General features: G+C 38.6%; 35 protein-coding genes and 1 long non-coding RNA gene across 57 annotated transcripts; 17 read left to right on the top strand and 19 right to left on the bottom strand.

Moving 5' to 3' along the window:
- The first annotated feature begins 4,917 nt into the window (after positions 1–4,917).
- LOC135482128 (very long chain fatty acid elongase 6-like) lies at positions 4,918–7,411 on the top strand. The gene has a single exon (XM_064761975.1). The coding sequence runs from the start codon at positions 5,018–5,020 to the stop codon at positions 5,843–5,845; it is 828 nt and encodes a 275-aa protein (XP_064618045.1). The 5' UTR covers positions 4,918–5,017; the 3' UTR covers positions 5,846–7,411.
- A 3,248-nt stretch (positions 7,412–10,659) lies between these two features.
- On the bottom strand, positions 10,660–18,480 carry LOC135482125 (palmitoyltransferase ZDHHC6-like). The gene is made up of 9 exons (XM_064761972.1): positions 17,709–18,480; positions 17,204–17,295; positions 16,578–16,734; positions 15,977–16,108; positions 15,546–15,599; positions 14,652–14,816; positions 14,068–14,255; positions 12,694–12,740; positions 10,660–12,295 (listed from the first exon to the last, which is right to left on the bottom strand). The coding sequence occupies exons 1-9, from the start codon at positions 17,940–17,942 to the stop codon at positions 12,195–12,197; spliced, it is 1,170 nt and encodes a 389-aa protein (XP_064618042.1). The 5' UTR covers positions 17,943–18,480; the 3' UTR covers positions 10,660–12,194.
- A 220-nt stretch (positions 18,481–18,700) lies between these two features.
- LOC135482129 (uncharacterized) lies at positions 18,701–23,672 on the top strand. The gene is made up of 3 exons (XM_064761976.1): positions 18,701–18,797; positions 22,507–22,590; positions 22,893–23,672. The coding sequence occupies exons 1-3, from the start codon at positions 18,701–18,703 to the stop codon at positions 22,994–22,996; spliced, it is 285 nt and encodes a 94-aa protein (XP_064618046.1). The 3' UTR covers positions 22,997–23,672.
- A 16,289-nt stretch (positions 23,673–39,961) lies between these two features.
- Positions 39,962–51,734, top strand: LOC135468984 (atrial natriuretic peptide-converting enzyme-like). Its single transcript, XM_064747533.1, has 13 exons — positions 39,962–40,178; positions 43,583–43,696; positions 44,681–44,935; positions 45,485–45,628; positions 45,823–45,930; positions 46,851–46,967; positions 47,177–47,309; positions 47,837–47,947; positions 48,842–48,891; positions 49,080–49,260; positions 50,204–50,475; positions 50,801–50,958; positions 51,440–51,734. The coding sequence occupies exons 1-13, from the start codon at positions 39,962–39,964 to the stop codon at positions 51,623–51,625; spliced, it is 2,046 nt and encodes a 681-aa protein (XP_064603603.1). The 3' UTR covers positions 51,626–51,734.
- Positions 51,735–56,659: 4,925 nt separating this feature from the next.
- Positions 56,660–61,284, bottom strand: LOC135474143 (uncharacterized). Its single transcript, XM_064754159.1, has 6 exons — positions 61,124–61,284; positions 60,558–60,824; positions 60,007–60,037; positions 59,265–59,450; positions 58,205–58,280; positions 56,660–57,676 (listed from the first exon to the last, which is right to left on the bottom strand). The coding sequence occupies exons 2-6, from the start codon at positions 60,624–60,626 to the stop codon at positions 57,544–57,546; spliced, it is 495 nt and encodes a 164-aa protein (XP_064610229.1). The 5' UTR covers positions 60,627–60,824; positions 61,124–61,284; the 3' UTR covers positions 56,660–57,543.
- An 8,593-nt stretch (positions 61,285–69,877) lies between these two features.
- LOC135474058 (peptidyl-prolyl cis-trans isomerase-like) lies at positions 69,878–76,102 on the bottom strand. The gene is made up of 5 exons (XM_064754086.1): positions 75,940–76,102; positions 72,303–72,333; positions 71,754–71,939; positions 70,570–70,645; positions 69,878–70,292 (listed from the first exon to the last, which is right to left on the bottom strand). The coding sequence occupies exons 1-5, from the start codon at positions 76,006–76,008 to the stop codon at positions 70,160–70,162; spliced, it is 495 nt and encodes a 164-aa protein (XP_064610156.1). The 5' UTR covers positions 76,009–76,102; the 3' UTR covers positions 69,878–70,159.
- A 9,272-nt stretch (positions 76,103–85,374) lies between these two features.
- LOC135467573 (disks large homolog 5-like) lies at positions 85,375–128,375 on the bottom strand. Its single transcript, XM_064745349.1, has 26 exons — positions 127,781–128,375; positions 111,407–111,472; positions 103,416–104,822; positions 102,769–102,985; positions 102,063–102,198; positions 101,585–101,712; positions 101,014–101,116; positions 100,025–100,094; positions 99,671–99,774; positions 96,805–98,048; positions 95,892–96,141; positions 95,245–95,452; positions 94,670–94,775; positions 93,899–94,061; positions 93,328–93,430; positions 92,775–92,940; positions 92,200–92,377; positions 91,898–92,000; positions 91,286–91,499; positions 90,552–90,766; positions 90,231–90,272; positions 89,723–89,824; positions 88,954–89,075; positions 87,897–88,006; positions 87,515–87,624; positions 85,375–87,090 (listed from the first exon to the last, which is right to left on the bottom strand). Exons 1-26 carry the CDS (start codon positions 128,064–128,066, stop codon positions 86,987–86,989), a joined length of 6,057 nt encoding a protein of 2,018 aa, XP_064601419.1. The 5' UTR covers positions 128,067–128,375; the 3' UTR covers positions 85,375–86,986.
- A 31,601-nt stretch (positions 128,376–159,976) lies between these two features.
- LOC135469081 (titin-like) lies at positions 159,977–266,228 on the top strand. The gene is given in 66 exon segments (XM_064747644.1): positions 159,977–160,148; positions 172,610–172,711; positions 172,857–172,955; positions 175,616–175,714; positions 175,939–176,037; positions 176,367–176,555; positions 176,940–176,969; positions 178,132–178,230; positions 178,478–178,576; positions 178,923–179,021; positions 179,208–179,306; positions 179,593–179,691; positions 179,915–180,013; positions 180,361–180,558; positions 182,731–182,928; positions 184,516–184,713; positions 184,911–185,009; positions 185,250–185,348; positions 185,713–185,811; positions 185,971–186,069; positions 186,438–186,536; positions 186,811–186,985; positions 189,653–189,748; positions 191,789–191,856; positions 192,686–192,847; positions 193,911–194,153; positions 195,585–195,794; positions 196,346–196,545; positions 198,275–198,292; positions 201,285–201,514; positions 203,224–203,379; positions 204,789–205,000; positions 205,895–206,105; positions 207,604–207,700; positions 208,061–208,289; positions 208,500–208,751; positions 209,220–209,298; positions 209,526–209,729; positions 210,414–210,542; positions 210,731–210,831; positions 211,308–211,368; positions 211,494–211,775; positions 213,233–216,628; positions 217,411–217,578; positions 219,178–219,240; positions 220,169–220,309; positions 222,148–222,249; positions 224,040–224,486; positions 225,583–231,593; positions 231,810–232,215; positions 232,379–233,032; positions 233,805–234,190; positions 234,225–236,790; positions 238,426–240,054; positions 240,787–240,957; positions 242,460–242,522; positions 243,085–246,633; positions 247,768–248,085; positions 248,800–248,895; positions 249,499–257,253; positions 258,569–258,634; positions 261,960–262,061; positions 262,475–262,570; positions 264,434–264,499; positions 264,906–265,031; positions 265,034–266,228. Coding segments are annotated over 66 exon segments (34,473 nt in total). The 5' UTR covers positions 159,977–160,040; the 3' UTR covers positions 265,306–266,228.
- Positions 233,169–233,932, top strand: LOC135468959 (uncharacterized). The gene has a single exon (XM_064747456.1). The coding sequence runs from the start codon at positions 233,413–233,415 to the stop codon at positions 233,788–233,790; it is 378 nt and encodes a 125-aa protein (XP_064603526.1). The 5' UTR covers positions 233,169–233,412; the 3' UTR covers positions 233,791–233,932.
- Positions 266,229–270,662: 4,434 nt separating the features above from the next.
- LOC135475675 (mucin-4-like) lies at positions 270,663–293,497 on the bottom strand. 3 transcript variants are annotated; one of them, XM_064755616.1, is made up of 6 exons: positions 293,324–293,497; positions 289,388–289,439; positions 276,574–284,159; positions 274,224–276,184; positions 271,576–271,659; positions 270,663–270,890 (listed from the first exon to the last, which is right to left on the bottom strand). In XM_064755616.1, exons 3-6 carry the CDS (start codon positions 284,148–284,150, stop codon positions 270,835–270,837), a joined length of 9,678 nt encoding a protein of 3,225 aa, XP_064611686.1. In that variant the 5' UTR covers positions 284,151–284,159; positions 289,388–289,439; positions 293,324–293,497; the 3' UTR covers positions 270,663–270,834. The 3 variants fall into 3 exon arrangements, with proteins under 3 accessions (XP_064611686.1, XP_064611693.1, XP_064611678.1); XM_064755623.1 differs by lacking the exon at positions 293,324–293,497 and adding an exon at positions 290,161–290,189; XM_064755608.1 differs by lacking the exon at positions 289,388–289,439.
- A 9,330-nt stretch (positions 293,498–302,827) lies between these two features.
- Positions 302,828–311,329, bottom strand: LOC135469175 (vitamin K-dependent gamma-carboxylase-like). Its single transcript, XM_064747757.1, is given in 12 exon segments — positions 302,828–303,032; positions 303,679–303,833; positions 304,128–304,259; positions 304,718–304,858; positions 305,512–305,684; positions 306,332–306,495; positions 308,141–308,247; positions 309,029–309,107; positions 309,554–309,719; positions 310,535–310,585; positions 310,588–310,686; positions 311,116–311,329. Coding segments are annotated over 12 exon segments (1,686 nt in total).
- Positions 311,330–322,616: 11,287 nt separating this feature from the next.
- LOC135469249 (high-affinity choline transporter 1-like) lies at positions 322,617–333,616 on the top strand. The gene is given in 10 exon segments (XM_064747886.1): positions 322,617–322,671; positions 322,674–322,784; positions 323,037–323,144; positions 324,984–325,139; positions 327,156–327,304; positions 327,761–327,886; positions 329,054–329,207; positions 329,870–329,977; positions 331,566–331,672; positions 332,292–333,616. Coding segments are annotated over 10 exon segments (1,581 nt in total). The 3' UTR covers positions 332,799–333,616.
- Positions 333,617–337,478: 3,862 nt separating this feature from the next.
- LOC135462091 (cyclic AMP-dependent transcription factor ATF-5-like) lies at positions 337,479–339,459 on the top strand. Its single transcript, XM_064739443.1, has 3 exons — positions 337,479–337,632; positions 338,053–338,343; positions 338,542–339,459. Exons 2-3 carry the CDS (start codon positions 338,136–338,138, stop codon positions 339,324–339,326), a joined length of 993 nt encoding a protein of 330 aa, XP_064595513.1. The 5' UTR covers positions 337,479–337,632; positions 338,053–338,135; the 3' UTR covers positions 339,327–339,459.
- A 130-nt stretch (positions 339,460–339,589) lies between these two features.
- Positions 339,590–349,916, bottom strand: LOC135462090 (alcohol dehydrogenase class-3-like). The gene is made up of 11 exons (XM_064739442.1): positions 349,885–349,916; positions 348,307–348,408; positions 347,930–348,071; positions 346,777–346,864; positions 344,478–344,610; positions 344,000–344,086; positions 343,626–343,755; positions 343,191–343,321; positions 342,774–342,909; positions 341,738–341,876; positions 339,590–340,880 (listed from the first exon to the last, which is right to left on the bottom strand). The coding sequence occupies exons 1-11, from the start codon at positions 349,903–349,905 to the stop codon at positions 340,856–340,858; spliced, it is 1,134 nt and encodes a 377-aa protein (XP_064595512.1). The 5' UTR covers positions 349,906–349,916; the 3' UTR covers positions 339,590–340,855.
- A 52-nt stretch (positions 349,917–349,968) lies between these two features.
- Positions 349,969–363,785, top strand: LOC135462088 (methionine aminopeptidase 1-like). The gene is made up of 13 exons (XM_064739441.1): positions 349,969–350,094; positions 351,425–351,476; positions 351,873–351,952; positions 352,449–352,509; positions 352,938–353,029; positions 353,343–353,426; positions 353,934–354,001; positions 354,428–354,498; positions 354,828–354,959; positions 357,466–357,571; positions 359,380–359,417; positions 359,673–359,738; positions 360,311–363,785. Exons 1-13 carry the CDS (start codon positions 349,975–349,977, stop codon positions 360,475–360,477), a joined length of 1,137 nt encoding a protein of 378 aa, XP_064595511.1. The 5' UTR covers positions 349,969–349,974; the 3' UTR covers positions 360,478–363,785.
- Positions 363,786–369,601: 5,816 nt separating this feature from the next.
- On the bottom strand, positions 369,602–377,033 carry LOC135469335 (ankyrin-3-like). Its single transcript, XM_064747994.1, has 10 exons — positions 377,009–377,033; positions 375,921–376,523; positions 375,316–375,465; positions 374,143–374,256; positions 373,792–373,929; positions 373,263–373,388; positions 372,942–373,018; positions 372,121–372,247; positions 371,138–371,352; positions 369,602–370,709 (listed from the first exon to the last, which is right to left on the bottom strand). Exons 1-10 carry the CDS (start codon positions 377,031–377,033, stop codon positions 370,170–370,172), a joined length of 2,115 nt encoding a protein of 704 aa, XP_064604064.1. The 3' UTR covers positions 369,602–370,169.
- Positions 377,034–377,719: 686 nt separating this feature from the next.
- On the top strand, positions 377,720–396,308 carry LOC135481829 (meprin A subunit beta-like). The gene is made up of 10 exons (XM_064761554.1): positions 377,720–378,159; positions 379,782–379,845; positions 388,042–388,176; positions 388,720–388,837; positions 389,444–389,619; positions 391,038–391,253; positions 391,510–391,659; positions 392,220–392,371; positions 393,275–393,416; positions 394,795–396,308. The coding sequence occupies exons 2-10, from the start codon at positions 379,800–379,802 to the stop codon at positions 394,995–394,997; spliced, it is 1,338 nt and encodes a 445-aa protein (XP_064617624.1). The 5' UTR covers positions 377,720–378,159; positions 379,782–379,799; the 3' UTR covers positions 394,998–396,308.
- Positions 396,309–400,416: 4,108 nt separating this feature from the next.
- On the top strand, positions 400,417–511,052 carry LOC135481033 (BAI1-associated protein 3-like). The gene is made up of 33 exons (XM_064760967.1): positions 400,417–400,625; positions 420,781–420,967; positions 442,530–442,617; positions 469,020–469,103; positions 475,475–475,642; positions 477,780–477,846; positions 478,195–478,456; positions 479,864–479,908; positions 482,728–482,893; positions 483,265–483,468; positions 484,220–484,323; positions 484,685–484,802; positions 485,642–485,766; positions 486,624–486,714; positions 487,165–487,221; positions 487,686–487,783; positions 490,185–490,236; positions 490,482–490,517; positions 490,847–491,001; positions 491,278–491,401; positions 495,115–495,183; positions 495,451–495,525; positions 497,617–497,718; positions 498,737–498,952; positions 500,414–500,482; positions 500,718–500,864; positions 503,389–503,502; positions 505,628–505,711; positions 505,930–506,011; positions 506,224–506,262; positions 506,791–506,914; positions 507,291–507,493; positions 510,520–511,052. The coding sequence occupies exons 2-33, from the start codon at positions 420,798–420,800 to the stop codon at positions 510,615–510,617; spliced, it is 3,636 nt and encodes a 1,211-aa protein (XP_064617037.1). The 5' UTR covers positions 400,417–400,625; positions 420,781–420,797; the 3' UTR covers positions 510,618–511,052.
- Positions 511,053–521,636: 10,584 nt separating this feature from the next.
- On the top strand, positions 521,637–527,871 carry LOC135461602 (uncharacterized). Its single transcript, XM_064738773.1, has 3 exons — positions 521,637–522,102; positions 522,731–522,778; positions 526,304–527,871. The coding sequence occupies exons 1-3, from the start codon at positions 521,871–521,873 to the stop codon at positions 526,897–526,899; spliced, it is 876 nt and encodes a 291-aa protein (XP_064594843.1). The 5' UTR covers positions 521,637–521,870; the 3' UTR covers positions 526,900–527,871.
- Positions 527,872–530,637: 2,766 nt separating this feature from the next.
- On the bottom strand, positions 530,638–572,944 carry LOC135472515 (MICAL-like protein 1). 6 transcript variants are annotated; one of them, XM_064752059.1, is made up of 14 exons: positions 572,880–572,944; positions 550,566–550,794; positions 547,580–547,628; positions 542,691–542,832; positions 542,361–542,503; positions 539,422–542,061; positions 538,640–538,754; positions 537,326–537,349; positions 535,580–535,676; positions 535,272–535,345; positions 534,848–534,956; positions 534,524–534,570; positions 533,842–533,894; positions 530,638–532,661 (listed from the first exon to the last, which is right to left on the bottom strand). In XM_064752059.1, exons 2-13 carry the CDS (start codon positions 550,712–550,714, stop codon positions 533,863–533,865), a joined length of 3,621 nt encoding a protein of 1,206 aa, XP_064608129.1. In that variant the 5' UTR covers positions 550,715–550,794; positions 572,880–572,944; the 3' UTR covers positions 530,638–532,661; positions 533,842–533,862. The 6 variants fall into 6 exon arrangements, 5 of the variants coding, with proteins under 5 accessions (XP_064608129.1, XP_064608118.1, XP_064608138.1 ...); XM_064752048.1 differs by lacking the exon at positions 572,880–572,944 and adding an exon at positions 565,940–566,052; XM_064752068.1 differs by lacking the exon at positions 572,880–572,944 and adding an exon at positions 554,659–554,740.
- A 260-nt stretch (positions 572,945–573,204) lies between these two features.
- On the top strand, positions 573,205–647,851 carry LOC135461290 (WD repeat-containing protein 90-like). 4 transcript variants are annotated; one of them, XM_064738304.1, is made up of 44 exons: positions 573,205–573,362; positions 573,852–573,943; positions 574,169–574,481; positions 574,811–574,981; positions 575,304–575,427; positions 575,761–575,831; positions 576,287–576,381; positions 576,782–577,024; positions 577,906–577,959; positions 578,353–578,421; positions 578,778–578,888; positions 579,195–579,340; positions 579,597–579,654; positions 579,819–579,937; positions 580,156–580,317; positions 580,772–580,896; positions 581,412–581,528; positions 581,886–581,956; positions 582,207–582,371; positions 582,798–582,937; positions 583,887–584,148; positions 585,555–585,725; positions 586,224–586,352; positions 587,068–587,201; positions 587,755–587,795; positions 589,955–590,104; positions 591,165–591,256; positions 592,796–592,969; positions 593,511–593,613; positions 595,705–595,779; positions 596,256–596,302; positions 610,022–610,178; positions 610,718–610,959; positions 619,421–619,568; positions 624,697–624,890; positions 625,177–625,266; positions 628,503–628,628; positions 634,909–635,113; positions 637,500–637,630; positions 638,998–639,171; positions 639,395–639,517; positions 646,347–646,431; positions 647,473–647,670; positions 647,721–647,851. In XM_064738304.1, exons 1-43 carry the CDS (start codon positions 573,353–573,355, stop codon positions 647,625–647,627), a joined length of 5,664 nt encoding a protein of 1,887 aa, XP_064594374.1. In that variant the 5' UTR covers positions 573,205–573,352; the 3' UTR covers positions 647,628–647,670; positions 647,721–647,851. The 4 variants fall into 4 exon arrangements, with proteins under 4 accessions (XP_064594374.1, XP_064594375.1, XP_064594376.1 ...); XM_064738305.1 differs by lacking the exon at positions 647,721–647,851 and having other exon boundaries at positions 576,782–576,940; positions 647,473–647,639; XM_064738306.1 differs by lacking the exon at positions 647,721–647,851 and having other exon boundaries at positions 576,782–576,934; positions 647,473–647,639.
- A 976-nt stretch (positions 647,852–648,827) lies between these two features.
- On the bottom strand, positions 648,828–657,175 carry LOC135461291 (BRCA1-associated ATM activator 1-like). Its single transcript, XM_064738308.1, has 10 exons — positions 657,005–657,175; positions 654,918–655,220; positions 654,104–654,506; positions 653,493–653,618; positions 652,816–652,999; positions 651,766–651,913; positions 651,398–651,495; positions 650,516–650,807; positions 650,025–650,191; positions 648,828–649,587 (listed from the first exon to the last, which is right to left on the bottom strand). Exons 1-10 carry the CDS (start codon positions 657,144–657,146, stop codon positions 648,841–648,843), a joined length of 2,610 nt encoding a protein of 869 aa, XP_064594378.1. The 5' UTR covers positions 657,147–657,175; the 3' UTR covers positions 648,828–648,840.
- A 5,874-nt stretch (positions 657,176–663,049) lies between these two features.
- Positions 663,050–665,484, top strand: LOC135469443 (uncharacterized). The gene is made up of 5 exons (XM_064748054.1): positions 663,050–663,147; positions 663,670–663,766; positions 663,994–664,141; positions 664,817–664,975; positions 665,335–665,484. The coding sequence occupies exons 1-5, from the start codon at positions 663,060–663,062 to the stop codon at positions 665,482–665,484; spliced, it is 642 nt and encodes a 213-aa protein (XP_064604124.1). The 5' UTR covers positions 663,050–663,059.
- A 280-nt stretch (positions 665,485–665,764) lies between these two features.
- On the top strand, positions 665,765–670,040 carry LOC135482181 (uncharacterized). The gene is made up of 3 exons (XM_064762047.1): positions 665,765–665,801; positions 666,008–666,151; positions 666,409–670,040. Exons 1-3 carry the CDS (start codon positions 665,768–665,770, stop codon positions 669,060–669,062), a joined length of 2,832 nt encoding a protein of 943 aa, XP_064618117.1. The 5' UTR covers positions 665,765–665,767; the 3' UTR covers positions 669,063–670,040.
- Positions 670,041–671,494: 1,454 nt separating this feature from the next.
- Positions 671,495–673,383, bottom strand: LOC135469591 (uncharacterized). Its single transcript, XM_064748121.1, has 6 exons — positions 673,330–673,383; positions 673,147–673,205; positions 672,725–672,919; positions 672,174–672,288; positions 671,795–671,880; positions 671,495–671,617 (listed from the first exon to the last, which is right to left on the bottom strand). The coding sequence occupies exons 1-6, from the start codon at positions 673,364–673,366 to the stop codon at positions 671,495–671,497; spliced, it is 615 nt and encodes a 204-aa protein (XP_064604191.1). The 5' UTR covers positions 673,367–673,383.
- A 7,506-nt stretch (positions 673,384–680,889) lies between these two features.
- Positions 680,890–700,831, bottom strand: LOC135479094 (axin-1-like). 3 transcript variants are annotated; one of them, XM_064758819.1, is made up of 11 exons: positions 700,716–700,831; positions 691,542–692,623; positions 685,776–685,922; positions 685,172–685,274; positions 684,835–684,978; positions 683,900–684,564; positions 682,920–683,057; positions 682,443–682,667; positions 681,940–682,092; positions 681,364–681,597; positions 680,890–681,150 (listed from the first exon to the last, which is right to left on the bottom strand). In XM_064758819.1, exons 2-11 carry the CDS (start codon positions 692,507–692,509, stop codon positions 681,024–681,026), a joined length of 2,904 nt encoding a protein of 967 aa, XP_064614889.1. In that variant the 5' UTR covers positions 692,510–692,623; positions 700,716–700,831; the 3' UTR covers positions 680,890–681,023. The 3 variants fall into 3 exon arrangements, with proteins under 3 accessions (XP_064614889.1, XP_064614896.1, XP_064614906.1); XM_064758826.1 differs by lacking the exon at positions 700,716–700,831 and adding an exon at positions 700,316–700,472; XM_064758836.1 differs by lacking the exon at positions 700,716–700,831 and adding an exon at positions 699,425–699,549.
- A 9,483-nt stretch (positions 700,832–710,314) lies between these two features.
- LOC135472196 (programmed cell death protein 6-like) lies at positions 710,315–720,713 on the bottom strand. Its single transcript, XM_064751579.1, has 8 exons — positions 720,693–720,713; positions 719,440–719,678; positions 716,741–716,977; positions 716,068–716,195; positions 715,518–715,592; positions 715,003–715,077; positions 714,508–714,676; positions 710,315–712,927 (listed from the first exon to the last, which is right to left on the bottom strand). The coding sequence occupies exons 2-8, from the start codon at positions 719,470–719,472 to the stop codon at positions 712,892–712,894; spliced, it is 753 nt and encodes a 250-aa protein (XP_064607649.1). The 5' UTR covers positions 719,473–719,678; positions 720,693–720,713; the 3' UTR covers positions 710,315–712,891.
- A 250-nt stretch (positions 720,714–720,963) lies between these two features.
- On the top strand, positions 720,964–734,913 carry LOC135465601 (mitochondrial dicarboxylate carrier-like). Its single transcript, XM_064742871.1, has 9 exons — positions 720,964–721,215; positions 725,379–725,498; positions 727,409–727,569; positions 728,589–728,630; positions 728,831–728,945; positions 729,584–729,676; positions 730,011–730,091; positions 731,141–731,197; positions 731,422–734,913. Exons 1-9 carry the CDS (start codon positions 721,045–721,047, stop codon positions 731,524–731,526), a joined length of 945 nt encoding a protein of 314 aa, XP_064598941.1. The 5' UTR covers positions 720,964–721,044; the 3' UTR covers positions 731,527–734,913.
- Positions 734,914–735,058: 145 nt separating this feature from the next.
- Positions 735,059–763,869, bottom strand: LOC135465568 (uncharacterized). Of its 4 annotated transcripts, none has more exons than XM_064742839.1 (27): positions 763,776–763,869; positions 763,186–763,240; positions 761,322–761,462; positions 760,062–760,089; positions 759,272–759,329; positions 757,144–757,281; positions 756,524–756,690; positions 754,358–754,547; positions 753,748–753,929; positions 752,040–752,157; positions 750,618–750,818; positions 748,243–748,464; positions 747,795–747,935; positions 745,607–745,674; positions 745,266–745,383; positions 744,215–744,339; positions 743,302–743,434; positions 741,500–741,696; positions 741,087–741,180; positions 740,213–740,420; positions 739,639–739,814; positions 739,139–739,294; positions 738,569–738,711; positions 738,059–738,204; positions 737,246–737,343; positions 736,119–736,284; positions 735,059–735,291 (listed from the first exon to the last, which is right to left on the bottom strand). In XM_064742839.1, the coding sequence occupies exons 3-27, from the start codon at positions 761,455–761,457 to the stop codon at positions 735,221–735,223; spliced, it is 3,480 nt and encodes a 1,159-aa protein (XP_064598909.1). In that variant the 5' UTR covers positions 761,458–761,462; positions 763,186–763,240; positions 763,776–763,869; the 3' UTR covers positions 735,059–735,220. The 4 variants fall into 4 exon arrangements, with proteins under 4 accessions (XP_064598909.1, XP_064598916.1, XP_064598900.1 ...); XM_064742846.1 differs by having other exon boundaries at positions 763,757–763,838; XM_064742830.1 differs by having other exon boundaries at positions 760,062–760,086; positions 763,736–763,822.
- Positions 763,870–764,817: 948 nt separating this feature from the next.
- Positions 764,818–776,472, top strand: LOC135465593 (retinoid-inducible serine carboxypeptidase-like). The gene is made up of 12 exons (XM_064742859.1): positions 764,818–765,085; positions 765,637–765,773; positions 766,687–766,776; positions 767,040–767,195; positions 768,178–768,252; positions 769,778–769,888; positions 770,945–771,167; positions 771,363–771,476; positions 772,090–772,152; positions 773,648–773,740; positions 774,296–774,450; positions 775,391–776,472. The coding sequence occupies exons 1-12, from the start codon at positions 765,040–765,042 to the stop codon at positions 775,463–775,465; spliced, it is 1,338 nt and encodes a 445-aa protein (XP_064598929.1). The 5' UTR covers positions 764,818–765,039; the 3' UTR covers positions 775,466–776,472.
- Positions 776,473–779,932: 3,460 nt separating this feature from the next.
- LOC135469661 (BUB3-interacting and GLEBS motif-containing protein ZNF207-like) lies at positions 779,933–788,404 on the bottom strand. The gene is given in 10 exon segments (XM_064748246.1): positions 779,933–780,937; positions 781,851–781,950; positions 782,104–782,322; positions 783,322–783,442; positions 783,585–783,612; positions 784,802–784,848; positions 784,850–785,048; positions 785,800–785,926; positions 786,139–786,265; positions 788,267–788,404. Coding segments are annotated over 10 exon segments (1,122 nt in total). The 5' UTR covers positions 788,308–788,404; the 3' UTR covers positions 779,933–780,824.
- A 45-nt stretch (positions 788,405–788,449) lies between these two features.
- LOC135466181 (caspase recruitment domain-containing protein 14-like) lies at positions 788,450–833,176 on the top strand. Of its 4 annotated transcripts, XM_064743566.1 has the most exons (27): positions 788,699–788,730; positions 792,274–792,343; positions 799,975–800,248; positions 801,533–801,658; positions 803,221–803,381; positions 804,785–804,887; positions 805,871–806,029; positions 806,479–806,549; positions 808,974–809,150; positions 810,641–810,766; positions 811,008–811,160; positions 811,292–811,399; positions 814,837–814,891; positions 815,259–815,396; positions 816,110–816,161; positions 816,842–816,893; positions 818,140–818,167; positions 818,778–818,802; positions 820,324–820,515; positions 822,797–822,885; positions 824,066–824,116; positions 827,687–827,722; positions 829,146–829,247; positions 830,010–830,062; positions 830,352–830,458; positions 830,728–830,822; positions 831,456–833,176. In XM_064743566.1, the coding sequence occupies exons 3-27, from the start codon at positions 800,050–800,052 to the stop codon at positions 831,599–831,601; spliced, it is 2,604 nt and encodes an 867-aa protein (XP_064599636.1). In that variant the 5' UTR covers positions 788,699–788,730; positions 792,274–792,343; positions 799,975–800,049; the 3' UTR covers positions 831,602–833,176. The 4 variants fall into 4 exon arrangements, with proteins under 4 accessions (XP_064599652.1, XP_064599643.1, XP_064599636.1 ...); XM_064743582.1 differs by lacking the exons at positions 788,699–788,730; positions 792,274–792,343 and adding an exon at positions 788,450–788,491; XM_064743573.1 differs by lacking the exon at positions 792,274–792,343 and having other exon boundaries at positions 788,632–788,730.
- An 11,801-nt stretch (positions 833,177–844,977) lies between these two features.
- Positions 844,978–851,579, bottom strand: LOC135474635 (uncharacterized). Its single transcript, XR_010444995.1, has 3 exons — positions 849,326–851,579; positions 848,061–848,917; positions 844,978–846,935 (listed from the first exon to the last, which is right to left on the bottom strand). It is a non-coding gene; the product is annotated as an uncharacterized LOC135474635 (long non-coding RNA).
- Positions 851,580–855,269: 3,690 nt separating this feature from the next.
- On the bottom strand, positions 855,270–867,781 carry LOC135474572 (uncharacterized). Of its 3 annotated transcripts, none has more exons than XM_064754189.1 (5): positions 866,041–867,781; positions 861,883–861,954; positions 861,202–861,528; positions 860,572–860,726; positions 855,270–860,407 (listed from the first exon to the last, which is right to left on the bottom strand). In XM_064754189.1, exons 1-5 carry the CDS (start codon positions 866,201–866,203, stop codon positions 860,390–860,392), a joined length of 735 nt encoding a protein of 244 aa, XP_064610259.1. In that variant the 5' UTR covers positions 866,204–867,781; the 3' UTR covers positions 855,270–860,389. The 3 variants fall into 3 exon arrangements, with proteins under 3 accessions (XP_064610259.1, XP_064610258.1, XP_064610257.1); XM_064754188.1 differs by having other exon boundaries at positions 855,270–860,410; positions 866,041–867,779; XM_064754187.1 differs by lacking the exon at positions 855,270–860,407 and having other exon boundaries at positions 860,432–860,726.
- Positions 867,780–880,411, bottom strand: LOC135474608 (uncharacterized). 2 transcript variants are annotated; one of them, XM_064754191.1, is made up of 5 exons: positions 879,520–880,411; positions 878,354–878,422; positions 878,009–878,047; positions 877,309–877,458; positions 867,780–876,854 (listed from the first exon to the last, which is right to left on the bottom strand). In XM_064754191.1, the coding sequence occupies exons 1-5, from the start codon at positions 879,827–879,829 to the stop codon at positions 876,673–876,675; spliced, it is 750 nt and encodes a 249-aa protein (XP_064610261.1). In that variant the 5' UTR covers positions 879,830–880,411; the 3' UTR covers positions 867,780–876,672. The 2 variants fall into 2 exon arrangements, with proteins under 2 accessions (XP_064610261.1, XP_064610260.1); XM_064754190.1 differs by having other exon boundaries at positions 878,354–878,443.
- A 7,546-nt stretch (positions 880,412–887,957) lies between these two features.
- Positions 887,958–891,076, bottom strand: LOC135472670 (uncharacterized). The gene is made up of 3 exons (XM_064752282.1): positions 889,964–891,076; positions 889,527–889,568; positions 887,958–888,916 (listed from the first exon to the last, which is right to left on the bottom strand). The coding sequence occupies exons 1-3, from the start codon at positions 890,193–890,195 to the stop codon at positions 888,516–888,518; spliced, it is 675 nt and encodes a 224-aa protein (XP_064608352.1). The 5' UTR covers positions 890,196–891,076; the 3' UTR covers positions 887,958–888,515.
- Between the last annotated feature and the right edge of the window lie 7,838 nt (positions 891,077–898,914).

Below are 898,914 nucleotides of genomic sequence, written 5' to 3' on the forward strand. Positions count from 1 at the left end.
GGTACCACACGCGATGTGTCGCTGAGAGCCTTCACACTGTGTGCATGAACCGAAAATAAAGTTTTTGGATTGAGACATATAATACAGCAGAAAGAACATCTGCTTGCATTTCCTTGCTCACCTAAGGCAAAAAGATACACAATTGTCTTGGAGCAGATCATTTTCTAGTCCGAGACTGGTAAAAGGTTTGGCAAAATTTGATTCGTTCAAGGATGGCCCCAAAAATGTTGCCAAAGCTAACGTGAGGGTAATCTCGAACTAGTCCCGCCGTCGTATAAGTGAAATATTCTTGAGTACGGCGTAAAACACCAATCAAATAAATAACTCAAATAAATCGAACTAGTCAAGTTTCCAAGTCAGAAAAAAAACATTTGTCATTTATTTGCCATGCCCAAGACATGTGGATGTGGAAGACACGTTCCTCCAATGCTGAGACCAAGCACCGACATATGAAAATGAAATATATTTAGTACGGTCTATCTATCCAAGCTCTGTGATACATATTATACGGCAAGTAATGAAGAATTAATGTACTGCATATATAGTAATGTCCATTTTCAAAATATTATAGGCAAAGAACCATTATCAAAATATTACGCAGAGAAATAATTCAAAACATAGACCTGCTTCTTTACTGCTCCAAGTTGTCTACTTAAGTTAATAATCCATGTATATATATATATATATATATATATATATATATATATATATATATATATATAGAAATACTTTGTAGCCAGTATATCGTAAGTGATTTCATGTGAACACCGATAAGCCTGTATCATTTCAAGTAAAGGGCTATACACTCAAAAAATTAATCTGTTAATTTTAACAGAAAGTGTGTTATCTTGTGATGTTAGAGTATATTCTGTTATTATAACTTAGTATGTGTGTGTGTGTATGTGTGTGTGTGTCACGCTTAGAGAAATCCAGGTTAACCCGTTGACTATGTAGGCAGCAAAACCTTTAAGAGGACTGCATTTTCCAATTTGGTTTTTCGGACGATGAAGCTGTAAAGCCTGTGATTATTGTACAATGTGAGGTTTCCAGCGAACACAAAGCGAGTCAGCTTTTGTTCTAGTTGTAAATCCTGTGCTCTGTCGTTTGAAGCAGGGATCACATCCCATCAAATTCCATTACGGCCATGACTGTGTTAGCCTTTCATCCTGACAAAGCGCATCCGTCAGCATATGGACAGCGGCAATAATAATTCTCTCTACCAGCGCTAAACTGCACCTTTGTTATCACTGGTTTGTAGTCTCTTACATGATAGTGCGTGGTAAGGAGGAAGGGGGTGGGGGTCGGGGGAGGCTGCGTGGTTTAGCTGTATGTACATCTCCAGTGAATACTGGTGTGAGGATGATAGAGGTGATTTAGTGATATATGAATGATTTGGGTGCTGGCCCATATCCAGTATATAGTGGTGTGAATGTGTTTAGGGTGCTGGTACATATCCAGTAGATAGTGGTATGGGAATGATTCAGGTGATGGTAGTAGATAGTGGTATGAATGTATTTATTGTGCTGGTACAAATTCAGTAGATAGTGGTGTTAATGTATTTAGGGTGCTGGTACATATCCAGTAGTTACTGGTGTGGGGCTGACTGAGGTCATAATTATCCAGTAGATAGTGGTGTGAGGATGATTAAGGTTATGGTACATGTTTAGTAGACAGTGGTATGAGAATGATTGAGGCGATGGTACATATCCAGTAGATAGTTGTATGAGAATGATTGAGGTAATGGCAAATATCTGGTAGATAGTGGTATGAGAAGGATTGAGGTGATGGTACATATCCAGTAGATAGTCATATGAGAATGATTGAGATGATCGTACATATCCTGTGAGGTGAAGGTAGCGATGTGAGGATGATTCAGGTTATGGTAGTAGATAGTGGTATAAATGTATTTAGAGTGCTGGTCCATATCCAGTAGATAGTGGTATGAATATCTTGCAATGAATAACGCGTACATTATGTACACTTTATCTACCAAGCTTTCGAACTATAACTATAGTCATCGTCAGGGTGAGTAAGTGGCAACGGCAAGGAACATTCATTGTGGTGCAGTATATGTACACAGTACAGGGTAGCAAGACAGGTCTGTCAGGAAGTGAACAGTGATTACAAACAGGTATTGCATGGTGGAAACAAGTATGTACAAGAACAAAGGGTGTGAGAACAGTTTGGACCGGGGCATAGACAATAGTATATTTACACAATGAACAGAAATAATGGGACAGAGGAGATGTTGTTGTTAAGGTCAGGTTTGGCTCTGTTGATGTCTAACGACTCTTTTAGTTTAAGTATGTGATCAGTTCTAGCTGTGTCAATAATTTCATAAGTTGCAAGACCCGGGTTGTGATCACTCATTAGACAGTGGTCACCAAAAGCGGAGTTTTTATAAACTGGTGAAGTGATATCATGTTCGTTGATGCGATCTTGCACGTGTCTAAGTGTTTTTCCTATATAGGAGGATCTGCATTCACCACATTTAATTTTGTAGATCATCGTAGATCATCGTCCTCTTTGTCCTTGTAATTGAAAAAGGTTGCTATGGAACAGGGTGTTTGAAAAACACATTGAATTTTCACACAAGGAACCATTTTAAATATACTAGACTATAGTTATAGTTCGAAAGCTTGGTAGATAAAGTGTACATAATGTACAAACTTATACTAGTCGTGTTGTTCATTTGCAAGGTTATCAAACCACTCCACCATGGAATATTTAGTGGTATGAATGTATTTAGGGTGCTGGTACATATCCAGTAGGTAGTGGTATGAGAATGATTGAGGTGATGGCGCATATCCAGTAGGTAGTGGTATGAGAATGATTGAGGTGATGGTGCATATCCAGTAGGTTGTGGTATGAGAATGATTGAGGTAATGGTAAATATCCAGTAGACAGTGGTATGAGAATGATTGAGGTGATGGTACATATCCAGTAGATAGAGGTATGAGGATGATTGAGATGATGGTACATATGCAGTGGCCAGTGCTGTGAGGATGATTGAGGTGATGGTACATATCCAGTAGATAGTGGTATGAGAATGATTGAGGTAATGGTAAATATCCAGTAGACAGTGGTATGAGAATGATTGAGGTGATGGTAAATATCCAGTAGACAGTGGTATGAGAATGATTGAGGTGATGGTACATATCCAGTAGATAGAGGTATGAGGATGATTGGGGTGATGGTACATATCCAGTAGATAGTGGTATCAGAATGATTGAGGTAATGGTACATATCCAGTAGATAGTGGTATCAGAATGATTGAGGTGATGGTACATATCCAATAGATAGTGGTGTGAGGATGGTTGAGGTAATGGTACATATCTAGTAGATAGTGGCGTGAAGATGATTAAGGTGATGGTACATGTCCAGTAGATAGTGGTATGAGAATGACTGAGATGATGGTACATATGCAGTGGCCAGTGCTGTGAGGATGATTGCTGAAAATACACGACTGCTCGGTTCGCGCCACTGAACGTGTCATCTTGCTGACAATAGGCTCTACATCACACAGCTGAGCATACGTAAAACAGCTGAAAATACAAGACCGCTCGGTTGGCCCCACTGAACGTGTCATCTTGCTGACAATAGGCCCTACATCACATAGCTTAACATATGTAAAATAGCTAAAAATACACGATCGATCGGAAGAACCCACTGAATGTGCTATGTTGCTAACATACATCTCGACATACACATGACACATAGCTGAAAATAAATGACAACTCGATCACTAAATGTACTTTGTGGCATATTTCACCTATTTATTTACTTATTTATTTGATTCGTGTTTTACGCCGTACTCAAGAATATTTCACCTATACGACGGCGGCCAGCATTAAGGTAGGAGGAAACCCGGCAGAGCCCGGGGAAAACCCACGATCATCCGTAGGTTGGTGAAAGACCTATTTCATCTATAGCTGAAAATACACGACTGCTCGGTTGGCCCCACAGACAGTGTCATGTTGCTGACAATAGGCCCAACATCACACAGTTTAGCATACGTAAAATAGCTGAAAATACATGACATACATCATGTGGCTAAATAGAAGTCAAATAGCTAGACACAGGTCATATAGCTGTAAGGTCACTTTGCACTGTCGTGTGGGTCTCACCAAGATTTTCCTTCTCTCTTTACAATTTCTCCTCGTTGTGCATAACGCACGGTCCTATAGTGGGCTGTTAAATTCCACTTATTTTCCGCTACATATAACTTAAACAATTAGTGTTGAATAACCATACGTTTGAATGCCCCTGTATACCAGTGATCACTTTTGAAAATTATGTGTGTTTTTACGATGTTACAAGTATCTCAAGTTTTCAAAATCTTCTACATAGGAAAAGATAATGACAACTGGCAAATGTTCGAGAACATTTTACAATGTTGTTTGTATAGTAAGAAAAGTTTTGTCCACTGCATAAGTTGTGTAATTGTATTCTCTGCTCTTCTTCAAATATATTAACAATATCAAAGAATGATGTCGCCAGACAACGCAACAAAGACATTCGGGTGCATTCATCCATAACTACCTGCGACATGGCATGCACAGGGTACACTGTACTTCACCGAATGGCCTTTACCTGGAAAAAAATTCATGCACGTCATACACAGCAGACCATGCGATACTAAATGTGGGTAACGGGGAGGACTGCCCAACACCAACCGGGTCCGTGGTAGTCAAGCACAAAAACATCTTTCATTCCGCGATCTACGCAGTATGGAAGCCGGTGACGGTCCTTTCTGGATGATTATTTATACCGTAATAATAATATGAAACTACGAAGGGACAATGCGAATGTGTCAGGTAAAAGCACAAAAGGGCTAGGTCTCTTTTCTAGTTTGTTCTTAATTGTGCAATTGGGCAAGTAATCAGTCGAAAAGACGAAAGAACGCATGGCTCCAAAAGGCTTCCATAGTTCTATGGTATATCAGGTCGTCGATTATCTTCAGTCCGGGAGCAGTATAAGACACTGGTACCAGTACACCTGAGCGCCTCCTATCGACATGGAGCAATCACTCTCTGTCAACATTACAAATGTTAGCTATTCTGTTGTTTTCAACTTCGAAAAGCAGTTCAGTGTGAAGAGCTTTAACGAGTATGTTCAGGAGAAGTGGACCAACAGTTTTGTGTACTCAGTGCTGTACCTGATCGTAATTTTCGGCGGAAGACATTCCATGAGCGCCCGGCCACGGTATGAGCTCCGCCCAGCTCTTGCCATCTGGAGTGGTACTTTGGCCTTATTTAGTATAGCTGGAACTGTAAGAACACTTCCAGAAGCTATTGCGGCTATCCGAAATCACAGCTTACAATATTCCGTCTGCGTTCCTGGCTTCTTTTTCCATGACGTCACGAAATTTTGGGCTTCCGCCTTCACATTATCGAAGGTTATCGAGCTGGGAGATACAATATTCATCGTCTTACGAAAACAGCAGTTGATATTCTTGCACTGGTATCATCACATCACAGTACTGATCTACTCGTGGTACAGCTATAAGGATTACATCGCGCCAGGCCGCTGGTTTATGGTGATGAACTTTGTTATCCACTCTTTCATGTATTCGTATTATACCCTTCGAGCGCTCAAGTTCAATGTCCCATCTTACGTGAACATCTTCATCACTGCAATGCAACTGACGCAAATGGTTTGTGGATGTGCTATAAATGTTTGGATTTTCCAAATCAAGGGTCGTGGGGAAACTTGTCATCAGACTTATAATAATATTTACCTTTCTTTATTAATGTACTTTAGCTATTTTGTTCTCTTCGCACATTTCTTCTATTCCACTTACGTTCTGAAAAAGGGCCGCGGGAAAGTAAAAAAGAGCATGTAATTCTGAAAAGAAAGAGTAGGCCTTCCAGCCATTTACAAAAGTGCATTTTCTGGAATAACTGGGCAATGTTGTATATAGTGGAGACCTATAAACCCAATATGCCGTATTTATGACATATATGTGCTGAAATGAACTCATCTTTTTATCAACGTTTTTCACCAGCCTATGTGAATAATTCAACAGTGTCCAGGCAAATGTACTTGGATTCCGGAATCCCGTGCAAGTACCGACGCGTTTTATGTACTTGGATTCAGGAATCCCGCGCAAGTACCAACTCGTTTTAGCACCATATGTGACATTATTTTCGTTTCATAAGCTATTAACTGGAGGCAATGGAGTAAGAACGCTGTCCTGATGAGTTTATAACATATCCTGCGTGCTCAGCAATATTTATTTATTTATGTTTTTCTTTGTTGTTTAACACCATGCTCAGTATTTTTTTCACCTGTAGGTATATATATTCAGATGACTACACAATTCTTATCTATAGCTGAAATTGGGCCTTTATAGTGTTAAGTCCAAACGTTTATAAGAATTAGCCAGCCGTTTGCGTATTTAAAACGTTACTGTTATAGTAAAAATCTGCTCAGTGAAACTATAAGGCAGATAGAATGAGATGAGTTCATTTAATACACAAGCTTCCTGGTCTACGTAAATCAATACAGGTATACATTCCGCATTTATTCTCCTATATATCGGGTGGGCAAAAAAAATGGGCCGTACTTTGACACTCAATATCTCCGAAACCTTCTTACGTGAGCTTCTCAAAATGTACACACTCAAAAGCCATTATGCCCTAAGTATACAGACCAAATTTCATTTTCATCCTTTTAGATTTCTGTTCATGGACGAAAATCAAAATAGAGTCAAAAACGCATGTTCCGGATATTTCAAAATGATGTTCTACCTTGTTTTACTTGAAAAGGAGATCAATTCCTTGTCCGCCGCAGAGAAAACCATGTTCATTCAGCAAAACTTGTGCCTGTCTGGCAGAAGGGTTTCTCTGACACTAGGGACAGACAATTTTTCCAGACACTTGATAGACGCGTGTCACACAGGTGCAGCGCGCGCTCTACTCATCACACCTGGCAGATGATGCAATGTGGGTCACCGGAACGTGCGTTTTTGAGGCTACGTTTTCATTTTAACCCTGTGTACAGAAACTTGGTCTGTATATTATCAAAATCATGACAACTGAATGTGTAAAGTTTGAAAGGGTTTGGACAAACGATAATGGAGCAATGCAGCGTCAAAGTACGGCCCAATTTCTTATGCCCACCCAATATATAAACTTTATTTCAAGATTAACAGGCGGGATTTCTCCACCACAGACCGTTCAAATCTATTATTTCTGTGCTCTTATGAAAAGACCCCAGGTTTGTCCAATACGAGCAAAAAAATAGATGTAATCCATATTAGATAATAAACTTTCTGAACGACTGATTTGCATGTAAGTTGACGTTCTGATCACGAATGTGGTGGGTTTTTTCCCCTGCAAGATGTACTTATGTCGCAAACGGCCTTCAAAAATCGAAAATATGCAATTTTCCTGCATATTTGTAGATCACGTGAGCTGTCTTAATAAATACAGGATATACATGGTTTCAAAATCTGACAAAAGGCCAGTTTACTATATTTTGGAACATTTACAAGAGTATGTTATATAATGCATATACACTCTATTCGTGACTAGGATGAATGCATAAATATTGTAAGTATGCCACCTGAAGAAGTTTGACGTCCTGATCATGAATGCGGTCTTATTATTTTTTCCTGCTACGTATAGTTTTGTCGCAAATTGCGATCAAATTGCGAAAAAGCGCAATTTCCGCCATATTTAGCGGTCACTTCACAGAAAACTGTTAGAGCTGTAAAGCTGAAGAGTCCAAAGCGCTGTACATGTACTCCATGTATAATGAAAATCGTTGAGCTGTGTTAAAAAGAGGGGACATGCACGCCTTCAAATATTGCCCAAAGATCGATTTACTCAGTTTGGCATATCTACATACATATCATACACAGTGTACTTACAATGCACTGATTACAAAGATTGTAGGTTTTCTGATGAAGTTATTTATGTATCTGTACATGGTCACCATTAAGATAACCAGAAGTGACACCGCATAGGCAAGCAATACCGGCTTGAACCCCCGCATCGCTGCTTTAGCAGCTATATTTTTGATGTTTTTTGGTCATAATCTGAAAACTATATATTTTGTAAATAAGTAGAGAAATAATTCTTACAGATTTGTAGTCCGGGCGTCAAGTAGTACTAGACGGTGTGTTTAATCATTTTAAGCAGTTTTTAGACTACTTTTAAGCTAATTTCATTGGTCAGTTACAGCACAACTTGCATACGTAACAAAAGGTTTTTGTACAATATAGGTACGGCGACCCACCTGAAACTTGCAAGGGAAATTTCATCCAAAGATAATGACCCGATTTACAGAAAAAGATGGTTTAAGCTTATCAGTAAAATTCAAAATGGCTGTTGAATCACGTGACTGGCCAAACAGCACAAATCGTCAAAAGGTGCTTAAAATGCCAAGTATATTTTTTCTTCCTTTACCGGTTTTGGAGATGTTGCAATTGTAAAAGTTGAGTATGAATAAAAACAAGTTTTTAAACGCATTTTAATGGCAAAACTATCAGTCGTAGCTGTGCGGTCCTACAGTCAATAGAAGATCTGTGGTTGATTTATCTACTGACCAATTTTCAGCTTAATAGCCATTACGTTGTCCGGTCATTTGAAAAATGACACTGAATTGAGCTATGATTGTAATTAAAAGAAAAACTATACATCATGCGGGAAAACTAAAACCACAGTTGTCTTCAGCAGGCCAAACTACATCTAACTGATATCTTGCTTTTTCAAAATTCCTCCACAGGTCATCACCTGACTAAAACGACCAATAGCGAGCTTCCACATTTCTCAACCGATTTGCATAAAACTTTCAATCCTGATACCCTCAGTAGTCCTGTGCATGCACATTAATTCTCAGTACAATCGGATCCGCAGTGTAATATTGGATACTGGTGAAATCATATTCCATAAATTTTTTTTAAAGAAAATTTAAACGTTTTTATTTGATAGAGGAAGTACATAGGGATGTAGAGGTATTTGTCATTAAAATGTATTATTAGTCTACAAAATGCGAATTAATGACATGCCAGTACATGCCTTTGAATCGGCAACGGACATGTTGGTCGGTGTCTGCATAACAGGTTGGTGTCTACTTGTCTGGTCGGTGTCTACACGTCTGAATTGGTCTGAGCTTGCCAGGTCGGTGTCTGTATGTCTGGTTTGTGCCTGTATGTCTTGTCGATGTCTGCATGTCTGATCAATGTGTGCATGTCTTGTCGGTGTCTACATGTCTGGTCGGTGTTTGCATGTCTAGTCGATGTCTGCACCTTAAGTGGGTTTCTGAGGACATCGACCCCTCAACAAGGAGCATTGATAATTGTCCTTTCAAACATATATCACCTTGTGATACGTGGAATTTCTTTCTTCAGTTGACTGTCCGAAAGTATTGCCATGTAAATAATAAATATCTGAAAGCAGTGAATAACCCATTTTATATGTACATTATTATTTTTTATATATATATTACTATACCAGTTGTTTTATTATCATGCATGGTTACTTCACGTCTATGCAATGGTGACATTAAGACATTCAAAACGCGACACCTTCAATATTTCAAGGCCCTGGTATTTAAGGTTAAGTTGATTGTGAGTCCCATGGCGATAGGCCTATAGCTTTGTTGTAAGGGCTGCAGGATATGATCGATATGCATTGCGTGGCTACTTCAACACTAATGAGATCATATTATAAGTAAGCACCCAGCGTTATCTTTCTTCTTACTATGAACTTGCAAGCCAACGTTGATCAGCAGGTCATCTATATTTATTGTCTTAAGCAGGAGATCGGTTCTTTGGTGTAGTGTTTTTCAGAGAGATGTATAGGCATTTAATGGCAGCAGGAAATGGCAGAACGACGTCAGTGCAAGTAATAAAGCCAAAGTTATTAAATCACGCAAGCGGAAAGGAAATAATACATACGCAATGGAGTTAGCCTGAGAGAGGGCGCACGAAAACAAACCTTGCACGCAACGGCCGTTCTAGAGATTTTCGGCTTGGGTAAGGATACGGTCATGCTACCAAGTCATTAGGTGGATTTGCATTCTCCAGTCAAATCATTCGGAAAACTATAGGGCGGTAATGGCATCACGATATGGACGTTTGTTTTGGCAGCAACAATTTAACACAATCCATGCACAATTGGCACTTTTCAGTGTTTGCTGGCTTTTCCACGTAGCTACAGAGCAGAGTGATTATCTCCGTCATAACCATCGCTTTGTTCTGTAATTGATACTAGCCTCAATCACTTTCACCCCAGTGAATAAAAACACCAGGTCATATTTTACTACAGCATGAATTACTGGCGTCATTGTACAGCGAGGCTTAGTTGGTCTTTTGCTACAGCGGCTTGGACATGTCGCTAATTCGGCATACGCAATAAAGACGTTATTTTCTGACGAGTGTTGAGAAACAATACACCGTCGCAACCAGCAATACCTCCAAAGCCTGAGTTCTGCTGGGTCGAAAACTTGTGACTTCCATGCCTTGGTCAGATACCAAACCACAATTATGAGAGCAAAGGTACCAAGACCATGTGAAGTCACACAACTCAGTTATTTGGTACTATAACTCAACTGTCAAATATAGAAGAATTGCTCAACAAAATAATAATGATAAAATGTTTTATTTAGAGACACTTCCTGAACAAATTTACATTTTATTACATTGTACAGTGAAGTAAAGTAAAACTAAATACAAAAAAAAAATATCTAAAACCCAAGAAAATATTAGATGGTAGCAAGCCTACCAATGAGCTTGCCTATAGCAGATACATGAATGCAAACTTCAGCTCAATACATATGCACACAGAGCATCAGCAATGGAACACCCCCCCCCTTGTGTCACTGTCAACTTCAAGCCAACTGAATACATGTCGTACGTTTTGAGATACAGCCCCTAACATTTTGTTTAACTTTGATTCTAATACACAATACTTTAAGTCAGGAATTCAGTAATTTATGGTATGTAATATGTACACACCCCATCAAGGATGGATCGCCTTTGTTCTACTGTGCTGTACATACATGCTAACCCTGAGCTCAATACATGCAGCACTTTTTGAGATACCATCCCTAACGTTCTGTTTAACAATGATTCTAATACACAATTCACTAAGTCTAGAATTAAGTAATTTACAGTATTTGATACGTACATACCGAATCAACGATGGAATATCCCCCTCATATTAATGTGTTCTCCATGAGTGCAAACCCTGATCTCAGTACCAGAAGTACTTTTTAAGATACCACCCATAACACTTTAACATTACTTTCGCTGTTACTGGACGCCGACACTCAGGGACGACATAAGCTATGCCTGTACTTTATACAGGCACATGGAGAAATTTAATTATTACTGTACTGTGTTACCCAGTGTCAATATTAGTGAGCTAAATCAAAATTCACACATAAGTTCATCAGTTATATAATTTAAAATAAATGATAACTGAATACAGTACATAAAATGTCCTGAATATATCGCATTCACAGTTGATGAGGAATGTTAAAGTCTGTCCTCACTTGTTTGCTATACAGTACTCTTTCATGGAAGATATTATCTACACTGACTTCCATTTCATTATATACACAGACAGGAAGTCAAATATATCAAAATAACTTACATATATTATTGCAGCTTTAAGAAAGGGCACAGATAAAACGTACCAGTAGTTTTTTTCATACCACACTTGAGCAACCATTTTAAATACAGAAGTTTTCAGCAGAAGTTTAAATCGAACACAGTATTTAAAGCCCTAATTTTTCATATTTTAATTTGTTGATGAAAAGTGATCAAGAAATGACAACTCAAAACAAATAAATGATGTCCATCAATATGTTTCTCTCACACAGATACAACCCGATTATTTCAACAGTAACCATTTAACTGTAATACAACATCAACTACAGGGACACATTTTCAACAGAACATTTAGAGCTTGAAGTATACAGAAAGACTTTTCAAAGCTTTTAAAAAGAATCACACTGTATTATAAAAACCAAACATTTAAAATTACACAAATGAAAGCACAACAAATATTTTAAACTGCCAAATATGTCAGAGATGATTAATGTCTGTTAAAGATCACTGCAGCAAACACAACTGAATCATGTAAAGGTAAAGACGCTTCTGTATTAGCAAGGAACTCATACGCTCTTCATACCATGTACTTTTTTTCTGCAATCTTTGGACAGTTCAAGAATCATAATGTTTAATCTCTCTTTTTCGTTGGTTCTTCATGATGCATATCCCCATTATTGATAACTTCAACTGCACACTGTCGTGGAAACCATCCACGTTCTCGCTTCTTGCCTACAAACAAGGAAGTATGTATCAAAATCTATCTGGCAGCAAAAAATAGAAGGTAATAATCCAGGTATACCCAAGGAACTACCATCTTCTCTGTGCATACATAATTAAATTAATCTCTAGCAGAACGTGGGAAGGTCTTGCAGCATCCTGCGGATGGTCATGGGTTTCCCCCGCCCTCTGCCTGGTTTCCTCCCACCATGAATTAATGTTGGCTGCCGTTGTATAAGTGAAATATTCTTGAGTATGGTGTAAAACACCAAGCAAATAAATAAATTTAATAATTAAACTAATACCTGACACAAAATGTTTTCTTTGATTCTAAAATCTAACAACAAACTTCACACAATTTTAATTTTTCAGAATCACTCTTTGCAAAGACAGTGTAGAAAGAACTTTACCTTTTCCATCAGCCTTCTCCAGAACTTTATCTCCATATAACCAATGTCTGAAAATACGTGACAACATAATTATTTCAAAGACATTTTCTCAAGAATGATTTTAATGCACAGCAGATGTCATGCTTGTAATTGGAGCAAAACTGATTACAAGACAAGGTTATCATGATTCACCAAAAACCGGACAAACTACCTCACAAAGCAGCAACGAAACAGATATGGATTAAAACACACAGCCTCTGAAGTGAAAGATCTGATATCTTCAGCCAGACTGATGCTTTAGGCAACTAAACCAAAACTGGATGTCAAGGGATTGACATCTGCAGCCAGACTGATACTTTAGGCAACTGAAGCCACAAAAGTTGAATATCAAAGGCCTGACATCTGCAGCCTGACTGATACTTCATGTGACAGATCCTTCTAAAGCTAAATATCAAGAGCCTGACATCTGATGCCAAATTGATACTTTTGGCAACTGGGCCCACAAAACCTGAATATCAAAGGCCTGAGATCTGGAGCCAGACTGATACTTCAGGTGACAGATCCCACTAAAGCTATATATAAAGGGCCTGACATCTGCAGCCAGACTGATGCTTTAGGCAATTGAACCCACAAAAGCTGAATATCAAAGGCCTGACATCTGCAGCCAGACTGATGCTTTAGGCAACTGGGCCCACAAAAACTGAATATCAAGGGTCTGACATCTGCAGCCAGACTGATGCTTTAGGCAACTGGGCCCACAAAAGTTGAATATCAAAGGCCTGACCTGCAGCCAGACTGATACATCAGGTGACAGATCCCACTAAAGCTAAAAATCAAGGGCCTGACATCTGTAGCCAGGCTGATGCCTTTGGTACCTGGGCCTACACGAGCTGGGTGTCATGGGCATTAAGTAAAAAGTATAAAGACACATCTACAATAATTCTGTTACTTTTAGCAAAACTTAGTTTTAGACTAACATTTTACAATCTGCAAGATATTTCAATGAGTACTAACTCAAAATATGTACATCATTATATGCGTGATTCCCACTAAATAGTTTAACATAGTACAAAGCTACAATTTAAACACAAAGAATGACTGGTAGTTTGTTCGACTGATTGGTGTCATGCCATAGAAGTTTTCATATGGCAGTCAAGGTTATGGGTGTAAGCTACTGACCTTTGCAAAGTACCTGCCAAACACTCTAATAAACATAAACAGCAAAAGCCAGATTTGATCACTCTTGAAATGAGTAAATGTAGGCCCCGCAGGCACAGTAAGTTTGTTTTGATATTTCACTTTATTGCACTACTGTTTATCGCATGAGTTGTGGTCTTCACTGTTCTCTACAATTTACAGGAATGGATGCATTTCAAACACTGGAAAGTTACTTACTTCTTCCATCTAGTCACTAACACCTCATCTCCTTTATCCACTTTGATTCTTGGTTCATCCGTACATGGAATGTTACAGATAACTCTACAACCTTTAGTGATTGGACACAGGGATCCAGAGTACTTTTTCATCACAGTGTATTTCACAGTTCTCTCCCTTTTCTGAGCCTTTTGTTTGATTTGTTCAATCTGTCAAAAGACAAATATGCACACAAAAGTTACACTTTAGGAATGACAGTATTGATAACAGATTGATAATTAAAACTTCCAGATAATCCTCCTTGCAGTATCTTACATCATAGTACAAAATCAGTGTTCAATATTGATGACATCTTCTACAGAAATCATAAAAATACCCTCGAAAAACACTAAGAGCCAATTAATGGACATCTATGCAAAAGGGTAACTATTTACCAGTTCTTTACCCACAGACAAATAAAAACTTGAGCCTTGCTCTACAAAGAAAACCAAGCAAATCTTAGAGCTCAGGTCATTCCAAACACAAGATAACAAGCTATGCTGTATGAGCATGTATCTTGGCTACAATTGCTCTGTGAAACAAGATTCTGGTGGAATTTAACTCACTGTAAATGTATACTGATTACAGCCTTTTGCCACGTTCCAGACAAAACCATCTGACTTTGGCAGGCCCGACCAGGTGAACACTTCTCTCAGGTTTCTTTTCCAGCCCAGGTTATAAGGATAGACAAACACTGGATCCTCATCCTCTTCTCTTTCTCTGTCTTTTGCCTGATGATTAACACCACCAACTTCACATACAAGCTTTCTGAACTCATTACACAATGTACAAAGCATGCAAATTTATAAATTTGATTTTTGCTTTAATGACATACTCACAAATTTTTCATTTATATGATGGAGGTCAGTTTAATGGGTGGAGGCAATCAGAGTGCCCAAGTAAACCACCAACCTTTGGCAAGGCACTGACATGCATTCCGTACACTGGCGAAAGACAAGTGGTCTTCAATGAACAATCAGACTGCACAAATGACAAGATCAGTGTAGTCAGCCACTTATTGAACAAGGTTAAATAAGACTTCATATGAAAACACACCCCTGTAGTCCATTTTCATATCTTGATCAGTGCTGTGGTGTTTTGCATGTTATTTTAAAAATTTCTTGTTAATCACCTTATATTAAAACTACGCAATAGGTGTACACTTTAAAGATGGCCCCTTAGACAACTCACAAAGAATAATAATAAAATTTTAGCTCAATATTCCATATACTATTTATTTATTTATTTATCTGATTAGTGTTTCACGCCATACTCAATAATATTTCACTTATGGAGCCAGCATTAGGATAGGAGGAAACTGGGCAGAGCCCATTGGATACCCAGACCTTCCCAGCTACGGTCGGAGGGGAAGCCAGTATATATTGATACTGGGTTAGAATTATATTCTAAAGAGGCAAGGCTAATGTGCCATATTCCCATAAGTGTTGGCAAGAAGTTACCTTATCAATTATCCAAGATTCAATGCCAGTTTCATTCTTCAGGATACTCTTCATCTGAAGGAAATAGATACAACATTTGTTTAACATTAACTTACAAGACACGTATCACCGTATGAATGTTTTAAAACAGTTAAATATCAATATTATGTTTAGCATTTTCAAAAATAGTATCTTTATTTGTCAATACTCATACACAGGCCTTGTTTTTGAGATTTAACCACCCAAATGATATGAGTGTACCATAAGTATGTAAACTCTCTGTATTGTTTTTCCTGCTATATCATTCCCTGGAAAGGTTAATTGCACACCTTGCATACTATTTACTCTAGCTAATTTTATTTCATAGTACATGAGCATATAAGAGGACTGTATACAGATGGCAGAGAACTGTGAACAGATGTAGTAAGCCATTAGCATGACTTCTGACTCACCTGAATATAGAACAGCATCCCAACAGCTATGATGACACCAATAGCCAGGCCTGTGGCAAACATCACCATGATGAATCCAAAAATACTTAAATGCACAATGGGCTGGCCTGTTCCATAAAATATATAGTAGTGCTGCAACACAATATTATGAATTCATACATTATATTCTTTATTAGCTTTGTAATAAATGGACTGAAATTGAATCAAACAGAATTCTTTATTACAATTACAGCTATAACAGAAGCTATTTTTCAAAACATTTAAGAGAACATGTTTAAGACGTTTGAATGGAGCTTGAAACCCAGACTTGATTGATCACCTATGAAACACATACTATAGTATTCAAAAATATTAATTAGCATTTTCTCTGATCAATGTTAGGCAGTCCCAACATTTCAGTATCTTACAAAGTCATCAAAAGAATCAAAAGAATTAACATTAGTCACATTCATCTGATTAATCAAAATCAACTAAAAAAGTAGAAGACACATAATAAAGCTATATAAATTAAACACAGCAAACATCAGATCATATTTAAAATACAACTGCAGTTAATCAGTACAGTAAGAAAAGCATTTAAAAACCAAAATACAAGTCTCACCCTATTCAGAGCCCTGTATATTGAGGGTATAAGAATGCATGTGGCATGTATACATCCACACGGAGCCCAAAAAAGAAAATAAACAAAGTATCCATGATTGTAATGACCACAGCATGTATTTATCCAGGGGCAATGGTGGTCCATCTTCATCACACATCTGAAAATATAACATTCCATTATTATCTGTAAGTGGTAACAAAGCAATGTAAGCTCAGGGGTGATCTGTGATGAAACAACAACAAAATCACGCAAAATACAAATATAACTGGTGTCTTGAAAATTTCCTTCCTTTGACATTTGTTTCAAGTTAGTAAATCATTCATGTAAAAACACTTTCCTTTATGTCCATGTGATACATGCTGCTGTTATCAGATTAACTTATTCTCAAAGACAAATCTACATATAAAAGCTTTTTTCAAGAAAACAACATTTCTATTATTTGAACATCAGATGATTTTCTGATTTCTCAATTTTCTTCCTTTGCAAAGGATTTATATATTGGATTTTCAAATGCATTAGCTTCGCATACTGATTCATGGTGTTCAATAACAATCAAAAAAATACATGAATATATCATATTCTACCTTGTCACACCACTGATGTAACACAGACTTAGGTCTACTTACTTATTACACTTTCTGCAATGATGAGATCTGGGTGCTTTGTATGTCTGACACAGGGAGCAATACTGTAAAAACTTTCTATTTCTTTTATCAGCCTGTAAAAATATAACCATATGTATAGGTCTGAAAAACTTGTTATTCATTTTTCCCAGATTCCATTCCCAAGGAATTTTATATCACATTTATACACTAACAAAAAAAGATACTAATTTCTTCATGCTACACTCAATGTATGCTCAGGGAGTCCTATCACAACAAAGTCAATAGTTCCTCTTTTGCGGCTCACAGAAATGATGTCATTTATTTTTATGCATGCTGCTGTTTCAATGCATTAACTTCCTGGTACACAGAAAACTCAAAAACCAAAGATCAAACAGTATTAAAGAGATGGATACATGGGCAGCATATAAGATTTCACGGGTAAGGGGTTAGATAAGAGTACCTTAAACAAAAGAACTTAAACAGAATTGCACATTGCGTTGGAATTAATGAAACTTTTCATACTTACTGGTTCCCATCCAGGTGAAACAAAGCCAGGGCCAATAAGAGCTGCCTTGAAATAGTTGTATAAAGTTAGGAAATTCCAAAATAAAAAGACTATGAAATTCACTATTCCCCCAACTGATGTCAAAGGCCACCACATAAGATCACAGATAATAGTCAATGTGGAAATGGTAAAAATAACTGTCAAGGCAAGGATTGGGCCCCAGTGAAAAAGTTGCAACAGCTTTCTCACCGACATGTTTTCGTTGCATGGGATGATGGCACACTGGTTGGAAGCACAGCTCTAGGTGAGAGTATTCAGCATCAATAATTTACTGTTTGTACATCAGATAATATCAACAGCACACATCATGCAAAGCAGCTAAGCTGTGAATATGGCTGAAATGGCGCTCAGCTGCTCAAGATAGGTCTGCAACTATGGTCTGCAAGCCTTCAAATGTTCAGAGGACGGTGATGATACAAAAACGCTGACAAACTAGGGTGGGCAATGATTACCTCAGACCGTGAGTGTCCATGACAGAACAATTGCTGAACTATATGTAGTTCTGTACTAGCCACAAGTGTGCCTGATGCAGTGATGGTTGTCGCTAGGGATACACTTTGCACAGCAGTGCTTGTGTGCATAACTGGACAATTACACTCACTAAAATGGCAACATGTTACGGTCCAAGTTTTGATCTTACTGTTTAGTCTTTTCGTCTACAGTGACAGAAGTTAAATTAATAAGAACAACTCCTTTTCGCAAACGTCAGTAACACACTTGTATACACCCTCTCCACAACTTCCGGTGCAGACGCGCTTTCAAAAACTACTCCGCACTGTTGAACATCACAGCCAACCGTGAGTCAAAATGTTTAATTGGCATATTATTTTTTCTATCTCTAAATGAGTTAAAAAATATAAAAGTGTAGAATATGCGACAAAATATTAATTTATAAACAATATAAAATACCCAACAAACTGGTTTGAAATCCGTTACTTCTGCTTGAAATCAAAATGGCCGCATTCGATGCTAAAAGAAGTTTTGCTGAACTAAAAAGAAGGTTATTCCGATCGCCAGCCGTGGATATGGCTGAAACAGAACGTTCTCAAGGTACACTATACGCCCCCCTTTATTCTAGACACATTGCTTTATTAATGAACAGTCACAGTTTATCCACGGACATAAAGAAAGCAAAAACATTTTCAACAGGGGTCGTCACAAAAAATTCAAGAAGTTTGTCCATGGAATTAAATGCTCGACTGAAAGTCGACGTTTTGGGAATTGTAACGTTTTTGATGTTACCTTTGTTTGTCTTTGATCTACTCATTCAGCTCTTCATTGTGAAAAGCAGCTTTTTAGTGAAACCGACGTCATAGGGTATGATCTACCACAGGAAAACAACAATAAAAGTAATAAACTCATTGTTAACGAATAACAGCTCCCCTTTGTCTTAGTCACAATGCAACCAGACAACTATAATCATCTTATTCAATCTGTAGGCATTATTTTGCCAATAATATCTCAATTTTGAATTGTCGAAGTACAATGACTTTTGGTTGAGGAATATTTGAATATGCAATTTTCAGGGTAGTCAAGAGATTGCTCTGATGATAGCTCTGAAAAACTCCAACTCCTTTTCTTATTCTGGCCTAGGGTAATTGGAGTTTCAACACTAACAATGTTAATTTCATTTTCAAAAAAGGTCTAGGCCGATTGTCTTTGTTATCGAACAAGTCTGGTGCAAGTAAAAGACACCAGCTCTGCACCAACAGCGAACGCTGTTCGCTTTGGAATATATATATAGAGACCATCACCGCACACAGCCCTTGCACACTGCCACCATCTTCCCATAGTTCCCCGATGAGGAAGGACATTTGGGTAGATGAGAGGACAGCAGCCTTGTGGAGTGTTTGGTTTAAGTTTTTTTCAAGAAACACTTCATGTTCGACTAAACAAAGTATTACCGACTTATCCAGTTTACTGATCTTAAGAGGCTTTGTGAAACTGGACCCAGATGATTTGGCTCAGCAGCTAAGACATCACTGCAAAACTATGAATTATATCACAGATAAGATTCAGTCAGGTTTCTGCCTCACCCATGCCAATGAGCCACAGTACGTTTCGAAATTCCCTTTTGATTTGACCAGACAACACCCATGATGTCAAACTCATGAGACACCCTTTTTTTTTTTCCACCGCCGATTTTTTCAATCTCCCACCGCCATGGCCCACCCCCTCCAAAAACACCTGACGGCCTATTTTACACCCCCTGATCTACCCACATTACTCTCTGTCCAGATCTATGGCATGTTATGCCTTCCACCCAAGTACGGTAGGTGAATCATGGCATTGGTAGCTCTTAGAACTGTACACTTTAAACTCTTTTGGGAGGGGGTTTTGCTGAATGATTAAGGTGCTTCGCATTCGATCACTAGGATACAAAATGTATGAGTTCAGATCAGGCATGGGGCAGGAAATTTGCAGAACCCCCAACTCTCACTGGTGACAAGTGATAATCATGTGCCCATTTGCGTAGTTCAGTTGTCTTATTTAGCAAGCGTAAATGTACATCACATGCCAGAAAGTTTATCATTAACTTGCTAAAGGTCAGTGATTTACCCTAGGCCTACCACTGAATTAGTAAAAAAAATTCATCATTATTAAAGGAGGTCAACAGTAACCAAAAAAAGAAAGAAATACGGTTTTCCACATATAAATATAATTATCAGCATATTGATTGCTTGAAATGATGCGCATTAACTTTTGGATTCCCTGTGTGCAAGACCATGGATTCTCATAACGTTCATGTGCACCAACAGATATGCTCAAACTTTTTCGAAAATTCATAGAAAATAGTCTAGTTCAGGAAAGAATCATAACTCTACATGTATATAAATACTGATAAAGTTTGCTTTGTTTTATCCTTTAATGAGCCAATAGTATATTATGACCTGTTTTTGGACTCAAAGTGCTGGAGCTAAATGTATCTCCCAAAACGGATTACTACAGCAAAGGTTTTGTAACTGGAATGATCAAGGGAAATAACTCCTCTGCTTTTGCTACACCTTTGTACAGTAACTGCATCAGTACAGCATGTTTTATTTTGGTTGGATGTCATATGACCAGGGGAATGCGTGAAGAAAATATGCTGAGGACTATAGAGAACTACAGACAAGTAAATTCCAAATCAGTTTCTCAATTAAAGGCTGATAAACTACATGTAAATTTGGTTGGTAACTGTAAACTCATTTGATACGGAGTAAAAAGTACCTTAAATGACCATAAATTTCGTCCTCGACTAACTTGCCCATTTTTCCTGACTGTGACAGTTCTGCTGTTTTTAGAATGGTGTTTTGAGGTTTACTTGGAACATGGGATGATATTCTACTGGAAAATTGTAAAATTCAGCACTGAAAATAATATTTTTGAACATTTACTTGCCTCTGAAAATGCACATTTGTGGGTGAAATTGTAAGTTTGAATTGTAAATTGTAAGTCATGTAATAGGGTTCTCATCTTCTGTTTAATATGTCAGATGATTGCCTACAAGAATCATGTTTTATGTGTTCAGTTTACAACTGTTTGCGAAGTCAATTTCTTCATAATTTTGGTTTGTATGAAATAACAGTGCCTAGGTTATATCTCCACTGAAAGGATCTTATGGAGTTGCTTTATTAGAGATAAACATTTAAGTATTTGAATGCTTGTATCTGAAGTCATCTCTATGCTCACTGTGCTATAGGATTACATGTAGTCTGGAGGGCTACATGTGGCGGGTGTTAGGCCAACAGTACTAATTTCCACCCACAGTAATAAGTTGCCACTGTATGCTGGATTAAATATGGACCACAGGAATGCCAGACCAGCTCCTGCCAAATTAATTAATGAGTCATAATATTTGGCTGAAGGTCATCACCCTGTGGATTGGTTGATGTTCGGTGTACCTTTCTATGGCTTATGTCATCAACTAAAGTTGATTTTATACAGTAATATATAATTAATTACTAGTTTGTATCATTGTTGACATCGTGCATTAAATATATTGTACATAGATTTACAAAAACAAAGTGTATCTTATACATTTGAGTGTTAAGTTCTGTCAGGGCCATTAATAACCTCATGACAAAATGGATTCTCTTCAGCATCAGAATTGGAACGTGGAATTAAATTACATTTATTAGAGCAGCAAAGTGAGCAACGTCACATGTTCTTATCATGTGCTTGCTTATCACGTTACAGCTTTAAGTCAGGAGGTTTATAAGGTAATAGGCATTTATTATCTTGAGGTTCAGCCTAGTTTCTTCACCTCATAAACTGACAACCATTGTATAAATGAAACACTTTAATAGTATTACACCAAACCCTAATTAAATAAATAAAGAGTTATGTGTAACTTACCAAAACTGGAATGTTGCAGTTCAGTGTGTTTTGGGGGGAGGAGGGGTTGCTCATTGGCTGTGATGGTTGATAAACACATACTCTTGACCAGTAAGTTCATGTGCTCAAGCCCCACTGTGACAGCTGCAACTTCATGTCAAGAGGTTTGTCAATTACCTGATGAAAATCAGCAGTTTATTCTGGTCACTCCATTTTTCTCCTTACATAAACCTGACCTCACTGATACAAATAAAGAATTTTTGAGCAGAGCGTTCATCAATCAGATGATCTACAGGTATTACTGTCAAGTTTGGTCAGCCAGTGGTGACACTTCAGACACTGAAATGAACAGTAAATCTGGAAATGTACTTCTGGTTACCATAGCCCATATATTGGTGAAACTTCCCAAACCATTGTAGTAACACACATTTCTCTTTAACAGATACTAGTAGCACGGGATCTCTTCTAAATAGATTACAGATTGAACATGATGTTATAGAAGTCAGCCACAGAACCCTACAGAAAGGTATGGCATTTAGTGAGTTCAGCCCAGGATCACTTACTGTGTTTTGTGACTGATATCCTGTTAATTTGAGCAAGTTACATGGTGGCTATCTGTGGGACACAGAACTTATTCCTTTCATCTACATGTGGTTAATGATGAATGGCTTGTTCTACTGGAGCATTGATACCACTAGTGTCACATTTTATAAATCATAAACTATCTTTAAATAGTACTAAGCTAAAATCATAAATAATGGCAAATCTGTAACCGTGAGCAGATTTCGTAGATGATACTGAGTCCTTGATGCTGTGATCTGTTGACAGATTTACATGAACAACGGTTGAAACAACTGCGACAGAAAGTAAAGAGCCTGGCTGAGGATGACTGGCAGTATGTTAGTGTGGATCAATTGATTGGTCTTCAGTGAAACTACAGTGGAGGGCTGCTAGAGACAGTGCTAATGTGTGCACCTAAGGACAGTTAATAAGAAATCTGATGATGTCCTAGTTATACTGGCTCATTGGTTATTAATCTGTCTGATACCCTCCTGGGGAAGATTGGTAAAGGGCCTCTCAGTGGACATCACTGTCCACTGCATCCTCTCTGCTATATGTGGAGATGAATGTATGCCATCAGGAGGATATCTCTGGGATTACACTGGAGCCCTCTGCAAGCAGAACATTGGATTGCAGAATGGGCATACAGCTGATTTGACACTCCATAAATCACAGAAAAAACTTTTGCTGAAAACTTTGTAATCTCTTCCTGAGTGAAGGATACTTTGAATATGTCCATAAAATTCAAGTGGTCCAGCTGAACTGTGTTTTTTTTTTGCTGTAAGATGTGTTGTTAATTTTTGTCATCTTTGTCTTTAGTGTGACAGGACATGAGTGGTTGAAAGACATTCCATAGAAGAACACACACATTAGTCACTCGTCATTTGTGAAAGGTATGGATTTAAGTACATTGTTGATCAGTTTCATTATTTAGTTGTATGATGATACAGGGTGCAACCACCTTTAAGCACTTGCTCATGTGTTCTTATTATACTACATTTCTTTCAGAGTTGATAACTAAATAAATATTCTAATGAAATTTCAAAAGACATTTTTTGTCTTAATAATGGTGATTGAATGTGTTGATTAGACCATCATTAGAAATATGGGAACAACCTGACCAACATTTCATGAAAAGGGCACTAGTCCAGGGACAGTTTTTTGGGTTTTTAAGTTTTCTTTTGATGTTATTTTTTTTAAAAATCCCTTTCTTTTCCAATAGTCAGATTAAAAAAAATTCCTTGCTGACTGACTATTTTTTCTTACTGGGTTAGGTTGTGCCCAACAAAGAACTTTTTCTGGATGATCTCATAGTTCTCTATTTTTCCTGATACATGTATATCCAACTTGACTTCCCCCAATTTCTTTAGGCCTGGGGATATCCTGTTAGCATCTACGTATCTAATTTGACCCAGCATCTCAAAACTAGGGGGAAATTTGTGGAAGAGTACATCTAGCATTTTGTTTGGTCTATTTGGTACACAGTTTACAGACACAGTGACGGTTTCTCACATCATCCCATGGTGTTCTGTCCAGTGTTACGGAAGAGCTGTTAAGCAAATCTGTGGTAATTTTGCTATCTACATGCTTAATCCCCAGCCTCACCAGGTTACTATCTCGTTTGGCCTAAAGAGTATTTAATTGCTTATTGATCAGGTAGGGAAGCAGCTACTTTCCACTCAGACAAAATCCCAACCTATCTAGTGGAATGGGGAGGTGTTGAGATACAAATCACCTCCCTCTAAATTGTGATGTCGTTATCGTCAAAGTGCTGTAGTATTTTGTCACAAGTTGTAGGCTCTGCTCTATAGAACATTTGTGGCCTCCATTCACTCAGGAGCCTATCACCAATGTGGTTGCTGTGAGTTCCAAGTCTAGCTCATGCAGGCTTTCTCCCTGGTTGCACTTAGGACGTTCTGTCAGCAACCTACAGATAGTCATGAGTTTCCACCAGGCTGTAATGCTGGCTACTGTCATATAACTGAAATTAACTAGGTAGGGCATAAAACACAAATGAATAGAGCACCCCACCAGTTTAGTGAAACTGGAGATACCTGATACATGTATGCTGTATGTTATGGTAAATGCAGAACAAGAGTTAAACTTGTAAAAGCAGTTGGTTACCTTGAAGTTGTAAGAATGCTGTGTGTCATTATTACACCACAATTTTTTATAATTTGAGGCAGATATTAATCTGGATATTGTTGTTTAACTCTGATAGTAAATCACCCAGACCATAGGTCATCTCTTGCATGTCTGTCTCCGAAGAATCATCCAGCTTAAGTATGTCATGATTGCAATTATGTACTTGGACTTCAGTATTTGGAAGAGCCTTTGTCTCTGGGTAACTTGCTTGAGCCAGGCCAAAGGTCTGGTTGGCCATATCCACAAAGCCCTTGTGGCAAAGTTCCTGAGCTAGTTGACGAAGCCCCCAAAGGTCCGTTATACGAATTAAAGGACAAATTGACTGGAAAAAATGAAGCTCGTTGTGGTAGTTTATGTTTGCGGCCGTCGTATAAGTGAAATGTTCATGAGCACAGCGTAAAACCCTAAAAGAAATAAATGTGAATCGCACCGCCAAACTCGCTGAATTGCTAACCTGGACGTCTGTTCTAAACTTGGCGTTATAACGAGGTACTACTAAATGAATGAATGCTGATGTATAAAGACCTTTTCTCACGAACACAAATAACTTTTATTTGACCCAAAAATTCGTCCTGTTTAAAGGAAAATGAATGTCATAAAATACATGTATTAGTTTTGGTGTTGAAAATTATACGATCTTTCTTCTAGGATATGATCCCATCTTCTGAACAAACATCGAAACACTTTTCTGATCACAAAAAACTCGAATCAGGCGAAATGAATAATGTTCGAAATGTTAGGTAAATTACAGTATATGTTTCGTGAACATACGCAAGGCTTTGTACGACAGTATATAAATCTGCTCGGGAATTTGCACTCTGCTTAATGCACTGTTCTCCTGAGGAAGAATGTTAAAACATAGGACAAAACTTTCGAATTCAATTCACGTTTATGCTGGTGAAGGCGGGTTGTCTTACGTAAGACATTAACAGCTTTACAGACGTTATATATGGCTGATAACGCTTCACAAAACATACGTGCCGTTAACAGTGAAGTCATGGGGTGCTCGACCATTTTTTCTCTGGTACAACTTCGCCTATCGATGCAAGGTTGGTTTGTTAGAGTTTATTATGCGCAGCTTATTTGTTTGCATCCCTTGCGAGACAAGGCTGTTAATTGAGGAGGATAGGCCAACTGTAGCATGGTATAAAAAAAAACAACAAAGATGTAAATCTTGCTGTTAACGGCACCATACACCTGGTTATAAACAAGATCAAACTCCATTGGAATTGTTTATGTCAAGAATAAAAATATTGATGACTACACCTGCCATAACATAGTAGCACGCTATGTTGATGGAGGACATGTGGTAGCGTAATTAAAGCCAGCGTCGGTGACCGACTTTTGTCACCAAGGCCTCGGAAACAATATCGAAAACTAATTCCCGACCCTGAGGCCTCTTGTCCATAGCGCCTTAACCACTCAGTCACGGCTCACTCCCAAGGAACTAAGCATGTTCATGTAAAGGTTTTGAGATATCAGCATTAATAGGGACAACACTTTTCATGAACTTGTTGATTGCGTTTATATATTAAGGTGTATAGCTTAGTCCTATAATGGTAGATAAATTCAAACATAAGCCAACAAGCAAGCAACTGTCAATAAAAAAAAATGTAGCCCTGAAATGGGAGTAAAAAGCAAAATCCATTGAGGAAAACACTGATACAATTTCAGATCTGGAAAACGAGGGAAATATTTGAGAGTATATATGTATCAGGGACAGCATTGGGGAGTGAAGGAGTGAGTGCTTGGGGTTTAACGTATTTAACAATTTTTCAGTCATAAGAGGACGAAGGAATCCTTAAAGTGCACGTTATGTGCCTCGCAGCATTTGAGAGTATATATGTGTATCAGGCACAGCGTTTGAGAGTACATATATGTATCAGGGGCAGCGTTTGAAGATTATATGTGTATCAGGGACAGCGTTTGAGAGTATGTGTATCAGGGACAACGTTTCAGATTATATATATATATATATATATATATATATATATATATATATATATATATATATAATGTATGAAGGACAGTGTTTGAAGAGTGTGTATCAGGGACAGCGTTTAAGAGTATATGTGTATCACGGACAGCGTTTGAGAGTATATATGTATCAGGGACAGCGTTTGAGTGTATATATGTATCAGGGATAGCGTTTGAGAGTATGTATGTATCAAGAACAGGATTAGAGAGTATATGTGTATCAGGGACAGCATTTGAGAGTATGTATGCACATTTATCAGGGACAGTATTTCAGAGTGTATATGTGTGAAGGCAGTATTTCAGAGTATATATTTATCAAGGGTAGCATTTGAGAGTATATACGTACCCGGGAGCATTTAGGAGTATACATGTTTTAGGGGCAGTAGCAAAGTGGGAGGCTAAGCCTCAAATCAGACGATGATCCAGATGTTTATGTAACAAAATTGGTTTCATCTAAAAAAGAGTGGTTGAGGGGGAGGGAAGCACCCAGTACCACCCCCGGTTTCGTGGCCCACGTGTCTTCCCGCTACTTTTACATAGTACAGTACATGGTACCTGTCTCTTTAGCTGTATTTTGTACAAGTTCAAGGTACCAACGACATGCCCATTTCGTAAATCATTGACCTGAAATTGTCATCTATAAAGACGGTTAATATTGAAATTTAAGTGTTAGTTATGGATCCGGATGGAATGATCCAGATCGATACGGCAAGGCCATATTTGATTTAAAATTTAAAGCCTCGTCGCAATACTTGGTTTTTGGCACTGACAGTTGAAATATGGACGCATCTGGCTTTAAATAACATTTGTCAAGTCCATAATTGTAATTTATACAGGGTCCAAAACTAATAATTTCATTTTTGAGAAATGGCATTGTGGAATAAGTCCTGTCGTCGTGAAAGTTTTCCGTGAAGTTGACTGTTTCTGTGATCTGCAAAAAGACGTGTGTTAGACTGCACGTTGTTTCTGTTGTAGGGAATGTTCGACAGTTATATGCAGCTTCAATTAAATTGATGTAGAGTGCACCTATCGTATTATACCCCGAACAACCAAATCCAGTAATAGATATGTATTCCCACCAACTTCTGCAGCTTCACGCTTGTTCACTCAGTAATGTGCTCTGTTTCATTCGTCTTTCATATTAAGGGATATTTCAGCTATAGTATTTCAAATCATATTTCATGCAATGACAAGGGAAGTGTTCGAAACTCAGCTTGTATCGTTAAACTATACAGTGTCTTTCCAAGGATGTTTTTTTATTCTTGTAACTCAAGTTAAAACACTAGAGGACATTTGTATCAAATTTTTTTATCAAAGAGCCTTGAAATGAATGGCCATGCAGATAGCCCAAGGCTTCAGCAACACGACTCACATATGGATCTCATCTGAAGTTGTCTGGTTTTACACACATGTTTTTTCTGGATTGCATACAGTATCGATCATACTGGATGCGAAATTCGTTGACATTTAAGGGTACTGTTTTATGTGATTTGCAGAGGACACGCCTTACGCCTGATTCATCAAAGGGGTTCGACGGATTACCGCTGTGGTAATAGGCAAACAAGGCGTGAATCAGCATCAAGCATTCGATGGATCAGTCCATCGATTATGAAGCCTCTGATCAATGCACAAATCGGTCGATCTTACATAAAGTAAATAAGTAATTTTAACGTGCACATGAAGATATCTGTCATGGACTGAACTGAGGGGAAAAGGAGAGGTTCAGTACCAGTATACGAAATCATAGGAAATCATGGGTAGTTTGTCGCACATACATGCCAACTGGATGTGCCAGAATTTCCGATTCCCTGTCTCTGATGGAGGCAATCTTATTATTCAGTCGTCTCGACTTAATTCCAGTTGTGATGAACGGATAGTCTGTAACGTGTTCAACGGGGCACACATTTCATTTCACACACCGATGGCCTTTACTTTCATGAACCATTTTATAGGCGATGTAGCTGAACAACGGTGCGGAAATCACCTTGGTACGAGCAGCAAAGTTGTGTAATAAGGTATGGATAATGGCCTTTCTGCAGTCTGGCCAGGACTAGACTGACCGATTTGGACATGCGTAAAGGAATGTGTCTTCGGCATTGGCCAAAACCAGGTGATGCCCATAACCTGTAGGCCCTACACATGTACGCTCCTCTTGGCTGTTGGCAAATTTAAACTGGCCTGGTGGGAGATTGGCGCTTTTTTTTTGGCTGTTACATGTCCTGGCTGAAACAGTAACATGCTAAAATCCGGACTTCTGATTTGATTTTCAAATTCTCCACAGAAAGTCAATGTGTTGAAATCCCTATAAGCCCCTGCGTGGGACACGGTATCGCTTGCCTCTCATCCACTGTTATCTAAATTGCCTCGCGTTGTCTCCTTTGAGGACTGGGGTAAAGGCGGGCTACCTGGCAGCAATGGGATCGATAGCGGCATGATTGTTCCTTGAATGCTCCGTTGTTGTTTGTCGGCACTGCTGAATGACGCCCAGTCTTTACCTTACAACAGCCAGATAAAGACCTGTGGACGAGGATCTAAGCAACTAAAAGTACTCCGTGTAGGAGGAACTGTATTTGGGAGTTTCTACTCTTCAGTCTTAGTTCTACATGTATTTCCAGTCAAACCGGTCCGACAAGCTCTTAAAGATGAATCGTGTGATGGTGGAGTAAACCATTAATTTGGAAAAATAGCCTCCAATCCTGCATTTGAATCACTGGTCATGCAATTTACATGAGTCTATTTTCGGACAGCGGATCGAAATTGAAGTTTGGGAAGTGCAGCGCTTGACGGAATAAAAAGCTTGCGTCAGGCAGATGTTGATGAACAATTCTCCAATGGCGTGCTTAATGGACACGGAAACTTCCGTCTTGGGACTGAGCCTTCAGAAAAAGTTTGTTAGGGGACAAAGACATGGTTTTTGGCTATCCAGATCTGTGTGTGATTAGCGCGAGACGTTGGATGAGACGAGACACCAAGTTGTTACACAGTTTGCCACTGACAGATTATTGTTTACGTAATGCTACTCAACGTCCCTGGTGGTGTTCATAGCTACATTGATCTCATAAAGCCATTGAGTCAGTTCCAAAATGAAAGGGGACTTAATTACACAATTTTTATTTATGGTTAATAAGTTATATACGTGTCTTGTCCATCTGTAACTTAAAAATGTTTTACTGTTCGAATGATGAGAAGGTGATTCTTCTGAAAGCTTGTTATGACAATCCTGTGTTCGCCGAGAATCAAAGCGCCAAAGTGCCTGCAGTCCGTATTGACGGACAAGAGCCAGGGACCAAGGAGTTGATGGTCACCCACACGCCTGCGCGACAAGACAACAATGTCGGCCTGCAGCAGTTCATACCGCTGGATGGAATTACGGTTAAAATGGCAAGAAAACATCGTACAAACAGGTTATGGATTCTTCTAGCTCTACTGATCACTTTGATAACAGTCGCTGTAGTGGTTGTTCTCTTGGTTCACTTCCTGGGTAAGTTGATTTGCGTATTATTTAGGTGTAACACATGTTGGTTTTCCGAAGCCATCGGCTCACAGAGAACTCAGTTTCCATCAGTGTCTCTCGGTGTACAGATTAGACAGAGACCTGGCTGACAGGCTCAAGTGTGATAATTGGTGCTATAATTGGTCACGTTTTATTCCGCTGTATGCCCTGGTCGTTTAACATACAACCAGCTGTCGTCGAAGCAGAAAAAATAGAGCACCAGATTGATACACATCGTTGTTTAGAATACATAGGATAAACGCATTGGTAGGTTATAATGAGCGTTTTCCACGGAGGTTTTCTTTCATTGTCGTTCGACATGGAAAGGTTCCTTCATCGTTGCTACTTTCAGACATTTATCCGCAGGAAACCAGAAAAACGATGATTCGGGGTGCAAAGATGTAGAGACAATAGGCACGGGAAGCAGCAATGAGCTGCATTTCACAACGAATTGATTTCGTAACGGAGTTTTAATGGTTCTTTAATTCGATCTGATTCATTACGGTATCTTCCTTACGTAAGTTGTGCCATCAACCGCCGAGGTGCTTCTAATTGCAAAATCCTCTTTTGGCGTCTTTAGCCTTCAGAATGGAACCTGGCTATAATCACATGTAGTTGGAGGGGTTAAGCCGAATTTTGATGAGCCTGTCGGCAAGCCATTCGAACTAAGGCTATCGATTAAAGCTAACTGTAAATAGGACTAACTATCGTAGCTGTTCCCCCGAAATCTCGGCCATTGATTTTCCTCGTTCGCTTTGCGTGACAGCAAGCTTGTGCCTGGCCGTGTAGTCTGCTCAATTTACCAGCCGTACGCTTCCATTGCCAGACACTACATCGTCCTCATATGTGACAAGAAGTCATTACACATTGGGTGACAAGCTAATATCAGCACTGTGGTAAAGTGACTGATCGGATTATATGGAAATCATCGAATGTCAGACAAGCATTGGGATATATAGCCATAATCACACCCATGCACACATCAGCAAAACAAATCATGTATAGGAGGATGGATATAAGCAAGAAAAAACATTTGGAACCATTTCCGCGATGGGCGAATAAAAATCCTCTAGAAATGTAGGCCTAAGTGCAGAAGTGAATGTTAAACCATGGAATGTGATATTCTTTTCTGACAACATGCAGCGCAAAGGCACTGTATTGTAGTCTGTCAGCAATTAACTGGTTCAGGTTACGGTCACATGTAAAGCCTTGTGAACTTAACACTGAGACCTCTATTCATGGAGGAACTTACAAACACGCACGTTTATCCCAACACTTCGCCTGCTTAAGCAGTTTGCTGAAGCATTGCTGCATGGTTGATGAGACCGATATTCTGGCCTGGAGGCTTATATAGTCATTTTTCGCAAACATTGAACATGATTGATGTGTGGTATTTAATATCTCAGTTATTTCTTAATCAGATGCAAGGGTAATAAGAGGTGAATACGTGTCCGGCTATTTGCTACAATTGTGATTATAAATAACTCCCTCGTCTAGAAGTAGAAATGGTCAGGCGTTTCAATGCGAGTGTTGCGACCTGATTAGAGTGGAGAATAGCTATAATATGGACGCCCTGAACAGGCTCTGGGACTGAACGTCTCCGTCCCAGACGAAATATTAAGAAAACGGGCTTACACAGTTTATACCCCGGTAACATCTGCGTCCAAACACTCCCCAATCATTAAGTGACATTCTCCTCTAGATTTCTGTTCCTTGTCAACTACGTGAGGAGAAGGCATGTGAAGAAGAATTGTTCGTTTTAAAAAAGATTAGGTCTTTAGAACCATCAAGCCGCTGTCGATATCTGCAAGGGAAGTGTCCAGTAATTGAAACATCAGGGAAGGTTGTGCCTACTTGGCTGGGCGTAGCTACCTCAGGTGGTCCCTATACGGGAAGATAGATGCGTTAAGTGGTTCTAGACAAGTCCTCAACACCTCCCCAGGCGCATAGCTGCCACTACAATGATTTAACATCAACTGCAGTTTTTTCCCATACATAAGGATTCCTTGCGACACAAAAACATACACCTATGAAAGCTTTCACCTTTGTTTTCATCACAAGGTTTCTTTTGTCATAATGGTATAATATATATATATATATATATATATATATATATATATATATATATATATATATATATATATATATATAATATATATATATATATATGTATATATATATATATATATTTGTGTTGAACGAAAATCGTGTTTTTGCTGTTGTGTGTGTTTGTCAACTTTAAAACTTCACACAGCATTATGAATCAGTGTAAATATTGTTCAGGCACATGCAATTCAAGTATATATGTTTGGATGTTTTACCATAGCTAAAGCTATATGACTCGCCTAAGCCTAGATGCCGTTGTTCAGTTTTCGCAAGACCTTGCTGCTCTGTGACTTTTATCTTTAAGGTCCATGTAGATATACATGTATATGGTGGGATATTCTTGTTCAAACCATCTCCTTCTGGAATCTATGCATCGAAACAGACATTCATATACCAGCCGTGAACCAAAATGGGCATTAGGTGTAAACAATCGCAAAGCCAATTCCAAAAAGCCTGTTTATCACAAACCACCAAAGAACTAATGAAGTATATAAAGACGAAACTAGACGGATTTATGCAAAAGCTGTCAACAGTTAACTGATGTGAAAAGTTCTATCCCAATTATCGTCAATCTTTGCACGTGTACAGGCCCGTGTCGTAGTAAACTTGTCCTGTAGTGAAATGCTATTCTGCATTGAGCTCTATGCACTTCTAATTTTCACTTAATTTAGTCCTAGCTGTGACGCTCAGGGTAGCACGCGCTACAATTAGAGGAAAGACACCAAACACCGAATATACATGACCCTGTCATTATCTGCTTTGATTTAACTCACCTGACATACACTTTTGTGATAACTTATCCTCCAGACAAAACTCATACAGGTGACATTTTTAAACACTGATCTTTCAAACAATATTCACAACTCTTGCTTATAGTTTCACAACTCTTGCTTATAGTTGATGTGTTTTGTACATGAATATTAAATTAAGGGTTTTTGTACAAATAATTCATACGGTCCTTTAGCCGTGATGCGATACTGAACGTTACAATTGGCTTTATAAAGTCAGAAAAGACCTGCTTATTTCCACCTTTTTTCCACGTGTACTTCTTCGGCAAAGATAACATTCGACCATTAATGACTGAATACGGATTGTTCCGGTTTGTATATACAATGTTAGAATTAATCCACTTGCACTTTTTTGTCTCCTTAGAAACAGATGAAGAGGAGCAACCTCCGGTGGCTAATCATTCTACAGGTATGTAGTATGAAGATACACGTAGTTCCTTGTGTTACTCGTACTTAGGAGGAAAGCTCCTACCTGCCCTTGTAAGGACTACCCGTCCAGTCCATACCTGTCTTGGACGAGCTCACCGTAACCTGTAAACGTTCGAAATCAGATCTCCTCCAACCGAAAATCCTCAAGATTTAAAATGAAAAATACTGGTTTTTCATTTGAATTTTATGGTGTATGTGTGTGTGTGTGTGGATAGGGATGGGCCTTCAGTATGCTGGGTTTCCAGTTTACTGATGTTTAGAGCGACGTAATTTAAGTAAATGTTGATTCATTGGTTGCCGTTTATTACAGTGCTCGAGATTACAGAAAGTAAAGAAATATACTAATTGTCCACATGTGTTATTACAAGTAGAATTTGTAATGCTTAATCATATCTACAATAGTCTTGTGAGCATCATAATGATTTTAGCGATGTGCAAGGGGTGGATTTCCCATTTTGACGTTGCGGGGTCATACAAAAGACTTTCAAAGTGGCACTTGCTGCTGCCTCGCATGGCGCGTAGCGCTGAGAGGTCAGGACAAGGTGACTGGTTGGCCCGGTGTCACCATAATGTGACAGTGATGACAGTACTTTGGCGGCATGGACTCGGCCCGCCACTAGAAGTCACAGTATATGTGCACAAACCTTATGACTCCTCGTCGTCATATGACTGAAAAATTGTTCAGTACGACGTTGTACCCCAAGCATACATACATAAATACAAGTATGTAACATGTTAATAGTATATATTTGTGCTACAGACAAACTATGTGTTTTTGTCACAGACGAGTTTGTGACACGTGAATACTATATGTGTGTGTTACAGACAAGTTTGTAACATGTGAATAATGTGTGTTTATATTACAGACAAGTATGTGACATGTGAATACTATGTGTTTATGTTACAGACGAGGTATGTAACATGTGAATAATATGTTTATATGTTATAGACAAGTATGTGACATGTGAATACTATGTGTTTATGTCACAGACAAAGTATTTAACATGTGAGAACTATGTGTTTGTGTTACAGACAAGTATGTGACCAATGTGCTTCATGGAACTCTGACGGTCGTGGCCGGGCCTTTTGCTAATTACACGAAAGAATTGGAGAATCATGATTCCGCCACCTTCATACTTCTCAAAGAATCGTTCCAGTTCCAGGTAAAACTAGCTACCCTTTTTATGCTAAGCAATTCTATCGGCGATGCATTATGTGCCCATTTTGGCTTTTGTAGTACGGAACAGCTTTTGGCGCTTCAGCAAAATGAATACAGCTGTTCCTAGTGAAGCATTGTTTTCCAGACACATCACTGTTTGGAGAATGTGCTATTTCCCAGTGGTTTATATATAAACATTGTCACTTTTCTCTGAATCTCAATCAAGATATCACTCGTCAGCGTTGCGAACGTGGTAGAAAGCAATCAGTAATTCTTTGATGGTATATATCAACGATAAGTGCTATCTCGTCGATTGTGCGACGAGAAGGATTATTTATTTCTGAAGCATGAAGTATCCATTTACAGACACTTATATCCCAGGCAGTCCAGTAAATGTCGCTTACACAGCTCGCATACTGGCATAGGCCAGAGAGCTTGTTCGATGGCCTCAATGTACGTCATGTCCCATTACAACAGACACTTCATAGGCAAGGTTTTGCAATCAACAGTCTATAGTTGGGTTACACGTGACATCATTACCCCAGCGGAACAAAAGATTGTTGCCCATATTGCAGTGATATTAACTGACAGCCAAAAGTAGGCCATATAACCTGTCTGTATACAAAGTTTTCAATCAAATCATTCATGTCAATCTACTGTCACAATATGCAAGGTGCCTGGCACTACAGGAGCATATGTAATGTAGGTAAACCCCCGGATACTTAAACATAGCTTTCGTAAAACACTTGTTCTTCTACAAAGCATACGTAGGCTAGTACCAGAATTTCTCGATTTTCTAGATCATTGTCATTCGCTAATTTATCGTATATAATTATTGATATGTATTTTTTGAAGACATGTCAGTAGATGTGTGCTCGATTTAATGTGCCATCCTGTGTATACAAATATTTATTTCTTTATTGGATCGGTGTTTTACGCCGTACTCAAGAATATTTCATTTCGCTACGGCGACCAGCATTATGGTCGAGGGAAACCGAGAACAGCCCAGGAGAAGCCCACGACTATCGGTAAGTTGCTGGAAGACGGGTATACAAATAGGCTAACGGTCTATTCTTTCAGAGAACCCTTTGATCAATGAGAGCTATGAACCCTTTGTTAGAAAATCGTTTCTGTTATGTTATACTATCGTTGTTGTAAGTTTTGAATATCCGTATAATGTATAGCCACACCTTCATTGTCTTTTTATATACAGGATTACTCAGTCATCCATTTCATAAAATTTAATCGTTCACCTTTGGAAAACTGTACAATTGATGTGTGTGTGTCAAAGCTAGCTGTGCAAGAACTATAATAGGCCTGCTGTTGCCACTTTTTGTTGTGGCTCTCAACGTTTCCAGACATTTCAATGGACATTATTAATTTCCATCTGTTAGATGCTCTAATTTTGCTTACTTTGACGCCATGGAAATTGAAGGCTTTTTAAATCAACTGAAAGCTTTGAACAATCAACGAGACCTTCCGTGGGAATTGAAATTGGAGAGCAATTACCTAACCGTCGAACTCAGGAAGTCAAACTAAATTCAGGAAGTACGCTTGGGACTTTAAATCAAAGGTTGGTTAAATAATCAGTTCTGGTCAAAAGGTGTGCAAAGGACAATGTAGTGGGTGGCTCAGCAGGGGTTACGTGGTAATGAATGTCTGAGAATGAAATGCCTGATAATGGCGTAGGCGGGACTAGTGACTTTCATCAGTGCATTGCTTAGGGTACACGATCGTAACATTACGTGACGTGGATAACAAGTGCGCTTTAGTCTTTTCCTCTATCAGGCCTATGTTGACGGCTCAATAACATTATCATTACATGACGTGAATGACAGATCGGCTTTACCCTTGTTTATCAAGCCGAAAGCCCAATAGCATTATTTAGGTCAATAGCCGTAATATTGCAGCAAGGATACACATGCATATATATACAGGATGGTTGCTGGCCGAGTGGTGATGACTGCCTCAGTTTGCAGTACTAACATTTTGACCAATGCACTCGCGTGTGGTACGACTAATCTCTCGTTGACTCGGGTTTTCAGGCATCTAACCAGTTACTTTGGTTTCTTCTCGGCTCTGGTAGGTTTTTATAGAATAAGCTCACAGCACGTGCATAAACTCAATATTCTTTTATACCTTTTAAAGCACCACTTAATTAAAAGTCCCAAACACAATGCCCAGAGAAGCAAACGCGTATTAAATGAGAGACTTCATGTAATAGTCATCAGCGTTCAGTGGTGTCATATTGGCCCAAGTGGATTGGTCGTTGTCTAGATTGTGTGCATACGTGTGATGGTCTTCGTAGAGTTCTGTTGCTTAGAATTAAGTACTTGAGAGTTTAAATAATGACTTTATACTACCTTGATACGTGTTTGCAAGAAGGTTTACTGTTGTCATTGTTGTGACACTCTAGACTCCGACAAGCCATAACACATACTTCTTACATCTCATCCACCGGCTCTCGCGGATCGCTTTACATGACTGCCACGTATAGCCAAATTTGTACAGGAATCTTGAACAACGCCGAGGTGAATGTGGTCACGGCGACGAGGCAGGGAATGATATCAGAGAAAAGGTGAACTCTGCCACAGCCTTTGTTATTAATATACCTTATATACACGCATTTGCTTTATCTAAAGTGTGCACAACATAATTCTAATCAACATCTGAAACAATTTTATTTGCCGAATGCTGATTAAATACATCCTCGCGAAGACACCAGCGGTGAGGCTAAGCCTATATAAACCTACTTGCGTCGCATAGTCTCCAAAGGTCAAGCTGGTGTAGTTGTCTTGCCACACACGTTATTGTAAATGTTTCTACACCAATATAAGGTTCTGCGACAACTGCCTGTACATCTGAAAACAACATGTAACGAACTGCTAGAAAATTGGCCTAGGGCCTACTCCATCTGCTCATGTATTCTGTAGAAACTGTTCCGTCAACAAGATATTTGAGAGCATACCCTTTCTAAGGCAGACAATAACTGATCACAGTTCACTCCAGTCTCCACTACTGTACATTGTAAATTATTAGCGTAATTAATTATTATCTGTTGACGATCTTGGAGAGGACAGTGGGTTGAAGATGTTAAACTGTTTATGATGATGTCCCCGACAACACATTTTGTTCTCAGGTAATTTTGCAGGTTTTTACTAAATAAGCCATGGGAAACGGCCCCTTATCGGGAATTGTCCTTCTGCATACGTACCGAGGGTGACAATAGCTGCTGTATTTTATGTCGTACTTAGATCGAGCACTATACATTGTGTATGGGCGTAAAGCCTACAGCGATTTCACTGGCTGTTGTCAGATGGATAACCTGTTTAGAGGGAGCCAAGTCAGTCACAAGAGAGTGTTTGGTTTGAGTACGTTCCAGGAGCTGTATGGCGGCACTGAAGTGATGGAGCCAGGTATGTTCAATTATCATCCTCTCTCTCCTCACTCATCTGTAATTAAATAAGCCTGAAGACGTTGATTTCCCCTGCGGCACTACAAACAGCGCACTCTTTCTCTTATTACATTCTGTCGTCTTACCACCGAGATATTCCCCATCGCCTAATATATCCTTTATCGACAGAAAATTATCGACAGAAAAATCTCTGACAGCTCCTGGTTGAAAGTGTTTCCGAAATGAATTAGCGGTTCAAAGCCTTTTTGTCACAACGTTTTACTTAAGACAGATCAAAATGTCACCACAAGCAGAGAATGTAAAACATCCTATCTTAAAGGTAGCCGTCGCTTCTCAAGAACAGACTTTGTTCGCGGCGTCTGTATATAGCGTACATGTATACAACGCGTGCCTGGATGCGCTAATGCTTCATGTACAATTCCAGCATAATCTTATGAGCTCAGGGATTTGACCAGGGGGATCTTCAGCAGGCAGTAATATGGTCATTAGCCCGGGTCTTTTGGGACCCCTGACCTGCTGTTTTTGGAGCTTATCAAAAGAATGTGTATGCATCTTAGTCGACATATACTTATCATTATTCTGGCTTTGGGAGTACATGGGATGGGAAGGGACGACATTATGGTCGTGTGCCCGAGAGAAATGAAGAAACTAAAAAAAAAAAAACAAAAGCAAAATCACCAAGAAATGAAACTGGACTTTACGTTGTCGTTAATTTTTATTAAAATAAATAAAAGGTGTTTGTTAACTCTTTATGGACACTATTCGATTTGATCTCGTTGTGATAAGGCAGGTGTTTATTGGAATAGTTGATATCTACGTCCTATGTGCCCACGTCCTTGTATATGTTCACAGAAAAGGCAGCGTGCTGGTAGATTTTATAATACACTTGAAAAGAACGGAAGAGGTTACGGAAGAAGCCCTATTGTTTATTGAGGATACAATCCGCCGGGGGTTTGGCAAGTCCGGGGTCTACGGAAGCTTCGGCATTGATCTCAGTGCTATACTCATCCTCAGGAAAGGTATTATCTTTAAGTGATGTATCATTGTGTCACCAAAAAAAGAGTCTGAAACGTCTTTCAGTAACGTTGTCCTTTGCCAGTTATTGATATTTTATATTAAGGTTTGTTACCAGTCAATCCAAACCCCTGTGCTAGAATGTTTGCACTGCCTTCCATCTTTCACTGAGCATTAGCCTGCCTGCTTGTTTGAAAAGTTTATTGCAGGGAAATAGAATTGTTGTACAAATGTCATAAGTGTCATTTTTGTCGTCATGGGGGTAAGATCAGACACCAGTTGAGAAAATATTCTTGACACCGAGTCCGTCTATGTTAACGTCAATTGCCCTAATATAGTATATGTCGTTATTACAGGATCCTGGGGTACCACCATTTTCCCAACCACATCAGCCCGTGCCAGGTAATTTCCCTTTTTCTTCATAGATTTCGTCAAAAATTCGTCAACGGTGAAAGCTAAACATTGCTGCCCAAGTTATTCTGTTATGTAATCATGTCTCTTGCACCTAGCACAAGGTCCAGAATCACATAAGCACAACTCATCTTCATATCAAGGTGATAGTTATATTTCATGTGCGAAAGTGATGTACATTGTCTTTGTAAGTAACTGGCCACCAAAGACTAATATGTCTGCAGTTTTCAAGAGCACTGACTTTACCCATATTATATATATATATATATATATATATATATATATGGTCGTTATTATTGACTGAGTATTTTCCTGAAGAAATATTGGGAATATTTACAGTTTTGTGAAAACGGATTGTTAATTAACTAAGGAAGTGAAGATAAACTGCATGTCGTCCTTATGGCTGTACTTGCAGGAGAATGTGAACCTGTCCAGATGACACACTGTATAAACATAACCACCTATAACTTTACAACCTTTCCCAACTACCTGGGAATGCAGAATCAAGTGGATGCCGCCAACGAGGCAGGTGGATATAAATACCATGAGATATGGACAAGTGATTGCTATGCCTATGATCTGGAGTTTTTGGTGCATTTTATTTACGCCTCCTTGTGAGAATGGGAAAATTATCCCGCCATGTCGACGTTTTTGTTTGGGTAAGTCTAGCTCTGTCCTCTTTTTGTCATCTTTCTTATGATTAACCAAATACTCATATGCTTGTTCCGATATAGCCATTAGGCCTTTGCAAACGTTCTAAAATTTCACACTTGGATTTATTCGCACATCTTAAATATCCACATGCTAGAGTCGTTGAACCCGATCTGTGTCTGCTTTACTATTATTAGTTGATCATTGTATAACTATATGGTTTCACGTGTTCGTTAATGATAAATCCTTCATTTCCTTCAATTTGTTTTTAAATGTGCTTTACATTTCAAATATCCACATGTCTGAGTAACTATTGCAAGCAGGCGACATTTTCCCTCCAGCTTGTTTATAGGTACTGAGGGATTTGAAGTGTACAGCCACTCTTGCCTTTGCTGATGTACTCGTGATGTCCAAGATGCATGGCTTCTGTCATAAACAGACCCTTCACGGTTCATGCGAACTGATTAGATTACTAAGCCCAAGCCTTATAGAATCAAGGAACAAAAGCCGTTCTGATTTATGACACGAAGGTGTAAAGTTGCTGATAACGGAGTCCGTGACATTATGCCTTGAGGTCGTATCTCAGTATTAGCTGTGTACCACCGATTTATTGTGAAGCCTTCTGCGCTTGTGGAACACTCTGTAGAGGCATTTATACATAGCTTGACCAATAACTCTTATTGGATTAAAAAGTAATTCAGAACAAGTGTCCCTGAACATAGCTGTGGGCACGGCTATCACAATACGCCTACCGTGAGTCTCATCCGACATTTGACCGTGTCTTAGTTCGGTCGTACAGAGTATTGTTCACGGCACACGACTAATGATGCGTGTACTAGCAGTGGCCTGCATATCCTCTGGAACAAGGAAGCTATGGGCTGGAAAATTGGCCGGATATAAGAGCAGGAAGACGGCAAGTCGTTAGTTATCCTGCTTGAAAAGCCTTGCGTGTCTTCTGGACAAGGCTTTTGGACCACCAAACTCCACTTTCTTTGACTTCATTGAATGTCATGCGTTGGCGAACGCTAAAATTACTGGTGTTGGGCGGATTGTCATGTGGATACCACGTCTCTTCTCATTCTAGTTGCCACGGGCTCGGAGATCTCTGTCTTATTAGCTTATTCCGGCCCGACAAGAACAAGCAGAGACGTTTCCAGCCTTCAGACGTGCTGGTACTCGGCTTGCCACAGCCGGTGCGGTTCTTAGCTCTGACATATATAGGCCCTGTCTGAGAGGTTAAGTAAATTCACTGGTCACAACTAGACGTTTGTCTATCACAATTAAAACCCCGAAGACGTTCTTGGAATACAGCCGTGGCAGTGAATACAGCGCCAAATACAAAACTTCATAAAGAGTATACCACACTTACTCTTAACCACAGATTAGCGATTGAGATGCGAACTTCCTGTGGGTTATTTGCGTGATTCAAATTAACCTTACCGTGCGTATTGTCCTATTTTCATTGTAAACTATCTGAAATCAGCCTCGATATGTTGTAGTAAAGCAAATATATAGAGATTCGTCCATGGATTCTTGTACTGAAGGCAGTATGTAAACGTTATGAACATTAGAAAAAAACATTCATAAGATGAGTCATCGCACATCCTTATGTTCCTCAGATTCTTATCCTGAACCCATTGTGTAGAACCTATGATAATGTAATCAAACTTACATTGTAAATAATATCTTATAAATCTGTGCAAAACCGTTTACCTTTACTAAGGCATCATAGAAAAGTACATTATGCATCACATCTTTATACTGAAGCAATCATATAAAAATACATCCTGCATCACACCTTTATACTGAAGCAATCATATAAAAATACATCCTGCATCACACCTTTATACTGAAGCAATCATATAAAAATACATCCTGCATCACACCTTTATACTGAAGCAATCATATAAAAATACATCCTGCATCACACCTTTATACTGAAGCAATCATATAAAAATACATCCTGCATCACACCTTTTACATCACACATTTATACCGATGCCATCATATAAGATGTATGACACATAACATCTTTATACTGAAGACATCATATACACATACATGAAGCATCACACCTTTATACTAAAGCAATCATGTAAACACATATCAAGCATCACATCTTTATACTGAAGCCATCATGTAAACATACATCGGGCATCACACCTTTATACTGAGGCCTTCATGTAAACATACATTAGGAATCACACCTTTATACTGAGGCCATCATGTAAACACACATCAAACATCACACCTTTATACTGATGCCATCATGTAAACATACATCAAGCATTGTACCTTTATGTTGAGGCCATCATGTAAACACACATCAAGCATTGCACCTTTATACTGAGGTCATCATGTAAACACACATCAAGCATTGTACCTTTATACTGAGGCCATCATGGAAACACACATCAGGAATCACGCCTTTATACTCAGGCCATCATGTATACATACATCAGCCATAACACCTTTATACTGAGACCACCATCTATACATACATCAGCCATAACACCTTTATAAAACAACCAAAATGTGAACGTGCATCATAAAACTCTTTATGTTGAAGCATTTAAGCACCCATCAGCAGGATCTTATTCTGAAGCTAGTGTTAAGACAACCGTCGTCGAACTTTCATGCATCACTTAAATAGACATCCACCAGAGTCCCATACTGAAGCTATTGTACAGATATTCGTCATCTACTTCTTATGATGAAGCAGCTGAATAGACATCCACCAAAGTCCCATACTGAAGCTATTGTACAGATATTCGTCATCTTTCTCTTATGATGAAGCAGCTGAATAGACATCCACCAGAGTCCCATACTGAAGCTGTTGTACAGATATTCATCATCTATCCCTTTTGTTGAAGTAGCTGAACAGACATCCACTAGAGTCCCATACTGAAGCTATTGTGCAGGCATTGGTCATCTATCCCTTATATTGAAGTAGTTAAATAAACATCCATCAGACCCCCACACTGAAGCCATTGTTCACATGTACGTCATCAAACTCTCTCTAAAATCCATCATACAGACGTCAACGTCTACACTGAATACATACAAGTACTCATCCAGTAACGTCCGTGCCTCCTTCTTCAGAACAGACGACGAACTGAAGTCACACTTGTGTTTGAAATTCACAGTAGAGACGTGATCGGTTGGCTTGTAAATGTCACTGCTGACATTATTCTCAGTTTAAGCATGGTTTTATTTTAAACATTCGACGGCAGGCTTATTGCGTAACGCCGATCTGCCCACATTATCGTTACTTGTAGTTGCAGATACCCGAGCACGCCTTCCATTCTCTAACAATGAAAAGCTACTTTGTTATCTTGTCTGATCCTTGAACGACGTGTCCATTTGCAGACGTGTTTGCCGAATGTTCGCCGGCCTACTCGATGGATTACAATGACGTCATCAACTGCTTTGATCTGCCAGACTCGGACGACCCGACGGTGTGTTTCCAGAACCCCTATCAACGTAAGATAACAAGAATAAATCCTGATTAGTTTTCCTGAATAACGGCATGGTTTATAGTCATGGAACTGGTGAACATCCGAAAACAGATATCGACCCTTACTGTAGCACTATCTTCCTGATATGCTGTGTTACAGTGGAAGATAATACTTAACGATGAAAATATCATAATAACGAAAAACTATGTGCACAGTTCAGTTCATGAAATATTTAAGAAACCAGATTCCTTCATTTTGAAATTCTTTGTGGTTGCTTGTATCAGTGTTAATTTGTTAAAGTTTGTAGCAGGAGTTCCCCTTACATGCATAGGCTCTTTATTTTTATTTATCTATTTATGTATTTATTTGATTTCTGTTTTACGCCGTACTCAAGAACATTTCACTTATACGACCGCGGCCAGCATTATGGTTTGGGGAAACCGGCAGAACCCGGGTTGTTTGCAGACCTTCCCACGCGCGACCGGAGAGGAAGCCAGCATGAGCTGGACTTGAACTCACAGGGGCTGCGTTGGTGGGCGGCTCCTACGTCATTGCGCAGCACGTCGGTCCCCTCTGTTTATTTTTACTAATATTAGTATTGCATCACATATACCCGGGTTGGATTATACCAAAGGCTTTAAAAATGGTACTTGTTGCTGAGAGAAATCAGGATTGGTCTGGTGTCGGTATAATGTGACTGGGCGGGGTGTCGTGCCTAGTGTCTTTAGCATGACACTTCATTGGCGTCAGTACTTTGGCAGCATGGATCCCCCTACCATGGAAGACACAATATATGTACCTGCACCTAATGTCTCCTCGTCGTTATGTGACTGAAAACTTGTTAGGTACGACGTAAAACCTTAAGCATACAGACATACACACATGCATTAACAGATGTTTTGGAAGGAATATTTTAGTATTTCTGTGATGAAGTATCAAGCTACTGTTATTAGGATATAGTAAGAAAATGTAAGCCTTTATGTAAGACTGTAACGTTTGCCTTGCTTAGCTGGGAAACCACAGGTCCTGGAGACGAAGCCGTGTAAGAGGATGGGATACAATGTTACTGCCTTCCCAAACCTGGCTGGCCAAATCGCCGAGCCCATTGCCCTGGAGATGGTCAATATGATCCAAGGTATTCAAGCTGCCACGCGCTGTTACAGGTACTCGGGTCTCTTCGCTTGCGCCGTCTACTTACCCCCCTACTCAGGAAATCAGACAGTACCTTACCACGTCATTCCACCCTGCAGGAGTCTATGCGAAGGTAAGAACCGAACACCAAACTGATTCTTACAAATGCAATAGTCTAGATCAACATCCTTTTTTAACGTGCTCACAGACATATTCTTTTTCTAACGTGTTCACAGGCGTTGCAATATTCAAAAATAAAAAAAATGTGGAAAACATACATGCAATAAAAAAAGGTTTTACTAACAGTGATTTTAAATTATCGAATGTAGAATGAACTTGTTTGTTTAGTTGGAGTTTTGCGTGAATTTCAGCACTCTTTCATTTTGTCATTTTCCGACATTACTAATTCCATGCATCGCCCTCACTAAATACTATGTTTTAAACACCATTGCTGACCGATACTTTTTCCATTGTCTTAAAATGATGATCAAGAAAACAATAGGTTTGCATATTTTATAATACGTGCTGTTGAACTCGTGGTTGATACTTTAACCACTCTACCATCGCTCTCTGTGCTTAAATAAGAAAGCCATCGAGCTTGTAGATGAAATGGCACTTAACTTGTGATATAATCTGGTGTGTCATTACTCGCTGTGTCTTTACGCCTTTAATTATATTTTAGAGTATCGCTATCAGTGTGAATTTTTTCTGGAGATCTTTGAGTCCCCATTGCCCGAGAATCTAAGCTGTAGCCAGCTGCCACAGTCAAACGACACCAATATTTGCATAGGAGCCAAAGAGTCACGAGAACCTCCTCCAGTATTACGTAAGTACAATTAGAACAGTCTCCCTTCAAAACAACGCATTCCGTGTAATGATTCGGGCTCTATTTCTCAGGATATTACAGAAAACGTTGTTTTAATTAGCCGCCAACTTCCGTACGTAACCAATACAGCATACTGACGTATTTATACATGTATATGAATCAGTGACCTCCACTTTTACTTTAATCCCATGTAGCTTGTCCTGCTGGCAACATAACATGTGACAAGAATCGGTGTATACCACGAGACTGGATCTGTGACGGCTATCAGGACTGTCGCGATAACAGTGACGAAAAATACTGCGGTGAGCATAGTACTTTATTAGGTAGTGAAGATCAGTTCTGTTTGAAATAGCGAATAAGTGCCTACCGATCAATATGCATTATAGGGCTGTATATATTTTCTCTGAGGTCGGAATTTGTCATCACATATTGTCGCAGATATGTCACGTGACGATTAACATTCGTATATACGTCAAGCTTTACTGAAAGGTGCCTGGTTAAGTTCACAGTGATTGATAAAAGAAAGAATCAACTTAGAAAGATTTTGTGTCCATTCCTCAAATGAATTACACATGGTAACAAGCTGTCATGTGGTTTACATATACTAGAGGGTAGTTTCAAAAAGCAGTTTAAACAAGTTTTTGGTCGAAACATTCGTTCTTTGTCTTTCGTAACAATAGTGCGCATGTCTATTCGTCACATGTGACGAAGCGCGACGGTAACTTGCCAAATGTCTATGGTTTACCCCAGGCACGCAGGTTCCCTCCACCCATAATACTGAGCGCCATCGTTTGAATATCAGTATAGCGATAAATGGGGCCTCCGTGACTCATTTGGTTAGCGCGCTAGCACAGCGTAATGACCCAGGAGTCTCTCACCAATGCGGTCGCTGTGAGTTCAAGTCCAGCACATGCTGGCTTCCTCTCCGGCCGTACGTGGGAAGGTCTGCCAGCAACCTGCGGATGGTCGTGGCTCTGCCCGTTTTCCACCCAAAATAATGATGACCCACAATAATGATGATGAATATAAGTGAAATATTCTTGAGTACGTCGTAAAACACCAATCAAATAATTGAATAAATATAGCGATAAATAATAATCAAAATAATAAATAAATAAATAAATATAACACAATTTTGTATTTTTTATATAATCATGTTACCTTCATTTGTAATCTGCGTTTGGAATTGACTATACTATAAGTTTATCGATCTGTTGTTCAGCCTTGTGCCCAGCTGACAAGACAAAATGCCCACCTCCCTCCAGTCAGTGTATAGAGGTGACAAGCCAGTGTGATGGCAGGAAAGACTGCTATGGAGGGCTAGATGAGCTCCAGTGTGGTAAGTGCATTGTGATTGTACCGTAAAAACATATATCCCTGTAGTGTGATGAGATTGTATTGCGATTCTCGGTTTATAAATAAATTTATTGCTTTATTTTTTTCGGTACTTCTCTCATATCCGTACAGAAATTACTTCAGAATGTTTTTTCCTCTGATACCTCCAAAAATATGCCAATGTTCACTGAGAAGACGGTTTTCGTATTGCAGTCAAACTGGAAGGGAGAGTTCGGCCGGGACTGGCCCAGGCCTTTAACCCGGAATCCAAGAAATGGGAGCCTATTTGCTCGTCTAACTGGAATGTGTCATTCAGCGAGCTGCTGTGTAAGCAGCTAGGGTATAGGTAAGCTCAAAACCAGTCTGTGGTGCTTCCAAGAATAACACACCTGTCCAGTCACTAAATACTTTTGAGTTCATTTCATCAATTAATTGAGGCTTTTACTGGTATTATCGGGAGTGCTTTTTAAAGATGTGGTAAGCCCAAACGATAGACTGGATTTTCTTATTTTTGGCAAGTTTGCCAAAAAATTAATTGCCACGATGGGGAAATCTTTCCATCAATATCGTTTCCAGATATTGTGTGTATAATATGAAAACGATGTTGGAATTGATTTCGAAACATTACTAAGGATAAACCCAGAAGTTGTTATCTCTACGCAATGTCCATGTTCTTCGTTGTATTTAGCAGTCCATCCCCAGTCGCATGCAAAATGCTTTACAAAGAAATACAGTCTAAGTCCATCATATTCGGTTTACCCTGATAAAACCTAATGACAGATTTGGCAGGTCAAAGTACTTCCCTGGTAGGTAGTTCATTTATTGTTGTCATGAACAGCAAGAACATCACATAATTCCTTCTGGTTGTTTCAGAAAGGTCCTTGTGTCCACGTACAAGTTCAGTGATGTTTTCCAGTCAGCTGTCGTAGACGAGCTATCCACCAGTCACCCAGGGAACTTAGTGCAACAATTCCTGAAGAGAAGGTACCTGGCTAGATGACAACCTTTCCCGTAAATAACTTAGAGCTGACGGTGCTTGCATAAGTCCCAAGTAAATGCAATCAACTATGCTATTCGTAATTTTGTCTTCCGCCGCGCTGGATGCTTTTGGTATCTAGACAATATAGAGAGTAATACTTCTATGCTGTTTGTTGGCATCACGGCAAATGTTATGCGTCATTTGATGTCATACAATATTATAATCTTTCTCTTTTGTGTTCCCTGCTTTATTGTCAAATATTAAGTTTTGGAGTATACATCCATGAGAATTGTTTCTTCACTAATTCAAGAAAGATGAAATAAGTTCATTTTACGGGTAGACAAAGTTGATAGTGAATTCCAACTAGAAAATGTACAGTCAGATATATACCAAATATAAGTCAGTTTATATCTCTTAAAGTATCTCTGTGCGGAGACAGATACCTTACGGGCTGAAAGAAAGGTATCAGAGTAAAACCTTGGATGCCTATATTCTAAGAGAATGCTTATAACAACATAGTTCCTAATATGGTGACATGAGCCGTATTTATCCTGTTATTTGGCATCGGCATGGCCTGTGCCATTTCTATTTCACAGCAACTTACAAGTATTTTGTCTAAAAGTTGGAAACAGAATGTAAGCTAAATACCCACTGACTGTGTATGTCTTTTTGAGATCATTGAAAACTGCTTACGTCTTCCCTTTTGGAAGTGCCAATTTCTTGCTCCATTTACTTTGTCAGTTTTTATAAAATTGTGGTTAAGCTTGTTTACGAAACCCATTCCTGGCATTACCACCGATGGCCTTGGCCTTGTTCCATAAAACAGTTGTAGACATGGGTGCCACAGACACTTCAACTACCAGGCGTTTTTTAAGTATTCGTTGTTATTTTTCTAATAGGTCATATTGTCCAAGTGGAATGGCGGTATATATAAAGTGTGGTGACATAGGTATGTATAAGTAAGAAACCTTTTAAATCATACGTTAGTTTGTTGATTTCCGTTTGTCTTATGGAACATTCTCAACTTAGTGCTGCAATATTATAATCTGACGAGTAAATAGTTTCACGGTAGTTCACAGATAAGGAGTAAATAGCAGAAATGTTTTTTTCTGAAACCCGTTCTATTGTTGATTTCAGAGTGTGGAGAGAGGCCAGCGTATGTGCCGTCTCCTCTGCGAGTGGTTGGTGGTCGAGAGGTTCGACCAGGGGCATGGCCCTGGGTTGTCTCCCTTCATGGTGGTCCTAGCCAGAACTTCTTCTGCGGCGCGAGTCTTATTGACGAAGAATGGGTCATGACAGCTGCTCACTGTGTAGGAGGGTAAGTATAACCTGAGTGATCAACATGTAAGTTCATGACATCACTCAGAACTTTACGCCACCCCCCCCTCCCCTCACACACACCCACACACACATTATCGTTGGCCACTTTTTGTATAAACCTCTTCGCTTGAATCTGACATGAGAGCCGAAACAACTCCACTGATACATGGAACGGTAAAAATGGAAAGTTGATCTTTGTGAAGATGGCGGCGTTCCGGGACGACTTGCAAGGAAGGGTAGAAACCTGGTTTAAGACACTCTAAGACACTCGTGAAGTTAACATGTTTAGGAGTAGTGTTTGGCAGAGAAGTTGTGTATGGTTTGTCTTATACACGAGAAATCAGGTGACCCTAGACTCCTAAGTCAACTTAGGTCCATTTCAGTCAAATATATTTCAAGTGTAATAAAGTCAGATTTTTAAATAACCTGTTTTAACGTCTGTGGCTTTGTTACTTATCTTCCTTGATACACCATTAATGTTGAAATAAGTTCCAACAAAAGGATGAGTTGTTCGCGCGTTATACAGGTTTTGTTAACTTGTAAATTGAGACAAGCAATGCATTTTCATCCGTCGGTTAATTTTTTAGGATGCTTGCCTTTCAATTGCAGGGTCACCCAAGATCTGGGTTCAATTCTAAGATAAGAAATATTCAAAATTCACCTGCTTCAATTGCTCTCGGGGACCTTGGTGACAAGAGGTCTTCGGCATAGCTCTCTTGTGGGGTTTGCTGCAGACCGCTTGTCTCTTACCATCATGGTCTGTATGCAATATGTGGGAATGTCCATTTGTAACTTGAGAAGGGTCGGTATTTTACACTCGGGGCTCCGGTTTCCTCCACCCAAAGACTGGCCGCCAAGTTATAAAAGTTAAAAAATGAGTATAGCGTTAAATAACAATGGAATAAATAAATCAACAAATAGAAATGTATGTTGATTTTCAGGAAGCAGACGAGTGGCGGATGGACCCTGAAGGTCGGCCATACCCGGCGGAGATCGTACTCGCAGTATCGCTTGATCCGACACGCAGATAGGATCATCATACACCCTAACTTCAGTCCGTACACCGTCGACAATGACATAGCGCTTATCCACCTTAACGAACCTGTCCAGTTCAATGACTTCGTTCGTCCGATCTGCCTCGCCCCTAAAGGGTACATCCCTCCGCTGGGTACCAGGTGTGTAGCCGCTGGCTGGGGTAAACACAACTTTAAAGGTAAGTTGTACAGTGGACATGTCCGATGTCCAAGATGAACACCACAAAAACGTTTTTCAAACTAGTACTGGAGTGGCTGCGTCTCAGAAGCAGACAGTTTTTATACTGTCTATGTATTATGGGTGACTGTTGGGCCTTTTCCCACAAAATCGTGAATTTATTCTAAAATGAGACATTGACTGATTTGCTGTACACAACAAAACAATAATATTACGAAAAATGCGCAAGGTCTACTCACACTGGTTTCGGAGATTGAAAGCTGATATCAGATTTGAGAGTGTGTGCTGTCATTCTGTCATTATTTACTGACATTTGTTGTTGACAGCCCAGGTGTATTCACGAGCCATCAACCAGGTGGAGTTGGAAATCGTGAACTGGGAGTACTGTAGAGAAGCTCTGAAGCACGCTGACCCCAAGCCTCCGCACAACCTCACCAGAAATATGATGTGCGCCGGGGGTGGACTCGACCACGACTCATGCTCTGTAAGTCTGGAATTAGCAAGAGCGAAACTCCTAATGTATTTCAATACAAGTGTGTCACGGACACACCGTCAAACGCCTTCACTCAAAGTTCAATGAATTACACAATGAATGTAAAACTCTTATTGACAAATATAGACAGGGTATTCAGGATCTGTGGTGATCTGTATCATAGCTGTATGTAAATCCGCTTTATCCGGGGCTAGGGGCTGTATACTTATCCTAGTTTTGCTACATCAACATGGTGCTATAAACAGTTGCAATCAAAGCACGACAAACATACGAATATTTTCATTCGATTGGTAATGTGATCCATGCTTTTACTAAAACTCTGAAAAATTTTTTAATTTGAATGTAACATCTTGGGGTCAAGAGCGGCCCACGCATACAAACCCTTTTTGTAACTTTAAACGCTCATGTCTTTAATGGAAATTATGTAGGATTTTGTTCTGTTGTATATCGGGGTTTTATCTGTATTTGTCAGGGGGACAGCGGAGGTCCATTTGTTTGTCGTCAGAATGGGACAGCGGACAAATGGTTCGCAGCAGGGATTGTCTCCTGGGGGGTGCTCTGTGCCACGCCCAATGTCCCCGGGGTTTACACGACACTTCCAAACTACGCTGACTGGATAAGTGATGTCATCGCTAACCACACCAAATCAGTGACGTAATCGTGATCTCATCCGGGCCATAGGGCTTTTCTGTATTCAAAACATCCACTGTTGATAACATATAGTTGTTGTTATGAATTTTATATGGTCAGTTACGTTTCGTTATACATTCTACACATATATATTCTACAGAAAATTACCATGGAAACTGGTAGTTGTTGAATATTTTGATATATGTAGGCCCGTGTAAAAGGCCTGCGGATCTGTATATAGTACCAGAGAGAGAAAAATGTGCATGGGGAAATCACAAAAACAAACGCAAACGTAGGCTACTGAAATAAATTTCATTCTCAATTGTTAAATGCCACTATTAGGAAGTCTAGTGGTAATGCACCATGTACTGTGTATTAGAAGGCTTAGTGGTAATGCACTGTGTACGTGTATTGGGAGGTCTAGTGGTAATGCACTGTGTACGCGTATTGGAAGGTCTAGTGGTAATGCGCAGAGTACCGTGCGTTAGGTCAAGTGGCAATGCACCGCGTACCATGTATTGGAAGGTATAATGGTTATGCAAGTTGTACCGTGTATTGGGAGGTCCAGTGGTAATCCACCGTGTACTAGAAGGTCTAGTGGTAATGCACCGTGTACGAATGTGGGGCCCACATCCGCCCCCCCTCCGAAAAGACGTTCAGGTGACCAAATTCTCGATTGCAGGAGTGGCAATAGACTGATACCCCCAGCCTAAAGATTTTACATTTCGACGTGATTAGGCGTTAATCCGTATATTACACCAATGTATCCTCATCATACTGGTTGATTCTTGTACAGGATTTAGTAGGTAAGTGATTGCTATTCCCATTCCCGATTGTTATTGTAAAAGTGTTATTATAACTATTTTGTATATTGTATATACGGGGGTCTCCCCGGGATGGCAATGGTATGTATGAATGCTGATCGGATCTGGGCGGTTTGGGTGGCCGTGAGGATGGTTGCAATGAAGTACTATATAAATAAATATACTAGTATATGTATACCCATGTGAATTGATATATTTAAAGTTATTCTTTTTGTATGCTCAGTTTCGTAGTATTTTTCTTTGATGTGTAATGTTCTAGTTTCGGATTGTGATTTACAGATAAATAATTTCTTGAACTGATAATAAGCGAATTATCATCAGTGATGTAGGTTGGGGTTACATTTGGTAACATTGGCCATATCATGTCATCTTATGTGTCCAAAGTCCGGACCCGAAAACATTCGTATACCTCAGTTTGGTTTCCAGTCTAAATCGTCATACATCCTTGTTTCAAAGGTGTATTAAAAGTTATGTCTGATATAAAGCTTAATACAGCTGTCTTTTCTGATGTACATCCGCTGGACATTTAGTTCATGCGAAAGCTAATGCCAGACCTAGGCCCTATTTTCCAGTTCACCTCTGGACATCTGGGCACACAACGGAAGCCTAGTCCAGACATAAGCGTGTGAAAGGAAGATTTTGTCTGAGATAGCATTCCCCTCAGGAACAGGAAAAGGTGCAGCCAGGGCCAGACTGAATTTTGTATAATTCATTTTACTCTAAGACATGAAAGAAAACATGATTTGATAAAGTGCATAATAGACATGGGAGATGAGAATTCAGACTTATATACCTGAAAGTAATTCTGGGTTCCCAAAACTATAGTCAAAGCATTGCACTTAGTATTAGATCACATAAATTTAAAATTTAGGAGTTGTGGCAACAGTTTAACAAAAATACTTTATATCCAAGAATGTACCATATTTGTTTAGCCTCAGAGTAAAGCTTTGGGGAACCCATTTGGAGCGTGGACGGAGAGCATTTCTCTATAAACTTGTTAACACTGAGCATAATGAAGGCACAGTCTTGGGAAGTCAAACCCTATAGAGCACTTTTAAAACGACAGCTGTGTACTGTGTCCAGGAATTGCCTAGAATCTATCGTTTAGACATTTTGTATGTATATATCCTTTGGCCTTTAGGCCTATATAATTTCATGTGGATACTTACCGGCATGATTTGCATGCGTATTGTTTGTATTTATTGTGCGTTCGTAACTCTGTCTCAAAGTGTCCCTGCAGGAAGACGTTATGTAAATTTCTACACGATTTTACACACTTCAGATAACCTGGTCCACTGAAAGGGCTTTTCTGTATACACGGTGGGAGATTAGACTAGTACAATTTTATCACACTGCATCGCGTCACCTGAAGAGTAGCGAACCATCATACCATTTAGAAAATACAACAGCAACATTCAGTTTTAGTTGCCTTACTACTAAGGATCGTGTTCTTACCAGTCTCCATTCCACTAAGTAAATAAGGTCTCGAAGGGAAAAAAACAGCGTGAGAAGATGCGTGAAGGGGACCCAAACCAAGAGCAATAAGGCTCTTAGGGCACATAATTTAAAATTTCTTCGTTAACCTTCCAGGCAGTTTGAACATAAACGACTTCTTTAACTTCATTCTTCACATCATCAGATTTGTTCTTGCTCTTGCCTTGTGTGTGTTCGTCACGCTGGAAAGTTTGTGGTGAATTTTTAATTCTGAGACTACCTGCAAAATCATGAATAGAAAATTGTCAGAAGCGAAATTGTATTTTTTATATATAAGTGTAGTTTATAGATATAACTGCAGATGGTGTTCTTCACGTGAAACACTTAGTATCGGGCATAGCCCCTAATTAGACATAGGGTTAACCCCTTCTTGTCACTTTCACAACATTATGTTAGCCGGCCTGATCAAAGCTCGATGGTCATCCAGTAAGATATATTACAGAGTAAAGTAGGCCTCAAAAATCGATCATGATATCAGTTCTAAAGTACCAAAAGCTATGGTTAATACGTAATGTTAGACATTTATCTTATTTTGTGCTTAAATAACCATTTCTTATAACCCCGCCTTGTTTTAGTATGATAGGACGCCTCGCGTTCATACTATACTTCGAGAGACTATGACCACCTTTGCTCTTCTAGCAGACATCTGAAATTGTTTTGCCGACCTCTTTGTCATTATTCGTGTATTATAAATACCGTTAGGCTAATGCACATGATCATTCCAGACACATACCCGCCTTTGTCAGTTTAGTATTGTTTCATATCAAGGTTTAAAGGTGTTATTTATGCTGTTATTATGTTGTGTGGCATTTGTCATTGCTTTTCAATCATCTGAGTCATTGTTGATGTTAATATGTACCTAACCTCCATTGCTCTCAATAAATACAACACATACGGTATATACACAGTTGAAATCGTCTGCGTTTTCTTTGGTTTGTTTTAAGGGTGAATTATTCCTGGCAAGGGGGCAGACTGAATTGTATGATTCATTTTACTCTAAGACATGAAAGAAAACCTGATTTGATAAAGTGCATAATAGACATGTGAGATGAGAATTGAGACTTATATACCTGAAAGTAATTCTGGGTTCCCAAAACTATAGTCAAAGCATTGCACTTAGTATTAGATCACATAAATTTAAAATTTAGGAGTTGTGGCAACAGTTTAACAAAAATACTTTATATCCAAGAATGTACCATATTTGTTTAGCCTCAGAGTAAAGCTTTAGGGAACCCATTTGGAACGTGGACGGAGAGCATTTCTCTATAAACTTGTTAACACTGAGCATAATGAAGGCAACTCTAGAACTCTTAAAATATAAATGATGTAAGGTCCCATCAATGAATTATTCCTTAACCTTACTGAAACCACTTCACATAAACAAGAGGAAGGGCAACTTATTGCACCCTTTTGTGAAGCTTGCTATATATGCCAAAACTATAAAGCAGTCTTACATCTATCACTCCAATGGTTTCACGCCACACCATATAGTTAGCTGCACAAACTGATCATTACAAAGCACTCTGATCATTACGACTGGACAAAATGAACCATCAAAATGTAGGTCCCGATCAAGCTGGCCAGAATCCTACATTGGCAAAATTGCAGAACGTTGAACTGTTCCCGCTTCAAATATTCGGACCAAAGCTGTGTAGACTATTGTTCAATCCTGCCTCTAGGACTATTGTTCAATACTACCTCTGGGACTATTGTTCAATCCTGCCTCTGAGATGGTGATGTGCGGGCAAAGTGGTAACGGTGTACTCGTGTATCACGGGAGAACAATGACAGCTTGGACCCGATTGCACATTGCTCAGGGAAAGCTGTCTCATTACTTGCTATATGGTTATTATTAATTCCTAAAAGTACGGATAGATTATCACCTTCCCCGGCCATTTTCTGCATGTACTGCTTGACTGGTCACCCGAAGCTTGACCCGTTACCCGAAACTTGACCTGTAACCCAAAGCTTGACCAGTTACCCGAAGCTTGACCAGTCACCCAAAGTTTGACCTGTTACCCGAAGCTTGACCTGTTACCTGAAGCTTGACCAGTTACCCGAAGCTTGACCTGTTACCCGAAGCTTGACCTGTCACCCGAACCTTGACCTGCTACCCGAAGCTTGATCAGTTACCAGAAGCTTGACCAGTCACCAGAAGCTTGATTAGTCAACCGAAGATTGACCAGTCACCCGACGCTTGACCAGTTATCCACAGCTTGACCAGTCACTCGAAGCTCAACCAGTCACACGGGTCTTGACTAGTCATCCAATGCTTGACTAGTCACCCGGGGCTTGGCCAGTCACCCGGGGCTTGACCAGTCACCCAAAGCCTGACTAGTCACCCAAAGCTTGACCAGTCACCCGGGCTTGACTAGTCACCCGGGGCTTGACTAGTCACCCTGAATTTAACCTCTTACCCTTAGCCTGGCCAGTCAACCAGAGATTGGCTAGTCACCCTAAGATAAGATTGAAAGTCACTTGGAGCTTGGCCACTCATCCAGAGCTTTATATCAGTAAAGGCCTTTACAGGTTGACATTGTTGGATGACACTGGGAATCTCTCGCATCAAAATCGATTTGTTTTTACCACTTACTCACTAATTGAAAGGCAGCAAAAACGTCATACGTGTGCTTCAGGCGGTTTGAATCTTATTTCATTTAACTATTTATTTGACTGGCGAATAACGCTTACTCAAGAAGTTTTCAAGAAGTCGGGAGTAAATCATCGGCCTTCACTAACACTAACTAAATGGCGATATAAAATTGCGCCATGTGCAACAAATAAAAGCTTTTGGACAAACAGAAGCTTATACAATTTATTTTATAGTGATCAAGTAAACAATTAAAAACGGCATAAAATATAAAAATAAAGCTAATGTACCGTAACAGTTACTTAGTATTGCACATCACCACCAATCAGTTCATTAGTACTCATTGTAACTCATTAACACAGATTTGAGCTTCCATACGTTATATGTCAACACGAAAATCCTGTGAGCATTTACAGATACATATTAATGTACAAATTAAAAATTTAAAAAAAATGAAATAAAATGGTATATAGTCATATGTACCAAATGTAAATTAAAATGTAAAATTGCATCATATAACGGCATCTTCTAGTGCAACAGAACACAGTAAACTTCCACTGAATTTATTTATATATATTAATGCTTATGGCATTACGTTTTGTTCGACTTCACACCTATGTATAATACAAGAATGCAAATGCCAAAATCTTATTTCATGTTATCTTTATGTAAGATGTGTTATAATGAGATACCAGTGTCATTTTATTCAAAGATTTAACCATCTGAAATTTGAAAGCCTATATATAAAACAGTTGTAAAATATCCCATCTAGGATGTGAAGTCATGCATTAACTAATATCGTCTATCTTAGTACTTTCAAATTGTATTAACCACAAAGTAATTAAAACCCAACCTATACAAAAGGCTGTAAAAATATCCCCTCTAAGGTGTAAAGCCAAGCATAAACTAATATGGTGTAACTCATGGTGTAGAATCTAGTGTAACCACGAAGTAAATCCATATTTAGATATAGAAGGAGTACGGCGGGACCATCTAAAGGCTCCAGTTGACATATGGTCTGCCAGAGTCTGCTGGGGTCTACAGTACCCCGCAGTCTGTGATGACCACAGGAGCTATGGGCTGACCATTTTCTGAACCTTGTTCTTCCATTTTGCACACGACGTCCATTCCATTGATCACTTTACCAAAAACCACATGCTTGTTGTCTAACCTAAGGAAAAGAAGATACAAGCCAATTTAAACCATCATTCTAATATGAATCTGACAAGACAGCCTGGAAGTAAGCTCATGAACTCTTTGATTCACAACCAAAAGTTAATGTTAAACAGACAGACATTCATGTGTAATGGCATACTGTAGAATGTCCAAAATGAAAAACCAAAGCAGTAATAATCATGTGTACATGAAGAGCATGCCCATGTTTACAACCTCTACAATGTAAAAGATTCCTGTTGAGGTTCTCAGCATGATTCTGCTCTGATGCTGTTTACAACGTAAGTAAACGTTGACTAAGAAGCCTACAGTATCGTCACCGATACCACAGAGAAGATGGGAATGTTTCTTACCAATCAGTCTCAACTCCAGTTATTCATTCAACTCAAGTAAACAAAAACTAAGTTTATGTCCGTACATGGTACCTTCACAGATCGTTCGAATGCCATCGTTCGTTGACGGTCGCATTAACTAAATTGATGCTCGTGCAGAGCAACCTTATAAAATGATATGAAATGTCACTTACCAATCCGTTTCAACCAAAGTGATGAAAAACTGGGAGCCATTTGTATTAGGACCAGAGTTAGCCATCGATAAAAGACCTGGAACGACGACGGCCAATTCAGGCACCTCGGCAGACGTACAAACCAACATATATACCGATACACGTTGAAAAGGTATAATACATTAGTGACTTTATTATATAATACTTATATAAAAAGAGCAATGAAATAAACAAAACATTTATGAGTGGTAAATGTGTGTTGTGGTCATGAGAATATTCTTGTGTTTTTTTGTTGTTTTGCTGATATAACGGTTTTCCTTCACTAGTAACAATAAACACCTGTCATCACCACTGGTTCTTTGTCAGTTATGCATTTTAAAAGTGTTTTAAAATATCTTAGTGTGCTTAAATATATATACCAGCACACTTACAAAGATTTCCTTCTATGTTGTTTTACGTCGCTATTCTCTTTATTAACCTCTTATGCCTTAGCCATGAGGTTAATGAGTGCGCAGAAACCGATGCTGTATTATTATTAACACTAGTGCCTATGCAACAAGCCTAAAGAATTAGTGTATCATCTCACTGTAGAGATGATACACTAATCAAATGCCTTAATCCTACACGGTGTAAACTTTTTTCTCATACCACTAAAGAATAAATTCCATCAAGTGACTGACCACAACAATTATACATGTAGGTCTCTTACCGACATCTCCAGCCAGCCTCACGATTGCAATAATTTGGATGTATATAATGCATTTTGTTTTTTGCTCTCCATCCTTTACCAGGCGCTCTCCCTGGTTAAGGCAGTTAAAGCGCCATTCTTAGCGCAATGACAATTGTGTTCTAAGATTCCAATTCCCATGGGCAATATGCATGCAGTATTGTTCATGTCACGTAAAGCCATAGCCACTCATTGTAAACTGTCAGAGGACAGTTGTCTTGTCCCTTAATTGTTAGCTCCTTACTTTACACTGTACTCAAGAATATTTCGCTTAAACGACGGCAAGGAAACCGGACAGATTTGTTATATTTTTTTTAGAAGGGTGGAAATGACAGATTCTTCAGAACTTTATACCTGATTCTGTATGTTTTAGAGTGAAATTCTCATCAGGAAATTTTCCACCATAGATACTCTTTCCTCCCGTCCCATTGCCGTGGGTGAAATCTCCACCTTGACACATGAAGTCAGGAATGATACGGTGAAACTTTGAATCCTTGTACCCAAAGCCTTTTTCTCCAGTGCACAGAGCTCTGAAGTTTTCTGGTTGAACAGACAAAATACAAACAGAGAATAAACCAGAAATAGTTTACGCCAACACTAACACAGTTCCATCCTGCTGCACATTTGGCAATGTCTCGTTCGTCTATTGTCACAATTTTTACTATAAGCTACAAATGTTCTAAACACCGAAGTCGTTGTAGAAACTTTCTAACTGAGAGGATCAATTCCACGGCAGGACTTCTCTGTTAGTGTTGGACATCTTCTCTTGATGGTGAGGTGCATTTGAAAATACGCGTGGTTCGCAGTTTGTGGAAACACAGCCAAGCAAACTACATGTAAAGCTGTACTCACATAACAATTCCAAATACCACTGTAGGGTGACAGTCCACATTTGTTTCGCTCTTACTCTAGTTTATTTAAATCACGTTTTCTATATAAAATCTATACAGAAGTGGCACATTTGTATAAATCCAAGTTTTTATGAAGCTAACAGCCTGGAAATCTTGAGAAAAGCTTACCTTTTCTTCATATACCTACGCAAATGGCAATTGTATAATTATTGTGAGTTACTGGGAATGAGAACTTATATACTGACCTGCTGTCTTTGGAACTACATCATCTCGCAGCTACAACACAAAATGTACAGATAATGGTGATGTTGTTATGCCCCAGTTATTCTTCATGCATTAATGTGAAAACATTAGGATATCCACGAATCGGTACATAGTCAGACATTGCCTATTTAAAAATAGAAAACAGACAGCCTAAAATTTCTTTAAAGGGCCTATATTTAAGTAAATCTATATCGGTCTGTATGGGATATATGTTATAGGCTTATCATATATGTTTGTGATACCGTAACACATGATCTGCCGCACATACATGTGCTTCACTTGCATGCATGCCAGCATCGTGCGAGATGGCGCTTTTTAACGTGTGGCTTTGTGGAAGAGCCTACTTGGAGGTGTGTACACATGTGGTACCTCTCTGTTGCAGTAGGGACCAACATCAGTTACATTGGCAGCGCAAGCCTATATACATCAATGACCTAGCCAGCTTCACCGGCTAACATGGCCACGGTTTGGCTGCACAAGGGTACCGCACATGTACAGTGCCGTATTTAACGTCGACCCAGTGGGCACTCACCTCGAATACGATCCTCCCAGCGGCTTTACCCCCGATCGATATATCAAAATAACACTTGGTTCTTGCCATATCGTCTTTTACTCCTGGGTGTATAACCTGACAATAATCGTCGTTGCCGACACCGGAACTAAGCACCAGTAGTACCTGAAGCTTCCTGCGCAGGATCCGAAAACGCCCGGGACCATATACAATGTTCCGTAAACGCTTCACGTGGGAGGCATTTCACAAACGCCATACACACTCTACCATATGCGTAAGCAGCCAAACCTATTCATGGAATTAATGTGACCATTTACATTAATGCGTCGGAACTGACCGAATCCAGCGGGATAGAGTAAAATATATATACGTCTAAGTAAATTGGTCGAAGTGCTTCATGTATATACTGCCCATATTTAGACACGGGCTTCACAGTGAAGACATGCCGTGGATTATACTATATATCCTCCAAACCCAGACGAGCTGCTCCGCTTATTCACCCTGTAGTCTGCTCGTCCACACGAATACAGATTCTGATTTATTTCTGTCATAATAAATACAGAAGGCATGCATGCAAGTATACAGACCTATGATTGCACTATGAGTACACTACCACGTGGAGCATTGCTGGACTATGCAAAATATCCAAAACCCATATTCCTGGACCTAACTGGCCTCTGCTAAATATCACTGTGTTTAGATCCATACTTTGTAAAATTTAACACTACACCAGCTGAATATTTCTCGGTTAATGTGAAACGTTGGAGGCCATTTTGTCATAATATCACAATGTCATCCGTGTCCCGTACATTGGACTATCAGCTGGACGCCATTTAACACGAGACGATGTGAGAACAAGGTCTTAGCTTCCGGTCGGTCGGGACATCCTGCGAAACGAGACATCTTCGGTGAAGTTGTGGTGTCCAATGAGACTACTATTATTCAAAGGCTTATTCAACCGGTTCAGATGGACATTCTAAGACATCGTTTACCCTCTCCGCATTAGCATAATGCCTATCACTCAAAAGTATATAAATACCTGTACTCAAAGAAGCGATTTTTGACAAACCTCAAACAAATTAATAAACATGCCCATCATAAAGTGTGGTATTCATTATTAATTGTTCAGAATTTAAATGATGGGAATATAAGAAGTTTTAATGTAACTTTTATGTCTTTGAGAAATTGGTCCCAGTTACTTTTGCAATATTATTGGTCCCTTTAATGCACAGTTGAAGGGAGACAACTGATCCACATCGAATTTAAACAAGCAGACTCTCCCTCTATAGCCTACTCACTTCGCAAAGCTTTAGTGTCCCCTTATACTGACTGGAATACAGGGACAAATAGGGTACTCTATAACAAGTAAGTTAATGACAATCTGAAATGAGCAAGGGATATCTAATTTTATTGTGGTATAACGCCATACTCACGATTTTTTCATTGATTACATACGACCAGAAAACCATTACGTAGAAGTAAGCAGTTACCTATAGCTAGTCTCCACAGCACAGTATACATGTTAAGGCATCTGTAGAAGTTCGCGCCACCTGGTGGAGAAAATGCCAACCTTTTGGGTGGAAATTGTTACCCGAGTCATGGGAAATCTAATTGTAAGCGGCTGCTACAAGAACTGGCCACACCTTGAAACCGAAACTCCCTATTTAAAAACCACGATTTCGATAATCATTGATGCTATACAATTATAAACCCATTGACTATTTTTACATTCCCAAACAACTATAAAACAATTACTATCAAAGACATTGTTGTCCTTCTTTCAGAGACATTTAGGAGTTGGGGTGGTATAGATTGACAGAGGCATTACTTATGGATAACAACTCCTGGATTTATTGTTGTCCTTTTCCAAAATTCTGCGTTGTCGCAACGTTTGGATCCCACCATACATCAGCCGTTTCTCAAACCTTTGCTGCGTAATAGGGAGAAAAAATTTATGGCTGCGCAGATGTCAGTTAAAGTGTTACAGATGGAAGAGAACTGTAAAGTGCGTGGAGACTAGCTATAGGAAAGTTGCATACTTCTATGTAATGGACTTTTGATACGACGCATGGTAACCAATTTTATGGGTGTCGGAAACCGCTGTATCGGCAGTAAACCACCGGCCGTCAGCAAGTTATGAGCTCTATCATGCGACCACGACAGACTCCCCATATAGACAGGCCCACTGGTTACTCTAATCAGGGAATCATTGCCTTATTCTGCTAGCTGTTACCCAATTCATACATGTGGGCCAAACTGCGTTACAGTGGAGTAACACATTGCTGAATAAGACAAAGGTTACGGTGACTAGTACGACTAACTATATAATGTAGTTCAGATTCCAAAGAACAATCTGTCGAACCTCTGGAATGGATTTAGTTTGATTTTGCATTCAAGCGATGAAGTCTTAGCGTCTAGCGTCCAACACTTTCAAGTTGTGAATTGGTTCATAGGGCATGAGTCTTTCCAAGGATGATATCACGAAATTCCCATGTTGTCGAAGCAAGTTACCAGAATGGCACGATACCATAATATTGGATGACCTTCAAAAAAAGAGAGGGAATTCGCGCAAAGCTTTCTCGTCAAGCAAACCATTAACATTTCATTTGCCTACATGTTCAGATATGACCTCTGTCAAATGATGGGGTATTGACCTAGGTCTCATCTGTATTTCTATTAAACCAAGACCACTGTATTATTGGTGACTGACCATGGTTTGATTTTGGTCATCATCGGACAGACTACTGTCAATTGCACTGGGCTAGTTTGGTAATTGTTTAACGGTACACCAACACTCAGTGCCTTGACTTTGACATGGTTGTTTTCACCGCTTGCTATACAGTAGTTATATTTCAAGGTTATTGTTTACAAACGTGAGTGATATTCTTTCACTACCATACGTGTTCTCGGCCACTTACTCATTGACTTCGTACCGTACATCATATGACAGTGCTGGATATCACTCACTTTTGTAAACAGCAAAAACGAGCTTAAAGTTCCTGGACATAAGACATACTGAACAAATTCGAGTAGGGATATCAAGTTAATGTATAATAGACAGTTAAATAGGCTCAAAAGTACCTGAACGATGCTCTGATGTTGGTCCCACGTACGACCGCAGAGGACGCCAGCATGGGCTGGAATTGAACTCACAGCGACGGCATCGGCCTGAGGGCCTACCAGTCATGTTCTTCATGTCAGTCGAAATCACACCTTAGAGCGAGATTTGCCGGTTATCGAATAGACTCGTGTTTACATGTCAGTCCTATCATTTTGAATTAAATTAACGCTGACAAGCGGGATTTCGCATTACATGAACTGTATCTTCGCCTACATAGGTCATTTTGCCGCGCTGCCACCCTAATTACTCGGCTTGTCTCATTAAGAACTACAGTAATATATCATGAAGGTAAAATCTAAGAGAAGCTGAAAAAGGACATGAACTCGAATCTTTGGTATAACAAAAAATAAAAGCAGTCCTCTAAATAAAGAGATACATTTGGGAGAGTAAATGATGCCATTATAGCAAATAAATCGTTATTGAGCGAGCTACATCAATTTCTTACTCTTCAGAAGATTATATTTGAACTTCGGCCAGCAAAATTGTACCATACTGGTGGCACTGGCGGATAAAACATTTTTGCTCTAACTGAATATGGTTCTTCCCCCGCACAGTTTGAGGAAAAGAAAGAATTACTAAAGCTGGTTGTTGGGTTCTTGAAAACTTGCTAGTGGTTTGTTGTTCTGATTTGGTGCGGGTTACGCCGACATGTTGGTGGTGGAGGTTTATTTTCAAATACAGTACTTGATGCATCACTTATTTGATTTTGAATGAGACGCAGGCGGTGTATGTAGCGTCGCATACGCATGTGAAAGAACCTGATTCTTCGCACAGTAAGTTAGAAACATCGCGATTATCTAATCTAGAGGGTCCTTTTTGGATATTTTCTGTGGTGTTTGTCTGACCTTTAGTGATGGTGTTACAAGTTATATCTGCACATTCCATAGGTGATGTAATCAAACATTTATACACAGTTTCGATAGTTAAGAATTCTGTTCATGTATAATTTTTATTGACAGCCTCTACAAGTTTGTCCATTTCATAAGTCTAGTGCAAAGTTTAAGAATGGCCCAGACAAACACGTCAATTTCTGTCAGCAAACTGGGCTTGAGATAACTACTATTGATATATTGCACGTATACCTGCATCACGTGGTCTCGAACGGTGACCGTCCTTGTCCCCTTTCCCCGCGGCACGAGGACGGTGCCGTTCAAGCGCGATTTGCTCCGTTCTCGTGCCGCAGCCCCAGTCGTGGTCGAGGTGGTTAACGCGCCAGCGCGGTACAATAACCCCGGAGCCTCTCACGGTCGCTGTGAGCTCATGTCGACTTCCTCTCCGGCCGTACATGTAAACGTCTGTCTGCAACCTGGTCGTGGATGGTTGTGGTTTCCCCCCAGGCTCTGCCCGGTTTCCTCCCACCATAATGCTGGCCGCCATAATGCTGAGTGCAGCACCAATAAAATAAAATAAAATACATTAATAAGAATCCAACCCGAAAATTAAGGATAATAACCATCATTAGGTTAGACGCCCACAAAGCCGCCTTCACACGATGCGACTTGTCTCGTGACTTGACTCGTCGAATTCCACAAGTGTTTTTTATACAACAGATCGGTAATTAAGAGATATAAAATGTGACTCAAATCTGAAATTTGAAATAAACATGTTTTGGGGCACATCTGAAGTTTTTAATCTTAATTTTTTTCGTTTTGGAGTTAACTGCCCATATCCTTTAACCTTGTTGTTTTCACTAAATCATGTGTGGCTGTTCATTGCATGCTATACAATTCACAACACCACATCACTCGCCCGTCACCAGCCAACAATTATCTGGTTCAGATTCCCACTAACCCTATATATATTTATTACCGTTTCACCTTTACCATTTACCTTGTTTTGGTTACCCGTCACCGCATTCAACTGACTTTTGATTATATTTACACAAATTTAAAACAGAATTCATCCAAAAAAAGTTCCACCCCTGTTTGTTCGGAATACCGGTGTTGTACAGTATATTTGGACACATTATTTACCTAACGAGAGTACCATTAGCTTATTCAACCAGTTCAGATGGACATTTAAGACATTGTTTACACTCTTCGCATGAGCATTGCGCCAATCATTTTGCACAGTTTACAACTAATGTGAACAACCCATGCAGAAAATGAACTGAGTCTATTGGTATCAGTCAGGGAACGGATGCTTACTTCAATGACTGGCCTAATTACTAAATCGTAACAGGAATAGGGCTGCACCGAATTACCTCCCTTGTAATCAAGCTATTTAAATGGTAGGAACAAGCCGTAGTTAGGCGAGACTTTTGAAAATGGAAAATGGCGAGTTTCGAAGTTAAAGCGGCATAAGCTGGTTGAAAACATATCTACAAGACAGATTTTAATTTCGTAAAATGAATTGGAAAAAATTTATGGTAAAGCTATTGGGAGGGAATCTAAAAATCCCCCAATGAAATACATGTACTCAAATATGTATATTCTACCTAAACTGAAAATGATCACCTTCATTTAACACCTCTCTTCATTTCTCAGACTCGGTGACTGAGGTCTTGTTTGTCTACATTCTGTTGCCCAGAAAAGAGTGCCAACTGTCGTGACATAACCTGCCTGTACACCATGCATACTTGGATGTTTTAGGCCCCACTTCTCGTAGTTTCACGATTCAAAAACTTATCTCGTGATAGGTAAAAGCTGGTGTCGTACATAAGGGGGTGGGTGCGAGTGGTAATTCGGAGGAGGCCTATTGTAATGTCCCTTGGCCTTAGTACCCATAGTGCAAGAGTACAGAGTAAGGTTCGCCACATACATGCGTGCCAATATTGTCTGTTTAATAGATGATCAATGATTGTATATTTCAACTTGACATCTAGTTAGCCCAGCTCAAGCCTCTGTCGTGTGGACTGTTTAAACCTAGTCAGTCCACCTCAGGTTTGTATAGTGTGGACTGGTAACATCTGGTCAACCCAGCCATGCATGGCGTCGACTAGACATCGGTCCAATCCAGCCGTGCATGGCGCATGCTGTATATCAGCCCAATCCAGCCTTGCATGGCTCAGACTGAACAGCAGTCCAATCCAGCCTTGCATGGCTCAGACTGAACAGCAGTCCAATCCAGCCTTGCATGGCTCAGACTGAACAGCAGTCCAATCCAGTCTTGCATAGCGCATGTTGTATATCAGCCCAATCCAGTCTTGCATGGCGCCGACAGGACATTTGTCAAATCCAGCCTTGCACTGCGCAGACTAAACAGCAATCCAGCCACGCATACCGCAGATTGAACAGTAATCCAGCCACGCATAGCGCAGACTGGACATTAAGCCCAACCTCATATGGTGCCAACTTGAAATCAGTCCAGTTTTCCTTAGAGCCGCCCGTCATGCAGTTTATACACCTCTCTTCACATACGGCAATCATTCATTAAGTACATTATGTTGGGCGTTCCCATAGAATGTGAAACCATATTCACAGCCTATGGAATTAACAGTAAATGGGTTGGTTTCTACATGCAGTGCTCGGCGTCATGGATGTGATCCTGGATCCGGTTTCATGAAGCTTTCTTAGTGTTGAGTTGCCATTAGCTGAGTGCACTTTGTATCTCCATAGCGTACGTTGTAATGGTAGCTGAGGGCATACTTAGCTAAGTAAGCTCATGAGGACCTGGTTGTTCAAAGCTGTCCTAAGACTTAATACCTGATTCAAGTTTATCAGTTTAAGCCAAGCCTTGAAGTTTGCACTTAGCTCAAAGGTAATTTGGCAGTATATTAAATACGACATCTAGGAACTACATCTGCTGTCGTTTAATTTGGCCTCTGTACAACTGTATTGTTTGGTGGGTTTTGTTAAAATCGTACATATGTAATGACCGGTGTAACACACTATATAACAACCGACCCCAGTCGTCACGAAATGTAGTCTGCAGCTGGAATAGTTGGAACGAGCGACTATTCCCCCGACTCGAAGGGCTTATCAATCTATATATATATATATATATATATATTTTTACGTGATCGGTGGAATGAAACGATACCCGACGCTCGCGAGGTGGGGGTGGAGTTTTCTCTCCACTGTGTACTTGGCTACGTTCATTTTGTAAGACGGCCCGGAAGTTAGAGACCACGTGATCTCCTTAGAGACGGCGAGTTAAGCAATTGTCCTCTTCACAGTATAGCACAAGAAAAAGCCTATTTTGGAATCGCCAGAAATAGTGCATTCGTTGGATTTGTAAAATTTTCAGCTTTCCACATTGAGTATTTTTGTAGAGCTTGCGTGGTATTTTCGTACAGTCCGGCATTTCTGGTGGAGGAGGAAAAATTGGCCTTTATCCCAATGCTTGAATCAGGTGATCTACAATTTCCGGACTGTCTTACAGAGTAAGATATGACCAACTTGGTCAGATTTTGCAACAGTCCAGTATCTTCACTATTGTAAAAGCCAACTCACTTACAATCCAGTGAAGGCAAATTGCGATGACTCCAGTCCCTTTACAGATTTTTTAGTTCCCACGTTTTTCCGAAATCGACGAATGGTTTGTACTTTACCAAGCCGTTGAAATGGTTTGGAATTAGGTCTTGGTTAGGATGCATTTTTTTTTCGCCTGTTCGCGTGTAAAAGTGTTACCATCTGCCACGGACAGCGACCAAGGGAGATAAATCTAGGCAATATTAAACTATCGGCCTTAAATCAATGCACGTATTTAAAATTCTAATACATGTAGTAAATTAAAGTGAAAAACAGCATCCGACTATGTTCACATGCACTGAAAGACTACCATTTAAAGTATCTTAAATAGGCATTAAATATTTTCTTGCATTTTTTCTTCAACCCAGTAAAACCTCGACACAACGCCACGTTTACTCTGATCTCTTACGTGGAACGTATTTTCCACGCAAGTCTAAGCAGTAGCCCATGGCAGCAAAGGTTATGGACTTCGGCGATGAATGCATAAGTGATAGTTTTCTTGGAATGTGGACATGAAGAATATTTCTTTAACTGTGACACAGTAAGCTTACTGTACCATTTACAAGCAACTCATGCGACCCAGTTTAAATAGCCTAGCTGCATACGCACGACCTGGGTATTCCTAGTTCATGTGGCCTCCGGAGGGGTTGTGATGGTGGTTTTGACCCGTACTACATGTTTACAAAATTACGATAGGATTGTTGTACAACTAGATTCATGCTCAATTCTGAAACAAATGGAAATAAATCCAAGCACCATCGAGACTGATCTAGGCATTCGACTGTCAATGGACGTTATGCTTCAATTTTGTTGCGGTGGCTTCTAAGATGCAAGCAGTGCTGACCTAGTTATCGAGGACGTCAGAGAAAGCACATCGGCTTAAACATGGCGTTTAGTGTAATTTATAAAAGAAAACACAAAAAGGACATCTCCTGTATACAAGAAAGGAGCAACATTTAAATTCTGGTGGTCCGTAAATGATACAGATCCGTCTAAACACTTGGTGAAATGGCCGTTCGGCTACACGAAACCAAATCGTTGTAAACGATCTCAACATGACGTCTTATGCAGTAGTTCTGTGTTATCATAAGTCACTTCAGAAAGTATATGGGTAAAGGCTACATCACAGCTTAGGTCGCGCTATCTGACAGGAACGTGTTTCATTGGATAAAATTCTCAAGATGACTGTCTCGACTCATTCCAGGCATTTGTGCAGTACTGCCATTCTGTTCTACATGTTATTCGTAAAGAAATTGTTGGATTTAGAAGATGGAAACCCAAAGACTGGACAGGTTTCGACAAGTGACAGATGAAAATTTTGTCACCTGAGCTAAGACGGACAGCTGCAGGTTTCGGAAACAGACATTCCTTGTTATACTTGCTCTCCGAGGAAAAAAAAAAAACGTTCACCCTTATGCTGGAGAGTGAGTGAGTGAGTGAGTGCTTGGGGTTTAACGTCGTACTCAACAATTTTTCAGTCATATGACGACGAAGGAATCATTAGGGTGCATGCACGTGTAATGTGCCTCCTTGTTGCAGGACGGATTTCCACCGCTCTTTTATTTAGTGCTGCATCACTGAGACGACTTACCGAAGGCAAGTAAGCCGCCCCGCTCGAGACATTATACTGATACGGGTCAACCAGTCATTGCACTATCCCTTCATGCTGAACGCCAAACGAGGAAGTTACAACTTCCTCTTTTAAAGTCTTAGGTGTGACTCGACCAAGGATTGATCCTGGATCTACCGGTCCCGAGGCGGACACTCTACCAACTGTGCTATCCGGGCCGGTTTATGCTGGAGAATTAAGATAAACAGACAAATCATTTGTCCTGGTGGTAGTTCATGCCAGTTTATTGGCATTTTACGGACAATAGGATTTACAGCAAGACATGATTTTTTCATGACACGAATGTACTTAAATGAAATGATTTCAATGACAAGAGTATACAAGACTTTTCGAGCTAATGATTAACCATGTCAGACACTAAGTACCAAATTACGAAATTTAACAGTTCCAAAAACTCAGCTTGAAAGAGCATACAGAAGAGAAACCATTGAAAATAGATCAATGTTACAAGAAAAAACAATTACAACTGTCCACAATCCTTAATCACAACTGGTGCTGAAGGTGTGCCACTTCCGGACCCCTTGCTTTCAATTTTCTTTACAACATCCATTCCATCCACCACTTTTCCAAAGACAACATGCTTTCCATCCAACCTGAAAGAAATGAATTAAATTAAACTGATTGTGTAATAAAAGCCAACATTAACAACTATTCTTCTTAACCACAACTGACTGACACTTTAATCAATTAATAATGAGAACTTATATATATAAAAAAAAAAAGACTTGTGCAAGGCTGCAATATCTTCAAGAGATCTAGACATGTAATTAAATTATACACCAGCCAAATATAAATACAGGTTTTCTGAAGAACACAGTTGAATGTATTTTTTTCTTTAAACATCTATATACTAACTCAACAGCTACTTACCAAGTAGTCTTGACTGTGCACAGGAAAAATTGTGATCCATTTGTGTTCGGTCCGGCATTTGCCATAGACAAGGTACCTGTAAAGGCCGGGTAAAATGTCAAGATAAGTTAGCAATTTCACATTGGGGATGAAAAATGGTCCGGCTTTGGTATACAGAAAGCTATACAGAGCTCACGTAGGATGATAGCTTTGCTATGTGTCACACCGTCTGCACCTGTCCATTTTTTTCTTGTTAAAATGTCAGTTTACCCAAATTTACACCATACTATTCACTTTGTCAAGAGGAAGTACCCTAATGATTTTCAGCAACCTTGATCATTTTTTCAAACAGTCATTGGGTGTAAAACAGTTAAATCTATGAAAGACTACTCCATCAGGTATCTCTCCAAAGTTCACAAAGCACAAATAACATGCAAACATAGGCAAGTAGATGAAACTGTTTTAATTCCAATGTTTCATGACCAAATTGTTAGTTCATCGAGCCATTTCCTGGAAAACACCAGTTCTTTCACAGTTAAACTTCAGTTCACCAAGCCTGTACCATACTTACATGTAGTTATGAGGAAGAACCCTAATGAATGTCATAAACCTTATCCTGTTTTTCCTCAGCCCTCTTATCAACTTTTTGACCCGAAGTGTTTTTGAGTGTAGTGCACAGTTTATTATCTTATAAAGTACATGCAGTTCTAGTTGTGGACTAGTGAAAATCCATAAAGTAAATTGACGACAAAGGCAGAGCCCAAAGCTAGAATGACCCCTGCTTGCCCATTATCCAAACGCCTCCAATTTGTATTTCAAACTCCACAGGTGGGAGTTTTGTTTCCAACACTTTCAGGAGTTAGTGGACTAGAGCACATTGATTATGATCACATCACTAATAGCCCAGTCTACAGTTTTGAAACTATCAAAGGGATTGGGGGCGACAAGTTTGCGACTCCAAATGATAAAACTTTCATATCTGTGTGCTTTGCATACGACGATATGAATGTTATTTGCAATACCAAGCTGAAAGATGAATAGGAGAATTTACGGGCATCCTAATTATCCAGCTATATTAAACTCACTATGCATGGCACGACCAGTTTACAAGCAATTACAGGTTTGCTGCTGAAACATTAATATTTACCTTGAGATACAATACTTTAACAGGGCTAGAAAAGGACAAATCAGATTCGAGAACATACCAGGTCCTTCATGCTTCAGAGTGAAGTTCTCATCAGCAAACTTCTCCCCATAAATACTTTTGCCTCCCGTTCCATTGCCTTTGGTAAAGTCACCACCTTGACACATGAAGTCAGGAATGACACGGTGAAACTTTGAACCCTTGAAGCCAAAACCTTTTTCACCAGTGCAGAGTGCACGGAAGTTCTCTGCAGAGCAAAAAGAAAATAGTAATATTTTCAGAAACAGCCAACAGCAGTCGCATCAGCAGTTCAATGACCTACCAACTGCATCTATTTTTAATAAATTATGCGGAACAAGAAAATGTAAATCATGATGTTTCATTTAATTTCATATATTGAATATCAAACTAATAAATTCACAGGACAAAAAATCATAGAACAGCAAAAAATGGAAATTTCTGGATACTGTCAATTGATCAAATTTGGGAAAAATTTCTTATCGCAATATCTAGTAAATTTATGTTCTAGATTTTTCGTGTCAGTTTTTTTACGCCGTACAACTATGGTCCCCACCACACCCACTTCTCTTTCTCCTGCACATGGTCTTACCTGCCGTCTTGGGCACAACATCAGCACGAAGCTGAAGACAAAACAAAGACATTTCTTTAAGTAGGAGTAACAAGTTTTAGTAGCAAAATAAGAACATGCAAATTATGACAAATGCGTAAAATCACAACACATTTTATCAGTTGACAGACTGGTGTTACAGATGCCATACTGGATAATATTTCAATTACACAACATGGTTAGAGCCTTGAGTTAACCAGCTCTCGACAAACTTTGCCACAGCAAATTTTCAGTGCCCAATTTTAGGATTAGGCTTGCTCTGCACCATTTCACTTTTTCTAAATTTGACTAGACTTCAAAAAAATGTTGTGCACAGCAAGGAATTGCCTATGGATAACTACTGTATGCATTCAGGAAATGTCCTACCACCATAAATTTGGTCTAAAGGCAGGCATCAGCGCTGAAAGCCACTAGACCGGTCTGATTTATCATGACCATTGTCTTTTACGCTGCACACTGGCACAGTCATCCATTTAACATTTAAATGCTGATTCGAGATTTGTTTAAAAATCTGAAAGCAGCTTAAACAAGTGTTTTATTGAAGGGGAATTGGAAAGGAAAATGGATCGAGGATCAGTGCCTTATGCATTTGGATGGTCTCATTGTAGTGCTGGCCGCAAGGGGGCAGTGACTACTCCCACTAACCCAAGTCAAATTTACAGAGACCGGTTGAATTTACTAGCCTACTGCTCAGCCTTCAGGAAAGTGAACTGGAGGCAAGGCAAGGCCAGGCATGCTCACTGACAAACTTCATCCAATAGAGCCATCACCTGGTCGCAGGAGTATCAACACATACCACAAGCAGTAGGCCACTATCATATTTCGAAAGGCCCATTTTTTTTCTTTTTTTTTTTTTAGGTAAACAAGATATCTCACTGTATTTGGGAGTTGGATGATAAGTTTTCCTCTGGGTATATGGCTTATTTAACCTAGTGGCTGCATGCTTAATATAACGTCATTGAAGTCCTATATAGTAGATCCCATTTCAATCCACAAAGACTTGTGGCAAAAGCATTTGAGAAACTGCCTTCAAGATTGACCTTGAGGTCAAGGCCTTTATCAGCCTAAATGGAGATGGATGTATGGCCGAGCCCCATGGATTATCCTGTATTTTCATAATCACACTTATTCAGGACTACGCATAACAGTGCCTTTTCCATGCATCTCCCATTGGTGAAACTTTTTTTTTGGACCCACACCTCAAGTCAGCCTGCCCTCACTGGAAAGGGCCTGCCATCAGTGCACGCAACAGCCTTAATCTATCTGCCCACAGCCAATATTCGACAGGAGCCAGATATTACCAACTAAAATGCCTTCACACAATGAAGCACAAATATAACATTATATAAGTTGATTATTCTCCTGTCTTGGTCATGCTAGTTCAATTAAATTAACTCTGAAGTCTAATTTTCAACAATTTCTAATATTTACCTGCCTCAACGTTTAATGATTGAATTAAAAAGGCCAGTAGGTCCATTCCGCAAGGTACTTTGAGGAACGAAGTGGGCATTTAAATCCACTTTGAAATGGCTGTACATGCTAATTTCTGGTGTGCATTAAAGAGAATAGGACGTTTATTACCACTTCTACGAGTATAAAACAATTCCCGAGTCGAAATGTTGAAATCCACAGAAGTATTTCCTTCTCCCTTGTCAAAATAACTGTGCTGTCATGGCAAGTTTGGTGCCCTTAAATCTCAGAACCACATGTCAAAAGATACGGAAATCAACCTAACAAGACAAGACCACAAAAACAGTCTTAAATGACAAATAGCAATGGTTTCATCGGTCATTTTGGATGTAGAATATAAAGAACAATTTGTCTTTAAATGTATTCAAATTTTTTCCTCGGAACTCTTCCCAAGGTTCCCCATTTCCCTGGAATTTAGCATACATCTTTCATGTAATCGAACTTGTGCACGCTTAAGTTTAATTACAATTGGGTAATTATTTTCATAATTATGCCCATTCAGGTACTGAGTGCTATAATGGATTTTCATGTACACTATTTTTCTTCTGATTGCTACATTTCTGCATTCAAACAATGTATAACTCAGTAGTGCAATCAATGCACAGCACAAATGGCCCATGAAACAATCTATATGAAGTCAAGCTATGTAACACGAAATCTCGTCATTTCTTTTAAGGTTTTCTTAGTTTTCCTTTATTCATGGAAATGTTGGGGGATGGAGGCGGGGTAATTTGGACATCAGAATTCTAGATTCTGATCACTCTTTAAAGGAAAAACATAGATGCTTGAAAAAACCTTTGCATGGTGGGTATTTAGGACAAGCTCTGGTACATTTATTTCTTGACTGGTTTTTCCCACGTTTGGCCAGAGATGATGAAGCCAGCATGAGCTCAACTTCAACTCACAACCCTCTTGGTGTATATCATCTGTATATTAATGTTATAATTGAAGATGTCACAGGATATTCAATAAACACATTTGTACTAGAATTTATTTATTTATTTGAATGGTGTTTTACGCCGTAACCAAGAATATTTCACTTATACAACGGCGGCCTGCATTATCGTGGGAGAGAAACCAGGCAGAGCCTGGGGGAAACCCACAACCACGCATAGGCTGCTGGCAGGCCTTCCCACTTACGGCCGGAAAGGAAGCCAGCATGAGCTGGACTTGAACTCCCAACCATCTTAGTGTAGACTGTATAATAATGTTATAAATGAGGACGTCATTTAGGCCTATTTAATAAACACACTTGCACCAGAATTTAGTCTCTTCAGCTAACACAATGTGCTGAACCTGGATCTTGATCACATTTATTTTTTTCATATATTCATAACCATTATAATTCAGATTGAATGCATGCATTTGGATACAAACAAGTATACACTCACATAATTTTTTTTTAGAGATGCAGCACATGCTTATATAATATTATACAGCGTTATTTTGCAAAGACGATATATACCAAAAGATGGTCCCAACTATCTACTAAACAAACATGTTTTTAAACACCCTTCTCCTGAAAGAAAAAAATAAGAAAAATACTTCAGACCATAATTGCAAAAAGTTCTTGTGATGTTGGCTTGATTTTCATATTTTCTCTTTCAGACAAGTGTTTTTTTAGCTCCTCACATCCCCCCCCCCCCCCCGATAACGGCATATGGCCACCCATGTTCAGTGCAGGTGTGTAGTTTAAACGGCGAGGGAGTTGGTGATTTCCTAAATAGCACAGTTGATTGAGAGGAGGGGTGTAAATGGCCCAGTTGATTTGGGCCGGGTAGAGGGAGAGCGTAAAGAACAAGGCTGATAGATGGAAGTCGGTACGACTACCACGCAGTGCCGGGCGCTCATTGTCTAAAATATAACTCTTGCATGCCGGATGGCTCACGGATTTCCTCACCACATGAACAGCAAGTCAAAAAAACTCAGTTCTGTATTAATTCCATGATAAATCCATGGTGAACTAATTAGAATCCGATCGCAGTAAGAAACCATATAGCGTAAATCGATCAGCTACAGGGAAGCTTCTCGTGACTTCCAACACTAGCATGGCGGGCACCGCTATGATGATCGCCATCTCGTCATAGTTCAACCCGCCAATGTGCGGTCAAACCTGTAAACCATTCTGTGCTTTCCCACCGCAACTTACCTCCATTACGATTCTCCCTTCATCTTTGCCACCAATTGTGATGTCAAAATAACACTTAGGATTGGCCATTATGTTCGACAAACGCCTAACGATACGTAAGAGCTTAATTTTGTATGTTGACGATAGGCCGCACTGAATAGAATGAACTCCACCGGCGGGAGCGAAACCCACGTGGTCGTTATATACCCTACTTAAATCATTCAGATATCACTACGCACACAAATTCTACGACAGAATAGATGCAAGTACATAATTTATTTGCTTCCACATTAAAACAGTAAAAAATCTGTCAGGATTGAAACCAAAATGAGGCCGGAAAGAACTGTGATTTGAATGTTTTGCGTGAAACTATTTATTCACGCGTAATAATGAGTAAGGCGCCCAACCGCCCTCTCATTGTTCAGGGGCGATAAGCATTTAACACAGGGCGGTGCCCATGCATGCCGGAAAAATGGGATTCACTGATATGCAGCTGGAGACATGTAAGAGTAGTCAGAGTCAGACAAGCTGAAAAAGTGAATGTGACCGAGGTGGCGAAACTTTCCGTCTGTTTTCTTGACGTTAGCTCCACCAAATGTCGGTACCACTTTGAGATTTGGAAAAAGTTAAACTTGTAGCTTATATAGCCTATATTGTACCCTATACATGTAGAAATACATGTAGGGCCCCTGGCTCACCATAGTCAGGGGATTGCTACACGCACCTGTATACGTTGATATAAGTTGACCCATGAGACACTGAAATTTTAGGCAGTAATATCCTTTGTAGAAATTTACCTTTTATGAATAAGTCTTTTCTTTCAGTTTTTCTCTACTATGGAAAGTTCAAACATTATAAACTAGTTACACACTGCAGATGCTCCCATCTTGATGAATGGCTGCAGTGTTACAGGCCTATAAGCTCCTTTCCTGCTAGTCGCTGTTCCTACTTCGTGTATTAGCTGAATACTTTGGAGTTTGGAACGTTTATACATGTAGGCCTATATATAGGTATATATGTATGGCTTGTTCACTTATACAAGGCTATCCCATAGGCGTATATTTTAACGTTGAACGCAAAGGTAATACATGTACAAAAATGAACTATATGTCAGATGAAATAGCATTAAACACTTACCAGGAGAATGTATGGTTTGTTTCTTTATTTTTAAAACCGAGTAAAATTAACGCTTTTGAAGCAGCGGGTTCAGTGTTGATCTTGTTGTAACCCATGCAGTGACTGTGTATCATTGTCTTCACATCCATGTTTTGTTCTTGAAATAGTTCGTTCAAGATCCGTTGGCGAATGTATTCATAGCTCAATATACGTGCACCCTGAATGAAGAAGTCCAGCAAAAGTCTTTGTGTCTAAATGACAAAAACATGATGTGACTTCACAGCATGTACGGTATAACGATATGGTCAGGCGAAACTATGTATAGAATCCAATGTGTCTATTACGTTTTACTCGGATGAAAAATTATAAAATAAATGGAATGGTAGCTTCACTGGCTAGTGGTCTTATGTACTTTATATGTAATTGTTTAATTAGTCTTTAATAAGTGTAGAATCCAGTCTGTAAAGGGGAATATCCATCACGGAGAGTGACTTGTTTAGCATATCCAATTATCGATTGTCGAATTACCCATGACGAAAATTGTGCAAGAGGCATGTCATGAATTGATATATATATATATATATATATATATATATATATATATATATATATATATATACACACACACACACACTGGCATACAGTTTCCTGTCAGGTGATATTAATAATCCATATACATCATTATTGATCTTGTGACGTATAATGTTTTAATTAATTGTGTCTTTTACACCAATGAAATAAATAAATAAATAAATAAGAACAGCGCTGAATGTTTGTCCAACTATATGACACGTTCCGAATCGGTAAAGTTCTTATAGTTCAATCAGTGTATGTTGTACATTCCATGTAGATATTGTGGGTATATATTCTAATCCAGTGGTAATACATGCTTCGTAGATCAAGGGCGTTTAGGCAATCTACATATAGCCTACGGACGATCTCTTATGTCATGTAATGACCCCCTTCGAAGGCCAGCGCTAAATATTGTTCTGAATTTCCCAGTTTGGTATATTTTGCGACACGTTTGTAAACACAATACTTCTCGAATTCTTTATCCCAGGTTTTGAACCTTGGCTAACGAAACATTGGAGCTAATTGGACTCAGAAAAGACGATCTCGTCATATAACCCACTTTTCTGAGTCGAATAAGCTTCATTGTATAACTCAGATTTTGAATCAGTTGACCCAAACTTTTCTCTCAGTGCATGTATTCAGACTATTTGTCTTCATATCATAAACACTATTTCTATTATTGTACACGTTGATCCATTTTGGTATTGTTCCCGTGGCCATTTTCGCATACACTGCATTCGTAATGTTGAGACTCTGACATATGTGCATTGTCCTATAAGCCTGTACATTGATTTATTTATTTATCTATTTGATTGGTGTTTTATGCCGCACTCAAGAATATTTCACTTATTATAGTGGAAGACACCGCGCAGAGCCCGGGGAAACCCATGACCTTCCGCAGGTTGTTGTCAGACCTTAATCCCACGTAGCCTATACATTGATTTACGATGTTAAGACTCTGATAGGCAGTGTCTTATATATGTGCATACATTCATTACGTATCAAATGAATTGCATTTTGTTGGTCAGACTCAATGATTATAAACATGCATATGTATGTCAAGAAATAAATCCAGTACTCGATATTACGTCTTAGATTTCGCCTAGTCGATACCGCATCTGTGTCCAAGAATTACGGTGATATAGTCCGGTATAATTATGGATTGCCAGGTGCATGCATGTATTACACGATGCTGTTCATGTGCATTCATCATAAAGGGGTCACCAAGCGTAAGAATTCCGCGCTGACTATAGGCCTAATGCGAGAATCTTTTATGCAGGGACTGCTACACAGACATATTAGTTCTTCGTGATGTTATGCATAAACCTTTATGCCTATGTATTACATCACATCAGAAGTATGTAACATGTAGGTTCCTTATTTTACTTTTGTAAATACTAGCCCGCGTTATAACTGCGGCATATGGCATTAAGAATCATCTAATTTCAAAGAGCTGCAAGGCTGACAATGACTGTACCAAACACATGGGGTGTGTATAGCTATATATACTGAGGCTTAAGCCTCCCTGTTCTTTTGGCATAACAGTGGCTTTAATTTAAGCCTGTACACAAATTTATAATAATATCCCCATCTGCTTAGGCCTACATGACCTCAGTGTATTATACAAACTTCTCCATCGTAGGCATACATTCTACACTGAATTAGTGTCCTCCATGAATAAGTAAAAACAACTCGAATGCGGTATAATGTATTCCCAAACTTTTCGTCCATGATGCCTGCACGTGTAATTGGGCAAAGTACATCCTGCAGTGACTCATAATTATGTCATACACACATACGTACATACATAGCTGGAACAGTCATGCGTAACTGTCGCGCAGGAGTATTTATATACCCATGTTTGGGGCTAACTTTATTTGATTGTCGTCCTCATACGACGAAAAAAAAATTGTTTAGTACGACGGAAATCCCCAATTAAGCATATAACCATTCACTTGGTCGTGGAAATGTGTAGGCCTACTGTAAACCTATCTGAATCCGAATATGCACGCTTAGGCGTACATAGACACACGGTGAAAATCACCTGACATGCCTGAGATGTGAAAGCGAGGCTCTAATGACACACATTCACGCTTGGGTGTTTCTTAGTTGCCAGGTGTATGCTATATGCGCCGGGACTTCTTTCAGCGCTGTGTGCGTGGTTTCCCCTGACTAACTTTGATTTTGTAGTGTACATGCATACAGTGTACCTCCACCGCTCCGCAGTGGAAAACCACCGGGTACGCGCTTTCAGTCTATAAATAAACACATACGTATTTAGATCATGTGCAATTTCAAGTATAAGTCTTGAAATAGTAACCTATATGTCTTTTGTTACAACTGTTGCCTGTAAAAACGAATTTACTTATCTCTTGTCATGGTATCCTGGGTATACATGTGCACAAAGCTCAAACATTTTATAGCCTTCAAGTAAGCTACGAATGTATTTTCTTTCAGTCTGAATGGTCTTTGTTTCAACATTTATATCTGACCTACATTCAGTGTCTACTCAAAGCAATTTATAAATGTATGCTATAGTACTGTAAAATGACATACTATAATGATAGGAAATTAAGTATCATGATGACAGATTTATTTGTACATACACACAAATAGAGATATAGTTTGTCTACATATACAGTTTTGACCGTCAAGTTCACGGATGGACAGAGAGAGGTAGAAGAGATATTGTTGGAAAGAAGAAATCTAAGACACTTGAACAAAGTAAACTTCCTGCAAGGACACATGAACAGATCTCAGATGTAGGCTTACATTTTTTCTTTCTCACCATAAACAAGTTTTTCAGAGAGCATTAAATCAATATACATAACATTGCACTGGTACCATATTGGTGCGATAATATATATCGGTATATGAGAATATGATTAACTTGATTATACCGACGAATGTCTACGTGTGTGATCTCAATAACTACATGTTCTACGCACATGTAGACAAGGAATTCCTGCACAGGCCTTGATATATATCAGACAATACAAAACATATTTTTGGACAAACTAATTAGTGTACACAATATGATATAAAGGCCGCCTTTGTCTCCATGGTAATCGCACTTGTTGATCTAGGCAGTCAGTTTATTGACGTACAATTGTAATACTCCGACCTTAAAAAGTGAATTCACATGCTCGTTTAGGCCGATGGGGCCTTGCTTAGGCCGCGGCAACACTGCGATTGTCAATCGACACGACCCGTCGAATTCGACGAGTCGACACGACAAATCGCATGGGCTTTACAAAAAGCGATCGACGATCATGTGTGGTGATTTGCTCAGCTACGTATGTTTCGCTAGTGTATGGTCTTTAATCCATTGAAAACAGCGGACACACCGCGCTGAAGCGATTCCTGCATCGATCGGCCTTCTGCGCTGAATTGAAGGATTTTTCGCAGGATAAATTCGTTCCGTAGTTACTCAGTGGCAGGACACGGAAAACTGACAGGACAGAATTGATTGTACTGTTTGAATGAACATGCAGTCACATTCATATCCGACATTGTGTTGTGTTTCAGTTATAACTGCACACTCATGACATTTTTCGTATTCACCTCAGCTGTCCATTATTATGCTGTGTGTATACTTTGAAAGACTTCAGCACAAAGACTTATGAAGTTGCATGAAGTTTTAGCGAAAAAAAACTTAAGGAAAATCTTCATGATGCCAAAAAATATAAATTAGAAAAGGAAATCTTCATGAAGCAAAAACTATAAATTATTCACTGTGTTGAATTTCTTAAATGTTATGAAACCAGGTCTTAATTCTTCACGTATAAGAATCCTTTCTATGAGCACAATTTAATTGTGGTCACCTCAATAAAGATTTCACCACACATTTCTGTATATATCGGTTTTCCTAAGTTCCTTGTCGTAAACAGCTAAGAGCCCAAATATCACAGGAATAAATCATGCACGTGGCCTAAAGGTATATGACCAGTTATAATTAACACACTTGAAAACACTGGTGTCCAGATATAGTTACTGCTTTTAATTACAAAGATCATAACCTGCTTACACAGTACATTACCGGAAGGGCTTCTGAGAAATGTAATAATCATGACTTCAAACCCACCCAACTCAGTAGATTTACTTCCACATCTGGTCTTCAGCCAACCGCCCGGCTGACGAGGATTTTAGAAATATACAAGTTCTTGACTCTCCCCCTGCAGTGTTACACGTTCCAGCGTGCGCATGCATAGCCACATGTTTATCCAACGTCATCATCGTGTCTTTTGTGTTCTTACTTTAATTGTGGTTGGTGTGTATTTCGTGGAATGGTATTAGATCTCTGCTAGCATGGATAATCACCGACCCCCCCCCCCCCCCCCCCACCAAAGTTTGATGCGTTAGGCCACCTTAGATTATGATATGGCTTCCATCACTGGTGAAGTTATTTCTGAATATTTTCTATACGTAATTTCTTGTTTTGGAGAAGTGGGCATATGCATATCCATCTGAACTTTCCTGCAAGACTTCAAAGATTTGTCAACAGTTATAAATAGGTGTACGATACATATTTCTCTATTTATTCGATTGCTGTTTTACGCCGTACTCAAGAATACTTCATTTATACGATGGGAGCAAGCATTGTGGTGGTGGAAACCGGACAGAGCCCGGGGGAAACCCACCAGTATCCGCAGGTTGCTTCCAACGCAGACCTTCCCACGTACAGCCGGAGAGGAAGCCACCATGATTTGGACTTGAACTCACAGCAGTACGATACATATTAAATTCGGACAACTTAAATCTTTACCTACAACATGACCGCTGAACTATCAGGCGTCTTCTGTGGCATGTTCTTAACACTACGTTCATCCAATCAGCCCATCTGTTATATTGCAATCACCATATCGCAATCACCATGCGGCATGAAAACATTCATATCCAACGCAACCACCTTCGTCTTTTCCATTGCCGTGAGATGTTCAATTAAGGACGTTTTTGAATCAACACGATGTTAAAAGCTTTTTTCAAAGTGTAATGTATGCCAACATTGTTCAGTGGTAACCTACAGAAAGCTGTACGATAACTGTGTAGTGCTTCAAAATATATAACAAAATATATATAATCCATTCAAATACCATAATGCTGCATGATACCATAAAATGATCATCACTTGTGCACGGTCGGCTCATAGACCCGGGAGATTGTGATCAATCTGCAAACAAAGCTTCATTCTTGTGAACACGACGTAAAGCAGCAATCAAATAAATAAATCAATTTAAGCAACCAATTCAACTCAGACGTTTTGATTCCCGTTCTCCAAAAAGTGGATAAAGTCGCGATCCAGCTTGTATTTTCAGGATTGCTGTAACTGTAGCCTAAGTTCTGTGATGACATTGTGATGTATAACTGAACAATGAAAATGGATGAGCCAATCAAGAAAGATGTTCTATGATGTATCACCTTGGGCTTCCAGTGCGAGAATGAATCACAATTAAACGTGACAGTGAAACTCACTGCAGAAATGATAATGGTTTAGTAGGCTAGGTTATTTCCGCACAAACGACTTGAACGCGCGTTTTCCAAGCATAACTATCCATAATCCATAAGGAGTCCTGCTCCTTACTACATGGTCAAAAGATGAAGACAGTGCTCATCACTATATCAAACAAAAGTTCTGTAAGCTCCCTTTCCGCCATGAACTTTTCTTGATATCTTTAACCATTACTACACCAATGAGAAATCTTTCTGCGAGACAAGTTCTGTGTATGGGTAACATGCCCACATGGCCATGGGCATGAAATAAATATGATTTCACAAGGACTATACCTACACTAATGTTCAAGGTGAGTGAGACTGAGGACGAGATGAAAACATTGACTCTTCTACACGCATGTATGTTCAAAATAGAACTCAGCCGCTGGACTTCATTTTGCAGAAACTAGGTTATACCTTGCTCAAACTTGTCCGTTTCAAGAAATCGAGGCTACGGTCATTTAGTTGAAAAGGCATTTATGATTCAGGCACTTTCTCTTGATTGACTTTTTGAACTCACTTGTATATATGACGGAGGTCAGTATGAGTGGAGGAAACCGGTGTGCCACGGACTCGCTCTTTTGTCATCAGCCACATTCTTCTGATAATGCTAATAGCCTGAGCAATTTAGGTACAGATATGTAACATCAAGCTAACATTTTTTCTTTCTTAGACTTTCTCTTGATCTCCCAAAACACCGTTGAGGATAGATAAACAAAAATAAACACAGAACTCTGACAAATACATGTTATAAATGCCTGTTTTATTCCTTGCCATGTCCAGATGATTGAATCACCTATCACAATGACCCTACTATTTGCTTGGCTCTGAGGTGAGCAGCAAACCTGCCTGTAAATACATGGTTCTAACTTCTCGGCTTGGCCAGTCATACTGGAGAGACTTGCTGTGCCTGTTCTACACAGGCAGCGATGGGGAGATCCACTGCCCACTAATTAGACACTACATGTTCATCTCCATCTAAGCCATATATACAGATTTAATACCAAGTTTGCCCATTAAGCGCGTCGTAATTGATCCAACATTTACATACATGATCAAATTTGAAACAAATGACGTAGTTTTGTGTTTGCCTTCATACAGACAAGATGTCAAAATGGAGAAAAACCAAAACAAGTAAACCCAAACTGGGCAAAAAAGTCACAGTGTAAGCCTTAATATTTTACAACTTTTAAGAAAAAACAAGCAAAATGTGCAGAAGAAATGAAAATGACACGAAAGGCTAAAAACTCAAATATCTGAGCTCTTTTCTGTTGGCATGAAATGAGCACATGGAGTTTTCAATGGGTTACATTGGGGGAATGACTCTGCATGCAACTTTTAACATCTCTTAAACACTGTAATTGTAAATGTGAATCTCTTGCCCAATGCAGCATTATTCAAAACCTTCATGTGTTCACCTGTCTTCATTCAGTAATTTACTTGTATTTTTTCCTATCACGATTTGAATATTCCTACAGAATGCAGTCAATCCTTAAAATTTCCACACTACTTCAATCCATCCACTTCTCCATGTATTTACATGCATATATCATTAGCAATCATGAATGCCCCAAGGCCTCACAAAAAACATGATTTCCTGCTACCATGAAAGAACAATGTAGTAAAATTTTGATACTTAGATCAATGCACTTATTTCCTGAACTGAAACATATTCAAGAGCTTTTATGGTTGAAAACATTTCAAAGTTTAGAAAAATCCAAGGTTTAACCTGTTGGTGATATCTAATCAACATCAGATATTGGCAAATAACCTGGTAGCAAATGTATAATAAATTAAAATGTATAATTGCTAACAGAATTATGTGGACAAATGACAAGGAATGCAACGTGTTTTTGTGCTCTGACATCAATGTCTCACAGATGTAAATGTCTCACAGATGTAAATGTGTCAAAGGTGTAAATGCAAGGTGCAAATGTCTCACCAAAAACATGACAGAGTATAAACAAGACAATGTTTGCGACATGCGTGTGCTCCCAACAATAGCTGTAAAAACGATATCAGCATTAAAGATTTATTTATCTGAAAGAAATTAGCTTAACTTAACTTGACTTTAAAGAACTGATATTAAGGTAAAATAAATCAACACAACATGTGCACAAAATCTTGCTTGCACACTGTTTTGTTGAAAATGAACAAACATTGGGTGTAACTTCTTCTTGCACAAAGATGTTCAGGGTGATAATGGAGATGAAAAGGGCATAAAACCTTTGGGAGAACATAGCATTCTATAAAACATAGCTAATATATATATCAAAATAGCCTTTGGAAACTGGATGAAAAATTTTCCATGAATTTTGCAAGCTAGAAATACAATTTTGGCCCATGCTAGCACTTATACATGCTTATTAGGGTTACCGCTAAAAAGTCCAATGGCTCATCATGGATGGTTAACAATACTCAATCAGCCCTATACACAGTACATCAGCCACACAAATCTTTCAGAAAACATTTGTGTTCCATATCTAGCAATTTCTGTAAACTGAACATCAAATTAAGAAAAATAAAAATAAAATGGTGATGTGCTTGTAAAAGTGTAGGAGTATAAGTATGAGAAACATGGGACAACTGTATCCTCATAATCATGAATCACACAGCATACACAGCAGCTGGTAATACCCCATTCAGAAATGCCACACAACAGGCTGACAAATGTTTTAGGATAATTTTCAGTCAACATATGTAGAATTTCATGTTATTTTGAGGTTACTTGCAAAGACGTATCATTTTCGTGTGATCCATGTGATATAGGATTTAATTACAGCGTGTCAAGCTGGAAAATGATCAGGTTATCAAGAAATGTGAATGTAGATGAATGATGATTAAGGACATGTCAAACCATAAAAACCATCTGAGGTCAAAACACTGGAGATCTCTCAAGGGAGATTACTCTCAGTAACCTTAAAACTTGATATGATTCTCAGATGTCATTAACATCTGCATTGAACCATAAGAGATCTTTGACAACCTTAGCTTATTACAGATGAGAAGGACAGACCAACAGAGCTCATTTCTCTGAAGAGTCTAGTGTCAAAAGTTTGGTAATGGCTATAAAATATTAGCGTGTATATTAATTCACGTGGTTTGGACAGAAATGAAATGATACTGTTTGTAGTAGGTTATCTTTGTGAGGCAGTGCTGTACAGGCTTACAAGGCCATTTTGGTCCTCCAGTCAGACAGTGAGGCTCATGGGGGCAGCTGATTAGCAGACTGAGCCTAATAATTTACAACAGCTAACAAACTTAATAGGACAAAGCCAGATAAATTAAACACACAACAATAAATACATGTATACCATTTGGGTATGTACATGGATGGAGAGCAGGAAACTTGTTTAACAAGTTAGAGTCTGCAGACACATTCTTAGCCATAACAGGAACATTTCAACAAGGCCAGACAAAACATAAGCAATCATGATCACGGCAGTTGACCCTGGGAATTCCCCTCCCTGTTCTGTGTTCAGAGTGTTAAGGCACATCACATGTAGTCACAGTCTTTCACCTGTTGGCTCTCTACACCTAGCTTGGTATCAGTCACTGGCAGTGGGACATTTTTCCCCCAAACCTATAACAGGACAAATTCTGTACTTATGTAACAGACTCGTTTAAACAGCCAACATGTTAAGAACACTCCATTTGAGTCTGGCTTACACCTGGAGATGTTACATGCACTAATGACTTACTAGATACAACACAGCTCAATAGTTAGCTGGTTGTGCAACATTTTGTAAAGCAGACACCAATCACTTTTTGTATGGCTCTGAGCATCTGGTTAACTGGGTAATTACACCAACATAGTCAAGGTGTTTGAGAAATGTCCCCAATCCTGTCTAAGCGCTTTCCCCAGGGAAACTGCAGACCCAGACTCCTCTCACAAAGCTCCAGCCGTAACCCAGATGGTTTTTTGTTGTTCTGCTGAGATCACCCTCTTGATCTGAGTACACATCTCTGCAAGGTTTCCACCTTGGATAATTGCTGTTGAAAAACAGGCAGAATAACTTATAACTCGCTCCAGTACAAAACCAATTTTTTTCTAGCTTCTTTGGTTGAAACATTTACAAAATAATGTTAATCCAAGGCTCGTGATTACAGAACTTTGTGCATAATTTTTAATAACTTTTTAAGTACATCACACAAGTTTTTATTGACAATAACTGAATTGCCATTCACAGAAAAGGAAATGAGAAAAGTTCAGAGAAAGAAAGACAACTAATTCAACAGTATACTATAAACTTACTTCACCGTTGTACGCCATACAAAAAACATGCTTACAAGCAAGACAAGATAACTTTCTGCGATCATATACAGAAGCAGCACTTCAGTTTTACAGTCCATATCAGTCTTCTCACAACACAGCGAATTCTGTTTCTCTCAAGTTAAGGATTGAAATCGTGCATACCTGTGAACAGATGTCTGTACTCCTGTTCTAATTTCTGGTACTGGTCAAACAAGTCTTTGGCTGACCTATTGCTGACTCTCTCCGATAAGAACTGGACATCACGGATATCTCTGCAAAGATATACTCGCAGTCAATAAGACCGACAAAACATATCACTATCATCCATGAGAAGCTTTAATATATTATTTAAGTTCAACTTTTTTTACAGAATACAATGATTTCAGGAATACTTTATACACAAAGTGGCAAAGGTCAAATGTTTTTATAACTACCGTTACTTTTTTTTGGCTTTAAGATTTAAGGATATATTAAGGTACGTGTAGTATTATAAGTTACATGGGAGGACACAAATGGAGTAACACCGGACAGACTTGTCACTTACCTGATTTGTTTGGCAGACTTGTGACGACAGAAAAGCACGATGGGATAGATCTTCTGTTGGCGAAGTCGCTCCACTGCAGCTGGGGTTACATTGAGCAAGCAATGACATTTCTACAAGGGCATAAAATCATTGAAAAAATAAAATACTAAATACAAAAACATACTTACACACATGTATTTGGCAGATATTTATAAACTCAAAATTATTTGAACTCAAAAGTGTTTGAAGGCCAAATTTGTATAAAATATACATTGGATCAGAAAATACCTGTGGCATGTTCTTAACACTACGTTCATCATGTGCAGTGTCCAGCACATGCCTACCCTATATGTGAAGTGATGTGTTGTAAATCACCTATCTTTTGGACTGTTTCCGCAATTATTTGGTAAATGAAAAACACAACCTACATGTACAATACACAATTTTTTTCAGTGCAAAATTTTCTGAGGAAGTCAATTGAAGAGCTAAATATAGTGTGTATCCATGATAATTTAGGCACCACGAATGGCTAATTTATTATATTAGAACAGCTTTCTGCCAGAACTTACATCATCTCCGGTTGTCCGGGAATGCAGAAATGATTTTACATTTTCACTGACACTAATAAACGTCTTCCAAAAACATGAAAGCTTAACTCGGAAGTCATGCATTAGGCTAGATCACATTTTTACTGGCTTGAAGGAGAGAGAGTTAGACTAGCAAAAGATCATTCACTAATACTTTTCTCGTCTCCACACCTGCCTTTCCAGGTAAGCAAACTGAAGATACATTGTGTCATGCTTATAGCTAGCGTGTAGGCAAAGGCTAAGGTGTCATTAAATGGTCTAAACGAGACTAGATGTACAGACCGATCAAGATCCGCGTAAGATGTGATCAAGAAGGTGCCAACATCCTTGCATGTGCTGCCCTCATGGCCGTAAGATCCGTGTAGTATCCGCCTCACATCCGATCAAGATGCGTGTAGGATGGGCGGATGATAGGTGTAGAGTATGTCATTAGGATTGGGTAGTACTGTATTGTGGCAGTGGTAACAGCCCTCCATCTAAAAAGGCCTCACCTTATCACATACAGCCTGGACAGCCGAGACTGTTATACATTCATAGTGGTCATCTCTCTTCCAGTAATCAACAAACTGACCAGTAGTCACTGCTGTCTCCACGGCCTGAGCAGACATCTCAGCTGAAAGCATCAAGAAAAATAAACATCTGGAAAAACGTGTAAGGGGAAGTAACAAAGAAGACCAAAGAGTTACTCTCTAAAAGTACACCAGCAGGGCTGAGATTGGGCGTACTCAAGACAAAATTGAGGCTGTATTCAAAACATGTTCAGCGAATGCAGTAACTTATCCAAGGCAGACTGACCAATCAGAAGGCTAGAACTTTCTCTGAATTGTGATAAATAACAATGGACACTCTAAAGTAACAGTGAAGCGTCCATTTATAACAGACATGTGATTGCTTTTCTTGTTTTCTTTTTAACTGAACATACTCAAGATTTGTATTACACAATGGGAGCCAGTATACTATACATGTAGCAAAAAAAAAAAATTGGAGTGAAACTGGAGTAAACCACCACCTTTAGTAGCAGGATACACTGGCAAGTTTTTCCACTTGTCATATATGTCAAATTTGTGAAAGCCTCGTGTGAACTTCATGTAAGGCTACAGGGAAAGCATCATTGACCATTTATTGGTTCAAAGAACATGTTCGTGAATGGCACTGAACCATGTCTTGGTTGACTGAAAGGCAAGCACCTTAACCACTTGGCCACGACCTGCTCCCTCCACCCATGCAAAGACAACATGGGGTCAGTCAGCTGATACTCACTTGTAGGACAGGAGCAGTACTTGTCTGGGGACTCAGAGGTCAACTTCAAAATGATGGGCTCAGCCAAAGGGGCTAGCACAATCACAGGCCGAATCAGAGTGTCTGTAACACACAGGCTTTGGGTCACACATACGCATTTACACAGGTCAATAATGAACCTTCACAATGTAACAACTGAATTCCATATTGCATCCAGTCTACATGCAGGCACTATTCACATTTTTGGATACTTTAAGTAGATATAAAATAAATCAACTACTTTTCCAAGAAAAAGAGTTTCACAAAACAAAGACATGAACTGTGCAAGTCACTGAATACCATTAATGATTTATAAATAAGGATAAAAACTGATGACAAATTATTTCTTTCCAATCTTTTCTGTTTTAAATATTTTGTAACAAAAAGAATGATTGCTTTACTCACATGATGCAACAGGTAAGAGTTATCCAGGAATATTGTTAATACATGTGCAGCCAGATAATTAAACTCAACCCTACACGTAACTTACATTCCAGTCTTTCCACTTTTGTGTATGTATACAAAGAGCCATCTGGGGAGGAAAAAATAATTCACTAATATTATTTTACAATATACACTCATACAGTGACAAATCATACCATGGATTTTCACAAACTTGGTGTTCAAATGAAAATATAGAACAAATTTAACAATGACCGGTCAATATTTCACTGTAAAACAACTGTCAAAAGAGTTCATTAAAAAAACAAATCCTGTCATAACACAGAAAATATTTCCAGCAACCACTTGCATTTTCACATGAAATCCAAGATTCGACAGTATGATGAAAACCTTGATGGTGTGAACATACCATCTAGCACTGGGACAGAGTCACTGTTGAGAGAAGCGTCGGAGAAGGAACCAAACTCCCGACTGTCTTTGGAGTTGTTCCTTTGATGTCTCCTCTTGCGAAAAATACTTCTCCTAACAGAGTTTGATCCACGACGTGAACTGGGGCGGAAATCATCCTCATACAAGCTGAGGCTTTCAGAGAGACTTCTTCTTAGCACCATCTCATCTTCTAACCTATGGTCAGAGGAGAACACAGGTTACCTTCATCTAATCATTGACATAACCATGCATGAGGGAAAAAAGTTGAGAAGCAGTCTAGCTGCCTATCCCAGGAAGGTATATATATATGTAAAAGAAAGAAATTGTGCAATTCAAGACTCACAAAACAGTGATATATAAATTAATTGAATACTTTAAACGAGTCCTCTGTCTCTCTTGATAGCTCTCTTTCACGGAAAATGACATCGTAGGGGACAGTACTAATATTTGATTGGTTGGAAGTGGACAGATGTTGCCATGGTCACAACAGATTAAACACAAGCAGATCATCTACAGGGCTACTGTACTGTAATACAGATAATAGCCAAGACTTGATACGTTTAATATATAGCAACATTACAATGTACTCCACATGCAACATAATAAAATAAGTCAACGAATGTGTTTGTTAAAAAAAAATATGCCGAAACTGGAAATGGCTACATGGACGAGTTAAATTTACTTAACAACTAAGAACACTGTAGAGGATTTTACCTAAATTTACTGGGTAAAGCACCACCTTTGATTTTCTTCCCTTCATCATCAACTAACCAGCCGAACCACACTCCTACTTTTTTAAAGCGTGTGGTTTCTATTAACAGAATGTCATCCTTCTTAAAACTTAGCTCTCCTTCGTTCTCTGCTGTGCGATCAAAATGGGTTCGGATATAGAAGAAGTCTCCCATGCCTGGGCAGATCTTGTTGTATTCTACAACAGAGAAACATGTGGACCATCTTCAGTACAAGACAATACACTTAAGATATCTCCCATTTACAAACGTGTATTTCATTGTTTCCTACTGACCGTGCTTAGACATAATTATGTTTAATGAGACATGTTGCTATTGATCAACATCATCCAAAAACCTTGTGTTTGACTCAATAGCTTACTATATGTGTAATACATGGAAATCCAAAAAGAACAGACTAATTTGAATCATTTTGACTCAAGATTTCCACCTTTTACAAAACACTCATGTTGACTTGAGTTTGTGTGGAGTTCTCCGGATGATGGTAAAATAAACTACCTAAATATCTAGTCAAAGTGAAGTTACACTTCTCATGTATTACTATCATCAAAAATCACCAGAAAACATGAACACTCACTGGCAATGTTATACTGGGCCAGAATGGTCACTTTAGAGTTCCCCTTTGACAGTTCACTACAGGCTTGCTCTAATGTGGCTGAACGCAAATCAACTCCATTGAACTGTAAAAGAAACCAAATAATTACTATCAAATTACAGTACATATAGGTTTAATATAAAGGAGATCTAAGAACATAGCAAATTATTTTTGCCATCTTTAATCCGAAATATGACAGCATTCAAAAACTTCAGAAAGACATACATTTGGGTGTTTTTATCCTTACAACAGTTATAAATTCCTCTTAAAAATGACTATAATACCTCTAAAATGTGGTCGCCCCTTTGGAGCCCCTTTGAGCCACTAGCAGCACTGCCTTGTTCAACCTCATGCACAAATATCCCAGCCGCGTTCCCACCAATGACTTCCATGCCCAGGTCCATGCTTGGGGTGCTGCGCTCCAGAAACACAAACCTTGGCTCTAAAGCCCCCTCTGTGCCACTGAGAACAAAACCAGACAATCAGTAACAAGTCTGGATATACCTACCCACACACAATTATTTAATGGCATATTGATTTATATGAAGAGGCTAATTTATAATTTAAATTTATTCTCTGCCTTGTAGCTTCATCTGAAAAAAACACAGAAAAAATGAAGAGCTCAATTACAAATAGAATTAAATTAAGAGAACAAAGCAAATTTGTAACTCAGGTGGTCTCTTCATGAAAATGTTTAGATGGAATTGACCAAGGCAACATACTGTTCAGGTAACAGCTCTCACACACATTATATTTACAGCCCTTCCAGCCATGAGCAAAGCTGGTGATCTCTGTCACACCAGGTCATCCATGCTGGAAAGATTGATTGTTGCAACTCCTGCAGGCTGACATGACTTACCAGACCCCATTCATCCTCTGTGTGTTTGAAGGGCTGATAGGGAGGCCTGTTAGTGTTTCATTACTGACTAGATGTTTGGGCTGGCTGCGCGAGGAATCAGGTGAGTTTGGGTGAGACATGACTGGAGAGGACGGGGTGCTGGACTCAGAGGAATCACCATTATATTCTGCAATACAAAACACGAATAATCAGTTATACATGTACTTTATTTGACATAATCTGTCAGTGCTTGGACACGAACATCAGGCTGATCTTACCACACCAGTTTTGATACATTACCTGAATGATTGGCACAATCTCCTTTCTTCATCTGGCATATTGAAAAGGTTCAGAACATAACCAGAAAGCATGAAGTCTCACCGATACATACAAGTAAGCTGTCGTGGTGATAAAATGAAACCATGTGTAAGATCACATCTGTTATCCATAACCTTTCTGACAAATCTTTTGGTAACAACAATTAACAAAATATTGCAGAGTAAAGTTCCAAAAGCTAATTTTTTTGTTTTCAGAAGATAAGTATGAAATGAAGCAACATGCTTGGCAGACTTACTATCTGGATTAAACTGTAGCACCATGGAAAATGTATCCCGACACTGCCGTAGCACGCTAGCAGCCAAGTCCTTAGTTGCCTTCCTCATGTTGATGCCACAAACCTGGACAGAATTAAACATCCAATTTAATACATATACATATATAACAGCAGAAGGTTTTAGAATACATGTATTGATCGATGGTGTTATTTTATGTGGTCATTGTAAAACTTTACATTTATCAGTCCACTTCCACCTTGATATGATGACTACACATACATATACCATTCACAAACTGTCTTGCCTCTTGCCAACATGTATCTGTCCATACCTTGTAGAATGTAATTTTTGTCCATAATATGAAGAATGGGACAAGCCAAGAATTTAATTGCAAGATTTTTTTTTTTTTAGCCATTTAGTCAGGGGCACAGGTCATGCCTATGGGGTTGCAATTAAATTAAGATACACACAAATACATAATCATACACTGAAAAGTCTATGTAAAAACAGGTTAATAAGTTCTCAATCATGTTAACAGACATCCAGTACAACCTGCAGATAAAGACTAACACAGATGCTGAATGGACACACCTCAATGAGCTGATCGCCAACCTCCAGGCCAGCCTGTGAAGCCAGGCTGTTCTCATTGACGGAAGACACAAAAATTCCTCCTGTAGGTCCGAGCTTGATCTGAAACCCGACCACATCGGCTGTCTTCTCAATGTTCACGACTCGCTGTTCACCTGGCAGAGGCCTGTGCAAGGAAAGAGAACATAAATTCAACTATCTAACCATTTTAACTTAAATGTAAATGTAAAAATCAAATTTTTTACTCATCATTTTCCAACACATTGTATACTTTGATGGTGAATACTGTAATCAAGGTTATTAACTCGGACAAGTAACTCTTAATGTTATTATGGGCCTTGGTTCCAGCTGACAATGGCTTTTTGCAGGATGTTAGTTACTGCAATTTCGCGTCTTTACACTGGACAGGTATGTTGGTGGAAAAAACCAATCACAGCCAAAGAAAACAATCACATCTATTAGGAATCTACCAGATAAGGTAATGTTCCTATTGCAGATCCAGTTGTCTTATGTGAAGAAGTCTACACTGATCTCAACACTGATCTCAACACCCCCCCCCCCCACTCCTCCCCCCCACCAAAGCTGTCATGTTTTCTTAATTTACATCACATAATAAAACCAAGTCACCAGTCTTGAATTATTACTCATTTTAACCATTTTCAATCTTATATTGCTTAATTAGAACCAAAGACTTTCCATGATCAATCAAATAATGTACTTCAACTTGTGACAGAAGAGTGAAATCTGGATGAATTCCTTCACACAAAGACTTACTTCCTTGGTTTGACATGAGGCCGTGTGTTGTGGATGGATGTTGAGGACACCCTCTCTGTACCATCTAGTGAAAAGAACTGCAACACTGGGCTACCTCGCTCTGGAACTGCGAAATTGAAGTCAAATTCATAACTGACTAAGAAACACAGTTACCACTATCAGTATTAAGTTATAGTTCATGTTGATCTTAATACATGTTGAAGTCTATGTCCTTGGCTCCACTGAACTTAATTTCCAAGCACGTTTTTACACAGACAACACATCAATGTAAATAATGGACAATTTTAAGCTGAAGGAAAATAGTTCGGAAACAATTTTTGCTAGTGCTATTTTTGCTAGGTGTTTGTGAATACAGTAACAGAATAGTGTCAGTCAGGAATAAAGTTCAAGACAATTGAAGTCAAGGGTATATCATAGATATTTTATGAAATGGAAAAATGGATATCATAGATATAATGGATAATGGATATCATAGATATAGAAAATGGAAAAAATGCAATTTATAAATAATTTCAATTAATACAGCATTATCTGGGATGAGAACAAGAGCGATGTCTCCTAAACAACTGACTAACCCAACTCCATGGAGCCTGTAGATGACTTGGCTACCATGCTAGCATTTGATGGAATCCTGATTCTTTCCTTCTCTCGGCGGGGTATGGTCGACCAGCCGTCATATGTCCCAGACAGCGGGCGGCCATTGGGAGAAGGGCGGTGGTAGATGCTTGCATAGGGAAAATCCTCACTCGGGGTCGGAGTGGAGCGATCCAGGCCAATGCTACTCTGTAATTCATAACGGAAAAAAATTCTCTGTTAACTGCTGTTGATGTGACATATAGAATGTTCACTGTTCACATACTGTCTTTCGCAGCTACTTCTGACAGAATACCCACCAATTTGGGATTATACATGTTTTCACAACAGCAATTTACAAGGTAGCTACAGAATCTGCAACATTTTGGAATATGAAATGCAACCCAACCAGATTCATGCAAAATGCGCTCATGTTATTATATGGCTATAAATGTGATCCAATAAAATCAGTTGGATCGTTCACATGGCCTGTTGTGAACAGCCTAGCTGTAATCCTCATCATTCACATATATACAATGATATTTTCTAGGAATATCTATACGAATAAGAATATGACCTACTTGTTTTCAAAAGCATATAACTACAGCAGGTTATATGACTGAGTATTGGAGTTGTTTGGCAGACTTACGTGTTGTGAGGGAGATGGTGATGTAGTAATTCGCTTGTCAATCATACGTGGATTTGAGAGATCTCTGAAGAAATGAGGGTTAGGAATGACTCCTGGGGGAGAGGAGCATGAATGATTGCCCATTGGCTGGCCATTCACAGGGCTTGTTACCACAGGGTTACCCACTGGCAGATGACTGCCGTCAACAGGATAGCTATTGGCTGGGTATTTTGGGAATATGTTTGCAGGGCTTTTTGTCAATGGAGATACACTGAAAATGAAAACAGAATGGTGATCATATCATTTATACAAATGTGTAAGTCTTGAGGGTTAAATACTGTATTCATTTATTTATTTTGTACATATCATTTAAAGCCGCTGTCAAAACTGTTTAACTAACATCACAATGTTCAGGTGGAGGAATCCACAGATCTTTGCCAGGAACCTGACCAACTTCCTGACCTAAGCTGTGGATGAAGCAGCATTATTTGAACCAGCTACCTCATTGGTCAAGGGCCTAACAACTATAGCCAGCCAGCATTTAAACCATCTGAGCCATGGAGAGTGCTTATAAGGACAGCTGATGTAAACAAGATTGACTGATTGACTGCTCAGCAATGTCAGGTATGTCAGCAACCTGTGGATGGCTGTGGGTTTTCTCTTGGTTCTGCTTGTTTTCCTCTCACCATACTGCTGGCTGCCGTTGTATATATTCTTGAGTACGACATAAAACACTAGTCAAAAAAATAAATATATAAATGACTGACTGATTGCTGTTTAATACTCCAGACTATTCCACATCTGTTCAGTGATGACATAAGACCCTCCAAAGTGTATCGTTACCGTGCTGATGTACATGGTGTTGGCAGAAAATCAACTGCACTTCATCTTAAGACAAAATAAAATGTCTTACATTTTCAAAAAAATGACCTACCTGTTCGGAAAGTTAATTGGTGATGTGGCTTTGGCATGATAAGGTGGCCCCAGAGGTATGGGTCTATCAGGCCCACGCGGTAAGAAGTCTGTGGGTGAGATGGCTGGTCTGATGGGAGAGTAAGGTGGAGCCTGGGGAGGGTAAAATATGTTAATGTCCAGTGGGGTCGGCCTCCCACCCAAATACTGGCTGGGGAGAGGCATGTTGTGGCGTCTGTCACCTCTGCCTGGGCCTGAGGTGGGGCGGATCATTCTCATTTTGTCTAAATGCAGGGGAAATAAATCCTTGGGGTGGTTCTGTTCCTCTGGACAGACAGGAGTAGAATGGGCTGGATAGTGGGAGCCCCGTGAACCAGGGAAATGAGAGCTTGACGAGGATACAGGTAACTTTATTGGACTAGAAATCATTGGTAGCTGGCGCCCATGTGGGGAGGCCAGGGAAGGAGCACTATTCTTGGCGGTTATGTCAGAGTTCTGAGGACTGTGCCTAAATGTGGCATCCACAGACGAACTGGTCCTCTCTGGAGGATCAGGTGGAATCTTATTGTGAGAGCGCTGGCCCATGAACTCTGGGGGTAGCCGGGCACGCCCTCTTCGGCTGTGCTGACATTCAATAACAGTTCCAGGGCCCTGAAAGTCAAACTTGGGATGATGAGTTTTGGGCCAGGTGCCCCCATTATTTATATCCCTTTTGCTGTCCACTGGAATGCCTGGCTTAGGCTTGACTAGATCACAGTTCTCCAAAACATTCTCAAACTCCGCTATCACATCCTCTTCAGCACTTGACATGCCAGTGTTACTCTTGTTCATGCGCTCACGCTCGCGCTCCTCATTGTTTTTGGGCAGGAACTTCTTAATGAACATAAGCCAGTCGTGGTGCGAGCCATGACGAGTCTTACTATCATCTTTCTGGTCAGAATGTTTCTTACGTGAGGACGGACTGTCCAAGCTGTCTGTCTGAGAGCCACTGCACTTTAAGGCCTTGAGATTACTAGTGCTTTTGCTCTCAACGGAGGCGCAGTTACCTGTGCTCTCCCAGTGGTTATTCTGCAGGAGAGCCTTTCTCATGGGCGGGGTCACAGGCTGCTCCCGGGGGTGGGACTGATTGGCTGGGGTTGGGGACGGACCAGCTGAACTATTAGGAGAATTGGGCTTCCAAATGTCCAGAACTACACTTTCACTAGTTTCACCCATAATTTTAATCACAGTTGGAATAGGCATTTTCTCCACAGACTGACCATTGACCTAAAAGAAAAGAACATAGATGCTGGTTATATACCTTAGGAACACAGGTGGTGAATTGTACCATACCCAATACCAGTGGATGGGATATTGTAAGATTCATTACACTCAAGAAAAAGTTGAAAGGTGTTAGTATTACAGTTTAGGCAGTATACAAGCGCAAATTTTACTTGGAAAATATTCTTGGCCCATTCTACATTAAAATTCCAATGTATCATGGACTGAAACCCTTTCACACTTTCCAATACGACAACACACTCCACTGAGACGAACAGTATACTATCCGATATCAAATACACAATACAAATACAGAGCAAACCACTCCACCACTCTCACCACTTGCTCACTTTATGAAAAACTTGTATCAGCAAATGAAAATGAACTATTTAGCATTGTTACATTCGTTGACTTATCCAAATCATTTGACACAGTTGATCATGATATCCTCTTACTTCACTGCAACATTACGGCTTCAGAGACTTGCATGGTTTAGAAGTTATTTAACAAATCGAAGTCAAACAATTTCCGTTAAAAATACACTTTAAACATCTTCATCTGTCCATTGTGGTGTTCCACAGGGTCCCATACTTGGTACACTTCTCTTCCTTATTTTTATAAATGACATCTCCTGCTGTTCTGACTTACTAAATTTTATTTTATTTCCTGATGACACGAGCGTTAGCTTGTCAGCTGATAACGTAAAGGACTTCTTACGCATTGTTTCGTAGGAACTTGAATTAGTCCTCAAATGGCTCTCTGCCAATAAATCATCCCTAAATGCAAGCGAAACTCAATGCATGATAATCAAACATTACTGTAAATCCCATCCAGCTAATCTTCCCAGTTTAACTATACAAAGTACTACTTTAAATCTGGTGAGTGAATTTAAATTTCTTGGTATTGTTTTTAACAACAAATTGACTTTGGATTGCCACATATATATAGTGAACAAAATATCTAAAAATTCTTCATATCTTTCAGATAAATAAGTTTACCTCACCTCTGATATCTCACAAATTTATGTACCATCCTCAAAATCTACCTAACAATTTTCGTTACTATTTCACAAGGCAATTAAAAATTCATAATTATCCAACCCGAACAGCTTGAACCTTTATGTTCCATTCTACCACACAAACTCTTCTCTACGTGTTACAGGGGCTGGGGAATGAAACAAACTGATCGAACTCAAAACAACAATTTCTTTTTCACATTTCAAGTCTAAACTAAAGCATCATCTTATCACACTTTTATCTCCATGTATATAAGCTTCCTCCTTGATATTTCACAATGTATTTTTATGTGTACTTATGTTCTGTGTTATGATGTATGTTAGATTATATGTTAGATTCTTTTAGTCAAAATATACCCGTGTCCAACATCTCAACAACACATTATTTGTATGGGATACAACAAGTCTTTCACCAGACTTTACATGGCTGTCAACAATACATTATTTGTATGGGATACAACAAGTCTTTCACCAGACTTTACATGGCTGTCACATGTAAAGATTACACCTGTATATCCTTATAAATATGGTGAATAAAGATACAGATAATCGTACAAAGCCTGGGTTTAAATCTTGATAGGAGTCAAATTCGTGAGCATGCCACTGTACTTACAGCTAAGATTCTGTCACCCAGATTCAGAGCTCTCTCTTTGGCAATACTGGAGTTAGGTGAGATCCGACTGACAAACAGTCCAGACTCCAGCTGAATACCAGGATCTGCATACAACAACACACATATTTAACAACAATACCTCAGAGTCATCCGTTTGGTATTACAGCCTTCACCCAATTACACATCTTCTGGGTAAATGTTTATAAATACAGTCTATTTTCTGTTCCTTTAAAATGCTTCTCTAAATCTGACAATTTATTTAATGATTTGGTTGAGAGCTATCTATTCTCATCAGGCATATCGATATTTAGGTTGTAAATTCACATTAATATATCAATTTTGTTCAAAATATACCTTTCCCTAGGTTAATACTGAGTTGGACAGGTTGGTAACTTCGGTTAGAGGTTTTCTTCCTTCTTACAACCTGAAAAGACAGTACAGAACATGATTTAGTCCTATGCCAAAACGATGTATGAATGTCAAAGTCAATGTTATCTATGAGAAGAACTAATTAAGAAAGTACCCTAATATGAGTGAGTGAGCGCTTGGGATTTAACGTCATACTTAACAATTTTTCAGTCATATGAGTCCTTAGAGTGCATAAACATGTAATGAGCCTCCTTGTTGCAGGACCGATTTCCACAGCTCTTTTTATCTAGTGCTGCTTCACTCGCCCGCCCGAGCCATTATACTGATACGGGTCAACGAGTCATTGCACCATCCCCTTCATGCTGAACGCCAAGCGATGAAGTTACAACTTCCTCTTTTAAGGTCTTAGGTGTGACCTGACCCAGGATTGACCCTGAATCTACCGCCCCCGAAGTGGACGCTCTACAAACTGAGTCATCAGACCCTGATGTGCACATGTACATCTAAACACCACAGGTCCTGCTATATCAGGCATACCATCAGCTTGATGGCATTATCCATATTTATTATTTGACATCACTTTCAAAATTATTTTGGCATCCTTGTAGTGGATTGCTGCCAATCGTAGATTTGGCCAGAATTTGAACTCACGGCACCTCATTTCTAATTTTGTTCTATTTTCCCTATCTTTACCTATTTTCCCTATCTTTAGTTAATTTTGTCAGAATAGGGCTTCACAGACACTGAGACAACCCCCTAGGCTAAACCTATGCTGCCAATGTTAACATATTTACCCTGCTACACAACATGCTGAAAATACCAGAAATGAGGTGCTGAGTGCCTTGCTACGTGCAGGGAAGTGAAGGATTTCACTTCACAGCCACAGGCATGATCCGATTGGTGCAAGTCATTCTCATTTCATTATCAACCCAACATGTATCAATTATAACAAAAAAACTTTCATAAAATCTTACCATATTTACAACACCAGAGTTATTAACAACAGCCTGAAAAGCCACCTGTTTATCCACATTGGTCACATCTATGTTATTGACTTTAACCAGCAAGTCATTTAGCCTGCAATCAATCAGAGACATTGTAAGCTTGATCATCCCAAAATGTGTTACAATATGTGACAATCATCAACACTTTATGGCTGACTTATTTATGTCAGTTTTCATTTTATATGGTAAAGTGATGCGTTATACATTTATACATCATCTGAACTCTGGCAAACATGGAACAAACATCAAAGTACATCTCTTGTTTGCACACATAGAGGGACGAGGTAAAATGTTTGTATTCTGTCCACTTTGGCTTATATTTGACACCTGGCATCAAGAGCAGTTTTCTTGTGCTTCACAGCATATCACTACAAATAAATTCATGTCTATTTCAGTTTGAGGTCAACTTTATCAAAGGTTTCGCTGAAGTCTCTATTCAATTGATTAAAAACTTGTCAAATTCTGAAATATTTCCATGTAAATGGTAATGTATTTACAAAAGTACAAATGTTCTTACCAAAGTGAATACTTTTTGTCTTACTTGAGTTTGCCGTCCACAGCACTTCCCTTAGTGACATGGCTGACGAACAGGGAGCTATCATTAGGGAACTGAGGGTCATCTTTACCGCCCACCAGATCAAACCCTAGCTCTTGGCTGTTAATGCCTCCCTACAAACACAAACCCAATAGGCCTGTTAAAGATACTGAGCAACCGAGCAGAGGAGAAATTTCCCCAAATGTGGATTAGGCGACAACAATTTTATCTTGTGTTTTACAGGTCAACCAACTCCTAAAATAGAACAAATATATAACTGACAATCCACATTCTTGTTTTGCATAACTCCATATTATTATAATTTTTCTGTTTTCGAGGCATTCTGACCGTGTAAATAAAGAAAAGCAAAGGAACATGGAAACATTTAACAGATAACTGAATACTCTTTCATAATGAGGAAAAAAATTGTTTGTTAATTAGCTCCTTGACCAGATGGACTATACCGGTAAATGAGACAGCTTACCAGGTCTAATTCCAAGGTCTCTGTCTCCCACTCGTGCAGATCTGCATCAATGGCTGAATCCCGACTGTGATTGTGACTCACAGAATTCAGCTGCGATTTCCTCACATCTGTTTCCACAACTGACTCATACCTTTCCCTGAAGGCACAAAATCATTGCACATTGCTTATTTACTTAATAAGTATGCATTATTTCCTGTATTTTACATATATTATCAAGTGTTTAAAACCAATAGCTATGTAATGACTGTAAATTCTTCAGGTCAATGGGATTATTCCAATCACTAACATGATATGAACTTCATTAGGCAACATGTACAGTTGAGCTACCTTTGGGTATTTTCTAAAATATGGCATGGAAACATAGCTACATCATACCACATTAAATCAGAATTGTACTACATCTTAATAATTCTTCTCGTAAAAAACATGGAATAGAACAATAGCTGGCAGAACATGTAACTGACAGGTGCTACTCAAAAGCATTTCAGCAGCCAGCTTTAAGAAAGGACCCCAGTAAGAAAATGTGAAGCACAGAAAAACAACTGTCTATGGTCCAGTTTCTGGCTGATTTTCTCAGCGATGGAGAAAATAGCCAGGAAAGGTTGGAACCCATAACTAGCATGTTAATGAAAATGACAGTGAGGGCAAACATGCATCTCACATCGCCAGGAACAGATGAGATTAATGTGAGAATCGGAAACCTCACCTTAACTCTTTGAGTTCTTTGTACATTTCATTCTTCTGTTTCTTGAGATCATCGGAATCTCTGAGAGCTTGAGCAAGGTCACTCACAGCTCTGTCCCGCTCTCGTCGTAATCTATCACACAGGGTTCTAATACTTTCTCTTTCCTGGACTATCTTGTCACGCTCCCCAAAAGCCCAGTCTCGTCTCTTCTTGGCAATGTCAGCTTCCTGAACAGAGTCTGTTAAAATAGGACACAATGTGTTGAGGCTAAATGACATATTATTTATTTTTTTTTATTATTTATTTTTCAACCTTGATGTTCATTTGTAATTTCAGCATTTCTATACACGAAAAGTAATTGTTTATTCTACTGGTTTTGAATGCCACACTGAAGACTTTTTTACTTCTCTGATGGGTGTCAGCTTTATGCGCGGAGGATACCAAATTACAATAATTAACTTAGTCCTGAATTGAAATGATGTCGTGTGTACAGGAATTTAGCAATAAATGTATTATTATGACAAGCTTGCAAACATGGAGGACATATGTAATAGATAAAATATTTTTGCTGTTTGCAAAGAGTACATGTATGTAGGTATGCTTGGGATTTAACAGTGCACTTGACAATTTTTCTGTCATATGACTTCGATTTTAACAAAGAAACATACCCATGAAATCTTGTTGCAGTTTTTCTATGTGTTTCTTCAAGGCTTCTGTTTCCTTTGCCACCTGTTCCATTTCCTCAGCCTTTTCCCGCGCCGTCTTCTCGTACGTTTCCCTAAGGATCTGATCACGGTGAACCAAGGCTTCCTGCCGCTCATGCCGAGCCACATCTCTCTCCTGAGCCACCATATAATAATCCTTACGGAACTCGTCCCGTTCTTTCTGAACCTCATTCTTCTCTGAACATACATCACCATACTTTTCCCTTAAGTCATTCACCTCCTTCAAGGCTTTATCACGGTCTTGAAGAGCACAATTTATCTCCCTTTTCAGGGACTCTTTCTCATCCTGCAGAGTCTTTTTGTCAGCACGCAGAGCCTCTACGTCTTTCACCGCCTCCTGTAGACGGTCCTGAAGCTGTTCAATCTCCTTATGTACAGAATCCCGCTCGGACATCACAAGCTTGTACTCATTCAAAGCTGCATTTCTCTCATCGCACACTCTCTCAAAGTCCTGCTTAGCCTTCAACTGACCATGCATAATCTGATGAATTTCTTTAGCTAAATTATCTCCTTGGATCTTGGCATTCTCAAATTCATCTTTGATTTTGTTCCTCTCTTGAATAGCTATATCCCAGTTTCTAATGGCCGCCGTGCACTGCTGTTTGAGTCCATTGCGCTCCATTAAGGCACAGTTTCTCTCACTAATAGCATCCTCATATTGCTTTTTGAGTCTCACATTTTCCTCCAACGACAGCTCTAACTTATTTGCTGCTGTGCTGTACTCATTCAGCTGATCAGCAAAACGTTTTTGTAAATTGTCATAATCCTTCCGTAAAGCTTCATATTTATCCTGAGCGGAATCGTACAGTTTTAGCACCTCGTTAGAAGCACCTTCACTTATGAAGTCCCTTTGCTGTTTCAGAAGTTCTGTGATTTGACTTTTATCCTCCTCGCTTCGCCTACGTAACTCTGACAGCTCTTGGCTCAGTTTGTTTTTCTCTAGAATCACCTCATTACAGCGAACCTTCACAGCATCTATCTCCTCGGTAGCTTGGTCCAGTTTACCCACACCAGATTTGTAATTTCTACGATAGAATTCCGCCTCTTTCATTGCCTGGTCGCACCGCTTCACGGTGTCGCCATGCTGGCGTTTTAGCGACTGAAGTTCGTTCATGGCCTTTTCACACTGTGATTTCAACCAATCGTAATCTCTCTGTCTTTCTTCATTCAAGTTCGCTTTTTGATTGGGTCTGGTTTTTGGTATATCAATGCTGCGACTGGCCAGCTTTGGGTCACTCTTCACAAGGTGTTCATTTGAGGATGGAATTTCACGGGATTGGAGATCATACACATATGAAGGTATAATTCTGGTGTAGGTTTTTGGGCTCGTGGCTGCCACCTGGTGCTCCCCTACAAAAACCAAACAAACTGTTAGAAATCACAGAAAAACGCAGTCAGTTTATGCGGCTTCTGTAAACTGGCCATGGTGTTACCTGATGCCTACACTGTTCAAACCTTATATTACCAAGGAATGATGGACGTTGCAGGCCCACAATAGTGCCACCACCCACAACTTTTCTTGTCTGTGAGACATGATCTGCTACACGAAAGTGTAAGACTTACCCATTATCTAGATTAAACCCACTGCAGACACCGTAACAGACAGAATGCTACATGCAAGACATCATAAACCAGTCTCCAAGGGCCCACACCTTCTAAACCACACACAATTTCATAAAATATGCACGAAAATCTGTCCACTTTGTTTGACATCAAAGCCTGTTTTCTGTCTTGTGGTTGGCTCCTAGATGCACATGTACATCAATACACAGTGTGCTTTAGCGGGACTCTGCCTCCTGGGAATCACTCCTATCACAGCTGGCAACGTCCACACAGGATTTACAGTCTGTCATGGACATATTAAATCATAAAAAGGACATGATTCTGAGATCAATCAAGGTTTGCGTTGATGGAGAAAAACATAGGGTACTATACTGTCAAACCACAATAATACTACAGATTGCTATAAATGCCCACACAGTACCAAAAAAATCATAGTTTGCAGTAACTCAAAACAATGTGTAACAATCAGTTTGGATTGTCTTTTGAAAATTAAAATCTAATATTTGGATGTACACTAGCCATTCACTAGGCCATCCAACCTCTGCACACACTCAGAACAGGAAATACCATCGGCTGTCTACATTCTTCCAGCACATTTCACAGAATGGAACTGCAGCAATGGTACAGTAAAAGGGAGTATATGACCTTAATCCAAATCAGGTGCAGAGAAATCAGGACATACCAAAATTTAAGCCCTATATGTAACTGAGCATCAAAAAGATGCTGTGCATCCACTGAACTCAAATAGTTGCAATCTCCGCCATAAATTAAGTGGACAGAATTTGAATAATGCAAGATTGTGTGATTACACATGTACCAGTGGTTCACTTTCAACACACACTACACCTGAACTACTAGTCATTACCCTACCTGGCATATCTAAACATATTGCTCAGAAAACGAACTGTACCTCGCCTGTATTACACTGCCTTAACCAAGCAGCTTCCAGACATAGGTGAATCTGGAAAACAGGTTGGGTAAACATCTCCTCCATCTTGTTTGTTACTGCCCAGGATAGTTCCTATTGGTCAGACTCTAGACCAGTTCCCTGACTTAAAACATCTACACTGTACTTTTGTATACTACCTATCTGCTTATGCAAACAGGACATATACACAGTGTCTTCCCATCACACACATTATCACTTGGCCACTGCAGAGGTTATGTACAGGTGAGTGGCCATTAATGTCTATTCCATTCCTCTGGTACTGCAGAGGTGAAGGGACCTATTAGGTCAGGCCTACTAAGGCCAATCTCTATATGAATGTACAACAGTAATACTAACACAACACTGTAAGCAACAGATGACCTGAACACAACTGCTACTGTTGAACCATTTTTCTTGCAGCCTGCATATGGCAAGTCCACGGCACAGGTGTTTAATAATGGTCCCAACTGGGTGTGAAACATCTACCTACACAATAGTCCCTGGTAAAACACAATACACAGACAGCACCTACTTTACAGTTACATGCGGAAACTCTGCACATACCTAAGCCTTACCCACAGTACCACTTGCTGCTTCCATCAGCTTGGCAGATAAAAGCTGACCACTGCAGGTGACCAGTGAAGGGAGTGACCACTGACAGATTACAGCTTCTTGGTCTGCAGAACCAGTAATGACAGATGATTCCAGTAGCACAGCAGGGCTCTCACTGGATAATGGACTGATAACACAACAACAGCATGCATACAATGCCACAGCCTTCCTACTCTTGATGGTTCTATTGAAGCTGCCCACAGAGGGAGGGCAAATGTTGGACTTTGGGAGGGTCTTCATGGGTAGAAGGGCAGACCTGGAACCTCCCCAGATGTCAATTTACCTATGCCTTAGCACTGTCACAGTAGGAGAAGTTATTATGGAGACAGAGCCCCACAGAGTATGGCTAACCATAATGGTGTAATGGAAGCCACATGTCTGGTGTATCAGAGTTACTACAGCTATCTCTGCAAAAACAGGTACACAATGCAACCAGAGACATTTACATTAAGATGATAGCTTCATCAGGCTAAATGATGTATCAAAATGTATAGGTAGGTTGTCATGGCAGCCAGACATTACAGCTTATCTGCATGTGTGGAGGATTCTGTGTTTAGCTGCATCTGCCTAGGATGCGCTACACATCAGCAAATTCATAACTCAGCAAATTCACATGTCCTTGTACATGGCAAATTTGTTCATCTGTATAGTATCATGCAAAACAATGAACTATGAAATGTATGCAAACTATTGTACGATCATTTATGCTAGAATGATAGTCATGTTAGCACCCGCATATATCTAACAGACTGCCTTTTGGTGCATTGGTAGGCCATAATAACATTTACCCATTATTGCCTCACTAGTGCAGCTTTGACTGCTGCATAATAATAATAATTATAATAATAATATCTTTATTTACTGAAGGTTGCTCCGTCAATTTACAATGAAACTGTTCTTCACCATGACCTTCACAGAGAAAACAATATATAGGACACATGTACTTCAGAGTACAATCAAAAAATACATTGATATATATATATAAAACAAGATCAAGCACCATGTAGTTTGAAAAGAGAAGCTATATACAATACATTCAAATATACAAAAAAAACATCAACACAAGCAATGGTGCTGTCCCTGCAACTGTCCCAACCAGCAGGAGAAGCAAGGCAGTGTGAGACGACCTATTACCGACCTCTTCCTACCCTGCTGTTGGCTGGAACTCCCTAAACACCTACAGAGAAACAAACCAAGTGAGTGGTAGATGGCCCCTTTCCCATCCTCTGTTTGGTTTGAACAATGCACATGTCTGCAAACGTGTTACAGGGACATAGCCTTGTGAAAAGATTTTCTATAATAATAATACATCAAAGTATAACTGATACAGTGAAAGCATACATACATACATACATACATGTATGTACATTTCATTCATTACTAGTATCTGACTATAACTCTGATTTAGTGTGATTGAAAGCTTGGCAGAGAAGGGGCTATTTTACTTGGATAAGGAGGCAGTTCCATAGTTTGATGTAAAACTTTCCGTCATGTAATTTGTCCTTGGTTTAGGAAGATAGATATTATGTTGTGTGGATCTGAGAACAATACTGTGCAGCCCTTACATGTAGTTCATAATATGACAGCTTGTTTGTGTTACTAGATGATTATGGTCCACTAGATCCACTAACATGTCACACATGTCTATGCTATTATACATGTACCTAAAACTACAGAATGCTATATTTTTACATCAAACATTTAGGCATATGCACACAGGCACTGGTATTTTGACACCCCGTCGCAATCTCTGTAGATAATGACTTCATCTCACATATGTTCCAAAAATGTAAGTTTTCTTTGTTTTGTAATAAACAAATAAAAAAGCTATTAAGTTTTAGTCATGTGAAATACTATGAGGTAGAAAAAGCCACATTTTGTGCTGTATGTACGGAATTATTCAGTTTTTACATTGTTTTCCAAATTGTGTTTCTAATGCTTTCTAAAAGAAAACTGGCAGGAAAATCCCGTGAGATTGTAATCTGCTACAACCTTAAGTCTTTCCACAACCTTAACCGTTGTACAATTCTGAACTAATCAATTGGTATAGTAAGGTAGTTATTGGAAGTATTTGCTTAGGCCTTAGCAGATGTAGGCTTTATTATGATTCGTCATATAGTCAAACTGACCTTGCAACACACATGAACAGATCTATGCAGATGTTATGCAAATAGGGGAATTGAATTTTCTTCTTCTTTCCTTTCATCAACAGAATGGAGTACAAAAGAGACCTATCTCTGTGTATCATGTGTGTATAAGTCTCCACTAATTCATTCAGGCTGCATTATACATTCACCCAGTTGATGGTTAAAACTTTAATGAACTGTCCTGAGTGATAACTGTATTGCCAGGCATACTAAAACATACAATACATTTATACTGAACAGAGTCCACAGCCTGGGGACTCTCTTGGGCATACATGCATTAATATATATACATGTACAAGTACAGTCAATCTCTTAGAATGATGCCCATCTGGGTAACATTAATATTTAGCCGTAAAATCAATCCACAATCAAGTTTCATATGAGCACATTGCAGTGGCTGTAACATCCAACTATAAGTCTGTCCAACTTTTAGTGCATCATGTACTTGTTACACAATGACTGTTATTATAGCCTAGAATGTGTACTGCACATGAAAGGCCTACTTCCAACTCCATGCAATCGTGCATATGTACAGGAGTCCTCCAGCTGTTAAACTATCAAGTGCAGGTACATGTACAGGGAATCCATTTTTATCTACAGTCCCTGAGATTTGAAAATAAACGTGCATAGGCAAAAATAACAAAGAGCTAAAATAGAACCAGGTGACCTGATCATGTGTGTAACTACCTGCCCAAATGACACACCTTTGCAGCTTTATTCCCCATACATGCAGACAGATCAGAAACACTGAGCTCAGGTCATCATAGAAATGTACCCTTGATCCCCAGTCCACCTACCACAGACTGATATTCCCACCAGAATAATATCCATGTCTGATGCCCAATTCACTAATCCATCGCACTGAATTTCAGAGTACACACTAGTACCTACATGTATTAACGCAACACAAGCCTTGCTCTGCCACATGCTTTATAGCTCACCATGCTATCATTAACACTTCTGATCAATTTACTGGGTTCTCCAAACATTCATTAGCTGTGTGTACAATACTGATGACAGCAAGTCAGAACTCCATAAACACCAAAATTTTCATAAAATACATGTATACATGCAATACATTCATGTACATATGTAATAAGTGTAATAGTAGATGTATTTTCCGGCATAACTGACCCCAGGATAACGAAGCGATTAAAATTTTAATCCTCAAATTTGGGTACGTTCCTTCTCCTTATTTTAGCTGAAATTTGTTCGACAGAAACTTACCCACAACTTACATTGTCAAGCAATACTTTGACCTTTTTACATCACAAATAGCAATTTTATGGGGATTTGAAATTTTGACTCATGTCTAAGATTGCTTCACGATCCTGGGACCAGATGTCTTAATACAAAATGAAAGGTCTTGTAACCAAAACAAGTAAAGCAGAAAGAATCACAGCTTGAACAAAATAAAACACTTTATCATGCTTATTCAGAAAATACAGTAAATTAATGAATCTTAACGTGAGCATCAGATGAATTAAAATATTCTGCAAGGACAAATACTGATCCATTTGAATTCTGAAAAATCTTTGAGCATCCACACTAACCAATTTGTATTAAAACTAAATAGTAAATTGAAGAAAAATATGATGATTTACCAATAATAACTTTAATTTTCAGGCGAATTTACATGGCACTGTTTTAAAATGAATTTGATAAAATTTCTTTCCGCACAGTCACAACACCACCTTTAAAATTTGGGATCAAGGCCTTCAAGTTTTCCTAGATCTCATGCATCTGGACAAAAACCCATGAGGCACTGCAGTGCAATAAACACCTGACCTCAGTAACATGAGACAGACTGCACAATAAATATGCATTGAGTCTTGAGAGGCACACCTGCAGGGTAAGCTAACCTGGAAATTCTAATTTACAAGTTTAATTTTATAATATTACCAAATTACATATTTTAACTCACTGTGTTGAATATTATAAAAGCAACAGAGGCAGATAATTAACAACCTCCAATATTTCAATGAGGTAATTAGTAATCCACAAAAAAGGCAAAGCACTGATGGGCATTTCTGGATCAATCCTAATTCTAAGCTTACTGATAACACAATACATGTACCTTGGTCTCATTCAGCCAACACTTGTGATATTGTATGTCACATTGTACAACAAATACATATACACAGGTGACAAGATTCAGGATTGCACTATCCCAACAAAGGGTTACTCTTTGTAGGTTATACACAAATATATTTTTTATGTCTTAATAGTAAATGTCTATAAAACATAGAAATGCCTATTTATACTTAGGACATATGTTTTGGAATTTTAGATGCAACAAGTCAGAGTAACTTGCTCATAAGTCAAACTTCATGAACACTTAGACAACAATGTGTGTGTGCTTTTAATGCTTTTAGTGCTTTTTGTATTCTTGAGCCAGTGGACTAGCAAAGTGACTAATGCAAACATGTAAAGTAACAAGGAATAGAAAATTATTTCCTACACTGATACATGTAGATCGAGACGAGTGCAAACACTGTCTTGACTACTTCTGCTGATCTTGAAATATTAAGGTACGGAATGATTTCTATTTGATGTACAGTATTCCCTCATGGTGATTGCAGTGCTGAGTAACTTATGGTACACGTATGAAAACTTTGTCCTAAACTTACTTGATGTTCACATGTGCCATCTTTAAATTGAAAGTGAAAGTTTGAAGTATTTACCTGGTTGTGGGGAGTGGTGGAGAGCCTCATCCTCGGAGTCCCAGGTCAGGGAGGTGGACTGGGATCCTGTAATGAAGGACAAAAAAACATATTACATTGAAACATGGTGTTTAATTTAAGTGATACATTACACATTCTCTACACTCTGTAATCCAGTATAGTAAGATGTCCGGACAGGTTAATCATTAAGTGTTACAAACTCTGCGTAGAAACATATATATATACATGTATATATGGGTCTGTTGCAAACATGATTTTACATCACACATAACAGAATGGCCAGGGAAATATAACAGGACTAGTCTAATGGTAATTCCCATATACATTACATTTTTTAAAATTCAATATACTTCCTGCAGCATTTATGTACATGTATATAATGTAACCGTTTTCTGCAAACAATTGTGTAGCCCAACAACCAAAGGGAGATAACCCAAGAAAGGCCACTTACAGCTCTCCTTAATGTGCTTATTAATAAGAGACTAACAAGTCATAGCATAAAGATTTTGAACAATTCAGTACAATATTTGCAAATGCACAAATACCTAGGTATAACATATATCCACAAATTTACAATTAACCCATATATAAAACCATATGCAATGAACATGTTTCACTAGTTTTTACATGCACTTCCTAAAATAATAAGACATTTTCCTAATCAGTTCTAACAATGAAAAAAGGTATCTGAAGCACTGGTTTTGCTGGCACAATGAGATCATATGAGGATGTTGTTTGGACTGGGTGTCTGACAGCTGAGACAGAACCCAGTATCTCTAGACTTATCTCCCCATCATGAACTGAACATCTGAACAGGCTCCTCCCTGGGGAGACAGTGCTAGCTTTATACTGTATGTAAATGACAGTTAAACACACTCACTATCACACATGTCCAGGTGTACATTTACACACTACTGTCTTTAAAATGGACCAGTCCATTAATCTCACCTTTTTTTCTTGATATATATACATGTATTTACACAAAAGAATACACTGCAATGTACTAGTCTGTACCTCAACCTGCTCAATTTTAATCAACGTACATGCACAGCCACTGGTAAAAATTATTCCACATACATGGACCTGACAATAATTATGTGAACAATTCTCCCCCTTGCAATGATAGAGAGAGAGAGGGAGGGAGAAAGAGAGAAAGAGAAAAAACAAAAAACAAAACAGATGCTTACTCCGTATGTCTAATCCTATACACAAAGAGGGGTGCGGGCTTAATACACGTAAGCTTTAATTGGCTTTTGGTCATAGTTTACTACATGTATGTTTAGCCTTAAGCAGGGCACATTTTACTATGTACCGTACATGCATGTATATGGTGACCCATAACAGTATACATTGTAGGTGTTATTGGCTTATAAGAACTCCATATTGGCATGGCACTGTTCTACATGTAGACGAATCACCCATTTCCCCCATTTCCCAGGCAATATAATAATGACCACAAAGTATTCAATACAAGGCTGCTGCTCATTAACTCATATTTTACAGCATATCTTAAGTGCAGAATGGTGACTGACATATGAATGCACGCACACATACATGTAAATATTAAGCATATCAGCTTGTGCTGTTAAAATTTTAGGAATGCCAGATTTTATCAGTGTGTCCCAAAGGTAACAAGACTAGAGGCTTTAAACCTGAATCTCCTATCCCCACTCTCAGCCAGTCAGCATTCACGCTGCATCCCTTGAATGCACTTTACCTGTGACTGTATGCATGTATGATCCATCCATCTCTAAGTGCCCCGACTACACAAGCCCAGTTAACCCATGCTGCTGGATAACTAACATAACCTTACTTGAAGCAGAACATTTGTTCATAACTGTGTGTGGATACAGCTCTAGCACATCTGTATATACCAGACTCATGAAATAGTTATTCCTTGTTACCACTGATGCGGTAGGAATTAAGTCATTATATATATATATTTACTGTCCACCGTGACACCATAATTTGGTATAATACTCTTAACAAGATGATTTATTAGATATCCTACGTCAGCTCATGGCCCAAAGTGGGCGTGTGTCAGAGTGAAAAGGTTTGGGTGCAATGCAGCTTGCTAATGGTCGCAACAGCAGAAATCAATCTTGCCCAGGGTTACTTTTTTCCTCTCTGTTTACACATCAGATGTAAATGTTCCTAACGTGCTGGTTAATGAATCAAAACCATATATTTCCAAACAATGGAGTATCACATGGCAACATTTGCAACTTACTGGCTTAACTTTAATACAAAAGTAAGGCATGGTTTAAGCTTTCCCACCCTAGGCACAGTTTAGCCTTGTTCTCACAAGTAAGTGAGAAACAGTCAAACCTTGTTCTCACTCTAAAGTGAGTAACAATAAAACCTTGTTTCCACTAACCATGCTTCTCAGCAGAACGCATCAGGAGTATCACCTTTATGTAGGTTTGATACTTGAAAGTGACACTCACTCACAGGTACTTCATAGTTGTTCACAACATACTCCACAATGTGATGCAATCACTGACCGATATCTGGCCAGTTGTGTAGAATGTTTTATACATTTAGAAAAAATGAGGTGCAGCAATCCAATATGTAAACAAGACCTCATTACATAACATTTATTTACTTACACTTTACATGTTTATTTTGTGTAAACCTTTTTCACACACCAATTCAGTCACATTACAGATGTGCCAAGATGTAGCAGGACAGCCCTAATAGCCATACTTAGACTGAATGGGAGATATACATGTACCAGACTACATCTGGACAAACCCTCCATACTTATTGTATCACAAGGCTTTTTCAGCTATAATTCATTGCTGCCTCTTGCAGTTGTCCTTGTTTGAGCCATATTGATTTCAAGGTTTTGAAGGGTCATTTAACCATCTTTCATTGGATGAAAGCTTTGACATCTATTTTCTATCAGCTTATGAATATTTCAGAGACATATTTATGAGCAGATGTCAGTAATTTTGATGTAAAAGGAAGTTGACATGAAGCCATTCTGACTCTCGCCTTGTACTGCAGGTAAACACAGCCCTGGCAGTATAGAGCCCATAGTCAAAAACAGCGTGTGTAAAAAGCAGAAAAGACTCAGAAGGGAACAAAAGACTTCCACATACAGCAGCTATATTCACAGGTACACCTGTACAATAACCTTTCAAGAGCAAGTTATTTTAGTCCTGGGAACACCACCTTATACTACTGCTCAGAATTAGGACAGGTCTAAAAATAGGTGTCATAATCAAATGTTGTCGTTCACCACGCCCTCACGTTTTGACTGTTAAATCATTTCCAACAGTTGGATTGTAATAGTCACACCAATATCAAGTATCTACATACGGAGATGTCCATGTAAATATACATGCAGATTAAAACAGTATCAAGTTTACTATTTAATATATTTGTTACATATCTGTCTATATTTGTGATAGTGTTTACATGAACTTGAAACATATTATTACAATCTCCAACAACTAGAGCTTGATACAAAAGAACATTTACATTGTGTTCTGTCACAAACAGAAATAGTTTATAAAGTAACCTTATGGGAACAATACATACAAATGACAGTTAAAATATATGTACTTGAGCAAAGAACATAGCTATGACTGAGGGGAAAAAAACTGATCACCCGAAGAATATTTGTACCAGTCAACATCTGCATCATTTGCAAGAAGCCTTTCCCTGATGTTTATACCAGATAGCCCATCCCCACCACACAATACTCCCAAAAGTCTATTGCTGAACAATAAAGGTCAGGAGCTTAACAAATGTGTATTTCTTCACCTGGGTATAAAATGAAAGCAGATGTGAATCAGAAATAGATCCACTGAAGTGTTATAATTTGGGTAACATAAACATATATTTATAATTTGCATACTGTAGTTGATTACTTGATAAGATATGAGTTGGAGTACAGGTAAATTCAAATTTACAGTAGCCTTTTATGTTCGAATGTTCTACTTTCCTGAACAAAGCAATCAACAACTATAATATACGTACATGTGCAGGTAGAATTATGTTTCTGTTTACATGTATGTAACAGTCTACAAATACTGTATAAAGTCTCCATATTGCAGAGTACATGTATGTGACAGTCCACTGTCCCATGGAGTTTATCATGCAAAACAGTCAGCAGGAACAGGTACAAACAAAGCCGTCTATTTCTGTCCTCTGTATGCCTGGATTAGCCAAACACTACTCTTGTGTTACCTGTGTTTATTTCTCTGTTTTAGAGGAAGGAGCTGTGATTGATGAGCAGGTAACAGGTAGTGTGTTGTTAACATGTCCGCATCCTGTCCCACTCACCACACAACTGGTTTATCTGCTTCACAATTACGCAGACTTGCCTTATCGGCCTTCTTATGGAGAAACCATACAAACTTGTTTCTCACCTCCCACTGCTGTTTTCAACATAGCCCTCCTTGTCCTTACTTTTCTCTGTCCAGCTCACATGGAAACCTGAATACACCTTGACATGTATGCTGACATCAACACAGGCTACATCTACTCTGAACACTATACTCAAGCAGTGCATGTATAGCACCTGCTGTTTTACACATTATCTTACAAACACTGGGAGTCAACCTAGTGCTAAATACTCCACATGTACAAATGTACAAATGTACAAAGATAAACTACAGATTAATGACTGGTAACATCAGGTACATGTATCAATGTGGCACACACAGGGTTAGTTTGAGAGGCTCCAAAAGAATGGAAGATACTTATGGTATACTGAAACACATAACAATGCATACCAAAGAAATGTACAAATACAGCGTATCTTAACATCAGCTTCATCGCAGTCATGTCACAAGGTAAATGCAGAACTTTGTACATCGGTGCACCTAGCTGACTTTGGTCCAGCACTATTAACATAATAGGACTTTATACAGAATACACTTAGATACACTGCCACATTTCTATGAAGAACTACATACATGTATGTCACTGAATTATATTATATGTGTGTATGTATAAATGTATAATCCAAACAAAGAGTTTCCATGTGCAAGCATTTTGATAACGGACCTTGCAGCCAATCCTTACAGGCATCAATACAGTACTGCGAATGTCATTACACTCTCCATTGTCATTCTCACTGAATGAAGAGTTATTGATGGATACAGTGATGTGTGTACACAATGTACATATCAGTGAGCAATGCTTGATGACATCCTCACATTTTCTGTCACATCGTGAAATGATTGTGACATTAATGTTGGTGTCTTCAAGCCACTGGCCCATGTAGTTGTTGTTCACCACTTTATTGGTAAATGTATGTACATGTATAGTAACACATGTTTCAATGTCAAGTTTTTGTAATGCAAAAACATACATGAACTTGTATATAATGTATCTGGCCACACATACAAGAAAACACGTACGAAAATTTGAAAAACCCAAGCATTAAGTATTGAATGCATGTTTAAACTGTCCCCACTTTGCTTGACGGCTCCATTTCTTCTTGTGTCAACAATACAACATATGTTTTAGAGTTGCAAATCTTGCTTTCCTATTCACCCCTGTAGACCACCTGAGCAAGTTTAATAAAATAATATGTGTTAAGTGCTGGGGATGGCTTGTGTGGCCCAGATGAAATAGGGGTATTGACCACAGGAGGGGAGGGTGGTCTGGGGGTGGTCAATCACAATGTAGGGCACACACAAACTGGCACTGTTGGTCCAGGCACAACAGGCGGTATTTTGTGAAGGAGCTGGCCAATGCACCAAGCTGACCTGTCCATATGTACACCCCACACATATACACCGTTGTACAGAATTCTCTGATCAATGTTAACCTTGCCACTGCTGCTTTACAGTGTTACAACCTGGGACTAGGGAAGTCGGGAGGCAGTAACAATGACATGCTCAACCCTAACAAGAAACAATACGACACATGGTCATGGTTTCACAAGGTTTCTAAATTACATTTTGACTTGAACATCTTCAACCTCACACCAAGGTTAAACCCTTTGGATGGGATATTGGGCATTACATACAGAACTGAACCTTGGCCATGAAGTTATGTCACTTTGTGCATTCCTGCCTGCATCCATTTAATTTCAATATTACTTTGCCTTGGTCTTCTTGGTATTAGCATTTTCTTACTAGAGTATGTATGACATATTGTACATGTTAAAATGAACAGTACAAAATTCAATTCAATCCTTCATATGTTTACCTACATATTCCATGTTATCCTGCGCTTTGTTCTTACTGCTTTACAGCGCAACCAGGTAACTTGCCTGGCCTTGAGCATTGTAGATTGGAGTGAACTGCTGAGAAAATGAACACTGCACCTCATGAAAACTGAAGTTATCAAGAACAAGTTCAGATTTGCACAGTTATCATTAACAAGTAACCCTCCTGGCCCACAAAACTGAAGACGAATGCTGTGCAATACTATCCATCAATGGTGAAATTTGGCAAATCTTCATTTCCTTATCTGTCCTGTCACCTGATTAAAACCAAATTCAAATTATGTATACCTAAAAGTTGACAAAAAGTATGACTTATTATGAATCAAGGCAGTTGTATTTTCTTAGTTCTGTTGATTGGGGGATTAATTCAGGGAGGAGCTATAACTTCCTCAGGTGGATTAACTTACTGACGGGGATTACTTGCTGTGAAAAGACTTGCTTCTGATAAATGTTTGTTGCCTCCTGTTCCCATTTGTCTACAACATGTGCACCACTGCCTGTGCAGACCTCTGACCATGCAGGCAGTGTGGGCCTTACATACATGTAAACAAAAACAACCACCTTAAATCAACCTAGCGGTGGCGTCATCAAGTGAGGATGTATAAAAACACCAATTTAAGCTTTTATGGAACAATAACATTTTAAAAAATTTACACAAGTAGGTTGATCTATTCATATTTTGACTAGAGGTGGGACAATTTTTGATTAAAATTAATTTGCAAACGAATTAATGACAAAATTTGTCATACGAGACTCCTCAAGACATTTGGTCATTTTCTCCCTTTCTGTGTTTGATACAGAATACTTTATTTCTATCTCATTTTTCAACCTAATGCTTTAAAATTTAGCACACCTATAGCTGAATATCACAGTGATAAAACGGTTCCACAAATTTTAAACTTCTGATATCTTTTCTCTTTTTAAAGCTGTTAATAAAAAAATATCCAAGTTTCTATAGCTTTGGAAATTTTGGAACACTTGAACACTCTGAAAAATCAAATTTTTGGCCTAAATTGTAAACACTAACTACACAATTGAAATGAATGCTAAAATTTTTAATCTGTTGAAAATTGGTGAAAAAATGGCACTTGACAAACGCATAAAGGCCTTCTTCTGAAATCTATCCTTTCCGTGAAAAGTCTGAAGTACACTATATGCACACACCAGTTCACTTTAGGTTTGGCCTAGAAGTTCCATGTATACTGAAAAGATGATTATAATTCATTAATGTCCATGTTAAGTTTCCACTGCCACTGTTTTGTGAAGGGAGAGATACATGTACAGTGTAGCTAGACAGCTTTCTAGGCCCTAGCCCCATGCTTCTACCAATGACAGATCTGGTCTGAATAGAAACAGTTCCGAATTAGACCACTGCCAATACATGGCAAAACCAAGTGTATTTCTGACCCAACTTGCCAATTAAAAGATGTCAATGCACAATGACACTTAATTCACATACAATACACTGTGCCCTGAGAAAATCTTCAACTGACCCATTAAGACAGACACCTTATTAGCATATAATCAACATATCTTATGAATACCTTAAAATTAACATTGTGTGGTTGATGTCAAGTATTACTAAGGTTAAGACTATAGATCAATTCAGTAGCAATATTCACCAGGTGAACACAGCACTGTCTACTGGCTTGTTTCAACAGCCATATGAACAAGCAGAAGCTTGTACCTGGTCAGAGTTTTAACACCTCCACAAATCAAACCTCTGCCATACTGCAGGGCCCATATGTTTTGCATTTCAAGGTTGCCTGTGGCCTACATATTCTCCCCAGGCCAGCATTCAAACTGTAGAGCGACTTCACCTCCCCCTATATTATAGTGATGTTTCCCAACAAAACAGCTCCACTAAATGATAATAATAAATATATACACCACAACCCCACTCTTTACGTACATGTACATGTCTCTAAGAATGTAGTTTCCTTAAAATGATTATTATTGTTTGGACAGACTTAAAAATGATTTGTTTTTCTATGTGCATGAATTTACATGTACATATTGTCCACAACTATTTAAAAATATTATACTGATACTACTTAAGATAATCATAAAAGCACAATTTTTTGTACTGAATTGTCCATCTCCTTCATAACATGCAACCAGCGAAGTTTGATGTGTCTGCTTAGGAGTAACAAGAATTTCCATGTCACTCTGGCACCAGCACAGTTTGCCTTACATGTACATGTGGTTCTGTGGCTTTACAGAAGTTACATGTAAGTTAGACAGCTACAACCCTACAAAATGTATAAAACAGTTCACCTATGCTTCTCTGTTTCACAGTATATCATCGATGAATTTTAGTGTTGGTTTCTCAAATTTCTCAACACAGTGAACACAGCAAGAATCTAGTACTGTATATATATTGTATATAAACCTAATGTACATTTATCATGAATAACACAGCTTTCAACAATCAATCTTATATACAGAATCAGATCACATTTGGTCACTTTCCATAGGTGTTACAGAGAACAGTAGTTTTATATTTTTTAAACAGCTAAGCACACTGAAGCTAACTGAAGACATTGCTGTAGGTAAGCATGTACCAGTATACATGTAGCTTGCATCAGGCTTATAACGGTTAACATCCTTAATTTTCTACATTTAGCTGTTGGCCAAGATGCTATTAAGATAACCCAAGGTCATCATCATCATGGTGTAATGGCCCCAACTTTACTAGGTATAAAAAGCCAGGTCACATGCTTCTGTTGCATGCTACCTATTGAAGCCTACATTGGCTCATGCTGTAACCAATCACAGAAAAATATATGCCAGTGCAGAGTGGAGCATACAGGGCCCACAATAAATCTCCGCTGTTGTGCAGTGTGACAGCACTGACCTCAACACTCATGGACACAAAAAGCATGTAGACCACTGCTTCAATCTAAGACACTCCACTCCAGTACCAGTACATGTGTACATTACAACAACACCAGAATGTACATGTAGACCAACCAGACCTTTGTGTACATCCCCCCCCCTCACCTCACCCTCCAACTTTATCACCCACACACATCCTCTTGTTTACATTGGCCCTTATCTTTTCAACATAACTATTGCCATTTCTGCTACAAATCATGTTCTATTCATTGTAAGTGCTCCAGAGATTGTACATACATGTACTATACACAAGTAGATATAAATTTAAATGGACCGACCTTCTCTTAAAGTGACAGAAAAGAACATACATGTATAAAGCTGTATGATATTTCACTATTACCGTAGAGTGTAGTTTATAACATACATGTACTTAACACAACACACACTTACATGTACATTATATGTCTTACAGTGGTCAGTTTAATTGGTTAACGAGTTGAAGCAACCCATGACCTTTCGCTAGGTGCACAACAAACCTCCTGATTTACAGCTACAGCAGTAAGAGTTGGATTTGAACACATGATATGCCATAATCATTCATTTTTTCATTCATTTGAAAACGCAACAGCACTGATCACGGGCTTAACAAATGTTGCTGGCAAAAAAAGGGCTGTCTGTAGTGTATAGTGGCAATTTAAAATTAGTAACTTTATAATCCAATCTCACTTTGCACTTAATGGAAGTTTTCCTTAATGCATCATCCACTTACGATTAACATGTTGAAAAATGTGCCCTGCTAAACATACATGTACTATCCTCCCTTTTCACATTTCATCCTCTTCCTCCCCCACCCCTATCCAAAACAACCATAGGTGGATGGGTAACAACATGGGTGTTAGATGAAGATAATGTACATGTAGCTAACTGGGGTTACACAAAGACAATACTACAATTTTGTTCTGGAAGACAAAAAGATGATTGCAATATGGGTAAAAGCGCACCAATGTATGGAGAATTTCATGGTATTGATCCTCGAGAAATGCTTGAATGAGAAGTTTTAACTCAACAACTGAAGTCATATGCTCCATCTGCCTCACAAAACTGCCTGATGTGCTCCAGGGGTAGACTAGGAGGTGGTATTACATAGACAGACCATGTGATCATGTCAAAGTGACCCGGCCACAGCACACAGATCAAGGCACTAGCCAGAAAGCCACACCCTCCTGTAAACAAACACCAACACTAACTTCAAATAAAAGGGCCCATTCATCTAGTTCAAGTCTTATACAAACATAGACAACCCTCTTTGCTGGCCAATAAATCCACAACATCTACAGAGTCATGGATGTAATGTATGGTTTATGGATATTGTACTACAATAATATAAAACTTATTTTTATCTAAAGCTACACGCATTGACACAAAATGAATATAAAGCTAAAGGCAGAACTCTAGTGTTAAACATGATCACAATATGTATGTACATATACATGTTTTAACCATACATGCACGCTACTCCACTGTGAGACAACACTGCTTGTTCTACACACTGTGAATTAATGAAACTGAAAGTGTTTACAGGCATCCTTGCAGTTCATCCTTTTGTATGGTGAACACAGCTAGCCTGGCTGAACTGCTAACTGATGAGTTTCTGGAAGTATTGATGTTGTCTCACACTAAAATAAATCAAATCAGGCAACCTGAACACAGTTGGGTAATTTTACACAACGCTAGCTAGTCTTGTCAGCCGTCTTAAAAATACTCTATACCACTGCCATGCTAATACAAACAGGTGAGTGTGTTCAAGGTATATTATATTCAAAATAACTGTATAAAAATAGGCACATGAGATAAACTGTAACAGATAACAAGGCCCTTAACTTCTGCAGCATACAATATTGTTCTCTGAGAAGAAAGAGATGACTATTAATTAAAATTACAACACTCAACAGGGTTTATAACGCTTCCCGCATTAAAAAAATTAAACAATGTTGCCTTATTGTATTTGTCTTTACCGATACCATCAGTATCCCCAAAAAACAAAATAAACTCATTATGCCTTCTTAACACACTGATGATACACTACAACCATACAATGTCAAAAAGAGGGTAAATCTACACTTTTAGGATAGGGGCTGGTTTATACTTGAGAGAGAATTCGGTGAAAATACAGGAAGCACATAATGGAATTCAAATCTTAAATTCTGTCACAAAATGTGTCATTATCATGGACAATCTCTACAGGCAACATGTAAAATAAGTCAAACAGATTCTTAAGTAATTTTAATGATAATTTCTCAACATTTCTAACAGTTGTCATGCAGTATACATGTAAATTTCACACAGAAAAAATTTAGGTCTTGTGAATCCTGGCATAAAATATAGTCTCCAGCTAACACTGAAAACTGGGTGCTTATCTGTATCACCCTTATTCCAACTAGCAACACTTGTAACTCAATGCATACTTGGACAAAGATTGCAAGATCAGCAATATTTCTGGTACATATGAGATGAGCTACTATATATAAGGTGTGGCTTCCTCAATCATATTTTGGAAAGGCGTTGCAGCAACCTATGGATGGTTGTGGGGTCCCCCCACCACTACTTCCCTGGGTTCTGCCCAGTTTCCTCCCACTATTGTGCTCTCCACCATCTTATAAATGAAATCTTGTTGAGTAAGGTGTGAAACTCCAATCAAAATATATAGATACGGTTAAAAAGCTAAGCTAAGCTCTTGTTAAGGACAAGACTATATTCACATGTTTAGCTATTCACATTCAGTGAATATGTGTTCCTGTATACACACTAGTATACAGTAGTTGGGGCCACACATGGTATTAGGTTTAATATTCTACAGCAAGGTTCTATTGATCTTCAACCGATGGTTAGAAAATGCACATGACAGGAACAGCAGAGAAGGCTTTAAGCTTATGTAGAGATAAGATACATGTTGTAAATGGCATCAACATTGTCGTCCTAAATCTAACCTTCTTGTAAATATTTACAATGGACTCAAAATTAATAATGTTAGGAGCAAAAACTAACCTTACAAAGTTATGTGGACTGTTCGTTAGTAATTTTTATCTCACCTGGTGAGGATGTGCAATTTAATTCTTTCAAGAAGATGTTATGAGAATTTCTGCAAGTGTTGTTAATAGTGGATCATGACAATAATAAAGTCAACATAAAGCTAGTTTGAAATTGTTTGCAGTTAAAATGATACAGGATAGCAGCAAGACAGAAGATGAGAATGCTAGAGTTGCACAAAGTTTCCAAATATTCAAAAATGTAAAGGCTTTACTCTCACTTATGCATATCTGGAAGACATGTACATATTACAACGGAAGACAGGGTATGACGTTCACATTGACACAATTATGTGTACATCATGTGAACCGGCTCCCATGACAACAAAACTGGAGTGTAACGACTAAAGCTCACAAGAATCACACAACCGTGTCCAATCAAAAATATTACCAAAAAAACAGAGCCGAGTAAAACAAAAGGCAGGTGTTTTGAAAGCTGTTAGGGTGAAAACTGGAAGAGATCCAAGTGAAGATGACGATATTTGCCAGTGTGACATAGTCACCTCATGATACAGATGTTTAACAAAGAACTTTACTAGAAGAGATTTATCTACTGCAAGCTCAACCTTATTTCACTGTCTGGACATAGAAATATACTTGTAAATTAAGATAATAAAGTCACAGGAATCTTTTAAACACATTGAATGAGCATATATATATTCAGCAGTAACAAAGCGTTGTGTTGTATTCAGGATTACAGGTACATACTGTTTCATCCTTACAGTCAACCTTATTCAATCAAGTTCTGATATCCAAAAACACCATCTACAAAGCTTGTAGTTAATTTTCTGGTAGCAAGATGTCTTACAGTACACTTATAATGATATGTAACAAGTTGGCATGTATTATCAGTTTATTAATAAACCTGTTAAGCAGTTTCTTTAACCTTCACGTGTTAAACTTCAATAAGACTTACTTTACATGCTTCTGATGTTAATTTAAAGGTCTTTATAATTTTTTTTAAAAATTTCAAGAAAACATAAATTATATATAAATTACATGGTAACATTATTGCAATTACATGTACAAACTACCCTATTTCCTCAACCTTTTCGTATATGAAAGAACAACTTTCAGTGCAATTTACGTACATTTTTAGTGTGATTTTGGAGACAAAACTACATTCATTAGACTGGCTAATTTCAGAGCTTTACAAAAGAAATAATTTTATCAGTTTGATAACTTTTAGTGCAATTTATACACACTTTCAATTTTACTTTGCAGACAAAACTACATTCCTTAGATTAACCAATTTTAGGCTTCACAAAAGATATAATTTTATCAGTCTACACAGAATAATGTCTTCAGAATATGCTTGAATAAACACCTTGCAAACATGCAATAGTGTTGAATTACAGCAGGGTACGTGTGTTACTATATATAAACCTGGGAAACTTCTTCCCAATACTGCCAAATAATTTTATAAAGCCAACATGTTACATTCACTCGTAACACCATCAGTTTTAATAGTTTTTCTATGTGATATAACCTGTCCGTGCTAAGTCGCTTGTTGTCCTACTTTCAGTATTTTTATAAAAACTCATACTAGTCATAGGTTAATGAACTCTTGGATGGTTGAGGTAAAAAATATACTCCATCACCAGGATTTCTAGTAACTTCAAGTAAACAGAGGTTGCTAAACATCTGCATAGGTAACCTTCCTAACATTTTTCATTCGAGCTTTCTTATTCTTTTAACATGCGTGTTACTCGAATTTAAAATTTTCATTGTAATATATTTGTTTCCTTGTTTAACACCATAATGAAGGATTTGTCAAAGACAGCTACACAATGACAGCCTGTGTTACTGGTGCAGGAATGGGGAGAGCTGCAGTAAAACACTGACCTTTGGTAAAGTACTGACAACCTCTCCCAGATGTGACATACTATTTGTCATATTGATGCAGGAATAGGGAGTGCTGCAGTAAACCACCAACCTTTGGTAAAGTACTGACAACCTCTCCCAGTTGTGACATACTATATGTCATATTGGTGGTAGGCTAGGTCTCCTGCAAACTTCATGTAAGATCACACAAGAGAGCAAGGCTGACCACTTATTTAAAGAATGAAAAGAAAAATAAATGCTGACATGAGATCGTAATGGTGTTAATACATCTGCAGAATATGGATGTTCGACACCTGTGACACGAAGCAAAGAGGTATAGGTAGAACAAGTAGCTCTTATCTCGCCCAACATCCTGTGCATAAATCTTTACATACTGAGTAAGACTATTAGGCTTACCAAGATTATCAAATTGTATACACTTATCTCCTCAGGGCCAAATCTAGAGAACAACTGAAGGTTCTGAAAGGCATACAGAAATTTGATAAAATATCACTTAAAATGATGCTTTTTGAGAGCTTTTAGGTCAGTGAATAAAAGAAATTTGTATAAAACTAAATTTTCTTTTGCTGTCAGAAGCATCCAAGTTTTGTCCCATTTACTTTTAGTTTTACTAGAGCTTGATTAGCTTGGGCACCCAACAGTGTGGAACTCAAATGTTCCCTGAACTAAAACTGTCTTAAAAACACCTCATGATAAACTGCATAAAACGTGTGACTGAAAAGAAAGTATGCACTATCTTGCAGTTATTTATATCTATTGCAATTTTTTAACATTTTCACATCACCACCCCCTGATTACTTTGATATATTCAGAAAATTATGCAATTTGTCAAGCCCTACGTTTGATTAATTAAGTCAATGTAGTTTAATCCTCAAAATTAAATAATTTGTGTGAACAAAGCTACCCTTTTACATACATATGTTCAGAGGATAAGTGATAAGGGTACATGAAAACCTTGGTACAGTCACAGCAGGCTGAACACAATCTGCTAAGTAAACAACATCTGATGAACATGCTATTTCAGTTTTTTATGGTCAATTTAAAGTATCAACATACACACATGAACTACAAACCACTGTGAAGGCAAATTAAATTGTCATACGAGTTCATGCTAGTATATGTATAAACAAGCTCCTGTTCTGGCACACTGCAATGCTATAAGAGCCAAATATTCCTAAAATATTCCACTTTTAGTGAGCCAATTGGTCTTAAGTTCATATACTAAAAATAGCAGTATAATGATAAAAAAAAACATGATGTATGGATAGAGAATATTTATAGGTGGCAAATTATTAGCCATATTTTCTTTCATTAAAGATTCACAAATCAATCTCTATTTCATTAAGCATTCAAAGCAAATAATTAAATCAACATGCTAAGTTTTACGTGCACTTTACGAGAACAGGATATTCTACCATCATTCCACAGTTTGCAATAAATTAACAATTTTTATTTGTAATTTAGAGCTTACCACCATAAAACAAACCTCTCAAAATTCTTTCTACACAAGTCACACTCACAATTCAGATGAATGCCATTTGTTTAGTTGAAATGTCGCAAGATCTTGCAATTAACAGAAGTCAGGTGCTACTTTTCACTATGCTTTAACCTAGCGAAGGCATGTTTACTACATTAAATATCCGTTTCACAGAAATTTTACATCAGAAATTGTATTTCAATTCACAGTAACTTGCAGTTACAAACAATGGAGAAACTAAACATGCCATGTATAATGTGTTACTTTGAAATGTTGCCAATGGGAAGCATCTGGGCCTCAAACTTCAAAGCCCACTGTCTGTGACAGAGTGCTAATTTGACCACTGTTGAGGTGAGTGTAGCAGCACGCAGCTCAGAAGGCGAATGTGGGTTATTCTACTGTTGCCACTTCAACGCCATATTGCTTAACATTTCCAACTTGTCACTTGCATGAGTGAGACACGAGCCTTGCTAACACCACAGACTTATTCACTAAAAGTACCGAGTGACAGCAAAAAACTATTCTGTTGTAAATACATGACCTATTTGCCATACCCTGTATAACAGAGTGTCATGCAATTAACACTGAATTGAATTGGATTAAAATTTCCAAAAGATTTTCTCCTGCTTATACACATGTGATATTATCAGAAATTATACAACTACAAATTTATCCGAAGCGAAACAAGATTAGGCTTTCAAGCATTTGGCCCAAAGCCTTCACCTCGGCCAATGAAACAGTGATCTGCTAAATGTCACAAATATCAACAATGATTTATTTACAATTTAAAACTTAATGTATATGCGACAGTATCCCATGATTGTAGATTTTTATACTACTCTTCTGGCCGATGTTTCCTGCGATGGCCTTGTGAAACATGTTAACCATGTCTGAAGTGATCTACCTGTTTGTTTACATATCAATCCCTATATATTTACCTGAAACTTTCTGGTTGCTTCCTAGAAACATGACAGTCAATAAACGAGGGTAAGTTGTCTCCAACGCTGAGCAGAGTCCTTGAAAAGCCATATTCCCTTTGCTAGGAAGGATGTCCAGCAATGTTTCAACTTGACCAGCTTTCGTTGACTGATTCCTAATTTCTGCAACATCATTGGGGGTTAAAATACCTGCTCCTTCTAAAAGTGGACAAAGTCTGTCAACATCAACAGCAAGACTAAATTTTGCTCTGTGAATTTGCAGAAGCTCCTTGTGTTTTGACTCCATGTCAGAAAGTCGCCCCGTTCAGTAAATTTCATCTGATAATACTATACCTGACGGAAGAACGTCCATTTCTAAAACAAACCTAATCACAACAAGCTACGTTCTGCGCCATGTTGTTCGTGACAGACATCAACACTGCAGACCACGAACTTTGAAAGCGTCCAAACTTTCCACAAAGATCAAGCATGTGGCCAGCAGTCAGCCAAATGGTAGTTCACAGGGAAAAGCATGTACCAGCCTTTCAGAACACACAATCGACAGGGCAAATATAAAGTTTTTCGGCTGTAAATGTTTCTTGGACGAAGTTCTCGTCTACCGTTCGCCATTTTGAGCGAGAATTTACCAGCTGAGAAAGTGTCCATCTTCTTGCTTGGAGTTCAAAAATCGTATACTCTGCACCGCAAAATAGTTCTAACCCAATCGGAAACTACGCTGTGGCTTTATTTATTAGCACAGGTGATTCTACAGCACAAACCTCATATACGTATGTGTCGAACATGAATTGAAATTACGTTTTCTGACGGCATTTTACAGCTCCTATCCGCAGCAAGAGATGAAAATAGAACTAAACTGTTTTGTGCGTAGTGATATAGTACTTGTACGTGAAGCGGCCACGGCAGAGGTGTAATGTAACAATGCAAAATCTGATAGGAGGCCGTAAGCGGATGTCTTGTTAGTTGGAGCACCTGCCAAATACGGTTAAAAGGGCGGAGCTTTATAAAAATTTTCTGGGCTCCCGCTCTGCAAAAACGGAAGACTAGTAAATAATATTATTCATTTCATGTCAAACACTACACAATATATAGAAAATAAGAAAATCAGAAATATGAAGTCACGGTCGGCCCAGATCTAATATTGTTATTTTACATTCGAAATGGCACGCAACCTTGAAGAGATTGTACAAATAAGGTTCAAATTTACCTACGCAGGGGAGGTCACTCTCATCGAAATTCGTGTTCGTAAGGTCTGAGAGAACAGATGTAAAATATAAGAAATGAGTGAGTGAACAAAAAAAAAATTCATAACATACAGCGTGAATTTCGCCCCTAACTTTTTTCGCATCGTCACAACTAATCAAGGGCACGGTAGTCGGGCAAAGTGAATAAATATATGCCTGTAAACTGAACAAAACCGAACAGGGCGGTTCTTCATTTTCTTAAATCTATATTCTGATTTTTAATGTAATACACGTATTTTTATATATGTATATACATATCTGCTTATTTGGTGTTTATTCAGTCTGGGATAGAATATAAGTTTTGTGTCCCAAATTCAGTAAGGAGGCCTAGATGACTGTCTCGGGGCTTTGTTTTATAAGATATGGCTATGGTTGACCTGTTGTGCTGTATCACCAACGCCATCCACCCAGTAGTAGATGTTTATTAATTAGCCTCTTGCTCTTATATGACCTACAGATTTGGCTATTGGGCTCTACATGATGCCAGAGCCAATAATTTTTTATTTAACCTGCGCATGTTGCAATATTGTTTTATTGCCGAGGAATAGCCAAAAATAAATTTGTTGTAGCGGTAGCCACATTCGCTTTGGTATCAAATGATCAGGTATAGTAGCTAGCATGGCCTGTATACGAATATTAGTTTACGGTACACAATTGTTCATATGCTTGCAGGTGGCGTACATGTATTGCCAGAAACTGAAACCAGATCATTTATAATGATGTAGGCCTAGCAGGGGTTAGGCCATAACATACTAGTAATAGGATAATATATTCTCTCTGTTCGTTTTCTTTCGGGTGCTGCTTATAATATACCATGGATAGTCACCTCTTGGTTTTAGTTTCAACACCATTATCGACGGCAAATTCTTCCAGAGCACAAAGCTAAACCTTTTAATCGGTCATATATCCGCGTTAGGCATCGTCATTTGGACCATTGCAGCGTATAATGAATGACTCATACATGTATATGTATCGATACCATGAATAATCCATAAAGTTCCATTTTTCACAACCCAGTCGTTTATCATTATGGCATTATTATAAAACCAGCCAGATATCTGTCGTCGAATTCAGTAAAAACTGTCGTCACAAAGGTCAATATGGGCACCGTTCATAACGTATATTATTACATGTAATAACTTCAGGAAGACGATAACTGAACAGATGTTTTTCAAGGGGAATAACTCCCATTGTATATTGCTGGACTATATAGACGAGAGCGATGTTCATGTACATAGCGCTTGTACATGCATATACATATTCATGTGAGGTCATTTATTGGTTTAGAGCCTTAAGTCCTTCTATATTAAGGCTAAGAAATAAAGCTTTACAAGAAGATAAAATATACGGTTCATATCATGAGCACATGACGTCCCTATAATAGCCAAACTAGTGCGATTGTCAAATTCACCTGGCAACCAAAACGTAGTGGATATGGCGCTTGTCTGGACAGTCATAACTCTAGGTGCTGTTTCCTTATTACTGACAAAGAGCTAAAAGAAACTTCTTCATTTCGATTTTAAAAGTATTTAACCATGCGTTCAGGGAACATTTTGAGCTGCATGCATGGAACCTATACATGAGAATCGTATGGAACTAAAAACGTTCGGTTAATATTGCATGACATGCATTGCTGAATTAATTTGACGCCAGATATTTATATCTTTCATGATGGTAAAAGAATCGATAAAATTTATTATATTATTTACACAACAGAAGATATATCAGAAACAAATATCATCGTGTTATTTACCAGTGATCCACTGACATGTTATGGCTCCTACATATATACAGTACATTAATATTCAAACTGGAGGAAAGAAAACTTCCACGATAAAATATTCTAAAATACACAATCGAGAAATAAGAGGCAGGATCCATCAGACACACAGATGACATTGGTTTTTATCACCACGTGAAATTAATTGCTAGCTGTATGTAGTTTATCTTTTTGCACAGGCAAACATGCGTTTGTATGTAACTGACATCAGCATATCTGAACGAAAAACCATATTGGCCCGTTCCTTACAACTGAATGTAAGCTGGGCAGTAAGTATAGAGGAGCACAGGCATTACTCCAAGACACGTGATTGTTAGTTAAAGTCATATATTCAAGCGACCTGTTATGTACTGATGCAACGGGCTTCGCATTTTATAATACCACAACACGTGTGTGTACTTAGACAAGGTGAAACTCGGACAGTAACATCCTAATTTACGACTTTTCATATTGTCTTCTGCACATTTATGGTGAAACTAATTGGTGGCACATGATTGTATGAAACAAAAGAAACTCGTATGTTGTGTAAAAAAAAAATTCTGTTTTGTGTGTCCGTGAACATGCCGTTTGCCATGGCGCTAGGGTTTGGGCTAAGTTGTTAGTATTTAAGCACTTGCATGGACATTTACAATAATGCCCTAAATGAGGTAACTTGACAATAGTGCGCATTTCATCCGTTACATGAGACGATTTGCCAACTGTCACAGTCGATCGTCACCGCTCTGGTTTTAACTTCTGTGCAGTAATCGTTTATGTTTAGTATTTTTTTTTCACGAGAGCTTATTTGTCCCCCCCCCCCGCCCCCGCACAGAAGGTGATACTTTATTTTATATTTTCACACAATGTAGACGTCCACAAAAATATTAACTTGTGTAATACAATCCAAATGTTCGAATTAAATTCTGCGCAGCCACAGAAAATAATGATACATTGTAGCACTCGCATATTTTCACACAAGGCAACTCTCCAAATGTTCCATGTGTAAAAGTAATCAAATGGAATTTTCAAGAAGAATACATTTAAAACTAAAAAATGTCTGAATGTCATTCACTGCTTATGGCCTTAATCTCGCACGTGCACGTGCTCCTCCCGTACAACGCACGCTTTTGTATAGTGCACTGCACAGCTGGACGGGTAAGTGAAACTACCGACCCCCCCCTATCAAGTCGCCGAAATGAGATCGTCCTACACCGGTCGACTCTCTGCCAGCCGCCATTCGCGTCGGAGACGGGGCACACAACTGTAGGGGTATTTGTTATTCGAAGGTATTTCAGCACAAATTAGAGTGAACTTCGGGTACCGCGGTCAGAAGAGGAAGGAAGCCTTGCACCTACATTTTCGTTTCGACAGCAGACACATTTTGATGTCACTGTTTTCGCTTTGATCATGATGACCACCGAAGAAGGGCGAAGCCCTGGGGAGCACCGCCAAGAAAAGGTTAGTGATGTCTAAAGTTGACAAAGTTGTTTACCTGTACATGTATATGCGGAAGTCACTGCACGAGACATCTTTGTTCTTGGATTTATGATAAAGTGAATGCGTTGTAATAATTCGCTTAGTATTCGAGAACGTTGTTCACAGACATGCCTTGTTTGTATGGGACGTTACAATCTCAGCGTAAGAAAGATGGCGCCATACTTCGTTCAAGTTCTACATTCAACTCAGTCCCAGCCAACTGTAAGCAGCAGGTGTTGCCGAATCTTTTCAAAAACATCTTTTGTATTGCATAGAATTCAGTTGGTTAGGTTTGAAGCCCAATAGTTTGACGTCTGTCAGTGGTGTGACATAATGAGATCTTTGTTGCTCCTGAAACATTTGGTCAGCATCGGAATGTCAAAATACTAAAACTTTAAATTTAGCAGCTTGTTATACTGAAATAGTCCAATTAGCAAAGGTACGATGTTATTTTATGTACAGCATCACAAATAAACAATGCACATTTTACCCACATATGTTCTGCATATACAGAATTTAAAATATTTGGTATGTATTTTGAAGTCTTTGTGAACGATATCAGCACCTGCTATGAGTATAATGTTTCATTTTCAAGTTTCATGATGACTCACACAACGAGCACCATCCAAGTGTGAGAATAATTGCTTTGGCTTTAACTTGCTGAACTTAAGCTGCCTTCGTTTGTTTGAAAAAAGGTGCTATTTATTCACACCAATTGTTAGAGAATTCAGCTGGGTGTTGAAAATTTATGGTGGAGTTGCACACATTTATATCATTGGTTTTTAGAAGAACCTTTCTGTGGCCCAGGGTCAGCCTTTGTTGTATCTATACCTACTCAACTTGGATGACCTTAAACCATGCTGAATCATATTAAAGGCAAGCCCTTTAAAATCCCATATTTTTACTGAAGTAAGCAAAGTGAGCCATGTACATGCATGTCATGCCCAGCGAAATAAATTTATCTTGATGCAACACAGTTAACGGCAGGTGACTAAAGAGTATGCTTTTGACCTCTGCTAAATTGTCTCTCCAAGCTTTAAGAGTCTTATCATGTGCAACAATCTTGGCTATTGTCAACTTCTGGCCACTATTTTCACTGGGTGGAAGGGCATATTGACTGCAGATTTAAATTTAGTAGAGGATGAACCTAGTTAGCAAGATGTATTGGTGCAGTGAAGTGTGAGATTAAGCAGAGAGTAGCTTTGATCTTGGTGACCTATTAACTACACTGGTCTTAGAAAAACCCCTCCCTTGCCAGCTGTGGAGCTAGTAATACATGTGTACCTTTGGAGGTCAGTGTTCATTCCCAGGTTATATGATGTATGTGTGGACAGTACTAGCAATATTATTGTAAGGCAAATATTAGACTCTGTGGTACCATAGTCCCTCGTACAAGAATTTAGAGTAATTAACATTGACAAGATACTTATAGTGAGGGTGGGAGTGGGTGGATTTGTGCACAAAATCTCGAACATTATCTTTCAAGAACTCTAACTAAATGCTTTCATGACACTTGATTCATCTCTGCTAAATTTTTGTGTGGAATGTGATAGAGAACATTTAGGACAGTGCCATTAACCTAGAGGTGATGTAATTTCTGTTTTTAAGTGTAAAGCAATGTAAGGAATATATTTGGAGTATGCACATAAAATGCATAACAATGGTGCAGACGTGTCAAAACAGTATAAATCTAGCTTTCAGTTACTTTGCTTCAAACTGCATGTTTAGGTGTCCTAGAAACAATCAGGCCTTGACAGATGCGCCTGTATTTGATCAAGTCAGCAATGTTCAACATCATCTGCCTTGATTTTCTTATCCATGTTAACTCTTCAAAGCCATTCCCTCATAGACAGACATGTTTTATTGTTCAATCTGGTCCCATTTTACAAGGGTTGACACTTAAGTTATGAAGTTCAAAACGATGGCATTGGAAAGTGGCTGTAGCTTAAAGTTGCAGTGTGTGGAATAAATTTATTTCGCAGAACATTGTTAGTGCTGAAAATATTTTCATGCACATAGATAGAGGTTATTGAGAAGAGTAATTGTGATGCAAAATAGGCATGTCAGAAGGAGCTCCAAACCTACATGCATTTGTTTTCTATGAGGGAAGAGCAATGATCTCTGAAACTCCATCGGCGAAAGTCATTTGAAGCAGGACACAATGTCATAGGTTGTTGAAACAGTAGGCTACAGAAAACCTTCACATATGCAGTCAGGCAAGAGAGATTGTGAAGCCTACAGCAGAGGTTCAACCTTTCTGTCAACAAGATGTGACTGCTCATTTACATGTACCTGTAGGCTCAAATCAAGCTCGGTGGTTTGACAATGGTTTTAACAGGGGGAGGTTTTATCACTGAGGCATTGTTGGCTGATTATTTACTGTGAATCACCAAGTCAATGACAAATTCTATATGTTATATCAGACCCCTAGCTAGGATTTGGTGAAGGCATGGAAGAAGAGTGTCTCAGCCAAATGAGCCGGGCGTCCAGGGCCGCGTCAGCTGGAAAACATGCATTGCGGGAAATGCTTTCGTCGCATCAAGCGTAATTTTATATCTAACATGAGCATAAATTAAATGGCCTAAAATATTGTATTTTAGTAAGATTTGTAATCCTCATAGTCAAACGGGATCCTTAATTGCAAGGCTTGCTGCTGTACCCGATTCGATAGTTATGACATCTGACCATAATTGCTTCTGCGGGCCGTGGTGCATGCCGGCAACCAGGGTTTGACTGGGGTCACCATGGCAGGGAATTTTCTCATTTCATTGCAGGCAGTTTAGTGGTTAATTTCATCGGATTTGGTGGCGCGAGGTGGAGGACACCGCTTGTAGAACTGTGCAAACGGGGCTGCTGTAAGACAAGTGGGGAAGTTGTCAGTGACTTGCCAATGATCAGTGGTTTATACCGGTTTCTTCCGGGGGCTACCTGCACCAACCTGACAATACTCACCCACCGTCATACGAGTGAAATACTCAAGAGTATGGTGTAAAACAACAATCAGTCAAATATCTTACAGGATAATAAATGTTAATTGAAACTGATTTTTGAAGCCCACCATTTCAGTAGTTTCTGTGACAACAAAATCTTTCGTATATTATCATTCCAGCCTTCCAAGATTTATTTTAACTAACTTCTGTTTTTAGCTTTCTTTGTTTGATTTGGAAACAGGATCAATTACTTTTTAAAGTAAATCGGGTTCGCCATCCCTCTAAAGCAGCAAAAATTCGCCTAACGGAAAGCAAAGTTTATCAGGGGTCATGCACTGTGGCTGTACTGAAAATAATTTACTACATCAAAATCGTGTAAGGTTTAACTGTAATATGGGACTCAATAGTAAGCTGCAGTAAAAGTCAGCGCACCGGCATATTTGACAAACTTTCACCTGAAAACACCTGTTTTCAGTGCCAATTAAAAGGCTAAAATATTGCCTTTGGAGGTTAAACTTAAATTTTACATTGGGAAATCATGCTGCCTTCAAAACAGGATGGACTGACGCTTCCCGGACTGACGCTTCCCAGACAGCCGAGCAAAACTCGGCATGTTACTGTATCAACTCAATGCATCGCCATTCAAGGCGCTACACACATAATTTACGATTTAGTAGGCCACAGACCCCCATTAATTTTCCATAAGTGACAATGTTAACGTTTAGCGCTTTAGTTCAGCCCCAAACATTCCGTGGCCAATAAGCTGTGGTGCATACATGTACCTGGCCCAGCCTGTGAGAAAGAAGCCATAAAAACCTTGACTGGTTGACCATCAAAATCTGGACCTTTCTATGCGGGCAGCTGGGAGGGGTGCCTAGCAACATCAAGGGAACGTCACTCGCAGCCTCATCACCACCTGTCTCCTTGTGTCCGAAAACTTCAAACTTCGCCCAGAACTTCAAACTTTCATCATTAAGACTTGTACCTGCCTAAAGCTTAGACTATTTCCATCATTTTGATACCAAGCATGCCCCTGTACACCAAAAACAGCAGGCTGGCAGCAAAAAAAGACTTTACACCCTAAATACACAGAATTACATTCCCAAAAAACCGAAGTGGTAATAGGGGTCTGTGTCCATTAGGCAATGGCTTGGCAAGGTCACAAAATTTGAGCGTTTGCACAGACATTCGCACAGCGAGCTGATTTCCAGCACTTCAGAAACCATGCCTCAGGCACTCGAGATGTCTTAACTAACAGGTTTCCGATTTGGAAGTAACTTACGGGAATTTGAGGCGAAAAATAACTACATGTATGTACGAGATCGTTTGCCTATGGAATTATAGCGCATAGCGCTTCTTATTCGACAGAAAATTAAAAATACGGAAAAAAAAATTCTTTACAAAGGACATTTTTAGGGATGGTGTTAGGTACTGCGGATTCACAGAGGGATGCGGACGTTCCGAGAGGCGTGGCGGAGCGCTCGATAAAACGCTAGCTAGGGCTCTGTATATATAACACTTTCATTTGTATGGTGGTGGTTGGATTTATAGGTAACTTAATGTAAAGCCATGAGGAAATCAGTCCTCATTGCTAGGTAGAGATATGTGACAGATGTAGTCAGGCAGACACTAACTAGATTTGGCATGCACACAAACACCAAACTCGATGAAATTGTTTGAAGTATGTTACCCCATACAACACATTACAGTCTTTTTAATCCCTTTAAAGCTGTGTGTCTAAATTATTAGCTTCTAGAAATAGAATATATTTAGCTACCTTTATTAGGACCTGTTTATACATACAGGTAGGGGGCCTCCGTGGCTCAGTCGGTTAAAGCGCTAGCGCAGCGTAATGACCCAGGAGTCTCTCACCAATGCGGTCGCTGTGAGTTCAAGTCCAGCTCATGCTGGCGACCGTATGTGAGAAGGTCTGCCAGCAACCTGCGGATGGTCGTTGGTTTCCCCCGGGCTCTGCCCTGTTTCTACCCACCATAATGCTGGCCGCCGTCGTATAAGTGAAATATTCTTGAGTACTGCGTAAAACATCAATCCAAAAAAAACACAAAAAAAAAACATACAGGTAGTATATAAATCCCCTATGTCATAATTGACGGAGGCCCTAGCTGGCTTAGTATGACGTGTGGTTAATTTGCTGAAGATCACCTTAGGCCAGTGAGTTCACATACATGTTTAAACCAAATTTCTACTAGTGGGGAACATTATGCAAGTAAGTAAATTGTTATAGAGTTGGCCTTGAAAGTAACTAAAGCAAATGTTGAAATGCATGGTGTAATGTGCTTTTGAGTACGTGGATTATTCTCATTCTCAGTTTTGAGTGCTGCACACAGGGTTTAAGGCTTAGTTTTGGGATATGTTACAATTAGTGTTAAAAATGGAGATTCGACTAAATTCTTATTGTGACCTACGTGCTATTGTAAACATGTGCAAGGTTAGTAAACACAGAGTAGGGATCACCAAGATCTAATACAGCCAAGGACTACATGTATGTACTATTCTTGGTATGAAGCAGGGGCGAGAAACTGCATCATTCGTGCATTGTAAGGGAAATATGCATGTTAATGTGAAAAGCTGCTACATCACATATCTAGTTTTTCCACTTTCTCCCTGTTATGGAATGCACTTGTTTAATTAAACGAGTGTTACTACAGTGTACTCATATCCTGATCTCTGATGTGAGCTCTATACATGTATGCTGTGTGAACGGTACAATATATTTAGGCAGTGTGACCAGCAGAAGTGTTTTGTTAAGTGCACTTTTGTTCATACAAGTTTGTTCAAATAGCTGATGGGAAAACTAGATGGTAATTTCAGAACTTACCTTGGCATTGGTCTGGAATCTTTAGGTAAAGTGTGCGTATACATGTTGGTGGCTTTCAAATGCTTGAACATTACAGTATGATGTGTATAATATGTACTCAAGTGTATGGGCACTGGTAAGTGAGTGGAAATTACTGCATGAAGTGCAACTTCCCTTTGATAGCCTGAGTTGACTGCGCATGCTTTCTTTAATCAGGTGAACAGGTCTGTGGCAACCTTTACAGGGTCTTGCGGATAGGACTTTTAAACATGTATTTGTACGTGGATATTCATAATGTATAGACTTATGTTCCTGATATTTGTGTAACCTTTACATCAGATGGATAATAATTTCGCTTAAAATTTCCTCAGTGACTGTGGTGATTAGTGAGACAGCGTGGTGTACTTGGGAAGGCCTGACAGCATCCTGTGGGTGGTCATGGGTTTCTCCTCTGGTTTTGCCTGATTTATTTCCACCATAATGCTGGTGGCCGTCATATAAGTGAAATACTCTTGAGCATGGCGTAAAGCAAAAATCTAACATTCTTACCATCTCAGCATTTATATATTGAAGCTGTGGTTTACTCATTTTGATACGTGTAGATTTGTTATATTTATTTATTTGATTTGTGTTGTACGCCGTAGGTGTGGTATACTTTACCAGGTGTCCCACAAACTAGAGGAAATCGGGCAGCATTCCCATGGAGACAAATTGCAACTTTGCTGCCATATGAATAATGATCAGTTTGTAAAATGCAGAACATTGGGTGTTTATTGATTATGCAGGTCTATTCATATACATTTTATGAGATGTTCATGCTAATGTAGAGGTGTGATTAGGGTGTTCTACCTTACTTGGTGTGTGCTGAATGTTGCAGTAAAAAATTGGAGTGCATCTGTTGTAAGTGTTTGTGTTAGAATTGTTCAGTCAAGTAGCCTAATGGACTGTCATTCAGAGATAGCACATGTATTTGTCTGATGTGTGGTCAGGACTCCATAATCTCTATGACTGTTAGTGACCTTTATATGTTGCGGTCACGACCTGCCTTCAGGCTGTATTGTCCATGGCTGAGTGACCAGGATCTCATGTTATTTTTAACACTGGTAAACTGGAGGTGATTATGACCTGGGGACTCAGGAGTGATGCAAGTTTGCGTAAAACAAGCCTGAGGAGTTCAGACGTAAATTTCGCTGATCATTCATGATTCTTCATTCAATTTGGTATCGTGACGTCACAACAAAAGATGTAAAGGGAACAATGCTTTGATTATTGTCCATTAGTTTTATTCTGCATATACCATACAGTGTTACATGTACACAAAAGCATATCTAACCAGCCAGCAAAAACAACTCAGAAGTGGTTGTACACAGTTTTAAATGTTTGAGCATCTCTTCTTGGATATACAAGATTGACATGATAAAGTTGGCGCTTTTTTCTTTTCTAGAATAAAAATAAAGTTAAATACAGGTGTGTATAGCATGACTCAAACTTGAGACCTTTGTATGTAATAGGCTGTGATGGTCTCGTCAGATTGTCCAGGTGTTGATCTATTAACAGAAATGTACATGAGTGACCACTTGATTTCTAGTAGATTATTTCACTTTCACTATACTTACATGTGAAAGTGACAGTGACATCTATTCTCTGTTAGGGTTAACTGAGTGGTGCATGTTGATGAATATGACCATTTAACCTTTTACGAAAGGATGTCGTTGACCTAGTGAGAAAACATTAATCAGTACACTACGCAGGCATTTACTGCCAGATGACTGGGTTCAGCGTGGGGAAGGTCATGTGTAGGATAAACCATATAGTTCTACTGATAACAATAGCCTTGGTAGACAAGTTTTCAATATTAAAAGTTTTTGTTGTCATTAGGCGTAAAGATGTCTACAAGGCATGCTTTAGTTAAGCTTAAAGATATTTCTAGTGAGAGGCAAAATTAACATGCTTCTGTACCTTGTCCTTCTAAACCTTGTAGTGTTACATTAAAACCTTTTGTTGGAAAATGGAGTATTCCTCCAAATTTTAGTTCGTGCAGTATGAAAACAAACATATCTTTAAATTAAAGACAATTTATTACCCTAGCTGAGCACCAAGCAAAGTAGTTCCTTGAAGAATTTGATAGGTTTGTTGTAACTGAACATGGTACCATTTTAATTAATAAACACAAAGTTTGTGGGCTTGTCAGAAACCAGTCTATGGCCTACAAGAAATTGCCCTATGAACAGTTCAGTTCTATTTGCAAAAGACTGCAGTCCAGCCAGTATCAGCTAATTTCAAACACACAAACATTACTAAATAGCTAGTGGTAAATAACCTATTAACTTCAAGTACTTCATGGTATGAACACACACTATTAAAGTCAAGGCACTACTTTCCTTGGTGCTCATCCAGGCCAAGTAATGAGTCCACTTTCTTAAGACTTTGTAAACGGATTTTCCGTAACTTCTCTGCTAAACTGTTGCCCTTCAGTATAACCTAGACATTGTCTTTTACGAAAATTTTTATGAGAAATATGACATCCTAAAATCAGTGGAAGTGGCCATGTGTGAGTATAATGTGACTGGGTGGGGTGTCATGTCTGGTGTCCATTGCATGTTGTTCCAGTGAGGCAGAACTATATGTCAGCATTGGGGTCAACCTGTCACAAAAAAACATTATATCATCATCATATGACCGAAATAACATTGAATAAATGCTAAATCGGACGAACAAAACAAATCAAACTAAAGCAACTGTGGAGCCATGATCATATCACTGATTCCTGTACATTGTCGGCGGAAACCCAACACAGGTATTGCAAGAGATTCGCTGTGAAAAGGTGCAGGCACGGGTATACTAAGAAAGGCTTAATTAATATTAATTTATACATTGTAGTATGTACATGTAATCAGGAGTCTTTTGCATTAAATTGGGAGGATATACTGTATGATATATATCATGTATTTGTACATGTAGGCATAATTTAATCTTCAATTCACCTGCCTGAATCGCTAATGCACCATGTTGGCAAGAGACTGCTCTAAAATATATAATCCCATTTTAAAGGTGTCAGTTAGTGATTGACCAGTGAAGCATTCAGTTTACTGAGATGTGAATATGAAATGTGCATTGAAATGTCACCATTTGCACTGCATGTACATGCTGCATGCAGTGTGTTCATCAGCACCTTGTGAGCTAATCAATATCCATGTACTGGTGTGTCTTTATATACAGTAAAGTATCTAAACCTTAAATGGGAAATGTCTGATCTGGAGTGCTAAGTAGGTCAAGAGCTGAATTATTCTTATACATTTACATGTACAGCATATATATAGTTAAAGTGCCTATTCTAAGGTTTTCACTGGATCCAAGTCACTTGCTGGATCAACTGAGTCACATTGTTGAAACCAGTGTGATGTAACAAAGGCAAAATGGCTGAACACTCGATCCGTATAAAGCCCCTGTCATAAGTGCCTGCAAAACTAAACCAATGAACATTCAATAAATCATGTGATGCACTGTGAATATATTAGCAAATTTATGCAGAAGAACACTTTCAGTTTCACTATTGCCATTGTCACAATGAGAAAGACCTTGTGTTTAACATTTGGGCTGAATAGCTTTGTCAAAGATGTTGTCTTTCGTTTTAAAAACAGTTTGTATTTTGCTACATGTATCTGAGTCAGGGATAGAAATGTTTTTTTAAAACTACCTGTCCCTGAGACAGGTAATTTTTTTTTTTACCTGTCACCTCCAGCAATCCACTCGTCGTTTTTGGGCATATAGAATTTGACTCAAAATCCTGTGGAAACCATTTATTCCATGACTAAAATGTTTGTTTTAACAGCATTCTGATGAGAGACCAACCTCATCAATGAAGTGAGCGACCAACCTTATCAGTGGATTGAGGAAATCTTTTTTTATACTTGGGGAAAAACTTCATTAGCCTCTATTTTGGCCAAAATACATCTAACATGTAGTACGCTTCTAAAAATTGTACAAGTGGTCCGTTAAAATTTTCCTCTCAAGGTTGCAGTAAAAAAGTGTTTTAGTAAATAAAATGAACGTTGATGACTAGAGTATTTGAAGTACCATAAAGGTTCAAACAATTCACTTCCTAATCCTTCCACTTTAAATTGAAACGTTTAGTGCATGTGGGGTATGAACCACTCTAAGTTAAGAAAAAGATAAACCATTATATGGTCCATGGATTTTGTCATCTTCTTTTGTTCAGAACTCCTGAAAATTGAGTATATGACAGACAGGAGTTGAGGTCAGGCAAGGAAGGAAATGCTTGAGCCTTTGCCCACACAGAAATAAATATCTGTTAAACTGATTTAAATACATGTACTACATTGTATTCATATTAAAAGAAATAAAAACAACTTTCAAAATTGTGATCTTGGTTCTTTATTCTCCAAGCTGGCAGAGCCAAAATAGCTTGTGCAACAGAGTTATTTCTTTGACTGGTGTGGCCCATAAGCCTCTATGAACCGCCTTGTCTTTTGGCAGTTAACTGACCACAGTCTGATAGCTGGAAAAGGGTCAAACGTAGACAAGATTTTATCTGACAGTGCTAATATTAACAGGTCATTTAATGTGTCTTTGGTCAGCCTCGATCTCCAGTCACTTTTGACACGATTCATTTAAAAGCCCCTCTCTACAAATGCTGTGGAAAAAGTTAGAACCAATAGTATTTTCACAAGATACAAGATGTTCTTTAACTCAAAAGAATCTGCTTTTTTTCTTAATATTTTAGGCCAGAAACACCTGATAGTCCTTCCTTCCTTAAGAGTTGTTTTTAGTGTTTTTGACACAAACTCCTGTCCTTCTGGATTTAAGTGTCACATCTCTGAAAACTGTTGCCCCTGGGTATCCAGTGAAATTGTTTGCCTTGAATGTGTTTACTTCTGCTTCACAGTCAAAAGTATCTAGTTTCACTGTTGAGACTAAAGTATCGATGCTCACATCGTCACTTTGTAGTAAACTACTTAAACATGACACACTTGCTAAAAGACTCTTGAGAACAACAAACATAAATAACACCATGTTCTCATCCAGCAGCTTGTTCAGAAGACCTGTAGCATTTTTGCGAAGTATTTTTGTGACAAATGGCGTCTTCGGATACTTAGTCAGAGTTATCCCCCTTAGATGTACACATAAAATGTAGTAAAGAGGAGCTCTTGACATCGGAGGTCAGATTGCTTTCCCTGAACGTAAGCGTAAATATGATTGGCTGTTAACGGTACGTTTTAGCCACTCAGTAATGCGTTTACTGTAACTTGTAACTTCAAACACGGACTCTGTGTTCGACATTTTTAAAATCTTTATTAAAACGAAAACCGAGCCGAGTAAAACCTACTCGACGCTTTCCCACAGCAGAACCCTTTACAGTCATGCATGGAGCTATAGTAATAAATGGTGATTTTAAATGGCTTCTAAAGTCTACTTGTCGCAGCGACAGGTAATATTTTTCATTACTTGTCACGTTGAAAAGTCACCTGTCATCGACAGGCAGACAGGCGTTATTTCGAGTGCTGAGTGCTGCATGTAACTTGCACTATCAGTTGCCATCATTAAGTAGCTTGTGACAAACCTTACATATGACTGAAGATATCTTCTTGTATTGAGAAGATTTCAAAAGTTTTGAAAAAAAAATGTTGCAGCTGTGTAAATTATACATGTGAATGTGCATTTATGTTATTCAGAAGACAACAGGTTTGTTTTGTACGACTACCATTACATGTCATTATGTCATGTGTAAGTAGTATTCATGTGTACATGTAGTTTTCATGGAATATGAATTGCTGGCACAAAAGGTTTTAATGTTGACAGCACAGGTGGGTGTGGATAAATTCCTGTTGTGGCTGAAAGGTGGATCAGCATTATGAGACAATTGAAAACATACGGCTGCAGAAATCAGTAAAGGTTGGGTAAGGTCAAGTGGCAGTTGTGAGCCTGTTGTTGGCACTTGAGTGGCCATTTCATGCAAGGCCTGCTGGTGGATGAGAGTGATTAGAGAATGAGCACTTATATGTAACTGTTGTGTGTGAGATGAGATATATGTTTAAATGTGTGAGGATAGTATTGGGAACGCTCAGTGTGAGTCAGATGTGGTTGAACCTGCAATGTGCTGGTTTTTGTTGTACATGCATTATCCATTAGCCAGTTCTGTAAATCTAATAATAATCGCTGACATGCAGTGTGAAATAAGATGATTATTCTCTTTCATCACTTTGATTTTTTTATAACTGCTTTGGGCTCATATTATTCTTTCTACTCCCAGTTTTGTATTTTCATCAACCAGATATGATTTCAAATGTGTGCACCAATCCTTGTCCTTATATGCTTAGTATATAAATTCATATGCATTGAGATGTTGCCATTTTGATTTAAGTTCCCTGGGTAACAGTTTATCCATAAAAATAGCAAATATTTGTGTGAATATGTGATTAGGAACGCTCTTTATTGTGGAGGTGCGTTTTTCCTTTCTAATTAATATGATTAAACTTGAGGGCCTACATGTGTAAGTTCTGGTAGATGCAAGTCAGCAGAATGAGGTACATGTAGAAACATTATCAGGATGACAATTTGGTGTACACACATGAAACATTCTGGCTGTATGATGTCATAGGCACACTGTCAACAGTACCCTCAGCAGTCCTACATGTTAATGGGTAGGCTACAAAAATACAGTCACTTGGAGCTGTGTCGATTTTTACCTGGTTTCTTCCCAGCAAAAATGTGTAGTCTATGAGGTTGTATTGACTAAAGTGAACTGCATGGTCCCTGTCAGAACAGATGGCAGCTGGACCTGACAGAGAACTGCTATACTCTGAATTGTGGTGCAGTTGGGTGTGATGTTTCTGGGATTTAGTATGAGGGATGCATAGCTCTGTAACCAGTACCTGAAACATCTGTGCTTTATAGTGTGCAGAAGACAGACTCCTGTAACACAGACATCTTGTTGTGGTATAATGGCTAATGTGTGTAGAAAAAAATAACATGTCATTTTAACCTGAGCTTAGCTTTAGAGTGTACCCTGGCATGTGGCACGAGAAGATGAAGCACACAGCTATATTATGTCTTTAGATGATGTCATAGCAATGTTATGTTTATCAAAAACGTCCTGAGCAAACCAAAACACGAGGACTGGCGCTAGAAATAACATTTTTTTCATGTGCATAAAATTGTGGAATGAATGCTATTTATTGTTTTCTTTCATGAAATATTTGTTGATGATAAACTGTACCATCTGCTGGTTTTTTAACATTTGCATAATTTTACACTATCCAGTCAGAGACATTTTCATCACTGCAAATGACACATTTCTGTTTTTGCATATTGTTACATACAGTTGTGCTTTGCATAATGATACAGCCAACGTTGTGAGGGTGCAGTTTGATAAACGTGACTGTACATATAGTTTAAAAGTACTGATGTAATTATTGGGAAACGAGAATTAAATGCATGAGAGCAGCAGAACATCTGACATCCCTAGTGATGCTGAATTCAGCTCTCTTCCATAACATCACATTGTGTGATTAGATATGTATGTACACTCTATGTGTACCAAGGTACATGTAGCTCTATTCCATTTCTAGTTCTTCCAGACAAATCGATTTATCTCCATTTGGTTCCAGCAAGGGCACCTGCCTCTCTGCCCGTGTCCCTCAGTCTCTCCTCTGTCATTAACACTACATGGCAAACTTTCAACTATGATATGTTTTATAGAAAGATGGCATGACATGAAGCTAGAGAATTTTGGTACCTGTACATGCCTTCTGATCATAGTCACGGTTGGATTTGATGGATATGGATCCAATCAAAACAGGCAGTTTATGACCAGAATTTTGGTGGTTTTAAGCCATCACACTGGGCATTGCTCTACTGACTGTGCACAAATGCTCTTGAACAATTGATATGTTAAGCCTCATTCCCTTGGCCCTATCCTCAGACACTCCCGCCTGAGTCATGTGCCAGACTGATTGAGCTGTTGCCATGGACCATCGACTTTTGTCCCAACACAACCACATCAGTATCTGTCTACAAACATTGATTATGGTTGCTCATAGGAATTCATTGGGAAGTGAAAACAAGGCTTTTGGAATCCAATCAAATCTCAGAATTAATGATATACACATGCGCATGTATGTATAAACATGGCTCTGGTTAACATTATTTGCCTGACTATATACATGTATTTCAATGATGATCAGATGAAAAATAGTTTTGCACCAAATTGACATTTTATTGTGCCATTTTATGTACAAATAAAATTACAATAAATGCTTTTACCATTTTCTTGTTACATTATTTTCACTCGTACACATCTGTATGTGTTGTCCACCAAAACCGTCATTACAAACTAAACATCTGTTCCTTTACCTTAGGTAGTATGTTAAGCTGTACTAATAAACTTTTAAAAAGGAAATATTTTAAAGAAGGTAATTTATGCTTTCATAAGCAACTACATGTACATGTATAAACATTTTAAAAAATATGTGTATGTTAGGTGATCATCCAGTAAATGAAATATATTATTTATGGACATGCATGTATATTTCTATGAAGAACATAAATTGTCTACATGTACACGTGTGTGTGAACTGTTGATGTTGTACCTCTAAGGTCATGCTTTACCACTCCCTCAGGTATTGGCATGACTGACTGGCTGCCCCACAACACAGAATGGTATCATCTAGTCTGACTCACCATGTATTATAGGCTCACATTAAACAGCCTCTCTCAACTACACCAAATTCTGGGCCCAAACCTACAATATCCTGTTATTATCCTACTATGTGAGGTACTAAATAGACCCCTGGCTAACTCTTGCATGAGTGTGGGTATGAAAAGTTGATTTAATCAGGTGGAACACTTTTCATCTGGAGCCTCGGCTGGCGGTTACCTTATATCAAGTGGATACATGGAACAAATTTATTATTTGCCAAACATGTACACAAAAGCTGTCACAAATCGATTTTCAAGGCTACAATGTAGGTTGTGTTAAACGTTCATGTTAAATACAGCCAGCATTCAGCACACTGTTGAGTGTGTCTCTTGAAGAAAATGTTGCCATTAACCATGTTGTCAATTAATCTCCAGCAGAAATCAAGATTTTAAAGCATTCTGAAAAGCTTTATGTGAAAAAGGCAGAAATCTGGGAACTTCAGATGCACTGGATACAGTGTTAAATGAGAGAAACATGAGAACCTACTATAATACATAGTTGTGTGCAATACAATCTCTTTGGTTGTAGTGGGATTCAATCCAGGCAATAGTCTAGGCCTGTCTGCATGTACATGTACTGTTTGTTTCATTATCCTCAGGTTTCACTGATATTTATTAACATGATTGATGTTATGTTTTATCATCTACTGTGATAACATGCACGGTATGTATATGTACATGTATATCTGAGTGACTAGTTCAGGTGCTGTGCTCTGTATACATGTAATTAGCTCCCATAGATTTATATCTTACTATGACACACATATACATGTACCATTGCCGGATTTATTAACTGGCAAGTACATGTAGCTATGCGTATGTACATGTATGTTGTAAATGTAACTGTTGTTTAACTGAGATCACATGTTAGAAAAGTGAAGGCTTTGAACTGGAGGAAGCCAACATGTAGTCTTAGGGCACATCTTCAGTTTAAATTTATCACACCTTAACAGCACATATCTTGACATTCTTTGCATGTTTACACTAGGCTGTCTAATCTGGTTTGTTCAGGCTCCTATTGCTGTCTATGGGTTATGTGTGAATGTGTGTCACCATGCATTCACAAGTGTAGTAGATCTGGATGTGAATGAGTTTCATGTAAGTACATGTACTCCTTGATTAGATGTGCCAGTACTATTATTGTTTGAAGGTGGACAGGTGGTGGATGAATCTGAAATTTGCTTGAGGTACATTGTATCAGTGTGACAGGTGTGGGCTTATTGGGTGTATACTCATGATGTACAGCTACATGTAGTAGGAGAATTATTAAATAATTAGTAATAAAGAGCCTAGCTTTACATCATAATTATGGTACATGTACTTGAGCTATACAGTGGTGAAATATCACAAAGGATTCTGAAGTTCCCTTAGGTGTACACGTACATGTATAAAGCACATGTTGACACGTGCTGAACCATTTACTCAGTGACTGAAGTGTATGTACATCCACATTCATCTACAGGTTTCTTTTTGGCCATTGGTGTGTACTTTAGATACATATACATATATCCCAGCTGCAGGGGAATCCAATTTTGACGAGTTTTTGTATCAGATATATGTTCATGCCTTATAAATAAAACATGCCTGAAAATTGGGCCATATGTGAGAATTTGTGCATGTGTGCTATCTAGTTTAGGCTTTCTAGAACAGTTATGTGAAAAAATGTATTTTCGTGAGTAAGAGGTGTTACACATTTATGGCATTAAATGTATATGCAAAAATTGAGGGTTCTGATGCCAAACTTTCGACCATGTGTGAAGAATTTTTATATAAAATATATATAAATGCAATCAGTGATGCTCCCTAAGATCTATTAATTTTATGAATGAAAGAAAATTGTATGAAAACCAAACATGTTATCGTCAAACCATCATAGTTTTGTTCAGATTAGTATTTGATTAGTGTGGAAGCCCAAAAGTTTTACAGAACTAAAACAGCTCAGAATATTGCATTGTATACTGTTCATGAGTGAATGTAGGACATTTTCCCCCTCCCTGTGTGTGAATAGAATCTTCTGTGGTGCGTCCTGCATTATCCATAGTCTAGAGTGGATCTTTTACAAACTGGAAAGTTTTGGCAAAAACTTGCAGCAGTTTTTTTCCATGTGTCACATTCAATTCAGTTAAATCAATTCTTTATAAGACAACCAGTCGATACAACGTAGGTCTTATATAGGAAAAGAACAGTAGACAAAATGAACAGAAAGCTTATTTTTGATAAATAGAGGTTTTATTATTTGGAATAACAGACTGAGAACAAGTATTGTTTCTCAGTGAAATACAATATAGTACATAGTTCATTCTTCACTATATGAAGACAAATACCTGAATTTTGTGAACATGTAAAAAAAATTGCCTATTTTGACCCCCTGGGCTATTCATTACAAGACACCTCACTTAGAAGATCATATTTATATTTCCCACTGATCATATATACATGTAGATATATAGGGAGGGGAAAATGTCCAGAGGGGAAAATGCATGGGGTGGAATATGTCCAGGAGGGAAAATGTCCAGAAGGGAAAATGCATGGGGTGGAATATGTCCAGGAGGGAAAATGTCCAGAGGGGAAAATGCATGGGGTGGAATATGTCCAGGAGGGAAAATGTCCAGAGGGGAAAATGCATGGGGTGGAATATGTCTGGGAGGGAAAATGTTCGTACCCCACATGGAATATGTAGTCCACCAGGTAGCTTCTCATGCATGTCATAGGTGACTGAATCTGGGCCTGGCTCTCAGAATAGTCTATAGGATAAAATCTTTAAACAAACATTTACTGTTGTCTGAGTTATGTTCAGGGTTGTAACATTGCATAATACATTGCTGTATTAACAATACCAGTACTGCATAGAAAACTTCAGGTTGCTCTGTGGTAATATTTTAGCAGCTCTCTGTAAAAAGTGTAGCCTGCAAATTGTTGTGCGTGTTTCCAAGTTACAGGGTTTGGAGGAGATGTCAATATTGATGTGTTGTAACCTTGGAAGGTACATACATGTATATATGCAGAAAGGCACTGCTGCAAAGACCAGGTCAGCTTACTCCAGACATTTTGCTGCAATAGCTGATTCATCAGCTAGAATCAGCTCAGCTCAGGCTAAGACAAAGTCATTCATTATATATAAGGCTCTGTTCTACACCGCCATGCATGTACATGTACATTTTCAAAGCCATTCCAGAAAGTTAAAGGCAGTACATGTATACAGGGCCTGAAATTCTGGTGTGCTGATAAAGATATTATTAGTTCTACAGGAGATATTCATGACAGCTAGAGAACTGATGTACATGTACATGGATCGTTATGCAGCAGTGTACCTGTGGTAATGCCCCAGACCCTGGCACATTGTCTATATGCTCATAGATCTGTTTCCGGAATCATTTTGTTTTCTTCACAGTGGCATCCAGGGTTTGTGTATGACCTTGATAACCTTAAAAAACCTGGAAATTCAGGATTTTTGCAGTTAAAGCTGGAAAAGCCTTGAAATTAAGAATATACAGAAACAACCTGAGTCACTGTGCTGCCATTTTCATGGACTGTAGTGTATTTGTGAAAGACTTAAAATTCAGCTAATTAAGATAATTTTACATTACATTATGCTTGCATAAGTGTAAAATATTTATTCCAAGCATCCTGGAAAGTGTGAATTTTGGGCCTTGAAAGCCTTGAAAAAGGTGTAGGAACCTTGTGCGTCTGTTGTTCACACTGACAGCCAAAGCTGTGACATAAATATTATAATTTATACATCTGATCGCAGTCTTGGGTGATTTGCAGTGTAATCTTGTTCTGAACATCTGAAGTGGGCCATTAGGCCTTTTGACAGAAGAAAAGCTGATGCTAAAAAATTAATGTTGTTACAATGGAGTTCTTAATGTAATATTTAATATTTACATTGTACATCTTTCATGCACTGCATTATGTTGGTAAGGTACATGTACATGTAGCTATTGTGAGGGAGCCTACACTAGAAGCCATATACCCTATAGAAGTTTCTCTCCCCTCCAGGCAATCTAGCGGCTATCAATTTTATACAGGGACATCTTGTCAAAGATTCTCTCGTCTTTGTAATTGAAACTGAAGCTAAAGCGCAAGTTCCAAGTTGTTTTCGGCTCTTGAAGAAAAAATATGTTAATGAAATTGTTGGGTGGATCATATGATCATTAATTTGTCCAAGACCTACGTGTAGCTCTCCTAGTTATATCATTACTCAAGGGTAACAACAAACTGTAACTGCAAGTCACTTAAATTTACTTTACATGTATGTGTACAGTTAGGTTAACGTATTCACTGTATTAATCATTTGGTATATACAATTGTACCCTATTTCTTGTAAGTTTTAGGACAGATATAAGTAGTGCTAAAAATAAAGAATTAACTTTCTCTCTCAGTTTTTTGGGGAAGTAAAAATATGAATACATTGGTCATACATGTAAGATGTACTAACAAGGTGAAAAAAGGAAATTAAATATTCCTGCTACAGTTACATGTTTATTAGTTAAATGAGCAGACCAGGCATCCCAGTAATAGAAAAATAGAAAAATTAGGGTATCCATATAAATGATGCATTTATACATGTAAATGTATTGGCATTTGGACTGTCTTGATTAATGATGTACACATACTACATGTATTGAATTGTATTGGTTTACCTATCACATACTTCAAATTTTCATCTCACCTAAGGACATTTTTGATTGTGTTGGTTTTCTTTTGAAGACATGCCCCTTTTTTTGTTACAAAAACTGGTTCTGTAGTTGCCACTATAAATTAACTATTTTTGACACACTTTCTTTGCGTTTTTATGTTTTTACTGTTTTTATGTACAGATACAAGGGCATTGACCGCACACTCTAACAGTAGGGGTGCATAAGCACAGAGATTTGCATAGTACACGATACAGTGTAGTGTACATACCACTTTGTTTGTTTAGATAGATCGCAAAGTTTTCATTTGATTATGTTTTAGCCATCCAGTTCAGTTAAAACCTAATGTAAATTTTCAGCCTTTCAACCACTAAAGCACCTTTTTAATTGGAATTTATGCATATAATTGTTATGAAAAGGTGCTAAAAATGATTTGTTTGTGTCATTAAAGATGCATGCTTCATGAAACTATGCAAGTTACAGTATTTCGCTACACAGACCCCAATCTAGTGTTTTATCAAGTGGCGCCCTGCCTCTCGGAATGTCCGCCATCCATCTGTGAAACCCCAGTACCTAGCCGCATGCCTAAAAATGTCCTTTGTAAAGAATTTTTTTTTTTTCGTATTTTTAATCTTCTGTCGAATAAGAAGCGTTATGCACCATAATTCCATCGGCATATGATCTCATACATATGTGTAGCTATTTTTCGCCTCCAATTCTTATAAGTTACTTCCAAATCGGAAACCTGTTAGTAAAGACATTTTGAGTGCCTAAGGCATGGTTTCCGAAGTTCCGGAAATCGTCTGGCTGCGCAAACGCTCAAATTGTGTGACCTTTGCCAAGCCATTGCTTACTAAATCGTAAATTATGCGTGTAGCGCCTAGAAAGGCGATGCATTGAGTTGACACAGTAACATGCCGAGTTCAACTCAGCTGTATTGGAAGCGTCAGTCCATCCTAGAACAACGTTTTGAAGACAGAATGATTTCCCAATTTAAAATTTCAGTTCATCCTCCAAAGACAGTATTTTACCTTTTAATTGACTCCGAATACAAGTGTTTTCAGGTGAAAGTTGATCAAATATACTTTTAGTGCAGCTTACTATTGAGTCTCAGTACATTTTCAGTACAGCCACAGTGCATGATCCCTGGTAAACTGTTTGCTTTATGTTAGGGAAATTTTTGCTGCTTTAGAGGGATGGCGAACCCGATTTACTTTAAAAAGCAATTGATCCTGTTCCCTTTTAACTAAAGAAAGTTAAACACAGAAGTTAGTTAAAATAAATCTTGCAAGGCTGGAATGATAATATATGAAAAATTTTATGAAAGATTATCCTCTATGATATTTGATTGATTGTTGTTTTATGCCATACTCATGAGTATTTCACCCATATGATGGTGGGTCAGTATTGTCAGGTGCATGGAGGTAATCCCAGGAAGAAAATGGGGTAAACCACTGATCATTGGCAAATCACTGACAACTTCCCCACTTGTCTTACAGCAGCCCCATTTGCACAGTTCTACAAGCAGTGCCATCCACCTCGCCACCAAATCCGATGAAATTAACCACTAAACTGCTTGCGATGGAATGAGAAAATTCCATGCTGTGGTGACCCTGGTCGTCAGCATGGAAGAGAGCAATTGTCATATCTATCGAATCGGGTACAGCAGCAAGCCTTGCGATTAAGGATCCCGTTTGACTATAAGGATTACAAATCTTACTAAAATACAATATTTTAGGCCATTTAATTTATTTTCATGTTAGATATAAAACTACCCTTTTGATGCAACGAAAGCATTTCCGGCAATGCAAGTTTTCGGGTGGACGCGGCCTGCGAACACCTGGTTCATTCGGCTGGGACGCTCTTCCCCCATGCCTTCACCAAATCCTAGCTAGGGGTCTGCTACACACCATAGCTCTCTCAGAATATTTTGAAATATTGGTTGCAGAGGTGATTGAAAAGGTTGAAGAATGAGAGTAACAGTAAATCACCTAACCAGTGATATGAGGCACACCATGTAACACATGTATGACCTGGAGAGAGTTGCTCTGTAACCTGGGTTGTTTACATACATGTGTATATTTGTTCTATACATTTGGACTGACTTTTTCTTTGTCAGTGCCCTAATTCTTGTAAACTTTTTATGTTCTACAGAATGTTTGCTTTCAGTATTAAACTGATATTTGTTTGTAAGTGTACATTGACATTGTAGTCAGCTATGTGGAGGCTTAACAAATGTGATAGTGCAGACATCTTGCTTAAGGGACATTTATTTCTAGGTTGTGTCATACTGAGAATTTCTTTTTTCATTTCTCTTTCTTTGGTTAACCTAAAAGTCTATGCCACCTGTACAAAATTGTAAAATTCTTGCTATCTACAAATTGTGAATGAGGGAATGGATATTAATTGACTAGAACTATTATTGACTTGTAATTTGGTTGAAGTAAATAAAACTACCAGTACTGTGAAAAATCAGTGTGTTTGCTTTATCACAGTCAGATGTCTGATGTTGGCTTTTGTTTTATTTTTGCAGGTAAGTTGATGTCTGGAATGATGAACTTGCATTTATATAAATGTGGAGCCTGAAGCAGCTGTGAAGCAAAATGATATGCCTCAGGTGATTTAGGGGAGACAACTCTGTTTGCCATACTTGTATTGGTTTGGCAATATTGAAGCATAGATGACTGTAAGTACATAATTGTTCTGTTACGCAAGTGCTTGGATAGACTTACTTCTGGCTCTTATCACAGTTGTTTTTCGCAGTTCAATAACGGTTATTGTATTGCACACTCTTGGTATCCATGTTGATGAAAGATAGTCTGCCCGCCTTTTCTATCATTCTGCTTAAGCTAGTTGACCAAGGATTCCAGCTCTCTGAGGAATCAAGTTTGACTGGAAGAGTTTTTCTAGTGAAAGTGTTTGCATTGCAGGATTGGTTCTTAGAATTACACAATATATAGTTTTATAGCCACTCTACTGTATAAGATTGTCTAATTCCTCGACTTTGAGATTGGTGTTGACTTAGGCGAGATTCTTATTTGTTTTGGGTGTTCCAGTAAAGTAAATGTTCCCATCAATCCTTTAGAGATGAAAGTGGAAACTCCAACGTATGATATAAGAAATTTTGTGTAATTAAGTTCTGTCATTATTGGCAGGCTTCATTTTTCATCTACCAAAGTACCTCTTTACTGTGTAATGTAGTTAACTTCAGTGAAAGAGTATCATGGACAATCTTAAGTTTACTTTTCTTGCCATTCGATATCTTCAAGCCTCTTTGCATTGTGGGCCATGCCTCTGAGAACACAAGTTTCTGCAGTTATCTTTAGCATGCTTGCCCCAAACCAGTATCTTGCTAGAATTGGTGTTTCTGTTTACTTTGACACTTTTTTCAATATGTGACCGTGAGCGTGTTGGGGAATCAATGGAAGGACTAAACGTCTAATCCGTTCTGGCCAGGCTCATATGCTTTTGACACATTATATTGATTCCAGGATTCTAATTAGTCTGCATTCTTCTCCTTCACACGGGTCAAGGGAATAAAAACTACTATACACAAACGTAAAAAGTTTGTGGGAAATGTCTCTCTTGGGGTGTCTGCAGTGTTGAATGAAGGGTGCCAGAGCAAGGTGGAGATGTCTTGTCTCGAAGCTTCCCAAAGCTTCTGTGCTTCATGTACTAATGACTTACACGTACATGGCATCTGTGTTCTGTTGTGACCTGCCCCTGAGCCTTAAGGCTTCATGTAGAGGTTTCAGGGCAGGTAGACTATTACCTGATGTCCAGGTCATTGTTACCCCAGGCAGACTATGATACTCTCCTTAGCCTGGAACTCATCACGCTTCTCTACATACATGCTCTCAGCTCCAATGTCTTCAGTACTGAAAACTCCCCAGATATGGAGGAGGAGGAGGATGTGAGTGCTGATGTAATCAAACGAGTGGTGAGAATCATGTTTTAGTTGTTGTATAGTAGTTGTTGTTCTGTATTTTTTAGATTTAAATATAATAATGTTTAGTAATGTTCTAGTGTGGCTAAGCTGTTAGTTAGTGTTTAACATGTAGATGTCTTTTTGCAGGTTAACATTTACATTTCGTTTTTATGTAGATACCTCTGTAAATGTCTCTTTCAAACCAATTTACCAGGCTGTATGGAAATGTTATAGATAGTCAAAAAGATTGTCAGTTGGAATTTTTACATACTTGTGTACTTGTAAGAACTGTACACAAGTACAGGAAACTCACAAAATGTAAATAGATTTAAACACACAGACTTTAATTGTATACTGAGGGTTGTGTCTTAAGTGTAGGGTTTCTCTTCCTGTGTATAGATTTATGTGCAGTGTACAAATCTAGATCCATATCACCTGTATATGCATAAATATAACAAGACTTTGTCTCAATCATTTACCTAGATCGCTGTGTAAACCAGAATGGTCTGTTGATTAGTTCGGGTCAATGACATGTTATTGAGATGCAAGTATGTTCGCTTCAGATCCATTGATCTGCCGCTTGTCATGGAGGACATAGGCTTCTAAATGAGAAATGGCTGTGAATAGTCGCCATTTCAGTTTTGAATAAAATCATAATGGGTGAAGTGAACAATTTCAAATTTTGAGTGAATTATTACAAAAACTATTAACATTGTAACAAGAGGCCTCCATGGCTGAGGGGTTACTGGTACAGCACAGGAGCCTCTCACCAATGGGATTGCTGTGAGTTCAAGTCTAGCTCATGCTAGCTTCGTCTCTGACCGTAGGTGAGACGGTGTGTCATCAACCTGCAGATGGTTATGGCTTCCCCCCCGAGCTGTGCCCAGTTAAATCCCACTACAGTGCTAGCCGCCTTCATATAAGGGAAATTTCTTGTGTGCAGTGTAAAAGACCAGTCAAATAAGTAAATCCATGTAGCAGTCAGGAAGAGATACTCCTAGTTCTTTTGGTTTATCGAGCATACTGCACTGTATTTTACTGTGTCCAGCTCCCAGGCAACTATATGTATAGGTTTCTTTTCTTGAAGGGGTGTCATTTTGGTATATACAACCTTGTTCACATCTTCATGGAAGCACATGTACTTACAACATGTGTGTAACCAGAGATTTTACAGGTTTGTGTTAAAATACACTTCTAAAAAGTACATGGAAACAAAAAAAGTTTGTGAGATAAAAGAGCCTGGAATCAGACAGCCTTATATATTTAATCTCTGCGTGCAGTGTTTTGTAATTTTCAGTTTATTTTTATTGTAAAAAAGTGGACAGGTATTATTTATTTGTATATTTATTTATTTGATTGGTGTTTTACGCAGTACTCAAGAATATTTCACTTATACAAATGCTGCCAACATGACGGTGGGAGGAAACGGGGCTGAGCCCGAGGGAAACTCACGGCCATCCGCAGGTTGTTGACAGACCTTCCCACGTGCGGCTGGAGAGGAAGCCAGTATGAGCTGGACCACATTGGTGGGGAGGCTGCACATGTTAACCCCTCGGCCATGGAGACCCCCAGCTATTATTTAGTTTTGAATAGGAATAGAATGGAATGCAACAGGCAGTGGTGTTCTAATCCCACTATATCTGAACTAACTTTGCCCTTCCATGCATTGTATTTAAGCCATGTACACGGCAGATGTGATGTATTGGTTTCATTGCTTATTGTGGCTTTTATCATTTTAAGGTTTGGAACACAAGTTATGTGGTCTTATGATGTGTTTTATCATTTGAAAAAAAAAAGCGCTTTACATTTTCTGTGATGATCATGACATGTACAGTGTTCATAATGTTGTGAGTTCTGTAAACCAATTCTGGCTCAGAGCAAAGGCTAGCAAACTCACTGGTGGTGACCATGCTAATAAGACTGTGTCTGTATTTGGCAGTCTTTCAGATCTTAAGCGTTGAGCCAATACCCATTGCCATCCTGAATTCCACTGGCATAAATCATTAATGCCTACTGCATTGCTAGTATTAGGGTTATTCCCTTGTCTGCTTAGGTTGGCAGTCCAAGCCATTTCTTCAATATCTGGAATTAATTCTTAGCACAGCCGGTGTTGTATCATAGACTTTCATAATTTCATATTTGAATTTGAATACTTTGATGAAAGTATTGTCATTTATTTATTACTCAGCTGACATGATAAATAATAACCCAGCAGACATGGTATAAAAATATTGATTCAGAATTTTTGGTAGCAAACTGAGCAAGTTGTCTGTTTCCAGCTGCTTACGCTTTCCTGGCAGAGACAAACTGTGCATTTATTTTGATGAGAGATAAAACTGTGGGCAAGTGGAATAATGAGGCTAGGGTAGGAGACAGTGTGGCATGCTGTTGCAGGCTGATAAAAGGTTGTCACTCATGTTGGGGTGATAGATGCTGTGGGATAGCAGGAACCCTGGCACAGAAATCAATAAACTATATCTGAGTCTAAAACTGCCCCATAGCCTGCCTGAGCTGAGCAATGTGAGACTGGTCACTGGCAGGCCCTTCAAAAACCTATACTCTCCGGTCTACATGTATATGCAGTATATCCTGTGTAGTGCATTAGTCCTGGTCAGTGTGTATGATGAACAAGAATGTACCAGACAAGTAAAGGGCTATTATTGTAAATGTACATGTAACTTATTCACCAACAATAACTGACAAGCCCTTCCACAACTACGTGTGACACAGTCAGATAGAATGTTCTGTAAGTGTCTGACATCAGTACTAGCATTTCAGTACACATACTGTAGAATACATGTATGTGGATGCAGTATTGGTGCAGATATGTGAAATTGGTAAGTGTGGTTCCTTATTGCTGCATGCTATAGCACTTACTGATAGGTTCCAGGTTAGTGTAGGGAAAAACTTTTTTGTCACAACATTGTGAACAGATTTTCTCTTGGCATGTACAGTAATCAAGTAAATAATAATAAAAAATGTACACCAATTTGATATTAGCTCTCTATTTCCTTAATTAAACAGGTATACATCTAGATGTAGTTACTTGTATGTGTTAATCTATGGTGATTGCAGCTAGAATTTCATTAATGTCACTAAGAAAAGTACCATAGTAGATTTAAGGGACAAGAAAACTTTAAAAAATGACACTATAGGCTGAAAAGAGCACATTTTTTCTATGTGGTGGTGCATAATTTTACGATTTTTCCGCGCCATACATGTAAAGCCTGAAAACGGCAAGGCTGGCATAAATCGCTGAGTCTGTCGCGTCCTCCATCTTTAACACCCTGTATTTTATGTGGGGGGTGTGTTGCTTCTCAGCCAATGAAAGTCATTAAAACTACCGGCTTGTTCGTCTAAACTTGGTCCACCATTCCGCTTTCCCGATCGTCAAGCGGAAGAAGAGTTCTACCGGAAATGTATGAACTGCACTTTGGCGGTTTCCAACGGCAATTCTCCTCCTAACACAGAAGATTTCAGGACTAGGTCTTAGGCAAAATGGAGTCGCCCACAGCGGAGTTTGGCGCTGACTTATAATTTATAACTTACATATTAGATTACATAGTACATTTTAGAATTTTTTTTATGGCATGCACCTGCGAGGAAATGCATACTGTTTTCAATGGTATTAGATTGATATTTAAATTTTCTTCTCCTTTAAGTACTGACCAGAGCATGGGGGCTGAGGTGAAAATATAAGTGGGATTGGAAAGTTTTAGTGAAGGAATTAGTATGTTACATGGACAGATGTTTTAAGGGGTTTTTTGAAATGGATGATCCTATTTGTATTACTACTATACTCTTCAAACAATGATTTTTAGTGGCACACAAATATGCTTCTTAACTCAAGAAATATGCCATTATTATTGTTCTATTAAAAATGTACATGTATGAATGCTTGTGTTCTGCTCTGCGGTAAATTTCTGTAGTTAGTTGAATTGATGCAGGAGGCAAAACATAGTGACACTTGTGCAATATGTTAACCAAAATGACTCCTTGATTAGGGAGATGGAAGATCCAGCCTAATTTTATCTGATGATGTATCAGTACATTTGGGTTTTTACCGTGTTTCATTGAGAAGTATTCTGAATGTTTGGAAGAAGTCCAGGCCCCTGCCAGCTTGGCCCAGGGATGTTCTGATTTGGCCTCAGATTAATGGAACTACATGCAGCACATAAGAAAAGCCAGAGTCTGAATTTAAAAGCTGTAATGCTAATAATAAAGCAGCCTTTCACTTTGGTTGGCTAGGAACTTGGGAGATGAGGTAATGTCTAGGATTAGGGTATCGCTGGCTAGCGTTAAGGTTAAGTGTCTGTGTTATTATTTTCCCTACAGCCGATCACTTAGAATACCTTGTTCAGTCGCCTGCGTTCAGGATCCAAACAGACACAACTTTCTGGACCATATTGCCCTGCATTGACTTATATGAGAAAAAGACTGATCAGCTTTATTGTGGAGATGCATGGAATTCCTTCATGTAGTCTGGGCCCCTGTGTGGATGTGATAAATGTGGAATTTTTGTGACTGTTCCCGTTTAGTTGAGACTTGGTTCTGCTGACCCAGCCGACTCCTCGTCTGTTCTCAGCTACTAGCCCTCACTTTCCTGGCAAAGCTTATCATTGGCTATTGTCTGAGATAGGCAGGCCAGAACTGTGTACCTACTGGGTTTCATTTGGATTGGGTTTCTGCAATGGCACATTGGTGATCCTTACTGGACTGGCTAAATTTATCCTCGTTGATTAGCTGAAGGAAAATGGCTGCGGCTGCTGCCGCGGCTGCGGCCGCCACCCAGGTCATCATGGATGACACTCCTCCTCAACATCGTCCCTCTCACATTGCCCTCAGAGACTCCCCAAGAGAGGTAAGTCTGTCCAGTACATCACATGCCCAGTGTACAGTGTAAAATAGGTTTGTATGCACATATACATTGTGACAGACCTGCTTGGCATGATCTGCCAGTTCCTCAAAAATGTGGTGCTTTTGATATTAACCTTTGTGAAAATTTCTAATTGTGGATGGTGTATTCGAGCAGGTATGACATTATATGGTCAATATGTACAGGGTACAGTTATTACATTTACTTGTGCTGTTGGCTAGACAGTATATCCATTGTGCGAGGTACCTGTGTGTACTTGATATTTGTGCTAGTCCTTTGTTTGATGATCTCACCATTCGGAATTTCATTGTTTAAGAATCAGAGGAATTTCAATGCTACTTTTAGGAATCCTTAGAATAGGGTTTATCAACAGTAATCAACAGAAATAACATTTACACTCACTTAAAAAAAAAATGCTGAATCGATGATTGACTGAATTTGGGCATCTGTTACTGGCACCATTGCACATGTGAACAGTATGAAAACCTATCCATGTGCCACCTTGATACCTACCACACTATTGGCTTGGCTGTCTTATGTGAACATGACATTGAACATATATAGGTAGAATTAAAGTTATGTGAAACTTTCATTTTTAAATCATTGAATGTATGGTCAATAAAAAGCCGTATTTGTGAAATTCAGAACTTCTGTCTACATGTACATGTGACTTCATGTATGGCTCAGGTTAAAATGAGGTGATAATGCATGTACTGGTTACATGTATGTCTGTGTAGGTTAGCCCCCTGCATCAAGTACATCTGATATCAGCCTACAGACCCAACCTCTCATATTGGAGCCATGTGTTAGATGAAATACCTACATGTAGAATAATAGACCCACCCTGAGTGTTATCATTTGAACTGGCTGCTTTGAGCAAGCTGCTGTTGCACAGACGCCCAGAGATGAGAACGGGTGTGTTTGCTTTGTTGTTGTTAGGCCAGTGTATGACGATGAGTAACAAATGCCAATAAACATAACCAGGGTGCTGGCTTCTCATAGGAGGAAAATATATTTTTCTAGGTCCCGCACTAGTAATTTTATTTTTCTATGTATGTTTTTTTTAATTATTATTATTTTGAAACATATATGTGAACATGTAGCTGTATTAATTTTTTTACTCTTGCCTTAGGTAAACAGATGACAGTTTCAACATGTTAGTGTGTGTGTGTGTGATGTGAATTTATGTGCACATGTAAGGTTTCACCGGAAAACAAAAACATATGTCTCTGCTTAAGTTGAACTACATGTAATATGTATGAAAAAAAACCCATCTGAGAATGAGTTCAACAGAAGAACTGGCAGAGTAACTCTGATCTTCTTGTTGATGTAAATATATGTCATTATAAAATTATTAAGTCTAGCATGTCTAGAAATTAGGTTTAACCTTGGGGTATAATGTTTCAAAAATTGACAACAAAAGATATATGCATTCTACCATATTTTGAGATAATTTTGTGAGATATTTAGTTCTGTGTATATATATAGACGTACATGTTAACAGTGGAAGGGGTGATATCTGGCTGACTGGATTAACTCCCTTGGATTTTGGGACTCATTTGTTTCTAACTGTGCTCCCCAAATACGACATGATAATGACTGGTTCTGTCCTAGGGAATCTTATAAATGTGCATGTTACATGTACTCTTCACCAAATACATGACCCAGGTACAGAGAAATCCAAAGGAATTCTATAGATTATGAAAAAATTGTCCCTGTATGCATGATTGGCTTCTTTTCTCTTGGGGTGTGCTCAAAATGCAGCTGAGAAACCTTTTAAAATACATGTATTACGTACGTCATTTTAATTGTTAAGGCATTTTCATCAAAATAGTTGCTCTTCACATGCTTTTTCTATGGTTTACCCTGCCACCTCTTGAAATAGTCTCATGATATTCCTAAACCTTTTATGTTTTTTGTAAGAAAACTTTGGTTTTATATGTTGAAATTTGGCATCCATTTCTGTGTAATATTCAGTCCATGTGGGTTCAGTGGGTCCATTATTTCCTGAGGTATACTTAATGCTGGTTGGCTTTAGTTGTTTGGCAGTCTGGTGACCAGATGACGATAGCCTGTATAGAAATAACGGTATGGTGATTCCTGCCCCCCCCCCCCCCTCCACGTTCAGATCAGTCTGTGAAAGGTGCCAAATAGTGTATTCCCCTAAATGTTTTAAGCCTTTACAATGAAACCTGCTCACGAACCAAGTTGTGGAAGTGGCTAATCATCAGGAATCCGCTCTGTGTGTCAGGTCTCGGCTGGCCCGAGGTCGCTGCGGCCAGGGAAGCCCCTCAAGCCAATCAGACATGGACAATATTAGTGATTTAGCGGATGGCGCCACATCCCCCATGACACAGACTAATGTCTAGCTGCGCTAACCCGACTTTATTTCACCTGACACGTCTTTGTGATCTGCGATAAACCTGTCTGCAGTCTCAAATTGAAATTTTTTCAACTGTGTTTCACTCGGCATACCACCAGATATTGGCAAAGGTATAAAAGTCTGCACACAGGGTGTTGTCCCTGGAGACCACTACGGTCAGACTGATGGATTGGCTGAGGTAACAGGAGGGGTGTCTTACTGATTCTAATCCAACTACTGTTCCAGCCTTCAGTACAAATCCCTGAATCAGTATGAGCGGGATGAACAGCCATGTGACCTTACCATATGTGACAGTGCACTGTCTGAACATTGCCTGATCATAATATAGCGACTCCTTTGATCTAGCATGTTGTAGAATTTATTCAAATTGATATAAAACTTGCTGCTATTGGAATCCTGCCAAGTGTAAGGTCTGGATGACATTATTGCTGGTTGTCGGCTCACAGCTCTGGATGCCGACTACTGACGAGACTGGCCTGCTGCCGATGCAGTGTCCTGAGATAATCTGTCAGAGGGCAGAGAGGAACTGCTCTGATCTCTATTTGATTACTGTAGCAACTTGACAGTCTAATAGGCAGTCAACCTGGCACACTGATGACTAAGTAACACAAGACGTCTGCAGGTTTGTCTGGAAACGTCCCATTGATCTACAGGTGGCTCCATTTCTTGCATATTTGATGGCGCGCAATACTTGCTGACTGTTTCTGGTACATGTAAGTCGACGTGGTTAGATGTAAACCACCTACCATGGGATCACTGAAGGCCTCACAGACTGATGATTCCTTGAAGTCCTTGGTGAGTTGGCCGCACCACCAACACCACAACCATGTCAAGTACATGTACATTTACAGGTCTTGTGACCCACATGTACTGAGGTTCTGGTGCTTCCATATAGTATCATGCTATATTACATTCCATGATAACAAAACACTGGTATTGGTCGTGACCTAAAGTGATCAAAGAACTTTAAACCATTGATTGCATGTTTTTATAAAACATATTGTGTTTAGAACAACTAATACAGACCAGACCAGTTGAAAGTGGCTTTGATGTTTTGTAGATACCAGAGAACTTCACAAGAAAGGCGAAATATATACAGTTTATAAATACATGTATATCTATTCTCTTGCTCTAGTACATGTATATCTAACAGTATGTTTTAGTGTTTGAGACACTGGGCAAGAAATAACCCAAACTTTTTCTTTTTTTTCTTCTAATGAAGACAACACCTGATTTGGTTGTGTTGTTTATATGACCATTGCAATGTAAATGTGTAACTTTTTCCAAGTTTATTTGAGAAACTTGTTGTAATGTATAGGCATATATATATATATATATATATATATATATATATATATATATATATATATATATATATTCTTACCAAGCAATAAGACCACTTCAGGTGGTTTGTTCTGGTTTTGAAAACTGTGTAATAGATTTAGCCTTATATTGAAAATTAACTGTTTAGTGTTGTATTTACTGTAAAATCTTATTCATGGTCAGGGTTTTATTTATATGGCTAGAAGGACTTCATGATGTCAAAATCGGTGAGCATACATATGATATTTAGTGCTTGAATATCAATACTTAATGGGCCATCAGATTAATGGGTCGGGAATGTTGGTTTTGAAGTTTAATAGAGTTGTTTCCCTTGGTATTATGTTCCTGCATGTGCCATTATTTCTGTGTATGTCATTTTATATAATAGTACTATAAATATCGGTGATGAAATCATAGTAATAATACTGTTATAGTAATTTAGGGAGAATTTTTTGAACTGATATATATTCAGCTATCAGCTGTGAATACGGCATTGAGGTTTGAATTAGTAGACTCATAAATCCTTCTCATGTGTCATGGAGCTAACATGAAGATTTTGTGCTCTGACGTACGACCCAGGGAAATCTTGCATATCTCCTGTCAGACCACTTTGTGCCTAAGATAGATGATTATCTGGCTTATAGCATTGCTTAGTGAGGAATGCCTGTTGATCTGGGCGTGTTGAACCTTCGTATACCATGGTCTCTCTTCCACCACGTAGGAAAGGTCACCACGCATCATCCTGGTCCCATGCTGTCATCATAAAAGCAGATGATCATGTATGTCAACTACCCAGTATTGATTATGTGTCACATGATTAAGTTCAAAAAGACATCAGGTTTAATGTGTAGTTTGATCTGTCCAAACAGAAAATAAATGCTGATATGATTTGTCCCATTAGTGCTGATATGATTTGTCCCAGGCATTTGATAAGACATAGGACCTCATTTTGTTACAGAAATATGAAATCTAGTGGAATTAACATATAATTTGTGCTGAATCATGTGTCAGATGTTAATATAACATGAAAAGCTGCTAAGCTGATTGTACATGTAAACATGGACCATTATTATAGCCCCTGATTGTGGGCTGTCTATGCTACGGTTGATTTTAATGGAAATCCATGGTGTATCACATCTCACTCTGTTAGCTTTTTACCAAGTGGTGGTGTGTGCTCATACCTGTGTCCCACCAGGCCACTGATTTCTTTTCAATTGATCATTTGCCTCTAATCATTCAAATCACAGTGGCTTTGGTGATTTGCATGTTAGGTTTCCTTAAATACCATTGGCGTAGACATGTACAGATGTCTTAAATGTTATTGTGTGGTCATTTGATTGGGTTTGATGTAACCCTTGGTATCAAAACAAAAAATCAGTTCAAAGGTGCATTATCAGTACAAATGCAGTGTGTATATGAACCACACTGAATCCCATTATATCCATTTATGACCACTTGCATGGTCCATCACATGTATATGCTTTGCGACATGCTATATGTCTGTGGTGGGTGTTTGTGGATAGATGGTATAGATACAGGTGTTCTGCTGGTTTTAGTGTACTCACCTGTCATTCCCTGGTCAGCCTTACCTGATTCTGGTCAGTACAGGTCAGTAGGCAGATTCCATTTGCTTCATTACCTCTCTGGGTCAGCAGTAGATAATTATAGATAGATTGATTGATAGTCTCTGGTCAGCTAATGGCAATTATTTTCATAGTGTGTTATAATTAATTTTAACGCACACGTGCTGACTGCAGATGAGGGAGCTTATACACCCCATGTATTTATTATGCTATAGTTATTTACATGTACATGTGCTATTGGCAATTTTGTGTTGTGTTTGAAAGTTTACTGCTGAACAAAGGATATTTGTATTCCAGCAGTAATGTTTGTAGTTGTAATGCAAGTTGAAAATTGTTATTGGAAAAAGTTAATTTGCTTGCTAGTGGTATTAGTTTTTAATTTAATACTAGTTGAAGATTGTTGTGTACAGCAAGCCCTATTCTGTGAGATCGTTGAGACTTCTCTTCATCAGAGTGAATTTTCATGTGCAATTTATTCATGACATGCACATTTCAAGAACTTAGTTTGACCATGTCAGTTTTTTATTCAGTTTATATTATGTTCATCTAATGTTTCACATGACATTGAGATATAATAGCCTATGTGTGTGTGTGTGGAAATATGTTCAGCCACAGGTACATGCAGGCCCTGCTGTCAATAAACTGTCCTGTATGTCAGTTCTGTGTACGAACGCAGGCTAATGCATGCTGTGCAGTGCAGTTTGCCTATAATTACATCTGTGGAGTGCTGCATGATGCTATTCATATACGTGTAATAGCTTTGAGGTTGTAGAGAGAAAGTCTGGGTCAGTGACAGAGCTGTAATCATTTTGTGTGTGCTGGAGAAGTCAGGTGACGGGCTGGTTTTGTGTCCAGGAGCAAGGGACTGCTGGTTGACAAAGCAGATTGGACAGTGCAAGACCACATGGGCACAGTTGCTCTGGTATTTAACACTCTATTGATTAGTCCAGTTTGGGTCATGCATGTATAAAGGTGGCAGCTGAATGTTGCAGTAGCTCACAGCACTGAGCAACTCAGCTCCACTACCAATAATATATTATGCATGTGGATTGGAAGAAATTAATGTAGGCATCCTTGGAAGCAACCAATCAGATTGCTGAACATCCCAGCTGCAAGACTGCACATTAGCCCTGCTTTAGATTCAGAATGCCGACATAGTGTAGAATAAACGCAGGGCGCCGAGCAGCGCGGGAGGAAGGATGGGAGTGGTAAATATTGGCTTTATCTTCTATTTTTTTTATTATTACATTATCTGGAGATATGTGTTCCAGAGCAGTATTAGGCTGAAGTTTGTGGAGATTTTGAGGTGATGTGGATATTGTGAGGCTCAAACAAGCTGTAGTGGTCTTGTGCCAGGAAGGCCAGGTTAGCCTGTAGAGTCCATTTGTCATCGCTCGCTCTACACATTGTCTACAGCTCTACACCTGCCTGGCCTGTCATCCACAGCCATTGTTCTCAGGAGTCTCTCTACCTGGGCTCTACTAGGGATACAGTTAACATAAAGCCCTTTATCATAACATAGGGAACAGTAAACTGTATTATCCAGTAAATGATAATACAGTAGACATCTTGGTAACTTCTCACCATTGGCTAATGACACAAAACATATGCACATACACAATGAATTGGAATCCTAAGCACTTGTGGCCAACTGTGAGTGGAGAATTTGGCTGTACAAGGACATGGACATGTATTTCTCTTCTGATGCAGGCCCTGGGTCTATTCCATACACCTGCTCTTTTACCATTACTATTAGCTTCTCGCCCTCTTAATAAACCTGTGCAGCGAGCAAGCAAATGAAACATTGTATGCATCAGTATCTGTCTAGTTCACAGATTTAATGTTAATTTCTGAGCTAATTCTTTTCATCCTGAATACCTGAATGGTTGAGTACATGAACATTTCTAAATGTCACACATTATTCAGCTATGTAGATGCATTACCTGGGTGTCAGTATTATGAATCCAACAGGCTGAAATACATGCATGTATAGTGTAATGTGTGAAAGTCATATTGAACATAGACCATGCAAAGATTAAGTATTTATTCAGCTATATAAGTATGTGTATCTGTTTTGATGTTCACATATACATGTTGCTTAAGAGAAAAGAAAGTCGGAAACTTTCAGGAAAATGTTACATGTGTATATTTGCATCAAATCTCATTCTGTATTTTCATGTATAATATGTAGGATAGCTGTAGTGTTAGTCTGGTAAAGTAGAACTCACTGTGCAGCCTTGAAGCTATCAGAATGATAACTTCACTTTATGTAACATAGTGACATCTTAGGCTACAGGTACATGCAGCCGAATAGGAGTTAGTGTGTACGCTTGCACACCACAAGCTTAAAGCACCCAGCAAGTTCAGCTGCAATATTATGTGTAAAAAGTGATTGACCTATGTTTAAAGAGACAAATTGTTCTGTTGTCGTCCACATAAAAGACGTCGTCCACATAAAGTTGAGACTTTACAATCGTAAATTCAGTTTTATCTGGCGTTTCCCTTTGAACATCAATTCACTCGAGTCGCGTAAGTTAGAAATATGGCCGATGACTGGCTTTTTTGATGGGGTTACCTCCGACAGAAGATGTTCTGCAAACTTTGAAATGTAAAACTCAGTATTGTGTTGTAATTAACCATGTAACTTCAGTTGAGTTCTACCGTACAGATTGTGGGGAATTACGAATATTTTATAATGCAATATCGAAAGAAAAGATCATATTTGCTTACTAGACTTATAAATCCTTTTCAGTCTATTATATTGTTTTGATGTGCAATCCACGATCGAAGGTTGCATTGTGGGAAACTTGGTGCTGCCTCATTTGCATGTTATCTCATTGGGAGGATAGTTTAGACTATTGACAGATTTCCCCATATAATTCTCTTAACTGACGTGTGGGAAAAGGTGGCCCAGGAGGCTTAGTTTGGAGCCAAGTGCAACTCATTTTTGTATTTAGATAGCCAACTTAAAAATTCTGAATCACTTACATGTACATGTATCTCAAAAACTTACAAACAAACTTAAGATGTCAGCTTGCTGCTGAGGAAATTCTAAAAACGCACTGCACTTCTGTCTTGGTGGAATAGGACAGGACTGTGGACAGGACTGTGAACATGAGGCCGTTGATCAGGCAGGATAAGGTATTTGCATTAATTATTGCCAGACCTCGTTTATACATGGATTAATGAAACAGCTGCCGTTGTAGTTTGTCATTGCTCAGTATGCATACTGGTCATTTATGGAAATGAAAAATTTAGAGATTGGTTGTGTAAGGAGATCACATTAAATATGTGGGAGAGCCAAGTCTGTTAACCATAAACTGATGAAAAAAATTTCCTTTCATATGCAGCTTGTATATACTTTATGTATCATCATATCCAACAGGGAAATATCTGCTAGGTAACACTGCACACAGGTAGAGCAATTCCAAGTATGAGAGAGAATATTTCCCAGGAGTGTGAAATATCTATTTTTGTTGTTGTTGGGTTCATAATTTGTGTTGGTATTCAACATCCCTGCTGACTATGGTGGATTGCGTACAGTGTAAAGGCTGAGTACGTATGCACATATTATTCATATGTACATGTATATGTATTGCATTTCCTGCTTCATACGGATGGTTAATGGTGTATTTTCCCTGATGACATCACTCCCCAGCCCAGCAATGGGGTATTTGTAGGGTGCAGAAAATAATCAATACTCCAGCATTTGGATCAGAGTTGATAAGAGCCATCTGTTCACCGGTCAGTCGGCCATGAAATGCTACTCGCAGGACAACACACACATGGCTTCATGCCTGCAACTCAGGTGAAGTGTTCCACCTGACATGAAGTAATAATATTTATCTCATATTGTCAGATTTTGTACAAACATTTGGCATGCATTGTATCTGATAAATAACTGTAGGTGTATGGGAGTTCCTAATGAATTTGCACACTTTGTGGTGAAAAATGAATTCTGCTGCTTCTGAGCCCCATCCTGACACCTTCAACATTATAGTGGAATAGTGTACAAAATAACACAAGTTTACATGACTTCTGTATAAAACAACCTCTAAAAGGGGTACTGGTTAGGCCAAAGGCCAGAACCACCAAGGGTAAAGAGGATGGGATGTGGACAAGGTCATTCATGCAGTAATCACCACTGATATGGGGGATTTAAAGCCCACTCTAATGAGAAAAATGCATCATGTAATGAATATCCTGGACCTGTATGGAAATCTGATAATGATATCAGCAGTGTCTGATACCAACAATTGTGAATATTCTTCAAGCTTATCCCCTGGAAGTGTCCTCCCAAAATGCTGCAAAACCCTAAGCAGATTTTTATAAACCCACCCATTGCATGGTACTTATATTAGTGATTTAGCATACATTGTTAAATAATAGTTTTACATTTCAGTTAAAGGTCATTTTTTCAAACAATTATATACAAGTTTTACTGAATTTTCTTGACCATGAAAGCTTTTATCCACTCCAGGTGTACTAAAAGCTGCTATGTACAGAGGGTAAATTTACATAAACAGTACCAATAAGTTGATGTTACAGATGATGAGTGTTTCTGCACTCAGCCAGATGGGAATTTCTGCACTTCCTAGATAATGGCATGATGGACCTGTCTCATCTCAGGGGGTGTTCCTCTTGAGCCAGCTGGGAACCAGCCTTCACTATCTTCTCTGGCACACTTCATATGGTTAAGTCCACACCATGTTGTCTTGACTTGTCAGGAAGCGGAGAAACAAGATCTCAAGATGGTTTCCCTCACAAATACACCTAAACTAACCCACATCCCAGGCTATTTTTGCTTCTTGTTTCCCCACATCCCACCCTTGTCCTAACCTTTTCTCTCTGCCTCTCTCCTGAATCTTACGGTTCATATAGGCTGTATGCATGTATATGAAGCACCCTGAAAGAGGACTAGTTACACAGATGTCTGTCTGGTCTTCATTGGATGGCTGGTCTGACCTGATGATGTTGTAAGGTGATGAAGGTTGTGATCTTAAGATGGGGCAGCTAACTGGATAGGGCTGGCCTGCCCTGACCCCACCTTCTCACCCACAGTCCCACAGCTAAGTGACTACAACCCTTCACATGAGCCTCTGGCAGACTGAGCTAGCAGCACCCAGAAGGAGGCAGTGGCAGGGAACAATCTTAATTACTCTTTCGTTTTTGACTGGGACCTTTTTAATGGTCTGCCTGAAATAAGATAAGCACAGCATGACTTTGGCTCATCATCTCTTGGAGTTTCATTTTTTCGGACAGTTGCCAAGAGAGTTTTTGAAAAGTGGAAGACTATAGAGGCACCACAGTTAATAGTCCACTAGGACTGGAATTTTACAGTTATAAATATTCCTGAGATACAGATGTCCTGATATTTAGGTATATTATACACCTGGACAAATATTGAACTGGTTTAAACTAGCAAGATGCACATGAAAAAATGGATTCCGTGGGTAAGTGTGAATGTAATTACATCATTAAAATATCAGACTACACACATGTGGTGGTAAAGCCTGGCGTATTGGTGGTCTGAGGAATGCTGTGTGTTGAAAAGGAAAGGTCTGGAGAAACATACTTCTGGGGTTTTGTATAGGCTGCATTGATTTGCAAGACTTTCTCATTCTTCTTTTGGTTCATAGCTCGGTTCATGATTAGTGACTAGTGATGCTTGTACGTGTAACCATAATGTTGCTCTTGATGGATAGTATAAGTGTACATGTATGCATTTCTGCTGTAGCCTTTGTGGTGACCTTGTGAACAGTTGGTATATTATTTACATACATCATCATGTGTACATAGGTAAGAAGGGTCATGGTGGTTGTTTGAAGTGGTGATTCCAGATGATGGTTTGGTATCTGATTGAGATATGGCGTCTGATGAAGACACAGCTGAAGGGTGAGGGTTTGTGGGTAGAAGAAGGCTGCTGCTGTATGCTGTGGTATCATGATCTATAGTTAGACTAAGTGACCTGACCCAGCTGGCACTGCATTTCACAACTGTTTTGTACACCAGTCTCACCATTCACTCACAAACCCAGTCTTCTCATGGCCTCATCTGGTCCAACACAACATCACATCCCTGGTTTTCTCAGCAGTTGTAGCTCCACATGTTCACACATATCAACACTTTCACCTGGGTGCCTGTAACTTTCGATAAACCCTTGGATTGCCAGGTGAATGCAGCTTGATTTGTAAACCTTCTTATGATTGGCTCCTGTATTGCTCATTTTTTAAGAATAATTTGGATAATGGAATGCAAAAGGCATTCCCAAGCTGGTGAGTAGTTTAAAAAGAATAACTTGTATTGATATTGTAATATTACATTTTGCAAAGTCTTGTCTCACTGGTAAAGGACATATAGGAAACATCAGTGACATTGGTGGTTTGCTGGGTTGCAGGTACTCCACTGACAGCCAGATGTCAGTTCATTGCGCTTGTGATGTAGTTAATGAGTACACTCTGACTAATAATAAGAGACAAGATTAGGAGTAATTTCTAAGCCACATTCCAGTCTAATTTCTCTGTGATCATGCAGCAAATAGATGTACTTGTAACATGCCTAATGATATGCTTATTGCATGCATTCACACAGCATGTAGTCTCACATGTTTGTATTAACTTGTGTAAAATTACACATGACTCATGGCAGATATTCTGGTTATTCACCAGCTAATTGGGTATTTCTCATGACATTGTGTTCACATGGTCGTGTTGAGTCTGTGACACTCAGGTGCACACTGTAATAGGCCCAGGTTAACTCGGATAGAATTGGCTGGGTTAATGCCTTCCTCAGATAAATGTGTACATTTACTGTGTGTGCTGCAGTTAATGTCATCTAGGCTGATGTGATGAAATGGAAATTTGCTGTTTGCTATCCGTTTCCATTTCGCAATGTGCTTGGTAAGCTGTCAGCAAGTCTGTTGTGAGTCTTCTAGGAATTGTCATTAAACAGTAAAAAAAATTATGACATAAAGGAAGTTGTAAAAAATTTCTTTGCCGATGCTGGTGATCATTTGTTGACATACATGTACTAACAAAAAGTACTGCATACACTTGCTATGGTCTTGATGGTATACCCATGTGCACATGTAAGTCAAACTACATGTATTTATTCTTCTTTTATTGTTCACGTATTGTACATATGTTGTTTTCTTGCAGAGTGACGGAAATACAAGCTTCTTGCGAGCAGCAAGAGATGGGAACTTGTCTGAAGTGCTGGAGTACCTTAAGGGCAGCACCGACATCAACACCAGTAATGCTGTAAGTCCTCTCCTCGATGATGGTTGATTTTAATACTTAGATTCAACATTACAAAGCTTGTACTGTGTATACTAGGTATATTATTGATTGCATTTAGAACAACAATCTGTTTATGGATGTACATGTATTGGCTGTTATGTTGCAGAATGGCCTGAATGCCCTCCATCTGGCCTCAAAGGAAGGCCATGTGAACATTGTGACTGAGCTGCTCAGGAGAGGGGCCAACATTGAAGCCGCCACAAAGGTAAGTGACATGCCCATTCACAGATTCAGGGTGTCATAATGACAGTGTTGTCAGTATTTCACAGTTACACTGACATGGATAGTGTTGGGAGTGTTACATCCTGTTGAGTTAAAACATTTAAGAGAAAGCACACAGATTTGTTTTTGTGCACTGGGCTTTGACTCACATTAGGCTCAAAAATAGTATGTAATATTAATGTAACACTTTTATATAACTATCATTTTTTTTTTCACTACTGTCTTACTACAGACAAAAGGATTCACGTATTTGAATCCAGCTCCAGCTGGATCATTTAATATAAGGAGATTGGCTAAGGGCAATCACACCAACATTGTTACTGATATTCTGCTGGTCAATATCTAACTAGGTTTATGGTATGTATAAAGCTACATGTACATTAAGATGCATTATTCTCAAAGCCTGGTTTCCTCCCACCACAATGCTAGCTGCTGCATATTTGTGAAATATTCTTGATTGTGGCGTAAAACACCAAATAAATAAATAAATAAACATTATTCTTGAAGGTGTCACTATGAATCTTGACTAGTGAATCAGTGATAGTCAGACTCAAATTCTCAGAAGTAGCACTATCTGGAATTGGTCACCATCAAGGTGCCCTACTCATTTGTGGTCACTTTTCCCAAATGAGCCCAGAGCCTGTCTCAGTGATGGTCTTTTGGCTCTGGTGACTCATAAGTCAGGGAATTCTGTCAGCAGGGAATTACTCGGGAACATTTGGAAATCAAAAGGGTATTGATTGAAATTGTAGCTGTTGGGATAAGGGAAGGATTTTGGTCATTTAGTGCTGTATTTGTTCTGCTAGAAACTGCTCTGATCAACATCATATCGTCACTGACATTTCAATGAACCAGATTTTGTCAAACTATTTAAATAAACTAATTTAGATAAAGCTTAGTATAGATATTAAGTATATATGCCTATAAGCAATTTATAATCAGAATGCAACAATTTATATATGTATTATTATGTAACCCCATTTTTGTTTTCAGTTGTTTAATTTTCAAATTGGTGGGTTTATAATTGAATTAATCATGATGGGTGTATACTGAACAATGCGTTGTACCTAATTAAGGTTTTATCAATGCTGTCGTGGTTAAGAGGATGTCTTATTAAAGAATCCATTGTATTGATTTTGCTATTACTGATGGGGTCTCATAGCATTACCTGATTATACAACACACAGACTATCTTTACTGTACGTGTACATGTATAAAGAGTACATGAGGCAGACTAAGCTGTGTGTTTTAGGTGCATTGGTAAGTCCAAGCTAGACAGTTAATGTGATTGGTTGGTCACTTTGACTGAGCAGCCTAGCTGTTGGTTATCATGCCTCTCGCTTGTTCCTGTGTAACAATGCCTGAAATCTTAGAAGCCACATTCCTTCAATCAGTTTAGCATGAGTCACCACAATAGAGATAAGTTCTCCTGGCACCATTAAGCCTGGCGCCATTGACCAGTGACAGTGGCCGGCACAAGTCAGTCTGGTCTGGTTCCCATGGCAATCTCTTGACTGAGTCAGCTTGTGTAATGATTGGTTGGAGCTGCAGCAGGCAGATATATTTCAGGTTGTCTGTGGCTAGAGAGACCGTCATTGGAACTATGGTAGCTGGCTGATTTCTGTCTACCAAGATACAGCTATTGGAAGGCTATAATAACTGGGCTGTATTGATTACATGCTGATCTCAGCATCGCCTGGGCTACTTGTGACTGTCTCTTGAAGATGGAATTATCTTTTGTTGAAATAACACATGTGCTTGTGCCACATTAACATATGTTGCAAAATAATATGTTAAATGTTTGTGGTAGTCACACATTATAATGATGCATTTGTGCTGAAAATGACTTTTTTGTGTTTTAACTGCGATGGCTCCATAAGTGAGAAATATGAGAGAAAACTCAAATTCATCTTGTGCATACATGTACATATAACATGTGTGTTTAAATTCTATTGCACTAAGATGTGTAAGTGAATTACCAATTTTCAACCCATTTCAGCATGATCATGCACACATGCAGACTGTTTATGCAGAATCTAAAACCATACATGTAGCTTGCAATCCATATTGTTTGCTGCTTAAAACATGTTCTCAAGGCAGCATACCTGAAATATTGCTGACATAGCAATAAGCCATACTTATCCATGCAAGCCACATCATTGTAGGCTCTACGCTCTATGTTTGTCAGGCTGGCTTATTTTATGATGTCTTGGGGAAAACACTGTCATTCCCATCTCTTGGTCGCTCGGACCTTGGGGCTTTTCGTGTTACTGACAGAGGTCGTTCAAAGAACACTTTATGCATTCAAACATTGAACTGTAACATAGATGTGTAAAGTGGGGTCGAATCTCCTCATTTACATTCACAGCTTTGTTCTTCCTTTTGAGGTTAAGTTTGCCTAGTTTTATCATCAGGTTATATTTTACACTAGCGCTTATTAATTCACAGAGAGAGATGTATTTAACCATTGTTATGTACATCACCGATACCTTCCATATTACATGGGATATCATCAGTTCTTTATCTATCTGCATCATCATGCTGACTAGTGACTGATTTTTTCAGTACATTGATGCTAATTTATTTCCTCATACATATATGATACTTACCTGATTCCTATGACTTTGTCGTATTTGTTCACAGAAAGGGAACACAGCATTACACATTGCTTCCCTCGCAGGACAAGAGGAAGTGGTGAAAATCCTGGTCCAGAATGGAGCCAAGGTCAACGCCCAATCCCAAGTAAGTTATTCAACTAGCTAAAATTATTTCATGATCATTTTTTGCAAAATCATTAAGCACAGGATATATTTTAGATTGAATTCCTAAACCTTCAGCTGCGTAGAACAACAGCAAGAAAGCAAGCCTAGTGATCTGATACATCCCAGAGAAGTCTTTTATTTAATATTATCATCAGCGTTATCAAGTATCATCATTTTAAATGAGCTTGTGTTACCTGTTATTAGAATGGATTCACCCCCCTGTACATGGCAGCCCAGGAGAACCATGCAGAGGTGGTTAAATACCTGCTGGCCAATAGCGCTAGTCCCAGCCTGGCCACAGAGGTACGTTTCTCTACATACTTCTCATGTATCAGTTACTGTAAAGAACAGTCATTTAAATGCTAGTGGAAATGTTAGGGAATTATTGAAGGTTAAATCCCAGAATGCTGTATTGGTAAAGTGGTAAATATCAGCGCTTACTTTTTCAACATTATTCTACAATGTCTGTGTATTTTGAATTAATTGACAAGCTTTGAAACTTACTGCGATATGTTTATGGAGTGATGAAACGATAACTGTGCTTCAGAAAATTTTGTTGTATAAAAAGCATGATTTTTAAGTCTAGAACTGTTCTTGCGTGCACATCCATTTATAGTGATGTTCCATTACAGGATGGTTTCACCCCACTGGCTGTGGCCCTCCAACAGGGCCATGAGAAAGTTGTGGCTGTCTTACTGGAACATGACACAAAGGGCAAAGTTCGTCTCCCTGCTCTGCACATTGCAGCCAAGAAGGATGACACCAAATCTGCAGCCCTCCTGATACAGAATGAACAGAACTCTGTGGATGTGACCACAAAGGTAAAGTGTATGAGATCACAAAACTCTGGTCTTCGCTCGACTCTCTGGCACACCTGTCACTAACCGCATCTGGTATATTTTTTCTCACAGGAAATCAAATACTCTCTCCAATCACCATGACTCAGTATCCATGTGGTCCCTGCATAACAAAGTCCATTGTTTATAAAGATCAATGCTTTTGCACAAATCAGAATTTATTTAAGGTTACTTTGTTTCTTAAAATAATGAACACTTCATGTAGATTATTGTTTTTCCCATTGTCCACAGCTGTTAATCTAACACTCTAAACCCACTCGTTTATCTAGAGCTGTGTAGCTAGAAATCACTGTACTAACTTCAACTGCATGTAAGTTCGTCCCTTTCTGCCTCATCATGCTATCACAGGGAGGTGGGCTGGTCAATGACACTACCAAGGTTTGTACACTGTTTGAAACCATGAACCATTCTAAACCCTTGTTGTTGTTGTTCAGTGTTGGTTTTCAGTCATTGTATGAATCTAATCCTCTGTTCTCTGTGTTATTTCTCTTTCAGTTTTGTGATTGTCATGTTCTTTGCAGTGTTCCTGTAATTGTTTGGTTCAGACTTTCTGTATTTACAGATTGTGTTTATGTATTTATTGAGTATTCTTTAGTGAACCCATATTTGATATTTTTGAAAGTGTGACGTGATATTTCTAGGCCATGTGTGTTTATAATTATATGATAAGTTTTCTGTTTTGTGTATGTGATATATTATTGTTTTTTTTTCTGTTTTTTTTTTTCCTTTTTTTTGAATCCATCTGTTAACAAGACCACAACATTATTGTAGTGGTTTTGTTGAAGTAAAATAAACTTCCATAGTAATGGTTTTAATGTGTGTATATAGCAAAACATGGAGGGCTAGTGAAAAAGCAAAAGAAGCTGTTTTGATGATAAATAGAAAAGCCATATATCATTTTTGTTTAAACATTTCAGTGTTCAGCGTTAACACGTTTTTAAGCTGTACATTAATTCTGCTGCTAAGCGTCATAATGTATTGTTGTGAATTAAAGTGTACATTAACAGTCAAATAGTCTTCACAGCTGTTGGCTGTTAGTTTTTAAGTATAAATTAGTTGTGTTCGAAGGATTGGATTCTTAGATGTGGTTTGGAAAACAAATGTGTTGTTTGGTCATGGGAAGGGAAATTTGTACATAAAGTTGAGTTATGAAGTATATTATTTTATACAGCAATATATAATTGTGTATTTGGGAAATGAATGGCATTTGGTTAAATATAGTATACCTGTGAGCTTACACATATACTCTTATGGTTCATTGAAATAGATAAGATTTTATTCAACTAATATTTATTTTAAACATGTTAATGTTAATTATTTTGTGTTAATACTTTCAAGCTTATACTTCTAAATCATGGGTTTCCCCCAAGCTCTGCCCAGTTATCCCACCATAATGCAGGCTGCAGTGGCTTAAATACGGCATTTAACTCCAATCAAATATTAAAATAAGCAAATAATTTTTAATTTCAATAATTGTAAGTTCCATGAATGAGAAGCTTAGGATGTAAGAATGACCGACTTACTGACTGTGTTTGAACAGAGTGGATTCACCCCTCTTCACATTTCCTCGCACTATGGCAATTACAAAGTGGCCTCACTACTCATTGAGAAGGGAGCAGATGTCAACTACAAAGCCAAGGTAAAGTTCTCAGAGATTCTGTTGCCTCTGTGTTTAGGTCAATTTGAACTGTTTGTTGTTTTGCATATAAAATGGATGCTGATTAGTGATAGATGTTAAGTAATCATCTTGCTGTAAATTAATTTTTTTGAGAGCGACTGACTGGTGTATCATTATATTGCAGAATTATGAATTTGGTTTCCTTTCCTAGTGTCCTTTTACCTTTATTATGGTGGTTGTACTCATGGCGTCGCATCTTTTGTTACAGAACAATATCACTCCTCTGCATGTGGCTGCGAGATGGGGAAAGTCTGACATGGTAGTGCTACTTATAAAGCATGGTGGCAACTACGAAGAAAAGACCAGGGTGAGCATCACTGTGCATCCCTGTTCTCTTAACACAGTCCCTAGTGTGAATAAGTCATGCTATTTGCCCATTTGTTAATAGAAAAGTTCTGGCCTGTGGGATTTCAGATACATGTACATTTGATGATTAGACTATCTCCTCATTCCCTACAGGTTTGTAATATACATGTCCTATTGTTAAATTTGACTTGTATAGGTTATTTATGACCAGAATTATTCAGTATGTACTGAAAGTGCATTTCAAATGGTATAGATTGTGGGAGATGGTTTTTGAAAAGGGTAGGTTTTACTGTTCTATCATGTTTTGGTAGTTCTGAATGTACAATTGCGTATTTATGTCCCTGTAGGATGGCCTCACCCCCTTGCACTGTGCCTCGCGGAGTGGCTTTGAAAGTGTTGTGGACACTTTGCTTGAGACCGGGGCCTCCTACTCTGCCAAGACCAAGGTCTGTATACCACTACAGTAAATCGTCTATTACAATGTACAATGTTTACCATTAAGTAGTCATTCAGTCCATGAAAGTTGTGCATCGTTTTGTAGAGGAGAATTTTACATTTTGTATACAACTGAATATATTTTCTGGTTGAACTTTACCTGGTAATTTTTATCTGCTGTTTTGTTCACATTGCAGAATGGACTGACCCCTCTGCACATGGCTGCCCAAGGTGACCACGTAGACTGTGCCAGACTTTTGCTATACCATCATGCACCAGTTGATGAAGTGACAGTGGTATGCTTTGCTTTTCTAATACATTTAGGAAATTGTGTTGCAGACTAAATTTGATGCGTGAAACAAGAAGATTTAAATCCCATTATTAGTAGCATAAATATTTTGATTTGTTTAAATGTAAACTATGTAAAATAGTGATTATGAAAAAATATATTATTTGAAATGGTCATAACTAAATCAGTCAATGCTGTTGGCTTCCTCATCATATTTTGACCCACCTGTCCAAAATGTCCACCTGACAATACACTATTCTGAAATCAGTTACATGCGTGTATTGTACTTGTAGGACTACCTGACCCCTCTCCATGTGGCTGCCCACTGTGGCAATGTGAAGACAGCCAAGCTATTACTGGATCGCAAGTGTGATGCCAATGCCAGGGCTCTGGTGAGTGTTAGCATTAACCAAGGCACAAACTCCACAGGACACTAACCTAAGGGTTATAAGTGTACTCACATCCCTAGACCATTTTCACAATTGTTATTCATTTATAATTTTATTCATAGGCTAATATTTTATTACTGAATGAATGAAATTAATTGAGCATCTTTCTTTTACATATTTGTATGTGTAAATGATGTGTGTTTCTTTGTTTGATCCTGTTCTATAGAACGGCTTCACTCCGCTTCACATTGCCTGTAAGAAGAACCGCATCAAGGTCGTAGAGCTATTGCTGAAGCATGGAGCCTCCATTGAAGCCACTACTGAGGTAAGATCATGAAGTGCTTCAATTACATACAATATTATAAACACTTTGATCTTCTAATTTCTAAGAATCTTTCAGACATTTCTCTTTCAGAATAAAGACTAAGTGCTCAGATTGAAATATCATGTATCTTTAACTGTATTTTTTTTTTTTTTTATAAGATTTTTTTTTATAGGAAATGAATTGAAATAATTTGAAACATGTGTCAGTTGAAAACAAAAAATAATTAGTTAATTAGTGCATTCTGGCGAGGATAAAAAATTGATCACTTCCATTTATTTGACACCTTATTTCATTCCACACATCTACATTTCTATGAGACTGATGTGGTGGTTGTTGTTTCGTTGCAGTCTGGCCTGACCCCACTGCACGTGGCCTCCTTTATGGGACACATGAACATCGTCATTTACCTGATACAACACAATGCCAATCCAGACTTCCAGACAGTCCGTGGGGAAACAGCGCTCCACCTGGCAGCTCGGGCCAACCAATCAGATATCATTCGTATCCTGCTGCGGAACAATGCCACTGTGGACGCAAGAGCAAGGGTAGGATTACAACATTTGCTTCTGATTGACTGATTAGCTTCACGAAAAGACAGCCTTGATAAGAGTGAAATGATTTATAGACAGTTCAGGTATTATTTTCACATGCACTAATTCCTTCCGCTTTCTTCTGATGTAAATATCGAATGTCTAACCATTAAAAATGATAGATTATGATAATCATTTAATTGATTACAAAAAAGTTTGCAGCATAATGAAATTGTTAGGGAATAAAATGTTTTTTTGCTCTTGAGAAGCTTAGAAAATAGCTGTACACTGTTGAGCTATCATTTATTAACTGCATGGGACAGTTTCCAAGACACTTAACTGTTACTTGAGTCTGTGGAAATGTCAGAAATCACGTGAGGGTTTGGCCGTGTTTGCTCAGCTCTTCTGAGCTGTGGCAGCCAAGACTCTCAGTTCCTGCTGACATTCAAACCTGTCTGAGCTGGTCTGATAAATACCCTGAGGTTTCTTAGCTTAGAAGCAAGCCAAATGGGACGTCTCGAACCTCACAAGAAAATAATGATCAAGATTGTGAAGTATTTCCCTCATTTTAATTGTAAATGTGACTGCCATAAAAGGAGGAAAATTATTTTCGCGGAAAGCTCACCAGTGCGACTTATTCTATAGGACTGTTATTATATGCTGCCTCTACTTAGAGGAAATATATCAAAGGAAATGTCAATTGCTTGGAGTGTAAAATGTTGAAGGTTATGTTTAAAGAACATTTGAACGCATAGATGAACATCTTGATTTGAAAATTTAAAGCTATCCCCATCCCTGTGAATTCTTTCCTTTTTGTCTTCAAGTGTAGTATCATTTGGTGATGGTCATGGTTACAGTGCAGGGGACATGAATTTGACAGGCAGTATACTGCTAATTAGAAGAGTACAGTGTGGATGACTTCTTGATCTCAAGTCCAGATCTCCTGTATGTGTCACCAAAGTCTGCTATCTGTAATTAAGATTGGCTGATATATGCTATGTGACGTAATTGATAATCATCTTCCTCCTTGAATCAGTCCTTCATCTCTGCGGTTAAGTCTGTGTTTAAATACTGATTGAAAATCGGCCAATTCCTATGTGGTAAGAGCTGTATCCATAGTAATTGATCAGCCAATCATGCATCCTCAGTGATCTCCCGCCAACATTAATACGTATTGTACTGCTGGTCAACCTTAATGCTAACAATCTGCCAGTAGCCTTGGACTATCTGTAGACTTTCGACAAGTTATCTGTGCTCTGTCTGAGAGTATTGATCAGTGCCTATATCATGATAGCCTTGCGTAGGGCAGCCTGCCCTACACCTCCACGCACAGCCCTCTTATAAATGGTAATCACCTGATTCCGGCCCGGTCCCAGGAGAACTGCCTCAGCTCACTGTATAGCCCAAGGCCCCAGGCTAGCAACTCACTATTGATCCCACACCTATACAGCCTGTCCTCAACTTGTCCTTATATGGACATGCTACTTAACCATATATGGCTGGCCATCAATAGATGTGCCTGCTTCACTGATTATTATCTTCCCAAGTGGAATAGGCTGATGCAATAGATGGCAGACTTTTACCTTGCCAAACAATGAGACTTACTCTCAGGCCTGGTTTATTCGTTTTTTACTGCTGATCAAAGGAAATACTGACCTAATGCAAAAAATGAGTCATGAAAGGCATAGATTGCATAGAATTATTGATTTTCTTCTTGTAATGATCATTTATCCCATTAAATTATACAACGTTTGTTAAAGCCTTATGCCTATCTTTTTGCATTCTAAATATTAGAATACATGTATTAAGATATGTTCTACATATTTTAAATTACATGTATAGGCCTTTCAGAGTCTAGAAATCTGAATAATTGTGTTTCTAAGTTGAGGATGAAATAGTTTCAATGCATGAAAAAACAAAAAAAAGTTGGTTGCGTTACTGATAGCTCCTTTGATGCTTGAAACTTGGTGCCTATGTACCTACCATTTAGACATGATTTTGCCTTTTTGGTTTTATTTGCTATTCTGTGGGATGTGGAAGATTTTGAATTGCTGCTTGCTATTGTATACAGATCAGACGTTTTCAAAACGGCACACATTTTATCATATCTGAGTTTGGAAGGCAAATTTTAGTGTAATAGGGTCCACTATTGGAGACATTGCCTGTGACTGTTGACTGTTGTTTCAGGAACAACAAACCCCTCTTCACATTGCTGCCCGTCTGGGAAATGTGGACAACGTGGACCTTCTCCTGAACCATGGGGCATCTCCAGATGCTGCCACCAAGGACATGTACACACCTCTGCACATTGCTGCCAAGGAGGGTCATGAGGAGGTGGCATCTGTGCTGCTGGACAAGGGAGCCTCACTCAACACAGCCACTAAGGTAGAAACAGAGGCACAACAACAGAACAACACTCTTAGCCACACCTCTTCACAGAAGTTTTCAGAATGGCAAAATATGACCTTTCTATAAAGTTTTCAGAAATATCATTAGTGCCTTTGCACTAACTTCACTTGAAGATGTTACAGCAGAAATCCTGCTCTTTAAGACATTAAGACAAATACTTTTTTTAAAAATTAGCAACACCTGAGCACGGGGATAGCAAATTATGTGATAACGTTGTGAAATAATGTGAACAGCCCAATAAGCTAAGTACATTTTTGTTATTGCATATTACAAACAGCTATGTGGAATTTTTAAATTACATTTTACAGGTTCAAAAAGCAGTTGTGTTTGTTTTAGAGTTGATAAGCCCTTTGTTTTCTAAGAGCTAATTACAAATATGGATCATGTTAAAGTACATTTATGTCTGACGTTAGATAAGGGTTTGTAGTAAAGGTTGGCCTTCATTAGCATCGGCATCATCAAAAAACACTATAAATCAATATTGGGCAGGTGCACTGATGCACCCTGGGCTTTAACTGGTTTTCTCAACTCAATAAACTGATAAAAATTTTGCCATGAAATAAAGTAATAATTGAAATTTTTTGAGTATGGCAATATTCAAAATCATCATGTAAAACTTCCATTTAAAAGAGAAGAAAACTTAAAAACATGACACCATAGGCTGAAAAGAGCACCTTTTTTTTCCATCTGGTGGTGCCTGGTGCATAATTTTGTAATTTTTCCTTGCCATACACGTAAAGCCTGAAAACTGCAAAGCTGGCATTAATCCCTGAGTCCATCGCATCCTCCATCTTTAACACCCTGTAATTTATGCTGGGGGTATGTTGCCTCTCAGCCAGTGAGCGTCGTTAAAACTGCAGACTTGTTTGTGTAAACTTGGAACCTACATCCAACATTTCGTTTTCCCAATCGTCAAGCGGAAAACGAACTGTAATGTTCGCTACCTTCCGGGAAGAAGAGTTTTACCGGAAATGTACAAACTGCACTTTGGCGGTTTCCAACGGCAATTCTCCTAACACAGAAGACTTCAGGACTTGTTTTTAGGCAAAATGGAGTTGCCCACAGCGAACTTTTGAGCTGACTTTATTTATAATTTATCAAGGAACATATTAGAATTTTTTATGGCATGCACCTGCAAGGAAATGCATACTGTTTTCAATGGTATTAGATTGATATTTAAATTTTCTTCTCCTTTAAACAACAAACGTAAACCCTGAATGATCCAACATCGTTACTAAAGCATTCTTTATACTCCAAGATGATGTTCCCCATATGTAGATATTAATGTACATCTAAGCTATTATCATTTAATAATATATATTTTTTACAACAAAAGTAATATAGGTTATGACCTAGTAGGCTTTACATAAGATGATAAACTCTTGATGAAAGTTGATGAAAAATAGCTCATCATTTCTTGGTACAGTTTGTTGGTAATGTTAAAGAAGAATGTTTTCAATGAAAACTTGATTTATTGCTGATTAAAAGGTTGCTTGCAGAAGTATGAATGCAAATTTTCTAAAACTGTTTACTGACAGTATTGTTTTACTTTCTCACCAACAGAAAGGGTTCACCCCTCTGCACATTGCTGCCAAGTATGGTAACATCAAAGTGGCCCGACTCCTGCTACAGAAAGAGGCTAACCCTGACGTACAGGGGAAGAATGGACTGACCCCGCTACATGTAGCCACTCACTACAACCATGTCAATGTGGCTGTGTTGTTGTTGGAGAATGGGGCCTCCCCACACTCTACAGCCAAGGTTAGTTAAGGCTTGTCACTGATGTTACATCGACAAGTGCAAATCAGGAAGTTTCCCAGCATTAACCTCAACAACACCATTAGAAATGTTTGTTAGAAAGAATTGATTTTGAATCTTTAGTGTTTGCAGTCTTGGGAAATACATGTAGATGCATGTAAAAGGTAGATGAGTGAAATTGTGTTTCATCTGTTCATTAGAATGGCTACACCCCATTACACATTGCTGCCAAGAAGAATGAGATGGACATTGCCACCACCCTGCTGGAGTATGGGGCCAAACCAGATGCTGAGTCAAAGGTATGTCCGTTGTCTGTGAACTCCAGCTGTCTGTAATGATAGCAAACATGTACCTCTGGGAAATCGTTTAGATATCCTATTCTACTTCAAGCAGGCTCTGGCCAGTTTCCCCTCATCATAATGCTGGCCTCCATCATATAAGAAATATTCTTTGTACGGCGTAAACATCCAAATAAATAATTAATTAAATTAAGCAAACTTCCATTTTTCTGCATGTTTTTTACTGGTTTTGTTTTACAGAATGGCTTCACCCCATTGCACCTGGCCTCTCAGGAGGGACACACTGATATGGTGTCCCTCCTCCTGGAACACAAGGCCGATGTCAATGCCAAGGCTCAGGTAAACCTATACTTATACATGTACCTTATACTCCCCGGATTCATTCTTCAAAGCAGAGCAAATTTGCTGAAGCATAACGGTCTTGGTAACATGTACTGAAGTAATACGTCGGCCTTACCAGATTTAGACTTATGCTTCATTAAATTCTATCCAGAGTTCATGATTGTTTAGGGCTGTACGTAGCAAGTTTGTTTCCATATTGACAACCTTATTATATGTCCAAGCCATTCTTGAAAAGAACTTGTATTGCTGGTACCAGTATGTTCTTCGGTAAATGACATATCAATGAAATATTTGAGTGGTTCCCCCAAGACAAACTTAATAAAGGAAATCGTTAACATGTTTTCTTATTTCCTATTGCCAGAATGGACTCACCCCTCTCCACTTGGCTGCCCAGGAAGATCGTGTGAATGTCGCAGAATGTCTGGTCAAATATGGCAGTTCCATTGACCCCCAAACAAAGGTCAGCATCCAGTACTTGTCCTTTTTGCTATATTTTTTATGATTGTCTAATGTTCAGTGTTCAAAGTTTTGCTAAATATTTACAACTATTACTGTATGTCTGGAAGAAATGATATTTTCAACATGTCATGTGAAATCTGTGCCCTTGTTGCCCATGTAGGCTGGCTACACCCCACTGCACACAGCTTGTCATTTCGGTCAGACAAACATGGTGAGGTATCTTCTGGACCACGGTGCTTCTGTCAGCTCCACAACAAGGGTGAGTGGTTACAAATGACTCAGTTTGGCTGTGCAAAGTTATCACGTTCTGCCAAAGTAATCCTTTGAGTAGCTCTAAGATATGAATTTGTCCTTTAATATATTTGTAAGAAATCTATGTATTTGTCTTTGATCCAAAAAGTGATTCACTTTACTATTCTCAAGATTTGTTCTTGAATGGGCTAACTTCCTAATTAGGCCATTTCATGGCTTAGTCTTTTTATCACACGCTCTGCGATTCTTCACTTGCATGGATTTCCACATGTTTCCATCTGATTCCTTGTGGGTTTAGTCCTTGTAGTACAACATTCCATAGGTCCATCACTTTTGTTTTCATGACCATGACATAGTGCTTCCTAACTATTTCAGCTTGGCTACACTCCACTTCACCAGGCTGCTCAACAGGGCCATGTAATGGTTGTCTCCGAACTCCTCAAACACAAGGCCTCACCCAATGCTGTCACCAATGTAAGTTCTGTTATAATCAATCTAATTTACTGACTATCATGTATAATAAGGAATAAATATGCACTAAACATTCAAAATTGTAGTTAGTTTCAGAAGGCTTTAAAGCATTGATTTTCTTTTAAATTTCCAGACAAGCATATTTTTGTTTTGATAAAACATTTAATTAATAAGTAATTAATAATAAGATTTTAATGGTAAAGCTCGCATGGCATTTGTTCTTGCATTTATCCAGTAAGAAAAGTTAATTTTATTGTTTTGTTTTCTCTTACATCAGACTGGTCAAACCCCACTATCGATTGCCCAGAAGCTTGGTTACATTTCTGTTGTGGAAGTTCTCAAGAATGTGACTGAAGTGACTGATACAGTACCTACGTCAGAAGACAAGTACAAAGTTGTCTCCCCTGAAACCATGCAAGAAACTCTTCTGTCAGATTCAGAGGATGAAGGAGGTAAAGTTTCATGTGCTGTGCTTACAACATTTTTTCCTGTTCTTGTGAAAATATAGAATGTTCTGAATTATGGATATTATGCTTGACAGAAGTATGGATACATCTTAAGACAGCCAATGCATTGTTTTGCATAAAGTATACATCTAACTTGTACTTCTTTGATGGGACTTTTTTTGATTCCCTCGTGTTAAACCCTTCTCTTCAAATCAAAAAGTCTCTTGTTGGAATTGCCACCAGTTTTGTGGACTTCTGATTTATTATGAAGAACAGAGGATAACTGTTAGTTTGATGTAATTGCAGAGAGGAGTAGGTGGTCTACTCTCTCCAGACTGTCCACAGGTGATCCTCTTTGTTCATAGCTCGTAGTAGAACATGCTCTGCGGTGTAAACTTGTTAAAGGAAATTGCTCTAAAAAGAAAAATTCAGTCCAAGAGTTGCTTGATAATGATGTTGGAGCAGGGGTATAGCTGTATTGCATGGCTATGGGATATATGTGCCATATAGAGCCTTTTAACTCATGAAAGCTGATTGATATCCATGCCTGTGACTGTCTATACATGTGTATATGTGAGAAAGAGTTGTCGTTGGTCTTTACCTACATGTACATCAAGGAATTAGGCATTCAGGATAACCAAGAAAATAAAATTTTTAGTAGCTTTAGTATTTGTGGGTAAAGTTCCAGGAAATCTTTACTTTTAGATCCTCAAGCTGTGGCGCATTCATGTAAGAATATTGATTGTGATTCAGTGGATGGATATTTGGAAGGTAGACGTTGACTAACACAATCTTGTGATGACTAATTACTGGTGTCTTCACAAATACGCAGTATTGATTCCAATGTACAAAGCCCTTCAGTCATGATAACATAAATTTTGTTTACATTTCACCGAAGTGCCACAGAAGTATTTTTTCAGTGTCTTTTTCTTTGTTTGGTGGATAATGATCAAGCACTGGACATTTTATTACAAATCTATATCTTCGCCCTTGCACCCACTCACCTAAAGTGAACATAAAGTCAACCACTTAGTATGAATTAATTATTAAAGTAGTGTTCCAGAAATGTTGTGAAAATATTTTTAAAAATTCTATACTGCTTATCAACAAAATAAATAGCAAACAGTCGTCAGTACCTAGCCACTCATTTGGCGGCATCACTGGCATGAACACAATCTGTTCATGTAATATATGTCCAAGGAAGCACAAACAAGAAATACACACGTTCGCAAAATTTTGCCATGTTATCTAGAGTGACTTCACAAAACTTAGGAGCCCTTCCGTACCATAGGTATATAACAGTGTGACAATGAGAAAATACAAACAAAAACGCCTTGTACCCAACCAGAGATAATCAGCTCTGTTCCATGTTCAAAGGGACGATGTTTCTTTTGGTTTCGCGCTCGGTCAGGGCAATGTCTGTGGACACAAGCGTCGTGTTTAGCAGCCCTACTCGTCCTGCATGGGTGTAAGCATCAGGCCCAGCTGGCTGTGCTGACATCAGGGAATTTACCGAACAAAGCAGGACCTTCTGATTTTCATGCAGGACTCTTTCATGCAGATTTTGACAAGATATTTTTTAATAAGTCTGACTTGCTAAGAAAAAATAATGCAAAGTCACAATATTTTTCTCCAGGCAATGACTCTGCAGAGGCGGTTTTCTTGCCAGCTCACCCTGACAAGTTAATGCTATATCCTGCCCAACATGTACGCATTGTGACACGGAAAGACGGTTCTCAGTTCCCCTGCTCATAAATGTGTGGTCCAAAATGTGCCGCAAAATCCAATTTATCACATCAGTATTTGTCAATCTACTAAAAGAACCAACACTGACAATGGAGAGCTAATAAGTATTTTGAAGTAACAATCAATTATCACGTGACGCTTTCAGCAGCAGTGATTGGCCAATTTCATGAGGGCTTCTATAATGTGGCCACTCTGAGTGAATCGTCCATCATTGACATATCCCCAATACTGAACTTTTTCTTCTCACCTTTCAAAACTTCATAGGATTTTTTGCATATTTTTCTGTGACAACTGTGTCCTATATCCTTTTTTCTATGTATATATAGTGGCAGACTTTGTGTTCACTTTAACACTACAATATGAATAACTTGTTGTCAGGGTAAAGAAAAGTTGTTAAATATAATAAGCACTTCTTGTATTACTAAAGCACATGTTACACTTTAACAAAAACAAGAATGGATTGTGTGGTAAATCAGTATAATTTAATGATACACTCCATTATATTGTTATGTGAATATGTGATTAAATTCTTGTACATGTATGTACTCTTGCTAGACATTGGATTATGTTTGAATTGATGGGTTCAAGCAAGAAACCACCAGGATGAGGCAGCTTTTTGGGTTGCGATATGTAAGGAGTTGTACACAGCAGTCATTTTACAGAAACCTAAAGTTACATTGTCTAGTTTGATTGCTAACTTGACAGGCACGTGCAGTAAAGAGAAAAAAAAGTTGATTACATGGACCACTTGGGAGTTTAGAGATGAGGTGTATTGCTGTCTCAAATGAGTATAACTAATTTACTGGCTGCATTGGTACATGTAAGCGAGCAGTTTAGCTGTCTTCCATGATAAACAGCCTTCTACAGCCTCAACAACATGGAAAGCGTGGTTTGCCGGAGTTAACCATGTGGCTGTCTTATTCTCAGGTGATGATTTCATGCCGCAGTCACCATTATTTGGCAAACCACTATCGGAACAACATGTTTACTTGCCCTACTATGAGGGACAGAAGCTACAGACGCGTAAGTCTGGCTGCAAGGCTGGATCATGTTTGGCATTGTGTACTCTATCCCACATCAGCATGCACACTGTATTATGGTGGATGTCACAGTAGTAGAAAACAGCTTTGTGTTCAGTTTCAACTCCTTGTTTTGTAACATTTTGATGAGTAAGAATTGTATCCACTGTAGTTGTATGTATGGTGTTTAGTTTTCTGGCAGAGAGTATTTTGCACAGTTTGTGGTGTTTGAGTGTCGGTGTGTTGTGTTTTTTTCTTTGTGTATGTGTGTTTTTTAATTTTTTGGGTTAAATCTCTGCACGATGTGACGTGAATCTTTTGTTGTCCAAGAAATCTTTTAAGTTTTATGAACTCTTTTTTCTCTCGTCATTGGTCATGTACAACAGTTTAAAAATAGGCCAATAGCTGACAGGGAATATGAATTCAGTGCAAACTTTCATGGCATGATATCACTTATCACCCATCATTCAATGGCTGTCATTTATATACATGAATATTGTTTTCATTTTTTAGTTATTGAATCGCACCCATTACCAAAAAAAAACTAAGCTAGAAAAAAACATTTTCATGCTGAGAAAACAGAAATTCAATTTGCAATGGGGTTAGTCAAGCAGCATGATGGAAACAGACTTGGCTGCTTTATTTAGCTTGATAGTTAATGTAGATGAAAGCAAGTTGCTTTTAGCTATGTTTACTGTAGACTGTGAAACATTGCTTTCTCCAAGAAAACAGGCCAGCATGTTGCTTTGTAAGATATATTATTCATTACTTGGCTATTTCACAGTACGCTTATGCACACTGGTTTTGTAATTGTGAGACATTTTGGCTCTTTCAACTCACAACACAGTCATTTTCTGGACAATCGTGTTTTTAGCACACCAAACAATCAACTCAAAGAATGTACACATTTTTGCACTCCCTGGATGGTAGATGTAGTGTTGTATGGCCATGCTTGTATTGATGGTCAAGGTTTGACAAGCAGTGGACTCTGATCACTTCCATCAAAGGGGGATACATGCAGGTACAGTAAACATCAAAATTTGAGGGGAAAATGGGAGATGTACTGTGTAGAAAACTGTTACTATTGCAATATTGATTTTTGGAGTTACATAAGCTTTTCAGATTGGAAGGAGTTGGAAAAATGTCTTTGAAGTAATGGTCGTTTAGTTCACAAGTAGAATTCACCTGATGTTAAAAGTAGGCTGACAATTTAGAAAAATTTCAAAAATGAATGTTGTTATGGTGATATTAAAAGTAGGCTGACAATTTAAAAACATTTCTAAAATAAATGTTGTTAGTATGTATTGGTGTATGTAATTGTAACGGGAGCAAAGAGTAAGGCGTTATTAAGCCAAGTGTGGCATTGATTTTCCTGACAAACACAATCTGTTCATGTAATATATACCCAAGGAACCACAAGAAGAAGTTCACACATTGGCAAAAACAAGAAACTTGACTGACAAGCAGTTAACCTGCTATCAGGCTGTGGTGTGACAGCTATTTCCTAGGTCCTGTCAGGCAAATGTCTGGTCAAACCTTGGGTATTGGATGATTGGTGTTGGCATGGTAACAGCACGAAAGGTTTGGGATTTGATTTTCAGTCGTTTAGATCAGCCAGACTACCATGAAGCTGTGGAAGAAGATGGCATTCTTACAAGACATCTGTTGCTAGCTTATTTTTGTTTTGTCTTCACCTTCCTCATCAGGTGTAGATATGTTACTTATAAGTATTTTTGATTACTTGTTTGCCTTGCTCTGTCCATGTCATAATCATCTGTTATTCGTAATCAGAAATTTTTGACATTTTAAAATTTTACCTAAGCGCACCTGTTTCTGGGATGTTTTTTCTTTCTTTATATTAAAATAAGTTGTAAAATGTCTATGATGCTAAGCTTATATGCTGTTTTCTGAATTTCCTCAGATTTTGTATATTTATATTTATCTGTATATCTGCTACTATTTACCTGCAAACCTGAATATGTTTTATGCCCCTGAAAGATCCGTGAGAGTGTATTGTTCATCAGCCTGTGTGTTTGTCTGACAGGTGAGGACTCGCTGGTTGTGGAAAAAGGGGACTACATTTCCTCGCAGCTGGACCAGGTCCCAGACAAGGTTAGTGGCCAACCTGCTATTTTTTCCCTACCCCCTTCACCCAGGGGAGGTCCTGTGTCTCAATGTACTCACTACTCTTTTGAGTCTCACGCTTCTCCCAGCATGGTCAGATCTGTCCTCAAACATACTCCGCTGTAAATTGTGTCTCAACTATTTGACAATCTTCCAACTTTCTCATGTTTTCGGCCTTCACTGTGGTCATGAACAGATCAAATGTTCCGGACATTATCACAGTTACAGTATGAAACTGTAAAGATTATCCTCATGAAGGCATTATCCTAATCTGTCCATGTTCTGCAAACCCTCTATAACAGGGCAGAGTGGGAGCTAGACACTTGTGCCCTCATCATAGCCATTATGTTATTGATGTGTATGGGCCACAGGGATGCTCCATATGCAACCTGTGTACAAAGAGAATGTGAATCTTGAGTTAGATGTACTTTGTGGAAGACTCTCATATGGAATGATGTGTTGTAAAATCCTGACTGGCTGACCAATATGCTGGGTACAGCCAATGTTTTCACAAACCTTATGTCAAATAATATTGTGTTCAGTTTGACCTTGTACTGTTGTTTGTTCCTGGGTCATACAGCTTATTTGTCCCTCTACTTTTTGTTCTTGTGGGGCTGCCAGGCCCGTGAATCTATTGTTACAAGATGAAGAAGTTTTGTTTCACTGCTATTTACTGTGGCTTGAATGTGACCCAGCTAGCAATGGTGGAGTATGTTGGATCTACACCGTGTCAGCTGGATTGTCTGCCAGTGATGTTCTGACCTGCATGGTGGTGCATGTTAAAGTTGTTGGTGTTGTTTTATTTGTGATCATATAGGCGGACGAAATTCACTTGAGAGCCCATACCGAAGATTCGCGCCGTCGCATGAAAAGCGACTTTGGCGCCTCCCTGGAGTATCCGTCATATTTGGAGAAGTCTCCCGATTATGAATCAGAAATGCGCTACTACAGCGGTGACACCCTTTCTCCCCGTAGCAGGGTAAGATCACACGACACTTCACCTCTCTCACCTTTTTTGTTAACATCAGAGGTCAGATAAGAGCTACGACATGTATCAGGCCTTGGACTGTAGGAAGTTTGATTCTCAGTCTATCTGATTGATTTACCACAATGACCTCCACATAGTTTTTGTATCAGTTATTCTTTTCACCTCACTGCACATTCTATCGCATTTTAATGTTGTACTGCACAGTGACATGTTTTGAACAAAATATTCCCCGAATGCAGGAGCAAAGCACGACCACATGGTATAAGCGAAAATTTCTTCGTTGTACAGCATTAAAACACCAATCTAATAAACAGATTCCCAGGAGCACAAGATTCAGTCCAATCCTAATTTTTTCCAGACAAGATGACATTCATAAGCACTTCCATATTCATTTTCCATTTGGAAGACTGCATAATTTCCTGCTATTCACCTGTACATATAAACATTGCACTCCAATGAAACACTCCTTTAAATTTGTTCACACTGCCTGATTATTTGCTTCTGGTAGATGTTTTATGTTTCAGATTAATGTATAGTTTCTTGTTTTAATGATAAAGATAGAATTCTGTTGTTTTCCTCAATCTGCTGTTTTGCCTTTTTTTGAATTGGTACATTTCTTTGTAAATTACATATTTTGTTTTTAAATGTATATATTTTGTTTTTTCAAAAGCATCTTGAGTTTTAGGCTATTAAGTTCATTGTTGTGAAAGTACCCTTAGCTACTTTTAAGTTGTGGTTTGTGGCCAAGAAGGTACGAGTCAAAATTCTTTGCCAAAAAGTTACTTTTATCAGCCATTTTCATTCCACTTTTTGACAGTGGATTTGTCAGTCCGTAAAACAAAATGCAGCCTTTCAAAACTTAAGCTGACCATAATGACTACAAACCAAAATTTATGTTTTTGTTGTTCTGTTTATGTAGCCTGAGCAAAGAACACCTCAGTAGACTGTTGATGTTGTCAGTGAGCTGTCCTTAGCTCAGTTACTGGACAGATTTTTGTAGCTTTGAGTACTGATATTTGCATGGTTTTTGTTGGCTATTTTCCCCCTTGATCAGGACTTGTCCGACACTCGTGACAGCACAATGGGCAGGGATAGCCTGTTCTCCTCCGATTACTCCTCTATGCCCCTAGATAGTAGCCGGGATGGCACTATGGGAAGGGACAGCGTTTTCGCAACTGATTATTCCGAGAAAAACTTGAGAAATGGACATGGGTCCGAAATTGAAATCAGGCCAGCAGACGAACTAGAATATGATGATGAGTTTAGATACCTACATGAAGATGCAGCTTTGAGAAAGGTAACAAAATCATCTGTACCTGTATGAAAAAAAAAAAGGGCAATATATGGGGGATATTCAGGTTGTACTTTGACAGGTGCATGAGCCGGTTACTTTAAACCTCCAATCCACTCCAATGCTGAGCGTTAACAGGCACCGTGGGAGTCGCATTTGTCGACATACTGATATATACAGTATTAAAAAGAAGATAGCATTTTTCTGCATATAACTGGAATTTAGAACTGCAAAATACATAATAATATTTCTGTGAAAACAATAGAATTGTCAGCTAAACTTATGCAATCTTTACCAGTGCACCAAGTCTCTCTTGATCTGCTGAAGATGTCTTTGTATTCCTGCTTTGAATGTTGTGCATTTTAGTTGTTGATGTTGTCATGATCAAATTCACTTCGCATTCGTTTGATGTTCGTGCTTGTGAATAGATGGCAATGCACAAGAAATGTCTGCCAAAACCGAAAAAATATTGGTTTTTCGAAAAAACACAAACCTTTTTCAAAGATCAGCCAGACTGAAGTTACTGTTTATTTAAATATCACCTGATGGAAGGAAATCATGTAAGGCAAAGAAAACACTGATGTGAAGTTTACCTCTTCATTCAGATGAAAGAACATTAAACATTGCTATGAAATGAATCGATTTTTGTTTTTTTAGGATTTTTTCAAATCTAGTAAAATGCATTTGAAACTTGAATTCTGCAGTGGCCTTTTCTCATCATATAGGATCTTAACACTAACTTGCATCATTTAAAATGCATCAACATGCAGATCTATGAACGTGTTTGCCGAATGATCCACATTGGTATTACTAAACTCCGAGTACGGCCTTCATCGTGCCATCCTACCAGATTATATATTAGGATTTGGCATTACTGATACTCTGTTGTTCACTACAGACCACCGTAGAATCTGATGTTTTAAAAACATTTTTTTCGGTTGGAAAACTTCTAAAAATGTAAAATTTTATGGAACAATTTTCCTGGACGGTGTTCAGTCATCTTTCATCTGATATATTCCTCATTTTAGTGTTTTCTTTGCTCTTAAGCTAATACTTTCTCTAGCATGTGGACATTTTACTCAAGCAGTGCCAAGCTCAATCAGTTGGTTAAATCACGCATGCTTAATCAGTTTTGTAATTTCCAAATTAGAATTGTGTGCAGTATTTTTCACTCCTGTCATATGTGCATCAAGGTATCTGTTTTATATATTATCCCCTGGAATCTTGCTTGTTGCCTGAATCTTTGTTGTAATTATTTTTTTGTTGATGGCTTGGGATGTTTTCCTCCATTACCTCCAGCTGAAGCACCCCTTGCTCTGGTGTCTGATATTGATGTCAGTTCTGGTGGAAGTGGAGGCAAGCAGCAAACATTATTAACCTTCCTTGTTTTACCTTTGGTTTTATTTGCATTTTTGTTTGCACCTTGTCACTCACCAGAAAGCAGAAAGTCTGTATGCAGTCGATTCTCGTAAATCCTTCCGTAATGGACAAGGGGAAGCCCCTATATATCGAGAATCAGAGTTTGGTGTTTCGAGCCCCCTTTACGGGCGAGGAGTGATCTATCAAGGAGACCTGCAAGACACTTATTCAGGCAATTTTAACGAGGACTTCAAATATTTACCTGATGACTCAATTCCTATTAGAAAGGTACCTGTGTTTTTTTTTTTTAACACACGTAAGGTCCATTATTGCCGTTAGGATAAATGTGTATGTAAGAAAATGACATGTCTTTGGCATCAGTGTTTACATAGTTTAAATGGTTACCTGCGAACAATGGTTTCTTCAGGGCTATGGTATGAAGTGTTGTCTTTATCTCTAGATATTACATGTATGTGTCACTGCATGAGCATGGTCTATTTTTTCAGTTGTTTGTTTGTCAAACTAAGACATCTAGTCACATGTAAAAATTGGTGTTGTATAAGTAGATGTTTGCTGTCTGACCTACATAATTGTATTGAGAATTGTTTGATTTTTACAGGTGATTAGTCAGGAACATCCGGTTGCAAATTTTAGCCTTTGACTTCATTAAAGCAAAAAAAAAAATTCTGTTATATTTCTTTCTGTGTAATACAGATATAAAGCCTTATCCACAGTGCAGCAGATAGCATGGCATGTCTTAATAACGGCAAAGGCAGATAATTGTTTTTTATATCACTTGGGTAGTTCTGCTGTTGCTCATGGCGGTATGTGTTTTGCAGGGTGTTCAGTCTGACTTCATCGAGGCCCACATGGCTCCCCCATCATATGCCTCAGTCCAGGGCTATGCTCCAGGAGGACGCACTCTAGGGGAATCCAAGATGGCCGAGGATTCCCGCTATAGCTCCTATAGCGGATCCTCCTTCAACACCAGCTTTGATCCTGACAATGTGGCCATTGATCGCACTCCAATCTACTCAGGGTAAGTCTCTCACCTCAACACTAGCACATTTGTCGTACATGTATTGTTGAAAATTTACCACTCTGTTTCTGTCCATGTTTTTATTAAGTCAATATTTCATCGATGTTAAGGTAAATGTTGTTAATGAGGATAATAACATTTCATTTCACCTTCATTTTAACAATGCATATCAACATTTGTTTACATTAAATTTACATACTTGAACTTGAAGTGTTATGTTGCATGATATATTAAGGTCATTTGCAGGTTTTAGTCACTGTGTGTTTCTCATGGGTATGCACATGTTGATTTGTCACGGGTAAATGAATTCGTCTCTGCTTTCTGATGCATGATCAGTCAAGCATGGTCAGTATGCGTGGACATCACAGTGTTCAATTAAGTCACATCAGTTCTTGAAATATTGCTATATGGACCTAATTTGTTCACATGAAGGGCATGTTTTCGTACCAGTTGTTTGCCGTAAATCAAGGATACCAGTCTTGTATGTTAGCAAATCCTGAAGTGTTGCACCAACACCTGGTGCATGGCATCCGGTTCACTGAAACCTATTCTCACCTTTATTCCAAAGCATTTCATTGCCACAAATTACTCAGCACCTTCATGATATTTCAGTATCACACCTTCGTCACGCATCAGATCTTCTTAGCTGGACCTCAAGCATCTGTCCTTCAAAACCATCCATCTTCTTCCTAGTATACATCTGACTTCATTGATGAGCCTCAAACCACTAATCCAACTGTCATGCAAGATGTTCGTCAACATGTTGTGGTTCAGCATTTGGGAAATTGATGCCATAAGTAGTATAATTTCTTTTAATGGTGAAAATGAAGTGCATGGCTTCTGTTGACCATCTTAATAGATTTTTTGAAGTGAATCTATTGAAGATATCTTTCAAATCCTCCAGGGGAAAAAAGTGAATGTCTACAGTTGAGAGCTTACACTACTAACCATTCTCTGCTTGTACAGATTACTTTTAGAAGTGTTGACTGAATTTGGGGCATAGCTCATTTCAAATGAATTATAAGAAACTAGCTAGTCAGGCTTGTTACACTGGAAATTCACACCAACACATTCATCGTGTTTCAACAAGGCTAGTACCAGAGAGTGCTTGTAAGCTTTTGTTGTATAACACATATGCATTTTTGTCCATGTGCAAGGTGAACAGTCCTGTTTATGTTCTAGTTTAAAATGGTTAAGACTAATCTTGAAGAAAGAAATTGTCACATACTTCTGATCAAACCTAAATAATCCACCCACCTAGGCATCAGATGTACGCTGTGGAGTTCGTTTTTCAAATGTACACATTTGACCGCACTATCCTTTTCCTTACGGATTTATTGTTACTGGAAAGCTGAGCAAATAATTTCTCGCTTTAGTACCTTCTCATTTAGTTCTAGTATTTGTGGTGTTGGGGTTTCTTTTCTATGCGAATCTAACCTTATGAATGGTGCTTTACATATCAATATTTTCTTTATTTTGTTTGGTTAATGTGCGTTTCTCTGTCTCAAGGACAGTTCCTATTCCATTGCACCCGTTCTGGTATATTTCTCCGGTCTCCTATAGACTATGGCTTTAACCCTTGAGTATAGGTTGTGTTGAGGCTAACTGCATGCTGGTATTCCTTTTTTGTTGTACTTTGGTGTAAATAATATATTAACATTGAAAACTGTTACATTGTCTTTAACTAATCCCAATTTGTTCTTCCTTTTTCTGCTTTATCTGACAATAGCAAGCTTAAATGGAAAAGGTAGGATTTGTATGTTGTGATTATTATCTATATGATAGCTTGTTAACGGTAAATTTTTACGGTGTGAATAAAATGATATGTTAACAGCATGGTTTGCTCAAGGAGTTGTACATTGTACATCATCAGTTTCAAATCATTTCTTGTCATTTGTGTAACATTTTGTAATACAAATGTCACTCTTGTAATATTTCTTATTTACTTTGATAATTGTCATATACACATATTAGAGTTTACCCAGTCCCTTCTATGCCTTCTATAGCCACTACATACTCCTTAGTTTTATGGTTTACATTGCTCCCTAGATCATCCTTTCCTTGTCTTTGTGTGTAAGTGTGTGCAAATCCTGTGACAGGGATAAAAACGTGATCTCATGTTCTGTGTTAGGGTGTTTGTTTATCAGTGAAACATCATAGTACTTATCGGTTTCATGAATGAATGCACATAATAACAACGTTAATTTAATTGACCTATTGTATTTATTGGGGGGTAAGTTTTTAGCAAAAGTGAATATTGAATGAAATGTGAAGGGACACGTACTTGTGTATTCTTCAAGCTGCTGTGCTTTTCATTATGCTTTTGTATCGGCTTTTAACCAAATACGCTCTTGCTGTGCAACTCTAACTTCAAGCTTTGTTCACATATAATTCCATTTCATCCACATTCAGTTAGTCAGGAAATTGTCAGACTGGTTTAATATCTAAACTTAATAGCTGTGTAGTAATATTCCATTGGAGCAAATGTCATAGTCTTAAATGATCAGTGGTTTGCATGTTGCATAGTCCTAAGTCACATTTAGAAAAAAAAAAAGATAAACTGCAAGGACATGATGCAGAGTTAATTATTTGATATGAAACAAGAAAACACTGCACCAGCTTATCTAACCTGGCTGTGTTACCAACAGTTTGGGCTAACTTGGGTTTGGTGAAAGCTTACTACCTGCCTGACGTGAAAAATTTAATTCAGTTACATTTAAAATGAATAGCTGAATTCTTGTGTTAACTGAAATAAGTTTTTGTATGTTTTGAGTTTATGTCTAGACAATGGAGAGCCTATATGTAGATGATCAGATCACGTACACACATACCTGCATAGAGATGCATGCATTAGCCTGAGTTCTTCAGCACCTTTGGTGACTGGATATTGCACATAAAGACTGGAGTCAGAACACATGTGGTCACGTTTACCCCTAAATCACCCTAGATTTTGAGAGGGAAATAACTCTGAACCCTGAAGGAGACACCAGGAAGATCTTGTTACATGATCAGCTGGCTTCAGCCCTGACCAGCAGAATGCTGTATTGTAGAGAAACATGTAGTCCAGCAGGCCCTCATCCTCATTGAGGTCAGTCTGACACAGTGCTTGGGGCAAGGTCACCTTCAGAAGCATGGAGCCCTTGTGTGCTGCCTGCAATGTCTACATGTATTATAATATCAAGGGAAAGTGGCATGAATAGGCTTTTGTTTAGAAACAATGGATGTGGTGATCATGTTGTTGGTGTTGCGTATATTTTTATTGAAATACTTTCTGGAATTTTTGGTGCAGTATAGTTAAATGGATTATTAAAATCTGCAGGCGGTTCAGATGACTTGAAACTGCTACAATTGCTTCTTGTGTTCTTGAAATATCCTGGTGGGACGGTTAATTACACTGTTAGTTCAAATATTCATCAATTGATATCAGTGACCTAGCACTCTCTAACCCAAGAAATTAAAACGTGAAAAAAAAAATATAGACTGTTGGATTAAATCAGAGATATTTCCATCCTGCTGACCAGTTTTCTCCTTCTGTAGGCCAAGTCTGGCTTGAATCTTCGTGGTTTTCTTCAGAATCGATATTCTGCTACACAGCCTTAGACACTGAGGATAGGGCAAGATGACCGAGCATTAGCAAGTTCTGCACCGTCAAATACACCAGAGCTTGATCAATGTCGACTCCAAACTTCCTCTCTTGTTCTAATGCATTTCAACTCTTCTGGAAATTCGTGTATATTTATTGATGTGCTTGTAACTGTTTGCCGCCTATATCTGACTAAGGGTTATGAAAAAAAAAACAATATTAGGAGCAGAGGAAAATAAAATCAGCCACTAAAAAAAAAGATTTACCACGAGGAAATCAATTGCTGGCATGTTGATAAATTCTTCTAGGGCTGATCTGTTGGCTCTGGCAAAGGAAACAGAGAGAATAGTTTTGACACTGTTGCTTTAGCCTAATGTACAATGTACAAATGGAAGGATAAGAACCATTTGGACTTGGAATGTTTTTACTTGCCAACTGTATGCCCCTTTCCTGAACTGTGTATTCATTATCAAGGCGATTCTTACAAGAGGATAAAGCCTACATGAAGTGTCGAAGACTGTTTTGGCAACAGTTGAGATATGGCTTATGAGATGTGTAGTTTGCTGTGGCTGAAGTACTGAGAGCTGGATGGTGTTAGAGGCTATCACCAGGTGGGCCCTGATATGCTGTACTCTGACAAGGGATGCAGTCAGCCCGGCTGCTGTCCTACCTCCTGCATGTCAAGCTCTCACCTATCTGGCCTGCAGACAGTGTTATGTTAAATACCACCTGGGGTTGAGCTTTATTTGTAGGCTTGTTTATAGGCAGGGCCTGTCAGACAAGTGGGGTTTGTACTAGTTGTACCAAACACGCTGGTGTGGGCCAGTTAGTAGAAGTGGATTACTGGTTAGAAGTTTGAAGGCTCCTTATCAAACTCAGAGTAGGGATCATGTTGGGTTGTATTTACTGAGTGGCAAACCCCAGTTTGTCTGGAGGCACTGACCAATGCGGACTCTAGCAGTGAACTACATCAGCAGTTTAACATCACCCCACGTGACCCAGAGCTGCCGCACACGCTGTTACCCACTGCTTACAGACTAGCAAAAGCTGTGATGCTAGTATAGAGTTTTTAGTTTTGTACGAGTTGTTTAAAAAATTTGTAGTACTCTTAATTTTTGGAGGACTAACTTTGCACTATGACGATTACTTGGAACAGCTTTTTGGTGAGTTTCATGGTTGATGCACGGGGAGGCGCTATGCGAGGCTGCCGTCATTCCGGGGTTCGGGTCATCATTCCACCACGCAAGGCTTCCATGCCCACCCGGGTGACCTGCAAGCTCGTCAAGAAAGAGAAGCTGTCCCACCCCCCTCCCCTGATGGAGGGAGAGGCACTGGCCAGCCGAATCCTCGAGATGGGACCAGTGGCAACCCAAGTTTCTTGGGTGAGTCATACTCCAAAGAGAGTTGTTTTTGTATTTAGTTATTTTTAACTAAATGAGTTAAAGTTTCTGTAGATTTATATAGGATTGATACACTCAGTAGTAATTGCCTTAAATCTTCTAAATTGTAAAATGTTATGATGGAATTTTTTTATGTAAGATGTTTTGCAAGACAAATATATTATTTTGAGAGTTAGATACATGTCCCAAGTAATAAGCAGTGTAAGAGAAGGTATGACAGACATTTTACATTTCTGTGTGACCTGTGATTAGTTAAAACAAACAATGTATTAGCAAACTTTCATTTTTGCCTTTGCTTCCTGATTTGTTTACCGTTTGTTCATCATTTCTGGTGTCATAAATGTGTTACTGTAAGGCAATAGGCTTCATTACACATATTTGTATATCATTGTGGGTTCATGTGTAGAGCGCTGTATAAGGTGTCAAACTCTTATTCCACATGCTGACCTGCTCATAACCAGGTGTGTATATATATATATATATATATATATATATATGTATATATATATACCTACATACATGTGGGATAAGTAGCCAGCACATTGTACATATATGGAGAATAACCCATAGTGGACTAGCCTGTCAACTGTCCAACAGCACCATGTGGCTAGTGATCCGTTACATGCCACTTCCCTGGCAATACAATCTGGATATTGTTCCCTTATTATGTAATGCTCACACTCGAGGGGGAGGGTGGGGGGAACCTGATAAACATGCTTATAAATCAGTTTAGCCAATTCCTCTGCCCATCTGTTTTTTTGGGCCCTGTAAGCCAAATGTTGCAGTTCTACCCAAAAATCCTCCTTGGTAAAAACTATTTGAAACTGTGCCAACTACAGAATACATATATGCTTCAGTCTGTCTTTGGCCCTGTACTAATCAATAGATGTGTCATTTTAAGGAAATAAAACCAGTTTGTTTTCTGCTGAAGACGAACTGTAAATCTTTGTGCACATGGGATGTGTATATTACTGGAGTTTTTTTTTTTACTAGTTGTATTGTGAACATCTATTCTGACATCTTGCCAGCATATCGAATATCTCCATGTCAAATGCTATAGCTGCTGGGAAATCATTACATATATCTACATGCATATATGTATATGAGAGCATCACCTCTTCATGTGACCGAAGAAAATAAGTCTTTGTAGACACTAATGAATAATGTAAGGTAAACTGCAATGCTGCAGATTTCTTGTGATTTTCAGCTTTACATTCGTGAGTTAGTAGTGAACAGTGTTTATATGTAGATCTGTCCATTTCCAGTTGAGAAGTGAAGTGTAGGCACAGAGAAGTGTAGGCAAAGGGGAAAGCATGTTAATGCAACAGTCATGCTATAACATGCAGTTGGAATTTAAATACCTAGAAAAGGAAATTTGATTTTGGACATGGAAATGTTTGGATTATACTTTTTTGTGAGGAAATGGTAATAAGTAGTGTTTGTGTGGTGTTTACTCATGATATATAACATAAGTTGAAGACCAGTTGTCTGCCACGAAGGTAGTGTATTTATCTGTATGCCTCAACTGGAAAGTAGGTTGGCAGCTTGACAAAGGTTAGCCAAGGCACCCTGGCTTCCTCCACCTACAAAACTTGTGTGTAAGTGAAAAATTCTTGAATATGGAATTAAACAATCAAGTCAATAAATAAATAACATAATAGGAAATTAAAGGAAGGACATGACTGTGTTTTGCAGACCTGTCCATCATTGAGGTGCCACATTTTGCCTCTCTGAGAGGGAAGGAGCGCGAGATAGTGATCCTGCGTAGTGACAATGGAGAGAGCTGGTATGAGCACCCAATGCAGGCTACAGAGGAGATGGTCAACGAAACACTCAGCGGCTCCTTTGAAGGTTTAAATGCATCTCAGACTAGTCTGTGGAGTGAGCATGCCCTTTTATTTTGTTCATTGAGTTTGTATTTTTATGCATGTGAATTTCTTTCTGTAACCTGTGCATCCATATCCAATTGTATGAAATGCATTCATTTACTGACTTTTGATTTGGTTTAGGTGGTTTGCAGTGACTGCCATCTTTGAAGTAAGATTGAGTATTGCCCTCCCTGTGTCTTGTTAGAGATATCATAAGCTGGCCAGAGGCCCTTGGCTGGCAATGACATACAGAGGGCAATACACACAAACTTACCCCAATTATGACAAAATCATCTTTTGGTTTTTACTCTACATTAACTTTGAACTAATAATTTGATAGTATAGCAATGAGCAAGAGTGTATGCAAAAAGTATTTCCAAATATTTTAATATTAATGCATGTTCTTTATAATCTTGAAGCATGTAAATAAATTAAGAAAAGCCTCAATAGCCCATATAACTTTTTTGGGAAGGCATCTTCAGCTGTGAAGAGAGCTTATTCTTTAAACCACCTTGTTACAGATATCTTCATTGGATGTGCATTTATTTCTGTCAGTATTTTGGATGTGAGCTTTGTTTTTCTTAAAAATTTCATTGTATATTTGACATTCAGTATTTTGTGTTCGTAATTTCAGTATTTAAGTACTGTGCACTAATAGTTTGATAAGTCTGTTGCATGTTGAGCAGCATTTGTATTAAAGATCGGTTCATGTGTTAGTTGTGCATAATACATGCATTTGTTTTGCTACTGTTTCTTCTCAGAATACACTCTAAAAATACCCTGTGGCATCTCGTGGTATTGTTTATTGCCCTAAGGCTTCATCCACATTTTGGCACATCAGAGAAGAAATCAGACAAAGGCCAAATAATGTACTTTACCTAAATTGTGACCAGTAGAAGTGCATTTTCTGAACTTCAAGAACATAAATTCTTAAAGTGATAATTGCTATGCCGAATAAGAAATTGATCAAACCACAGAAAACTTGTAAGTGGCCGTCTTAAGTAGACAAATGATTCAGAATCAAGCAAAATGTGCCAGAGCTGAAATGTGCTAAACATTAGGTGACTTGTTCTAACTTCCAACCTATTATTCCTACTTGTAAAACTTATTAAATAAAATGTTGGACTATATAGTAAATATATGATATCATGGTAAATAAAGTACAGTAGCAATACAGTGTGGTGATTGAACAAGGAATGAAACTAGCAGCATGATGTAGATTTGTGTGTGTAAGGGCAGTACACATACATGTACAAAGTTTCTAGTATCATGGATAGTTTGTATCACATGTAATAGTTTAGATAAGTGCACCTATCAACAGTCCATGTAGGCACCCATACCACCAGTATAGACAGCCACACAGGCTAACATCCTGCTGTCTTCTCCACCTAGAACTTGACCAGCTAGAAGAGCTTCAGGCCAAGAGGATCTGCCGCATCATGACATCAGATTTCCCCCAGTATTTCGCTATTGTCAGTCGTATCCGACAGGAAAACAGCAATATTGGTTTGGAGGGTGGTATGCTGAGCTCAACAGTGGTGCCCCAGGTGCAGGCTGTTTTCCCCAATGGTGCTCTTACAAAGAAGATCAAAGTTGGCCTACAGGTGAGTTAAAAACGACTCTCTCTGGAGTATGACAAATATCATATTTTTTTTTTAAATGTATTAATTTCATACAAATATTATTTTTGTTGACATGATATAGTGTATGTCCAAGTTTTTTTTGCTGAAATGCAATTCCTTCTCAACCAGTTCTGTCTCACCATACACTTCTTAGTGTTTTAGAACAATAGCCACTGTGGAAGATATAGTATGATAATAAAAGTAATCTACTGATGAATTTTTTTTCTTTAAAAATGAGTTTTCAAATTTCTTGTGCTTTTGATTTCTGTTTATTTTATTGCTCACAAATCTATGTATTTCATGAAACATGCATGGGATGGCATCTGTTCTTGTGCTTTATGTACAATTGTTTTTATTATTACAGTTCAAATTTGACTAATTTGTGACTTTATCTTCAGTTTACTCATTGTACTTAATATTTCATGGTATAATTTTATGTTCCTAGTGATATATATTTTCAGCAGGACTTCATGTGTTTTGTTATAAATATTCATGATGCAGATGCCACTCCAGAGCTGTCTCACCTAACTAAACATTAGACCACAACGTCCCCACTGTTTTTCTTCTGTTTCCAGCCGGCCGGGCGGCTCAGGCCAGTCTATGTTGCATCAGAAAACTTTGAAATTTAACAAAGCCTTGCCATTTTGTATATAGATTTATTTCTATTTTTGTCCAGACCTTTGGTTATTTTTGTCTCCTCACTATCCTGTAGTGATATCATTCTGATGTTATTTTTTCAATGAGGAAACAAAGCGTAGTGAGTGAAGTGTTTAGTTTGGTGGTAGATGGAGTACCAATGTTCACCCCTCTTCATGTATTGGGCTATATGTGTGGTTGCTGAGTGTCCGTGTCTTTGTCTGTGTCCTACACAACCAGGCCCAGGCCATATCCCCTGAACTGGTGGCCAAGCTACTGGGTAACCGAGTGGCAGTCAGCCCCATAGTCACGGTGGAGCCGCGGAGACGGAAATTCCACCAGCCCATAACCCTGACTATTCCAGTGCCCAAGGCTGCTCAGAAAGGAATGATAAACCAGTACGGTGGCGACGCTCCAACTCTTCGGCTTCTCTGCAGCCTCTCCGGTAAGCGTAAGTTTCTGTTTTGCTTGCTTCTATCTGCTTTCCTGTGATTGGTCTAAATTCTTAAAACTGGGACCACCAATCACAATCCCTGATAACCTGGTTGAAGGGTTCTGTCTGCAGGCTGCCATCTTAGCTGTGTGAGCATTGTATGAACTGCGTGGTGGCAATGACTATGTGTTCAGACTTAACCACTCTCTCTATTCTCAGACTGTACTAACATGAAAATTTGCATGAAATCTGCCCAATCAGTGCATGTCGTGGAGGGTGTGTGTGGAGTAATACAGGTGTGGTCAAGTATTGGATGGAGGCTGGCCGGGTAGGGTTAAGGGCCTGGTTCTGCTGCTTTCTGTGACAGCACTGGCATGTGGAATGACCAGTACCTAGTAGTCAGTATCTCAGATACTAGTGCATGTGACCCAGTGTTTTATATTTGTACTTGACGATCTGCTCTGTCGTTGACTGCCATGGAATGACTTGTTGTGGGAATGTGCTAATCTGTATAGGTTTGACATGGATTGACCTTCTGTTTGCAGTAAGTAGGAGAATGGGTGGTTGACGTGAAGAAAGCAGAAACAAAGTTCAAATGACCTGGTTATGTTGTTGTTGTACTGTTGTGGAAATGGGATGTAGTTTATAGTTTAATGATCAGCATTCTCATGATGAGTTGCCAAATCTTCTGAAAAAAAAATCTTACTATGGACTACTATAATTTAAGAAAGGCTTTCAGGGTTTTGTTGCATAAAATAATTTTTTTCCATCCAGTGTGAATGTGGATTTTTTTTTTTTTTTTTTTTTTGGTGCCAGTGTGCAAAGCAGCCTCTGTCTTCGCTGTTATTGACTGCATTCAGAGTAAAACTAACTTACTGACAGGTTGACTACCAACTCTATAATATGATGCTGTTGATCAGGTTTTATTGTTATCATGGAGATGATCTATGCTAGTACAGATTCCTTACCAGTGTTAGGTCTTTAAACTATCAGTACCATTATTTTAAAAAAATTTCAACACATCTTTGAACTGTTCAAAATTTTAGGATTTGATCATTGACTGTGGAGAATTATGAGATTATTGTGGAAATGTTTTTCTGTGGTTGGTTTGTGAGTTTGAAACCATGCAGAAAAGCAGTTCATATCAGAGTAAGCAAGTGCAGTAGATATATGATGCACTAAAATGATAGCCTTTGCAAAGGGGCTATGAAAATTAAGCCTTTAAGCATTGCAATTGTTGGTCTCCAGGTTACAACTTGTAAGTGTGAAATGCATTTGCCTATATTTTATATTTCATATTTCCAAGTTCACAGTGTTTTAAAGACGTTTTACATTCATCTCACAGTATTTACAACGTCCTATTAATACAGATATTTTTTAAGTCTTACATTTACTTCTCCATTCTGCAATACTACATAACTAATGTCGACGTACATTTGTAGAGGTTTATTGTCAACTTTCATGACCAGACGTTGATAACTTAAGAAAAGCATTTAATTTTGGGGTTGAATTGCAGGTGGTTTAACCCCAGCAGAATGGGCAGACATCACAAAACAGACAGAGCTTACATTTGTTAACGATTGTGTTACCTTCACCACATCTGTGTCAGCCAGGTAAAGTATGATACAAAACCTGTAGTTTTGACTGGCTTGAATTTTTCTTCATTTGTCAAAAAAATGTTTGGTTTATGTAGTTTTATATGAAACGTGTAGTCTACGAAAACACACACGGTGTTTCATACTTCATTATTACATGTATCTCATACAAAAAATGGTGGGAAGATGACTCGATAATTTATGTGTATGTCTTTGAAATAGTCATGCTGGAGCTTAATGATTAATGGTAGTTTTCGCATTATCTGCTTCTATAAATGCTGAAAAACCATTGAATTAAGTGTTTTTAATTACACCTTCAGTGTCCCGTTAGCATGATATTAGATGGAGTAGGATAAATTTTTTGATATTGATTAACAGGTTTTGGCTAATGGACTGTCAGAATGTCAATGATTCTGCCAAGATGGCTACAGAGCTGTACAAGGAGGCCATCGCTGTCCCATTCATGGCCAAGTTTGTGGTGTTTGCCAAACGGCATGCCCAGGAGGAAGGACGGTTGCGAATGTTCTGTATGACTGATGACAAGATGGACAAAACCCTGGAGAGACAAGAGCACTTCTCAGAAGTGGCACGGAGCAGAGATGTAGAGGTAAGTCACAAGGAAGAGGAAATCCGGATATGGCGGAAATATTGACCTGAAACCACCATATTTCAATAATGTTAACTAGAATGGTAATTTGTATACCACATGCTTTCATTTCACTGTAGCATTTTATTCCTATAATGTGGTTGAAGTAACAACTGCATAACTTAACTTGCTCAGCCTTTCATATGTTACCTATTTGCTTGTGTACCACAGGTGTTGGAGCATAAGCCCCAGTACATAGAAATGGCTGGTAACCTCATTCCTGTGACCAAGTCAGGAGATCAGCTATACATCAACTTCCGAGGGTTCCGAGAGAATCGGTTACCATGCACTGTTAGGATCAGAGACCTGGACCAGGAGCCAGCAGCTCGGGTCGCCTTTATGAAGGAACCCAAGGTGGCCAGAGGGGACATACCACAATCTCCCATCTGTAATCTCAACATTGTACTGCCAGATATCATCAAGGTAAGGCCAGGGAGATGCTTACTGTACAATGACTGACATTGCTTCTTGATTTGTTTGTCACCAGTTGATAGCTCATGTGACGCAGCCTCTGACAGGTGAATTCTGACTGGTTCAGCTGCGGCTTTAGTAAATCTGGAGGTTGTTCATACACATGTACCGAGTGAATGGAGGTAGTTTTCTCCAGGCTGTGCTTTGGTTTCTGTTGTGTAAGTGAGATATTCTGGATAAAGGTGTTAAACCTCATCCAAAAGTTCAAGTAAATTAAAGATGATGAATAAAGCGGTGTGTTTGGAGCCATGTTTACTTTTTTTTTTTTTTTGTTTTTTTTTTTATATATACACTTCATTTTAAAATTAAAAGGTTTGCATGTGTTTTCTGAAATTAAGTGATGGTTAAGTTAAGTCTAGCATGATCGTGATCATTGGCAAACTGAGGTTAACTTAGTGTTGTACTATGTTTTTATTTCAGTCGGATTCCATGGAAATGAACTCAGAGGAAGCTAAGGAACTGAGGAAACGTTATTCTGCCCTCAGAGAACATGGGCTAGGTAATGAGTTACACAGTAGATCACTTCACACAAGTAGTAAAATTATCTAACACAGAGATAGATTCTGTAAATGTTCACATCTGAGAGCGGTAAATCAATTAGTCAAATTAATAAATCTAAATCTTCCAATTAAAATGTTGTTCATGGTAAGTGTTCCAAGTTTGCATGCAAATAATTTGATTGTTATATTTTGTGGTTTTAATAGTATTCATGGTTTTATTTTTCAGTATTAAAAGACACAGTGAGTCGTGCCCAGATGAAGTTGACTGATGTTGCTGACACATTACAAGGGGACTGGGTGATCCTTGCCCAGCAGCTAGACATCTCCATGTCAGAAATCAACAAGATTAAGACAGAGTACGAGACTGTAAGTGACCAAGCTCTTGCCATGCTACACCTGTGGGTGGAGAAGAACGGGGATAGAGCCACAGGTAGGGAACATATATTTAGAAGTAACACACTTTTGGCATATTGTTTGATGTGACCGGCCCCCATAGCACAGTTGGTAGAGCATCCGCTTCAGGAGGCGGTAGATACAGGGTCAGCCCTGGGTCAGGTCACACCTAAGACCTTAAAAGAGTTGTAGCTTCGTCCCTTTGCATTCAGCATTAAGGGGATAGTGCAGTGACTGGTTGACCCGTATCAGTATAATGGCTTGGACGGGGCTAAGTCATCTTAGTGAAGCAGCACTTGGTAAAAGAGGTGGCACATTACATATTCATGCACTCTAAGGACTCCTTTGTGGTCATATGACTGAAAAATTGTTAAAAATTGTTAAGTATGACGTTCAACCCCAAGCACTCACTCACTCGCTCATATTGTTTGTTGTAAAAGTGGTCCAAACATCTGCCAGCAACCAGCTTGTAGCCGTGGGTTTCCCCCGGGCTCTGCTCGGTTTCCTCTCGCCATAATGGTGGCTGCCGTCGTATAAGTGAAATATTCCAATCAAATAAATAAATAAATGTGGTCTGAACTTTAGGTTTTGCAATGTTTTTTTATATCTAAAAGCAAAGAAGAAAGTTGATATCTGTATTAAATTTTACAGCATAATTTAAGATCATATATTTTGTTTTGTTAACATTTTTCTTACAGTTTTTTTTCTTCTATTTCTGCAGGAAATGAACTTGAAAAAGCTTTAATTAGGATAAATAGAGAAGATGTTGTCAGGAAATGTATGTACAATGTGGAGAGAGTGGATGATGAAGTGGAGGCTGCTGCTGCCAGAGTAGCCATGGACCAATCAGGTAAGGCCCAAACTAGTTTTGACTACATGAGCAACTTTCCCCATCTGTTCTATATATGAAATAATAATGTAAAAATGAAAAAGAATGAAAGTCGCAAATATGTAGAAGTGTGGTACACCAGAAGTCAGTACTTTGATGACGGTTATTAAGTGCTGAGTTACCATATCTTAATGTTTTATTTCCATTAGGTTTTGACACATTTAGAGAAGAAGTTGGTATTTCAAGAGATTCTTCCATGAAAAGAGGCATTTCGCTAGATGTGTCATATGATGAGCAAGATATGATCAAGGTTTGTAAATTGAGGCGGTATATCAAAAACGGCTTTGTACTGGTAATGAAGCATTGATACATGTACTTAATTCTACATGTAATAATAATTCTATCCATTGATACTATTTTAATGCCACAGTACGTCTAAAAATGTTTTAATATTAAAACCATTATTAAGTGGCCTGGATGGTTAGCGTGCCAGCGCAGCGCAAACTCTCACCAATGCGCTACGCAACCTCTCCCCAATGCATTCGCCGTCTCATGCTGGCTCCCTCTCCGGCCGTTCGATGGAATGTCTGCCACAGTTTCACTCGGTTTCCTCCCATATAATGCTGGCCACCGTCATGTAAGTGAAATATTCTTGAGTGTGACATAAAACACCGGTCAAATAAATAAACAAATAAAAAAAAAAGTAATAAAATTTTCAGTGTAACAGAATTTCAATTTTCATGTAAGGGAAAGTTTAAGTGATAAATCTGCATTTGTCTATTTCAGGAATCTGAATCTGCAGCAGAAGAATCCAGTACAAGTGATGGGGAAGGTGTTGACAAAAAAGGTAAGAACTTTCGATGTGACAGAGAAAGATTGTTTGAATGTTAAGAATAGTACAGAATAGCTCAGGTTGTGTTTCCCTGCCTTTTGATCAAGTTCCATTGCCGTTCTCTTTCCCACCTGTATCAGACCGGCATGCTGGTCTTCCGTCAGCCTTGAGAAGTCAGGAGATAGAAGAGGACGCATTCAGGAAGGCCGATACCGGAATTATCCCTCCCCATGCTGTCGGGGAGGGAGATGAGACCATCGTCCCAGAGGTGGATGACCGAAGACCAGTCGCCGGAGCACACGAAGATGAAGAGGCAGCAGCTTCCGACAAGAGAAAAGTGGCGTACAGTGAACTCATAGCCAAGATGGACGAGGTGATGGATGAACAGGAGCGACATCGAGGGAAAACTGACGATGACAAAGGTACGATAGTTGCACACCCACTTTCTGCACGACTGTTCCACTGGGAATGCCTCGCAATAGCTGGCCTTGCCTTACAGGAGCAGTGTTGCCCACACTTGGCTTTGTCCACACACCAGTAACAGTAGTTGTGTTATTACCCAAGAGCTTTTGCCAACTACAGTACAGTTAACTTAATCACAGTGTTTTCATTGCAGAAACAAGCACATCTGTCTTAATAAAGAACTGTATTAAAGACTTGTGGTCAAATTTTGATGACAAGTTTTCATTGTGTGTTAAATTGGTACTTACACGTATGCATCAGTTTTACAGATTACCTGAATGGTTATCTGCGCTAATATTGAACTTGTCATTTATTTATTTCCTCACCTTATTTATTTCATGCAATTACCTACATGGTAATTTGTGCAACAGTTAAAAGTTACCTTGTGACTGCAATACCAGAAGGAGATATTCAGTGGAAAGATTTTGTATCAAATTTGTCCCATAATTTTCCCATATAGAATCAGTGTAATGAAAGAAAGGCTGCATTGTTTAACTGTATTAACTATAACTAGTTCTATATTGAAACTGCACAAGTATATTTTATCAGCTCACATGTCAGCAACTTTTAGTCTATTTATGTTTGTTAGTATTTGCCTCACTGCTACATACATGTATGCTGGGTGGTGGGGGGCTTTGGCAAACCATGAACACTGAAGACTATCTATGCATGGTGTTCAGATGAAGCCACATATGTAATGCTAATGTTTGAGTTGTGATATATCTTGCTTCACAGATATTGCTTGTGTATTGGTAATGGCATGCACTGTTTATATCACTCAGATAAAGATTTGAAGAATATCTGGTTTTCATATAAATTCTCTTGGTCAAATTGTATGTCGTAGTATGGATAATGCTAGTTATGTATTCTCTTACACAGAAAACCTGTTCTCGACAAATCTCTCCTTCTCCCTCACTTTTCTCTCTCTTCCTCTCTCTTGTTTTAAATCAGTGAAGTCAGATCAGTTTCCTAGTTTTATTACAGCCATGTTATGAGGATGTTAACTCACAGATAAAGGTTTGTTTCACGCAACAGCTTGTTCTTGGAATTTTGTCAACTCATCTGCATGAGGAGCATGAAACCTGCAACAGTGCATTTGATAGATGCTGTAAAGGAATTGCTTCTTGCCGCTGTAGAAAACCACTGGATAATGGAAAACTTCTGGACACATTGCACGGTTTTTGTTAAAAATTGAATTTGTCTTTGAAAGAAATACGGATTTGCAATCTTTAAGTAAAAGAACGTATTAAAGATTGACATTTTAAAGCATTTGAAAACATTTTTAATGTAATATGTGCATCTTGAACCTACATGGAAGTCAGTATTTGGAAGTAAAATTAATCAGTTCTCTTAATGCAGAGTTCAACTGATATAACATTAAATGTGGATTACTTTCAACACTTTTTTCTGTGATTAGTTGAGAAAAGGATTTCTGTGGCTGAAGAACATCTTGTTCCAATGGAGGATGTCCGGGAACGAGATCTGTATCAGAGGGTGGTGGCTCTGGAGCAGGCAGACCTTGATTCAGGTCACAGGAAGATGTCTTCTGACACTACTGCTCAGGAAGGACCTTTAACACGTCTGTCTTCTGAGGACATTTCAGAGAAAGTTTGTGAAAGAGAGGAAGAAACAGATTTTGGTGTTAAAGCAACCACTTTTAAAGAAAAACTGGAAGAATCAACTGAACATACAGAGAAGCATGTCACCTTTGAAGAGAATCGCTTCTCCACAGAGGAAAATCAAGATAGGCTTTCTTATCTTCAAGACCAGAGAGTTCAGGTTGACTTTACTGATAGAGAAGATCTTTTTGATCAAAGAGACATCACTGAGGGTTATACTGAGAAGTATAGTAGAGTGTATAGTGAAGAAACAGAAGCATCTGTTAATTTGCAACGACGTGATGAGGAAAAGCAAGGGTTGGAGGAAAAGCTAATGTTTCAGCAAGAAACTTTGGGACCTGATGTTTCTGAAAAACTAGAAGAATCAATTTCTAAATTTGAAGAATCTGGCACAAGTGAAAAGGAAGTCGTAATGTTTGAGTACAATAAAAGACAAGAATCAGATGTTCTGGAGGAAGTTAAATACACTGCTACTAATGATACAGAGTTGGAAGAACCTTTGATTCCTGTAGAACACCGACAAGACATTTCTGAGGAACCAGAAGAGGGTTCGGTTTCTCCGGCAGAAGAAACAGAGCCATCAGGTACAGCTGAACAAGCAGACAAACTTCCAGTTTCAGTTGAGGAAGAGGAACCATCTCCTGATAAGCCTGAAGAATCCCTAGATGTGAGTGATAAGTCTGAAGAGGCTTCTGTCATCTCTGGTACAGAGCAAGAAGAACTCCCAAAGCTTGAAGAACTGTCTGCTTCAGATGAAGAAGCAGCTGTTATTTCTATAGAGCAAGAGGAACAGCTTCCAGTTTCAGACAAGGAACTTGAAGAACTGCCAGCTTCATATGAAGAATTGCCAGATGCATATGAAGAAGCAGCTGTAGAGGAACAGGAAAACCTTCCAGATTCAGCCCAGATACCTGAAGAACTACCTGTTTCTGATGAAGCAGCAGTTGTCATTTCTACAGAAGAAGAGGAAAAACCTCTAGTTTTATCCCAGGAACTTGATGAATCCCCAGTTTCAGATGATGAGGCAGTTGTGGTCTGTGCAGAAGATGAAAAACTTTCAGTTTCAGCCAAGGAACCTGAAGAGCTACCTGTTACAGATCAGGAAGCAGTTGTCATTTCTGGAAAGGAAGAGGAAAAACTTTCAGTATCAGCCCAGGATCCTAAAGAACTAACAGTTTCTGATGAAGAAGCAGCTGCCATTTGTGCAGAAGATGAAAAACTTTCAGTTTCAATCCAGGAACCTGAAGAAGCAACAGTTTCTGATGATGAATCAGCTGCCATTTCTGCAGAGGAGGAGGAAAAACGTTCAGTTTCAGCCCAGGAACCTGAAGAACTGCCTGCTTCTGATGAAGAAGCAGTTGTCATTTCTACAGAAGAAGAGGAAAAGCCTCTAGTTTTAGCCCAGGAACTTGATGAATCCCCAGTTTCAGATGATGAGGCAGTTGTCGTTTCTGCAGAAGATGCAAAACTTCCAATTTCAGCCAAGGAACCTGAAGAATTACCAGTTGCAGATCAGGAAGCAGTTGTCATTTCTGGAAAGGAAGAGGACAAACTTTCAGTATCAGCCCAGGATCTTAAAGAACTAACAGTTTCTGATGAAGAAGCAGCTGTCATTTGTGCAGAAGATGAACAATTTTCAGTTTCAATCCAGGAACCTGAAGAAGCAACAGTTTCTGATGATGAAGCAGCTGCCATTTCTGCAGAGGAGGAGGAAAAACGTTCAGTTTCAGCTCAGGAACCTGAAGAACTGCCTGCTTCTGATGAAGAAGCAGTTGTCATTTCTACAGAAGAAGAGGAAAAGCCTCTAGTTTTAGCCCAGGAATTTGATGAATCCCCAGTTTCAGATGATGAGGCAGTTGTGGTCTGTGCAGAAGATGAAAAACTTTCAGTTTCAGCCAAGGAACCTGAAGAGCTACCTGTTACAGATCAGGAAGCAGTTGTCATTTCTGGAAAGGAAGAGGAAAAACCTCCAGTTTTAGCCCAGGAACCTGATGAATCCCCTGTTTCTGATGATGAGGCCATCGTTTCTGCAGAAGATGAAAAACTTCCAGTTTCAGCCAAGGAACCTGAAGAACTACCAGTTGCAGATCAGGAAACCGCCGTCATTTCTGGAAAGGAGAAAGAAAAACTTTCAGATTCAGCCCAGGAACCTGAAGAACTGCCTGCCTCTGATGAAGAAGCAGTTGTTATTTCTACAGAAGAAGAGGGAAAACCCCCGATTTTAGCCCAGGAACTTGATGAATCAACAGGTTCAAATGATGAAGGAGCTGTCGTTTCTGTAAAAGATGCAAAACTTCCAGTTTCAACTGAGGAACCTGAAGAACTACCTGTTTCAGATCAGGAAGCAGTTGTCGTTTCTGTGGAGGAAGAGAAAACACTTTCAGCCCAGGATCTTGAAGAACTAACTGATTCTGATGAAGAAGCAGCTGCAGAAGATGAAACACTTCCAGTTTCCATCCAGGAACCTAGAGAAGTAACAGTGTCAAGTGATGTTTCAGCTCAGAAACTTGAAGCACTACCGGCAGTTTCTGATGAAGACGCAGCTGTCATTGCTGCAGAGGAAAGGGGGGAATTTTCAGTTTCAGCCCAGGAAGCTGAAAAGATTGTTTCTCATGAAGAAGCAGCGGACATTCCTGCAGAAGAGGAAAAGTTTTCAGTTTCAATCCAGGAACGTGAAGAACTACCCGTTTCTGATGAAGCAGCAGCTGTTGTTTCTGAAGAGGAAGAGGAAAAACTTTCAGATTCAGCCCAGGAACCTGAAAAACTAACTGTTTCTGATGAAGAAGCAGGTATCATTGCTGCAGAAGGAGAGGAAAAACCTCCCGTTTCAGCTCGGGTACAAGAACTTTCATCAGTTGATGAACAGTTGTCAGAACATGACATTTATGACTCAGCTGTGTTGGCTGAAGAACGTCAGCTAGAACGATTTCCTGATAAAATAGCTTCTGAACAGGAAGAATATATGGAGCCAGCTGCTAGGGACATTACATCAGAATTAGACACCATGCAGCCAACAGGCACCAGCGGGGATTTACATGCAGAGGAATTGTTAGCCCCCACAGTGGATGACAGAAGACCTGTCGCTGCTATAGAGAGTGGCTCCAAAGTCCTTTTGGAGGAAAATGCTGAAGCCTTTGAGAATTTGATAGAAAATCTTCAAGATATGATGAAGGATTTGGAGGAGACTGAGATAGGTATACTCAGTGCATGATCCCGCAACTTTAGTTCTCTTAATCGTCCTTCATTTGATCTGAATTGTAATGGTTATCACACAGCTTTCCTCTGTTTTGCCTTTTAGTTCTCATCTCTCTCATGATACAATGTATTTCCAAGAGATCTCACTTCTGTCATCAGCCTGTAAGGGACTGTTTGCTTTGCTAATTTCTACTCCTCTTATCTTTATTCTTTATCTGTCTCCTTTCCTTCCTTTCATCTGTTGCTTTAATTTCTCTTTCTTCCTTCTTATCATCTGATTTCCATGTCTTTGTCCTTTTTCCAAGGAGTTCTTAAATTCACTACAAGGACTTGTTAGTGAACACTTCAATTCCCCATGTAGATCCAAATCAACAATGTGCATATTGAGGTTTTTATGAAATTTCCGACTGGTGCATAAATTGATTCAGCATGTGGAATATATGATTGATCAGTTTATTATATGATGAGTTTGTCTGCATATGCAAAGTGAATTTTAAAGTTTTTCTGTATCATTAAGATATGTGTACCATGTGGTGGTGTGGCAAGGTAGCTAATGAACCATTCTTGTATTACCTGGTTGTTTGATTATAGCATGTACATACAGATATAGTATTCATGCTGATGAAAAAGTATGTTGGGGCTTAGTGTAGAGACTGAGGCAAGGGCTCTAGGTTAATGACCCACTCTTGGCATTAGGCTTATTTGTGTCCATGAGAAAGTAGAACAGTCAGTCGTGTGTGGTTGTTTACTCTTCACTATTGCATTCTATTGCCTCTGCCAGAAGAGGATAGGCATTCTGTGGCTGAGGACAAGGTGATTAGCATTGAGCGGGAACGTCCGTCCACAGACGAAGTCTTCACAAAATTACAGCACATGCAACAAGAAGCGCCATGCGTGCCTCCCTCACAATCTTCCAGCGAGAGCTCAATGGTGTATAAAGGCGAACCAGGTATGGCTGCAAACAGCATGCCATCTTTCACTCGTTGTCCCCATCTTCACCAGACTGATGTTGATGATGTTGTTGGTGTTGTTGTTGTTCATTTTGCACTATTCCGTTTTTAGTGCACATGCATGGTTTTTCTACGTTTTGACCAGGTTAATTCATGTGTTTGAGGTATCTCCTTACAGACACATTTTTCCTCAGATATCCCTCACCCCCTTTAGTCACGTCACTTATTGCATGTATGATTCTTAATACACCAGAGACGTGATGTTTGTTAAGTGAAAAATCAACTCGAATTCAAGGATTGTTTCATTTTTGGTCCCAGTTTGACTTTGATGTTTGCACTCTAAGTTGTATCATACAACCTTTTATAAACCTTACTTCAGTACTTGTACTTTATAGTTCTCATTCACCTATATCCTTAACTGAGAGGTGTGTATGGCATATAAACCTGTGTCTTTGACTCTCACCTTTACTTACCCTATCCACCGACATTCCCATGTGGTCTTCCTTTGTGTCTGAACTGTGAGTAGATACTGGGCTATGTTCTACTGTATGTGGAAACATGCCAGTTACCTATAACGTAAATAGCTGTTCACCCCCAAAGCTGTGATTCTTGACAGAAAGTCATTTATGTAAGTGTTTGCCTTATTTTTGTCGGCCCATCTTGAACAGTTGCCAGTGTTATGATCTGAATGTTCTTCACAGTGATATAGACAATATTAATATGTGCTATAATCCTTAACCTTTTGGTGTGTTAAGTGCTGCCAGAATGCAGATGTGTGCACACTAACGTTTAGATTGTGGACAGGGCTGAAACTTCTACGTTTGCAGATGTCATTTCTTCCTCAAACGTGATCAGTCAATGGTTTTCTGATCATAGAGTAATTCTGGATCACCTGCGAAGGTTGAAGATACTCATTGAGTAAAAGTGGTGATATAGGTAGAACAGGGGAGCGTATAGCATAGTATTTTACAGGTAGTAATAATTGGGTAAATACTAACCAAGCCAGGTGATGGGTTTTTGTACATGTTGATGTACATATTGTTTGTTTTTAATGTGTTGTAATGCTGACATTGTGGACTCTGGAGGTATCCAGTGTTGTTGAACTTAAAGAATTTAATTCACATTATTTCTCATGATGTAACTGCTTTTCCTGAATGCTAAATCCAGTGACAGACCTATCGTTGAGATATTTTGAAACTTCTACATTTATTGCTTTAAATGTAATTGCATGCAATTGTTTGTTTCTTGATGCGATAAAGCATGTCATCAAATCCTTTATTTGACAGGAGTTGAGATTTCCCATCCTCCTCTCACAGTATTTTGTTACTGGTCATCCATTGCATATTTTTTTGGAAGCCGTTTTTCACGAATGAAAGTGATCATAGTAGTTCCTCCAAATCCATTTAAACAAAGTGCTAAATTCCATTTACTTCCTACATTACAACTCGTTCATGCTGCGACATGTGCCTCAGTAGGTACATTGGCTGCTCAATCAATCGCTCAACTCCTGTCATGAAGGATTAGGTCTTTGTCCAAATGTAAGGCTGTTGGTCTTGGCTAAAGCTTATCGAGGTATCATTTCTTGTAACACTTACCAGCTGATTCTGAAGAAGGTGTGAGAACTCCTCCCCCAAGCCCAACTGAGCAGGAGAAGATGGAAGGTAGTCATGTCCTCTCTCCTCCTGACCATGTACATGTATACTGTGTGTTTGTTCCGTGTTTGCTGTCTTGTCATGTTCAGGTTGGAGATACCCATCTCTCTGTAAAAGGGGTAGGAAAGGCTCTTAACAAAATAATGTTAAAATCATATGGTTTACCCAAAAGAAAGGCACAATTTTCATTTGGTTAATTATGTGGTAAAAAATCTTTTCATTAGCATGATAAATACACAAAATGTTGATTTGGCCAATTACTTCCTGATTTATGCTCTATTGTTGTGGTTTCTTGTAGCTATATCAAGTTAACATACATGTATATGTATAAAATGAATTATTGTGGTATTGCATGATAATTAATGTATGTGTAAACAGTCTTTCATTTCTAAAAAGATGGGTTTCTCCAACTTGTCTAGCCATGTCACTCTAATCTTTATTCTTTCAGGCCTTCTTTTTCTCTTCATGTTGCTAGATGTAGCCCTGAATTAACCCTGTCTTGTTTGTTATGTTGCATTACATTATCGCTGAGTTGACAGGGAGCATAAAATTCCATTACATATTTTACAAAATGCATGGATTAAACAACCACAGCTATCAGGGCTGTAGGCTGTATAAGACTTGTTTGAGACTGTGCCCTGGGTAGTTACATGTAGGAGTTAAAAAGAAATAAAACCCCTTACAGTAGGTATGTGTTAAGGGAGGAACTGAAGACTGCCTTTATAATGGTTAGGGTACATGCAGTACCATTGAACTAAAAAGCACATGTATGGTACAAGGGCTGGCTATCATGTTATGGATTCCTATGGTAAGTATATACCTCATATCCAAGCCAGAAGCAAATCTTGTTGGCTCACCAATGGTCAAAGGCGTAACATTAATTTGTCAAAAGGAATTAAACTATATTCCTGTTTCAATTCACTGCTGCCACTCGCAGAGGAAACAGAAACTACGGATGAGGTAACAGAGATAGAGGAGGTATACCAGGTCTCTGATGATGGAGAGACTTGGAAAACCATCCGTAAAGTAACCACGATTACACCAAAAGGGACCACTGAGAGGGTGGAGGTTCTCAAAGGTAGTCCTCACTCCCCACACTTACTGTAGTGTTGTGCACATGCCCTGTGTAGTCTGGTCTTGTACATAATGCATGATTATTGCTTCTGTTAGATACAACACTCAAACATGGTAATTAAGACAAAGTCAGGTGGTTACGTATTAGGTATACATGTATTATGTGTTATTAGACTGGCACTCATGATTTGAAAGCTAATATTCAGGTACAGATTGGAGGCAAAATTACATTCTTGCATTTCTGAAATGTACTTGAATGTCAGTGTAACCCTCAGTCAATCAGAAACGATCTGAATGAAAAAATAAAATTTGGCATTTTTCCTATCACATACATCAAAGAAGTAAACCTTAAAAATGTAAAGTAATAAACAAGGACATCAGGTTTTACACTTTTGCTCCAAGGTTGTGCTCTTTGAAGTCATAGTGCTATTATCAGCTAGACACAATCACCACACAGTGTTGTAGCTTTGTGATTTGGTCTGACATGGTGATAGCAAAAAAAAAAAAGTTCATTAGGAAACTGAGCCCAGTGCATCATAGCCATGCATATGGGGATGATTATTAAAATAAGGCTGCATGGAATTCAGCCACCATCTTTGCTAACATTGTATGCTAATTTGGACATAAGACAAAGTTGCATGTTTGTTATATTATAACTCGTCTTACTTGTCCATGTAAACATCGGGTAAATTGAAGTTGAAGCATTAAGTTAGTTTCAGTTTATTAGCTGTTATCCGTGATCATTTTGTAGCTCACTTTCATTATGATAAAAGGTGGCTTGCTTTTTTCGACAATTGCCATAGATATACTTTGACCTTGTGTAGTGGTCAAAGTTTTGTTAACTTAGATTGTAAGAATTAAAGCACCCTTTGGTTTAGCACTCGAATTAGGATTACCTTCTTACATTGTATCTTGGTGTTGAGCTAAAGTCTAGTTTACATCAGATGTTTCCAATCAAAGCAAACAGTAATATGTAAGATGTATATTTATAATACTAATTTCATTTCTTTTATACTTATGGTTTGCATCATCATGTTCCTTTATCAGATACATAACAATGCAGACCTAGCTTGTCATAATTTCCTATAGTTAAAAATAACGAGAATCATTAACTTTAAATGATGCCTGTAATAGTAATTTCAGTATAGAATTTCATATCTAGTATATTTTGTACTATATGAGATGTTTGTGCATGAATTCCATGTTCTTTGTGGTCATACGTTCATGTTGTTAGTTGCATCTTCCATTCCTCCCTGTTGTGAGTTTATATCATTCTGCCCTGTTTCGGTGTGTAACATAAAATCGTAAATCAAGTCTGTTAATTTAATTTTAATGCAGATATTTGTAAGTACTTTCCACAGTGAAATATTTAATTGATATTGTATACTGTGTACATTAATATTGAAAGTGTATGTAGAGAAATTTCGTGAATTTTTCAATGGTATGTTTGGCAGAGTAATTGCTAAAAAATCATTTATGTACTCTTATCTTTAGGATTCATCTTTTTGTTAAATGTATTACCTAAGGACAAACCTTGGAAGTAATTATACCTTTTTTGGAAAACCATTTTTGCCAAACTTCAAAATGAAGTACTTCTTATGGAAACCAACGTCAGTAGTTCTAATTATAGCAAGAATCCATGTCAGAATTCTTTAAATTCCACACGACGGATAAGTTTTGTCACATTGTTCTGCTCTTGCCTTCTTTTTGTTCAGAGAGTGAAAATTTAAAAAATACGTCACCATTAGCTGAATGTTATTTCAGGTTTTGAACCAACCAAACAAACAAGCAAGCTTTCACATCATTAAAGTGTTTCCCTTGGTTTTTTTTTTTTAATTTCAGAGGAGCGTATTATCAGCGAGTCACGTGCAGAAGAGGCCTTTGCAAGGGTGTCTGAGGAAGAGTACAGGGAGCCTGGCAGAGACATGGCTGCTCGCGAGACGGGTGTGTAGCTAAGTGCTTGACTGAGACATTAACACCCCTTTGTTGGTCCCCTGTGTTGTCGCCTTCCTCAACATAGATAGGAAGGCCTGCTTAATGGCTCTGTAGATAAAGTGACCTGTGGTTATTATACAAATACATCTGCATGGCCCCAATCATGTTCTGGAAAATGTTTTTATTAAATAAAGGCCAAAGTCATGACTGTTCTTTCGCACAGTCCCTTGGTGATGTCACTGGCATGATTCCAGTAGAATAGGTATGACACTATATTGTAGTAGTGCTGCTAAGTGAAGTAAAAGCTTACAAATACAAATGGATGACAAAAGTTTGGTTTTTATTAAAGGTAGATTTTTAATTGACTATTCTCATTTGACTCTGCTATACAAGTGTCATTTTACTTTGAACTTATTATACTTATCTGAGGCTCAACCAGTTAAGAACTAACAGTATTGCTGTAAAAGCTTATCTCCCTCAATATGACGAGCTTGGTGAAGTGTTGTTGCTTTTTTGTTTAGGATTTGAGTTGTTATCTTTGTGCAGTCTCTGTAGTAATTTTTTTTCTTATATCACTTTTAACGTTAAAAGTTTGAGCTTTTTAATTCTCCTGTTTATTTTCATGTTATTGTTTATTTCATTCTTTTACACGTGCACTGCAATACATATGGCAATGTCATTTCTTAAATCCTCATTCTGTCAATATTGTAGTGTTGTTCTTCGTATCACGTTTACACAGTTCACCTTGTGTTAATTTTGTTGTTTTTGATTTATTTTAATTTGAATAAACAATGGCTTTTCATTTTGTTTAAGTTGCAGTTAAATGGCTTGTGGTGTCTTAAGGTTTCTCAGGTGCACCTATTGCTGTACAGTGCTAGTGTATATTTCTTCACTTCGTTAAAACCACTGGTAGCGTCCTTATCTTTAATTTTTTTTTTTTTTTCATTTGCATGCTGTTGTCACATTTGTATGGCGAAAGCAAAAGCTGAATGATGTTTTCCACCTACCACGTGTTAGCGGAACTGTAACTGTGTTAAAGCAAAAGATTGTTTTGTCACCTGGCTTTGCTTTGTCACAGGGCACAAGCTTTGGACACATGGCTAGGGGCTGCAACTATATTTTTTTTAACGCTCAGTGACTTGTCACATGAAATGATTGGGTTACACAAACTTGCAGCTGGGAATGGCCTGTCAGTAGTTGGCTGATGCAACTTTGGGGCAATAGGTTTACTGTAGAATATACACCCTTCATACACACCTATAACAATATTGGGTCTCCATGTGATCGTAACAAATTCCAAATGATACAAAACATTATGCAATGATCATTTTAATGTTCAAGGACTTCCTTCATACAGCTGCCATGTCATATATGTTGTAAATGTGTGTCTGTTGTCCAATCAGCTTCAGCTGAAAATGTTAAGTCTTATTGTTTCATTCTGTTGATAAATTAGTACTTCTTTGCTCCTCCACTACTTTGTTCTCCCAGTTTGCATTCTATTTGTTTTTCTTTCTTTCGACTGATGGATGATGTTAAAGAAATCCCAAGGAATAAGTTTGCTTCTACAAAACACTGGTCAAGTAGATATCAGAGCATTCAAGGACATCTCTGAGGACCTGTGTTTGCATGATCAGATGTTGTCTGTGATAGTTGTTGGCATGGCCTGCATGATTACCCGCACATTGTGCATGGCGGACAATGCTTGCAAAAACCAAAGGGAGATAAGAAGAAAATTTGACTTAAATGACATTATTGCAACAACTCCTCCCGAATAAGTGCATACATAACATAAATTTCAGAGCGAGTAATGGAGTATAAGGAAACCTCTAGCCAGGAAGAATACAAAGTAACTGAAGAAGAGGAAGTAGTGAAAGCAGGTGAGGATGAACCCTTCCCAGAACAACCCTCGGCTGTCCCTGAACCAGAAATGCCTCCTCACATTTTTGATTCCTTGCTCGAAGTAGAGCAAGGTAAACAACATTCCATCTTTGCTCAAGACACCAGCTTTCCAAAAGATCTTACTGAAACCACCATAGGTTCTGAATTACAACCTTCCGAACCTGCTTTCTCTGATACAATGGCTAGGGTTGCTGCAGGAGAGTTAGACAAGGAAGAGGCTGTCATGGCTCTAGAAACCATTCCCACAGAGGAGATTGGACAGAATCAAAAGACGGATTTTTTTGAGGCTGAGGAACATCAGACTGGTGAACTAGATCAGGAATCGTCTAGACAATATTCACCGGAAGGTATTGCATACTATAAAGGTTGTCTGTGATCGTAGTCAGAGCTGTCCTTCTCTAGACTTTCTTGTGTTGTATAAATTGACCACATTTTTATTTTTCTTGTTAAAATGTCCACAAACACTTGCTTTAAAGCATGTATATGTGGTTAATAAGTTCTTTCCAATATGAAAGTTTCACTGATTCATTTAAAGGTGAACTTTTGTTGTTGAGTGAAATTTGATGGATGGCATTTGATGCTGAGCATGGCCTAGATTGTTGCTCTTTAGCTTGCACTTCTGTGTTGTCCAGCTCACTTCCATAATCATTGTCTGTCGCATGTTGTACCTAAAGGATCTGTTTCTGTTACTATTGATGCTGATGTCGTACAGTGTATGTTGAATCTGTAAGCTCCACAGTTGCATGTAAACCTCTGAGAAGTAGAAGAGCTTCTCTTTGCGGATTCCGCTCAAATAAGACAAGCTTTTATACCCCTGGCTTTCATCTGCACAATATACGTGTTTTAAGATATCAGCTATGAAACTTACAGCAGAACGTGACATCACATTTACAAGAATAAAAATTTAGGCTAAGGCAAAAGGTGTGGCATGTTTAAATGATTGTGCACTGCTATCTGATCTCACCTGTAGGTGGATAGGTGTGTTTACTTCTCAGTTGCTTTCTTTTATCAAATTTTCACCATATTGGGACCTCGTGAATCAGTTCTGGTGATGGCCATGGCTTAGTGCTGCAGCAGGTATGAAACTGGAAGAGTACTCTTACAGCTTGGATTATCACCACAATTCGCACCAAGTTTCTGGCAGTGACACATTCTAGAATTTGATATACCAATACCTCTGTGTCAAAAATGTGCTCTCTCTTCTTTGTGTGCAATGGCTGGCAGATGCGCTTTTTAATCGTGTGGCAGCAATTAAGCCCCCAGAATAGGCGTGGGTGAGTGACTTCTTTCTTTGCACAGGCCTTATGTGAGCGTGTGACGCTGCAAATAAGCCCAGCATGTGTTTGCCAAGTGCGGCTTTTCCCTGGTTTTGCTGTTTTCCCAAAACTGTTCTTTCCCACCCCTAAAACTTGATTTCTGTGGTCTTTACATCTCTTCTCACAGAACTTGAAGAAAGGATTCCAGCTCAGCAGCAAGAGATCCAGCATGAAGTGAAATCAGCAAAACATGTTGCATTTGAGCTGTCTTCAACTTATGAGACTAAATATGAATCAGATGATCATTACGAAATAACACAATCATCTGTGGAGCAATTTGAGACCAGTGAAACAAGGATGTCACAGGAGGCAAGCATAGGAGTAACAGAGACATTGACACCAGAAAGTCCTATATCTCCTGAAACTGAAATGAAGGGAACAGAACAGTTTGCTGAAATACAGGAATCTCCATCAGGTGATTTTGTGTCTGTTCCAGAGACCAAAGACAATGTGATATTTGAAAAAACTGAATTTCCTGAAATTTTAGAACAGGCAACTCCTGCTGTTGGCACAGACCTTGAGCATTTTTTGCAAAAAGTAGAAGAAACAAACTTTGAAGTTACAGACCTTGAATCTAAACAACCAGAAGCATCTGGCATGGACTTGCAAGACTCGGAGACAAGCTATGTTTCTAACCAACCAGACAAAGCTGAACCTATCCAAGATGAAAATTCTATACAAAAGCAACAAGAGACAGAAGAATTTGAGGAACTTGAAGATGACCAGTTTGTTCTGGCTCCAGAATCAGAAGAACCACCTGAAAAAGAAATCATTCCAGAATCACTTTATTCCAGTCTTCACTTGGACCAAGACTTAACTGAACGGGTAATTAAGGATGAACCAGACCAAAGAGATATTTTGAAAGAAGGCACTCATGTGGACCAAGAAGTAGAGGGAGCTGAACGTGGAACAAAACCTATGACAGATGAGTCTCCAGTCATGGAATCTATACCAGCTGAGGAATTACAATCTGGTTTGGAAGATTTTTCAGGCCGAGAGGACGATCATTCAGAAGCAACCATTTCTATTCACTCTTCTGTGGAGTCAAAGTCACAAACTAGTCTTCTGGATTTGGATGTAGAGCATTCTATGCTAGAAGACACTGAAGATAAGAAATATGGTATAGAAACCTCGGAAGTGCGTCAAGAAGTTTTAGGAGAATTAGAGGAGTCAAGTGACCAGTTTGTTCCCAAACAGGATGAAAAACGTATTGAGAAATTTGCAGAAGAAGAACAAGCCATAGAGAATGGTTTTGTGGATGAAGACCTATGGAAGATCAAGCAAGATGAAAAGGACAGCTCAAAACATCAGAGGGAAATCTTGTTTTTGGAGGGACAAGAACAAACCTCTGTTCAAGAGTTACTGGAAAAAAAATCAATCATTGATGAAGAAGAATCAATGAAGTCAGAGGAATACACTTCTGAGGCATCAGCTGCAGAAAAAGTTGAAGAGGAACCATTCACACCAGAGGTGGAACAAATTTTAGACAGACATTTAATTCAGGAAGAAACTATCGTGGATGAAATTATTGTTAAAAAGACACCTGTCATAGATGGTCTTGAGGAAAAACCAGTCCTGGAAGAACTTGAGACAAAGAGAGTCTTGGAAGAGGAGATTGATGAAGGACTTGAGGGAAAGCAGGTCTTTGGAGAAGAATATGAACAGAAACTGGTCACTAAAGAACGTGAAGAAACTGACATTGAAGGGAAAGTTGTTGAAGAAACTTCAGCCATGATGGAATTTGAGGAAAAGCTAGTAATGGATGAAGAAATTGAACAGAAACCAGTTAGTGAAGAGCTTGAGAAAACTGTCTCAAGTGAAGAGATTATTGAAAAAAGAGTAATTATGGAAGAATTTGAGGAAATGCCAGTCGTGGATGAACAGTTTGAACATAAGCCAGTAACAGAAAAACGTGAGGAAACTGTGATGGAAGAGGAAGCTGTTGAAGAAATTAAAACCTTGGAAGAGCCTGAGCAAAAACAAGTCATGGATGTGGAAACTGGACAGGAAAAAACTACCCTGGGACAGCAAGTCGTAGAACCTGTTATGGAAGAGCTTGAGGAAATCTTCCCTGAAGAGGATATCATTGAAAAAACTTCAGTCCAGGAAGAATTTGAGACAAAGCCAGTCATGGATGAAGAAATTGAAGAGAAGTCAGTCATACAAAATCTTGAGGAGGAAATTGTGCCTAAAGAGGAAGCTGTTGAAGAACATGAGGAAAAATTAATCATGAATGTGGAATTTGAGCAAACTGAGCGAGAAGAGAAGGCTGTTGAAGAAACACTTATCATGCAGGAACTTCAGGAAGAGCCAGTAATGGAAGAATTTGAACAGAAACCTGTGACTGAAGACCTTGAAGAAACTGTCATAGAAGAGGATGTCATAAGGGCAGAATTTGATGAAAAACCTTTCATGGATGAAGAGTTTGAACAGAAACCAGTGACAGAAAAACTTGAAGAAACTGTCCTGGAAGAAGATGTTGCTGAAGAAACACAGATCATGGAAGAACATGAGGAAAAACAAGTTGTGTTTGTGGAATTTGAGCAAACAGATCAGGTAGAGAAGGCTCATGAAGAAACAACCGTCATGATAGAATTTGAAGAAAGAACAGCCCTGGAAGAAGAACTTGAACAGAGACCAGTCATGGAAGGAATTGTGGAAAGTGTTCAAGAAGACCAGGTTGTTGAAGAGATACCAGTCATGGATGAAGAACTTGAACAGAAACCAGTCACAGAAGAGCCTGAGAAAACTGTCTTGGAAGAGGAGGTTGAAGAAACACCAATCATGGCAGAATTTGAAGAAAAGACAGTCATGGATGAAGAGATTGAACAGAAACCGGTCACAGAAGGACTAGAAGAAACTGTCCTGGGAGAGCCGTTTGAAAAAACACCAATTACCGAAGAACTGGAAGAAAAGCCAGTCGTTGATGAAGAGATTGAACAGAAACCAGTCACAGAAGGACTAGAAGAAACTGTCCTGGAAGAGAAGGTTGAAGGAAGACCAATTGTGGATGAATTTAAAGAAAAATCCATTATGGATGAAGAGTTAGAACAAAAACCAGTCACAGAACGATTACAAGAAACTGTCCTGGAAAAGACGGTTGAAGAGATACCAATCATGGAAGGACTGGAAGAAAAGTCAGTCATGGGTGAAGAGATTGAAGAGAAACCAGTCCGGGAAGGACAAGAAGAAACTGTCCTGGAAGAAAAAGTTGAAGAAACACCAATTATGGCAGAATTTGAAGAAAAGCCAGTCATGGATGAAGAGTTAGAACAAAAACCAGTCACAGAAGGATTAGAAGAAAGTGTCCTGGAAGAGCCGGTTGAAGAAACACCAATCATGGAAGAATTCGCAGAAAAGCCAGTCATGGGTGAAGAGTTTGAACAGAAACCAGTCAGGGAAGGACAAGAAGAAACTGTCCTGGAAAAAAAAAGTGAAGAAGCACCAATGGTGGCAGAATTTGAAGAAAAGCCAGTTGTAGATGAAGAGATTGAACAGAAACCAGTCACAGATGGATTAGAAGAAGCTGTCATGGAAGAGGAGGTTGAAGAAATGCCAATCATGGAAGAACTGGAAGAAAAGCCAGTCATGGATGAAGAGTTAGAACAAAAACCAGTCACAGAAGGATTAGAAGAAGCTGTCATGGAAGAGAAGGTTGAAGAAATGCCAATCGTGGAAGAACTGGAAGAAAAGCCAGTCATGGATGAAGAGTTAGAACAAAAACCAGTCACAGAAGGATTAGAAGAAGCTGTCATGGAAGAGAAGGTTGAAGAAATGCCAATCGTGGAAGAACTGGAAGAAAAGCCAGTCATGGATGAAGAGTTAGAACAAAAACCAGTCACAGAAGGATTAGAAGAAGCTGTCATGGAAGAGAAGGTTGAAGAAACACCAATCATGGAAGAACTGGAAGAAAAGCCAGTCATGGATGAAGAGTTAGAACAAAAACCAGTCACAGAAGGATTAGAAGAAGCTGTCATGGAAGAGAAGGTTGAAGAAATGCCAACCGTGGAAGAACTGGAAGAAAAGCCAGTCATGGATGAAGAGTTAGAACAAAAACCAGTCACAGAAGGATTAGAAGAAGCTGTGATGGAAGAGAAGGTTGAAGAAACACCAATCATGGAAGAACTGGGAGAAAAGCCAGTCATGGATGAAGAGTTAGAACAAAAACCAGTCACAGAAGGACTAGAAGAAACTGTCCTGGAAGAGAAGGTTGAAGAAACACCAATCATGGAAGAACTGGAAGAAAAGCCAGTTATGGATGAAGAGATTGAACAGAAACCAGTCACAGAAGGATTAGAAGAAACTGTCCTGGAAGAGAAGGTTGAAGAAACACCAATCATGGAAGAACTGGAAGAAAAACCAGTCATGGATGAAGAGTTAGAACAAAAACCAGTCACAGAAGGACTAGAAGAAACTGTCGTGGAAGAGAAGGTTGAAAAAACACCAATGGGGAGAGAATTAGAAGAAAAGCCAGTCATGGATGAAGAGTTAGAACAAAAACCAGTTACAGAAGGATTAGAAGAAGCTGTCATGGAAGAGAAGGTTGAAGAAACACCAACCATAAAAGAATTGGATGAGAAGCCAGTCATGGATAAGGAGATAGAACAGAAACCAGTCACGATAGGACTAGAAGAAACTGTCCTGGATGAGAAGGTTAAAGAAACACCAATTATGGAAGAATATGAAGAAAAATCCATCATGGATGAAGAGTTAGAACAAAAACCAGTTACAGAAGGATTAGAAGAAGCTGTCGTGGAAGAGAAGGTTGAAGAAACACCAATCATGGAAGAACTGGAAGAAAAGTCTGTGATGGATGAAGAGTTTGAACAATCACCACTCACAGAAGGCTTAGAAGAAGCTGTCATGGAAGAGAAGGTTGAAGAAACACCAATCATGGAAGAACTGGAAGAAAAGCCAGTCATGGATGAAGAGATTGAACAGAAACCTGTCACAGAAGGATTAGAAGAAGCTGACCTGGAAGAGAAGGTTGAAGGAACACCAATCATGGAAGAACTGGGAGAAAAGCCAGTCATGGATGAAGAGTTAGAACAAAAACCAGTCACAGAAGGACTAGAAGAAGCTGTCATGGAAGAGAAGGTTGAAGAAACACCAATAATGGAAGAACTGGAAGAAAAGCCTGTGATGGATGAAGAGTTTGAACAATCACCACTCACAGAAGGATTAGAAGAAGCTGTCATGGAAGAGAAGGTTGAAGAAACACCAATCATGGAAGAATTGGAAGAAAAGCCAGTCATGGATGAAGAGTTAGAACAAAAACCAGTCACAGAAGGATTAGAAGAAGCTGACTTGGAAGAGAAGGTTGAAGAAACACCAATCATGGAAGAACTGGAAGAAAAGCCAGTCATGGATGAAGAGTTAGAACAAAAACCAGTCACAGAAGGACTAGAAGAAACTGTCATGGAAGAGAAGGTTAAGGAAACGCCAATCGTGGAAGAACATAAACCAGTAATGGAAGAATTAAAGGAAACTGCTCAGGAAGAGAAGGCTGAAGAAACACAAACCATGAAAGAGTTTGAGGAAAAAACAGCCACAGAAAAGAGTGAGGAAACTGTTTCCATAGAGGAGGAAGTTGAAGAAACACCAGTCATGGAAGAAATTGTGGAGAAAACAGCCACAGAAAAGATTGAGGAAACTGTCCCAAAAGAGGATGAATTGGAAGAAACACTAGTCATGGAAGAATTTGAGGAAAAAGCAGTCACAGGAAAGCTTGAGGAAACCATCCCAATAGATGTGGATGTTGTAGAAACACCAGTCATGGAAGAATTTGAGGAAAAAACTCTCACAGAAAAGGTTGAGGAAACCGTCCAAGTAGAAGAGGATGTCATGGAAGAATTTGAGGAAAAAGCAGTCACTGAAAAGATTGAGGAAACAGTCCCAGTAGAGGAGGAAGTTGAAGAAAAACTGGTCATGGAAGAATGTGAGGGAAAAAAGCGGTCACAGAAAAGATTGAGGAAACTGTCCCAAAAGAGGAGGGTATTGAAGAAACACCAGTCATGGAAGAATTTGAGGAAAAAGCAGTCACAGAAAAGCTTGAGGAAACTGTCTCAAAAGAGGAGGGTGTTGAAGAAACACCAGTCATGGAAGAATTTGAGGAAAAAGCAGTCACAAGAAAAGCTTGCGGAAACCTGTCCCAATTGATGAGGAAGTTGAAGAAAACACCAGTCATGGACGAATTTGAGGAAAGAACAGTGACAGAAAAGATTGAGGAAACTGCCCCAATAGAGGAGAAATTTGAAGAAACACCAGTCATGGAAGGAATTTGAGGAAAAAGCGGGTCACAGAAAAGTTTGAGGAAACTGTCCCAATAGAGGAAGAAGTTGAAGAAAACATCAGTCCATGGAAGAATTCGAGGAAAGAACAGTCACAGAAAAGCTTGAGAAAACTGTCCCAAAAGAGGAGGGTATTGTAGAAACACCAGTCATGGAAGAATTTGTGGAAAAAGCAGTCACAGAAAAGCTTGAGGAAAGTGTCCCAATTGATGAGGAAGTTGAAGAAACACCAGTCATGGAAGAATTTGAGGAGAAAACTGTTACAGAAAAGGTTGAAGAAACTGTTCCAATACAGGAGGAAGTTGAAGAAACACCAGTCATGGAAGAATTTGAGGAAAGAGCAGTCACAGAAAAGCTTGAGGAAACTGTCCCAGTTGATGAGGAAGTTGAAGAAACACCAGTCATGGATGAATTTGAGGAGAAAACTGTTCCAGAAAAGCTTGAGGAAACTGTCCCCAATACAGGAGGAAGTTGAAGAAACACCAGTCATGGAAGAATTTGAGGAAAAAGCAGTCACAGAAAAGCTTGAGGAAAACTGTCCCAATTGATGAGGAAGTTGAAGAAACACCAGTCCATGGAAGAATTTGAGGAAAAAAACAGTCGCAGAAAAGATTGAAGATTCTGTCCCAAAAGAGGAGGATGTTGTAGAAACACCAGTCGTGGAAGAAGTTGAGGAAAAAGCAGTCACAGAAAAGGTTGAGGAAACTGTCCCAATTGATGAGGAAGTTGAAGAAACACCAGTCATGGAAGAATTTGAGGAAAAAGCAGTCACTGAAAAGATTGAGGAAACAGTCCGAGTAGAGGAGGAAGTTGAAGAAAAACTGGTCGTGGAAGAATTTGAGGAAAAAGCGGTCACAGAAAAAAGTGAGGAAATTGTCCCAAAAGAGGAGGGTATTGAAGAAACACCAGTCATGGAAGAATTTGAGGAAAAAGCAGTCACAGAAAAGCTTGAGGAAACTGTCTCAAAAGAGGAGAGTATTGAAGAAACACCAGTCATGGAAGAATTTGAGGAAAAGCAGTCACAGAAAAGCTTGAGGAAACTGTCCCAATTGATGAGGAAGTTGAAGAAAACACCAGTCATGGAAGAATTTGAGGAAAAAATAGTCACAGAAAAGATTGAAGAAACTGTCCCAAAAGAGGAGGATGTTGTAGAAACACCAGTCATGGAAGAATTTGAGGAAAAAGCAGTCACAGAAAAGCTTGAGGAAACTGTCCCAATTGATGAGGAAGCTGAAGAAACACCAGTCATGGAAGAATTTGAGGAAAAAATAGTCCACAGAAAAGATTGAAGAAACCGTCCCAAAAGAGGAGGGTATTGTAGAAACACCAGTCACGGAAGAATTTGAGGAAAAAGCAGTCACAGAAAAGCTTGAGGAAAGTGTCCCAATTGATGAGGAAGTTGAAGAAACACCAGTCATGAAGAATTTGAGGAAAAAAACAGTCGCAGAAAGATTGAAGATTCTGTCCCAAAAGAGGAGGATGTTGTAGAAACACCAATCATGGAAGAATTTGAGGAAAAAGCAGTCACAGAAAAGCTTGAGGAAACTGTCCCAGTTGATGAGGAAGTTGACGAAACACCAGTCATCGAAGAATTAGAGGGAAAAAGTCACTGAAAAGATTGAGGAAAACCGTCCCAATAGAGGAGGAATCTGAAGAAAAAACTAGTCATGGAAGAATTTGAGGAAAAAGCAGTCACAGAAAAGATTGAGAAAACTGTCCCAACAGAGGAGGGTATTGTAGAAACACCAGTCATGGAAGAATTTGTGGAAAAAACAGTCACAGAAAAGCTTGAGGAAACTGTCCCAAAAGAGGAGGATGTTTTGGAAACACCAATCATGGAAGAATTTGAGGAAAAAGCAGTCACAGAAAAGCTTGAGGAAACTGTCCCAATTGATGAGGAAGTTGAAGAAACACCAGTCATGGAAGAATTTGAGGAAAAAGCAGTCGCAGAAAAGATTGAAGATTCTGTCCCAAAAGAGGAGGATGCTGTAGAAACACCAATCATGGAAGAATTTGAGGAAAAAAGCAGTCACAGAAAAGGTTGAGGAAACTGTCCCAGTTGATGAGGAAGTTGAAGAAACACCAGTCATCGAAGAATTAGAGGAAAAAGTCACTGAAAAGATTGAGGAAACCGTCCCAATAGAGGAGGAATCTGAAGAAAAACTAGTCATGGAAGAATTTGAGGAAGAAGCAGTCACAGAAAAGATTGAGAAAACTGTCCCAACAGAGGAGGGTATTGTAGAAACACCAGTCATGGAAGAATTTGTGGAAAAAACAGTCACAGAAAAGCTTGAGGAAACTGTCCCAAAAGAGGAGGATGTTTTGGAAACACCAATCATGGAAGAATTAGAGGAAAAAGCAGTCACAGAAAAGCTTGAGGAAACTGTCCCAATTGATGAGGAAGTTGAAGAAACACCAGTCATGGAAGAATTTGAGGAAAAAGCAGTCACAGAAAAGATTGAGGAAACCGTCCCAATAGAGGAGGAATCTGAGGAAAAAACTGGTCATGGAAGAATTTGAGGAAAAAATAGTCACAGAAAAGATTGAGAAAACTGTCCCAAAACAGGAGGGTGTTGAAGAAACACCAGTCTTGGAAGAATTTGTGGAAAAAGCAGTCACAGAAAAGCTTGAGGAAACTGTCCTAATAGATGAGGAAATTGAAGAAACACCAGTCATGGAAGAATTTGAGGAGAAAACTGTCCCAATAGAGAAGGAAGTTGAAGAAACACCAGTCATGGAAGAATTTGAGGAGAAAATTGTCACAGAAAAGCTTGAGAAAACCATCCCAATAGAGGAGGAAGAAACACCAATCATGGAAGAATCTGAGCAAAAACCAGAAGAATTTGACCACAAACTAGTGACAAAGAAACTTGATGAAACAAACCAGGAAGAGGAGGTTGAAAAATCATTGATAATGGAGAAAACAGTTATGGAAGAATTTGAACATAAACTATTCACAAAAGAACTAGAAGAAAAGGTTATGGAAGAGGAGATGGGAAAACCACCAAGTATGGAAGAATTTGAGGAAAAAACTCTTGAAGAGGAGACTGTTGAAAAGGACAATGTTAGAGTGGAACATGAAGAAGAAATGGTCACCCATGAAGAATTTGAGCATGCACCAGTCACGGAAAAGCTTAAAGAAACAGTTATGGTGCCTTTTGAAGAAAAGCTGGCCATAGAAGAACTTCATGAGAAATATATAACAGAAGAGGATATAACAGTCACCAAGAAAGTTGAAGAGCAAAAAACAACTCCTATGGAAGTCCAAGACCCATTTGATGTACTAGAGGCAGACATGGCCCAGGAAATAATAACTGAACAATATGAGAAAGATCTTCAGGAAACAGCAGAGACAATTAATGAACAGGGGATGGAAAATTTGTTGTTTGAAAGTGAATCAGTCGAGCAGGGAGGACTTCAAGGATTTGTCGAAATAAAACGGGACATGGAGGAAGATTATGAGACAGAGAAACTAGTTGTGGAAAAGGATGGAGAGACACCTGTCTTAAAACAGGATTCTGAGGAAAAACATGACAAAGAACATAGTGAAGACGATTCAAGTTTAGAATGGGAATTTGTGGAGAAACCATTGGCAGAAGATGGTTATATTGAAGAGGATGTGGTATCCAAGGAGAAGTTGTATAAAGAAAGCATTGTGGAATATGAAGGTGGTCTTTCCCTGGAAAAAGATGACTTTTATCAGAAAGAAACAGCCCTACAACATCAAGCTGGACCTGGTAAGGAACAGATGGTTGACATTGGAGATGTAAGTGAAAAAGGGTTTGAGGATGTTCAAGTTGAAAGAAGTCTCACTGAAGAAGACAGACATGTTTGGGAAAAGCTTGACACACCAGATGATTTGCAGAAAGATCCGTTTGAAACATTGGAAGAAGATATGTCCCGAGAAGTAATGACCACAGAGCAGCATAAGGAACAGAGAGAAGAAACTCGTGTATCTGAAGTAAATATCACTGAGGAAACTGATGAGCAATATTTTCATAAAACAACTGAAAAATTAAGTATGGAAATACACGCAGACACTACAGAGATGAAAGAGCAGATAACACAGCAATTCCAGACAGCTGAGGAATTTGAGAGCTTTCAAGATAGTCAGTATACAACTGGCAAAGAGCTTGAAAGTGATGAAGAAATAGACAAAGTTGATGAGAGACATGTTGTATCAGACTTGTCTGATGATGAATTAAGACAGTATGCAGTGGATGAACAGGAATACAAAGAAGATTTACAACAAAGTGATTTACAACCACAGGATCAAGTTAGTTCCAGTCAAGAGAAAACACAAATTTTGCATACTTTATCATTTCTGGAAGAGGAAGCAGAAAAAAAAGTTGAAAGATCTGAAGAGGAAGAACAAGAAGTAACCAGTCCATTTAGTGATGTTTTAGCAGAGATTCCAGCAGGACTAGAAGATGATGCATACATCCGTGAAGGGAAAGTTGATGAAATAGATGATGATGAATATGGCTCTATGTCAGAGGAGGAAGATGAAGATCAACCTACTGAAACAGTCACAGATGAAACCATGGAAAAGTCTGAAATACCTGAGAAAGCAGATTCAGATTTAGAGGATGAAGTTTTATTTGGAAAAGCTGAGTTGGACGTGGAGCAAGAGAAGGAGGTATCTGAAAGTGAATTAGATGTCAGTATAGACAGACTCGAAAGGTTTATGACTAAGGATGGAGAAGACTTCGGCTCAGATGAGTGGAATGAAATGGCCTTGGAAAGGGAAGATCAGTTGAAGGCATCACTGGCAGAGGCTCCAGAGTTTAGTATTGACAGGCGAGAGACTTTCCTGTCATTAAGCCCAGAAACACTGGGCCCTGATGGACACAAATCCCCAAAGCATGGACCTAATGTTGAAATTGTTTCTGTTACTGATCATGATGATAGCACTGATTTCAGCTTTGAACTCTCGGGTGTCCCAGGCCTTCCACATGCTGATGCAGACAGAGATCAGACAAGCCTGTTGGATATAACTCTTGATGGCACTGGAGACCAGTACCTTGAACTTCAAAAGGACAAAGGTACAGTTTGAAAGGAGCAAACATAGGCTGGTTTTCCTTACCAGCTGAAATAATTGTGATCAGAGTATTCTGATGCATCGGTCCAGGGTTCTTAATTGGGTTTTCATTTGGGTTATTGGCTTCATTCTTCATGGTCAGTTTATGGTTCTTCTCTTTCTCATTCTTCATGGTTTGGGTTGAATACCTCTGTTTATGTGGACATGCAGTTGAGTGGTTATTGTCAATGAGAAGCTATTTCCAAACGGGGCACTTCAGTTTGTTTTTACCGCCAAAATACTTTGCCCAGCAGTGATGAATTGGGTCCATGGCTGTCTTTCTGGCTCTGCTGTTTTATCTCTAACCTACAGTGCAGTCTGTTCTTATTCATAAAGTGCGTGTTACATCTTCAATACCCCACTGTGTTTTCATTGCCTGTTGTCTGACACATACAATACTCAAATACTTGAGTTTACATTCACAACTGTCCCAACTGCATGTCTGGATTGGCAGAAACCAAGGAAAGAATTTTCAGACTTTGATTTCCAGAACTTCCATTCATGCCACTATCTCATTTGCTTTAACCGAAAATTCCAATTCATCGTCCATTAAGTTTTTGACAGTTTAACCTTAAATCTGTACCAAATCATTCCGAAACATTTCACCATAGATATCACCTTAGAGTCACATAAAACAAAATTGCATTCTTGTCCGGTTTCCATATCTGTCATCGTGTTTTTGTCTTTTGTCTGTTCCACATCCCATTGCTCACAAACCTATTCATTTGAGTGTTTATAACATATTAGTAAGTGTTGTTCATATAATTAATTGGAGTTTACCACGTCATTCACAGTTGTGGAGTACTCTTTATCTTGTGTCATGTTATATAATACATCATTATGTATCATGCATGTAGTGCTAAATAAAGGACATGTAAACGGTCACAAAAACATTTAAAACCTCAAAAATTGAAACATATTTCCAAAACCCTCAAAAGCATTGGGGATCATTAATCAAAATGAATATAATTTACACTTCATTTTTCAGGGATCTAGCATGTTACACTATTGGTAGGAACTGTTAGTAAAATTATGCTGCATTATTTCAGTCATATAACACAAACATATGTAATTCATGTAACTTAAACAGTAATAGACTAAGATAGCATCTTCAAACAGCTAGCATTAGAATTTAATACTATTACCATAAAACACACAAAGTGCTGGGAAGGATCACCAGTGCCAGATAAAACACAAAGATTGGGGAGGGTGGGGGGAGGGTGTCAAATTAAGGCCTTCCCAGTTGCAAGGATGCTCCAGTTCTCTTTTAGGTGGAACACTCATTCAGATTTCACCATTCAAGTTGACAGTCATGGAAGGTACAGTGTATTCGTTGGTACTTCATCAGACCAAGACCAAGAATCCTACCAACTGCTCATTTTAGAGTCACCAAGACCAAGTGGTAAAACCAAGTGCTGTGAAGCATTTGATTGACTTTTTGAATTTTCAAATCTGAATAACATTGGCAGGGTTCTGTGGTATCACCGGAATCACCCGTAGAATCACAAGTGTGGACCATCTTGCATGCTCCGTAGCCTAGAGTCATAGATATCCGTATCCCCAGTCTAAAATCTAAACACTTGGTTTCTCTGCATTACAGTCCCTGATCCAACTGCTGTGACCGAACAAACTGTTTATCAAACCACGCTTCCTGATGGTACTTCTATTAAACGCCATAGACAATTACAGAGGGACAATAGCATTGTGGAAATCATAGAAGAAGAAGGTCCTGCAATGCAGAAAACGGTTCACACCCAAGAACATGAAGAAGTCTTACCTGATGGTACTGTTCACAGAACACATCGTAGTCACAGTCAGAAAGTGAAGCACTTCAGAAAACGAATCCATAGTTTAGATGTTGAAGAAGAAGACAAAATTTTTGAGGAGGATATAACACTGCCAGGTACAAAAAGGGAAGATACAGTGGAAACCTTTGAAGAGCCAGTTCGATGTGAGGTGAAAGTGGAGAAGGTCGAGGAACAGCTGCCTACTGGAGAGATGAAGAAGAAGAAGGTTATCCACAACAGAATGGTTCACAAAATCCGAACACGCCACCAGTCCCAAGAAGAAGGCGGCGGCAGCATAGAGGAAGAATATGAGATAGATGAGATTATTCCTGGCACTGAAACAGCTTTTGTAGAATCTGACCGAGAAAGTACACCAGAGAGTGTTGAGAGCACCCCTAGTTCAGATTTAGATGCAGAAACCATGGATAAAGACTTTAGTGAAGAATCAAGGAAAACATCAGAAGATGCTGGACAGGCCCAACCTGGTAAAGGTGAGGTTGAATATAGTGTTTTAAAGCCTGACGGAACTGTAGCTACACATCACCCCCAAAATGTTGGTGAAGTGGGCTATTCCGATATAGTAGTAGAAGAAGGGCCACCGCATGAATTGAGAGATGTTCAGACATTAGAAGAAAGGTTACCAGATGGTACAATACACAAATCTCAAATGGTACACAGTCACATTATAAAGCATGTCTTAACTCATGTGGAATCAGAAAAAGGGGATCAACCTTTGTTCGAGGCTGATGTAGAGGTGCCAGGTACTGAAAAAGAAGATGTTATTGAGATATTTGAAGAACCTGCACATCCTGAAAGTCAAGTAGAAGAAGTAGATGAATCTTTACCTAGTGGTGAGCATGTTAAGAGACATATCCATCACTCTAGACTTGTTCAACATATAAAAACAAAACACAAATCCATAGACTCAGAAGGTGGCCAGTTTGAGGAGGAGTATGATTTAGAAGAAGTTGTACCCGGTACTGAGTGTGCCTTTTTTGAAGAACCTGTAGTTCTAGAAGCTGACAAAATCTCTACTGACTACAATGTCAAGAAGGAAGTCCTTAGCGATGGTAGACTTGTCACTCAAAGGGTTGTAAGCAGTGAAGAAGTGCGCAAGGTGAGGTCCAGGTCTGGATCGTTGGAGCAAGAGACCGATAAGCTATCTTTGACAGAGGAAGAAGTCAGTGCAAGCCCTCGGAGACAACCAAGTCCTAGCCAAGAAGCAGACCAGTCACACAGACCACATGGTGGCTATTTTGGACCAGAAGATGTGGATTATCAGAAGCGCCTCATTCAGAGTGGCCATGTAGAGCAAACATACTCTGCCAGCCAAGGACAATACAGAGAAACTGCCGACCAGTCTGTTGAAACATTTGAAAAGCCATCACCATCTCCACGCACCATTGTGCTCGCACCAGGCATGGAACTGGAAGAGGAAGAAGGTAAATAAAATCCCCGGGTGGCTGGAAGTGGACTGGCTTGATTATACCACATAACCTTAAACTCCCAGCTTCTTTCCTGGTTCCTGGTTTTTCGGCTCTTATATCAATTCAGGTTGATTTACCCTGTTCCTCATAGGATCAGCACTATAGCCAGATGATATCAGTGTTGACATACATAGCTGCTGTCTCTTCTACTAACCACTTTAAAACCCTTCTTAATCTGCTCTTATCTTTTATGCCTTCCTATTGTGTTTGATGTGTTTTTTCTGATTTACAATGTTTGACTGACTGCCTCAGTGGATTGTGCTTTTGTTTAAAATATGGACTAACCCTCACACATTTATATGAAATATGAACTAGTCCTTGCGAATTTTATTAAAAGCATGGTAAAATAACAGATTTGTTAATGACAGCTTGAGATGCCAATAGATTTGTATATCTTTAAATGTTGATCAAAGAACTTGAATATATTTTTCTCTTAACCGAGTTCTCAACGGGCCTGATAATCTCTTCAGTTTCTCTTTAGCTGTTTCTTAAGGTGTTTTTTGGTTTTTATTATTTACAATATTTACTCTACTATTTTTGTGCATAAAAATCAGTTTGTGAATACAGCACATTGCCCTAGCATCATCCCTGTTACTTGTTAGCTGCCCTAGCATCATCCCTATTACTTGAATGGTTACGAAGAATGCAGCAGTTGTGATATGGCATGATCTGACTAATCTGACTCAGGCATGGCAGAAACCTTGGATGAATGGATGTTTAGAAATCGGACATCGCTAATGACCACAACAACCACCACCATCAGGAGTGAGGGAGGACCGTGGGTGCCACCTCGGCCTGGAGTCGGAACACCTCATTCACAAGCAACTCAGCGCAGCATACGAGGCACCCCTGTTGGAGGTATTGTGTGGAAAGGGGAATAACCTGCTTTACTCACCCAAATATAACCTCGTGTTGTGTCTACCATCTACCTTCTACTAACCACTAAACCTCAAAACATGTTACTTGACAGTGGTTCCCCTGTTTCTCACCAGGTGGACCATCAAGTTTGGACCTGTAGATTTGGAGGTCAATTGAGACTTCTGATATTTGGATTTGAGGCTAGCATTGATCTCTGCTTTGACATATATCTGCGTGTGTCTGGGTGTGAAGGTCAAGGTCACAGTTCTCTTTCAGCTTCACCAGTCAGGAAGGAACCTGCAACTCTGGATCTACTTCTGTGTTCACAAACCAACAAACCATCACGTGTAACCAAATACGCGCAACGTTGAACATACATGATGGGATATGAAATAATGCCACTAAACAATGCAGAACTAAATACATGATAAAAACAAAATCATGATCCAATAGAAATCAAGAAATTAATCCACACAAAGGTTTTTTTTTTTTAGTTCAAAACATGCTTCATTTATGCTGTACTCTAATTTTTTTTAAGCATTATTTTTTAGGTTTTATTTTTATAAATGTTTTCTGTTTGTAATAATGTGCATTTTATTTTGTATACCTTAAGTTGCGTGTTTTCCTCTTGTAGAATTTCAGGTCGTTTTTTAGAAAATATTTTTAGTTGTGGTACCAACATCATAAGTTTATTGTGACTTTGCCCAGCTTATTTTTTTTACAGCAGTACAGCATCTCTACTATAATATTTAGTTAGCATTTTTGCGTTTTCACACTATCTCTTACAGCTCTGCCAAGATATATTGCAGCTTTCACTGGAAAGGAAACTCTATTTTGCATGTGTTTGGTCTGATGTGTTTGACTACTTTTCACTTTGCACAGGGGAGGTAACTTCTGCTGCTCCTGTAATTACAATAACTGAAGACAACAGTGTTCCATGGGATGAGGATGATTATGTTGGTTTTTTTGAAGTTCAACAACAACAATTTAAAGGTTAGGTGAAAAACTCTCCACTTAACACATCCCCAACAGGAACACTTTGTCTGGATATTGTTTTTTCTTTCTTAATTAGTTTGCATGAGTATTTAAAATTTGGCTTGCTCTTTTATTTTGTTTTGAATTTTATATTTCTGGAATAAATTGCCCAACTAGAACAGGTATGAAACACTAAACGACAAACAGATAAATGTCAAAATACAATAATAATCACTTTTACTGGTGACATCACAAAGGATCCCACATTTGCAATAGATACTATGAACATGGTAGGCTTGTAACACCAGTGTGTAGTACTGTTGAAAGGTATCAAATCACTCTGAAAATCCTTATATACATGCAGGTATTCAACTTTTTTTTTTACAATTTTACAGTAATAAATGTTCAGAGGTGATTAATTGTTACTTTTGTTTTTCTTTTGCCTTTTTGCTACTTATAAGTATTCTTGCCAACAGGCTGTAGCAAAGTTTGCTGTGTTAATTGTGTGAGATTTGTTCACTGTCTAGGTGCCGATGTGTCTGCTGGTCAACCTCCGGAGATGACAGAAGAGTATCAGGAGACTGTGCAAGGTACTTCTGGAATGATAGGTTCACTGGACCTCTGTTTATTTCACCTATTTGGTATTTCTGTGGTATTTGATTGTGTGTGATTTATTGGTTGGTTTTTACTTTTTGTTGTCTTTTACACTGTTTATTTGTTTTACAGAATATGCTCTTTGTTGTTTATTTCCATTTGATTTCGTTGTGTTTTGTATTTTGTTTTAGTCTTCTTTTCTTTTACAGTAGGTCTACCAGTGTCGCTGAAACTTTAACCTGCATTCCATCAACTATTTTGTGTTGTGTCTTCAACAACTATGTGGACCAGCATGCAAGACTCACAATTTTGATTTCCACACAAGGCTTAGCATGGAAGCCAGAATTAAGGCTACAAATTTCCCATAAAATCTAATTTTTCTAGATGAAAGCTGAGCTGCTATTTTCAGAAGCTTTCAGCTAAATGCGTCCTGTGTTGTGGTGTGTGAAAATCCACTTTACCCTCTTTTACGATCTCTGGCACGACCCTAACTAACAGTTAACTTTCTCCTTCTTTTAATGCTACCTCTTTGGACTTGAAATGGATTGCATTTACCAGCAGTCTTGTCTGAGTCCTACCATTATTCTGAAATAAAACAGGAGGCCTTTGAGCCCTTTAGTTCTCAACAAGAAGTAGATATCCCAGCTGACGAAAAACTGCCCTCTGATGAAATTGTGTATCACCACACTGAAATAAGCCTTGTTGAATCTGAAGAAAAAGATAGACAGACAGCTGCAGGTGAAGAATGGGAAGTTGTAGAAACCAGCGTTCTAGAGGAAAATGTTACACTTACTGATACTGCTTATGAAGAACGAGTTTCTGAAAGTGACAAACAGGAATGGAAAAATCGACCACACGAAACAGTGGAGACATATGAGTATAGTAGGGAAAAAGTCATTCAAGATGAAGCCAACATTTTCATGAAAACATCTCTGACTGAGGCATGGGAAAAGGAGTACAGAGAGAAAGAACTTATTGATGAGAAACAAGAGGTAGAGGAATTTGAAAGGATGGAAAGTATGGTTTTACAGCACGAGACACAAGATGAATTAGAGATAACTCATCTAGAAAGCTCACTGTCCGCCGCTAAATTAGAAGACCATACTCTGATGTCTGATAAAATATTTGAAGGAGATATTTTAGAATCTGCCTTTTCTGAAATGAGAGGAGAGCCTCTTCAGATGCATTTGATTGAAATTGAGAAGGAAATTGTTGAACAGGAAGGAAAAATTGACGAACAAGCTACTGGTGAAATGCAAGATGACAAAAATGAGATGTTTGAACTTGGTGAAGAAAGAACGAGTGAAACTGGGAATGATTTGCAAAACATAATGGAAACTGCAGATACATCTGTACATGAAGAGAACAAAGTGGCATATGAATATGGAGATGACTTTCAAGAGCAACATCAAGACATTGCTGTAGAAGAAAGTGACTTGGTGAGATCTCATGCGGGAATGGAGGAGCAGCCCACAGTGGAAGATGAAGGAGTTGAAATAGAATATGAAGAACAAGACAGCAAATTATCTGATGAGATCCATTATCAAGAACAGCTTGCACAGCAAGAGGAGGATAAAATCTGTGAAAGCGAAACCGACTTGCAATATACTGACGTAAAAGAAGAGCTAGAATCTTATTCACAATACAATGAACAAGGGGAAGATCTGAATGTTCAGGCAAAGTTAGATATGCTGGTAGATATTCCTCAAGAAGAAATTTCAGATAAGGAGGAAGAAAGAGATGTGAGAGATGATGCAATCGTGGTTGGTGAAGATGTGGAAAGTGGAGATGAGGGTCTACCAGAAAGTGAGGAGGGAGGAGAGGAAAGAGAGCCTAGTGTAGAGCCATCTGGTGCTTATGAGGAAGTTGAACAAAGTCAAGTATCTGGGGATGTGGAAGAAAATGGCTTGAGTGTCATTGATACAAAGGAAGACCATCCAATAGCTCAGGAAGACCTTAATGCGTCTATAAGTTCTGAGGGAGAAGGCGAAGTGAAGGATGTGTTAGGACTTGATGAAACATGCATGGAAGAAGAACTAAGATCACAAGCTGCACAAGCAGAAGTGGCCACTGAGGAGAAAGATAAAACAGAAAGTGGAATAATATATGATGAAAAAGTTGAAGAAGGAGCCCTCTTTCAGCAAAATGATGGTTTGGCACAGAGGGACAGACTAGACCAAAGGGAGGATGAACAGTTGCAAGAAAATATTATTGAGGCTCAGGAGGAGAGAAAAGATATGGAGGATGGGGTGCATGTAGTCGTTGAACAAGTGACAGGAAGGGAATTTTTGAAAAGAAAGCAGGAGGAAGATGAAGTAGTGGATAGGGAAGATTATTTTGAACAAGATGAACAGCTTGCAGCCAAGGAAGAGGGAGAAAAAGTTATTGATCAAGAGGAGAAAACTAAGTTGCAAGAAGTGGAACAGTTGCTTGATCAAGACGAAGATGAACAAAGTGAAATAGATCAGTTCATTTCAGAGGAAAGAGATGCTGGCCAAATGGTTTCTTCCTTCCATTCCGAAGTTTTCCCAGAAAAGGAAGCAACAGCTCAGGTGAGAAGAGACTCAGAACCTGAAGATGACCAGTCTCTTCCTATGGAGGAGCTGGTTTTCATTCCAACTGAAGCAGGACAAACCCAGCACAGTATTGAAGCTGAAGAAAGAGCCCAAGGTGAAGATGATGGAATGTATCAACCTCAACCTTTTCCTGTTGAAGAGAGGGAAGGAGAGCCCCATGATGATGAGTTTATTCAAGATCAGTCTTACAGCGCAGAGGACACACCTGAAGAGTCATTTTTTCAGGAGAGGAAGAAGGAAGAAATTGTAACCATTCATGAACAGACAGAGCATGCTTCAGAAAAACATGATGGCTTGTTGGAACAAGATAAGCTGTCAGCTGAAAATGACGAAGATCTCATTAAAACCTCACTTGACAAGGATTCTGTGGACATGAGCAACATGGAAGCTGAGGTCATTGAAGTAATTGAGGGTGCCTCAGATCTAGATGATTTTGACACACAAGGATATCATTATGCAGAAACTGAGGAAGAGTGGGCAACTGAAAGATCTGAGCGATTTGAAACATATTCAAGGGAGACAGCTGAATCGCAGGTAATGACAATGCAAGGTGAGGAAGACTTACAAGGTTTGATGACATTTGAGAACCAGGAAGTGACAGCAACAACAGATGGAACAGAAGATGATGAGCAGATTTCTCAAGATTTTGGGGAAGATAAAGAGTTCATTCCGGGTGATGATTCAACTGTTGATCCAGAATATGCTGTTGATCGCCGATTTTCAGATGTGAAAGTTGATGAATTAGATTTTGACCAAGTAAAGGAGAGATTTGGCTTTGAAGAAAGTGAGGAGATCCAGGAAGGTTTAGGAGCAGCATTCACAACAGAACATGTACAAGACTTGGAAGAGGAGATCCAAGGTGAAATCGATAAGGAACCCCAATCCTACAAGGAAGATGATTTTACTCTAAAGGCCCATGCACCTCTTTATCCTTCTTCATCCACAGAATGCCAAGGACCATCAACAACACCAAGTGAAGGAGAAACTCCTATGATGAATGACCTTGGGGAATCAGTGCAAGAGGATTTTGATCAAGAGAGGATCAGAGGTGAGGAGGTCGAGAGACCCTTATCTCCTAGTGATTACACATTGGAAGCTGACTCTGAGCAAGGATCTACAGTTTTGACAGGCAGTGAACTCGATCTTGAACCTCTTGGGAGAATGAGTGCTGATACATCCCAGCAAATTTTCATTGAACAATCTATCGCAGCTACAAGAGGAGCATTGACACCAGATAGTCGGGAAGAGCATGTGGATGGTCGGTCAGACATTTCATCAGGATCAAGAGAAAGAGATTTTGAAGATGAGAGGCCAATGTCACCATCTGAGTTTACCCTTATTCAGTCCCATGAGCAGGAAGAGCTGGCCCAAGTGCTTGGTATCAGTTCTTCTGGTGAGGAAACCATGCAACAGTCCAGTGGATCTGAACTGGACAGAGCCATGAATGCTCTGGATCAAGCCAGTCTTATGTCTAGCATTTATGAGGAGAATCTTTTTGCATCTGTCCAGCCAACTCAAGTCCCAGAATCAGGTACGATCATAGCATTTCTTTCATGGTGTCTGTTCTAAGTGTTACACTGGATGTGGCTTGGAGTGAACAATTTGACTAGAGCATGGTATAGGCTTGAACATTAAAGAGTTAATTCTAACAGCACTTGATCACACTTTTGCATTGCATTGTGCTGCTTTGTTCTGTAATGTAAAGTAAGGAACACATTTCAAATATCTGTAAAAAAAAAAAAAAATAGATAATTGTGAGGTAAGAACACTGTATACTATAGGATGACTCGGTGTTTCTAAAGCAAATCCAATCATCGGGGGGAAAACATCAAATAGATATAATTTCCAATACTGATAAATGAAGACCAGCAAAAATACTGGCTCTAGTGAGACTCACTCACAGCTTAAGGTGTCTAGCCCAACTGCTCTATCAACTGAGTTATCCAACAAGATGGGAATGGCTCACTGATTAGAGTCTAGTTATATCCAGTAAATAGTTTTTCACAGAGATACATAACATTATAGTACAATATACTAAGGGAGGACTAAAACTGCAATCATTGCTAGGGAATACACGTGAAAATGGATAAGGATTTTCAGTAGTGTCTTTGCTTTGAGATAAGTCAAAATTACATGTGATTGATAAGTATCTTATTAAAAAGCGGTGATATGTTAAAAAGACTGATTTGAAAAGATAAAATCTTATTACATGTATTTGTTTTGATGGTCATGAAAATACTAGCAAATCAACTAATTTGTTGTAGTCATGTAAATGTGTCCAAAGTCGTAAATTAATTTTTTTTTATCTTCTGGTTATTTTATTGTAGTGAAATGTTTTTTGATTTCTTGGTAATTTTGGTAAATTTCCCAAATTTAGGTGGACTAATACATGTGGAACAAACAATTTTCACCGTTGCGTTGGAGATCAGCATATAGTTTAAATTAGCAGGGTTGTACTGTGAATTAATGTAAACTCATGTTGTTTGCAAATTACATGGCTAGCGATTAAACTAAGTAATGTTATCCAAAGTGAGGTTGTGATAACTGAGATATTTGAGTTCCAGTATTTGCAACTGCCCTGTCATGGAAATAAATGAAATTTTTCTAATGTCCAATTCTAATTATACACAGATATAAAAAAAATTGTTTAACTTTTTTTTAACAGAATCAAAGCGAGAGGCTGAGATGAGTCAGTTGGCAGGACATGATGTCCAATACACTGATCGCATTGAGCAATTTGAAGTTGTGGAAAGATCTCAATCACTAAGTCATGAACAACAGAAGGCTATGATATCCAGCTATGAAAACGTGTATGATGGTGTGAATATTGAAGCAGAGGAGGAGCTTGAAGGGGAAATGGAAGTAGGAGATAAGTTTGACACAAGACAGGCTGATCCTCACCTAGAAGGAATGGAAAAATCATCAAGCTTTGAAAGACTTTATGAGAGTGAACTAGGAGCAGAAGCTACAGATTTAGGTCAAGGTGAGTTATGTGGACTGGATGAAAAGGTGCAAAATCCTGACCTAAAGCATGGCAAACAACATTCCACTAACACTGCACCTGACATTGTGAGCAGTTATTCCGCTTCAAGATTTAGTTCGCATAGGCAAATCCTGTCAGGCCCTATCGACATTACTGTTGAATCTGGTCTCGACTTGCTTGTTGATGACTCCTCGTATGCGGCTGATAGTGTGTTTTATGGGCATGATCAGGAACAGATGAGCTGCAGCCTAGTGTTTGAGCGTTCCCATTCTTGTGAAACAGAGGGCAGATTGGCTGCACCTGATGACAGTCGACATAGACACTCTTCGACTCCAGATTCCTCCCACACCTCTCCTGTTAGAGGTATATACTGAAAAGTGTGTTGTGACCCTGCCATCAAGCTTAAGTTTCCATATTCCTTTTCTCTGTTTTTTACATGCTCTCAGATTCTTTCTCCTCCACTATTGTACACCTGCCATGTATTTGATGTTTGGAATACTTTTTGAGTTTTCTGTTGTGTTGCTCTGCTTACACATCTAGCCCATCGCATCCCCGTCTACTATCACAAACATCACAGGACACCCCACATTTTGTCTACATTAAGCATATGCATGTAATTACTAACTCTTGAACTCTGAACTCCTGTTATGGAAATATGGCGCATTATTGAATAGGCTTAGTCAGTAGCAATGTGTGTTGTTTGTTACCCTGTAGATCCTACTAGAGAAGAACGACAGCAGGTTGAGGAGGACAAACTGAGCTCCTCTAGCTCAGAAGTGGCACGGGTTGAAGATGTTGAGGGCATTCCAGGTATCTGCTTCTTAACCGTTTCCATGGTACTTTCTCAGTTCCTGTCATATTATTTGGGTTTCTTCATGTTTTATTTCCTCAGTAATCCATGATTAATTTCGGACTAAACTTTTCTGCAGTGGACATTCATCAGAACAGTTTTATATTTTCTTTCCTTGTGTCATATGTTTCAGGCTTATTTTCAAGAATGATGTAGATCATGTTTTTTTTAATGATTTTTGCATGGAAGTGTGATTCCATAGGCAAAGGCTATTTTAGGCTTTCACTTTTATTTTGTTGATTTTCTTTTTCTCATTCTTTGTTTATCCTTTGCACCTGAACAGTAGTTTTGAGGATCAGTGAACAGTTCAGGTGGTATATTCATAACCCCTGAAAATGTTTTTTAATACTTGAACTGCCAGTGCTTTACCATTTTCAGGCATGTTTTTGTGTGACATACTAAGCCTATTAACAACAAACAGGTGGTAGCTTAGGTACCATTTTCTAATAGCCGTGTTTGAGTGTCATGTAAGTAAGTTCTGCTGTTCAGAGAGGAAAGAGCACTGAGCATATGGACTAATGTGATGCTAGACCCACCTACTAACATGTGCCTCCTTTCTCTAGATGCTGATGTACGTGAGACCAGTGAAGGAAAAACTGAGGAGACGGATGTGGAGGAGCAGTTCTCTCCCCCTGCCAAATTTGCCTCTTCTCAACAGGCTTTTGATTTTGAAATGCTTACCCCTGATCTATCCGTTACTAAATCTCCCTCTGAACCCATCTCTCCTGAACAAGGTCTTGCTGGCCGGCTAGCTGAAGACTTGGCAAAAGCTTCAATGACAGAAGATATGACTGAAGGCAAAGACAGAGACCAGACAACTGAGGAAATTCCCATCCAGTATGGTGCAGATAGTGTGGTAACATCAGATGTTGATAATCAACTCCTTGAGCACTATGGCGATGATTTCCAGGAAATTCAAGAAATCCGCTCTGGCTATGAAATCTGCGATACTAAAGACACCACAGAGTCATTGGAGCAATTATCTAAGGAGTCACTTCAAGAACCAACTGAAGAATCAGACAAACTTGAAAGACTTTCATGCATGGCCTTTGATAACATGGGGTTTGCTGGATACACTGCAGAGCACCATCAGGAACAAAAGTTAACAACTGAGGATAAAAGTGCTACAGCAGAGCCAGTTGTTCGTGGAAATATATCCCCAGAGGATTTGGAGGAAAAGCCATGTTTGTTTGGATTTCCCGATGAAATGACCAAAGAGATGAGCAGTGAATGTCTCTCAGCCCAAACACTGCAAGAAGAAACAGTGACAGGTGAGCAAGAAATGTCATCTGTAGTTCAACAAACTGAGACAGGCACTATTTGGGAAGCAGTGGAAGTGCACAAAGAAGATAGATTTGAAACAACATCAGATCTTGTTGTTGAAAAACTGGTTAGCTACAATGACATACCTGAGAGGGAAGAACTTAACAGAGAAGGTCGAGGTGTGCTTGAAGGCGTTGAATCAGGCGCAACAGAACTAGATTCTCAGGCTCCAGACCAGCAGGAAGAAGAAAAACTTGAAGCAGAAACATCTAGTATTGCAGAGGAAAGTGAAGAAGAGCCTGAAGGGCAAGATGCTGATGACAAGAGCTCAGAGAGCAGCTTGGAAGATGACAAAGTGTTTACTGATTCTGTTGGTGAACTCAAAAAAGTGCCATGGGAAATAGCTCACCAGTTTAAAAGACAGTTCTCTGAATCTTATCTTGATCAGGAAAGAAAATCATCCCTTTCATCAGTACAGTCTTTAGATATGGGTACCTTTTATAGAAGAGACAGAGATCAAGATAACGGTCAGAGGGTTACTTTTGAGCTTGGTGAAGGTCAGATTGTTGAGGAAGAAAGCAAGGAGTATGTTTATTCAGAGACAGTTAAATTCAGGCTCTCATCGAGCAGCACAAAAGACGAAAGTGAACCCACAGAAGACTTGCAGGAGTCCCAAGCTTCTATTCAGGTCCATCAACAGACTTCTTTAGAACCACATGACCAGATTTGTGAAACTCATGATGCTATTGTTATCCAGACCATTCTTGAGAGCCGATGCCAGTATTTGGAGGAAGTTGCGAAGCAGGAACAAACTTGGATGTCTGAATATTTATCAGGTGGTAATGCCCAGTCAGAGGCACTAACTTTCTCCACTGAGACCCTTACAGACTCAACTGCATGCTTTGAGGAATCAAAGGATGAACAGTATGAATCAAAGCGGCTTTCGTCTGGATCACACTACTCATCAGATGCCATGACCTCTTCATTCATGACTGCCAAAACTTCCCTTGACGTTTCAGCTGAGCAGTCCATGTTTGACTCTCAGCACTTTCAAGACGCTGAATCTGAGGGTATGAGCACACCTCCAGTCATTATGGATACTGAATCAGAATTCAAAGAAATCTATGAAGAGCCTTCTGAAAAAGAAATATTGGCGTCTCATGAGCTCTCAGACAGCGTTGTAAGCCGAGAGTCTCGACTCGCTCAGCAAGAATTGTTACAGGAAGGGGCAGATGAAAAAGATCGTTCAATTTCTCCATCGAACGACAGTGAAAGATTACCTACTACCTATGAATCTCAAAGTGAATTGCAAGAAGACACCCAGAAAGAAGTAGTCCGACCAGGAAAATTTCCCATGGCCGTTCCCATGCTTGGAAAAGCACTAGCAGACAATGATGTATATGAATCATCAGAAACAGAGAGGGAATCCTCGGAAGATAAGTTGTCTCCAATTGAAGAAGCTCCAAGTGGAGAAACAGTCGATGAACTTCCTGATGACCGTGAATCTGTACCACCAGCTTCTGCAGAGAAGAAAGTATCATTCCAAGACAGTTTTAAGCCAGGAGGGGAAGATGTGGTCAAGACATCTACATCATCGTCAGATGTTTCTGTTGAGCCTACTCTACTTGCTGCGTCGTATGATTTGGACTCTGGCAGAGTGTCTCATGTCGTGGCCGCCTATGACATGTCACCGGATACTGTTGAGCAACTGGCTCCATTGGAAGGTACCACAAAAGCAATTCTCTCCAGCCCAGAAGATGAGGTATTTGAAACAGAATCTCCAGAGTCAGAAGGAAGGAGTCAAGAAGGTGATATAGGAACATTCCTGGAACATACTCCCACTGAAAGTGTAGGGTCAGGCTCTCCAAGTATATGCCCACCAACACCAATGACTACACCTAAGGAAATGGAAGCAGTTCAACATGTGGAGACAGACTTGGAAGATGCCGCTCATAAAATGGAACAGCTGCAAGCTACTGAAGAAAACCAAGAAATTGATGTTGAAGAGCAATCTGGAGCATGTGCTATGGAAGAAGATACCCCTGGAACCCCGTTTGAAGTTCTGTCCGATTCTGAATTGATCGGATATGAAGATTATTTGGAAAGAATGAAGGAGGTAAAAATGGAGCAGTCAGCGGAGTTGGAAATCAGCGGTGGCAGCTTTGCAGATATTCCTGCATCTAGACTATCACAGGAAACAACTAGTTGTGATGGAACTTTGGCAGCAGATACTGATAGAAGTTATGCAGTACCCTCAGCTCCTCCTTTAGATGAAGTTGTTACTCCAACTGATTTAGGACATTTGAGAACTGAAGAGCAAGAATCATCTTTTGACCATTCTTCCCCAGTCAGTAGCAGTGAACATTCCGAAAGAGGCCCACTGTCACCTTATGGGGCAGCCCATCTTATTCAAGAGTTAGATGGTGGTGAACTACCAGATATTCTTCAGTCTTCTATTCCTGCAGAAGATGCCAATACAGAAGTTCATGACTCTTCGCCCATTCAACATTTTGCACCACTTTCTGAAGACGAAAAGCCAGCTTACCTCCTCAATGGTCCAACAGAGGTGGACTATTTTCCAGAACCTGAAGAATCTGAACCTCTGCCAGAAAATGTGGGTGCTGGTACAGAACCAAGCCCACCAGACTTAAGAGAACAACCAGATATTCTTCCAGTGATGCAAGACCAGCTGATTACTGAGCAACAAGATGAGGTTCTGCCGTCTGATAATGTAGATCTTTATTCAGGTGATGTTTCTGAAGAGCAAATTTACGAAGAACATCACACAACAGAAACATACAGTTCTTCAGAAACCCAATACACATCATACATAAGTACAAGTCATGCAACCACCACAGAATCCCTGGCAGACGAAATAATAACACATTCGGAGCAGAGAGCTGTCTCTTCAGAACAAACGTTGTATGGGTTAGAAATGCCTTCTGAAGAGATGGCACAGAGCTTTAGTCAGGCTGATGCAACAGACACCAGTGAAAGACTAGATACAAGTACTACTGCCACTGCGCAACCTGGCACAGAAGACGAAGATGATACAGGCTACGAGATTGATCGCCAGGAGCTGTTTGAAGCCCAAGTAACTGAAGTACCATCTGAATTTGTGGCAGGTGCACTAGAACCATGTGGTGATGAACTTTATGAACTTCCAAAAGATGACATCTATCCAGGTAAAAGAGCATTAGATGTGGACTCTGAACAGTTTGAGAGTTCTGATACTGAACCATGTTCAAGCACAGTGGTTTCAGATGACTTGCCAGCTGCAGTGGTCACAGCAGTACCTCAGGAATTTGCCAGAGATTCCATATCATCTGGTGAAAGTGAGCCAGAAACTGACGTTGTTAAGCAAACATTAAAACCTCAAGAACGAGAAGAATTGCAAGAAGTTCAGCCGCAGATGTATGACTTGAGTCCATCATTTGTGGAGAGAGATGAGTTTGAGTACAAAACCAAAGTAGGTAAGGACAGTGAGGCAGATACAGAAGGAGCTACTGCTCAACCCAGTGCAGGTGTAGATATTGAGGAAGATATAAACATTGCTACTGAAATGGATGCCGAAGGTTATGTCATCGAAGCAGATATGATGGACAGACCTGAACCAGAGCTTGAAAAACTTGTTGGTGAGGAGACAAAGCAGGATATTGAAGAAACAACAGAATTTCAACCATCTGAGACTATGGAATCTGAGCGGCCTCCATCTCCAACACCTGAAGATATGTTTCACCATTCAGAAGTAAGTGACCAGCAAACCTTTGAAGATGATGCAGAACAAGAAGACATTGCAAATATAGATGACGAATTAATTGAGAGGACAGCAAGTAAATTTGTGGAGTCTGTGCTGGTAGACATAAAGGAAAAGGTGGAACAGGGTAGATTTGCAGGATTTAGTGAAGTAGAACCTGACACAAAAGAGGAAAATCAAATCAGTCAGTCTGGAAAAGAGGCTGAGGGAATAGAGGAAGAAGTTGAAAAAGGAGCCATAGATCATGAGAGCAAACCCGAAGCAGAAAGCAAGGAAGCATGTCAACAGGAAGAAGTAGACATGGCAGGTATTTCAGAAAGCTGGGACCAGGAAAGAACCTCAAGTCCTGATTTGGGAGAGCCTAGAACAGAAGATTCAACTGCTAAACATGAACCAATGAAATCCTCAGAATCTGTGGAGGATGTCCACTCATCCCGAAAACTGGTACTGCAACCCTCAGAGGATATTCCTGAAATCACAATCACTCAGCACCTTCATGTGGAAGAAGATGAAGAAGATTACCCAGTTTTGTATACACAGCAACATCACCACCCATGTGTACCTGAAGAGGAAGAAGATGATGAAGATGAAACTGATAATGCTCCTCTTGCCAAAAAACAAGCTCAGTATACATTTCAAGAATCCTTATCCAAATCTTGTGAGGAAAAAACTGATTATAGTACATGTGAGGAGATGAGCACACAACGTGGCTTCCAGCAGATCAGGCCAAAAGATGACTTAGAAGATCAAAATTTATTGGATGACCCAGGCCCATCAAGTGCAGATCAAAGTCCAGTGGATGCAACATCTGAGACCGGTTCTTTTTTAGTGGATAGCGCAGATTCTGGTTCTGCTGGCATCCATGGAGAGCCAGAATCTGCGGAAACAATTCTTTTTGAAATGGATGACCTGGAAATGACAGAAACAAAGGACACCAGTGAGGAAGACTACATTGGTGTCTCTGCCAAGGACATACCTGAGCTGCAGAGCCCTGAAGATCTAGGGGACTCATCAAGTGTAGACAGTTTTGCTACTGTTGTTGCTGCTCATGTTGAATATGAAGAAGAAGATCGATTAGCAGAAGTGGCCTCACTGACATCCTCTTATCATTCTGAGATCACTCACACAGATGCTATTGCTGAAGAAGAGGAAGATGAGGAAGAAGAGGATGATGAACAAGGCTACTGGAATCAAGATGATGTAGAAAAATCAAGTGAATCTTCTACAGGAAGTGAGAGATATGAGTTCATCGAGAAAACAGAACTGTCCGTTATTGCTGAAAACTCTGAAGAAGAAAGGTACGAGATGATAGAAAGAGGAGAATTGGATGTTGATACCAGTCCTGATTTTGTTCGTAGTCCAGCTGAAGCTTCTGCACTAACCAGTCATCGTCTTTTCGGCAGAAGTGTTGAGAAAGATGATGTTTCTCTTTCTTCATCACTTGCAGAATTTGAAAGGCTTGAAGGTGAAATTTGCCAGTCTGGTTCAGGCTCCTTAGGCTCAATGGGAGATCGGGACAGTTTGGCTGGCTCATACGAACTCAGACATTTCCGTGGGAGGAGTGGGGATAAAGATGATTTGTCCATAGCTTCATCACTGGCAGAATTTGAACGGCTTGAACAGGAGCTTGCACACAGTGGATCTGGTGGATCAGGAGGTTCAATTGACAAGATACCAACCGATGGTAACAAAAGTAGTGGTGGTGAGCCATCATCATTATCCTCTCTGGGTGAATTTGAAAAATTGGAACATGAACTACAAAAGCAAGAGGTTGAAAACAGACGAAGTTCTATGGAAAGTTGTTCACGGAAAAGTGATACTGGATCTTCAATGTCCTCTTTAAATGAATTCGAAAGACTTGAACAAGAAATTGTTATAGGTGATGAATTGCAAGCAGAAGCACAGAAAATTGTATCAATCTTGGAGTCAGGAGAACTTATGCATGAATCAGAGAGTGAACATGAGCAATCTGAAGCACAAACAACTGTAAGAGAAATTACACAAATGACAGATTCAATTGAAGCTGATCAGTTACCTTTGGATCCCCCTTCAAGCAGAACTTTTGATTCTGAAATTCCTGATATAACAGAAAAGGATTCTTTGGATGGAAAGGACATTGATTCAGATTCCCTGAGCGAGTCAGATTTTGACCAAGGTCTGGATACAGTGATGAGTGGTGACTGCTTTAGTGCTGTGATAGAAGAGGAGCTTAGAATTGAGCAAGAGGAACTGCGTTTAGGAGGAGAATTGGATCATGACTCATTGGAGGAGGATTTACATTGTACTGAAATGAAAAGAAAAGAATCTACCAAAGATTTTGACACGGATTCATTGCAAGGAGTTGAAAGTATTATGCAGTTATCTGCAGATTCTATTAGTTCAGACCAGCAAGTCCCATCTGCTGGTGCAGATGGTGAAAGGTTTGACACTGATTCTCTTCAGGGCCAGGAGGGCATAATGGAGAGATCAATTGATTCCTTAGAGATTGAACAAGTCCCAGACCAAGCCAAAGTAACCGACACAGACTCCCACAAAGATTCAGAGGGGGTAATGCAAACATCTGCCGATTCTTTGGAAGGAACACAACCAGAACAAGAAGTCCCAACCAGCATGGAAACCTCAGTTGATTCAACAACATGGAGTTTAGCAAGTTCCGGGTTTTCCCGTTCATCTCAGGACACTCTCAAATCCCGGAGTAGTTCTAGTTCAGGCCGAGACATCATGCAGGTGTCCTCAGATTCCTTGGGAATGCAGAAGTCTATCCATGAGGAAACGATCAGTGAAAAGAGACACTCTGGTGAATACACATTAACAAAGAAGGAGACAACCATAATTGAAACAGATGTGCACCATGTAACCTTCACAAGGACTTCAGACACAAACCCTTTCCTTGACACGGAGGGTAATGTGAAAAACAACAAGGATGCAGCAAATGCAGATTATGACAGGGAAGGCAATTTCCGTTGGAGTTCATCTGAAGATGAAGACACCAAGCCTGCACCTAACCCATTTTTAGACTGGGGTCCTTACGAAGAGAAAAAGAAGGTGTTTACGATGACAGAATGGGAAGAAATGAAGCGGGCAAAGAAACAGAGCATGGATGTGATGGAAAAAACTGACCCATCTAGTCCTGAACAGCCTATGTCAACAGACCAAAGTTCTGTAGAGAGAAATCTCCCGTCCCCTCACCCCACTGACCCCAGCCAATCCAGCTCACACACTGCTCCTCTTCTCCCCTCATCCTCCCTGTCAGCTATGCCAGCAGACCAGGGACCCGACCCTTCTACTGACACTAGAGGTATTATTAACAAACACTAATGGTTATCTGCATGGAATGTTTGAGCACTGCCAAGCTTTGTATGCATGCCAGTGGTATGAACTGTAAAATCTGTCTTTCAGTTTGGCTTCTCTTCCAGGCTTTTCAGTGGAAAACAAAAAAAGTACAGAAAGATCTCTTCCTCCCTCAGCTGTAGTTCATTCTTTTCTTTTGCAGATGTTGTTTCGTGAAGCCTCCATGCTATTTTGTCTTCTGTTAGTTACATTTACATGTGGAAATAAGCAGAGTATTTTTTCTCTTAAGTTGCCTTACTCTAGGTGAATAGTTTTGTTTGTGTCTCTCTGTAGATGTGGTTATTTCACGGTTTTATATTGTCTGGTGGTAATCCCCTCTATGTGGTGCTTATGCATGAGCTCCTGTCTATCTCGTCTTACTATGTGGAGTATGAAAGATAACCACAGTTTCTTATTACAAAGCATAGACTAGAGTAAACTATTACTGCTCCCTAGTATGTTTTACCTTATGTAGTTGCAGTATTCTGTGGTTTGGCACTAGTTGGTGAAGTCCCATTGGCTCTATTGTTTTAACTGGTAATAGAACCCATTAGACTAACCTAAAGTATATTATTGAAACTAGGTTTTAAAGTTGTGAATTAAGTTTGTCTGTGGTGTGTATGGTGTCCTGAGGACTGAGAATCTTACTGATTGATGTAAAGTATGTGGACGCCTTTAAGAGCATTGAGCCTGTTTGGACCAGTCAATTATGGATAAAAGCAGTGTCATACTAATATCAATCAGTCTGTCTTAGGTCTCGCCACCTAACTGTTGTCAAGGTAACTAGTATGCGTACAGTCTCTGGGGCATGAAAGACTTTAGCCGCTTGTTAGTGACTTCATAAATGAAGAAAATGATTGGCTGAGGTATTCTGTTAGGAAGAAACCTGGGTTGGAGTATAAGAAAAGAAGATCTAAAAGCCCTGCTGAGGCTATGAGGGTTGGCTTTGGCTTTAAAGCACAGTTGTCTTCTTGCTGCAGGGATTTTGTTCAGAGCAGCTGCTGACCATCAAGCTGTCATATGGGGCATAGTTGACAAACTTGCTTTCTTAACATGGAAAGTAACATGGAGGGTATAAGCACTATGGAAGCTCTGGTGATACGCTGACATGTAGGTGTGTTTGTGCGCAAGTGTTTCAAACCCCAGCAATTGTATGGTGTTGGATGGTCGTCTGATGGTGATTGGTGGAGATTATTCGGACACAGATGAAAGTGTGTCGTTCTTCATGCCGTGTCTCCTGTTGTTGATTACCTGATTAACACTTGCTGTTCTCATTTTGCTAGCTGAGCAGGAGGAGGAAATGGAGCCTGAACCAGCCCCTCTACCAACCACAGCCTACCAGACAAGAGGTGCTTCTTATTCTATCATTTTGGTGTTCTCATGCTATTGTTTATCTATACAGCTTTTCAATGTTATCTTGCCATAGCTGACTCTGCTGTAATAGTTATAGGATTTGAGTGTACTCCACTATTTGTTTTATCTGTGTTTTTAAATTATGGGTGTGTCAGTGTTTGTTGTGATTTAGCTTTTGTTTTTCTTTGGGGTTTTTTTCTTAATGAATTGCAGATTATATTTTACAGGTTTACAATTTTTAATATTACCATTTTCCATGTTCTACATGTATGTTCATATATATTAATTTCATTTATAAAAGTAATTTCTGTGATATTACATTTACGAAAGTAGGTTTTTTTTTGTGTATTCATTCATCAAATGCTTGTGTGTGTGTATAGTTTATTTAAAATGCTTCATTTTTCACCAGCTTCAATAATTCACTTCATGTTTAATTTAATGAGTATTGTAATAACTCATACAATGATATAGATGTAAACAAGACAGAAGAGAAACAGGACAGCTTTCAGGATTGTGTTTTGAAAAAATCAGTAATCTTGGTAATGGAGCAGTATTAAGTGCAGGCGTGAAAACACATATAAAATCATCCAGTGAGAGTTGCGTTTACGTGTAATGTAATTGAGCCATCATCAGGGCAGCTCAGATAAACAATTACCTTTATGAGTACCTGCTCGGAGATTGAATCGGACACGGTCTAGTAATAGAACATCTGCCTTAATGAAGAGTGTGTGGCTTTGTGTAACCTTTCTTGGTTGCCATGGTAACTTCACCCTTATGTCGGACTCCCCAAGGCCTGTTGGCTAAGCCAGGGTAGGCTTGTTGACAGGCCTTTTATCGCAGGTAGTGGTCAGTGGCCCTTTTTGTGGAGATTTTAGTCATCAGCTGTCAATAGCAGCAGCAGGAGCAGCCACATCTCATCATACTAGAGGCTTTGGCTAAGTGACTGGATAAGCCTGGTGGCCAGACAGCCAGTATGCCGTTCGCCCTACCCAGGCCTAAACTCCCTCGATTTAGGCAGGGTACAGGCATGTAAGGAAGGTAGAATCAAGCATATAACACACAAATTATAAATTATAATAAATTATTACCTGTAACACAAATTTCCACGCAGTTCAATACAAGTGTGTATACATGTATTGATTTCTTGTCAAATGATGGTATTCCTGAGGCTGTTTCATTCACTAGGTGGTGTGTATATGTGATTTCTGCTGCATCCTGATACAAGTATCTGCAGTTGCCCATCTTATGTTTAATACCACAACACTAGATGACACACACCACTGTCTAGTTCCCCTTAACCTGTTTGATAATTAACATTCATGCTTCCCTACACCTCAGCATCAGCAATATGTGTACATTGTCTTAGTTGTCTCTGGGGGATGAGTTACTTTGCTGTTCTGTAATTGTAAACAGTTGTCTGAATTCATCTCAATGACCCATTGTGATTGATTCATGTCATTATCATGATCCACACTGCATCATCACAAAATCTCATTAAAGGTGACAGCATGGGCCTGTTAGCTCACAGCAGGTGGTTAATAGATCAAGGCAAAACCTTCAGCTGTTTCTGTCCATTACCACTATTTACTGGTGTAGCCATGTAGTTGAGCCAGTATCGGTACCTTAGTAGTATTAATAGATGTTTGATCCTGCCTGATTAAGTGATCATGACAAATATATGCATCTGCTGGTGTTCATACTGTTCCTGACATTTGAACTGGCTGTGACTGGTGATATGTAGCTCTATTAATTACCTTAGTACTCACTAGATGGCTGTACCTATTACCTCAATACTCACTAGATGACTGTACCTGTTACCTCAGTACTCAGTAGATGACTGTACCAATTACCTCAATACTCACTTGATGACTATACCTATTACCTCAATACTCACTAGATGACTGTACCTATTACCTCAATACTCACTAGATGACTACCCATTACCTCGATACTCACTAGATGACTGTGCTATTACCTCAGTACTCACTAGATGACCGTACCTATTACCTCAATACTCACTAGATGACTGTACCTGTTACCTCAGTACTCACTAGATGACCATACCTATTACCTCAATACTCACTAGATGACTGTACCTATTACCTCAGTACTCACTAGATGAATGTACCAATTACCGCAGTACTCACTAGATGAATGTACCTATTACCTCAATACTCACTAGATGACTGTACCTATTACCTCAGTACTCACTAGATGACTGTACCTATTACCTCAGTACTCACTAGATGACTGTACCTTTTACCTCAATGCTCACTAGATGACTGTACCAATTACCTCAGTACTCACTAGATGAGTGTACCTATTACCTCACTACTCACTAGATGACTGTACCTATTACCTCAGTACTCACTAGATGACTGTACCAATTACATCAGTACTCACTAGGTGACTATACCAATTACCTTAGTGCTCCCTAGATGACTGTACCAATTACCTTAGTACTCACTAGATGACTGTACCAATTACATCAGTACTCACTAGATGAATGTACCAATTACGTCAGTACTCACTAGATGACTGTACCAATTACCTTAGTAGTTACTAGATGAATGTACCAATTACCTCCGTACTCACTAGATGATTGTACCAATTACCTCAGTACTCACTAGATGACTGTACCAATTGCCTTAGTAGTTACTAGATGAATGTACCAATTACATCAGTACTCACTAGATGACTGTAACTATTACCTTAGTACTCACTATATAACTGTACCAATTACCTCAGTACTCACTAGATGACTATACCAATTACCTTAGTGCTCACTAGATGGAATGTACCAATTACATCAGTACTCACTAGATGACTATACCAATTACCTTAGTGCTCACTAGATGAATGTACCAATTACCTAGTACCTCACTAGATGACTATACCAATTACATCAGTACTCACTAGATGAATGTACCAATTACGTCAGTACCCACTAGATGACTGTACCAATTACCTTAGTAGTTACTAGATGAATGTACCAATTACCTCCGTACTCACTAGATGACTGTACCTATTACATTAGTACTCAGTAGATTACTGTACCAATTACCTTAGTAGTTACTAGATGAATGTACCAATTACATCAGTACTCACTACATGGACTGTACCTATTACCTTAGTACTCACTAGATAACTGTACCAATTACCTCAGTACTCACTAGATGACTGTACCAATTACATCATTAACATCGTGGCAGTATACATGCACTTTGATATCAATAATAAGTTGTCCAGGTTCTGAATAACAGTTTATTAAGTGTCGCAGTTTTAAGATTGTGCGTGTTTTTGTTTTTGTTTGGCATCCAGTGGGTGATGCTCGGCGCGTCGCATCTATAGATGAGGATGACACGGCTGAGTATGACATCACAGAGCATGGGGACCTGGTCCATGGCATACCTGACAAGTTTGGTATGTCCCCTCAGCACAAGTCAAGCACATTTATTTGTTGCCTACACCATTTTCAGCATTCTTATAGATAGTGGTCATGTCCTGATAACTGCTTATTTATTACTACATATATATGTCCCAATGGACTGACTAGTGGTCTGCAGCTTGACTGATAGCCCTGCTATAACAAGATTCAGAAAGTCGTGCTTAAGGTCCATGTGGACTTGCAACAATGTAGTGTTCAATTTTCTTTCCTGAACAGTTGGTTGATTATCTGTATACATAATTAAAGTTGACCACAGTTCTGTCTGTGATGTGATGAATCTTAGTGGCTGGTCTAGATGATGGACAAAAAATCAGGGCATAAACAATTGTGTGGTATTTCTGCACATGTGGTTACTGCTGGGTGTAACTTGTGATGTTCCTTGTACCAGCTCAGAAAACAGGACCAGCGTTTGTTGATCGTCGTGATTTGGAGGAGTCCGAGGAGGATGAAGTGGTCGATTATACGGAAGAGGAAGAAGTTGAAGGTCAGCAGGTCTAATGTTGTGTTGTGGTCAGGTCATTTTTGATCAATCTCAGTATCACTTCTGGTGTTGTTTCTCTCCCGGGTCACCTTTGACCAGTTCCCGGTCTCATGTGTAGTGTTGTGTTTCAGCCATGTCCTCTTTGACCAGTTTACAGTTTTCACATGCTGTATAGTGTTGTGTTGAAGCAAAGTCCTGTTTGACCATACCCAGGTCTCACATCTGGTTTTGCCCATGACCAACCTCTGATCTCTTTGCTAATGTTATATTTTAGCCATGCAGGTGACCTTTGACAAGCTCCTGGTCACATTGCTAATGTTGTGTTGTATCTAAGTCACTTCAAGCTGTTCCTGGTTTCACATATAATGTTGTGTTTTGTCTGGGCCACCTTTTACCAATCCATGATCTCACGTATAGTGTTGTGGCAGGGTCACTTGTTTCCAATCCCAGTCTCACTGCTACTGCTCTCTTTACCTTTTCACAGTCCCATTTCTTCATTGATATTTTAATAATGTGTTATTGATCCATTTGCAAAGGCATCTATAGCCTGTTTCAGTTTCACTATGTGTAGTCTTGTGTTGACATTGTCACCTCTCAGTTTCACATGTACAAACGAAATATGTTGTTGACACTTGGTCACCTGTAATAAATGCCATTCTCACTGCTGCGGTGTAGTCTTGTGTTGACATTGTCACCTCTCAGTTTCACATGTACAAACGAAATATGTTGTTGACACTCGGTCACATGTAGTAAGTGCCAGTCTCACTGCTATGTTTTGTGTCTTGTGTTGACATTGTCACCTCTCAGTTTCACATGTACAAATATGTATTTTCTGGCCTACTGTGTGTGTTTTATGCTTTCCTCTCACACCTCTTCACCACCCCTCCAGACCCCTTTAAGGGAGGCATTCTGTAGACGTCTACTTACATGTAATTGTATTTGGAACAGTTGAAAAGCAGAACTGACCTGTAGATCACTTAACTTTTCTATTCATTTATTTGTCATTCCTTTCAGATTTTGATGTTGAATTTCTATTTGTTTCAGAAGTACAACAGGGCAATGATTGTTTATATATGTTTGACTGTATATATGTTTGACTGTTTTATGAATGATAAAATATTTCTGTGACCTTGACCTTTACATACATGTACGTATGCATGACATGGTGGGGGATACATATTAATTAGCTTTTTTTTTTTTTTTTTTTTTTTTTTTTTTTTTTTTTTTTTCAGGCTTAATTTGTTTGGGTGTCTTAAAATTTATATCTCTTTATATATTTCCCAGTGTATGTTTATTCCCTTAACTTAAAAATGTAATTAAATTCAAATTAGTGTATTATTGACATATACTATCCTCATATGACATATAGATTACCAAGAACTAAAGAGGTACCTGTCTAATAATTTCACCTGTTTTTAACAATTGTTATTTAGATGATTTTCATTTCTATGTCAGTTGGGTAATATGTAACCAGTTGGGTAATATGTAACCTCAAAGAAGTTATCTCTGGGCAAACATAATGTTTTAAATGTGGATTGTGTGGTTTCACCAATCTGTTAAATGTACAAATAGCTAATAATCTATAGTGGGTGGCAAACCTCCTGCTGATTATAACGTTTGTCTAATAAATAATGTTGGCTAACATTGGACATTTTAACCATTTCATCTGTTGTAAGTTAAATCGAACCATTTTATACAGAATGCCCTTTTGCCAAAGCTACATACTCTTTATCTGTATATCAACTACCAACCCTTGAATAGAACTCTTGCTTATTTTCTCCCTCCCATCCCTGCCTAATTTCTGGTCACAGGGGTTGATGTGTAGAAATGTGTACAGTTTGTGTTGACGATTTGTATCCCTGACAGAAGGAGCAATGGTTAGTGCTGAAGACGACGGGGCCCGACCAGACTCGCAGACTACCAAGCAACCAGGTAACTACATCTGCAACAGGATAACAAAACACAAAGATAGCCAAGCTAACAGCCCTCTTCAAAATACCTGTAGTTTTGAATTGAAGTGAGAATATGAGGCATCATTAATTGTTCTGGCCGAAGATTTACAGTTTTGTTGTAAGTCTTGCATTAATTCAGTGTTATTATAAATGAACTAGAAAAGTTATTACCTTTGCCTGTGTCTTACTTAGTCTGAATGGCCAGCTGACACTTTGTAAGGTTGTGAATATTTTCAATCAGTTAAGTCATTCTTCAAGATGTTGAATTATTCTGTGAAGTGCATTTGAACACAGTTGTTGAGATTGTTGTCATGCTCTATGGTTTACTTTAAAAAAAATTGAAATCATTGATTTTAATGATTCATCACTGCAATGAATTACTAAAGTTTACCCCTGTCCTTGTAGAGTGGTAATGAAGCGTCAGACACACAAGAAGACGGTGATGAAGCCCGACGGTCAGGAGGAGACATTAGTGACTGTGGAGACAAAGGTGGACCAGGACAAGGAAGCCCCTGAGAACTGAAGGAGAGCATGCAGCAGATTATTGACCAGTTTATGGAGGGACAGGGCGAGTTTGAACAGCAGCAGTTTGAGCAGCCTCAGTTTCCTGGAGGACGATGTCTAAACTATTCACTAAACACCTCCCCTCCCCCCACCCCCGACTTTTACATCTTATATTTTTGTTCCGAATTGCTGCCTGCATTTTTGTACAGTTTTATCTTTAAAAGAAAGAACCTTGTTAATGGCTGTATATTTTGTTTCACCTGGCCAATGGTGTTCTGTTAGATTTTTTAAGACTCTAGCGTTTATGGACCGATGATGTTCCAGTAATGTGTGCTTTGCTACAGGAAAGCAATGTCCTCTATTTACACCTCTAGAATCTCATTAGTGTGTGTGAACTGTTTTACGCGGAGGTGTGAAATAATACAGAATATATATTATAATATTTTCTTTCAAAGTGGAAAGTTTTACGCAATTCTAGATTGTTTACAGGCAGCAGTGGGCTGATTGGAATTTTAGTCTGTTCATTACAGGTGTGCTGTTCTTTAATTAAGAGGATTTAAGACATGGGTTGTTTCTATTGTTCCATCAGCACACGACAATACTCTGAGTATTCGAGTCAATCACTGTTTTGAATAACTATATTATATTCATGGGCTTGCAATACAGACATTTCCTTCATGAGACCCATTGTGACAAAAGTTGTCACTGAATACTGATTATTACCAATTGGTGAGGAATTTCCCATACTTTGACCATAAGTGACATCCATGGAGAGGATAAAGACTAGGCCTTCAGCTGGCTTATATATTGGTGTTCTGGAAAATGTTTATTACCTGTATGTGCCACTGGTAACACTGTTGTTCTAAATCAAATATCATTAGATCTATATTATTATTATTATATACCACCATGGCTTTAAGACCCTGTCAGTTCTAGCTTACACAGCTCTATATTCTGCATAAGCTATCTAGAAATGTCATTTTATGACATGAAGACGTGCTACATTGTCTATGTTGTGCTTGCCCAATAATCCTCTATAGATGTACCTGTAATTGTCAGTAATCTGTCTGGACCTGGTCGTGTCTCCTTTAGCTTAGATTTACCTTAAATATACCCCAAATTAGTGTAATTGGATCCTTGTAGTATTTCAGCTTTATATTTGTGGACATCTCTTTGAAAAGGAATAAATGCCTCCTAAACACAAATTGAGATGTTTTACAGCTGTCTGTTATTTCAGGTTAGCTTTGAGTTTCAAGTCCAGCTCATGCTGGTTTCCTCTCCGGTCGTACATTGATGGGAAGATCCTCCAACAACCTTGGGATGATTGTGGGTTTCCCGTCGTATAAGTGAAATATTCTTCAGTATGCCGTAAAAATCAAATGAAAATAAAGATTATCACATTGAGTGCAATAATGTTATTGAAGGGCTCGCAGTAGAAGCCAATACCAAGTCAGCGTTGAACTTCTCTGAAGGTTTTCCAGAAGAGTGAGTGACTGCTTGGGGTATAACGTCGTACTTGACAAGTTTTCAGTCATATGAGACAAAGACTCATGAGAGTGCATGTAATGTGCCTCCTTGTTGCAGGACGGATTTCACCACTATTTTATTTAGTGCTGCTTCACTGAGACGCCTTACTAAAGGCAAGTAAGCCTCCCCGCCCAAGTCACTACATTGATACGGGTCAACCAGTCGTTGCACTATCCCCTTCATGCTGAATTCCATGTAGGGAAGTTACGCTCTACCAACTGTGCTAATGGGGCTGGTATTTCCAAAAGACTAAGCGACATCTGTTCTGTAGTGTGATGAACATGTAGTGTGATACCATGCTTGATTCAACACTGCACACTGTTAGAGGTTTTGATGTACCCCTCCTTGTTCGGTCCTAGATGTCCACAGAAACTCACAAGGTAGCCTCATGTTAGTCTTCATAACAATTTGTACATTTTCTCAGAAGTAAAAATCCGCATTATATGGCTGCAATATTGCCAAAGTGGCATTCATTCATTAAGAAGATTGGGCACATTTACTTGATGCATGTTATGATGGATCAGGTATATACTCATAAACGGCTTCTCAGTGAAAATCCTTAATTTAAAAATCTAGAATTTATTTATATATGTACATGTATAACTGCTGTTTTACACCGTACTCTCTGATACTGGGATGTCATTCAGATGACTTTGGCCAGCCTTGTGGTGGGAGGTAACCAAGTTGAGACCAGGGGAAACCGATAACCATCCACAGGGTGCAGATAAACCTTTCCACATATGACCAGAGATGATGCCAACACATTCCTGAGTCAATACACAGAAGCTCCTGGTCAATACACAGTGCCAGCACACTGACCACCAGGCCATGGAGGCCATAGAGGCCTCCTAAAAGTTTAGAAAACTGATGAGAGCTGGATTTCAATCTGCAACCTCACAGACTAGATACTGATCAGCTACAATGAGAAAAGAGTCTAAAGAGAAACGCCGATAGCCCCACACTGGATGTGGTGTCCTCAACTAATGGGGTCTCATCACTCCATGCACGATCAAAACATACTTGCGGCTTATAATTTGGATCACCCATTTAAGACTTCATGGCTTACGCGACTGGGTAGATTTCAGAGAACTTAAAAACTGCTTGCCAATTTAGATAGCAAATTCAGTGATTATTGAAACCTGAATTACTGAACTAATCTCATGATGAAGTAGACATCTGATTGCTAACCCAATAGCTCTCCGTTTGCAGTGAATATAGAAGCAAGACTCGGCCAGTGCTGACTGCCATGCTTGCTTCTCAGTTTATCTCCTTTCCATAAGATAAGAGTTATGTTCAAGTGTAAAGGTAAACCACAACCTCACAAGTTACTGACAAACATGACAACATGTCACATACAGATATGCACATCATGCTGATCAAACTGGTGTAGCCCAGGTGAACCACAACCTCACAAGTTACTGACAAACATTCCAACATGTCACATACTGATAGCATATCATACTGATCAAATGGGTGTAGCCCAGGTGAACCACAACCTCGCAAGTTACTGACAAACATTCCAACATGTCACATACAGGTATGCATATCATACTGATCAAACTGGTGTAGCCCAGGTGAACCACAACCTCACAAGTTACTGACAAACATTCCAACATGTCACATACAGATATGCACATCATACTGATCAAACTGGTGTAGCCCAGGTGAACCACAACCTCACAAGTTACTGACAAACATTCCAACATGTCACATACTGATATGCACATCATGCTGATCAAACTGGTGTAGCTCAGGTGAACAACAACCTCACAAGTTACTGACAAACATTCCAACATGTCACATACTGATATGCACATCATGTGATCAAACTGGTGTAGCCCAGGTAAACCACAACCTCGCAAGTTACTGACAAACATTCAACATGTCACATACAGGTACGCACATCATACTGATCAAACTGGTGTAGCCCAGGTGAACCACAACCTCACAAGTTACTGACAAACATTCCAACATGTCACATACAGATATGCACATCATGCTGATCAAACTGGTGTAGCCCAGGTGAACCACAACCTCACAAGTTACTGACAAACATTCCAACATGTCACATACAGATATGCATATCATGCTGATCAAAACTGGTGTAGCCCAGGTGAACCACAACCTCACAAGTTACTGACAAACATTCCAACATGTCACATACAGATATGCATATCATACTGATCAAATGGGTGTAGCCCAGGTGAACCACAACCTCGCAAGTTACTGACAAACATTCCAACATGTCACATACAGGTATGCATATCATACTGATCAAACTGGTGTAGCCCAGGTGAACCACAACCTCACAAGTTACTGACAAACATTGATAATGCACATCATGGTGATCAAACATGTTGTAGCCCAGGTAAACCACAACCTCGCAAGTTACTGACAAACATTCCAACATGTCACATACAGATATGCACATCATGCTGATCAAACTGGTGTAGCCCAGGTGAACCACAACCTCGCAAGTTACTGACAACATTCCAACATGTCACATACAGGTATGCACATCATCCTGATCAAACTGGTGTAGCTCAGGTGAACCACAACCTCATAACTTACTGACAAACATTCCAAGAATGGCTTCGAGTCTACTTTGTAATGTAAAATCACCATTGGTGGTGCATCTCCTCAAACAACAATTATTTTAAAACAAACAACAATGTAACACAAACTACATCTTTCTTTACATGTAATTAACTTATAAAGCACTGTCTCCATTGGAAAATGTTTATTGCAGCTGCAAAGAAAATTACTAAAGAAATGACACTAGTTTGGTTATAACACAGAGCAAAGTTAATGCACAAAATGTTCTTCAATTAAAGCATTCCTTGACATCCTTGCTAGTTTTGTCCACAGAAAACATGCTGCAGTCCAAGATAATTGAAGTTCTGGTACCATTCATCACCATTTAACAATCTTTAACAATATTTGAAACTGTAATCTTAAGAAGTATACATATATCAGACCTGGTTAAAAATGTTTATAAAGTTGAACATTAAAATAAAATTGGTACAAATACTTTGTTATATGGAAGAGCATCCTTAAAATTCATTACTGAAAAAGTCAAAAGACAAAAAAGAAAACAAAAATCTGGATAAGGCTTGTAACGTGATCACAGTCATATTTAAGTTCAGCTTCATGCAATGCAAGATGCAAGGGCCACTTATAAAAAAGTGTTTAACATCATCTCATGAAGTCCCAATACAAACTGTACATTTTCAAGGGAAACTACACAAAATGTTTTGAGAGTGAACGTTGAATAGCTAGTATTAAATGACATGATAGTATGAGACTTTTGTGCATGATTGGTATTTGTCTTGATGAGAGAAAAAAGAAACTGCTCTGGAAAAAATTACACTTTATCTTAGTAACACCTTATGCACTTTGTGATCTTTGAACTTGATCACGACCTAACTGTAAAATGAAAACAGACAAATCATAAGAAAAAAAATATATAAAAATAAGAATTATATAAAAATATGAATACATAAATAAGTGAAAAACCAGATCACACACTAGCTGCATATTCTGGGCATTGGTCACAAGCTTTATCATTCTTTAACTGGTCTGGTTGCGAGTTCTGCAATCCAAGGGGAGATCACTCTGGGATATCACTGCAATCTGATTCCTTAATGTCTTCACTTCAGCTGTCAACATACAAATCAGCATGTCTGCATGATAACCTCGTACTAATTCAGCAAATCCATGAACCACACATTGATTAACTTGAACTTAAACATACAGAAATTTGCTTCATCCAGAACATGATTGTTTATTGTGATTTTCCTAAAAGTGCAGTTGCACAAAAGGATGGCCATATGCTCTCACCTGTTGAGAGGAATTGTAGACTAAGTTTTTTATGTCAAAATAATTATACAAGAAAGCTTTGAACAGACAAACCATAACCATTAGCCTGTCCTATATCTTTACACCTGGTGACTGAAATTCAAAACCTCATGCTGAGAAGTCCATTCAATTCAAACACCAAGGGTTTATTAAAGGGTTTATTACTTTTTCCTGCCCAATGGCAGATTGGGTCCAAGCTGGACTGGTCATTGTTCTCTCATAATACATAAGTACTACATTACCAGATTGCCCATACATCACTATCACAAGGCAGAATTGAACACAGGGCTACAGAGCTTAGGCCCGTCTTACTTTAGGCGTAATACGCTCTTGATGCGCCATAGTATAAGACTTCAAGGGAGGACACAAGAGTTTGTAGTTCACAGATTAACCTTACCTAATAGTGATGTCACACTAGACTGTAGCTCAGTCCTTTTCTCGGATTTCATCCAACAGTTGAAGTTTTAACTTCTTAATCTCTTCTGTTAAATAAAGCCACAAGTATATGTAGACACAAGCACATGTACTCGATGTGAAGTGGCAATTTTTCCATAAAACCAATAGTCGATACAGGGTACTTAGTTAGCTGTGACAAAAAAGATCTATCATTAAAGTCACTCAGTATGTCTACCTCGCCGCCAGTCAAATCTTTCACATCATATCTTTTAACGTTGGGGGCCTCCGTGGCTCAGTTGGTTAGAGCGCTAGCACAGCGTAATGACCCAGGAGTCTCCCACCATTGCAGTCGCTGTGAGTTCAAGTCCAGCTCATGCTGGCTTCCTCTCTGGCTGTACGTGGGAAGGTCTGCCAGGAACTTGCGGATGGTTGTGGGTTTCCCCCGGGCTCTGCCCGGTTTCCACCCACCATAATGCTGACCGCCATCGTATAAGTGAAATATTCTTGAGCACGGCATAAAACATCAATAAAATAAATAAATAAATAAATCTTTTAACGTTGGCAATGCACTTAAAGAGGCACCTGAGAGCCAGATGACATGGACATTTTGCATATGTCAAGGATGTTGTATATTTGCATCTGTTTTAACATAAAAACAATATTCACTTCACTTCATATCGAAACATTTTCCCTTTTCGATGTACAAATTTAATTATGAAATTGAGCCTTTTTAAATTAAATCACCTTGCAAATTTTGAAACTCACTCTTACCTTTCTGAGTATTTCTCTCTGTGCAAAGGCTCCTCAAAATTCTGTTATGACATCTCTGTGACCACATCAAAATACGTAGTGTATCTGACAACACAAAAGCAGAACCAAAGAAAATATACTTCATACCTGACAGAAGATAATCTAGAACAAAAAAGGTGTATGTAAGTGTGGCAGAAACTTGTAGTTGTAGAAACCCCTCAATAGTTGTTAACCACTGCCGTGTAAGGTGTATGTAAGTGTGGCAGAAACTTGTAGTTGCAGAAACCCCTGAATAGTTGTTGACCTCTGCCGTGTAAGGTGTATCCAAGTGTCACAGAAATTTGTAGTTGCCAAAACCCCTGAATAGTTGTTGACCTCTGCCGGGTAAGGTGTATGTAAGTGTGGCAGAAACTTGTAGTTGCCAAAACCCCTGAATAGTTGTTGACCTCTGCCGTGTAAGGTGTACGTAAGTGTGGCAGAAACCCCTGAATAGTTGTTGACCTCTGTCGTGTAAGGTGTATGTAAGTGTGGCAGAAACCCCTGAATAGCTGTTGACCTCTGCGGTGTAAGGTGTATGTAAGTGTGGCAGAAACTTGTAGTTGCAGAAATCCCCGAATAGATGTTGACCTCTGTGGTGTAAGGTGTATGTAAGTGTGGCAGAAACTCGTAGTTGCAGAAACCCCCGAATAGATGTTGACCTCTATGGTGTAAGGTGTATGTAGGTGTGGCAGAAACTTGTAGTTGCAGAAATCCCTGAATAGATGTTGACCTCTGTGGTGTAAGGTGTATGTAAGTGTGGCAGAAACTTGTAGTTGCAGAAACCCCCGAATAGATGTTGACCTCTGTGGTGTAAGGTGTATGTAAGTGTGGCAGAAACCCCTGAATAGTTGTTGACCTCTGCGGTGTAAGGTGTATGTAAGTGTGGCAGAAACCCCTGAATAGTTGTTGACCTCTGCGGTGTAAGGTGTATGTAAGTGTTGCAGAAACTTGTAGTTGCAGAAACCCCCGAATAGTTGTTGACCTCTGTGGTGTAAAGTGTATGTAAGTGTGGCCAAAATTACAGCTACTAAAATTGAAAAGGAAAAGGCAGAAAACCAGAACTTAAAAAAAGGGAGGGTTAGATGAAGGGACTAAATACAAAGTGGATGCACAATGTGCATAATTAACCATTATGATACTGATGACCTAACATACAAGTACTTCCACAGCCTAATAGATTTGGCTATGGCCTCACTCCTGCCACAGCCAATCAAAATTCATCACCCAGTGTCGCTTGTGTATTAAGTCAGGGTATCTAGTTAAAGGTAGTGGTTTTCTCCAGGCTCTGCCCTGTTCACTACAACCATAAACCTGACTGATGTCAGATATTACAGTGAAATATTCTTGAGTATGGTGGCAAACTCCAGTCAAACAAATACATACTGTATTTCACCTCAAGTTTGGTTGATTAAAATCCACTTTTAAAAGAAAAATAAAGGCCTTAATTTTTTTCTGATACTTGTAAAACATTAATTAAATTTCATAAAAACTTTTAAATGTCCATATAAGGTGGATGAATAATTCGGAATCAAGCAAAATGTGTCATTTGAAAAATATTTCACTTTAGGTGAAATACGGTACAAGTGTGTTCAGCACCTCTAGTGGGATGAGTTGATGCAAGCTGTGAAAGAAGAGTAACATTACTGCTGACGAAACACCCTTCTGATTAATACAAGAAGGCTAAAACCCACCGTTACTATTATCATTGACACCACCTGTGTTGGAGAGCTGTGGTGAGGTTATCTGGCCCTGGCCAGACTTGCTGTGGGATGGTCCTCTGCTCTCCTTCACACAGGAATCATTAACAATGTCTGGAGAGTCCAGGTCAAGCACCTGCTCCAGAGTTGCCTTCCCTCCTGTAGACAGCCGTATCACTGTAACTTCCATTACTTACAAGACATATTAAATCCCTCATATGCAACACATGTTTAGGTTATTTATTTATTTATTTGATTGGTGTTTTACGCCGTACTCAAGAATATTTCACTTATACGACTGCGGCCAGCATTATGGTGGGTGGAAACCGAGCAGAGCCCGGGGGAAACCCACGACCATCCGCAGGTTCCTGGCAGACCTTCCCACATACGGCCAGAAAGGAAGCCAGCATGAGCTGGACTTGAACTCACAGCAACTGCATTGGTGAGAGACTCCTGGGTCATTACGCTGCGCTAGCGAGGTAACCAACTGAGCCACGGAGGCCCCCACATGTTTATGATACAAGAATATTATACATACAAAATAATATACAGCAACCTAATTTCATGGGACAACATACTTCACCCATGTGCAAGCTTAAAAAGAGGGAGATGGGCATTTGGGGGGGGGGGGAGGGTAAGGTTGAACACTGCAGTCTAACTTTCCACTGTGGTGATATTTTCCTTTAAAAGACTGCAGTCAATTGGGAACTCTTCTAATGCAATTTCAACAGCCACTTTCAAATTGACACTTTCTTTGAATAAGTAAGTGATTAGTGGAACTATGGTTTGACAGGAGACTGGATACAGGCTTGCATTTCTCTTGCCATTCAGTACCCATATCGTTTTTGCTTTAAGCAGATCTAAAATGTAGCTTGAGCTGTAAGTCAGTGCACAGCGACATATGTCCATATACAGGATCAAGGAGTGACATACCTGCAGAGTTCTGTGTTTCTGGCGACTCATACAGTAATGATTGAGCGTTGTTATGCGCTGTATCCCTGCCATGCACTCTCGGGCTATCAGAGGTCCGTGATTCATTTGCCAGCAGTTGAGGATTAGTGATCACGCAGGATGATCTTGGTTTATAGTTCTTAGACCCTTGGTTATGTTCTATTACAGTAGGGTTCCCTGTTGAATAATTGTTCATAGTCACATTCTCAGCAGATGAAGAACAACTCTGCATTGCTGAGGCTTTGTTCTGAGGTACAGACCCACAATTCTGTCCAGACAATCGTCTGTGAATCCGTGACAAGTTGTCTGGTGATGACAGCATTACATGGTCAGCAGATAGGTTCTTCTTCCTGGCAGCTACAGTCTGAGCACACAAAATAGGGTCAGTATCCTGGGCTGGGCATCTGTTCCTGGCAGCTACAGTATGAGCACACAAAACAGGGCCGGTATCCTGGGCTGGGCTTGTGTTTCTGGTAGCTACAGTCTGAGCACACAAAACAGAGCCAGTACCCTGGGCTGGGCTTCTTTTTTGATCAAAAACATGCTTTGCTGCTCCCATCTCATTCTGCATTGATGAGGTGGGTTTCTGTAATGATGAGGTGGGTTTCTGTATTGGTGACGTAGGACTCTCCACTAAATAATTCTGTTGAGCGGACAGAGAATTCTGCATCAGAGAAGTTCGATTCGTCTGTGTAGCAGATGTGGGACTCAGTGATGAGGTAGAATTCTGCTTTGATAAAACACGATTCGCCACTGTACTCTGCTCAGCTGATATCCGATTCTCTCTCACAACAGACAAAGTACAGTTCTTAGACCCAGAATTGCAAGCCTGTACAGAAGAATTCTGGTGTGCTGATGAAGATATATTGTTCCTCACAGATGAAGAATGGTTATGTCCCAAAGCATCAAAGTTAGTCACAGAATGAAGCATCACTGGTGTTTGGTCATCTGCTGCTGGAGAATGGGCAGAAGGATGGTTTTGTGAAGCATTTTCGAGAACTACTGAGGTCTGGTTTCTCAGTGGTGTGATATGATATTGGTGAGGAAATGATGCAGTATAGTTCATATTTAATCTAGTATGGTTGTATTGTGTCATATGATTCTGTAATGATGCAACATGGTTGCGCCTTGACAATGCATGGTTCTGTGATGGTATGTCAGGGTTCTGACCAGACATTGGAAGGTTCTGTAATGATGCACCATGGTTCTGAAATGACAATGGAAGGTGCTCTGATGATGGGTCAGGGTTCTGACCAGTCAGCGGAAGAGTCTGAAACGATGCAGCATAGTTCAGGCCTGATGGAGTAGGGTTTGGCCATACAGCATTGGAGTGCTGACTTAAAGACATCTGTTTCAGCCTAACTGGGCAGAGGTCTCTCATCTGAATCTCATTATGTCTTTGGGCAATGGGATGACAACCTTGAAACTGATCTGGTACAGGTTGTTGGTACAATGGTGCTGGGTCTGTTCCTACTGCTGATGTAAGTCTGCAAGATCTGTTCTCAGCTGAACCTTGGGCACTGACAGCAGGGGCACGCTCCTGTATTGCAGACACACCACGGGAAAGTGTTCCTGAAGCCTGTCTCTGGAGTGGGATGCCAGGCCTGTTTGAAGAGACAAGTTTCTGTAAGGCAACTGGACCCTTAGACACAGAGGTTTGAGGGGTTGCCTGGGGGGTGATACCAGACATTCCTACACTGGACATGTTCTGCAGGCGTTCACTGGAAAACTGGTCATCCGTAGGCCACAAGGCTACACTTCCCTCAAACAGTGAATCATGGGGTCTGGTAGATGGGTCATCCCTACATTCCTGTGGAGACTGCTGACCAGGCACCTCTACTTGTACATGCCCACTAGTGGCCACACAGGGTAGTGTTTGTTTGGCTTGTGCTTGTGCGATGTGCCAAGCTGCAGGTGGCTCAGGTTCCTTATTCACTGCCCAACTAAAACAAAAAACAATGCATAAGAGAAAACACAAACACATCAGCAGAAACAGCAAAGCTTTAAACAATATTCAAATGTGTAGAAATCAAATCAATCAAAAACTGCTTTAACCAGCATTTGTCTTTCTTGCATTGTATATGTACAGTAAATCTACAGATTTTAATACTGAACTCAAGTGGGTAAATATCCAGGGCTATCTTAATAATGCATGGGCACTCTAATTCACAATTTCCTTGTTATTCTGACATTAATAATCTACATATGACAAATTAAGGCACTTTTTCAATATTTTGGCCAACCAAAAAAACATGGGTTTGTCTCTGTGAGTTCAGAGTGCATATTAAGCAAGTTGGACAGTTTACAGATTAAGTAAACTTACAAAACTTACCGTTCCTTTGCATTCTTTAAATCACAACAGAATTGATCCCAAAGAAGTTTTTGCTCTTTAGACAGCTTTCCATATGGCTGTATCTCATGCTTTGACAAAGAAAGTAGTGGCTGGATCTCTACACCGGGTGGCAACATATCATAATGAAGCAAAAAGTCCAGGGGGTTCATCCACTGACAACATGTTATGCAACAGATGCACCTGTTCCCGGGAACAAAAAAGAGCTGTGGCCAGACAACCCCGCTTGATGTTAACAAAGTTCCCTTTGTTGTAATCTTGCAGTGAGTAACAGGTATACAAGTTCTCTTCCAACGATCCCTAGGGTTTACTTCCACAGCTTCTTCATGCGCATGCTGTCCATTTGGTTCTCTTGGATGTGTAAGACCACTTCTGTGGTTCGTCTCCCCTAGCAGGTTGCTGCCTCTTTCTGCTGAGATATTTGTATTGCCTCTTTCTGCTGAGATATTTGTACTGCCCCTTTCTGCTGAGATATTTATACTGCCCCTTTCTAGTGAGATATCTGTACTGCCCCTTTCTGGTGAGATACTTGTACTGCCCCTTTCTGGTGACATATTTGTACTGCCCCTTTCTGCTGAGATACTTGTACTGCCCCTTTCTAGTGAGATACTTGTACTGCCCCTTTCTGGTGACATGTTTGTACTGCCCCTTTCTGCTGAGATACTTGTACTGAACCTTTCTGGTGAGATACTTGTACTGCCCCTTTCTGCTGAGATACTTGTACTGCCCCTTTCTGGTGAGATACTTGTACTGCCCCTTTCTGGTGACATATTTGTACTGCCCCTTTCTGGTGACATATTTGTACTGCCCCTTTCTGGTGACATATTTGTACTGCCCCTTTCTGGTGACATATTTGTACTGCCCCTTTGCTCTGAACAATCAGTGTCAGCACTCCTCTGTTGATCAGATTCAAGTTCTACATGAAAACGTACTACTTGCTCACTAGTCTTTCTATTTGAACTGCTGCCTTCAGCTGTGGACCTGAAGTCAGAAGGTGGCTCTTCTGCTTGTGGTATGTGCCAACATCTGGTTTTTGAGAACGGGGAGATTTGATGATGGGACTGTTTTCCTGTGATGCCAGTTACAATCCGCTCAGCTGATCTTATTACTGGCTCAACAGGAAGGTTGAAGTGAGCACCTATAGAGCTAATGCTTGCACTTGTCTCTCCTGTTCTGTCCTGGTCCGGATGTTCACTGCCTTGCCTCACACTTCTGCCAGTTTCAGTGTGTAGCTCATGGGATGTGGTAGATTCACTGCAAATACCAGGCTCTATTTTCACAAATTTTGTGACATGCAGTTCATTACTATTATCCTCTTCTCTTTTGCTAACTCTTCCCATAGCGTTTTCCTCAATGAATTCTCTCAGAGTGCTTAAATGTGTTTCTTGACTGCTATTGGTCATTCTTTTTCCAACAGCAAAACTTGCGTAGTTCTGAGTTTGACTGGAATTATATGATCCACAGACATCACCTGAACTATGACCTCCACGTGTTTCATGGTCATCATTACCACCACTGTTTGTCAGATCCTCCATTGGAAAACTTGAAGCATTATTTGAAGTATCACTAACAACTTCATCGGTGCTGTTGTTTACAGTGAACGAATTCACAATGCCTTCACTTGGTATAATGTCTTCGTGAAGCTGAATACTGCGATTAGAGTCACTTGACAAGCGATGAGTCTTTGAACATTCCATGACATTACCCCCTTTGTCACTGGGGGGCAAACATTCTGGACATCCACCAGGTTGCTGGGGACTTGCTTCACCAGGACTACCACCTTTATTAGCAACAAGGAGTTTGTCATCACTAACTGAGGGGGTAGCAGAAACACTGGATTCAGATCTATAACTTGATGTATTCACATCACTACTAACAGATGCTTGATGTGCAGGAAAAAGTTCCTTTGCTTGGCTGCTATTCAAGACTTTTTTCCTTTTATGCTGAGTATTTCTACCAAAGTCCCCTTGTGCCTGTACCTTGGAGGTGTTGGGGTTAGTAACAACTCTTGTCTTACTGGACTGGGACTTGAGCCCTTCTTGTTGCATTGCATACTCATCAGGAAACCCTTCACTGAGCAACCTCTCAAAAAGGTTAAGTGGTTCTGGCTTCCTCACTTTTGGTTGCTGAATCTCGGCTTGACCATCACATGGCTCTACCAAAAGAGACATTTTGCTGCTTTGGTGTGCCTTTTCTATGTTCTGTATGGAGGATGACGACCTACTGGAAGGACCACTCTTTTCATTGGAACAGGAAACAAGAATGCTCTGCCTACCATCCTCTTTATCGCTGTTGCCATTTGCAGAGATTTCAGCTAACTTATCTGAAGATTGTTGCTCTCCACCTTTGCTTACATGGGATTTCTGTACAGGATCAAGTTCATTATTTCCAAAGGCTAGTTGTGTGTCTGGAACACTGTTGTCACATTCCTCATCTGTTGCGATGAACAGTCTATCACCTGGACTACCAGGTGAGCTCTCGTCTAAGCTGTCTTCTAATTTATCATGAGGAGGAATATGCCTCGTCACATGTCTTGCTTGCTTGACTTTCTGATTGCGAATTCCACAAAATGCAGAATACTTCTTCTTCATTTTATCTCTTAAAGTAGTATGGGATAGCTTAGAGGCATCTGCTGACCCCATTCTTCTTCTCTCTCTTGGTTTTGTGTGAACTTCACTGTCTAGGGAGATGCTTCTACTCCATGTACTCACAGGTTGACCAGAAGGATTTTTGAGGTTGCTGACCTTATCATGATGAACTCCTGAACAGATTTCAGCTGGATGTCCCTTGTCTTTTTGGTCAGGGCCTTTCTGTGTCATCTGTGGGACCAGGTCTTCCCAGGTTGCACCAGAAGGCAATGTTTTCTCATAGATCCTGAGCTTGTCAGAAGGAACTGTTGAGCCATTTTCGGCTAGTTGTTCATCCTTTCCATGCAAGTCCATCACGACACTGACTTGGTCTTGCTCTTCACATATGTCCTTCCTTTGTTTCCCACCCTGAACTGGTTGTCCATTTTTAACTTCACTGCTGCTTTTATTCAATGAATTCATCTCACTGGAAGACTTTTTCTTTCTAACCCACTGCTCATTATCCATTGTCTTCAGACTTTGATTTATTTCAGTGTTATTTGATGAGAGAACGTTTTGTGCTTGGTTCGCTCTGTCACATTTGTCATGTGACAAGTTGCTATTATTTCTTCCCACAGTTTGGTCCAGGACAGTAACGTCTGAGCTTTGCGTTTTGCTCTGACAATTGTTTGTTAAAGTGGTATCCATAAAAACACTCTCCTGGTCATTGTTTAAACCATCATCCTCAGTCCCAAAACTTTCTGTCACAGATAAACTACTTCCTTCTGATTTCCCTGTAATTTCTGTCAATGCGTCAGTTGTCAATTGGCTTTTCCTTTCATATAAATTCTTTGTAAAGTTTATATGGTTTTGAAACAAACCAGGTCTCCGGTTAGATGACTTGGGATTGCCCTTTTCCTTTACAATGTCCATACGACAATCTGATGAGGGAAGTTCCGTGGTGTTAGTTTCACTCATACGCTTCCATGAGTTTTGGCTTTTACATGTACCTTTTGATGAAGTCATTCCTTTAGCCGGTGGATCAGTTGATCCCTCAACCTGGATGCCTTTCTGGCTTCTTCCTTTCTGCTTAGCTGTCTTGGAGGAATCTAATAATCCAGACCCTTCTCTGCATGTCTGAGATTCACTCTTATGATTTACCCTCTTGTCTGCTGACTTATGTGGTTTACTTCTACCATCTATCCTCTTGTTTCTGGGTTTGGCTTGTGACTCATTCTTAAGATCTATCCTTTCCCCTTTTGTAGCTGTAGATTCACCCCTGTGATGTGTCCCCTTGTTTCTTGTTTTATTTTGAGATTCACTTCTATGTTCTATCCTCTTGGTCCCAGGTGTATCTTGAGATTCACTTCTATGATCTAACCTCTTGGTCCCAGGTGTATCTTGAGATTCACTTCTATGATGTATCGTCTTGGTCCCTGGGGTATCTTGGGAATCACTTCCACCATTAATCATCTTGGTCACATATGTACCTTGAGATTCACTCCCAAAATCTATCCTGTTGGTTCCTGGCTTATCTTGAGATTCACTTCTATGATCTAACCTCTTGGTTCCTGGAGTATCGCGAGATTCACATCTATGATCTGTCCTATTGGTCGCTGGAGTATCTTGAGATTCACTTTTATGTTCCATCCTCTTGGTGCCAGGTGTATCATGAGATTCACTTCTATGATCTATCCTCTTCGTCATATGTGCATCTTGAGATTCACTCCTATCATCTATCTTCTTGGTTCCTGGCTTATCTTGAGATTCACTTCTATGATCTATCTTTTTGATTCCCGGCACATCTTGAGATTCATTCCTATGATCTATCCTCTTAGTCTCTGGAGTATCTAGAGATTCACCTTTATCATTTATCCTCTTGGTTCCAGGCATGATTTGAGAATCATCATTATGATCAATCCTCTTGGTTCCTGGAGTATACTGAGATTCACTCCTATGATCTATCTTCTTGGTTCCTGGAGTATATTGAGATTCACTCCCATGATCTATCCTCTTGGTTCCTGGAATATATTGAGATTCACTCCCATGATCTATCCTCTTGGTTCCTGGAGTATATTGAGATTCACTCCCATGATCTATCCTCTTGGTTCCTGGAGTATATTGAGATTCACTCCTATGATCTATCCTCTTGGTTCCTGGAGTATATTGAGATTCACTCCCATGATCTATCCTCTTGGTTCCTGGAGTATATTGAGATTCACTCCTATGATCTATCCTCTTGGTTCCTAGAGTATATTGAGATTCACTCCTATGATCAATCCTCTTGGTTCCTGGAGTATATTGAGATTCACTCCTATGATCAATCCTCTTGGTTCCTGGAGTATATTGAGATTCACTCCTATGAGCTATCCTCTTGGTTCCTGGAGTATATTGAGATTCACTCCTATGATCTATCCTCTTGGTTCCTGGCATATCTTGAGATTCAATTCTATGATCTATCCTCTTAGTCCCAGAAGTACTGCGAGATTCACATCTATGATCTGTCCTTTTGGTTCTTGACATATCTTGAGATTTATTTCTTTGATCTATCCTCTTGGTTCCCGGCATATCTTGACATTCACTTCTAAGATCTATCTTCATGGTTCCTGGCTTACCTTGAGATTCATTTCTATGATCTTTGGTTTTTGCTCCTGGCATATCTTGAGATTCAGTTCCGTTACCTATCCATCTGTCTCTTGTCTCATCTGTAGATACCCTCTGTTTATCTACTCTCTTGGTCCCTGTCTCATCTGAACATTTTCTTCTGTGATTTATCTTCTTGGTCCCTTGAGTATCTCCAGATTCTATTGAATGATTTATCCTCTTTTCTTTAGAAGTATCTTCTGCATTAGACTTGCCTGCTGAATCCAGTTTTTTGGTATGAGGAGCGCTCGAGTACATTTTTCGCTTGGTAGTAGATGTAGTTTCCCCACATTTACTCTCCTGTTTCTGCTTGCCAGGCTTTGTGTTGATAGAGGAATTTGGTTCCGTCTTTGACATGTTTTCTGTACTCATTTCCTTTGAGATCTCCAATGAATCAACTTGCCGAATGTTTGATTCACTCAGGTGTTTTTGCCTTTTGACTTCAGTGGACATTTTACTACGAATGGTTGATTCACTAGATTCCTTTTTGGCCTTGGATGAACTTATACCATTTGTCCGAGGTACCTCTTCCTCGCTGCTCACTGACTCAGTGACTGACTTATGTCTCTCCTTACTGCATTTCATGTTGCCTTTTTCTGTGTCATGTTTCTGACTTGGAATTTCTGGCCTCTTCTTGATTACACTGCCAATCTCAGGTTTATCACTCTTGTAGCTAGGTGACCCAGTCATCTTCTTCCATTTAGCACCACTGCCATCCGATGTGTGTTTTTGTTCACTCTTCAACTCATTTACTTCTAATTTCCTCTTGATGGTCTTCGTGGTACCTCCTAAATCTTGCCTCCTAAATGTTGCCTGCTGTTCGTTCATTTCTCCTTTCTCGGAGTTTTTCTTATCAGATGACTTGTGTTTCCCATTCCCAGAGTGTTTCTTACTCCTGTTAGTCTTTTCTTGTACATCTTGTTCTGATGAACTAGTACATGAAGATCCTTTTTTGTGCTGACCAGATGACTCTAGTTCTTTATGTTTACAAGTACCTTCCATAGATGAGTTTGCTTCATGTTTGTGTGATTCAGTCAAGCTTTGGTGATCTTTTTCAATGACAATACTCGCACTTTTGGAAATGAGATCATCACAGTGAGGAATCTCACCAGATTCCATTCTTTTCTCACTTGCCTGCAAAACAGCAGACTGGATATTTTTGTCACTTTTTTTTCCATTTGACACTGACTTTTGTTGAACTATTCCCACTGAATTATCTGATGAAATATCCTTCTCTTCCCTTTCAGAATGTTGCTTTTTCCTCTTAGCATCAGGTAAGAGTTCACAGCTATCTCTGCATTGGTCTGGTTCACTAGTACGCTTCTTTCTCTTAGCTTTCTCATCTTTTTTTTCAGAATGTTCTGTTCTCATCCCACTATCTCCGTTCGATAATGCAGTCTCTGTTTTGCTCATTTCCTTGCTCCCCTTACTTTTCTTCTTTCGAATGGTATCACCCGACAGATCACTTTCATGGAAATCCTTCTTCACGAACTCATGAAAACCACTCTCTTTTGGTTTCTCATCACACTGTTTTTGCTTACTGTGCAAAACATTCCTATGTAATCCATGGCTGGGTGTTTTGTCCATTAAATTCTTGCCAGGATTTTTCTTATTCATTTCATTCATAGTTCTGCTAAGACCAGAATTCACTTGAGTACCACTTTCATTACTGTAATCTGAGGAGTTGTTCAGTCCTGTTTTTAATTTCTCCAGTTGCACAACAGAATTTCTGTCAATTCGAACACCACTACAATTACCTTGTAGTGAGACCTTGTCACATTGAGATTTTGTAGCAGTGTTTTTCAATACGTTCCCTCTCTCACTTGTTTTTAGCCTAACAGGAAGAGAAAATGTGTTATTATGAGTGAATGCAGTCTTTGACTGTTGATTTTCTGTCTGATGATTTTCCTTGTCAGCCCTCAAACAGTCTTTCACAGCTGACACAGTGGACTGCAAGCCGGAATTTTTACCAACATGTGCTCCTGACACAATGTTTGACACAATGGAACTTTTCACATGCACTACAGATTTGGAGGTTTTCACTGCAAGATTCTTTCCCTTTACCGTCTTCTCTGCAGAACACTTTTCATTACCACTTAAACCATCTTGACTGTTTCCTATCCTTGCCTCTCTTGTGTCCATTTGAATATCTCTTTCATAATTTTTCTGAAGTTGCTCTGGTAAGGTATGAGGCAATTCACCATCTTTTTGAGAGATTTCCATGATATCCGGAAGAAGAGGAGTTTGTGGTAAACTATCCAAATAACACCGATTGAAAGTCCCTGGTACACTTTTCCGAGCTGTGTTCTTTAGAGGCAGGTATGATCCACTTGCTTTTCTGGCATCCATGATTAGTATCTGCAAAGAAAAAAACACCAGGAATTGACCATTAAGTTGATCATGTATTTTGCCGATATATTTGTTTTAACAACTGATTTTGGTTTAACGCCATGAATTTTTCACTTATATGATGGTTGTCAGTTTTATGGGTGAAAGAAAACGAAATGCCTGGTGTTAACAACTGATCTTTGTTAAATTACTTATTTCTCCACACAAGATGTGTTTATATGCACACCATACTTCTGGAAGATAAGTGGGCTTTAAGGAATGATCAGACTGTGCCACTGGTCACAAGAACATCATATTAGGGGACGCTTACTGTACCCAAGGCAGAAATCTACACTGCACCTCATGTATCTCAAGGCAGAAATCTACACTGCACCTCATGTAGCTCAAAGCAGAAATCTACACTGCACCTCATGTATCTCAAGGCAGAAATCTACACTGCACCTCATGTATCGAGGCAGTCAGTTGGTTAAAAGCAAAGCAAAATGTGAGTCACATTTCAAAAACTGTATTCAGCAATTCACATGTGCCTTTTTTAGTAAGGGAGTTAGTGCTTGGAGGTGAACACGAGTGCTTAGAGTGTGTGGACTTGTAATGTGCCTCCTTGTTGTAGGACAGATTTCAACTGCTCTTTTATCTAGTGCTACTTCACTGAAATGACTTACAGAAGGCAAGTAAGCTGCCCCGCTCGAGCAATTATACTGACACAGGTTGACCAGTCATTGCACTATCCCCTTAATGCTTACCGCCAAGAAAGGAAGTTACAACTTTTCTCTCTTAAGGTCTTAGGTGTGACCCGATCCAGGATCAACCATGGATCTACAGCTCCCGAAGTGGACACTCCATCAACTGAGCTACCTTTTATAGCCCAACTATAAATTTATCTGATTGGTGTTTTACGCTGTACTGAAGAATATTTCACTTATATGGTGGGAGGAAAAAGGGCAGAGCCTGGGGGAAACCCAAGTATAAAAGTTGTACTCAACTACAATATGTGTTTTATGTAAAGTATGAAAATGAAATGATATTTCAGTAGGAAATCTACTCAACCAAAGCTTTATAACCCAGGTGTTAGTTGAGGCCAGCCAGTGTAAATTTATTTAAATAAAGTGTACATAAAGTCTACCACTATATATACATAGAAGAAATGATATACATCTAGGGCATGGTTTTCAAGGAAAAATATGTAAAAAATTCTATGAAGTTCAGAAAGCTGAGAAGATGAAGTTCAGCACTGGGGATATGGCACTGACGGACAATTCACTCAGAGTAGCCCTGTTGTAGAAGCCCTTATGAACTTGGCTGATGACTAGCGCTGAAACGTCACCTGATAATTGGCTGTCACATCAAAAACCTATCAGCTCTCAATTGTCAGTGTGGTTTCTTATAGTGGATGGACAGATATCAATGCAATAAATTGGATTTTGCATTTAGTTTAAGCGTTAAACTGATAAATTTTGGGCCCCACATTTATGACAAGGGAACTGAGAACAGCTGCCCGTGTCACAATGTGTACATGTTGGGCAGGATACGGCAGTAACTTGTCAGGGTGAGCTGGCAAGAAAACCGCCTCCACAGAGTCATTGCTTGAAGAAAAATATTGTGACTTTGCATTATTTCTCCATGGAAAAGTCAGATTTATTATGAAAAGTATCTTCCCAAAATCTGAATGAAAGAGTCTGCTGTGTCCACAAACATCACCCTGACTGAGCGCCAAAGTAAAACAAACATTGGCCCTTTGAACACGGAACAGAGCTGATATTCTTTGGTTTTGAACAAGGCGTTTTTGTATTTTCTCAGTGTCACATTGTTTAATACCACTGGTACAGGAGAGCTCCTAGGTTTTGTGATGTCACTCTTGATAGCTGTAACATAGCAACATGGCATCACCAAATGAGTGGCCAGGTACTGATGATTATTTTCTATTTATTTTATTGATAAGTGGTGTTGAACTTGAACCTATACTTAGTTGTTGCAGAGCCCTTTTTTTTGGCAGTAAATGTTAGATTGTATTTGAATCTTCTTGCAGAAGATGACTTTTACATGCAACTTGCACATTAATGTAACCACATCCTCCCCTCTTCCTCTGAGATCATACATGATTACCAGAAAGCCCTAAAGAAGTGTGATATGTTGTCCTTTAATTAGTGTTCGCATAAAGAAATTCAAGATCTGAAGCATGTCTGACCAAGTCTCACCCAAATAGTCGTTTTGGACTAACGACTAAAATTAACACATGCACACAATAGCAGTATTCAAACTTCTAAACTCCGTATGCTCAACACAGGAAATACTTCACTTTGCGCAGGTGCACAAATGCCAGTCTAGTACAGTGAGGGAGAACTTATGTTTGATTTCAGAACAAAATTTTAATAATTCCAAATTATCACAGTATTTAGCAATCTGGTCCACATAGTACTTCATTCTTTGCGTTTGTCAAATCGCTTTATTTTTCTAATTTTAATTCCACAACTATACAACTTGGGAAACAGCACAGAAACAAAGCACATGTGAAATCCTTGTGTCAGCAAAAAAACAGGCTGCAGATAACTATCTCCTGCTGTCCATGTAGCGACCTTTCTTTTTTTGATACTGCGTCCATCATATAATGTATGCTTTCTTTACATTTATTTCAATGACCAATGTTTCATTCAGCCACCTCTGTTTCATTTCAGTGACCAATGTTTCATTCAGCCACCTCTGTTTCATTTCAGTGACCAATGTTTCATTCAGCCATCTGTTTCATTTCAGTGACCAATGTTTCATTCAGCCACCTATGTTTCATTTCAGTGACCAATGTTTCATTCAGTCACCTATGTTTCTTTTCAGTGACCAATGTTTCACTCAGTTCTGACCACCTCTCTAATTTTTACAGGGCCCAAAATGAACACCTGTCTGCATTTTGATTATGGTGGGAGAAAACCATGGCAGAGCCATAGAGAAACCCACGACCATATGCTGACTGCTGAAGAAATCAGTTTTGGGACTATCAAGTGAAAAAATTTAGTTTTGAGCCCTGTTTTAAGAAATGGACAAGGCGAAAACATACAACCCCTTGGTTATTTATTTATTTTATTTGACTGGTGTTTTACACTATACTCAAGAATTTATCACTTATACGATGGCAGCCAGCATTATGGTGGGAGGAAACCGTGCAGAGCCCGCTGGAAACCCACAGCCATCTGCAGGTTGCTGACTGTCCCACTGCTTACCGTCACAATACCACACTTCTAAACACTGAAATATAAAAAAACTTTTAAAATATGTATTAAATATCAAAATTAGCCATTGCCATAAATGGGGTTCAATAAGTGATGTTATGGTTATTCAACAATGGTAAATGTGACACGTTGTTGTTCTATGTTCTATGTGCATGTCTACCATGTCATAACTGTTCTTGGAGCGAAGGAAATGGATAATATTCTAACAGAGAAATTACCCTTTACTGTTCATAGTTCACTACGGTTCCTTATTACGCGTTGTTACACAGGATACCTGTGTACAGTACAAAAGGTGCAAAAAATCTATATAAAATACAAAAACCTGATCACAATCCCTATCATCAACTAAAAAATATAATAAAACACCATAAACCACAAGTTACATGAATCTGAAAAGTCACATATTAGAATAACTTTGGTGACAGCAAGGAACAACATTTTGGAGGAATTGGTTTAAAGAGAAATATATGTGGAGATGCTTGTCCCAGTTTTGTTTACCAAAAACTTACAACTTGAGAAATCTTTTATTAATACTGGTGACATTTTTTGGCATCAAGGCAATATCCGTCCTAGGTGTTAAAATTTTAGTAAAGCTGCTAGATTCAGACTTGATAACCAAGGTTAGCCAAATAGTGTATTTTTGTAAAAAACACACACACACACACACCAGTATATATTTTGTGAAGAATTTTTCATACAACAACCATGGTACTTAGTGTAGACAAAAAATGACACAAGATAATGATCAATAAGCTAGTTCATGATCTCAAACAGGGCATTTTTCCCTTTTATCTGGACAAATGTTTAGTTTTTAGAACGAAGTTTTTTAAGTACAACTTAATATTTCACTATTTCTTCATATGTGGTACACTAGACACATTAGGTGTATTCATAGTATTGAAAGTAAAACAACATACTTCTGTTCTTGGGCAAATCAAAGTTTTGATACTAAAATAAATGCCATCGGTAAGACAACCCTTGAGTTGATTTATAGTGCTAGCCTGAGGTATAGATAAAAATGTCACCGCTACAGTAAATATATAGGTCTTTATATGTTCCGCTATTTATCACCAAGGTACTTTTCCGAAAGTAATGTTTTTTTAAACCTACAATCTATTTTTAAAAAATATGTCATGCCATATCCAGTGAAGTTTAATTCTCTTAACACAAACAGCTCTGCGAGTCGGCAAAACTTTGCTCATCTTAACATAGGGCTTGTGAAGTTGTTGCATCCTGTTGCATACATGATAACTTTCTCTCTTTATAGTTGTCAGTAAATGCTTAATGTAATTTTTTTTTTTAATACCTTTGTATTCTATGTTAAAAGTACATTGGGTGACACAATTAACTCATAAATAAGATATACACACATGCATGTCGATGTGTACTCACAAGCCTAAATACATACATACACAGTATATGTCTTCATATATGTAGGCCTACCAACTCAATACTGTAAATGTATCTCTACTCCATTGTACTCAACAACACTGCAGTAATTTTATTTTGGATTGTAAGTATCTTATTTTTACTTTCTTAAAAGCCATAGTGCTTTATTGTACATGGGATCATGGTTATGTTGTTGAGTCCAAAAACCTTGAGTGATGTTGGATAGTCTGGAAGGGGCTCAAGAGTTTGAATGCTCAATAGCCTGGTATACACACCTGCAATCGTACTATATGTAATGGTACTAGGCTCCTATATGTACATGTATGCATAGTGCCATTAGTCTATTTACAAAACATTGAAATATTAAATAGTCCTTAGAATTTCTTGCGCATTTTGTGTCCTGCATCTCTTTACTCATTAAACTGAAAATATTACAGGAAACACAGGTGCTATGGCATAAATAATGCCAAAGACAGCAAAATGACAGCGTCAGTGTGCTCGCTCTAATGTTAACAGATAGGCCAAGCCGACTTCTTTATATACCTTTTCGAAAGCGAGGCTGTGTATCTAGGTAGACGTGCATGCATGTAGCAGTCCTCCTCAAGATTGTGACAGGGGTTAGTATCTTACCTAAATAGTGAATGGTAATTGCCTTCATGTGTCTGGATGGATCTAGAATTGCCTGAAAAAAAAATGAGATAGTACAAACAAATTATAATTCACGCTATAAATATTTTGAAAAGAAATAATTTACTGCCATAAATACTATTTGTATACATACAGTGGGTCAACTTACACAGCAAAACGCATTTCTACAGTCCAATGCTAGTCAATAATATGCACACTAATAATATACTCGTGTGAGACATAACAGACAAAAGTATGATGTTAAACCTCAAGCACTCACTCACACATAACAAACAAATAGTAACAGGGGTCATAGTCCCAGTACACAGGCTGCTGACTGACGTGTCCAAATATTCCCCAACCAACACTGGTATCATTTTGTGTACTCGGACAAGAGGGGACCATAAAACACACTTCTGTGTCATCAGTGAAAGCAGTATTGACCCCAGGGATTTGCAAATTTGAGCTAGAATCAATGAGAATAGAAATATAAAATATACTTTGGTCAACTTACGTCCGAGTTAAAATTAGATGCCAGTCTGAATGCATATTATAATAAATACTATGTCAAAAACATTGCGAAAACAACGCGAATATGATTTATGAAAACTGACCATCGCTGGCATTGTACAAAGCACCATAGTAGTACGTGTGTGTACTGGCAGACTTGTATAACGTAGCTAAAATGTCTGCCATGGCATAAAACCCACCTTAGTGAGCATTTGTCAAGTAATACTAACAATTTCGTTGTTTGTGTTTTCAGATACTTCTCATACCTCTAACACAAGCACAAAGCCAAAAATTCAGTTTTCCCACGCAGCGACAAGATCAACTCGTTTTTCACCTCCGTGAGCCAAAGAGCTCTCTACTCTGTCTCCTAACTGGAGTACCTTTATGAAGACTAAGGTACCGTTAGCCCACACTATCCTTAGAGCCATTCTTTCTGCAGAGCTGGATAATGGTGACAGCTTGTTATCGGGTCTGAGCTGATGGCGAGATTGCAGGGAAATGGTCATTTAGATAGCGACTCTTTCATGTTTGTACACTTAAGTGGGCTGTGTTACGAATTAATGTATTTAATTATACGGGTACGGTACGGATACTTCTTTTGTTTTATTTTTCTTATTTCATTTCTGTTCTATGCAGTTGTTGAATAATTACAGTATGATTCCTGTCTTCAAATAAACTCACAAAAAACACAAGCCGATTCTGGTGTAGACCTATACCTATAAATAGATAGGTAGATAAATATACTTTATTTATCGTCGGCTTAAAAAGGCTTCAGGATTTTTTTCTTCACAACACATGTATTCAATAGTTTTCTTTGTGTTGAAGGCCGTTCTAAAAAAAAAATCCACTTCCATGCACTTCACGAGGGGCGATTAAAGTAATATTTATTGTAGCGGTCTTTATGTCACCCCAGGCTCTGACCCGCCATATTCTGTTGTCAGCAGGTGTTTTTCTTGTTCTCTCATTTGTAGGCTTTTTCTTTTGTTAGACCTTTTTTTTTAATATTTTGTTAATTAAGCATAAAGATTCTATTAGACAGCATTGGGTTATAAAGGCAGAATACATTCTAGCATCACTCAGACAACAGACTTTCTGTTAAAATTAACAGATCAATATTGTTAGTGTATAAATTTTAGGAACTTTATTATCGATTCTGAACGGTAAAACACCGTTGTGTTTAGATTGCGTGATAAAAAAATTAGCTCAGCTATGCAAGCCCGCCGTTCTGTCAGTCACTCATATGCCTACATAGTAAAGGAGCAGGGGATTTAAAGGTGAAACCTTTCTGCTTGGGCTACAGTGGAGACATATAGGCCTGTGGAATGGGTATAGTAGAGTGACAGGATTGACAAATTTCGCACAAAGGCATGGGCAACACAGCGCGTTCTCTACAGGAAGGATACAAGTGATGCAGACCCTTTCTTGTTACACTGTATGGCATGGACGTGAGCTCACGATCTAAACACGTGTTCATGTAAAACGGTATACATAAACAACTTGTATATACACTTGAATACCAAATCAATAAAAACAATATACCAACAATTTCTGCTGAAAGATGGGCCGTGTAAAAGTCCCAAATTTGTTAATGGGGTAATAACTGATGACATTCAAGGTCCAAAAGTAGAGATCATCTGAACTGGATGTCGTATAGTATGTACCACCGAACCTATGTTTCGCAGCCCGCCAACAAGCGTCCACGGGGTTACGACTTTATATATGTCAGCACATTAATATGGTATATCAGGCAATGGCGTATACCTTATACCTTACCGTCGTCGTCATATGACTGAAAATAGATCTTATAGCACAGCTAGCAAATAGCTCGTCTATAGGAAACACACGAATGCAAACCTGCAGCCCAATACAAAAAGCACTGAAATCATGAATTTGGTAACTTACAGTAATTAATATGCACACAGAGTATCAGCCATGGAACATCCCCATTGCGTTATTGAGCTTTATATGCACGTAAAATTTCAGGTCAATATATATGCTGTACTTTTTGAGATACCATGTACCTGTACATGCGTGCAAATCCTGAGCGCAACAAATGCAATACTTTTTGAGATATCACTCCTAACATTTTGTTTAACCGTGATTTTAATACACAGTAATTCAGTAATTTACTATATTTAATATGTACAACTGAATCAACGATTAAATACCCCCTCATGTGTTTTACATGTGTAAAACTACCTGCAGTATTTTTTATTTATTTTTTTATTTGATTGGTGTTATACGCCGTACTCTAGAATATTTCGCTTATACGACGTGGACCAGCATTATGATGGGAGGAAAGCGGACAGAACCCGCGGAGAACCCACGGTCATCCACAGGTTGCTGAGGATTTTTGTTTAAAGTTCCTTTGCCAGTTATTGGACGCCGACGCCATCGCTCAGGGTACATAGGCCGTGTCTGTATACTTTGTACAAGCGAGCTTAAAATTATTAAGTACGACATTAAACCCCATGCATTCTTTCATTCTTTATATTCGGCGTAAAACACAAAATAAACTCCTGGAATTTGTTCGCTGATTGCTGAAAAACCACTCTCTTAGAACGGCTATACAAAGCGCAAGCAACCATTAAACGCGCGGAGTCAGTTTAAGACGGCATCGAAACTGGTGAAAGAACATGGTGTTGTATATAGCTGTTAACGTAAATACAAGTCAGGGATGTGCAGTCGAAGTTAATTGGTGTCAATACACATGCAGCAATGTCGGTGTCGAAACTCAGAAGTCGAATATTCCTGTGTATGAAACATGGCTTTTTATTTGTTCCCTTACAGTGAATTTGTTTCGAACTTCATACAGTCCGAAGCATTGCGCGGCGCAATGACCCAGGATGCTCTCACCAATGCGATCGCTGTGAATTCACGCCCAGCTCATGCTGACTTCCTCTTTGGCCATATGTAGGAAGGTCTGCTGACTTATGAATGGCTGTCAACAACCAGCGGATGGTTGTGGGTGCCCCCGAGCTCTGCCCGGTTTCTTCCCACCATAATGCTGGCCACCATCGTATAAATGAAATATTCTTGCATTCAAATAAATATATAAATAAACCTATTTACGTTTGCCCAAGAGGAAATATAACTCTCTATATGAATACCTAAACTTGCCCTACTGTCTTCCTGGTTTCATGTTCTTATATTCACCATTTCATACAAACTGTTGATCTATCCAATATCAAAAGACACATACGGGAAGTGTTGATACTAGACTATTAAGTTCTCTTAACTGCGATATTTTTCTAGAATTTGTTTTATCAGTAACACTATAACCAACTTCCATACATGGTACATAGGCTTGCATTCGGCAACACAAGGTTAAACTGTTCCTTTTACAATTGAATGCTCAATATTTGTATGCGCATGTATATATAGTTTATAGCATATCGTCCGAGAATGTGGAATTATAGGCCTACTTACATACATGTTCGGCTGTGCAAAGCGTACCCGACCCACTTTCACAGTGTGTAATCCACTTAGTCATCATGAAATGCAAAGGAAGATAAACTACCAGCTGTACAGACAACGTACAGGCATGTATATGGATGCCTGTGCGCTCTCATTTGAACGAAGTGCTTTCTCCCCGTTTTCTTATCTTTCACCCCAGCTTGCCGGGGACACTTTGTCTCCCTGACTTACTTATTGGCTGGCCTATGTGATTATGCTTCCGCGAACTGTTGTGTATTTTACTATATGCTGTACGGGCCGTCGGATAAGTGAAAAATTCTTGGGTACGGCGTAAAACACCAATAAATAAATAAATAAACTATGCTGTACGTGTAAGCCAGAGATAGCATTTAATGTCATTATAACACCCTCTGTACAATGCATTTGAGACTTAACCGCATGTTTTAGATGTGAAAACTCTGGAATGTTCCATTATGAAGTTAGGGGTTTAGGTTTTTTGCATGTTTATATTTTATATAAATGTGTCTATTTGTGCGTGTGGCTAATGCCTGAATTATAGTTATTAAAATGAGAGAAAAATGTTGTTCCTTATATGTGTTGATTTCTGCCGGCTGTGGATGATGGTATTTTATGAACAAGCATTATACATATACAGCAGTGATAAACGCATTTCTAATTTTTTAAGCTTAAATTACGCAGACAATTTTACATGATGCACTGAAACTTTGATTACTATGTGATGTAGTATTTTAGTGTGATTCTTAGTGACAAGTTTGTTCATTTATCGTGTTATATTTATATCAGCAACTGTGAATGGTGTTTTATTAAAGTGCATGTGGTTGTATTTTTAAGTGAACATGAGATTTAGCAACTATCTAGTTTTATTGTGATCTTTATAATATTTAAAAATAATTTTTTACTGATCCATGATATTTAATTCATTTAATGTGATGCATATTTGTGTATATTGTGTGTAATTGTCGATATAAATCTTAATGTGTTTGTTTCGGTGTGTTTTCAGAACGCTGTGTTTCTCTGATAAAGATAATGCACTGTTAAAGAACACTGGGTGACAGAGTTGTGTTTTCTGTCGCTCGAATCATACCAGTAACAATGATATATCAGATTTCTCCTAGTGGAGGGTCGCAATATGTAATGGCGAGACAGAAAGACGTGTAACATTCGCGAACGGCATAGGCGTTCAGAAGTTGTGAGGGTGACTTTTACGTGTCAACTTGACCTATAAATACACATCCATGGAAAATGACATGGATGACACCTATAACCCTAACTTGTGGCGGACAAAGATGTTTGAGTCACACGCAAATCTTTCCAGCTTGATTTGCTTACTGAACTGTAAATGTAGGTTAATGACGCAAACTCTGCTCGCTCCTTCATCTTGTTAATTGTGAGTTCAGAAAGTATTGGGTCTGGTAGCTTGTATGCTGAGCCATTCTTGGTTCAAACATGTTTTGTATGAAATTATATAATACCAAGTATATAAGCCTATATAAAATCCGAGTATACAGGGATGTATATAGGCATTTGGTCCTACAGTGTTTTTATGTTGTTGGGCTACAGTCACACAGATGCACATATACATGTTTTTTGTCAACTAGGAAGTTGTTTCACAGTTCTGCATGAACACAGGTCAACACCTGAAAGACACCTGTTTTTCTGATACGATTTGAAAGTGATCGTATATGAACAAAGTACATGCACCTTGGCAAACAAGTAAAAATTTTCATTGGTCGAGGTGAAGGTGTCGTTTGACGGTTGATGGCTGGCATACGAACGTCATTTTCGAGGCATAGAGTCATTAATATTTACATAACCTACACAGAGGCAGGATGTCGACTACCGAGACGTGCGGCTTGTTCAATACATGGTATCACCGATCGCTCACAAATGAACCACGAACAGTCTACACACGTAAAACTCGATCTCCTTCAACGGACGTGGTCAAATTTGTCACGTATTAACCCATTTTGTTCATTCACAGCAACTTTAAAACAACATTCTATACGGTTTCCGATGACACGATCGTTTCCATTGGTCACTCTGGATTCAGTTGATTAACAATCTGTATCAAATCTGCGAGCCCTTTCAGCAGATCAAGGTGTTAGACGGGAGGCTACAGTCCTGTGCATGAGGAGAGTATATGCCTATTGTCTAGATTATCCGGATGACCCTCAATGGCTGCCGGCGAATTTTAGTTGTTTATGTCTTTATAGTTTATGTCCGCGGTAGTAGACGCACAAGCTAGTCGGCAAAATTAGCAAGATTATACACATGAAGTTTTGCTAATCTCGCCAACTATCCGGTACGTCTTCTCCGTCAGTACTTTTCGGAAGCAGTCCAAGAGTGGAATACTTGCATTCAAATTTCGTCATGTGTCATTATTCTCGCATTTCTTTCGCCTTTATATGTGTAGGCCTATTTTTGGCATTTAGTGCATACATGGGTACAGTCCTAGTTTTATAGTTTCATCTCCTTTAAGACTTCCCTATAACCTTCACGTGGCACTTTAAATTTTGGGGTGATTTAAACGGAATGAGAATATGTTGTAAGGGCTTTACTTTTGTGTTCAAGGCATAGGGAATAGAGATGGGTTTTGTCTGCGAGCCGCCCGCATGTAATCTAATCTTTTGGGATGGTTTCACAATTATTGTGAAAAATGCCAAAAACCACTTGGGCCTAATAAACGTGACTCGCCTATGTTATCAAACACACTTTCCTATATAAATAACACAGCTTATACAACTGTCTCAATAATTATGACGTCTCCCCGAAGCAATGAGTTCTTGGTGTCTAATCCAAGCTTATGGAGTTTAACATGCACAATAAACTGGAAAAATACGACGGCAGCCAGCATTATGATCGGAGGAAACCGGGCAGAACCCGGGGGAAACCCACGACCATCCGCAGGTTGCTGAAAGACCTTCCCACTTACGGCCAGAAAGGAAGCCAGCATGCGCTGGACTTGAACTCACAGCGACTGCATTGGTGAGAGGCTCCTGGGTCATTACGCTAAGCTAGCGCGATAACCAACTTAGCCACGGAGGCCCCGACTATGACTGTTAACAGCAATGTTGAGGGAGAACCGTACGAGTTTTAGAAATCTTGGGCTATTTAACTGGTTGGCGTTTAACACCATATTCAAGAATAATTCATTTGCATGAGGACTATAAGTTTCATAAGAGGAGGAAACTAAGAAAGCATACAAAACACCAAATTAAGACGGATTCATGCAAAAAGAAGCAGCCGACATGCAGTTTCACAGATGTTGGAAAGACTTAAAGAATGTCTTGTGAATCAGTATCCAAATCGTGTTGCATGTTAGTTTAGAAGTTGTAGATAATCAAAGCATGTATCTCAGCTACTTACCCGACTATTGCTGCCAAAAAGGCGCTCCGACTGAGTTCGCAATCCATTTCCCACGATTTGAGTCGCAGGTTTATATACTCGACCAGTTCATTCCCATGAGGAATAGCGTTTCCCTGTGGGAAGGTCTGCCAGCAACCTGCGGATGGTCGTGGGTTTCCCCCCCCCCCTCTGGCTCTGCCCGGTTTCCACCCACCTTTATGCTGGCCGCCGTCATACAAGTGAAATATTCTTGAGTAACGGCGTAAAACACCAATCAAATAAATAAATAAATAAATAGCGTTTCCCAAAGACTAACATCTAACTGCGTATACTTAAACTCCACCAAGAAAGCGGACGTCCCCACAAGAAGAATTTATAGTCGATATTAAACAGAAACCAAAGTTAGTGATCCTAATTCGTTGACCGTGACACTTATAAGAGAGACTTGTCTTTTATGAGTGATGACAGCCGAGCCAGACTGCGCCCAAAGTAAGATAAGTTTTGGGCATCTGGTTTCTATGACCAGTGAGATACACTGCTCTATAGCGCCATAGCGCTGAAGGGTATTTACACTATACAAGTATGTCCATGTTTTTACCTGTTACATGTTGTCGTGTCATGTGATACAAAGTAAGACGTACAGATTCAAATCCTTACTCAAGATTTTATTATCTGTATGATGGCAGCCCGTTTGATGGGCGTAGAAAATTGGAGAGACTAAGCCGGACAAACCTACGACCTTTGGCACGTTACTGATGAAATTTCCCGACTGTGACAGTTATACACATAAGAGTGGTAGTCGACAAGTGGTATCCACTGAAGGGCAGTGGAGATTTCTTTTCTTAGAGCAAAAGTTTGTTGCTGGTCTGAAACAAGTCTTCACATAAAACGAGTAATAAAGTCGTCCTCTTAAAAAAAACTCGATGAATAGACCTAGAAACATTGGACAATCATGCATATTGCCCCAATTTCAATCTTCCGGAGCTGATAGTCCAAGTCGTCTAGTTCCTTGTTTGGCGGATCTGGGACCAACCCATTTGATTTGTACGAAGCTGTATGACACTTGACAGGTCACATAAAGCATTTTTTAGGACGCGGCCAGTCGGTCTAGGGTCAGACCTCAACATACATTTCTCACTGGTAGGGGTTATGGTTTTATATCAGGTTAATCAGGCACATGGCATAGGATAGTTTCCTTCCATCGAGTTTTCTTCAGACTACTGTATTTTTCATATATCCACATATAAATGAATGATTAAATTTGACTTACGGCGGTTGAGGTTGTTATGTGAACGACTGCCGTCAGCTTATAAATTTAGCTTGCCACTGTTTACATATGCTGAGTTCAGGGCCTGCTGTCTGCCTCTGCCTTAGAATGTTCCAGAGTACTCTCAGTTCGGGGCCTGTTTGTTTACAACAAGTGTTCAAGAATTTTCTTATTCTAGGAAATTCCACCAGTTTATATAAGACCTATGAAAGCAGGTCAAAGGGGAAGAAAGGAGAATTATTGAGAGTTTTGGACGCTTTCGGTGTGCGTTACTTTAGTAGGCCTTTTGTGCTGAATTTTGGTGTCTTTATAGCCTCTGGCTTTGTTATATCCTATCTCCACCGAGCACTTGTTCAGTCTGAACTTGTATATTTAATTTGTGCTCTTGTGTACACAGTGCTTATTAGTACACGGACCCTGTCTGTGGAATTTTGTGTATATTTCGTCATACACTCAGTTATACTATGGATTTTCCCTATTTTGAATATTGCCTCTGTGCATTTTTAAGCATTGTGGAATATATGCGTCCGTTTGGACTTGACACCGTTGCACATGTAAGTTCTTTAGTATTTGTATAGATACTGCTATCCTTTCTTGTTAAACTTAAGTACTTTAGTATTTGTAAAAGTCTTGTTATCTGTTCTTGTTAAACCTAATAAATTGTTGTAAAATAAAATCTGCTGGTTTTGGTTACTTTTTATGCGGCTAAACTGTCGTGTATTTCGAACAAGCCATCTCTTTATAATACAGACAGTTTGGATCGTAACAAGGTAATCAGTGGAATATGTTTCCAATTAGCCAAACAACAGAATAATTCCAATAAAATTCTGTACGTAAATGTGTTCCATTATAATTCCGTCAGTGTAATAGTTTCCATTCAGTCAGTTTAATGGCTTCCAATCAGTCAGTGTAATGACTTCCAATGTGTCAGTATAATTGTTTTCAATCTGCCAGTGTAATGGTTTCCAGTAATTTAGTGCCAGTGTAATGGTTTCCAGTAATTTAGTGCCAGTGTAATGGTTTCCAGTAATTTAGTGTAATGCTTTCCAATTAGTCGTTGTAATGGTTTCCAATCAGTCAATCAATGTATGATATGTTTCTATTCAGCCAATTACGTAATGGTATGTATGTAGGACACAGTCGCGAATTAAAAAAAAAATAACAGTTATTTCCAGAAACAGTCAATCTGTATTATATGTAAATTTACAAATGATCTAATTCTTCAAATAAATGAGTATATACATCAACAACGGTATAGATCGTTTAATCACATGGATTGTACAGGAAAGGAATATCCTCAAGTGTCTATCCGTGAGTTCTGCAAGTGAAATAAACTTTAACCATAAAACTATGGCTTCTACTGGACCTAAACGATAAGTACAGAATAGTATTTTTTTTCAAAATGTGGACAATAAGATTAAAATGTATATTCATGAAGCCTGTAGCTAAAAATTAAGTTATACCATGAAACTATAACTAGCGGGGTTAGGAACTACAAGTACGTAATAGTAGTTTTTTAAAATGTGCACAAAATAAAATTAAACCTTACCCATTTCTAATGTAACTCACTATACTAGCAAAGAAACATACTACATGTTGACATTAGTTGGCAAAATAAGGTTTTGAGGACACAGATTTGGTATGCTGACCTAGGAAACGAAGAAATACACATAAGTACTTCCCCTAAAAATGTCATGAAAATTTCAACCACCTCCACACAGTTTTGTGTGAACACAATCATTCGCATTCAATCGATCTTATTGTGCATCATCCATTCTTCTCCAGTCCGGCTTTACAACCTGGGCCTATTGTTTTCCCGCTTGCTAGGGTTCGTCTGTGTCGTTATCATCGGGTACAATTTCCCGGAATGGTCGTCCGGTGATGACGCTCTCGATTCCAGCCGAAGCAAACTGAAAACTGGAAACGTACACAGGAAAATTTAACAGTAAATTCGGAAGCAAGACTGGTTCTGATACAATGGCTAAATTTGGACCAAATATGGATTTTGTTGTATTTTATATCAGTAAGTGTGTGGTAGTATAATATAACATACACCAGAGTTAAATCGTTCACTAAACAAATACTATTCCAACAGAAAAGAATTGTTTTCTTCTCTGTATTCGACTTAGCTTTATATCATGATCTGTTTTGCAGTTTTTAATGAGATTTTGCAGAATATCAACCGAATCAGCCACCAGCCGATTATACTGTTACCATTTAAGAAATATAAATAATTTCTGTACTTGAAACGTTCAAAAAACGTCTTACCTGCTGGTGAAGACCTCCGACTTGCGAGTGATGAAGTTAGCCATGGTATGGAAAGGCTTCATGATACCGGTTGTCTGCTTGCTGTCTTCTAGGAGCATTGAGCGCTTCTCCAATAACATCTTCCGTACCCTTGGCTTATCCTCTCCTACCATACTCGACAATAAAGAGTCGATGTCTTCTTCACTTGCTGTATAGGTGTGTGTAACATTGGACAACACATTTATATTCAGTTAAAAAAGTTAACATTCTGGAAAATGACAAAGACATGATTTCGCTTCATCACAACTCCAAAAGTGAAAGGGACACAAAAACGCATGACATCTTCAGATAAGCCCGATGATTTGTGCTTCCAAATTCGAGCAAAGTAGCCTCATTCAAAAACACGTCAGAGGTTATTCACGTCGTATGAGACAAATTTTATTGAAAATACCAAGATTTTGTTTTTATACTCTTTAAATGGTGTAAATTAATGTCAACCCGTTTCCCAGAAGTCCCTCACAAATGCGGTCGCTGTAAGTTCAAGTCCAGGTCATGCTGGCTTCCTTTCCGGCCGTAAGTGGGAAGGTCTGCCAGCAACCTGCGGATGGTCGTGGGTTCTGCCCGGTTCCTCCGGCCATAATGCTGGCCGCCGTCGTATAAGTGAAATATTCTTGAGTACGGCGTAAAACACCAATCAAATAAATAATTATATTAAATAGTTTGACGGAATCCATACACTGGCTCTAATTTACACGAACAAATCTAGCAAATACCTGAGCGCGCTTCCTACCTTGTAGTAAAGATGAGGTTTCGTTCAAAATTTGCTCGTAGTGGTTGGCTATCTGTTGTAGTTGAAGCTTGGTGTTGTTGGTATACATTATCATATAACACGAGGGTCCTCCGGACAAGGTGAAGAAAGTGTGAAATGATCCGTTGGATAGCTGGAACCAAAAGGCAACCATGATAAGGATTGCCATGAAGTGATCTAAATGTACCGGAATAATTAAGGATTTCACTTCGCCATTAGCAAGATAGTTACCAAGACTGCCATGCAAAGAAAGGAAGTACCAAGACTGTCCGGCATGGAAGAAAGGGAGTACCAAGATTGTCCAGCACACAAGCAAGGAACTATCAAATTGCCACGCAAGCAAGGAAGCACCAAGATTGCCATGCAAGAAAGGAAGTACCAAAATTACCATGCGCACATGGAACCACAGAGATTATCATGCAAGAAAGGAAGTACCAACCTTGTCCTGCATGTAAGCAAGCAAGTACCAATACTGTCCAGCAAGCAAGTAAACACCAAGATTGACACACCAGTAAGGACGCATCAAAATTGCTCCTCAAGCAAGGAAGAACCAAGATTGCCAAGTAAGCAAGGAAACACAAGGCTTCACATGACAGGAAGGGCGCACCAAGATTGCCCCACAAGAAGGGAATTAGAAGCACATGTACAAAGATTGTCATACCAGAGGAAATACCTGAATTACCAATTTTTACGTTTTGATCTAATTCGAGTGGTGTGCGAGTGGTGTGTCGCTATGTAGGTAAGTTGCAGTCCTGTGGATACACATATATAATGCACAGGATATTATGGGGAAACAAGAATATTAAATAACGTAGACCTATAAGATGACGTAAAGAATAATAGCCTGACTTTGAAAGTTTCGCCAGTGGTCAATGTATGGTTCTTCTCCTGTCCCACCTCCACCACCACCGATCCATGAAGAAGTTTTATGGATGCATTCGTAAAATCCTTCTGCACGTACAAATCCAATTTGAGTTCTGTCAATATAAACAGATAAACAAGTTGCATCGGTTTGAAATGTCAGTGAGTTAAAAAACAAAATTCGACGTGAGAATTCCGCATGTACACATTTACACACGACACACCACGCATATTGTTCACGATTTCGTAAGTTTATTTTTTTACTTATTATATTCCCCACTCTCTCACCACAGTTGGTGGTGGTGGTGTGTGTGTGTGTGTGGAGGAGGGAGGGAGTATACTGTAATAACCCTATCTGTCCGTCTGTCTGTATTATATCCATGCATCTCCTCCCCCCACTACCGAGCTCATTTTGATGAAACTTACCATACAGTTTGCCTATCATCTGAACTTGTGCATACTTAAATTTAATACTTATGTTTAAGTTCGCGTAAACGTGCTTTTCCATATATTCATGCTCTTCCTAAAGTGCAGAGCCTATTTCCATGAAACTTAGCATACATCTTTATTATCATCTAGACTTGTGCATGCTTAAGTTTAATTACAATCGGATAAGCATTTCCATAATCCCGTTCGGATACCTAGTGCAGTAATGGGTTTTCATGTACACAGATTTTGTCCATGAAACTTCTGCTGTAGCATTTCATCAATTTCGCTTAAACTTTGTTGATATCTTTTATATCATATAAAAATCTACATGCTTAATAACAATGAATCAGATTATCGTTTCTTATTCTTAGAATGTCGGCGTATTTCGGACATTCGGATTCGAGACCCGAGATGCCAGGGGTACACAACCACTGCCCTATGCTAGGTTCAGTTACATGGGCCAAGGAAATCTCTGTCCGTCAAGGTGCATGCTTATTTACTTGCTCATTTGATACTGTTTAACACTATACTCAAGAATTTAGCCCTTTTCGAGCCAGAATATACCTGGGAAGTCGGCCACAAAGACGACCTTATGTTGATCCCAGACTTCACTAATCTCGTCTCTGATCCTCTTAAGCTCCATCCTCCACTCAGATAAGTCTGATAAAACGGGCAGTATCCAGGGGGTATCCGTGAAGGGATCCCATGGAGCAGTGAGGATATCCACCCGCGGGTCAACCATCCTGAAGGTATATACGAACATCCAATGCTGATTTCTACTTTCGCGGTAAATAACCATTTAAGTCAAATTTTTCCTCATTCTTAAAATCATAGTAAGATGTCTTTGTCAGACATAGTGCCTTTTATAATTGCTACATTTGATGAATTGCAATTTGCGCTGACTGCATACATACAATATATATTCCATCCTAGAAAGAAGTTGGTGCAGGACATAAGGCAAATCTTTCAGTCATTCACGTTAATAAATATGTTATTATGTTCTATGGCAGTTCTGTTCTGTGCCAGACAGATGGTCCCTTATGAAATGCGCTTGGATGCAGGGCATTGTCCTCGTGGAGCAAGGACGCATCACATTCCTTCAGAGTTATAAAACGAACTGAAAGAAAGTTGCCTTGTTTTCGCATATTTTCCCAGGAACAAGAATAGGCCAAGATAAGCAAGTCCCGCGTATTCTCGTGTTTTGTGTGTGGCAAAGCGCCTTGGAACTTGACGAAGCAATAACAACAGTAGGTTAAGATCAACACGAGTGGTCGCATCCGTCTTCCATATGAAAAAGTTGTTTTGGTTATTTTTATTTCACTTTTCCACACATTTCAGCATCTGGTATAACGTGTTGTGCTAATTCCTAATCACTTTTTCAATACCTACCTCTGCTGAAAGCGCTTGTTCATGGATCGCCAAACATCGAAGTAAATAGCTGGGTTTGTTACATTGAAGTCTCTCTCCAGTTTACCAGCCAGACAGCGGGCGTATTGCTTCATCATATCGGGCTGGGAGCTCCATCTGTCCCGGGAGGTCCCGACCTGGAAACGCATTAACGCCAGAGATACAAAATATGAGATGATAGTCGTGTGATTGGAACGTCCATAGGCGCTGACGCACCCATTCTGATATGTAAGGGGTGTCTTTGCATTGAATTTTTGGTGAAAAAACTCCTTGACATCATTTCTTAATCTTAATATTCTATAGCCTATAGCCGTACACAGGAAAATGTACTAAAAAATATAAATAAGTTTAAAGAAATTTTTTTAAAATTTGGCATTTTTGTTGAAGACGTTAGTGTTGTGATAGACATATGCTTTGTCTGGTACACTCACACCCGGCTTGAGGTATCCCACTTCTCCTGTGTCCTTGTCCACGTAAGTTATTTTCAGATGCTGCACTGTCCATGTGTGGATCATCATGTCCCAGGAATACCCATACAGACCTTCTGTCCACGAGTTGTAGCCCTGTAACATGTATGAACTGCGATCAGTCTGTAATGCTAAAGCAACGTGCTCCCTGTAACATGTATATTCAGTATATTTGATTTGTTTGATTTGTGTTTTCACGTATACGACGGCGGCCAACATTATGGTGGGAGGAAACCGGAGGAAACCCACGACAAGACCCTTCTTTCGGCCGGAGAGGAAGCCAGCATGAGCTGGACTTGAACTCACAGCAACCGCATTGGTGAGAGGCTCCTGTGCCATTACGCTGCGATAGCACGCTAACCAACGGAGGTCTCTATGAACAGTATATGAATTGTAGCCATATCAGCATGTAAGACCCTTTAAAAATTTAACAAATTATCTTTTTATGGTGTATTTTTAAACTGTATGTGTTGATCCATAGTTTCATTTTGTCTAGTTTTGTCTTTTCTTTAAAGCAGCTTTTGGTCGTGGGCAATAATGGATAGTGGACCTACCTTGGTTATGAAATGAGAGTAAGGCATGAAGCATTGCCAGGCCAAGTACGTCATTACCATCAGCACGTGGAACTTGTGATATGCGGTGGGTTTGGAGTGGAGATCGCTGCTCTTTATACTGCACCCTTCAAGGCCTGCCCCCTGAGACACAGAATAAACTTCCCCATGTGACTAATAACAATAATATTTCAATGAATGATAAAACATGTTCAAACTAAAGAAAATCCCTGGAATCGTTTGACAAGGGACCCCCCCTCCCCTTAAACGCAGCACCTCCACCCTACCCCTACCCCCTCCCCCCCCCCCAAAAAACACTTCTGTTATTTATTTACTTATTTCAATTGTTTTAAAATGTGATATTAATTGTTATACTTATGCCACGGCGGAGTTACTACCGTCTTCCTTCAGGTAGCTGATAAACCTCCTAACTGAAAACCGCAGGTGCACCGACCAGAGACTTCATTGTTACGTTTCAATCGGAATACGGGAAGAAAGATTTTGTCCACTGACGCAGGTTTTACACTTCAACTAACATGCGGCACGCGTAATGGACATTCAGACAGGAGATAATGGTAACTTTTATTTAATCTCCTAATAACGCAGGCCAATTATAAAAGAAGGGATTTATATATAGTATATATAATTACTTTCATACTAAAATATGTATATTACATTTCAGATACCTTGAGTAACTCCAACTCTACAACGCCCTACTTGTATGCTTTTTTTTATTTTTTATTTTTTTTTATTGAAGAACACAAAAACTTAGAGAAAGATGATAATATATAAATTACCTCCTCTGACTTGACCTGCCCCTTAAGGTAAACACAGTGCGGACTGGGCTGGAGTGGCCTCTCTAATGGGAGCAGGTAATCCAGTCGCCGGGGAAACTTACGAATTAGGCCACGAGGCCAGTTGGCGTAACAGAAGAGTGGCATCGTGGCAATCATTGTCCACGGAAACATACCTACAAGGGGGAAAACAAGAGGGATATTCTGTGAGGGAAGGATACAACCATTGACCACAGAATCAAGACAGGAAGGATGCGCTGTGAGGAAGGTATATGCTGTATGATAAGATATACAATCATTGCCTACGGGATCTTAAATTCGCCGACAGTTAAAAAAAACGGACATTTTGTGGAGAAGGTATAAACAGGCTCAAAAGTTGTCCAGAAGCAGAACTACGCATTTTCATGAGCACTATACGGTGGCAACGGTGATAGGAATTATTGCCTATAGTGCACCTCGGCGACATCTTGCGGAGACAAAGACTAGTGTGCTGAGTCCTAATGCATTTTATTATGCAGCACCTCCGAGGCTCTCCAACGTTGGAATGACGAGCGGTCTGTAGGCTCTGTTTTATCGCGTGTTGTGCGTAATCACCAGGGTAACAGAGTTTTACCATGATAACTATTTGTGTGCTCCAGTTTGTTGCGTGTTGTATAAAACTATGACAGCCATTACGATAATAACGACCTATATGTGCCAAGAATGTTACCACCCTGTGATATTTTCACAGGGATGGAGAATATAACAGTCATAGGGTAACGTTGAAAATATATTATTACTGAAAAATACAGTAACAGAAGAGATATACTGTATAAATACTTACCAATTGAAAACATTTGCGAATTCATTAAGTGAAAACTGCCACAGAAGAGCATTGCTACAGGGCGAGTTAGATCAAAGAAGAGTAGGTAGCCGATAGACAGGTCAAATATCAAGCCCACAACATGGACCAGGTACAGGTCGATTTGCTCCGTTGTCAAAATCAGCCTACAAGGTTAGCATACGGATATGCAGATAACACATAATCTATGTCTTACAAGGCTGACATACGGTTACAGTCACAAAAAACAATCTATATCTTACAAGGTTAACTTACCGGTACAGTCATAACACACCATGAATATCTTAAAGGGTTAGCTGACGAATACAGTTGTAAGACACTATCTGGATCTTAAACGGTAAGCTGACGGATACAGTCATAACACACAATCGGTATTTTACAAGGTTAGCTAACGGAAACAGTCATAACACACAGTCTGTATTTTACCAGATTAGCTGACGGAAATAATCATAACACAAGTCTGTATTTTACCAGATTAGCTGACGGAAACAATCCTGACACGCAGTCTCTATTTTACAAGGTTAGCTGACGGAAGCAATCATAACACACAGTCTGTATTTTACAAAGTTAGCTGACGGCTACTGTCATAACACACAATCTATTTTACAAGGTTAGCTGACGGAAACAATCATAACACACAGTCTCTATTTTAAAGGTTTGCTGACGGATACAGTCATAACACACAATGTCTATTTTACAAGGTTAGCTGGCGGATACAGTAATAACACACAATCTCTATTTTACAAGGTTAGCTGACCGATACAGTCATAACACACAATCTGTATTTGACAAGGTAAGCTGACGGAAACAGTCATAACACAAAATCTCTATTTTACAAGGTTAGGTGACGGATACAGTCATAACACGCAATCTCTATTTTACAAGGTTAGGTGACGGATATAGTCATAACACAAAATCTCTATTTTGCAAGATTAGCTGACGAATACAGTCATAACACACAATCTCTATTTTACAAGGTTAGGTGACGGATACAGTCATAACACACAATCTCTATTTTACAAGATAAGCTGATAAATACAGTCATAACACACAATCTGTAACTTACAAGGTTAGCTGACGGATACAGTCGTAACATACAATATATATGTATATCTTACAAGGTTATCTGACAGATACAGAGATAAAACACAATATATCTCATAAGGTTAGCAAACAGATACAGTCATTCCTTGCACTGACATACAAGTTTAACAGAATTAATTAAATCTGTACATGGCGACTGGTGCTCTCCAGGGAACCATTTCCATCTTTAGGTGGAACATTGGTGCTCTCAAGGACACCATCAACAATGTTCGCAATTTACCAACATAATCTTACTAGTGAAAAAACATCTTAGGCGCTAAATGTCATAAGGATATACTGCAGGTTTCCCAGCTTGGACCTTACATGCTTTGATCGGAAAGGTAATCTCCGAAAACACTCGCAACTGGATATATTTACGTGGATTATATTTTTGTTATCGGTACTTATTTATGGGAGAGAGGGATACAGCGCAGTGACGACGCTCCTCAATACGGTTAATGAAAATCCAAGAATTTTGCCTAACAATCAGCTATGTTTTGCGAACTGATTTCAGTGTATTTTCACTTGTATTAACAATACATATTAAAGGATATTGATTCCACATCACTTTAAGAAATGGTAACTATCTGAATTATTACATAACACTTTTCTATGTTGCATGCTTAACAGCAGGAAATTCCGGATAATGTTACACTGAATGTTGAAAACTTTTCTATGAATATACAATGCGCTGATTCGTGTACTCACTGGAAGGGGAAGAAGACCCAACTGTCTCCAAGACGCCTCAGCGAGTATCCACCCACCCAGTCCATGTCCAGCTTCTTCAAACCAGCCAAGAAATACACCAAGAAAAACTGTAATAAGAAACAATATAACCCATCGTATAATTTGTTGACACAAAAAAACGTGTGAAAAAGTTTGAACAATGGGAAAATGAAAAAGCAAATATGTGATAAGATATAGGATATTAGTGATGAGTAGCAAAAAATATATTTGTTTGATTCATGCTTAACGCCATATTAAAAAATTATTCACTAATACGTCGTTGGACAGGTATATGAAAGAAGGAAACCGCAGTGGCCGGAGGAAAGCACCGTGTCACTAACCAGATATATAAACAGATAACAGAACTGGAGCCATTTCCATTTTAGTGAAGGTATAGAGGCACGTGGAGCTAAGTTTCAGCCTAGCGAGAGCTGTGTTCGAGTCATTCCGATGACAAGTGAGCTGGGTAATATGTAGACAATTATTACTGTCTACGACAGACCTTTATAACCTTAAGGTTTTATGTTCTGTAGAAAGACACTCGGTTTTCTGGTGCAAGTGGTGGTTGACCCAGTCATTGTTAGTTAATGAACACTCCTTACCTCCAAACCACCATCGACAAACCCTCTTCTAACATAACCAAGTGGTTACAACTTTTCAACTGAGTCAAACCGACTTCTGCCAAAGCTATGAAACAACAGTCTGTTTCGGCTTAGGGTAATTTCGTTCGTTTCCATTAGTTAATCTAGATTAGCGGTTTCTAGATCCCCGTACAAGGAATTGCATTAAGTTTCGCAGAAGAGAATGGGAGACGACTACAAGCTACGGCCTCTGTCTGAGGAGAGTAGCCTGTTATCACAATACACTCACCTGTATTCTTAACACGGAGTAGTTCCACAGCGGCACGTGGGTGTGACGTTTACGTGGCCAGATCAAGCCGTCCACTGACCTATACACGTGCAAACGTAACATTTATGCTGATTCGTGTCAATCCCCAGTTAAACCAATTAATTAGTCACATAAACAGGTAAAATGGTCGTTATTTAAAATATTTTTCACGATAATGACGGAAAGACTCCAAACGTCCGTTACTTAAATGAATAGGGAAATGTACGACTAAAGTTAACTAAAGCATGCAGAGAGAACTTTCAAAGGACAACTTCGTTCCACATAACTGCTAATGATTAAATAGTTTCTAAGAAATAATGTTTACTTACACTGCGTTAAGAATACAACTGCATCTGGATTTAAGATCCATATTACTTTACAATTCTGTAAAGGCTGTAAACTAAGATGGTAAGTGATCAATGTATATGTAATCATGTAATGATGATAACTTACAGTTAAGGGCATAGACGAAGATCACTAGTATATGTATATATATATAAAATGTACCAGTATCTGTTGGCATCCGAGACCGTCAGGAGGGTTCCGGTCAGGCCAAAGAGATAGGAGTGGTTATTCCATCGAGACTTGTCCAGCAGGAAGAGGTACCAGTAGGGTATGACGAACATCAAGCTACTCAGGCGGAAAAGCAATCCCAGCATGACGCCAAAAGCTCCTGGAAATATGCACACATATAATAAGATGAAAGCTTCAAAGAAAAATGTCTAGGTCTAAATAAACATTTAATAGGTCTAAAACCCGATTGCTGTGAGGACATGATCTTATTCGGCGGGTTCTAAGCATACTCTACAGATCTTGAATGCTCAAAGTGAACTTATGTCTTCTCTAGCCATGTTCTTAATTTGCATCTATGTATATGTATAATCCTGCTGAGTCAAGCCAATAAGGTAAAACAATGCCTCATCACACGTTGTTTCATAGAAATTACTCTCCTCGCGCAGACGCACACAGTCTTCCCTCTACTATCCCAACTGAAAGAGCTCACAAATCTGGTACAGTTTACCGATTAACATATTCCTGAATGACCAATGCGCTAAAGTCCTTTCTGAAAGAAGACCGTTCCTCTGTCTGGTACAGGGGCCTCCGTGGCCCCAGGTGGTTAGTATGAAAGCGTGACTCTCTGATCCAGGGTCAATACCAATGCGGTCGCTGCGAATTTAAGTCCAGCTCATACTGACTTTTTCTCGGGCCGATCTGCCATAAACCTGCAGATGGTGGTGAGTTTCCCACGGTTTCCTCTCACAATAATGCTGGCTGACGTCGTATAAGAGAAATATTCTTCAGTACGACGTAAAAACCCAATAAATAAATAAACAAACAAATATGTGTTGTGCACTTAACAAAAGAAATACATCAAGAACTGTCTCTTCTTCACACTGGTACTGAATGCTTTAGGTACACTGGGAGACAATGTTCATACTTTTCGTCAAAAGACCGCCACTTTAAGTAATGTTGGGACGAATTTCTCACCTAATGCCATACAGATGTACACCATTGCCATCCATTGTACTGGGAAAGGCTCAGAAAGTCGAACAGCGGGAAGTCACATCTGCCTGGGTCATCCCAAACTCTGATACGTGACATGCCTCTTTCCTGCACCGTGTCGAGTAGCATCAACAAACCTGTGCGAGCAGGTTCATGAACAAGTACGAAGTGCAAAGTATTCTTTATAAGTGTACAAGATGTAAAAAAATAATGTGTGCCTCTAATGAATGGCGAAGTCAACTGTGGTTGAGCAATACTTCAAATTATTTTTGTACATCTTTTTTACGACGAAATGGCACACAAGCAATTATTTTCCAATGTGGTTTTATGCGACCAAAGTTTCCAAAGAGGTTTTAACTTTATTCTGAGTGTCTCGAAATGCATTAAAACTTATTTTTAAGAAGGTTTTACAGAAATTAACTGTCTTCAAAAAGATTCGGTAGACAAAGAAGTGGTATTCTTATCACAAAATTGAGGCCACCATATGTTAACCAATGGATTTATTTTGACATAGACTTGAAGTTCTTTAATGGCACATTACAGGATATAGGTGTATATAAGCATACCAAACACAAATCGCATCACACCCAAACAGGCCGGGTCCGTCGGTCTGTTCATTAGCTGCACGAACCGATCAACAGTAGTCAAATCCGACAAACGGAAGCCAAATATTCGCTCAAATTTGTCTCGGCAACTCTCGACAGATCTATGATCTCGCCTCTTGCCTGGTGATGTTTCTATGCCTTGGTCATGTCTGGAGCCTACCAATGGGCGATACATCCTATGTGGAAATGCAAAATTAAAGTTTTTATATTTTCACAACATATTCAATAATTGTTCCCCCAGCCGCTCCCTACCAATAACATTTATGTACAACAGAACAAGGTTATAGTAAAATAAGCAAGGACTTACTATTTATTTGATTGGTGTTTTACGCCGTACTCAAGAATATTTCCCTTATACGACTGCGGCCAGCATTATGGTGGGTGGAAATGGGGGAGAGCCCGGGGGAAATCCATGACCATCCGCAGGTTGCTGGAATACCTTCCTACGTATGGCTGGAGAGAAAGCCAGAATGAGCTGGGCTTGAACACACAGCGACCGCATTCGTGAGAGACTGCTGGATCATCACGCTGCGCTAGAGCGCTAACCAACTGAGCCACGGAGGCCCCTAAAGGCCTACTATGACTCACGTTTGTAAATATATTGACGTATCTGATTATATTTTTAAGCTGCATCCATTATATCGCTTGTACAGAGGAAAGTGGGACTGTATGCATGGCGTTTAACCCGGTGTCGTTTTCATGACCGGCAAAGCGAGATTGCCATAATGGTGGAAGTAAAGGTATCTTAAATGAGCTTCATGTACGACCACACAGGGGACCTGTGAGCGCCATCAACTGTTGTCACGGGACACGGAATCAGGCCAGCACCTCAATTTGTTATCTTAAGACTCAAGATCCGTACCCGATTTCCTTCTGATGATGTGATATAGTAAAAAATACAAAATGAATGCTGCATATACGGTATAAAAATACAGTTCATCAGTATAGTGACATATAAGTGAACAATCCTTAAGTATGCGACGATAAACGATAAACAAATAAATAAATAAATAATGTTTTAGAGAAGGAAGCAGGACAGAGCCCTTGTATATTGAAAATTATCGCTCTCCTCCAGCTTATCTACCAAACGCCCTGACCTAAAGCCGCTGCCGAAGTACGATTTTAATTCATGGACTGACATTTGTGTGGGAGATTTAATACTGCTATACATTTATACATATCTTGTGTCCCTACATGTGGATGCACTCACTTGTGGTTAATTCTTCAGCTAGTAAAGTTTCAGTTGCACTCGGAATAACTAAGGTACATTGATAATAGCAGTCATATGTCACTCAAATGAGCAGAATTTAATTTTATGATCAACAAGTTTCGTGAAAGCAAAACTTTGCTTTTCTTACGAACAGTAAGAACAGATGGGTATGATTATCACCAGAGAGCATCGTCTGTGCAGCAAGATATAACAGGCTATATATATAGCCTACAACATTAGTTCGGTGTTAGTCTATAAAACAATATGGTACAAATCTGGTGACAACTAGATTATGTCAACCTACGGGCTACCTTTACACCTTGATTAATTACAGCCTCACCTGGTTTAGATGGATGGTACCTATAGGCTCTTTGAAGTAGATAAACCAGTAATGCACGTTGTAGAAAATCGTCACCGGACTTTAATATGGAACAGTTTATATTCTCCGTGTCAGTCTCTGTGAGTTTTTATAACTTCAGTCCTGTGCCCACAGAGACGACACAGCTCAATTGTCAATGGTCTGAATAAAACAAGTGCATACAGATATGTATCTGTGAGACGCGCGGTGTCAGCCAAGCGTGTAGAAGAGCACGTATTCCCTCAGAAAATTCAGCAGCTCGCCACAACACTGGGCATTTAGATATACATGTAACAAAGCTGAAAAACTCTCATTGGCGGAGACGGAGCTACGAGGAGAAAATGAATCTGACAATTATATCTGGTATAATCAGTTCATTCATTTACAGTTCTAATTGCTGTAAACATAACAAGCTATAAAGCGACACGCAGTAAAACTTTTGCGAACTTTCCCCCCTTTTTTGAACGGTAAGATGTGAACAGAATTAAGAGGTTGGTGTTTTGTGAAACGTTCGGCTAGGTTAGCGCTGAAATCCTGAATACATTCTCCTTATCTTAATTTAAGTTAGTTTTTTCACAAGCGCTACACTGAAGGATGACTAGACACAGAGAGATATTGCCTTGATGGACACCAAAATATTAAGATAATGACGAAAATCGTGAACATTGACACATCTATAGTTTACTCTGGGACATAATAATATTTAGTTAATATTAATATTGTTTTTAGGGTGTTTATTTGCCCTTCTGTGACTCATTCTATCTACATCAACAACTTTACGGAATAGTTACGCACTGGTTTAGATGAAGTTTTGTATTTCTGTTGGCACTATGTTAAGGGCCAGTCCGATAACACTTGTTGATGATTCGGGACAGGATTTTTAAATGATTATTCACCGTTTAGATGTATGTATGCTTGGGGTTTCAAGTCGTACTCAACAGCCATATGAGCACTATAAGTCATTAGGTGTGTACATATACTGTCAACTTGTGACACCATGCCTCCAAAGTGCTGCCGCCAATGAAGTATCCTGCCGAAGACACCCCACCCACTAACACTGTACTGACACCGGGCCTACCTCTCCTGTTTCCTTGCTCCAACCTTTCAGTGCTGAGTGCCAAGTGAGGCGGCAAGAAGTACCAAGCACCAAGTCTTTGATATGACCCAACATGGGTTTGATCCTTGGTCTCCCCACACTAAGCATTAGGCCACCGAAGCGGTCACCATTAAGATATATAGGACAGAAGTAAAGATTATTGCCTCTTTATCTGTATTAATCCATGGAATTTGTAAATTTTCGTGAAGCGGAGAGTTGCACTCTGGGCTGAGTTTTCCTGTCTGTTCGTATGTTTGAGTGCACTTAGGCGTTGTATCTTGGTGTATAAATCTACGCACAACGTTGTAGCGATTCAAAGGTGTTTTTTCTCTTCTATATATTGCATGCAAGCTATATGTGCGGTACATTCATGTGTTAGCACGCCCGCGCGGCGAAATGACCTAGCAGCCTCTCGTCAAAGCGATCGCTTTGAGTTCAAGTCAAGCTCATCCTGGTTTCCTCTCCAGCCGTACCTGGGAAGGTATGTCAGCAATCTGCGGATGATAGTGGGTTTCCCGCGGGCTCTGCCCGGTTTCCTCCCACCAAAATGCTGGTTGTATACTCTCTAAAAACTATTGTGTACCAGTGGTATACACAGTGTTGTGGCACAAATGCACATCCACATAATGTACCAGCAGTACACAAACTTTGTTATGCAATTAATGCATCCACATCGACTTGTGTATGTATGTGTGGACCGCTGATACACGTGACATTGTGGATGAGCAAACTTGTACACAATCGTTTTTAGAGAGTACTGCGTCAAACACCAGTCATATAAAGAAATAAACAAAATACATTCTTGTGTTTAAATGCATTGGTAACAGCAATGTAATACCCTTATCGATCCTGTTTATGCAGAACTATATGGTGACGAGTAATACACTCATCTTTAATTAACATATAACACATTTATAGCACAGACTGCTGACGCCAAACTCAGTAAATTTTCCCTTTAATACTATGACGGTCAGTTCTATAAGAGAAAGCAATCGAAGTTCCCTTTCATAGCATGTGACAAAGTTACAGACGTACCCTATTCATAGAAGACAAGAGGTCTTTCAAGAACCTTACACAGAGCAATCAGCAAGATGAACGTTGTTGTAAGCTTATTGCAATGAATACCATTCACAAATTACCTGCGCGGGGCCTCTGTGACTCAGTCGGTTAGCGCGCTAGCGCAGCGTAATGACCCAGAATCCTCTCACCAATGCGGTCGCTGTGAGTTCAAGTCCAGCTCATGCTGGCCTCCTCTTCGACGGTAAGTCGGCACGTCTTACAGCAACCTGTGGATGGTCGTGGGTTCTCCCGGTCTCCACCCGGTTTCCTCCCACCTTAATACTGGCCGCCGTCGTATAAGTGAAATTTTCTTCAGTACGGCGTAAAACACCAATCAAATAAATAAATAAATCAAATTACCTGTCCAAGCCCTATAGTGTGGAGCTTATACGAGACTCGACAGGTGGTGCATTCCAATGTGAAAGCTGCCACATTCAGTTCAGGAAACGTCCAACTCAAGATCGACACATGACAAACTGATCATCTTCAATGGAAGAGTTTAGATTACCCGATTAATGTCGTGGATAAAAAAAAAATCCCCCAAAATCCGCCGGAGTTATGAGAAAATTGTAGGCTTAATTATCATTATTCCGTACATAGGCGTTGCCGACCTTTCAGTATCCGGCAAATATGGTTATAGCTAACACACCTGTATGTTGTGTCGCAGTTCAGAAAAGCAAGATCTGGATATTTAAGTACTCACAAAACATGCCTAAACGCGTAAACGACAATATGTATATAGGATCCAAGACCTTCCGGGGCCTTGTTATCCGCTGGATCCTCTCCTCATTGGTTGGGATTGGGATCTCGTTCCCCCGCCCCCGATCTCTCCCGAGACACACACACATACACTTTTCATTTGCTTCCTACGGGCCGAACCTAAAATACGAATAGGGTATATAGGAAAGTACAATGTTCATTGGTCTTCAGGGTAAATTTACACATCAGGGGCCAATTTCATAAAGCTGCGTACATATACGGAATAAAACTACCGTAAGCAAAATTTACGGTGTAAATTTACGGTGTAAATTTTGCGTACGCAGCTTTATGAAATTGGCCCCAGAGCTGACTGGACGAGTACTGTTGCCAGGCTGCCTCTGACAATTAGCCACCGTCCTCCTCGTGGATGTTGTACTTCACACCTGCAGAAAGGTAAATTAGTCACCGTCCTCCTCGTGGATGTTGTACTTTACACCTGCAGGAAGGTAAATTAGCCACCGTCCATCTCGTGGATGTTGTACTTGATACCTGTAGGAAGGTAAATTAGCCACCGTCCTCCTCATGGATGTTGTACTCTATACCCGCAGGAAGTTAAATTAGCCACCGTCCTCCTCATGGATGTTGTACTTTATACCTATATGAAGGTCAGTTGGGCACATTTTATATAGATGCCGGGGGAAAACCACCGTCCTGCCAAGTACCTGTATATTGTATAGTCCTACAGGCCTATGAACCCCATGTCGGGACAACGGGTCTGGAGAGGCCGTGGGCTGTTGGGTCCTTATGATATAGAATACCTTGTCTTATTCATCATCTGTCTTCGATAGTTCGATAATTTATACCGATAATTTATAAGATACCTTGTCTTATTCATTACTGTTGTCTATAGTTCGATTATTTGGAGAAGCCCTGTAGTAAATAAAATTTAAGTTAATAGTATGAGATATACAGTTATATAATCCGTATGTCTTTTTAGTGAACACAAATGTGTTACTATAGCCCACTACTTTACATTTCGCGCCATATGTGTGGTCATGCGCACTACACCGTCCTCCTGATGGATGTCCGTTCTCCTGGTGGATGTACTTCCGTTCCCCTCGTGGATGTAGGCTGATGAGTACTGTTGTGCTCTGACGTCAAGGCAGGCAGAATACGACCATGTACAAGGTACGAGTTACTGGGATATCCCACACTCGTATTATCTTGTTTTGTTGTGTGCAAGCGTGCTGAACACGCGAGGAGAGTGGAACACGTGGATTGTTGGTAAGTGAAACGTTTTAGTCAGAGATAAGAGATCAGTTATCGATGTGCAATCTTTACTATTATTGAATTAGGCATCATCAGTCTGTTGGTTCAGTGTTTCATCATACATGTGGTTAACGCCTTGTGCATCTCTTTCGGATCGGTGATGTTTGCTTACTGTCAGCATACTGATAAAAGTTCCGCTTGGCCGCCCAACACAACTTCCATGATATGTCATTGTAGATTGCAATTTTCACCTTTGGTCCACGAATTATTCTTAAGTTTGCATGGTGCTGCCTTTTACAGTAGATCAAACACAACAGTTCAGTAGCTGATATAAACATATGGATTAATTTTAAGATAGTGAAAAGGTAAGAATTAAATGCGTAAATAAGAACAGAAGGTGACAGTACAGCTAAACGAGTAAACGTTTGAAATATTAGATGGTTTAACAGCTGTCAGTTAAGAAAGAGCCTTTGTAGAAAGGATTGAACATCTTCTACTCTATCTGCATGTATGTGGGTTGAATGACACTGATCACACCTTGAAATCTCACCCAAAATTCTACAAAGGAGTAATTACTCGAAATACCTGACTAGTTGTGGAATGTAACTCTAAAATCGAACAGCACCAAGTGTTGGGAGAGTTATGAAGAATAACTGTGTCTAATGTGTTGGATCGCTGCCAAGCCACATTTACCGCATCTTCACACGTGCATTAAATCTTCCCTAGCGTAAATCGATATCAACCGAGTGGTCCCCACAATCAGCTAACCTGTTCTGCAAAATTCAGAAAAAATGTATACATTTTCAGACGCTACACCCACAAGCTGTCTGTCACCGTTTTGATCCTTTGTGAAAACGAAAGAGGCTGAAGCGATAAGCACACTCTGACAAAAGTGAACCAGCCAAATGGACAATTACACTTGCCTAGTATTACTGTAATGATTGCCATAGGCATCTCCCTTTAACAACCTTATTTTTTCTGCGCTCACATCGATCATGTGACAGTGGCCTTCATGGCTTAGTTGGTTAGCACGCAAGCACAGCGTTATGACCCAGGAGTCTCTCGCCAATGCGGTCGCTGCGGATGTTCGTGGGTTTACCCCGGGCGCTGCCCGGTTCCACCCTCCATAATGCTGGCCGCTGTCGTATTAAGTGAAATGCTCTTGAGAACGGTGTAAAATACCAATCAAATAAATCCAATAAATCGATCATGTGACTTATGTACGACTATCAGAATGAGATGGGGGCCACAGAGGGTGGAGTGCTATGAGGCTATGGTAATGTAGCCTATAGCCATATTTATATGGCTGTATAGATACTGTTACATGGGGCTATGTTTACATATAAATGTAGGCTTACATGCATGTTTGTAAACATACATTAGCCCAATGATAGAACTGTATGAATAAGCCTTTTAGTATATGTGGTGATTACTTGTTAAGACTGGAACTAAAACTGTTTCCTTGAGACGTTCATGTACACATATTCAGTTATACTCATGATCTTGTCATGATAATACATTGGATACATTTAAATTCAGTGGTACTTCTACCTCAAAATTTAAGAATTAAGTTTTGAATATGCGCATGCTTTGTGCATGTAGGAGTGAGGTGTAATTACATGTCAGTCCTTTGCCACATTTGTATACATTGTATTTGTTTTTGTTTAAAACATTGTCAGCATCTGATCAGCGCAGACATTAAACCTGGCATGAGGTATATCACTGCTGTTTGCACCTTTCTAGTCCCAGCTTACAGCTGCTTGCAGGTCTACTGGTAATGGATAAACTTTTTGAATGAGGCATCCTCTGTGCACTTAAAGCCCCACAACCATATAGATAAAGAGTATGGGATGATTTTGTAGGACACATTCTGAAATTTTCAGCTTCCAAGCCACTGTATAAATGTGCTAGCTATACCAAGGTACTGTTACATGGTCTGACCTGACCTTGTTCTTCTTCAGCAGCCAGGCATTAAGAAAGCCTTTTGCTGTCAGCTCAATCATAAAGGCAGTGAACAGTCTAGGAAGAGGCCAGCACTTTACATAGACACAACATGTCTCTGGCATGTCTTAAATCAACACATCACAGACTTTTGTAGAAGATTGGATTCTGCATGTTTACTCAGGACATACATGTATTCTAGTTTTTGTCTGAATGCCATTATTCATTTCATTCTTCTGTTTTTATTTGTCTGACTGTCATTTACATGTATTAATTCTTTAAAAATTTTTCAGCCACCAGTGCAACTGATATTTTGAAACACTCTGAGAGAGATAAGGTGTGTAGAGAAATAATCTGTACAGTTTTGTGAAGCTTGCATCTTCAGTGACACAAAGGAATCATTTTTGTTGTCATTTTTATAATAATTGTTTGCATAAATTCTACTGAATAAAATCCTTCAGAGGTCGAAAAGGTTGAAGATTTACAGTATATTGCTCAGTGACACCATGCAACCGCCTGTTGCTGCTCAGATAAGTTTGGCCAAAGGGTATTCTTTTTCACTTTATTTCCCATGAAGCTCTCTGCAATGGCTTCAGAAGCAGTTTTGAATTTCAGTGAAAGTTTCAGTCATTTATAGCAGTTTTATTGGAGAAGGGCCTGAGGTGCTAAACCTTTCTGTAAACATTCGGAAATGTTTTTGCCAGTTCTCATGCTGAATAAGGTGACAGTTAAACCAGGTTCTCTCGTAGACATGTTTACAGGATTGGAGTAAGTGTGCATCACCCAGACTAAGCAGCAGATGTGACAAGGGCACACTCCTGACCTTGATATACCTCAGCAAACCTTATGTAAATTTGTTTGCTCACAGGTTTGTGAACCATCTAAAATGAGGCCAGTATCTACATAGATGAGGCACATTATTATCTCTCTTGCATGACCTGAGTCCAACAAGTCAAACGCTTTGGCGTCATTTGATTGGTTGAATGTCACCCTCTGTTCTGCCTTTCAATTGCTGAAAGTTTGACAGATCTACATGTATTTATTCATAAATTCTCTAATTGGTTCCTAGGCAGGATTAGATTGTGATCTGTATGACATTACCCCTTACTGCCCAGGTCCAACTTGTATTGGCCTAGTTGATACTTCATTATGAATACAGCCTCTCGTAAACTACAGGTTAGCATGTAGAGTCCATGTTTTTATGGTGAGGGAGCCCTGTTATGATGAACTAAGGTGCCTGTTTTGTGGTGAGGGAGCCCTGTTATGATGAACTAAGGTGCATGTTTTTGTGGTGAGTGAGCCCTGTTATGATGAACTAAGGTGCATGTTTTTGTGGTGAGGAAGCCCTGTTATGATGAACTAAGGTGCATGTGTTGTGGTGAGGGAGCCCTGTTATGATGAACTAAGGTGCCTGTTTTGTGGTGAGAGAGCCCTGTTATGATGAACTAAGGTGCCTGTTTTTTGTGGTGAGGGAGCCCTGTTATGATGAACTAAGGTGCATGTTTGGTGGTGAGGGAGCCCTGTTATGATGAACTAAGGTGCATGTTTTGTGGTGAGGGAGCCCTGTTATGATGACTAAGGTGCATGTGTTGTGGTGAGGGAGCCCTGTTATGATGAACTAAGGTGCATGTGTTGTGGTGAGGGAGCCCTGTTATGATGAACTAAGGTGCCTGTTTTGTGGTGAGGGAGCCCTGTTTTGATGAACTAAGGTGCATGTTTTTGTGGTGAGTGAGCCCTGTTATGCTGGACTAAGGTGCATGTTTTGTGGTGAGGGAGCCCTGTTATGATGGACTAAGGTGCATGATTTGTGGTGAGTGAGCCCTGTTATGATGGACTGAGGTGCATGTTTTGTGGTGAGTGAGCCCTGTTATAATGAACTAAGGTGCCTGTTTTGTGGTTAGTGAGCCCTGTTATGATGGACTAAGGTGCATGTTTTGTGGTGAGTGAGCCCTGTTGTGATGGACTAAGGTACGTGTTTTGTGGTGAGGGAGCTCTGTTATGATGGACTAAGGTGCATGATTTGTGGTGAGTGACCCCTGTTATGATGGACTGAGGTGCATGCTTTGTGGTGAGTGAACCCTGTTATGATGAACTAAGGTGCATATTTTGTGGTGAGTGACCCCTGTTATGATGGACTGAGGTGCATGTTTTGTGGTGAGTGAGCCCTGCTATGATGGACTAAGGTACATGTTTTGTGGTGAGGGAGCCCTGTTATGATGAACTAAGGTGCCTGTTTTGTGGTGAGTGAGCCCTGTTATGATGGACTAAGGTGCATGCTTTGTGGTGAGTGAACCCTGTTATGATGAACTAAGGTGCATATTTTGTGGTGAGTGAGCCCTGTTATGATGGACTAAGGTGCATGTTTTGTGGTGAGTGAGCCCTGCTATGATGAACTAAGGTACATGTTTTGTGGTGTGGGAGTTCAGTTATGATGAACTAAGGTGCATGTTTTATGGTGATGTGGACTAAGGTGCATGTGTTGTGGTGAGGGAGCCCTGTTATGATGGACTAAGGTACATGTTTTGTGGTGAGGGAGTTCAGTTATGATGGACTAAGGTGCATGTTTTGTGGTGATGTGGACTAAGGTGCATGTGTTGTGGTGAGGGAGCCTGTTATGATGGACTAAGGTACATGTTTGTGGTGAGGGAGTTCAGTTATGATGAACTAAGGTGCATGTTTTGTGGTGATGTGGACTAAGGTGCATGTTTGTGGTGAGGGAGCCTATTATGATGGACCGAGGTGCATGTTTTGTGGTGAGTGAGCCCTGTTATGATGAACTAAGGTGCATATTTTGTGGTGAGGGAGTTCAGTTATGATGAACTAAGGTGCATGTTTTATTACTATTCTTTTCCTCTGTCACAGTAAATATCATTCTATTCCCTCAGACATTCTAAATTTATACCTATATGAGGTGACAACTACCGGAATGTGATATTGTCAACACTGGGAATAGCCTATGCCTTTAAGGGCTTGTAGTTGTGCACAATATACGTGTATTTTACATTTGCACATGTACAATGTATGCATTGGTATTAGTCTTAGAGATTGACTATCAGTTTTCAGTTCAACCCATAGAAGTTTATAAAAAACCAGCTGTGTGCTGGTGCTGTTGTGGAAATTCAGAGCAGAAACCTTAATTCCTCAACCTGTATGCATATAAAAGAGTAACTTTCAGTGCAATTTATGTACATTTTGAATTGATTTTGGAGATAAATCTACACTGGTTGGATTGGACCAGTATTGACAAGGGCTTCAGAAAAAGTATAATTTATCAGTCTATACAGGATAATGTCCTCAAAATATGCGTATATAAACACCTTGCAAACATACGAAAAGGTCGAAGAATTACAGTATGGCTGTTTTTGGTGGGTACAAAATCCTTCTGTCTGATGCTGTAAATCCACGCCTTCCTGAGGGCCAAGTCATCTGGAAACTTGATAAAAGTAACCCAATGGTTGTTCGACCACCTGTTTTCTACAACCGTATATAGAAAAACAAACCATTTCGTGGAGAAATCAGTATGCTTTGTTGCCACTCTTGTAGCTCGTTTAACACTGAACTAAATGATGGAGCTGGTAAAGGTAAAACACCAATCAGATAAATAAATAAATTATGAATAAATACTAAATCTGGACACTAATTTTTTAAGAATCAGTGTAACGTCATCAGTCAATCAGTTATTTAGAAAAGAGCAGCCAAAAGTTTGTTTGAAATTATTTACTGCAGTTGTCTGGATCCATAATCTCTTTTTCCTATTTTTGTATTACAGGTGAAATATTTTAAACTCGACCAAGTGTTGATCTCGGCTGTGCATTCCTCTCCACATTACGATGATTGATATAACAGGCCTTGTGGTTCTACTGCTCTTCTATGCAGTCATCCTGGTGGTGGCATAGTGGCAGGCAGGAGGGTGAAGCTAGGAAATGGCCAGCAAATTGAGCTGTCTATGGTAGCAGGCAGGAAGCTGGGAAAAGTGGTGGGAATTTTTACTATGACAGGTTAGTAGACCAAATGTGTGTAATTTGACAATGGCGTGATTTGTTACTGTGAAATCATAACAGCTACAAATGCAGCGTACCTAATTGTATTTTAACTTTTGTGCGCACTTAAATACCTCTTTGCGCACTTAAATACCCCTTCAGTTTTTGTGCGCACTGGAAAACCTCTGACACTTAAATTAAGTCACACATAACATCACTGTCAAACATAACAACATTAATGTTTTTTGCATACTTGATATTTTGTTTTAGCTACAGTTGTTGGTGGAGGTTTTCTCAATGGCACAGCCGAATCTGTGGGCACATCAGGCCTGATCTGGACTCTGACCCCTTACTGTATATGGCTGGGACTTATCATAGGTAAGGAGTCATAGGAGTCTTAGGTAAGGAGTCATAGGAGTCTTAGGTAAGGAGTCATATGTAAAGTTGTTGTCGTTACTTTTTTCATACGGGCAAAACATTTTTCTATCGCACTGTAATTGTAGCTTAAATTGGATCCACTTGCGCTTTGTGATTGTACCCATAATAAGGCTGAACAAAAAATCTCAATCAAGAAAGTAGTCACATTCCAAATAATCCTGTACATGACCTCAGGAACCATTCCAAATAATTATGGACCCAAGTGACCTCAAGACAAGATCCCATTACAAGTGGCCAGCAGTCAAGCACTGATTCCAAGTCGCCAGCAGTCAAGCACTGATTCAAGTGGCCAACAGTAAAGCATTGATTCCAAGTGGCCAGCAGTCAAGCGCTGATACCAAGTGGTCAGTAGTCCAGCAATCATTCCCAAGTGACCAGTAACGTGGCACTCATTCCCAAGTGGCCAGTAGCTCAGCACTCATTCCCAAGGGGCCAGTAGTCAGATGCTTGTTCCCAAGTGGCCAGTAATCCGACGCTCGTTCCCAAGTGGCCAGCAGTCCAGCACTTGTTCTAAAGAGGCCACTAATCGGGCACTCATTCCCAGATGTCCAGTAGTCCACCACTCATTCCCAAGTGGCCAGTAGTCCAGCAGTCATTTCCAAGTGACCAGTAGTCTGGCACTCTTTCCCAATAGGCTAGTAATCTGGCACTCATTCCAAAGTGGCTTGTTGTCCACCACTCATTCCCAAGTGGCCAGTAGTCCAGCAGTCATTTCCAAGTGACCAGTAGTCTGGCACTCTTTCCCAATAGGCTAGTAATCTGGCACTCATTCCAAAGTGGCTTGTTGTCCACCACTCATTCCCAAGTGGCCAGTAGTCCAGCAGTCATTTCCAAGTGACCAGTAGTCTGGCACTCTTTCCCAATAGGCTAGTAATCTGGCACTCATTCCAAAGTGGCTTGTAGTCTGACATTCATTCCCAAGTGGCTAGTACTCCAGCACTCATTCCCAAGTGGCCAGTAGTCCAGCACTCATTCCCAAGTGGCCAGTAAGTTTTCACGCTATAAATCAGTCAATCTCCCATTTTTAAAATCAGTGCCTTTTCACCAACGACTTGTGTCAAGAAGACAGCCTCAGTCAAATCTGTATCCCTTCAAATACATTTGCTTACATCTTTCCTTACTGGTATATCCAAACTTTTAACAGCTGGCAACTGATAAAGGAAAAGACCATGTAAAAATGAAAAGATCATCAGGAGAAACTCTGCAAAAATTATATATGAAATACAATGTGCTTGCACGCCTTTTTTTTTTTTTTAGCTGAATTAAATGCGTAATAAAATTCTTGTGAACGTGAGATATTTGTGCTAGTGTATGAAAAAGGGAATCTGATATTTGTTAAGTATACTTTAGGGTCAGAGTAAAGTGATTGTGACTTCATTAGTGATGCATAGTATTGATGTGGTTCATAAAGCCATCCTTACAATGAAAGTATTCAAATGAATTTTTCACCTAAAAGTTTGTTCTGTAGAAACACAGCACTTTTAGAAGCAAAAATAAAACTTTTGATGCCAACACTTAAGACTTTCTGATGAGAAAGTAATAAAATTTCGCAAAAGCCTTTTAAAGTTACCTTATAAGATAGAGGAATCTAACAGAATGTATCACCTGAACAAAGCTAAACTTTGGGTAAAATACAGTAATTCAGTGAAAAAATCTGAAACAAAGGCATTTCCAGATACATTTTCAGAGTTTTTTCTAATGATGTTTACTTCATTTTCATGTTGTCTTTCGCTTTAATAGTCTGAACTAATATTACCATGGGGCTGTGTTTGTTTTCAGGTGGGTTGGTCTACGCTGGCAGGATGCGTGACATGTGTTATGTGACAATGTTGGACCCTTTTCAGCAGCAGTATGGAAATGTGGTCACATTCTTCATCTACCTGGCTTCCCTCTGTGGGGATGTTTTCTGGATGGCTTCTATTCTCTCAGCTCTCGGTAAGTGACACTGCAAAGGTTGCTCCCAGCATGTCTTCTGGGTGGCTTTTTTCCCTCAGCTCTCGATAAGTGACACTGCACAGTGCTTCCAGCATATCTTCTGGATGGCTTCTTTTCCCTCAGCTCTCGATAAGTGACACTGCACAGTGCTCCCAGCATATCTTCTGGATGGATTTTTTCCCTCAGCTCTGGGTAAGTCACACTACACAGTGCTTCCAGCATATCTTCTGGATGGCTTCTTTTCCCTAAGCTCTGAGTAAGTCACACTACACAGTGCTGCAGCATATCTTCTGGATGGCTTCTTTTCCCTAAGCTCTGGTTAAGTCACACTGCACAGTGCTCACTGTATGTCTTCTGGATGGCTTCTATTCCATCAACTCTGGGTAAGTGAAACTGCACAGAGCACCCAGCATATTTTCTGAAGGGCTTCTTTTCCATCAGCTCTAGGTAAGTAACACCGCACAAAGCTCCCTGCATATCTTCTGGGTGGCTTCTTTTCCCTAAGCTCTGGGTGAGTAACACTGCGCAGTGCTCCCTATGTGTCCTCTGGGTGGCCTCTATTCCCTCAGCTCTGGGTGAGTAACACTGCACAGTGCTCCCTGTATGTCCTCTGGGTGGCTTCTGTTCTCTCAGCTCTGGGTGAGTAACACTACACAGTACTCCCTGTATGTCCTCTGGGTGGCTTCTATTCCCTGAGCTCTGGATGAGTAACTGCACAGTGCTCCCTATGTGTCCTCTGGGTGGCTTCTGTTTCTTCATCTCTGGTTGAGTAACACTGCGCAGTGCTCCCTGTATGTCCTCTGGGTGGCTTCTATTCCCTCAGCTCTGGTTGAGTAACATTGCGCAGTGGACCTTGTATGTCCTCTGGGTGGCTTCTGTTGCCTCAGCTCTGGTTGAGTAACACTGCACAGTGCTAACTGTATGTCCTCTGGATGGCTTCTATTCCCTCAGCTCTGGGTGAGTAACACTGCGCAGTGGTCCCTATGTGTCCTCTGGGTGGCTTCTGTTTCTTCAGCTCTGGTTGAGTAACACTGCACAGTGCTCCCTGTATGTCCTCTGGGTGGCTTCTGTTTCTTCAGCTCTGGTTGAGTAACACTGCGCAGTGGACCCTGTATGTCCTCTGGGTGGCTTCTGTTTCTTCAGCTCTGGTTGAGTAACACTGCACAGTGCTCCCTGTATGTCCTCCAGGTGGCTTATATTCTTTCAGCTCTGGGTGAGTAACACTGCACAGTGCTCCCTGTATGCCCTGTGGGTGGCTTCTATTCCCTCAGCTCTGGGTGAGTAACACTGCACAGTGCTCCCTGTATGTCCTCTGGGTAGCTTCTATTCCCTCAGCTCTGGATGAGTAACTGCACAGTGCTCCCTGTATGTCCTCTGGGTAGCTTCTATTCCCTCAGCTCTGGTTGAGTAACACTGCACAGTGCTCCCTGTATGTCCTCTGGGTGGCTTCTATTCCCTCAGCTCTGGGTGAGTAACACTGCGCAGTGCTCCCTGTATGTCCTCTGGGTAGCTTCTATTCCCTCAGCTCTGGGTGAGTAACTGCACAGTGCTCCCTGTATGTCCTCCAGGTGGCTTATATTCTTTCAGCTCTAGTTGATTAACACTGCACAGTGCTCCCTGTATGTTTTCTGGGTAGCTTCTATTCCCTCAGCTCTGGGTGAGTAACTGGGCAGTGCTCCCTGTATGTCCTCTGGGTAGCTTCTATTCCCTCAGTTCTGGGTGATTGACACTGCTCAGAGCTCCATGTCTTTCAGTCAGTTAATAATCCATAATTGATCTGTTTAGGGATATCAGAACACCTGTGAAACAAGATTCTAAATTTTCCTTTGTGTAGCTCAAAATATTGACAAAATATTCATGTGTATATATAAAGCCCACCATCTGTTGGTACTTCATGGATTGTCTTTGATAGTACCAAAGTCATTTGCATATATGGTATACTACTAGAGATATGGTTTACTCTTTGTACTCTGTGTACTGGCAGGTTTATATGATTCCAAGTATATTATCTTGTAGGCACAAGTGTAAGTGTGATTGTGGACTTGGATATCAGCATAGCAGTTGTAAGTTCAGCTGCGGTCACTGTCATCTACACTCTGGTTGGGCAGATGATATCTGTGGCGTATACTGATATTGTGGAATTGGTGTTCATCGCACTTGGTCTGGTAAGTAACCATAATTACCTTCTTGCCATTATTTCAAAAAAAAAAAGGAAGATTGTTTTTTAAGTAAATATTATTGTAAGTTTGTTCAAACTTAATTCAGTTAGTACGTATATAAATGTGTATAGTATACTTGTGGACACCATTTCTCAAAAAACTAATTTGGTCAAAATTTTGAAGTGAGCAAATTAAATTTTTTACGTAAGGAAAATAGTTCTTCTATTTTTTTTGACTTTTACAGATTCACATCAGGAAATTTGTTATCTTGGGGACACAATTTACAAAAACTGAAACTGTTAATGATAGAGCTTCCAACACATCCAAGCTCACGTCCATGTTTTTACAAGATATGATTACATTTTATTAACTACTGGAAGGGACTATCAGTTTAGTCTGTCAGCCTGTCACAAATGTGTCATCTAGATTCAATCATTTTGATTGCAACTTGTAATCATTTAGGTGACCAGCCTGCCTTTCATTCTGACCAATGAAAATTCAGGAGATATTCAGAAAACTTCCAGTATTTGGCTAGGCACTCTTCCAGAGGAAACAGCTTCTGTGTGGGCAGATCTGTTCATAGCAATGGTAAGTTGTATGGTTCTAATTATTTATGTATTTTTTGATTTACGCCAGCAAGGCTGCTCTAAAATTGATACCACTGTTTGTGTGACCTTTTCTATAAGTGTAGGCCATAGTGCATGTGATCATATAGAATATTTCTGTGAGTGACAGATTTCTGATTGAAACCTTGCTGGCCTGTCCCCAGAGGTCGCATATTCAAATCCAGCTCTTGCTGTTTTGGGCAGAGGTCGGTGGTTTCCTGTGGGCACACCAGTTCTCTCCACCTGGAAACCTAACTGTTTTCATACGAGTGAATTATTCTGGAGTTTGACGTTAAACACCAGTCGGTCAATCAGTCATTTTAATGTTGCTTATCAATTACTTTGTGATTAAATGTTTGGTTTGGAGGATTTATGTGATGGGTGGATTTTAACAAAACTTCTGAAAGGGTTACAAATATGGACCAACAGGCCTGTATATATCACTACATGTAGAAAAACACCATTGCTTCTACAACACTTTCTATTCCAGATATTTTCATCAATTTATGATTGCATTGTACAGTGTTGTACAGGGAACAAATCTCATTCCTGGTGACAGTTTTTTTCCAGTTAATTGAAAATACCTCTGTAGAAGTTTTCTTAAATAGATTTGCGGTCTTGTCAATATAGTTAATGTATCAGTAAATTAGTTTTTGTATACCTGGTTTATGTACCAGTAAATTAGTTGTTGTATACCTGGTTTATGTACCAGTAAATTAGTTGTTGTGTACCTGGTTTATGTACCAGTAAATTAGTTGTTGTGTACCTGGTTTATGTACCAGTATATTAGTTTTTGTATACCTGGTTTATGTACCAGTATATTAGTTTTTGTATACCTGGTTTATGTACCAGTAAATTAGTTGTTGTGTACCTGGTTTATGTACCAGTAAATTAGTTTTTGTGTACCTGTGTTGCACGTCCAGGTACACTGTGTAACCTTTTCCTTCAGTTCAAACTGCTTATTGTAAAGCAGTGTCTGAGACAAGAGAAGTGTGATTTGAGCATCTGTCCTCAACTGTCAAACACATAAAATGTTGGTAATCAACTTTGTCTTAAAACTTCTATCAGTTGTGAATTTAAAGTTGTCTGGTAATATTGATGGATCTTGTTGATGTTATGTAAGGCCTATGCTGTGTAATTTTGTTGATAGACACTGGGCACCATCCCATGGCAGTCGTATTTCCAGCGGGTTCTCTCCGTGAAAACATCCAGGGATGCACGGATATTCTCCATTATCGCAGCCTTTGCCAGCCTACTCTTGGCAGTGCCAGCTGTTCTCATTGGGGCTGTGGGCGTCTCTGCAAGTATGTTTATTCATACTCCTGCTCAAAATCTGTTTGCTATAGCCAGCAGATTACTTCGAAAATGTTTTTTCTAAAACATATTTAGAATCTTACTAACAACTGTTTTGCTCTGATCATAGAACACAATTCTAAAGTGAGACTCCTAGGTTAGCGCTGTTTACAGGTATTATTTTGCTAGAGAAATTTACTATCAGCCATTTTCTTCACATCTATAAAGTTCAAGTTGAGCCAGTCTGTAAGCCTATTAATGTATTAACAGAGATGAATGCATTTAGTAATGTAAGGAAATTATTATCTCATGCACATGCTTTACAGATTCACTGTACAGTGAAAGGTTGTTGGTGAAGCGAGCAATGGAGGAGTGGTTAAGGTGCTTATCTATCAGGCTGCAGTGGTGTAGTGGATATATCCATAGTCCAACACAGTGTTATTCATTGATAGCCTTGGCTCTACTTTGTTTGGAACTCATTTTCCAGATTATATTTTTGAAATATTGTGGTTTTTAAGTTTTAACTGATGCTCTGTTCTTTTTAACTGGTGTTAACAATATATGTCTGTCTTATTTGATTTTTTTATGTTTTATTTGCACTGCATTGAAATTCATTGCCTCCATTTTCTTTTCTTCTTCAATTTTCATTGATTTTAACACAACTATCTTACAGACTGGAATGCCACAAGCTTAGGAGCATCTCCCCTAGACATTGACCAAGCCAGCATTTTGTTGCCCCATGTTATACACGAGTTCTCTCCCCCTGCTGTGGCCTTGTTAGGTGAGGATATAAATGGGTGATTTTGATCTATTTTACTGGTGTTTTACGCCGTACTCAAGAATATTTCTCTTATGCGACGGCGACCAGCATAATGGTGGGAGGAAACCAAGTAGAGCATGGAGGAAGCCCTCAACCAGACTGGCAGGCCTGGTATGGCCAGCATGAGCTGGACTTGAACTCACAGCGACTGCATTGGTGAATATGATCAAAAATCATTAGGTCTTCACAGATTCAAGATCTTAGGCTCATTGAGAATTCACATCAGCAATGATTACAGTATCAGAGATTCAAGCTCATAGGCTCGATCATCAAGAATTCTCATCAACAATGATTACATCATCAGACTCAAGCTCATAGGCTTCATCAAGTATTCAGATCAACAGTCATCGCTTCGACACAGATTCAAACTCCTAGGCTCAACAAGAATTCACATTAACAATCGTTAAAAAAAGCACACATTCATACTCATAAGCTTGTCAGGTAATTCAGGATCAACTATCATTACATCATGACAAATTCCAGCCCAGTCGACCATCAAGAATTCACATCACCGTTAGATCAACTGCAGATTCCAGCCCACTCGACCATCAAGAATTCACATCACCATTAGATCAACTGCAGATTCCAGCCCACTCGACCATCAAGAATTCACATCACCATTAGATCAACTGCAGATTCCAGCCCACTTGACCATCACATGACCATTAGATCAACTGCGGATTCCAGCCCACTCGACCATCAAGAATTCGCATCACCATTAGATCAACTGCAGAGTCCAGCTGTTTCTGTCGAAAATCAGATTTCAGCATATATAGTACGGTTCATAGCATCAGATGTCCCAATTTGTGCGGCTTCCGATAAGACAAGCTGATGTACTGGTCTTGGGTCACTTTACAGTTAATACATGCTTACATTTACATAGATTCCGTCAGCATTTATGTGATATGTGTTTGGTAGTAGAAAGAAAAAATAAGATGTTTGCTATTTCATTGCAAGATGTACTGTAATGCAAGAATACAGTTCTACGCAGACCTAATTAAAGTTTGAGTGGTTAAAACTTCCTTGGAATCAGTTTTCACATCTTGATGTTCTAAAAACCTTCAGGTTGTTGCCTTTTCCTTATAATCATGTAAGAAGTTCTAAGATATTTTGTGATAGATAGTGCAGGGTTTATTTTCACTGTGTTTAACGTTGATCTAATGGCCACTCCTTCTCAGCATCAATTCCTCTGCCGCCGTCGTATGAGTGAAATATTCTTGAGTACGGCGTAAAACACCAATCAATCAATTCCTCTGTTCATACAGTATTTTTTGCTCCTGTATCCTGCGCCCTCAAAAATTTGACTGGAATTTTTTCAACAAAGTTAACTCCTAATATAAGTACATTTATTCAGATCAGATGTAGAAATTAGAAATTTTTATCTGACATGCTCTAACTGAAGTGTAAATGTCACTGATATTTTAAAAACATACATTTTGTTACACCTTCAAGAACAGCTAAAATGCTACTGTATCTATTCAACTTCTGTTGCCATGTACTGTTTTTTTGATGATAAATGTGGTCTTTGCTTGTGTACTTGTTTTGACAGGGTTGGCTGCTATTTGTGCGGCTGTGATGTCGTCCATGGACAGTTCAGTACTAGGTTCCAGCTCAATGTTTACACACAACATCTTCAAGAACATTTTTTACCCCAAAGTAAGTGTTGCTGTGTTAATATTTATTTATTTCTTTGTTTAGAGTTAATGCACAACCCAAAAACATTTCTACAAAAACAAACACTTATACAATTTTAATGGTTGGACGTTTTCAGAAATTATATCAACAGTGAATTAACTTCATTGGACCAGCTTAGCGATCCCCATTCCGACTGTCCCCCTTCACAGAGTTGTTTCGGGAGGTATCACAGTTGATGTCATGATACCTTTGACTCCGGCATGTACTTGCTTTCTGCACTGACTGCCGGGCGAGAAGACTGTAGTTTTAAAGCATTCTCTACCCAAAGCCACCCACCCACCCCCAATTCCACCCCGGATGAACTACATGTAAGCTGAGAGACTTTATTATACTTATATCAGTTAGGACACATTCTAAACTGCATAGGTAAATAAAAAAATTGATATGTATTACCCCATGACGGGTGCATTGTCTAAAGACTTCTGACCACCCTTTCATGAGAACAAGTTTTATGTTAACATGATGTGGGAACATAACATTATGGGATGCCTATAACTGAAAACCAACACTAGTTACTTTCCAGTCTCAACTTGTTTTTTATACGAATATATGCCCAATTGTTTTTCTTTCTGTTTTTCAGGCAGGAGACAGACTACTGTTGTGGGTGCATCGTTTCTCTGTGGTGATCATTGGGGCCATTTCCACTGTCATCTCTTTAGTCAGTATGCAAACCATCTTTGGAATGTTTGTTATGGCGGCTGATATTGTGTTTGTGAATGTTCTACCTCAACTCACTTGCGCACTTTTCGTGAAAGCATCCAATGCCTACGGGGCCTTAACCGGATACCTGCTGGGGCTCGTTCTGCGAATAGGAGCAGGAGAATATTATTTGTCCCTCCCAGCTTTTATAAAATATCCATTTTATAATGAAGAGATGGGGGAACAGTTATTTCCATTCCGAACATTTTTGTTTCTCTTGTCTATGTTCACCATTGTGATGGTATCCTTGCTAACGAACTGGTTATTTGCCCGTCTACCAGGTCAGTTAGACATCTTAGGTGTTATGGACAGGAGAGCATTGACTGATAACAACACACCTGTTGTTTTGTCCAAGTTCAAACATAAAGAAATTGATCTGCAGATGTAAACGTTGTTATGTTTTGATGATATAAATATATAATCAGATTGTTTGTGCTATTTTTGATTTAAGTTTTACATCAGTGTCTGTTAATTCAGTGAATATATCCGAGACGGGAAATGATTGACCGTAGATCAAAAGTTTCTGAATAAAATGGCATATCCTTATAACAGCTATGACTATTCACCATGGACAGGTGTACACAATTCCTGCTAACATTGTTTGTCTTCTCATTGCCTTGTCATTGTGATCATGTTGGTTGTGTGTGCATGTGTTTTTGTCCGCCATGCGCAGTAAGTGCTACAGATATTGTCTAATTTCAATAACGTTTGCCTTCATGTTTATTTTCTGTGACCTCAGATCAAGATTGAGAAAAAAGGGTCAGTCAGTGGATAAGTTTTATAAATTTCATAATATCCTTCATTCTGATTGGTTGTTGCAACCAGGCATTAAGTGCTGCAAATATTGTCCAATTTTTATAAAATTTTGTGTGCAGATTCATTTTGTTGCACCTCAAATGGAGTTCAAATGGCCAGCTCCATGCGAAATGTCCACATATTTATCTTAGAAAATAAATTTTCACATTTCCATGTTTTACATGTATATGTATTTTGCCTTTTTGTATGTTTTGGGGCATGTTGTTTTACAGTTTATGATGAAAGCTCTATTCAGGCATTCTTCTGTGAACTTTGTTAATTAACGATTTCTTAATTAACGATTAGATTAGTCTGCTGGGAGAACTCACTTTAGACAGCAGCTGTCTGTTAAGTTGGAATGTGGGCGTGTTCAGTTGGAAGATTAAGTTTTACACAAATATAATATATTTAGATTTATCATGTGTTTTGTCATTTTTTTTTCTACGTTTTCCAAAAGGCTGATCTAATGATGTAACAAGGTGATGTGGATAACATCGCTGACAAAATGTATGAAAGTCATCATCCATAATCAGCCTCAACAATTGCTGCTTAAAAAAGTTTTAAGCAACAGATTTCAAAAGCACCTGTCTATAATAACAGTAAAATCTACATCGTGAGTTTTTGTGATTCACTATTTTATAGGTTTTATAGGTGATTCCGTTGAAACCTGTGGAGTGCACCAAGGACATAGCATCCTCATGTCTGCCGTCTGCAGAATGTACCAGTGAGAGCTGGATTTAAACATTCGTCCTCATTAGGCAGGGTCAGAGTTTGATACATGAACATGTAAGCTGCCCTGAGACCAATGGTTTAGTTTAGAAAGCCAGCAAGAGCTAATATTAAAACTGAAAAATATTAACAATTTTTGTAGGTTTACAGTGAACAATTTTATTGTATTCCCAGTGGTCAGTGTTATTTCAGTTGAAATAGTCAAAAAGCGCATTTATTACTTTATCATACTCAATTAATACCTTAACTTTAAAATCAATAAAGCTGTTCCAAATATGCTGAATCCTTTTTTTTTAATTTAAATATTAAAGTTTGTGTTTTTAAAATTTCAAACAAAATGTAAGCAAGAAATAAAGGTACTGGTAAATGTGCACTTTACTACACCACTGTCTTGAAAATAGATCCTATATAATCTGTAGTGCCAACGGCACAAATCCTGTATAGTAAGAAGGGCTAATTAACACCTAGTAGAGGTGATCATGATGAACTATATTTCCTGAGTGGGAAATACAGCTGTACAAACTCAGAAAAAATGCTGACAAAGACATACATAAATTACAATGTAACACATAGAACTAAAAGGCAGATACTATAAGTTCTTAGTTCATGTGGGAGGAAATGAATACTTAGCACCTTTCTAGTTACTGTATCTGCTGTGTGCTAGAAAGTTTCAAGTGCCTTTAGGCCTTAATATTGGATTGTCAAAAAACAACACAGTCCAAGTGACCTCTAACCCAAAGGTTGAACTCCTTACCGCCTGTTTTATGTAGGCCTACAGGTGTGTTTTTATTTGGGAAAATGATTGAGTGTTTGGGGTTTAATGTCCTACTTAACAATTTTTCAGTCGTATGACGACGAAGGAATCCTTAGAATGCATGTAATGTGGCTCCTTGTTGCAGGACAGATTTTATCTAGTACTGCTTCACTGAGACACCTTACAAGTCAACCAGTCAGTGCACTATCCCCTTCATGCTGAACGCCAAGCAAGGAAGTTACAACTTCCTCCTTTTTGTTTGAATCCTTAGGTGTGACTCGACCTAGGATTGACCCTGGGTCGAGTAATAGTATTAGTGTATTATAATAAGCTAGGTGTAAAAGAGATATTCCTCTTAGATTTTGTGTCTGCCATAACCATTATTTGCAACGAATAAAAGAAACAACAAAATGAAGCCACTGAAACCTACACCTAACAGTACCTTTTCTTACTTTGGTCTATGTTTTTACACTTTCTTTGAAGAAATAAAATAGTCAGATGGATGAAATTCTAAAGTTGGCATTATGTAGGTGTTAATGGTGTCACAAACTATCAATTACCCCACATACTTACATGAGTAGTGTAACTCCAAAAAACGAAAGATTAATTTTGACTCAATATATCCGCACTATAGTTTTCCATCATCAGGAGAACGAAATTCCATGGTGAACATTACAGATATATACACAGATATAGAAACAAAGCCATAAAACACAGACTAGGTGTTTTTTTTTTTGTATATGTCAAAATGAGTCGTTTTTCGGAGTTATACTATTATAGTGTATTACATTAAACTAATCAGTGGAACACAAGGTTTCCACACATATTTCATGCATAATAGCTGGTAAATGTGGAGTACTAGATATTACATTACCGATAATAAACTTAATTAACAAGGGTGAAAATGAAAGTAGAAATAGTCAGTTAAACACAGCTGGCATACATGTATAATATTCAGTGATTAGAAAGCCCACCATATACATGCAGGTTCAAGAATTTCACTGCATTTACTGTAACTCAGTCCAAAAATTAAGAAAATTGGAAACAGTTTTTTGAAAAAGTCATTGGTGGATAGCGAGTGGTCTCCAGTGAACTTCATGTCAGACTTCACAAAAAAGCACTGCCAGCTTATAAGTCACCAGTTAAGGCCCTGGGAATAATGGACTGAGGGTCAGATATTGACTTCACTCTATCCATCATCGATACTGACTTCATTCTATTGCCTAGACAATACCTACAGGCCAATGTAACCTATATTAGGTAACACCAACTGGATTTGACCTGGAAATTGACCGACAATGGTTATTCTTGTAGAGCTATATGCACCTGCCTTAAAGAATTGATGATCCCACAGAGCTCACCAGTATATAGGCCTACTTATTTATTTACTCATTTGATGACAGTTTTATGGATGGAGAAAAACTGGAGATCACAATACCACATACCTGACATACATGTATGTGTTTAAAGCAGCAGGGAGTCTTACATCTCTGTGAAGTTCAGTAGATAGAAAGTAGGCCTATAATACACTTATATGTATATAAGTACACTTATATGTGAACCAATTCAGACTCTCATCCACCCACATTTAGACTGTGACAGTGCTTACACATGTCGCTCTTTAACTTCCCTCTCTCTACAGAATCTACAGCCGTGGTAACAGGATAATTTATCGATATGATTGTGATAGGTGCCCACACACACCTCACCATCTTAATGTTAATTACTCCTCCTGCCCAAGTCTTTGGAGTGCATGGAGTGGTTAGGGGGTGCATGGAGTGGTTGGGAGTGCATGCCGTGGTTGAGCGTGCACGATACATGTTTGTGTGTGTGTGTGTGTGGGGGGGGGGGAGAGATTGAATAGCCATATCAGAGTTCATCCAGAATTCTGACTTGCGTGTTTCAGATGACCTCCAGGGAATGAACTTATGAAAGTAAATTCGTAAACTGTGCGGGAAATTTCACTTAAAAAAAACTGCTGAAATACTGTGTCTAATCCCGACGATATTTATTACTGGACTGGTAATTTATTAATTTCCTCTTTATTATACCATAAAACATCCACAGGCCGCCTACTTGTTGACCTTCTGTAACCTAGTTAGCCATATAGATCTACGACTTAGCCCAGATCGAAGCATACAAACAAATAGTTGTTACAAACTTACACGTGCTTAGATGTCTTTTAATCTTAACATATTCTGCATATTGCCCAACTAAATTACTTCTAAAAACGTTATTTCATCGTAATTCGTGAAAATAATCATTCATAAAACAGTGACTATGTAACGCCAAAGGTAAAGGTCATGAGTGTGCATATCTCGGGTAAATGAGTTCAGCTCGGAGCATCTATTTTCGGCCTGTTTGTCGAACCCCGATTGTGGCGGGCACTTGCTTTGACGTCATTACTAAAGCTGTCATAGCCAAGGAATAACCAATCAACATTCCACCTACATATTTACGTCACCAGATTAAAAATAACGGCCAATCCAATGCTACAGGTGAAACTACTGAATTAACACAGATAACCATATAAGGCACATTCTGGCAATGTGCCAAACTTTTCTGATGCAACGTTTCATGAACTATTTTATGAGATATGCATCCGCGAAAAGAACTAGTTCCTACATAATATCATAAATAGTTCTGCGTGTAAGCAATAAATAAATGTCGATTTTAATTTGTTTTAAAAACAAAACGTTTCACTTGTCAGAAATTGTATTCCTTTAGGTAACAACAAGCAGAACACAAAATTAAAGAGATCCTTGGCGCATTAAGTTGGAGTGTAGCGACTAATTTCAGCGTGATCGTCACATGTTTCCCGCATTCACTTCATGAACTTGACAGAGACAAGCTGCATGTACAATACCGATCGTGGTAATCATGGCTGTGTAGAGGAATCCTGCACCCCCCAACAACGTGCAAAAGCATTGCTTTGCACCATGGCGTAAGTAACTTTTAATATGTTAGATCAGAAACATGTGAATATTGTAGAAAGTCAGAATTAGTCATAAAACAATGTTTTCTTTCCCCGTCATTCCAGTTCAGCATTGTAATTTGTGCCAAAAAGAACCTTCATTCGCACTGACGTATTAAAACAGATTAATAACTCTGTGAATAAACGAAGCAAAATCACAAGCCTTGTAATTATTATTATTATTATTACTACGGTGTGGGTTTGGTAAAGAGTATAGAATATGTATATGTACATGCTACTGATAGAATATCATCGATAGCAAGCCATATGTTGGATGTTTGCCGCCATGTTGTTGGTTACTGCCACGTTGAAGGACTATTATGTCACTATACATAATTGTTTCCATTCTAGCACAGAGTAACAAACTTGTGTATTTGTTTTGTTTAATAGAACCTTCAAAGATGTTTTCCCGGCTGCGGCTGATTTCTACCCTCAAAAAGATTTCATTACTATAGACGACTTGACGATTCAAGATGGAGGATATTTTATACGAGTTGGATTACTCCAGTGGGGATATGGGGAGCTTCCCCCTGGACGCTATGGACACCGCTTCCCTGTTAGATGATGCACAGCTGGTATCCCTGAAGAAGATCCAGGGAGATCTGTACAACATTGATAATATTCATCAGGATGTGGACCATGGACTTTTCCCAGATTTATTGCCCCTTGATCACTACTCTGGTATGCAAAACTTGCTACTTGTAACCAGATTGATATTCGTGTAAGGTTATTAACCTGTAAGTGCATTGTTGCCTTCAATATGATTTTTAGTGGTCAACATTGACATCAAGAAAAGGAGGGGGGGAGCTTTGTAATTCATTGTGAATTAACACAGATTGAGAAAAACAAATCTTATTGGGTTGCATTTTCTAATTTTAGATCCGTTGTCACTGGATTGGATGGAAAATGTGGATTTGTCCCACTTGCTTGACAAAACTACAGAGGTACAAGATGAGATAAACCAGGCACAGCATGCTCTTCCCATCACTGTTCAACCTGAAGACATAGACCTGCTGCAGAGTCTCCTGCAAGACACCTCAGAACAGCTGACCCCACCTGATTCACCTGATGCGCAGGTGGCACCACAGATTGACCTTACTGATGTGAACTTCGACCATCAGGCAGCGTGGGAAGTTATCAACTCACCACTGTCTCCCCAAGATGTGGAGAATCTGCTGTCCCCATCTAGCTCTGTAGAAGTAACACCCTGTGCGTCTCCTGTTCCAAGCCAGTCCCCACCTGCGTCAAGTCCCCACTCCCCCACTGGACATGATCTCTCCACCATTGACATTTCTTCAATACTCCCAGAACAGAATGTTAGCACAAAAACCAGACCTACGCCTTATGAGCGCACAAGTAAACGAAAAGCAGCTGTTAGAAAGCAGCTTGATCTGCACCAGGACTCTGATCATGATTTCTCTTTTAGAGCAAATGAAAAGCTTTCTAAACGTGAAAGAAAAAAACTCCAGAACAAGAATGCTGCAACAAAATATAGGTTGAAGAAGAAACAAGAATCTTCTCTCATTGTTAGTGAAGAAAAGGGGTTAGAAGATAGGAATAAGGAACTCAGGGACAAAGTAGACCAGTTGACACGAGAAATCTCCTGTATGAAAGATGTGCTAGGAGACATTTATAAAGGCCTAGAGGCTAAAGGGAGAAAGTGACTGTAAATGTGAATTGTGATCATGTAAATAGACTGTAAATTATTGTTTATAGCTTGATAGTGCAATGTGGTAGAATGTGATTCTGATTGTGTACATATGACATTTTGAAGAACCCAATATATTATGAATCTCTTGTAAGAGTTGTGTTATTTTATCTGGAAAGCGCTGTTCAATCCAGAAGTTGAATTCAAATGAAGGTAAAACGGTACTTGACAAATAAGGAGCATTCAGTGACTGCAGGTCACTGTACCGGGCAGCGTAGGACATCCATTTTCAGCGCATGCTTGCGCAGGAAAATGGGTTACAATCTTGTATCTGGTCAACTAATTTTTGTGTAAATGTAAATCTCGAGCTTTAAGTTAAACGCTTGTAGAAACACTACAAGTTATATTCTTATGGCATGATCTATCGAAGATAAGGTAATCTCCACGTGGTCTAACTCCTGTGGAGTAGTAAACCTTTGTCGAATGATCCAGTGATGCTTGCCAAAGGCTAAAGTAGCTCAGTTTTTATTGGAGAGGCCAAGCTGGATACTCCTGTCCGACAATGGAGGTTAACCATTCGTTGAAACTTAAGATGTGACTAGAAGATGGTGTAAATGAACTTTCAATCTTTCCACACAAAACCTTTGGCATGCTGAAAGATTGCTCCAGTTAATCTAATGCTGGTGGGTAACCCCTTGCTTGTTTCCTTATACATTATACTCTCTGCATCTGTGAGAGTGTAAAATTCTTTAGCGTGGTGAATTCCACAATACTTGCCAAAGCTGCAACCCAAATTTTCTGACTAGGCATTTGGTGCTCTTGGCCTTTCCCTAAAGTGCTAAGCATAGCCTGGTAATGATATACATCTCTTCAAACTATGAATGTGTTTTTGTGAACCTGTGGTATAATGTTTGTTGCCAGATTAAACTTGACTTTCTCAATAGGTCAGACAATAGACCGGAAGCAAACCCAGAATGCTGTTGTGTTCAGGATTCCACTACATTTATTGGCATTACACATGAATACAGTATACATGGTTAAGGATACTGCAAGTGATGCAGGCTTGGTACACCCTCCTCTAAAGATAATTGTTCATCACATAGGAGCACAAATCTTTCAGAGAATCAAGGCATTTTTTATTTTAATGCTGGAATGTGATGTACAAACATTGTAACACAAATTGTTCTCGATCATTATTCATCAGTATGAAACCCCAATCAGTTCACCACTGATGGTAAGGTTTCGTTTTGTCTCAAATTTCCCACTCGCCACCTTTCCTCACCTCCTCACACATATCTACATGTCGTATTTAAATGCAGTTATTCATGAAATGCACCTTGTTAATTTGATGTGTCATGAATGAAATTACACCGAATTAACAATGTTTTAATCTCAGAAAAAAACACAGAAGAAATACAATTATTTTTCTGTCAGCTTTCAATCAATGAATTACAAATTGAAGATGAATCAGTATAAGCGTTTCGTCAGTCTTCTTGTCTGCAGACTCCCAAAACGATCCTTCTTGGGCCTTCACATAATACTGCTTCAGAAGTTGATCACAGAGCGAATACTGCAAATAAAGATCACAGCCTTTCTCTTTATCAGGAAATATATTTATGTATGATTTTTAAACTTGCAATAGTCTGTGCATTTCACACCCTTGTGTGTCACGATTTGTGTCACTCTTATCCTGTATAATTTGACTGAAATAACTAGAACCCCGGGGTTTGGTTATTGTCTAATGCAATTGCAGGATTATAAGGTATTAGCTGTGCAGATGTGGGTCAACTGATCTAACGATACACTGATGTACTGAGCAGTACTGAGCCACGCTATCGGCTACAAAACATGAGGTTTTACACGATGCCATTGCTAGATTTTTAGGACCTACGTTCATGGTGTGAAGATGAATGTGCTGTAATATAGTGCATGAAATGAATTTTCTTCTCACTCCAGTGAGAGCCAACCCGTAAGACTGAAATTAAGTTTACTAAATTGTAGTAGTGCAGTGGTTTGTGATCGGCAATGTTTGTCCTCCGAACAAAGAAATTTTCACATTCCACCACCACAAAATAAAGTAGGCCCAAATTTAGAGCTTCGTGTCATGTTATCCACAACATGCTAAATGACAACACCAAAATTTTATTGTGCAAAAAAAACAATTTGACAGGTATTTTATGAAGTATTGTGCTTTATAATCAAGATGATCTAGCTGGGTTTACATACTCAAATAGAAGAGAACCATGCTGAGATGCTAAAGCACACTGCAGCATTGCACTCATAAGACTCAGTGGCTTCACTTCCAGACCCTAAAAATAACACTATTTATATCAGACATAAATGGTCACCAAAAAAACAAAAACAGTCTGACAGACTTCATTTAACACAATTATCGGAAGTTCACAGAACTATTAAAACTGCAGATACCTTTTCCCAGAATGCATTAGGTCAAATGCCTCGTTGATCTTATCCAGGCCCATAGTGTGAGAGACAAATTCATCCACTTTAATTTCTTTCTTTATGTACTCCTCCACCAACTTTGGGACACTGTCTCTACTTTTCCAGCCTACAAAGAATATGATACATTAACATTGTTGCTGCTACCAAACAGAGGCCACAGCATGCTTATACTGCAAGTCCACATTATCATAGTTTTCAGTTGATTGGGTGCAACATAAAAACCGAAAGTGGAAAATATAAAACACACAGAAATGAAAACTATGCTGTAGTTAAAGAATAAAAGCACTGGTGACATTTCCTGTGAAATAACAAAAGTGAAGTATTTTCAACAGGAATTCTTCATTCTGTACAACTCACACTATTTTAGCAACAGAAGCTGACAGGAAACTGACATACAATATACATGCATGTGCCCTGTAGTTTATTGCAGGCTCAGAATTCATGCATTATCCCCCCTTCCCCCACCACCCCCCATCCCCACCAGATCACTACTGTGTCAACAACGCTATAAGTGAGAATTTCTTAGCGACATGGTCTGTCTAGCCAGGAAAAGCCAATTGTACGCCTACACCACAATGTAATGTCCAGTCAGTAACATAACGGATGTCTGCTTCTGTGTGCTGATACTATGGCTGGATTGACCAATCAGAATGGATCCCGTACACATTATTTAGTTCACCAGTTTTGCTGGTGGCATTGCGAGTGCGATATATTCTGTTCATTCTTTTGAATGCTCGTGTCTCTTCTAGCAGTTCTATGTTTCACTGCTCAATATAAAGCTGATAACACATCAGGGGATTTGTACTGCCAGCACTAAGGTACAACGATGCCAAAATGCAAAACAGAGAATCTACGCTTATGGAGTACACACACATGTATTACCAATGTTAAACCTGAAATACTTTCAGGTACACTTCAAGCCACACAGTGATATGCTGATGTGCCTCAGAAGATGAACAGTATTAAGGGGAACAATGTAAGGGAGACAGCTGTGTTCACATACCACCAAATGCTGTCCCCTTCCACACCCTTCCCGTGACTAGCTGAAAAGGTCGTGTGGAAATCTCCTGGCCACTTCCTGCCACACCTATAATCGTGGACACACCCCAACCTTTGTGACAGGCTTCCAATGCAGCCCTCTACAAAAGGAATGACTCTCTGTTGTCATTGCACCTCTTGTTTGTTTAACTAAAATATTTAGGCCAGTCAAAACATTTGCTGAAGTGAGTGATTGAGAAGTCTTAAGATGGACAGCGAATTCTCCAAATGCTAAAACTATATCTATATGCATACATGGATTGTTAACTGATTTGGTGGGACACCACCTAATTTATATGCTAAGCTACTAGCATACCAGTCTGCTTCACGATCTTTCAGAAACTTTTCATAATATTTCATAATGAAACGTGTAAACTGTTACCATGGTAGCCACATTCCCGATACATTCAAAAGTGAAGTCACATCCTCCATCTGTCAGCTCCCCAAGCACCTGCTGTATAGGTTTGTCATAGTCCTTGGGGTTCACACACTCAGTTGCTCCAAATTCCTTGGCTGAAAGAAATCCACGTAAAAAGCATGCTATTCATCAGTGTGTCTTAAATTCTTATTGCTGAAGTCAATTCAACTATTTGTATGCATGTAAGCATTTATAGGTAAGTTCAGAGAAAACTGAATTGCCTCCTGAAGTCATTTAGTACAATACATGCCTTTCCTCAGAATTACAACAATACCTCAGGGGAAAAGGCCAATACCATAGGAGGCTCTCAGGCACGCAACTTTGCGACACCACCCCTAGCCTCCACTTGTACATCATATTTCTACACTACTGACAATGGACTATGGTGGATGAACTTACCAATGTTGAATTTGTCTGGGTTGATATCAATGCCAATGATGCGAGAGGCACCTGCCTTTTTACAGCCCATGAGTGTAGCTAAGCCCACGGCTCCAAGTCCCCACACAGCACACACTGAGCCTGGCTCTACCTACAAGAAAACAACACTTGGTATTAAACACAAATAGAAGAAGACACCAATGAAACAAATGAATAGATAACATGAAAACATTCAATGTCATCAGATATATACTTCTAAGTACTTATTAACGTACACTTGGGAATATAACCAAGAGCCATCAAAATATGACACATCCCACTGACTCAGCACTAGCAGGTCTAGAAAAATATGGTTCCCTTAAGACAATAGAGGACATTTAAGTTAAGTAGAATACCTTGGCAGTGTTAAGAGCAGCTCCATATCCTGTTGATATCCCACAACCCAACAAGCACACTTTATCCAATGGGGCAGCTTCATTCACCTGGCAAGAGGAAAGGCACACAAAAAGAAGATATATACATACGTAGATACATGTATAGGTAGACACTGAAGCTGATGGTGATCAGAAAATACTACTGTATACATTTACACACACTCTTATTTATGAGTACAGCAAATCTTTCCAGTGGAAATATATACTAGTAGCAGCGAATGGGACATTCCTATGAGCTGTACTTCAGGTACTGAGTTCAAATCCAGGTGTCACTCAAAGAGTAAAACATGAAGGTAATTTCATTTTGAAGAACTATTTTTTTCTCAGGGTTGGACCACTTTACAGAAAATATCTTCACTACGATGAAATATATTTATATAGTGATAAAGAAGCTGCGTTAAAAACTAAACAGTTCTCCAACAGCATTAAACTGCATCACCTTGCACAATGATATCTCCGCAACAACTGTGTATTCACTGAAGGTGCTGCATCCCATAAAATGGAACACCTGCTTCCCTTTGCAGGTAAATCTAGAGGTTCCATCTGGCATTACACCTTTTCCTTGAGTGACTCTAAAACAGTCAACAGATATTTGATGCAGAGTTGGTAAATACATATCACATCAGGTCACTTTACTCCATTTATTTATGAAATATTTAATAGTTTCATATGCTATACTACATAGTGCACTTTTTCAGTAGAACCCTAGCGCTGGACCTTCCAAACTGCACATAGATGCTTCTATGTTCCCTGAATCCATTTTGACTGTCGAAAACGTTGAAAAACGGTAGAACTTGGTGATCTATGATCGAGCCACCCTTGACCTTGTGACGTCATGGCAGTGCATTCCCTGCTGGCGGGTGAGGCTTCTCTGTGTGTTACACGGCCGCAGGACACAATCGCTATACTTTTTCAACTAATTTCCAGGTTATTCCATGCCCAAGTGTGGCTTTGCGACTGCAGTAACACATATTCATGGTTTAAAAATAAAACACACTGAGAAAATATGAAGCAGATCTCATCCAAAAATGACCCTTTGCTTACGGACTCAATCATAGTCGTATGAGACTTGCTCATTCAGCCAGCTACTAAAATATAAGGCTGATGGGCAAGGCTTATATTCCCTCCAAAAAGCCAAACGGAAAAGAAAAAATGTCCAGATTTTCACTCCTGGAATGCAGAAGTTGTTCAGTTACTCGCTTGTTTGAAACAGCAGGTTGTGACACCAACTCTATATCACCTTTGCCCTTAAACGGCCACGAGGCTACAGGGCAGTCCTCCAGTCCAGTTCACACCTCGCCTACAGGCCGCTATGCGCATGTGGCATCCCGCAACATGCTGTGCACTGAAGCCCGTAACGGGAACTCATAACAACAAAATCTTAATTGGCATTCCTATGTTTTCATTCAGTATAATTCAAGTTTTATTTACTTTTGATACTTTTTCAAAACATAAAAGATTAGATTGATTGTTACTTTCACCAATGATGAGCGACAGACTGTTCTCTTCACTGTAGATCCAATTCGTGTCAGACAAACCAGACGGGAGTGTGTCTGCGTCATCTACGGTGGCCGGCAGGTCCTGTAGGTCATCGTACTGTTCAGTCTCTATGTTGTAAACCCTTTTCCAGGATCTAATACATTTCCGGTATCTTTCAAAATACTTGTTGTAAAACTGTTTTACTTATATGATTTTCAGCGTGCTAATTAAGAGGTGTACACCTAGGGGTAATAATAGATTTAGTCATACGATAGCTTCAGGAAAAGCACATAGTGGGCAGATCTAATGTATGGATTTGTCAATGCTTTTCACGGCTTCCCAATGGATAATCCCGGCAGGTCTTCACAGCATTACGTCACCCGAACAGGGTTCCGCGGCCAATAAGATAGGCAGGCAGTCCAACTTCAATGTTATTTTTACATGGACCTAGTTAAAATAATATAATTTAAAATGCAGTTTACATACTAATACAGCAAAAATATTGTCTAGGGAACATTTAGTGTGACAGTAAAAGTGTTGGGGTTCTCCTTTAAAGCAGTCAAGTTTTAAGGGTATACAATATAGTTTGAACACAGAGCTACACAAACTACACACATTAGAATTATAAAAAAATGTAGTGTTTGATAAGTTATTGCTTAGTTCCAAGGAAAAATAAACATCTCTGCAGGGGGCATAGCTCTACACATTTAAACCCCATAATTTCACCCTTTAACAAGTTTCTCACAATAGCCCAGTTCTATATTATGCCACTGCATCTACAGCTGACTAATTTTCATCAATCTATATATTAATTCTTCAAACATCAGGACAATACTGAAGTAACTAGCATTCAAAGCATCAACCCTAGGCTTGAATTTTATTGGGATCTGCCCTTCCAATAACACCAATCATCACTCCAATAACACCAATCATCACACCAATAACACCAATCATCACTCCAATAACACCAATCATCACTCCAATAACACCAATCATCGCTCCAATAACACCAATCATCGCTCCAATAACACCAGTCATCACTCCAATAACACCAGTCATCACTTACCTAGCATTCAACTCATACTCTACATCTACACTTGCCAAGTTATGGCAGCTTGGATGATCTTGTGCAAAGGCTTAATTACACACCTATATTCCAGGCTTCACTCATAAAGTGTTCAACTTCAGTAAAACACCTTTAATAGGCCGATGAGTCAAGGAAAAGTGTCCCTTTAATTAACTGGTTTAAAACAACATACCTAATCTTTTGGCACAGATTTGTCTTTGGACTTTTGCAGAATTTACATTCGTAGCACTGTGGGACATAAAGTGGAATGACGTGATCACCTGTAACACAGTAGCATGAGCCTCGATGTAGTGGGAAAGAGACAACAATAGAACACTGACATTGTTTTATTTTAGTGGGAACTACACGATCACTGTCAACTGATTATTGCCACAAAGGTCCTGAGATCAGTTGAGGAATCTCAGGAAATCCCTGTCCAAGGCTACGTTTGAACCTGTATGCCATAGGTTTTGGCCGTTGATTTATTTGATTGCAGTCTTACACCTGATGCTTTCTACTGCTACTTCACATTGGTCATGAAAACCAGTGGGATAGTAGAGTTTTAATATAGTCTTATTACACCAGTGTGGGATATTTATTTATTTGATTGGTGTTTTAAGCCCTACTCAAGAATATTTCACTTATACAACGGCAACCAGCATTATGGTGGGAGGTGAAACACACAACCATCCGCAGGTTGCTGGAAGACCTTCTCACATAAGGCCGAAGACGAAGCCAGCATGAGATGGACTCGAACTCACAGCGACTGCATTGGTGAAAGGCCTCTGGGTCATTACGCTGTGCTAGCATACTAACCAACTGAGCCATGGAGGTTCCCCCAGAGTGGGACACATTTGTTGCATAACATTGCCCTGCTTTACAACACAGATGGTTGAATTCTTGAAATCTATCATGGGTTAGTATGTACAATAATGGCAATTGTCTAAAAACATTCATGTTAATCATCTGAATACTTGAGGTTGGGCATGTTACAATGCGCAAAAATATCCCACCACATAAACTACCATGGACGCCACTGTTTGAGTATAAGGTCATAATAACTCCAATACCGGGTACCAGTGGTACAAGTCAGTTAAGCTACAATTAATCATTGTTTTCAAAACTACCTTTAGAATCTAAATCTAAATCTTTTACTGGAATCCATTATTTCACCTGGATTCATATGTTAGTGGCTAAGATCTACAGCATGACAAGGGTCTTTCACAGTGAGCAATCTTTAACCACTTGGGTTAGTACACAGTTACATGTAATCGCTTGGGTCAATACACTGAGCAATCTTTCACCTCTTGGGTTAATACTCATGTTTACTCCACAGTTATACACACCAACTTTAAACCGGGTGACCCCTTCTCCAACGCTCTCCACTATTCCTCCTCCCTCGTGACCCAGGATGATGGGGAAGATCCCCTCCGGATCAAAGCCATCCAAAGTGTAAGCATCAGTGTGACACACACCTGTGGACTGCACCTGTAAACAGACAAAACTCATACACACAAGGTGTACATAACACCTGCAGGAGTCTTGTTGAAAAGGCTTTATCATTCTTTACACATCTAATATTCCAGCTGTGGTACTCATGTAAGCCTCTTTATCGTGCAAATTTAAGTACACTGTAAAACTCAGTGGTATATACTTGAGCTGTGTTGTGTTATTGTTATAGCGTCTGTGATCAGACAATTAAACCCATGTACGTTTGGTTTACCTTAAGTCTGACTTCCCCTGCCTTTGGAGGTGCCACTTCAACTGTCTCCAGACTGAGAGGCTTCTTAGCCTCCCAAGCAACAGCTGCTTTACAGGAAATTGGCTAAAAACAGAAACACATCAGAACTCGAAACCTTTTGATTGAACTACTTTTATTTCAATTATGACAGAGTGAAAAATGCTTCTCATACATGTATGTGTATATACATACATACATACATACATACATATATGTATATATATATATATATAGACACACACACACACACACACACACACACATATATATCCCACCCAATATTATTTACATTTATAATATGTGAACACATTCATATTTGGGGAAACCCATCTCAATTTCAAGACATAACCTTTTGTTTCATGGGCTAAATAAATCATTTTTTAAACAACGACATGAAAATAAATTTAAAAAACTCAATTATCATTTAATTTGTTGGAAATGGGAACCGCCCATGCAATTTTTCCTCTTCTAAACATGTTTACATGATCTGAAAGTCTTAAGTACTCCCTGGTTACTGTTGTTAAATTCTGATGTGTCATTCATGACCCGGTACACAAACAGTTTGAGCATTCCAAAGTGATAAAATGGTAGAAGTAATCTATTGTGATGTTTACAGCGGTCAGTTTCAGCATTAGTTTCACTGCAGTTTTAATAAAGTTTGACAGTGACATGTATCACAGTATGACTTGTAACTAGTGCAGCTAAGTGGACATTAGGCCTACTGATGGGTATTTGCTATACCTGTACCATTAAGTACCGTATTTTAGCATTGTGATTAACTTGACTTGGCCTATAAAATCAACACAAATTGAGATTACACTAACACTTGTCCTGTGCAGCTTTACAATCATGACCTGCTCTATCTGGAATCACCTAGATAAGGGTTAGTTTAAACCAGCTCTGCACACATCAAGCTACATGAAGTACCTTAGGGGGCATCTCCTAATTTCTTTTATAGATGACTAAGTAATGCACACACAGGTCAGACAAAATTGTAGATCATATATTTTCTTTCATAGCAATACTGTAATTCTTCGACATTTTCCACACAAAGCATGACAATTAAATAAAATTAATAACATTATTATGTCACAGGAGCACCTCGACAATATGGCCTATGAGGGACATTACATAATTGGGTATAAGCATATATGTAAGTAATCAAATATCATCTATTTATGAAAAGATATTATACAAAGCAATAAAAAGAACCTCCTTTGCTACGCGATTTTATAGTTTATTTCTGCACAATAAATTTTCGAATACCCACATGGAAAATGATCATTAAGTACATCAATCAGCTTTTACTATGTTTAAAAACTGTTCGAGTTGTAAACCCGCTACACAAATTTGAGTTGATTTTTGTGGTATTTTGAGATGACCCCTAAGCCTAGGCGGGCTAAAAGATTATGCTCGACAAGTGGAATTTACTTAAAAGAAAATAATTATCATGAACGCAACTCTTTTATAATCGTTTCAAGTTACTTCCTTCTTGCCCAAAACTAAGAAGATGAATGTCAGACCTTAAAATCATGGGAAAATCAAATAAAACAGTCCAACCTTTCCAACTGTGTCAGTCATGCTGTCCGGCGTATTCCTGCATGTGAGTGAGGACGAGAGAGCCTCTTTCTGAATCAGTCGAGAACCAAGATGGCGGCGCCCAGTGTTTTACAGCAAATCTGTGAAACCCCTGGGTGTGGTACAGAAGCTAAGCTCCAGTGCCCGACATGTATCAAACTAGGGATCAGTGGCTCTTTCTTTTGCTCTCAGGCAAGTCTGATTGTCTTTGAATTTACCTGCTTGTTACTTGGTGAACTGTATGTCAGAGATGACAACAACAACAGTCAGCAAGTTACAACAACATCACTCCACATGAGTCTCATCTAACATTAATCTATAACTTGGCTTAAGTAAGATCTATCCTTTAACGCAACTTGTGAGTTTATGTAGTTTTAGTGGCGTTTGGTGATGTACTGTTGCATGTTGATGAACATGACATGCTTGAGTTTTTCAGTTATTTATTTATATTTTTTATTTACTTGTGTTTTTGCTTTTATCAATCTGTGTTATATGCAATCCGTAAAAAACCAAGCCAGATGTTCATAGCGTTAGATGCTGAAGCTTTTCAGACTGAAAGATGCTCCTGAAAGACAGGCTCCTTCCAACAAACAACAGTTATACATACATATCTCAATTTCTGAATGACTGTGTATAAATTATGCCTTTCATTCTCTGGCCCAACTTTATGGGACTCTTTGCATGTTACTTTTAAACATACAGAAACAGTACAGTTACAAACTGTAGTTGAAAAGTATGAACATATAAACATTTTTTTCGTTAATTATTTCTTAGTTCTGTTATTATTTCTTTATTCTTTCCTTACTGTTAATCATCATTAATCATCTGTATATGTTTCACCACTAGCTGTTTTATTTAGTTATTCCCAACTAGCCTACTACTCTGTATTGTCAGACACATACATATGTTGACATATTTCTATATCATTGTTAAATATTAATTTGATGTTCAACATATTGCTTTGTTTATTTTTTCTTCTATCATACAGTGTTAACGTTAATTTAAACACGTTTGAAAGTGTGAGTGGATGTTTGAGTGAGAAGTGGATGGGAAGTGGATGTTTAAATGTCCTACAGGAAGATCTGCTGTTTATTGATTGAGATTGATTGATTGAGCCCCTTAAAATAAAAGTTACCAATAATCAACACATACCTAAAAAAAGCTCATTAACATGCAACTATGGTCTGAGTCAACAAAGAAAGAACACTATTTTGCAAGATGCATGGTGTGAAGAAACTTCCATTATTGATACAGATCTTACGTTTTCATATGAGTGACAGGAATCTGTAAACTGGTTGAGTAGTAAAGTGATAAGGAGGATGTCCGTAGTAGAGGGACTTATTTGTGTTTCCAGATGGCTGAGCCTGGGAGATGTATCCAGTTCTAAAGAGGCTCCTTATATTTGTCTTGAAGGGATTAGCCTTTTGTCAAGCTAATGAACTTTCATTTTAATTTGTCCACATTGTTGGTGACTTAATGAGAAACTACATGTATAATGTATTTGCAAATTATTTTCTTCTAGACATGCTTCAAGGGAAACTGGGGAGAACACAAAAAACTGCACAAGAAGTCTAGTAAGTATACTTTGCGATAGCTTCATTTAATTTAATTTTTATACCTTTTTGACTTTCGTCTGATTTTATTACAAGAAAATGGGGATGTTGGTTAGAAGTGAACTGAAAAAATTCCAGCAAGGAAGATCCTATCTTAATACCTTAAACAAATGCTTTATATTTTAATTTAACACGTTATTGTTTGAATGCATACATGTATATCAAATGCTCTTCATCTGTTATTTGTTTTCATTGTGCTATAAGGTCTGACAGCAAGGTGCATGTGATCATGGGTTTCCCCTGGAGCAGAACGCTTTCCTGCCTTTATAATGCTGGTTGTTGTGAAATCAGTGAAGTATGCTTGAGTATGACATGAAACGCCAAACAAATAAATAAATAAATCTTTCTGTTCCACAGAATCTGAAAACAGTGAATCAAATTCCTTTAACCCATGGCCTGGCTTCCGCTTCACAGGGCCATTGAGGCCCGCTCCTGTGGTAAGAATCATGGCCCACACTTTCTCCTGTGCAACATGACAGAACATTATTATCTAAATTCTCACCATGGTCACCGCCATCTTAGGTGAAATATTCTTGAGTACAGCACCAATCAGATAAATAAATAAAATTATCTGTGTTCTCATTTGAAAAATTCACATACCCTACTTCTTAAACTGCCTCTGCAGCCAATATTTGGGAACATTCTGAGATAACTGTGGGGTGTAGAAAACTAATTTGCATAGTTTTATGAATGATTGTACATTGTAGCGTCAATAGTCTCTGTTGATGTGTGATATCCTTTTCAGCAAAGTGTATGCAAACTAATGAACCACAGGAATTGATCTTCATGGTACAAAGAACTTCACCATGTGTATGAACTGTATGATAATAATTTTATAATAGAATATAATATACAACAGTAATATCTTGATGACACCACAAAGAAGTTTTTGTGCCTGGATGAACTGTAACATTTTCTAATGGGTTATTGCAGACTCCAGTAAGGGAGGTGCCTGACCACATACCCAGACCTGATTATGCTGACAATACAGAGGGTGAGTCCAGGGAGTTAACAACATACATACATTGTAATGATATTCCAGCTGTATTTTTCATGCACTGGTATAAAAATCTTGACATTTTTGAATAAGTGTTTGGTGACCAGGGTGGTTAGTGTGCCAGCATGGTGTAATGACCCAGGAGCCACTCACCAGTGCAGTCCCTGTGAGTTCATGTCCAGCTGATGCTGACTTCCTCTCTGGCCGTACATGGGAAAGTCTGCCATAACCCTGCAGATGGTTTTGGGTTTCCTCTGGGCTCTGTCTGGTTTCCTTCGACCATAATGCTGACCGTTGTCATACAAGTAAAATATTCTACAATACAGTGAAAAATAGTTTCCTTCATGCTATGAGTGATTAGTAATGTGAAGTTAAAAACCTTGTTAATACTTTAATAGATAGGACATATTTGTTTGTTTTGATAGGTATTCCAATCTCCGAACGCCAGTTCCGTGGAACAACAAGCATCAAAGTTTTGGATGATGAAGAGCAAGAAGGGATGAGAGTAGCTTGTCTGGTAATTGCTGTATAATACTGAGCCCCACTAAAGCCAAAGGAAGGAATATACCTTCAATAATGCATTATAAAGAAAAAATATTATGTTGAAAAAACATCTGCTTTGCATAGCATATCTGATCTTTAAGAGCATACTATTAATTATTAAAAAAAAAAATAACATCCACTATGAAGTTATTTCTTTTTTGACACTGGCCAAGCTTTTGCAGAGTTTACAAAAGCATTTATGCTGTTGCATGTCTTTCGGCGTTATACATGCATTGATAAGTTTATTCAACAGATTTCTCTATTGCGTACTGTATCTGCCTTTTCAGCTGGGGAGAGAGGTTCTGGATGTTGCAGCTAAAATGCTAAAAGTGGGTGTGACCACAGAGGAGATTGACAAAGCTGTGCATGAGGTATAGAGCTTCTTTGTTATTTGCTGGATTATTATTGGATTGATTGATGTCCAGAAAAGTCAAGGTTTATATACATAATAATTCATTATGTAAATTCAAAGGCAGTTTTTAGTGTCGCGTGTTTGCTGTGATACATGTAGCATTATACTCTTGGTAATGTGTGACGAGTTTGGCAGCTAAGTGGTTAGAGCATCTGCCTAGAAGCCAGGAGATGCTTGGCGCTCAGAAATGAAAGGTTAGGGCAGGCAGACAGTTGGCCCTGTTGTGAATAATGTGAATTGGTGGGGTTTCATGTCTGGTGTCTTCGGCATGATGCTTTAGTGGCTGCAGCTGTTAAGCAGCATGGACTCGCCCTGCCTCAAGAGGACACAGTAACACAGGTGTATCTTTTGCTTGCATTCATCCACAAGATGTGAAGATTTCAGTAACAACTGCTGGATGTATTTCAGGCCTGTATTGATAAAAAAGATAGGATGTTTTCAGTAATGCCTGTTTTGTGTATTCCAGGCCTGTATTGATCGAGAGTGCTATCCTTCTCCCCTGAACTATTATCAGTTCCCCAAATCCTGCTGCACGTAAGTAACTTCCACTTTAAGCTTCATTCTGCTATACCTGAATAGGCTCCAGTCGACCCACCAAGATATACAGGTGGGTTACCTTGGCCAAAAAGGCCAGTGTTGTTTAGAGCAGCATGTAGAAATACACATTTATGGTGTCTGTTGGCAACAGATCACAACAATATTTCTGGTTGTAGGAAAAACAATGTTCTTTGATGTATGTATGCTTATGTATTTGTTTATTTATTTATTTTTTGTTCCTGTTGAAATTCAAGGTTTAATGCTTCTTTGCGCCCCTAAATCTTTTTAAATGTAATTGAGAAAAACATTATTTGATGCTGATGGACATTGTAGATAGTACCATCAGAATTTTCAAGTGAATTTTTTTTTAATGAAAGTAAATAAATGAATTAATTAATAAAAAATATACAATTCTATGTGTAGATCTGTGAATGAAGTTATTTGTCATGGTATACCTGATCAGAGACCATTGGAGGATGGAGACATCCTTAACGGTAAGTTCTTAAAGGAAATAATGTTCAGTAAAGTAAAAGATTTTTTTTTTTTTTTAATTTTCCTTTTGAGTATTTAATTATATTCTGAACAGTTAACTGCCCTGACAAAACACTGAAGACAAACTTTAGATTTTAGCAAAGGATTAATTTTCAATGGAATCAGTTCATGCCTCAAATTCTTTAGAATTTAAGTCCAGATACATCACCTTTGCATTGAACTGGGTCGATAAAAATAATGGAGTTTAAAAGAGGAAAGATTTTTGTGTCTGATACCTGTACGGGGTTGTTACGCTGTCTTATAATACAACACATCTGATTTTTTATTTTAGTTGATATATCAGTATATCACAAGAGTTTCCATGGAGATCTGAACGAAACATTCTTTGTTGGGAATGTTGATGAGAAGAGTAAGAAGCTAGTGAAGACCACGTATGAGTGTTTAGCCATGGCTATCAATGAAGGTACGTCTGTATATGTCAGGGTAGGTACGTTTGTGTCTATGTCAGTGAAGGTACGCCAGTGTCTATGTCAGTGAAGGTACCTCTGTGTATATATCAGTGAACGTACGTCAGTGAATATACGTCAGTGTATGTGTCAGTGAAGGTATGTCAGTGTATGAGTCAGTGAACATACGTCAGTGTATATGTCAGTGAACGTACGTCAGTGTATGTGTCAGTGAAGGTACATCAGTGTATATGTCAGTGAACGTACGTCAGCGTATGTGTCAGTGAAGGTACGTCAGTGTATATGTCAGTGGAGGTAAGTCAATGTATAGGTCAGTGAAGGTACGTCAGTGTATATGTCAGTGGAGATACATCTGTGTCCATATCAGTGGAGTTATGTCTGTGTCCATATCAGTGGAATTACATCTGTGTCCATATCAGTGGAGGTACGTCTGCGTCTATATCAGTGAAGGTACGTCTGATATAGTGAAGGTACGTCCATATCAGTGGAATTACATCTGTGTCCATATCAGTGGAGGTACGTCTGCGTCTATATCAGTGAAGGTACGTCTATATCAGTGAAGGTACGTCTGTTTACACACATGTAGGGAATGTCTTGCCACAATGCTGTCTACCTGTACATGGCAGATATGGTGTCACAGACGCCCAATTATCCATCAGTGTATCTGTATGACCCTCTGTCACACCAATCAAGCTTCTTTATCTACTCTCTAAACCTGTGAAATTGAAGCTGATTTTTCAGTACAGCTCAGGCTAAAAGTCAGTTGTTTACCGATCGTATCAGGCTATGAGATACTGATTAATGATCTACTGATGCATGACAAACCCTCTACTGAGCTGTGTCGGAAACCTGCTGAGGCGCGTAGGAATATCATCAGAAGTTGTGAATATAGTTCCATATAACGAAGGTGCGGTCATAGTGTATGCAGTTATGTGAAAATATAATAGCCATGCGACTTCCTTCTGAATCCAGAAAGGGCAATACCACGCACTTCCTGCGTAGGGCATTCCCCCAACGCAGACAGACAGCAGTCTTGTGTGGCCTGCCTTTGCGTAATCCATCATGCTCATGTCTTATCATTTGTTCCATTTATATAAAGGTGACATCCTTTAACATCATGCATTGATATTACTGCAAGGATCGAGTAAGCCTCATATCAAAAGAACTAAAAGAAAACAACTGAAAACACCTAAGTTCAGGACAAAATCTGGCATCACCAAGCTGCAGACCTTTCACTGTAGGCTACTTACACTTTCACTGTAGGTTAACGGACACATAGGCCTAGCCACAGCCATTTGTGTTTTCAACAAGTAACCTGAAATGGCTGGTGTTTTGGGTTTTTTTTTTTCATTTGACTGGTGTGTTTACAAAGTTTTCAAGATTAGCCTACATCAGTGATTGCCTACAGACTTAATTAACGAATAGCCACCCAGCTATTCGTGATACTTTCTTACACAAGTACAGAAAACACCAAAACATTACTGTCCAAACTGAAAAAATAATGTTTACTAATACGGGTAGAAGCTATTCACATACATTTTACTTTACCTTTTATTCAAGTTAACAAATAAAATTTAATTTGTGAATTCATCTGGGTGTTGGTTCAAATCATGTATTGTTAAGCGTAAATTAACAAATGAATCCCATGAAGGCATTTTATAGTCAAATAGTCAGAAAAGAAATTATCTAAGGTACACTGCGTCCGGTGAGCCAAAAAGTCAAACAAAGTGTGTTGGTGCAAATGGGAAGTTATTATTCCTTTTTCTGTGGGGGAAAAACCTTCAGAACGAATCATTTTTTTGCTAGATGCGTTTTCTATGTGGGTGCTGTTTCTATATGGTTTTGTACAACTAAAAATTCTCCACAAAGTCACATAGACAAAATCTAATTTGTCCTGTATCATGTTTTCCTTTTTCACCACTTTTATACACGAAGTTCGTATTGTGGTTGTTGTTGTTGGGTTTTCTAAACAACTAAGTGGCAGATAATTTTTCACTGGCAGATTACTTCCACAGTAAGGAAAACCTTCTTCCAAAGGAAGCAGTGAAATATATTTGTCCACTTTTAAACTATTTTTATAGGAGATGATGAAATAGCTGGCTTTGGCAGTTGTGGTGATCCATTACAAATCTTACATGGACCCACTTGTAAATCACTACTTAAAAGAAAATTGCCACTTTGTAATCAAAAACACAAACATCAGATGTTTTACTTCAGTTTCATGTATTGTGTTAGCCCTTCAAAAATCTTCTAAATCATTCTTACAAAGAACTAGATTTTCCGCGATCCACTTTCCACAGCGAGCACAAAGGCATAACCCTGCTCAGCCACGTGTGTGTTCAGTCACAGTGAACGTGTCACTGAATCTGTAGGTGACTCTAAGAACCTGCCAGGTTTTGACTTTTAGCCTGAGCTGTACTGTATTTGTGTCCGTGAATTATTCTTTGCAGACAAACCTAGTATATAAGTATGACAATTTGACGTTTTACGGTTGTGTTGCAGTGAAGCCAGGTGTACGCTATCGTGAGATGGGTAATATCATTCAGAAGCACGCTCAAGCTAATGGGTTCTCTGTGGTGAGGAGCTACTGTGGCCATGGCATTCATCAGTAAGTGTCCACAATTGTCAATAAGCGTGTGTGCATTCATCAGTATCAGCATACATCAGTAAGTGTAGAATATTCACGAGTGGCTACATGCTGTACATTCATCATTAAGTATCAACATTCATCAGTAAGTGTAGAATATTCATGAGTGGCTACATGCTGTACATTCATCATTAAGTATCAACATTCATCAGTAAGTGTAGAATATTCATGAGTGGCTACATGCTGTACATTCATCATTAAGTATCAACATTCATCAGTAAGTGTAGAATATTCATGAGTGAGTGGCTACATGCTGTACATTCATCATTAAGTATCAGCATACATCAGCAATTGTAGACTATTCATGAGTGAGCGGCTACATGCTGTACATTCATCATTAAGTATCAACATTCATCAGTAAGTGAAGAATATTCATGAGTGGCTACATGCTGTACATTCATCATTAAGTATCAGCATACATCAGTAAGTGTAGAATATTCATGAGTGAGTGGCTACATGCTGTACATTCATCATTAAGTATCAGCATACATCAGTAAGTGTAGAATATTCATGAGTGGCTACATGCTGTACATTCATCATTAAGTATCAGCATACATCAGTAAGTGTAGAATATTCGTGAGTGAGTGGCTACATGCTGTACATTCATCATTAAGTATCAACATTCATCAGTAAGTGTAGAATATTCATGAGTGAGTGGCTACATGCTGTACATTCATCATTAAGTATCAACATTCATCAGTAAGTGTAGAATATTCATGAGTGAGTGGCTACATGCTGTACATTCATCATTAAGTATCAAAATTCATCATTAAGTGTAGAAAATTCATCAGTAAGTGTAGAGCATTAGTCACTAAATGTCTGCATTCACCGGTGATTCTTTGTCAATAAGCATCCACATTCATGAGTAAGCGTAGAACATTCCTCATTATATGTCCCCATTCCTCATTATATATCCCCGTTCCTCATTATATGTCAACATTCCTCAGTAAGCGTAGAACATTCATCATTGTATGTTCCCATTCCTCATTATATGTCCTCATTCCTCATTATATTTCTCCATTCCTCATTATATATCAAAATTCCTCAGTAAGCTTAGAACATTCCTCATTATATGTCCCCATTCCTCATTATATGTCCCCATTCCTCATTATATGTCCCCATTTCTCAGTAAGCATAGAACATTCCTCATTATATGTCCTTATTCCTCGTTATATGTCCCCATTCCTCATTATGTATCCCCATTCCTCAGTAAGCGTAGAGCATTCCTTATTATGTGTCCCCATTCCTCAGTAAGTGCAGAACATTCATCATTATATGTCCCCCATTCCTCATTATATGTCCCCATTCCTCAATAAGCATAGAACATTAAGCACTAAATGTCCCCATACATCACTAAATGTCTGCATTTATCAGTCACTTTTTGAGTTTGTCAGTAAGCATCCACATTCATCAGTAAGTGTGCACAATCTTGAATGGGTTCCACATTAATCATTAACCACCCACATTCATAAGAGTGTATCCACAACCATCAGTAAGTGTCCACATTTATCAGCATGTGTCCAGTGTTTGACTCACTCAGCTTTATTTTATAACAACTATATAATAACATGTCATCAGCAACTATAAATAGAAAACATTTTGCTACACTAAAAGCATGATTGGTCTCTTTTGTTCACTATCTTTAGTGAGCTGCTGATTGCTTTCTCTTTGGCCCTTCTTAAATGTAAGTCACCTGTACTGTTCATTCACTGTCATAACTTGTCATCTGTTGCGATGTTTCACTAACCAATGGAACTGTTTGCCTTCAGATTATTCCACACCACTCCAAGTGTGCCACACTATGCCAGTAAGTACTGTCCTGTTTATTTTTGGTCTGGGAGGGATGGGTGGTATTTTAACTAACCTATGCTTGGCTCTTGATCAGACACGTTACGGGTTATACTTAAAATGGAAAATGTTAAAAAAGAAAAAGATAATATTCATAATCTAGCATTGTTATGTGGTTGATCAAAGCTTATGTTAGAAGACAACTGGTATCAGCAGTTAAAAATTGTAATTCCAGTTTAGCCACTTTAAATGTTTATATCATTTTTCTTTACAGAAAACAAAGCCATTGGTATAATGAAGCCAGGTCACTGTTTTACCATAGAGCCAATGATCTCGGAAGGTGGGTGTTTTCTGTGGATGTCAAGATGTTGCAGTGGGGGTGAGGGTGGGATGGAGGTGGGAGTGTGGTGGGGGGTAGGGGGCAAATGAGGGCGTTAATTGTGGAGTTAGATATGGATTTCCATTACAGACTTGATATTTGAGTACGTCTGCATATTGTCCAGAAAACAGTTTGCTGGTAGTGATAGAACTGTGCTCAAATATTCTCTGTCAAAGGGGGCGAGGAAAGAAAATCTATTCAGAATGTATGTTACAATGCTGAAAATGTTTTCTGTGAGAAAATATTGTTTAGAACCACTTCAAAGAAGAATAGCATTGAAGGACTTTCAGATCTTATTGTTAGATATTTTTGGACTCTTTTGGCTGATAGAGAAATTTTTGCCTGTCTGCCACCCGTTTTTGGTCATAGAGATATTAATGCTTATTTGCCACCTGGTTTGGTCATAGAGAGATTTATGCTTTATATCAGCCACCATGTTTCGGTCAAAGAGAGATAAATGCTTATCTGCTGCCTGGTTTTGGTCTACACATTTCATGTGAATTGTAGATGTGTGACACCGGTGTTTTGTACAGGTACTTGGCGTGATGAGACATGGCCAGACAACTGGACAGCGGTCACTCAGGATGGAAAGCGGTCAGCCCAGTTTGAACACACATTGCTGGTGACAGAGACAGGCTGCGAGGTCCTGACACGACGCAGAGAAAACGACGGCAAACCTCACTTCCTCGACCAGATGTGATAATATAAATGGCCTGTGGTGTGTTCAGACGAAATTCTATTTATGACTAGTACATTGCTTCCTCTCCCCCCCATCGTCACAAGGATGGACAGATTGGGTTCCCAAGAACATATTTATTTTGTCAAAAAGATAGTCGTGAAATGAGGTTTATGCCTGAAAAAAAACTGTTAAATGTGGGTAAAATTAAAAGAGAATCAGAAAAGCTTCATTTTGTACATGGCACGATATACTTGTGTGAAAAATGTTGAATTTGATGTATTATTCGTTCCCAGTTTTATCAGAATTCACTACCAGAATAGTTGAAAGATTAAAGCAGACAGAAGATGAAAAACAAAAACGTGATAATTTCTTGTACTATAGATTTTCATTGTGGTTGTCTGAATACCATAGCGTTGTTACCATGTTGATACCTCATTCTTGTGTCATGTATAGATTTGCTACGTTTCTTACGGCCTATTATTCTGCATGGCCTTCCTCTTCATAGCCATCTGGCTAGCAGGCCAGTATGTGTGTGCTCTTATGGCATGCCACTGCTGACGGGTAGTCTGTTGTAGTTACATATAATAGCTTTGTAAATGATCACGATGGTTTTGCAAGGTTGTCTAACCCATAAGCCAGATAATTGTCATGAATGGTTCTGTAGTACAGATTGCGCAGGACAGGTCGTATGTGGAGACAAACAAAGGCACTCAACAATTTATGTCTATGCCACAAGATTACAGATGTTGTGATTTTCGGGAATGCAGCTCAGTTTTAGTCTGTGACATGGAACAATTTGAGTCCAAGTAAGTTTCAGGCCCTGGGATCACAAAGCGATCTTAGACTTAAGTCAAAATTTTAATCATTAAAGTCAATTCTGTTATTTTAGATGAGATTTGCTGTACAACAACTTACCCAGAACTTATGCTGTTAAGCTATGTTTTGAGCTTGTTAGGTCAGAAATAGCAATTTTAATGAGATTTGAAATTTTGACTTAAGTCTGAGATTGATGATCCTGGGGCCTGGTCCTGGTGTGACAAAGATTTTCTTTAAAATTTGACAAAATATATGTGACTGTGTAAGGTTGCAATGTGTAAATACAGATATAGCCACAATTGTTGGTTTGCCCGGCAACCAAGAAATCACACATACTCGAAAAAGATATCTCATTAAAACGATACTGATATTCTGGGCATGTACAGATTGGTGGCCATTTTGATACACCAGTATGTTTATAGATTCAAGGTACGCATTTCACAGCTAAGTGCTAATTCTTTTCCTCAGATATTTCTTTTCTTGAAGCGTCCTGATATGATAGTCATGTAGTCATGGTGGGTAAAGCCCACCATTTCTGTGTATAACATTGTCATTACCTGACTGTACCTGAGCCTTGCTGAAATATTGACCTGAATTCCACACCTTTCCTTAACACCATGTCACAAACATGAACCTGGTACCAGTTTGTCAAAGATTTCACTCTGCTAACTGTTCACATGTACATATTGTGTGAATCACAAACATGAACAAGGTACCAGTTTGTCAAAGATTTCACTATGCTGAATGTTTACATGTGCATATTGTGTGAATCACAAACATGAACAAGGTACCAGTTTGGCAAAGATTTCACTATGCTGAATGTTTACATGTGCATATTGTGTGAATCACAAACATGAACAAGGTACCAGTTTGGCAAAGATTTCACTATGCTGAATGTTTACATGTGCATATTGTGTGAATCACAAACATGAATGAGGTACCAGTTTGGCAAAGATTTCACTATGCTGAATGTTTACATGTGCATATTGTGTGAATCACAAACATGAAGAAGGTACCAGTTTGGCAAAGATTTCACTATGCTGAATGTTCACATGTGCATATTGTGTGAATCACAAACATGAACGAGGTACCAGTTTGGCAAAGATTTCACTATGCTGAATGTTCACATGTGCATATTGTGTGAATCACAAACATGAACGAGGTACCAGTTTGGCAAAGATTTCACTATGCTGAATGTTCACATATTGTGTGAACCACAAACATGAACAAGGTACCAGTTTGGCAAAGATTTTACTATGCTGAATGTTTACATGTACATGTTGTGTGAATCACAAACATGAACGAGGTACCAGTTTGTCAAAGATTTCACTATGCTGAATGTTTACATGTGCATATTGTGTGAACCACAAACATGAACAAGGTACCAGTTTGGCAAAGATTTTACTATGCTGAATGTTTACATGTACATGTTGTGTGAATCACAAACATGAACGAGGTACCAGTTTGGCAAAGATTTCACTATGCTGAATGTTCACATATTGTGTGAACCACAAACATGAACAAGGTACCAGTTTGGCAAAGATTTCGCTATGCTGAATGTTTACATGTACATGTTGTGAGAATCACAAACATGAACGATGTACCAGTTTGGCAAAGATTTCACTATGCTGAATGTTTACATGTGCTTGTTGTGTGAATCACAAACATGAACAAGGTACCAGTTTGGCAAAGATTTCACTATGCTGAATATTTACATGTACATATTGTGTGAATCACAAACATGGATGAGGTACCAGTATGGCAAAGATTTCACTATGCTAACTGTTCACATGTACATATTGTGTGAATCACAAACATGAACAAGGTACCAGTTTGTCAAAGATTTCACTATGCGGAATGTTCACATGTGCATATTGTGTGAATCACAAACATGAACAAGGTACCAGTTTGGCAAAGATTTCACTATGCTGAATGTTTACATGTACATATTGTGTGAATCACAAACATGGATGAGGTACCAGTATGGCAAAGATTTCACTATGCTGAATGTTTACATGTACAGTGTGCTTGTTGTGTGAATCACAAACATGAACGCGGGTACCAGTCTGGCAAAGATTTCACTATGCCAAATGTTCACATATTGTGTGAATCTCAATATGTAGGAATGTCACAAGCATGAACCTGGCACCGGTTTGACAAACATTTCACTGTGCTGAATGCCTACATGTCGTGTGAATACATATGTGGCTCTTATTAAGCAATGGTGAGCATCATTTCCTCGATGGATCAAAAGTGATGTGGTTGCTGTTACCATTCTGCTGTACACAGCTGTGCTTCATTGGGGTTTTGTTAACTGTTCCAATACAAAACTGTTTTAATCCCTGGCAGTTCAAGAGTTGTGTAAACAGTTTGTTCACTTAACTGGATATGTTTATACTTACTGGTGTATTTTTTAATGATTTTATGTAATAAAATTCACAGACATTACAACCTAAGATTTGCTTTTCCTTTTTGAGCAGTGAGAGTTTATCTAGGGCATTAAGTATTATTATGAAGTCACTTCATCTCATTTTCTCTGGGACTAAGTGTTATTGAAAACTCTCAGCATCTGTTTCTCTGAGATTAAAATTTTGTGAAAACTTACAGCACCATTTTCTCTGTGATTAAGTCTAAGTGATCATTCTCATCACCAGTTTCAATGGGACTGTAAAGTGTTAGTGAAGACTCCCACTCCCATTTTCTCTGTGATTAAGTCTAAGTGATAATTCTCATCACCAGTTTCAGTGGGACTGTAAAGTGTTAGTGAAGACTCCCACTGCCATTTTCTCTGTGATTAAGTCTAAGTGATAATTTTCATCACCAGTTTCAGTGGGACTATAAAGTGTTAGTGAAGACTCCCACTGCCATTTTCTCTGTGATTAAGTCTAAGTGATAATTCTCATCACCAGTTTCAATGGGACTGTAAAGTGTTAGTGAAGACTCCCACTCCCATTTTCTCTGTGATTAAGTCTAAGTGATAATTCTCATCACCAGTTTCAATGGGACTATAAAGTGTTAGTGAAGACTCCCACTGCCATTTTCTCTGTGATTAAGTCTAAGTGATAATTCTCATCACCAGTTTCAGTGGGACTATAAAGTGTTAGTGAAGACTCCCACTGCCATTTTCTCTGTGATTAAGTCTAAGTGATAATTCTCATCACCAGTTTCAATGGGACTATAAAGTGTTAGTGAAGACTCCCACTGCCATTTTCTCTGTGATTAAGTCTAAGTGATAATTCTCATCACCAGTTTCAATGGGGACTGTAAAGTGTTAGTGAAGACTCCCACTGCCATTTTCTCTGTGATTAAGTCTAAGTGATAATTCTCATCACCAGTTTCAATGGGACTATAAAGTGTTAGTGAAGACTCCCACTGCCATTTTCTCTGTGATTAAGTCTAAGTGATCATTCTCATCACCAGTTTCAATGGGACTGTAAAGTGTTAGTGAAGACTCCCATTCCCATTTTCCCTGTGATTAAGTCTAAGTGATAATTCTCATCACCAGTTTCAATGGGACTGTAAAGTGTTAGTGAAGACTCCCACTGCCATTTTCTCTGTGATTAAGTCTAAGTGATAATTCTCATCACCAGTTTCAATGGGACTATAAAGTGTTAGTGAAGACTCCCACTGCCATTTTCTCTGTGATTAAGTCTAAGTGATCATTCTCATCACCAGTTTCAATGGGACTGTAAAGTGTTAGTGAAGACTCCCACTCCCATTTTCTCTGTGATTACATGGTTGGATACTCTCTCAGCAGCATTGTCTAATTGATTAATTGTTGCAATGAACCTCATTTGAAAGGGGCTAACAGTGACCTGCATGGCCCCTAACTTTAGTGGGATTGGCTGACAGTGGAGATAGGGTTTTCTAGCTTACACTGTGCCACCTTGGTCATGCCTTGAAGTCCAAGAAGTCACTAATGTGAAGTATATGTTAGATGAAAGACCATGAAACACTATCCAGAAAATTTAGTTTGATTTATTCTTAGAATTTTTTCAACCTGGTAAAATGCATTTGAAAGTTTGGATTCTCCGGTGGCCTTTTCTGGTGCCGGGACCAGTAAGGTAACATTAGGTTTTTGCCACTTAACTTGGCAAAACATATAGATAGATGAGTACAATTGCCGATTGGACCTAGAAATGAGTTGTTTCAAGTAAAAAATGGTTTCTGCTTCACTACACATCAAAATAGAATGTGAAGTTTTAAAACCATTTTACTCCATTCAAAAAGTCTTTCAAAAATAAATCGAACTATTTTCTTGGACAATGTTTAATGATCTTTCATTGTTTTCTTTGCCTTTAATAAGTCTGACACACCTAAAATTCAGCTTGGCTAGGCAAAGCCCAGACTTACCTATCTCTAACACCAGCCAATCAGAATCAATTCTGTATTCCTTTAACAGACACAATGACCCACTAGGTCATGGTACTACACCTCACTGGGTGGAGATCAGTATAGTCTGGCGTGAACTCAAATCCCCTACATCTGAAGCAGACATGCTAATGTTTTAGCAAGAGCAGTGCAAGAAGCTAATGATTGAGTCTTGCAGCATTGCAACGCCTGGCGAAAGGGAGTGGAACTGATAACAAGTACCAAATACTCCAATGAAACTTTGCTCTAAAAAAAGAGATACAGTGCAGTATGGTCCCTATTCTTGCAAAGGACCTTCTGCTGGGTGCCACAAGAGAAACTGAGCAGTATGGTTTCTGTTTTGGCGATGGACAGTCTGCTGGGCGCCACAAGAGATACATTGCAGTATGGTTCCTATTCTGGCAAGGGGCTGTCTGCTGGGTGCCACAAGATACATTGCAGTATAGTTCCTATTGTGGCGATGGACTCTCTGCAGACCACCACAAAAGATACATTGTAGTATGGTTCCTGTTCTTGTGAGGGACTGTCTGCTGGATGCCACAAGAGATACATTGCAGTATGGTTCCTATTGTGGTGAAGGACTCTCTGCAGGGCGCCACAAGATACATCGCAGTATGGTTCCTATTCTGGTGAAGGGTTGTCCGCTGGACACCACAAGATACATGGCAGTATGGTTCCTATTCTGGTGAAGGGCTGTCTTCTGGGTGCCACAAGATACATCACAGTATGGTTCCTATTGTGGTGAAGGGCTGTCTGCTGGGCACCACAAGGGATACATTGCAGTATAGTTCCTATTGTGGCGATGGACTCTCTGCAGACCGCCACAAAAGATACATTGTAGTATGGTTCCTATACTGGTGAAGGGCTGTCTTCTGGGTGCCACAAGATACATCACAGTATGGTTCCTATTCTGGTGAAGGGCTGTCTGCTGGGCACCACAAGGGATACATTGCAGTATAGTTCCTATTGTGGCGATGGACTCTCTGCAGACCGCCACAAAAGATACATTGTAGTATGGTTCCTATTCTGGTGAAGGGCTGTCTTCTGGGTGCCACAAGATACATCGCAGTATGATTCCTATTCCGGTGAAGGGCTGTCTGCTGGGTGCCACAAGATACATCGCAGTATGGTTCCTATTCTGGTGAAGGGCTCTCTGCTGGGTGCCACAAGATACATCACAGTATGGTTCCTATTTTGGTGAAGGGCTGTCTTCTGGGTGCCACAAGATACATCGCAGTATGGTTCCTATTCTGGTGAACGGCTGTCTGCTGGGTGCCACAAGATACATCGCAGTATGGTTCCTATTCTCGCGAAGGGCTGTCTGCTGGGTGCCACAAGATACATCGCAGTATGGTTCCTATTCTGGTGAAGGGCTGTCTTCTGGGTGCCACAAGATACATCGCAGTATGGTTCCTATTCTGGTGAAGGACTCTCTGCAGGATGCCACAAGGTACATGGCAGTACGGTTCCTATTCTGGTGAAGGGCTTCCTGCTGGGTGCCACAAGATACATCGCAGTATGGTTCCTATTCTGGTGAAGGACTCTCTGCAGGATGCCACAAGATACATGGCAGTATGGTTCCTATTCTGGTGAAGGGCTTTCTGCTGGGCACCAAAAGAGATACAGTGCACTGTGGTTCCTATACGGGTGAAGGGCTATCTGCTGGGTGCCACAAGATACATCGCAGTATGGTTCCTATTCTGGTGAAGGGCTGTCTTCTGGGTGCCACAAGATACATGGCAGTATGGTTCCTATACGGGTGAAGGACTGTCAGCTGGATGCCACAAGATACATGGCAAGTCTATAAATGATGTAAATAGTGCTACCAACCAATAAAACAATATGACAAAAAATTGGTGTAGTACAAACAAACAGAAGATTTATTAATAACCAAATTTAACAAACATGTAAACTGTCCATAAAAGGTATATAACAAAGTTACACAAAAATGGGATAAATTTAGCATCAACAACAAATTAATATCATGCACCAAACATTCCTATGCTTCAATTTTTGCAGATGTAAACAATGCTACCAACACCTGAAGAAAACTTGCAAAACAGGTACCCTGTAAATTTATTTAAAAACCATGTTGCCTCAATGAACTATCTGAAATTCTACATTTGAATAAGCAACATTCTGGGTACATGTCAATACACGAAAAGGTGACACAAAACTGCATTTGTACCAGTCATCTTTATGCTGCCTTAGAAGGGAAATGTGCTCTGAAAAGTAATCTATATCCATCAACAGACTGAAAAATCACAATCAAACTTGACTAGTCGGAGGGAGTGGCATATTGGTGTGTTTAGTAGTTCAGATGAGTATGAGTAGAGATGAGTATGTCTGTGTGTGCCACTCATACATATGCAGTAGAGTAGAGATGAGTATGTCTGTATGCCACACTCGTACATACACAGTAGAGTAGGGATGAGTATGTCTTTTTGCGACACTCACACATATACAGTAAAGTAGAGATGAGTATGTCTGTGTGCGACACTCATACATATGCAGTAGAGTAGAGATGTCTGTGTGTGACACTCATACATATGCAGTAGAGTAGAGATGAGTATGTCTGTGTGCAACACTCACACATATGCAGTAGAGTAGAGATAAGTATGCCTGTGTGCGACACTCACACATATGCAGTAGAGCAGAGATGAGTATGTCTGTGTGTGACACTCACACATACGCATTAGAGATGAGTATGTCTGTATGCCACACTCCCACATATGCAGTAGAGCACAGATGGGTATGTCTGTGTGTGACACTCATACATATGCAGTAGAGCAGAGATGAGTATGCTTGTGTGTGACACTCATACATATGCAGTATGGGAGTAATGGCACGTGTGAGCGTGACATTCTTCCACATCTAATAAGAGGGTACAAGACAACTACTACAGCCCACAAAACTTCATCCTTGCTTCATCTGCATGCAGACTGTTATCTTATCCGAGGACATGGCAGTTCAAGAGACAATCTGGGACATTTAGGACTAAATACATCAAAAGTGAACTCCATTATTACTAGATTGACTGTGCATAAGGTAATGGATATGAATTGTCATGAGCCAGTGTCCTACATTAGAAATTATACCTCAGAAATTTTTGTAACTAAGAACTACATTTTCTTGCATGGTGAAAGTTAAATGTACACACACAGGTGAAATATCCCACAAAAAATTACCTGTTTCCTAAATGTAAACTCAGATTTGGTAGCAAGGCTACCAAAGAGCTTGAATGTAGACAACACTTGACGGCAAAACTTCAGCTTGGTATATAAATTTCTGAAGTTGTAATTCACAGTAAATAATACATGCACAGAGCTTCAGCCATGGGACATCTCCCTCATGCCACTGTGCTTTATATGCATGTAAAATTCAGGTCAGTACATGCAGTACTTTTTAAGATACCAGCCCTAATATTCTGTTTGATACTGATTATCTTAAAACACAAGGTTATGAATTTTGTAATTTAGTGTATTTAATATGTACACAGCGAATCAATGATAGAAAATCCACCTTGTGTTATTGTGCTTTACATGTGTGCAAAACCTGAGCTCAATGCATGCAGTTCTGCTTAAGATACCACCCCTAACATTTTGTTTAACCTGGTACTAATATAACAGATTGTGCTAGTTCCAGGTTTAACATCACTTTCCTTGTTACGGAATGCCGACGCCAGCGCTCAGGGTATGACATGAGCTACGTCTGTACTTCATACAGGTGAGCTCAAAACAGAAAAATAACTTTTTGTTAGGGGTTTAATGTCACCTACAACATAGTGTTCATAGTGCTGTATTACTGGTACTCCATGTGAAATATTTATTTATTTATTTATTTGATTGGTGTTTTACGTCGTACTCAAGAGTATTTCACTTATACGACAGCGGCCCCATTATGGCGGGTGGAAACCGGACAGAGGCCGGGGGAAACCCACGACCATCTGCAGGTCAAACTGCTGCTACCCACAAGACACTAGACATGGTGCCCAATCTCTTTAAACTATACTCACAGATTGGCCATTTTAAAGTCATACATACGACCGGATTCAGGATTGAACCAGGGTTTCTAGCTTACCAGGCAAATGATCCAACCCCTCAACCACTACTGCAAACTTTGTTCTGTTCTTGTAATAAATCATCCCAGTGTTATATATATTTTGAAAAATATTAACTTCTGACCTGAATGAAATGTTCAAATTGTCACCTATCTGTACATAAAGCCCTTTACTCAATCAGTTAACAGACTGATGTAAAGAGTCAGCTACACTGAAAGAGTCACTTACATGTACAAAAGGATTATTTTCTGTATATATTTTTGTTTACAAACTTACAAACGCAACTTCATCCAGTTTGGCATCTATTATATACATCTACTAAACACTTAACAAAACTACATCTACTCAACATCAAATACTGTAAATTGTAAAAACTATATGACTTCGAAACAAAAATGAACATCACAAAATACTTTGGCATGAACTGTAACGCAGGAATTCCAAACTACCTTGAGTGTGAGAAATTCTACTGAAACGATGTTGAATCTTTGCTTTCCTCCTCATTCAAAGGATCAAAAATATCCTTCTGGAGAATGAAATCTTTAACTTTGGCAGCTACTGGTAACACGGGAACCTTCTTCTTAGGGCATGAACCAATAGAATGTAAGATAACAGCTCTGCAGAGTTGCTGCAGTTTCTTTGGCTCTCGAATAGCCCTGGCAAACAGTGTCAGGATTTCTCTCCTCATAGAAAGTGGGTAGTGCGAATAAAGCTCTGGGGTTGACTGAAGAATGGTGCCAATGATTCGCACCAAATCGTAAGGTAGGAAGAAGTAGCAATTAAGGAATAGCTTTAACATATCAATGTTTCGATGCTTCATCGCAAAGAACAATGGTTCTAGCTCAAAGTGAGGGTGGGGGTCATCACAGCTAAAACAGCAAGGTAAGAGGCCTGCCACTTCTCTGTTAGCCCCAAGGTTACAGCCATACTGTAACAACAGTTTAGCCATGTAGAAGTTATCTTCCTTGGCAGCAGTCTGGATTGGTGTAAGGCCATGCTCATTAAACTGAAATAAAGGAATTACAGAAGTAAATCTACACATTGTAAGTCAGGTTTGTGCATAACTCTCTTTTATCTCTGATTTTAGTTCCAGATGATACATTCCACAAAAACTGGAAGCAAACTAGCTGGTATTGGTATATTTATTTATTCACTTGGTTGGTGTTTTATGCAGTACTCAATAATATTTCACTTATACAACAGCAACTAGCATTATGGTGGGAGGAAACCCACGACCATCCCCTGGTGGCGAGCACACCTTCCCGTGTACCACCGTACAGGAAGCCAGCATGAGCTGGGCTTGAACTCACAGTGACTTCATGGGTAAGAAGTTCCTCAGGTATAGGTATCAGTTATCTTATTCAACATAGACTTGGTGACTTCTGCAGTGAATTATTTAGCTGTAAGGTTCTCTCTCAGCAAAGCAGAGCTCACCTGATTGATGTCACAGCCAGCCTCAATCAACATTATTGCTATCCTGGCTTGTCCACAGCTGACTGCAGCATGTAGAGCTACTGGGTAAGAGTTGTCTGCCTTGAGGGAACATCTGGGTGAAGCTATATACCAGCTGACCACAGCATCATTTCCCTTCTCACACGCTGTGTACATAGGGTCCTGGTGTTTGGAGTTTCTCACTTTGACATCACAACCTAATGGAAGAATAACATCGGTAGAGAACAATACGGTATATGTCCATGTGACACGTTGGAAAAACCCCTCATCTCTTAATAACATGATGTACATTTTTTGTTTAAGAGGCTATACTGGAAATTTTTGGCAAAAAATCTGTCAGTCCAAATCCAATCCAATTTTTACTGTTTGTTTAAAATATTTCAAATAATTCAGTTTCACCAAATATCAGCCTTGTGTGCGCATGTGTTACCATTCCAATCTGGTAAATTCCTGAATCTTAAAAAGCGTCGCTGTAACTTTTCAAAATTTTAGAATCATTTCAAAAGTATAAATAGCACCAGTACCAATCTCATACATGGAATTACTGAAATTTGAGCTATTTGTGGTACATACAGGAAATCTGATTTGATTAGCGAATATGAACTTTATGCCAAAATCTGGTACAGCCTCTTTAAACCCATACACACTCGGGAGGTTTGTCCAACATATTTACATGCACACTTATGCATGTTGGGTCAAAACCAATCTGTATATCGGTATGTATAATCATACTAACCTCTAAACTTTCTTCACTTTCTGAAACCTAACAAATTTCAGCCTAAACTTTTACACTGATGCACATATACATGTTGAACACATAACTACCCTTTCCAGGTTATCTAATTTCATATTAGAAAATTTATTAGAGAAAAAGGAATAAGTTAATCAGAGTTTGTCAACTTATAAATCAGAGGAACATGCAAAATGGTTGAGGAATTAAAACAACTGACATCAATCTGACTCACCAGCTTCCAGCAGCATGAGAGCTGCCTCTGTGTGGTGCTGAACTAAGGCCTCGTGGAGAGGGGAATTCTGATGCTGATTCTCTTGTAAATTTAAGTCACTGCCAGCCTTGATTAGAGAATCAATTATCTGGTGGTAAAAGCAAATATCTTCAAAGATTGAGACGCAGCAAACATCATATTTCATCTACATCAAACCCAAATGAACCGATTAACAGCAACATAAAACTCATCAAATGATAGACATAAAATATAGGTCAGAAAAATGGTTCAATCATAAACAAATGTGATATGTCCATCAAAGCTGTCCAGATGTTATAACAATTTTCACTTCTAGATGAATCACAATGAATCAATGCACAGAATGCTCAGGTAACAATCCAACTCTCAATGAAAGATAGGGACCTCTGTGACCGAGGGGTTCAGCATGCCAATGCTGTGCTATGAGGAGATTCTTACAAATGCAGTCGCTTTGAGTTCAAGTCCACCTCGTGCTGGCTTACTCTCCGACCGTATGTGGAAAGGTCTGTCAGCAACCTGCCGATAGTCATGGGTTTCCCCCTGGCTCTGCCCAGTCACCTCCCATCATAATGCTGACCGTTGCCATATGAGTGAAATATTCATGAGTACGGCGCAAAACACCAATCAAATAAATAAATAAATCAATGAAAGATATCCAACAAGCTGCTTTGGTTTCCTTCAACTAGCAATAAGTTAAATATTCTTGAGTGAATATTGGACAGGAAAAATTTATTTTAGAGAACATGTACTAAGTTTTTGATATGATGTGGCTTGAGAACTGATGTCACACAAAGTGAACTAACCTGGATATGCGCCCGTGTTTTGACTGCCGTATAGAGAGGATGTTCACCATGCAGGTTCACAGTGTTAACGCTACAGCCTGATACAACAAAAAAATACTATTTTGTTCTTTACACAGCATATGTCATCTAAGATTCATCCAAAACAAAAGATTATTTCACAAATATGTCACATTTTGAAAATTCCTATCAGAAGTTCTCACATACAAACAAATTTGTTCAAATGCATGACAGGGTGTAACATCTATTGCTGAACCATGTTGAAACTTGGATCAATAAACTTTTTGGTTTCTTCATTAACATATCCAAGAAAAATTGGATTACCAGCTGTAATGAGCAGATCAACAATGTCAGGCTGATTGGCAGACACGGCCGCGTGGAGGACAGAATCCTGCGTGGCCGTGAGGACAGTCAGCTTGGCACCGGTCTCTACCAGCAACTTTGTCAGTTCTGAAAACAGAAGAATTCACCTGTATGGCACATGCTGTCAATTTGTCATAAACCAAAACAAACCCTAACAATGCCATAATCTCTGGCTGCCCACATCTGATCTTGGTAATGTGAAATATTCACTCAAGGACAAACCTAGTCGTGACTGTCATACTTAAAAGAGGATTGTACTTAACATTAATGACCTTCTGTAATAGCGTGAATGTCGTACCCACTGACATGGAACATTTTTCTGGGTAATGTCTGGATCCATACTGAAATATAGAACCCTTTAGGAGCCTACTTTTCAGACAAATCATTAAATTTCAAGTGCAGTAAATTGTACTAGCTGCTCATGTCTCAAAGAGAAGTATGTTGGCAATATCAGTAGTGAGTGCTCATTGCTGGAATGAGAATTACTCACCAATGTCTCCAGCAAATGCGCTCTGGAAAATGGGACACCAGCCCTGTGAGTCCACCACATTGACATCACAGCCAGCGGCTATTAGCTTCTTCACCAACTCTGTGGCATTGTACGTCTCTGACCCAAAATACTGAGACACTGAAATATAATAGGCATGTGCATGATTTAACCAAAAAATACCTCAAACTGTCACATGTACATTTCCTCAGCTTAGGATGCCAAAGGATGGCAACTAACATACATGTACATGTGGTGAAAAACTATAATATGAGTTTATGAAGATTGAAAATATGTAAGTTGCACATGAATGCCATAGATGACACAGTTTTCTTCTTTCACAGAGTAGCTTACCTTGTCGGACAGCTGCATGAATGGGAGACTGTTTTGTCCTGTCACATATGTTGGGGTCACATCTAGCTTCCAATAAGAGGCTTGCTACCCCCGTACTGTTCTGTCTGATGGATTCTGTGATATAGAGTACATACAAATATATCTCCTCTGTGTTAAATCATATAATCAAGATATGTCTTCTCATAATCGATTTACTTCTGTGTTTGACATTTTCAGTTTTACAACGAATATTCACTTACATGCACATGACAGTTGTCAACTTGCCAGTACTATGGTTTATGTGGGAGGGAAATGAAAACAGTCCCATCGAAACCAGCTTTACTTCTCATATACATAACAAATCCCCTTTAATTTTAGTTAACCCAGCATTCAAACATGCAATAACCAGCATTCCATTACCTTTTTATTTATTTCTCTTTGGGACTTGGCACTTCACACCACACTAAAAAATTCACTCTTATGATGGTTGACACTTATCAGTGTTGTTTGTGGAGAAAACCGGAGAGACAGTTTAAACCACCGACATTTGGCAAGTCACTGAGGAATTGCCACAGACATTCATCCACAGCAAACTAAATCAGTACGCCATCTTGGTGGAAAACAAGTGATCTCCAATAAAATGTCACACCCCACATTTTTTCCCTGGACGGCACTGAGAAAACCACAGGTACATGAAAATTAACTGTCCTAGTCTGGGACTGTATCAACACCTCGTGTGTTAAATGGTCCAGTTTGAAAGATAAGCAGGGTGGTCTTGCCCTGCAGCACCCACTACCTCTATACAGCGTGTGTTCAATGGTCCAGTAAGACAAGCATTTCAGTTGGGTGGTAAAGCAATGCCACATCTACTGCCTCTTTGCAATCAACACTTGAACAACACTCAAGAGGCAGCCAGTGCTGAGAGAATTTGATCTTTACTTATTATTAAAATTCTTCTGGAGATGTACACTTACAGAAATTTGAACTGTGTAAGGAGCACAAAGTACACGTACATGTAGTGTCTTGAATCATGCTTCATGCTGTACCACATACAGCAAGAATGAAATGCTGCTATCTTTTCTTTAGTTTTATACTGTGAAAGGCAGAGTAAAATACCACTCATATACTAGTAAACTGTTCAAATCTACATACAGATAATAATTGTATAAGCTGTTAACAAAATGTCTTACATACCTAGTAATGCTGTCACACCTTTCCCTGTGCATAGGTTCACATCAACTTTACCAGTCTGCAGGAGACATCTAACAATCTCTGTTGAGCTCCTTGCTGCGGCCTGGTACAGAGGAAATACACCATACTTGTCCTGTAGGTTACAATCAGCCCCTAAAAGGAAGTAATTACACACGTTGTATTTTCCGCAGTGGAACTGTTGCAATGTATGGAATAACACAACATACCAAATACATGTGTATATATGAAAGCCTTAAGAACATGCAATTTGAAGTGATAGTTAACACTAGTCAGCAGATGTTACTGGGGTCAGCAAAGTTAGAGCACTTATCCAAGTGTCCCGTGAATTATCACTGTTGTATTTGGTTACCAATCGCCATACACACATTTACAAACAATCATCTAGAATATGATCTCTGCTCGATGCTATACATTTGGAAGATAATAAGTCAAAGAACAGTTTGATGATGTTTTCCTTCATTTAACTGAGGGACCAGTAAATCAGAAAGGGCACTGGTTCCATTGGCAAATTGGTAAACTTTTGTTGTTAATTTCTAATCCCATTTTGATTTTTAACCCCATTCTTTTAAGTATACTCCAGTGCATACCTGCAGCTAATAATGCAGATACCACATCAACATGTCCCAGCTCTGCTGCTGTACAAAGAGGTGACCTGCTGTCTTCATTCAGGTAGTTTACATCGCACCCAGCTTTGATTAACAACTTAACAATGTCAGTCCTGTTCTGGCGAGCTGCTGTGTGCAAAGGGGAGTAACCCCTGGTGTTTGGGATATCAGGATCACAGTTTGCATCCACAAGCATTTGACATATGTCTTCATAGCCTTTATAAACACTTGTGTTCAGAGATGTGGCACCGAAGTCATTGCGTGCATTGAGATCGGCATTATTGTTAATGAGCAGCTGGGCGATGTTACTGTAGCCTCTCCAGCAGGCCATATTGAGCAGGTTATTCAGCTCTGCATCACACTTGTTCACATCTGCACCTTTCTGTATGAGCAGCTTACAGACATCACAACAGCCTTCTCTGACAGCCAGCTGCAGTGCTGTTTGTCCTCTGTACTGAAAATCTACGTCAAAGTCATCACTTAGAATTTCTTTTACAGCTTCTACATCATGTTTTGCAATTGCATCCTGCAGAGCTCTTATCTTCCTCCTCTTTTCCCTTTTCTCGAATGCAGCCCGGCCATTGTCTGGAAAGTAAAAATGCAAAATTTGAATGATATAATATATATTAAACTGCGTTTCGATTTCTAGTTCTGCAATTTCAAACCAGATCATGTCGTGCAGCCGTATAAATATATACAGGAATATGATGTAAACAATCTAAAAAGTTTACTGTTAATGAAACAGACCTGCGCGTACCGTCATCGAAATTTCTAAGTCTAAATACGTCTATCTCTCATCAAGTACGAACAGTAAACCTCAGTGAATTAGCCACGAGCCTCTCTATACCTTGACAAAACTGGTGATATGTCTACGATGTCGAAAACTGAACCCCGAATAACCTTTTTCGCATGTTAACTTCGATTACAAACTACAACTGTTTTCCAGTTATATTTGGGGATATCTTCTTCACAGTATTAAAATATTGATACAATGTAACACAGAATCCCCGTGAATTACATGTAAAGTAAATCAGAAAATTCAATTCAAAGAAATTCTTATGTAAACATGCCTCCCCATCGTCGGTTTGTCGCCATTTTCGACAACACCTGGGTAAATGTGAAACCAATGTTTCGGACAAAGGAATTAGGAATCATTTGTGGAAATTTATAATGCCATGTTTTTCTTAATGTGACATGCCGAGGCATTTTTACGCTTATAGGCTACTTAAAAAAAAAATAAGAATAAGGGTAACCCGTGGGTCTTTTTCGATTGCAAACATGATCCTTCTTTTGCACCAGCCGGTAAGAAGCTAACGACGTACATAAACTTGGTCAAGAATATCCAGGTCTATTGCCTATACCAAATATTCTTCCATCCTGAAAACAGTTATTGTTTTATAATTAAAACCTTTTCAGCCATGTGAAAATTATATTTTAAGCCCGTGCTTTCATTTGAAACATATTCTAAGCAGGTGCTGCATATTTTAATTATATTAATTGGAGTACAATTCCAGAAAGAACAATTTCATTGTGAAAAGATGAGGATGAGGACGTTATTAAAATAGAGTACACCAGGAAGATACGACAAAATTACGGGGAGAAGGATATAGTGATGAGGAGGATACCGGGGAGGAGGACATAGGCCTATATAGGTTACACGTGCGCAATTCGGGCAGTTAAGTCCTAGAACTCAAGTGTAAAGGAGCACTGATTGGATAATACTGCCACACGGACATTTTAGGTTGTTGATATACTATACATTTTCATTGCTGTTTTGCGTCTAGTTAGAATATATCAGAGTTTTGTTTGTTTTGGATAAAGATGGGAGGACACCGTGGAGGAGGACATATAGCTGAGGAGAGCACCGGGGAGGAGAACATATAGATAAAAAGGATACCGGGGAGAAGGACACCTAAATTAGGGGGATACCAGGGAGGAGTGCATAGAGCTGAGGAGGATACGGGGAAGAAGGATATATAGAAGAGGATGATACCGGGGAGGAGGACATATAGATGAGGAGGATACCGGGGAGGAGGGCATATAGATGAGGAAAATACCAAGGAGGAGGACATATATATGAGAAGGAGGACATACAAGACATATAGATTAAGAGGACACCGGGAAGGAGGACATATATATGAGGAGGATACCGGGGAGGAGGACATATAGATGAGGAGGAGATGATATGTACTCACATCTCTGTTAAGCGCAGTAAATAAAGGTAATTGACATACATTTAGAACCAAAGTGCAGGGGTCAGATACCGACCTTTGACCTTGATCAGAGTGATATGACTGCTACGAATTTAGCCGCCTGTTGTAAACCGTTTACTTCGACTCACAGATTGAAATTAGCATCTCTGTTGGAATGATGTAAAGAGACATCTCGGGCCACGTAGGCCGTATATTCCGGTATGGAACCACTGAAGACAATTTTTACATTTTGGGGGTAACTCTTTAGAAATCCTATTAGGTTGGCTCTGATTCCGATAAGTGTTTTTTATATATATTTCCGGGAACCAAATTAGCATTTCCCACATTCAGGTATATAGTGGATTAACAAAATAAGGGGATTTTCCAAAATTATTTCACATTTTTCTGACGTGCAGAAAACCAACCAGAGAAAAGCAATTTATTCTCAACATAATCTTATGAAAATCGCTTGCAACTTGTTGCCGTGAACATTGCATGCATCTTTAAATTGTTAGCGCGTGACTACCAATTCTTTGATCATCCTTTAGAATGATTATGAAGGTTAATCCACATAACATAAACATGTGTTAACAAATTGTATGTTTGATAGGTTGCACGTGATTCAAATTCAATATAATTGTTCAGCGATTTATACATCATATGAATGCGTATACATAGAGATAATAAAAAAAGAAATTTATATATAGTTAAACATAAAGCGCTGTAATACATATATTAGACCAAATACGTTGATAAGGCCATAGACATTAGAAAGGTTAAACAATGGAAAGCGTAGACGAAGCATCCGCTACCACAAGCAGACCAGTGATATTGTTCTCTTGTATTCCTGATTCACGCTTTGTTTACAAAACAGTCCAAGAACCAGAGTAGACAAACTCCTAACTACGGTATATAACATGAGATGTACAGCCCTTACTCATCTGCCTTTCTAACCATATACATATTAGTCGTGAACTTTGCTATTCTCCGTTACACCATGGCCAATAGTGACTGGAGACTGCATGTATACCTAACCTGGATCTATTTATTGAGTATAATCACGACTATTCTCTCACCCAAGGTAGGAAAGTACTTGAATATTTAAGCATGAGTATAGACTGTAATTGGACAAACCTGAATCTACAAACTCTCATCGCTAATTAAATTAACACTGAGGGCAACACAATCTCTGGAGAATAATGATGTGTATAGGGGCCTATACAGTTTCATGCTAATTTGTTTCCAGCTTTTCTGTTGGTCATTTTGCGTAAATGGTTTGAACAGTTTAATAAACTAATTTGCTCATTTAGCAAAAAAGTGAAAAAGTCATATACATACAGGGCATAGGTAAAAGTAGGATAAAAGAAGTATGATATTATGCGTCCTTGGTGGTTTTAAGGAACAAATACTTTTGGTCCCTCTAGTGATAGAGACTGGGTTTGTATATATCATTGTAAACAAGATACAAAAATATATGCTAATAATATAGTGCACAGTATAGATGAAATTTATTTACATGAAACTAACTTCTTATTTCTACAAAAAATGTTGTTTTATTCGCCAAATACTTCAAAATATCTTTTTACTGTGTTGTGCGCTTGTGCCTACATTTTGAATTGGTTTTGTTCATGCACTGATTGTTTTTCTGTAGGCAGTAGAAGGCGCACTGATGAGGCAACCTGCTGATAGGAGGCCTGTACAGGGAAACATGAGCGGTAATGTAACGAACTCACGAGGCAACCTCTTCTATATGAGTATTTTAACACAGTTTTTTATAGCTTCTACCACTCCTAAACCAAAAAGTGGACAAACCCATATTGTTTTCCTAAACATATACATCAGTTTCATATAGCCTGTATAAAATGAAGACATTATTATGCTAATTATAGTGTTCCATACATAGAAATGAAAATATGATGGACAAAATACATTTTCCCCAGCTGCTGTCCCAATCATGTATCTAATTGCATGTTTTTAGACTGAGACATATAGACTACCTATACATGTATGTTTTGTATAAAGATGATGACAGAAGAATTAACAAGCATGTCTGCGCATTCAAGTGACGTCATTCCTCGCGACTAGCTGACGCTTCTTGCAGACACGAGTACTGAGAAGCCGAGGGAGGGAAATTTTAGTTGGTTTGTCTGTCGGACGGTTTTCCGGGGGTTTGTCGGTAAACTTTTTTGACCTTTTGTCTTTTAGCATAGGTCATTTATTGAGAGATTGAGACTTGATTGAGAGATTGCTACATGTGAAGCTTGCACTAACTGGCGAAGTTTAAAGGTCTTCGCGTGTGACATTTCCGGCAGTTTCAAGCAGACAGTTTACATGTGATGCTAGCTTTTGGGATTTCTAAAAGTGCGCCTGACAGAAACTTTGCGAGTTTTAAAGCCATTTTCAAGCAGTGTTAAGCAGAGGGCACCTTAAGTAGGCCAAACAGTACTCGAGATTCTACTCCACGTATAGCTTTGTATCCTGCATATGGCAGTGCATTGTTTTTCTATTCTTCCTCACCGGCCTAGTCTGCATTGCCTGGTATTGTATTGTTAGGTTACGAAAAAGGCTATGAGTTTCTAGAAATCCCTCTGATACTATATGGTTGGGTTGTGGAAAGTTGGCCAGGCACTAAAAGTGCACCTCAGACTGATGTTTCAAGTCAACCAACGCCTGACGCTAACCATGCTGTTTTTAGGAGTGCGCCTAACACTAACTTACGAGATTTAAGCTGTTCGCTTGACAATATGACTTGTTGGGTTTCATGCAGTAGGTCTACATCAGACACTAAATGGTGAGGTTTCTTTAAGTGCGCCTAAAGCATATACATGTAGTCTTGCCACATACATAGGGAGATGTGAGGTTGTGAGAAGCTTGCCTGACACTAACCTTTGAGTTTCTAGAATTGCGCCTGGCACTAATTTGTGAGGTTGTGAGAAGCTTGCCTGACACTAACCTTTGAGTTTCTAGAATTGCGCCTGGTATTAACTTGTGAGGTTGTGGGAAACTTGCCTTGCACTAACCTTTGAGTTTCTAGAAGTGCGCCTAGTACTAACTTGTGAAGCTGTAAGAAGCTTGTCTGGTACTAGCCTTTGAGTTTCTAGAATTGCGCCTGGTACTAACTTGTGAGGTTGTGAGAAGCTTGCCTGGCACTAACCTTTGGGTTTCCAGAAGTGCGCCTAATACTAACTTGTGAGGTTGTGAGAAGCTTGCCTGGCACTAACCTTTGAGTTTCTAGAAGTGCGCCTGGTACGTAACTTGTCAGGCCGTGGGAAGCATGGCTGGAACTGACCTTTGAGTTTCGAGAAGTGCACATGGTACAGTAAATTGCGAGGTTGTTGGAAGTTTGTTTGGTACTAGAAGCGTACCTTACACTAACTTTGTTTGACACTGTATTTTGTATTTTTTAGCCGTAGGCTTACAAGTGACAATAAGTTGTGAGGTTTCTAGAAGTGCACATGACCGAAAAATTGCGAGGTTTTAACACTACTTTGTGGGGTTTCAAGCAGTGTGCTTACACGAGACTATAGCTTATGAGGTTTCACCTGACGCAGACTAGCCTAAACTCGAGGTTTGTAGCAAACTGATTGACGCAGGACCAGCTTATGAAGTTTCTATGGCCGTGGCTGACATTAACTTTTGGCTTTTCAAGCATTTCGCTTTCGCTTTGTGGGGCTGTCTAGAAGGGTGCCTTATTCACTCCAGCCTGAACTTGAGGTTGTTTATGTCGTATATCTATCTATATATTTTGTACTTAACACTACTTTGTGGGGTTTCAAGCAGTGTGCCTACACGATTGTTTAAAGACCACGATGCTGTTCCTACTGCAGGTAAACTTTTGACATGCACAGGACATTAGGATAAGTCTTTTTCATCCAGAACTTACTTGCTACAAAGGAAATCATGTCTGGCAGATAGGCTGCTCACTACTTTATGAGTTTAGTCTGACAGTAGAAGTGCGCCTCACATTTACTTGCGCTAATTGACTAGGTTTCAAGCTTTTCGCTTATAATAGCCTGTGGAGTTTCAAATAAATAGACCCAAGCATTAAATCTACACCAGATACCAGTTTGTGAGGAAGTGCGCCTGGTCCAGCGAGCACATAAAGTGTACTTGGTGTGGCTTCTTCGTAATTTATGTCCACGAGTACATTTCCTTGCAGTGTGTATGGGGTATGGTCTTTTTACTTTTCTCCCTCAGTGAACAGGCCAGATACTTTTTGATGTTTTAAACAGTAGGTTTGCACCTGACACTAACGTTAAGAAAGTTTTCTAGATTTGCGGTTTCCAGTAACATGCAGTATTTTAAGCAATTCGTTTGGCATTAACTTGTTGGGTTTCAAGCAGTAGGTCTACATACATCAACTTGCAGGCAGACCAGTACAAAGGTTTTTTTATGTCATGTATTTATCTATATATTTTATATCTTGCGTGGCTGTTTCTTAATTCGATCTTTTAATATCACATTGCTGTTTCTACTGCACTTAGCCTTGTAACATACATGGGGTTTGTTTTTCTAATATACCTCTTTGTAACTTATACAGCACTAACATATTCGTTTCAAGAGGGTGCGCATGATGCTAACCCGTAAGGCTGTAAGAAAGTTTTTTGGCACTAGGGGTTTCAGAAGTGTGCCTGATGCTAACCCATCAGGCTGTAATATAGTTTTTTGGCACTAGGAGTTTCAGAAGTGTGCCTAATGCTAACCCGTGAGGGTGTAAGATAGTTTTTTGGCACTAGGAGTTTCAGAAGTGTGCCTGATACTAACCCGTGAGGCTGTAAGAAAGTTTTTTGGCACTAGGAGTTTCAGAAGTGTGTCTGATGCTAACCCGTGAGGCTGTAAGGAAGTTTTTTGGCACTAGGACTTTCAGAAGTGTGCCTGATGCTAACCCGTGAGGTTGTAAGAAAGTTATTTGGCACTAGGAGTTTCAAAAGTGTGTGATGCTAACCCGTGAGGCTGCAAGAAAGTTTTTTGGCACTAGGAGTTGCAGACGTGTGCCTGATACCCGTGAGGCTGTAAGAAAGTTTTTTAGCACCAGAAGTTCCAGAAGTGTACCTGATGCTAACTTGTGAGGCTGTAAGAAAGTTTTTTGACACAAGGAGTTTCAGAAGTGTGCCTGAAAATAACTTGTGAGGTATTAGAAAAGCTTGTCTGAAGCTGACATATAAGCTTTTAGAACTAACTTGTGAGGTTGTAGAAAGCTTGTCTAACGCTGACATACGAGCTTTTAGAACTAACTTGTAAAGTTGTGGAAAGCTTGACTGACGCTGACATGAGCTTCCAGAGTTAACTTGTGAAGTTGTAAAAACCTTGTCTGACACTGACATATGAGCTTTTAGAACTAACTTGTGAAGTTGTAGAAAGCTTGTCTGACGCTGACATAGGAGCTTTCAGAGCTAACTTGTGAGGTTGTAGGAAGCTTGTTTGACATATGAGCTTTCAGAACTAACTTGTGAGGTTGTGGAAAGCTTGTCTGACGCTGACATATGAGCTTTCAGAGCTAAATTGTGAGGTTGTGGAAAGCTTGTCTGACACTGACATGTGAGCTTTCAGAAGTGTGCCTGACACTAACTTGTGAGGTTGTGGAAAGCTTGTCTGAAGCCAACATAAGAGCTTTCAGAGCTAACTTGTGAGGTTGTGGAAAGCATGTATGAGGCTGTCATATGAGCTTTCAGAACTAACTTGTAAAGTTGTTGAAAGCTTGTCTGACACTGACATATGAGCTTTCAGAACTAATTTGTGAGGTTGTAGAAAGCTTTCTGACGCTGACATATGAACTTTCAGAACTAACTTGTGAAGTTGTGGAAACCTCGTCTGACGCTGACATATGGGCTTTTAGAACTAACTTGTGAGGTTGTGGAAAGCTTGTCTGACGATGACATATGAGCTTTCAGAACTAACTTGTGAGGTTGTGGAAAGCTTGTCTGACGCTGACATATGAGCTTTTAGAACTAACTTGTGAGGTTGTGGAAAGCTTGTCTGACGCTGACACATGAGCTTTCAGAACTAACTTGTAAAGTTGTGGATAGCTTGTCTGACGCTGACATATGAGCTTTTAGAACTAACTTGTGAGGTTGTGGAAAGCTTGTCTGACGATGACATATGAGCTTTTAGAACTAACTTGTGAAGTTGTGGAAAGCTTGTCTAACGCTGTCATATGAGCTTTCAGGACTAACTTGTAAAGTTGTGGAAAACTTGTCTGACGCTGACATGTGAGCTTTCAGAAGTGTGCCTGACACAAACTTGTGAGGTTGTGGAAAGCTTGTCTAACGCTGACATATGAGCTTTCAGAACTAACTTGTGAGGCTGTGGAAAGCTTGTCTGACGCTGACATATGAGCTTTTGGAACTAACTTGTGAAGTTGTGGAAAAGCTTGTGTGACGCTGACATATGAGCTTTTAGAACTAACTTGTGAAGTTGTAGAAAGCTTGTCTGGCGCTGACATATGAGCTTTTAGAACTAACTTGTGAGGTTGTGGAAAGCTTGTCTGACGCTGACATATGAGCTTTCAGAACTAACTTGTAAGGTTGTGGAAAGCTTGTCTGGCGCTGACATATGAGCTTTCAGAAGTGTGCCTGACACTAACTTGTGAGGCTGTGGAAAGCTTGTCTGACGCTGACATATGAGCTTTCAGAACTAACTTGTGAAGTTGTGGAAAAGCTTGTCTGACGCTGTCATATGAGCTTTCAGAACTAACTTGTGAAGTTGTGGAAAAGCTTGTCTGACGCTGACATATGAGCTTTTAGAACTAACTTGTGAAGTTGTGGAAAGCTTGTCTGACGCTGACATATGAGCTTTCCGAACTAACTTGTGAGGTTGTGAAAAGCTTGTCTGACGCTGACATATGAGCTTTCAGAACTAACTTGTAAGATTGTGGAAAGCTTGTCTGGCGCTGACATAAGAGCTTTCAGAAGTGTGCCTGACACTAACTTTTGAGGTTGTGGAAAGCTTGTCTAACGCTGACATATGAGCTTTCAGAGCTAAATTGTGAGGTTGTGGAAAGCTTGGCTGACACTGACATATGAGCTGTCAGAAGTGTGCCTGACACTAACTTGTGAGGTTGTGGAAAGCTTGTCTGACGCTGACATATGAGCTTTCAGAACTAACTTGTGAGGTTGTGGATAGCTTGTCTAACGCTGACATATGAGCTTTTAGAACTAACTTGTGAGGCTGCGGAAAGCTTGTCTGACGCTGACATATGAGCTTTCAGAACTAACTTGTGAGGTTGTGGATAGCTTGTCTAACGCTGACATATGAGCTTTTAGAACTAACTTGTGAGGCTGCGGAAAGCTTGTCTGACGCTGACATGTGAGCTTTCAGAACTAACTTGTGAGGTTGTGGAAAGCTTGTCTGACGCTGACATATGAGCTTTCAGAACTAACTTGTAAAGTTGTGGAATGCTTGTCTGGCGCTGACATAAGAGCTTCCAGAAGTGTGCCTGACACTAACTTTTGAGGTTGTGGAAAGCTTGTCTAACGCTAACATATGAGTTTTCAGAACTAAATTGTGAGGTTGTGGAAAGTTTGTCTGACGCTGATATATGAACTTTCAGAACTAACTTGTGAAGTTGTGGAAAGCTTGTCTAACGCTGACATATGAGCTTTTAGAACTAACTTGTGAAGTTGTGGAAAAGTTTGTCTGACGCTGTCATATGAGCTTTCAGAACTAACTTGTGAGGTTGTGGAAAGCTTGTCTGGCGCTGACATAAGAGCTTCCAGAAGTGTGCCTGACACTAACTTGTGAGGTTGTGGAAAGCTTGTCTAACGCTAACATATGAGTTTTCAGAACTAAATTGTGAGGTTGTGGAAAGCTTGTCTGACGCTGACATATGCGTTTTCAGAGCTAACTTTTGAAGTTGTGGAAAGCTTGTCTGACGCTGACATATGAGCTTTCAGAACTGACTTGTGAGGCAGTGGAAAGCTTGTCTCACGCTGACATATAAGCTTTCAGAACTGACTTGTGAGGCAGTGGAAAGCTTGTCTCACGCTGACATATAAGCTTTCAGAAGTGTGCCTGACACTAACTTGTGAGGTTGTGGAAAAGCTTGTCTGAAGCCGACATATGAGCTTTCAGAACTAAGTTGTGAGGTTGTGGAAAGCTTGTCTGACGCTGACATATGAGCTTTCAGAACTAACTTGTGAGGTTGTAGAAAGCTTGTCTGACGCTGACATATGAGCCTTTAGAACTAACTTGTGAAGCTGTGGATAGCTTGTCTGACACTGACATATGAGCTCTCAGAAGTTTGCCTGACACTAACTTGTGAGGTTGTGGAAAGCTTGTCTAACGCTGACATATGAGCTTTCAGAACTAACTTGTAAAGTTATGGATAGCTTGTCTAACGCTGACATATGAGCTTTCAGAGCTAACTTGTTAGGTTGTGGGAAACTTGTCTGACGCTGACACATAAGCTTTCAGAACTAACTTGTGAGGTTGTAGAAAGCTTGTCTGACGCTGACATATGAGCGCTTGAAACCTCACAAATCAAGGTCATGTATAAGTTTCAAAAAATCCCACAAGTTAGCATCAGGCTGTATAAGAAAAACTCAGATAGTTACATCAGATAGTTAACTCAGATACAAGCTTCCCACAATCCCACAGGATAGTAAGAGGCGCACTTTTGAAAACTCATGGGACAATGTTAGACAAACTTTCATCACCTCAGTTAGTATTCCCAGAAGTTGCTTTGAAACGCAGCAATTTTTCGTAAATGGAATTAGATCCTTACATTTCCATCAGTCTTTGATATTACAAACTCATATATTTGCGTTAGAAAAACTTCGCACAATCTCACAAGTAAGTATGAGGTCCACTTCTAAAAGCTCAGATGTCAGCGCCAGCCAAACTTCCCACAACCGTACAGGTATGTATCAGCGGCATTTCTGAGAGCTCATACGTTCGCGCCAGCCAAATTTTCCACAACGTCACAAGTTAATGTCAGGCGCACTTCTGAAAGCTCATATGTCAGCCTCAGACCATTTTTACAAGACACACTTCTGAAAGCCCATATGTCAGTGCCACCTACAGAGCAAACGCTGTTACAGAGCTCGGGCAGCGAAGGCCGAGGTGAATTGAATGTATACATAAATAAGACTATAAAATTCGCCTTGAGGTTGACCTCCTACAGGCAATTAATCTTGGCCTTAAACTCAGATATAATTTAATTAGGAAAGTGTTAAATATTCACGTGGGAAGCAGACCGTGCATGATCTCTCAGTTGCTGGCACACACGAAGAGCGAGTTCAAGTCCAGTCATGGGCACGGAATTTGGAGATAACCCCGATTTCGTTGTTTTAGTGGGGCTTTGGCGACAATCAGCGATCGACGCTCATTTGCGAAGTCGAACATTTGTTGAAGGCCATCTCCTTGAACACCAATATGATGTGAATATTTGATACACATGGCATAAAGGAAACAATTTTGAGCATGGAGTTAAACAGTAATGAAATAAATAATTAATCACCTATTTATATCAGGAATAATAAATACACTTTTATTTATTTATTTGTTAATTATTCTGGCAACATGGGTTCCGGAGAGACGATTATCTAAAATGATCATTGTTACAAATGTTTGCTGTAACAACTTGCTTAATAAAACTACAGACATCACTTATGAGTCTGCAAAAATATCTATAAATATGACCGCCATTGGAAACTGCATACTACATCATACCAAATATGAATTTAGCATATGTATTTTTCAGACGATTTTGCCAAATGATGTTTTCTTGTATAGAGTGGATTCTCGATTTCAAAATCTGATTTTTGATTAATTTTGTATATAAACTGCTGGTGTCCAGAGTGGACAGTGGTATAAGTAATCTAAAATATGGCTGTGGCGAAAAAAAAAACACTGTCAGCATGCAGTTTGACTGTATTACTGTAAACTCAGAACTTCATTTGTATTTGATTTAGCACATGGAACTTGGCCGAGGAGGAACACTCATGAGTTTCCAGCGTTTTTACGGCGTCAGGAGAGAAGTGTGGTGCGACCACGTGATTGGTTGTGGCACGACCGGGAAATACCTTATATCCTGAGCAGTTCTATCGGTAAGAGACTTAACACCCATGTAAAAGTGTTATTATTTTTTTTAGTTAATTTTGTGGTGTCTACGTACTCATCAACAAACGTCGCCAGGGCATGGAGGGAAAAAAGTGGCTTTAAGCCATAACCATTCATTCATTCTTCACCGAGCGACACTTCAGTATCTTGTTCCATAATGGTCCTATGTTATATGTGCCGATAAATATCTCATGTATTCGCATATTCATCAATTCGACAAGAGCCCAAATAAAGTATGCTATTTGCTGTAGGCCTACCACTGGTGTTACTACAATAACCCGCCTCTGAAAGCTTATAAGGTGAAGTGAGTAAAATCAAAGGCATAATTCTGTAATGAAGTGTTAATTCTGTAATAAAGTGATAATAAAACTATTTTATTAATATTATTTACTTAGGCTTACTTCTCGTTTGATCCATTTCCTTCCGCATCTATGCAAGGATGGTCAAGTTAACTCACTCTTTGCACAACTAATGACAAATGTCGTGTTTGCTTATACGTTGCACGGATCACACTGATTTCATTTAATAAGGTCTGAATGTGAGGAAGGCTTTCCACGCCGCGGTGAAGGACATAGAGGAATCGTCATGTCTGAAATTCAAAAGGAGAAACAACGAAGAGGACTATCTGTTTATTTCCAGCATGGATGGGTAACTCCAAACCTCTCATTTACAGAAACAGAAATCAAACAAGATAAAAAGAGTTTAGAATTTAAAGTCAGATTAAATACTTACGTTATGATGTACAAAACAGTGCATTGTTACATTATACATAATAGAAATGTTACTCTTTTTATAGAAGGTTTTGTTACTCTTTACGGCCTCACGTATAAGCCTTATGTAAACCTTTCCGTTATTTTGACTCTTATTTTGACAACTTACTAATTTAAATACCACCATGCAGACCAACGTCCACTTTCAGACCACTTTTGAGCTCTGTCGATATAGTATATACGTATAGTAAACTTCCAAAAAGCACTAAAGAATAACAGACTTTGAGATCTACCAATAATACAGAATATAGGGGTATAGGAGGGTGTAGAGCATAGGAAGTATTACTGGCAACACTAACAATAAACATATTTTTATATGTCAGGTTTATTTGAACAATTAATTCTTCTTACCTTGTTTGTAACCACACAAATACATTTATAGACGAGAAAACCCTCTGACGATTATGTTATGCCACCAACAGGTGAAAGTATCCAGAAAGCATTCTGGACTGCTTATTTTATATAGTTGACCTTATGATTCCAGATGTTGGTCAGATGTGGGACGAGTCGGTGGCAAACAAGATGTGTCTCTGGCAGAAAACTGTAATAGTAAAGGTATAGCTCTCCATGAGCTTCTCCACGCTCTGGGATTCTGGCATGAACATTGCAGGCTTGATAGAGATCAGCACATCCAAATAATGTGGCAGAATATTGAGGATGGTATGTCGACTCCATACAGTCATATATGGCCATATGTGTGACACATGGTCATGGTGTTTTTTCATGAGAAAATGCGTATTGATATTTCAGATTTGGAATCAAGATTCAGATTTACAGGTTGGATATGTGCTTTAATGGAACTGCTCATGGGAACTCAATGCGCCCTTCGGAACACAACATTTCTTCTTTAAATTAGATATAGTTGTGAAAAATATCTATAAAGACCCTTGCATTTCCATCAGTTTTGTTTGTTTTTTTTTTTCCGATGGAGTTTTACACAGCTTTGTAATATTTCTGGAGGCTTACGATGGCTGCGCGCGGTGAATGACTTACATATGTCACAATCAGATGTAAAGAAATGTAATGAAACAAAAGCTAAATTAAATATTCTGTGCAAATGTGAAATTTGGTGTAGGTCAAGAGGTCCAGCCTATGGCACTCAGATATCGAAGTACAAGCAAGTTGCATTTAGCTCTGTCACCGAAAGCCAACATCCTTGGTAATATACCATCGTATAGTCTGAAAAGTGGATTGAACTACAGGTATCTACCCTATATCTGTCTGCTTGAGTTCCAGTGGCGTTGATTGCTACATATAGACTTTCCAGTCTCTGTAATGAGTCGAGGTAACAAACTTACAGCAGTTCCTTTAGGAAATGTAACGCAGCTAGAAATTCAATCGCACTCTTATCGCGGAATCCTTTTGTGTTTTCGCGTGCGTTCAGACGGAATTCGCCGATAGCCCCTGTCGTTGGCAATATCAAAGTATGGATCAGACTGTTGTTAAATGAATCATGGGGATTCCAGTGACCTGATCTTACTGTGGAAATTTCGGCCCTATTACAAAATGAAATGTACAAGAAATTGGATTTAGACCGAAGAAAACAATGTCATGAATTCATTCAGTTAATGTGGCCAGGGTTCTTCAAAATGTTAATTTTTGTGCAATTGTTTTGTCTTTCTGTTTTATCTTTTTGTTTTATCTATGCAGTCCAAGGTAAACATAAAGCTTCGGGCGCTTCATATATCGCTGACATCTTGATCTTGATCACCTCTGACAACATAATATCTAACCAGAATAGGGGTCTAACGGTTCGTTTCACATCAAGCTCTCCGAAATGACATTTGACATATTCCCATTTACTACATAGCGAATCGATCAAAACTATCCTAGGGTTTGTGCTTCTGTGACTCTTCACCGCTCAAATGGTGGAAGAACAAACAAATCAATCAACGTATCAATTCTAATCTTTGTAAACCATTAACACATTTAAATTGTGATGAATAAAAACAAAATCAACAGGTATATTAATTAATATATATCTTCTTGGAGGTTTTATCAATATAAATTGTAAACTGAATCAACACTTTAATGCTGCTATTTTCAGATGTAATCACACGTGCCTCGGTCTCTTTCAGGACTGGACTACAATTTCGACAAGCACGATTGGCTTTACAATGATTTACAGGAACTCCCTTACGATTATGACTCTATCATGCACTACAACGCTTATTCCTTCTCGGCTAACCGAAAGCCGACGATAGTTCCGATAGGCAATACCGACAAAGAGATAGGCCAGAGAAGAGGTATGAGCGAATTAGACGCCAAAAAGCTCAATAAACTCTACAGCTGCGGTAAGTTACGATTTCATATCATCTGTGAGAGCCAAAATCGAGAACCTTTCAAGCACTGTGTATTTACATTCATTTATAAACCCTCATATCCAAATTGTATCAATAACCAACTGTTTTCAAACTATCTGATTTGAGCACTGGCTATATAATACTTAATTAATTTATATCTATGGTTTTATCACACTTGAGGTGTATTTCGAACATCCAGTTAATTTCGACAGCAGACTATCGTGACCCGCATTTCCTTGGTTAACAGACAAACCACATGGCTGGTCCAGCTGGGGCGATTGGTCACCGTGCTCAAACGAATGCTTACGGATAAGAGAAAGATTCTGTATAGGTGTCCATAAGAAGAGGTGTCAAGGAGATTCCCAGCAAATAGAAACGTGTCCAAGTACATGTTATCGTAAGTTAAAATGAGTGATTTATAAAACTCGTACGTCTATCAATATAGTTCAGGAAAATGCCAGTCTTTTTTTCAGCCTTTCGTTGCACAAGTTTAGGTTCCTCTCGAAGAGCCATGGTTCTTGACTCATGACAAATGTCTTCAGTACCGGGTTGGACGCCAATGAAGTAATAGTTTAGGACAAAACTCAAACTCAAAAACTCAAAAACAAAATCATATAAAGAGTAGCGGTCATTTAACAGGTTTAATGATGACAGAAAGACGTAAAAATAATCTTGGGTTGTCATGATAGTGCATACGTTGTCGTTAATCAAAAATATAGATCTTAGTGGCGTTTTGGCTGCACCTGTTCAAATATCCAGCGTGGCGATTTTATCAAAGACAAAGGAGATAAAGTCTGTATCTGTTGTTCAACCTACTCTTGCACATTTGTACGTAGCCACTCAGACTAAAATGTGACGAGGATGGATTTTGTTATTCGTTTTTACGCCTTACAGGTTATTGTTTATGATACCATGTCCATTATGAGTTCTTCACGATATATTTGCTTTATGTTGAAGCTGTTAACAGGTTTGGCTGTTGGAAATATGATCGTTCCAATCCAAGTATATCGTCCCTGGAGGGTCGTACTACGATGCTCAGAACGATGCACCTGGAACGGATTGATCCGATCCGACAGTGCGCAGACGCAGCGGGAGCACTAGGGTACAAGGTAAAACAAAATCCCTCTGTTCTTTGGACTGTCGACTTCCCGGATTGGTCGCCTGGAAACCGGATCTAGAGATTATAAACATTTACGTAGCCACTACTTTAACCTATAAGTGAATTGTCATGAGAAAAGGTTTCAGATAACCAAATGGTTTCAGGTCTGGAGTTATTGCAATGTTAATTATGTTCAGACGACAGCATTCCTCAGGTGTATATATGTGGGCATGTCGGCATGGTGTGAACTTTTATCTAATCAAACCCTGACAAATAGAATGGTTAGCGAATTCAATTTGGTAGATTTATTGATAACTGAAGAGCGTGACATCTTATTTCTAAACCGTAAAATAACTCGGATTGTTACTGAGACTTGTGACACTCCCATAAATGCTAAAAACAAGAACCAACAAGATGGCTGACCATGTTAAATGTACAACCGGTAACAGAATGATACTTATTTGAAATGCCGCTTCCTTGCTTTTAAGAATATGAAAGTAACCTTAAAATTTCAAAACACCAGTATTTACGTATTTTATTTTGGTCTATACGGAATCACAAAACGAGTTATTCAGGACAAAGGCAGGTCTCTTGGACATCCATGGTAAGAAACCCATGGTAAAACATTGCTAACTGAAAACAGATATTCTTATATCAGCCATCAACTATGATATCTGTTAATCTGTCCCGTTTTTCGTTTTTGTTAATGGAGGGGGAGGGATTTACGGCTTTACTGAAATCCGTTGAAAATCTAAACTACACCATCTGGAGATCGCAAATACATTACTTCCGCTGAGTTACCACGTTGTACCCATTATCGTCTCTACCTCTTAATTCATTTTTAAAACATCACTTGTACGCTGATTTAACGTTTTTTCTTGTAAAAATCACCATGACGTCGATTACCTCACAGGTTTTCGCTCTGACGAATGACTCGGTGTGTTTGAGCTCACCCACAGCCCACCTGACCTATATGAGGGACGGGCCGTCGGAGTCGTGTACCTACATCGACAGGGGAAAGTTGGATTCCATGTATGCCTTCACACTGGAATTTGGTAAGTAGTCACCTTGTAATCACTGGGACGTTTACACGATGCTGTCAGTGGTTATGTTTGATGTTATGATTGATGTGTTGAAATATGTGCCATGTATCACTGACTCAGTAGTCAGTGAATGTATGCGAATCCCTTGTTTATCACAGGGCACCCGTGGCGTTATACTCCTGACAGCGCTTGTGCCACTCTCTACAATCGCTTTACATCACTGCCTCCAATAGACACGTTTTACCTTTGGAGCCTATGGAGCAACCATAGGCGTGTTGCCTTGCCACCGATGTCCTCGCGCAGACCTATGGTCAGTGCATTGAAAAATGCCCAAGTGACCTTGGTGTTGTTGTAAGATTTTCTAGTAGAGGAAGTGATTTAAAGTGATCGAAGCGAGCGATGTATGTGCTACACGGGAAAACTCTGGTTATGCATTGTAATAACATGGCTTTGTGGTCACAACCGTGTTTTGCAAACGAGTTCAAGATTAAGATATACCCAAACTGTTGCCAGTTGGTAACACATAGTTACCAATTGGAATGGGATGGTATCAACTGGCATGGAACTGTTCAGTAACCAATTGGTACATGATAGTTTATTACTGCAAGGACAATCTTCACCAGGCTGTACCAAACTACAACTGAGTAGTACCAAGCTGTAACCAGTTGGTATTGCAGGGAAGACCCAGGTTAGTACTAACGAGTGAAAGTTTTCCTGTGTCTAAGGATTTTTTTTTTTTTTGATTGGTGTTTAACGCCGTACTCAAGAATATTTCACTTATACGACGGCGGCCAGCATTATGGTGGGTGGAAACCGGGCAGAGCCCGGCGGAAACCCACGACCATCCGCAGGTTGCTGGCAGACCTTCCCACGTACGGCCGGAGAGGAAGCCAGCATGAGCTGGTCTTGAACTCACAGCGACCGCATTGGTGAGGGGCTTCTGGGTCACTACGCTGCGCTAGCGCGCTATCCGACTGAGCCACGGAGGCCCCCCTGTGTCTAAGGAGTATGCCGTGGTGATTCAGTGTGGTGGAATCAGACAGCCAATTATTCTCACAGCATGTCCAACTAACGCCCTTTATCGATTCGCTTGTTGCTTGTTGATTCGTTCCTGATATACAGTATAACAATATAATAATTGAAAATATTAATGAAAAGCTGATAATTAATTTAAAGAAATTGTGCAAATGTCATTTTAAGAAACTAGTCCAATTATATTGATGTATACCGACAATATAAAGATCTTGGCGTCATATCAGACATTCCTAAACCTATCCTCAACCATTATTATTTTGAGGGTTTTTGTTTTTATATTTGAGCTGTTGAGTGCTTCCGTTATACGCCGGTTGGTGGGGTGTCATGCTCACATATGTGTCCATTCTGTGTTCAGATGCGGCTGTAGACGGACAATGGGGAATGTGGTCAGAATGGTCGAAGTGCTCGGTCACGTGCGGAACGGGTAGTATGACAAGAAACCGGATATGTAACAACCCAGAACCGGACAATGGTGGCCGGGAGTGTGTGGGAAATGATCAGGCCACTGAACAGTGCCACATGAAGGACTGTCTCCGGTGGTTTTACCCTTCCGGTTAACCAAGTTAAGCACATGCGTACTGGCTGAATACCTACGAGCTGTATTTATCTCACAATCCCAACAATGTAGTCGTAATTTTGCATTAGAACTGACAATGTGGTAAACCGAGACTGGGATGTAAAGGTGAGCAAGTTAAAAGACAAGACGGCACCTGGCTAAAACATATTTCAGTCGAAAGCACGATAGTCAAGCCTTCTAAAAAGTATTATACTTTAGTATTTCAATGAGATGTCACCGAATGACATGTAAAACAAAATGACAATACCACACAGAGGACTGGTGTGAAAAGATGCAGCCATCTTGAGAATTTTATCCAATCAAACACGTTGTTATCAGATTGTGCGGCCTAAGCTGTGACGTAGCCTTTACCCATTCACTCCATGAAGTGACATAACACAAAACTACTGCATAGGACATCATTTTGAGATTGTTTACAACGACTTAGTTACGTGTAGCCGACGGGCCATTTCACACAATGTTGTGGGGCAGGTCTGTATCATTTACGGACCACCACAGGTGTAAATCAGATGATTTACAAGCCGTGTGAAATTCACCGATGGAATGACGAATTATGTCAGACAGTAGCATACCGTCTCGTCTCATTCATCTCCCAAAGTATATGTTTTGTTGTTCATTTTAGCGTTTAGTCAGCAGTTTCTACATAACTATGATCAGAGTCAGAGCAAAATTTATTAGAGATGCCGAAAGTTTATGGAAATGAGAAGACGGCATCTCACCATAAAACGCTAAAATTTTTTTCTCTCTTAATTTATTACAACTGAAGAATTTAAATTTTGCTCCTTCTTGCAAGTAAGGTTTTTTTTTGTGTGCTGTCTTCTTGAAACGCCATGTTCAAGCCGAGGTGCTTTCTCTGACGTCCGCGATAACTAGGTTAGCACTGCTTTCATCTTAGAAGCCACCGCTTCAAAATTGAAGCATAAAATCCAGCCACAGTCAAATGCTTAAATCAGCCTCAGTGATACTTAAATTTATTTCCATTTGTTTCAGAATTAAGCATGAATCTTATTGTAATTTTTTTACACATTTAATTGGGGTCAAAACTCACCAGCACAACCCATCAGGACGCTATGATCTGAACCAGGGATACCCCGGCCCTGCATCTGTAGCTAGGTTATTGAAGCTTCTCACCAATGCGGTCGCTGTGAGTTCAAGACCAGCTCATGCTGGCTTCCTCTCCGGGCGTACGTGAGAAGGTACGGCAACACCCGGTTTCCACCCACCGTAATGCTGGCCGCCGTCGTATAAGTGAAATATTCTTGAGTACGGCGTAAAACACCAATCAAATAAATAAATAATGCCGGTTTAAGGTACTTTGAATGGTAGTCTTTCGGTGGACATAAACGTTAGTCAGGTGCTGTCTTTCACTTTAAACAAACATTAATATATGATGTATAAATTAAGGCGTTCCTTATATAAAAAACAACACATGGTATGTGTTAATCGACACAAACTATGCAAGCGCATCAAAGCTTGGATGGCGTCATATCTGACTGTAAACCTGTAAAAAGCAGGAGGCCTTTCCAGTGATGTTTTAATAACGCACTCATAGGCTAGACACGAGCTATTCAGCTATTTAGCTGTCTGTGACACTCAGGATAAGTTTGCACTGAATATGATAAATGACTTTCTTGGACATTATCCCTGCCAAGGAGCTAGAGCACAGGAAGATTTAACACTCGTCTGAGTGCCTGTTACACCAGTCCTTGTGTGCGGAGAGATTAAATTCGTATAAAAGATATTATCCAAGCGCTGTGTTAATCGACCAACAGTATCTAAAAGCATTTTTTGAAAAGAGAACCAGCCCAGAAGGGACTGCTAAACTTCACAGTAGGAAGTATGGTGAAGCGTTGGTGAGTTGTGAACGAGATGTAAGAGCGAGTATCTGGATACCTCAATCCTGGGCACTGTGCCGGATCTGATTCGTACGAACTCCATTACCGTATGTTAATTTCACCTAACTTAGGTGATAGGTCGACATTGTTTCGGCTTTACCCACAAATCACATCTGTTTGGCGTAGAAGGACTATGGTTAACATATCTGCCCAGCTATGCAGAATGATTTGCACAATTGTCTAACCATAAATATGCAATGTATATGTACAATGATGTTGAATGATTTTTTTGTGTCCGGACTCTTCCTTCAACGCTAACGTTACAAAAATCAGCTATGTACAGATGCATGGAATTACACGTACTTATAGTAAATATCTTAACAGGTTTTCATGTGTTGTGACATCGTAATCTCTCTCTCTCTCTCCCTCTTTCTTTCTCTCTCTCTGTCTCTCTCTCTGTCTCTCTCTCTCTCTCTGTCTCTCTCTCTCTCTCTCTCTCTCTCTCTCTCTCTCTCTGTCTCTCTCTGTGTCTCTCTCTTTCTCTCTCTCTCTCTCTCTCTCTCTCTCTCTCTCTCTCTCTCCCCTCTCTCTCTCTCTCTCTCTCTCTCTCTCTCTCTCTCTCTATATATATATATATATATATAATTGTACATCATACAAATCACTTATATATACTTTTTTTTTCAAATAAATACATTTTTTATATGGTACACTGTTATGTTGAATTGTTGTTGTCTTTTTATGCATCTCAGTTTGTAAAGTTTATCATGATAAATATTTTCATAGTCTCATTTTGCTAACCATATTGTAGATCAAAATTTGGTGCCTCGTGGCACTGCTTTCTGTCCATAACCGGCGGGGATCTTTTTGTGCAGAAGAAAATGTGCTATTCAGTTCCTGCTTGATGATAGCCACTTAGAATGCATTGCAATTAGAATGTATGAATATGGTTTCATGTATATCAAATATGTTGCAATATTGTGAAAGATCGTATATGCTTCTTTCGTGAAGAAGTTTCGTTTTGTCTTGAATTTGAGGACAGTTTAAAGAGCTTTCTAATATTTTGAATTTTCATGAGATTGGTCTCGGTTTTATAAGTCGCTTTATAAAAAATGAACTTAAGCTGAGATACACTGGAACCCTCATGAGTTGGCTTGTGTCGTATTAATGCGAGCTGTCATGTGAGTGATCGCAGAGCATGGTTTTCAAAAATCCCCTGTGATAAGTGACGTCCGGTTTGTAGGCCTGTGTATGTCCAGGACAATGAGCCATAGGCTATGAAATTATCATGAACGTTGCCAACCATGTAGTCTTGACGTCAAACCCAGGAATAAGGCATAGGTATATTGGTCTGGACTGATAAGCTTGTTTGGCCAAGGCTGTACAAATATAGTTACAGTTAATACTGTCACAGGAAACTTCATATTACCATGCAACAACAAATTTGTAGAGAGTATTTAGAATGACATTAACAGGACATCAACGATGAAAGGTTCTGAAAATTTAATCACGCAACCATGGATACATATATACCTGCCCTTTAGGTGTAGCCAATAAAGGTACTTTGTTCTCAGCACTGGGTGTAATTTTTGAATAGCCTGTAAATCAAGCACAACACTTGTTATTCGCCAAACAGCCACTCGCATATCGGCAATGCTAGCGAAGCTAACAGGCTGTGCCACCAATTATTCCTAATAACTAGCGTACCCAGAAATCCCTGAAGGTCGATAGCAGAGTAACTGGAATGGAAAGAGATGAATAATTCATAACCTAACCATGCCACGTGACCGCAGATGTTGAAAACACCTTTCAGAAGTTAAGGGTATAGCTGTATTATATGATATAGTGTTACATGTACATGTATACAGTATTGCAAGACTTAGACACACGAGAAGCGTTCAGACTTAGCGTAACCAGAAAGGTTATAACAACCATTTTTCCCGTTGGTTTCTGTTTCATACATTATGTATCAATGTTAATGTAAACTTCAAACTGAAATATGTCACACAAAACATATAACACTTATTTTGCCATCGAGACTGAGGGGGCATCCGGATACACATACATGTACTGCCTTTGACTCAAAGGTTCTCTCATTCAGAATAAGATCTTTTTGATTTACCTGCCGATTTTGTCATTTGCACACACCATTATTATAAAATGAAGCATCCGGAATGGCACATATTCACCGCAAATCATAACATTTAATTTGCTGTTGAAAAATGAGGTGAAAAGCTAAACTCTGAAAAATGTCTATTGTTATCCGTGTTTTTGCGAGGATTTGGTTAGGAACTAATTGCAATTATCCAGGCCCATATACTATGGCTACGCTGGGAAGCTGGAAAAACGAAAGCGTTTCTATACATATGGAAGTCTCAGATTTAGAGAGACTTTGTGGTATATAACCTAGAAGTCACCTATCTTCATATATGAAAGAGTATATACTCATCTCTTTTTTACATTTTTGTATACCTTCCCATAATGTTGCATATGTATTATTCTAATAATAATGGAAAGGTCTTCCCACCTAAAGTAATTCCAGCAAAAGGTATGTAGAATTTGTTAATTCCTGCAATGCCGATTTGCAGGCGAACTGGTAACGTACTCGTGTATTACAAGAGAACAATGAACAATGCGCCTTACATGTAGGCCCGAGTCACCATTGTTTGGGAAAAGGTGGTTCATTGTTGAGGGAATTACTGCCCAGTAAATTTAATTCTGTATATTTGTATAAATTTAGCTCAATTTAGAATATTGCACTGGTATGACCTGGCGTATGGGTGGATGGATATATAGCAGAGGATACAACACCAACTGTCAGCGAAGGAATACATATGTTATGTCAATAGCTGCAAAACCAACGTCTAAAACAACTTCGACATTTTGCAATGGTGTGAAACGTTCTAGCAATACAGATGTCTTTCGGGTGTTTTAATATGCATATTATGTAACAAAGTATTGGCACTATGAGTGCTGTATTATTTTCATTGAGATTTAGTTGTGTTCACCAATTAAAGTGCTTGGCGTATAACTGTTGAGGCAAAAAAGATCAGCTCAAATATGCTGTTCTCACTGTGATCTTTGTTCTCACTGTGATCTTATTGACATAGGTTTCAAAAAAATGCATCCATCTGATAAACCCCGTGCAGATGCATGCCCCGCGACGAGCCACGTTCCACTGTCATATCGCTGGTGTACAAAGGGCCTTGTCGATGGCGTTGACAGACCTCAGGGAAAGCCTGAAACCTGGACACTGGGCTTAGTAATGTAGCCCCTCACAAGAGCAATGACAAGCTGGTCGTAGGATCAATAAAGGCCTACTGGGTGAGAAGGGCGCCTTCGCGGTTCGTGTCCACATTACACATTCGCCAGTGTTGTGCAGCAGATACCAGTCACGGCTGACACAGCCACTAAAACACTATACAGGCAGAGTGAGCATCAGCTAATGCGGCTGTATACGAAATAGGACGGATGTTGATGACACTTAGGGTATTCAGACTGGCTTGACTCGATCCTGTCGTTGGCTATTGTCGTTAAAGGGCTCGCTTTGATAATACTGACGAAATTATTGGATTCTGCAGTCACATTTTGATTGGAGGTTGCTGACATATTGGTTACTAGAGAATTCTATTGGTGTATAACGGTCAGGCAGGCGTACTGCCAACGACTGTGGAACTTTGCTTTGGAGTAAACCGGTCGCGATAAGCGAAGAGAATGCTCAGTGGTTTGCAGTAACTCATTCCTGCCTTACAGACCACATCCACATCGAGATAGGTAAGTTAAAATCTGTGTAACCACACCCTTGACACAGGCCTGTTCAGTGGCCCGTATCCGGGCCTGTGGCCATGAGCCTTTCAGTCAATTGACATGCCCCACTAGGCTTAATTGTCAACAAGCTAACACATGAGCCAGTATTGTATACAGGATGCATCTGGAGTGTGCTAGTTTCTATATCCAATAGATCAGCGACTATTGGCACTGTGAAAATACAAGCTTAAAATGGCCTCGGTAAGATATAAAGTCCTCAGTAAAAGAAATATTCATTTACGTTCTACATATATCCAACACAGTTTAAACATTGGGTCTGTATACTGAGTATACTGGCGTCTACTGAGGAAGTACACAGCTGATATGCACCCTATCTTAATCCAGTAAAATCTGGTCAGTTCACGCCATTTCGGTTCCAAGACTACCAGAAGCAAGTTTCGAATCAAGACAAACTGTTAGTCATGATATTGCCAAATAGGCTGTTCTGATATCTTTATTCTCATAGCTCCGTTGGTGGGTATGTTTATAAAATGCGTTAAAAAGTGGTGAGATGGCCTGTATTATTGATTAGTATTGATATTTATTTTCAATTCTGTCTCAGGTGAAGGATTTAGGTTTCGGTCCATGTATGATACACATATTATACCCTTCTATCGAACGTTAAGCAGCTGTTGTCGTGTTAACATCAAATCAATACTCGTCAGTATTCCACTGGAGTTTAACATAAACCTGGTTATTCCTCTCTTTTGGGCAGTATCATGAAATAGAACTTTGCCTACAAGCCTGACTGCTATGATACTAAGATAGTTGTGCTGTCTATTATATATAAGGAGTATATATCTCTTTACCAACATGGTGCTATTTACACGTATTACCCTACAAATAACCAGAGATGCATAATTACTAACGGTGATGAGGATTAAAGCGGATATCTGCCATGGTGAATTGGTAATCAATGTTACGCTAAACCATAGCCGAAATAGCATTGTTTGCAATGACAGTTTCCAACCAAGTTAAATGCATTTAAAGGTCTTTGTCTTACATGTGAGAGTCTGCTATAAGTTTAGTGAACACGATTCACCTTTGAGTTTAGTATTTTTACTCCAAGGAACCCTGAAATTCGAATGACTTGAACCGTGTCATGAACGATGGTTTGTTTGCCAAGCATACTGGTTGTCATGCGCTGTCTGTCAGCATACCTTAGTTATCTTTTTCGCTATGTAATAGGCAAGGCTGTATAATTAATTGGACTATTTGATTTATTTATGACTAGCCTACGTTGTGACAATTAGTAAGTGTGCTGCACGTGCATGGCTGGCTGATTCGCTGTTACTGTCAGCTCCAACTAGTCTCATTTCTGGGCAGATGCCCAAGCCAGTATTGACATCTATAACCGCCGGGAACTACTATACTATTAATAACATTGCGCCATATCCAAACCAAACAGGATGATGTTTCCATCACGGTTTGACTGAAGTAAATATTAATCCGGCAGTGTGAAAATCCTCGTCACTGTGACAGTCAGTTTATAGACGGTATATATGTTCTAAGCATACTCATAAATAATTACAGTAAACAAAGAGGCCTGCGTGGCCGAGGTGTTTAGCGTGCCAGCTCGGCGCTGTGGACCAGGAGACACTCATCAGTGCGGTCGCTGTGAGTTCAAGTTCAGCTCATGATGGCTTCCTCTCCTACGTGGGATGGTCTGCCTGTAACATGCGGAAGGCCATGAGTTTCTTGTCGGTCGGTTCTGGTCGGTTTCCTACCATAATGCTGGCTGCAGTCGTATAAGCGAAATATTCGTAAACACGGTGTAAAATACCAATCAAATAAATAAATAAATAAATCATAAAGTTAGGTCATGTTATGTGAACACATCAAAGCCCGCGTAAATTTTCGTAAATTACGAGACTTTATGTGGCTACAACACAGACAGCGTATATTTAACGATAATTTCTCTTCGTAAATGATTGTTTCCCCACAACTCAGACAACAAGGAGGAGCCAAGGAGAGCATCTTTCATTCCAAGTTTTATGAGGATACTCTGGCTCTATAATTGCAGCTATTTCATCGCGGTAACATACTGGTCAGCGCGCCACGATGCCGTCCAAGACAAGATTGTAAGAATATTACATTGTACGTTTGGTTCAGCGCAAAGCGACACTGATGCTGATACAAAAACAGCACTCTAACTACTCGCATGTTGGGCTTAATTGTCTTATAATTTTGTTATTATAACGAGTGTGCAGCAGCAGGATAACTAGCTCCGCGTGACCAGATAGAAAGCCACACGCTGTATACGGTTGTAGCCTCAGGACATATCAACCTATGGGCGAAGCTTTGTCCATTATTTGTCGAGCAGACGAAATTATATGGTCTATCAGAACAAATGCATGTATATGGAGAGTAACACTGATTACCGCGGCGGTGATGGTAAAATTGCTTCTGTAGTCTGTAGGTCTAAGTCTACATGCATCTACAGGATGGATATTTTAGCAATAGCGGATTATCCATATTACAAGTGGCCCTGATTGTCTCATACATGTATGGTATTTGTAATCTCAAGTCAGACAGTATCACTCCATGACGTTACCCTCATATACCAATACGATGGGATATTGTGGGAACTAGTGTTAACACCAGACTTAAAATACAACAATACTCTTTGAAAGAATGGATGAATGATTGACAAGATTTTCGAAAGAATGGATGAATGACTAACAATACTTTAGAAAGAATGGATGAATCATTAGCAATGCGTTTAGAAAGAATGGATAAGTGATCAGCAACACTTTTTGAAAGAATGGATGAATGATTAGCAACACTTTTGATTATGACAAGATTTTTGAAAGAATGGATGAATGGCTAACAATACTTTAGAAAGAATGGATGAATCATTAGCAATGCGTTTAGAAAGAATGGATAAATGATCAGCAATACTTTTTGAAACAATGTATGAATGATTAGCAACACTTTTGAAAGAATGGATGAATGGATGAAATTCAGGGTTCCACCATTAACGTCGAGTTTTCAGTTATACAACATTACCACATGACTGACCCAGTGGTGATGAGCAGCAATGCCATTGCTGTAATAGCGTACTTTCAAGCCACATTTTTTTTATCCTTATAGGGTATATCAGTGTATGGTAAACCATACGGTGTCAGAATGATTTGAGTTATATATTTATTTAGTTAGTTATTTTTGTTTGGCTCGACGTCATCCAGGTTCAGCAAAAATACTGCAAATAATAGAAGATTAATTTAGCGGATTCTGACATGACTTCTGTTATTCTGTATTCTTATTCACTGTGAAACATCGAAAAATAGCTAGCTGATCCACGCCTTCAAGAATATAACTGCTATATAACTATAGAGGAATACCACTCATTTTAAATACTGTAACTTAAAATGCACTTATTAGGTGTTTCTTAAAACTGCATCTTCTCATTACCGAATTTGTCAAAAAATCGGCCGGATTATCCATGAGAAAGATAGCTGCGCTCTGTATCCTTTATCTTAACACGTGGCACCATATAGCACAGAAATTAATGAGATACGTCAGGCATGTGGCGTTTGGTGCAAGGTCATGTACGTTAAACCCCTGTTTGAACCTATCTTTTCACTGTAGTTTAGTCAGAGTATAGGCAAGTGGAAATAAGTACAGATGTCGTGTAACTGATGCTGAGAGTACTGCCCGTGTCACATATACTATGTGTTGGCCAGTTTTCTGGCGATAAATGATCACTGAATATACAATAAGAAAAACAGACATAACATTGAGGGTTTACATACCAACGTCCAAATACTGTTTGCATGAATCCGTTAAATTATTCACAGGCAGTCGTCTTGCTTTCGACTTTCAAAATGAAATATTAATTGCCTTGTGCTATTATCGAGTATAAAGGTAGAGTAATCCGTTGGCGACAGAGGCCATGTCCTGAAGACTGTACATACGAGACAGACATGTAATGTCCCAATGTTTATGGAGACAGACCATATCTGAGAAATTTATTGCAGAATTCAAGATGGAACTAAATTAAACTACATTAACGGTTATGAGTAATTAAAAGCTCCTTGTATTTAAGCAGTTGCATGTTCCTGTTTGCGAACTTTGCATTGCTGGTTAAGGACAAGACATCTGAAAATGGAAGTAGACATCACTAAATAGATCACTTAAAACTTATGCATAAATATACTTTAATTTTTTTTTTTTAGACTTTTGTAAAAATAGTTAAAGGCGTGCAAACATTTGAATTCTATGGTGGGCTTTATTGACCATGCTTTCAGAGTTAAAGAACTCTGACGTTACAGGAAGTTTTCAAATTTATACACAACACTGAATGTTGGAGTAACTCCCTTACCCATGACTAAAAGATTACTGAAATCATGTTCCCCAAAACTCCGCCCTTCTTGTGAACATTACAAAAAGCTGATATGACGTCAGAGTTCCTAGATACCGTCAATATGGCTTAGAAAGCCCACCATAGTATATCCAAATATTTTGAATGCCTTTCAACAATGCATGTTTTTTTACGCATAATTTTCAGTTTTCTGTATGATGAGCCTTACTTTATATTTTAGCTTTTACTTTAAGGAATCGCTTGTGCTCTGGTCGACTAGGACTCCTTTCTGGTGACATACCGCCGTGTGTTATATGTGATGTCGTTAACTGGCGATAGCATTGTACTGATGAACTTTTCTAAACAGTGAAACACAGTATTAACCCATCACCCGCTGAGCTTAGCATGTAGATCCTCATTCATAAGCGTCAAGTGTAGCTGGTTAACATTTACAGAACAATCCTTTATTAAAAATTTCTGTCAATGTTACCTTGCCGTTAGTCTACAATGCGGCACATGTTAATAATGTTGGCATATGGACGTGACCGTGATGTAATATGTAAGGATTGACAAGAGAAGTTCCCTGTAATTAGTTGGTCTCTGCTACATTACATTATGAATGTGACAAGTGGCATTGATATACTGACTGAAGGAGATATATAGAGAGCGTTAATTACCAATGGTTCGGAAAGGGTACCAATTAACAACCCGTCGTGTAAACGTTCTCCCAATTATTAAATACGGTCTTGACAGAGACAGATGGTCCATACTCTCAGACAGTATAAAGCATGATGAGCAAAACGCTTCACCTTTACGTTACAAGGTCCGTTTTACAAAACACTGCGTCATGCTTATTTACCATGTATGGTATCTCTTCAATATATGTTGTCACAGAAGTTACACCAGGCCCCTTTTTTCGACTGCTTCGTAAAACAGGCCCGAGTAAGGCTTGGTCTGTACGTAAAAACTATAAGAGCGATGCACAGCTTTGACAAGATCCATTCATATCCCACAAACCGTGCTGATCTGTATTCAGTTAACTCCTTTTTTGTGTATGTACCGCTCTGATCCTGAAATTCTGTAGGCGCGAAAAGTCTTCCTATAATAGGCACTTTGAAAGATCTTCAGTCGTGGCAATCAGCGTCATTTGTGTCTTTTCTTCACGGAATTGCATAGGCTCCATTTATGTACCTGTAAATTATGACTCTGGGTGGCCAATAGATTTCATCGTGCCATGTTAAATTGGGTTACAGAAGTGGTATTGGATTTGTGATAAGAAACAGGAAAGACTTTCTGCTGAGTTTTCCCAGGTTCTTTTAAAGCCTTGTCGACTTGGCGTCTAACTCTTGAATAGAGGTATTGATTCTCAGATTTTGGTATTGATCTGGTTTCCGGTGACTTGCCCCTAACTTGATGATTACCACCAGTTAACATATGACAAAAAAATAGCCCTCAAGTGAGTAAGATAATAAAACTACGGATAAATGAAATGTGGAGTAAACTAAGCCAGAGTTGTAGTGGGCCTTATGAACCTAGTAGTGTAAGATTCGACATATTCATCAAGCGTGTGATCCAGTATTGGCACAGAAAGCAAAATTCATCAAGTTTTAAGGTCAGGGCAAAACACAAATCACCAAGAATGCTTCCCATCGGCTACCAGCGAACGAAGTTGGTCACTACATTATCAAGCTAACATCAATCATGTATATCAACTTCCCAGATCCCCTGTGTTTTAGCAGCATCGAATGGTGCTTTACTCAGAACAGGTGCTTGCTGATGGTAAAGTACCATATATTATCCCTCACAGTTTTACAAATAACTCTTTAATTCCATTCATTACAACCCTATCATTGTGATGAGGAATTTGAATATACATGACCGAAATATGTGTGGCTGGATACCAATTATCACTGCAAAATAGGAACATTTCATGGGTTTTGTGTGGCGAGATGCTAATTATCACACTACAAAATGGACACATTTCATGGGTTATGTGTGGTGGGATGCTAATTATCACACTGTAATTCATTGTTATTGCGGGGATGCCATAATTATCACATTGTCGGCGATGCTGCAAGACTTCTTTAGCTATCATCGTTGTATGTTTTTCTGAATCACCTGCATTCACTGGTAATGGGGGTATATGGTGAAGCCGTCGCTTGTACTTCTGGAGCCTTTCCCTATATCCGTGTCCTCCAAACTGTCGGAAAAGCCGCCAGTAACGATTAATCAGTCAACCTACTTTGTTTTCTTGCCAAGCGAACCATCTTGTAGCAATTATTGGCGTGGATTTCACACTGGGCTAACATGAATCCAACTCTGAGACGACGAATACCCGTGCAGATATGCGGTGCCTGTGTCTGATGTCTGTACATGGTCAATTTTTTCATAGTGGATCATCATGGCCTCCAAGTCCATTTGCTAAATGGCTCTCCTCTGTTTTTATTCACCATAGTGCAAGCTCTTCTCCATCTTGAGCCACATCAACTTTTACACAAACATGAATTTCAGTTTTGAGAAGACAGCCCTGTTTATAAAATCTAGTCTTTCCAAATGGACTTTTTAGGTTGTGCTATTGACTCTATTATCCCATGGGATAGTCCGGCGTGACACATGTAACCCCCAACAGAATGTTTCAGAAGCTGTGGCTTACTGGAGTTATAGGAAACTAGACTGGCCAAACACTGTTAGAGAAAAGATAATGGTACGGTCGACAACCTGGGCTTTAAGATAGACTATCTGGGTATGTAACGCTTGGAGGCAAATAGCTGCCTATATAAGTAAACAGAAGTTTGCTGCCTAATTCTCAATACCCCTTGAATCTGTAAGAAATTGAGTGAGACAGCTCTCTCTTCCTGACGTCATTGTATATTAGCGGTGTTCACTGTGATGGCTTTTGGCCTGGAAGAATCACTCCCGTGTGATACAAGAAAGCAGTCACCCCTGCCTCAAAACCTCGGGCGTTTTGGCTATATTCCGTTAACTCCTCAGAAGCATGGGATTAACTTTCGGAAAGTGGATGCTGCCCGCGGACAACTTGAATGGAAACTGGCCTGGAATGAGACGCTGAGTGGATAACTATCCGTTTTTTTCTGGTCATTAGGGACAAATGTCGTCTGTTACGGCCCCGGATCCACGTCGAAATGTTTGTCATCACTACCCCTAACCGGGAACTTTAGACCCATTTCACAAATCTTGGCTCGTCAAGAGGTCTTGTCGGATTTTGTATAGAAAATTGGGCATGTTTGAGTTTGGAGATGATTTCATTGCCTTGCGACATTTTGCTGTCCAGCTGTCACTTTTGGCATTTCCCTAAAGATCAATATCGCTGTGCACAATTATGTACGCTAAGTGCTTGCCACGGATTTTTTTTTTTTTTTTTTAAATTTTTTTATTCATTCAGAAATGTAGATGTCTGTATAGAATATGTCTCTTATGGATTTCCATTGAAATACAACATTGATGAATCATGTCTGATCAAACCAGTCCAGGGTTGTCAGATAAACTTCCTTGATTCTCCAGTATGTATCATGCTACTATTTGTACCTTTTTCTGTTGGTTTTGCACTTTTCATTTTTTTTTAAATCACGAACAAATTAGTGTCTAAGGCATTCTGATCTCCTATACGACGGAATCAACATACACAAGCCTGTAAAACTTCCGTCATCTGGACATTATTGATTAAAGTGCCATTAAGCTGTCTGTGTTGATACTGGAGAGCAATTGTGATAGCTGTTTTTCCCTGTAGCCATAAAGCGTCACCTGCGGTCTTGACATGGATGCTTGCTTAATATCTTCACAAAATACCGCCATTCGCTGCATCGTAACCATGGAAAAAATACAACATTGTTCTGAACTGGTAAATAATTAAGTGGAAAATCTTTCTCTGAAGTCTATATAATCAAAATTTTTGTACGAATTGGGTAAAATTGCGTAAAAATGATAAAAAATAGGACATATTATACCGGGTTGTATAATTAAAGCTCGTATAAAGTTGATCCGTTAGAAAACTCTAATAAGAACTTCGTGTATGTAATTCTTTGCTCATCACATGCATAGGCCTACAAACAGTGGATGCCGGACGGGCACATTCAGGTAATTTTCATATATACTAATACCAGTAAGTTGTCATACAGTTATTTGTTAGAGACCTTTCAATGAAGTCAATGTATTTGCTTTTATAAGTTTTCAGATGAAAACCATTTTGGACGGTTTAGGTGTTGTCCCTGTAAAAACAGACAGAAATAGAAAAAGAAGCCGGTAATTTGGCTTGCTGTCTTAAAGGTGGAGAAAATATAAAAATGACACGAAGCTTAGATGAAACGTTGCGAAAAGTTATTCCCAAGTGTGGTCTTCAATATTTTTTCAGGTTTTTCCTTAAGGAGAAAAAGACACTTGAAAATATTTTTTGTATGGTGGGTATTTGAGACCACCTTTTGATATTTATAGTCTTTGTTTAATAATGTCATAAATGAAGATATAACACAGATTTAATAAATATTTTGCACTAGAATTTATTCTTTTCAGCTAACAAATGTATTAAACCTCAATTTGGATCATATTTATATTTTTAGTATGTTCATAAATATTATCATAATTTAGGTTAAATGCATATGTTTTTATATAAACAACAAATTTATATTCAAATGAATTTATTAGACAAGCATCACATCCTTATTTAGAACATTATTATGCAACAACGATAATACCAAAAGTTGATCCCAAATACCCACCATAAAAAATAGTTTCAAATACCCTTTTCTCTTGAAAAAAATATATATATTTACATGTATATTAAATATCATATTTGAAAATAAGTTTTGACGCTCTTTCATCATTTTTATGTTTTCTTCTCCTTTAAATTATCTGAGGTTATATTCCATATAAGACTTGGATCGTTACGTGAGTGGTTTGTACATTCTGTGTAATGCAGTGCTGTTTTTTTCCTAAAACAGTATATGTGTTCAGCCGCTGACGGAACCTGTGCAGCTGGGCTGGATGCATGTATATCTTATTGACTGATCTGTCAGCTTTATGGTTACGCACCCAGAAAATATTTTCAGTAGATAATAGAGTTGATACGTAACACAGAACTCCAATTTGCAACACCTTACTACAGCTGCAATCCAAGGTTTATTGAGCGTTATGAGCAATATTGGACTGTTCGTTGCTTTTAATATATACGTCTTCGGATTTTTTTGGTTACTTTTTTATTTATTCATTTCTATTGAAATAAAATATTGATGAATCATGTCTGATCACACCAGTCCATGGTTGTCAGATTAACTTCCTTGATTCTCCAGTATGTATCCTGTTGGTTTTGCACTTTTCATTTTGTCAGTCTGGGTGATATGTAACTATAGATAATTTTGATATAAAAATATCATTAACTGAGGCCGTGGTTTTATTATGCGTGGCATGGCGGCTTCCTTTAATGTTTAGCATTTATTGATTCAGGTTGAGAGTAGCTGCATTAGTGTGGAATCATTAAGCGAAGAATCTTCTAGAGCTGAAAACGTAGGTCAGTCTTATGTTTATAAATACATATGTAACTGTGCACTTGCGCGATACAAATCACGGCTATACAGGCGGCAGTTAGTTAAGCTATTGCTGTAATTTATTACCAGTCACTGTGGAAAACCTCAACAGCTATGGCCAATATTGACTTTCAGTGGGAATGCAGAATGTGCCATTAACCATTTAACCCGTACGACTTCGTGGCAAATATCAATTAATGCGTTGTAACGAGGTTCAGTCCAACTCTGTAAACCATATGTCCTTGATTCCCATTTCACCGGCATTCATTTGACGATGCCCAAGGGAAGGCTGAAGCCAGTAAAATAGTATTTTGTTGAACTGAGTTTTACAGATAAAATGTTTCGTGTATCAACTGACTGAAAATCAATGCCCATTATAGCTTAAAGTTTAATTCGCCCTTCGAGAATGAAATATGTATGGTAAATTGGTGAATTACGTGTTTTTCTTCTGCACGGAATGAATCAATGATTATGACTGGACGCCACATCGGCGATATATTACAGTCATATTTATCGTGGCGAAAACTGGCATGTATCTGGATGGGTCAACCATATGTACAGATAGGTCAGGTGTATCCACCGCTTGTGCACGTAATGTATAACTGTGTAAGGAATTGTGCAATATAGTAAGCCTATAGCCCACAATCAGGTGAGAAATCGTGTACAGTTGAAACAGTGTAGGCCACTCTAAAGTTAGTTTTAATATTACGGCAGAGGCTTATACAATATTGTGTATACCGCATAACTGTCTATATTTGCTGGGCACAACTCAGTCTTTGCCATTTTTTACAATGGCATGCAAGTGTCAGGCATGTATGCAGGAGTATACGCTTTCAGTCTCATTCATATTTTAGAGTACGTCTGTAGAACGAGTATTAAAAATGAAGCATATACCCACACAATATCGTAAATATGTATACATTTTTTGTTCCGCATGTTTTTCCCAGTGTAAGGCTGTAGGAACTTAGAGCTGAGAATGTTCGATCGATGCTTATATTCAGGTTTTTACTTTGCTTTTCGTATTTCACGCTAGTTCTGTAAAGCTGCTCCTCGACGGATCGCATCCACCTGAGGCGCACTTGGAAGGTCACCTGACCGTTGTTTAGCTGGACTGTCCCGTCCAACTGGAACTGGAAAGACAAGCTGGAAGTTAGCGCAGCGGCGCAATCACCAAGCGCAGGAGTCACCCACCAATGTGGTTCTCTTAAATGGTGGTAAAAACTTAATGGGACCTACATATACCAACAATAGATCTAACAGGAAGAGAACTTATTAAATGGAAATGCATATAAATATGTACTGGCAAAATTTCAAAGACTATACTGAGTCCAGAAGAAATCATATTCGTGTGTAACAGCCGTGGAAAAAGAATCTCACGGCTTTAGCATAAGATATAGGATCCGAGGACATTATTGTCTGCCCGGCACAATCACGGTCGAGTTACAGAGATTTCATCCATATGTCTCGTCTGGCAGCTGGTAACTAATTAAAACTCTGGAGCAATCTGTGATTTATAATTTCTTGTCCCCTGTACATATGATAAAGCACGAGGCTCTGTCTGGATTTGATATTCAGTGACAAGTCAACACAGCATCCAGGAGTACATACAATATGTTAGCAAGCCTGAATATTAATATATAAGAAATGCATAGGCGCCATTACGAAGAATTGGATGGTTCCCAAATCCTAAACATCGGCCGATCCTGAAGACTCAATTGCCGTCAAGAGGCGCCCGAGGCTTTCAATCCTTTAATTATCAACTTATAAGGAGGCATATTTGTCTCAAGGGTATAACGTGAATGGTTGGTTTTGGTGGCGTATATGCCCAGTATACAGGAACCAAATTAGGGCGTTAGGGCCGTTACCCCCCAAAATGGCGACCTTCACTAGCAGAGGCAATCTTACTGACATCCCAATAAACCATCACCCAACGGCCTATTAACGCAACAAGTTGCGGAAATATAAAAGTGGTAAATACAGTCCCCGCTGCAAAAAGTCACCCAACAGCTGGGTATAATATTGTAGTTAATCTCGATTTATCCAACAGACTTTTCATGTATAGTGCTCCGTGTATAGCGATACTCAAAACTCCACCCTACACAGTTAAAAGTGCTGCAAACATTAACAAGTTTAGGACACCCAGTGTGTCTCCATTGCAAGACAATGAAACAAGAGCATATTTGCAAACTGCACTTATGGAAAAAATATATATGTATTATTCTGAACACATGCTATGTTTTAATTAAGGCTGCTGAGGAGTTTCATATTACGGAAAAGTAGCGCATGAGTCCTAAGTCTTTATGTAGAAACAGTGTTGTCAACCCAATGAGTCTATATAATATGAGAGGGTATATGTTTAACTGAGCTTTACTTCACCTAAAACACTTCGGATTTGAACTGAAACACTTACACTCAAAAAGTAATCTGTTAAATTCAATAGAAAGTCTGTTGTTCAAGTGATTTCAAAATGTATTCTGGCAGATTATTCTGTTAAATATGGCACACCTATTCTATTAATTCAGCATAAAGATTGTACTAGACTAACGGGATGTTATGTTGAATATAACACATTCTTATGTTATAATAACAGAATACCTTCTATCATCATTCAGACGACAGAATCTCCGTTAAAATAACAGATTATTTCTTAGTGTATCGTAAATTAAACGTTTTGACTTCAAAAGTTATGTGCCAGATGGTGACGCTATCATTTCTAGATTTATATCCGCGGGGGCAGATTTCGTGATCTGTTGAGGCGATGGTAGGCAGAAACTTTGACCATGGGAATCACGTGTGTAATTTACCCGAGTCAGCCGATTGAATTAAACCCATCAATCGTAAGATATTACTGACAGATGCACTCCGGTGCACAGCTTTAAATTAGCTCAGTGCTTTATTATATAGGAGACAACTGGGAAGGGATGTGGATGTGATTGTCCAAGATCTCGGATATGACAACGGCAGATCTAGCATACTTTCTCAAACGTGTTTTATTTCATGCGCCCTTTATGTAGAGCCCTTTTTACATTTCATTTCACTCGATCTGTTGTTCGTTGATCTCTTGCGCTTATGTCATTTTAACCTGTATGTTTTCTGGGCGCTTTGTACAGATTCTCCTCACATCAACGCTATAAGGTATATCAACGCATGTGTACTATAACGAGTGGAAAAGCGAGTGGTACCACACTGAGTGGATAAGCGAGTGGTGCCACACTGAGTGGATAAGCGAGTGGTACCACACTGAGTGGATAAGCGAGTGGTGCCACACTGAGTGGATAAGCGAGTGGTACCACACTGAGTGGATAAGCGAGTGGTACCACACTCAGTATTTAGGTTTGCGTGCACAGTTTTGCCTTTAGGGAGCAGACCTTAAAATCAGTTACCGGCTTAATGGGCTCTTTGGATGTATAGTGCACCATTGCACCGAGTTCGATGTGACATGTAGAAATAAAGCGACACAAACAGAACATTTGAAAACAGAGCAAGCTTTCGGAAGTTTCACCTATCACTAATTTGCCAAACAATGACGCAGTCATGATGACAGAAATGTCTACCAACTATGTTGAAACTTGCCTAATGCACCTTGGTAATTTCCTCCATTATCCAGGGAATATGCGCGGAGTGGAAAGCCTATTAGGAACATCTTACTGTGAAGAGAACACGACAAAACCTGCCAGATCTGTTAACTTGGCTGAACGTAACAATTTATCTCCCTGACTGGAAATCCAAATGCGACTTTTCTTTCGAACTAAAATAATTTTATCGGATAAGAAACATCCTCGAACAGCAAGCAATATCTTCTGCTAACTTACGCATTTACAAAACCAATCGACATAATCTGTTAATGACGTACATTGTACATACGGATGTGTGATATTCATCAAGGAGTTCTGTTACGAACTGCCTGGCGGTGGGCGAAAACATGTAGATTTTTCCTATAGCATCCTATAGCCTATTTTGTTGTCAGACGACAAATTGCGGTAAATATGCCTGACATATATTATTTACGAATTTTGTCACCCTGGTTAATAATAAAACTAATTTTGTTTACTGACTAAAGAACATAAGAACATAAGAACACATATCGTTACGCATTAAGTCACGGTGTGTCTCCAATATTCCTGAAGTGGCCCACGTTATGCCATCATCTTTTATTCAATTATTCCTCACGCATTTTGCCACCGGTTTACATTTTGCGTAAGTAAATGATCTACATGTAATGCGCTGTGACAGTTTTTTCAAAGATCGTTCTTTCACAACATTGTTCATCTTATAATTTTCCGTACTCCAGAGAAATATAGCTTTGCTTGATTATCCTTAACCTAATTATGCCTTTTGTGTTAAGAAGAATGTCAAAACCTGTGTGCCAGTTTGATACATAATTTATCATGGAAAGAAGCGAAAATGAGGAATCCACAAAAACAGGCGCGAAAAAATACATCGCTCTCTAAAATGTCGCTGGCAACTGATATATTTGTTAGAGTTTTAGTGTCCACTGGCCACAGCTGTCATGAAGATGACAAATATTCTGTGATTAACTCAAGCCGAAGAGGAGTGAGCATCGAAAGGCGACTTCCTCACATAAGGTGTTCCCTCATAAGGTGTTATTAATTCTGTTATGCCAGCAGGATAGTGATGCCTGATTCGGCAGTTTTCCATAACACTGGATCACGACGAGAGGATTTCTGGCAACAATGCTCCTGGCATTTTTCCGAGGCTTTCATTTTCTCGTGTCTTTATCGACCATCCTTGTGTGTGATGAAAACCGCTTCGGCATTTTAAACAGCCTCCTCCTGAGGATATTGCAAAAATCTCCAAAGCGAATTTTACATCAGCTCAAATATCTGTTAGGCGTCATACGGCACTTTTTTTGGGTCTGTATCTCTGCAGAAACCTCGCTGATTTCTTTGTTTTTAGGATTTTCACAAAATCCATTAGTCTGGGTACAGCGTTTCTTTTTTCTGCAATAAAGACAAAACAAAGCCGTTCCTGTAATGGAAGTACAACAGAGAGACACAGGGTCTGGTCTTCCGTTCGCCTGAACCTGTTTTTGTCGACAACATTGATGTGGAGAGAGAAACTGGATATTGGTGCGGAACAAACTCGATGATCTGAATAATAATCCTTTAAGCAGAGCTATTTAAAAACGCAACTGTTAAGGGTAGAACGAAATTACCTTAGGGGATGATGCTGACGTGCTGAAACGATTGTAAAAGCTCACATAATTGCCTTGCAGAGACTGTTTGCTCTGTAGAAGCTTCATCGGAGAATAGAATCAAATAGTGACAGAATTGATGTGGACAGATTTGAGAATCGAGAGTATCTTGTCGAACTGTTCAAAAATGTACAACGAGCATAGTACTGTTCTTGTTGCTCCCCAGATTTTTTGTTCTCAATTAATACCGCCGTCGTGCTGAAAATATTTCATATCCTCCAGACGGTGTTGATGTCTTGCCTCTACGTCATATATTACGTATATGAATTCATTCCTCAGCTAAAGAAAGTAAGCATGTAAAATTTGTCCAATTTGCGTATACACAATACTCGAAAATACACCTATCAAATGAGAACTCGATCAATAGAACGATTGTGGAGAAAAAAGGTTAGTCAAACATATACATGTATACATATTCTTCCCTTTACAGTTAGATAAATACGAAGCCACACCTAAAATGCTATATTCCGTCTCCCTACTCCCTCTCTCCGCCATTATTCAAGGAAGCCCAAACGAAACTCACCTTTCTAAATGCTGATTGTATAGAACGAATATAAGTGGCCAATGACTACATGTCTCGGGTGCTCCGATAGCTTAGCTAAATCCGACCATCTGACCATAAATTTAAGTTGGCCGTGGAATTCAGGACACACAATATAGCCTCACGTCGGCTTTATATCTTCAAGAGAGCACAATGCTTAATGAGGTACTTATCAGCGGCTAATCGTCATCAAAAGATAACGTATCCCCAGGTCCGACTGAAAAAACTCTTTCACGCCAAAGTGCATGCAGATATTCAGATCTGGTAACCATAAAGCCATTATATATAAATTTATTGAAATCAGAGCAGAAGTGTTATTAACAAGCCCAGCGGATCCAGTCATAAATTAAAGCTTTAAAAACATTTAGTACATATGAAAGGAATCCACAAGTTCTTTGTCCAAGGCCGGCATCCAACCCGTGACCCGTGTTTCCCAGCGATTGAAAGACAAGTGTTATAACCACACATGATCCCAGTGTACTATTTTATTATTTGTTTGTAGAACAAATCCTTCTAAAATATTGTTTCGTTGTTCGTGAATAATGCATTTCAGTTAAATAATGATTAAGGTTTTTTTTTTCTTTTTATTTTAAGAAAAAGAAAGGCTTCCGGTCTGGACGACCTGGATTAATGCCATCGAAAATGTCACAGTAAAACAAAGGGCACAGCCGCTAAAAAAGTCTAAAAGAAAACTGATTCTTAAGTACTCTTTCAAAATTAAATCCATCAATCTTGTGCATCGTCTATCTGTCTGTCGACTTATAAATCTTGCTAACAAGCAATTCGTCAGAAACGAGAAAAAGGAAAGAAAAAAAACCCAAACACACACAAAGAAACGCACGCACAGCACTGATACAGCTGTGACAACATTTATCAAGCTTTGTCGTCGAAATAAAAACTACCTTGAGCCTTTATTTTCCCTCGTGTAGATTAATTCAGCTAGAAGAGAATTTCTTCCACAGATCTCTGTGAGTGTTTTGTAACCCGCATACATACCAGGTATCGAGCAACATGTATAAAAGTTCATATCCTGTTTCAAGAATCTGGCCTTTATCTTGAATACATTCGTATTACACTTGATTTATTTTATTATTCTTTTTGTCTTTTGTTTTTTTTATTGGTGTTTTACGCCGTTATTACAATTGATAATTTCCAAATTCCATCATAACATGCATATACGTCAGCATAGTACTACTTTTCTGTCGTCTATAAGTGAGTGAATGAGTGCTTGGGGTTTAACGTCGTACTCAACAAGTTTTCAGTCATATGACAACGAAGGAATCCTTAGGATATATGTAATGTGCCTTATTGTAACAGGACAGCTCTCCGCCGCTCTTTTATCTAATGCTGCTTCACTGAGACGACTTACCGAAGGCAAGTAAGACGCTCCTCAGCGTTATACTGATACGGGTCAACCAGTCGTTGCACTATCCCCTTCATGCTGAACGCCAAGCGAGGAAGCGGATGAAAGTGTGATATCCGGGCCGGTATCGTCGTCTTTAAGGGGATCAGTTTTACAACTAAAAATCTAGCAAGATTATAGATTTAGCGTCTATATCTTGAAATAAAAGACTCATGCAGCACGGCATCATTGTAGTATTCATTGCCGTCTGTTAGGCATACAGCATGAAACCCACCGTGATAACTACAGCAGCTCTAACCCCGTCTTCTCACGCCAACAAAACATTATCCACGACTCTTATTTTGACTGCTTTATCTTGTCACTGATTGAGTGCTTGGGGTTTAACGTCGTACTCAACAATTTTTCAGCCATATGACGAAGAAGGAATCCTTAGGGTGCATGTACGTGTAATGTGCCTCCTTGTTGCAGGACGGATTTCCACCGCTCTTTTATCTAGTGCTGCTTCACTGAGACGACTTACCGAAAGCAAGTAAGATGATCGTAGGTTCCCACCAGATTCTGTCCGATTATTCCTCCCACCCTGATGCTGGCTGCCGTCGTTTAAGGGAAATAGTATGGTGTAAAACACCACTCAAATAAATAAATATCAGTGATTCCATAGAATTCCATCTAAACTGGTTCTGATGGAAACAAAGCATGCTTACGCTTTGAAGGCACCAGAAATCTAGTCCGGCCCTGTGTTTATCTGTGTAATATACCATGCTAATATACCAGCCTGAATCTCAAACTTGCACAATCATGCTGTCTTCCTCATGGTCAGGATGTCGACAACCCAATCCAGTTACAAAGCGCATCCATTGTGGACCAACTGTACCAATATATGGGTACTTTAGGTTACAAAATCGGAACCAACCAAGCCCAAACCATCCGACAATATATACCAAGAGAAGAAAATGTATAACTCGAGCAATAATCCTTAAACCAAAAGTTAACATCTATTGCCCTATGCATGGTATGATATGCCTATATTCAAATGGTATATATCGTCTACGTATATAGTAAGGATTAAGATTTTATACACACGAATGTGTTCTGGCTGGTTTTGGTGCTGAGCATTTCCCCTCATATAAAGAGTGGTTTTTGATTACATTATTCCGCGAAACTTGTAAGCAGTGTAGCTGAAACACGCAGGACTGCGAAAGGTAAATAGGCCTACACCGAAGCCGGGGAATACAAGTCTGTATTTGAGCCCTATGTGGGTGCACATGTATGCATTGTTTTTTTTGTTGTTGTTGTTTTTTTTTTTGTTGTTTTTTTTTTTTTGTCTAATTCCAAGCCCTGATTGATGAACGCAGTCCACGAGAAGGATTATTCTGACAAGCTAAGTGATGTAACCGATAATGGGCGAAAGACAAATTGTTTATTCAGCTGAAGAAACGGCATCCTTGATGGGTAAGAGATCGATATGAGCCTTAAGATTAAACCGTTACCACTGCCGTAGTGTATCCATCTTGAATGGACGGTGTTGCATAGGCCTGTAGAACTGCTGCCGTTCCTTGTCGAATTGCTGCTATAGTCAGTTCAAATAGCAGAAAAATATCCAGGGTTGTTTGCAAGGCTGTTTTCTAAGGCAGTTATGGGCCAAGACACGGTACATTTTGTACACATTCTTTGGCAATATATTGCCATATACATAACATTTGATACATTTTAAGTATTTGCTTGTCAGATGAAGAAGATATAACGGGTACACCTAAGGGGCACACCAAATAATTTGATTAAATCTTGTAAGCATGACACTTTTGGCAAATTAAGAATATCAAATGTTTGACAACAAACGTTTTATGCAGATCCGCATAAGTATGAACTGAAGGTGCTGTTCAAGATTTATAATTCATAATTTCATCAGTTAAAAGTTCTATTGTTTTTTTTTTTTCGTTTTTTTTTTGGTAAATATATACCTGTTACTGCAAGTCGCGTCCTTCGAGATAACGAGTTACGACGGGACATGGTCTAAAAGCATTTACCGTAGATTTAGACCTATTTATTTATTTCATCGTGGCATAAGGCCATGCAAACTCAACAATTTTTCAACTGTGCGATGGTGGTCAGTTTTATATGCCGAGATTTATTGCCACCGTGCAAGGCCCCACAAGCAGTAAGATCGAGAGAATGTACAAATTTTCTGCCCAAGACCGGGATTGAACCCATGACCCCTGTCTGCTTACAACTGAAGGACAAGTGCCTATGTATGTGGTTTACTTCGTCGGTGAAAATGACACTGAATGTTTGAAGCTCAATCAGTCCGAACAAACACCGTACAGTTTCCATCTCTAACTATGAAAACTATGAGCTGAAAATGGAAATGGATTTTAATATTGAGAAGGTCAATGATTCATTTTGGCCCATGTGTAGCCTATAAAGATACCTCATGTATATATAGTCTTTTAATGAAAGCGTTTAGGTCTAGTAGAAAATTTGCATGCTTTCATTACAAATATATTTTGTAATCAGTCATTGTTTATTAATCATTATCCACGCAAAGTGTTTTTAAAGGGTGCTACTGTCACACTATATGACATGACTCATTTGATTAAGAGACCAGGGGCAACTTACTCAAAACGGTCGTAGGCTAAGTTGATTTTAATAACTATGACGGTTAAAAGCATATGTTGCCATGGTACGTAGTTACATCTAATTTAAGCTAATCGTTTTGTGCAATAGATCCATGAAATACTGACAATATGCCTACTAGATCTTTTATGTCCCCGTAATTTGGACAATAATGGCGAAATAAACCATTGAAAACTGAGCACAACTCACCCAGATGATAATTGATTATTAGACATGGAAAATAAAGATATGAATAGCACGACTAGGGCCTAAGGGCATAGAGCCAAATAATAAGAAATGTTCAAGACTGACAAGACCGTTCTGGCATCACCCAGCATAGGCCTAGGCCTACATGTAGGTGCGACACAACCAGAGATCCTGTCAATAGGCCTACATGCCCACATGGTTTTCAAACAAAAAAAATAAAAATAAAAGATTAAAAAATTTGTTTTGTTTTTTTCTGTTTACTGGGGTGTGAGGAAGGTGTTTAGAGAAAAGTTGCAATAGATATAGACATACATTTGAGTTTCCTCATATTTTAACTTTTCAGAAGGATCAGCCAACCAAATGGCCGAACGGAACCTGCGTGCGGGACGAAGGGAGAGAAGCGTGTCGCCATCACCTCACGGTAGGCGGGACAGGCGTGGAAAACGGCAAAGCAGGACACTCGTCATTAAAACCCACACACTCGACAGCCTCGACTATGTGGCTCTTCCATACGACTTAAGGAACATTGGGTAAGTGTCAGGCGAAATTTCTTTAAGATCATATGCACATGAGTCCATTTATAAGTGTGAAAAGAAAGTCACCCGTGAGATCTCATTGTCGACATTAGTATCTCACAGGGGAGATTACTCCAAACGACTAAGTCATTTCAATGGCAAAGTCTCCCGTTTTAGATGTAAATAGTTTTGAGACCGTTAGAGTAAAAGTTGCTGTGGTCGACTACCTCTAACTGACAAATTTTAACGCTTGCTAAAGTTTGGATCTTTAGAAGGACATTAGTTCAATTAAATTAAACGTTGGAGTCTATTGTCAACAAATGTCAGGCTACAATATGTACGGTAATGATATAGTTGAAAATGGATCCCAAAGTTTAATTTACAATAAATGAGTAGTCGGGGAGTTTCAAGTTCGACCTCTCGTTTTCCTGCTAAAAGTGAAAAAAGTCCCACTGTATCAAGTGACTTGTCTGAACTGTTAGGCATCTTTTATTGACATTGTTTTACACTCATAAACGGTTTGTCCATAGCTTATCAATATAATTTTTTTGTGAAAAAAAACAAAAAAAAACAGCATGGTAAATATAGTCCAAAATATAGTAAGGTCACATTGTACATTTTGCCTGCAAACGCCCCCCTGCTTCCCCCCCCCCCCCCCTCCACACACACACACACACCACTACCACCACCACCCCACTCCACCCCACACCCCCCTTGACGCCAGAAGACACTAATCGCCTCAGCTGAAGGGGCAGGCTGTGCAGTGGTGTCGTACACCCACTGGAACGTGTTGTATATATTATACATATATTTGGCCAATGATAGTTTACCTGACATCACATTCAAGGCATGCTGAATGCATTCTAGAACCAGACTGATTGTATGACAGAACATTTTTTACTTTGAGCGATTAAAGTGTTTTAAGTTGAAACTCACCTGTTAAACTTTTATACTCTCATGACATGAATTTAGTCTTAGCACCAGCAGCCTGCCAAGGTGGTCCGTCCGACCTTGTAGGCCCCCTCAGTGATATAGACTCTGCTCACAGCACCAGTGATACTGAAACACACATCATCACTTCAGAACACCTTTCCATGCTAAGTGACACTTTCTTCATGGAAGATTCATCCAAGCAAAAGTATTTTCCGTCATTTTTTGTCAGCTCATCCTTAAAAAATTCTTTAAACTTGAAAACTTGAAGCTGAGCAGGGCATATTTTTGGAGGGATGGTTATTGCATCCAGTCAGCATAGGGTGATGAAAATGTATTTAAGATTTTAAGGAGCTTGTAACAGTAGAATAGATTACCATAAAGTTGTACCCATACCTTATTCACACATGTACATGTAACTGCCACATTTTTGTATGTGATACATCTAGAACTTCAGATATAAAAGCAGACAAAAAATAATACAAAAGAAGAAAACCTCCTGTTATGCTCACATAAGTTGCCCAGAGAAATCTGGAGGATTTAGTTCTGCCCTGCCCAGCTGGTTATCATTGCAAACACCCACTGGGATGGCACCTATAGGTGTGAAAGCCACAGTTTGGAAATCAGCAAATTAATACGAGTCCATGCATGAATGATTTAATTTGACAAATTATCTATTTCACTTGGCCATTATCTTTGATGGCACCAGGTGTTGTGTCTTCTGTTTGGTTTGCCAGTATGTGCATGGTTGGCCTGTCATGAAAATATATGGTTAAAAAAGCTAAGTTGGTCTGGCCTTTGTTATTTGCAATTTTTGGCTTTTGTTTCAACTTTTTGATTTAATATTTCAACTTTTGGACGATGGGGCAGGTCTATATTCTCAGAATTTATTGTATCCGGTAATGACAATAACTGACCGAATTGTGTACATGTGGAACTGTGTGTTATGTTTTCATCTGGGCTGGTGCTTACACATGGTCTTCTCTTTCTGGTTTATCAGCATGGAGTTAGAATTTCATTGAGTAGATGGCCTGCACTAAATGGACATTTATTTGTCTTTAATACACAGATTCCTAGGTGTTGCTCTGTTTGTACAATTTTGAGTAAAAAGATATTAACACAGATACACAAGGATGCATATGAAGTGGGTACAAGTCTCTGGAGATTTCTCAAGAAAACTGTCAAAATTTTCTTTTTGTGTGAAATTAAAATTTGGACATAAGGCAAAATATTTAGGAAAAAATAGGTTGAAATTTCGACATAAGGAAGTCAAAATGTCAGCGTCAAAATTAAAGTACAGTATTTCAAGAAAAACAAGTTGAAAGTCTACAGTTCCCTCCATTTTTTTTTCACTGTGACACTATTATTAAATTGGCTTCCATAGTTTACATTTTAAATATAGGTGGATAATCATGTACTAGGGCTTAAAATTGTGGTTAAAAAAAGTGTATAAATTACAACTTCAAATACGGCCCACATACATGTACACATGTTAACACTGTAGTACTCTGACAGCATGGGACAGGAGTGATGGGCATAACAATTTTTGTTGATATAATTGAGTCCTATGAACAGTTAAGTGTCATGAACAGTGCTTGCTCATTTTTATCGTAGTCTCGCAAGTATGTGCAGAACAACATAAAAGTACAGACTAGTATACTTTTCATTGCATGTAGCATAAAAGAAAATGCAGCTCCTGCAGTTCCAGGTAGGATAGTACAGAAGATCTCTCTACTTCATTGTTTTCGACACCTGACCACTCCCTACTCCACCTGTGAATTTGTCTGTAAAAATGTCACTTAATTTGGGTGTTTTTATCGAAATGGTTTAAAAACAACAAAAATATTGTTACTTGAAGCACTTTGTAAATGACAAATCCACCAATCTTATCAGCCCTTGTATTGTATTTTGAGAACCATATCATCTGGTGCTATTGATTGCATGTGTACATTTAACTTCTTCATTTAACTTAAAATGGTGCGTATTAATTCCACTGTGAAATTCTAGTTTTTCTGTCTGATTTGAGTTATTATCAGATCTTAATACATTTAGATGTGCATGTCAAGCAGTTATCTACCTGACAATGGGTAGGTATTGTCAGTGTAGTTACAGACACTGGTATCATAATTGTTGTCAACCTCTATATAGACATGTAAGAGATCTGCTGGCTTGTGGTGTTGGGTTACCTTTCTTAATCATATTCAGACAGGTGTAACATGACTTTATTAGTGGGCCTTACAGGTTAGAGGCAATCATACTAGTGTTTACCTGGCATGGGTAATTTTCATGCAAAGCTGTATCTATAGGTGCACCTAGACAGGTGGAATGCCAAATGAGTGTTGTGTAAATAGTTTTGTAGTCAGAGCAGGTAAGGTGTCAGAATCCTGGGGAGTACCCTTACATGAAGACAGGATGCCGCTGAAGCCATTGATTCAGCTAGAATCAAGGCCATTTGTTGTGCCTGATCATCATGTCCTCATGTTAATGTGAGTAGTATCTGTCTTCTTGTGTGTTTGACTTCAGTGTATATTTGTGTTGACATTAGGCTCTGTCTGTGTATACAACTGTCCATGTACAACAAGGCAAATCACACTCACCATTTAAACTCCATGTGTCAGCTTTTTTAGGCCTGGGCTAGTTTGTTAGTTGTAATAAAGAATGAACAGTGTGTATACATTATGTCATATTCAATGTATTCATGATTTAAAATGTAACAATAATATAACAAATGAATGTATATGATGTGCATATCTCTCAAACACAATACTGTTGTTTGGGGACATTGAAAATACGTAGAAAATTAAAGAATTAAGAATTAATGTTCATTAATTATTGTAAGTACTGAACATCTACACATAGATTTGTGCTTGTACATGTAATTTTTCCTGGCTGTACATGCTTAGTGTTCCGTTGTTAAACGTAAATTTACACATAGCAAAAGCATTAGTTCAAATTCCATCTAAAATTGTCCAAGTTTATTTTATGTCCATGTGTTTTTTGCACCCTGGAAACTTCAGCCTTGGTAGTCACTGTCCAACATATTTGCGGAGTACCAGCTGTCTGTATGTTTAGTAAATAACATATGTGATAGGGGTTTTAGACAGGAAGTATATAGTATTCAATAATCTCAAGTTGAGATGTTGGCATGCATTTTTACTGTGCTGGTGAAGAGTGGATCGGAGCTGAGTCACCCACCTGAACCCACACATAATTAACACATGTGTATGTGGACTTCCTCAGAGTAAATACTTCTGTTTTCACTGTGTACCTGAAGCTTTGTAATGTACATAGTGACAGCCCTATACGTGGGATATTAAGTGCAGGTACAGTACAGCAAACATTAACATCAAACTTTATACATGTACACAATTGATATTATCTGAGCATGACATAATAGATGGACTGTATTGAAATGGTTTTATTTTATATTTGAGCATAACATTAGCAAAGTCAAGGATGAAGGGTACAATCCAGGGTATGTACATGTATGTACACGTACACCTGTGAATTGCTTGTGAGACGCTGAAAGCCATAGTATGTCAGTGGTTGGCTTGAGCTGCGCTTGTAGAATGAGTGTGAGATACTGAAAGCCAATATTATTTCAGTAGTTATGAGATACTGAAAGCCACTAGACTGTTAGTGGTTGTCCTGAGGTGCACGTGTGGAATGGGGAGATTCTGAGAGCCATGAGCCTGCAAGTGGTTGTCCTGAGGTGCACCTGTGGAATGGTGAGATAATGAGAGCCATGAGCCTGCAAGTGGTTGTCCTGAGGTGCACGTGTGGAATGGGGAGATTCTGAGAGCCATGAGCCTGCAAGTGGTTGTCCTGAGGTGCACGTGTGGAATGGGGAGATTCTGAGAGCCATGAGCCTGCAAGTGGTTGTCCTGAGGTGCACCTGTGGAATGGTGAGATTCTGAGAGCCATGAACCTGCAAGTGGTTGTCCTGAGGTGCACCTGTGGAATGGTGAGATTCTGAGAGCCATAAACCTGCAAGTGGTTGTCCTGAGGTGCATCTGTGGAATGGGAAGATTCTGAGAGCTGAGAGCCATGAGCCTACAGTTGGTTGTTCTGCAGTGCATCTGTGGAATGGGAAGATTCTGAGAGCTGAGAGCCATGAGCCTACAGTTGGTTGTCCTGCGGTACATCATTGGAATAGTGAGATACTGAGACCCATGAGCTGGCAAGTGGTTGTCCTGAGGTGCACGTGTGGAATGGGGAGATTCTGAGAGCCATGAGCCTACAAGTGGTTGTCCTGAGGTGAACTTGTGGAATAGTGAGATACTGAGACCCATGAGCCTACAAGTGGTTGTCCTGAGGTGCACGTGTGGAATGAGGAGATTCTGAGAGCCATGAGCCTACAAGTGGTTGTCCTGAGGTGAACTTGTGGAATGGGGAGATTCTGAGAGCCATGAGCCTACAAGTGGTTGTCCTGAGGTGCACGTGTGGAATGGGGAGATTCTGAGAGCCATGAGCCTACAAGTGGTTGTCCTGAGGTGAACTTGTGGAATAGTGAGATACTGAGACCCATGAGCCTACAAGTGGTTGTCCAGAGTTGTACCTGTGGAATGGTGAGATACTGAGACCCATGAGCCTACAAGTGGTTGTCCTGAGTTGTACCTGTGGAATGGGGAGATTCTGAGAGCCATGAGCCTACAAGTGGTTGTCCTCAGGTGAACTTGTGGAATGGGGAGATTCTGAGAGCCATGAGCCTACAAGTGGTTGTCCTGAGGTGAACTTGTGGAATAGTGAGATACTGAGACCCATGAGCCTACAAGTGGTTGTCCAGAGTTGTACCTGTGGAATGGTGAGATACTGAGACCCATGAGCCTACAAGTGGTTGTCCTGAGTTGCACCTGTGGAATGGTGAGATACTGAGACCCATGAGCTGGCAAGTGGTTGTCCGAGGTGCACCTGTGGAATGGTGAGATTCTGACAGCCATGAACCTGCAAGAGGTTGTCCTGCGGTGCACTTGTGGAATGGTTGTGAGATGCTGAAAGCCACCAAACTGTCTGTGGTTGGCCTAAGAAGCACCTGTGGAATGGTTCTGTGATGCAGAAAGAATTGGTAGTGGATTAATAGAACAAGGAAACCTGCTGGAAATTTCGAAAATAATTTATTCCACAAACATCTAGTTTATTCTAATTTGTATACATGCTACACATATTTATTTCATTTTATATATACATATAAACATGTAGGTGTAATTTCTGTACAATATTTACACATCCTGCAGGGAAGTATCTGATTTTTTGCATTATTAATGTAAATGTCATGCTACCTTTGGTGGCTGTTCATTTTTCTGTAAAGCATTCTCTGTATAGGCCCACGTTGTGGCCAGTCTCTGAAGAACTGGGTGAAAATGTAAGACTGTTCAAGCTTCTTGTCAACTGTGGGTTGATTATGATCTGAGCTAAGTGAGCTGGCACCATACATCACCACTTGTATACACTTGGCCCACATGTATGTCAGCAAGTTACATGTATGTTCTGTATATAAAGTAGATATACATTTATGAGATGTGAGTAAATGTCAGCAGGTGACCTTTTGCCCCTAGACATACATGTAAACACAAAGTGAAAGGTGACATTTTGGCCATAGACATACATGTAAACACAAAGTGGAAGGTGACATTTTGGCCATAGACATACATGTACACACAAAGTGGAAGGTGACATTTTGGCCATAGACATAAATGTAAACACAAAGTGGAAGGTGACATTTTGGCCATAGACATACATGTAAACATAAAGTGGAAGGTGACATTTTGGCCATAGACATACATGTAAACACAAAGTGGAAGGTGACATTTTTGGCCATAGACATACATGTAAACATAAAGTGGAAGGTGACATTTTGGCCATAGACATACATGTAAACACAAAGTGAAAGGTGACATTTTGGCCATAGACATACATGTAAACACAAAGTGGAAGGTGACATTTTTGGCCATAGACATACATGTAAACATAAAGTGGAAGGTGACATTTTGGCCATAGACATACATGTAAACACAAAGTGGAAGGTAACATTTTGGCCATAGACATACATGTAAACACAAAGTGGAAGGTGACATTTTAAGCAGGCCGCCAATCTCAAGTGTACATGGCATGTATCAGTATAGTGACTTTGAACAAAAGACCAATGAGATTAAATTCTATATTGTGTTGGGTACATGTATGTGCTCTAGAATGCATCTGGCAGTGGAACTGTATGTCTTAGGTGTAGCACTGTTGACAGTTGTGCAAAGTAGATGTACTTTTACATATTTACATGGGGAAGTGAGTCATACCCTAGTTGTCAGTATGCTTTCCTCTAATCGCACAAAAGGTGCAGGATTTGAGATGCAAGTTTAATCGAAGCCTTGGACTAGGAATTTTTTGGTTTCCCTGGCTTCATTGTTTGTGTGATGGATTGTGAAGTATAACTTTTGTCGGACAAGACTTGCCTTCCACCTGTATGCTCATATGATGCTGTATAAAGTTGCTCCCCAACACATTGGGCATAGTATTTCAGTGAAATAATTAAGTAAGTTAAAATAAAAAAAGTAAAACAGCAATCGAAAAAACTACATTAATCTTACCACCATATCTTTGGTCCTATGTAAGATTTAATGATTGGATTGCTGTTGAAAAAGATAAACATTCTCTGGAATTTTTCACCAAATTATATGACAAAGATCATGTTGAAGGGTGGTAGTGGGGGATTACCCTTATAATGGACCCTGAGGTACACCACTGCCATTTGCCAGTTACCTGACAAGTAGCCTGATACAAAAGTGTAGCAAAATGACCAAGAGCTGGGTCTGATCCTGCAACTTCATTGTCACTTATTAGCCAGAATGCTGTTGTTTGGTTTAGGGGCTGTGATAGAATGGGCAATGATGGAGCTGTTCCTGCTAAATAGGCCTCAGATGGTTATTATAGTCATGTATAAATATTAGTGCTAGATTTATATTGAGGGCTCAGCAGGGTGTAGTGGAACCATGCTGATACTACATGTAAGTGTGAGGACTCTCTCCCTTTACTGTGACAACATTGATTGATATGATTGCTCAGTCTCCTGTCATGTAGGCCAATTAACACCTGCCTATTTACACCTGTGTAGCTAAATGTACGTCTAGCTAATTTACAGACTCCGTCCCCAGGGTAAGACAAATTGCTCTGAAAGCTGAAATGATCAAACAATGGCTACAAGTTATGTATCACATATGTCAAAGAATGAGCATTAAATAGTTTCTAATGGACACTTAAATTAGAAGGAGTTCATCCTTTCTAGGTACACTGCATGTTATACAAGTGTTAATGTACATGTATGCGAGATGAAGCCCATACAAGCATGTAGTCCTGTTTACTCACTTCAGGCAGATTATTACAGTGCTTAGCAGGATGCTAAATTTTCAATACTTTTTTTTCTCACATTTAATGTTTCAGCACGATGAAATAAGAAAAATGTGTCATGTTTGAATTACATGTTTGTACATTTGACCTTCAAATGTAAGAATTGTGTCGCAATTAAGTTACTCAATAAACTGGTGCAGGGGTAGAAATGTTTTTGAAAACCGTCTGTCGCAGATCTTTTTTTTGTACCTGTCACCTACAGGTATGTACCTGTCCCCATCAGTCTTTTATAAGTGTGTTCTGTGCTAGTGCTACTGATCTATATTGTCGCATTTTGCGAAAGTTATTTCAGTTTGGCAAAATTATTTCCTGTCAACATCGCCACCTTGGCAAGGTCATATCAATCTACCGTGTTATAAGAATGTTTGCTTTCAGTAGAATTTTCCTTTTTATTCAATATTCTGTCAGGACGGGGACTTCACAGTCAATCGTCAAAACGAAACTTGCCTGCGGGGGTTTAATCTCTACTTGTGTACGCATGCGTGTCCCATTCAAACAACTGAGGAAATTTGTACCTGTGTCTTGAGTTGCTTCCCGTCTCCTGCGACAACACAAGTGCTTCTCCAGCGGGTAAATTTAGGAATGCAGTCCTAAAGCTGTACACTTTTGGCTGATAGGAAGAGGCTGGGACTATAAACATTAACTTCACATTTTATTATATATTATTTGACTGGTGTTTCATGCTGTATACAAGAAAATTTCATTTATGTGACGGTGGCCAGCAACTCGCACCGACTGCAACGGTGAGAAAATAATAAAACATGCGGGATCAAGTTTTGTGCTGATTGTCCTCTGGCTCAGGTTGACGGGCACTTGTTGACGCTGTTCATTCTGGCAAATCTAGTTTTGCCATTGCTATCAAAGTGCGTTCTTCAACATTGAAGGTATGTATGGTCTCGAAATTAAAGGTGGAAATACGATAGGTTCGTCGACGCCATCCTTGTCCACTAAATCACGTCCTAACAGTGTTTACTTGTTCGGGGTGAAAATGAAGAAGTCTTGGGATAACATTTTGATTATGGGAATGCCAAGTAAATATCACAATGATAGACATGCATGGATATGACTTAAACATGATTGTAAACTAATTGAGGCTAGCTGTCATTGCGACAGGTGAACTTTTTTGTGACCTGTCTCGGAGAGGTAGACAGGCATTGTTTTGACCCTTGCTGATGGAGGATTTTGGCTTAAATCCTTAGTAGAGCTATAAACAAGACCTGAAAGTCCCGGTATGGACTTGGCGAGTCCAAAGCAAGCTAACAAGTAATAAATGTACTGAATCAAAGTGTTTTTGTTCCCCTGCATTTAAACATGCATTTATGATTTTATGAATGTGGCATCATTTATTCAACAGTACTGGTCATTGCTGCTGTAAATGGACATGTGCACTACGCTCTTGAAAATAGTCAGCAGCATGTTCAAGGGGAATAACTCATGGCATTACACTGTAATAGTATACATGCATACTACAGGTTGACAGCAAAGATGATGTATGAGTTGTTTTTGAAATAAGACTAACTTGATTAATGTATGATAATAAGATGGTGTCTGCAACAGAGAATTTGTAATAATTGAATTATTTCAGATGAATTTGCATGGATTTGCCATGTTTATGCGTATATTGAAATTATGTTTGCTGATCGATGTGGTTAGTACATTACCCAGGTACAGTGATGCCATTAATAAGGATCAATAAGGGAAATGCCATCAGAGAGGAGCACCTTCCCCCTTAGGCTGTCTTTTTAACCCAGTTACATCTAATATGTAGGCAGTAGTAGCTGGAGGAAATCTGATAGATGTTCTTGATTACCTTGATATTATTGTGCTAAACAGCATAGTCCCTAGTGTATTGCTTTTCTTTTTTTTTTCCTTTTATTATTTAGTGTGCTTCCTGCAGTATAAAATGATTACAGTATGGCAATGTCTGTGAAGGAATAACATGAAGTTTCCATAAAAATTTGATTGAAACCTTTGACAAAATTATACATTGTACACATATACTTGCACATGTATTTTCCTGTGAACCCATGTGAAATTGACAGACATGAATTCTGTATTCCTAAAATGCTATGTAACCATTTAGTTATACCCTAAATACTAATTGCAACTTTATTTTGAAAAAAGAAAGCAAGTGTTAACCAACGCTGGTGGTCCTGGTTTTATTTTTTTTCTTAATCATAAGTTTTGCCTCCCCAAAAAAATAACAAAAAAAACAGTTCATGTACATGTGCACATGTCAGTTATTAGGTCATATAGTGTCCTGTTTTGTTGACTTATTTTCACTCTTTTGTTTGTCTGAAATTTTTTTACACACCGTCCAATTGCATAATATTACTCACATTTTTTTTTTTCAATTCTACATGTATTGAGTACCAATTAAATTTGGGCTTAAAGTTATACTTTTACGGATAATTGTCACACAATACCTTTTCTCCTTATCCTGTTCTACATGATCTGCAGTCCATAGAAAAAATGTCAGATAACGCGGTGTCCTGATTAGCATTGTAAAATGGCAATGATGCAATGGTGTGAAGTCAGCTGGAGGTGGACCCCTGATGGAGGAGAACTGGGTGGGGAAGCATGTCAGTGACGTGATACAGGTGTGAATGACCTCTTGTAGAACTGAGGCCACCACCCAACATTCTTTCTTTTCCTGCACCTCCTCATTACTGCTATCAATTAACTATCACCAAGTTGATTACTCAACTTCACGTGGTTAATTATCTACAAGGTTGAGAAAACAATGAATTTATCTGTACAAATTGGTATTTGTTTTCAGTTTTAGGCAATAAAACAGAAAGGTACATGTCCTGTGCAGAAAATGATGTAAAAAGATGTTTTTAATATTTCTAAAAGATTAATTTTTTCACCTGACATCTGTATTTCACTGCTCTAGAAATGATATCTGGGGTCCCTATTTAAGCTCCCTGTCAACTTATGATCTTACACACTAAGGAGCATTGAAGAATTTTTTCTTTTTCATATGACTTGAAACACATTTCAGCTGGGTTGAGTGGAAATACGTGCACACTGTTTATTTAGAAATCGGAAAAAATCCAAATTGAATACTCAGCTGGATATGTAGTAATATTTCTACATATCGAGCTGAGTTTATTCAGATTGCAAAAAATCATGATAAGCCAATTATGTAATCCTAGCTGTATAGCTATAGCTGAAAGAAAAATTCTGCAAAGCCAGTTTTGACTGAAGTCAGAATTTTAAAAGTGATTTAATCACTTATATCATGCAAGTTAAAACTGAAACCAGTAAAACTTTGAACATCTTGGACAATCCCTAAAGCAAACATAATACAGAAGTTTGGAGAACAAAGCTCTGTAGAATCCCAGAAAATGGTCTAAAATCAAGTTAGCCCCCAATATATGAATGTATAGTTTTTTTTCTTGTATAAATTCTACTCATTGAGGTGAGGCAGTGTTCATTTTGTGGGTCAAGTTGTAGAACTGGTACTTTGCATGCCCAAGGCACTTGCAATATTATTGAGCTTATCCTATACTACCTGCAGCAGGAACGGGAGCAATTTTCCATCCCAATGGTTAAGATCCTATCTGTTATGAACCTAGAAAGGTGGTCAATATATTTGCATTGGCCTGCTTGGCAACCCAATATCACTGAGCAGGAGGTAATTCTTGGTGAGAGTTGGAGCTACATGGTAGCTTCAAGCTCTTCTCCAAGGTTAAATTTTGTCTTGTTGAGAGTATTTACTGTCAGTACTGGCACACTTGATAATTGTACAATTTCGTCCCTAATCTGATTGTCAGGACAAGACTGGCCAGTGCTGATGAAGAGGACTTAAACATTTTACCAAGAGCTATAGTGTCTCTACTGGTACATTCCTACTTAAAAGCTAAGATGTATAATGTCTCTAAAGATCTATTTTTACTGAAGCCATAAAAGCAGTCCTGATATTCACTGAAAAATGTGCTTTACTGGTGAATTTCAACAAGATGAATGTAATGGTGACTTTCAGAAGTCTATTTACATGTGCTGAAATACGTCCTTGAGCCCCAATGGGCTGCACACTTTAACACACTCTGTTTTAATGAATTCAGCCGAGGGTTTCAGAAACCATTGTGCAATTACATGTATGTTTGTATCAACTTGACAGATCCAAATAGTAGTATAAAAGTAACACAAGCTCTAATTGCATATAAGTTGTAGTATTTGACTCTAGTCATATGACTGATGTAATTCTGTTTCCAGTTGCTATAAAAATTAGATAAGCTTGGTCTACAATCTTTATTACTCGCCGCCATATATTACAGAATTGGATTCAGTAGTGATACATCAATTACCCCAGTACGCTTGTTTTCTTCTGATTGTATTTAATGTCAGTGTTGAGTTGATAAGCATAGTCCAAGAAAGATGCAACAAATTCAGTATGTGTAAGACTGTCCCCTCCCCCTAAAAAATAAACACAAACCTTTTCAGATTCAGTTAAGGCACATATATGCACAACATCATTGTGTATAGACCTTAATTATTATGTACCGTTTACTGATGACACATGTGCATGTACATGTAAGCTACTGTCACATGTTTTGTGTCAAGATGGGCATAACCTTTTTTTATCTATGAAGGAGTATAGCAATCAGGTAGAGCATCAGCCTATACAATGTATATTGTTTTTTTTAGTTTAGTTAGTTTAATAACCAAGCTGATTGTATGTTTTGTGTAAGTAACACAATGGGTAAGTGCCCAGTAAACATACAAAGATGTTTTCAATGGCAGCCAGTATTTGATGGATGGAGACATTTTGAGGACTAGGTGCATTGTCCAGCTGACAATGCCATTTTACTGGGAGACTGTTTCTCAATGTGTGACTAATGTTGACAATGTCAAGGCCATCCTGGTAACACTAATGCCTCCACACAATGCACTGCCATCATTAATGCTGCACTCTTCATTTGTTGCCTTGGTGACAAAATAAGTCAAAACACCTCACTTGGGCAGTGTAATAATTGGTTTCTCAAGTGCTTCATTGGACAGTGGTGTTGAAAGAGCTGTGTGGTGAGTAAAGTTGGTACTACAACAAGGGAATGGCTGCTCAATGAATCATGGTAACATTGATTGTGTACAAACACAAGCAGTGTTTGTCTTGTTCTACTAATGGTTGCCTTCACTTATGTTGGCAGTAATAAACCACGAGGCTAGTAAACAATCAGGAAGCTTTGGTCAATCAATCTGAATGACCACTTTGCCATTTCCCATTGCCAATACAATTACCTTTGGTGCCAAGATCTCTTGTACCATACAACATACATATGTTCTGCCTCCGAGATCAGTTTTACATAATTATTGTAGCGATTAAGACAGTTCCTCTGCCCAAATACTAGTACCAATCTAATACAGGAATATGCTTTAAATGTTTGTGGTTCCTCATACATCTACGGGGGCCATCGTGGCCAAGGGGGGTAACGCACCAACGTCGTGCAATGACCCAGGTGCCTTTCACCAATGCAGTTGCCGTGAGTTCAAGTCCAGGTCATGCTGGCTTCCCCTCTGCCCTTAAGTGGGAAGGTCTGTCAGCAACCTGCGGATGGTCATGGGTTTCCCTGGGCTTTGTCCAATTTCCTCCCACTGGCCGCTGTTCTATAAGTGAAATATTCTTGAGTACGGCGTAAAACACCAATCAAATAAATAAATAAATTTGTATTTTAAGTGCATTATTCCATTAAAACAGATTTTAATAATGAAAGCGATATAGTTTGTTGGTGGTGTTACAATTTTTGATCCAGATTCCGTAACCCCTGAGAGCTGTAGTGTCGTTTACTGAAGCTATAAAAGTATCACTTGAACAAGGATTAATTGCTATAAAAAAGTATACATTGAGAACTGTGCTTCACTTGTGAATTTCAATAAGATGTATGTGAAGGTAACTTTTAGATGTTAAATTACATGTAAAGAAATGCTTCCATGAACGAGCCACTTCAGGTGTCGTTCGAGTGGAAATCTCAAAATGCCATTTTGACTGAATTTTTATGATTTGATAACAATCCTGATCATATCCAGATTACCACACTGCAGCACCTGGTGACTCCCAACTTCACCCTGCATGGAATCTAGTCTTAGTTTTGTGTTCAAAATATTTAAACATACTGAATATTTCATTTCTGTTGTCATTGTCAAAATATCTGATGTTTTTTACCTGCAGTGAAAAATTTTCAGTGTTTTGTGACTTTAACAGCAAAATATCGTGATTTCAGCACTTAAAAATGTTGATATGTAGTGGATTATATGTTTGTTCTTGTTTCTCCAAATAACTGGATAGAAAATACATCCTTTCTGTTTGTAGTCGTGTGTTGATCTATAAAATCCAATTCTGAACTATGTGGAATAATGTGACTGGTATAATCATTTACATTCAATTAATAGGTAACATCTATCATCTTTTGATGTGACAACTGTTTTGTATACGCTATCTGTGTGTACGTTGATTTTGTAACTATTTGAAAGCTCAAGTGCAGCTCTAGTGTCAGTAGAGAGTACATGTACATACATTTTCTCGAATAAATCAAGTTTTTTTTAAAAAAGGGACAAAAATAAACTATTAATCACTTGATTAACAATTAATTGCTATAAAAAAGTTTTCGTATGCATAACCTTTTACATATACATGTTACAGTCCATATGATGTGCTTACAAATGGGCAAGTGTACTATTATCTGCATACCAGTGGACATTCAGCTTTATGGCATTTTTTTTTTTTTGGCAATGTAAACTGTGGTGCAATTGAGCAAACAGTTCTTGCATTTGTATGGTACTTGTATTGATTTCGAGTGTTGTCCAGGTCAATATATCCCACAAATATGTGAGTGGTGTCCTCTAGGATTTAGAGCTGCCTGCAGTGTTTACCTAGGTCTGGCCAGATGAAAACTAGATCACATCAGGAGTTTTTGCTCATTATGAACAAGGCCTTATCTCTGCTTGGAGAAGCCTCAAGTGGCTTGCATGACCAGGTCTGCTGGCTTCATCACAGATGTACATGATCAGTAAGTCTTAGTGTTGGAGGTCTGTGATGGGCCTGGCAGGGTTAAACAGCTTCCCTTGACCTTTATCATTATATTGTATGGTTGGTTATTTTGAGAAGAACTGACAGAATATCACGCCAATGAGGATAAGTGCCAATGGAACTTCAGCTACCATAATTACAGTTTGCAGACAAATGTACATGTAGCTATCATTAAATAAAAAGGAGGAGATATTTTTGCTCATAAATAGTTTTACATTTAATTCAACAGTGCAAGTAGTGCTGATTGGAACAGAAGGTGTGTATAGGGTTGAAATATGATTATGGTACTTTAATACTTATGTGTTAATATTTATCCTTAATTGAACTAAAAAAATATATTTCTTTATTATTCTTTACTGTAAATCATTTATATGGTTTTGTGTAAATTGTGAAGCAGGAATGTCTGACATTTTATCTGAGATTTCATGCATCCATTTTAACCTAAATTTGGAAACACCTAGATCAATGGATACATATATTGTACATGTATATAGTGGCATTACTGATATGTTACGTGTATATAAAGAACTTATCATCACGTCCTGACAGGATGAGTCCGCATCACAAGGATCTTTATTGAGTGTACCATTCCACCTGCTGACACATTTAATTCTAAGAATAGAGGCTTTGATTGAAGCCTGTCTGAAGCAGCCTGTAATTGTGCTTATTCCTTGTGGAAAGAAGTGGCTTGAGTGACCCGTAAAGAACTTTCTGGTTCATAAACCATGAATGTGGAAGGGCCCTTTGCAAGTCACTTGATTATCTGATATTGGAGGAAGCATTGCTGGGCCAAAGCTGGCAGCCTTAAGGTGGATTTTAACAGCATTGACAACCACTTCTGCTGAGAAACCTGTGGCACATAGACCATTCTTACCACAGCGCAATCTGTTAGTCTCATTGATCTGTTATGGTACCTGATCGCGTTCTTATGCCTGTAAGGTGACTCCCATCCCCCTCCCTATGCTTCTCTCGCTTGAGAAGCGTGTTATTGATGCGATAACCTGATGACTTTTGAGTTCAGTCCCTGATAGTTATAGACCCACAACGTGGAAATCTTCTGCGGAAACTGTCTTAAAGCGGTCCAGAGATCAAACGACAAGTCGGCGTTTTCCCGAAGCATAAGTCAAGGTTTTCCTATAATGATGGATGACCTGCGTGCAAACCCTTTCATTTGTCAAAACACTCACTTGTACACATGCCACATTGTCTTTTCTGGAGGAATGAGGCCCAAATGTGTCTAATACTTTTTGTGCTGGTATGGTTTTTATGGGCCTGTTGGTGAGAATAGCCAGAGGCCCATTATAGAGGCATGGAAAATTGTGAAGAAATTGCCTGAAGTAGTTTCACCCAAGTTTGACGTGTCAGTGCACTTAACGAAATAGTCTGTGTGTTATGGTCAAATATTAGCTTCCTTTCGGGATGTTTTCCTCATTGTTTTGAAGGGATGTATATGTTATGATTATGCATTGAATAAAAATTTTAATTATGTTTGGAGTCGTGCTTTCATCCATTATTCGTTTAGTTCGTGTCACGAAAGGTTATCGATTGCGCTTGTGCTATTTTGAGGATCGTGACGGTAAATGTCACGTACCAGTCGGTTCCTTGATTGCCTGCGATAGCGTATGTAGCGAAAAGATTTGTACCATGTAAGGTTTTGTGTGTTCATGTACTTAACAGCTCCGGATAATATTTAGGCAGTGGTACAAATAATGAAGATTTTCATGCTCACACTAACGGAACATATGAAAAAGGTAATGATTTAGTTGCAAAATAAATTTCAGGAAAATGTCTACAATCTTACAGATATTCTGGTGCGATGCATTCGCTTTAAAGTCATTTCATAATGAGGTGGTACTGTGTAAACCAATAAATTGTACTAGAAGACTATTGGTCATTAGATACAAGAAAAATGAAAACAGAACAAGAGCAACAGACCAATTTCACAGCCCATGGGTTCTAGTTATTTTTTACTTTTGCCGTGCGGGCTTTTCTCTTCACTCTCACGATACTCAGACTTCACTGGCTCTTTGCTAAAATAATGTTAATTTAAGCTGCACTAATATTATGCCTGTGATTATAAATGTACAGTAGTTATACAGTGAAAAAGGTCTTTCATTACCAAGATGCTGACACTAAAACTGCTGTGCTGCCAGCAGTACAAACATATGAATGATTGTCGAATGATTGACCGATTGTGTACTCAAGAATATATCACTCAAATGATGGCTGTCAGTTCAGTTAATGAGGGAAGCAAACTTAAGCATAGACTTTCACAAGCAGAGGGAGGCCCCCAAATTGGCCGAAATGATTAGACCCATGAGCCTCCCACCAATTCGGCCATTGTGAGCTCTTCTCCAGCACATGCTGCCTTTCTCTCTGGACGTACATAGAAAGGTTTGCCAGCAGCCTGCGGATGGTGGTAGGTTTCCCCCGGTCTCTGTCTGGTTTCCTTTCACCATAACACTGGCTACCAGCTGATAAGTTAAACATTCTTGAATATGACATAAAACACCAATTAAATAAATAAATAAAATTCATAAGCAGAGTGACATTAGTGACCACACCATATTTGTGAAGCGCTATTATGGCCACCATACATGTAGCCCTGGCAGTAGAAGCAGGAGAATCATGAAAATTCTACTTAGCAAGCCAAGATTGAACCAATACACTACATGAAGTACACGTATATACATATTATTGAACTTTCGTGACAGGGACCTTCTGTGATATATCAGCCATGATACTGAAAGTACATGACACCTTTGTACTTGACAGGTCAAGGGTTAATTTGGTCATATGGCCATCCTTCCATGATTCAAATCAGAAGACACTTGACAAATCATTTAATAGTTGATTTTTTAACTATAATGTTACATGTATTTCTTATAATCTCTGTTTTTGTAAAAAGAATAAATTCCACAGTCCAATTTTATCACGGTCATGTCATGAACTTTAAAGCAGCACTTTCAGCTCCTACATTAACATTATATTGTACATGACATCTATCTAGAGATGGTACATACCAAAAGCCAGCCATGCATGTAGAAGTAATAATCTTCTGGCCAGCATAATCAGATGATGTCTTAAGAACACCTGATATGTCTTACTTATTGTGGTCTGTGACAGGATTCTATGCGGCTTTTTCTAACTGCGACCAGAGGTGTCAAAGCAGCCTGTCCCAAGATGTGTGATGGATTGCACACTTCATTCAGGTTTTAAGCAATCTATACTGGTGATCATTTGGTAAAAACAGCTATTCACTCATGTCTTGACTCCCTCTATCTGATTGATTTGACCCTCAGTCTATCTGTCTTGTACCCAACCCCTTCTTCCCATGGTTAACGTCCCATTACATGAGACAGATGGGTGGATATGTGGGTGCATAATTTGGGGGCACAGGATGGTATGGGATTGCTAAAGTGTATAATACATGTAACTGTTGTGTGATATCCCTCTATTCAGGTGTTGTGGTCTGCTGGTTGAGCTTCGTTGTCCGTGCCCAGAAGGTTGTTCCAGAACCAGAGGGTTCCATGCAAGTGTGGCTCTGCTTTCCAATGTAAAAGTATACACGACTGCTTAGTGATTCATGCAGTGGGCTATAGCCTGTACAAAATGAACTATTGCTGAGTATGCAATCACCTATATGTGCATATAACTATGTAATGGCTGTAAATTCTTGCTATTTTTGTATTGGTTTTTACCTGACTTATCAGTGGGAAATCTGGATTGATTTGAGCAGTGATTGATATGTCTGATATGTCCGTCTAGGTGAAGTTGTATAAATAAAGAAGAGCTACATGTATCACCTGCACATTTTCATATTCCACGTGATTCATTTTGAGTAGGCCTGGCTTACAGATTTGTGGCTCTGTTAACAACTCGTGTATCTATCTAACTACAGGTAGCTAATTTTAAAATTTCATTTCACACGTTACAAAAACTAAGGCCAAATGAACTAATGTTTTATCTGCAGGGGCCACGAGTGGTTAACTGGCCATCAGGATTGTACTACATACAATATAGCTTTATCCACAGATTTGTTGTACTCTGAATTATTACGATAATTGTTATATTGTCATTGTAGAAATGATGTCCTTGAGCAAATGATCATTGAAAAAAGTAAATAAAGCAAAACTAATTTTTTTCTGACAGGGCAATTTGACCATTGGACTTTTCATCATACATGTGTTAGTACTCATTACTGCATTTTGACTGATATTAAGGTGATTCTTCATCCACATGATTATAATATGCACCTATTTCATTAACCTTTAATTATGTGGTTTTCGGCTTCAGTTGTACACTGTGTAATGGTGTTGGTTTTGTTAGTAATCAAGTACAAGGTCCCAGATTAAAATCCATAAGTGAATATTTAAATGAATACCAGTTCTTAACAGGACGTGACATCCAAACCCATGCCTAATCTTCCTGTAACACATTTATGAACTGCACCACAGTAATGGACACTGGAATGAATAAAATTTGTCTGAAGTTGGAATAGAACATGATGTGTGTTGTCAGTTAAATCTGGTGACCTGATTGTGCAATTGATGGCAGGTTACGAGTCCACAGGGCAGCTCAGGTAACCATTCCCCACCAAGGCCTTGCAGTCTGAACCTTGGTCACAATGCTGGTTTATGGGAAAATGTCACACCTGAAGTGGAGACTGAGTGAAGTGAAAGCTCAGCTGCTCCATTATGCAGTTATCTGCTTTCTGATAACAAATTGTTATGGTAAGGCCTGTGAAGGCTGATGGCTTTGCTATTGTTTATGGATCTCCTGTCTGAGATGATCTTTATTATTCTATATCAGACAACTATCAACCATTGTACTGATGGTCACTCAAACACTAACACCATAACTGTTCTACATCAGTGGAATATTCATGACCCACCTTTGCTTCTACACCATCTATTACCAGCTGAAAATTTCCGCTCCGTGATCTCTCCTGTAGCAAGCCTAAATGTAACAGGTATAATTTAGGGATAAGTAGACTGCATAGAAATTCCATAGGAAGTCTTGGAAGGCTTTTATTCAGCATTGGCTGGTACCCATGTAGGGATTTAAGGGAACCTGCAGGGCTGGGAGACCAATCACTGGAGGCTGAGCGCCGATTGCAAAGTTGGGGGATTACAGGGGATGACTCACTGATGGTGTATGAGGAGAAGCAGATCAATGGGGAAGCTTGTCTCAGTGGCAGCTCCTACTTCTGCTCTCATTGCGTTTGCGCTACGCCCCACCTCTTAATTGACATACGCCCTACCAGTAAATGGACATCAGCACTTTGGTGAACTCAAGCTCTGGAGACGACACTAGTTGGACTAATGCAGGCCAAGGATATGTCCACAAAAACTAATATGTTGAAGCTAACGGCCTCTTAATTGGAGCGATATCGCTGTTGTTGCGGGTTGTGCAATGAACATCCAGCAAACACCTTTGTGAATGTTGGTATATACAGAGCCAGTGTACTTTGATGAGCAGTTTAATACCTGGTCAATATTTCAGCCTTGTGCTGTGCAGGATCAGGTCACTTGCTTCTTTAAGAACTTTACTCTTCTAGTGTGAAATGATGTTGTCTCAGGCTGGAAATATTTGGGCCAAGATATGGGAAATGTGGCGAGGTGCTAGAGTTTGCTTAAGATGGATTAGGAAGCTGCCTATATAATCACACAAACCACCTGATGCCATATTCACGCCCATGAATGTGTGCTTGTACAGGTCATCCTTATTCCACAGTGCAGTCCACCTAATTTCCTGTGTATTAAGTGAGTGTGGTGCTGACCACACCTGCAAAGGATTAGTCCCTCTGACAGTGCTGTAGTGTCTGCTGTAGGTCAGGATGAGAAGCAGTGAGCAGTAAGAGGCAATCGTATTGGCACACCTGATGCAGCCTTCTCCTGACAACATCAGAGGTTTACCTGAGGTGATGTAATCTACATGATTAAATCCCCTTGGCTTAGTGTAGAACGTTGGTGTATCGTATGGTGTGAAACTCATCTTGCCTTCGAATTGTTGCTGTGCCTGCTGACATGACCATGAGGATTATACAGTGTGCATTAGTCTCTGTTGTGTGCACATCCAGCCTGTCATCTTAGCTGTCATCAGTTAAACAGGCACTCGCCTAAAATCCAAGATTGGCAGTATACTGTTCATGAAATGAATTAAATTGTGGATGGAAAAGGGAATAATCCTTTATACCAACATGTCTGCTTCATTCAGGGTACAAGAGTCTGATGGGAATTTCTTTGAAAGCTTCACAGCATTGTCATGGAAACAGGAAAACCGAAGACTTCGCACTGCCACTGAGGTAAGTTAGTCTATCATTCTTATTGCTACCTGTAAATCTTATACATGTATAACATATCTATTTACCATTGTCATTGGAGGGAAGCCTATTGCCGATTTTTATTTTTGTGAAAGCATTTTTACAGAAGTATTTATTATGTTAAAAATATTGTAGATGTTTTCTGTTTTTTTGTTGTCATGTCTCCCTTACTTGGGTCAATATGGACTAGCACGTGCAGGCATCCAGATACTTTGTGTCCAACTGCAAATGTATTTCTGCCTATCCAGCCGTCTATGGGGTCTATTTTTAACGTTGATGTAGTTATCAAATATAGGGATCAAACCCAGGTCAGGTCATGCCAAAGACTTTAAAAAAGGCACTTGTTGCAGACTTGCTTAGCACTCAGCACTGAGAGGTTAACACAAGGAAACAGGACTGGTTGGCCCGGTGTCAGTGTAATGTGACTGGGTGTTGTGTCATGTCTGGTGTCTTCAGCATGATACTTCAGTGTCAGCAGAACTTTGGGGGCAAGGACTCGTCCTGCCACAAGAAGACACAGACCTAATGACTCCAGGTGTTCAGGTGAAAAATATGCACGATGTAAAACCCCAAGTATTTACTCATTCATTTGACCATCTGTCGTGTTGTATGGTAAGGATGTGTATTTCCAAAACTGCAGCACTTATTTTTGAAGAACTCAAGTTTTATGCTTGCATGGTGCACTTGTTTTACAGTGGTCAGCTTCCACATATAATTTAACTTTAATACCAGATTGTTAATATTTAACCATCTGCTCGCTTATTAAATGTCATTGTCAGGTTAATTTTATATGTTAAATTTGATAAGTGTTTATATTGTTAATTGTCAGTTCAAATTATTACTTCTAAATGTTGATCTTGCCCACTGAAAATCACATACACTTATTTATTTATTTTGAAATCTAAATGCACAAATTAGTCATCTTCAAGAAAAAATCATGATAAACTGTCTGCATTAGCATGGCTCACTCTGTTGCCTCTATGTGTGTCTGTTTTGAATTTCTGATGATGCCAAATCAGACTTTAACATGATATTTAATACGTCATAGATTCAAACTAGAGTTAGTAGGTATGTACAGGTAACATTTATTTATTTATTTATTTATTTGGTTGGTGTTTTACACCATACTCAAGAATATTTCACTTATACGACAGCGGACAGCATTATGGTGAGAACAAACTGAGCAGAGACCGGGGGAAACCCACAACCATCTGCAGATTGTTGACAGATGAAAGAGTTGAAGAGGAAAGCCAGCATAAGCTAGACTTGAACTACCAGCAACCACATTGGTGGAAGGCTCCTGGGTCATTGGGCCGTGCTGGCGTGCTGATTAGGCTACATTGTTTAATTAAAGTGATTAGACACTGGCACAAGTTTCCTTTGATACACATGGGAAAATGTTTTAATACCCCTAGACACTCTGGTTTCCTAAATCAAAAAGAGTTAAAGGATACATGTTAGCAATCATTCAAATTCAATTCAAGGTCTTGGTATTTCTGTTGAATTATCTAAAAACTGGTACATTTCATAGTGATGAACCCTGGCAATGTAGGCCTTGACTATCTGCTGACATGGATGTGTGTTTTCTGTGTTAAAGTTCATTGAGAAATTGAAGTTTGGATCAGAGTACTGGTCCTGGTGTTGCTGTGTACAGTATAACTAATTACACCTTCTGTAGTTGTTGCAAGGTGTCTAACAGCAAGGGGATTAAATCAGCATGTCTATTAAGCATGTATGATGTCAGCTCTGAAACCTGTCACTGCTACCTTTATTTCATGGGTTAATTGAACACTTTGTCAGCCAGCCTTGGTGATCTGTTTTATTGGTGATCCTGCCTTATAACGGTATCTAGGCTCAGCAACTTAGCTGCTAGTGCCACTTTAAGAATCAGCTGCTAATTGAGGAGGACAAGGAGCACGTCCAGACAATGTGTATCAGTGGATTTATACAACATTATCCTCTGACTGGCAGGAGATAACAGTAACAGGTTAACGATGATTTACTGAATAAAGTTCAACATGATGAGAACGTATTCCTTAGCCTTATTTCATATTAACGTTTGCAGACTAATGTAGGGTAATGATACCAGTCTAGAAACACCTGAATATTTGTATCTGGGGCTATCCTACTGAGTTGCCTATAACCACCTGGCCCTGAGACAAGAGTAGGGATTGAGGCGCTCTCCTCAATTGTTCATGTATATCCCATCGGCTTTGAACCTGTAGGGAACTTGTGTTCAAAGGAAAGGGATGGTAGAGGACCCAATCACTGGATAAATCATTGATTGTAATGTGCTGGGAATGAGGCATTATAATCTCGGGGCAGTCTAATAGAGGTCTGTGGCAGTGTCAGCTACTGCTGTGTTATGGTCACACTGTACATTGTGGAAGCTACATATAGTCTGAAGTGGGAGAATTTTTGTTATGTTCTTCTGACAAATGAATTATGATGTACCTCAGATCCTCAATAACTACAACGCAGTCGTCTTAGACACATTGAGTATTGCTAAATACAGATTTATATGGATGTAAACTACATTAGATTTCCAGAAAAGCAGCCCAGATTTGTGAAAGACGGTCCACAGTACAGACTGGAAAGTATACCTGAGCCTTGTAAGGAAACCTTATCTTGCAAGATTTGCTGGTCTTTTTGGAATAATGATGGGATATTATATATAGCATGGAAGTGCTTTTACTTAATTAGTCATGCACTGGATTATATGTTCATGTACATAAATATGAAAAGACTTATTTATTTTGATTAAAACAATTACAAACTAACTACACTCTGATTGGCCTAATTAGGCAGAGTACAAAAGCAGGCAAAGGTTTGATAAGCTACATTTGTATTTGTGTGTGTGTGAGTGTGCAGTATAAGTAGAATGAGATGTCTCCTTGCAAGATTCCATCCTAATTTCATTCTTTAATCGTAAACTTTCTTAGTTGTTGATGGTTTGTGTTAAACATGGTTTTTTAGAATTGGCCTTGCGATTATTAACCTGGATTGTCCATATTGGTTGATGGCTGATATATGAATGTCCGTTTTGACCCTTAGATCCAGTATGTAAATTGCAGAATTTTCCATGAATTTTTGCACATGTGTGTTCCACAAACAGGAAAATGTCATTGTGGTCCTACCACTAGGAATCTTACAGATGTGTGTCATGTATGTACACTTTGTCCTATATGACTGTGACAGCCTCATACAAGTGTCATACGTTGGAGAAAGACTCTCCACATGTTGGAGAGCCTGACTTTTACTCTTACCAAACAAAGACAACCAGAAAGGTCTTTCTTCGTCAGTCACCAGACAGACACAACAAACACTGAGCTGCTGGAAACTAGTATTACAGTAATTATGATATATTACCTACAGCCTCGGTCATTACATACATGTGCCCACCTGTCTGGGTCCATGGGTTATACAGTTAGATTGATAACCACTGGCTGGATTGAAACTGCCAGGGGACCTGCCATTTGGACCCGATACAAGTCTGGTAAGGTATGAGACAACTCTGAGGCAGTGGCTGTGACTGATGCATGGTCCTGTCCTACAAGGCTGTCATGATTGTGGCTGATTCATGTGATGTCATGGAAGCATCATGTCATTGAAGTCAGATCAAATCATTGATCTGTACGTATGGGTGGAAATATATCCACCCACCAGTTATCTACAGGGTCAAAAAGTCTCATCCACACATGCATGTGCAACTACTTTATAAACAGCTGTTGGAGAGCATTAAGAAAAACAAAGTAAACACTGAATTCAATAGCGGTAACAGGCTCACACTCGTTTCTTATATCCAGGGTTTAAGATTTCATTGTGATAATTGGTTGGCATAGCCATCAATACTTGATCGCTTAAAGCTGATTTCACATGATAAAAGTCCTATTAACTTCATTTTGATTAATTCGAAATATTCGAAATTAATTTGAACTTCGAAATATTGACACTTTAAGGTTTATACAGAGTCTTAGTGTATGGTACTGAATTTTCATGCATGCTACAAAATATTTTCCTTTCAAGAGAATAAAAGTAACTCTGAATGATATACTGATGAAATCCAGTTTGGTTTAGAGAGAGCCCTTGTTCTTCAAATGCAAGTCAATAAGCCACATGTGCATTTCAGACAGCTACCATTTTTTAAAGTTAAATTGTTGCAAGATCTTGCAGTACACTGGAGCTGGGTTCTAATTCTCAATGGGCCTATGCTTTAACCTAGTGGAACATGCTTACTACATTAAATGTCTGTTTCATTGAAATTCTACATTGGAAATGGAGAACCCGTTCTCTGTAACTTGTAGTAAGAACAAGGGGGAATCTGAAAATGCCAAGTAGAAAGTGTTACTTTGAAATGTTGCTGTCTTATTGGCCCTAGAAAGCAGCCGCAGCTTTAAACTTCAAAGGCCACTGTCCATGACTGGGTGCTACTTTGACAACGACTGCATGCTCTGTTATGGTGAGTGTACATGTAGTAGCACCCAGCCTGGAATGCGAATGTAGCTTATTTACCGACAAGGCCAAAGATTTATGACCCAGCCAGTTTGTATGTGTTCTTTCACGTGAGGTTAAAAATGACTTAGGAATCAGATCTGGATCTACTTTTTAACTAAACAACATGTAAATGTTATGGTAGATGATAGAGAGAGTTAACCTTTCTGATGTGAGGATATTTCAACTCATAATTTAAACCAGAGGGAATGAACATTGTTAAATTTGTGGTAAATATGATGTAGTTTCTTTTTGCCAGGAAGGAAAATAAAGAAAAAACATGCTCAAGGAGTATTCAGTGTGAGAGTGATCAAATGATCAAAATGAGTGATTGACCAAATCACTCATAACACAGAAGTTATAATGACACATCAGACTCAGTTTTATAACCACCATTTTATTCCAAAGGTGTTAGAAATTCAGATGTAGGAACATGTTTCCTAGTTGCAATGGAAAATGGCACTTATGTGCATGGTGTTTAACACCAGGATTGTTGGTTATCTGGAATATAGTTTTTAGAGTTTTACTGTATCATGCCATTGAAATTATTAGTTTATGCATGCTTTTTACTCAGTGACAGGATACCAGAATATATGGGGTCATTGGATGAGATGTAAAAACTGTTTCTTGAAAAACGAAAGAAATTAAAGTACATGAATTAACTTTCTTTCATGTTGAAGGATGCTGAATTATCAATCAGTAATTCAGGAACAGCTGTTCTTTTCTTATGTTTTGGACATTGTTGCATCATCATCTATCCTCTTTGGCATTCTGAAGTCTCATTGATGGGTCGTGTTGTAACTGTTACATCATGATGTTATCCCTACAATTCAGCCTTCAGACGCAAATACTGCAAGTTTCAAAGTGATCTGTTATATGCCCTATAAGGCATTCTGAGACATGTAAAGCTCATGAGACATGTATGCTCTGTGGAACACAAAATCCAGATGAAGGACTAACTAATTAATCTCTGTGTTTGCAATTTATTAAGAAAGGCTAGCTAGTTCACAGTAGGAAGCAGAATTTTATGAATGGTACAGTATCATGAAGGATGCCCATTTTTCATGTCAGGACGAGCCTTCCATCAGTTGAAACCTTGTTTCATTAAATTATTCCTTTAAAGAATACATTAACTGGTTCTATAAATAGAGTGTGATTTTCAGGAAAATAAAAATGATATGCCCCCCCCCCCCCCCCAAAAAAGCATACAATTATCATTTTAGGCATATTTTATTTTTCTCCTCTATTTCATGTATATTTCCATCAATGGTTATAAATAATCGGAAGTGCGTGATGTTGTTGATGAACATGTATGGAGCATGGGACCCTTATTCGGACTCTTCCCCAACAAAATTATTTTGACAGCTGTATGTATCACTGATGACGTCCCCATGGGCTCTATGGAACATACTATCGCAGATTAGGAACTCTTCACAGGAAGTTTATCCCATTCTAATCATGATACTAAATGTTGGAATAACTCTTTTTACCTATGAGTAAAACATTACTCAAATCACGTTCCTAAAAATTCCTTCTGGTGAACATTAGGGGGAAAAAAGGTGATGTTACGTCGGAGTTCCTAGGTACTGTCAATGTTGCTAATAAAGCCCACCATGGTTATCAAATATTTGAATGCCATCCAACACTATTTAAAAAATCTAAAAATTAAATGAAAGCATTTGTATGCATAGTTTTCAGTTGTCTGTAAATATTGCTTCATATTTTAGCATTCTTTTACATTAATTTCCAGACTGACTGCTGAAGATTTAGGAAAACATGAGTTTAAGGACATTTTTACGCTGCAAGAAGAAAGCTGAGCAACTTTTTGTACCTTTATATGTAAGGCCACATCATATACTTCATATTAAGAAATAAAAACCATATGTTTCATTGATCGTTTTATGAAGTGATTTTAGAAGAGTACATTCGTGATTACTAGTGGGGTTTTTTGTCTCAAAAAATGTTTAAATTTCAGCTTTATTCCCCTGTCTTCATCAAATACAAATGCCTGGGGCATCCAAAATGTGTGAGAACTCGAAATAATATATCTGATACTGTAGAGATTGACTTTTCTGTGGAGGGAATATCATATATTGTGAGCCATGTCAAGTGGCAGTGAGGGGGTTAATTGATATGTAGCATTGAGTGTATTCCAGTTTTGATCCTAACATTAACCTCATAGAGGCATTTCTATAGAGACCACTCATTATGTGGAGGATATGCACAAATAAACTAATCATTTGTGATATTTAGTTCTCAAGGGGCAATTGTGTTTGTGGTTGCTTGCTAACATTTTTCACCGCTATTCCAATTTTTCCATGCTTTTCTATATATATTCATTAATATTTAAAAGCCTATAAATAAAGTACAAATGATAACATTTAACAAGGGGGCGATGCTTTTGGCTGTGACATTTCCGTGGAACAAGAGCATTGTGGCTTTTTTGGGTGTATTTTGCTGGCGAGGGAAATATTACCCTGGCTATGTTGACAGATCTAACTGAATCCTGTGGTTTAAATTGGCTGTTATAAATCGTAGGATGTCAGAGAGGACAGGATATAGAAGGCCAACAAATAAATAGGCCTACTTTTAGAATCAAATGCCATGATGTTCTTCGTTTTTATCAGTTTTTGAGAAGACTTGCGCATTCTGATAGGTGAAAGCTAAAGCATTAAAATATCGGGAATAAGCTGTTCATTTTGTTTGTTTTATCATTGCAGTGGAGTTTAGTTTTGTTTCTGGTCAAGCAATTCCTGTGTAGCCAAGCTGTCTGTGATTGGTATAAACTGGTTCCTTATCACTCCTGTGTGACCAATTGTTTGTTATTAAGAAGGTCTGGTACATGCCCTTGTCTTTAGGAGACAACAACTAAATCCTCAATGGTTATTAAACTATAATGTGCAGTTAGTGCTTTTATAATGCAAATTAGATGTGATGTACCTTCTAGGCTACACTACTATAGACTGCATTTGGATCTGTCTCTGAGTGCAGCGCTTTGCTTATATATAGCACAAATTATCATCTGAAAATATAAACCTGATGGTTTTATTGAAAGACATCTCTGAGCTTGCCCAAGACAACATCAACCTGATAGTCAGGAGTGTGAGGACTATGTCTTTGTCACAGGATTGTGATGGAATTGTTTTCTTCATCATCAGCTTGTCCAAAGCAGAAGATGTAAACTTGTTGTAGTTGCCCTGACCAAACAATACCGAGTCAGATTACAGAATTTACAGGTCTTCTGTGCAGTAGCGTGTTCTACATGTACAGCTTCTTTGATCATCTTTCCATCCTTTCCTCACATAAAACACAGGGCATTAAGGCAAATGTGTCCGAGTAAGGAAATAGAACTTCTGATTTCTAACTGTGCACTGCCAAGGTTTCTGTTCTTTATTTGCACATTATGCCAGTGGAGGCTGACTGTTGTGAAGAATTGCAGAGATCAGGATATGTTAAAGATTTTTGTGGTAAATTTTAATATGATTATCAGTCATTTTGTTGTTCTATTGAGGTTTTCAAAACATCATGACAACTTCATTTGTTGTTAATATGTATGTTGGCTTATTTTTGTTTGTAGTCCACAAAAATGTTACAGCTGTTGTGTTAAACAACAAAACTTGTGCAGCAGATTTTCTGTCTGGATCAGGAATTATTAACTGTACAAATTGTTTCCTAGACATTTGAATCATAATCCAAGCTTCTTCATTTGACAGTCTTTAATCTGTGACAACATGAACGGAAACATTTCCTTCAATTTACACATGTTTTATTCATGATAGAATATAAATTATTAAAACAGTGATGGATATATAAAGGAGTTTAGTGTTCTTTGGGGTCAGTATTAGTTCAGTAAGATGTAGTGATGCTGAGAGGCTTCATTCTAAGCAAGGCCAAATGTCCGAGTTATGTCTCTGCAACATCATAAAATTCCTATGTCGCACAGTAAATTCCAGTTTTCTCTCCCAAGGGCTTTTTGAGCATCGGAAAAAGAGTAAATTGGCTGTGAAAGTCAAAGAATCAATAATGACTGCAGGGACAGAACTCCAGAATTGTTTACTGTTCCGGTTATATAGTTATGCTATGTTGTGTATATCCTGCCCTGTAGTGTTAGCTGCTCATTCTAAGCAATACTTCTGATCTGCCCACCTTGTTTTAAAGGTCTGAGAAATCTTTGATATTGTCCATGAGATATTTTATCTTTAATACCCATGTATATATGTAACTGTAAATCAGTACACTTTAACATGGGATTGTGTAATGTTTGAGGATTTTTTTGCTGGAAAGGAAGCAAGACATGCAGGGTGGATATGACCACCCACATGTTGAAATTAACATTTTCAATTTTAAAAGGATAATCCCTTAAAAAAAAAGAAATAATAATTTCTGAAATGAAATAAAAATTAATAAAAACATCTGTTGGTCTAACATGAATATATTTATGTAATGAACTGTGGGAGACCTGGGCTCTATTTGTAGCTGTTGTATCTGATGATAGTGTACCAAATTGACAGCCTTAGAATGACTAAGACTTTTTAAAGTGCATTTGTACAAGAGGATTGGTAAAATCTGTGTGTAATACCCATGCAGCTTGCCCATTAGGTAGCACTGTAAATGTATCGGAATTGGGATCAACTAGCTACAGGGAGGCACCAGTGGGATGTGACCAAACTCATGTTGTAAGGTTAAACCTTACAGGCAGGCAAGCAGAAAACTTTGTAGTCCAGCCCTGTTCTCTGATCTGTAGCTATACAATAGTGTTTGCCAGCACATACATGTACCTATTAAAGGCTTAGAGGCCTGAGGATGGCTTGGTGCTTTTGATGTACTTTGACCTACAGATCCCAGTTGTCCTGAGAAACCATCTTCTGTCTGGATTTTTATTCCCATGTGTGATGTCTAATGGAGAAATAATCTTATCTGATATTTGTCTCAGACCAAAGAGAGTGATCTGATAATATGCACGTTGGCTGTCAGATTTTTCTCCATCTGCCTAACTTAATTGATCATGGTAGATTCCAGAATGTAAGAACCATAAAATATTTTAGGATCTGCGGTTAATTGACCCCTGGTAGCATTTTTAAGCTGTAAGCATTTTTTGCTCTGGTGGAACACTCAGTCTGTGACTTTATTATTACATCAATTCATGAAGATGTATTTTTGCATGTAGATTAGCTCTGGGCTACAAGTACAAAATATTAATGACTGAATGATTTGAATGTCTGGAGCTGAAAATTTGGAGCTTGAAAAGATGTACATGATTGGAATTAGACAAACCTAATATTGAGTGATGTATGTATGTGATGGCCTGTATTGAAGTATTGAATAAATCAAGCGGCTTCTGGGTGTGTATAATCCTGGAGATTTGTGGTGATAATACAGGTTGATGGCCAGCTATGCTACACACACACACCCACCCAAACACACTGGGTGTGTATAATCCTGGAGATTTGTGGTGATAATACAGATTGATGACCAGCTGTGCTACACACACACCCGAACACACTGGGTGTGTATAATCCTGGAGATTTGTGGCGATAATACAGGTTGATGGCTAGCTGTGCTACACACACACCCAAAGACACTGGGCGTGTATAATCCTGGAGGTTTGTGGCAATAATACAGGTTGATGGCCAGCTGTGCTACACACACACACCCAAACACACTGGGCATGTATAATCCTGGAGATTTATGGTGATAAAACAGGCTGATGGCTAGCTGTGCTACACACTCACCCAAACCCACTGGGTGTGTATTATCCTGGAGATTTGTGGTGATAATACAGGTTGATGGCCAGCTATGCTACACACACACCCAAACACACTGGGTGTGTATAATCCTGGAGATTTATGGTGATAAAACAGGCTGATGGCTAGCTGTGCTTCACACACACCCAAACACACTGGGTGTGTATTATCCTGGAGATTTGTGGTGATAATACAGGTTGATGGCCAGCTGTGCTACACACCCACCCAAACACACTGGGTGTGTATTATCCTGGAGATTTGTGGTGATAATACAGGTTGATGGCCAGCTGTGACACACACACACACGCACGCACGCACGCACACACACACACACAGAGAATAATATGTCAGTTGATATTTAATTCTTTAGTTGACCTTGTCTTTGGCTGAACACAAAGTCTATGTGTACAAAACAGAAGCTTACAGTTGGTTTCAACTGTAGGCTTTGATGTTCTTTAAATGCATATATGCATACACTTGAATGTTGTTGCATGGACATTATTCCTTGGTTACTCATAGTTCTAATTCTCATATTTTCTACTTTGTTGTTGGGCTCCTGACTGATCCCAATTCCAGTTTGATTTGATTTCTTGACAACATGCATATAAAGTGAGTACTGATGTATTTTTTCATCTCATTGAAGTTGTTCACTATTGAAGTTTCAAACCCAGCAAATATATTTTCATTTGTCTCAATGGCTGAGCAAAGGCACACTAAATTGTTTATTTTAAAAAGCAAATGTCATTTACTTTGTGAAATATTCAGACTTACTTTTGAAAAGTTTCTGTCTACGGCTTTTAACTGTATCCAGATCTTGGCTAAGCCATCGTATGGATTAACCATTATTGTTGCAGAATAGATAAGACATTTTGCACTGTGTCGCATGCTAAGATATGGAGTAAGAGTTTAGTCCTTAACATTTTGGCCTGTACTGTTGATGGTTGGTCAGCAGGGGTCAGCATACATGTACCTGTACATTGCATACTAATGAAGTGTGTAGGCTCTGATTGGATTTGGTGTCAGAAGGTATGGCAGTATAATTAATCCAAACCACTGGCTGTGGCCGTTTGGTGTTAAAGACAGTGTTCATTGGAATTGATGGTTACAACTTACAGCTGATGTTAAACCTGGCTGTTGCCAATGAATTTGTCTCAATCAGATCTATCGTAGTAGGTCCAGTGGTTTAGAGTTCTTCAAGATGGGGACCTACACTGTGTCGTTCTTAAAGGTTGTTTGACAATCATCTGGAAGATAATGTGCTGCTATGTGTTGATTGTATTAAACCCATTGGGAATGGGTTGTGATCATGTGGTTTAATAAGACCCTTATCTTTCACTCTATAGGACAATCAATGCAGTGTTCAATCCCCACCTTGGACTGGGCTCAACCATTAATAGTTCTTCTAGAAGCAAAATTTTTATGTACAAAGCAGACTTCTTATTGCATGTCAACAGCTTGCCAGTAGCTGTAAGACCTTTCACAGGATTCAAGCACTGTACATCCAGTTCACCATACAGCCTTTGTCTAATCTGGGAATGCATTGTCCTTGCAGTGATGTTTGAATGTAGAGACCAGCCAAACCTTGATCATGCTGTCATTCCAGTACCATTCCACAAGCTCACCAGAAGTAAACATCTAACAGATTAGTTGAACTCTGTTGGGATGCATCTATAGAACTTTAGGTTTGTCTCATCCCATGCTGTTATCTGTCTTCAGGGCTTTACTTTTTTGAGTTTAAGGTATGGCTATTATAGTCAAGTGCGGTGCCTTATTTATGACCAATTTCCAGGCACAGCCTGATAACCTTACAGAGATGAGACATTCCACACCTTCATCTTCAGGCTTTCAGTCGGTCATTAAAAGCTGACATAGCACAGAATTTCTGATGTTTATGAAAGTGACCTCTCTGAAATAGATACTTCCAAATTAAACAGATATTTCTCCTGTATTAATTTCTAAACTATTTCTCACATACACTAGACCGTACAATTAGCAGTAGATGTCCTATTACTCAAGCCCAGTTTGTTCTGATATTAAAATGATGCATGGTCTCGTTTCAGCTTGCTTGGATGATGTTTACTGAAGATATTATATTTCTTACCTTGACATTAAAACCAAATGCTGACCAGATGATTATTTGGTGAATGATCTCAAATTTGGTAATCCAGCTTAGTGATTAAGATATTTGTTTCAATCCACTGGAATCATTGTTCATCCCATTATTTCTTCTGAGTTGTGTGGTGTATCAATTGAATTTTTTTTTTTTGGGGGTTACTCAGTGGATGTCTCATTTTTACAGATTTGGCTTGCAGATGGTCAATTTTCTAATTGACCCTGAACACTGTTCCAAATGGTTTGGTTATAGGTGCCAGTTTTTAATTTCAGGAATGACAAAAGACCAGACGAAAATGTATATATGCATCAAAAGACTATCACACCCAAAGCTTAAAAAGCATACATACCCTTTTATTTTGGTGATGTTTTTAACCGACATATCACAGTTCAAATTAAACAAATGACGCCATGTTATCAAATTTAACCATCCAAGCATGAGTTTTTCTATAACCCAAGACCACCCCTAGAGGGTTCCACTATGTCATTTGATCCCTGTGGTGCTTTTTTGCCATAGGTACTAAACTTTTCTTCATTCCATGGTATGTATGATACAGAGGATTGCCTTAGCTACATCTATCATTACCTGATGATCTGATATGTACATTCTCCACCACTCGAGTGTCTTATACATACGGCAGAATTACATCCTTATTCTGCTGAAGGACATTCTCTTTATATTTGACACCAGTGTCTTGCTCTAGACTTCAGTTGGTCACATGAGAATAAATCACCGGCCCATTGAATAAATGAGTATTCCCACAGCTGAGATTAACTTTGTTATAAAAAAGGGTACACAAGTGCAAGGGTTTATTACGTGTGACATCCGCTGGACTTATTGAGCACCCTGAGGGTGGATATCTGCCCGTCAGCAAATAAACCCTGTGATGTGACTGCCTGTCTGTGGGGTTCCTGTATCTGACAACGGTCAGCCATGTTTGCCGCAAGGCCCAGCTATGTTGATCACCAGTGATCTAACCTCAGCCTGACTCCTCTGTGAGCGAGGCATCACTCCCAGTTACTCCATCCACATCAGAGTTAGGCCAACTGGAACCCATGACTTCCCTAGAGGAGACTGTGCAGAACTGGGATGGCTGATGGCAGTGTAATGACTCTATACGCTTCAGCTGATCTGTGCTGATACAACCAATTCAATGATGCTGTCTGCAGCTTTGAAAAATGTCAGTGGGAATAGAAAAATGACAACAAAGTGAGGTTGACCAAAGCATTTACAGTGTATTAACTGCAGCTCAGCATTTTTCATATACGTCTAGTTCATATATGTTCAATAATGAATAATGGATTCTGCATTGACATCTTCCAGCATGATAGTTTGAATGCAGATTAGTAAAACTTCGCAGAATAAAATGACAACATATTTTAGATTAACAGAGAATTTTTTTTTAAGTGCTTCTATTCTTAAAAGTTTGCTTTGTTGGATGTCCATTTACCATTTGAGCGTATTTTCTTTTTTGTTTGATTTTTTTTGATGTGTTTTATGCTGTATTGGTGTTCTGGGGCATTTCACTCTTGTGGCAGCACTTGGGTGTTGAACACTATGCAGAGCCCAAAGCAAAGAATTGCACCCTGCCACCTTCCTGAAAGACAGTTTGACTTGACACAGCCAGACTAGTACTTAAGTTGCATTCAAACACTTGACCTCTTGGGGAAAAGTATGTTTTTCAGGAACACCCCAGTTGACAGCTTGGTGATTGATGTATTTCAGTTCAGAAGATATTCCTGCTCAGGCTGCATTGGTGGTGGTATTTGATGTGTTGATGTCTTAGCTATAAATTTGATATTCACAAAGTTAGAGTAATATAGCAAAAGGACTATTTGACATCACTGAAGCTCCGTACTTGTAAGCCTGTAAACGCTGGTTGGGACATCATCACACAGGTTGACATTGTTCAAACTTTTGCACTTTTGGCCAAGCCCAGTAGGTTTCTCCATGATCACACTGTTAAGACTTTCACAACCTGTGCCAAATACAACCTGTGTCATCCACAACCATGATCTTCATGAGTTAGAGCTTATTATCACAACTTTTAATAATGGAGGGAAACATATAGTGATGGCTTTTTCAACCTGTCCGTCCCTCCATCACTCCATCCCCCTCAAACTTGTGTGAAGCAAATTTCGGCAATTATTACAGGCAAAAGATTCTCAAACTCTCTCAAAGAGTGCAAAATGACCTGAAGTGTGCATTGTCTGGTTATTTTTTCACATTTCGATCTGTTATAGCAGTTTGTGTTCCCTTGCGCATATTTTCATTGATATTTCAGAGAAAATTTATGCAAGCCACATCTCAGCTATTATTTGGTATAGGATTGCACAAAGTTGTGCGAAGTGTGCAAAATGACCTGCAGTTAGTTACTTTTGCACACTTACATTGGTTTTAGGAGTTGTCTACCCTAGTGCATACTTTCTGGTCAGTTGACTAGCAAATTTGTGTTGGACATATTTTGATTATTGTGTGACACATCACTCTGGTATGATATGGCATATGTTTCTTAAACTCACACAAATTATGTAAGATAACCTGAGGTGATGCATTGTCAAATTATTTTGCTCATTTTGATTTTTGGTACTTGTCTGCGCTTGCCCATATGGCAGAACATACGTGTATCTTGGGTAAGATATTGGCACACATGGATTCTTTAAATAATATGCAGGTCCCTCTGTGGTAGAGTAGTCTAAAGTGCTCGCCTGATTGCAATATCCTACCAAAGAGGTCAAGGGTAGTATCCAGCTTACGCTCTATTCTCCCTGGCTTTAAGATTAGCGTGGGTTCCTTGCAGGCAGGCTGTCAGACTTCCTTCCACTGTAATTCACATTAGGTAAAATACTGCTGGGTACCCAAACAACCAACAACATATGACAGACTGATACACGTAGATATATGATCTTGACTGGTCTATATGGTGTCTAAGTTTAACATGTAGGATTCCTGAACTCACATAAAGTGTGGAAAATGATCAGAAGTGATGAATGTGTGTCAGTATATGGCATCCCTTGCCATTCATTTGCCCATGTTGTTCTTGAATCCATACCTCTGTGAATTATGTCCTTTTTAGGGATCCCGTTCTCCCGAACGGGATCCCTTTTGTTATTGTTCTGTTTTTTCTTATTAGGGATCCCGTTCTCCCGAACGGGATACCTATTGTTATTGTTCTGTTTTTTCTTATTATTATTATTTTTTTTTCACCGACCTTGTTAGCAGCAGAACTCAAACACCGTTCAACATAGAGGTCTCAAATTTTGTACACACAATCTGGCGGAGATTTTCCAGGGGTATATTTTTTGTTTTTTTCTTATGTCACGTGGTTCGGCCGCCATATTGGATTTTGTTTAAAACTTTTAAAAATCTTCTTCTCCAGAACCACTGAATCGATCGTTTGCAAATTTGACATGCAGCTAGTAAGTCATGAGTTCTTTAAAGTTTGCGAAAATGGTTCACTTCCGGTCAAAACTCTGGAAGCTCGCCATTGGTCGAATTTGTGACGTCACAAAAAGTTCTCAAAGTTCAATTGTTCTGAACGTATTCTGATGTATCGAGCTGCTCATTCTGAATCTGGTTGTATTTTTTGCATATCTGTGTAACTTTTTGAGATATCAGCAAAAAACTCAAAAAAGTTACGTAACTTCAAGGACCTGTAGCTCAAGAACTAAGGCAGCTAGAAATGTGCAACCTGCACCAAAGTGTAGCCCAAGACATGCTCTTTCGAGCATTTGTCAAAAGATTTGAGCTCCGATCAATAGTTTTCTCGCTAGGAGCGTTTAAATGACAACACCGTTTTTTGTTTAGAAAAAGATGGGAATCCCATTGCTTTAACATGGAGTTAGATGGGGACTGCACTGGGTTTGTAGTATTTGACCTGATGCTTTTGGCTACACTGTCCGTGATCTCCAGAAACGGTTGTGCTATGACATTCAGTCCAGTTCCCATCTAACTCCAGTACTCTATTAGATGGCGTAGAGATCTAACTACAACAGCAAACGACGTGGACCTGTAAAAGTTAGCTTTGTTTTGCCCAGACCTTGTTTTCTTTACTATACGCTAACCAGGCCAGGGTGATTGACAGATATGGACATGTGCCGTGGTCCAGGTGTTGACTTTCTGACAACAGCCGAGCTATGAGTAGAGCTGTGAGTCTGTGCATGGCAGGTCGTGGATTGAGACGTGGAAGTTCAAATTTGCTGTTACACGGGCTGTGTTTTTGCATTATTCCTTACATAAAGCCAGCCAAGTCTGCCAAGGAATGTCCGTTTTTCACTGGGCATAGTGTCGCATAGGGAATGATCGGCCGACTGCCTCAGTGACAAACGGTGTAAGGTCGCATTTAGATTTTAAAAGCCGTGTAGCTAGTTATGTGTTGATTTTCGACCAATAACTTATGTTCTCATATGAAAGATGAAAGCATAAAGAAAATTTGTATGTAGACTTGAAGTGAGGTTTGCGACTTTCTTGGGGACTACGTGAGATATACAATAGTGTGGGTGGTAGGGGAGATGCTGGCGAAATTTTCTAAGACTTGACCTAATTACACAAGGATTTAAACGCTAACCGTCTTCCGTCTGCGTGGTGTGACGCCTGTCAGTCATGTCAGAGTTCGATCCCAGCTTAGCCAATTTGTCAGGGGATAAAAATGTTGTGAATTTTAAGGTTTTAAGTATGCTGCTAGGCGTAGTTCGATGTTCTGATGACGAATTTGGTTGTTTTTCCTTTGTCCGACGCATGGTTTTGTCGCCAATTGCCATCGAAGTGCGAAAAAGTGCAATTTTCGCCCATGTTTGGCCGTCATGTGACACAAAACTGCTGCAGCTGTGGAGCTGAAAATCACTGAGTACAAAGGGCAATATGCGCACTGTAGGCGTGCGTAAAATCATGGAAGTGTGTCAATAAATGTGGGAGTTGCAATGCTTCAAATATTGTCCAAGGGCCGATTGGCTATATTTGGCACTTTGACGTCCCGATGTTATATGATGCATTTTAAATGCATTTGCGACTGGGATAAAGGCACGAACAATGTAAGCATGCTACCCGACGTAGTTTAACGTCCTGATCATGAATCTGGAATTATTTCTTTCCGGAGACGCATAGTTTTGTCGCAAATGGCGATGAAAACGCGAAAAAGCGCAATTTTTCACCATATTTGGAGATCTATTGCGAGGAAACCGTAACAGCCGTAAAGCTGAAAATCACCGAGTGCAAAGCGCTAAATACGTACACTATGTGTGCCGAAAATCTTTGATCTGTGTCAACAACCACAGGACATGCAGGGGAAAATGTCATCGATCCGATCCGGGATCCCGGCCTAGGATCTGCTATTCGCAGATCCATTCTAGTTATTATTAGGGATCCCGTTCTCCCGAACGGGATCCCTATTGTTTTCGTTCTGTTTTTTCTTATTATTAGGGATCCCGTTCTCCCGAACGGGATCCCTTTTGTTATTGTTCTGTTTTTTCTTATTATTATTATTATTATTTTTTTTTCACCGACTTTGTGAGCAGCAGAACTCAAACACCGTTCAACATAGAGGTCTCAAATTTTGTACACACAATCTGGCAGAGATTTTCCAGGGGTATATTTTTTGTTTTTTTCTTATGTGACGTGGTTCGGCCGCCATATTGGATTTTGTGTAAAATCTTTAAAAATCTTCTTCTCCAGAACCACTGAACCGATCATTTTCAAATTTGACATGCAGCTAGTAGGTCACGAGTTCTTTAAAGTTTGCGAAAATGGTTCACTTCCGGTCAAAACTCTGGAAGCTCGCTATTGGTCGAATTTGTGACGTCACAAAAAGTTCTCAAAGTTCAATTGTTCTCAACGTATTCTGATGTATCTTGAGCTGCTGATTCCGAATCTGGTTGTATTTTTTGTATATCTGTGCAACTTTTTGAGATATAAGAAAAAAACTCAAAAAACTTACGTAAGTTCAATGACCTGTAACTCGAGAACTATGGCAGCTAGAAATGTGCAACCTGCACGAAATTGTAGAACAAGACATGCTCTTTCGAGCATTTGTCAACAGATTTGAGCTCCGATCAATAGTTTTTTCGCTACAAGCGTTTTAAATCACAACACCGTTTTTGTTCAGAAAAAGACGGGAATCCTATTGCTTTAACATGGAGTTAGATGGGGATTGGACTGGGTTTGTAGTATTTGACCTGATGCTTTTGGCTACACTGTCCGTGATCTCCCGAAACGGTTGTACGATGACATTGATTCCAGTTCCCATCTAACTCCAGTACTCTATTAGATGGCGTAGACATCTAACTACAACAGCAAATGACATGGACCTGTAAAAGTTAACTTTGTTTTGCGCAGACCTCGTCCTCTTTACTATACGTTAAACAGGCCAGGGTGATTGACAGATATGGATATGTGCCCTGGTCCAAGTGCTGACTTTCTAACGATGGCCGATCTATCAGTAGAGCAGTGAGTCTGCGCATGGCAGGCCATGGATTGAGATGTGAATGTACAAACTTGCTGTTACACTGGTCGTGTTTTTGCCTTATTTCTTACAAATAGCGGGCTAAGCCTGCCAAGGAACGACTGTTTTTCACTGCGCATAGCGTAGCATCATCAAGGTCGCCGATCTATTCGAGGGAATGCAAATTACCGGCCGACTGCCTCAGCGACAAACGGTGTTAAGTCGCATGGAAACTTTGAAAGCCGTGTATGTGGAACATGTGTCCTTCGAACACAGAACATGGAGGGGAAAACGTCATCGGTTTGATCCGGGATCCCGGCCTAGGATCTGCTATTCGCAGATCCATTCTAGTTATTATTATTATTATTATTATTTTTTTTTCACCGACTTTGTGAGCAGCAGAACTCAAACACCGTTCAACATAGAGGTCTCAAATTTTGTGCACACAATCTGTCGGTGATTTTCCAGGGGTATATTTTTTGTTTTTTTCTTAAGTCACGTGGTTCGGCCGCCATATTGGATTTTGTGTAAAATCTTTAAAAATCTTCTTCTCCAGAACCACTGAACCGATCGGTTTCAAATTTGACATGCAGCTAGTAGGTCACGAGTTCTTTAAAGTTTGCGAAAATGGTTCACTTCCGGTCAAAATTCTGGAAGCTCGCTATTGGTCGAATTTGTGACGTCACAAAAATTTCTCAAAGTTCAAATGTTCTGAACGTATTCTGATGTATCTTGAGCTGCTGATTCTGAATCTGCTTGTATTTTTTTTGTATCTGCAAACCTTTTTGAGATATAAGCAAAAAACTCAAAAAAGTGACGTAACTTCAATGACCTGTAACTCGAGAACTATGGCAGCTAGAAATGTGCAGCCTGCACGAAATTGTAGCCCAAGACATGCTCTTTCGAGCATTTGTCAACAGATTTGAGCTCCGATCAATAGTTTTTTCGCTACAAGCGTTTAAATGACAACACCGTTTTTTGTTTAGAAAAGATTGGAATCCTTTTGATTTAACATGGAGTTAGATGGGGACTGGACTGGGTTTATAGTATTTGACCTGATGCTTTCGGCTACACTGTCCGTGATCTCCCGAAACGGTTGTACGATGACATTGATTCCATTTCACATCTAACTCCAGTATTCTATTAGATGGCGTAGAGATCTAACTACAACAGCAAACGACGTGGACCTGTAAAAGTTAGCTTTGTTTTGCGAAGACCTCGTCCTCTTTACTATACGTTAAACAGGCCAGGGAGATTGACAGATATTGATATGTGCCCTGGTCCAAGTGCTGACTTTCTAACGATGGCCGAGCTATCAGTGGAGCAGTGAGTCCGTGCATGGCAGGTCGTGGATTGAGATGTGAATGTACAAACTTGCTGTTACACTGGTCGTGTTTTTGCCTTATTTCTTACAAATAGCGGGCTAAATCTACCAAGAAACGGCCGTTTTTCACCGAGCATAGCGTGGCATCATTAGGGTCGCCGATCTATTCGAGGGAATACAAATGACCGGCCGACTGCCTCAGTGACAAACGGTGTAAGGTCGCATGGAAACTTTGAAAGCCGTGTATGTGGAACATGTGTCCTTCGAACACAGAACATGAAGGGGAAAACGTCATCGATCCGATCCGGGATCCCGGCCTAGGATCTGCTATTCGCAGATCCATTCTAGTTATTATTATTATTATTATTTTTTTTTCACCGACTTTGTTAGCAGCAGAACTCAAACACCATTCAATATAGAGATCTCAAATTTTGTACACACAATCTGGCGGAGATTTTCTAGACATATAATTTTTTTTTTTTCTCATGTCACGTGGTTCGGCCGCCATATTGGATTTTGTGTAAAATCTTTAAAAATCTTCTTCTCCAGAACCACTGAACCGATCGTTTTCAAATTTGACATGCAGCTAGTAGGTCATGAGTTCTTTAAAGTTTGCGAAAATGGTTCACTTCCGGTCAAAATTCTGGAAGCTCGCTATTGGTCGAATTTGTGACGTCACAAAAAGTTCTCAAAGTTTAAATGTTCTCAACGTATTCTGATGTATCTTGAGCTGCTGATTCTGAATCTGCTTGTATTTTTTTGGTATCTTCAAAACTTTTTGAGATATAAGCAAAAAACTCAAAAAAGTGACGTAAGTTCAATGACCTGTAACTCGAGAACTATGGCAGGTAGAAATGTGCAACCTGCACGAAATTGTAGCCCAAGGCATGCTCTTTCGAGCATTTGTCAACAGATTTGAGCTCCGATCAATAGTTTTTTCGCTAGAAGCGTTTAAATGACAACACCGTTTTTTGTTTAGAAAAGATTGGAATCCTATTGATTTAACATGGAGTTAGATGGGGACTGGACTGGGTTTGTAGTATTTGACCTGATGCTTTCGCCTACACTGTCCGTGATCTCCCGAAACGGTTGTAGGATGACATTTATTCCAGTTCCCATCTAACTCCAGTATTCTATTAGATGGCGTAGAGATCTAACTACAACAGCAAACGACGTGGACCTGTAAAAGTTAGCTTTGTTTTGCGCAGACCTTGTACTCTTTACTATACGTTAAACAGGCCAGGGAGATTGACAGATATGGATATGTGCCCTGGTCCAAGTGCTGACTTTCTAACGATGGCCGAGCTATCAGTGGAGCAGTGAGTCCGTGCATGGCAGGTCGTGGATTGAGATGTGAATGTACAAACTTGCTGTTACACTGGTCGTGTTTTTGCCTTATTTCTTACAAATAGCGGACTAAGTCTGCCAAGAAACGACCGTTTTTCACTGGGCATAGCGTAGCATCATTAGGGTCGCCGATCTATTCGAGGGAATACAAATAACCGGCCGACTGCCTCAGTGACAAACGGTGTAAGGTCGCATGGAAACTTTGAAAGCCGTGTATGTGGAACATGTGTCCTTCGAACACAGAACATGAAGGGGGAAATGTCATCGATCCGATCCGGGATCCCGGCCTAGGATCTGCTATTCGCAGATCCATTCTAGTTTTGTTTTGTTTCATTTAGCATCTTATGCAGGTTGTGTATTTGGACACAAGTGCACTCAATCTATTATAAATACATGTATACTAATACTGTGCAATGGCTGATTGTGCTGTATTATAATTTCTGGAGGGTAAGAGGAACATCTTTGCAGTCTCTGAGTTGCTTTCTTATTAGTAATAAGAAATACTGCAGCTTTTTAAATTATGACCCATACATGATGTCAGTCTTACAAAAATAACGGCATGGTGAATGTTGGTTGTCTCAGTACCAGCAGTTAATAAAGCTCAGTGCCACTGTCTGTTCACTTACTTAGGACGGTGTTCAGTGAACATCTGTCATAAATTGTGAGGCATTTTGTTCTCCATATCCATTTCCGAGGAATTGAATACTACAGTGGCAGATACTACAGTGGCAGATACTTCAGTGGCAGATACTACAGTGGCAGATACTACAGTGGCAGATACTTCAGTGGCAGATACTACAGTGGCAGATACTTCAATGGCTGATACTACAGTGGCAGATACTACAGTGGCAGATACTTCAATGGCTGATACTACAGTGGCAGATACTTCAGTGGCATACAAGGGCCATTAGCTGATTATACCTAATATCCAGCTGGTTGAATTTACTCCCCATCTGCAGGCATGAAGTCATTCACCAGTTGCTGTTCCAGACCGGGCACTGCTTCTTGCCATTGGCATGTACTAGTAGGACAAGGGTTTACTTTTGCCCTAATTTTATGAAGGGATTCCCTTCCAGCAGTCATTTGATTCAACATGTTACACAAATCTTCAAAGATAGTGACAAATGGAAACTTTTAACAGGATTCTGCTTTCTTAATTGGCGCTTTTTCCTTTGAAATGGAAAGCTAAAATGTGCTATCATTTGAGAGTATACATATACATACAGCCCCTAGGTCTGCACTAAGCATTACCATCTGGATTGTTTTTCCTGTTGATCGAATTTTGTACTTGTTCTTCACAAAGATCTTATTATATCTTTACTACCAGTTTTTACATTTTTGCTCTATGCATAATGTTTCAATATTTATTCACCCAGAGTTCTCCCATGTATTGATGAGTTTCCTGTCACAAGCTTTAATGAGCTCAAGGTCATAATATTTGTATATCATCAAGAAAAAATTGAATAGAAGATAGAAATGCATGGTGGAATACATTATATCTAAACTTGTGTGAGCTTGTCTGTATTGTGTTGAATGCCAAGGGTTCAACATAGTGATAGTCACAAAGCAAACAACTTCTCCATCAAGTTCTTACTGTGTTAAGCCTGGCTACTTTGTCAAGCTCTGCTATTGTACTGTATTGATTATAGACAGAACTTCTGCTGGTGGTGATGACCTTGTTGAAAGCGATGAGAACCAACAGTGTGTGAGACTGTACCAACCCTGACTGTAAAGTAAACCCTGTGCCTCTCATAATGGATGGAATTAAGAACCCATAATCTTCATTCTGATGGATTAAAGTGAAATTTTCCTAACTAGCTTGGGAAAAAATGGAAAGTGTTTTTCTCTTATTTTTTTTTCCTGTTTTGATGTAGCACAGTAGTAGTTTGTATGAAAGTCAGTGTAAAGCTGCTGTTCTATACATTGATTTACCAGGATCATGGACATTAACTGGACATTTATCTGGCCATTTTGTCAGAAAATATAGAAAGAAATGTATCCAATCAAGGATCAATGTTTTTATTCTTGTCACACACGTCATTGATTGATAATGTATGTACATGGAAAATTTAGTGCAGGTAATTGTGGAATTACTATAAGGTGTTACTAAAGGAATCGCGAATGATCTTCAGGGAACAGTGCGGTACCAGATTTGCCAGGGTTGTCTTAACTGTCTCCAGTTAACCCCAATGTCATTTATGTAAAGGATCCATTCTTTAATTGCTCATGATCAAATGAGAACAAATGAATAGGTTTATCACAGGATACGAATAACATTGACTCTCTGCTCCGGATATTGATTCCCTTGTGGTATCACCGACAAGAAATCAAGCAGTAAAGAAATTCTACCCCTGCAGTTATGCTAATTGGGACTTTCATCAATATATATCAATACACCATTTTCCTGAAACAGTTGGCGTGTCATGTACATTGAAGTGTCTGCACAGTGTCCTGTTCACAGGGTACCTGTGTGTTCTAGGATCAGTTAATTGTTTCTTCTCTTTGTGTCTCTCTTGCTCATCTTTCTTCCAATCAGACTTCCTTCCCCACCTGCAATGCCCTTTGTCAGTCTCGCATCTCACTTCCTTCCCATGTCTTTTCTGTCACATCTTTCTTCCCACCAGGGTCCATCACATCCTGGTTCTTATCTCACTCCCTCACTCTGACTCTCACACGCATTCATGTATCTTTTCCCCAACAGCCTTTCTTATGAAGGGCTGAGAATTCTTATTGCTGTTTCCATTGATAAATAAACTGTGTTACGTCTGGGTAGAGCATTGGATGCTCTTTAATCCAGGCTGCTTGTACACGTTGTAATGAACACACACGTTTGCATGCCAGATTCAAAACATCCATATGTTAGCACATTTGTGGAAATATTTCACTTATACGACGGCGGCCAGCATTATGGTGGGCGGGAACCGGGCACAGCCCGGGGGAAACCCACAACCATCCGCAGGTTGCTGCAGACCTTCCCACTTACAGCCGGAGAGGAAGCCAGCATGAGCTGGACTTGAACTCACCGCGACTTTTGCGCAGTATGAAAGTATATGACTGTGAAAATGTATTTGTCATTATTTATGCCAAACAAAGGCCACAAATGAGAGGAGAGGAATGTATCAGGAAGCTGTTTTATGATCACCTCGGCTTTCATCAACACTGTCAGCAGCTTGGATTGATCGAGGATCACAGCTCAATGAGAGCAGGTGCATGTTTGCACATTGGACTTCGTCCTTCTGGAAACTTTAAAGAAATATAACGAGGACAGTTCATGTATGTCAAGGCCTGGTCACGGCCTGGATGCAGGTTGCCGTGGATTCTGTCTCCAGGTATATGATTATGGTTAAGAGCAGGCCAATTTGCAGACGGCCTGTGTCCCCTTACAGGAAGCGACCGCCCCATTGCTGACAGCTTCATAGTTACCACCATCAGTTCCAGTTATTAATGTCCCATAAGTCAAAAAAACCAGGTATTTTAGAGCTCATGACAGCACTTCAGAGGGGTAATTATCTCCTGACATCAAGTCCCAAGCCTTTGTTTCCTCATTCTGATTTTTATACAGAAGCCAAGGAACTGGGTAAATTTTCTGCATTTACTGCTCAGCAGATTTAGAAGTCAATCCAATGTTTTAATCTATTTTTGACACATTGCATCAATCATAGAGAGCTCATTAGTGTAAGTCTTTAAGTTGAAAACTCTCTGTTTCCTGTTACCATTTTTATTTTATATATATCTGTATGTACACACACAAGACTTGTGCCAGTGGTCAGGCAAGAAATAACCATAACATTGGTCAGCATTTTTGAAGTGTACATATTTTCAAATAATTTACAAGAATAATATATGTGTATTTAATAACATGCACGATTTGACCTCACCTGTGCTGAAAATTGAAGTCATACTCAGTTTTTGCGCAGTATGTTTGATTTATTTATTTGATTGGTGTTTTACGCCGTACTCAAGAATATTTCACTTATACGACGGCGGCCAGCATTATGGCGGGCGGAAACCGGGCACAGCCCGGGGGAAACCCACGACCATCCGCAGGTTGCTGCAGACCTTCCGACTTACAGCCGGAGAGGAAGCCAGCATGAGCTGGACTTGAACTCACAGCGACTTTTGCGCAGTATGAAAGTATATGACCGTGAAAATGTATTTGTCTTCAAACCACATCTCTTCAATTTACAATGTCATCCTGCCCCAGTCTTGAATTAACATAATGGTATAAAGAACAATTTCTGATTTCATGAGCTGTCCAGCAGTCCTACTAGAACGTTCAGTATTCATGTATCTTTGATTCAGATCAAGACATGGTTTGCCAACAAAGTTTACCACCATTATGAGATCCAATCAGCTGACATTTCCATAATTCTCATGAATGTCAATCACCATTCCACTGGCTGTTTGTTCTCATTTGTGTAGTGAAGCCAGAAATCATATTTTTGCAGCTGTATTATGATTATGGTTCTTATACCAGCCAGCTGGAAGTTCAGTGTGGAACCCTGTCAGTATCCAGTAACCAAAAGACCTACGAAAAAAGATTCAAGTCTCAAAATAAATTAGTTGGAGTTAACAGGTGTTAAGCTTTTTTTGTGGGTTGATTTTCTGTATTATTGAGGGAAACAAGAAAGTCAGGGTGATGTAATTTATTTTGCAGCATAAAAAGATTTTCATCAATAAGACTTTATATCTAGGTTGCATGTCTCATATATATAAATATTGTATGTATATAAAGCCAGCTATTAATAAGAGGCAAGAAGGAAATATGCAGGCTCATTACTTCATTTGTTTGAAGTACAACTGTACTCAAATTTCCTTTTGATATATTAAATGGGTCAGAACAAAAATTCTTACGCTGCTTTGTGATCTCAGACATTGTGATCAATGATGTTTCTAATATGATTTTTTTGTGTCTGTGTGTATTTTCAGGATGAGAAAGAAGCCAGCAAACCTCCTCCTTCTGAGCTGCAGTTTAGCCCTAAACCTAAAAGCCATATTCTGGATAAGAAAGAGGTAGGTGAAAAACAGCTTCTTACAGGTTCGTGTTGATCTAATATAGTACTCTGCAGCCAACAATTGCAGGAATATCTCTTAATTATAAGGTGTTAAATACAAGTGAAACCTTATTATTATGCAGTAGAATATTTTGTTTCCAAGTCAACTGACTACACACATAGTTTGGCCCAGTAAGCCACTCATATCATACAGGACAAACGATGACTGTGTCCTAATCTTGTCAGATCTACATTGCTTCAGTTCTCATAAGAGTCAACTGACTACACACATAGTTTGGTCCAGTAAGCCACTCATATCATACAGGACAAACGATGACTGTGTCCTAATCTTGTCAGATCTACATTGCTTCAGTTCTGATAAGAGCCAACTGACTACACACATAGTTTGGCCCAGTAAGCCACTCATATCATACAGGACAAACGATGACTGTGTCCTAATCTTGTCAGATCTACATTGCTTCAGTTCTCATAAGAGTCAACTGACTACACACATAGTTTGGCCCAGTAAGCCACTCATATCATACAGGACAAATGATGACTGTGTCCTAATCTTGTCAGATCTACATTGCTTCAGTTCTCATAAGAGCCAACTGACTTCACACATAGTTTGGCCCAGTAAGCCACTCATATCATACAGGACAAACGATGACTGTGTCCTAATCTTGTCAGATCTACATTGCTTCAGTTCTCATAAGAGCCAACTGACTTCATACATAGTTTGGCCCAGTAAGCCACTCATATCATACAGGACAAACGATGACTGTGTCCTAATCTTGTCAGATCTACATTGCTTCAGTTCTCATAAGAGCCAACTGACTACACACATAGTTTGGCCCAGTAAGCCACTCATATCATACAGGACAAACGATGACTGTGTCCTAATCTTGTCAGATCTACATTGCTTCAGTTCTCATAAGAGCCAACTGACTTCACACATAGTTTGGCCCAGTAAGCCACTCATATCATACAGGACAAATGATGACTGTGTCCTAATCTTGTCAGATCTACATTGCTTCAGTTCTCATAAGAGCCAACTGACTATACACATAGTTTGGTCCAGTAAGCCACTCATATCATACAGGACAAACGATGACTGTGTCCTAATCTTGTCAGATCTACATTGCTTCAGTTCTGATAAGAGCCAACTGACTACACACATAGTTTGGCCCAGTAAGCCACTCATATCATACAGGACAAACGATGACTGTGTCCTAATCTTGTCAGATCTCCGCACCTTGCGGGAATCTAGTACAGTTAGAAGAAAAGAACTGAGTGTGTTAACTTATACATCTGCCTTCCTTGCCTTACTACCAAATATACCATATTTGGCGACGAGGTAAGCAAGAACCTTATGGCTATACTTCCTGATTTCACGCTTTCTTTGACTGGACTTGAGATGGCTTGGGTGCAGATTGATACACCTACTCCCAGCAAGCCCACCATACCCTGGCCGCACTGGAAACGTCTGTTTAAAAATTTGCTAGTGACACAAATGAGGCGTCTGCTGATTGGAAAAAGGCTGTTCTCTTACATTCACTCAGAGCTGAGGGACAAAGAATTTTCTACACACTGCCCTTACCAGGTGAAGACTCCGACAGTTCTTATTCGAGAGCAATGGCTACCCACCAGACACATTTCACGCCTATGCCTATGATGAGTGTCAGTGCAGAGCGTAATCATTTTCATATGAGAACTAAACGAACCCAATGAAAGTTCTAACAGTTATATGGCTCTTCTCCATGAATTAGCTTCTGCATGTAACTTTGGTACTTTCTGTTAGGAAATGTTGTTAGATCAGCTTATTGAGAAACCTAAAAACTACAGAATCTGTGAATGCCTTTTGCTTGAACTCAAACTGGATAAGGCCATTGAAATTGCTTGTCAGATTGAAACTGCTCTTAAGGAGGCAAAATCTATCTCTGGAATTCCCGACCCTGGTAAAGTTTGTGCAGCAGTTACCGGTACCAAAACTAAGGGGAAATTTTGGCACAAATCAAACAAACAATCAAGAAACCAGTCTGGATACCAGTCCAGAAACCAGGCCAAAGGTTCCAGAAAGTGCTACCACTGTGAATCTCCAAAACCTGCCGAACTTGTGGAAAGAAAAATCACTTTGATGTTGTCTGTTTGCAGACTGGCAAAGTGCAAAGGTTGACGTTGGACGGCTCCGATGACTTGAAAGTTTTGTGTACACAGCAGAAAGACCCTATCCCTACAAAGAAAACTGTAAATTGTACAGTGGATGTGAACTCTGTGAAACTCAGTGTAATTGTTGACACCATTTCGAATGTTTCACTTATGTCTTTACATGTGATAAACATTTTCTGAGGGATGCATTGCAGTCTGACACAGTGCCTATCACTGGTTACACATTTCACAAAATTTCTACAGTGGGTTCTTTCCATGCTTGTGTAAGATATAAAGATAATTCTGTACCTACTGTATTTCATATTGTACATAAAGGCAGTAGCTTACTTGGTAAAGATTTAATCTAAGGGTCTTAATATCCAAGGCAGTATGCTGTCATGTTATGCTACTTCCACAGCTGCTAGTTGTCAGTTACCACAGGTTAACGCTAACTGATCCTGTTATTACTATTAACACTAATGCTAACATGAGCCGTCCTACATCAGTCTACAACCCTATCCCTACAAAGATTAGATCAGATTTTCTTGACCTGTTCTCTGATAAGTTAGGCAAAATTAAAGGGTTTACTCATCATGTGAAAACTCATCCAAGTGTAAAACCCGTGCAGCAAAAACTCCTTACGCCATGAAGTCTCCAGCGAGTTAAAGTGCTTAGAAGACGCTGGTATAATTGAGTGAACCAAGGCATCTGAATGGTTTTCTCCCATTGTTGTTACAAGAAAGAAAAACAACAAAATTTGAGTATGTGTTGACCTCAGGAAGCCTAATGAGGTAATTGTGTGTGACAAATTCACTCTTCCTACAGTGAAAGATTTGATTAGTGAAATGCAAGGTGCGGCCCATTTTTCAGGATTAGATTTGAAATCAGTTTATCACCAGGTCTAACTTCATCCCCACAGCCATGACCTGTTTTATTACCCATGAAGGCACATTCCGTTTCCGACGCATTTGTTTTGGCTTGTCAAATGCCCCTACTTTCAGAAAATGATGTCAATTATTTTGTCTGTCATTCCCGGTTCAGAGTGCTTCATTGACAACATTTGCGTATTTGGCCATGACAAAAAGTCCCATGGCAAAACTCTCTATGCAGTATTATATAGACTTGAGAAGCGATGTACGACACTGAATGACAAATGTCAGTTTGATGTGAAGTGTTTAGACTTGCAAGGTCATGTACTTGATCACAATGGTTAATGACCGAGTCCCAAGTTAGTGTCAGGTATTGTTGATGCTTCTGTACCTGAAACTAAACAATAATTCTAATCTTTCCGTGGCCTTGAAGTTACTCAATATATATTTATTCCCACTTGCATAGCAGAAAGAGTTCAGTCATTCCATTTCTTTCAGCCCTGGTATATATTCATGTCACACTGATGCCTTAGTGCAGGACGATAAGCTTTACTTACATGATGCTTCGGGTCAAACGTTCTTTTCTTCTATTCAACCTTTGCAATTGTCCACAAATTAAAGACAGGCCAGAGTAACATTTGTAATTGTTTGGTTTGTCACTGTGTCTAATAACCATTCATCCCTCTATCCTTGGCTGCATCGTCCGCTCTTTAAGATTAACTTCACACTCTCCCTGCTGTCACTGAACCGCCACCAGTTCTTGTGTACTTGTACGTGAGTCTCTTCGGTCCTTGTCGTTAAACCCCGTGACTGTAGCGTCACGACCATCGCCGTGTGTGACGTCATTTCATTTTTCGTTGTTTATGGCAACGTCACTTCGAATATTGACGTCCTTGAAGTGACAAATTCGTTGTATCAGAATGGTAAGTGTTATGACTGTGTATACAGTACTCTTCATCCTAAACATAAATGTTATTCATTTCCAAGTCCCACGATGTTCCTTTTGCTGGTGTGAAGTTTTAATCATATAACACGATATGTGATGTTTTAGTTTCCAGGTTTATCAAATGGCGGATTTAGAAGAGGGCGCAAAGCCCAATGATGTGGGCAATCTATGCTAAAATGTTTTCCCAGTTTTTCTGCTAAAGTGAATGCCTTGCACAAAGTGAATAATACTGAACCATATTACTGGACTCATGCCACAGATAAAGCATTTCGCGATATTAAGCCTGATATTGTTAACAGTCTAGGTTTCATCCAAACCATGACATTGTTGTTACCACCGATGCTAGTATGTATAGTATTGGTGGAGTCTTTTCTCAAATTGCGTCATGTAGATCCAAGGTTATGGCTTGTGCATCGCGAACAGTGAATGCCGCAGAACAACATTTTATTCTGTGTTATCACTAATCCTCTAAAGGTACTGGCCGCAGGCCTATAAGAATTGCTCTCTTGATATTGCCCGATTGTTGCATTGCCATTTCACTGTCCAGTTCAAACCTGGATCACAAACACTATCGCAGGTAGACTCTTGGGACAGCCTATGTCCACATCGGATTTAGCCATAAATGAAGATGATGGGAATGCAGTGTTCCAAGTAATTCTTTTGAACTCCTGCAGTGCCATTACACCGACGACACAACTCATTCATTTGGCTAATGAAAATCACCAAGGTATAGTTGAGACTAAAACACGCCTGTGCAATCTTTATTGGTGGCCAAAAATGGGCCAACAAATTACAGAATTAGTGAAAAGTTGCTCTACATGTCAGCTATCTGATGAATCTGCTGGTACAAGAGTTGCCCCTATGCAACCAGTTCCCTTACCCCCATGCAACCAGTTCCCCTGTTTGAGCGTCCTTGGCAAAAGCTGGGAATAGATTTTGTTGGCCCAGATTATTCTGCACCTATTTCAGAAAAGTTTTTATTTCATTGATCAATTACCGTGGCAAATGACTAGAAGTTGTGTTTGTTTCCTACATTACCACTAAAACTGTAATTAGTTTTAACAGCTATTTTGAGTTGGGAAGGTAACGGTGACAAGATCGTTTTAGATACAGGTTCGCAGCAAGTATTGCATGAATTGGAAGAATTCCTTCGAGCTCGGAATATAAAGTACAGATATTCAACTGTTTACCACCCCAAAATAGTGAAGTCGAACATTTTGATCGAATTCTCAGTGAAACTATTCAAGTTGCTCGAATTGAGAAAGGCCTGGTCAAATCTGCCCTGAGAGAATTTCTTGCTCCTTACTGAGCTACGTGACATTCTACTAACAGAGTATCACCGTTCTTCATTTTACAAGGTAGACATATGAGAAGGCTACTGGATATTGTTGGCTTGACAACCTCTCCTAGTCCATTTATTCCAGTCAACATCGAGCAGCGAGTTGAGAAACGTCAGACTCAAGCTAAACATACTCATGACAAACGTAACCGTGCTAAGTCCAGAAAATTTGCACCTGGTGATCCTGTGCGAATTAAGAAACCATGGTCAGTTAGGAAAGGCAAAAGTAAATACACTTCTCCTACTACAACTTGGAAACAGATTGGCCCACACATGTATGTCATGGCCAATGGTCAGAAATCGAACCAGGAGTATATTTCCCTGTTCTATGAAGCAGTAGCTTCTGTCAGTGGAGAGGGAGATAATGTAACTGTTGATCCAGTCAATACTACACAAGTGGTTAACCCACAATCACTTAGAAATCCCCCTGTAAAAAAAACTGGCTCCTGCTTGGACTCAGGATTTTATTATGTGTAGATAAGTGATTCAATGTATTGTTTTATACCGCTACAGTTAACAGGTGTTAAATGTATTTCCAGTCAAAAGTAGCTTATTCATTTATTTCATTCCATGTTACCCATCATGTTACAGTGAGCATATGTTAACAATTGCTGCTATATACACATTTAACACATGCTTTCCTTTAGTAACTTAAATTCTCTAGTAGCAGCCGATTCTTTACAAGATGAGAAATGAGGTATTTCGTCACACTCTACCTGTGTACCATGTGGGAATCTTGTACAGTTCGTAGAATAGAACTCAGTGCGTGGACTTGTACATTTTTACAGGTGTAACAGGTACCTGGCAAGGGACCCAGTGGTGTACTCTTAGACTAGGTCATTACATTGTGTGCAGCCATAAACCTAATTGTGATCATAAAAGTGAAATATTCTTGAATAACACATTAAAAACCAGTCATATAAATAAATATCATCCAAGTCTCCTAAATCAGTATTCATACAATCAGACATATTCATTGAAGGATATCCTTTATAACAATCCAGAAATGTCAGGTTTAGTGTTTTGTATAAAAGTGGGCTTCAGTTCTTTTAAATGTTGATATCAGATCCTTTATGCATTTGTTTCAGTTTGAACTGCTATACATTGAAGTCTTGTACACGATCAAACATAAGATAGGCACAACCACTGGTGGCCATCTGCCATACATTCAAGACCTGTACCAGTATGCACAGGAGGCATTTGGGGTTAACCCTGAGGACCATGCCCGCCTGCTGGCCAAGGCCACGGAAGAAAAGGTAAGCTTGGCATTTTTACAATCTTGGAAACTCCAAATGTGACCATTTGTGTGTCCCACAAGGCTGATAATAAGGTGAAATGTAAGACGAATGGCAAAACAGATGAGATTCAAGTGTGGCTTTATGGAAACTTTGTGTTCACTTCATTCTAATTGATCCCTGTCCTCGTACAAGATTTCTGTGAGAATTTCTTTTGGAGGAAATTGTTACCTCCAACCAGGATCTCCGTGTGTCCCTGGAGTAATCACAGATATGTTCATGCTTGGGATCAAATGATTGATGCATGAACAGTAAAGAAAACTGTAGTAAAGGTGCACTTTTAACTGCCGTTATGTATTCATTAGCTATAGTGACAGGCAAGTCATATTTGCCAACTTCATCTTTTGATATCAAATGCTTAAGTTCATGACATTTTTCAGTTATTGTTTGCATTTTATGACATTTTTTGCTTTTTTGCTAATTGCTAATATCCTATCCTAAGCGTCAGCATCCATTAACAGTGAAAACAATGTTAAGGTAAATTTTAGGGGTTGTATCTCAAAAAGTACTTCACATAGTCCCATGTACTATGCTGAAGTTTTGGATACATGTAAAACACAATAACTTGAGGGAGTATTCCTTAGTGTGTGTTGCATAATACAATTAATGTTAGGGCCTCTGTGGCTCAGTTGGTTAGCGCATTAGCGCAGTGTAATGACACAGGAACCTCTCACCAATGCGGTCGCTGTGAGTTCAAGTCCAGCTCATGCTGGCTTCCTCTCAAGCCATGCGTGGGAAGATATTCCAGCAACCTGCGGATGGTTGTGGGTTTCACCCAGGCTCTGACCGGTTTCCTCCCGCTATAATGCTGGCCGCCATCGTATAAATGAAATATTTTTTAGTATGGCGTAAAACACCAATCAAATAAATAAATAAATACAATCAATGTTGAAGTAATGTTACTGGTGGTAATTCTAAAACTACTGTGTGTATTGAGCTAAGGTTTTGCATATGTGTAAAGCACAACAACTAAAGGGGGATGTTCCATTCTTGATAGCCTCCATGATTGTGTGTTATTAACTGTAAATTACCAAACTCCTGAAATTCACTTCTCTTGTGAATGTTAGAATCCATGTTCAGGTAAGTGTTTTAGTCTGGTTTGTAAGGAACTGAAGTTTTGCATTCACGTGGCTCCTACAGGTGAGCATATTTGTGTGTTCAATAAAGTGTATTACATGTTTCTGCACCTTGTTTATCCTAAATCTAGAAGTTACATAAAGTAAGGATATATATGTAGAAGTCATTGGAATGTTTGTGCTAAACCAATAAGGTTATGTCATTTAGATGATAAATGTTAGTAATGGCTGTTTCTACATTTTCTTAGGAGTTGTTGTAGACTGCATAGAAAACACAAGGGAAGCTCATTTGATTCTCCAGAGTATTGCTGGAATGTTTGTCCACAGATTAAAATACAAAGCAAATCTGGCATATTATAACTGAGTGAAACATCTGAAATTAAACATGAAATGATAATTTTATCACTTATTAAATTCATCTTTACAAACAATTAATGATTTTTATGATCTGGGCATTTGTTTGTGTTCTAACCCTAGGGGACAACAAAACAAAAAAAAGCAAAAAAAAACAGGATTACATTATCAGCATAACACATTCTGTTATAAGACTGTCTTGCTGGTGTCATAATACATTGTATGAATAAAGGCTTGTGAACCTTCTTTCCAGTTCGGGCATGTGAATCTGTTTGCTTCAGAGGCTGCAGGAGTTAGAAAGTGTAAAACTTTGTTGCAGATGCCTCTGAGTCATTCTGTAGATAAAACGAGTCATATCATGGACGTCATTCTAGTGAAAAAATTATTAATCTTTCTGCCTGAAATATGTTTTATTTTCTATGAATTTATTTCCATGAAGACCCCTATTTGGCTGTGATATGTAATGATTACTTGACAATTGAGGTTAATTGAGTGTTACAACACACCTTCCACTGCTTCATTGGTGGCTTTTTGTCAGAGTCCTGCTGAGGTGTGCTGGTTTTCTGTATGACTTGTCTTCACTATATACTTAATTTGCTTTGCATAAGTGAAGTGTTCTTGAGTACAGTGTAAAAATAGCAATGAAATGAGCGTTTCTGTTAATGCAGCCGCCAATCTTGATCATCAACATTTGTGTGGTGGAGGCTCGGGGTCTGGAAGCCAAGGATGCAGATGGTGGGTGTGCTAGAGAACCTTGGATGTTCCTGTTAAGATCCCCGGGTGTATTCCAATGTTTTAACTCAGTGATTTAGTTTGTGATTTAAAAAATTAGAATAAAAATTTCAAACCCGTAAAAGAAACAACAGAAATCATTTGCAATTATTTGAACCTCATTGCACAGTAAAGAGCTCTTTAAATTTCACCAAGTTTATTGTGACGTTTTATTTTACATTCTAAACTTCCATAAAGCTCTTCCTGATTTCCTAAAATTGGACCTAAAGAGTAAATTTTTATGGTTCTGATGTTCAGGATCACTGTCAACAGAAGCTTTTATTGCAGTTCCACCGATGATTCTGTTCTCAGGTTTCAGCGACCCCTATTGCATGCTGGGAATTATGCCTGGCAAAGTCCCAGAGGACGCCATGAATGCCATCTCCTCAGACGAAGATTCTGCCAAATCCAAGGAGAAGGAAAAGAAAGGCCCATTGAAAAAGTTTTCACAAAGTTTGAAGAAAAAGAAAGACAAAACTCATGCTGTGAGGGACATGTTACCTGCCAAGTTGATCAAGACAACCAGTGTGAAGAACAACACTTTGAACCCTGTGTGGAACGAGAAGTTCAGATTGTTAGTATGAAGTCTAACACCTTGAATTCTGTGTTGAACAAGAAGCTCAGATTATGAGCATAACAATATCACTTAGACCCTGTGTGGAATGTGAAGTTCAGATTGTTAGTATGAAGTCTAACACCTTGAATTCTGTGTTGAACAAGAAGCTCAGATTATGAGCATAACAATATCACTTAGACCCTGTATGGAATGTGAAGTTCAGATTGTTAGTATGAAGTCTAACACCTTGAATTCTGTGTTGAACAAGAAGCTCAGATTATGAGCATAACAATATCACTTAGACCCTGTATGGAATGTGAAGTTCAGATTGTTAGTATGAAGTCTAACACCTTGAATTCTGTGTTGAACAAGAAGCTCAGATTATGAGCATAACAATATCACTTAGACCCTGTATGGAATGTGAAGTTCAGATTGTTAGTATGAAGTCTAACACCTTGAATTCTGTGTTGAACGAGAAGTTCAGATCATGAGCATAACAATATCACTTAGACCCTGTATGGAATGTGAAGTTCAGATTGTTAGTATGAAGTCTAACACCTTGAATTCTGTGTTGAAGAAGAAGCTCAGATTATGAGCATAACAATATCACTTAGACCCTGTATGGAATGTGAAGTTCAGATTGTTAGTATGAAGTCTAACACCTTGAATTCTGTGTTGAACAAGAAGTTCAGATCATGAGCATAACAATATCACTTAGACCCTGTATGGAATGTGAAGTTCAGATTGTTAGTATGAAGTCTAACACCTTGAATTCTGTGTTGAACAAGAAGTTCAGATTATGAGCATAACAATATCACTTAGACCCTGTATGGAATGTGAAGTTCAGATTGTTAGTATGAAGTCTAACACCTTGAATTCTGTGTTGAACGAGAAGTTCAGATCATGAGCATAACAATATCACTTAGACCCTGTATGGAATGTGAAGTTCAGATTGTTAGTATGAAGTCTAACACCTTGAATTCTGTGTTGAACAAGAAGTTCATATCATGAGCATAACAATATCACTTAGACCCTGTATGGAATATGAAGTTCAGATTAGTATTATTGTATTCTAATACCTTGAATTGTATGCTTCAATTTAGAGTTTTGAAGTTGTAATAGAATATGAGTGTATAACACCTTAAGCTCTGTGTAGAACAAGAAGTTTAGATTATTGGTCAAACAAAATCACCTTCTCATGGGAAGGAGGATTTACAGCCCCACCATGAACACTTTACAGGAAGAAAGTTAGGAATTGTAGGTGTGGTAGTAACAAAAAATGAGAATTAAAGATTGCTGCATGTAGAGTTTTAAGTTAGTCCAAGTTTCATTATTTCAGTCATGAAAGTGAGCCTTATAAAAAACTAAAAATGATATAAAATTATATCATTTAATGATATAAAACAACTTACCCTCTACTTTCAGTGACCTTGATGATGTATATACTGACAGATTACATCTGGATATTTGGTAAGTGTTTTATTGCTGTAAATGCTCTTATTACATGGTTGTTTTGCTAATACTCACTGTAATTACATGTATGTCAGAATACATATACAGGTACTCGAGAATTACGTGGTCGTTTTGCTAATACTCACCATAATTACATGTATGTCAGAATACGTATACAGGTACTCGAGAATTACGTGGTTGTTTTGCTAATACTCACCGTAATTACATGTATGTCAGAATACATATACAGGTACTCGAGAATTACGTGGTTGTTTTGCTAATACTCACCGTAATTACATGTATGTCAGAATACGTATACAGGTACTCGAGAATTACGTGGTTGTTTTGCTAATACTCACCGTAATTACATGTATGTCAGAATACATATACAGGTACTCGAGAATTACGTGGTTATTTTGCTAATACTCACCGTAATTACATGTATGTCAGGATACATATACAGGTACTCGAGAATTACGTGGTTGTTTTGCTAATACTCACCGTAATTACATGTATGTCAGAATACATATACAGGTACTCGAGAATTACGTGGTCGTTTTGCTAATACTCACCATAATTACATGTATGTCAGAATACGTATACAGATACTCGAGAATTGCATGGGCATATTCAATTATTTAAGCCTTAATAATTTATGATTTATAAAATAGAAAATTTAAAGGTTTGCTTGCCCTTAGAAGCAGTCACCATGTGGGTTATGGTGACCACATGTATACTGTATTGACTACACTGATGAGAATATATCTACATTCATCCCAGTCTGCTGTTCATATCCTCAGGAGATTTTCGTGTCAAGAAATCTAGTTGCAAATATACAGTCATCTGGCAGAAGAGAGAGGAGAAAAAACAAGCCAGACCATGTTGTCACATGGTGCGGAAATTATTACAGTTGAATGGATTCTCTTTAGGCGCTGGAAAGCTCTGGCTGCTCCGCTGTGTAACTACTTTATCAGCAGAATATCACTGGCAAAGCTCCCTCCTCAAATATTAGTTTATAATCACTTATATTGTGTTGTCCATAAGAGTATCCTCCAGGTAGATCTGCAGTCCTACAAGTTAATCTTGACTGTTATATCTGTAGTTTGTTACCTAATCCACTCTCCACTCCGGCGGTTGATGTAACCATGCTGTATCCATAGCAACTGCCAACATTTATGCTTGTGAGAGCATGATCCATCTGTGTTGTCTAATCGCATTTAATAGAAGCTGATTGTTTAAGATAACAGTTGAATGGAATTATAGACTGTTTAGCAGATGCATACAGCGGTCTGTTTTTTGGGGTGGGGGAGTAGGGGGGGGGGGGGGTTCTGTTCCTTTTTTTTTTCTTTTTTTTTTTTTTTCATCTGTCTGATAGTAGCCCTCACCTCCAAATAGCTGCCAGCCCATCCTGTTTTATTTAGTACCATAAAGCATGTTGACTTTTGGATATCATCCCATTAATGATTAATCCTGATTGCTTGTGTGCTAAATGCCAGAGGGAATAATAATCATATAGCATTAAAGCATTACTGAAATTTAGTGTCATTAAAAACATACATGTATCTCACAATTGAAGTCATAAAGAAAAAAAATTTAAGTTGAAGAGGTTGCGCAAAGATCTTTTATGTATTGGTGTTTTGAATTTTTTTAAAAAATGAACTATGTTGTCTTTGTCCAGTGGTATGTGCATGTGTGTGTATTTGTTGGCACATTGTAAGAACATGTTTATGTCTGAGAAATATGTATTAAATCATCAGACGTGTAAAACTTAAGATATTGATTCCATTAACTTGTGAATACATCTGAGGCATGAAAGAGTTCTCGAAACTAAACAAAGTGAACGGCGCTGTGTGCTGTTGTTGATTAATGATTTTCTGCTTTGATCTTCGAGTTATTGGTCTTAGCAACAGGTATGTTTTGTAATGACCAGTGTAGCAGAGAATTCTGCTGTGGACTATCTTTTGAAGTGTGTTGCTCTGCCCTGGCTAGCGTATACATTGTTGATTATGAATGTGTTCGGGAGTTTAGGATCCAGTCTATATCTACCTCAACAGTCTTGCAGTCTAAATGCTAGCTGTGATACAAGAAACTCAGCTTTGATAGAATTAAGCAATGCAGGCTTTTTTAAAATACCTCCTTCAAATAGATGTAGCATGATACATCCAAGGGATCTGTAAGCCCTGCCCAGAAGGTTGGATTTGTTACATCTTTGATGTTCTATAGTGTGGGCATTATCTTCATTTTCACAGCAAAATTCTAAACTGTATGATGAACTGTAACATTATGTGTACTTTAAATTTAAAATATTAATTTAAATTAACTTTTTACTCTCATATACTGATGTAAAATTTTCCTGTTATCAGCGTAAAATGTGAAGTCTTACATAACCGTATTCTGAAGAAGACAAATATTGTAGTGTCTAACTCATCATTCTTCTGTGATTTCCAGCCAGATAAATATTGTCTTGTATAATATTCTGCCCAGAATATTACATTCTATGTTTGTAGGGCATGTGTCACAGAAAGCATTCAGCAGTGCCCGTGCACAGTTTGCGAAGTCTTACGTATGTTAAAGACCACTAGTTTTCCATGAGTGGGATTCAGAGCATCACACTCAGTACATCACAAATGGGAAAGATCTACAGTAACTTGCCAAAAGCCAGTGGTTTATCTCAGACTCTCCAGTTTCCTCCACCTATAGAACTTACTCGCCATCTTTTAAGTGGAGAAAGCGTTGGAAAAGAAGATAGATATAATTTTCTTAGACAAATTATCCAACATTAATATGTGTGCAGATTTCCATATTTTGTTTACGCCACCTACACCATTACACCACAGGGATCATGATGACGAGTCCTCGGTGTTTGATGCTGCTAAGAAGCTGAATGAGGTGGCCAGTTTCCGTGGCTTGGGACGGTTCTTCAAGCAGGTGGCCCAGTCCGCTCGCACCCGCAGTAGTGGCAGCGTAGATGACTTTCTGGGCTGTGTCAATGTCCCTCTTCATGTGAGTTGCTGTCGAGCAAAAGAAATATTTGTAGCATTTATTTTCATTCCCTTCTTTCAGTGACTTTTAACATTTTGTCGTGCTTCGTATGTTGTGCTTCCTCCTGTTTTTTAGAAACCTGTACATCACATGATGAAAAGTTTATCAGCAAATTGCCAGAGGTCATTGGTTTACCCTAGGCAATCCAGTTTCCTCCACCCATAAATAAATCGTAATTGTTTCGTTTTGGATGTTGTGACGTCTGGGTGTGAAATAACCAAAAAGTAATATCCAAAATGATATCTAACCTTGTGAATAGCACCGCTTATCTGTGAAGGAAATCCTGGTATTTAATATATGTTATGCACATAAACTGTACGTTCTGGTTTCAGGATGTGCCATCAACAGGCATGCTAAAGTGGTATCCCCTGGAGGGGCGGACATCACGCTCAAAGATTCAGGGGGAGATTTGCCTACAGCTTAGCCTGGCTACTCGGGAGGATCGGGGAATTCCCGAGGATGACAACTGGACTGATGTCAAGCAGCACGAGGACCTTATGTGTATCTTCATACAGCATGAGCAGAGAAAGTTCCGGGTAAGTGGGAGTCTCTGAGAAATGCATTTCAAGTACATTGAGCCAGCTCCTTGCATGTCAGTCTTGTTAAGGATACTGCAGTTTTCCAGGTAACAAATCATGCATCTAAAAGTGATGAATTATTAACACTTCTTTTGTTTGATGGTGAGCAAATGTCTTGTCAGGATGTAATCTTTTCAGCTTCCTCTTTGACTCACCATATGACTGCCAGTGAAATATTGATAACATGGCAGTCCTTGCCCCTCGAAGCAGTCATTGAATATGGGAATTACATGTATGCCTATGAATTTATTTATTTGTTTGATTGGTGTTTCACACCATACTCAAGAATATTTCACAGTGACCAACATTATGGTGGGAGGAAACTGAGCAGAGCTTGGGTGATATCCACGAGTCTTTGCTCAGTATATACATACACTCTCAAATGACTGGCTACAAAATAAGACTCTATACCAGTAAGAGGATACAAGATGTGAGAAGTATTCAGGCTTACATTTTTCAGGCTTATGTAAAAGGCCTGCAATGCAGCTAATTTTCAGAGAACTGATTGAGGTTGTTCATTTATGTGGGTTCTTTAACTGGAATAATTCATTTGGGATCATCAATTCCTGGAATATAGGATTATAGCTTCATGATCAATTCTTGGAAAGAGAAGGAGCAAAAAACACATATGTAACACTGCCTGTCTTAAACACCAATTCAGTAAATAAATAGATGACTAAATGTGTGATGTGTTTGTGTTTTTGGTCAGGATGCGAGTTACAAGTGGAGTGGGAATTTACCCCAGGCTGCCCTCACCATCCTCCATCAGCATGCCATACAGGGTGACGTCACAAACATACAACAGGCCGTCTGGTCAGTACAGCCTAATACAACACACAGTGGAAGCTTAGTTATTGTTCAGTAGGAAAATGGCTATAGTGATAAAAATGGATTGATTTCAAAACACAGTAATTGTTTGTTTCGGGGGGGGGGGGGGGGGGCTATTACTCAGCTGGCCCCATACAATATACCTTGTAATATTTGACATTTTTCTGAGAGAACTATTTGCAGATATGAGAATAATAAATGTATTAATTCAGCACTGTTCATGGTATTAAAAAATAAGTGCACAATATCCAGTAAGTGTCACCGACCATTTTTAAATTCAGTATACCATCATAGGTATTGTTGACTGACATAGACATTTAGTATTCAGACCATTTGTATTTTTCAGTCGCTGGGTGGCATACAGTAGGAAGCACATGGAACACCCATTTGACTACGCCTTTCTGTTGAAGTTGTTAGAAGAGTTAGAGGAGATCTGGGTACCCGGCTCACTGTCCCGAGATGAGGTGGGTCATCGAGTGGTCTTAGCTTTACCTCCAGGGTATAGAATCTGAGTGTCCAAAGATCAGCACCATCTTAATATCCCTTGATGCTGAGTACATTTGGACCAGTAAAGTCTAACATAACTTTAGTTTACTGCTGTTTCAAAAGGTAATTCAGAAGATTTTGAAGACTAAAATGTGTTGGTCAGCCAGGGGCATATATGTACTCATGGACATTATACAATGACGTGTATACACCAGATAAGATTTCTGTAACGTTCCAAAACATGCTCTTTGTCTGTGGTTGGAATTTGTTGAGGATTTAAGGTAGATGTAATTTTAACATGATTACTTGAACCTGAAGTGTTTTTTTTCCAAGATCATTCTGCTGGTTTCTTGTACAGTACTTATTATCAGTAATAAGGGTTGAAGACTATAAGCTTTATACTTGCATAGCAAGGTCTTCATGTCAGCGAGTTTGCAATTTGTGATGGTTACCCTAGGCTGTGCATGATAAATCACACTCAAAATGATGAATTCAGTATGAGTAATGCCTTCAGTATTGTGTGCCACTGCTGTCTTCAATTCAGAGTCTTAAAAAAACATGCAATTCATTGTTAATTTATTGCCTTCACAAAGAAATCATTAAAATTTTGTGGAAAGTCAATTTTGTGGTGAATAAATTGTTTTTGTAAAAACAGGTCAGTTTTTTCTTCAAGCTTCATGTGCCAACAAGAGGCCAGTGAGCAAACTTTGTGTTATCCTTAGTAGACTAGTTCAGGAGTTACCACATGGTTATAATACTGTTTTAATGCTGAAAATCAAAGCAATGTTCTAATCCAGTCAAATTGTTCTATCCACAGGAGGAATCTCTTGCAGAATCATTCAACATTTTCATAGAGTTTTGCCTCAATCTCATCCGCAAAATCCGAGATATTTTCCCTCCCGCCAACAAAGCCGCTTACCGTAGACTAGAATATATTGTACAGTAAGGCATTCCATCCTTCATTAATCTTGCATATCAAACGTTCTCTGAAAAAAAAGGTTTTTGAATTGAAATGTTGCAGATAAAATCCATAGTAATTTGAATAGTTTCACTGTAATGTATTTATCTTTGATCATGTTAAAGAATATAATCAATTAAGTAGCTTCACTGTAAGGTAATTATCTTGATCATATTAACGGAAAAGACCTCCTTTAATTTATTTTTTTAGATTTTTGTGAGGAGAGTTAAAGGCACTCAAACATTGACTTCTAAGGTGGGCTTTATGGATCATACTATCAGAGGTTAGGAACTCTGACATCACAGGATGTTTATCCCCCTCTAATCATGACGCTGAATGTTTGAATAACTGATTTTATCCATAAGTGAAACATTACTGAAATAATGTTCTCCATAATGCCTTCCTTCTGGTGAACATCAGGGGGAAAAACATGATGTGACGTCAGAGTTCCTCGCTACTGTCAGCATGGCTCATAATGCCCACCATAGTTTTCAAATATTTCAAACACCCTCTCCAAAAAATCTGAAAAAATTAAATGAAAGTATTTTTTTGCATTGTTTTCATTTGTCTTTATGATGAAACATACTTTGTGTTTTAGCTTTCTTTTACTTTAAGAAATATTGTCATTTCGATAACATCACTGTAATGTAGTTATCTTAATCATATTATGGAATATTATGATTTAAATCAGGTGATTATCTAGAAAATATTAAAGCCTACATTTGCCAACAAATAAATCAGATTACACATGTCTAATGTTGAACGGATGTTTAATATTGTAGGTAGTCTTGATACATTTAACCCGTTTTGATACAATTTCTCATTGTGCTTTCTGTTACAGATGTTTATCCAAAATATACAAACTTAAAGTGTTCAAAAGATGCTGTCCATTTCAAAAAGAATTGTACGCAGAGATTAATTATGCCGTCAAGGTACACATGATCTCTAAAAAATAAAATTATGTTCACATTTAAAGATTGGCAGAATGCATCCCTGTTTATGGAGTTATTCCCCCCTGATCCACTTGTAAATGTACATTCCTATTTTGACTTAGCCAATGCTTTAAACACTTTCTGGGTTTTCCTCACTTTTAGATTCTTTCACTTCTAGATTCTTCAAAGATATTTGTGTATGTTTGCTTAAAGCAACAGAATAGAGGTATTTATGTCATGGAAATAAATTGCTTGGAAATGTTATGTTTTCTGACAAACCAATATTAGCGGAATGTTCCCTTCTAAAATGTAGAAAAGACTTATATATGTATATAGAATACTAAGTACATTCTGTTATGTAAGTCTCCATCGTCCTTGTATAAGAGCTAATGATACCGACCTATATGTAGGTTTCTAGGACTGATTCAGTTGGGTATTTACTTTTTACAGAAAGGTACTCTTGAATGGTATGAGAGGATGCATGCCATCTCCAAGGCTCAAGCCAGGGTAAGGATCCACATCACTTACGTTTTTGGATAACTGAATGCCCACTAGTGCAACGACTACTAATGTAGTGTGATTAATACCTATATTAAAATGTGCCATAGGGCCATGTAATTTCCTGTGATGTTGGATTTATATACATACTAGCCTAACAATTTTGTGGATCACCATGGTACATGGTTCCGAACATTTTGAGCAGTTGAAATCAGCTACTTCTTGTTTATTGGTACATGTTGCCCTCATTTTCGTACTGTTTTGAATACCACCCTCCAGAGGCATGTTTATTACAGCTGTGATTGATTCTGTCATGTGTGGGCGAATGTGTAGTATGAATAGAAGTACTGCATGTGGATATTTTTGTTGTACACTGATGAAGATCACCAATACTACATGTAGCTAGTAACATTGATTCTGTGTCATGTAATATTGACTTGATTTACAATAGGGGTTTGTTGCTGATGTTGTAGACAGATGAGGATGTGATCCAGTCCCTGATAGAACTCACCAACATTGTCAACAATGATGTCTACAAGGCAGAGCATTATTATAACAAAATATTTAACAGGTAAATTCTGCCAGGCACTGAAAGCGTTTGCTATGGTATCAAGATTGCCAGTTTCCCAGTGTCCACTATTTATACAGGTGTGACTTCTTGTCCTGTCTACAGCTCTGAATATGATGCAGTTATAATTTTAGCTAGACACATAGACACAGAGATGACAATACTGCCATCAGAACCAGATTGTGTATTTCCCTGTGTCCGCTATTTATACAGGTGTGACTTCTTGTCCTGTTTACAGCTCTGAATATGATGCAGTTATAATTTTAGCTAGACACATAGACACAGAGATGACAATACTGCCATCAGAACACGATTGGTTATTTCCCTGTGTCTGCTATTTATACAGGTGTGACTTCTTGTCCTGTCTACAGCTCTGAATATGATGCAGTTATAATTTTAGCTAGACACATAGACACAGAGATGACAATACTGCCATCAGGACCAGATTGTGTATTTCCCTGTGTCTGCTATTTATACAGGTGTGACTTCTTGTCCTGTTTACAGCTCTGAATATGATGCAGTTATAATTTTAGCTAGACACATAGACACAGAGATGACAATACTGCCATCAGAACACGATTGGGTATTTCCCTGTGTCTGCTATTTATACAGGTGTGACTTCTTGTCCTGTCTACAGCTCTGAATATGATGCAGTTATAATTTTAGCTAGATACATAGACACATAGACGACAATACTGCCATCAGGACCAGATTGTGTATTTCCCTGTGTCCGCTATTTATACAGGTGTGACTTTTTGTCCTGTCTACAGCTCTGAATATGATGCAGTTATAATTTTAGCTAGATACATAGACACATAGACGACAATACTGCCATCAGGACCAGACTGTGTATTTCCCTGTGTCCGCTATTTATATAGGTGTGACTTCTTGTCCTGTCTACAGCTCTGAATATGATGCAGTTATAATTTTAGCTAGACACATAGACACAGAGATGACAATACTGCCATCAGGACCAGATTGTGTATTTCCCTGTGTCCCCTATTTATATAGGTGTGACTTCTTGTCCTGTCTACAGCTCTGAATATGATGCAGTTATAATTTTAGCTAGACACATAGACACAGAGATGACAATACTGCCATCAGAACCAGATTGTGTATTTCCCTGTGTCCGCTATTTATATAGGTGTGACTTTTTGTCCTGTCTACAGCTCTGAATATGATGCAGTTATAATTTTAGCTAGATACATAGACACATAGACGACAATACTGCCATCAGGACCAGATTGTGTATTTCCCTGTGTCCGCTATTTATATAGGTGTGACTTCTTGTCCTGTCTACAGCTCTGAATATGATGCAGTTATAATTTTAGCTAGATACATAGACACAGAGATGACAATACTGCCATCAGGACCAGATTGTGTATTTCCCTGTGTCCGCTATTTATACAGGTGTGACTTTTTGTCCTGTCTACAGCTCTGAATATGATGCAGTTATAATTTTAGCTAGATACATAGACACAGAGATGACAATACTGCCATCAGGACCAGATTGTGTATTTCCCTGTGTCCGCTATTTATACAGGTGTGACTTTTTGTCCTGTCTACAGCTCTGAATATGATGCAGTTATAATTTTAGCTAGACATATAGACACAGAGATGACAATACTGCCATCAGAACCAGATTGTGTATTTCCCTGTGTCCGCTATTTATACAGGTGTGACTTCTTGTCCTGTCTACAGCTCTGAATATGATGCAGTTATAATTTTAGCTAGACACATAGACACAGAGATGACAATACTGCCATCAGGACCAGATTGTGTATTTCCCTGTGTCCGCTATTTATACAGGTGTGACTTTTTGTCCTGTCTACAGCTCTGAATATGATGCAGTTATAATTTTAGCTAGACACATAGACACAGAGATGACAGTACTGCCATCAGAACACGATTGGGTATTTCCCTGTGTCCGCTATTTATACAGGTGTGACTTCTTGTCCTGTCTACAGCTCTGAATATGATGCAGTTATAATTTTAGCTAGATACATAGACACAGAGATGACAATACTGCCATCAGAACCAGATTGTGTATTTCCCTGTGTCCGCTATTTATACAGGTGTGACTTCTTGTCCTGTCTACAGCTCTGAATATGATGCAGTTATAAGTTTAGCTAGACACAGAGATGACAGTACTGCCATCAGAACACGATTGGGTATTCCCTAATACATGCACGTGTACATTCAGTATAAATAGGACCATATTAGTTTGAGCGTCTGTTGAACTCTAATACCTTGGGTCATGACTTATTATGTTGACATATTAACATATTTGTTCGTTTAGAAATAAAACAGCTGTTATGAGAATTGATCATTGTTCATAGGAAGCACTTTAACTGTATGTGGAATTTCATACCAAGCAATTCACCTGTGTGTTATTCTTTTTCAGCATTGAACATGTACACTACTTCAACTTGACATATCGACAGCTGGAAAAACTGGTATGTCAGTAGAAAACAGATCATTGTAATAAATAAATGATTGCTTGCAAATAAACATTAAATCAACCAGTGAGAAACTTTAACAACACATCACTTTATAGTAAAGCATTAAAGGCCTGGGTTAATTTTATGCTTTAAACTTAAAAAACAAGTGCAATTATACAAAAATGTCAATTACCAATATATTTACCTTTGTGTTCTATTTTAACATTTAAAGTTTTGTATATTTCTTGGTATTTTTTCAGTTAGCTGATGATGCAAGCAGAGCGATGGAAGAAGAAGTAAGTGTGACTGGAGAAAAAATTCTAGAAAAATAATATCTTGGAGAAGTTGGATTGAATAATTTATAAACATCATGATCAGAAGAAGGAAGCAGAAAATGAACCTTGGATCTGTGAACACAACATTTTAAAAAAAATATATATATATATAATTACTTTAAATTATTAGATTGTGTTAGTCTTACGTTTTTAATGTTTGTAATGTAGGTGTGCATAGCTACCAAACAGCCATGAATTTTTCGTCGCATGTGGAGACTATATTGTGTACTCTATGTATATACAGGTAATATGTTATTTCTGACCTTGTGTGTGTGTGCCTGTGTCTGTAGCTTGGGGATGAGATGCACAAGTCCCTGGAGGGCAGCCTGGACCTGGAGGAGACCGAGTTCATCAGCAGCTCAGCACTACATTTTAACACAAACCTTTTTGAGCTTTACCTTGCTCTCCAGGAGTTCTGCCGGTTTAAGGAGTCTCTCCCTCAAAAGTAAGTAAACCCAAAGGAATAAGGATTTTTTAAAAAATGTATTCATTTTGAAAACAAAAATTATATTTTGGTTCAAAGAGCAATTAGTGAAATAATAAGGTTGTTAGAATTTTCATGAATGAAAAAAGGTATAGGCTACAAAATGTGGTAATAGTATCTCATTCAAAGATGGTAGATGTACATGTTTCAAATTTGTGGAGTTTCTTTATGTTGATGCAGACTCATTCTGTTCATATTGTGAATGTATTGAATGTTCTAAATTTCTCCTCTTTGCAGCGAGTGGAGATCTTTGACCATCACACAGTATTATGAATGGTTCCGGTTTGCTGTACAGAAATGGCTGGCTGTGGCCAAACACAAGTCCTTAAAACGTATCAAAAAAGCTGTGGAACTAGACAAGGTAAGCTGTTCCAGGCCTGCTCACCCCATTACTCTCAGTAATTCAATCTGATTGACCTTCACAAAGCAAAAATCATTCCATAAAACATGAAAGTTTTTGACCATTTTTTTTTTCTTCTTCCATTTGTTTGCTAATGATCTGCGTACTTGTCTTCTTTTCTAACCATGAAGGGAGAAGTGGTAAGTTCGGACCTCTAGGTCGAGGGCGCTTCACTGGGCACTGGGCACTTATCTGTGATGGTTATAGCAATGCTGTGTCTTCACACCTGCCTGTTACGCTGTGCACATCAGTACTTGTGTGTGCTGTGTTTGACGCACATCACCCACCCCTGCTTCTACATAGCACATGCAGATCGCTTGTCCCTACACATCCCCTCTTTTTAAATGCAGGTATATTTTTGCATCTAAACCTTCTGGTGACACCTAGCCAGCAAAGCTCCACAATGAAGATTCTTCATGTATTTATTTGATTGTTTAATGCAATACTCAAGAATTTTCCACTTAAATGACGGTGGTTAGTTTTAAAGATGGAGTGGCCAGCGACCTATTGCAAGATACTGATATGCGCACCATATTGGTGAAAGACAGGTGACAATCTTCAGCGAGCAATAGACTGACTGAACAGCCACACGATTCTTGTCAATCGCTTATTGTTAGCTTACCAAGCCCCTCGAGCAGTGGAAGCAGGGGAAAATATGAATTCTGTCCATGGCTGAGTTTGTTCCTGAGTCTTATAACGTCCTAGTGATTGACACGGAAGTTCTCAGGCACTGTCCACTTCCAAGATCTTCTCATGTACTTACTACAATGTACTGCAATGCATTTACACACTCACCAAGGGTTACATGTCATCTTCCTGTTAGTTGCTATTGGGCTTATGTTTATATAGTATTGATCAAATCTCACACAAAGATGCAAGCTATAACCTCATCCCTTTAAGCATTGATTATAATACTTTTGGAAGTTGTGAAATGTTTAGTGTTGAATATACATGTATATACATTTTAACCCATGATTCGCCCTGTGTTGGTGATATAACAACACTGATATAAATTTTCAATATTCCACACGTTATATAAATAAACCGAACTTTTGATCGGTCACCCGAATTTTCATTGACAAATGAAAAAGTACAACTGCATACCAGACTACTGCTATTGTTTGTTGCTTTGGGAAAAAAAACCAGGGTAGCGATCACTTACTACACCATGACAGCAGTTTCCTGGTACCAAAGGGTTAACTTTTTTGGACACTGAAAAGACATAAAATTCTCATATCCTCATGAAATGTGAACAAGAGCAAAGGTTGGTGAAAGGAAATGAACTGCTTGATGTTGTAAGCCTAAAATAAGGTGGTCAGAAACACAAGTTCACCTGTCATTCAACAACAGTAGCATGCCTTGATATCAGATTTTCTCAAAATTAAACACCTGCAAACTTACCTTACCACTTTGTAGAGCACCAAAGAGTTGTCTCGTGTGTATGAACTGGTCTGCAACGGATGTACCTCAATATTATTCTTAGATTTAGTCCATTGTATTGGCCACATCGAAAACAATAATTGGCCCCATGTACTGTGACTTATTCATTCAATGTCATGTCTACCATGACGTAAAAAGTCCAAAACAGAACCAAAATCAGTCGCTTTGAATCATGTTAGATACTGTTTTCTTGCATTCTTCAAGTTTCAGTATGGTTAGTAAGACCAGTATGTAAGTTTTGAGGTGAATAGTTTGCGTTAAAGGCCTACATTTTAGTATTTTGTTCAGTATGATTTTCGAAATCCCTGCTCCACGCACCCTGCTAGTCATTGCATGGTGTCACTTATCACAGAGATATGACCTAGATGTAGATCAGATTTAGGTCACAATTTTGGAATCAAATGTTTCAGTTATGAATGCTGATATATTCGAAAAAAAAATAAAATCTCGTCATCTTATCGCACACTAATGAACTGTGTTATGTTTCTTGTTCTCAGAAATCACAGATTTCCTCAATTTTCTGTAGAACTATATTTAGTGAAATCTGTGGTTCAATCCCAACCATTTCACATGTATCAATGCCAGTATGCATCTCATTTACGTACTTGTCAAGACAAGCAGACAATGTCTTCTCTATGAACCACCTAAAACCGCTCAAATTAAATAAGGGATAAATAGGATTTGCAATATGTAACCCATTATATCAGATTTATTAAACTTGTGATGTAATTTTCATTTGTTCCTCGCCTCGGAACAAATGAAAATTACACCCCTCGTTTAATACATTTGATATAATGAGTCACTCATTGCATATCCTCTATTTGTGGCAACATTCAGGAACTGTCACATTGTGTTATCGTAAGCTTCATCACATCAGGGGAATATTGCTCAGCTTTGATGTATTAAAAATTGAAATTCAAAAACAGTTTCAACTGTTTTCTAGGACAATGGCCCTTTCTAGACACTACATGGGTTTTGAGATTTGAGATTTGCCACGACAGAGTGACATCCCTTTGTGATGCTACCTCATCGCATATGGTGTGGGATCTGCCAATTTTAACGTGAGGTCGGAATTTAGAAAGCTAGTTAAAGGAGGATTAGATTGACCTTCTGAATTATTTTCTTGGGTGGGTTTGGCTTCTCAGTATTATAAATATAATGATATTCTGTGAGTAGTTTGATCTAAACATGAACACATGCTAAAGGATAGGGAGGTTAGCCTACCATACCGTAGTGGCAACTTTATTTTGAAATGGGACCTCACTCTGTTATAATAATGTAACTTGAAAACTACACAATTAAAATTTCACCCCCTCATAATTTTACTTCAAGACAAATGTGTCATATTTAAGTATCAAGTACCAAATACTAAGCATTATGACCAGGGTTTAGATTTTAGCGTAGGTCAGAAATGGCTTTGTTACTAGGATCATCTTGACTGTATATAGCATGGCCTACATATATTTATAGCGCTGGTGTTTATATTGGGATACATAAATAGAAATGAAAACAAACTGGTTGTTGATATTGCTGTGAAGGGTATATGGCCACATAGAAATGTGACACAGTGAGTTCAGTCTCAGAGTATGACACACTTGGTGTGGGATCGATGTCAGACATGTATCAATGTACCTGGAAGCCTCCTTTTATCCTCATAATAGATAAATTACAGCAAATATGTTAAACCAGGCTTTTATTAGTTTATACTTTTCACACATGTACATTATTGCATATCACTATATTTCACCTGTGCCCCACCTACCCCCCACCTTCTCTGTTGTTTGCTGAAGCACTCACATCAAAAGAAGCAGACTGACTTCTACCTGACATGTTGGTTTACCGTTTTTAAATGTGCTGTTAAATTAGTGGATGATTTCAAATTGTTTATAGGCACAAGAGATTAAGTTTTGAATGTTTTGGATTGTTTCCATGATGATTTAATGTTTATCAACAATGGTTATACACCGACTGCTGAGTCCTTAGCTTCCTCACCTGTGTACTTTGAATTCTGATCGGTAGTGTACGCTGATTTAATATATCATTTTTGTAATACTCAGATTTTAGTGTATGATCTATGTATCATAATTGATGTACCATATTATTTCAATATATTTAATATATATATATATATATATATATAATAAGTCTGTAATTTTGTAATTTGTCATTTATGTTGTTCCCTTGTTTTCTCTTTCATTGTTTTAGTAATGTTTAAATTTTTATTTTTGTACCAGGTGGCAGGATCAAATGACTCTGTCAAATACAGTACATCTGCTGTTGATGTCTGTAGCTGCTTTAACCAGGTGAGCTATGTTGACAGCTAGTCGACCATCATAGATAATAATGACACAAACATAACGATGAGATGACTTTTCCATTAACCAAAATTAACTAAATTGTTTGCTCAAAACAACAAAAAAAAAATACTCAGAAATGATCAGGAACAGTTTCTTACCATAGTCTATCCTGATGAGATGTATTTATTTAAACTGATATCCAAGGCAAATTGGGACTGTTAGTTTTCAAAGATCTGCTTGTTTATCATGTCCTGTGGGGTTTGTTTCTTTCAGATAGCAGAGTTTTGGAAACAGTTGTCCTGGCCTGCTGCTAACGGTGCTTTTACATATGTCTCCAAAGTCACAGAGGTGAGAGTTAGAGATTATTTAGAACAGTTATGTAAAACCTTGCTTGTTGTGTTCACGATGATCAGTTGGGGACATACTGTACCTATATAAGAAAGCTCAACCACACAGTTGCTGATGCTTTCTCAGGTTTATTTTAAGGCAAGAAAACCATCACTGGCAATGGTCATACCTGTGACAAATGCTCCTTCAACACTTGCTGTGGGTATGGCTGTTCAAAGAAAACAGTTTGTTGAGAGTTGTTCATGATTAAAAGAGTTACCCAACATTACCCAATTATTTTCACACTAAATATTCAACTTGTAATGTAACAACTTATTTTTTGGTTTGTGATGTCATGAATAAAAAGCCAATCAGTTAGGTTACCATATACATATTCGTGGACATGCTTCTCCAATTTACCTGTTGAAATAAAAGGGATGGTGCTGTTTTGATGAGACATTCTAAACCGTATCAAACATGACAGACTGTTTTGATTAGGCATTTCCCACTGTTCCAAGCATGACAGGTTGTTGTAAACCTGTGGTGACTTAATATTTATATTTAAATGACTTAATATAAAATGGGTTCATTTAGTGATGTAGATACTTTACATCTCTTCATTTGTACACAGGACATTTGTAATGGTGCAATGATTGGTATTGATAAAATGGGTTCATTTAGTGATGTAGGTACTTTACATCTCTTCATTTGTACACAGGACATTTGTAATGGTGCAGTGATTGGCATTGATAAAATGGATTCATTTAGTGATGTAGATACTTTACATCTCTTCATTTGTACACAGGACATTTGTAATGGTGCAATGATTGGTATTGATAAAATGGATTCATTTAGTGATGTAGATACTTTACATCTCTTCATTTGTACACAGGACATTTGTAATGGTACAATGATTGGCATTGATAAAATGGATTCATTTAGTGATGTAGATACTTTACATCTCTTCATTTGTACACAGGACATTTGTAATGGTACAATGATTGGCATTGATAAAATGGATTCATTTAGTGATGTAGATACTTTACATCTCTTCATTTGTACACAGGACATTTGTAATGGTGCAGTGATTGGTATTGATAAAATGGGTTCATTTAGTGATGTAGATACTTTACATCTCTTCATTTGTACACAGGACATTTGTAATGGTACAATGATTGGGTTCATTTAGTGATGTAGATACTTTACATCTCTTCATTTGTACACAGGACATTTGTAATGGTGCAGTGATTGGCATTGATAAAATGTGTTCATTTAGTGGTGTAGATACTTTACATCTCTTCATTTGTACACAGGACATTTGTGATGGTGCAATGATTGGTATTGATAAAATGGGTTCATTTAGTGATGTAGATACTTTACATCTCGTCATTTGTACACAGGACATTTGTAATGGTGCAGTGATTGGTATTGATAAAATGGGTTCATTTAGTGATGTAGATACTTTACATCTCGTCATTTGTACATCTCTTCATTTGTACACAGGACATTTGTAATGGTACAATGATTGGCATTGATAAAATGGGTTCATTTAGTGATGTAGGTACTTTACATCTCTTCATTTGTACACAGGACATTTGTAATGGTACAATGATTGGCATTGATAAAATGGATTCATTTAGTGATGTAGATACTTTACATCTCTTCATTTGTACACAGGACATTTGTAATGGTACAATGATTGGCATTGATAAAATGGATTCATTTAGTGATGTAGATACTTTACATCTCTTCATTTGTACACAGGACATTTGTAATGGTGCAGTGATTGGCACTGATAAAATGGGTTCATTTAGTGATGTAGGTACTTTACATCTCTTCATTTGTACACAGGACATTTGTAATGGTGCAATGATTGGTATTGATAAAATGGGTTCATTTAGTGATGTAGATACTTTACATCTCTTCATTTGTACACAGGACATTTGTAATGGTGCAGTGATTGGTATTGATAAAATGGGTTCATTTAGTGGTGTAGATACTTTACATCTCTTCATTTGTACACAGGACATTTGTGATGGTGCAGTGATTGGTATTGATAAAATGGGTTCATTTAGTGATGTAGATACTTTACATCTCTTCATTTGTACACAGGACATTTGTAATGGTGCAATGTTGTATGCTGACCTGGTCCACGAGAAGCTGAGAGACGCTGGTTACTATGACGAGGAGGGCCAGTTTGATGTCACTGAACAGGTACTGCATATGGAGCTTCCTCTGTATACTCTGTATTCACATGCATGTATTCCTGACTACAGTTTTATATATTTACAGTAGTGACATAGTTAAAACTGCTTTTTGTACCCCCTCAACTTCAGGGGGTGGGGTTGGGTGTCTGTGAGTCTCTCTGTTGACATAATTTTGTCCATGGATCTCCTCCCAAACTGCGCCGATTTTGATGAAACTTGCGACACATCTTGCGTATCACCTGAACTTTGCATGCTCAACTTTGAAGGTAATCAAGTAATTATTCTCAAAATTACCTGCATTTAGGACTATTCGTAATAGCATGTATTCAGATTTTGTCCATGCAACTCTTCCTACCTATTTCCAAGGAACTTAGCATACATCTTACCTATCATCTAAATTTTTGCATGCTTAACTTTAAGTACAACCGGGTTATTCATAATTACACCCATTCAGGTACTTAGTACAGTAATAGATTTTCCTGTACACAGATTTTGACCATGCAGCTCCTGCTGAAGTGTTGTACGCATTTCCCTGAAACTTTGTGCATATCTTTTATATCATAGATTAATAATAATGAAATTCTGATCATTTATTCTTGGAAATGTTGGGGGATGGAAGGGGGATATATTGGCATCCTAATTCTATTTGTTTTGTTTTTTTTCATTTTGTTTTTGTTTTATTTTTTTGTTAACCATAATTCATAGACAAGTTTGAAGTGTGAGTGAGTGAGTGGGTGTCTGAAGGAGGAGGCCTCAGGGAAGATCAGCAGGTTGTTGACTGAGTATATGAACTCTCTGTAAATAAAGTTTGTCAATCAATCAATCAATTGATCTACACAGATCTCTTGTAAAGATGTTCACTTAAAGGTAACAAACTCCTACCATGAAAAAGACATCAAAAATACTCCAACAGATATGTAACTAGGTATGATTATTTGTATATAAAAAGGCTTTACAAAGCTGAAAACCCAAAATCATTTTTAGTGTATATGTATGTGTATAATTGCGTTTGTTCTGTGTTTCAGCTGTGCATAACCATCAACAACATAGAACAGGTGAGACGAGCCCTGAAACCTCTGCCAGAAACCTTAGGTTATAGTGACATCCAGAAAAACATGGAGAAAAGCCACGGCGAAAAGGGCTTACGGCAGGTGAAGACAGCCTTACACAACATGCTGAGGAAGGCGGATGATGAGATGACCAGGAGAATCAAAAATGTGGTGGATCGTGTGGCCGATAAGGTGAACTGAATCACATATAGTTGATCACTGCTTAGGTGTTCTAAATTTCAAGCATACACAGAGACAGTTTCTCTACATTTAATAGCTTGCTTCATTCTGAAAATCTTTCATTTGGGCCCAAATGTGCCTGACATAGAATTGATTGTACAAATGCAAAAGAACTCTGGTTTTTAAAGTATCATTGATCTTAAATTACGTATAATATGTATATACTTTCTTCAATAATGTACAGCTTTATTATGTATATTATATACTTTTATAATAATAATGTCTAGTTTAATACAGTGTTGCCACTGCACTTCAGGGCATCATTCTGACATGGCTGTACATGTATCTTTCAGATGAGACCATACAGATATTAATACAGTGTTGCCACTGCACTTCAGGGCATCATTCTGACATAGCTGTACACGTATCTTTCAGATGAGACCAGATATTAATACACTGTTGCCACTGCACTTCAGGGCATCATTCTGACATGGCTGTACATGTATCTTTCAGATGAGACCATACAGATATTAATACAGTGTTGCCACTGCACTTCAGGGCATCATTCTGACATGGCTGTACACGTATCTTTCAGATGAGACCAGATATTAATACAGTGTTGCCACTGCACTTCAGGGCATCATTCTGACATGGCTGTACATGTATCTTTCAGATGTGACCAGATATTAATACAGTGTTGCCACTGCACTTCAGGGCATCATTCTGATATGGCTGTACGTATATCTTTCAGATGAGACCATGCAGATATTAATACAATGTTGCCACTGCACTTCATGGCATCATTCTGATATGGCTGTACATGTATCTTTCAGATGAGACCATGCAGATATTAATACAGTGTTGCCACTGCACTCCAGGGCATCATTCTGATATGGCTGTACATGTATCTTTCAGATGAGACCAGATATTAATACAGTGCTGCCACTGCACTTCAGGGCATCATTCTGACATGGCTGTACATGTATCTTTCAGATGAGACCATGCAGATATTAATACAGCGTTGCCACTGCACTTCAGGGCATCATTCTGATATGGCTGTACATGTATCTTTCAGATGAGACCATGCAGATATTAATACAGTGTTGCCACTGCACTTCAGGGCATCATTCTGACATGGCTGTACATGTATCTTTCAGATGAGACCAGATATTAATACAGTGTTGCCACTGCACTTCATGGCATCATTCTGACATGGCTGTACATGTATCTTTCAGATGAGACCATGCAGATATTAATACAGTGTTGCCACTGCACTTCAGGGCATCATTCTGACATGGCTGTACATGTATCTTTCAGATGTGACCAGATATTAATACAGTGCTGCCACTGCACTTCAGGGCATCATTCTGACATGGCTGTACATGTATCTTTCAGATGTGACCAGATATTAATACAGTGTTGCCACTGCACTCCAGCACATCATTCTGACATGGCTGTACATGTATCTTTCAGATGAGACCAGATATTAAGAAAGACGTTTTTCACCTGAATTGGGCTCCAGAATCTGTCCCGGCTGAAGATGTAAGTTCAAAGAATTGTACTTCAACAAAGGTCAGATTATTAAATTAATTATTTAAACTGAACTAAAAGTTGGTGTTTTTGCTCACTGATTTTCTCCTATGCAAAACTTATTTCAGTGCAATTCTGTTATACCTCTTTAGAAGGCTTTTCTGGAAAAAGTGATACATGTACTTGTGTATTGGTTTAAATTTATGTAACTATAAAGATATGTGCATTCTTTTTGTCTTCGCTGCAGGCTGTCGTTGACCTTATGGAGTATCTGGACAGTAACCTGCTGACCTTGAACAATAACCTTCTGAGGTCAAATTTTGACCGGATCCTGGAGTCCATCTGGGTGGAGGTGCTGGAAGAGTTCAAGGATGTGATGATCAAGGAGGAGCAGGTCAAAATTTTACCTGAGATTGTGTGTGTGTGAGGATGTGTGTTATTTGTGGGTGAGTGCAGATAGCACCTGAGGATATGTCTTATTTGTGTGTGATTGCAGATAGCACCTGAGGATGTGTGTTATTTGTGTGTGACTACAGATAGCACCTGGGGGTGTATGTTATTTGTTTGTGTTTACAGATATAGATAGCACCTGAGGATGTGTATTATCTTGTGGGATTACAGATAGCACCTGAGGATGGATGTCATCATATGTGATTACAGATAGCACCTGTGGATGTATATCATCATGTGTGATTACAGATAGCACCTGAGGATGTATGTTCTTGTGTTTGATTACAGATAGCACCTGAGGGTGTATGTTATTTGTTTGTGATTACAGATATTAACTAAGGATGTATATTATTTGTGTGTGATTACAGATAGCACCTGAGGATGTACACTGTATGTTATTGTGTGTGATTACAGATAGCACCTTAGGATGTATGTCATTGTATATGATTGCAGATAGCACCTGAGGATGTGTGTTATCTTGTGTGATTACAGATAGCACCTGAGGATGTGTGTTATCTCGTGTGATTACAGATAGCACCTGAGGATGTATGTTATTGTGTTTGATCACAGATAGCACCTGAGGATGCATGTTGTTGTGTTTGATCACAGATAGCACCTGAGGATGTATGTTATTTTGTGTGATTGCAGATAGCACCTGAGGATGTATGTTATTGTGTGTGATTACAGATAGCACCTGAGGATGTATGTTATTTGTTTGTGATTGCAGATAGCACCTGAGGGTGTATGTCATCATGTGTGATTACAGATAGTACCTGAGGATGCATGTTATTGTGTGTGATTACGGATAGCACCTGAGGATGTATGTTATTTATGTGTGATTGCAGATAGCACCTGAGGGTGTATGTCATCATGTGTGATTTCAGATAGCACCTGAGGATGTATGTCATCATGTGTGATTACAGATAGCACCTGAGGATGCATGTTATCTTGTGTGATTACAGAACGTACCTGAGGGTGCATGTTATTTTGTGTGATTACAGATAGCACCTGAGGACGTGTGTTATTTATGTGATTGCAGATAGCACCCGAGGATATGTGTTATGCATGTGATTACAGATAGCACCTGAGGATGTATGTTATTGTGTGTGATTACAGATAGCACCTGAGGATGTATGTTATTTGTTTGTGATTGCAGATAGCATCTGAGGGTGTATATCATCATGTGTGATTACAGATAGTACCTGCGGATGCATATTATTGTGTGTGATTACAGATAGCACCTGAGGATGTATGTTATTTATGTGTGATTGCAGATAGCACCTGAGAGTGTATGTCATCATGTGTGATTTCAGATAGCACCTGAGGATGAATGTTATTTGTGTGTGATAGCACCTGAGGATGTAAGTTATTTTGTGTGATTACAGGTAGCACCTGAGGATGTATGTTATTGTGTTTGATAACAGATAGCACCTGAGGATGTATGTTATTTTGTGTGATTACAGGTAGCATCTGAGGATGTATGTATTTTGTGTGATTCCAGATAGCACCTGAGGATGTGTGTTATTTGTGGATGATTACAGTTAGCGCCTGAGGATGTATGTCATCGTGTGTGATTATTGATAGCACCTGAGGATGTATGTCATCATGTGCCATTACAGATAGCACGTGAGAATGTATGTCATCATGTATGATTACAGATAGCACCTGAGGATGTGTGTTATTGCGCGTGATTACAGATAGCACCTGAGTATTCATGTTATTGTGTGTGATTACAGAGAGCACCTTAGGATGCATGTTATTGTGTGTGATTACAGATAGCACCTGAGGATGTATGTTATTGTGTGTGATAACAGATAGTACCTGAGGATGTATGTTATTGTGTGTGATAACAGATAGCACCTGAGGATGTATGTTATTTTTGTGTGATTACAGATAGCACCTGAGGATGTGTGTTATCTCGTGTGATTACAGATAGCACCTGAGGATGTATGTTATTGTATGTGATTACAGATAGCACCTGAGGGTGTATGTTGTTTGTCTGTGATTATAGATATTAATAGAGGGTGTATATTATTTGTGTGTGATTACAGATACAGATAGCACCTGAGGATGTGTGTTATTATGGGTGATTACAGATAGCACCTGAGGATGTATGTTATTGTGTGTGATTACAGATAGTACCTGAGGATATATGTTATTGTGTGTAATTACAGATAGCACCTGAGGATGTGTGTTTGCATGTGTGATTACAGAGAGCATCTGAAAATGTACAAGCATGTTATTTATGTATGATTGCTGAAAGCACCTGCAGGTGTGTGTTTGCATGTGTAATTACACACAAGTGCCTAAGAACATGTACAGTATGTTTTGTATGATTACAGAACGTACCGGAGGATGCATATTTTTGTGTATATTTACAAGAGGACACACCTGTATATATTATTCTGTATAATTACAGAGTACCTGCTGATGTACATGAACATGTGTGTTTTTGCATTTGATTACAGAAAGCACCTGCATTTTACTTAAGAATGTATGAAGCTCTGGGACTGCTGGTGGATTTCTTCCATGCTAATGAAAAAGGATTACCTGTACAAACCATAAAGTGTCCACAATACAGGGTATGTACATGTATGCTATCGCATGCTCTCCCTTCTGTATTCAGTTCAAATTTTAGTCAAGAAAACTTATCAGTGATTAGATCAGATGTTGTGGTAGTTCTACGTACATACTGCAGGGGTTCATAGAAGTCGTCTGGACAAGCCGGTATTCCGATTCCGTCGATTGAATAAAAGACTCAGTAATTGGTCATATTTATTCGATTTGAGGTTGTTTTTGAAAAGAAATATTCAAAATTTTACATAAACTCAGTTTGAACATATCAGTCACAACATCAATGTCGCCTGCTCCGGACAAACAAGACAATGCCACACTTTAGTCAATGTCACAACTATTCATAAATACAGAAAAAAAAAACAAATGAGATCTCAGCCGTAAATAAAACTGATCATTTAAGTCTCATTTCTGGTATGCCATTTTTTGTGATCAGTTCTTCCAAAGAAACCAAACGCCATGTGTAATGGTCCCGTCACACCTGTAAGCCAAAGTCCATTACACCTGTAATCCAAAGTCCGTCACAAGTCTGTCACACCTGCGATCCAAAGTCCATCACACCTGTAATCCACAGGTGTCACAAGTCCTTCACACCTGTAATCCAAAGTCCATCACACCTGTAATCCCAAGTCCTTCACACCTTTAATCCAAAGTCCGTCACAAGTCTGTCACACCTGCAATCCAAAGTCCATCACACCTGTAATCCCAAGTCCTTCACACCTGTAATCCAAAGTCCGTCACAAGTCTGTCACACCTGCAATCCAAAGTCCATCACACCTGTAATTCAAGGTCTCTCACAGCCAGGCTGTTCAGACAGTTTTCTATGCCGTCGGCCCCGCCGTGGAAGAGTATCTCAAGTTTCACGTAAAATATAGCAGTCTTGGCTGCTGAGCTGTGTATGGTTCAAATCTCAGTAAAGCCTTAACAAATGCTGTTTCACTGACAGAAGGGACGTCCACACTGTCACAGGTCTGAATTTCTTCTCCCTTCCTTCAAGATATCCGCCTCCCATGACAACTCATGGCATTAATTATATTCAGAAATTTCTGCAGCTCTGGCATTCATTGGACCACAAATCTATTGTTGGTTCACGAACATTGATATTCTGAAACCTAGTCATCTTCACAGTTCATTGGACGCTTCGCCGTGTCCCACATTTCTGTGTACCGTAAATCTGTGTATTTTTCGTTGACCACTGACTGATGAAAGTCATTTAAATCAAGTACCTAACAATATCCAAAGTTCAGTGAAGTTACCTGTTCGCGGTACGAGTTTACATGATACTCTTCATGATACTCCATATTGATTACATTAAAAAAAGCAATTTTTGGAATATATGAAATCAAACATGACACATTGTAGGCTTCTTTGATCTCTGCCCAATCGGTCCTCAGGAATGAATGGACCTACTTCAGCTTCTGATTGTTCTAGTTTGGCAATAGCGTGCCGATTGACTGCAAATGTGACAGGTTTCATGTGATTAGTACCCGTCAAATCAGACTTTGTTTTTACTGCTTTTGTAGATTGAAATCTTTGTTTATTTTGACAGTTAACGATAATATTTCAAGAGACTCTAGATAACGCACAGTGCATTCATCTGGATGCACTATTGGGAATGACAACCACATATTCCATAAGCCAATAAGGCATGGCCATTCTGTCTTACATTATTGAATATTTTTTAAAAGTGATGTCAAGTGACGACCAATTACTCATGTGAGTTAAGTCAATCTAGACTGATGCTCTGTATTGTAAGTGTTCTGGGCAGGTCTTCACACTTCACTGGACTGGTATCCTGAAATACATGTAACAGTAACTGCAATGTGTGCCGATTATCAATTTACAGTATCAACCAGGAGACCAGCTTGAGTTCATATGTAGGCAGGGACCGTTTCTTCAATCAGTGAAGTCTAGTAACACACAAAAATATTCAGTATTAGTGTCTTAAACTTAGTTTCAGGTGAAAAAAAAATCAATTTCGCTTAGAAAGTGGCAGTGAGTACATAGAAAAATGACTTCTGTGAACCCCTGTACTGTCATATGGACAGCGCATGTACTTGTTAGAGTGTTTTATATCTCTCAATAACGGTGTGGTTAAGGCAGCCTCAAATGAATTATTTTGTTTACCCTCAGGAGTTACGAGAACAGCTTGGCTTGCGGAGGATGGAAACCAGAGATCTGATAGAGAAATTCTACATGGAGAAGCTACAGGCTCAGGTGGGAATCTAGGAAAATATACAGCTGAATGCCTAAAGGATTTGCTCAGAGATGATAATACAAATATCAATTTTTGAACCACACAAATATGTTTTTCAATACCTTGTAATAAATAGTTGAAAACTGTAAGGAACTTTTTAGAACTTTCAGTGATATTAAAATATATAATATTGGCATCTTTCAATACATGTATCCTTTCTGTCCATTTCTGCATACAGAAAGAACTAGAGAAGACAGATTTTGGAGTGCTTACTGTGAGAGTCTCCTATAAATTTGATTCTCACACTTTACTGGTGGAGGGTAAGTTATAATACCAATGACGCAAACAATTTTCTGTTCAACTTTTTTATGAAATCATGCAAGCAGATCTTTTTGTTTTCCATCCACTTTTTCCAAAACATTTGTACATTTACTTTAAAATCAAGTTCTTGAAGATTAAGAGGAGAATTCAGTAGATTATAAGCCTGTTTCTTGTTTGATACTGAAATTCTTTTTTTCTATCTGTTTTGCAGTGGTTCATGCTCGAGATATTATTCCCCTGGATGCAAATGGTAAACCTTCTTGTTTCATTTATTTTGGCTTAATTTGTAGTACAGGTACTACAGTTTAAAGACATTTTTATGGTTTGTATTTTTCATGGATATGGGATTTATGCATGAGTGTGTAATGAAAGGGGTTTAATGTATTTTGCTAGAATTTTCACTTGTACAATGGTAGTCAGTTTTATGGGTGGAGGAAACCAGAGTGCTGGGGATAAACCACCAAACTCAAGCAAGTTACTTATAAACTCTCCCAACTGTGAAGAATATATATGCTACATGAGTGGAAGGCATTAAGTGGTCTTCAAAGAACATTAGACCGTCACCATACCTCATGAATCCAGGGAATGCACAAATTCACTAACCAGGGCTAGTATTGAGCCCCCCTTTGGTGTGTCTTACTGGTTGAAAAACAAGTGTTTTAACCATGATCATGGTCCTCTCCCTCCAAAAAAAATAATGTGGTTTATGATTTTGAACAATACACATACATGTAACAGGTGTAAATATTCTCAGTTTGAGTTTTTGTTTTGTTCGCAGGGCTCAGCGATCCATTTGTCCTTATTCAGCTCTGTCCTGAACACATCTTCCCAGGGGTCCAGATACAACAAACCAAAGTCATTAAGAAAACCCTCAACCCAGACTTTGACGAGAGATTTGAATTGTAAGTGTTTAGATCTGAACTGCTGAAGAGCAGACTGTGTGTGTGATTTGTTTATGTTACAATTGGTGTTTTTTTTTTTTTTTAAACTAAAGTTTCATATGATGGCCATCTATGAAGACTGGAGTTACAGTGTGTGCCACATTTATTATATATGAAAGGGATATTTACTGCTTCCTGCTGTGACTCATACACGTGTGTCAGATCGATATAAAAAATTCCTGCTGACATTTGTTACTGGTCATAATTCTACTTCCTGTAGCATGGTGTGTGAGTGCAGGCTTATTCTTCTTGTAATAATTTGATCGATCCACTTCCTGTAGTGTCAGCGCTGTGTGTTGTTCTGCTTGTCATGGTTCGACTTTTCTATTGTTCTCAGTTCCATTCATCCTGACCAGTGTGCATTCCACGGGTCCTGTATTGTCTTCACTGTCATGGATCATGATATCATGTTCCAAAATGACTTTGCTGGGGAGGCATTTTTATCACTGCGGGAAATCCCAGGCGTGGACGGCGAGGAAGTGACTGGTTATGATGCTCTTCATGAAATACAGCTTCCTCTTGCACAGCCCAAACATAAAGGTATATCCATGTTATAGCAAACACCACTTCCCCTTTGCACAACCCAAACACAAAGGTATCTCAGGTAGTGTTAGACCAAATACAGCTTCTTTTTTCACAGCCCAAACACAAAGGTATATCCATGTTATAACAAACACAGCTTCCCTCGCACAACCCAAACACAAAGGTATCTCAGGTAGTGTTAGACCAAATACAGATTCTTTTTTCACAGCCCAAACACAAAGGTATATCCATGTTATAACAAACACAGCTTCCCCTCACACAACCCAAACACAAAGGTATCTCAGGTAGTGTTAGACCAAATACAGCTTCTTTTTTCACAGCCCAAACACAAAGGTATATCCATGTTATAACAAACACAGCTTCCCCTCACACAACCCAAACACAAAGGTATCTCAGGTAGTGTTAGACCAAATACAGCTTCTTATTTCACAGCCCAAACACAAAGGTATATCCATGTTATAACAAACACAGCTTTCCCTTTGCACAACCCAAACACAAAGGTATCTCAGGTAGTGTTAGACCAAATACAGCTTCTTTTTTTCATAGCCCAAACACAAAGGTATATCCATGTTATAACAAACACAGCTTCCCCTTTGCACATCCCAAACACAAAGGTATCTCAGGTAGTGTTAGACCAAATACAGCTTCTTTTTTCACAGCCCAAACACAAAGGTATATCCATGTTATAACAAACACAGCTTCCCCTTGCACAACCCAAACACAGAGGTATCTCAGGTAGTGTTAGACCAAATACAGCTTCTTATTTCACAGCCCAAACACAAAGGTATATCCATGTTATAACAAACACCACTTCCCCTTTGCACAACCGAAACACAAAGGTATCTCAGGTAGTGTTAGACCAACTACAGCTTCTTATTTCACAGCCCAAACACAAAGGTACCTCTATGTTATAACAAACACAGCTTCCCCTTTGCACAACCCAAACACAAAGGTATCTCAGGTAGTGTTAGACCAACTACAGCTTCTTATTTCACAGCCCAAACACAAAGGTACCTCTATGTTATAACAAACACAGCTTCCCCTTTGCACAACCCAAACACAAAGGTATCTCAGGTAGTGTTAGACCAACTACAGCTTCTTATTTCACAGCCCAAACACAAAGGTATATCCATGTTATAACAAACACAGCTTCCCCTTTGCACAACCCAAACACAAAGGTATCTCAGGTAGTGTTAGACCAAATACAGCTTCTTATTTCACAGCCCAAACACAAAGGTATATCCATGTTATAACAAACACAGCTTCCCCTTTGCACAACCCAAACACAAAGGTATCTCAGGTAGTGTTAGACCAAATACAGCTTCTTTTTTCACAGCCCAAACACAAAGGTATATCCATGTTATAACAAACACAGCTTTCCCTTTGCACAACCCAAACACAAAGGTATCTCAGGTAGTCTTAGACCAAATACAGCTTCTTATTTCACAGCCCAAACACAAAGGTATATCCATGTTATAACAAACACAGCTTTCCCTTTGCACAACCCAAACACAAAGGTATCTTAGGTAGTGTTAGACCAAATACAGCTTCTTTTTTCACAGCCCAAACACAAAGGTATATCCATGTTATAACAAACAAAGCTTCCCCTCACACAACCCAAACACAAAGGTATCTCAGGTAGTCTTAGACCAAATACAGCTTCTTATTTCACAGCCCAAACACATAGGTGTCTCCATGTTCTAACAAACAAAGCTTCCCCTCACTCAACCCAAACACAAAGGTATCTCAGGTAGTGTTAGACCAACTACAGCTTCTTATTTCACAACCCAAACACAAAGGCATTTCAGGTAGTGTTAGACCAAATACAACTTCTTCTTGCACAACAATTTCTTGTGCAATACACACAGCAGATATCTCTCTCACCACAAACATACGAGACTGATATACCAAATGCAGCCCCATTGTGTACAACACAAAAATAAAGTTGTCAAAACGATAGAATGATAGACCAAAAAAATTTAGATATTTGAAGTGCTTATAACAGGGATTTCGTTCTGCGAGATGTGCAAACCCATGCAGCTATATTTGAGCATTGGAACTTGTAACAGTCACACACAATTCAGAAAAATCTTGTGCATTTTATATGAGTCTTGTATATGTGACACCTGAGACTTTACCTGGGCTCAAACACACATGTAGTTCCAGGTCAAAATCAAAAAAATACACATTAAAAAAAGATTAGGGCTGTGCTGAATACTGGACTGTGGACGGTTCGCAATGTTGTAGCGCTGGCATAAATGGCCACAAGATTTTGTTTATCCCATATTTGACCAGTTCTGTCCATGCATCTGCACTGATGCACCACTCCAAGCATGTATCTGGCTTATACCAAACACTTTTGCACAATCCAAAGATAAAGGTACATACATCCCAGTGTATGACCAAATACAGTTTCTTGCATAAGAATGACCACAGACTTACATGTACCCTATTTCTTCTAAATTTTGTGCCACTTGGTCTGTTCATTTTAGCCAATATATATGTAATTCTAGGGAGATTATTGAATTTCTTTTTTCTCACATGGTTAGACTATCAGACGAACATCATACTCACACCTTTAGTTTTCCAAAAGGCTGGTAAAGAAATGTAATATTCTACTTTCATCACTACTAATATCTGTGCCAAATTTTAAAAGAATTAGGGTATTTTTATCAGAACAATGTGCCAAATACAGCCTTGCACACAGCACAGTTACAAAGATAACAGAAACTGAAAGATACAGACAGCACTACTCATTCTTGCACTACAGTAGGCAAATATCAGAATTATATACCAAATACAGCCCACTCTCAGATTGCATAACACCAACATAAAAATACCACAGTGATACATTAAATACAGCAAATGGAGATAGTTTCAGTATTATATCCATCTGTGAAGTTATATTAAAGGGTAAAAATGTGCAATTTCTTTTCTTTTCACAATCTTATACATTCATATATCATAGAATTTTATGGCTTTTCTTTCTCTAAACATATCTGTCTTGTTTCTCTTTTTGACAGAAAACGGTGCCTTTGAAATCTTGCTGGCGAGAACATTTGACAAGGAGGCTCAGGATTTTGCCAAGAAAAGAGCTAAAGTTGAGGAACAGGCAGTTTGATTTTTTCCTTGGCACGCATGCATCCAATCATGCTTGACTTCATTACCACATACATACATGTATCTGTTTTTAAATGTAGTGTGAGATCTCAGAATCAAGGTATTGTGTCATTTTGATTCCTGATTTGGCTATGAATCTAGGAGGAGTTTTAAACAATGAATTCTCAAAGGGCATTGTCCTGAATATTTGATACAGTACTTAATATAGCCGACAGACAAGTGTACGACTTACACAAGTTTTTATGTCATTTCCCCCACCCCCACCCAAAATTTTTTCACTTTAAAGTTTTTACTGTGTAGCTTTCTGGGTTCATTCACTAGAGAACTTCAGTGAATGTCTAGGGATTTCTTGCAAGAGACTCATTTTATACTCATTCATTTATATTATTTTTATTTGCAATATATTTTTTACGTTATTGTTTTTTTTGGCATTGGAATTCTTGTATTTTTACAAATGGACGTTATGTTTAAAAGAAAGGCCAACATTTCTGTGCATAAATTTTACTGCTCTATTCATTTAATTTTTGTCATTAGCGTAATTGTCATTTCATTTTCTAGTCAAAAGGCAAAAGCATTTCCATGACAGCATAATGATGAGTCCCAAGACCTGGTTTTCCACTGAAGTCACTGGTATGGCTGGTATCATGCTCAGGTCACACAGTGTGATATTTCATAAATGCAATGTATTTAAAGAGGCTATACAGGAGATTTTGGGCAAAAAATCCAAATTTTGTTATAAAATCAATTTTTTTCTGTTTTGCAAGAAAAATGTGCCTTTCATTAAATAACAGACTTGTTCGTGTACTATTTGTTTTGTTAAGGTTGATATGTGAAATATCAGGGCACATTATCAGACTGCTTGTGCACAGATGAGACTGATATTTTGTGAAAGGTGATTATTTCAGCTAAAATAATAGGAAAAATTGGATTGGATTCACACTGTTCAATTTTTTTCTGCCAAAAATCCACTGTATGTAATCTCCTTAAAATGAAAAATTGATTTATTATGGAAAACTTTGAAATGGTGCAGAAGTTTCACATTTGTCTACGTTAATCACACTATATGGCTATTCCGAACATGTTGGATGGACTGTATACAGAAGATTGTCACTTTCATTTATTAATTTATACAAACAGAATCTATTATGTTGTACATAAGACAGTGTTGAGTTACGATCTGACGGATACCTCTGTTGTGCTTGTGGTCTGCCTGTTCATGACATATGAGGTGTTGCTATCCTGTTACTGTTGCTATGAAGATCTTGAGAGAGAAGGTTAAAGTGATCTCTAACCCGGATGTTTTACATTGTAACTGTCTGAGTGTTGTGGAGTTCACCAAGGCATGCAGAAGCTCTTGTTACTTACGTATACAAAGATTATAAATGAGACACAACATCAACATGGCTTATATTGTTATATATAATGATTTTAATTCCTTAAAAATTGTTGAATTTATCTGCTGACAATGATTTTTAATGACGTTTTATTCTTTACTGTTAAAATAATTCATAGTATCTGAAATACTATTTGTGCAGTGTTCAGATTCTGTCTAGAAATTATGCTACTGGAGTCACATGAGGACAGGCTGTCACACCTTAACTCTATGGTTACTTATAACTGAGATGATCAGCTCCAGTACTCATTAGTCACAGGAGTTGCTGTATGGTATATATGTGTATGTCTGTCAACATTCTCCTCTCTACCACTTTAACCTTGCACTCGACTACACATTGCTGTATTATCTCAAGGCGCCACAACTAAGTGTACTTTGGCTCATACCTTTTCCTATGCCACTGTTTTTGTGCACCATTTTTTCTCAGTCGCCATGTTTATAAAAAAAAATAAAAAGTACTACCGGTATATACATTTGTAAACGTACATACATATATACATATATATTAATCCTTATATATTGCACTGTAATTTATAAATATCAACAGGTTTAATTCAAAATGTGACACAATAACAACGGCAATTTACATTGGTCGGTTTGTCCTTTTACACCTGTGTCAACTGGCAACACCATTCACACCCTTCCTGATAGTGCTTTGCTCACAGTGTTTATTCTTACCATTTTGAGCAACTCGGCAAGTATAAACAAAGTTGTTATTTTTTTGTCTTTTGAATTTCATCACAATAAAATCTGGTATGGTATCGAATTCTTGCTCTAGTTGGGTTTTTTTATGTGTCGGTATGTCATATTCTTAAGCATGACTTCACATATGGGCTGATATGACTAAGAGAAGTACATGTAGTACAAAGACTGGTTTACAGGGTGTCGGTCTGTTGTGACTGGATTTGGTGTCACGATTGGTGCCTTTGTTATGTTTAAATCATAGGCCTAACTGAATCAAACCAGCGGATGGTCGTGGGTTTCCCCCGGGCACAGCCCCATTTCCTCCCACCTAAGTGCTGGCCGCCGCCGTATGCTTGAAATATTCCTGAGAACGGCGTAAAACACCAATTAAATAAATAAATAAATCAGCTGAATCAAAACCTGGATTGGACAGAGAATTTGTGGATTCCCCACTCTCGCTATTTGTGGCCAAGCTAAAGTCTCCTTGTCTTCCAAATGTATGGTGTACATATCTGTATGTCGCCTGTAGAACAGTTCGTCAGTACATATTTGTATGTCACCTGTAGAAAAGCTCGTCAGCACATATCTGTATGTCGCATGTAGAAAAGTTCGTCAGTACATATGTGTGTGTCGCATGTAGAAAAGCTCGTCAGTACATATCTGCATGTCGCATGTAGAAAAGTTCATCAGTGCATATCAGTGTGTCGCATGTAGAAAAGCTCGTCAGTACATATCTGTGTGTCGCATGTAGAAAAGCTCATCAGTACATATCTGTATGTCGCATGTAGAAAAGCTCGTCAGTAGGCCTACATATCTGTGTGTCGCATGTAGAAAAGTTTGTCAGTACATATCTGTGTGTCGCATGTAGAAAAGCTCGTCAGTATATATCAGTGTGTCGCATGTAGAACAGTTCGTCAGTAGGCCTACATATCTGCGTGTCGCATGTAAAAAAAGCTGTAGAACAGTTCGTCAGTACATATCTGTGTGTCGCATGTAGAAAAGTTCGTCAGTACATATCTGTGCGTCGCATGTAGAACAGATCATCAGTACGTATCTGTGTGTCGCATGTAGAAAACCTCGTCAGTACATATCTGTGTGTCGCATGTAGAACAGTTCGTCAGTACATTTCTGTGTGTCGCATGTAGAAAAGCTCGTCAGTACATATCTGTGTGTCGCATGTAGAACAGTTCGTCAGTACATTTCTGTGTGTCGCATGTAGAAAAGCTCGTCAGTGCATATCAGTGTGTCGAATGTAGAACAGTTCGTCAATACATATCAGTGTGTCGCATGTAGAAAAGTTCGTCAGTATGTATCTGTGTGTCACTTGTAGAAAAGTTCGTCAGTACATATCTATATGTCACCTGTAGAAAAGTTTGTCAGTACATATTTGTGTCGCATGTAGAAAAGCTCGTCAGTACATATCAGTGTGTCGCATGTAGAAAAGCTCGTCAGTACGTATCTGTATGTCGTCAGTACATATCTGTGTGTCGCATGTAGAAAAGCTCGTCAGAACATATCTGTGTGTCGCATGTAGAACAGTTCGTCAGTACATATCTGTGTGTCGCATGTAGAAAAGCCCGTCAGTACGTATCTGTGTGTCGCATGTAGAAAAGCTCGTCAGTACATATCTGTGTGTCGCATGTAGAACAGTTCGTCAGTACCTATCTGTGTATCGCATGTAGAAAAGCTCGTCAGTACATATCTGTGTGTCGCATGTAGAAAAGCTCGTCAGTACATATCTGTGTGTCGCATGTAGAAAAGCTCGTCAGTACATATCTGTGTGTCGCATGTAGAAAAGCTCGTCAGTACATATCTGTATGTCGCATGTAGAAAAGCTCGTCAGTATATATCTGTATGTCGCATGTAGAAAAGCTCGTCAGTACATATCAGTGTGTCGCATGTAGAAAAGTTTGTCAGTACATACGTGTGTGTCGCATGTAGAAAAGCTCCTCACTACGTATCTGTATGTCGTCAGTACATATCTGTGTGTCGCATGTAGAAAAGCTCGTCAGTACATATCTGTGTGTCGCATGTAGAACAGTTCGTCAGTACATATCTGTGTGTCGCATGTAGAAAAGCTCGTCAGTACATATCTGTGTGTCGCATGTAGAAAACCTCGTCAGTACATATCTGTGTGTCGCATGTAGAACAGTTCGTCAGTGCATATCTGTGTGTCGCATGTAGAAAACCTCGTCAGTACGTATCTGTGTGTGGCATGTAGAAAAGTTCGTCAGTGCATATCTGTGTGTCGCATGTAGAACAGTTCGTCAGTACATATCAGTGTGTCGCATGTAGAAAAGCTCGTCAGTACATATCTGTGTGTCACTTGTAGATAAGTTCGTCAGTACATATCTATATGTCACCTGTAGAAAAGTTTGTCAGTACATATCTGTGTCGCATGTAGAAAAGCTCGTCAGTACATATCAGTGTGTCGCATGTAGAAAAGCTCGTCAGTACGTATCTGTATGTCGTCAGTACATATCTGTGTGTCGCATGTAGAAAAGCTCGTCAGTACATATCTGTGTGTCGCATGTAGAACAGTTCGTCAGTACATATCTGTGTGTCGCATGTAGAAAAGCTCGTCAGTACGTATCTGTGTGTCGCATGTAGAAAAGCTCGTCAGTACATATCTGTATGTCGCATGTAGAACAGTTCGTCAGTACATATCTGTGTGTCGCATGTAGAAAAGCTCGTCAGTACATATCTGTGTGTCGCATGTAGAACAGTTCGTCAGTGCATATCAGTGTGTCGCATGTAGAAAAGTTCGTCAGTACATATCTGTATGTCGCATATAGAAAAGCTCCTCACTACGTATATGTATGTAGTCAGTACATATCTGTGTGTCGCATGTAGAAAAGTTCGTCAGTATATATCTGTGTGCCTCATGTAGAAAAGTTCGTCAGTAGATACCTGTGTGTCGCATGTAGAAAAGCTCGTCAGTATATATCTGTGTATCGCACGTACAAAAGTTCGTCAGTATATATCTGTATGTCGCATGTAAAAAAGCTCGTCAGTATATATCTGTGTGTCGCATGTAGAAAAGCTCGTCAGTACATATCTGTGTGTCGCATGTAGAAAAGCTCCTCACTACGTATCTGTATGTCGTCAGTACATATCTGTGTGTCGCATGTAGAAAAGCTCGTCAGTACATATCTGTGTATCGCATGTAGAAAAGCTCGTCAGTATATATCTGTGTGTCGCACGTACAAAAGTTCGTCAGTATATATCTGTATGTCGCATGTAAAAAAGCTCGTCAGTACATATCTGTGTGTCGCATGTAGAAACCCTCGTCAGTACATATCTGCGTATCGCATGTAGAAAAGCTCGTCAGTACATATCTGTGTATCGCATGTAGAAAAGCTCGTCAGTACATATCTGTGCGTCGGATGTAGAAAACCTTGTCAGTACGTATCTGTATGTCACCTGTGGAAAAATTCGTCAATACATATCTATATGTCACCTGTAGAAGAGTTTGTCAGTACATATCTGTATCGCATGTAGAAAAGCTCGTCAGTACATATCTGTGTGTCGCATGTAGAAAAGCTCGTCAGTACATATCTGTATGTCGTCAGTACATATCTGTGTGTCGCATGTAGAAAAGGTCGTCAGTACATATCTGTGTGTCGCATGTAGAAAAGCTCGTCAGTACATATCGGTATGACGCATGTAGAAAAGCTCGTCAGTATATATCTGTATGTCGCATGTAGAAAAGCTCGTCAGTACATATCTGTGTGTCGCATGTAGAAAAGTTTGTCAGTACATACGTGTGTGTCGCATGTAGAAAAGCTCCTCACTACGTATCTGTATGTCGTCAGTACATATCTGTGTGTCGCATGTAGAAAAGCTCGTCAGTACATATCTGTGTGTCGCATGTAGAACAGTTCGTCAGTACATATCTGTGTGTCGCATGTAGAAAAGCTCGTCAGTACATATCTGTGTGTCGCATGTAGAAAACCTCGTCAGTACATATCTGTGTGTCGCATGTAGAACAGTTCGTCAGTGCATATCTGTGTGTCGCATGTAGAAAACCTCGTCAGTACATATCTGTGTGTGGCATGTAGAAAAGTTCGTCAGTGCATATCTGTGTGTCGCATGTAGAACAGTTCGTCAGTACATATCAGTGTGTCGCATGTAGAAAAGTTCGTCAGTACATACCTGTGTGTCACTTGTAGATAAGTTCGTCAGTACATATCTATATGTCACCTGTAGAAAAGTTTGTCAGTACATATCTGTGTCGCATGTAGAAAAGCTCGTCAGTACATATCAGTGTGTCGCATGTAGAAAAGCTCGTCAGTACGTATCTGTATGTCGTCAGTACATATCTGTGTGTCGCATGTAGAAAAGCTCGTCAGTACATATCTGTGTGTCGCATGTAGAACAGTTCGTCAGTACATATCTGTGTGTCGCATGTAGAAAAGCTCGTCAGTACGTATCTGTGTGTCGCATGTAGAAAAGCTCGTCAGTACATATCTGTATGTCGCATGTAGAACAGTTCGTCAGTACATATCTGTGTGTCGCATGAGAAAAGCTCGTCAGTACATATCTGTGTGTCGCATGTAGAACAGTTCGTCAGTGCATATCAGTGTGTCGCATGTAGAAAAGTTCGTCAGTACATATCTGTATGTCGCATATAGAAAAGCTCCTCAGTACGTATCTGTATGTAGTCAGTACATATCTGTGTGTCGCATGTAGAAAAGTTCGTCAGTATATATCTGTGTGTCTCATGTAGAAAAGTTCGTCAGTAGATACCTGTGTGTCGCATGTAGAAAAGCTCGTCAGTATATATCTGTGTATCGCACGTACAAAAGTTCGTCAGTACATATCTGTATGTCGCATGTAAAAAAGCTCGTCAGTATATATCTGTGTGTCGCATGTAGAAAAGCTCGTCAGTACATATCTGTGTGTGGCATGTAGAAAACCTCCTCACTACGTATCTGTATGTCGTCAGTACATATCTGTGTGTCGCATGTAGAAAAGCTCGTCAGTACATATCTGTGTATCGCATGTAGAAAAGCTCGTCAGTATATATCTGTGTGTCGCACGTACAAAAGTTCGTCAGTATATATCTGTATGTCGCATGTAAAAAAGCTCGTCAGTACATATCTGTGTGTCGCATGTAGAAAAGCTCGTCAGTACATATCTGTGTGTCGCATGTAGAAAAGCTCGTCAGTACATATCTGTATGTCGTCAGTACATATCTGTGTGTCGCATGTAGAAAAGGTCGTCAGTACATATCTGTGTGTCGCATGTAGAAAAGCTCGTCAGTACATATCGGTATGACGCATGTAGAACAGTTCGTCAGTACATATCTGTGTGTCGCATGTAGAAAAGCTCGTTAGTACATATCTGTGTGTCGCATGTAGAAAAGGTCGTCAGTACATATCTGTGTGTCGCATGTAGAAAAGCTCGTCAGTACATATCTGTGCGTCGCATATAGAAAAGCTTGTCAGTACATATCTGTGCGTCGCATATAGAAAAGCTCATCAGTACATATCTGTGTGTCGCATGTAGAAAAGCTCGTCAGTACATATCTGTGCGTCGCATGTAGAAAAGTACGTCAGTACATATCTGTATGTCGCATGTAGTAAAGCTCGTCAGTACATATCTGTGTGTCGCATGTAGAAAAGTTCGTCAGTACATATCAGTGTGTCGCATGTAGAAAAGCTCGTCAGTACATATCTGTGTGTCGCATGTAGAAAAGCTCGTCAGTACATATCTGTGTGTCGCATGTAGAAAAGCTCGTCAGTACATATCTGTGTGTCGCATGTAGAAAAGTTCGTCAGTACATATCAGTGTGTCGCATGTAGAAAAGCTCGTCAGTACATATCTGTGTGTCGCATGTAGAAAAGCTCGTCAGTACATATCAGTGTGTCGCATGTAGAAAAGCTCGTCAGTACATATCTATATGTCGCACGTAGAAAAGTTCGTCAGTGCGTATCTGTATGTCGCATGTAGAAAAGTTTGACAGTACATATCTGTGCGTCGCTTGTAGAAAAGTTCGTCAGTAACTTGCCAAAAAAGTCAGTGCCTTACCTTGGTCACACCGGTTTCCTTCACCCATAAGTGTGACTGCCATTGTATGAGTAAAACAAATCTTGAGTACATTAAACAATACTGAGCGGCGAACCGTTTTGAAGTTACGATAAATGAACTCACGGGCAAGATGCAAACTTGTACTTCCCACAAAAATAACATGTAAGTCAAGCGCATTGGTGTGTGTGATATCAGAGGCGAAGGTATACATGTCTTTAGGCTTGCATTTCTGTGGGGAGCTGGCGTGGAATACCGACAAATGTAAACAAAATGTCTGACTTCAGAAGGAAGTTATTCTAAATCTGGGCAGCTCTGAAATGAGTAATAGCCCTGTAGAAACCTATACATTCATATGCCGGCTAGTCATTCAGTACATTCCGCCATAATATCTCTACATTATCTTCCTTGTACATTTTAAATCCACTATTCCTTCCATGTTTCGTCGTTACCTAGGTATTATTTCATGTTTCTATACATCAGATAAGGCTATATCTAGCCTAATGTTTTGCTATGCATTTGCTAATGTTTTGCATATGCTGTATTCTTTCTTTTGCATTTCTTTCTCTGTCTGCTTCTTTTCAATATCTCACATTTTATTTCAATTTCCTCATACAACCCTCTTACCTACTGCACAGTAAATGTTTTCCCTGCACAAGCCTTATATTCCTCATACGTTCATTGTTTTCTGTCTCTGCTGCACAGTCCCTGTTTACGACCCCTGTTTCCACATGCACAAAAACTGTTTGCAACACAAATCCGAGGTCCGTCCATTCTTCCTGTGGTTTATTGTTGCACCATTGGTCAAGTTTAAAGCCCACCCCCCTCTGGCTAAGTCTACCAAATGCAGCCAATCTGACCCCGACCAATGACGTCACGTCGTTGAAATGAAATGTTGTTAATGAAATAATTTTATTTGAAATGTGAATGAAATAAATTAATAATTCTCTATTCAATAATGGCTAATTGAGATAAGTGACAAGGGAACACAGTAGAAATGAAACCAGTCTATGGTTTAATCGATAGCAATATGCATTATTTCCACGTTCCCCTCTTACTATAAATTTCCAACAGACGACAGGATTCACTCCGTATGAAGTGCCCTGTTTCTAGAAGCATTTTTTTCTGAAATAGTCCACTCGAGAATAAATTGAATTTAATACCGTTCTAGAAACTACGCGAGTGGGCTTGGGTTCGTGCCACAAAAGTATATATCATGACCATTGGTTATGGGCGCTGTTTCTGTTTCGGACCGTAGCATATGGTACTCTGTGTAAACTCGACAGTCGAGCTTTGCCACGTTATATATGTGCATATAATACTGATATATATATACACGTCGACGTCGAGCATTACCATGTTATAGGCCTACATGAGTATGTTCATTTAATAGTGGTAGATCCATTTAGAAATCGGCATCCAGTTTTGCCATGTAATATATATATATATATATATATATATATATATATATATATATATATATATATATATATATATATATATATATATATATATATATATATATATATATATATATATTACGACGGTAAAATCCGACAGGATGCCTGTATGTCGACGTCGAGTTTTCGCGTCGACAGTCTGCGGTGTTCTCGCAGATTAAAGAGGAACGTAAGACGTAAAGCTCTCATCCGCATTCAAACGTAAATGAATAGATGTGCTAAATGTTATATGCAATCAGTCATTATTGCAAACACTTGTCTATAACAAAAGTGCGTGTATTCACAGGCCTACTATATTGCGTCGGCATTAGTTCATCTATATTTAGGCAAACAGTTTATGACGTTGTGTGTGTCTTGGTGTAAACGACACACTGACTGAAACACTACATGTATGGACTTGTATCAAATGTAGGACATGCTGAGGCTTGCAAGCCTACAGGATAACACAGTATACAGAAAGCAAGCCAAGGAATAAATAACTTTACCTCTATAGCTCACTAAACATTTCACTGTGTCTTGGGGATCTATACACCTGTGTGTGTATAACAGAAGATGATCTCAGGCTTATCCTTGGCTCCTTTGCTTACACCTGGCATATTTCGCAGTTATATTATATATATTTAGTGTGGTGTGGAATACATGTACGTATATAGCCTATGCCTGTGGAGACCAATGGTTAGTTTTGTCCAATTATCTTTGTTAACTTAACACTTGTACACACTTTATGAAAGTTTAATTTGAATTTTAACGTGCCTTTTGGATTTTATGGTAGGCCCTGACGGCTTGAATCTTGACCTTACGTACGCCTATGTTTTTAATATTACAGCAAGACAATTCGTCCCACGGCTATTTCTATTTTGTATACAATTACATCGGCCAATATGGGTCGGGTGGTTCATATATAAGCCTACATGTGGAAATCAGCTGTATATACCACTGGGGCTAAAATCAGGTTCGGATTCCTGAAAATTTCTGATTTACAATTATAAAGCATAAGTATAAAACCCTTACTCACGGTGATGCTGACCAATCCATCGAATCGCTGGTTTAATATACCCAGTAAGCCTATAGGCCCGCATGATACAGGAAATCGACGCTAAGCGTGGATTTCCGCGCATATCATGTATCCACAAAGCATTGATATATTTGGAATGCTAGATGGACAACAACGACCACCACACATATATACCGTTATGTCACTATTTTAGCTTTGCTATATCATAAATATACATCGCTATAACCATGCTGGTGAACAAGATCGATGCAATATGTAAATAGGCCTAGCAAATCCTCAAATGTGTGAGTGTAAAGCGTGAGTGTAAAGCGCGATGAGTGTGTGTCTAAAAATAAGAAAGGGGAAACCCGAGGAAAAAACCCATGCAGTCTCCATATCGACTTGTGCACAAGTTCAGGCATATGTACATCTTAATTCGGCTGTGTGCGCGTGTTTGAATGTCGTCAGACCATTTCTATGAATTGTGCAATGGACGTTTTACCCCAAAAGACAAAAAATTTCAACTTAACATTTGTGTTCACTCAGCCATTTATACTGTCTGTACTTGGATGTTCATCTGAATTAATGGTGCAGATGTAAGAAATTGACTTCACTTTTCCGAGGATTCAACCGCTGGAATACGTTAGCAGCGTTTATTGTGGGGTACGATTCCACACCATTTCGCATACAGCCATGTCTGCGAACAACGGGTGCTCGGGTACGCTTCTGTTGCTCTGGTTTTGTCTGAGGATGATTCCAGGGAGGTGTAGTTCGGTCGTCACCGACCACGCCCATAGCCCCGACTGTCCTACATCCTGTAGGGCTCATCAGTTCTGCGACCCCATAGAGCAGCGTTGTAGCCCTTGCTCTCCACGCGTGTGTCAACTGAAGCTCGCAGAGGGAAACTGTCACCCATTCTGTACAGGTAAATCTGAACCCAGCGTGCACAGATTATGTATTTATTTTTGTCGATTAGTGCTGAACGCTATACTTAAATATGTTTCACGTAAAATATACGATTGGTTATATGGGTATTTGGCAGAGGTCATTGGTTTACTCTGGGCATGCACGAGCTCGGAAACATAAACCTTTCAGCCGTGAACAATTCTTGAACATAGCCTCAAGCAAAAGTGAGTAAGTTAGTCAGTTCCGTGGCGTTAAAGTTTGATAGTGGAAAAAAACAGAGCACTGGCCCGGAATAATGACGTTTGTGACCTAGAACACAGTTTGGAACTCGATTCAAACCCTTATTCATTGCATTTAAGGAGATAAAATTATGCAGAGATGTCAGACATATATATATTATATGTCACATATAGGTGTTAAGTGACCACAGTTGTCAAGCAAACGCTGACAAGATTGTATATAACTCACTTCACATACGTATATGGGCCTTTCCGTGTATACATCATAGTTAATGTAAATCAAAATATATACTGTATATATTTACTACTGTATATATATACTATATATACTATATATATATATATATATATATATATATATATATATATATATATATATAGAATGATTTCTTAATTTTCTGTTTTAAGATTATCGTGTTCGCTTTGCCGAAGAAAATGGATCCTCCTGGGAATCAGGTAGGTGTTGAAACATCTGTGCCCAGTTTCGCAAAAATGTCGTACATGTACCATAATCGCACATATAGGACAATGGTACAGTAATAGTGACGTATAAAGTGTCGTGCGACAGATGTACGATAGAAAAAAAACGTGGTACGCCGTTTTGCGAAACTGGTCACAGGAACTTTACTGGGAAGTCATGGACACGTGTAAACCTATCCACAAGAGCCATGTAGACCCGTGATCAGTGATGTGTCAGTATGTCATTGTGACTGGGTTCTATACAAAAATCGTTATAAGCAACAAAAAAGTGGTTAATCAGAATTCCGCGCGTGATCAGTGGGAAACGAAAGACATAGTACATAATAACAATTTAACATGATATAATATCTCATATACATCAGGTGACTCACATGAGTGTGAGGCACAAAATCATTTACAGGTGTTTGTACTTGATAGCGTACAGCGTGGGTTGTGAGCCAATTTATACGCTTGTATACATGCACATAAATATGGGGTCTACATGTGAGTGGGAGTAGTCACGGAAATGTACGCCTGAGTCTGACGTGGCATTCGACTACAAATGTTTATAAGCCCACTGTAGATTTTAACTCCTGATGGAGAATAAAAGATGAAGGCATTGTCTAGTTTCTAAAACCACTTTGTATATACGATTTCCAACAATCTGATGTGTTGAGGGAGCGGTGTCATGTTTATATTTAGTTTGCTGGTATAAACTATACATACTGCTGGAGAATTATTCCCTGACTCTTGAGTAATTTGTTCGAAACCTGCAGCAATCTGCAGTCGACCCGGAAGGCTTTACTTCATTCAGGTTTATCTGACCAACGTCTCACCATGTTTAAGCTATAGGCAGCAGTATGACTTGAGCTCGCCCATTAGTTTCATTAAACTTGAACGGAAGTTGTGTTGTACCTATATAGAATTGAATATATAGTATTTCACTTTCATATCGATTTTAAAAGATCGATACATGCGTTATGACAAGGGGTATGCAGTAACTTGTACGCCATATTCAGAACTTTTGTGGGCAATTTACGATTCTGAATTAAATGCATCCCTAAATGCATAACAGCACTCTTAAGACCCTATCAATCACATGGGCAGCATAAGACGTTCAGGAGGTCACGTGTAATGTGGACATCATGAGACTTTCAGAATGTCACCGGCAGTGTGGATATCACAAGACGTTCGAAATGTCACCCACGTTGTTTACATCACAAGACGTTCAGAATGTCCCCGGCAGTGTGGACATCATAAGACGTTCAGAATGTAAACAGCAATGTGGACATCATAAGACGTTCGGAATGTCACCGGCAGAGTGGACATCTAAAGACGTTTGGAATGTCACCAGCAATGTGGACGTCATAAGACGTTCGGAATGTTACCGGCAGTGTGGACGTCATAAGACGTTCGGAATGTCACCGGCAGTGTGGACATCATAAGACGTGCGGAATGTCACCGGCAGTGTAAACATCATAAGACGTTCGGAATGTCACCGGCAGTGTGGACGTCATAAGACGTTCGGAATGTCACAGGCAGTGTGAACATCATGAGACGTTCAGAATGTCCAGGCAGTGTAAACATCATAAGACATTTGGAATGTCACTGGCAGTGTGGACATCTAAAGACGTTTGGAATGCCACCAGCAATGTGGACATCATAAGACGTTTGGAATGTCACCGGCAGTGTGGATGTCATAAGACGTTTGGAATGTCACCGGCAGTGTGGACGTCATAAGACGTTCGGAATGTCACCGGCAGTGTGGACGTCATAAGACGTTTGGAATGTCACCGGCAATGTGGACATCATAAGACGTTCGGAATGTCACCGGCATTGTAAACATCATAAGGCGTTCGGATTGTCACCGATAGTGTAAACATCATAAGACGTTCGGAATGTCACCGGCAGTGTGGACGTCATAAGACGTTCGGAATGTCAGCGGCAGTGTGAACATCATGAGACGTTCAGAATGTCCAGGCAGTGTAAACATCATAAGACAGTTGGAATGTCACCGGCAGTGTGGACATCACAAGACGTTCGGAATGTCACAGGCAGTGTGAACATTATAAGACGTTTGGAATGTCACCGGCTGTGTGGACATCATAAAACTTTCTGAATATCTCCGGCAATGTGGACATCATAAGACGTTCGGAATGTCACCGGCAATGTGGATACCATAGGACGTTCGGAATGTCACCGGCATTGTCCTTGGCATTGACACCACGGGATCTCTGGGATGTTTGTGAACCGGTCATCCGCACATTGGTAATGTCAGCAGTAATGTGAAGTTCGGACTGCCATCTGCAGCACTGTCGCCTTGATTTACTGGGAATTTTACCTCCAGAACAGGTCCTATAACATGTTCGAAATATCACCCTCAACACTGTCCCAATGCAGAATATTCCCTATGCGATTTTCGGATTGTCACCTGTCAACACGGATTGTCACCTGTCAAGACGGATTGTTACCTGTCAACACGGGCCTACAGGAGACTTCCGTCATGGTTGGTGTGGTGTTTTCGGATGTAGACACAATCTAACAAATGCTAAAAGACGGGATGTGTAAAAGCCATATGCGGAGAACGTCTGGTCTAGTGTTATTCAAGTATGGAATAGTTTACAGCAACCTTAAATTTTTGTCAAAACGGGGGCAGAAAGCAAAATGTATATAGAAATTTGTCAGTCAGTTTACCAGAGGATATGCAATTTTTCAATTTTTCCACTACGCTAATATGATCATCATCAACCCTGACTGAGGTAAAATGACAAGAGGCTGTATTTCACCGGTTACATGTGACCATTTGTCATCTAGCATACTGCCGTCGCTGCTCTGGTTTTACTCTGTATCCTGTATACGTCTTTAATTATATAATACAGTTTTACCAAAAAGACTGACACTACTGCATGATGTGAGGCTACAGTTTATTTATTTATTTATTTATTTATGTAATCCGTATTTTTACGCTGTACTCAAGAATATTTCACTCATTTGACGGTGGTCAGAATTATGGTTGGAAGATTCCCAACAGGGCCTAGGGGAAACCCACGACCATCCACAGATTTGTAAGTTTTAGAAACACAAGAAGTCCCTTTAAAACAGCATAGGCCTAGATGTATAGTTTAGCAGCTTGTAGTTTGGATTGAAAACATGTTAAATGGTTCAATCCGCCGTTTCGGTAAAACCAGCTCACGTCACTGACGTGCCATGTTACGACCGTCACTGTTCTCTGCAGATAAATATAAATAGGCCTGCTGGTAAATGGTGCATAAATCTCTTAACAAAGCATCTGTTCTTTTCACATATATGGAAACCAGTGTTTTCCACGTTAACGAAGTGTAGGCTGCACGTTTATTGTTTCATCACACCGATTGCTTCCCTCTTTTTGTTAAGTATTAATCGAGAATGTTTTTAAAGAACATTTATGTGTGATATAACATGGAAATTACATGGGCCTACTTTAAAATGCAAACACCTGTATGTATAACAGATTACGATAGGCCGTGTCTTTTTTGTTGACAGTGATGGCGAAGGTGTGCAAGTCTCGTGTCCCTGTAATCACCGTGACAGTGTTACAACTAGTGAGTCTGCTGTTGATACTGACGCTGCTCGTCTCCGTGATGATATTTTATCTGCGGTACAGAGCACTACTGGGAAAGTTTAGGAAACCCAAAAACGCCAGCGTGGAGGTGACACAGGTGGCGAAGAGAAACAACCTGGACATAGAGATGTCAATCCTGAGATGTAAGGGCGGATACAACAAGGACAGCGTATGCTCGCCGAGGGCCCCGACGTCACAGACGCCCACAATGCCACAGACGTCCCCAGCTCGACAGACGCCCCCGACGCCACAGACGTCAGCGACACCACAGACGTCAGCGACACCACAGACGTTCCTGACGTCAGAGTTCGGTAGCGTGCAGCCCCAGAGGTGTAACTGTGATGAAGTGTCCAGTCGTTGGGATACGGACACTTGGAGAGGAATGCACTACGGCAATAGGGTGTTCAGGAACCCCGACCCGGTGGATCCAGGCCAGATTGATTCCTCCTTGTTGGAAAGTCGATCCCTGCTGACTGGTTGCTTCATACAGCCGTCCCCGCTTTCTCAGGACATGTAATTTGTGTACTAAATATGGTGTGGCGTACCTCAAACACCGAGAATACATATACGTGTATTACTAATATCCAGGTATATTTCAATGTGTACTTGTCTGTACATAACCTGAATTTATTTTTCAGTAAGTTCGCATGCACTGGGGGAAGATATGTATTCTCACGACACTTAACTGGTTTCAAGAAACTCCTTCAGTTGGGTATTTACACCGTATATGCATGGAGTGGATTCACTGTACACACAGTGGAATTAACAGCAAATAACTGTGAATGTTTGATTCCTTGTATCAGGTTGTGAAAAATCCAAGTGTTCAAGATTTATTTTAAATTTTCTATATGTCAGTAACGAAAGGTAATTATTGTAATTCGAAAAAGTTTCCTGAAACCAGTTTCAGGGAAAAAGTTTCCTGAGAGCTGTTTTACGTCTATCGCACCAGTAAAGTGCACAGTAAAATGTGTATGATGATGGCTAGGGAGTAATGATTTATGGGTGGCCAAGGTTTTCCCAGGCACTATCTCTGAATGCGCCTAGAACACCCTGGTTTAAGGGTTATTGGAGTAATACATCCTACTCGCCATCATCGACCCCATGTAAACGTGGGTAAGTTCTAGTCAAATCCCATTTATCACTAATCCGGAAAGAATGAACGGTTAGAATCTCTATTTCAAATTGTTGTATATGCTTGTATATATAATATTAATTTATATTTATATTTTGGAGAGTTTACACATAAATCCTTTCTCTTATGAAGTGTCGTTAAATTATTATTGGAAAGCATGCCATTTCTTGTACCATCATAATATTCTCTGCGTCGAAACAGACATTCGTATGCCAGCCGTCAACCAATATAGACGTTCCAGATCAATAATCGCAAGGCTAATTTCCAATACGACGTTTAAAACCACCAAAGAACTAAAAGGTATATAAAGTACGAAAGTAGGACGGAATCATGCAAAGAGAAGCAGTCACTGCTGTTGGAAGGGCCTAAGATATGTTCTAGGCGAATGAGTGAAATCAATATTCAAATCATGCATGTACCATGCTAGTATAAATGTAGCATAGTATGTCGATAATAAAATACATATCTCAGCTGCTCTTTGATTGCAACTGTTGATATATCCAGTTTGGCGATCTCATTCAACACGATGAATATACATCCCCTATCGCCCCGGGTTAGGCAGAATTGGACACCCTGACCATATTTACTTACAAGAGAATTATTGTAACTCTTGAGAAACTTAGAGACATTTTATTGAATAACCTTGACCCGATTAGTTTTCTGCAGTCATAAATGACGTTGAATGAAATCGTCACGGGGAAACGCATGATATACCCAACCACACAGTACCATGATCACCCTAAAATAGCATCGCCCCTAGTAACTTCGTCAAGACGATGACCGTAACATTTTACACATCCTTGTTTATTCCATATAAGGAATTGCCGTGATGACATACGTTTTATGCCTAGTAATTTCGAATTTGACTAGTAAACCCTGCATTTGACTTGTGGAAGCAGACAGCCTAAAATGAAACTGACGATCTGGTTTTCTATCTAGTAAAACATGCTAAAAAAAGTTGGCATGAGCTAATGGCCTACATATCAACAGAAATATACCAGTTTGGGTATATGGAACTTGAAAGTATCTATCACCAACGCGAGTTTAAAATGTTGCCAAGACGACCACAGAATCAAGTGAGAGATACATAGATATGGTAAGGAGCTGGACACTCCAATGGTATGACGTATCTAATCACACGGCGTTACGACCTAACAAGCGAATCCAACCACATGTTGTCACGACCTAACAAACGTATCCAACCACACGGCGTCATGACCTAACAAACGTGCGTTCGCCATCACCTAGCAAACGTACCCAGTCACACGGCCTCATGACCTAGCAAACGTATATAATCACACGGCGTCATGACCTAGCAAACGTATACAATCACACGACGTCATGACCTAGCAAGCGTATCCAATCACACGGCATCATGACCTAACAAACCTATCTAACCACATTCCCCCGGGTCTGCTCGGTGTCCTCCCATCCGTCGTAGAAGTGAAATATTCCTGAGAACGGCGCAAAACACCAATGAAATAAATAAATATCTAACCACGCACTGGAATAAGCTGTCAAAATTATTCACAAACACAATGCAATTGTCCTGGGATTACAAGGATCCATCCAAACACTGCTGTGGTTGACAATGTATCCAACCACACACGCGAAAACTCGAATCGAATGAAACTAAGGAATATATCTGTAAATGAACCTATACTTGGGGTTTTACGCCGTACTTGGCAATTTTTAAGTCATATAACGACGAGGACTCATTAAGTGTGTGTACATATACAGAGTTCTCCTATGGTAGGGTGAACCTATGTCGCAAAAACGCTGCGGCCACTGAAGTATCAGTGTTTCCTTGCTCTACGAACCCCTCCGTGCAACAACAAGTATTCAACCACACACTGCGGTGATCTTGGGATTGCAGGACAAACGTATCTGAATGAAACCAAGGATGGCATATCATCAAAAATTACTCTGTAAGTGGATGTTTTATTAATCTTAGAGGAAAGTAGGACAAAACACCTGACATTTCATACACGCGTGTGTAACCGAAGAAATAACAATACCGGTACTACAGATGACCCACTTCTACACACCATATTTGTATGGGACGTTCTATAGCCCACAGAAGACGTTAACACTTGAGACACTGACCGGACAATATCGCAAAAATCAATAATTCAACATACTGTGCCAGGTAAGTGTTTGATACTGGTTAAAGCAAAGAATCGTAAAGAAAGGAAAAACCTGCGAAATACATATGCCAGTGAACCACAAATCTCACGTCAACCATATCTCCCAAGGCAGCTATGCAATATTAAAACACCAGACAAAACAGTAAACGCTGTAACTATACTTAAAACTGCTGTGTAACCTTTCCAGACGAGCTGTGCATCCTGTCCAGCAAGACCTCAGCCAAGATACGGGATTGCAAAATCCAATCATTTCTGCCGAAAGAACTATGCGATAATACTGAGATGTGCTCTAGAGGCCATTCTGGATTCTTCATTGGTGAATAGCTGATCGGTGTTTTCTTTGCACGGAGGCCCATCATTGTTTAATACCATGTGCTAAAAGAGACAGAGAACAAGCATTCTGGAACAGCTGGGACAGCAATACACGTCCTCAACCCACTTGAGCCATTATACATGTATGTGTATAAATATCAAAGTCCACGAAAGAATAAAAAGAGCCATAATTTCGTTCAAAATGGAAAAACGGCCCAAAACCTCGAACTTTGTGAAGGTGGTCTGTAGCTTATCTCAATGAAGCCATGTATGAAGTTTCAATTTAGAAAAAACAAACTTTTTGAAAGAAAGTGTGGAAAACAGGACAAAGCCCCATAGTTTTGATGACAATGGACTAAATGGCCAGAATCATTTGACACAGCGAGAACATTTCTGCCACGTCGAGAACTTTGTCAAGTGAACAATGGCCATAATTTTGTTCATAGTGGACAGAACTCAAACTTGGTCTGTAAGTTATCAAGTTATACATGTACATAAGTTTTAATTCAGTGTGATAAAGTGTTTCGAAAAAAGTCCAGAAAACTGATTAGCAATGGAGCAATGGAGAAGCTAAGAGTCCTTAGCTTCTAAGAGACCTCTGGTCCCCTCCAAAACCCGGAGGGAACTAAAAAAGATTATTGATTAGTCACAAAAATAAACAATATGAGTTTTATAGTTTTCTTTATTCTTCTCTCACGTCACAATTTTTTTCTCCACATTTAGTTGTGTTCATAGTTAAGCACCAATATTTGAGACACATTAAGGTGGAAACACTCACAACTGTAACTCAATGTGAGAAACCGATGCTGCATTTGTTCATGAGAATGTGAACAACATTGTGAAAGTTAGCTTGAAATTTTGATGTACAAACATATATTGTAAATCTAAATTTTTCAAAATTTCATCCTGATGTACATGTAAATGTCAAAAGCACCATTACAAAATATGCACAAAAGGCACATCATCTTAGAAACAGGAGTGTGTAAATAACAGAAAATTCAAGAGGAATGAAAGTTTCAAAAGTACAGTTTTGTCCAGAACAATTTCAACCCTTGGGAGTTATTTCCAGCACCTTCATTTGACATAAGCTGAAGTTCACTTTAACGATACTCAACGCAATCATCAAAACAGGCAGATATAAAACCCAATAATTCAGTTTTTGTTTTACCTTTACCAAAGACTTTTAAACAACATCTTAACATGAAAGAAAAATTCCCATAGATCTCAGTGTAATTACTTTAATATGTGACCTGTACGAGCTCTGATTCTGTACTTGTTGTAAGTACTACCCAGTGGCACCATAAAGTAGCAAACACACTTAATAACGAAAAATAGTAACAGGTAACAACTATGTGAAATAGTTATGTGACTAAATCAGCACTTGACAGCAACAGATAAGACTGTTACTTGTGTCAAGGACAATCATATACCCACACTTGCATTCAAGTATAACTGGAAGGTCTGGAGATTTCTGAGTAATTATAAAAGCACATTGTTTTCACTCTTAAATTTCCCAATTTTTTCACAGAATTTACAACCAAAACTCCAAAACATTATGGGATAATTATCTCACCTGACTATTGTTTAGAAGACTGGAACATCGCAGCATTTGACCAGCCAAAATTTCCACAGTAACCACAACTGATTGTGTACACAGGCTGTCAATATGGGGTTTGTTACTTTTTAAAAATAATTTCAGGTGACTTTTGTTATTTGTCTCATACCAACCCTATTTTCCAGAGATAAAGACTGAAAATAAATTGACAAATTTAAGGCTGTAAATCATTTTCAAAGATGTAAATTTCTCAAAATACACAAAAATATGACCTTATTACGAATCATGTTGAGATTTTTTTTCTCCATTATTTTAGCCACCACATATTTTATAATAATATGTACAGAATCTGAATACAATGAATGGTGACAATGAATCTGATGTTTGAGTATACTGTGAGACAGATAAAAAAAAACATAGTTTATTTAAGACTCAGGCACACAAATATACAACATATGTTTTATATACAGGTATCAATACTATTTATACAAGTAACCCTTAGCACCATGCACATGTCTACACACAACAAATACACTCTTGCTAACTTTTTATCACTTAATAAAACAAAAATGTGCACCATATCACCACATTTTTCAACACTAGAAACCTTGTATACAGCAAGCAAACAAAAATAAACAAAATCAAACGAACAAATGGAAAGCAAACAAAACTTGGATGAATTTTGAAACAAATGAAGGATGGATGAAACAAATGTATAAATCGTTCACAAGTCTTAAAAGCATAAAACTTTTCGTGGTCGTGTTAAATGTACATAAGATTCCACACAAAACTTTATCATTCAACAAAAATTAATTTTGATCATGACATAAATCACAACCTCCATAGAAGAGGAAATACATCTGGTGTGACTAATACACAAATATCACAATTTATAAAACAAATGAGATGCAATCATACAGGTGAATATTTGGCCCAGGTGTAAAAAGATCCACAGATAGTGGCACTTAAAACAGCCGTGAGCTGACAAACTCTGAAGAACTGTTCTGTGCATGGTCTACATGAATTTCCAGCTCTCCAATGTAGAGTTGACTAGGAACTCTCAGAGGTAAGCGTCGGCACTTCACCAGTACTCTTGTATCTGTACAGGCACTAAAAGCTGGCATCACCAAATGCTGGAACAAAAAACACAATTCATACATGAGGGTAACTTTTATTTCTGTTGGGGATAAAATAAAATATGCTAAGACAAGCACCAAAATTGAAATAATTTTATGAAAGAAAAGAAAATGTACCACAAGTCAATATTGTTTGTCCAAAAATAAAATGTATTTATAAACCCAAGAAGACCATTCTTGTTAATACTGTTAATATATAACAGTATATTTTAATACTGTTAATATATAACAGTATATTTTAATACTGTTAATATATAACAGTATATTCTAAAGCATTTAAATGCAACCAGTTTTCCATTCTTAAAATATTACAACAATGAACACAAAACCAAAAAGGCAACACAAAGCATACTTTTAACAAGTAATGAATTATTACATGAAATTCAGAAATATCTATTAATCATACTAAACCCAAACCACAAATACATGCACAGGTAACATAAGATTCTCAATGCAGGGTGACACATAGCAGGGTAGTTAATACAGGTACATGCAACTTCTCAGATCAAGCAAGCTCCGTATGAAATCTATCAATATTTATATACTGATTTAAAACTTATGTAAGAGTTATTCTTAACTATAGCTGTGTTTAACAAGTAGATGTGCAAGTATCTCATTTTTATTACCATAACCAGATGTAAAAATATGTGCTCATTGGGAGTAATGATCATGAGTTATTCACATAATTTCTCTGGTTAACATGGGCAATGTGAGATGTCCAATCTTGGGCTTGTTTTACAAATTGCATGCAGTGCAATGTGCGCGTATCTACAAAGCCAACTAGCGCTGTAGTTGTACAATGTATAACTAAAGCTATGTGCATGTTGTAAAATGGCCCTCAGAAACCACATGAATTGAAAGGTTTACAACAAAGTGTATCAACTATTTGATGTTAAGGCAGTATCCTAGGGTTGGTTAGTAATACAGTGTCAGACATCAAGTATTAGGTGACTGCTCTAGATTTAACTGGTAGTAATATCAGAAGTAATAACTTAATGGAACACATCTTTAAATTTTGACTAACGTGTGTGATGACAAAAGAAGGCGACTCAGTTATTACATGTAACCGTACTGTTAAATATCAATTAAACAGTTCCAGGTGTTAATTCTAGAGTTGGCAATGTGAAGTTACCCATGTGATGAGAGACAGACACTGAAAGGTGTCATATATCTATACCTGGGATTCTAACACATCCTATCACAATAACCTTTCTTGGGTTTTGCTGTTTGCTGGAAATGGGAATAAACATTCATTTTTTCAATAATGTGAAACAAAGAAGCCTCGACAAAAAACAAAGCTTTTAGTATAGGATAGTTTGATGGCAACCACGATGAAAAGAACAACAACAACCAAGCTATGATTGCTTGAATGTACATATAACAGCCATATCACATGCAGGTTAGTTGTTGTGGTTCTTTTCATTGTGAAAAATGACCACAGTAACAAAGCTCAGGGAGTAATAAATTAAAATCAAAGCTTTCATCCACTGTAGTTGTAGGCAGAGTTAAAATAAATAAGATAATAAAGTTAAACTTAAGCAAGAAGATCAGCCTTACATACATGTATGTCAATAAATATAGTAAGTACATTAGCACGTTTATTAATATTTCTGCTCATCAATAAAAACATTATGTTACTCCACAAGACCATAAAATTGCAACATTCTTGATTTTCCAGGATTAACAATGTAAACCATGATGTACATATGTTACATTAACACAAAGCTTTTTGTATGCACCAAAAAAAAAAACAAAACTAAACAACAACAGAGGAAAATATAAGAAGATTTGATAACCTAGGAGGTTGCAATAAGCAAAACAAATACCAATTTACATCTTGTGTACCTGTCTAATCTTACCTTTCTTTTCCAAGACGATTGCAATTTCTCGATCTTCTTCCTCATATCTGTAACATTGAACAGAGGCACATGATATATTCAGTATATGGACTGTTACTTTTCATTATGTCAGCAGAATATGAATATTTTCAGCTGTGAGATAAAATGCGAACATATTCAGGGTCAAATCATGACTCTGGTAAATCAGCAGCCACATCATCACAATATAAATATTTTTTACCGGTGAAGGAAAGACAAGCGTCTCAACCACTTGGCCACCACCTTCTGTCGCCATACAGGGTACCTGCAGCACTTAGAATCAAGGGAGACAAACCCTGCACTCACCTGTGTTTATCATCATCAATACAGTCTATTATCTTACTCCTCTGGTCTACAATGTATAACAATCTCTCCAGTAAATACTCTTCCTCTTGTTTATCTTCACTGGTTTTATCTGAAATTTGAAAAGTCACATGAATGAATTACAAATGCAAAAAGAACGGTAGCAGCTTTCTTAGTCCCACAGTTAAGTCAATATCCATAATAACAAATTGTCAAACAGGTGTCTTTTGTGTATGGAAACCATTTTGCAAACAAAATTGAGCTATTTGTGGTGTAAGGTACATTAAAACTTCTGGATGGAAACTTGAGTCAGTTTAAAAATAATTATTTTTAAATAAAGGGTATGGATATTCACACTTGTAGAATTTTCTGACTACATGTCACCATAGTTCATAAATTCCACAACACTTTGGCTGGTTTTACTTACTGGGTTTATCAAGAAGTCGGCGAAGCTGGTCTTGAACACTGTCTTGCTCATCTTCTAGTTCATTTTCCCGGGAACTGAAATAAGGCAAGGTAAGTTACATTAAACAAAGCCCATTATTTCTACTCCACGTTTATAAAACTAAATCACAAATTTCCCTCTCAGTTTTTCCATCAAATTATAAACATGCCTTCTCTTTACCTGAGTAAGATGTGAAGTACAAGGAGATACTGCAAAGTGTTTTTTTATCACTTAAATTTAACACACTGAAAGAAAGCTAGATATTTTTAGTAGGTCCGATTGTAACTTACGCATAGATGAGGTCAGCTTCCTGCCGCACCAGCTCATTCTTTTGACTGACCAGCAAAAACCAGTCAATCATCAGCATGTCCTCCTCATCTTCTTGTGCTGTGAACAGATGGACAGTCAGACAGACGCTCAGACAAACATATACACACAACAAATCCCTCTGAACCTCCACCAGCATCTGGTCACAGCAAACTACAAAACACTGACCTTTTAAGAAGTAGTGGGTAATTGTGATGTTTGTGATCATTTATTGTTATTGTAAGTACCTTGAAATCAATCATTGTTTCTTCTGCTTATCTTTTAATGAAAACAAATTCCAAAGCCATACATCTTTACAGAGGAAACTTGATGTTTATAAGCATCTAAGGTAATAAGTATCTAAGTTTATTCAGGGTTTACGCATTAATGCATGTACTACATGAGTAATTTGGGCAGCCGTCCATTTTTCCTCAAGTGCAGATTTGGGATAAATGTGGAAGGAGGTAGGAGTGTAAAGGAGGGTTTTGTGGGACTTGGGGGCCGGGGGTGGTGAGATTTTACTGGTATGTTATTAATTTAGTTTACTTGAAATTAAACTTCACTGGAACTAATGTTCTGAGCCAATTTTGGATGTAATCATTTTTAGATATATATATTATACAAGCAATTTGTTACAAGCAACATCCCCACATGCCCTATTTAAATATTAGCGTGGTCTAATATCTATTTACTTTCATTTGTATGCAAGGTACCCATAATGTAGTTTATTTTACCAGTTTATGAGCTAGTATACTCTATTGTCTTGTTACTGATATTTGTCACCAGATAATTATGAAATTATCAGGTGATTCAAAAACAAAGCATGCCAAAAATATTACAGATGCAAATCCCTCAGGCAACAAAACAGTAAATACATATAGCACAAACAGATGTACCTGACAGGCAATACCGTCACCTTCACAAACCAGTGAGTGATATCTTCATCAAACACTATCACAAAACAGCTGATATCCACCAGAGGGATGCAAACAAAAATGGGCAAACACTAGGAAGATAGGTGGCAAAATTACTGAGCCAAAGCTGATAAGATAACAATACTAAGCTCTACAACACTAACATGACCAACAATATCAAATACACTGAATAAAGACTATGTGACACCATGTTCCCATCCACATATCAAACCAACCCAGGCATGCCTGAAATACAACATTGAACAAGTAATACCAGGCAAAAGGAACAACAACAACATAGGCAAGAATGTTGAGTTAACCAGCCACTTCTATGTGTGAACTGGAACCATGAACGTGTATGGCAGTAAAGCAAGCAGGAATTACCCCAGTAACCTTTGAATGTCCGTCCTCATTGTGGTCTTTGAATCTGAAATGGTTAGAAAGATGAGGCGCATGGAGTTGACTGAGGATGAGTTAGGTAGAAAGTGTTAGGTTGGTTTTCCTGACTCCCATGCGGACCACACACCCCTGAGCAGCCCGGGATGTGGCTCCCACACATGTATAGTGACTTGCGTTGAACTCGCACAGAAGATATGAAGTAGCTGAGTGACCAGCTCAGTGGGTGAGGTCACACTGGTCATTCAATGCTTCTGAGGATTATCCCATACAGTTATAGCCACACAAGCAGCCAGATATGAACAAGCTCTCCCCTATACAGAGTAAATAATGAAAAGCTCCACCAGAGTTGCTTCCCCTTATTTAGCCCAGCTGATCCCCATCCCCCCTTCACCTAGGAATGTATGGATGGACATTTACCCCTAGGCTTTTCTCTCAGGTGATCTAGAAATGAAGAATGATCAGATATCCCTATAGTGATGCAATGTGTATAGGCATGCATTGATAATGAAAGCTGAAGAAAATAGAACACATCAATCTCAACTCGCTATATCACTACTATAGGAACCACACTATGAAAGCTATCTCACTGTCTTAAACATCTTGTGGAAATAACAGTAACCAAAAGTTACATCTAGTACTTTTCATTCCTAAATTTCCGTGTATAGCAATTGTAATGATATACATATACATAAACTATAGGCTACAGTTCTCAGCTGTATCATAAGTCACAAGAGCAGCATTTGGAATTTAACCCTTTTTAACACCCCCTTTTTTAACCCTTTTAGCACATTCATTAGCACAAAATGTATATAACCCCCTCCCCTCCGACCCCACCCCCACCCGAAAAGGCCAGATGGTGACATCAGTCATCTGCACTAGAGGCTGTACTTATGCACAAAGAACAGTCTCTGACATTCCTAGTACTGCCATCTAGGCAGCCAGTTTACGCTCATGACACTGTTACTTAGGGGTAAATATCAAGGCAGGCTTACTAAACTGAGTTGAAAACAGGAGGACATCAGTGAGAGAAGATTTCAGAGTACATCTATAATGTATATCAATGCCAAACAACTACATATACATGTACATCTAATATTTATAGTTTTCCCTTTTAAGATATATAAACTGGAACTGAAAATCTATGCATTTGAAATCTGCACTCACGCTATAGCAAAACAGAGTCAAAATGCAATGACTGTTAATCATAACTAATATCGATTACCAACTAAATACATGTAAATATACATGTATAGACAAAATAAAAGAAAAAGCCCAATTAACACAACACAGAGCAACAATATTACAAATGTGTAAGAGTTACTCTCTTCAGTTATTTCAGTCCAAAAATTACTCAACAAAACTTCAATTGTCCAGGCAATTCTCACTACAACTACTTGTACAGCTATTAAATGTAGTGCAGTATTAGATATTTAATAATTCCATACATAAAAACAAATCTTTTCAAGGTTCGTTTTCTTCAGAATTCACAATAAACAGCAAATATGCCTTGCTTACATAACACATCCCATGGTACATTAATCATACCAGAAGACAGAAAAACTACTGTATACATACAACATTAAAATGTACGCTTAATAATGAGCTTAAATGTACAACTTCTGCAACATAGGTTGGATCATGATTGCATACATGTTCAGTTCCCCTAAAGTCAACAAGATCCCCCAACCCACCAACCCAAGAACACAGAAACTAAACTACTCTCCCACTCACCATTCCTGATGGAGTCCTCAAGCCGACGGCCTTTCAGCTCCAAGTCAGTAAGTTTACTGTCAATGTCCAAGAGTTGACGCTGGATTTCCATAGGTGTTAACTTCCCAGGGCTCATCTGAAATGAAATTGAATGTTTTTTTCATTCTAATATGTTGGATGTGATGCCCAATATGGCATCAAACATATTCTGGTTGACTGTGTTGACTTTGCCTATGTTCGGCAAAGATTCTACACAGTCAACTCTATATATGATTTATTTGACAGCATCGCTGGCGATGTTGTCATAAATTATTTGAAGGCCATTGGCCTATATCATAAAATATAAATTTTAATTGTCATAAATATCTATAAACAGTTATATACATATATATTTATACATGTACTATAACCATGGTTTTCGAGTTTTAACTCTTAGTTTTCTTTTATACGATTTTAAACATGTCTACTTTTGGTTTTACTTTTGGTGTTCATATTATTATATCGAAAACCTTAACCGTCTCACTTTTTCACCTTGTTCTCGCCATGATATGGCTGAAATATTGCCGATGTGGCGTTAAGCCATAATCATTCATTCATTCATTCATTCTAATGTACACATACAGAAACATTAAGATGGTTGTGTATACAGCTGCAAGTTGATCCAGTTTTTACACTTGTCACTTAAGTCTTTTACAATATATTGTACTGAAGTTGACATACTTCATACTGAGCTCATTTAAAAAAAAGAAAAAAAACAAAAAAAAATCACACGCTAGTGGCTTCATAAGTAGTATGTTTCTTACCCCAGGTCGTAATGGACTTGTCCTGTTGCCTGCTAAGTATTTCTGGTGTTTCTGGGCACGGTTAACTGCTGGTGGAGACTTTGGTCTAGGAGGGGGTTGTCTCCCCTTTTTGTGCTTCTCTTTCTGTTGGAATTCAGAGCTGCTATCCAAGCTGCTATCATCAAAATTAAACTTCATACCTGGTGACACTTTTGTCCGTTCTGATTTGCCTACATTTTTCTTCTCTGTGTTATCACCATTTTCAATGATTTCAATATGTTTTTTGGTTGTTTTGTTGAGGTTTGGTCGCTCTGGTCTTTCTGGAACAACTCGCTTTTTCTCAGGATCCACAGGTCTTTCTGGAACAACTCGTTTCTTCTCCGGACACACCTGTCTTTCTGGAACAAGTCGCTTCTTCTCTGGATCCACAAAGTTGCCCTTCCGTTCCTCCATTCTCTTCTGGGCCTCTTTCTGCCAGTCAGGTACAGACTCCTGTGATTTGGAGAATTCTTTAGGCTTTTTATCTCTCTTCTTCAAGTCTTTTGTTAAGTTTAACACCTTCAAGTTGTCTTCACCAACGCAAAGGTCTCCGTTTTCATCTGACAAGACGTCCATAGATTTTGGTCGTGCTGGTTTGGCGTTTCCGTTTTCTTTCCGTCGTCTTGCCTCTTTTTGCCAGGCTGGGGTAGGAGTTGTGTCTACTACAGGAGTTGGCAGTGGTTTATTCTCACGAGGTATGTCTTGTACATGAGAATTCTCAATCTCCTCTTTATCATGTAGGTAATCCAGAATGGCTGTTGTTGACTTTGGTCTTTGTTTGGATTTGCTGTCTTTCTCCGCTTTCCGTCTTGCCACCTCTTTCTGCCAAGCTGGGATAGGTGTTGTGTCAATGACTTCATTATTGCTTGATGCTTTTTCATTATGCTTACTTTTACTAATATGTGATTGTTCCTTGGGTTTACTATCTACATTTGCTGTTGTTTTGTTGTTTGAATTTTTAATGTTATTGCTCAGTACATTGCTCTCTGTGGCATTGCTCACTGGGGAGCGTGGAGGTATCACTACAGATGTCTTGGATTCTGTGGTTAGTTCAGGCCTCGTGGGACTGCCTGGTTGTCTCTGTCTCACATTAGCCAGAGACTTGAGCAAACCACCCAACACCCTTTGGTCAGCCTCTTCCTGTGGGGGACGGGAATCAGGGTATACCATAATGGCCACAGGTGGTGAGCCTCTATTCTGCTGACCAGCCTTACTTAAGGCATCCTCAGTTGATGTCTCCTTGGATGTAGCATCAGTAAGCCCCACCCTTGGAGGTTTAGGCGGGCCTGATCGAGGGGTTGGGGTTGGGGCTGAGTGAGGGGTAGTGGGGCTCCTAGGGGGTCTGGGAGGGGCTGTGGAAGGGCTTGTTGGTTGAGATGGCTGGGATTTGGGCAACTCTGGTGGTGTGCTCCTGGGCAAGGGGGGTGCAGAGCTTGGTTCATCTGGAGTTATGGCAGGTGGAGTCACAGATTTACTGCGATCTATTGAGAACCTATCACTTTTATCCTCACTTTTTGTTTTACTTCTTTCCTCCTGACTTCTTAACTTAGTCCTCTCTTTGGATTCCTTAATCCTCTCCCCCACTGTTTTATTCAACTTTTCATTGCTACCACTGAGCTTTTTGTCATTTTTCTTCAAAAACAGTCTTGTTTTAGGGGTTGGATTAGTTATATCTGCACTCTCTTTCTTGTCAGATTTGGACAAATTATTATTATCTTCACTTTTGTCATTCACCCCTGACTGTAATGCCAGTGGGAGTTTCCTAGGTTCAGTCCTCTTTGTCAGTCGTGTTTCAAGCTCTGAAGAATAACTATTCTTCAATGGTTTGGTCACAGTTTCATCCACTTCCATTTTTTCCACATCCCTACTAAACCTTGACCTTTCATGATTACTATCAATTTTTGTGGAGTTTTCCTCTTCTTTAAGAAGAGACTGTCTGGGTCTGGGAACTGGTGTGGCTCTCTGATCGATGCCCTCGCTCCGAGACCTTGAAGATTTTTCATCTTTAGACGGCGGCCATTTGTCTGTGACCTTCTTTTCTGAAGGTTCACTTAGCCTGCCTGGCAGATCACTCGGTCTCTGTGTTGAAGACGAGTAGGGCTTTCTCTCAGCCTTTGGGCTATGAGACCTCTTATTCCTCCAGTCCGACCTACCCTCCTTTTCCAGTTTGTCCAAGACAGACTTAGCATTGCTCCTGTGATCTTCAGAGTGTCCATTATCTGTAGTCTTCTTCCTGGACTCCACATCATCTTGTTTGTGTGATCTAGGTTTATACTTCTCTTCACTGTGACTATTTATGTTAAGAGCCACTCTGGCTGTGCCCCTGGCTGGTGACCTTGACCTCTGTCCTGCTGACTTCTCTGGGGCAGCAAACCCTTTACCAAGCTGACTCATACCATTCACACGTATGTCTTCCTTCCCTGAATCTTTCTTTTCATCTTTCTCAAACAGAGCAGATGGTTTGGCATAAACTTTGCCAGATGGTGACAAATCGCTGTGTCGGTAACAGGACCTGTGGTACAACTTCCCATCCTCGATGTGCCTCTCCAGAAGATACACTTTGTTCCTGCAGATCTGACATGTTTCTCCCATTGATGCCACTCTCTGGTGTTTGGCTTTCTCCTGCAAGATAAGGTTGTGAGAACTTAGAAGTTTATTCTTTCAATCACATGTAAGTCTATGCACTCAAATTTATAAGTGACTGAGAGAAGTGTGCTTCATGTGATTACTGTCGATTGAAAGCTTTCATGAACCATTAACATTTTTTAGCCGCGTTTTTCATTCACAGGTAGGAAATCAACAGATGTAGTTATTTCCTTATATATGAATTTGAAAATTTGGATCACTGTCCAATAAGGCTGTAACCTCTATTGAAGTTCTTGACCCCAAACAAAACTAACTGCAATTTATGCAGGAAGTACCTGGGATTTGTCCTGCTTATTTTCATGGGATGGAGTGAATCTCTTAACCTCTGGTCGTGACTGGGGTTCACTCCCTTCATGGTGTCGTTTTGTACCACTAGGTGTTGCTGTTTTATTGGCTACACTGATTCCTGGACCACCCACTGTAAATAAAACAATACATTAACCAATGGAAGATAGTTAATGATAGTGTTTGCCCGAAATTTAAAATAAGGACAGCTGAATACCTAATTTTTGGGTGAAAATCCAGCTGAGTTTGCTGGTTAGAAATAGTGTGGAGCTTCACATCCACTAGAAGACTTTAGTACATAACAAACAAAGGCGACTTACAGACGGGTTTGTCCTTGAAGTAGTTGTGGTACTGGGCCACGTAGGTTATAATACTGAGTCTGTCAGGGACTTTCATGGCCACCATGTCTGCAGCCTCTAACAAGGCAGCAATGTTCAGTTCTTTCTCTGCCACATCAAATGCCTGAAATGATTCAAAATACATGAGCATATGACTGGTATTTACTCATCAAGGCCGCGGATATCATCATTTATGGTAAAATATGTGTGTAGTACAGTGTACAAAAACACACCAATCAAACAAACAAATAAAATATGACTGATACTACTAGCTATCAAGACCCTGGTTATTATCATAAATGGTAAAATACATATATTTATTTCACTGGTGCATTATGATGGGAGGAAACCGGGCAAAGTTTTGGGCAAACTCACGACTACTCGCAGGTTGCTGGTAGATATTCCCATGTATGGCCGGAGAGGGAGCCGGAATGAGCAGAACTGGACAGCGAGTGCATAGGTGAGAGGCTCCTGAGAGCTACCTCAGCCCTGAAAGCCCCGGTATTACATGTCCCTAGCGTATAGTTATTATTATTATTATTAATGGTTAAATACATAAGCACTATATACATAACACTATTTGATCCACCATGGGGGAAATTAGATCACACGTTACTTCACAGCAAGCTACTGAAATAAATAAAATTTAAATTTGAATTTTTTGCTTAAATTTATTTCCTTTCTCATTCCACGCTGAAAATAATTTTCAAAGCATCAAAAGGCATGAGCTCTTAGCCTATCATGAAATGTACAATGACTGCAATCTAACTCTAAAGCCCAGATCAGAAGGACTAGGCATGCAGTAACAAATTAAAGGTCAAAAGTTAGCCACAGAGCTACACACACAGACATAATGTTTAAAACAAAACAACTGTAAACATTTTCGCATGTCTGTACAGAGGAACAGGGTTGACTCTCATACACAAGCAAATATGCACAGGTGGCCGATATGCACTCTTTAAAACAAACATGCTACATGTGAAACAAACTAGAGAGCAGTTATGAAAGTGAGGGCCAGAGTTGACAATGATGTGAGACAGGGGGACCAGTTTTAACAGACCACTGCGGCAGTCTTTGAAATTCTTCCTGGGTTGCAGTCCTGGCATACTGCACATTCCATTCCCTGTCTTTTACATTCCTCCGTATTTACTAATGAATTTCTTCATCCACACAGCATTACTTGTTTAAGCCGGGTGTAAGTTTTTCTATCTGGTAGATCAGGCCTGGACAGGTGTGAGTCGTTCATTAGGGAGGATAAGCTGGCTGTGTGGAGACGTGTGCCACAGGCTTACATGACAGCCAGCGCTCTTAACCAGGACAAGTAAACCTTAGCCTCTCCCCCATCTCCTTATCTCTCAGTGACACACAGGTATGTGTTACATAGGTCTCATCTTAAGAACTGGCCTAGGCATCATCACGATCCTCAGTGCCCCATAACAATGGCCCCTCTTAGGTGGGGGTCAAATACTTACACACTTACACTGGCTTAATTAGGAAATTAAGCCAGAAACATAAATATCCACTTAGTCAGAACTGTACGCAGATTATAAGGCATTAATTTTTACAACCATTAATCCATTAAGGTTTTTCTCAGAATGACAGCTTCTATACAAGCACATAACACTTTGCTCTAGCTACACCTGTTGCACTTTAATAACCATTCTTCTGAAAGACTGGTCACAATTCTACTCAATGTGGCCCCATAAAAGCAAATATTTGTTGAAATCAAGGCATTTAATAGGACAAAACAAAAGTACCTGAATCTACCCATTGTTTTGGATGGAGTATTGAAGGATAGAACAAAGAGATGAGCTGAAGCTGAACCTAATTAACATAGTGCTCATTCCCCATCAATCAGACCAGGTAAACGAGCTGGTAAATTAACAACACTGTAATCAAACAGACTCAAAAGCTATACGGACTGACCTAAGGATATTGAAAACAAAAACATTCATCATGTACAGAGCCTAATTATACAGATATGATTAGTTTCAAAATACTTATAAACTAAATGAAGAACAGCAATGTATCAAGAATGTATATCATCAAAGCAAGGCATTGACCTCATCTATCTGGCGAAAAAAAAATTAAATAAAAAATATAAACAGGTCAATTTATGAAAGATACATGTAACTCATGAATGAAAATTCAGTTTAAATGTAATTGCATTTTGTCTACATGTAGACATCCCCCCAGGTGCCAGCATCCAATTGGAGTACTGCCCATTTAAAGTACCATGCCAGCATAATACCTAAACTATGCAAGAGCACTTACTGGCTAATTATTCATGCCACTGCCCTACAGTCTAGTGGTCACTGACCTATGTTGTCACGTGATTTATTGGCTGCAGTTAAAAATAAGCCAGGAAGTAGTTGGTCAGAACCCTGGCAAAAAGCGACGTTTTTTTCCTGTGTTTGTGGCTCTGCTCAGTTTTAAACTTAGATGTGATTTTTTTTTTTTTTTTTTTTTTGATTGGTGTTTTACGCCGTACTCAAGAATATTTCACTTATACGACGGCGGCCAGCATTATGGTGGGCGGAAACCGGGCAGAGCCCGGGGGAAACCCACAACCATCTGCAGGTTGCTGGCAGACCTTCCCACATACGGCCAGAGAGGAAGCCAGCATGAGCTGGACTTGAACTCACAGCGACCGCATTGGTGAGAGACTCCTGGGTCATTACGCTGTGCTAGCGCGCTAACCAACTGAGCCACGGAGGCCCCAACTTAGATGTGAAATATTCTTCAAAACACAACCAAAACCAAATTAAAGCAATAACTTGCTATTCTGTTCACAAAAGGAAACTAGACGAAGCTGTAGGTGTTTACAAACTGGCTAGTTACAACCTGCTCACAGTGTAATATTCAAACCCAAAGAAAATTTTATTACTTTAAATGATACGTTACTTACCACATTACCCCATAAGACACACAATACACAGACAGGTGTACTGATATGCTCACAACACACCATTAAAGGAATCAAACATGCATTTTTCTTAAAGCTGTCACAAAGTGCCAAATTCCATTCCACAATTTAGATATTGTAGGCTAAGTTCATATCATTATGCTGGCATACAATGTCTGTGTTTAACATGTTATCATTATTACTAGCTACTTCTCCTACAATCACTTTGAGGAACACAGCAAAGAAAAAAAAAAAGAAAATAAAAAAGGTGCAATTTGCTTCAGAAAACCTTCCACCCCCACAGTTCACAGTTAATAACAAATTAATTCTCAAATTGTGCACAAGAATTCAGGGTAAGCCTCAGAACTTTGATGCCACCTGCTTCAGGGTCATGTGAGCTTTGCTGTGTTATTATAGTGGTCATATGAGAAACAATTTTTTGGACCTGAGTCACTGAATGAAATTTATGTGGTGTACCTGTAATGGGCCTCCAATTTTAACTTCAAACAAAAGAAACAGAATGCTGCAGTTAACATTAAGTTTATAAAATTGGAACTCTTTGGTTTAACTTTTGTTCAGTGTTTAACATGTATGCAGGGTAAATGTTTTACAGTGTGGGAATTTTGTCAAGGTTGATTTGAAGAACAGAAACAAAGAGCAGCTTGAGGCATGAGACATACCTTAATGACAGGTCTATTCTAAATCTATTAACAGCCTGACATTCTAGGACATTGAACCGAATTTCTTTAGGATTGGTGAACTAGTTTCTTCGTCTTAACTTTCAGATAAACAGTTTGCTTGCCCATGTTATGTTTTACGCTTTTCACAGGTCACAGCTGAGTAAATCATCCCAACTACACAGACATAGTTTATGTTTCTGATTTATAAACATAAAGTTGTAGAATTCAAGACTCATGGAAATCTGTTTTATATACCAAAGACCTGTTACTTGGACTTAAAAATGATATTCCAACAAAGTTAGGAAATGAGGTCAGCAGCCTCAGCACAAGATGGTTTAACTGCACAAAGCCATTTCTGATTTATGTCAAAATATGATTTTAGGCCTTATTTTTGAAACTAAAATTTTTACCAACTGGTAAATGTTATCTTAACACAATTCCATTAAAAAAAACTAAGCATTGTGACAAGGTTTGAAATTTTGACTTAAGTCAGAAATGGCTTTATGGAATTTCCCCCCTGTTTCAAGAAGTGCACCTACCTAGGTAAGCCTTAAATGAAATGTATGTTGAAGAGATATGAAGTGCCATTATCTAAGGTCTACTTAATGCTTAGTATATTTCATGAAACTACCTGATGACTTCAGTTTTTAATATAATTAGTATTACAGGTGTGAATGCTATTTACTGGCTGAACTGATAATGTCCACCTGTAATCATTACAGGTGAACAAAACAGAGGATTGTAGAAGTCTGGCAGCTTCCTAAAAAGTGCTTCAGTTTAAAACTAAAGTCGATCAGATGATTCATGTAGTGTTGGAATAGCTAACTGTATCAAAAAGCTTACCCAGAAACTGAAACCAACCTCACATTTGATATACCTCGCCTTGTTTTGTAACAATGAGCTAAAAATTGGTCATATTACTTTGAATAAAATTCACTTAATGGGATTTAACTGTGACAATTATATTTCTATACAAACAAAATGAAATGAATCAAACGAAAAGAAATAAACACCCAACGTGATTCTAAAATACTGGAAAGAATTACTTATATGTCAGAGATAAGGCAATAACTCATCTACAACTGTTCATGTAGAGTTCATTCAAGTTTCTGACATATTTTCAGCTTAGGGTTTTTTCTCTAGTAACACTCCTGGTTTTAATAATTATACAGGTGATATTGCAAATCAAGGGGTTCTCTAGGTTCAGGTGCAGACAAAGTAAGGACAGCAGAACCCGTTCTGACGAGTTTACCCGTCAGGTGTTCTACCATTATACACACACTTACCAGTTTGTTGTTCTCATACACGTTTTCCTTATCAAGCGCATCATAGTCTCTGCAATAAAAGAAAGCACGAATAACAAAATGAGTGACTCATATCACTGAAGTAGATGGGTATACAAATGGAATTAGATCTCTCAAGGTTATTAAAAGGTAAAGCGGACAACACTCACACGTAAATATAACTATCTTACCACGATAATGGAAAATGGGCTACATAAAAAGGAAATGCAGGAACAGGTGCTACCAACATGTAATAATCTCACAACAGTTCTGCGTAAAATTCATTCTTATGAACACGAAGTAAGCATCATTTGTACACAGAAATCTCATCTACATGCATACATGCACAATTTAGTAAAAGAAAAGTAAAGGATAACTCATGAATAAAAAGGTAAACATATGTGCATATATAAACGTAGGTATAGAATGAATACTCATTCCATGATGACATTTCAGAACACTTGGCTGATAAGTTCTTTTTGATTTTCTTCAGAATTTTTAAACACCTCAGGTTTCTATATGTCTATGTCTATAGTATGTGTCGGTTATGTGAGCTGTGGGACCACCAATCTTGGTATACAGGTCAGCACATTTCACTAAACAACTGAGTAAAGTTAACAATACACAAACATTTCCTGTCACATGCACTGCACGGTGGGAGTGATAATATTACTGAATTATATTAATATTTATATTATTACATGACACTGCAGACACATCCAGCTTCCTCGTCTTTAGTCCAGAATTTAACCCCAGATCAGCCAAAAAAATACACTTCCTGATCAAAATGGACGTAGCTACTTGTAAATGTATATGTAATTAATTGTGCACGAATATACAAACTGGTTCATGCACTAGTTCTTTCCAAATGTATCTGCTTTCCTAAAATCTATACTTTTTGCCTCAACACACTACAGCTGGAGTAAGTCTTAAAAGATCTGTCACCATTAGCTGACAAGATCTGGGCACTGTATACATTCAGTCTAAAGTGGCGTCCAACTTCACAGCAAAAGTCACGACATGTAGCCAGAAAACAATGGCTAGGTTTGTGCCAGATGTGGGGTGGGTACTGATGGAGAGCTGCTAACTGACTGGCCACAGGGAAGGGCTTCACCTGGGTATAACACAGCTCAACAACATAGCCCACATTTAAACGCAGGTGAATCATCAAGGATCAGCTGAGAAGTTTAAAAACTATGTCCTTTTTTCTATGTAAGGCAAGCCTCAAAGTAATTAAGTGTACTTGGACAACTATACATGTACAGCAACACTATACATGTACAGCACAACTATACATGTACAACACACTATACATGTACATGTACAACACAACTATACATGTACAGCACAACAATACAAGTACAACATAACTATACATGTACAACACAAGCTAGGATAGAATACATCATTAGAATACAGCCATGTGGTGTATGTGTGTTGTATGCTCATGTGCATAGTTATCACTGAGAATGTGTTAATGATGTTTTTGTTTTCAATTCTCATTAACATCCATTAAGCTGCATATCTATATGGATAATAAGCAAATTTCTACAGTTTCTTTGTTTTTCTGCCAAAAATGCTTCTATTTTTTCCCACACATTTCATAAAAAATCAGAACTTTTAAAACCTGTCTAAAATGTCCCACAATACACAACAATGCAATTTAAAAAAGTGCACTTTACCCAAAAATCTCGATGAACATATTTGTGGTAAATAAACAGCAAAAAAATCCATATCCTGTGTATAGTGGAACAGTTTGGAGCATTTCCTACACAGGTTTTCTGGTGAAGTCTATATCCAGTATTTCCCCAACTGATGGAATTTTTATGAACTCATAAACCACATGGCATGTCTCATATGGGGACAGTGTGTTCTGTTCACGTGGTTTTTCGGTACTGAGGTGGACTTGGTGGAGGTGGGGTAAGTATGTCTATGTGTGGATGCATAACCCCATAAGACCTCAGGTTATACATGTACATGTACCTTACCACACACGACTGTGGAGAGGAAACCAGTGGAGACTGGACACCTTGTCCCAATCATTACTCTTTTAGTCCTAGCTTACACACACCTGGTCTTACTTACAATCTTAATCAATGTCCCATGTGTGTATACATTTTCACAGGTAGCCTTAGAAACAACAATGCAACACTCTTAACTATAGTCTCTGAATAAGCAACTGATTAATCTTAAAATTTGTTTGTTTGGTCATCTTCTGCAGATCAATATGCAAGTTAGAAAACGAAGAATTTTAAGATGTGTATAAATATGCTTTAAGAGTAATGCAAAATGTAAATATTACGGTTAATTTTGGTGAAAGTCATACCAGTTGATGCAGGTAAATGAGATTTTTCACCAAAACAATGACACAGGATGCATCAAGGATACAAATATTCTAAGAATTTTCACCTGAACCTAGACCTGTCGATACTTGAAGTTGTTGATCTTTGTTTTTCAGTGAAGAGGTTTTCTTGCAGAAAGACTCTTTTTGTAAACGTAAACAATAGAAGTAAGAGGTTTCTGTTGGTGTGTAACTACAGCCATTGTGAAGAGTGGAACAGAAGGAGTATTGTACTCTTTAAGTATTCATGTAGCTAATGTGTGTTTTACACTGGATTAGCCCAAATGCTCTTTTGATCTCTGCACGAATCAATCAACTTGTCAGGTTTACATGCTATGCTGCCATTTTGACAAAAGTTCAAATAATGTTTATATAAGTTTCCATGGCAACTACCGGATCAATGAAAGCTTAAGAGGTCGCGCAACTGCAATTTTTTGTCTCCAACCGGTATTAAATATAAAAAAATTTGTTCACATGACTTGTTTCTAAATTTCCATGGTAACATGGTAAATTGCAATTTTTCCACTACACTAATACCTGAAGTCGAAAAAGCATATGTCAGTTCTACAATATAGGTTTGATAGAGTGCTGTAACTTTGCCTCTACATTTCTATGGTAACAGAACTGTGTACTGGTGATTGGACTCACATGAGATCTGGTCTGAACTTGTGTATCATGGCACAGAAGGCCAGTCCATTTCTCCAGGAGGTGGTCATATCTGTGATGTTCACATCCCTGTACCCCTCCAATGTCCTCTTGCACCAGGTCTGCAGAGCTTTGATCTTTGACATCGCCATGGTTACCTGGGGTGTGTTGTAACTTTTCTTTGTTTTCTGCCTATCAAGTATCAGGCAAGATCAGGTATATCGATGGACACCTAGAAAAAACCAGAGAGAAAACGAATGTTTAAAAAATATTTTAAATGAAATGTTATAAATTATCATACTAAACCTTCATGAGTACAGTGGAACAGCATAACACATGACTGTATCCCATATCAAGTCCACTGGCACACACATGTGTGTACTTTCGACGACGTAAAGCAGACTATTTACACCTGTAAGAGCACCTAAAACCTTGTTATGTACAGGTAACACTGTCACAGGCAACTGCAATGCACTGCATGCATCTGTGTGGGGCTCTCATCCACACATGCATGTATACTTTAACACACGAAAATGCACCAAAGACCTGCATGCCATATTTACCTGCATAGGTATTTTACAATTACCTATGTTATCTTTCCACAACAATGCCCAAGAAATCTATACTCACTGAAAAGCTCACAGGAAACTCCTCAACTACTGGTCATAAATCTTTCAAAGAGTGCTACCATAGATACCGATCTCTATGCAGTTTTCATAAACCACAGTCTAACAAAATTACGTATTTGAGCTTAGCTGTCCCAGCAATAAGAGCCGCAAACTCAAATCAGCCAGCATATATCATGTCAGTCAGGTAATTACCTGAGGGGCCTATACAGCTGGTGCTAATGAAAACTAGGCACCTGTCCTTCATAAGCTGAGAACATCATACTGTACCTGAAGCTAATTCTCCTGTACAGTACATACCTGGGATGCTGATAGCTAGACAAGTTATCACCTAGCTTCACAGAGGTACATACATACCATCATCACAGGTCCAGCTACAGGAGAGACGTTTATTTGCTCACCTGCGACACCTAATTATTTACCTAACACAAAACTGCTCTCCGGTGCAACAAGCCAGAGGTGACAAACAATACTTATTAGCCACACAATCACCAGGAACATAACTCACATTATACCTGTGGGGTATTCTGACAGACGAATGACCACAGTTCACAGACAGGTACATGTTGATCAAACACTGCCAGAAGCTTTCTGTGCCTATCTGACCTAACTTCCGTCTGACAGATCAATAGCACTAATCATTTCAGTTAGATCATTTCCGTTTTGTTCAAACAGGCTCTACAGTACCCAATGTGGCTTCAGGGATTCACAGAACACAGGAATGGTTTTAACTGTGGACCTGTCCTACACTACCAGCTTGTGTAACTGATCAGGCAACAGAAAAACCATTAATGTTATACATAATAATAGCCACATATATATGCACGTATTCTGCCACTCATGCCAGGTCTGCACCAAGTTACCTGGCTATGAAGGTGTAGAAAAACTTGATCAGTACTTATATAGGCCTTGATGAGTAATATCTTATTTGCACATATAAATCCACATGGGAAGGTACTTAGAGTGCTAGGGCTTTAAAAAAAACAAGGAAAATATTGCATATTTGTCTAAAATTTTCAATATTTGATTAAAATAGTCATAAAACAGCAGACACGAATATCTAGACAAATAACCCAAAACAGCAAAAAAACAACCCAGAACCGTTTTGGACAGACAGACAGCCTAAATATTAAGTAAAGAAATATTTAGAGACATGCATTTATCTCTGGCCCAAAAAAATCTATACCGGGACTAAGTCCACACTAACATATATTTAAGAGTCCAAAGAAGGAGACAGCAGTGCAGGGGAGGTATGAAACCCATTATGGGACCATTTAGATTTGATTAGATCAAAGAACGGTACCTGATTTATACCTGATCAGCTGACATCTTGATAGCTCATGAAACCAACGTCACAATTTCTTTAAAAATAGACATCAGATTTTTTTCCCAGTAACTGATAATTGATTCTCTTATAAATCTTTAACTGGAGAGGCTGGATGATCCCTTTTTATTGGTAAACAGTTTCATTTAGACATGAAGGTATGTTGTCAACTCAGCTCAATGAGAGCTTATCAGACACCTCTCTAATGATGCATGACAATAGATTACAGGCATATTAAGCTGTGAAATGGTTTTGATACACAGATAAAATATATATATATATATACATATATATATATATATATATACAGCCAGGTAGACTGTCAATAAGCAAATGAATATACCTGGCCCTATGAACACCTGAGTGCCTGATAACTATAAAAGGTATTGTATCAGATTTAATCAAACTTAGGCCTGTGCGTCTCTACATCATTCTGCATCAACTGACAAGTTTTTGTGTTCAATTGTGCTTTCAAATAACCCTGACTGTTTTGACTGTTTATTCATTAAAGTAGATCATCAAAATGATTTAATGGTGAATCTTGAATCCCGAATCAAGTAACATTTCAAGGTTGTCTTTTGTGTCTGTAATTTACTTAATCTTTTGTTTTTGCAACATTATTAAGACACTGATCTAAGTGTAGATCTGGAATTTAGTTGGGCTTAGTGTTGGCACAAGCATAAACACAAGCATTGCAATAAATTGTTTTTCTTCCGTCTTTTTTTTTTGGGGGGGGAGGCAAATACAATATATTTCTGTATTTTTATTATTTTTTTACCTCATAATTGTGCATCCATGTACTATACAATTTTAATCAAATGTCTACCTAATCAACTGCTTTCACATAAGTAAAGGAGAAGAAAACATAAAAATGAACCCAAACTCAGATGAAGGAGCGTCAAAACTTAGCGTCAAACAAGCATGCATGTATGTACGCTGTGCCACCTGCCTACAGGCTGCTGTTTGCCACAAGTAACACCCAGCCTGCTATAGGCATGATTTAAAACATTCCTAATTACCACAGCTATTGACAACTACCAGGCCTGCTTTCTGAATTTTGGGTCCATATTAGCATTCTGCTGAATCCTAATGCATACATTAGTGTTCTGCATATGACTTCAAACAGCTTTCTGCATATAGCTGTGTGCACATGTACTCTGTGCATGTATAACTGTTAATCAGCCCTGTCAGAATGAAAAACAGGCCACTGATTCACAGTTAATCGATGCTGTTTTTATCACTGCCTCAAGTCTACATCGGTGAAAAAAGAATTTTTACACAGGGAATTAGTGGAACATAATTGATGAATGTTCTTGTCAGGCAGCATTTAGCATACATGATATATACATGTACATGGGCGTACATGTAGGTGTCTTGTTTGTAGTACCTGTCCAGCTAAAGTTACTGTCAGAATGAATGTCCACAAATAGAAATGTTTTCACAGGTAAAGTATACACAAACTGTACATGCATCTCAATGAAATAGTGATTTAAAAAAGCTAAACATGAATTATGTTACAACATATCAAGGTTACAGACATGATGAAGTCTGTCACTACTTTGCTTAATGTTGGTGGTTTACTCCAGGCACTCAAGTTTTATTCCAGCTATCAAACTAACTGCTTCTGAAAAGGTGAATTATTCTTGAGTACAAGATTATAACAACAAAGAATCAAATGAAATACAGAGTGTGTTACATGCCACATACTATATTAATTACTTTTCAGTCATGAAGTGACTGCCAATACTGTGAAAATGGATAGCTGGGTGATTAGGCTGAGCCTGACTACATGTTTAAACCTGCATCATTTATAATACAGGGAGCTTGAGCAAATTCACTTCAGAATAGTAACATCGTTAAGGTGACAGATTTAACCAGGTAAACTAGATTTTCCTGATAATACACTGGGTTAATGAAGACAATTTGTCTCAAATCAAGGGAAAGGAAATTAGCCAGTTATACAGAGTAAATGGAATTATATCTTCATGTACATGTACTATCACAAATATAATACGACCCTATTAAGAAACTGAAACCATTGTATTTTTTTCTTTACTTTTAACATCAGAAGCCCAATGCACAGATACTAATATACACTTGACTCAAATGACTTATTCTCTACATGTAATCAGTGTCAAGCTCTTACCTGTTCAGATATGAGAAAAGACCTGACCATCAGCTGTAGGCTAGGGGCACTGTCTTATCTCACACAGGTAAGTGTGTTCGTGATGGGGAGCCTGTTATACTGGTTAACTGGCCAGTCAGCTCCACTGTTACATATAAACGTCCGTGTAGTGTACATTCCTCTGTCAGTATAGCCTATTTACATATGTACATAAGGGAATCAGAGATTCGCTCAGCTGTGACAACCCACAAGTCCTTAAAATGCACTAATAGACGGCCTATCAGCAGGCCGACTGCCTCGATGAGTCATGGAGTGGTTGACATAAACACAGCTAGCTGACATAAAGACCATATACCTGTACCATCCGATCCTCAGGAAGGGGGGTGGGGGTGGGGGTGGGGGTGTATATTACCCAGTTACTATCAGGGAATTTCCAGATGAGCCCCCAAATACCAAAACTCTGACAGTATCACTTACCAATAGAAACTGAATTTGTTGAGAAATCTTTCCAGAAAGATTCATAGCCGCTTTCTGCGGCTTAGGAGATATGAAGCCGTCTTAATAAATAGCCATGAGCTATAGTGCTGAATATCCTTTCATTCCCTTGTAATTTCCCTAGGAAAAAGAATTTCTACAAGTTTCAACAAAATTCATCTTTTGTATATTTCGTGACACGATATACCTATTAATTGCTCAAAGATAACATATCTTCCACTCTTGAGAAGACTTATATAAAACTAATCCATTGCATTTTACACAGTATCAGATATTTACCCTAAAACTATAATGTGAGTTTAAATTTACATGAATTCTTTATTAGTGAATAGGGATAATGCATGAAGTAAATTATTAATTCCTTCTGCAGAAACAGTCTGTATTGTTGTCAATTACATATACACACTTGAGGCATTTTGTTATCATTAAAACCTGATATTTGAGAATGAGTTCAGATGTCCAGATTAATTTGATATGAGTAGTGTGAACAAGTCACTTCACCTGGAGATAGCCAGGTAAATCTGCCAGACGTCCAGATTTGTCCAGATTTGTCACACCTAAGATCCGGTTCACCAAAAACACGGTGAGGTCAGCTCGGGCAGAAATGAGCAGTGAAATGCAAATTAATACCTTCAATATATGGCACCTCACCCAAAATGAAATCCATTTTTTACCATCGAGCATCATTTTGTGGTTTTTACCCGATGTCAGGCTACCACAACCTTGAGCAATAAATGTGAGCATGTTCAAACGGATGTTTTTCTTCACCAGACAATAAACTGTTGCTCGAATCAATTCTATCTGTCCATCGACAATCTCAATTGATCAGAGATCCACATGAATAAAAATAAAAAAACTTATTTGTAATAAAATACACTGAGTTGTTGCACTGTACTTAATGACACAACAAATAATGTAGTACATGTGCTAGGGTAAATGGATATATGCTTTTATCATGACATCAATGTTCTTTTAATAGACTTTAGCCTACCACTATTCTTAAAGTAAACTGATTTAATCTGATGATGACCTACATATCATTTACAACAAACATATTAACTCAGTGACTTCCGTCCCTGATTAAAAATGCAAAACTACACCCAAAATTCACATTTTAACTTAATTTATGCTTTTATCTTTATTACAAGCTTTATGCAACTCGCGACAAAAATAGCCGTTAGCATATGTTATTCAAGATTTGATGAGTGTTTGTTATCACTACTTACACATGAATTCTTTTCGATCAGATTAGACCCATGGCTACTGTCAGTCAATAATACCAGGGGCCTTAAATGCAAAACTGGAAAAAAACTGCCTATTTTCTTGAAATTACACCTTTCATAATCTGATAATCTTTATTTTATAGCACCCTGCATGTATAAAAGAACTTATGCCAGAGAAAGGTATTAATTCTACACATTCCTTGGACCTTCACGCATAATATACACATCACAGCTTAAATATTGCATGAGTCAGTCAACTCTCATATAGCTTCGATTTCTCTATATATTTACACACATTGATTACAATGTATGTAATCTTTTGCAACAGTATCAAAATGCAAAAAAATTTGAAAATTTTTCAGTACTAAACCTAAAGTGCATATTGTTCTATCTATGTTCAGCATATAAGTATATTAATTTTATATATTTGAAGTTTCTGATGTGTAATATGCGGTTTAGAGACTTCAAAAACACAGCATATCTCTATGCAAATCTATGCACTTCAGTGAACCATAATACACTGATCGATGATGCCATTAAACCAAAATAGCATCGAATAAAGCAATTTGTGTTTTACATATTAAATCAAATTTCCTCTCTAATGGGTAAATTGTGAAATCTCAATGCATTACAATATCTGTACATTTGAGTGAGTTTTCACGCTACTTCCACAACACACAGCAAAGAACACTGTCTACAACTGTGAGTTCAGATTAAATCATGCAGAAAACTATCAGTGTCTGATTCAAAGGGTTATAACAATGACATGCCTTCAGGTGGTAAAGAGGTATTGTATGTCTTCAGTTAGCCAGTCTGCTAACACAGAGAGGCAAACTTAAGAGAACATGTCCATGTTTTTGGGCTGTGTTCCCAGTCACAAGGTTACAGAGCCTGATTGCCCAGGGGTTAATACAATGTCATTCCTCAGCTGGTGGCTGCCCTGAGGCCTCAAGTCCCAACACTAATAAAGTTCTTTGTTATAACTCTGTGAAATTTCACTTACAAGTAGTTTATTATGGAATGTAGGGAATTTCACACGAGAAGCAAAGCTGTTGACTTTAACAATTACTGTTTTTTTTTTTTTTCCAGAAATACATGTATGCTTATTTAAATATTAACTTCACCAGATTTCAGTGTGAAGCCCACGCAAATAATGGTCTTGTCACCAGAGTTAAAAAATAACAAAGTAATTACTTGCCTGGATATACATGTATACCTGTACATGTATATGAAAACCTGAGTTTTAGGAATATTTTGACCCCTGTTATTTATAACAGGATAAAACCTACACTGTTTCCTGTTTGGTGATGATATGGGGCACATGCAGGGAAACATCTCCAAACTTAAACACAGTTCCAATATGTACATGGTGAACAAGAGAGTCTGCAATATAGAACAGCTGTTAAATATTTCATTTATTTGCTATTCTTCTATCTCAAGCTATGCAGATATATATTTTCACAGTATGGGCATCCGCCTATTTGTTGATAGATGTATTATAGCTGGACATGTAGAACATCTCAGTATGGCCATGCCTCGAATTGAGAGCACATGCAGAGATAATGAACAGTTCTCTACAATCAAAACCAAATGACAGAACATATGGGTTTTAATCTGCACAACAAGAGATCTGTACTGAAGTCAAGCGTGCAAATTACTTGACCATATTGCTGTACCAATGGTCAATGAAATTGAAAACAAAGCTCAAAGCTTCCATCCTACCTCTAAAATCCAATCATTTGCTACAAAATACTGTGGTCTACACTGATTATCATCAAGTATAAAAGAGCAAATTGCTATGAAGGCTCTGTCCAGTAAAATTAAATGCTCATAACAAATCATCTTAAATTCATCATGAAATCAAATAAGTGTCATGGGTTTCCTCACACACACTACAAACAGTATGGACTCCTGTGAACAATGACATTAAAAATCATGTCAAAACAAGCAACTTTATTTTAACACAATGCACAGGATGAACCCAGCAGAAAACGGGTCTGTACCAAAAACTTTGCATTGGTACCTGTGTCACATCAAGTCTATGGCTTGACCTCATCACACAGATCAGAGCTTTGACTCAGACCAGGAACTCTTGTAACATGTACAATCCTAATGTAAACATATGCTGCTGATGAGAGCTTTATAAAACACAAATGTCACTCTACAGGTCACATAGAGATCAATAGGGAACATAAAGCCTCTGTCAGTCAAATTAATACTGATCAAGCTCTGTTTACATGACATACGTAAATGACCTGTGTTCACGATGTATTCACTGTATCTACTGGCTGTACTTGACCTAAAGTTTCATCCATGACTAACTTCCTGACTTTGTGTGATTCTGAGAATTCCTCTGATTGACATGTTAGTGTGTTGAGGTGTGTTCAGAAGGTTTACATCAACTGGAAAAATATAACTTTCATCTTCAACCGATATACTTTATGATCCATATTTGCCTTTAAAAGCTTACCTTTTGAGGACAATTTTTCGGCCTATGCAACATTTGACTAATGTTTTATAATGCTACCTACATTTTTCACCTACATGTATATGACAGCTGTCAGGTTTGTGATTTCCCGATGTAAACCACCTATTTTCACTGCGTGCATGACAAAGGTACTAAAACCTGCAGCCAAGAGAGCAACACCTTGATTCGAACACACTACTTCAGTGATGTTCATAATAGACATGTAATACCTGTACTTACATGTTCATTTAAGGTCTAAATAAAAATGCAATTAAACATTAGGGTTAAATATATACAGAAAAAATTATGACTTTATAATTACATATTCAAAGGACTGAAGTCAAATGTCTAATTACACATTTCCTAATTGAGCACTTGCAGTGAAGAACCATATGCTAATTCAATCCATGCTGTTTGTAACAACACTTTCTGTGGAAGACATGAAATGCACATAAACGTAGTGACCAGTAAATAACAGAATATTATAAACTATCATGAATTTTAAAATCGAATGTGAGAAAAGATGACATGTTGCTATTTGGGAACTTTTGCACACATATATGTACATGCACAGGTAAAGCTTACCTTGTCAACAGCAGGCCAGGTGACAGACTATGATAGAGAGTGAGGCACATGTACATAGATTGACATATGTACATGTACACATACACAGTCTACACATAAACAATGTACAACAGTCACCAAGCTCCTGCCACAAGCAGCCTAAGCTACCTCTGTCTGCGCCATACCAGTGGGCAACAGATGGGGGAGACGCCTGTACATATACCACTCCCTGATTGTACTCAATCAACTTGGCCAAGGTACCTCCCTTATCATATCCACATGTTAGCCCTTTGGTTGGTCACTTTAGCCACTGACCACCCTGGACACCCTGAAAAGGGCACACTGTCAGTGTGGAGACAAAGGTTTAGACATCAGAACTGGGCAAGTAATGTCAAACCTGGTGAAAACCTGTGAGAAATCAGACACATTTTTACATGTATAAATCATAATTGTATTTCCACTTTCAACATGCTATAACCCTGCACATGAAACATGCACAGGTATGCAGTGTACAGGTGTGAATCATAACAGATATGATCCACTTGACCTGCCCAGACCCATGATTTCATTCAGGTGTTTCATTAGCTGTACTTGCAGGTAAAGAGCTGTCCATCCCCTCTCTAGGCATACCCAAACTCTTCACAAAGACCTACTGTGTAGTTCTCATACACACCTCTCCCTAATATAGTGTACATACCTTATGCCCTACTCCTGTGGTATGAGGTAGTGAATGTCGCGGTGATCAATACACATTGTGTACGTAGAGAAAACATTACTGCACATGCTGTATATTGTGTACTGTACGTCATGTCACTACCACCTGCCATTATAAGTGAACAAGAGCTCTGAAGGAATTTTCCTCACTTATCAAGTGTTACACTTCACAATGTTCACCCTATGTGTACTACATTGACTTCCTTCCATCTAGGTAGAGTGTCCGCTTCGGGACCGGTAGATCCAGGATCAATCCTTGATCGAGTCACACCTAAGACTTTAAAAGAGGAAGTTGTAACTTCCTCGTTTGGCCTTCAGCATGAAGGGGATAGTGCAACGACTGGTTGACCCGTATCAGTATAATGGCTCGGGCGGTGCGGCTTACTTGCCTTCGGTAAGTCGTCTCAGTGAAGCAGCACTAAATAAAAGAGCGGTGGAAATCTGTTCTGCAACAAGGAGGCACATTACATGTGCATGCACCCTAAGGATTCCTTCGTCGTCATATGACTGAAAAATTGTTGAGTACGACGTTAAACCCCAAGCACTCACTCACTCCTTCCATCTACCCACTGTTTACTTTATGCCCTTGAAAGCACATCAACCATATAATGGTTTCGTTTTGTTGTAAATGCTACATTTAACAAATCTTCTGTATGTAATATCTAATTAGGTGTGTTCCCCACTGTTCTGTAATACCAACACACATGTATTTATAGTATGAAGGCACACAATGTCTAACATGTACATGTATACTGTAGTCTAGTAGCATACACTGTATATGTACAAGTATTTACTCACATATCTGTGGCCATGTCACAAATGTGTATGTCCTCCTAAGATGAGCATTGTTTGCAAATTATTAGACCAGAACCATCAAAACAAACCCTTTCAATTTAAAAAAGCCACCTTCTTTTCGTTTTACTATCTGTTTATTACATTAAAGTAGCCAGCTATCATGAAATCTGGTCATTTACGTTTGTGAGTACCATGTAAATGATATCTGCACTATATATGGGCATGACTACAGCTGTGCATCACTCACCTGTAATGTTAGCTACATGTACACAGAGGTCATTCTGACAGGTAATAACACCCTCCTTTAACAGGATGCATTGATGCAATACTTATACAGCAGGTATGAATGTGTAAACAATTAACCTGCCTTTTGCTGCAGCTGTTTATGTATATGTAAATACTTTATACATGTATTTGTAAAGGTGTAGCCTTGATCTTATTCAGCAATTTTACACAACCACTATATCTTCATAACCGTATATCTACATGTACATGACTCTACACATACAAACAAGTATATACATGTGTAACGCATGACCCACTTACATAGATTTAGCCAGAATTTGAAATCAATGTGTCTCTATTCCAGTTTCCTTCCATCATGTTTTCACTATCTCTACAATACTGCTGTTGTAAAAATGTTGTACAGTGTGTCTATGACAGACACCTTTCTGGCTAAACCTGTATACACAAGTATCATGGATGCTCCCCTATACACAGTTGAACAAACTACATGTATAGACAGATTTATTCTACCAAAGCTAACATTTAAATACATGTAGTATATACATAAACATCTTTTATGGAAAAACTACATGTACCTTGCAATGAAATCTGTTAGCTGTAACCTGACTTTGTTATCATCACCTTGTCACTTTCTTCAATACAACATGGCATCCCATGAACTATATTGTTCAAATATTGCTTATATGTGTCTCTCTGAACATTAACTACCACTGCTGCCCTAAATAGTATGTTCTTGAATATTTTTAGCAATAGTTGTGTGTGTTTTTAAGTGGGTAACAAAGACACAGTGTAAACAGGAGAGTGGTGGGAGGAGGTGGTGGAGGGTCCCACGATCAGGGATGACTCTCAACCTGCCAGTAGGTCTGCACATGGTTATAGTATAGAGTCATCACACACATCACCCAAACCAGGACATGATCACAGTATACACATGCAGAAATAGAGTTAGCTGACAGACCCTAGCTCGCAGCACCCATTCAATTGCCAAGGTACTGTGACACACTGTCACAAGACCTGAGGTTCACTATGGCTTTTCCGGGCCAGACAGGCCATGTGACTTGCAAATTCCCGTTTACAGCAATGTTCCAACATCACAACCCTTGTGTGATAATGGGTGGAAAACAGACAGTGCACCTAGCTCAACTTGACACAGTCACACACATTGGGGACAGATGACAGCTAGGTAAACATTTATAGTCCACTTTAATGTATGAATGTTTGAAATGGATGTTGTCATGCATGCCTAAAATTTCAAGATATAATATTGTAATGAAATCTGAACAGTTCTGAGTCAGTAATACATGATATTTTGGGAAATGCTTTTATTTATTACTGGAATGAGGCAATCCAATTTAATACAAGAAAAATGACACAACAGAAATGATTTTACATGGCAGTAGAGATTTGGACAAAATAAAGCAAGAACTTCCCACTATCATGAGGCTATCTTCCCACTTTGCACGAGAGGATGCGAAATCATTCCCCAAAGTCTATGATTTTAACAATGTGTACAGGGAGAGCTGTTCTCTCCAGAGCCAACACTGGTATTGATATCAGAATCATACTGGTGCTGCTGACTGGTAAGCCTATTGTTCCGGAGTATTCCTGGCTGTTGTACAGCACTCGGCACATTTACACCCTACAGCATGTTCATCCATGTCCTACACCGCATGGTCAGTTATTCCACGTCACGTACACTTTCACACCACTAAAAGGCTATTACTGTTTTATTCATACATTTCTCCACAGTGTTATTATATGTTCGACATAATCATTGGGCTTACATTTACATTGTGACTGTCCAGGGTAATTCCAATGTTCTTGTGATGCTGGATTAAGATAAGTGTTGACATTTGCTCAAACTTAGGGTCAGTTTTAACCTTGTGTTGCTGATGGCATGCCAGGGATTCAGCATAGGAAAGAGCATTTATGACAACATTTATCAAAGACAAATTATAAACCTCCCAATAAGTTGGATAATTTCATAATAAAGCAGTTTTCAACCTACATGTGATTCCTGGCAGGAAGTTCACAAACGGTTTTATTGGCAAAGTCCTGATGTCTGTAAGCCAATGGTACGTGTGGTTCAGTGGCAAAATATTTTGTGCATAACTATATCATGTCAATTGGTTGGTTTTAAACCACTTCAAGACACATGTGAACAAAAGCCCATTTGCCAGCATGGAGTACAAGAAGTGTGCCGATTTTGCTATAGTGACAATTAGATGCCACCACATAAAAGTACACATAAATTATGGCATTCAGGAGTAAAGGATGTAAATATAGATAAGCAGACAATGTCAAGTGTCAGTGTGAAGAGCTGTTAATTTCCCAGGCCAACATTTACCTTGGAAACCAGAGATCCAACACAGCTGACAAACATCACCACACAGCCAATGTGTTTACCTGCATCATAAATTGTGTTTGTTGTCTGTTATAAACAAACACTTTAAGAAGCAGGCCCTAATTAAATATGCAAACAAAACCTTGACCTTTTCTATAAAATACACAGTAAAAGCCTGCTTCACTCAGCAATAGTCCAAAACAAACAGCTGAATGTTTACAAACATTAAACCTTCATTTATGTCGTCTGCGTATACAAGCTTTCTCAAACAAAGTCACTGCATCTTAACTCAAGATAAATCCTTTCCATTTCATGGAGAACACATGATAAACTTTGGGTTATTTACTCGAGTACACTGGTAGGTTTTAGAGGTCAAACATTAGATAGCATTCTCCACAAATGTAGCATTGCTGAATTTATCAGATGTGCTGGACATGAATGCTATAAAATAGTGTGATTTCCCCGAGAAAATAATACCATTCTGATAACCACTGTAAGACAGTAATCCATGTACATAGGTCAGAGACTTTGTTTGGTAAAATGCTGTCACCAGATCGAGTGAAAAAATATTCTGGCAATTCGATCAGGTACAATATAAGAGAATCAGCATGCATGCCCATATACATGTACCAAACCTATATAAAAAGACACCGAGCAGCCAGGTATGTCACAGGACCATTACCTCAGTAAGAACAGCATATACGATTACATCAACGTGGTATCTAATATTGTAACTCATACTGGGCGCTGAACTCCACAAAGTTCATGTTATGTAAACCCAGTGAAACCTGTCAGGGTCACATGCAAGCAATTTGTCATAGACACATAATACATGCCCAAATCAAACCAGGGCACAGGGGAAAAAAAGAAAACTGTGTATTTCGAATATATTGATGTTGACACTGTGTGTTTTAACACTGACTATTCGTTGTGATCAATATCGTTGTTATTAACTGAGTCATATAATTACCACAATATTAGATTTATTTTAACAATTGCTTGAGTTTAGCTCATTTAAGTAACAGGCCTCAAAGTGGTGAACAAATTAAGAAGCTGACCCTGCATGTCATGTTTTTACAGCATCCCCCAGGAGAAGATAAAATGTTTTTACATTATGTTTTCAGGTAATGAACTGATGGTTTTTCAACACATAAAAGAACCCTGTGCCCAGAATCAGGATGGCTGTATGACTTTCTGCTAATTTATGTGGACATTCAGATTCATTTTTTCTTTAATGTAATATTACACAACCTTGTAATTATTTATACTTCTGTAACTTACGACATATGTGCTATTAGGAGGTGGTATTAGGAGCGAACCTCTGGATGTTAAGTTTGGACGTCAACACTTTGTAAATTAGCAGCATCGTTCTAGAGAGTTTACATTAGAGGCCTATAGCTGCTAGCCATCAGTATTTTTCACTATATTCCCATGACAAAGATGTCCTTCCTGCACTATTAAGTTATAATTGTACCAACAACTCATGCATTATCACAATTTCCTGTTGTTGTAATTATTTTCTTAGCTAACTGTTGATTTGTCACTAATTAGGAGATCAGATTATGTATAATTACTTACATTAACATAAAGCTTATTTGAAGGGCCACAAGTTCCCATAAACTTTCTGCAATCAAACCCCATCAGCTCATGACCAACATTTCCTATCATACACCAACACAGGAATTTTCTAATATTACAGTCAAGTGCCCCTCTTCCATTAAATCTTAAACCCTTGAAGAACAATATTTATAATAAAAAATCTATATGATTATATAACTAGAATCAGAATTTTTTTGGAATCTCAATTTCCTTAAGATTCTGGCTAGTAAGCATGCACGTGTTTACACAGGAAGGGTAAATTTTTCATGTTAAGTTAGTACATGAATACTTGTCCTCAAAAAATTACAAAATTTTAAAATTACCTTAGTTCAGCACTGTCTCCTATGTACATAAATTACACTGGTCTTGTAAACTTTGCACGATGGATAATCATGTAACCTCTATGTATACGATATATACACCAGTGTGTGTATATCCTGATGAATCAAGCACTGCTAGGTCATGTACTTGCACAAGGTCAGTACTAACAGACTGTGGGAACTGCATTCAGTAGTCTTCACCCAGCAGGTGCTCCTCTGACACAAGCCTTCTAGGGACAGCATACTAAGGGCTGCCAGTCTTATGTCAATGTTTTTCTCTGTAAGTGGTAAGGACAGCAGACAAATGAATGCCCCCACAGGTGGGTGGGGCAACCCCCTGTGACCCACAGAGCTAGGACACAACAAACACCCAATTACATGAAGCTGTTTTCTTCTGTCAGTTAGACTACCTAGTATTATAATTCATTTCCTCAATCATGGTAACAATAAACTCTGTCTCTGGTTAGCAAAACTAAGCTCCTACAATGCCATACATCCCATCAGAAAGTCTTGGTCAACCACAACATGTATTTACCTTGCTGACAACTTTTCCTCCCACTTCCTCCAAGATCTCAGAAAGGACTGAAGTACATTATCAGTAAACAGCTAAGAGTCACGCGGACTGAAATGTTAGTCAGTGCCTCTTCCTCTGTAACCCTGTAATATAGTCTCTTTCTTACACACATGGGGGTAATCATTGGACAGGAACTCTGTTGGTATTCATGATCAGGCCCCCTTAATTCATTCTCAATGAAATGTTCTGTATCATAAAGGCTAAAATATGGGCCAGGCCATTATTGTAAGCTGACTGATAGGGAGGATGGGGGTATTTTTGTCATCTGAATGCAGCGGCCTACTCCACAGCACACCCACACACAGCATACAGACATTTGTAGTGATTTCACCTGCCGATTTTATCAAGATTTACAAACCATGCTAACATCTCTGATTAAATGTAAAATATGAATTGATGACTTTACTAGCATATGAACTTCTTATGTTTGTTGCCAAAAAACAACACAGAAACCCATTTTTGGAAAGCTCTTCCCAGCTGCTACATGATCTACAATCTACATTTATTATTTACATGTTGTATGTCTAAACAAATGTCTTGTTGATTTAAGGTAACAGATTACACAAACTTGGACTAGCTTTGGTTAGTTTAGGCTCCTGCAGCTCTATTCCTGAGCAACTTGTTAATCCCCTTAATTCTACTTGAAGAAGACAGGTGAAAACACAAGTGCTTAAGCTGAGGCTTAATGTCAGCCTGAGAAAAGATTAGGTAATAAGGTTAAGATAAGCCCTTCAAAGGGTAAACTAATTTTTATTTTTACAGATAAAGATAGACTACCTGAATTAACAGCTGTGTTAATTTGTATGTACGTGAAAGTCAGGTCGTAGTTTTAAAACACCATCTAATTCTCAATGTAAAGATGTTAGAAATCAAGATTAGCCTCCAAACTTTTCTTACAAGTATACTGATTTTTATTTTTACAGGTAAAATTGGAGTATCTGGAATAACAGCTTTGCTATATTTACATGCATCTACAGGTTATTATAGCTATGGTACAGTGTCAAATGACCACCCTACTGTCAAAAGATTTTATACACATGCATCATATCTGACGAAATTCCTGAAGAACCAGAATATCAGAGCTGACAGAAGTTCCTACCTGACAATTTTCTGACTTCACACTGGACAACTGTCTGGTGACTTCAGAAGCCTAACAAATCTCAGGCAAGGGAGACTGGTTTGGATTAAAATGTCTTGAAGTGTGAACAGGGCAGCATCTGCCGCACACGTTGGAATGGGAAGCCTGTGGTGAAGACCGTTCTGAAACAAGGGGTGGCTGGATTCCAGACTGTTGACTTGGACAAATCTTCCTTCAGCTCTGCGCTAGCCAGGCTTCAAAGTGGTCCAGGGCTGTGTGCACAGCAGACTGCTGTGCCGCAACCCCTTGTCAACAATCGCTTGTGTTTTCTGGTTTCTCCTATGACATCTGAGTGACCATGGCTGACCAGCACTGGGCTAAGTCCACCCTCAATTAGCTACACTAGCCCACAGCCACATATCTGCCCCACAACAATAATTACTCAGATTATTCAGCCCATACCCAGCAGATTACTCAGTTTGAACATTCAGTTTGTTTTGGGCTGTATTTTTAAGCTTTTATGCCCCTCCACCTGTAAAGAAGTCAAGCACCATCTGAGAAAGATGAATCTTAAAGATCTCCACTGATATCATGTCAAGGTCATCACCTAGATGCTTGTTGTATGACTGAACACACCCACGAAACTGAGAGTGAAAGTTACTCAAGTTGTTCTCCTTGGGAACAAAGCACTGAATGAATTTCAAAAAATAACCCTTGATGTATACACGTAAGAGTCAGTGGTATATATACGTATGCTGCTATGTGCATCTATATGCATACCTGCTATATCTTGGTGACAGATCATACATGTAAACATGCCGTTATTGTGCTGTGGGTGTACATAACTGCAAACAGGCTGCTGATGCAGTAAAACATCTGAGTGTTTATTATGAGGTCTGACCAATTAGCCCAACATTACATGGAGACACTCACTGTAAGGTGATGTACAAGAAGAAATTCCTTCACCTTTAACACAGAGCTTTGAGGTGGTTCAGTGCCCATATAATTTGCCATAACTAACTTTTGTTATTCACTGACTGACTAACAGAATTAAAGTAAAGATTGAAGGATTTATGAAACATAATGTCATTTTATGGTCTGTAAATGTAAATGAATGAATGAATGCTTGGGTTTTACATTGTACTGAATAATTTTTCAGTCATATGATGAGACGAGTTCTTTAAGGTGTGGCAGGGCGATTCCATGCTGCCAAAGTGCTACCTCCACTGAAGCATCATGCTGAAGACACCCGACACGACACCCAGTCATATTATACTGACACCGTGCCAACCAGTCATGTTTCCTGTCTCTAGCCTTTCAGTGCTCAGCTCCAAGCCAGACTGCAATAAGAGCGATTCTTAAAGGCCATAGTATGACCCGACGCGGGTTTGGTCCCAGGTCTTTGACTAGGAAGCAGAGACTCTATGAACCATTTGACGACCGAAACAAATAAGTTTCCCACTCTTCATTTTAAGGCATAAAAATGATCTGTCAGTTACCTGTTGCTAGGCCAGTGAAGTAAGGTTGCCTACAGTGTCATAATAAGTATTTCATAGAACAAAAATGGAGGTAGGAGTAAGTCTCTAGCTATTCCCACATATTCAAGTGGTGTGCATCTGATGTCTCTTAGAAATGCTTGAGTAGGTGTACAGGTGGGAAAATATGGCTGCATAAACTGGCATCATAATGAAACTATAGAACATATTCCCCCCAAATTGAAAAGCAATCATGTTGAATTTTTTCATTCACTCCAGTATTACGACACGTAGCTTAAATACAACCTTCATTTCATTGTAAACTTTCAGAAATATTTTAAGGACAAAGTACCATGACCATATTATGTAGGTATACCAATTTTGACACACATGTTCCACTGACACGAGTCAGGCTATCACTGAGCTTGCTATGGTATACAGAGATGCATACTGTAGCTGTCTATTACATTTTTTTAATGTTTTTTTCTCAAGTCACTTAGCCTGGTGCAATGATCAAAGTTACAACATTGTATAATACAAAATTTACTTAAACATCTGACATGACCAAATAGCACCTGAGGGATTACTAAAGAGATGCATACTTCAAATGTCTATAAATGTCTAGTTTACGCTTAACCATCATTTATACTCATTGCTCATGTAATAAATCCTGGTGTAGTGATCAAGGTTTCCAGACTGTACAAACTGATTTTTCTATTTAATCTTGCACGAGATTTTTGTTTTGTGGAACATATATGGCCCGATTCTACAGGTCGGGTGTACATATACTAACATTTAGTCTTTATTTGAGAGATCTGCCTCAGGAAGTGCCTTTATAAGAACATGTGTATGTATACATAATTTATTTTATGTTTCATGACAAACTGGGAAAGGGGTTAAAATCTGAAAAGAAGCAGAGGGTAATTACTAGTAATGACTACAACATTACATTAATGGCTAAGTAGCCATATTATCCAAGTGCTTTAAAACCAAACAGTTTTCATAAAGTGCAAAGTACATACACACACATGTACTTGATGGAAATGTGAGACTCTTTTGCTCACCAAGGTCATGATGAATATTCATATCTACCCAGAGAGAGCACCTCTTAATATGGTGATGTGAATAACTAATTCATTAGTCACATTGAATTAGCTTTAACAGTCTTTTCATTTTCCCCAGGTAATCAACTACACACAGAAAACAGGCTCTGTAATACAATATCATCTGTAAGCACAAGTCTTGGTCACGAGTCTATAATCAAGCTCTCTGAGAGGCTAAAGGGCTGTGCAGGAAAAGAAAAGTGGAATAATCACACTGCCTTCTAGACACGATTCTATATTACTTTTTTCGATTTATTACATTTGCAAAATAAAGCCTTCTTTTCAAGAATCCAAAAACATATCCCCCCCCACCTTCTCCATCCCTCCCAACTTGTAACTTATATGACTTTCTTTATATGGATAATTCATGGTTTTCTATTAATACACGTACAACACATGTATACAATAATGTATGCTATAAAGGTTCAGAAAGTTGCAGTGTTGTGACTGTCAGGCCCTTGACTGATGTGAGTGAGTGAGTGAGTGCTTGGGGTTTAATGTCGTACTTAACAATTTTTTCAGTCATATGACGATGAAGGAATCCTTACAGTGCATGTGATGTGCCTCCTTGCCTCCGGAATTCCACAGCTCTTTTATCTAGTGCTGCTTCACTGAGACGCCTTACCGAAGGCAAGTAAGCCGCCCCACCTGAGCCATTATACTGATGCAGGTCAACCAGTCACTGCACTATTCCCTTCATACTTTGACTGATGTCGTCATGTGTTAGAAAACATCTCCTGCTGCTTTAGCTACGGCATGAAGTCAGGAGGTTTGTCATGTCCCTGCCAAAATGCCATGGTTTTACTCATTGTACCAGTTTCCATCACCTATAAACCTGACCACCATTATCATCTATACAAGTAAAATGTTCTTGAGTACAGAATTAAACACCTATCAAATAAATTATTAAAAATTTGATTGAAAATTAATGCATTTCTTAGTGGAGGAAATCAGAGTTCCCTGAGTAGACATGTGCCCTCTGTCAGTAACTTGACTTCTATATTTCTATATATCTGATTGTTGTTAAATGCCACATTCAAGAATTTTCCATATAACTGCAGTCAATTTTAATGATGAACTTTGCCACAAGTTACATAAAGATATACTTGATTACTAAGATCGGGGAATCTACAAATTCCCTGTCCAAGGCCAGGTTTGAACCTACATTGCATGTGTCCAAGCCATTGATACAGGTAGTCTGGTACCTTCAACCACTAGGCCATGATTAAAATATGATTCATGATTATTGGCCTACAATGCTTAAGTACATAATCATTAAGTAATAAGGTAGTACAAGTGTAAAAGTTCAAGTTACCCTCCATATTTATCACGTTCACTGTTACTTAGTCTACTGTGCCCCCCCCCCCCAAATCCCTGATCTTCATTATCATGAAGCAGATTGTTTGTTGTTTCCACCCTCATCACTAGTAGCAGGTCGTACATTTATGATGTCCCTATTCTCATAATTATCTTGGTAACAAGGCGATTATCCTGATCATTTTCATACTGAATAATTTTTCAAATTGTTACCATGGCAGAGAAGTGTTTCTGCTAATTTCACCCTTGATGCCCATTGTCAAACATATATTAAACGTTTGCTTTGACAGTAACGTCAACGTGACAGAGTTTGTACTATGGTGAATTGGTGGGTCTAATTTGTAGCGCTCTGATCACGAACATTTGGTATATCTCGAGGCCTGGTAACGTCAACATGATAGAGTTTGTACTATGGTGAATTGGTGGGTCTAATTTGTAGCATTCTGATCACGAACACTTGGGATATCTCGAGGCCTGGTAACGTCAAGGTGATAGAGTTTGTACTATGGTGAATTGGTGGGTCTAATTTGTAGCATTCTGATCACGAACATTTGGGATATCTCGAGGCCTGGTAACGTCAACGTGACAGAGTTTGTACTATGGTGAATTGGTGGGTCTAATTTGTAGCATTCTGATCACGAACATTTGGGATATCTCGAGGCCTGGTAATGTCAACGTGATAGAGTTTGTACTATGGTGAATTGGTGGGTCTAATTTGTAACATTCTGATCACGAACATTTGGTATATCTTGAGGCCTGGTAATGTCAATGTGACAGAAATTGTATAATATATTATCAGACTTCCCCAGATGTAAGTTTCAATCAATTTAAATTTACTTTCCTGCATAATTAATCATAGGCATAGAGTCATTGTCCATAATCTTACACACGCGGTGTATGCTCATGAAGTAACCAATATAGAGTGTCAGCCGACTGGGCTCCCATTGGCTAAAACTTCTAATGCTGATGCACTTGAACTCCATGTAATACTATCACGAAAGATCAACCTTGCTACATATTATTTTCAACTATGCAAATAATGCAGCTCAGCTGGCACGAAAGAGCATTCATTGACGCCAATTGCGATGTAATATTTTTTTTTATTATTTGTTTGAAATGACACCGCATGATTATTGAAAAAGAATCGATAGTTGTTACATTACTACAAACACGTTTAAGTAGGAGAAATAACTCGCAACAGTCAATTCTTGTCGATAATTAATAATAAATAACAAAACTGTATCCTCATTCTACTCAGTGGTTGCTTCAATTTAGTCAAGTGCTTAGTCCAGTTACAGTTGTAGCATCCTAAGATCTGATAAAGCATGGTATCATATCAAGAACTGTTGAACAAAACAACAAAACCAAAGAATTTTCCCTTTTACGCAGCACAATGCAAAATTACATCAAAATCAGTTTCATCTTGCAAAAAAAAAAAAAAAAAAAAAAAATGTATAAGTACTGTAGCATGCAGGATAAATAAACAAACACTTAATAAATTCTATAAAGGACTACACTGGGATCAGGTGTTCCTGATTTAAAAAATAACTACATAGGCATTATTTTAAATGCAGGCCAACATGTATGCCACATGTATGGCGCCAGTGTGGGCTGTGGGTCCACATGTACGTATTGCCCATGTACATCTAGAGTATATTTGTAAAAATAAAGGTATTGGTATTTGTCACAACATTCCCAATTAACCTGCCCATTTTAAAACTATGACATTGTTTTCTTTTCTGGAGAACAATTGTTCAACAAATTATCCTTATCATCTGCCTTCCTCTGTCATCGCTCGACATGTAGGCCTACAACTACATTACGGATGTTATATTTTCTTTCTGGCATCAGCAGTGGCCGAGAAAATGGCATGGGTTCTTCATGATGAGAGATGGACATCAGTATCACCTCATTTAACGGCAACTTACCTGGCGTAGATGTACGGCAACATCAACCCAGAGCTAATCAAACGGTGTCAACTTCAAAAACCGAGGTGGCACTGGACAGGTGATAGTTGTATGTAAAGAGCAAATCTGATCAAAAGATACGGAGCTCTTGATCTAATCTCAAACGAGTATGTTTAAATATTTGTACACAGTGTACATATATTCTTTAGAAAAATCTTCATACGATACACAAGTTTCTAATAGCATTTTTGTTACTGAAAGTAGAAAAATAATTAGCATTTTGGTATAGTACTTTTTTCGTATCGTCGCCATTTTCGCCTCTTCGTAATAAAAACGTCAATGCGCATGATTGCTGAAACGAGGGAAGCGGTAAAACCAAAACAGACGTAAAGGAATGTCAAATCTATGAACTTCAAAGCATTTTCCTATCAATTATAATTAATTTTTTCTCCATAAAGCCCATGTGATATCTCAGAGACCTAAAGGAAGACAGAATGTCACATCGTAAGTTCCAATTTGTGATTGGTTTTAACAAGTAAGCTAACTGTCCGTTACTGAAGACGTCAACATGTACAGACAAGTCGTGTTTCCCAACTTCAGTAGATGTTTTTCCTTTCTGTATTATGATTATAAAAGACATTTGGCCAGTCGGTATGAGGATGGAGAGATCCAGAAATGCTAATTTTAGATATTGGCCCGATTGTTTCACTTCGCTGTATTATAGTACTGTAAAATAAAAAGCATTAGAATCAGCTAAGTGTGCAACAACAACAACCCTCCATTTTATTCACTGAAAAAAAAATCACCTCTTGCAGAAAATTGTTATTTAGCATACAGACACATAAATTATACCAACACTAACAATAATATTCATATTAGGGGATCATGTATGATTAGGGGATCATGCCAATTATCAGATATATTATGTTATTGATACTTGTGTCATGTAACTGTGTTTATGCATTAAAATAAACCTGTGCTGTATTATTTCAGTATGGCAGCACCCATATGTAAATGTTTTCAAGCATTTTAACCTCTCGTCATGGAAGAAGTCCACGAAAGAAGGCGAGGTTGCATCCTCAATGGTATAACTTCGTTTTCAAATTAATGTACAGTAAAAAGGTCAAACCAATTTTCAAGACTGATAAATATAAATTAATGGTAAACATACCATTGGTTTGCATATAAAATGAAATATGGATTCAAAGCAGATGTCGGTACATCACCATGTAATCTTCAAAAATGTAAAAAAGATATATGTATATATCTGTTGGGATGAGTGATTCAAATGATCATAATTTTTGTTTCAGGACAAACAGTTAAAGGGCACAGTTTACAAAATAACAGGCTCTATTCCTGCAGGAAATTATATCCAACTTCCTAAAACGTCATCTCAGTCACTGGGCCTGTCAGGGAGATACTTCTACTTGTTGTTCAAGCCGATTCCATCAAAATACTTTGTTGTGCACATTGATCTGGTAACTCCAGATAACCTTGTGGTTAGACTTTCATTTTCAAATTTGTTTAAAGAGTTCAAAGCCACTTCTACCTGGCTTCAATTTCCATTCTTGTGTAACACAGATCGAGGTTGTGCCTTTGGATATGCCAGTGCTGGTAATAAAGGTATGTGATTAAGAGATCAAACAGGTATATTAATGTAGCTTGTCTGGTGTAAAAAATAATGTCAGGAGCTGTTAAAATTTATGCTGTTCTTTGACCTATTAATACCATCCTTTAAGACAAATTTATGCATGTTAATAACAAGGTTAAAATGTTTCGTTTATCCAGCAGTCTGTGTTCCAGATATTATTTGGTGCCAAATAGGATATCTTATTGTGGATTTTTTATAAATATTTATTTATGCTGAAACATTTTCTTTTTTTAAGACGTGCATTACATCATTATTTCTTTAAAATTGTCTTCTCAAATTCATTGATTCGGCTTTGTTTCAGAAAAAGCTGGGCCAGCCCCAATATCCTCGAGGTGGACTGTGCTGTGCTTGGACTTCCATTACATCTTATCCATGTATCTTAATCGCAAATTTTCCTACATGAAGAGTGTAAAGCTGTGTGCAAACATGCTTGTGAGGAACATCTTTACAAGTGATTTTTTGTATGAACCAGGTAATAAACATTTTGGATATTATGCTGGTACCCATGCCTTCGAAAAATTGATAAAGATCAGTTTGTAATTTTCTGTGCATGTCTTTAATATATGAAACTATGCTACATGTATATGTTTTCTTGTGGTCGTAATATTGACTTCCCTTTTTCCAACAATGAATCACCATAATATGGCTGAAATATTGATAATGTGAAAAACATCTCATTAAGTCATTCATACATTCAAATATGGAAAAAAAATAATAATTTCTTTACGATCTTTACTGTATTAACCTAAAGGTTTATGTGTACTAATATGTTTGTTACCGTTGTCAATAAATAGGGCTGACAGTGGAGGAAGTGAAAAAAGCTGGTGGGATTTCAAATGGAATGTCACCAATGCCTAGAGAGATGGCATTCCCTTTGATGAAAACTGACAATTGGAGTGACCATTATGACCTCATCAGGTATTGTAAAACCTTTTCAACCTCTAAGGCACCTTTTTTCAGTGAAATTTATGCATACAATTATTATGAAAGTGACACAAAAATTTGTTTTCATAAAGCTGTGCAGATTAGTTCTCTGCACCTCATAGTTCTCTCCGAACATTTCAAGATATTGATTGCAGAGGTGGTTGAAAAGGTTGAAGAATTAGGTATGTTTAAAGGTAAAACTTCATGTCTCCTAAATTGTGCCCATTTATCCTCCTGTATGCTAATCAGTTATGGGTAGGTGTATAAGTTATAGCCAAACTTATCAATGTGTATTACCAGGTAATTTTCTGTGGGTATGTTTTACAGATTTCCTGCAGAGTTGAGTTCTAACCCAACCCAACCAATGCCTTATCCTCCTTGTAAAGGAAATCCAGATGGTAATGAGTGTTTATTATTTTCATGGATAGCCAGCAACAACTAAGAAAAATACACATTGATGTTTTTTTAGAAATACAATAGAATTTCTCCACTCATCGTAAAACTGAATGGAAAGCAGTTGAATATTTTTAGCGCTGAATAACTCCTATAATAACTTAATAACTGCCTATATTTTTCTTTCATAACAAAAGTTTCCACACCTGATTGCAAGAACTACTTTCTGTTTGTTTCCTGAGTTTGATGTAAATCACCAATCAAAGGAATAAATAAATACTTTCTATTTACTTTTAGGTCAAGCTCCATGAACACTTGTGAACTTGTCAGCTTTTTCCTGTTTTATTTTTTGTTTTTGATTTGGAATTTGAAGTTTAACAGAGTATCGTAGATCGAGATAGATCTGGTAGTTGTGAGGTTTTAAATCTACATAGGTACTAATTCTCCATTTTGCCCATAGAGAACCCTCGTCATGTGGTTCCCAGGCTGGTAGATGTTAGCAGATGTACAACAGAGAAAGTCTCACTGATTCACAGTCAGACCAGTTTACCCAAGGTAAGGCCCGCTTGTCCTGCCAGTGACACAGTGTGTTTGATGTGTCTTTGTAATTCTTGTACCATGCTTTAAGGACATCAGTGCTATTTATGGTTTGAATGTTTTTGTACATTCCTATAGGGTTTTTTTCTTGGTACTTTTTTTTCTGCACCCAAAGAATGGTCTTTCTATTTTTGTCTATGTATAAACATGGCGATGGATTCTCCTGTCAGGTAACATTTCCCACCCTACAATGAAAAGTACTAATCATGTAGTAGTATCATTAGCCCCTCATTTTCTGGTTTCCTCCCACCAGAATGTTGGCTGCTGCCGTATAATCGAAATATTCTTGAGTACGGCGTAAAACACTAATCAGATAAATAAATTCATTGGTAGAGTATAAATGCACGTTTTCTTGCAGCTCCCGGGGAAGAAGATCACAGTGACCAAGGAGCTTCCCAGTGTGAATGTGCACGACTTGTCCATCAGTCGGGATGATAATGGAGAAGTGCACATATATGCTAACCCTAGCGACCAGGTGGTGGTGCACAGGCCAGACCATGGCCCTGGCAAGGTGCAGGTGATATACAGGGATAGATCTGTGCACATCCTGACAGAGATAGGCGCTAAGGTGGCAGTTCACAGGGGGGCATGCCGTTCTCAGGTAGGGGATGTGGCAGTGATGCATGAGGAAGAGGAGGTATTGCACATGGATGCTTACTGTGCCAGAACTAGTCTCAGACTGATGTCTGCATGGCCTGAAATGAATAAGGGAATGTGCTTTGTTTATACCAGTAACTGTGTAAACAAGACCATGCAATTTATTGCACGATATTCAATATTTTATAGTATTTGCATGTATTCTTATTGGTAAAAGGTATCAGGCCCCATTGGGCACTTTTTGATTTGGTGAGGAAGGGGAGGCAACTGCATCTCATAAATGCTATTGGCTTTGGACTTTATTGTAATGATGTCCTGTGCATTTTATGAAAGTGTATCAGAACCTCCATTTGTCACTTTTCATTGTAGTTGCTCTGGGTTTGAGATTTGCCAGTGACATGATTGTGATTGATGCTCTTATGTTATGCAATTCTGATATTTATGCATGCCTATGGAAATGTTGAAGTTAAATTGTTTCTGCCTGCCACCTCTGTGGACTGCCACAACTTCACTTGTTGAATAATTAGGATGGTCACAAATTTCTTTATAATGTCTGTATAAAAAACCATGATCATTACTGTCTCAAATAATGTTAAGCTTTTATATTGCACGTTTAGTATCCTAAATCACATGTTTGTATTGAAATTTTGTTAAATATTGTTACATGTTAAAATGGAACATATTTAATTCATTGTTAATTGAAATTGTTATGAGAGCTTGTGTGTTTAATTCTTGAGATTCTCAAGTATTTTGTTATTTCAGAAGGCTGTGTAGAAAAATGGGTGTTAAATTCTTCAGTTTCTCAAATATTTTGTGATTTTATAAGTCTGTACAAAAATAGGTATTTAATTTGATATTAAAACAATCAAGATACTTTGATTTCAGAAATCTGCCACAAAGAGAATTGTAGAAGATTTCTCTACTAAGAAAGAATGCAAGGTAAACTGATAGATAATCTATATTTGCTGTATTGAAGGTTACTAATTTATTGCGTGTTATTTAAAAGGGTGTGTTTGTGACAGTTGAGAAATGTGAAATACCTGTTGTCCCAGTATGTTTGTGTGATTGTGCATCCCTTCCTCAGGTTGGGTTTCAGCAGAGTGCCCTGTTCTCCCTGTGGCAGTGTTCTGTGATTGGTGGGGTGTCATGAATGGTGTCTAATGCTCCGATAGAACCATGTAAATGACCACATTGAGACCACCAGGATAAGCATTAAGAATTAAAGTAATGTTGAACCCCTGATAAAATAAACACAAACATGGAAGCCTATTATTTTCCCTGACAAAAGATGTAAACCATATTCATGTTAAAGTGGTTCTGTTCTGTTTACAGACATTATTACCAGATCCTATCTTACAGCTGAAGAGAATTATTGGATATGGAGGTGCTTCTCATAAATATGTAAGTTCACTTGGTTGTACAAGTCAAGTGAATTTATGTCAAGGTCTTTCAATTCTTTGTAGGCCTTGCTCTAAGATGCTGTGTTAATTATGAATCCTTTTTTTTTGAGAGAGTAGATGATATTAGTGTATGTACAAAACAACGAGTAAATGATATTCTGAGGAAGTTAAGTTGGTACCAGTCTGTGTAACAGAACATACATGTTTGCAACTTGCAGTAAACATGTTGAGAGGTAAATTAATGTTTGCTTTTTGTATCTTCATGGTTGGATGCAACATGTATCTGTGGATTTATGTGAAGAATTGATGGTAATTCATAACGACATTACACAAATGTTTTTTTATATTTTACGCTAGTGTTTATGGTCCAGTGATGGGAAAGTGGTTGTTTACCCTTGTCATGCTGTTGTTGTGGCCATGAATGTCAATAGTGGGCATCAGAGGTTCTTCATTGGACATACAGACAAGGTAAAATTAAGTTTATGTAGACACTTTGCATATTGTTCTATTTCAGAATGAGATAACACTCCTACTGTTGACGTTGGCAAATCTAGTTTTGAACTTCAAAATTTATTTTGCTCTGTTCTTTTATTCTCTTTTTGCCTGCCAGGTATCATGTATTCTTTTCTAGCCTGTCAAGTATCATGTATTCTCTTCTTGCCTGTCCATTATCAAATATTCTGTTGTTGGCTGTCTGGTATCGTATATTCTTTTGTTGCCTGTCAGGTATCGTGTATTTCTTCAGGTATCATGTATTCTTTTCTTGCCTACCAGGTGTCGTGTGTATCACTCACCATCAATGATGCTCTCCTTGCCACGGGACAGACAGGAAGCATGAGTGTGGTGAGGGTGTGGAACTTCAGGACTGGAGAATGTCTGGCCATGTGTAAAACACATGTCCACTCTCTCCATGCCCTTTGGTGAGGTTTTGATTTATTGTTATAATTCATTAATACAGTATACTGATGTTAACAAGCTGCATATTCAGTAAATAAGAAATATGGTCAAGCATTTTCAAGAAACCCGATACAATTCTAAGAAAATAGGTAAATAGTTATTGTGACTTTTTAAAGAGATCTTTGCTGCAATGGTACTTTAAGAATATGTTCTTTATTCTGTTTTGTCATGGATATGTGTTTCTTATAAATTATATCTTTCACTAAAACTTTTTTTCAGCTTTTCACTTTCTGGAAATGTGTTATGTGGTGTTGGCAAAGATGGCCACAGTAAAAATGTAAGTGATGTCTGTTAATGTGTTACATGCATTTCTTTCTGAGGACAAATTCTTTCTTTGTTCACTTTGAAAATTTGTTTGTTAAGTATCACTTAATATTTTTTGTTAATGGAAGTATCATTCTGCCTAATATGTGAATGCTGGTTATTTAATTCTTGCTGCAGATGATTGTTCTTTGGAATACATCCAAAGTTAGCAAGACAAGGGAGATAACTGTCATTTCCAAGGCCCACACAGATGTCGATATTCAGTGCATGAAGATTGCACCTTTTGATGAAACCAGGTATGGAAAACTTAGATACTTTTAAGTACCTATTTCATCTCAGGAACTCTTGGAATTATCTGAAGTTAGTGGGTGGAAAGAGGAAAGTCTGGGAGTTAAAGTAAAGGAATTATCTCTTTCAATCTGCGTTATTCAACAAACATATATAATCATGTTTTTCTTGCTTACATTGATCATCCCAGTTTTTCAGACCTTACCTAGCTTGTGTTTATACTCAGGCTGGTGTCATGTGGCCGTGACAATGTGAGATTGTGGCGAGTGAAGGACGGCTGTCTGCGCTCAGGACCAGTCCATCTAGCAGAATACCACAACATGGAGTTCACGGATGTCTGTTTTGAGGCTGGCTATAATGCCAGGAAAGACCCTGCCGACAGGCTTGTGTGAGTGAACCTAAGCTGATAATTGTCTGCTTGATAACAGGCAGTGCATTGTGCCCGCAGGATAGTTAACCATGACTGACAGGTACATGTAATGTTTGATAGTCATGCCTCTGGCTATTAGTGTTGCACCAGTTTGCACCGTGCACTCGAACATAAACATGGGTACAAAATTTTCGACACTCCAGCTTTACTATATGGAATAGAACAGATGATACCCCATTTGGCTAAAGGTTGAGAAAACCCACCAATGGCACTATTGGCATGGGCATTACGTTCATTAAATCGGTCAATTATTGCCATCTTGTTTTGGGCTATAAAATCAGTGAAATAGCCTGCACAGTCATGGCGTGATGTTTTCTGAATTTAAATTTGTGTAAAGTTGAATAAATGTTTGTTTTATTGATTGATAGAAACATGGTCATCAAATTGTGAAAATCAGTTTTTCACTTTGCAGATATGCCTGTAGTCGAACTGGCTACATTGTTGAAATTGATTACCAGAAGCTTTCTATTCGCCATGTAAGACGTCTTCTTCCAAACGCGGGCAAATCGAAACAGGAGAAACAGAGTTTCAACTCTGGTAAGCCACTCAAAGACCAAGTTCTTGTATGTCATCTCACAGAAGTAAATAGATTATTTATTCTCCAATGCTTGCAGAATTGAAAACATTTGGAACACACATTGGTTATTTCCCACTGAGTGTGCCTCAATATACAGACTCTCTCTACCTGCCTGTCAAATATTGGAAGAAAGGAAGTATAATATTGACTATATTACACAAATGATTATGATTATGATGTAATGATTATTTCTGTTGAGTTTAGGAGGAAGGGCATGGCTGAGTGGTTGAGGTGCGTGTCGTCCAATCACTAAGACGCATGAGGTATTGGTTCAAATCCAGCCTCAAGCAGGGATTCTTCAATATTCTCTGCCGGAATTAGAATAGTGAATGTTCATTGTCTATAAGTAGTTTTTATCATAACTTAATCTTTCGCCCAATGGTTTTTGTTTTTTGTGGTAAAAATATTTTATATGATTGTAAAATTTTGATGATGCCTCTTGCATAGTCTAGCCAGAGTTTTTGTTTATGAGCAGGTGGAGGTATATCAATCAATGGCATGAAGATAAATGAGTCATTTTGTGTCACTGGCTCAGATGATGGCTACCTTAGACTCTGGCCATTGGACTTCAGTCGTGTCTTTTTGGAGGCTGGTAAGATTCAGATAACTGAAAAAACATGCAATGACTGGCCTAGGTGATGTCCAGAAGAAATTGGCTTTGTGTTCATATCTTCATATTTAGGTTGATGTGCAGATAGTTATTGAGAAGTATTAAAAGGAACAGGTGTGGAAAAACAATCACATGCTAATTCCTAAATTTTTCAGCTATGAATGAACAACTTCATGTACAATTAAGCACCTTTTTAGTTTCAGTTTTGGAGACAGAACTACATTTTGATTGGATTAGCCAGTTTGGGAATGAACGTTTGGGAATGTTAACTTGATATGCGGGCAGTTTGTATACTCTTTATCCCTTTTGTCACTATCATCTTGCTCATGTGTTTGACAGTTCACGAGGGACCAGTAACGGCTGTGGACATCTCTGCTGATGGTACAAAGGTTTTAGCTGGCACTTCTTCTGTAAGTAAACATTGCATTGATTTAGATCCTCACCTAGATTGTAGTTTTTCAAAATCTTCAGCAAAATTGAATACTGCATTTTTTAAAAATGCCAACATTTATGTTCCTTCCCTGATACTCTTTATGATTTTATCTCATTAAATCTCAATAATTGTCATTGTCTGTCAAAGCTATGGAAGTGAATTTGTGATTTTCTTAATGTCTACATGTTTATGTACATGTTTCCTGAAGTTTTATTGTTCATGTTCAGGGCAATCTGGGTGTATTGGATGTATGCAGTAGAGACTACACAACCATAATGAGATCTCACACTAAGAAAATCACCTCACTGTCAGTGGACCCATACAGGAAGCACATTGTGACTGTAGCAGAGGACCATACCATACGAGTCTGGGACTCTGACTCACTGCAGCAGGTAAGCAGTATAAGTAACGACTGTGTAGTCATGAGATCTCACACCAAGAGGATCACTTCGTCTGTGAACCCATACAGGAAGCACATTGTGACTGTAGGAGAGGACCATACCATACGAGTCTGGGACTCTGACTCACTGCAGCAGGTAAGCAGTATAAGTAATGACTGTGTAGTCATGAGATCTCACACCAAGAGGATCACTTTGTCTGTGAACCCATACAGGACTTGGACTTACTGATTCATCTACTTGATAGCAAAATTTCTTTTCTGTGTGTTTCACCTCTGTGATATCAGCTTATTTGCTAGGTTTAGGCTATATGCTTTCAGTTGCTCTCCCTGTCTCAGCTATATGTTTTCTGTTTCTTTCTTTTGTTTCAGGTTTACTGTATGTTATCATTCGCATAATTTTTTTTTGTCTATATTTCAGCTGTATGATTTCAGTGCCCCTAAGGAGTGCCCATGTGTGGTGTGTTATCACCCTCTGGGTCAGATCTTCTCTTGTGGCTTTGAAGGGGGCACTGTGAAAGTTTTCAATGTCTCTACTACCAGTATGTTAGCTGAACACAGGTAAGATGGTGTCCTTATGTATTTTGTACTGTATGTTCCAGGTTTATGATCCATTTTAAAACGAGTGGCAGATAGGTTTAAGCCTAGGACCAGGTGTATGACCCATTCTGAAACAGGTGGCAAGAGGTTTAAGTCTACACCAGGGAAAGGGCCAGGTGTATGATCCATCTGTAAACATATGGTAAAGAAGTTTAAGCTTACACCTGGGAAAAATCTGGCTTCAATAGGTGGAAAGTGATTTAAGCCTAAACCTTAAGACCAGCTGTATGATCCATCCTGATACAGGTGGCAGAGAGGTTTAAGCCAAAACCTGGGGAAAAGGCCAGGTTTATGATCCATCCTGAAACAGGTGGCGGATAGTTTTGAGTCTACACCTGGGAAAAGGCCAGCTGTATGACCCATCCTGAAACATATGGCAAAGAGGTTTAAGTCTACACCTGGGAAAAGACCAAGTGTATGATCCGTCCTGAAACAGGTTGCAGAAAGGTTTAAGCCTACGGCTGGAAAAAGGCCAGGTGTATGGTTCATCTTTAAGTTGGTGCAAAAATTCGGACCACATAAAAGAGACTTTACATGATACATTGTTTATGAACAAATGCAGGTCGTCGTGAAACAAATAGTAAATAAGTGCCGCTTTTACAATAAACTGACAACAGTGAATCACTGTAAATGATTATTGTAAATAATTGCAAAATTTTGCCCATGACTAAATTGCACGTTTTGTCTGATTCTGAGAATTCTTTTGATCTCAGAAAGCTATTTTCACATCTGTTTGGAAGATAGGGTGATGAAGGTAGGGTTTTGGCACTAACAGTAATATTTTGGGAAATTTATTTGTGTCTAAAAAATGCACTTTTTTTGAAAGGTCATTTAACATAGTAAATAGTCATGCCTCATCATCTGCTATATTAAGCATTGTGTATATGTCCCCTACCTGTTTCTTTCTCAGGCAACACTGGGGTAAAGTCATAGGACTAGCCTATTCACCTAATGGTGACTACATGTATAGCGTGGGATCTCTGGGCTCCATCGCACTATACGACTGCTCTGACAACAGCTATGAACTCATCCGCTTGCTGGGCAACACTGTGGCTCGGGGAGAGAAGTTTGGGCCAGACGCTGTGGCGGTCAGTCCAAGGGGAGAGTACATTGCCTTTATAGGTCCCACAGAGTACACGATAAGTGTAGCCAGTGGAAGGTCACTGGATGAAGTAAGCATTTGACGATTTATGGTAACTAATTTATGTGCAATACAGTACCTCTTTGATAATGGGAACAGTATAGTTACCAAAAATGGTCAAAATACAGTGTTTTGATTACTCAGAATACAGCATTGTGATTACTCAGAATACAGCATTGTGATTACTCAGGATACAGCATTTTGATTACTCAGAATACAGTATTGTGATTGCTCAGAATACAGTATTGTGATTGCTCAGAATACAGCATTGTGATTACTCAGGATACAGCATTTTGATTACTCAGAATACAGTATTGTGATTGCTCAGAATACAGTATCATGATTGCTCAGAATACAGTATCGTGATTGCTCAGAATACAGTGTTGTGATTGCTCAGAATACAGTATTGTGATTACTCAGAATACAGCATTGTGATTACTCAGAATACAGCATTGTGATTACTCAGGATACAGCATTTTGATTACTCAGAATACAGTATTGTGATTGCTCAGAATACAGTATCATGATTGCTCAGAATACAGTATTGTGATTGCTCAGAATACAGTGTTGTGATTGCTCAGAATACAGCATTGTGATTACTCAGAATACAGCATTTTGATTACTCAGGATACAGTATTTTGATTGCTCAGGATACAGTATTTTGATTGCTCAGGATACAGTATTGTGATTACTCGGAATACAGTATTGTGATTACTCAGAATACAGTATTGTGATTACTCGGAATACAGTATTGTGATTACTCGGAATACAGTATTGTGATTGCTCAGAATACAGTATTGTGATTGCTCAGAATACAGTATTGTGATTACTCAGAATACAGCATTGTGATTACTCAGAATACAGTATTGTGATTACTCGGAATACAGTATTGTGATTACTCAGAATACAGTATTCAGGCATATATAGAACTTTTTAATAAATGGCAGCTAATCCATTTGATGTCATAATTCTTGAAGTTTTTTGCAAACCCTGTGGAATGTTGTTATAACACAAAAGGATATTGTTATAATGCTGAGGTTATTGTGTTGTGAAAACTAACACAATCTGACATAGTTGAAAGGACACTAGATATTCGTTGTTGTCCATTTTCATGTGCTTAATAAACAAGAAGTTGTTATCTATAAGAAATCTATCTTGTCTTAGTCCATTTTCATTTTGAACACTTTACTACTTTGTGAACCCATGTTTATGAATGGTTTTGAGTGACAAATTTCTACTCTCTCAATACTGGATTCAAGTGTAATGTTATCTACTGAACATCTTTGACGCATTGAGTGGTTTTTTATGATAAGCCAACAAATTAGTAATTGCACGATCAGCAATGCATACCTGTTAGCTGCGTCTTCTTGTATAGGACACCCTGTGCCTTGCAGACTAAACATGTAATGCCTGGACTGGCATATTACCCTTTTACAGGTGATGAGGATTGATATTACACACATGAATGTGGTTGATAACAGCAGAACCGAGGTAGACTCAGCCCTCAAGGTGGTCTACACCCCAGAGAGCCTCAACCAGCTGCTGGTGACAACGGCCAGTAACAAACTACTCAAGTTCAATGCCAAGACAGGCAGGCTGCTAGCAGAGGTGAGTGACTAAGAGGTCAGCTTTTATAGTGGTAGCTCAGTTGGTTAGCGCGCTATCGCAGCGTAATGACCCAGGAGCCTCTCACCAATGCAGTGGCTGTGAGTTAAAGTCCAGCTCATGCTGGCTTCCTCTCCGACCGTACATGGGAAGGTCTGACAACAACCTGCGCATGGTCGTGGGTTTCTCCTGGGCTCTTCCCGGTTTCCTCCCACCATAGCTGGCCGCCGTCGTATAAGTGAAATATTATTGAGTACAGCGTAAAACACCAATCAAATAAATAAATTTATAGTGATAATTATAGCAGACTTGATGGATGCCTTTATGGTGTAAATAATCTACGAAGTATCCATAATTTGTTTGATCAGTTGATCAATTATTAAATGACAGCACAAAACTAATGTGCTCACATAACCTTCAAGGGAAATGAAAGTTGTTAAAATGTTTGATTTAGTCCTGGAAAATCATTTTAAAACAAGTGTGGGTGTATTTATCAATTAGGTTGAGCACATCCATCGTACACCTTGTACGTCATTGGACACTACAGCAGATGGATGTTATCTGGCAACAGCTGGGGACAGAGTTGTGAAAATCTGGGATTATAACATGAACCTAGACATCAACTTTCAGGTATTTTTGTCACACTTACTGACTGCTTTTTTCAGTGTTTAACAGCTTGTGGTTCTCAAAACAGAGGAGTGCTTTTTGGAGTATATATGCATTAAAAATGTTTTAATGCCCTGCACACTTAATTTTTTTTTCCTCCGTTTTTTCTTTTTTTAAAGTGTTTGAAAGATCTTAGTGTCTACATTAGACATTCAGTGTTATTTTAGATTCCATTTATCTTGAGTTTAAACTTTAAAAATTATGCTCTGAAGGTCAAAGTGTGGTTGGTTGGTTTGTTCTTTGATTTAGATTTGTGCTTTAATGCCTGTATTGGTATCGTCATTTTTTAGTTTCTTTCCATGTTTAATGAAGATGGAAAAAATTCACTTTGCCTGAATTGTTATAGAAATATAAAGATCAGATTCCCAGAATGTAGATGCTACTTACTTGGACATCACACTAAGTAGATCTTTGCTCAGAAATGACTTGTTGGTTTAGCTGCTAGTACCCTAAACTGAAATATCAAGATTAGGAAGAGATAATTTAGGCAATATAATTCAAGCTGATTTTTTCTACATGTATCGTATTCATTCATGAGAATTAAACTTCAATCATATGGGACTGATGTCCCATCAGATTGTGTGTGGCAGTGTTATAAAATGTATTTATGGTGTGCAAGTTTAATTTTGGGATTGCAGGTTTGTGCTTTTCTCTAATGACTAAGATCTTTGCACCACAGGTGTTCATTGGCCACTCAGAAGCTATAAACCAAGTCCAGTTCATGCCTGATGGCCAAAGCTTCCTCAGTGCTGGGGAGGCCCTCTATCTGTGGGACTTTCTGGCAGATAAACAACCAACACCATATTTACCTGAGTAAGTTTTTTCTTCACTGCAGAAGTTTTCAGCGATTTGAGTATTTATCTATCATATAATAACAAAATTTCAATGCTTGATTTCTTCCAGTTGTACTGAGTTGAAGTAGGCCTATGTAGACAACCTAAAGCTCAACAAAAGTCCCACACATATGCAGTTTTCTGTGTGATCTATGTATTGAACTGGTTTAAATTTTGAAGATTACCTAGGGGCTTTACCAGCTCAGATGGTTAAAGTGCCACCTTCCTGGGACTATTGGGCCCTTGACGAGTCACATGCATTCAAACCCAGCTCATGCTGTTTCTGCTGTAGCTTTAAAGCGAAAGGTTTGTCAGATACTAGAGAATGTTGCAGACTTCCTCCGAGGTTCTGGTATCCTCCAACCCATAAACCTGACCGCCATCATGTAAGTGAAAAGTTCTTTAGCATGACGATAACACCAATCAAATAAATAAATAAATAAAGACTGAGAGGTGTCAAAAAATATTTGTCTGAAGGTATTTGAAGGCATTTGCAAGTCTGGTGCACGCCATTTTCTTATTGTTTCTTTCAGAGGTAGAAATTACCAGGAAAGAGATTGGTTTCACAGCAAAGGTACAGTTTCTTCAGATATTCAAGGAAGAGATTTTGCTTGATGGCCATCCCTACTTAGCTGATGGCTGACAAGCCTTCAGCATACATTAAAGATGAACAGTTCCTCTGATCTTATACTTAGATACTGTACTTCGATTTTACACTGTAATGAGTTAAAAAATGACAAAAATATCTAATCACTTACATATTCTTTTTATAGTACACCCTGAGAAATAAGTTTTGAAGTCGGTGTAGGAAATGATGGCAAATTGTCTAGCTATTCATGTAATGCAAAAAATTTACAAAACAATTAGTTTTGTCCTGTATGATACAGTTGACCCCAGTCAAAATATTGTTTCATGTTCCTTGTCCAGCTGCCAATTTTCAGGCATGTAGTATACTTCAGTTTTGTTTTGCTGCCTTTTTTAATTTCAGTAGCAAATCAGAAAGCTTTGCATCTCACCTTGAAAAGGAAAGAACACATTTATACAACATATGTGTTAAATGAAGGAGCTATACTGCGCCAGTAGAGCTTGTATTTGAGTATTTAATTGTTAAACAGATTACAGATTTCATCGTGCTTAGCTTTGCCCAGTAGCTCTTCAGGGCATGGCATTCCAGACACATTTGGCAGCCTACAGCCACGCATGTAGTCATGATGTGGCCCTCTAGTACATCCCAAACTCTTCCTTTTTAGAGTTGGTTTTCACAGACCTAAAAAATCCAAGATTATCACGATGAACATATATATTTAGCTGAGACTGGAAATGCATGTTAATCACATGGTAGGAGTAAAACAAGGACAGTAATGTCACACTGAATATTCAAGAGGAGGAAAGAGGGCTGTTCATTGGACAAGCTTAATACATACAGAATTCCACATAGTTTGTTTATCAACAAAATAAATAGCAATCAATCATCAGTACGGGGCCACTCATTTGGTAATGCCATTTTGCCATGTTATAGCTAACTAGAGTGACATCACAAAACCTAGAACTCTCCCGTACCATCTGTATTAAACAATGTGACAATAAGAAAAAGGTAAACAAAAACACCTGGTACCCAACCAAAGAGTATCAGTTTTTCAATAGGCCGATGTTTCTTGAGTTCGGCGCTCGATCAGGGTGATGTTCGTGGATGCAAGCATCATGTTTTACCAGTCATGCTCATCCTCATCCTGCATGGGTGTATAAAGCATTAGGTCTAGCTGGCTGTACCAACATCAGGGAATTTACCGAACAAAGCAGAACCTCCTGATTTATAAAAGACTCTTTCATTTTGATTTTGGGAAGATATTTTCATAATAAATCTGACCTTGCTAAGGAAAAATACTTCTCTTCAAGCAATGACTTTCCAGCTCACCCTGACAAGTTACTGTAGTCTCCTGCCCAACATGTATGCATTGTGACATGGGCTACTGTGTGACATGAGCTAACCACAAAATCCCATTTATTGCATCGATATCTGTGTATCCACTATAAGACACCACACTGATAATTGGGAGCTAATAGTGTTTTTTGAAATGCCAGCCAATTATCATGTGACGCGTTCAGCGCCAGTGATTGGCCAAGTTTATGAGGTCTTTTCTAACATGGCTACTCGGAGAGAATTGTCCGTCAGTGCCATATCCCCAATACTGAATTTCATCTTCTCGGCTTTCAAAATTTTATAGAATTTTCTACATATTTTCCTGTGATAACTGGGTCTTGTATCCTTTTTGCTATGTATATATAGTGGCAGACTTTATGCTCACTTTAAGGTATACGTTGCATAAATGCATACTTTTCTTTTATGCTGAAAAATGAGCCAAATGTTATTACCCTTTGCAAAAACTAATGTCTGTGATAAGTTTTGCTAAGTAAGAAAAGATGTTTATGGATTTTTGCAGTGTTAAGATCTTTTCAGTTCACCATTAATTCTTCATACATGTAAAGAAGACCGATAGAAAAGATGTTCATAACTTTTAGGGATATCATCAGAGTAATACTTTCCAAACGGTCAGAAAATATAACTTTATCTTCATAAACACTACTTAGGCTGAATGTAAAACATATTGTGGAAAAACCATTCCATAAGGCATGTCGCTGATGGTGTATTTTAGCGAAATATTGGGTGACATCAAGTCCATTTATTCACGCACTTTCAAGTATTTCCCATTTCATCATCTGCTCTCCTTTCAGACAATACTGATATAGTCACAAACAGCCCAGTTCGGAGAGTATTTGACTCCTTCACGGATTTACCAAGGCAGACACCTCCCAAACCAGCTAAATATGACTCACCTGTCCGTATAGATGACCTCAGTTCAATCCACAGAGCCTCAGACACAGGTAAAATTTCCAAAGAGTGCTCACACTGCTTCTTCAAAACACATCTGATTCAGGGAAGCATTGCCTTCGAATGGTTTATAATTGTTCTTTGCAATAGCTCACATATAACTGAAGTTTGACCCAGAATTTGTCACATCTGTGCTTCAAAAAGCTCTATGAATTAAAGACTGAATGTTTTTCACTATACGATTTGTCTTGGTCTATGGCTTTGAAGTGGAGATGTGTGTATAATGTAATTCTTCAACATTTTTGCATGTTTGTAAGGTGTTTATTCAAGCATATTCTGAAGGCATTATTCTGCATTGACTGGTAACATTATACTGTTTGTGAAACCTATAAATTGGCCATTCCAGTCATTGTATTTTTGGCACCAAAATTAAATTACAAATGTTGCACTTAAAGTTGCTCTTCTATACGCAAATAGGTTAATGGAGAAGAAAATTTAAATATCAAAAAAATACCATTGAAAAGAGTATGCATTTCCTCGCAGGTGCATGCCATAAAAAAAATTCTAATATGTACCTCAAGTTGATAAATTATAAATGAAGTCAGCACCAAAATCGGCTGTGGGCAACTCCATTTTGCCTAAGAACTAGTCCTGAAGTCTTCTGTGTTAGGAGGAGAATTGCCATCAGAAACCGTTGAGGTGCAGTTCATCCATTTCCGGTAGAACTCTTCTTCCCAGAAGGTAGCAAACAATACAGTTCGTTTTCCGCTTGACAATCGGGAAACCGGAATGTTGGACGTAGGTTCCGAGTTTACACGAACAAACCGGCAGTTTTAACGACCCTCATTGACTAAGAGGCAACATAAATTACAGGGTGTTAAAAATGGAGGACGCGATGGACTCAGCGATTTATGCCAGCTTTGCTGTTTTCAGGCTTTATGTGGCGAAGAAAAATCACAAAATTATGCAGCAGGCACCACCAGATAGAAAAAAATGTGCTCTTTTCAGCCCATAGTGTCATTTTTTAAAGTTTTCTTCTTTAAGGAATTATGGTTAGTGTATATGAGAATACAAATAAAGAAAAATACTTTACCACTACAATGTCTTTTACAGATGAAGTTAATTCTGAAGGCTCTGTGAAGGAAGCTGTTATTGTTGGTCCAAGGATACCACCACAAAAAGCGCCCTCTAGTGATGAGGATGAGGTAAGCTCTACAAGTTGTGTCACTGAGGCTTAGGCACAGCACTGTGCTTTTCGGTAAAACATTTGGAAATTTGTTTCTGCAAAGTTTTAGATTTATGCTAGCTCTGAGTTCAGCTGCACATCTTACCTACGCTGTCCTCTAAGCATCAAAGCTGTACTTGACAAAAACAGGTTTCCCATTTCCAGATGATTCTGATTCATATCACCTCATTGTGCAGGAGTAATTCAGATCGTACCGTCACGATTAACACAACTATAACCAACACATCAACTCAAACACGATCCAACTGTCAAAAACTAGCTTTTTCCAATCGTGTTTCCTTGCGTGTTTTGATCCAAGTGTCAAAAACTAGCTTTTTCCAATTGTGTATACATTGCATGTGTTTGATCCAACTGTCAAAAACTAGCTTTTTCCAATCGTGTATACGTTGCGTGTGTTGATCCAACTGTCAAAAACTAGCTTTTTCCAATTGTGTATACGTTGGGTGTGTTGATCCAACTGTCAAAAACTAGCTTTTTCCAATCGTGTATTTGTTGCATGTTTTGATCCAACTGTCAAAAACTAGCTTTTTCCAATCGTGTATACGTTGCATGTTTTGATCCAACTGTCAAAAACTAGCTTTTTCCAGTCGTGTATACCTTGTGTGTTTTGATCCATCTGTCAAAAACTAGCTTTTTCCAGTCATGTATACGTTGCGTGTTTGGGTTGCGAGGGGGGACTTGGCTTCTCATCCAAAAACTAAGATCATCTTCTTCTTTTATAAAAGTTGATATGGTATCTCCTTTTGATTATTATGACAAAATTTAATTTTAAGACTCCCAAAGAAGTTGTTACTTGCCATTTTAATGGTGCAGTTTTCTTCCTTTTGATCAAAACATGCCACAAGTTTATCTTTTCTGGCTTTCTGGGTTCGTGAGGCAGACGCATATAAAAAAACTGGCGGTTAGCGAAGTTTGGCTTACTTTCATTGAGACAGGTAACGCATTTGTGTTAATTGTGATGTTATTGTCTTTATTATTCATGAATTACCATGTGATATAAAGTCAAATCTACTGTAGAATTGAAAGAAGCATGTTTTTATAGAGTGCAGCTTTCACATGTTGAGAACAGCACAATGAGGAACTTGTAAAACACTTCTTTCCACCTGCACCAAGATGGTCCAACGCTGCGAGATCATTTGTTCTGTCCTTTATTACATCACAATTATCGGTGCACGTGTGCTCATAAAACATACATAAAGTACACATGCATTGCAACATCACAGAAGAAAACTATGTGTTCTACTGTCATTTGGACCATATGCATGTAGTTGGTTCTGACCTGTACATTTCTGAGGGGGTCAGCCCATAGAGGGCTTTTAGAGCAATCTGTACAGTATGTGTGCTGTGTATATGATAAATTTCATGAAATTTTCACAATTTTATGTGGGTGCATTCCATATCCCAGCTCAGTGGAATCTGTATGTACAGTATATCCGCTCATTTTATGAAATTAATGTAAAATTTTGAATGATAACTTGTGTTATTATTTTTCCACTAGGCTGTTGTCATCATCTCTAAAAGCTTTCAGGGTGAAAGTCCCCATGTCAGACAGGTTAAATCATCCAACATTTCTTCTGAAAGTAACACCCAGAAACAGAAAAGTGTACATGTGGAAAAGCCATCAGTGCACAAACACTTCATACAGAGAGAGAAGAGTCACAGTCTTGCACAGGTAACTCTGATGTACATTTGTTGGTAACCTAACGTGTGTAAAATGACAAGTTTGGAAGACATTTATGAACCTTATTAATTATAGATGTAAATTTGGATTGGCTAGGATTATCAAATTGAAGGGTTCACCAACATGTCTTCAGTCAAAAACAAATAAGTTCAAATCTGCCAAAATAAGACTTGTAATACCATGCCAAATTGTTAAAGAGTTGCAGTATTTTCCTCATTTCTTCACACTAAGTGAATCAATACTTTCTGCTTGCTGGAATGTATCATTGCTCATTTTAATAATGAGATAGTTGGAGCTTTTTTCTCAGTATTTTTAATAATTAGTCCTTGTAAACTAATAAAACTGAATTAAGTAATCAAAATAATGTATGGTGTGAAAAGACAAATAGTCAAAATTTAATGTAAAAAAAAAAAAGAGCGAAAGGTAAAATAAAAACATGTTAATTGGTTGATATTCGCTTTTCTGCATTTATTTCAATATGCACATACCCTGCTCGCAGTTATTTATGTCCTGTACCTGTGACCCCTTACAGAGACGATACACAGCACCTCCAAACCAGGCAGGCCTGAAGTTGAAGTCTGTGATAGGGTACAACGGGAATGGAAGGGGAAACATGGTGTGGCAGCCAGACTCAGGTAACACGTCTGGATACAGATAGTAGTCACTCCATTCGATTGTATAAGTGAGTGAGTGAGTGCTTGGGGTTTAACGTCTTACTAAAGATTTTTTTAGTCATATGATGACAAAGGAATCCTTAGAGTGCGTGTATTGTGCCTCCTTGTTGCAGGACAGATTTCCACCGCTTTTTTATCTAGTGCTGTTTCACTGAGACGCCTTATCGAAGGCAAGTAAGGCGCCCCGCCCGAGCCATTATACTGATTCGGGTCAACCAGTCGTTGCAGTATTCCCTTCATGCTGAACGCCAAGCGAGGAAGTTACAACTTCCTCTTTTAAGGTTGGATAAGAGAAACTCTCATTCTTAGTATTATTTAAGCTTATCACCTGAACTTAAGGTGTTTGATCACAGTTACACACCTTGTCAGGAGTTACTTAATTTTCTGAGGGCTTTCAGAAAAGATGTGGTAGAATACAAATTTGTGGATATTTGACATTAGGAGAAGCACAAATACATTTTGTGTCACAGGCTGCAGGGTAGCTTGCAATTTTCTAGAGCCTATAAGGCAATAAAGGTGCATGTCTGAAGGAATCATGTTTGTAGTTGTATTTTCTTTGATAGTACGTATCATCTTTATCTCAGTAGCATTATCTGAACTTATGAAACGATGTGACTGATGAGCAGCGTGTAATTGGCTTATACACTGGTGTATAACCGCCTTATACACTGTTATATGATCATCACTGCTCTTGTTCAGAGAACCTGGACAATATGGAAAATAAAACACTCGCGGGCAACAATATTGCCAGTATATAATCTCAGTTCCACATGTTCTCCTTCTTCTAGTGCCCAAGGTGGAAATAAGCAGCGGTGCTCTTTCATATGACCTTTCATCAAGTTTGCTGGAAACATTCCAACACTGTGGCATATGCATGGAAAAGATTGCCAGTATACTTGTCCAAGGCCACTGGTTTACCCAGGGCAATCCAGTTTTCTCCACTTCTAATATTTTGACCGACCAAAGTTTGCCTTTTCAAATATCAATCAAAAAAAAAAAAAAAAAAAATTAAAGACCAATGTAAAATTGACTGTTTTAAAAGTTGTCAGTCTTGGCACTTACTCACGTGGGTGTTTATTTATTTATTTGATTAGTGTGTTACGTCATACTCAAGAGTATTTCACTTATACAACAGTGGCCAGCATTATGGTGGGAGGAAGCCATCATGACCATAGGCTGGTTGCTGGCAGACCTTCCCACCTATGGCTGGAGAGGCAGCCAGCATGAGCTAGAATTGAACTCACAGTGATCTTATTGGTGAGTCTCTTGGTCATTGCGCCGGGCTGACTCATTGACCACAGCGGCTCATAGCATAACGGTTTTTGCTTAAAGACCACCAGCCCTTGCGGAGGCCTGACAGACAATGTATCCTAATGGTTCTTGCTGGAAGACCACTAGCCCTTGTGGGGGCCTGACTGACAATGTAGCCTAATGATTTCTGCTGGAAGACTGCCAGTCCTTGTGGAGGCCTGACTGACAATGTAGCCTAATGGTTCTTGCTGGAAGACCACTAGCCCTTGTGGAGGCCTGACTGACAATGTAGCCTAATGATTTCTGCTGGCAGACTACCAGTCCTTGTGGAGGCCTGACTGACAATGTAGCCTAATGGTTCTTGCTGGAAGACCGCTAGCCCTTGTGGAGGCCTGACTGACAATGTAGCCTAATGATTTCTGCTGGAAGACTGCCAGTCCTTGTGGAGGCCTGACTGACAATGTAGCCTAATGGTTCTTGCTGGAAGACCACCAGCCCTTGTGGAGGCCTGACTGACAATGTAGCCTAATGATTTCTGCTGGAAGACTACCAGTTCTCGTGGAGGCCTGACTGACAATATAGCCTGGTGGTTTCTGCTGGAAGACCACTAGCCCTTGACTAAGTTTGTTACTGGTTCAAGGCTGCCTCAGTGATTTAGCTACAAATTTTGTTTAGCCGTGGTGATCAGATTTCTCCCAGGATTTCATTCACTCAGGCCATTATGGGTAGTAATAGACAAATGCTACATGCTATTTTGCAGTGTACAAGTGTGTTCATTGGATTTTCATTCGTGTATTCCAGGTTTGTTCATTTATACCAGTGGCTGTGTGGTCATAGTGGAAGATCTAAACACCAGCTCTCAGCAGTTCTTACAAGGTAAGTTTAATAAGTTCAAAAATACTGTATTATTTCTGTAATTTCACCCATGACAAAATTACTCATTTTACTGGATTCAGAGTGATGTGAAAAATGTCTTGAGATTTGTTTGGAAGGTAGGTCAATAGTGGAAAGTTTCAACGCTAAAATAACATTTCATGACTTTCATTAGCCTCTAAAACTTCACTTCTTGGGATGATTTTCAGGTGATATACATTTAATTGCAGGGTTATCAAGTGATTTAATGTGGCACTTACAAAGGTGTGTTTCATCACCAACTGTTTTATGAACTAGTAGTTTTAACCATACTTATCCTGGTCACTTGAATGGTGCACTGATGATTTTCAATAGGGTAGAACAAAGTACTGTAGGTTGACTGAATAGTCGTTATATGCTACATCATGTGAATCCTTATCAAGGTAAAATGTATTGAACACTGCTGTCAGTAAAAATAACACGTGTATTTTATTTTGTAGGCCATGTTGAGGAAATATCCACAATAGCCTTACAGAGTGATTGTCAGGTAAAATAATACTTCTCTTCATTCTTGGTCTTCACAAACACAAAATGTAAGACACTGAGGTACAGTTAGGTTCAGATGTTGTCATTAGACATCTATGACTTGCATGATAATGAATTTAAACCACAAACATAATGTTTGCTTTTCAAAAAAAAAATAAATAAATAAACAATGAACTCTGCAGGAGAGATTTACAACATAAAGAAGAAAATTTCAAATAGATTTCCTGCATTGTACATTGACAAGTTGATTAGGACAAGGTGTTTCCCTGAGTTACAGGCCTGTTACAAACATTTCATGATATACAATACATAACAGGGCCCTGATTTGCCAAAGTAAATAAAGGCAGAAGTCTGCTTGCCCCTGAGCAATGTTGCCACGGTCAAATACAGCTCTCACTCACTCCATCAATCCATGAAACAAATAGTTACAGCTATTTCCAGATGACAAACAGATGATTTAGCATATTGCATGATAAATATAGTCTTTTTTTGTAGATATCACAGCTTTATGAAGCATAGCACTAAGGGGTGTCATACAGTGCTTGGCAAAGTTTCCCGAAATGATTTCAGTAATATAACATATTTTCAACTTTACAGTGATAAACAAAATCAGTATGCCGTAGTATTAAAGGCCTTATCTGTGCCATCCTGGCACAAAGTATCCAACTGTTTCTTCAGGTACCCTTGATCATAACCTTGAATCCGTACAGACTTCCTCACTTTGTACACAGTCTAAATATAAATGTGCTGATGTTTCAGTGATAATTCTGACATAAATCACACAGAACTGACCCAGTTATGTCTTTCTTTAAGAAAAAACTATCAGTACTCTTCTTGAGATTTGTCCTTTGGAACTGGAGGCTCATAAACTAGTATATCTAGTAGAGCTAAAATGAAGCTGATGAGTTTTCAGCCTATTATAAAGCTTGTGATTCACATTTTAGGTACAAGAAAACTGTAACCTTATTATTTAGAGACTTGTATTTTTTTATATATTTTGTAAGATATTTTAGTCAGTCGATTTATTTACTCATTTATTTGATTGGCATTTTACACCATACTCAAGAACAGTTTTTGTTCAATGGGCAGACCAAATATAGGCTCATCCAGATGACTTCTATGCACCCCTGCGGCCAAGTTTGATTTCATTCAAAATTTTGATTTTTGTTCGATGTTATTTAAATTTGATATCAGTGATTAACAGTTAAGATTGAGTTTGGTGTGGACAAATATATTGTGCTTGGAATGTCAGAATCATGCACAAGGCTTTGTACATGTAATGAGGTGTAAATTTTTGGATAGGGTGAAAAAGCATGATGTGATGCAGAAAACTTCATACCTATCCACTCTGTGTTCTTCTAAACATCTGTTTGATTTTAATGCGAAAGTCTCTTCTGCTGTATGCATAAAAGAGAGGATTGATTGCAGCATTTGTTAGTATGATAATATCTCCTATATAGAACAGCTCAGTAGACCACATTGTCCCTTGGAGGGACTTTGATGTGTATATGTTGAAGTCTATGGCAGTTTCCAGGATCATAGGCATGTAGGACACAGTGAAGAACACAGAGGTCAGAGCCAATATTAGCAGCCCTCGCTTCTCATTTTTTTGAACAGGTGCCTCTGTAGCAGCTGAATTTACAGGGGCAACACGACTGTTCTCGATGCATATGCGGCGTGCCTGATTCCGCGCTGTCAGTATTATCTTTGTATACAAGGCGATCTGACATATCATGCAGGGAACAACATTGCCCAGATATATGAACCCTAAATATCGTCCATCGACAAAATGTTCCACATGACAAAAATTGATGGCGTCCTCCATGTCTAGATCATTCCAACCCATCAGTGGCATACAGCCCACAAATATACCATAGAGCCATATGAGGCAAAGCGAAATGTAGACTTTCTTCTCTGTGATGAGTGCTGGGTATCTGAAGGGGAAGATGATGGCCACAAATCTCTCCAGGGACAGCAGTAGTGGGGTGTAACTGGACACAATGTGCACAGCGAATGTGAAGACATTCAAAGCCAAGCACTCCATCTCTGTTAACTGTTTCAATTCCAGGATATTTATGATATGTGCAGGGGTGACCACGACCCCTGTGGCCAGATCATGTAAGCTCATACCGGCCATGAGCAGGTCATTCACCGAGCTTGTCTGTTGATTTCGATGTTTAACAGCCAGGTACAGTATAAGACAGTTCCCACAGCAGATGAGCACTAGCAAGATAATAGAAGCACCCACATTCAGCACAAAGTAGGCTGTGTCTCCCTTGTGGTTTGGTGACAGGCCATTGTCCGAGGAAGTGTTCCCTTGGCTTATGTTTGAGCCAGCAAAGGGACTAGAATGAACAACCAGTACTGCCTGCAGTAGCACAACAAAGATAAACTTGTGACTTCCATTCTTCATTTCTATTACGGTAGCTCCACGTGCGTCAGTTTTTCGTGAATTTTTGTTAAAATGAATCTTTTTGTCCCAGTAGGCCCTATGATTTTTTACTCCATATTAGCTTTGGTAGCTGTTTTCTGCATGCCTAGTGCTCAATGTATGTGCTTGCACCAATCAGTTGTAGCTGTGTTACAACTTGTATAGAAATTGTTTGACTTGTTCTTGGTGAGTACTTTCAGAAACATCTGCCATGATCTCTTCCTTACACAAGTGCTTATGGATCATTTGTAAGGCGTTCTTGGTGTTTAGGTTGAAAAGGTGACAAAATTCAGTGTTATCAATGAGAAGCAACTCTTAGAAAGCCTTAGTGTCCATAGATGTAAACACTTCATCCCAGGCAAGAGTTTCCCATCAGTGACATTTCTTGTACAGTGTTTCTTTTGTGAAGCATTGTTGCCTACTTGTCTAGTACAGTATTGAAGGTTTCTTGATGTCAACACTGTGAGTAGCACCTGTGTCACGATGCCAGTGCTTTGTCAGTTGTTGTTACCAGATGCACAGCTCATCAGTCAATATCTGCAGTCATGTAGAAGTACAATCAGTGCTTAATTACGGTGCAAATTCACGTCTCGCTAGTAAAGCTTGGTAAATATTGACTCTCCTTGCATTACTTCGGCATTGTCTGCAAAGACAAGAAACAGATCAAATAAAATGTATGTAACAATACAATTGTTATAATTATCTCATTGGTTTTGTTGATATTTCAGTGGTAACCTTTGACACATTTGTACAGATATTTGCTTACGCCTATCTAACTTTAAACAAAAAACCTCTGCACTGACAGATTTGCCTTGGGCGAATTCACAGTAAAGGCCAGATATAGTAACAATATGCATAGGTTCGAGTGATTGGGTAAAACATTAGAGGTATACATAGCAGAGTTTGTGGCAAATTATTGATTGTCTTCCCTTCACCAAGAGCAGAGTGAAGTATCCATTACAGAATTATGAAGAAGCACCTCTAACTGTTCCTATATGGATAGGATAAATGTGAAGTGCATGTCACTATAGTGTCACTTGATGAAATATTCTGACAGCTATCTGCTCAATTAGTTGATGAGTTTCATATTAATTATTTAAACAGTTTTGCAGGCAAAAAAATAATTCTGTTAACTGTTATAATCTAGGGTGTTTCAGTGCAACTGCTTAAAGCTTAACTACCAATGCGGTCGCTGTGAGTTCAGCTCATGCTGGCTTCCTCTCCGGCTGTACGTAGGAAGGTCTTGCAGCAACCTGTGGATGGTCGTGGGTTTCTCCTGGGCTCTGCTCGGTTTGCTCCCACCATAATGCTGGCTGCCGTCGTATAAGTGAAATATTCTTGAGTACAGCATAAAACACCATTCAAATAAATAAATAAATAAATAAGCTTCACTACTGTCAGAACTTGTTATTATCAAGTATTATCAAACTTTGTTCGCAGTTAATATGTGGTATAAAATCAGGGGAATACTGGTAATTCAGCAAAATTGACACATAACCTTTGTAAGCATGAAAAAAGGAATTTAATCAAGATAATTCAATAAACATTTTATCTTCTGATCTTCTGGTGGAATAATCTGTTACTTTGTACAAACATCTGAGGACCTGGATATTGGATAGTTAGCAGATTTCATGCATATTAATTACCTTAATAAGCTGGTCCAATCTAATCCACATTATGGTTCTTTTGCTCTGAATTACTGGCCCAGTTATCCTCAAAGTTGGTGCATAAATGACTCAGTGTGCAGAGATGGTCATATAATGAATTCAGCAGACATTGAAAGAGTAGTTTGTGTAAATCTGTACATATAAACATTTAGTTCACAAGAATAGTTGAGTTGTAGGGAGTAAGATCACTGACCTGAAATTTTAAGGCCTGGTGCATGTAATTTAAAATGACTTGCCGCACTTGCATAGCATTTAGTGACAACCAGCATGGAGATTTGTACTGTTTACAATTCTTTTTTTTCTGGGAATAATTGTTGAATTTGATTTTTTTGTTTGTGATGTTGGTGTTGGAACATAGACCAACTTATATTTTTGTTAATACTTGTTCGTGTAAGACATAAATTCATAGTTAAGTTTTTGCATTTCATTTTCGTCAGTTTAAGCTCACCCGTATGAGTTGTATTTGGATTATGTGGCCTTGTTGATGTCTGTCTAAACTGTTTTATAGGTTATCTGTCGCATTGATCCTCTGTATATTGCATTGATCCTGTGTATATTGCAATGATACTCTGTATGTTGCATGGATCGTCTGTATACTGCAATGATTTTCTGTATGTTGTAATGATCTAACTTCTGATACTAGAATCCCACTACGGGCAATTTGGCCATTTTTTTATTTGATATTTTGATTTGATTGGTGTCTTACTCTGTACTCAAGAATATTTCACTTACACGACAGTGGCCAGCATTATGGTGGGAGGAGACCGGGCAGAGCCCGGGGGAAACCTACAACCATCCACAGGTTGCCGGAAGACCTTCCGATGTGTGCTGCAGAGGAAGCCAGCATGAGCTGGACTTGAATTAACAGCGACGGCATTGGTGAGAGGCTTCTGGGTCATTACACTGCGCTAGTGTGCTAACCAACTGAGCTAGGGAGATTTTGATTCTCCATTTTCTTGTCTTTCCTGTCACTTGAGGATGAAAACCAAGTGTGTATTGTAAGTACCTTGAATTTGACGATAAGTCTGTAACTGTTTATGTGCAGACAAATGTCCATAATCTGTGCACCACTGCTTGTGAAGACCTCTGCCCATGCAGGTATTTTGGGCTTTTTGGCTTACATGCATGTAAACAAAAACAACAGCCTTAATCAACCCACTATGTGGCCATCAGGGGAGAGGTTTTTAAACATTCCAGCAGGTTTGGCTCAGAACTGTCAAGATAAAACACCAGTTTACACCTTTATTGAGCTCTATAATTTTCGCACAAGTAGGTTAATCTATTAACGTTTTGATCAGAGACAGGACGATTCTTGATTAAAATTTATTTGCAGACAAATTGATGACACAAAGTTTATCACACAAGGTTTATCACATATGACATTTGGTCATATTCTCTGTTTTTAGTTTAAAACAGTTGTTTGGTAGAATACTTTTATTTCTCACATATTTTGCAACATAATGCTTTGAAATTTTACATGCATATAACCAAAGACTTCAGCGAAAAATGATCCCTCAAATTTTTTATGTTTTTTTCAAGTTTTAAGGATATTAGTAAAAGAATATCAAAGAGTTTCCAAAACATTTGAACGTTTTGAAATTTTAGCACTTTCACTTTTTTAATGATCACTGAGAAAAAAAATCTATGATAAATAGTAAAAATATATCAGACTGTTTTTTTTAGCTCAACTGTACGAAGTACCTATAAGGATGGTACTGTGGCAGGGAAGGGGGGGAGGAAGTGTTGGTGTTGGTTTACCTTTTAATTTTTTTACCTCCTCTATAATGGCTTGTATAATAATTGGATTGAAGGTTAAGATTTTTTTCACAGCAATAGAAATTATGTTTTCATTTTTAATATTTACACCCGTTTCAACAAAGATGCTGGGAGGGAGGCTGGTGGTGGTATACTGGAATCGCCCCATCTGTCTATCTGTAGACACGAACTTCTGTAGACACGTCCCAAACTTCTGGGCTGATTTTGATGAAACTTGCCATACATCTTGCCTATCACCTGATCTTGGGCATGCTTAAATTTAATGGCAAACCAGTAATTAGTTTCATAATTATTCCTGTTTTAGAGTTTGTGTAATCATGCTTTTCACTGTTTTCAGATTTTGTCCATGCAACTCTTCCTAGTGTATTGAACCTATTTCCATGAAACTTAGCATAAATCTTCCCTATCATCTAAACTTGTGCTTGCTTAAGGTAAATTACAATTGGGTAATTAATTTCATAATTACTCCCACTTAGTGTAATAGAGAATTTTAATGTAGACAGATTTTGTCCATGCATCTCTTGCTTAAGTGTTACACCAATTTCCCAGACACTTTGTGTATGTCTTTTTTATCCTCTACACATCTACATGCTTAATAATAATTACAGCCTGATTGTTATTTTTATTTTCAGAATTAGCCCCATTCAGCTACATAATAATGCTTTTCATCCATTCAGCTAAATGGGCAAGCTGAAAACACATTACATTATCGAAATGACGGACCACACAGATGATATCTATGAATATATGAGAATAATAAAGGACGTGTGTATGACACTGTTTTGTACTTTATATTGGTTCAGAGGTGACAGGTCAGTATTTGAATGTATCACCTGACTTAAACATTAAGCATTATACTGTTTTATGAACATGTTGAATCAGATGACCTGCCAGTGTTATTTGAATGCCTTATTAGTTGAAATAGTAAATTATCCTCATGAACAACGAAATATTGAAAAAGTTGACAAATGGTGACAAAATAACATTTTGAAAAACAACTGTTTTTTTTTCCCCCCATTTTCTCTTCATTTTAACAAGTACAAAAGCTAGATGTATTTTGAAAGTATCTATAAAATCTGCAATTTATATATAATTGACCATTCATTCAGTATTTTGGGCTACACAGCAAAAATACAGAATTTCGCTTAAGAGGGGCTCTAGTATCCTTAACAGATATAAGTGTAGACTTCTTTCTGAGGTTGACCTCTACACATATAGATATACTGGCTTAACAGGCAACCAGGTATTCTTGTATCATTACACTTACAGACACCTGATATCCAATCAGATATCACAGGTGTTGAAGCCATAACTGAAATTTGATGATGGAACCTATCGGCGAAGCTAATAAAATTAGCTGTAAGAATCGCATTGACGTGAATATGGTGGGCTGGTGGTGCTTGGCTGGTCACGCTGCCGTCGTCTGATAAACATCGCGTGACTGCTAGTCTGGAACCAGTTAGTGAGTGGATGCGAATGTCAGGACAACTGTCTTTATATGTGTATACAAATCACCCATTCTAGTATGGAAAATCATGAAAAAACACAACTACATTACAACATCACATACTGTTGTTAAAGGATGCATAAAACTCTTGCTTTTTATTTCTAATACAGAGTATATGATATGGCGTAACATATAAAAGTACAAAGAAGCTTCTTAGCTTTTTTCTTGGGACATAAAAATGGTTCAAACTACAGTTTTCTTTAGGCCCTAGTGGTCAGAAATGAAGTAGCCAAACTGTGGTAAGGTCAATGGTGATAGCTGTCAGAACAGCTTGAATTGGACCGCGAAGCTGGTCCTGTGTTTCCACATCCCAGTAGGTCATTTCAGAATGTTTCTGACAATTGACGGAAAATATCCATTAATTAGAGAGGTTATGAATTTTTTGCTATTTTTTGGCATATCTTACTTCATTTTCGTTAAAACAATGCTGTTTGTTTTATAGTACATTTTAATATATCCTTTACCTACAAGTATAGCCTAATGTGGTCAGGAGAGAGTGTTTTTTAATACATTGTTCATGAAGGGGCAAACATTCAAAGAAGCCAGAAGATATTTAACATTTTTGATATGGCGCGCTAGCGCAGCGTAATGACCCGGAAGCCTCTCACCAATGTGGTCGCTGTTTGTTCAAGTCCAGCTCATGTTGGCTTCCTCTCCAGCCGTAAGTGGGAAGGTCTGCCAGCAACCTGTGGATGGTCATGGGTTTCCCCCGGGCTGTGCCCGGTTTCCTCCCACCATAATGCTGGCCGCCGTCGTATAAGTGAAATATTCTTGAGTACGGCGTAAACACCAATCAGATAAAAAAAAAAAATAAATAAATAAATATTGGTATATGATATTGTTATGACGTACAGTACACAGTCATATGCATTGGTTTATACATGGTTGAATGTGACACATGAATAAGTTTGCCAAAAAGTACAGCCAAATTTGTAAATTAAATCTTGGTTTCAGGTGCTGTTCTAAAAATTGAATAGTAGGCACTCCTTGAGCACAAACCTCTACCAGAGATAAATATACAAATATTCATGATGAGTTCCAAAAAATGGACATTACCTTGTTAGGCACTGTTACTGGTATTTAGGAGGCATATTTGCCACCAGGAAATAATTTGTGCCAACAGCAAATAATAAAACCTACAAAATAGGTAAGACTTCCAGATATCTACTGGCATGTGTATAACATTTAGTGGGTTAATCGAATGTTCAGTTTTATCCAGAGTTTCCCTTTAACCATCCACTCTCTCCAGCTGCTATATTTATAAACATGGCCAAAGGCTGACTTTTTTTTTGACTGGGCAACCTCCCCTTGCCCTCTAGATGACAGGAGATGTTAAGCTAACTTCAAGTGTCAGACTAGTCTAGACACAGTATTGTTTACCATGTAACTTCAGTTCTGCTGAACAGATCATTAGGAGTTATGAATAATTTATAATACATTATCGATGTATGGTAATAGGATGATCATATTCGGTTTACTAGATTTATTCGTTACACATGTAATCCTCCAGAGATAGTTACATTCTGGGAATCTTATCAGTGCCGCATGTGCATGATGTCTCGGACGGACAATTTAGATCGGTGATAAATTTCCCCTTGTAATTCTCTTAATTTTCCTTTTTTGGAAAATACAGACTCAGGAGGTTTTAATAATTAGGAATGAAATGCAATGATTTTTGTATTTTGCTGAACTCATTCAAAAATTCCGAATTTCTTCTGGCGGTATGTCCTTGTTTGGAATAAATCATTGAAAAAATCAACCTATAAATGATTATATCCTACATTAATAAAAGGTGCAGAAATTAGTTTTCGGTTTAACTTACGATGCAATTCGTACAAATCCTGAGGCTTCTGGAATGAAGTTTATGCCACAGTTATTCCTGTGTTAATTCATGCAAGACTGTGTTTGCATGAGCGGGCACCCCTTCTATTAAACATTCAGGCACTTAACAAGATCTTCTGTATGACAGGCCAGCATCTGTCTTTTTTGCTTTTTTCTTAGCTCCCCAACAATGATCTATGCAGACATGGACCTGTAAAACAGACATGGACCTGTAAAACAGACATGCATATTTCTTGTATGCTATTGGACCACATGAGGACTGTTGTAGACAGACACCTGTCACATTTAGCTCAATTTGCACTAGATATTTCCTTCCAGTATTAGCTAATATCTGACAGCATTGCGCAGTTTGACACTTTGCATCTGTTGTGGTGTTCTATTCTCCACAAATGGTGTTTGGGAGATGGGCAATCTTGCAGACCCATCACACACTACTTTTGGAGAATCCGTGGATTGCCTGCAGAGGCTAGATACATGTAACTTGTAAGAGCTATTTCAGTATATAGACATTTTTTTAAAGAACTTCTTCTCCAAAACGGCTTATTTGAAATTTGATGCATTTGTTGAATGGGTTATGAAGTTTACCAGTTTTATTTAAAATCGGTCAGAAACTGTGGTCTCTGAGGACTGATTTTGTTCGATGGCATTTGCAGTAAGATGTAGTTTGGCCTGCTGAAGATGAAGTTTTTTTTCACTTTAAACTCTGATATCTTGGTAAACATGACAGAAATAAAAATGTTTGCTTTTTTTAGCATTTTGTAGATACTTTATTGATGCATATATACAGTAGGCCTAGTGTTATCTTTTCTTATTAAACAGACTTACAAGAACGTATTAGTGACAAAGATGTTTATAGTATATAACACTATGCTGCATACAGATATCTCTTGTGGATCAGACTCGACTTGTAAATCAACTCAAAGAGTATACATTTTAAAATGAGATGCAAATTGACCAATTTATTTTTATAGTCAATAAATACCCATCAGACAAAAATAATTACCAGGACACTGATAATTTCAGTGGTCTGTAAATCAAATACTATTGTAGCCCAATCTGTGCACTTTCCATAGTATGTTCATAGATTTTAACAACGATCAGTAGTTTTCTTGGTAGGAATGTTAGAATGAAAATCCTATTTCAGAAATAGATATTTAAGAAAATTAATTTAACATTGGCCTTGGAGGTAACTAAACGGTTACGTGCTGTCTTACATGTACATGTGGTACATGTAGCTGCATCACTTCTACTGCACTCTCTGTAGTTTCCAACACAATTGAATGTTTTCAAATAGCTATGTTTTATTTAATTTAATACTGAGTAACATTAACTAATACAGTAATCGACATGAAGCCCAGCCGAAACTATTTGCAGTTCGAGTTATTTTTTTTGTTTTTCAATAAAACAGCAACATTAAGATCAAAATTGAATGCTCATAGCTTAATGCCACTTTGGCAATATTGCAGCCATATATTATGGCGATCATTGATATTTTAAAATAGTCTATCTGATTTTTGGCTTCACACTAAATGACTGGATTTTTTGCAGATATTTCAGAAACTACTTTTTTGTATTCATTCACCATTGGAGAGTTTTTTGTGATATTTGATTAGTTTGCCATCAGAAAAACTTGTGTTTCAAAAGTATGATATTAAGGCCTGTGCGTGCTTCTGAAGGTGCATTTTTACTGGCAAAACTTCAGGTGGAATACTTTAATTTTATTATTCATCAAATAATTTATTATGATACTTATGAGGTGTATAGGCATGCAGATCCTGTCTAGGTGTGTTAAGAGCACAAAATGAAATGATGGGTTTACAGTTTAGTGGGATTAATTCTTTTAAATGGAATATCTATTCATTTTTTTTGTGAGTGTTTTCTCTTTTGATACAAGAGGCCCTAACTGACCTATACATGTACTGCCTCCAATCAGAACGATAGTCCTCTGCGAATGTGTGAACAATAATAATAATAATTAATCATAAATCTCTGAGGGAAATCAATTAGTTACAAAATCAATCTTCTTGGAGTCCCTCATACATGCACACATTCACACAAATAGTTATTTACCTTTACATGTATATAGAGTATATATAAAACATAGATGAACCTGATATAAGACGATCACCAACTACTTGTACACACAAAGAAGTGCATCATAGACAATTTCACATGATTAGTTTCAACTTTTTTTTTTTTTTTGAAAACATTCACATTCTGTAATTTTTTTATAACATTACAGGGAATCTGTTGCACAATGTCACCCCAGAATATCTAAAAACTGCCTCTATTGGTTGCTCTTCACCAATACATTTCCATGGCCTCTATTCAGGCTGATACCTACTCCTTGACCAGTATATTAAAATCCATCACCTGTCAGAAAGATACATTGGTTTTTGTGCTCCTAAAACTGTCTGCTATCAGTCATGCAGGTGAAATATTCTATAATAAATTTACCCATGGATGTCAGAAAAGATTTACTATTATAACCTGATATGGGTTATGTTAATATTATTTTTATTGTAGAACTCCACCATATGTAGCAAAAACATTATGAGTATTTTGTTCTCATGTAGGAATGATCAAAACAGTCTAATAGAACTTACCTGTAGCAAGGCTTGATGTCTGTGGCTGGCTGGCATGAGCTGAATTCTGATGAATGATGCATAGCAGTGAGCAGCCTGATATATTAGCTGACACCATGGCCTTTACTGATTGGGTCATCTCACTCTGACAGTGTGGAGAACAGTTAGCCAGTTACATAAACACACATTTGAAAGATCAAGAGAGCATGTAGATGCTGGTGGCTGTGAGAGAACCATTGATTTGACCCTAATGGTCACTCCTTGATTTTATAGAGATGTTCGCTCAATAAAGCAGCAGTGAACTGCCTGTTTTCCTTGAAGTTCTGGTGTGATGTACAATTGGTAAATTAGCTGGTTTGGCATCTGTTGTGGTGAGTTCATTTGCCGCAGATGGTGTTGAGATCCCTCTGTGGATGGTGTTGAGGATGGGGTGGGCGTGGCAGTGGGCAGAGACACCTGCTGAACTTTATAATATCTCCTGTTGGCCCTCATCAATATATAGACTCCTCATGGAGAATCTGAGGGCATGTACCTTGTAAGTGGCACCAGTATTATGTTGTATAAATGTTGTATATAGAAATTCTTTAAGGTATATAAAGGCTTTAAGGGCTATAAAGTTTGCCAGTTTTGTTAAAATTAGTAAAAGACTGTAATATTTCACAAACGCAGATTCAGTCACGTGATGACCTTTTTTTGAATTTTGAAATAAACCGTTATTATTGTTTTGCCAAGGAAGAAATTAAAAAATAACATTGGCACAATAAGTTGTCATTTAACACCTTGTGTGTGGTGTGCTACCCATTATTTTTTGTCAAAAAGAATAATACCCTATTTTATACATAGAATCATCCATTCCTTGTACATCATAGGACAAGCATTTTATGCATGCAACAGGGAGTCTAACATGAGATTTATATTAAGTCCTTGATCAGCTTCTTTCATATAACACCAAAACATGACTATGCATCATTGTGGCTATAAACCATCATGTCTGAGTACTATAAGTTCTACCAGTGTGTTGCATAGTATAACAAATTTTGTCACAATTTGAACACATTTCTGTATACTTTGGCAGAGCGGTCAAAGTACTGGGCCTGGTTGTTCAAAACTGTTTTCAGACTTAACACCAAATGTATCTTGAGCCAAGACTTCAATTTTGTACTTAGACCCAAAATAATTGGTTAGCAGTATAGTAAATATGAACTAAAACTGCTGCTCTTATATTCTGACTGGACAACTGCATTGGCTACTGAATTTTGCTAAAATATAAAATATGACTTCAACTTTTCAAATCTTCAACCTTTTCAACCTCTTTAGCACTTCTTTCAGTGGAACTTAAGTATACAGTTATTATGAATATGATGCTGAAAAAATGATTGTGTCTAAATATAGGTTCAGTCTCCTTCCTTGACAGGGAATTGTTTTTGTTCATTTGTTTTGGCCTTGGTGACAAGAAGTGGTTGACCGGATGATCTCTTACTAGGCATTTATGAAGCTCATTGGATAATAATTTTTCTCCACAAACATGACTCTTGTCACATGAGGAAAGTTTGCAAGTAAACTGGCTAAGGGTTGGTCATTTACTCCAGGAACTCTGTTTTCCTGTAACAGTGGAAAAAAAGTTCTGGATTACATGGATAGATTACAATCAAATGAATATGCTCCTTCAGTTAAAGCCTGCCCCTCGCTGCAGCTGGTTTCTTCAAGACTATGGAGAGTACTGTATGTGATATAGTCCATTCTGCACCCAAGGTCTCCTTTGTGACTGTAAATGATACCTTGGGTACATATGTGACTTTTCTTTGGGTTCTGTTGCATTAAACCCAAACCTATTAGTAAACTTCAGATTCATATTTATGCAAGAAGATGAAGATTTGAGAGTAACAGCATTGTTCTGCTTTGTTTGTTTCAGGTGTTGGCCTCTGTGAGTGGGACATTTGAGCAGAGTGCTTGTCAGTTGTGTGTGTGGGACCTTCCTCAGCTGGTCTGTAAGAGAAGCCTAACCCCGCCCCACTGTGAGGTGGTCTCGCTGGCTTACTCCAGGGATGATAGGTTCCTCTTGTCAGTTGGTTAGTTACATCTTGTCAGCCACAGTATATATATTCAGCTCATCTGCCACTAGTGTGAATATAAGGACGTTATAAAGTGTTGACGGCATTAACCTGCTCAAGCCTGGACATCGTCTACCATTAAGCCAATGGCGTCAGGAGGCAGCTGTAATTTTAAATCTATAATCATTGTAGTTGTATGTAATATGTAAATGTTCAGAGCCTCCTCTTCTGATCGGTTTGTATCTTGTGATTGTCTTCTGTTAGCGTCAGGTTAAGAATGATTTAATAAACTAATCTAAACTAAGACATTTTATGATGAGAGAAATGATTTCTCTGAGTAAAAGACTGCTGGTAACCTGGCTTTTAAACCTGGTAGCAGAAAGGAAGGCCAGGGTCAGCTGAATTTTCAGAAAATTTCAGAAACCATGTGCACTGAAGCCATCATTAATAGTTCATTAATCTTTGAATTTTAAAAGATCTGTTGAAAAATCCACAGATATTTTCACAGTAGGTGTATTATGGACAGGTAAATCTGAGTGTGGATTTTGTCATGACAGGTGACTATAGAGACTGCTCTGTCGTTGTATGGAGCACATATGACTACACTGTCCTCACCCAGTCCACAGCCGCCAAGCCCATACATGAAGTCAGATGGGACCCCTACACTGCTAATGAGTTTGCCTCGGTGGGAGCCGGAGGTAACCTGTTATTTTGGCTGCTGGATGAAACCAGCCCTAACGTCAGCCTGAATGTCCATGAAGCTAGAGTGCCCAGTGACCTGTTACGCTCCCATGTTACTGTAAGTTCTTTAGATGTCCAGAAAAATGTTTTGGTCAAAAAAAGCAAGAAAAGGTCTTTCTATGAATGTAATGGGTACTTGGCTCACCTGTATGGTGTAAGGAGAGTTATTATGAGAGTGCCGAAGATTGTCATTTGTGGTGTGTGGTTAAGTGTTTTTTTTTTCTTTTTTAGTTCCTGTACAATGGGAAGGAATGTTAACCTTTTGGGGGTGGGGGTGGGGGGGGGGGGGGGGAGGCTGTTCCTGGTCTAAGGTATAGTGTGTAAATGTACATACATGTTCTCAGATAGAAGGTTTACCTTTTTGTTTTTTAGTTTCCGGGTCTACAGTATGGTGTGTAAATATACATACATGTACTGAGATAAAACATTTACCTTTTTTAAGTCTAAATAATAATAATAAGCACTCATTTATGGATTGAAGGTCAATATAATAATATATATATTGATAATTTTCTTTGGCATACAGGTTATTGTAGAAAGCTTTTCATATCTCTATTAGTACGTGTACTATGAACTATGACCATGATCACACTGGCAGATGCATGTGCCTTCCTAGACTGCCACAGAAATTTTTAAACCAACCACTGCCCACAATGACCTCTTTATCACTATAACGATTTGCTAGTCTATTTATACAGAGTCACTGCTCTGCCATCTGTGTGCTTACTATGAACAGTCATATTTATGACAGTATAATGATTTTACCCTTTCTTGTTGATTTATTGACAAGATCTTAACACTATCTGATTTGATATTAATATCTGTGTATGAAAGTTCTTGTACTTTAGGTTTAGATGTCACCTCACTTGGACATTATGCAGTTTCTACCAGTGTTCTCAGAATGCTTTGTTGTTTTTTGTTTTTGGAGACGGGGAGGGGGGAGTGGGTTGTGGGCAATTGTGCAAATATTTCCTATTTCAGTAATGATTTTACTAAAACATTTTTGGTGCCCAAGTTCTAACTTCCTAGTGTTCATATATTACCAGCTTGATCAAAAATTTTGACTGAGTTTTTCATCCCCTGCATGTTTATTATAGCAGTATTTGTATTTTTAGTTTCCATTTTGTAATGAAAGGTTATGATGCCTACTTCTTTTAGCAAATATTGTTATTTGTAGAAAGAAAATAGTCTCAGTTTCTTGACATTCTCCGTTTATGTTGGCTGAATTAGGCCGTCAATAACAAGATGTTGATTGTGGATACTAAGCCGTAGTTCTTAAGCTTGAGTCCGTTGCTCAGCAATTTTGCCTGAATTTTTTTTTACATTGAACTTTTAGAGTGACATGATACTTGAAAGTGTTGGTTTAGGGCTTAGCATAACTAATAGGTCATCAAATGTGTTAAACAGGCCAAGATCATTCCAATGCCGAGAAATCCTATGTAGTCGAGTCACAAACAAGCAACCACAAACTACAAGGCTACAGCCAGCCACCAGGAGGTTATTTGTGGAGTGAATTAAAAGTTAATCTCAGAGAGATGTATCTGAAGCTATGGCCATCTTATCAGTGTATGACTGAATCAGTGACATTCTATACATAAACACAAGCAATGGCGTTACTGCCATCTAATTGGTTTCCAGACAATAAAAAAAAATGTATTTAGGTGAAATACTACTTCGCTAACTGAAAAGTCTTGAAGGCTTTTGTAATTCCAATGCACAAACTTTGTTAAAAAGCATGTGGTTTGCATTGGCCAAGTTTTGGTGGGTTGGTCAGGTTACCTGCAACAAACAACTTCTTAATGATCACTTTAATAAACAGTTCTCAGATTCACTTTCCTTGCCATGGTTGGGTTTATCTTTACTGATGATTTTCTCATACAAAATCTGCTTTTTTTTTTCCTATGAACAGGTACCTTATCTGTCTTTTTCTCTATCAGGCACCGTTATCAATGCCTGTTCTTTGACATTTTCCAGTTTTGCTTCTTTTTGAAGCTGGATTAGTGGTTGTCCTTGTCACTAGAGTACTTTGTTAATTAAGTTTTTGTGCTGGTCTGTTGTATTAACCTCAGGTATTTTCTTTCACCTTGATGTTATTTGTCAACTTCAGGATGTATTGATTACTTTTCCTGGCTTAAAGATGGATCATTTGAGTAGAGTGTGTACAAGTAGATAATTAAAGTCCTCAGTTTGAAGATGTATTTATATAGACAATCACGTGTGCTGTAGATGAGTCGTGAGTCTGTCATGGATGGCCAATAGGAGACTTCCTCTGCTGTAGGGTCAAGTACATGTACATGTATATGTATTCGGTCGCCATCTTGTTTCTGCATGGTAAACAAGTCCCCTGGCACTTGGTTAGGTTCCGTTTAATTTATTCTGTGGTGAATTAAAATCTTTTTCACCTCTTTCTGTTGTAATGGTTTGTAAAGAGAAAATGACAAAACAGATTGGAGAGTGGAAACTAGATAGGTTACTAAAAAAAAAGCTAGAGGGGAAACATATCTTATGTATCTTTTGGAAAATATTTGTTTGTGGCTGCAGATAAACCTTATACAAATCAACTGTTTAGCCTGAAGAAGACTCAAATTTTCCTCATATCTTACTTTGGCATTCCAAAGGTGAAGGGCTTCTTTTTATCAGATGAATTTTTTTTACCTTAAAGGTGTGAACACATCTCGAATTGAACATCGTTTGTCATCAGGGTTAAACATGGGACTTGTATGCCCCTTTGGCAATGTCACCGCATTGTGACCATGGAGGCAGAAGGTTATGTATTATATTTGTGTGTATGCTGACCCTGAAAACTGGCAGTAATGAGACAGAAAAGTCACAAAAAGCACAAAGTAAAATCCTGGTTCATGATGGTGCATTGCAATAAATCCTAATTTTGTTCAGCGAGTTAATTCACTGAGATTACCTTCAATATTATATTTGAAAATTATCAGTCGGTTTCAGGGACACTGATGCTCTGTGTGGACTGAATACAGATATAAATCTCTCCCTCATTACAACACTTACAGTGTTATAAGTGGTATATAAGTGGTATGCATTAAGGGTGCAAGAATCTGCAGGTGTTTTTCACTCTTTTGAAAGTGAGTACATATGAAAGCAACAACATTTTCATGAACATTTTATATTACTTTAACAGTTCTTAAACTCTCTTGAATTTAAAAAGAATCCAAGAAAACGTACTGCATGGAATCCAGACTGTTTGAGCTACTTGTCAACACAAGATGAAGTCCTTAATTGTACAAAGCTGTTTATTTCCATAAAATGGTTGTAGAACCGGTGGAAATCCACAAGTGTATGGAGATGGTTACATGTACCAATATTGCAGTGCGTGTCCGACCCATTCATCTGCCATCATACATGTACAGCAAATTGTCGATTTCCTCCACCCACAATCCTGCAGGATCTCTGTTATGACAGAAACATTCTTGAACATAGCTTTAAACCTGAATGAAACAATTAAATACATTTATTCTTTTCTGACCTTGAAGCTCTTAAAGATGCAATCATGATTACCCTGGGTGACCTACTCTTTGACCTTGGTTTTTCAGTTGTGTCCAAAGGCCAGACTGACCTTGCCCACTTAAATTCCTGTTAGAAAAGTATTATATTGCAAAGCCTTCTTTCTAGGATGGCTGACATAGTCATGTGTCCGTCACGTTTAGCGATGCAGGTGCAACAAAATACAAGCTATTAAAACTCCGACAGTGAATGCAAGAGAGTACATATCCAGTCCTTTCACATCAAACAAAAGGCTATGTTTTCATTGTACTCTGACTGACACATGGTGAACATGTATATTTCAGATAGTTTGATCATGCTTTATTGGGCAGGGGCCACATTAAGCTCTTAGCTTATTACTTGCCCATAACATCTAGGTTAGGTCCGCAATGTGTGTCTGATTTGTCCTTTCTTGTTAAAGTGAAAATTTTAATAACACTGCCTAACTTTCATACTATTTTCAACGTGTTTAAGTTGGTAATGATATATATATATATATATATATATATATATATATGTATATATAGAACAAGATACTAATATATTTAATAGAGCTAAAGCTGTACTTTAGTAAGCAGGATTTCCAGAGCTCAAGCTGATCTTCCAGTACTGGTAGTGATAATCTCATTTCTACTTGACTTTTTTTTTTTGGCCTTCGTGGAGCGGAATATCAAATTTTGTTACTCCAATGTCTTTAGATTATTTTGCAAAGGACCTGCGATCACATCCAGTATTGATCAAATCATTTAAAAACGTAATATAAAAAGTTACCTACACGTACAATGTATATCACTGCATCAGTGTGATTCATACTTTTACTAATATGTCTGTGTATACCTTCAGCATTGTATTGTATTGCTTTGTATCTACCATTGATTTACTGTCGATTAAGTGACAGAAAAGAATGTGTTGTTGCAAGGCTGATCCTTTATTACCGTTTTTAAACTGCAATGACTAGTTGTATGCAATCGTGCCCATGGGAAGAGTTTTGAATTGTTTTTGAATTGTTGCTAGTCGCATGAAAACTACACGTCACAGCTAAAAAATTATACTGGCCCGCTTTAAAAGATGGATATTATGATAGTTCTTGAATAACAACGGAAATATTCATGGTTAGAGTTAAGGAAGCTTGAAAGATGTCAGGTTTGATAGCCTATGTGTGAGCCATCACCAAAACGCAATAGGGAACAGGACTGGAAAACATGTTTTTAGACCTGAAAAACATTACTTTTGGGTACAGAAATGGGATATAAAGTGAAGGTATTCAAAGGCTGTCATAATCGCTGTAGCATTAGAATAGCACTGAGAACGCAATGCCGCAGTTGTCACCTGAGGAACGGGAGGGCACCATTGCCTTGAATGAAGTTGGTCTGATTACAAGGGCTATAGCAGCAAGGTTTGGATGTCACCACAGTTTTTTTTTTAGCTCGTGTACAATGACTATCATACATATATTTCCAACATACAGCAGTAGAAGGTCATGTTTTGTTTGTGTGTGTGTGTGTTTTTTTTTAAATGTTTGTTTTCGCCTATGTACATGCAAAGGGCCTACCGATGGAGGGTTGAACTGTTTTTATTGGTTTTAGTTTTATAGGCTTTGTGAATGTTTTTTAATTATTTTTGTTGATAGATTTTCAATTCAAAAATTTAAGTTATAAAAACTTCACTTTGTTTTCTATAGTGAACACGTTCTCTAGAAATTAAGCCTCTATGCAGGGCAATAATTTCTTGTATACAGGGTTTCTGTAACTTCATTGCTTTATGGACTTTGCCAGATTACTATTTTTGTAATCAGGAAAAGTTTCATGTAGGGCTATAATTTTATGGACATTTTGCCAGATGACTATTTTTGTAATCAGGAAAAGTTTCATGTAGGGCTATAATTTTATGGACATTTTGCCAGATGACTATTTTTGTAATCAGGAAAAGTTTCATGTAGGGCTATAATTTTATGGACATTTTGCCAGATGACTATTTTTGTAATCAGGAAAAGTTTCATGTAGGGCTATAATTTTATGGACATTTTGCCAGATGACTATTTTTGTAATCAGGAAAAGTTTCATGTAGGGCTATAATTTTATGGACATTTTGCCAGATGACTATTTTTGTAATCAGGAAAAGTTTCATGTAGGGCTATAATTTTATGGACATGCCTACCTACATATAGGAGAACAAGAAGCGTATTGGGTTCCTCCAGTGACTTTACCATTTTCCTGTTTTGTGGACACTTTCAGATTAACTTCTCCTGTAAACACGGATTTCTACAAGCCGTTTTTGTAGGGTTACAGTTTCTTGTGCAATCACTTACCTAGAGAAGCTTTTTGTCTCTCTAGCTACTTTGCCAGATTTGTAGAGTGTAAGAATTTACCTTGGTGTATACCAATTTATCTGGACTGGGCCGGATAACACAGTTGGTAGAGTGTTCTCTGCGGGAGAGGTAGACCCTGGGTCAATCCTGGGTCGAGTCACACCTAAAACTTTAAAAGAGGAAGATGTAGCTTCCTCACTTGGCTTTTAGCATGAAGGGGATAGTGCAACAACTGGTTGACCCGTATCAGCGTAATGGCTCGGGCGGGGCGGCTTACTTGCCTTCGGTAAGTCGTCTCAGTGAAGCAGCACTAGATAAAAGAGCAGTGGAAATCCATCCTGCAACAAGGAGGCACATCACATACACCCTAAGGATTCCTTCATCGTCATATGACTGAAAAATTGTTGAGTACGACGTTAAACCCCAAACACTCACCCACTCACTCACCAAGTTATCTGGAATACGTAGCATCTGTAGAAAGCTCTCCACATCTTTGTTAATCAGCCACTTTATGTGCCTTTCTATACATGACGGAATGTTTAAACCATCCACGCAGAAAGTGACTGTTGTCGGCTGAGTGTTTGCCTAGCCAATTAGAGGGCTGCATTATCAACCCTTAGTACATGGATAGCCAATCACGAGAAGCCCTTTGCATATCGAAGACCACTCCAGCCAGTTGGTACTTGAACACCCCACAATGAAGTTTTTTTTACTGCTATAGCTCAACGTTTGCTCAACTCACAGTGTGATAATTGTTCACGGATTGCCGCATGCAGTTCACAATTTGCATATCAAAGACCATTAAGGCCTTTTTTTTTGTGCACAAACTCCTCACAATGCGTCTTTACCACACTTTACAAGTTTAGTCTTTATTTTGATCCCATTGTCTGGTTGACTGCTATAGCAGGTGAGCTGGTGGGATTCTCTAAATGCCTAGTTTACAAGTGTCTTTCTGTTATGGCCACCAAGTCATGTGGCTGAATCAGCCCAAAAGTTATGAGGCACAACTTCAGGTCCATCCCTAAAGATAATTAACTTTCATGAATTTCTGACTTAACATTTCAGCTAGAAACACAAAACAGTTTCGTAGAGAATATTGTTGAATGCAGCTAATTGATATCAGGGCTCTGGCTGGCATATGCCGTTTTGGTTACTAGTATGTGACTTAAATCCATCACATATTGCCAATATCAGGGTTTTTTTTTTCAGGGTGACCAAATCCAAATGCAAGCTCCTGGCAAAATAGATGACTGTATTAAACTCACACTGAATTAATAAACTTTGATTCTACAAATCAAAGTTTTCATCATTAAAACTCTGTAGAAATGGAAACTACTAGTCGTAGGTCAAGTCTACTTAGATATGTATGAGGGGCAGATCAAGGGCTACAGTTTGGGATGTTTGGTACAGGTTTGAAATGTGATGCATATCTGGAGATAAAACTATCAAAATGATGTATTTTTAACACATGGGACATGTACCAATGAAAAATGGCATGGTAAATCACATAGAATACATTCTGTTTTTGAGTTTTCGCCAAAAAATTATTTCAATCTTTGGGTTTTTTTTAGTTTTGTATTGTTTTTTATTTCACTTCCTGTGAAATATAGAAACACGAGAAATATGAACATATATTAAATCAATATGAACATATATTAAATCAGTGTCCAAGATGTCCATATTTTTGAAGCTAACTACATTAGGTAGGACTCAAGGCATTTCCAGATCTTTGAAGCTGTATGCGTACATGAACAATATACAGATTTTTGGGTTACTTGAAATTTTCATCCAGTTGCATGCTTCCACAATTTTCAACACACAAAAGCCATATATGTGGATTTAATATGCTTAGGTTATGTGCAACTGGTCCTTTAGTTTGAGTGCATGTGCTTCAGTTTCTGGAGAAGAAGGTTCTGTACATAATCCAGTATGACCACCAAGTTATAGAATCTGCACAAAAGTTACAGGAAACAGCTTCAGGTTTGTCCTTAAGACACACATTTTGGGTATCAACAGCATATACCTATCATGGTACAGGATTTGTGTAGTGATTTCATTCATTCGATTAGAACATTCCTTGTGTCTTTCCAGCATCACTGGGAAATTTTTGACTGCTTTTTTCTGTATGAATCTATATGTTTTTTACTTTCTATGCTATTCTTTGGTGGTTTGTGTTGAATGCTGTTTTAGGGGTTGGCCTTGCAATTATTGACCTGGAATGTGTAGGTTGGTTGACATCTGCTAAATGTCTGTTTTGATGCCTACATGAAGAGCCTTGTTGATGGTTTGTTATACACCCATCAACAGTTTACTTCAGGGGTCACCAATTTTGAGAGTGTGGTCTATATTGGGATGAACATTCCAGAAAAGTTTACTCAGCAATTACTCAGCATGTGTGTTCAGATACGTTTCCAGCTCTTTGCAGCTTATGGATTGCATTACCTTATTCACAGTATGAACCTGTCCAGGATTGCATATATTATCCCAACTTCTGTGAACTATATTGTTATGTATATATAATTGCATATATATATTAATAAATATTAAAATATATACGTGTAGTTCAATATATCATTTTTCAGTTCCTTTAATAGTTACCTTCTATGAACAATAATGTTTCATAAATCTATAGTTGTGCATGTCATTTTCTTTTGTTTCCTGATGTTTTAACATAGTGTTGTACTGTTGCTGACATTCACAGGCCAGTCCCTTTGTCACAGACTTCACAAGCTTGGAGTATGCTGGAGGAAGTGTGCTGTACGTGGCCACAAGTAGTGGGCGTGTATCTGCCTGGGACACCCGCAGTAACACCTGCTTTATCCACTGGGAGGCAGACTTCTCTGACATAGGTAAGTCCAAGACACACTTACTACTTTTTGTGTCATTGAATATGATATAATCGGCATATAGTTTCTGGTTAGTGTTTTAATGAGTTTCAGAATCACATCAAAGGTTATTGTCACGTTTTCCTTGGAACGGACTATATTGGTATTTAGGCAGAAAACTTTACATTGTTTAGATTTGTGAGCAGGGAAAAGTACACTAGGTAAGGATGAACACTTAAAGCAGCCTGGCTTATTATTGGCATCTGTGCTTAGTGACAATATTTGATGTATGTCTCTCCCCCAAATTATGCTGGGTGGAGACATGCTGTGTTTTTTTTGTCAGATTTGATTTCAAACTTTAAGGATACATGAAATGCTTGATTTGTTTTTCTTAATACATAGTAAATAGTGTGGCCTAACATATCAGACTACAAACCATTTTATCAGTCATTCTGTTATTTAATAAGTTATTCCTCATGCTGGCTTCCACTCCGACCATACGTGGGAAGGTCTGTCAGCAACCTGCGGATGGTCATGGGTTTTCGCCGGGCTCTGCTCAGTTTCCTCCTCTCATAATGCTGGCCGGTGTCTAATAAGTGAAATATTCTTGAGTACAGCGTAAAACACCAGTCAAATAAATAAATCAGTTGTTATTCTTGGGGCGTAAAAAAGGCTGTTAACTATAGTTTTCCCTAAGGCTCCAGTGGTCAGGCTGGAAATTGTTAGGTAGCCTGCTGTAGTAATGTCAACAGTGAAAGCTGTCAAAGCAATTTTGTCTTGGGGAAGAGCCCAAATTTTTTGGCATAGATTTCTTTATGTTCCTTAAACCCATTCTCTTTGTTCTATAGTACCTTTTCATTTATCCTTAAGTATGTAGACCATAATAAGTGATTCAGTTTTGGTGGCTGACTTTCTGTTTGAATAAGGTCATGCATATCAGCAATGTATATACAGGACAGCTTTATGGAATTTAATCAAATTTGGTTGCAGGCTTTCCGAAAGCCAGAAACTTTAATATGTGTGTTTTTTGTGTCTTTGGTCAGTCTTATTCATAGTGTTTTGGCTACTGTCTCTCTGCAAGATATCTCCTGAACTGCTTGACCAAATTTAGTGAAATCTCACTCCAAATCCTGACATTCTGACTGATTGTTACATTGTTAAGGAATTATTGTAGGGGGTGGGTGTGGGTTTGAGTGGAAAGACATTTGTTTCTATTCTCTTCTCCCTTTGGCTCAAGTGAAAGCTTATAAGGTTCAGAAAAACTTCTGGTATGAACAGTTCTCTCTATTTCTTTTATATGCTTTATGTGATGTGGCCTAACAATTAAAAGCACAAAGAAGCTTCCCATCTGTCTTCTGGGGATGTAAAAATAGCTTTAAACTATGATTTAACTAGAACACCAGCTGTCAGTCCAGAAATTAAGTAGCTGTCTAAACAACTTTCAATTGTTAGGTCAAGAGCTCAAGTTGGAGATGCTAAGCTAGCCCTGCATTTCCAGTATGTTCATTGATGACATCATTTCTGAATCTTTCCAACCATTGACATATAATAGAAGGGTTATTACAAGTATAAAAATTGAAATTTTTGATGTAGTTTTGTAGTACCTTTCCATGTATCCTTCAAGTAAGGCCGTTCAAATTCGGTACACATCTTACAAAATGTTTAAAGAACACCCATTTGTTACACATTTTGCATAATTTTTGTTGGCTTTCTTGAACTAAGTCTAATCTTGTGTGCATGATTCTTTGACTCACATGACTGTGGTTATTTTTTCTTGGGTTTGCTTGTGACACTGAGCAGGCTTTATCTATATGTTTGGTGATTTGGGGTTGACGTGCAATGTGCGTGTGTTTCTAATATTCATCATAGCTACAAAAGAAGGTGGAAGAGGAGGCGTTTTGTTAACGCCTACACCATACAGGTACACTCTTTGTCCCTTTGTCTGCTTCCATGACCTAATGGTTAGAGCGTTGAAGGTGTAAAGTGTTATGTTTTCTTAACTACGGGAAGTTGTTACTTCCTCTCTTGGCAATGGCTGGTTGACCCGAATCAGAATAATGGCTCGGGCGAGTCGACTTACTTGCCTTCGATAAGTCGTCTCAGTGATGCAGCCCTAAATAAAAGAGCGGTGGAAATCCTTCCTGCAACAAGGAGGTACATTTCATACACCCTAAGGATTCCCTTGTTGTCGTATGACTGAAAATTGTTGAGCACATTAAACCCCAAGCACTCATTCACTCTCTCTTACCTGCAATTTTAGCCCTTCTCAAGAAACGTGACATAAATAGGTCATGAAAATGGGGGTGCACATGCATGAGATGGGAGCACCTGCATGTTCATAGATGGGAGCGGTGCAACACCACTGGCCATCTGCAATCATTCAGAGTGAAGCTGTTAAAAGCTTTTAGTTTGTTTTAAGGCTAAACAGTTTAAAGTATTACATCATTTCCTAAAAGAAATTACATGATTTAAATGATCTCAAATCTGGCTGTCTGACGTACCAAAATTGAATATTTTTGTAATTATTGCAGCCTATGTGAACTCAAGCCGGTCTCTTTTAAGATTATTCTTATTTCAGGCTTACAGCACAAGCACTTTCTAGTGAAGTGTGTAGACCTGCCGGGAAAGCTCTCAAGCAAGTGAAGATCATCGATCTAAACTGACTGAAAGTCAAAACCTGTTCTATTGGTCTGAACCTGTTCAATTTGAATGAACCTCACTTTCAAACAATTTCCCAGCGATGAGGATATGTTGCTACCACTCTCAGTCTGTAAAATGATAAATCAAAAACAATGTCTATGTTGCTTGAAAGGATAAGAAAACAAAGCAAAGAGACATAATGGTATAAAATTCATGAAAAAGCTTAAGGTAGAAACTGATAATGCATCTAGATGCCCCGCCCCATCCCTCAGCCCGGAAATTAAATAGCCAGTTGTGGTGGCATATTTGCTATGCTGTGTCTGTATCCTCAGATCACTAGTTGTATATGTTTGCTATGGTCTGTCAGCCTCCTCAGATCACTAGGTGTATATGTTTGCTATGCTGTGTCTTTATTCTCAGATCACTAGGTGTATATGTTTACTATGCTGTGTCTGCATCCTCGGGTCACTAGGTGTATATGTTTACTATGCTGTGTCTGAATCCTCAGATCACTAGGTGTATATGTTTTCTATGCTGTGTCTGTATCCTCAGATCACTAGGTGTATATGTTTTCTATGCTGTGTCTGCATCCTCGGGTCACTAGGTGTATATGTTTACTATGCTGTGTCTGTATCCTCGGGTCACTAGGTGTATATGTTTTCTATGCTGTGTTGGTATCCTCAGATCACAAGGTGTATATGTTTACTATGCTGTGTCTGTATCCTCAGATCACTAGGTGTATATGTTTTCTATGCTGTGTCTGTATCCTCAGATCACTAGGTGCTTGTTTGCTATGCTGTATCTGTATCCTCGGGTCACTAGGTGTATATGTTTTCTATGCTGTGTCTGTATCCTTAGATCACTAGGTGTATATGTTTGCTATGCTGTGTCTGTATCCTCAGATCACTAGGTGTATATGTTTACTATGCCGTGTCGGCATCCTCGGGTCACTAGGTGTATATGTTTGCTATGTTGTGTCTGTATCCTCAGATCACTAGGTGTATATGTTTGCTATGCTGTGTCTGCATCCTCAGATCACTAGGTGTATATGTTTTCTATGCTGTGTCTGTATCCTCAGATCACTAGGTGCTTGTTTGCTATGCTGTATCTGTATCCTCGGGTCACTAGGTGTATATGTTTGCTATGCTGTGTCTGTATCCTCAGATCACTAGGTGTATATGTTTACTATGCCGTGTCGGCATCCTCGGGTCACTAGGTGTATATGTTTACTATGCTGTGTCTGCATCCACAGATCACTAGGTGTATATGTTTTCTATGCTGTGTCTGTATCCTCAGATCACTAGGTGCTTGTTTGCTATGCTGTATCTGTATCCTCGGGTCACTAGGTGTATATGTTTACTATGCTGTGTCTGCATCCTCAGATCACTAGGTGTATATGTTTACTATGCTGTGTCTGTATCCTCAGATCACTAGGTGTATATGTTTGCTATGCTGTGTCTGTATCTTCAGATCACTAGGTGTATATGTTTTCTATGCTATGTCTATATCCTCAGATCACTAGATGTATATGTTTGCTATGCTGTGTCTGTATCCTCAGATCACTAGGTGTATATGTTTTCTATGCTGTGTCTGCATCCTCGGGTCACTAGGTGTATATGTTTACTATGCTGTGTCTGTATCCTCAGATCACTAGGTGTATATGTTTGCTATGCTGTGTCTGTATCCTCAGATCACTAGGTGTATATGTTTACTATGCTGTGTCTGCGTCCTCACATCACTAGGTGTATATGTTTGCTATACTTTGTCTGTATCCTCAGATCACTAGGTGTATATGTTTGCTATGCTGTGTCTGTATCCTCAGATCACAAGGTGTATATGTTTACTATGCTGTGTCTATATCCTCAGATCACTAGGTGTATATGTTTGCTATGCTGTGTCTGTATCATCAGATCACAAGGTGTATATGTTTGCTATGGTCTGTCAGCCTCCTCAGATCACAAGGTGTATATGTTTTCTATGCTGTGTCTGTATCCTTAGATCACTAGGTGTATATGTTTTCTATGCTGTGTCTGTATCCTCAGATCACAAGGTGTATATGTTTGCTATGTTGTGTCTGTATCCTCAGATCACTAGGTGTATATGTTTGCTATGCTGTGTCTGTATCCTCAGATCACTAGGTGTATATGTTTGCTATGCTGTGTCTGTATCATCAGATCACAAGGTGTATATGTTTGCTATGGTCTGTCAGCCTCCTCAGATCACAAGGTGTATATGTTTTCTATGCTGTGTCTGTATCCTTAGATCACTAGGTGTATATGTTTTCTATGCTGTGTCTGTATCCTCGGGTCACTAGGTGTATATGTTTTCTATGCTGTGTTGGTATCCTCAGATCACAAGGTGTATATGTTTGCTATGCTGTGTCTGTATCCTCAGATCACTAGGTGTATATGTTTGCTATGCTGTGTCTGTATCCTCAGATCACGTGTGATTGTTTACTAGGCTGTATCTGCATGACGATGTGTATATATTTGCTAAACTGTTCTCTCTTCAGATTTTCTGGTGTGTCGTCATGGTCGCCTGTTAACAGCCAGCTCAGGTAGGAACCTCAGGTTGTGGTCTGTCCAGGACATAGAAGGTCTCAAGTCTCATGGAGAGAGCCTCCATAATGGAGGGCTGACCATGGAGGATGAGATGAGCTTGGATGGAGCAGTGGCATCTATAGCCTTTGATGATATACTAGAGATGGTGAGGATGCTTATATGTCTTGTCATCATTTAAGTGTTATATTCAAATTTTTATACTTTTGCAAATCCTATAATATGAGAAGCAACATAAATTATTTCAAATGTATTCCCTTGGCTAGACATTCATCAGCAAAATCGTTATTTTTTTTATTTTATACAATGTACATCAAGGTAACTTTTGTCTAAGTTTGGTCAATATTAAAAAGGATTGTTTGATGAGATAATATGACCTTGTACCGACGGCATGCTTTTTATGTGACCTGATTAGTGAGCAAATTTCTCCTCAGGGAATAGTGGGTACGAGTTCTGGAACTCTCTGGTATATCAACTGGTCAGAGAGAACCAGCATCCGCCTCGTGTCCGGTCATTCCAAACAGGTAAGCCACAAGACTACATGTACACCCAGTCTCGTTTTCAGTGCATTATCTTCACAGATACTTGGCAATATTAAACTCACTGTATGAGTTTAGCATAGACCACTGTGTGTAAACAAAATAAAGCATGTCTTGTGTAAACAAAATAAAGCATGTCTTGTGTAAACAAAATAAAGCATGTCTTGTGTAAGGAGGAGATTCATTTATTTATTTGTTTGATTGTTGTTTAAAAAAAAGAAAGCTGCAGTATGAAGTAAGGTTCGTCATACTGATGGTATTTAGGAACTCTGATGTCACATCATTTTTTTTTCCTGAAGAAGAAAGGAATTTTTGGGAACATTATTTCAGTAATCTTGTACTAATGGGTATAGAGAGTTATTCCAACATTCAGTGTCGTGATGAGAGTTGGATAGACTTCTTGTGATGTCAGTTCCCAACCTCTGATAATATGGTCCATAAAGCCCACCTTAAAATTCAAATGTCTGAACGCCTTTAACTTTTTTCACAAAAATCTATAAAAAAATTATTAATGAAAGCATATTTATGCATAGTTTTAAGTGGTCTATTTAGCGATGCCTACTTTGATATTTAGAGGTCTTTTCCTTAAAAGTCATACTCAAGAGCTTTTGTTGATATTATGTGAAGATGGTCATTTTTATGGGTGGAGGAAACCACCAGGGTTTGAAAAGGTAATGGCGAACTTTCCCAGTGAAGTGCAGATATGCACACCCCACAAACAGTCAGGGTCGGGGAATGTACAATTCCTTGTCTATGGCCAGGATTAGCAACAGATTCAGCACTTCACTTGGTCAGGGATTGAAGGTTGTACTTTTTTTTAGCTCCACCAGTTTTTTAGCTACAGTTATAGAAAAACGTATTTTTTTTTAATTATATATTTTTGCTCTTTTTATGTTTAAGGAGTTATGGATGGTGCATACATCTACATAGGCCCTGCTGATGGTTTTATTGGTTTTTAATACTTTTATTGGCATTGTGAATGTTTTTCAGTCATTTTGATTGATAGATTTTCAGCATGAAAGTTTACCAGTTATATGAACTTCCTGAGGTAAACACATCTTCCCTAGAAAGCCTCATTGCATGGCTACATTTTCTTGTACACAGGGTCTCTTTGACTATTTTTTTTCTTTAGATTTATGGACTTATGTTGATATGTACCTATGTCTTGTAATCAAGAAAACTGTGACCTAGGTCTATAATTTTTGTGCACATGCCTACCTACATGTAGGAGAGCGAGAAGGGTATTGATAACCAGGTTCCTATGTCCATTTTACCAAATTTGTCATAGGTTTTGTGTTTTGTACAAACACTCTGTTCACTCAGCTCTGCTGCAAACACAGATTTCTATAAGCCTTTCATGTAGAGCTACAGTTTCTTATGCAGAGGACTATCTAGAGAAGCTTATTGTCTCTAGCCACTTTACCAGATTTATGAAGTTTCATGAGTTTATTTAAATTTCGGACTTCACTTTCTTTGTTATACACATTATCGAAAGCTTTCCACATGTATATGAGTACTAGGAGCCTATGACCATGATGAAATGGTAAGATGCATGTGCCTTTCTAGACTGCGACAGAATGATTAAACCGTGCATTCATATAGGCACCACAAAGAAGTTTTTTTACTACTTCAGCTCTTCATAGCTATTCTTAGGGTGGCAGTTGCCACCCATTGTACACATGTTGCCAAACACAGTTTGGGATTTGCATTCAAAGACCACTGCCCACAATGACATGTTTTACCACCGCAATGATTTTACAAATTCAACTCTATAACATACACGGTCACTGCTCTGCAATCTTTGTTCATACGATAAACAATTATATTTATGACAGTGTAACAATTTGGCCTTTCTTTTTGGTTAAATGGCAAAATCTTAGCTCTATCTAATTAGATCAAGGATAATATTTGTGTATGACAGTGGCATTCCACTTTATTTTGGTTTAGAGAACAGTATTTGAATGTATCACCTAACATGAACTGCTCAGTCAGGTGAACTACCAGTGTTCTTTGAATGGCTTGTTGAGGTATATTTCCATAGGGATTATCCTGTTACAAGAAACCAGTATTGTAATTTGATGTAAATACATGTAATGTTGAATGTGGTTGTTGTCCCTGTTTGAATCCTTTTGATGACTGACCAGATACATGTATGGATACGTGGGGACATAGCAGCATTTATCCCTGTTTGAATCCTTTTGCTGACTGACCAGATACCTGTATGGATACGTGGGGACATAGCAGCATTTATCCCTGTTTGAATCCTTTTGCTGACTGACCAGATACCTGTATGGATACCTGTATGGAGAAGTGGGGACATAGCATTTATCCCTGTTTGAATCCTTTTGCTGACTGACCATATACCTGTATGGATACATGGGGACATAGCAGCATTTATCCCTGTTTGAATCCTTTTGCTGACTGACCAGATACCTGTATGGATACATGGGGACATAGCAACATTTATCCCTGTTTGAATCCCTTTGCTGACTGATCATATACCTGTATGGATACCTTTATGGAAAAGTGGGGACATAGCAACATTTATAAGGCTTCTTTTCATTTTGTCACTCAAGAAGCCATAGTTCATGGGCTACTGGGTTTGGTTCTAGTGAAAACATACACGTTCATTGGTTTGAGTACTACCTGGTACAGAAATGCTGTCATGTTGAAGCGCACAGGTTGACAAATTTTACAGTGATTAACAACAAGCAGTTTGCAAACATATCCATCATACTGTCAAGACAAAACCACTTCCACACATTTTATAGCTCTATCACAGTTTACAAAAATAAGTGTTTTCCAAGGCAAGTCTTTTATCTGAAGGTGTTGTTGCAGAATGCTCAAAAAGAGAGCGAACAAGAAACAGATGCGTTATTTTGTATTTTCACTGCTTTTTTATTGATTAGTATTTGACTGCTGCCATGCACATGCTGTTAAAAAAAATCATCATAGCTTTTAATATGTCTAGTTCACATGAATGTGTACTTGAAATCCTCAGGAAGTTGCTCTCCACTCTGTAAATCCAGTGGTGATAATTCGGTTTAGTTCTAGTGAATCCTAAACACAATAGTGTTTTATATGCTTACAGCTCTTCTGGGCGTTCGGAGTTCATAAATGCTACTTTATAAATGAAGAACATGACTTTAAAGCGAAATCAGTGTTGTTTTATTTATACGCTACCCCGTTTTGATCAGTGGTATATTTAATAATTTTACCAGGTGAATGGTGTGGGTATGAGTGTTGCCTGCCCAAATCACTTTGTTACCTGTGCTGACGATGGTAGCCTGAGGGTGTGGTCAGTGGCTGACAGAGAACAGGTGCTACAATTCCAGGTGACAGATCAGGTGAGTCTAGACAGCATGTTCTGATGTCATCATAACTTGCGAGCGCACCTCAACATCTTTTTTAAGATCCATAAAACACTGAGTATTGTGCAAAATAAGTAGATTTATAGTCCTGGATAAAAGTTTAGGTCATGCACTATGTTCGGTTATGATAAGATATGGTCACTGACTGGAAGAACAGATGCTACGGTTGTAGGTTCCAGGTTACTGCAGTGTGCCCTGATAGATTGTCTGCAATGCATCTGTTATTGTGAGTAGTCTGAAATGGAACAAAGTTCAGTTGCAGTATTTCTTCAGATGCTGTTTGATTATTGAATTACAGCCATTATCGGAATTTCCAATAATATTTGTGATGGAATTGTTAGTAGAATGAGTCACATTGCCTAAAATTTGGGATGAGGATATAAGAGACATATATGAGATATCCGAGTTACAGTTCCTTTCAGTAACAAAGAAAGATGAGTTTCAAATAATGTACATGTAATAACTACAGGTAGTGTTTCAGTGTCTACGGTTTGCCCAAAGTAAATCACTGTTGCCTTTGGCATAGCCAACCAATTCAACATGATAGTTATAGATGTCTCAAACATTGAATCCCAGTTCAGAGGTAGGAAAACTAACAAGTGAGGTTCCGTGGTTGTACAACTTGTTCCTGCTTGTTTTCCATTCTGTACGCATGCACCCGACTAATCTTCATTTCATTACTACACTGACTCAAGAAAGTTATGTCATACATGAAAAATATGTCATGTGACTGTGTACAAATTTCATAAGGGAATAGAAATTGTTCGCAATTTCGATTAGCAGTTAGCTTTCATCTTGGAACTAATGGTGTGTTCTACCTTGTCTTTTAAGTGGTTATCCAATTTATGTTTATAATGATTTATTATTATTATCAACATTACATAAAGCACAATATTGTAATATATCACGTCTTGTGACGTATCAGTGACGTATCACTTTGCATACTGATGTACATGCCACGCGGTCTTCTCTGAATAAAGCAGTGCGGCTTGGGGCCTTCAACGATGAAGACGTGTTGTCTTATCTTTCTCTGGTGTATTACTGTGCTAGACTATAGAATGGCGTGAAGTCTTTCTAGTACGGTAAATCAATATACAAAACTGGCGACGAGACGAAACGTACCTACGTATAAGGGAAAATGGCAGTTTTCGGGAATCTAGGAGTTTTTGATGAAAGTGTTGAACTTTTTGAAGATTACACGGACAGATGCGACGCTTTTATGGCAGCGAACGCCATCGAAAACGAGAGGAAGGCAAATTTATTCCTATCGCTCATCGGTCCAGAAGCATACAAACTTCTCAAAAACTTGTGTAGTCCAGACGCCCCTAGAACGAAAACGTATCAGGAACTGAAGGACCTCTTGAAAGAACATTATGCGCCCACTCCAAATGTAATGGCAGAAAGATTTCGGTTTGACAGAGTGTCGAAACAAGGTGACAAGGAATCAGTGGCAGACTTTATTGTCCGTCTGAAGAAATTGGCTTCTACTTGTGATTACGGCAATTTTCTAGGCGATGCCTTACGAGACAAGCTAGTTTCGGGACTGAATCAGAAGATGTCACGTACTCAGACACATCTACTATCTGTGCGAAATCTTACATTTGACGAAGCAAGAAGGAAATGCCTAGCGGTCGAATTAGCGAATGCCGCTAATCGAGAGAGCATGAACGACGGCACGGCGGAGATGAACCGACTGTTCCCCGGGAGGAGAGGCGGACGTCGAGGCAGAGGACGCGGTCGTGACCAAGCACACCGTAGTACATCCGGCGATGGCTGCAAATGCTGTGGTGGGAGAAACCATAGTACTGGAGAATGTCGACTGAGAGATGCTGAGTGTTATGGGTGTAGACAGCGAGGACATATCAAGGCCATGTGTCCGAAAAGTGATAACACAAATTCTAACAGTGGTGGAAATACCGGCAGCAGAGGTACAAGAGGCGGTCGTGGACATTCGCAAAGTAAGTTCAAATCAAGAAATTCAGCGAAATACGTGGACATTTCAAATGATGCTGAAGAGTCAAGAGACAGTAATTCTGAATTTGATCATGATGAATTTGGACTCTACGGTAATTATAATGTAAATCAAACTCAAAGCATGAAACCTATTAAAGTAGATATTACTGTAGGACATTCTAACATACAAATGGAGCTTGATACAGGAGCCTCACACTGTATCTGAAACATTGTATAAAAGTTGTTTAACAATGTTCCCGCTCAGAAATGTAAACATCACATTGCGTAGTTATACAAATGAGCCTGTACCTATTTTGGGAGAAATTAGAGTGCCTGTAAAGTACGAGGAAAACCCACTTGTAGAACTTGACTTGATTGTTGTAAAAGGTCAGAAACCATGTTTATTGGGTAGAGATTGGTTAAAACATATCAAATTGGATTGGCAAAGTATTTTCACTGTAAATGAAGTTGGTCTAACTAAGAAGTTACCTAAACATGTACCGCAGTCTGATGATTTTTCTGATTGTTTCAATGAGCTGTTACGACAGAACAGTGTACTGTTTACGTATGAAGGTAATGGTATTAAAGGTTTTAAAGCATCATTGGCATTGAAAGATAATGTTAAACCAGTATATCAGAAGGCTAGACCTGTACCATATTCTTTGCTTGGAGATGTTGAAAAAGAATATGACCGATTGATTGAATCAGAGATTTTGTATCCAGTTGACAGTTGTGAATGGGCTTCACCGACAGTCCATGTTGTGAAACCTAATAAGTCTATTAGAGTGTGTGGTGATTATAAAGCAGTTAATGAATTGATTAAAGATGATGGATATAAATTACCAAATACTCAAGATCTGTTTGCTAAGATATCCCAGTATGGTTCACAGCCAAAAGTGTTTTCAAAACTAGATTTGACTAGTGCATTTAATCAGCTTTATTTAGATGATGAATCTGCTAAGTTGCTTGTGTTAAATACTCACAAGGGATTGTTAGCAACTAAACGGTTATGTTTTGGTGTCAAAACAGCGCCTTCCATTTTTCAGGCTACTATGGATAAAATATTGTCAAATATTGATCACGTGCTATGTTACATGGATGATATATTTGTAGCAACTGAAACTGAGAAAGAGCATTTTGTTGTGTTAGAGAAAGTATTTTCTAGATTGAGGAAACACAATGTCAAGTTAAATGGAGAAAAATGTGAATTTTTCAAAGAAAGTGTGACATTTTTGGGTCATAAGCTGTGTGCTGAGGGTATAAAACCATTGCAAAGCAAGACAGATGCAATTAGAAATGCACCTAGACCACAGAATGTGTCAGAACTTAAGTCATTTCTTGGAATGTTGAATTACTATGGTAAATTTGTACCAAATCTGTCATCAAATTTACATGCTTTGTATTCGTTACTTAACAAGTCAGTAATGTGGAAATGGACTAAAGAGTGTGAAACTTCTTTTCAATATGCTAAGACTGTTTTAACAGGTGATAGCGTGCTTATGCACTATAATCCTAAGATGCGTTTAGTATTAAGTGTAGATGCAAGTCCTTATGGATTAGGAGCTGTGTTAAGCCATAAGTTGAATGATGGTTCAGAAAGACCTGTAGCTTATGCATCACGTACATTAAGTTGTGCAGAGAAGAACTATGCACAAATAGAGAAAGAAGCATTGGCAATTGTGTATGGAATTAAGAAATTTCATTTGTACTTGTTTGGTAGGAAATTTACTCTTGTAACTGATCATCAACCCCTAACAAGAATTTTTGGTTCCAAATCTGGTATTCCTGCATTAGCAGCAGCTAGGATGCAGCGCTGGGCATTGTTGCTTAGTGGATATTCGTATGATATTGTATACAGATCTTCAGAAAATAATGCAAATGCAGATATGTTAAGTAGATTACCAGTGGATGATTCTCACACTGCAGATCCTGATGAAATGTATATTTGTAGTACAGTATTAAGCGATCTACCTGTGACAGCTAAACAGATAGCTGATTTTTCATGTAAAGATGCTACATTATGTAAAGTGTTAGATTTTACATCTTCAGGTTGGCCAAATTATTGTACTGATATGACTTTGCAACCCTATTGGTCAAAACGAGATGAATTGTCAATTGATGATGGTTGTATATTATGGGGTAGGAGAGTAGTTGTACCAACTAAACTTCAAGAAATGTTGTTAAATGAATTACATGATGGTCATCCCGGCATGTGTAGGATGAAAGCTTTGGCTAGATCTTTCGTCTGGTGGCCTGGATTAGATCAAGATATAGAAGACTTAGTCAGAACATGTCCGAGTTGTGTAGAATCACAAAAAGTGCCTAAGTCTGTACCTTTGTTATTGTGGCCTTGGGCTACAGAGCCATGGCAGAGAATTCATGTTGATTTTGCTGAAATCGATGGTCAGCAATTTTTTATTGTAGTCGACAGTTATTCTAAGTGGTTAGAATGTTTTCCAATGTCAAGTACCACAGCAAGTGCTACTATTACTGTTCTTCGGTCTTTGTTCGCAAGGTATGGTTTACCGCAACAAATTGTTTCAGACAATGGACCCCAGTTCATTGCTGATTTGTTTTCTGATTTTTTTGAAATGTAATGATATTGATCATACTTTGTGTCCCCCTTACCATCCTGCAAGTAATGGGTTAGCTGAGAAAAATGTTCAGAGCTTTAAGAGAATGTTCAAAAAGTGTGAAAAGTCTGAGAGTATTCAAAGTAGAATAGCCCATGTTCTGTCATGTTACAGAAATACTCCTCACACTACGACTGGTATTACGCCAGCTGAGTTGTTTCTGAAGCGAACGCCGCGAACTAGGTTGTCTTTGTTAAAGCCTAACTTACAAAGAAAGGTAGAAAGAAAACAGGCAGCTAGCAAATTTCATCACGATGGTTTGAATCCCACCGTACGTAAATTTGATTTGTATCAGCATGTACGGGTAAGAAATATCAGGGGAGGAAAGGTAAAATGGATCCCCGGTACCATTGTTGCAATTAAAGGTCCTCACACTTATATTGTGCGAGTTCCAGGTAATAACAAACGCTATGTTCATGCTGATCATCTTATTTGTGATGACTCTGTAAATGTTAAATCTGATCAAAATCCAAATGACGTATTACTAGGGAAGGATACATGTGTTGCACCAAATAATCCAAGCATTGTCAGAAATCCACATGTAAATGATCCGAGTGTACAAACTAATGTGCCAAGTCCAATAAAGGAAGCAGTAGCTTTACCTGAATCTACTAAATGTACACCGAAAGTTTTTGATCAAGATTGTAAACCTGATGACACTGTGTCATGTGATTCTCCTGTGTTTATTCCTCGAAGGTCTGGTAGAGTAAGTAGACCTCCACGAAGACTTGATTTGTAATATGTATTCAGTGCTGCAGCTGTTCTAAAGTTCTAGATACATATGTACTCAGATTTTATGTCTTGGTTGTTGACTGTTTTTTTTAGAGCAAACTTGTGACATTGTTTTAATGTTGGTGTCATAAAATGTATCTAAGTAAAATGAAACATTGTTGTAAGAAACAAAATGTTACAAGGTTTAAAGAAGTTAAAAGTTAATTGAAACTTTGTTAATGTTCTCAAGGTTACTTCGTATCTAAAAAGGGAGGAGTGTAATATATCACGTCTTGTGACCTATCACTTTGCATACTGATGTACATGCCACGCGGTCTTCTCTGAATAAAGCAGTGCGGCTTGGGGTCTTCAACGATGAAGACGTGTTGTCTTATCTTTCTCTGGTGTATTACTGTGCTAGACTATAGAATGGCGTGAAGTCTTTCTAGTACGGTAAATCAATATACAAAAAATATATGGTGATATGTTAATTGTATACCATAGATATGAGATCCATTTCATTTTCCCCAGATAGCTTTCAGAAATACAGATTTGTACTCTTCCATTCACTAACGTTCAACTCGGTGTTTAATTTGTGTGCTGTAATGAACAGAAATGAACTAGAATCAATTATATTGTGATAAAAGATGATCTTATTTTTGGAAAGAGTGGCTGAGTCACATTATTTGGAAATGGTGGCTTACAAAGATGCCGTCCGAGTGGGTGCGTCAGTTACATTTGTGTTATTTGCGATGTGATGGTCTTATATATTATTCCCACATAATGAGGTGATATGCATTCAGAATTACTGACGTTGACACTAGAGACAGCACAGGTGACAAGACCAAGTTCTGGGTTTATAGTGAATGTAATGGTTCAGAGCAGTTAATGTGGAAGCTAAGCTGGGAACATGGCCAACCGATTTCAGGGCTAAGTATACCCCTGTGTTTTGTTTGCAGAAGTGTAGCTGTTTGACAGTGTCTCCCGAGAGTAGGGACAGGCCTGGGAGAAGCGGTAACCAGGCAGGGCGACCACAGATGCCATACGTGGCTGGTGGTTATACTGATGGCACAGTGAGAATGTTTGACATTGACAAGGTGGAGATGGTTCTCAAACTCCATCCTCATGCTGTGTCTGTCACAGCTATCAGCTTCTCAGATCATGGTGAGTGCTCTTTAAGTGATCTGTCAAACTCCAGGTAACATGAAGATGGTTCTAAAACTCCATCCTCATGCTGTGTCTTTCACAGCTATCAGCTTCTCAGATCATGGTGAGTGTTCTTTAAGTGATCTGTCAAACTCCAGGTAACATGGAGATGGTTCTCAAACTCCATTCTCATGCTGTGTCCATAATAATAATAATAATGATTCTTTATTTTCTGAGGGGGATTAATTAGTTACAAAACCAATCTTCCTTGAGTCCCTCATGCATGCACACATACATGTTCGCACAAAAATTTATTTACATGTATATACAATATAAAATAAATATAGATGAACCTGATAAAATGTGACTATGTACAATGTAGTAGACAATAGACAATTTCACAGTTGTTTTGACCTGATAAGCGTATTCATTTCTTTCTTTTGAAAAGGATTGACATTCTGTGATCTTTTAACATGTACAGGGAGTTGGTTACACAGTGTCACCCCAGAGTGTCTAAAAGAATTTTAAGAGCGTTCATGCACAGTTTTGGAGGGCTGAGGTTCATTGATGTTGTAGATTGATGGCTATTTGCAGTTGCAGTATAGATAAACTGGTTGAATATGTACCTTGAGGTTAGTCCTTTCAGACCTTTAAACATTAGTACAACTTTGTGCAACATGATTCTTTCATACATTGCCATCCATTTTGCGATTTTGAACTGTTCTTAATGAGGTGTTTAAAGTAATCTGTGCTGCGGATTCCTGGAGGCGTAACATACATTGAGCCTAGAGGCACTTCCACACATTGTGCAGCAGTAATTCAAGAGTGGTTGAACATAATCATTATAAAACAAATTTCTGGCATGGTGCAGTAAATATTTTTAGCTCGCCTGTACAAAGTGCACAGTCACACAAGGGGCATTGTTCCATCATTGATTCGCTGTGTGCTTATTAAATCCCGAAAAATAACAGAATTCCTCACTTAGTGTGTTGTGTATTAAATGTAGAATCAGTGTTAAAGTGTTAGAGGTGGTACATTAAAAACTACTTCATCCTGTATTGAGCTCAGGTTTTTCATACATGTAGAGCACAATTTCTACATGTATTGAGCTCAGGTTTTTCATACACGTAGAGCACAATTTCTTCATGTATTAAGCTCAGGTTTTTCATACATGTAGAGCACAATTCATTATGTATTGAGCTCAGGTCTTTCTTACATGTAGAGCACAATTCATCATGTATTGAGCTCAGGTTTTTCATACATGTAGAGCACAATTCATCATGTATTGAGCTCAGGTTTTTCATACATGGAGAGCACAATACTACAAGGTGGATTGTCGATCATTGATTAGCTGTGTAGATATTAAATACTGTAAATCACAAAATTCATGACTAATTGCATTGTGTGTTAGAATCAGTGTTAAACAATATGTTTGGGGTGGTATCTCAAAGAGTACTGCATTTATTTACCAGAAGTTTTACATGCATATAGCGCACAGTTACACAATGGGATGCTGCATCACTGATGTTTTATGTGCATATTATTTACTGTAAATTACCAAATTTGTGACTTCAGCCCTTAATGTATTGATCCAGTTTTACATTCATGTGTCTCCTACAGGCAAGCTCTGTGGTTGCCTTGCTATCAGATCTAAGTTTGATGTTTTGCAACAGTATGAGTGTGGATGATATAAGTTTACACTGATTCTCACTTTGTGTCTCTCAGGACAACCTGTATGCATCATCAATTGTTACACCTAGAAGCTTTGTATACTTAACTTTTTCAGTTTCTTGTTGATCAATTTCTAGGTGGAGTTTCTTCTCCAACTTAAAAATACACTGCCATGAACCAACTGCTATGAACCAGCTCTCACACATTTTGTCTTATCAAGGTTGATGGCCATGTCATTATCGTTGCACTGCTGTATTATTGTTTTACTTTTGTTACCTAGTGCTGAAAGTAAAGAACAGTAGAGGGCCATGTATGAGCAGTTAAGCCCAGTATTAACTTTAGTCTGGACTAGAGTCCCATTGGTTTTGTATTAGGACAAGACTGTGAATAAGAATTAAGCCTGGATTAACTTTTGATACATTTTTGAGCAACCAACTTCAGGTAATTATGAGGATTTTACTCAAAGTCAGTCCTCATGACTGTCACAGTCATGAGCTTCACAGATCAGAGTGAGTGCTAACAAGCAAGATATTTTACTATAGTCTTAAAACAGTTACTATTACAAAGACACCGTTTATGTCACTGGTATAAATTAATCACTTTGGATGCCATCTCACCAGAAAGCTCAAAAAGGTATATTTATTAGCATTGTTTGTTTTAAGCTTTGTGCAGAGCATTATGGTAATAATGTTTAGGACGAATTCATCTGTTGTTGTTGTTGTTGTGTGGTCAGGTCGTATGATCTTGTCAGGAGGAAGTGATGGTCTAATCGCAGTCAGCAGTCCAACCACAGGCCTTACGGTCAGGGTCATCACAGATCATAAAGGCGCTCATATCACCAACTTTGATGTCACGGCCTCACAGGTTTGTACCTCCTCAATGGGAAACCTGTAAAACTCCTTCCCGCCAGTATCAAGACGGTCCAAAGCTGTGGATTCACTTGTTCTTTCCTTTATTGCATCACAATTATCAGTGTTTGTGTGCTCATAAAACATATATGAAGTACACAGGCACTGCAAGATGACAGGAGAAAACGATGCATTCTACTGTTATTTAAACCTTCTGTGCAGCTCGTCATCGAGTCTCCCGAAGTTTACATTAAAACTTTTGTTCTGCATTTTTAAGGGTGAAATACAATTGTTTTTAAGTAATTTACAAGTAAACACTTGATGGGGAGTATATGAGGTTGTTCTCCTACTGAGTTAGGAGCTGCTTATAGTTTTTGTCAGCATTTATTTGCTGCAATCTCAGGTGCATTTTGTTTTGGGAATTACTCCATTCTGCAAGGATTATGATATTTTGTCATAATGTGTGACATATACACCTGGGAAATTTGGTTCATGCATGGCTTACTGAGGCCAAAGGTCAAGGTCATTAAAAAGTCCTAGAATGTGCTAAAAATCTTATTATCGAGTTTCCAAGGAATCCATGATTTCAAATTTCATGAAATTTGTATGTAACCTATCTGCGTGAAGGTTGAGAGCTGAATGACTTGTGAAGAACATTGATCTGAAGATGTGGATCATGCAGAAGTTAAAAGTAACATACCTACTGTACTGAACTATTAGGGGGCAGCAGCTGCTTTAGTGTTTGTCATTCACAAACACATTTTCTAGATTGATACGGATGTAAAATTCAAAGAGAAAAAGGATTTCTAATTACAAGAAGAAAATAAATTTGTAAATTGTTTTAAAAATGACCTCTACAACAATCTTACGCCAAAGAACATGTCCTTCACAGGTACAGTGTTTGACCGACTGATTTGGATTAACATGTTTTTGTTCTGAAACTGAAATGGTGATGATTGTATAGCATTTTTTCTGTTGTTGTGTGCTTATGTGTAAGCAATTTGTAGCTTTGCCAGAAATAAATCACACAAATCTGACAGTGAAATGACACTGAGTGATTCATCTAATTGTCAGTGACGTCACAAAAACTCTTGTATTCTTTTTTATGGGCTCCACCACTGGCTTAGCAAAGTTCTAAATACAAAGAGATAACCGATGGACAGTATCCATACAATATTACATTTGACAGGTGTAAAGATTTGTATTGAAAACACTTAATGAACATGAAATAGCTTACTATGTACAACATCAGAAGTCATTTGATGACAATTTTTGCCAAAATTTAAATCATTGCAGTTCACCTTTAAGCTTCACTGTGCATGCTGTGAAAACTTGTGTTGTCATGCTCACATGTTAATGATTTTGCTTTCTACATTTGCAAAGGAACAAGAATTCGGGGTGTCAGCTCCTGTTCTGTGGTTGGCCTGTAGTATTGATAGACGCGTCAGTGTGTGGTCAGCTGACTGGTCCAAGGATTTCTGTGAGCTTGTTGATTGGCTGACCTTCCCAGCTCCAGCCTATGCACCTGAAGGATCTGTGAAGCTAAAATCTGGCCAGGTATGTTGTCCGTCATTGGTTGAGGATAGGAATCTTAATTATTACATGATACATTGAAAATCTTGGGTTTACAAAAACAGTAAAATTTTAAAATGTTTATACAATCATAGTAAATTATGGATATACATGTATACTGTGTAATTATAAAATTGGCATGGAAAAGACTTGATAAATATGTCCTAGAGTAATACAAGTAACTCAGATAAATAATATCTGTTTTCAGGATCTGCAGAATACTTTACCACCAAGTCTGGCAAAGTTCTCTACTGATGAACCAGACATCATTGTGTACATTGGCTATGGGATGCAGAGACAAGTCAGCTTTTACAGTATGGCACAGAGAAAGGTATTGTCATGCACCAGTGTTTCTAGGACCAGTCTCCGTAGAAAATAGAGAGCAAGTCAAGGCATCACCACATGAATTTTCAATTGTCATTGACCCCATGTTCAACTATAAGTATTATGAGTATTAAGATGTACATGTTTATGGAGAATTAATGTGTTAAAAGGTTTTTTGATATTTTTTTAATGCTTAGGTGTATTTAAGATTTTTTCTTTTATCTTTTTCAAAATGTGTATTTTAAGTGAACATAAGGTCAGCCGCTAAATTTGAATTACGTCCCAAAGACGTTTTTCATTGGTGTTCTGAAAGTGTTGAAAAAAGTTCAGTGTTTATCAACAGAATAAGTAGCCAAATATTAGTTAGCTTGCCTGTACAAAGAACACAGATAGCCGAGGTGATACATGGAGCATCAGTCTTCAATGACAGTTAAAGGAATAACAGCATTAGCCTGCAGATGATAGTGGGTCATGCACAGTTTCTTTGCACCATATTGCTGGCTGCCATCATCTGAGTGAATAATTTTTCATCATCATAATTTTGCATTTGAAGTAATAAATTATAATAGTCGCAGAAGGTGCTGTTTAAAGATCATTTGCATAAATCTTGTTATGCTTAAAAATTTTAACCCATATGTCTTTGATGTTAAGGTGATGGTAAATGTTGAGGGTAGTATTCCAAAAGTATGTCATTAATTGGGCTCAAGTGTAACATACACTAATCACCTGAAAAAGGCTCCAAAAAGAAGGTATGATTGAAACTTGAGCTTCCTGCGCAGACAACTGTCAATTTGCATAGCATTCATACCAACCTACAAACAGACAAACGTTTTCAAAAATATACGTGATGCGTAAATTAACATCTGCATTTGTTGAGATTGAGCTGGCCTGAGTGAAACCTGCATGAAGATACATATCAGGTCATATGTGGATTTTTTGAAAATGTTCCTAGCTGGAAACATTATACAAATCCACAGTGGAAGCTAAAATTTGGAGGATGTTTTCGTATTGGCATCAGGAATTTAGTGAACAACTTTGTAGGCGGTCATTTTGTAGATAGATATGGATATTTGTTAAAAATTGTAAGTTCACAGTTCAAAGTCTGTGTTCCATGTGCATAGAATCAGTCAGGCAGTTGCCATATTAATCATGCATAAATGAGGTGGTCATGCCTATTGGTGTTAAGTTAAACTGTGTTAAACAGTTTTCAATTATATATGAATTGGCAACCTTTTTAACACATTGACTGCTGGCCACCCCACCCCAACCACACCCCCAAAGCTATGTGTGGATCACACATAGTACCTGCCTTGTTAGTACCTGCCTTATTCAATTTCTGTAAGGTGCAGGCCTCAGAGTGTTCCTACATTTCCTGTATTTTCCTATATTTGCTGAAAAAATTCAATATTTCCAGTATTTTTACCAAACAATACTCAAAATTTGCTGTCACTGTCAACCTTTTGGCTGTTTTTTAGCTTGCCTGTACAAAGTACCGATAGGCTACATCAGGAGCTTATGGAAATGTAATACCCATGACATTTGCATCAAATTACAGTTTATTCAGTGTCATGGTAAATGTTAGTGGTGCTGTCTCATACATGTAAAGGATAATGACACGAAGGAGATAAATGTATTCCATCGATAATGCCATAGGTGTGTTAATTACTTAAAATGTTAAGAACCAATGTTAAGGTACATGTATATGTTAATGGTGGTGTCTGAAAAAGTGCTACATACATAGGCACATACTCATACAGGCATACCAGTTTTGTCCATACGGTACATGTAAACCACAATGACACTAATTACAGTTTGTAACTCGTGAAATGACTTAATTGGTTATGTGTATTCTATGTACAGCTATATTCTGATTTGTCATGTAGTGAGTTTTGCATACATGTAAATGCTCTGAAACTTCAAGACTTTGTCACCATTGTACCTTATTTTTTTACTTTTTTGTTTATTTGATTTTTAGTGCCGTACTCCAGAATTTTTTACTTATGTAACGTTATTTTTAAGAAAGTAATTATTGAGGGTAAAATAGGGTAGTGTGGTAGGGAAATTTTTTCTTTTATTCTGGCTAATGAAAAAGATAGAGATTTTAATGATGTTAACATTAGGAGAAAAGTAAAAGAAATTCTATCAAAAGACTAATAAATATTTTAGAGTAGGACAGTTTTTTTGACGAGTTGGAAGTCCTCGAGAGGTTGTAGGAAAGAAGCTTGGAAAAGGTAAACATTTGTGGAAGCGTTCAGAGTCTGCAGTTGTATGTAAATGGAAGGATAAGCGAGATGCCCTGTGTATCAGTAGCATGCATAGGGTGGAAATGACAGATGTCATGAATCACCGTGAGATCTTCAGATATTATCCAGGGATGTCCGTTGTTGATAGATCTGATCAGTTGCTGACATATTACTTAGCTATAAGAATTCCAGGTATATAAGTGAGCCTTCTCTCATTCAGGGAGCTGAAGTCACTGTTACTGTGTTTAGTTGGTAAATAATGTTGCCGAGGGACAGCAGTATCCTCAGAGAATATATTTGTTTTGGTTTTGTTCACATTTCACCACATAGTTTTTGTAGCCATGATTGGGCTATGAAGAAGCTGTGCGACTGTCACGGCATTAGTTTCAGACATCTTTTATAAGACATATTATTTTCTCTTACAGTTTAGATTTTTGTACACTCTTCAAAAAAAGAAACACAAAACCCAAATATCAGTGTAAATTTGATGTTATTCAAGGACGTGTAGATCAGCGGAAAACAAAGATACATGAATGAAATTTTGTGGAGCAATGCATTGCTATGTTGTCCATATTTCGTGAGAATAACAGTCATCACAGTCATTACTGCTGTCCACCAGGTGGTGTTGAAGTCAGTACCTCGTAAGACCACCTCCAGCTGCTACCACTGCCCGACACCTCCTGGGTACAGATCGAATCAGTCGTTGGATGTTTTGTTGTGGAATCCTTCTCCATTCCTCCTGCAGCATATGGAACAACTGTTGAAGATTCTGTGGTGGAATACGACGGCGACGCACCCGTCTATCGATCTGATCCCAAAGGTGTTCGGTTGGGTTTAGATCCGGGGATTTGGAGGGCCAGGGAAGGGTATTGATGTTGTTATTGGCCAGGTAGTCCATGGTGGCACATGCTGTGTGGGGCCTGGCGTTGTCCTGTTGGAAGAGCTGCCGTTGAAGGTCAACAAGGCGAAGGACGTGCGGGCGGAGAATCTGGTCGATGTATCGATTGGCCGTCAGATTGCCTTGGACAAGCACAAGCTCCGATCTGCGGGTGTATGAGATCGCTCCCCACACCATAACACTCCCTCCACCGAATCTGTCCACCTGTCTGATGCAGTGAGGAGCAAAACGTTCATGACGTCGTCTGTAGACACGGTCTCTACCATCACGTTGCCTGAGGAGATAACGGGATTCATCGCTAAACCATATGCACCTCCAGTTTGCCAGGTTCCATGGCAGCACCGTGGTACACCATCTCACTCGTCGACGTCGATGTAGTCGTGTCAAGGAGGGGGCAACTTTTGGATGTTTGGCACGTATTCCTACTTCTCGGAGACGGTTCCTGATTGTCTGATCGGACACTCTTCAGGCTCCAAACTGTTCTTGTGCTGTGTTCCGGGCGGTACGATGGGGGTCACGTAGGTGGGTTACCCGGATGTACTGATCTTGGGCAGGTGTGGTGACTCTAGGTCTTCCTGATCTTGGACGGTCATTTGTCAAATTTGTTTGACGAAATCGATCCCACAACCGAGTTATTGTGCTGGGATGAACGTTGAAGATCCTTGCCACCTCACTCTTTGATTCGCCAGCTTGCAATCGTCCAATTGCCTGATTTCGGTCGGCAGAGTTGAGACGTCCCATTTTCGTGTACAGAACTTGCAAAAGATATTGGATAAAATTGTGCGATTCGTTTGGGTCTTTTATAGTCACATGCTGTACTCATGTTTTGCACGTGACAAACAATCATTGTGCCTGAACTTCGTGCTGCACGACATCAACGCACATCATAACAATCCTAATTGATAAAACCGTTCAAAATCATTTTTGGTTGCGTTTGGTCAAGGATGATCTTCTGAAACATTCCAGTAACAATGTACAACCCTACAAAACTGTTTGAGTTAACCTGTGTACAAAATTGTAAGGATCATTTTTGAATTTCATTTTGCGTTTCTTTTTTTGAAGAGTGTGTATTGTATTCATCATAAACCTGTATAGTGCATAAATTATGCCTTTAATAAAGATCAAACACTCTAATAAAGCTTTTTGGCAAGTCATGACTTGCTACGAGTGAACTCGTACCTGCCAAAATTCTGGATATCCCTTCTTACGAGATAACCCGTACCTGCCAAAATTCTGGATATCCCTTCTTACAAGTTAACTCATACCTGCCAAAATTCTGGATATCCCTTCTTACGAGATAACCCTTACCTGCCAAAATTCTGGATATCCCTTCTTACGAGATAACCCCTACCTGCCAAAATTCTGGATATCCCTTCTTACGAGTTAACTCATACCTGCCAAAATTCTGAATATCCCTTCTTATGAGATAACCTGTACCTGCCAAAATTCTGGATATCCCTTCTTACGAGATAACTCGTACCTGCCAAAATTCTGGATATCCCTTCTTACGAGTTAACTTGTACCTGCCAAAATTCTGGATATCCCTTCTTACGAGTTAACTCGTACTTGCCAAAATTCTGGATGCATTAAGGGTTTATCAGAAAATTTGCAAATCTTTACTATTTTGTGCTGTCTTAGACAGCACACAAGCAGTCCATTCAAATAACCCTCAGAGCACATGGGATATACAGGACAGACTGTACACTAATTTAATATTTTTCAGTTCCATTTTATTAGCTTGTAAGACAAAGGCATTAAAACATGAAAAACTTTCCACATATAAAAATTCCAGACAGTTAAGACATAAAACAAGCCTTTTGTATTCCTCTAGGACACCCTACCAACATTTTGGAATTTTCTGGTAACAGCAGCGTCAAATCAACAATTAGCTTTCAGCTGTTCAGTGTTGTAAACTATGTGTATGATATTGTGAAATATAATGGATACATTAGGACTGTACTGTATGATTTATAGTCCATGCCATTGTTTTGGCATGTAATTAGGTCAGCCTTAATTACTGGTCCATTTATAAATTTGTGTGTATTCACTGTTTTTATACGCCTCAGCAGATCATATTATGTTATAGGGATTTTGTCCGTCTGCCCGTCCTTATTCGTGGCTGGGCTGTAACTCCAAGTGTTTTCTGCATACAGTTTTAATTTTTGGTGGATACATAGATACACAGATGACAATGTGTCGTGACTCATATTTGTCCATTTCTACTATTGTCATGGTAAACAGATTGCCATTTCCCTATGTATTCTACATAAATAGATATGATTTCGTGTGTGGGCTATAACCCCAACATTTTTCTGCATAGAGTTTTAGTTTTTGGTGGATGCGTACATACACAGATGACAATGTGTGGGGACTCACATTTTTTCATTTCTGCGGTTGTCATGGTTACCAGATTGCCATTTCCCTATGTATTCTACATAAATAGATATGATTTCGTGTCCAGGCTAGAACTCCAACAATTTTCCACAGAATTTTAATATTTGGATACATAGATACACAACCCACATTTGTCCATTTTCCCGGTTGTCATGGTAACCAGATACCTATCATCAACACCCGTGAAGATTCAAGGATTATACTCACCACAATGCTGCTGGTATTCTTTTATACATTTCAAACAGATGCATTTGTTGGGGTGTATGTTGTGTTCACCTGAACTCTTGTTTATTATGATTTTGAGCCTTTCATTCTTGTCTTGTGTTATAAAATATAAAATATTATCAAGAATATGTTGATTCTACGGCCTGGGCTATAAAGTAACATACACATGTAACAAGAGCCTTTGAGGAAAAGGTGCATGTCTGTCCTATATAAAAGAAGAATCATGAATGTAGTTATGCTTGCTTTGGCAGTACACATCACTAAGCTTTGGATCTTTGTCTCATTGGAATGATCTGAACTTATCAACCACCATGAGTTGTTAGGGGTTTTTAGCTAATGTATAATGGAGCAATGCAATGCTTATCACAGCTCTGGTTCAGAGGAACTGAAAAATATGCAAAGTGAAGCACTTGCGTCAACAATAGCACCAGTATGTCACTGTCGTTATCTGAACCAACATTAAAGGTGGAGAAAACATAAAAATGACATGAAAAAAACAAAAAAGTTCAGATGAAAGAGTGCGAAAAGTTATTCCTAAATGTGGTCTTCAATATTTTTTCTGATTTTTCCTTAAGGAGAAAAGGACGCTTGAAAATAATTTTTAAATGGCGAGTATTTGGGACCACCTTTTGGTATTGATAGTCTTTGTTTGATACCGTCATAAAGGCGGATATAACACAATTAAACATCAGTTTGGATCATATTTATATTTTTAATATGTTAATAAATATTATCATAATTTATGTTAAATGCATGTTTCGATAAAAACAACAAATTTACATTCAAGTAAATTTATTAGACAAGCATCACATCCTTATTTAGAACATTGTTATGCAACAACAATAAATACCAGAAGTTGGTCCCAAATACTCACCATACAAAAATATTTTCAAATACCCTTTTCTCTTGAAAAAAATCCCCAAAAATATTAAAGATCATATTTGCCAATAAGTTTTGACGCTCTTTCATTTCATTTTGGCATCATTTTTATGTTCTCTTCTACTTTAAGTGTATCTACAGCAATCTTTTTAGCAGAGAAAAATATAACAATGACATATGCATGTTTTCCCTGCAAGGTTGTGCGTACAGCAGCCCTCACTCACTGGGGAACCTGTCTGGACATTTGCCCTACTGGCTCCCTCATGGCACTTGGGTCTAAAGGTAAGCTATACATTATAAAGTCAAGTGCTGTACATATAATGCTGCACAGTCAGTAACAATCACCACCTGTGGCTGACCTAAACTGTAGCAGGTGACTAATGTTCACAATGGTTTCATTGTTTGGCAAGAAGCATTCATTTTATGAAATCCCAGTTTTAACATTTAGAGTTGGACAAATTTTTCTGAATATGAAACCACATGTGTATACCTTAATAAATTTGTATCAAACACGTCATGCATATAAAACTATATATATTCCACAAATTTTTTTTCTGTGAGCATGAATGTGTCCTGGGGAGAGGTGATGAGTGTTTCTTTGGAGAGGTATACCAGGAGTGGCTTTCTAGTGCTTGTACTAACAGAGAACAGAGAGAAATACTCCATTAGCTCAGATGGTAGAGAGATGAAGTTCGGAAGAGATCCGATTTCCAATCCTGGTGAAGAAAACAACCAGCTTTTAAATGGAATTTTCACATTATTGTCTCTCAAACACCCATTGCGCATTAGTTGAACCTTTGTTAATGTAAACATGTGGTTTATATATATATTGCGCAGCTGAACCAGGTGGATATGCATGATGAATGAAAACAGTGAAACTACTGTGTAATGTATAAATCAAGAACATATTTTCCGATACTGTTTTTAATAATTAAATGATGTTATGAACGCAAGTCAATGCCTTCACTATATATTCATGACGTTAACACTGAAGTGAGTGTTATTGATGTGATTCTTGTGACAAAGGCTTTCAATCTACTCTTAAAGTTCTACAACATTTGTAACTTTAAGAATCTCTGGTTCAAGTGTCAAATTATTTTATCTGTTACTGAAATGTATTCTCAAGTTGACACATTTGATACCATGAGAACTGAAGTGTCTCCTGGCTATTTTAGTCCAGGTTTTATTGTTGACCTCTCAGTAGAATATACTTGCTTCCTGACAGCTTGATTTAAATAATCATTACTAAAAATTGAACCACTTGAGATAAGCGTTTTCCTCAACAGTGTTTTTATGTATTTTTGATGTGTTTGATGTTAACAGAGCGGCTGGTGAAGCTTATGGATTATTACGAGGGCAGTTTCCAGGACTTCACTGGGATGAATGACTCTATGCAGGTGGTGAAGTTTTCCCCTGATGGCAGACTACTCTTCACAGCCGCACACTCGGAGATCTTTGTCTGGGAGGTTCTTGTCTAAGATGTCTCTACTGTCGTGTCTCAACAAAAGACCTGTCTAGGAGGTTCCCCTGTAGGATGTCTACCATTATGTCAATCAAAATCTGTCTAGGAGGTTCTCCAGTAGGATGTCTCTACCGTCATGTCTCAAGAAAAGACCTGTCTAGGAGGTTCTCCTGTAGGATGTCTCTACTGTGATGTCTCAACAAAAGACCTGTCAAGGAGGTTCTCCTGTAGGGGGTCTCTACCTCGATTCTTCAACCTTTTCACACATGAAAGAACAGCTTCAGTGCAATTTATGCACCTTCTGATGTTGATCTTTGAGTCAGAACTACATTAGTGGGATTGGCCAGTTTCAGGGCTTCACAAAAAGTGTAATTTTATCAGTCTACACGGAATAATGCCTTCAGAATATGCTTGCATAAACATGCAAACATGCATAAAGGTTGAAGAATTACAGTACCGTCATGTCTCAACAAAAAGACCTGTCTGAGGCAGATCTCTTGCTGGATGGGAAATTCTAAGTTGAGAAGGAGGATTTTGCAAGAACTTTATCCCGGATGTCTCTACTCTAATGTCTCAACATTAACAGACAGGGAGTACGATATAGACAAAAGTGATTGTAAACATCTTGTATAACTTTGAGTACAGATCCTACTTATAGAAGGTGTGTTGAAATAGATGTTTCTTATTAAAGTTTGACAATACAGAAGGTCAAGAAAACAACCTTACTGTCAGAATACCACTTCCTTGTACATGACATTTAACCTGCAAAATTCATCCGTCCATATAAGTATATCCAGCAGACTTCTTTTTCTCGTGGAGAGCCTATAACTAAAAAAGATATTACATGTTGTGTGCAGGTTCATTATCACAAGCTATTTTTATTGTAGTAATGTTCCACAAACAATAAAATACCATATTCTATATTTATCTAGTTAGACCTACATGCATAGTGATACATGTACCAAACTTTTTGTGCCAGTAAAAATGTTTATGTATTCATTAAATAGTTTAATCGAATTCTCAAAGGCACAAATGTATTTTTTAACAGTGTAATACATTTTTCACAAACTGTGTGACATTCTACTGCTGTATGCAAAAGTTCATAGTTTTAAATGATCATTGAAAATTTCTGATGGTTATTGTTGTCCTTGATTTAGTGTGACACATGGCTGCTTAACCACTGCTTAGTTAGTAGCGGATCCAGTACTTTCATAAGTGGATTCGGAAGATCAGTAACAGTCTATGATATTGTCTTCATTTTGGTCATCACTTAGAGAATTAAGAATGTCCTCTAACAAAGACATGGGATTTCTCATATACTCATCAGAACTTTGAGAAATAACTGAGAGCTTCTTATGTAGGTCATGATCATTCAACATAGAAATAAAAGTTTCAACTGATGGCGCACAGACATAAGTGTTTGTACCATTTCCTCCGGTTTCTGCCACAACTGTGATGTCCTGATCACACTTAGGTTTCTTTGTACTCTCAATTATGGCCTGATTGAGTGAAGCTGTGAAAGTGTGTTTCATGGCAATCAGGATCTGACAGGCCTTTTCACCAACGCTCTGGTCACAATCCTGAAGCGCTGACAGAAGTACAGTTAACACACCTGTTTTCTGGAATTTCTCTAGTAACTGGACGACACATGCTTCATCTGGAGATTTACGCTTCTGACCGGTCTGAATGCCTCCTAAACCTGCTGCATAATTTGGCAGATGTCCATCAGCCTCCGTGTTGTGCAGCATACCCTTCATTTCTTGCTCCACAAATTTCTCCCAGAAATTCAAAGCTTTGACCTGCACATCCCAGTCAAAGTCCTTAGTGACAGCCAGCTGCAATGTGGTCAGTATGACCCCGTGGTTGACCGGTGACACATGACTGAATAACACAGATAGGAGGTCAACACCAGCTCTGCGGGGGAAGGCCTCAGAGTCATTCCTCACAATGTCCACCACCCTCCTCACAAGCTCGGTCTGGGGAAAGAAATATATACAAAATGTACACTATTTTTTTTATTTTCCATCAGAATGTAACGATCATGAATTATATACTCCCATTAATACTTCAGCAGGATGTACATTTATCTACTTGTCACAGAGAGAATTCAAGGTACAACCCATAAGCACTCAGATTCACTTTGACAGAAGTGAGCTAAACAAAATGATTTAATGAGTTATCTTTTGCCATTGACTACCTCCTCAGAAGTTCATTGTGAAAAGTAAATGTTTCAGCGAACTGACACCGTAAGCTCTATCACGTGACCACAAACGCACCCTAAACTTCAGAACTCTCCAAAATGAACGTAACCTCTTTGGCCACAAGCTGTACGTGTTTAAAAAGACCACCTTTTCAGAAACCCATAATGTTACATCCTGCAATCGCAGATCTTTCACAAAGTCTTGCTACTCACTGTAGGAATGTGCTGCTGTAAACCCTGCCAGAGAGAGCGTGACTCTACCATGGGGCTGACAGACTTCAGTGCGGAGGCTCGGACATAGCTCTCCTGGTCCCTCACACACTGCCACAGGCTGATGTGTAACCTGTTGGACAGGATCCATTGCTCCATACCACACCCTCCTACAGCAGATACAGATTATTTATGCATTTGTTTGATCGGGGTTTTAAGCTGTACTCAAGAGTATTTCACTACTACGACAGTGACCAGTATTATGGTGGGATACAGATAAACACCAACATACACGACGATTGAACGACAAATAAACCATAGTAGCTCCGGACAGTCATTTTGATGATCTTAATATTTCAACTTTTATTAGGTCATCAAACACAAAAAAAAATCAAATTGTGGAGGTTATCGTGATGAGTTTCTCTGCTTACTTATTATGTTTATAATTATTTAATTATTCCTAGTTACATTCTGATCAGATGTGCAAGATCTACCTTCTGAGTTCATCAATCCAGTTAGGAACTCCACAGCTGTGTCTCTAATCTCCCATTGTAAGTCACACATCTTCTTCTCCACACAAAATGACAAGCTGTCCAACACGCTATCCATGGTTACATTTGTGGAATCACAGCCACTGTTAGCGCAAGAACTGCCATCAGAGTTATCCCCCTTCGTGTGACTGGCAAAATTGTGCCCTTTTGTGTCAGCAGGAGCTTTCACATCTGGTTCGTGCCCACAATACAGGTTAAGTAAAGAAGTCCAGGTCCTGAAAAGCACCATAAGTATCTGCAAATAGAAAATAAGACAAATGGTAATCTACATGTACTTATTACATTCTCACATTCAAGCATAAATGTAACTTTTCATGTATATATAATTGTTGAAAGATGCAACTTTCAATCAAGTTATTTATTTATTTATTTGATTGGTGTTTTACGCCGTACCCAAGAATATATCACTTATACGACGGCGGCCAGCATTTTCATGTATATATAATTGCTGAAAGATGCAACTTTCAATCAAGTTATTTATTTATTTATTTGATTGGTGTTTTACGCCGTACTCAAGAATATATCACTTATACGACGGCGGCCAGCATTATGGTGGGTGGAAACCGGGCACAGCCCGTTTCAATCAAGTGATTTCTTCCTTAATACTACAGTACTAGGTTTAGACATTGTTTTTCACATAATTTTTTGTCACATCATGAAGAGGTTTCCCATTCCAATATGCTGCACAAGAATGTTTCATCCACGTAATATTCCGAAGACACAGAACAACATTCACTGTGATCATTTCCATAAAAGCTGAGTGCCAATGAAAGAAATCACAAATGCATATAAAATTTTTCCTAGAAATCATCTAGGCTCACTCACCTGAACAGGTGTCTGGGAATCTTCTGTGACTTCTAGAAGACATTTGCTAATCTGTGTTACCAAATTTAAGTCAAATATTCCACTAGCTCTTCTTCTATCTGTAATACAAGGAAAGAGCAATATTTCTGTGTACATCAAGTATGACAAACTGAATACTTCAGACATTGATGTCATATTATGGTGTTTCACTCAGTGACAGTATGCTGACACTTATGCTTTATATTCCATTATGCTCTGTGAAAGCAATTCCCAGATTACCAAACCTTGAGGAGCCGACCTGGCTGAACTAGAGTAGTCAACATCATTTATAATACAGACAAGACTTCATAAAGAACTGTTGTAGAGTAGGAAATATTTATTATACTTACCTATGAAATGCTTGATAGTTTCCAAGGCAATCCTCTGTAAGACAGTATTCTGCTGAAGCTGTTTTACCACTAAAGCATGACTGGACAAACACCTGTTTAAAGTATTGTGTAATATCTTCACAATATCACAGATGACTGCAGACATAGCCTGGGGACAGGAATACATAGAATGCCAGCTGTTAGCTGTATCTGCCGTTTTTATCACATGTCTCTACTATAACATACACTGTCATGCACATGCTGTTGACCATCACTTTTGTCAGTTTGTGACAAAATTAAGAACTGCTAAAAAACTTCAACTATAATTTAGTTCATGCTGTAGTCTAATTATGCATTTCGGGGCCTTTGAGTTGGCTCAAAAGGTTAGTGTTAGTTCACTGTAACTGACCAGTGAGACCAGATTGCACTGATTCCGTTTGCTTAAGTTACGATATTTGTCAGGCACCTGGCATAGGGCAATGGTTTAGTTCAGTTTCCTTCACCCATGAACCCAACAGCTGACACATGAAGGAAAAATTATTAACTACAACATTAAACACCAATGACATTAAAAAATAGTTATTATACCTAGATACACAATTATACATTATACCTTATACATAAAAATGTTACTACAGAATCATTCAGGCATGGAATTCACAACAGAAATCCTCAGTTAAGGGTTATACTGATGAAGAGCAAAGCAAGGGAGACTTATTTTGATGAGTCTCAAAATGGACCTCACCTATACCATGTAAGATACAGAAATATCAGGCAAACAAGGGGGATCCCACGTGGTACATCAACTGAGGCTTAAAAATATTACCTTTCGATAAGAAGATTTTACTTTCAAAATTTGCCAATATTTGCAGAAAATAAAGCATACAGGAAGGCTGAAGATAATATCATGTATAGTGAAGAGAACTAGGTAAGCTCGACACTCATAGGTAGTATGAGTGCTGCAGACTGGTATGTTCAATGAACAAAAATGTCTGTTTTAAGCCCTCAAGTATACCAATGTGTAGTAATGAAATTACACAAATGTCATACCATAATGGGTGGTTTGCTTACCTTGTCATCAACCTGAGCAGCACATGTAATGGCAGCGGAGAGGGCCTGTGTGAAGGATCTCCTTCCCTGCATGTGAGACAGGACTACCTGACCATGAGGGAAGTTAGACAATTGTGTACACATCACACCCTGGATAGGCAGAAGAGACAACTCTTGTAACCATTCCCTGTTACCTGGTGAAAACCTACACAAGAAATCCGATACGGAGTTAAAATAGAGTGACATATATAGAGATATACATGGCAATAACTCTTTGATTTGTTTATTTGTTGGTGTTTTATGCTGTACTCAAGAATATTTCCAGCATTATTAGTGGGAGGAAAAGAAAAACACGGCCATCAACAGGTTGCTGAAAGACCTGCCCATGTGCGACCCGAGAAGAAGTCAGCATGAGATGGACTTGAACTCAAGAGTGAATCACACTGGTGAGAGGTTCCTCTGTTATTTTGTGCTGTGCTTCAAATAAGCTCAAAACTGAATAATTAAAGATATAATAACTTTGTGTACATGTGGCTTAAATCAGAACAGACATTTCTTACAGAAAGACATTTTCAAGATGACAACTTAAACATTTGACATTCAATGTACATGATGAATAACTTTAGATTCTATTCTGATTTATATTAAATCCAAAGCCAATAACAGAAATGGCTGGATCTTGTTGACAGTTTGGATACCTGAAACAAAATGTTTGTGCCATGGTTAGCGCTGTGTCTACTCGTTTCTCATCCAGTAGCCTGTGTACAATAGAGATTATGGTCTTCTCCAAGTCATCAGCAACTGGTCCCTCAGTGTTGCTATACCTGTACCAATACAGATATATGCAATGTTTGATGCAGGTAGTTTCTAAAGCAGGTATATAGTCGCACAAACTTCTAAGATTCAAGAAATGCTTTCCTTGTAGTAATGTGAAGCAACTTGAACTTCACACTGGGTGACTGGGATGTATACACTGTAATTCTTCAAATTCATCCAACTCTTCAACCATACAAAGCTAAGAAAGCTCTTGAAATTGTATTGGAATGGTTTGGCGCACTTTACAGGGCATGACAACCCCATTCATAATAATGAATAAATACTTACAAAAATTGCATTAATCAATGTGTTCTGATAATGGTGTGACAAAATCATCAGGTTATCAACATTAAAATACATGGAAACAACCAATCCCTTTCATGATATGCATATAGGCACCATGCAGCAGTCACCAAAAAAACACAGTTTTTTATAATTTGTACAGTAATACACATGAATTCTTTAAATGGACCATCCTTGTGGACACACTTACCACTGCTGGACAATATCTACAATAACCATGGCACTGGATGGCTTGTGTAACAGACACTTCATCAAGACATCAAACTTTTCTCTCTCCAAATGAAAACCATCTTCCGTTCTCTCGTAGATCTGTTTTAAGACTTCTAAAGCCGACAGACAACCTTGGTCTGGCGAGACACTAGACTCATCCCCAAGTGAAGCTATCATTATAGAATCTTTTACTGGAGCTTCAATCATGGTCCAAAGCTCCTGATGTATTTGCTTCAGTACTGTATTTGATTCTGAGACAGTTTCTTCTGATAACGCTAAGTTCTTTGCTCTGCCCCACAGCTCTGTGATAAATTCCTGTGCAGATGAAATTACGAACAGGCTCTTTCCAGATTTCAAGACATCAAATGCAATGTGGCAAAAATCTGCAAACACATGACATAACCATTAATTGACGTAATAGTTATAACTCAGTGACAATGGTTTTCAGCAAATTATGATAGTGCAGAAACGTCTAAGTCTCAAATTGTGCTTTCCTTCTAGCAATGTGAAGAAACTTGAATTTATATTGGGTAACTAGGACACATATGCTGTAATTCTGCAACTTTCAAATTCTTCACAAGTATTCTAGGAGAATTATTATGTGTTGACTGATAAAATTGTTCTTTCTGTGAAATCCAGAAATTGGCCAACCCAACCAGTATTGTCTCCAAAATCAAATGAAAAAGGTGCATAAATCACAATGAAAGTAGCTCTTTCAAAAGTAAAAAGAATGAAGAATTAGAGTGAGCAACAAAGTATCGCAAAGTCAATAATCAACATATTTATTTACTCACCGCTAGCTGTCTGAAGGAACCAGGTTAAACCTAATTTGTGGCTTAACAAGCCTCTTAGACAAACAAACACAGCACTTAGAACAGAAAGGTCTTGACACATCAGTTTGCTGCTCAGTCCTCCATAAAACCTGGTCACGAGTCCTGAACTTAGGAAGTGTTTAAAAGCCTCCTCATCTTCCCCGATAATCCCAAACAAGCGGACTGCAAATACCTTTACACTTTCATCCACTCCTTCTTGTGTCACATCTACATCATCAAGAAAGCGCTGGAATATGTCCATGTCTGAGAGGCAGCCATCATTACCTGAAACACATAATTATAACTTACATAATACAAAAGCCACAACTTACACCATGACTATATCCTACAGTTTGTAAATGTACAGATTTGCAAGAAATGCAAAAGTCTTTGTATGTCATTGCTGCACTTAAAAGGTTTTGGTACACGGATTAACAGAAGCTAATTAATATTGTAGATAAATCCTAAATCATTTCAGTAATGTCCAGTAAAAAATATGTGTACTGTGGTATTAGCACTATACAATAAGAAGGTAAAGGGCTAGCAGCAGAAATCTGTGAAAACTGCCAGAACCAGTAGCTGGTTTACCAAGAGCTTTGATAGGCTCTACAAAGGCTATTTTAATATTCTTTATTTATTAGTCAATTTAACTGAACTACTGTACCAGCCAGTTAACACAACCGTCATTTGAGGCAAAGTGAACTTAGTTGGGCGACTGAGCTAACACTTTGACCTAGCTCTGTAAGACTGTGATTACATATACTATCACAGCCCTGTCTTGTTCCATTAGCTTACTTGGAACACCTCTGTACTTCCCTTGCTGGCTTCAGTACACTACTGCTGGGCATCAAATAATTTGTCTGTCTGTAGTCACAGTCATCTCAGCTATTAATTCCAGGTAGGTGTTCCCATGTGTCATCACTAGTAAATCCACAAAAGCATGAAACTATAGTGGAAACTGGATAAATTCCAACTCCAATTGCCATGTTTGAATGCATACTCCTCACAGCCCATACACACTGGCCCTGACAGCACAGTTGGTAGAGCGTCCGTTTCGGAAGTGGTTGATCCAGTGTCAATCCTGGGTAGAGTCATACCTAAGACCTTAGAAGAGGAAGTCGTAACTTCCTCACTTGGCGTCCAGCATGAAGGGGATAGTGCAACGACTCGTTGACCATATCAGTATAATGGCTCGGGCGGGGCGGCTTACTTACCTTCGTTAAGGCATCTCAGTGAAGCAGCACTAGATAAAAGAGCAGTGGAAATCCGTCCTGCAACAAGGAGGCACATTACATGCACTCTAGGAAATTCCTTAGAATGACTGAAAAATTGTTAAGTTCGACGTTAATTCTCAAGCACTCACTCACTCAGCCCATAAAAGCTACTGACACTTCTAGCATAAGTTATACTTGTGTATTCTTTTCTTCAATTTTGTTTATTTGAGAAATGTTTTTAGTGATCAGTGTTGATTATTGTTCACTCTTGGTCATTACTGGTGAGACTGATCCTAAACAATTAGCCAGAATGCATGCCAAGGTCTAACTTGTCTAATAATGGCAGTGGTAACTGTATACATGATTGCCCTCACTGTGAGGAGTATGCATTCAAACATGGCAGTTGGGGTTGGAATTTATCCAGTTTCCACTATAGTTTCTTGCTAATGTGGGTTTACTAGTGATGACACATGGGAACACCTACCTGGAGCTGATAACTGAAACGACTATGACTACGGACAGGCAAATTATTTGGTGCCCTGCAATAGTATACTAAAGCCAGCAAGGGAAGTACAGAGGTGTTCAGGGTTGGCTTATGGAACAAGACAGGGCTGTGATAGTACGTATACGTCCTACAGCCCCACAGAGCTAACTTTGAGCGTGCCCTTAAATTTGTCCACTTGAAAGTGGACAGTAAATCTAAATGCCTGAGCACTATTTTGCATTGACTAGAACAGAGAATATCCCGGCTGGTCTAATCCAGAGACGTTTAAATGTAAAAGGTTTCATTTGCCGCAAGAATAATATTTTAGTCTGCTAGGTTGTGCTAGATGTTGTTTGTTGCTGTTGTCTTACTTTTCGTTTCAGGTGTGTTCTTACGGAGATTTCGTATGTTGTCTAACAGTTTCTGTAGACATGTGTCATCCAGGCGTAGAGACTTCTGATGAGACAGGTGAGATAACACCTTCTCAAGTTTGTCCAGGTATGCTTTCTCCATCCTCAACCTGTCGCTACAAAACCTTCACATGTGAAATGTTACCCGCCGATATAAACATAGAAGAATCATGTCAAGGGAGGTAATCCGCGGGTATTCAACTTGGAATTGTTTTGGTCTTGTGGGACGGGGGTCAAGAGATGATTAGAGGGAGACTAGCAACTTTTTTTTATTACATGGCAAAAATCAGAATCCTGAAGGAAATCTGGTTGCGACAAATTTGATTTAATTTGTTATAAATCAAAAGTTATAACATCACTCTAGACTCCCAACGGGACATGATCGCTCAACGTTTCCGGCGAGCACAATTCGGTACCAAGCTGTGTAAAAACACATCATTCTCTGCTGTTACTCTGTAATATTTGTGAACTACGCCTTTGCTTCATGGGCAGAAATATACAGAATCCGTGACGTATTGCTCCATATTACATTTACATTTATGAAATGATTAATCCTTATCGTATATAATAAGCACAGTTAAATAGAACTATTAGTAGGTAGAAATAGTGACCTAACATGGTCGTCACTTTGACTGATGTCACAGTTATATTTGTAACCTGTTATTTTTTGAGTGTAAAGTGATACAGTAAGATGGCGCAGACCAGTCTGAAGAGCCTATTTAAACATAAGACAACAATTAAACGATATATATTAACCTTAGTTATTTCAGAAAACGGGGTTGAGACAAACCTACACGTCCACCTTCTTTTTTTCTAATGTGCTTGTTATGTCTACAAAATTAATTTTTAATCTAGAATTCTTAAAAGACCATTGGAGGCGCCATGTTAGAGAAAACGGAAACACTATACATGTATTGTGTCACGTCACTCGTATATATTATACCGGCCCCGCGTGTATGGCTACAGGCAAATAAATGGGCTCGGTGACGTCAGCGGAAATAGAAGCCTTGAATTTAATTATTGGGTTATAGATATAACTCGCGCCTATTTGGTTAAAATTGATAACATGGCGGCGCTTTCAATTTTCTTAATGTGCGCTATTTTATTTGCCATTCTGTGAAATGCGATATCTCGGTTATGGGTATGCAACATCACAAATGTAAAAAGTTATGCTTTTTAAACTTTATTTAGGACACTTTATCGCTACATACATACATTTGGTCTAGCGTGGTCTTTTCTTTTATTGTTGAGAAATATATCAAGCCCAGAACTTAGAGAGATACGCTGGATAAACTTCAAAATGATCTTTAAGCCTATAATTTATGATTTCGGACACAAAGTTTATGCTTCTCACACTGCACGAGGCGTATGCCACCTATAAAATTGCTCCTTCTTTGGTGGGTATATTTGTTTATTGTTTGAGATATGGTTCTGCTCATTCTGAAAATAATCGACAGATCGCGTACTGGTATTAAATTGTATACGTGAACATGCATTGGTAAATACTTATATCACTAGAAGTAAATCAATATAGAAGGTTTAAACTATAGGGTGATCATTTGTGATACACTTTCACTTGAGGGACCCTATAGGCTGACTCAGTTGTTTTAGGCGTCACCCTCGCTAGCTCTCAGCGGCACATCGAAACCCGCGCTTCAGACTAATAAAAGCTTTTTGGTTTGTGGCAGCCGTTTCTTAAGAATTCTCTCCGCTTTCCTATTCCCGTCATTCTGAACACCTTCGTTCATTGGACATATTTTTGCGTAGAGAAACTGACTCTAGCTGTGAGTGACAGCTCCTGACACACTCGTAAAGCTACATGCACTTCTTTTTTCAGTTCTGTTTTACTCGTCTTGTCCTGTTATATGGCAAGCATGCGGCTTATAAAGCTCCAAAACATGCACTGAGCGACGTACAGGTCATAAAATCGAAAAAATTGTACCCGGCTCCAGTCACACTGAAATATTTTTTTGCATTAGACACTGTACAGTTATGAAAATCACTGCACTACAAATGTAATCTCCTGAAAGATTCTTGAACATGCAGCTATGCACCAGTCAGTTAAATAGATATATAACAAATGTAACTTTCAACCTTATACTTCCTCTACGCATAACATGTTAATGTTAATGATAGCTAGTGTACCACATGTACTCTCAACCAGGATTCACGTATGATGTCGCTGTAGCCAAATGTTATGTAATACCATAGCCTATCCATTCTAATTCATGATAACGTTTCTTTAATGCAAGACGGCCTATGTCTTTACTGACACAAAAGTATGTTTCCAAAGAAAGAAGAAAAAAAAAGGAGTCACAAAGATTCAAACTCTTCCCCGTTATGAAACCTTTTCTCAGCATTGACTTCGTTAGTCCACAGTACTGTGGAGGATGATTGATAGATTATTGCAGAAATACAAAGTTTAAACTTTCTAAAATTCATTACATTATAAAGTTTATGTCTTACATATGAAATAAACGTTAACCAAAAGGAAACTTTGGCAGCAAGTAGAAATACACACATGAAGGTTTCAGTAAAGATATTTTTCTGGTTAACGTTGATCTTCGTACTGTAAATTAAAAAGACAGTGTCTCGTCTGAACGAAAAATTGGGTTTTTGTCTAAGCAACCATCTCTTTGGCATGGCATTCTAACTTTCATGAGTGCTTCGACCAATTTTTATACTTCTGATTCGGAAATTTACGGGATTTTGAAATTTGGACTTTCTTATCGCACCTCTCTGGGGCCTACTCTCCGCCTTACGGTACCAGGTCTTTTATAAAAGCTATAACCATGTACACGTTAATATATCACTGTCATGGATTTAGTTGTTTGGTTTTTTTGGGGTTTATTTTTTATTTATTTATTTATTGTCTTTATTTTTACCATGATTAAACCCTGTGATGTGGTGGTATTGTTTCCCACATTTACGTCGCCTCAGTATATATATATATATATATATATATATATATATATATATATATATATATATATATATATATATATATATATATATATATATATACATCCCGTATTACTTTCTCCGTGTGATGATTTAATACGTGGTTACTCCATACCCGTGCATGAACACTATAATGGGAGGTTCACATACATGTATACATGTGTACGTTATGAAATACATGTATATGTGCGGTATTTATGAAGCTGTCAGTGTATGTTCTGGTCGTGGAACTGATCATCTTCTGCGTGAAGTCGTTTATGCGCTTTTGTTTGTTTTGTAAAGCATGTTTATCCTAGTAACCATATGTGTCACAGTAGCTTTCAACATTTTATACAGCCTATGTAATTTATTAATCGTGCAGCTTTTCAACGAAACAACAGATTACACCCAGGTGGTGTTGGAAGTGCACTTACTTGAAATACAATATTTTTTTATTCAAATTGGCATACATGCCTAAGCTCCGTAGGTCTACTCAAGCAGAAGACACGTTCTGTGTAATAATTATATATGTGTGTTTACTCCTTGCGTTCACCTCACCACCTGTGGATCTACTTCTGCTCTTAAGACTATAATGCATACATTAAAAATACCTGAGTCCATTCTTCTTTAACAAATTTATGAAATAATGAGATTATCAAAACCTTGAAAAGATGAAAATAACATACACAAGTAATTACATGTATGTATTCATATTGTGTATGGTGTAGCTCTGTATAGCTTATCTGTGCCAAAGCCAGCTGTACGTGACGTCACTCTTGAGAGCCTGTCCGACCCGTTAGGTTAATGATATGGCCCTTATTTTTGGCCGCTATAGCTGGGCTGCCGGTGTATACATGTAGACATACGGCTATCAACAGTCAGAACGAGATCGATCATGCCAATACGGCATATGAGGAGCGAGGATTCGGGTCATGCCAGCATAGCTGACAGAATTGTCATTTCGGCTAGAAGTTAAGCCTTGTTATTGAGGCTGATTGAGGGAGAGATCGAGCTGGTGATGAGTGCTACCAACCTTAACTGAGCTGTGGTAAGTATGAACATGTGAGTGTATATCCAGCTCAGAGTTCCACGTCTGTGAGTTTACCGTGAGTCATGTATAAATACATAGGCTAGGTAAACTCTAACGTGCTCTCGAATTCACAGTGTTGGAGTTCTGTACGTACACAGTGCTACAGGGCCAGCCTTTCTCAGACTCCGGTTCAGGTCATCTAAAGATGTCCACGTTACTAAGGCTGGTTGAGGTAAGGCCTACCGAACTGTATTGATTAACATAAAACGAAACTGAACTCACAGACACGTGACTTCTGATAAAAAGACAACAATGCGATTTGATGAATTAATCTTAAACAATTGTTCCCTCGCCAATTTCATTTAGATTCGAAGGCTAGATATGTTCTTAATCATACGCTATATATATATTCTTTTGACATCAATCCAGTAAGTAGATTTTGAACGTTTCGTAAAATTAATTATGTATTGAACATAAAGCCCAAAGATGGAACATAATTCAGGGTTTCCATTGACAAATTATGTATAAGGGATGTGTTTATTCACTGATAAACACCACTAATTCTGACCCTTGACTCGTTGTAGTTGGAACAGCTGTAAATGCTCAACAGAAAGAATTATATAGGGTTACATTACATACGCTTGTCTATGCTGGCCTCATAGACGGCTGTAGGCACATCGATTCCCACGGCTATACATGTAGAGCATATGTAAAATAACTGATGTTATTTATACATGGCGATAAATTTATATCAAACTGTATAAGGATGTTTGAACGGCGTATTAAATCCATGTCAATAAAGGAATGTAATGGAGATACGAGATCAATTACATATATTTATATACGCAGCTATTGATTCCAGCAACCCTGATATATCTGTTAAAGCTATACAACTTGAGTTCACCAACTATAATAGATAAGATATATATGCATACAGGTATGTGAAATATGCCGTTGAGAGTGTACACACATATGGAGTGACTCATGCGGAAAGTGGCAGACACAAGATAGATCGGGTGTCTTTACACATTTTCTTATCATGGCTCTGGCTAGAATCGTATATATAATTTACTTTTCATTATATATGTATAGACAGAAGACGAACAAAACAATAGTGCCAGTGTCTGTATCAAATTCTTGAAATACGTGTCTATGTATGAAATAGCGGTAGCCTCTGTGGCCAAGGTGGTTAGCACGCCAGCGCGCCGCAATGCCTCAAGAGCCTGCCACCAACGCAGTCGCTGTGAGTTCAAGTCCATAACATGCTGGCTTCCTCTCCAGCCGTACGTAGGAAGGTCTGCCAGCAACCTGCGAGTGGTCGTGTGTTTCTCCCGATTTCCCTCCATCATAATGCTGGTCGCCCTCGTCTAAGTGTAGTATTCTTGAGTACGGCGTAAAACATCAATCAAATAATCAATAAATATATGAAATACCATGCATAGAGTAAGAGCATCAGTGAATAGCGTGTATATGTTTGATACCAGCCTGTTTGTACCACAGGTGTATATAGAAATTCAAATGTAATGATATGTGCTGGTATGTTAACGATGCATACTGTCGTATACATTTATTTTTAACTCTCTTGAAGTTCGGGTTTATGAGAATTCCTCTGTAATCATCACGGTAGCCATTAATTAAAAGCTTTTTTCTCCTTACTATAGGTGATAAATATGTTGAGCTATAAGCATGTACTGATCAGTTTAACGTTTTTATGCATAACAATGCAATATACATTTATGTAATAATGATCATTTATACGGAAAATTAAAGGTCAAACTGATCATTTCTTGATCAAGTTTAAAATGAGAAATGTGAAACCGTTGATTGAAATCTTAAAGAACGGTTGATGAGAGCGTTAGTAACGGAAAGGCAAACTAAATATTGTCCAACAAAGAGATTCCATTCGAACAACTTAACAAAAGAATTTTGATGTGAACCTTATTCTCATCACGTGTCACTTTGTTTTCAGTAATGACAGTAATGGTTACCTTAAAGACAAATGATGTGTATACGTGACGTCACTTGGATCAACACATCACTGCTGTCATGGAAAACCCACCTGCGCCTGTACCAGACGATGTCTCTGTCAACTCATCCGAAGGACATCAAGTTACCTGTGACAATACATTATCAGGTGTGTTGGTATCAAAACAACCTTGACCGGTTGGAAAGACATTAAACAGTGATTCCACGACAGTTATATAAAAGCGTACACATATTTCCGAGTTTATTTTAGCTGCTACAGTTAACAAGGCTACAAATTTTATAAAGCTGAAGGGACGAAGTCATGAACATGTCGAGTGTTACAGCTATTTATATAGCCTGTAATAAGCTCAAACCTTCGTGTTCATGCGTAGGCTTATGATCACCTCGGCATCTAATGTATGAATATATGCATGCTGTTTTGAGGTACATTGTGATTGGTATTCTTTGCGGCCTGATGTGTACTGGTTTAAATCGGTTCTTATGGATGGTGTGTAAATGTTAAAGGTGTTCCATATACACCCGTGGCAACCCTGGCAAATGGGCCTTTTGTGCCATGTTATATGAAAGCGCCAGATGTAAAGTAAAAGGCAGTCGGTGGAATGAGTAAGTAACCCTATGTAGTTAGTTCTCTAGTAAGGCTATCTCTTTTTTGTTTTTCATGTCCCTACAGGCGTGTTCTCCTCAGTCGGTCTGTGCAAAGTTTACAGAGCTCACCTTGGGACCCTCAGTCGTGTTACATTCTATCACAAAGGGCAAACCCATCTCAGGTAAGTCATGTTGCATTTTGAAACCTCCCAGGTGCAGACTTTGTCAAATTGTTAATTCTCAGCGGAATAAAATACCCAAGTACCTTGTCCCTTAACGTACATGTATAAAGTTTTATTAGCGTTGCTTTCATTGTGCAGATGATACTATTATACTATTGCCATCATGACCAAAATAAATGACATACCACATAATTATCCTGATCCTTAGATTGTTTCTCTACCCTCAGAGATCACCCTGAACTGCAGCGACACGTGGAGTCATTATCTCTCCACCGTCACCCAAATGTCGCCACAGTCTTCAGTGTGGAAAGTCAACCCGGACAGACCAGCCTTCTTGTGGAACACCCAGAGTGTGGAGAATTTGCCGCCTACGTGGTTAGTAGGTGGGCTAGGTTCTGGCGTAACAGTGACAGAAACTGTCTGAATTAAAGTGTATCTAAAAGTTGAATCAGACATTCATACACCAGTCGTCAACCAAAGATGACAAACAACAATGATAATGGCAAGATTTGGAATTCAATGCCAACTGCATGTTCGAATATATGTAAGATTTGTTTATTTATTTGATTGGTGTTTTACGAATATATGTAAGAATATATGTAAGAACATGAGAGTGTTGATGCTTAGACCACCCCTGAAGTTGAGTCAAGTTTGACACAGAAAAGGAAAAACACACACACACACAAAAAATGTATGGGGGTGGGGGGTGGTGGTGTTCTGCCAAGATATAAAATCTAACAAACTTAAAATGAAAATTTTTGATGGAAAGGTGTGATCAGATACAATATAACTGTAAGTGCAGATGCAGATTCATGAAAGCTGCATTTATATGTGACAAACGCAATGCTTTCAGAAGGTTAACGTGGTCAAATGCCGTGTCAATCGTGGTGTTCGTATACTGGACTATTACTTTTCTGTGGGCCTGTCTTCCCGAAATGAAAGGAATATCTTGTAGCAATCAGTAGAATTATCGAAGTTACAGTAATCTTGCCCACTGGCTTAAAAATGATGATTGACACTGTAGCTATCCGTTGGCCGATTTGGTTTCAGAAAAGCCATGTTGTGACGTGGAGTCAAGTTGTTGGCATTACCAGGGACGTTCTCACGGGATTGACTTTCCTGGAGGCTTCAAATCGGGGCGTGTCACCTGACGTGCAGATCGATATCGGATTGGCTAATGTCTGGATGTTCTCCCGAGGTGTGGCCAAGGTCAGATATCACGTCACATGTACATCAGTCGTCAATGTGAATGTTACGCCTGTCGATATAGTTAAATTTATCCATGCATCTAGGAATTACACAAAGGCGAATGGATTTGTTCCCCAGTTATGTTGATTTATTTATCTCAACAGAAAGGTTTCTATTGATTATTGATTCTATTGATTTCACATTTTGTCCTCTATTGGAGATATGATATGCATTGCATAGGAGGTATGAGCCACGGGTAAATCAAGTCGGGGGCATTCTTTTTTTGCGTGGAAACACTGGTGGATTGTAGTTCCGGAGGAGATTGAATAAAGTGGTGCTCTTGTATGCTTAACTCATGCCATAACCATCTGCATCATAAGGTTGCATGCTGCGGACTGTCTTTGGTCGATCAGACATACAGTGGAACCAATGGACTGTCGAAGGAGGAGGAATTGCCTTCCCCAGCCTCGGACGTAACAGATGGGGACTATGTGGAGAATCCGTGTCACCGTGGTGATGTACACAGGTAGGTGTGCAGAGTTGCTTTTAGATTAATTGTTATATAGTTGTAGATAGATTATAAACTCAAGTGTTTACGATTGCCCCACCCAAGTCCTAACATATTATCATAAATGCATGCGTCGAAACAGACATCCGTATACCAACTAATCAAATAATGATAACTCGAACATCAGTTTCGTATATATACCTGCTGATATTATGCGGATTATTTTTTACCAAATGCTGCTGTTTCTTATGCATGCTACGAGCTTCAAGAATTATCGGAGAAATATCTTTTGTTTTAGTTTTGGGATGACACTTTTGGCCATGATGGAATGTCTACAAGGTAAGGATTAAAATAAACCATACCCTTTAAATCAAGTTTTCTTTCGTTATAGTACATAATTGTTAAATCATGAAATAGCCCTGCGTTCTTGCTGAGATTTCTCTTACAATGGATGAAGAATAATCCATTAGTGTTGTCCTGTGTGCGTCAGATTGTAAGATTGCACCGCGAGGATTTTTTTTAGAGATTTGCCATATCTGTTGCAGGTCACGTGACTGAGCCGTCTCAGACTGCCTATCAAAACATCCAGCACAGATTTGCCAACATTTCACCTGAATGCCCCAAAGAACTCATACACCTGGTGGAAATCTGCATAAGAAGGGCATCGCATGACAAATTCACCTTTTCTGGTAAAGTTTGTTCCATGAGGACCATTCTTTCCTCATAAATTCCTACATCAGTATTCTGCCTTGGCATTTTACTGAGCTCGCCAACACAGGGAGTTTTGGCAAATCTGCAACATATGCTTATCTGATTTTCGTAGTTGATGGCTAGCAGTAGCAATTATTCGTGCCAAATAAAATAACTCACACAGTATGAAGTTACAGTATACCTGTTGTATTTCACCTAGCCTTATAGACCTGTACCCCTTTATTGTTTGTTCCAGATTTGTATTTAGTCTTCCAAAGTCTTTATCCTCTAAAGCTGTTCTCCGTATGGGATGTTAGCCTTCACAACGTTATTGTGCCCAAACACCAGAAATGGGTTGTGTTCAGGAGGCAGTTGTTTGAGGTGACGCCTAAGACGGCCGCTGTAGAACCCAGCTCTGATACGGACACGGAGGCAAGTGAGAACCTGATAGGTGATCGGAACCATCAAGGCGTTATGGGTGAAGGCTCAACACACGTGAGCTACGTGTGCGACTGTGACATGAACTCTGCAGATCAGCCTTGTGGTGGAGACTTAACGTTATGTGATGAACACTGTCAGGGTCACTCTACATCAATCTCGTGTAATGAAAATATTTGCCCCGAGGATGTATGCGACCAAGATAATCACAGCACTATTGCTCAGAATAGAGACTGTGGAGAATTTAGCGAAGGTCATGATTCAGTATCCCTTGTATTTAAAGGAGAACACAACAAAATGTGCAAGATTGGGTTCCGCTGTGATGATTGTGTGATACATGAAAATGATATTTGTCTGTGCGAAAATATTGCCACCTCCGGGGCGTGTAGCTCTGTGGACTCCGGGGAGGATGCTATCAGCGAGTCTTGGCAGGAAGTTACTGAATCACAGTGTGACTCTAGTGACGAGGATAATGTTCGCATGTTTGGTGTGGGTTTATGTCCGTGTGAGGATAACCGGTGTTCCGCCCAAGATGGCACTACTTTCTGTGAGCTATCAGGATTGGAACCTATCACCAACAATAGTGATAATGACAATGGCATCTGTTTTTCTGACGAGGAAGATTTGATCCTTCAACCTAACGATGTTGATTACCGATCTGGAAATGAATCCACAGAAAAACAAAAATCTATTGATCATTCTTCGAAAGGCAGCGGAAACTCTCTTTACTATGACAACATTGGTTTTTTTAGTGATAACGATACTGATCTCCAAACAGAAGGAATAGAAAATGTTCCCACTGAGCAAACAGACTTCTTTATGGACAATGCTCGCGTTCAGAACGACGGAAAAATTACCAAGACCTACCTCCCCAATGAAGAAATTCACTTTATTGACGATGATAGTGAAAATAATGACATAGTCGATACGAAAGGCTTATGTACCAATCCAACGGAGAATGGGAGTCAAAGCGAAGGTTATGCTGACAATTTTGTTACCAGAGATGAGTTATCTTCATTCAGTGAGTATGATTGTGAGGGCTCTAGGAGTGACGGACATCTAAACCCACACGAACAGATAGGCTTCTTAAGTGATGATGACCATTGTTATCAGAACGGCGCAACTTGTAGAACGTTTAATGATGAACGCCTTAATGTTATTGGCTCTGATTGCTCTTGTGTTCACAGAACTGGAGGCATGAATTGTATGACCGATGAAGACCCACGTTACCGCTGTGATAATGAATTGTCGTTTCATAACGGAAGCAGTATAAGTGATGATGACTGCATAACTACTGATGATATTTCCGTTTTTAATGATCAAGGCTTCTGTGATGAAGACAACAACGTTGCCAGTTCACAAGAAGCTGAAAATGGAAACGATGATATTCAAAGGGACGAGATAGGATTCCTCAGTGATAATGATCTCTATATTCCGAAGGAGGAATGTTCCTTCAGAGGAACGATTAGCCCTCATGAAGAGATGAGTGCTTACCAAGACAATAGAAGTAACAGTGATAAACATAACCATTTTTTAGAAATATGTTCTCCTGGTGATGAAGAAAATGGTAATGAAGATGACAGGCGTGGTGATCTTAGTAACTTCAGGTCAATGTGTTTGGTCAATACGTGTCAGTGTTTATTGCTGGATAATGTGTTAGACGTACCACACATGGCGGTAGAGACGGTTTCATTCACTGACTTCTCTGCATCTTTGGAAAGCAATGTCGTTAATATCAAGGGTGTAAAGCTTACCGTTGGTCGTAGAATTGGCTATATGTGTGAGCTGTCTGTAGCCCAGTACTGGTCAGACATTCGACAAGATCTAACAATGCTTTTACAAGATTTCGAAGCGAAGCAACATGGCGTATCCAAAGCCTCGATCAAAAAGGATTTCAAGGGTTGTTTATTGCGGAAGCTAAGAGATATAGACTCGGAACATTTTGAGCACCAAGAGTTCCCAGTCCAGAGAGATGGCAATGCCAGAGCATTTCCGGTACCAAGTGAGATTCAGTCTGATTCATCAAGACTTCGCAGCTGGCTCAATAATTGGGTTCCCTTTGACACTGATTTACCAGAATCCGGTTGTGCGTGGAAGGAGCTTGAGTATTCCGGTGAGTTTTCGGAAACCAATCAAGTGACAGAGTCTCCATGGTATGGAGAATGGAAGCCGTTCGATATGAGCATAGAGGGTGAAACCGCCTGGCCCAACCTGCCTGAAGACGTCATCGCTAATGACGTCCCCACGAAACAGCAGCTCATCGTGATCGAATCCCGTCAGAAGCATAAACACTGGCAGACGGAAGACCACATGGCCAAACGACGGCTGAATCTAGGTCGCTATTTTAAAGAAAAGTACGGGTTTCAATCAAATATTATCGACGGGTACCTTGGTTTCGTTACTAGATTAAAAGAAAGTGACGAAATGTTGAAGTCATTAGTAGATATGGATTTAAGCTTTATCATGGTTTGAATTTGAAGTTAAGATCATGGTCACAAGGACGGATTGATTTAAACGCAGTCCTTTAGGTATGTCAACGCGCCATTCCCTGGCAGCAAAACCGTTAGGCAAGTCTTTAAAAAAATCACGTTTACCTGATAAAAAAATGTCATGTTTGAACTTGGATACAAAGTCCTGCACAATTAATTTGCTCAGTTAACAACTTTTCGAGTTATTCTTGGAAATGTGTCGATACATTTTAAACACTTTATGTCATAATCCATTTACATCCTCTGTTTATCTGGAATATTCCTGCGGTTAGCGTGTCTAGTTACCCAGTATATTGTCCTTGACCATTTTCGTGCCTGTTCCAAAAAGTCGTTCCAGGAAATCAAACTATGAGTGCTCTCTGTATGTACTACAGATATTTCGTAAATTTGTACATTAGTGTCAACCGAAGTTAGTTTAGGTCTTAAGTCTTCTCTGACAGTCCCATGAACTGATGTAAACCTGAGACTATTATATACACTAGTCCCGGTGTAAACGTGCGTGTAAGAAATCAAAAACATAATATACATGCATATAGAATTATATCTTTTATTACAAAATACTCTCTGATCTCATGTATGCTGCTATTGCGGTAAAGCTATATATATTTATAATCATGTGAAATACTTTTGATGTGCAAGTCTTTCTATAAGGATAACATTAAATTATGATTGTATATAGAAAGTATTTATTTATGTCTATATCCTCGTCATGCACTGCCTTTATTAAAAAGTTTAAATACATCTGTTTTTAGTTTATTTTATAAAACTTATTACAATAGATGTCCATAAGTGTCATGGAAAGGGAGGATATGGTGTGAAAATGTATGAAGGTTTCATTAGTCCTGGTGACTCAAGATTCTGTTGGTGACTATTGTTGTCAATGGTACATTGGCATCTGAAACAATATACATATATTTTGTGAAAACATTTACCTTAAAAGCTCATTCTGGTTAATTTGACAGCTCAGACGACAGGGTAATTGTGTACATCGCTGACCTCAAAATATATGGTAAGAGGTCTATGTCTGACTAATCTTTGTTGTAAACGAAAAATAGTTTCGAAATTACAGTCGTTATATACAAAGATGTATAAGGTGGAGAAAGACTTTTTTTAAAATTCTAACTTTATGATTATTTATTCATATATAGTACTCTCTAAATGCTATTATGAACAAAACATGCACAAGCTACTTAGACCCTATACCACATATACATTTTATAAATTGTAACAAATTTACATTACAATTTACATTATACAATTCACATTACTTATCGGGACGTTACACATTTATTTTTGTGTACACTTATCTTTGTGTACCTATACACTTTATTTAAAATGTGCATTAAGCTGTGCGCGCCTGTACACATTCTGAGCTAAGTAAACAAACAGGAGTACAAATAGTGCACATTGGCTTGTGATTGATTGGTGTTTTAAGCCGTACTCAAGAACATTTTACTTATACGACGACGGAATTTACTTTTGAGAATATGTACATACTATGAACTTACCTGATAGCTGTCGTCGTCCAGCTGATTTCTTCGATATCTTTCTGAAAATTCCCTGCGAATATAATACGGGAATGATTTTCAAATTCTACTAAATAATGGTGTTTGAAAAGTAAGGTTTGTGGAAGACAAAATTAGAGTTAAAACTCACTCACATATACCATGTATGTATACATATAGAACTTTACTTACATCATCTCCACTGCGGCGCTGTCTTGTGTACACATCGCTGACCCCGGTCTCTGTCAGCACGATGTTTTCTAACATACTGTCTATGGATAAGCTGATCAGGGCCTCTGATTATAGAAAATATGGATCATGATTTATTTATTATTTGACTGTTGTGAATATTCTTGAGTACGGCATACAACACCATCATTCCAATAAAAAAATGTATTTGATTGTTGTTTAAGGCCATACTCAAGAATGTGTCACTTGCACGGCGGGTGATCCGTTTTACGGTTGAAAGAAACCGGGGTAACCTAGCAACATTTGTCAAGTCATTGGTGAGCTTTCCCACAGCGGTGCAGACATGCCCACGATATTGGTGGAAGACAAGCCCAACGAATGCCTCCACACGAGCGTCATTGGCCGCATATATTTTGTCTCTATATAAAGTACCAGGAACAATGAGTGCGCGAATTCACAAATTCCCTGTCTAAGGTAAGGACTGAACTGTACATGTATGTATGCTGTAGTGATTAAGAGCCAAACTGAGTATCATACACTGTGTGTACAGCAGTGTGGATATTATTTACAGGTACATGTAGAGTTTTATTCCTGAAGATGACACTTTTGAAACTTTTTAAACCAGAAATTGTTTTATAAGAAAAAAGTGTGTGACGAAATGCTTGTTCATGCTCGACAATGATAACATCAAGTAAACATGAACTGCTATGAAAATGATTGGTTATCTACCTTCTAATTCTCCTTCAGGTCCGCGCACCACAAGGGAGCCAACCACGGGCCAGGAGATGTGATCTTTTCTGACTTCGCAGCGATGTTTAGTGCAGCAATTGAGCTCATCCCAGATCTACAATGTCAATCCTCATACAGTAACTAAAGTGCCATGTTAATATTCCCTGTGTGATAAACCAAAGCAATGTTTAGAGCACATTTAACAAGAAACCATCAAACAATCCAACGTCATGTATAGGCCTATTACATCGCCAATACAGGTGTACTTGTATGTTTTATACATTTATCTCACCTTGGCGAGTTTAGAGTGTCGGCTTTTAGGCTGTAATGGGATCCGATCATCCACATCAATGTGGACTAAGCTGTCTGCGTTCTCAGCTAAACAGATAGCAAATGAGAAAGAATTGAATGAGTCTGAGTGGTGGTGGAATGCTGTACGTTTATAAAGCCATACCTATCGCTATGGAGAGGAAGTAGTGTAACACAGGACCATATATACATGTAAATGTATAATATTCCCACGATATTATTGTGATATTGCCGATATGGCCTAAAACTTAAGCCACTCATTCATTAATTCCTAATATATTAGTAGCACCGAACATAATGCAATGGCAAATGGGACATGTATTATATTCAATAACATCTTAAATGATCGCCAATTTAGTCACCTGGATCAAAGAATGGCCGCTGGTAGACTAAGGTGTTCATAATGGGCAGAGAAATTTCATTTTCCCTAATCCTAGCAGAGATGGTGTTGGTCGCTGTCTTGCGTGGAACAAAATCCTGAAATCAATCAGAACAGTTTATTTATTTATTTATTTATTTATTTGATTGGTGTTTTTTGTCGTACTCAAGAATATTCCGCTTATATGACGGTGGCCAGTATTACAGTTGGAAGGACCCACGACCATCCGAAGGTTGCTGTCAGACCTTCCCACGTACAACCGGAGAGGGAACCATCATGAGCTGAAATTGAACTCGCATTCGCGAAAGGCTCCTGGTTCATTGTGCTGCGCTAGCACGCTAACCGCTTAGCCACGGAGCCGCTGAATCAGAAGAGAACTGTACTGACAGTAATTATCATGTATAACATAAGTTCACAAGTATAGCATGAAATAACCGGTTCTGCTATGTCACAAAGTTGTCGCGATCTGCAAGCGTATTAAGAAGCGCGAAACGCTAGTTAAGATAAAATTGCCACATAGCCCTCGCAGCTTACCTGAAATTGACCAGGTCGTCTGTGTGGGGCGAATGTGACTTCATCACGGGCCTGAGCAGGGGGTTGAACTCTGTCCTTTTCATGTAGTGAGAAAGACGGGTTTACATACGCAGTCAGCTGGTACTCTGTCTTTCCCTCTCTCCCGTCGTCAACACTACACTCGTACTTTTCGCCACATACATTGAACTGATGAGGCTGAATACAAGAAAATGAAAAGGATAACTTAACTAACTCGGGCTTTTTTATAGGGTGAATATTGTGGCCAAACATTCCTGTTGAGAAACTAATCAACAGGATGCCACATAGAGAATACCATTATTCCAAGTAAATGTGTGACTTCACGCACATTTTCCACGTGATCCTCTTTGGCTCTATACCTTGGCATGATAGCGATATTCACATCATCGTGACTATATACTTACCTTAGAGAGATGAAAAGTCTTCTTGGAGGCTAAATTAGGTCGTTTGTTTAGAGGTTTATCTGAAACAGAATTCGACTTTTGTAAAAACATTACCTTTTTTTTCTTTTGAGATGGATATGACAATGGATGTGGATATCTAAAGATGATGAGGAACTACATGTATAAGCAGTCAGTGACACTTACTTTTCTTTTTGACTGTGGCATCAGTTTTTGAGGCCATGGTGAAGAAATTATGCTTGTCGATTTCAAAGAATGCTTCTGTAAAAAATGAGAATAATTTATTCAATTAAATATACGTTTACAACTACTGTGGAAACTAAGAGCACTGTAAGTAATAACACTTACAAAAATTTAATGACATCAGAAATTTGGTCTACTACTCATATCTGCCAATGTTAGGCTTCTTGAGACATAAAGATCTTAAAAATTAATTTCGGTCCCGAAACGTATAGGCCTATTTGTCCAGAGGGACATCATCCTACTTTCAAGATAAATCTTAAAACATCAGCAGAATGCTAAACTTTGTCTTCAAGGTAATTTTAGGTCACAAAAAAAACACAAATAAACACAGTAATCATAGGGAACAAAACACAGCGGGGCATTGCTGTCACTGCATGAAGACGACAATGTTGTTGGTAGCAGGCTATATGCATGTACATTGACATTTTAAGAAAAAATATATGAATTCACAAGGCTTATAATCAAAGAACCGTCACCTTAATACAGTTGTTACGAATGCTTGTCATAAAATTATCAGAAAACTTACTTACTGGTTATAACTGATCTTGCACTCTTGACGGAAGTTTGGTCAAACACAATAAGCTGACGTCATGGGTATTGTGACGTATGAAGGTCGATCCCACTGTATCCATTGACGTCATCTGTACGTTCAACGCGCTGTGTAAAACGTTGTTTCTGTCCCTTTGTGCGACGTGGCCTTTTGCATCTGCAGATAGGGAAAGTGTGATTATGTGGCCAAAATGAAAGAATATCTGTGAAAGTCATTGTTTTAAGCCTTTGTACTGATCAGTATAAAGAAGAGAACAAAAAATTACCTTGCCTTATTTTGAACATCTTGTATTAATGTTGTCTTTGTAAAAATGCCAGTAACAAAATAAAGCCTGAAAGGTTTCTCACTCCAGGTGCAGACCCCCTTTGGCCATCGACACTGTGTGAAGGCGATATTTGCACATTGGCGACATACTGGAAGTGCCATGGAATATTGTATATAGCATGTATACATGAATGGAGACACACTATAGATAGGCCGAATATATAGTGTGCTCTGAAAGGAAAGACAGTTCATAATTCTAGCAGTTCTAACTTGCAGTAAGCATCGCCTTACTACCGCTGACTACTATATCTAAGACTACTTTACTTCTACCTTTTCGAACTGAAATTATATGCATTGAATGTTTGATTTTAATCTCTCAAGGATATATCACGGCAGTAGTCAGAAGTAATGGGTCACCATCGCATTTCTCAACACGGTTTTATTGGCCATTTCACCAGTCCCAAACTAGTTCCCAACACCACCTCACTGGTCATTTCACCAGTCCCAGATTAGTTCCCAACACGATTTCACCGGCCATTTCACCACTCCCAAACTAGTTCCCAACACCACCTCACTGGTCATTTCACCAGTCCCAAATTAGTTCCCAACACGATCTCACTGGTCATTTCACAAGTCCCGAACTAGTTTCCAACACGATCTCACTGGTCATTTCACCACTCCCAAACTAGTTTCCAACACGATCTCACTGGTCATTTCACCAGTCCCGAACTAGTTCCCAACACGATCTCACTGGTCATTTCACAAGTCCCGAACTAGTTTCCAACACGATCTCACTGGTCATTTCACCACTCCCAAATTAGTTCCCAACACGATCTCACTGGTCATTTCACAAGTCCCGAACTAGTTTCCAACACGATCTCACTGGTCATTTCACCAGTCCCGAACTAGTTCCCAACACGATCTCACTGGTCATTTCACCAGTCCCAAATTAGTTCCCAACACAATCTCATTGGTTATTTCACGAGTCCCGAACAAGTTCCCAACACGATCTCATTGGACATTTGATCAGCCCCAAACTAGTTTCTAACACAATGTCATTGGTCATTTCACCAGTCCCAAAATAGTTCCCAACACGATCTCATTGGTCATTTCACCAGCCCCGAAATGATTCCCAACACAACACAACAACTGGGTTATCTTCCGAGTCATTTCGCCAGCAGGCCTGAATCATTTCCCAACACGATCCCACAGGTTATATTCCTAGTCAGTCAGGAATTGATTCACAAAATGCAATCTCACTGACCATCTCCCAGTCTCAAAGTGGTTTCGAAGTCGCCATCTCATTCATTCGTGCACTGATGTTCTCTCCGGTCTAGAGTTGAAAACGCGATCTTATCAGTCTTCTTGTCACTTCTGAACTGTTTGTAACACGCGATTTCATTGGTCAGATCGCCAATCGCGAACAAATTCTGAAATGGTCGCAAAACTCAGGAATGATGACCACTTCATTGAAGTTAAAATTTCTCATACAGCTCATACTGATCGTACCGTTTGTATGCACTACATCTTTCCAGACAATGGCGACTCATTTCCCAGCTGGACTGACCACTGTTCTCTTGCACTGTATATAAGCAATACGTGCCAACACAGAGTCGCAAATAAACGACACAGCTAAGAACCGATTTCCTTTGTCCTGAAATTGTTTCTCCATTGTTCTAAACAATTGCTAACGTGGTGAAACAGTTACTGGAGAAATATTATTTATTCACTTATTGATTTCATTGGTGTTTTACGCTCTACTAAATATGCACTCATACGACGCTGGCCAGCGTTATGGCGGGAGGAAACTGGTCAGAACCGCAGACTGCTGACAAACCTTCCCGAGTACGACCGGAGAGGATACTGGAGCAAAGATGTGCATGCATTGATATTAAATTAATATCGGCACGTTACCAACATTCCCACAAAACTTCATCGCTTGCAGCTGTAGGAATGAACAATATAATCTATTCGTACGTCCGAATTTTAAGTGGTAAAGGATCGCCATTTCATAGATAAGCCATCCTACACGTGTGTACTGTTATCAATACCATTATCACCTTTCTCTTTCCAGTGAACAGGAGATTTTTAGTAAACACAATACAGAATATTCAGCAAAGATCTGATGTGTAAACTGTGATCCAACATATCCGAGGCCAAAGAAAAGGACTTAAAATGTTTTACATTGTCATGAGCGGTCTGCTTTACGCGATAACACCGATTCATTCATAGCCTAATATACCACACGTATATAAGCCCCTACTTTATCATGTGCTGTTTTTCCACGCTGCATGCCGTTTGGTTTTAATTTTACACGCATGATAATTAAACCTAAAATTAAACTTTCTTCACAAAGACATATGACTGAAAAAAGGGGTTTTGATTGAAGCTTTATGTACAAATTTAACAACAATACGTGCCATATAGCAGGCGCGACAAAAATTTTATATGAATATATAGATATAGGATGAAATGCAGGTAATTCGGAACGTTCATTCATTTTTCACAGTTGGATGAGTGACCTCCCTTACACTAATTTAAAAATTCAAGAAAGCCAAACAATTCAGTAAGTGTAATATGCAATAAGATGTTTCATCTCTTATAGGGGTTTCAATGGCAAAATTTGGTGTCAGTGACGTCAGAATTTTAGAATAGATATTTTATGTACATGAATGTAGACATTTTTTGTTCACGAATAGATATTACAAGCGAAGAATTTCCTCCACAAGTCAAACTAAACTCGGTTTCACATTAGTGGCATCTATCACGATCAATATGGTTGAACATGCTGAATTCACAAAGGTTCACTTCCTTAATTTGCACGCTTTCCTCCACTTTCACAGATCGCTCTCTGATAAAAATACGGATAACTATAGCTTCATTTTTACTATATCATATGTCGTAGGCCTATATTTATACTATAAATGCAGTACTCCTGATCTCAGGACTATTTTTTTTTTATCATATACCCCCAATGGATAGAAATTTTTTCACAGACATGTATGCGGACGTTCAGTACCGTTACCAGCGAGGTCACGTGTTCGAATCCCGTTTCCGCGCTGATTCAGTTTGCCACTTAAGTCTTATAACATCTTATGGATTTGCAGGCAACCTGGCCACTGCCATATACAGATGTATAATGAAATAGTTCTGAGAACAGGCTGAATCCCCATTCAAATAAATGCCGTCACGATGATACATGCCCGTAGGCATGCCCTAGTTTGGTTATGAAAAAAACCACTTTCAGTGCAATTTATGCACATTTGATTTTGGAGACAAACTTACAAATGGTTGGATTGGCATGGAGTTTCATGGCATCTCAAAAAGTATAATTTTATGAATACAGTATATACGGACTTTGACATGAGTGCCCGTATGTGTATCACTTCTGTGTAATCTTAGTGTCAGCCACCATTGGCTGAATCAATGAGAATCATGCAAAATGCGTCACTTGAAAAATGCTGAACTTTAAATGATACAGAGTATGTTCCGGACATAACCAAGGGTCACGTGAAACCAGTGTTGAGCGGAATTCCTCTTTGCTTTGGACTGCATGTGGTCTTTATTTTTACTAACAAGCATTGCTGTTACTCTAATGTGGTTGCCGGTATGCTCCAAATTAGTTTGTCTATTGTTATCTATAAGAAATATTTATCCATTCGACTGCTGTTTGACATTTTTCACATATACGAAGGCTCTCAAATTACGGGTGAAGGAAACTCAAGTGCTCTAAGCAAACAATACCTGACCTCTGGCAAGTTACTGGCGATCTTTCTTTCGCTTGACCCTTCATCCGTAAACCTGACTGCACATAAGTGAAAAATTCTTAAGCAAGGCGTAAAACACGCGTAACATACAGCTTTTTGGTGGAAATCAAATAATCTCCCTACAACTTCATGTAAACCCACATAGGAGAGCACCTTAAGCAGCTTCTTGATACCAAGCCTGTGAGAGAAATTGAAGAGCAAGATAGAAGCCCTGTGATTAAACCATAAGCATCTTTTCCATGCAGCCGTGCATGGTCAGCCCTTAAACGCAGGGCAGGCAATGTCCTTTAAGTGAAGTGAATCAGTCATCAATCTGGGTAGATACAGGACATCAAATTTACGAAAACATGGAATTTTTCAGAAACAGGAGATTTGTCTTCCTATAACTGTGTTGCACTAACAAGATCAACAGAGGCGAGGAATTCCCCACGTTTCCAGGTACTTCTTATTGTGAACAATGCAGATTTTCACCTACATTAGTGGGTACGCTTTGATTTAATTGATTGGTGTACTCAAGAATATTTCACAAGACAACAGCCAGTATTATGGTGGGAAGAAACCAGGCAGAGCCTGGGGCACACCTTGACAAATCTTATATAGTTTCAGTGATGGCAAACATCAAGTTTGTACAGTTGATCAGCAAACATCAATGAAACTACATGTACATTTTGTTTTTCAATGAATTCAACACCTAAGGTCATCAATAATTCAAAATACTGTAAAAACTTTATTTTTGTCTATGTTACCATCCTACTGGTAGTCAGCTCTGATTGGCTGAGGATGTTATGACATGATGCATATGAATATTTATGAGTCTATGTACAATAATATACAAAGGAATGGTGTATGACTAAAATAACTAGGGTGGTGTATGGTTTTGCCACATCACAACTTCCAATTTCAGAATTCCAATTGGCAATAAAAATCACAATTCTGCGGTATTAAAAAGCTCGGCTTTTCTTCTGAACTCAACAGAAGCCTCAGAACTAAAGCGTTGCAGTGCCAGCCCAGTACAAGTCTCAGATGTTTGCTGGATCATCATATACCTTAACAGACTGGATGGCACATTGTAATTTTAGGTTACAACCTTAGAGGGTCTTGTGGCCTGGTCAATTCCATACAGACACGATCACAGCCATGTGGGACACAGGCCAGCAACGTCATGTGGGTGCCACACCAGCCACAGCTATATAATTTACAAGTAACAGAATAAAAACCACAAAAATTAAAAAATACAGCACTATTAGAACCATGTCAAATTAACATCATAATACCAGCCAAAAATATAAGAGATTACAGATAGCATGCTCCATATGACAACAACAATATTATGAATCGGACAGGTTTGGTCTGGACTTTGGAGAAGGATGGTAGGATAATCACAATTACAGGATGGAAGGATTAACAGGATCAATGGCGCGGCCGCTTGTAGATGCACATGACCTCTTCCGTTGCCTAAAATAAGCGAATGCCCTATCAACCAGAAATGCTGCTGTCTTTTATTGACCTAATACTGTGTCATTCTCGTCTTCCATACATGGTTCATGAGCACCTAGTTTAGAATCCCATCCCTGTTACAGAAGAATCATTATTGTTATCTTCTACTTCTAATTTTACTGCTTGAAACACGACGTGTATCACATATACAGAACACTATTAAGTAACGTGATCCAAGTGGAAGAAATCGCATAAAACTTCAACACAGATCATCATGGAAATCACTAATAATTCTTTGTATCTCTTAATAAACACACAGGTGGCTTAACGTATCAAAAATAGTTTACTTCAGATCTGGCTTGCACCTCTATGACGGCACAAATAAGCAGTCTTTGACTTGGAAGCATACTGTGATTTCTTAACCACATACAATTGTTCTTTGTGTAAAGGCACAGCAGTAGTGTTACTCAACTAAAATGGACAAGAGAATCATTGAAAAATGCTGACAATCGCAAAATAAACAAATATGCATATTTTAACAAGCACTCCATATGATTATCTCGTGTAAGTTAGTTGAAGTTTGGAAGCTACAGAAATAACCGGGACATAAATCAAACCCTATAGCTAAGCAGTCTCTGGAAGTTTGAAACGTTTTGATAGGAGCAAACTTACTGTCCACATGGACACAAGAATCAACTAAGAATTCTCTAATTTCTTTGACTAAAAATTTGCAAATAATTTACTTAGGTTCGCACATATTTCATAGTCAACTTTTAAATAGAATGACCAGCATTATTCTGATGAATTATCCTCTTTTTTAACATAAAACATCATACACCATTATAAAAACCATTTTCAATAAATAAGACAGATTTAGACAGTTTAAAACGGACCCAAATGCAGTACTGGATACAAAGTCATAGCAAGCCTAGAAGGCGAGGGTAGATCCGCAACACCAGCAACAAGGCTTTTGGCAGTGCAACTCTCATCAAGCCTTTGACCTGATCGTAATACAACTCAGGTATTCCACAGCGACAACTCATGAAATCAAATTGAACAGAAATCCTCAAACAAGGAAACAATAGCTTGTGTAGGCCCTGAGTCAGTTGTAACAGTTATTGTTCATACCTGAATAGTTCTGATATATTTGTACACAGCGGTGTATACACATAGATATATATATATATACACACACTTAGTGTCTTTATACATATATACTGATATATATATATATATGTATATATATATATATATAGGGAGAGAGAGAACGTACTAGTATTCCATTTACTTAGGTGTCAATATCTATCCATTATCCAGTCTTGGATATTGTATCCCATCGCTCTGTGCACTGATATAGGTCTTGTAAAACAAGATCATGTGCCAGTAACCTTCAGAAGGTCAACCGGCTTTCTCATTATGGAAATATCAATGGCCAGGGTGAGAACCCCTTACTGGATGGGGCAGTTCTCAGTCTGTCCCATATCTGAGGTATCACTACACAGCCACACAGTCATCAGTTTACCAGCTAGACCCTATGTCTTTGTGATCAGTTCAGTAGCCATTTAGTTCCAATCAAATCATTCACGCCACTATTCCACTAGCACCAAGAATCACCCAGGTTAATCCAAACGTTCCACTTTGGCTACAATCTTTCCTTCCCATAATGGTAACACTAAACTGTCTTCCCCAACTTCCTCAAACACAGCACCAGAGCCAAATTCATCACTGTTCTTCTTAAAATAATACCTGAAATAAGGAGAAAAAAACATCGATGTTAATCTGACGTACGTATGGAAGGGGCATAACTTTGGGCATTATCAGAGTTATCTCCCATTATTAGTAATGGTAACCTGCAAAATCTGGCAGCCTTTAAATTATCATGTTAATATTGTGACATATTCCTTTTCTTGTGCACTGGGGATCAAATCTATTTCAAAACTAATTATCTAGATGACTTACCTATAATTGCCCTTTTTGCTGATGAGTTGTTTGAACTGGCCTAGTGTGATATCTGTGCCTGGTATGGTGTGGCGGTAAGGAATGGGGTCACCACAGAAGTAGATGCCGATGACAGTCTCCTCACACTGGGACTGAGACATTGAGGCTGGCTGGGACATGGACTGTGATGGGAGACTGGCCAGGGCAGAGCTGTTAGCTAGCACTGGCGTACTTGACTTTTTAGCAGACCTCTTCCTGTCAACACAAATACAACACAGGCTTAGTAATGTTTCCAGATCTAATGTACAGATTTTTCTCTGAGCTTTTAGCATTGCCATCCCCAATTAAGTACATAACTTGCACAGAACAAATTTCAAAGTATACTAGGCTAGTACAAATCCCTGTAAATAATAATGATTTCACTTTCTTGTTCAGAACATTATACACAAGTATTTAAAGCACAGAGAGAAATCTAAACAAATTCAATGAAATGTTATCACATGTTTCGATCCACATATCCATTTCTTGCAGTCAAAGTTTATCTTTCTGATGACATCTTAATAAAAGGCAACTTTGTGAACATGCAATTCTACTCACTCTGAGGACGAAAGTGTGGGGAGTGTAACGTTTCCTGACTGAAGGTCAAGACCACTGGGCACAACCCTTGTAAATGGAGAACTTCGAATCTGCGAGGTGCTCTGAGATGGAGGGGGATTTCTCTTATCACGTGCCGAAACACCAGCGAAAGACCTGGGACAAAAACGGAAAATAGGTAAAACTGTAACAAGTGGAAACAGAGAAATGCATTGCAGTTCATCCATCTAATGAAATTAACTGACTATATTCTGACATGTTTTCTTAAATCTGTTCATTCTTTAAACATTGATATCATACAGAAGTTAACCATCAACAGAAGTAATCAGATCTCTTCATGATCTTATAATAAATGCTGAAATATTCTGTAACACTGAAGCTATTACTTTTCTGTCTAGCACTATTTGTGTATTTAGAATAAGGAGTTTCGATGCAACATCCACATCTTAGCAGACTTTGGACTTCTGATCTTAAGTTTGCAATTGCAAATGTATCTGGGCTCTTACTTTGATTTGACAGGCAGAGCCCTCGCCTCGCTTTCCAGGCGTCTCTTGGCCTCCTCTAACTGCGTCATCGTGTTGGGCGGTGTCAGCAGTGGCATGGACGGATCCTGTATGATTGGCTGGTTCGGCTGAACTCCTCCGTGAGGTATTCGGGGTGGAACAGCCCCGCTCCTCTCTGCTGAGGCAGAACGATTGCTTGAGTTCAGGCTTTGCTGCTTCTTCGATGATCTGAGGAGCAAAAAGGTGACCAAGTTATTGAATTACACATTCAAGTTAAACCACAGAATAGCTAGAGGACCACACTGGAACGTGTGTGTGTGTTCCATTAGACAACAGGTATTTCTACACAAATCTTAAAAGTGAAATATGTTCAGAAATTCTAGTTTACGAAGATCAGAAAAGCATACATGGAAGGGTGCTTGTAACCCAAGTCAATGATAAACATCTTTAGACATTAACAAATGAAGATCTCTGACTTACCCTCCTTTGTGAGGCTGAGGGGATGGGGATGATGAAGCTGCTTTATGCGACCACTTGTGAGAGGAGCTACGGTCAGAGTCAGCAAGGTTACCACCGGGCGCTGTTACATTATCACTTGCCAGCATCCAACCCATAACCCTACAATAGTAGAAATAATATAATATTATAATTATAGATTATACTAGAAATAGTATAATCATTACTAATCATAATTTTGGTCTGGGATGAAGTTTCCTTTGACGGGCAGTTCTTGATGAGACACTTATACATGTAGTGCTCCTTTTGATTTTTTAGCAATCCAGGTATAGTACACCAATACAGCGTTAAAGTGCTTGGCAACACCAACTACACCTGCCACTACAACTTCCCAAGACGATGTGCCTAATACTAGGTACATACAGTATAGTAATATCTCAGTATAGTCCACAAGATATAGAACTTCACAATCATTTCATACAAGAAAAAAAACTACCCAGTTCATAATGGGCAACTCACATCCACTCTATAGAACTGCATGCTTAAAATTAAGTATGAAACTCAAATTATCACTGTAATCTTTTCTGTAACATTTGCAATGATAAACAATATGAGGGGACAAGATTTTGTGTCTTCAATGCTTTCAAAACCTTTTACATACAAGGTAAAACAATAGCCAAAGTATTGTTTTGTTTGAACAGATCATCAGAGACCCCTGGCAAATTACCAGCAGCAGTACTGCCTATGTGTAGCTGTTAGAATCACCATTGTTCTGTACTGGACACAACAATTGTCTGCTACAGTGTCTCACTAGCAGTGTAGCATCCTAATGACAACAGCATACTGCAGCAGTGCCTAGTGTGGTCATAGCATTGAAAAACAGGCCACCAAGACATGCACTATGTGGAAAACAGCTTGAAGAGAAGTTAGTTATGGGTGTACATGTAATATTTGTGATGATTATACTCCTACTGAAATAAAACTGATAGATTTGAGGAGCTTACTTTTCGTAATTGGGATCCGATGGGTTTGGAGTTGGTAATAAAGGTTCCTTTTCGTACACACCACTAATGCCACTGTCAAAAACACTACTAGCATCCGTTGAAGTTTTGCGACTATTTGAGCGCCTTCCTCCATCTTTCCTCCTGTCATTCAACTCCCCTGTTGGTCCTATACTGCCTGCACCACTACTTGATGTCTTTGTACCCTGTAAGAAGTCTCCGTGTGGCCGCCCAGTTTGATCCCCACGCCAATGTGCCATTGTCTTGTTCTGGGCTACCCATTCCAAGGTGGCACGGCCGTGGCCCTGAGTTCCGTGATGATGATGGTGGTGATGATGTATTGTATGCACACGTTTTTCATCACCAACACCGCTGTCCGACGACAACATGGAAATACAATTGTCCTTTTTGGCTTTGCGAGATTTTGTTAGTGTTCCTGGGAAGGTAGTATTTGCCGACGCCGGCATTTTGCGTAATGTCCTGTCAGGAGATTTTGATTTGGGTGAATGCCGACCAGGTGACCGACTAGGTGTGTGATGGGATGAATTGTCCCAAATTCGGGAACAATGTTCTTCTAATATTGATTGTGCATTATCCTCTTCTATTGACTGTATCAATAACAATGAATTGGATGCCTTCATGAATTCCTCCTTATCACCATCTTCAATCTGTAAACAAACATACAGATCATTTTTAATTTTCAGAACTAAATCAGACAAGAAGCTCCATCAATCGTCCTGTATGAAGGTCAGATTTCAGATATCCTACATGCACTGCTTGACATGAGTCGTTAACTTACTGATGGGTCTGAGTGCAAGACTTATTGTCACAAATGGTGAAATCTGTAACATGTATTGACAATTACATCTTGCTACACTCTTGCTAAGGGGGCAATCTGTTAGTTCATAAACATCAAGACAGACTATGGTGTCACCTACCTCACACATTCGAAGAGACTCAGCCATTTTTTCTTCCTTTTCCCTCTCTTTTAGCACAATATGTAACCTCTCAATAAGAAGAGAGGCGAATTTCTGAGGATCAGTTTCAGCAATGTTTCTATCTTTTGGTGGACGGTCTGTCCTCTGCAAAAGAAGAGAGGAAAAACTTAAAAAAAAAACTTATATAAAACCACTTTCTGTTAACAGTTTCTCATCTCCATCTTTAGAATGACTTGAGCAGGTAACTTGACAGCTTTGTGTGACAATGGACGCCTTTGATGATAACAATTCCCAGACAGACTATGATAATTAGGTCAGATAAAAGACAAGCGCTTACAGGTATGACTAATGGGGCATCTTTCCCTTCCTTATTCTGTTGGGCTCGCCGGCTTACTGCTCGTCTTTGTTTCCAATGCTTTTTGTACGTAGGAAAGCCATCCCTGAAAGTACATAAAACACCATCAAATACAATGAAAACTTACCACCAATGGATTATTAAAGAGGCACTAAAGTTGTCAACAGTGAGCCAACCCTAACAAACCTTCTTCCACCCAATTTCATAAGGCTAAAAAAAATATTTTGCAACTTTTACATCATTTTTTTGATCACCATTTGACAAAAATTTCCTACTGAAGTGGCCCACACAAATATTCAAGTCCAATGATTGTGTGCATATTGTTTCCTACAGAGGGGTTCAAAGGAATTTTCCTCTTCCTCCATTCTCATTTAATTATGCGAATATGTGTTTACACAGTACCAATCATGGATGGCCACTATCACTAGAAAACATGCCACAAGCTTTCATTCATGCTGATTTAACTGCTTCATAAATCTTCAAAACAGGTTAACATGAGTTACCTGGTGACAATTCCCGATCCATATTTTTATGAAAAAGCTTGTAGACCCATGAAGGTATAGCCTTCACCCTGTGGAGAACTTACACACTGCTGTCTGTGAGGGACATGGTATCATCTGTGAGAGCATCGCTGGACAGGCTCTGGATTTCGCTGTCCACAGCGGACACTGTGGCGTAGGAGGTGTAGTAGGGCTGAGACTGTGGCTGGCGAAAACTTGTGTACGGGTTATACCTGCAGCGAAGAAACAAGAATGATTATAATTTTGCTATTCACGTTAAATGGATGAAAATAATCATTTCAAAGCACATGATGTTTGTGTGGAATAACATATAAAGTCAAACATAACAAAAATGTAAAACTAATTCCCTGTATACCAGTGTGTTTTCTCAAACACTGCTCAATGAGTGACTAAGATGTTTACAGCAAATCTGGAAGTTTTTCTGGACCAAAGGCAAAGCTCTGAGCAAATAATATCTCCCTGGGCTTTATACCAGTTTACAGCACACGTTTTATCCCAAGGACCATGTTATATCCACAGACAATTCAGTTTATCTATACCCTGTTTGCTTGTCTTTTGACTTGTATCACTGTCAATGTGACAAAGCACCGATGCACAAGATAACAAGAAATATCACAAGATGTTCAGTCCTAGAGTAGACACTCCAGTATTATATAAATATGTTTGTTTTTGTGAGTGGGAAGCCCCTTGATGTGGTTACATATCTGGACTGATGTGGTTACATATTTGGACTGATGAAGTATGTGTGTGTTGGGTGAGGAGGTGAGATAGGGCCAGTGAATAAAGTTTAGCTTCAGATACACTCACATTACGGTGTCACGACCAAACAGAAGCCCTGACGAGGGCTCACATATCAGTTTGTGTACTGATTAAACCGCACTTTTCATGATCGTGTTAAGCAGAGTTATTTTTTTCCAGGTTTTACGGACATGACAGAGAGAACAAGGTTTTCAATCGGAGTGTTTGTTAAGAGTGCTCTAATCTAGCTGGCAGGTACAGGTTGAGCAGGTTATCAACATCAAAGGAGACCAGGTGTATAATTATACTGCGGAATGAAGCCTGACCAGCATTGACAACAGGCTCAATTGACTAAAGGTGTTTACATTGCTATATGTTGAGTGTACATGTCACAGCCTCCTCCTCAGGTAACCAAAGCAGAGGAGACTGTTACACTTAAACATAACTGACATCATCCCTACAACATCTCTACCTATTTGAAGTGACAGCTTTATCATCAATGGCTATCTTTAAAGTGTTTCCCTTTTACTTTAAACAACCCGCTATGAGTGGTTCCGAACAGTGGTGTCCTTATATCCTAATAAAACAGCTCTTATCTAAGGCCCATGTATAAGTTTATTGGATCATTGGCTCAGACACGTATATTTTCTGCTTTCGTAGAACACTTTTAAACAGTTTTTTGTCTTTTGTGTAATAAAGCACTAGTGTCCTAAATGATCTTTCCTCCCTCAAAGACTTTCTCAGACAATAATATAAGAACTTCATATTCTACCATCTGTAAAAAGTCTTTGTCTGTGACAATAGGTACACTTGGTTTATTTAATGGACTATTACTCATTGCATTAAAATAAGTTTGAGAAGAAATAAAATAAATCCTGAGCAACCCCTCAAACACCTGGCAATAGTTGTCTCAGCTTGATGAATATCTGCCACTAGATCAATCCTTAATGGCGCAGTGCTTCTTTACCTGGGAGAAGAAAATGCCCTCAACCCTGATTAATAGAGGAATAAGATGCAAATTGGTTGTGTGGGACTAGCAGATTCCCCCCCTTAACAATGACATCTGACCAATAAAACTGACAAAGGTCCACATACAAATGAGTCTGGAATGTACTGGCTTAGGGACTGGTCACTATTTATTGTAGCCTGGGTTGTAGGGCTCTTTCAGCAGGCAGGATACCTGAAGGCCTTCCCCATTCACAATGGAAAAAGAAAACTGGCCATTAAGTCTCTTAATGCTTCAGCTAACTCTTCCACAGGAACAAATACAAGTAGTCAATACCCAGAAAGGCATGAATTCTATTTGGCTCAATTTTGGACAGTTGGAATTACATCAGCATGGAGCTCCCCTTGAGGGTCATGAGGGACACCCTCAGTCTGTTTGATTTTTGCCTTCTTATTGTAAAACAGATGTTCACATTTTGTCCCACCTAAAGCTTATCTCCTCTTTACAAGTTCAACCAGAGGACAAGATTTTGTGGACATGTTCCTCAGTTTGCAGCACATTTTGAGATTATCCAAGATATTAATCGATAAATACCCCCTGGAGAAGAGCTTTTTCTGGGCACAAGTCCCCCATGGAAGCCTCCACTTTATACTGGTTGACCTGTACATACATAGAGCCAAACTTTAAGCTTGAATGAGCCACCCAGCCCAGGCTGGCATTATAGGTTGTTGGCGGTCAATATATCCACAGGCTGACTACATACTCTTCTTGCTCCCACAGCTTACACCTAAACTTAGCCCTAGGTTATAGCTGGCAATCCTGAACAGTCAAACAGAGGTGGGTCATTAAACCATACTTTAGAGACAACAGGTAGCCTGGCAAAGGTGCAGTGCCCCCTGGCTACCCCTGCATGCTATCCAGTGCACAACCCCTTTAGAAATATTGGGCCTCATAGTAAATGTGAACAATTCCAGCCAAGCTCTTCACAAAATTAATGTCAGCCTCGCAACATGTAGGTGACCTCTTAAATTCCTGCAGCCTCTTTTCCTACCTAGACCAAGGAGATAACCCCCCACCCCCCACGGTGCCTCCTACGCACATAAAATTCTACCCACTTCTGCAAGTAGTAAAAAGACGCATTTCCCTTTGATTAAATAGTTGCCCAGTTTAATGGTCCTCTTTTTTATCCATTAAATTAAAGTACTGTATAAATCCTAAAATATCCTTGTGAAAAACTAAACTCATTCTCAGGCATGAGAGACACGGATGGAGCAGATCATGACAACATATGTACATATATTTCCCACCCATAATAAAGTACTCATCGCGTATTCATTCCGGATAATTCATTGCACGTGGCTGCATTTATCCTTTCACTTATGCTACATGTACCTGTGTTTCTCAATGTTAAATCAGTGTTTGGACATGACAACATCCACGAAGAAGACACAATGTAAAGTTATACGGATATTTTCTTTTCCAAAAATTTCAAATGTTTTTCCATAAAATTAAATAATAAATGTGTATATCAAAGATTCCCCTGACTGGATTGACATGAACCAGAACTGGCTTTGTTTTTTTTTTCAAAATAACTCAGCCACAATTTTCTGGATATAGCCGTTTTTCTTTCAATCACATAAAAAATCCCACACAGTTGTACAACAGCACTTGTCACGGCCACCACCCCCTCCCCACCCTCTTATCGTCACTGAATGTGAAAATAGCACAGTTCACTCGCTCAAGAGAGGCCGAGAACCTTCAAAGGGGAGTGATTTGATCAGATTACTGACGGCATAATGGACTATAAGGGTAGAGTTTATTTAACAGGAGATAATTGCGAAAGATCAATATATAAATGGTGTCAATACAATTATCTGATGAGAGTGCCCTGCAGTGACATAAATGCACTATTAACCAAATGAGGATGGTGCAAACTCTTACTAATCATAAGCGCATGTAGTACCAGTACTAGATGATGTTCTCCACTTGGAAATGCTCGTAACTTTATTGACATAAAACAGACCTGATCATTATGTGCTAAAATCAGTAACCAAGCTCCAATGAAGACTGGATATTAATGTCAGATCATGATCCTATTTGACTCTATAACTGATGTACAATCTACACATAAATATCCGCACAATTCATGTTTGTACATGTACCTGACAATGGTGAGGCCTTCAACTTTCTAATGCATGTGAGCTTTCACGTCATCAGTTGCCAGTCACATTGTCTTTACAGCATATGTGTAACATGAAATACTGAATATATTATATCACCTGTAAATAAACACTAACGTGAATAAAAAAAAAATTTACTATTCATGAGATGCAATTACAACCTTTGCCTCAAGTGCCACTAATTGAGCACAACCATTCTAAAGTGCATGAAGTACTTATGCAAAATGTGTGCTGTTTGACAATTTACATGAGGTTTTATTCCTTGCACTTTTTGAGGCTTGCATGTGGCCTACAATGATGTTTATCTGTATTGAACCTTAATCTTACTAATCCTGTCAGCACAAGTTAGAATGAGGTATTGCACGAAATCCTGATGAAGAGACTGGGTTCATTAAATTGGTTCACAGGTGACTCTGGACAGATAAATTCAGACAAGACAAGACAAGCCCGTGCATGTATAGTAATACCCCTACAGGAAAATAACCATACACCTTACACAGGTTGGCAGTTTTGGCTTTATTAGGTAATACACATAATCTATTCGCACCTGTGTTAAGCATGTCAAGTATTTTATTTGTCTTGAGGTTAAAAAAACAATATCCCTGAATTGATATATTATTCAAATGAAAAGTTAAAAGGCTGAAGAGTTAAGTCATAACAACCTAATGCAGCAATTTATTTCCTTGGTGTTTGAACTGTAACGTGTTTGTATGACTGCATGGCTGGCTAATCATAAATAATTCTACAGCAGAAATAGTAATTACAATATCCTTTATGATGACCAATAAAAGTGGACGGATGTCAACCTGAGGGGCAGGTTCATAAAGCACACTTGCGTATCTAGCTGGGATCTAAGACTGGAGCAGAGTAAATAACAAACAAAAGACTGCTGGCCTGTGTCTTAGTGTGGTCTCTTATTTCCCTGCCTTTGTTCCTGGGTCAGCCACAGCACAAATCCTAGGCTTGTACAGAATCTGTCAATAACCACACAATTACTCCTTGCTTTTTGCCCATATCCACACACACTGACTGCATCAGGCCAGTTTGATGAACAGTACTACAAAAAGGTCAATTCATATTGCCCTGCTTTTCCCCTTACTGCCAGGTCGACATCTTGCCTACAAGTGACATAACGAGGTAAAACTAACTCCACCCTACAGCCCAGGTATCCCATTTCCTTCTGGATCAATGTCTCTTTGATCTATTCTCTACTGACTTTGTTCGGACAAGCCTTTGTGAGACAAGCTCCACTATTGAGCTAATAATTGAATATTAAGTACTGCAGAAGCCTACACGTTACTTCTGATGTGCTTTGATGTGGAGATCTCAAAGCGGCAGCCAGCAATACAGGCCAGTCAACTCTTTTGTCAAGTGATACGCATTTGTATGTTTTTAATTTACATGCATGCATAAATGATATAGATACAAAGCCTGTCACCCAGCACCAATTGAAGTTGCTTTGCTTGTACAGGTACTGGTGCCAATAATTCCTGTTACAGTATTATGGCTAATGACAAAAGACTTGATACAGGTAAAAGCAAGGCTGAGCTTACCTAGGTTACTAACAAAGACTTCCACGTTTTATTCCTATCATATAATGATTATATTTTTTCTGAACAAGGTGTCTATTTCGGTGTCAAGATGGCAAGTTAAATGTATAGTGCTGTCCAATGGTGGATGTAAATGTATGAAAGACTGCATAGATCTTCCTTTTACACTGAACTGAATTTTATTACAGAGTGATGATGTTAATGGCACATCATAATTCATTTATTTATTTTGTTGCTTAATGCCATTATCCTAAGAGTGGAGGAAACCAGAATACCCTTTGACCCATGTCCCCAAGAACTGTGAGAGTACAACTCCTAAATACAACAGCCTTTTTTTAGGCACTTAGGCACTGTAATATTCCTTACTGCACAATGACCATTCACTTTATACGGTCTTAAACTATAAATGACACTTACCCAGATATTGTCTCCGGACGCCTTGATCCTTTACTTTCTGGCTGTGTGAAGGAGGTATAACGACTTGATGGGGGTCCCATCAAAGACGATGCGTCGAAACTTTGAGCTGATAACTCTTGGTCTTCTAGCAATGTGGGTAAAGGTCCAGAAACAGGACGAACACTGTTCGAGCCACTGGAGGTCTCACTGCTCTTGGGGCTTTTGCTGGCTCGTTCTACATATTGCACATAAAAATCCGAATTGAGAAAAAGACGGTAAGAATTGTTCCTCATGTACTCCTCCACCTCTCTCTGCGCCTCGTCAAATATAGACTGCAGCAAATTCTTACCATCTATTTGGTCGGATATAGACTTTCGAGTCCGAGCTGAAATGCATGAAAGGGATTCACCTCTAATATACTTTTTATTGATCACTTTAATAATATAGTTTATTTTCACGGTTTCACTTGGAGGTTGTTTCTTGAGCCCTTGACAGGCATACCAGAAGTCCAACGTATGCTTTCCACCTGCTTCATTCTCCAGGAACTTACTATATAACTGCACTCCATCGCTATCCTCCAAGAGGTGGTGTAAACTGGTCGCCCATTTCAAACAGGGTGGGGTGCTGTTTTCCGTGAAGGGCGGCGAGTTTGCCGCACTTCCCTCAGGTTCAAATCCTAAGGGGGCATTCTCATCATCACACTTGTCCAGACCCTGTACAGAGCAGCTAAGAGATCCCCCTGTACACGACTTGTCCAGGTTGGAGCGCCTCGGTGTGGCAGCCGGAGAGTGACCAACTTCGCCATTCAGTGATCCTCCGCTTTTCCCGGAGGAGTGACTCTTCATAGACATGTGACTTTTATGAGAGCCACTACTGTGAGTCGATTGAAGCTCATTCTCTTCCCCGGGTACTGGAGGTCTGGGGGCATTTTCCGTGAACTTGTTGCCCTCTAAGTCACTCAGATATTCACCGACTTTGTTCTGAGACATAGTTCATCCATCGAATGATGGTTCAACATTGACTTTTCACTTTGTTACTCCATGATCACTGGTAATCCTTATTTATCAATATGGCAGGTGGGTTAGGCAACAGGAGATGCTCAGCTGAAAAGAGAAAAAAAATAATCTGATTAAAATAAAAAGTTAACTCCTAAAGACCACTGATTATAAGATTTCTAAGGCAGATTTTAAACGCTACAGTATCTCACAAATTATGAGGTTCTCTACAAACATGCGAGATCTGTGCAGACAAACCTGGACACAGAGCAGGATCCCTTAAAGCTTTATCTCCAGCAAACATGTACACAATTTTTATCTTGTTTGTTTCCACTTACTTCAGTAAAAACAATTTCAGAAAAGTTATCAAAAAATTGTACATATATCGCAGATAGTTGGCCCATATCAATGAGATGCTTAATTCGTCTCCTGTGTGCACTGATTATGAAATCTGACACTAAGACTCAGATAATAAAGTTACCATTAAACCCGCTCAAAAGCCTCCTCTCAAACATGTAATACGAAGGGAAGGGCATGGCATTCCTCAAATCCCTTAGCACAAGACCAAAGCGGAACATATTTTACACTGCCTGCCCGCACTTTGAAGGGGGTCACAGACTGTCAGAACATGTATAAGTTAATAGTTCACACCGTATCTCTATCCCCACCCCACACCAAATTATCCCAGCCACAGAGGTTAAAGAAGGAACTTAACAAGCCCCATGGTGCAGCCTCTACAGAGACAGGTCGGCAGGGAGAGGGCAAAGAATGCCAAACTTTCTGCTACAAAACCTCTTCTGCTCCACCATTACTTCTGTCATTTGCTTACAATAATGAGTCCAGTGCAAACATATTTATCTTGGGGCCTCTCAAAAGACATCATGAGATATTGCCAGAGACAGATACAAAAGAAAACTGGCTCTACAAAAGGCAGTTCTGGCAAATAAAGTAATGTCTTTTGTCTCTATTTTTAACTCATTAAGCTTTCCATCAAATAGCTGTACTAAACAGGGACACATTTCTGCCTGATTCCCTAAGTCACACAGCTTCAAATAGAACATCAAACTCTCCTAAATATAGAAGAACCATAACAAGACATCACTGTTGCTCTACTTTCATCTTAATTTCATCAGAAAAGTTGGAATTCTTTTTATGATGACTAGTACCCACATCAATACATCTCCTGTGGCAGGACCCCAAGTGCTTATTGCCCATGATAAGTGCCATTTGCTGGCTTAAGCCTCTCCCTCTTGGGTTAGAACCCTTTGCTGCAGAACTTGTTGGAACATTCGCTCCCACATCTAAAGCCAGTTTTATGAAACCGTTTGTCCAGTTTCTTCTTAAAATCATCTTAAATAGATAAGATGTTAATGTGATCACATGTAAGAGAGAGATCTCCTTCAAAAGCCTTTGTGGTTGAACATCAAACAGACGTTGCCTATGATAGCTAGGGCCCATCGCTATCACAGCCAGCTTACCAAATATATGTCAATGTCTTAAGGCTTCATTTGAAAGGCTTCCCTTTACACTTTTGCCAAAATCAGCCAGGCAATCCTGTTCCTTTGATCTAGACGGTGAGTGATGTTCCAGTGAATAACACAACAGGAATTCACACAGGACACTTTGTGAATAATCAGTGGTGAGGAATAAGTTACAACACATGGGTGGGAGGTGTGTGGGGAGTGGGGGGGGGGGGGGGTATATACTTCTGATAGATTTCTCCTGCAACAAAACAAAGCTTCAGGTATAATAGCTTAATGTATTTCCCTATGGATTATGCAAAGTTTCGAATATCCAGCCAGGAAAAACTGTTTTTCATCACACAGTAAAAAATGAGCACCTGAAAAGCTATGTAAGTTTATCTATGTAACTTGTAACTAACATCAGTTTCAGATTTCAAGCAAGATAAGACGCCTGGTATTTAAATTGTGTGCTACTGGGATTATCTGACAAAAAAAAAAAAAAACAGGTCCCACCCTAGTGCCATCTTTTATGACTACAATGGGATCGTTGATGCTTTCAGAAAAATTTCATCAGGGTGTCATTTTTTCCCCCTTTTTTGCTTCCCCCACTTTGTTTACAAGATCAAACAAGTTTTGAACAGAGAAATAAGTAGCAGGTGAGTGATGACACATAACAGCGCCTTTTGATGTTACAGTGTGCCAACCTCATGGCTTGTATCTTCTCATCTAATTTCCATTTGATTCATACTTAAGAAACTACAACAAGCAAGGCCAAGGGAAAACTCCACAGCTCTGCATTATATCTCTACAGCTGTAGTTACACACACACACTGTGAGAATGGCCCCTGGCAGTGCACAGCCAACTTTGCATATACCATGAATATTGGGGGGGGGGGACAAATTCAAATAAACACAGCAGTTATTTCCATAGTCGGGCCTTGTTTGATGCAGCCACAGTTTGATAATTTTATGGTATATTGACACCTATCTGCTTTATGAGAGCTGCATTTCATTTTCAGGCTAGAGTGAGCATCGGAGAGGGGATCAGTCACCCTTGAGAAATCAAAGGAGCCAATCTGAATAGGGCCAGCACTTAATGCGGTCTCTCCTTTGTAATTAGGCTGGTTTCACAACAAGAAATCAGCTGGAAATTTGTTAAAAAATAGCTGCTATGTCAATAAATGGACATGCTTCTATGGGCTCCAGTGATATTGTTTGACTCAGCAAGCCATAGGTATAGACATTTGTCCACATTACATGTAAGTGAAAACTTCAACTGTTTCGGTGCATTACAACTATACTGCTTAAATCCATGGATGTCAAGACAATATAAACGCATACTTCACCACATTGGCTGTAATGAAGGTATTGTGTCCTAGAATGCAAATAGAGATTGTGAAAACACTGGTATGAAATTTATCTTCAAATGAATAATGCAATGTCTACTTCCTACTCTAGAATCCCCATTACAGTATTAGAATGCCTATGAATGGAGATAGAAAAAGTCTTCTTCACGAGTATGCTCGTTATCCATGAGTATGCTCAGAACAGACCCTTACAACTACTACACTACCTGAAAACATTATAAATTATACATAAGTAACAAAACCACCAGAGCTCAGTGAAGTGGTACAAGGAAACTATGCAGAACAGCACACACCCGAGCCATCACAACTGACACCAAAACATGAACACATACATGTAAACTGAAATATAACACCATTTTGCTTACAATAACTTTGTTATGTAATGTAACTCTCTGTATCGATCAACACAAAGTGTTAGGAGAGTTACAAGGAATAACTGCTTCTGATGTGTTGGATCGACTATAAGCCACATTTACCGCATCTTCACAGGCGTAAATCCATGTCAACCGAGTGGTCCCCATAATCAACTAACCTATTCTCAGTCTCGCCGAAACAAAATGATCCATGACAATCGCACAAATTCACAAACTAAGTACATTTTCAGGCACTACATTCACCACTCTGTTGACATGGATTTACGCTAATGCATGTGTGAAGATGCGGTAAATGTTGCTCACCGTTGATCCGACACATTAGAAGCAGTTATTCCCCGCAACTCTCCCAACACTGTCGAGTTACATTCCACAACTAACAATAACTACCAAAAAGTATTGACAAGTAATAAATCACTTCAATAAACAAACAAAAATAAACAAATTATATTAAGACTATATACCAATTGTTTACAAGACAGATATCACAGGCCTTCCAATAGCACAAATTCACATATATACTTGCATCTTTAGCCACAGCTATAACTCAGTATTATACTTGTAAAACTTTATCTTCCTCAATACAATGCACATTATAGATCTTTCCACTAATGCCAATTTGTTACCCATCCAGACAAACCCGGTGTAAGATGAAAACACCACTACATTGACACTGTTTGCTTTCACCGAGTACTTAACATATAATACATCCTAATCTTGTGATTCTGGAGATTTAGCATCTTAATAGTACAAGATTATCAAAGTCTTCCTGTCAACCAACTTGCCACCTGCTGACTGACTTAATACAATCCAGACATCCAGACCAGGCATCCTTCCATAACAAAATTGGTCAACTGAACTGTAAAAGCCATATAAGAGGTTACAAAGGGATCGGGCCAGTGAAGTGAAGAATAATATGAAGTGTAGGCCTCATGCCTTGACACAGTTTAGGTTATCTCCCTTGACTGAGAGAATAAAAGTACACAACACGGCATACAACTCAGTAAATAATTAGCAAACACTGTTTTTGCCATATATCCACAACCAGCATTGATCATTGCAATACCTGTGGATAGCAAATTGTTATTTGAATATTAAATTAATATTAACAATTATGATAGTAGAAACTGTGACAAGATACAAATTCTTGCATCTCTGCACAGTTTAGTTATCCAAATATTAGAATATTTAAAAAAAAAAAATATGCAGGCAACAGAATGAATTATGGGCACTCTTTCCTATAAACAAGAAAAAATAAACAGAAAAGAAAATACACAACTTAGGGAGATAAAACAGACACAATCAAAGAGAAGAAACAATGGGCAAGTCCATCCTGGTGCAGGACTGGTTTAGTATACAAGTGCATTGTATGGCAAAGACTTTTCACCAAACAGACTCCTTTTGTTTGGAGAGTGTAAAATACAACTGGCTGAAAACCACTTGACTAATATCTCCTTCCTGTCCATAGATATATACATTTTATGTTGTCATGCACTGGTGACACGGGAGACACTTTATGTCAGAACAAACAATGACGTCCTCTTATCACAGAGGTGAGCTGGCAGCCCTGTTCAAGTATTGAGTGCCCGATCAGGTAGTGTACTGGCTTGAGACAGGGCTCTCTCTAAAGCCTCACACATGTACATGCTTACAATCACCTTCTGACACAGTCACATTGTGTCCTGCCCACCTCTGAGGCTCTAACTCACCTCCCATCACCTTCCTATCTACCTCTACGGAGACTTAAACTGTCAGGCCTTCCAATGTTACTTAAAGGATACATGAAAAAGAACTCTAAAACAAACATCATGTTTCTATGACTTATGCCCAGGAAATTTTGTTAAAAAAATTTCATTTTGGGGATATTTTCATATGTGCTAATTACCCCGCTATATTATACATAATTTCTGTCAACAGTTGAATTTTTTCAGATATGACATCGTTGACCTTGCTCGGAACTTGGCGAACACCCCCGAAGTGCCCCGAGCCCGGTGAATCGTGTCGATACAGTGTGGACAAGATGACATGTACACAGGTACTGCAAGGTTCTTCGGGCCAGCTTAGCGTCCCCTCGGCGCCCCTACATCCACCACCATTTGGTCTGTTCCTCATACCCACACCCCCAATGAGCCAGAGTTCTTTTTCAACAGGGACATCACTGCTGCAAGCTACTTAATTTCATTTACTGACCACTGGGGCCTTAAGAAAACTGTACTTTGAAGCCATTTTCACCACTCAAAGTGAAAGTTCAAAAAACTGTTTGCACTGTTACATATGATAACCTGCGCATAAGGAAATAAAACTGATATAAAACTGAAGTGTTTCATGTATCCTTTAACAAAGAAAGAGGCTGAAGTCAGGGATCACATTTTCTGAAACATCTCCAACCAACAAAATGTCCTTATTAAATTATTTAAACCTCATAAAACATTAATTCAATTTTGTAAAGGTTTAGCGGATAACAGTTACCTAATCCCTGGCATATTACATTCTATATCCAAATGCATACATGTGTAAGAACTGATCTGCACACAATCTGCATGATGTAATGCCCGAAAGACCATTATATACTTCATAACAACAATGCCAAGTCAAACCCATCAAATATTTAACTTGCCACAATCAACAAAATTAAAATCCAACAGACAAACTTAAACCATTCTAAACCTGCATAATAAAAACAAGCGCAAATTCACAGTTACTTTGAAATCCCCCAAAATATTGATATCAATGGTCCAGCACTTGTGTAAATTTAAATGATCTAATTGAAATATTTAACTGAGTGACTAAATTATAAAGCTGCATGTTATAGACCTCCAATAACAAATCAACATGCTTCACTATAAAGGTCAATCAATGGTACATGTACGTACATCAAAACATATCACACCAGGATATGCCAACATCTTTGATGTGTAACTTTGACAACATCCTGACGCACCAAATATTTCCAACTACCTATGTAGTACCATAGCACTTACCTTAATAACCTAGAGAGCAAACAGACCCAACTATTATCACTTCCTAGGGCAAGAACCATTACTGTGAGCAAATTTACAAAACTGAATGCCTTTTCAACAACGGTTTCTCAGACATGTACATGTGCAGCACTGACAACTGCTCTGTAGAATCCTGCACAGGCATATTTCAATGTACATGCATTTCTACATTCACAATCAAAACAGGATCAGTGGGGTTTTTACATTTCCAGGAATTTATGATCGCAGATGCTAAAGCATTAAGCATCCATCCCAATATCTGTAACATTAAAATGTAATAGTACGAACCGTGTAGTCAAGCTTGTGGTCGGATTTCATTCATTTATACCACCATCTACACCATTGTAACAATGTACAACAATGTGTTATTTATGTTCATACATATACATCCAAAAGAAAAAAAAGAAAAATAAAAACACATGAACATGTCAACACCAACATGGCCTCCTGAATAATTTGCTTGCAACCAGATTATAGTTCACACTGAATTTTCCCGATAAAGACAACAGCTACAAGCCAACCAAGGTTCTGAACCGGTACCCACACCACCGAAAACAGCCCTCCTAAGCATGGCTTCTTACCTCTGGAAAAACTAACCCAGCCAAACCAGGTCCCGGCCGAATGACCTCAATCTCTGACCCCAGCCAACGCACGTTAAAACCGTTGTTATTCATTAAAATATGCCAAATAACAATAACCAAAGACCTACCGTAAAAATTCCTCGGTCAGCACAACCACACGAAAAGCCAGCTACTTATACAGAGGCCTCTTGTTTCACTAACGAACGATCGCTTTATAGCGAAGCGTCGCCATTGCGGAGAGTGATGGCCGCGCCATTTTGTTCTCCAGTCAAGGCTGTTCAGATGACCACAACAGTTGATTGAGCAGATTTTAAAGCCCTTTCACAGACCATCCGTAGATCCTACATCCTCTCTCGTGCGCTCAAATCCTCCACTAATTACACTGAAGAAGCAATGTCGCTAAATGTGAACGCAAAAGAGGACAAGTTGATATTCCCCACGACAAGTCCAACACTGCAACTTACCTCGTTCGTATCCTGCCTTGGGCCTACCTCAGTGAGGGCGCTGCGGTATGAGAGGCTCCCAGTCCAACTCAAACCCATCAAATACACGCCGTGTTTCACCATTCAACCAAAAACAACGCCGTTTTTAACTTACTGGTTTTACCAAGATCATTATAATGTCTCCATGAATCGCAACTCACACAATAACAACTAATTTGATCCCCGTCGCAAGGTTAGGTAATCATGGTTATGAAGCAAATGCTGAGATATAGAAGCCTAACGTGTTGTAAAAGAGTCTACATTGTTGTAATTACAATTTCATAGAAATAAATGGTAAAAGGCTTTGTCAAGAGTGAAAAGCATGAACACAATTATACTTCAGGGCTTCTTTCCCAGTGACACATTCCCTTGCTAAACAACTAAATTTCTTTATAACAAATCCATAATAATAATTTGATACCACTGCTAATAACTTCAACATATATAATGCCATCGTGCTATAGGTCTATTCACAAAGGCAGACAGTCAAAAGTAAAATAAATACCGGTATAATGTTTATAACAGCCGACTACTTACAAGATAAGAAAAATGCAAACTTTGTGACGTCTTGTCCAGAATCCACTGTGTAAATGTAATATTCTCGTCAGTAAGTTCACTGTATACTCCACAAAGCTATGCTGGCTTCACACTCTCACACGACCATCTGCTCAGGCTATATGCTAGAAACACACGCTTAACTCCCACAGAGATACGCTGGCTGTTTTGACAGAGCGACCGTCCGAAGGACTTCAAAGGGCCGTCGTTCCTTGTTGAATTTAATCCCCTTGTTACTTATCGCCAGTGATCCTGTACAGCTTGAATACAGGCTAGGGGGCCTGATAGCACTGATCACAGAGAATACGTAAAACACAGCAAAAGTTTAACTAGTATAACTTTGCTAACTAACTATATTAAACCTCAGACTTGACCATCTTACCTCTTGACTGCCATGCCGAACAAGTATCCATCCAAGCTGCACATATGCCACTCTTTAGAACAAAATGGCGATAAAATTTTCAAAAAGTTTGAATCCCCTGAACATCAAAGCCACATGCCAGCCGCCGATAATCGCCCATACACGGTGACGTCAGCCTTTTGGTGAAGCCGCGCCAATCAAAGTTCAGCGAGAATCAACATTCACAAAAATGCGGTGGTCGTGGGCATTTTATGAAGGGGAGGAGGGCAGGTTTACTGTTAACAAACGCCTTTATAACATTATCTATACTGAGCATATGCTATAGTGTTTGAAACGTTTATGAATATTTCAGATAAATAGTATATTCTCTGAAATAAATGACGATCATAAATGAAGATAAAATATATATAGGGAAAATTATAACGTCCTTGCACCCACCACTAATATGGACTCGTTTGATGGCTTCCGATAGTAACATGAGGTTGGGAGAGTTCAGCTCCTTACAGATTTGCCGCCTCGGAAAAGCAGCAAAAACTACTATTTTTGTGCGTATTTTCTACCAAAATTTATCTTGGTGTGTAGAGAGTAATGCAGGTTACAAGTTGCGTAAAAAGAAGATGTTCAAGGCATTTTAGATTTTGTACAAATGCCATGTTCGTTCCAAAATCCTAGATAATACCCTTGCCCCTATAAATTACACACATTTGCCCGAGGCGCCTTTGAAGTCTAGGCCCATGCATTAGCGGAGCACTAAATCAGATGTGGCCGGGCAATGTAGTCGTGCGGCAGGTGTAGGCTTGAGCTAAAGCCCGCACTCAACTAACTACAGACTTGATAGAGTTTCAAAAGAGAAGTGGTCGTTACAAGAACACTACCACAGGGGGGCATTGTGCTCGATCCTGACGACGATTTCTCTCGCATATGTGAACTGGGTATATAGACTGACTTAGCTCAGCTCACACACTGTATAGGCTACAAGCGTGTTATGGAGGTCGTCTGATCGTCCACACAGGCCCACCCGCTAATGGAAATATGGCGACAGCGACATTATACATATAGATTTTAATGTATATAGGTGCATGCATGGTTGTGAGCATATATATAGTAGATTATTTGTATTTTTATGTAGATATATACACACATATATAGTATTTACAAGGCGTGCGATTCTAGCGTGTAATTTGTATAACTCGTCCGTAAATATATGTATTTGTGCGTGTTTTTCATTAAAATCCGACCAATATATTTAACTTGGTTGTCTGTTTTGTATCTGTTATTCAACGCTGTATTGATGTATTTTCTTACATTTTCCCGTTTATCTTTATTTTCATTTTTTTAAATGATTTTTAAGCTATTCCCCTGCCATTTGTCTGTTTCACTTGGGGCTGTCTGAAAAATATAATTGATGGCGATTTTCTGGCGAAGGCAAGGTCACGTCGCTTTTGTGACTGTTTTCTTAGAAGTGAGCATGACAAGAGGCGAGAATGAGACAAGCATAATTGCATATTCCTTGCATTTCCTCTTCATCCATGTCATCAATTTCTCTCTGGTAAAATTCTTTTGAAAGGGCCGAACAATAAAAACCGACAGATCAAAGCACTCCTAGCGATCTCATTGTCTTCAGTCGTAATTTCAGTACTCTTTTGTGCAGTCATTAATGGAGATGTGTTGGAAAACCATGAATATCAGTTTACTGTCAGTCGACTCTCTTTTTTTTTCTCTTTTTTTTTTGTTGGAGATAGGAGAAATTTAATTGTGAGTGACTAACTAGAGTGATCAAAGAGAAGTTGTGTTTGCAGGATCAGCCATAATATCTCAAGGATTCCATAAACTCACTCGACCCGCTTCTATAACCTGCTACATGGACTTGTTTAGTTTGACGTTCTGATTAACAATTACACTGTTACCATGAACTCTGCTATCAACGGCAGCTTTTAGCTTTTATGATTATTTTAACTTGGAAGCTTCGGCTATATTTTACTGAACAAACTCACGAGCCCAGGCCTGTAAAAGTGATGCCAGTGCAAACTAAGAGGATTTTCAATTAACATGTCGACAGAACAATGCAATTTCTCTAACAAAATAAAGATTATTGAACATTCTTTTAACTGGCAGCTGACGGCGGGTGTTAATTTCCTCGCGGCCGTGTTTCATCTTTCCTTTGATGTGGAATACACCAATCAATGCGACTGGAGACTTGCAAGCAGGCAGGTCAGTGTAAAGGATGTCGGAAGAGCACTTAATCATTGTAGAATCGTCGCCTGGCTCAGCATGTGCACACGCAGCACTGTCTGCAGGCCGGACAGGTGCGCGCTGGGTAGCACAGGCCTAGCATGCGCCATGTGGAGCCCGTGCGCGGATCAGGGGCAATTTCCTTGTTCATGAATCCTCAATCACATTTGCCTTTGATCTTTTCTGTAATAGCGATTACTAAAATTGCCATTTGTTTGCGTTCTCTTCTGAAGATGTGTTCTCTGACGCCTTTTCTCTCGCTATCCTTGAAAGTTTGATTAGATGTCGGGGAACACATCAATATGGTACAGTGTCCGTGGGTCACACATGTATATACAATATGACAATTGTCTAGTCCAGAAATCGCTCTCCTTCAGTTTTGGATAACTGGCGTGAGAGTGAGAACATTGTTCTACTATGCCAACCCACTGTATATGACGTATATTGAAGCTTGGTATAAACTGCATGGAATGAATAATTCACATTTGTGCATGCATTGAGGCACATATATGAACAGCTAGGTTTCATTGTGGGGGTATTACTATTGTTTGTTTTGTTTTTTAAGCTCTATTTGTATACAGACCTAAATCCTTATAAACTTACTTCTGTGTTTACATTTAGTTTCTAGTATGTAGTTGCTTAACTACATAACTGTATTCATGCCTATATATATTTTTTCTTTGTGACTATTAATCGTATCGTTTTGAAAAGTCTCTACCGGGACGAAATGCGTTAATTATGGTTTAAATACAAGCACGATGTTATATTAGTCACCCGACTTTTCGTTCATTGTTCACTTAACCTGCTTTAGCTAGCAAGTCATTCTCATATGTTTATATATAAACACACACAAAACACACACACACACAAAACATACACACATGAAGTGAGTTGATGTTCGTTCGTATGAACATTGCTATGGGTGGCTGTTGGAACTACCCTTAGGCAGATCGTCGTGATGTGTGCATGCATGGGTACATAGTACAGTGTACGGTGCATGGCTTATCAATGCATTTTAACATTTTCTACTGCATTACAATGATTCACAGGCTTTAATATTAAAAATTATAATAAAGAATAAAGAATTTAAAGTATGTCTGAAAGCAAATTATCTGCTGCAGTGTATATAAGTTTTGCTGTGTAAACATTTACTTTTCATTAGGATTGTGACCGGCCCAGATGGCTCAGTTGGTAGAGCGTCTGCTTCAGTGGTGGTAGATCCAGGGTCAGTCCAGGGTCGGGTCACACCGAAGAACTTAAAAGAGGAAGTTGTAGTTTCCTCGGATGACGTCCATCCTTGAGGGGAGAGTGCAACGACTGGCTGACCCGCCTAATGGCTCGGGTTGGGCCGCTTACTTGCCTTATGTAAGTCGTCTCAGTGATGCAGCCCTAGATAAAAGAGCGGTGGAAATCCGCCCTGGACCAAGGAGACATATTACAGGCAAGGAGACATATTACATGCACTCGAAGAACTCCTTCGTCGTCATATGACTGAAAAATTGTGAAGTACGACGTTGAACCCTAAGCACTCACTCACTAATTAAGATTGCTTTCCATTATACAAACAGAGGCATAAACATTTTATCTGCAGCTTAAATAATTTTGTTCGTGCTTTTCCATTGCGGAGAACCTGTCTTCAGTGAAGGGGCTTTCTCCGCAATGGAAAGTTTTTCTCCATACTGGTGTAATGGTTTCCTCTCCAGTGGAAATAATATTCACTGCGGCTAACGGGTTTCTTCACAGTGTAAATAGTTTTCGGTGGAAATGTTCGGTGAAATAGTTTTCATTGGGGTTCCAAAGATTTCTCCGTGTTTAAATGTTTTTTTTTAGAGTGTTGAAGGGGAACACCGCCAAAAGAATCTCAGAATTTTTGAGTTGGTTCTGTTAAATACAACAATGAGTTGTACTTAACTCCCAACTGAACGCCATAAACCTATAGTTTTTGAAGTATGTCAATTAAGTGAATTACAAGGGGATAACTTGTAAATGGGGCAGCACAGAGATTCTCACAATGCAACGTTTGCTCACGGATCGCGCATACCCTAAATGGTATGACCATGTATTGTAAAATATTCGTACTTCTCAACGATCTGTGTGACAGAAATGAAGTTATATGTGCGATAGAAAAAGTTACATGTCAGACTGCATGATTACAACCCAATACAACCCAATGTCTGACATTTGAAGTTCACTGAACGTCTCCTTTCGTCTGCTCAACAGGTGGCGTTACAAGTGGAGGTAAATCAGTCAAAAAAAAAAAAAAAAGGCAATCTTCGGCCATGTTTCTACATATAGCGCCTCGAGCGAGAGTATAGGATGAAGGGAAACCTCGGATAAAACTGAACATTAGATTGCCCACTCAAGTCAGATATACGTCAATAGCCATACGGAAGTTTTATCTATTTGCGGATAAACTATTCGTAGTTTAAAATACCAGTACCATTTTTTTACCGTCGGCAATGTGTCCCATTAAAGTTTCCTTTGCGGTGTAAAGATTTTCTCCACGGTTCATGGAAATGTCCAACGTTTTTGCCGTTTTGAAAAGGTTTCTACTGGGGTAAAAAAAAATTTTTCAAGAACTTAAATGAAAGCAAAGATGACGGGAATATCTGAGATTGAGATTTGTTTATGGGTTTCCACTACAGAGGAAACTATCAACAACATGCATGAAGAAAACCTTTGCATCATGGTGTAAATGTGTTAAGCACGGGGAAACATTTCCAATGCAGAATAAACTTTCTACCACAGCTAAAAAAAAAATATTTGGACCAGGGAGAAAACCTTTGTGTCACCTAGAAATTATATACTGTGAACAAAACGTTTACACTGCTGAGAAAACCTTTGCACTGTGGAGAAATGGTTTACCCTATATACAGAGTTAACTTTCACACTGCGGAGAAAAACATTACACCAAGGTGCGTTGAAAACCTTTACACCACAGAGAAAGCGTTAACACTGAAAACCTTTACACCACAGAGAAAGCGGTATCACTGGAAATCTTTAATTTACACCATAGAGAAAGTTGTAACACTGAAAACCTTTACACCACAGAGAAACACTGAATACGTTTATACCGTGAAGAAAGCCACAATGCACGGAGGAAACTACACAGAAAATTGTTTATTCCGAGAATATACCTGCATGCTTGGATGTGCATAAAGCAGGGAAACTCTTGAATTTTCAAGGAAAGGTTTGATACATATACACAACAGCTTAAAAGTTTGTCTTTGACATACTGTCTCGCGCGCTAATGTTACCGCCTGCATGGAGTCGCGCCTGGTCTCGATCAACCTGCTCATCCTGTCGCCTTCCACTTCACGGGACCAATACGCGCGCGACTTGCACCCTCCGCGCGTCGTGTGTCGCGACTCAAAGGACGAGAATTCCTCATTATTTTTCCATACATGTGATTTCAAGTTAGAATTTTCTTTGTGTATTGCTGCAATCGTTATTGTAGATACACGTTATAGCTAAAATATGAACTCCAGTATGAGAAAATAGGTCTGCAATACCTGTATTGGGTGATCCGATCATGCACCAGTGAATCACTCTATAAAGTTCCACTGACTTTAGCTCAGCATAATTTAGTGATATAGCTTTACAGGTCATATGTCAACTCTGTCTTGAAAAAATAGGTTAAAGTTCATTTAGGCGATCATGAACACTGAATACGTTCTGGGAGGCTAAAAAGCGAAACCATGTATGAGGTTTCCTCGGATTTGGCTGAGAAGGTTTTGGAGTCATGGTTTTACAAGTCACATATATATTAACTCCGACCTGAGGGAGTATGTCAGAGGTCAATTGCACTAATATCTTTTCGAGGAGAAACCATGCAGTGAATACCTTCCAGTTTCATTTAATATTATAACTTCAGAGATACAGACTGAGAAACTCTGACCCCAGAATGTAGGTCGAAGGTCATTTAAGCCAACCATACTTTAAATATGAATTCTAACCACAAGAAAGCAGGGCAAAGGTCAGTAAAATACTACCCGACCATGTTAATTTTTTTAGGATTTCTAATAAACAAGTAGACTAAAGTTTATAACAATGTTATTTTGCATGATAACGCCAAGACAGGCGGACATACATGACTGCATCAACACGATTTGGTCATATTCCACACAGAGATTAAAAAACTTTATTCCATGCATTCGTGAAAGGTGTGAACTTTATTTTTTTATCTGTGGAGAAAACATTCGCAACCAACCACTGCATGTAATGACGCCAACAGTAAACAAGCCAAGTAATCAATAAAAAAATTCAACGATTGATCACTATACTTTAGCTTATTGATCAAGTACATATACATGTAGTAGCGACTGTCTATCTGTATTTTATACGGACAATATATACGTCTTTACCATCAAGACAATAATTCTGGTTCATGTGAGAGACAATTAAGGGTGTTCGCTAAAGCGCAATGAAGCCGCATTCTCTGCAATAGAGTGAGATGTTGAGCTGTTTGACTGTAATGAATTATCAGTATGTTCTGTGAACAGGTTATTGCCGCGAAACAACTTTCATTAATTATACACGGCTTGCAAGCTGAGCGTGTACCACTATTATTTAGTCAGCTTCAAAGCTATGTCATCGCGAACACTTCAATTGGTCTCCTTGAATGGCGATATAGCGTGAACCGATGTGCATCTATTGACCTACACACACGCGATACATCAGCATCCTTAGTAGCCCAGATATGCGTTTCCTGGATACCCCATTACCTGGTCATGCGAATGGACCGATTGCACGTGCATTGACTGAGAAATGATACTGGAATATAAGCTGTATAAATAATACATATTTATGTATATTAAATCAAAGAAAGGGGCCTCCGTGAGGACGGTGGTTAACTAGCCATCGCGGCATAATGACCAAGAAGCCTCTCACCAAAGTGGACGCTCTCAAGTCCACCTCAAGCTGGCTTTGCGGCCGTACGCGGGAAGGTGTGACAGCAACCTGTGTATGGTCGTGGGTTTTCCCTGGGCCCTGCCGTCGTATACGTGAAATATTCTGAGTACGGTGTAAAACACCAATCAAAATAAATAAATTAAAGAAAGATGCCAGAAGCCTTGAAATTGTTTTTTGAGAGAATTGCACTGAACCATGTTCAGGGGACTTTTTGAATAAGTTTATATAATAAAATAACTTAACATCCCTGATCGAGAAAAATAATCACCGCGCAAATTGGCAGGCGCATTTCTATAAATTTAAGGCACCCAGAGCTGGATTCGAACACGCGACCTCATAGCTTAAGGGGTTGTGGTCGACCCACAGCCCACTTTCCCCAAACCATATAACATGATCATCGTTCATTTTTTTCGTTAAACACGTCGTCTTATTCACAACATTACAACACATGCACGGAGACATGCTTTTAGAAAAAAAAAATGATCCGATGCCGGTATTTAAAAAGTAAAAAAGGGAAAAAAAAATATTGAAAGGCTTAATAAGAGAACAAAATTATTTATATATGGCCAGAAGTTGCTCACGAGTGGACACATTGCTGTACATATATACGCTGCGGGACTGTATGTACATGAATAGGACTCCCGTCTTATCCACATACATGTAGATATATCAGAACTCCATGTGAATTATAAGCGCCTGGAATCCTATCCACAGATTAGGTGTACGGGGTTGTTGGCTCAGCATGTCAATAATGTATAATTGCTGTAAACGATGAACATGCTGTGTGAGAAACACACACGTGTGGCGGGGTCCGATATCGGCTACATGCAGAGTAAATACAGTTTTTGTACAAACGGCGAAACTTGCTACAGCGTAATGTCCGTTTAACTGGAACCCAAGATTAAAATAACACATAAATGATCCTATTGATGTCAGATAACGCTTTAGCCATTAAATCAATTGGCTCAAATTTGGTGCTTTGATACTGAATGGGTTATCCTTTGAAGTGCTCTTTGATGAAAAGGCCAATACCTTCAAAGCGTTATGATTACCACAGCTTCTCCTCACTCAAACGATGAACGTGGGAGCCATTTTTTTCTTTACTACTTTTTTCCCCATCAGCCTCACCGGGACTCGTAATGCGTGATGTAACGATCTGGCAATGGTTGTGCGGGCGCAACTGCGGGAATCACAAGGTACAGTCACTAAGTGGAAAACATTTTGTCTTCAGTGGTATAAAAAATGGGAGGCGCATGTAAAGCGAATCGTGCTAGTCGTCCGCATCTGGAGGTAATTAACTTTAACGTGTTTTCCATTTCGCCGCCGCGCCTTGGTCACGTTGTCTAAGGATAGAGGCTGGACCGAGTGCCCGGTGTCAGACAAGTTACGTAATACACTGAAACTGGAAACCCTGATCCTAGACGACAATAATAGTTTAAAAGATCATCTTTTCATGAACCATATATGGAAGTTAAATTAAAGGTGCCCATGGGCTATGTAGAGAACACTACGTAGAGATATCACTTCAATATTGAACACTGCAACTTCGTCGCAGCACACGCTCCTATGTGTACGTATGACACCTAACCCAAGTCAATTTAAAAAAAAAAAAAACCTGAGCAAAAGATTTTTTCCATAAGAGTTTTGTTCATCCTATATTTTACGTGTAACAGGTCATATAGGTGGAGTGCAAGAAAATTCAGGTTAGTGCTTGGAAATTTGCATATTCACAATTTCGGAAACAGAAGATAACACATTTACCCTTAACCAGCATTTAACCAACAAAATCTGTTTGTTGGTCACTGCAAAATCTTTGATCAAACAAGATGTATATGAATAATATATCACTGTGTCGGTTGTTTTCTAGTCGTCAACAATCCTTCTGTTCAAGAAATTGGGTATCAGAGTTATCCACCCCCAATAGGCCCACACTGCATGCATACTACAGTTATCTCCCCTGAAAATCTTGAAACGGGCGAATATGGACACAGACCCCCATTACAACTTCCGATTGTAGTCCTGTGAATTTTAGGGTATAAAGTCTTTTTTTGCCTCCAGGCGTCCATTTTTGGTGCACAGGTGCATGCTTGGTATTAAAATGCTGGAAACTGTCTAAACTTTGAGGAGGTATGAGCTTTATTGATGAAAGTTTGAAATTCTGGGTGAGAGGACACAAGGTGTGAGGTAGTGATGAGGCTGCGAGTGACGTCCCCTTGGCGTTGCTAGGCACGCCTCCCAGCTGCCGGCATGGAAAGGTCCAGATTTTGACGGTCAACCAGTGTCAAGATTTTTATGGCTTCTTTCTCACAGGCTGGGCCAGGTATGCACCAAAGCTTATTGGCCACGGAATGTTTGGGACTGAGCTACAGCGCTAGACGTTAACATTGTCGCTTATGGAAAATTAATGGGGGTCCGTGGCCATATTATAAGAAGCGTGCTCCATCAAATTGTCAAATAAATAAATTAAGAACCACATGGAAGATTAAAAAAGAACTTTATCTGACTTTACAACAGTATTCAGCAATTTACATCAACCAATACACCTGACAGCCAAACCGGAACACACCTCATTCAGTTAAACGTTGTACAAAAATAGCATGTTTACGAAAATTTTGGACAACATGCAGGTTTGAGCAATCCCACAGGACAAGAACACAACACAGAATTATCATTAACAGTATAGACGACCTACTGTACCGTGTGACAGTAAGTTCAACAGAACTACACTCCTGTTTACATTAATCAATCTATGAACTTTTACCAGATAAAGGTAACCGTGCTCTTCTGGTGGTGTATTTTCATCGCTTAATCCTACTGATATATCAAGGCAGAAAAAAGTTACCTCCCCCTGTTCAAGGAAGCCGTTTTATGAAACAAGTAATGTTCCCCAATACATACATACAAAATAAATACATGTAAGTTGTATACAGTATTACAGACACCTTCATGGGGTTTAGTTATAAATTTAAATTCAGTTTTCTGCATAACTTGAAATTATTTCACTTCACTAAGGCCAGTCAGGTTTAGGACTGGAGGGAAGAGATCACACGAGGACACAGTATGTTGTCATGTGGGCCTATGTTTCCGCATACCTATCAGCGCACAAGAAAACTATCACAAGGCATGTTTAGTGACAGAGTAACATAAATATCTAATGGGGGTTATACATGTTGATAAGCTCATTATGCTGAATATACAAGACAGATAGATAAGAATAAAAGAGAGAATGGTGTTTCAGATAAAGACAATCTTGGAAGTGAATTTTTGCTGTTTACAAAATGTATACATTCTTATAAAAGCAGCACGTAAACGTTTCATAACTACTATAGATGCTAACATGTAAACATTTTTGTTTCATATTCCCATAAAAATCATGATATACACACACACACATATACTTCACTATGGGCATGTGTAAACTAAACAAAGACTCAATCCATAATTTTCATAGAATTAACATAGAAATGTTAAGTTGATATAGGTGGAGATCTATATACAATAAGCAATTTGATATCGTTGGGTATTACTGGCTTTCAAATATCCACTGTAATACAAATCTTGTGCAGTGTTACCTGCTGATAACATTCTGATTCTGATACAATTGTGAAAAGTTTCTAGCCATCACAACCAAATCTACAGGTAACAACTACCTGCTAACAGCAGTATGTTTATGCTTTGATTCTGGCGTCTACATAATCTTTTAAGAGCCTACTTTGCACAAGGGTTATAAACAGGGGAAAATCTTCAGACCTTTCCATAATAGTGTCCATTTCCCTCTCTATTTTACCTAAACTGATTCTGCTTGCAATATTTTACACAGAATATATCTCTAATGCTTTTTTTCCCCTCTTAATATTCATCTATAGTTTTACACTAGCCATTTTTTTCAAGAGTAAAATCAGTATTCAACACCAGATTTGCACCTGAAGCTTCATGTACCACAGGCTGAATGCAGTCTAATTAGATTTTAGAGGAGCAGGACAGATATCTTCTTTTGACATTTATGGTCAAAAAAAAAATTCACAACTCTTTGACACTTGTGACAGCAACTGTATTAGACAGGCGTATGGAACCATGGTCATTACGGTAAAAAGTTTCAAAAATATGATTAAAACAAAGAGTTCTAAGACAAAGAAATCTGCAACACATTCATTTTACCAAGTATGTAAATAACAATTAATGAAAACTGATTTTTTGTGCCTTAACAAGGTATAATATAGTAAAGACACTGCCAGTCCCCTCAATGACTTGTTATGGCTTCCAATTACAGAATTAGCCGACCATGACAAAAGTAAATATCCCCCTGACCAATGATTCAAGCAACTCTTTATGCCCTTCAGTTGCCAGTAACATATGAACACATTCAGTAACACTGAATTCTTTGAAATTTGAATTATACCAGTTATCATGTTGCTTTTCCTCACAATTTGTTTATACAAATAAACATGCTGCAATGAAATAGTTCTGAAAGGTACTTTTTTCCATCTAAGACAATGGCACTAATCTTTGTCCACAGGAATTGTACACCATCATCCAATTTATCATAATTTATAATGACTTTCTAGGACTATTGTACCATAGGAAGTGTCCTCAGTAAACAATTCTGTTCTACAACAACTACATGGAATGAGTGTTCTATTCATTGGCACGTACTTGGGGCGCTCTCAGCCACTAATTCATTGTTCAATCTGCCACCATAAGCCACCAGTAGTGCCACTGCATACACTAAGGGTAACAAATGTGGAGTTGGTGACTTTACTAAACATGTCTTAGTTCATGTGATGACTGGAAAACTTGGCATTCACATGGAGCCTCCCAGGGCTCATAGAATTTACTGCCACTGAATGTCAAATCAATGGCTAGAACATGTCACTTGTACTTCTACCACTGATCACAAACAGAAATATCTGGAGATGAAGCAGGTGCTAACTGAACACCCAGAAATGGCCTCCGCTGTATGTATTAACCACTTTCCTCTGTCACAGGTCTTCCATTTGCATGGAATGTAAGTTTCACTCAATGTCTCCACAAACTCTGATAGGATCCTGGCTTTGCTAGGACAGTGTGTTATCCAACACCATTTCAAGAAACTGCAAGAATAAGTATGTGAAATATAGTCAGTGATGCAACGAAATTGCTATATATGTTTGTTATGCATGAAGAAAAACAGATCAAAATAAAATAGAAGATGTATATGAGTCTTTCTGGTCAGTGAAGCATGTGTCATTTTGTAAATAGAGGCACATCTTTTCTGGATGTTGAGGCAAATGTCTTTTGGGATCCTGAGGTAAATGTCTTTCTGGAAACTGAGGTTTGTGACTTTCTGGATACTGAAGCTACTGGCTTTCTGGATATCTAACCTCATGCTTTTTTGGATACTGAGAAACATGTGTTTCTGGATAATGAGGTTCATGACTTCCTTGATATTGAGGATAGTGTATTTCTTGATACTGTGGTTCATACTTTTCTGGATACCAAGAGGCTCGTGTCTTTTTGAAAACTGAGGCACATGTCTACTTGCATATAGAGGCATGTTTTTGTTGATACCGAGGTTGAGGACACTGAGGCTAACGTCTTTCTGGATACTGAAAGACTCATGTCTTTTTGTAAACTGTAGTTTAACTCTTTCTGAATACTGAAGCATGTTTTGCACATTGAAGCACTTTCTGAGGCATACATCTTTCTGGTATTGAAGACACACATGTCCTTCATTCTGGATCCTACGGCATGCACCTTTCTGGATAATGAGGCATACATTTGCATATTATTAGTTTCATGGTTGCTAAGTGATAGGAAATGGAAAAATATGATGTCAGTAATAGGGTTATATGAGCATTGCTGACACCATATATTTCCATATCCTATCAATAAGTAACCATGTAGCAAATTTATCCTGCAAAAGAGCTATAAATTCAGTGCATAAGGTCAATGAATAGGTGAATCGTTTCAGTGATGTAACCATTGTTTCTAAACTGAACAAAAGAAGATAACCTTCTCTGCAAACATATTTGACATCGACTGCAGGATAAGGAAGTATACACGTCTCCCACGAGTACTTTGTCTGATGCAGGATCATGAGGCCTTCATGGTTTGTCTTTCTGGGTAACCGAGTCATGCATGTTCCAGACACTGGGATATATATGTATCTTTGTGAATACTGAGGTATATGTCTTTGTTTATATTATGGTATATGACATAGTGAATATTGAGGTTTATACTTTTCTGAATATTGAGGTATAGGTCTTTGTGATGTGAATATTGAGGTTTATGTCTTTGTGAATATTGAGGTACATGTCTTTGTGAACATTGAGGCACATGTCTTTCTGAATAATGAGGCACAGGTCGATATGGGACAGATCAGCCTCTCGTACATCAAGCTATATGAATGGAGTTGCTCTATGTGTGCACTGTTGCCATAATATTTAATGCATAACTGTCATTTACACCAAGGTCAATTTACTTATTCCCTTGGGCGTAATGTATCACTCCAGAGTAAGTTATTTGTCACTCTATAAAGTATGGCTACTAATATATCCGAACTAAACTTCAAACTGAAAATTATCTGTCTTTTGAGAAGTACGTAATAAGTATTCAACATACATGTTTAGTTTATGACATGGTAAATGGTTTCTTAGCTTTATTAGTTTTATATCATAGTGTAGAGCCTCACCTGTTCATAACTGATATGTATAACACCTTGCTGTTGTACATCATGTGCCCTGAATTTATCTGTGAGAGATTTCAGCATGACGCAGGCCTGGATGAAGTCATCAAACTGTATGGTTGTTGTACTCCTTTTATCAAACACTCTGACTACAAGCTGACAAAACTGGGGGGATCTGGACATGAATAAATACAGATTTTTGTCAAGACAGTTACAGTTCTTTTTCTTAAAATTCTCGTAACATTCCTTTTATTTCCATTTTTTCATAATGATGTAATGTTATCCTCAACTTACATGTCTCCAAAAATGTGTGTACAAAACATAAAATCAAAATGCCTTTATAGTAAGCTAGTGTGACATAAGATTATTTTTAATCTTGACTCACTGGAAGTAACAACAGTTGTATCAGGTAACAACAAAACATACTTCCAGGGAACCATGGACGATTCACGGGAACAACTTTGTTTCAAACATATTCTTCCAAACAATATATCAACTTACAGTCTGTAGCCAAAGGCATTAAAAGCATTATTAAGTTCTCCGGCATCTATATTTCCTGACCGGTCAGTGTCAAACCTGTCAAAAACAAATCACCAAATATTACCATAAAATATATTGAGCAAGGTCTTTCAAATGTCCTACACGGCTACAGCAAAAACGAAAAGCAATTAAGAAATATATATTTATCTATTTGACCGGTGTTTAACCTCTTACTCAAGAATATTTAACTTATCCAACAGGAGCTAGCATTATGGTGGGAGGATACCGGGCACAGCTAGAGAGGAAGCCAGCATGAGCAGGTCTTGAACTCACAACAGCAGCACTGGTGAGAGGCTCTGGAGACATTGTGCTATACTAGTAAGAAATAAATAAAATCAGTCAACAGTCCTCCCAAAAACATGTCTGGATACAAAATTCATACTTTCTGGAGAATATATAAGTTTATGTGTACTTAATCATTCAACCTGATTCAATTTGATTCACATAAATAATGCTTTCCCATTAAAATACTAAACCTGTCAAAACATGATTTCCATTCCTGAATGTACTTCCATAGTGCTGCAAATTCATGAATGTCAATTGTTCCACTTCTGGAAAAGGAAAAAGCAGAACTAAAGTTTTAAAGGTAACTGCAAAGATTTTCCATCTGAATACCTGGGAATGATTTGTTACATATTTCTGGTATTTGGCAACATCCTTTGAAACGCTGTGGCATTAAAGTGGTGCTGGGTCAATGATCTGTCATCAACATTACAAAAACTGTTACAGGCAATAAAAGTTCCACATATCCATACAAAAACAACCTGATGACAAAAATTGTAGCAAAGATTGAAATCTTTGCAGGTCATCTTTAATACCTCTTTTTGGGAAATCAGGATTGCTGAATTGACAAATGGATTAATCTTCCCACCTGAACAAGTCAGTCTCAATCTTTGCATGTCACACATTAAGTGTATTTGTACACAGACACTGAAGCAAGATAGTGTGTTGCGATGGGTTTTTATACACTTTGGTACACTTTGACTTTAGCAGTCATCTTAACATAGTACCTGTTAGTCAACTCACCTGTCTTTATCAAACATGCCAATCATTAGCCTGCATGTTTCAGAATTGAACTGTGACCAGTTACTGTTGACAAGTGCCCTCTGAAGTTCATCAGCAGAAATCCTTCCAGATCGATCTTGGTCCACTGACTGATGGAAAAGAATACAACAAAGGCCAAGTGGATAAAAATTTGTCATTGAAATTGCAAGTCTTAAACTATTACTTTTCTGTTTGTATTATTTGTGTACATATTTTCTGCTTCTATAAACACACTAGTAAGCCCCCCCGCCCTCCTTTGCCCTTTGCCAGCACTGCCTCATGGGTCACCCAGGGGAGATTATCAGCCAGTTTGTTATTCATCAAGGGGTTTGTCCAGTAGCTGTGGAGCTTCTTCTCTGGGATCTGCGTGGTTTTTTCTTTCCCTTAACCTAACGATCTTTGAATGGTACTGTACTAGGTTAACTGCCCTGACATTTTAGTATGGGACCGCACACATGAACAAGGGTATAAAAGCATCATAAAATATACCACAAAGAATTAATAACACATCTGCCAGGACGCTACAACATAGTGTGCTCTACCTAACAATGGGAAGACTACTGGAATGAAAGCATCTACAAAAATAATGATAATTACTGTCTCAACAGATAAACGGATGGCTATAGGATTACTTCAGTATCTCAGCCAGTCTTACCTGGAACCAGGACCAGAGTTCAGGGTTTATCCCTGGGGGCGGTCCTGCTGGTGGTGCAGAGTAGGCCGGGACTGGGGGACGTCCCCCATAGCCCTGCGCTCCATACGGATTCTGCTGAGGGGGAGGGCCATACCCATACTGCTGTTGTGCCCCTCCCCCATACTGCTGTCCATAGGCCTGTGCTGGGGGCCCACCATAGCCTCTGTTAGTGCCGTATGCTCCTTGTCCATAACCACCCTGCCACATACAGAAAACCAAAATATATTTCACTGAAAACACAGAGCTCGAGAAGATTTCATATTAAACGTGCACAATTATACAAAACCTTTAGCTTTTAGACCAAGGTTCTATACTTGTGTAGTCTATGCCACTTCTGATATTGAACCACTGGTTGTGACATACCATAGAGCTAGTATCAAGCCTAAATATGTGATTTATGGAAAATTGAAATTCAGATGCTGAGACCTGGGGATGAGGGTCATCATTAGCATCTCAAGACACTCCATGGTCTTTCATTATCTTTCTAAGCAACAGGCTATCATGAACAAGTGCCTCCCTGACAGATGATTAAAATTAGTAAAGTTGATGTTTTGGTCAGAGTATGTGGCTACCTGCTCAATTTTTTTAATAAAGTAGCAGACAGCTGGTACCCACCTTCTGATGAATCCCCTACAATTACCTTGACCACATTTTTTTTTTTTTCACATAATTTGGCTTAAGCCATGGTGCTAGGGGGTGTGTCAATTGCTGTTAATGAAACATTTACATGAACATTTAGAATTAAACCCTCACTGTAATTAACTGATAGCAGGCTGTACTACAACAGTAAAGTGTGAACATTTGTCAAGTAGCTGGAAATTGCACCTGGAAAACCAGGGGGGCCAGAAGTTCGGAGAGGAAACACACCAAAGCCCTGCTCACAGTGACCATATTGGTGACTGAAATGTTTGTTCTTTTATCTCTTAATATATACTTTCAGAAGTGCCCTGACATATACAGGTACAAAATCTTCTCAGTTTTCTCACTGGAGTGGAAAAATTACTTTTCACTATAGTTTTCCTTGTGTGATTGTTGTGAAGCTGTCTTGACTATGACAACCTACTAACAGGGTACCTGGTAAGTTAACTTAAAGAGTCCATTCAGTTGGCCACAGTTGACTGTAGGAAAGATTTAATGCTCATGTGAACAGTGGTAAACAGTCGACCGTAAATCTGCCACATTTTTGTGATGGCTTCTCTCCATAACTCTCTCTCAATAGTACTGATCGAATGAGAGTTAGCAACTCTGCAACTAACAGTCAACAACCACAGCTACCAAAAGAATTGTTCTTTGCATCTGAATTTTTTAGTTAAAGTAAATAAATGTTGAGGCCCATTTTCAACAATTTCTGATATTTACCTGCCTTTAACATTAAACTGAAATATTTAGTTGGTCGTTTCTGGAACAAAGTGGATCTTCAAATCCAATCTAACACAGTAGCCATGTCAATTTCTGGTGTGGACTGAAGAGAATAGAAACTTTATTACCACTCCTGCAATTATAACTCCATTCCAAGTTGAAAGCGTGTTGAAATTCAGAAATATTTTCTTCTCTGTTATTAAAAAAAATAACCCTGGCAAGTCAGGTGTACTAAAATCACATACGCATATGCCAAAAGATATGGAAATCAACCCAACAAGACTGGACAACACAGCCAGTCATAAATGACAAGTTTAGCCATGGTTTCATTAGTTATCAAGGATGTAAAACGGAACGAACAATTTGGCCGGTCAGTAGAGCCAGAAATGTCAACTCTAAAGGTTTCAGCCATGGCTTGCAGCTATCGTCCACACGGCTGTCTTGTTAGCCACCTTTTCCACCAGCGGCATCAGATACAATCCAGGTTTTGGATGCACCTGACGTGTTGAGACCTCACTGCAATTTTGAAGAGAGAAAAGTCAACACGAAGACAAAGCCAAGACATCATGGAGGCTGGTGATCTGTTCACGTGAGCGAGTGGGAGGTATTTTGTGTTCCTCGTGAGGAATGTCACCAATATGGGGACAATATGTTTAGGTGGCAGACCTTCCCAGTGTTTCTGCTTCAACAGGAGTGCAGTTGTAGTGACACCTGACCTATGGGGCCTGTGAGAGATACGAGTTCATGAGAGTTCCGCGTTGTTTAAAAGTGAATTCTAGTTAAGACAGGCTTAACTTTTAATACAAGTCTCATCCTAGTACAAAGTAAATGGCACTTTAGTCTGGACTAAAGTTAACATCTGGCTTAAGTCTTAATACACATTTGATCAACTTGGCCCAGGATTCTAACCCCAACGTTCGGTATATGCGCGAGCGCCCCAGCTCGGAACTTCGTGTCTTTCAAAGACCCTATACTGAACAGCACGGGGATGAACTACAGGAAATCATGACTTCCTCCGAATATATACATATATATATATATATATATATATATATATATATATATATATATACATATATATATAAAACCAAAAAAACCCCAACATAGTCATTCAGGGCTACGTCTGTTTAGGCTTTCTAAATATTCGTTAGATAATGTAACACATACGTATAGTATGCAACAACAACAACACTAGACAAAGTTGTCTTTATCTACAGGGAAACAGAGAGTGAACACTGTTCACAAGTATGTTTTTCTACCTGTTAGATGTAAGTTTCAATAGGGGAAGTCTGATAACTTACATATGGTTGTTGAGTTGGCTGTCCCCAAGACATGACGACAAATAACACTGTATCGTGCAGTAGTTCACCCAGAGAATGACAAGATCGCTGACAGTCGCCCACCGGATCGATACGTCATAGCTAAGTGTAAACGCCACTTCCGTTTCTGTTCGAGGCTAAGTTCACTCATGGGATGATGCGTCAAGCTTACTGATACGTCTTGTGTATATCACGATTTGCGTAAATTAAATATCAGAAACCTGTCGATTCAAGAATCATGCTTGTTACAAGTTACTTCCTCAAGTTCATTTTGCAACATTGTACGAAATAGTAGCAACATTTTCATTATACACATTATAACATATTGTTATATATTTTCCACATTGTAACATTGTTATATTTTTTATGTATGCGTGGCTAATCATGATCAAGTGTTTTATTGTACGCCATTCTCGTAATTATATGTGACCGTAAAGAGATTGCTCCGGAGATTTGTTGCAAACAAATCCTTATTCGCTAACCAAATTAAATTTTCTGTATTTACCAATAAAGAATTATCGTTTAAGTTCGTGCCATACAATAAATATCAAATGCGTAAAGTCATAATGGTATGCGTATTACATGTATATAAATTTTAAGAACTTTACTGCCGATTCTGAATGGCAATATTTACACAGATGAGGCTGACATTTTGTAAAAAAAAAAAAAAGGTAGGACCCTAATTATTCGTTCTATTCTAAAACAACACTCTGATATATATATAGAGAGAGAGAGAGAGAGAGAGAGAGAGAGAAAGAGAGAGAGAGAGAGAGAGAGAGAGGAAAAATAATAAAACGCCTTAACTTTCTACATTCTTTTATATTCCAACTGCAGTTTCTAACTTCATGTTATTTTAAAGGAACATATGCATCTTTGTTATATTTTAGTTTTTATTGAATGCGTACGTCATTTCTTAAAATAAGAGAAAAAGCCATATAATTTTTTGTAAATACACAAAATTCAGGCGTTTCAACTTTCATGTTATAAGCAAAATATATTGAGAAAAATATACAATAATACGTAGGCGTTCGCCGTGGTGGAGAACCTCAAGCAAGGTCGAACCGTAAACGGGAGATAAAAGGGCGCATGTTTGCCAGGATGCGTGTGATCATTGTCTGGAGTAAACATGCTGCCGTCATCTCCGTGAAGGTGAACTGACGAACACGTGCTCGGCTAATTCGAACTCGGTTAATATGGTTTAACACACATTCTGCATAACAATATAATTGTCTTACTACTGTAGATTACGTCGGCGTATATGTTGCGAAAAACGAGCTTAAATCGAACACAAACAAATCCACTCCACGGAAGTTCAAAACTCCACGACCATTTAAAATTAGTAGGTACATTATATATATTCATGAAAAATGAGAAGGCATGCGCAGTTTTATCAGTGTTTGGATTGGTTGGGCTTTATTGTCTCAGCTGAAGGTGACCCAATTCCCGGGAACATCGGACCCACTTCTGCCATTCGGAAATGTACAGTACTATATAATCGGCTTTTAGTTTACCGATATTTCACCGTGTTGAACCTCGTATGTGGTCAAACCATCATTGGTTTTACGACAATTACCTGAAATCGTCATTATGCCGCATCAAACCGGAGTGTCGGATAACCCCGCTAGTGAGTTCGCTGTAAGACGTACGATGAGGCACGCGCCAGTCGTAGATAAGTCAAAACGGCTTGGGAGATGGTACTTCGGTGGCTTGGCAAGCGCTGGGGCAGCGTGCTGCACGCATCCACTCGACCTTCTGAAGGTAATTCAGCACAGTGGTGGTTAAAGAATGCAAATGATCGGTTTCAGACGCGATCACAAACTTTCACAAACCTGTGGTGTTTGTTTTAAGAGCAAATAGGTGACTGACATGAATATGTTACGTAGGCCTATATGGTATCTGGAAAGAATAAGGGCATCCTGGACGACTGCTGGTCACAGATAGTATGCATGTAACCACTGTATGAATTGTCATTAATGGTCATGGGCACAAAACGAAACAGATAAGCCGGTCTTGCAGTCAGTTATTGGAGTGTGAAGACACCTTACGGTAACCCCTCAACTACCACCCACCGTTATAGTGAAGTGATCTAACCTTTACTTGTTCTCTTTGTATTGGTTATTCAGTTTTACTCAACACTAATAGTAAAAAAAAAACAGAGCAAAAACAAAACACATGCATGTACAAGGAGGGTAATGTTTACGCAGTGCAACTTGTCAAATTGGCGTAAGTGCAAGTGAACAAGTCAAATGAAAATAGGATAACTCCTTTCTTCCAAGCCACTTTTACATGGTGCGATTTGTCAAATTCTAAAAAACTCAGCAAACTGATTCGACATTTTTCACCATTTGAACATGTGCGGCTGTAATAATATGCTATACATAAGTGTTGAGATACGATGTGACAAAGAGTGATGTCCCTTTCTTGGGTGATGTCACTTTAAGTACAGTAGGATCAGTCAGCCTGTTTTAAAATGGGGTGGTTCATAGTATATAGAAAACTAATTAAACAGGATTACATTATTCTTGAGAACTGTGTGTTCTTTGGCAGGTTTGGGTATCAAGTATTAAAAAAAATGATATTCTGTCAGTAGTTTCGTTTAGATTTGAGTACTGGCAGGTTTAAAATAGACGAGAAAGCTTACCATGCTGTTAAGTTTTTTAGATAAGACAAATAATCGAGAAAATTGAGGATCTAATAGTGTTTGTGAACTTAAGTTCCTGACTTTCAGGATACCAACTTGGCCAGCTCTACTCAGTCATACCTTCCAAAGCTTGAGAGGATGAAAGGATACTTGAAACGGTTTATTTTTCTTTCATAATATGCAGTTTAGGATGTGTCTTAACTAGTGAAAGTAAAAATAAATAAAGAGAAAAAGCTTCTGAACTTTACCTTCAGCAACAAATGAGTTTGAACTCAAAACTGCCCTATTGACTCCAAACTCCCCCGCTAAGCGCATCCTTGGCATCACTGACATCTGTGTAGTAAAGTTATCTCCCTTGGCTATTAGGAACTTAACTTCTGTCGTAGTTATACAGTTAAGTTAATGTAGACCAGAATAGACACTGTGCAGAAAACGCTGCACTATATAATTAAGCGTGAATAGATTTTCACATGTTGGATTTCAAAATGTTTATGGTTTTAGTATTTATGTAAACTTTAAAACAACACAATATGGTGCATGAAGCCTTTCTTGAAACACATTTGTAACCCGAAATGAGGAGCAAAAGTTGTGTCATGAAAATGGACAGTGTGACTGCTGTCCACTTAACCTTGGCTCATCGCCTGTTATCAAACTAGCAGTGTTACTGGCTATAACTGGATAACCAGCATCATAAAGATTGTACATGTGGTACTGCATTAGACTGGTACACATGTTACAGTTTTATAAATTGTCACAATATGGCTGAAATACTGCCAGTTTGGTGATTAATCCATGAGTCAAGCCTTCATTCATTACTTGTTCTTTCTTCTTTAGTAAATATATTGCACTAGTATTTTTTGAATTACAATTAGAGGTTTTAAAAAATTTGAATATCACTAAGTGAGTCTGCATGGTTCACTGTGTATAATCAACATCATAAAACTAAAGATATGGAGAACGGCAATATAGGCATAGGTATGGTCAGTATGCTGTACATCGTATAGACATCATGTATTTGTGTATCTATGCTAATTGTGGGATTAGTTAGACTATCTTAATCCCAGGTTTGATTTGTATAATGCGTGCTGTATTGCAGTGAGAAGTTTTAATATCTGTTGAATTCTAGCATTATGCATGGTGTACAAGTTAACTACTAGTGTCAAAAGTGAAGGAATCTCATCAACATATTTATATGGTCACGTGTGTGCAAGCATGTAGAAAGCGTTCTCATTGTTTTCAGCTGAAACAGTTCCTATATATGTATATATGCTGTCATATGTTGTAAAGGCTGTCAAAATGTATTCTTCATTGAGGCAACCACTGCAGGTTTATACCTGAACAGTATAGGTGAACAGTCGGTTGCATGAGAAGGGAATGCATGTATATATACATGCATGTGCAATTGCTTATATACCGGCTCCCACATGTTCAAAGCAGTCAGTACAGTCTGGGTGAATGGCAAGTAATGTTATGTTATCCTGTGCCATCATTGACAGTTGTGGAGACTGGCCAAGTTGTGATGTGGGTTTAACCTTGTGTGACAAATCAAACAGTAACATATGTCATTGAAACAGTTGTGATCAATAAGCCTGTGGGAGTCCCATGGACTGCCTGTAAAACTGTGGGGGTATAAAGGCAGACACAGGTTGCCCAGCACTAAAAACATTAGGATATTATATATGTACCTACTATTAGCCGTGCTGTGATGAAATTCTATCCAGTCTCAAGAGTCAGAAAATTACACCCATGAAAGCTTGTGCCATGTCTTCTGTTAATATACCTGTGTTATGATTTTAGGTTTAACAAAAAGAACATCTTGTAACAAGTTATATGTAAGAGTATTGATCAGATTCACTGTTAGCTAGCGACCTTCCATGGAGAATTAATACATTGTTGTAACAGGTGAAATAGTTCACAATTCACATACTATTCTTCAAAATTCACAATAAAATGAAACAAGAAGCTAAATTGTGTCTAAACTGGTTTCAAAAGGTATTAGCAAAAGTATGTAAACTATTATTTTTATTAGTTAACAAACTTCTGGTACTACATAAACAAAGTGTAAAATGAACAAGAGCTTACCTCAGAAATAGGGTATTTGATGCCTACTCACTGGGCTATGTTGGTCTGCCAAAATAAATGTCATACTAAAGTCTAGTATTGTGCCATCTGTCTGTTGTAGATAACACTGCTTCAAATAATGGTTTCATATTTGATGTATTTTTAGATGACCTAGGTTTCTGTTTAAACTGAGTTTGTTTTTGTCATATTTCTGATTTCCATGCCAACAGATCAGAAATAGCAACTTCCACTGACTGTGATTGCAATGGGTGTCAGACCTCTTTCATTTCAGTTTTTGTATTTAGCTTCTTGTTGAGGTGAACTAGATTCCTGTTTAAACTGGGGCTGTTTTGATCAAATTTCTGGTTTCCAAGGTAACCATTAGAAAATAACTTGATTTTCTACGATCATATTGGATGTCAACAGTTTCAGATAAGGATTTTGTATTTGGAGTGTATTTAAACGGTATTTAAACTGAGGCTTTTGCAATTAAATTCTGGTTTCCATCTGATGGCATTTTAAGTTAAACCATTGCAAATAAGGATTTCATATCTGGTATGCAGGTTCGTAATGAGCGGAAATACCCTAATTCCTCAACCTTTTCACGTATGAAAGATTAACTTTCAGTGCAATTTATGTACATTTCTAATCTGATTTTGAAGACTAAACTAAATTGGTTGGATTGGCCAATTTGAGGGCTGCACAAAAAGTATAGTTTTATCAGTATATGCAGAATAATACCTTCCAAACATGTGAAAACGTTGAAGAATTACAGTAGGTTCCTATTTAAACTAAGGCTATTTCAATAAGATTCCTGGTTTCCAATGCAACTGACTAGCAATAGAAAATTTGGATGGCATGAACTCAAAAATGGCCATTCTGTTAAACTTAGGATTGGGGTTTCTCTTAAAACAGGTGCTGTTTTGATCAGTCTTTTGGCTTCCATGGCAACAGACTAAAAATAGCCAGTTTCATTGCTGTGAACCTAGTAGAAATATTGTGGAAATAAAGTGTTACTCAAATGCGGTATAGTATTTCAATTTAAACTGAGACAAATTGGAAAGTTTTCTGGTTTTTAAAACAACTGACTTAAGTATAAAGGTAAATTTTCTGGTAAATTCAACCTATGGGATTGTGTGTGTCACTCCCACTTCGTGTCAAGCAATGTATTAAACCACATTTTACATAAATAAATAAATGAATATGTGTTATTTTGCAGGTCCACTTACAGACACAGCAGGGGGAAAAGGTGCGGGCTGTCACCATGGCCTTAAGGATAATAAAAAATGATGGAATATTTGGATTATATAATGGACTGACTGCCTCACTTTTGAGACAGGTGAGTACAGGTGCGAGATTGTGTTTGACATTTCCGATGAGGAGAGACAACAGATATTTCTTTTTGATAAGATAGTAAGTTTGTGCTACAGTTCTTATACATTCTCATTAACCATACAGAAAATTGGTCAAAAGCTGTGTCATCTTTTCATGGTAATATTCCCAATATGGTCATTTGTGACAGTTTGTTTTTTCTGACTTTTGTCAGGAGAATGACAGTGTAATGACTTGTATCCCTTGTGGATGTTGTTTGGTTCAGTCCATAACTGAGCGCTGCAAAACACTGCTGAATAGGTCAGTTAACTCAGTCTGGACCATTGAAAGACAAAGAGATAGTCCACAAAAGTGCATTTTTAGATTCGAATAAATGTCACAAAATATTATTTTTGGTGCTGAAACTTAAAATTTTTCAGTATAATATCATCCCTTGTCCAAGCAAACCTCAAAACAGCTTCCTAAAATCAACAGAACTCTCAGAACCAGGAAAAATGAGCAAGTTAGTCATGGATGAAATTTATGGTCATTTAGGGTATATTATTTTATTGCGATTAATTAACCACTCAGTGTTTTTATATGTACTTATTTGCATACTTAGCTTTTATTGTCTACATGTACTCCCTTAGGATGGGATGTTCTGAACTTTGCTTCCGCTGACTTTGATAATCTTATCACTTGTGCCAATAAATATCGTTATGAAAGCGTTGTAACATGGAGGGCCTACGCATAAGTAGGCTGCAGTGTATTGATCTCATTCTGTTGTTCCAACAGGTTGACTTGATACATATATACAAGCTATTATATGTTTAGGGTTGACCCATATTCTCTATGGTGTAACCTTGTGGCACTAAAAGTCATGGTATTTGGAAACTATTGTGAGAGCTTAAACACTGTAATTCTCTGACCATCATCAGTTTGACAGTCAGTTTATACAGTTACATTTAAAAAGCATGTATGTTTATATTCTCCACACAGTTTGTATACAGTGAACCCAAACTTAGTACTTTGTTGGATTTATACAAACATTTTGTGGTCTTAACTGAGATAAATGTAATTTTGTAGGTTAATCTTGTGTATGTATTAAAGGTCGTGTAGAGTCCATCAGGACAGTGTCAGGATCAGGAAACAGGGTGAAGTTCAATAGGAGAAGTGGATCTAATTGGTTTTAATGTTCAGTAAGAGGAATGTGGAGTGAATTTGAGTCACATTGTTCCTATTGTTACTTGAGGAAGACTGAGCCGGCATCCTTGTCTGAGCAATTGTTACATGTGTTCACCTATGTGTAAAGCGAGTCCATGTCATATTTAGGTTAAGAAGTCAGGGTCACTGTATACACAATATTCATGGTGAACCTTGCAGATCTAGATTATCTGGGGCTACTTCCTTCAGGATAACTTTGCTATATAATTATGATCTGTAAAATTAGTTATTATATACATGTATGTGCATAAGTGGGTATATAAAACCTGTGTCCAACTTCCTGTTTCTTGTATTGATGACATTCTAAAAAAGTTGCAGAACTTCCAACATCAGTACCTTTTCTTGCCCCGTACATTGACCCTATGCCAATTTAGCAAAACAAAAAAAAAGATCTTAATTGTCAGATTAGATGTTTTCTTCATAATTAAGCAAGTCCTGCAAATATTTACAGAAATTATAGCAAATTAGCACTCTGTGTAGCAAAAATGCTACACATTATGTCCTAGATTTCTCGATACATTTCCAGTGTAAACAATATCTAGTTTGATGACTATAGATGCAACCTTAAACTTTACAAAGTTATTGATAATACCATTCCACACAGATATAGAATATTGCTCTTAGAGTAAGCAAAAATATGCTGCATACATGTGTTCGATGGAAAATGATTCAGGTTTGTTAACACTGTCTTTTTTGATATTTGTATCATTATAGTTGACATATTCTATGACAAGGTTTGCAATCTATGAGACAGTGAAGAAACATTTGACCAAAGATGGCCAAGCCTTCCCCTTTTATCAGAAAGTACTACTGGCAGGGTTTGCGGGAGCCACAGGGGGGCTGGTAGGCACCCCTGCAGATCTGGTCAACGTGAGGCAAGTAGTGAACAATAGGCCGTCTTCATAATCCCAATTTTGTTCTGCAAGACCCGACACTCTGCAGTGTCAGGAGGTCAGCAATGCATCACAATTCATATGTGATGACGGGGGCCTCCGTGGCTCAGTCGGTTAGCGCGCTAGCGCAGCGTAATGACCCAGGAGCCTCTCACCAATGCGGTCGCTGTGAGTTCAAGTCCAGCTCATGCTGACTTCCTCTCCGGCCGTAAGTGGGAAGGTCTGACAGCAACCTGCGGATGGTCGTGGGTTTCCCCCGGGCTCTGCCCGGTTTCCACCCACCATAATGCTGGCCGATGTCGTATAAGTGAAATATTCTTGAGTACGGCGTAAAAACACCAATCAAAAAAAAAAAAAAATCATATGTGATGACGCTACACTCGTCGTAATGTGACCTTGTGCCAACACTGCAACCCTTCAGACCACAGATGTGCATATTATTTGAAAACTTTCATGACATTGTATGTCTGGTCTGCACAATATGAAAAAGGTCCATTATGGTCAAGACATTTACTTCATTAATGGGTCATATTTTATATTGGATATTAACCTACATGTACATGTAGTGTCCATTCGTTTTTTACCGTAATGACCCAGGAGCCTCTCACCAGTGCCTTCACTGTGAGTTCAAGTCCATCTCATACTGGCTTCCTCTCCAGCCATATGGGGGAAAGTCTGCCAGCAATCTGCAGATGGTCTGGGTTTCCACCAGGCTCTGCAAGGTTTCCTCCCACCATAATGCTGGCTGCCGTCATATAAGTGAAATACTCTTTAGTACGGCGTAAAACACCAATCAAATAAATAAATAAATAAATAAAAAAATAGTGTTTTACCCATGTAAGATAACTTTTTTCTCACAAAATCTAGAATGTTTAAAATTTGAATAAATAAATCTGTACTTCATTTATTGAACTTTCTCTTCTAGCTGCAAACAAAACATGTATATGTCTTAAATGTAAGAACTTTTCATTATGATTGTCTATTTTGTTCATTTTTTTCAGGATGCAGAACGATATAAAACTTCCACCAGAGCTAAGGAGAAAGTAAGTAATCAGTAGTATAAACATTGCAGCATTATATTTCATGCCACAACAACTTCCTCAGGTATCGTTATTTGATGAGCTGATTCACATCAGTTGTAGACTTCAAAGGCAGTGGAATATACAGTATAATGTGTGCGTGGGAGTGTGTTTGGTGATATGTGAAAGTGTTATAATTTCCATTTCACAAACTTTCTTTTCAGTTACAAGCATGCAGTTGATGGCTTGTATCGAGTGTTGAAGGAAGAGGGCATCAGAAAGAACTTCTCAGGTGCAACAATGGCCAGTAGTAGGGCAGTTCTTGTAACGATAGGACAGGTAAGCTGGTTGATTCATTCCTTAGGAAAGGCTGTTGCGAATATTTTACAGGCATGTAACTCAATGTAAATGAGTTCTGTACAGTCATGTACATTCTAGACTTTAAAAATGGTGGGCTACATTCTGTTTAAGAGCAGAATAAGTTATTGTGTAAGGTTATGGTACCCTTGGCAACCCTAATTTTTTCACTAACACTGAGAGAAAAGTTTGGTTCAGCTACATTATGCAATTGAGCTAGTTCAACTCAGTAAGCAGAGTCAAATGACCACATCAGCTGAGTAATGAAAATGGTGTAGAATATGTAGGATACCTTTCAGCATAGCATAAAACAATGTCTTTGTACTAAGAATACTTTGCTGAAGTTGTGGGCGTATTTATTCTTGTACAGTTAGCTCGTAGGTAGGAGCTGCAGAACCACCTTCAATTTAAGGGAAAATGGCTGCTTTCTAGAAAACTGGCTGAAGCCCACCAGCTCCCTCCCCTTTCTGGGCTCCATGGTCCATGTGAAAGAGATGTTGGATTTTTACTCTTGTAATTATATATATTCTGAAGGTTTGCATGAATAGGCTTGTTATGGAATTGTGAAATGATATGTATTTCTTTGATACAACGGCTCTAGTAATGCTTTCTATTTTCAGCTGGCTTGTTATGATCAGATAAAGATCGTGCTGTTGAAGACTGGCTATTTCGGCGACAACCTCACAACACATTTTTCATGCAGTATTATGGCTGTAAGTAAGAATTTATCTTTCTTCTAAATAGATATACTCAGATGGCTGTTTAAAATAAACCCTCTACAAGAGTGAATTGACACAGTGTAAACATCTAAGAATTATCGTATAATTGTCAGGCTATTCTAGATGTATAGAGATCTTTCTTTTATATATTTCCGAATAATTTATGTCTTGAAAAAGAGGAATTTGTTGCCTTTTTGAAGGACCGAAGTTAATGCCCAATCAGTAGACACTACTGTAGAAAAGGTCTCTACGAGGAGTTTGCATACACATTGTGCTGATTGTATGCACTGTAAATTATAATGTGTATCTAAGTTTTCCTGTCTGGCAGGGTACAATTGCCACCTTCCTCACCCAACCTCTAGATGTGATGAAAACGAGAATGATGAATGCAAAGCCAGGAGAATACTCTGTAAGTATTGGTAACATGAGCAACCTGAGAAATAAATAGTGAATACATTTACATGTGCTCTGGAAAGGATTGACATTGAAATGCTGTTTGTGTGTTTAGAGTGGGGACATACTGTAAAATGAACTAAAATTTTGATTGTAATGCACCACAAAATGCATTTTTAAAAGAAAATTAATGTCATACATTAATACTTTTGCTGCCGAAACATGCATTTTTCAGTAGGATTTTATTCTACAGTGTACCTGCTTAACAAAAATGAAAGCACCTTTCTAAGGTCAATTGAACTCCCAGTCAAATAACAGGCAACTTATTTATGAAGTAAATTTTAGATGATTTACCATAACTGCACCAGACATGGTAAGCTATAAGAAGCCAACACAGGGTACCGGTACTTCATAAAGTAGTTGGTTACACACATACAAAGGACTGATGTATTTGGCATATGATATCATTTGGCAAGGTTTCAAGATACCGTGTACCAATGGTCTGATTTGAGATTGGTATATTGGAACAAATTAAGCAGAATGTGTAATGTGGCAGCATTGTGGTGGTTTAATTGTGTTTAGAGGCATTGATCTAATCACACCTGGGATTTTATAGCATAAGATCATTAATAATGATATCAATGATATTATGTTTGCTAGAACACATTGATCTTATCTCATTCTTGAGTCGAAAGCTTTAAGTGTGTGATTTGGCATCATTGTGGAGTTTTCAGAACGTTGGGAATCATTGATCAGCTTTATGTAAGACCTGGTATCCTTGGGTGTGACATAATTGTGTATGTTTCGGTCTGGTAGCACTGCATTTTATAGCGTTGAGTGTGGGATGGCAGAATTATACATACGATGGATCATATTGCCTAGGGACCTTGTGACATATGAACATTATAGTGTTCTTATAAGTTAATCCAGCAGGCTGTTAACATTGCAGCCACAATTGTGCAGTGGCTATCACTGTTGGGTTAAAACCACAAATGGACTTTATGCTCAGTTCTGTGATTTGGATCATGAATCTATCATTTACCTCTCAGGTATGTTTTCTTTCAGAACCTTTTTTCCTGTGCAAAGGATATTGCCAAAAATGGGCCACTTGGATTTGTGAAAGTAAGCATTTTAGTTGATGGGTATCTTTTGATATTGAAATCCACATGGTGTGAACGATCTCGTTCACCTGCATATCAGTACTTGTAAAATTAGAGCAAAATGAGAACTGAAGAAGTAACAGGTAGAAATGTGTGTATGAAGGCAAAGAAAATTTATGCAAAAGTGAAAGTATTAACACATATATCACATGTATTTTTTTTAACGTGAGTTTCTTTACTTTTCAGGGATTTGTTCCAGCATTTGTGAGATTAGGCCCTCATACAGTGTTAACTTTTATTTTCTTTGAGCAAATTAGATTAAACTTTGGGTATGATCCTACGCCAACTTAGTACTGTACCCATAAGTTTAAGGCACATTGTACACTGTGCATTCACGGACACAAGTCTGATGCACTTCCCCTACAGCAGAGTTCAGTCATTTGGGACTGATAACCCAGACTGTCACGCTTAAAAAGATTGTACACTGGTATTCTGAAGTTTTGTGAAGTTGAGATTGTATTTATCAGGGTATTGCAGTTGAGGTGGCAGCAATTCAGCAATGCTGTATTATTTTTTGAGGACTGGTATTTTTGGCATGGTCTGTCTATGAAATTAAATCAAGGTGCTCTTGGTCATCTGTGCCATGTTTGTCTTAACATTTCACTTTCTACCCTGTGCTTTACCATTTCAAGCCCAAGCTACTCAGGTGTCATGTAAACCAGAAATTCAAAAATCATTTATCATGTACTATATACTCATTAAGTCATTCTGATTTTATTTATTCCTGCAAACTATAGGGAACTTGTGATTGTTGTTGTTTCACTGAGTTGCATAGCTTATGATAATTAGTTTCTTCAAATATAGAATTAATTTAGCAGGCTGATTAGTAAGAAAATTAGCATCTTTGAATTTATTACTGCAAATATTTAACTATCTCCTCCACTAACTGGTACATTACTTGGTACATTCATGGGCTGTGTTTCTCAGCTCAGATTTCTATGTGTATATCTTACATAATCCGCATTCATACCGTACGATTGTCCAGTTGACCCATCAGGTTTCACAGGGACATGGTATTTCATGAGATTGTAGCACTCAACAAATCGCATTGTCTGAATGCAGCTGATGAAATTAACTAGTAGTTTCTGATTCCATTTTGAATCTGAAGAGTCGATATGACATGGATGATCCAGACACAAAAGCCACTTGGTAGAACACCACTCAGGATATGAATGTTCAAGGTGGTTATTTGAGGAAAGATAGTATAATATTGAGATAGTCAAATGTTTAAAAAATTCATGAAGTACCTTTGATTGCTTTTATTCTACACCTAGCCAAAAGTCTATACCTTATTTTTTGTTTTGTTTTGTTATTTTGTCATATGAGATGGATGTAGAAAGATATGTTGTTCGAAGATTTATGTTGGTGATCAGAGTGAAACAGGATTTTTTGTGTTTTTACATGAGAGTTTTATATGTTGTTCTCATTGTTCTCTATTAGTCTTCTATTCATCAAAATGTTTTCATCCAAAATTGAGAGATTGTTAAAGGCATGATGATTGGATAACTGTAAAGATAGGAGATCGTGGGTTTAAACATCAATACTTTGATGCATCAAATAAATTTACAGTGTTCAAGCTCAGCCTAGGTTTTAAATCTTGTGCAGTAGACAGTCAGCAAGTGTTTTATTACATTACTAAATGTGACTTAGATTGCTTTATAGCCAATAAATGACTGCCTTATTTCACAACTTGGGGAAACAAAGCTATTTACATATTGATGTACTGTATTAAAATCTATAACAAATTAAAGAGTGACAGTTTTAATTGTGACATGCGATTTTTGCTCTTATGGTGTGTAATGTAGCTATTTGAAAGATGATGTCAGAGGAATGTTAATGTTTGTGGTAAAATTTGTTATACAAGTGTCCCATTGAACTCCTTTGTGTTTTAGAATTTGATTTAACCTATTTTACTTTGATAGTAGCAATGAGACTCACAGTGTTGGGCCTCATTTAGAGGAAAAAATACTCCATTGTATGGAGTTGTTAAGCCTGTTTTCACCTGTTCATATGGTGATTTGTTGGCGTATGATACATGTAGATTCATGTCTACATGTCTATGTTCTTATTTATCAATGTGATATTTACATGGAACTTTTTATCTGAAATATTTTTACTTGATGCATACATACATGTACATGTACTATTACACACACGTAGCAAGTCATTTGAAAATGTACTGTATCATAATATTAAGGTAATTTTATCCATTTTTGACAAGCTTTTATGATTAAATTTACTTTTACAAGGAACAAACATTTAACATTGTAAAGTGTTTTTATCAAACAAAGTTAATTAGATTTTGTCAAAAACTTATAAATGTTCTGCTAATGTAGTATAATTTATCTGGGCTAAATGATACCGTGAATAGCAGATCTACCTTGGATAGCCACGCACATGCGTCATCATAAACAATAACCTTTGTATTTGTTCATGTACAGCAGACATCAGCACACATTCAACATTAGCACTTTGATGATTGTAGACTCTGACATCAACTTAGCTCTTCAGGTTAGTGAAATACCATTATGCAACATTTTCAGGTAATGTTCACATGTTTGTGTGCTTGCAATGCAAACTTTTTGGTATTGTTACAATGAAACCTTGTCTTTACTCCAAAAATTCGTCTTTCGGTACCCTCATCCATTCGGTGGGTGCTTTTTCTGTGTGTCACTGCGCATAATGTACTCATGGAACAGTGATGTTACTTGCAAACAATGCATTTTGCACAGCATGGTAACGACTAATTTTGGTGGCTAAGAGATGCAGACATTAAAACACTATAGCCAGACAGTAATAACTTCTTTTACATGTTGAAGGTCTAGATTCAAGCTACATGTAAATGCCTGATAAGAAACACCTAAGCAAAAAAATGTATCAAAAAAGGTGCTGCCATTTTTACACACATGTGACATTCCCAGGCGATGTGTGGAACATTTAACAACCTATTAAACTGTTGAACTGACTTGACCGTGTTCATGTTGTCTTCTTTTGTTGCCATATATAAAGACATGTTCCTTAACGGAGTAATTCACCAGGCTAGTTGTATTCCATTACTTTATGTGTGAAAAGGTGAATTTGGATGCACATGAATAACTGTATAATATTATGCTCAAAAGCACCAATAAAGTTACTTGTTCAAATACTTTAGCTGCTGCTGTGTAGTAAGGAATTCACATTCAAATTTAGCAGATCATAGTCAAATCCTCCAGGAACAAGCATTTATTGTACTACTGTAGCTGTATATACACTGTATTTGCTGAACAAAAGTCCGTGCAGATCATCAGAATAGGGTTCCACAACCACAAAGATTGGATACATTATTGCCAAACATACAGTTTGGACACTGTGCTAAACAGCCAAATATGAGTTTTTCAACTGAGAAAGTGAGTGAAGGTCAATTGTACTGTTTCAGGAGCAGCATGTTTTACTTATACCAAAAACAATACTGATACATGGCATTACTCGGGCGCAGTTAACATTTGGTACTGGGAACTGGTGAGGTTTCATGTCTGGAGTGTATGACATGATAGTATTTGGGTTGTTCTTAGTAGATAGAGCAACTGCCTCGGTGGTGTCAGAATGTGACTGGGTGGGGCATCTTTTCTAGTGTCTAAAGAATGGCGTTCCCGTAAAGCAGCACTTTACATAGGGCTGTAATGTGTTCAGCCTGCTACAAAGAGACGCCATCGTAATAGGACCAAAATAATGTTGAAAGTGACCTTGAACCACAATTCAACAAATGCTAAAGTAGTACAAGAAAATAGATTACACACAATTATTAGGTGGTTTGTGAAGTACACTTGAGGAGCGAAAACAAACATACATTGTTCAACATCTTTTAATAGGTCAAAGGCAATTATACACCCTCATGTCCAGTTCAAACAATTTTGCAAAATAACTTTGAAATATGAATGTTTGTGATAAACTCATACATTGTTACTAAAGATAAAGAGTTTTCTGTGTAGCACCAGATTTTTGTCTGTCATACCCAAAAGAGATATATTGTGCCAACCATGGCTGCCACACTGGAAAAGGTGCTGAGATTAACAGCAGCTGGAAAAACAAATAAAACAGAATGTTAATGGCTGGTTTTCAACAAATGACTATTTGAAATCTTTATAAAGAGTGTAAATACATGTATATCTTTATACATGTATTTCATTAACATAAATATAAAAAATATACCACAGCTTTTGGAATATATGGCAATTTGGACTTCTATATTCTCTCCCTTCAGACTGGCCACAGGAGCAAAGTTATAAGAGATTATTTTTGGTGTATATAAAACTGTTATCAGCCATGTCGCTGAGAGAATACAAATATACCCTGATGAACACAGGATCAGCTGTTACTTTTCATGACTGAATGCACCATTCAAGTCGCAATTATCATACTGCTATGTGGCATTCTTCTCTTTATACACTTCTGGGACAGCAAGTATACATCTGCAAAAGTTAGAGTTCTCTCTTAAAGAAAATATTTGTGAATTGTACATTGGCATTGTTTCATTAAGTTTAAATGTTTGCTCCGCATGTTTGACATTCCAGACATTCTGAAAATTCACATTGCCCTCCACCCAGCCCCTCCCACCAATAAATCTCTTGCCTCTCATCCCCCAGCTCATGGGACTTTACATGTCATATAGTTGCTACAAGTGCCCAAACAGACTTAAATCTAGGCGTTGAGGAACAGGTAACCATTTTTAATTCCAATGGGAACTTCACCGAGAATAACGGTTCAATTTTAATCATTTGTTGTCCATTTTTGATTAAAAAGTTCAAAAAGAAAATTTGGAAGGGAAGCATCTGGGTATTGGAGTTTGAAGTAAACTAGATTTGGCCCTGTCTAATCTCACTGGTTTTATCACACAGTTTCCTTACCACCAAGAGGGCTTCCACTCTCTGAAAATGTTTCCACTGTGACCCCTAATGACAAAGCTTTCTGCAGGGCATCCATCTGGCCACTGGACAACAGCTGCCTCTGTGTAGAGCTTACAGCACTGGCTTGCTCAAAGGTCAAGTTGCCTAACTGCTCCACTGACATGGCCTTCAATGGAAATGGGAAGGTTTATGTCCTGGCAGACAAGTCACAGTTGGCTTAAAGCCAACAAAAAATGAACACCTGCTTACCGGCATAGGATGCAACACTTTCTGGAATTTGGTTTGATGCAACTACATTTGCACCAGTACTGGCCTTGTCAAGAATAATTTTAACTGAAAACTAGCAAACAATTTTCAAATTTAATCAGAATAAGCACATGCCAAACATAAGGACAAACAGAATATATCATGAAAATGTCATTAACAGCTTCAATGGTTCCTTTCTTCCACACTTCTTATCACTACAATATGATGTATCTGGGTTCTTTACATACGCTGCACACGGATGTGTAAAACCCCATTAACAAGAATGGTAATGTGGTGGCAGTGCACGAGAGTGGAAACAGTTGGTTGAAAAATATGCAGGCTGTGTCTTAATGCATGCAGTGGACAAAGGATGTGTGTGAATGTATTCAACTCTGAACAGTTCTGGGAATCACATTTACTGCATTTCTGCTGTGCTGAGACAGTAGAAAATGCCCATGTTATCATAAAGCAAATGCAGTAATTTAAAAATGTACACTGACACAGGTGAGTTCAAGTGCAGCTCATGCTGGTTTCCTCTCCGACCGTACCTGGGAAGATCTGGTTTCCTCCCACCATAATGCTGGCTGCCGTTGTATAAGTGAAATATTCTTGAGTACTGCGTAAAACACCAATCAAATAAATCAAATAAACACTGACAAAAACACTAAGGAAAAACCTTTGTATGGAAATTGCTGTGCATGCATCCAAATCAATCAGTTCTGCCTGAGCTACTATACAGTATATCCTAATTTTCTCATCTAACTAACAGAGCTATGTGAATTGGTCAGATGGAAGATGTTTGAAATACATACATGTATCTCATATATATACGCCATCATCATTAACTTGGTGTGTGGTACTACTGTCCACTGCACACCTACCTGTAAGGCAGTGCCAGGAATGAGGGGTATTGCATACTCCGGTATTCCTTCCATGACGTCTATACCTAAAGTTTGCAGCTCCTGTGCAGTAAACCCACCTGGATAGTGCATTATAAAAAGCTTTTAGCAATTATGTAGAGAATAAAATACCACTGCCTCACTACTGGTGCTGTACATGCATAATATATTAATTAGCAATTGATTACTGTTCCTCAGAGCTAGGATTAAGACAGATGTCTATCTTAATCCCAGCTCAGACAAATTAATGAGGTTTACCAGTTTTATGAGAATTTTTAAAAATAAAAAAAAAATAATTTGTAATTAAGAGCACCTAAAGCCTCTACCAAACCAAACCTCAATAGCCTTTCTGGATGATGTGTATGATTTTCATAATTCATAATAAGTGGTGCATTGGGCAGTCTATAATTTGTTCAAACAAACTATGATTTGGATCACCATGATACTATGGAAAACCTGGCTCTTTCATCTGGTCAAATTCATGACATCACAGAACATGAAATGTGAATAAAGACCACTGCCACATTACAAAGTTTTGAAAACAAGGAGATTTATGAATTAAAAAGATCTGGGATTTTGTAAAGTAAAAATTTATATACAAAGAAACAAAACAAAACAAGAAAATTAACCTGCAACATACTCGTCTTTTCAAAGTTATATTTTATTCCACATCAAGTGTTCGTATAGCTCTGCCATTGGTGTAGGTTTACCAGATGTGACCTTTTTGATATTTTTTGGAGTCTATAAGCAGAAATGAAGACACCACGATACCTAATAATGTACATGTATACTAACCAATGATCACACCAATTTCACTGAATATTTCAGCACCCCAAGTGTTTATAGCACCCAGGGCATCAGCTCTTACTGCCGTCTCTTTTAGAACTTGAAGATTAGCTGTATTACAGCTGGTGAGCCTTCCTAGTTGTGCACTAGCCCCTCTGTAAATAAAATTAGCTGTGATATTTTTTTAATTGCATTAAGAATCTTTATGTCTAAGTCAATAACAGATTCAAAATTGCCATAATTGTGTCGAAAATGGACAAAAAGGGAAAAAACTGTGTCTTCAGATGAACCATTTTATAAAGTTCTGGAAAACTGATTTGTGAAGAACTGATAATGGAGGCATTAACAAACAGAACCCTTCGATGCTGACAGGGAACTACTTAAGATGCCTGATGTAGCACTTTAATAACCAAATATAAATGACATTTTATCAAAACTTAGATCTAAGTACTAAAAGTTTATCATCATCTCCTGGAAATATTGAAAAAAAACCCAGCTAGGATACAAAAAGGTGCTTACACAAAAGCAGCAGATGTCAACTGGGCCAGATCTGCAGAGTCAAAACCACACAAGATATGTCCCAGTGCTGCCACATCAGATGATGTAAGGTTGCTCACAGTGACTGAACGCTTGCTCAAGTAGTTAGAAGCAAGATTCCCAAGCTACGCGATAAAAACATGTACATATGTAGTATGATTCAGTGATAGTCAGGTGATGTAGTGTAGCTACTGAACAGATCTATACATGTATGCAACTACAGTAATCCAAAATTAACAAAAACTCATCACTCTATGTGATGCAACATTATTGCTGGCTTTAAAGCTCTGTTTTCGTCATAGCTGACCAACCAGACTGAAGAGATCACAGGCATTGATCAAGCTCTGGCCGGTTCAGCTGTGGCTTCAGGCATGGCAGAAGGTTTTGTTCAGTACCTGATACAGAGAAGTAGGTTACCGTAATGTACTTCAGCTCCTCCATGCACAAAGCAAAGGTGGAGAACCTATGCTCTGGAAACACCCATGTCTTGTACTGGATAGGCATTAACACGCAGCTTATATGCTTGGGAACTATGTATACATGTGTTTATACCTTTGCAGTGGACCACCCACTCATGGATCCCAGAGTTGCTACCAGGTCATCCTCAGCCAGTGGTAAACAGTTAATTTCTGCCTCAGTCAGAGACAGCAAAAAATAACCAACATTCACCAAATCAGGTGTTGTCAGGTTACACACGTGCCCAATATCCTTCAAATGGAAACATAATACAACCAATGTAGCACTAAGATTGTATTGTTCTGAATGTTTACAAACTAGGTATGATGTTTGAATGCTGTACTTCAAAGCATTTGTAAAATCCTACGTTAAACTGAACTAAGCCAATATAGTTTCCCACAACCATATAAAGTGTTAAATGTTGACGAGTTACAATGACCTGTACAGTGGTAGACTATAACCAGTACAATGGCAATCATAGATCTATCTAATGAAGCTAATATTAGTATGCATTGTGATATCAATTGAAATAAACTGAATTATTGACATCTATTCATCATCTTTATCAAAATTTTGTATGAAAGAATGATACTTACATTTGTAACTTTCTGGAATAATGCTAGTGTTTTACTATCTTCCCAATCTGAGTACTGTGACATTACCCCAACACAGTTGTAGAATTCTGTTGCGTCTATAGCCTGGAGGTCTGAGACTGACAGTGAAGTAACACTAGGTCCCAGGCTGGTTATGTCATCACATGTCCATGCACTACCTAAGTAAGGCATATCAACAGAGAATCACAAGGCATTTCTTGCACTGATTGATTTGAGTTTTATATAATGCGGTTTGGATGTACTTGGGATGTGAGATGGGTATGTGAAAAGGGGTGGTCTCCATCTGGCACTGCTTGGTTTCCTCCACCAATAAACCTCAACCATCATCATATACATATGCAAGTGCAACATTCTTGAGCAGAGCATAAAATCCCAAAGAAAAATAATCAATATCATCTGAATGATCAGTTGTATTAGGGCCGTCTTATTTCAGAGATTTCACTTTTTGAAAGTGACTAAAGTAATGACAGATGTATATAACCACTGATGAAACTATATTTGAAATATTTGATACTGGGATGGAAGTAAGTGGATGAATGTTGAATGAACTGTTTACCTTGTCTCTTTCTTCTTCTTGCATTAGTATTCAAGCTGGGATCCATGGCAGAAGCTATGGCACTAAAAACCCTCTTTCTGATAATTTGAAGCATATCTGTCTCAGACTTTGACAGTCCACTTAAGCAACACTGGTGATTTTGAAACACCTTCTCATCTTGTGGTGTAATATCTTCAAGAATCTCACCCGACACACCTGCCAGCACAGTCTAGGGGAATATTGCAAGAAACTAAATTAGACCTATTGATAGACAATAACAACCTTCTCATGCAATCGTAAATTAATAAACACTCCAAATGTGTTTAAAAGTCTGCAAAGTTTATTTGACTTTTGTTGATATTTGTTTCCATTCTAATTTATGGTAAGAAATGAGTGAATGTCAATGGTAAATCAGGGTAACAGTGTTCTGAAATCTCCCTGTTTGCCTACAGTAGCAGAATTACTAGGTGACCTTGCTGAGATGTGGGTTCAATCCTATTCTGGTTTAGGGCATTTTCAAGATTACTGGGAGGCAAGAAACAGATGTCACTCTTTTGTGTGGTCTTACATGAAGTTCTTTGGAACTGCTTTTCTTCCACACATATGATGAATGTCACACATGGGCAAGTTCAGCAGTAACTTGTATTCACCCATAATACTGGACATGTATAGGTGAAAAAATTCTTAAGTAGGGCATAAAATAATATGAAAACCAATCAAAAGAATTGAATTAATTGAAAGAATTTATATCCCATGAGATGGGAGTCGTGTCTACAAACTGACAGACAGGGTGATTCTAGTATACCCCCCTAACTTTGATTCATAAAAACTGTGTTTTCCTTTGAACTACATTCATAATTAGGACCACGACTAAGGAGGTGTAGTCTTCTTATACCTTATCAGCACTGACAAGGGAGTTATCCTCTGCATAAACTCCAACCAAGCCTCCTAGCTCCTGCATCTTGAGAGCATCCAAATCTTTGGCTGGTCTGAAAAAATCATTAAAAAGTTTAATATCATGCAAACAAACATTAAATAGAAAATTTGTAGCATGCATTAAAATCATTTTAATGTTACAACTGAATACCTTTCTCGTAAGCAGTTGTAAAGCATGTGTAATTGAATTAATATGGCAGATAAATATAACCTGCTGTTTATATCAAGCTTCACAGGCAGTTGATCAGAAAGTGCTACATGTACATACAAATAACCACAAGTCTCTCAGTTCAAGTATCGATTACAAACACTTGGGCTTCTTCTTTTCGTCATATCTTAACAAAACAGTTAATTGCCAATTCAGAACCTCACCCATATTCAGCTTTTAATTTAGAACTGATCCCTTTTAATAGATGATAAGATAAACATCCATGTCGGAAAAGTGAGATTCGATTTCTGATGGCTCCAACCTCTGTCCGTGAAAATTCATCTCTCAGTTCTGATGCTAGAGTAAATCCAAGTGTATCCAAATCATCTTCTGTAATACTGGTTGAACTGTCATGTTTGCCCTGCAGTAAACAAAGGTATTACTGCATTATATATAATATTTTTGCTTTTACATTCATCTATATACTACACATATAATGATTCCATTCTGACTTTGTCTTTTTTTTGAGGTTTTCAAAATCTACATATTAACTTTTAAATATGTAGAAATAAGTGAAAGCAGGATTTGAACCCTGTATCTTGTGTGTTCTAGCGAGAAGAAGGCAAGTACCCTTAACAACTAGACCACTGCCCCTTGCAGGACACGACATCAACACCTGCATGTACATTGTAGAGGTGAGCTAAAAAGTGGTGATTCCTTTCAAATATTATTACCAAGTAATAGTTAACTATACTGATGAACATATGTTTAATTCCATGTGTCAATCATGTTCTACAACAGGAGACAGCATATGTTGTTTTGACATTTTGCCTAAAGTAATAATTGCTTTATGGTTAACTTTTAACTCTACTAGCATTTAACTTTCAAAATATGTTTCCTTTTTTTTCTTTAATTGTATTACTTCTGAAATTTCTATGTTCTTATTATATTCAGTTGTTGGGATATTATGATTGAGAAAGAAGTTTAATAGCACTGTGATTTTGTCAGTTAAAGTGATATTCTGAATACTTATACTTTGTTCTATATGACATAAAATATGCACAGGTAGATGTACAAGTGAGTGCGCTGTGGTTGTGGATCATATGTTAACCACGAAAACAACTGTTCTCAACCCGTGAAGAGCACAGGAGGGAAATGGAAGCCACTTTGTCTGACAAAGTCTTGCATCTCTGATTTTTTCTGTATTATTCATGCTCGATTACAACGTCCGTGCTAATCAAGCAAGTTCTGCACAACTCCCCGAGATTTCCTACTGTGGTGACACCAAAGTTTACCAAAACTATGAGTCTACTACTTCCAACATTCCAGACATAGATAAAATCTCTAAATTTTCTCAAATCTAATTTCTAAAAGTAAATATAACTGAATGAAAAAAAGAATGTCAATACACAGCACACACTATGGCGCCTAAAGAGTTGAAATAGCAGTTTACAGAATTGCACTATAGCTGAGAAAACTTCAGCACTTAATGTCAAACACTTATCATTGCATTTAAAATGTACATTTTAGCAACTGAGTGGCAAAAATTCTGTGCGTGTATCAATTTTCACCTAAACAGCTGGTCCCCATTTGAGTTCAGCTTCTCCACAACCACTGGCCTTAAAATGAAGTATTTTATTTCAAAAGAATGAAAAGTACTCATATGGGGCAAACCTATATGCTGAGGTCATCTAACCTACCATGCAAATGCAAGAATAGACATTTATAAGCTTTACAATTATCATTTCAGCCTGATTACAAATTTCAATTTAGTCTTGTCAAATCAATAGCCATTACTGCTGGGAAATAAATGTGTCTGGTTCATAAACTGCTAAACTAGAAGGCCTAGTAGTTCCTGCCTTAATATAAATGACTATGATCACATCCATCTCTTTGCCATTGGACATACACATGTACATGTACAAGCATGTCTATAATAGAGAAGAATTTCCTGACAAACATCAAACAGAACAGCTAACAGGGTATACTAAAGTATCCTTGATACATGTACAGGTATATTACTTACTAAACATTTCAGACAAGAATCTTTGAGTTGTTTACGATAATCATGAGGTAGACACAAAGTTCTCTCAGATGCTCCAATTTTTTGACACACAGAAACACACACATCACTGCTTGCCTCCACAAGCTCCTGTGGCCTTGTAGTAGAAAAGAAATATTTCATAAATAGTGGTCAAGGTATCATTTACACATGCATTCCTTTTTTGGTTCATTTTTACACAAAACTATTACAGAAGTGTAGCTCAGAAAATATAGAATATAGGTCATCAAAGCTAACTCTGAAGTGTAGAAACCAGTCCTAACTGGCCGCTTAATGTTCACATATTCAAAACCATGGACATCCAGGCATCATTTTTTACCTATTTATGCTTTACCTACGAAGCCATGGGGGATAATACAAAACTCTGCTTGATGGTCCAAAACCAAACCTTCGATCTTGACCTTGAACATTCCGATTAGTTCAGTTGCAGTAAAAAGTTTTCAAGTACAGATGTAAGATCTTGGTACAAGGTAAAATTTATGACATGTCAGTGATCAATCTATTAATTTTACAATCATTATTGCAAACTAACCTTAGGGTCTCTATGGGCCTAGTGTTTATCGTGCTGGTGCAGTACACATGACCCAGAAGCCTCTTATTACTGTGATCACTGTGCAGCTCCAGCTCACATTGAATTCCTCTCAAGCCATACATGTGTGTGGGAAGGCCTGGCAGAAACCTGCTGATGGTCATGAGCTTTGCCCGCGCCCTGCCAAGTTTCCTCCCACAATATGGCTGTATAAATTTTTGCATAAGTGAAATGTTCTTGAGTATGGCCTAAAATACCAATCCAATAAAAAAAATGACATGTGCCTCAACAACAACGCTGACATTCATGTATGTACATGTAGTTAAATTTGTAAAAAATCAGAGCTACCTCAAATGCATCAGACATTCTGGCCCGAGTACGGCGACATCTGTGACAGTTAGAGCAGACATGTAGTTGGTAGCATTCACCTCCTTCAAAAAGGCCTTAATCACATACTCTGTTATTGTCTTGACCTACAAAATACAACATATCACATATATTTAAACGTCAAACAAACAAACAAACAAATTTGTGGCAACGATGGTAAAAAAGTTTTGTATATGTACAACACTCAAACGTACATCTTCACTTTAGTCAAAGGATGGCCTGTACAGATCTTTCTTGCATGACAACCCAGAAAATCAAAATGAATCTGAAGATATCAGATGAACCTTGCATATGTACCAGTAATTCCTCAACCTGTTAGCATATGAAAGAGCAACTTTCAGTGCAATTTATGCAGATTTTGATTTTGATTTTGGAAACAAAACTACATTCATAGGATTGGCCGGTTTCAGGGAATCACAAAAAGTATAATTTTATCATTCAACACAGAATAATGCTTGAATAAACACCTTGCAAAATGATTATCATAAAAGCATCAGGCATTTTGTCATTCCCAGTGGAGCCATATTTCTTATTGAATAAGGATTAGTTGTTTCAGTCTGATGTACCAGTCAACATAAATTACTGCTGGAAAGAGGTTAGAAAAATATATAACATACATGTTATAATTCAAAGCATATATTGTTTCAATAATTAAAAGTAAGATGTATTCACTTAAATAACTGTATCTGAATCACGAAATTATTCCAGAATATAGTAACATTTGTATTGAATATACATGTACATAATTTGTGTTGTACAAATACTAAAATAACTGAACACTGCAAGGTCTGGCTTTCCATACTGGATATAGGCTCTTCACTATTTTTTGGACACACATACACACATATCCAAAATGTCTGATGGTACATGTAGATAATCATCCATTTGTTTTGGAGCAACATATAAGTAGGACTATGACAAAATCTCTCAATACATTTACATCAACTTTGTTGTAAACAAAAGATATGTCAGCTGATTCAAATTAATGTATATTATTTGTTCAGATGCTTACAGTTTTGCTTGGCCAGTTGGGTATATCACACATTACAGATGCACTGTACAACAGGTCATTTCTGTTCAGGCCTTTGATATGACTGGACAAAAATCCTCTCACCAAAGTTTTCATTTCTCTGTTAACATACAACATCTACATGCAAACACAATTATTGTCAACAATAATTCTTTCAAATGTGATTTAAATGTTTTTTATCAAACTTTGATAAAAAAAAACTTGCCTGGAATGAAGAAGTTCTGACTACATGATAGAAATATGATGGAGTTGCAATACAAACTTTTCTGAGTATGCGTGAATGGTATTATTGGTACTGAAAAAAAAGGACAACTTATAGTTACCGTAATACTTCAGCTGTAATATTTTCTGGTGGATTATTTTCTATCCATCTGGCCACTCCCCACTTATTCTGCAACAAAGAACACACAAATTTTTCTTTCTTGTATAATGAATTAGGCCTTAAAGTCATTACACATGTATATTCCTCCTAAATAAAGGCTGTAATTGTAAGACAATATGAGAATATCAGACACTCGCTAATTGAGAAACAATGAAAGTAAGCCAGTACATCAAAGAAGTCTCTCGCGAAGTGTTCATATAGTGAAAATATCTCTGCCATTTACCTACTCAAAACACTCACCATGTTTTCTCTCCTGATATTTAAAATCGATGGTTGTGTGGCATTATTTACCAGGGAACATTCATGCACCTACCGCATTAGGCATTATATCCTCAGGATCCTCTGACATGTAGGCAAACTCTATTTATTACTGAACATGTGTCTACTTTGACGGGAACATGACATAAATCTGACAACAGAGTCACTAATCACTAATTTGACAAGTACAAAAACAATATTCCCCAAGAAAACAAAGTTCAAGCGGTTTGATCCACCTGAAAAGATGAAAGGCCTGATTTCCAAGTTCCCCGACAAGAATACAAACCATGTAGATTTCAATTACATGACAGTATGAAGTATGTTGGATGTTGAAACAAATCATCCATAAACAAAATTTAAACCAAACATGGACTTTCTGAGTCATCCCTTATTAGCCAGGGATTCAAAGAGGTTCAAATCTTCACAACCGAAAACTCAAAATTGATTTTTTTTTTCTGATAAGGCTGAGTTTACTTGTACTCTACATGCCGACTTTAACCTGGTATTGAGTTTAATTCCACTTTAGTGACTGGTAATTTTGTGAACATGAAGGTATATATAAAATAGACAAATAAATAAAAATATATACATATATAAAGTTTATTTTAATTTTAGGTTCATTTCTGATGATTTTATTGTTGTTACACACATATACTTTTACAAGTATATTATCCTCATCAGAGATATACATTGTATAATAAAACAGATATTGGTGATGATGTTCTATTAAAGGAAAGATAGAAACTAACAAAGATTCTATCAAAAGTAAACACTTGCAAACTTCAGAGATGAATCTTATTCTGCTCAGACAAGAGGTACATAATGAAACAGATACAAACCCTGCTCATGTCATCAAAAATAAACAACATATGCAAAAACAAAGACTTAACCTGATCAAAGATACATAGTATAGTATACATATGTATAGTTATAATAAAACAGTTGTTGGTTGTTATATTAAACAAAGAATTCACAATTTACAATGTAAATCTTCGATTTTAAGCATGTTACTACAAAGTTTAAGATTTTCATGAATCAGTTTCAATTTGTCACAGTGATTACTTGGACCACAGAGATATACACCTATCCATCACTGAACTAATTTAAATGACAAATAGCAAATTCACGGTGTAGATTCAGTAATTGAATCAAACAGCTGCTTGCTCCCTATATAAAACTGATACATGCGAGAGCTTTTTAGTGTTATAGACACAGTATTTTGCACTGTACACTGTGCTTTTTTTGATACAAAGAATCCGTAAATTGTACATATGCAATAACTTCACATTGCATGTGCTAAGCAGACAAGGCTGAGCTTCAACTGAGATACTCAGGTTAATACGCAGATTTAATGCGCCAGGCAGATTGACTTGATTCTGCCACACTAACCATAAAGTTGCTGAAGACAGGTGGTTATGCGATGAGCATCATGTGTTAAAAGGATGCTTAGTCTCAAATCTTGTGTGAAGGCGGTCAGTCTTTGAACACTGCAAGTGGGGAAAGCAACGCGGTTTGAGTCCATTTACTCAACCTGTGTCGGCACAATTAGGCTGTCCTTTTTACCATCTTGGTCGTGAAAATCACGGCTGACTACTTCGGCTTGTCACAGGTCTAACCACTGACGACCGATGCTAAACGCTAAGCATACATGATTTGAATGCAATTCAGTTTTTATCCAAAAATTTGAATATTTGTACCAGAGAAACAAAGAACTGTTTTTTTTTTACCCCAGTATTCACTTTTTAACTGAATTTTACCACCAAATACTGGGGTCTAAAATTGATGTTTATGAATCAATATATACCCAGTACATGTCAAAAATAATTTCTAAGAATGACAGGTGTTTTTAGCATTTTAGACATTTTTTTTACCACAGCATCAGGGAGGTCAACTTCTGTGGAGTTATCATCAAGTCCTAAATCTTGTTTGATGTCCACAACCTCAGCCTTCAGTCTGCTGAGAGGCATCTCTTTCATTATTTCTGGACTGTCCACAAGGGCCTTCACTGGAAACTGTCACAGAGTAAAGGGACATCTTTCTACATCATGGATAAGGACAGATGTACATTTTATAAAATATCTACTTTTATTGTTTGCCCACACCAACATAAACTACGTGTATTTTACAACTGCAATTTTTAACTCTGATCTCAAATACTATAAAAACAAGATTCAGATTAATACACTAAATAATCAATTAATGTATGGAATGCTTTTCAAAGTAAATACAATGCATAGAGTTGATGAATGTACTGGCACCTTTGTAGAGAAAACTAAAAAAAATTTCATTAAAATGTTAAAATATGTACATGTACTGTACTTTTTGCTGAAGTTCTCGTCTCAGAGCCTTGATTCTTCTGTTTGATTTATCATTCTTCAACGCTTGCTTCAAATCCTTCTGAGTGTTTGAATCCAACTGAAGATTGCCAACAGACTGCCTCAATTTGGATATGTCTAGTTTCAACAAGATTTCACCTCCCATGGCTGCAATATCTCCTGCACTCAAATTCGTTGTGTAACAGCGCTGAGCTATAGCTTTTCTCTGCAAAGTTGAAGAAGGTGAACTCCTTAATACATAAATAGTTCTTAAATGTATATGTTTTGATATCATGGGAATTTCCTTCATAATGGTGACACTTGGAGACACGATAAAAAAATCTGAAAATGATAAAAGGTGCAAACAACTTGAAGTTTCTTTCTAAAAATATAATATGCAACATCAAGCACCATTTGATCTAGATAGGATTAAACAATCAAAAATTTCCACAGTTACGGATCACACATGCGTATGTACTCACTGAGCATAAAAGTGTTTGAATTACTGCACAATATTAACTTGAAACATCTTGGTCTCAAGTCAAAATGTTTACAGGTAAATTGGAGAGATTGATGTATGGCAAAACATAGGTCAAGGTCACTGACAAGGTTTTTCCTCAAGACAAATGGTACGACAGTATGGCATGATAATGAGTTTGGTGAACTTAAGTTCAAATGTTCAAAAGGTATTCTGTTTAATGGAAAATGACCAGGCTGAAGAGCAGACAGAGCATGAAACACTGAAATACTAATAAATGGGGTTCATCTACATGTACATACCCTGGTTTACCTGCTATGTATGTTTAGAAAACTTTGGTTAGAAATTCAAGAGATATGATGTTAACAAGCAAATAATAAACTTTAACTTTAATGGCCATAATGATTTATTAATTCATTGGTTTTTATTATTTTTTTTTTAAATGTATTTTTCAGTGGTGTTTTACGTCATACTCAAGAATATTTCATTTATTTGATGCCTCACAGCAATATGGTGGGAGAAAACTGGGCAGAGCTTGGGGCAAACCCATGATCATCTGTAGGTTGCTGATAGGCCTTTCCAATTATGACCAAAGAGGAAGCCAGTGAGAGCTGGAGTTGAACTCACAGCCACCGCATTGTTGAGAGGCTCCTGGGCCACTGCACGGCGCTAACACTCTAGGCCCTTGGGGGCTGTTTCTCAAAGAGGTATGTTATGCAGGTCGTAAATACCAAGGCGGCATGTGCTGTCAACGTGCGATGTCATGGTGTTTAGGACAGTGTAACATTACGACCTCTTTGAGGAACTGCCCCCTGGTCCCAATGACCTCAAAACACAGGCCAAGGTTGCTGCAAATCAATAGGGATGACAAAGTGCAAATGTGGTATAAGTTTGGTGAGCTTGGGATACACAGCCAATGAAAGAAGTCTTGCAATCTTCCACTTTCCTACAACTTAAAGAGTTTCTATTACCACACCAGTATAGAACTTTTACAGACTAGTAATTCTAAGATTTGTACCTGTACATACAGTGTGTATCTGGTATATCACTTTTTCTGGAACTTCACAACAAGCCAAACAATATCAGAGAATATTCTGAAACAAGAAGTGGGTATGACACAATCTCATTGTGTTTAACCGCTATTCATGTGCAAAACTCAGAAACTGTGACACGAAAAGCAATCAGGTAAAATATGTATTCCAAATTTGGAATCCCTGGATGGGTGAAAACCTGTGACTTTATTTTGTTTACGTCATTCAAAACTTACCATTTATTGCTGGTTACTCTGGAAACCATAAATTTGATTGAATTTATGTGTTTAAATTGAAATATAGTTCACTACCACTGTGACATGAACCTGTCAAATTTGGAACCATTTAAACTTGCCATTTCTAGCCACTTAGTGTGGAAGCAATAAATTCAATCGAGGCAGCATGTGTAACTAGTCCACCTTCATCTGATTATGCATACCGAATATATTATGAAATCCCTATCGAAGGCAATTTGACTTTATTGTGTATCTTTGTTCATGTTGCTAAAACTCTCTGTTTCCTAGTGGGTATCAAGGTTTTACCTGTAAACTATCATTGTGGAAAGTAGCTCATCTCAATATGAAGCATACAATGGGTGTAGGGAATTTTTAATAGCTGGGTGAAAATGATAGAACGTGGTATGTTTGGTCAAAACAGCCACAGTTTAAATAGCAAATAGATCACCTCATCACTCAATATGAACTTAGGAAATCTTTCAAGCAGTTTGAATTCTACTGAGCTCACAAATAGTATACGTAAAGATAGTGCACACAAATATTGTGTTGTGACAACATAATCCCTTCGGCACAATATACTGATGGGGACAACAAGAAAACTATGAATTTCAATGTCTTTATATATAGTACTTACGACTCTGGCTTTTGCATTGCGATTTCCTTTTATCATGGAAATAAAACTCGAGTCACACAATGCTTGAGAATCCATTTTTTGTAACACATTTCTGTCCAGGTCCAATGCTAATGATCCCATTTGCACTAAATCTGCAGCTGACATGTTCTGAGGATTGCTGAGTGCTGCAGGCACACACTTTGTCTTCATTGTTTTTTTCACCTTCCAAAAAAAAAAAAAAATTAAAATTTAGACTTAAATCTTGGGGAGTCAACATCAATAAAACTTCAATATAAATATATATATATATATATATGTGCCCCAAAGTTTGAAAGGATGTGCACCACTTCACCAAGCTTTTACTATTCAAAGACAAAAACTAAAAACTGAAAGTGACATAACTGGTATTATCACTGCAGCCACATTCATGATATGATTACTTATCATTATAATTGATATTTTCATGACAGATTACTTATCAATGGATTTGTACAACAAAACCAAAACAATAAATGACCTTAGATTTCTCCTCAAAATATTGCATTTCTAGATGTAAATACATGTCATTAAACATTACATTTGGAGCTACACTTACATGTTACAGTTGATTATTATTCTATCTTTCAACCAAACCTCAAAACACCTCGTAAAGATCAACAGAATTCTCAGAATGAGGCAAAATGTTCTTTAGTCATGGGCAAAATTATAGATCTTTCTACTGAAGCATTAATAATGCAAGAACTGATCAGTACCTGTTCAAACATTCTGGAAATAAAAGCATATCTGTATGCCCACTAGCTACTTCTTTTAGGCATCAGTTAGAATAATAGCTTTGTCAAAGTACAGAACAAAACAAAAATGGCCATAATTTTGGTGAAAATAAATGAAACAGTTTGACCCACAAACTTGATCTGAAGCTATTTATCGAGTTTCAATCCAATACCGTAAAATTCCAAAATGGTCATAATTTAGTTCAAATGAAATAAAGAGGTCCAAAGCTCAAACCTGATATGTAACTTGTTACGTTGCAGCCATGTACCAAGTTTCAAACTCAGTGTTATTAAACTCTCATTCACTGACTGACAGATGCGGTGTGAAGTCCCGCTGGGACTGCTAGAGGGGTGTAATAAGTTTGCAGACTTGAGTCCAGCACAACAGTTCATGCAGGTGTGAATTTCAAACAGGAGATCTTGAAGGTACTTGGTATGGTGCTTGGTATAGCTGACTCAATTTGTATAAGTAAACAATTTTTGATTGCAGCATTAAACAGGTACCAAACATGTAAATATATAAATAAATAAAAACAATACAACTGAAGCTAAATAAACACACATCAAACATAAAAGAATCTAAACTAATCACAAATCCCAGCCTAAATTAAATTCATGTGAATTAATTATGAATTCAGTTAAATTCATGTGAATTAATTATAGGTCAATGTACACTGGAGAACTGGAAAAGATCAACAGTTTCTGCTATTGATTGGAGCTCAGAACAATTTGCTGTGGTGGCTAGATCTTCCAAATGGTTTCTTCGTAAACAACTTTGCAATGTTCCCATCCTGAAAAAAAAAACAAATGTTTCATGCAGATAAAAATCTAAAATTTAAAAGCCATGCTTCTGTACTTTTTGTTCTAGATTACAAGGCTGAAAAACCAAGGCAAACAAATCCCAATAAATCTTGCCTAACAAGAGCTTGCCTTTATGAGAAACATTAGCTTAGTGCAGAAAGTATTTTTTCAGATAATGCCCTTCACAATTACTTTAATATTGATTCTAACACATGAATGAGTGACAAGTCATGGTTTTTTGTAATTTCTAGTAATCACATGCATGCAAAAAATTAATGATATCACTTCCCTCATGTTATTATGTTTTACATTTATGCAAAATTTGAGCTCAATACATGCCCTATACTGTTTGAAATACTGCCTTTAACACCAAAAATATAAAAGAGGCTGTAAGTCATTAATTTAGCAATTTGTTATTAACAAACATATGCATGGCACATACAAAGGAATACCACACAAAATGAAGTTATTGTGCTTAATTCACAAGTGAAACTTCAGCTCAACGGCACTATTTGAGATATATGTACCCCTTTTAATATTTACCTTATCACTGAATGGACTAGAACATTCAACACTTAATCCCAAACTGGTGTTCACATTTATTAAAATGGGAATAACATGAATAATTATAATATGTATAATGATCTGACTCTCAGAAATTATTACTTCAAGATTAGATAAATTTTTTATTTTCCTAAACTGTCATTGGACAACGATAGGGGGATGACAAAAGCCAGATCCAGCTGTGATTTATACAGGCCAAAGAATTGTACAACATTCTTATTTGTTTGATTATGTCCTATATTTCTTTCTATGACACTCATTTAACACTGCGCCAGCGCGGTGCAATGATCCAGGAGTTTCACCACTGCAGTCACTGCGAGTTAAGTCCAGCTGATGCTGGCTTCCACACCGGTCTGCCAGCAACCTGCACATGTTTGTGGCTTTCCCCCAGGCTCTGCCTGCTTTCCTCCCACCATAATGTTGGTGGCTGTAAAATTCTTGAGTACAGCGTAAAACACCAATCAAATAAATAAAATTTAGCACTGCATGTACTCATACATTTTCACTTCATACAATGATGGTTAAAGTTCTCTAACATGGTCTTCGTACCATATTCCATAAAAAAGTATACATCTGTGAGCACAAGACCTACATAAGCAGTCTTCATAAACCTCTAATTAAACTGGCAGTCACCTTTCCAGAAGATCAGAACAAACTGAGCTGGTGGAAAATGAATCAAAATCTCCCCCGCATTCACTGTAAGTTATATTCCTGACACACTTGTCTTACTTGTGTGGAAAGCTGAATTGTGCATTCTTATGCATTTTACTTACTTGACTTCTATCTAAGACCATACTAAAGAATCTGTCACTTATACAATGGCGGTCAGTTCTTTGGGTGAGGAGTGTTACTGACAAACTGCCCAAACAGCCACACAAACTTCACTGAATGCTATTTGTCACCAAGGACCTGCGAAGAGGGAAATCGGCAAAATCTATTTCACCTTGCACCCCAGCTAGAATATGTTCCTGTAGCCTAACATATCAGTGCATGTAAGGCTTATACAGATACTGTACCTATTAAATGCATCTGCTGTTAAGGTTCCGTTAATCAGTTTTCCGACAAGGGCCTTGGCACAGCCTTTCATCTGTGGAAACTTGTATCTCAGTAATTCTGCCGCATCATCCTTTCTGTGGGTTGCAGTGTTTGAGTAACAATTCCAAGGTAAAGTTTTGATGCTGGATAACCTGTTCTTCACCTGAAACATGAAAACCAGTTAAAAACTGATGGATAATTCTCCAAAACATGTACAAAACACAGACAGCAAGTAACCAATCACACTGCACTATATGTTACTTATACTGATGAAGCAACCATATTCTACAAGATCAAATTATGAAAGGTTGTGATGTAATTTCAGCAGATCTTATGAAATATGCAGAACTATTCATTTTGGTAACATTCGTCAAAAGGGAAATCATTACTGAATGTGAAAAGATTCTGATTCTGACCTCTTCTATTTGTTTAGTCTATAGGTCTGGTTCGAAATTGTAGTTGGAAAGTTGGATATTATCATGTAAATGTTAAAAATGTACATTTTAACATCTTACAAATGTAACTTTAATCTGAATGAACTGACCTATACCTTGTACTGTACATCTATTCTACCTCAATGGTTGTACTTACGATGTCCGCAGGAATACTGTTGCAGACTGAAACTGGTGCACATAGAAGCATAGGCAGTAGTGTATCAAACTGCTCCATGGTGTCAATGGTACGATGTAGGCGAAAAGCTTTTTGACACACCGCATTTCCCTCTGTTGTAATCAGCATGTCCACAGGTGAAACTTTGCCATTTTGAAAGGTTTCATTAAGGCTAATTAAGAAAGATATGAAAAAACAAAAATAATTACTACAATCAGTAAAAATGTCTTGGTCTGGAAAAATAGCAATAGCAGTTCAACGGAATTCAACAAATTTCTATAATTTAATTTTTGTTAATTTTTAAGTTAACTATATATTGGTTATATATATGGGAACACAATATCATTTTTTACCCAACAAGTCCTAGGGTATTACAGGAGTCAAAGTCTAATGTGCCTTGGCTAATTAATTCTTAATCTAAAAAGAGTACTGCAATATTAATACTAATCTGTAAGATATGAAAACAGGTTTCTGCTAATAAATCACAAAGCCTATGGCATGCACATGTGTGAACTACAAAACCTCTATATGCAAATTTATAATTTAGGCCAGAGTAATGAACAGCAGACATAGAAGGAGTCACTGAACAACTATGTACTGATCGATGTATTTAACCCAGTACAATGCTCAGATCACTCAAAACACACAAGTTTCAAGAAACGACATAATTATTCCATGTTAACCCCAGTTGAAGTCCAGTCTAATTCTGGCTTAATTACTTTGTGTAATAACTGGCAATGAACATATTTCAATGATTTTTATTTTCTATTTAAGAAAATCTAGTGGATGTAAGATGTCATGTTTTTTTTTAAATATATTGACTATTGATGGTAATCTAATCTTATTTAAAATTCAACAATGTAAAAGTTTACATAATTTAGGCTCAGTTGGTTAGCACGCTAGCAGTAGTAATGACCCAGTAATCTCACCAATCCAAGCGCTGTGAGCTCATGCTGGCTTCCTCTCCTGCCATACTTAGCCAGGTTTGCCAGCAGCCTGCAGATGGTCATGGGTTTCCCCCTGGCTCTGCCCAGTTTCCTACCACCACAATGCTGGTCGCCATCGTACAAGTGAAATATTCTTAAGTACGGCGTAAAACACCAATCAAATAAATAAATAAATACATAATTTAAAATATATGTCTTATATTATACATCACGTTTTTGTGTATGTATGTATGCTTGGAGTTAGTTATCCTAATTAATAATTTTTCAGTCATTTGACAAGGAGTCATTTCCGTAATACATCTAGGTGTGTGTCGTCTAGTGGCAGAGCGAGTCCATGCCGCCAATGCGCGCTGCTACTGCAGTATGATGCCGAAAACACCAGACATGATCGACATCCCACCCAGTCACATTATGCTGACACTGGGCCAATCAGTTCTGTTTCCTTGCACTACCCTCTCAGTGCCAAGCGAGGCAGTAGCAAGTATCATTTGTAAAATCTCTGATGAATTTAACATAAAAGCTGTGCAGTGTTGAAACTTTTCATTTTCCATTTCCCTACTAATCTTTGTTTCAATATTGACCTCTGGCAGATGCCAATCAATACTTTATGTAGGCCAGAGTTCTTGCAAACTAAGCCAAGAAATTTATTTGTTTGGCGTAACAAGGTCAGTTTGTTAATTTGAGGGAGGTATATCGTTTTTATTATACTGCCTTTCTTCTGCATGGATTCTACAGGTATTACATTAAAAAGAGATTATTTTACAAAATTTAAAGACATACTTTAGTCTGCAAATGAATTTCAAATTCAATAATACAGATTTACATTGCACATTTGTTTAATAATATTTGATCCAACTCCAGCACACTTCAATTGAAAAAATGCTACAAACCAAAATTTCTAAGTTGAAAATCTGATGTAATAAACAAAATTCAACTAGAATTTTGTCCACGAATAAGTTATTTATTCATTTGCCTTGTTAATAGGTAGGTTTCTTTAGAAGACAGGATCTTATCCCACTTGAAAATGTAATTCTCAGTACCAAAAGCAATACATGTACTTTATGGTCTTAATCTGCAACTAAAAATGCATTTTTTGTGGCAAATATTTCAGACACATACAGCATACGGGTCATCCATTTCACAGATATGTATATATACACATGCATATATATATATATATATATATATAAATATAACATACAAGGCCCTGAAACTTTCACTTGGTAGTTCCCTTATAAATTTCCCTGGTATTCTTTGTAACAAACTGGAGCCAAGAGCATGGATGTCTTCAGGGGACAGCTTCTTTCCACCACCTAATGCTTCTATTATGGGACCCGCAGTGGCCATTCGTTGCACATCTGACAATGGCTAGTCAACAACAAGTTAAAAAATTTGATGAATGCCAACATCAGGATAGTGCATTTGCACTAAAATGACACTACAGCTATTATACAGCTATATATTTTAGTATAAACGGATAATTAAGATATTCTTGGTCCTCATAGTATATTCAGCCTGTACATAACGACATCTACAGTATGATCGACATGCATCCAAGTGTTTTCATGCATGTTCATTGACAAATTTTTGAATTAATTTTCACAGCATGAAATTTAACCAATTGATTTTAGGTCCCTATCACGTTCCTTTACTATGTAACTCAGCCTTGAACGAACACCACAGGTCTTAAATTCATGCTAAATATGAACAATGCACATATATTTAACTGATATTTATGCATTCTTTCATCTTTCTACATTAGAATAGTATTACATGTGATTTACCAATTAGCACTGACTGAACACTGAAATCGAGTTGTACCATTTGTTTTAGTTTGTTGATCATCTTCAAGGTTTGATTTCGTCCGGCCTTGGAAACAGCTCTCACAACATACTGTAAAGCTCTGGGGTTGTGTGATTGGCCTACTAATTTGACTGCATTGGCTGCATCGAGGCTGAACTGTCAAATTTAAAACTCAGACCATTGGAATATAGAGTACACATACTAAATTAAACATCAGTTGTGGGTTATTTTTCATCTGACATTTTTGGGCCACGCTGAACTTAAATACTTGGATTCTCCAGGCTTGTTGCAAAACTCTGCCAGATCACCCCCCATAATCTAAGGCTAGCTTTCAAAAACTTATTCACCTTGCCTTTAATTTATGGATATCCTTTGCTTTAAACTTGTAAAGCAGTGTTTCCTTTTTGCGTCTGCAATGCTATACATGTGTTCAACTGCGACAGTCAAGAGAGGGATGTGCTGTAGAATATTTGAAGATAGTACTGGTCCAACATACTAAAACTGTCAGCCATGCTGAAAATTCTAACCATGCAATCAGCTGTGGAGTGTAGTGCAATCTGAAAATGGTTGTGTTCGGGCCAACGTATTAGTATCAATAGAGGATATACATGTACAATCAGTGACTCATTATATCAATTTTAATTAACTACATCACGAATTTAAAGTGAACATAAAGTCTGCCACTATATACACATAGAAAACATGATATAGGACACAATTATCACAGAAAAATAAGTAAAAAAACTCTATAAAGCTTTGAAAGCCACGGACAAGTAGTCATGTTGTAGAAGTCCTTATGAATGTGGTCAATAAGTAGCGCTAAAAGTGTCATGTGGTGATTGGCTATCACGTCAACAAACCTATTAGTTTCGATAGTCAGTGTGGTTTCTTATAGTGGATAGACAGATACTGATTCAGTAAATTGGATTTTGCAGTCAGTTCAAGTGCTAAACTGATGCATTTTGGATCACACATTTATGAGCAGGGGGGCTGAGAACTGCTGCCTGTGTCACAATGCTTACACACTGCATCTAGGAGTACACAAATAAAAAAATGACACAGAATGTTGCCAAACCCTCTTGGTTAACCAGGTTTTCCAGTACTTCTCCAAGGAGAATTAACTAATTTGAGAAGAATGAATTAATAAGAGGAAAATTATTTCCTAATGCATAAATTAAACGTGTGTGAGATTTTTGTTGTTACTCAAAAATTCAACTGGTCACTCTCCACAATTAGGCAGTTGGAGAACTTGAAGAAATATATTGAACCGAGACCGAAACTCATCTCAATCTCAAATGATCACCTTCTTGTAGATTGTAATTGAGTGTGCTGTTTCGATTTTCATTCGGTCATGCAGGTGTTGTTTATCACAGATTATATAGCAATGGCTATGAAAGATACACAGTGAATGTTGCCCTATGAACTTGAGTGAATATGACTGGTCAAAATTTTTCAGCATGGCAGACAGAGCCAATTGTGGAAGCCACTTTGTTGGTAAATAGCTAACTCAACAATAAATTAGATACTGCTTAAACAAAACTTGAAAAAATCAAGTGAGCAAAGGCTACATGTATACATGTATACTGCATTACAAGATTGTGGAAAGATGACATCTTTCAGAGTTTTGCCACAAATCCCTGCAAATTAAAGTATTGAACATTAGTGTGGGCATAAAATATCAAATCAATAATAATTATCCTCAAGCTCACTGGACAAGATTTTGCAAGATACAATTCATTCCAATTTAAGATATTTCAAAATTATGACGTGGTAATAGAAATCTTTATGTTACTTCCTTATATCCTTAAAAAACATTGTTTGTATCTCCCTATTTAGTTATTATTTTAGTTTATTTATTTGATTGGTGTTTTACACCGTACCCAAGAACATTTCACTTATACGATGGCGCCCAGCATTATAATGGGAGGAAACTTGGCAGAGTCCATAGTAAACCCACGACAATCCGCAGGTTGCTGACAGACCTTCCCACTTACCGCCGGAGAGGATGCCAGCATGAGCTGGACTTGAACTCACAGCTACCTCATTGGTCAGAGGCTCCTGGGTTATTATGCTGCGCTAAGCTAACGAGCCACGGAGGCCCCATTATTGCACAACTGAGAAAATTATATGTACAATCTGAACTTACGTTTTGAGTTGCACCAAAACAAAAGAGAGGAATGTTGAATGTTGAATTTGCCTGAATCCTGAAAAAGGCAATCCTTATTTATGACAAGTACACTAAACACATACACATGATATAATGGCACATACTTGTACCTTAAATATACTTTCATGAAAACAGTATCTCATGACATATCCATTTCCTTGTCTTCAGATAATTTAAAATATCAATGTCAAGCTATATACTAAGATCATATTCAGCAGAAGATGTGTTCTTGAAAAAAATATTCTTTCACTACCAATAGGTGTGATCTCTCAACAAGCTAGTTTCAAACCGTGTAAAAACACACCTTTCCCAGCTGTTACACTGCAATGCTTGTGAATTATCCATTTCCTTTACGAACAAAACTATAGAACAATTAGTGATGTATTACAGAAAAGAATAGAAGAGTGCCCTCCTTGAGGCAACTATTTTTAGGCAGGCAATGTTCCCCATTTCCCATCATCCCTTTGCCATGTACCAGCCCTAACATACTTGCACAGAGACTATGTATAGCTCCTCATGTTTTAGCTGTTCAAGCACAATTGTTCAGTTATTATGATAAACTAAAAGTCTTCATAAGAAAAAAACAGCATAAATTTGTTCTTTTCGAATATCTACACAAACACCTTCCATGTACATATACCAAAATTATACCCGATTATAGCCTAAATCGCTTGTAGACAGTCTTGCTACTATGAAACAATGAATTCAAAGTGTTCTGGCTATTTACATGTAATTACTCATGGTCTGTGTTTTGGATCAAGTGTCTCACCTTTGTGCGATGTCTTTACAACTGGCTGCTGAAAAAAAATGAAAGAACACTAAAAATGATGCAGAGCAATCTCTCAGCAATAGGACCAAACAAATTAGCGGTTTACAGACATCTCATCTGAAAGAAGCAGGATTGAGGTAAACACTTCAAAAATTACAAGATATATACAAAATGTTCCGATGTGAAAAAATCAAATCTCAATGAGCAAACTCACAGACAGGGAGAAAGTTGCATGGTTACCAGTTTGAATCAAGTCTACCTTAATAATTTTGAAATGTTGTTATGTAAGTTTGTGCAACTGTGATCACTGTGCATGCATGCATGACAACAGGAAAATGTCAATCAGAGAAGCTGCTCAATTAAAGGTTGTCAAACATACGGCTGACTTGATGTCAAAACAATGTTGTTTCTTTAATTCTGAAGCCTGGATCACTGTACCAACGTCAATGTTTACCATCAAAATGAACCTACATGTACAAATAATTGTTTCAGTTTGTGACCTGGACAATAATAAGTGACATTTAAAGCTACATGTATGTATACTAGCATGACTAGCAGTGTAATGTACATGTTAAACTAGCATCACTTGTTTGGCATCAAGGCATAAGTCAGATCTATATAAGCATATCAGAACATTTACATTCAGGTATATACATGTAAGCATATATGGTGACCAGCCATTGAGGACCAGAATGACAATTTTAGGTGACAGTTTTGAATTAAAAGCTAGCATGTGTGACACAGGATATGTATATTGGTTTGACTGTAGTCATAACTGTATGATATAAATTATAAATATAAATTACAGGGTATCAACACCCTTACCAGGGTTCATTTATTACGAACGTGATCGAATCTTGAATTGAAAGAAAGGTCCAACAGCCTTGATGCATATACATCTCTGACTGGCGATTCTAACAGTGAACAGAATAACCGGTAGCTCACAGATGAGATTACCCAAGGTGCTCACACAGGTTGAGGTCAGTTGACTTGCTCTTGTCCAAGTGTTGCCCTTTTGACTGGCTTGTACAGTTTATCAGATGGTCATCAGCTCTGACAGGAAGGCCAGCAATGGCGTGTCCTGACTGATTCTGGGTGAGAGTTTTTGCACCTTTGGGATGCAATTATGCATTAAACTATTCCAGATTTCTGCATGAGGCCAAACCTTGGTTCATCTAAAACTATGAGTTTACTGTTTCACGTTTATACGTAGGGAGGTGCATGAGATGATTGATTGAGGTATATATGTCATTGACTTACATGGGTCATCCATCTTGATGTCAGGACTTTGAGTTTGAGGTCCACTGGATGAATGGTTTGCTGATGAGCCATTGACTTTCTGATCAGGCTGAGAGCTTCTTGCAAACCGAATATTCTGACTGGTGACATGGAACATGTAAGCTAAACCAAGAGCAGCGAATATAATAAGATACCAGTCACGTTCTTTCTTACATCATTTTTTTTTTTCAAAATTAAAGTAGTAGCATGGAGTACCTCCCAAACTGCAGTGAGAAAACTTTTTACCCTATTTCTTCCAACTTTTAGGACAGATATAAGTAGTGCTGAAGGCAAAGACTTACATTTTTCTCTCAGTTTGGGAGGAAAGTAAAGATACGAATATGTTGGTCATTAGATGTATTAACCATGTCAAAAAAGGAACTAAATATTCCTGCTACAATTACATGTATATTGGTTAAAAAGAGCAGACCTGGTGTCCAAAAATTAGAAAATTAGGGTATTTTCTGGCATGTTTTTATCTTGCCTTCGCATACTGGCATGCGCAAAAGTGTGATATTTTAATTATCTCAAGTGTAAGCTAAATGTCGTGTATTTCCCAGGTTGTTGAATAGAAAACAGCAGCCTGTGGTACAGTATCGTAAAGCCCAGCATAGATCGACCTGGCGTCTGGGAGGCAACTGGGCGACTGCAAGCAGCCGGAAACAACTGGGAGCGTATGAATGGACACCTGGATTTAGTCAATCCGTGCGCACCTGAATATATCGTAAGATGAAGGTGTTCTACCTTTCTGTGACTCGAAGCATTCAGTTGTACCCTGTTCCGTCGATTTACGCATGCTCATGTTCAACTGGTCACAGTTGCTCTCAGTGATACATCATGACATGATGCATGAGTTACACTATGAAACTGGCGACCACCGAGCTGACCAATGAGGAGGAGAATAAGTTCATCAACATTTGGAGGCTTAGCCCGAGTTTGTACGGCCCCTCTTGCAATTCACAGACAAAGCATGTGATGTACATGAGGAGAGTAATGAGGGGGAGGGCTATAATTAGAACAAATTATTTAATTTATCTATCTTTTAAAATGGGGGAATAAAGTGAAAAGTTGGAATAAAGGGACGAAATTTTCCTCGAAATCTTAAATATCGAAAAAAAAAAACTTGAAGACATATTGTATCAATCACATCCACGCATGATGTGCAAGGGCCCCGCCATCATGAACAGGTCACATGACTGCCACGTTAATAAATATCTGCTCCGTAGTCGACTTATGCGAGGTAACTGAAAGTAACTGAATCTAATCAGATGTCTCCAGTTGCTCAGGATCGTAAAGTTTTGTCAAACTCTGCTCCCGCCCACAAAATGGCAGGGGAGCATGAATTGGCAGTATCAGTCTGTAAACCAGACTGGAATAACTTCAATTATATGCTGTTTCAAGATGTTTAATACCTGAAAAACTCTAACTTTTACCTAAATTTATTATATAAAATTTATAATACAAAAAAGGAAAGCCAAATGTTGACATGCTCTCAAATATATCAGGAAAATAAGTATACTTGGATGCAGATTGCAATCAGTCGTATATTTTACTGTTTCAAAACATCGGCTAAAAACCCGCCTTGCCTATTTTGCTTTACCCCAAAACTAAACTTACGATGGTTTGGGATATATACTGGATGCAAACTGTTGTTGTTGAGAGGTAGTTTTCGCCCAGGAATAAAACAATAGGACTCTGTGTCAAGTCAGAACTATAAAAGTCATATTGAATATTGGCCTATTAAACACAAATGATAAAAAGTGATAAAAGTCGCATATTACCACTACTGCACTTGGGCTCCCTGGATTCATGATCAAACTGAATGAGTATAACTGCATGTACTCACCTGATACACACGCAAGAGCAAGCAGGTTAAAATAAAATTGCTCATAGCTTTTCTTCTGAAAGAACAACATAAACCAGGTTATTCTCTGACTGACTGACACTACTCACGACACAGACATTAAAACAAAAAACAAAGAACTGAGATTTCAAAGCAATCAGTTCATGTTGAAAACCTAAGTGATTAACATTAAACTATATGTACCACATTTTTGAGTTCGGTTAACATCATACTTTATAACATGATCGATCTACACCCTGTAGGCCTACTTCATACATGTGAAATAAATAGGATCAACAAAATAAAGCACTAAAGATCCTATGCCGAGAAATCATACATCTGTATTGCAATACTGTCCTTAGCAATCAGCCTAACCAAAGCAATATAACCTGGCTTAATATAATAAAATCAGTTTATAGAACCTAAACATATAATTTTGATCAACACCATGTAGGCCCTACTGAAATAAATTGAGGATTCAAATATAAATTTATAATGGTATCTTGGTAAGTTGCGCAAGCCTCAATCGATCCGTAGCTGCCGGTCGTATTACCATTTGAGTAAAATTCTTTACCTAACTTCGCATAACGTACGTAATATTTTGGCAAATCAAACTTTACTCTAGCGCAATCAACCCGCAGACTGCAGACGACAGCTGCCGTACGTCACCTTGGAGGCATTTTCATCAGGTTCGAAACCAGGCGCCCAAAACGATGACGTCACGGGAGTTGGGCGTATCTGCGAGATCCAAATGTGACGTCATTATGTACAGACCAAAGCGCTCAATCCGTATGTAGTGTACATATACTTATAAATATAGCTAATATGCCCGCACCTATGTCAAAAATCAACACACAGAGTGGCTTCTATGCTGCAACTTCTTTCGACGGAGTGTTGAATGACACTGAGGTCGATATGGGATATTTCTTTTCATTTCTAATCATTCTGACAATTTTCTACTCTGCCGACGAGTCAAAGGCACAAGTAGGCCGAGACCCGGATCGTGAGAGGCGGCGGGTTATTTCTTTTTGAACTTCTGTGCCCCAGAAATCGGTTGGGACTCCGCACTGTCCAGACCGGCAGATCTTTTCGATACCAAGCCGAGTGTGAATTAACCATGGAGGTAGAATTCATGTGTGACTGGAAGGATCATGAACTGATATAGCTGCGCAAGGAGCGTAGATAAATGTGTCTCACTACAAATTACATTTTAGTATTTATCTAGCTGGAAATACAAGAAGCTTTGTACGTTAGTTTATTATAAATTCGACCGTTGCATTTCATTAAATTCTTGGGCAGAATGAGAATGACTTTGTTTCATTTAAAATGCAATAACCTGAATGAGGCGATGTGATTTACGAAGAACATCACGAAAAGTGCAAAAATGAAACCATTTCTGCAGTAGGCAGTAATTCACCTAGCTACATGATCTCCCTCCTTATTTAACACTCTGACATTAACCTTGTGGGTCGACCGAACGAATGTCAGAAATATAAAATACTGAGGAAGTGTATTTAACGTTTTTGAATTCAACTGGGATAAGTAGAGACTTTCAGTTCTAGGTTGAGAAGTTCTTGTTGCAGTCACATTAGAGTGATCTCCCTTGATAAATCTGTCTCGCATTAACTACTCAACTTGTGTTCGAGGAAGTGCTGGAGTCACTTTGTGTAATTGGGAAAACGCTAGCCCAGTCCTTGCGGACAGAACACTGGAAAAGTTATATGACCTGTCCACTCCATCAGATTGGAAATCCAGATCCTAGCGGCGTCGTACACCAACCTCACGTGTTAAACATACTCTGCACGTGACGTGATCCATGTTTCATATCATTCATGCTGCACGCACCGCTTGATCAGTATGATGCTCGCAATTCTTTTGCTTTGTGGTTGCATTGGCACGACAGGTATTTCATATAGCGTATAAACTCTGTTTGTAAATACTGTGCACATTTCAATACTTTATAGTTATGTATCAGTATACTGTATATATACTTTATTGGAGACTGTCATATAACAGTTAAACAGATATTCAGTAGTCCGAGACTTTACGGAACCATAAAGTAGACTTGTTGAAAAGAGTGAGTTCAAGACCAGCGCATGCTGGCTTCCTCTCCAGCCGTATGTGGGAAGGACTATCAGCAACCTGCAGATGGTCGTGGGTTTCCTCCGGGCTCTGCCCGGTTTCCACCCACCATAATGCTGGCCGCCGTCGTATAAGTGAAATATTCTTTAGTATAGCATAAAACACCAATCAGATAAACAAATAAATAAATAAATGTTGAAAAGATTTCCCAGCCCTGTATTTAATACAGTTACAAGAAATATGGGCAGAAATGGAAGCGTTTTGTAATGAAATGTGTGTTTGATTTATAATAACCCAGTGTTTATGTAAAGCTGGAGTGCATGCAGCCTGTTCAACATATTGTCTCATTTCTGTAATTATGTCCTTGTTGAGGTTCGTGGAGTGTGTCTAGTGAAGCCAAGCAGCAGTGGGACTATGTGAATGTGCGGCCTGATGCATACATGTTCTGGTGGCTTTACCACACTACTGCACCCTCCCCCCACACGGCTCCTCTCGTCATGTGGCTCCAGGTATCTGAAAGTCACTGCAAGCAAAGAACCAGTTAAGGTTCTGAATTTTTAAATTTGTCAAACTTCTTAAACATTGAACCAGTTTTATTTCAATTCAGTCAAAAATTTGTCCAGTATCTTTGAATCACTGGATTGAAAACCTGTGTTAATATGTTGTGCTGTACGCAGCTGTTTGTATAATACTATATATTATAATCCTATTGTGGCCAAGATGGTCAGTGCGCCAGGGTGGCACAATGATCCAGTCCAAGTTCAAGTCCAGCTCATGCTGGCTTCTGCGAGCAACATGTGGATGGTTGTGGGTTTCCCCTTGGCTCATCCCAGTTTCCTCTCACCACAGTGCTGACCATGCACTGCCATATAAGTGAAATATTCTTGAGTATGGTGTAAAACACCAATCAGATAAATAAATAAATGTAGTCTTGTTGATCTACCAATAAGCTTGAACTAACTAGTATAATGCAAAAGCATATATAGGTAATATGATTAATGACAAATAAAATTCTGTTAAAATCAGTGTTGTTGCATATCTGGTAAATTGGCCTGTTTTACATGCCTTTGCCAAAGTAATGCATACACCTGTGCAGATGTAACATTTTAATGTGACAGTGTTACCAACTGGGGATTTGAACCAGTGATCACTGGGTTACGAGAACATGCTTCTATCATTAGACTAAAGGGAAATTTCCTCCAGCCCCGCCCTGAGGAAGATAGATACAATCTGTTTGTTATGCTTTGTTGTTTATTACTGGCTGATGCAACGTCAGTTAGCACAATCATAAGCACTGGAAAGACCATGCTGTTTCTGGATCTTAAATCCTGATACACATAGCTCTATGATGTATATTTTATGTAGGTAATTTTTAGACTTCACATGTGCCTCATATTTTTGTGTACTTTGTTTTTATTTAAGGGTGGACCTGGTGGATCGTCTACAGGTTTTGGAAATTTTGAAGAAATAGGCCCACTCACTGTTCAGCTCAAACCACGCAACACTACTTGGGTTGTAACATAAAATACTATTATATTAATTCATCAGTAAAGTGCTGTAAAAATTTAATGTTCTGCTAATATCTGAAAAGTATCTACTATTTGACAACAACAATTAAGATTTTAGACAGTAAATAATGAATACAAAAATAAAGTGTATATATTTGCGTTTCTGTTGAAAGTGATGATTTCAAAGAAGGTTTTACTTGTACTAAATAGCATGTGAAAAAACTGGGTACCATTTTGACTGATTAGGGCAATTTTTGCTGGGCTTAGCTCTCTGAAGCTAGCCTTCTGTTTGTAGATAATCCAGTGGGCACAGGTTACAGTTATGTTACAAACAGCAATGCCTATACAACTGATGTAAAGGAGATAGCCCAAGACCTAGTCATCCTGTTTAAGGCGTTTTTACAAAGAGTTCCAGAGTTCCAGGTAAAAGCCAAATGAAAATTCTAGACATTTTTCAGAAAATTTAAGGCAAGACCGTCAATATGTTATAATTCAGATGAAATAGGGAATGCTCTTTGCTGTATACCTCTCACCACTTGATAAACATTATAGGTGACTGGTGATTTTGTTTTCTTCACTAAATGATTGGCATGTTTCTGTCGAAAGATCCAGTTGAGAGGAGTGTGACTTTCTCACACTCCTTTTCTCTCAGGAAAAGTGTAATGTTCTGCTAAAAGAAATTGCTTTCTGGTAGGCTTGTTTGTGTTTTTTTGATGGTATTTGTGTTCACTTTTCTTTCAAAAATAACTGAGTAAATGACTGTTGTGCAGTTGTGAATTCAGTTAAACTTATCTCCCCTAAGTTTAAAATGGCTTATTGATGGCAGATGTGTTAAAATAGTTGTTTGGAACTACATGTCAAATACAACAACATGGCTATCTACTGTCAATGATAATAATCTGACTGACTGCAACTGCCAGAATACAACATCGGCCAATGAGAACACTTGATATTTGTTTACTCAATAAATTTAACCAAGTAAACAAGGGTGAATGGTGACATGTTTTGTGGACACATTGGTGTGTGGTTCATTCCATTACTTGCATGTTGAATGTTATGGACAGCTTACTATACAGTCTTTACACCTCTTATCATTATGTTTGCCTAAAGTTTCTTGATCTCCTATGTACTTTTGTTTTGTTCTCGAGAAAATAATGAGCATGATACCAAAATATTTAGTAGCCAGTCTGCACCCGATATATAGAGTATACCGAAGGTCCTGAGAAATTAATTCTCACAACATTTGAAAGCCATATGATGCTGCAGATATTGTACACAAACTGCTCCTTTTATGATTTTTTGGCCAGAGACACATAAACTAGTACTAAAATCAGTTGTCTGAGGGTTTTGTTAAGATGTACCACCGTACTTGGACACATGCTCAGTAATTTTTGTTCTTTTTCAGACTGTTCCATTTTACATTTTTTGTGAATCATATGGAGGAAAGATGGTGGCTGCATTCAGTATGGAACTTAGAAAGGTAATGGCACATATGGTTTTGTTAGTGGTGGTTAGGGTGCTGGCGCAGCACAGTGAAGATCGTGTTGGCTTCCTCTCCGGTCATATGTGGGGACATGTGCCAGCAACCTGGAGAACATTGTGAGTTTCTCCTGGGCCCTGCCAGATCTGCCTACCATAATGCTGGATACCATGATATAAGTGAAATATTCTTGAGTATGGCGTTAAACATTAAATAAAATTTAAGAAATAATTCTGTGAGGGTATTGCCCCTTTTGTCCTCCGACAGGTACAAAAACTTGGGTTGAAAAACTCTCCATAGCTCCAGAATTTGACCAAGCCAAGAGAGAACCTATCAAATGAGTAGTTTGCCTATGTCAAACAAGCCAATAAATTTGCCTTCTTTTGGGTACTGGACGCAGGGCACTTGGTAATTTTGAAATCAGCTGTATAAGTCAGATAAGCTAAAACCGTAGAATCATGCAGCCATTACAGTGATATGTTGCCTCAGTTCAGATAGAACACGACAGGAATGCATCATATGGCGAATAATAATGGTTCTTCCATCTAAGTTTAGGTGTGGAATTTGTAGGCGAGTAACATAGATTCATGCAGACCCAGATTCCCCCATTACAGTGAACAGGAAGATTGTGATTATCCAGTAAATTTAAATCCAGATGCTGCAATTGTCACAGAGATTCACCCTGACTTAGGTTCTCCCATCTTAATGCAGGTGTGAAATTTGTAGGTGAGTGACATAGATTCACGCAAACCCAGGTTCTCCCATCTTAGTGCAGGTGTGGAATTAGAAGTTAAGACATAGAGTTTCACGCAGACCCAGGTTCCACCATCGCAAGGAACTGGAAGATTGTATTATCCCATGTTGCTTATCCAGTAAGTTTAAGCCCAGGTCTTCCAATCGTTCAGTCAATGATAACATCACATGCAATTGTAACCGCATTCTGTATATAGATGATGTCGATAAAACAGACAAGCTACAGAAACCAAATAGAATATACGTTTCATTTGCTGAACACAGACTGGAAATTCGACCATAACTTCTTGTCTGTCTGCAAAATTCGAACAGTTGTGAGTTTCTGTTTTTCGTCCCACCATAATGCTGGCCACCATTGTAGAAGTTAAATATTCTTGAGTAGGACGGGAAACACCATTCAAATAAATACCGGTAAATAAATAAAAGATCTCTTGGCACATCTTGCTTTTGGTATTGTAAATTAATTTTTCTTGATTTAACTCATTCAGTGTAGGTTAATAGTGGGTCTATGTGTAGGCTGACATTTACCTATTGGAAATGTTAATGTTATAGACAAGCAGTTGTCTCAATACTGGTACTGGACAATAGTTAAAGATGTACATAGAAAAGCACCTAATCTCAGGGCAGAATTAAGTTCTTGTAGTCCAATATCAAGTGAAGTCATGAATAAGCAGACTTAATTAAGTGTGTGGTTGAAATGAAGAAAACAGAGGCAGTCAAAAGTAAAAGACTAGACAGGCTGTGATTATTCAGCATTTTTTTGGTTTTTCAGGCAATTGAAAGCGGTGAGATTAAATCTGACTTCCGTGGAGCAGCTTTAGGGGACTCGTGGATATCTCCCATGGACTCAGTGAATACTTGGGGGCCTTATTTGTATGCAACTGTAAGTCGTAAAGTGTTCTCCTCCCTGAGCTTTCCAATATAACACTACCACAAGCATGGTTACACATGTACACATAGGGTTAAGAGGAACCATATACATCATGATACATGAATGAATCAGTTATGGGTATGTCCAATTGCAAGTACGTACAGGAATGGGTTCAAACCGGAACTCAGACAGGGAATTTGTACATGTATATTCCCGTACTCCATTAGTGAGACAGGCACCGATGGCTCAGTTGGTAGAGCTTCTACTTTGGGGGCAGTAGATCCAGGGCCAATCTTGAGCCTAAGACCTTAAAAGAGGCACTTGTGGCTCGAGTGGGGCCTTCAGTAAGTCATCTTAGTGAAGCAGCACCAGATAAAAGAGCGGTGGAATTCCGTTCTGCAAGAATGAAGCACACTGTACATACATGCACTCTAAGAACTCTTTCATCTTCATATATAAGGGATCATGGATGCTCATATGACTCTTTGCACATTTTGGCATTTATTGAAGACCACTTGTCTTCCACCAACATCGTGTGCATGCATATTTGTGCGTCACATGTGGGAAAGTTCTTCAGTAACTTGCCAAAAGTGGGTGCTTTATATCAGGCACTCCATTTCCTCCACCCATAAAACTGACCACTATTGTATAGTGAATCAATTAAATAAATGTATCGAGGGGTATGACCTAGTATACAAAACAGAGCTAAATACAGTACCAGCAATTTATACTCAATTACTACATATGTATGAAATGACAATCATTTATTTATCCAGTTTTGTCACTTTAGCCATTGACCCTGTTAAATGTCATCATGAATAATGGCCTAGGTATGTTATGATGTCAGACATTCAGGCAGAGCATGGAGCAATTACAGGTGCTAGTCTGTGTCTGTGTTACACTCACTTGAAAATGTTCAAATAATGTTTGAACACAGCATAAGTCTGTGCTGAATGTAGGGGGTGGTATTGCCAGTCCCTCACCATAACAAATTACCACCTCATGCCAGTTATAATGTTAATATCTGTGTTAGCTAAAGATGAGATGGTGTTTGTTTTCTCTCTCTAGTCTTTGGTAGATAGAACTGGGCTGAAGAGAATCCAAGCAGCTGCCCTGAAGACACAAATGCTGGTGGATGCTGGGAAATGGACGGAGGCAACTAACAGTTGGAGCGTTACCGAGGATATTGTGGAGCAAACCACCAATGGAGTGAACTTTTATAATATCCTACAGTGGGGGTCAGCAGAGAGACATACCAGAGCCCCTCACTGGGGAAAACTCTCTCCTCTTGGTAAGATCTTATTGCATGTTACTGATGCACAGCTAGCTATACCATTATGTCTGATCATCATGCAGGAATAAAAAAACCATTTGTTTACAAGTGTTTACGTACTTTTGTTATTGGCATTTGCATGGAACTTGTAGCATTATAAAGTAAGATCCTTATTCTGTACTGTTTTGATGACTATCCCTGGACTATTTCCAGAAAGATTGTATCACAGACATGTCTCCTACATGCAAGCTGATAACCTGGCATCTCTAATGAATGGACCCATTAGACAGAAATTAGGAATCATCCCCAAAAATGTAACATGGGGTGGTAAGTACCATATATTTTTGTATTTTTTCTGTCCTGAGGAGGAAGTGTAAATTACAAAGAGGCCAAAAATGTTCGAAAAATAATAAATAAAGTTTGTTAATGTTTCTGTGGCATACTGGTAGCTGTTTGGAAGCTAAAATGAAGATTTTAGTGAATTGTCCAGTCTGATAACAATCTTACTTACTTTTTTGGCACTAGAAAACCTTTTTCTCAATATTTCAGAATAAGAAGTAGCTTTAAATGAGATTAGATTTTTGCAATGGAATAACTAATTTTCTGGGTTATTCCTACATGATGCACATTGTTGCAGCTCAGTAGGCCTACCGGTATTTTTGTACACAGTATAATGTCTTGCTACCCATTGTGAATAACTTGGATATGGTAGAGTGATCAAGCTATGTCATGCCACAGTGTTTGCTGTGTTTCTTATGGGTTAATTTGGTTGTGTCTTCAAGTCATTAGGTTGTCATGCACTGAATCTTGGCGATGCATAGTGGTTTCAACTTGGCTGAAACAGTTTCTGCCCCCGACAATCCTGGCATCATGATTTTACTTTGCCAAATTTTCAGTGTAGCACATTACATGCAGTTACAAATTATGACTCTGGTTTCAGGGCAGTCCGGTATGGTGTTTACCAAGCAGTCAGGAGACTTCATGAAACCTGTTGTTGACATTGGTGGGTATTCTTGGTTATCTTGACATTGGTGGGTACATGCAGTAAAGAACTTAAAATTTTGCCCATTACCAAGTTGCACATTTTAGTGGTTTCTGTTCTGCTTTGGGAGTTATTTTGCCCTAAGAAAGATGTGTTAAGATTTGTTTCCAAGGTGGAAAGATAACCTACTGGAAAAATCTTAGTTTCAGCACCAACATTAATAGTCTGCAACATTTATTTGCCTCTATAAATGCAGTTTTTAGGACGGATTTCACAGGATATAAACATTGATGTGGACACTGGTTGGCAGGGTCTACAGTACATTCTTGGCATAATGTTGACACTGGTGTGAAAAAACAAAAGGCTACGTCTGTGGTGCTTGAATATTTTACATCCAGATGAAAGATTTACAAACCCTGCTACCAGTTTTAATTGATAGATCCTTACAGCAAGTGATTTCTCATATCACAGTGGTGTTCTGGCCTGTACATAGCAGTACCATATTTAAGCATAGTTTTCTTTCTTTACCAAACCTGAAGAGTATGTACATCAAAGGTCATGTATGTGAAAATGTTAGAAATGTGTTTTCGTTAAAACAGCTGAAGTCCCCCTTTTTCATAATTTGCGTAAGCACAAACACATACATAGGATTTTATTTCCAAACTTTTTTTTAAAGAAGGTCAGTTCAGAATGCAGGATCTGTCGTACCATATATACTGTGCCAGCTGAAGATAAACAGTAACCACGATAAATTCCTATAAAGTAACCATGATAAGTACGGTTATATGAAATTCTGGTATAGTATGCCAAATGGACATACTGGAAAGGTTTTTGTTTTAGATTTAATAGCCTGGGCTGTATTTATTCAACAGTTTTGGAAATCATTGTATTGCAAAGTAACTTATCCGCTTGTATAAACTTAGCCACTGGTTTTCATTACATACATGTATAGTGCATGCTGACATACATACATACATGTGTAGTGCGTGCTGACATACATACATACATACATGTATAGTGCATGCTGACATACATACATGTGTAGTGCACGCTGACATACATACAGGTGTAGTGCATGCTGACATACGTACAGGTATAGTGCATGCTGACATATATACATGTATAGAGCATGCTGACATACATACATGTGTAGTGCATGCTGACATACATACCTGTGTAGTGCATGCTGACATACATACAGGTATAGTGCATGCTGACATACATACATACATGTATAGTGCATGCTGACATAAAAGTATGGTGCATGCTGACATACATGTATAGTGCATGCTGACATACATACATGTGTAGTGCATACTGACATACATACCTGTGTAGTGCATGCTGACATACAAGTATGGTGCATGCTGACATACATGTATAGTGCATGCTGACATACATACATGTATAGCACATGCTGACATATATACATGCATACTGCATGCTGACATACATACATGTATAGTGCATGCTGACAAAGTGAATCATTAATGTTTATCCGTTTTCCTGTTGTCAGTGGAATCCCTCATTCAGAACTGCTCTGCTCTTGGAAGCTGCTTGGACATCGTGGTTTACAGTGGACAACTGGATCTTATTGTCGATACAGCAGGTTGGAGTCCATGTCAATTCTTATCTACTCATAATTTATTTATAACAACAGGTCTTATCTTTAAACATCTTCATATGCAAGCAACACAGAATATTCATGGAAGGGCAGGCTGGAATGTAAAGGTATTTTTCTATTGACGGTGTATTACATGATCAATCACAACACAATCATGATGGGGGAAAGGCCTACACATGCATACAACTCATCGTCTGAAAACTCAGAATCTGAAGTGTGGTCAGTGCAGTCAGTGTAATGTATAGTGACTTCAATGATGGCCCCTTGTTCAAATTGATGGAGCAGTATATTTGCTTTTATGTAGCTAGAATACACCTTGAACTGACATGTTTTGGTAGAAATTCCTAGGTCAAAAGGCAAGCCAACCTAGCCGGTGGTCAGCTGCATCATTGCTGAGGTACTGGAATCCGACTGGAGAGAGGCTAGAGCTGTAAATCTCTAAGTCTCTTTCTGCAGCCTTTCTTATAACACAGTGCTGTAACAGGTTATAATCTTTGTAATTAGAACCATTAATGATATTGCCTTTTTTCCTTCTGGTAGGTACAGAGGCTTGGGTTGAAAAACTCTCCATTGCTCCAGAATTTGACCAAGGCAAGAGAGAACCGATCAGAGACCCTGTATCAAATGAGCAGTCTGCCTATGTCAAACAAGTCAAGAACTTTGCATTTTTTTGGATACTGGATGCAGGGCACATGGTAAAGTTGAAATCCCATTTCTGTCATTTACAGACAGCTTGAAAATGTCAGTTATTAGGCATGAATACCTAAAATCTCAGACAAATCAACCAGGAAGTATACATCAAGATCCAATTTGAGATCCATAATACTAGAATGTATTGTTAAGGAAGGGGTGCCCACGTATAAAGTTCAGACATTATATAAAATCATCCTGGCCAGACCAACCAATATTCCTGTAAAATGCCAAACACTGTCAGTGCATGTCAAATTTAGGGAACCTTATATTTAATAGCATTGATATATGTATTCTGGTCATGTTGAACTCTTCACACTTACATGTAGCTGTATCTGCTACGATCTGTGGAAAATTCACTGCGAAGTGTTCATGGTTACAGTACTCAAGATTGTCGTCTTGATACTCGGCCATGCCGTGGCAAGCAATGATTAAGGCCTGACCTTTCAACATGCGACTTATTCTTGTGTGTGTGTGCTTGGGGTTTTACGTCATACCTAACTCCTGTTTTGTGCTGGCTACATAATATGTTTCGTCTGGTAGGGTCTCCATGAAGCATATCATATCAGTACTTGCCAGATCTAATGCCAGAAAAAAAATTGATGTTCGCTTCTTTTGCATTCTGTATTTGGCTAATTTTGCTCATGACCAAGTTGTACTCATTTTGCTGGATTTGTAGAACTGTAAGAAAGGTGCTGTGAGGTTTGTTTAGACGGTAGGATGATGTCTTACTGGGCAAACGTAAATTTTAGCCCGAAAAGCAATATTTTAGGAGATGTGATGGTGGGAAGGGTGCTATTTTTAGGGCAAACACATATCTTACATACATGTATATCTTTTTTTATTTTCAGTAGGTGAAAATAAATTTATTATTGTTAGCCAGTTTATAATTTAGCTTCCAGATTACACACCACAAGTCAAACTTAATATTCTTGCCTCCCCCAGGTTCCTGCAGACAACGGAAATACAGCCCTGGAGATGTTACGAATGGTTATTCACAAAGAAAGAAATACATTGTGAGCCCTTCCAGTGGATTACTAGGACTTTTCACAAGTATCAATGTTATCAGTAAATAGAATTCTTCTTTTTTTCTTTGAACTGCTGACTTTTTAACAATCCCACCACTCTGACAGTGATATTAGTGTAAAAAAAAATATTTTGATCAAACATTTTGTACTGGTGTTTATAGCATACATGCTATTGCGCTGAAATTTGACAGTAAATTGGATATGATAACTTTTGATACAACTGCTGTTTTTAAAGTTTATGTTTTGTGAGATTTCATTACAGATATTTCTTGCAAAACTGGCTGTTACTTCCACGTGTACAATTCGGCTGTTTTGCACAATCTTGTGAACTGTACGATTCTTTCAAAACTTTCTGAGAACGATAGAAGCTATATCCTGGTGTAAGCCTGTGACTCCATCCTGCAGGCATCTTCGCCAAATTAGAACCAAATGCTTTGCAACCTCTGCTCTTCAGCCATGAAAAGATTGGTTACATGTGACCATTTGTCAATCGCACCATCCTTGTTACTCTGGTTTTGATCACTATACTGTAGCTTTAATGAAGTTGTCTGGAAAAATCTTTTACTACACACTGACTTTTTGTCGCTAAAAGCATGTCAAGATGTAATAATGTGCAACATGACTGATCATAATTCGTTTGTGAAGGGCTTGTGCACATGGGAAAACAGCATACATGTATGTACATATCTTTTTCTGCTACAATTACTAGGTCACATAGTTACAACATTATAGTAAATGGCCAAAGATTTCACCCAAAAATGCATTTGTAGATCCAAATAAAAATTGTAAAATATTACTTTTGTTGCTGAAACATTTTTACAGAAGGGTATTATACTACCTGTGAAAACTGTGGTACAGTCACAGGCAAAATTTACTGTATTTATATCATTGGTTTTTTACGCCATACTCAAAAATATTTCACTCATATTACAGCGGCCAGCAATATATGCTGGAAAGAAACTAGAGAGATTTCAGAAGAGTGTACATGTAGCAGCACCGACAAAATCACTAAGCAGATATACTTCTTCCACTCTAAACTGATCACTGTTGTGTAAGTGACATGATCTTGATTATGCAAGTAATCAGACTCTTGTAACTCCTAACATGTAGGAAATTCATCACATTCTGTAGAACCCAACTCATAAAGAATAAAAATACCTGGCTTTTCTTTCTGAACCAAGCCAAGAAGGTAATTAAGTGAATAAAAGTTAAACGACCAACAAAGAATTTCTGACAAATAAGGATTTTATTATGTGAAAGTGCTACTCGTCAGTTAACTTGAAGGTTCAAATCGCATTCATCATTACTTTGGTCATAGCATGCAGTGCGTGTTCCTGAAGCAATGCAGTGGTTTTTGACAGTTATGGATTACTGCAACAAGCCACAGATGCGATATCTCCTAGTATGCTTTAAACTAGTATGCTGACTGCCCATTTGTAAGTCTTAGCCATAACCCAATTCTGCATTCATCCTGAAATATACCATTTTCTGTACAGTTGCAATGTCCTGATGGTTATTTTATATACACTAGCCATGGGGCTTGGGAATGGGGAACATTGATGAGCCGCCAGCACCTGAAATCAAACAAGCCATATCACTGGGTGGAAGACTTCACCATGTGGTAACTCATTAAGGGCTCTTGAGCATGTGAGTCAACATATACATGTGAATTGCCATGCAAAATGTTAGTAAGGTGAAGTGAACTTAAGATTTGGTAACAAGGCTACAAAAGAGCTTGCCTCTGCGAGATACATGAATGCCAAGCTTCAAGTGAATATATATATATATATATATATTTTTTTTTTGATTGGTGTTTTACCCATACTCAAGAATATTTCACTTATACGACGGCGGCCAGCATTATGGTGGGTGGAAACCGGGCACAGCCCGGCGGAAACCCACAACCATCCGCAGGTTGCTGCCAGACCTTCCCACTTACGGCCGGAGAGGAAGCCAGCATTGAGCTGGACTTGAACTCACAGCGACCGCATTGGTGAGAGGCTTCTGGGTCATTACGCTGCGCTAGCGCGCAACCGACTGAGCCACGGAGGCCCTGAATATATATTTAAACATTTACCTTTAAACACAGAGACGTGAAGTCAAGAGTTTTGTAATTTGCAGTAATTAATACAAACGAAGGGCATACACACAATGGAATATCCTCCTTGTGTTATTATGCTTACATGTACATGTAAGTAAATCCTGAAGTCACCACAGCAGGATACTTAATATTCCAACTGGCTGTTGGTGCGTAACAGTAGTTTAAAGCCGTTTTTAAGCCCCAAAAACAAAGCTGAGCATTTTTTTGGTACTTTTTTTCTTACTATTGGGACATATCATATACTACATATTAAGAAATAAAAACTAAGCAATTCATGTATCCGCTGAAGAATTAAACTCAACCATGCTTATTATTGGAGTGCACCACGTCTCATCCTCTTTCAACATGAAGAACCCAGTTAAATACTAGTACGATGCCAATCACAATGGTTTATGCAGAGTAAACAGCATTTGTGAAAATCTTAGCCCCCATGACAGTGTTCGTACACCTGTAAAATATCAGTTTTTCAGATGCCAAATTACATTTTCCAGGCTACTTTGAATAAATATACCAAAGTTTATATTCAAGCTTAAATGTAGAATGACCTTATAAAGTGAACATTCCCATTAATACTCATCACTGCGATGCTGGGAAATAACTTCACCTCAAGAATGTCCACATACACTAGAGAATAGCTCAGGTTGGTCCAATAATCTGTTGATAGATCAGTCTGCAGATGCAGGCCGATTCTTAATTTCAAGGCTTTTCCGAGCCCAACCACAAAAAAAACCTCTTTTCCCAGGCTTTTCAAGTTACTTTTAATTTCCTGGCTTTAGATGGTTTTTAAAGTCCTGTGAACCCTGAAAATACAATTAAAATCTGTCTGCTGTGTTGTATGTTTTGGTTGCAAGACAAACTACACAACTGCGTTGTATTAATCCAAAATGTAGCCCCGGGTAAGCTAACACACTTTGCCAGGTAGCCTCTTTGACAAATCCTGAGATGCAAAAACGTAATCTGGCCAAAAACAATCCGGATTCAAACACGACCAGAGTACTCAGAACTGGGGCTGTCAAGAATGTTTGGTCAGCCCCACCCATTACATTACGGTTGACTGCACTGCATACAGAGAGCATACCTTGGGATCACGCATATTCTTATGGATTTCTTAGAACCCTACTATTCAATGAATTCTGCTTTTATCAGTCATTATTTCAGCCATCATGAATCACAACACATTATATGACAAATCCGGCATAATGAGAAGTCTACATTGCCTTTTTAGGCTCATGCGAGATAGGTTAAATGTTTGTCATTACTGGATAAAATTGAAGACTAAGGTGGACATCTTCTCAGAAGATGATATTCATAAGCTTTAGATTTTGGTTTAGTCCTTAAGGCAGACAGTAAATTAAGAAGCCTGATAAATGATTGACTGATCAGTGTTTAATTATATACCCAATGCCTGGTGGAAAAGGCCACCCTGTCATACATGTACATACCTGTGTAACACTGGTACATGTAGCTTGATTAGTACTGTAGATCACAGATCAAGCCAGGTGAACTCCTTCTAAACCATAACACCTGACACCTGTATTACTGTATTCAAAAGACAATGATTACCAGCAGTTTCAATCATCTCCAGTTTTTAATGTACCACTTACGTTTTACGAAAGCCCAAATAATGCCTATTCAGACTTAATGTGTGTTCAATATGTAGGAAACCTGTGATTTGGAAAGTTGCCAAGACTGGACAAAATGAAGTGTTAAATCAGATTTTTGGAAGAGAAGATAATTTCTTGATATTTGGTTGTTTGGGACAGGCTTTTACGGCAGAACTGACAAGATAGGTTTACTATGTGTCACATTCTCTGAAAGTTGCTTTTAGTACTGTCTGTTCACTCATAGCAACAGTAAATGTTGGTAATCAGAGAAGGAAAAAAAAAAGATTTACAAAAAAAGGAAATGTCGCCAACATTTATGCTGGGGGTCTCTAGGCCCAACAGCAAGGCACAGCTAATGCCCTACTGTGACAAGACTTGCCTTCAAGTCAAGAGCCAGAGTCTACGGACGGACTGTCACGTCTTCACAAGGCCACAAAATCTGCACCAAAATAACCAGGCCAATACATTAAACTTAGAACATGAATCCCTTTTGTTAAAACGAAATGGAATTATCACTTGGCTCTGAACTGAACAACATGTTACAGGTACTTGTGAAATGAAAATGGTTAATACTATGATGATTCTAGTTTTAGGAGAGTGTGAACGTGCAGAAAACTACACATATTGTGATGAATACACTGTCACCAACTTATGTTGGGGGCAAACGTGCCCAACAGCAAATCTGTGTTTTTCTGCTGTGACAAATTGTCCAGAACAATCATTCTGCATGATAGTGTGGGAAGAATAGATCATTCTGCATGATAGTGTGGGAAGAATAGATAATGATGATCATCACCAACACAATGTTGGGGGCATGTAGCCCAACAACAAGCATCAGCTTGCTGTGATGTTTTTCACTTGCCTGTTTTGGGTAGAGAGCCCATCAATACAAGCCACATGTGGTACTTTGAATCAAAAAAAGACAATCAGAATCCTACCTTAAATTCTGAAGAGATGGAATAGCCACTCTACTTTGTGCGAAAATGTTGAAACAAAAAAGCAACAGAAACAGAGAATTGACAAGCTTAATATAAAACATGACCAGAACAGTTATTTGAGCAGCTGGCATCATTACATCCCATTGAGGCTTCCAAGCATTTCTTTAATTACCTATTTGTGAAGTATTCTACAAACCTCAACATCGCATTTCAAAATCATTCCATACAAAGCCAAACAAAAGTAAAATGTTGACATTCTGTTTTATTCATACAACAACTTGATCTGTACAAACCTGAACCTTTGTGTCTCACCATAAACTTTCACCACTTTGGCATAAAAAACACCACAGGTTAACAATGTACAACAGAATCCCCAATTGTTACAAATCTCCCCAAATCTGCAACTTTTAAAAAATGACTTACCGCATTCAGAAGATGGTGAATGAACTTGGTACATGTATGTTACTTTTAATTCAATCTTACCTTAGCAGTGTGCTTCTTAAAAACAGACAAAATCGAGCTATACACATAATCATTACATATACCGTTATGAATGAAGAGACAAATCCTGTCGTGATGAAATGTGTAAAATTTAAAATGACAAGTCGATGGAATTCATTTTTAGTGTATGTACCTATGTACATATATATATATACATATGCAACTGCAACAACTAAACTGATCCACCTGCATACAATGACTTCTGATTTAATACCGTCCACCCTGGGGCAGAGGAGGTCTAGGCATGCCCTGCTGGAACTGCATGCCAAACTGTGGCGGACCAGGCATACCCATTGGCCGCATGTTACCCATCACAGGTCCTGAGTAAAACAGAAGACAAACATCAAAAACATTTCACACGGAAAAGACTCGGAAATTACACCAACATGACAAACTCACTGCCTGACATTTCACTACCTCTTACGACTGAACCTCCACGTCAATTCCTTGATGATCTTTTCAGCAGGTAAATGTATAATATAGCAATATATATGTTTAACAATCTAATATTGGTACATCCTGTATGCTCGTCACTACACTGACCTATGGCAGCAAAATCTGAATTATTCCTTTCGTGGAAGATGGATGCCGCCAATTGTGTTCATTTGCCGCGTCTTTCAATACCAGATGTTTCAACCTGCAGACGGTAATGGGTTTCCCTGGTTTTCTCCTACCTTAATGTTGGCCACCATCGTAAAAGTGAAATACTGACTACGACATACTCACCACCAATCAAATAAATAAATAAAAAAATTACAATTTGTGTAAGATTAGCAATAGCTGTGTGATTTAAAGTTATTGTTCCACAAGTATTTCTTATTCCCACTCTCAAGCTCTCGAATAGCACATTTTATAAACCCTGCAGCGATTAACCTAATCACAGAGATATATTGATCTCAATATTAATCGGTTAAATCTGCTATTTTTCATCCTATATTTCATTTATTTATTCATTGGTGTTTTACATTGTACTTATATGACCGCTGCCAGCATTATGGCAGGAGGAAATTGGGCAGAGCCCTGAGGATACCCACAGCTATTAATAGGTTGATGGCAGGCCCTTACGAAGTATGACCGGAAGTCATGCTAACCACTTGCAAAATATTAAGAAGTCAGGAAAGCATACAAATTGCGATAATCTTGCACAGTTTTTCTTATGTTCACTCTTAAGGTGAACTACAGATGACTATTACCAGATCTGTTAGTCACACAATGAAATCCATCAAAATATACCTGGTGCCATCATGTTTGGAGCAATCATTGTTGTAGGGGTCCCACTTTGAACATGCCCACCAAAGTTTTTGTATTTTGGTAATGTTGCCCTCAATTCCTCCTACAAGACAGAAAATAAGCACACTCATGATTTCCATCCAAAAAACAAAACTAAATGATTCACCCAATTTCATTCAGTACAATGTGTATTTTAAACTCTGAAACACCTTGAAACTGCCTGTATGGTCAAAGTTACAAAAGAATCAGAACTTACCAACGAAATATCTTCTTCAGGGTGCATGAGTTTAGAGACCAAACCTGAGCTGGATTCTGGCTTTTTGACTGTTGGGGCCCCTGTTATTGTAGCACTGGAGGAGGTGATAGAACCTGCTGTTGAGGAGTAAGCTGGGAAAGTTGGTTTCACAGGACCAATCCCTGCTCCAGCTATGCTGGTGGGTTTAAAGTCTGGACCAACTGCTGTGGAGGGCTGGGACTGTTGAAAAAGAACAAGGAAATTTCAGTAAGAACTTTTAACACCTCATGACAATATCCAATGGTCTTAGGTTTCACTGTTCAGTATGACCAAATTTGAAGAATATCAGTTTACTTAAAGGAGAAGAAAACTTAAACACTTGACACTATAGGCTGAAAAGAGCACATTTTTTTTCTGGTGGTGCCCCTGAATAATTTTGTGATTTTTCCTCACTAGACATGTAAAGCCTGAAAATGGCAAAGCTGGCATAAATCGCTGAGTTAATTGTGTCCTCCATCTTTACAACCCTGTAATTTATGTTGGAGGTGCGTTGCCTCTCAGCCAATGAGAGTTGTTAAAACTGCCGACTTATTCGTGTAAACTTGGAACCTACGTCCAACATTCCGGTTTCTCGATTGTCAGCGGAAAACGAACTGTACTGTTTGCTACCTTTTGGGAAGAAGAGTTCTACTGGAAATGTACGAACTGCACTTCGGCGGTTTCTGATGGCAATTCTCCTCCTAACACAGAAGATTTCAGGACTAGTTCTTAGGCAAAATGGGGTCGCCCACAGCAGATTTTGGCACTGACTTTATTTATAATTTATCAACTTGAGGTACACATTGGAATTTTTTTATGGCATGCACCTGTGAGGAAATACTCTTTTCAACGGTATGTGTTTGATATTTACATTTTCTTCTCCTTTAAGAGTGAATCAGATATCTGGATATCATATCTACCTGTCACAGAGCAAAATGGTAAATGGCAATGATTGATTTCATTATGAACAGCTGTTGCTGTCAAATTGTTGTCGTAAAAGAGAAATGTGACCAAATCAGTTGTGACCTGAGACATAATGGTGCAGGGAACTATGATGTGACAAGGTTTATGATTTATTCAAGGCGAAACCACCACTGAAGAGTATAAAATCATAGGACAGGTTATAACACACGATATACTTGTAACCGTTCTGATATAGAGGTGTGGTGGGATGAGATATCAAGATAACTAGAATAGTACCTGAGCAGCAGACGGGAATAAGGGTTTATTTGGGCCACTGTGCATTGTAGTGGGCTGGGAGACTGGCATCATCGGGCGTGGTGGCATGTGCATCCCAGGCGGGGGACGGTTTCCCGGCATGCTACAAGACAAAACACTTACTAGCATCTGGCTGTCTAAGCAGGCTCAATTCAGAATAGGAGCAAAGGTAAATTCAAAAAGTCTTTAATAAAAAGTTGTTGCAGAACAACTATATCATCATATAGAACATACTCAGTACTCACCCCATTGGTCCCATTGGGCGCATTGGGCCTGTGAAGAGAAAAAAATACTTAGGTCAACCCTTTATTTAGCTCGGTTGCATTCAGCAGTTCTGTTTGCAGACATTTTATTGTGTTCAGACTACAATGTATCTACATTCATATAACATTGGTGGACATGTTTCAACTTCTATATAGAATAATCATTATATTTATTAGATTGGTGTTTGCTCAAGACATTTTCACTTACTATATATGACTTTCTGACTTAACCCCGCAGCTGAGGCCACGGGACTCACAGTCCCAACAAGCCAGCAAGGATTTACAAGGCAGGGCTCCTATTTCACCAGGACTGTAATTCTCAAATAGTTTTGTGAATCAAACTTATTTGAATGTTTATGGATTCTCATAAAGAAAGAGTAAAAATAAATATTTTACTGAAAAGGAAGAATGGTGGTAAGAAATGTCTAATTTTGAATTTAAGGACATATAAGTGATCAGCAAGGTCTTTATGTCTAAAAAATTACTGTATTTCACCTTAATTTATTTATTTGATTGGTGTTTTACGCCATACTCAAGAATATTTCTCTATTTGCGACGGCAGCCAGCATTATGGCGGGAGAAAACAGGGCAGAACCAAGAAGAAACCCACGACCATCCGAAGTTTGCTGTCAGGCCTTCCCATGTACAGCCAGAGAGATGCCAGCATGAGCTGGACTTAACTCACAGCGACCGCATTGGTGAGAGGCTCCTGGGTCATTACGCTGCGCTAGCGGGCTAACCAACTGAGCCAAGGAAGCCCCATATTTCACCTCAAGTAATTTTCAAGAGACGCATTTTGCTTGTTTCTGACTGGTTATCCACTTTTTTGTGAAGTTTGATAAATTTCTTACTAAAAAAAACTTTAATGTTGGCATCAAAAGTATCATTTTACGTCCTCCAGATGCTTCTGAAAGAGCATTTTCACTTACAAAACTTTAGGTGAAATTCATTATTTCTAATACAGCTTACATTCTAATTCCCAAAATATTTTTGTAAATCAAAGTTATGGGAATGTTTATTTGCATTGAGAACAGGGATTACTTAATGAATATAAGGGATAATACACAATTGGATTCCCATGTTTTTCCAGTTTCCGAAAAATGAGCTCTGTGAGGCACCCTTCAGAAGATTTATTCTTGACAGGTTTTAATGCAAAGATGGAAGAAGAATCTAGAGTAATTTATTACACGTATACTTACCCATTGGTGGCATTGGGCCCATGGGACCTCTTGGCCCCATTGGGTCCCATTGGCATGTGACCCATTGGACCAGGTCCAGGAGGTGGCATTGGGGGCATACCTTGGGGCCCAACTGGGGGCATATTAAAGGCATTTGGTGGCATTGGGGGCATGCCATTGGGAAACACTGGACTTGGCCCTGGCATTGGGTTGGAGGTTTCCTCTTCCTCATCAGAATCAGCCTGCCCAGGTTGCCTTCGCTGACCATCTGGAACAAATTTACATACATATTATGTAGTAAACATAATACTAAGTTCAATGTGCCTGAGCAGAAGGTTTCCTTAACACCTATATGAAATGCACTCAGAAGAAGGTTAGCACTTCACAATGGATATAATCAGTAAATCAGATATTCCCCATTGCTTTAGTCATCATTGTGCCAGCAAAAAAAATATACTGAGAAGTGAGTGAGTGGAGTGGCTAATACATCAATTTTGATTTAACACTCGGGCAAAGCTACAATGACTATAATTTAAAAACAAATACCAAGGCTTATGAGAAAGCCAATATTTAACAATAAATGCTGTTGATCCGTCTAAAATTCATGACATATACAGAGGTGACAAAAGAGAGCAACAGCATGAAATATCATGGGGTTTTTTTGCGCATTTTCTCCATTTTTGGGGGTGGAAAAGACTTTAACATATTATTTTTGGTGTTCGTTGTGCAATCCAATATTGCTGAACCTTGTTTGCAATCTCAGGATTTAACTAGGTACAAAACAAAGGTTCAGTGGTATCGGATTATACAACAAACACTGCTGCTACTTTGTTAAACCCTTAATTACAGGATCACATATTGAATCATAATGAAGCTATAGGTGTTTGGCTGTATATTACTTTGTAGCTTTCATCTAATAACCAATCATAGTGATAGTCAATTTTAGGGAGGCTTTTTTTTCTTTATCATTCTTGATTTACTGTGACCTTCTTTATTTTCTACCTCAACTTCAAAGTTACCTGACTTATTTCGTTCATGATTCTTCAAATCTTCTTCTGGTATTCCTTCCATTCCATAAATCTCTATCTCAATATTGTTTCTACCGGGGATAGCATTTGGAACTTTGTCTACCTTTTCTTTATGAACCTACAAAGTAAAAATCACATTAACATCATGGAATGTGCTGAAGTCATAATTCCAAGTCATAAAACACATTTGTTTTCTGTAGGTTGTAAAAAAAAAAAAAAAACAGCAGAAGCAAAATCATGTTATATGTAAACTTAACTTCGCTTGGTACATTTATAATACAGAAACAGCTATAATGGCCTGTTAATCTTGTAATTATTCGATTTACATACCTGCATGCAATGTATGGAGAGTCCAGGGCCTGTGTATAATTTCTTGTGACATATGTGGCACTTAAAATGCTTTGCTTTTTGATGTTGTAGAAGGATTTTTTCATCGTCGAATTCCCGGTTACAATACTTATCAACAGTTAAGGAAACACATACAGTATATATATGATATTAAAAAAAAGTTACGATGACCAAGTTTGCCCATCATGAATACGTTATTTTACTGAATACCACCATAATATAAAAATGAAGGATGGGGGAGGGGACTTAAGAGATGGTGGATTATCAAAGATCATCACCATTGGGTTTGCTTTACTATAGCTTGAATAAATCATAAGGTTTAAAGCTATCATAATCTCTCTAGGCGACTTGAAAATGAAGTGAACCATGCAGTCTGCTCATGCCCATACAGGCATATATATATATATATATATCTATCTATATATCGCATTTTCGGTTTACATGCGACCACATGCAACATTTCACAACCTGTCACTTTGCAGGCTTTTGTCAATTTGTTTTCATTTTAAGTTCATATAATTTATTTATCTGACTAGTGTTCCACACCGTACTCAAAAATATTTCACTTATATAACAGTGGCCAGCAATATGGTGGGATGAAACCGAGCAAAGTCCGAGGGGAACCCATGACCATGCATAAGTGCATATTGTACTTTACTGATTACACTTCTACTTCACATTATAAGCTTCCAAGGCAACTTTTTTATCTACCTATGCATTTTGAGCATCACCATGGCATACTCAAGAAAGGTAGCGCAATATTGTTAGCTCATGTAAATTTCACAACATGATTGATATAACAAAAGTGAATTGAGCTCAAAACATCTAAAATGCCTCAGCTTAGGGATTCTGCTGACAAGGTACCTGATTTTGGCTAAATACAAATAAAATTAGCTCATTCTAACTCTCCTTACATAGATTTTTTTTTTTTTTTTTTTTTTGATTGGTGTTTTACGCCGTACTCAAGAATATTTCACTTATACGACGGCGGCCAGCATTATGGTGGGTGGAAACCGGGCAGAGCCCGGGGGAAACCCACGACCATCCGCAGGTTGCTGGCAGACCTTCCCACGTACGGCCGGAGAGGAAGCCAGCATGAGCTGGACTTGAACTCACAGCGACCGCATTGGTGAGAGACTCCTGGGTCATTACGCTGCGCTAGCGCTTTAACCGACTGAGCCACGGAGGCCCCTCCTTACATAGAGCTCAGGCATATTGATCTACAAGGAAAATTTCATAGAGCTTTAAACTCATAACCTTTCTCACTATATGTTTCACTTGGTATACACCAATTCCTTGAAAAATCATGGCAGATACTGTTATTGTCAAGGCTCCAATGACGCTAGTGTAAAAGTCCAGTTGTGAAATGTAACTCTGAAATCGAGCAAAGAAGTTATGAGAGTTATGGAGAAAAATGACCCCAAATGTGTCAGACTGACAGTAAGGAACATCTACTGCTGTTCACACGACCAATAAATCTTCCCTAGCATACACTGATGTCAGCCAATATTTCTACAAATTAACTAACCTCATCTTATGTTGGCCTGACCCAAAATAGTCCTTGGCAAAAACACATATTGAAAAAAAGTACATTTTTTGGGTCTACCCTACTGCGACCACCACCTTAAAAACTCACTAAATGCAATGAAACAGGCTTGGGAACTGATTATTTTTTCATGAACAGTCATGCTTGCCAAGGACCATTTTGGTTCAGGGTCTCACAACAGCTTGGTTAATTACAGACCATATGATTTAGGCCAATTTATGCAAAGGAAGATCTAATGCCCGTGTGAAGGGCGGTAAATGTTCTTTACCATTAGTCAGACACATTTGGGGCTGTTTCTGTGTATATCTTTCGCAACTGCGTTCTCGATTTCAGAGTTACGTTCCGTAACCTAGAGACAGTTTAATTATGTGGGGAAGAGCCTACAAGGACAGAACGGTCAACTTCACAATTCTGAGATCCCTTTATATATCAGTAAACCTGATAAACAGTGTAGCTGTTCTGTGACGAAATGTTGTTGTTGTTCTTCTTCTTTCTGAACATTGGCTGAGGCCAAAACGATTTCGCAACAACTCGACTAACAAAGCCCATAAACAAAAAGGATATCAACACCAAGGTTTCATCTGCTTCTTCTTTTTTCTACCCATCGTCGTGGTTACAGCGTACCCTGATGGTCCTGTTAATCAAGGAAATAGAACAAAATAACGTAGCAAGAAGATACGCCTTCCGGCGACAAAAGGGCGAGGTATGATGATGACGTCACGGCTAGCCTAAATTGCCCGGATGTGTCTTAAACTCCTCACAAGTGTCCGTATCCGGCTTGCTGATTATGTAAGTTCATGATTATTGCCGAAGCTTAATAAGTATTCATTGTCAGGAACTAGCCTACCTTTTCCTCAACTTTAACAACACTTAAGCAAATATTGTGATTTCCACACGTACTTTTGTTTTTGTTATCTCCCCTGGTTTGTCCGTCACAACATATCCAGAGGGGCTGCAGAGTTTTGTAACCTTCGTAAGCCTGGGTTTATTGAAAGAGTTGAAAGCCTTGGCTGGATAAATGTCATTAGGTAAGAATTCTTGAAAGATCACCAGCAGATAAACAGCTGAGCCACTGTGTGTTAAGGCTCGTATGTTAAATTTTATTCCCGTCAAACCAGGCCAATTGCATGGTCAAGGTAAACTCTTTTTAACTGACCTAGCAGCCTAGTGATACCGATGCTGCCCGCTGTTGTGATTGACTGTGCATTTTTTCAACTTTAAAAAAGTGACATCTCAATTCAAGATGTCATAACGACAATCGTACGGAAAAAATTGATATATAATGTAATCCGAGAATGGGTAGAAATCAGGAAACAAAATAATAATTAAAAAATAACTGTTAATGAGGTCATAGGGGGATTGTATACAGGCCCTACCTCCCTGATGAGATCGATGTTCAGATTTATTATTAGATACCTCTGTATGTATTATTAATATGAGATTAAAAAATACTAAGAAATGGCACATTAATTTGAGTAATACTGGTATGAAATTTAAGTCACCAGATAATGAGGTTGGTTTTGTGCATATTTTCTGCCAACAGCCTTAACGAGCTGTCAGAGCTTTGTCATTTAGCTAAGTGTTAAAAAGCTACAAGAGGTACAACACCACATACTAAATTTCTCCACATAATGCATACGGTTATGAAAACAGGTTGTCAAAGAACCCCAGATTTAGTTTTTCATTTTCTAGATGACTTAAATGAACACATTGACTTTCAACACAGACTTTCGTTTACATTCCTGAAAACTGGATCCCATGCAAGATAACAAATCTCTGAACACGGACATCAACTATTTATATTGTATACGACTAGGGTCAGGCTATTTGAAATACCAGCAATAACAGTTACCATCGCAGATGAATTGAGACACAGGGAAATGAATGATGTTTACCCGAGAAGCAGCCAAAGGCAAAAATTTACCATAGGTAAAAATTATTTTGAAAAAATATGAAATGTTATGATAAACAAATGAAATTTAACATACCATAAGGTTATATACATGTAGCTACTGCTTATACCAGTCCGTAATACCAGTAAGTCTGGAAATGCTTGAACAGAGGTTAATTTCATGGTGTGAGAAACTGAGGGTGTGGTCAGAGATGTCAGTGTGATAAATCAAAACTGTTTTGTTGTTCACCATTGGTTCAAATTGATATATTTCCTTCTGTATAGTATTCATCTGAAAATGAAAATGGTTTGGATACCATTCCCTAGGTTATATAGGCAAACTAGACTTAGGTTGGCCATCTATGATGTCATCCATTGAGCCGTTGAGCTGGCTGGTTGGAGATAGGTTAGAGCAATAAATCTATTGTTTTGGGTGAAGTCATTATTACCTTTCTCACGTTTATAATCTTTATATTTAGGACCAGTAGCTAAATCTGGATACTCAAAAATCTTGATCATTTAAACGCCATTCCGCATCTATATTCTGTCCTAGTCCTATCCGATATTACTGTGTTTTATGGTACTCGGGGCTTTTCCTTAAGGCTGTCGTAACAATGCGCCGGTCAAAAGCACCAAGACAACATATGGCATCTTTGTGGGACATTATGTTGATTAGGCCAGCGTAAGAAATTGACCCTTTTGAGAAATAGACCCTCTTGAGAAACAGACACCTGTCATGTGTTGAGTCCGAACTATTGAATAGAGAGTAATATTATATTGGATTAATCCTTTGGTGTCATGCCTCCTAGCTTTTGTTCGATCACATTCGTTCTGGGCGGTTAAGCATAGCTGTACCTTACAATTTATGTAGGAGTACATCACAGCCCTCCGCCATGAATGAGTGACAACCCTCCTCCAAATTAACAAGGGCTATGAAACCATGCATGCAGAAGCTCCATCAGTCTGTCACAAATGACAACCATGTCATGATACACTGTATTTACATTATGGTTACAGTGAACAATTCATTCAACCAGGTAAGGGAACAGAACTTTGGTATGTGACAAGGCAGCCAGGGTTCCAGCTGCCATTCAACATTCTCGCAAAATTAGCAAATATTTTATCATGCAAGCTGTATTACTGAACATGTTAAATTAATTTTTAAGACCACACACTATTCTGATTGTGACAATATGCGAAAACAGAAACTGCTGACACAAAAGAACTATTCAACCAATATGTGAAAATATTGGAATAAATTTAGGTTGAAAAATTCCCCACCTTTAGCACAGTTCTTTTGAATTAAGAAGAAAGTCCTCTCCAGAATAAGGCTGACACCGAAGAACCATTCATCAGGTTTGACATAGAATAACTACTCATCCAGTGTAACATAGAAGACCCCTTCATCCGTTATAAGAGAAAAAACATTCATCCAGTGTGACATAGACGAACCATTCATCCAGTGTAACATAGAGGAACCCTTTATCCATTATAACAGAAAAGAACATTCAACCAGTATAACACAGTAGAGCCATTCATTCTGTCCTACTAGGAATAGTCGCAACTACTCTGATGATTGCTCAAGCTAACAGATCAGTTTTCCATCTTTTAGTTTAGCCAGAGCATTTCTATGTATAGCTGTTCTCCACTTTTATCAGAAACACTAGGACTCACATAGGGCTGACACAAAAAAGCCATTCATCCATTGTGACTTGGGAGACCATTTCTCTGCACTACTGAGCTGACAAAAAAAGATCCACTCATCCAATCTAACTCGGGAGAACATTTTTCTGGACTACTGGGCTGACACAAAAGAACCATTCATTCAGGGAAACCATTCCTCTTCAACATAGGGCTGACACAGAAGAACCACTCATCCAACCTGACTAGGGAGACCATTTCTCTGCACTACTGAGCTGAAACAAAAGAACCATTCATCCAGTCTGACTAGGGAGACGATTTCTCTCTACTACTGAGCTGACACGAAAGAACCATTCATCCATTCTGACTAGGGAGAACATTTCTCTGGACTGTTGGGCTGACACAAAAAAAACATTCATCCAGTCTGACAAGGGTGCCCATTCCTCTTCACCATAGGACTGACAAAAGAACCATTCATCCAGGCTGACTGGGGAAAACATTCATCTGCACAATAGAGCTGACACAGAAGAACCATTCATCTAGGGAGATCATTCTTCTTCACCATAGGGCTGACACAGAAGAACCATTCATCCAGGATGACTAGGGAGAACATTCATCTGCACTATAGAGCCGACACAGGAGAAGCATTCATCCAGGGAGACAATTCCTCTTCACCACAGGACTGACACAGAAGAACCATTCTGGAAAGAAAAAAAACACATTAAGTCATGTGTCCAATCTGGCAACTGAAAACAACTCCATTAAGCAAAACCAAACTATAGATTATATTCTTTCAGAACTATTTTCGTTCAGTCCTGACAGGGGAGATTATTATGCTACATCCAAAACAACAAATAGGTGGGAATGAAAGAACAACACAATAATTCATTCAGTTAGAAGAAACAAAAAGAAAAAATGCATTCCCAAACTGAATCAGTACAACTACTCATCCAGTTAGACATGTGGGCTGGCTTTTCAGTTTTTTACAGTTAGATATGGGATTGAATGGTACATGTAGTCAATCTGTTTCCTATTTCAGATTTGGTGTGGGGGCCTTCATGATCTAGCATGCCTAGTTGATACCAATGAACCAGAAGCCTCTCTGCCGGGTGAGCGTTGTGATCACTTTGAGTTCAAGTCCAAGATCATTACTGGCTTCCTCTCTGGTTATATGTGGGAAGGTCTGCCAGCAACCTATGGATGGTCATTGGAACCCCCTAGGCTTTGCTCAGTTTCCTCTCATCACAGTGCTGTCTGCTGTCATATAAGTGAAATATTCTTGAGCACATTTCATAAGCTGCTCTTCTATAGTGTATGTATGTAATAATACATGGCTGGTTACAGTGTGTATGTGTTGTCTGTTATGAATGGGTTGGACTTACATTAGTTCTCCTTTTGTCAGCTTTAGTAAGTTTTTGTGAGTGATACTCCTCTAATGTCATTGTGGTTGTGTTGTTCAGAAGTCATGGTATTATCCATCTTCCCAATGCCAAGGCATATAATGTGGATTTATGCCATACACAGCTGTTTTGGCAATCAAACTTGACAGTGGTGCTGGAGTGTAGATGTTATGAAGATGGGGAGTGCTAATCTGGTTTGTTTTATGATAGATTGGTTGATTTTGAAATGATTTGGAATGGTAGGTTGAGTTATATGTGTTATTACACTTATCCTCAAGGTACTAAAGAGCCTTTAATGTTTGCAGAAGTTTGAGTTAAAATGGCATTTATACATTCATGCATACATACCATGTAAACTGGTTTGAAGAAACATGTTCATTAGATAATTATATGTTTACCTGAATACAGCTAAAGTTCAATCATAGAAACTGACCTTTTCCCTGTTAAGACGGTATTGAATGGGATATATTACAGTGTATACCTTACACTTCCTTATTACTAAACACGCCAACTGTTCTGATAAAGGGCCAGATTTATAAAAAAAATCGCTGATTTCATTGGATGTGTGTGCTGTCTCTGTCACCCTTTTCCATATTGTTCTCATCATGCATATATATATATATATATATACTTTTGAGATATTTCTATGAACAGGTCCTTTCAGCTATATTTATATGGTTATATGCATACAGTGTAAGTAATGTTAAGACTTTTTACATCTACATGTATATATCATTTATGTGCAAGTGACCAAAAGTAACAACTTGCTTGTTTGTGTAGGTAACAGTAAGATTTCATAAGTATGATACTCTCAATTAATCAAGTCCAAAGAGGACATGATGGAAAAATTACATGTACATATATACATGTAACTCTGAATTGTGGAGGAAAATTGTAGTTACAGTGTAATATACAATCACGGTTGTAATGTGCACTAGCTGGCAATATTTACAGAACTTTTGTCAGTCAGCACGCCCAGCTCCACTTAATTGCTTGTATCAGCTGCATTCAGGTGAACTATACATGTAAGATTCTGTATTAGATTCCCCCGGCAAAATCATTGAGGAAGTTCGAAGTTTATGTATAGATCAGCACTTCCTTGAATTGTCTGACCCCTGGCTGTTCCAGTTTTTTTCAAAGCCTCTGGCCTATTTCGCCTTGCACAAAATGTTCCAGCTGATGAGGTGTGTTTGCAGATATGTAGGTACATGTATTACAATGTTACCGTGGCCAAGTACCATACAACAGCACCCTGTCACTCCCACCCAAATGTAGATGTGACCTTCTTAAAAGTGAACTTGACTGATGCAGTATGAAGATGTAGTTTATGAATTATCAGCTCGGGGTAACATTATTGTAGTAATTTTATGTGGGTTATATATATATATCAGTAACACTGCAGGTTCAGTAACAGTGATTGGATCACCAGAAAAGTTGCTTATTGTGTTAATTTGCAGTTGTTGTTGGTCAGATGGATGAGTGTTTTGAGCCAAGGACACATACACAAATTCAAAAGGTTTTAAATTTAGGAATGATACGTGTACAACAGGTTAAAGACAAAATCTCACATTAATCTAGGACAGCTTCGTTATCCTGGACTCCGTGCCATTTTGTTTGTGTCAGATAAGTTACTAGGTCATATGAATTACCTTTCTGACCATAATCAGTGGAAAAATTTGTCTAACTTGTCTGCGAGTAATCTGCAGATATAGCCAGGATATTTCGGCAGTGGAAATGTTCTTCCCTATACTCACGATACTGGCGGACATATCCCTAATGTGTCCTTAGCTTACATACATGTACATAGTAACTATAACTATAACATCAACGATACAACTGAACAACTTCTTTCTTGAAAATAGGTTATAATATACCAAAATATCATATCACAAATAATGAATCATCTCCTACAGTCTCTTACATGAGAGTTGATACTATACTGTACTAAGTTTCCTTTTCCTACCCTTGACACTGCTTTGTAACGTAACACTTTATGGGAATGTTCTACTGAAAAGAAGGCTATAAAGGAGGATATTTTCATGGAATTATGAATACAATACTAATTCTGTCAGGTGTGAACTTCCTGCTAGCATACAGTAAGTGTTAGAGAGTACAAGTATAACTGCTATGACTGTACATATATATAATTATCACACTAAGAAATAATATCTTTATTTTACACTGAACATAATTCATTTAATTTACATTGAAATTATTCATGACCATGGATGTCACATAACACACATTCTGCTCAGTTGGTTAGCGTGCTAGCACAGCGTAATGACCCAGGAGCCTCTCACCAATGTAGTCGGTTGCTGTGAGTTCAAGTCCAGCTCATGCTGGCTTCCTCTCCGGCCATATGTAGGAAGGTCTGTCAGCAACCTGCAGATGCTCGTGGGTTTTCCCTGAAGCTCTGCCCGGTTTCCTCCCACCATAATGCTGGCCGCTGTCGTATAAGTGAAATATTCTTGAGTACGGCATAAAGCACCTATCAAATAAATAAATAAAATAAAACCAGGGAGACAGATTGTCAATCTATATTGTCAAACCAAGAAGAATGGTTCCAATTCCACACGAACATTCCTACCAGAGTGAACCGGAGATAAACAGCTTTTTTATTCTAAAAGGTGAGGTGTACCTACAGGGGTGAACTTACTGACTGGTCAGCACATTTTTATTGCATTAAGTTTTCATTGACTTTATTATGCCCAGCCTGTGTGTAATCTGTACTTTAAATGTCAACATATCTCTTCCTTCAGATTTTGATTGGATTTTTATGAAACGTCATGTGAGGATATGCATGTGTTGCAAGTATTTGTATTGCACAGTATCAATTATTTCCAGGGTTATTGCCCTTCAAACATAGAATGGGGAGTCCTTGTCAAGACGTACTGTACGTCTTCCAGTACAAATATACATGTAACTGCTGTTGATTATCATGAAATTTTTGAGACATAGCAGTGAACAGGTAAGGATGTGCATGTACTGTTTGAGTTGAGTAGCATCAATTGCTTTCAGAGTTATTGTCCTTTAAACATAAATTTTGGACCTGTACTTAGTGAATGTTTGTTAGGGTTGGTCTCTCAGTTTTGATGTGTAGCGTGTTCATATATAGCTGATGGCTCTTTCCATAGGCTTTTTCTGTTTCCTGTTGAGACACCAGCATGGTGCCTTATATATAGGTGTATATATAATAATAACTGTTCTTTTTTAAGCAAACAACACTTGGTTATGTATATTAATTAATTCTCGATTTTGCATGATATTAATGTAGGATTTTGATATTTTCAGCCAGTCTAATCCAAATGGATGTTGCCCCCAAGGCATATGCTACTGTCTGAAATGTTTTCTGTTTGGCTGACAGGACTTACAGAATCTCATTATACCAATATTCACTGACATTTAGTTTATTTCATCATTTGCTGACAAATCTTTTGTACTGTTGAAAAAGAATTCTGAACATTGTTGGACATTCTGAGGTCAGTTCACAGTGCCTCAATCATCTCATTTTATGACTGCAAAAAATGTACACATACATACATGTAGTATCCTGTTTTCTATAATGATTAAGAGATTTTCTGCAATTCAGGGAGTTGGTATGAATTTGCTAGACAGGACATCACATGTATGATGTATAATCTGATGTACTGTTACCGGTGTACCGTGAATAAAGATACAGCAGGCAGTGGTGAGGATAGATTAATGTTGTACCGTTAACATGTGAATACCGGGTATACAGCATATAACAGTGAAGAGATGTGCACATAATAGTGAGGATAGATTATTGGTGTGCTGTTAGTCTGTGAATACTGGGTATACAGCATATTACAGTGAAGAGATGTGTAGATAACAGAGAATAGATTACTGGTGTACTGTTAGTTTGTGAATACCGGGTATACAGCATATAACAAGGAAGATGTGTGTAGATAACAGAGAAGATAGATTACTGGTGTATTGTTAGTCTGTGAATGCCGGATATACAGCATATAACAGTGAACAGATGTGTACATAACAGAGAAGATAGATTACTGGTGTATTGTTAGTCTGTGAATACCGAGTATACAGCATATAACAGTGAAGAGATGTGTACATAAGAGTGAGGATAGATTAGTGGTGTACCATTAGTCTGTGAATGGTGGGTATACAGCATATAACAGTGAAGAGATGTACACAAGACAGTGAGATTAGATTACTCGTGTACTGTTAGTCTGTGAATACCAGGTATACAGCATATAACAGTAAAAAGATGTGCATATAACAGTGAGAATAGATTACTGGTGTACTGTTAGTCTGTGAACACTGGGTATACAGCATATAACAGTGAAGAGATATGTCGATAACAGAGGATAGATTACTGGTGTATTGTTAGTCTGTGAATACCGGGTATACAGCATATAACAGTGAAGAGATGTGTACATAACAGAGAAGATAGATTACTGGTGTATTGTTAGTCTGTGAATACCGGGTATACAGCATATAACAGTGAAGAGATGTGTACATAACAGAGACGATAGATTACTGGTGTACTGTTAGTTTGTGAATACTGGGTATACAGCATATAACAGGGAAGAGATGTGAACGTAATAGTGAGGATAGATTATTGGTGTGCTGTTAGTCTGTGAATACTGGGTATACAGCATATTACAGTGAAGAGATGTGTACATAACAGAGAAGATAGATTACTGGTGTATTGTTAGTCTGTGAATACCGGGTATACAGCATATAACAGTGAAGAGATGTGTACATAACAGAGACGATAGATTACTGGTGTACTGTTAGTTTGTGAATACTGGGTATACAGCATATAACAGGGAAGAGATGTGAACGTAATAGTGAGGATAGATTATTGGTGTACCATTAGTCTGTGAATACCGGGTATACAGCATATAACAGGGAAGAGATGTGCATATAACAGTGAGAATAGATTATTGGTGTGCTGTTAGTCTGTGAATACTGGGTATACAGCATATTACAGTGAAGAGATGTGTAGATAACAGAGAATAGATTATTGGTGTGCTGTTAGTCTGTCAATACCGAGTATATAGCATATAATAGTGAAGAGATGTGCACATAACAGTGAGGACAGATTACTGGTATACCATTAGTCTGTGAATACTGGGTATACAGCATATAACAGGGAAGAGATGTGAACGTAATAGTGAGGATAGATTATTGGTGTACCGTTAGTCTGTGAATACCGAGTATATAGCATATAACAGTGAAGAAATGTGTACATAGTAGTGAGGATAGATTATTGGTGTACTCTTAGTCTGTGAATACCAGATATACAGCACATAACAGTGAAGAAATGAGCACATAACAGAGAAGATAGATTACCGGTGTACCTTGACTGTGAATGGAGATACTGTATAGCACATTATGGTGACAGTGATGTTTCCTTGATTGAACCTCTTAGTGCTGAGCACCAAGGAAGACAGTAGCAAGTACTAGTTTTAAAGTCTTAGATATGACCCAACCCGAGATTGATCCCAAGGTGTGTCGACTTTGAGGCAGTCACTCTAACCTATAGACCACTGAATTGTGCGGTCAGTATTGTGTGCTCTATGCTGAATACTGTTATGTTTAGTTTGTGTTTGTCCAAATTTGAGAAAATCTTAAAGGCTTAAGGTCTGACAAAGAATGTAAATGATTTAATGTGAGTTGTTTGTATCAAGTGACATTGGGTATGTCGCAAGTCTCCATTGGAGACTCCTGCTGATCAAGCCCTGCTTCCCGTGACTGAAAGCTTTCATTGCCATATCGATATTAAAACAATTACAAGGTGTCAATTAACATCTACTCACACCTAGCCTGGGTGAAACGAAACTGGCAGATTTAACTCATAGTAGGCCTTTTTTCATTAATAAATGAAAGTACCTACATATACATGCTTGCCTATGATTAGAGAAATGTTAGCAGGATACATAGATGCTGGCAACTTCCTGACAGCTTTAATCTGAAGCTATGAGTAACTTTTACGTATATCTTATATGGTTAGAGCAAAAATACTTCGGTTGCTCAACATTCATTGGGTAAAGTTATTATCAGTTGAAATCTGATCGTCTTGTCTTTGTGGCATTGATTTTGTGTTTGACAGCTCCTTCGCGATTAGATAAAAAATCAGGCAGTATATTAACAACTTGTAAATCCATATAAATGTTAAAAATTTCTGTCAGCGAATGCTGTTTCTTTGATTCACCTCTATCACCTGTAGAGGTTAAAGAATTGCCTGCTGCACGCCTGCTGTGATCAAGCTTACCGCCAGCCAGGGGTCACATTACCATTATAGTATTTTGTTCGGTTGAATATTGCCATATATTACGGTAGTCACACTAAGAAACCTGCATAGACAAGTACAAATACCTCTGTGCTGAGATTAAAGCAACTGTCATTTGAGTGGATGATCGTGAGGAGAGACGTACCATTTTTTGTGATAAGAGGTAGGCCCACAGAAAACGTGTAGTGATGATGATTGATATGTTAGCCTGTCAAACAAGGTGTCGTGATGAAAACGGTGATGTTCCAGTTGTTTGTGAATAGAGGTACTTGTGTAATATTACAACATTTGTACCAATGTAATATAGTCTTTGAATAGAGGCGTAGTATGATGATAAGGATGGTGATATTTTAGATACAACTGTGCCAGCCGTGTCTGAAAATGGGTACACTCATTTGTAGAATGATGGTTGATTACAGGTGAGATGTTCTGGTAGTTCCGCTAAACAGAATGGTCTGATTTTTACAGTTCATGTGTGACAGTCTGTACTAGTCAGTAGTAATCAGATCATGTGTATAGTGTAATAATTAATGTATTGTCATGTTTCATTGCTCTGATTTCTCAGTACGGAGTGCTAGTCGAGGGTATGAACAATTACCATTTCTGAAGTCTTTGGTATGACCTGACGTGAATTTGAACCCAGTTCACTCTACTTTAGGGCAGGTATTCTAAATATTTGGCCACCAAAGGCGTTCACATCATTAATTTACTACATGTGACTCAATATAAAACAGGCTCAAATGTAACAAACAAATTTTTCACTGTTCTTGTTGTGCAAAAGATCAGTTAAGAGAACTTGCAAATCTTCTTTGCACTCTGAGTAGTCTAGTGATAATTAGTCAGTTAGTGGTATTTAGTTTACAGGCATATATTCTATATGCAACAAGTTGTCAGCTGTTATAACAAACAAACTTACAACAAACAAGCACTCTTTCATGTTTATGTGGTATTGTTAGGCATATTTGCCCTTCCCGAACATCACTTTTTAAGAGCATTATAAGAAAGACGAGGTGTATATTAGAGCTACAATGAGAATTAAATGTTTGCTGTCCTTGTTTTCCAGTTTTAGAGTGGACACGCTGCATTTATACATCCAAAGTGAGAGTTAAAACCCGAGTATCAACAGGAACAGGTCAAGATGGCATACAAACTTGGTGAGAAGGTCACTGTGGGCAGGATCACTGAGGAAAACTGGGAAGATGTCCTGCGACAGAATTACATGGTACTAACAAGAATCCGGCCTGGTTACATTGTGGATATTCTCTTCCAGGAGCGTGTGTTAAATGAAGAAGACAGAGATGAAATCAGGTGTTTAACAACACCAAGGAAGCAAGCAGGTATGTGCAAGTCTTCATTAAAGTTGTGGGGGGGGGGGCTCCATGGCTCAGTTGGTTAGCGCACTAGCGCAGCGTAATGACCCAGGAGTCTCTCACCAATGCGGTCGTTGTGAGTTCAAGTCCAGCTCATGCTGGCTTCCTCTCCATACGTGGGAAGGTTCCACCAGCAACCTGCGGATGGTCGTACGGATGCTGGCCGCCGTCCTATAAGTGAAATATTCTTGAGTACGGCGTAAAACACCAATCAAATAAATAAATAAAAAAATCATTATAGTTGACTGGGGCTCCACAGCAAGCAGTGGATGGTTGAGAGTTTCCACTGGGTTTTGTCTGGTTCCCTTCCACCATGATGCTGGATGCCAATGTATAAGTGAAATATTCTTGAGTACAGCATAAAACACCAAGCAACAAATAAATAAATAAAATCATTTCAGCTGATACAATTATTTGTGCTATGAATGTATTCTGTTTGTCTAGTATCTAATATGGGTGTGAGTGGGTTGTGTGACACTTGTCTGTCATTCTCTAATACACCCAAGGTGTGTTTCCAAACCCGCATTTGGACTGGGTATTTGTCGGTTTTCTCACTGTTCGTGGGGCATTGGTGACCATAAGTGTTTGAGGGTTGTAACAACGGCTGGTGGTTTCGCCCATACATTGCAGTTTCCTTGACTCATAAAAATCCACCCAATAACAAAAAATTCTTGACTATCAAATAAACTCCTTACTTTCTATCTCACTCTATACAAATTGAAGTACCTCATGCAAGTCTAGTAAACCATGTAAATGTGCTTTTGTATAAACTTCCTCAAATGTCTTGAACACTTTTTGTTGTAATAAGCGTCATTTTGAGAAAATTTACAATGCCAAATGCTCACTTTACCTGGTCTGTTGCTATGACAGTTTTGTACCGATATCGTTGAAATAGTAAATATTCCTTGCCTTAAACTGGATTGTGTTGGATTCCCTCCATAACTAAAACAACTTCGTTTGTAGAATCAGAGGCATCTATCAGCCCCCAACCCCACAACTACCATTCCCTTGAATTTGTTTCTAAGATATACTTCGCAATCTTCTTGTCACCCTCTATATTTTATGTCACCAGCCAAAACCTGGTGATTGCATTAGATTGAGATAATCATTCAGTTAATCACAACATAATTTGATTAGACCATGTTGAATATGTGTTGTACATGTAGATAAATTAACCTACTTAAAAATGTATTAATGAGATGAAAAAACACTAAGTTGGTTGTAAAAATAAATTTTTGTTTTGTATTTTAGTTCGTCTCCTGGATTTATTGCCATCCAAGGGATATAAAAGTTTCCTGTCATTCTTGAAAATGTTGGAGAATGAATACCCAGACATTTACCAAACCGTGACTGGAAAAGAAGCTGTCAAGAAACCAGGTATGTGTAAAACTGTACAACATTTATCATTGATGATGTTAAATTCTGCATGTTTTGTGGTACTGTAGTGATAGTTTTGGTACAGACAAGAAAGTGCCCATGTTCTTTGTACCAATGCATGTATGGCATATACATGCATTTAAGCCATGTGGCAACAAAGTGATTGAACTGACATTTTCATTTTGTCGGCTTAAGTAGATTTATCAGCACTTGACAACAAAATAAAATATACATCAGTGTAACAAAATATTGCTAGACCTCATATTGGATAAAAAATCTGGACAAATGTAAAACTGATGGTCATATGCTCAGAAACTGAAGGTACAAAAGTTTTGATAGCTTTTACAAGCACTAGTTTTTTTAATTCAGCTGTCTAATGACCTTGATAATTGATCATTTGTTTGATATGTGAACCTAATGTTGATCAAAATTATGAGAGTTTGGAACTCTTGTTGCAGGCAGCGAAATTTGGCCTGCCGGCAATCGGTTACGTCTTTTCCGCTCATTCGGTTACGCCACGTATGTTTATCAACCCGATCGGTTACGCTAATTGTTTACGTGGTTTATGTTTCAGGCATCATTCTGGATCATTAATAAAAGTATTCAGCTCAATGTTATGTTTGTTTTTCTTTTCTATATCTAGCAGCTCATACCGTAAGGTTGGTGAACAAAAGAAAGAGAAATTTTACACTCACACGGTGTTTCAACGTTGTGTGTTGCCTGGTTGGTACTTGACTCCTGTGGCACATTTTTACGTGAAATTCCGTTATACAGGCTTATATGTTTGCAATATGCCCAGTCCAACATTAAGTACTTCCAGTAAGTGTCATTACGGTATTGGGGAGCGAGTTTGGTATCCCTGATTACTGATAATTAACGCAGTTTCCAACGCACGTGGTGTGAGTCTTACCACAGTGATATATATATATATATATACTCGCTACAGGGCCGGGAGAGACCTTGACGTCACAGGCCTATGCGTCACAGGCCTGTGCTCTAAATCAGAACGCAGCCGGTGAGGTCCCGTAAGGGTTCCATCAATCTGTACGGTAGACTCGACTAATTTGGGCTCGAGTAGCAGTTAAACTACATGTACATGAAAAGGTAACCTTGTTTTATTTACTTGCGTGATCGTGAAAAGATAAGTCAAAATAAATAATTTGAGTATTATCTCAAAGCCTGTAAAGCATATATGAATGATTACATTTCCATGTGACCAGCACAGGCAGCTGGCTGTGGCTGAAATCGATGTTTCTATTTTTAGACGCGTTGCCATACTGGCCGCGTTGTGATTATGAAAGCTGTTCAGTCCAGTTTATCTGTAGTTACCTAATGCACACTGACTCTAAGGACGTTCTCGTTGGACAGTTGGCCTAACCGATTTTCCGGTTAGCCAAATTGAACCGCACGTAACCGTTGCGCGACCGACGGTTTCGTTCGCGCCAAATTTCGCTGCCTGTTGTTGTGATGGTTTTCCAAGAGGAAAATTAAGCTTAAGTTTAAATCGTTTAGATGTTAAAGCCAGTTTCTTCTCCTGATTATATATTAATTGGACATCCTAGGTTATAACCGTTTGGATCGTTGGTCAAGTTTCCTTGAACACATGCCAGAAGTGTTTTCAAAGCTAAGATCAGAAATGAAGAATTCCAAAACACTGGCAGATTCCTTACACCAACTTCAGCAAAGTGTTGAGTTGATGAAACAAGAGAAAGCTGATCTAGAGGTGAGTGTTTTTACCTTGTAAATGGTATCTATATTTAGTATACTTCATTATCAGCATTTGTATAATAAAATTTTATAAGATGTACAAGTTGTTAAGTTGTTGTTGTTTTTGCACTGTGTTTATCTGCAGTTCCTGGCATAAATTTTGCCTATTTAATGATTTCCTGTATTCTAATAGGTTGTTATTTCCTGTGCCATAACTGCTTCAAATGCTGTCTGATTTTGACAAAATTTTGTGATCCCTCTGATCAAGTTTGAAAAGCAGCCAGATCTATGCATAAGCTGTGCATATTTAATGATTTCCTTGATTCTTATTGGTCATATATTGTCAGAGTTCGATAAAATTGAGCATGCAAATAAGCTCATTTTATGTAACATCAGATAAAATACAAAATCTAGCCGGATCCCTACATAAGTTTTGCATGTATATAATGGGCTCTGATTCCCATTGGGTTATGTGTTATATATCTGCTTAATTGGATTTTTCTTATTTCAGTAAACTTTTGTGCAGGTCCGTTTTGTAGGTGCAGGTGAAGTTTAAAATCTGGCTTGATCAAAGTTTTATATATTTAGCATGGACCAGTATATCAGAATCTTGTTATTCCCTCTTAAGAGGAAGGGAATGTTTCCAGCTATTTCAGGTCATGTTTTGTAATTTACTCATATTTTGAAACTAATTACATGTATATGGCAAACTAATGAAAATGACAGGTTACCTGTAGATTGAGTATGTTTAAACAGTATGTCTGTTATCGTCTGAATATACTTAAATATGCATAAATAATATGCTGTATGATTGTTAAAAGCAGGATTAGGAAGTAGTGGAAGGAGCATTGATACTCACAATTTTTGATTGCATTCATGGACAGAGGAATGTTCATAAATACAACTGCACATATTCTGTGTGCAGAAAGACACCTTAATACTGAAATATATTTACACATTGAACATGCACTACAGTACATTAGGCACTTCATTTTGTGCAATCTGTATCTGCACTTCATGTATGTTTGATTACTTTTCCTGTACATGTAATTGGATTTCTTTCACGTGATTGGATTTCCTGCACGTGATTAGATTTCTTGTACATGTGATTTGGATTTCTTGCACGTGATTGGATTTCTTGTAGATGTGATTGGATTTCTTGTACATGTGATTGCATTTCTTGTGCATGTGATTGCCTTTCTTTTACATGTGATTGGATTTCATGTAGATGTTACTGCATTTGTGTATTTAGTTGATTAATGTTTTACACTGAACTGAGGATTATGGCACTTCTGTGTCAGGAAGTGGCTTTATTGTGGGAGCATCTGATTGCATATCTGCTACATGCAGTTGCATTTCTGATACATGTGATTGCATTTTGTTTATACGCGATTACATTTCTTATATTTTGTATTACAGAGAGATCTGGAAATGTCAAGATTGGAATTGATAGAGCTCCCTCAGCTCCGGCGGGATTTTGATGTCCTTTATTCTGAAAATGAAAAGTTAAGAAATGAAAACCGTAAGTTTGATAACTGTATCACCTTGACAAGGTTGTTATTAAATACTAAGAATTTTTATCTGCTGTACCCTTGATGTACACAATGCCAGTCTCATCTACCATATTCTCCTTAATAGATTCTCCATATTCAGGCCACAATTGTAAAGGCTACAGCTTTTTTACCTTTTGCGTCAGTGGTTCTGCCTACGTGGAAACCATCTTGAATTTTGTTGACACTGATTTGTACACAATGTTCTTCATTCCATACATCTACAAATTTTCTTCAAAATTTCCAACAGCAATGTACCTTAGATCTGGTAGCGTATTACAGAAGTTGAGAGCCTTTGATAGCATCCTTGATATTCCCACAGTTCCACTGTCTCCGGGCCTTTGTGGTAAAGTCAATGCTGATGTTGCCGTCAAGATTATAGGAGATAATTTACTGTCTACTCCGAGGTGGGGAACTTACTTGTCAAAAGGCAGACTGTGATTTGCTCCCAAATTTGTGTTTTCCGTGGTTTACAGTTTTCCTTGGGTCTATGAGTTACATACACAGAATATGTGACTATGTCTCCCATGCAATATATATGTACCCCATAACTAACAGAATGTGTATCTGTGTGTGTGGAAGGATGATTGGGGAAGTGGGGGGGTGATCATTTGTGTTTCGTAAATACTTATCACAGCGTTCAGTTTACTTAACCTACACAAGGGAGATATAATTTAAGATAATGTGTTGTGTGAGGATTTCATTGTCTACAAGCTTGTCAGTTCATTGATGGAATTGCTGTTGAAGTGAAGGACAGCATATGTAGTAAAGGTTAGAACAAAGAATTGGACATCTATAATTGTTCAACAAAACGAAGTCAACACTATTGAAGATTGGAAGATGATAAATTTAATAAATTGTTTAACTGGTGTTGTGTTGTTGTATCTCCTAAGGCTTCTTTCCACCTAAATGTCAGCCTGATCACTGATTGATTACTCCTTTGTGTTTGCTGCAGATGACCGTACGAAGGAGACACTGGCCTGTATTCATGAGAGAGATCGCGCAGAAAGAAAATGTCGAGAACTTCAAGGGGATGTAGCGAAATACAAAAGTGAACTAGGAAAACTTCGTGGTGAACTTGAAATACTCAGGAATGCAGTTGAAATGGTTACAAGTGAGGAAACAACTGACAATAACATAGCCTTAGTTCCAGTCAGTGAGCAAACCTCAACCTAGAGGAAAAACTCACAAACTCACAATGTAAATGACTTCAAATTTTGCCCATGACTATGAGGCACATTTTGCCTGATTCTGAGAGTTATATTGGCCTGCGAAAGTTGTTTTAATGTTGGTTTGGGAAGAAGGAAGGAGGAAATCCTTCTGGAAAACATTTAAACACCCAAATTATTATTCTAGGACGGTTATATATCTCCCAAAGACATTGCACTTTTTGGATGAAATTTAAGACCGTTTACCATATTACTAGCAATGTGACTGCATGGCAATTGCTGTATTTTCCTTTACAAATAATTATTTTATTTCTTTGTGTGGTGGTCCTCTTTGTAGGATTTTTTTGTACAGCAAAATATTATGATTTATATTTATTTGGTTTTAATGTTTCAGTGGAAAGAGACAAAGAAAAACGAAGAACGAGAAACCAGGAGAGAATAACCGGACAAGTTTCAATTGATGAAGTAAGATTATTTTGCTTATTATAACATATTTTACCCTGTGAAGTTTAAATAATAATCGTTAATTTAATGGTCATATTCATTGTTTTGTTCAGGCTGGGAACGGGGAAATACATGGCTTATATTTTCCCGTCATTTATGAAAACCCGTAGTCTGCAATTGTGTTTATAATACAATGTTTATTTGTCTATTGTGGCCCTGTGGTTTTTCTAATTGTTACACTTTGTGGTTCTTGTTTTCTACTTTTCATGTGTGTGAAGTTGTTGGTAAACACTTCATTGCCCCATATGCAGCAGCATGTGTTCTGTCTAATTGGAACTCACTGTTGGTAGATCCTCGATGCTCACATGGCCTTGTGCACTATCTAATGTTCAGTGAAAGCCACTTGTCTTCCATCCATTCTAAGTGCTTGTATGTTTATCAAATGGGGCAAAACTTGTCAGTAACTTGCCATATGTATTACATGCTCAGTCAAAAAGGTTACTGTGCATTACTATTCATCATAGTCGACCTCGGAATAAATTACGTGTTATATGAAACACAGAGACCACCACGTGATACATTTGCCACCTGGTGAGTATTTAATGACTGCAGGCTCAGACATGCCAGTTTTGTGTGTCATTGAGCAACTTGAGTTATTGGAAACATTCATCACCCATTCAGTCAGCGGCCAAAACTGACATTAAATGACCATAACCAGGTGGTTGGTATGCTTGCCGCAGGGGGTTATGACATGGATGCATTGTTGGAGAAACTTCATAGCAGGGGCCGCCTAATGCCGGAAAATTTTTCAGGATGAAGGGGATCTTCCACGCTCTGGACATTGATGGGTAATGACACCTGTGCAGGATCGGTGGATTTGTTTGACACACCTCAGAAACAGACCTGAAAGAGGTGTAGAAACCACTCTAATCATTTCCGACCATGGTGGTCACATTAACGCCACAACAACAACACAGTTGTATGGCAATTACTTGAGAGAAATTTACAAAGGTGTTCAGCATTGTTGTTTGTTGACTTACATTAAATAATGCTTGAGATCATTTTTGTTAAATAAAGAATGAGAATCATGGCATTTTGGGGAATGCCTTACATTGCCCACTGTCCAAAAAAAAAAAAAAAATGATGAAGGGAAATAAATCAAGGTAGAGTTACACCTGTAAATGAAGTTACCTCCTTTGAAAAATTATAACTTTTCCACTTAATAAACTAAACTATTGTTTTTGGATCCGAAGTAAAATAAATGTTTCAGAATATGTGCCGTTACACAAATGTGTATGCTGTCTGGTTTTCTCCTTTCAGACTGTGTTACACCAATGTACTCGTTATAATTTTGCATTTAAATAAACTGAATTTACAAATCAATTTAGTAACAATTTTTTCTGATAGAGGAAATTACATTTTTCTAGGATCCCACATATAGGTTGAAAACAAGACTGATTTTCTTTTTCCAAAAACAAAAACATGCTGCCAAACATTGATTCATTATTTTTAGGGCAATTGTGATAGGGTCACATTTAAACAGGACAATGCTTGTCTCCATACGGCTTGGGTGACAAAAGCATTTATGGATGCAAATGACTTTCATGTAGATTGTTGACCTGCTAATTCACCTGATGTAGCAACTGTAGAGCACATTTGGATGTGAAGTAGATCGATGCTTGAGACGTTAGCTATGGAAGCCTCAAACGTTGATGCAGTGGGTAAAGCCTAACCAGGATCTGGATGGGGACTGTGCAAGCATTCCTCGGTAGCCTGGTGACTTCAGTGAGATGAGGATGTACTGAAACCATTGACATTTGTGATGGAAACACCAGTTACTGAGCTGGCCAACCTTCATTTTGACCCTTCCTCCATCAGTGACTGTGAAAACATGTTAGCGACGTGACTTGAATATTTTTTTTGTCTGCTCATTGACAATAGGTTGTTCTTTGTCCATGAAGAGAAAAAAAGACAGTATGTGTTTGAAAATGGAGGAACAATATATTTATATCTATGCACAGTTACTTTGTTGAGTGAGTATATATATATATATATATATATATATATATCTATGTACCTGAACAGAATTGGTGGTTGCTGGGGACTTTAGTTTCCTCTACACCATTGCATATTAAGTAAAAAATTTGTGAACATGGCATTGAAAAACATTGTTTTGAAAATAAATACATGGGTGTGTTGTGATTTATGTGTGAGCTACATGTAGCACTAAAAAATCCACGAATGGAATAAACCTAAATCTGAAATCTACCTTTATATTTTGTCCAGTCTTTATGTCTTTATGATTTTCCTGTTTCTCAAGGGTTTCATATGTTACTCTGACTTCAGCAGGAAAGATGACAAGGATAAGCCACATTTTCCACAGATTAGATGATCGAGTCGAGTTGCATACTGTCGCAGAGATTTTATTAGTTGTGTTTCTTCCAGGGTTACAAAGAGAGCGTGGACAAGAGCCTTACCGATAGTGTCCGTCTACAGCTAGAGCATGAGATAGATATTCTACGAGAGTCAGAAAGAGAACTTCAAGACGAAATTCATAATGTGGCTCAAGAATTGTTGAAAACCCGCACCAACCTTCATCAGGTGGAGGAAGAACTGAGAAGGGTGAGGTGGAAGAAAATATTTGGCGAAGTTTGTCATATAAACACAGGTTATGGATAGACACCTTTCAAATGAAAATATCCCCCCCCCTCCCCCAACAAACATTATCCAAAAGTACTTTCATTTATTTATTTATTTATTTACTTTTGAGGCACTGAGTAAAATGTAGTCTGATGTTTGAATTGTGTGGTGGGCCTTTTGGACTAATTTAGGATTATGACGATACATTTTCTATTCGGAAATACTAGTACCCTATTTAATGTCGGAATACTTGTAGTTTATTTTGTGCATGGATAAATGTTACACTAGTACTGTAATTGACTGAAAAATTTCATCCAATTGCCAAAATAAAAGTACAGCAATTTAGTTTCCAATTATTGGCATCCAACATCATCATGATGGTCCACAAAGCATAAATTAATATTCAAGCATTTAACTGCATTTTATTCAGTCCAGAGGAGGAAAAAGTAGAGAAAAAAAAGTTCTACAAAAAGTAGAAAAAAATGTGATGTTTTGGATATTGTTTTCAATGGCCTTTTCACTTTTACTTTTAACTACATACATGTACATTTATATACTTCTGGTGAAGTTATTCACTGTGCGTGTGGCTGTATTGGCATGTAATAACAAGAAACATTCTTCTTGTGAACGGGAAGTATGATAGAGTCTGTGAGCAAACCATCATCTGTGTTTCTTTAATATAACACTGCAAATGTAGATGGAAATCATTTCAACAGAATTACCACATGAACCTAAAAGCAAAATAGAACAAGGGAGCTAATTGCTGATAGGTATAGTAAAAGAGAAATCTTGACATACATGTAGCACGGGTTGCGACTCTACATTGTATATGGTAAACTGTTTCAAAAATATCCACACTGTTCATTGATTTGATTTCATTTATTACACTTACAAATTACATATCAGATATAAAGTCTAGATGTTTTAGGTTACTAACAAACATCATTCATTGTTTTTTATTTATTTGATTGGTGTTTTACGCCGTACTCAAGAATATTTCACTTATACCATGGCGGTCAGCATTATAGTGGGTGGATACTGGGCACAGCCCGGGGGAAACCCACGACCATCCGCAGGTTGTTGGCAGACCTTCCCACGTACCATTCATTGTTAATTTTGAAGTATAAAATAATTAAACGTGCATGGAGTCACATGATTGTGAATTACCGGTAACTTTGCCAATCATACATATCTTTGATTGATTATTTCAGGAGTCTGTCTACCAGAGGAGCAATATTTTTTGCTTTCATATGTTTTGATTATGTTGAGAATCACACATTGTGTTGACTTAGTGCATTGTTTAGAAATCAAACTGGGTGGAAAGGAGGATCTTCGAGGGCTATCCACCACATACCCAAGTTGGAGCTGATTTTGTGGAACAAAGATTGCATATTATGTGCTTTTTCCTCTTACTAAAATAAATGTTATTCTCATGAAAGTAAATTCCAATGATTGTGCTTTTATTTTCTTAGGCAATTGCTGAACGAGAGAAAAGTCAACAAGCTCTTGGAAACTCAGAAGAAAACTATGAAAATATAAAGATACGCTGCAATGATATATGGCATCAAGTGGACGAGCTGCGTCAAGAGAAAGATAAAGTAACTGAATTATTTGAAATATCTGCTTCGCATCAACATATGTTATGTATGAAAGAAAAGGAAAGAAAAACTGTTACCTGTGGCTTTTATCCTTTTGGATCGAATAGGCAAAAATGTAATGTAGGAAAAACATTTGAAAGAATAAAATAATTACTAAATTTGAAGTAGCTGTAGTTTGTTATTTTACTGCCATTCATGTGTTTCTAAATGTGTGACCTGTTGTGTTTTCTGTTGCTTCTAGGCAATGGAGAGCCAGCATTTTTACCTGAACATGTATAATAAGGTGAGTTTGGAGCGTGACCGTCTGAGTTCTCAGTTGAAGAAGTTAGAGAGTCAGTATGATGACACCAAGAAACAGCTGGACAAATTGAAACAGGACATGAGGAGTTCACTGGTGAGTCCCCTTCTAACCCTAGAGCTACTCTTCATTTGGTACTTGGCACTCTTTGTTGCCTAAGATGAATTTATGTTAATTCTTCTGTTGCATGTGATGAATTGTGCTTATGTGAATTATTATTTTTTCAGCAATCTTCAAATGATAGTGTGGACTTTAATGACACTGTTCATCAGTGGATAAATCGCCTTGAAGAGAAGAGATTATTTGGGGCCTGTACTGGTACTTCATCCAGTGAAGTAAGTCATACAGCTTGTTTATACCCCTATTTCACTGATGAGTATTGTCGCAGTCAGGAATGTAGTCCATGTTTTTATCCATGAGTTCATTACCATATACATACTTTAAAATTAGTATAATTTCTATAATTATCGACAGTTTTTTTGCAGTAGGGGATTTAAGAAATAATGATCCTGCTATAACAGATTTACACTCAGGTAAATTGTTGAGGTATGTTGTACCTTTGACCTAACATTTTGTAACCTCAAGCCCCATAGTAAGAACATTATTTTATAATATAACCCTTCTCAAAACATATAATGATCAAGTAAAGTAAACATTTTCATACCTGTACAAAGCAGCACTGGAAGATCCCAACAAACTTATTCTAAATTGCCCGTGAAATACAATGTCACACATCAGGTGAAAACCTTGCTTCTAAACAAGAAACCGCTTAGGTGGCCTCATCCTTCAAAATAAGGAGACCTGGGATCAAACCTGGGTCTGGTCATATCAAAGATTTTAAAAATGGTACTTGTTGCTGCTTTGCTGGGTATTCAGTTGTAAGAGGTTTTCAATGTGGGAAGAATAAAGTTTAGGGCTCAAAAAGCTGATGTGGGACACCTGGCATGTTGCATATATCTGTTGAATTTTGTCAACAAGGACAACATCCTATTTGATAAGTAGACTCGTCAGTTCCATTTTTGTAATGAAACAAGCATTTTGTACACATTTAAGGATGTCTAACATTAGGCTTATATTCTTTGATGGCCTCTTTTTTTAGCACTGAAAGATAATAGAATAATGAACATACTTCCCTCACAATCTTCTATGTTGAGTCGTTAACGCTATCTGTCGGCTGAAATGGCCTATCTGCTAATGACATTTTGATTAAGTTGTAAGAGTATGTTCATCCATATACTGCATGCGGTAAATGACCTAAAGTTTTGCCTTGGGCTCGGAAACTGTATCCCAGGATTCATTGCGTTGGTTGTGGATGTTACTGACTGAGCACTGAGAGAGCATCAGGTGATGGTGAGAGGATCATACTGACAGTTCAAGAATGTAATAAGCAAGCTCATCAGGTGGAGAAAGAACTGAAGAACTTATGGTTCACTGAGCAGTTAGTCTATGCTACAGTTCATGTTTTCCTCACATTTAATCATAATAATTATAGTACATGCACTTCGCAACAAGTTGATTGTTTTATTATCGTTATTTTGTGATAAATAGTAATTTGGGAGAAAACCCTGTGGAGATTACATACAACTTCCCAGTACCTGTACGCACGTGGAGTGCCATGTCAAATATCTGTTCTTAAACTGCAAGGGTCTTCGTACACAAAGCTGTAGAAAATTTAGCACACTGCAAATCCATACTTGGAAACTAGGCCCACCAGCAGATGAGATGAAGATGTCAAATTGCAATCAAAGCGACACCTACACACATATGTTTGCACCGCTTCAGTTAAACATTTCTTGTTCGTTCTGGCGTAATTTGAAAGACTGTCAGGTTAATTCCGCTCATATTTCGTAAACATGAATACTTAATTTATTTAATATTAAATGGAGTCCCCTCAGATGAACTTTTAGTCATACAGGTTGGTTTTTATCTACATGTAGAAACAAGCCACTTACAATCACAGGATTTGAAATTTCCACTTGTCTACCCATCGATAACGTGATTTTTGCTAGCGAAAGGCAAACCAATAATATTATCTGCCGCTGGCGACACGTAACTCATGTCTGGCCAAAACTGTATGCAGAAAACTTAAAACATTTTGTTTATAAAGCCAGTGATGGTGTTGTGTGAACTCCTAGTGTGATGATAACTCAAACAAAAAAGGGTAAAAGTAAATCCTGGTAATTTTCGGAAACCTCGCTTATTGTATGTTTTCTTTGTTTAATTGATGTCCCCAATATATTTAAATTAATTTATTTGATTGGTCTTTTACACCATACTTAAGAATATTTCACTTATACATCAATGGCCAGCATTATGGTGAAAGGAAACCGGGCAGAGCCGGGGGGAAACCCATGACCATCTGCAGGTTGCTGGCAGACTTTCTCATGTACGGGGGGAGGGGAAGCCAGCAAGAGCTGGACTTGATCTCATATCAGCAGCAGTGGTGAGAGGCTCATGGGTGTTCCTGATATAAGAAGAGGAGAAAAGGAACTCTTCTGCAATAGGAGGACAGTTCCGACAGCAAAGAAACAAAATATGCCTGTAGACTGACATACTAAATTGGAATTAGATGGACATGAGAAGCTAGGGATATATTTGGTCTAATCACTCTCTTCTGTCATCTTGCAGCCAACTCAGATTGTGTGAAAGTAAACGACAGTAACTCACGTGCGAAACTTTAGGTCATATACCATAATTGTGAATGTAGCTTTATTTAATATAACCTATAAATTACTGCAATGCATTTTGTACCTCGCTTGTTCACAGTGCAAGCAAATATATACGTGTAACTTATGTCATAGCCTGAGCATCAGTGTTGGCTTTCAATAAAATTGAAAGCAATGTTAAGGTTGATGTTAAAGGAAAAGGCCTCTAAAAATCGAAGTAGACATCACTAAATAGACCACTTAAAACAATGCATAAATATGCTTTCATTTATTTTTCAGACTTTCGTGAAAACAGTTAAAGGCACTCAAACATTAGAATTCTAAGATGGTCTTTATGGACCATACTATTAGAGGTTAGGAACTTGGACACTTGGACATACAACTCTAATCACGACACTGAATGTTGGAATAATTTTGTTTTACTCATGAGTAAACGATTACTGAAATAATGTTTCCAAAAATTGCTTCCTTTTGGTGAACATCAGGAAAAAATGGTGATTTGATGTCAGAGTTCCTAGGTACTGTCAGTATGGCTTATAAAGTCCACCGTAGTATTCATATATTTGGATGCCATTCAACACTCTCAAAAAATATGAAAAAAGAAATGAAAGTATTTTACACATAGTTTTCAGTTGTCTGTATGATGAACTTCACTTTAGTTTTTTTTGGCTTAAAGGGTGGTATCTTGAAAAGTATTGCATGTATTGTGCTTGCATAATGTGAGGGGGACTGTCCATCAAAACTGAAGCCATAGCCTCTTGAGTACAAGTATTAATCAGAATCAGTGTTATAGGTGGTATCCCCAAAAAGTACCGTGTGTATTGGGCTCATGATTTGTGTACGTGTGAAGCACCATAACACAATGGGGATGTCCTATTGTTGATGCCCTATGTGTATGTTAATTACTGTAAGTTATGAACTTCATGTCCACATCTCTTCTGTGGGTTACATGTAAAATACATGTTAATGTAAATGTTTGAAAACATGTAATTCGTATGTTGAACTGAAGTTTTGCATGTGTCTCCTATGGGAGAGGACTCTGCTAGCCTTGCTACCTTGCTACCAAATTTTTTTTGTTACATTGGAATTTTGTCTTGTTTCTCTAGGTATCCGAACTAAATGATGCATGCCCAGGTTTATCACCATCTCATGGTGTTGAAGGTACCCCTATTTAATTTACTCGTTCATTGTCATATGCTAGTTCATTTCATTACTTACTGGTGTCTGAAGAATGCAAAGATTTCTCCATTTTCAGTGTTTATAAGAACAAAAATTTACTTAACAAGGTCCTTTTTGGGCAAGAAGAAAAAGGGTTTCAAAGTAGATTTGTAGGTACATAATAAATAAATATAAACATCACTTAATCTCATGTACAAACAAAAGTTATTTTCTTATATGTTTGAAAACTTCGAACTTTTAGAAATCTCTATAGCTCTTGCCTTGCTATCAAACACATGTAATTCTACAGTAGCATTGCTTAATCGTTCCATCTTTTAAACAGGGAACAGAATGCTTTTGGGTGATTCAGGTTTTTCTGCATCTGCCACTAAGTATCCGACGCTGGGTAGAACAGACACTGTCAGTGCTGAAGCTGGAGACGCACCAGGAAATAAGTGTCTTGACCCTGACACGGAGGGGAGGGAAGTAGTAGACAGGTGGAAAAAGAGTATGTTCAGTCTTTCCCATCTGTATTGCATTATTGCTTTCATTAATTAAGTCCAACATATTCTGGTATGTCATTAGTATACTTGCATATACACTGAAATATTAACAAAATAATAAGTGACTTCCATCTGCTTAAGAGATTTTTTTTACCAACAAAGCAAGAAATGAGTAAATGTGACGATCATGATTATATATTCAGTCATGAGTGAAACGAGATTTTGAAATAGTTCTGTGTTTTTGGCAAACAGATTTTGATATCATCCTTGTTAGTATTAAACTGCTGTATTGACAAAATTAGGGATTGGTTTTCATTCTAGTGTGAAGTACATGTGTTATCATGTTGGACTTACAGGCCTCTATAAGACAAAATACATATGTATGGTATTACATCAAAATGGTATCACATCAAAATGGTATCCATGAACCTTCACACCTGTACATTACTGTTTTACTTCTCTTACCCATGTGTGTTCACATTTCACTTTTTAATGGGTAAATTGAAATTTAATCAATAGGTATGCAGATTTCTGGATTGGCAGTGGGAACTAAAACTTTGTGCAATTTTATTTATCAGTTAACTTCAACACCAGTGTGAAAGTATATTGGAGTTAATTGAGGAAGTCCAATCAAGAGGATACATGTAGATTCATTTATTAATAGATATGTTATCACATCTTTGAATTGTGTATTTGTAAGGATTAACATATATTTCAGGACACAATGACTATGTCTTGGTATCAAGGGAGGATAAAAAGGAAGGAAGATGGTAAATTGTTTGTTTTTTTCCGCTAATTTTTATGAAGTTTGATTGTCTGCAGGGTATAAAATATTAAAACGTATTATATATCTGATGCATGTTTCCATGGGTGGAACATTTTTCAAATTCTTCATGCTTAATACATTGATTAAAATCCATCATGTAATTGGCAAGTTTTGTCTTGACTTTCTCTCCATCTTGAAAGATATGGCTGAAATAGTGGCAAAGCAATGATCTTTCTTGTAAAAGAAAGTATACTTTGCATGAAGCTTGGTATTAGGATTAGCCTGTACTCTCTTTATATTTACATATATACATGTATATATATGCTTAAATGTGTTGGTCACCATCTTTGGACCAGATGGGAGTGGACCCAGCTGAGTGGTCAAGGTGCTTACTTTTCAATTGCTTGGACACAGATGACAGGGAATTTGTAGATTCCCCCACGGTCCTTTGTGGTGATATGCAATCAGTCATCATACTGGTGTGGCCATTTTCAGTGTTTAACTTTCAAAGGTTGTCTTTCAGCAGTATGGTATCTGCATGTTGCCGGTGGGAAAGTTTGCCAGTAACTTGCCAAAGGTGGGTGGTTTCTACCTTACCACCTTAGGATAAGTAAAAATTCAAATAAATCAAATAACTAAATTTGGATGTAATCTTAGAAGACATCTGTATTGCATGCTTGACAGTTTTGTGACTCTGCCGAAAGCTGGTTGTTCAGAAGTGGATTCTGACAGTGGGGTAAGTGCCTGTATCAAATCTTGATCAGATTAGTGTATATTGGTGATGTGTGAGATTGACTTTCAAAACCCTTATGGTTAAACAAAAACAGGTTACATGATAGCGAAAGAATATCAGATTGTGTTCATAAATTATATCTGTAAATTATATCTGCCTAAATGAATGTCATATCAGGAAGATTTTCCATGTCACATCAGGCAGATGAATTTGCTCTACCACAAGAAAACACAATATATATACACACACCTTATGACTCCTCATCATATGATGGAAAAATTGTTAAGTACGATGTTAAACCCCAAGCATACATACATACATACATACATACATACATACATACTTCTTTCACTCAGTTCTAAAAATTCAGTCTGTTGTCTCTCAGAAGTAGGTTAGCTTTTTGAATCTTAGTTAAAAAAAGCTTTACATTTGTTGGGTTAGTGAAGACGGAATACGTCACCATCTTCACAGCGTCTGAGTTCAAATTGTCTCTTTGTCTATAGAGACAACGAACTTTGGAACTTTGTGACATCACATGTTAAGATATAGGTTGTTGAGCTTGCTCTACAACAGCTTTGTGTGTAGCAGTTAACTGTCTGGATGTGAAGGCTTCTCCTTGAACATGCCTTTACAGTATGCTGCTCCAGCACCAGCACTCAGGGTCATTACCACAGTACCCCAGGTTGAAAGTTACCTCATTAGAAGTGCGCAACATTTTCTTGCATAATGAACCTATGATAGAATCACATAAATCTTTCTTGGTAAAAAAAGTAAATCAATGAATTTGAGGTGGGTTTCTAAGCAATTTTTCACATCTCTGTTTCATGTTGACATGGTAGGTGGCATATGACGTTGAAATTTGATTGCATCATCACCCAAATCTGGCAGAGATTTAGCAGATTATCACAAAGAGACAGCTTTTCATTCTTTCAATCATATTAAATGGGAATACAGCATATTTTTTAATCCTGTAAGGTGGTACTAGTGTGAAGCAGGACCTCGATCTATCATTATGTCCAAAAGTTATTGTTGAGCAATGTCTGCAATGTTACAATGTATCACTTTCTACTTTAACATCATTCTGTCATAATGATTGGCTGAAGAACTAATGTTTGACATCAATAAAGTGGCGTCAAGGTCGTACTGCCAGGCGTTAGACAGGTCCCCATAGAGGAGAATCTAAGACAATTGCATGTTTTTTTTCTTCAAGTTTCATATTTAAAAGCAGCAAATGTTTATTATTTAACAGGACAGGAGTGAGAGCAACAAATGTGAAGGTGAGCGTAGAGACTGTGTTCCATAGTCGTTACTACAACTCCAAGCAAGCTAAAATAACATGTAAACATATATCCTAATCAACTTTGACTATTTAAAATATCTGTAAACAAACCACATACAGATGCATTCAGACGTAGAGGATTAATATGGTCTATTTTGGGCACCCATACTTCACCAAGACTACATGTTCTTTGTCAACAAGCATTAATGTCGCCTGAACCTGAATCCTAAGGTGATGATGTTACATGAATAAACACTTGTTTTCCGGTAGTAGGTTAGTAGAGTTGTGAAAATGGACTTACATGCAGTCTATAATATACCTATAGTATGGGTGTACAATGTATGTCAATACCATGGCAGGAGTTTTACATGTATGTTTTATTCTGTTAAATTTCTATTTAGTTTTATCTCTCTCTCCCCACCTATACCATAAATGCTGGGAAGTTTGGCATGTTAATTGTTAAAGTTTGTGTGTAACATGTTGTTTTGTTAACTTTTGCTTGTTATTTGATCATTTTTGTTTTCATTGTTTTGTTTGCATTATGTATTTGGTTTGGAGTTTTATTGTGTTTTGTTTTGGTTTTGTTCTTGTGCTGATTGCTGTGGTAGGAAGCCTCGTTGATTTCTACATCAGGTAATTGTGAATCAGCTGACAACGTATATTCTGTCTTCTAATAGCAGAGTGTGTGTATCTTACTGTTATTTAACGCACAGTGTTCTAACATCATGCATTTTGCCCTGTGAAATTAGCCTGTCTGAACAGGATTACCATTCCACATGTCTTCTCTCCGTGCTCCCTGCAATTTCCTGTCCAGGTGTATTTGACAGTACGATTGACACACTCTTTACTGCCCACACAAAATTATGGGTTTAGGCCTGAAGTTTCTCCCCTCTGCCTAACATGGTTTACTATGTAGTTTCTGAAGCCTTTTTGTGTGAAAAGTATAAAATAATCAACTGTTTGGTAGTTATTTTAATGGCATACTCTTCTAACAGGATTTTAAGTTGGTTATGAATTGAACAGTTTGTGTAAGAGTTTGTCCCCCTTTGTGAGTCACATCATTCAGTGTAGATACTTAAAGTCAAGATCTGTTGTAGTAAAAACTAACTCACCTGTATCAGCTTCTCTGTGTTTTGAATGAATTTATGAATGAATGATTGATGGGGTTTAATACCATTTTGCTCTATAGAGAGATAAAACACGAACATCTTCTAGTAAGCAAGTGTTGTGTAATTTTTGTAAAATACTAGTACCTTACATTTGAGGCTCTTCTTGTAATACTTAACAAAACTCTTCACTGTCAGCTTGTACAGTATGTATTAGTTTAGCATTCCCACCTGCTTTTTCTAATACATGCACTACTACCAGTCATCTCCTCAGGGATTTGCAGTTTATATTGTGTCTTGTGTGTGATAAATGTTAAATTGTGGCTCATGCTGGCTTTCTCTCTGGCCGTACGTGGGAAGGACTACCAGCAACCTGCGGATTGTCGTGGGTTTCTCCCCGGGCTCTGTCCGGTTTCCTCCCACCATAATGCTGGCCGCCGTTGTATAAGTGAAATATTCTTGAGTACGGCGTAAAACACCAATCAAATAAATAAATAAATGAAGTGTTAAAGTGCTTTCCTTGTGTCTAATTTCTTTATGCTCAAAGCTACCACTTGTAATTGCTTGACAAATATCCACACTCTTTGCAGAGTGCTGCTGTTCTTATTGTCAAAATGGCAACAATATCTCTGTCACTTTTTCAAAAATGTTTACGACAATATTTTCCCATGTCCATCCATATACATGTCCAGGGTGTTTCTCCAATTATTAAACATGTGCTGTGTTACTTTTTAGCAATACATGGTTAGGCAACCTAATCGTCAGGGTTATAAATCTAATGATTTTGTCTGTGCCGTGGTCATTTTTAGTGGACACATAGATACAGATGTGAAGATATGTCAGGCCTTTCCATGGTCACCATATTGCTGATATGTACCCTATATTAGCTGTATTAATGGGAATATATTTGGTTGGGTGTATATTGGTTTCATCTCTGAAGTATTCTTGTAATTGTTCTTGTAATTCTTGTCTTTTAGCTGTTTGAACGATACCCTCTGTCTTGATATAGACATTTTATTGTATTTTATTTTAATTATTATATGTTTAGATGTGATCAGGACTATGATGGTATCACTGATGAGGAATTATCATACAAAGCTGGTGAAATTCTAAGGGTCACAGACATCAGTCCTGGGGATAGGAAAGATGCCTGGTTAGCTCACAAAGTCAACACCAGCACTGGCAGTCCATGTATACCCAAGGTGGAGGGCATAATCAAGAGTGGAATCAAACTTGACAGGTATTAACATGCTGCATGAGCTACCATTTCAAATGAAAAAAAATAAAAAACGAAGCATAAAACCACTAAAACTCCATTTAAAACTACTGGTGCTTAGGGTTGTTTTGAAGAATTTGTTGTTTTTTTTTTGGCTTAACTAGTGCTTGAATTCTGTAATGAGCTTTTGGACATTTTAGATAATCTTAAATGGCCCTGATTTGTACTTTTATTTGAATGTTTGGAAGAAGTGCTTTTGACGTTTATGTCAAGTACACAACCCACTCCAATTTACATTAGTACCCAGCAAAGGTTTGTGACCTCATTGACCCCAAGAATGGTCCATGAAGTCTCCCACAGAAATTAAAGAAGGACATTTTGTAGCTTGTGCCAAGCCTGATTTTCAGAAAGCCTTTGATACGATTAATCATCGATATCATCTTAGAAAAACTTAAACATTACAAACTTGAGAATACTGCTCTAAAACTCATGAAATCATGCCTTCTTGACTGAAAACAGTTCGTACGCCATGATGGTCACATGTCTGATCCTCTGCCTGTAGAATCTGGTGTGTCCCAGGGATCCATTCTAGGCCCCCTACTATTTATAATTTATGTAAATGACCTACTGTTATGCCCAACCATAGGTACAATTGACTTGTATGCTGACGACACCACTGTACATAACCATGGCACAAATTTAACGGAATTAGAGGCTGCTATGAATCAGGACATAGAACAGATCGAGAGGAGGTGTCACTACAATGTTTCTTAATACTGACTAGTCAACCACTCTATTATTAGGCACTGAACATAAATTATGTAAACAAGGCACTCGTATTAACATTACAGCAAGCAACTCAAATCTTAAATGCGTACAGACTAAGACAAACTTCTTGGTCTTCATATTAAACAAAGCTTTCACTGGAATTCCCACATTGATTCTGCCGGTGAAACTTGGTGTATTATACAGGAACAAACTCATACTGAAAAAAAATGCAAAAAGTCTTTATTACATTTTCTTCATTCTGCCACATATCAACTACTGATATATCTGATATGCATGATCTATGGATATGCCAGCAAGTACCAGATAGAAAGAATCTCGTTAACTTCAAAAAAGAGCAGCTAGATTAATATTAAATGCCCTTTATTTAACACCAGCTTCCAACCTTTTCAAGCAACTCAACTGACTCTGTATCCAAGACACAATTTCCCAGCAAACAGGAATCTACATGTATAAGATACTAAACGGAAAGTGCCCAATATACCAAAATACAGTATTTAAATCTTTCAACTCTGCAACTACAAAACATCTCCGATCAGCAACGAATGGTAGTCTCCAAGTGCCATTCCCCTCCTCAAAGTGAGTCAAACAAAGCCTTTCATACAATGGTCCAAAACTGTGGAACTCATTAGAGAGAGACCTAAAAGAGTCAAAATCTCCAAAAGCCTTCTGTAAAAAGTTTCATTTGACCATGCTTGAAAAACAAAATTTAAATGCTTAAAAACCCTTTTTATATCTTGATTAATATCTTGATTGTAATCTGTCCTTTGCTGATTATGTTCTTTTTGTATTGCTTTGTAATGGATAATTACTGAATATATGGCTACTTTAGATACCGTTATGTGTGCAAACTATTCATCTGGTCATTGTTAATATTTACTTGTAGATGTTGTGTTTGTAACTGACAGAGTAAATGTTCATCAGTTCTCACCCTCAGAAAATAAAATTATATACATATATATATATATATATATATATATAAAGCAGTAAGCTTAGTTTTACTATGTTTTTGCCTGATTGCAAAGGTACATGTGAGTGCATATTGAGGTATATATTTATTGTGTCAGTGTGTTTGCAGCAGTAACAGTATAAGGTATCTGCATGTCAAGAAAGGTATAAGAGGATTTGTGAAATTTTAACCCTGAGCCGCATCTTTGTCCCTACAGTATTTATCAAATAAGAAAAAATATTTTTGCACATATATAAAGCTGTTCTCCATGTGTTATTTTGGACAAGTAATTGTATGACAATATATCTACATATCTGTCTTTGCACATCAGGCACGTTTGTTTGACAGTATAGCTACACATCTGTCTTTGCACATCAGGCACGTTTGTTTGACAATATATCTACATATCTTTGTTTGCACATCAGGTATGTTTGTATGACAATATATATGTATAAAGTCTGTGCATTAATTTGCACGGGTAATTGTTTGACAATATATCTACATATCTGTATTTGCACATCAGGTACGTTTACATAATGGTGTACATGTATAACGTCTGTGTTTGCACAGGCCCCTAAGAAACACTTCCATAGATAGCCAGGCAGGAAGCATTTTAAGTAGGCGAGATGCAATGAAGCCTAAAAAAGCCAAGCCAGAAGGTGGGTTTTTTCTACAACTCATGGTAATTAAAGAGATAATTTGAGCTCTTTTGAGTATGATTAAGTTAGTGCATGAATCATGATGCTTGGTTTCTCAAACCTTTGTGCAGATGACTAAATTCCATCTTCTCTCTAAATAATACTTGGTTAATATTTTTTGTTAGAAATGTTTTGTTTGACAACCAACATTGAGTAAGTGAAGCATATGTTAACAAATCGGTGATAATTTGTGTTTATCACATACAACACTTACGTTCTTTGTATATGGGTTATTTAACACCCACTTGTATTTAGGCACTGTGGAGTGGATATGGTGTGACATTTCTATAAATGGATCATTTCTGGTTAAACACTTTATGTTATGGACTTTTTCTTACAGACATTCTCTGAAGTTGACTAATGTACAAGACTGAGGAACATAAACAACATTTAAACAGAAAAACCAAATGATAGTTTATTGTATTCACCTTCAGTATGTGTTTTTAGAAGCAAATAAACATAATTAAACGTTACATTTGTGCTGAAACTTTTCCAGTTGGATATCATCCTACCCTCCAAATAAACCTCTCAAAACACTTTTCTATTATCAACAGAGCTCTCAAAGTCAGACTCAGTTGGTAGAACGATCCCTTTGGGAATGGTAGATCCAGGATCAATCCTGGGTCGGGTCTCACCTAAGACTTAAAAAGAGGAAGTTGAAACTTCCTCGCTTGACGTTCAGCATTAAGGGGATAGTGCAACGACTGGTTGACCAGTATCAGTGTAATGGCTTGGGTAGGGTGGCTTACTTGCCCACGGTATATCGTCTCCATAAAGCAGCACTAGATAAAAGAGCGGTGGAAATCTGTCCTGCAACAAGGAGGCATATTACACGTACATGCACTCTTAAGGACTCCATCCTCGTCATTTGACTGAAAAATTGTTAAGTACAATGTTAAACCCTAAGTACACACTCACTCAGAGCCAGACAGAATGATTAACTTAGTCAACGAGAAAATATTAGGTCAAGGATAGTAATAGAGTTTTGTGATGTGTTTTTTGTGTCACTTTGTACCAAAAATGGTTAGCCAGGAGAAAGCTAGACGTAACAAGCAGATACATCTATTTGGACATAGTGATTGACTGAAGTTTGTGTGTTCTTTGTTATTTATTGTCTGTGCATGTTCTGTGTTTTTCTCAGGGTATACACTTTCTCCGGATAAGTACTCAAGGAGTATAAGTTGTTGTTATGGTACATATCTATATTGCAATTCGCATGCTGCACGTATTTAGTTGGTATGGGTTTAAAATATAATGAACTGAACATCAATAGGATATGCTTTGTAATAACATTAGTATATAGTGTGCAGTTACCCAAACAGTATTTCTTGTTTTTAGCACTCCTCTGAAAACTCAACTTGCTTTCAACTTGTTTTTTTTATCATTAATAAATCTAATTAATCAAAGAGGAAGACGGTTACATTGTTCAGTTCAGTTTAGTCAGTCAGTTTAGTAAACAGAGCTCTTCAACTACTAAGGAAAAGGAAAATGGGGACAGGGGGAGGAATAATGGTGAATTTGATATCTATTTATGTCATGCTTTTATTTGGAAAGTTTGATTAAATTTGCATTGGATTATTTCTATACATTCATCATTTATACTGACAGATCACGTTATGGTATGTCGCTGTCCGTCAGTCTGTCCATTTGTCTGGTATCGTGGGTGCCTGACCATGAAATTTTCTGTATGAAAAGCAAAGAAACCTCTAATAAGTACATGTCAGATAAAAGACAATTAAACACTGTCCATACAAATAGGGTGATTTATTTTTTTAGAATTTTTTGAATGTAGTAAAATGCATTTGAAAGTTCTTTGGGGGATTTTTCTTAAAATATAGTGAGACGAATGATGTCACATCAAGTTTTTGCTTCTTAACTCGCATAGACAACTAAATTTCATCATTAAATTTCATCAAATGCATATCCATGTAAATACATGTATTTGAATACATTTACTGAAAGCATGTGAAAACAGTGAAAGTCATTTCACTGATACCTAAGGTTCATTTTAAACCACCATAGTATCTGCTGTTCTATAACCATTTTACTTGGTTGGAAAAATTCTAAAAACATAAATCCAACTATTTTCTTGGACAGTATTTATTTAATAGTCTTTCAGCTGACCTATACTTTAGTGTTTTCTTTGCCTTCAACACTGTATCTACTGAACAGCTTCACTAATGTCTTTCAAACTTTATGTGCTTGTATATCTACCGCTGACCCAGAAGCCTATTGAAAATGAATCCTGATGGCCAAAACTTCGCAGCTATGTCCCTTGTGATATATTTCTTATGTCATTAAACTTTAGGTGCGTATCTACCTAGTTTTGGCTTAGAAGCCAATTAAAACAGATCCTGTCAGTCAAATCTTAAGGTTATAAAATCTTGTCTCTGCCAGTAGGTGGAGCATATTATGATGTAGGGATTTCGTCCTTCTGTCCATCCTTATCTCTGTTCAGGCTATACATCCAATTGTTTAACATTTGCAGTGTTAATTTCTTGTGAATTTCTTCTGCTACAACTGCAAATTGTTTCAAGTGCACATTTTTAATTCTTGGTGGAAATATAATGCATTAATGTGATTCACATCAGTCCAATTTTGTGGTTGCTATAGTAACAAGATTGCCAGTTTCTCTGCCTCAACTACAAAGATACATAGTGTGACTTGCGACTTAAGACTGAGCTACAACTACAATTAGTTGTTTCATATATGCTGTCGTAGTTTTTGGTAAATACGTTGATACAGAGGAGATGATGTGTTCATGGTGTTGCTATGGTAACAAGATTGCCAATATCTACCCAATATCTATTATAAAAATATGAATACCCTGTTTCTTCAAGCTTTGCAACCACCCCTGCAACCAATATTTTGAAACAGTCTGCGAGAATCATTAAGTGTAGAGAAATAACTTGCACACTTTCATGCATCTTTAGTGACAGAAGCAAATCACTTTTAGTGTCATTTTTGTAATATATGTACATGTATGCATAAGTTCCACTGAAAGAAGTGTTTAAGTTGTTGAAAAGATTGAACATTTATAGTATACATGTATTTGTTTGAGCGTGTATTGAGTTCACCTGAACTCATATTATTGCAAGTAGAGTAGCCACCATCAGTTGCCCACTGCAGTGATACCGACCAAACAAGTGTCGACCCTTGGCGTGTATACATGTAGTCTCAAGAACTGATATATGATTTTTCAGTCTGATGCTTCATAGTCTCCATTTTGATGCACTAGTAGAATTTCACTCAATACTACGGCATATATCTGTTGTTGTAGCAGATCTTTTGCCACTGACTGTGCCTTGAGTAGTTTATGTTTTAAAGAACATTTTCATGAAGACGAAACCTATAATTTACACTGTTGATCCATGAGAACAGACAAGGTTTATTTTCTACATGAAGATGTTGCCAAAATAGGACATCATTGTTGTGCATCACATAAACCCTAAATGTACAAAAATTTCGTCCATGACTAGCGTCCCAAGTTTTCCGGATTCTGAGAGTTCCTCTGATTTGAGAAAGTTATTTTGAGGTTTTCTTGGAACATGTAATGATATTTTACCGGAAAATTGTAAGTTTCAACACCAAAAATAATATTTTGTGACATTGATTATCAAGTGATAATGCAATTTTAGTTTAACATGCTGATACTGCTTTTATGTTGGAAACTATAGAATGAGCAATGGCATGTCATTATTTAAGAGAGCATATTAGATATTGGCATAGTAGAGACCTTAATGCGGTCAAACATTAATTTAAACCATTCTCAAATCCTGCATGGCCCAGCCAGTATCATGGTGCTATATATTAGGCTTTTGTTGCTTCAAAAGTAGTCATGGACTGAGATGCGGCATAAGCACAGCTCTGCACAGTACTTACCTTAGCTTACATGTATTTTATTTATTTGATCTGCTTAAAATAATAACATACTCAAAAATCCACACATGTTAACACCAATACATTAAGCCTACATACATAAAGGACTGGAATGGGTTTCATCAGGCTCAAGTCAGACTGTGCCCTTCATATCTATTCGAGTAGTAATCATTAGTTAACTTATTGTGCACTTATTTATCAAATATATAAGCGGTATAATTCGTTTACATGTGTGTATTAATTGGATAGTGGGGTTTTGAGTTTCTGTGGTGCACATTTACTTTTGGCTTTGAAGGCATGTGTATGAAGGATCACTCATTTTAGGGTAATGTGAAGTTTTATTTCCACTTAATCTCTTAAAACACAACAATATCCATATCCATATACATGTACATGTGGTATACGTATTAACAAATCACAACTTAAGCATGGAGACTTTAAAGTGGTTTCCACTAGGCATTAACCAGCAAGATTATAGGCCTAAATCCCACTCTTCAGTGGTTACCTGAGGCTCTACTGCCGGAGATTTGTTTAATAGGTGCCATTATTCTGGACTCATCTGACACACCTGATCACTTTGATGGAAGTAAAATTTAACTCAAAGCACTTAAAATGTAACTAATTAAATGAATGAGTAGATTATGCATGTACAGGGATTTCAGTATTTTAAGATTTGGAGATTTAGTGAGACATACTTGATAACAATGAAACTGATAATCATTAAGATAGTTAATGCAAAAATGTAAGTGTGACGCACATATTCATCAGTGCACTTCTCCAAGCCCAAAGGTAACTGGTTATATATTTGCACGTAAGCTTCACTTTATCCTTAAATGGTTGTCATATTCATTGTAAATTGTAAATGTTAATTTTGTTTTTGCAGATAATGGGCTGTATACTTTTGTGAGCATGGAGTCAGGCAAGTTCATTACAACAATATGACAGGGCGGTTCCAAAAGTCTGTTGTAGTCATGTTAATACCGGGATGTCATACATAATTCTTCTAACATTTGGAACAGATATTAATAGTGTTGAAAGTAGAATACTACATTCCTTTACCAGCCCATTGGAAATGTAAGGATATGAGTATGTTGTTCATTAGATGATCTAACCATGAGAGAAAAAAGAAAGTCCATATTCCTGCTAGAATTACATATATTCTGGCTAAAATGGGCAGACTAGTGTCCCAAATGATAGAAGAAATAAGGTAACTACCTGGCATATGGCAGTATGTGGCTACCAGGTGAAATGGAGTTACACCAACCCAAAAGCTGAAGCTCAGCATACCTTACTGCAAAAATCATGAATGGTAATAAATGATGAAAATTAAGTTCTGTCCATTTTGTCCTAGTTTTAAAAAAAAACTGCAACCCAGTAATATGATGGTATATCACAACATTATGGTTTATGTAGTCCAGGTGTCAGTTGTTAGCAGTATTAGTTAATCACATTTAAGACAGCAAGAAGTTGGTTTTGTTGTTGTTCTGCATCTAAGCAGAAGTAGAATGTCATACAACTAGTGTGTGGGCTCTAGACATTCTGATCAGTACTGAGTTGCATTTCTCCTGGAAGAAGTTGGAACCTATAATTACTGAAGTGTTGGTTCATGGCAAGCCTTGTGCACCCTCGAGATTCACTCACTGCCTTTCTTCTCGTGGCCTTTGTGGCAGTAACCAGTTGACAGCAGTCTTACATGAAGTTTATAGAAGATTAATTGCCTTCCACTAACACTAGTGTGACGTATACAGATTGACCTTGATCTGTTGGGGAACGTGTGCATCACAGTTATTTGGCAAAGGCATATTTGTGCTTCCCAGAGCCAGTTATGATAAGAAGATAGTTCCTTTAAAGTGCTACTTCAGCCCCAAGAGAGGCCAGATTGAAGAAAACCCTATGGAATATAACAAAATCCTCGGCAGTTCCCCTAAAATTTTCCTGATGTGACGTGATAATATTTGTTATGTGACAATGGATCAGTCTGACGTCATACGCGTTTGAAAGTACAACGTCATGTGTTGCTATACATCAGTGAGGGGTGACACCAACTATTCTTGCATGATGACTCACCAGGCAAAATTGGAAACTGCCGAAAACTTTTGTTTCCGTATTATCCTATTGAACTAACATTATTGGCTTAAATACAGTGCATTTTGTTCTGCAATTTAAGAAAGTAATTCTGACTACATCGATCCTTATCATTTAACCTTGCCTTTAGGACATACCTGTTCTAACACTAAAGTAGGTGTTTAAGTGAAACGATACTTTGACTGATGTCAGATGTAAAGCACATGTACATTGTATGTAATATGTCAAAACTTTACGTTCAGTGTATCTAATTTCAGTGACGTATAAGAGACCAGTTTTGTTTTCTGGCCCAAGAAATGTAGCTAAGTCCTTGTCAGAAGTTTTGGCTAGGCAGGGGAAGTGTACATCATGGTTCAGTGGTAAGGAGAAAATCTTTTCTGTGCATTATCTTTAAGAAAAACAGGGATCAAATTTGGCTGTGGAAAAGTGATGACTTTTCAGTGTAAATATAGATTTCAAACAGTGTAACCTTTGGGAACTCTAAAAGACAATGTTTTTTGTTTTCAGATGGAAGATAAATGGAGGTTATTTTTGTAATTGTTATTTTACTTTTCCATCAAGTTAATAAAATTTTATCTTAATTTATATGTACATGGTTAACTCTTGTTAATATGAATGCATATATGTACCACAGTGTTTTAGTTATTTGTTTGGCCTCTTCTGTACATAGCTAGTGTATAATTGTTCTGATATAATCATTTTACTATCTCAGTAATGGCAATTCAGGAGCAATTCCAGCCCTCCTCCCCAACACACTTATTCAAGTGAACTGGGCTTCTCTAATCGTTAATGCATTCATACATGTGTCCACTAATTTAAAGTCAATGTTTGTTTTAACTGGCATGTATGAGCTAGGCATCAAATATCATACAGGCATGACATTGACTGAAAACAACAACGTGGATTCAGGGAAAAGTGCATATTTATGTGATGTCACCATTATTGAAATACCAGGGTTATCTCCCTTATGTTGATGAATTCTCCGTTCTTTGCCTTTTTATATTCTAAAGACTACCTTTATTCACCAATTTGCAATCCACTATAAATCCTGTTGAATTGGCTGTTGCTGTTTGCTGCTGTGATTACATCTCTGTTCTGTATACATATTTTGATTTTGTCAGACGATGCACATTCAAAATGTTTTGAGATGAAGTTAGCTTCAGTGGTGGAGAAAGTAAGTTATCATTTACAAAATCTTTACCAATTAAATTTGTTTTCTTGGAGAAGGAGAAATGACTATATAGTTCACCGTTTGATTTCTTCCTATTTTGCAGATGGGTCACTCTTGATTATTCTTTATTAAATTATTTTGAATGTGTTAATATATACTATTTTGAGAAAATACCATTTATGATATACGTTTAAATGTTGATATTTTCTTTAGCAGTAACCATTCATCGTATCACAGAAGTGACCAGACATGAAGTGTTAAATAGCCAAAGTTTTATTTGCTCTTTGTTAAGGACCAGCGGATCATTCTTCCACCTGGAAGCCTGAGTACCTGCCACACTGCTAAACTTTACCCCATCTGTATCAGGATTAAGGCTGAATGTACAGGCGAGAATAAACAGTAAGACATCGTTGTTATTTTATCCAGCCTTGTTTGTGTGGATTTCTATGTGTTGAACAAGAAAGAAGATTCACCTCTTTGTTGTGCATGTCTTTTGGTAGCCTGACATTCTGCAGTGGGTATCTTACTTCAGATTGAATGGTCTTTGTTTGAATCCCTGCTTATAATGAGCCTTTGTCTCTGTAACCTGATGTCTTTAGTGGTAATTTACTCCAGATTGAATGGTCTTTGTTTGAATCCCTGCTTATAATGAACCTTTATCTCTCTAGCCTGATGTCTTTGCTTGGCAATGTGGAGGAGGACTCTTCACCCCAGGATGACAGTGAAGAACTGAGGGAGATGGGGTTGACAGCCACACAATACAGTAAGATGATGAATGTCTTATGATGATGTCTTAACTACATGTAGTGTATACCAAACAGATGGATTTATCTCCCATCCTTTACTTTCAACTTAGAAGAATGCTGGAATGCTGGTTAAAGTGGAATCTATCACAACAAATCTATGCTAAGTCTATATCCTTTTCTGTAAGTTGTCACATATATTCTTATCTTAAGCAATGTAATCCGAAGTATTTGCCTTTTGTTGCGATATATACATGCATCACACTATGGTATGGCCTCATCACTTCATTTAACAGTTAAATCAGTTAGGTAAATGAAGATTCTAGATATGAAGAGTTAATTATGTTCTTCAGATTTGTGGCATAATATTGGTAATGGTGTGATTTTTATATACATGTAAGAATTAGACATATAATTTTATATATTATTTATAAAATATTACATAATAGTAATACTTTTACTTGTTATGATGAAGTTTCTAAAGAATTTATTATGTATTAACCAACACACTACTGATATTATGGATGTAAAGTAAGACAGATCGGCAAACTTAAAATTCTTAACTGACTTTGAGATGCACCTTTAGCCTGCAGCTGGTTGTACATTTACTAGTCAATGTTATCTGTATTGAAAGTGTAAATTTGTATCTTCAGGGACCTTCAGAATTTCCGAAATCCTGACACCAACCTGTGAGGATCTGGTCAATAAGATCATGACTATGGTGGATGAAATGCAGTTGGACACAGTCTGGAGACCTACTCAAAAGCTTCCAACCATTAGCCTTTGCTCAACTCCCTAAAGGATATATTTGATAGTGTAATTCCTTTACTGTGCCATACGTTTTGTTTCGATTTTGTCTGGGTACACACCTTTATGTAATTGTAATGTGGAGAAAAACTTTATGTAAGTTAATGCCTCCTATACATTTGTAACTTTTAATTAGGGTTTGATTCCTGTATACCAGTAAGTGGAAATGTTTTTTGCATGTATTTGTATTTTTAGGGATTTTTTCTTCTTATTATTATTATCTTATTCTTTCGGTCTAATTTTATTTGCGCTGTATATTTTTGTCACAAATTGCGATTAAAACAGGGGGAAAAAGGCAATTTCCCCCATTTTTGCAGGTCACGCAACAGAAAACTGTTACAACTGTAAAGCTAATAATGGCAGAGTGCAATATGTGTACTGTATGCGTGCAGAAAATCGTTGAAGTTTTAATAAATGCAGGAGTTGCAGTGCTTGAAGATATTGTCCAAAGCCGATTTGCCATATTTGGCACTTTAACGTCCCCATGTTATATGGTGCATTTTAAATGCGTTTATGACTAGGACGGATGTACAAATATTCTAAGCATGCTGCCTGACGAAGTTTGACAGCATGATCATGAATCAGGACTTTCTTTCTGGCGACGTATACTTTTGTCGCAAATTGAGATCAAATTGTGAAAAAGCGCAGTTTCCACCATATTTGGCGGTCTCGTGACAGAAAACTGTTATAGCTGTAAAGCTGAAAATCACTGTGTGCAAAGAACTATACATGTACATTATGTGTGCTAAACATCATTGAGCTGTGTTCATGCTCGCCTTCAATATTGCCCAAAGGTTGATTTACTCCATTTGGCACATCTACATATACAAGCTGTACAGTGTACTTACAATGCACTGATGACTGTGAAGAGTGTAAGGTTTCTAATTAAGATGGTTATGTATCTGTACATGGACACCATTAAGGCAACCAGAAGTGACACTGTAACGCCGGCAATACCGGCTTGAACCCTTGCATTGCTGCTTTAGCAGCTATATTTATTAATTTTTTTTTTTTCACCGACTTTGTGAGCAGGAGATCTCCAACACCGTTCAACATACAAGTCCCAAATTTTGCTCATATCATCTGTCAGATATTCTCTAGGTACAATTTCTGCATTTTTTTCAGTTTCAAGGTCTCGTGGTTTGGCCTCCAGGTTGGATTTTGTTCAAAATCTTGAAACATCTTCTTCTCAAGAACCAGTGAACCGATTGTTTTCAGATTTGACATGCAGCTAGACCATTAGGAGTTACAATAAGTTTGCAAAAATCGTTGACTTCCGGTCAAAACTTTGGAAGCTTCAGTTTTTGAAATTTCAGTTTTTCTCAACGTATTCTGGTGTATTTTGAGCCTCTGATTCTGAATCTGCTTTTATTGTTTGCATATTTTTTATAACTTTTCGAGTCAAAAAACTAAAATTAATTACATAATTTCAATGAAGTGTAACTCGAGAACTATGGGAGCTAAAATGTGCAACTTGCACCAAATTATAGCCCAAGACATACTCTTTCTGGAGTTTGCCAATGGATTTGAGCTACGAACAACAGTTTTTCATGCTAGAAGCGTTTAAATGACACACACCGTTTTTTGTTTAAAAAAAGATGGTAATCCTATTGCTTTAACATGGAGTTAGATTTGAGCTGGACTGGGTTTATAGTATTTCACCTGATGCTTTCCGCTCCACTGTCCATGATCTCCCAAAACAGTTGTACGATGATATACAGCTATGCTGTCCTGTATTTGATGGCTTAAAATGATAACTACAACAGCAAACGATGTGGAAAAGTTAGAAGCTGTAAAAGTTAGCTTTGTTTTGCGCAGACCTTGTCTCCTTTACTGTACGCCAACCAGGCTGGGGTGATTGACAGATATCGACTTGTGCCGTGGTCCAGGTGTTTGCTTTCTGACAACGACTGAGTTATAAGTAGTGCAGTCAGTCTGTGCACGGCAGGTTGTGAATTGAGATGTGGAAGTATAAACTTGCCGTCATTTCAGCCACAGTGCAGAAAGCTGTCGTTAACGTTGTATTACACAGGACAGGAATTTTTCTTTTTTTATGAATTGTTAGTAATTTGGAATGGAAGCAGTAAGTAATCTGATACTGCTTCATGTTTTCACACCATAACACTACTCGTGTGTCCTCTGTACATCATATCACTCATATGTCCACATACACTGTAGGCCATCTAAAATTGTGTCATTCATTATGAACTGAATCTGTCCCTGGTTATCAAGAAACATGGCATGGATTCCAAACTCCTAACTCTTTCCCACTTATGGCAGAAATTCCTTGCTCATTTATGCATCATTTTCAGGTTGAATTTTGAATACTATGCTATCTTCTTTATTTACTACCTTCACTGATGAAACAAATTACTTGTAACCAGCTGTCTTGTGGCTATATTAATTGCTTTAATTGGAGAGAAAATATTAAACGATGAGTCGTGCAAAATTCGGCATTATGGTGTGATTCCTGTGATCACCCGATACCCCCACGTGTTGAGATGATGTTCACTTGTGGAGTGACAAAATTCTGCAACAGGTTGCTTTAAAAGAGCGGTCCATATTTTTGGACAGTTGCCAAGGCACTTGGACGCTTCAGTGTCTGACTTCCTAACTTGGCCGTATTTGTTCAAAAGTGTACTAACGTAGTTAAGCTCGATATTAATTTCGCGAGGACTAAGGCCTGATTGGTTTTGTATTGGGTCAGTACTGGCTCAACTTTTAATACACTTTTGAACAACTGGATCCTGTTTACACGTGCATATGGCTACTAGGTGATCTGTGATTATTTCCTCTGTTTCAGATAGAAACCCTTAAGTTAAACATAACATCCCAAGCCTTTTGAGGGGCAGGGGTGAACTGACAATGAATACCTGAATAGCACACTGAGTACTGTGGTGCTCATGTGTAAGCTTGTGCTTATCATGTGCACACTGTGCTACTCTTGTGTTCACTGTGAACATCGTGTGAATTGTGCTCATCATGTGTACACTGTACACCATGCTCATCAAGTGTACTCTTTGCACCATGCTCATCATTTGTGCACTGTACACCGTGCTCATCATGTGTGCACTGTACACCATGCTCATCATGTGTACATTGTACACCGTGCTCATCATGTGTACTCTGTGCTCATGTGTGCACTGCACTCATTATGTGTACAGTGTACACCATGCTCATCATGTGTACACGGTGCTCATCATGTGTCCAGTGTACACCATGCTCATCATATGTACACTGTGCTCATCATGTCTACACTGTGCTCATCATGTCTACACTGTGCTGCTCATGTGTCCACCCCACAACATCAACACCTACAATGTACACCGTGCTCATCATGTGTACACTGTGTTCATCATGTGTCCACTGTACACAGTGCTCATCATGTGTACACTATGCTCATCATGTGTCCACCATACGCCATGCTCATCATGTGTACACTGTGCTCATCATGTGTACACTGTGCTATCATGTGTCCACTGTACACCGTGCTCATCATTTGTAGACTGTGCTCATCATGTGTACAATGTACATCATGCTCATCATGTGTACACTGTGCTGCTCATGTGTCCACCATACACTGTGCTCATCATGTGTACAATGTACACCGTGCTCATAATTATTGTGTACACTGTGCTGCTTGTGTGTCCACTGTACACTGTGCTCATCATGTGTACACTGTGCCGCTCATATGTTCAATATGTTGTGCAGAAAGTATGTTATTTTGATATTTTTATTGTACAAAACATTTCACTTCATCTGTGTTCTTGCTGCTCTCAATGAATTTTCAGCCTGGAAGCAGAATAAATTCTATCCACATCATTTCGTGCAGACAGGTTCTAGGCCTCACCTCATCTCCATGCTCTGGACTGGATTTTCAAAATCATCATCACTTGGATAGATTGTGAAAAATGAAAATAAACAGTATAAATATGTACATGTATAATGTTAGTCTTGAAGAATCAGAATGCTTTTATTTAGAGTATGGTGTGTGTACATGTACTTGCACACGTAGATATCAAACATTGGGCAATAATTTGGTGCTTTTTGTACTGTTTTCATAATACATGTATACAGTGGTATACACATGTTGGTTTCAATTTTTGTCTCAGGGCTGTTCACTACTATTTTTGATATTTTTGTGATACGTGTACAAATTCACGTTCATGTATATAAATGCATTTGGTGCTGTACAGAGATGGAGAAGCAGGATAGTTGTCATTTTATGCATTGTTTCACTTTCTGAACAAAATTCAGACAAAAACATAGTAAAATATAGCATTAGTCCATAACCCAATGCACCCAACCCCTCCTCTCTGATTGAGTCTCATTAATTAGTCTGTAGATTACAGTTATTTTGAATGTGAAAACGACGGTGTCAGTAAACACCAAGATATTTCAAATGTATGGGACAGAATAGCATGTTATGTTAACCAGCATTTATTTTTCAGATTTTTTCTTCAATGAATTGACTCCAGTCAGATTTTTGCCTCATTTTGAATTGTAAATTGGGCTTTATAGACCATACTGCCAGTGGCTGTGACACTTTTTTTATATTTATCTGTAAATGAATTTTTTTGATTAGATTATTTATTATGTAATCTTTGACTTGTTGGTGAAAAGAGCTATTCCATTATTAAGAGGTGGTTTTAGAGAGGGAAAAGTACCTGAACAGTTCATAAACACACAACAGAGTTTGAACATTTGATTGCATTTAACGCTCTTTAAAAAATCTGAAAAAAAGACAAAATCAAATGAAAATCTTTTTACGCATAGTTTTTGGTTGTCTGGTAAGCTTTACTTCATTTTTAGCTTTTGCTCTCTTTAAATGTGTGTTTAATTTTGGCCGATAAAGTAATTAGTTTACAGGTTTAGTGCATTATTAATTTTTTGTTTGTTCTGCATTCCCTTATTGTCATTCCTACAAGAAGAAATATAATTTGTGGGTAACTTTGTATGTTTGTGATATGTATATAAGCTGAGTTGTCTCGGATAGATGAGACTGGCTTGTTAGAGTCAGACAGTGTTCTGAGATGAAGCTAGCTAGGTTGTTACATGCAGTGTTCTTGAATGAGGCTATGTTGTCTCAGCCAAAGATTGGCCTTTGTTGAAACTGGCTTTTTAGATCAGGCAATGAGATTGCTGGGTTGTTACATGCAATGTTGTGTAATATGGCTGTGTTGTTATAAAATAAACACAGACAGGGGGTCCTTTGTTGATAGTGGGTTTTTCAGGAAGCTTATGTTCTCAGATGAGAATGGGTTGTTATAGGCAATGTTCTCTTTACAGGCAGGGAATGGACCCTGCTGCAACTGGGTTATAGGTAGGCAATATTCTTTGATGGAACTTTGTTACATTGATGGTTACAGTCAGGTATTAATCAAGAATCTCTCTTGTTGAAACTTGGTTATAGACAGGTACATGTAGGCAAGGGACTCTAATGAGGCTGTGTTGTTATGCGCAGTGTCCTTCCCTGCGACTGTGGTCTAACAGACAGGAAGTTCCTTGTTGAGACTGTATGGTTTTAGATAGGGTCAATGCTCTTTGATGAGACTTTGTTGTTACAAACTGGTATATCTGCTGTTTTGAAATTCTGTAGATTATTACAGTCAGGTAATACATACAGTTCGGCACTGGATAGACATAGCTATTGACACACTGTCGGACTAGGTTAAGTTAGAACAGGGAGTCATTATTTCCAGTTTGTTTCTAGATAATTCCTGGAATTGAATCTTCCTTGTTTGATATGTGTGTGTTTTCTTTTATTTAGGACAGTGGTCTCATCAGATGAATGTGTTACAAATGCCATAGGAAAGGTTTCTTTGCAAAACATTTTTGCTTTATGCATAAATGAAATTTTTTTGTTGTTGTTGATGCTAAATAGCAATAACAGATGAAGGCATTTTATTGCAATGGCTTAATAAACTACAATAACAACATCTATTGTAGTTAAATGGTTAATATGTTTGTCTCCGGGGCCTCCGTGGCTCAGTTGGTTAGCGCACACGTGCAGCGTAATGACCCAGGAGTCTCTCACCAATGCGGTCGCTGTGAGTTCAAGTCCAGCTCATGCTGGCTTTCTCTCCGGCCATATGTGGGAAGGTCTGTCAGCTACCTGCGGATGGTCGTGGGTTTCCCCCGGGTTCTGCCCGGTTTCCACTCACCATAATGCTGGCTGCCGTCGTATAAGTGAAATATTCTTGAGTACGGCGTAAAACACCAATCAAAAAAAAAAAAAAAAAAAAAAAAAATATATATATATTTGTCTCCAGACTTCGGGATCAAACCTGAGTTAGGTCATACCAAAGACTTTAAAAATGGTACTTGCTGCTGACTCGCTAATGGCGCTCAGCATTGAGAAGCAAGAGTAAAGAAACAGGACAATTTGGCCTGGTGTCAGTTTAGTGTGACTGGGTGGGGTGTCATGCCTGGTGTCTTTAGCATGATACTTCAGTGGGGGGAGCACTTTGGTGGCATGGACTCGCCCTACTACAAGAAAACACAATACATGTGTACATGACTCATAACTCCTCGTCGTTATATAACTGAAATATTGTTAAGCATGACGTTAAACCCGGAGTATGCATACACTAAACAATAATATAAACGCCCAAACCTGACCACGCCCACTCAGGATCTTCACATGCGGCTCCAGCACCTCCAAGACTGGATTTGACCAGCGCCACGAACTGGTTATGAAACTGTTGGGCTGCACAACTGGCGATTTCAGCTCGGACAGCAGACGTCCGACCCGCCATCCACACCGGGGCCTCGACCTCACGGTAGCCTGCGTCAGATCTGACGAGCCCAATGCCAATGTTCATGTGCGCTGGGCACGGTTGAGTCTTCAGCTATATCGCCCTAATGGCAGGCTCCATGTGTGGCGCTGTGTTTGGGAGCGTCATGCTGAGTATGGCACACGATGTTGCTTGTGTCATCATGTGGTCAGGCATACGCCATGGACACCGCACTCATCTCCATTTTATCAATGGCAACTTGATGAAATTCTGAGGCCCATTGTCGTGCCATTTTTGCGCCTCTATCATATGATATTCCAGCATGACAATGCTCGCCCTCACATCGCCAGGATCCGTAGGGAGTTCCTGAGTAACAAGGACATTTTTGTCCTCAAATGGCCACCATATTCCCCCTACGTCGCGCATCGAACACCTGTGCGACTTCCTTGATCAGTGTGTGCAATGTCTTACAGTTCAAGAGAACGTCCGGCAGCCGCGTGTGTGGCACTCACAGCAACTGCATAGATAAGAGGCTCTTGAGTCATAGTAATGCGCTAGCATCCAAACTCTCCGCCAAGTAGGCCCAGGGCCTTTGTGCATAGTTTTAATGTTACTGTATGTTAAATGTGATGACAACAGTTTTAGTAATTCTACACCAGTGACGATTGCAGTTAACATCAGTTTTTTCCCCCCTTATTCTGCTTAAGCCATGGGGATAGGGGAGTATAACTTTCTAACATTTATGCATTTGGGAACTACATGTATTAGAATAAAACTCTAACTGAGGCAAAAAGAGGCCGTATTTCACCGGTTACGTGTGACCATTTGTCATCACACTGTCGTCGCTGCTGTGGTTTTTCTCTCTATATGCTGTACGTCTTAATTATATTATGAGTGAAACTGCTTCAGATAAAGAATTCTTATTTTGTATGCCGGTAATGTCGAGCTGTAATTATCTTGTATGGCGGTAATGTCGAGCTGTAATTATGTATCCTAACAAAAAATACGTCGTACAGTTGCGAAGTGGTGGGCACTTGACGTCAGAGCGCAATCACCTCCACCCAAAGAAGTCAATCGAGTGTCCTGTCTCTCAAAACGGTCCAATCAATGCGGTCAAAAATCCCTCTCAAGTCTCTCTTACTCGCCGCCAGTAGCCGCCTACAAAGCTAAACCAATCAGCGAAGTGGCTTGTGGGTAATGTAGGGTACAATGCACAGGTCCGCCACAAACCTGGACAAAATAGACACATCAACTACGCCCTGATTCTGACGTTTGTGGCATATTCGGAGTGGAACACTGTGTTACAGATGTAACTGCAATGGTTTTCTTGCTCTGGTTTTCTCAACCTGGACAAAAAAATTTATGTGTGTAGAAACCGGCGCAACAGCCAAAAGCGATATCTACGGTATCCGGCGCAACAGCCATAAGCGATATCTATGTTATCCAGCGCAACAGGCATAAGCAATATCTATGTTATTCGGCGCAACAGCCCTAAGCGATATCTATGGTATCTGGCGCAACAACCCTAAGCGATATCTATGATATCCAGCGCAACAGCCATACGCGATATCTATGATATCCGGCGCAACAGCCCTAAGCGATGTCTATTGTATCCGGCGCTAAGCCGAAATGTGATCTGAGCTAGGGAGCGAAGAATAACCCACCGTGAAGTACACATGCGAGTAATACTACAGATCATTTTCATGGTAAATATAGCTGTCAGGTGATCATGCCAGATTTATATAATGTTTTACGCCATGGGGTGTAAATTGGTGGAGAGGTGTTCATTTCAGCGGATCCGTCTCCAATATAGCATCGATCACCACCCAACCGCCGGCGCTGTCTCCACCAGCACCCATGTATACCTTCAGCCCAAATACCTTCAGCCACACCACCGATCGAAAAAAAGTCGACTAGTTAGCCCTAGTCCTTCGCACGAGGGAGGGGAAATCTTGATCTCTGAAAGACTCAAATACACACATTGCCCTCTCCCCTCGGACATGTGGCTGCCGAGAGAGACCGAGATTCATCAACATATTTGTGCCAGCCGACTTGGAGTTAAGTATGGTAGCATATGTACTTTGATTCACTACCGGCTTAATTAAGATCTCGGAGCCATCCCTTGGCTGTGTTCCTTGACCAGTCGGGGGCATTAACCATCATGCAACTACAGATATTTTCGGGCAATCTTCTTCGCCATAAGAAGATTAGGCAGGTGATAACGACTTTGCCGAATGCCCACCCATTTTCAAGAGTACGGACGCTTCCATCGATGACATAATCATCACCACTGCAAAATTTGCGCTGGCTTATAACAGCATACGAGACGGATGGTAAAAGGGATTATGTTCGGAACGAAAAATTTTGGTGGTAAAGCTGGTAATACAATGGTACCTCGCTCAATGATGAGGTACACACTTTCCAGACGTTCACTGACTACTGCCATTAAGCCTAGTCTCCAAGTAAACACCCTTTAAACAGACAGAAAGAAGTACACTAATAATTTGGTGGGCTGTAGCAGTGCGCTTTTCATTCACAAGCGGACTTTTGAACCGCGTACTGCTGGATGATCAGTCCTCTGCTGTCAGAGAAGATTTGGAAGAGGAGACTGCGACCTTCATCATTTTGGCTAAATGAAACACCCAGCCTTTGATCGCGGACCTTATTGGTGGAACCCTGAGCGGAATTTTCCACCGTCCTGATTTGTCCGTTTTGGGAGAAGGGAGCATTTCGTATACATCTTGCACCAACAAGCCAACTTTTCCCGCCCTTTTTTTGCGCGAGTGGGAAAACCCACACGAGCTGTCGTTCACGTCCGGACTCGTGACTTGACGACGGCACTGTGCAACTTCCGCCAACTCACAACCTCACCTCAAAGCGACACCAAAGCAGGATATACCAAAGCTTGGAGCAGCACTAAGTTCATATTTAAACTTTGGCTGTTTTAATCAAATTTCTGGTTACCGTACCAGTGGCCTGTATATAGTCATGTAGGTTCAACGACGTGATCACAGTAGAAGTCGAGCACCTATAGCTAAGGATCACAGGCTCGATCACGGAGACCCCTGAACCTGTACAGCAAATATGACTCACATTACATATTTATACAAATTTATACATATTCTATCTGGGTCTACATTTGTACAAAGGTCAAAACGGTTTCTTCTCTCAGTCTTTACGACGAAAAGGGATAATTTTAATTTTGACATTGTAAATTATCCATACTTAATTGGACAGCAATATACAGAAGGCGTGTACATATCTCGCCTTGTTGCATTGGTTAGATCCTGTGTGTTTGACGATTTCAATCAACGTCACAAGTTACTACTGAAAAAAGTAGGGTGTCAGGGTTATTTCTTCAAACGCCTTCACTCCAAGTTTCTTAAGTTTTACAATGAGCATAATTCTCTTGTAAGTAAATATGGACAGAGCGTCCAGAATCTCTGACACTCTGCTTCACGACTGTGTCTAATTCCGTTTAACGCGGTGTTAGGGGCTTTATATTCATCGTGTTAAATTAGATGGCCATACGTTGGATATAGTTATGTACTAGCATGTGACCCTGTCTGAATACTGATTTCTCTTATTCTCCTAGAACATTGACTATTTCTCCTTTCGTGATTGCATTCAGTTCTATTGTCGTACTTTATATACTTCATTAGTTCTGCGTTAGTTTGCCTTGTGATGAACGTCCATCTGGACGGCTGGCATAGGCATGTCTGTTTCGATGTATAGATTCAAAAGCCTCTCATCAGTGCGGTCGATGTGAGTTAAATTCCAGATCCTGATGGTTTCCTCTCCGGTCGTACTGAAAAGGTCCTCCAGCAACCTGCTAATGGTCGTGGGTTTCCTCCCACCTTAATGCTTGCCGCCATTCTATCAGTAAAATAAACTGACTGCCGTACTGCGTAAAATACCAATCAAAATAAATAAATCATATTTAAACTGAGGCAGCAGAGGCTAAATATTAGGTTTAAACAACGTGGACAGAATGGAACTTTGGTACACAGCTTCACATGCATGGGCATAAGGCACATGTACTTCAAACTGGGACGGAGAGTCAGATTTATGATTCCAAAGGAACCGATTGGAAGTTTAGAAGTTAAACCTCTAGTTATGTTCATGCACCGATCTTCATAAACACCTGTACAGTACACATCATTGTGACCAGGCATGTAAGGTGTGCGATAACTAGACTACCATGGTGACATGTTGTTTTGTATCATTATACCTTATATAATTCAATATTCATTTCAGTGACTATTGTACCATGTTAGTACCGTGTAATTAGAATTCCTTGTGTTTTTAGATTGCTAACTTTTTGTTGTACTTTCTGTACCAGTATGTATGCTTGGAGTTTAACATCGTACATAGCAATTTTTCAGTCATAAAACGACGAGGCATCATTAGATGTGTATACATATACTGTGTTTTATTGAAACAGGACGAGTCCATGCCGCCAAGGTCACCAGACACGACACCCCACCCAGTCACATTATACTTACACCGGGCCAACCAGTCTCGTTTCCTTGGTCTAACCTCTCACCAGGGTCATACCCTCCTGACTTCGACGCTCTAACCACTGGGTCACCAACGCAGTCTCTCTAAATTGAAGCCACGTATTCCTTACACCTTCTATACACTGAAATTTCTGTAACGTATTGTCACCTCCCAGCAAGCGTATGGCACTGTAAGAGTCAGCATCACTGCACAACAGTTTTTCTCGGCTGCACACTTGCTGGTCGATATACACGGGACGTGGTCTAGTTTGCATAGGTTACTGTAACCTACAATGATCCCTGTGCTGTAAACAACGCGTTCCCAGGGTGGTAGTTATGAGAAGTAACCTACATAAACTATCGGGTCAGCCGGATACCAAAACCAAGCTTCATTGCTTGATAGAGCTTTCTGTATTTTTCGCACATCTAACTAAATTCATTTGCGATTATGAATTTTTAAACATAATATGCACTGTTAATCTGCAATTCATCGATAAGACCCATGCATTTTGCACATAGCTCATGAATTCTTATGCAAAAGTGAAAAAAGACCATCTGGGTCATGACACAATAAATGTTCATGGATCTGTTGAACTTCGAGCCCAAATCCTGGGAGCCATTATCAGTTCATTTGCGAGTTGGCGCAAGTTTTGCGTTAAGAGATGGAATACCTTAATGTATCAGCAGTGATCGTTTCAAAGCTATGTAAATTTAGCTGCACGGCGCTCATGTACATGCGGAGAACAGAAAATAAGTTATCAGTCATAAGGACGTTAAAGATCTTTACTGGCTTGAGCTGCAGAAGTGTTACAGTGTGGATTTTTACGTTCCAAAGTGAATACTGTATGGGCAGATTCTCGCGATATACGTAAGTATATACACGCTATTCGTTGACAGAAAATTAATGTCAGAGGTACTCATATTTTGGAATAAATACACTTGTCATTTGTAATAAATTTATTAAATTGTCTGTGCCATTTCAATTTTGCGTGTACTTTGTGTATTTTACACCGAGGGTTACTTCCGATGCTGTATGTGTGGTAAGTGGTTACTCTTTAATATCATTCTAACATAGAAATGTATCTACTTTCTCCGCTGAGATTCGATACCGTAGGATCAAGTAGATACCGCATGATCTCGGATGTCTTTGATATAGGACCATCAGTTCTGGTGCACGTAATACACAGGTACCTGTTGAGGACCATGGAAGTGTTTATCATACATGCTAAGTTCTGATGTTTATGCTTGTACATGTCAGTAAGCACAGTTTCAACATAGTACAATAGCCTCTCACCTTTGCGGTCGCTGTGAGTTCAAGAGTTGCAACAACCTGCGGATGGTCGTGGGTTTCCCCCCGGGCTCTGCCGGCTTTCCTCCCACCATAATGCTGACCGCCGTCGTATAAGTGAAATATTCTTGAGTACGGCGTAAAACACCAATCAAATACATAAATAAATGAACACATTACAATAGATCTTAAGTTTTGCTATCTGTACATGTTGCTGAAGTTTTATGGAGTCAAATGCAGATGCACTACGGTGAGCACTAGTGTTACACAGTATAATCAGGATGTTTACATATTTACACCTGTAATAAACATATTCATATATGGACACGTGACATGCACAGTTTACGCGTACAGACCATGCATGTTAAGTCATCTGTACGAGACGTTCCCCAAGGCCAGGGTTCCTGTTAGCCTCCAGTTGTAGTCATGTAAAAAACGCAACTATATTCTACACATATATAGGGCGTATGTATTTGTTTAAGCCCTAGGAGTTTGCTCTAACATGTATAGATGATCATTGGACATTTATTGGGACCAGCGTGTTAAATCCGCATGATAGTGAATCCGTTTCAATGTGCATATACAAGAACTTTCACCCCATGCGGTGTGAACTTGACCTCACGCTCGTGCGTAATTCTGTCAACAGTGAATATACATGTAACTCATTTGCAGTAAAGACTGATATGTGAAACCATTGCTTCATGATGCAGTAGGCCAGCCATGCACCCTTCGCAGGGAAAAGCCGCTGTTTGTAACCTGAAGCCACACCATAGGTAGTTTAACACTTTGACTTCTTTGTTTGTTCGCCAGTGAACTAAGTAAGTAGAACAAAGACAATTACGACTGAATATACAGTAGGCAATTTATTAGAAACCATGCAGGTATATACTCACATTAAGAATGTACGAGTTTACAACATGAACGGCAGATTATTTCTACAACTTCAAACCGGAACTTATACTGTTCTTTTCTAACTGCGAGTTATGTTTTTCTAAGTTATGCATATAATAGCCAAATATATAGGTCTATAAAGGTACAACCAAGCTATGCTCAGCGTAACGACTGTGTATACCATGCATATTATATAGCCATCAATCAGTACAGGGCTTCCTCTGGGTCACTTCCAGCTCTATCTGGAGTTTGTCCCATTGTCTAGAACAATTGCAAAAAAATCAAACCTTTTTTCAGTTAATCTGTGTAGGGTACTAGTAAAATCCAATTTCCTCTGTCATAAAAATTTGTTACAAAATAAATTTGTAAATTTATTTCAAGGGCGGAAGGGTTAAATGTTTCAAGGGAGGTAACTTCATTTACACGTCTAACACTACCTGTATATTTATCTCCCGTAATAATTGTTTTCATTAGATTTGGCCGTGAAAGGCAGACCCAAAAATGCCATGATTCTCGTTCATTAGTCAACAAAAATGATTTTCAAGCGTTATCTAATGTAAGTCAACTTCCAAGAAAGCTGAACCTTCTTTGTAGATTTCTGTCAATCAAAATCGCCGTGACTGTTTTGTTGTTGTTTCGCCGAAATGAAGCCGTTTGAAATAAAAGTAAATGGATTGTTTTCGTCAAAAAAATAGCGAAAATACGCGTAAAACCACAGAAAACTCTCATGCCTAAAAAGTATTAGGAAAACTTTGCCAGGTAATTTGTGTATAACGTTTTTTACATTTTCTTAGGTAAATAAATTTGTCACCAAAGACATTCGCATATTTTCGAATTTTATCGCCATTTCAAAAGTGTTCTAAATTCAACAATCGCGAGCACCAGCGGAAGCTCTGCGCACATGGTTTAGACGAAACTGTGATGGCGATCACCAACCTATTATTTCTGTTAGAAAAGAGAAGAACAACACATGGCCATGTGCATTGCGAGTCTTCATACTGTCGCCATTTCCACCTCTTCAATAGCCAGTATAGATTCTCGAGTAAATAATTTTGTCGCCAAAAACTTTCGACATTTCCCTGATTTTATCGCCAATTCAAATTTTATTCGCAACTAGCGAAAGTGGCGAGCGCCAGCGGAAGCCCTGCAGTATATAGCACCTATACACGAATCTATGGTATCTCTTTGTGTTGTATCATATTATCTCTGGATTGTATATAGAGTCTGTGATTGATTATGTTGTTCTACTACAATGATAAAGGAAATAACATCTTTTACATCACGCGGTGATATATAAATTATATACATATACATTTGACATGGATGGGAGAATTCCACGTGGTAAAGTATTATACAACTTATTATCCTGCACATCGCCATGGTGTGATGTAATGGTTGTTTACGGCTAAACAACTGTATACAGTTTACATTAACGAGTAGGCCACGTTAATAAACTTTTGGAAGATTTACGACTGTACGTAATCAGCAAAAGTATGCCGGTACTACTGTATATGGATGCAGGAGTCTACTTCGTCTTGTACACGAATAATCATTTGTTGGACCAGTCGGTATGAGCGTTTCTCTTATCTGGCATTGCCCGCGTTCCACACGTCTGTCTGCCCCAGGAGATCGGGCTATCCTGGGAAGTGCGGTATGTTTTTCATCTGCATTTCCCTCCGCCAGAGCTTCGGGGCCTCTTTGTTGGCGGGTTCCCGCGTGGCGTGCATCTTCATGCTGACCGGATTCTTGCCACAAGGCGTTAGGGGACTTGCGCATGTCGGTCGGGTTTTCACTCCTAGATTTGGCAGTCGTTATCCGGTAGGCTAACTTTGGGACTGCCAGGACCCACCTCAGAAACAGGACAGCCCCGCTCGCCACTCTCCATGACCTTCAGAGGAGTCTGATCCGAATCTGTACTCAAACAACAAAGAAACAGTGGAATCATGAGACTGGGATAATTTCTCTCAAAATTTTAAAACACGATAAAGGTACACGAAGTATGTAAGTATCAAAGCATTTCTAAAACACTGTTTTATATACACATTTATTCAAATAAGGAAGTGACACCTAGGATAACGACGAGGAGCCTTGGCTTTGGTCGAGCCATCTTGAATTACACTAAGCTTGAACAAGATGTTTGTACCAAATCAGTCTACACAATTTACAACCACAACTGTGGGATGAATATCTATTGAATTGCCGTAAATATAACCCAGATGCTACAAGTGTCAACACATCACGTCACTATTGGAACTACATTGTGTATAATTCGGAGTACCCCAGCGCAGATATTATGCTACATTTGACCTATAACTTCACCCAGGACTGTAATTAAATAATTTCGGCCGATTCTGTTATTCAGGTGACCCTGGAAAGCTGCTTTGAGGTTTGTATAGGGATAATACATCAATGCATGAAAAATGTATGTATGTACATATTTCAGCACCAAAAAAAAAAAAAAAAAGCAAAAATAACGATGATACCACATATTCCCTCGACTCGCTGGCTTTTCATAACCAGCAATCGGTGAAAAAAAAAAAAAAAAAAAAAACATGAAATCACATATTACATAGACTCGGCGGCTTTCCATAACCAGCTATCGGCGAAGAATAAAAAAAAGGGTGATATCAGAGATTTCATGAACTTGGCAGCTTTCCATAACCAACTATGGCGAAGAATAAAAAAAGGGTTCTATCACAGATTTCATGGACTCGGCGGCTTTCCATAACCATCTATGGGCGAAGAATAAAAAAAAAAAAGGTGATATCAGAGATTTCATGGACTCGGTAGCTACCACTCGTCCATATCTACATGAAAAGGCTCATGGCGGCGTTAGACATTGCAACTTAAATCACGTGCTAGCTAGGGAATCATGTATAACACATTCTGCGTGTATGCGCCATGGACAATCTGAATCAGATATGCCAGTTTCAAAGCAAATTCCCCTACAAACCAGAAAGACAAATGTACACATGTGAATACTTGCGCCCAAAAGAGAAATTTGACATCACTGAAGGGCCACAATGTAATTCTCACCTATGTTTGGATTCTCCTCCTGTTTTGGAACACTCGTACAGGTATCTGGCCGCGATGACGTCACAGGATGGCTGCTGGGCTCATATGTCTCCACAATTTTGGGAACTAAAGTTATAGGACTGGAGATCGGGCTGCTGGTACAGCCAGCGGCATTCTTGTTGTTGTTGTTGTTTTAACTTGTCAGGATTATTGATCAGCAGTGGTTCATCTTCCGGAATGGAGGCTTTGACCCTGGGCCATTTTACACTCAGGACTATCACCACAACAACCCAAACTACCGTCAGGACGGTTAGCCACACTAACACCACTACTTCAAAAACGCCTGATGTGTGGGTGCTTTCAGTCGGATGTGTTAGTTAACTCCCCTGAAATATTCAGTCGTGTGTATATATATATATATACTTAAGCATGGGAGCTAAAGCAAAGACATATAAAGCAAAATAAAATCGCCAGGCTGTTACATGGAGGACATGTTCATATACAGACTAGGCCCTGGCAACAAGTCACACATATTATGAATATTTATTTTTTCTTCAATTGTTTTTTTTTATGTATACCGTGTGACATAAAACGTTGATACAAAACAACATGTAGCTACATCCTTCTGCATACAGATTAAGAAAATAAACGAACATAAACATTATGTATATAATCTATAGCCCCAGAATTTTGTCTTTTCAACTACAAACATAGTAGTACAAATATGAACTACTGAAGAACAGTTTTGGAACAAAATCTGCCTGCAATTGAATGGCATATGACTGAGCATAGATTAAGCTGTGCTATATCGTAAGTCTTACCTAGCTTATCTTGGCACAAACGTTTCTCTTCTTCCCTGTATGTCCGATTCTGGTAATCTGAAAATTATAGTTAGTACACTAGTACAATGTGTAATCAATGACCTTCGTCAAACTTATAAACATTACATAAGGGCATACCCATGTTCATATGACCGACTATAACCATAATGTCTATGATTAATTACTGATAAAATCAGAAATAATTCACCAATGAGGTCATGGTGATAAATCGTGTTAGTTCCCAGTTTGATGAAGTAGGAATAAACCTATGCCAACAATATCATGTCTGGAGAATATTAGCACTGCTAAGTAAGGGTAATCTACTCTTCTTAGGCTGAGGACAGTAGCCGTGACATGGGTAGGTTGGGACCGTCTGGCGTGGAGAGAGTACGGTATATAGTCCGTCAGAACATAACAGTGAAAATCTTGATTTGTATTGGCCTGTGTGTAGATATGTTGACTTACCTCGAACACAAGTGCATACACAAGGCTCTGGCAGTGTGAGATAGGTCTTGCATACCCCTACAGAGCATGGAGAACAGCGCCCCTCTATATCATCGAAAAAACGAGGGATACCTGCCGTTAATGTGGACAGTCGACAGCCTGGCAGACACCAAAGATTCCCCAATCTTACATAAAAAGAGTGCCACTATCATTGCCGGTAGCAAGGATAGCGACTGATTAGGTGTACACTTCATCCCGGCTGTCTTTGAAAATGCCTTGAAAGTGGCGCTGTATCTGGTTAGAGACTCGGAACAGACACTGACTAATGGTCATGCGTTGTTACGTACTGAATACCCCCGGTACTTATTGTATTTAAGGAGTGGAAATCTACGTCACCCGAGTGAAAAGTATTTCCTACTCTGGAATTCCCCTGATGTGATTTCTTACACTGCCCACACACTGTGTTACACATATAATCTAAACCACTGCCACCAAAATAAAAATATATAGATTTTTTTGGTGAAGTGTACCCTTTCTCCCTGGGAGAAACAAGTGGGGTTTTGTTTAGGCTTAGCCTGACCACTCGATTGTTCCGCGGACCTATGATCAACATTTAGCAGTAAACATGCTTTAGGTTTCTGGTTAGAATCAGGTTATGTACATGCGTACTACTGTAAGACCTGTTTGTCTGCGGTTGAATCACCTGCGAGACTATCTTACGTTGTCGGTTGGACACGTGACTGGCGTTTGGGGAACAAGTGTTAAATATATGCTGGACAAAGAACGCAAATGCTCTGGTGGGTTTTCACAAGTGCCACAGCCTGAGAATTTATTATTTAAGACAGAGGTAATCAGTATAAAAGTAGGAGATCTGTAAAAATATGTTCCTTTCCCTTCCTTCCTTCCTTCTGAGTTTGGATAGTGTTCCCGCTGAGGGGCTCACAAGGAGAAGCAGCCTAGAGGGTAACGTCTGGCAGTCAAGACGGTACAGCACCTGGGTGAAATGTATGAATGAAGACTGGCTGTGATCTTGGTAAAACACGTGTTGACTGCTCGGCTGTCTTGGAGGGAAATGGGGGAGCTACTAGAGCTTTCAAGTATTAATGAGTAAATAATTTAGAACTTAGCTTTCAAAGACTTAATAGAAGTGCCATATGGTCATAACAGGTAAGTTAAACAAGTTAAGATGTTGGACATGATTATTAACCCAATTATATAATATACATGTTACATGTGTGTCCACATGTATACACAGCGACCTGTACACATACATGTAGGTCAAGGTAGGTTGAAGTTGAGAGGTCAGTCTGACAGTCAGGCCATAATGCATGTAACGTTTAAGCATGGCATCTAGAAACCAAGTGACATCATGCTAACAATGATTGCAATATAGTCAATACTAGAGAGGCCAAGGGTCACAGGGTTACCGGTATCCTGTTTAAGAGAGGCATCTAAACATAATGTCGAGTACGTTGCCAGGCTAATAAGGGGCCAGGCTCGCATTAGAAATTTAGATGACTCTATGATGGGTACAAATGCATTTTATGATGCCAGGTCATATCTCATATATAACAAGGCATACTGGTCTATGCCAGCTGACCTTCACCTCCAACCAAAACATAACATTCGTAAGTTACTCTTTTGATCATTTAACATGCAGGTTACAAATCAATAATGTAGACTACTGTATGCAATAATAATCTGAGTGGTACATTTTTATGCTAGGGGCTGTATACATATTGTACAACCCAGAACGGTTACCGCATGAGGAACAATGATACGGGTCACGCAGGGTATTTTGATAATATCTATAAACTAAATACAATATTACCATGCGATAGCCTATATGCATATTAACTGTATATACACAGTTAATATCTATATATATGTATCTATCAACAATAATAACACATGCTTACTGACTGGCCATAGAGAACATGTACACTGGACTCAAAATGTCAAAGTCGAAAAGCATGATAAATTCCAGTATATGTGCATCTGCAGTGATATGTAATTTCTGAGAACTGTGTTGTGTTAGGACAATCACTGAGGCATAGCTAAATACAAAAACTCAGAACAGTTACAAGTGGTTGCTTTTGTACTGAGTTTTCATTTGGCCTGTGTACTGCTGGTGCAGCCATCTTGTTTAGCCACTTGATAAAGGCTGGGCTGATAGGATGAGATTAACCAGCAGGGGTCATCAGGGGCAATAGATGCCAAGGAGAAATTAATCCCTTCCAGATGTGCTGCCACCTTGCTTACATACACTGGGGTAATACACATGTCTGTAGCTACTGGAGGCTGGCATGGTCAGCTCAAACAAAGGAATTAGGCTTGACCATGTGTTAACCAGTGTAAAAGGAACTGTCTGCTTTGGAAGTTTGGAGATCAAGTTAAGTTTAGGCAAAAGCTAGTAGTTGATACATATAATCCTTAAATTCCAGATTAATTTAAGTAAACAGTGGTCACTTTTTAAAACTAGTGAACTTAAGTGGGTTAATGGTTCCAATGTGGGGGTTTATCCCAAACTAACACAGCTAACCATATATTTTCACTGTAAACAGGTTGATGGGAGAAGCAGTTATCCCACCTGTTTCTTGGCGTAAATTCCTGAAATCTATTCAGCCAATCCTTTTAGAATGGGTGTATCTCTTTGCAGAGATCACACTAACTTGTGAATGGCTAACCAAAGTAATAACTTAAATTACTCAAAAAGATGTGCATAATATATCCTATATGGCACAGTCAGATAAGTGCATATGTAACAACAATTACATATATCAGTTTATGGAAATGTTCTGAGACCACAAGGGTTAAATTCTTACCTGGGTGAAATGTATGAATGAAGACTGGCTGTGATCTTGGTAAAACACGTCTTGACTGCTCGGCTGTCTTGGAGGGAATGGGGCTAAAACAAAGGGCCGCATGGCAAGGCTGGGGTGTGGAGGTCATGTGACCTCCCACCCCCTCTCAGACCATGGGCACTCCCCCACAAGCATAAGGCTTGGTTACTGATGTGACTAGCTTACTGGTGAACACCCAGAGCAGATCTGGCCTGCAGGTTTGGGCAGATCTGACCTGGGGGTTTACACTACAGTTAAGGGAAAAAATTGTGCATGTTATAGGCCTACATTACTTATATGAACTACTGTTGAGCCAGGGTTTTATTTTTTTCTGACTTTGCTTCCTCTATCATCACCATGATCCGATGCAGTAATACCTGCGTGGTTCAAGATTTCTGTACAAAATTTGTCAGCGGTGACATGCAGGGAGTGCGGAGAGAGGTGTATGCGCTGCAAGGAGTATGAGTTACACACGCCTTCACAGGCAAATTTGCAATGTTGGTAAAATGATTATTGGGCTATTTTTCCGATATCCTGTGCAAGGCAATTAATTCGCTAATTTGCAGTATCGTGCTATTGCCACATACATGTAGCTGCTAACTAACAAACTGACTGTTGACAAAGCGACAATATTTTTGCTATAATTAGCACGCATGCACGATCAGCACTAAATTTCATGTAGTATTACCGGTAGCTAATTAGCACTTCACATCATTGTCTAATAAGATGCAAATGCATGTAGTATCATGCTGCATCAGCGTTTTATTAATCTGATGTGGTGTACAAGAAAGCATACGTACATATGTGTAGCATTTCAAAATCACTACAAACTAGTGTTCTTTCCAGCAAAAGCCTTGTTTCATATTTGAACAACTCCATCTTGTGTTGAATTAACACAAGGTCTTGTGTTGAAAGAATTGAATGAATGAACGCTTGGGGTTTAATGTCATATTGAAAGTACTGAACACAAGATGTGTTGTATGCTATACACAAAATACACGTTTTTGTTGTACCAACACAAGTTAGGTTTATTTGCATAAATTACCTCATTTTGGTTCAAGACAGTTTTGTGTTTTATTATTTTGTAACACGAACATGTGTACTTTAAATTTATTTAACACATGTTTCTGTGTAGGTTCCTGTTTTTAAGTTCTTGTATTAGATTTTAACACAAGCGTTTTTGTGTGTAATATTGGAGAGTGAGACATCTCCACTTAAGCCCTATAGCAGTCGGCCATATGTAATATCCAGGTATTCAATTTTCAGTTTTTTGTAATGTGCCTCTCGCAAATGAAAGTGTATAGGATTGTATTCTACAACGTATAACTCTCTGATGTATCAATTTTCAAGATCAATCATGCTTTTTAGTGTCAGGTTATATTTTAGTCACACACACACACACACACACACACATATATATATATATATATATATATATATATATATATATATATATATATATATATATATATATATATATATATATATTCTGTTTCCTTCTAGGCCCTAATTGAAACTGACTTAGGTAATTATCGAAACCAAAGAAATAGTCTTACTACCAAGGTTTTGGCTCTGTTGGTTGGTCATGCCCAGAAATTGCCTGTCTGTCTTCTCCAGAGAATGAACAACCAGTATCTTCCTATCTCGATTAGTCTTACTACCAAGGTTTTGGCTCTGTTGGTTGGTCATGCGCAGAAATTGCTTGTCTTCTCCAGAGAATGAACAACCAGTATCTTCCTATCTCGATCCCTTATACCTTGATACACCTCCAAAGTATCAGATAAACAACCAGGCTATCACTGTATTAGCAAAATATACCCACTCTCGTCATTAATCCTTCAGAAAATTCTATTTGAATGAAAACAGTGTCCTACAAGCAAGACCCCATATTGCTTATCAGCGGTGCTATTTTATAACAGCTGTTCTCTGTAGCTACTGTTCTAAATAGCATCATAATACAGCGTCGTTATAATTAAGGGCAGATATTGTTATCTCCTGAGATATCCCGAGTGATCATCAACTTGATAACTAGCTCCTAAATACAGTGCCATGATAGCTAGCGTCGCAAATTAGCGCAGATATTGTCACGCAACAATCTTCTATTTGATAATTAGCTTAATTCTAAATAGTTCAACTGTTTATGCACCGCGTTAATTATCACAGATAGTATAATCGCCACAGGCTGCATGCTGTTTGATCGTCAGCGTCTAAATGGCGCAATGATGGCAGAGCTAATGAGCACAGACATTTTCTTCTAACGCCTGAAAACCTACAATTAACGCTTATCTCTTCGCTACTAGAATGCTAAATGGCGCTAACATATATATCGGCGTTAATTAGGACATATATACTGCTTGTCCTTTCTTGAGGACTTGGAAAGATCATCTTAGTCACAATTTAACCTCCAGATATTAAGCATTCCAGCAGGGCTAATGAGCGCAGATATTCTCTTGTCCAGAAAATCTGCAATCAGCCATCTGTCACTTACTCTCCTCAATCAGAGGACCGTAGCCGTAAGTTTACTCAACCGGTATGTTAAGACAGTCTGGTATAGAGAGACTATCTGTCACTATACCTACCGTCCAATGCATCAGATTCTATAACGGCACCGTTTCAAGACAGCACATTTACAGCATACCTGCCAACACTGACCTTTATTAAAATTCTGTTCGGCTTGTCTATAATTTTTTAATTTCTCCTCTTGACACAGTTTTACAGTGTGCATTTCCACACAGTGTTATGTTTGCATCACTAATTACATGCATGTAACTTATAGAAACGGCCGTCTCCACTCAGCACATATATGCTAAGTTCGTATAGGGGTCATTCCTAGTTAACATATTTTGCCTCGACACAATTACTTTTTACATATCATGTATGTATAGCGGATTAATGGTGGCAATCAACGTTATAAAGTCAATGTCATCGAAAGCGCCGTACAAAAATGTAAACAGAACTATTTTGATTTATATTTTTGGCTGAGAATCTTTGAATTTATACACACTTCAATGATGTAAAAGTGGTAGTTGTTATCACGTGTCAAATAAACAGTAAAGTTTGAGTCATTGTCTCTGAGTGCATGAATCATCCCAGCTACCGGTATGCTTGGTCTTCTGAAAGAAACCTGTGTGACGTTCATCTCACATATTGCCGGCAGTATTTCTGAAATAAGCCATGCATGTGACATGGACTTTTCATAAACGTAAGCATATACATGCATGCACCAGAACTTTATTTTTGCATCCATGTGATAACCTGTTAACCCATCTTCTATATGATTAAAGGTTTTGCTTACATGCATTCATGCATGTTCCATGCAATATATATGCATGTAGTTTCATTCAGTAAGCAAACAAATAGGTACATTCGGTAACAAGGCTATAAAAAGCTTGCCCGTAGGGCACACATGAATGCAAAACTTAAGCTCAGTACATGAAGTACTGAAATCTTGAACTTGGTGATTTACGGTAATCAGTAAGCACACCGAGCATTAGCGATGGAACATTTCCCTCGAGTCATTGTGTTTTATATGCACGTAAAATTTCAGATCGATATACATGCATTACTGTTGGAGTTATCCCCCCATATACATTTACTTTAACATTGATTCTTATAAATACACAATACAAAAGTCGTGAATTTTGTAATTTAGAGCAATTAGTTTCCACACAACAATATCATACCCTTCGTGTTATTGTGCTCTATACATGCGTGTAAAACTTGAGCTCAAAATATGCCGTATCTTAAATACCACTGCATTTTGTTTAACATTATTTTCCCTGCATGTTATTGGACACCGATGATAGGGCTATGACAAGCTAAGCCTGTAGCCTGTGCAAACGAATTAAGAATGAATCAAAACATTGCGAATGTATATAACGATGTGCAGTTTTTTGAGAACATTCAAGTGATTATATCATAAACAATCAATTAGGCAGTAAATGTGAAGTAAAAAAAAACAGACAGTCAAAATGTGAAGATATAAATTTATTTTTCTTTTATCACAAATGCATCTTTCGCGCCACTTTTACAATGAAGTAAATTCAAAATTTATACCATATGTACGCAAGGCAACTCTTTCCGTCTCCATGAAATAACTTTTAAAGGAGAAGAAAATTTAAAAACATGACACCACAGCCTGAAAAGAGCACATTTTTTTCTATCTGGTGGTGCCTGCCGCATCATTTTGCGATTTTTTTTCGCCATACACGTAAAGCCTGAAAACGGCAAAGCTGGCATAAATCGCCGAGTCCATCACGTCCTCCATCATTAACACCCTGTAATTTATGCTGGGGGTGTGTTGCTTCTCAGCCAATGAGAGTTGTTAAAACTGCCGCCTTGTTCGTGTAAACTTGGAACCCACGTCCAACATTCCAGTTTCCCGATCGTCAAGCGGAAAACGAACTGTACTGTTCGGAAACCTTCTGGGAAGAAGAGTTCCACCGGAAATGTACGAACTGCACTTCGGGGGTTTCCAACGGCAATTCTCCTAACAAAGAAGACTTCAGGACTAGTTCTTAGGCAAAATCTAGTCGCCCACTGCGGATTTTGGTGCTGACTATAATTTATCAACTTGAGGTACACATTGGAATTTTTTATGGCATGCACCTGCGAGGACATGCATACTCTTTTCAATGGTATTTGAAAGATATTTAAATTTTCTTCTCCTTTATTTAACAGACACATCGTTCTGAAAATATCAAAAATATAAATGTGGATTTAATTCCCAAACAATCTCACTGTTTCACTATGCACATATTTGCATCCTGGCCTTATAGTTTTTAATATATTACATGCTTATTTAATAATATCATACTCGTACTGTGAGTTTGAAGACTTATGGTAATCTCTCTGCAAAGCGAAAAAAGACAGTGGTGTATAGATCACAGTTGTCCACAGGTATTTACAGGCAACTCAACAGATTACACTCTCTTTGTTTTCACCCTTTTGACTCTTATTCAACCATGGATTATTCCCTGTATACTTCATCCCATTTCCTGTAATCTTCCCTCATTGATCTTTACACTGCCTCGAGTAAAGAAAGACTATATGCATGTATATGTAAATTACACACCCAAAATCTCTTACTCCATACAATGACTGTAACAGTGGCATGTGTAAAGGCATGCAGACTTAATTAGTCCCTAAATCCATTAATTCAGTGATTGTAACAGTACCGTGTGTATATATACACTGTATATGCAGATTAAATTACAGTCCCTCAATCCCTTAATTCAGTGACTGTGATTCGGTTTTAAGGAATTCTCTTTGTGAGAGGCCCAATGTATAGAGAAAAGAAAAATGTCAGTATTCGATCTAACAAAAAAATATCATCTCGGCACTTGAGGAATATGTTAAAAATGGTCAAAACAGGAGAAAGTGGATTCTTGGCTCGAGATTGTCAAAAAAAAAGGTTAGTTTAGCTATGCACCATGTGGACATTGATGCTCTACCTGAGGTTGGACGGGTTCGGGGCGCCCCACTGTGCAGGGGACACTCGCTGACCTTCATGGTGAATTTGTCATCACTGTGGCAGACAGGGCTCCTAGTGATGTCATCTTTGTTTGCGGGAGTTGTTGTTAGATTCTTGTTCAGGAGCCATGTGCATCTACGATGCCATCCGCGTATTCTGCTGCTACATGTGATGCTCTGGGAGAGCTGTTTGATGTGCACGGGGCCTTTCTTGGAGAAAGGCGCATAGGTATACCTGCCTCTCATACAGAAATGCAATAGCTTTGCTGGGTTCCTGGAATGCATAAATCCCCTTACAAAGCTCGATTTATTGCGGGTTCAAGAAGTTGTACCACCAAACTCTTGTCGACCCTACTTACGAGAGCATTACAAGAAGGAAATTCATTTTGGACTAAGTATTGTGCCATAACAAAAAACTCAGGTGTCAACTGCATGTGGATTCTTAACAACTCATAACGTCCTACAGAAGAACTTGATGCTCATATGCATATACCGTACAAAGACGTATCCACATGGGATTTCTCTACTCTCTATACTACATTTCCTCACAAAGATCTTATTGAAAGAATATCGGTGTTAATTGTCTCGGTATTTAATAAAACATGTCACCGTTACATTAACGTCAGAAACAATAAGGCTTTCTTTAGTTCTACTATTTATAAAGGTTACCACTCATGGGATGTTACACCATTTATTGAATTACTTGAATTTCTCATTAATAACATCTATGTGAAATTCGGGGATGCCATTTACCAACAGTGCACAGGTATTCCAGTGGGTCAAATTGTGCGCCTCTTTTGGCAGACCTATACCTGTTTTCATATGCTCATTACATCTTTATGGACAGTTGCAATCAAAGCGCGACTGAGATACCTTGTTTAATTGTTATTTGACCTGCAACTCATTCACGGACTACAAATTTGAACTTTAATATGGATTTCATGCCTGGAATTTCCACTGTCTGTCCGGCATCATTGAATACTGATGACCGCTTTTCTCTTGTGTGTTTCCGGCTTTATTTCCTATTTGTTTACTTTCTTACATAACTTTGTCTTTGGGAGCTAGTGTTAAACGTTATTTTGGAAATGGATTTAGCGATTATCGACTTGGAACGCCCTTTACGGACTACGAATGGTATACGAATGTCGGACATGACGCTTATATGTATAACAGTACCACGTGTATATACACAGACTATACATTGGAAGCCCCCCAAATCCCCAGTGTCTGTGATACAGCAGTAACAGATCCCACTACAATCCCTAAAGGACCTGGCACGTTAAGGTGGATAATCGGCCCTACAGATGCAAGATAAGAAAGTGCAAATTTCAAAATCCCAGCACAGTCTTATAAATTTCCAAATCCGACGTTTAAAGCTTGGTCGGAGAACTCATAAAACTTATTTGGCCATAAAAGAGATGGTTGCTTAGCAGTAAGCCGCCAAAAATGCGCTCTCGATCTAAATGGCCCATTTTTCGGTCAAACGAGGCCCTTTTTTATTTACAGTATAAAGATCAACGTTAACCAAAAACATATCTTTACTGAAACTTTAATGAGTGCATTGCAACATACATGCTGAAGAATTTTTCAGAAAGTTACATTTGTGGTGTAACGCAAAAAAAGATATTTCAATGTGACTGTACCAAGCTACCATTTTTCGAATTTATGGCTTGTATGAAAGGAGATAAAATCGTTAATGATACCTTCAGTGCATGTTTGAAGCTTTATAAGCCACATGCTTGCCATACAACAAGAAAAGAAAAGAGTTAAACAGAACTAAAAAAAGAAGCAGCCTTACGAGTGTGTCAGCAGCTGTGACTGAGAGCTATGGTCATTTTCGCTTCTTGAGGTGCACAGATTCTTGCACTGGGGCCTATTCCCTTCCTTACAATACGAGGTCCTTTCTTACGTCTGTGAAATATTTATGAAGAGGCTAGGACTGGTGCAATAGTTTTACAATTTCTGGACAGGAGCCTACACTTGTTCTTTTAGTTTAAATTCCCTATTAATTTCCTATTAAAGGAAATGTCTTGTATCTCCTTTTTGACAAAACTTGTAAATAACCAATAAACCAGGACATATTTTGCGGTCCAACAACATGGTTGTATACTCTTTGTAACTTCTGTAAAAAATTTAATTTTGACAGACGTGAGATTGTATATATAGAAGTACTGTATTATAATATTTCCGTAAAATCGATACGTAATTCGGGTCAGGCTGTTGTTATCCATTAAATCCTTAGAAAATAAATATAATCAGCATCACTCAAAATGATAACAAACACACCAATTACACTGAATAATTTCATAATATCCGACAATCAATTGACCTGTAGCAAGAGAAATACCCCATGCACGCCCTTATAGATCAGCTCTATTACTAGATAACGAGGATGAATTCTTAGAAAAAAATATTTATATGTAACATAATCTGGCGACAGACGCACACACGAATCCATAAGCTGTATGCCAAAGAATGGTTAACTGGATGAATGATTATGGTTAAACGTCACTTGGGCAATACTGCAAAGTAACGAGAACATCCTGTGCACATAATACCGCAAAATGAATTAATGTATTTAACCTATTTGGCGAACAGTCAAGAGGACAACTACTGAAATGAAAATGAAACATCAATGTCCTAAATCTGACTGAGCTGAATCAGGCAGTGATGTTCTCAGCAAATGCAAACAGTCCAGTTCTTCTCTGATCTTTTCTTCCTTTGTTCATTTCATCTTTGGATGGGTTAATAATGGGTGAGATCGTTAACCTTAATCATGATGGTGCTCCTGCTGAATAAAGATAATACGAATCAAAAAGTCTGTATGTAAAACGCGCGTATATTGGTAAAATTGATAGAAGTACTGAAATATCATTGCAAACAGCTCCCGTATACGTAATGAATTATGTAAGTAGCACTGGTACAAACGTGATCTAATGTTTTGTAACTTACTATGTCGGCAGTGTTATCTTGATGAATGAGATTGTACTTTCCCCCAGGGGCACCCTCCGATGGGTAGGAAGGACCCACTGTCTGACGAGGCACACGCTGTATTCGACTCTCTTCCTCACTGGGCTCAATCAAGGACGTCTTTGCTGTCGTTTCTTCTGTGATAAGACATACATTGTGTTTGATGATTGACATGAGAATAAATCCCACAAACATTCACATTAATCAACTAGCCCTTAATTGATGCCATTCGTGTCAAGATTATAAGATTTTCCCTACGAGTTGAATGTAATTATATCTTCAAGACCTTCAATTAGCTCGAATATTCTCACAATTAACTAATGAAATAATCTCAAAACAGGCCTATCATTAATGGCATCAGCGTAAGTTCTGCAATTCAACCAAAGATCGGTATGTAAAAATGCACTTTCAGAAGCATGTAAAGTCCTCAGATAAAAGTTTTGATATCAACACTTTAGTTGTCATGATACGAAATATATAAACTTCACAAAAATTTTTACCTTGCCCTATATTAAAGTCTGATGATTCAGTCAGGATCAAGCACAATGTGTCACTTGAAAAATGCTAAACTTCAACTGAAACACAGTATATACTCTTTAGTTTCTGGTTTACCTCCTTTAGTGTTGTCTTCAGTAGCCTGAGTGGGGCGGTTCTCAGGTTGAGTGGGTCTTGTCAGACGGATTTTCAACATGGGTGGCTCAATGAAGGGAGCCTCTTCACGGGCGTTTCCAGTGGGCTGACCACTGGCAGATGGAGGTATCCAGCCTTCAGAGGTTACCCCAGTAATTGTGGACACAGACTGTTTTCGGCAGTACTTCGTAATTTTGGACTTAATTATTTTCCTCTTCACCAGTAAAACCACCAGACCTATGCCGATTACAAACAGGGCTATCAGGACTACCACCCATACAGGTACGCTGTGTTCTGATGATAACCCACCTGTAATCCAAAAAATGACCTCACTGTGTATAATACGGTCCACAGAGTAACGACTGTTATTACCGAATACTGAATAAGTACATTAGATTTATACACCAAATCAGTCTCAGCTTCCCGGCTGAATAATTTGAGGGTGCTGTTTATTTATCTCCAATAAGGATGGTCAAACAACAGTCTGGGGGAGGGAGGGGAGAGGGAGGGGTCGTGGGGTGCGTGAACCCAAACCTGTTGGATGCTATACACAAAAACCACCAATACAATACTAACGATGCCTGCTAAGTATTTCCCATTGTATGTAGTATAATTGGATGCGATACTCTCGCATACTCTCGTAATAACCATTTAGGCCTATACCTTCGTTCGTGGGCATAGGAGTGGCATCTCCACATTCTCTTTCCATCACAGGGTATTCACCGCTGGGCCATTCTGCAAAACAGATAAAGATATACAGGTATATAGTCAAATGTTCAAGGAGAATTAATACTAAAATGGAACTGTGGAACAACAGTACTGAGCAGCAATATATAACTAGCATAGTTTATCGTCCTCCTGGTAAAGATGTGAGGCAATTCAATGAACAGATGACGTCTAAGCTGCAATTCATTCCACAAGGTACAAAATGTATCATAGTTGGCGATTTTAGTACTGACCTGTGTAAAACGCCAAATCACACATGAGTTCCTTACTAACCTTAAATGTAATTTCTTTTTCCCTCGCTTAACAAAACCAACTTGTGCAAGTTCGCATTCTTATGACAATGTATTTATCAACTTTCATGAAGATCCTTACCTATCTGGCCTAATACTCACTGATATTAAAGACCATTTTCCTGTATTTAATGTTCACTTATCAGATAAGATCCTTAACACCCCAAGTATGTAACACCCAGTTTCGCAAAACAACAGAGCAAGGAAAAGGTGAATTGAAAAATTTAACAGCTGCCGTAAGATGGGAAAACGTTCTAAGCGAGTCATCTCCTTCATAATCCCTAAATACATTTTCTAAAATTTTCTCTCGTATTTATGATTCCTGCTTTCCGCTTGTTTCATCCTCTCTGCGAAGAGGAACAATTAAGTCCTGGATAACGTTCGGAACCCTTACATCCATACATCACAAAAACAAACTTTACCGAGATCATCTTCGTTCAGATGACAAGAACCTTAAAAAGGGACATAAAGAATACAGAAATACACTTAACAAACTTCTCTCTCACTGACGTAAAGCGTATTTCGAGCGAAAGTTTAACGAAGCAAATTAAGACATCAAAGACACTTGGAAAACTCTCAATCAAATTCTTTGTCGCAATCAATTACTGTTGACGGCAAACCAATTTCATGATAGCACAGAAAAAGTAAGACATTTTAACACCTATTATGCTTCCATTGCTGACAGTCTTAGAGAAAGTATGCCAATGTCTACAAGAAATGCCCACGAATATTTATCCCATCCTATGCAAGCAACTTTTTAATTCAGTGCAACTAATGAATCAGTTGTGAAATCTACCATACTTTCCTTAAAGTCATCCTCACCAGGTATTGACAGTGTCAGCATGTCTATTTTAAAACTTGTATTAGATAATATTTCAACGCCGTTGGCCCACATTTTAACCTGTCTTTTCAATGCGGCCTTTTTCTTGACTCCTTGAAATGTGCCAAAATTACACCGGTTTTTCAAACCGGCGATTTTGATAAACTAGCAAAATTATAGACCAATATCGGCCTTACTATCCTTCAGCAAAATATTACAGATTAACTATCCTTATCTCTCTTGTGCTAATGCTTTATTGGGGAATGCATTTCCTAGCCATCTTAAACCTTTGTATCTTCTCCAAAAACGAGCTTTCAGAATGACAACTTTAATTCCTAGACTTCAGCACAATGAGCCTGTATTTATGACATTCAAAATATTTTACATCTATGAGCTAAACATTTTCTCTCAAGTCTTACAGGCGCATAAGTTTCATGCACCACCTATACCAACTCCCCCGCTGACTTTCGTCGCCAGTTTAGAAGCCTGAGTGAAACACACTTTTATCCCAAAGTGTGTGTTATCTGACATATCTCTCCACCACCCCAAAGATCAAATGTTATATTATCCCATTTATATTTACTACATGTAAATAAAACTGGTGAATAAAAAAGGGAAGTGAAAGGACCATTTCAACCTTTATCCTATCCAACATTCTCTTTGTTGCATGTCCTGTAAACAGAATGTTTTGTGGGATCAAATTTTCGCGGTCCATCACCCTGCCCGAAGGTGAAAAAAATTCCAAACATGGCAGAAGATGATTTTTTTTAACAAACATGTCCACATTGTCGACATAATATTAACAAACATTTAAGCTGATGTTAACGAAGTTGGGACTGAATTTTCTAGAACTCTTGGTGTAAAAGGTTTAACATTAAATTTGGTTCCTCGTCTGTATATTAACATGAAGTTGATGTCAAAGAAGTTGGGTTTGCATTTTAAGAGCTCTTGGTATGATATTTTTAACACTGAACATAAGTAACCTTGTTATATTCACCTGAAGTTGACGTCAAAGAAGTTAGAATTGCACTATGTGAAACTTTGGTCATAAATGTTTAAACAAAGATGGTCCCCTTAGTGATGAGATATTAAGTACAAGTTGATGTTGAAGAAGCTGAGATAGCATTTTCTGAAACTTTGGTCATAAATGTTGTGATCTAAAACTACTGTTGTTAAACAAATAAACATTTTTGGCACTTCACCCAAAGTATGGCAAATACGTCATTTTGTTTGACAATCTACTTAAAGAGAGTTTGTACTTTTTGTGTGAAAAGAGGATTTACATGTAAATCTGAGACTGCTATATGTAGTACACTAAAGCTTCTCTTGGTGAACAGTGCCACCTTGTATTTGAACCCAGGAGAATGCATGGTGATCATGGATAGTACCAGTGCTTGTATTTGTTCTTTTTCTGACAGTGCACTTTACTGTTATCTCTCTTTTTCTTTTTCCCGGACTCGGTTTATGCATGGATATTTCGAAAATTCAGTGACATAGACAAACCTTTGTGCTAAACATCAAAATTCTGTTGTGTAATGGCCTACTGTCATGACTGTAGTATTTATTTTACTTACTGGTGTTTTACGCCGTAGTCAAGGATGTTTCACTTACACCATAACAGCCAGCAAAAAGATGGGAAGAAGCTGGTCAGTGCCTGGGGGAAAACCCACTACCAAGCGCAGTATATTCGCAAACCTTCACGCTTACCACCGGAGAGAAAGATAGCATGAGTTGGCCATTGCATCTTGCTTACAGGCTGCAATCACTCGTCAGACGGTAGTTAATTAGAGCAGCGTTATCACAAGTCTAGGTAGTCCTGTGACTCGTCAATGCATAGTCATGCGACTAACTGAATGAGTTATCTGACCAGCGGAGAGTCCATTGACCAGCGGAAGGAGTCCTTGGAGCAAATGAGCGAGTCTTTTGACCATTAAAGCGAGTCTTTTGTCTAGTTTAGTGAGTCTTTTGACTAAATGCATGAGTCTGGTGACTACTCATGTGAGTTTTATGACTGACCAAGCGAGTCTTTCATAACTCAGCTGATCTGGTCATATGAAATTAGCTCAATTGTATAACTCAGATTATTGAGTCAGTTGACCCGAACTTTTCTCTCTGTGAAGGGTTGAGCGAGTGGTGACCAAATACCAGCTGCCGTTGGAGCCAAAAAAGGGTCACGACAAACCTAGACCAAATGGCGCTCTTTGCCGCCCAATCAAGATTAAATTACAACACAAGCAAGGCCATTTCAGGACTGTCAAGTCGTGGCCGAGTTTCACGACAATTTTGATTATGTTCAAACTTGTCGTGAAAGCTTGTCGATCACATAAGACTCAAGAAAAACGACGTTGACATGGTAAGACTTAACTAAAGCAATTCAAAGACCACTTTAGGAGTAGTGTCCCGAGTCAAGCCGACTTCAGATGTGAAATAGTCGAGAAGGTAGTTCTGACAAATGGGAGAGTAGCTGTTCTAAAGTGCTAATTATGCTTTTCATGTTGCTAGAGATGGCACTGTAGCGTTGTATATTTTTTCTATAATATATAGTAATCGATTGTCATTTGTATTGATTTGTCTACCCTATTTCCAGCACAAAATGGTATGACAAATGGGTTCATTATTCCTTTGCTATACAAAAACTATACTAAGATAAAATCTTTGATGGTTATGATTTCAAGCTATTTTCTAATCATATAAACAATATTAAAATGGAAAACATTATAATGGATTATATACATATTTTATCTTATAGAGATTATTAAAAGCTTCCTATGATGAGTATAACTAGGGCAGTGTATTTGCAACCTAGATTTAAAAAAAAAAAACTTCTCTGAAATATGTATGCAATCCAACATACATGGAGCTGGAATTCATCAAATTTCTAGCAGTTCTAAAAGAAAAAAAAATAAAACACATGCTATCGCAAGATTATCTGTACGTTACTGATAGCAAAATACAGGTTTACTGACAATATCCTACGATACTCACCGTTCTTACAAAAACACCGGCAAGCCTCAGGGAGATATCTAGACATCTTACACACATTTAACGAGCATGTTTCACATCTCTTTTCTATCTCATTCCAGTACCAGGGCGTTCCATTTTTCGAGGCACAGTGCCGAACCCTTGTCGTCCCTGTCATTGGTCCCATCACCACTAACAACACAAATCATACAATCTTCGCTTGGACAGTTGCTGGCGAGGGAGTAATTGTCTCATATGTCTTGTACCGCCGGTCTTCACTTCACAGACTGACATTGCGAGTTCTTTCATCATTCCTATTGCAAGACGTGACTAAGTAGGGTATTCCCCCTCAAAACCACCTATGAAATTCAGATGGGTTGTCTCCCCTTAGAGTTAGATTTGCGATTGCTTCAAACTGTCCACATATGGGCTACTTTGTATGTAGTGAAGATCTTCTTTACGAACTTCATTACCTATATATTATAGGACTGACTATTCCTATTTAGTAAAGTCTATAAAGTTATAATTTGTTTGCTATCTCGTAGCCTAATTAACAGACTGGGTTAACTATAGGCGTTATCTGAATAAGCTTCCGTTTTATTCAATCATGGAGGTACGGAGGTAAACCTCCGTTAAATTCTTTTTTAAAATATGTGAGTGTGGAGAATTTTCCACACCTCTGTAACTGCTATGACAAAACAATACAACGAAATGATGTATGTAGGTTACATGGCATATTTACGGTCTATAGCTGCAGACCATAAGCCGACGCACATATGCTTCAATATATTTTAGTCATGTAAGACTATACGAAATAGAGCATTGTGCGTATTTGAAACAGTTTATATTGAACGTTTTAAAAAATATTGCATGAAGAAGCTTGAATTTGCCACCATATACTGTAGAAATGGGTATAATGTTTTGTGCGTGTATAGTAATCGAGGTGGTAAAAGTGCACATTCGTTGATTGTTTTGTACCGCCACGGAAACGAGAACACCACCAAGGAATTTTCACGTTTTCTCTTCTTAAATGTGCCGGTAAATCTGCGAACAGATACGTTCAGTTACCAAGTGCCGTGAGACATTATTTATTTATTTTGCTGTATCATCCTGTATTCAAGAATGTTTCACTTAGGTCTAAACGATAGCGGTCAGTTTTATGGGGTACTCAGGTGAGCTGGGGTGGTGGATAGATATGTCGTTCCACCGACAAATCTTTGTGACACGCTTTGTATTTAATTTCAATGTTTCAGCCTACCCGTGACTAGCAAATATAAAATATGATTATATATGTATCTTCTGGTTTTGATAAACATGGATGTAGAATGCATTTATCACTTGAGCAAGTAGACATATTCTAGGGCAGGAATGCTACATTTAACACTGGTCAAGAACTGTAATCACCCAATCGTTCTTAACAGTCCATGTCTTAAATCTGTATATTTTCATCATTACAAAGATATGTACCATATGGATACAGGATAGAAAACTATGTCTATACTGTGACCGTTCAGCGAAGCGTGCTGTTTTCGAGCATAGGTTCGACTAAATACAAATTGATTTCCTGTATGTACTATATCAATCAACTGCTCATCTTCGGCTTTCAGCTGGCAATCCACGGAGTCCATACTAAAAGGCGTGCATCATTATGTTTACCCTAAACAATGCTAAGCATATTTCAATTACACAGGTTTCTATATTATTTCTGCAGTGAATTCGAAGTGAGTTATCCTATTGGCTACCCCCCACCCCCACCCCATCCTGATATCACGCTAACATATAGCTTTAAAAGCACATTGCGATATGTGGTAATTGTAACAATTAACTGAAATTATTATTTTTTTTTTGTCTATGTAGCGTACACGTCATATATGTACAATTACCAGGTACCATCATGGGTACCAAAAAATACCCCAGTATATACACGCACCTTGAATTAGTAATTTTTTTTTTATATTGAATGCCACAAAGTATTTCTTTGAAATATTGAGTTGATAATCGTTGAACAATCAAGCCAAACTATTCGGGATGACGATGATTCCCATTACAAACAATACATTGTTTATTTTCCTTATCAAATTCAACAACTTATTTGTGGAGATTCTACAAATGATAAAGAAACAGTGTTCACAGACTAGGCCTATGTAAAGGCTTCGCACTTCATACATTCATGGACCCACTCATTCACATCCTCTTTCATATTACTACAGATAAAAAAACACAGTCATTTGCATATCCAAAATCCTCCAGTTGACACTCAAAATGAGGCACCCTGATAGTTGTGTGCAACAATGTATACATGACTGGTTATTTGTCTTACATTTGTTTAAGGAAATAAATGCATTCAATTAAACAAAGCTGGGAGTTTGAGCACTGAGTAAAGGAGTTCAGTTATTTGATCTTCTTCCCAAACCACGGCAAATTATCCATGCAGTGAAAACTCAATACTGTTTATACTGATTTAGTATTATATAGACTGCAAACCTCAGGTTATAAGCTAGTAAAGTGTGGAAAATATAATTAGTGGCTATTGAGTCATTTAATGGAAAATGCAGATTCCATTGTCCAAATCTGGTGGGTACGTACAGAGCCTTGCATTCGGTAACAAACATGCACGGAAATTTGGGAAAAAACACAGAAAAAAAGTTTTTTATATGTCATATATTTTTGTATACATTCGGTGACACGAGGTGATTTATGATGATACTTGATGTAAATTTTTAAGAACAAAAATAGACTTTGTTACTTTTGTTTTAAAAAAGTGATCATTACATACATCCAATCACTCACATTATAACGATCCCGGCTATCAGACCAGTAGGGCGGTATTGGCTTCGCATTTCAAGCATGTTTAATAGTCATGTCACAATGTGATCTCTGCAATTTGCTTTTCTTGACTAACAGTGTGTTTGACAGATAAATCCAGAAGTCACTGCTTGTACATGCCATTCCTGACTTATACAATTACCACCCATATTCAGTATTATGGCTAAACCCCACGGTAATATGCTTACATGTCAAGTTTGTGTCTATAAATGAGATAAAATTGGCTAAATTTCAACACACGTATACAGTTAACTAAAGCTTTTCCATTCCAATTCATCAGTTTAAAAAGCTGTAGTAACCAACTTATTTATCTTCAGTAGTAAATCAATTAAAGTCTGATTTTGATGGCATTTTCAGTTGTCTCAGTTACTTACACACAGAATGACTAAATAGCATAACTGGGTTTTTCTAACGGAGAGTCTTAATTGTTTTGGTGCTTCACACTTTGCGTTCATCAGTTAGCACAATTTATGGCAGATTGGGAAGGAAGTCAGCATGAACTGCACTTGAACTCCCAGCGATGACGTTCTCACAAAAAAAAAAATAATAATAATCTGTTAAATTTTACAGAAATTCTGCTGTCTGAGCGATTCTAGAATGTATTCTGCTATCGCAGCAGATTATTCTGTTAAATATAACACACACATTCTATTAATTCAACATAAAGATTCTATTAGGGTAACAGAATATTCTGTGCAATGTAATACAGTATTCTGGTATAGAATACATTCCAGTATCACTCATCCTCCAGGCAACAGGCTTTCTGTTAAAATTAACAGATTAATTCATTGTGTGAACAGCTATAGGACACGCAGATACCCGCAACTAATTGCATGAGCATATATAGAAATCTCCATATTTCAGATATTTCCTTATGCATACTGATCAATGAACAGTTCAAGCGTTGAGATTTTGTTAAATTTTACTGGTCAGCACGGCAACTAACAAGTATACATGCATCCATGTTCACCAGGGAAGCGCAGCTGCATATAAGCAAAACAACTATTCTATAATCGATGGAAATCGACTATTTCACCCAAATGCCTCTCCATATACAGACCGCTTGGTCACAAACGATCGCTTAGGTCACATAGTCTGATAAGCGGTGTGGTCTTAGCAGAAGAAACACTTTATGCTGACTCATCGGAGATAGATTCTATTATGTGTACCGCTTTCTGGTTAACCCAATATATCCATGTACATACATGTTATTAAAGTGCTATATCTCTCCCTTCCGCCTCAATAACAACCTGTACTCTACATGTTAACGTGTATTGATTTGACACAATTTCATAACTCTTGCAAGCATGATTATTAATGTTTCTGAATGTGTACCTTTTCGGGTTATCTCAAGCCCTGGGTTTTAAAGAGGAGTTCTCCTGCCAGTCTTAAGTTGTTATGGTGATATGGACTATTTTATTTTGTGTGTTTTCTGCGATGTATGTATTTATACTGTTTGATTAATTGATTGGTGAATAAAACAAGGGTAAATTCTGAAAAACAAAGTTTTATTTGCACTCATCTGTAAAAGATTTTATATGTACAAAGGAGGTAGAAAGTAAATATTAAAAATATCCTGCCGCAATCCCGTTATGCCCATTTGAAATCCTTAAGCAACATTTGAATCAGGTGTGTGGCAAGAGCGTCCAGTGGAACGTGGAACTTGACCCATATCATTTTGTAGCAAGTGGATGACTCATATATCCCTTACATTATTTTTATAAATGATGCTTAGGTATGCTGGAAACCTATTTTCCATATTCAATACAAAAGTAAACTCACGTAAAACGGCTTTTGAACAATACACACGATGAGTCATGTGAATTGGCGTTGTGCCAGTAAATTTAACCGTATGGCGTGATTCCAGATCACCCGATACCCCGACGTGTTAAGATGATGTTCACTTGTGGAGTGACGAAATTCCCCGATACCCCCACGTGTTAAGATGATGTTCACTTGTGGAGTGACGAAATTCTACAACAGGATGCTTTAAAAGAGCGGTCCATATTGTTGGACAGTTGCCAAGGCACTTGGATGCTTCAGTGTCTGACTTAACTTTTAATAGACTTTTGAACATCTGGACCCTGTTTCCACGTGCATATGGCTACTAAGATCGCGACATAGATTTTATAGCATGCCCTCTATATAGTGATGGAATTTTACGCATTGACAAAAATTTATATACTGATAAAAATTATGACGATTGAATATTAAGTGTTCCGCTCCAACTATATTACTGTCTTTTCATTCCATGTTGACTTACTCGGTTTCGTGTAAAGAGAAGGGTCAAAATGGAAAAAAAGATGAAGGCCAGATATTTTTGAACAAATTTATTACTTACTAACAGTGAATGTTTCAGTTGTGATAGCACATGGATATAGAGACATATACATGCAAGACCACACAGAATGAAGATAAATTAACCAAATGTGTGTACCTATTCTGCTCATAGTTTACATGGGCAGTTCCATACCCATGTCTAACGATACAGGTTAAAAGTAGGGACTGCCTGTGACTGCTTTCACGTGAACTCTCTTTACATATCATGAACAGGGAGAGACAAACTTGTAGAGGGAGCGAAGAAGGTGGATGTGTGGTTGTATAACGCAGCTAATCTATAGCTGGAAGGAAATAATTAATATTGCTATGAAATCTATCACAGTAGAGTGTAACAAGCAACATACCGCAGCTATTTCGCAAAGAAAAAAAGTAAACCCAACAGCTCAATATCTTAACTCTGGCCTTATATGGCATTTATTTTTTAATATGGCTATGCAATCTATCATAGCAGAGTATAACAGACAGCAACCCGCAGCTGGTTCCCAAACCCGAAAAGAAAACCCAACACTTCTTAACTCTGGTCTATATGGTACTTGTGGGTTTTTTTTTATGTGGTCTTGCACATGTTCATGTGCAATTCAGGAGCTAACATTCAGCATATAGCTTAGGTTAGTGGATGTAAGGATGCAAATCCTTTCTGCATGATATCCTTTTGTGTGATGAAAACTACTGTAGCTGGGTCAAGTTTGTGACATACAACACAAAGGGAGTATACAGATGACAGGTAAGCCACGCCTTCGAGTGTGTTCCATGGGCGGAACTGCGTAACCTGTGACCCGTCCAGACAACTGATTGACATTTCCGGTTGCACGACTGATCTCGGCGTTGTGCAATGCAAGAGAATCGTTTCGGTTACGTTATGTGAACGTGTATAACTTATAAAACCATGGTGGTATGAGAGACCTATCACAATTATTTACCAAGGCAAAATATGTAACAGAGTTTTTAAGTTTGCAATTCCCGATTGCTCAAGTATGCATGCATACACGTATATGTCGACCCACAATGTACGCGCAGTTAAAAGAATGTACATAACCCATACACAAAACAACACAAACCATGCAATAGTTACACATATATACATCAACTGATACCAAACCTGGTATATACGCATAAATGTAGGAATACGTCATTAGGTATTACACATCACGTCATACCTTACTTTGTTCAAAGTAAGTACAGTAGTCATCCGTACGTATATCCTAACATGTCTACAGAATAAAGACTGACACAGCTATTCTCTGAAACCAAATAACAGATTGTCGAATCTTATGTAGACGCGTCTCTAGGTATTTTAAGGTGTGTAACAAATATAATATACACATACAAGAATAAGTCATAGTTTTTCACAAAAACAGATCACAACACATTTACGTATATACAAATAGTCTGTAAAATACAACATGACAATGCAATTACAAAGCCAAAATATCCCCACCGTAGAAACCTACCAAGACTTTCAATAAAGAAATAGACAGCAAGTTTGCTATCGACATACATACAGATACGTCATACGTTTTTGTCAGAATAACAGCTCAGTATCCACGTATGTATCTAAACAGTTAGTGAAATACAGAATGACAAAGTAATTTTACAAAGCCAATATATCACCACCGTAGAAACCTACCAAGACTTTCAACAAAGAAATAGATAACAAACTTGCTATCGACATACATACAGAGATACGTCATACGTTTCTGTCAGAATAACAGCTCAGTATCCACGTATGTATCTAAACAGTTATGAAATTACAGAATAACACTGCAATTTTACAAAGCCAAAAATACCACCACCATAGAAACTTACCAAGACTTTCAATAAAGAAATAGATAACAAAATTTGCTATTGACATACATACAGAGATACGTCATACGTTTTTGTCAGAATAACAGCTCAGTATCCATGTATGTATCTAAACAGTTAATAAAATACAGAATGACATTGCAATTTTACAAAGCCAAAATACCACCACCACAGAAACTTACAAAGACTTTCAATAAAGAAATAGATAACAAAATTTGCTATTGACATACATACAGAGATACGTCATACCTGTTTGTCAGAATAACAGCTCAGTATCCATGTATGTATCTAAACAGTTAATAAATACAGAATGACATTGCAATTTTACAAAGCCAAAATACATTGGTAAATTTCACCATAGAAACTTACCAAGACTTTCAATAAAGAAACAGATAACAAATTTGCTATCGACATACATACAGAGATACGTCATACGTTTTTGTCAGAATAACAGCTCAGTATCTATGTATGTATCTAAAAAGTTATGTAATACAGAATAACAAAGCAAGTTTGCAACGCCAAAATATCACTACCGTAGAAACCTACCAAGAATTTCAATAAAGAAACAGTTAACAAATTTGCTATCGACATACATACAGAGATACGTCATACATTTTAGTCAGAATAACAGCTCAGTATCCATGTATGTATGTAAACAGTTAATAGAATACAGAATAACAAAGCAAGTTTGCAAAGCCAAAATATCACCACCGTAGAAACCTACCAAGACTTTCAATAAAGAAACAGTTAACAAATTTGCTTTCGATTTACATACAGGGATACTTTATACAGTTCTGTCACAATAACAGATGAGCATCCATGCATATATATCCATACAGATGACAGAATACAGAATGACATTGCGATTTTACAAAACCAAAATATCACCACCGTAAAACCTACCAAGACTTTCAATAAAGAAATAGATAACAAATTTGCTATTGATATACAGAGATATGTCATCCATTTTTTCACAATAACTTCAGGTTCTATCCATGTATTTATCCAAACAGTTAATAGAATATAGAACATCTACCAGGGCGTCTAGCAATGCAGAGGTTATTAGACTGTAAGGGTAATCCGTTTTACCCCATGTTAAGCAAGCCGTTTATATATGTATACTGTATATTAAGACAAACATATCCGTCTTTAACACAATTATAATTTTAAATTCATAGAAACAATTCGCAACAAACAAAGTACTAATTATTTACAATCATAACTTACACAAGTGTTTGATATACAATATTAGGCTATATATATATACATATTTGATATACAATATAATTGTTATATTACTAACTATAATAGATACGTCATACCTTTTTACACAATAACAGTTCAGTATCCATGTACATATTTCAAAATCGTCTATAATATACAAAATTACAAGGCACCAGTAGAATCTATTTTCATTGCTGAAATGGTAAAACAAAGTTTGAACACTGCAACTGACCTCTGACCTATATTTTCTCAAGGTCAGAATTCATAACTTTCAATTCAACACTACATCTTCAGAGTTTATCATCTAAGATCAATGAAACTACACCTACAGGAGAGTGGGATTTTAGAATCAGTGTAAATAATTGACTTATATGACCCATTTTACTGTTCTGGCCAGAGGTCATGCTTCATTCATTGTACCTGATGGACAGTACGTCTCATATTTAGTTCATTAGCCCTACATAATGAACAGAACATCTCTTTATTTATTATTAGGAAGCCAGCATGACTTGAACTCACAGCGACCGCATTGGTGAGAGGCCTCTGGGTCATTATGCTGTGCTAGCGCGCTAACCAACTGAGCCACACGCCTTTATAAATACGCCAGAGAAAACGTATTTGCATGAATGGTTTGGACGTTTGTGAGTTGATGGGTTTTGTCCTGTGTAGGCTACTGCATAAAACTGGAATTCTGCGTAAGGTATAGGAACCATGAACCATTTTACAAAATCATCAGTACTTTCCTATTTTTGTAAATTTAGTCTCTCGTGTCAAATGCATAAAATAGTAAAATGTTCGCTGAAGAATAAGACGCTGGCAACATCAGAAGTTTACTAAAAATGATCTAAAGCCGGGTATACACGGGGTTTATTTTTTTCACGACGGCCTTAAAGTGATAGAAAGCTAAAATATGAAGTAAGGTTCATCATACGGACAACTGAAAACAATGTGTAAAAATACTTTCATTTATATTTTCAGATTTTTAAGAGAGTTGAAAAGCTTTCAGATATTTGAACACTATGGTGAGTTCATGGGCAATACTGACGGAAACCAGGAACTCTGACATCACATCACTTTTATTTCCTTGTGTTCACCAGAAGAAAGAAATTTTGAGAACATTATTTCAGTGATGTTTAACTCATGGGTGAAAAGAGTCATTCCAACATTCAGTCGCGTGATTAGAGTTTGAAAAACTTCCTGTGACGTCAGAGTTAAGCGGACCGGTCTTTATTTTGCAATATACATGTAAATTATGTCCATAAATAACTAATAATTTTATTTGTTTCTTAAAATATCTGTGGTACTGTTGAAGAACCACATAAATCAATGTAATAAGCAAAACTACATGTAATACTAGGCGGGATGTGAAAGACGTGATAACAGAGAACAATAACAAACTGTCAACATATATTGTATACATGGTTCAGTAGGACAGCGTTAAATTGATTTGTACGGTTATCGTGCTAACAAAAAGTGGGATCAGGAGCCTAAACAGTTTCTTTTAAGATACAGCAAACTGCAAAGCGATATTCATGAGCCTCATTTTGGCATACGTAGCATTAACCTCACTCCGAATCAACGTCTACCGTAGTGCCGTTCATGATGGCATCGTATCGTTTACCGCCTTTGTTCTAGTGCTACTGTTTCATTATAGCTGATATAATTGAAGACGTACTACCAGACGTACTACGACAGTGTGTTAGCTGGCAAATGATCACACGTATAACCGTTGAATTGGCCTCTTGTCACTTTACCTCAGTCAGAGACATTCTCCATCCACGCAGACGTCATAAAAATGCCAAGCGTTTATTTTCGTTCCCTTTCAGAAAAAAAGCAAAATAGGAGGGCGTGCCTCAGTTTAGCATGTGAAAATCACGTCTACACTTAGAAATTCCATTTGTCTTGCTTTGTTGATGGTCGACTGATTTATTTTCTTTTTAAGGACAATGGTCAGTGGTAAGCGAAGGGCGGATGACTATCGACAACAATGATTGTTCCTAGCTTTAAACCAAGCCAAGAAATATATGTAATCATATTTTGAAATGCAAAAACCTCATAAATATAACTTACATACATTGTCCTTTTACTATCTTTTAATTTTTAATAGTTTTATATCTTTTAATATTTAATTGCAGCATCGCCAGCAACGCTGTCAAATAATTCTGTTGTAGTGACCATTGTACAGAGCGTGCACTGTCGACCAGGATATACTTGATGCCATATTTGACATCACATGGGGCACACTTTGGGAATGTCTCCATCAGGCATAAAATTATCTTTTACACGACAAGGACTGAGTTCTGTTCGCGGCCCACGTGAGAGAGGTAGATTATATTATAATCTATCGTCTATTACAGAGTTGCCTTTTAAATGTCCTTCCATCGGGAAACCCAATGGACGAGTTAACAATAGCCATTGAGAAAACCACTTGAGCAGAACAATGGCGATGAAGGGAAATTTATCCTATACAATGCGCAGGTCAAGCTCCCTGTGAGCATTGGTCTCGTCCTCTGGGTGTGTTCGGATATGGCGAAGGGACTCGCTGGAGGACCGCTGAGAGGCTAGTGAAGCTTGACTTCCGCTAATGGCTTCTCCCACCAATGGGGCCTTCTGATCTGCCGATTCTTCACCTGTCCCCACAGGGGCTGGAAACATCAACGGATATACAATCATTTGGCACACATGCAGAGAGAGTTAAGTTTACCGCTATAGATGTGGGACCATAGTTAACAACACGAGCCTTTATGGCCATATAGGCCTTATTTACTCTCTTTGCACATGGATGGAAGTTTTCAAATGACAAGTATCAGTATTACTAAACTTCGTGCTCTGGAGTTCATAAAGCCTCCAAACCAAGGGATCCCAGTATATATGTAATGTACATGTGTAGCTTATGCACAAGTATATGGAAATTATTTTCGGCGAATATTTATTTATTTGATTAGTGTTTTACGCCGTACTCAAGGATATTTCACTTATACGACGGCGACCAGCATTATGGTGAGAGGAAAGAGGGCAGAGCCTGGGGGAAACCCATGACCATCCACAGGCTGCTGACACACCTTCTCACGTACGACCGCAGATTCGGCGAATACTTACCATGTGTGACTCCCCGGAGCACGTTCAGATTCCCGCCAATGTAATAGTACAGCCGTGTCTTGATAACAGGGTGAATGAGAGCTATGTTCAGCAGAACAGAGACAAGTAGGGTCAGGCTGAGAATTGTAACCACTACACTACCATGTTGTCCTGTAACAGTTAAATAACACACCATACATATCAAATCAGCATTATGCAACTCAAATAAATAAGCTCTCCCAACAATAGTATACACCTTTCTAACAGAACAGAATGCTTATATTATTATATTAGTGGTCAGGCTGGGTATTGAAACATTCCATGTCTATGCCACCAGACACCAACACAGTATGTACAGTGTAGGAGGAATCCTGTGGTCGATGTGAATTCAAGTCAATACTGAAGGAAATAGTAGAATGGGGGAACGCCATGCTGTAAGTACGAATTGGCCATAGTATTATCCAGACACACTGGATGCTGTCCGTCAACTTGCGCAGAAATCATCACCAATTTGTATTGTAAATCTTAAATAGGTAAGTTTATGACACGGCAGAGAATTAACATAAGCCCCACATTAAGATACTGCATTCACCAAGGCACGCACTAACCATGATGTAAGCATGACTTTTTACTAGTGTGTTAGTGCAAGCTACTACATACAATAACATTCTCGCACAATTCATTCGACTGGAAGGGAAACGAGTAGCGTTTGGATACTTACCGCATTCGGATGGATTGGCGTCTTTACCGGTTGGGGACTCTGTGAAGAAAATGATATTACATTTAAGTCTTTTCAGTTTATACACGAATTCACGTTTTCACGTTTTCACGTTTTCTCTGCATGGATGCGTACATAAAAGGTGGCTTATGAATAATACCCTTGATAGGGAATTGTCGGTACCAGAGTCTTGAGAGACACATATGCCTATATACGGAAAATTGTATCTGAGTATATCTCGACGGCGCAGTAGGAGCTAATTTACCTTATTTGTTCAGTAAATTGGTGGATAGAATCTGGGTAGTTTTGAGGAAGGAAAATTAATCTTTAGACCAGTTTTGTACTTACTTTTGCCGGGCTGGGTGCTGACAGAGAGGCTTTTTGTCTGTCCCTTGTCTGGAACAGTTGTTGGGGGTTCTGTGGCAGAATGTTGAGATCCTTACATCGTGGAGAAAAATAGAACTAAAATCTTACGTAACTGGCAATTATATATTCATGTCATTTCCATTTTCAGTCACAGATTTATGAACCCTTCAGCCCTGAGCCCTGAGTTTATTATGGTGTGTATAGAGAGCCCCGCAAGTCTGAACTGATTACCACGTATGGAACATAGATAAACCATTATCAAACCGTGCAGTATTCAGTTAATTACAAGTAATGCATAGACAAACAATCAACAAACCGTGCAGTATTGAGTTGATTACAACAAGTTATACATAGACAAATAACTACTTAACCTGCAGTATTAAGTTAATCACGGCGTATGATGTACTAATAGAGAGATAATTAGGGAGCATCAAGTTGATTGGGACATATTATGTATAAACATATAAGCGGCGAACCCTGCAGTGTAAAATTAATCACGGCTAGTGATGAATAGACAAACAATTAGCGAGATTAGCAGTGTCGAGTTAATTACGACATATGATGTTAACACAATAATTAGCGAGCCCTATAAGATTGAGTTGATCACAACGTGATGTATCGACAAATAATTAGGAAGCTGTGCAGTGTCGAATAGGATGTATGGTGAATAACGAGCAACCCCTTTAGTAATGCGTTAATCACAGGTTATGTATAGACAATAGTTAGCGAGAACTACAGTATTTTGTTGATCATGACATGTGATGTACAGATTTATTTTTTTATTTGATTGGTGTTTTACGCCGTATTCAAAATATTTCACTCAATACGACGGCGGTCAGCATTATGGTGGGAGGAAACCGGGGGAAACCCATCGCCTTCCGCAGGTTACTGTCAGACCTTCCAACGTGCGACCGGAGTGTGATGTATAGACAAATAATAAGCAAAGCCTGCAGTATTAAGTTAATTACTACATGTGCTATACGGACAATAATCCCAGTGGTATTTCACTGATTACGACATTTGATGCACAGAGCAAACAACCCTTTCGAATTGAGCAGATAATATATAATTATATTCAGTTTGCGTTGGGTGCATATATACTTCTCCGTCGTGACAGTGATTCGGCGACCGTTAGCTTATGAACTTACCCCCAGAGCAGAATGCCCGGCAAGGTAGTGGTATGTTGGGAAATTTACAGGCTGATGTAGAGCATGGCTCACACCGGTCCTCCACTCCACAGTACTGAGGGATAATCATTCCCCGGCGCGAAACAGTCCTACAAGGTATACCCCCACAAGGCAGCCAGTCTTCGCTAGTAGCCAGCTCAGTTCGTCCGAGGACGAGCAACGCTAAACAACCTACCCACAGGAGGTGCATCGTGATAGTCACCTGGCTCATCAGTACGTAGGACACTGCTGTACACTGTCTGGCTATCAGCGCCTCTGGTGACGGTAACATCCAATCAACAAGGTTGACTTCGCAACATCTTCGCGCACAAGGTTTTACCTTGTCCGCTGACTCATCCTGAATATCATGACGTCATCCATCATGGAGCATGTGCCTTCACCCATTTGCTGGGTATGTATATGGGGAATTTTCACGGGTTTTCCCCTTCTCTATATTTAGAGACACAGTCATATTACGGTTTAGCGGAACAGGGATCCGTTGTAACCATCACTTGGCATATGGTAACATCTGGGATTAAACCTATTAGCATTGGCACATTTTGGCAACAAATATCTTGAACAGTGTGAGGACATTTCGGGACACACTTTACATGCCACATTTCGATCACGACACGACCACATCTCAGTACACGGTGGATGGGTAACATTCATAAATCTATTGGTATATCCTTTGTCGTGCTGTATAAAAAGTTTCTCCACAACTCTACGTAAAATATTACAATGTATAAAAATAAAATATATAGATATTTCTATAAATTTAACTCATCATCCATTGGAACTTTGTAACTTTTGACTTCGAAAATTCATTGAGCATCTAACTGTCTCTTTGATTGCGGGGAAATGTTCCATACTTTGGGGCCGCTACAATCTAAACTTTCTTAAATATTTCTATTTGCGGACGACGCACCAAGATGTTTCCCCCATTTGTTGACCTCGTGATCCTCCCATGATAAGAAAAAACAAACCGTGCACGCGAATACGGAGCAGTGAAATTCTCTATCGTTTTACATTGGACGTTAAGATCGCTCTGGAAGTCTAAGTGTTTCCACACTAATCGTTTCCACTTGTGCTGTGGAAAAATTGTGCTGGATGGCGCTTAGAATGGACATTGTAATATAACATAATTAAAGACGTAGGCCTACAGCATAGAGAGTAAGACCAGGGAAGCGACGACAGTGTGTTACCTGACAAATGGTCACACGTAACCGTTGAAATACGGCCTCTTCTCAATTTACCTCGGTCAGGGTTTTATTCTAACAGTTCATGTAAATGCATAAATAGTAGGAATGGGACCAAGGGTCACGCTGTTGAATTTGTTGATAATCTGTTTTTAATCTGTTGTATAACAGGTATAAACCTTTTTTTGTGCCTGCAGATTTATTTTGTGGTCCCTCAAATCATGGAGATAGAATAAATGTATTCTGCATTCAAGCTCAGATCAAGTTAGATTACTGCATATGCTTTTGCTTATTTAACGTGGGATATAAACCATTGATTTTTGCGCACTATTATTATAAGGGCATATATACTGTTGTATATACTCGTTCTTTCGAGATTACACCGTATTTCCACACTACTTTTATTAGTCATGCAGCCCTTTGCACAGTGTTGCGTCCATTGAATACACATTGTCTGCCACCAGCATGGCGTAAGTACAGATCTGTACGTCCACTATGGGCATTTAAGGTTTAGAATGGTGATTGTTTTACCCGGTCATTCCACGCATAAAACTGATCGCCATGGTATAAGTGGAAAATACTTTGGTGCATTGTTACCCAAGAATTAAATAAATATAAGGCGAGAGACTATTGTGGTGATGTTGAAAGACGCTGTATTGATGTCATCAAGGGTTAGAACCATTAGCCTCACGAATACATACATGTACACAGAAGGCTTATTTAAAAACACAAAAAAAAATTGTTTATCAACAAAGAAAATGTTACTGTTAAATAATACAGATAATCTAGATGCTCTACTTCTGTTTTCCTTTATTGACGTATGCACATGTGATGGGGTGGGGTGGGGGCCTCCATGGCTCAGTTGGTTAGCGCGCTAGCGCAGCGTAATGACCCAGAAGCCTCTCACCGATGCGGTCGCTGAGAGTTCAAGTTCAGCTCATGCTGGCTTCCTCTCCGGCTGTACGTGGAAACGTCTGTCAGAAACCTGCGGATGGTCGTGGGTTTCCCCCGGGCTCTGCCCGCTTTCCTCCCACCATAATGCTGGCCGCCTTGAAATGTTCTTGAATACGGCGTAAAACAGCAATCAAATAAATAAATAAATAAACATGTGATGGGGATATACCGCAGCTAAGACAGTTAAAAGGATTTTTAGTTTCAGGCACCAGGATCACGAAGCCACATGTGTCTTAGACATACATGTAACTCAGATTTCATGTTGCCTTGGCTGTCCTCAAAGTTTCAAAGCTATAGAAAACAGGTTTGCCGTGATCTTAAAAATATATTCTGACTTCATATCACCTCACTATCTTGGAATAAAGGCCATAACGTCGAAGTTAACATCAGTATTACCGACGCATCCACTTGGACAGTATCTGAACTTCGAGAACCGCGATTTTCGAATCCGTTGCTAGGGTGGACTCGGCAATAGTCCAAAAGTTTGGCTTACTGTCGATGCATGCGTTAGATACATTTGTGTTAATTGTGATGTATGGCCTTTATTAATGGCTATTAACCTAGTGATTGGTGAATGGAAGGGTACTGCTCTGTATTTCTGATAGACAAGTTGGAAAGAATGAAACAAATCTCCGACTTAATCGTAATCATACACTGTTTACAGTGATGTGGTATATTCGTCAACAATTTATCAAATTAAACCCAATCTCGGATTCTCAGAAAAAAGACACCGAATCAATGTTAATCTGATTATTCATCTGTTTAAGATATTTTGTTTACTATCGAGATGCTGGTTGTTGTTAGTGATTGCTGTGCCCGTTTGTGGCATGAAATTTTCCTTATTTGCTTAAGTAATATGCAATTTTCGAATACTAGACACTCCACTTCCTTCTGTCCAAGGCAGTACACTATACAGATGTACGCGTGAAGTCGACTGGAAGAACGGTTGTGTAAATACATGCAGAGATTCCTTCCTATACAGTCAGATTGAAAACCATAAAGCCAGAGAGCTAGAACACTCTTAACGAAGAGAAATAACATGTGTTCTTTAAGAGAAAAGAATAGAGGGTACAAATGTTTAATTGTCTATTTTACTTCAATAGTTACAGCATTTAACCATTGGGATGCAACAGCATTGCTGCTTGCATAATAAAGTCTAACCGTGCTCTACCCGCGGTTTCCCTCACGATATAATGCGGGTCGCGGTCATGTAAATGGAATATTCTTGACTACAGCATAAAACACCAATGAAATAAATAAGTTTTGTGATTCGATTATAGCATAACTGGTATTGTCAAAAAATGTGTGGAAGGGGAAAAACTAGCAGAGCATAGGTATGGGAAACCCCAAGAGAGGGAAAAACCCCCAAAGAGGGGAAAATCCAGTACACTGTGGGGGAAAAACCCGGTATACTATGGGGGAAAACCCAGTACATTGTGGGGGGGAAAACCCAGTATATTGATTCGATTATAGCATAACTGGTATTGTCAAAAAATGTGTGGAAGGGGAAAAACTAGCAGACCATATGTATGGGAAACCCCAAGAGAGGGAAAAACCCCCAAAGAGGGGAAAACCCAGTACACTGTGGGGGGAAAAACCCGGTATACTATGGGGGAAAACCCAGTACATTGTGGGGGGGGAAAACCCAGTATATTGTGGGGAAAACCCAGTATACTGTGGGGGGGGGGGGGGGGGAACCCAGTATACTGTGGGGGAAAACCCAGTATATTGTGGGGGAAAACCCAGTATACTGTGGGGGAAAACCAAGTATACTGTGGGGAAAACCCAGTGTACTGTGGGGGAAAAAACCCAGTTTGTTGGGTGGGGGGGGGGAACCCAGCCGAATAAAAAAAAAATTTAATTTTCACTGACGCCTAAAGCAGAAGTCCTGTCCAGGACACAGAGTATACTCCATGCAATGGACAGGATTAACAAGACAGTGGGACCACTACACATACTCATTACTTTCGTTATGGCATGCAGTTTATTGTGGATCTGCAAGTCCCATTCACCCTGCCAAAGGCGACGAATATATTTAAGAATATTACACTTCACGTCAGCATAAGGGATTTTAACCCGAGATACAGGTTTATAGACAAGGAATAATCTTCAGAGGACGTTGGTCGAGTAGAGAATAAGATGTTGGATGAATCATCTGGCGTGCACTATGCATATGCTAACCATTCTATGTTGTTAACAAACTGTTCACCCACGCGAAGGTCTATATTTCATACATAACGAAACGCATTAAAAAGGCACCAGAGGTAACAGCTAGAAATTTTATTTGTCGTTGACTGTGTATTACATTCACCCTGAAATAAGTCAGTTAGGCATTTTGGGGGCTCGTCCGGGAACTGATTGTTTCCCTTTTGTTTTGCACCGGATATTTGAAGTTAAACATATGTGAGAAGCGATTGCTTAATTTTAACGGTGAATGATTCAGTGGCTAAATATTTACAATGGGAGATTTTGATCCTAAACAGTTTGTTAATGCGCCCGATCAGGATGTTTTTGAGAGTTTGTGTACTACAGTAGTACTGATGTCTGGTTTATGTGAATTTCTGCGGAAGTCAACGTTTATTGGTGTTCGGATCTTTATTATGATTATACAGTGTTGACTGTGTCGTTTGTTTAACACGCTGACCTCACCTGACCGACAAGGTCGTCAAGGACTCTAAACTGAAGTTTTCAGTTTTGCAAAGGACGTTCGTCCTGCCATAAGGTGACATTACTCTACGTCTCTGAACGGCTCGTTTGTGAGTTTCTGCGGGAGCTGTGATTGTTCTAAAGTGGATTATACCTCCATGCCTGTATTTACCCTGTGTTGTGCTCTGCGGGTGTGACGTCATTCAAAGGCTCGACTGTTCCAGTTCTGTGTAACCTGTGTACTGTGTTCGCTAACCTGGCGAAGTACCTGTCTAGGACAATTTGTGACTTGTGTGAATTGTGTGTTTATCCCATGGTCTTTACGTTGGATCTCCTGGAACACGTTCCTTGGGATGCAAAGGTGAACTGGAAACTTTTAAAGACCGGTAATACTGATGTGTATGTTGTTGTTGTTGTTGAACTGTCTGTAAAACTGTACGTCTCATTTTATATATAAAGCATTGTTTACATTGTAATATTGAGTCGCTGAGTCTGTTTTCTGTTGCTGCTTTCAATACCGTAACAGTCCCACAAGTGCTCGAAGCGTGATCGATCCGGCTATAGGACAGGCCATGGATTACCATGTTCATTTTTCTGTGCCAAGAAGTCCACAGATTTACGTGCTGTATGTGCTCTGGCGTTGTTCCGTTGGAAAGTATGCAGTTCTTGGTGTTGACGGAAACAGGGTACAATGCGACGTCTTAAAATGGCGTCCCTGTAGTAAACTGCATTCTGTGATGAAACCATCACATTTCCGCCGCCCAATCGATCAGTCTGCACAACACAATCATGAAGATAACGTTCACCGCCGGAACGCCATACATGTATACGCCCGTCGGCGTGCTTGAGATGAAATTCGTCCGAGGAGAGAACGCCCTGCCAGCGTCGAAGCAACCATTGTCTGTTCAGTCTTGTGACATCCAAACCTTGCTGCTATAGCCCTTATGGTCAGGCCAACTTCAATCAAGGCTCCTCTCCGGCCGTACATGGGAAGGTCTGGCATCAGCCTGGGGATGGTCGTGGGTTTCCCCCGTGTTCCTCCCACCACAATGCTGGCCGTCGTCGTACAAGTGAATTAATCTTGAGAACGGCGTAAATCACCAATAAAATAAGTAAATAAATCAATCAAGGCAATGAACGTTCCCGTTTCGCAGGTGTCAGTCGCGGCATTGCGTCCTCGGTGCTATTCCGCTGCTACAGCGATTGTGTGGATAGCCTTTGAATGGATACCCTTTATACACATTTTTGCAGACAAAATTAATAACTGGATTTTTCCTGCTTTTCAAGTGTAAAAACGTACTGTGCCCTGTTGCGTTTTGGTGACTACTCACATAAAGGAGATCAAACCTGACATCTTTATAGCTTGCTTAACTCCTAACCATGGAGATTTCCGTTGATATTTTCAAACTATCATGATATTTTCATGGATTCCTGTTGGTGCGTTTTTTAAAGCGGGTCAGTATATACAAGACGAGGTTCTGGTTTATGGGTGGCGAAAGTCACCAAATCTCAGCAAACACACCACAACCCCCTGGATGTAATTTCGATACTGAGACGGTGATTTAACACTGAAACTCAGTGGTCAAGGGTTTATGGAATTTAGCCATATACATGTATGTCTCAATCACGCATAGGGCCAGTCAAGAGAGGGTACTCCTATCGGGGAGTTATTAGTGAGTAATAAATTACAGGCAAAGGAAACACTCATATGTCATTGTTATATGAAAGATAATTAAACACTGTCCACAACAATATTTGGATTTACATTTTTATATACAATTGTCTCAACTCAGTAAAATGTAACTCATTTGAAAATGCATGTGTATATCTCTTTAATAGGTGACACGCGCGGCTTCTTGTAACATACTTCTTTCAGCGCATGCACCGTTCACTTTACATCACTGACACCACTAGCAAATTTTGTACAGAAATCCTGAACCACGCTGAGGACACCCGACTCACGGTGATGAGGAAAGAAGTGACGTCACAAAACACAGCTCTCAGTCTTGTTTCTAAGACAATACATCATGCACATACATTCACTTTATGCAAAGTATGCACAACATGATCATAACTGACACCTGAAACAATTTTATTGATGAATGCTTTTTAAATAGCTCCGCGCAAGTATACCAGTGGTGAGGCTAAACCTAGACAAGCCTACCTGCGTCGCGCAGGCACCGAAGGTCAGGCTTGTTTAGCAGTGGAAATAATGTAAAGCGAGCGTAAAGAGCAACAGCCTTACAATACCAGCTAGGTCAGTTGAGGAAAGGTAAAAACCCAGCAAACAATGGGAAAAACCCACCACATTGTGGGGAAAACCCAACATATCTCAGACCTCGACAAAAGACCAAGAAAACAATAGAGTGAGTGAGTGCTTGGGGTTTAACGTCGTACTCAACAATTTTTCAGTCATATGACGACGAAGGAATCCTTAGGGTGCATGTATGTGTAATGTGCCTCCTTGTTGCAGGGCGGATTTCCACCGCTCTTTTATTTAGTGCTGCTTCACTGAGACGACTTACCGAAGGCAAGTAAGCCGCCCCGCCCGAGCCATTATACTGATACGGGTCAACCAGTTGTTGCACTATCCCCTTCATGCTGAACGCCAAGCGAGGAAGTTACAACTTCCTCTTTTAAAGTCTTAGGTGTGACTCGATCAAGGATTGATCCTGGATCTACCGGTCCCGAAGAAAACAATAGAAGACCATGCTAATTGATGAACATGACAGATGTTTTATGCGATAAAATACAGAGAACATTTTTGCATTGCTAGATTTCTGCTTGCTTTTAAGTTTATCAGATCCCTGCACTTTCAGAAAGCTTCCTAAAGAACATGCCTGAGCCCTGGTTCGTTGAAATCGTCACAGCAGTTTCACCAGCAAACCTCTATGTGAGTCAGCTAGTCTATACCAGTGGTTAAGTAACTGATAGCGTGTTTTAAATAGTCATGTCCAGGTTTGGCTACGAAAAGCCTAAGCTGAATTTTAGGTACGGCAGATTCATTCAAGCGTAACCAGGGTATAAACTAGTTCAGCGTCAATCTTGTATCCCTGTAACCGATTTTTCAATATAATTTGGTTGCTTGTGGGTTTCAACGTCGATTTCAATGCCGACGTATTTACGTTGCCACATGCTTCACTGGGTACCCATGCCCGAAGACACACTCGCCCAGTCACAGTATTCGACCACCAAACCGACCAGAACTTGCTATACACTCCCTTGAGCTGAGTATCATATCAGAGAAGTACAAGTTAAAAAAAGGTTACAGATTTTAAGATCTTAGGCATGACCAACTTTATGGTAGAAACACAGATCTCCAGTTTACGAGGGAGCGTTCTATGCCACACTGCAATCGAAGTATAACCTTTACCTAAAATTGTCTTTCTTGTGTTACACTCTTAAAGGGATACAGAATCAACGCTGATTGGCTGACAGTGCAGATAAGGTTTCCTGTGTTAAACCTTAGAGCCTTGGTCACTATTGAATAAATGCACCACACCTAAAATTGAGCGTAGGATAGGAATAGCCTAAGCTTGCCTATCCCTCAGACCAGCCAATCAGAATCGATTCTGTATCCCTTTAAGATCCCACACGTACAAGTAACTGCAGAACTATTACTTCAAAACCAAGACAAGTTTATTTACAAATGATATAGATGTAAGTTTTGAACGCATGCGTGTATATTTATTTACTGATCATAAAAATATAGCATTTTGCTTTCTTACGTGCACATTTTAATTCCTTCTATAATACATGTTGGTGAAAAGAACTGTACTGATATGCATGTTACATGAACATCACCAACATCTTGGGGTGTACATTATCTGAATACTTATATTAAATATCGGTATTTCACTTATTTATTTATTTGAGTGGTGTTTTACGCCCTAAAGATTTTTCATTTGTAGGACGGCGGCCAGCATTAGGGTGGAAGGAAACCGGTGAGAGCATAGGGCAGTTAAACCCACGATCATCCACTGGTAGCTGATAGACCTTCCCACTCACGACCTGAGAGGGATCACAGGGACCGTATGGTGAGAGGCTCTCGCGTTATTGTTCTGCGCTAGCACGCTAAACTGTCGCCCATGCAGGCTCACTGTCACTATTTTAACGTAACGTTCACAAACGTCAGCGTTTATTTCCTCTTCACACGTTGACGACTATGGGAGCACGTGATCACAAAACCATTTGACCTTTAGTACTGGAGCCGTCCTCGGGATGCGGTATGGGACGCCCTTCATGCACACTGATATTTGGGCAGCTGTGCGGTTGTGACCCTCCCAAGCGCAGTGCTGTCTGGCAGGCACAAGTTGAACATTTGGCTGGTACAGTTGATGATGGTTGTGTTGGCGCATGATCTTGTGTTTGGCTAAGTAGCATCTGCACCTCCCGATCATTAATGATGTCTACTTGATGAGATGGGCTGCGAACGACCTTCATTTCAACTTCCATAAGATTCATGTTCTTTTTCATCATGAGGGACAGGTGTCTGGCCTTCAGGGAAATACACACTAATGCAACGAGCAAAGCTAATACAAGAATCCACGCCGTAATCTCACGCCCTGAGATCGCTTCATCTGACAATAGAAACGAGGACATGGTATCAACGTTAAATGGAAAACGAATCAACTTCTGAAATCCCTTGTGTAAAAGGTTTGGTGAGAAACGATTTGTGAGAGGTAATAAGTCTTTAATTTGGCGTTATTAGGTCTACTTTGTTCTAGTCAGAGTCATTATTGTTTGTACTAAAGCGAATCAGTGACACAAGTAATGGTATTGGAGCATCGATCTACAGCGATATACTCCCCGGCCGTACAAGGAAGGTCTGCCACCAACCAGCGGATGATCGTGGGTTTCCTCCGTGCTCTGCCCGGTTTGCTCCCTCCATAATGCTGACCGCCGTCGTATTAGTGAAATACTTGAGTACGGCGTAAACACCAATCAAATAAATAAATACAGCGATATAGCACAATTTAAACTTCGCGCGAAGATCACGTGCATCGATTTTCTTATGCCACCCCATATTCTTGAAAACGCTTAACACCAAGGAGATAAAGAAATAAATACTAAAAATGCGTTAACAGTCGACTGGCCGTTTTGTGAGGAACAGAGGCCATACCAACAATTTGTGACATAGCACACAAAACAAACGCATGTTGCTTTAAATGTTTTAACATAACAGCTTACCCCAGCAGACATAGTCATTGTCGGGATTTTGAGCGTTGGGACCTGAAAGTAGAACAAATAATACAAACATGACCAAAGTTACACAACGGGTATAAGTAACCTATACTGGAGATACTGAAGTTTTCAGAATTATAAGCAGATCATGCCGATATGTATTAGCGTAATTAAACCTCCACAAAGCAGGCATCCTGCACTGTAGACCGATTGACTGATCGATTGAATTTTATTTAAAGCCATATGATGAAGAATTTATACGGTGGCTGTCAGCTAACTGACGAGCCTTTGTTCATGTGGTGACAACCTGTATATTGAGCCCTAGCCACTGATAAAATCACTGGTAAGATTAAAAGCATGAGGGGCTTGTATTAAGTTCTTCGGTCATCTCGGTCAAACAACATAGCTATAGGCAGTAGAGCTGGCTACATAGACAAACTCACCTACTGTACCGCCTTGACAACCTCGCCATTGCCGGCAGACGTCTAAGTTACACGTGGAGGGCGAACAGCTTTCACAGCGACCCTGAATGGAACAGAACCTGATGTCTGTGCCTGTGGACTCACAGTCGTCGTTGACACAACTGTCAAAACCTCTAGCAACTCTTCCCTCCATAGTTCCTAGGGCACAGGCTACGCTCAAGAAAGGTACATAAAACAGGAGACATGTACTCATGTCTACAATACATGTCACACCTTTACAGTCAGTTAGTCCTACTGACGTTTGTCAGAGGAGACAGCGCTGGAGCCAACACAGATTCCCTTCTATCTCCGTGGCGGATCCTCATTTAACCTGCTTGCGAACGGTCAACACAGTAAGAAGACCAACAACATGCAGTTAGATTTCTGTTATATAGGCTTACATGGATAAACACTGGCCTATTTTGACTTCTGTATATATAGACTCGGAAATTCCCTGGTAATTTTTGACTTCACGTATTTTTAGATCTTCGTCATCAATAACCTACACTCCTCCCTCCCTCACCCCTTTGTGCTTCTCAGTTTAGCGCCGCTGCGGGAAAGTTTTTTTATCTGGACGTAGAAGATGGTATTCATTAATATTCTTACATCCCTCTTCTTTCTCCTCATGAGAGTGAGTTCGAATCGATCTAACCCAAATAGGACTACGTTTTTGTGTAGTTTTATAGGGTGGAGTCTAGGTCGACTTCTTAAACTTCGGCAGTCAGTTTTTAGTAAATTTCCTGGTAAATCACGTCACTTTATGTGGTTGTTATTTTGGACAGCGCCATGTACAAAAGAATGACATGAGAAAGGACCTGCATGTATGGTCAGGCGGGGAATCGGTCCCAAAGAGGTACGATACATGTAAGAAAGTGCAAGTTTCAAAATCTCAGCACAATTCCGCAAATTTCTCACGCATGCAGAAGTATATCAAGCATGGTCTAAACGCTCATAAAAGTTTCATGGATGTAGAAGAGAGGGTTACCACAAGACTGCAACTTCCACAAAAACTGTTTTGGGGGTTGAAATGAGGCATTGTGTTTCTATTTCGACGTTATGTGAAAATCGATGTTAAGCAGAAAATATTTTTACTGAAGCTTTTACTGAAGCTGTCAAAGTCTTGTCTTGGTTAACTTTTGTCTTCTTGTGTAAAATATAAAAATTATAATGTGATCAGTTTTGTCAGATTTTGGCATGTTTAAAATCCTTATTTCTGCCGATGTCTGGAAGGCGTCCTTCATAATACAGTGTGTTAAGGAAGTCATTCTGCAGAACAGCTAATACTTCGAGAAAGAGTCCGAATCCTAGCCATTGTATCCTTTTCCACTGAAAGCAAAAATGCACTCATTTATGTATTTGACTGGTGTTTTTTTTGCTACATTTGTAGTACACCGATTTTCTCTATGCCGAAGTGTTTAATACAAAGATATTTAAGTGTGTCTGGACTAGCAATAGGCTACCCTTTTTGATTTTATTACTCATACATCGCTTCTGTGCATACTTGGAGCTTTAAGGCGAACGATTGTCATATAACCGGAAAAGAGGAGTAAAACACAACTGGAAAAAGTAGTGGCCCTACGAAGGTGTCAGCAATTGTAAGCCACAGCTATATAGTTAATTTCACTTTTTTAGGTGCACTTTTTCTTGAACCTTGGCCAATTCCCCGCCTTACCAAACCAGGACCCAGTTTCACAAAGCGGCGTACGACAGTTTTTCAGGACAATGGTTTTTAATCGTACATTTGTCGTACGATATTTTGTAAATCACTATAACCGTACCATTGTCCTGTGTGTGTGATTACCACACATGTACGGTATCTTTGTGAAACTCGGCCCAGGTCCTGTGATGTCCGATGCGAAAATGCCGTAAACGCCCATCCATCCATCCACTATATGCATACATACACACATAACAAGTCAACAACACAACCAAACAATTACTAACCAACATAACTATATAGTCAATGTCTAAATATCTAGAACAGTCATCTTCGTTAAAATGTGGAATATTTCCACTTATATATCACTACAATATATGCTACGCACAATGTCCTTTAATCTGATGATGTTCTTGCAGTTATCGTTTTCAGTGATGTCTCTTCGTCCAACGAGAATGTTTGTTGTAAACGCTGAGATGACAGATTCCTGGAAATGGTGGGTACCTCTGAAGAGGTGTCTGTTATCTGACTGTCACAGCGACATAGCGGAGGACTCGATGCGGGGCTGTCATTATCACAGCCTGTCTCACAGTCTCCAGAGTTGGACTGGCGGCAAACATCGAAGTCATATCGTAAAGCTAAGGAGCCATCTTCCACAGGCAAACTTGGAACAGTATTCGTTACGTGTATAGGCACAGATCTCGGTTGGTGAATTGACAGGAATGGTTTAGTGGACGTCAAGGCTGATGCTGATACGCCATTAACCTTGTTCATCTGTTTTCTTGGGGCTGTCGGCTTTATGTCTGGCTTCACTCCATAACCATAAGCTTGCTTCATCACCAGCAGAAATCTCATATTAACGAGATTAGAGACAACGTTCACCACGAGCATAACCATTATAGTAGCAGCTATTATAGTGAGTCGAATTAACTGTACTTCAGTCAGCGATGTGTCTGAAACAGAAAGTTTCACAACTAGTAAACGTGTTTTTTTCAATATGATTTTTTTTTTTTGATTGGTGTTTTACGCCGTACTCAAGAATATTTCACTTAGACGACGGCGGCCAGCATTATGGTGGGTGGAAACCGGGCAGAGCCCGGGGGAAACCCACGACCATCCGCAGGTTGCTGACAGACCTTCCCACTTACGGCCGGAGAGGAAGCCAGCATGAGCTGGACTTGAACTCACAGCGACCGCATTGGTGAGAGGCTCCTGGGTCATTACGCTGCGCTAGCGCGCTAACCGACTGAGCCACGGAGGCCCCTTTTCAATATGACATGTATCTTGAATAATCATTCGTACATATTAGTCAGTACCAAATTTTATGTCTTAATTTCTGTATTCTGTATACTACTCACAAAAAAAAACACACGGAAGGTAAACAGAGACTATCCCGATCTGGTATTCTGAGGTAATATTGCGAACCACATTAATAACATACATATATGAATACAGTGTTAACTGTTACCTGTTGATACGCATTCTGTTAACTTGGCGTTTGCCGTCATCATTTTGTTGAGTCCTGAAGTTGGGAAAAATAAGAAAGAAAACATTATATTACATATATTATACCTGATATACAGTTCCAGGAATTGTTGTGTATTGGTATTTGCAAATATATGTCTTCATATAACCACCCAGCTACACTGACCCACACGGATAAGTATTTAGTAGCCAATAGACCGACACTAATTGAAAGATCATTAAATAATGGCTAATGCAAATTATACTTTTTAATATCTAAAACTAAAAGTTATTAGCAGTGATGTTCATGTTTCATGTGAATGAAATCCCAACAAATTTCTGATGTCGAAGTGCAAATTGGCTTATTGCACGTGTATAGGTACTTGAAGTGGTCCACATATTGGGTAGTCCATCTAGATGTGTTATTCAAACTCTTATTCATCGAGACAAAGGCCATCAGTATCTGAACCCAGCGCCAGCTTGGCACAGATTATTTATTTATTTTATTTGATTGGTTTTTTTACACCGTACGCAAGAATATTTCACTTAAACGACGGCGGTCAGCATTATGGTGGTAGGAAACGGGACCTAATCCGCGCTCAAGACCTGCAACTTGCCTGCATGGTGGTTCAGAAGTGAATAAGCTAATACCGGTATTATCATATATATATATACACGATTTTAACAAAATCCAGCAACCATTGGGTTGTACAGAGGCCAAATGGATGGCAGCAAATTTAGTTCATATCCAAGATGCTGTTACACAATTATTTTGTGGCTAAGTAACATACTGAACACTTGGCTTAATCTTCTAAATCTGGTCTAAAATTGAACAATATAGCAAGGATGTTAGGTCTAATGACTGTTAATGTAACAAAAAAAACTATCGCAAAGTTTTCTTTGTTTTGCAGGGGGGTGGGGGGGGGGGTGGGAGGGGGTTATCTTGATGAGATTTTCTGCATTTTTTTAAGGTGAACTGTTAAACCCACAAACATTTCTTTTGACTTGCAGGACACAAACAAGTTAAAACTTTCCTTCGTTTCACCATCCTGAGGAAAGAGAGATATCGACAAATAAAGAAAAACTAGGGCGTTCATTTCAAAAGATACGCGGCCTTTGTCTTTGGATTCGAATTCCTTATATATACAGTATATATGGAGTTACTAAATAAAATGCTTATTTTACAATGGGTAGCTGCACATTATGTTAAAATGTGACATTAGATCATATGGGTAGCATATGGGTAGCAAATGCCAGTCATTGTGTAGCAGTTATTACACTATGAGATTTTGCTACATCATGGGCGTTTGTACACGCCATACTTTGTACATGTCTGACAGTGAAACATTTAGATCTTACCAAAGCAGAAATGTTGACAGTCCTTTGGGAGATACTTCAGGCGGCAAAGTGCTACACTACACGGACTACAGCGTTCCTCCATCTTATCACAGTAAAACCCTGATCGACACAAGTCCGAAAAACAAGAGTCGACGCCCTGGCTTGGCGGATCGGACGAGACCGGTGTCAACATAATGATCAGACTCAGTATACGAAAAGCAAAGCTAAGACTGGTCGACATGCTGATTTAGTGTGTGACTGCTATAGTCATGTCCAACCACAAGCATAAATGAATCAGTTGCATCATCATATACGTTGTGAAACTGGAAACTGCATTTAAGGGGAATCCCCTTAAACACGCAGACGGGGATTTCCGTTTTGATTATTACTCATCTAAAGTAGGTTACCTAAACTTATTTATTAGTATCATTCTTTATTTGAACAAACAGGCCTATTCGTATAATGAAAAAACATTATCTGCGGCTATGGCGTTCGTTGGTTGAATGTGAGGTCTACATTCTGACCGATACACCTGTACACCATGTTACATTATTAGTTCAAGTTTAGTCGTGTCCAGTAAAATTTCATTACATCTGATGCAACTAAATGATCACCAATTATTGATGGGAAATGAGCCATCGCCTATATATTGTCTGATTTTGAATTTCAGTTGCGCAAGACGGCATGCAGGCCAGCAAAGATGGATTCGAACTTAGCGTCAGCTGACAGTAGTCATAACTTAAGGTTGAATATACGAAGATTCTATTGAGCCTCGAATTTTCTGATAGATATTGAAATTAATGGATCAGATATAATCTGTTCACCCTGCATGTGCATGAAATACATTACTTCATTGGGCATTTATAGTGAAGTTGATCTCCACTGTTTAAAGAGAAAGAAAGCTTAAAACTCTACTAATCAGACTAACTAAAAACTGTGCGTAACAATATTTTCAAGTATTCAAAGACACCATAATATCTACGGTGGACCTAATTGATAAACCATATAACGGATGTTCAACATGGAGACTGACTTGTCGCTACCGTCGCAGTTTATGGCTGCTATCAGCCACCAGAGTTTAGGTACTCTAGAATGCCCCCCAAGCTAAACATACCTTTTAAAGTTGGAATATTGAATTCTACCCCCCACCCTCAACCCCTTGGTAAACTGATTACCTAAATAAAATTCACAAAAATGACATGTGCATGTGAATCTAAAGAAAAATGAAAGCTCAAAGAACCTTACAATTCAAGGTACAGAACGTAATGCATTGGATTTTATTTCCCATTAAGGAGGGAACACGGCAAGCCCATATTCAGACGTAAACACAACTCTTACCAAAGTTAAACAACTACAAGCAATTTAAAACATAAATAGGTAACATAACAAAATTTTACACACATGATCGTACAGTTGGGGAGTTTTTGAAAGATGTGTTTTACTTCAGAAACAAATCAAACAACATAATTACGTCACAGACGTAACTTTAATTGATGTTAGAATGAAGTCATGGTATATGTTGGATATAGCTTGTACGGTACACAGTGAAAACAGTAAAGTTCATGGTAAATTACGAAAGGAAAGATGTACTGTTAATATGAACATTTAATTATGATGACTAATTTTCCCATAACTGCTTTATCGTGGTATCTGGTGAGCTGTTAGTATGGTAATCTGTCGCATTCTTTCTCCATGAGCACTTAGAGAATATTGAATATTGTCAAAATGTTGGGTTCATTTATAAAAAAGAGTATTCAAGAGGCTCATTTATATACAGAGTCTGTTTAAAATAATGTGGTGTCTGACACTAGGAAACTTGACATGACTTTGGCATGCAAAAAACGATTAAAAACCACATCACCTGCAGACAGCGTGCCAAGACGCCAGCCTAAATTTGCAGTCGTACATGTGGTATGTACTAACGTACTTTTAATTGCCTATACTTGGCGCTTCTTGATGAAATGTGGGAAAGATTATCTTCTGCCACTGTATATCAGGGTTACATGGTCAACGCCAGGACACCTGTCCAGCCTGCAAATATCACGTGGAATATGGAGGAACATGTCCTGATTGCGAATATCACGTGAACATAAGGGCAATTGTCCTGCCAGCGAATATCACATGCACATGGGGGCGCCTGTCCTACCAGCGAATATCACGTGGATATAAGAGCCCCTGTTTTGTCAGCCGGCGAATATCACATAAACATGAAGTCACCTGTTCTGCCAGCGAATATCACATGAACATGAGAGCATCTGTCCACCCAGCCCGTATGTGAACATGAGGGCACCTGTCCTACAAGCGAATATCACGTGGATATGAGGGTCCCTGTTCTGTCAGCCGGCGAATATCACATGAACATGAGGGCACCTGTCCTACCAGCGAATATCATGTGGATATGAGGGCCCCTGTTCTGTCAGCCGGCGAATATCACATGAACATGAGGGCAGCTGTCCTACCAGCGAATATCATGTGGATATGACAGCCCATGTTCTGTCAGCCGGCGAATATCACATGAACATGAGGGCACCCGTCCTACCAGCGAATATCACGTGGATATGACAGCCCCCTGTTCTGTCAGCCAGCGAATATCACATGAACATGAGGGCACCTGTCCTACCACCGGATATCACATGGATATGACAGCCCCTGTTCTGTCAGCCGCGAATATCACATGAACATAAGGACACCTGTTCTGCCAGCGTATATCACGTGAATACGAGAGCATCTGTCCATGCAGCCCGCGAATATCACGTGAATATGAGGGCACCTACACCGCCAGACAACGAATATCACATAAATATAAGAGCGCCTAGCTGTCCTTTCAACAAATTTCACTATCACTGCAGGTCCAGTACAAATTAGAGTTATTTACAATCTAAGAATTTCTTGACTTTTCCAGAGCAGACATCAAAATCATCTGTAGTACAACAAATGTACTCTTCTTCTTTCTGCATGCTCATTTGTCAAACTTGATATAAGTAAAGCTGTAAAGTCAGTGGTCATTTTTTTTCAAGATGAATGAATAAACCATCTTGATACATCTTCATCATTACTTCTCAAATACGATACATATCAATGCATGCAGTCGGGAAGCTCCATGACAAAATATGTATCTGGGAAATTACCATCCCAAACCCTGTTGTACTCAACAGAAATTTCACTACATCTGAAATCGTCATCATAGGGCCATTGTCGTCGGCTTGCCATTGTACTGACTTTCCGTTACCCCTAATGGATAGATAGGGACATCACGTGACACCGACTCCCTCATTATCGCCACTCTGGACATCTGTCCTGAAGATGCTGTTAGATGAGAAGAAAATCTAAAGAATAATGACGGTACATAGGTGTATATAATGCTGATATATTCTTGCTATCTTGAATAAACATGACAAATATTTGTACATATGAATTATACCTGATCTATACTTTCGGTATCTGTTGTCAATTTTATCAGATTTTGACAATTGATGATCAAGCCCTGCATATTCAATCAGTGCTGCGTGATGTTAATATACGTCTCAAACATAGAGATAAGAGACAATCCTGATGACCAAGCAACTGGTATATTATCATTATATTTCAAACCTTTGATCGGATGTCTGGCTGTAGACTATGGGAAGCCGGTTCGGTATTTATTCGCTAATTACATACATATGTGCAAAATAATCATATCTACAATTTCAGGGTCTTTAGCACGTATGTAAAATATTTTTTTTACATTTAATTGAATGAAACAATTTCACATCTGTATATAAGAATTTTACTTATTAATAATAAACTCGAATACATTGTTCATATGTATTTTGTATGTATAATTAGAGAATGAATACCAAACACTGCGGCAGGTGTATCCACTGAGGTGAGTTGGGGTGGGGCATATATATACGCCTTTGATGTCAAAGTTACGCGAGATTTATTTATTTACCTGATTGGAATTTTACGCCTAACACAAGAATATTTCACTTGTACGAAGGTGGTCAGCAGTATGGCTGGAGCAAACCGAGCCCAGCTCGAGGAAACCCTATACACGGCCATCCGCAGGTTGCAAACGACGTGAGATAGAGATCTTGGTAGGAGTAAAGAGAATGTTCACTGACCCGCAAACATTGTGGGTTGATACTGACACATCATATATGATGTTCATTTAACTCTTTTTATGCTTTGTTAACTCCAGATACCCTTTTTCCTTATGTATACAATACTGATCTTCTGAATTTTAATGAAGTCAACCTTGTTTTAAGGCGACCAGGCCGATGAGATTTGTGTTTACTTTGAACTAAAGTATTTCACCTGGCTGTTGAGGTAGGCGGTGATTGTGTGGTACCGGTGTGGTATGAAACTGTGTGCAGTCCTGCTCAGGCTCCTGTATACCACTGTCAGCACTATGGTACACTATCATCGGGATCGTCTGGTCAGAATCCCCTCGGTACGGTGCCTGGGAATTGCCCCGGGGCGTGGTCTGGGATTA

The sequence above is a fragment of the Liolophura sinensis genome, chromosome 1 (genome assembly GCF_032854445.1).
Source record: "Liolophura sinensis isolate JHLJ2023 chromosome 1, CUHK_Ljap_v2, whole genome shotgun sequence".
NCBI lineage: Eukaryota > Metazoa > Mollusca > Polyplacophora > Chitonida > Chitonidae > Liolophura > Liolophura sinensis.

Bases quoted from the DNA above. Each gene is read 5' to 3' on its own strand.
- LOC135482128 (XM_064761975.1), top strand. From the start codon at position 5,018: ATGGAGCAATCACTCTCTGTCAACATTACAAATGTTAGCTATTCTGTT.
- LOC135482125 (XM_064761972.1), bottom strand. From the start codon at position 17,942: ATGTCGGTGAGAAAGCTGTTGCAACTTTTTCACTGGGGCCCAATCCTT. The intron at 14,817-15,545 runs GTAACTTCTTGC...GTTAATCATCAG, and splicing joins AATCTTGGATAATTGATAAG to GCAAAAGACAGAGAAAGAGA. The intron at 14,256-14,651 runs GTGAGTTAAATT...GTCTTTTGACAG, and splicing joins GTAATCAGTATACATTTACA to ATTGAACAAATCAAACAAAA.
- LOC135482129 (XM_064761976.1), top strand. From the start codon at position 18,701: ATGGCCGCATTCGATGCTAAAAGAAGTTTTGCTGAACTAAAAAGAAGG. The intron at 18,798-22,506 runs GTACACTATACG...TCTCTTTAACAG, and splicing joins TGAAACAGAACGTTCTCAAG to ATACTAGTAGCACGGGATCT. The intron at 22,591-22,892 runs GTATGGCATTTA...ATCTGTTGACAG, and splicing joins CCACAGAACCCTACAGAAAG to ATTTACATGAACAACGGTTG.
- LOC135468984 (XM_064747533.1), top strand. From the start codon at position 39,962: ATGGCTGTACTTGCAGGAGAATGTGAACCTGTCCAGATGACACACTGT. The intron at 47,948-48,841 runs GTACCTGGCTAG...TTTTTCTAATAG, and splicing joins CAACAATTCCTGAAGAGAAG to GTCATATTGTCCAAGTGGAA. The intron at 48,892-49,079 runs GTATGTATAAGT...TGTTGATTTCAG, and splicing joins TATAAAGTGTGGTGACATAG to AGTGTGGAGAGAGGCCAGCG.
- LOC135474143 (XM_064754159.1), bottom strand. From the start codon at position 60,626: ATGGCAAGAACCAAGTGTTATTTTGATATATCGATCGGGGGTAAAGCC. The intron at 59,451-60,006 runs GTCAGTATATAA...CTGTTCAACCAG, and splicing joins TGTAGTTCCAAAGACAGCAG to AAAACTTCAGAGCTCTGTGC. The intron at 57,677-58,204 runs GTAAGTGACATT...TCTTTTCCTTAG, and splicing joins ACTTTGGTTGAAACGGATTG to GTTAGACAACAAGCATGTGG.
- LOC135474058 (XM_064754086.1), bottom strand. From the start codon at position 76,008: ATGGCCAATCCTAAGTGTTATTTTGACATCACAATTGGTGGCAAAGAT. The intron at 71,940-72,302 runs GTAAGACCATGT...TTTGCTCTGCAG, and splicing joins TGTTGTGCCCAAGACGGCAG to AGAACTTCCGTGCACTCTGC. The intron at 70,646-71,753 runs GTATGTTCTCGA...CGGCCTTTACAG, and splicing joins TCTGAAGCATGAAGGACCTG to GTACCTTGTCTATGGCAAAT.
- LOC135467573 (XM_064745349.1), bottom strand. From the start codon at position 128,066: ATGGAGTCAAAACACAAGGAGCTTCTGCAAATTCACAGAGCAAAATTT. The intron at 96,142-96,804 runs GTAGGTCATTTT...TTTCATTTTCAG, and splicing joins CCAATTAACTTTCCGAACAG to TGTATCTCCATTGACAAAAA. The intron at 89,825-90,230 runs GTAAGTTACGTG...TGTGTGTTACAG, and splicing joins AAAAGTGGAAAGACTGGAAT to ACACTCTGATTCGGCCTGTG.
- LOC135468959 (XM_064747456.1), top strand. From the start codon at position 233,413: ATGGAAGAATTTGAGGAAAAAGCAGTCACAGAAAAGATTGAGAAAACT.
- LOC135475675 (XM_064755608.1), bottom strand. The intron at 276,185-276,573 runs GTAAGTTTTGTA...TTTTTGTTTTAG, and splicing joins TTAAAGAATGCAAAGGAACG to TTGGGCAGTGAATAAGGAAC. The intron at 270,891-271,575 runs GTAAGAGTGAGT...TTTATTTAACAG, and splicing joins AGAGAGAAATACTCAGAAAG to AAGAGATTAAGAAGTTAAAA.
- LOC135462091 (XM_064739443.1), top strand. From the start codon at position 338,136: ATGGAGGATATTTTATACGAGTTGGATTACTCCAGTGGGGATATGGGG. The intron at 338,344-338,541 runs GTATGCAAAACT...TTCTAATTTTAG, and splicing joins GCCCCTTGATCACTACTCTG to ATCCGTTGTCACTGGATTGG.
- LOC135462090 (XM_064739442.1), bottom strand. From the start codon at position 349,905: ATGACTGACACAGTTGGAAAG. The intron at 343,756-343,999 runs GTATTCTACTTA...GTTTTCTTGTAG, and splicing joins CTGCTCTTAACACTGCCAAG to GTAGAGCCAGGCTCAGTGTG. The intron at 340,881-341,737 runs GTATCTGCAGTT...CTTTATTTGCAG, and splicing joins CTAATGCATTCTGGGAAAAG to TATTCGCTCTGTGATCAACT.
- LOC135462088 (XM_064739441.1), top strand. From the start codon at position 349,975: ATGGCGGCGCCCAGTGTTTTACAGCAAATCTGTGAAACCCCTGGGTGT. The intron at 351,953-352,448 runs GTAAGAATCATG...GGGTTATTGCAG, and splicing joins CATTGAGGCCCGCTCCTGTG to ACTCCAGTAAGGGAGGTGCC. The intron at 357,572-359,379 runs GTAAGTGTCCAC...GTTTGCCTTCAG, and splicing joins TGTGGCCATGGCATTCATCA to ATTATTCCACACCACTCCAA.
- LOC135469335 (XM_064747994.1), bottom strand. From the start codon at position 377,033: ATGGCGACAAACCGACGATGGGGAG. The intron at 373,019-373,262 runs GTAATCCAATTT...TTGTTGTATCAG, and splicing joins TGATCTGCTCATTACAGCTG to GCTGTAGCGTTAACACTGTG. The intron at 371,353-372,120 runs GTGAGTCAGATT...TTCTTCCATTAG, and splicing joins TCTCATGCTGCTGGAAGCTG to GTTGTGATGTCAAAGTGAGA.
- LOC135481829 (XM_064761554.1), top strand. From the start codon at position 379,800: ATGAGGCAACCTGCTGATAGGAGGCCTGTACAGGGAAACATGAGCG. The intron at 389,620-391,037 runs GTATGTCGACTC...GGTCTCTTTCAG, and splicing joins GTGGCAGAATATTGAGGATG to GACTGGACTACAATTTCGAC. The intron at 391,660-392,219 runs GTAAGTTAAAAT...TTTATGTTGAAG, and splicing joins GTGTCCAAGTACATGTTATC to CTGTTAACAGGTTTGGCTGT.
- LOC135481033 (XM_064760967.1), top strand. From the start codon at position 420,798: ATGGCCGAACGGAACCTGCGTGCGGGACGAAGGGAGAGAAGCGTGTCG. The intron at 469,104-475,474 runs GTAGGTGAAAAA...CATTTGTTTCAG, and splicing joins ATATTCTGGATAAGAAAGAG to TTTGAACTGCTATACATTGA. The intron at 498,953-500,413 runs GTGAACTGAATC...TGTATCTTTCAG, and splicing joins TGGATCGTGTGGCCGATAAG to ATGAGACCAGATATTAAGAA.
- LOC135461602 (XM_064738773.1), top strand. From the start codon at position 521,871: ATGTCTGCGAACAACGGGTGCTCGGGTACGCTTCTGTTGCTCTGGTTT. The intron at 522,103-522,730 runs GTAAATCTGAAC...TTCTGTTTTAAG, and splicing joins CTGTCACCCATTCTGTACAG to ATTATCGTGTTCGCTTTGCC. The intron at 522,779-526,303 runs GTAGGTGTTGAA...TTTTGTTGACAG, and splicing joins TGGATCCTCCTGGGAATCAG to TGATGGCGAAGGTGTGCAAG.
- LOC135472515 (XM_064752059.1), bottom strand. From the start codon at position 550,714: ATGGCGATGTCAAAGATCAAAGCTCTGCAGACCTGGTGCAAGAGGACA. The intron at 542,504-542,690 runs GTAAGTCGCCTT...TTTTATTTACAG, and splicing joins CTTCAAGGACAAACCCGTCT to TGGGTGGTCCAGGAATCAGT. The intron at 535,677-537,325 runs GTAAATGTCCAT...ATCTGTTCACAG, and splicing joins CCTGAGAGAAAAGCCTAGGG to CACAAGAAGATGAGGAGGAC.
- LOC135461290 (XM_064738304.1), top strand. The intron at 577,025-577,905 runs GTAGGGGATGTG...CTTTGATTTCAG, and splicing joins GGGGGGCATGCCGTTCTCAG to AAATCTGCCACAAAGAGAAT. The intron at 610,960-619,420 runs GTAAGTTCTTTA...TGACATTCACAG, and splicing joins TGTTACGCTCCCATGTTACT to GCCAGTCCCTTTGTCACAGA.
- LOC135461291 (XM_064738308.1), bottom strand. From the start codon at position 657,146: ATGGAGAAAGCATACCTGGACAAACTTGAGAAGGTGTTATCTCACCTG. The intron at 651,914-652,815 runs GTAAGCAAACCA...TCCTGTCCCCAG, and splicing joins CTGCTCAGGTTGATGACAAG to GCTATGTCTGCAGTCATCTG. The intron at 649,588-650,024 runs GTGAGTAGCAAG...TTCTTTCCCCAG, and splicing joins TACAGCAGCACATTCCTACA to ACCGAGCTTGTGAGGAGGGT.
- LOC135469443 (XM_064748054.1), top strand. From the start codon at position 663,060: ATGGAAAACCCACCTGCGCCTGTACCAGACGATGTCTCTGTCAACTCA. The intron at 663,148-663,669 runs GTGTGTTGGTAT...ATGTCCCTACAG, and splicing joins CTGTGACAATACATTATCAG to GCGTGTTCTCCTCAGTCGGT. The intron at 664,142-664,816 runs GTTAGTAGGTGG...ATTTGGTTTCAG, and splicing joins GAGAATTTGCCGCCTACGTG to AAAAGCCATGTTGTGACGTG.
- LOC135482181 (XM_064762047.1), top strand. From the start codon at position 665,768: ATGACACTTTTGGCCATGATGGAATGTCTACAAG. The intron at 665,802-666,007 runs GTAAGGATTAAA...TATCTGTTGCAG, and splicing joins CATGATGGAATGTCTACAAG to GTCACGTGACTGAGCCGTCT. The intron at 666,152-666,408 runs GTAAAGTTTGTT...TGTTTGTTCCAG, and splicing joins TGACAAATTCACCTTTTCTG to ATTTGTATTTAGTCTTCCAA.
- LOC135469591 (XM_064748121.1), bottom strand. From the start codon at position 673,366: ATGGCCTCAAAAACTGATGCCACAGTCAAAAAGAAAA. The intron at 673,206-673,329 runs GTAAGTGTCACT...ATTCTGTTTCAG, and splicing joins TGCCACAGTCAAAAAGAAAA to ATAAACCTCTAAACAAACGA. The intron at 672,289-672,724 runs GTAAGCTGCGAG...GATTGATTTCAG, and splicing joins GACGACCTGGTCAATTTCAG to GATTTTGTTCCACGCAAGAC.
- LOC135479094 (XM_064758819.1), bottom strand. From the start codon at position 692,509: ATGTCTCAGAACAAAGTCGGTGAATATCTGAGTGACTTAGAGGGCAAC. The intron at 685,275-685,775 runs GTAAGTTCTCCA...ATGTACTTTCAG, and splicing joins TCCCTCACAGACAGCAGTGT to GGATGGCTTTCCTACGTACA. The intron at 683,058-683,899 runs GTAAGCTCCTCA...CTACTATTGTAG, and splicing joins TCGGATCCCAATTACGAAAA to GGTTATGGGTTGGATGCTGG.
- LOC135472196 (XM_064751579.1), bottom strand. From the start codon at position 719,472: ATGTCTTGGGGACAGCCAACTCAACAACCATAT. The intron at 714,677-715,002 runs GTAAGTTGATAT...ATTCATGTCCAG, and splicing joins AATGCCTTTGGCTACAGACT to ATCCCCCCAGTTTTGTCAGC. The intron at 712,928-714,507 runs GTGAGGCTCTAC...TTATTCTTGCAG, and splicing joins TACATATCAGTTATGAACAG to TTTCTTGAAATGGTGTTGGA.
- LOC135465601 (XM_064742871.1), top strand. From the start codon at position 721,045: ATGCCGCATCAAACCGGAGTGTCGGATAACCCCGCTAGTGAGTTCGCT. The intron at 721,216-725,378 runs GTAATTCAGCAC...GTTATTTTGCAG, and splicing joins ATCCACTCGACCTTCTGAAG to GTCCACTTACAGACACAGCA. The intron at 731,198-731,421 runs GTAAGCATTTTA...TTTACTTTTCAG, and splicing joins GGCCACTTGGATTTGTGAAA to GGATTTGTTCCAGCATTTGT.
- LOC135465568 (XM_064742821.1), bottom strand. The intron at 753,930-754,357 runs GTAAGTACAACC...TTCATGTTTCAG, and splicing joins ACAGTATTCCTGCGGACATC to GTGAAGAACAGGTTATCCAG. The intron at 743,435-744,214 runs GTAGCTCTGATT...TTCTACTACAAG, and splicing joins GAATGTCTGATGCATTTGAG to GCCACAGGAGCTTGTGGAGG.
- LOC135465593 (XM_064742859.1), top strand. From the start codon at position 765,040: ATGATGCTCGCAATTCTTTTGCTTTGTGGTTGCATTGGCACGACAG. The intron at 765,774-766,686 runs GTATCTGAAAGT...TTTTTATTTAAG, and splicing joins CTCTCGTCATGTGGCTCCAG to GGTGGACCTGGTGGATCGTC. The intron at 766,777-767,039 runs GTTGTAACATAA...TGCTGGGCTTAG, and splicing joins AACCACGCAACACTACTTGG to CTCTCTGAAGCTAGCCTTCT.
- LOC135466181 (XM_064743582.1), top strand. From the start codon at position 800,050: ATGGCATACAAACTTGGTGAGAAGGTCACTGTGGGCAGGATCACTGAG. The intron at 815,397-816,109 runs GTATGTTCAGTC...CATATATTTCAG, and splicing joins AGTAGACAGGTGGAAAAAGA to GACACAATGACTATGTCTTG. The intron at 830,459-830,727 runs GTAAGACATCGT...TTATCTCTCTAG, and splicing joins TGTACAGGCGAGAATAAACA to CCTGATGTCTTTGCTTGGCA.
- LOC135474572 (XM_064754187.1), bottom strand. From the start codon at position 866,203: ATGGGACCAATGACAGGGACGACAAGGGTTCGGCACTGTGCCTCGAAA. The intron at 861,529-861,882 runs GTATAGGCCTAA...TTTGGATTACAG, and splicing joins TCCTATGCCCACGAACGAAG to GTGGGTTATCATCAGAACAC. The intron at 860,727-861,201 runs GTAAACCAGAAA...GTCTTATCACAG, and splicing joins TGAAGACAACACTAAAGGAG to AAGAAACGACAGCAAAGACG.
- LOC135474608 (XM_064754190.1), bottom strand. From the start codon at position 879,829: ATGTTACCGTCACCAGAGGCGCTGATAGCCAGACAGTGTACAGCAGTG. The intron at 878,444-879,519 runs GTAAGTTCATAA...CCACGATGTAAG, and splicing joins CCGGGCATTCTGCTCTGGGG to GATCTCAACATTCTGCCACA. The intron at 876,855-877,308 runs GTAAGTATTCGC...TGATGTTTCCAG, and splicing joins GCTCCGGGGAGTCACACATG to CCCCTGTGGGGACAGGTGAA.
- LOC135472670 (XM_064752282.1), bottom strand. From the start codon at position 890,195: ATGAGTACATGTCTCCTGTTTTATGTACCTTTCTTGAGCGTAGCCTGT. The intron at 889,569-889,963 runs GTGAGTTTGTCT...TTCTACTTTCAG, and splicing joins TTGTCAAGGCGGTACAGTAG to GTCCCAACGCTCAAAATCCC. The intron at 888,917-889,526 runs GTAAGCTGTTAT...TTCTATTGTCAG, and splicing joins CAATGACTATGTCTGCTGGG to ATGAAGCGATCTCAGGGCGT.